The sequence below is a fragment of the Cnephaeus nilssonii genome, assembly GCF_951640355.1.
Source record: "Cnephaeus nilssonii genome assembly, chromosome: 8".
In the NCBI taxonomy this organism is placed as follows: domain Eukaryota; kingdom Metazoa; phylum Chordata; class Mammalia; order Chiroptera; family Vespertilionidae; genus Cnephaeus; species Cnephaeus nilssonii.
Window position 1 is genome coordinate 27492552 of NC_137079.1, and position 1052774 is coordinate 28545325.

The 1052774-nt window shown below is 43.7% G+C and overlaps 10 protein-coding genes and 3 pseudogenes across 35 annotated transcripts in view; 5 read left to right on the forward strand and 8 right to left on the reverse strand.

Moving 5' to 3' along the window:
- Nucleotides 1-28574, reverse strand: part of SH2D4A (SH2 domain containing 4A) — a 53258-nt gene extending 24684 nt beyond the window's left edge. Inside the window, exons 1-4 of one of the 5 annotated variants that reach the window (XM_079778612.1) lie at nt 28553-28574; nt 22267-22647; nt 13081-13240; nt 11468-11639 (exon numbers count right to left, since the gene is read on the reverse strand). In XM_079778612.1, the coding sequence (XP_079634738.1) occupies nt 11468-11639; nt 13081-13240; nt 22267-22447 (513 nt within the window). In that variant the 5' untranslated portion in view covers nt 22448-22647; nt 28553-28574. Of the gene's footprint in view, nt 1-11467; nt 11640-13080; nt 13241-22266; nt 22648-24503; nt 25005-27429; nt 27609-27640; nt 27663-27958; nt 28076-28552 lie in introns of those variants that run through there. The other 4 variants (XM_079778610.1, XM_079778613.1, XM_079778609.1 and 1 more) reach the window with 4 other exon arrangements.
- Nucleotides 28575-68239: 39665 nt separating this feature from the next.
- PSD3 (pleckstrin and Sec7 domain containing 3) lies at nt 68240-585670 on the forward strand. Of its 11 annotated transcripts, XM_079778598.1 has the most exons (22): nt 68246-68398; nt 74380-74446; nt 119549-119598; nt 120997-121169; nt 153777-153858; nt 154595-155492; nt 271460-271568; nt 316060-317167; nt 327060-327455; nt 377004-377207; nt 377325-377405; nt 380190-380302; nt 383047-383105; nt 397266-397355; nt 467262-467315; nt 492606-492649; nt 508131-508324; nt 530307-530377; nt 547732-547889; nt 551179-551323; nt 563670-563813; nt 577415-585670. In XM_079778598.1, the coding sequence occupies exons 6-22, from the start codon at nt 154725-154727 to the stop codon at nt 577628-577630; spliced, it is 3954 nt and encodes a 1317-aa protein (XP_079634724.1). In that variant the 5' UTR covers nt 68246-68398; nt 74380-74446; nt 119549-119598; nt 120997-121169; nt 153777-153858; nt 154595-154724; the 3' UTR covers nt 577631-585670. The 11 variants fall into 11 exon arrangements, with proteins under 11 accessions (XP_079634733.1, XP_079634734.1, XP_079634724.1 ...); XM_079778601.1 differs by lacking the exon at nt 120997-121169; XM_079778602.1 differs by lacking the exon at nt 74380-74446.
- On the forward strand, nt 363056-374323 carry LOC307103991 (motile sperm domain-containing protein 3-like; annotated as a pseudogene). Its single transcript has one exon. The product of its transcript is annotated as a motile sperm domain-containing protein 3-like (transcript).
- Nucleotides 585671-638588: 52918 nt separating the features above from the next.
- LOC307104361 (arylamine N-acetyltransferase 1) lies at nt 638589-646198 on the reverse strand. 3 transcript variants are annotated; one of them, XM_079779275.1, is made up of 4 exons: nt 646145-646198; nt 643887-644049; nt 641419-642333; nt 638589-640311 (listed from the first exon to the last, which is right to left on the reverse strand). In XM_079779275.1, the coding sequence occupies exon 3, from the start codon at nt 642325-642327 to the stop codon at nt 641455-641457; it is 873 nt and encodes a 290-aa protein (XP_079635401.1). In that variant the 5' UTR covers nt 642328-642333; nt 643887-644049; nt 646145-646198; the 3' UTR covers nt 638589-640311; nt 641419-641454. The 3 variants fall into 3 exon arrangements, with proteins under 3 accessions (XP_079635401.1, XP_079635399.1, XP_079635400.1); XM_079779273.1 differs by having other exon boundaries at nt 638589-642333; XM_079779274.1 differs by lacking the exon at nt 643887-644049 and having other exon boundaries at nt 638589-642333; nt 646145-646153.
- Nucleotides 646199-652355: 6157 nt separating this feature from the next.
- LOC307104362 (arylamine N-acetyltransferase 1-like) lies at nt 652356-653228 on the reverse strand (the record flags this gene model as incomplete). The annotated part of the gene is made up of 1 exon (XM_079779276.1): nt 652356-653228. The coding sequence occupies one exon, from the start codon at nt 653226-653228 to the stop codon at nt 652356-652358; it is 873 nt and encodes a 290-aa protein (XP_079635402.1).
- A 10390-nt stretch (nt 653229-663618) lies between these two features.
- On the forward strand, nt 663619-664977 carry LOC307104571 (heterogeneous nuclear ribonucleoprotein A1-like; annotated as a pseudogene). The gene is made up of 2 exons: nt 663619-664589; nt 664840-664977. The product of its transcript is annotated as a heterogeneous nuclear ribonucleoprotein A1-like (transcript).
- Nucleotides 664978-752904: 87927 nt separating this feature from the next.
- CHAMP1 (chromosome alignment maintaining phosphoprotein 1) lies at nt 752905-765743 on the reverse strand. 2 transcript variants are annotated; one of them, XM_079779087.1, is made up of 3 exons: nt 765402-765743; nt 760159-760281; nt 752905-756390 (listed from the first exon to the last, which is right to left on the reverse strand). In XM_079779087.1, exon 3 carries the CDS (start codon nt 756380-756382, stop codon nt 753917-753919), a length of 2466 nt encoding a protein of 821 aa, XP_079635213.1. In that variant the 5' UTR covers nt 756383-756390; nt 760159-760281; nt 765402-765743; the 3' UTR covers nt 752905-753916. The 2 variants fall into 2 exon arrangements, with proteins under 2 accessions (XP_079635213.1, XP_079635212.1); XM_079779086.1 differs by having other exon boundaries at nt 752905-756436.
- A 6717-nt stretch (nt 765744-772460) lies between these two features.
- Nucleotides 772461-791282, reverse strand: UPF3A (UPF3A regulator of nonsense mediated mRNA decay). 3 transcript variants are annotated; one of them, XM_079778671.1, is made up of 10 exons: nt 790295-791274; nt 788951-789057; nt 786123-786229; nt 783851-783949; nt 783617-783727; nt 781195-781250; nt 780963-781109; nt 778087-778247; nt 775991-776288; nt 772461-773580 (listed from the first exon to the last, which is right to left on the reverse strand). In XM_079778671.1, the coding sequence occupies exons 1-10, from the start codon at nt 790499-790501 to the stop codon at nt 773428-773430; spliced, it is 1446 nt and encodes a 481-aa protein (XP_079634797.1). In that variant the 5' UTR covers nt 790502-791274; the 3' UTR covers nt 772461-773427. The 3 variants fall into 3 exon arrangements, with proteins under 3 accessions (XP_079634797.1, XP_079634796.1, XP_079634798.1); XM_079778670.1 differs by having other exon boundaries at nt 780951-781109; nt 790295-791269; XM_079778672.1 differs by lacking the exons at nt 775991-776288; nt 778087-778247 and having other exon boundaries at nt 780951-781109; nt 790295-791282.
- Nucleotides 791283-797248: 5966 nt separating this feature from the next.
- CDC16 (cell division cycle 16) lies at nt 797249-833639 on the reverse strand. Of its 3 annotated transcripts, XM_079779101.1 has the most exons (18): nt 833433-833639; nt 830704-830758; nt 830508-830605; nt 829559-829597; nt 828706-828846; nt 826864-827023; nt 825535-825626; nt 824698-824831; nt 822893-822972; nt 821787-821836; nt 820843-820916; nt 818743-818868; nt 809052-809204; nt 807557-807620; nt 804340-804401; nt 803194-803329; nt 801349-801439; nt 797249-797739 (listed from the first exon to the last, which is right to left on the reverse strand). In XM_079779101.1, exons 1-18 carry the CDS (start codon nt 833478-833480, stop codon nt 797480-797482), a joined length of 1863 nt encoding a protein of 620 aa, XP_079635227.1. In that variant the 5' UTR covers nt 833481-833639; the 3' UTR covers nt 797249-797479. The 3 variants fall into 3 exon arrangements, 2 of the variants coding, with proteins under 2 accessions (XP_079635227.1, XP_079635228.1); XR_013813872.1 differs by lacking the exons at nt 797249-797739; nt 801349-801439 and adding an exon at nt 803556-803901 and having other exon boundaries at nt 803307-803325; XM_079779102.1 differs by lacking the exons at nt 797249-797739; nt 801349-801439; nt 803194-803329 and adding an exon at nt 803341-803901.
- On the reverse strand, nt 812248-817106 carry LOC307103920 (cap-specific mRNA (nucleoside-2'-O-)-methyltransferase 1-like; annotated as a pseudogene). The gene has a single exon. The product of its transcript is annotated as a cap-specific mRNA (nucleoside-2'-O-)-methyltransferase 1-like (transcript).
- A 25657-nt stretch (nt 833640-859296) lies between the features above and the next one.
- CFAP97D2 (CFAP97 domain containing 2) lies at nt 859297-866369 on the reverse strand (the record flags this gene model as incomplete). The annotated part of the gene is made up of 3 exons (XM_079779413.1): nt 859297-859419; nt 860334-860414; nt 866280-866369. The coding sequence occupies 3 exons, from the start codon at nt 866367-866369 to the stop codon at nt 859297-859299; spliced, it is 294 nt and encodes a 97-aa protein (XP_079635539.1).
- A 36902-nt stretch (nt 866370-903271) lies between these two features.
- RASA3 (RAS p21 protein activator 3) lies at nt 903272-1019194 on the forward strand. Of its 2 annotated transcripts, XM_079778739.1 has the most exons (24): nt 903272-903417; nt 941973-942090; nt 962685-962788; nt 975843-975937; nt 980918-980994; nt 991921-992001; nt 992390-992462; nt 995117-995193; nt 997920-998024; nt 1000705-1000861; nt 1001272-1001420; nt 1002224-1002338; nt 1003159-1003233; nt 1004136-1004259; nt 1005593-1005699; nt 1006589-1006666; nt 1007610-1007687; nt 1008636-1008709; nt 1009552-1009658; nt 1010243-1010325; nt 1012250-1012458; nt 1013560-1013663; nt 1016193-1016376; nt 1017708-1019194. In XM_079778739.1, the coding sequence occupies exons 1-24, from the start codon at nt 903363-903365 to the stop codon at nt 1017781-1017783; spliced, it is 2505 nt and encodes an 834-aa protein (XP_079634865.1). In that variant the 5' UTR covers nt 903272-903362; the 3' UTR covers nt 1017784-1019194. The 2 variants fall into 2 exon arrangements, with proteins under 2 accessions (XP_079634865.1, XP_079634866.1); XM_079778740.1 differs by lacking the exons at nt 903272-903417; nt 941973-942090; nt 962685-962788; ... (5 more) ...; nt 997920-998024; nt 1001272-1001420 and having other exon boundaries at nt 1000723-1000861.
- Nucleotides 1019195-1021538: 2344 nt separating this feature from the next.
- On the forward strand, nt 1021539-1031749 carry LOC307104515 (uncharacterized protein C13orf46; the record flags this gene model as incomplete). The annotated part of the gene is made up of 7 exons (XM_079779414.1): nt 1021539-1021728; nt 1026054-1026105; nt 1026672-1026843; nt 1026933-1026980; nt 1028064-1028111; nt 1029317-1029384; nt 1031683-1031749. The coding sequence occupies 7 exons, from the start codon at nt 1021539-1021541 to the stop codon at nt 1031747-1031749; spliced, it is 645 nt and encodes a 214-aa protein (XP_079635540.1).
- Between the last annotated feature and the right edge of the window lie 21025 nt (nt 1031750-1052774).

A 1052774-nucleotide genomic window follows, 5' to 3' on the forward strand; every position in this document is an offset into this window, starting at 1 on the left:
CAACCCTGCAGGAGAGGGCAGTTAGGGGTGACCAGGCCGGCAGAGGAGGGCAGTTGGAGGTGATCAACCCTGCAGGAGAGGGCAGTTAGGGGTGACCAGGCTGGCAGAGGAGGGAAGTTGGGGGCAAACAGGCTGGCAGGGGAGCAGTTAAGCATCAACCAGGCTGGCAGCGGAGTGGTTAGGGGGTGATCAGGCTGGCAGGCAGAAGCGGTTAGGGGCAATCAGGAAGGCAGGCAGGCAAGCAGTTGGGAGCCAGCAGTCCTGGATTGTGAGAGGGATGTCCGACTGCCCTCCAGGAGTCCCAGATTGGAGAGGGTACAGGCTGGGTTGAGGGACAACCCCCCGCCGTGCACGAATTTCGTGCACCGGGCTTCTAGTATATATATATTATTGATTTCAGAGAGGAAGAGAGAGATAGAAACATCAATGATAAGAATCATTGATCGGCTGCCTCCTGCACGCCCCACATTGGGGATTGAGCCCACGACCCATGCCCTGACTGGGAATCGAACTGTGACCTCCTGGTTCATAGGTTGATGCTCAGCCACTGAGCCACGCTGGCCTGGCTTAATATTACGTTTTAATCTAAACTCTCCTCTTCCTCTCTTAATCGCTGCCCTACCCATGCCCTGCTTTAGGTCAGACCAGGGAAATGCTTAGTCTCTGCCATTTAACTGTATATGCCTTGCTCCCTATCTAAGACTGGAGGCATGCTTGGAATACCAGTGTGGTGCCTGGGCACCCTGCCCACTTTCCCTGCCTGATCACATTCCTCCCCTCCCTTTCCCCTGACCCTGTTACCCGGCCCAGTATCTGGGTTTCTGCTAATCTAGATGGATTTCCCAAGAGGCAACTCCTGCTAGTAGGGTTCCCAGATCCACTGTCTGGATTCCCTGATGTTATTCCTGCCAGCCACGTGCCAGCCTCTCTGGCATTGTGACTAAGCTGGTATATCACACCAAGTGCCTCTTAAAACCAGGTCAGGTACACAGGCCCCTGTCACCCAGTCCCTGGCTTGAGTGCAAAGTCTGGGCCAAGTCCAAGATGGGACTGTATAGCCCAATATAGCCACCCACACCCCATATTACCATGACGTTGTGCCTTGAGGACTCATTGCTGAATTTCGGGATAGATCAGAAATTGCATATTTTTAGCAAAAGGTTGGTACCAAGAAGCAGCCTGGAGCACAGAGGGTGCGTTAGGTACTTACTATGCTATGTAAACACCTGTACAGCTCCCCCCATTTCGCCCCTTTTTTCGCAGTAGCTGGCATGTGTGCTCAGCACAGGCAGCCAGTCTGGTGCGCCCATGTGAGTAAGGAATCTCCAATACAATGAAGGTGGTAACTGCTATTTTCCACTTCTATTCCGGTCCTAGAACCTCCTTCACACATGCATCCAGGCCCCTCCCCCTTCCTTTGGGCTGGAATCGAGGTGGCAGCCATACTGGTACTAACAACAGCAGAGCCACCAAAAGCCTGAGTCCCTGAGGGAATGAGCCCTTCTGAACCAGAACCCCATCCTGGATGTTTTAAGGGAGAAAGAGTCACTTCTATTGTGTTTTAATCATTGCCTTTCTGGTCAATTTGTTGCACAAGTTTAGTCTGTATTAGCTGATAAAGCTGGTACAATTGCAGGTGGCACACTTGTCAAGCTCTCTGCTGAGAGATTTTATGAATCATGGGCAGTGCTATTGATGCTAATTCCTCTAGTGGCTACTGGTCACTGGAGGCCTGCTATGACCAGGCACTGTGTTAGTGACATAGTAGTATTTTTACTTCTGGCAACATCTCTGATGGATGTGCAGCATCATGCCTAATCTTCAGATGAAGAAAGTGAATCTCAGAGGAGTTGAGTAGCTTATGAAGCTCACACAGCTGGCTGGTGCCAGAGTTTATACTTTTTCCACTATGTCAACATTTTTACACTATGATAGGAAAATAAGTTGCAGGTTAGAGATTTCTTATGCTTATTACTTGGCAAAGTAATGAATCCTATAGGTTTCACAATGGCTACTTACATACTGTTTCACTTTTTCCTATTTTAATATTATAAAAAATACATAGCTGCTCTGTAGCAAAAACAGAAGAGTACACTATCCAGTTCCTCTATTTGTGAACAGGTTAGAACTGTTCTGTCAGGTTTTGTGTAAGTCCGTCCGTTCAAAAGTCCAGGATAGCTTTGGAGGGCTCATTCTTGCAGTCCCTGAATACGTCTCCATTATAAGGAATGTGAGCTTTAAAAACAGGCTCACCCTCCTTTTCCTCAATGACATGGGACTTACGGGACATTGCCATTTTGCAAAAAGGATCAGTTTCTTTTATGTTGAAAACCTTCCTCAAGGACTGTAATACTGCTCTGACCACACTAGCTGCACTCAGTGCCTCTCCATCGTTTGGCTCAGAAGGATTTGGGCCTGTCAACTAGTAGAACTTTGGACCAAGGTTTGGTCAGCAGCACCTCCACCATGCTCAGCCTTTCCATTGCTGAGCAAACTGAGAGTTGTTTCCTGAATTAGCATCAGGCTAACAGGCCTCTGGCACTGCTCTTCTAACCCATATATTCCAAAGTGTTGTCTATTTCAGTTCTTCCCCCATCACTTGGCAGTTACAGCCAGCTGCATGGGCACAACACTTTAAACCTATTGTATGGGCTATTCTTTGTCCCTTGGAATTATCCCTTCAACAGTGTTTTCTTACTACTTGCTTTATCCTTATTATCTTTTTTTTTCTTTCGTTTCATATTCCTTTTCTTACTAGCACTTTCAATATACTCATTGCTTTTACACCTACCAGGTATGATGGGCTATTAATATTCTTAAAATAACTCAAAAGTAAGCACAGACACATGAACCAGACAATGGAAAGGAAGTGGTGCTGTGGTGCCAGGGACTAAAGGGACCACAGTGACCGTCAGCACCATCTGCTGGTGGCAGTCAGAGTTGGCATCCTTTCTTTGAAGTTTTAGGTTTTGGTTTTAGTTACCAAAGCTGGTTCTTGGGCAGAAGAGTTTTAGCCTAAATAATGGATTCGCTTAACAACCAGACCAGAGATCGATATTTCTATTCAAGGGCATCCATATGTCTAAAACATATTGTAAATTCTGAAACCATTCACACATGCTAAGAACCCCATTTATAAAAATACTAATTTTTCAAGGTGAAAGAAGATTTGCCATTATTTTCAAGTGTTCAAATAATATGAAGCACTTAATCAGGACTTGTGTAGAGCAGGTTCATTCCGGTACACTTACATGTGCTACAAATCCCTGCAATACACCAAGTACAATGAAATAGGCTGAAAATCATGTAATAGAAAAGAGGTTTCCTGTATTAAAAAACAGCCTGATTAGCCCTAACCGGTTTGGCTCAGTGGATAGAGCGTCGGCCTGTGGACTGAAGGGTCCCAGGTTCGATTCCGGTCAAGGGCATGTACCTTGGTTGTGGGCACATCCCCAGTAGGAGGTGTGCAGGAGGCAGCTGATCAATGTTTCTCTATCATTGATGTTTCTAACTCTCTATCCCTCTCCCTTCCTCTCTGTAAAAAATCAATAAAATATATTTTAAAAAAAACAAACAGCCAGATTAGTGGCTCACAAGTGGTCATTTATGACACCAATACCGAAGGGAGACAACCTCAGGAGAACCGCTGCCTCTCTGCGCATTCCCAGAGGAGGGACGAAGAGGCTTCTTGGAGAAGGTGCCATGCCACCTCTGAAGCTCCCACAGGATGCTGTCTTCCAGGGAATGTGCTCTTCAGTTGTTCCTACTTAGAACACAAGGAAGGGAGGCAAACCACCCATCTACCTGTATAATGTTTGCTTACAAAGCACTTCCAAGTCCAGTACGTCATCGGACCTTCATATCAACCCCATAAGGGTGTCAAACTGGTATTTCCCTCTATCAAAAAGGCAAAGTGACATAATAATAAGTAGAAAAGCAGAGACGGAGCCCCATGTCCTCTCCATGTCTACAGCTTGCTCCTTCGGCAGGGTGTCCCAGAGAACATATGTCTGCCTTCATGCGTGCAGGCCACTGCAGTCACCTCCCATCTGCCACATTACAGAGACTTCTGCAACTGCTGAAACTCTATGGGCAGAGTTAAAGCAACCTTATCTGCTTCATATTTGCTTTATTTAAAGATAAAAACTATATTGCTGCAATGAACATGGGCATTATTCACAATAGTCAAGACATGGAAGTAACCTAAGTGTCCTTCGATGGATGACTGGATAAAGAAGATGTGGTAAACACTTTTATATGTATAGTAGAATACTACTCAGCCATAAAAAATGAAATATTACCATCTGTGACAACATGGATGGGTCTTGAGAATTACGCTAAGTGAAATAAGTCAGATGGAAAAGGACAGGAAATGTATGATTTCATTCACATGTGGGATATAAAACAAAACAACAAACAAAAAACAAACTCATAGATACAGAAAACAGGATGGTGGTTACCAGAGGGGAAGACAGAGGATGAAGAGGGGGAAGGGGATCAAATACATGGTGATGGAAGGAGATTAAACTTAGGATGGTGAGCACACAGTAGAGCACACACAGATGTCATATGATAAGGTTGTACACCTGAAATTTATGTAATGTTATTAACCAATTAATTTAATAATAAATTAAAATTTTCCATATTATATTTATGCAAAAACTCCAAAAAATAAAGAGAAAACTTGAAAGCCAATGGCATCAGGGGCTAGTGGGTATCCTCCAGACACCGAGTCAGAATATGGCCCCTCTAATCAGTGCAGACCCAACTAAATCTGGGAGTAGAGCCCATCCATATTGGCCAAAGGATGGATATATACATATATATAAAATTACCTTAAACTTAGAAGTATGGCAAATCGAATTGACATAAACAGTTGGTTTATCAAAAGATGCTGCTAGCAACATTGATATCTGGCAACATCAATATTAAATGGCTATAAATTATATTCCCCATAGAAACTCTGTGTAGTATGAGGATTTATTCTAATTACACTTTTAAAACTGGCTTGAAAAATAGTTCAGTCTGGTCACTAAGTTAATGTTTACTCTATTTAAAAGCAGAGCTATTCAATCAAACCAATGCCAAGCACCTTTAACCCCAAGTAAAGCAGAAAGTTCCCATAAATAGAACATTATTAACACTCAGTTTTTACTGTGAAGATGAAAAAGTAAAATCAAGAGTTTACTTTTGCCAACAAACTACTAGGTTAAGTATTTACTCACTCTGTCCTTAAAAACCTCTTAAATCCATGGTGTTCCTTAATAGGCTGATGGGCAGAATAATAACCTCCCGGGCAAAGACCTTGTTGGCTTAATTCACTGACGTCTCAAGTCTCAGCAAACACAGCAGGGACTGGCAGTTAGTAAAGCCTCAGTAAGTATTTGTTGAATGGATGAACACATTATAGATTCGTGAAACACTTTCTCAAGCACTAAAAGAAATCCCAGTCTAGTTTTAATACTAATCAAGAAGGACTGAATTCAAATTTATCTGAAAATTGATGGCTTCTAACTCACCCATTTTGCTAACTAGGTCACTGGACCAATCAGATCATTCTATTTCCCGCCATTGTAAATGAAAGAGGAAATTCCCAGTGATGACTATAATATTTAGCTTTTGAACATACCAGGAGTTGGCTTTTTTCTTTATAAAATAATGGGAGAGTCAGAATAATGGGACTGTGCTTTGATAAAGTTGCAAAGAATAATAATAGAGAAAGAGTGGAGGTATTTTCCTAAGGCCAAATAGACTAACAAGATGAAAAACGGGACAATCAGTTCTACTGCTGAAAATATAGCACATAGTCCCTGTGGGATGCTTTTACTGAAACACGAGTTAGGACAACAGAGACCCTAGGGAGTCTTTTCCCTGTTTCTCTAGCAAAATCTCTGCACAGAGACTACTGGATCGCCTGACTTAAAAGTACAGCAGACTCTAATACGATGTGTACTCTGATGGCACACCTTTAAATAATACACTATTTGAGCTTATTTTGAGCAGATTAAAGCGCAGAATGGCCACACTAAATGAACATCCATCTACTTTCATCACCCCTTCCCCCTACAGCCCCTCAAAGCAATGTGCCAACTGCAGAACTGGGCAGTACATCCCCAGAAAATGCAATAATGCAGAGCTGATAAGGGCTGTTCAGGCAAAGCATTTCAGATAGAGGAGAGTTTCAAAGGCTGCTCTTACATTCTCGCCAGGGAGATCCCTGATGTATGATCTATGAAAAAGAAGAGCAAGGGAAAGAAAGTAATTATTCGATATAAAGTATCAGTATAAATAAAGGACTGTTAAGAGAATAGACAAGGAGTCTTAAACACATGATAGATTTTGGAAGTTTTGACACAATGGAAAATAGGAACCTTACTATAAATAATGATAGAAAAATATTTATATCAGACATAATACTTTACATAACAATTTTATGTATATTATTTCATTTCATTCTTACATTCAAACCAGTGATATGTAGCCACCGTAACCTCCATTTTTTTAGAGATCGAATGACTGACTCCTAGTGGCCAACAGGACCCCATGTCTCCTAACTCAGGATTCCATCTGTTTTTCCTGGAACACTACCTCTAGTGAGCTGGATAAGTGAATATTAAAAATATCAACAAAATGAAGTGTGTCATCAACTTCATAATGTACTACTCTCAAGACTAGAAATGTTTTCCTCTTCTGTAATTTATGTCAAGCTTTTCATGCAGCATCCTGTTTATAAAAACACAACAGTTTAAATGGCTTTGAAGGCCCAGGATTTAAAAATATATCTTGTGTAAAACTTTATCTTACAAACTACCACAGAATTATATTACAGTTACACAGAACTACATGGTAATTGTGTTACTCTCTGATTATGGCTGTCCTCTTGAATTAACAAAATGAGCACAATGAATTCCTCATCTCTCTTACCTGGTATAGGCAATACTTTCTCTCTCACAAAAATAATATTGGCATGCTTCTTGCATCTATACTAGAAGGGAATATACAAATGGGAAACAGTTACTGGTTTGGGATTATTCCTTTTTTTCTCATATTCAACTCAAAATTCTAGTTTGCATTTCAGGAACACATTTCTCATCCTGCTTACCGTGGGCTTCCTGACTCTTAAGTGGGAGCCTAACTCCCTTTCAGGGGTTGGCAGTATGGCTTTCTACAGATGAGAGCCAGGCTACCCCAAGGTGGTTCCTCCATGCCAGGCAAGGGCATCTACCTGGGGTGGTGCAGGCTTCTCCACCTCGCCTACTCACCAGGGTTTCATACTTCTTTTTAAAAATATATATTTTTATTGATTTCAGAGAGGAAGGAAGAGGGAGAGAGAGATAGAAACATCAATGATGAGAGAGAATCATTGATCGGCTGCTTCCTGCATGCCCCCTTACTGGGGATTGAGCCCACAACCTGGGCATGTGCCCTTGACCAGAATCAAACCTGGGACCCTTCAGTCCGAAGGCTGATGCTCTATCTACTGAGCCAAACCGGCTAGGGCTATACTCCTAAGTAAATCACCTAAGGGTCTGGGCTCTTATACTGCTTTTCATCCTTTACAGACAGTCTAAGTCACATCAACCCCCAAACTTTGGTTGCTACCCAAGAGCACCTGGAGATGAATAAGGGTCCAAACAGACAATTCAGCATATTCTTTTCTTTTCTTTCAGAGAAGTGGTCTGATCTTAGTATCTGGTTTCTGAGTCTCTCCTTTATGAAAGCAGAAAACCAAAATCTGCTTTTAGGGAACTGTCGGTTTCTGAGTAGACAGCAAGGAAAACTGTGGTCTCAAAGGGAAAGCTAAGTGGAAGTGTCTCGTTACTGGTATGTCCGAAAATCATTTGATGGGTTTCTCCTTCACTGCTACCTACTAATGGGAACAGAATCCTATGAATTAAAATAACACTTAAAAGTATATTTGAAAACCACTATGATCTCAATGTCAAGTTTACAAGCAAAATGTACATTTTAGTGGCGAGATTTTATTATCAGTTGTTATAATGAAATGACAGACTTAAAAGCTGGTATAAGAGCCTTGTGGCAGTGTGTTTGTGTGTGTGTGTGTGTGTTTTGCCTGTGTGTTGCCTGTGCAATGTGTGTGTCTGTGTGCTCACGGTAGGGGTGAGAAGGTTTCACTTCCAACTCCATTTGTTTAAAGAGAATATGAAGGGGAAGAATCTTTCTCAAGGATTTTTAATCTGCTAACTTCAAGGTCTTATTATATTTTTAATGCTTTGCATCCTGGATGTTTGTGTTCTATTTTTTTTAATCTCCTGTTTTTCACTGTGGTCCACTCTGAAGGCCATTTCTGTAAAAATAGTGAGTAATTCTCTGGAAATAAAATCTACAAGTGAGCAGATACAGTTTTATTCAAGGTCCCCCTTTAGGGCAAGGATAGTCCGGCAACCGATGAATGAGTTCCCAGCCTACAAATTTCATATAACAGAGAAACAAAAAGGAGCTTATCTCTGAATCAGCATTCTCTGCCATTCTCCCAGCCACACTCAGAACTGTTCTGTTCTCTCCCAAATTCTCTTGCAGGAGGGGGTGGGGGAAGGCACTGGCTGCATTTGGAGGGCTGTCCACACTGGGGTCCCTAAGGAAATCCACTCAGCCTTGAGTGCCGAGTTCTTACCCCAGCTCCCTCCCGGAGTGTCTCCTTTAATTACCCCAGCTCCCTCCCACTGTGTCTGCTCACACAATGCATCGCCCAGCCGTCATCTTCTCTGGCTCCTATCAACTCCTCATCAGACTCGTCTTTGCCTTCGAGTGGCATCTGCTTCCCAACCTACACATCTCAGAACCTGGCTGAGTGACAGCTAAATCCCTTTCAAAATAGAAATCTGATCAGGTCAAGCCCTCGCTCCACAATCACTGACAATTTCCAATTGTTCTTGATTTAAAAAAGGGTCAAAACACTTAAGTTGTCCCCAACACCCTATCCTGCCTGGCCTTGCCCACCCCACCCCCTCACTCAATCATAATAACCTCTCCTCCTTCCCATCTACACTCCAGTCAAAGCCCCCTGCTCCCCCAGCTGCACAGACCCTGCCACACTGTCCCTTCGCTGGACCCGCCGGCCGCAGTCATCCTGTCTCGCCATCTCCAGCTGCTTGTCCCCTGCAAAGCTGCCCTGCAATCCCTGCACTGCTCCCGTTCTAGCGTAACGGGGCGCATGGAAACATGTCCTTTCCCTGGAGTAGGTACCATCTGAAATGATGTGCTGCCTGCATTCTCCCCCTGCTTCCTCCACCACAGAGGTCACGGCAGCAGGGACCCTGCTTTCACTCCTAAGTGGTCATCTCAATGCCTCCCACATAATGGGCACTTTTTAAATGAGTGAGTAAATCAGTCCATCTTGGGCCTTCTCACTGTCTATATATTTTTTTTTCTAAGACCTTGAAGCATTTTCTCTGACGCAAGGAAAGATGAAAAGCAGGAACAGAAAAAACTTCTACCCGCTTTTTCCATAGGCCTGTACCTACAGATTTCCTCGTCCCCTGCCCCAATCTCTGTCCATAGGAGAGTTTGGCAAACATCTAAGCAATGGAAGAGTGCCACTCTCCCTCTGATACTGATGACATGGGGAAAGAAGAGCAACCATGATGTCTAATTTGTATTTTAATCTTTTGTCTTCCTAGTGAAATTTGTTTTCCAGGAAAGTATTGTAATTCAAGGAGAAGCGTGCATACTTAATGCTCCGGAAGGAGGTGTTTTGTCGTCGCTGTTGTTCTTCACTTTAGGGGAGTTGGAAAGGGGGCTGGCTGCTGGAGGCCTTTCGGTATGAAAGGTGTTGAGAGCAAAGCAGGCCTAGGAAAACCTGGGTGCCTCACTGAAAGGACCCAGGCCTGACCCTGGGGCGTGAGCCACATTTTAGAATTCTCTGGCCCTAAATATTTGGGGCCTCATATGGACAGTCCTTTGTAAAGCTTCTTCACATTCCTCAGATTAACCAGGCGTCCTCAAACTACGGCCCGCGGGCCACATGCGGGTGTTTTTGCCATTTTGTTTTTTTACTTCAAAATAAGATATGTGCAGTGTGCATAGGAATTTGTTCATAGTTTTTTTTTAAACTATAGTCCGGCCCTCCAATGGTCTGAGGGACAGTGAACTGGCCCCCTGTTTAAAAAGTTTGAGGACCCCTGAATAAGGCGACTGAGTGCAATAGTTACGGAGTGACCTAGGTAGGGCTCTTAAAGACCTAGTTTTGAATCCTGGTTCAGTCTTTTATCAACTAGAACAGTGGTTGGCAAACTGCGGCTCACGAGCCACATGCGGCTCTTTGGCCCCTTGAGTTTTTAGCAAAGGCCAGCTTAGGAGTACCCTAATTAAGTTAATAAAAATGTACCTACCTATATAGTTTAAGTTTAAAAAATCTGGCTCTCAAAAGAAATTTCAATCGTTGTACTGTTGATATTTGGCTCTGTTGACTAATGAGTTTGCCGACCACTGAAGAAGACCTTGGGCAGATGACATACGCACTCCTAACCACAGCTTCCTCACCTGTAAAAAGGACAAACACAGATCCCCCTAGCTCATAACTGTGCTGAGAATTAAAGGAGACACTCAGCAGTGTGCTGGCCATGGGATAAGCCTGTGAAGTAGGCAAGACAGATAACTGAACCCCTTCCCACGGCCTCAGAGAGGTTGAGATACGCAACCCGTGTGTCGTGGAGCTGAGGACCCGAGCAGAAGTCAACGTGCAAATCCCCCGCTAATTCTCAATGTAATGGAATTCCTAGCAGCAGGAGGGACTTGATAATATAGTATCATTGTTCTTCCACACGGTCCTCCAAGCAGCAAATTATGTTTGTGCTTCTTAAACACCTGAAGCAGAAGAGAACCCCTACCAGTTCTGAGTATAAAATCCTGTTGTGTTGAGGAAACAGCTGTCCCCACAATCACGGGCAGAACCTACGAAACCAGAGGCACTGATATTTGTCCCCAACAAAAAGGGGAGACTCAAGAGAACGAAACGTAGATCACAAGTGGGCCGGTGTTATGGGACAGGGGCCAGCAAACTGCAGACTGACCCCGGCCCTCTGCCTGCCTGGTAGATAAGGTTTTTCTGGAATCGCCATGCCCATTCAGCTGAGACAAAGACCCTAGGGCCCACACCCTCGGTGTTTACTATCTGGGCCTTCCCAGCAAAAGCTGCAGACCCCTGATTAGAAGACATAAAACGGGGGAAATTAAACCCTGAAAGTAGCTTAACATGCAACATTTTATTCCTAGACTTCTTTCTTTTCACACCTTCAGTCCCAAGAAGAAGAGGTGCTTTACAGGTGAACCAAATCCCCTAACTGAAATGAACAGTAAGGCCTTCAAGTTAAGAGGGCTCCCCTCTCCCCGCCTCAAAAAAAGCCAGTTTAAGAATGTGTTGCCCAGCTCATTTGTCTCAGTGGTCCCAATACCTTTGTCTCCCCAGGGATGAAATTCTGCACGTTTACAGATAGGAAAGACTCACTGGGGTTTTCTCTTCTTTAAGGGTCGGTGCTGGTCTCCAGCCTGGGTCCGATTCCTCCTGTCCTGCCTCTTTCTTACAGATGTTCGGAGACTCCCAGGTACCTGGTGTTTGCAGATCACAGTAGTGTGATTTTGTGGTCAAGCTATTGGTGAAATCTTTGGACTGAGCTTTGCTGAAGAGAAACAAATGTGGAATTATCAAAGACATTCTTGAACACGGACAACTTTTCCAAAGCAGATGCCCACATTCAGATGATGTGAAAACCAGTAACAGATACCATTGACTGCGTGCTTATAATCTGCTGAGCTCTTGGCTTGGTATTTTAAAGAGATTAACTTAATCCTCAGAACAATCCTGTGACGAAGGCACCATTACCTTTGCTTTTAAAAAACAACTATATATATATATATATTTTTTTTATTGATTTCAGAGAGGAAAGGAGAGGGCGAGAGATAGAAACATCAGTGGTGGCAGAGAATCATCAACTGGCTGCCTCCTGCACGCCCCCTACAGGGGATCAAGTCCACACCCAGGCATGTACCCTGACTGGGCATCGAACCATGACCTCCTGGTTCAACCACTGAGCCTAGCCAACTGGGCACCTTTGCTTTTTATAAGAGGCTCAAAATAACGATATAATTTACCCAAGGCCACATAGCCGATAGTCAGGATTTGAACCCAGGTCTGCCCATCTGCTGGTTCAGATGTTAAACTGCCAGGGCATACCTCCTGTGATCAGCAGAGGGTAATTCCTTTAGCTCTGTATGTGTAGTTCTAAGGTACAGAAGGTGGAAGGCAGCATCACCAGCCCTGGGGATCTGAACTGAAGTCCATGTGTGTGTTTCTATTTCACCAGCTCAGATAGGACTGTCAACACTCTAGGGAGAACAGGGCCACCCTGATCACAACACAGAGGGGATCCATCCCCTACTCACTGCTCCCACCCTAGTCACCTCTCAGTTGATCCTGTCACTTCCTTATTCAAAAACCTCTTTCCTGTCCACCGAATGCGGTCCGAACTCCTAAACCTGGCCTTCAAGGCACGTTAGAGCACGGCCCCCATCTCCGACTATAGGCCCATGTGTTCCCCAAATACTCAGAACTCAACATTGCCCAGAGAACCACAGGCTCCGTCAATGCTCTGTTTAGAACTTAATTGTAGCACACATCCCAGTCAGTATTGGCTGCAGGGAGCTGCCTGATTCTCCTGCCAGACTGAAGCTCCTTGTTCACCTGTGAATTCCCAGTGCCCAGCACAGGGGGAGCACCTAATGGGCCTGCTTATCCTCTGCCCACAGCTAGGCAATCTTCTTTGAGGGCCGGAAGCTTGAATGGTCACTTATATTCCTGATGTCCAGCTGTATCGGCCTGCGTTGCTCTAGCATGATTCCAGGGAAAGCAGTGGTCACTGGAAAAGCCACATCCACATCAAAACGAATGACCAGTGGGAAAAGGAAACAGCTAGTTCAATGATGGGAAGGACAGGAATCACCAGGAGTCTAAAGAGACTTTCCAGAGGGATCTAAGTCTCTTTTGTGACCCTTGAAATCCCACCCCACTCTCCCACCCAATCCTGTGAGCACGAGGCTTTCATGGGTTTGCAGATTGCATACCTGAGCTCTTCTGCTTCCTGCTGTGCTTTGGGCTGGGTGCTCTCAGCAGCGACTTCATTACAGGGCACATTGTAGGGTTTGTCTAGATGGTGTTCGCCCATCACCCACACCCAGACTTCCTTATCGGCTCCCAGTTTCCAATGAACAGATTTGCTGTTCTCTGCAAGCAAAACAAAATTTGGATTGAACAGTATCTCTAGTCAGGGGTTACCATGTTTTCCATCATTAAAGTATTTAGGGTCTTCAGGGGGAGGGGGGATATTAGAAGAGGCGAAGCACTTCCAACCTGCCCAAGAACAAGCAGACTTTCTAGAGAACAATGGACATGGCAGCTGCAGTGATGTTTGTTTTGAATATATTTTTTAAAATTTTTTATTGATTTTTAGAGAGAATAATGGAGAGAGAAAAAAAACATCGACGTGAGAAAGACGCATCAATCAGTTTCAGGGGATCTCCCTGACCGGGACTTGAACCCACCACCTTTTGGTGTATGGGACAATGCTCCAACCAACTGAGCCACACCAGCCAGGACAATGAATATGGTTTTTGAACGTGCCCACTTTATAAACGAAGGAGGCGAGATGGCATGAAAGCATGCATTGTGTGCAGCAACCTTTAGGGTAACGGAGCTAACATCAGATACCAGAACCCCTAAAGTCTAAGCATCTCCCTGTGCCCCAGAATTAACAGCCCACCCAGGATTTGGTGTTGCCACTATCTTTATAGGCTGCACTGCTGGGCAAAAACATGCTTTTGAGAGTTAGACTGGCTTTAGTTGAAATCCTAGCCCTGCCGCTTACTAGCTGTGTGACTTGGACAAATTACTTAGTAATCTTTCTAAGTCGCCGTTTCCTCCTCTGCAGCACGGGAATAGTGATATCTACCACACAGGACTGCTGAAAGAGTAGGCAGGCTAGGTGTATAGGCCTGTCCCCTAGTGCCTGCCACATACTAGGAGTTCAAGAGAGGTTAACGGCTATCATCACTCTCCTATTGTTTCCTTATATGGCTGCTCAGAGATTCACACCAGCTGAGAGAAGATAATACTACTGGTAGGTAGTGTGATACTTGGTGAAGCTACTTAAATAACCCTTGTTTACAACTGGTCGCAAGGGGTGGATTACATTCTAGTGCCCTACTCCTGACATGTGGCCACCAAGGTCATGCCCCTGAACCCTGGGGAAGGTGGAGATGCCTGGGAGAGGCCAAGAGGCACAGTCCCTAAGTCAGTAGGTCTCAGAGCAGGCCTACCCAGGGCTTCCGGGTCCACAGTTGGGTCTGGTCAAGATCCCTGGGCCCTGAGGATCTCAAGCCAGCCAGTGGTGTTGGGTACGTGAAAAGGGTGCCCACCTGGAACACAGGCAGCCATGCTTATAGGTTAGAAATGCACACTGGGATTGTCTTGCCTCCTTACAGTAAGTAGAGGAAGGTTTTCAATGAAAGTGCCTCCATGTACTGTATTGTTGACTACTTCCTACTGCTGCCTGAGGATACATTAAAAGGGCAGGCTGCTCAAAGTCAGATTTGTTCTCTGTGTTGGGCACCCCATTCTGCCCAATGCAGTGGAGACTTTCTGCAGGCTGATAACGTTCTAACTAGGATACGGGGCAGGGCGATTGAGTCATAGTCTTCACTACAAAAGGAGTCAAATGCCTCCTTCCGAAGGAAGCTGACCTCACGCAGTGTCACAAGGGGAGAGTCAGGGGAGGTGACACCAGGGGCGAAGGGAAGATCGATCCTGAATGTGCCCTCCTGGGGACAAGCCCAAGCCGTGACCAGCTGGGGCTCTGTTTGGGGAAATGCCAAGTGGCTCATTAACTTGAGAAAGTTGTCATACTTCACGAAATTCCCTTTATCACTCTCTCAGGGCAACTCATACTATGTTTTACTATGTCCATCGCTTAACCTTCACCTAAGTGATCCTCTACAGTATTTCTGACAGCAGGAGGGAGATGCCATGAGAGGAGACTGCAGAGTGCCAGGTGGGCAGGGGGGGTGGGCAGGGATCCCAGCAGTTCTGCTCAGTAGCGTGGCACATGCTTCCCCAAAACCGTCTCCAAAGAGTCCCATGAACTGCAGGCAGGAGCAGAAGGCGTTGCTCTGCAGGGTGAGAGAGAGAAATCCCAGAGCTGCCTGTGAACAGAGAAGGGTGCTTAGAAACTTAGAGAACCAAAGGAGAGTCATGAAGTTTTCAAAGGAGGCGGGTGGTGAGACTATGGTGACATTAAAGAAATCATGGTTTTGGGACAAAAAGGAAGAGAATTAGATGTAAAATGTCAGATTTATCCAGTTGCCAAAATAATGGGCTCTAGACAGAGAGGCATGGCTGATCATCTCTGCTCTGACTGTTCCTCACCTGCAGGAGCTCTTAAAGGGGCCTGAAAGCAAAGAGATGGGAGAGGCTTCAAGTGGCTCCACACAGTGCCAAGAAACCTTAGGGGAGGCGGGGAGTCATTCTAGTAAAATGAGGGTTGGCTCTGACACCCTCAGCGTCTGACCAACTTGAGGGAAGATTAGTAAGGCCTCTGTTTAGTTCACTCCACAAAAACTTAAGAGTTTCTAACTCTGAGCACGATGCAGAACTCAATGCTACCGGGGATGTGTGGATAACACCGATGTGGCCATTTCCTGCAAGTCACCTAGAGTCTATGAGAGAAAATGAGGCATTGGGTTACTTCTTTAATAAATTTTATTGTGTATCTACTATGTGCCAAGCACTGAGGTAGATGCGTGTCAACACTTATGAATAAGACAAGCCACTGTCTGCTCTCAGGGAACTTACATTCTAGTTGGAGGAAGCGGGCATTGAATTGGGAAGGGTGGTGTTAAAGGGACTATGGGAATGCTTAAGATGAACTAACCAGTTTGAAGGGCCACCTTATAGAACCACCTTAGATGTTTAAGTCCAGTGAGAAGTCAAAGGATGAAAAAGAAATAAGAAGAGAAGTTCTTTGTGTTGAGTTCTGGTGGATGGATAGGGAACTTAGAGCAGGAAAGGGTTTGGTGCCCAACACAAAGAACAGCATGATCAAAGCTCGGAGAAGGGAATCAGTGAGGGGCTATGGGGAAGCAGGGTCTCACCCAGAGCTGAAGAGGGTTTAGAAGTCACCTGACCATGGGGTGAGGACCTTGCCAGGGAGCAGAGGCCCCCAAGGCACAGGTCCTAGACACATGGGTGAAGGATTTAAACTTAGGCCCTGTACTGCATAAGTGGTATTAAAATCCCAGTGTTTCCACCAACATGTCACTTTATTGCTCTGAGCTGAGTTCCTGCTTTGATAAGAGAGAGGTAATAAATCTGACCTCACAGGCCTGTCACATGATAAAGGCTCAGAAAGTATTAGCTCCATGTTTTTGACCAACTGCCCAATATAGAGTCCATGACTGTCTGTCCAGGTGGTACCAGGGTCAGAGAAGTGACTTAGGAACCACTAGGGCCGTGGTCTGCAAACTGCGGCTCGCGAGCCACATGCGGCTCTTTGGCCCCTTGAGTGTGGCTCTTCCACAAAATACCACGGCCTGGGCAAGTCTATTTTGAAGAAGTAGCGTTAGAAGAAGTTTAAGTTTAAAAAATTTGGCTCTCAAAAGAAATTTCAATCGTTGTACTGTTGATATTTGGCTCTGTTGACTAATGAGTTTGCCGACCACTGCACTAGGGCATGTCAGCATGTAGGTGTATCAGGGTAGTAGGAGGTGTGTGTTTGGTGACTGAGTGGGGAGAGAATGGGGAGAGCAGAGGGGTGAAAAGACCAGGAGGGAGGTAATTGGTAACTGCAGCCTGGATGAGGGAAAGGACAGTGTTAAACAGGACAGTAAAATCCAGGCGGCTGAATCAAGGAAGGACTCAAAGATGATGCCAGCATTTTGAGACTTAGTAATTGGGAGGTCAGTGGGTGGATAGCAGAAACAGTGACATTAAGAAAAGACATTGTGCCCAGCCAGAGTGCCTCAGTGGTTGAGCATTGACCTATGAACCAGGAGGTCACAATTTTATTCCTGGCCAGGGCATTTGCCTGGGTTCCCAGCAGGGGGAGTGCAAGAGGCAGATGATCGATGATTCTCATCATTGATGTTTTTATCTCTTTCTCTCCCTCTCTGAAGTCAATAAAATCCTATATAATAAAAGCCTAATATATAAGTGTCCAGTATACTGGTCGGTTGTTCAACCAATCAAAGTATAATATGCTAATGATATGCTAAGGCTGCTCAACCTCTCACTATGATGTGCACTGACCACCAGGGGGCAGACAGTCGACTGGTGGACCAGTCACTATGACCTGCACTGACTACCAGGGGTAGACGCTCTGACTGGTAAGTTAGCTTGTTGCTGTGGTCTGGCAGATCAGGACTGGGTGAGATGGGCCAGACATGCCCTGGAGCCCTCCCGTGGTCCCTCCCTGGCTGGCCAACCTCCCGCGTTCCTTCTCGGCCCCGATTGTGCACTGGTGGGGTCCCTTGGCCTGGCTTGCACCCTCTTGCAATCTGGAACCCCTCGGGGGATGTCAGAGAGCCGGTTTCAGCCCAATCCTCGCAGGCCAGGCCAAGGGACCCCACCAGTGCACGGATGTGTGTGTGTGTGTGTGTGTGTGTGTGTGTGTGTGTGTGTGTGTGTGTGTGTATTTAATGAAGAAATACAAATTAGCAGTTATAAAACAGTCATGGGGATGTAAAGTACAACATAGGGACTATAATCAATAATATTGGAATAACTATGTATGGTGCCAGGTGGGTACTAGACTTATGGGGGGATCACTTTCTAAGTTATAGAAATGTCTAACCACTGTGTTGTATACCTGAGACTAATATAATGTTGAATGCTAATTGTAATTAAATAATGATTTTAAATAAAAAATGAATAATTCTTTATTCTAAGTTAAAATAACATAAAATTAGCATATGTATATACATGGTGCTATGGAGGCATTCTGGAGTTTCTGCCAACTTCACCTTGAAATTACATTCATTCTGTAATCTGAGGTCATGAGAGAGGGAAGTTTATGTAGCACTTCCACTTAGTTGTAAGTTTTTCTCCCAGTGAGTAAAGAGAATGGGAAGTAAACACTGCAAGTGGCACAAACCAATGGCTCGATCATTGTTTCATGAAAAAGGGAAGGCTCTGCATATAAGAAGTTGCCCACCTGATAACAATGAAAACCCATCAAATGAAGTATCAGGACTCCAAGTCCATTTCAAGGGCACACAGGCAGTGACCAGATGCCAGCCTATTGCACTAGGTTTCCGTCAGCTAGAGAGACCCAAGGGAACAAGTGCTAGGCAGTCCTCTACTAAGTAAAGGCCTCCTCTGTTTGTGGTACTAGAAGAAAAAACCATACAGAAGAAAGGCTCCATGGCAGGGCCTCAATGCAAGCATACATTTCCGAAAGGCACCTGCTAACAACAGTGACTGTTATTAAGCTCCAGGTAAGCTCAACGTGAAGCATATCTGTTCACAGCACCAGCTTTGGGAGAGTCAGACTCCAGGTCCTCTTCAGCTCTTTCACCTACTTACTAGTTGTTGCCCTGGAGAAGTTAGTTAATGTCCCTCAGCCTCAAAAGTGTGAACATTAATTGAACTTCTGGTTTGGCGGTGATTATTAATGGGATGATATATTTAAGCACTGAGCTCAGGGTCTGATACACCATCAGTTCAATAAACACTGGCTGGTGCTGCTTTTATGGTCTAGAGCAGCTGTCGCCAACCAGTGGTCTGTGGACTACTTGTGGTCCATGAGGTCCGAAAGGTTGGCGACCACTGGTCTAGAGTATCACTGTCCAAATGAATGACATCTATAACTTCATTCCATCACAAAATCAAAACAACAGGTGAAATGAATTTTAATATGTTTTATTTTATCCAAGATATCCAAAATATGATGTCAATATAGAATGACTATAAAATTATTAATTATTTTCTTCTTACCAAGTCTTTGAAATCAGTAATTGACACTTCTAGCACACCTCAATCTATACTAGTCTCATTTCATGTGCTAGTGGTTGCCATATTGGACCATACAGCTCTAGACCTCAGCAGGGAGAGGAGGTCCATACTTCTCTGTCTCTCTTAGGATCACATTGTCTCACCACATTTTGGAATTGAATTTCTGATCTAGAAAGAATTAAATCCATACTTCCAATTGTTTTTCAGCCCCTCCTACATTAGCCCGAAGATTACTAAAAAGTGGACAGGTATCTGGCATGCACAATATCAAACATTTTAGTGATGCTCCTTCAAAACTCACCACAGTGAACTATATAGAGATAAAAATGACCAGGTGACAATGTAAGCATGGCTGAGTGATGAGCTGGAATGGTGTAACGGAGTCAGGGGTGGGCATAAGATATACTTACTTAAATTTTTAAAATTAAATTCATTGGGGTAACAAACTCACAAAGCAAAACAAGCTCAAAGATGCATTTAAAGAGCTGAGAAAAGGCCAGTCTCCAAAGCCATAGCCTGGCTAAGAACTGCTAAGAAAAAGCAATACTCAAGTCAGCTGGGTGCAAGCAGGATGGTGGGGAGATGGAGGTGGGAAAGGTAGCGGGGAAGCAAGGGGGAGGCAGGGGAGGCAGGGAGCTTAGGTCTGAAAAGAGCAGAAGCCCACAATGAGCCGTCTGACAAACTGATGGGGGCTAGTAGGTTTGCAGCACAAACACACCTCTGGAAACCACCTGCCCTGATAATACTGACTTCTGTGGCTTTGACTTCGGAGGCAGAACAGTAGGAAAGAGGGAACTGTTGTCTTTTTGAGGGGAAGTAGGGAAAGAATCTCAAAACCTCCCTTTTCCTGTAATCAGAAGAGGAACTAGGTAATGCAAAATATTTTTCCGAGTATTAAATTTAAGGGAGGAATAAACTTCTCCCATGAAATTCTGATAGAACTTTCACCGTATATATTAATACATATTTTCATGATCACTTAGCTAACGTAGTCATACAGGTTTTCTGAGAGGCAGATTCAAAGCTCTGCACAAGAAAAATGTAAGCAAGTAAATGGAAATTGTTTCTTAACACATTGTGGACGGATCACGAGAATTTGCCAGCTTTGTTTAGTTCCATTTCACATTACACAGTGTTTTACAAAGTATCATACTTTAAAAAGGTATTAGCTTGTAAGAACATGTAATAAATAACTTCAAAATGCCATGGGTATTTAATTTTAAAGCGTGCCTTTAACATTTATGTAAAATGTTTTTTGGACTCGTTCAATAGAAACTTATCTGGCCACTGGGTAAAGCTAGCAATGAAACCACTGGTCCGCAATGTGTTAAGTCACCACAAGGAGATCAATTCATCAAACAGCAGAAGCCCAAAGTCTAACAGAGTCTGGGCCACTGACTCTAGGGGCCAGAACCTTTCCTCTCTCACTAGTCCCCAAAGTCACCCACCACATCAATATGTCATGTCCACAATGACCATGGTGCCCAGAGAGGCCCAGGTATATCTGAGGAACTCTGACTAAAGAATGCACAGAGAGGCATAAACCAATTCAGGAAGATGAAAGGCTTATGCTTCAGTCTGGACCAAGTTGCGTATTGAGGGAAAAAGTCTATTTTGGACAGTATAGAACACTGTGAGATCCAACAGAACAGACACCTACTGCAGGTGTGACCTTGCATATGTTCTCTGATTCTAGTTCATTCATCTGTAAAATAGGAATATTAATACTGACTTTGCAGAAGTGTTGTGAAGGTGAGATATGTGTGTAAATGGCTTTGCCTAGTGTCTGATAAAATAAGTATTTAACAAATAGTTGTTATTGATAATAATAATAATCAATGAGATACTAATTTATTTCTATACTAGAGGCCCGGTGCAAGAAATTCATGCATGGGGTGGGGGTGTCCCTAGCCCGGCCTGCACCCTCTCCAATTTGGGACCCCTCGGAGGATGTCTGATTGCTGGTTTAGGCCCGATTCTCGCAATCCGGGACCGCTGGCTCCTAACCACTTACCTGCCTGCCGGCCTGATCCCCCTAACTGCTCTTCCCTGCCGGCCTGATCGCCCCTAACTGCCTCTGCCTCGGCCCCACCACTATGGCTTTGTCTGGAAGGACGTCTGGTCTAATTAGCATATTACCCTTTTATTAATATGGATCATTATAAAGCTTAATTTGGAAAAGTTATTAGTAAAAAGCAGTATAAGGCAAATGTCACTAAAGTGACTTCCTTTTGAGTCTGTGCACATATTAGCGTTCAAGTAAGACACATTTTCTCAATCTTTGAAACCCTGAATGGTTTTATCAAATTTTATTTTCCCTAAGCTTAATAAAAAACCGAGGAAGACTGGTCTTGAATGCCTGTGTAAGTGACCTTGAAACTGTGTGTTTTTTAAAAACAACTTAGTTATTCATCCATAACAGAATTTGACAGGGGGAGTTGGAGGGGAGGGAGAGTGGCTGGTTGGGGGCGGGGTTAATGTGTGCTTGTCTAGGACTGTATGTGTTTATATTTTAAGTCTTGATGTACAAAGTGTTCCTCCACCATGGTCTCAAAGGCCCTCTCAGGCTACCAAGGGATTCCTTGGGTCAGGATGAAATACATCTGAAAAGTTAACTCACACTAAAAAAAATTATAATACTAAAAAGTATTATGACCTTTTTCCTTATAGCAGTATTTGTATTTTAAGAGGGATTTTTCCCTAAAAAAAGAAAAAAAGATAACTCAAAGAAAAATCTCTTAAAGTCTAAAAAATGCAAACACAATTGCCATAGAGATGCGGATGCAAGCACTTGGTATGCTGGTAACTACAGCACTAGGCATCGATGACAATAGGGGGACAGAAAACTTCCTTAATACCCCTCACATCACACTCCTGGGGGCTTGTTACTTCAGCTGAAGGTCTGTCTGGTTTCAGGCAAGCGATCTGCTCACACAACTCCAGGGTAGTTGCTGTGTGTGTGTGTGTGTGTGTGTGTGTGTGTGTGTATGTGTGTATGTATGTGTGTGTGTATGTGTATGTGTATGTGTGTATGTATGTGTGTGTGTGTGTGTGTGTGTGTGTGTGCGCGCGCGCCCAAGTATCGACTTCAAGTTGATACATTGCACTATTCGAATATCCATAACATTTAGGGTCCATCTACCAAACAGGAACGCAAACCTGGCTTGCTTCTAACTGGTGTGAAATGTTAAAACAAGCCAGGAGCCATTCTCCTAACACGTCCACAGCCGACACGTAGCTAAGCTTACCTTTCTTTGGTCTGGATTTCACTGGCAGGGACTCCTTTTTTTCCATCGCTGCTTCTCTTTCTTTCCATCGGCGGATCTGTTCCTCTCTCATCTTGAAGAACAGGATCTGTTTCTGTTCTTCGCTGAGCTCTGCCAGCAGATCAGGATCTATGTACATCTCCGACAGTATCTGTTTCAGCATCTTCTCAGGCCTGGAGTCTTTTACACCTGTGGCAAAGGTTCTTGAAAATGGCTTCCAGGTGTGCCTCCACCTGGGCTGGCACTTGGAGGGACCTTCCCAGAGACTCACAGCAATCCCGAAGGCTTGGGACGATAATTCAGCACACTGGCTCTTGGTTCCTGGCACCAAACAAACTTATGCCCACAGTGCCGTTCATGAACCTGCAAAGAGCAACAGCCAGAAGCAGGCAGTATGAAAATGTGTAGGTGCTGGGCAAGGACGGGCTTATGAATCAAGCTTAGAGGAAATACAGTATCGCTTTTTGTTTCTGGGGCAGAGGAAAGAATGGCTGAGGCACGCTTTGTTAACAGTTTGTGCAACCTCTATCCCGTAATTTCCAAAGATACTTTATCAAAAACAAAACAAACCCTAACTTTTTACGGGTCAATCTCAGGGAAACAAAAAAATTAACAGAAGTTTGGCCTTGTCCCAACCAAGCAAACATATTATTACCTCAGAGCCTAACAAACCAACTGTATGGCTGAGAAAAGAATTTTTTAAAAAGGCAAGGGAGGAAATGAAGAGGCTCTTTCCAAACAACTTACTTCAAAACAAAATACTGTTTTTTGAGACTTCACGGAATTACCCACCTCAAACCGAACCAAAACAGAACCATGTTCAAGGAAAGAAAAGGAAGAAATAAAAATTAGAGCATAATGCTATTTTCCCATTCCCCTTTAAAAGCAGCACTGAATAAATGCAATTATGTACTCTCATCTTCACAGAAGGACAATGCAATGTCCAGACAGCCTACTGGAACCATGAAAACAGTGCAGGTGCAGGAGAGAACCCTTCTGTACATTCTGGAAGGCCACCAGGTTTTAGGTGTACCTCCTCCAGATAACCTAATTTAATAAAATCTAAATTTACAGGTCAGATAAACTGGGGGGATGGAGAGCCGACTAGGTTCATTACAAAGGATCCTTGCTGTATAAAAGAGTTGATTAGAGGCTCCTTTAAAAAGGCTGTGAAAGTCAGCATTTGGAGTCATGGAAGGGGCCAGTAGAGGGACATTTATGGGAATGTTACGGAGTCATTCACTTTGATTTCTTACCAAAGTGTAGCATGGACTAGTGCAGTCACAAGTGGCTTCACAGTGGAAGGGGGCTGACAATTCCACTGAGGTTTCATTCTACCTTGTACATTTCTGTGTGTGTGTGTGTGTGTGTGTGTGTGTGTGTGTGTTTAAATAGCAAACCTTCATACTTTGGTAATCAGAAGGAAATTATGTATACAATTCCATTCTGGTGTTTCAATAGGATAAGATCACCCAAATTCTAAGGAACTGATTAATAATTTGGTGCTTATAATGCCTCAATAATCTCACCATGTAGCCCTGCTCTCTCCAAAGTCATTTCTCCAAACTAAGTTCAAAGGCTCCTAAACTTGAGACTAGGCACTTAGCCTCCTAGTTCCTTCACCTGTTGTCACCCGCACATCCAGACTGTGTTGCTCCTCCCACCCTCTGGGAGTGTCCTGGCGTTTCCTCTCTTCCTCCTCTTCCTTGCGAACTGTTTCTCCACCCGCACCAGTCTTCTGAGACCAGTGTGGTTTGCATACATTCACTAACTATTCACCGTGTAGCAAAGACCTTTACTGGGGCTACAACTATTCTTGCTAACTGCATCCTATAATCTATCTCCCATAGCATTCATCTACCTGAATGCAAATGGAACACTGTATTAAGAGAAAATTAAAATAGAATTAAAAGCAGTGTCTGACTCGAATTCAGCCAGGCATGCCTATCTCAGGTTCTATCTTTGCATTTTGCTTTGAGGTGACCCTCAAAGGATGTAACAGCCAGAGAACTGATGTCTGATCATGCCTTTTGACTTTGGGGTTCTAATAGCTTCCCAAGAGGCAGGGCTCACTAAATTCACACTAAGGGAGAGGTGTCCCGAGGCTGCCCTCGTGTCTGTAGCCGACAGGAACCAGAGGAAGAATTTGGTTCCTCGGAACCCCTGACTCCTGCTCTGGATGAAGGGATAAGGAGCCGAAGTGAATGATAACTCCTTACCATTCCAGTAAATGTCCTTCTGTTGGCCCTAACGTGGCTCCAATCGCTGACTTTCGTGGAAATAAAACATGGTAGAAAATGAGGAGCCCACTAAAGCCGGAGGCTTCTGCTCTGTTCCCCATTTTGAATGGGGTGAACCCTCGCAACAGGAACAGCGTGAGTAAAGCCTAAAAAAACGAACCCCCTGAAAGTGCCAAGTTCACATTCCTCCCCTCTTCCCCCACTCAGAGTACCCCTGGTAATAAGAACTTACACTCGCTGTGCCAGCCACTACCTTCAGCACTGTACATGCATTCACTCATTTAATTCTTGGAGTTCAGCCCCTCCCTTGCCCGGTACCACAGATGGAGAGGATGGAAATGGCGGAGCTGGGCAGCATGGCTCCGAGTTGGCTCGACTGTCCTCCATCAGTGCAGTGGAGCACCTACGCAAACATCATCGGGATGTGGCTCTGCCTGCGAACTTTCCGAATGAAGACCAGCCAGTCCTCGCAGCCATGGAAACGCTGAACTGAAGGTGTGTGTGACAGAGTGCCTCTGGGGCAGGAGCCTAGCCCTGGCCGTGTAGCTCAGCTTCGGGAGGGCAGGTGTTGAAAAGACCCCACCCTGGTCATGCTGGCCCGGGTGTGGGTGTTGTCTGCTCACTGCTTCCTCCTCAGTTTCCCCTCTCACACAACCACTAGGCATAGCACCAGCGGCACAGACGCTCACAGTGTGAGGGGTCCCACAGCACCTCTGCGATAGATGCTCCAGCTCTTTCCCGGTTTTAGCTTTTTGTTTTGCCTGTCCGAGTCAACATGGATTGTGAGCGTTGAGGTTAACTAGTGGATCTTGAAGGAAAGACACTGGCTTCCCTGTGTGCTCAGAGGATACTTGGGGATTGATAACTGTCTTGTGGGCAGGCTACTAAATAATACGCATGCCATTCTAAGTCGGTTGATTCCTGCTGGCGTCAATGAACTCTTTCCTCCCCCTGCTCTCAGATGGAAAAGTCAACCCAGCACAGGGTGCTCAGAGGACAGCCAGCAAGGGACCCCAGTCGGCACTCCCAGCTCCGCCTCTCATGAACTGTGTGACTTTCGGCTGTGACTTCACTTCTCTGGACTCAGTTTCCTCATCTGTGAAATGAAGGCCTGCCCTGTGAATCTTTGTAATTTGAGGACCATGCCGGGAAATCTATGTGAAGTTACAGGGGCAAGTGGAATCAGCCCGGGTGGAGGAAATAGAAATGGGGAAATTAATTCACTAGGGTTTTCCCCGCTTTCACTGACTGACAGGACCATTGTTGCTGATACTGAATCAAATGACTTTTCCCTAACATATTGAGTACAGCAAACTTCCAGTTATTCAAGATCCAATAAAAAGAAAAAGCTTAGCTAACTCGGTCTTCTTCTACGACAGCACTTTTCTTAAAAGACAGCAATGACAAGCCCCAAGCCCACATCTGCTATTTATTCCAAAAATAAATTCCCAAGGGTCACAGAACCAGTTGTTTTCCAGGACACCCATAGATTAACTCAGGGGACATCTTCGACAGCCCTGTGCCACAAAACGAAAATTGTTTTCAATAACTCTGCGACAAAACAAAAACAAAACAGCCCTTGATACAGCCTAAATCACAAAAATACTAGAGTACAGACAGTATTACTTTCATGTTATGAATATAGTTTGGATTTTCATTATTGTAAAACAGCCAGCTGTTTTCAGATTTTCAGTTATCTTAATTCAACTTGACCTTATTAATCTTTCTGCAAAAGGGCCATTTTTGAGGATAAAATGAGCGATCAGAGGTGAGAGCAATTTGTTAAGGTTTGTAAGTATATACCATTCTTTAGAAATTTGAAACTACTGTACACATGGACTTATCTAGAAAATACCATTCGCATGCCAAATCTATGCCCACATATGCCTTCCACTTATTCACTTAAAAAATGTTGGTATCGAAGTCGTCCCTATGAAACAGGCCATCAAGTAAAAGCCTTTTAGGAGGCGGAGGCGAGGAGACTAAGTTCAGAGAAAGCTGCCTCCCTTGCCTCTTCCCTTTGACCCTGGGGAGGGAAAGACACCTCTGAGAACGGGACAAGTTGTGACTTCTCACTGTCACTGTCTCCGCGCCCATCCACCTGGGCTCCCGCAGGAACCCCGAGGGCAGGACGGGGCCGGGATGCCCACTTGGTGGAGGAAGGTTATCGCCCCTCCCCCCAACTGCCCGGGGCCACTGTCCGGTCTGAGGCAGGCCGGCCCTCCGCACCCCAACCGTAGAGAGTACCCTGTTTCTGACTCTCCGGGAAGGTCTGGGGCGGAGGAGCGCCCCACGGCTCTACCCACGTGGGTGCGCGTGCTGGCCCGTGGCGCAGTCAGCGCGGGGCGCCGTCGGGGGCCGCGGGAGGCCGGGCCGCGGGGGAGACGGGGCGCCAGGCCCTGCCTACGGGAGTCCAGAAGCCTTCGGGCGGCCCTGACACCCCCACGCGGCCACCACCCTGCCCCCGGCTCCCTCGCGGGCGGAACCCGACTGACGTGCGCGCACACGCCCCTCGGGGACTCGGAGCCCCGCCCGCAGCCCAGAACTGCCCGAGGCTCCCCCACGTGCCTGCGGCCGCCCCCTCGGGGGACCCCGTCCCGCCACCACGAGCCCCCCGCCCTCGGGCTCACCCGCCCGCGACTCCAGACACAGGACACCAGACACCGGACACCGGCCGCCCGGTTGCCGAGGCCGAGATCGCCGCCCAGCCCTGCACCTGAGCCCAGCCGGACGCGGCGCTACCGTGGGAGGGCGCGGGCCGTGGGACCCAGACTTAGCCCCGTTCATCCCCAGCCCTGCGCCCTCCACGATCCGGGGACCCCCACCCCCGCCCCGGGCCTTCTCCCAGTCGCCCCTTCCCGGCCCCCTCCCCACCCCGCACCCACCTGCCGGGCCCAGGGCTCACCTGGCTAGGCCCCGCGCACCCGCCCAGTGCAGTGAGGGCGGCGGAAGCTGTCGGGGAGGGAGGGATAGACAGGCACCCGCCAGCGGCGCAGGCTGGCTGGACAAACACTCGGTGAGATGTTGGCAAACAGCGTCCCTCGGCCCGGCCCGCCCGCGCCGCCCCACCCACGGCCCACATGCCCGGGTGACTGGCTGCGCGCTCGTGGCCCCACCCAGGCTCCTGGCCGCGCTCCAGGGCCGGTGGCCGGCACCCCAAGCCCGCTGTCCCGGAGGCGCGCGGGCCCTGCAGCGGCGGTCTGGTCCGGGCCAACCCCCCGCCACCGGCCCTCTGCGAGGACTGGTCCCGCCATCGATCGCGGGCCCGGCTTAACTTATTAATATCAGCGGCCCAGCCCCGGCCCGCCCCCAGCGCCGCGCTCCTGGCGAGGTGGAGCTGGCGGAGGCGGGCCGGCCCTTCTCAGTTACACGGAGTCGCGCCGGCCAAGTGGGCTCATCTGTCAGGTTCTGGTCCTGCGTCTCCTGCAACTTACTTTTCTTTTTCTTTTGTTGCCATTAAAGAAATGCTCAAACTCTCAGGCACTTGCGGGTACAGCTGTGGCTTTGTGGGACGGTGTCCAAGAGGAGAGAGGCTGGAAAGGTGGAGATGGAAAACAACAGCGACAGGAGGGGGGGCGGCGGGGGGAAGAAAGGAAATCTGGAGGAAAGGTGAAGAAGTCAAGAATCTTGTGATTTTAGGCAAGAACAGGTTAGGGTGGTGCCGAAGGGAGGAGCTGACTGAGGACGGGAACAGGAAATCTTGCAGGGAATTGGAGCAGAAGCAGAGACTAGGCGCCACTGAAGAAGAGCATACAGAGGGTGTGTGTGTGTGGGGGGGGGGGGGGTTGGGGTTGGGGTATGTGTGGGGGAAAGGCTCGATGTGGTAAAGCACAGACTGCACGTGTTGGGGAAAGATAGGATAAAACAGTGAGGATCAGCCCCACCTCTCCACAGCCTGTCTAGTAAATTCAGGAGCCTGACTTGTTCTGGTCAAATATTAAACTTTCTCATTCCCAGCCTCTCCAAACTGCAGAAGGTCAAGGTTAGAAAGAGAACTAGCAATTTAGGAATCACTTTAGGGATCCTACCTAACAAGGGAGAATTGCTGGTTTGGGTCCGGTTCCCGTTGCTTATTAAATGAGTGGCCTGTGGGGTGTGTTTTGGCTGGAGTGTCCTTCCCCCCGGTTAGCTGCTTTGGCCAGCTCAAAATGAATCCGGACACTCGGTGAACTGAACGGCTGATGAACCATGAAGGGTGGTTCATTAGCCAGTAATAATTCTATAGGACACTTGTCACAGCCAATTACCTTCTGCTGCCCTCCATCTCTCTCCACGTCCTGACAAGGCTTTCTTTATACCAGTGCCCCCACACTGCTCCTGACCTCTCTGCCCGTCCGTTCCCCCCTCTGGATAACAGCAGTGCCTACCTACTTCATGGAGTTGTTTCCAGGGTTGAGTGAGATAATACATGTAAAATGCTTTGCACTAGTCCCTGGAAGTGGCAAGTGTTCAAACACATTAGCTCATAGTATTTCACATCGCATGCTATAATTTCAAGTTATCACTTCACACCCAGGTTATGGATTTTGCCTCCTATAGTATCAGACTACAAGTTAGACTCAGTGATCCCCACCTCCTAGTACAGTCGTCCTTTCCTTACCTGTGAGGGATACATTCCAAGATCACCAGTGGATGACTAAAACCTCGGATAGTTCCAAACCCTATATATACCCTGTTTCTTCCTATATATGCATACCTATGATATAGTTTAATTTATAAATGAGGCACAGTAAGAGGTTAATAACAATAACTAATGATAAAATAGAAGAATTATAACAGTCTATCTATATAATAGAGGAATTTACAAATTAGCCAGGATGCCATAACGTTACAACCGAGCAGCAGGGACCTGAGGCTGCATGGCGTCTGGCTGGGGCGAGGGACCTCAGGCCGTGCCCCCCGCCCCACAGGGCTTGACAGGGAAACTCAGGCCGTGCCCCCCGCCCCGTGGAGTTTGACAGGGACCTCAGGCCACGTCACTCGCCTGGCAGGGCTTGATGGGGGACCTCAGGCTGCACCCCTCACCCCGGCACTGGGCAGGGAGACCTCAAGCAGCACCCCCCGCCCCAGCACCAGGGACCTCAGGCCACGCCCCCATCGGCAGGGCTTGATGGAAGACCTGAGACTGCGCCCCCCACCCAGCGCCTGGCCAGGGGACCTGAGCCTGCGCCCCCCCCCCCTGGTGCCAGGCTGGGGGACCTGAGGCTGCACCCTCCGCCCAGAGGGGCTTGACAGGGGTGGGCCCAGCCGGGTATGGGTCTCCTGCATTTTCGAAGTGCGTGCGGGTGGTGGGCGGGGACTTGACTCTAGGTCCCACGGCGCGCCCCAGACTCTGACAGGAGGGAGATTTTCATATACATTTTACTAATTTTCTTTCATCTCTGACACTTCTATTATAGAGAAAGGGCAAATAGCAATATTAAAATATTTCCTCTAATTAATTTCCTTTTAATGTGCACGAATTTCATGCACTGGGCCACTCGTATACTGTAATAAAAGTTATGTGAATGGCTTTGGGTCATTATTAAATAAAATAAGGGTTACTTGAGCACAAGTACTCCATACCGTGACAATTGACCTAATGATCGAGAGGGCTACTACGTGACTAAGGAATGGGTAGCACAGGCAATGTGGGCATGCTGGACAAAAGGATGATTTCTGTCTAGGGTGAGGCAGAGCAGGACAGATTTCATTAGAATGGCACACAATTTGAAACTGATGAGTTTGTAGTTTTGGTTGTTGTTGTTGTTTTTCTGGAATTTACCATTTACTATGAGCAATGAGGACCAACAACAAATAAGGAGGGACTACTTTATGACGCTTCTGAGATTAAGTTATAAAAGACCTTGTAGCTTGTTTTGTTGTATGTGTGTCTCCATATCTTATATCAGTTACTCTTAGGAAAGCCAACTGCTATGCCATGACCAGTCCTATGGAGAGTCCCATGTGGAGAGGGACTGAGGATTCCTGACAATTGCCACAGGATGAGCTGGGATGTGGATTCTGGTCAAACCTTCAGCTGACTGCAGCATTGGCCCATAGCTTCAGTGCAAATTCATGAGACCACCCAATTAAGCCACTCTTGAATTCCTGAACTAGAACATTGAGATAATAAACTTGTGTTGTATTAAGCCATTAAACTTGGGGAAATTTGTTACACAGCAATAGATAACTAATACACCTCCTCACTGGTTTTGTTTCTAAGCCAGTTTTGGATAGCTTTCATGTATAGGAGATTTCATGCACTGGGTAGCCTATTTAAACCCAGATCTGGGACCTCACCCCAGAGCTAAGAAATATAATATCTGTAGGGTCCAGGCATCTGTGTTTTGAACAAGCACTCCTAGTGATTGGATCAAAGGTGGGATTACAGATCATGCTGTCAGAAACTCTGCTCCAGGTCAGACATTTCTGAATGCCATTGTCAAATTCATCTTTTTAAACATTAATTCGAATCCTTCATTTGGTTGCTAATGCCCACCCCTCCTTTTTGTCCAAAGTAAGACATAATCTCTTACCAACGCTCAAGGACCAGAACAACCTATCATTAACAGCTTTCAGCTGTATCATCTTCCTAATACAAACCCTGCATTCATATAATCTGTCATTTTCGGGCCCTAAACCAACACGGGCTCTGCAGCTTCACACTGTGACCTTTGTCTAAAACGTCTTGCCCCACAACCTGACTTATAAAAACCCCACCTGTCCTTCAAACATCCATCTTTAGAAAACCTTTCTTGCCTTCCCTCCCCCCCTCCCTCCCCGCCACCCCCCCCCCCCCCGCCAGAAACAGTCCCGTGTTTCTTCCATGTTTATATATTTGTATCACAAGTTAGCGTTTAACACATCCAAGAACCATTTAGTGAACACCTGCCAGGTGCCAGGGCCTGGCTACCCTCTTCGCTGCAGCTCTGCCTAGTATGGTAGCTGTTGGGTGTGTTTATATACCTTTAAAACCATAAATGTCATGATAGCAAGAACTAGCCTATGCAAGTTTGAATCCTCCCCAACACCCAGGCACACAGTAGGTATGCAGTGCATGCTAGTTGAATGGATGTTAACAGCCCAAATGAATGCAAGCTATATACACACACAGTACAATCATTCACTCAACTTGGAGCCCTGTATCTCTTTCCTTTTCTCTCCTTATCTCCTCCCCATTCTTCTTGCCGTGTATCTCTTTCCTGCATTTGTAAATATCTCCCTTCTCCTCCTCCTCTTATATCTGTGGTTCTTTCTCCATCCTCTTCACTTTGTCTCCCCTCTCCTCTACCAACTTCCCTTTTTGGTCCTTCCCTCCCATCTCCTGGCATTTCCTCTTTCAATTGGCATAATCTGGAACTCCAAAAAGATATTTTTTCTTAATTTTAAAAGTGGACAAAATGTTTTCTATCGCTGTAAAAAACATCAAGCAGCTGTTACTTATGTATGAGGCCCTCGATTCCTCTTTCCCTCCCTTTGGGTCAGGGCTCTCCGTAGGAAACATTTCCCCACTCCATGACGGAGGGTGGATTGTGGGAAGGATCGCTGCCTGCACCTGCCAGCAACACTCCTGATGGAATGTGAGGTCAGGACAACCAGGCTGAGCATCACCTGCTGGCTGGCCACCAGCGAGTTAGAGACGTGCAATGGGTGTCACCAGTACCTGTGTCCGGAGTGCCCCAATGCCCTCCAGGCCAGTGTTCCCAGGGAAAGGCTAGATACCCATTTACGATATACTGATTTTTAAAGTAGGTCATTTATTTCTAGTAATGGACAACAAGAAACTAACACCCCACGTTTTAACCGACACGTTCCCTGGCATTCCTTTCAGAAGGTTGCTTAAGAACTCTGCTGCCCAAGGCTGTCACGTACCGCCGCCTGGCATGGCACTGTCCCACTGGCCGGGTGCCAAGCAGAGAGGACAAAGCGTAAAAGTGCCCCCGGAGCTGTGCAGCCCGGCAGCCTAGTGCTGCCGGAAAGGCTAGAGAAGCCACTTTTCACGGTCACAGGTCGGTTTGTATTTAAGTTCTACAGGAAAGGAAAGTTACCTTCGGATTTTTTTCTTTATGGAAAAAAAAATAGGATGAACAATAATCTTTTATCTGTCATATTTTATCATCAGCATCAGAAAGTCCAACCACTTTTTGAAAACATTTTTAAAGAATTAAGTTATACATTTGTCCCACAGTGACTATGAAGTAGATGTAAAAGAAAACATTTCAACTAAACATTTCAACTTTATTAAAAATTGATCAAATCACAACATACATCCCAGACAAGTCATCGATCATTTTTAAAAAAATGATATAGAAGGTCTTCTGCTAGCTTCCTGCTAGCAGTTAGATTTGATTTGCAACTATTTTCATTGGTTTAGGACTCTATGTGGGCTTTTATATTGTTCATCTTTGTAAATATTAAGATAAATGGTTGGTCTTTTTATTCATCTTTTATGTAATTAGATGACGCTAATTGTTAATGTTTTTCCCTGAATTAGCTCTATGGAGTTGTTTCTGAGAAGACATTCCTCCTTTTTTTGTGTCTCTATAAGGCGGTGGTAAGCAGCCTGTGGCCCAGAGGAACTGCTACCTGAGGCTTTCGGATGGAGTTGGATAACTTCTACCCCAAGTGGCCTGGGGCATCTGTGAAGACCCTGGGGTAAGCAATGCCTTTGACCTCAAAGCCAGAAAAAGGAGCAGAAGCAAGCTCATGCTGGTGTCCTGGCATTCCTTGGATCTTCCCAGGCAGCTTTGCGTAAGTCTCCTAATGCCAATCAAACCAAAGTCCCATCTCTTCCTTGGACCAGATTCAGAATCAGGTTTTGATTTCCTAACTTCTCTCTGATGTGCAATATTTGAAAAAAGTACACAAATTTGTTTTAGTTTTACAAGGACTTACTGCCAGTGAGCACAGAAGGAGCGCTCAAGCACATGTTAACATAACCCTGGTCAGTGTGGCTCAGTTGCTTGGGTATCATCCTGTGCACTGAAAGTTTGCTGGTTTGATTCCCGGTCATGGCACATACCTGGGTTTCGGGCTTGATCCCAGGTAGGGGGCGGGCAGGAGGCAGCTGATCAATGTTTCTCTCTCTCTCCCTCTAAAAATATCAATAAAAAATATTTAAAAAATAACCTAGAGGGATTTAATGTTTACCCCTTTGTCTCTTCCCTTAAAGGGGTTCTTATTTGATTGGGATAGGATGGAGCACAGACAATGCCATTTTTTCAAACTCTCCTAGGAAGTTTAATGTGTGGCCAAGGTCGAGAACCACTAAAATATGTAGAAACAAAGTTAATTGGTTATGGGAGATTTTGAAGGTGTAGTAATGGCAGCCCCTAGACTTCACTAAAATGGAAATGAAGCTAGATGTTCATTTTCTTGGTCTTGAAGTAAGTACAATAACCTTGTCTGGGAATGGATGGCCCACCAAACCTAGCCTATCGTTTAATAGAGTGGAAATTTAATAGGCTGGCTCATTATGCTGCCCAATATATCTAAGACTTGCTAATTTCCTTCCTTTTACTGTTACCTGATTATAACACCCAGATATTCCCTCTGGCCTTTTGGTTGAGGAAAAGCACTTCCCTCTCTGGCCCAAAGACTCCCACACACACTCCATGGCTCAGGGGTTCTCAGTCACTTCCTTGTCTTTCCTGGAGGTGGCTTCAGCTCTGCTCCCTAGAACTCCTGTTCCCCCCACTGAGCCATTTCCCTCAGCTGTTCTCTGTTTGCCTGAAGACTGCTCTCTAACTGGAAGTTGAAGTTCATTCTACCCTTGCGTAAAGTAAGACACGTTGCCTCTTCCTCCAAGTGTATGTTTAAATAAGAGCCAACGTATGACCTCAACAGTACGTGCCATTGTTTAAGTTTGAGACAGAGAGTTGGTTTATTGGCATGTTAATGACAGAGAAATTTGTACAGCATCCAAAATAGAGTGAAAGTTATGGCCAGTAAATGACAGATCATGCTAGACAAAGAGAGGAGTATGAAAGAGGGTAGACTCCCTTTGGAGAAAGAAGTCTATATCCATTTAGAATTTATTTAACCATACGTGCCCCTCATTGGGAATGAGTGCTGCACTTTTACAAGTCCTCATTAAAATATACTAAATCATACAATATTTGATTTAGATCTAGGAGGAATCTGGACATTATTTGGACTTCACTTGCAGCTGAAAAAAAGGGGGGAGGGAGGAGCAAGGTTAACCTTTACAGAGCTAGTTAGTGGTATATCCAGAATTAAAACAAAGAGTTTGTGACACATAATCTTCACAGTTATTATACTACATTAAATGAACTAGCTTACCTATGAACTAGTCTAGACTAGAGTCTTCCGGGGGTTATATTATTATCTGAATTCAGGAGAAACAGTGAAGGGAACCGGTGTTGCTCTCCTAACATAAAGCCCCTCTGAGTCTTGATGAAGAGGCAGACAGGAGCTGCCTTCAGGGCTGGCATAGTTCAGGGCCAGCTGTGGGGTGTAGGACTCCACTCCAGTCTACTGGGCTCACAGAAGACCTGCAGGGACCACATTAAGCTGTCAAGCCCCCTCTGGAGAAAAAGCTGAGGATGTGGTTCTCTTGAGTATAATAAGCAGGTATTGGTAGAACAATCCGTCAGTTCTGAGTGTTTTCTGAGGTCAAATTCTGACCAAAGCCAGAGCATAAAGAGAAGAAAGGGCGGGGTGGTCAGAAGGAACAGAAGGATCAACACCAGAAGAAGGATGAGACTGGAGGTGATTTTTCAAATGAATACATAACCCCGTGCTTTCTTAAGTGAGCTTTCCTTTCCTTTGAAGCCTCAAACCCACACTCCTTATAGGGGCGCGGTTCACACCAGAGAGGCAGGAAGATGCATCTGGCTTCCAGAAGTGATTTTGAATTGGAAGAGGAGGAATTTCTCTGGTCAATACTGGCTTAAAAGCATGAATTTCATTGTTAGTGTTGCTACATGGTGCGCAGCCCTCCTAAATGGGTGAATAAGAAGTCTAATTAAATGCCCAGGAACAAAAGACTCAAATCTTACTGGTTTTCCAAATACTCTTTCCTAGTTAGACTCCGTGAAAATAGTGTATGTCATTGAAGAGATGACACTTAATGGTCAGATAGAAATCGTTTCTAGTCCTCTGAGTGTGCTGGAAGTGATAATGACATCATAAATCTCTACAGATTAGCATTTCAGAGCACTTTAAGCTATTATTGCATTCAGTCCTCACAACATGTTTGGTGAGATAGGCCTGTGGATCTTAACTGACAAGTGAAGACACTTAATTGCAGGCCAACTCAATGGTTTGCCTAGTTTACACAGTCTTAGGTAGTAGTGGGACCAGGGCTGGGGACTCATCAGTTCTAAGGCTCTTCCCCCTATACCCTGCTGCCTCTGGCACTCTGACATTTAACCCTGCTGGCATAGGGAGTCGGGAACTTTGTCTCATTATGTTCGTATCCCCAGATCCTAGCCCAGTGCCTGATACAGAGTAGGCACTTAAAGCATGTTTGTTGAAGACATGAATTGATCTAAATTTGGGCTTGCCCAGAAAGAATCGGTGTCTTTCTGACTTATGTGGAATTAAGGTTACATAACTTTGTAACCAAAGAAATTGTCAACATGTTTTTTGGAAATATCTTAACTTCAGGAATGGCTCATATAGCTTGAATGTTCTGAAATAAGATGCTATTCTGCATGAAAAGAGGGGAGAGTCTCATGGGGATTATATTATTTATCTCGCCACAGAATCATATGCCTCTATTTTTATTTTCCCTTGAAGTTTTATTATTTTTCAAATTAGCATTCATTGTATGCAATGATATAAATCTTTTATCCGTAGACTATAAATGACACACGCTGGGTAACTATTGTTTGGAAATACATAGAATTTCTAGAGCTCTGACACAGAAGGATTATTATTCACATGATTGGTCTTGTGATTTTAGTAATGTACCATCTTGAATTATTACTCAGCAGTTTCATTGTTCTTGGTTCTCTAATTAGATTATAAATTCCTTCAGATTGACTTGAGCATTTTATTTGTTTTATACCCCCCTCCTGGCTAATGAAGGACTAACTGCACAAAGATGGATATCCAACACACCGATCAAGGCAAAGAATGTGGCATTCCCTGGATGGCTCTTACTGTGGTCGAGAGAATATTAGTTTTTTAAATTTTCATCTTGATCCAACTTAACAGATATTGTAGTTGGAATAGAATTCTGTTTTATTAAACTCCTCAGAGTATTTTGTAAGAGTTATATATTTTTATTCTAAAATATTTTGTTGGTAGGGCAAAAAATATAGACAGAATTGAGGGAGCTACTTCTAGTATATTTGAGTTAAGAAGAGAAGTCACATGTTACTCTCCTTTCTATCCCTGCTTTTCCTTCTCTTTCTATTCAAATAACATGTTTAAAATCCACAGGTGTGGTTTCCATTGCTAAAGTGAGAGGAAAATGAATGGTTGCTTCTGCTTGATTATCAAACCTGCAGTAAATGCCTGTTATCGCTGGGGGGAAAGGGTAACGAAAAGAAACAGTCCTGACGGCAATAAGTATAATAGCTAAAAGGGGGAAACTTCATAAGTAAAAACAATTGTAATCATTTTAATAAAGGGATAAAAATATAAATACCACAAAGGCCACAGAGACAAAGCTGAGAGCTTTTAGGAGAAGATACATTACATTGACTTACATGGCAAGGTCCAATGATTATGATAGACTGTATCTCACATTCCCTCCTTCTTCCTATAGCTTATTGGTAAGGAAATGGTGGAAATTTATGGGTCAGTCACAGAGGCAGTTGGGGTTGTCAGTGAAGCTGGACACATAGTAGGATTTTAAGGCTCTAGGATTTTAGGAACATTTTCCTTTTTTTTAAAAAAAAATAGATATTCCTCCTTTTTCCCTCCAATTGCCACACCCCCCCCCGCCCCCCAGCACCTGGTTCCTACCCCACCCAAAGCCTTAACCACCCTATTGTCTGTGTCCATAGATAATGCATATTGCATACAAGTTATTTGGTTAATCTCTTCCCGCAACCCCCTCCCCTCTTCCCTCTGAGATTTGTCAGTCTGTTCCATGTTTTCATGCCTTTAGTTCTATTTTATTCATAAGTTTATTTTATTAATTAGATTCCTTGTTTATTTATTTTGATTTTTAGATTCAATTGTTGCTAGGTATATATTTATTGCCATTTTATTGTTTATATTTTGATCTGTTTTTTCCCCTTCTTCTTCTTCCTCTTAAAGAATACCCTTCAACATTTCATGTAATACTGGTTTGGTGGTAATGAACTCTTTTAGCTTTTTCTTGTCTGTGAAGCTCTTTATCTGACCTACAATTCTAAATGATAGTTTTGATAGGTAGAGTAATCTTGGTTGTAGTTCCTCACTTTTAATATTTCTTGCCACTCCCTTTTGGCCTGCAAAGTTTCTGTTGAGAAATCATCTGACAGTCGTTTGGGTGCTCCCTTGTAGGTAACTATCTGCTTTTCTCTTGCTGCTTTTAAGATTCTCTCTTTGTCTTTAACTCTTGGCATTTTAATTATGATGAGTCTTGGTGTGGGCCTCTTTGGGTTCCACTTGTTTGGGACTTTCTGAACTTCCTGGACTTGTAAGACTATTTCTTTCACCAGATAGGGGAATTTCTTTTGTCATTATTTCTTCAAATAGAGTTTCAATATCTTGCTCTCTCTCTTCTCCTTCTGGCACCCCCATAATGTAATGTTGGTTCGCTTAAAGTTGTCCCAGAGGCTCCTTACACTATCTTCATATTTTTGGATTCCTTTTTCTTTTTGCTCTTCTGATTGGGTGTTTTTTTGCTTCCTCATATTCCAAATCATTGATTTGATTCTTGGAATCCTGTACTCTACTCTTGAATCCCAGGACATTATTCTTTATTTAAGTTAGTGTATGCTGAATTTCTGACTGGTCCTTTTTCATGTTTTTTTTATGTTCTCACTAAGGTTCTTGAAATTCTCAGAAAGATCCTTGAAAGTCTCACTAAGAACCTTAAAGCTCTCACTAGGATCCTTGAGCAACTTTTTAACCATTGTTTTGAACTCTGATCCTAGTAATTTGCTTGTTTCCATTTAATTTAGTTATTTTTCTGGAGATTTCTTCTGATCTTTCATTTGTGACATGTCTCCACATTTTGGCTGCTTCCCTGTGTTTGTTCCTATATATTAGGTAGAGCTGATATGTCTCTTGGAATTGGTAGAGTGGCCTTGTGTAGTAGGTATCCTGTAGGGTCCAGTGGCTCAGCCTTCCTAATCACCTGATCTGGGTACTCTAGGTGAGCCCCTGTGTGGGCTGTGTGCACAGTCTTGTTTTAATTGAGCCTTGATTGCTTTGGTGCCAACAGGAGGAATTGACCTCCAGGCCAATTGGCTGTGAAGACCAGCTGCAATTACAATGGAAGAACTGCTGTGCAGGAGAAACCCATATGGAGCAGGACTTGCTTCAGTGGGACTTTGGTGCTCACTGAGTCTGCCCCTTGAGTATGTCACTTGCAGATGTGTAGGGTTGTAATCTGGTATGGTCTGAAGCTGTTGTCCACTGGGTATACTGGCTCTGGGCCTTCTAAGAGGTGCAAAATCAGCCACTGCCTGCCGCCACCCTGCAGGAGCTTGCTGGTCTTGCCTGGGCTCACTCCTGTGGAACTCTTTTCCCTATGTTTAACATTAACTGGAACCTGGGAAGGCTGAAACAGCTGGGCTTCTCCCTGCATGTGGCCTTTTACTCTCAAGGATTCCAGACCAGTTTTTTCACATGGCAGCAGCAGCATTTCAAGAGGACAAGTCCCAATGTGCTTCAGCTTATGTGCCAAGTCAAGAGTCAAAATAATGAGGCAGGATAGTAAGAATAGGAAAATTCCTTGGCAAGTGGAATGGGGAAACTGAGACAGATAGCTGAGCAAACTGGCCAAGCAATTTACAGCCAGATATAGAAGGTCACCTCCCTAGAGATAAAATCTAGGCCTCAGTTGTATTTCAGCTCCAGGGCTAGAAAAGCAGCAAAACCAGGTGGGTGAAGCCAGAACCAGCTGCAGTGACTAATGATCCCCTGCCCTGGTGCTGACCAATCAGCGGAGACCATGATCCTGAAAGGGCACACCTGAAAAGCTGATGAATATTCTGTTGAGACCTCCCCTAAACTCCCTGCCTAAAAACTCTCAAAACAAAGGACCAGTGCACACAATCTCTCCCAGGAGCAGGCCAGCACCTTCCCTCACAGGGAAACTAAAGGTCCTCATGAGACTTGCAACCAGGGAAGCAATGGGCAGTGGCAGCTTGTCCTGGGCTAACCCCCTGCACCTGTCTCCAAGGCTTCCTTTTCTCTGACTTCCCAGTGAACCAAAGCAGTCCTGCCTCAGTTCTCTCCTGTTGCTTCTTCTATCCTAGGCCCTCCCTTGTTTCACTTTAATAAACAAACTCTCAAAATCATTTGGACTCATACTGTGAAATCTTTCCTGCGTGAAGTCGAGAACCTACACACTACCTGGCAGATCCACTCAGGGCCAGGTCTCCTTTCCAACAACAGTAGGAGGGACAACACATTGGCATGGATACTAGAAAGTGTGACTCAACGTTTAGTGTAACAAACTACCACACAGTCTAATACAGAACTCTCTAGACTATGAACAGTGTGCCCAGGGAAGCTCAGAATTGTATAGAAACTTATTCTCTTGTGTCTTGGGATGGCTTGTTTCTGCAGATGTCTGATGTAGAGTGTCTAGACAACTCAAAAATTAGAATAAACCACTGTGGTACTGCTTAAAAGGATCCTTCCTTCCTTCCTTCCTTCCTTCCTTCCTTCCTTCCTTCCTTCCTTCCTTCCTCCTCCCCTTCCCCCTTCCTTCCTTCCAAGAGGGACAATGACTTGCCCATACTAAGTTAGAGAGCATTGAAGACTAGAATTCAGATCTCAATCTAATGATCTTTGCACAAACCATCTCTCTCTCCATCCCCTGTGGATATATTTTAAACTATACATTTGAGGGTTTCTCAGCAAATACTTTATGTGATGTTTAATGTTTATAATTAACTTATTTAATATTTTCTTTACTTTTCAATGCCATAAATGACCCCCCCCCATACTTTATAATTTCTCATTGATTTTCTTTTCACTATGTTTGACATGAACTAATAGAGACACTAAAGAGGAATGGCCCCAAGCCAGATCTTACAGCACTGAACCTTACATTCCCAAAACTGTGTTCCCTCTTGTTTATTATTAACATTGATTTGCTTTCTTTTAACTGGTATTCTGTGAGACTAAGGTCTGATATATGATAACTTGGGTTGTTTTTTAGAAAAGAGGTGATGATTCCACATCAAACAAACCTCAACTTGTAACTGAATTCAAAGTATATTTTTAATAGATTTTATTTTTCATTGAGCCTAAGGGTATAATTTCACAAACAATAGAGTGCTGAACAGGAGCAGGATGTTGAATACATCTTTCTGTTGTGCTTTTTGTATGAATCAGAGTTTCCCAGTTTGTAAGTTATTATGTGGAGATAAGTTAGGCATCTCATGGAAGCCACAATAGTGTTTCAGCTTGCCTGACCTGATTTAAACCAGGAAGTAACTTGGGCATTAGGATAACAGGTCCCTGAGCAAGTCACACATTCATTGTTTAATATATAAAGTTCAGGTTAAATAAATAAACAAGCCAAACAAAAACTGAATATTCATGATCTATCTCATGAATGCTTATGCAAATTCTGTCACCCATCAATTGTTCTGAACTTCATCATTATCATCATCATTCGTGCTGTTCTCATTTGTCATCAGTGAGCAAATTATCGTTCAGGCATAAGAACATTTGAAGAGAATGGAGAGAAAAAGGGGGACATCACAGGAAATAAAGTCAGGATCTTTTTTTTTGGGGGGGGGGGGGCTGGGGAGGAAGGGTCCATGAAGCAATTTCAGCCTGTAGGAAGGAAAGCTGACGTAGTTCTACCATATTCTCCCTCAGTCAAAATTTTGTTTGATTCTGAGTGCCATGTTTTAAGATGACATCAATCACAACCAAGTGCAGTTTTTCCAGAGAAGAATGAATAAGTGAAGGATAGTTAAAGGAATTGGGGATGGTTAGTCTGAACAAAGAAGGCTTGAGGGTATGTGGGAACATCTTTAAATGTCTGAAGGTGGTCATGTGGTCACAGGTATGGCTTAGTGCTGGTCCTAGAAATACCTTGGACAAAATTAGGACCTTTGAAATCAGTTATTACTCACCATACATCTCATCTCTTCTGGTTATATCATTTACTAAATGAAGGACAACCAGAACCTTATCACCACCTTCACATTTTCCTGTTCCATGTCTTTACTTATTGCAACAGTGGGTTTTGTTAACCTAAAAATAAAAAGCCAACGGGAAAGGCAACTGGTATTTATTTGAGATCACAGAATTGCAATTCAGGGGCACAGATTCAGGCAGAAACCCAAGTTGTGTTCCAATTACAGGGTAAAGGCAAGGGGTTCTATCAGAAAGGAAAGGAAAACGATTACCTGAAGAGGAGAAATAAATTCCTATTAGTGCTAACAAGTTGAATTATTCTTTAGCTATACAAGGCTGATTACTGATTCTATCTTCAGAAGGAGTGTCCATAGTCAACAGTCTCTATGGTCAGAATGTCTTCTTTCTTGTTTGTTTTACCGACAATTGTTTGTAAGACACGGTTACTTTGTTGCGTTGGCCCAGTCCAAAGGTTCTTTTGCCCAGTTCAAACATTCCAAAGGTTCAGGGAGCAGGACATACAAGCACTTCCTCTGGAACAGCGGCTCCGACTCCACTTTAAAATAGCTCCACTTAGGTCAACTTTTCAGTTTCGTAATCCTTAGTTCTGGCTGTGTCTCCTTTCTACTAGTAAATATGTTCACCCACCACTACTGTTTCTAGTCTATTATGTTTCTAGTATGAAAGCTCATCCTCACACTGCAGAGATAACCCGCAGGTCTGGCTGCCTGCTGTCACAAGCGCCAAACTAGTGAGACAGGTACTGGTGAGAAGGAAAGTGGTTTACTTAAGTTGTCAGTGACTTGAGAAGATGAGGGAACTCCTGTCCTCAAAAAAAAAACAACACAAAACACAAAACAAAACAAAAAACACAACACCCATCTTAACATCTCTTGTTGAGCCAGCAATTCTTATAGGGAATTGGTGGGAACTTGGATGGAGGAAAATTCCTAGGGGGAGTGTGGACATGCAGTTTCTTTTGGGAGTAAGGGGAGGGGGCCTAGAGGGGAGCTGAAAAGCTCCTTCTCAAGCTCACTTCCTTGGTTCTGATGTTATCTTTCTCCAAAGGGCATCTGTGGGTTCATGGAGGACAGGTGCAGGTTTATGGCTGATGCCAGTGCTCCTCTCCCCGGAACAGGCTGCTCTAAGTGGTAGTGAGAGCTTGAAAGCGTAGGATTGGTTTATACCCTTTAAGAAAACACAGGGTTGATTATACATCTTGAGAAACTACAGAATACATAACTTGGATCACTGAATTGGTAATGTTAAAGTGTTAAGGCATGGTTACAATTCCACAGTTTTAGACTATCTCATGAGGCAACACCATTTCATCCCTTTCCGCAGTGTCACCCACCCCTCACTCATAGGACTTTGAGACCTGATACAAAGCTTTTCTCTCTACTCCAAATCTTGCCATCATCTGTCTATAACCTGGCTCTTCTCTGTCTCGAAATATTTGAACATTGCAACTTCTGGCCACAACCTACTATTCTCCCAGTAATCTCATAAACTCACTCTGTACTGCTCTTTTAACTCAAATGAACTTTGGTTCCTTTAATTCCCTCAATTTCCTTGGTTTATGGGCTACCCTCTCCCCTTCCCATATTCTCTCCCCATGCTTAACCTTGTTGATTGATTTCTTATCACCACGTTCAATTCCCTTATTCACTCCCCTATTTGCTGGAGAAAGAAAATTACACAATAATGAAATAAGGGCTACTATGAGTCATGGCCCTAACTTCATCTGGGCCCTCAGGCTTCCCATCAGTTCCTCTGCTAGTCTTGGATCAGCTTCTTCTCCAGGTGTTTTCATCAACTACTCTAAGCCATTATCACACTCTTCAAGTCCTTAGCTCTCAATTTCAGCAAATGACCTTTCCTCCTCTCTTGAGAAAACTGATGCTTTTAGACATGCTAGGTGTATTAGTCAAGGTTCCTTGTTACAAACAACAGAACCCAATCTGCTGGTTGAATGCCATGTTTGTTAAAAGTTATTTTGTAGTTCAGAGAATCTCCAGAAGGACCAGCGAGCCAGCTTAGAAGCTACCCGGCTCCAATCATGCCATGGGGGCTGTTATGAGAAACACCACTACCAGAATCCAAACTTTAGCTTGCGCCAGGCACTGATGATGCTCAGAACCAGATGTCAGAATCTCTGTTCCTATTACATTTGTCTTCACTTGCCAAAATATGGAGTCTGCATGGACCACCTCCTCACATTGCTCCTTCCAAGTCAATATCTCATGCAGAATCATCTGACTTGGTGGAAGCTAGATCACATACCCGTACCTTTGCCACAAGGAATGCCAGGAGCATGAGGTCTGGTTTCTACCTTGTGGAGGCAGGATTCATATGTGGAAAATTCATAACATGATCCAAAGACACTTGGCAACTACACACGTGGTAAACATCACTTATAATCTCTGTCAATTTCTCATCCCCCTACCTAAACATTCATCTATCTCTATACCCATTCATGCCTTCTTTCTTCCAATCACTACTTCTACTTTTGAAGGTCATTATCATTATTTCTGTACTTATTCAACTACTTTCTGCTTCTTCCATCTTCTCTACCTATTATAGCCTCTCCTTTATATATTCTTTTTTTTAATATATATTTTTTATTGATTTTTTTACAGAGAGGAAGAGGGAGGGATAGAGAGTTAGAAACATCGATGAGAGAGAAACATTGATCAGCTGCCTCCTGCACACCTCCTACTGGGGATGTGCCCGAAACCAAGGTACATGCCCTTGACCAGAATCGAACCTGGGACCCTTTAGTCCGAAGGCCGACGCTCTATCCACTGAGCCAAACTGGTTAATGCATCTTTCTATATTCTGAGTCTTTCTCTCTCTTGACAATTTTCCTCAGTCAATGAATATATTCAAGTATCTCCCACCCTAAAAATCTTTTCATAGATTCCCTTAATTTGCTCTCTCCTGCTTCTCAAGCTATCTTCTTGAAATAATGAAGTAAGTTAATCATTTCCATTTATTTATCCACTATTCACCCCCAACCTATTGCTATCACTCTCTGGCTTAGTCCTCAATGCTCACAACCCTGCTCTTACTATGTCACTGAAACTGCTCTTATTATATCAAATGAATGTCCATCAATTTATCAAATCCATTGAACACATATTAATACCTCACTCACAGTGCCTTGCTGCTGCTTTTGTCCCTGGAGATGTCTTCTCCTTCTTGAAACTTGCTACTCCTTTATTGTCTGTGAATGCCCACTCTCCTGGTCTTCCTTACCCTTCTAATCTGCCCCTTTATGGGCTATTCCCCTTACACTTTCTCTTTCAGTGTTGGGGTTCCTATGTCCATGACTCCTCTAATTCTAACAACTCTAAAGAAGTTCTTCATTCTCATTAAACATCCGACTTGGTATGGGTCTCTCTACACGAAATCCCTCTATTGATGGAATCTGCACTCTCAGAGCAAATGTGCCAGGTAAAAAGACTTTTATTCTTTACTTAATAAACTGTCCCCTTCTATAGGCTACAGCTTGTAAATATTATAATACATGTATAATGAATATGACAAACATATATGAGCTCAGTAATATAAAGATTTTGGGAAACAAAATTTATGTTGGAATTGCAAGCATATAATTAATTGGCTTTTACTAAGGTAACTTGAAAGAATTGGTGGGTTATTTATATCTATGAGCTGTGTAGCTCATGCTTAACTGGCCACTCTCATTCATGTGTCAAATAAACATTGACCAATGATGGCAGGTTGCTGGAGCCTCACGAAGAACAAGGGTCTAGGAGGATATAAAGGTCCTTTGGGTGTTTCTCATTATGATGCATCTAGATGAATCTCAAAACTACTCTGCCATCTTCCAAAGCTCAAAGGACATCAGATCCAAGTCCCATCACACAATGGTCATTCATGAGAGGCTGGTGATATATGAGGCTTTGGAAAATAAAATGCTTGGTGGATTTCCAACACTTGGATAGCTGTCCAAAACAATTGCACATTCCCCAGTTTGTCCCCCAACACTCCCTAAGGGAGCGGTACAAATGATGGGCACCCATGTGAAATGGAAGCATTTGAATTATTCTTAGTTACAGGTTTCCAGGATCTGATCTAGCTGTCAAAAGTATATGCAAAATAGACTCCCTTAATTTTAGTATGTTCTCAGCACAGTAGTAGGTACAGGAGTATGTAAAAAAGCAAGATAGACAAAGTTTCTTCAGATTGATGTAGCAAAGACTTCAAGTAGCTTTCTACTAGGTTCCTATAACAGGAGACCAGGATTAGTTGGGCAAAAAGATCACTCAAACTTTAAATGTTCCTAAAAGGCCCATTGGCTACAGAAATGTCACAGCATGGACTTAAGTACTCAATACACTGATGAGGTAGCATCTTTCCTCATCTGTCTAAGAGACTCATATCACCATGGCTCCTATGACCCCCTTTTTCTCCTTGCCTGGCTCTAGTTTTGTCCTCTGCTTACCATTTACTTTGGAATAGAAAAACAAAACAAAACACTGACTAAATAACTGTAGTTGGTTACCTGCATCCTGGAGGCTATCTCCCTTGAGAGTTGTGCGGTTATAGACAGTCAATCAGAGGGGCAGGCTCCCTGGGGGCCGTGCAGAGGACACAGGTGCACCAAGACCCAGGCATGCCCCGCGCTCTATGCAGCCCCAGGGCACCCGTCCCTCCGACTGACTATCTATGGTAACATACAGAGGAAGCAGCAAATAGTCACATGGACTTCGTCATTTCCCACCTTTTCTTTTCTCTAGCTCAGTGGTTGGCAAACTCATTGGTCAACAGAGCCAAATATCAACAGTACAACGATTGAAATTTCTTTTGAGAGCCAAATTCTTTAAACTTAAACTTCTTCTATCGCCACTTCTTCAAAATAGACTTGTCCAGGCCGTGGTATTTTGTGGAAGAGCCACACTCAAGGCGCCAAAGAGCCGCATGTGGCTCGCGAGCTGCGGTTTGCTGACCATTGCTCTAGCTGATTTCTACAATGGGATATAGTACTGAGGAAAGGGGACAGATACTACTGCCCAGTGTGGAGTGGTGTCTCCTTGAAGAAACAATTCAAATAGCCTTCAGTGGAAAAAAAAAATAGCTTACATGGATTGTTTACTGTGTGCCAGGCATACATGCCTTACATGTTTCATTTATTTAACCATCATGGTAAACCTTTCGTTATCTCCATATTTTAGGTTAGGAAACTGAGGCAGAGACGTTACTTGCTCCAGATCACATAGCTAAAGAGTGGCAGAGCCAGGATACCACCCAGGCCATTGGACTCCCAAGTCTGTGTCCTTAACCATTACACATTTTGCCATCCTGGAGTGAAAAGTACATTGGGAATCTTCTTTGTCACATTTCACATTCCTCTTCAGTTTGTGTCAAGCGAGTTGCAATCCCAAAGTATGCTCAGCATCCACAGATGCTGATCTATCAGTGGTGCCGGCCTTCCGTGCCATGAAACAGCAAGCAGACCCTGAGTCACTCATGACATGAGCGTCTGGCTGGAGCTCACACCTTCTGAGCCAGTTTGCCTGCCTGGAAGGGAAGCTGTCGAACTGGCTTTTCAACTGACTTTATACAGGGGAATAATTTTTTAAGGCATCTCTGTACTTTTCTAACTTCCTTGAATAATGGTCTTATTGAAGTGGTTGTGAAATATGGCTTGAAAGTATTTTTTATTTAAATAACTTAAAGGTATAATTAATTTACAAATCAAAACCACAGTGAGATATCACCTCACAGCTGTGAGAATGGTTGTTATAAAAATTTCGATGAACAACGAGTGTTGGCAAGGCTATGGAGAAAAGGGAACCCTCACACACTGTTGTTGGGATTGTAATTTAATACAACCACTATGAGGATTTCTAAAAAAATTAAAAATGAAACTACCATATGACTCAGCAATTCTACTTCTGGGGTATTTATTCAAAGAAATCCAAAACACACATTTGAAAAGATATATGGATTTCCAACACTTGGATAGCCTTCCAAAACAATTGCACAATTCCCTGTGTTATTGCCACATTATTTACAATAGCCAAGATAAAGAGGCAACCTAGGTGCCCATCAATAGATGAATGGATAAAGAAGATGTAATACATGTATACCATGGAATATTATTCAGCCATAAGAATTAAATCTTGCCATTTGCAACAACAGGGTATTATGCTAAATGAAATAAGTCAGGCAGAGAAAGACAAGTACCCTATGATTTCACTATATGTGGAATCTAAAAAACAAAATAAGCCAACAAACTTGTAGATTCAGAGAACAAACTGATGGCTGCCAGATGGGACGGATTTGGGTGATGGACAAAAAAAGGAAAAGGGATTAAGAAGTACAAATTGCCATTTACAAAAATAGTCATGGGGATGTAAAGTACAGCATAGGGCAGTGATGGGCAACCTTTTGAGCTTGGTGTGTCAAACTTCGCCAAAAAACTGAGCATAACTCAGGTAGTGTGTCACTTTGAGGAAAAAACATTATTTCGCGATATTTATAGTTTAAATAACATAAATGTATAATTGTTATATATAATTGTATTTAATAAACCAAAAACTAAATATTTAACTTACCTGCTTAGTGATTTCTTTGTTCATCCGTCAGTCGGTTTCTTTTGTTGGTCTTGATATTATTTAGCTTGTGTGGGGTGCTGTGAACTAAGATAAGTGAGGGGGAGGGAGAATTCTTTAACTAACCTGCCCATTAGTGACTTTTTTGTTGCTGAATTTCATTGGCTAAATCTTCAATTGAAGGTTGGTATTTTGTACACTTCAGGCCCAAGCAAGCGCTACTAACTTCATCTGTCAATCTGTTTCTTTTGTTGGTTTTGATATTATTTAACGCTGAGAATAAGGCCTCACAAAAGTATGTAGAGGGAAAAATTGTGAGTAAAGCCATTGCTATATTTTTCAGGGTGCTAAAAGTTGTTTAGTAGTTGGTTCCAGGCACTCCAAATTTCCTGTTCGTAGTGGCACTCCTCTTGATTCTCCAAGCGGCACCTTTCCAGATTCTCAAGCTTTGACCTCAAGTCGACAAACACCTGAGCCCAGATACTGTCTTGAAATTCTGCAAGTTGCATCTCCAAATCATCAATTTGCATCCATTGGAAACCATATAATTCCAAACTACTGTAGACTACTACATCAGGATACTTAATTATTTTCATGGTCTGTTCTAGACTTCTAAATTGACTAAATCTATCACTAAACTGGTCAAGTAACGAGTCTAAAACATGCTGGTACTTCATATGCAAGAGTTCCATTTCATTTTGTACAGCTGCACTGGCCTTCTCAAAATACTTTGTTACTCGAGGAAAATACTTATAAGTTTTAGTTTCTACATCTCGCTTGAAAATTTTAACTTTACTTTCAAAAGCTTTTATGTATCCAAACATAATGTCAATACTTTTGCCAAAACCTTGTAACTTTAAGTTCAGTTCATTAATATGAACAGAGAGATCTGTAAAAAACATCAGGGTGTTGACCCACTTATCATCATTAAGCTGAGGAAAGTTTCCCAGATCCTTATCGTCAAGAAATACCTTAATTTCTTCAAAGCACTCCACAAAGCGCTCAAGAACTTTGCCTCGGCTCAGCCATCTTACATTATTGTACATCAGCAGTCCACTGTAGGTGGAATCAACCTCCAGTAAAAGTGCCGAAAATTCTCGCTTGTGAAGGGAGTGAGCAGCTATTAAATTAACTATTTTTGTAACAACTGACATTAAGTCGTTTAAGTCGGTGAATCCTGCCTTGGCACATAAAGCCTCCTGATGGATAATACAATGAAAAGGCACAATCGGATGTCCAATAGCTTCTGTAAACAATTTGACAAATCTGACTTTTTCCCCCCACCATATTTGGTGCCCCATCTGTCATCACTGACACAACTTTAGAGATATCAATGCTTAGGTCACGAAATGTTTGTATAACAACCTTACATATTTCGCTTCCTGATTTACTTGTTGACACTGATACTAACTTTATCAACTCTTCTCTCATTGTGAGACCATCAGAATATCGACCAATAATGGCCAATTGAGCATGTGATGTGACATCAGTAGTTTCATCAAGAAAGATCAAAAAATATTTACACTTCCTTATGTCTCTCTTTAATTGATGTTGTACGTTTGTGTTCAGTCTCATTATTCGGTCTTTTATGATATTTCTACTGAGTGGTAACTCAGATATTCTCTTAATAATTGCATCTTTATTCTGCATATCGTGAAATAGAACTGGTGCACATCTTAGGAGTTTTTTTTAATAAATTCTCCCTCACTGAGCGCTTTTCCATGCTGAGCTATAGAGTGATCAATGCTCAAACTTGCAGATGTTAAATTTGTAGAGCCTTTCATAAATTTAAGGATGGAATTAGATTGGCTCTTATAAAGGTGTAGCTGCCTGGAAATGTATTCCTTCCTTTCATCCTCACTTTTTTTCCAAGAGCTGGGAATGATTAGTTTCAAAATGTCTATTTATATTCCACGTACTGCTTACTACCGTTTCAGTACATAGAACGCAAAATGATCTGCCATTTTTTTCTATAAAGCCATACATCTCGGTCCATGTCTCTTGAAAGGGTCGGCCACTGCTACTACCACTTCCTTTACTTAACCTTAGTTTTTTATTTTTTGGGTTCTCCATCAGGGGGGCAGTGACAGAAGATAGAATTATAGATAGCTTGTTAGGCCTGGAGGCAATTAGGGGTTAACTAGCCTAACTAACCACAAAATGGTGCATATAACTGTCTTTTAGGAAAGGGCAGGGTTAATAAGCAGAAATACGGGTTAATAAGGATGCACAACAGTAATAGTGGTGAAATGGAGTCTGCACTATGGAGCAAGATGGTGTTCCTTATGTAAATTAAAATGGCTGCCGCTATTTCTAATGGTGGGAAACGGCACCCATAGCACGCCACAAACCCTCGCCTCTCCCAGCCTCCCCCTCACTTATCTCAGTAATGATGGATTAGAAATCCATGACACCCCAGAACAGTAGATAATGGTTGCTGTGGTTAACTGTTATTTGGTTACTGGTAATGGCAGGGCCCCCAGAGATGCATCCCCCGCTGCGTTCCGCTGCTCCCTGCTCTGCTGGCGGAAGTGAGGGCAAAGATCCCGGCTTAACCGGAAGTCCCAGAACTAGACGCTCTGTGCTGGATTTCTGTTGTTTTGGCCTACAGACCTCCGGCACAGAGTGTCTAATAGGGGAGGATGAAACATTTGCGACTAGAGTCTTGGAGTTAGAGTCTGCCGAGGATGAAACATTTGCTGCTCCTGAGGATGAAACATTTGCGACTAGACTAACTCCAAGACTCTAGTCGCAAATGTTTCATCCTCCCGAGCAGCAAATGTTTCATCCTCGGCATGCGGCCGCCTCAGCGGCCGCGTGTCATCAGAAATGGCTACGCGTGTCAGTGCTGACACGCGTGTCATAGGTTCGCCATCACTGGCATAGGGAATACAGTCAATAATATTGGAATGTATGGTGTCAGGTAGGTACTGGACTTACCAAGGTGATCACTTTGTAAGGATTGTAAATGTCTAATCACTATGTTGAACACCTAAAACTAATATAATATTGTATGTCAGCTGTAATTGAAAAATAAATTTAAAAAATTAGAGGCAAGGGAATAAAAGACCCGCCAATTAACAAAAATTATGAGGATTTCTAAAAAAATTAAAAATGAAACTACATGCCCCACACCAAAGATATGGTTAATGAAGCATGTCAGTTGTTAGAGTCATTGCATAATGTCTTGCCTCATTAAGTGTGCTTTGTAGTTTGAATTGTTGAATGGTCAACCAATATAATGCTTTTGAAAGGGAAACCAGTCTCTGAGAATCATAAGCTTTTATATAATCATCTGCTTCTTAATCTCCATGGGACGTAAATCTCTTCTGCCTTAGGTCAGTGGTCAGAAAATTCATTAGTCAACAGAGCCAGATATCAACAGTACAATGATTGAAATTTCTTTTGAGAGCCAAAGTTTTTAAACTTAAACTTCTTCTAACGCCACTTCTTCAAAATAGACTCGCCCAGGCCGTGGTATTTTGTGGAAGAGCCACACTCAAGAGGCCAAAGAGCCGCATGTGGCTCGAAAGCCGCGGTTTGCCGACCACTGCCTTAGGTTGTTATTTAATTGTTTCATATGTATAAGTCTTGTATCTACTCTAGATTTTAAACTCCTTAAGGAAACATCAAGACAACTGGGGCCCTTACCAGTTTGGCTTAGTGGATAGAGCATTGGCCTGCAGATGGAAGGGTCCCAGGTTCAATTCCGGTCAGGGGCACATGCCGTGGTTGTGGGCTTGATCCCCAGTAGGGGGTATGCAGGAGGCAGCTGATCAATGATTTTCTCTCATCATTGATGTTTCTCTCTCTCCCTCTCCTTTCCTCTCTGGAAAAAAAAAAAAGACAACTGGGAACACAGTATGTACAATACCTAATAAATATTATTGCAAAATTGAACAGAAAATATACAGGTACTAAATTATCATTATGTACTAAAAACTGAGCCTTAAATGACCAACAAAACTTCAGAATTACTTTTGAAAATAAATATTTCCCTATACTCCCCAAGTGACCACAAGTCTTCCTTTTCATTTCTGTTTTAAAGTTACAATCAAATGGCCCATCTTTGTGAATATAATGGAGTAGTTTTTATAAAAAGGTATCTTTTTAAAAAGTCAAAGAATAATGTGAATATCTGAAGAAATTAAATTCCATAAATAAATATACTAGCTTTTCTCGCAGCAGAATTAAAATAAATTAAGACTTTCATCTTATCTAATTTTATTTTATTACTTTTATAAAGAGGACAGTCTATTCCTATCCATGAGAGCTCAGTGACCATCCTAATATCTTTCAGTTCTACCTAAAGTTCTACTTAAACAACCATAGCTCACAAGAATGTTTATACCAAAGGTAAAATAAATGCTCTAATGCTACAATTAAAGCGAGGTAAGGATGATCAGGAAGGAGTTCCCAGAGGTGAGGAGGTGTAATTGAATGGGGATTTAAAAGGAACCTGGTTTGGTGAGGCACTGCCCATTTCGGGTAGTGAGAAGAGCATGCACAGAGGCTCAGAGACAAGAGGAAACAAGTTGTGTTTAGGGGAGAGGAGTTGCTTTGCTTGACTAGTCCAAAAAATTAAAGTCAGCCCTAGCCGGTTTGGCTTAGTGCGGTGGTCAGCAAACTGCGGCTCGCGAGCCACATGCAGCTCTTTGGCCCCTTGAGTGTGGCTCTTCCACAAAATACCATGTGCGGGCGCGCACGTACAGTGCGATTGAAACTTTGTGACCCATGCACAGAAGTCGGTTTTCGGCTCTCAAAAGAAATTTCAATTGTTGTGCTGTTGATATTTGGCTCTGTTGACTAATGAGTTTGCTGACCGCTGGCTTAGTGGATAGAGTATCCACACTTGGACTGAAGGGCATGTACTTCAGTTGCAGGCTAGATCCCTGGCCCCAGTTGGGACACATGTGGGAGGCAACTGGTCAATGTGTCTCTCTCACATCAATGTTTCTCTCTCTGTGTCTCTCCCTCTCCCTTCCATTTTCTTTGAAAATCAATGGAGAAAATATCCTAGGGTGAGGACTAACCAAAAAATATTTATATACACTGAGTGGCCAGATTATTATGATCTCTGAACACATAATAATCTGGCCACTCAGTATACACACACACACACACACACACACACATATATTAGAGGCCCAGTGCATGAATTCGTGCATGGGTGGGGTCCAGCCAGCCTGGCCAGAGGGAGGGGACATGGGCGGCTGGCCAGCCTGCCTGCTGGTCGAACTCCTGGTCGAGGGAACAATTTGCATATTAGCCTTTTATTATATAGGATATACACTGAGTGGCCAGATTATTAAGCGTTCAGAGATCATAATAATCTGGCCACTCAGTGTATATGTTAAAGTCAGAGATTAAAGAGCATTAAAGTAAATTAAGTCAAAGGTGAGATCATACGTCAAGAGCCTGGAGTTGGGAGGCAGCTTGGAGGAGAGGAAGACAACATGTTGTCATGGAAAGAATGTCGGAGCCAGGGAGCCCGGGTGTTGCCATGACTTAACAGTTCCTCCTTGGGTAATCGAGTTCCCTTGGCCTTAGTGTATTCACCTGTAAAAGAAGTCTCTGACTCTACCACTGGCAATTGTGTTTTATTCAGTCAAAAAGTATTTATTGAGCAACTACTATGTACCAGGCAAAAGCTAAGTGTTGATGATTTCAACAATGAACAAAACAGTGCTTTCCTTTGTGGAGTTACAAGACTAATCGATAAAATAACAATCAAAACAGTATTGGATTCAGACACATGGTGATGCTGAGTCTTGCCTTGCCTTCCTGCTCCTGCATTTCCTGTGCACACTTTCTCTCACGGAGCTCCTCTCGGGGCTATGCTCTTCCTTTGCCAGCTCTTCCTGCCACATTAGATGGTTATCCCCATCACAACACATTTACCAGACTCTTAAATTGGAGTGTTTGAAGCATCTCAGTAATAACACCACTCTTTCTTTTCCAAGTTCTGAACCACTTAGGAAAAAAGACAAGAGTAAGACAGATGGGAGACCTAAATGACTCCTTAATTACTGGTAAGTGCAGGGCACGGTTTATATCTGCTATGAAGGAGGCTTTCTGACACTGAGCTCCAGAGTTGGACACACATGCTCATTGGGTCAGGCCAGGCCCTCCATCAGGCGTCCTGCTTCATGTGATTTCCCGATGGAGGAGAGAGCAGAACGAGTGCTTCCCACAGCAGCTAATTCCTAAGCAGAGGGAGGCTAGCCTGTGCCTGTCCAGTCCCTCTCCCCGACTCAGCCATTCAGTCACTCCTCCTTTCTGAACGTACCCTCTACTGTTATATTATTATCTACTAGAGGCCCAGTGCATGAGATTCGTGCACTTGGGGCGGGGGGTGGAGGGGTGCTCAGCCCAGCCTGCGCCCTCTCACAGTCCGAGAGCCCTCGGAGGATGTCCAACTGATGGCTTAGGCCCGCTCCCCCTGCCTCCTTAGCACTGCTGTGGAAGCAGGAGAGGCTCCTGCCACTGCTGCTGCGCTCGCCAGCCATCAGCCTGGCTTCTGGCTGAGTGGTGCTCCCCCCTGTGGGAGCGCACTGACCATCAGGGGGCAGCTACTGCATTGAGCAAGATCGAACCGAAACCGGCTCTCTGACGTCCCCCAAGGGGTCCCAGATTGTGAGAGGGCACAGGCCAGGACGAGGGACCCCACCAGTGCATGATCGGGGCTGGGGAGGGATATGGGAGGTTGGCCAACTGGGGAGGGACCACAGGAGGGCTCCAGGGAGTGTCTGGCCTGTCTCACTCAGTCCCAATCGGCCGGACCCCAGCAGCAAGCTAACCTACTGCTTGGAGTGTCTGCCCCTGATGGTCAGCGCACATCATAGTGAGCAGTTGAGAGGCCTTAGCATATCATTAGCATATTATGCTTTGATTGGTTGAACAGCCCACCAGACGATCAGACACTTAGCATATTAGGCTTTTATTATGTAGGACTAGAGGTCCAGTGCATGAAATTTGTGCATGGGGTGGAGGGTGTTCCTCAGCCCGGCCTGCACCCTCTTCAATCTGGGACCCCTTGGAGGATGTCCCACAGGGATCGGGCCTAAACCAGCAGTCAGACATCCCTTTTGCAATCTGGGACCGCTGGCTCCTAACTGCTCACCTGCCTGCCTGCCTGATTGCCCCTAACTACTCTGCCTGTCGGCCTGCTCACCCCCAACTGCCCCCCCCCCCTGCCAGCGTGTTCACCCCAACTGCCCCCCTTGTCGGCCCTCTCACCCCCAACTGCCCCCCCTTGCCAGCCTGCTTGCCCCCAACTGCCCTTCCTGCCAGCCTGCTTGCCCTCAACTGCCCGCCCCCCGCCAGCCTGATCACCCCTAACTGCCCTCCCCTCCTGGCCTGATCGACCCTATCCACCTCTGCCTCAGCCCTGCCACCATGGCTTTGTCCAGAAGGATGTCCAGAAGGTCTCCTGGAAGGTCTTTTGGTCTAATTAGCATATTACCCTTTTATTAGTATAGATTTACTGAATTTTTTTTCTGTATAGGTAAAGGGGGAAATTTTTGTCCCATCTTCCCAACAGAAACAGAGCAGAGACAGGAGCCCTATGAGACAATCCACACTTATACTTCCCCCAGCCTATAAGAAGTCCAGGGTTCCCTCTCATAACTACTAATGCACAACCCACTTTGGCAAGTTGTCTAAACCTCTTTAGATAGTAATGTTGTAAGTCCTGGGGGCTATGGTGAATTTTCCACCCAAAACCTGGAGATTAGGAAGATTGCTACCATAAAATATGAGACACAGATATGTCATTTGAAGGACAAATAACTAACTACCAGGCCAGTTGTTATTGACTAGTGGCTAAATGTGTGCTGTCCAATGTGGTGGTCCCATATGGCTATTTAAATTTAAATTAATTAAAATTAAATTAAGGTTAGTTCCCCACTAGTCACATTTCAAGGGCTCATCAGATAATGTGGCTAGTGGCTATTATGTTGGACAGAGTAAATTTAGGGCATTTCCATCATCACAGAAAGCTCTACCGGATGGTGCTGATCTGGAAAAGCTCCTGTTAACTGGTAGAAGAGTTGGTCAGTTGATTAAACTCTGAGGTTCAGACAAGTCAAACCTTGACAGTGAGCATCAGTCTGGGTCCTGGGAGAAAACAGATGGCACACTTGGAGGGTTAATTGAAGGTAATTTAATAAACAGCCTATTTATAAAGGGGTGGATAGGGCTAAGTGAACTGATAAGAGATGGCCACTGACCACCAGGGGTCAGAAGCTCAATGCAGGGGCTGACCCCTGGTGGTCAGTGCGCTCCCACAGGGGGAGCACCGCTCAGCCAGAAGCCAGGCTCACAGTTGCCGAGCACAGCAGTGGTGGCAGTAGCCTCTCCTGCCTCCGCAGCAGCACTAAGAATGTCCGACTGCTGGCTTAGGCCCAGGGGGAGCAGGCCTAAGCCATCAGTCGGATATCCCCCAAGGGCTCCCAGATTGTGAAAGGGTGCAGGGCTGAGGGACCACCCCCACAGCCCCGAGTGCACGAATTTTGTGCACCGGGCCTCTAGTATATTATGATAGTAAGTGCTGAGAACAAAAATAAAGCAGGGAATGGAAATATAAGGAAAGTGGATGCAAATGTAGATAGGATGGCTGGGGAGGCCATCCTCAGAGCATGAAATGTGGGTAAAAGCCTAAAGAATATGAAGGAGAAACCATATAGACATCTGGAAGAGCATTTAGGGTGGAGAGGGCCTGTCCGGAAGCCCTCAGGTGGGAGGGCCCTGGGGAACAGGGTGGTGGCCAGAATGATGGGGCAGAGGGAGGGAAAGGGAGAACTGGGCAGAGTACACGGTGGGAGCTGGGTGGGAAATCATGTGGGCCTTGCAATCAATCTGTGTTAGTGACTTTCACTGTTACTGAACTCCTGTTTTTATTTGACGTTCTGTCCGATCTCTCTAGGATGCTCAATCTGAGCCTTCTGAAAGCTGGGCTTCTGTTATACAGAAATAACCAATTTAACTTGCCTTGTCCAGCACAGTTCCTTGCATCAAGTTGATGCCCAGGGGATGTTGACTGACCAATGCAGAAGTTCCCACCTGGTCTTCAAAAAATTCGCTGATGTCCCTGTCCTAGTGTCTCTGTCTTAAGAACGAGAGCAGGGCTTTTAAATTTGACAGCAGAATGAAGTCACCGTATCTTATCTGCATGGTAATAAAAACCCAGGCCACATCCTTCAGGAGTGATATCTTAGTTCATCATTCAAGCAATAAAACAACAGAATAATTTTAGTGTCTGTTTAAGCTTTCAAGTAATCTTTTGGCCGGGACTAAAGCCATATTCGGCAACCTAAAATAGAGGCCGAATGTGCCAGCCAGGGCCAAGATTGATGGGCTCACACGCTGGCAGGGCGGCCACAGAACTCAGCACACAGCAGACCTGAGTCAGCCGCACCCATCCATCACCTGCCTCTGCCCCAGAAATGACAACCTCAGTGCTGCGCTGTGCTCTGAGACTTGATTGAAATTTCTGACACAGCAAAATGAAAAAGGATGTGTTTGCACTTGATCAAAATGGAGTTTCCTAGTACCTCAAATAGAAAGCAGGAACATGAAGCCAAACCCAAACTCCATTTATTTTATAATGGTATTCTTGTATCTTGCATGTTCTACGGTCCATAGGTAGCCTGTCCTCGTAAGAATGTCTTTTTTTTATGTTAGTTTCTCTCCCAGCCCTACATTTCCCTGTCCCTTCTCTTCCCTTACTGTTTTCTTCTCCTTTACCTAGTAGAACTTGGATCTTCATTTGTTTGGCTCTGGGTTTACTGTCATGTCCCCATTCTTATACACCCTCCTCACTGCCCCGTCCTCTGTATCCGATGTCAGGCCCCTGTGAAGACAGGCACCTTGCTTAAGGGTCCTGTCACCCAGCCCCCACCACAATGTTTTTGATAGCGCTGGCATAGAGTAAATTCTTATTTTTAAATCTAGATGTTTTATTCGCATAGATAATCATCTTATTCTTGTAGGAATTTGAGATGGCTTCTGGAAACACATAGTTCAGTGTGATCTTTTTGGCGAGGACATTGTAGTGAGATGAAAAACAGGGGCCTTTGCCCCTTTGTGATTCTTCTTTGGGTCCTTCCCATAGCTCTAGCGAACAAGGAAGCTCAGCTCCCAGGAGACAGGTGTCCTGAACCCTGCCCTAGCCCGAATCCACCGCAGGCCCCGAGGCAGCACAGCTCTGTGATTGACTTGGTAGGAGTAGGTGTGCGGCCTGGCCTGCTCTGTGCAGCGGCCACTCAGAGATAGAATGTTCTTTTTAATCATTTAATAAGTCTCCTTTTCAGGACATTAAAACTGTGTTTTCTTCTTTGACACCGTGTCTGCCATTAAGGAAAAAACAACAGCCAACAAGTGAGTAGTGGTGCCTGGCTGGCCAATACTTCTTGCCTTTCACGTGGATGTGGTTAGTTGAATCACAAAGAACAAAGCACACTTTTCTAACTCAATTATGCTCTAATTTTACTTTTCTTATATTATATTATAGTAGAGGAAAATTAAAGGACATTTAGTAAGGAGAAAGTCATCTACTGTCTTAACTCATAAAGTGTAATTTTTTAAACATCTGCTTCTAAGCTTTTTTCCTACTTGTAACAATAGAGCCTTGCATTGTGCTTAATGCTATTTCCTGTGCAGTAATTTTAATATCTGCATAATATTCCTTCTCTGGTATACCATCATCATTCTCTATTAGTTAGCATTTAAATTGCTTCCAGTTTTTCACTATAAGTACTGCAGTGAACATCTACAAGCATATGGTTTTCCTTATAGTTTGGATTATTTCCTTAGGATACATCCCCAGAGGAAGAATTATGGGCCAAAGGGTTTATACACATTGCCAAATTGCTTTCCAAAGGATTGTACAGCTTCCAAAGCCACCATTGATATAAGGATATAGGAGGCCGAGAGCTTCATAGCACCCTGCCAGCTCCAGAAAGTAGGCACTTAATCTGTAAATTAACCAGGAGAGAAAAGATATTAAACTCAGTGTTGTAATTAAGAAGTATATCTATTGCTATATTTGTTATTGCGCATTTATTTCCATGCAGAGTTGATCTTTGAACAGCACAGCTTTGAACTTGGTCCACTTATACGCAGATTTTTTTCAATACCTGCTCTGTTTTCGATTGGCAGATGGGAGTCTGCAGATGCAACTGTATGTATTGAATTATACCAATTTATAGAGGACTTGAGCATCCGAGGATGTTAGTATCCACAGGGGTCCTGGAACCAATCCCTTGCAGATACCGAGGGACAAATACATTTTAGGAAACAAAAGTTATCTGTGATTTTCGACAAGGGTTAACTGTGTGTGTGTGTGTGTGTGTGTGGTATATATTTATGCTACATTCCTCTGGCATCAGGGAAATTAACTGCTCTGATTTGGACTCAGGCAGTGAAGTGTATACCCCACAAGTTCCCCCCTGTGGTCCAGTCTGTCACTACATTTGCCCGGACCTTGGACCTTTAGGCCTGTGTGAATGGGGACTGACGCAGGCCTGCAGACTGTCTTCCTGGAGCTAGGGGCTCCCTGCTCTGCACCCTGATGGAGAGTGGGGAAGGTCATTTGAATCAGGCCCCTACGGACCTGTGGAGGAGGAACTGGGCCTCTGTGAGGGTTTGGCCTCCAGGTGTCTCTCATCAGCGGACTTCCAGGCATGCCTAGGATGGCAGTGCTAAGGAGTTCCCCTGACCTTTGGCTTCAGGGAAGCAGACGACTGTTTTGGAACTGGGGTGGACCTTGGCATCGCTGTGAGTCTCCCATATGTCCTTACCATCCGGTCCATCCCCTCAGGTGCCAAACCAGGGGACTGGTCCCAGGGCACCTGGAGGCTGTCACAGAGGGTTCCCCTGCAGTTTGCTCCCCCATACCTGCCCCCAGGCACCCGGCCCTCTTGGCCTTTGGGATAGGGCCTGCCCTCACCCCCACATCTTCTTTTTGAAGCAACCAGAGGAAGTGGTGAAGAAACAAAATGGATTCACCACTTGGCTATGGATTCACCAAAACCAAACTAACAAAATTACTTAAATCAGAATGGGCAGAAACATGAGGAATAGATTTTATTTTATGTTAGCTAGCCTGAGGACTTAAACTTCTGAATTTCTGAATTTCAGTTATGCATCATTGCTTGGAGAGGAAGAGGGAGAGGGAGAGGGAGAGGGAGAGGGAGAGGGAGAGGGAGAGGGAGAGGGAGAGGGAGAGGGAGAGGGAGAGGGAGAGAGAGAACCCCTATAGATAATCAGATAATCCCCTGAAGAACTTAGGAAAGAATGTTCATGTGAAGAACTTAAGAAATAATGTTCCTGTGTCCAAACCATCTGACAACCATTATCCAGGCCACCTGACATCTGGAAGATTACCATCCCAGACCCATCCAGATCCTAACAAGGCAGGACCGATTCTTCTTAAGAAGGTACTTTTTGACTGTAAGAACTCTCAACTTTTCTCCTTCTTTCAAAACATCTGGGGACTTCACAGAAATCTCAGTCTCGGTAGAAATTTGAAATAGCCCTCAAAAGACTTTAGACTTTCCTGGTGTGCATTAAAGAGCCCAAATTCCTTTTCAAAGAGTTCTGACATCTCTCCCTCCCCAATCCACTCTGTTCTCAACAGCATTATGGGACTTGTTTTAGCAGTAATGTTGTTACTGTTGCACTTAGGGAATTGATGCTGTCGAAAAGAATAAACAGAACGAGGACTTTACTAGATGGGCAACGAGGAAGTAAAACTTTTCGAAGCCAGGGTTTACATTCCTATACTTAAAACCTAGACACAGCAGCCTCCTTGTCAAAAAACAGCCCTGCTGTGGTGACAATGGTGGCCATGATGGCACCCCATTGGGGCTGCAGGGGCTATTGACAGCCACAGAACTGAAAAATACAGATTTAAACCCCAGGATCTTTCCTTGTGTCTTATTTAAAAAATATGTTTCTGGCTCATCCCAAGATTTAAATTTTCCGAGGTGCAAAATAGCTGTTCTCATCTATGCTGGATGACTCCTCTTGAAATAGTGTCTTTCTTTTTCCCTCCTGATAACCTGTCAGAGCCCATCATTTTGCTCCTAGCTAGTTCCTAGGGCTGTATAACTTCCTTGTAGCTATTTAAAGTAAGACTTATTAAGCAGAGAGCTGTTTTGATTGGCTTAGTACCTCTTAGTGGTATAAAATGTAGTATTTGTTGATTGTGGAGCAGGTCCATGGGTTTTCATATCTTGCTTTTCCTGTTTTTGTTTAATGGGTGTATAATTTCTGTATAATATTGGTTCTGCTACTCCTAGGCATCTCACAAAGCTGTCTGGCTGTGCACTAGCTTCTGAGAAGGCATGTGTAGGATAGCTAACATAGTGACTGCCCAACGGAAGTGCAGTAATACACGTTCCTTCCTTCCTACCGCCCTCTCTCCACACCTCTCATCCTTCTCTCCTTTTGGTGGAATTTCCCTTTAGAGACTGGCCTTCTGTTTGCCTATCCGAATGGAATTGGATGACCGCTTTTGTATTTTTTTTTTTTTCCGGGTTAACCACAATTTACTAAAATTGCATGAAATAAAAAGTTCTCCCAGCAGGCGGCGCTGTAGGCTTACAGAGGCTCTGGACGGGGCTGGCTTGGGGACCAGGTGCGTATCCTGTGTAGTGTATTGTGGAGAAACCTTACTTGCTGGGTTTGTTTGAGGACAGAGTTGCATGCCCAGGATGTCATCCTGAAATCCAACGGCATGGTCATGTGGTCTTTTTACAGAAGAGGCAATCAATAGAGGCCGAGTGGGACATCCGTGCAACAGCCTTCCCAGCTCTGCAATCCTGAAGAAATAAAGGGTAAACTGGCCCAAGTAAGCTTTGAGAATAATCCCGGTGAAGCACCAAAGTGTTGGCTTCAGATATGCTGTGTTAACAGAAACCGGACTGACTTAAAGGGGGAAACAAACAAATAAACTAAGTAAGCCAAAACCTTAAGTATAAATAAAGCGTATGATAGTGCAATGGTTCTTAATCAAAGGTACTCATCAGAATCACCCTTAGAGTTTGAAACAAAATAAACGTTCCTTGATTGCACCCCTCAATGCTCTGATTTATCAGTCTGGGTGGGGTCTGGGCACATGTGTTTTCTTAAGTTCCATAGATGATTTTAATGCATACTCCTAGCATCTAGCATAACACTTCAAAGGCTATTGTATTAGTCTTGACCATACAGTTACTATTGTATGCTGGGAAGAAAAGGTCACATCTAGTGAGCTTTCATTTTTCTGAATCAGTTGGCTCATCAGTAACATGGGCCAATTTGCAGAGATGGACTAGTTTCTTAAATTCAGAGTCCAGGCTTTAGCTATGATCCGGTGCCCAGACCTCCTCCCACCCACCCCCCTCGAAAAAAAAGCTGCGGGGGACCATGCTGAATGGAGAGACCTCACTGTTGAGATCCTCGCCTTCCTCCGTAGTCAATTACAGTGCTGACATTAACAGGATTAACTTGGCCCTTTCCTTAAGGCTGGTCAGTATTTGGAAATTGGGTCTTTTTCATTTTCTAGTCTAAGAAATAGCAAATGAGTCTTAAAACAGTGTTCATCCAGGTCACTAATTATTTAATGGCTTGGGACTCAGAGACTCCTCAAAGGAATAATAAAATCTGCTCACAGCAGGAGGAGAGTAATAACAGATGCTCCTCGACTTTTGATTGGGTTACATCCAGATGAACTCATTGTAAGTGAAAATGTATTTAATACACGTAACCTGCAGAACATCATAGCCTAGCGTAGCCTGCCTTAAACATACTGAGTGCAGGGACTGTGACTCATTCAAAGTAGAGTGAATTAATTAATGATGCAAGGTTCATAGACAAGTAGGATATTCATTATCTACAGGGAATATGGGTGGTCATTTAAGGGATACATCTGAAATAAAGAGAAGCAACACCCTCAATCTTTCAGTATCCTATATGTTAGCAGAGCAAGTATTTAACTTCACATTGCCCATGCCTAAGGGCCCCTTTGAAACTATAAACATCCCTAGGAAGGACAGACCACCCCTTGGAATAAGTGTGACAACCAAATCTTTTCCTCTCAGGCCAGAGGAAGGGTTCAGGGTGGCTCAGGGAACCACATTCCTGGAGCACAGCATTTGGGAGACAAGGGTCACTCAGGATTGTACAGAGGACCCGCTCTGGACAGAGGGATGTCCTACTATGAAGGACGGGTTTTGGTACAGGGGAGAAGTGCAGCTGGATTAGGAACAAGTAGAATGTCCCTGTTGAAGAGAATCCAAACCTTTATTTCATAGAAGCAGCAGCTGAGGCCCAGGGAGAGGAAGGATCTTGTCCAGGGTCAGCACAGGGACTTCACAGTCCACCTGCCCAAAGTCTTAGTGATGTAAGCAGTGCCCTTGTGCAGTCCCCGGTGCCGCTGGCGAGGCCACTTTCCCAACGCCAGAGCTTTGCCCTGTAGGCCACTGGCCACGCATTGGAATTATTCAGGAATCATTTTTTCAAAACCAAGGGACAGAATTTTTAACAAAAGCTCTCAGATGCATAGGAGGTTTGGAAACTACCTATCTTAAACCCAGGCTAACAGTAAATTTCCAAACATAATTTTTATGTTATCATGATTGTTTATATAGATAAGCATATAGAGATTTTTTTTTAATGCTTAAAGGACCTTAAATGTGGTATGAATCCTCTTATTTTTTTCTTTTAATTACAGAAAAGTTATACATTACTAACAACAATCTACTTCCATGAAAAAAAATGCAGAAACCAAAAAAGGACAGATTAACAAAGAAGTCAGAGGAAAAAATGAGCTTACTAATCTCATGTGGTGAGAACCGCAGCCTCTACAGCAGTGGTTCTCAACCTGTGGGTCGCTAGCAGGGTCGCCTAACACAGATATTTACATTATGATTCATAATGATATTTACATTATGATTTACATCAGAAAACACAGATATTTACATTATGATTCATAACAGTAGCAAAATTACAGTTATGAAGTAGCAACGAAAATAATTTTATGGTTGGGGGTCACCACAACATGAGGGACTGTATTAAAGGGTCACGGCATTAGGAAGGTTGAGAACCACTGCTCTAGAGGCTGAGATTACCAACATGGACTTTCATTTTGTACCCAACTGTATTGTCTGAATTTGTTTCAGTTATAAGCAACACAGAAGCCTAGACCACCCCAAAATCCTCCTACTTCAAACTCTACAGCACTGTATTGTAAATGACCCTTTCAAAACAGGACTGAGCTTGCAGGAAAGAAAGGGAGCCTGGCCGGCATGGCTCAGTGGTTGAGCATCGACCTACGAACTAGAAGGTCACGGTTCAATTCCCGGTCAGGGCACATACCCACCTGGGTTGCAGGATCAATCCCCACTGCGGGGTGTGCAGGAGGCAGCTGATCAATGATTCTCTTTCATCATTGTTGTTTCTCTCTCTCTCCCTCTCCCTTCCTCTCTGAAATCAATAAAAATATTTTAAAAACAGGAGGAGGAGGAGGAGGAAGAAGAAGAGGAGGGGGGGAAGGGAAGGGTTCAGGTGCTAAGAATGAAAGGGGTGCTGACATCCAGGGTGGCTTTGCTTGATGCCACGTGGCCCTGGGACACAGGACATGAAGTGTTTGCCCCACAGCCTGCAGGGGTGTGAGTGAGTCCCTCCCATGAGCCAGGCTGGGAGGGCTGAGCCCACACAGGAAGAGAATGAGGAAATGCTGCTGTGACAGCCGAGGATCAGGGTAGGAAGTGTCCCTGAGAACTTGCAACTTGGGACTTGTTGCAGTAGAAATTGTAGTTTATTCAGTAAAATTAGAAATTAAGAGCAAGGTTGTAACTTAAGAATTATGTTTGGAAATTTACTGTTAGCCTGGGTTTAAGAGGAAATAAAGAAAATTAATAAATGCTTATAATGAAAGGATAACAAAAACACTACATGTTAAAATGTGTGGAAAAGCTGAAAAAAGTACTTTTGGTAAAGTTATAATCTTAAATGTTTAACAGGACCTAGAAAAGGTTAAAAACCACAAGCTAACTGTTCAACTGAAGAGTTTGGAAAAAGAGCAATGGAACAAACACAAATAAACACCAGAAAAAGAAACAAAAGTAAGGACAGCAATGAATGAGATAGGAGAAGAAAACTAGCAGTAGAGATGAACAGAACCAGCAGCTGGTCTGTGAAAAAAGGTGAGTAAGAAAGGTATGTGAAGGGAAAAAGTGAGAAGCAGCAAATACGTATTATACACAATGAAAAGGGAAAATAACTACGAACACAAAAACATTTTAAAGGTTGTTATGACTAAATACATACTAGTGAATGTGGCCCATAAAAGGAATAGCCGTCATTACAGAGAGCATTGCAGAGATGAAGGCTATGCCTGCGACCAAGAGCATGGAGTCCCTCTCATCAAGGCTGATGTAGCTGCCACTGCCGCTAACAGCCTGATACACCAGCGACTTGTTCCGTATGCTGGTCCCACAGGGCACCCAGCATGCAGTTTCATCCCTCAAGGTGATTAACCAGCCATTTGATGGCATTCACTCTCTGGATTTTCTGTTGCTTCAAACAGCAAGCCCGAGGGCTTTCTCTGGGCGCTGGAGCTTAGTTGATCTGCAGGAGGTTAGGTCTAAATGTGGGAAGAATTAATGCCTATTGGGATTGTCCCTGAACCAATGACTGATGGAGTTAGTGGATACATGAGTATAAAGAGTTTGTCATCAAGAACGCAAGTGAGGGTAGCCTTTCGCAAACCGCCCTTGCCTTCGTTAGGATAACTGCGTCTTATAGAATCCACTAGTCTTTGGCTTTAGCAATGTCTGAGCCACATTTTGCTTTCATGCTCAGGCTGTTTTGTCCTCTCTGGTCCTATGAGAATCTGTTTTCTTTACACAGTCCTTGCTGTCAGTTTCAGAAGTCAGCAAAGACACAATGAGGCCCACTTGCCAGTTAAGGCCAATGTAGTCATCGGTCACCTAGGACCCAGAAAGACAGATGGGGGCGCTGGTCAGCGCCTTCTTCACCATCTCTGACTGCCCGGTGCGGGCGCTGTCATCCATTTTCAGGTGGCGCCAGAGGACCCACAGCTCCTACACTGGAGCAGATGGCCCTAGGGGATCTCACCATGTCGCCTATCATGAGGTCCACCGTGGGGATCTCCTTAACTGGAGACTGTGGATGAGCTTCTCCTGGCCACAGAGCCACTCCTCTTGCTCCAGTTGTTGAAGCTGTCATCCATCGGTAGATGCATGGCCACCTCTACGATGACAAGCCATCATTCCAGCTCCAGGATGGTGGTGGGCTTGGACGGTGGGGTCTCGTCATGGGAACAGCACGCACCTGTGGCTGGGGTCCCACACTCCCTGTGAGACCTCCTTTCTGCGCAGCCAGTTGTCTTCCACAGCATCACCACCACCACCGCCACCACCTGCGGTGCACCCCTCTCCCTGCTCGGGTCACCACTGGCCCATTCCTGGGCCCATGTCATCTCCTTCCCCTTTTCTACAGTGGCTCCCAGACCACGGCCAAAGGAATCACCTTGTGCCTTTTACCTGCACCCCCAGCTATCCCCATGCAACCAGGAAGTGCCCCCTTCCAATTCCAGATCCCACCTCCCCAGCCCCATCCCTGCAATGTAGAATCCTCCTTCCATCACATGCAGCAGGCTCTCAGAATGTTTCAAAGACACCCAGGGTGAAAATCCACGAAGACCACCCAAATGAGAAGAAGCAGAGGCTATTTACTGAGAACTTGCTATGGCACAGGGGTCAGCCAACATCTCTTGTGTTGGACAGAGACTCCAAGACAGGCAGCGAATGGGAAAGTGCATTGGGAAACAGGGAAGAAGGTGTCAGGTAGGCCCCTCCTGGAGGCTGTTGGCCTGGGGAAATGGAGGCGAGCATCCTGTGTGATGGATTTGGAAAGTCTATTGGGCTTGCTCTGGTTGGTCCTGAGCTGGAAAGTGCCCCCTTCCAATTCCAAGGAAGCATGGTGCGTGGCAGGAAGCTTGCATTTGTTGATCACATTTTGGCTGTTTGGGACTGGTTGCTGCAGATTGTGGGGCAGAGTTCTGTTTCTATGTATGGTCTGGCCATGATCCCACTGTCCCTACCACTCATCCCCTTCTGCTTCCTCTGACCACATGCACCGTTCCAGGTGAAAGCTGTCATTGGGAGTTCTCAATAGGATCTAACCTTCCCAGTGTGCTGGGGCTTAGCATTTTTTCCTGAGAGCAAAAGCTTTAAGTGCTGGTGTCTGGTACAGGCAGCCTGTGACCATGGCTATGGCTCTTAGGCCTTCAGCTCTATAATGCAGATGGGCAGCTGAGCTCTTTGGTTTTAAAAATGTGATCCCCCACTCACTGTTGAATTCTATTGTAGTACAATGGTTACCAAAAATCCATATATTATCTATATTTTCATCACATTCTCATGAATAACAACTAAAAACTGAGTATATACCATGTGCAAAACTCTACGTTACACACGTGGACAAAGTCGGGTGTGGTGGACATTCTGTGGCCACAAATTTAGTGTTAAGCCAGTTTCTGTATTCACATAGCCTCCCAAATTCATTTCCATTATGGACTTTTTCTGTGCCTGAAATTTCACCACAGTGTAGGGAAATATGCAATGCTCTGATACCCAGAGGTTTCGAGCATCTTGCAAAATATTCCATCAGTGAAGAATGATGTTTGTCTCCATCTTTACTCCCTCCCTGTATCTAGTTAGCTGCAATGAATGGTCAACTGGTGATTCATTGGATGCTATTTGGTTTGTTCTGTCAGCTGTTTATTAATCTGAAACTTCCTGTTAAGAAGCAGGGTGTGCTTTTTAAGGAAACCTTACACAGCATAAGTTTTATTTTGGGACTGGATGTACTAATATATAAAGAGGGATCTGTGAAAGTCACTTAGTCCTGTACATAACCTTTTTTTTTGTTTTTCAGCAAAATTTTGTGGCCACTCACTTTGTGTCAGGCACTGTTCAGTGTACCAGTGGTAGGGGAATGAATGAGATAGTCTCATCATCTAGAAGTTTGCCTTCTGCTCCAGGGAGACAAGTGTAATAAAGTGTGGTAAGTACAACCATAGTTGTACAAGGTATGGTGGGATGCAAAGGAGGAACTGGAAAATTCTAGGGGAAAGAGGAGTGAGAAAGTTTTCACAGAAGAGGCTCTAGAAGGGAATTTAGGAAAGATGAGTGGATGACACGACAGAGATGTCACAGATTGGTGACAGTGGAGGGGGACATATTGAATAAGGAAGAACTTGAAAGTAGAAAAATCATTTGGAAGTTACTTAAGAGGTTGTAGCAATGTTTTAGGCAAGAGATCATAAGGGCCTAATTGAAGACAGAGGTGGGGTAAGGAGGAGATTTGATAGAACTTTGACAATAGGATGAGACAGTGAGAGGTGAGGAAAAAAATGAGCTGAGTAAAGGTTTTTGTTTTGGAACACCCGGTAAATTATGTTACCATTAGATAGAAGGGAACTTCATTGCCTATGAAGACAGTGGGTTCACTGTTGGACCTGTTGAAATTCAAGTGCTATGTGGGGACATCATTCATTCATTGGAAATCCAAGTTTGTAGTTTGATAAAGAGGTCTGGGTTGGAAATACAGATGTGAGTGATATCTAACAATTTGGAAGTATGATCCCATTAAAACAGATTGTGTTTTCTGTTTATGGCGCTTGACAAAAGATTAGTGCTTCCAAAGTCTATCGTGTTGATTTTCAGGTAAAATGTAAGTGGATCCCAGATCATCGTGTTTTTCTTTAATGGTGTCAGCTTTTAGTTTGAGGGTTGGGCATATCAGGAAAGGGAAGAAAGTAGTACAAAGTAAAAATCATCTACAAATTAAACTTTAGGATGTTCACATCAATATTGAAAGTGTTACTTGCCTTTTCAGGATTAGAAATGTAAAAGATATTCTAATAAACTATGGAAAACCGTATAGTTGTATTTAATCTTGGATGCTGTAAAATGAAGGTTTTTTTTCCAACAGTGCTTTACTGGTCCCTGGGAAGTTGGCAAAAATGTGAAAGACCTGTCATCTTTTACTATGCAAAGTGGAATTTTCAAGAATATATTTTTGAAAATTTATATATATTTTTTTATAAAATTGTCCTTTGTGCCCAGAAATCTAACCTAAACCTAAATCTAACACTAACACTAATTCTACTATAAATCTACATCTAAACACCCAAATCTATACCTAATTTTAAGCTGAACTTTAACTCTGACATTAACTACAAACCTAATTGAAACCCTAACTCGAAACCTAAATGTAGCACGAACCCTAACTCTAGCCTTAACCCTATTTTTTTGTCACTAACCCTAACCTTAACCCTAGAACTGGCTTTTTAAAGGGTATACCTATTAGGAGGGAGGTGTTCTTTAGGTCTCTAGTAACTAGATAAACAAAACTGAGAAAAGAATTTCAGATTGAGTAATTTAGAAGAAGAGATTAGCAGATTATCTTTAATGACATATCACGATTAGGTAACCTGACCTTTCTGATAAAGATATCCAAAGGTCTGGGTATTATTCCTGGATGTCTACAGAACATCTTGCTTCTGTTCTCTGATTTCAGTAAGTGGACCTAATAAGTGTTACTGTGAAAATACAGTGAATATATCTGAGAGGCAAGATCCAAACCAAGGGTACATTTTCACAGATTTCACAAAGGTGTAAGCTAACCTTGATCCCAGACTCCCAAAAGTATAAGACATTCCTGCTCCAGAAGACACACAGTAGGCTGGGACTCTTCCATTAATTTCTAAATCCCAATGTGACCCAAATCCAGACCTTATCAGCTAGAACTCATCTAGATTGGACCAGTAATCATAGGACAAGGTGCAGTGTTAGGTTCTGGAGATTGTAGAAGTAATATAAGATACCATGTTCCATTCAGAGACGTTACAGCCAAGCTGAGGAAAAATGACCAACATACATGAAGCAATGAGAGAATATGATAGGACAGAACATAATTCAGTGCTACATTATGTGGTATAGACAGGGATAGTGTAGAAAATATTTTCTCTAGCACTTAGCAGCTTGCCAAAACTATATAACATTTGTTTAATCCTTTGTGGGATCTTGGGAGGTTGATATAGGACATTTATAAATGCATATGCAGAAATAGGCTAGAGGAGTTAACTATTTCTCCCCAACTCCCCCAGAAAAAAGCAGAAAAGCAGAGTTTTGAACTCAAGTTGGCCAACTTCAAATGCAATGGGAAGCTCACTCTATTTCATGGAGTAAATGAGACTTGAATTGGGCCTTACAGGACTGAGTAAAATTTAAAGAGATGAAGTGAAACGGAAGAGTATTTTGAATGGGGTAAATACTATAAAAAGAAGCCAGGAAGCCAGGAAATAGGATAGTGAGCAGACAGAAAGGGGAGTGGATGAGGTAAGATGGGATGGGGGGAAAATGGGGCTTTGAGAGCCAGGCAAAAGTGTTTATATTTCATCTAGGGTTTCACTAAGAAGTTAGTGAAGTTTTTAAACTGGATAGTGGCATAAGGAAGGTCCATCTGATAGCGGTGCGCAGGAAGGAATCGAACAAGGAGGGGCCAGAGGCAGGAAGGCCATGTAGGTGGCTCCAGGGTGTGGCTACCAGCAAGGGCCTGGAATGGGTGGCAATAGTATAAAACAGAAATAAATGGTTTTTTCAAAAGGCAATTCAAATAGATAGTCTCAGTGTTTGATTAAGCATGAGAGACGGAGAAAGAAAAAAAAATCAAAGAATTCCAAATTTCCAATACAGTCATACTCTGCATAACAATGGGGATACAGTCTGAAAAATTTGCATTAGGCGATTTCGTCATTGTGGGAACATATCATAATGTGCCCTTGCAGAAACCTAGATGGCATAGGCTGCCTCTGTACTTGTATGTGCTGTGCTTTTGCACGACTGGCAGCGCAGTAGGTTTGTTTGCACCAGCATCATGACTAACATGTGAGTATTGCACTAAGGATGTTACAAGTTATGACATGACTTTACGACAGCTACGCGTCTCTTTTCAGCTACATTATAATCTTATGGGACCACCTTCCTATGTGCGGGCCACCATTAACCAAAATGTCATTGTGGGGCACATGACCGTAACTAGTTATGTGGCCTTAGGCAAGTCGTAGAATCTCTCTGGGCCCCTCGTGTGAAGGAAATGTGATGGCAACCCTCACCTCACAGGTGACTGAGGCTTGTTATGTACGCATGTTGTTTTAATGAAGAGAGGTAATTTTAAAATGTCTAGAAACATAGTCTAAGTAACATTATTTAAAATATGAAACATTGGTAAATATCTAAATGCTCTACCATGGGGGGAAGGAGTAAATAAGTTATGAAAATTTTGTAGAAATTAAAATCACATTTGAAGGACATTGGGACTTAAATATTCACAATATAAAGGTAGGTGGAGAAAACAGGACACAGTGCTATCTGAATATTTAAAATAAGCATATGGATTGAAAAAAGGACTGGAAAAATGTTAGAAGTGATTATCTCTGGCTAATGGTATGTGACTGATTTGTATTATCACTTTTATACTTTGTGTTTTTCTAGAATTTCCAAATTTTTTATTATTTTCACAATGAGAAAAAAATATTTAGGAAAAAAAGAAAGAACCAACTACTACTGCTTAACATCTTTAGATGTGTTCTTGTCCCTTGTAACTGTTTCAAAATACAATAGTACTAAATAATAGGTAGAGAGCTAGCATCCTTCTCTATCTGACTAAGAAAATACAAGTGGAGTGGGATAGATTCTGAGGCCTGGCAGAGAGGGAGAGAGGACACTCACAGGAGAAAGGGAATAGAGCTGAAGCGGATAGAATACTGCACAAACAGAGCAGCGGTATACGCCTCAGCGGACAGGAAACCAGAGTGCCTCTCTGGAAGGTACTCTGGAAGGACCTTTGGGAGCTATTTACAGCTCAGATAAATACAAAAGCAACTCGGGAAGTAGATAAGAATGCAGTTATGTCACAATTGCAAACAATGCTTTGTTGTACAATGTATTTCATTAGGTTTGCTAACCTCAAGGAGACCTTTACCACAATTCCTCTTGGCTTGCCAGTAGGACTGCAAAATGTTTTCAATGAATGTGCATTCGGGAATAATGAACATTGATCACGCGGTGACATTATTGAAGCATTTACGTGTTGAGAATTTTTTTTATGAATTTATATATAACCAAATAGAATATTTCTAGGAAATAAGACCACAGTGTGCCCTTGAAGAAAATAATCATTGAAAACTAATAGAATAATGTATCTTAGAATCTTGATATTGATCCATGATAATTCCTGGCTTTGTGCCAGGGTTTCTTATTTGAGACAATATGGAGTGGTAAAATGCTCTGACTGCACGTTTTCTGCTAAATATGTCATTTCACATGACCTTGTGCTGTCACCTAAATTGAACACCAGGGGGATTATCGTTAACAGATAAGTTTCTGACCGATGGAGCCCTCCTTTTGGTTTATCATTGAAGTTATTTCACTTTTACCTGTGTGTTGTTGTTTCCCACCAAATACATGCAACTCAAAGTTCAGGGGACTCTCTTCAAATATTTTTTCTTCTCCCAGAGTAAAGTCATTGGCCTTGCTCATGTTTACCATCACTGTCTGTTTTGGAAGTCACTCCACCGTCTCACAGGTGAAACACTAGGGACTGCCTGGCGAAGGTTCAGAGTTCTCTAAATACAAAGTTCCCCAAACCCCAGGAAATAACAAATCTGAATGGCGTCAGGGTGCAGTCTCTCTGTCTGGTTTCCTTTAAAATCAGCTTGTTATTAGATAGACCCACATGTGCTAATTTTCTTGGCTGTGCTTACATTGGTAAAAATGGCATAAAAGAAAATGATGACTTTCTCATTATCTCTCTCCCCCCCACCCCAGTGTTTGTGATTCTTGCATATATTGTATATGCCAAGTGGGCAAAACTACTCTGTATAGAAATAGAAGATTTTCCCCAGTTGTAAGATATTTTTCAATATCTTAGGATGTCAAAGGAAACACAGTAAGACGGTTTGCTTATGATATTCCCATGGAGAATGACAGAAACATTAGGAAACCCCAAATTCACAGGTTGATACTAATATTTTAAAAGTTGAACCTCATTAGAGTATGTTTGCATCTTTACAATGTCTGGAAGAGGAAGGTAAACACTCCTGGGAAGAAGGGGTAGGGAATAATAACAGAATGGGAGCTTTTTAAAAAAATATATTTTTATTGATTTTTTACAGAGAGGAAGGGAGGTATATAGTGTTAGAAACATCGATCAGCTGCCTCGTGCACAACCCCTACTGGGGATGTGCCCACAACCAAGGTACATGCCCTTGACCGGAATCGAACCTGGGACCCTTCAGTCTGCAGGCTGACACTCTATCCACTGAGCCAAACCGGTTAGGGCAGAATGGGAGCTTTTTTATGTGACTTATGAAAATGAAACAATTAGGCCTAGCATGGCTTTTCTATTGTAGCCCTCTCATCCTGTATTTTTGCTGAATGAGAGTCAGAATAGACTACAAGCTACGGCACCGTGTGTAATCAAGTGTGACATCTGGGACTCCTTAAGAGGCCACTGTTTCTCTAACTTTAGCTAACCAGTGCACTTCCTGTAGCAAGCTTTGGATTAATGATCACAGCCAAAGGGTCCAATTACCCTCGGCTTGTTGTAGAATCACCCTCCCTTTCACTCTGGGCTGTAGAGGTGTCCCTTGCTGCACTTAGATCATTCCACATTGAAAAAACACACGCACTCTTTTGTGACAAATACAAGCAGAGAGCTCATGGGGTTAGCTACAACTATTTGAAGAAACTTTTACATCATTTTGCAATGAATGATTCCTAATTTGCTTGATACATGTACATTTTACACGACTCAAGATTGTGTGGTTTCTCTGAAGTGTAGAAGAGAATGAGGAAGAAAATAATTTGGAGGTTTTACAGAAAGAAGAGATTGGGATTTTCACTCTGTTGTGGAGTCCTCTGGGATAAACACAGCCATTAACACCAGGCAGCTTAACCGAGTGCATTTTATATTTCAAGTTTCAGATACAACCTCAAAGCAAAGAGGAACCTCTCCAAGAACTTGAGCAGATCAGATGCAAGCCTGGTAAGTCACTGCTTAACTTTGGAACTTACATCTGAAGAAAAACTCTAACAAGAATATATTTTAGGGAGAAATGTTTGGTCCTAAAAAATACTATTCTTTCTATAACCATGACCATGTAAAAATAAGAATTCTCATGTGGTAAGAGAAATGATTTGGGGTATTTTGTTGGGTTAAGAAAAATATTGTTGTTTTACCATGTAAATCTACTATAGCATAAAATCAAATGGTCAGTGGCTTGGTATGTTAGGATCTAGACAGGTTGATGACCCGTAAATTATGCTTTTCTTTCAATATATTCTGAAATATTGACTGGTTGGATATATAGAATTTTCATAAATATAATTGAGGGATGAGTTTATTGGAAAACTCAAGTCCATCCTGATTTAAAGAGATATAGTTCCATTTTAAAGAAAATATTGCTTTGTGCCCTTTATTTAATATACAACTAAAGCATTGAGTTGATGACAAATATATTATAAAGGAAACCTGTGAACAATAACAATATTAGAATAATATTTCATGTATTTACAAAGAAAAGCTGGACATTTAAACTTAAATAAAGAGGTAGAAAAGACAACTTTTTACTTTCTGCTTATCCATAGAAATTGCCTTTATTTTTGTAATCGGACCCACTAAGTTGGCCTTTATATGGTACTTTGCCCTCATCATGCAAGTGGGGAAATACCCACATGTGAAATCATTGCAGTTTATTCCATGTCAGAGAGAAACTTGTTAAGCAGAAATACCAGACAACCAATTGCCATGCAAAGCAGTTCCTAACCACAGGAAATGTCAGAATTCCCTTTAAAGACAAATGATGACTACACAGAATGCATAGTTTATAAATAATAAGAAAATTGTGAGAAAGCATGCCACTTGTGTTATGCTATATGTTTCTAAGAAGAGTAAATATTATAATTAATCAATAACAGTGTTTAAGTATCATAGTGTTAGAAACTGTAAAAGTAGACTTAATTTCAGCCTAATTGCATAATCTCAATTAGATAAATGAGCAGGATATAAGCATAGGAGTGAGATTTCAGGGACAAGTGTTGGGGGAGGGGAGGACCATCCTGGGATATACTTTTGTGATATGAACTGAAAAGATAAGTTTCTCAGGAAGAACTCTTTCAGTCATAAGATGTGACTCCCTACCCCTACCCCCACTTCACCCCCATCCTGGGAATTTCATTTTCCAGAGATGAGGGAAGAAAAGGAGCCGCCTCAGTCACTTTTCTGGATGCTCTCTTTTTGTCTTTGAAAAGGAGGAAATGAAGTTTTCAGAAAGGGATCCTGACCAAGTTAGAGAAACCCTAAAGGGATCTATGGGATTCTAGGTGGTTCATCCTTCGGTGGACCTAAAAATCCCTTACAATTTTATGCAGAATTGCTGTGCATGGAAAGAGAGAGGAGAAAAAAGCTTCCTGCTTTTCGTAAACAGATACAAGTCAGCCAGTGAAATGTAAGAACGCTGTATAGTCAATGCCACCTAACGATGTTTTGGTTAATGATGGATCACATATAGGATAGTGGTCCCATAAGATTCTAATGGAGCTGAAAAATCCCTATTGCCTGTGCCACATAGCCATCATAACATCCTAGTGCCACTCACTGCTCACATGTTGTATAAGAATATAGTAATACAATTATGTACCGTACTTTCTAATGACAATAAACAACTATGCTACTGACTTATGTATTTGCTACACTTTCTCTTATTATTTTAGAGTGTATTCTTTCTACTTATACAAAAACATTTTCTGTAAAACAGTATGCTGTTATGCCAGCAGCATCCTCATACCTCTCATATTTATGTCTCTTGATTGCATAACTTCTCTGGTGCTTGATTTAATCTAGTGTTGTTTTCTAAGTCTAGTGTAGCCTACATGTTTACAGAGTCTACAGTAGTGAACACCAATGTCCTAGGCCTTCATATACATTCACCACTCACTCAGTGACTCACCCAGAGCAACTGCCAATCCTGCAAGTTCTATTCATAGTGTATGCCCTATGTATACGGTGCAGCTTTTCTTATCTTTTATAATGTATTTTTACTGTACATTTTCTATGTTTAGATATGTTGAAATACACAAAAACTTGCCTTTGTGTAACAATTGCATACAGTATTTAGTACAATAACATGCTGTACAGGTTTGTAGCGTAGGAGCAATAGGCTATGCCATATAGCCTAAGGGTGTAGTAGGCTCTGCCATCTAGGTTTGTGTATGTGTACGTGCACTCTATGATGTTCACACTATGATGAAAGCACCCAACAATGCATTTCTCAAAACATGTCCCCATCATTAAATGGCATCTGACTTTAATTAGGTTAGTCTTGCTCAAGCCGTAGTAGAGTCTTGGCCATGAGAGAAACTGAGGCTTACTGAGGTGGCTCTGCATTTGATCCAGGAGGGGTGAGATGAAGACTCATGTGGAGAATCAGAATACTAGAGCATCAAAGTCATAGTAAGGAAGAGAGGTATGTGGACCTGAGGATCAAGGCAAGAAGAAAAGCTGGAAGCTAGAAGTAAAGCTGGTAATGAGTTAAAAGCAGAATAGGGCAGGTTGGAAGGAAGGAATCATGATGAATGATTCTGAATTAATTCGGCTCACAAAGAGTGCACATCGATGGGCTGGCTGAGCTGGACATGGACGGCCACGGTGGCCTAAAGGTGCTGCAACAGATCGGGCACACTGTTTTCCCAATACTGTGGCCAGGCCAACTCTGGCTAAAATCTTATATTTTAGACTAAAGGTTACCTTAAGACATCTTCTGTAGCAAACTCGGTTTCTTCCCAGAAGGTTGCAGACTCTCAGGTGGATCCCATAGCTTTTCTAGGCCATCTTAGCCCTTGAGAACAAAGCATCCTCTGTCGCCATTAGTTACAAGAAGAGTCTCAAGTCTGTATTTAAATGTCCAATCTGGTGAAATAATCAATTGTCAAGCCTCATTCAAAAGATAGGCTTTTCCCTCCCTCCCCGAGGCCCGGTTGATGCAGGGAAGCCTGCAATGGGGTGCTTCCTGTTTATAGAGGGCCGGAATTTTGTTTTACTCTGGGATGGTGGGACACGCAGATGGAGAAATGACTGTGGTGAAGGGAGAAGAGTTTATTCACAGTTTCCTAGAAGAGGTGTGGCTTGGCACACAGAGCCCCGTGGGGAAGCACCGGGGTAGGTTCAAGGTAGAGGAAGGGAGGGGAAAATCAGTCAAGTGCCCTTGTTGTGGTTTCCATGGGGATGGGCAAGGCAGGTAAATTGATTTAGGATTGGTTTGAATAAGTTGAGCAGGCTCTGTCTCTAGTTTTCTGGTACTTGGTCCTGGGGTGATTAGGGCAGGGGGGGATAATGGCTCAGAGTGATGGGGTCTGGGCTTTGGATTGGTTGGTTTGCATATGAAAGGTACTCTCCCAGGCAAGTCTCTGGGATTTATCTAGTTGTGGGTGGGCTGGTGTCTCCAGGGTCAGCAAGGTCTCAGATGTCAAAGCAAGAGGAATGCAGAAATAAGAAGGCATCATTAATGCCATTCTGCCCTCTGTTCCCATCTCACTCTCCTGACTTCCACCTGGACCACCACCTGCAGACAGCTAGTCTGACCTGCCCAGGAAGAGAGACAAGGTAGGTGGAAGCTCTTGAAATCCAGCTCCACACTAATATGTTGTGAGTGCTCTCTGAGTGTGGTGGATTCCCTCAGCTGATTCATTTTCTGGGGGATGAGGGAGCTTTCATGAGCTTTTAAAGACCCCCTCTGGGTACCTCTGACTGGATTTCAGTGAGGTGGAGCTTGACTTGCCTGCCTGGTCATTATCAACTTCTAATGCTCAGCCCCTTTGACCAAGGCTTGCGTTCAGTTTCATTCTGCTGTGGTGAGGTAGGCTTACCCCCCTCCCCCCGCCACTCCCACCCCCTCAGAAGGCCTTGGGGAAATATCCCCTTTTGTAAATGACCCTGTCTGCCTCTCATCTCCCGGCTGCCCCACTGACCCAAGGGGAGAAATGTGCACCTGTGTTGGGCAACTCATTGGTGGAGGGCGGTGTACTCCTAATGCAGCTCTTTCTCAGACTCATCTAGCAGCACATTTCAGACCCCCTTTATGCGTGTGCCAAGCTCTGCATGTGGTTCTGCTGAGGCTCCTCTCCCACTTGGGTTATGTTTGGGGAAAAGCCTCCTTGCCTCCTCCCTGGTGACAGGTGAGGGTGCTGGAGGAAGCACAGGATACCACAACTTGATCTGAAGAAATCTCTCTTCCTCTTCACATCCATTCTTTTTACAGCTTGAGTCGGGTGATGGGTTAAGCTTTATAAAAGCAGTTTTCAGCTCTTACACGCCTTGTATAGGTGGTCTTTGAAATTTGGCAGCACCTGGAACCTATTATTTTTCAGTCTTTGGGGAAAAACTGAAACAAAACAAGTCCTATTCCAATCTCCTGTTAAAATTAATAATAAAAACTACTAATGAGAAAGAGGAAGCACACATTGAATACGATGAAATGTGCTGAGACTCCATAAGCTTTCAGAAGAAAGCCACATTAACCATTTAAAAAGTTAGTCAAACACTAATTTTTTTATGATCAAACTAGAGGCCCAGTGCATGAAATTCGTGCACTGGGTTGGGGAGGGGGGTTCCCTTAGCCCAGCATGTGCCCTCTCGCAGTCCAGGAGCCCTCGGGGATTATCTGACTGCCTCGGAGGTGGGAGAGGCTCTCGCCACCGTCACTGTGCTCGCTGTAAGCCCGGCTTCTGGCTGTGCGGCGCTCCCCCTGTGGGAATGCACTGACCACCAGGGGGCAGCTCCTGCATTGAGCGTCTGCCCCCTGGTGGTCAGTGTGCATCATAGTGATGGGTTGTTCTGCCATTTGGTCGATTTGCATATTAGCCTTTTATTATATAGGATTACAGCATCGGTGACACCTGTTGCCTCAGTAATTTAATGCCATTCCCATGCTCACAAGTCAGCTCAGATATTTCTTTTGTATCAAAATGATAGAAACCAATATTTTTATTGTTGCTTATTACATTAGTAAAGACAAGAGTTTGGTGCTATTTTTTAATGTGATAGAGTAAAATTATTGGAAATTATATGCAGTGGCTATGTTTTGGCCCTTGGCAATATCAAATGATGAAATTAGCGTTTTCAAAACTATCAAGTTCCGCCTTTCTTTATTTTTTAATATTTCTTTATTGTTGAAAATATTACATATGTCTCCTTCCTACCCCCCCCCCCATTGACTCCCTCCAGCCTGCCCCCATTCCCCACCCCAACCCAGGCCTTCACCACCCTATTGTCTGTGTCCATGGGTTATGCATATATGCATACGAAGTCTTTGGTTGATTACCTCCTGTCACCCACCCTCCCCCCTCTTCCCTCAGAGATTCCGCACTCTGTTCCATGCTTCCATGTCTCTGGATCCACTCCCTTCATCAGTTTATTTTGTTCCAACTTTCTTTAGATAAATTTGATTGTCCAGTTATGCTTAAAAGGGGTATTTTGACTCAGAGAATACTTTCTATTAACTGGCTTCTTTAACATTTCCATTCAGAGCAAAGTTTGTAACTGCTGAAGATCTGAGAACAGTATTTCCAATTCTATTCCTAACATATGTTTGCTTTTGGGGGGCATTGTTCTCATTATTTATTACCCTAATTTGTGCTGACCAAATTTTATTAAAACCTGGCTTAATTATGTGGAAACAATTAAAATCTCATACCAATTAAATAAATGTTGGCTACAAAATTCAGGCATTAGGTTTTATTGAGTGTAAGGCACTCAGATGACTAAATTACAGATGATATGTATGAAATTAACCAACATCTCTTACATTTCAGAATGAATTTCTAAAACTTGAGCTGGTTTTCATACACCATTCCTGACTTCCTTTTTAAGTTTAAATTCAATATAGAATTGGAATTATCTTATTTTGTAAACAAGGATCAATATCCATTTGAGTTATCTAGTGCTGCATAACAAATAACCCCAAAACTTAATGTCTTAAAATAATGTCTTATGCAGTATTTCTCATCATTTTTGTGGGTCAGGAATTTGGGAGTGGCTCATCTGAGTAGCTCTGGCTCACAGCGTCTCGTGTGGAGCAGTCTGATGGTGGCTGCTGTGGGATCAGTAGGGTGCTGGAGCATCTGGGGACTAGCCAGGCCTCTCTCTCTGTAGGTGATATCTCCTCATGACTAGTTTGTGCTTCCTTATAGCACAGGAGCCTCAGACTTCTTACATGGTAGAGAGAGAGAGAGAGAGAGAGAGAGAGAGAGAGAGAGAGAGAGAGAGAGAGAAGGAAATTGTATTCCTTATAATGACCTTGCCTTGGAAGTCATTTGTGTCACTTCTGCCATATTCTGTTAATTGAGGCAGTCATCAAATCAAGTTCTAGACTCTATCACTTGATGGGAGAATTAAAACATTCTCAAGAGAGTGTGTGGGGCCCTGGCCAGTGTAGCTCAGTTGATTGGAGTGTCATCCTATATACCCAAAGGTTGTGGGTTTGATTACCAGTCAGGGTACATACCTGGGTTGCAAGTTGCATCCCCGGTCGGGGCACATGTGGGAGGCAACTGATCAGTGTTTACCACATCAATATTTCTGTTTCTCTCTCATCTCTCCCTTCCCCTCTCCCTAAAATCAATAAACATATCCTTGGGTGAGGATTAAAAAGAGAGCAAGAGATTGAGAGAGAGAGCAAGAGATTGAGAGAGAGAGAGTATGTGGGGTCAGGAATGGTGTCCATTTTTAGAAATACAATATTCTACAGTTTGCTCTCTGGCTGCAATAACCCACATCCCCACCATAGCAAAATGCATTCATCCCCTCTTGTAAGACTCCAAAATATCATGCATTAAGGCACCAGGCTTAGGCTTAAGTTTCCAGATCAAGTCATCTAAATCAAGTATAGGTACATCTGAGGCCTCGTAAGTATAGTTTTTTTTTTTTTTTTATTTGCAGCTCCTTGAATAACATTCCTCTCAATCTAAAGACTTGAAAAGTAAAGAGACAACCTATCTGGTCTCTACATATGCAACCTACAATAGTGGGACAGCATAGAATAACTGCTATAGAGGCTCCAATTCAAAAGGGGTGGGGGTGGGGGAGAATAGGAAGAACACAGCAATTCCAAAAACCCATCAGGCACCTATTGCCAGGTTATTGATTAGGGCTCAGGCCTACTACTCTGGGAATGATTCTCTAAAGTTCTTCATTCTCCCCTCTGAGCTCTTAATGTCTCCCTTTGAATAAAATGTAGCCAATTCTGCTTTCTGCCTGTAGAAGTTTTGGGGTCTAAAGTTCTTTTTATTTTATGTTTTTATCCTTTCCTGACCCAGTTGATGCTGTTTCTACTAGTACAATTCTCCTAAAAACCCTGTGGCTCTCCTGTAAATCATACTGCAGTTTATTCAGTAGAAAAATGGCAAAATATTTAAATAGAAAATCACAAAAATGCAAATGGGTCTTAAACATATGAAAAAGGCTTCTCCAAGTCAGAGAAATGTAAATCAAAATTCACTAAGAGAACACAGGGGCTTCTGGAGTGCTAGGAGTTTTCTCTTTCTTCATCGGTGTGCTGGCCACATGGGTATCTTCATTTGTGAAATTCACTATCTGTGTTATGATATATACACTCTCTATATGTGTATTATCTATAATAATAAAAGCCTAAGTGACCATTGCAACCAAACGGACGACCGAACAGGCTGCGTGGGGCGACCAGGCCGGCACGGGGGTTAGTGAGGGGCAACCAAACGACTGAACAGCAGGCTGTGTGGGGTGACCAGGCCCGCAGGGGGGGCAGTTGGGGGCGATCAGGCCGGCAGTAAGGGGCGACCAGGCCGGTGGTTGGGGGCAATTAGGAGCAACCAGGCCGGCAGGGGGGCAGTTGGGGGCGATCAGGCAGGCAGGCAGGTGAGCAGTTAGGACCCAGTGGTCCCGGACTGTGAGAGGGAAGTCCAACTGCCAGTTAGTCGGACATCCCCCAAGGGGTCCGGATTGGAGAGGGTGCAAGCTTGGGCTGAGGGGACCCCCGCCCCCATGCACGAATTTTGTGCACCGGGCCTCTAATACTTAAATAAGAAGTTAAAAAGCAAACTACACCAAGAGCCCACGTCTCATGTATCAGATAGGCAAACATCCCAAAGTTAGACAATATATTCTCTAGAGAAGGCAGTGGGAAACAGGCACTCTTATATAATGCTAGTCTGTATGCAAACTGATAAAACCCCTAAAGAGGGGCACTTTGTAATATCTAGCAAAATCTTTTTCTTTTTCATTAATGTATAAGGAGTTCTTTCCATTGTTCTCCTGTATCACTTAGTCTCTGTTATAACTTTCCCAAAGTTTTTCTCTTCCTTTTTATGAGAAATATTTGTTCCTATACTTCTTCTCTTTTCCAGGTCCTCCCCCTTCTGTCTCCTTTCTCCTCTCTGCCTTTCTGAATATAATTCAGTTTATTGCTGTTTTTAGGTTAAGGTTCTACATCATCTTTTCTTAATTAGAAAAGTGATTAAATTATTTAATATTATTCTCTCAAAAATTGAATTGCTTTGGATTTACATGAAGTCTTTACTTATTTATTTTTTAAACGCTGAGTATAGTCAGTAGACCTTCATTGGAAAAAAATATATAATTCCCCACCATTAAGGTGACAGACCACATACTTGGGCTTCTGTTTGGTTTCTTTCTATATATGCCCCTGGAAATAGCTTATAGTTTGAAACATGTTCTTTTACACTATGCAGTCCCCATTTATGAAAGGTCATTCCTCACTCCCCACATACTGAAGACTATATAATCTAGCACAGTATGATAAAATGCTGCAATATTTTACAATTTTTGCAAAATTTCTTATTTTGCAGTAGTTACAGAAGAGCAGACTATGACTCATACAATTTTCCTGGAGTCATACTTCAGGAAAATTCATGAATTATATGACCTCAACAGTATTTTGTTGGATGAAGCATCAGCAGAAGCTGATAATTTAGAGTTTGAGAGATCTGTTTAGGGAATGATAGCAACATAAATTTCCTCTATAGTTTACATCTTGTGTTTAGCCTTGCAGTTTGTTCTATTCCATATGTACATATATGTCTGAAGTTTTAATAGGAAATTTTTGGTTAACCACAATTCCTGCTCACTTTTAAACAGAGAGTTTAATATCTTCAAAAATTTGACTTTCAGGTGATGTCTTGAAAAACACACACACACACAACCTTATTGATTTCTTAGGCAGAAAATACAGGCCAACTATCAGAATAGATAACCAATATTTTCTTAATCCTGAAATGATAATAGCAGCTAACATTTTTTTAAAATTTGTTTACTTATAGGCGATTTCCTAAGTGTTTTACATTATGTAATTAATTTACATTAATCATAATTTTTGTAACTACCTCATGAGGTAGGGACTTTAATTATTAGAGATAAATGTAAAATTGCCTCAATACATAAATAAATTTAGAGATAAATAAAATTTTCCAGCCAGTGTTGCTCAGTGGTTGAGTGTCGACCTATGAAACAGGAGGTCATGGTTAGATTCCTGGTCAGGGCACATGAGTGTGTTGCAGGTTCAGTTCCCAGAAGGGGACATGCAGGAGGCAGCCAATCAATGATTCTCTCTCATCACTGATGTTTCTGAATAAACTAGAATTCTCCCTCTCCCTTCCTTTCTGAAACCATCTCTGGGGATTTATTTAATTAGTTTTCCTACTCTATTTCTCTCTTCTATTTATTTCTTTGTCTTTGCCTATAAATGTGTCAAGAGTTTTCCTTCCCTAATGTCACACTGTTCCATCCAGTTACTTCCCTTCCCCTCTCCTTTGTTTCACTGCCAAACTTCTTGGTAATGTTTTCTACAATCACTGGTTTCTCTTCTCCCATGTACTTCTCAATCCCTTGAAACCTGGCTCCTGTCCTCATCACTCGACTGAAATAGACATAGCAAAGGTAATCCATGACTAAGGTCCCGCTTTTGGCGGGACAGTCCCGATTTTTAACAATTTGTCCCGCGTCCCGCGGCGTTTTAAAAAAGTCCCGATTTTTGGAAAGAATGCACGACAAGCTAGGGAACGGCGGGAGAACGGGAAGGGAATATACGGTTTTCGGCGGCCATGTGGCTATTTAGCCAGGATATGAGTTTCATATTATTTTTGTTAATTTTATAATGTTAAACTTTAATAATAACAAATAATTGTTGAGAACTGATTATTGAGAACTGCTTATCAAAGTTCGCATTGTTGATCAGTTGTTAGAATTCGACCACCATTGTTTGGACTTAATGAACAATGGCATTTTTGGGGATTGGCAACGACGAAAACATTTTGTAACTGTCTCTCAGACGATACACATCGTACTGCGTGCTAGTAAGCTAGTTAAACAAGTGATGTCATTACAAATCAGCTATTCAGATGATTTAGGTAAGTAATTTATTTATTTATTTCATAAATACATAAATTTTCTTGAATTTAGCAGACAGTACTCGTATTATTTATATTTTATAGTGGCGGCAAAAAGTCTAGCGCCGGCCTTGAAAGTGACACTTACGACTTACGTTACGGCAAATTCATGACCTTTTAAACAATGACAGCAATCTACTAAAAAAAATTCACTCAAATGAGAAATATGCCAAAGAATAAAATAATACTATTCATAATTTTTTATTTATTATATTTGTAAATTGTACTTATGTTGAAATTAAAAAAATATATATTACAATACTATTTTTGCGTTCTATGAAAATTTTTGTTGCTCCATATAGACCAAATTTTTAATCAAGAACCCCCCCTCCCCCTCCCTGGTCAATGGTGTCCCGCTTTACCAATGTTAAAATCTGGTCACCTTATCCATGACCTCAAATCCAGGGTCCTTTTGAGTGGTAGTATTTTATTTTATTTCATTTTTTCCATCACCATTTACCTTCTCTATACCCTCTTCCACCTCCACCCTCACCCTTACAATCACCACACTGTTGTCCATGTCCATGAGCTCTATCTATATCTATCTACTATCTATCTATCTATCTATCTATCTATCTATCTATCTATCTATCTATCTTTTTCTTTTTTTGCTCAATCCCTCCTCCCAGCACCCTGAGTGGTCATCTTACTGAACCTCACTGCAACCTCCCTTCTGAAAACTCCTCCCTTGGGCCTCTGAAGCCGCTCTCTTTTCCTCCCTCTCCACCTCATTTCACCCTTAAATGTCACCTATAGTTCTTTCCTGGTTTCACTTTTAGCTGGGGCTGAGGAGATGGACTTGGCAATGGCTCCTATTGTGTTCTCTCTAGTGACTCTTCTAGGCATGGATCCTCCGGTGGTTTCCATTTCACTTCTCCCCGAGGGTATTCTAGAAATTAGAACGCTTCAAAACATCTGGCACTCCACTCCAGAAGTTGACAGTTTTGTTTCCCTCGTTGCCTGGCCCTAATAAAGGAAGGAAGTGACTTTTGGTGACAAAGGCCTTGGTCGTTCTCTTTGTCATGTGCTGGCTATTGAAAAGGATCAGAACAAAAGAGGGTTTTATGAGGATATGTAAAACCTTGGAGCAGCTCTTGCCTCTGGGCCCTTTTGATGAATTCAGAATGTATATTGGCACGACATTTTGCTACATTTAGTCTATGAGCCCTGTGAGTCCCGATTCTCAGTAGAAGATGTGGCTGCACATTCCATTCCAAGTGAAGAGTCATTGCATAAAATATTTTTGAGGCACAAGTGCTGTATCTTTTACTTAGAAAACAGCAGTTCTTATTACAAGCTACCTACTACCTCTTTACTGCAGCATTGGGAAACATCCAGGGACTCACCCAGTGGAGCCTTCCTGTAGTTTCTGGGTTAGCTTCCCTTAGAGGCTTCTCCAAAGCTGAGTCATTCATTTATGCTTCAGATTCATGTGTAAAGACTGCAGTTACTTGCCTACTTCTCATTTTAAGTCGTCCTTCCCCTTCCACTTTGTTTTTTTCTTTTCTGCCCTTCCTTCCTTTTTGCTCATGGGACTATTTTGCTGGAAACCATGAATAACCCTGGAAAAATTGCACTTTCAAGGTTCTTTTAAAGAACAGAAGACACAAATGACAGAAGTTGTGCAAATGCTAAACTGAAGGGGGGGAAAGTTCTTGAAAAGTAGCAAAGAAGCCTGAGATAATATGTAAGACTTGTGTACATCTCATGACCCTGAGGGAGGACAGCAGAGAACCTGTCCCAGAAGCTCCAGGAGCTCCAAAGGCCCTCCCTGCCCCCGTGGTATCAGGAAAGAAAGAAACCTAATCACCCAGAGAGGTAGATAAGTTTTAGACTCAAAATTCATTTCATGTTGCATTCTTTCATGTCTTAGTAAAGTTGACTTCCAACACTCATTAAAGCCCCATTTTGTTTTGTTTTGGTTTTTTTTTGGAGGAAGTAAAGATATTGATCTTACCAGGCTCAAATGATCCCTTGGCTTTCCTTCTTTTAAATTTAATTTTTAGAGGAATGTGAACACTCTTAATACTTTTCCAAAAAACATTTACTTAGTTCCTCTTTTAGGTCGTAAAGGTTTATCAGAAGACCCTTCCTTTTTACTCTGTTTTCTACTTTTGTATATTCTAGATAGTTTCAAGGGTTTACACAGGGATAAAACAGTTTTAATTTAAGATGGAAGTGACTTGGCTGGGAAGGAGTTGATCATGCTAATGATATTATATATTGTTTGTCCTTTCCTTCAGTCTCCCAAATATTTCCATCCACTTACATCCAAACAAAAAGTTGTCTACTCCTTTGTGTTTAGTTTTGCATCACAGTTCTTTTTCAAGTCAGATTGCTCACTAATTACTCTGGGAGTTTAAGTTGCCGGGTCTAATCAGATGCCACCCAGAATCTGAAACTATGCAGCAGCATCCATCCTTTAGAATAATCTGCAACGTCAGCTGCAAAGTGCTTTTCATGATCTTCCTTTCACTTTTCATGCTCCAAGGTTGAATGGCAAACAGCAAGGAAGCTATCCTTTCAGAATTCCCTTTTCCGTGGAGTTAGTCTAGGATTTATGTTTTAGATATCAGAGAACATAGCAATTTCACAATTACCCGTCTTGCTCAATAGCAGATGTGAGGACAGACCAAGAAATGTGCTCTTCAGTGGTTTCCTTTCGCCTGCTTTATAATAATGGATCCCTGTAATCAGTTAAGAACTTTGCCTCGCTGCCCTAACCGGTTTGGCTCAGTGGGTAGAACGTCGGCCTGCGGACTGAAGGGTCCCAGGTTCAATCCTGGTCAAGGGCGTGTATCTTGGTTGCGGGCACATCCCCAGTAGGGGGTGTGCAGGAGGCAGCTGATTGATGTTTCTCTCTCATTGATGTTTCTGGCTCTCTATCCCTCTCTCTTCCTCTCTGTAAAAAAAAAAAAATCAATAAAATATATATTTTTTTAAAAAAAAGAAAAATAAAAGAACTTTGCCTCGCATCAGAATCGGCGGGAGGGCTTGTTACATACAGATTGCTGAGGAGTTTTAGATTCAGTGGTTCCGGGGAAGCCTGAGAACTTGCATTCCCAGCACGTTCCTAGGTGATGTGATGCTGCCAGTACAGAGACTGCACTTTGAGAACTGCTGCTCTGTTTATAATATTACAGCGTGGTCATTATACAGCAGACCTAAATCAGTTTCTACTTTCACTCTTTGCATATGGAAGAGAAACTGGGAAGTTAATGTGGGAATTTTTGATGAAGAACACATTGACAAAAAATTATATATTTAAAAACCTACTGTCTCCTATGACCTCAAAAGTGTAACACAATGCATAAAATTACCTGAGATGAAGAAGCCAGATCATCTTTTTCTCAGTGAAGTTCTGCTAGGGTTTGCCTCTCTCTGGTTTTGCTTTTGCAAATGGACCATAAGGTTTGGTATCAGATGGATATTGTTGAGGTGGGATCCATTTATATGCAAAACCTATCCAATCAGCAGTCCAGTTGCATCTTTAATCCGGTTGGTCTATTTGACATCACAATACTTAGTTATCTATCATCCACCCAGCTGACAGGATCGAATCAGGACGTGCTCCTACAGCCAAGTCATAGGTCACTCAGTGTCTTTCTCTGGAAAGTTTACCTTTGGAATTCAAACACAACTCAGAGTCCCTGTGTCATTATTCAAATAAATGATGCAAGAGTACCTCAGAACATGTTTGCATGGTTTGGACTCACTTTATTTATTTGTTTGTTTGTTTATTTATTTTGATTGGTTACAGAGAGTAAGGGAGAGGGCGAGAGAGATAGAAACATCAATGATGAGAGAGAATCATTGCTCAGCTGCCTCCTGCACGCCCTCTGCTGGGGATCGAGCCTGCAACCTGGGCATGTGCCCTGACCGGGAATGGAACTGTGACCTTCTGATGTGAAGGGCAATGCTCAGCCACTGAGCCACACCTAAGGAACTCACTCTATTTATTTTTTTAAGCTTGAGGTGTTTACCGCTTTTGAAGCACCTATAGAGCACTAGTCTTCTCTTTTATATTCTCCTCGTGATATTTCAAGTTTTTAAAAAGCTCATATGTCAGAAGAGATAAGAGGTCAAGGTGCTGTCTCAAGCTCAAGCTCAAACACTGTAAAAAAGTGAGCAAAGACAGCACCTTCATACTGGAGCTAGGTGTGGCTATGGATGTCCAGCCCCCAGAGCCTCACAGACTCGTGCTGAGGGTGGGGTGGGGGGTTGGGGTGGGGGGTCCTGGCCCACGGGGATTGTGCCGTATGGGACTGGCACTTGCTGTGCAGGGGCTGGTGAAGAATACTGACACTGGTTGAGCCTTAAACACACACAGCAGCAGAAGTGCCTAAATATTTTTTTTTTGTTTTAGCATTTGGTGTCCTGAGTCTAATAGAACTGTGCGATCTCTGTTGTTTAGACCTGGGTCTATGTTAACAAAGTAATCTTAGAGAAAAGTCGGGGCAACAAATCAGCACTATTACATGGGGTTATGTTGTCAAGCATGTTCTTTCCTTGACCCACCTCATCTGATTGCTTCCTTTCACTTTTCAAGTGGGGATTGAAAGCAAGGTAACAGTTGCCACCAGGAAAAGACAAGAGTTCTAGCCTTTGCTTCTTTCCTTCTCCTCACTTTTGGTCTCTGGTTCTACTTCCTAATTCTCCTTTTCACCACCACCTTTCTCTTCTAATATAAAATCACTGTAAAGTCATATACTGATTAGTCAAACTGCACAGGAGAAACAAGCCCTTTATTTTTATCGCTATGACTAGAATAGATCTATCCTCAATGATATTTGCCAGGTTATCCAGTCTCCCCCCCTCTCCCCCCCTTTTTTTCTTTATTATTATTTTTTCTCAGTCTCACACTGAAGTCTCCTCTGGTTTTCCAACAAACTCTCTGCTGATTTTCATAGCCAGATGCCAGTGGGGCCCTCTTACTGGCTCTGGTTCTCTGGGGTCTAGAGCCTGGTGTTGGGCTCAAACACATAGCTCCTCAGAAGGGACCTTTGCAGCTGAAATATCCCTCCAATTTCCAACCATAGCATGCGGGTACAGGGCCAGCCCTTTCTGTGTCACTGCCCTTCCTACTAGTCAATGTGGCTTATGTGAATCTCCGATTTATAACATCTCAGCCGTCAGTTGGTTATTCAGGTTGATTGTTCTGGTTTGGTCCTGGGAGGAGGTGAGTGTAACTTCCACCTATTCCGCTGTCATCTCGCTATGCTTAAGCACCAATTTATTGATTGCCTGTCGTCTGTCCTACTAGTTTAATGATGCAAAAAGTGAATGATAGTGTGTTTTTATGATTGTTCTCAAACAATGGCTTATTTAGTAACCTTATAACAAAATGTCTTAAGCTTGACCAAGGCTAAATTATTTTTCTTTGCAATCTGCCAGGGCTATAGTTTTACAGTAATTTAAAAACAATGTCCTTTGAGGGTGCTAAGACTAAATGCCAGTAAACAAATCAACTTGAAAGCAAATAACAAGGATTCACTCTACTAATCAGCTATTATAGAGTAGTTAATAGCCACCATCCTCAGATATTTGGGCCTGAGGTTAAAAAGGCAAGGCAAGAAATTCTCTCCTTCTTAAGCATTCCTATTTGGAACCACATAAACATCTCATAACAGGTTCAACTTGTCTCCACATAATTTATGACCTTGTTCTGGCTCAATATCATGCCTCAACAGTGACTTTGAAGAAGTAATTGTTCAGGAAGGAGACCAGCAATGACGTCCTATCCTGTTCTGAAAATGAAGCTGAGCAAACCCTGAAGAACAGAATGTCCCTCCCGAGACTCATGGTAAAGCTGTGTGGGGTCCCCTCAGAGACTATTTAGATCCATGTCACACACTCCCCACTTTGGAAGGCCATTACTTACACTTTTGTGGAAAAGGGGCTCTGATTTAGGCAGAGAGATTCAGACCAAGACTCTTTGGGAAAAGACCTCATAAATCTTGAGAGTTCTCAAAGGTGAGGGAGGGCAATGTCAGAATAGGCTGGGATTCTACAGAAGAAATATTTTGAGAATTGGCTTCAGGTGAGGACTCAGGAACCTGCTGGCTTAATTTGGAAGATGTTGCCTGTCATGCCAGCCTTTTTTAATGGGACCTGTGATAGTCATAGCTCTGACTATGACTTGTTAGAATGAGATAGAATGGTGGTAATACATATGTATTGGTACATGTTTTACAATAGAAAGAAAAATAAGGTCAGCATGAGATCTTCAGTACTTTTTCTTGGAGGGGTAGGGAAATTTAAAGACACTCAATAGCTAATTATTAATTGATTTAAATGTAACTTTTCTTTTTAAAAAAATATATATTTCTTTATTGATTTCAGAGAGGAAGGGAGAAGGAGAGAGAGATAGAAACATCAATGATGAGAGAGAATCATTGATTGGCTGACTCCTGCAGGCCCCCAACTGGGGATCGAGACCGAAACCCAAGCATGTGCCCTTGGCCGGAATCAAACCTGGGACCCTTCAGTCCACAGGCTGATGCTCTATCCACTGAGCCAAGCCGGCTAGGGCTAAATGTAACTTTTCAATCCAGTTAAAATTCTGGTGTTCCCTGGTTTGATGGCCACTCTGAAAAGAAAAATGAAAAGGTCTATTGTTTTTTCCCTGGTCTCTGGGATAGGAAGAGACTGTGGGGTAGACCAGTGGTATGGGAGCAGGAAAGAGATGAGAAAAGCTTAATCCTTTGAAACATTTTCATTCTAGTTTTATTTATTGAAGATGCAGATTATGATACTGAGAAATCTTGAGAGTGGAAAGGAAAGCATGTTTTATATACTCATTATTAGAGAATGCCACAAGCGCAGGAGCTATGATGCCTGTTTTGCAAAGGAATGCAACAGAGGATGTAGAGTCTAGGGGGAGGCAAGGGAGGCACTCATCTTGGGTGCACACTTCAAGGGGATACCAGAAACCTGAGTCATCAATATGCTTATTTTGATGACTCCGGTTTTTGACACCCCCTTAAATTTTGTGACCTAGTCAGGTGCATCACTCCCCTTGTCCTAGTCCCGTTGGTGGGCTCTCTAAGGAACTGGATTAAACTGCTGTGAACAGGGTTATAGAAAGCAGAGTTCTCAGGCCAGGGGTCAGGGAGGCTGTCTCAGTTGGTTTTTGATTTCTAATGGGGACTTCTGGGATATAATTATGTCAAGTATATGTGACTCAATGGACTCTTTGAAAATGTAATGCAGAAATCCCATACTTTCAGAAATGTAGTTAGAAAATGTAAGCTTAACTTCAATATGTGTAGTAGGTTGAATGGTGGTCCTCAAAAAGATCTGTCCATGTCCTAATTCCTGGAGCCTGTGACTGTGACCTTATTTGAAAACAACAACAACAACAAACAAACAAACAAACAAAAAAGCCTTTGCAGTTGTAATTAAGGTAAGGATTTTGAGATAAAGAGATCATCATGTATTATCCTGGCGGGACCTAAATCCAAAGACAAGTGTCCTTATAAAGGTAAAACAGAGGTAGATTTCACAGACAGAAGAGGAGCAGGCTCTGAGAAGAAGAGGCAGAGATTGGAGTGATGTGGCTATAGGCCAGGGAACACCAAGGAATGGCAACAGCCAACGGAAGCCGGAAGGTTTTCCCCGAGAGCCTTAGAAGGAGCACAGATTGACTTGCCCCTTGATTTTGGACTTCTAGCCTCTAAACTGTGAGCAAATAAATTTCTTCTGTGTTAAGCCACCAAGTTTGTGGTGATTTGTTACAGCAGCCACAGGGAACTATCCAATGTTGGCAATGAACTGACAAATAATAGCACGGATATTGAGATTTTCATGTTACTAAGGGGGGTACTTGAGAAGTGTTATCCTCCATATACTAAAAAGTCTTGAAGTTTAAACTGAGAATGGGCCTTCAGTAGGGTGATCATATAATTTATTGATCAAATCAGAACACGTTTTAGGAAAGGAAGGCATACTACCAGTGGTTACACCTGGACAACTGGCCTGAATCCTGAACCAAGTGACCTGTGTGATTATGGCTTAAGGCAGTGGTCGGCAAACTCATTAGTCAACAGAGCGAAATATCAACAGTACAACGATTAAAATTTCTTTTGAGAGCCAAATTTTTTAAACTTAAACTTCTTCTAACGCCACTTCTTCAAAATAGACTCGCCCAGGCGATGGTATTTTGTGGAAGAGCCACACTCAAGGGGCCAAAGAGCCGCATGTGGCTCGCGAGCCGCAGTTTGCCGACCACTGGCTTAAGCTATTAATTTCCTGCAAATTAGTGGTCACTGGTGAGTCCGTTATTGGAGCCGCAGTCTCAGTGTATTCATTATAGATGTTCAAGGAATTTGGGTGTATGATGTAAACACTGCAGGGCATTTTGTTAAGTAGATCAATTAGAGAAATGAGTACTGTGTGGCCTTTGAAGCAAGGGTTTTATATGGCAGAAATCACCAAGCAGACATTTATAAAAAGCAGTGACTCTGACTGCTTCGGAAACCTGGCGGAGCAGCCGTGCCTGCTCGGAACTTTGGCAGGCACTGCAGAGCTCCCGGGCCAGCTCTCCAGTGTCTTCAAAGGTGGTTTAACTGATACATTTGTGTGTGTTTATCATTAGCTGCAGCATTGGCCATTCTGTCTAAGTCTCATGGTGTTTTAATTACTACATAGGCAGAGGAGCTTCCGCATTTGGGCAAGAAAAGTAGAACAAAAAATATATTTTCTAATATCAAGGTGTACACCAGATTCTTGTGTCAATTCATTTAGTAGGAAAGAATTGTGACTTTTTAATCATACAGTGCCACATACTTTGGCTGTGACATTGTTAAGTGGAACAATTAGTTTTATGTTTTGGTTTAGAAATCAGAGTTCATCATGACAACATAGCACTTAAACTTTTTATTTATATTTCTCCGGTTTAAACTGTGCTAAATATGCTATAGCAATGTTTTGTATATTTCTAAGGTATATCAATGAGGAATATCTAAGACTCAGCAAGTCAATTAAAAATATTTCTGTGCGCCAACTACTGCTGGGCACTCTGTTAAGTGCTGGGGATACGAAGATGTGAGCACGTTCTCCATCCGTCCCACTCTCTGCCCTCTCCCCCTGCTCTGTGCCCTGGGAGTCTGCCCTCCACGCACGGCTCCCTTGTCTTCCCGCTTCTGGTTAGGGTGGGCTGCCCTTGCTCAGACTGCCAGCACTTCTGTTCCTGTGGCTTTCTCTGATTCCAGAAGGGTGTCAGTCATTGGTCAGGTCAGAGGTGGTAAGTAGGTGTTGCTGGTGGGGGAGTGAGAGAAGGAGAGGGAGGATCCTGTAGGATTTCGTTCATTTTCCTAAACCCTGCTCTCATCTTTATAAATAGTTCCTTTGTTTACTAATTTGAGGGGCCGGGATCCTAATACATGAACAGACTCACCATCAAGGCACTCACATTTCAGCTGGAAAGACAGATATATACACAGCTGACTGTAACATGAAGGCCTGTGCAGGGGGATGCTGGAGCACCGAGGAAAGAATGATGACGTCTTCCCTGGAAAGGCACAGGGACAGGGACAGGGACAGGGTAGTCTTCACCCAGAGGGAGCTTTGGGCTGCTGGGGATTCGGAGGTGCGGGATTTCCTTGCATCTTTAGAGAACTCAAGACCTCAGAGACCTTGGGCTGTTTAGGTGAAGATGGTGGCGCAGGCTCAGGAAGAAAGAGGAAACTCCTAAAGACCCTTATGACTTTAGAATAACGTTATGTGGTGAAGTGAGCAGTGAACCCGTTTGAGTTCAGAAAGCCATTTGAGTGTTAATTTCTAAAACTGTCACTAACTAACTGTAAACATAGGCAAGTTTCCTAACCTCAACTGCCTCATCTGCCTAGTAGAGAGGATAATCCCTACCCTTTCTCTTGGGGGATTTCTGTGAGGCTGAAAATGAAATAGTGTTTGTAAAAAATGATAGAGGACCACAGCACTATACCCATGGGGAGCATGTAGGTGTAGGTAAATACGGAATGAGATTAGTCATGGGTGGATAATAATTGAAGCTAGATGGTAGATGCATGGGACTTCATTATACACTGTTTGCTCGACTTGGGTATGTGTTTATGTGAGCGCACAAAATGTTTTATTTTGAAATTCACTTACAGAAAATTTGCAAAGAAAATTCCTAAACACCCTTTACTCAGATCCCTCAATTGTTGAAAACACCCCTCTGCCTTATGCTTTTCTGTATGTGTACATATATGGATGCATGTGTGTATGTATGTATTTCTCTCTACTGAACAATTGAGAATGTTGCAGACATGATGTCCTTTACCTCTATGAGTAGATATTTCTTACAAACAAGTTCATTCTCTTACATACCTATAGTACAATGATCAAATTCAGGAAATGAACACTGATACAGTACTGATCTCTAATCTACATATCCCACTCAGATGTCACCCAATGTCTCGCTAATATCCTTTATCCCTGAAGAAAAGTAATTTTCTTTCTGCTCCAGAATCCAATCCAGATTGCAATGAGTTGTTGTTTGATCTCTTTAGTCTCCTTAAAGCTGGAACAGTTCCTAAGTCTTTCCTCATCTTTCATGACCTCACCTTCAAAAAATACGCAGGCCATTTATTTTGTAAAATGTCCCTCAATTTAAGTTTGTCCAATGTTTCCTTATGATTACATTCAGATTATACAGTTTTGGCAGGAATATCATAGAAGTTGTGTTCTCAGTGTATCATATCATGAGTCACACCATGTATGTTTGTTCCATTATTGGTGATTAACTTTACTTGGTTAAGGTTATTTATGCCAGAAATGTAACATTTACTCTTTGTCATTAATATGTATCTTACTTTCATATATCTTTTACATTTTTATAATAAAAACAAGAAAGACAGGGGACTCAAGCATTGAGATTTAGGTAAGATAAATTTGGGATATCACATAGGCAGGCACATATATGAAGCTCAGAGAGGTGTTCTGAGATAGTGAGTGTTGTACAATATAGGAAATAGATGGAGTGGATTGGAGAGAAAGTAGTAGGTAAGCAAGTCAAGAGCCTTTGTAGAAATCTTTGATAAATTTTGGTGTGAGAAAGAGCAAAGCAATAGGTTTGGTAGCTGACAGAGAATATCAGGTCAAGAAAGGATATTTTAAAAAATATTTTATTTATTTTTTACAGAGAGGAAGGGAGAGAGATAGAGAGTTAGAAACATCGATGAGAGAGAAACATTGATCAGCTGCCTCCTGCATACCTCCTACTGGGGATGTGCCTGCAACCAAGGTACATGCCCTTGACAGGTATCAAACCCAGGACCCTTCAGTCCACACGCCGACACTCTATCTACTGAGCCAAACCAGTTTCGGCAAGAAAGGATATTTTTAAATGTTGGGGAATATAAGAACATTATTATGTGCTGGTGGGCATGATGCAGCCATAAGGGGTTAACAGAAGCTGGCAAGTCTCTGAGAAGCACTGTGCTCTAGTCAGGAAGTGTGGGCCCTAGCTCTGCCCCTCACTAACTGTGTGACTTTGCAAAGTAAATCAAACTCTTTGTACCTCAGCTAACTCATCTGAAAAACGGGATTGTTATGAAGATTAAGATGATATTTATAAACAATACTAGTAGCCCCTTGTAGGAAGATTCCTGCAATAGGGCTTCCTGCTGCGCTCTCCCCGGCCCTGCCTGCTTGCCTACCTTCTCCAAAGGCTGGCCCCACCTGCTTGCTTCTCCACAGCTTCACTCCCTTCTGCAGTGCTTGACTTCTTCCTATGCTGTCTTAATATGCAAATATTGGTTGGGTTAATTTGCATACTCACCCTGATTGGCTGGTTGGTGTGGCTTAGGCGTAGCGAAGGTGCGGTCAATTTGCATATTACTCTTTTATTAGGTAGGATAGTACAGTGCCTGCCCAAGTAAATGCCATGAACGTGTAAAGTTGTATATGATATTAAACTCACTGTCATTTAATATCATAGAATTGTTCTGTCTCTGAATTCTGGGGGCATTTACTTAAATCTTCCTTCTCTTTTATTATATCTGATTTATCATTTAACCCATATTTTGAGTTTTTACCTTTAGTAACTATACATTTCATTTTTAGTTCTATTTAGCATCTCCTTTTTAAAGATAGTGTCCTGATCTTTCATATGGTTTCTATTATGGCTTTTAACTTTTTAATTATTTAAATATAGTTATTATATACACTCTTTCTAATATTTCAATTTGGTGGAGAGCAGATATTCTCCTATATATTTAAATCTGCTGACTTTCCCTTATGGTGACTCATTTTCTTTTGTGGTTTGTAAATTTTTACCGTGAGCTCATCTTCAACTGAAGTTGTTTGCTTCTGTGGGTGTCCCATGAGCCTTGGGAGGGAAATGTCCCTACGGACTTCCTTTGCCAAGTGTTTGATGGGTTTTGCTGGCCTGGAAACCATTTTTGTGTTAATAACTTCAGCTTATATAGGTAGTTTTTATAAGAAACAGCTTTGTGAAACCCCTTACTGCCTTTACTGTAAAAATTGTGTCGAAGACCACATTATGCCTTTCTGTCAGTACCACTCCTGAATAACTGGGTTGTTTTTCTTTTATGGAAACTCTGAATTGAGTAACTATTATTTTTCCTCTCTGAATAGACTGTTAGAAAGCTTAGAGCCAAGTTTGTGGCCAACTTCTAAGAACAGTGTAAGATTCTTGGCCTGCATTATTAGATTCTAACCTCACTCTTGACTTCATCTTATTTTATTATGCTTATTTTCTCTTTTAGACTCATATGTTTAACATGTCCTTTCTCTTGCTATATTTTATTTATCTCCGTAACTTAGCTTGCATCTTTTACAGGCTGGGTGCATGATGTGTCTATGTCCGAGTAACATTAATGTGCAAGGTACTGAGTTAGTTGAATGACACAATCAATTGACCTCTATGAGTTTCTACAGAAAATAATTTATAATCCAAGCGCCACAAAAAAGATAAATACCACAGAATAATAGGCAACCATTAAAAATTATAATTGAACCCTTGACTGAGTGGCTCAATTGGTTGGAATGTTGTCCCAAAAGGTTGTGGGTTCGATCCCCGGTCGGGACATACACGAGAGGCAACTAATTAATGTTTCTCTCTCACATCAGTGTTTCTCTCTCTTTCCCATCCTCTCTCTCTTTAAAAATCAATAAAAACATATCCCTGGGTGAGGATTAAAAGAAAATTATAATTGAAGAATATTTTAATAAATGGACACACAACAAACTATCTAATGCTCTGCTCCTCACATATACCAATAGGAAATTTACAGTAATAAAGCAGTAATGATTATCTGCTTTTGTCAGGATTCTGGTTGGTTTTTATTTTCTTCTTTATGTATTCTTTATTTTCTAAAGTTTCCATAGTAAACATTTTTTAAATGGAGAAAAAGATGAATACCACTGTATCAGGGCCATAGGAGAAAACATTATTTTCCCCAAAAGGTTCAATTGATGGATTATATACGGGGGGGGGGGGGGGGTGTGCTAGATTAAAGGAATCAGCAAAGATTATTCAGACTCCCACAGACTAATAACAGAGAGAGAGATTACCACACTGAGGGGATTGACGGTGTATGAAAGAAAATAAACAGAATTATAAGAGTTATATTAATAGTTAATGATACCTAGCACTTCCCTGTGCCAGGCACTATGCTAATTGCCTTTCATGAGAAGTTGCATATTTCCTTTTTAAATATGAGATAATGAGGCAGAAACGTGCACCCCCCTTCACAGAGACCTAGGCGTCTCTGCGCAAATCCACAGGCGTTTGGAGGAGTGACTGCAGTCTGCTCAGGTACTGAGAACAGGAGGCTCTAAGGAGTGCGGAGCTGCCATTTGGGGTTCACATGCATTCAGTGCAACTCCAGTTCCTGCCAGAGCACTACGAGCCTGGTGGTCAAGCCAAAGCCACCTTGTGTGCAGAGAAAACAAATGTGCAGAGCCCTGCACCAGGAATGATGTAAGTCCTCGCAGGAGGAGAGGAGCTTTTCCCACTTGGTGCCCTGCTGATTATCTCGCGTGGCTGTGGCCTAAATAGTAAGTAAAACGGTCAAACCTAAATAGTAAGTAAAACAAAGAAGACAGCTCAGAAGATCATGTCATGGAACGTTCGCCATCCTGGAACGGAGAGAGGAGGCGCTCAGCTATCTACGGATATGAAATATCTACCTGTTTGATCTGTGTCTTGCCAAGCTTTTGGGAGAAGGAAGGTGGTGGTCGTCATGCCGTCAGGCATTCTTGGGTCCCTTGATAGGAAGAAAAGAAAGCACATGTGAAAGGGACTCAGGTGAAATGAATCATATCATCCTCTGCAGAGTGAGAATGCCCATAGCAAGGCAGGACTAGCTTCTCCTTCCTGTCCCCAGGCCTCTCCTGCACAGTGTGTGGAAGGTCAGCCTGAGGTAGAGCCTGACACCAAGTCTGACTCACATCTGCCTTCAGCTGGCTCTCATCACCTACAGGCTGGAGAGGAATGTTGGGGCTTGCTCAGGGCTCTCTAGATATAGGTCAAGAACATCCAGTTTTCTTGCTTACAAACTGTTCCTTATAACAAAGGACACTATATTCCAGCCTGAGTTTTGACTGAGCCCATTAGAAGCCACCATTATCGCTATCTCCTGAATTAAAGTGCCCAGTGAGCCGCTGGATCCTGAGGAACAAGAGAGTCAATCCTGTGACACCAAAATGCATCAGGAACAGAACCTGTGAAAGCAGCTGCCAACAGCCCAGAGGTTTCAAGTACATACACAGCTTTCAGACGAATCTGATATGGCTCCCAGGACCTGGGACCAGTGCCACGGGGTAGGAGCAGGAGAGGGACTTTCTGTTTTTACAGAGCTTCAGGTCACAGGTCTGCGAGCCAGGGATCTTGGACTCCAGTCCCAACTCTGCCTCTAACTTGTCTTATGTCTTATGGTGATATATCTTCTCTGGCCCCAGGATCCTCATAATTAAAATGAAACAGTTGTGCAAAAGAGGCTTCTAAGAACTTTCCCTGTAGGGCTTATAGCTCCACCCACATACATGACTTCCAGAGCCTAAGATAGTGGCACCGAAAACATGGATTCCTGGTCTCTTTGCTTCTGGTGGAATCCTTCAAGGGAGGAGCAGAGAGTCTCAGATCCTGAACCCTGGGACAGGATGGCCATACTGCTGGGGGTGTCCTGGATTTTGACCTCTAGTCATGGTCTAAGGGAGCTTTGCAATTGGCAGACAAGCTGTTGCTATCTTTTCCTATGCCATGGCAGACATCACTAATGGAGCATATTGTTTTCCCAAAACCGTTCTCAACCTAGAGCTTCAAGCAAACACTGCTAATGAATTAGGGTAGGCTTGCTAGATAAAATGTATTTGTCATCCCTGCTCTCATCTCTTTCTTTTTAGTTTGACATTCTTTACTGGGTAGCATCAAAATTAATTGGCTTGTGTGGAAAATTCAGCTGTTGTATGAGATTGCCACATTTCAATTAGGGCTTTAAGTAATTGGACTCTTTAGGTAACAGGTTTTATGTTTAAAGTATTATATAAATGAATAAATCTGTTCTCAGAATTTGGAAAACAAAGATGTAGTTACCACAGAATCATGGCATGTGGCGAAGAGAAACAGTAAACATGTGTCTGGACATCCCTTAGTCCCTGGAAGAAACACAGAGCAGTTACTCATAACATTCAGGGATATTTTTCCCCAGTTCTGAGTAATGGTGTTACTTGCATCTCCTCTGGGATATTTCTATAACCTAATGGAATTTCACAACATTTGGCCCTAATTATCTTTAAGTTAATTTGATTTAATTTAGACTGCTTTGCATCAAGCTAAGTTCTCCATTCCTTTCCTTGTAAATATACACAGCAATTATTGGAAGGCAGCTATCATATCCCTTCCCAAATGTCAGAACTGGGTTAAAAATCCTTTTGGGCTTACATTACATCATCTGCTCTGATGTTTGATGTTCTTCCCAGAATCATTTCTAAGTTATCGACGTTGTGACCAATAGCATCAGATACTTGAGCACTTTTTTTCTCTCCATGTTAACATACAAAGTTTGTGTAGGTTCTTTGAATTTTGTCTTTAAAAAATTGTGTTTCACTTTTCTATTCTTTACTCATTCAATGATAATTTCTACCATAACTCATAGTCAGGGCCAGAGAAGACCAGAATTAGGGAACTCAGTTGAGGCAGCCTGGGTCATCATCAAAAGAAGACAGAAAGATTCATGTTTGCATTAAGACCCAACAGACCACCTGGGAGAAATTGAGAATGCTGAAGGACTTGATCATAGGGCTTCTCCACTCTATTAATGCTCTTGATTACAAGGATTACAAAATGTGACCATATCTGGACAAAGAACACAGTAAGTGGGCATGGAATGTACCTTGGCATGGCAGATAACTGACATGTCCTGACACAAGAGTAGAGGCTGGCCTCCTGTGAAGCTACTAAAGCTCATACTTCAGGGCCCCTCCCTCGAATGGACCTCTTCCAAGACCCCTGGAGGTGCCTTAGAAATCTGTCCACATGGTCAGATGTTCTTGTAAAATACTCATCGGAAAAAGGAAAAAAAATGACATTTTAAGCACTGACAGTAGACTTTTGTCTCCGTCCACTCTCCCTTTGCCTCTGTCCTTCTTTCTCTCATGTTGAGTATATTGAGTGCTCATGGAGTTTTGAGGCGCTATCTCAGGGGAAGTTGAATTGGGGATACATTTAGTTGGGTAGTGTGATATATTTATGGGGTTCCCAGTCACTTTCTTGACAGGGTTTAGTGGCTGTGAGTTGTCTCAGTGTGGGGGTCCCATGCCCTCACACTGACTTGGCTGCTGTGATGAGATGGGCCAGGACCAGAAGTTGTACTGTGATAATGACATGTCCTCTGTCACTCACACTGGTACAGCCCAATAGTGCAGGGGAAGCTAGGACTTAAACAGGTGGAGACAGAAACTGGCCTACAGGAAAACTTCTGGTTATCAGACCTGTAGAAGGATAGGTAGAGGATTCTATTTTCAGTAGCACCTGGTCAGAATAAAAGTGCTCTTCTCTTAGGAACAGACTCAACAGTCTAGTGTGTAAAATTCCTGCACAATGTTTTTCTTTGTTGATGGAAATCAGTGCAATGAATAAATCAGGTTTCGTTGGCTTGCAAAGCGCAAACCTATACCAGCACTACCTAGAGGTGAAGTGTGTGTGAGAGGTTATGTGCTTTATGCATCTTAATATATTGCACCAAGTGAGGAGCATCTGAATATGTCCTGTCCTGACAAAGTCTGGTAGTTCCAGAAACAACAGCAGTCACTGACACGGGTGATCCAGGGACAAAACTCCTGAACTCAATCATCGGTAAGTCAATGTATACAGCGGGAGAATGATTTGATTAAACAGCAATGCAACTCGATACACAACACAGCATTTGAATTGCTCTAACTCGCATGCCTTAATTTCAAATATTTCTTCAAATGTATTGTTTATGCTAAAATTCACATACAATAAGAAAGAAGTAGCCTAGTGGAAGCCAAATTGCAAGCCGAAAGAAAGACTGGCAGAGTTTAAAATGTCAAAAACTCTCCTACATAATACCATAGAAACTTTAAACAAACAAACAAACAAACAAACAAAACACACCCCAAACTCTGATGCTTAACATTCATGAAAATAAAGATATAATGAGTTAATAAAGCCAAGAAAATACAAATAATAAAAGTTACATAGAAGAATTTTAAAAGATAATGAAGGTCAGGTCACTCTTACCTGGTAAGTGAGAAAGAAAAAAGCAAAAGGAGGATTACAATAAGAACAAAGTAAAACACAATTTGTACAGTCAGACAGTACATAAAGGCCAACAACAGCTTAATTTTGATGAATTCACTAACTTTGATAAATACTGTGATCTCTCTTTATGGCTTGTTATAATGAACATTGATTTTATTTGATATCACTTAATGAAAATATAGTTATTTTTATTTTCTTTTTCCCCCCAAAGTTATCATCCCAATAACATTTACAGAAAACCATACAGAACACACAAGTACACACACATAAAATGATGTTTTGAAAATAGGTATTCTGGAAAAAATGTAAATAATCAAAACTGTCATGAGATTCTGGTTGGCCTATTCCAAGCCCACATGTGTCATTTTGCTGGTAAACTGTTCTCAGAGACAGTCATTCCTTGTATCAGATCAGTGTTTAGACTGGATGGATATGTTGAGAATCTTCAAAAGCCATAAAGATTCTACAAAGCACTAGAAGGCTGTGTTAACTTGGATCACGTATGGATCAAATAAAAGTGTACTATATCTCAAAGACAAAGAAATGCAGTAGTATTTTGATTGCAAAAAGGGTTGTTGTTTTCTAATGGAAAATTTGTTCTTCTGATGTTGCAATGAAGAGTGGCTTTCTTCAAATAATGAAACTTTCATGGGAATCATTGAGCTGATTCCTGAATTTGATTCATTTTTGAGTGAGCAATTAAAAAAAATACTTGCTTATCTAAAATAGTTTACAAAATATTAATCAAAATAACTGGAAAATATATACCATACTAGAGGCCCGGTGCATGAAATTCATGCACGGGGGGGGGGGGGGGGGAGGGGGTATCCCTCAGCCCAGCCTGCACGCTCTCCAATCTGGACTGCTGGCTCCCAATGGCTCACATGCCTCTGCCTCATTGCCCCTAACCACTTCTGCCTGCCAGCCTGATCACCCCCTAACCACTCCCCTGCCAGCCTGATTGACACCTAACTGCTCCCCGGCCGGCCCGATTGCCCCTAACTGCCCTCCCCTGCCATCCTGGTCACCCCTAACTGCCCTCCCCTGCCAGTCTGGTCACCCCTAACTGTCCTCCCCTGCAGGCCTGGTCGCCCCCAACTGCCTTGCCCTGCTGGCCCGGTCACCTCCAACTGCCCTCCCCTGCTGGCCTGGTCACACCTAACTGCCCTCCCTTGCCAGCCTGGTTTCCCCTAACTTCCCTCCCCTGCTGGCCTGGTTGCCCCCAACTGCCCTCCCCTGCAGTCCTGGTCCCTCCCAACAGCCCTCCCCCCTACAGGCCTGGTACCCCCCCCCCAACTGCCCTCCCCTGCTGGCCTGATCACCCACAACTGCCCTCCCCTGCAGGCCTGGTCGCCTCAAACTGCCTTCCCCTGCAAGCCTGGGTCCCCCCCAACTGTCCTCCCCTGCAGGCCTGGTACCCCCGCAACTGCCCTCCCCTGCAGGCCTGGGTCCCCCCCCAACTGCCCTCCTCTGCTGGCCTGGTCCCCCCCCCAACTGCCCTCCCTGCTGGCCTTATCACCCACAACTGCACTCCCCTGCAGGCCTTGTCCCCCCAACTGCCCTCCCCTGCTGACCTGGTCTCCCCCAACTGCCCTCCTCTGCTGGCCCCATTACCCCTAACTGCCCTCCCTGCTTGCCTGATCACCCACAACTGCCCTCCCATGCAGGCCTGGGTCTCCCCCAACTGCCCTCCTCTGCTGGCCTGGTCACCCCCAACTGCCCACAACTGCCCTCCCCTGCAGGCCATATTGTGGCGGCCATCTTGTGTCCACATGGGGGCAGCCATCTTTGACCACATGGGGGCGGCCGTCTTGTGTCCTGGAGTGATGGTCAATTTGCATATTACTCTTTTATTAGATAGGATAAGTTAGACAATCACATAAACACACCAGAAGACAAATAATACCTTCATTATTATAAACTAGAGGCCCAGTACACAAAATCTGTGCACTTGGGGGTGGGGGAGGGCCCTCAGCCTGGCCTGTGCCCTCTTGCAGTCTGGAAGCCCTCAGGAGATGTCCGATTGATGGCTTAGGCATTAAGCTATAAGTCGGACATCCTTAGTGCTGTCACGGAGGCAGGAGAGGCTCCTGCCATTGCCACTGCACTTACCAGCTGTGAGCCTGGCTTCTAGCTGAGTGGCCTTCCCTCTGTGGGAGTGCACTGACCACCAGGGGGCAGCTCCTTCATTGAGCATCTGCCCCCTGGTGGTCAGTGTGTGTCATAGTGACTGGTCATTCCACCATCCGGTCGATTTGCATATTAGCCTTTTATTATATAAGATGCTCCGTTGGATATGATAAATTCTTTATCAATTGGTGATTATTGTGCCTTACTCTTATAACAGAAAACTCTAAGCATAATTTTTAACTTTTTAAAAGTATGTTTTTATTAATTTTAGAAAGATCCTCCTTCTAGGGAGAGATAAAAACATTGATTGGCTGACTCCTGCTCACCCCCTACCGGGCATGTGCCTTGACTGGAAATCTCTTGGTGCATGGGAAAATGCTCAGCCAAATGAGTGAGCTACACTGACTGGGCCATGATTTTTAACGTTTTGTTTTGTTTTGTTTTGTTTTGCCTATTGAAAACCATTTATCTGTGACTTTATTCAATAAAGTAAAAGAAATGGTCAGTCATATGCCAGCATATGAAAGGTGAATGCAAAGGGCTGCAAGCATTCTTTTAAAATATTAATAGTTATGTAGGGTATATAAAAAACACAACTTGTTCCCTGATCTCTTCCGGTAAAAAGCTGCCCCAATAGTACTGAAGTTGTTGATTACTGCAATATATCTGCAACTGTTACTATGTTTGCTTTCATGTTTGTCTAGTCAACTGTTTCCCAATCTATATATATAAAGAGCCAGGGTTTGTAATGTCCAAAATGACCGAATGGATGACCGAACACCAGAAGTCAGTCCTGCGGTCAGTGCTGGGTCACCGTGGCGACCCAGCACTGATTGCCACCGCTGCAGGTGCAGCGACCCAGCACTGACTGTGAAGGGGGCTGTGGATCAGGCCTGGAGAGAGACCCAGAGAGAGAAGCAGGGTCTGATCTGCAGCCCACTTAGCAGTCAGTGCTGGGTTGGCGCCGCGGAAGTCAGTCCTGCAGTCAGTGCTGGGTCACTGTGGTGACCTAGCACAAACTACCACCGCTGCAGGTGTGGCAACCCAGCACTGACTGCCAAGGGGGATGAAGATCAGACCCAGAGAGAGGCCCAGAGAGAGAAGCAAGGTCTGATCTGCAGCCTCCATGGCAGCTGTTGATCAGCCCTTGCCTCTCTTTCTCTCCAAGCCTAGCCAGCAGCTGCAGGGGCTGCTGATCAGCCCTTGCCTCTCTGATCAGGCCCGGAGATAGGTCCAGAGACGCTGACTGGCATAGAAACTGACCAATCAAAACCAAATCTGGGTGAACTGTGAAGGCAGAACCTAAGGTGGGGGCTGAGGAGGGGTTTTAAGGGCAACAGCTGTTTGGTGTAAGGTGTAAGAAAGCAGTTCAATTTTTTAATGACTGGTTTGGCAGTATCGTGCATATGGCTGGCTATCAGTCTAGATATAGGGACTATGTATTTTTGTCTGCCAAGAGCATCTCCTCCTGATGAAAAAGGTCCCACCCACATTAAAGCAATCCTATCCTATATAATCTATACTACTAAAAGGGTAATATGCTAATTAGACTGGGTTGACCGGCCATCTTCCAGATGTCCGACTTCCTTCCAGACAAAGCCATGGTGGTGGGGGCCGAGGCAGAGGCAGTTAGGGGTGATCAGGCCGGCAGGGGAGGGCAGTTGAAGGCAAGATCAGGCTGGCAGGGGAGGGCAATTAGGGGCAAGATCAGGCTGGCAGGGGAGGGCAGTTAGGGGTGATCAGGCAGGTAGGCAGAGGGGTTAGGGGCAATCAGGCAGGCAGGTGAGTGGTTAAGAGCCAGTGGTCCCAGATTGCAAGAGGGATATCCCCCAAGGGGTCCTCAATTGAAGAGGGTGCAGGCTGGACTGAGGGACCACTCCCCCCCTGCACAAATTTCATGCAACGGGCCACTAGTAGAAATATAAGGCAAATCATATTAAAATTTTCTAGTATATACCCAGGAGAGGGATTGCTGGGCTGTATACTAGAAAAACTTGAAAACATGTATTTGCAAAGATATATACACCCCTATTTTCATTGCAGCATTATACACAGTGGCCAAGACATGGAAACAACCAGTGTCCTGTGCTAGAGGACTGGATAAAGAAGATGTGGTACATATACACAATGGAATATTAAGCCATAAGAAAGGACGAAATACTGCCATGTGCAGCAACATGGACCTTGAGAATATTATGCTAAATGAAATAAATCAGTCAGAAAAAGCTAAGAACCATATGATTTCACTCATATGTGGGATATAAAACTGAAACTCGTGAACACAAATAACAATGTGCTAGTTACTAGAGGGGGGCGGGGGGTAGGCAGAGAAGGGGGTCCTTATATATTTGACTTTGGATGGTGGGCACATGGTGCAATATACATATATTGTAACATAAAAACCCATATCTGAAACCTCTATGTTCATATTAACCAATATCACCCCAAAATATTTAATTAAAAAATGGAAAAATATATAAAATGTTCTAATAGTTACATGAAAACAAGTAAAAAGAAACAGTTAAAATTTAAGTAATGGTGAGCTCATAATCATTTTTAAACAAAGAAATATTATGATTGAATTCTTATTTTCAGGAAGTAAAACGATCAGAGTATAGACCAACCGAGAGAGCCTCTACAATTTTATTGGTTAGAACATGCTAGATTGTGCTGTAATCGTTAAAAAAACAAAACAAAACCCAAACTTTAAAGTCTTTAAACACATTTATTTCTGTCTTCCACATGACATGTTCCACGTGGGCCAGCAAGGGTTTTGCAACACATAATCCCTCAATATTCCATCTTGTAGTTGCACCATTTGGGACAAGGAAAGAGAATTAGTCATACAGCCTGGACTAGCCTTAGAAGAGCTGGGATTGTTATAAGCAATCGTGTTCGGTGAGTCTCTGCTATGCCAATAGAAAAATAATTTTAAAACTGTCTAGATAGGGCAACGTAAGAGCCATTGGACAGATGAGAGTGGGGCTGGGTATAGCACCTAGAACTCGTAGCTCATCCAGGGCCAACTAGCCATGAAAAAATGGTCCTTCAGTGCCCTGTCCACATGCTTCTTCTCTTCATCCCATCCCTGCTCACAGATGAGTGCCAGCTAACCGCTGTTGAGATAGTTGTGGATAACTAAGAAGTAAGCCAATGAAGGCTGTAGGTCTAGTGGGGGCTGGGAGGACATGGTGTGTGAAGACCCAAGGCCACAGTGAGTTATCAACCCCCACAGCTTTTCAGGAGTGTGGATACCGTTGTATCTATTTCCCTTTTCACTTCTCTGTACTGTCTGTGAAGGAAAATAAACTAGGCAACCTCTGGGTGAGGGGGGATGGAAAGGAACAGAGAGAGTAGGAAAAGAGAAAGAACAGAATACTTTATACTGGGGGAAAAACATAACCGTATATTAATAGTGGTTGTTTGGAGGTAGTGAGATTATGGATTACCTTTTCTCTCTTTTACCTCCTTTCTTTCCTGTGTTTTAACATTTTAAAACTAAGTATTATTCGTTTCCATCATTTAAAGGCAACTTGTTTTATTTAAAACACAGTATGGAAGGTTTCCTGCTTGTTCTGACAATAGCTCTGTGAGGGTGACGCAGAGTTTTGGTTTAAGTTTTCCAGTATGCAAGTGAAGAACAGAAAAGATTAGCAAAGAATTCTCTCAACTTCTCTGTGAAACAAGTAGTAGACTTGACCAAGGATCTGAGGACAGAGTTTGGACCACTGCCTGGGGAGAGGGTCTCCAGGGAAGGGGATGAAGCCTGACCTCGGATAGAAGTGGGGGGCAGGCCCACTCACAGAGATGAGGACAGAGGCTGGGTCATTAGGGACAGAACCAGGTTCTGCTCCCCCCCACCCCTTGTTCCCAGCTTGTGTTTCTTAGGGCTGGGTCAACATCGAAGTCCTTATAAGCATAACCAATGGACACAGACACTAGGGGGGTGAGGGCTAGTGCTGGGAGGTGGGAGTGGCTGAGGAGAGGTCAATGCGGGGGGGGGGGGCGGAGGAGACTTATGTAATACTTTAAACAATAAAGAATTTTAAAAAACAAAAACAAAAATACAATCTAAGTCCTCCATCTATTTAGAGAAACTTCTCTCTCCTCTGCCCTTGACTGAATGGTGAAAATACTTTTGATTGTTAAGAATATTATATTGAAATGAATACTAAAAAAAACTCTTTGTAAAGGCAAAAAGGATGTTCCTTGTAATGATTAGCACTGTGACAGGAGTTAGCAGCACGGGGCAATGGTAATTTGAACAGACATAAAGATAAATACTGGAAGGACTGCAGTTTGGGGCTTGTCATTGAACTGATGCAAATTATTTCTCTGACTCAAGCCAGGATGGTAACTTGCGGTTATGTCACTAAACATTCTTTCCCTCTGCATCATGGGAGGGGTTACGCAGTTGTTCTGATTTTCCAGCTGTTTCTAATCAGATAAAATGAAAACTTGAAAATATACTCTGAACCCACACCATCTCCAGACAGTGCTTGCTTCAAGCAACAGGGGGAGTGGAAGCTTCTTATCACCTGCTTATCATACATGTACTAGTACTTCATTCCTGACAGAGAGAAAAACAAAACAAAACACACTAAGCGCTAGTAATTAAGAAGAAAATCTGCTCTATTCTCACTCCAGCCCCCTGTCCTTTGTACGTCCTGCTAGAGGGATTGTGTGCCAAGCCCAGGCACTCAGTGGTGTGTTTGAAATGGACCAAACGAAGTGATAACTAAGACCTCAGGAGACGTCAGAGGTTCTGAATGCCAGCCAGAGCCAAGAGGTAGTTTAAACAGCAAGATTAGGAAACATGTCTGCAAGGAAAACTGCACAACTTTCTCACTTTTGATGACAGCTGCAAACATCACAAATGAAACACCAGCAAGATTTATTCTACAATAGAGTAAAGGAATAAAATTATAATGTTCCTTGTGGATAACTGATAGGAGCACAGGCGGAGTGGTGTCCACTTCCAGCTCCCATTTGCTGCCTGTCTCTGCACGAGTAAGTTCACCCCTCTAAACATCAGTTTTCCCATCTGCACAATGGGGAGAGTACGCCTCTCATTGGATTTATTTCTGTTCCTCTTTTTACCCTTCATCATGAAGATATTTCTGGTTGTAATCTATAAGAATCAAGGCATAACTGACTATCATTTGAAAAATATTTTATAGCTATAAAGGCAGATAGCTAATCTGTGATCCATAAGAATTTGTTTATATTTAATTTGCATGCTCTTTTTGAATGAACCCAAAGAATATTATTTTGGAGAAAAGTGAAAGAATTGTCTTAAGTTTCACCTCAGTTACCAGAATCTTCTGCTAATTAATTTATATGTACATATTTTCTAATGGCTGTTTATTCGTTTATTTACCTATCTGCCATTTAAGAGTATATTAACAACATATTTAAATACCCCTTAACAACATAGTTATGGGTTAAATAACCCCCAAGATGAGAAGCAGCATAGTATCATAGACATAAGTCAACTATACTGATGAGAAGAATATTAGCACTTATGAATTATTTTTAACATAAAAACCCACATCTGAAACCTCTATGTTTCTGGAGTACTAGTTCTTCATTCAGACTAGTAACTTTTCACTTTCTATTGTTTACTTCCACTTCTCCAAATCAGCTCTTCCTTCTTCTTTTATGTTTACTTCTTACTTTTATATTATATTCTACTGCTAATTGAATACCTTTCACCATTCAGACTTTACATGCTGTTACATTTCTTTTTAAAAAATTCTTTTTAAAAAAAATCACCTTACTTTTCTTCCTGATTCTCCCTTTCTCCTCTGTAATCTTACAGCACTCCTTCCTGGCATTTCATACTTTTTACAGAATTACATTAATTGCGATTGCCTCTGAGCTTTATATTTAGCAAAAGTATGCTTGAAGGCAAACTACAAATACTGCTAACTGCCTCCAAACTCAATGCTGCCCTTGAATCTGCCAGTAGAGCTATCTGGGAATAAAGGGGTAGGCAGTGGTTTGCTCTGCTGGAATATTACTGGTTCTCCTAATGGGAAGTCAGGCTTTCGCTTTTCACGGGATCATACTTTTTCTAACCGAGTGATCTACCATCACGTGCAACCAACAAGGGACAGATCATTGCTCTGAGACGAAGGCTGCATAGGGTGCCACAGTTCCTCCTCCAGCATCAACACCTCCTTCATCTGTCTAAGAAGAAAGACACGTTCATCTTTAGGAAGATGAATAAAATTAGCTCCAGTGGACTTTGATCAAAACATATGTTATTAGGAGAAAAAAACTAAATCCTAAAAGACTCAACTGTCAATCTGTGAATCTAAAGGTTTCATGAAAAAAAAAAAATAGAATCAAATAAAGTAACAGCACCTTAGCTGGTTTGGCTCAGTGGATAGCACATCGGCGCTCGGACTGAAGGGTCCCGGGTTGGATTCCAGTAAAGGGCATATACCTCAGATGCAGGCTTGATCCCCAGCCAATGTGGAAGGCAACCAACTGATGTGTCTCTCTCACATAGGTGTTTCAATGTTTCTCTGTCTCTCCCCCTGCCTTCCATTATCTATTTAAAAAAAAAGAAAAAAAGGTAAAGAAACAGCTGGGAAAGGCCTAGAGATCCCCTAGGGACCTACTCATTTTAGGGATGAGGAAATGAAGTCCAGCGGCAGGAAGGGACTTGCCTAAGCCTCATGAAAGACTGTGCCAGGAGTAGAACCAGGCACGCTCCAGTGTGCCCACTGGAGTTTGCTGGAGATGCCGATGTCAGTCTCCTAACAGCCATTGCTGCAATTGATTGCACTAAAACCTTCTAGAGACCTAGGAATTGTCCTCCAATTCACTGAAAGAAACTGGAGGATGTATTTTCCTATTGTTTTGACTCCACAAAAGTGTACTTAAAGTAAAAGTTAAAATTTAGACTGTCAAAAATGCTTGTCTAATTTCACCACGGTTTTGAGTCTTTTCAGCGTACTTGTGGTCTGTTTAGTTTGTTGTAGTAAAGGTACATTCAGGATTCTCTTATTATAAATGTACACCCTGGAGTTTGCAGGCAGGGATGCTTTAGTGGAAACATTGGGGAGGAAATTCCCCATTTCCAAAGCATGCATTCAACATAGAAAAACTCAAATGTGTTGGTTTTTCTTTTGGGTTTGATGTTTCTGCTTCGTTCTTAGCCATAGCACTGTATATGGAATAAAATATTTTAGCAAATGGAATAAAATGGAACAGTTATCTAAAGAAACAAGACATCTGGGCAGGAGCCCAAGCACCTGGCTTTCTAAGATATATAACCTCATGTGGAATGGCCGCCCCTTCCTGTGTGTGCAGTGAATATGACCTTCATAGGCCCAGACTGAGGTGAAGAGAAATCTAACTGCCTGGATTCTCCTATAACTAAACCTAAAGTCTCTCTGAAGCCCCTATGCTTCCTGAAGATGGAAAATATCGTCAGTTCCAATTAAACCTATCACCACAGGGCTTTCACAGACATTTTCGGAGTTTTCTTGCCCCCAGCCTCCTCCTCTGATGGACGCTGTATGTTCCAGAGGCTTGTCAGGCATGATAGCCAGGGCAGAGGTGGCACGTGAGAAAGCACGAGATCTCTAATTGTTTTGCGTTCTGCCGTGGCATCCAGTGAGGGGAACAATCCTGCCTGGTGCTTGGGTGTGGACTTCTCTGCACACTGGCACCTGCCGGGTGAATTCATCCCTGCCTTCCTACAGGCTGTAGGATGCACCCCCTTATCTTGGCTAAGAGATACTCTTCAAATTTCCACAAATCAGACCACTGACTTTTCTATAAGTACATGTCCCATTTCTCTGTTGTTGTTTTTTTATATATACACTGTTCCCTCTATTCCCATCTTATTCTACATTGTGTTGTACCTTTATATATATCAATGCTGATAACTGGATATATTATATTAAATCATATATTTTGTTTTCGATCCATATACCATTGGGTTTTCATCTCCTAAAATAATTGATTATGGAAATGCCACCTCTTTCAGGTAGCTCTGTGATTCCTCTGTGTGAGAAATAATCTCTTTGTGCTCTAAACCTCTTATTATATTTTATATCTCTCATGTTGCTCATCACATATTTTGTATTTTGTTTGTGTCCTTTTCTATTTTACCTTTTAGCTTGTAAGGTGCCTAAGAATAGAGATTAAGTCTTGCTTATTAAAGCATAGCCATAGAATCTAATGCATGATACTGCTCAAAATACATTTCTGAATGAATAAAATGAAGATTGTATTAGTCAGCTTTCACTACAATAATGCTGCCTAAAATAATCAGTGTCTTATAAACACACTAGAAGCCTGATGCACAAAAATTCCTGCAAGCGTAGGCCTTCCTTCCCCCGGCTGCCGGCACTGGCTTGCCTTCAACACCCAGTACCCGGCTTCCCTCCTCCGACCGCCGGCAGGCACCCGGGACCCGGGCTGGCTTCCCTCCGGCCCCAGCTTCATCAGGAAGAACATCTGGAAGATGTCTGGTCTAATTAGCATATTACCCTTTTATTATTATAGATTATAGATAGTTACCCCTTGGAGGTCATGGACAGTCTTGGGTAGCTCTTCTGCAGGCTGAGGTTCAATGTGGTCCTGCCCCACATGTCTTCTGTCTGGAACTCCGATGAAGGAGACATTTCTATCTGGATAGTCATTTCCCACAATGATAATTGTAAGATGGGCAGGGAATCTCAAAGGTTCTTTGAGAGTCCACGTGGAACCAACAGGAATCACTACTTCCCTCACTACTCAGCCAGAGCAAGTCACCCCGCCAAACCCAACTATACTGGGAGTCTTCTCTCCTTGGGGGTGGCTGAGGGGTGAGATCATACAAGTTCAGAGGTGCAAGGGAATATTTGCTGAAAAATAATATAATCCACACAAGGATGATGAAGGAAGTAGAATGGAAAAGAAGCAGAGCCACAAGGGAGATTGAGCCAAGGTACCGCCAAGCTAAGTAACTGCCCTGAAAAAGCTCTTTCACATTCATTTTCCATCCTTATAAATTTTCTGGTTAGGAGTTGTCATATATATAGCTCTAGCCTGCATGGAAAACATGCACAGATAAAGTAAACTACAGGTCAGCTGTAGAATAACATGCAGGCTTTCCTCTCAGGAAACTAAGAATGAACAGATCCTTTCTAATTTGGACCCAGGCTTAGAGAAGAAATGGATGGGCAATTGTACTAAAATAAATTTAATTTTTAAAAATTTAACATCTTTATTAAGATAAAATTCACACATCATAAAATTTATCCATTTAAAGTGTGCAGTTCAATGGATTTGGTAGATGGAAAGATTGTGCAATCATCATCACAATCTAAATTTAGAACATTTTGTCACCTCAAAAAAAAAAAAAACACCCTAAAGGGGGTGGGGAGAGGTAGAAGAGGGTAAAGGGGAGATAAATGATGATGGAAGGAGACTTGACTTAGAGTGGTGAACACAACACAATATACAGATGATAGAGAATTGAAATCTATATAATTTTATTAACCCATGTCACCCCAATAAATACAACTTTAAAGAAAGAAATCCTGTACTCATTAGTAGTCTCTCCCTATTAAGCATCCTCAGCCCTAGGCAACACTAATCTATTTTCTGTCTCATTAGATTTGCCCACTCTGGACATTTTATGAAATGGAATCATACAATATGTTGTCCTTTGTAACTGCCTTCTTTCACCTAGCATATGTTTTCAAGGCTTGGGCACTTTGTAGCATGTATCAGTACTTCATAATTTTGTATGGCTGGATAATATTGCATTGTGTGGATTTACCACATTTTATTTATCCATTCATCAGTTGATGGACACTTAGGTTGTTTTCACTTTTTGGCTATTATGAACATTTGTGTATAGGTTTTGTGTGAACATATGTTTTTATTCCTCTTGGGTATATACTAGGAGCAGGAATGCTGGGTCATATAGTAATTTTGTGTTTAACCTTTTGAAGAACTGCCAAACTGTTTTTCAAAACAGCAGCACCATTTTATATTTTTATCAGCAATGTATAGGGTTCCCAATTTCTTTATTTCCCCACCAACATTTGTAATTATCTGTTGTCTTGATTCTAACATCCTAGTGATATGTCATTGTGCTTTTGATTTGAATTTCCCAAATGGCTAATGGTGTTGAGCATTTTTTCATGTGCTATTGGCCATTTATGTATTTTTTTTTTAGAAATTTCTACTCAAATACTCTGCTCACTTTTAATTAGATTATCTGTTTCTTTATCATTGAGTTCTAAGAGTTCTTTATATATTCTAGATACCAGTCCATCATCAGATAAGTGATTTGCAAATATTTCTTCCATTCTATGGGTTGTTTTTGCACTTTTTTGATGGTTTCATAAAATTAATTCCTTTTTGCCTTAGCTCTTTTTCCCCTCAATTACAGTTTACACTCAATATCATTTTGTATTAGTTTCAGGTATGCAGCATAGTGATTAGACAATTATATACTTTACAAAGTGGTCCCTTGATATTTCAAGTACCCACATGCCACACAACTCAATCTCTCCCTGTGTAGCTCTGACACTCCCTGAGTCTGCCCAGAGAGCCTTCAGAAAGACCACAATGCGGACTCAGGCTGGCCACAGCCTGCAGACTACTCAGCAAGGTGCAAGCTTGGCATGGCAGGGCCACAGGGAGTTGGGAGGTGGCACTCATGCATTCTTCCAGCCTGATGTCATTGAAGGGGAGGGCTCTAATCAGAAAGATGGTGTTTGTGGGTGGTGTGGAAGAGGTACTCAGTATGGGGCATTGATGTCTGTCCTTTTATTCCTATCCCTGAAGCCACACATCCTAATATCTCCCTGGATGCTCTGAGTTGCCTTCTCTCTGCTAGAGCCCAGGATGAGGGCCTTGGAATGAGATTTTTGTGCACTGGCCCTTTAACAGGGCATCTGGGTTTCTAGCAGACTCCCATCTCACCCTTTTTTGCAGCCAAATATTATGTGAGCTCTTCTTCCCAGCACTGGTACTCCAGGCTGGGGAGCCTGGCATGGGGTTGAGACCCCTTGCTCCTTAGGGGGGAACCTTTGAAGCTGAGGTATCCTTCCAGATTCTCAACCACTACCTGTGGGTGTGGGATCAGCACTTTTCCTGTCTCCTCCCTTCCTACCAGTCTTGGCATGGCTTCTTCGGTATATCCTTAGTTATAAGACTTCTGCTCAGCTAGTCTTCAGTTGGTTTTTCAGGTTGATTGCTTTATAATTTAGTTGTAATTCTGATTTGGTCTTGGGAGAAGTGAGTGTAACTTATACCTACTCTTCCACAATCTTGGATCCCCTCTGCCTTAGTCCTTAAGTATTACTTCTTTGGTGTTCACTGTTTCAACTGTAAGAAGATGCTGAACTGGGGTGCACATGTTTTGTCCCCAAATCTTGGCTTCTCTGTTCAGTTCATCAGCATGAAGGAAGGTTAAATTATTACTTGCTGAGACTGCCTCCTTAAACAGCAGCAATATCACACTTTTTCTGTTTGTGCACCAGCTACACTGGAGGAGCCCTGAACAAGCCAGCTCATCTGTGGCTTGACTGGTGGCCCTGGGAACAATGTCTGCTCTCAGTTAGGTGAAGTCCTTTCTGTCTTAACTGAAGTTCAAGGCCACCAGAGCCTTCTAGCCTGAAATATAAGCATCACTGCTAGTTCTCCTCTGGGTCACATCACCGTAAGAATTTGTTTTCTATCATGTTAAAAATTAATTAACTCTTTACAGTTAGTCTCAGATAATCTAATTAGGGAAGGTACAGTATACTTTGCATGGACTTTAAATCAGGTATCTCCCTTGCAGTGGTTCAAAGGTACCCGAGACAGATTCATTATTTTCAATTAATGTCCCATGACCATACGTGTGTATTCTCAATCCTCAGATCTAAACCCTAAAGGTATGAAATGAACCAACTGAGTGTGCTACACCCATAAGCTTCCAAGCACGAATGTGCCTTTGTAAACCTGAAATCTCTTGAGAGCCCTTTGTTTCCGATCTGCGAGAAGGCTTTGGTGTGTGCAAAGCCTGCTTTGAGTTTCAGGCAGTCTTTCAGTTAGCAAATTGTAAGCTTGCATGGCGCTATTACAGGTCAGATGTTCTTAAATTCATTAATAAAACTGACTGGAAAGCACAGAAAATTGCGGAGCCATTTATAGAGCTCTCAGAGCTGTCAGATCTGCTGTGGACAGATTTATGGACATTAGTTTCACCACCCCTGCTTCCTATCTTTTTAAGTACATTAGAACATTTGAAAATGTGAAGTTTTATGCAGACTCCATGGGATGATGACAATACTTATTGTCTTAGGTAGGGTTTCCAGGAACAGGTTCTTAGATTTGGATGTTTATAGGGAGTGCTCTCGGGGACCACTTCTGCAAGAGAGCGAGAGACACAGGCTCATACTATATTCTCAGCATCTGGTTATGCCGGAGCTTAACCCTAGTTATAGCACTAGGGGGTCAAGAGGTGAGGTGGCGGGGGGGGGGGGTGGCGGGCAAGATCTGATGGGGACACTGTCTTGTGGGGAGAGCTCTACACTCTTCAAGCAATGGGAGGAGTGCTGTTCATAATAGTGAGAGGCGGCCCACTTCCACAGGCCCAGAGGGTTTGGGTAGTTAGGAGTTTCAAAATTGAAGGGGGAGCTGAAATTAACCCAGATGTCTTTGGCTGGAAGTTTCCCCTTCTTTGGAGCTCTGCTGTTCTGACTTATGTCCCCAGCCTGGTAGTCAGTCAGCTGTCTCTGCCTTCTCCCTGCAGGAGATGAGAGCCTCTCTGTGTGCTGCCAGGAGTCTGTGGCTTGGGCATGAGGCTTTCAGTCACCTATAAATTGTTCTTAGGGCTTCCTTATCATTTCTAGAGTGTCACCTTACCTCAGTAACAGCTATTGAATTCCAGTGTCATTATAGGTACTGTTTCCTCCGAACTCTTCACATAGCTGGCACTTTACATCAGCTCCTGCACTTCCTCCCACTGGTGTGCCACCTCAATTAGCCACTGGTGAGAGTTTTAACAACCAGCCCGGGTACTTGTTTCCTAGGGCTGCCATCGCAAACCGGGGGGCTTACACAGCAGAAACGTGTTCTCTCATATTTCTGGAGGTCAGAAGTCTGAAAGCAAGGTGTTGGTGGCGTAGGTGCTCCCTCTGAAGGCTCTAAGGGAGAGTCCTTCCTTACTTCCTCCTGGGTCTGGTGGCTGCTGCCATGCCCGGGCTTGTGGCTTCCTGACTCCAATCTCTGCCTCCAGTTTCACACGCCTTCTTCCCTATGTCTCTCAGTCTGCATGTGCCCCCTCTTCTCATGAGGCCACCAGTCGTTGGGTTAAAAGCCAGTCCTAAAATCCAGGATGATTTTATCTTGAGATCCTTAACTAATTACATCTGCAAAGACTCTGTTTTCAAATAAGGTCATATCCTGAAGTTCTGGAAGATATGAATATTGTGGGGGGAGTGCACTATTCAACCCACTACAGAAAGCCACTCTGGGTTAGAGGCTATTTGTGCTTGACTTACCACCAGTGAGGGGTTTCACGTTCTCCACCATGTGTCAACTGGTCTAGCTCCAAAAGTCCGTATTGCCTTTGTCACCCACTCCTGATACCAACTTCACAGTTTGGGTCTTCTGAGAAGCGACCCTGCAGAATGTTTTTAGGGAATGCTCTTAGCACCTGGGAGGGAGGGGGAAGTCAAGCTGCAACAGTTTCAACCAACCCCATAGGAGCTTTGGAGCTAAAATCACCTGTCAGTGGTGTTCTGGGTTGGGCCAAAATGGTTGGATATTTCTATTCCCACATAAACATTATAGTACCAGGTGACAACAGGACGTAGTCCTCATTAATCACACTTGAACGCTCTGCTAATCTCAATCTTTGAAATGATTATTTAAAAATAATTTAAAATGATTATTTGAAAATGATTACTTTAAAAGTAAAACATATTACATGTAGAAGATATACATAAGAAAATCAGATCATTCATCCATAATTTCAAGACCCAGAGATAACAACCATTAATAGTTCAATAAATAACTTTTAAACTTATTTTGTATCTGTTTATATTTTTTTCAAAATATTAAACTATATGCACTGTTTAAACCAGCCTTTCCACTTAAAGCTCTATCACTAATCCATTTCCATGTCATTATATTTCCTCAAATGTGTAATGTTTTATGGCTATAAAACATTATGTCACTATAATCAAATTTATTTCACCTATTCTACCACTGCTACATATTTGGATTGTCTGCAATTCTTCCATCATCATAGGATCATCATCATAGTAAATCTTTGCATATATCTCTGCTCCTTCCTTCGGGATAAATCTTAATGATATAATTCCTGAGTCAAAAATTAAGAATATTCTTCAAAATCTTTGCTGATTATCTTTATAGAAATTAGTTATTCTTGAGGAAAGCGCTATGTCATACACAAATCATTAAAAAGTGTGAAGATTCATTTAATAGATACATTGTACCCATCGGTGTGCTGGTCAGTGTGAACAGCAGACCCTTCAGCGGGGAAAGAAAAGGTTCTGATTTGTAGCACTTGGTGCTTCTGTGGTGTAAACACTTCCACTATCAATTTCAAGCTATCATGGTGACGTCATTGCATGGGGAGTTGGGGAGAGGTGCGCACGACCCACTCCAGCTCCAGCACAGCACTCATTGCACCCAATAGCCATAATTAACAAATATTAACAATTTTTAATGACATTTTTCACAGAAGAAATAAAACATTATGAATAATGTTGAAGTCCTCCTTGTCTCTCTCCACAGATCCATCTCCTTACCTTCCTTCCCCAGAGACAACTACTATCAAGAATCTGGTATGTACTTTTCCGGATGCCATTTTTATACTTTCCTACACATATAGGTTATCAAAACAATACCTAGTTATGCTTTGCATACTTTACATTTTACCTCATGCTATTATTACATTATACATATTCTTCAACTTCCTTTCCTCTTCAGTATTATGTTTTTGAAAGCACCTGTTACATGATCCCACCTCCCCTGTATTATGCCATCCTTTCTAAGTAAAAGTGATATACTTAAGAAATGCCAGGGTTGGGGGTCATCTGGTCTAACTTGCAGCAGCTTTTCCATTAGTGTAATCTTCTTTTCCTCGTGGGACTTGAGTGACCACTTATTGGTACTTCCCTTTTTTTTCTTGGGGGGATGAGGGCAGTAACAAATTAAACTAAGAGCTTGGTTCATAGGCATTAGAAATAGAAGGCACCTTGAGAGGCTGGAGCCAGCCTGCTGCCTTCAGACAGTTATGCCAGGAGAGCAAGAGAGGTTAAAGCACTTCCTCAAGGCCATCCAGCTGGAACATGGCAGACTCGCTGCCACAGTCCAGGTCTCCTGTTAAGATCTCCTTCCCCTGCACTGAGCTTCGGTATGAGAGTAAGAGTCAGCGAGTGGTGAGAGACAGCACGTTTGTACCACTACTTCTCCTTGACAAGCTGCACGTTCTAAGCTTAGAATGTAGAGATGAGGGTAGAATAAAAAATGGTGCCTGCAGATGGCATATTTTGCTTCTAACTCACCAATTTGGAAGGATTTCGGAGAAGAAGCTAAAACTGGAAAATGTGGCTCAGAATAAGCACCTCACCAAGGGAACAGAATAGCCTTCTTGTCCCAGTCCCACCTGTAATAACATTCTACCCAGATAATGAAACAAACATACATCCTTCCTGCTTCACTGCTTCTACTCAATCATGTCTGTGCCATCCCTCCCATCTGCTGACACCCCAAACCTCAGGACAGCCTGAGGATGCAGTGCAGGGTAAAGAGGGAAGATGCTGAGGGGACCTTTCTGCCAGTTTCAAGTGGTTTTTATGATGCAGAAGTGTGTGTGTATGTGTGTGTGTGTGTGTGTGTGTTGGGAAGGGAGCAGTCTTCCTCATGACTGTCCCTGAAGCTAGTCTTTCCTAACCCATGATTGAGGTTTCCTAATTGACAGAGAATAGCCTCTCCCACTACAAAAAGAGCTAGTCCCCCCAAAAGCTCTGGAGAGATAGAAAGATCTGAACAAACATAGACAAAGACATTGACTTAATGCAGATGCTGACACCCCAAGAAAGACAAGGAGAAAAGGGAATATTTGGGGGGAAGCAGTGGCATTTCTTGAAAGGAAGGAGAAAGTAAAGGAATGAAGTAAAAGATCATGAATTGGCAAAGGGAATTTGTCTTGTAACGTTCATAACCATGTCAACAACCAGAGCCTGCAAAGAAGTGACTCTGGACGCAACAAGGAAAGCACGGAGCTTGAGCAGAGGGTCAGGAACCCAACCTCAACATGAAGCCTGCTCACCCCGGCTGGGGAACCACCATTCTCCCTGTCAGGAAGGACTGAGGCTCAAGCTGCACTTGCCCTGGAATGATTTATTTACAGGTAAATTATACAGCTATAATTGAGCACATGGATTTAACTGAAATATTTAGTCACAATATTACTCATGCCATGCTTGTTGAATTAAACTTAAATGATCCTTTTGCATTTAAAGTGCCATTAGGGAGCTGGGTAGTGGGAGTGGGGGTAGGGGAGGTGGGAGGAGGGATGGAGGACCCCAAGAATAAGCTGTATTCTACCCAGCAAAACCCATCCTGGATTGGGGCTCCCTGTACCTATACCTACTTGCTGGAGAGGAGGGTGTGAAGGAGTTAATGTTCCATCGCATAGTTCCATCGCATAGTTGAGGGTGTGCTGTTGGACTGAGTCAGTGAGTGAGTCCAATCCCCGCTCCACCCAGGAGTGAAACGACAATGGAGTCTTTCAGGGCATAGGTGTGAGTCATGCTTGAGCAGCAACCATGCAATGAAACACCATGACATCACCTCTACGGTCTACTACTTGGCCCCCAAAACGGCCGTGGAAGCAGTGATTGAATCTGAATCAAATTCAACTCGATTAAGTTAACCTTTGCAAGGTCAACATCTGCTGCTGGCTTTTCGGCCAGCCAGCAATCTCGAAAATGAGTGTAGGTGGCTTGGTTAATGAGGCTTCCATAATAGAAATCTGGGTCCTGATTAAATTTTGTACAGCATGTGTTTGTGGACACCAGGGTGTCTATCTTGCTGGGTTTCTCAGAGTTGTCAATTTTATGTCAAAAATTATAACAGCAAATGCCCTTTTGAAAAGAATCCTGCAGAAAATTTTCATATATGTATCAACAACTTTGTGCACATATACACATATATATCTATATATACATACACTGAGTGGCCAGATTATTATGATCTCTGAATGCATAATAATCTGGCCACTCAGTATATATATATATTAGAGGCCCGGTGAATGAATTCGTGCATGGGTGGGGTCCGGCCAGCCTGGCCAGGGGGCGGGGACATAGGCGGTTGGCCAGCCTGCCTGCTGGTCAAACTCCTGGTCGAGGGGGCAATTTGCATATTAGCCTTTTATTATATAGGATATACACTGAGTGGCCAGATTATTATGCATTCAGAGATCATAATAATCTGGCCACTAAGTGTATATATACCTATATATGTATGTTACAGGCACTTGATGCTTATGTATCTATATATGTATCTATAGGTAAAGTTGTTCATTGCAGAATTTTTTGTTGCAACATTAAACATCCAACACTCAATGCCCAACAGTAAGATATTTTTAATTACATTATGGCCCATCTATACAGTGGCATGTTATGGAGCTGTTGACAAGAAAAAAGTATATTGCACTGTATTAGCACACATAATATTATTGTTTAAAATGTTTAAAATATGTTAACTGAAAGAAGACTATGTGATAGAAAGAACTATGCAGTAGGGTCCTATTTAGAGGATAGACATAAATATAAATATTTATTAGTGCTTAGACAAGTGTATGAAAAAATTGGGAAAATAGCTATTCACTGGGTTAGGCTGTGGAGAGGGATTGGTGGGCTGGGAAAGGTAGAGCAGGATGAGGGAAAATGTGTTTGTTAAAATGAGGGTTTTTTCCTTAATGTGTGTTATAAAATATGCCAAACATTTAAATAAAGAAAGACACACAAAATGCATCCACTGGCTGAAAATGTACTTTAAGAATGATTCCAAGTTTCCATAAAGGAGGATTCAAGTGCCCCAAAGCAATTTCATGGTTAATGGTTTTATACTGCCATGTCTTCCCTTTAGCACCATTTTCAAGGAATCGGGCATTCTCTTTCTAGACAATTCCTTTCTCAATAACTCAGACTACCATTGATCTAATAATAAAAGGAAGCTATTAGAGACTGTGTGCCAGATATTACTCATGCTTGATAAATTGCACACCCAAGGGAATATGAAAAAAAAGCACATCAACAAAAATAGAATTTAATTCACATTGATTAAAACAATATGTGCCAAACAGCTCTTTTTGTTGGAGAGAAAAAAATAGTAGCATCTATCAAGAAATTTAACAACTGAATATAAAAGATTATGGCCCCCACAGATTTCAATTATTCAATGAACTTTTTATTATTATTTTGTATCAGACATTATGCTGAGGATGAATAGCAGGACAGTATAGTGGAAAAAAACAGAAAGGCTAAAATAATAATTACAATGCAATGCAATAAGTGGTAAAATGGAGGCCAAGAACAAAGTACATTTAAGCAAGTTCAAACAGCATACAAACCCGGAAAAAAAAATGAGGTTTTGAGGGAAAGACAAGAACACTCCTGCTCCGGGGTATGGAGGACACATATCTCAAACTGCCTCTGCCTACTCACCATGTCCACTTGGCTTTCTAGTAAGCATCTTAAACTAAATACACCCCAAATTGGGCTTCTTATTCCTACACACACACACACACACACACACACACACACAGCCTTCATCAGCTCCTCCATGGTCTTTCTCTTCTTAGTTCATGGCAAACCCATCCTTCAGTTGCTCAAGTCAAATGCCTGGGAGTCACTATTGAATCCTTTCTATACCCCAATCCAGAGCATTAACAAATCTTTTGGCTCCACTGAAAGGATCCAGAACCTGATCATTCTCTCCAGCTCTATTGCTTCCACCCTGGTCCAAGCCAACATCATCTCTCACAGAACTGCCCCACTTCAACCTATTCTCAGCATAGCAGACAGAGTAATCTTTATATGGTGAGACAGACCATGTAGTTCTCCAGCTCAAAACTCCCCAGTGGCCCCCATTTCATTCCACATAAAAGCTAAAACCCTCACTGTGGCTGACCAAGGCCCTCAATGACTTGATGCTTTCCCTCCCCTCATCCTGCCTACCTTCCCTCTACTCGCCCTTTGGCCCACTCTTCTTCACCCAGAGGATCCTAGCTCTTCCTCCAGCCTCCTGCAGACATGCTTGCTCTGCCCCCTCCAGTTTTTACTCAATGACCCTTCTCAGCAGATCTACCTAATCACCCTCATAAAATTGCAGTCTTTCCTCTTAGACCTTATCCTCTTCTTTTTAATTTTTCTCATACCATATATAACTATCAAACACACTCTATATTCTACATATTTAGGTTATTATCTGCTACCTACAGCCCATTCCCAAAATATAAGCTCCAGAGGGTAGAGATTTTTGTCTGTTTTGTTCACTGCTGTGTCCTGAGAACCCAGAATAACACTTGACATATTATAGACATTCAATAAATATTTGTGAAATTCATGAATGAATGAGTGGAGTCTGAATGGGGTATAAAATAATCAAAGTTGAGGTTAAAGGGATACACAAAGGCCCAGATCTTAAAAGTGCCATGGTAAGATTAAGAACTCTGAACCTCATCAGACAATAGAAGACCACAGGAACAAGAGAGGTGGCTATGCCATTGTGTGTGTGTGTGTGTGTGTGTGTGTGTGTGTGTGTGTGTGTGTGTAAAATGTAAATACATAGACAATATAAATAATACAATGGGTGGGAAAAGACAGGGAGAAATGTTTAAAAATTATTGCAATGATATTTGACAATGTGGTTGGGAAAATGACACAGATTCTAGGACATTTGAGAGTAGAATTTGTGAAGTATCGTAGCTAAGTTAATGTGCAAGATGAAGCAAAAGGATGGCCCAAAGGTAACTCTGAGGCTCTCTTCTGGGGGTTTGGACATGTATTTAAATGCCATTAAATAAAATTATAATGTAAGACCTGCAAGGAAGTTACTAAAATCCAATAGCGTTTATCTTCTAGGAGGAAATTCAAACTGGCTGGCTTCTGGACTTTATAATTGATCTCATGTTATGAGTCCATTTTTACATCTTGTATTAGATGATGAATATAATAAGCTATGGCCTGTCTTTTTGTTCCTTAAATTCATATTCCCTAATATGAATTTGAATCAAAGGCTGGAAATATGGGGAGATTTAAAATAAGCAATTCATACTGAGGTTGTAGACACCCGAAATGTATTAGATAATACAGCAAAATCTTATGATAGAGTGCTTCCAGGTCGCAGAGGAATTAATGACCATAAAGCAATTCATATTCTGCTAAATAGAAGAGAAGAGGGGGAATAAATAATAGCTGAGTGGATGCTGACAAAATACTTGCTAGCATTGTATAAGAGGTTAGAGCAAGCATCACAATATTCAAGCTGTTTGTTTTTTTTATAAAGGCATCTTAGGACATGCTTTGAATACAGATATACTTTATCTGCATATTAAACATGTGAGCACATTCTTAGCTTCTGCAAAGGAACATACTTCCTGTTGTTTTTTCTGAGCTGTGTGTGATCCTCTCTGTCTAGTTTTCATTTTCCAACTTTTGCTAAAGACACGAATCTAAGAAATGCTTCATTTTCCTCTTCATTCTATTACTAGAAAAATTCCAGTGTAATAAAAACAAGAGGCAGGCCCAATGGTCAGCCTCAGCTGTCACCTGGTCTCCATGGCAGGTAGATGGTCCTGTGTTCCCAGGAATGTCAGTTCAGGACAGATAAGAGGAGACAGAAATTCAGGCTTTCATATGAAATCTCTCTTTTAAAAAGGTTAGCAAGCAGGTAAAAAAATGTTAAAGCACTGTGTGGGCCAACAGTATACCCAGAAACTAAAGCTATCTGCTAGCTCAAGTAGAAGTTTGAACGCTGCTCTAGAGTCTACAAAACTCTTTCAGGTACATTTTCTTGACTTCATAAGGACCCGGGGAGACAGGGATGTTATCATTTTCCTTTTCTGATACGGTAGTGGTCTGAGAGAGGATGAGAGGCTTACCCAAGTTACATAAATCCAAGCCTTCTCAAGTCTAAGCCTCTCAATCCAAATCTTGTGCTCTTGCCTCTACTCCATAATGTTTTAAACCCTCAGATGCTTGAGACAAACTTTTAGATTCTGGTTACTTTCCATTTCCTTCAAATTACACAAATTATTTGAGATCAAAGTAAATATACAAAAATTAATTGTATATATGTAATTTCATTGAACTCACCTTATAGATTGAGAGAAAAACAATAGTGTAATCATGAAAAATGCAGTAAAGTTTACTAGTCTTCAAAATCTCAGATAACTTAAGTCTAACCTTACCTGGATGACATGTATTTGTTTCTCTCTTCCTTTAACATGTAGCTATTATATCTCAAAAAATAAGCACAAATAAAATAAGATACATAACTAAATACTTACAACTTGTCAAGAATGCTACTGAAAGACTGTGTATTATATTGCATTTATGTAGCATTTAAGACTTTATAATTACATGCTAGTTATACCTTAACAAAATAAGGCTTTTTAAGTTATTTCTACATATATGATCCTATTTGATTCTCACAACAACTTGTGACATATAGGAAAGGTATTACTATCCACTTAGGGGAGATGAGGAAACTGTGGCTCTGAGACATGGAAAGATCTATTGGTGAAAGGTCGTGCTGTTTATGAGTAGAGACCAAGAGACTAGCATCAAGGATGAGATTTTCATACAAATTCTGCCACTACATATCCCTGTGATATAAGCAAGACACACTTCTCTGGACATCAGTCCCCTCTTTTAATGAAATAATGGGCTTTAACTATATTATTTCTAAGTCCCTTCCAGCTCTGACATTGCAGGGCTTAATGCCAAGTCCCCAGGCCTATGATTCCTAGTCCATCACTCTTTTCACCACTGCATCCTGCCTGCTGTGCTCTAACCTGAGAGGCTCTGTGATATCTCTGACCAAACAGAGGCACTGCCCTAAACAGAGTAGCTATTGGGTCAGGACAGTCAGAAACGGGCTTCTCCCATGGTTGCTACAGGTAAGAAGAGATCTACGTAAGTAACTCATATCCAGGAGAATAATGCAGCCACAGAATCACTGGGTTAACAATATTCAGAACAAGACAGATGCAGGCTAAGTACGGAGTCTTTGGAATTGCCAGTCACGAGCTGACCAGAGCTCAAGAAAAAAGAGGGTCATGCTAAGGAAGGAGACAGCCATGTGTCAGCAGACAAAAAAGAAGAATGGCCAGATGGATGCCAGGTGGTGAAATGACCCATGATGCTAGCAATTAGATGGCCAGGGTGAGTCAGATGCTGGATCAGGACAAAGATGGCTTCCTCTTGGGTCTTTTATTATTTTTAATTTTTAGTATGTAGGGTACAAACTAAAGTGATTGTGGCAAACTTGAGAGCTAAAACTTTCTGGATGAAAATATAGGTCGAGGATCAGTAGAATTATGGAGTGGAAGGGAATGGAATTGCTGAGTTCATACAACTGTTCTTGCTTCTTACAATCAGGCACAATACATCACATCCACTATTAAGCCTTCCTGTAGAAGAGAAGGTGCAGGCCTGTGCTCTCTACTCTGAGTGAAAATTGGTGAGAATTTAACATATTGATGACTAGTGAGCTAAGCCTATCTGCCTCTATGACAAGGTCAGTCTTCCATAAAATTTTATTTCTCCTAAAATAAACAAGTGTGGCCCTAGTCGGTTTTCTCAGTGGTTAGAGCATTGGCCTGCGGACTGAAGGGTCCCACTTTGTTCCAGTCAAGGGCACCTACCTCTGTTGAAGGATCAGTCATGTGCAGGAAAGGCAACCAATTGATGTGTCTCTTTCACATCGATGTCACTCTCTGTCTAAAAATCAATGGAAAAAATATCCTTGGGTGAGGATTAACAGAAAAAAAAAATAAATAAATATCACACAATCTTCACCTAGATTAATTAAAGGTTATATTTTTCCATACTTTATTTCTCTTCCCTAAACATTTTTTAAAGTTTTGGGGTTTTTTTTTTCCTGAATAAGATCACCAATAAAATCTTTACCTAGTTTCACCAGGGATTAATATTTTGCTATATACTTTATTTCTCTCCCTACCTATTTTTAACTGACTTTTTTTCTACCAAATGATTTGTTAGTTGCAGAATTCTAACATTTCATCTCTAAATACTTCAGCATAAGAACGTTCTCCTACTGAATCACAATACCATTAAAACAGCTTAAAAAATTAACACTAATTTCTTAACATTAATCCATCTAATATTTGACCCATATTCGAATTTCTCCAATGGCTCAAAAGCGTCTTTCATATCTGTCCTTTTAAAAAATCATAATCCAATCAAAGTCCATGCTTTACATTTACTTGATATATTTGTTTGGGTCAGTTCTTATTTGTTTTGTTTTTCATGGCATTAACTTTCTTAAAGAGTTCCAGTTAGTTTGCGTGCTCTCAAAATGTTCCATGATATTGATTTATCCTGATTATTTTCTCAAGATTAGACTGAGGTTACTAGTAAATATCCTATATAATAAAGAGGTAATATGCAAATTGACCATCACTCCAACACAAGATGGCCACCCCCATGTGGTCAAAGATGGCCGCCCCCATGTGGACACAAGATAGCCACCACAAGATGGCTGGCAGGGTAGGGCAGTTGTGGGTGATCAGGCCTGCAGGGGAGGGCAGTTGGGAGCAACCAGGCCTACAGGGGAGGGCAGTTGGGGGGGACCAGGCCTGTAGGGGAGGGCAGTTGGAGGTGACCAGGCCTGCAGGGGAGGACAGTTGGGGGTGACCAGGCTGGCAGGGGAGGGCAGTTAGGGGCTACCAGGCTGGCAGGGGAGTGGTTAGGGGGTGATCAGGCTGGCAGGCAGAAGTGGTTAAGGGCAATCAGGCAGGCAGGCAGGTGAACAGTTGGGAACCAGTAGTTCTGGATTGTGAGAGGGATGTCCGAGATTGGAGAGGGTGTAGGCTGGGCTGAAGGACACACCGCCCCCACCCCCTACTCCCTGTGCATGAATTTCGTGCACCAGGCCTCTAGTTTTTAATAATACTATGTAGGTAATGTGTGCTTCTTATTGCATTACATCAGGGGGCACATAATGTCAGGATCCTGCATTATTAGTGATGCTAGTTTTAATAACAATTAAGGTGGTGACCATTAGAAGTCTCCATACAAAGGAACATTTTTCCTTTGTAATTAGTAATTTGTAGAGTGATTCTTTGAGACCATGTGACTATCCTATTCTCCAACAACATTTTTACCCAACCTTTCCTGAATCAACTATAACACTGGGGTAGATAGGTAATTGGATAGATAGGTAGGAAAGTAGGTAGGTAGGTAGATAGATAAGATAGATGTATGTATGTTAGATCTATGTTATAATTTAAATCTGAGAAAGTTATAAAGCATGAGAATATGCAAGCACGCATTCCATTAGTCAATTAGAATAATAACATAATGAAAAACTGTTGTATCCTTTTGCACTCGGATGTCGAGTATGACTCGACATGATTAGCATCGGTAGCAGGAATCGAGAAAAAAGCAAGTGAGTGCAAAGGGGTATACTTGTGAGAGAATAAGTGTAAAAAAAGGCAGGTAGCCCTGGCCAGTTTGCCTCAGTGGATAGAGCATTGAGCTGAAGGGTCATGGGATTGATTCTGGTCAAGGGTATTTACCTCCTTTGTAGGTTCCATCCCTGGCCCTGGTCCAGGTGTGGGTGGGAAGCAACCAATAGATGTGTCTCTCTCATATGGATGTTTCCCTCTCTCCCCCACCCTTCCACTCTCTCTAAAAATCAATGGAAAAAATATCCTCGTGTGAGGACTAACAACAGCAAAAAGGCAAATAATGCCTTACAATTATTGTGAAAATAGTTGTAATCTCCCAGACTCCCAGAAAGAGTCTTAAGGATCCCTAGTGATCTTCAAGGAACAGCATGATGAAAATTGCTCTTTAAGACCTCAGTTTCTACATCTACATAATACGGCATTAGACTAGATAACCTTTAGTATTCTTTTTACTCATTGTCTATGATCTCTGACTTCCATTTTGTCTGCCCCTTTAAATTCACAAAACACTCTCCCATATTTATTGACTTATTTTCTTTCCCAATCCTGAGAGACGGTAACATAAATAATGTTTTATGTATGGCACTAGGAAAGATTATGAGTGAAAAACTGATATTTAGAGATCAGCCATCAAGGCTTTCTTAACCTCATCAGAGGCCATAGAGGCCTGAGGAGGTGGGAGGCTTCCTCTTGTCATAAGAGATATGGGATTCCCAGTTTTGCTCCACCAGAGCCCGCTCACTTTTTGTCCATTTTACTAGGTGTACCAGTTAATAATGCGGATTTTTTTCAATAGATGGAGTTACACCTATGTTGATATATACGCGATTTGATATGTATGCTATTTTGTTGTATTGACAGCAAGCTTCAAAACTTCATATGTCAAATTCGCTGAAGGTGTTAACATCATAGATATTTTTACGCTTAAAAAATGTCATGCCAAAAAAAAGAGCATTTGTGGGAAGTTTTAATTCATTACTTTATTTTGAAGAAAAAGTTATTGTATACTTCGGGAAGCTTATGGCGAACATGCTCCATCTCAAGATACTTGTGAACGCTGGTTTAAATGCTTTAAAAGTGATGATTTCTATGTGAAAGACAAAGATGTCCAGGTCAACAGAAAAAGTTTGAAGACCAACTATGACAAGCATTATTGGATGAAGATGCATGTCAAACTCAAAAACAACTTGCAGAAAGATTAAACATTGCTTAGCAAACAATTTCTGATCGTTTTCAAGCAATGGGAAATATTTTAAAGGAAGGAAAATGGGTGCCACATCAACTGAACGAAAGACAAATGGAAAACCGAAAAATCATCAGTAAAATGTTGCTTCAATGGCACGAAAGAGTCTTTTTTGCATTGAATTGTGACTGGCAATGAAAAGTGGATTTATTTTGAGAATCCCAAATGCACAAAATCATGGGTTACTCTAGGTCAACCATCAACATCGACTGCAAGGCCAAATCGCTTTGGAAAGATAACAATGCTCTGCGTTTGGTGGGATCAGGAAGGTGTGGTATACTATGAGCTTCTAAAACCAGGTGAAACCATTAATACTGATCTCTACCGACAACAAATAATCAATATGAACCACACTTTGATCGTGAAACGACCAGAATGTGCCAGAAGACACAGCAAAGTAATTTTGCTTCATGATAACGCACCATCACACACTTCAAAACCAGTTAAAAACATGTTAAAAGATCTTGCCTGGGAAGTATTAACCCACCCGTTGTATTCACCAGACCTTGCTCCTTCAGATTTTCACTTGTTCCGATCAATGGCACATGCACTTTCTGAGCAGCACTTCAAAACATACAAAGAAGTGGAAAATTGGGTCTCTGAATGGTTTGCCTCAAAACAAGATAAGTTCTATTGGGACGGTATCCACAAATTACCTGAAAGATGGGGGAAATGTGTAGCTAGCAATGAACATTACTTTGAATAAAGCACTTTTGATGTTTCTCTTGAAATCATTGTGTTTTCTTTGATTACAAAATCCGCCATTATTAACTGGTACACCTAGTATATAGTAGGGTTCCACATAGATTTGAAGAGTTCTCTAAGCATAAGCAACCAAATCTATATATATAAAAGCCTAAGCGACTGTTATGACCAGATGACTGGCCAGTAGCTATGACACGCACTGACCACCAGGGGGCAGACGCTCAATGCAGGAGCTGTCCCCTGGTGTCAGTGCGCTCCCACAGCCAACCTCCTGTGGCCAGCCAACCTCCTGTGGCCGGCCAACATCCTGCATTCCCTTCCCCCAACCCCCGGCCAGTCCTGATAGGGACTGGGTGAGACTGCCCCGATCGCCCTGATTGCCAACCCGGCCAAGAGACCGCACCTGTACATGAATTTGTGCACCAGGCCTCTAGTATATGTATACAAATTTAACCTCATCAAAATTTAAACCTTTTGTGCATCAAAAGACACAATAAAAAATTGAACTGAAGAGGAGAAAATATTTGCAAATAATATATCTGATAAGAGTCTAGTGTCCAGAATATAAAAAGAAATTTTCAACTCAATAATAAAAAGACAAATAATCCAATTTTTAAAAATGGACAAAGGTTAGAAATAGATATTTCTTCAAAAATGATAAACAAAGTAAATGACAGCACATAAAAAGATGCTCAACATAATAACCACTAGGAAAATGCAAATCAAAACCACAATGAGATATACTTTACACCCACTAGGAAGGATATAATTAAAAAGAGAGGTAATAACAAGTGTGGAGAAATTGGGACTCCCATACATTTCTGCTGGTATTATAAAAGGTGCAGCTAGCCCTGACCGGTTTGGCTCAGTGGATAGAGCATTGGCCTGTGGACTCAAGGGTCCCAGGTTCGATTCCAGTCAAGGGCATGTACCTTGGTTGTGGGCACATCCCCAGTAGGAGGTGTGCAAGAGGCAGCTGATCGATGTTTCTCTCCCATCGATGTTTCTAACTCTCTATCCCTCTCCCTTCCTCTCTGTAAAAAATCAATAAAATATATTTTTTGAAAAAGGTACAGCTATGGGAAATAGTTTTTCTATTTGTTCAGTTACCATATGACTCAGCAATTTCACTTCTAGGTATATATCTAAAAGTACTAAAACCATACGTTCACACAAAAACTTGTCTGCAAATGTTTATAGCACAATATTTCAAACTAACCCATAGTGGAAACAACATAAATGTTCATCAACTGATAAGCTGATAAACAATATATGGTATAGCCGTACAATGGAATATTATCCAGCTAGGTAAAGGAATAAACGTGGATGAGCCTTAAAAAACATTATGCTAAGTGAAAAAAGCCAAGCACAAAAGGCCATCCTATCTAATAATCTAATAATAGACAAATATGCAAATTGACCATACCTCCAACACACCCACAAGCCACGCCCACCATCCAATCAGAGTGAGTATGCAAATTAACCCAAACCAAGATGGCTACAGCCACAGAGAGCACGGTTTCCTAGGTAACAGAGGAAGCCAAGCTTTCTGCCTGCCCTGGCCAGGCCTAAGCCTCCACTCAAGCTACAAAGTTTCAATTATAGAAGGTAAACAAATTCAAACAAATGGCGGCAGAATGGAGCTTGAGAGAGCAGGCCAGGGTTGCCGCCGGCAACAGGGGAAGCAAAGCTTTCCGCATACCCTGGCCGGGCCCACCCGCTTAAGCTACAAAGTTTCAATTATAACCCCAACACAAATGGCTGCCGGCCTCCTCTGAGGGAGCCCCAGGCTTGGCTCCGCTCCAGGCTACAAAGTTTCAATTGTAGAAGGAAAATAAATTCCAGATACCAGGGCCTCTGCTTGGGTTGCCAGGGGGCATGGCCGGCCTGCAAACCACCACAGGCCCCTCGCTCAGGCTGCCCCACACCCCAAGGGAACCCCCACCTGATCCGGGACGCCCTTCAGGGCAAACCAGCTGGCCCTTACCCCTGTACCAGGCCTCTATCCTATCTAATAAAAGAGTAATATGCAGATTGATCATCACTGCAACACACAATATAGCTGCCCCCATGTGGTCAAAGATCCTGCCCCCATGTGGACACAAGATGGCCACCACAAGATGGCCAGCAGGAGAGGGCAGTTGGGAGGCACCTGGCCTGCAAGGGAGGGCAGTTGAGAGGGACCAGGCCTGCAAGGGAGGGCAGTTGGAGGTGATCAACCCTGCAGGACAGGGCAGTTAGGGGTGACCAGGCCGGCAGAGGAGGGAAGTTGGGGGCAAACAGGCTGGCAGCAGAGTGGTTAGGGAGTGATCAGGCTGGCAAGCAGAAGCGGTTAGGGGCAATCAGGAAGGCAGGCAGGCAAGCAGTTGGGAGCCAGGAGTCCTGGATTGTGAGAGGGATGTCTGACTGCCCATTTAGGGATCCGACTGCCCACCGGGATCGGGCCTAAACCAGCAGTCGGACATCCCTCGAGGGGTCCCATATTGGAGAGGATACAGGCTGGGCTGAGGGACAACCCCCTTCCGTGCATGAATTTCGTGCACCGGGCCTCTAGTCTATATCATAAAAGGCCTTCAGTCCTGACGCAGTCACAGCGTCATGACCAACTACCGGACTCACCAAGAGGTGCATTGATGGGTCCCGCATTGGCCGCTGCGGGCAGGACTTCTGGGTTCCACAGCGACCATGGGGGTCGGGACTTCTGGAACGTCGCAGGGTGCCTGCAGCGCCTGAGGAGCATCACGGGCCACCAGCAGCGTCCGCAGAGTGTGCGAGGCTTTGCAGGGCGGTGGACATGGCCCTGATGGCAGGTTAGGCCTAGGGGACCCTACACACACACGATTTAATTGTGTGCTGTGTCTCTAGTATATATTATATTCCATTTATATGAAATATCCAGAATAGACAAATCTATACAGAGAGAAGGTAGATTAGTGCTTGCTAGGAGGTGGGGAGAGTGACTGCTAACAGGTACAGAAGTTCTTTTTGGAGTGATTTAAATGTTCTGGAATTATATATTGGTGACAGTTGCACAATATTGTGAATATACTGAAAACCAGTGGATATACTAAAACACCAGTTTAAAATGGTGAATTTTATGTTATAGGAATTATATCCCAAGTAAACATTGCAAAAAAAATAAATAAATACTGGTGTTCTCCAAAAATTATTATTTGAAGCTTTAGGTTAACTTTGTCATCCAGAAAATAAACAAATGGATAAAGGAGACCGGTCTGTAGCTTTCCATTGAAGAGGAATGTGTGGAGAATTTTTGTTGCCAGACTGAGAGAGCTTCTCAGGTAAGCAAAGGTTTGCTCAGTTCTCAGGTCACTGCACTCCCAGGGCAACCACTGTGGTGCTCAGCGTTTGAACATGCAATTGTTCAAGCTGGGTGAACACAATGCTGGTGGGGCACATGAAAACTCACCAGAAAGGGTAGATAGACCCACTTAAGGGCTGCTTACCAAGGTCTGAGTGAGGACAGAACTTTCATATGTGCTTATAAACTCAAGCAGAAATAAAACTATTAGAAAGGAAACAAGAATAAAACCCCAAACACCAACATCACCATAAAAGTACACAGGTCTCATACATATTGGGGAAATAATCTACTTATGCAGGGAGTGCCTTTTCTCTGGTCATCTGTGGAGTTTAGGATAGGTGACCCAATCAAACCACACTCAGTTAAATTCATTCCCAAAAGAAGAACACAAAGGTACGAGAATTGAGTTTAATGGTGAAAGACACTTTTTTTTTTTAAATGAGGAAATTAAAGCTCATTACCACCCTAATTGGTTTGGCTCAGTGGATAGAGCGTCGGCCTGCGGACTCAACGGTCTCGGGTTTGATTCCAGTCAAGGGCATGTACCTTGGTTGCAGGCACATCCCCAGTAGGGGGTGTGCAAGAGGCAGCTGATCTATGTTTCTCTCTCATCGATGTTTCTAACTCTCTATCCCTCTCCCTTCCTCTCTGTAAAAAAAATCAATAAAATATTTTTTAAAAAGAAAAGAAAAAAACTCATTACCCAGAAACACATCTGATGGTGTGAGATGGTGTAAGTCCTCAGAGGGAATGGTCTGAGGACCCTTTCCTTGAAGCCACACCCTGATTTGCAGCTGGAGTAAGAGCCGGAAGAGACAGGGGGAGCCGTGCAGGACTCTGCCTCCAGGTGGTAGTGTCAAGGGGAAAACAGACAAGGCTGTCAAGATAGAGGCACTTTCAGAAAAGGAACACACGTGTGGGTCTCAACATGCCGGGTAAGGGGAAGCAGGCTGCTCTAAGTGAAACAGTCTTCAGGTGTGACATTCTTAGGGGACCTGGGGTTGTAGAGGAGCCCTGATCAGTAAGTAACCTTGTCTGAATTTTCTTTTTTTTCTTTGTTGTTGTTGTTGGTGTGTGTGTGTGTGTGTGTGTGTTCATAGTTCCAAGTTTTATATTCTACAAAATGTAAAAGACAAAGGCATAAAAATAATTATAAATCTATGTTAATGAATCAATAATATAGAAAGGTGTAATTTTTTGGATTTTCAAGTCATGGCTAAAATGACCCCATGCAGGCTGGAGGGATGAGGAGGTGCCAGATAACTTGGCCTGTAGGAATTCTGTGTAGTGCACAAGGTTTGAAAGGTGCATTACGTCTTGTGTGTTATGTAGGCTGACTGTACCAGAGTTGTGAATTTATACCAGAGCAATAGTACTCAAAGCAAACAAATAGTAATTGGACAGACGTTTGACTATAATCACTGCATGTGGTAAACTATTTAGAGAGTTACATATTTAACTCACTCCCCAGGAGAGAGATATGAAGAGTTTTTTTTAAGACAAGAAAAGTATACATCTGTTTGATTAGTTTTCGCACGTTCTATCCTCTTGCAAAACGAAATGTAGGTCCAAAGGGCAGTAAGCAGTAACAAATACACAGCATCCATCTGGAGTGGTGTATGAGCAGTCGCTAAGGAAACACTTCCAAGAAAGAAACCATAGATGCTTTCACCAAAGCCAGGTAATTAAAAGTGTTAAAGAAACAGGGTAGGATTTTTTTTTAACTTCCTAGTTAAGGTAAATCTGATCTATTTATATTCCAGTTGTCAATTCCTAACCAAATCTTGAAATCTTTTATGAAAATGAATCAAAACTATTTGATTAATAAGAAATTGGAGGACGCCGAAACCGGTTTGGCTCAGTGGATAGAGCGTCGGCCTGCGGACTCAAGGGTCCCAGGTTCGATTCCGGTCAAGGGCATGTACCTTGGTTGCGGGCACATCCCCAGTGGGTGTGCAGGTGGCAGCTGATCGATGTTTCTCTCTCATCGATGTTTCTAACTCTCTATCCCTCTCTCTTCCTATCTGTAAAAAATCAATAAAATATATTTAAAAAAAAAAAAAAAAAAAGAAATTGGAGGACAATCAAGCTCTCCCAATAGAGTAGAATGCTGCATAATTTCTCAAAATAACTTATAATCTTAAGAATACAACACCATGTGCTTGCTTCGGCAGCACATATACTAAAAAAAAAAAAAAAAAAAGAATACAACACCTTCACTCATGTACTCTCTTCTCAAAACTCATGGGATTCTTTTTCTTTTGTAGTTATACTTAAAAGGTCTTATATAACCTTTTTCTGCTTTAGTAAGTTTAGAGAAGGTAAATTTAATTACTATAATTTCATGCAGGCTTACCATTAAAGATGGGCCCACAGCATAAAGAGACAGCATGCAAATTATCATAGTGTGTCTGAAGCATACCCAGCAACCACTAAATCATCCACTAAATTACCTTCAAGTTAGGGCAGGATTGTGTGAATGAGGAACTAGAGAGAGCATGGGGTGGGGTTGGGAGATATCTTTTAGGAAATTGGCTGAGTTAGGAGAAATCCTGAGTAGCTGAAGCTGTTACTCCCTTGCCTATGAGCTGTGATATCCCATAAGGAGGCTCATTACCTAAAATTCGTGGGGTTAGAGGTGTTTCAAAACCCCAAATGCTTTGGACTTCATGGAAGTAAACTATTTCAGTTATGTTACATATGATATGACACCTCTCATCACCAAACATACCAGCATGTCTGTAGTTTAATGTATGAGCATCAGACTAAGTGGGATAAAGACCAAAAATAGCCTCACATCAGTCAGGTCAGTTTTGCCTTCAAATTAATTCTGAAAAATTGTTGGTTTTCAGAGATTTTTTTTTTTAATCGTGGATATAAGACTATGAATCCATACGTAAATTTAAAAGACTATACTTTCTTCTTCCTGCATGAAGGTAAATCCTTTCCCAGGTTGTTGGTGGAAAATCAGTGTCTTCTTTGTCCACTGTCTCACCTTGACCCTTCACACTAGAGCTGGAGCAAGAGACAGCAGCACCACTCACCCAGTGTGTGACCCTGGCTCTGACCTGTCAGTGTGTCTCATAAGAGATGATTTGACTTTCAGTCAAATTCATAGGTCCTTGTTAGTTATAATCCTAAGAGAAGAATTTTGTAATCTCTGAATTTGGTGAATCATGGTGAGACTGTGAGTATCCAGGTAATTACCTTGAGGAATCTTTCACTCTCTCATTCACCTTTACCTAAATTATGTGACTTGTCTAAGCAGTCCAAGATGATCAGATAATTTAAAAAAAGCATTTTTGTTTCCTAGTGAATTTAAATAAGTGAGGTATCCCTGCCTGTTCTTCAATCTGCTCCCTTTCCCCCCCACTGAACCCTCTGCCTCCAATCCAAGTTAAATGGGATTAAAAGTTAGTACATTCTGAAAACCCTATGTTGGGTGTTGGAAAGCATAGCAAATGTAGTCAATGTGAAACAAGGCCATCGTTTCGGCTGTGAGCCAAGTTTGAACTGGCAGAGCTGTCTCTTTAGGAACGAAAATGCCATCTTCTTTGTCCTCGGACCTACTCAGTGAAGGGAAGCTATGAAGAAGGAGTCTTGGCTGGGAGCCTCAGGGCTGTTCAGAAAGGATTCACTGCATCTATGCAGACCAGTGCTGTCCGATAGACATAATGTGAGCCACACTTGTCATGCAAGATTTTCTCGTAGCTACAAGTAAAGAAGTAAAAAGAAGCAAGTGGAATTAATTTTACTTAAGCCAATATATTCAAAACATTAACTTTCTGATATGTAATCAATATAAAAATTAAACATGAGTTAATTCACATTCTTTTTTTTTCACACCAAGTCTTCAAAATCTCAATTTGCATTAGCCACATTTCAAGTATTCAACAGCCACATATGACTATTAGTGACCACATTTGGACAGTGGAAGTTTAAGAAGTAGAGCTGGGACCCAAACCCTGAGCAATTTATAATTCTTCTGGGAAAAGAATAGCTCCTACTTTGACTTTCTTTCCACATTTATTCTACTATGTATCATAAACAAAAAGAACCACCAACTAGTAAAAATAATTTCTAGTACTTCCAGTAAACTAATGAAATACAATGGATTCATGCTAAGAATCACCTGTCATTCTTTGGGAAGAAGTCACAATTTGAATCCTATGTGCCATGCACAGTGTAATCACTAACCTGCTATAATGCTTAATGATGAGTTCATGAAGGCCTTGAATATCTGCTCAGTTCTCTTTCCTTCTTTGTTTCCAAAGACATCAGAGCCAAGTGACTAGGCTCTTGCCTGTTCACAGAAGCTGTAAAGTTGGCATCAATACTTCCATTCATCTGCCTCTCTTCTGGGTCAAGAGGGCACAATGACAATATGGATTATGAAACAAAGGGGTGTTAACTGGGGGCAGGAGGCCAAAAACAATCCACATAAACAAACCATAGAGGTCAATGCTAATGAGCAGAGAACCAGCTTATAACTAAAATTCTCCAAGGCTTTGAGGAACTGAATGAAATTAGCTAACTAATAATAATTCAGTTAGTACAATACATACAAATTACTTGTATACATAATTATGGATTTATGCAAACTAGTGAACCAGATGAACTCCTCCCTCATCTCTGGCAACTTTTGTTTTTCTTCTGGGAGTTGCAAAAAGCCAATGTGTCAGCGACTCATCTATTTCTGCCTGTTGGTTCTTCACGGAGAAGTTAAATGAGATGCATAATGTGAAATTAGATGTCAACATTCTGTTGAATTCTAGAAAGATGCACAAAAATGTTTAGTTTGCATTACATTTCAACAAATTTGTGTCATTCTGAGGCTGTTAATTTTGGATTATGGAAAATTGACGATTTGCATATATCTAAATTCTACTAAGGACCCTGTGCTAACATGTTCTTCATATTATTTCCTAAAGGACAAGCTTTGATTAAATCTTTAATATCTTAATTATATATTTTGGAAAACAACATTCTCTTCAATCCCAAATATTCAGCTATTAAATTAATCTTTTGAATAGGTCCTAAAAAGTTAGTAGTTTTATCTATCATCATGTATTAAAAAACAAACCCAAACAAAACAAAATAAAAAACAAGGCCCACGCTGTTTACCAGGAGTCCCTTGGAGGTCCTCACTCGGTACCTCCTGACAAATGGCATATACCTGGGAAGAGAGGCTCGTCAGGCCTGGAGCTGTGGAGCTCACCGTGGAGTTTAGCACATTTAAGTGAGCTGTCTCAGGTCCTGCAAGAATTATGATTCCTATTTAAACAAAGCAAGTTGTAATATTGTGCAATATTGTAAAGCAACCAACAGCATGTGCTGCATTTTGCTTCATTTATGTAATAGCTCACCTTGAAACTAGCTCCTTTTGTAGCTAATGATCCTGCTACCCTTTTAAACATCACCACGGTGGATACCGATCTAATCTAAATCATCACCACCCAGACTGAGGCTACTGTAACTCTTTCCTCCTATTCTTGCCTCAGCTCACCATTTTTAAATTGCTCTCCACAGTCTAATCCTCCTATACTAATGCTATTGTCATGTCATACCAGGTCTAAACGATGTAGAGAAGCACAGAATTACCTATTGAACCAGCTTCAAACTCCTCAATCCGGCTTTACTGTCCTCCCTTCCTTCTTTCTCTCCTCCATTCTCTTTCCCTCCCTCCCTTCCTTTCTTCTTTCCTTTTGACTTTTTATTGAATTATAATGTACATACAGAAGAGTAGAGTATAATAGCTCAATGGATATTCACAAACTACATATACCCAAATAACACCCAGATCAAGAAAGAGAACCAGAAATTCATTCTTGCTCCCTTAAGAGAACCAGAAATTCATTCTTGCTCCCTTCCAGGCACTACCCACACACCCTACAGGTGACCACTACCCCACCTTCTAAGAGCAGAAATTAATTTGGTCAGACTTGACTTTTACTAACATTCTCCTACATTCAGGACTCAGGGGAAGGCACTGACTTGAGGGGCATGATGATGCCTTGGGCCCCGGGCCTTGTAGCCTATGGCAGCAAGTCTAACTCATGTCCTTACACTGATGGCACTGAATATCCTGAGATAGTATCTGCCTTGGTCAGAATTTGCTGACGAAGTGTCAGCTGGAGATGTCAGGGTGACAGCTGATGAGAGTTGGGCGGGAGCCATGGCAATGGTAGTGTTTGAAGATAATGCTGTGAAGCTAATATCATATGCAACTTGGCCTCCCTCTCCTTTTTCCCAGCCCAGCTCCTTACTTTCTTCTGCTTCCTACTCAATTGTATTTTCATGAACAAAGTCACAAAAGGCACCCATAACTGTGGCCTTCAACCCATACATAGAGTCCCCAGCTAATACCCAAGTGGACTTTTGCTTCCCAGGTGGAATGCCTCCCCTGTGGGAGGGCCTCTGGTGCTGCTCTGACCTAAAGAACGTTCTTCCTGTCTTCTAGGAGCAGAGACAAGAACATTTTTTTACCTCTGATTCTTTTTAACAGCAATTCAACAAATGCTATCAGTTGTTGCCTTATTATAAAGTTGAGATTTTCCTTTTTTTTTGTTTTTTTTTGGTTTAAATTTCTTTATTGATTAAGGTATCACATATTTGTCCTCATCCCCCCATTCCCATCCCAAACCCCTCCACACGCATGCCCCTACCCCCCTGTTGTCCTTGACCACTGGTTAGGCTCATATGGATGCACATTAGTCCTTAAGTTGAGATTTTCTTAAGCATCACTATTGAAAATATAACATAAAAGTAGTAAATTAAATATTGAAGAAAAGTCAGGGTATATTACTCATAATCCCAGCCTAACTCCACAACTGCTTTAATTTTGCACATCTTCTCCCAGGTCCTGTCCACTGCAATTTTTATACTGTTACTATTGTAGTGTTCATATCAGGCAATTATCGTTTTTTATTATTATTGATTTCAGAGAGGAAGGGAGAGGGAGAGATAGAAACATCCATGATAAGAGAGAACCATGAATAGGTTGCCTCCTGCACGCCCCCTACTGGGGATCGAGCCCACAACCTGAGCATGTGCCCTGACTGGGAATCGAATCTGTGACCACCAGGTTCATAGGTCGATGCTCAACCACTGAGCCACGCCTGCTGGGCAGGAAATTATCTTTTTTTTTTTTAATTAATATATTTTTACTGATATCAGAGAGGAAGGAAAGGGAGATAGAAACATCAATGATGAAAGAGAATCATTGATCTTACATGCCCCCTATTGGGGATTGAGCCAGAAACCCAGACATGTGCCCTAACTAGGAATCAAACCTTGACCTCTTGGTTCATAGTTCGATACTCAACCACTGAGCCACACCGGCAGGGCAGGAAATTGTCTTTAAGGTGGTCTTTTGTTTATACAAACATATGGCAATGATGCCAGTCCCCCGGGAGCCTGGATTCCTGCCCCCTCTGTCACTTACTGTTTTCAGTCGTTCTCAACCTTTCTAATTCCGTGACCCTTTAATACAGTTCCTCATGTTGTGGTGACCCCCAACCATAAAATTATTTTCGTTGCTACTTCATAACTATAATTTTGCTACTGTTATGAATCATAATGTAAATATCTGTGTTTTCCCTGCTAGCGGCTCTCAACCTGTGGGTCGTGACAGGTTGAAAACCACTGCTGTAGAGCCTAAGACCATCGGAAAACACAGATATTTACATTACGATTCATAACAGTAGCAAAATTACAATTATGAAGTAGCAATGAAAATAATTTTATGGTTGGGGGTCACCACAACATGAGGAACTGTATTAAAGGGTCACGGCATTAGAAAGGTTGAGAACCACTGGGTTAGGGGGTGATCAGGCTGGCAGGCAGAAGCGGTTAGGGGCAATCAGGCAGAGGCAGGCGAACGGTTGGGAGCCAGCAGTCCTGGATTGTGAGAGGGATCGGGCCTAAACGGGCAGTCGGACATCCCTCAAGTTCCCAGATTCGAGAGGGTGCAGGCTGGGCTGAAGGACAACCCCTCCCCCCCCCGCACGAATTTTGTGCACCGGGCCTCTAGTATAAACTAGTGCAAACTAATCAAAACAGAAAACTGATCTTTAAATTTATTTTTAAAATTACAGTTGACATACAATATAACATTAGTTTCAGTTGTACAACATAGCAATTAGATATTTATATGCCTTACAAAGTGATCACACATAAGTCTAGTACCTACCTGACACCATACATAGTTACCATAATATCACTGACTATATCCCCTATGCTGTACGTTACAATCCCATGACTTATTTTATAACCCGTAGTTTGTACTTGTTTTCTTCCTTTTCACTGCACTGTCTTTCCAAGATAAACCATTCTGGCCCTAAAACTGCCCAGGGATTAATACAATGCTTTGCGTCTTTCTCTTCCTGATGACTCACATACGCACTATGTGGGCAGGCCTGGGCTTTGGAGTGAGAACACCCTGCATCCGCTGTTTTTTAACCAGGTGATCTTGGGCAAGTCACTTGGGCTTTCTGATCCTCATTTTCTCACCTATAAAATGATGATAATGATAGTGTCTCCCTTGCAGAATAGAAGCAAGGACTCAATAGGATAATATGTAAAAAAAGCAACCTACAGGATGGATATTGCTATGTATCAGTGAGTTATTTTTCTGAATAGATGATTCCACTCAAGGTTACAAAATGTCCCTGATAAACATGTCCTCCTGGATGATTCTTTTTTAAAAATATATATTTTTATTGATTTCACAGAGGAAGGATGAGGGAGAGAGAGATAGAAACATGAATGATGAGAGAGAATCATTGATCAGCTGCCTCCTGAACACCCCCTACTGGGAATCAAACCCACAACCCAGGCATATGCCCTGACCGGGAATTGAACCTATGTCCTCCTGGTTCATAGGTCGATGCTCAAGCCCTGAGACATGCTGGCTGAGCCTCCTGGATGATGCTAACACAAATCTTAAAAGCCGGGTAGGAATTAGTCAGTCAAGGAGGAGGGAGAACATTTGTGAGCAAAGAGAGCATTTGTGCTTTCAGTGAGCATGAGGCATGCAGATTGCAGGACAGGCTGGGGCGTGCAAACTGTGGCGGTGCAGGGTGGGCAGAGACGAGCCCAGGTGATTGGGCTCAAGAATGCTAAACATAAGGTTTGAGGCAGGCAGTGGCAGGAGCTCAATCCTTTAGGGCATTATATACCTTTTAGGAAGCTTGTATTTTATACCCTAGAACAATGTTTTATCTACTGTGTTCAGTGAAATTTTAACAAATATATATACTTAATCCTAACCTGAGGATATTTTTCCATTGATTTTTTTAAGAGAAAGTAAAAAGGGAGGAAGGGAGAGAGAAAGGGAGAGAGAGAAAGAAAAAAAAATTGATGTGAGAGAGGCACAGCAATTGGTTGCCTCCTGCACATGTCCCGACTGGTGCTGGGGATAGAACCTACAACCCAGGTACGTGCCCTTGACAGGGAATTAAACCCGAGACTCTTCAGTGCATGGACCAACACTCTAGCCACTGACCCACACAGACCAAAGCAACAAACATAATTTTTAAAGTTTCTATAGCCCAACAAGTTCAAGATTAAATACATAGTTACTCCTATTTCTTTACAGCAGGACTTCTCAGAGCCATTCACATGCTAATAGGCAGCATGAATCTCCAATAAGGCAATGTACTCTGCAGTATGTCTTCACCTTTGACCACAGGTCCTCTTTCTGACCCCACTCTCTCGTACCCCCACTGCGGCAGGATTTCCATTTGCCAGCTCCACATACCGGGAAATGCTGCCACCCACCTCAAGGAGCTTGTCAGGTTCAGTACCTGTCTATGCTTGTCAGCGTCACTGTGGCTTTGCCAGCGTCTTCTGATCTCCGTCTGCTCACCCGGACACCCCTCCAGACCTCTTCACGTGAGCGCCTGCTTCTCCCGCAGTGGGTGAGCTCACCTCCTCCTCCTCCACAGAAAGGATGAAGGCCAAGGCAGAGGCCGGCCTTCCACTGCCCCCTTTTAACAGGTCTACACCTACAGATGTCCTAGCTCTCCCCCTCTGCCGCCCTGAGATGTCATTCCTCCTTCTGAAGGTGGATGGCAGCGTTTTAGTCTAAGAAGAGAAAGAATTGTCAGAGAACAGAGGCTGCTGTTCGGGGTCAGAGAGCTGGTCAGAGGGAGGGATCTGGCTAGAAGTCTTCTGATGCCCATGTGAGGGCCCTTTCCCCCAGCCATGCTGCCTCTAAATGCCTCCCAGAGGGTAGTCCTAGTCCCAGAGGCCCACAAATGACAGACACGTGCCATTAATACATTGCTTCTACTGGCATGAAATGACCTAGTCATCCTGTGAATATTGGTAGTATCCTGTCAAGTTTCTTTCACTAGAACTATTTGTTCCCTTCCTTTTCTTTTTAATTATTTTTTGTTTTAAATGTATTTTTTAGATGTAAGGTAAAGCATAGGGAATGTTTCTTCTCAAACAACGAACTACTTCTCCCTCCCGTCTGTCTCACATCGTCACTGCCAGCACCGTGGTGTCTGCCTCTCAGACAGGCCTCTGGTGACCCAGAAGGAAGGAGAGTGCAGGGTGGAAGAAAACGGATTTGTGCCCGGTGAACACGTCTCTCCTTACAGCTGCTGCTCTTCTCGGTTTTCTGCTTGGCTGGATTTTTTAAGAGTATTCATTGTTTTTTCCTCCTATTGCTAAATGCAAAACAAACAAAAAGCACAGTCCCGTGTGTAACACCTGCTAGCATACATGTCCTTTAGAAGCAAATATTTGTAATAACAAGGAGTTAGAAAGAATAAATGAATCTTAACATTTTTTTCACTTTTTTTTTATTAAGGTATTATATGTGTACATATCTTACCATTGCCCCCCCCACTCCCATATATGCCCTCACCCCCCAGAGTTTTGCGTCCATTGGTTATGCTTATATGCATGCATACAAGTCCTTCAGTTGATCTCTTATCTCCCCCACCTCTCCCTAACCTTCCCGCTGTAATTTGACAGTCTGTTTGATGCTTTACTGTCTCTGTATCTATCTTTTTGTTCATCAGTTTATAATGTACTTTATTATCCATAAATGAGTGAGATCATGTGGTATTTTTCTTTCATTGACTGGCTTATTTCACTCAGCATAATGTTCTCCAATTCCATCCAGGTTGCTGCAAATGGTAAGAATTCCTTCTTTTTTATGGCAGCATAGTATTCCATTGTGTAGATGTACTATAGTTTTCTGATCCAGTCATCTGCTGATGGGCACCTAGGCTGTTTCCAGATCTTAGCTATTGTGAATTGTGCTGCTATGAACATAGGGGTGCATATATCCTTTCTTATTGGTGTTCCCAGTTTCTTAGGATATATTCCTAGGAGTGGGATTACTGGGTCAAATGGGAGTTCCATTTTCAGTTTTTTGAGGAAACTCCATACTGATCTCCACAGTGGCTGCACCAGTCTGCATTCCCACCAGCAGTGCACTAGTGTTCCTGAATCTTAACATTTTTTACATTGTTTACCATAGTTTAAAAGTAGAAAGGACTTGAAAAAATTCTCAAACTGGGCCCAATAAACCTGCAGTGCTTCGTTAGCTGCGCCCCCATCCTTGACTTGTGTGGAATTCACTTGGGATGGTGAGTGCTTGTCCCCAGCCTGCTTATGGCCAATCCTCCTACCACCCTACTCTTATCTCCAGGAGCCGATGAACCTGGACAGTCTGTATAGAAGCAGCCTAAGAAAAGCACTGGCACCAAGATATTAGGGGTATGGTGGGTTTGCTCCGCCCAGAGTAATTAGTGCTTTAAAAGAGAATCCATCCTCACCCTCAAGACAATGATTAACCCAGAGAAGTTCATCTATAAGGGTAGAACTTTGGGGTCTATGGCACTCTGATGAGCATATCTGTTAAGCCAAGTAGGCCTCCCTGGCCTCGTTCAAGTTGCGTCCTATGAAAGAACCTTTTCCCCTCCCACTTATAAGGCCATCCTGAAGCCAGGGGAAGATGTGATGCTCAGCTGGAAGAGGTCCTAATGCATATGTGTGTCAAATGCAACAAACAGTCATTTTTCTGCACAGACCTAATGGAAAGCATTCTGTTTTCAAACAATTGTACTTTCAAGTGTTGCGTTCTGCCCTCTGCCCCTCACTCTTCTACTTGATGTGGCCTTTCATGATAAATAAGGGCTTTTTTCTGCTATTGCAAGATTTCCTTCTGAGAGGCGTAGAGTGTGCGTGAGAAACACCTCACTCATATCCAGTTGAGGCTGTTGATGCTGCCTAGCCTGCCAGGCAAAGGTGAACCCGATCGGCATGCCGTGTCTGTCTGCATCTGGACGCTTGGCATCACGTTGTGCCTACCAAGCCTTGGCGCTCCGTACTGGCTCCATGCTTCTCCCAGCTAACAGGATGCGCTGTGTCTCACAGGCAGCTTCCGGTGGGCACACAGCTGAGCTGCAGGGAATGGCTTTGAAGCCTAGCAGAGCCCACCACTCACTAAGGCTGCTGCCTGATCAAGTTGCCCTCAGAGCCTCTGTTTACTCAGCTAAAGCTGGGGGTGCCAGTGGCTAGTCCAGGGGCTGGTGAAATGTGGTCTAGGAAGTGTTGGCACATGGCAGGTTTGTAGCCACCATCAACCCTCTACCTGGAGAAGTAGCTTTTGCCAGAAACCCTAGAAAGGTTTGTTGCGCTGAAGAACTGACTTGTATATACTAACGAACTGTCTTTCTCATACTCAAAGTCACCTCCCCCTCAGAAGCCTTAAGCCACCCCCCCACCCCCCCGCCTTACCTTGGATTTCAGGCCCTCCGTGATCTGAATGAGCCCCTCCAGCCTTATTTTCATAAGCACCCTCCCATGGTCTGCAGGTGCTGCATCACTCTGAGCCCACACCACGCCCTAAACCTGCTATATAACTCCCCATTTCTGTGCCTTTTCTCTAGTTCCCTCAGCCTTGAATGTGCTATTCTCCAATCTTCACCTGTTGAAATGCTGACCCATGAGGCCCATCTCACATGGCATTTCTTCCCTGGTCCTTCCCCAAGAGACCCATCAGAACTCATCTCTCTCTCCTTGCACCCTCTATTCAATATTTACCACATTCTGTCTTGTATTAAAGCTGTAGGTTTTCTGTCTTCCCCTTTAAATTACAAGCTTATTAAAGGCGAGAACCTGTCCATTCATACACCATTTTTCACTTAACAAATATTTATTGAGCTCCTACTGTTTGCTTAGCTCTGAGCTAGGGACTAGGTTTAGAGTGGACAACAAATCACATAGTACCTGCCTTTGTGTGAGGGGAAACAGATTTCAAGCTGCTAAGCAAGCAAATAACTCTGTAATTCATTGTGATGTGTGCCATGAAAAATTCTTTCTATTGCATGGACTCACCCATGAGTAAGTAAATGTTTGCTAAATTGCCCCCTCTCCCCTACTCTCCTCTTAGCTTGATCTTCAAAAGTAAAATATTTATGATGCTTCTTAGCTGGCGGTCACACCCATATTACCCTCCTTATCAAACTGTCCCCTGGCTACAACCTAACTACTCTCTTCCAAGCATGCTTTCTCATTTTCACAATATGAGAATTTTCCAAAGTTTTAAGTTCTACTTCATTTTTTATTAATAATTCCATTTTCAAGCCATTTCTCTCTTCTCACGTTTTACTATATAAAGTCAGAAGGAACTAAGCTACTCCTTCAACACTGCTTAGGAATGTCCTCAGCTAAATATTCAGTTTCATCACTGGCCACATTCTACCTTCCTTAGAATTCTAGAACATGGACACAGTTCAGCCAAGTTCTTTGCCACTTTATAACAAGGACTAGAGGCCCATTGCATGAAGAGATTCGTGCAATAGGCCTTCCTTCCCTTGGCTTCCAGCACTGGTTTTCCTCCGGCACCTGGAACCCAGGCCTTCGCTCCAGCCGGAGTCTGTGGCCTTTGCTGTAGGCTCCGACCAGAGTCTGCCGCCTTCATCTTCGCTGCAGACTCCAGCTGGAATTTGCCATCTTCGCTGCAGACTCAGGCCAGAGTCTGCCATCTTCGCTGCAGACTCCAGAGTCTGCAGTCTTCGTCTTCGCTGCAGCCGGAGTGCCACTCCTATAGATCCCTTTGCCCCTCGCCTTCCCTCTCTTAGCAGGCGTCCTACCCCACCCAGCCACTCCTTGCCTGGAGCAGCTGGGCGGCCGCCATCTTTGGCCTTCTAATTTGCATATTCCCTCCTGATTGGCTGGTGGTTGTAGCGGAGTGATGGTTAATTTGCATGTTTCTCTCTCTCTTTTTTTTAAATTACTTTATTGATTAAGGTATCACATATTTGTCCTCAAACCCCCCCCCCATTTCCATCCCAAACCCCTCCACACGCATGCCCCCACCCCCCTGTTGTCCGTGATCACTGGTTAGGCTCATATGCAAGCACACAAGTTCTTTGGTTGATCTATCACCCTTATCCCCACCCTCCCCTACCTTCCCTCTGAGGTCTGACAGTCTGATCGATGCTGTTCTTGTTCTTCAGTCTATGTTGTTCATCTTTTCCCCTAGATGAGTGAGCTCATGTCATACTAGAAATACACTTATAGGAACCGAAAATGAGACAAGCAATAATGGTTATGCTGAGAGGCAAATGAATCAGTCTATAATGAGTTTCTTTCTGGGCCAACAGTTCTTTTGAGTCCCAATTTCTATGTCCAACAGTTCTTTATGTGTACATAACAGCAATGATATTTCAGTTCTGGATGGTGGACAAATGCTTTTTCTCCATTGTCCAATACACATTTCTTATTTCTATCTGAGACCACATCAGAATGGCCTTTACTGTCCATATTTCTACCAACATTCTGTACATGATTATTTGTGTATTCTCTAAGAAGATGGAAGCGTTCTCTCCTTTCCTTTCTGAGCTCTCACCAGAATTGCCTTTAAAAGTCCTTTATGATAATCTCCACTTATCCCAGCATGCACTTTAAAGTTTCCCAGCCTCTACTCATGACCCAGTTTCAAAGCTGCTTCCACACTTTAGGTATTTGTTAGAGCAGCACTCCAATTCTTGGTGTCACTTTCTGTCTTAGCTTGGGCGGCTATCACAAAAGACCATAAACTGAGTGCCTTATCAACAACGGAAATTTGTTTCTCACAGTCCTGGAGGCTGGGAAATGCAAGATCAAGGTGCTGGCCAATTTGGTTTATAATGAGAGCCCTCTTCCTGGTTGCACAGTGCTGACTTCTTGGTGCCCTCACATGGCAGAGAGTTAACTCTTCTCTGGCCTCTTCATATAAGGACACTAATCCTACCAAAGGGGCTTCATCCCCATGACCAGATTACCTTCCAAAGGCCCCACCTCCAAATACTATCACACTGGGACTAGGCTTCAACATATGAATCTTGGGGGGACCAAACATTCCATCCAAAATGGCAGTATTCTTGGACTATCCCCAATCTGAGCCTTGCTACTCATGCCACATCAAATAAGGTTTCAAGGTTTTCCAGGACACTCTAGCTACTGGTTAGGAACACACCTTAACAATAGTAGCTCAGTTTCCTCCATTACTATAGGGAGATTTGTGTAATTGTGAGCTTGATGATGGAGATGATGAGAGCTACTGAATGCCTGACACTGTCATGGGCATCTTTTGTGTATTACTCTAATCCTCAGAACGAGGTAAACATTAGACTCTCTGTCTCAAAGACATGGACACTGAAGTCTGTAGAACTTAAACTACTTTCCCAAAGCAACATAGCAATTAAGTGGGTACAGACCCAGATCTTTCAGGCTCCCAAGTCATGCTCTTGACATGATGCCACACTGCTTCCCAATGCATATATTTAGGGGCAACTTTATCTTTTATTTTATAGATAAAAACTTGAGATTTGGAGAGGTGAAAAAAAAATTGTCTCCAAGTACCAGGGGTACATGGTACCTTTAATTCTTCTACCTCTTGTGTTCTCCAAACTCATTCCCCTATGGCCATTTTTTTTTCCTCTTCCCAAAAAGCAAGCCCAGCTCATGTTTTCAGGAGATGACACTGTGTCAGAGAGTCCCCCTGTGATGATGATTATTTATGGGAGAACCAGATGGGAACACTTGAAACGTATACTAATTAGAAAGTCCTTCATTTCTATTTTCTTTGCTGCCTGCCACCCTGACCCCTTACACACATGGTGTGTTTTGAGCCATTCTTTGTACTTTTGGTTGGGATGTGCCTTCCCTGGCATCTGATCACACAGGCTGACTGCTTTTGAAGTAAATGGAAAAAGTTCTTGAACCAGAGCATGAGGGATTTAAATGCTGTCTTGTGTCATGCCCTGATGGTCATTCATGGTTTCTAAAGCCCTTTCCACGAAGGAAGTGCTGGGCAGTTGGAGGTGTGTGTGTGTGTGTGTGTGTGTGTGTGTGTGTGTGTGTAGGGAGGAGGTGGGGATCTTCACAGCCAGGCAGGGAGCAGGTTCCACTTCACAGAGGAGGGGATTGGTGGTGGAGCGGGGGAGGGGCAGAGAGAGGCTTGAGATGTGAGGAGTGAGGTTTGAGGTGTTTGTGATTGAGGCCCAAGCCAGTGCCGGAGACTGTACCTCCTTCACTTAATCTCTAATTGCTCCAGATTGTTCCTCAGTGAAGCCATCCTCGTAGTGTTGTGAGGCTACTAGAAGCAGCCTTCAAAAAGCTTGATTAGTGGAATAGGAATTATTTCTAAGTGCACATTTTATAAGTAACCAGAGAAAATGGCCTGTTTCTATGAAACTGGGTAATGGCTGTAATTTTATCTACTGCCCCCATGTACCACACCCTTTCCATTTGCTTTCCAATTTAGTCCTCAGGAGGCCATAAGGGTAAAGAAACAGAGGCCCAGAGATAAAGCAACTTGCCCAAGATGACTAACAAGATGACTAAGAGGCAACGCCAGCAATGGAGCCCTTTCAGTTGTAACCAAACAGGGGCTCTGATGTGCTGCTCTCCATCCTCTTAGCACCACCTGGTCCTCTCTCCCAGCTCACCCCCACTGACTCCTTCCAGTGCTCACCCATCCCATGCAAACCATTTAACTAATGGCTGCTGCACTGGTCTTCTAAGACCCCGCGTCTGCCATGCTTATGACCTGTTTCCGGTGTCTCCAACATGAAGATTAACTCCACAGCCGGTGGTTGGAATTTTCTCCCACTGCCCCTCTGTGTGATTCCCTCAGGTCGGATGTGCTCCCCGGGCCCACCAGGCACAGCCTCACTCAGACTCTTGTTGGAGCCCTTTCTCTTCTGTCTTCCCCACCCACACAAATGCTGCTGCCTTCTGGATCTTGTCTGCATTCCACCATGTCTCTGACATCTTTGCCAGACCCTGACTCTCAGTAATACTTCTCTTTCTAGCACTTTCTAATAACATTTATTCAGATGCCAATCACATATTGTTCTTTATGGTGAAAGGAAGAAAAAGAAAAGAAAGACATTTTCAAAAGGCTTTACCAGTAGACAGTCTCAAAAGCCATTCAAAATATTTCAGTCTTGCAACTCTTTTCCCATACATAGGACATGTGGCTCACCTGTAAACTCAGATCAAAACTACATATGGGTAATTTTTTAATATATATCTTCCTATCAGGATGTGAGGCACCACAGGTCACAACCAACTTGGGCACAATGACTCCAGAAGTCTCCCAATTTAATTGCCAGGGACAGACGGAAACACAATAAAAATATGACTAATACAGCAGTGAGTTTAGAAAGCTATGTGTACAATCCACCGACCTGCACAATGAGGCACTGTTTAAATAGAAGGGAAAGAGGTTTTTATCAGGTCTTAATTAGAACAATTATTAAACACATACTGATTGAGTACCCAGTTTTCACCCTGCAGTAGGGTTACCCTCCAGTAATGGCCCTGAACGAAGGCTTCAGAGGTAAATCACCATGAGTCTCAGTCCCTCATGGGGAGTTTAATTTTTTGCTCTATTCCCTAATTCCTGTAAGGGCAGAATGATCCAGAAGTCAAGAACTGGTCACCGGGGTCAGCTTTAAACATAAGTCCTGTCCCAGCAAAGGCATGATGTGATCCCTTACGCAACAAGAAGGGGGAAATGTAGACTCTAATGAGACCAGATAATATTGGGATTTTTACTTGTGAGATGATTATTCTTGACATTGCTCTGACTTTCCTGAGTCATAGCCTTCAGTTCAGTCCCCATGTCCATGCCCTGGACATTCCCCCTCTTACCCTCTTCCTGCCTCCCTAGCCATTTCAGTTTTCATTTCTGCCACACTCTCCCCAATCCCATGCCTCACCCCTGCCTCTGCCTTGTCTCTCGTTCTTTCTTGAGTCTAGAAGGCATTAGACACATCCAGTAGCAGGAGAGGCTATAGTTACTACCTTCTTTTCTTTCTATCAGGCTGTGAGTCACCACAGGTCACAACCAAATTGGGAACAATGACTCCAGAAGGCTCCCAATTTAATTGCCAGGGACAGACTGCTGTGGACTTCACCTGAGAGAACGAATGAGTTTTGAGGAGCAGACTGTGACTGCTTTGACTTAAAACTCTGAATGGAATAGCCCTTGGAACTGCCTGGGGCATGGGCTCCTAACACTTGTTCTCTGGAATTGCCGCTCTTGGGAGAATTACTTTCTGCAACTCTGACAACAGATCTTGATAAGGGGTCATAGCGGCTCGTGCCTGGTCCAGACAGCTCTGGACACATCTGAAAAGATGTCACCTGTCTGGAAATGTGGGCAAAGCTGCCATAACCTTGGGTGAGAATCTGTGTAAAGATGTTTAAAAAGGAAAAAACACAGGGCTCCAATCACCCATCCTGGGGATTTCCTGAAAGGCACCCTGGCCAGCCGGGGCCAGCCAGGGCTGAGGCCCTCTATTACTTTAGGGGTGCTGCCAATGTGAGGCAATGGCCGGGTGTCGGGGAGAGAGAGACAGCCCTGGCCCCTGTGTGCAGAGCGGCCAGCTTTCTTCTCAGTTTATCTCAGAGGATAATTTCCTGGTTCCCTTCCAGTCAAGTTCAAATTGATTTTTTTTTTTTAAAAAAAAAAGCTTTCTCACCCCTCATCCTCTTCTGTCCCCAGGAACAAGGTCAGCAGGACCCAAAAGCTTCTTTTCCATTGTGAGAGAACGGGAGCCTCTAGGACCACCCTATGTGAATACTCGGTGAGTTTCCAGGTGACTTGCTATTGTTCTCACAAGTTAAGAAGGCTAAAGTATTTTTAAACACAATAAGAAGGCTCAAGTATTATTAAACACAAACAGAAAACCCTCCTGGATAAACCCCTGATCCGTTACCTGGATTTCTTTTTTTTTCTTATTTTATTTTTCCCTCTTTTTTTCTCTTTTTCATTTTTGTCTCTTTTCTAAAATTTATTTTCCACGTGTGTGTGATGCCAAGCATTTTGATGTTGGTCTGCGGGACCATCCCTCAGGAACTCCTAAATAACCACAGGATTTAAAGTGGAAGTTCATTAAAACATGAAATCTGTTTACAACTGTATTATCAGTGTGGGCAAGGTAGATTAAAAGTACACTTTGAAGTGTACCGGAGGTTCATCTATAAATCACAAGTGCCTCACAGGCCAGATACCCAACAGGTGTGGCTAATGTGCAGTTTAGGATTAAACAATGAAACAAATAGCATTCGTGTTTCATTTCAAATATGGGGAGGGGAACAGTGAAGAAAAAGGAATCCCATATGACACAAGGTGCGAGCGGCCCAGTCTTTGCCATCCCTGCCCACCCCTCCGTCCCAGGTCCTTCTCCACCCATCTGCTTGTTTTTGTGATTCTAGGAAGTGGGGGCAGAGTCCAGGCCCATGGCATCCCAGGATCATCCCTGACCCTTGCTTCTTAAAGATCCCCCCTCGGTGCTGAAGATGTGTCATTTGCATCCTCAGGCTGTTGCTGTTGGTGGAACCATGGGGCCACCGAGTCACGTCTGGCCACTAGCTGCTGGCGTTTGCATCCCTGGGCACTGAGGTCTGAAACGCGACCCTGGCAAGGACAAGCCCTACCCCCTTGGAGGAAATGGCTGAGCAGCCCAAGCAGCAGCAGATGAAAACTTCCTTCCTCTTCATCCAGCTGCAGGCCCCCCCTGGCAGAGCTCTCCCCGCCCTGTCTCCAGCAGCGACAGCCTGGACCGCAGCCCCAGGGGGCCCAGAGGAGGGACACATTCTCCCAAGTCCCAGGACTGGCTTCTTGGCAGGCCAGGACCTCAGGCGCACACGGGGCTCGGCTGCTCCTCCCTCTCGGCTGCTGCAGAAGGAGGGCCGTGGGACAGAGCAACCAGCTGCTTTCAGTTGCTCTGCTCGGAAGCAGGAGAAGGAGGGAGAGGAAAAACCCCAGGATCTGGATGTAAGGAGGGGTGGCCTTTGCGGATCCCCACGTTGCAGGCGTTCCCTGGCCCCTGCCTCCAGGAAACTTGGCCGGCTCCAGCCCCTGCCATGCAGACTGCCTAGCCCAGATGTCATCATGAGCGATGGAAGCAGCAATCCCTCCATGGGCTGGAAGCCTTGGCCGGTCATTACTGCCCCCCAGGACCTGTGGGGCGCAGAGCCTCAGTCTTGGAATGCTTTGGGATACTCAATTCCACAGGCCACCCTGGCCCACGCTGCTGGCAGGGGTGAGAGGGCCGAGCTGAGGCGAGGGACGGCCACCGGCCAGGTACCCCCGAAGAGCTGCAAAGAGGACACAGGTACCACGGTGTGGGCAAGGAGGGCAATGCTCTACAGATACCGTCCGCCCGTCCAGACCAGCAAGAGCTACCCGGCCCCACCTACCGCTCTGCCTCTCAAGGTAAGAAAGCGTGTGTGGCTGAATTCCCCAGGCCCCAGCTGTTCCCAGGGGAAGAGAGAATGAACAGGGAGGACAGAAGTGCCCACAGGGCTCCCAGTTCCGCACCTTGAGTCTCCTTCCACTCCCAATGGGCTACATCCTTACTGCCGGCCACAGTGCTCCTGGGCCCGGCTCCTCCTCTGTGCTCTGACACCCTCCCAGACACTAGCAACATTTTGTTTGCAAACAGAATGAATAACCATTTCCCAAGGTTTTGCCAAAGATAGAAGAAAATTCAGGCAGAGCAGTACATACTCTGTAAGGGAAGACCAGACGGAAAGACAGAGGAGGTGCGCAGGCATTTACTGAGCCCTCGTACATGCCAGCCATTGTGCTAGGAGTTTTCTTACATTCCATTTATCCTCATAACTACCCTGAAAAACAGAGGCTCACATCCCCAATTTCAGATAAGGAAACTGAGAATGGCTCCGCAAAAACCCTCCCCTCCTTCCAAAAAGGCAAGGCCAGAAAGGTCACTGGAGAATTAGGAGAGGTTTTGTGGAGGTTTCCAGAACTCAGCCACATCCTCGCCCTTCTAAGGCGCACTTCCACCTCCCACCCTCCGCCCCACCACCACCCCATCCCCCATCCATGGATGGTAGCCCTGGACTTGAGCCTCCTACCTTCCATTTTCCTCTGGAAGGGAAAGGGTAATGCTGTGGGTCTCCAGGGTCTCTTCAGCTCTATGGGCTCTGCCTGTGATCATGGCCATGCCTACTCTTTGTTATCAGCGTCTGATTCTCTGACTCAACCTCCTCATCATCGCTGATGCCTGAGCCCAGCCTGCCTTCTCCACCCAGCTCAGGTGTACCGCTCCCAAAATAGGTGGACACACACACACACACATGATGCTTTTCTTTTCTCTTTCCGAGTAGCACAAACATCTTTCTATCCTTTGCACATCTCTAGGAGATGGGGGTGAGGGTGAGGAAGAGTGTGTGTGGGTTGGGATTGGTGGGGTGAGACAGAGGTGGGGGGACTCTTGCTGGAGTATGTGGAAGTCGGTGTGGGGGGGACTCTCAGGGAAGTCACAGGAGAAATGGAGGGAATTCACATCACAGAAGGGGCCTTCCTGGGGCTTGGAAATGATGCAGTTTCACCTGGATTCCGTGGCTCTCTCCTACTTGCTTCTACATACCCCCTTCTTCCTCTTTCTCCTTTAAACAGGCAGCCAGTATAGCCACGAATAAGAATCAGAGAGAAAGAATGAGCCCAAGTTTTCTTCAGAAAGGAATTCTTAGAAGAAGAGAGATGCTAGCATGCTCCCTCAAGAAATAGTTTACATTCCACCCCAGATCTTGTATCTCTCATTTCCTACAGAGATCGAGGAGGAATGGCATACCCATGCGTCAGAGACCAGTCCCTGTCTGAGGTCACATGGTAGTTGTTTGTGTTCTTTAAAGCTGCTCTGATGGCTTGAAAACAGCATCTTCCCCTACTTTCCCTTCCTGCCATCCAACTAGAAGCCAGAGCCTCAGAGCTGTTGCCATTTCCATAGGGAGAGCTGTTTTGGGAGTTGGTTCAAATGGGTAGATTTCTGTCTTGTCTGCAGAAATCCAATAGGCCCCCAGACATCTAAAGTAAGGATTGTGCCCTAGCTGGTTTATCTCAATGGATAGAGCATCGGCCCTCAGACTGAAGGGTCTCAGGTCAAGGGCACATACCTCGGTTGCAGGCTCAATCCCTGGACCTGGTTGGGGTGTGTGCGGGAGGCAACCAATCAATGTGTCTCTCTCACATCAAAGTTTCTTTCTCTGTGTCTCTCCCCCTCCCTTCCACTCTCTCTAAAAATCAATGGAAAAATATCCTCAGGTAAGGACTAACAATAAATAAATAAACAAACAATTGCAAGATTCCTTGCTGAAAACTTAGAAACCCCAGGTTCAAGTCTAACCTTGAGCAATCCACCAGAGCTCTCAGTTTTTCCATCCGGAAAACCTGCCTCACGGTTGCCATGGAGATTTGCTATGGAGATCAAGTGTTGAGCAATCGAAAGGAACCTTCAGCAGCCCTATCTTAAGGGAGAGAAGAGGAGAAGAAAAGTCAGTGGGACACCATGGGAAGCCATCGGCAGGACCAGGGAAGCCATGGGGTTAAAGGTGTAAATGTGGGGTGGGTCTGGTGAGGAAGCCGGGCTACCAAAACTTACTCTTAACCTTGCTGGTCAGATGTTGTGATTACTCTTCCTGGGAAGGAGGGAGCTGGGAAACTAAGTGCCTTCAGAACCACACGTTCTTTAAATGCCTGTGGCTACTATTAACCGGGTGACCTCTGCCTGGTCCTGGGTACCTGGGAAAGTAGCAAAATCAACAGAGATAGCTTTTCCATCTGCCCAGTTCTGAACAGATGACGGTGTCCTCTGGATTTGATAGATCCGTGTATGAGAATTACCCAGTCCTCTCATGTTTTGGAATGTAGCTTTATGAGTGACAGGAAAGTGGCAGAAGGTTCATGAAAAAAATGTCTTTTTGTCGCTATGAATGTGGAGACCCTTAGCTACCCATAGTATGACCTTTCACTTGATATACTCAGGAAGAAATGTGATCAGTTATATTTAGTAAAGTGAAATGTTGGAAGCAAAATCTGTTCCTACATTTGTATCATAGTATTGATACTTTCCTAGCAGGAAAATCTGGATCTTAAGTATAAATTCTCTTCTCCACAATGCTCCAAATGGCCAAGTGTGTATTCTCACTTTTGAGACAGATGGGCTCCTAAGTGAAAATTGTCGACTTACATCCTTCCAAATATCATAATGAGAGAATGCAGTGGATTAAATCACTTGGTTTTTCATTTATACTATGACCGGGCTTTGGTAAAAACAACTATAGCGCTCTATGACCTACACAAGGCGCCCAAACCTCAAAACTGTGACGATGTACGTTGTTATCCCCATTTCACGGATGAAGGGACAGATGCTTGAGGATGGTCAGGAACTTGCTGAGACCCGAGACCAACCCATGTCAGCTCAAGACCGAGTTCTCCCGCCTCCTCTCACTGTCTTCTGAGAGGGTGAGATTTCCTTGGAAGTCAACCCACCATTTCCTGGGCCTGGTGGTCTCTACGGCACTCCGACTTTCTCTGGTGGAGAGGCTGGGAGAAGGACCCTCAGGAGTTTCAGGTCCAATGACTTGGCCTTGTGTGAACGAGCACTAGAGGCAGTGAAAGCCTGGGCTTGGAGGATGCGGAGCTCCAGCTCTGGCGATGCCTCCTGCGGTTGCAACATTTCTGTGGTGAGTCTGTGAACCAGAAAATGTTCCATGGTCCGGGGCCAGTGCCTGCCCTCATGATTTCTTGGACCCCACATTCTGCCGCCTCTCAGCGGGAACACCAGGAACTGACAATGTGTGACTTGAGTTTGGGACTGAAGACAAGAAGCCCATATGAAGACACAGAAAACAGATGCAGCTAGAAAGGGAGGAAAAAGCTTTCTCTTTAATCATTTTGGGATGTTTACAAGTTTTTCTTTACTAGTCTTCATCTCTTACATATTTTATGTTTTGAAATAATAACAACTTTTGGTGTGTAAATGACATTAGAGAATGCAGTAAAAATATTTTTTAAATTCCCTTCCAAATGCCATTTTTACAAACCCCACAAAAAATTTTCACATGTAGCTTTAAATTGCCAAGAAATTTTACTTCTCTGTTTTTGTCTTCCTTTTTCTCTTCCTCTCTCACCTGAAACACAATGAACTTTTTGAGTTCTCATCACCAGCTTCTAGGAGTTTTCAGGGTTTAGAAGACAGAGTTAAAGTGAGTGAGGCAGACAGGATCCATGAAAGGCTTGGTGTGTGAAGGAGACAGGGATGGGTACATTATTCCTTAAGGCAGCGATTTTCAACCTTTTTCCTCTCATGGCACACATAAACTAATTACTAAAATTCTGCTGCACAGTAAAAAGTATATTTTTTGCCAATCTGACAAAAAATAGATATAATTTTGATTCATCCACACTGGACAACTGTTGTTGTATTGGCTGTTGTCATTTTTTTTATTTGATAATCTAAGGGACAAGAGGTCAGTGTCCCTGAATAAATACTCAGGTATTGCATGTTTTAAAAATTCTTTCGACACACCAGTGTGCCTCTTGCGGCTCACCGGTGGAAAATCCCTGCCTTAAGGTAATGAATAGAAATGTAATGTAGGTCTGTTTGCTTAAAAACAGGCCCTAACAGACTAGAGAAAATACTTTTAACTCTGTGTCTTGGATTCTTTTGCCTTAAAATAAATCCAAGATCTGAAATATAAGTCTGTATAAAATATCAGTCTGTTAAAATTTTCATACAAAGTTTTAATTTAGAGTAAAGGTCATGGGCACTGGGATTAAAGAGATAAAAATTAAATCTGCTTCTGCCAACTAACTAGCAAAGTGGCCGCTGGCAACTCAATGAGCAAAGCCAGGCTATCTTGTTTGTTCTCTGAGGTCTTTCCAGTTCTGACATTCTATGATGAGTATGAGTCTATGAATCCAGAAAGGAAATAAAACTGTTTAATGAGCCCGGCTGGTGTGGCTCAGTGGTTGAGTGTCAACCTAGGAACCAGGAAGTTACAGTTGAATTCCGGGTCAGAGCATATGCCCGAGTTGTGGGCTCAGTCCCCATTAGGGGGTGTGCAGGAGGCAACTGATCAATGATTCTCTCTCATCATTGATGTTTCTATCTCTCCCTCTCCCTTCCTCTCTGAAATCAATAAAAAATATATATATTTTTAAAACTGTTTAATGAAATAAAAATATCAATTTAATTTATCTACCTCAGGTTGTTTCTAAAGATTAATTATTTTGCCAAGTGACTTCACTATGAGGAAGCTACATACAGGATAGGGCAAAAGTAGGTTGTATTATTAATTATTGTATTATTTTCCATACAAACAACTGTAAACCTACTTTTGCCCCACCCTGTACAATGGGCCGACTCACTCAGGCAGATCTTGGACTTCAGTGGGGAGCTAGGATGGTTCCATACCTGAAAAGCCCAGTGCCTGGCACATAGCAGGCACTTTACAGTTAGTTGAATAAATGAACGAATGAACCTTTGAAGAGGTGATTAACATTCAGTGATATGAAAGAGTCAGTACCTTCTTTGATCAATAACACAAAATCCCCACCACCGGACTTTAGGGCCAGAATTACAGTCTGTCTGTCTGCTAATGATTGATACCTCCTCCTTTGACCAAATTCCAGTTGAATTAAATTCCATTCTGGAGTTGAAGTCTGATCCCAGGTATACTTAACCCCCAGGAAGAGGTCATTTATCTTATTTAGAGTAAACACTTAATTATATAACCAAGACTGACTTTGCAAGTCTGTCATAAGTTTAGAAACTGTTCTGCTCATAAAATGGTATTCTAGATAATTCTTTCTTTATATTAATCCTTCTTGGAGAGCAATTTAGAATTTTTAAATTGCAAAGCTTATCTTTATTTTTACACTGCATTGGTTTTGACCCAGATGTTTTGATTTACCACTTGAGTAAATAAAGCCTGAGATAGCAGGGTGGGTTTCAGTTCTTTTTCATCCTGTGATTTGCCTTGGTGTTCCCATGACAATGTTCTCTCGCTCTTTTTCTCTCCTTACCATTTCCTTGGATAGTCACACGCAGAAGTCTTCTGGATTCCCTGCTTAGGTGCTACCCTCATGGAACTACATGCACCTCAGCATTCTTGAAGGGAAGAAGAGAGCAGAGAGCAAGCACATGGGCCACTTTAAGTTGTGTGTCCCGTGCCATATAGAAAAGCAATTGGAGTGGGAGCTTGGACTTAGGACTTCTAGCCCTTCCTTTCATTCAAGTTAGCCAAGTAAGGGCAAGTCCCTTTATTCTGGATCTTAATTCCTCATCTGGGGTGTGAAAAGATTAGACGGTGGACTCCTCCCTCCTAGCTCCATGATTCTAAATTCTTGCCAATCCATGTGTGCCTGTATTTGTGAAAACTCAACTGAAACTATGGCTTTTAATGACAAATTTCTAAAAGTCCATCATAGTTTGAAGTCACTGCTGGTGGGAAACTCCTTTATTCATAAAATTAGATCCTCCTCCAGTATCCAGAGGATAGATAGAGAACTAGACTATATTTGAAAACATTTTATGTCAATATATACTCAATTTTCTAATCTCGGGTGTTAATTTTTTTTTTTTTACAAAATATTGGTAGCATTAGTCAAGTATTGGGTTTTGCCTGAGAGATTTGGACAGAAAGACTAAATTGAGTTTTATATAGCTATGCAAAAAGGAATTATGTTTTATTATTCTCCAATATTAAAAGGAAATGAATTGGCTTAGAGGGGTTGTTCTTGTCTTTAGTCTCATGAGTCAGTTATTCAGCAAAGGGAATATTGAAAATCAATTCCACTCAGGAATTAAGACCTCACTCAGCTAGTTTGAATCAGTCCCAACAGACTGCCTCAGTTTAACTTTGAAGTTTTGTACCCTTGAACAAAAGTGTTTTCTATCATTTGTAGATTTAGTTAGGAATCTTGATTATATGTAATAGAAACCCTCAAGTCTACTTAACCCCAAATGAAGGGGATTCATTAGAAGGTGAACACATGTGTGTAAAGGTAAGGTCTTGTAGAACCCAAGGACAGAGATGCAAATGGGCCTCAACACAGGTTTCTCTTTTCATTTCTACTCTCTATCGCCCTCTGCCCTTCTCAGCAGTCTTCATTCCTTCTCTGTGTGCACATCTGCTTCCTCCAGTCCCTACTCCACAGGGAGGAATATGGCCACTCGCAATTCCCAAATTTATATCTCCTCTCTTTAGAGACAATTCAACTAAGACTGGCATTCCTCAGGCACACTTCCCAATTCCCCTGACAAGAGGCTCCTTGGTCCAATGAGTTGGGTGGGAGTTGGGTGCCCACCCAATCCATGGTGGGGCCAGGGCTGGGGGCAGCTCACATGGTTCCATCAGATTTGCTGAGAGCCAGAGGTGGTTGTAACCATGTAAATCTTGGAAAGGGACAGTTTCTAGAAATTGATGGAACATGGTGAGGAGGGAAGCAAGTATGGGCAGCCAACCCAATAAATGACCAAAAACATTTTCAGAGCGGTGTCAACTAAAATTTATAAGATAATTGTTTTGTCTAAATGTCCTGTCTGAGTCCTTTCAGATTTTAGGGAAGCCAGTTTTTAATAGTCTTTGGGGAGATTTCTAAAAGGAGCATCCCTAAACTAAGCAATATAGTAGAATCAAATTATTGCCTATATAGTTTATAAATAGATTTGCTTCCAGAATCTGCTATTGGTTATGATATGGTAAATTTTCTCTTTCAAAGATTGTTTTCCTTGCAGATTTTTAAAGACTACAAATGCTACAAGCCTTACACAAATGTGAGTCCTCCGGTGAAAGTGGGGTGCTCTAGTAAGCAGATTGCCATCTTGGACTCTGCATGCGATCTCTTCAACTTTATAGCAATGCGCTGGAACTTTTGACCCAGTTTTGGAGGTCAGAGCAAAACAAAAGTAAAGATAAGCCACGTTCCTCGAACTGGTTTATACCGATTCCTTGAACTAAACCATATCAACAAAGAACAAAATGTGGGCAAAAGAAAGAATGGCGGCTCCGTGTGGTTAGCACCGCTGGGCTAGTGCGGGACGGGACTGCGTTTGTAGGAAGCCCACTTTCCTTCTTTCTACAGGCTCAGCAGCTGTGGCTCCTTTTTTTGGCTGCCCTTCGTGTTGTGCATATTTCCTGTGATTATATTTAGTCAATGTTAACTTTTTGGAATTTAACTTTCAATTTTCAGGATGTGTGATTTTTTTTTTAATTAACCTTTCAATGACCAGGTCCAGATTATGCTCCCAGGCATTATTCAAGCATTTGTCATCTCAAAATCCCATTTTATCTGCAAGGAGCTTGAGTGGTCAATCTGATGGTCTGATAAAGTGACATTTAAAATGTCACCCTACTTATCCCATGCCATAAGCAGCGAGATTTCAGGAGAGTTTGTTTATATACATTCAACCTTTTCCCATAAAGGATTTCAAGTACCCCACAGCTATAGCACTATAATAACTTAAAATAATGGTGAAGGTTACTACAGTAGTGATAAAGAATCAGTTCTAAGAAATTATAAGTCAGGGTTGAGGTGAAGAAAAGATCAGGAAAGGAACCCCAAAGATCATGCCATAAAGGCCCACAGAGCTGGTGTGTTTCAAAGTCGAAGTAAGCCATGTACTTTCTAGCTCCCCAAGCTTAAAGTGACATGATTAGTTAGCTACACAGTTCTGATTGTGAGAAGAGGGAGGAAGGCCAGAAAGGAGGGATGCAGGGAGGGAAGGAGAAAGCAGGAGGGATGAAAGAAGGTAGGAAAGAAGAAAGAAAGGAAGGAAAGGAGTTCCTTTAACATGTTCCACAGGAATTAATTCTCTTTTAAAAAAAATGGAATTTTGCTTGCCCTTTAAAATAAGGATTAAAAATAACATTGTGGACAAAAACTTTTCTAAGGAACAGTTAACAGTTGCTATTTCCCTGTTTCCTTAGACATATATGATTTTCTTGATAATTTAAGTAGTCACTATAATAGCGATACTGTTTGCTGGCAACTTTAGATCTGCAACACTATTTGCTTCTATACTTAATAAGCCCCCAAATACTCAGCTCTCTGACTTCTTTTTGCTTTTTAGTAATTTTTAGTTTTCTCCTTGTCGGCCTCTCCTTTCTTGCTGCTATTAGCATGTTTACCTCTAACGTACTTCTTTTAATCTACCATAGACCAGGAAACTAGACAACAAATTTGTTTAAATTGTAAGACAATCTTGTTAATTATGTAAAGTAAAAGTAAAAAGGGGTTAAGTGGCTCATCTAGCATAAGGTCTCATGAGTTTTACTGTGGATTGTTTTAGCTTCTGATTTTGTGTGTTCAGGGGATGATGCTTTTGACTATGACTATGGTCACATTCAGATGAAAAATGTTGCTGAACAAATAACTTCTGGGTTCATTCAGTCCAGAGATGTTTCTTAACCACCAGCTGTGTGACAGGCACTGTTCTAGGCACCAGGGAAACAGCAGTGAGTAGGACAGATGAAGTCCCTGCTCATACATTCTGCTAGGAGCCGGAAATGATAAACAAGTAAATAAAACAGGGACATCAAACTTCAGATTGTGGCAAGTGCTTAGAAGAAAAAAAACAAAAAACAGGAAGGAGTGATGAGATGAGATGAATAGTTTATGTGATGAGAGAAGGCCTCATGGAGAAGGTGAATGACACTTGAATGACAGGCAACAGCCATCCATGATCAGGGAGGGAAAGGTTCCTGGAAGGAGTTAGCAGAAGAGTCCCATGTACCTGTGGGATTATCAGCATAAATTATTGGAAAAGTCAGGGCCATCGTAGGGACAGATCACAGAGGGCCTCATTCTCAGATAAGGAGTGTGAATTTTATTCTAAGAACAACGGGGACCCTTTGGAAAGTTTTAAGCACTAGAGAAACACAGAAATTAAGGGAAGAGTGGATGCATTTATGAAGTGACTTCCCTACACTTCCCTTTATTCTGCAGATTAAAGGATTTACTATCCCTTCCTCCCACTTCCTAATCTTGTTGAAGAACCCTTGAGGCACACCACTTAAATCCCTCTGAACAATAGGGAGCTCTAATTTTTTCCCCTGAAGTTCTTCAGTTCTGAACTACAGGTATGGTAAACTCATGAAGGATTAAGACAGGTGAAGGAAGGAGAAAACTCCAGTTACTCAAGGATTTAAGATTTCCCCAAATGAACCTTTATTCTAATGATAGATAATAGAGAAGATCCTTTCGATATTTATAACCTCAAAAAGTATAATTTGTTGCAGTGTATAATGTTTAGAAATTAAATAGAAAAACTTTATGTATTTTTTATTAATTTTTTACAGAGAGGAAGGCAGAGGGATAGAGAGTTAGAAACATCGATGAGAGAGAAACATCGATCAGTTGCCTCTTGCACACCCCCTACTGGGGATGTGCCTGCAACCAAGGTACATGCCCTTGACCGATATTGAACCTGGGACCCTTCAGTCCGCAGGCCGACGCTCTATCCACAGCCAAAGCGGTTAGGGCTAAATAGAAAAACTTTATTGTTTATCATTACAAAATGCATTACAACATGTTTTGCCTCTCAGGAGCACGCCCACGCCTTTCTTCTCTCACAGGTGCGCATCACCTAAACTCTAAGGGCCCCCACGAGACTTGCAACCAGGGGAGCAATAGGCCCCAGCAGCTCATCCCGGGCTAACCCCCTGACCCTGACTTCAAGGCCCCTTTCCTCTGACTTTCCAGTGAGCCAAAGCAGCCCCACCTAGGCTCTCTCCTGTTGCTTCTATCCTAACTAAGCCCTCCCTTGTTGCACTGTCCTCAGATTTAATAAATGTACTCTCAAAGTCAAAAACAATGGCAACAAAACCAAAATGCATTACATATAATAGGTGCTCCGTAAGCATTTCTTACCTTTGAGATCACCTATGGCAAAGCCGCTCTAAATGACTTCCTTTTTCACTAATTCCTTCCGTTCTTTCCTCACACCCCTTAGTTCCTCCATTTCACATTTGTAAGGCATTGAACTGTGAGGCCGTCCAGGCTGCTCACTTGTCAAGCAAGGGGTGGTTTGGCACTGTTGGCAACAACCCAAAGCAGAATAAAATTTCAGGCTATTTTGGGGGTTATAAATAGTGGTGTTTTATGAAAATGTATTTCTCTTGTGGCTTAGACTAATGTTTGGGGAGTTCTTGGGTGGGCCTGTGGCCAAGGAATTAGAGTAAAATTTCTCTTTGGCTGAACTTGTTGGCCTAGTTTTCTAGATCTACTCTGTGAATAGTTGCTGTGAGTAATGTCCCCCCAACGGTGATAACTATTCTCCTAATGAACCAGCTTACTCCTTGCTTAAACAACCTACAAAATAAATGTTTTCAACTTTAATAAATCATCCCTACTTTTCATGCCATTTAAAAAAGCTAATGGCAAAAATCCTTTCTCATCCTTAGTCTGTTTTAGTAAGTGAACTTTTTCTTATAGTTCTCTGCAAATTGCCCGTCCACTGCCTTTTTATGCTGTTTGTGAACCATTTATGGCTGGCTGCTTTCTGCTCATTTATTGCATTGTCTTGTTGTTTGTAGCCTCTGAAGCCCTTGGGCGGAAAAAAGCATTACATAAATCCAATTAGAAGTAGTTGCAGGAATTATACTATTGACTATGTAAGTTACTTTAAGCATCATTAAAATAATTTATTAAATGTTTCTGTAGGTCCTTTACAAAGCACAAAATAGATGGAAGATCCATTCCCTGCTTTCTATAAGCTTGAAATCTAAGGCAGGCAAACATTTAGGCAAAGAGGCACTTTTAGACATATACAAGAAACATCAGCAGAATGAGGACAAGGTTTACTACTTTGTGTAATAATCAGAGTAGGCCTACTACGGGGTGATGGCTGAATAGGAAAGTTGTGGAAGTTACTATCTGCGCATCCTAATGTGAGAAGTCGCCATCTCTGTTCCATTTAGTTAGGGGGAGATTTGTAATGGGATGGGCTTCAGAGGTCATGAGTGAATGAAGGAAATCTTGGTGGCTTAATAGAATGTAAAAAGGGTTTCAGTTTCGGGTTTCTCTTGAGTTCAGTAGTGAATTATATAATTCATTAAAAAGGAACATAACAACGATGTGATCATATGTACATAGAGCGAGTGTTTTCCAAACTGAAAATTAAGATTCTAGCTTAAAAATATATATATACCTTTTACTCAAAAGTATAAAAAATAAATTTTAAAAAGTAAACTTCATTTATTAGAAAGAATAAAATATCATAAAAAGTCATACATTTTAGCAAAAACAGAGAGCATCATTTAATACAACTTTGGAGAATTTGAAATCAGGCCCAGAAAATCTCTACGTAGAGTGCCAGGTCTGTGCATTAGAGAGTAGCATTCTAACTAGACCTAGAAGATTTCCCCTTATCCTGAGAGATTTCCTTTCTCAGGTGGCAGGTGATGATGGCAATTGAATAAAGCCACACTGTGAGGCGTTGCTAAGAGACAACAGAAACACAGGACTGGTTCCTGGAGGCTTGATCAAAGTCAGTGAATCTGAAGCTATTTCCTGGTCAGAGTGTGCAGGGAGGTGGGGAGCAGAGGTTGGGCTTGGGACGTTTCTTTGAATGAGGCTCCTTGTGCAAGGATTGAAACCTTGCCGTAGCACAGGAAGAATTCTGCTTTTTGGGCAGTAAATCAAAGCAGGTGATCCAGGTTGGGAGCAAGTAGAGTGTGACCTCTGAACAAAAATGAGGTTTAGTAACTTGTGACACTCTAACAATACATCAGTTCACAACAGTAATGATGCTACGTAGGACAAGATGTCTCAGGGTCTGGGCAGTTCTTACCAAATGCTATTCTTGCTGAATGTTAAAATGTAGCACAGTATTTTGCAGACACAGCTGTAAACAAGATGGGCTTGACAGGAACCCAACTGGATAAGTGTAGACAAACTGCAAAGAAGAAATCAACATGTAATTAACCAAATCCTATACAATAAAACCCTAATATGCAAATTGACTGAACAGTGGAACAACTGGTCGCTATGACACGCACTGACCACCAGGGGGAAGATGCTCAATGCAGGAGCTGCCCCCTGGTGGTCAGTGCGCTCCCACAGTGGGGGCACCGCTCAGCCAGAAGCTGCGTTCACTGCTGGCGAGTGCAGCAGCGCTAAGGATCCCTTGGGGGATGTCCAACTGCCGGCTTAGGTTCGCTCCCTGCAGACGGACATCCCCCAAGGGGTCCTGGACTGCAAGAGGCACAGGCCTCCCCCCCAGTGCACACATGTCATGCACCAGGCCTCTAGTAATGTATATAAGCAATGGCTAAGCCTTCCTTCCAGGAGACAGAACTTTGCATGTGAATCCTCTGTCTCCTTTACTTGCTGCAAATAAAGAAAACTACCTAACAACAACCACATCTCGTTCTTGAATTGAGTGCTCCAAGCGATGAATCCCTTGAATTTGGTAACAGCAATATATAGATTGGCTTTTCTGCCTCTTTCCCTCCCAGACAACATGATTGTTAATCTTAGGCCTCTTCTCATAAAGAACTGCCAAAGAATTTATAACATTAATTTCCCTCCCTTTGCAGGCTTGCTTGGCCTGTGCTGCAGGTGGGAGACTCTTTGCCTTATGCAAAAATGGGTTCCTACTTATTAAGAACAGGGAAAAGAATGAAATAAGTTATTCATGAACTATGCAGCAGGTATCAACAGCCATCAACACTCTCAGAGAAAGAGACATTTTATTATTTGTAACAAAATCACCTTAAATTCTAGCCCCAAACTCCCATCCTGCTGGACTAGCAAGAAACTCAGTCTCAGATATTCTCAGGGTTCTCTGTCCACTAAAGTTGAGCCAAGGGTCAAGAAATTTCCACGATATGAGAGCACCCATGAATTCCTGAATTCACCTGTTCCTTCAGCACATGTCAAGCATAGCACCGTGTCTAAGAGCACAGGCCCCGGAGCCAGACTCCAGGTGTGAGTCCTGGCTCGGCCTGCCCCTTCCTGGCTAGGCAGCCTTAGGTGGGTTACTTCATCTCTCTGTACCTCAGTGTCCTCCTCTGTAAACTAGAGGTTAGATGAGTACGTACCTGATAGAAAATAAGGATTAAGTGAGTTCTTGTAGGTAATAAACTTGGAACCATGCCTGGCACAGAATATGCAGTGGCTGGGGAAGCTTCCTGCTTTGATCATCGGTTCTCCATCCCCCTTAACCTTTGCCAAACTGCCTCCCATCCTAGGCTGTGTGCTCTCGGATAGCTCCATTGGATCTGGCGTCTGGACGCCCTATGTGCTTCAGGAAGAGTAACACTCAAGTTAGGAGTGCAGGAGAGGAGGTCAAGGGTCTTCTCTCTCTCCTCAATACCTGAGTAGAGGTGACTTTTTCTTAACCTCTCCATCTCCAAATATTAAGACAAAAGTTCTTATTTCCTTTGTTTAATCGTAAGTTCTGGGTTATATCAGTGTATACCTAATATCTGAATTTTCTATGAATTCATCATCCACTACAGTGCAGAACTGGTGGCACCTTGAAGAAAATAAAACGATTAAAGCTTATAAATCTTTAGGAAAACAGAAGAGGGCTCTCTGTAGTTGGAAGAGTAAAGGCATATGCTCCAGGGTCCTAAGACAAGTTAGAACGTGGGAGGCAGGAATATTGAAGCCTGGAAAATCCTGGCTAACTGAAAGCCATTTCATAAGCACACCTACCCTTCCCTTCATTTCTGCCACTCTGCTGCTTGAAACTCCCTCCAGGGCACTGCCTCTGAGCAGCCTCCAGGATTCACTTTCTACCACTTTCTAGGCTCAAGCCAACATTCTCCTCACCCCGGACACTTGTAGCGTCTTCAGTGTCTTTTAACAGAAGGGAAATGTCTAGAGGGGACTTGTGCTCTTTTTTTATGTATAATACTAGAAGCCCAGTGCATGAAATTCGTGCACGGTGGGGGGTTGTCCCTCAGCCCAGCCTGTACTTTCTCCAATCTGGGACTCCTGGAGGGATGTCCGACTGCCCGTTTAGGCCCGATCCCACCAGGATCGGGCCTAAACGGGCAGTCGGACATCCCTCTCACAATCCAGGACTGCTGGCTCCCAACCGCTCGCCTGCCTGCCTTCCTGATTGCCCCTAACCGCTTCTGCCTGCCAGCCTGATCACCCCTTAACCACTCCGCTGCCAGCCTGGTTGATGCTTAACTGCTCCCCTGCCAGCCTGTTTGCCCCCAACTTCCCTCCTCTGCCAGCCTGGTCACCCCTAACTGCCCTCTCCTGCAGGGTTGATCACCTCCAACTGCCCTCCCTTGCAGGCCGGGTGCCTCCCAACTGCCCTCTCCTGCTGGCCATCTTGTAGTGGCCATCTTGTGTCCACATGGGGGCAGGATCTTTGACCACATGGGGCAGCTATATTGTGTGTTGCAGTGATGATCAATCTGTATATTACTCTTTTATTAGATAGGATAGAGGCCTGGTGCACGGGTGGGGGCCAGCTGGTTTGCCCTGAAGGGTGTCCTGGATCAGGGTGGGGTCCCTTGGGGCATGGGGCGGCCTGAGCAAGGGGCCTGTGCTGGTTTGCAGGCCGGCCATGCACCCTGGCAACCCAAGTGGAGGCCCTGGTATCTGGAATTTATTTTCCTTCTACAATTGAAACTTTGTAGCCTGGAGCGGAGCCAAGCCTGCTGCTCCCTCCGGGGCGGCAACCATTTTCTGTGGCAGTTAATTCACCTTCTACAATTGAAACTTTGTAGCCTTAAGCGGGTGAGCCCGGCCAGGGTGTGCGGAAAGCTTTGCTTCCCCTGTTGCCGCCGGCAACCCTGGCCTGCTCTCTCAAGCTCTATTCTGCCGCCATTTGTTTGAATTTGTTTACCTTCTATAACTGAAACTTTGTAGCTTGAGTGGAGGCTTAGGCCTGCAACCGTTATGGAAAGCTTGGCTTGCTGTTACCTGGGAAACCTTGCTCTCTGTGGCTGTAGCCATCTTGGATTGGGGATAATTTGCATACTCGCCCTGATTGGCTGGTGGGCATGGCTTGGCTGGTGGGCATGGCTTATGTAGCGGAGTGATGGTTAATTTGCATATTACCCTTTTATTATGTAGGATATTTTTATTGATTTCAGAGAGGAAGGGAGAGGGAGAGAGAGAATCATTGATTGGCTGCTTCCTGCACACCCCCTACTGGGGATCAAGCCTGAAAAATGGGAATGTGCCCTTGACCGGAATCCAAGCTGGGACCCTTCAGTCCACAGGCCGAAGCTTTATCCATGGAGTCCAACTGGCTAGGGTGGGACCTTGCACTCTTGACACATATCCTCCCCAAGGCCAAGCAAAGGGCTTAGCTTAAAGGGAGGGAAGCTGAAAAAAATCAGGAGAAAAGCTTCAAATTCGTGTTAATAAATGTGGAGAGGTTTCTAATTATTACACTACAATCTACAAATAAAACACCAAGATCAGGTCTGCCTAACCTAAGTAAAGGAATTAGAGAAAATTTGATTTTACAAAAAATGTATTAATAAACTACACTGAGTGGCCAGATTATTATGATCTCTGAACGCATAATAATCTGGCCACTCAGTATATACTGAGTGGCCAGATCCCATTGCACGATTAAATCGTGCACATGTAGGGTCCCCTAGGCCTAACCTGCCATCAGGGCCATGTCCACTGCCCCGTGAAGCCTCGCACGCTCTGCGGACACTGCCAGTGGGCTGCGATGCTCCAGAAGTCCCCCCTGCCGCAACCGCTGCGGGACCCTGAAGTCCCACCGGCCGCGGGACCCATCAGTGTACCTCCTGGTGAGTCTAGTAGTTGGTCGTGACACCGTGACGGCTTCACAACCACAGGCCTTTTATGATATAGATATATATTAGAGGCCTGGTGCATGAATTCGTGCATGGGTGGGGTCTGGCCAGCCTGGCCAAGGGGGAGGGGACATGGGCGGTTGGCCAGCCTGCCTGCTGGTTGAACTCCTGGTTGAGGGGACAATTTGCATATTAGCCTTTTATTATATAGGATATACACTGAGTGGCCAGATTATTATGCATTCAGAGATCATAATAATCTGGCCACTCAGTGTATATTGGGTGTCTGGATTCAAGTTCGCTTGGTTCATTCCAGTCTCCGTGTCATCTTTTTTTTTTTTTTTTTTGAGGGGGGAGATACTACCAACCTTTATTTGCACTTTGTTCTCCTTTCCTGGAAGGTGGGATCCACATATGTGTAGACTTGCACATAATGGGGCATAATTTGTTGAATTTTGCAGAAGTACAGCTTCTGCCCAAGCATTTCTGTTGAGTCTGGTTGGCTGGCCCCCTCTTCCAAATCTCCTATTCCCTTTCCTTTCCCTTCCCCCATAGAAAGAATGAAGCTTTGTTCTTAAGTTATTTCAAGCAAACTAAGCCCTGTGGAAACTGCTTCACTCTGTTTTTATAGGCCAGTAGATCCCATAGCATGTAGAAGATTTATCATTCGTATTACACTGAAAAGCTCCCCTGTGTAATTCTCTGAACTGTTGTAAAGATTTAATGACATTTGTATTTAAGCTGCTGAAAGTAAATAAAATTATGATGTGAGGTGGCTATTCTCCTGTTGAGTTTAGATAGTTTTAAACAACTTGCTCTGTGTTAGCTTGGCATTAACTCAGGGTGTGTGCATAGTCCCCAGCAGAACTGTGGGCTGAATGTGATGGAAACTTAGGTATCTCTATAGAATTATGAAGCCTAACAAGGCTTTGGGTGAGGGGACTCCAAGGGCAGTGACAGGAGATGGTGGGAAGGGCTTCCTGGAACACTCAGCTGTCCAGACCATCCCTTGAGGAGGAAGCAGAGGTGCCCAAAAGTAAGCACCGCATTGTTCTCACAGTCATAGCGAACCCAACTCCAGGTGGTCTGTATGTCACTGCACCAGGCACTTTGCCCTCTTCCATGTCAGCTCTTTGTCCCAACCCCACTTGATATCAAGAAGGGAGATGAAAGTGAGAATTAAAGACTATCTGAGTCTAACTCTGTTTAAAGGAAAGTCCCTAACCTCAGTCCCCACCTTCCCCGTCAACTCTGCTATTACTAAGTACCCCACTGGGCCACCCACTCTGCTCAGATGCTGTGGGGGCTCTGGCAGGTACCGCCCCTATGCAGGCTGCAGAGGAGCCAAAATGAGAGGACTGGGCAGTCAGTCCTGTAGTTCTAAAATGTGGGCCTGAAACATGAAGGGATGAACTTAATTGAACCTGTGGGCGTATGGAAGACTATTCTCTTCTACATCGTCAACAACATTTCCTATGTGCCTAACTGATGTGGGGACTTTCCTTCAGACTCCAGGTGCTCCATGTTGGAAAGCTAAAGGGAGAGATATCCACAGTCAGCACAAAGGACAGAATGCATAGACAGATGCCAGGAATGTTTCTCCGCGCTGGCCAGAAAACAGGGGGCTGCATTTGATAAGCCCGCAGTCACCCAGTTGGCTCCAATGGGGGACCTGAGTCATGCAGAGGCACTGCTGTGGGTCTCTCGGGAACAGCCCCTGTCTGTTTTTGCCTGGCCCTGCTGTGGGTCACTTCAGTCATAAGACAACAGCACCCATCCTGAACCTTGAGTGCCCCCACTTGCTGGGGCTTGTGAAACTCTAGGGAAGACTCTGACCCATCAGACTGTAGTTCCACCTTTTAGTTCTATTTGTCCATTTTTTGTGGGATTTCCTATCCTTTTACAAGCTACTTGACTTATGCCCAGGAAAGTTACAGTTCAGACTTTGAAGCCCATAGATCACATGGTCAGAGTCCTAGGGCTTTTCTCGTGTCCTTTCTGTGGGAGGAATTTGGAGAACGCGGTGACTCTTGGTACAAGGACAACTTTCAGTTTCCATATCTCTGAAATGAAGCTTTGGATGAGATGACTCCGGAGTTTCTTCCAACTCTCATATTCTCTGAGCCTCTGAGATAAAATAAGAGTTATGAATACTCTGTAAAGCACAAGAGGGTAAGAAAACCTTAGGTAAGCACTACTGTCATTATGATTATTAGGTTTTCCTCTGAATTATAGAGCAAACTAAGGCATAGCACAATACCAATTTCTCTCAAGTCATAGCTCCTGGAAATTGACCCATTTTGAAAAATGATAATTGAATGTATGTCCAAAGAACTCATCAGTCTTATAGATTCAGCAATTAACTTTCACTCATTTAATAAATATTCATTTTCAGGCTCAGTGCTAAACACTAGTGATATTTAATATTATAAATAAATAAAAGAAAGGCCTGTTCTTGAAGTGTGTATAATCTAGCTGAGAAGACAGACATTGAATAAATAATTAAAAGTATGATGAGTGCACAGCCAGTGTGGCTCAGTGGTCAAACATCGACCTATGAACCAAGAGATTATGGTTCAATTCCCCATCAGGGCACATCCCAGGTTGTGGGCTTAATCCCCATGTGGGGTGTGCAGGAGGCAGCCAATCAATGATTCTCTCTCATTATTGATGTTTCTATCTCTCTCTCCCTCTCCCTTCTTCTCTGAAATCAATCTAAATATATAAAAAGCCAGTGTCCATGATGACCGTGATGACCAAACGACCAGTCACCATGAGGTGCATTGAGCACCTCTTGGTCCCTCAACCCCTGGCCCGCAAGCGGGGTGGGGTGAGACTAGGGACTGGTGAGCAGGCTGAACAGCTGACCTCTTGGTTCCTGCCCCTGGCCTGCAGGCTCCGATGGATCAGCAATGATGAACTGGGGAATCAGGGTGGGTGGCAGGAGGACCAGGCTGGCTGTCAGGCCGTTGGGATCGACAGCTCATCCCCGGCTACTCAGGGGCTCAGGCCTGCAGGAAAGCAGGCACTGGCGACTTCACCTCCATGCACATGCACCGGGCTGGCTGCTGATGGAACGCCCTGCCTGCTCGGGGCCACTCACACCGGGGTGGGTAGATCGCAGGTGCACCCCACAGCCTCCGTCAGTGCCTCAAGCCCCAGCAGCAACAGCACTGGCAGTGGTGACGGTGGCAGCGCCCAGGTGAGCAGCCCCGAGCGGGCAGCACGTTCCATCAGTGGCCGGCCCAGCACATCTGCATGGAGGTGAAGTTGCCAGCGCCTGCTTTCCCACAGGCCTGAGCCCCTGAGCAGCTGGGGATGAGCTGGTGATCCCAGCATCCTGACAGCCCAGCGGCGGAGGTGGCATTCGGCCTGGGGACTGACCAACAGGCAGAAGATGGCCCTGATCGCAGGAGGCTAGACCCTAGGGACCCTATCTGCATGATTTCATGTGCTGGGCCTCTAGTAAAAATATATTTTAAAAAATTTAATAAATAAAAGTATGGTAAGTGTCACAAGGAAGGTCAAGATGCTATAGAACTGTGTAATGGGGATACCTAGCCTGGTTTAAATTGGTAGGAAAAGCATCTTGCCAGGAGCAACAGCTAACACTTGCTGAGCACTTATCTGTCATCATGTTATGTGCATTATTTCATTTAATCTTCACAAGAACCCCAGCAGGTAGGATCTATCTCTGTTTCTACTTAAAGAAGTCAAGCGCAGAGGTGAAAAACATGGTGGAGGCTCACAGCTGGTTGGAGATAACACCTGGGTAGGTGTGCAGGTAGTTGTACGCCAGGCTCTCCACTGACTCTGGGGTAGAAGGGAAGCAGAACAAGCCCACAGAAAAAGCAGGGTCAGAGACCCTACAGGGCAAGATGGACTGTGTGAAATTACGCTGGAAGAAAGCATCAATTGGTTGCACATGAACTTGGAAAGGAGTGTTCTTGTTGCCCCTCTGTTCGTTAAGGTAGTAGTGTATTTGTGAAAGAAAAACTAGCTGCTTCTAAAGTCAGAAAAGAGGGAGATGGGATGGTTTATATGCAGTCAGAGGTAATAGGGTTTGTGAGAAGTAAAACATCCTTAAACTAAATTTTTCTCAAAATAAACCTATGCATAATCTAATTTTCTAATAAGCCTTGAATAATAAAATTCTATAAGGACTTTAGTGAAATTCCAGCTTGTATCTATCAGGTGGCAATTATAGCACCTCCATGAGCATGTGCTGGGCCAGCCGCTGATAGAATGTGCTGCCCGCTTGAGGCTGCTCATGTGGGCACCGCCACCCTCGCCACAGCCACTGCTGCTGCTGCTGGGGCTTGAGGCACTGACAGAAGCTGTGGGGTGCACCTGCGACCTACCCGCCCCAGTGTGAGTGGCCCCGAGCAGGCAGGGCATTCCATCAGCAGTGCACAAATTCGTGCACATTGAAAGGAAATTAATTAGAAGAAATATTTTAATATCACTATTCACCCATTCTCTATCATAGAACTGTCAATCAAATTCACGATCGACAATGACAGATCGAAACACACGCGTGCAATTGGCACCAGCAAGAGCTTTATATATATATAGATAAACTTGCTTAATTAGACCTGATTTCTGATTTAGCTAAACTTTTTCCAGCCCAGTGAAGCACCCCAACTTCTCTTTCAGGTAATTGTCAGCAACACAGCAGTGAATATCAGTACGAAGCAGATTATTATTGTAGATCACACAGGGAGAACAAATGGTAAAATATTTAACTGCAGCAGTGTTTGATTATATTCTGTGCAGTGAGAAAGCCTGAGTCATTTTCAAGGTCCACCATTTCTTACTTCTTTTCAGTTGTGTCAAGTTTCTAAGCTTTCTAAATCTCCTTTTTCCGGCTAATGTAAAGAAAATAGTATTCCACCGAGTCTATCTACCTACTCCAGGACTTCTGTGAGGATCAAATGAGATGAGGCATGGGAAAATGCTCCACAGACATTTGGTTAAATTGTAAAATGTTTCCACCTGGCTATAAAGCAAGTTGTGTTCCTGGGCTGAAGAAACTCCAAGAAGGCTAGTCGTTAGAGAGAGGAAGCCAGGTGTTGCTACGTGACGTCATTACCCAGCACCCACAGCCACCGTTTCCAGGCTGGGCAGGGCTGTGGGCCACATTTTGCGCCATGGGATCTCAGCAGCATTGGCTGTGATTTGGTGGGCTATAGCTCTGGGGTGGTGGCAGGGCCTGTGCCTCACTTGGGGGAAGCTGAGTGTTACTTGGTGGGCACCAGGTCTTTTCTCTGCAAATGGCCAGTGCACTTCACAGCAGCTCCTGCACTGAGCGTCTGCCCCTTGGTGGTCAGTGCACATCACAGCAGCCAGTCAGACAGCCGGATACTTAGCATATTGGCCTTTTATATATATAGATGCTGACTGTTTTAACCCTTTGTACTCGCTTGCTTTTTTCTCGATTCCTTTATTCTCATGCTAACCGTGTCGAGTCACACTCGACATCCGAGTGCAAAAGGTTAATCATAGAATAATCCTAGCTGAAGTCACAAAGGCATTGGTTCTAACAAGTTCTTTTTCTCAATTCTTGGAATTACATGTTTAGGGGAAAAGTAAGAAAAATAAGGAAATATAATGGTGGGAGGGAGGAATGTTATTCCTGACATTTTAAGATGAGCTCTAAAAGGTTTCATATGAACATGTCTTGGCTAGGGATGACAACATTTAGGAGATGGGCAGCATTTAGATTCTTTCAGTATTACTAGAAGCGTTCCATCTTAACTTCAAAAGAAGCAATTTAAGCATGCCCATGTGCAATATTACTTTACCTAGATGTACACCAAAAGCATCCTTTATTATTGGGAATTACATGCTATTCAGACTTAATGAATTAGAATTCAGCTACCTGGAGTTTTCAATTAACTCGAATTTATGTTTGTGTTGTATCTCAAGTTTAGGGGAAATTGTCACATTATATTTTAAGACTAAGGACTGTCCTGCTACCTGTGCACCTCAGGAGTCTGTGCACTTCATTTCTGCTTCACTCGGGATTAAGAGCTTAAACTTGGAATTCAGATGGATCTGGCTGAGAGTCCTTATTATACTCACTATTTGTCTTCAGGCAAGTTACTTAATTTCTTGATAGCTCAGTTCATTCATCTGCACAAAGCAGATAATAATACCTGTGCTGCTGAAATGTGGGAAGAATTAATGGGATTGTATAAGTAAAGCAGAAAGCCAGAAAGTTATATCTTCATTTTTTCAAAAGTTAGTTTTAGCAATGACAGTTAAAATTAAAATATTTTCTTGTTAATCTTTGGCAAACTCAATTAAAATTAGCTAGCTAGAATGACCAATTTAGAAAATATTTAGGTTAATAAAGACTTATTTTTTCCTGTATTCAGACTATACTATTTTATCTACAGAGCAATAGGAAAATCTTTCAGAGTCAATAGAATTGTCAACCCTGATTTTAGCAAAGTTTAAATAAACTGCTAAAGAGAAATTAGTGCTGTTTTTCCTCTGCCTTTTTAAACTAATTCTGAATTCTTCAAGTCTTACTGTCTCACACATGCCTTCTAATTGATTTCTTTGTATTGTTTTTTGCTGAATACCTTTTAGCAGATTCACTTTTGCATGGCTAATAGACTTTTTTCATGGCTGATTTTGAATGGTTATGTTTTTTTTTTGTTTTGGTTTGTTTTTATTTTTTGCATTTGGAGCAAAACAGATTTAATCAAATAGATATTACTTCTTCAAAGATTTCATTTTTCAAATGTGGGTCATAATGTATGTATATACTAACATCTATGTGAAATACACATTAATCTATCTGATTGGTCAATATGGATTTTGATGTAATACCTTCCAAAAAAGTGGACTTCAAGAAGTAACACAACTTTTAAAATTTTTATTTAAAAAATTATGTATTTTAAAGAATATTTGTATAATGATGTAAAATTTATCATCGTAACCATTTCTAAGTGTACAGTCAGTAGTGCTAAGTATATTCACATTGGTGTGCAAAAAGTAAAATAGTGAATATTTGTATATACTTACAGAAAATGACAGCAGTTTGCCATTTATTTATAATTTATAATTCTAAAGATTCCTTTTTAACCATTTAAGTAGAAAATATTAGGAATTGAACAGATGTTATTATATGTAACAAAAATTGGGCAGATGATGTAGGCTGAAGCTGGAGAAACAGTGGTAGGCTGCTGCTTGTCACTGCATAAATTTGCAAGTCGCTTTACTTTTCTCAGCCTCAGTTTCCTCATCTACACAATGGGGAGTGGACCTATGATCACCTATTGGCTGTAAGCATCCTGAGCTTACAGGCCACATTTTACTCACCTTTCTCTCCAACTTCCAACAGAGCAAGAGGAACACTAAAGTGAGTGAGGGTCAGTGTATGACAGTAAGTTCAATTAACTGACACAAACTCTATAATTCAAGGGGTCCTCTGAGTCTATAATAAATAGCATTTTTTTCAGTTGCCCACTTATAGAGATACAAGATTGAATATTTATATAATTGAAGGAATTCATGTGTGCCCTAAATATGGGAGGTGCAATGAAGGAAATGAGAGAAGTGTCAGAAATGGTGAATGTCCTTCAGGAATTTACAGGTCCCTTGGGAAGACTCTTAAAAGGCAAGTTAGGCATTTACACAAGCAAATATAATTATATGTGGAGAATTTTACCCAGGATGGATAGAGGAAAGTTGTCAACAGTTTGGGGAGAAGATGGAAGGGAGAGGAGTAGAAAATAAGATGTAAGAAGGGGAACATTCTAAGCTGGGTTAGCCATGTGTGTAATGTCTGGGAAGTGATGTCTTTGACTGAATAATTTAACAAATTCACCAGCAAACAAGCAAAATAGCAATACCTATCTACTGATTCAGGCACAGTATTTGTAATCTAACATACTTGTTGGCTGAGTCATTTTGTTAATTCTTTCTTGCCACCAATGATTAAATTATTAACCATGTCCTTTCCTTATTTCCCAAATTATTCTCTATTAAGATCTTGACCATCTAGATTATTTTCTCTCTTTTGCTTGTTTGTTTTGTGTGTGTGTGTGTGTGTGTGTGTGTGTGTGTGTGTGTGTGTGTGTATTCTAAGGACTGCCAACTATGATTTCACTTAGTTCTTTTTAAGACACCTTGTGCTGTTATGGGAAAATGGGAAGGGGTTGAGGATAAATGAGGCATGATCAGATGCCACTGATGGAGGCTGGCACCCAGTATGCCAGGCTATGAAGGAAACCCGGGCTAATGAATGTGACCTACTGTGTTTTGTTGGTTGAAAGGGGACAAAGAAAGGGCCAGTCACAGTAGGTATAATCCAGGAGCCTTCAACAAGGGGCTGTTGTTACCTTGCCAAGGAAGAGATCTAGATAACCAGGGACAGGCACCTTCTGAGCTGCTTGCCATTCTTAAGCCTCCTGCCCTGGCATGACTGGTTGTTTCCATGTATCATCTTTCATTTCCCTCGTTTCTCCCTTAGTTAACTTTATAATTGAGGGAATCGAAAAGAAAAATTCTCCTATCAATGAAAAATAGGTATAACATTGTGAAACATTTATCAGTTGGGCTTCATAATGGAAGCATAATTCATACTAACAAGATCTATTGACATATTAATATGTTAGTGTTGAAATATGTATAAAATTTATAGATCTCTGTGACTTTAGATATAAGGAAATCAATAATCCTCAAAGTGAAGCTATTGATTTCTATATATTGACAAGTAAGTATTGATAGCAAAATCTCTATATAGATAGTCTTAAAGCTGCTTCCCGGAAACTTGATTAAATTTTAAAAGTGTGGGTAAATTTTAAATTTTCCTCTAGTCACCTGAAACCATATACTGCCTAAATCCCCAAACTTCAAAATGTATTCACTCCCTTCAGCTGACATTATACACAGATATGGAAGAAAAGAAACCTCATCTCAACAAAACCTGATGTTTTAGGGCCCTCTAAACGCCATAACACAATATGAAGTCTGTCATTTCACGTGTCAGTGACATTCAGGGCTGCCCTTGGTTGCATCTCAAGCACAGATTGGACGGCAGCCCATGCAGACTTGCTAATCCATTGGTTCTCATTGCAATTGCTTGGGATGCAGCACTGGGCACAGAGCAAACCAGAAGGTCCCATGGATGTAGAAGACAGAAGTCAGCCCCCTGCAAGTACCCTGGGCAGGAAGCTAAACACAGCAGCTGAAGGGGACTCTGAGCCTTGACCTTTCTCTGAAGTGTTGTTTCTTTCCTGTCTCTCTCCTTTTGCTATCTCCATAATATATTCCCTTGCCTTTCTTCTTCCTGTTGTGAGAGTTATTGAAGGTCTCAACTCATCACTTTACACACATAGAAAATGTGTGTGCTTTTTAAAAATAACTGATAGTAAACTTGCTCTCATAGTTTCCCTATCTAAGTACCGGGACAGGAGGAGGAGGATGGATCTATTTGATCTCATAAAATAAAATAATATCTCAGTCCCATCTGATACTGGTTTAAGTCTTAGATTTTTCTAAAAGCTTAAATCTCTCACAGCTTGGGCCTGCTCTAGGCCTGCTTGGGCAAGGTTTTGTTCAGGAGCTGCTGCTACTGCTGCTGTTGGGAATAGCTAGTTGGAGAGCTTGACATGCCCTGCTTTCCTGACCTCATTATCTCCCCATTTTTTCCCTGGATCTGCACCCTCTGTAGAAGCAGCAAGAGAACTGGGGAGTAGGGAGCTATCTTCCCAGAGCACGAAGGCAGTCTACTGAATCAGGAAGCCTGGATACCTTCACTCCTCTGTTGGTCTCTAAAGGGGCGCCATTCCCTGGTCTGGTTCCTGGTGTGATGATGCAGTCAGACTCAGCCACAGCTGGGGGCTATTTGGGTGGAGGGAAGTGCCCATGACTTAGACTTTGGTCATTCTGTTTTTCATGGTCTCTGCTAAAATGGAGATTTCAGTGTAGGTGGCATACAGAATTTTTATGGACAGCATTGCACTCCAATACAGCTAACCAGCCCCAAAGATCACTGGAGGATAGTCAAACTTCCCTGTGGCTTTTGCCAACAGTACATGATGTATCCCTTCAGGCTGGGCAACTCTGCTTTGCAGAGTGACCACAAGGACAAGCTATTGGCTCCCATCCCTCAATTAGTCTCACATGGGTAACAGAAACCAGCTGGGTTTTTGCCTTGATCCCCAAAGCCATGGAGAACTGAGATGGCAATGTCTTCTTCTAGGTGTGCTCCACGCGATGGTCCCCTCTCACCCACTGGCCTAGGTACTGATGAGCTGCTCACCATAAAAAATATTTAGATAAGGAACTGGCATGGTTCTCTAAATTCCAAAACATCTCCAAACTTCAGTAGACTTTTTTTTTCCTTTTATTAAGGTATTATATGTGTACATATCTTACCATTGCCCGCCCCCCCACCCTTCAGTAGACTTTATACAATGTGTTTAATCACTGCTACTCAAGGAAAGGGAAGGTATACTGTTGGTATTTCAGTTGGGCCTAGCTGGTAGAGTAGATGGCACTTTAAAAATTATCATTAAAGTAAAATTGACTTTTGTGTGTGTTCATGTAATTCTATGAATTTAATACACACATATACATAAATCCTATATAATAAAAAGGTAATATGCAAATTGACCCTAATGGTGGACCTACCGGTCACTATGATGCGCACTGACCACCAGGGGGCAGATGCTCAATGCAGGAACTGCCCCTTGGGTGGTCAGTGCACTCCCCACGGGGAGTTCCGCTCAGCCACAAGCTGGGCTGATGGCTGCGAGTGCAGCAGCAGTGGCGGGAGCCTCTCCCACCTCCTAGGCAGCGCTAAGGCTGTCGGACTGTGGCTTATGCTCACTCCCCATGGGGAGCAGGCCTAAACCGTCAGTCAGACATCCCCCAAGGGCTCCTGGCCTGCCAGAGGGATGCCTGACTGACAGCTTAGGCCCAGGGGAATCAGGCCTAAGCCAGCAGATGGACATCCCCTGAGGGTTCCCGGACTGCGAGAGGGCACAGGCAGGCTGAGAAACCCTTCCCCAACCCCCCAGTGCATGAATTTTCATGCACTGGGCCTCTAGTTTATATATAAATTTGTACAACCAACCACCACCATAATCAGGAAATATGTTTACATCATACCAATAAACTCATTATGCTATCCCTTTATAGTTATGCCTACCCCCCCTCCCCCAACCCATACTCCTTGGAAACCACTGATCTGTTCTTCAATACAATAGTTTTGTATCTTCGGGAATGTCACAAAAATGACATCATAAAGTATGTGACCTTTTGAGACTTGCTTCTTTCACCCAGAAAATCCCAATTATTTTTAGATAAAACCAAGTTATTAGTTATTGCATGTATCAACAGTTTGTCCCATTTATTGCTGAGTATTCCACTGTATGGATGTTCCATAGTTTCTTTTTATCCATCTACTCTTTGAAAGTCATTTGGGTTGCTTCAAAGTGTTGGTGATTATGAATAGAGCTGCTGTGGACATTCACATACAGCTTTTATGTGTTCGTAAGTTTCCATTTCTCTAGGGAAAATACTCAAGAGGAAGATTGCTGAGTTATACGATAAATGTATGCTTACTTTTATTTTAAAAACTGCCAAACTGTTTTTCCAGAATGGCTCTACCATTCTGCACTCCCACCAGCAATGTATGAGAGATTGTGTTTTTCCTCGTCCTTGCCAGGATTTGATATTTTCATTGTTTTTATATTTGCCGTTCTAATATGTGTATGGTAGTTTCTCCTCATGGTTTTAGTTTGCACCTCCCTAATGGCTATCCTCATTAATGAAGTACTTATTCAAGTCCTTTAGCCACTTTTTTTTCTTTGCCCATTTATTGTATTTTCTTCCTTTTTATTCAGTTCTGCATATTCTTTATCTATTCTGAATACAAGTCCTTTGTCTGATATGTGGCTTGTAAATATTTTATCAGTCTGTAGATTGTCTTTTCATTTTCTTCTTTAAATTTTTAAAATATGTTTTTATTGATTTTTAGGGAGAGAGATTGAGAGATAGAAACATGATGAGAGAAAAACATCATTGATCAGCTGCCTCCTGCACACCCCCTACTGGGAATTGAGCCTGCAACCTGGGCATGTGCCCTGAATGGAATCAAACTGGTGACCTCTTGGTTCATGGGCCGACATTCAACCATTGAGCCACAATGGACAGCTCTTTTCGCTTTATTAACAGTGTCTTTCATAGAACAGAAGTTGTTTTTAACTTATTTTTTTCTACTTCAATGAGCTTTTAATCCTCCAATTAAATCACTATTCTGGGTTATCCAAATACATGTTCTGGGATGAAACAGTCTACAAGATTTTCTTCTAATGAATCCCACTTCTAAAGGAAGCCTAATAGTCCCCTTAATTGGTGTGTTCTACATGAGGAGGCTTAAGCCAACTGCCAAGACTAGAGTGTCCTCACTCTGCTGAGAGCTTCCACGCCCAATTGTTGGCAGTTATTTACTCCGACAGATGGTAGATGGTCCATCATCGCAGTGACTTGTATACCGTTCTGGATTGTGGTGTCTCTGTGTACCGACATGGCTGCCTCCACCAGTAGGCTGTGAGCTCCTCAAAGACAGGCCTGTGCTTTATCCCTCTTTCTACCTCTCCCTGGCCACGTGCACAAGGTAGATCCCAGAACACTGGGTGCCAGACTTAGGGAAAGAAGAGCAACTCCGGGGCTTTCCCACAGGAGGGGAGAGGAGCGTCACACACGGCCAAGTTTCTCAGCTTCAGCTCAGGAACTGGTGGCTTCTGACCCCATCGTTAGAAGATCCTCTGTGCCTGTAGCTGAAAGAATTATTTCAGTCACTCAGTCTTTATTCATGCAAATGATGCATTTTTGGTGCCTATGATGTTCCAGGGCCTGTGGTAGGTGCTGGGGACATTCTGGGAGCAAAGCAGGTATGGTCCCACCCTGCCCTCTTGGAGTGTCAGCTAGATTACCAGTTTATTATAAAAGGATATAACTCAGGAATAGCTAGATGGAAGAGATGCACAGGGCAAGGTATGGGAAAGGGCACAGAGCTTCCATGCCCTACCCATGGGCACCTCTCTCCCCAAATCTCCATGTGCTCACCAATCCAAATGATCTATGAACCTAGTCCTCAAGATTTTTATTTTTTGATGGACTACAATTTATCACTTTTTTCTTTTATAGACCATGCTAATGGAATAGTATGTAAAAACAACTCTTTATCTAATCTCACATCACAGGATTTTCACTTGTTTTCTTTTAAAATTTTTATACTTGTGGATTTCACATTTTGGGCACTGCTATCACTGCTGCCACCAAAGGAACACGGGCCATAATTTAGCTGGATCAACTGACATCATTCTTTAATTTAGTTTATATCTCTAAAATATCAATGTAGTCTAATCCTGTTTCTCCTTAGAAATATATATTTTTTCAAAAGTAAATAAAATTCACCTGTAAGTCTGAAAATTGTGCTTACTTGAATTATACACGTACTAGAAAAATGTCGACAATAGCTTCTTGTCCTTCCAGCCCGTCTGCAAGAAGCAGTCTCACTAAACCCTTCCACTTCCATCTTGTGCCTGACCTGAGGCTCTCTCCCTGCTCTCAGTAGACATCCCAACCTTCACCACCAGAAGAGAGCAGCTTTCGTATGTCCTGTATTCTGCCACTCTTCCCTTATGCCGGTGGGGTAGATTAAGGAAAGGTTTTCAGAGGACGAGGCAGTCTCTGAAAATTGGAATCCATCTTCCCTCATGCTGGGGAGGAGAGGGCCCAGAGTGTATCCTTTGTCTTCTGGCCTCTGGGGAGCAGTGACAATTACAGTGCAATCTGGGCTTTCAGGTATGACCTCCAGGACTGTGGTCGAGTCCCCAAGTCTCCCTTCCATCAGGCTCCAGGACAGTCAGCTTGCCTGCTTCTCACCTTTAACTTTTTCTCCTTGCAACTTACAAGGGTGAGAAAAGAGAAAGGCACATTAGAAGTCTGTCAATGAACTATGGGTGACAATGAAACGGTGGCCAAGTGCTATGGAAAGTCATTGAAGAGTTTGGGGCAGGAGAATACTGTAATAGGATATATACACTGAGTGGCCAGATTATTATGATCTCTGAACGCATAATAATCTGGCCACTCAGTGTAGTCTGACCACAGAGTTAGGATTTTAAAATAAGGTTTTTCCATGTATAAGAACTGCATTGTGGGTAGTTAGAAAGAAGCAGAAGACTTACTAGCCAGAGTCTGGGGGCCACTATCTCCTGATCCCTTGACATATCAAAATTTGCAAGCTTTCCCTTATACATAAGTACACTGAGTGGCCAGATTATTATGCGTTCAGAGATCATAAAAATCTGGCCACTCAGTGTATTTTTAGATCACTCTGACCACTGCAAGGAAAACAGACTGGATATGGGCAAGAACCAAAGTAGGAAACATAGTTTGGGGCTATTCAGTGGTTCAGGAGAGAGATGCTAGGAAAATAAACTTGAAATACATTTGGGGAGTAGAATTGACAGAAGATGGAAGCAAACTGAAGACTTGAATGAGGGTAAAGGAAGAATCCTGAGCAACTGGGCTGTGGCAAAGACTACCTTCAAATCAGCTGGTATGGGGGCCCCAGGTGGTGAATTAGAGCTCAGTTGGGATGTGTAAAATCTGAGATGTCTCAGAGTCCATCAGATAGGAAATGTCAGGGAAGATATTGAACTCTGGGGAGAGGATTGAACTGAAGATAAAAATTTAGGAATCATCAGCATATTGGAGACATTTAAATCAAGAGACATAGATGAGATTACTCAGGGGGAGGATGTGGGGGATAAAGAACTTAAGTTCGGGAACAAGGCATTGGGCAGAGGCGTCACAAGGGCTGGGCACAGACATTGGCCAATCAGAGCAGATGCCAGTGGCAATCCTAAAACAGGGTCCTCGAGGCCCCTGCCATGCTGGATTAAGCAAATGTTTATCAGGGTCCAGAAGAGGGGCCAAGACAGCAGGGGGGCCGGGGCAGGAGTGCTCAGGACAGTAGCTGTTTACAACTGGTGTGAAGTATTTCAATATTTTAGCTACGGGGATAGCCAAATTGGCACAGACCAGTTGAATCTGAGTCCCGGATCCAGAAAGGAACACGGAAGGAGTCAGCAGAGTGGAAGGCAATTTTTGGTGTCATAGAAACTTGAAGGGTTCGTTGTGGCTAACACTGCTAAGATGAGGCAATGTGGAGACCTTGAAAAGAGAAATCTTGGTAGAAAGATGGGAGTGAAGCCAAATTCTAGTGGATTAAAGAGTCAATGAAGAGCAGTGTGCATACACCATTTGAAAGATTTGGCTGTGAAAGAGAAGATAATTGAGGCAGTGAATGGAGGATGAATAAAGACACAGTAAAATATGTTTGTATGCCAGTGAGAGCAATACTGGTGAGTGGGTATTGGTGATTCAGAGTCACAGGTAGAACCAAGTAGACACCATTTGTGAAGAAGAGAGATGAAATGGCACCAGGAGCTCATCAAAAGCTATCAAGAGAGGTGTGTGCAGAGGCAGACTCGCAAGTGAATTTGGTGGCAGCAAGATGAAAGATCCTAGCCTTGTCTAAGAGCTTATATTGTCTTCATGAAGAGCAAGCCCAGGTCATCACCAATAGCCTGGGGGATCAGATGGGATCTGGGGAGAAAAACAAGCTTCTACCCACTGCTTTCTGTGAATGTTGACACGGTGAATCCCTTCATTACATTTTTATATTTCTGTTTTTGTTTTTTATTTTTGTCTTTGTTCATTTGTTTTGAATCTGTGCAACCAAGGAAGGGGTTAACGAGGGATATTCAGGTGTATTTTTACCAGATAGATATCAATGTTCACTTAGCTTCAGAATATGAAAACTAGAAAACCAGGGAAGGGATTTGAAACAGCTGGTGAGAAAGCCAGACTGCTAATGGAAAAAGTGTACAGACACGGTATGTATTTTGGAGTCTGATGGAATGTTTGCTGTCTGTTGAAATTTGAAAATGATAGCAACTGCCTTGCTAACAAGGACTCCACTTAGCCATATCTTGGTTTGCCCATGCATTTTTCTGTGCTATGAGATTGCATAGGTGGAATCTGTCCAATCTTTCCATCAGGAGCCTTCTCTTTACCTTGTCATTATACAGTGAGTCAAAAATCTGGCTTGCTTCTCTTCTGCTGAGAGGAACAGTTCCAAGACACATTTTAGATTTAACACAAATATTCGGGCATCCAGATTCTGGCAGGCCTGAGTAATTAGAGTATAGGAGGGTCAACTTCCTTTATTTGCAAAGCGGGCACCCTAACAAACTGCCCAGAGGGCCACAACAGGTTTCTTTTGTGGCTTCTGAGTGTTAGATTTTGCATTGAAATAATATCTTTTGTCTGCTTGTATTTGAAAAAGATGAAAGGGAAGGAAGTTATTCCATGAGAAAGTTGCTATAAATGATCACATTTAAATGAGATTCAAATTCAAAGAACAGCAAGGGGGGTCGGGGGGCATAGCATTTAACTTGGAGGAGAAAAATCAGACCAAGAAACATAGATTTTAAAGGTAATATCTTTCAGTGGGATGTGTCTTTAATAAGGTGTGTGGCAGCATTTTTACCAGAAGAGCAGATGAACTTGAGAAGCAATGTGTTCTCTTGCCTTATGCATCGGCATGGAGACTGAAGTTGAATGGTATTGAATTCTGTTTCTACCTTTGTTTAGTGGAATGGCTTTCTAGTCATGTTTAATGTAATCTGAATACAGGAAAAGGAACCACTCAGAAGATTAAATCTCTGTGGCCACAGGTCACAGAATGGGGTGTAGATTCCATTGGGTCTGGGATTTCAACATACTGGTCCTAATTGTGTAGTTTTGCTTCATCATTGCCCTTTGTCCTAAGCATCATCCACACTTAACCTTTCTGAACCTTTTGCCATTTCTGGCTATCTTGAGATTGAAATACATAACTTAGTCTTTACACCCCAGGACTAGTGATGTAAATGAAAACCTCTATAAGTCATTAATGAAGTAGAAGTGTTGTTAGTTATGAACTGCCTCTTAGGTTGTTGCATTAATTAAACTAGGCCGAACTGAGGGCCTTGGTGTTTCTGTAAAGTATAATTGCTCTTAGAAAAATCTGAAGCAGTCCTGGCTGATGTGCTCAGTGGTTAGAGCATTGGCCCGAACACCAAAGGGTCACAGGTTCAATTCCCAGTCAAGGACACATACCTGGGTTGGAGGTTCAATCTCTGGCCCCAGTTGAGGGCTCATGTGGAATCTATGTGTCTCTCTTGCACCCATGTTTTTCTCTTGCGCTCTCTTTCCCCCACCCTCTCTTCCTCTAAAAATCAATGGAAAAAATACCCCTGTGTAAGGATTAACAACAACAAAAGAAAAGAGCCCAGCCAGTGTGGCTCAGTGGTGTAGGAGGCAACCAATCAATGTGTCCTTCTCACATTGATGTTTCTCTCTCCACCCCTCGCCCCCTCCCCCAGCTCTACCTCCTCCTTCTCTTCCACTCTCTCTTTTAAAAAAATAATGGGAAAAAATATCCTTGGGTGAGGATTAACAAAACAAACAAAAAGGAAGGTCTTTAATGCAGTTGTCATCCAGAATCCAGCACCCTGGTTGCTTCTAGAGCTCTTCTTAATTGGAGGGACCCCATTCATTTTATTATTTTCTAGAGATTTCAACAAACTCAACATTTGTGAACTTAAGAGTAGCAACACATGTCCTAAGACTTCATTTCACCATGCTGTTGTCCTTGGTGTGTGTGTGTGTGTGTGTGTGTGTGTGTGTGTGTGTGTGTATGTGTGTGTGTGTGTGTGTGTGTGTGTGTATATATATATATATTTTTTTTTTTTCTTTGAGTAGATGCCAGACTGAGTCACCTTGACTGAGCAGGCTAATTCTTGTATCAGGAAGTATTTTTAACTACACAAGTTTGACTCCCTGATCTCTATCATATATTTGTGCTCACCACTAGAACGATGAGTACTTCCCCTTGAGCCTAGGACAACATGAGCCCACAAGCCAGGTGACCCGAGGTACATTGGTGGGCAAACACCAACTTGCCAGCTCCAGCTCCAGGCATGTAGTAGACCTAGGCTAGAATAGGCCAAGATGATCTTTAGTCCAAGATGCTTCTGAGTAGCATGGCCTCATCATGGGTTATATTCTTAATTGTGCTTTGCATGTTTACCATCCTAATATATAAAAACTCAGGGTCCATAACGACTGACCGAAGGTTTGACTGAACACCGAAAGTCAGTTCTGCAGTCAGTGTTGGGTTGCCGTGGCGACCCAGCACTGACTGCAGCCGGTTCCAGTGCGGCAACCCAGCACTGACTGCTGAGGGGGTTGCAAATCAGGCCCAGAGAGAGGCCCGAAGAGAGGCCTGAGGAGAGAGGCAGGGTCTAATCCGCAGCCTCCATGGCAGCTGTTGATCAGCTGTTGCCTCTCTCTTTCTCTCTGGGCTTCGCCAGCAGCCACACCTCTGTTTCTCTCTGGGCCTTCTTGGGGGCTGCTGAACAACCCTGCCTCTCTGATCAGGCCCTGGGATAGGCCCGGAGACAATGACTGGCACCGAAACCAGCCAATCAGAACCAAATCTGGGTGAACTGTGAGAAGTCAATGGCTTTCTAGGAGGTGGAGCTTTTGATGCTGACTGGCATAGAAACTGACCAATCAGAACCAAATTGGCCGGCAGGGGAGGGCATTTGGAGGTGAGATCAGGCCTGCAGGGGAGGGCAGTTGGGGGCGAGATCAGGCTGGCAGGGGGGCAGTTAGGGGTGGTCAGGCAGGCAGAGGCAGTTAGGGGTGATCAGGCAGGCAGGCAGATGACTGGTTAGGAGCCAGTGGTCCCAGATTGCGAGAAGGATGTCCGACTGCCAGTTTAGGCCCGATCCCACAGGCCTAAAACCGGCAGTCAGACGTCCCCCAAGGGGTCCTCCATTGAAGAGGGTGCAGGCTGGGCTGAGGGAACCCCCACCACCACCACCGTGCACAAATTTCGTGCACCAGGCCACTAATATCATTATGAATCTCTTTATATCCTATTTCATCTCCTATTCTTATAAGAAACTTGCCTTTCTCTAAATAACTCTGTCCCTGTATTCTCTCCTCTGAGGACCTTATGTTCTCCCATTCTTTCTGTCAAGAGGAAAGGATTGTGTGCATGTGTATTGGGATGGGGGTGCTGTAGAAAGCTAGAGTGCATGCATGTAAGGTGGAGAGACACCAGTGGGTGTGAGGGGGGAGAGAGGTGTTTCACAGGCCAGGATAAGAAGCTGTATATTTACATGAAGAGCCATGGGACTGTTGAAGATCTTTAAGCAAAGGTAGGACATGATCTAGCTGAAGTGTGGGGGAAACAGTGGGGAGGGTTTTGGGGTCAACTCTGATGAAATTGAAAGAACAATGGACTTGAAATTGGGAGTCATGGGTTCTATCTCCAAATCTTATGAGCCAAATGACCTTGAGTAAACTCTTTTCTCCCTGAGGCTTGGTTTCATTGTCTGGTCACAGACAGTGGGGAGAAAATATATGACTAGGTCCTGGCCCACAGAGGGTTTTCAGCCCATTTTTAAAATTCCATATCTTTTTCATTTTTTCTAAGCCTCAGAGCCATTATTTGTCTGACAGAAAGCATGTGGGTAATGGGTTTAGACTACAGAGGTCATTGTGTTTTTAGACTTTGTGTCTAAAAATGCTAGTTCAAGGAGCACATTCAGGCACACCTCACAGGCCCAGGAGTGATGGAGGCACTTAAATTATAACCTTTTTCTTCTAATTTGCAAATTGCAGACCTCAAAGAATCACATAGAAGGGCTGGCATGGCCTCCTTAACCTACATCATAAGTAATTAACGAGTTCTTGATCTAAGAATTATTGCAATCTTCATCACGAATTGGCTGGCATGTTTGAACAGAAGTGTTATGTTTTCAAAATCCTGGCTTCTCCAAGACTCAACTTTTTGTTAGTTACTGGCTGGAACTAAGAATTTTAATTGTTCTATTCCTTCCTTTGTCGTGATTTTTTTTTTCATTAATGGGTTAGTCAAGTAAGAGGTTAAGCTAATAAGTGGCAAGGATGGCATTCAAATGCAGAGCCTGGCTTCAGACTCAGGAGGTTGCCAGGCTACTCTGCTGTCTCACTAGTCAATGCAGCCTTAGGAGCCGAGGAGAGAAAATACCTAGGTTTTCACCTTTTAATTAGATGAGAAAATAAAGCTATTTGCATCCTCATCCTCTTTCAGATTTTAGAGGCACAGGGAAGTCTTGGAAGCACAGAAAGTTCATCCACACATATAACTTAGGTTTAAGGGATTCCTGACCTCCTGCTTGTGTAGGACTAACTGATGGGAGATACTCTCCTCTCTCCTTCTTGAAGAGTATCATCTCCTTTGGAGACCATTATGGGCTGAACTGTGTCCAAATTCATATGTTGAAGTCATAACCCCCAATACCTCTTACTGTGACTGTATTTGGAGATAGGGCCTGTAAAGAGGTGATTAGGGTAAAGTGAGGTCATATGGATGGACCCTAACCCAATATGACTGGTGCCTTTATAAGAAGATATTAGGATATAGACAACACAGAGACTATGCGAGACCAAGAAGGTGGCCATCTGTAAACTAAGGAAGAGAAGCCTCTTTTGCTTCCTGTCTTCAGAGGTATATTCTGCTGTTTTGTGAGACATTCTGGGGGAAAAAAAGAAAAGAGGCTTCAAAAGAAACCAAACTCACTCATACCTTGATCTTGGACTTCTAGCCACCAGAACCGTGAAAAGATAAATTTCTGTTATTTAAGCCCTCCAGTCTGTGATATGCTGTTACGGCAGCCTAGCAAACTAATACAGAGCCTAATGGAGCTCTACCACATCTATGTAGAATGAGAAAACCTAAGTTTCTTTGCTTCCCTGCTCACATGGAATAAAGCTGACTCTAGTAGTGACAGTTTTCTCTAGTTTGTAAATGAAGTTGCACATTGGTTCTTAAGCAAAATACATCTCTACATCTTTCAACTCACATTTCACAGGTCTCCTGTTTATGGGCCATGTTGATGATTTGGAGTTATCTCTGTTTATTCTCTCTCATTTTTCTTACAAAGATATATAAGCTAGCACTTTGGCACTGAAATTGCTTGAAGGACATAAAATATTAATTCAGCAGCTGAGCACCTTTCACCATCTTACCCATATATCTTTGGAAGTTAAATAATTTTTATCATGCTGAGGGCAGTAAACCATTTCTTCAGGAGTCTGACTTTCAAAGGTGTGGGCTCTAAATGGGGAGACAAAGTACACCCTGCCCTCATAAATAGATCCCATAAAAAACGTCGCTAGCTGCTCTTGGCTCCAAGGAGATAGGTCTGCCAAGGCTCTGTGGCCTGTAGGAGAGGGTGGGGCCACTTCTCTTTGAAGAGCCAAAGGGGTTGGCTCCCTTGTCCCACCAGACTCCCTGGCATTTTGGTTAATTTCAGTCCCAGAGGGCAGCCATTAAGCCTGGTCTCACCCTGGCTGGGTGATGCTCCAGGAGAATGAACTAGAAGCTGTCTTCCCTGTTCTTTGAAGTCTGTGGATGTGCACATACTGCTTGTTTCTAGGTTCGGGCAAGCCAAGGATGCTGGCAGGTCGGTCAGTGGAGCTGCTGCATAACCAAGGATAAAAGGCGGTTTGCATGGTGCTTCATTAAAAAAAAAAAAGTCTAACCACAAGACACTCAAGAACTAAACCATACTGTGACTAGATGTCATCCGACAGCAGAAACTTTAGGGCGTGGGTCATTCCTAAGGGAGGGTGGCAGCCAGCTTCTGCCTGGAGCAGGGGCACCTTGGGACCCTTGTTTTAATGAGTTCCCATTCTTAGGGAAGAAAGGGCTGTTTCCCTGCCTATTAATTTGCACCATTCAACACGCCCCTGTTGAATGTCTACCTTGTGCCAGAGAGAATAGCAGTAAGTAGACAGATGTGTTCCCTGCCCTTTGGGCTCAACAGTGTAGTTATATGGGGGAAGCAATGGTTGTGTTTCCTTCCTCCCCGCCCCCCCCCCCCCCTACTCCCCATCTCCCTCATCTTTGTCCTTTCTTCCAATTATCTGTCTCCCACACACTCCTAATCCCAGAGGTTTGCATCCCAGGAAGAAGGCTGCAGGAAGAGTGATGCTTATCCCAGGGCAGGAATCCCTAAGGGCAGGATTTTTACCATCTGGCACCAGAGATTTTTTATGATGAATGAGCATCCTATGGCCCCTCCACATACATGATTCTGAGTCCCTTGCTTGTGGTGTAATCTGCACAAGGCACTCATACTGCTGTAGCCTGGAGGCCACATGGAGGCACATGAGGGCTGCCCCAGGGTGCCAATAACTGCAGAGTTAGAGACCTCCAGGCTTGCAAACCAGCAGTGCATTTTGTCATTCGCAAATAAACAGCTGAGTGGCACTGCATTTCTCTGCTGAGGCTCTTAAGTAATTCATCTGCTCAAGCACCTAGCTTAGTTCCTGCTTCCTGCAAACAGATTTATGTCCCCACAAACACAGGAATAAGAGGCCTGCTGGCTGTGAGCCCCAAGGAGGTATGGGGGGTTTGCAGAGGATATGCTGACAAATGTAATTGCTGGCAGCTGTTGGTCCCAGGGCTGCCAGCTATAAGAGTTAACCCTCAACTCTCCAGGTACTGTGTGAGCTGAAGTTGAGTAGAGACCACACTTGATCAAAGACAAGTGTTCACCTGAGGCTCACACCTGAGAACTCTGTCCCTGTCCCTGTCCAGTTTAATGCCTTTTCTTCTAATACAGGACTCACCAACCATTTCACTTGCCAAGACTTGAATGCTACTATACTTCAGTGTTAAATACTGTTCAGCAGTGTCAACAGTATTTCTTTGAAACTTCTTTTGTCAGTTTTAACAAAACCTCATCAGATCTTACTATAAGGATTAGCATCTGGAGTTTTTGTTTGAGTGATCCAACGTTGCATCAAACTTGGAAGAAAAAAGAAGTTTAGCTTGCCTTGGAAATTCAAGGCAAGGTTCCACTTGGGCATTTCAAGAGGCAGAAGGAAACGATAAGGGTGCGGTGCCAGGACTGAGTGAGAAGGAGTAGGCATGGCCTTTGTTAGGTCTGACCTGAGTCAGATGCATGGTGCTGGGAACTTAGCTCGTATTTGTTAATTGAATACGCGATGGCCCAAGAAAGGAAATAGGTCAACACTAAAATGATAGGTAAACCAGGATCCCCATCAGGTCTGAGAGTGTAAAATGTAGTTAATTCATTCTTGTTCTATCCAATATTCTCTTGTCTCCTGTTGGACAATTCCAGTAAAAGTTTGGTTCCCCAAACTAAACTTAAAATTGATGTCAATTGTTCTTGGTAACCATCTACTAAAGACAGAACATAAGGGGTGACGGTTATGGCCAAAACAAAGATGTAAAGGGAAATATTTGAGAATCTAGCAATGATTAGACTGATGCAAACTCTGAGTTCAACTGGGGATAAAAACACCCACCTGGCAGGTTATTGAATGAGATAATGAGAAAAGCATCTAGCATAATGCTGGCACCTGGAAGGTCCCCAATAATTGTTAATAGCTTCCTCTCAACCCTCCCAGCACTACCTGATTTGGGGCTGAAACAGATGGCTAGATATTTTTGCTTTCTTCCTTTTTTAAGAGTTCCTTATTAGCTTTCTCTCATTCTATAAAAAGACTTCAGCTCTGCAGGAGCAGAGAGTTTTCTAATCACTTGGGTGATCTTTGTAGAATCAGTCCTAGAAAACAGCTACCGGGGACTGCTATTTCAAGAGCTCTGTGTTGCTGCTAGAAATGCTTATTATTTTCCCAGGAAAGATGCTTGGCCATGTTCAGTGATGTTTGGTTACTCTCAGGCTCAATTCCCTTAATACTTTTTATATATTCAAAATAAAAGGAATAACTAGGCACTTTGGCCAACTTTTCCCATGGAACTGTGAATCCTCTGGTTTCATGTCATCCTCTGCTTAAGATGTTTTCCTTATTGCCTGTAAGAATAAGATCCAAACCTCTTATAATGGTATTCAAGGATTTCATAATTTGAACATTAACATCTTTTAAAAATCTCTTCTCTTCTCTTCTCTCTCTCTCTCTCTCTCTCTCTCTCTCTCTCTCTCCCTCCCTCCCTCCCTCCCTCCCTCCCTCCCTCCCTCCCTCTCTCTCTCTCCTCTCTCAAACACACCTAAGCCTTCACATTTTTCTACATAGCTTTCCCATCTCTCCACCAAACTACTATTTATCCTTGAAGAATCTCTTTTATGAAGCTTTATGGTACACCACAGAGCAAGATTCTCATCATACTTTCATAATTCTTTCAACCTCATAGTACTTTTTAAGTTTTATTGTAATTATTTTTGTCCTGTCTTCGCTAGACTGCAAACTCCTAAAAACCAAGGCCTGGGTATTAAAGGTCTTGGTGACTAGATTAAAAACTATGGAATGAGTTGCTAAAAACAGTAAATATAGTGAAAAAGACCAGATATTCATTTACATTCATTTAATATCTGCTATAAGCTGGATACTGTGCTAGATGCTTTCTATGATATAATTGATATAATCTTACTTAACCTATTCAACAACCATGTGGGGATTAACACATTTACAGATTAGTAAATGAGTTTAAGGATGGAGTGACTTGTTTAGACTAATTAAAAATGGAGCCTAGATTTGAATTCCATCTGATGCCCCAAAGCCCAGGATCTTTGCGTTACACCAGCCTGGCTCAGAGGAAGGAAATGCAATGATTGGGGATATAGGCTGGCATTAGTAAACAGTATGGATTTGAAAGGGGAGGGAAAGCATCTAGGATACTAGAAGAATAACTTAATTATGATGTAATAATGATGGCTGAGATAAGGGGTAGTCAATGAAAGTGATAGATATTGACAAGAAGGAACCACACTGAGAACCATGAACGAAAAGCAGGTTTTTAGAGATCATCCATGCAGCACAAATTCATACCTGGTCTCAAATGCAGGGGTTGAACACAGTCCCTAACCCGGATTCCCAGAGGCAGCTGCTCCCATGCCCGTGCTGGGATACTGCCCAGCAGCACGTAGAGCAGAAAATAAAAAACACTCAGGTCCTGCAGAAAAATCGTAATGTGGTTAATGCCTGTGAGAGTATTTGAGATTTATCACAATGTGTGGTCATGGCATTTTACCCTCAGCTGTGAACCAAAAAGTAGCCTACAAAAGTTATAGGTTGGATCTCATTTCTCTCCCAGCTTGGATTTGTCAAGTCCACAGGGACATCAGCCACTGCACGGAATGTGTGGTGCCTCCGCTCCTTGAAAGCACTTACAGATGAGAGGGTTGTTTATGAGCTCTGTTTGGTTGAATATCAGAGTACATGGAAAGGTTTTTGACCCTGAATTACCACTAAAACTGTTTTTGAAATCTTGTTTACATATCATGATTCCACACATGAATTCTTACCACAGCTATTTTGGCTAAATATGCTATTTGCCAATCTATACCATTTGACAAAAATGTGTGGTCTGATGCTGAACACAGATTTGATCTCCTGGTTAATATGCTTCAAGTCTTGGATCTTTACTCTTTTCTATTCTACCCATTTGTTGTTGTTGTTTTTTAAGAAAGAGTTATTTATTTATTTTTAAATATATTTTATTGATTTTTTACAGAGAGGAAGGGAGAGGGATAGAGAGCTAGAAACATCGATGAGAGAGAAACATCGACCAGCTGCCTCCTGCACACCCATCACCGGGGATGTGCCCGCAACCAATGTACATGCCCTTGACCTGAATCGAACCTGGGACCCTTTAGTCCGCAGGCCGATGCTCTATCCACTGAGCCAAACCGGTTTCGGCCTACCCATTTGTTTTTTAATAGACTTTTTTGTTTCTGTAAGGTCAGTGTAGTTCATGGATGGAAACCAGGTTTGGGGGGAGAGGAGGTAGGACCAGCTACGGACCATATCGTTTTGTGAGCAACTCCCTCCTATGTGCATTATTGGCCAACTCACTGGTAGGACATTCCTTTATTCACTCTTACCAAGATGGAGGTTGTATTTAAGTGGAGATGAGAGCAATTATTCTTGCAAAGTTGTGCTTCCCTTTTAGGAAGTATGATTCTTTCATAGGCATTTAATTCAATTAAAAAAGAGAGAGAAATTGAACCCTTGGCAGCAAACTCCAGCATTATGCATAAAATTAAAATGCCCAAGCCTGCGCTCAAGAGCATCATGTGGATTTATGATACTCTTTTCAGCTCTCAGCTCTCATGAATTCACTTATTTTGAGTTTTAGTAACTCATGAAAAAAGCACTTTCATGGGGTGCTTCTTGTTTATGTCTCAGACTTTTTTTTAAAAGAAAACTGCAGAAGTTCCGTTGGTGTCTAGACCTGGTCAACTTTATAGACACCTACGCTGACGGCATAGAATTGAAGGTTTTTGATATTTCAATCACTGATCTTCTGCTGTAACATGTGCTTTTTTCCACTTTATAGATTATAGACCCAGATTTATCATGCTTGACATTTTGCTTTTAAATATGTGCCTGGGTTTGCTTGGAGAACATGCTAAGGACTTATATGATAGCTTCACTCCACGTTTCACTAAGCATATGGGAGGTAAATACTTTGCAGAATGTAATCCTAGAAGCTGGGTCACCTGAGAAATCACTGTGGAATGTGATATCCTTTAAAACACACACACACACACACCAGAAGCCTACAGGGATGAAATACCATATGTTAGGTGCAATGTGGGAATCTGAATCTTTTTCTTCTCTTTTGTTATGTAACGTGTTTGAAACCACATGTTCATCCAGCTGTTTCTCATCAGTTTTGTTTTGTTCCCATATAAACACATACACATAAAATAAAACAATTTTAATGAAAAGAGAAACTCTCTTTTTCCCTTAGAGTTTCTTTGATGATGGACTTCATATAAAGCTTCGCATTACGAAAATGTACACGTTAAAGAACCCAACAGAGAATTTAAAACAAAATGCAGTTTTGATTGTCTCTTTTGTCTTGTCTCCCTTCTTCAAATCCGTTCCTTTATTCTCTTTAACTCTCTATACAACCACATAGGAAAGGCACAATTTTGAAACATTATCAGCAATCAAGGCTTTTTGGTTTCTTTTTAATGAGAAAAGAGAAAATGGAGAAGGTTTTCGCTGACAAGATCAAAACAGAGAGGAGTACTGGTTGCTCGGAGCACTTTGGGACATACCCTTGCTCTAGTCTCATCTATACGAAAGCTTTCTGGCCATATAGTCCAGCATGTTATCTGACACATATTGACTTATAGCTTCTAGCTGTCTTTGTGTGTATGGCCCTGTAAAGTCAAGAGTGCAGCCTTTCCAGCAATGATAGCTTTGCAGTGACATAGCACATTAGAAAATATTTGATTGCACTTCTGCAATGAAATTCACTTAAATATAGTAACTTAGATTTCCATAAAACTTTATAGCTTATGGATTTCTTTATTTTATTTTTTAAAATATATTTTTATTGATTTCAGAGAGGAAAGGATAGGGAAAGAGATAGAAACATCAATGATAAGAAAGAACCATCGATTGGCTCCCTCCTGCACACCCCACACCGGCGATTGAGCCCACAACCCGAACTGTGACCTTCTGATCCATAGGCCAACACTCAACCACTGAGCCTCACTGACTAGGCAGGCCCAGTTATTCTTAAACTTAAAGTTCTTTAAGGTATTCCTGCCACACTGAAAATTTAAATCCAAACTCTTACCATGGCCTTGGGGTTCAATGACCCAGCTTCCTGCCTGCATGTCATGCCTCTCTCCTTAAGTTCTCTGCACTGACTGACCACGTGGTCTTCTTGCTGTTTCTAGTTCATGATCTCTGCATGCTGCTTCCTGTGCCTGAAAGGCTCTTCCCAAGCAATTTGTGTGGCATATTCCCTCATTCAGTCAGATCTGTGCTCAAATATCACCTCCTCAGTGCACCCTAACTAAAATAGATCTCCCCACCAAGTCACTCACAAACCTTTGATCTGCTTAATTTTATTTCATAGCTCTCTTTACTCCTTTCTATTATTTAATATGCTTATTTGTGCAGATGTTTATTGTCAGCCTCCCCCACTAGACTGTAAGCTCCACCAGGTAGGAACTTTGTCTCTTTCATTCTCTACTATGTTTTCCAGTGTTGTACATAGTAGATATTCTACACATATGTTGATAGATGAATAAACTAATTATTAGAAATATGTCCTTTCCATTTCAAGACTGAATTTATGTGGAGTGAAAGATGACTCTGATATTCCACCCCTGAGTAATTGAAAGAATGATGGAAGTGGATGTCAAGAGTTTAGGAATATAGATTTGGAAGTCATCTAATATCTTTTAGCCCACCCCCTTACTCTGGAGATAGGGTTAAATGATGACCTCAAGGTTATACAGCCAGTATGTTAAGGACTAGGATCCATGTTTTCTGATTTCCCTGGCTTATGTTCTTTCCATGATATCACACCATCTTATTTTGCTGTGGGCAGTGAGAATAGCACCAGGTGTTAGACTGGTGGGGTCAGACAGGACCTGGGTTCAGCAACCTCAGTACTTAAGTTCTGGCTAGGAAAGAATTCAGAGCCAAGACTCAAACTATAAGAGAACATCTATATATATAAAAGGCTAAGTGTCTGTCCAACCATCTGACCAGTAGCTATGACATGCACTGACCACCAGGGGGAAGACGCTCAATGCAGAAGCTGCCATGATGTGCACTGGCCATTTAAAAATAAACAGCACCACAGACCTGGCTCTGACAAACTGACACTCAGCTTCCCCCAAGTGGGACATAGGCCCCTCCACACCCCACCAAATCGCAGCCAATGCTGCCAAGATCCCATGGCACAAAATGTGGCCCACAGCCCAGCCCAGCCTGGAAATGGTTGCTGTGGGCACCGGGTAATGACATCACGTAGCAAGGCCTGGCTTCCTCTCCCTATCGACTAGTCCCCTTCGAGTTTCTTCAGCCCAGGCACATGACTTGCTTTATAGCCAGGTGCAAACATTTTACACTTTAACCAAATGTTTGTGAAGCATTTTCCCATGCTTCATCTCATTTGATCCTCACAGAAATCCTGGAGTAGGTAGATAGGAGACTTGGTAGAATCCTATTTTCTTTTCATTAGCAGGAAAACGGAGATTTAGAAAGTTTAAAAACTTGACCCGACTAAAAAGAAGTAAGAAATGGTGGACCTTGAAAATGACTTCAGGTTTTGTCACTGCACAGAATATAGTCAAACACTGCTACAGTTAAATATTTTACCCTTTGTTCTCCCTGCATGATCTACAATAATAATCTGTTTCATGTTGATATTTACTGCTGTGTTGCTGACAATTAACTGAAAGAGAAGTTGGATTGATTCACTGGGCTGGAAAAAGTTTAGCTAAATCAGAAAGTAAGTCTAATTAAGCAAGTTGATTCTATATCTATAAAAGGCTAAGTTGACTTGCACATGCACGATACATATAAAGCTCTCACTGGCACCAATCGCAATCGTGTGTTTCGATCTGTCATTGTTGATCATGAATTTGGTTGACACTTCTATTATAGAGAAAGGGTGAATAGCAATATTAAAATATTTCTTCTAATTAATTTCCTTTCAATGTGCATGAATCTGTGCACCAGGACACTAGTCCTATCTAATAAAAGAGTAATATGCAAATTGACCATCACTCCAACACACAAGATGGCTGCCCCCATGTGGTCAAAGATGGCCGCACCCATGTGGACACAAGATGGCCGCCACAAGATGGCCGGCAGGGGAGGGCAGTTGGGGGGGGACAAGGCCTGCAGGGGAGGGCAGTTGGGGGGTACCAGGCCTGCAGGGGAGGGAAGTTGGGGGGACCAGGCCTGCAGGGGAGGGCAGTTTGAAGGGACCCAGGCCTGCAGGGGAGGGCAGTTGGGGGAGGACCAAGCCTGCAGGGGAGGGCAGTTGCGGGGTACCAGGCCTGCAGGGGAGGGCAGTTGGGGGGAGCCAGGCCTGCAGGGGAGGGCAGTTAGGGGCAACCAGGCCAGCAGGGGAGCTGTTAGGCATCAATCAGACTGGCAGGGTAGTGGTTAGGGGGTGATCAGGCTGGCAGACAGGCGAGCGATTGGAAGCCAGCAGTCCTGGATTGTGAGAGGAATGTCCAACTGCCTGTTTACGCCCGATCCCACCAGGGGTCCCAGACTGGAGAGGGTGCAGGCTGGGCTGAGGGACATCCCCCCAACCGGTGCATGAATTTTGTGCACTGTGCCTCTAGTGTATTTATAAAATCACAGAGGTGGAAGAAGTGATTCGTAAAGAAATGGGCTGAGGAAACAAGTTATAGAGGCAAAGGAAGGTCTCTAGGAGCTTGCAGTGAGAAAGGTAAAGGTAATGCGCCTGGGGGATGGGGGAGGGGGAGGAAAAGGTGCATTCCTGCTCCAGGGAGGGAAAGGGAACTGGGTCCTAAGGGTTTTTAAGAGTAGAGATTTTAGGGAAGGTCTCAGGGAAAGATCTCAATAGAATATTCAGCAGCTTTCCAGGTGCGTCCTTTTAGGGTCTTGGTCTCCACTGATTGATTGGTTTGCACAAGGGCAGTGGGTCATTATCCAATGCAGCTGGTCCTGAGGTCAGCCGTGGCATTGCTTATCTGGTTTTGCTGCTTTTCTGGACCTGGAACTGAAATACAACTGAGGTCCAAATGCTATCTCTAGGGATGGAAGGTTAAGGGGTCCAAACCTCATGATCAGCAATATGCTAGGAGAAGAAAGGTCACCCTGGGGACAAGGTCCTACCCCACAATTGTCCTTTGCTAGGCACCTGGGGCTTTCCACCCTGGTGACCTTCTATACTTGGCCCATCGTCTTTGCTCTGCTCATGTCTGTCTAACTTCCTGCCACAATTTGAGTCAGCAAAAGGAGATGAGGTTGAGGTATAGATAAAATGGTAAAGGAAAGATGATAAATTCAGCTTTGGACATGCTGAGTTGAGGTGTCACTGGGAAATTTAGATTCAGATGTCATGCACTGTTAGAAGTAAAACTCAGAAATGAGCTCAGGTACCTGCATTGATTTTGCAACAAACTGTGAGAAAGGATGAGATTGCCCAGGATAGATAAAAAGCAAAAAATAAGAAAAGTGAGACCTGGCCAAGTGGCTCAGTTGGTTGGAGTATCGTCATGCACACCAAAAGGTTGTGGGTTCGATTTCTGGTCAGGGAACATAGCTAAATTGCAGGTTTGATCCCCAGTCGGGTGCCTATGGGAAGCAACCGGTTGATGTTTCTCTTTCACATCGATGTTCCTCTCTCTCTAAAAATCATATACTTGGGTGAGGATTAAGTACAAGAGAAGAGGGGAAAAAAGAGGGAGGGGGTGGCAGGCAAAGGCCACAACCTTTGCATATGGAAGAAGTTTGCATAGAAAAAAGGATCCACGTGGTCTCATGAAGTCAAGGAAGAAAGAAGGTCAACTGAGGGAGGGAGGATGAAGACTAGCAGGAGAGGCAGTTCCAGCAGCGTCAGATTGCTGGAACTGAGATAATGAGGATGAGGTACTTAGTGCTTTAAGAGCTCTGGAGTTAAACTGCCTGGATTTGGATGCAGATTTCAGCTTTTACTGTATGTCCTTGGGTAAGATTTTTCACTTCTCTAAGTCTTATTGCTTCATATATTAAATAGGAATAGAATTTATAACCATCACATAAAAGTGTTTTGAGAAATAAGTGAAATACTCTACTTCAGTTGTTAGCCCAATGCCTGACACATAGGAACTGCTCGGTACATTTAGATATCATTTCTCTTGGTAAAAGTTCGGAATATAAAGGAAGAAGAAAGATAAGATACAAATTTGGAGGATTAACAGAGTCAAGGGAAGACTTCTGTTGAGTGAACAAAATCCTATAAAGAAAGAACAAAAGGATCACAAACTTAGGCACAGGATTTAGTTTTAGGAAAGAGAAGATGGAGTTTGAGATAGGAGCACAAAATGGGTTATGAAGAGATATGGATATTTTGATAAAGAGAAACTATTCCAAGGTCACCTTGTTAGATCCACAGCCTCAGCTTGTTGAGAGCGTTTGGGTCCCTCCTTCTTACAATGACACAGGTTGACTGGTAATACCAACATTCTGAAGTGCTTTAGTTTGGTAAGCACAGGACAGGTCTAAGGATAGAGACCTACAGCATGTCATGAGAAAGCCTCTCCAAGTTGCCATTGACTCAACACAATCTCTCTGGAATCTCAGGACAGGAGGGCATCTGAATGCCATCTGGCCCAGGGACATCTGAATTTCCTCCACAGCATCTCCAGCAGGCAGCTGTATATAAATTGTATTTATACAGCATCCCATTTGGTCTCTTTTCCAGACCTTTCTTCCTCAGGTTAGATTCTTGAGCACAGAAAGTTCTCCCAAGATTTGCTGTAGGCCTTGAAATTGCTACTTTCAATCACTCCTTAGGCTTATGGGTCTAAAGGATTTTTTTAAACCACAAATGCATAACCTTGGAATAGAGACACTGGTAATGCCTCATCCATAGGGTGCTTTGGTAGTCACATAGGATGACCACAAGTATAGGTAAATTCTAATGTGTGGTAGGAAGGAATGGAGCACAGGGGAAGTTAAAGAGCATAAGACTTTGCTATCATTTGCTATAAGGGTCAGTCCTAGAGACTTACAACATGAAAGCACAGGGTATTCAGAGGAAGGGAAACATTGAAATCATATTCAGCCTTCTTCACACCATTGGTTTGTTCTGGCCCTAGGCAGGTATTGGGGTGAGCTACTATCTAAAGAGGAGCCAGGGCCTGAACATTCACTCATCCCCATCCTGTAAGGAAGGACATTCAGTTACTGACAATGAGATCGTCTGTTTAACCCATTTAAACGGACCTAGCCAGCAGTTCCTAGATCTGGCCTAAGAGAGGCTAGCCAAAGGTATTGTCAGTCTACCCGTGGATAAGACTTCCAACCCCAGCCATATAACCCCACCACATTCAGACAGAGTCCAGCCCAGCCCAGCCCAGTTCAGCCCAGCCCAGTACTCTATGAATTTAGCTAACTCTGAACTTTGTGTTTCCTCATCTGTAAAATACGGTACCTGTTAGGATGCAGGGAGCTGGATTAGAGGGCCTCTGGGATGTTTTCCCACTTCTTAATTCCTTGATAGAAGCTCAGCTACAAGATCGTCCTGCAGACTCAAGAGGCCATGGCTGGAGGCAGATAGGAAAGGAGCAGAGACAGCTCCTGAATTTCAACCGAGGATGGACTTGGGCCCATCTGTTTGGAGGGGAAGGCTGGGGAGTTTGTCATGAAGCTGCATCCGAATGCGAGCAGCTGTTTTCACTTTGATTATGAAGCCCTGGAGGAGTTACGGGAGGTTGACAAGATTTGGGGGATCTAAGGTTTCCTCCAAGCAACCCTTTGTGCCATTTCTGTATAGTTCCTGATAGATGGTGCAATAATTCCTCCAGGTCTGCACTCCTAGCAATCTCCATATGTTTGTTCTGCTTTAGGAAACTAAAAGGCTTGGTGGTATTTGATCATCAGAAGATACTCTTTTTTACTAGAAAACTTTATTATTATATGTATTAATTTTCTTTTCTGAGTATATAATGTGAGTTGGTCAAGATTTGGCCAAGAGAAACATAAAAGGAAACCTAGACGATTTGTTTTTTTAAAGGCAATAAGTTTTTAAAAATCCTCTTCCTAATTCAACAATGAAATTATTACCGTTAATGAAAAAAATGAATTTGTCTGTTCTGGCCATAAACACTTTACATTTATGATAATAATATTAGCAGTAGTATTAAACACTGTGCATCTATTAATAGCAGTTTTCCTTTTCATACTGCTTTACCAACAACCAATTAATTAAATAAACCTATTTTAATTGGTTGCCATGGTAGTAAATAAGAGACACAGAAATGTTTGCATCCATCAAATTTGTTCTTAGCTCCTGAAACATAATTCAGTTTATGCAATAAATTATCATTATGTAGCACTTTAATGTGTTTAGAATAATAATTACTATGTTAGTAATGAAAAGAATTACAAGTATACATAAATACATATATGCAATAACACATATTTATAAAGATAACCTTTACTGGATCTGATAGTCAAAAAAGAAAATTTCATCTGTAATTATTACTGTTTGTATCTTATCTATTGTGTTTGTCCCTGGGTACCCTTCTTGAGAAGAGAGCCATCACAATGAAAGAGGCTTCTAAAAATTGCCTTTGAATGAAGTGAGGAGAAGAGTTATGGGGAAGGGTGGGGAGATGACACACCATCTTCAAGTGTCTGAAGGGTTTCTGGAATGGAAGAGGAACTGGAGTGGTTTGTCCTCTGGGGTCCTCTGGGGTCCAGACCAGAGAGAACATTGAAAGCTACAAGGAGAAGTGTGATCTGAGGCCTTATGATGTAGAGGTTGTGGGGGATGCTCTGGAGTCAAACAGATGGGGCCTAAATTCAGGCCCTGTCCCTTCTGTAGGTCCAGCTTCCTGTGCTAAGCCTGTTACATGGGGTCATGAGGGGATTACCAAACTAATGCCTGGAGAAAGAGCTCAGGCCTACGCCCCCTGCATGGTAAATAGTGCATGACTGTTGGTTCTTTCGTAGTGGAAGCTTTTCCTTTAAAAGGTTGTTAAAAATTGAATGGGCTGCTTTGTGAGGTAATGACTCACTGCTCTGTCACCGGAAGTAATGAAGCAGAAACTGGATGATCACCTATTAAAAATACTGTAGAAGGGCTTCCTGCTTTGGTGGTGAGGTTGGAATAGATGATTTCCAGGTCTACATGATTCCATGAACTTTTTTTAGGGGGTGGGGGAGCAGAGGAGGAAGGACTTCTATTTTCATCCTTCAACAGTTTCTACACTGAATTCTTGGTATTAATATAACATTTGGGGGACCTATGTTCATGACATCGTATTATTGGTTAAATGTTATTATATGGAGCAAACTGTTATTTTTTAGTTTTTTGCCCTTAACTCTGGAAAAAACACCCACTAATTTTGACTATCCAGTCTCTGCTAGGTTTTCGTCTGAGACTCCTTAGATCCTTTTCAAATGGAGATTTTTTTTCCAACTAGTCTGTGGCTCACCATGTTCTAAAATTACAAATTATTCCCTTAATATCCAGAATGTTCTCTGTCTATAGCCAATTTCCCTAAATATTTACCTCTATCTTTACATTGTCACTTACCTCCTTTATCAGTGAGCAGGCAATAAACCAGTCTAGGGTTTCTTTCTTTCTTTCTTTCTTTCTTTCTTTCTTTCTTTCTTTCTTTCTTTCTTTCTTTCTTTCTTTAATATATTTTTACTAGAGGCCCAGTGTATGAAATTCGTGCATGGGAGTGTGTGTCCCTCAGCCCAGCCTGCACCCTCTCCAATCTGGGACCCCTCAAGGGGTGTCTGACTGCCCGTTTAGGCCCGATCCTGGTGTGGGATCGGGCCTAATCAGGCAGTCGGACATCCCTCTCACAATCCAGGACTGCTGGCTCCCAACCACTCACCTGCCTGCCTGCCTGATTGCCCCTAACCGCTTCTGCCTGCCAGCCTGATCACCCCCTAACCACTCCCCTACCAACCTGATCAATGCCTAACCACTCCCCTGTAGGCCCGATTGCCCCTAACTGCCCTCCCCTGCTGTCCTGGTCGCCCCCAACTGCCCTTCCCTGATGGTCTGGTCCCCCCCAACTGCCCTCCCCTGCAGGCCTGGTCCCCCCCAACTGCCCATCCCTACAGGCCTGGTTGCCCCTAACTGCCCTCCCCTGCTGGCCCGGTCACTCCTACCAGCCTGGTTGCCCCTAACTGCTCTCCCCTGCTGGCCTGGTTCCCCCCAACTGCCCTCCCTTGCTGGCCTGTTCCCCCCCAACTGCCCTCCCTTGCAGGCCTGGCCACCCCTACCTGCCCTCCCCTGCAGGCCTGGTCGCCCCCAACTACCCTCCCTTGCAGGCCTGGTCCCTCCCAACTACCCTCCCTTGAAGGCCTGGTCCCTCCCAACTGCTCTCCCCTGCTGGCCTGATTGCCCACAACTGCCCTCCCCTGCTGGCCATTTTGTGGTGGCCATCTTGTGTCAACATCAGGGCAACTATCTTTGACCACACGGGGGCAGCCATCTTGTGTGTTGGAGTGATGGTCAATTTGCATATCACCTCTTTATTATATAGAATTGATTTCAGAGAGGGAGTGAGATGGAAAGAGAGATAGAAACATCAATGATGAGAGAGAATTATTGATCAGCTGCCTCCTGCAAGCCCCACAATGGGAATCAAGCCCGCAACCCGGGCATATACCCTGACCAGGAATTGAACTATGACCTCCTGGTTCATAGATCGACGCTCAATCACTGAGCTATGCTGGCAGGGCCAATCTAGGTTTTCAATAATGTGGACTTCTTTCTCATGAGAAAAATAAAGGTTTTTCTCATTTTGATTTCTTTCTCTCTAACAACACTGTATGGTGACAGTTTTGGCCTAGTTGCTAAATGTCTGCGCAGAGCTGCTGAAATTCACACACTGACAGGCTTTTTTTGTGGGACTTGGTGTCAGGTCTCTCCCAACTGCTCATGAGCCAGCTACTCCCGGGAGTGTGGCTGTCACTATGACAATAGGCTGAGAATAACAGGGAACTGACGAAGAACCTTGAAGAAGGCCGAGAGGGAGCCAAGGGAAAAGGAAATGAGAAAATGACTCTTAAGCAGGTAACCTAGGTGAGGAGGGTAAAGGGCTGGATGTAAACAGTACAAGGGGGGAAGGGAAACAGAAGGCCAAGAAGAGCACTAAGTGGAGAAAGAAAGAAGAGAGGTTTAAAATCTGTCCTTATTTTCACCTTTAAGCCTTACGTCTACAGAGATCCTTCAACTGCAACAGAAATACTGTTCTTTAAAGAGAATAAAAATTAAGGTTTTCAGAACAAATTAGGCAGTAGAACAGAAAAGAAAAATGTCCTTTTACAGATAGCCATTTAAAATCAATCATTTACTAGAAGTACTGTAACAGCATAGGCAGCATAAACTAGTATGTCCGGTATGGGCACTTGCCATAGTAAACCACAAAGAAGAAAAAAATTAAAGGAGAAAACAGTCTTATATTTAAAAAATGAAGATTGTGTGTCTCTATTAAATATTTTGAAGTTACATAAAAGCCTTTTTTTAACAAAATGAATTTGAAGATATGTCACTATTTGTTTTCATGTATGTGACATCTATATGGCATTTTCACCAAATGACAAAGTTTAGAGCTTTAAAGTAGCCCTTCTTCTTAGCGTTAACAGTTTCTGACATCCTTTAGCAAAATGTGGGCATATTCAACTTCTATTCACAACAAAAGGAGAGGCAAGTTCTACCCTCTGACATTAATTTTGAATGTCCATCAACTACAAATTACTAATACTTTCATGAAAATATTTTCTTACCTGAAAAAAAAATCAGTATCAGATCAATATTGGTTAAATTACAAAATTAACTTGCTTTTAATTTTGTTTCTAAATATTATACTTAACATATAAACAAAAGGGATAGATAAACCACATCTCATTTATAAGTGTGTGTGTGTGTGTGTGTGTGTGTTTGGTGGTAGTGTAAGAGGATTAAATGTTGATTTTTTTTAAATAAAAATTGTTCTACAAATATTAATGTCTTTAATAAAAGGTAAAAGCATTTTTATTTATAACTCATTTCACAAATAAAGACAGTGATTGGAGTAAAATGACCAGATAAACTTTGGCCTCAGGTTGGCATCCTTTGTTGATCCCCTCCCTCCAGGTGTCCAGTGACCTGAGTATCCCATTCCCAAGCCATGCTGGGTGGCAGGAGGAACTCCTCAAGGAAGGTGGTCATTTCTCCAAAATAGAGAAGATCATGGGATGTGTCCAATTAGGAAATTATTAAAGTAAAATATTATGATGACTTTATTCAGCTATCTTGCACCTTGTGTCAAGGGTCTACAACAGGGTTTTCTTATCTATAAAATAAAGAGATCGAGTTAGATAATCTCTAACATACCTTTGAGTCTGTCTACAAAGCTGAGTCTTTTGCTCACAATTTTATTTTTTCAGCCCTATTTGGTTAGCAGACAGAAACAAATCTATCATCAGAATGTCACCCCCTTTCCTTACAAGTAGCACCCACGTACTATGATGTGGGTAATATAATTGTTACTACAAACTGTCATCCTAAATCTCCTTATGGGAAAGCGTTTTAGTCCATTTGTTGGGGAGGAGAGGGATACTCTCACCTACATATGTGTTTAGTACATTTTCAGATTGTTCTTGACTTCATTGTGTCAGAAAACAAAGGTCAATTCAGCAAAGTAGATAAAAGAATGACTTTACTTTTGTTATATGATTACTCTGTTCCCTACTGTGATTTTTCTCCAAAAAGTGCTGTGGCAAATGTGACTAAACTGATAAGTGATAATAAGGATACATGATTCACATATTTTTGAACAACAGGATTGTCTTACAGCTTTCAAAATAACATGCTTCGTATTGGTACTTGATTGTATGTGGTTTGGGATAGGTATTAGTCAATGAAGTAATGTTCTCCCTCTAATAGAAAAACCCATGAATGTCAGTAGCTTAACACAATAGAAGCTTATTTTTCGGTTACTTCACAGAGTGTGTGTTGGTGAATGTTCTGCTTGCTCTGGGAACTGGCAACTCTCCAGTAAACAGAAAAGAGAACATGAAGGATCTCTTGGAGATTTTAGGTGCCTGGCCTTGAAGTGCCCTATATTACTTCTGGTGACATTCCATTGACCGGAGCTAGTAACATGGCTCCACCTAGATACAGTTGGTCTAGGAAATATATCTTTCTAATGTGCCTAAAAGGAAATTGGAAAGGTATGGAAAACACATAGGGTTGTTTCTGCCATGGTATTTTACAGCAATGAGTTGAAAAAAAGGGACCTGAAGGAGAAAGCAGCTTATCCAAGTACCCTTCCTTCCTTCCTTCCTTCCTTCCTTCCTTCCTTCCTTCCTTCCTTCCTTCCTTCCTTCCTTCCTTCCTCCTCACCCAAGGATATTTTCCCATTGATTTTTAGGAAGAGTGGAAGAGAGATGGAAAGACAGAGAGAAACACCAATGTGAGAGAAACACATCGATTAGTTGCCTCCTGCATAAGCCCTGACCAGGGCTCAGACCGGGGAGGAGCCTGAAACCAAAGTACATGCCCTTGACTGGAATCGAACCTGGGGCCCTTTGCTCTGGAGACTGGTGCTCTATCCACTGAACCAAACAGCTATGGCCCAAGTACACTTTCCACAACCAAAATTATGGTGGTCCTCAGAAGTTGTGACAATTATCATGTGGGTTTCTTCTCTTTTGGGTGATTTGGAAATGAAAGAGTGGTAGAAGGCTAGAAACTAAATTGAAATAGGGGTAGAGAGGATAAATGTTGAGTAGGAGAAAGTGCATTATTTTGCAGTATGTGTATGAGCGAGGGCATGTGCATGCACGTGTGTGTGTGTGTGTGTGTGTGTGTGTGTGTGTGTGTGTGTGTTGGGGAGTATTTACAAAATTTAGAGATATTCTCTGTCAGATAGTGGCTTCATATTTTTGCCTGGATGTCTACCTCCTACCTTTCTACAGTCTAAATGTGTTTATAATCTACCCTATTTCCTTTGCCATTGGCTTAAGTTTAAGCTTTGTATAAGCTGCAAACTTAAGAAGCTATAAAAAGAAAAGAAAATTAAATCCAAAGTATAAAAAAGGATGGAAACAATAACAATAAGAACAGAAATCAATAAAACAGGAAATAAAAACAATATAGGCAATCAATGAAATAAAAAGTTTATTTATTGAAATAAAAATTGATAAGCCTCTAGCTAAACCAATGAAGAAAAAAATAGAAGACACCAATGACCAATATCAAGAACAAAAAAGAGAACATAAAGACTTTAAAAGAATAATAAGAAAATAATATGAATTTTATCCCAACAACATAGACAAAATGGACAAATTCTTTAGAAGCTCACTCAAGAAGGAACAGGTAACCTAAATAATTACATAGATGTATATATTTTATGTTATTATTACATGTAACTATGTTTTTTAAATAAATTGAATTTATAATTTACAATGTTCTCACAAGAAAACTCTAAGTTCAGATAGCATCATAGACAAATTATACCAAACACTTAAGAAAGAAATAATACTTATTCTATACAAACTCTTTTAGAAAGTAAAAAAGGAGAAAACACTTCCTAACTCATTTTATGAGGCCAGCATTATTTTGATACTCATTACAAGAAAGAAAACTACAGACCAATATCTTTGATAAACATAGATGCAGTAATAGTAAAAACAAAGCAAATTGAATCTAGCAACATATAAAAAGTATAATTTTGATGAACTGAATTTTGGCTTCCACCCCCAAAAAACACACACCATGTTTTGTGTCTATATTTGGAGATAGGAACTTTTAAGGAGAAAATTAAGGTTAAACGAGGTCACAAAGGTGGGGCCCTATTCCAATAGGACTGGTGGGTGTCCCTATATGAGAGGAAGAGAGGCCAGAAGTGTGCACACCCAGAGAAAAGACCACATGGGATCACAGTAAGCAGTTGATTGCAAGCCGAGAAGAGAGGTCTCATTAGACACCAACCCTGCTGCTACCTTGAGATTGGCCTTCTAGCCTCCAGAACTTGAGAAAATAAATTTCTGTTGTGTAAGCCACCAAGTCTGTAGTATCCTGTTGTGGCTGCTTTAGCAGACTAATACAGTAATATATCATGACCAAATGAGATTAACCTCTGAATATAAGGTTGGTTTAACAGTTAAAAATCAATCAATCTAATTCACCAAAATTATAGCATCAGAAAGAAAAATCGTATGAATATCTTAATAGATGCAGAAAAAGCACTTGAGACCAGCTAGTTTGTCCTACAATTCAAACACATTCTGACACTATCCATCTGGAGGCAGCACCAGATCCCACTGGTTAAGGGCTCCGTCCTTAAGGGACTAAGGGCAAGACTGCAGCACCCCCACTTCACCCACTTCAGAAATCTCAAGTGAAGTAGGCCAGGTTGTCATGTAGACTTTTGACTGACAGGCTATGAATTAGGGTTTCCCACAGTCCTCTCCTCAGGTTTAATTAATTTCTAAAGCAGCTCACAGAACTCCAAGAAATAGCTTATTTACTAGATTATTGGTTTATTATAGAAAGGATTAGCTCAGGGACAGCCAGATGGAAGAGATGCATAGTCAAGGTATGGGGAAAGGGCAAGGAGCGTCCATGACCTCTCTAAGGGTGCCAGTCTCCCTGAATCTTCACTTGCTCCCCAACCCAGAAGCTCTCTGTCCTTTTGGGTTTTTATGGAGGTGTAACTACACAGGAACAGTTGATTAAATCATTGGCCTCCAGCCCCTCTCTCCTTCCTGTAGGTCCAGGGGGTGAGACTGAAACTTCCAACCCTTTAAACATGATACTGGTTCTCCTGGCAGCCAGCCCCCATTCTCGGATGCTGTCCAAAAGTCACCGCATTAACATAACAAAAGACAATTTTATGCTCTCATCTATTAGGAAATTTCAAGAATTTAAGAGCTCTGTGCCAAGAATTGGGCAAAGACCAAATATATACTTCTTAGTATAAATCACAATGTTACAACATTTAAAATTGGTGAGTTTTATAGTATGTAAATTATGCCTTAATGAAATTGATTTAGGAAACAAAAATTCTTTTCTCCAGGGTCCTTAAGGTACATGTGTATGAATCAATAGACCAAAATACCTGGGCTCACAGAACTTAGAAGGGAAGTGACTCAAAAAGAGTCACTCTGTCAGAATTCAGCCCTTGGAACTTGCCACCTTTTGCAGGTAATTCAGCAATTATGTTTGGAATGAGAGTAATGGGAAGTGGGAGGAGAACTTATCGATCTCTCTCCTTTCGTAAACAAATTTACAGAAATTTTCAAGTGTAAGAGTTTGTAATACATGCATTTTGTGGTGAGAGTTATATTCTAAGTCCTCCTACCTACTTTGTTGACAGTTTTACCAACATTGCTGCCTGTAGAACCACTGAAATCAAAGAAATTCTTAAGCAACATGTTATTCCCTCCCCCAAATAAGAACCCATTCTGTCCATTCATTCATTTATGCATGCATTTAGTGAACATTTGTTGAGCACCTCCTCTATGCCAGGCAATACAGCCTGTGCTAGAGGAAAAAAAGTAAATAAATAAATAAGGTGGGTCGTTGTCGTCTGGAGAGTGCTGTCTAGTCTGTGTTTCTTGGGATCCCAATTCAGAACATTGAGAGATTCAGGGAGTTGCCATTGTCACTGAAGATATACCAGAGAAACTGTGAGGATTGTGAAAATAAAGACTGCTTTTAATGGAAAGTTCTTTAAATCACGAATGCTGGAATTTTGCAAGTGGGAAGGCCAATCTTTCCCATTCATCGAAAAGGAAATAAAAGCCTAAGGACAAGCAGATCCCATCTCATGGTTAGACAGTAAGCAAGCTGGGACTCTGTCTCCCGACTCCTGGTCAACATTCAGGCAGCCCACGGGGTCCTCTTCATTGTCTCCCCTCATCACTCACTGCAGAGCAGCTGTGCCAGTGCTATAATGTCCCCTTGGAGAGATGCCAGGGAAATTTACAATTCAAACACACCCAGTCCTTGGTCATTTCCATAGGTCATTTTTACTCTCGAAAAAAAGCTTAAGTGAAATGCTTATTTCAGCAAAGAAATGTTTTTATATGGAATCCCCCTTCAATACTGCTTTTGAAACAATTCCTTTTTCATGCGCTGAATAGTACTCAACTTGTTTGTTGAGGGAAATAGGGACTTTTTCCCAAATATTTTCAGTATTTATTTTGGTAAAGCATGTTCTGGTGCAGTGGGAGAATGCAGATCGGTTTTCAAGTGGGAAACAGAAAAGCATCTGTAGCACCCTAGCCGGTTTGGCTCAGTGGATAGAGTGTCAGCCCAAGGACTGAAATGGCCCGGGTTCTATTCCTGTCATGGGCACGTACCTTGGTTGCAGGTTCCCTGCCCTGGTCGCGGTGTGTGCAGGAGGCAACCAATCGAACCAACCCATGTGTCTCTCTGTCTCTCCCTCTTCCTTCCACTCTCTCTAAAAATCAATGAAAAAATATCCTCAGTGAGGATTAACAAAAAAAAAAAGGAAGAAAGCAAGCAAGCAAGCAAGCAAGCAAACATCTGTAGCTATCTAGGTACCCTATGTAAAGATTAGGTTTTTGTGTATAGTGGTTGTCAGTACATAGTCCTGTACTAAAAAGCTTCATATTCTCAGAAAAATAAACCAGTGCGATCATATGGAATCTTTGCACCAAACTTTCATTTGTCATTTATTACAGTGCCTCCTATGTGCCAAACCTCATGTGAGGTAGTACTGTCCAGTAGAATGCTATGGTGATAAAAATGTCCATTATCTGCAGTGTCTAAATATAGGAGTCATTAGCCACACTTGAAATGTGGCTAGTGAGACTGGGAAACTAAACTTTTTATTTAATTTTATTTTAATTCATTTAAATTTAAATTTAAATGGCTATATGTGGTTAGAAGTCATTGAACTGGACAGGGCAGGTATAAGGAATAGGTAATAAGAAGTGTCTCAATATTCACAATGTGGTTGTGGTGGACTGGGCTAAATGCAGATGTGGGATTATTTTTTTTTTAGTGATATCTGTCCCCAAGGGTACCAAATATTCAGAATCATCACCTCCAAACACATAAATCTAAATTGGAGGTGATTAAGTCTATATCTAGAGGTACAATAGACAATGCATGTAATGAAATGTCCATGTAAATATACTGTATGTACGCATGTATCTTTAGTGAGAAAACAAATGCTATGACTGAAGCTAAGAAGTGTAAGAGGATGGTGGAGCGGGGCTCCTGTCTCAGGTTCTACTAACGTGTCAATGCAACAGATATCAAAGTGAAGGGGAGACAGACCTCCATCCCATGTGCAGATTTTTAAGGAAATGGTCCTGAGACCCTGTTCCACAGTCTTGGATCCCACACCATAGTCAGATCAAAGCTATAAAAAGAGGTGAGCGAATGAGGAGAGTGGGAGGGGACGGTGATGAGAGCTGTTGCCTGGCTCTATTGTCCACTAGGGGAGAAAGGAGGGGTTACTCTCCAACCCTAAGCCTGGTGAAGGAACTTAAAGTGACCCCCTAGAGAAATTTTAAATTGTTCCCTGTAGCTGGAAAACACTGAGGGTGGTGGCCTCACTCCTGCCCCAGCAAGCTCATGGAGCTGTTCCTTCCCAGGAAACTGCTTGTGAGAGTTGATCAGTGCTTTTGGGGAAGGCGAAGAGCCCCTGCTGCATGGTTGGGATTAGCCTGCACTTCCAGTGCCTGAAGCAAGGGACTAGTGAGTGTTTCTTGTGGTCTAGTTGTGGGCCATGTGTCAGAGAGTTGGACTATAGTCTACCTTCTGGGGTTTATCCAATAGGGTGGGCTGGAGAGAGAGACTCAGCAGGAAGAGGAGGTACCTAGGGCTGCAAGAGAGACTCAGCACGAAGAGGAGGTACTGGGTACCTAGGGCTGCAAGAACAGAGGACATTACTCATCCTTTCTTTACCACTGCACACTGCCAGTTAAGCAGGAAGAAGATTTAATACTAGGTCAAGTTTGGACTGGCTAGTTTAATTACTGAATTGACACTGTGTTTAGAGGGCCTGTGAGTGAGCTGAACAGCTCTGGGCCTGTCAAATTGTCATATAATTCCAGGGAAAACTTTCCCTCCCTGAATGGAGAGATCATAAAGACAGTATGGTTTACACCAGGACTGGGATTTATTCAACATCATGATGCTAATATGTATATTGATTTCATTAGATTTTTTTTCTTGTTAAAATTGAAGATGCTATATTTGGCAGTTACTTTCTTTTGTAACACAGAAATAGATTAATTATAAATTAATTAATAAAGAGTTCATTTTTATCATCCTGGAAACATATATTCATTAAATATCTTTTTAGTTAATTCTAGAAGTAATTATTTTTTCCCCAAAACAATTAGTGAACAGATATTAATAACCAGGTCAGGCACAAAAATATAGGTTGAGATAAAGTGAGGAATTGCTAGAGTTATAGGCATACCACACTATCTTCCATTCTTCTTCAAAATAGTAGAATATGTGGATAAAAAGAGAAGTGATGATTGCAGGATGTAGGGAGAGCACAGTACGGAGAAAGTGCTCATTGAAAATGTTAGGGAGGAAAAAGTTTCATGTAGGAATAACCTGAAAATGGTCCCCTAAAGAACACCTATTTGTTTTCCTCCTACTCCACTGGCTGCTCCTTTTCAGTCTCCTCTGCTGGTTCTTACTCCCTGACTTCTCAGTGTTGTCCTGGCCTCTCCTGTTCTCTTTACCACCACTCCTTTAGTGATCTCATTTAACTCCATTGGTATAAACACCATCTTTACTCCGACTCCGAAATTTACAGCTCCAGCACCGGCCTCTTCCCTGAATTCTGATCGCATATACCCAACTGTTTACCCAACACTTCAGCTGGGTATTTTAAACGCACCTCTAATTGAGCACATGCAAAGCTGAGGGCCTCATCTCCCAACCCAATCCTGCTCCTTCCATCGCTTTCCCATATCAGTTAAATGCAACTCCATCTTTCTAGTATTTTACCCCCAAACCCTTGCTGCCTTCCTTAACTCTTTTTCTCTGATACCCTCCATCCATCAGCAAAGCCTGGTCCCTCAGCCTTCAAAATATGACCAAAATATGAACACTTTTTACCACTTCTGTTGCTACCACCTGGCCTAAGCCACCATCTTCTTCTGCTTGGTCTGTTGCATTAGCCTCCTAATTCACTTCCCTGCTTCTGGCACATCATATAGGGTGATCCTGGTAAAACATAAATCAGATCATATCACTCTTCTGCTCAAAATCTTCCAAAGTCAGTTAAAAGCCCAGATCCTTGCGATGACCTACAAGACCCCACACATCACATCTCTTACTACCATTCCTCTCACTCAGTCCTAGGCACACCGACCTCTTTGATGTGACCAGAACCCACCAGGCAAGCCCTCAGGGCCTTTGCACTTCCAGTTCCTCACGTATCTGCATGGTTTGCCTCTCTCACCTCCTTTAGGTCTGTACTCAAATATCACCTTCTTAGTGTAGTCTTCTCTGAATACCCTTTACAACCATCTACTCCCACCCATGCCACACTCTTTATTCCTTATCCCCTTTCTTTACTTTTCTCTAAAACATTTATTACCATAAAATATCATACATATTAATTTATTTTGCTTATTTTCTGTATCCCCAAGCTCATTAGACTCTAAGCTCCATGAGGACTGGGATTTTTTTTATTAAAATATTTTATTGATTTTTTACAGAGAGGAAGGGAGACAGATAGAGAGTTAGAAACATTGATGAGAGAGAAACATTGATCAGCTGCCTCCTGCATAACCCCTACTGGGAATGTGCCCACAACCAAGGTACATTCCCTTGACCGGAATCGAACCTGGGACCCTTTAGTCCGCAGGCCGACACTCTATCCACTGAGCCAAACCAGTTAGGGCTGGGATGTTTTGTTTACTGCTACAGTCAGTAAACTATACCAAGCACATAGTAAATGTTCAATAAATATTTGTCAGGCACCTAAGAACATTAACCACATTTTTTCTTTGTTTCTTGTTTCCCAATCAGTATTCAGCAGAGTGAGATGTCATGGTAAATTTTGTCTTAGACATATCCTCTTAGTTGTACCTCGGGCTACTGAAATTCAAATACAGTGTGATTTTAGATTGTTGTATAAATGAGCTACAAATTTGTTGTATATTTAACTTGAATATTTCTACCTTAAATAATGGCAATTTTCAATACACTATTATTTATTGAGTACCTACTACACACCAGGTGCAGTTCTAGAAGCTAAGAATACAACAAGATTTAATGTTCTCTACTTGAGTATATTAACTGTTTGTATGCTGTTGGTATCTATATATATAAAAGGCTAAGTGACCATCACAACCGAATGGACGACTGAACAGGCTGCGTGGGGCGACCAGGCCAGCAGGGGGAGCAGTTGGGGGTGACCAGGCTGGCAGGGGGGGGCAGTGAGGGGTGACCAGGCTGGCGGGGGGGGGGGGGGGAGTTGGGGCGACCAGGCTGGCGGGGGGGCAGCTGACGGTGACCAGGCCCCAGGCTGGCGGGGGGGGGGGGGAGCTGAGGGTGACCAGGCCAGCAGGGGGGGGCAGTTAGGGGCTATCAGGAAGGCAGGCAGGTGAGCAGTTAGGAGCCAGTGGTCCTGGATTGTGAGAGGGATGTCCAACTGCCGGCAGTCAGACATCCCCCAAGGGGTCCCGGATTGGAGAGGGTGCAGGCTGAGCTGAGGGAAACCCCCCCCCCCCGCCCCGTGCACGAATTTTGTGCACTGGGCCTCTAGTAGACAATAATAAGTGTTGGTTAGCATGTAGAGAAATTGGAACCTATTGTTGATGGGAATATAAAATGATGTAGCCACTGTGAACACAGTTTGGTAATAAAGTTAATTGGAATTACTTATGGCCTGCAAACGCTACTGCAGGTATATACCTAAGAGAAATGGAAATATAACATCCATGCAAAAACTTGTACAAAAATATGTATAGCATCATTATTCAGAAGAGTTAAAAGGTGGAAAGAACTCTGATGGACAGATCAATAAAATGTGGCCTATCCATACCGTGGAATATTATTTGGCAATAAAAAGGAATGAAGTTTTGATACAAGCTGCATATGGGTGAGCATTGAAAACATGGTAAGTGAAAGAAACCAGTCACAAAAAGACCACAGAGTGTGTGATTCCATTTATATGAAATGTGCAGAATAGACAAATCCATAAAGACAGGAAGTAGATTAGTGGTTGCCAGGGACTGAGAGGGTTGAGGGAAAACAGGAGTGACTGCTGAGTATAGGGTTTTTTTGGGGATGATAAAAGTTTTCTAAAACTGGCTGTGGTGACAATTGCACAAAAACCATTGAATTGTTCCCTTCAAATTGGTGAGTTGTGTGGTATGTGAATCATATCTCAATAAAGCTGTTTAAGAAAAACTATTCCAAAGGAGTGATCAAAAGCATGCAGCCAAAACACACTAGGGGAAAGTGTTAAAGAGGTATTTGAGGAGGTTAATTAATAAAAATATTTTGAAGGCAGTCAATAAGAAGGTGTGATTTTTCTGGAGTTGGTGATGTGTGAAATTTGTCAACTTTTATGAATTTGTATTTGAAAAGATTTCCTCCATTCTAAATAAATATTCAGTTTTGCACCAAAGAAATAAATTATTCCACAATCTGTTATTTTAAACTGGTTTTCAGAATTGGAGGGATTAACTGTATGCATGAGTAATGCATGAGGGAATTTTAACTTCCATTTCAATTCTTTCGACCTCCAGCACCTGACATCTTGCCTACTTTATAGTTTCTCTTTCTTTCCCCATCACAAACACTAGGCTCATGGATAGAGTATGGGGAGGAATATAGTACTGAACAAATATTGACCAGCCCATGCCTCTTTTACAGGCTGCTGTTCAGCTGGCCTGTGTTCCTCCTTCCTTTTACCAAAGTGGACGTTTGTGTATTCTGACACTGAACTGGAGCACTATGTGATCATTTGAGCTGGGTACATGGGATCTCTGGGAGCTAGATTAGCAGAAATGGAGATTCGTACTCTATTTTCAATATTTTAAAAAGCACAACAATATTTACACACAAAACACATTTCCTTTGTGATGAAAATGAGAAACGTATCCTATTGCTTAATTTTTGAAATGCCCCTTTATTGAACCTTTACTATGGACCAGGAGCTCTACATAATGTGTCATGCTAATCACAATTCTGCACGTTATCATTATTCTCATTTTATAATCGAGGAAACAGAGGCTCAGATTACAATATCTATTCCCAGGCCCCTTAACTAGTAAACTCATATACATCTAGGTCCACTCTGCCTCCTCTATGAATAGTTATGTGTTGGAATAGGTGGTATAATTTTAGATTCAGCTTAAAATCCATTAGGAGATGTTGGTTACTTTTCTAATTAAAGGCCACCAGGCCAGTGGTCAGGTCCCAGGTAGGAAGTATTTGACTACATGTTCTTACTCCTGATTCCTTGTCAACAAAATCATGAGACCCCCCCAGGTTCAAAGAAGGCTGAAGTTCATTAGGGATAGGCAAACAGGGATTGTCTCCGAGGGGTGTTTCTGGAAGGTGAAGGTAGGATTTATAAAGGAGAAATATACCCAAGTAACTGGAGTGCTTTAAAACCCACACATCTGACCAAACTGCTGCTCTAGCAGGGAGTGCGTGGACTTAGATCATTTTTCAGAAGCTGGAATGAATTTGTATAAATCCATCCGCACCCTCATTCCGGTTCCTCTGGTCGGTGCCCCTGGCTGCCTGATAGATGTAAATGGGAGAGTCAAAGCAAACGTTGGAGACTCGCTGTATCCGGTCCTGGTGGGCTGGTTCCTGGGATCATCAAGGAACTTGACTCTCCATCTCCAACTCAAAGCTTGGCCATGTTGGTCACTTCCCTGTATTTGGGCATCGTCTACTGTCACAGAAAGTAAGTCTAGTCTTCGTGACCTTAAAGCTGTAACACAAACATACCATAAACACCATGCGACAGGTCACTTGGGGTTCGACCTCCATCCAGGTGCTTAGATCTGGCAAAGGGTGAACTGGAAGGTGAAGCGCTCTTTGACTGCCATGGACCTTGCAGGGGGTGGTTTTTAGGTCTTCCGAAGCCTGTGCCGGAGGAGGGCGCCTTTCCCCACCCTGCCTCCACCGCACAGCCAAGGGGAAGGGAGAATTTCTCGGGACCAGAGTGCAGGGTGGATGTGGGCGCCAGTCCTCTCCGGCGGGCCCCGCCTTCCGAGGGAATGGATCTTTTATGGGTCACCCGCGGAGCTCCCCAAAGAGGCCAAGCACCGCACGGACCCAGGAGGCCGCCCCCTCGCGGCCCCGGACCCTCAGGGACTCCTGGGCGCCGGTCCCGGGGACCACGCGGGAAGGCGCCCAACTCGCGGCCTCCCCCCGGGGCCCTTCTTCCGAGGAAACACCATCGAAAGAGCCTCTCACTTTTCTCGGTGGGAAAACTGTGCGAGACAAAGCAACAGGCAGCTTTCCGCCGGGTAGGCGGTGAGCGCCAGTGCCCCAGGCGGCAGAGGGACGCCGGGCCTCCCCTGCCCCCTCCCCCTCTTCCCGGCGAGCCTCCCCGTGGCCCCCCCACTCCCCCCTCCGCCCGCAGGGGTCCCTCCCTCTCCCCCTCCGCCCCCTCTTACTCCAGGGGCTCCGCCCTCTCCGCGCCTCCCCCACCCCTTCCTTCCCCCTCCAACCCCTCCGATCCCCGGTCTCCCCGGGGCACCGCCCCCTCCACCCGCTCACCTTCCCGGCGCTCCTCCCCCTCCGCTCCGGTCCCAGCCCTTCCTACCCTCTCCGCCCCCTCGGCTTCCCCGCCCGACTCCGCCCTCCTGCCCCCACCCCCGGGGTACGGTCTCCTCCGCCCCATTACCCCATTCTCCCCATTAGTCTTCCCTACCCCGCCGGGCCCGCCCCTCCCCTCCGACCCCGCCTCCCCGCCCCTCCCCTCCGGGCCCGCCTCCCCGCCCCGCCCCCGCGCCGACCCCGCCCCCCGCCGCCGTCGCTGTGACACCGCCGGGGCCGCGCGGCAGCCTCCGCTAGGGTGCGCGCCGCTCTCCGCCGCCGGGCTCCTCGCCCGCGCCCGTCGGCAGTCCCGGGAGCCCGCCCCGGAGCGCGCCGGCTGCCCGCCCGCCCGCCCGCCCGCAGTCGCGCCCTGAGGCTCCCCGGCCCGGCGGCGGGTCCGGCGCGGGCGATGGAAGATGGAAGGAAGAAGCGCCGCGGTGAGGGAGACCCGCGGGCCGGGGCGTGTGGGGTCGCGCGGTGCCCGCGGGCCGGTCGGGGTCGGGTCTGGGTGGCTTTGTCGCTGCTTCGGTCTCCGGGGTCCCTGGGCCACTTGTGCTGGTGCCTGAGGGTCAGGGTCTGGGAGCGCTTTGCCTTTGGCTCTTCTTTCTTTGTGTGTGAGAAGCCGAGGAGGGTCAACTTTGCGGGGCTCAGGCTTAGGGGGTTCAATGCCGCCCTCCGCTTTGAGAGCCCGGGACTTGGAAGAAAGTCCTGCGGACTCGTTCTTGCTTGATGATCAAAAGCAGGAGAGCGCTGGCGAGGACCGCTGTGCCGATTTTGCTCTTGTCTGTAGGGACTATCACGTTTCTCTATTAGGAAGAAAAAAAAATAATCCACAAACTTGCGTTGGGAGACAACGGAGGATGACTCTTCGGTCTGATATCCCCGGTAGCTTTTCAGGACGGTTCATTCTCTTTCACATGCCTTGAACGTTATCCGTTGTTTCCAGCTGGACGTTACGGCTGGCAGATGATGTTCTGAGATGTGAAAAGGAAAAGATGAACGTTTAGAGGACGTGGCTTCAGGAGGTGGTCGGCGACCTAAATCATACACGTCTGGTTTTACCGTGCCCCGGGATGTTCAAGGATGTTTTAAACACCCTGAAAGTAGGCAGAGGATATAGATAGAATGGTCAGGACGATTTCATTTTCCAGCGACGGGTTTGCCCGACAGTGGGATCCAGGATTTCCACTCCGGAATAACGATTGAGCCGGTCCAGGTGTTGGTGTGGGGGAAGAGGGAGATCTGGAAAATTACTCGGAGTGGGAAGCTGGGAACAAAATGCTTGAGCTCATTAACTGTAATTGAATATAATACGCGCAAAGGACTTTGCACAGCCCCGTAGCCAGGTGAGTGAGGCAGGCCGTCTGCTGTCCAGGAGCGCGCTTTCTAGCAGGAGAGACTTTTGCAAAGGTTATGATGGAGGAGCCCAGAGGAAGCGGAGGTTCTGGCCTAAGGGCTTGGAAGTCCTCTGAGAGGAGCTGGCAGTTGAGCTGCCTCTTGAAGGGGAGGGTTTGGCTGGCTTTTGGGGAGTGGGGGGGGGGGGGGGAGGATGTTCCCTGCTGAAAGGACATGCACTTTTCTCTCCTCTTCCAAGAAATACTTTATCATCCTTTCTTTTCTAAGAGTTGATTTTTTTTTTGTTTTGTTTTGTTTTACAAATCAAGAGGTATTTTAAAAAGTCAGTGAATTCCTCTTTGGCACTTAAAAAATGCAACATAGTCAGCAGAACCAGCAAAACGGCAAAATAAATTTACACCTTCCCAACCAATTTTTAGTGGTTGGATGCCTGTCCTTCTACAACTTTCTTACGTCCATCCACAAACCATGTTTCAAATATAGAGTGTGGGGCAAAAGTAGGTCTACAGTTGTGAATATGCAAAACAGCTTATTGTATTATCATTTATTGATTACTGCATTATTTTCTGTATGAACAACTGTAAACCTACTTCTGCCCCACCCTGTATGGTTTTTGTCTGGTTTGGTAAAATATTTCACTAGTGTATCCTTTTTTGTGCTAAAAGGAACAGAGCGGTACCATGGAAAGCACTTGGACTAGGGGCTTAATCACAAGGAACAACAGCCTTTAATTATTGGAATCGAGAGTCTAGGTAGGACACCTGGTTTATAGGTTTGGTCACTGACTGGGTGAGTTTTTGCCAGTCTCCCGGGCAAATCATTGAACCTCTGCAGCTAAAATGTTCTCCTCTACAGGATGAGGGAATTGGGTAGATGAGCTCTCAGAGCCATCTGGATCTAGCTCTTTATGGTTTCATGCCTAAACATGTATAGGCATTACTTACTCAGGGATACATTCTTACTTCACATTCTGAATATCTCTCAGTTTTGTATGTCCTGTGAACAGATCAGCACTCTTTTCTTGGCCATTGAATGTGGGAAAGTGATTAAAGCTGCAAAGCTAAAATAACCTTCCTTTAAGGTGAAATTCCACAGTTGAATGTCTTAAAAAAATGAAAATCTGAATGTACGTTGGCTTTAAGAAAAGTTTTGTTGGTACTGTTCACTTTATTTGTGAACAAAGAATAATACGTACTTTACAATGAATATTGTACTCAAGAGGTTCAATTTTGCTTAAATCCTAGCCATTAAAAACATGGGATACCTTGGAAATCCTTATAGGATAGTCAGTCTTGGGGATTTGGAAATAAAAATGAGATAAGACGGAAAATAAGCTCATTGAAAAAGGAAAATTTGGAGTTACTTTCCATGAACGGCTCTATTTGCTTTCTAAAATGTTGATGTATTTGTTCGCTAACCCTGATTGAAAATATGTGAATGGGATTTAGCCTGGCATTACATTAAAAAAATACATCCAGGGCATCACTACTTTTAGAGGTGATTTATTTTTCCTTCAGAAAGTCTGGAGTCATTTGTCACACATTATTCATAAACTAAGACCCTAGTGTGTGTGGCAAGGGGCTGATCCTAGTCCCGGTTAAGAAGTGCTGAAGCAAAAACCGTGTGAACATTACTATGTGTGTGTGCTTTGGCCTCCAGACCGGTTTGTTTGAGGTTTACCTGAGGTAATGTTGTCATTGGGCAATTATGAAAAGAGCATTTCTTTGGGCTTGGGTTGGATTAGGAGGTGAGTAATGGAATGTGATCCTTCCTAATTTTTAGAAATGAATTCAGACATGATTGAGGTTTAAGCAGTTTGTGGAAAGTAATCTGGTGATCAGTAGGCGACCAAAATCTGTTTACCTGAGGATGTGAATCAGGCTCATAGAAGGCTGGGGTCCAGTCTAATCTCAGATCACTGCTGCTTGGAGGGTTCTCCACATTCCAGGTTTCCCCTGCAGTCTGTCCTGGGCTTCCCTTTGCTACGTACGAGTGGAGTTTCACCCTGAATACTGCCTCTCACTTCTTCCTGAGTTCTTTTACAGTTAAGCCAGCCTAATCTTATTTCAGGGGAGTACAGGATCCAGATGAAATTCTCCAGAGCATTTGTTCAGAGTGTCCACGTCTCAACAGCTTGTATTGTGTATGATATTGTATGCAGGCTCAGAGATTTGCTGGAGAGAACTTCAGCGGTGGCATTATGTTTGAGAGTGTGTGCCTTTGTACCTTTCCTGTGTTTCTGAGTTATAAGATCATCTTCCAAGGACATTTTCCACCCTCTCCACATTTACTGGTGTCAGTTGCAATGGCAAGTGGCAGTGCCAACCACTGTTGCAGGTTCTAGTGGAGAAAAAGGATACTTTGCAGCATGCAGTTAACAGGTTATACCTAAATCCAAATGAACAAATTTGCATTCCTGGTTCAAAAATAAGGAGTGACTCAGATCATTAATAACTAATCTTTGCTTATATTATCTTATTTATATAAAAATAGCACATGAGCCTGCAGTCTTTGTTTTTCACTGGGCCCAGAAGGTCAACAAACTGGGGCCCATTGGTGCTAATCGGGCAGGGACTTTGTTGACACTTCAGGGCACAGAGGTGGTGAAGCGTTTTCTCTCTGGAGGACACCTATGGTGTGAGGGAGTCACCAGCTCCTCTCCCCCATCTTCACACGAGACCCAGGCCCTGGCCAGGGGCCTGCTTACCTGTGAACAGCCATCTAGTTTTAAACGCCTTTTCTCTGGCTACAAATCAGTGAGATGAATAATTTGTACATGTTCATGGATATTTTATTATTTATTTATTTTTATTTAAAAAATGATTTTTCTTGATTTCAGAGAGGAAAGGAAAGGGAAAGAGAGACAGAAACATCAACAACGAGAGAGACTCATTGATTGGCTGCCTCCTGCGCGCCCCATACTGGGGATCCAGCTGCAACCCAGGCATGTGCCCTGACTGGGAATCAAACTATTACCTCCTGGTTCGTAGGTTGATGTTCAACCACTGAGCCATGCCAGCTGGGCCATGTTCATGGATATTTTGAAAAGTTCATTATCGGAGTTTGGGATTTAGTGGGAAGGTCAACATTTTGACCTGAGCCTGGGGCACTTTTTTTTACATAGTATTTTCTTGTGGGTTGTCTGGGAAGCATTTTCCTTTAAGTTTAATCTTAAATCCTAACTTTTGGAGCATGTTTAAGTAATGTTTTCAGGTATGATGCATTGTTACCAAGCACACCTAATCTTTATTGAGATCTTATTATGTGCTTTAACACAGATTACCTCCCTCTATTCCCCATGACAACCCCATGAGGTGAGTACTGTAATCTCTCTTCTGAAGTCTGGAGAGGTTACATAACATAGATGGTAAGTGGCCGAGCCCAGTGGAAACTCGGGCAGCCCAATTTCCTTAACCACCATTCCGTTTTCATGCTCTCCAAGTTAGCATTGTGTGTTGCAGAAACTGAGCTTTGTGGTTCTAATATTTAGATTCTGTGGGTCTTGGAATCTGAAATTGAATGACTAATCCATCAACAACCGTTATTTTTTTATATCTGTTGGCTCAAATAGTGGGACAAATATTGCTCTTTGGCTCAAGAGATAGAACTTGAATAATTTTCTACAGGGATCAATGTAGGACCACATGTAAGGACTTCCAAACAGTTATAAATAATTAATTGGAATTCAGAATAAAACAGATTAACAATTTAAAATAGAATGTAAGGCTTAACTGTTTTAACTTCCAATTACATCACCTCATAGAAGTGATCTTCACTTTTCTACAACTGTAGTTGTTGACACAGCGAAGGCTGCTTTTCTTTGTACCCCTCCCCCACCCAATGAGCTGGGACTTCAGTTGTTGAGAAAAGGAGTCTGAAACAATAAGGAGGAGAATAGGGAATGAGGGGGGGGCAATCAAAAAAGATCAGGCAGCAGCTGCTCCCTGCTTCTCTTGCCTTCTGTCCCCAGACTTTGCTAAGGAAACGTGAATTATACTAGTAGAAGTGGAGCAGCTTGGTTCTTCCCATGGCTGTTTGGTCTGTGAACAAGGGTCCGGGGGGCGGGGGGGGGGGAGAGGGAGGGGCCGTGTAGAAATATTTCAATAGAAGCAGATGTGGCTTCTTTTGTTGGGCTTCAGGAGATTATTGGTTAAGGGCCCATAGAACTGCTTTTCTCTGTATATGAAAATTGACATGCTTTTTTGAATTTCAGTTTTCAACAACAGTTATTTTCCAAGAAGTTATTTGATAGGCACAGTTTAGATGGAGTCATAGGACACCGAGGCAAGTGGAGACCGAGGTGTCAGAGTGAGCAGCACAGACAATGCAAGAGATGATTGCAAGAGATGATTGCTTTTGTGTGATTAAATCATTCTCCAGCACAAGTTATACCGGGAAAATACTGAGAAATGGCTGCAGGCTCTGTGATCTTCCATCCACCTTCCCTTCATGGCTCTAACAGCTACAAGTAGTGGGTGTTGGAAGAAGCAGCAAGATGTTTCCTTGGTTCTAAAACTTTTCATTTGAATATGAGTTTCTTTGTGGCAGATGTTTATATATTTTTTTAGCTTCATTTCTTGGGGCTGAAGGATCCATGAGCTTCCTACCCCACCTGCTGAGGGCTTACTTCTCCCTATAGAAATCTCCCATATAGGAAAAAAAAATCCCGTCACTTTTCATTAGCTAATATCTGTAAGTAAATCAGAGCAGAAACTGCAACATAGACATTAATATGCTCTTCATGCACTCGTTCAGCAAATATTAAGTACTTACCATGTGCCAAGCTCTGGGTTAAGCTCCAAAAACCTGTACACTAACCACTAAAAATCTGCCAAGAACATTCAGAGGCACTTGGATCATACTTCTGAGAGATAAACCTCATGATCTGTAAATAGTAAAACTACTGTGTCTAAGAACTCTGAACTTACAAACTTTTATATGAAGTTACTGTAAAGTCAGTATTGTTTCATGGAACCTCATGCTCTGTGCTGTCCAATATGATAGTCAGTAGGCTCAGGTAGCTACTGAGAGCACATTTAGTGGGTCAGGGAAATTTAAGAACTGGATTTTAAATTTTATTTAATTTTGATGAATTTAAGTAGCCTCACATGGTCAGTGGCCAATATATTGGACAGCACAGCTCTAGAGCAAAAATGCTCTAATAGATGTCATTGGTTGTCCTGGGCACTCAATTTCCACTTGACTATCTGGTTGCTTACGGTGTGTTTACCAACTGGATTTTGCTAAGATTTGAGTTTGGCACACATTTACCCCATCATATCTGATAAATACAAAAGCAGTGAGAGTGTATGGAGGCATGGGATTTTAATGGAAATAAAGTGGAAGTAAAGTCATTGAAAGTGAATAGAAAAAGAAAATGTATTCGAAAGTAGGACCTCTCCTGAAAAAAGAAAACAAATTGTGAAACAGGTAGTACACAGTTGACAATACTCAGCATGATGGAAAACAGCATTTGATTAAATGGAAAAACTTCAGTGTCTGTCTGAGAATCTACTATTATATCAGTTCAAGAGATGGCTGTGAATTGTTTGAGAACTTACAGAGATGGTGAGAATGTTGTAGTCTACCTTTTTTGTTGTGACTTATGGATAGTTCTATAGATTCCAGCCCCTTTGAATCTGGATAGCGTCACAAAGAATAACCAGGTGGGTAGTGCTAGATAGCTAAGGGCTAAGGTCTTTCCTGGGACCCCTGCAAAGCTGTCTTGGAGGCCCAGTATATTTTCAGTGTAGATGAAGCTGACTGGGAAAGATGCCTGAATAGCATAAATATTGGCAAGGGGTGTGCCTGGTTTTAAAAATACTTGTTTTAGAGGTGCTTTTGCACCACGGTTGGGGATAGAGGACACACTAAGATGAGGAATGGAGAAAACAAATCTTATTCTTTACCTCAAAATACTTAAAAATGTTTTTTAAAAAATGATTTTAGAGAGAGAGAAAAGAGACAGAAACATCAATTTGTTATTCCACTGGTTGATTCTTGTATCAGGGATTGAACCCATAACCTTGGTGTCGGGATGACGATCGAACCAGCTGAGCTGCCGGCCTAGAGCCTGTCTCCAAATACTTTTTAGTGACAAATCTTGGAGATAGACAGCCACAGATGCAGACTCTGGAGTTTCTCCAGGGTCAGGCATTTAGGAATAGCCTTGAGTTTAGCATGTGTGAAAACATGAGAGAATTCTCATATTTACCAGTAGGCCTTTGTTGGAATACATTCCAGTTTTGAGTGTTGTAACTTGTGGTGAAGACACAATGATATCAAAACATAACAATGCCAAAATGTGGGAATAGGAAGAGCTGAGGAATAACATGAATTCAGTATTTATTATGTACCAGACACACTGTGTGAAGCACTGTGTGTATGTGTGTGTGTATGTACGTGAATTTATATCTTCTTATATCTTCTTTACAATATTGTAAGATAGGTAGTGTCCTTGTTTTCAGAAGATGAAATTGAGGCTCATGGAGGTTAAATGGGATTTTTTTTTTTGGGGGGGGCGGGTCATTCTTTTTTAAAACAACTTTATTGAGATAAAATTTACATACCACACAACTCATCCACTTAGAGTATACATTCAGTGATTTTTAGAGAATTGTGCATTCCTCCTCGTAGTCAACTTTAGAATGTATTCATCACCCCGGAACAAACTTTGGACATATAAGCTGTCACTTTCTAATCCCACTATTGCTCCCATCCTCTGACCCAGGTAACCCCTAATCTATTTTCTATCTCTATGGATTTGCCTATTCTGCATTTTCATATAAATGGAATCATACAATATGTGGCCTTTTGTGACTGGCTTCTTTCATTTAGCATGTTTCAACACTCATCCATGTTGTAGCATGTATTAGTACTTCATTCCTTTTTATTGCTGAATAATATTCAATAGAATAGACAGGCCACATTTTATTTACTAATTCAGTAGATGGTGGGTTGTTTCCACTTTTTGGCCATTAGAAATAATGTTGCAGTGAGCATTCATGTACAGGTTTTTGTGGGCTATATGCTTTCATTTCTCTTGGGCATATACTGAAGAGTAGAATTGCTGGGTCATATTGTAGCTCTATGTTTAACACTTGGAGGAATTGCCAAACTTTTTCACAGGGGCTGCACTATTTTACATTCCTATCAGCAATGTATGAGTTCTTATTCCTCCACATTGTCATCAACACTTGTTATCTTCTCTCTCTTTGATTTTAGCCATCTCAGTGGGTATGAAGTGATACCTTATTGTGGTTTTGCATTTCCCCAGTGATGTTGAGCTTCTCTGCATATGCTTGTTGGCCATTTGAATATCTTATTTGGAGAAACGTCTTTTCAGATCCTTTGACCTTTTAAAAAATTAGGTTGTCTTTAAATTGGGTTATTTGTCTTTTTATTATTGAATTGTAAAAGTTCCTTATGTATTCTGTATACAAGTTTATTATTAGATACACTTTTATGGGTTGTCTTTTCACATTCATATTCCTATCCTTTGAAGTAAGTGAGTTTCTTTATCTTAACACGAGAGGGCTTAACACACTTAGGGCCTCACATATTTGCTGAAGTCAGTTGACAAAATGATTTGTAAAATGATTTGTGTAATGAATATCATTCCTTTTGTTTTAGGTTGGGGAAAAAAGGGTGGATTTAACCTTTGCCTAAGCTAAGCTGCATGGGAGGATTGTAGAGCTCAGAGGATCTGAGACCTGTACTAGTATGTGTATTGAAAGGAAACTTTGGAAGTCCTCTCTTTTCAGACTTTTATGCATAGAAAATAGTGTTTTCCTCCTGAATTAGAACTGTTTAAAAGGGAGAGGACACCCACCTAGAAGACACCTCGTGATCCTTTTAGGTCCCATAATTTATGGTCTAAATAGTGTTTCCCAAACTTGTCTATCTTAAGGATCAGCCCTAGAAATTTAGATTTCTAGGGCCACCTAAAGGTTCAGGTTCAGGTTCAGTAGTTCTGAGGTGGCACTTTTCATAATCACCCCCAGGTGATTGAGATCACCTGAGAAACTGATCTAAACTGGTGATGATAATGACCTTTTAGTGGTTGCCCCTAGAACTTAATTAGGCCTCTTTAGTGGGAGTGGTTTCCAGGTGACAAACATCCCTCACTGAGGGTGATTACAAAGAGCCTACCCAGCCAGTCTGGCTACTTTGCTTACCAGCAGCTACTTACTGATCTTGATCCAAGGCAACCCAAATGCTCTTCCCCTCCGCTCATGTAGTAGAGATGGCTCTACTACAGAAATTTAAACCAGACGAGATGGGGCGTGTTCAGGGAGAAAGAGGTGAAGGGATTAAGAAGTACAAATTTGTAGTTACAAAATAGTCACGGGGATATAAAGTATAGCATAGGACAGTGGTCGGCAAACTGCGGCTCGCGAGCCACATGCAGCTCTTTGGCCCCTTGTGTGTGGCTCTTCCACAAAATACCACGTGCGGGCGCGCATGTACAGTGCGATTGAAACTTCGTGGCCCATGCGCAGAAGTCGGTTTTCGGCTCTCAAAAGAAATTTCAATCGTTGTACTGTTGATATTTGGCTCTGTTGACTAATGAGTTTGCTGACCACTGGCATAGGAAATATGTGGTGCCAACTGAGTATTAGACTTTTCAGGGGATTACTTCATAAGTTATATAAATATCTAACCACTATGCTGTACACCTGAAACCAATACAAAATATTATTTAAAGTAAACTGTATTTGAAAAGTAAAAATTAAAAATATTTCAAACCAGATTCACAAACATTTTTAAGTCATAAGGTTGCCAGCACACTCTTGAGAGTATTCCTCCCTCCTCTTTTCCTCCCTATTCATGGTTTTTGTTTTGTTTTCATCATTATTGAATCCTTGGAGGCCTCCCATAGCCACAAACATCTCCATGAAAGCCTATGGGGAGAAGAAGGCATGGAAAACAAAACAGATGGCATTTTATATAACCCTTACACTTCCTTGTTTTGGGTTGTTTTTCATGGTCTCCTAAAGAATTTGATAAATGTGAGGTCGGGCCAGCTCGTTTTAACCGGGGAGGGAGACTCAGTTGCCTGTCCTCTTAAAGGAGGGCTGGGAAACGTTTGGCGGCCCGAGAAATCATTTGGTCTGGCCCTGCCAAGGCATTAGGGGTGAGTTAATTAAATGTTTGACCAAATATAGCAGGCTAATTTTTAAGTTGATAATTTTGTATGGCCCTCAAATGATACTATAAATATCCAAATGGCCCTTGGCAGGAAAAAGGTTCCCCACCCCTGTCTTAAAGGATACTCTGTCACCAAGGAGCAGCAGTGCAGTGTAGTGGTTAGAGCAGTGATGGCGAACCTATGACACGCGTGTCAGCACTGACATGCGTAGCCATTTCTAATGACACGCGGCCGCTGAGGTGGCCGCATGCCGAGGATGAAACATTTGCGAAATAATGTTTTTTCCTCAAAGTGACACACTACCCGAGTTATGCTCAGTTTTTTGGCGAAGTTTGACACACCAAGCTCAAAAGGTTGCCCATCACTGGGTTAGAGTGTGCCTTGACTCTGACAGTCTGAGTGGCATCCTGGCTCTGCCACCTTCGAGCTGTGGCCCCTCGGGTAAGGTATTTTAATGTCTCTGTTGAACTCCTCTTTACCCAGTGGAATACCTCACTGATGCTTAATGGTTGCGAAGGGCTTAGAACAGTGCCTGCAGTAAGGAAACAGTCAACTGGTAAGTGAACAGTAAGTGTGACCTGGGTGGTAGGTTATGCTTATCTGGGTGGAAGGGGGATTATTTCTATTCTTAAAGTCACACAGCTATTAAATGGTAAAACTGATCTTTCTTGTTCCCTATACTTTGATAGCCTGTAGGTATGCAGTGTGGAAGACAAGAAGAAAATTCTTGTGTTTTGTGGGTAGTGCTAGATAGTTTTCAACAACAGTGGTGCTTTGGCGCAGTAAATGTTTGTTCAGTGAGTGAGTTAAACACCTCAGGCTGTTTAGTAGCTAAGCCCAGGAACCCTTCTGAGAATGCATGGACAGAGAAGGCAGGCGCTCTAACATTTAGTCTTGTCTTGCAATGGGGTGGAATTTTCAGAGTCAGTAGGATTTCTGGCCTAATCATTTTTTTGCTGTTGGCTTCACTGTGGGGTTTGTTGCATCTACTGTTTTGGGAAAGTGGAGTTCTCTCTACTTTGCAGATAGTGCTCATGGGCTGCTTGTAGAGCTCCAGGTGTGTGTCTTTCATCAGAGCTTTCTTGCAAATGACAACCTCGGGCACAAAAGATAAGACTAATGTGTTACTGTGAGTTTCTGGCAGAGGTATCTGATAGAGCAGATAAAGACTTGGGCTGTGTTTGCCTGATGTGATGTAACGGTTTTAGAGAACTGTTTTATTCATTCCTTTGATTTTATCTTATTTTTTCATTCTTGATTCATTTCTTCCTACCTTCCTTGTGTTGTTTGAATGTCAGTTGATTGTCTCTTGTGTTAATGGGTCCTGTTTGGGGAAAATATAGTCAAATGAAACACAGCACAATATTCTAAATCTGGAGCTTAAGTAAAGATATATTTACTTGAAATATATTTTTATTTTATTTATATACAAAACAATTTATATATTTCAAAGAACTAAATAGGCTCAGAGTAATTAAAGCCAAATTTTTAGAAGCACTGCTAAAATAAATATACCTGTGATTCAGTAAAACAATATTTTAATCTATAAAATTATATATCAAGAAGGTTCACAGGGAAGTTAAAAGGATAATGATAATTTCTTGATGTATATAGGGATGTTTGCATCATGAATCTATATGTGGCAAATAACTTATAATGTGCATTTTGCCACTATTTAGTAAACACAATTTAAAAATAAATCATTGTTGGTAGAATAATCTGATGGCCATTTAATGTCTTGTTTCTCAAGCATTCTACTTAGCTTTCAGGAAAACGATTCTTTCCTATTATACCTATATATAATGATTTTATATAATATTTAATGAAATTACATAATTTCAGTAGTATAAAAACAACCGGCACAAATCAGTTTGGGAGCAAACACACCAATTCTTGGTAACTGTCAGCTCAGTGGTAGGAGCAGAAGTCCATGAGTTTGCCAGTGTCTTGATTACTGGCTGTGAGCACGGAGTAATAATGGGCATCACCTGGGATGATTTACAGGGTGACTGTGCATCCTGTATCGGCTAATTGGAGATTGGGAAAGAGCTTCTATTGTATGTATAACTTCAGAAACAAAAGCAAACCTGATAATAGCATGTGAGAATTAATATTATGAAGTAGAGAAATGAGGACACCATATTTTTGTTTTAAATTACATTTGCCTATTGTCTGCCTCCTATCACGACTGTTTGTGTACCGAGTTATTTCCCTCCTGAATAATTTATTTCTGCATCTAACTGTTTTTTGAAATCACTTGGCTTTCCTTTTACCTGGAAGATAATTTTAAGTTCTTTTAAAATGTGGTTTATGAAACTATGTCTATTCACTGAGTGAATGCATTATGATAGTCTAACAACAACTCCATGTTTTCTTCTCTCACACTCGAGTCCAGAGGTTCACTGAAAGGAGGTCACACCTAGATTTTATACATCATTAAAACCTTAAGTACTCTGTACTTTGTGTCATAATTTATCATTTCAGAAATCAAAGTCCATAATATTGACCTGGTGACTTTCTCTGCTTCAGGTAGGGTGGATAGATTGAGACCATTTTTCCTTTCTTTTGTGTATGTGTTTTTTGTTTGTTTGTTTTTAATATGGAACACTTCATGAGTATGTGTGTCATCTTGTGCAGGGGCCATGCTAATCTTCTCTATTGTTCCAATTTTAGTATGTGTGCTGCCGAAGCCAGCACTTGAGACCATCTTTTCAATGTGCTCTGGTGAAGCAAGATCCAAGATTTTGAGAGATCCTGGTACCTTGGAGTGATTTTAGAGCATCTCTGAATTTAGAGACTTATTACTTTATAATTATTCAGGTTTTGTATGATGTTAATTTTATTATCAAGTGGGAGCCACTTTGTTTTTTTCTGCAATATCTGAATATGTATATGCATACAAAGTGCCCTGGTAAAATATAACCCTTTAAAAACACTGCACGATATAATATCATAGATCACATACAGCTCTGTGTCACTGTCCTCTCTCATTTAGCCACATGTTTATTAAACATATATTTATTGAGTGCCTCCAATGTACCAGGCATTATTTTAAGTGCCGGGAATACATAGTGGTCAACAAAATAGACACACACACACCCACAAAATCTTACTCTTGCAAGGTGAGACAGACTCTGTGTATGTATGTGTGTTTGTGTATATGAAGTACTTTGGGGGAAAATAAAGCAGAGGGGAAAGGAGGGAGGTTAGGAATGGGGGGAATTGCACTTATAGACAATGGTCAAGGGTGGCCTCACTGAGGTGACATGGGATGAAAGGCCTGAAGAAGGGGAAGGGAGGTCATGTGGCTGTGCTGGGAAGAGTGCTTCAGGAAGAGGGCACAGCAAGTGCAAATTCCTGAGGCTGAGCAGGCTTCCGCCTTCCAGGAACTGCATGACCAGGGTGATGGAATATAGTGAGCAGGGAGGAGAGCAGGCACCCACCGCTGTAGGCCTCTCTCTGGTCTTGTAGGCTATTGAAAGGGCTTTGGCTTGTATATCGAGTGAGCAGAGCAGCTGATGGAGAGTTTTAAATAAGGGTGTGACATGATACTGCTTATGTTTTAAGAGAACACATTACTACTGTGTCTCATGAGACTAGACAAGGGCAAAAAATAGGGAAACCAGGTAGGAGGCTGTTGTAGTGAGCTAAGTGAGCGATGTGATGGCTTGGACCATAGTGGTACATTATGAAGGAAGCATGGAAAAGATTTCCTGATTGACTGAATGTGAGATGTGAGTTATGGCCTGTGCAGCGTGAAGGATGAAATTGCATTAACTAACACGTATAGGGAAAAGCTGATTTGGGGGGAAAGGTCAGGAGCTCAGTTTTGGAGATGTCCAGTGGGCAGTGGTATATATTAGTCTGGAATTCAGAGGAGATAAACATTTGGGAGTTGTCAGAATACAAAGACTGGATGAAATTCACAAAGGAGTGAGTGCAGATGGAAAAAAGGTTCAGGACCAACAACCTGGGCTACTTCCACACTAGGATTGGGGAGATGAGACGGAACCAGGAGAGGGGAATGAGAAAAGCAGCGAATGAGGGAGGAGGAAAACCAAGAGTACGGTTTCTTGGGAGCCAAGGGTCCAGAATTTCCTTAGGGATTTAGCAATGGGGAGGTCATCGGTGAGCCTGGCAACAGCAGTGCTGGTGCAGTAGTGCAGACCAAAAATGGATTGGTGAGGCGTCAAGAGAACAGGAGTAGAGAAGTGAAAACATCAAATGTGGACACGTGTCAAGGATTTTTACTGTAAAGGGAAGGTGAGAAACATACCTGAAGGGAAAGTGAAGTCAAGAGGGGCTTTAAAATGGGGAAAATAACAGCATGTTTGCTGATGGGAAAGACGGTAAAGAGGAGAAAAGGAATGATCCTTCATATAGCATGATTCCCATTCAGAAGAACTTTGGTTTTGTTTAAAACAGCTAAATAATTGAGGTAACGATTATACTAGTAAACCCTAATTTTTGTTAATGCAGTCTATATTTTCAACAAAGTTTTATCTTCCTATCTCCATCAAAAATTAAAACGTCTTCTTTTGTATGAGCCTTTAAATCAGTGGTGATTTAGATATTTATAACATCATTCGTGGGCCATACAAAATTATCAACTTCAAAATTAGCCTGTTATATTTGGGTCAAACATTTAATTAACTCACCCCTAATGCCTTGGCAGGGCCAGACCAAACAATTTTGTGGGCCTTATATGACTCTCAGTCTAGATATAACCCACCCTTGCTTTAAAAAAATGATTTTTTTTGGGGGGGGTATGGACAGTTTCTGTTCATCTTTTTCAACTAAGGCAGTCCCTAGTTCTGCACCAATATGCGTGGGCCTGGGTTGCACTCCATCCACACACTTACAATAACGGATGACTTCTTTCTTTTAAAGATTGTATTTTTTAAGAGCAGTTTTAGGTTCACAGCAAAATTGAGAAGGTACAGAGATTTCCCACTTGCCCCCTCCCCCCACACATTCATAGCCTCCTTCATTATCAGCATCCCCCATGAGAGTGGTACATTTGTTTCAATTGATGAATCCACATTGCATATATAAACTCTGAAAATCATTTAAGTCCTTCATTTAGTTTCTGCTATAATTTAGATCATATCTCTTATCCTGAATATAATTTTCATGAGGCACATTTTTTAGGGTTATTTCTATTAGTGCTAATAGAAATACGTGAGTTTTATATATGGTTTTCCATTTTCTAGTAGCTACTTTAGAAAAGTAAAAAGAAACAGGTGAAATTAATTTAAATAATTTTTATAGCCCAATATATCCAAGATATTGTCATGTCAATATGTAATTGGTATAAAGATTGTTAATGAGATCTCTTGTATTTTTTTTCATACTGAGTCCTAGAAACCCGGCATTTATTTTATATTCACAGCACATCTGCCATAGTTCAGGGGCCAGAGGACCCCCTGTGGCTGCTGATTGGAGAGTGCAGATCCACGTGCAGAGCAGTTGGAGGTCTAATAAGCACAGTTTGTTTGTACTTTTATTTCATCATTGCCTGTGACGATAAACACACTATGTGCTTTAGAGATAGCATTTAGAGGTTAGTTAAATATTAAAATTAGAATATAATTTTTGTATTGATTTTAAAAAACCTACCTTAAAAACAAATGGCTAAGTATGGAAAACAGGTAATTATAAATATGTAAAACACAAAATAAGCTGCTGATTGACTTTAGCAATGGCTAACAGAGGTGAAGGTCTATGTAAATTAACAGTGGCTGAGACTTTCAAATAATGTTTTAGCAAAATGATTTAGGATAATTTGCTCTTTAGATAACTTCTGGTTAGTACTTATAACTGTAAATTCACTAAGTTTTGAAAGGTGAGAAGCACTATCCCAGGCACACTTCACATCTGTTTTCATTTGATTTCCACAAACTCCCATTAGTTAAGTAGGTACTGTCATAACTCACATTTCACAGATGGAGAACCAGAGAGATCAGAGAGGTTTAGTATTTTGCTCCAGGTCACACAGTGGGTCAACTGTGGGTCTTGGATTTGAACTCTAGACACTGATTCCTGAGCTTAATTTCTTAAAGTCTGTGCTAGATGGATTCCCCCAGCATATCTCAGCCATGCATCTTTAAACTGTATGATTAAGGGGTAAAGAGTATAGATTGCTTGTGTGTCCTGGAAACTTGAGTATACATTAATTACTTAAATAATTCACAACCTGTTTGAAATTCATTTGCCTTAATTTTAGAATTGGCTTTGTCTTGATTTCTGATGGATCTTCAATTTAAATTGAGCCCAATACTTTATTTCTCTGCCCAACTCTAACTTAAGGGAAAAACAGGTAATTATCCCTAAGGTGAATCCTTCAGTGTAATGAAGAACTAGAGCTTACAGCTTGATTGGGGAGATAAGGCGCTAATATTAATGAAATCTACACTAATAAAAGAGAAAGATGCAAATTGACTGTACCTTCGCGATGCCCACCAGCCAATCAGGAGTGAGTATGTAAATTAACCCAACAAAGATGGAGGGTTAATTTGCATATGCAGGCGCTGAGTGGCCAGGGGGGCGGGATGCTTGCATCGTCGCCATGGCGGTGCCGGCAGCCAGGGGAAGGAAGGCCCATTCTTGCATGAATCTTCGTGCATTGAGCCTCTAATATTATTATAACTTGCTGTTAACACCAAACACATCAGCAGCAACCATTTATTGAGTAATATATGCTTAGCATTGTGCTAAGACTTTGTACTCATTATCTTATTTAATTGTTAAAATGATACTGTAAGGTTGGTTTTATGTAAGTGCCAAAAGCAGTGCTACTATTTTCTAAAACAGTTACATTCTGTGAGAATTATTATATTTGATTCTGGGTGTCACTTTTTAAGAGAGACATTCATAATCAAAGAACAGTTAGGTAGCTGAGTGGTAAGAAAATCATGTGATGTCATGAGAGATTCTAGAAATTAATCTTTAACCCAAGGAAAGAAGACTTAGTGGATGGAAGAGTTGTCTTTAAGTATTTGGAATAAGAAATATGATCTGAAGAAAAACCTGACTATGGAAAAGGATTACATTTATTCTGTCTTTCTACAAAGAATGGAGAAGAGAAATTTGCAGAATTGCATATTTTTACTTTAAAATAAGAAAGTACTTTCTCACAGAGTTGTTTGAAAAAGTTAACCAACTCTCTGTTTAGATGTATTTGGACAGAGACTAGGTCTCTATTTAGATACTTAAGATCAAATGCTTGCGTTTGGAAGATTTGGATTATAGGAATTGGCCATCAGGTGAATTGTGTAACTGTTCAAATGAAAGAACCTTTAAGTTCTTGGGGGTTTTGTCATTAATTGAGTTCTAAAATCACATTGTTTTTGTAATGTAGATCATTATTATCTCAGTTCTTTTGTACATTAAGTTGGAGATTGTGATATAATACTAGAATGTCAGAGCTAAGAAGGATCTTAGAAATCTTGTAGTCTAACCTCATTTTGCAAATGAAACTGTCAAGTTAGAGAAAATAAAGACCCAGTTCCACAAGTACTCAGGTATCCACCTCAGCTCCACTGCTTTTAAAAATATTACAATTATTAATGTGTAGGAGAAACAGACTAAACCACGTGCAGCAGTTTTTCATATTCTCCAGAGCTAGCATTATGAAGCAGTCTTAGTTCATTTTGTTCTAATTGGGGCACACTTGAGTCCTTTTAAAAAAAATCACATCTGAGCTTGGGAGCTCAGTGATTTTCCTAAAGACAAGCTTCTGTTTCTTCAGTTTATTTAATGCCACAGTGTTTTATTTCCCTGAAAACATAACCATCTTCACATTAAAGCAGAAAGAATATAGTGGCTCTGAGAATTTATTATGCATTCAACAAATATTTGTTGAGGGCCTTCTATGTGCCAGATGCTTTCCAAGCACAATTGTGGAGTTGTTGGCTTTTACTCAGAGTTGGGAAGCTGTTACATATTCTTATTATTTTTTTTTTGAGCAGAAGATGAGATCTGCTTTTCTTCTCCCCTCCTCTCCCCTCCCCTCCCTACTTCCTTTCCTTAGTATTATTAACAATTTAGAAGAATTCCTTGGGCGTTTCGGACATGTGTATTCTGCCTTGATTTAGTGATGCACCTTTTGACCGATTGGCACAGGATTGGAATTAGTGCCGTGAGAGGTTTGATCCTTGTTAGTTACATAAGTAAGTTAACAATAGAACAAGTATAAAGCACTTGAAAAAATTCTACCATAAAGGAAATCCTTCCTTTTACAATGGAACCTGACATACTTGGGTCCGAGTCCCACTCTCAATGGTGACCTGATTTGGAGCAAGTGCATTCATTCATTCTCTGAGCTTCAGTTTCCTCATTGGTAAAATGGGGTGAAACCTGTTTCGTGAGGCCTTTTTGAACATTAAATGATTTCCTATGTTAAATGCTCAGCTCAGTGCCTGGTATATTGTAAACATTTAATGAAAGCATAGTTATTATAATGACTATTTAGTCAAGAGAATTTTAAGAATGGATAAAAGTTATTTGAATGATAGATTTGGGGTACTAACTTAGACCCTGCATTTATTTTTAGTTTAGACTAAATTTCTTAAATGCCTTTGTTTAAAAGTTCTGACAATGAAACAATGCTTAAAATAATACCTCTAACTTAACTGTGAAAGAACTCTGAATGTGAATGAATTAATCCTTTTTAATATCATTGGCTGTTTTTGTAGTGTCACAATTTGGCAAATTCTAGAACTCTCCTTCACCTTTTGCAGGTATTATCAGGTTTAGGACCAATTCTGGAGGTTTGGCTATTGATTAAAGCAGGCAGAGGAGGTCTTGCCTGCAGGTCACATTTTCCTAGGGAAATGGTTCACTGGAAAGTATCCTTGGGTTTTAGTGCACGTGTGTGTGTGTGTGTGTGTGTGTGTGTGTGTGTGTGTGTGTGTGTATGTACTATGTTATCCAGCATCTTTGTCCTCCCAGAGAGTAAATACTGCACCTTATGATTCTATGGACAAATTCAACTCTGTAATGTTTTTTTTTTTTCCTTTATTAAATTTATTGGGATGGCATCCTATATAATAAAAAGGCAATATGCAAATTGACCCTAACAGCAGAACGACTAGGAACAACTGGTCTCTATGATGTGCACTGACCACCGAGGGGCAGACGCTCAGTGCGAGTGCCGTGGTGGTGGTGGGAGCCTTTCCCATCTCAGCAGCGCTAAGGATGTTTGACAGTAGCTTAGGCCCGCTCCCCTGGCTTAGGCACGATCTCCTGGGGAGTGGGCCTAAGCCGGCAGGTGGACATCCCCTGAGGCATATGCTTCCCTTGGCCAGCTCCCTCTCATCTGATTTTCCCAGGGGTCCCAGACTGTGAGAGAGCACAGGCTGGGCTGAGGACCCCCTCCACCCCCCGCTCCCCGAATACATGAATTTTTGTGCACCGGGCCTCTAGTTGGGTTATAAAATTATATAGACAGTAATGTTTTTTGTTTGCATATTTTAACACCTGGAAATTCAGTCTGACTTTTAGTTCACTATTGTATCTATAGACGTGTCTGGTTAAAAACACTACCAATTTGACTTGCCAGTCTCCACGTGATTGCAGGAGAGAGTGCTGTGTAAAACTGAATTGGACCTCTGCGGAACCTGTCTTCATGGTGCCTTATTTTGCTGCAGTTTCTTCAGCCTAGTTGTGAATCTTATTTTCCAGGGCTTTAGGTGTCACCTAGCTGAGTTGATAAATTCATCTGGGCCAATAGGAGGGTTAGAGGATCCTGTGGACATTTTGTCGTTGGAGGCAATAGTTTGCTTTCCTCTCCCTTCAATTAAATCTAAGACCAGTGTGTTCATGTAACCTTTCAGCATTATTTTCAGTTGACCCAGCAGTGACTGTATTCATCAAGAGAATTCTAGATCATGGAAAAGCTAGGTGCATGGCAGGTCTCTGGTGAAGATATGGGCTTGTGCAACATTATTTTGGATTATGTAATTTTAAAATTTCATTTTGAAACATATGAGTCGGAAATCATTCTAAAGTGCTGTTTGTTTTCATGTACAATTTTATTAAATCCTCACAACTACAAAATCTTTTTTAAATTTTAAGCTTTTTTATTATGAAAAGGTTGGGTGATTAAAGAGATTGGAATATATAGAAATATGTAAAGAAGAAAACAAAAATTAACTATTATCCCTCTGCTCAGAGATAAAACACTGTTAACTTTTTGAGGCATTTCTATTTCATCTCTAATTCTGAGCGTGCGTGTGTATGTGTTCATACAGTATATAGTTTTACATGTTATTTTACTTTGCTTAATATTATATTGTAAACATTTTCCTGTGTTATTAAAACAGTTTGCAGCCCTGGCTGGATAGCTCAGTTGGCTAGAGTGTCCGATATGCCAAAGTTGCAGGTTTGATCTCTGGTCAGGGAACATGCAAGAATCAATCAGTGCATAAATAAATAAGTGGAACAACAAATCTCTCTCTCTCTCTCTCTCTCTCTCTCTCAAATCAATTAAAAAACAAAAAACAAAACTATTTGTAAATGTTTTCTAAGCGGCCTCTTACTATTTATTCTTAGGACTTTTCTGTAACTCATTTAACCAATTCCCTATTGTTGGATATTTAGGATATTTCTGTTTTTTCATTGTGATATATACACACTTTATATAAACTTTTATTTGTATCTCTGATTATTTCCATAGAATATTTTCCTTAAGAGGAGTTTGAGAGTCAAAGGCATGAACTTTTTAAGGCCCCCCAAAACCATATTCTTCTCTGAAAAGGCAGTACCATTTACATTTACATTTCCCCCCCTTGGTATAGAGTCAGAAAGAAACATTTACAGTTTTAAAGTGACATAAGGTTGTCTTTGTTGTAGCCATTATCTAAGTTGACACCTTTCAAAGGAGATTGAGGAATCACAGAACTAAAATCTTTAGATCTAGATCTAAAAAAGATCTAGTCCCACCTTGATATTTTACAGATGGGGAAATTGAGAACTACAATAGTTAATTGATTTTCCCAAGATCATATAGCTAGTAATTGGCTGAGCCAGGATTGGTGACTTTGCGCCTGTCCTGCATCTTCTTCATCTTGATCCGGATGCACCAGAGATAGTTGTCCCCAAGGACTGAATTAGAGGCAGTAGATCCTGTGGCCAAGCCTTTTTTGCCATGGCATAGCCTCCGCTTGGTATGTAGTACCATTACCCATCATCTGGCCCCATGTTATGCCTATATTTCCAGCAAACCCCCCTGGGCTTAACCGTGATAGGCCTGGCTTGAGTTATGTATCTGTCCCTGTGGCCAAGGGCATGGAAAGCCCAAGTCACATGCCTACATTGCATGGCCCTGGGTGGGGATAAGGGGAAGTTGTCAATTTAAGCCTAACTACATGGAGTAAGAATAGGAGAGAGATGACTTAAAGAACAAAAGAGGTGTTCATTTATCAGAGTGCTGGGCAGGCAGAAACAGCAGATGTCCATGGCAGATGAGAGGGAGCTGGCCAGAGGAAGCATATGCCATAGAGAGGAATAGCAAGCACAGAGGCCAGGGGCAGCCAAGAGCTTAGCATGTAAAGAACTGAAAGAAGGCCAGGGACCTAACCAAGTGAGTAAGGAGGAGTTGGGGTCGTGGAGATGGGGAATGGAGGGAAGGAATTGGAAAGGTAAGCTGAAGCCAGGTGAGGCAGGACCCCCAGTTAAAGTAGGGTGCTTGGGTAGTATCCTGTGAAAATGGGAAGTCATGATGAGGTTAGGGAGCCTTTGAAAAGGATCACTCTCCATTCCATTGTTCGCACTGCAGAAGGGAAGCAGGGCGATCAATCAGGAGGTGCTTGGAGGTGAGAGATGAAGGTTTCTTGGACAGGAAAGGTGGCCGTGTGAAACAGACAGGTGGAAAGATAAATGACCCACATTTTATGTAGCTCAACGGAACCTGCTCATTGATGGATGTAAAGAAAGGAAGAATGACAGATTTCTGGCTTGATTCACAAATGGATGGGGTTGCCATTATTGAGATTTAGTACTCTTGGACTCTTTTGTGTGTTACTTAGTTCCTTCCACTTAGATTAGAAACTTCTTGAGAACAAGGATTAGATATCATCTGCTCATTCTTCACCATGGTTTCTAGCACAGCGCTGGGCAGGCGTGTAATAAGCCCTTGGTTGGACATATATCAGGTGGGTGAGTTGATCTTAAACCCCATGCCCCATGCCCAGGTGGGTCTTGATAGGAAGCTTAATGGAATAGAACCAAATCCTGTTTGTTAGGATACTTGTTGTTGGTTTTAAATTTGTTCAAAATGATAGAAATTATTTTGGTTCTTTGCAAAGACCAAAAGGGACTATGAACTACACTTTATAGAAAATGGGTAAGACTTCAGAGCTAAAGAAATCTGCCCTAGATAATTTATTGCTAGAGCTGTAACATTTTCTAATCCATGATATTCTTATTAAATCATCTATCCTATTCTTGTTCTTCCAGGTAATTTTTTTTCTGCCCCCAAATACTGTTTTCCCCCCTTATTTGGTGTTGTTCTACATATTAAAAGTAAAACAAAACACAGATAAGAAGATACGCGTCTTTGGACGGTCTCTATACCTTTGATGCTGCTTAGATTCTCAGTTTCTTTGCGTCTCTTTTTTTTCTCCTTTACCAAAAGCTCATTCTGCAGGACCTGTAAAAAGAGGCCAAAAGCAGAAGAAATCAGTCCAGTGGCCCAGCAACAGCTCCCTGCGGTTTTAGGGCAAACTAAACCCCTTTACCCAAAGTGCTTCTAACATGTAAGCACTGTGCCTAGCTCCGTCTCAGGAGGCACTCACCAATGCTACTTATTCAAACTTATCCACTGCTTTGGTTTGTTTTATTCATGGCATTGCTGTCTCTTGCATGCTTTTTATTCCACGCAAGAGAAATTTTAAATCAGGAGGACTTGAACGAAGGTAGTCTGACAAAAGAAATTGCTTACAGAACCCAAGTGCCCCTTACCGTGCAGGCTGTGTTTATGTAGAATGTGGCCACAGTCCTGTGGTTTGCCTGACCCAGGCTTGCAGTCGATTTTGAGGCCAGGCTCCAGTCCAAATCGTCACCTTCTGGGGCAAAAACATGCTTTTTGTTCTGTTATTTCTCCATTTGCTACCGATTTTTAAACCAATGATTAAGAGCATTTCAGAAACCAAAATTATTTTCTCTACTCTTATTTGCATACTTCTTTAGGACTATCAGAAGTTTTAGTTCTGTTCCTTAAAAGTTTCTAGGGAAAAAATGTCCCAGAACCTTGGAGTCTCTTCCATACCCCCATATCAGTCCTTGTTTTTAACATGCGGTGGTGTCACTGAATATTGTGGAAAAATTGTTTAAGGAAATAGAGCTGTGGAGGGGCTTGGCATGTGGGGGTTGGGTGAACATTTTTGAGTTGGGTAATTAGGCAGCTACAACCATGTGGAACAGAAGCGATGATTAGACTAATTAGTTAAGCCATTTTGTAAGTGCCAGGTTGACCCAAGGGTAATGGCCTAGAAATGCTGCTCTACCTGATTTGTCTGATGGATGAAGACAGGTTTCACGCTTGGGGATTTACTCCTTTTTAGAATTAGAGATTTATTTGTCTGGTGTTCATCTGTTTCAGTTTTATTTCTCTGGTAACACAGAGGCGGGTGCATCTTATTTTGGAGTTTGGGGACAGGGCTTTCCTGCTTCCGTTTCCACCTCTTTCGCCACACTGGTCCGGTGGAGCAGATTGAACAGGACACCTTTGGTCATGTCTTTGCAAAGAACCAGTGTTTTATTTGGTCAGTGAACAGGCCACTTGACAGGTATCTTGCTGGTCATTTTATGAAAATACTTATATATTTGTCACCAACACATCACAACGGAGTCATAAAAAAGTAGGCTTAGTTTAGTTCATAGTGTAGATCCTGTGAAAACACGTTTTTCATTTTTTCTGCACTTCACAATCCTTTGCTTATATAAATGTAAAGCAGTTCAATAGCATTTAAGGTTAAGTTGGTAAAAAAATTTGTAATTCAGACTGCAGAAACTTGTGAAATAAAAGGCCATGGTAGAGAGACATTAAGCAATTTGAACAATGACCACACTGTTAAGTGCCATAGCCCCTTATAAAAGCATATTAATAAAAGAAAAGAAAATTATGAAAAGCAAAGTAAAAACTATGGAAAACAAAAAGTCAAATAGAGATTTTGGTTTAGTACTTTCCCTGAGTCTCCAGTTTTTAAAAAATCAAATGCAAGTAAGACCGTTCAAAACTGACCCGTAAGTCTTGCCTCCTCCATGCTGCTGTGAGAAATTCATTTAAGACAAGTGGTTTTACACTCAATTGGCCCCAGGGCTTTAGTCAAATGCCAGTTTGCTTGTGTTAACAGCCACAGGGTTATCTGACCCACTGCTGCCTGGCTGCACGTGGGCTTAATGAGCTGTCAGGATTTTATCTTGCCTGCCATGATGTGACAAGTGAGACTACATACCAAATAAGACAAAACATTTCAGTTATTAATAAGTATTAAATTTCAAAATGGATTTGGAAAGTATACACATCAAATTATGGTAACTTAATGACACAGAAACACTTTTATGTAAAGATCTTACATAAACAGGAATTGGGAGCAAGTTGTCTTAAAAATTTTAAATCTTCGATGTTGCAAGAAAAAAACTTCAAGAAAATCAAACTGATCAGTCCCAATAAAACTAAGTAGAAAAAAGTGTAACTTAATGTTTGGAATTAGATAGGTATGCTAATTCCAAAAATATAGTTGTCTCCTTGATCCTTTAATAAACTTGACCCCTAAGGATTTCTACTTCATCATTTGAATTACAATATGTATGTGTATATACATGTATGTACAGATGCTTGCAAGTGATCAATCACTTCATTAAAAAGCATGTAATTAATCAAATTAAGGATCATAGGCTTATTAGAACCTAAATTTAGTTTTTACTTCCAATGTAGTAGGTTACTTACTAGACTTATACCATAAAGGCACTAAGTAGTATGGATCATACTTTTTAGTCAAATGCAGAAAAACTTTTCCCACAGACCTGTTTTTACATTCATTCTTAGGGCATCTCAAGGACAAGTGGCAAAACACTGCTAAACGGTATGCCTCCCTCCATGGAAATGAAATCTCAGTTGCAGATGAACAGCCAACCTTTCAAAAGGTAGTAATCATGCACTCTCTTAAAACTGAGGGGAGACACGATGGCTCTAACCACCAAAAAGTATGACACTTATTCACATTCTTATTAATTATTTAATTCAGTAATGCAAGTACTCCATTGCACAGGTGGGGAAAGTGAGGCACAAAAAGGCATTTTTTAAAAAAAAGTTTGTCTAAATTTAGACAGGGAAGTGAGGGTCATAACTGTAATCAGAACTCTACAGGCTTGACACCTTTAGGATATAATGGATTCAGGATTTGCATGAAATGTTATGTTGAACTCAAACTCACCTTTCCTGTTTGCCTCACACCATTTTAATCTGACCTCTTGCAAACTCCACCATCTGCCTTGCGAGTGCCACTCACCACCTGTCTTCTCTGACCAGGTGAAAAAGGCTAGCTGATGCTTGTGTGAAAAAAGAATACCCATGTCATTGTATAATATGCAATTTGCAAGGTTCAATTGCAAAAATATTCCATAACTGAATTTCAGTAACTCTCAAGAGATGTTCCACAAAGTTCTATAAGAATTTGTGGTAAGGAATATATAATTTTTTTAAAAAATTTTTGAACCATTTTTCAAAAATTTTTATTAGTGAAGAATGTACTTCATTTATAGTATTTGATGAATCTTGACATATGCATGAAACTGAAACCTTCACAGTGGTCATACTATTGGCCATATCTGTCACTCTGAACTTACTTCATTTCATTTTATAATTTCTCTTTCTCTTTTAAAATAAACTTTTAGACATTTTTATTGATATTTAGAGAGAGAGAGAGAGCGCGAGAGAGAGAGCGCGCGCGATTGGTTGCTACCTGAACCCAGAAAATTTACCTATCTGTTGCATTACTGTTGACGACCTCATAATTGATAGCCTCTAAGTACTGAACTTCCAAATAAAACTGAAAGGATCATCCAGATTCCTAGATAACACCAAAATATCTACCTAGGATTATTAAAGAAAACATAGTAGTTTGGTATCCTTTTCAGAAAAAAAAAAAATCTCAAAACTTATAAAGGTGAGCATAAGCATGTGACATTTTACATTTTGCTAACTGAGTAGCAGGAAATGGTAAGGTATAACCACTACAACTTTTTAAATAGAATTTATTGAGGGGACATTGGTTAATAAAATTATATAGGTTTCAGGTGTACAATCCTATAATACATCATCTGTATATTGTATTGTGTGTTCATCACCCTAAGTCTCTTTCCACCACCATTTATCCCCCTTTTACCGTCTTCTATCTCTTAACTACTATTTCTTAACTACTATGAAACTTTAAAAATAAACAAACAAAACATGCTTTTTATGTCAATTTTAGCATCCATTCATTCATTCATTCACCATCCATCCATCTCTGATGATACAAAAAAGGATCATACACATTTTTCTACATCTTTAAAAGAAATGACCCGGAGCTCTTCACCACCATGCACAGAGCTCTTTCATGCTCTGAGACAGCCACATAGACATCCTTGGGTACGTTGTTTAGTTGTCTAGTTCACTGAGATGCACAGTTTGGTTGTTTCTATATATTTGCAATTATAAGCAATGCAGAAATTATATTCTTATACTAATACAAATATTAAGTGATAAAATCAGGTACTCTATGTAAAGTTTCATAGAAAGTGCCTCCTGCATAGTAAGACAGTTAGTGCTGTTACTATTAAAACTATATGCTACACACTGTGTTAAGTTTTTTTTTAATCTGTAAAATATCCCTATGATGTAGATAGTGTTATTATCCCTGTTAAAGATACTGAAACTGTTTATGGCCAGGGAATGAATATTTATTAACTTACAACGTTAAGTCAGCCTTATACCTGTTATCTCTTTAACCTTGGTGTTTTAATCTTACAGATAAAGAGCAAGGGGCTTAGATTGGCCAGGATATTAATTATCCAAGGTCCCATAGTTGTAAATGGGAGAAATAGGATATGAACCCTGTTCTGCCTGACCTTTATAGCATGTGTTTCTTCCACTCAACCCTGTAGCCTTCACTCCCGGGCCATGCCTTAGGAAGACATATGTACATTAGGTGGTAGTTAACTGGTTGAACTCTAAGGTACATTTTGAGCAAAAAGATGATATTTTTAGAATATATTTAATCTGATATAGAGTACTTCAGGAACTTGGTGTGCTTTCAATTTCATTAGGCAAATACCTTTTCCCTAATAGCTCTGGCCTCTTCCCCTTCCCCACACTCCTGGCTCTTGCCACTTACGAAAGCTTTCCTTCCTGCCTGCCGCCCAGCGGGCTTCAGCTCTCCCAGGGACTGAACCTCTAGTCACCTTTTGTCCTCTCCTCACTAGAGGGCTTCTCTTCCTACTCTGGTGTTGGAATGCTTCGTTCTCTAGTTCCCCAATGCCATGGCAACAGCACATGGTAACTGCTCTCCTTGCAGTCAAGGAAGAAGACTGCGTGCTTTTCTTTCTCTTGGAGCTGTTGTTTGCAATTAGCACTGTGGTCCACCCTTTCCTCCAGTGAAAAGCAAGGAAGTACCCCACTGTAGTCAGGACTACAGGACCTGCTTGATGTAACAGCGAGCAGGCCTGCTGTGCTCCTTAGCAACTCAGGTATGTGCCCTTGACCGGGAAGTGAACCCAAGACTCTTCAGGGCACTCTAACCACTGAGCCACCACTGAGGGCACCATTGTTCTTTTTAAAATGGGGAATCCCAAGATGAACTCAGGACTCCCAGGTGGTCTGAGCAGTTTGGGTACTGTACACTACCTCTAAGATTGTGTTAGGAGGTCTGCTGAACAAACCCCCAACATTCATGTTCATGTCTACTCCATCCTATATCTGGTCTATTATTTTAGTCCAATTCAGATTTTTATCTTGTTAATTTCAGCTCGTTTTTTTCAGATTATAGGAATCATTTTTTTTTTTTTTTTTTTTTTAGTTTATGTGCTGCCAAAGTGAGCACAGAAATCACTTTTTTTAGAACCCTAGTTGGCTAGGACTTGAAAAGTTTGGACCAACCAGCCCACCCACTTATTCAGTGCTGACAGCTTTCATGCTGTGTGTTTTAGTTAATTTGGGCTGCTATAACAAATTACCATACAGTGGGAGGCTTAAACAGGAAACATTTCTTTCTCATCCTTTCTCATCGTTCAGGAGATTGGAAGTCCAGGATCAGGGGTGGCATTCTTGGGTTCTCGTGTGGTGCCTCTTCCTGGTGGAAAGGGAGCTACCCAGCTGTCTGGCCTCTTGTTGTAGGGCACTCATCCCACACACGAGGGGTCCACCCTCATGACCTCATCCCCTTCCACAGGCACCACTTCCAAGTACCGTCACATTGGGGTTAGGGTTTCAACACCCGAGGGCACACAAACACATTGTACTCTGTTCCTAAAGTGGCTGCCTAGTCTGCTCCTATACTTAATGGTGGTGGGGAGCTTACTCCATTTTTGGATTCCTTCAAGTCTTCAGAGGATTAGGTATGTTGAGTCAAAATCTGACTCTGTAGCTATCTTTGATCACACCTGTTTCTCTAGAGTAGCAGGAATGCATGCTCTTCCTGCCCAGGAGTTTCTCAGAGCCTCCCTTCACCTCTCCTGCTGTTTGCTCTAAACACTATAACAATATTTTACTAAGTATCATTGGGGGAAATCAATTCCATCTTGTTTTCACGAGCCAGTTAAATAGATAAATGAATCTGTAAATAGATAAATTGACAGAGGGATACTGTGTTTGGTTTGTTTTAATGAGTAGCTTCCATCAGGTCGTTCTTGATTAAAATAGATTGAGGACATAGGCTATTCATTCCCTGTGACCTGAATCAGTAAGATTCATACCTTCTCTGCTTAGTGTGATAATAAGCATTAAATCTTTATCTGAACTCTTCTTAGTATATTAGAACTGGGAGGTGCCCTACAAATCATTTTGTCTAGATCCTTCTGTGGCAGACATTTATCTCTTTTGTGCCTGGTCCCTTTCTTTTTTGAGGAAATCAAAGGCAGATGGGAAGCCCTTGTCAGCCTCCCTGTGCTGGAGCAGTTCTCATCTCAGGAGATGGTTCTGAGCTCCTCTTGCCTATGAAGACTTGGCGGTGGATGGGTCAGGATCCTGCTCACAATGTCAAGGGTCCATAGCCCAAGTGAATGCAGGTGACTGCCCACTGTGGAGAGGCAGTGGCTCCAGCAGGTGGGCTCCTCCGTGGTAGGGCCTTGGCTGTGCTTTGTCCCGCGTGGTCCCAGCCCCAGCCTCAGTCTACAGCCCTCCTGCTGAAGGTGGGCTACCCAAAACCTTGCCAGTAAACACATACTGTTTCCGCCTAACCTGAGTCAGTTTCTTGTTTTTAACCAGAAACTAGACAGGTACATCCTTAATTGACTGTTTTCAAGTCATGGTGCAGGGTTCTGGTGTTTAATCATCCCTGCCTGAGCACCTCTGGGGTTTGGGTGCATTAGTGAAGGAATGCACTCCCTGGGGTGGATAATTGCTATTCATGTGGCAGTTAGGAATTATTTCTTTTCATCCTTAACTGGTTAATTTTCAGAGTACTCTTCTAGGAAAGATGTGATTTTTTTTGACCTGTTCAAAGCAGGCAATGTTAAGAAAAGGAGGTCAGGCAGGGAACATGCCAGGATGTTGGAATTTAGGATGTGGAAAGTGTTATAAAAAGGTAAAGCTATGTTTGATTGACTTATAGAAAAGTTACCATCTAGTTAGGAACACAAGTTTTTAATCGAGCTCCATGAAAGGGCTCTAATGGCAAATATAAGAAAATGAGGAAAGTTGGTTTATTAGTGATGGGATATATTGGGGTAAATGAATTGTCTTTCTTTTTCTTTCAAGCATGTATTTCTCATCTCAAAAAATTAGATAGTTAAAAATAATGTTATCATGCATATACATGCATACATTATTAGCAGGAATAAACTTTTTGAATCTTAAAGCTATATGCAATTTGAGGGCTTAAATAAATTTCCCTGAGGGCCATTCATATGGAGACCATGTGTCTGGTGTCTGCAGAGTCATGATAATAATCCATCCTTTCTCCCTGAATATTTACTCCTTGTGACTAGAATTTTCAGATTTTGAAAGATCCTTGGGTTTACTTTAAATTACATCCATTTACTTGAAAGAGTAGGAACATCAACAAGAGTCCAGGTCTATAGAGTATGATAGCCAAAGAGAGATCCCTTATAATAATTTGGATATTGGATTTTCCTAAAGAAAAACATTCAAACTATCAAGGGCATTTGATTAATGTAATCTTACACCATCTTGCTGAAAACCTCAAGGAAAAATTTTCTTGTTTATTAGCATATTTCTGTGAATACCATACATTGAGCAAATAAGGTATAGTGGGATCTCTCTTTAGAAATGGCCACTAATAAAAAGCCAGCGGTATAAAATATTTTTTAACAAGGCCTAAAGCAGGGGTGCTTCATTACTGAGTCTGCCCCCACCAGGAATTGGTAATGTTTTCTGGTCATTCCACAAATTCACATTGTACTGTGCATTTCTATACAGGTAAAAAGCCAAGATAATACAGAGTCTTTTTCTTCTTCTTTCTTTCTGACTGTGTTTTGCACCTAAATTCAGCTGTTTTGTTTTCAGGGTTAATTAAGATAGTGTACTTTGTGGGACACTTGAAGAGTGCAAAAATATTCGAGGGAAAGGGATTTTTAAAAAATTGTATATCTATGACGTAACTTTACTTAGCACCTTAGAGCTGTTAAGATAGAAGTCATTGCTGAACATTAGCCACCACCTGGTGTTTATTAACTAGTTCGATACATTTTATATGGAACTTAAAGGTTTTAAAGAATGTTACCCTTTCCAGAGTAGACAGGTAGGAAGGCTATACACTTACTTCAGTGACGTTTCCGTAGCTCAGCATGTTGTTGGATCTTTTTCTTTGGAATTGCATTTATATCCTCTATCGCATTTTAAAAATTATTCTCAGTGGTGGTGGACCTTTATTTTTGTGTGGGTGGATTTGATTTTTGAGCAAGGCCACAACTTTTCAAGCTTGCTCGGTAAGCCAGCTGATGGCAAGCTGGGAAACCAATTTTTCTCTAGTGCAACCTGTCTTATATGATGTGAAAACTGGTATTGGTTGTTATTTCAGAATAGGAATTCTAAATTATCTGCTTAACTCCTTGAAATAATGTGAGTGGTTTCCTAGGGTAACTCTTTGAATGAGGACAATTCATTTAGATATACAAGTTCTGTTCTCAAAAATAAAGTTTAACATACTTTATGATATGCTTGTGAAACCTTCCTGACTGCTTGAGCATCCTAATTAGTCATAATTGGGTTTGGGAGCAGTTGTTCTGAATTGGGAATTTTCAGTTATTGAGTGGAAAGAGAAGGTGATCTTATCTGAGGGCTGTGGCTGCCCTGGAGCAGTGTGCAGAGTTGTATGTGGGTGCACATGAGTGCGTTTGTTTCCACTTCAGGGGCTTGGGACCCTAGAACAAATGAGAATCAAGAAGAATTTCCACCCCGGCCAGGTGGCTCAGTTAGTTGGAGCATTGCCCAGCACACCAAAAAGTTGCGGTTCAATTCCCAGTCGGGCACGTACGGGAGGCAACTGATGGATATTTCTCTCACATCTCTCTCTCTCTCAAAATCAATAAACTTATTCTGGGATGAGGATAAAAAAATAAGATTTTTCTTCTCTGGCAATTTCAGGATCCACAGGAACGTGGGCATGCATTTCTGCACGCTGGTTCTTTCATAAATCTAGAGCTATCCCGAGGGGCAGAAACCAACGTCTCCCATGGGCATAGTTGCTCACTTGGCCCCTCAGTGGGCCTACCCGTTTCGTTCTGGTGGTTTAGGTTTAGATCTTTCATTAGCCTCTGGTTGAACTTGGATACTGCAAGCAGTTCTCCTCATACTTCCGGGAATATTTGAATGAGCCCTTGATATCTAATCCTAATCCTACGCGTTTGGAAGAAAGTGTTGGAAGAAGCCTGTGTTTGCCCAGTCAGTTGGTTTTCCTGATGACCTGCAGTTACTTTTATGTGCCGTCATCTTTGGTTACTGACTAGATCGTGTGACAATGTGGTCATTTGCCTTTCCTTTATTTCCTAATTTTCCAGTTGAAATGGTAAAGAGAGCACTGTCCTGGGAGTCAAAGGAGGAAGGTGCCTTTACTGAAGGACTTGAGCAGGGGGAACCTGTTGTGTTACACACTCTGAAGGTAGTTAAATGAACACATTGAGTGGCTTTGGATGTCGCCTAGGTTTCACACGGATGTATCTTTTACACTGATCTTAGGATACTTTTGTAGAACATCTGAAGTAGAATCCAACTCGAAGTTTTACAGCCTGAGTGGGGAAAAAGCCAAAGAGAAGCCTTTATGAAAAGACGTATTCCCATCTGCCTGGAATAGGTTGGGTCAGGGAAGTAGATTGGAATAATTTTTTCTCTTAAACGTCTTAGTTCTGTTTTTCAGAGCTTCTCAAACATCTCACCTGAACCACCTAAAACCAAAATTACCAGTAATGCCCCTCTGCCCCTTCCCCGTCCTGCTTGAGGGCAGGCATACCCTGAAGCAGCGTGCTAAGGCGGCCTTGCTTCTTTTATTACTCATTTAAAAACTTCATGCCAATTTTGCATTCCATTTAAAAAAATATACTTATTTTAAAAATCAGTTTTTTATTTTATTTTAAAGGATCTATTCAAAGTGAGCTCAAAAAAGTGTGCCCATTGGTTATGAGACTTGGTATACATACCCCTTGGCACATCACTGAGTAACCCTGAGGAGTTGAGGATACTCCTGTCTGAGAGGCACAGTTGGAGGGCACGACAGGAAGTTAAGACATCTGGGGTGTTGTGTATTTTAAAAAACTACTTTTTTTTTTGCCCTAGCCGGTTTGGCTCAGTCGATAGAACGTCGGCCTGCAGACTGAAGGGTCCTGGGTTCGATTCCAGTCAAAGGCATGTACCTAGGTTGCAGGCTCGATCCCTGGCCCTGGTCAGGGCTCTTGCGGGAGGCAACCATTGATGTGTCTCTCATCGATATTTCTCTTTTTCTGTCTCTCCCTTACCCTTCCCCTCTAAAAATCAATGGAAAAATATCCTTGGGTGAGAATCAACAGCAGCAACAATAACAACAACAACAACAACAACAACAACACACACACACACACACACACACACACACACACACAAAACTACTCTGTTTGACAGTGTAGTGTAGAGTGTAACAACTTTGTGGGAAGTGGAGTGGCAGTCCATTTAGGAGGTACATAATATACAGCTGCTTAACGAAGTCCATCTTATCTCAGTGAGAAGTACTTCCTTTAAAATAGCCCAGAGGACTCCATTCTACTCTGCAGTCAGCTCTTTCCCTGCCTGTGGGACTGTGTGCCAGCTGCACTCCTGGGAAAAGTGGCATAGCACTTTTTTTTCTTTTCATTTTAAAAAGGGAGATTAAAATACTTGCTGCCTACTTCCTTCATCAGGTTTTGTAAGGATTAATGAGATCATGCTACTAATATGCCTTAAACTCACTGGGAGAAATGGGCATGAAAAACACCAAGTGTTATATGACACGCGGTTTCACCCAGGCATGCCGTTTACTCTGCTATGAAGCTTCCATTTATTTTGCTCACATATGTGTTGCTTTAAACAATAAAGTGCCTTATTAAGCTTGAGGCCCATTTAGTAGGTGTGTTAGTATCCATATGTCAAAATGAAGAGTCGGCCTGTTGGCTTCACATGTTTTAACTTGCCATCCATCTCAAGAATCCTGCAAATTGACCAGAATTCTTGGTCAATTTGTTGGGTTGGACACTTTTCCTATAGACCTCTTATTGCATTTTGTAGCCTCAAGTCTGCAAATCACAGGAGGCTGTAATTTTTTAGAGCACAGTTTAAACCTTGTGCCCTCCCTGAGTAGTAAATTGTCATTCTGGCCACCTGATGTGCATGTTCCCCAGGGGATGTGCCAAGGAGGGGCGATGGGGTGAGAGAGAACGAAGCCTGGCCCGTAAAGCCCACTGTCCTTGTGTGAATGGCCCAGGCGGGATGCTGGTTCCTGAGGGGCAGAGCCTCCTGTCCATGTAGGCCTCTCTCCGATTTCAGCTGGAGAAACGTCCCTTGGGCTTTGGCAGGATGTGCTCATACATCTTGAGGTAGCCAAAACCTGACGGCTATGACTGAATTGGAAAGTCAGATGCCAGAGCGCCCAGAAAGGCTTATCTGAATGGCCAATGAATGAAGCTACTGTTAATAGAAAACAGCAAAGTTTAAAATAATGTTGATATTCAGGATGGCAGAATTGGGGGAGGTGGAAGTGAGCTGGGAGAAATATAATTTTAAACTTTTAAAATTCCACTGAAGTATAATGCGTACTTGTTAGTGGATTCTAAGCAATGAGTTGGGCACATTTAAAAATAGCTTTGTAACATGAATGAACCTTTTTTTGTGAGCTGAGATTCAATGAAGAATAAGTTGGCCATGCAGATTGTTTTTTAGTGGTTTGTTTTAAACACTTTAGGGCTGGGATTTAGGAAAACATTTTAGGGATGTAAAAGCAAAAAAAGTCTGACCTAAAAGCAACATTAGTTATAATAATAGGTCTGTCCTATAGCCGAATGAAGAAATCTGTGTCACTTTGTTTATAATATTATGTTCTCTTTGAATTTCAAAATATGTGAAAGGGGTGGTGGCTTGGATGTAAAATGGAGACCACTGGCGCTGGGTTGAGAAGATGGTAGACACAGGAGTCTTTTGTGCCTTTCTGGGGAAAAACAGCCAGTTTAGCCACTCGACATTTCCCTGCTTTGGAGATCAAGGGAGACCTTGCCACAGAGAAGTTAAGAGCCCTTGATTGCTCAGGAGGTATCGCTGTAAGGAGAAAATCAATGCCTGCACTATGAATTAGTTCTGAGGCAACCCAGTCCTTGGAGTAAAAAGTGCCTCAGGTTTTAAGGAGGAAAGCATGAGTTTTGTGCAGTGCAACAAGAGTTATTAATTAGAATTAAAGAATTCTTTCTTAGAACCTATTTTAATTAAGCTAATTTGCCTATAGGCACATACAGGTAGAAACTACGCATAAATGTGCTGTTTTCTTAATGAGGTATTATTATTATTTTTAGAAAGTGTTAAAATAAATTCCATATTTTTTGTAACTTCTATTTTCTCCATACATGAAGTAGCCCTGCTTATTTGGGCTAAATTATGTGAAGCAGGTACTAACATTCATAGAGAGGAAGCAAGCAAGTAGGAATGCCTAGGATGAATGGACCCATCTGATGGCCAGCTTGATACCCTCTACTTTTTCCAGTGACGTATTTGCTTCATGTTTCAAGAATGTGGCCTCTTTATTTTAGCTGTAAGCAAAGTCTTAAAATATTGCTCTTTCAGTAAATCTGGAGTACTGTTAATAAATGGTTTATACCGGAAACATTGTTACTGTGCCTTTATTTTCTTTCACCCCCTATTCTCCCAGCTGTGTTATATGACAGAAAGTTCTGGGCAAGATAATGTAAGGAACTAATCATTGGTTTTAATTTTTAAATGTTTGGATGGTTTCAAACTGCCCTTCTGAGTAATTTTGAAAAAGAATAACTGAATTTGTCTTGATGCTTTGAATTTTAGTTATTGCTAGTTATGTGTGGATAAAAGAAGGAAAAACCTTAAGTTCAGAAACTGGAATCTATAACACAGAAACCTTAGAGAAACTGTTATGCACATGAGGAAAGTTTTAAAGGAAAATTTTTGTTTCAGAAGCAGAAATTAACAGGGTTAAGTGCTTTGGTTTGTAATGTATGGGAATATATATGGTGTCTAAACAGAACCTTCCAAACATCATGGCCAATCTTGGCTCCACGGGTTGCCTGATGTGACCTGGTCTTTCTGTGTCTCCCTGTCTTCCAGCTCGGAGTGACAACAGAACCTGGACCTCAGGTGCTTGTAAAGAAAAAGGTGATGCGGTATATAAAGTCCTTGGCACAGTGCCTGGCTCATAGTTCGTAATCATAAATAACATTAAGAAAAAAATATGCTAGCCAATTCTTCAGGCATCCAACGAAATAACTGGAATAACTCCAAAGTTATTCCATTCTCAACTTAAGACTAATCTAAAAACCCAGTTAAAAAAACCAGACACCTCACTGGAGATGCATTAGCAATGTGATTTGTCAATTTTCCCCCAAATGACATTATTCTCCCCCCACTCAATCTCTTTCCCTATATTGTCATATATTCCTAACTTTAAGGCAAACCAAAGATTTCTAAGTTTTTTTAATGTTGGATAAAAATTTCAAGGACATTTTTGGTAGCCGTGTCATAGTTTTTAGAATCCTAGTTGACCTATTTCATTTTGAGACTAATATAAGATTTCTGCACAATGAAAGTGTTGTAGATTTTACATGGTTTCATCCAGAATGCAAGTGATGTCTTGTTATGGGCTTGAGGGAGTGAGCTCTGAGCACTGAAGGAAGCATATCCACTCTTGACTAGGATATTTTTGTTAGATATCTGATTTATCATGCTATTTGTCTTAGGACAAATAAATTATCTTGATGGCAAGTTTAAAGACCTCTCTCAAGGACTATATCTACAAAAACCTTATGTATATATTTAATTTTGGTGGCTTTTTTGTTGTTGTCTTTGTCTTCTTTAGTTTTTAGATAGCTCAAAATGCAACCTTCTCTGTGTTATGTATTGCTATCCCATTGTGTTGACAACTGTATGGACTCCAAGTATTGAGTTAACTACTAATGTAAAAAGGTAATATTTTTTCTACCATTGCTCCATTAACATTGCTTGTGTTTAGAGAGTTTCTCCTTCATATTTAGCTAAAATTTCTCTGTTGCTGAATTTCTCCTATTTTTAGTGGAGATGTAAAATGTCTGTTGTATTCTCTTTAACTTCTAGTCTATTAGAGTATGATGATCCCTCAGGAATTTTTTTTTTTTTTTAATATTTGCCTTAAGCTTTTTTACTCCCTCCAGAAGTCTCATTTTCAGTTCCTGGAGTAATCTTCATTATTCTTTTCAGGTAGGTTTGGAACTGTAATAAGGATCCATCTAATTGGGATCTGTGTGTTATACTTAGAAAGAGTAAAAAAAAGACTTACTACCTCGCATTTATATTATAGCAGCCCTGTTATGTTAGCAATATCATGGAAACATCAGTTGATTATCACCCAGTAACCCATGGCAACCCTTATGCATTTCCTAATCTGTTGTCATTATTTGTTTTTATTCAGTTGTCTTTGTTGGACAGCTTTCCATTTTTTAAAATGATTTCTTCTTTAATATATTTTTCAAAGAACTCTTGCAAATTACACCTAATAACTGTAGTTCTCTCTTGCTTCTTCTCTTTTAACTTTTGTCCTGTGTCATCTTTGTATCTTTTAGTCTAACCAGACATGCTGTTGACTGTTAATCTTCAGAAAACACCTCTTGATCATATTTCTCCCTTAATTAGGATTCCTTCTTACCTATCAAAGACTACACTCCACATTCCGACATTAATAATTTCTCAAAATCAATGGATAATTGAATATTATCTTTGTTCAGGGCGTGCATCTAAATGATGAAAATTCACAGAGATAAATCAGAGTCCTAGTATCAGGGGACTTATTGTCTATTTTATCTTGATAGAGTACTCTTCAGTATGTATAAGAGATACTATTGTAAATGTTGGCTCAAAAGAGTAGCACAGGCATCAGGTGCTATGGGAATTCCAAGGAAAGGATAATGTGATAAATGATGTTTGGGATGGGATGGTTTCAGGGTGGGACTTGTAATTTGCCTTGGAAAAAAAAGAGGTATCAGTGAGGCAGCCTACATTTGTCTGGCCTCATGTTTCCACTCACAGGAACCGCCATGGGAAGAGGAATGACCTATCTGATTGGTGAACTGGGGAGAGAGAATGAAGATCCTCTTCTCAGCGCCTGCTGGGCCTCTCTGTTCAGAGTCAGGCCCTGCCAGGGTGGCCTGGCGTTGTCTAGCTGTGCCTGTGACTGGCTGGGGAAGTCTGTCCATTCTTGTCATCCATCTATAGCCGTTTTTTTTTCTGAGCAGCTCTATCAGTTACAAAGATGACGTCTTGACTCCCATTTCTCTCTTGCTTGCAAGTGAGCTTGGAGAAGAGGGTGGAGGACAAGGTTGGTGGAGTCAGAGGCATTAAACACCAAGGAGAGGAATACTGTTGGTTAGTTCAGTGGAAGAATGCGAGGTAAATGCAGGAAAAGGAGATTGGAGCCAGACTGTTGGGGGCTGCAGAGTGTGGGTTTTATTTTGTAGGCTGAGGACCCATTCAGGTGTTTTGAGCACTGAGTGTATACAGTTTTATTTTAATACCATGAATCCGATAGTACTATAGAATATAGGATTCCTGTTTTACACAATTTTAAAAAGCTTTACTGGAGAATACAGGATTCCTGTTTTATACAATTTTAAAAAACCTTTACTATTGAATACAGGATTCCTGTTTTACACTTGAAAAAAAAACCCACCCTTTCTTCAAGGCTTCTTCATTTGGAATTCTTGGAAACTTCTGGCTTTGGAAGTTCTGAATGTATGATGTCATGAAATACCCTGAAATCATAGGTAGGATATTTTAGGGATTATCTTCCCAAAAGGGATTAAGAGTCACCACTAAACTCCTTTGTATTGTTTGCTTATAGGACATGTAGGAGAATGTCACCACTAAGTAAGATGCGTACTGTGGGGTTGGTAATGCCTTTTATCAGATTTTAGAAGTTTCTGTGTATACCTAGTTTGCTAAGGCTTCTTTTACAAATAATAAATTGATGTTGAATTTTCCGGGGTATTTTGTGGTTGTAGTTTGTGTTGTAAGGGTGGGGGAGGTGGCCTAAGGGATGGGCTTTGTTCCTTGCTGTCAGCTTTTTGAGGAGTCAGTTGTATCCCCCACAGAGCTCCAGAATAGTAGCTCTCAAGCTTCAGCATGCCTACGGATCAGCTAGAGGACTTAGGTAAGAATCCAGGTTCTCTCACACCACTTCTAGAATCAGACTCAGTGGGCCTCGCTCAGCAGTCTGTAGTTTATCTATCCACAAGCATCCTGGATGCTCTGTTGCAGATTGTGCCTGGACCAGCAGGGATACTGCTCCAGAGTGTTTCACTCCTATGTTATCGTTCTCAAGTATGAGTCTGAATAAGACACCTCTTAGGTCACCTGCTTCTGTGGATGAGGTTGAGAACTGTCAGGCACCATGGACAACCTGAGGTTCCCGATGAGGGACCTAGAAGTCCTCAGAGAATGACTTTCTTTTAACATGCTTATGTAAGCATTTATTTTCAAGAAGTGTATTCATTTTGGCTTATAAGGGAATAGTTTGTGTCTTGTAAAAGCTCATGTTCCTTTCTTCATAATGCATCTGTTAACTGCCAGGGCTGAAGTGCTTGGTGTTGTCTGGTGAGGACTTATGTCCTCTGGGCAAAACCAGAAGCTTCCTGGTTGGGTGTGGGGGTGGAGGGGGAGGTTTGCTAGGGGGTTGTGACCTGACTCTTCTGATTTTCATTGTGATACCAAACTCATGATCATTTGTTTTTCAAAGGGGCACGTGCTTGGAGATATTTTGCTTTGGTAAGGTTTAGGTGGACTATATATTTTCCTGTAGAAATGAGTACAATGATTACATTATTCCTAATATTTCCTGTGCTATTTTAGCTTAAATTACAGCCTGGATTTTATGACTTTCAGAATGTTTGTGTTTGTCCAGAGGCATTTTTTTTTTCTCCCTACATGCAGGTTGGGTAAATACTTCACAAGCAGAAAAGAATGTTGGGTTAATTTATTTAATCGCTCACATACATCCTTGAGGAAGAATAAAATTAAGGCTGATTTTCTTATCTTAATTGTGAACAATCTTTAGCATGTCTTATTTGTGAGATCCAGGCCTGTGTACTACTGTTTCACTACAACACATAGCCATGCAGAGCTGACTTCCAAGTTAAGGGGGATAAACGTACTTCTCATGATTCCCACGTTAACTTCACATGTAACACCTATTTTTTCTTCTCGTCAAAATGCTCAATGACTTGGCTTTAAAAAATTAGACTAGATTTAATTTTGTTTCAGAAGTTACTGGAGCCTTTGAAATAACTAAAGATGCTTTTGTATTTAAGCTTAGCTTAGGTGAATCAGGCTGATACTTGTTGTACGTAATTTCTTTGAGGTATTTCTGCCAAGGTTTAACAGCTTTTTTTGAGGTTGCTGAGTTTGTAAGGATTCAGCAAAAATATTTATGAGCACTTATCATGACTCCATCTTCTCTGTTTTGCTTGGTATTTGTTTTCTTAGGGACTAACCTTCCTCCTTTTCTTTTCTTTCTTTCTTTTTTTTTTTTTCTGTTCTCCAAAATCAGTGTTTATTTTGGGTTTCTTTTCTTTTTTTTTTTTTAGTTAGATTATTTATTTTTTAAAATAAATCTTTATTGTTCAGATTATTACAGTTGTTCATCTTTTTTCCCCCCATAGCTCCCCTCCATCTGGATCCCACCCTACACTCTGCCCTTACCCCTCCGCCCCCACTGTCCTCATCCATAGGTGTATGATTTTTGTCCAGTCTCTTCCCGCACCCCCCACACTCCTTTCTCCCCGAGGATTGTCAGTCCACTCCCTTTCTATGCCCCTGATTCTATTACATTTACCAGTTTATTCTGTTCATCAGATTTTTTATTCCCTTGGTTTTTAGATTCACTTGTTGATAGGTATGTATTTGTTGTTCATAATTTTTATCTTTACCTTTTTCTTCTTCTTCCTCTTAAAGAATACCTTTCAGCATTTCATATAATTCTGGTTTGGCGGTGATGAACTCCTTTAGCTTTTTCTTACTGTGAAGCTCTTTATCTCACCTTCAATTCTGAATGATAGCTTTGCTGGGTAGAGTAATCTTGGTTGTAGGTTCTTGCTATTCATCACTTTGAATATTTCTTGCCATTCCCATCTGGCCTGCATAGTTTCTGTTGAGAAATCAGCTGACAATCGTATGGGTACTCCCTTGTAGGTAACTAACTGTTTTTCTCTTGCTGCTTTCAATATTCTGTCTTTGTCTTTTGCCCTTGGCATTTTTTTTAAAAATATATTTTATTGATTTTTACAGAGAGGAAGGGAGAGGGATAGAGAGTTAGAAACATCAATGAGAGAGAAACATCCATCAGCTGCCTCTTGCACACCTCCTGCTGGGGATGTGCCCGCAACCAAGGTACATGCCCTTGACCGGAATCGAACCCGGGACCCTTCAGTCTGCAGGCCGATGCTCTATCCACTGAGCCAAACCGGTCAGGGCGGCATTTTAATTATGATGTGTCTTGGTGTGGTCCTCTTTGGATTCCTTTTGTTCGGGGTTCTCTGCGCTTCCTGTACCTGTAAGTCTATTTCTTTCACCAGGTGGGGGAAGTTTTCGGTCATTATTTCTTCAAATAGGTTTTCAATATCTTGCTCTCTTTCTTCCTCTGGCACCCCAATAATTCAGATGTTGGTACGCTTGAAGTTGTCCCAGAGGCTCCTTACACTCTTCATATTTTTGGATTCTTTTTGCTTTTTGCTTTTCCGGCTAGGTGTTTTTTTGCTTCTTCATATTTCAAATCTTTGACTTGATTCTTGCAATCCTCTAGTATGCTGTTGGATCTTTGTATATTATTCTTTATTTCAGTCAGTGTATGCTTAATTTCTAGTTGGTCCTTTCTCATATCCTCAAGCGTCTCACTAAATTTATCAGCGGTTTCTAGAAAGTTCTTGAAAAACCTTATAACCATGGTTTTGAACTCTATATCCAGTCATTTGCTTTCCTCCATTTCTGTCATTTGTGATCTGTTTCTTTGTCTCCACATTTTGCCTGCTTCCCTGTGTTGATAGAGTGGCTTTGTGTGCTAGGTGTCCTATAGGGCCCAGTGGCTCAGTCTCCCCAGTTACCTGAGGTGGACACTCTTGGTGCACCCCTTTGTGGGCTGTGTGCACAGTCTTGTTGTAGTTAAGCCTTGATTGTTGTTGGTGTCACTGGGAGGAATTGACCTCCAGGCCAATTGGCTGTGAGGATCAGCTGTGTCTACGATGGGAGAACTTCTGTGCTGGAGACACCCTTATGGGGCAAGACTTGCTTCAGTGGGGCTTTGGTGCTCACTGAGTCTGCCCCCTGAGTGTGTGTCCCTTATGGATCTGAGGAGTTGTAATCTGGTTGGTCCCACTCTGACCACTGGGTACACTGGCTCTTGGATCTCCAAGGAGGTGCTAATTTAGCCTCTGCCTGAGGCCACCCAGCAGGAGCTACAGAGAGATCTGCAGATTCCTCTTCTTTGTTTGGGTTTTGGAGGTGCCCAGATGAGGCCCAGCTGTGAAGCAGTGCAAGCTGCTGTGGGGCCTTGGGCCTTCTTTTGGATGTTCTGGGTCTCTCTGACTCAGCTGCAGTTTGTTAGGTAATTTTAGATTTCAAAGGACCAGGCCTTTCATATGCAAAAGCCTCTGTGCACAGCTTGGGTGGGGTGGGGTCTCAGGGAGGAGCAAACAGCTATGGATAATCCTCAGCCCTGCCCTATAAGAGGCCCCAGGGTTTCAGTGTCCCAAGGTAATCACTGCAAGCACCTCTGAGAGAAAGCTGCCCTTGAGTTCCTCCCGATGCCAGGCAGTCCAGTTTCTCCCCGTATGAATCTAGGTCCCCAGAGTCTTGCCTGGAACTGGAGTTCAGAGCAGTCGGGAGCTTGTGTCTCCCTCCTGGTTGAAAAAGACAGCTGAGTCCTCAGTTGCCAGCCCTTTTCGCGCGCACCTCCATACCTCCACACTTTACTTCTGCAGCTCCTCTGAGTCTCAGTGTGCTTTTCTCTTTCCTTCTAGTTGTAGAGTTTCCACTCAGCCAGCCTTCCTGTGGTTCTGGATGATGTCCGTTTTGTCTTTTAGTTGTAGATTTGAAGTGGTTGTGCGAGGCAGCAGTTCAGGTGTTTACCTATGCCGCTATCTTGGTTTCTCCTGCTTCCTCCTTTTCTTGAATCCATAGAGGAGCACTTGGGAATGCCACTGATTCAAAACCTGGTTGATTTCCTCAGAGGGATCCTGGTTATGCTGGGTTGACTTTCTTTCTTTTTTTGAGGGGGGGCTGACTTTTAAAGTTCTCTGTGGCAATTCAGTCTTCCCGTGTCACCTGACTTAAATCCCCAGTGTGTCCTACGCGTGGAAAGCTCCAGCCTCCTGAGTGAGAGCCCAGAGTCTTTTTTATGTGTTTTAGACATTACCACAGCCCAGGAAGGCGAAAAGGTAGGTAGTGGGTAGGAGACAAGACAGACTAAACTCACACCTTCATCTCTGGGTGGAAGGGCCTACCCACCTGTCATTACTAATTGTCAAATGGTGGGAAAGACAGGATAGACGGTGAACTAATACTATTTGGTTGGTAATTTTCTTTTAAATTCTTATTATGAAGCTCTCCAACACTTTAGTGACTTGGTGCCTTTGTGAAGGAGCTGAGAGGGAAACTGATCCTTTTGTCTTATGTTTGTTACAAAGGAATGTTTATTGTTGAGTTTCTAAGCCCCTAACTTTCTACATCAAACTCCAAAAAAATAAATAAATAAAGCTACTATAACTATTTATAATAAGTCCAAATGTATTTGGATTCAGAGCCTGGCCCAGGGCAGGCACAGTTCCTAGAAGGAGATAGAATCTTCCCTCTGGGTCCAAAGACAACATGTCTCCAGGATGCAGACTACCAAGGGAAGGGTCCTGGAGTCCGCCAGGGGCTTCCTTTTATATCCTTCCCTCTGACTTCACGGGCCTGGCAATGGGAAGCAGCTGGTGACTCTGTCTCTACTCTGGAGCCCCCTGCCACCCCCCTTGGGCTGGCTTCCCAGCTCTGAGCCTGGAGGAGCAGCAGAACCCCCACTTGCCCAGCCCAGGGGAGTATGCTTTCAGGAAATGGGTTGAATGAACAGACAGCAGCTGGTGGGAAGATGGTAATGGACCTCCAGGGGTTTTTAAAAGGGCCATGCATTCAGCTCTTGTCTCTGTGCTCACACAGTTGGAACAGGCTGGCAGCAGGGCTGGATAGTGAGTAGGGAGGAACGAGTCCTGAGTCTGTCTGTGTCCTGCTGTCTTCTCCTTGGCCTGGAAGCCCCATTTCCTGCTCTGCCCTTGGGTTTTCATGCTGTTTCTAACCTTTAAAAGTCAAAGATTTGGCCTTTCTGTTACCCTATTTGTCTCCTGGCTGTTTCTGGCCTCTTTCTACTCTTGAGATGCTCTCTGTCCCAATTGCATTTGGCTTTGGAAGATCTATCCAGTTAGCCTATCAGGGGAGTAGGGGCTGGTTGTAGGGGGCTTTACATTAAATAGGCCAACCCCTTCTTCTCAAACACCCGTGTTTTTTCTGCTTGTTTATATGCAGGCATATGTCAAATATATTTTCAAAGGGAAAAATGCTGCACATGACAGGATATGAATTTCTTTATAGCCTAAAGGAATTGATGTTTTGTTTGTTTTTCAGCAATAACAATTTAATTATAGTGGAAGAGCAAAGTGTATTTGGATGAACTGCAATAACAAGAAACAATACAGGTGGAATAGAAACTACTCATTAAATGGTTATTTCATTAAAAACACTCATTTAAAAAATAAAAAAACCCCACACATTTATATTTGAAAGCAGCAGAAGCATACTTTGGAAAAATATGCATGTGAACTCCTGGTGTTTTTATTAGATAGATGTAGACGTGAACATAGATATAAAAGTATATATATATATATATATATATATATATATATATATATATATATAATTTACATACAAATGTGTGTGTCACACACACATACATTTGTATGTAAATTTCTCTGTGTGTCTGTATTAGTTTCCTGTGGCTGCTATAACAAAAGTACCACAAACTTGGTGGCTTAAAACAACAGAATTGATTCCCTTAGAGTTCTGGAGGCCAGCAGTCCGAGATGAGTGTTGGGGGCTAAAGTCAGGGTGCCAGCAGGGCAGTGGTTCCTCCGTAGGCTCTAAGGGAGAATCCTTTCTTTCCCATTTCCAGCCTCTAGAGCTGCATTCCCTGGCACTGGGTCCCTTTCTCATCTAATAGCATGGCATCTTTTCCCTCAGTCTGCTTTCCTCTGACTTTCTTTTTTTCTGTCTCAAATCTTGGTCCCCAGGTAATTCAGGATAATCTCATATCAAGAAATGAAATCACATCTTCAAAGTCTTTGCCATATAAAACAACATTCACAGGTTCTAGGGATTAGGATGTGGACATCTGGGAGGCCCTTATTTGGCCTACAGCAAGTGTGGGTGCACGAGTGTGTGTTTAAATTCTCTATCTCTGTCCCTTGAGCTGGTCTAGGAATAGGTACCTCCTTGCCCCACCCCCACCTCCCCACTCCCACCCAAACAAATAGCAATGAACATACACGACCACCCAGTGTCTAGTTCTTGTATCTAAATCCCAAATGATATTCTCCACTAAAAGGGACCAAGTTTTTATTATATTTTATTTATTTATTTTTTTTAAAAAAAGGCGGATTCCAGAGAGAAGAAGCCTGGAACATCCTACTGTACCAGAAAGTAAAGGAGTGTTCAGAGAATAATGAGAACTATCAAAAAGACACTGAAGCTTCCACAGGCCAAAACTAGGCATTTCAGACATTGAAATAAATAATAGAGTAGTGGATTACAACCCATTGGATAAAATAGTAAATTCAGACCATATTGATAAAATAAACTTATAACTTGAAAGTCCAATGAGGAGCAGGATATTTCCAGTTTCTAAGTGTCTTTCCATAGCATCTAATTAATGACAAAGAGGAAAAGTTTAAGTTGGCAGTGGAGAAGCCTGGCAAATCAAAGTGACCATGATCGGTAATGGGACAAATTAAAGTCTGGGGCCTCTAATAGGAGGCAAAGAGAACACCATCATTTTTGTGATAGCCCTGTAAAAAATGCATAATCTGAATTTAATCATGAGGGAATGTAAAGACAAACCGAAGTTGAAGAATATTCTAAGTGATTGGCCTGTAATTTTCCAAACACACTGCAGTCATGCAAGTTAAGGAATGTAATGTGAGGTCTAAAGAGCCAGTTGGAAGTTCTAAGCTTCACTGTAGGAGGATCCGGTTAGGCATTTGTTAGCGGCCCCTGATTTAACATTTGGGTCTTCTTGGGCTGGTTGCATTCTGCAGAGGAAGCTCTTCAGATCTCCCGCCTGCAGGGTCAAGTGTACAGTGCATTCCATAGGCTGCATGAGAGAAGTCGAAACATCTCAGCCAGCAAACGAATCCCCCATCCACTGTGGCACCCTTGTATCAGCTGTGCCTGGTGTCCCCAGGCCAGGTGCTCTTTGGGAAATCTCCCAGTGAATAAAGCTTTATTCTTGTGCCTGGGTGGGGAGGTGCCATTGCCTAATGAAGTAGAGGAAGGGATTAGGATCTAACTGATAACCATTCCTTTTCCCCAGTCCTACTTGTGTCAGTCACTCCTCTCCCCACCTCCCCTTAGAGTATTCTGTGGTGTGACTTGGATGGGTTCTGTATTCCCTTTTACCAGGATTTAAATTACCTGTCATCTTAAACAACTTCCCATTCATTTCATATTCCTTTAGTTTTCTCTACCGTGTCACTTGACTAGACCGCATTAATAAAGTACCACAGACTGGGTAGCTTAGACAGCCAGAGCAAAAGTAACTTTCACAGATCGAGCCTAGAAGTCCACGATCAAGCTGTCAGCAGGGTTTGTGTTTTCTGCAGCCTCTCTCCTTGGCTTGCAGATGGCCGCCTTCTCCCTCTTTCTTCATCTGCTCTTCCTTCTGCGTGTCTGTGTCCTAATCCCTTTTTATAAGGACACCAGTCATATTGGATTAGGGCTCATCCAAATGACCCTATAGACCTGTCTCCAGATTGAATCACATTGAAGGCACTGGGTTTAGGGCTTCGATACAGGCATTTTTGGAGACACGTTTCAGCCCTGTCACACCTAACCGTTGCCTTTCGTAGCTTTAGCACTGATTTGCTAGTCCCTGCCTGCACTGGAGTTGGCATGTGTGGTGCCCTGTTCCCATGGGCCTGACTTCTGCTGAGTAATAGGAGCAGATGGGGTTGGACAGGGCGTGGAGTGTGAATGTCGAAATCAAGTGTTAGTTTTGAGTGAGTGAGTTATTATTGTTTCAATATTTTTATTGATTTCAGAGAGGAAGGGAGAGGGAGAGAGAGATAGAAACATCAATCATGAGAGAGAATCATGGATTGGCTGCTTAGATGGATGTTTCTGTCCTTCTCCAGCATCACATCTTTTCAGATTCTGAGGGTATTAGCTCCTTAGAGGGCCTTCCCTAACTACCCTACCTAAAGTAGGGCACCAAGTTCCTCTTTTTACCAGCCTGAAGTTCCCTAAACACAAAAATTTTAATATTTCTTCTCTATTGGGGAAAGAGTAATTAAAGACCTGTCATTATCAAGCATGTAACTCCAAAAGGAGTGTGCACCTTTCTCCCCCCCCCCAAAGATGAATTTTACACATTATGAACATTAAGTGATTATAGAACTATTTTAAGAAATTGCCAGTCTCAACATTGTACAAGCTAGCTCTTTGATATCGGTGTACAAGAACAAAGAGAGGCCTGCCCACTGAGCCTGCAGTGGGGTGAGGGGGTCATCACAGCCCAGTCATGGGCCTTCTCACTACTGTCACATCATTTCTGCTACAAAGGATATAACAGATGTCCTAAGTTTCCCTCTCTGAAGTAGTTGCCTGGTTGCTGATAAAGCTCTTCGTATCCCCCTCTCCTAAAGTGAATGGTCACTTGCTGCACAGATATGGGAAAGATGTCTCATTGAATTAGAGAGAGGGTAGAAACCAGTGTGGGTCACGTCTGGACCGGAAAGAAGCAGAGTAATGAATCCCTGATTGGACTAGGCCAACTTTCTTTATGTTTTGAAATTTCTACTTTATTACTTATTTTTAATGAATCCTAGGCCAGAGAAGAGAGGCCTTCTGCTTTGTGTCATTTGTCTAAAGCAACGAGGAAGAAGGTTGTAGGGATTCAGAATCAAGGCATGAACTACTTTCACAGTCACCTGTGTAATTTTTTTTGTCAAATAAGGAACTTTTAAGAATGCCAGAGGACACTGGGACAGATGCTCAAATTTAGGACAGTTGGAGTAAATGGGATGCTGGGCACTTCTATGCCTTGTTTGGCTGAATGGGGTTCCGGATTAAATAAAAATATGGTCTCTTTTGGGGAAAGACTCCTTTTTGTTGGCATACTTTAGCAGATCCCACACATAGCAGAAATGTTCCTGCTCTGGGTGGTGGGTAATGATAATCGTTTGGAAAATGATGTGTCTAAAAATAAAACACAGGTGTCTAATCGAAAAAAAAGTAGTGTAAACCTAATTTTAAAAAATTTTACCATAATTCTGCCTTCCAATTAAGCCAAACTTTTCATACTTTTTTATTTCTTCATCCACGTTCATGTCTTTATCGTTACTTACATAGTTGTAATCTTGCAGTCATCCTCTTGCGTTCTGATTTTTGGCAGGGTATGTTTTCATGTTTCGTGTTTAGTGGCGGTGTAGCACTGTAGCAAGTCATTGCTTAACCAACTTTTTTCCGGTCCGTTTGCTTTAGGATGTATTTTAATTACGCCTTTGTTTTCTGATTTTGCAGGCAGAGACGTTTGTTTGGGTTAACAATGCATCAGCACATTCCCAGAGTGTTGCCAAGGCCAAATATGAATTTTTATTTGGCAAATCTGAAGAGAAAACTCCAGATACTAGTAAGTGTTTCCCTCCCCTCCTCTTTCAGGTCACTGATTAAATTAGATGGTGAAAAATCTCAGGAGCTGGGAATGCTTCAGGCACCTATTTGAAATCACCTAGAACAGACTACAAGGGTCACATCCTGCATCTCTGAATTCTACATCTGAGGGAGTGTTAGCATGTCTCGGGAATTAGGGAAGGGATATTGCGTGTGGTCAGGAGCCTGGGCTCTGGAGCTAGACTTCTGGAATTTGAAACTGGCCTTGAAACTTATGAGATGTGTGACCTTGAGTAAGTTATCTAATGTATTTGTGGCTTAGTTTTCTACTTGGAAAAGAAGATTATAGTGAAGTGTGTCTCAAAATTCTTTTGAGGATTAAGTAAACTGACATATGTAAGGCTCTCAGAACCACCCTCTGCATGTAGTAACTGCTATAAAAGTGTTGGCTGCTGCTGCTATCATATCTCTGACCTTTGAAGTTGACGTTCAGAAGGACAGACCTGACTTTCCTCACTATCTGAGACTGATTTCTGTTTTGGATGGACAAGGAATGTGAGCTAATGTAGCTGTTGTTCAGTTGAAAAAGTCAAATAATTATACATGTGATATATGTTAGGTGGGATTATATAGTGGACCCCATAATATTTGGGTATATCAAGAATGCAGTGTATACACAGCCATTTAATAATCCCTTTTCCTTGATAATGAATGTCTATTAGATATTTCAATAGTTGGGGACTGTTAAGAAAGTTTAAAACAGCTAAGTTAATTTTAAAAAATCATTCAGCTTTTATTACAGGTCCCAATTTGCTATTTATCATGTACCATAAATCCCTAACTGTTCTGGGCTTTCGGTTTGGGGCACTTAGTCATCTATTCCCTACTTCTCAGACCAGGAGTACTGATTAGACTCACTCCAATGCTCCTTCTTGACATAGCTTTAACTTGGAATGCCACATGGTGATTTTGTGCTGATTAAGCTTGTTTTGACTTGGAGAAAACATGATTTTTACTTTGCTATGTAAATCAAATACCTACATATCCTCTTCTTACTGGTGGGTGGAGTTTGGTTCTTCTTTACTCATAGGTTTTCAGTAGTTTTCCCTGTGTACCTGAGGCAAATCAAAATGACATTTTAAACCCCCTGTTTCTTATTTGCCCTGGTAAAAATGGTTGGTATTTTTGTTTGTTCTTTGTGATGTGATTCTGCAGGTGCGAATATATGCATGCATTTATTGAACAAATGTATTTAATGAGCACTGATGTGCTGGGCACTGTGAGGGTACGAAGTAGAAGATGCAGTTCCTGCGCTTTAGCTTACTCTTTGGCCGCTGGGAAACGTGTCTGAGAGTGACTGAAGGAAGGGAATGCTCTCTGTCAGCTGTGCTTGTGAGGACTTCGTGGAGGAGGGGGAAGTTGAATTGGTTCTTAATAACTAGGATCCTGATAAATAGAGTCTGGGACAGGGCGTGGTATGAGGAAGGGTGTGGTTGCAGAAAACATAAATTGTTTGAGGAACAGGAGGAAACTAGCCTGATTGGTTTGTAAAGCATATCAGTGAGAGATAAGTTTAGAAAGATAACCATTAAGAAAGGGGCAGCCCTGGCCAGTTTGGCTTCTTGGTTAGAGTGAAGGGTCTAGGGTTTGATTCCCGGTCAAGGGCATGTACCTGAGTTGCAAGCTCCATCCCCAGCCCCTTTTGGGGTGTGTGTGGGAGGCAACCAGTGGATGTGTCTCTCTCACACCGATGTTTCTCTCTCTTTCTCCCCCTCATCCCTCCCTTCCACTCTCTCTAAAAATCAATGGAAAAAACATCCTGGAGTGAGGATTAAAAAAAGAAGAGATAGGGGCAGAATCTTGTAGGGCCTTCAAAGGCAGGGTAAAGGAGTTGCATTTTACTCAGTTATGCAAAAAGGAAGTGCCAAGAACTGGTTTAGATAGATAAATCAAGATGGATTTATCAACAGATGCTGTTGCTTACCATCCTATAAAATAATGGGCAACAGATGCTGTTGCTTACCATCCTATAAAATAATGGGCAACAGATGCTGTTGCTTACCATCCTATATAATAAAAGCCTAGGTGGTGTCATCACAAGATGGCCGCCACAAGATGGCCGTGCACACAGCAGAGGCAGGGCCTGTTGGCCGCTCTGCGCAGTGAGACCTGGGGCTCCCGCAGCTCTGTGCGGTGCGGAGGAGGCTGGTCCCAGCATCTCTGCCACCTAGCGTGGAGGAGGCGGGTCCCGGCAGAGGAGGCAGGTTGTGGCAGGGGAGGGTAGTTGGGGGCGATCAGGCCGTCAGGGGAGGGCAGTTGTGGGTGATCAGGCCAGCAGGGGAGCAGTTAGGTGTCAATCAGGCTGGCAGGGGAGTGGTTAGGGGAAATCAGGCAGGCAGGCAGGCAAGAGCGGTTAGGAGCCAATGGTCCCGGATTGTGAGAGGGATGTCCGGCATTCGGACATCCCCCGAGGGGTCCCAGAGTCCCAGATTGGAGAGGGTGCGGGCTGGGTTGAGGGACACCTCCCCCCCCCCCACCCCATGCACAAATTTCGTGCACCGGGCCTCTAGTAGGAGGATAAAAGATGCAAGATTTTATTGACTTTAGAAAGTCTTTTGCTATCTTCACAAAAAAATGATGGCACATTTTTATCATTTTAAAAATACTCTTGAAATTTACTTATATAGACCATTCATCTGTCAGCAAAACACTGCCCAAGACCATCAGGAAAGGCAGTAGAGAGAGTAGGATAGTGCTTCTGTTTGAATTTGATTGATAGACATACCTCTTCACACTCAGGATTTTTTAAAAGTGGGTTAAGTAAGTGGATTTGAACTACCTTAGTGCTCCAGAAACAGCCCACTGGAGAAATGGAAATGCTGACAGTGACTTTGAATGCATCTCCAGTGATACTCTAGGTGGCATCACTGAGATCAGTGAGGTCATTGGGCTCTTGATCCCCAGTTAGTCCCAAGGAAAGTGTCGCTGCTCTCGGAAGAGAGCCTTAGACTTTGCCACTGAGCAGGGACTTCACCTGGGGTGCAGGTGGGAGGTTCCAGGGAAAACAAGTCAAGATTATTTGCAAGCTGTTGCTTATTGCAGGGATCTTGAACCAGCGACCACGGCTTAGAGTGTTGGATGGAGTATGGGAGAACATGTGAACAGGGGGAAGAATCCTGTGGCTGGGAATTAAAATCTGAATTCTCATGGTCTGTTCATCAGTACGTGCAAGAAAGAGGGGCCATGCTTCTCTGTTCTCTGCTGCTTCCTGGGGGCTGCTGCAGCTTTCAGGAGCTTCTCAAGGGCTAGCGCAGTGGTTGGCAGTGGTTGAGAGGCTCTGGGCTGAGGGTGACATCAGTTGTGCTGTGACTTAATGAGGAGGTGACGAGTCGCCCGTGGTAGGTTCACCTCTTCCATTCCAGTCAGCTCTTAGAACATTCGTGGAACTGCAAGGAAAAGGAGGAACTATAGGAGCTTCACTTGGGCTAACCATAGGCCTGTATTCGTTAGGGGATAGGTGAGAGTGCCCTCCGGACTTCCCTCTGACCACACCTTTCCTCTCTGACCACACCTTTCCTCTCTGATTGCTGCACTCAGATGGCCAGCATGGCTTTCTGAACTATTCAGGTAGAATACACGGGTGGCTTCATTGTGGGAAGGTGCGCTCTTTGAAGTGTTCCTGGGGCAGCATCAGGTGGCCAGGGTCAGTCGGTCTCTCGCTTTTGGTCAAAGTCCAGAAGAAAGAAATGCTTGAGAGAGCCTCCGAAGAAGAGTGAGACTGTCCCTCCCTCAGCTTGTAGGGGAATAGGTGACTTACCCAAGTGTGTGAGGACGTGACAGGGCCTGTGGATGCTAAGGAGAGGAAGCAACTAACTTCTTACATGAACAGTGGGCAGTTTACAAAATCTCACGCTCGTGTTCTCTATTGATTTATACTTTTTAAAGCTAAAGGAAATGGACTTCAGGGATATTAAAGAATGTGCCTGAGGGTGGAGGCCAGGGGAGGAGGAGATGGGGCTGGGGGTTGACACCCTGGTTTTACAGAATTGGGGGGCGAGGGCGGGGAGGGTCACTCAGGTAGAATTGAAACCCAAGCCTGCAGCACAGGTCGGGTGGAGCTCCAAGTGTATCTTCACTTGAATCTAGAAAGTGACACAAAACTTGGGTTGGACTGGTAAAAGCCTACAAGTTATTGCCAATGTCAGTGCAAAACCACCCTGTAAAAGGGACCCTTTCACAGCCCAGGACACCCCTGCTTTCTCTCCCCCCGACCCCCCTCACTGCTTATCAAATGTTATCTGTAGAAAAGTGAGAAGAAGGAGGGGGGAAAAAGAGCATCTGTAACACAAAGCAATATGTTCTCATTTTGGTTATGTTTATTTCTGATTTTTATTGGTGTGTTTCATACCCAAAAGTGCACACACATTTCTTCATTATTCAGTAAATATATGAGGGGTTGCTCTGTACCGGGCATTGTTCTAGGTCTTTGGGATAGAACATTGAAAAAACTAAAATCCCTGTTTAACAAATTGCCTAACAGATAGATTGCGCCAGTTCAGACTTTCCTCTGCGGTGCCTCAGCGCCCACCTCCCACACACTCGTCTGCGTAATTATTAACCTGTGCCCAACTTAATGGGGGGAAAGGGACTGGTTAGCCTTTAGTAAGCATTTATTTTTTTATTTTAAATACGAATTTGAAGTTGTTATTACCAAAGTAATACTTGTGTATAATCTGAAAAATATAAGTTGGCTAAAGGTGTGCATGGCCAAAAGCGAGAGTCACCTGCTTCAGAAGCACTTCCCATCCTGTCTCTCTCTGGAGCACACACTTTAGTCTCTCAACCTCATGAGCCTTCCCAGTGGCAGTGACTTTCGCTTATTGCATTTTTCTTCTACTCTTTCTTTTTAAAGCTGTTTTGGTAGTTGCCTCATAGATAATATACTTACATCTGTATTTATTTTCTATTAAAAAAAGCATCTATTCTGTAATATGACAAAGGGGGAATTTGGCTCACGTATTCTATCTACTCCCCCATACCAAAAGCTGTATTTTTATTTCTCTTAGTTATATTTATGGTTTTTAAATATGAATATTTGAAACTGTTCCTGAAGCCCTTGGTTCTACGAGTCACCTCAGGACATTCCCATGTAAACGGAGACTGCAGTGGCTCTGCACGCCCCTCCAGCTTTCCTGCCCCAGGCTGAGCCTCCGTCCTCTTACCTTTGCTTTTACATTCTGGCCCGGAGCTGTAACAAAATCTTTTCTTGCTTTCTCTTCAGGTTGATGCAAAAAAATTTTTTTTTTTAAAAAAGCACCAACATGTACAGAATATACCGAATGCAGCATCCAAGTAGTCTAGTTGGACCTGAAGTGAAGAAGCATGTCCTTAACCTCCGCTGCTCCAGGGATGGCACAGCCCCCAGAGCAGAGAGGAGGAGCCGCAAGGGGAGGGCAGCGCTTTCTGACAGTGTGCTGCTTGGTTGTTGGGGCTCCACTTCATCACCAGGTGTAACGGGATTATTTGTAGCTGGCCATTCGTTTTCATCCTGAAGACATTCTTCTTAGGAACTTCTGACAAATTGTTCTGAATCGTGCCCTAAGTTTTCTAGGCTTTTATGCAGCTGTCCTCCTTCGACTTTGACAAAATTCTTTCTAACCTTCTTGATTAGATGTACTGCTTCATGGATTCCATGCCACATGCTTGGAGTCTTTTTCTTTTTTCTGGAGAATATCCTTTAGGAATACTTTCGGAGAGGTTCTGAGATGGATAACATTCTTAAAACTTTGAATGTCTGAATAGGACTCTTGTTTTGATGTGTCATTGCTCATTTCATTGAAGTCTGGGTTCAGCTCATTTCCCTTCAGACCCCGGAAGCATCATTTTGCTCTCCGTAGGCGTCCATGGGACTGAGGCTTGCTCCTTTGTGCGTGATCTGCTCCTTCTGTCTGGGCCCTTGGAAGGGTGCTCCTACCAGCCCTCTGACATGTCAGGAGGTGTGACACCGCCCCCCCCCCCCCGCTCTTTTAATGGTTTTTACTTCTGAAATTCCTACTAAATGGATATTGGTACTCCTGGATTGGATTAATCTTAGATGCCTCTTAATTTTTCACCTTTTTTCTAGTAAAATTTTTATTTTGATAATTATATTTACAATTTCAAGAGCTCTTTTCCATTCTCTGATCACTCAGTTTTCATCACAGTCTTTTCTTTTATGGAGTCACTAAAGGCCCGATGCACGAAATTCATGCAAGGGTAGGCCTTCCTTCCCCCAGCTGCCTGCACCCTGGCTTTCCCTGGCTGCCGGCAGCTGGCCCCGCCTCCCACCCGCACCTGCCTTGTCCTGGTGCTGCCCGAGTTGGCCACCCTGCCAGCCGGTGGCCTGGGCCTCCTTCTGCGGGGCGATGGTGGGGCGATGGCGCCCCCCACCCCCAACCAATCGCATCGCCCTCACCTTGGCTGGCCTTGGCACCAGTGCGTGTCATAGAGTGGTCGTGGCATAGAGTGGTCCTCTGGATGGTCGTTCTGCTGTTTGGCCATATTACGCTTTTATTATTATAGATTAAAATCTTGAATCTCTCTAAAGAATTAATTAGAATTTGTTTTCTAAGATTACCTTCTGTTTCTGGAATTTTTGCTTCATCCACGGTCAGTTCTGTTTCATTAAGTCTTGGGATTTCTCTTGAAAGCCACTGTTTTTCCTCAAATGTCTGTGGGAGTTTGTTTTTCCATTCATATGCATGAATGAAAAATTCAGTTCCCAAATACAGACAGCTGGGGTTTCTCTGTATGTGTGGAGTGTGTGTCCCCAGCAGGCCTCTTCCCTGTATAGCGGAGGGCTGAGCAGACTCTCGGTGAGGCCAGGTATGCTGTGTGGACTGGCACAGGGGCAGGTGGGTGGCTGCCTATTGTATTATACCCAGGCTAAGTGCCTGATGCCAGCAAGCCTCTGGGTAGGGGAGGGAGAGGGGAGGCAGCCAATGTGGGACTCTGCTCTGTAGGTAATTCTTTATAATTCTTCAGTTAATTACAATTGACATCTGTTCTTCTTCCCATTCCCGGTATGGATACCTGCCAACTCTCGGCTTTTAGCTTCTCTGCGTCTCCGCTGTTAGGGTGACGGAGGCTGTCTGGGTTGTGCTTCTGCTTTATTGTGTCCGTGGTTATAGTGCCATCCCTTTTAGTATGACAAACGCATTAAGTCTCGAGCTTCATAATGCTTCTCTTCTTGTCAGCACAGTGATGAATTTATTTCCTTTTGATATTTGTTGTTGCCATTTTAGTAGGAGCTAGAGGAGAGGAGGAAAACTTGTGTCCCTCTGCCATAGTCAAGAAGCCTGAATAATTCTTTTTCTCTTCAGCTTTATTATAAGTGACAGATAACATTGTGTAAATTTAAGGCGTATGGTGTACTGATTCGATATGTTATAAAATGAGTACTGCATTAAGGTTAGTTAGCCTACCCATCACCTCACATGGTTGCCTTTTTTTGTCGTGAGCACATTTAAGATCTACTCTCTTAGCGAATTTCAAGTATATAATACATATCGTTAACGATGGTCAGCATGCTGTACTTTATATCACCAGACCTTATTCATCTGGTGCCTGAAATCTATACCTTTGGACCAACATCTCCCCATTCCCCCATCCCCACCCGGGTAACCACTAATGTACTCTGTTTCTAGCAATTTGTCTTTCTTAGATTCCACATATAAGTGAGATCATCTGGTATTTGTCTTTCCCTGTTTCACTTATCTTACTTAGCATAATGTCCTCAAGGTCCATCTATGCTGTTGCAAATGGCAGGATTTTCTATTTTCTTGTGGATGAATAATATTCAATTACACACACAGAGCACACAGCACATCTTTACTCGTTCATCTGTTGATGAATACTTTGGTTCAGTTCATGTCATGGCTGTTGTGAATAATGCTGCAATGAACACTAAGATGTGGATACCATTTTGATATACTGATTTTGTTTCCCTTAGATATATAATCAGAAGTGAGATAGCTTTTGAATAGCTTTATTGAGATAAAATTTATATACCAAACATCTAAACCATTTAAAGTGTAAAACTTAGTGGTTTTAGTCTGTTCACAGAGTTGTGGGTCTGTCACCACACTTAGCTTTAGAGCATTTCATCACCCCAAGAAGAAAAGACTGCGCCCACTAGCGGTCACTCTATCCTCTCCCTTCACCAGGCAAGCTTTTGTATGTTTGTCCCTATGGATTTGCCTGTTCTGGACATTTCATATAAATGGAATCATAGAGTATGTGGTCTTTTGTGACCAGCTTTTTTCGCTTCTGATATTGTTTTCATCCACGCTATAGCATGTGTCACTACTTTATTCCACAATAAAAAATTGTGGAATAATATTCCATTAAAATTGAACAGGCCACATTTTATTCATCATTTGATGGACATTTGGTTGCTTCCACTTTTTGGCTCATATGAACAATTGCTGGGCCATATGGTGATTGTATTTTAAAAACTTTGAGAAACTTCTAAATTGTTTTCCATAATGGCTATACCGTTTTACATTCCCACTAGCTGTGTGTGTGGGTTCCTGTTTCTCCCGTTCTCACCAACACTTGTTATCATCATTTTTATTATAACCATCCTAGTGGATATGAAGTGGTGTCTCATTGTAGTTTTGTTTGCATTTCCTGAATGACTAATGGTGTTGAGAATCTTTTCATGTGCTTATTGTATTATTTATATCTTCTTTTGAGCTGTCCTTTGCCTTTCTATGATTTTAATAGGTTTGCCTTTCTATGATTGGGTTGTAAGAGTTCCTTATACATTCTGTATATACATTCCTTATCAGATAGATTATTTGCAAATGTTTTCTCCCATTGGGTGGGTTGTCTTCACCTCCTTGATAGTATCTTCGGCAGCACAAATGTTTTTAATTTTGATCACATTCAATTTATCTATGTCTTCTTTTATTGCTTGTCCCTGTAGTGACATACTGAAGAAATTATTGCCTAATCCAAGGTCAGTAAGATGTATTTCTATAGTTTCTTCTAAGTTTTATGGTTCTAACTCTTACATTTAGGTCTGTGATCCATTTTGAGTTACTTTTTGCTTATGCTGCGGGGAAGAAGCTGAATAATTCTTAATGATAGATAGAATATGTTGGGTAAATGTAGAGCATCTTATTGATTTGGGTGGACTGAATTCCTGGAGAGCAAAATGCAAAAAAGAAGCATTGCTGCTTAACCCTACTTATGCTCCTGTGCTAATCTTGCGTCGGGTCAGAGGACCCAGGAAGCTGGGAGTCATTGCTTTAGGAAAAATGTGGGTTGGTGTAGAAAACCACACATATACAAAGCAACAATGGCAAATCCACTAATTCCAGGATGTTCTGTGGAGTTCTTTTCTTGTCTCCACCTCAGATGCAAGTTGGTTTATAATTTTATGCCTATCCCTTTAGTAAATCTCTGTTTTTGGCACATTCTTTTTTTGAGAGGGCCCACATATTCTTTAGTTTGCTTCTTCCTTTTCACTTTCCACCCCCCTTCCTACCCATTATGGCAAGCAGAAAAACGACTTTAAAGCATGATAAATAAGTATATATTAGACTAGCTCACCATTCCTTGGCCTTTAATACATTGGCCAGATGTCCTCTGTGATCTTAGCTACGCCACAGACCCTGCGGGATAGGCAGCAGTCTTAGTGGTCTGTTTTGATTTGGCAGAGTGGGCCAGGAAGGGACTGTGAACTTTCTCTTTGGCTTTAAGGAGGCAGTGCTTCCACCATAGCCCACCTTGGCCCGCATATCTGCACACTGAGCTGCCTCATCGGGACTGCCTGGTGTTTCATATACGGAGATAGCTAAGGAGTGTTGCAAAAATCAGTCTGGAGGGCATGTTGCAAAGCTTATTCCTACTCTCTATTCAGAACAGTAGTTTACTTTTGCTAGGAGATTCATTATTTTTTGAACCAGTGTCATTGTAGTTTTTGGCTTTTTTAAAGGAGCTATTGAAAAGCTGAGGAGCAGAGTTTGACTTTTTTGAGAGTGGAACCAGATCAACTTTGGTGCAGCTTTGGAACAGCGCCTCTGTGTTAGAATAGAGAGTTTTTATCTTCAGAAACTTGCAGCACCAGTGTAATTGTGGTTCAAGTTTTTTCATGTACTTTAAGGATTCATTTTTAAAGATTTCCATGTAGTCAGTAAGGATTAATTTTTAAAGACTTTCCTCTTTGTGTGTTTATATTGTAGAGCTAGTCTTTTCTCGATTTACATAACTCTTTGGGTGCTGTTACGATGTTTTAGAATAAATTTGGGTCCCTGAATAAAATGTTTTATTGTCAGGTGTACAAACTGCTTTACAAAGTAAGCTTTTAGCAGTGTCTTCCTTCATTGTTCCTTAAATCAACCATCTCATCTTAAGTTTCCTTTTATTTTTAGAAAGGAGGTATCTTTTTCCTTTTATTTTGTACAGCAAAGGTCACATACTGTCATCTTTCACGTGTTTGTTTGTTTTTTAGCATAGCCAATGTTTTGTGAAAAAGTTGAGCTAACTTTTCAAAATTGGGAGGTTTCGTGTAAAATCCCTGATTTCAAGCTTCTGTTGAAAAATCTGAGACTGCTGCACGGAGTGAGCATTATCAGGCGTCCCAGTTGCCAGTCAGCAGCCCTCCTGTGTTGTCTCCGACTTCACATTTATGTCACCTCCCCAAGGCTGCAGGCACCTGGGCTTCTGGTCTCAGCCTTCAAGTCTTTACACTCCTCGTCTGGTTTCCAGTCATGATCCTCATAGTTATGCTCTCAACCCTGAATAGCACCCAAAGGCGGATCTGGCATGGAGCTAATACACCGGACTTTTCCAAGGCTTTGAGACACCTAACCATTGCTCTTCATTGTCTTAATAAGAGCATCCAGATGGTATAATGTACAGGAGCCACAAAACTGGAACTGTTCCTTCCAGCAAGAGAAGTACATGTAGACCTTTGAAAAAGAATAAAGATTCTTGGGCCCCATCTTCTGTATGCAATAAAAATCTTGGGACAAGGGACCCAGGCATCTCTCAGCTTTTAAGCAGCTCCCCAGGTGGTGATTATGATGGGCACACAGGCTTAAGAACTGTATTTAAAAGGTAATTACTTGAGCTATTTATAAACCATCTTAATACTGAAAGGACTCATTATGGAATTCTTTGAACTACTGACATTCAACGCTGAAATGCTTAGGAACCACGGCTAATTGAACAGCAGACATATAAGTGAGAGGACATCTCTGAACCTGAACTGTAATGCCATTAGGAAAATGGGATTTGATTGTAAAAGAAATAGCACGCATTAGTTTTTCAGGAATCTATGAAGAAGGTGTCTCATGTCTGTGATGGTTGTGCATTCATGTGGAATTTCACCAGCAGTTTCTGTTATGCTCACATTCATGCAAATATTTGCTTTGGAAAATTTTGTATAGGGGATCAGGCAGAGATTCTGGGGTTGCTATAATGTAAGGTTGCACAGGGTTAAAGTACTATTGCAGCCTCTATTCTGATTGCTTTGGGGTGGGGGGGGGGTGTTGAATGGTTGTTTTAAAGCAGCGGTTTAGATATGTGGGGATGTTTTTAATTGTCACAATAATTGGGGGTGAGGGTTGGCTACTGGCCTTAAGTGGGTAAGGCCAGGGCTGCCAGGCATCTCATAGTGCATGGAGGGTGCTGTTCAAGGAAGGATTATTTCATGTGCTACTCACCTTTAAATGTCCAGTTGGACATTCATATAAGGAAACACATGTTCCTAATGATCTGGAATTGGGCTATATAAACTTTTTTTTTTTGCATGGTTTTAAATATCAGTGAATTTTCAAGGGCTATAACTGCCGTGTGAGTCAAGGGAAGATTTTATAGTTGCCCCCACTTATCCATGGGGGATACATCCCTTGACCCCTAGAGGATGCCTGAAACCGCAGGTAGTACCGAACCCTATCTACACTGTTTTTTTCCCTATACATGCATACCTATGACATAAATTAGGCACTAAAGGAGATTAACAGCAATCACTAATAAGAAAATAGAACATTGTAACAGTATATTGTATTGAAAGTTATGTGAATGTGGTCTCTCTCAAAATATCTTATTGTACGGACTCACCCTTCATCGCCTTGTGATGCTGTGAGATGGTAAAGTAGGTGAATGAAACATTATAAAGTAAATTTTAATGTGATCCCTGGACAGTTGAACTGATAACAGAGACGGCTACTGCGGGACTAACTGGGAGGTAGCGTATAGGGCATGGGCGCGCTGGGTGAAGAAATGATTCACCGCCCAGGCAGAATGGAGCAGGACAGAGCCAGGTTTCATCATGCTGCTCGGAACGGTGCACATTTAAAACGTTTGAATTGCTTATTTCTGGAATTTTCCATTTAATATTTTCAGATCGTGGTTGTCTGAGAGTAACTAAAACCGTGAAAGGTGAAACCGCTGATAAGGTGGGACTACTGTACTTAGTCGTGTTTGGAAATTTACTAAAAATTGTTCACTATTTCCAGATAACACAAGGCAATGCTCCTGCTATTGAGTCAACACACCTGTGCCAGTCTACACTTGAGCCTGGCTCTCAGGTGGCTCTGTGTTTAGGTACAAGCAAGTATGTGACTAACCTGAGCATTTAACAACAGAAATCATTTTACTTTTACTTTTTTGTATTACATTTAGTAAACCACTGAAGTATCATGTTTAATAAATCATTATATTGATTGTTTTGTATTTAGGCAGGTTATGCTCTTATGAAGTTCACTTCAGAATAATAAGGAGGTGTTGCAAAATCCTATCTAATAAAGAGGGGATATGCTAATTAACCATCACTCCATCACAAAGATGGCTGCACCCACAGCTGAGGCCAAGTTCCCTTAAGGAGCCTTAACGAGCAATCAGCAGGGACCTGAGGCTACACCCTCCCCCGCCCCCATGGGGCTTGACAGGGGACCTCAGGCCACGCCCCCCACCCAGCAGGGCTTGACAGGGGACCCGAGGCTGTGCCCCCCTGCCTGGAGGGGCTTGACAGGAGACCTCAGGCTATGCCCGCCACCTACCGGGGCTTGACAGGGGATCTGAGACTGTGCCCCCCCCCCCCCCGTCAGATGGGGATTGACGGGGGACCTCAAGGTACGCCCCCTGCCCCATCTGGGGGACCTCAGGCCATGCCCCCATCCTGGCGCCGGGCCAGGGGACCTGAGGCTACTCCCCCTGACCAGTGGGGCTTGACAAGGGTGGGACTGGCTGGGTCTGGATCTAGCCCAATGGGAAGGGGCAGCCGGGTCTGGGTCTCACAGGATTTTGAGGCGCATGTGGGTAGGCGGGGACTTGACTCTGGGTCCCCCTTTTAATGTGCACGAATTTTGTGTACCAGGCCACTAGTATTTGTTATAAAAAGGTATTTTTGCTCTTACAGAGTTGAAGATTGATATTTTAAACACATTAGATTGACGTGGGGAAGATTTGAAAATGATGCTGTGAGCCTCCCTGATTGAGCAGTTCTCTAGGAAATTCTAGGAGCTCTGCAAGCCTTTCCATTCATGGCATCCTGAGAAAAGGAAATACTTTGTGCTGCACACTCGGTGGATGGAGGCAGTGCTTCAGGCTGCACGGGGCGGTGTCTGGGGATTCGGGTGGCTCCCGTCCTGCCAACTCCTAGCAGTGCGTGTACTGACACACGCTAGGGATGCTCATTTAATATTTGGATTCGTCCTTTCACAATCTATGTGTATATCAGATCATCACCTTGTACACTGTAAAGTTTTACAATTTTATTTGTCAGGTATACCTCAGTAAAGCTGAAAAAACTATCAGGTTCTTGAACCTCGCTGCAGTAATTCTGATTTTGTGAGTGACCCAAAATCACTCAGTACAGCTACTGAACTGAGCTCCCAGGCGATTCGCCCAGGTGGTTCCTGAACAGCATGGTGAGCAGTCAGCCTGCGCCTCAGGGTGGGTGCAGCAGCACGTGGGTCCGACAGAGACCCAGAGCAAGGAGAGGCCAGGCTCCTTCCTGGGGGTGGGCAAGGTAACGTTAAGGGGTTTCCGGAACACAGTGGAGATTCAGAACCTTGTTTGGTTGGGTTTGCTCTTCCCGGAGAGCGGCTGTCTGGTTGGAAACGGTAGAGCAAACACTGCCGAGAACCTGATGTCCAAAAAGAGCTCATCTTGCTCCTGTTACATGAATGTGAACTCTGAGGGGTTACGTCCTAGGAAGCTGAGCATGTTTCCAAATAAGGTATAGATCCACGCGAGGTAGTCTTTGAAAATCATGAAGAGACAAGTGCTAAAAAATTTTGAGAGGCAAAACCTAGTTTTAGAAAGGAGACTGTAGAGACTGGTGAGTTTAAGGTCATGTTCAGCCAGATTTTAGGGGATTATTAAAAGTGTTGGGGGAGTAGGGAGTCCTCCCCAGATATGCGCTGGCCTTGGGGTCCTAAGGAGGAATGGTGGGAACCTGAGGCTGAAGTTGAGGATGCACAGCAGGATGGGAGTGGGGTACGGGAGGGTGGAGGGAGTTTGACAGGTTGGTGGAACTGGAAGTTGTCTGGGGTGGCTGTGAGCCCACATGTTATTAACATTATTAACATTCCCTGAAGGGATGTTATTGGAATACAGCTGGGGAAATGCTGATGTGCTGGAGACAGGCCTGGGCAAAGAATCAAGAGCCTGGGTTTTCACTTGTGTCAGGTATCAGATGCCAAAAACTTCCTTCAATACAAGTGAAGGCACTCCTGAGGGCGTTTACCTTCTCAGGAGACAGGAAGATCAGTAGCTGCCAGGTTGGAGATGGAGAGATAAAGCATGCAGTCTGGCTGGAGTCTGGTTGGGGAAACGGACAAGTAATGTGATGATCACAATGCAGTGTGTTGCCTGCGGTAGAGGTGAGGATGGGGAGCTTTGGGAGGCTATGGAAGGCACCCAAGTTCCACAGGAGGGGGGCTTCCTAGAAGAGCGATTGCCGAGCAGAGTCTTTAAGGGTAAGGTGCTGGGTGCTGGGAAGAGACAGGTGCGGACGTGGTGCTGTGAATAATACTGTCCTGAGCAGCTGGTGTCAACAGGGAGGAGCCGGGGAGAAGGCTCAGGCCAGGCAAGGACCAGGGTGCAGACCTATGTGCCATGCTAAGCAGTGTGCATTTTACTGATTTTTAAAAAAAATAATGAGTTGGCTCTGCATTTGGGATTTAGGAAATCAGTTTGGAAACAGGGTAGAGATTGGGTTGCAGTTAAGGAAAGGTGAGATTGGAGGCACTGTGCCTTGTTAGGAAGGCGCGCGCGCGCACGTACACACACACACACACACACACACACACACACACAGTCAGTGACTTTGACTTAAATAAAAGTTTGCTCTTCTCTTCCATGAAAGGAATCCAGATGATTCCGAGCTCGGCTGGTGGCTCCAGGGCTGGTGGTCCTGACTCCTTTGGGCCGGTTGGTCTGCCCGCCTTGGAACATTTCTCATCTCCTCTTGTGCTTGCTTGAGCTCCAGCCGAATTCCTGAGAGCAGGAAAGCCATGGCCGGTTTTGCCCAGTGATTAGAGTGTCAGCCCGCGGACTGAAGAGTCTTGGGTTCGATTCTGGTCAAAGGCACAGCATGTACCTTGGTGGCAGGCTCGACCCCCAGCCCCGTTGGGCACCTGTTGGAGGCAAACCAATCGATGTGTTTCACATCAATGTCTCTCTCTCTCTCTCTCTCTCTCTCTCTCTCTCTCTGTCTCTTCCACTCTCTCTCTAAAAAAAAAATACCCTCGGGTGAGGATAACAAAACAACAACAAATCCCTTCCTCCTGAGAGCAGGAAGGAGGGAGAGGAGGTTACGAAGGGCAAAGGGGCTCGTGCTCTGGTAATTTAAGGATATTTTTGGAGGAATTAGCGCAGAGCACTTTCAGGTCAGCTCCACGTTGATGACGTGGTGCCATGGCCACAGTTAGCTGCAAGGGACGTGCGGGAAATGTCCTCTTTATTCCGGGTGGCTGCGTGCTCAGCTGGAGATTGGGAGTGGGTCACTGAGGGAGGAGGAGGAGTGGGCAGCAGGGCTAAGCCACCTGTGTCGCTGCCGAGAGGAATGCAAGTGCCTGGTGATGAGCATGGGGCTGAGGCGGGGACAGGGAGCAGACCCTGCAGGCCTGAGGTGCGGCCCTGGGCAACGGGGTGGATGTGGCAGGAGGGAAGGGGGCCGGAGGGTGGTCTCTGCCTGCTGCAGCTGGGAGGATGGAGATGCCTTCCAACAAGGTGCCGGCTTGAAGGAAGAGCTGTGGGGTGGGAGGAAGAATGATGCTGAGTTTGATGCCTGGGGCACATTCAGATGGAGATATCCAGTGGCAAGTGGGTATACGGGTCTGGGCCAGAGAGAAGAGGTTTTGGAATTGACTAGGGTTGCCGAGGAAGCGTGTGCAAAGTGAAAAGGAGGACTGAAGATGGCATCTTGAAGAAGAAAAATATTTAAAGGGCAGGCCGAAAGAGTAGTGATTGAAAGAAATCCAGGATCAGCCGGAGAGGCAGAAGGAAAACCGGAATAGAAAGATATCTGGGAAACAAGAGAGAAGATTTTAATAAGAAGGGTATAATTGTAGAGACATGCCATAGATGAGTCCAGTAAGATAAAGCCTGAAGCGCCTGGCAATTAGGAAGTAATTGAATATAATAAAAGAGAGAGGTGTGTGTGTGTGTGTGTGTGTGTGTGTGTGTGTGTGTGTGTGTGTAGATAGCTCTGTATTGTGTGCATGTATCTCTTTATATATCAAGTGTGTGTGTGTCTGGATAAAGCTGTTTAGATTAAACCTAAATATGATCATATGACTGAAATCAGGGTAGATGGCTGCTACTTCCCTGAAGTGATGTCTGGGAGTGGAATCTGCACATCCTGTGCCTCTCACCTGGTATTTTGGGCTTTTGTCACTGTGACAGGATAGTGGCTAAATTGTTGAAGCTACAACGTGGGGTATATTGCCCTGGCTTGTGTGGCTCTGGTTGGAACGTTGGCCCCAGCACCGAAGGGTCGCAGGTTTGATTCCCAGTCAAGGGCACGTACCTGGGTTGTAGCTTCATTCCCCAGCCCCATAGGAGGTCCTCAATCCATGTGTCTCTTTCATATCATGTTTCTCTCTTCTCTCCCTCCGTCCTTCCCTCTTCTTCCCTCCTTCCCATTCTCTAGTAATCAGTGGGAGGAATATCCTCGGGTGAGGATTAACCAAGAAAAATAATAAAACAACATTTGGGGTATATTAACTGCTAAGTGAGATAGATGTTTTTGCAGACACAGTGGGGTAGGTATTTATATGCCCTAAACATCATCGGAGCCTTTAAGATATGTGATGAAAAATTAGGGTCCCAACTGCCCCTGCTCACTGCCTTCTTTGAGCTTTACCATCAGGCTGCGAGTGAGGATGAGGGCTGGTCACAGCTGCAGCAGCCTTGGTCAGGTGACACTGGACATGTGGAGTCTTTCTTCCTTTGAGGATAACCCTACTCCACCTGGGGTATGTCTGATAGTTCACAGGCACAAAATGATTTGGAAAAGTGGACCATATTTTATGATATTTTAACCTAATTGCAGATATCTAATGGCAGATTTCTAGGGTTTCCTTTGATTTGTGTGTACTTTTTCTTTTAAGAGTACAAAATTTTACTCCCCAGTTCTACCTTACTGTTGTTAATAGTTAAACAACACTGCCCTCTGGTGGACAGAGTATAACACTTTCGTAGCAGTTCTCAAATGTTAAGTGCTGCTTGCTTTTCCTGCCTTCAGATTTGTTTTAGAAGGCAGTTAATATGCTTTTGTTCTTTCTGCTTTAATCTAATCTGGAAGTTTATAAAAATTCCAGTGGTGTAAAAATATGACTAAGTCTGTTGTGTATTATTCTCACGATGTTATGAAATTAAAGATTTGGAATTTTCATGGCAAAACACTTAAGTTTTTGAAATAGAAATGTTAACTAGTGATATTCTCAGATGGACATTTTGATGGGCCCCTGATAATAATAATTCCTGAATATAGGATGCATTAAAATAGTATGTGAAACGCAGTCTGGAGCATTTTTTCCCATTTATAAATTTTGCAAAAACGTCTGAAGAAATCAGTATTATTAGAGGTACAACCACTGAAAGACTAATGTGGAAGGTTCTAAATTGGCTATCTCTTAACTGATAGCTTTTTAGTTGCTGCAGTCGTTTTGCTCTTAAATTATGGTACAGCCTGACTGGTGTGGCTCAGTGCTTGAACGTTGACCTATGAACCAGGAGGTCACAGCTCGATTTCTGAACAGGGCACAAAGATTGCATGCTTGATCCTCAATAGGAGGCAGCCGATCAAATGAGTCTCTCTTGTCGTTGATGTTTCTATTTCTCTCTCCCTCTCTTAAATCAATAAAAATATATTATTTTAAAAAATGAAAAAAAAACTAAAAAAAATTATGGTGTATACTGACAAACTGAGTAGGCTATTTTTCTTAAATTTTTGGTTTAATCCTGAGTTCTCTGTTTAATTGTAATATTGACTAATGATATACACACACACATATATGTATATATATGTGTTTATATATGTGTGTATCTTTATATCTGTTCCTCTGTGTCTGTCTGTATCCTTGAGATATGAATTGTAAAATAATTAAAATGCTACTTGCAAAGCAAGAATAAAGATTCCATATTCTCTCAGATCATGCAAGGAGAAGTGAACATTGTTACACACTTATGTAACAAGTATTCAGCTAGGAAATTTTTATATTAGTTATTCTTTAAATCTCAGGAGAATTCTCCAATACTATTCCTCCCCCCCCCGACCCCCCCTTACTTCATAGAGGAGACTCACTGAGGTTTAAATAATTTAACCTCAGGTCACATCGCACGTAAGTCACAGAGCTGGCATGCCAGCTCAGGTGTGATGTCAGAGCCTAAGTCTTCCCACCTACAGTCTCACACAGAATCCTAGTGAGGTGCTGCTATATTATTCATTTGCCAGTCTCCTAATGTCACAAGGAAGTGGGCTACAATTCTGACTTTGTCCTTAATTGGTAGTATGGTAGTGAACAAACTGTTTAATTTTTCTGGCTTCACTTCTTTCGTCTTTCACTTTGTGTCTCCCTGGGTGTTGGGGAAGAGGAGATGGTGGCATGAGTCCATGGCAAAACACTTTGGACCAAAAGGCCCCCTCTTCTTTGCTTTATATATGGACTTCTGTGTCAGACATCACGCATGTCTGAAATCATGCGAAGGCACAGTGTGTCTACTCAAAAAGAAATTCAAACTCATCCATATGATTCCTAGGTCCCATCTAGCTCATTTCTGAGGGATGCTGATGGAGCACAACAGCTCCTTGAGTTTTCCTTTGGAAGGGAAGAGAGTGTGTCCGAAGGCGTCAGATTGGCTAGTCCGTGTCCCTTTCCATGGTGGCATTAGGGTGTGATGACAGGGCCGTCAGTTAAAGGGGTCTGCCCATGAGGGGCAGTCCTCTGTGTCTCAGGATTCTGAGAGGTCCAAGTTCTTTATCCATTTAATTGGAGCACCCGGCCTGCCCTTTTTCCTTACAGTCTAACTTCCATCCACCCCGCCCTCCGTATCCCAGCAGGGGGAAATTATAACGCTAGGAATATGACAGTAGCGAAAACATACATCAAAATACTGAAACATAAATTAGAATTTCTACTTGTCTCAACATTGTAGAATTAGAGAAGATTCCTTAGCAGGACACAAAGGAACAGAGAGCAAGACCCAAGCCCCCTTTCGTCCGTAGCTGTGCTAACTGTGCCTTCCCCACAATTCCTTTCCCTGGTTGTGCCTGTGCTGTTTACATATTGAAGTACCCAGTCCGTGTTCGTTCACTTGATAAGACGGTGGTGGTAATGAGGCCAGGGTCAATTCTTAAGGTATAGATACCTTATTTTAGTACATCAGGAACTTCGCAAACTATTTTACAAAATGGTTCTGTTGTTAAAATAACGGGGCCCTGGCAACTGAGTCGGGTTGGCTCAATGCAAAACCCAGCTGCCCTCGGGAAAGTCATCTAGAGCGCGCACCCTTCGGATGATCGAGTGTTAACTGTCCAAATATCTAGCAGTCCTTTGGTTGTCCTTGGAGCAGCTGGCACAGTGACCTTCAAGTTAGCCCTAGTTAAAGTGAATATACTTAAAAAAAGAAGATTGAGACCACGTTTAATTTTTTATTTAAAGGGAAAACGACGAGAGATTCTTTTTGTGGTGGCAGGTTCCCCAGAATTTGTTGGCACTAAGGTTTGTCTATTTTTGGTTCTTATATCTAGGTAGTATATTTTAAAAAGAGGGTACAGGGGGTCAAATATATGGTGATGGGAGATGATTTGACTTTGGGTGGTGGGCACACAGTGCAATATACAGATCTTGTATCATAGAAATGTACACTTGAAACTTACATAATCTTATCAACCAGTGTCACCCAATACATTTAATTAAAAAAAAACACAAATTCATAAAACTATTAGGAAAAATTTGAAAAGAGGGGCAGGAAATAAGTTTCTTTTGTTTAATGCATTTAATTCTACAAATATTTATAAGTATTTGCTGTGTACCCAATACTGCTAATGACTGCTTATAAGAAGCTAATGAAGTTACAGCAAGACAACATTCCTACCAGGAGCCATTAAATAGAAGATGATGTGTAATTAAGTGCCAGATAATTGGTACAAATGTCATGAGCAGATGACTGATTCCCTGTTAAGGGTCCTGCATGGACACACATCCGCTCTCTTAAGGAAACAGACTGTTGCAATCAGGAGCAGCAGGGGAGTCCACGCTCTGTGCTCATCATCTTATATACAGTGGAGGCGAGGACACGGCTGGGTGGGAGGGAGCAATCAGAGGCTTCTTAGAGGGATGCTGTGTGTGCTGTGCCTTGAAGGAATAGGGGGTATTTGAATGTATGGAAAGAATGGGGAGAATATTCCTTTCTAGGAGAAGATGAGAGATGCTATGGAGGACAGTGGAGAAGTGAATTAAGGTAGGATTATGGGAGGCCTGGGATATCAGTTCAGAAAGTTGCAACTTGAAGTGTGTGTCCTGAGAAACTTTACTTCATCCCTCTCCATTGGATTGACTACCTCTTAGGGGTCCCCACTGGACCTTGAACCAGTCACTTTGAAAGGCACTAATTTATTTACAGGTTTTCCTTTCACTAAACTAGACCAAGATTACACCTAGTACCTGGATTGGAATTTGGCTGTTTTTGAAATTCCACATTTATCAATTTACCTATTATATTCAGGGTGAGTTAATTCTGCAGATAGTTTGATTTTAACCATTTTATGTTGAATTTTAAAATTTAGATTTGTGTGATATCTTGCTCTCATTCTCATGCTGAGTACAAAAGACATAAACATTACATTCTCTTTAGCAATGCATTTAACTTAACAAGTCATATAAAAAGAGATTCAATGAAAAGAAATTAAAATTCCACAAAAATGTATCATTAATATTGTGTTTGTCATTTATCTGCTGTTGTAGTCACAGTGTGTTAGTCCACTGTATTTAGCTTAGGAACTTATTATTTTTATTTCCAAATTTGAGTTTTAAGGAGAGATTTTTACAATGAGTTGCTCATGCTGATTGTTCTTAGCTTGAGTTGTTGTTTTAGGATATGAAGCTGCTACTTCTGATGTTCGAGCTTTAGCAGTAACATGTGGCCCGTAGAAAACCTGTGCTTCTCACACACATAGGGCCTCTGAGCTTCCCTCGCTAACAGGGCTCTGAAATCTGTAAGTCACTGGTGATATTTCTCTTCTCCCCTCCCACTCATTGGCTCTTAACTGTAAACTTGGCTTTTTTGAAATTAAATTTATTGGGGTGACACTGTTTATGATCTTTGACATCTGATTTGTATGTAATAGTTGTTTTATGAAGATGTTAAAAACATGACCGCTCTACAGAAGAGAGAGAAATAAAAATACACACGAAGGGAGAGGTGCGTGACTTTAAGAGAACAATAATCCTGGAGACTAAAGGTGTGATGAGTTATGCAGACTCTAAAATATGGCACTCAAACGACAGGAGAAGTTGATGCATCTGAAATAGGAATTCTCTCCCAGGAGCTGGTTTTCAGCAAAGTGAACTGCTGTAGGTTTGACATGTTGAATGGGTAAATGAGACATCTGTCAGATAGTTAGAAAGTGCTGATTCTGCTTTTCCCCTGCTTTTCAGGGCAGACCCAATTTCAGGGATGGTAGGCACAGTCCAGAGAGGCCCTTAGTTGCTCAGACCTCAGACAGGATCCCAGGAAAGAGCATCTGTGTTCTCAGTGCACGCTCTCGTCCCCTGGCAGTGCCTTTCCAAGGGCGAGGGCAGTGGGCTTGCGTGGTGAAATAATGGGGTAGTAATGCATGGTGTATTGCTGGCCGTGACTTGACCCCTGTCTATGGGAGAAGTGTGGGGCAGAGTACCCAGCGACTCTCTTAAGCATAGATCAGGGGTGGGGAACCTTTTTTCTGCCCAGGGCCATTTGGATATGTATAACATCATTCTCGGGCCATACAAAATTATCAACTTAAAACTTAGTCTGCTATATTTGATCAAATATTTAATGAACTCACCCCTAACTCCTTGGCAAGGCCAGACCAAATGGTTTTGTGGGCCTTATATGACCCACGGGCCAGACGTTCCCCACCCTTTGCATAGAGGCTCCAGTTAGCCCATCATAGAAAACAGGTTATTCCATTCCATTCTTAGCATAAGACACACATCTTGCTAGACTCCTGAGACCTCGCCCCAGTGGCAGCTAACTACATCGTATGTGAGCTGCTTCTAGCTGTGGTTTGCTGTTTATTTTTTCTTATTATGTTGTCATTATCGTAAGTTTCTCAGATTTTGTCATTATGGAAAGTTGTCACAATCATAAATCGAGGGGTCCTTTTGCCAAGACAGACAGACAGGAATGTGGCCTTGAGACCTTTAACTGGACTTGGTAAGATTTTCTTGTGTGTGTTTGGCTTTCTCACTCTTGTAATTAAAAGGATGCGAACTGGTCTAGTTATCTAGTTTTCCCTCCTTGTTCTGCTATAGCAGTCCAACTCTGGCCCTCTGCCCCACGTGTCTGGTCTGCCCGATATGCATTTTCTTCTGAATTGGCTAAATCATTGGCGTCTTTTCTTTTCACTTATTGTAGTTTCCACCTCCTGGGTACGTCCCACTCAACAGAAGTGTGAGGTGGACTGGAACTCGGGGATGTCAGTTCTGGATACTTGGAGTTATCAGTGTAGAGCCTCACTTTCAAATACCATCTTGTAGTTTTCAGGTACTTTTTCACAGGCCCTTTCCAAATTTAATATTATAACAACCTTGTGAGATTAACCTCTTGTTTGCCTGCAGCTGTTAATTGTTTGCATCATGAATCAAAATTAATTGCAAATTTTTATTTTAGTGAGTACAAAAGACTGGAAAAAAGTTGACTTTTAATGAGATTTTAAAAGTAATAGGTGAAAGCTCAGGCTCAGAGAGGCAAAATTACATGCCCCAAACACATGGTGGGTAATGTAGTGAAGGCTGATTCCCAGGAGGACTAGTGATATCAGGTGGTTCTTACTAAATGTTTCCTATGTGCCAAGCAGCGTTTTAAGCACCTGAAGTGCATTAACTCGTCTAGAACACGTTTACCACCTACCAGCCTGTCTGTGAGCTGACAGGTAGTTCTTCTAAGCGTGCATTTTAGAAGGCAGAGAATGCTAAGTGAGAAGAGCAGTGGGTTGAGAACTAATCGATTCTTGGTACTGCTTATAATTAAAGGGCAAAGCAGCGCCACACGCCAAGGAAACAGCTGGATGGCAGAAGAGGGACACACAACAAGGACAGCGTATTGTCACAGGAGCCAGTGGGAGAGGGAGCTTCTGAAGGAAACTCTTTGTCCTCCCACCCAGACTGCTCTGCTGTGGGCCCGGTCTAGAGCAGCTCTGGTCCTGCCTCCCTGCGCCTGGCCCCGATGCCCGCACTCACCCCTACAGAGCGGTGGGCCATTACGTTTTCCTCTAGCGTCCTTGGTGCACGATGAGGGTTTTTGAACAGAATCCCTTACTGAACGAAATAAAATAAGAAGGAACAGCAAATAGATAAAAGAGTTTATAGAATAGAGAGGAATAACCCTGATTTAAAGTCTAGCCAGGAGTCGTCTGATGAGTGCAGCTTCCAGGGCTCTCGGGCTAACTTCAGTTGCCCGCTGACATGCCATTTGATTCTGATGGGCTTTCTACTTTGAGGAAGATTCAGTTCTCCCTAGAATTTGCTTTCAAGTTTTACCTTTCGGTATGGAGAAGGCCCCCTCAGCTCACCCCGTTAGCCCAAGACTGCTTTCCTTCGACTCCTGTGCTGTCCCGGTACCCGTGGGTTCCGGTTTTATCCTGGGCCCCACACACGAGGAAGACAGTTCCCCACTGACGGTAACATTTCCTTGCCCATTACATGCAACCTGAGGTTTATATGGCATCTCGAATGACCTTGTAGTTTGACATTTGTGCTTCCTGGTATCTCAGTGGCATTGGGCTTTAGCACTGACCAAAACTGATGCAAATTACAGGTTTCATCTGGGTCAGTGGGACTTATATTGTGATTACATTCTGCATAATTCTAATTAGCCAGTTGTCAATATAAGAATCTATCTAGAATAATATTGGAAATAACCAGACTATTCAATGGTAACTAAATTATATTACTAAATCACATTCTGTGTATTTGTTAAAAATAATGTTTATATAGTTCATATTAATAAGTATTATTGTAAACAAGTTACTATAAATAATTAATAAGGGAAAAAAGTTTAAGTTCTCAAAACTATGGGTAAGTACAGCTCAGTGAAATACTGGTTTTGTTTGTTTCCTTATGTTTTTCTGTATACTCACATTTGGGCTGCCAATTACTTCCATCTTCTTTCTTTTTTTTGAACCTGGGTCTGAGGGATGTTTCTTGCTCTCCTCTTTTAATTGTGCATTGGCCTGGTGGCTTAAACTCTCTGTTCTTCATGTGTGAAAAGGAGTTAATAACCTTTCTACCCACAATAAAGGGTAAGGATGTTTTCCTTAAAAAGTTATCAGAAAAGGGGGAGTGGTCTCATGTTCAAGTTTTTACTGATTTTGTACTAGGGATGTGTTGATTATTTTGAACAACAAAGAACTTTTTGGAGAAAATACATTAGCTTGAAATAACCACAGATGATGCTAGTTGGGATGCTTCTAGAGATTACTAAAATGGATTAGAAAGGGGAGAGAGAAAATATTTCGCACACATTTAGTAAATATTCCTGGGGAAATGATCCTAGAATTGTAAGTGATCCTAGCGTTGCCATCAACCATCTTTGAAATATGACTTTTAGAGGTCATACAGTAAGTGGTTACATTGTGCAGATAACCTGAAGTGGACAGATACTGTGGGTGAGGATAGAATTTCCGGTTACAGCATCATGAAGATTAAAAATTGCTGTATCTCAACTTAAGTCCAACTGAACTTGCAATGGGACTGAAAATGAGACTCCAATGGTAGCAAAGATGCTAATGACAAATTGCATGTGAAGATTTTGGATAACTCCCTGAAATGTAAATGAATAAAAGCAAGCAATTTTTATTGCTTTATGTAGTATGTGGTTTTATGTATGTATAAAATTAACATAATAAAGAAAATATTATAAGTTATTTGATTATTTGACCTACATCCCCAAAAGGTATATAGTTAACATTTTTTAAAGTCTAAAATCTCATACTAAATTGAATAACAGTTAGTTTGCTTGCCCATTTGTATTACTTTGCTTGACTTTTTTGAGAAAAACACATTTAGTCAAATAACAATTTATTACCTGCAGCTTGTCATTTTAAACTAAAGGGACAGAATTAGTGACACTAAAGTCTAGAGACACATTACTGATTTGAAATTTTGTTCCTAATGAATAATTTGTCATTTCTTTTAAAACTATGAAATTTGTACCTGAGATTTGTTTTAATCAGGTATGGTAAGATCCACAGATACAGATGTAATTGTCACGAAGGAAGAAGTTTATACCCACAGAACCCTGGAAGCAGGAGGCATGGCCCACCACTGGGTGTAGGGTAGAAGGCCCAGCCTTCAGTGGAGTTTTTGTGGGAAGGAATGGGTAAGGCAGGGTAAATACCAGAGCAAGTTTAGGACTGAATAGTTTGAATAATTTCATGGGTTCTGGTCTACAGGGGTGACTCCTAATTGTCCAGGACCAGTCCCTGGGGTGATTGAGAGCCCTGGAATATTGCCTTACTGTGAGAGCGATTGATGACAGAGATGGCAGGGTGTGGTCCTAGATTGGTTGGTGTGTATATCAACAGTGCACGCTCAGGGGAGTCCTTTGCTGGTCCAGGAGATAGCTAGCCCGGGGAGGGGCTGCTTCTCCGAGATCAGCCCCGAGTACCAGAGCATCAACACAGAATATAAGAAGATATAGCCCATACACTCTACAGGTTAACATCCAAAATGTTTCATAATTTAAATTTCATACTTTCCTTATTGGAAAACATGGGGGTTGCAGTTGGTTCATATAATATATTCATAAAATATTTATTTAAATTTTAATGAAAAGTACATTTAATAAATCTGGCTTTTCCCCCCTAGTTCAATCTGTCAGTGATATTTCTAGAAAAGCAATTTATTGTATTTTACAGAAGAGATGTAAACAGAATATTGGGTTGTGAATTTTTAAATAGTTTTTTTCTCTGAATATTATTGATATTATCTATCCTTTAAGGATAATGACAGCTTTATTAGATCACATTTCAGAAACAAAACAAACTAATGGAGAACTTCAGGACGGCACTGCTAACCCAATTATGGACTCAGGTCGTGTTTCTGTGTGCATAATCTTTAGAGGTAGAGCTCATGAGAGATTAGAAAACATGTAACAAGTTTATTTTCCAGATTCACTTTTTGAAATGGTGAGTTTTAGGGTGTCAGTCAAAGACAGTGTTAATTCAAGCCTAATGTGACATGCAGGACATTTGGAAATGAGACATTTCTGTAGTCGAGACATACTTATTCGCTCATGGTCACGAGCAGTTGCAGTTAGGGGGCCATCTTAGTTTCAAAGCCAGTATAATAACCCTAATTTTATTAAGCAGTCTGACTCATGTATTTGAGTTTTGTTTTTTCTCTCCTTTTAACGTTAGCTTAATAGCATGCAGGTTGGAAATAGGAGTCCATGCAGAGATTGGAAGTCAGATGGAGGGAGGCGCATTATACACGCTATCCCGTCACCCATTCCACCCTTCATTGTTCCGTTTGTAATAAGATAGCATAGCTACTAAGTATTGGGAAGCAGATTTTGCCTTTTCTTGTTTCCCATGGGGTCATCCATTGACTTTGCCTCGTCATTGGACAGGATGCAGGCACAGAGGATTTAACAGAAAAGTTGTGCTAAATAGCCCTTCTGTCAAATTAGCCTTTGAAATGATAGGGAAATGTTGGTCTTTATATCTATGTATCAGGATCACGAAGAGTTGCATATAATAGAACACTTGAGCTAAATACTTGAACTAACAGTTTGTTTCTCTTCAGCATGAGGAGATAGGGGTAGGAGGTCTATGGTGGGTGTGGGGACTCCCTCCTAATGCGATGCCTCCAGTTAAGGATGGCTGCTTCAGCTCTAACCTCGTCCATGTTCCAGGCAGAGGAAGGGAGAGCTTGGGGATGGCCAAAGGGCCCATTCCAAGCCCCTGTTTTCCCCCTTGTAACGAGCTCCTTTGGGCATGCCCGACAACTGCAGCTCACACCTCATAGGGATCTGATGATGCATGCATTGGTAAGGGATTGTCTGAGGCCAAGTTGTCCCGTCTGCTTTTCCAGTCAACTCTTGAAGAGGTTTTTGAACAGGAAGGAAGCTGGCAGTTTTAGTTTAAAAATAATACTAAATAGTAATAATACTTAAAGTAAGGATGATTATATTAACAATAATGTTATTATTAGTGAGCTTTTGTTACACACTAGTTGCTATCTGAGTGCTTTATATATTTATATGCATCATTCATTTAACCCTTATAACACCCCCCCTAGTTATCTTCATCTTTCCAGATGAGGAAATTGAGCTCATCAGAGGTTAAATAACTTGCATACGGGGACATAATTGGAAAGTGATATAGCCCAGATTACAAGCCTAGATCGTGTGCTTCTGACGCATTTTTATAACTTAAAAATCTGTAGCTCAGAAATGAGGAAACAAGCTGAAAGATATTAAGCCATTGGCCCAGGGTCACATGAGCAGTGAGCACTCAGCTTCTGTCCCGGGTATTATTTCCACAGCCCCGCTGTGCTTTCTCCAGTTGCACTTTCTACCTTTATCCCCTTCTATTTGGGCCTGTCTTCCTCGGAGGTGGCTATTTTTGGCTGCTATGGTTCGAAGTCCTGAAAGTTATGTTCCTTTAGAATTCTTTACTTGACAAGGAAGCGCTAAAAAGCAATATAGCTTAGTGGCCCAGAGCGTGGACTTTGCTTGTGTTTGAATCCTGCCTGTGCCAGTTTTAGCCATGTGATCTCAGACAAGTCACGTACCTCTTGTGATTTAGTGGTCTTATCTGTAAAATGGGTTAAATTATGATGCTATTCCAGAGGGCCTCACGTAGAAATAGCAAGTTAATACCATAAAATAGCAAGTTAATACCATAAAACTAATCATTAGTAATCATTATACATATACTTTCCATTCTGATTATGTTATTTATCAGAAATGTGCATTTTAAATTAAACTTAATATATTTTCTAGCACCTCTTAAGCACTTGGTAAATGTATATGGAATGAATGAAAATAAACATCAACTGTTTTGTGTTGTTGGCCTCTACTTTTTATACTGGTTAGAATATTTAGATTATAGAAGATGAGTTATTTTTAATGTTTGTATTAACCTCTACTACCAAGATTAAGAACCACTATTACATTTTGCTACTAATCTTGTGCTATTTTTTACCTCACTTTTCTCATCTACGAAACCATTAGTTTTTACAAGTATTTTTATTGAGATTGTGTTGAAAGGTACTGCATACATCCACCGCACCATTAGTGATGTAAAAGTTTATGCCATCCTATTTAAAAGTAGACGTTAATGACTGTGAATCTCTTCGTGACACATTCTCCAAGTAACAGCAGTCACCCATTAAATATTAATCTAATAACAGGAACGGTAATGTAATCATCGATAAAGTGACTTTAGATGGCAGCGTCATTTTGCAGTGAGATAAGGACTGGCAAAGCAGGCTGTTTCCCCTCCGACAGCAGTTTTTCAGCGTTACATTTACTTTTGCCTTTTCTGCTTAAATAACCCGAGAGTTAAATCCTTTTAAAGGGAGACCATCCATCTCCTTTCACTGTGTCATTCTCGCATCGCAGAAAATGCTGCATAATACTGAGATGACAGCCCCACCTCTGATGTCACCGAGGATGGTACAATCCTCTCGGAGCCTTCGCTGGGGCTCCTGCTGCTGCACTGGGGAAATGGTTACATTAAAGCTCACTCCCGTCATCTCAATTATCTCCTTGGAAGTAGTTTTCACAAATATAGCAAAGCCCTACGGTGGTTGTTTTCGGTAAGCTACCAAGGTAGAGAGCGGCCGAGGCAGAGGAGGGCGAGCGAGCCGGAGCCCGGGCTGCTTAGCCTTTGTGAGAGGGGCTGAGGCGGCAGCTCCTCTCCAGGGCTCGGTGCTCGGAGCGCTTCCATTGACATCACCCTGTGCAGTGCAGGGCAAGCGGGGCTGCCAGGAAACCTGAAACTAATTTGCTTCCAGTTGACTAGAACAGCAGATTTTGCATTAGCTGGCTGCTTTTTCTAGCTAACTTTTCTCAGGCGTTAAGCTGATGAACTGGGCATTTTCTATGATCAATGGGTCACTGCTGGAGCTGCAGTAATCTCTGTGAGTAACCTCTGTTTGTAGGTCTCTGCAGGCAAATCTCTTTATCTATCGATCTCTTGTAAAATGCTGCTGTGAAATGATCCGTCTGTACTATTGACTGCTTTTGCTTACTAGTCCTGTCTTTTGACCGTCCCAGTGGGGGACTCCTGGGGCTACACCAGATTTTGCTGAATCCTGTCGTAGAGAAGAGCATACTGCATTTATTCAGGGGTGCCCACGCCAACTGTGCTTTTAATTCCCCAGTCACCAGAAAGATGCCACCTGCCCTCTGAGTGCTTTTTCCCCAGTACCTCACCCCTCGCTTTAACCTGGAATGTTTATTTTAGCACCGGACATTGGATTTTCCAAAATTTTCATTTTTAAATAGAAAGCAGAATATTACTCTTACCTGTAATTTTATTTCCTTTCATTGGTTTGTGTGCTTTTTTTGTTCAACCAGCTTTCCTGGCAACACGGAGTTCTATCATACTATTTCTGCGCCCTGTTTTTGATATTATATAGATTGAAAGAGGAAAACGGGCTACCCCTGTAGTTTTACAAAAACATAATATTGTGGCGCTTGATGGGACGAGGGGAGGAGTTTCTCTTAAAGAGCTCAAAGTCTTTTCCACCTGCATGCCTGAGGTATGGCTCTGCCTAGAGGGAACAGCTTAGCTGTAGGGTAGCACGAAACATGTCTTTGAACATGTGGCCTGAGGTCCTTTCTGCTGGAAGTTTGTAATAAGTATGTTAACTCCTCGGTGCCCATATGGGGCGTGTGTTTCCTGTCTATTGAAAGTGTCACTTTTAGAGTAATCCAAGATTTATTTCTCTCTCACCAGGGAACTTGACTTTAAACTTTCTGTAAGGTTTGCATTTTCAGATATACTTGGAATTACTGCTCATGTCACGTTAGAGCCTGAATCCTTAGCAACACGGTGGGTTTCTTGTTGAACATGTAAACTACTGCATGCAAATGTGCATCAGCTGAGGCTTATTACAGGCCCGAGGCGGAGCGAGGTGGTTGTTTACCATGCACCCGACATTTGTCTTGACACACAGCAGTTTGGAGAAGTCCACGGCTGTAGTGAACATCACTGCTAGGAACTCCAGCTGTTTGGCATTCATGATTTTTAAAAGATTGTACAGTATTTTGAAACATGAATTTCATTTTTTAAAATATAAAATTTTATATGAGCATTTATGTTAATACTACTATGTCCATGTTAACTTTAGCACGAGAGCCTACTTATAAACAAGATTGTGGAGTTATTTAAAGGTTTACATTTTAAAATAAAATGAAAAGAAAATGTCAGTGAAGATCAGAGACATTTTAAAATTGGTTTTTTCAGGGAGAATGCTGGTTACCAGGGGTTGGGAGTGAAGGAAATAGGGACATGTTGATGTTGATTAAAGGCTACAGACTTCCAGTTATAAGATGAGTTCAAGTTCTAGGGATCTAATGTACAGCATAGTGGTTATAATTAGTAATATTGTACTATATCCTTCCTAGCTGCTGAGAGAGTTAATTTTAAATGTTCTCATCACACACACACACACACACACACACACACACACACACACACAATGGTAATTATGTAACGTAATGGCGATGTTAGCTAAAACTGTAGTGGTAATCATTTTGCAATCTATAAGTATAAAATGAACACATTGCACACCTTAAACTTACACTATGTTGTATGTCAATTATATCTCAATAAAGCTAGAAAAAAATAAATTGGATTTTTAAAAGTATGGATTCCTAAACAGGAAGACGTAGAAAATGGATAAAAATCAGAGGAGCAACTCTGATCAGAAGCAATAGAGCTGGAAAGAGAAGCGCAGGTGTAGAGATAAGAAGAAACAAACATTTTGAAAGGTGGATGATAGAAAAAAGTGAAAAAACCAACTGATTGAAAAAAAAAGGAAACCAGCTTTAAAAACCAATGATTTTGCCCTGCTGGTGTGGCTCAGTGGCTGAGCATCGACCTGTGAACCAGGGGGTGACGGTTCGATTCCCAGTCAGGGCACATGTACAGGTTGCGGGCTCGATCCCCAGTGGGAGGCATGCTGAAGGCAGCCAGTCAATGATTCTCTCTCATCATTGATGTTTCTATCTCTCTCCCCCTCTCCCTTCCTCTCTGAAATCAGTAAAAATATTTTTTAAACCCCAGTGATTTTGAAGACAGGCTCAAATTCAGCTCTAACAGCTTCCTGTGTATGCTTGATGAGGAGGAGCAGTGCACATTGCAGAGACTGTGGTTTAAAACCAGGGGCTGGTCCTCTTCTCACTGATTTTACCTGCTCCGTGCTGTATGTGGGGCTGCGCCTCAGCCTTCGGAGATGCCTCTGAACTTGACTGGAATGTAAGCTAGTATCACTTCCCCAGGGACCTGAACTGAGTGAGAAAAATGGGTTCTGAATCATTGGTATGTGAAATTTAGTTTGAGGTAAGGACAGCTCTAACCATTACTCACTCGGGAAAGAGTGTCTAGTCAAAGGAACAGTCTCAGTGTGCACATGCTAATAGCTCGTGCAGTGGTTGGCAGGCCTTATCCTGTTCCCCCCCCCCCCTGCATATATATAAATACCTTAAATATCTGTGCTTTTGGAGAGTTATTATTGACCAGACAATAGCTAGTATCCTTGACTACATACTGTAGTCTTCTCCAAAATGTGACTTTTAATAGGGTAAAGAGCATGTGCCAAAATATAATGTACTTAGGTTACTCATTTAGTAAATTCTCATTATTCACACTCATTTTCTGTGTGTGTGTGTGTGTGTGTGTGTGTGTGTGTGTGTGTGTGTGTTTCGGAAACAGAGTTTATTGGGGGATAGACAGACTTCCCGCTGCAACAGGGCAGCAGGAAAGGGGCCCAAAGCGGGGTACCCTTCTGTTATTTTTATCATACTAACGATATTTTCGGTTGCTTAGAAAAATGGAATAAATTATTTTCCTGTGTGTGTGTTTTAATACAACTTTTTCTATTGCATTGCAAACCTGAACCATATATCACTGTGCTACTGGAGGGGGTTCTTGATTATTAGACATAAAAACATTGATCATTATTATTCAGAGTTAAAGATGATAGAAAGTTACAGGTTAAACTGCATTTGAGATTTTTTAGTTCTACAAAGCGTACTTTTTATATTTGCTTTGTAAATTGGACCTTTGTGTTCCATATTTTTATTAATTTTATGAAATTTCAGACTAAAGGGGACAAACGGTCATCCTTCTGTCTATATGGGATTGAATTTCTTCCTGACAAGTTAGGGGGAGGATGCCTTTAAGCTTGTTTTTGCAAATTTTCCAGTGTTAAAATAACTGAAGAATTTATAGTTCTTTTGTCATACTAACTGATTGTGTAAGTTTTAGTGAGTTTGCTGACTGATAGTTATTAGGGAGCTGAGAGCACCCAGGGCATTACTGCATTTATGCAGAAGTGTAGAGTCACCGGCCATTCATTGTGAGGGAGATTAACTGTGAGCTGTAAAATAAAGAAGAGGTGATACCATAGTAGGGGCCATCTCTTCCTCTCTTGAGAGGATCTCGGGGTGATTGGAGGGCAAACCAGACCAGAGTGAGCAAGCCTTTCTCTTGGAAGGAATGAGAGACTCTGCTTTCTTTAGTTGATGTCTATTTGATTTAAATAGTTGGACCTTTCAGTTAGGAGGTAGGAACTCGTGAGATTATCTTTTAGAATAAAAACGTAGTCATTTAAATGTAGTCAGATCAACTTCCAGATATTGTTTTAGTTCTCTGGGGAAGTGCGTCTCATGCTTTCATGTGTATATAAATTATCTAGGGCTCTTTTTAGAAATACAGAGTCTGATGAGAAAGGTCTGGGGTGGTACCTGAGTCTGCACTTTCACAAACTCCTGGGTGATACCTGTGCTACTGTCCCAAGGCCACACTTTTGAGTAGGAAGATTTCCAGGGCAGTGCTTTCAAATAGAATGTTCTGTGATCATGGAAAAAAGTTGCATATCTGTGTGATGCAATATGATAGCTACTAGCTACATATGGTGTTGGGCACTGGATTTTCAATTTTCTTTCATTTTAATTAATTTAAATTTACACAGCCATCTGTGGTGATGGCTACCATATTGTATAGCATAACCAGAGACTAAGATGATCAATTGAAAAAATTAATGCTTAATGGTAATAGCTCATGTAAGATCATGTTGAATTCTAGAACTGTGGCCAAGGTTGTCTCCCCGTAACTTTACCGCCGCCTGAACTTGTCTGCAGTAGACAAGCAATACAGGTGGAGTTGCTGGCCTGCAAGCTCCCTGATGGCAAGAGCCATGCTGACCTTGTTTGTTGATCTGTTTTCCAGTTCTCAATACATATTTGGTCCCCAACAAAGGCTGGCTAAGCAAATGGAAGAATTACTAGCTCTAAAGTTCGGAAAGACCACCCAAGTCTTTAGCATTCTGTTCAAGCCTATAGTTGGGAGTAGGTGACAGAACTTGGGTGGCACCGACATGTACTATTTTGCTGGTTGATTATAGGATATTCTTTATTTATTCATTGACTTAACAAATATATCCATTTTGCTAAGTATTGTTGTTCTAGGTTCTGGGGATATAATGGTGAAGAAAGTAGACAAAGATCTTGCTTTTTGAGTTTACATTATAGTGGGAACAAAACAAAACAAAAAACACAACAACACCTTTGTCTAAAGACAATGGGCCCCAATTTCTAGGGAATGTGTATATAGCGAATTCATAATTGTGGTTCTCTTGAAGGCTCTAGGCATAGACATGACAGTCATATTCCCTTGGGAAACCTACATTCCATTGCTCAGAATCTCTCATGCTAAACTTTTTTACTTGCTTTGCATTTCAGCTTCTGGTGACCCAAGTATGCAGAAGACTTGCCATATAGTTTTTGTTATTAGGATTATTACTTTCTTCAGCCATTTTCTTTTAAGGAGTTTGCTAGCCAGAGTGGAAGAAAATCCATTCCATTTACTGGCCCTCAAACAGGATTATTCTTTGAAGAGGCCCAGACTTTCTGAAGCCTACATTATGGAGCAAGTTAATTTCTCCATGATTTGAAGAATTTTTTTTTTCAACAAAATTGAGATATAATTGACATACAACATTATATTAGTTTCAGATGTACAACATAATGGTTCAATATTTGTCTATATTGTGAAATGATCACCACAATAAGTCTAGTTAACATCTATCACCATATAGAGTTAAAATTTTGTTTCTTGTGATGAGAACTTTTAAGAAAGTTGCTCTCAGCAACTTTCAAATATGCAGTATGGTATTATTAACTACTAGAGGCCTGGTGCACTAATTCATGCATGGGTGAGGTCCGGCCGGCCCGCCCTGATGAGGGCCAATAGGGGCCGGGCTGGCAGCGGGTGGAGGGGACACGGGAGGTTGGCCGCCGCAGGGTACATCATAGCTACTGGTCGTTCGGTCCTTCCGTCATTCTGGTCACTTGGCTTTTATATATATAGATAGCCACCGTGCTGCACATTGCCTCCCCATGACTTAATTTACTTTATAACTGGAAGTTTGTACTTTTTGACACTCTTTACCCATTTGCCCATCCCCACCCTCAGCCTCTGACAACCACCAATCTGTTCTATGAGCTTGTTTTGAGTTTCTTTATTTTATTTTATTTTTTCATTCCATATTGAGAGCATATATGGTATTTGTCTTTTTCTGACTTATTTCACTTAGTATAATGGCCTCAAGGTTCATCCATGTTCTCACAATTGGTAAGGTTTTCTTTTTATGGTTAAATAATATTCTATTGTGTATCAATACTACATTTTCTTTTTAAAATTTATTTTAGAGAGAGAAAGGGGAGAGAATGACTGCACTAATTTACATTTCCACTGCAGTGCACAAGAGTTCCCTTTTCTCCACACCCTCGCCAACACTGGTTATTTCTTGTGCTTTTGACGATACCCTCCTAACAGGTGTGAGGTGATATTTCATTGTGGCTGAGACTTGTATTTCCCAGATGACTGACAATGAGCATTTTTTTTTCATGTATAGTTGACCCTTGAGCAGTGTGTGTGTGTGTGGGGGGGAAGTTAGGGGCACTGAACCCCTGCACAATCGAAATCTGCATATAATTTTTGACTCCCCCAAAATGTAACTACTAATAGCCTACTGTTGATCAGAAGCCTTACCAATAACTAAAACATCAATTAATGTATTATGTTACAAGTATTATATACTCTATCTTACAATAAAGTAAGCTAGAGAAAAGAAAATGTTATTAAGAAAACCATAAGGAAGAGAGAGCACATTTACAGTATTTTTTTTATTGCATATAGATGAACCATGTAGTTCAAACCTTTATTGTTCAAGGGTCAGTTGTATTTGTTGCCCATCTGTATCTCTGCTTTGGAAAAATGTCTCTTCAGAACTTCTGCCCATTTTTAACCAGATTGTTTGCTTTTCTTGATATTGAATTGTATGAGTTCTTTACATATTTTGGATATTAACTCCCTATCAGATACAGAATTTACAGATTTTTTTTAAGTTCAGTATGTTGCCTTTTATTTTATTGATAATTTCCTTTGCTGTACATAAGCTTTTTAGTTTGATGTTGAAGAAATCTTTTTTCTATTCCGTTTTATTTTATTATGATCATGTCCTCATGTTCCAGCAATGGACAACTATTTAATACACAACCTAAGCACTCGCGAAATTGTATCTTTTTAAAAATATATATTTTTATTGATTTCAGAGAGGAGGGAGAGAGATAGAAACATCAATGATGAGAGAGAATCATTGATTGGCTGCCTCCTGCGTGCACCCCCTACTGGGGATCAAGCCTGCAACCAGGCATGTGCCCTCACCAGGAATCAAACCATAACTTCCTGATTCATAGATCAACGCTCAACCACTGAGCCACGCCAGCCGGGCCTGAAATTGTATCTTCTTAATGTTCAAAAGTATACTATTTCTTTCTCAGTATATTAAACAAAAAGAAAAATTTTAAGTAAGTGGATTTAGTTATTCATAGAAAAAAGCATTTTTTCTAAACAACAGGAAATCATTTGTTGGGAATCTGACCAAATACAGAAAGCTGTGGATAAGATTCCTGCTAAAAAAGGATGACTCCTGAAGGAATATAAATAGATACCCTGAAAAGTATATATATTTCACGTGAGTGTAGAAAGCTCTTCTCTCTCCTCTTCGCTCCTAGATATTTTATACTACATTTTCTATCCTTAAAGGGGAAAAATAAATGCAGTAAAGCTATGAACTCTTATTAATTCAGATTCTACTAGTGTGCAATTATATTTAGGTAAGCGCTAAAGTTCCTTGTTTCATACTTAGCAAATCCCTTTGTCACATATATCAGACCAAATATGGGCAGGACTAATTTAGTAAGACTTTCTGGAGGAGTAACAGCTATTTCAGTTTCAGTTGGGTGCTTACATTAGTAATAGATGCAGACTGACAGAAGGCAAAGCAAAGCATTAACATGTCAGGTATCAGTAGTTGGCACAGGCTGAGCAGTGGCTCTGTGGACACGTGTTGAAATTAGAGAGGGCTGGGACAGAGGCAGGCAGGAGGTGATAACGGTGCGGATGCTGAGTGGAGAGGGAGAAGGGGCGGCCCTTGCACCTTTGGGCCATCTCTCTGCCTTGTCCTGGCTCAGGCACTCACCATCTCACCTGCACCATTGCCAGCAGCCTGTGTTACCCCTGTGTCTCTTATTTCTCCCCGGTGCATCCTTCACCTGCTGCAGCGCGAGCTAAGCAGACTTTTCATGCCTTGGCAACATTCAGCTGTGAATCCCCTATGTTCAGTACGTAGCAGGCAATTAATAAACGTTTGCTGAGTTGAGTGAATGGATTTTGGAAATGACCGACATTTAATGGAAAGCATGACCCTGTTTTAAAAGGGAGCAGAAAGAAAACCGTAAAGTAAAAGAAGAAGAATTTGTGTGTGTGTGTGTGTGTGTTTAAAACACCCTAAATAGGGTTGAGTTTTAAACATAAAAGAATAAATCAGAAATTCTAAGTAAAAAGGTCAGGATTAATATTTTATGAAGTTTAGTTTGCTGTTAAAGACAGTTCAAGAGGTGAAAAGAAACACAAACAGCAAAAAGCAACTGCTCTTGCATTCTAACAAAGGGCGCCTTATTCGGAGGGAAGGATCTGATGTTGTCTCATGAGGTTTAAGGCTATTTCTACCCAGAAGCTACAACTGGAAGATTTTTTTCATTCTTTATCGTGTTTGGTAACATTGCTGCTCTTAGAAATGAAAGTCTGAGAACTCAAGAGGCCTCTTAGTTTTTCCCAGGAATTTATTCCTGAGAAACTAACGACTAGGAATCTAGTCCTGACTTAATTTTCATGGAGTACTTTATTGAACATCATTTCAGGTACCTTAATCAAGTCACTTAGCCTCTCGGACACTCATTTTCCCTGGCCCGTGCCAGTCTTTGTTTAGGTAAGCAGTAAGTAAAACGTGTTAGAATAGTACTAACTAGAGCAGTGGACTTAGAGCAGGAGGACTGATTAGAATGGGAAAGCAGGCTGTTTGTCACACGGGGCTCTGCCTTTGTCCTTCTCCCTTTTATCTCCTTTCTTTGACCAGTTGCCAAGTTGTTATATCAAGACATCACAAACTCTCTCTCTCTCCCGGGGGCACACTCACACCTTTCTTCCCCCTTTCTTTCTCAGGTGTGCTTTTTCTCCCCCAAGTTCTAAGGGTCCCCATGAGACTTGCAACCAGGGGAGCAATGGGCAGTGGCATCTAGTCTTGACCCAGACTAAGCCCAAGGCCCCCTTGTCTCTGACTCTCCACTGAGCTGACAGCAGCCTCTCCTAGGCCTTTTCTGTTGCTGCTTCTCTCCTCACGAAGCCCTTTCTTGTTTCGTCCTCCCCAGCTTTAATAAACGTGCTCTCCAAAAGATAAAGACATCACAAGCATTTGCCCACAATTGATGCATTTGCTGTCTCCATTATAAGATACATTTTAATGAAGATCATTAAAAATGGGCAAAATATAGATGGGTGGATAAAAAAGCTGTGGTACATCCATACCATGGGATACTATGCAGCAGTAAAAAGAATCTCTTACCTTTTGAGACAGCAAGGAGGGACCTGGAGAGTATCATGCTAAGTGAAATAAGTCAGTCAGAGAAAGATAAGTATCACAGGATCACATTCATATGTGGAACCTAAGTAACAAAATAAACTGATGAACGGAGTGGATCCAGAGACATGGAAGCATAGAACAGAGTACAGAATCTCAGAGGGAAGGCAAGGGATGGTGGGTGGCGGGGAGGTAATCAACCAAAGACCATATATGCATAACCCATGGACACGGACAATAGGGTGCTGAAGGCCTGGGAGAGAGCTTGGGCAGGCTGGAGGGGGTCAATGGGGGAAAAAGGAGGACACATGTAATACTTTTAGCAATAAAGAATAATTTTTAAAAAATGGGGAAAATAAATGTTCTGAGAGGCTAAATGACTTGACTAAGGTAAATGAAATGATATTCAGTAAATTAATTTATTGGAAGCCTCTTTTCTTGATTTTTTTTTGTGTGCTCACTCTTCTTTGGGCTAGTTTTTATTTTAGTGGTTGTTTTATAGATGTTAGTGTAAACACTTAGAAAAAACTCAGTGTTAAAGTTTAGCTTTTCTTCTCTTCGTTGACTGGATTTCACTACAGTACATTTTAGTGTTAAATTCACAGATGGCTTCAGTGGTCACTATGGACAATTTTGTTAAAACACTTCATGATAGGTAAAAAATTATAGCCATTGGAAGCTTTAAAATATGAGCTAACATCATGTTTATTTCAAGCATATGTACTATATGTAATGTACAGATAGAATTCTCTGGACATTTGTAAGGAGGAGAGGTGACTTCTTGCAAAGCTGGTGATTATGGTAAGGCTTACTGAAGGAGAGGGAGTTTAATTAGTTCTTGAAAGGTGAAAATAATCTGATCATGTAGAGACAGGAAGAAAAACTATGCCATATGGAGAAAAGAGGTTAAGCAAAGGCAAGAAATATAAAGCTCAGTATGTACATACCATTAACTTTATTTTCAGTATACAGGTGGGGCAAAAGTAGATTTACAGTTGTGAATACGTGAAACACAGAGTTTATTCTTGTCCTTTAAAAAAAAAAATTTCACCCAAGGGTATGTTTAAAGAGAGGAAGGGGGATGGAAAGAGGGGGGGGGGGGAAGAAGGAGGAAGGAGAGGAAGAGAAACATTAATGTGAGAGAGAAACATCAATCAATTGCCTCCTGTATGCATCTCAACTGGGTTCCAACCCGCATCCTTTTTGGTGTACGGGACGACACTCCAAGTAATTGAACCACTGGGCCAGGGCCAGAGTTTATTCTTGTATTATTATTTATTAACTAGAGGCCTGGTGCACACATTCATGCATGGGTGGGGTCCCTCGGCCTGGATGGTGATCGGGGCTGATCAGGGCCTGTCTCACCCAGTCCCAATTGGACTGATTGGGGCCAGGAGGTTGGCCGGCCGGCCCCAATCGGGGCTATTTGGGGCCTGCCAGCCAGGGGGAGGGACCACAGGAGGTTGGCTGGCGCTGTGGGAGCGCACTGACCACCAGGGAGCAGCTCCTGCATTGAGCATCTGCCCCCTTGTGGTCAGTGCACATCATAGCGACCGGTTCAGTCGACGGGTCGTAAAGGTTGCTTAGGCTTTTATATATATAGATTATTGTGTTATTTTCCATACAGACAGCTGTAAACCTACTTTTGCTCCCCCTCCCCCTGTATATTGGACAGAATGCTTTCAAGGTGTTCATGTGCTGCTCCCCTCCTTCAGTTAGAGAAGCAGTGGTATAACATTTGAAAAGGGAGTCAAGCAAGAGAGTAGATTGGGAAAGATAGATTGGGACCAGATTATGGATCCCAACTTCTGGATGAAGGAGTTTGGACTTTAGACTTTATTCTGTAGGCAATGGGGAACTACTGAAAGCAATCTAAATTTTTGTTTTAGAAAGATTATGGTACATAAGATGAAGTGGAAAAACGAGGCTGGACATTGGATGACCATTTCAGAAGATATTTTTAAATTTCAGGGAAAAGGTAGAAGACACATCCTATTGTACCTCACTACCAGCAGAGATGGAGGGGAGGGAAGGGATGTAGGCATAGCAGAGGTGGGATAGACAAGCTGGTTTTGATTGCTTGTGTCATGTTGGTAAGTACAGTATTCCTTAGAGCCTATTTTCTCAATTATGTTATGCCAATGAATTATTAGATTTCTTCAGGAATTTTCTATTCTGTAATCATGAATTTTTGGAAAGCTATACTCTAGCTTGTGAAATAATGAAAAGCATAAACTCTGAAGGAAATATTTCCCACTATGAACTAAGTCCTTCTCTAATCATTTTAAGATATTTAACTGTGTTAAAGAAAGAAAATCATGTTTTTGGATTGTTCACTTTTTTCCTTTTATTGCATATTAACAATGAATTTATAGCTTTAAAGTTCTGAAGAAACTAAAGTCCTCAGAGTGATGAAGGGAGAAAAAACTGTTTAAAGCCTAAAAAGGTATAAAAAGGTGTAAACAAATGCCATATAGAATACTTCCCAATTCATTTTGAGAAGTCAGCATTACTCTAGTACCAGAACCAGAAAAAGATAATACAACTATAGACCAATATTGCTTATGAATATAGATGCAAAAAATACTAGAAAACTGAATCTAGCAACATATAAAAGGGATTATACATTATACACCATGATTGAGTGTGATTTATTCCAGGAATGCAAGGTTGGTTCAGTATATAAAAATCAATTAATGGAATACATCATGTTACTAAAATGAAAGACAAAACCCACATGAGCATCTCAATTGACAGAGAAAAAGCATTTAATAAAGTTTGACACACTTTCATGATAAAAACACTTGAAAAATTAGAAGTAGAATGGACCTCCCTTATCCTGATACCAGGTGTTTGTGAAAAACCCACAGCTAACATCATACCTAGTACTGAAGGACTAAAAGCTTTCTCCTAAGATCAGGAACAAGACAAGGATTTCTGCTCTGACCACTTCTATTTAATATCCTGCTGGAAAAGGAAAAAGTATCTGATGGGAAAGAAAAAAGTAAAACTCTCTCTATTTAGAGATGGCATGTATAGAGGAGGAAATCTTAAGGAATCTACTAACAAGCTGAGAACTAATAAATTCAGCAAGATTGTAGGATATAAGTTCCATATACAGTAACTAGTTGTATTTCTGTATGCTAGCAATGAATAATCTGAAAATTAAATAAAACCCCCACAATTCTACATGCCATAGTATCAGAAAGAATAAAATACTTGGGAGAATAAATGTAGTCACTAGGGAAATAAATGCAAATCAAAACCACAGTGACATACCATTTCGTACCCCCTGGGATGACTATAATAAAAAGGATGGACCCCTCAGATGATGCTGGTAGGAACATAAAATGGTGTAGTTGCTTTGGGAGACTGGCTGTATCTCAAAATATTAGGCATAACCCAGAAATTTCACTCATAGGCGTATACCCAAGAGTATTGAAAATAAATGTAGATGTAAAAATGTTCTTTATTATATACAAATGTTCATTATTCATAATCCAACAATTGGAACAACATAAATATTCATCAGCTGATGAATGACTATAGAGACTGGTATATCTATACAATTGAATATTATTTGGCAATAACAAGGAATGAAGTTCTAATACATGCTACAGTGTGAATAAATCTTGAAAACATTGTGTCAGTGAAAAAAGACAAACATAAAGTGCTATATTGGATGATTCCATTTACATGAAATGTTCTGAATATGCAACTCGATAGAGACAGAAAGTAGATTGGTCTGAGGAGACAGGGCAATGGGGAGTGGCAGCTAATGAACACGTGTATTATTGGGGATGATTGCAGTGATGAAATGTTCTGGAATTAGTGGTGATGGCTGCTCAATGTTATGAATATATTAAAAACCACTGAATCTTAAAAGGGGGACAAATTGGAAGTTCTATGGCATTGTTTAATGAAAAACTAAATTGATCAGTTGCCTTTTGGCAGTCAGTATACCATCCTAGGATGAGGGGCCTTTATTGTTTTTCACTGTCTTCCTTTTCAAAATCAGGGTTTGAAAAGTCGCTTCCTCTTCAGATTGCAGCAGCTGCATCGTCTTAGTTCTGCCTCATGAAGGTATTTTAAATCCTGCCATCACAGAGCAGTGTTTCTTGGATTCCATCAACACTTGATGCAAATTTAATTTTAAAAATATATTTAAAATTATTTTAAAAATGGAATATGAAACAGTATGCGCACTCAGATGTATTACTATTCATAAAATTTTGCATAATTTGAATAGCTGCTGGATAACATATTAATCCATGTTTCCAAGTTACCTCATTTTGTGCATGCCTTGGAATCAAGTCTTTCATGTTATTTCAGTGTGTAGTACCTGATATTTGTCAAATACTTCATTTGATAGGACACGTGCAGTTATCAGTGCTTTAAAAAAACAACAACAGTGCCCGGCCAGCGTGGCTCAGTGGTTGAGCACTGACCTATGAAGCAGGAGATCTCAGTTCGATTCCCAGTCAGGGAATATGACCGGGTTGTGGGCTTGATCCCCAGTGTGGGGCGTGCAAAAGGCAACTGATCAATGATTCTCTCTCATCATCAATGTTTCTAACTCTCTCTCCCTCTCCTTTCAATGTTTCTAACTCTCTCTCCCTCTCCTTTCCTCTCTGAAATCAGTAAAAATACATTAAAAAAATATAAAACAGTAGATATCCTCTTTCAAAAATTTGTCTACCTAAGTATATACATGTCTAGTATAGATGAGGGTTTTCTTGATACAAAGAAACCAAAATGAAGTTCAGAAGGAAGTTGGAAACTGGGGCTGATATGACTGTAACTGTTATCCATAACCCCCCCCCCCCAACCCCCAATTTAACTTTTTGTTCATGAGAATATCTTCCTTGTTCTCACTGACTGCCATTTGAATAAGAAAATGTAAATTTGATGCAATATTTTAAATACATAATAATTATTGTTTTCAGTGCTTCATATATTGGGATTCTGCATAAGATACCATTTAAATTTTATGCATTTGGGATTCTGGAAAATTTTCTCCACATATTAAGTTTCCTATTCCATTTTGACTTCACTCTTATTTCTCAGGGATGTTCTGAAAGCATTCCCCTCCCCACCCCCCACAAATCAAACAGTGAAGCAGGGAGGCTTCCTGCTCAAAAAATATTTACTGACTTTAAATAGCTCACATCTTTTTCCTGAGGCTCTATCTCAGAGCTTGTGCTGCACAAATATTGTTGGCTGGATCATAAGGCTATTGTTGCTATGCCCAATATAAATATTTTAGTTGCTGTTTCATGAGTAGTATTTGGAAAGTGATACATATCCTTGTTTTAATCTCTTTTTGCAACTGAGCTGCATGTGTGGGACTTGATCCGAAGTAGGTTTAGATATGGCCCGTGTCATTAGATGGTCTCCTTCTCTGCCAAAACCTGTGCGGTAAGTGGCGGCGACCACTGGCAAGGTTATGAGAAGTGGTAAGGGGGAAGGAGACAGTGAAAGAATCAGATTACTGAGTGCCTGATAGGTGTGGATATTTATTAACACACATTGAACCTGCTGTTCAAAACCAGTCATGTGTCCATTCTGTTCTCTTCATAGGTGATCATGGAGGAAGCACTTTACTCCCACCGAATGTCACCAACGAATTTCCAGAATATGGGACCATGGAGGACGGTGGAGAAGGCCTAAGAACTTCTCTCGAGTTTGATGCAGAGTCTCTGCCATGCTGCCCGCAGGGGCAGCAGGGGGTCCAGCCTCATGCCGGCCACCACTCTGGGCTCAACAGTATTACAGAAGGACCAAACGATGTTGGGGGGGCCTCCTCTCAAAGTCACCTCAAGGAACAAAGTTTACAACCCATAGACTCTTTGATTTCAGCTCTGAAAGCGACAGAAGCCAGAATAGCTTCTGGAACGTTACAGGCTACAAAGGTACTGGACACAGATGCTGTTTCTAGTCTCTCGGTTCAGCAGGTGGACAAAGAGCTGGACACTGCCAGTCATCAAACACAGACAGCCAACAAACTGTTCCCTGCTGGCCAGGAAAAACCACCAGATATACCTCTTTCAGCGGAAGTGACGACGGAGGAAGGTGTTCTTCTGCGCGTCCAGGAGGATCTGACAGTGCTGTTAAGTGGAGAAGCTCAGGGGGAGCTTTCCCGGGTAACTGCCAGTGGGAGGAAAGGGGCTCTCCGAGTGCAGGAGCCAGCTTGTCCCGGGTCCTCCCTGGGGGGTCCAGCAGCAGCCCACAGCTCTGCGGGCAGCACTGGCTTCCTGAGAGAGGGGAGGTCTGACCTGCAGAGAGAGCACGCAGGGGGATGTGATCGAGGCAGCTCCACGGGACGGCCTGGCCGGGTCAAACATGTGGAATTTGAAGAGGTGGAGATATTGTGGACAGGAGGGAAGAAAAGAGAGACCCGGCAGCCTGCAGATTTTGAGACATCCTTGGAAAGGACTACCTCTCCTGAAAATAAGGGGTTTTCCAAAGTGCCAAGCCACCTCACCTCTTCTGCTGGTTTGTGTAATTCAGTTGGTTTCACCGAGCGTGTTGGGGGCGACACCTGGAGAGGTCCTTCAGAGAGGCTCGCCACTAGCTCGGGGACAGTTCCCTCCGCACCTCTTGTTGAGAGTGGAGAGGATGAAGTCTTCCTGAAGGAAAACAAAGACCATCGTGAGGAGAAGCCTGAACGGGAGAGAGACAAGGAGAGGTGAGCTCCCATAGTCCTCCTGTCTGTGGTGCCTGATACATATAGTGGGAAACACTTATCTTTGCTTGGCTTTGAGAACTCAGCTCACAATTTTCTGGGTCCTTTTTATCAAACAACAGAAGAGAAGTTCCTGTAAGCTAGATTCCTTCTAAGTTTCCAAGATATTCAGGTGATCTTGTTATCAAGTTGTCCATTAGGTATAGACCAGAAAAGCAGAATGATGGAGAGACTGTGAATGCTAAACTATGTGAATCCATTTCTGACATTTTGTTATATTTGACAGGCTTCAAGTTTCACAACATCAAGGTAACTACAACACCCCACAATTATCTATATATAGAAAAGCCTAAGTGACCGTTCGACCGGTAGCTATGACGTACACTGACCACCAGGGGGCAGACGCTCAGTGCACAGGCATGGAAACATGGAACAGACTGATGAATCTCAGAGGGAAGGGGGAAGAAGGGAGGGTGGGAAGAGATTAACCAAAGATCTTACATGCATAGCACAGTCCCGGTGCACGGATTCATGTACTGGTAGGGTCCCTCAGCCTGGCCTGCAGGGATCAGGTGGAAACTGGCAGTCCGACATCCCCTGAGTGGTCCCAGATTGCGAGAGGGCGCAGGCCAGGCCAGGGGACCCCACCAGTGCATGAATCCATGCACCGGGCCTCTAGTCTTTAGTATTATGAAAAGATTTGGACTCTTTTGACATATCCTGTAGTCATTGTATCCTAACTGAGGCATATTTTCTGGGTGCAACACCAGTGCCTGCATCCAGCCTACACACATGTATGAACACAGAGGTTCTGAGTGAGGGGTTGGCTCAGTGTTTTAGGTTTATTTATTTTATTTTATTTTATTTTTTTTCCAATTTTTTTATTAAGGCATTATATGTGTACATATCTTACCATTGCCCTCCCCACACCCCACTCCCATATATGCCCCCACCCCCCAGAGTTTTGCATCCATTGGTTATGCTTATATGCATGCATACAAGTCCTTTGATTGATCTCTTATCTCCCCCACCTCTCCCTAACCTTCCCCTTGTAATTTGACAGTCTGTTTGATGCTTTACTGTCTCTGTATCTATCTTTTTGTTCAAGTTTATAATGTTCTTTATTATCCATAAATGAGTGAGATCATGTGGTATTTTTCTTTCATTGACTGACTTATTTCACTTAACATAATGTTCTCCAATTCCTCCCAGGTTGCTGCAAATGATGAGAATTCCTTCTTTTTTATGGCAGCATAGTATTCCATTGTGTAGATGTACCACAGTTTTCTGATCCAGTCATCTGCTGACGGGCACCTAGGCTGTTTCCAAATCTTAGCTATGGTGAATTGCGCTGCTATGAACATAGGGGTGCATATATCCTTTCTAATTGGTGTTTCTAGTTTCTTCGGATACATTCCCAGGAGTGGGATTACTGGGTCAAATGGGAGTTCCATTTTCAGTTTTTTGAGGAAACTCCATACTGTTCTCCACAGTGGCTGCACCAGTCTGCAATCCCACCAGCAGTGCACGAGGGTTCCTTTTTCTCCGCATCCTCGCCAACACTTGTCGTTTGTTGATTTGTTGATGATAGCCATTCTGACAGGTGTGAGATGGTACCGCATTGTTGTTTTGATTTGCATCTCTCGGATAATTAGTGACGATGAGCATGTTTTCATGTGTCTCTTGGCCTTCCTTCTGTCTTCTTTTGAAAAGATTCTATTTAGGTCTGTTGCCCATTTTTTTATTGGATCATTTATCTTCCTTTTATTAAGTTGTATAAGCTGCCTGTAGATGTTGGAGATTAAACCTTTATCAGTGATGCCATTTGCAAATATGTTCTCCCATTCAGTGGGCCTTCTTGTTGTTTTGTTGATGGTTTCTTTTGCTGTGAAAAAGCTTTTTATTTTGATGTAGTCCCATTTGTTAATTTTCTCTTTAGCTTCCATTGCCCTAGGGGCAGTGTCAGTGAAGAATTTCTTTTGGCATATGTCTGACATTTTGCTGCCTGTGGATTGCTCTAGTATTTTTATGGTTTCCCGTCTTATGTTTAAGTCCTGTATCCATTTTGAGTTTATTTTTGTGTATGGCGTAAGTTGGTGATCAAGCTTCATTTTTTTGCATGTATCTGTCCAATTTTCCCAACACCATTTATTGAAGAGACTGTCTTTATTCCATTGTATGTTCATGCCTCCTTTGTCAAATATTAATTGAGCATAGTGGTTTGGGTCAATATCTGGATTCTCTATTCTGTTCCATTGATCTATATGTCTGTTCTTGTGCCAGTACCAGGCTGTTTTGAGAACAGTGGCTTTGTAATACAGCTTGAAATCTGGTATTGAGATCCCTCCTACTTTATTCTTCTTTCTCAGGATTGCTGTGGCTATTCGGGGTCTTTTTTTATTCCAGATGAATTTTTGGAGAGTTCTTTCAAGGTCTGTGAAATATGCCGTTGGTATTTTAATGGGGAGTGCATTGAATCTATAGATTGCTTTGGGTAGTATGGACATTTTAATGATGTTGATTCTACCAATCCATGAACATGGTATGTTCTTCCATCTGTTTACGTCTTCCTCTATCTCTTTTTTCAGTGTCCTGTAGTTTTCCGTGTATAGGTCTTTTACCTCCTTAGTTAAGTTTATTCCTAGGTATCTTAATTTTTTTGGTACGATGGTAAATGGGATTGCCTTTTTAGTCTCTCTGTCTGTAAGTTCACTATTGGTGTATAGAAAGGCCATAGATTTCTTGGCGTTAATTTTGTATCCTGCTACATTGCCGAATTCATTTATTAAGTCTATGAGTTTTTTGACGGAGTCTTTCGGATTTTTTATGTACAATATCATGTCGTCTGCAAATAAAGACAGCTTTACTTGTTCTTTTCCAATCTGGATGCCTTTTATTTCTTCTTCTTGTCTAATTGCAATGGCTAATACTTCCAGTACTATGTCAAACAGGAGTGGTGAGAGTGGGCATCCCTGTCTTGTTCCTGTTCTTAGGGGAAATGTCTTTAGTTTTTGTCCATTGAGTATGATGTTTGCTGTGGGTTTATCATATATAGCTTTTATTATGTTGAGGTATGAGCCATCTATTCCCACCTTGTTGAGAGCTTTTATCAAGAAAGGGTGTTGGATTTTGTCAAATGCTTTTTCTGCATCAATTGATATGACTATGTGATTTTTATCTTTCAATTTGTTTATGTGATGTATCACGTTTATTGATTTGCGGATATTGTACCATCCTTGCATTCCTGGGATAAATCCTACTTGGTCATGGTGTATGATCTTTCTGATGTACTGCTGGAGCCGATTTGCTAGAATTTTGTTGAGGATTTTGGCATCTATGTTCATGAGGGATATTGGTCTGTAATTCTCTTTCATTGTGTTGTCTTTATCTGGTTTTGGTATTAGGGTGATGCTGGCTTCATAGAAGGAGCTTGGAAGTGTTCCTTCCACTTGAATTTTTTGGAATAGTCTGAGGAGGATAGGTTTTAGTTCTTCCTTGAATGTTTGGTAAAACTCTCCTGTGAAGCCATCTGGCCCCGGGCTTTTGTTTGCTGGAAGCTTTTTGATGACTGCTTCAATTTCGTCCATAGTTATTGGCCTATTGAGCTGTTTAGATTCTTCTTGATTGATTTTTGGAAGGTTATATTTTTCTAGGAATATGTCCATTTCCTCCAGATTGTCCAGTTTGTTGGAATAGAGTTGTTCGTAGTATTTTGTAACAATCCTTTGTATCTCAGCGGGGTCTGTTGTTATTTCACCTCTTTCATTTCTGATTTTGTTTATTTGGGTCCTCTCTCTTTGCTTCTTGGTGAGCCTGGCTAGAGGTCCATCAATCTTGTTTATCCTTTCAAAGAACCAGCTCTTGGTTTTGTTGATCTTATGTATTGTTTCTTTGGTCTCTATGTCATTTATCTCCGCTCTGATCTTTGTTATTTCCTTCCTTCTGGTTACACTGGGCTTTTCTTGCTGCTCTTTTTCTAGCTCTTTGAGTTGTAGGGTTAAGTAATTTATTACCATTGTTTCTTGTTTTTTGCAATAGGCCTGTAGAGCTATGAACTTCCCTCTCAAGACTGCTTTCGCTGTGTCCCATAGATTTTGGATTGTTGTGTTTTCATTGTCATTTGTTGCCATGATGTTTTTTATTTCTTCCTTGATCTCTCTGGTGACCCAGTCCTTGTTTAATAGCATGCTGTTTAGTCTCCATGTGTTTGATTTCTTTGGATTGTTTTTATTGTAGTTGATTTCCAGTTTTATGCCACTGTGATCTGAGAAGATGCTTGATATAATTTCTATCTTCTTGAATTTGAAGAGACTTTGCCTGTGACCCAGCATATGGTCTATCTTTGAAAATGACCCATGTGCACTTGAGAAGAATGTATATTCTGTGGCTTTGGGGTGAAATGTTCTGAAGATGTCAATTAATTCCACCTGGTCTAGTGAGTCATTCAGGATTGCTGTTTCTTTGCTGATTTTTTGTTTAGAGGATTTGTCCAGTGGTGATAGTGGGGTATTAAAGTCTCCTACTATGATTGTGTTGCTATTAATCTCTCCCTTGATATCCTCCAGGAGTTTTTTTATGTATTTGGGTGCTCCTATATTGGGAGCGTATATGTTTACCAGAATTATTTCTTCTTGATGGATTTCTCCCTTTAGTATTATGAAGTGGCCTTCCTTATCTCTTGTTATGGCATTTACTTTGAGGTCTATTTTGTCAGATATAAGTATTGCTACCCCAGCTTTTTTTTCATTTCCATTTGCCTGAAAGATATTTTTCCATCCCTTCACTTTCAATCTGTGTGAGTCTCTTGTTCTGAGGTGGGTCTCTTGTAGACAGCATATATATGGGTCGTGTTTTTTTATCCATTCAGCTACTCGATGTCTTTTGATTGGAGCATTTAGTCCGTTTACATTTAAAGTTATTACTGAAAGGTATTTGTTTGCAGTCATATCTATTTTTGTGTCTGTATTCCTTCTTACCTGTTTATTTCTTCTTTTTACAGAATTCCCTTTAGCAATTCTTGCATTGCTGGTTTGGTGGTGATAAACTCCCTGAGGCTTTTTTTGTCTGCAAAGCTCCTGATTTCCCCTTCAATTTTGATTGATAGTCTTGCTGGATATAGTATTCTTGGATTCAGTCCTTTGCTTTGCAACACTTTGTATACCTCCTTCCATTCACTTCTAGCTTGTTGTGTTTCTGATGAGTAATCATTTGACAATCTGATGGGTGTTCCTTTGTAGGTAACTCTCTGTCTCTCTCTTGCCGCCTTTAGGATTCTCTCTTTATCATTTATATTTGCCATTGAAATTATGACATGTCTTGGTGTGGGTCTTTTGGGGTTGATCCTGCTTGGGACTCTCTTTACTTGCGTAACTTTTATCTTTCCCATATCCGGGAAGTTTTCTGTCATTATTTCTTCAAATAGATTTTCTAATCCCTGCTGCTCTTCTTGTCCTTCTGGCAGCCCTATTATACGCATGTTACTTCGTTTCATGTTGTCCCGAAGCTCCCTTAGGCTTTCCTCCTGCTTTTTAATTTTTTTCTCCAATTGCTGTTCAGCTTGAGCTTGTTTCTGTACCTGATCTTCTAACTCACTAATTCGGTCCTCTGCTTCTTGTAATCTACTGTTGAAACTTTCCATGGTGTTTTTGATTGTAGCTATATCACTTTTCATTTCTTCCTGATTCTTGCATAAGTTGTTGATTTTCTCATCCATCCGATGTATAAATTCCATGACCATTACTCTGAACTCCTTTTCGGTCATGTTGCAAGCTTCATTTTCACTAATTTCCTTTCTTGGCGACTCCACATTTTCTTTCCTCTGTGAGTTATTTCGTTTCCCCATTCTGGCTATTACCAGAAAGCTCAAGCTTCTGTTTGCGTGGACCTGGGTCGTGTGCTGTGGGGACTTCGCTCCACCCTAGTTTCACTGAAGTGCTCTGACACTAGGACGTGTGACTGTCTTTGGTTGGTGGGAACCAAACTTGCCCAGGATCAGTGTCCCCAGTGTTCCGTGTGGTCTCGTGTGCACATTTAGAATCAGGGGCCCTGTCTGCACCACACTGTTGGTATGTGCCGAGAATGAGATCCTTAGCATGTGCCAGGAGTCAGAGTTTCCCTGTGTCTGCACCAAGACTCGAGTGTCAAAGTCTCTGTTGCCTTGTGCGGTTTCTCGTTGAGAATCAGGGTCCCTGTGTGTGCACGCACCAACAATTAGGGTCGCTGGCTCTTAGTGTGAATGCGCTGTGAGTCAGGGATCCCAGGCAGCTGTGTCCGGCGTGCCAAATTCCCTGAAGTGGGGCTGCGTTCTGTGTGTGCTCTCTCTACTGAGCCAAACCGGCTAGAGCGCACATTCTTAAAAACCTGAAGGTGAGCCGGTTCAGTGCACTCTCCCAAAGTCCCAGAAGGGGGGCGGAGTCCGTCCTGCGCGCCAAATTCCCCAAAGGGAAGCCCCTCTGTGCACGCTTTTAAGAATCTCCGAAGGGGGAGCTGTGCCCCGCGAGCCAAATTCCCCCAAATTCCCCGAAGGGGAGCCCTCTGTGCGCACTGACAGATTTCCCCGACAGGGAGCTGCTTCTGTCCCGTGCGCGAGCGCGCGCCAAATTCCCTAAGAGGGAGTGTGTCCCTGCGCAAAGCTCGGCAGCTTGGGCCAGGGGCGGGTCTATCAGTTACTATGACGCTGTCTGTGCGCGAGCCTGTGAGCAGCCCATTGGGCGAGGGGCGCGTCTATCAGTTACTATGGCGCTTTCCGCACGCCTGTGGGCGCTCAGCAGCTTGGGGGAGGGGCGGGTCTATCAGTTACTATGGCGCTATCAGCGCCTGCGAGGAGGGGATAGGCTCTTTGACTCACGGAAATCTGCCGGGAAGTCTGGATTCTTGTTTGTTTGTCTGAAGCTGTGATAGCAGTTCTCTGTCCCCAGTGGCTGCAGGGTCCTGGTTTGTGTCAGAAGCCAGGATCCGAGTCTCGGGCAGCTCTGTTTCCCAAGATGGCGTGGTCTCTGCGTCCGCACCAGCCGCCGAGAAGTGTCCGCTTTGTGCGCGGGGCTCCGCCGTCTAGGGCTGCCCTGTTCGGGAGCCCCTAGGAAGACCTGCAGAATCTAACTGACCCTATCTCATACACACACACACACCACACACATCTACACTCTCCTCTATGGGTTCCTCACTCACACTCTCTCTCTCCCTACCTTCCTGCCGGTCGCCATCTTTTTTCCTTGTATCTCAGTGTTTTAGGTTTAGAGAGGAGGTCAGGAGGTCAGGAGGCCAGAAATAGACTGTGTAATTCAGTTGTTCTGTGGCATTCACATGAGAATCCCTTCTCACAGGAAGAGCATGTTTGGATTATGTCTCTATTAAGTAAACTCAGCATCATATGGTATTTCCTGGTCTTTCCATTCATTTCTGACATCACATCCACACCAGCTTAGAGCCTGGGTCCATGGAAGACATGCCCCGTTTTTCTCCACTTCCTGTGTGCATGGTCTGGCCACACAGACCTCCTTTCGGTAGTCACCTGAGGCACCATTTCAGATTTGCACCATCTTTTCTGCCCTGTCTTCATGATGCCACATTTCATTGTTCTTATGGGAGAGCATCAGTGTCAAAGCTGAAGGACTTTTTTTTTTTCTTTATTTTTTTAAATTTCTTTATTGATTAAGGTATCACATATTTGTCCTCATCCCCCCATTCCCATCCCACACCCCTCCCCACGGATACCCCATCCCCCTGTTGTCCTTAACCATTGGTTAGGCTCGTATGCATGCATACAAGTCCTTTGGTTGATTTCTCCCTGAAGGATGTTTTTTGTTTGTCTGGTTGGGATAGTGAAATGCCTTTTCCTCTATAATTAATTACAAGTACAAGGAGAGTGAGGCTCCTTTGAAATGGCTATCAGGGCTCCTCCTCTCCACACCCCATTTCTCACTCCCCCAACACATAAAATATCCAGGCTTCCCTCAAAAGCAGCCCTGATATGTGGCACATGACTCAGCAATTATATTTCCATGGAATATGCACCTTTGCTGTTGTGTAGATTATTCTTTTTTCCTTTCCTCCCTCCCGCCTTCCCTCCTTTCTCTTCTTCCACAAATATTTTTTGATTGTCTTCCATGTCCTTGACACTGCTAGATGCTGGGCATACATAAAGGAATGTTTAAAATAGACACAGCCGCCCTGGCTGGTTTGGCTCAATAGATAGAGCGTCGCTTATGGACTGAAGGATCCTGGGTTTGATTCCGATCAAGGGCACATACCTTGGTTGTAGGCTTAATCCTTGGCCCTGCTCGGGGAGTGCATGCAGAGACAACCAATCAATATGTCTCTCTCACATTGAGGTTTCTCTCTGTGTCTCTCCCTCTCCTTTCCACTCTCTCTAAAAATCAATGGAAAAATATCCTCCGGTGAGGATGAGCAAAAAATACCACAACAAAAAATAGACACAGCCCATGGTCACTGCCCTCATGTAGTTTACTGCTGAAGATAAGCATGGACCACATAAACATATTAATAATTGTAGAACCACAAATTGTGCTAGGTTCTGTAGGGTAAAGGAGAGAAACACACTAGAAAGAATCATTTGAATACAGGAGAGGCTAATTCATTTGGTGACTTGAGCAAGGCCCTTCTTTGGAGGTGATCATTAGGCTCAGCCTCAAGGAATGACTGTGAGTTAGCCAGGCAGAGAACGAACGTAGGGAGAAGATTCCAGGGAGAGGGTCCCACAAGGGCAGAGGAGGCTGCTGGATTGCCTGGAGTTGTGTGAAGCAAGGGCCTTATGACAAGTTTGCAGACTTGACACTCCACCAGTGTGGCTGGAGCATAAGGAGCTGGGTAGAATGGTGGGAATCAGGAGCTTTATCATAGGAACTTTTCATTTATTCCAAGTATAGTGAGAAGCCTTTGAGAGACAGAAACCCTCTTGGTATGTGGTAGGCCTTCAGTCATTTAAAAACAACCAAGACAATTGTATTGTTGAAGGTGAATCCTGGCAATATCTAGGAGGAATGTAGATTACTTATGAGGTATTTTTATTCCTATTTTTATTTTGTTTCTATTTATAGGAATCTGAGGCTCCGAGACGTTAAGTTGCTAGGTGACATAGCTAGCACTCAGCACACCCAGAATCCAGCTCCAGGTTTTTCTAATTCTTGACCTCATGTGCTTAACTGAGTTTTAAAAATTTTACCTAGTTATCCTAATGTTCATTTTTAATATTTGAAGAACCTGATACATATTAATTAATTAATGCTCCACACCCCTGTATATTAACTTACAATTTTTTCTAGGTTTTCACTGTTTTGGTTAGCCTTGTGGTAAACATGTCTGTGGGCTTTTCTTTTTTTTTTTAAAGGTCATTCACTGTCTAATTTTGGACTTGGAATCTCTCTGCAGTGCTGCCTTATGGTCAGCAGGGGGCAGCCCTCGGATTCTAATGTAGTCATCTGCTTGAGGGTGCTTGGTCTTTAAATCAGAAAGTATTAATAGACTGATGAAAGCTTAGTGTATTTTTACTCCATTAAGTTTACACAACATATTTACTTGCTTCTGTTAAAATTAAGCATGACGGTAGCTGTTAATTATTTGAATATGTGGAGTTTAGTTGGCTAAAATGGAAATACTTTATTGAAATATTCATTGGACGAATGTATTCACATACTAGGAAACTAGTTTGAACCTACGTTAAATTATTTTGAGGGTAGTGTAGCACATGTAGGCTATGTTTTTCAACCTGAATTTGTTTCTATGGTATCTTCCTTCCCAAATATATTAAGACATAAGCCCAGTGAATACAAGTGTTAGCTCTACAGAACGTTATTTTTTTATATGGTTGAAGGGGGGAAAAAATCAAAACAGAAAAGTTAACCTGATAGTGAAATTCTTCGTTCTCATTTCTTTGCAGGATTCTTGACCACGAGGAGCACTTTGCGGGAGGAGAGGATGACATCCTTGGGCCCGGGTACACGGAGGATTCCACGGATGTGTACAGCTCGCAGTTTGAAACCATCTTGGACAACACTTCTTTATACTACAGTGCTGAGTCCTTGGAGACATTATACTCAGAGCCCGATAGCTATTTCAGCTTCGAGATGCCCCTCACTCCCATGATACAGCAGCGCATTAAGGAAGGCGGCCAGTTCCTGGAGAGGACGTCAGTGGGGCGACAGCAAGACATCCTGAGCGTCTCCGCAGACGGCGGGATCGTGATGGGCTCCTCTAGCGAGATCACCAATGGGCTCAGTGGCGCTGGGGAATCCATCTACATGAAAGGCACCCCGGAGATTGCCTTCTGGGGAAGGTACTAGTCCCATCTCTGTTTTCATGCTGGTGGCTTTTGTATCATTTTCTCTTTGGGAAATCAGAGTGTGGGATATATTTGGAAAGCATTTGGCCAGTTTCTGTGGATATAAATGAATGATGTGAGTAAGACATAATTTGGGTTTCAGGGGCAGGTAGAGCACCCTTTAGTGGTTTGCCAAATTGGCAAGCTGCGGTCCCTCATTTATTGGATGACCGTGTACACAGTGGCCACACCCCTGAACACACACCTGTGAGTGAGGAGGAGTAGATGTCAGCTCTGATGACCCAGCTTTAGTGGGAGGGCCTGGTGCTGTTAAAGGACACGGATAGGTCTCGGCTTTCATTCTGACACTGACATTGGTTGATGACGTGGAGCAGGTTGTTTGATTCGGCCAGAGATTCCTTAATTGAAAGCTGAGGGTGTGGAATAGATGGTCACCAAAGTCTCTTGCAGCCCTTCGCTCTGGAAGGTCCTGTTGTCCGGCAGTCGTCCTGTTCCTGGGACGGCAGGGGAAGGATCTGATTGTGTGGGTGCTGGAGAGAGCTGATACTTCGGTCAAGACTATACATATTCTCTCTATGTTAAGATTTGTCTACCTGGGAGATAAAATGATATTATATGGGTTCTATGTGCCATACCTGTCATTTAGTGATCCCTATTTAAGGGTTATCTAGCACTTCATTTCCTCTTGCTCATCCTCCTCGGGCTGTTTACTTGTCCTTTAACATCTCCATTGGTGGGCAGAGCATGCTAAACTTCCCAAAGATTTTATGGATTTAGTTTTGACATAGTTTTCCTAAATTCAAGTGTGTTAGTGTGTGTTGGTGGAGGTGTCAGGGAGGTTAAATAGGGATAAACTGTTTTAAAGCTCAGTGCTTTTATTAAATGTCAGTGTTCATAGTACAGTTTTTCAAGGAACCTCTTTTTATGAGCAATTCATCCTGTATTAAGCATTTTCTATCACCAGTTTGTTTATGGTTTATAGTTTGTTTGATGTGCACATTCAAGACTGGGACATTATAATATGTAGCTGTGCGTTTCCGTGTGAAATGGACCACGGATGTTGGTTGTCTTCTTGGGTCACAGTGAGATAATGAAAAGAACACAGGTTTCAAAAGCAGAAAACGTTGGTCTGAATTACTTGGGCAAGCCACTTCTTCTCTCTGAAACCTGCTTTATGTATTTGCAAAATAGGGTTAATGATCCCCAGTGCTCTGTGTGACTGTGAAATTTAAAGAGCTAATTGAGATTCCAATACCCAGCAGAGCCCTGGTTGGTGTGGCTCAGTTGGTTGAGGGTCATCCCATGCACCAAAAGATAACCAGTTTGATTCCTGGTCAGGGCACATGCCCGGGTTGCAGGCTCAGTTCTCAGTGGGGGAGGGGAGCTGGCAGGAGGTGGCTGATTGATGTTTCTCTCACATCAATATTTCTCTCTCTCTTACTCTCCCTCTCTCTCTCTCTCTATATATATATAAATCAATAAAAAATACTGGAAAAATAAAGTATCCAGCAGAGTACCTAGTACAAAGCAAGAACTTGAGTAAATGTGTTACTCAGAACTGGATGCTGATAAGCCCACATTTAGACTTCCTGTATCTCTGAGATGGGGCATCCCTGAGTGGAAGGTGCTACTGACAATTGTGCTACAATGCTATATAGCACAGGCGATGCAGAAATTTTCATTGAAATTCCAATCCCACTTTCTGGGACAAGCGAAAGTTACTTCCCCAAAATAGGTTGGGGAACTGAGTGTCTTAGGCCAATTGACTTTGCTACAGAAGCCACAGGGAGGGTAAGTAAATAAAAATCACAGAGTCAGAACAGGAAGGAATTGGGTGAAAGGTGTATCTAAAGTGTGGTCTGCTCCCTTAGAATAGGAAGTCATCATCCTTGGGGCCAGCTTAAGTGCAATCATTAGCAGGGCAGAGTTAGATAGTTAAGGTGATGTGGGGGTTGGTTATAGTATTTTAGCACCTCAGATTGAGACAGGGGTGTACTTCAGCCTCCTTGAGATAAGGTTTCAGCTGCGTCACGTGCATTGTTGGACCATGAGATCTTGCCCAACGATAAGACTGAATGAGAAGCATCTTAGAGAGGAGCCGGCTAAACTTCTCACCCAGCTCTGGGCACCTTTCCTCATGTATATGTCTATATGTTCAGGGTTAAAAAGGATAGGGCAGTCTCAATGATCTTAAGAATTTTAAAGAAACTGTGATAACTTGCATGTGGTTTTTTTAACCCCCTCTGCCTCTTGGTGCCTTGGAGAAGTTGCCGCACCAGAGGAATTGTAATGTAGGTAGAAGGATTATGACATTTTCCAGCTTTTGAAGTGGGGCCCTAGATAGCCTTGTTTTACAGCCAAGAATCTGAGCACCAGTTGGTGGGATGGATTTACCTGGTGATAGATTCTGTACCAGAATTCAAATGGCCTGACTCCTAGACCAGGTACATTCACTATTTTAGCTGCCTGGTCTCATCTTTATCCTTTCATTTGATCTAATTTCTCTCAGTGCTTTATGTCTGTAGAGCCAGAAGTCTGAGCTGGTGATTATAGAGCTGCTTTTTGTTGGTGGTGGTGTGTTTCAGTTGGAGAAAAAAATTTACCAAATCGTTAATAAACATGTCTCCATAAATTTTAAAGTAATCAATGAGCCGGCTTTTAAAAATTTCTTCTGCATTGAAGCATTCTTCTGCAGAGGTAAGGAGGCAGACACGGAGGTATTGAACCTACGAAGGGAATTCAGACTAAAATGCTGACTGCACAGTAGTGAACAGGATTGACTTCCCTCAGCCAAGACTCAGAGCTACAGTGGTAGGATTCAAGGAAAACAAATTTTAACTGTGTATTAATAAACGTGATATGTACACAAGAAAAATGATAAACAAAATAAGGACACATGCCTAGCATTCCATATCTATTCGCCAGCCCCTCCTGTTTTCTTGGCAGTGGACTGGGCAGGGCTGGGGTGGGGGAGGAGTCCTGACTGAATTGGATAAAGTAAACTCTGAAGAAGGGGAAAAGGAAAGGGGATGATATCTATCTCCCTGATGATGCTTCTGTGATTCCCGCTTGACATGATCCAAGAAAATTAAGCCCATCCCTGTTGAGGTATTGATTTTAATGTTAGTTGACAGCCAGTAGAAAATATTATAAAATACTTTAGGTAAGTCTCTGAACACAGTTTTATATCATATGCATCCCATAGGTTTTATTATTTAGTAAGTACATGGTGCTTAATTCTCTTTATAAGCTGGGAGAAAGGAACTATTAATGTCTTCATTTTCCAGACAAGGAAACTGAGGCACAGAACAGTTGAGCAACTTGCTCTAAGTCACATGGATAGTAAGGGGCATACCCAGGATTTGAGCCCATGCAAATTTTGTTTCAAAACGAAAAGACATTTGTTTGGCATTGCTTATGTATATATTTTTTTAACCCTGTTCTGTTTCAGTAAGTGCCGTTAGTCGCTGAAAATGATGTCAGTGGTAGTATTTGATTTCTCTTGAACCCAGGAGACACTGTTCTCCATTGCTGCTGCTTTAGAGAAAGGTAGAATGTTTGGAAAGGTGATGAGGATGGTGTAGCACTTGAGCACATTTAGTTCCCCCTCAGGAAGTACCTTCCAGTCTGGGAGTGAGCCGCGCTTTGCTGGCTAAAAGCTAGAGGGGGATTGTTCTTCCCTATTACTCTCTCCACTTAAGTCACAGAAGGAAATATTCAAATCGGCAGTATTCTCATATCAGGTTAGAAAGGACATGTTTAAAGAGTATGTGTGCTCACTGTTTGTCTTTTAAAGGATTATATACCTTTGTGATATCAAATAGTTCACTCTTCATAAGGTGAAAACGTCTTTTAAGATCCTGGAGTAAATCTAGACAGGAAGAGTTAAATTCTCTCAGGTGCTCTGTGTGCTCTGAACACCCAGTGTGAGCCAGGAACCGCGTGTCCGCCAGGAAGTAGCCCACCCTGTGAATGTAACACAATATTTTAATGAAGGAGCAAAGAGTAGCATCCCCTCCCTTTGTGGTCCAGCTACAGAGCACTCAGGCTGGTGGGTCAGCGGTGCTGTGTGAAGTCCAGTCACATGGCTCCAAAATTAGAAAGGATAATTAGAGACTTACAGTAATACATGTTCCAATGGGTTCCTTTGTGTCTGGGTGCTTCTCCCTCGTCGGCCCATCAGCTGATGACTGCAACTTCAATCAGTAAGTTCTGACCCGGAGACTGTCAGGCACAGATGTTGTCATTGTGACCATTAACAGAGCTGAATACTGCCCATTTCTGTTGAGCTTCGGTTTGGACAGACAGGAAAAGAGAGAAAGCAAATACAGCACTCTGGCAGAAGCTTCTCTTTTGGTTCTCTGAGATATATAAAACCTCCTTTTAAACTGACCTTTTTAGTGTCATAGATACATTTTATGTCTCAGCCTCCCAGTTTTTCTCTGGGATATGGCTGAGGATACCGAGTACTCAGGAGACCAGTGCAGCAGAGGAGGTGGATTACATCTGTGTGCCACTGAGATGCCTGAGGAGAGTGCTCCGCAGGACGTGGGTCCACTCTGAATTTGATAGTTGTGGTTTGGTGCCTTCCTCTTGTTTTTCCCCCTTCTCAAGTGGAATGCTGGCATTTAGGAGGATCCTCTTTCTTCCTCAGCTGGTCTCTCTCCTTAGTGTCTTTCTGCCTAGGAAAAAGGTCACATGAGACAAGATGAATACAGAAATTTGTTGGTGTATGATTTCAAAAAATTTTTTACATCCCCAATTTAAAACCTGCAGGCATTTTACTGGCTTGTGGAAATACTAAAATCACGTGATCTAGTTAAGCTGGTGCCAGAGGAACAGATTTTGATCTTGTGAAACTGCCTTTGGAGAGCTGGCTGACCATGGAGCTCCCCGCTCCCAGCTCCGGGCTCCTCTCTCATTCAGAGCAGGAGGCTCACCGCAGGGTTCAGTATTGGTGGCTGTGGCTCTCTGGATCTTTTCAGTTTTATTCTTTCACATTTTAAAACTTGTTCTGTAGAAAATAGGTTCTCATTTTTCTCTTTCCAGCATCCTGAAGCAGTTGTAATGGTGATGTTTTTGTTTGTTTAACCATAAAGGATTTCTTGCTCAGTAATGGGGTGGGGGCTGTACTAGGTTTCAGAGCCAGTCATATCTGGGTTCGAATGTTGCTTCAGTTACTTACTAGGTGTGTGATCTTTAGTAAATTACAATCCAGGAACCTTCCACAGTGTAACCTATCTGGTATTGAAGGGTGAAGAAGATGAGATTATAATCACGTGGGAAGGGGGGGGAATCAAGAAAAGAAGATCAAGTGGCTTAACAAGGCCTGGTACATAATAGGAGAGAAATAAGTGAAAATGAATAATACCAGCAACAGTAGCACCTGAGAACAGTCATCTTGCCACTCCATGTATTCAAGACCCATAGCACCCTCTGAGCTGCCAGCACAGGTCTCCAAACTCTAAGCTAATCTGAATTTCCTGAAATAATCACTTTTTTCCATAAGAGTACAATGCACTGCAGGAGGGCAGCATAAATACAGACAACAGGAGGTCAAGTCATCCTCTTTACTGGCTGCCTGGTTTGGGGTAAGTTGCTTCATTTCAAGGAACCTCTGATTCCTTACTGGGAAAGTGGAGATAAGCTACCACCCAATCTACAGTTTCGTTGTAAAAATTTGCTAAGTTCTGGTTTGTGGATATTCATTGTAAACCTATCATGAGTTTCACAATAGTCTGAACAACAGGAATATAAGAAAACGTAAGAAAAAGATGAAAAACCAGAAGGATTTGGTGGATGTTTGAACACAGGACATGCAAACTGAGCCAAAAGGATTGTGAGATTTCAAGCCTGGATGACATGAAATCAAGTAAGGACCTCAGGAGTCCGGGAGAACAGCAGAGTTTGCAGGAGAGCACCCTGTAGTGGGGCAGTTGAAACAGTTAAATTTGAGGAAAGCGAGAGAGTCCTTCACGTGCAAATGCTAGTGAGAGTGTGGGATTGCAGCTCAGCTGGAGAGACTGGGAGTCCATTTAGAGGTGAGGCTTGCAGCTGTGGGTGCCAGCGAGCTCCTGGAGAATGAGGAGCCGTCTGTTGCGCATCTCTCCAGTTCCGTCTGGAGAAAATGTGCTCTCTCTGGTGAGTCTCCTGGCAGCTCTTCTGCACTTGCCTCCCTTCTCTGACAGTGGCTTGGTTGTCATGGAGAACAGTGTGGAAACTAAGTGCTCCCGTCCTTGCTCTTGCTCTTCTGGTTGCCCTCAGGCAGGCCTGGCCCTGGCTCTGGTGGTTTTGGCTCTTTCTGTTTATTGGGTGGCTCTCGTATAAACTGGGGATGGCATCAGGAAATGTTCCTGAATTGGAAATAGGGTGTCCCAGAAACTTCCAATTCTGTAGTGTAAGCCTTAAAACAAACATAGTAATGCCCAGGATATTGGTGGGTGTTGGTGTGAAGGGGGCCGTGGGTGCTGGTTCAGTGGATGATCTTTTATGAAGGAATATACTAAAAGACCTCCAATGGTAAAGGACATTGGCGCTATGTGTTATTACAAGGAGAATCGTAGCTCTAAATAAAAATGGGGCTGGCAGTTAATATTTGAACTGGTGATACAGCCATCATTTTATTCATATATCTGTAATATTTAATTTTCAAAGAAAGCAATAACATTTCCTCTCAGCAGAGGTCACTTAACACAAGATTTGCAACACTGGATGAGAAAGTTGTCCATTGAGTATGGTTTGAGGAAGAAAAAAGACCTCTAAATAGTTTTTTGAAGGCATTTTACATAGGAATACTAGCTTATCAAAACCCCAAATAGGTACATTTCCTGTGTTTTAATCTTGCTTTTCTTTTTCTCCTATGGATCTTACACACTTTCTATAATATTAAATTGGCTCAAGCCCCTAATAGAGCCTTACTATTCAGTACCGGAGCGACCATGGTGCAAGGTAAGTTGAATGTAATCTTTCTCATGAATGCTAATGAGGATTAATATTAAGCTTCATCTAAACCAATGTTAGGTAAATACTTTGACTTCATAATCCCCACACCTCATATGCTACCTCATATGCCTGTGCCTGAGCCTTGATCCCCAGATATCTGCTGGTCTCCAAACCTGGAATTATTAAAGGAAAGCCCACACACACTAATCTGAAATTTTCAATCTTTCTAATTACCATTTTGGTCCCCAGCAGCCTGGACTTGGGAGCTTGTTAGGAGAGCAAAAATCTCAGGCCCCACCCTGCCCGACTGAATTAGAATCTGCATTTTTAAGAAGATATCCAGGCAGTTTACATACAGTAAAGTTTGAGAAGCACCGGTCTAGAAGCATAGTGGTCCATGGACCAGATCTAAAGTAGGAAAGTCCTAGAACAGAGTTCTCGAACTTGACTGCACATTAGAGTTGTGTGAGGAGCTTTTTGAAATTCTGATTCCCTGAACTTTATCACTGGAGAGTCACCTGTACAGTGATAGCTTTAAACAGGTGAATCTTATATTCAGCCTAGGTTGTCAACCTCTCATCCTGGAGTTTGTTAGAAATGTGTAAGGGACCTCACCCCTGACTACTCTCTCAAATGTGTGTTTTAACAAAATCTCAGGTGACTTATAAGCACTTTAAAGTTTGAGAAGCACTGGGAACTGTTTAGATGCAGAATACAAAGCTGACAGTTCCTTTCTTCAGGCGAGCAGGCCTGTTACAGGCCTCTGTGCTGGTGGCAGGGAGAAATAGCCTAAGAGGTTTCTATACAAGTGAGTTGAGTGGCCCTGGCTGTGAGGCTCAGAATCGTTTCTCGTGTCATCTTTGGTCTGGTGATCATAGTGTGCCTATTCCTACTCTGCAAATATAGGTCTTGATCCATTTTTCTGCTAGGAAACAGTATCATTTTTCCTAGTGAGGAGTGTGGGTTCTTAAGTCAGACTGCTTTGGTTCAACTTTTGGTGAATTAACTCTCTAACCCTCAACATTCTTATCTGGGGAAGGGGATAATAATTGTTATTAGCAGTAACAGCACTGCTTGAACTGTTGTCTTCAAAACTTTTCAAACTCACCTGGTATAAATGGACTGTGGTCAGATTGACTTAGGATGTGGTATATCTGCAATAATAATTCTAAGAGCTTTGCGTTCCTTGAAGGTGAGGATATTTAATGGTAGTTTTATTGTGGTTATAATTACTCTATTTAGCAGCTCCCCAACACAAGGAAGCTGACATTTCCTAGTCAAGAGTGGTAATATAAAGTCTTTAGTATAGTGAAAATGAGAGCCATTGAATAATTATTATGTGAAACAAAATCATAAAAGGTCATTATTCACACTCAGCACTCCTCTAACAACTATTTTAAGATCCATTATATGATATTAAATACTTAGTCAGGTATGGGCCTGTCCTATGAGGCAGTGAACTACTCAAGTCTTTAGTCTTGAGACTCAGAGACCCGATTACAGGGTCCAGCACATATACTCAGTTTTTGTTGAATGAAGAACTTAATTAGCAGCTGCATTATGCTAGGTACTAGGTGTCTCCCAGGGAGGAAGCAGATCAGGTGACTTCACAAATCACTCTGGTGCGGGACTTAGAGAGCCAGACAGTAAGGCTCCCAGGCTGGGGCCACTTAGCATGCTTTTCGCAGTGGGCTTTGAAGGAGGAGGTGGACATGTGTAAATGGCTGTGGGGGAGCTGGGGCAGGATGACTTTCCAATGGAACCAAACTGAGGCAGAAAGAGTAACAGCTGCTTGGGTTGGGGGGTTGAAGTTGGGAGTTGAGGGGATAATGCACCTCTGCCTCCCGTTCTGTTAATCTGCTGGACTGAACACATGCAGCTGTTCTCAAAAAGGTAGCCAGGATGCCGTTGCCACTTTACAGCTTCTGAAACATTTCAGGCATACCAGACGTGTGGAAAACAACAGAGACCCATGATCTCACCAGCCAGTTTCAGAAATAAAACATCATGGGTGAATCGCAAACTCCTGTGGATGCCTCCCTGGTCCCATTCCTCTCTTCCTTTCCCTGAAGGCAACCATTACCTGTGGGTGTTTATAGGTGTGCATCCACAAACAATATACAGTATTCTTTCAGACACTTTGGAACTTCATGTGGATGCTATCTTCTTGTTTCCTTTTGTAACTTACTTGTTTTTGCTCAGTATTTCAAACTCATTCTTATTGATTCATAAACCCCAATTTATGAATTGCTGTATAGAATTCATTACATGAATATACACTATAACTTTCCTATTGATGAACATTTTGACTGCCTTGTATTTTTGTTATCTCAAATAGCATGGCATGGCATGGCCATGGATATTGTGATTCGTGGCATCGTGTGCACACATGGGAGGGTTTCTCTAGGTTAGGTATATATTTAGGAATAAAATTGCTAGACTGTAAGTTATCATTTTCTGGGTGAACCAAGACATTGTTGAAAGCGCATATTACATTTTCTTTGAGAGTATGTAATTTTATCTACAGCTGTCTGTAAAGTAACTTTTAGTTATTTTATCTCCTGATCCTTATAATTCCCATATCCCAACAAAAATAGCAGCAGGAGCCCAAAGAAAACGCCTGGGAAAGAAAATGAAGTGAAACCGGCTCCTTTGCCTGTCAGGGCACTGGTGCGGACTCTGTTATCCATTAGTGAGGTCTGGTGGCTGTCCTGTGGATCAGATTGCCCAGCTCCCAGCTCCCAGATTCTCAGATGGGCTGTGGCAGTTGCTGCTGGTCTGACAGCTGGGAGTGTTGCCCACTTCTGGTTGTCTGACACCAGGATTTGAATGACAGGACACATGACTATTTTCACATCAACAATAGCAGAAAGACAGGCACAAAACTGGAAGTTGGAAAACAAATCACATAAAAGATTAAGTGTGAATCTAACACAGCTGAACTGTCTATAATTAATGAATTAGATCAATCTTGTTGCCTATTTCAGTCATTCCTTTAGGGCCAGGAATGTGTGTTGCTCTAGGAAATTATGGTCCTTAAAAATAGTACTTCAGAAACCTTCGTGCTGTAAAAGAAAATGCAGAGTTGACTTACTTTTTTTTAATGGTGTTGGACAACCTTGTCTTTTTCCCATAAGCAGCCACGGCTCCATATAAACTAAGCCGGTTGAACTTGCTCCCTATTGCCAGCCTGCTGCCCGGCTTCCAAAGAGTTAAGCTGGAGGTTTGTGAGGTCATGTGTGACCTCACTGGGTCTGGACTTTTGAAGCAGAGCTCTTGGAGGGAAGCTGCCTGTTGAGAGGGGAGGCTGGGCAGAGGGGGAAGTCCTTCAACTTTTTCAAGTTCTTGCCCCTCAGCCCCTGAGGGATATAGTGTAATTCTGGGAGCATGTCACTGTGGAGTCTGTGTGCAGCCGTGTGCACGCACCACAGAAGCAGCTGTGGAAGTCCATTAAAAGGGCCCTTGCAGACGACGAAGGCTTGCTGAGCAGATGGACCGGGAGAATGCTGTTTGCATCTGTGACAGAATTATGGGCAGACGGTTTGCCGATGGAGGTAACTGGAATTCCGCTTGTTTTCTTTGTTTGGTCCTGGGCCCTGCTGGATAATGCATACGATGGTAGTTACAGAAAATGCCTTGGTGTTAAGCTGCTTTATTTCAAATGAAAAACATTGTAAGAAAGTCTTAGAAACTTAGGAGAATGATCATTCTGAGAGGCTGTTTTCTAAATTAGGTGACAGAAATGAAAAGGGTGCATTTGTTAGGGGTTTCTGATGTTTAGTCCAGATGAGACGTCTCCCAGCATAGACTGGTGGTGGGACGTAGCCTGGTGCTCCCAGACTGTGCGCTTTCAGATACCTTTTGTGAAACTGGAACTTCATTCAGGCATTGGAAGGTCACCAAGTTGAGCTGGTCATTCAGTGGGGTCCATTCTGCCAGGGCACAAGGCCGTCATTCTTGTTTCGGTGTATCACTGCTCTAAAGGGACTGTGTTGTTGGGATAGAACATGATTTGTCTTAGAATTCGGCATTTGGTTTGAAACTTCAAAGGCTAGCCAGTCGTCTAAAGAAAGAAGTCATAGGGGTTGTTTCTGTGGGTGTGTTTTTTCTGGAGTTGAGGGACTTTCAGCCGCACAGTTTATCTCTGGGAGGGTCTCTCTCTGTGTTCATGTTCCGCAGGGATAGACAAGTGCAGGGTGTAACCTCAGCGATGGTAACAAAGGAGCTCCGGCCAAGTGCACTGACATTACCTCCAGTCCTTTTGTGTTGATCCTCACCCAAGGATATTTGTTTCTCTTGGTTTTTAGAGAGAGTGAAAGGGAGGGGAGAGACACACAGAGAGAAACATCAGTTTGAGAGGGATACATCGATTGATTGCCTCCTGCACACATCCTGGTGGGCACCCTGACCAGGGCTGGGGATCGAGCCTGCGTTTCCTTGGCTGGAATCGAAGCACAGACCCTTCAATCTGCAGGCCGATGCTGTAACCACTGAGCAAACTGGCTAGGGCTATGTCCGTTCTTGAGATGCTTAGGGTTAAAGGATTTTTGAACACCCCAGAGCCTGTGCGAACCCCAGTGCTTGAACATACAGGCTAGTCAGCTGATTATAGCAGGTGTTTTGTGGGTATGTATTGGTTAAGTTGGTATTTTTTGCCTTGTTTATAGATTTTTAAGTTCATAATTTTAAGTTCATATTTCCAGTATTTTATTTTTTTAAATCTTTATTGTTGAAAGTATTACTTATGTCCCCTTTTTCCTCCTATTGACCTCTTATAGCCCGTCCCCACCCCAGCCCCAGGCCTTCACCATCCTATTTGTCTGTGTCCATGGGTTATGAGTATATGCATACCAGTTCTTTGGTTGATCTCTTCCCGCGTATGTCCAGTTATTTTATATCATTTGTCTTAGGTGTCCCATCAGTATAAAGTTTTTACTTCTTTCTAAGTGGATGTTTTGTTTCATAGCTTTAATAATAAAGGACAAAGAGAGTGCTTGAAAAAAAGGATGTGAAACATATTTTGTGAGGCATAATGCATAGTGGTTATGAGCCTGGACCTCGGCATTGTAGGCCCATTGGTTTAAGTTTACCTCTACTTCTTACTGTTGGACCTCTAGTAAGTTACTTAAGTACTCTTGTTTGGTTTCTTCACATGTAAAGTAGAGATGCTAATATGAGGGGTCTGTGGTTTGAGGATTAATTGAGGTGCAATGCATGGGAAGTATTTAGCAAAATTTCTCCTGCATTAATAAAAGCTAGACTAATATTAATAAGCCTTGGCTACTATTATGTTTAAACTAGTAGCCCTGTGCACGAATCCGGGCGCCAGTAGCTCGCCAGTAGCTCACTGCCACCCTGCAGTAGCTCTCCGCCCATTGCCCCACCCTCCTGTAGCTTCCCCTGTCCCCCCTCCCCTCTCATAGCTTGCTGCCCTGCCCCCTCCTGTAGCTCTCCACCGCCCACTTGTAGCTCGCTGCCCCACCCTCCTGCTGATCTGTGATCCGGTCGTTATGCGCAGTGGTCGGCAAACTCATTAGTCAACAGAGCCAAATATCAACAGGACAACGATTGAAATTTCTTTTTTTTTAAACTTAAACTTCTTCTCATTAGTCAACAGAGCCAAATATCAACAGGACAACAATTGAAATTTCTTTTTTTTTTTAAACTTAAACTTCTTCTAACGCCACTTCTTCAAAATAGACTCGCCCAGGCCGTGGTATTTTGTGGAAGAGCCACACTCAAGGGGCCAAAGAGCTGCATGTGGCTTGTGAGCCGCAGTTTGCCGACCATGGGTTATGCGGTCGGTCATTACACTTCACGGCATAATGACCATTTGCATATTACATCTTTATTATACAGGATTGTTCTTTCTAATTAATGTGAGGCACCTGAGGAGGAGTTAGAGTTGTGGCTATGCTGTAAGCATGTGGCAGGGTTCCAGGTGGCACCTTTATAGTGCCTGTACCCCATAGGGGGCCCCTCTTCCTAGCCATCGGTCACCTCTTGAACTTGGCCTTTGGTGGCAAGGAGGGCTGGGAGGGAAAAGTGGGTCGGTTAGTGCAAATCCATCAACACTTAGTGGGAACATCATTAGGCTCCTGTCCTGCCCTGTCAATAATGTGTTGGTTTCATCATCTTTGAATATGGAGAATGGCATTGCAACACTTGTACCTCATCGTGGCATGTGACCCATGCTGGGAGTAAGAGTGAAATGGTTGTCAGGACCTGCCGCTCTTCTGCGATCTTTCCATCTGCTGGCGCAGAGTGCCCTCCGCCACGCAGCGGTGTCTGCTCTTGGAGGGGTTATCTGTGTTTGTAGGGCGGCCCTTTCTATCTCTGTGTTCCAGGAGTTAGTAGCTGTGCTAACTAACTGCTTAGCTCCTATTTCCTGGACTGTAACTTGTGGACAGCATCTTTTTCCCATGGTTATTGAGCCGGTAAAATATGTGAAAATGCCTGGCACAGAGTAAGTACTAAATACTAACAAACTTTTTGCTTCTCCCAAAATTGCTCCATTTCTTCTGTTGCTGTGAAGGTAATTTGTAAGTCTCTCCTTGTTTTGTTTTATGCAAGTCTCATGTCTGATCAGTGCTTCTAAAGCTTTTAATTTAAACAATTTGCTTGTATTATTAGTGGACTCCATCTAGTGTCAGTTTCTCTGTTTGCCTCCATGACTTCCCAGTACAGACTATAAACCTTATAGCTTTTAAATTTAATTTGAACTATGACAGGAGTATGTGCCAATGGTAACAATTCAGATAGGCGTTCGTTTGGTGTCATTTCCTAGAAGGAAGCTGCTGATGGTTTCCATTGAATCTGTGCGAGGCGAGGTCTGGGCAGCTCATTGGGAACCAACTGGAAACTACCTTCCTGGCGCAGAGGACAGATTGGCATGGAGAGTGCTGTCCGTGTCGCCGGCGCCCGTGCAGCTCGGTCCCTCTCCAGTTCCACAGCACAGTGTGTGGAAGGCTCGGGAGCTCCCTTGAAGGGATCTGCCTGCACAGCTGGGTGTGTCACCGAGAGCCCAGTGTGCTTGACTGGTTGGTCCAGCTCTAGCCACACTGTTTGGTTCAGGTGATCAGGCCAGAGCCTTGCAGCAGTGTGAGGCACAGGGCTTCTCTCAGACTCTTGGGGCTGAACCTGCTTGAAAAACACTCAGTCCTGGAGTTCTGGGGAGGCAGAGCCTGGGTTGGGTTCCAGCAAGGATTTTAGTCATTGTTTCGCTGGCCTGAGGGTGTGGTTGAGTCAGCCTGGTCTGCTGTTGTGTTTGGCTTTTGGTCACTAATAACACTGGGCGGAGGAGGTGTAGAAGGAGGTGCACTGAATAGGGGGTTGGAAGATGCGGGTTCAACTTCCAGCCTTGCTGTTTACCAGCTGTGAGCCTGCACAAGGCTTCTTTAGTCCTCAGTTTCTTTACTTGGGAAACGGGACCATTGTGAGGGTGAAATAAAATGAACAAACAAAAAACCAAACTCATCCACAGTAGAATGGGGCAGGGGGTGGAGGGAGTCAAAAGAGGATCAAATACAAGGTGACGGAAGGAGAATAATGGACTTTGGGTGATGAGCATATAATAGAGTCTACAGCTGTTATATTATAAAGTCGTACACCTGCAATTTGTAATTTATATGTTTTTGACCAATGTTACCCCAATAAATTTAATAATAAAATATATAATGTACGTGAAAGTGTTAAATAGACTGCAAAGTTCTCTATGGATTTTTAAAATATGTTTTTCTTAAAGAACTGGCTCATTCCCCTGAGCTGGTTTAGGTAGATTGAAATATTTGTGCTTTGGAGGAGGAGTAGGAACAGTGTAGCTGCCTGGTATTTGGTGTCATTGGACTTTACCATTTCTTCACGAAGGTCATTTGGCCCCTCTGTTCTTGAGTGCCCCCAACATGCCTACAGCCTGGATTTGAAGGGAGGAGAGCAATATAATTTCTGTGCTCAGAATGTTCTCCACTCCCTTTTGTTGATTCAGCTGGTCCTTTATTGAGGTTCTGCTTCTCAGCAGGGGAAGCACTGAGACTGAACCCCTGTGCCTCCCCCATTTACCCAGCTCTGCTGCTGATTGTGAGACTCGGGGTCCCTCAGTTTCCCCATCTGTACAACAAAGGGGTGGACTAACAGGCCGTTTTGCATGTTGGGTGAAGATGGTGACTGTCTTTCTTTTTCTGTCTTCCTTCTACCTTGCTATATCCATCATCTTATTGACCAGTTTCTCCTTCCCCCTTTTAAACAACTTAGGACAGTTATCTTCATAAAATAAGATGAGTGAGTAATGAAGCTCAACATCCAGTCAAGGGCACTGTGTTGACTTCTGAGACTTAAATGTAATGAAAACCTTTTAAAGGTGACAGGGTGTTAGGGTGAGTATCAAATTGTCCTGCCTATAACCTCCTGACTTTGACATTGCCTTGTTTTATAGTCATCCATGACTAATCACTCTCTGATCAGGGCTTCACGTCTCAGCTCTGTTATGGGAGCTGTGAGTACCTGAAAGGGGAAGGAAAGGATGGCATGGCAGCTGGTCGCTGAAATGGAGATGCCATCCTGAGAAGAAATGGAGAAGGAATTTTCTTTTAGCCAAGACTGTAATCCCTTCAGGACAGGGGCGGAGGCTTTTGCCAGGCTGTGTGGGAGACGTGTGCTGTGCTGTGGTTTGGTTCTCAGTGCTAGTCATCCATCCTGGTTTCTCAAGTTCTTTATCTAAATCTTGTTGAATACAGGAGCACATCAATCTTGAGTGGACGTTTTCCTCAGCCTTTCCCAGGTGACTGCGCTTCTAGGTGACAGAATGATAGGGAAACATTTGTATTTCTTCCGTATTTGCTGCTAAAAGATAAACAAAAAGACAGTTAAAAACTATCTCTGCAGCATGAAAATCAGAAGGCCCAGGACTGGCCCAAATTGTGGGAGACAGTGTCTGGCTCCTAGAACTTGTGGGTAGTGAGGACCTTGGGGGACTCATCAGCTGGGCCAGCTGTTAAAGTCCCAAGGAAGATGTCCTTCTCGTTGAAACAGTTCACCTAAAGAATTGCAGGACTTGTGGCTTCAAAGGCAGTGGTTGGTAAGAGGAATGCAGATTTGTGTGTGATTGGCTGTATAGCCCAAGTGTATGACTATGTGTTGTAGGAGTTACCTCAGTTGTAGACTCTTCCAATAGCAATGTAAGTGGCGATTCTTGCTAATTCCAAAGGGCCAGGTCTCAGATATTTACCTTGCATAAACTTTGAATCAAGTACATCAACACCTATTAAAATGCCAGGTATATAAGTGCCCCTTCAGGATTGGAGGTGGGGATATGGCTGACTGGTTTGGAAGGTAATGAAGAGTAAACCTAAGTTGTAAATTGACTGCATTATCTGGCATCTTGACTTTGGAAGCTGGTATGTCCCATCCTTGGCTATGACTTTGAATTCACAATGGAAATCGCATAGCAGAGCATTTTCTGCAGCTTAAAAATGAGGGGACGAAAAGTATCTATGTGAAACACAGCCACAGAATGTCAGTTGCCACATTTAAATGTAGTAGTAAACTGCCTGATCGGAAGGCCTCACTTTCTATGTGGGGTCCTGGTAAAGTTACTGGTCATTCTGGGGGCCCCCAGTTGATAAGCAATATGGGTTTCACAACCCCATCCTTTGAGGGTAACTTCTTTAAAAAAAGAGAGAGAGAGAGAGAGAGAAAGTGAGAGGAAAATTTTTCAACAAAGTATTTTACTGGGAACTTTAGGTTGAACAAAACAGGTACCCAACACTGCACTCGCACACAAAAGGCTATTTCCAGAAACATCGGGAGATGAGAGAGAACTGTCAGTAAAGCGATTGAAATGTCAGTGCTGCTCCATGCTGCTTCTCAGTTCCATGGCGGTCACTTGGCTGCCTGAGTGGGAGACAGCCATCTCCTGAGTCAGCAGCATCTCTTCCTGTGACATCCAGGTCTTCTTGGGAGGTCTCAGGGCCCCACAGCCACGAGGCCAGCGCTGGCAAGAGGCTGAGAGATCCATCGCTGAAGCCAGGCTGTGGGCCAAGGGTGGAGTTGCCCCACCCAGTGTGTGTTAAGTATCAGAATCCACCCATGGTTGGCTAGTGTAGAAGTAATATTTATCTTGTGTTGCACTCAGTTCTATGAAAATATATCTGAAGACAGCAGTCTGCTGGAACTGTACACCAACTTGGCTAAAAATGGAATTAGATAAGCCTAAAAGAACTTGTAGAGAAATTGTCATTAAAGGAAGTAACAGGATTCAGGGATCCCCCACCCCTACCCCCACCCCCCCACCCCCCGTCCTTAAAATAAGCTCTTTTTTGTGTGCTCTGAAGCCATTCTTTCCACTTGGTTTCTTGATGGCACGTTTTCTCCCTTCCTACTCATTTCCCCCTGCCTTTCCTGCCCCATCTTCAGAGTTATTCACATTGTTATGGATCTTTTCCTTTCCCTGAATATTGAATCGTGATCACATCCTCTCCCGCCCTCCCCCCCCCCCCCCCCCCCATTGTGTCTCCAGTCCACATTTTGTCTTGCGGAGCCTCAGTAGCCACTGATGGGCTGGAACTAGAAGTCATGATGTTGTTGTAGCCATTGCACATCTCAGGCCAGTGTGACGCTGATGTGCCCAGCGTGCCTCCGGAGCCTCCTGCGGGAGGTGGATGTCTGCAGTCGTTCAGGGTCAGCTGGTGAGACGAGGGTCTGGCGGAAAGAGTGTGATGGGGCTCGGGTTCCAGTTGTCTGTATCTAAATTTTTAGCCTCTCTCTGAAGCCTCCATTCACTCATCTGGAAATGAGATTAGATTAAATAACTTGCAACGTATATTTCCAATTCCAAATATCCATTGCTTAACTCCATGAAATCATACTCCTTCTGGCTCCTTAGATTAGAGCTTTGTGACCATTTAGGATCTTCTGTACAAGAACAACTTGAAAACCAGCGAGGAGCCTGTGGACTTGGAGCAGGTAGAATAACACCAACACTGAGCAGCGATGCTAGTAGCCGGCCCAGTGATAAGACGGAGAGCACGCACAGGGAGGGAGCCTTTCCATTCTTTGGCCGTCTTTCTTGGGGTGCTTCCACAGCTTCACTCTTTGTCTTGTTCTCCCATGGAAGCAGCCTGCACTCGTTACCCTTTCTCAGAATTGACCAATAAGAGACCCCAAATGCACCTCTTCTAGGAAGGCGAGCTCAGAGACAGTAGGAGATTATAATTCTCTTCTTGGCTGAAGTAAGTGACTGATGGTTGCATCTTCTCCATCCCTTTTCAGAGGCTCCTTGTTTCTCACTTCAAAGCAGAAGTGGGAGCCACAGCAGCTGAAACGAAACCAGGACGTAGGAGGTGAAAGTCCATGTGATTCCTCCTTGACTCGTAGTTGTCCAGTGTAAGGATATTGTAGGCCCTTTGTGCAGGAGAAAACTTCTCTCCTTTGGAGTGGAAGAAGTATGGAGTTGGCAATCTGGGGTATATTACACTAACTCCTTGAAACTGGGCATGTTGCTAACCAAATTCTGAGCTGATGTTATCTTTATTTATCTTTATTATTTTTTTGTTAATCTTGAGGATATTTTTCCATTGATTTTTAGGGAGAGTGGAAGAAAGGGGGAAAGACAGAAAGAAACATTAATGTGAGAGAAACACATCCACTGGTTGCCTCCTGCATGAGCCCAAAGAGGGCCCAGGCCAGGGAGGAGCCTGCAGCCAAGGTACACACCCTTGGCCAGAATCAAACGTAGGACCCTTTGGTCCGCAGGCCGATGCTCTATATACTGAGCCAAATCAGCTAGGGCTGATCTTGTCTTTAAAATATGATTGGGCTAGGCCAGTGGTCGGCAAACTCATTAGTCAACAGAGCCAAATATCAACAGTACAACGATTGAAATTTCTTTTGAGAGCCAAAATTTTTAAACTTAAACTTCTTCTAACGCCACTTCTTCAAAATAGACTCGCCCAGGCCGTGGTATTTTGTGGGAGAGCCACACTCAAGGGGCCAAAGAGCCGCATGTGGCTCGTGAGCCGCAGTTTGCTGACCACGGGGCTAGGCAATATTTAGGGTGTTTTCCAGGGCCAACACAAGAACCTGTGATTTTCCTCTTCGTTGGCAAGGCCATGAGAGAGGAGAGTCGGTGAGGGAAGAGGAGGGATCAGAGCAGCCGGGACTGCTGGTGCCTGGGAGAGCCTGTAGTGTCCTTGAAGGCAGAAGCTGTCCTCTAATTTTTGTGCCGCCCAAGTCCAGGTTACCTCCGAACATCTTAAAATTGGTTGTTCCTGTGGTCAGTGCACTGATTTTGGCATTTGTTTATCAAGGCGCCAGCAGTCTGAGGCACAACCTCCCACAGACTTCAGTGGCTGAATTTTTCCCGTGGCGGCGGCAGAACTTTTGAACTGGCTGCACCTTCTCCAGGAGAATGTCTCCCTCCTGGGAGAAGTGGAAATGTTTCTATCCATCTCCCTCTTTCTGTTTCTTTGGTTTTTGTCTCTTCAGTATAAGCCTCAAGGATGTTCGTGGTTCCCCAGCCTAATAGCCTGTGTGAAATGTCTGTTGGCATTTGGGTTGGAGGACCTGATGGTGCTTTTGAACCTTGAGGGGAAGATTAGCAGGGACCATCAGGGACTCTCCGGGGAATTATTCACCTTGGCTATCTTGATAACATTGCCAGTCAGAACATTGGTATTCTCATGGATAAGGTCGAGCACATGCATTGAATGGTTTATTGAGAATACTTTCTGGTCAGGAGGGGGTCTGAAAATCTCTTTTTCTTTCCCTGCTTCTTCCAGTAGCACAGGGTGACTTTACCATTGGCAAATTGCCTTGAGTTTAAGATACACCCTATCTCAGAGGAGGATACCACTCTACTGGGGCTGGAGAAGGCTTTGTTTAGGCTCATCCCACTGACTTACATGAAGGATATAAATGCAGTGTTGATTGTTACACTTGCATTTGGTTATCTGTGCTGTTGGTCAACAGGGATATAAAAAGGATTTCATCTCTATATGCTTAGTTTACTGACAGTAGTTTCCGTATTGAATTCTTAGACTCAGTGATAGCCTGAGTTATTTGAGTTTCTCTCTTCTGCCATATCAGGACTGCTGTAGCTATAGGCTCTGGGAAACCTCACCTGTGGGCAGCAGGGAGGGGAGGAGAGAGGCAGAGGGCTCAAGCTGCCCCACCTGTGCGATTGGGCGTGGATGTGCTAGATCCAAGAACTCTCAGTTGGAACTACCCGTCTCCTAAAACCCTGTCCTGTTCCCCTGGGCGTGATGAATGAAGAGAGAGTTGCCACTTTGCTGTGTCACTAACTCTGGGGCACACACAGGACCAGTCAGTGTGGTGGTGCAGCTGCCACAGGTCCTGGAGATTGCACGGCTCCTCGGCTCACTGCTGCTGTGGTAGCCTCTCTGTCCCCGTCCTCTGCGAGGCAGTATCTGTGCAGATGTGGCCAAGCTTCTACGAGTGATATAATCTCGCATCAGAGTGGTAGTAGTAAATATGCTGGTTAGTACTGAGGAAATATTCTAACTTACGAAATGTCATATTTTTATCTCATGATTTTTCCCCCTTCAGAACAAACTTACCCTCAAGTTAAAACTGTATTCTATTTAAACTAGTGGCCCAGTGCATGAAATCTGTACATGGGGGGGGGGGCGGGGAGGGGATGTCCCTCAGGCCATCCTGCACCCTCTCCAATCGGAGGGGACTGGGGGACTCTGGTGGCATGCATGCAGAGCAGCTAACACCTCCCCTCCCCCCCGCCCCCCGCAGGGCTGAGGGGACTGGCGCCATCATCTTTGTGAGGGCATGATGGTCAATTAGCATATTCCCTCTTTATTATATAGGATAACAAGATTTTAAAAAAATCTAGGCCAGTTTGTAAACTCATATGACATGCTGTGAGCCATGGCTGTACACTCCTAGATTTGAATGCAAAGCTTTTCCCACCGATTTGGAAAGAACTGGTCATTGTAACCAGTTTGTGTGGAACAGTTGTTTCTCATCCCAACCCTGTAATGACGTCATTTTCTTTATACCCAACATAAATGCTATGCAGACTAGATGGTTCTGGAATTTGACTGCTGTTTTTCTCCTGATTAAAATCTTGTGTTGCAAAAGAGCCCTGCTAGTGAACAGTATCCTTATAAGTTACTGTTTTTGTGCTTCTAACTTTTCTGGTAATAAATCTCATTTTTCCATGAAAAGGCAGCCCATCCTTTTTAAGGTGGAATAGGGGTTGTGGTTGAAATTGCAAATATCCTGTGTGTCCTATTTTGATTTCCTAGCTTTAGAGTGTCTTTTTAGTGGAAGTGATTCAATCTCAGTGTGGTTTGGGTTTAAGGGTACAGAACAGTCAGAACTATAAATATGGTTGAAGGAAGCAGGATCATTATTATATTTAGCCAAGATAAAGTATACTTTAAGTTGTTTACATATTAGGCCTTGAATTAGAGAGAGGAAATGTGTTATCCCCTAGGAGTCATTAATAGAATTTTCAAGTTTCTGATGGAAGGTATGTGTCTACCTCAAATTACTTATATGTGCATGAAAAAGAAGGGAGAGAGCTACTTGTAGAGAATTCCACCTTCTTTAGCGTTATCAGGGGAAGGGGGAACTTTCTATGGTATCTTCATTTTAAAAGAATTATTATCAAAACTGTTCTAGTTTATTTCTGGGGAGATAGAGCTCTTAGATAATTATGGATAACTGATATGATGTAGAGGTTAATAATGCATGTCTTCCCATAATCATGTTAAAATTTGTAATCAGATCACACTGATTGCTGGGCCTCTTTGGGGACCAGAACTCTGTGCATTGGGTAGGACCGTGTGTAGGGTTAGGAACATGGTTCTTTACCAGGGGATTTGTCTTCATAGTCCAACCTGGCCATTTCCTGACAGTATTACCAAAAATCCTCCCCTCTGTCCTTCTAAAATAGTCCCAGTAACATCTACTTCCCAGAGGTGTTACCAGCATCAGTTGAGATGCTGCTTCTGGAGTGCTAACAGTGCCTGGAACTAGTAAGTGCACAGGGAATGCCAGCTGTTGTCACTGCCTTTGTTGCCATCATCATTGTTATTTATTAGGGAGTTCCATATACTTGAATCCGCCTATTTCACCACACATTTCTATTCTTTCCATTGAGCATAAAGCTCAGATTCGCGTCGAGGCACACTATTCCACACTAACTTCTTTTTCTACTTCTCTTCTATTCTCTGGGCCTTTTTTGGTGCCCTCCGGACATTGCTAGATGAGGACTGAAGTTGTATCTGAAAGCTATTATTAGAAGAGCAGAAAGAACTACACACCCAGGACACAGAGTTCTTTGTAGGTATCTTTCCAGGGAGAAGGAAGTCCTATGGCCTCTCTTACTACTTTATTGCATGATGGGGGTGGGGGGAGAGAAATTCCAATAATGCAGACCTCGTGCTGATATTTTTAGCTATGGTGATTCTTATTCCTCATTCTGGCTGGTCTGTCTGTAACAACTCTTAGTAATGGGTCCCTATGGTCCTTCTGATGATTCTATTTTATTTTTTATTAACAACCACAGCAGAGACACAGTCTTCTAGAGTGGTACACTGTGAGTGGAAAAAATAACATGGAAATCAACTATCTCCTTACAAAAGTTAGAGAGAAGGAAAATGTACGGGTCTCTGCCTAAGAAAAATCCATGCCTGGTCCCCGTGTTCTGGCAAAAGGGAACGTCAGGGGAGGTTCCTTTCTTTCTGCACCGGAACAGGGTGCCAGGCTTTCTGTAGTCAGAGCACTCTTCTCTGATACCTGTTTATGTCTAAAACCTTGGCCGAAGAGCTCTCATTGAGTGAATATTGGTAAAACCATACAATATTTGTGAGTTCTAACTCACCTTAAAACTAAACCAAACATCCAGATTGCTGTGAAGGAGAACCAAAAGTTGTTTCCACTTAAGCCTCTGGTGGGAGCATTTTTATGTCAAAACTGAACTACCTCTAAGCAGTCTCTGCACCATAGAGGGTTATAAAGGGCCGGTACCCTTTGGAGCCATGTGGTCTTGAGCCGCTTTGGGTTTATGGGAATTTACAGTGACATTTCAGAGTAGCTGTGGTTTGGTCCGAGGAGCTCTGGTTGTGGGCTAAATAAATGCTGGTTGGTGTGGTCCTCGGTCAGCAGACTCAAGTCTCCTTGTGTGTCCAGCAGAAGGCTACTTCCCTTCCTGGGATTCTGAGACATTTTGATGAAATACCTGCTAAACTGGGAGGTAGGGGAGTCCATCTAATTGCCACCTTTCTACTCCTATGGCTAGTAGGTGCGTTTTTTTTTTTTTTCTATTTGTTTTTTTTTACCAGCTCTACCTTCTCTACGCCTCCATTGATCTTGATTATTCAGCTTATAAATAGAGTAGGTTCTCGTTAAACAAAGGGAGAGACCAGGTACCCTTTATTAGTTTATGCTTCTAAATTCATTCTGTTATCCTCACATCTTGAGGCAGACGGGGTGTCTCTCTAGGTGGTATGGGTCAGTATAGAAGCCGCTTCCTACCCTGCTTCTTCAGAGACTTCCTGAGAGTGGTTCAGTCCTGTTAGCAACAGACAAGGGTTTCTTGAAAACCTCAAATAATTTTCGCTGTCTTCACCATAGTTGAGTCACCCAGGATGACTGGTTGATACCAGCTGGCTGGGTGCAACCCAGAAAAGCCCACCCACACACCAGCACCCTTCCTCTTCTAATAATGCTTGTACTTCCTCTCACCATTTCCACATGGGATCCGGGGAGCGCTTTCTCTGCAGGAAAGTAAGTGCGATTCCTCTGTGCTAGTGGGTTTTAAAACTCGTGTGTGTGTGTGTGTGTGTGTGTGTGTGTTTGAATAGACAAACATTTTAAACATTTAAAGTATTACAAAGAACTCGATTTTGTCAGATGGTAGGAAGTGGAGCTGCTTTGTCAGAAGCCTGAGTGCGGTGATACTGAGCTCTACTCTGGGCATCCCTGACGCCCCATGGCGCTGCTTCAGTGGGTTGTCCTCACTAAGGATACATGACGTATTTCTCTCTCCTTTTCTGTGCTGCACACGAGCATACCTAGACACAGGTACACATGTTAGCAAACCGTGGGACAGTCTACTGAGCCATCCGATTAGTGTGGGTACCACCGAACTGCTTTAGGCATGAGTTGTCACTGCTGGTCTGGTTCACCAGGCAGTTTAGGTTGTAAACTTGATTTTTATCCAACAGAAATCAGGAGACTTCTTTTGCTTTCTATTCCCTACTTAGGTTTTTGTTTTTAGTACTGTTAAAATAGCACAGAATATTTTAATAACCTAAATAAGCATAGGACAGTTTCATAGAATTTTAGAAGAGAATTCACCTTGTCCCCCTACACACATAGGCACACGAATTATGCAGATGAATGAATATACTGAGGCCAAGGAAGTGAGGTGTAACTTGTCTCAAGTCTCACAGTTGGTGAAATTGAAACAATAATTCAACTCTCTTGACTTTCTTAGCTGCTGTTCCAGAATGTCTTTGCCATGCCTGCCATGTCTGCCCACTGTCTGTGATCTGCCACACCACACTGGCACCACGGACCTCTCCCAGGGAGGTGGATAAGCAGTATTCAGTATGGGTCTGAAGGCACACTTCCTAGGGACACATCCCAGCTCGGCCATACTGCTTCCTCATGCCTCAATTTTCCCATCTGTCAAGTGGACATACTATATGAAGATTAAATGTGCTAATGTCCATGAAAGTCTCAGAACAGTGCCTGGAACATTGAACGTGCTTAATACAGGCGTCCTCAAACTACGGCCCGCTGGCCACATGCGGCCCGCCGAGGACATTTACCCGGCCTGCCGGGTGTTTTTGCCGTTTTGTTTTTTTACTTCGAAATAAGATATGTGCAGTGTGCATAGGAATTTGTTCATAGTTTTTTTCTTTTTAAACTATAGTCCGGCCCTCCAATGGTCTGAGGGACAGTGAACTGGCCCCCTGTTTAAAAAGTTTGAGGACCCCTGGCTTAATATATATTAACCCTCATTTTTGTCTGAATACTGTGAATCGCAATGGAGAGAAGTGAGGTGGAGTCCTTTTTGGGTCCCACTGAAGTGCTTACCTCAGCCTGGGCCCACCATTTAGCTCACTTCGCCTTAGCAAATGCCAACCCCAGCTCATTTCTGGGCGGCCTGCATGTTTGTCACAAGTGTTTTGAGGCATTCTGGCTTAGGTCTTCCCTCCAACACCCCCTCTCTCCCAGCCCCTCGCCTATTACTCAGGGGTGATTGGGGGCATGGGGCTTAGCTACGTAGCATGATGTGGTGGGACAGTCTCAAGCAGAAGGAATTTCCATTTCTTTGAAATATTGCAGAGTAATTTTGTTTAACTCCGAGGACAGAGGGATCCTTAAAGGCCCCTGGGCTGACTACTTTCTACTAAGCACAAGCCAGTATTTTGTTCCTCCATGTAATAGCAGGAGTTTAGCAGGAGGTGGGCGGAGAGAGAAAAGTTTTATGCAAGGATGGCACTGCCTTGTCTGTCCCTGTGAATAATGTGGGTGCGATAACCACAAAGTATTGCTAAGTAACTGCCACATCTGTCAGTCCACTGCCATAGGCTGCGTGGGAGGCAGGGAGATACTGTGGGGAGCTAGTGGTGTCATCACTGTGTCCTGGGCGAGCCACAGCCAAGCTCGAGCCTGGCTTTGTGTGCTGAGACACTTGGAGGCTCACGGCGTGGCTGCTCTGAGCTCAGTGTTGCGTTGACTCACAGGGATGGTACCTGTGGTGAGTGGTGTGTCCTAGAAGTCTTGGAGCTGCAAACCCTTCCTAGGAAACTTGTTCTTCTCTGGGTGAGTAATCCTGGTTCCTCCTCAAAGTAGGCCTCCCCCGTGGTTGGCCACTGCGATTTGCTGTGGCAAACAGAGGCCACCTTTAGGACCAGGGCTTGTGTGAGGAAAAGCAAACTCAAGGTGCTCTGGTGGAGGGAGTGTTGCTAGAGCAGCCACGGAAATTTGCCTCGTGACAAGGGATCTTTTCAAAGGAAAGCTTTGCTCTACTGTTTGTGGTCTTTTTCCTCTTTCATTCTTAAGAAAATATTTTCCTTGAAAAGTACAGTTAGATTTGTGTCTAAAAGTTCAGTGGAGAAAATGTTTAGATTAGTGGTTCCTTTTCTGTCTATGCTCTGATAAAATAATGCCAGAAACGGATGAACTAACCAATCAGAACACTTTCAATGATCTGCCCTCACGTTAGAACACTGGCACACTTTCTCTCTAACCACCCCCCCCCCCCCCCCCCCGGCACACTTTTGTGGTTCTTCCTTCTGGTTAAAATGAGCAGCAGCCTGACTATTTGTGAGAAAGCTGCACAGGAAGTGGTGTTTTGAGATTTAGTTCCTTTTCAAGGACCTCTCCCTTCTGTTTGTTTAACATTGGTTTTGAGCTGTCTGCCACTTCTGTTTGTATGGTAAGCCCATTTCCTTCAGGTCATTCATTTAGAGTATTCAGAGACCCATTGAGATTACTGAGAAATAAACAAGGCATAGTTCACAAAACATTTTTGAAGCGCAGTTAACTGAAATAGGTTGTCAGCATCTGTTTTATGGAACATTATTATTTCAAAAACATTGAATTTTGGCTTGCACGTACTTAAAGTTTCCTCGGCTCCATTTTTTTTTTTTTAAAGAGGACAGGGCACATTTAATAATGAATAATGACTCACTAATAAGTAAAGTGCTTTTGGAGAGCAGAGGAGATGAGGAAGGGAGAGTCAGACTGTTTCCTTTCCAGGAAACCCACGTTCTGCGACCTGTCCAGTGGTAAGACCGTGCTGACCTTTTGGTACTCTTTTATACTTAGTGTGTCTTGGTCACATCACGAAACCTTAGCTCAACATGTAATCAAAATGCAAAATCTAGTATTACTGGCAGAAGATTGTTTTAGGAACTAAAAGCCCTGGTCAGGGCTGCAAGATGAACTCAGGTGTGAGCTTTGTCAGATGGCATTACATGATTCAATAGTTAAGCCATATGATTCATTTGAGAAATGAGACAACTTCACACCATTCATAATTATGCTCTGCATTAGAGAGCTGGGTCTATACAGTAGGCTTTTAGTGCAGTCCACTATCATTTCATTCCCAGAGTGACGCTCCTGACCCAGTAGCTGTCCGCCTGATGTACAGCATGATCTCTTGAAGATAAAAAGTTGTTGATCTAGTCGAAGTTAGAAGAGTCATCCTAGTCCTTGAGCAAGGTAGACAATTACTGGAAAACCTCAGAGCTGACCAGAGTGCTTTTAGAATTTAGTCTCTCCTCTCATTTACTCTGCACACTGAAGTCTTTGTCAGTTAGTAATGAAGCATCAGGAACAGTGACATCCTGACAACCTAAGTGGTTTGACCTAAAAACCTTCCATTTAATCCTACTTTCCTATGAAAACTACACCATCAGGGCAGAGAGGGGATACAATCCATTTCCTCAGGGCCCACCCTGACGTTTACTAGCATTGAACTGCCTCTTACTCCGTGTATGCATACTAATGTGTATTTTACCTGGGTAATGGTTCAGGTGACATTGACAGGGAAGCATCTGAGCGATTATTAAAATACAGTGGCAAGATATTCGCATGTGGCAAGAAGGCGTGTTCACCACAAAGCAGTGAAGTCTCAGTGGATTGCTGGCCCCTGGTCCAGTGAGGGCCCAAGAGCTTGCTTGTGGCTGGTTCTAGACTGTCTCACATTTGTCTCTGTGTTCTACTTTCTGGATCTGGATCTTTTTTCTCTGTGGTATGCCATCCACTGAGTTTTTAAGATTATACGTATATCCCATCCGTGTCACTGCTATCTGGGATTCTTTTTTAGTTAGAGCATTTCCCACCCCTGCCAGTAGGTCTCCGTCTTAGTTTTGTTCTTTCCTTCTGAATGTGTAGTTAAAAGCCTTTTCATAATATGAAACCAGAAACAGAGAACTTGATTTGAGCAAGACTTGCATGTATATTAAAAAGTGAAGTATTTATTCATTGATGACAATTTGAGAAGCACAAAGAAAATTATCTACTGTTATTCCACCTCCAAAAAATTAGTACTGTTGCCATTTTGGTATATGTATTGCCAACATGCGTGTGTGTTTGAGTGTTGTGCACATACTCAGGATGTATTTAAATGAGTGCTTCCCAAAGTCTGTTGCAGATATAGGAAATAATTGGTGGTATATGAGATAATGGTAGGAAATACATGATTAAGCATGTTTAGTTAATAGCTATATACTCTAGTGTGTATTATAAAATAATAAGTAGTGCATCCAACCTATGACTTCATGGCTACAATTGCTCTGCAACACCTTCAGATGCTGTGGGTCCTCAGGACCTCTTCAGCACCTCACTCATTATATGATTCATTATATGACTTCAGTGTCCAGCACATCAGCAGTCTGGTCAGCTCTACCTTCAAAATGTCTTCGTATTTCAACCCTTTCACCACTCCTGATGCCACCATGGTCCAAATGATCCAAGTCACCATCATTTATTATAATATCCTTTTACCGAGTGTCCCACTTCAGTCTTTTCTCCATCTGTGTTCACTTTCCATCTCAGAGCAAAAGCCAGAGTCTTACCATCACCTGCAGGTCCCTGCATGATCTGCCCCGTCTACACCCCATCCCTCTATGACCTCATCTCATCCCACTCTTCTTGCTCACTTTGCGTTCGAGCCATTGGTCTCTCTGCCTTTCTTTGAACACACCTGGCACCACAGTGTGTTCCGCCTTGGTCCTTTGCCCTTGCTCTTTCATGTTCCTAGAAGCTTATCTCCATACAGGCCCATGGCCAGCTCCCCACTTCATCTCTTTAAAGGCTCCTGCCTAGTAAGCGTTTACTGGCTCCCTTCTCTAGCCTTCTGACTCCTTTCCCCCTAAAGCTTCATATTCCCGTGGCCTGCTTTATTTTTGCTCCCTAACCATGTCATTAAAGTGCTGTGTGTTTTACTTATTATCTGTCTCCCCACTAAACTGTAAGCCCCACCAGGGCAGGGATTTCTGTCTTTTTTAGTCATTGTTAAATCTCCAGCACCTAGAACAGTTTCTGGCACTTATAGGCACTCAGTAGAAACTTACTGGGTCAGTAAAAACTTACTGGGAAAGTAGGTTAAATAAAGGCAGGAGCTGATTTAAAGAATAATACTGAGGAAATCAGTACATGTGGTACAGGGGTATGCAGAAATCATAAAAGTGATAGATGAATGAGGTTTGACAAACACTGATTTAAGTAATTGTTGAATTTTTCTTTTATGTTCTTATAAATAAATAGCACTGCAGTAAGTGTTCTTTAGTAATTTTCTTTTGTATATTTATGATTTTGTTAAAATAAATGCTTAAAAGTATAATTGCTGGCAATTAGGATATACACATTTTTCAGACTCATTGAAGCTAGGAAATTTATCAGTTTACTCTCCTCTCCAATATGAGTACCTGTATCTCTTCCCATACCTCATTATTTGCCTTTAAAAAATATTTGCATTGAATTGAGAGAGAGAGAGAGAGAGAGAGAGAGAGAGAGAGAGAGAGAGAGAGAGAGAGGCATCAATGTGAGAGAGAGAAACATCAATTGGTTGCCTCCCTACCCCTCCTGACTAGGGACCAAACCCGAAACCTGATCATGTGCCCCAGCCAGGAATCCAACCAGTGACCTTTCGATGCATGAAACAATGCTCAACCAACTGAGCCGCACGGGCAAGAGCTTATCTCAGTGCCTATATATTTTTTTTTTATTGATTTCAGAGAGGAAGGGAGAAGGAGAGAGAGAGAGAAACATCAGTGATGAGAGAGAATCATTGATCGGCTGCCTCCTGTATGCACCTCACTGGGGTTTGAGCCTACATCCCGGGCATGTGCCCTTGACTGGAATCAAACCTGGGACCATTCAGTCCGCACGCCGATGCTCTATCTACTGAGCCAAACCGGCTAGGGCCTCAGTGCCTTTTATATTGCACATTTGATGGCTGGAAAATGCTCTCCGAGTGCCTTAACTTGTACTGCTTTGATAACTTATATATATGAGCATTTTTTTTCCCCACATGTTTAATTCTGATCTTTTTATCCTTCTGTCACTTGCTTGCTCATGTTTGTTTTGGCCGGGGGCTCCAGTTGCAGTGAACTGAAAACGACATGAACTGGTTTTATTGGCTGGATATCACAGGCACTCTGGTTTATATTCAACAACTGAAAGCAGAGGGCAGCCAGACCTCCCAGAGACCGTAGCTGGAGGGTCTCCTTCCTTCCATCATCTTCATTCTCCTACTTTTTTTTTTGCAAACGGGATTTCGCTTTCCTTCCTTTTCACGAGTTCTCTCTACTCTCCTATAACTCTTTATTCCACCTGTATTTGGCTTGCGATGTCACTTCCTTTGTGCCATGGGTGTCTGTGTCCCAGATGTCTAGGAGTGAGCAATCAAGTGGCTTCATCAGGTGGTCACTCCTGGCTGAGGTCGGGATGGGGACTGAGGCAGCTGGGCCGGCTCTGTCCAGGACTGAGGGTGGAGCAACCTCTCTAGGAAGGACACAGTGACTAAATGTTAGGGCAGTGTCTTTTGCCCATTTTTTTATTTGGTGTATTCATCTTTCTCGTGTGGGTACACAGAAGTCCTTCACATATGAAAGCTAGTGTTGTCTTTTGTCTTATGGGTGTTTGTCTGGTCATTTATCATTTTAATTTTGCTCTGTTTTTACCATGTAACCAAATCTGTTAATGAAACTATGATTTCTGCTAGTATTACATTTAGAAATAGCTTCTCTGTGAGGAAATCTTACATTCAGCTGTATTTTCTTCTAATTCTTTATGGCTTTATTTTTATGTGCCCCTGGAATTATGATAAATTTTAGGGGAATTTGAGAGAGAAATAATGTATTTGCCATATTCATTCCAGAAGCATAGTGTTTATTTAGTACTAATTTCTTACAGCAAAATTTTTTAGTTTTTTAAATTTTTAGTTTTATACTTTTTAAAAGTTTACTCCTATCTACTTTATAAATTTTATATGATTATAAGTAGAATTCTTCCACAATTATATTTTGTAAGTGTCCTTCACGGTTTACTAAAGCTGTTGTTTTTATATTTTTATTTTGCAACTGGCTGCCTTACTAGTTCTAATAGCTTTCTTAACTTCATACTTTTAGGCTTTACATGTAGGCAGTTACAACATCTGTAAGTAATTATTTTATTTCTAGTTTCCTCTATCTCTTTATTTCTTATTCTCATTTTATTGTGGTAGATCTTTTAGGATGAAGATAATTGTAATGGAATATAGGGCATATCTTATACTGATGTATTTTGTTAGGGATAATTACTCTGATCAGATAGTCAGAATGCTTTGGGAACATATAGGTAAACAAAACTAGTGGAAAACCGTTCTTGACTGAAAGGATTTTCTCCACTGGCTAAATGTGTAATTTCAGGCTTGTATTGGAACTTGAACATTTCACTTGTTATACTTCTTCTGGTCAAATCATTGCCTTTAGAAGTTCCTGTAAAAATGCACATGTGATCTGTTCCATGAACATACTGTACTTGATATTGTATCATGTCACGGATTTAGCCTTGTGATTTTCTGGTAATTGATAGTGGTCTACTGTTATGGAAAATTGAGAAATGGACCTTAAACAAATGGAGTAGGAAGTGTTTTCAAGGCAATGTCAGCAGGAGCCTTCATCATGTAGCCACTTGATTGCCTGTTCTGTGTTCTGCACACCTCCCACCTCCATCCCTAAACTTTAGCCACATTGAACTTCCCATTCTTAGCATTCTGGTCCTTAGAGTCAAATTCAGTGCCACTTTCTCTAGGAAGGCTGACTTCCGTAGACTAGGTGTGTGTCCTACCACATACTTCTGATGTGCCCTGTATTTCCTTTAAAGTAATATTCTTATAATTGCTTTTTAAAATTGTCTTTTAAAAATTGTTATAGCTATTTGTAGGAAGCGGTTCTAGGGTCAAGCCTTGGGCTGACCTGTGGCAGGGCCACAAACAAGTCCCAGCCTGGAGGGGCAGAGCTCTCCTGGCATAATTGAGACTGACCTTGTAGCCCTCCCTAATTCCTTCCTAAGTTGCTAATGGGCTGTGGGAGGTGCAGCAAGTGTTGCCAAAACAAGAACATTTGTATACATGTTAATCTACCCCTGTTTTAAGCAGACTATAAAATAAAGCATCAGCTTGCAGACTGGGTCTTTTTGTGTCCTCATCCAGGCACGGGAGATCCACCAACCCCCAGCTGTATTCTCTTGTTTGTCTTTTCTTCAATCCTTCACCACCCCTCCTCAGGTTCACCCTTGGCCGTGCTGGCGCGGCACAGCTATTCACCCGTAAACTCAAACTGCACACTGTCAGAGAGTATATGCACCTTATTGACCTTTATGTCTGACACATACATACTCACTCAATAAAGGTTTCCTAAATTGATGACTAAAAGGGGAATGGAGGAGAGTTAGGCATGTTTATCAGTGGGCGTGAGAGAAAGACTGCCGGGAGATGCCTTGATTAGCAAAAATAGTAGCTAGCAAGAGGGAAGCTGCATTGTTGAAAGGGGCAGGGACATGTGTGCCTGTGTCAGACACATTTACTTTTACCTGAATCTGAACCTTTATAGACTGAAGGCCAGGCCTTCCTTCTGCTACTGGAGTTGAGCCAAGAGTCTTGAGGGATCTGAAAGGTCATTTTTCTACATGGATGAACTCTGCGCCTCTGGGCACAAAGGAAAATATAACCCTATTCTTTATGCTTTGCCCTTTAATTTCTTGCTCTTTGGGGTTGCAGTAGTGTAGCCACTGGGCTTTTACAGCATCCAAAATGGCAGGCTGGCTCCTAAAGTTCAGGAACCCCACCTACAATAAACACCACTTTTAAAAGCTAGAGTGAAAAAAGGCAGTAGGAGCAAAAAAACAGGAGTTTGTACGAAAAAGTAGTATTTGTTGCTCTTTCATTGGCCAAAGAAAAGAAAATTTGCTTTTGCAAGCCTGGATGGTGACAGTTTATGAAAATATTTCCAGCAGTAAATAAAAATGATCAGGTAGTTTTAGTGTTCCTCCACTTAGAGTCAACTTATCTCCCTATACTTCTATTGTTATCATATTAATTCTATTATAAACAGAGAACTCAGAACCGAATATAAGTCGGAAGACCGGATACTTCTTCGGTTATTATTTTCTATATCTCATTTATTTGTTCAATGTCTTCCTGACAGACCTGCTGTTTGATGTCATGTTGAAACAAACACTCAGTGATTTTATGTGAAATTACTGCATGACTGACAAAATTAAGCAAGTTAGACTGCTGGTTTCAGCGGAGTGGGTTGGGGTGGTGCTGTGTTTATGTGCAGATCAATTCTGGAGCTGCACAAGGGTTGAATTGAACCCTTTCACTCTACAGATGGGGAGCTGAGATGTTAAGAGACTTTCCTGAGGTCATGCAGCATTTTTAGCTCCAGGGCCAGACTGTTAGTAATAGTTGCACTTTTGTATACACTTGCTATAGGTAATACTTTTACCTGTTTTACAGATGAGGAAACTGAGGCACAGAAAAGTAAGTTGCCCAGCTTCACACAGCTAGCACATGTCAGAGCCAGGATGTGAACCAAGGTCTGGGTCTTGAGTCGGTGCTTTTAACCAGTGAGTTGTTTTGCTTCTCCCCCAGTTCAGTGTTCTCTGCCCATTACAGTACTGTCACCTGCAATAGCTGCCTCCCCAGTATGTGGCTTCTGCAGGTGTTTTCTATACATGCACATGATGCTAGCTCCCCCCCCCCCCCACCCCAGTATATCATGCTCTGGGATGGCTCAGATTGAATGAATCTAGTCTGTAAGGAACCATGAAACAGGAAACATATCTGCAGGCCTGTAATCAGTGGGAGTCGTTACCTTCAAAGACAACTACAACTTCTGCAAGGGTATAGTTTGGGTTATGCTGTAGTCTTTTATTTCCTTTCTCAACTATGGTTGAGAACTGATTTCTTTTTGAAGCTGGCTCAAAAGCCACCAAAAGAAATTAGTTGATGCTATAATGGCCAAAGGTACTTTGATGCTTATTAAATATCTATTTCTCTGGTATTAATCACAGAAGATAACTTTTATTATTATTTTTAAATGAGTTGTAGTATGCGTTGTCTGTGTCTTCCTGGGAAATAGCTAAAAGAAATGCCCAGGAGCTGTAAGGCTAGATTCACCCAAAATGGATGTTTTATGTATTTAAAAAAATATATATAGTTTTACTGATTTCAGAGAGGAAGGGAGAGGGAGAGAGATAGAAACATCCATGAAGAGAGAGAATCATTGATCGGCTGCCTCCTGCACACCCCCTACGGGGATGGAGCCAGCAACCTGAGTATGTGCCCTTGACCGGAATCGAACTTGGGACTCTTTAGTCCACAGGCTGATGCTCTATCCACTGAGCCAAACTGGATGTTTTAGATACGATCCATTGGAGTTTATAATCAGGGAGACCAAGCAGAACTTGAACACATTTTTTACCTTTACCACTTGTGGAATCTAGGGTTCAGAGGGTCCAGAGGGCTCATTCATCAATAGAAAAGTACTAAGGTTTGGTGTCTCTAGAGCTTTCTTGAGGAGAAAAAATGGTTGTGCTTTTTGCCCATCAGGTTTTATGAGATGCTAGTCTTTTGAAGACTTGTTTTAAAGTTATGATAAAAATTTCTCTCAAACTTCAGAGTATCTTTTCATTCATCTCACATGCATTATTTTATTTTCAGACGGAACTGAAGAAGTATCCCGTTAGAGGCACGACAGAAGTGCTCTGGGGCTGCAAGTCAAGTCAGTCGTGTGTTTGGGGAGGCTGTGGAGAGGCGTTGGAAAGGAGCCTGGCGGAGTGAGTGGATTTCCATGTGCTGGAAAGGAGGAAGGACACGTGAGGCCGAGGGAGCAGTAGCCTGAGCAAAGGGGCTGCGTGGTGAAAGATGCAGTGGAAGTGAACTGGAGACTTGATCAGCCAGTGATAAGAACAGTGTGCTAGGAACAGTGAGGTGAACCCCCTGCTAGGAGGTGCGCCAGTATTCTGTAGGCCTAGGTCTGTTTGAGTCTCCTAACCCATACTTTTTTTTTTTTTCTTAGCGATTTTTGCCTTGCAGTTTTATTTGAGTTCTCTATTAGTGCAATGGGTTGTTTACTATGTAAAGTCCTCTAGGATTGAAGACAGATGTGGTTCAATTCCAGCTTTGTATCTACATAGCTTTGTGTCTTTGGGAAAGTCAGTCTTTCTGAGCCTCACTTTTTTCTTCCGTTAAGTTTAGAGTGCTTTTTAGGCCTTATCCCGAGTATTAGGAGACATTTGTGAGCTTGTGTGTGTGTGTCTGTGTGTGATTTAGTATAAAGCATTACCTGTAACTGTAAGGGGAGAGAGAAGGTAGTGGTCTCCTCATCTATAATAATAAAAGCGTAATATGCAAATTGACCGAATGACCGAACAGCAGAACGACCGTCTGGACGACCATGCTATGACATGCATTGGCACCAGGCCAGCCCAGGCGGGTGCGATGCGATTTTTTTTTTCGGGGGGGGGGGTGCCATTGCCCCACAATCACCTCACAGAGGGAGGCCCAGGCCACCAGCCGGCGGGGCAATCAGTCAAGGGGGAAGGGGAAGGGTGGCAGCAGACACGGGCAGCACCAGGCCATGGCAGGTGCGGTGGGCGGTGGGGCCGGCAGCTGCCAGCAGCTTGGGGAAGCCCAGGTCTCGGGTGCCGGCAGCTGGAGGGAAGCCCAGGTGCCAGTAGCCGGAGGGAAGCCGGTGCCAGCAGCTGGGGGAAGGAAGACCTACCCTTGCACGAATTTCATGCATCGGGCCTCTAGTTTATAATAATGAGCTTTCCCAAACTTGGGCAAGTTTTAAATGGTATCAATGGGAGTTATTTCTGTAAGTATTTTGGTTGCTGTGAAGTGAGCAGCATGTGACAACGCTGTGACAAGGTGCAGAAACGTCATCTCTTGGGGACTTGGAGTTGGTGGCATTGCAGCAAATTGTAGACTTGATAATGCCACGGGGCAGGACCACAAAGCCAGGAGGACAGGACTTTTAACACCTCTGGTGGATAAAGGAGAGGGGAGAAGTCACACCTTTGCTATTATAGCTACTTGTACTTCTTTTTATTTTAAGTCGTGGAGTAAAGATCTTTTAATAGGACTGATGAGATTGACTTAAAGTATGTTTAGGTTTTATTAGCTCTAATTCCAAGGTTAGGAATTCAGATTGTGAAAGTAAGACTGTCTAGATGATTTGATTATAGTTGAAGGAGAAATTGGAAAATGAATTTTAAGAATGGCAGCAAAGTGAAATCTGTTTTCTACAGACCCCAAAGGAAGGAGTGTATCCTCCGAGTGGAAGTCCCAGATTGGTAGGTTTTTCTTTTTTAGCTTCTTGGGTGATTTTCTAGCTATTGGCTTGGTTAGTGTTTTCTTTTCATTGCCCTTTCTTCCTCTCCCCTCCCTCCTTTTCTTGCTGCTTTATAAAACCAGAGTGATATTACTTATTATACATTTCCGAAATAAAATTGAAGAATAAAGCTTAAATAACAGTTTTATAGAGCTGATTGACTGGGTTGATTCATCACTTTTGAGTGCATTTATATGCTAGGATAGGAGTTAAGTGGTGCCAGGATCTTGGAGAAGGTGGGCAATCAAATATTCTTGTTCTCTAGACTTATTAACATCTGAACTTAGTCACCTGACATGTAATTTTTTATTTTAGAAGAAAGAAGAGGTATATATGGGGATAGTGTATTTGGTGCCATGAATAAAATAGCAACCCTAACCTTCCTGTTCCTTCATCGGGCTGAGGCACTTACCACTATCACTGTCCAAATGTTAGCTCTACGAAGGCAAGGCCTTTCTCTGTTCCATGTACTGAACACCTAATATTTACCTAGGACAATATGTGACTCATAACAGATATTCAGCAAGTATTTGTGGAAGGTAAAGGTGTACTGTCTCCTCTTTTAGAAAGTAAAACTGCACAAGGACAGGACTTCATGGCCATTGCTATACTCCCAGCACCTAGAAGTATGTCCAGTGCATAGTGGGTGCTTTAAGAAGTAATTGCAGAAAGAATTTATGAAAATTTATTTGTGTATACTTAATTATATAACTAGCCTGTTTGATTAGTCATATGGATGTCTTTTAAAAAGTAGACATTTTTATTCCTCGATACCAACCTTATACCTGTAGTAGAGAGCACAGAAGAAAGGCCACACAGTGTATTGGTTATGAGCTTAAACTCTGCAAGTAAAACTGTCGGCTTGAACTCTAATCCCAGCTTTGCCATTTGCTGACAGCGTCACCATGTGAAGTTACTTAACGTCCTCAGGTGTGTTTCCTCCTTTATAAAATATCACAGAGTTGTTATAGATGCGTTTATAAAATTTGTCAAGGCAAAAATGTGTGTGGGTATTCCTGCTAACTAATTCATCATAGGCAATAAAGAGTGGAAAAGTCCCTGGTTATGCCCATAGCCCCAGATGAGGATGGCCCCTTGGATCTGTCCCCAGATGAGCTGGATACTTGTAGGTAGATGAGACCCCAGAGGTAGGATTTTATTTCCTTAGGGGATGATCTTCCTGACTTCTTCCTACTGATCTTCCTATACTTTCGTCAGGGAGTTAATTCTTTCTCTTTAAAATTGCACACAAAATTTGTTAAGTGAATCTGAGAAACCCTCCCGTATCAGATGACAGCAGCTTTCAGTACAATTGCAGTTCACACCTCAGGGCAACGCAGGACGGGGAGGATATGCTGACAGCCGCGGTAGGAAGAACTGCATGGAGCGTGCAGACTGCAGAAGGTATCTGCAAGGTGAGATTGCACAGCCCTGGAGTGAGCGTGGCTGCAGGAGAGGGTCCCTGCTGGCAGATGTGCAGTTCCGAGTGCACCACAGTGAAGCCGAGCCGTACTACCAAACAGCGAAAAAGAGGTATTTGTAAGAATTTGGAGAGAGGGCAGAAAGCACTAATGGTAAAAATTGGACAGTAACCACAGAGTACTCCTAAAACCTCTTGTTCTTCAGAAGATGGAAGAGTTAGAAAAGGAAGAGACAACAGAGGAGAGCGGAACCAGTCTAATATCGTCTGGCTAGATAATAGCATTTGATACCTCTATGTGCAAGGGCTGGGATTTGATCAAGTGAAATTCTGATAATAAGTATACTGTTGGGTGATCATATAATTTGTAGAGTATCTATTGCTCTTTAGGTTGGTCCATGTTTGTACATTCTCTCACAAGCCAATCCTTAATGAACTTCTGTACCCGCCTTCTTCCTACTTTTGCTGCCCAGTTTCTGGCGGCCAGTGAATATATGGTATACCAATACTAATCCAACCCAGCAAACATGTGGACCACAGAGAAATTTCTCCATGAAATTATTCATTGCATTCTAAAATGTGTGGAACATCCATTAATACGAATAATTAGAAGATGGTTTAAGATCCAGTTGAAAGTAGTTCAGTACTTCATATTTTTAAAATTGAAATTGACCATTCTTTTCCCTCAGGGTGCGATGGGGCAGAATGTGGCACTTTAAAGCCATTATTTTTCAATTAGAACTTTTCCTTAATATGTAACCAATCAGTGATAGAAAACTAATTATTTTTAAGTTTCAGATAATTGCATATGAGAAAAGAGAAACCAGAAAATATTTTGATAATTATAACTTAACTAATAATGAAGCATATATTGGGTTTTCAGAGGGCTGTTTGGGAATTTATTGCTTTTGAATTGACTCTTCTTTAATGATTTTATCACTGAATGGGCTGCTATGGAGGGACGCACTAGGGAATAATGAATTAAGCATTACACATAAACAGCCATTGTCATTAGTTTTCTTGTTGTATAGGAAGTATATATGAGTATTATTTGTGCTGTTTGTCTCTCTCTTTTTAATTGGTAAGGATTTTAGAGAGAAAAAAAGCAGAGGAACTAGTCCAGGCAATTCTGACTTATAACAATTTGACATTTCTTTTTTATAAATTTTCTTTGGAGAGATAACCCTGATCTCACTCTGTGGTGTAGTAAATATTCTTCCTAAGTTTAAGTTTGTGATGTATTTCTTTATTGATAATGTTAACATCTCCCTTTAAATGAATTTCTATAAATTAGTTCATTTGAATTTGGAGAAGCAGGAAGGGATATCTTGGCCTGGATAAGCAAGTGTTTTTCTGGGTAAGATACGGGAGTGCGTGGTCTAAATCCAGACCGCTCTCGCTCTGTCTCCAGCAGTGTGTGCAGTGTATCAATCACCGTCATTAAAGGACATGGTCAATTTCAGGCTGCTACTCCTTAATTTACAAGGAAATACTCTGCAGTTGCCCCTTTGCTTGGTTTCCTTTTGCTAGGGTGGAGAGTGATATGAGATTTTTAATGCCGCATCAAGGCAGTGAAGTAACGTAGCCAGAGGCTGTTTCCATGGAGGATATAAACTCAGTGTCCACTGACATTTTTAGAGCATTTCAGGAAAACAAGTTAGTCCATGCAAATGATTCATTCTCCCTTTCTTGCCCACTGAATTGGGACTCACTGATCCCAGTTTGCACAAAGAAGCTTCTGTGCAGATCGTGAACCTGCACATGATTTTGCGCCATTATTTCTCTTTATTCCCAAACTGGACATCCAGTAACGATTGCTTTGCAAAGGAGTCATCTCAAATGTTTATGATGTGGTCGCACTGAAGCTGACTTGGTAATATTGCAGATACTACATTTTCATATGAGAACTGGCCCAGAAAAGCTGCAATTTAGTGTCAAAAAACAAAACAAACCCACAAGGCAAAAACATGACAACCTGCATCAGCTGACTCATGCCAGCAGAGGAGTAGGAACCTCTGGAATGAAGAGTTCGCTCATTTATTGGAATGGAAATCTGTGCTTCTAAGGCAAAAGCAGCCTACTTCCTTCACTGGTGTGTTTGGCCAGTTTCTGTGCCACTGCCTGCACGCTGGTGCCCTCTTCTGGAATCATGAATGCAGGGCTGAGCAAAGTGAAGGTGCTTTAAAAGGTAGGCTGAGGAGACAGAACCTCTGGATGACACTTCTTAAAATTCTTCATTGGCGAAGATTGAAGTTTGGCCTCTGCTACACAGAGAGATAGCTATTAGGAATTTTGACCATTAGGTATTGTTTATGGTTTTCTTTGAAAGGCCCTGAAATCATGTATAAGAAAGATGAAGTCTCTTAAAAAGAAAATGTATTCTTTGTGCGTCAAAAATGGGTTCATTTGGGGCAATTTAAGTCAGTATTAATTTCTACTGGAAGCTAACTAACATTTGAATACAGTACAAATAGCAGTTTGCATTAAATAAAATACTGTCAGATGTCATTATCTCACGCAGTCATACAAATAACCAAGCAATTTGAATCTTAATGATGTAGGGGTAGGAGTAGGGATGAAAATGGATCTAGTGATGGGAGCTGACAGTGTACTGAGCATTTACATGGAACTTCTCACTTAATCTTCACAACAGCGTGAGGTTTGGCCTGTTATCTCCATTTCATATTGTAGATGAGAAAACTAAGGCTCACAGAGAAGAATGAACTTACCCAAAGTCTCAAATGGTGACTGATGGAACCAGTGTTTGAACCTTGGCGGTTTACTTGGATGGAACTTGCTTTTAACATTTTCTAAATTAATAATTGTTACTCGTTGGCAAATTGAACACTTGCAAGTAGAATCCCACTGATAAATGATGGGAGACCTCCTAATTCTGCTACAATGCAATCGTGTTCAGATGAATGCAGTGCCAGATATTTCTGTGTTGGCACATTTCAGGGTTCCTTGGTCATATGGCACACGACAGCCTCTCACAGGGACTCCTACCCCAATGTGGGGTGACAACTATTCCTGTACTGAGTTCCCACAGGTAGGGGATGGTTGCTGTGGCTACCAGACAGCTTGCCTGGACATCTAAACTTCTCATGTCTTCCAACCGAACTCATGGCCTTTTCTCCTTCTGTCTCCTGTTCCTCTGCATATGGACACACACACTGTTATACACCCCTCTCTTCCTCTTGCATTCATTATCTTGGTTGGGGCATCACATTCTGCCCAGCTTCTAAGTCAGAGTTAGCCTCTGCCCTCTCTGTGAACACCACTCAACACATATCCCAAATCACCCATTATGTTCTTTCATTTTACTTTCTACATATCTTTCAGAGCAGGCTTTTTCTTTATATTTGCATGAACTTACTTTCAGTTTAGTTTCTTATCTCTTGACCAGACTGTTTTGAGAACTTTCCTAGGTGATTTCTCGGCCTTCAATTTTGTCTCCCTGCTCTTTTTCCTCCATGCTATAAGCAAAAGTCATCTTCCCCAAATCCAAGTCCGATTCCTTACCTTTTCCCCAGGATAGGCCTAGAGAGGTTCCTCATGGCGTGCAGTGGTGACTCAGAGTCCTGACTTCACCTCAGAATCATCTTGGACCTTAAAAAGAAAAGTGCTGAGGCCACTTCAGGCCAGCGGAGTGGGAATTCCCTGGAGTGGGCACATGTCTTGTCTGGAAGGTTCACATATCCTCCTATCAGGCTGTCTACTTGGATATCTAATAGTCATCTAAATGGAACTTTTCTCTCAAAACTTGTGCCAACTTTGACCTTCCCCATCTAAGTTGATGGCAACTGTGCCTTTCAATTTCTTCAGACCTCCCATGACCACTTTATATATAAAAAAAGTCACTCACCCCAAAAACTGGGAGCTCTGATCTCTTCTTTCTTTGCTCTATTTTTTCCCCCCTATAGCAATTATCACCTTCTAGCACAGGAGTGGGGGACCTTTTTTTGCCAAGAGCCATTTGGATATTTATAACATCATTAATGGGCCTTATAAAATTATCAACTTAAAAATTACCCTGCTATATTTGGTCACACATTTAATTAACTCACCCCTAATGCCTTGGCAGGGCCAGACCAAATGATTCACAGGCCTTATATGGCTTGTGGGCCGGAAGTTCCCCACCCCTGTTCAAGCATATTATATGCTCATTGATTATGTCTGTGGTTTATTTTTAGCTCCCCTCAATAGAAGGATGTGTTTTTGTGTGTGTGTGTTTTGTTTTGTCCTTTTGTTTACTGAAGTATTCCAAACACCTAAAGCATTGCTTGGCACATGCTAGGGAATTTATTAATATTTGTTGAATCATACCAGACAATGACTAGCAATAGTAAAATGAATATAGTAGAGGGTTTAAAGGACTTGAGTACCGGAGTCCCACTGCCCATGTCCAGCCCTGTGCCTCAGCTTCCATCTGTGAAATGGGTCTACCACTTCATAAGGTTGAGGATCAAATGAGACAATCCCTAGGACACACTTGTCTGGTGGCTGGCACATAGTTACTTATGTTAGATGCTGTCAGGTGAATGCTAATACTGGAGATGTTGTAGTTGTTCTGAATCATTTCTCATTGATGTGTCCTTCAACATTGGATTATGTACGTCTGTGCAATGCCGGAAGAATGAACGCCATAGATAATGATAGCCAATAAGATTTCCTTTCTTGGTGACAATTTATGCTTCAAGGTTTTAAGTGTTTCTTTCATATGATGTTACTTTGACCTCTTCTTGACTTTCATTCCGACCACGAAAGCTGTGCATTTGACTTAGCTTTCTCGAATCTGTTGGTCTCAGACTCTGTGTCTGTATCTTCTGCCTGAAGAATGACAACAGGGTCATATTGCTCTCTCTGGTCTTTTTATCACACTTGCAACTGGCATCATTTCTTTCCACTCTTGGGGATTCCTCTGAATTTCCTTTGCCATGCTTATAAAGGGTGGGGCCAACATAAGTTTATAGTTGTTCATCTGGAAAATAATACAATAATTAACAAATAATAATACAAGAATAAACTGTGTTTGGTGTATTCTCAACTGTAAACCTACTTTTGTTCCACCCTGTCTATAAAATTGAACAAGGGGGGTGTTTGTTGTTGTTTTGCATGTTGTTTTGTATGTATATCCCAGGCCATATTTTATAAATGCAGGAGGAAAAACTTTGACACCTTAGCTTAGTTTATTTATTCTAGTTTTAGTACCACAATTAAATAACTTAAAGATTTTTTTCAAAATTTAAATTCAAAATAAATAGGAAATAAGATAGTATAGTTAGTGCCCTCTGCTGAATTTTCCCCAGGTTTAGTTATAATGAATTAGAAGTTTGTGCTGCATGTCATTGATAGCAGAGAATAGAGGACGTGGAGACAGATCATTGCCCAGTTCTTGCATTTTTTGACAGATATTGAATGACTTCGTTCTACTCTTGTGATGTGGATACAAAATGAAATTCAAGGTATTGGTAGATAAGAGATGGGTTTTTTTAAAGGCAGAGCTATAATAAAAGTATCTATCTTGTGCTCTGAAAATGCAGCAGGGGGAGTTGGAGTATGATTCTTAGAAAAGTAGTTATTTCACCTGGACTCGCATAGGATCAGGAAGAATTTGCAGAATTTTGGGTAGCCCAGAATTTGGGAGTGGAGGCAACAAGAGTGGCAAAGGGAACATGTGAAAGGGGTATAAAAACACAGGTAGTATTTCTGTGTGACCCAAGTGTGAGGACAGTGGAAGGTAATAAATCTGAAAGAGGAGGCATGTGATCACATCTGTGGCGACAGTATGCAGGGGGGGGGGGGCGGGGGAGCGGGGGGCGGCTGAGCGGACAGAGAAAAGAGGGTCTTCCTTTTGTATGCAGAGAAGAATTGGTGGGTCCTAGGCAAGTGAGAGAAGGTCTTGATAAAACTGTAGAACACTAGTAGGAATAAAAATTAAATCACAGAAGCAAGTCAAAACAAACCTGGAGGTGTGGCGGAAATGTCCAGAGGGCCTCGGGGGGGCAGGTGCAGCCTCCTCTGCTCACAAATTGATTGACAGGTGTTGTGACCAGAGGCGCTAGATTCCAGACCCTGTCCCCCCGAGCTCAGCCCTCAGATGCCCCACTGCCTAGACAGAGCCTGCATGCTCTGCGGGGCGCCCCAGGCCCAGGAGCTGGGGGGTCCCGGGGCTCCGGGGCAGGGGTCCTGGTGTGGCCCTCCTCCCTGGGGACCTGTCGTTCCGATCCTCGTCTTTCCCCCCGGATCTACTGTTCAGGGCGGAACAACACAGCAGACCCTGGCAGCTGCTGACCCTCTGTGACCCCACAGGAGCCGCGCTTCGCTTCAGAGTCCTGTGCACAGCACCTGCTGAATACACAGTGTTTGATGCAGAAGGATTCGCCACGTGGCCCCCTGTGCCAGCCACTGTGATGTCCAGGACGGCTATGCATTGAGCTGTCTGAGGAGGGAGCTGAGGGCTGAGTGTTGGGGCACAAGGACATCACCTCGGTTTTGAGGACCCCAGCCTACCCCCTTGAACTTCAGGGACAGCCTCACCCAATGCCCCACCTGGGCCTCCTTCCTGGACAGCACCACCCACAACCAGACGCCTACCTGAGAAATCCCACCCACAGCAGGCCACCAGCTCCTTCCTCCTGTTCTTGCTGACGGCATAGTCCCGGTGGCCTTCCTGCTGCTCCCACTCCAGGATGAACTCGGCAGCCAGCTGCCCCAAATCCTGCATGTCTCCCTGGGACAAAAGTTGGTGGTGACCTACAACCTGGGCCTCCTTACCATGGTCTTTCTCCGGACCTGAGCCCCCGGCCCAACCTCCACCCCTCCCCGGCAGGGATGTGGACATGGGACAGCCACTGTGATGCTCATGCCTTGCCTGGACTCCTACTCCCTTCTTCTTCCTGCCACCCCCTCCACCTCTGACAAAAGTACCCAGGGATTTGTATTCATTTTCCAAGTTGAATAAAATAAATTTGCAAAATTAAACTGAAAAAAGAAAACCCACAAAAAACAACAACACACAAACCTGGGAGGTAGCGTGATTGTGGAAAGCACTACCAATTCAGTCAGAGAACACCATTATTGGAATTCTTCAACTAAGCTGAGGAGAACAAACATTTCAGGAGATATAGTCCAGTTAAATCTGAATTTCTAGATAAGCAAGGAATAATATTTTAGTGTTCAGTATGCCCATGCAATATTTGAAATATACTGAAAATTATTTTTTTGTTTATCTGAAATTCAAATCTAGGTGGATGTCCTATTATTTTTATTTGAAAAAATCTGGTAATCCTAGTTTGATAAAAATAAAAAAATTAAAGGTCATGAAAGGCTTGGTGGTCAGACTCAATGATCTGATTATTTTTTTTAGTGTTACCAGGTTTGTTTGGAGGTGTGAGGTACAAGCGTTTGATAGAACACAGGGAGAATCTTTTGGGAAATGTTTTCTACATTTAAGTCACTGGTAGGGATTTCACCTTATGAGATTACTAAGAAGAAAAATGGAACTATCGAAAAGGGGAAATTCAAACCATTGAAAGCATCTAATAGTCAACAGACTAGATGGACAGTGTCTTGTGTATTCCAGGAAACAAAATGGGTGTCATCCTCTCAGAGAGGGACCATCCACTCTGCTTGATCCAATGTGAACAAGGCCGGGCTGCCATTGTTGTTTATGTTCTTCATATACAGTGGCCCCTGTGTTCTGGCTCCTGTTTTTATTGAGGCTCTGAAAGCATTACAAAAGCCCCAACAATAAACACTCTGCTGAGAATGTGAGGTCATAGTAATGTGACCTCACAGGGAGCCAGTTCTTTGGAATGCCTAGAAGACCAGCAGATGCTGGAGTTGTGGGTGAATGGATCCTGGGAAGGGGCTGAGCAGAGGAAGTATGGCCCATGCGCACCCTGGGCTCCATGATGAGCTTCTCTTGGTGTCTGTCTTATTGCTGGTGAGTTTGTCTTGCCATCTTTTCGCGAGCATTCAGATTTAAAAGGAGCAATCTCTGTTCTCATTCAAATAACCTGGTAAATTGTGAAATGGGACAGAATGAAGCCATCTAGGAATGGAGGTATTTAACCTCACTTTATTCTTAATTTTCTTTTTTTACTAAAATCCAGAGAAATCTGATGCCTACCGATTTTAATATTACCTCCTGGTGAATGTGAGGAAAATGAGAAATAGACTGGACTGGGAAAGCTGGTAGAAAGAGGAGGCAAATGTGAGGAATGAGAAACATGAACAACAGGAATAATTTTGGCTACTACATTTAAAAAATATGCTCATTAGGATAAGTATCTTGTATTTAAACAACATCTTTGCAGTACGATGTATGTATAAACTACATGCTTGCCTGGAGTGATTAAGTATATGCCATGAATTTGCCCTGAGAAGTGAACAATAGTACCAGTTGAACTGAGAAGAAAATCCTTTCTTTGACATTTTCCTCCAACATGATAGCTAATTATAGAGTAAGAGAAGGCATGGGAACACAATTCCAGGGATATTTTTATTTATTTATAAAAATTACTTGATTTGAACTAAAATCATTCTTGGAATAAATATTTTACATTTCACCACTTAATGTGAGAAAACACAAAGTTGTCTTTAAAAGAAATTTCTTCTATGAGTTTGTTTATTATAGGTTTGCCATATATAATAATTAAATATTCAATTTCCGATAAGATAAATTTCACAGAACTGGCTGGGTAATGTCAATTCTCTAAAGGAAGGTTTAGAATGAAAAAATATCTAAATGTATTTGCATGAAGGTTTTACCATGATGAAGCAATTTATTGTCATTTGTAGGTATTTCTGCTGGAAACTTGTTAAAGGAGGTTACCAGGCATCCTGGTTCTCCTGGATCAGCTCTAATTTGTGTCTGTTGTCCTGGAATTGACTACATTTTCACAATTGACTTTGACTTTAAGAAAATGAAGTAATACCATGAATAGTTGCAGTAAAATAAGTCAACATGGGTTTGATAACCCCCCACCTTGTACTTCCAGCTTCTCCAAAGTCTCTTCTGGAAGGTGTGATTGGCATGTGCATAGAACAGAATTTTCCGGTAGTTGATTGAGTCTCAGAGACAGTGTGGGATAACCTTTCTTTTCTCCCTTTCTGATAGTCCCCTTCAGGACAGCAAGTAGCTGGGAAAGTGAGCTTGGGGAGGGGCTGCTGGGGACAGTTAACTCCCTCAGGTCTGGCAGGGGTGGGGGAAGTCAGGGACTTTGCCCCTAGGAGCTACTTGGTGATTCAGCTGGTTGTGCAGTAGCCCAACTACATTTCAGTGGTAGTGAAGCTGCCAGGCTAACACTTAGTTGGTGGATTAGTGGAAAATGGGAAATTATAATTTAGATAGAAGAGGTGACAAAATAGAGATTGAGCAGTTTTTAAAATACTCATCTTTGCTAATGTGACTTTTGTATTTATTACATGATGTAAATTTACAGTGAATTTCTAATGCTTATTTTACTTGTAATAATTACAGTTACATATTGAATGATTGATTGGTCATCCCTGTTCCCTCTTCAGAGTGTCCTGTTTTAGACAATAAATGGTTATACTTACTATTTAGACCAAGTTAAAGAAGTATGGGATAGGGCAAGGACACACAAACTAGCCTGTGGACCTCATTCAGCCTTGCCTGGAATGGCTCTTAAGTTTTTAAAGGTTGTAAAAAAACAACAGAAACAAACGTGTGATAGGGGCCTTATGTGGCCTGCAAGTCCAAAATATTTACTGTCTGGTCCATTACAGAAACATTCTGGCTGTCTAGCATCTGTTGTAAATGTGTTGGAAGGCTACTTACGCACAGTAGTTCATCATGAAATAGCTTTGTTTTATTACCAAGTTGAAATGAAGATTTGGAAATTACTGTGTTCTCATTCGTTTTATTTTTTTAAGAAAATCACCCATTTATTTTCATTACTCAGAAAAAAGTGATGGATAATTTCCTTTCATTGTGTTTTTTTTTATAAAATATATATTTTAAAATTTATCTTTATTGAAAGTATTACAGATGTGCCCTTGTTTTCTATTAACCCCTTCCACTCCACTCCTGCCCCCTTCCCAGGTCTTCACCACACTATTGTCTGTGTCCACGGGTTATGCATATATGCATATCAGTTCATGGTTTCTGTGTCTGTGTGATGTAGCATTCTACAGCCAGCCACAGACTCCTTTCTAGAACAGAAGTTTCACAGTATGGTCTGTGGGGCTTACCAAGACCCTTCAGTTGGTTTGTGAGATCAAAGTTATTTTATAATAACAGCACAGCATTATTTTCCTGTTTCACTTTGTTGATATTTGCACTGATGGTACAAAAGCAGTGGGAGGGAGTGTCTTCGCATTAATCCAGGGAGTAGCACCAAACTATTCTAATTGCTGTATTGCACTTTACTACCATGCACTTGAAATAAAAACAGATCAGTTTAACCTAAAAATATCCTTGATAAAGCAGTACACATTAATTACATTTCAACCCTTGACTACATGCCTTTTTCATTTCTCATGGATGAAGTGGAAAATATACATAAAGCACTTCTGCTCCTGATGGTCGTCTCCAGGAAAAGCACTTGGACGTAATTAGAGTTGTGAACTGTAAACCACTCCCTTTTTTCATGGAGTGCCATTTTTCCTTCAAAGTCTGACGGGAAAACTACGTTACTGGCAAACATTTTCTTGGAAATTAATAGAGTGTGTCTATCACTTTAGGGACAACAACTGGCAATTTTTGTTGCCAATGATAAAATGTGAGCTTTCCATCAAAAATTAGAAGTTTAGAAAACTTATCTCTGTACCAAAAATTCGACAACTTCCCAATACTTAGACTTTTCTGAAGATATTATTAGTGGTGACATTAATGAATGTGATTTTTCTTCACATTGCATAATGAAATATTCAACAGATATTTTGCAAATGACCATTGCATGTTGCAGAATCATTTCTGGTAAAAGATCCATTCAAAATGTAAGATAGATTTTAATATTCCTACAAAACATTCATTGATACAGTTTAGATTCTGTATTGCAACTAACCTTTAAGAACTTACCACTGTCTTATTTGGGTGTCATATCAGAAAATAATATCTACAATGATCTGAAAAGGATATTAAAATTAACTAAATATCTATCTGATGCTGGATTTTCTTAATCTATTTCACCAAATCAATATGTTATTACAGCTGGAACGTTGAAGTGGCTGTGAGGATGCAGCTGTCTTCCAGTAAGCCAGCCATTAAAGAAATGTGTAAAAAATGAGAATTACGGTTGTGTGGAAAACCGTAATTCTAAACTTTGTTGTTTTGGAAAATATAGTTATCTTTAATAAGAATATATTATTTATTTTCATGAAATGGTTTATTTTTAAATGAATTAATATTTGAAAATTTTCTATTTTAATTACTAATATAGTGGATATCAATAGATATAACTCACATAATCAAAGGTCTTTGGAATCCTCCATATTTTTAAAAATGTAAAGGTCCTGAGACCAAAAGGTTTGAGAACTGCTTATCCAGGATGTAAGCAATCACTTCTTTAGTGCATTGAAATAGTAACTGACAATATTTTGTGAATAATTAACCAGTGAACTGCCATGGTATTTTGAATTTAATTTAAAAAGGTCCACCATTTGCGTCTATAGATGCTTATGGCGTACAAATGGTTACGAATAAAACAATCTCATTTAAAATTGTTTTTTTCATTTAGTTGGTTCTACAATATCATGATAATTTTTTCAGCTATTTTCCTTTTTGCCATGCAAGAAAAATCTTGACTTCTTTTTTCCCTTCCCTTTCAGTTCTCGCAGCCATGCTGGGGTGAAAACAGCACTGCTGGAGGCTCATGCTGAAATGGGGAACACTGAAATTCTGGAAAAGGAGCCCTCAGAAAGTCTCAGTAATGGCACTAGCAGCAACATAGAAGCAGCCAAGAGGTTGGCCAAACGCCTTTATCAACTAGACAGATTCAAAAGGTCGGATGTCGCGAAGCACCTAGGCAAGAAGTACGTTCTGTCCCAAGGCCGTGTGTGTGTGTGTGTGTGTGTGTGTGTGTGTGTGTGTGTGTACACACACACGTGCGCTTTTATATTAATAACCAAGTCTATTTTGCTTTCTTATAGCAATGAATTTAGCAAACTAGTTGCAGAAGAATATCTGAAGTTTTTTGATTTTACAGGAATGACGCTGGATCAGTCTCTCAGGTAAGATTACATTCCTATTCTTTTTGCCTCCAAAGAATTTCTCCTAAGAAGAGAAAGTAATGTGCTGACGCTAAAATCTGATTTTTATTTGTTTAGATTTTTTAAAAATTTGATTTCAGAGAGGAAGAGAGGTGGAGAGAGAGCTAGAAACATTTATGATGAAAGAAAATTATTCATTGGCTGCCTCCTGCGTGCCCCACACTGGGGACCGAGCCCGCAACCCAGGCATGTGCCCTGACCGGGAATTGAACCATGACCTTCCACTTCATAGGTCGATGCGCAACCACTGAGTCATGCTGGCCGGACTGATGTTCATTTTTTTTAACCCACAGTTACTTTGTGAATTTAGTTCCGATTATAAATATTATGTATCAGAAAATGAGAAAAATATATTGTTTTTATGAAATTACATGAACTCATATTCGGCATCTAGTAGGTGACACCATAAAGAATGGTGGCAGCATAAGTCATGAGGAGAAATGGAATCTTTGGGAATTTGGTTTTCATGTGATCAATTTTTTAAAATGCAGTTTACATACAGACTGTAGAATTTTAGGTATTTTTTCTAAGCATTTGTTTACAATACCAGTTAACCTTTTAAGACAATACTTTGGAATTAACTCATGAATGGAATAAAAATGAATATCAACATAATCAGCAGAAAGTATCTGTAAAAGTGTGTCAGGCAGTAACACTTTTTGCTCATGTGTTCATATGAAGATGACTTACACAATCTGACCCTCAGTTTTCACACCATATTGTACTGTAAATTTCTAACAGCAGCTGGAGGTAGAACCCAGTCAGCATCTAATCTTATGAAGTTTATAACATGTCAGAGCCTGGAGGAATTCTGAGATCATATGTGTAACCTGCTAGTTGTACAAAGCAGGAAACTGAGACCTGCGGGGTGAAGTGGGGCTGTTTGGATAATAACACACATAGAGACTTCTTCTGTGGCTCTTTGCATGAATCAAGGGTACTCATAGGTTTTGCAATGAAAACAGGTAAGGGTGGAGGTGAGATCTATATTTTTGTTTTGCTTTTGCTTTGCTTTCTTATGTGGTTTATTTTTTAAAAGTTAGAAAAAAATAAAGTTTTATCAGTATAATTTAATTAGCAGACTATAAAGAGCAACATTTCCATCATAGAAATAAGGTTTATTGTATGTTTCTTTTAATAATAATATTTTTTAGAGCATTTTAAATGATGTATTTTTTTTCCCATCTCATGGGAATGCATCTACTTTGTCAAGTGAGGGACATCTGGATTTATCTGTAACTAGTGTCCTGATGCATGGATTCATGCACATTGAAAGGAACTTAATTAGAAGAAATATTTTAATATCTCTATTTGCGTCTTGCTAATGAAAAGAAAATAGGATTCTACCGAGTCTCCTACCTACCTACTCCAGGATTTCTGTGAGGATCAAATGAGATGAGGCACAGGAAAATGCTTCACAAACATTTGATTAAAGTGTAAAATGTTTGCACTTGGCTATAAAGCAAGTCGTGTTCCTGGCTGAACTCCAAGGATGCTAGTCACTAGGGAGAGGAAGCTGGGCATTGCTACATAACGTCATTACCCTGCGCCCACCGCCACTATTTATGGGCTGGGCTGGGCTGTGGGCTGCATTTTGTGCCTTGGGGTCTTGGCAGCATTGGCTGCGATTTGGTGGGGCCAAATCGCTCCGGAGTGGTGGTGGGGCCTGTGTCCCACTTGGGGGAAGCCGAGTGTTGGTTTGTCAGCACCAGGTGCATGGTGCCGTTTCTTTTTAAATGACCAGTGCACTTCATGGCAGCTCCTGCATTGAGCGTCTGCCTCCTGTTGGTCAGTGCATGTCATATCTACAGGCTGGATGGTTGGATAGACACTTAGGCTTTTATATATATAGATAGTACTCTCAGTGACTCTGATTTGGGCTGTGTGTGTGGTTTTGGGAATATTTTCTATTGTTCAAAGAAGTTTTTTTTTTTAATATATATTTTTATTGATTTCAGAGAGGAAGGGAGAGGGAGAGAGAGATAGAAACATCAGTGATTGAGAGAGAATCATTGATTGGCTGCCTCCCACGCACCGCCCACTGGGGATCGAGCCTGCAACCTGGGCATGTGCCCTTGGCCAGAATTGAACCTGGGACCCTTCAGTCCACAGGCCAACGCTCTATCCACTGAGCCAAACCGGCTAGGGCTCAAAGAAGTTTTATACACAAATTAATTTATTCCTAACTTATGGAATAAGTAGAGTTTTACTTTTCAATTTCCTCCTCATGTAACAATTTATTTATGTGGTGATAATAGGTGAAGTAAAATTAACAGAAATCTATTATGCACACAGTATAACTGTAATTTTAACAGTGGGTCAGTGGCAATTATAGTCATGTAACAAAATGGCAAAAAAAACACCTGTGATCCATGTAGAGTTTTAAAACATAGCCTACATGGTTTTGTATTTAGTCTTAAGTATTCTTTGGTTTTTACTCAACTGATCTTTTTAAATGGCTACGTGAGTCATATGAGGAAATTACCTACCTTTGCAAGGCTTTTTTTGATGTATTGGCCTCCACGTTATTGTCCTGTCATCTTTTACATTGCCATTTCAGAGAATTGAAATGTCAGTATGAATTTATACTGAATGGCCATTTATTAAGTGATTTAAAAAAAATAACTGCAGCATATCTTAATTTGTGTAATTTCTTATGCTTATATGAATTAACTTTAACTGTCAAATATAAAGAGTGTGGTAATGTTTTCTAAAATTTTACCCCCCCCCCCAACTCTTTTTTAGGTATTTCTTTAAAGCATTTTCTCTTGTGGGAGAAACTCAAGAACGAGAGAGAGTTTTAATACACTTCTCCAATAGATATTTTTATTGTAATCCGGATACCATTGCTTCACAAGGTAATCTGATAGAAATGCTTGGATTTATTTTTTTATAATAAGGATTATTTTCCTCATTATAAAAGTTACATTTGATTGTGGAAAATTATACAGAAGAAATGAAAATCATCTAAGTATTTCTTTCTAAGTATAACTATTATAAACAGTCAGATTTACTTCTTTCTAGTCTATTTGTACAATATTTATTTAATGTCAAATCAGAATCACTAGGGAGTTGTTTCCTACTGGTATTCTCTTCCATTGTGAGCATTTTCTCATGTCATCACATATTCTTTAAAAAGCATGATATTTATTGATGCATGACATTCTTTACTCTGTTATTTTTCTCTATTTTCCAGTTCCAGAGTGTGACAATATTTTTAAAATTGCTTATGCTTTGACACTGAGATTTTATGTGCAAAATGGATTGTAATAAATGAAATTCCTCTTTTCATATTTCCTCTTCCTCAGCTTCTGATCTCTAATTCCTTGATGAGGTGCATGTGTACTTAGTTTTGGAAATATTTACAGATCTCACTGGAGTTTATAGTGTGTCTCTGGTGCTTTTGTTTGATAGTAATCAAAACAACACTGACCACTGACTTTAGCTTATGTTTATTGTGTTATTTTTAAAAAGCAACTTTAGCTGTTGATGTACCTTATGAAGAGTGGTCTTTCTCCATTTCAATTCCTACAATTTAGCAAAGTTTTCAGGGCTTGAACTCAAGTGCATTTATTTGCCATTGGAGAATCCGCCATAGGGTTACATATTCTGGAATAAATGACTGAGAGTAGATGCAGTAGAAATGGTAATTATCTCCCAGCTTCAGTATTACCAATTAACTAAAGATAAGTGTATTTGATATTGAATAAAGTAATTGTTTGCCCCACCCCCAATCCTTCAGAATATAATAAACAACTATCTGATTATTAAAGTCACATTCCTGATTTTGTCTGATTCATAGTATCTTGGACCATTCAACCTAAATGTTTTGTTTAAAGAATGGCAAGAAAGAAAATAACTATTTCTGTCTATCTATTGTTAGCCAGAGAACTAATACCCAAATAGTAAAGATGCTGTGGAAGATGCAAATCCTGGCTTTTGTTAACCTGGCAGGTGTGGCTCAGTTGGTTTGAGTGTTGTCCTGTGTACCAAAAGGTCACCAGTTTGATTCCTGTTCAGGGCACATGTCCACGTTGCATGTTTTCTCTCTCTTCCTCTCCCTTCCTCTTTCTCTCAAATCAATAAAAACATATTTTGAAAAAAATCAAGTCACATCCCTATCTCTGAAATGGAAACATCTTTCTTCATTCCGTTCTTTGACTATATTTAGGTAATTTATTCACTGTCTCTATCACTGTCAGCATTGAGTAGAGAATGCCAGATACAGAAGAGGAAAGGGTTGTTTTTATTAGAACCTTCTACAAATCCTAAGATGTTAACATGACATTCTGGAATGTAATAGGAAGATGGATTTGTGCATTCACTTGCCTGTTGATAGGATATTTATCAACTGAGGTTTAACAGATACTTTCAGGAATTTGTTTTAAATGTATTTAGAATTTGTGATAATAAACTGAGACTGGGATAACTATACTTTTAGGTACTTAGTAGCATCGACCTAGAAACTTTAATAACACAAATATCCTACTAGACTTAAAGGCATTCTTTGGAAAAATACGCTGTCTTACTATACTTGGGTTGAGAATTGCAAAGAGAGAAGAAGAAGACTTGGAAATGAGAAGCTTAACTCAGTGCTTTTTCCTTTTTTAATATAAAGTAAGAAAAGTAATGCTTCTATATAAGTGTGAAATTCTTCCGGCTTGGGCAACTTTTCCCCCTGAATATTTAAATTTAAAATTTTCACAGATTATTTTAGTATTTTGCTTTTGTCGGATTCATAGTATCTTGGACCATTCAAACTACATGTTTTCTTTAAAGAATGGCAAGAAAGAAGATAGCTATTTCTAATTATATATTGTTAGCCAGAGGAGTAATACCCAAACAGTAAACTGAGGAAGATTCAAATCGTGGCTTTCTTTAACTTTTGTTTCTTTCCTAATTCACTTTCCTCCCAGAAAGTTTTTTTAAAAAAAGAACAGTACTAAACTATTTATATTCATTTTCATATCTGTTATTAAAATTGAGAAGATATAAATAAAAAAATTACCATCTCATTTTCTAGAGATGATAATCTCTTTTAAATATCACCTTATATATTATTTTAGATGTATTTATATTTAAATGGAATTATACTATATATAATGTGTTTTTCATATATTAATTTATTGTGAAATATCTTTCCACTTCAACATGTATACTTGGACAACATTTTAAATTACTTAAACATAACAATTAGGTTTTTGGAGGGTCATATTTACTTGCTCCCTATTATAATCAGTGTTTCTTTGAATATCCTTGTATGTTGTATAAATTTTTATTTCCTTAGTGTAAAGCCTAGAAGTAAGTTTGCTGTGTCAAAGGACATTGTTTCAAAGCTTAAAGATATGTACTATCAAATTGTCCTCCTGAGAGGACAAAGGGATAATTCACTTTATCCAGTAGAGTCCAACGTTGTGCACTGAGGTCTTTTTAATGATTTATTCTTATCTGATTTCTGTCTCCCAAACAAATGTGATTACTTTTGCCTAGTTACAGTATGGTGCTTTCATATATATTGTGTTCTTAATATATGCTATGTTAATGACAATAGGAGTCTAGGAAATAGTGAATTAACGCTTTCTGTCCTTTTCTCTTTCCTTAGACGGCGTCCATTGTCTCACCTGTGCAATGATGCTTCTTAACACAGATCTCCATGGCCATGTAAGTGTATGGTTGTGAACTGTCTTACAGAAATCCAAAATGCCCCAGGCTTATCTTTGGTTTTATGTTCATACATGCTTATTCTCTGCCTTCCTTTCTCCCATTCTCATTATGGCAGGTAAGTAAACATAAATCTTTGGAAAAAGGAATAACTATTTCACATGCTAGCATAGAAAAGTAAAGAGATAAAGTGATAGAATCATAATTTTAACACTATCCTCACAATCTCAGAGTACTTCACTAGGAATTCCTTTTGTAGTTTCCAAGAGGTGAATTTAGAATAGCTTAGTGACTTGTGGATATATGTAGCTGGTGTCAGAGTTGACTAAAAGTGCAGATAACTTTCAGGGGACATTCTTGGGTAATAGAGCGTAATATGAAAGTGCTGGGATTCCAACAATTCGAACCTTGAACTAAGTATCCGAATCTAATATTCATCCAACTAGTTATAAGGAATGATCAATCAGTGGACTGTGCTGACCTTGTTTTTCTGTTGCCAGAGAAGCAAGTGTTCTGTGCTTTCTCCTCTGCCCACCGTATAACAATTGCAACCCTTTCCCTTCCCTTTTCTCCCACTCAATTTCTCAATCTTTCTTTCAGCCAAAGGAGACAGTTTTGAGAAGGTTGTCCCCATATAACACTGATCCCAGAATGGGGAAGCTTTTTCATCTCGGGTATTTTGAGATCTCATCTATATATCAGTATTGTGTATTTAGTGTCTGTTGATGGAGAAAAACTATAATGGAGAAAAAAAAGAATTCAATAACCTTTTACTTAAAGGTTGAGGATCTAATAGAACTTCCATGGAAGTTGCTAGATTTGGGGAGGATTTATTTCTATTAAAAGCGGATTACTTTGATAATACTTTCAAATAAACATGTATCTTATGAATTGCAATAATTTGAAGTAGAAGTAAATAAAGGTGTGAGGTTTATTATTTACTCAGATAACTTAGATGCTTGATGTCCAAACAAGCCATGGCACCCCAGGTTCAGAACCACAGATCTCCATTTGCTCTGGTTTTGTCTTCAGACCACTTGTGAGTAATTGAAAGGAGATTAAGTGAAGCATCACACTTCTTTTTGGCAACTACGACATAAGAGACAGTTTACTTAAATGGACATTTTAATATTATCTCGAGTTATGCCAATCATGCATAATTAACAATTGGCTGAAGTGGCAGAATTACATATAAGAGGGAGAAAATTATAAATACAAGTAAACCTCACTATAGAATCTTCAAAATCATGTTTTTGGTGATTATTCTTAGTTTTTTTTTCATAAATGTGTTCTATATGCTTAAGATTGTCTATTATCTAGGTTTTGTTTATTAGAGTCTTTAATCCTTATTTACAATACCTATTGTTACAAGTCTGTTGAATGTATAGTAGTAATCATAAGAACTAACTATATGATAATGTGTTTCTCTTCTCTTCCTCCTCTGGATTCCTTTAAAAAATAAATTTGCCTTCTAGGTGGTAAGTTTTTACCCATAATTCTGGATGTAGCTTCTCTTGCATCATGGTTGCCTGATTGATTGTTATAGTGTCAGTCTGACTTATTAGCATGACCCTATAAAAGTGAATCATTTAAAATATAAAGTGAATTATTTCTAACTTCTGTCCCTATCCACCTTCTCCTTACTCTGCACTGCCTAGGCCCTCATCTCTTGTTTCTTACTCCGATGCCAGAATATTCTCTTGGGGAATGAACTAATAAACCATTTTGCTTTTCTTCCTTACATCGTGTCATTATAGGAATACAACAGCATGACCTCTCTCGGAAGTGCTGAGCCAAGCTTGTCTTCATGCTTTCAGGGGGGGAGGCATAACATGGGAGATGAACGTCTTTTGGCTGTTCTTTGTGAATCTTTCATGAGGGTTTCATTCACTCAAAGGAATGATGCATTGGAAATGCATTGGTATGGGTCTTTTGTTCTTCCTGCTAACTTTCTTACTAATAAAATGATAGAATGTATATTCATATAATAAATCTAACAGCATTACATGTTGAATGCCTTTCTACCTTTCTTTTTCTAATTTATTCTCTCATTCAACAAACACTTAGAGTGTGTCTGTTCCATTCCAAGTTCGTGCCATTTGAGTTAGGAGCAGAAATAAATGGGACATGGAAGTCAGATCTCCCCTGGGGTAGTGTTGGCTAGGCTTACCTCCATTCGTCAGGTTTCACCGAGGAAATGGTAGCAGGTAACTGAGGTGCCGTGCTGAAAGCGCACTGGAGGGATATTTTAATTATACATTGAGTTATAGTTAAACCTCTCTACATCGGGTAGAAAACCCCCCAATCTGAAGAATATACAATATTTGGGGGAGAAATTCACTCAGATGTTATAATTATTTCATTGGAACTAAGAATGGTAATTCCCTTTAGTACCTATTTTTGAAAAATATGAATGATTTATCATTATGTTAGCAATAGTATTGATTTGCTTTTACTGTCTGCACGTAGTTTATTTTCTTAAATATTTTATAATTGTGACCATGTGCCTAATTTGCCAAGTAATCTCTTACTTTTAAAATGCCTCGTCATCTGTGAAATATATATATATAAATTAAACTTGCACATATAGGTACTTCTCTATTAAAACAAACTCTGGAGTTTATTTTTTCTCTTGCTATAATGGAACCAAATTGTATTGAATTTTGTTTGAACTGTCAATAAGGAAAGAGTTGAACTTCATTTTTTCATTTAAGCCTGTATTTGATTAGAAATGATAGGAATAAAACAACCTGTCATGTTGGAATAAATTCAAACCATTCCTTTTTCTGGATAAATCTTCAAATGCATTCACTCTGTTGACAACAACTGGCTCTCCTGTACCTCGATCCAGCCCTCCTGGCAGGATTATTGCTGAGGCTGAAGACAGGTGGCAGAGGCAGGACAATAGGCAGGCATTTCTCACCGGGGATGGCCTCTGAGGTGGCAGGAAGTTTTAGACACAGAACTGAGTTGCAATGAAGAGTGGGATAGAGAGGTGCATAGTCCGTTAGCCAATTTCACAACTAAAAGTTAAAAGATGTCCACAAGACAGTGGCTGCCCAAGGTCAGGCCATGGTCAGAGGCAGTAGTCAAGATTCGTGACAAAATCTACCCGTTAACACTGTGACCTGGGATGTTTAGTAGCTCTTTTAACCAGAGTCTCTGCTTTTCCGTATTGGCAGAAGCCAGCCCACCCTGTGCCGTGGATGTAAAGGGGTGGGAGTGTTGTTTTTCTGGAGTGGTGGCTCTCTCTGCCTTAGGCCAGGCATCCTGCCGATACTTTGCCTTGGGGATGCTTAGAGAGCGCTGAATAGCATCCTCAGGGGTCTGAGTTTAATGTAGGAGGCTGGACATTACTGGCTCTTTGTGTGTCTTGGGTTATAGGTTGGATAAGGAGTAAACCCAAGGCTAGTACACGATACTGGTAGGGGATAAAAAAGTCAAGGAATAAAGTGTAGGTTTTGTATCAGAACAATGTTAAAAGATATGTGTAGTTCAGTTTCAGATAGGTCATAGGAATTGATTATTTTCAACCTGTAAACTGCATTGATAATTGTGAGTTTTTAATTCTTAGGTTGTCTCTCTAGGAACCTAGAATATTAAGTAATGGGTAAAATATTTAGCTTATTATCAGAAGTAGAAAATGAGTATTGGAAGAATTGGTATTAAATAATTTTAATTCTTTTACTTTTCATATTGTGCTACTTTATAGTTCTACCCTCAAAAGTCCCACAAACCTGCATGAGGTTGATAGGTGGTCAGTAGCCTCAGGAAATCTGTGTCTGTGATTGTCATTATTGTAACTGGCAGCTGCCTCCCTTCCTCCTGCAGAGCTGTCTCTCTGTGGATCCCTCCACACCCTCTGCGGGTAAGGCCATCCCATCCCTGGGCTTCCTTTCCTTTCTTTCTTTCTTTTTTAAATTCTTTATTATTGAAGGTATTACATATGTGTTGCCCCCCCCTCGCCCCGCCCCCGGTTGCCATTTCTTTTCTATCTGGGCTTTATCCTGTTGTAGATTCCAGCCTTGGTCTTAATTGTCATTGAGCCAGTGCTGCCTCCTTTCCACGTCAGTGGTGCTCAGTCTTTCCTTTCACCTGGTTGGGAACTCCCTGGCCAGAGTGGCTTCCTCCAGGCTCCCATCCCTGCAGCTAGCTAGCTTCTTGGTGATACTAAAAGTTCACTGAAGCATCAGGCCTAGATCTCAGAGTTGCTAAGGGTTTCTAGTGAGACATGGAGTTCAGTTTTACTCTAACCATCAGGTGTGAAAATGTTTCTATAGAAAAATGTTATAGTTTCAAATTTTTCAATTTAAAAATGACCTTTAGAATACAATTCACTATCAAATTGGCAACTCCCTAGATTTTTATGGGAATCCTTATTAAGCATGTCAGACTTCATCGTATATGGCTGGGTTTTCTTGGCTTCTATGACTCCAAATGAATGCCTTTTTCTCTTCCTCCATTTCTCCCTCTCTATGTACCTCCCTTTTCCTCTTCCCTCTCTCTCTCTTCTCTTCCTTCATTCTTCCCTTTCTCCATTTTCTCTCTTCTCCCTGTAGCTCTGTTTTTCTTTCTTCATCTGTTCTTTATTTTTTCCCAGTAGTTCTGCTTTTTTAAAAAATAGGTTCATGCATAATGGAAACTGCAACACTAATAGCTTTTATCAGTGAGTCAGTGGTGTTCATTAGGCCCTCACAGTATCGCATTGATACATTATTCAGTCGCTGCATCCCTTCTCCTTCTGGCCATTACAAGTTTTTCACATGTGCACAGCTCATTAGTAGAAAGAGATAAAGAAAGCAGGTGAAACTCTATTAAGTCAGTTTTGCTCTCCCTTCTTTTCTTCAAATGTTTTGGGGAGGGAGGGAGAAGTGAGGATGAAGAAGGGGATTGAAACTTTTGGCCTCCAATCCCATTACTTAATTTAATGCTTGTCCTTCTGTGACAACCAAGTTAAAAGTAGAGTTTAGTCAGTCTTTGTAATGAGGTCAGTGTCTTTTCCTTTATCTTCAAGTTTTACAGGAAATACTTTCTATGAAGTCGCAATAGAATCTGCTACTACCATGCTTCTCCAGCTCTATAGTGTCAGCATTCCTTTGTACTCTGAACATTTTGTGAGGATTCCAAAGAGCTTTTCAAGTATTTTTAACATTTAAAAAATATTTATCATTTTGGAAACTAAAATGGATAAGATTTTAACATTTTTATTAAATTATTTTAAAACTAGAGGCCTGGTGCACGAAAATTCATGCACTCGGGGGGAGGGGGGTCCTTTAACCCAGCCTGTGCCCTCTCACAGTCTGGGACCCCGCGGGGGATGTCCACCTGCCGGCTTAGGTCTGCTCCCCGGGGGATTGGGCCTAAGCTGGCAGTCAGACATTCCTCTGGCAGCCCGGGAGCCCTCGGGGGATGTCCACCTGCCAGCTTAGGCCCTCTTCCCAGGGATCGGGCCTAAGCTGCAGTCGGACATCCTTAGCACTGCCGAGGAAGCGGGAGGACATCCTTAGTGCTGCTGAGGAGGCGGGGAGGCTCCTGCCACCGTCACTGCACTCACAGCCATCAGCCTGGCTTGTGGCTAAGCCAAACTCCCCCAGTGGGAGCGCATTGACTACCAGGGAGCAGCTCCTACGTTGAGTGTCTGCCCCCTGGTGGTCAGTGCATGTCATAGCAACCGGTCGTTCCCAGTCGTTTGGCTGTTAGGATCAATTTGCATATTATCCTTTTATTATATAGGATTGTATTAATAAACCTATTAAATGAATAACATACTTTTTGTGAACAATAACTATAAGAACAAAAAATTTAGTGAAGAAAACACCCTTTAAAATGTTTTGCAAATCTCTTTTAAATTTGTCTTACTGGAAGACAGATTTTCTGTTTTTGCATTTAGTCCGTTGCAACTAAAGTTTTTCTAGAAAACTTCACTATAACTTGTGTGAGAGAGAATTGAAAAAAAACCACACCATTTTTAGTATTATTGTAGAAATAAGTTCAACCTCTTGGATACCTGAACCATATTTTGACTATCACAATATTATTTTCAGTTGGTGTATTATTTTTTAAGTGTTTTAATTGATTTCAGTGAGAGAGGGGAAAGGGCGGGGAGAGAGAGAAACATCCATGGGTTGCTTCCTGTACTTCAACCAGGGATCGAACCCTCAACCTGAGTGTGTGCCGTGACTGGGAATCAAACTGGTTACCTTTTGGTGAAAGGGACGATGCTCAATCAACTGAGACACACCAGCCAGGGCTGCCATATTTTTCTTGATACCACTGCTGATTTCCTTTTCAATAGCAATGTATTACACAAGTGGTAGGGGGGAAAAACACAGGAATATTTCAGATATTCCTAAAAGTTGTACTTTTAACACTACATTAGTTCTGATTGGGGGTTATGAAAGGGCACTTTGAATATCACAGCTGTAGCTTCCCAGTTTGGAAATTTACAAAGGATCCTGCTTTACCTGCTAATTGTGCATATAAAACAATGGACACCTGAGGGCAGCATAACACAATTAAACTTGTTTGCTAGCGAAGCCTGCAAAACAAAGGAAAAAGAGGAGCTTTAGCAGAGCTTCAGAATATAAGTAATTACCAAATCAGTAGTATGCTTTTTTACCATTTAGTGTAACATGTTGGAGGAGGTGGAATTGCCATGTGGGAGAGTACGCCTGCTGTGATTTTAATATCCCGAGATTGAGGAAGCCAGATTTTACCAATGGATCATGAGAGCTTTTAGTGTCTCGGAAGGCATCTTTTCCATAAAGCTTCTGGATTTTATACTATTAAAAATGGGAAATTTGGGATTATTTTGCCTAATCCTTTAACCTCTAGGTCAGATGCTTGCTTTCCCAGCGGGTACTTGACAGCTGGCCTACTGGCAGCTCTCCAATAGGACTGGGTTTAGATTAGGTCTTGGCTGGAGCCTGTGGGATGTTCCATTCCCCCAGTTGTCAGGGAAGGCATGCTCAACGCAAAGAGTTGGTCACACTTGCTGAGTTTTGGATAGTAGCTGGTATGCTTTCTGGGTCACTGTTAAGAATGAAACTCTCCTTCTTAACGTTCCCCCTTTGCTCTTACTGTTACCACTGAAGTTGGGAGCTGATTATCTGCTGGGGTGGGGAAACAATGCCTTAACTTGCAAAGGAGAAATTTGAAATTAAGGCACAGAATACATCAGGATGCCTAGTCCACTTGCATACTTGCTCATGATATTGTCCTCAGTTAACAATGCCCTTCCTTCTAGTTTTTTCTTTTAGACCAGGGGTTGGTAAAGTAGGACCCACAGGCAAAATCAAGCAAGTAAAGTTGTATTGGAACACAGTCACACCAGTTTGTTTACATCTTCATACTAAAATGACAGTGTTGAGTAGCTGTAACAGGAACCTTATGGCCTATAAAACCTAAAAGATTTCCTATCTGGTGATATAGAAATCTATATAATTTGTCTCTTTCAGACTCTTGTCCTTAGTCCATGAAACCTTCTATTCTCCCTCAAACATGGTAGGGTATGGTTGAGGATGATTCTTTTACTTAACATCCTAAATTGGAACATGCTAAAAAACATCTTGAGTTAAGTTTTTCAGAAATGATAAATTCATCAAAGACTTTCTTTCTAAAAGACAATGTCTCTTTAAAAGAAAACAAATGGAGAAAACAACTCTTTCTTTTGTATTGAAAATATGTTTGATAATGACATATAATTATTTTGGAGAATAGTCTTAACCCTTTGCACTCGATTGCTTTTTTCTCGATTCCTTTATTCTACTCGGGATTTAATTTTTTAAATACCCCAGATTTTACAAAGCGCGACAGTAGAATAAAAAGCTGGAGTTTCTTTTCATACAAACTTATTTATTTGGATTTTTTTATATTTCAAATTATTGATACATTCAAAGAGTAATTTTAATCTCGACATCCGAGTGCAAAAGGTTAAATTTGTCTGGGGATGTGAACTCCCAGTCTAGGGATTTTTTACGTTTTAGTTAATATTTTCTCTCATTAAAGATGATACCTTACTTGGCTAAATATTCAAGACTTGGGCCTACCTAGTATTTTAGGTTTTCAAATAAAATTCTTCTTGTGGATTTTCTATTTTCTATGTTATCTTTTTAGGTTTAATTTAAAATGCCTCCTGATTTGAAAGGTAATGATCCAGAGATTCATTTTCATTAAGCATCTGAGATTTGATTAGAAAGGTTGCATTGATTTGAAGGGATGAATACTGTGCCTCTCAATGCATAAGGCCTTTTCAAATCTCCATGCTTTATTCTTTTAATAGGAAGGAATTCAGAATATAAGAAAGTACTATGAAAGCACTGCCTGGGCAGGCAGCTGGCCAGCATTTATTTCAGAACAGGCCTACTTTTTGCCAAAGTTATGAATCTGTTTAGGAAGAGAATGAATAGAACCATGACTCTGTGAGCTTCTCTGTGATACCTATGAATCACTGAAATACAAAGTCAGTGATGAGGGTTAGTTTTGTTCACTGGACAGTGTTTGTTTGAATAATAGCATTCCATAATAACTGATACAATTTGGTTTAGCCAGCAGAAAAAAATCCAGCTATCGAAAGGAGTGTTTCTTAATGACAAAGACTTCACTTCATCTTACTTTTACTCTCTGATAAAAATGGTATCAAACCTAGGGAGCAATGAAACATATATGTCAGTAAGACACAAGATGGACTAATCTGACTCTTTGCTCTTTTGCTTCTGAACCTTGCCTAGAAAAATTACCACTGAGTCAGAGGAGGGTAATAAATGGCAGATGTAAATAGCCTCAATTAGTAAAGTATTCCAGAAGAGTTTGGCATCTTTGACCCATAGGAAGTCATGCATTTTGGTGATCTTTATTCCCTGCAGTGGTCAGACAAGTTGGGACACATGCATTGGGTGATTGCACTGATGCTTCGTTACCATGAGGACTGTTGTTTGTTGGACTGGATTTACATATCCATCCATCCACCACCACCACCCCATCCCAACCCAATTGCTATTGCTGTTTCAAAGTTCAAGTGAGTTAAATTTATGCTAATGTAGATAATGGTGTGGTGACTATGAAAGTATACAAAAGGCAATGCCAAATAAATTTCAAGTAAAATAAATCTGAATTTATTATTTTTATTTTTTAAATTAAATGTCTTTAATGTCAGGGTGAAAACAGATGGAAGTTATTATAGTCAATCCAGTTAGATAAGGACAATAATGAGGCACACATTTTGAAAACAAGGTGCTAATTTTCTCATTTCATTATATATACTTTCAGTTTTTTAAATTGAATTTATTGGGGTAACAGTACAAAGTATGATTTTATAAGCCAAAATAAGGGGATTTTACCATTTTTTAAATGTTAAAAAAATATCAGTTCTTCATAATTAAATGATGAAAGTTTTAGTTACACCTTACCATAGACATTCATAGTGCCCTAAAAAAGCATATTTGACTCAGTGGTGTTTAAACATATTGCTAATTCTTCTAAAAGAATTTTGAAAAAGCTAATTTCCTAGTTGTCATCTAAATTTTTTCTTGTAAGTTTGATTAAAACATAAAAAGAATTTCTGATGTGGACATTAACTATTAATATTAAAAAATAGTCTTTCATTAGAATCTAAAGATCACAGTGAGGGAAAAGAGTTTCCAAATGACAAAGTAACTACTTTTGAAAAGCTGCTCCTGCAAAAAAGAATGAAAACTCTGGTAAAAAATATGGCAAAAAATCAAAATTATCTGGCTTACAACAATCTAAAGAGTGTTTATTTAAGGGGAAAAAACAACCCAAACAACTTAATTTCCTTAAGAATTCCAAGCTTTGTATTGTTTTCACTTGCTCTGTTACCTTTCCCTTTTTAGCTCCACAGTGATCTTGAAAACCAATAGCCTCACAATACAGTGACTATGCAAACCAGAGCCTAGTGTCCATTAGAATTGGCATTTTGGAGCTTTTGTGAATTGAAGGGAGAAATAGACAATTCAGCAATAATGGTTTTAGACTTCAATACCCCATTTTCAATTATGCTTAGAATAACTACCAGAATATCAACAAAGAAATAGAAGATTTGAATCCTATATAATAAAAGGCTAATATGCAAATCGACCGAACGGCAGAACAACTGGTCACTATGACGCGCACTGACCACAGGGGGAGCACCACTCAGCCAGAAGCCAGCCTCATGGCTGGTGAGCACAGCGGCGGTGGGGGGAACCTCTCCTGCCTCTGTGGCAGCACTAAGGATGTCTGACTGCTGGCTTTGGCCCATTCTGGGGAGTGGGCCTAAGCTGGCAGTCAGACATCCCCTGAGAGCTCCCAGACTTCGAGAGGGTGCAGGCCGGGCTGAGGGACCTCCCCGCCTACCCCGAGTGCACGAATTTTGTGCACCGGGCCTCTAGTAACACTATAAAGCAACTAGATCTGACAGAGACATCTGTAGCACACCCATCCAATGACAGCAGAATATGTATTCTTTCCAGGTACAAATGGAATATCCTCCAAGATAGGACACAAAACAAGTCTTAATTGAAAATATACCAAGCCTCCACAAGACCAGAAGACTTCATTTGTGAATTCTCGCAAACATTTAAAGAAGTTTTAATATAAATGCTTCTCAAAATATTCAGGAAAAAAGGTGGGAGGGAACACCCTCCAAAGCATTCTATGAGGACAATATTATCTTGATAAAACCAGACAAAGCTGTCACAAAACTAACATCCCTTGTGAATATAGACACAAAATCCTTTTAAAAAAATGCCTTCCTACTACAGCAACATATATAAACGATTATACATTTTAACCATTTGAGATTAAGGCATAGAAGATAGTTCAACAAATAAAAATTAATGTAATCCTCTATAATAAAAGACTAATATGCAAATTGTTCTCTCGACCGGGAGTTCGACTGCTTGCTATAACGTGCGCTGACCACCATGGGGCAGCGTGGAACATGGCGGGTGTTGGCGACGCAGTGCTGGCAGCAGGCGGCCGTGAAGGCGCTGCCAGCCCTGATTGGCTCCAACAAGAGCAGGACCGTGGCGGGATGGTAGAGCTGGTGAGTAGGTGGCACTAGACCAAGGCAGGTGTGAGCTGGGGCCGATCACCCTGCCGATTGCCCCACAGACAGCGACCAGTGGGGGTGGGGCCGCTGCTCGGCTCCCAGGCGCTGAGGGAGAAAGGGCAAATAGCAATATTAAAATATTTCTTTTAATTATTTGCCTTTCAATATGCACAAATCCGTGCACCAGGCCACTCATATACCATACTAGAGGCCCGGATACATGAAATTCATGCAAGGGGCTCGGCCCCTGCTGCTGCAGCTTTATCTGGAAGGTGGTCTGGAAGGACGTCCAGTCTAATTAGCATATTGCACTTTTATTATTATAGGTTAGTGAAGTGGTTGGCAAACTCATTAGTCAACAGAGCCAAATATCAACAATACAACGATTGAAATTTCTTTTGAGAGCCAAATTTTTTAAACTTCTTCTAACGCCACTTCTTCAAAATAGACTCTCCCAGGCCGTGGTATTTTGTGGAAGAGCCACCCTCAAGGGGCCAAAGAGCCGCACGTGGCTCACGAGCCGCAGTTTGCCGGCCACGGGGTTAGTGGAATAAAAGGGAAAAGCCACCTGACCATCTCAGTAAACACAGATAAAGATTTGCCAAAATTCAACACCATGTTATGATTTAAAAAGAAAACATAATAAGCCAGGAATAAAAGGGCATTTTCTTAATCTGAAAATGAGCATGTATGAAAAACTCATAGCTAAACTAACATCCTTGATGGTGAAAACAGAAAACTGTTCTCCAGATTAGGAACAAGATGAGAATGTCTGCTCTTGGCCACTTTGATATAATTATTGAAGATTTTAGCCAGTGTAATTAGACCAGGAAAAGAAAAAGTATCAAGATTAGAAAGGAATAAGTAAAATGATCTCTGTTTGCAGAAGACCCGATTTTATAGATAGAAAATCCAAGAAATTTACAAAAGGAAAAAAAATAAAATAAACACTACTAGAACCTAAAAAGCAAATTCATCAAAGCTGTAGAATTAAAGTTAAATATACAAGATTTGTACTAGCAATGGACAATATGAAAATGAAATTAATTTCATTTACAGTAGCATCAGCAATACCAAGATTCTTAAGAATAAGTTTAACAAAATTAGGTCAAGACATTGACATTGTAAACTACAGAACATTGTTAAAGATACAAGTGAAAAATTACCCCATGGTCATGGATTGGAACACTTAAGTGCACACTCTTCAAAATGATCTTAAGATTCAACACATTCACTATCAAAATTCAAGCTGGCCTTTCTCCCCCCAAAAAATTGATACGCCAATCCTGAAATTCATGTGCAAATGTAAGCGACCTAGACTATCTACCATGAAGAACCTTGTTTGATCTGAAACACCTGATAAGGATGGGGAAAATTGAGATTGTCTTTTTTAATATAATTTGTGAAACAGTAGTTTTCAATTAAAATTCCTTTCTGTGTTGTGAATGAATTTTCATCAGAATTTAGAACTGCAGATTTAACCAAATTATGGGAAATGTCTACCAAATAAGTTAATTGGCAAAGCCAGTTCTCATTGTTCAGACATTCATCCATCTTTCATGTGAAGCCTGACGCTGCCCTTTTTGCTGATGGAAGAGGCAAGGTTTTAAACTACAGTGTTTTAGCACTTGCACTGTAATTAATTAGATAGCATGGTATGGACAAATTGTTTTGTTTTATAAATTAGAAGGGCAGTTGTGAAAGGGGAAGTGGCAAGTGATTGCTTTTAAGACAGAGGTATATCTGTTCTCAGGCAGATCTGTGCTTTTGAAGGTAAGGTTTTGTACACATACTAGTACTCCCTTTAAAACCATCATGGCTTTGCATCCCTTTTAAAATCTTTTAACGTAAGGAATGTGCTGCCCCAACTTGAAGACTGGTCTTCTACCTGACTCTTAGTCTTTTATGAACAGAATTGCCTTGCGGAGCATGCATTTTATTTGTATGCATGTTATGTGCAGGGATGCTATTATGTTGGTATATTCAGGTTCAGTTGGACCACATTTTGGCAGAGAGCCCATGCCTGTGCTGCTCATTTGTATTCTACATCCCTCTCCTGCACTCAAGATAGATTTCTCTTGGTGTCCAGATAGAACCTCCAAATCCTCCACAATTGGCAGCTTTTACTAGCTGATTAGAGCTGGCATAGGAGGTGGCTCTCTGTCGTAGCATTTTTATTAGTTTTCTGTCAGCCTACCTGTGTCTTTTTTGTAGTTTAGATTTTCTAATTACATTTTGTTTATTGTGATTTTTAAAAAACAACAACGTATCCTTAAGTCAGCTTGGAAATGTGTTTGGAGACAGTTCTACATGGGGGTCTTGCTTTTTATTTTGTGAACAGAAGCTTTGGTTGCCTTTGTTCTGGTCTGTTTTTCAAGATTATTTCGATAGTGAACAGCTGGGGAAGATAGAGTGACTCCAGAGCCACTGGATAGGTTTGCTTATAGCTTCAGAGCAAAGGGAGAAACTTACTGCCCATTACAAAGATTCGGGTTCCCAAAGCTCAGGGATCCTTTTCTATATCTCAACGCACTGCGTGTGCGGCCCTGCTCAAGTTGCTCTGGAGCAAGAATATGCTGATATTCTGGCTACTCCCTTTGTAATAAATTTGTGTGACTCTTACCCAGGAGTCTTAATCTTTCTGCCAGGATTCATGAGATTGTGACAGGCTAACTTGATAGCTTGAAAGTAGACTAAAATCTCAGATCCTTCATAGTTCTTGACAGTATGTAGGAAATACAAATAAAAAGGCAAATAACTATCAGAATTCAGCTCAGAGATGTCATTTTTATCCATGTTTTTCATTAAAATCAACATTATATATTACTTATATAAATGTAGCATGTATATTTTCCTTAGGTTAAAATAAAGGTTTGGCATAATTTTGCTATTTTAATGACATTGTTAAAAGCATAAAAACCATCTGCTTTTCTTAAGCATATAAATTTGTATTGTGTGTATGGATGGATATATACACATACTAGTATATTGGGGTATATGTGTGTATTCACGCTTTGAAACAACAAATCAATCTTGCATTGCTTAATCACAATTTTAAGAATCTCGGTTTCATAGATGTCATTATGATGTATTATTTGCCTCTATTCCAGAATATTGGAAAGAAGATGACCTGCCAAGAGTTCATTGCAAACCTCCAAGGGGTCAATGAGGATGGTGATTTCTCCAAGGATCTACTGAAAGTAAGCATTGAGATACTGGTTTTTAAACTATACTTGCATTTATATTTTTCTTATGCATCTATTTCTCTCCAAAATAGACAGGCTAAGAATCACATAAGTATTTTGGTTTGTTTTGTGTGGCGTTTTTTGTTGTTGGTTTTTTTTTTTTTTTGCTTTTGGTTTTACTGTTGATGTTTCCACTGGGTCTTGCCCTTGATGCAAAGTACCCTTCAATTAATAGCTCCTAAAAGTCCACATTATACTTATTGATTGTAATCAATAATACAGACATAATAACTAGATTTGGAGTAATTGGTGATACAAATAGTTGGTGGGCAGTTTTTGATTTATTTAAAAGCAGACTGTCAGAATTTGAGAGCGGTCACAAAGATATGTTCACTACGGAAACAAAAAGCAGGTGCAGAATATATTGGAAGCAGGTCAGACTGTATTCAGCCCCTAGTCCCACAGGCACTCAGGTTGTCTGTGGAAATAGATTAAATTAAGTCCGAGTAATCGTAGAATGCCTGAATTGTTTACACTCGGTTTTATCATTGGCAGCAGTCAAGAGTGTTTTTCCGTGTCACTAGGCTGTTTTCAAGGAGACAGTTTGAAAATCATAACATTCTACAGAAGCATAAATGAAATGTGCATTTGATCAAATACAACATAGTGATTGATTATGAATGTGACTATTTTAGAAGTTCAGGATAAGATATATATGTTGAAAATGTGATTTTTACAGAGTTCTGTTTGTTTCTAACCTTTTTAAAAACTTTGTACACATGTAGATTTCTTTTGAAATCAGTTTCTTTGAATGAATTTGCTAAGAAGGGTGACACATTTGAATCACGCGTAATATGGAAATGTACCCGTTAAAATATAAGTCCTTCATTATGGTTTATGTGACTTTTAAACTATATAAACTATGTAGAATAGAGTTCTGCAAGACATATATACTGTGGAAACTGAAAGAAGTTATAAGAATATGGTACAGTGAGATTGTTAGTCTTTCTACACTTGATCTTAGCCAAAAGGCCGAGAAGCGATAGTCTTTCTGACTTTCATTGCAGCATTTTAAAAAATTACATTATGAAAAAGACCCAGGAAGGAAAGTAGCTTCAGCTTACTATATAAGGAAGGCATTTTTTATTGAGGTATAATTGGCATACAAACATTATATTGGTTTCAGGTGGACAACTGAACGATTCGCTATTTGTATATATTGCAAAATGGTCACAATAAGTGTAGTTAAACATTCATCACTATACATAGTTACAGAATTTTTTTTCCTGTGGTGCGAACTTTTGAGACATAACTCTCTCAGCAACCTTTAAATACGCAGTACAGTATTATTAACTGTACTCGCCATGCTGGATATTATCCCGTGACTTGTTTTCTAACCAGAAGTTTGTACCTTTGACTCCCCGTACCCATTTTGCCCACTCCTCTACCCCCTGCCTCTCGCAACCACCTACCTGTTAAGGAAGGCATTTTTAAAGCTGTTTTTAAATAAAGCAAATGCTGCCATTTCTGAAACTACAATCCTGAATGGGAATTAAAAGGTGTTGGATTGTGACATGATGAATATGTTCTGCACGTTCTTTGAAGCTACACTGTGGATACAGGTTAACAAGTCTGTTTTCAGTCTAGCTGTATTAGCATGGAAAATAATGGAGTCTTTCTAAGGGAGGATTTGTGAGGCTTTTACCCAGTTATGTCAGAAATGAAAATTGACAGGAACATTTTTCATGTTGAAGCTTTTAGATTTTAGTGGTATACCGCCTTATGGTAGCGTGCGACTGTGGGTAAATTATTGCGCAGCTGTAGAGCATGTTGGATGGAGCTGTCTGAAAGCAAATGTAGTTACCATCCAGTCCAGTGGCTACTGTTCACCTTGGGTAAACATATGTCCGTTGATTTAGTCTGCCAAGAATTTGCCGGGTGATTTGTTGCCATTGTACAATCAAGATCATGTTCACAAACCTCAGGGGAGAAAGTGTGTGTTATACTATTCTTTATTTACTGTGAGAAGATGACAGTGAAATGGCAGTGAAAAATGACAGTGGTGGTTAGCATGGAAGTTGTCAAGTAAAATATTGATTTCCTTTCATAGCAAAGCCCAGCCACACACTGACCCAAGATGAGTTTTTCATTTTAGTAGGAATCTGGATTTTACTGCAGATTTCAGCAAGAAAATATTTTCTTCAAGCCATTTTTGTTTTATTTCACTCTTCTATCTTTTCCCTTCCCTCCTGTCTCCTCCCTGTGACCTCACCACATTAAGACAGTGACTCATTCAATAAAATATGCCAAAACATCTGGCCTGTCTCATGGCTCTATAGGGCCTGCCCATCCCAATATTTAATGTAGTTTGCCTTCAAGCATCATTGGGGACAAGGCGGAGAAGAAAGGGAAAGGGGAGGTTCTACGTTTGGTTATGATAGATTTAATAAGGCATTCCTAAGACTCTCTAATAAATAGTAAGCCTCTTAAGGACATGACTATAGAGGGATGGGAATGTAAAATGTGGGCCAGTTCTGGATTGGAGGCTGAACTTTCCAAAAGATGGATGATTGTGATTATGGATTAGGGAGCTATGCTGATTGGGTTCTAATCCCAGCTTCCATCTCTTACTAACTGAGGGATGTGAGCAAATTCATTTAAACTTTATCTCTTGATTTCCTCATCTGTGAAATGGGAGATTTTATTAGTTCTCACCTCATCTAGTTTTAATCATTGTAACTTTTGTTTAATATTATTTTATTTGTTACCTTGCTCAAAGCACGCTGGGAAGGGACTCCATCCCTGAAGGTATTTGAACCTTAAGATATTTTACAACTGCTAGGGTCAAGTGTGATTAGTGTCAACAGATAAGAACTTTGTCCCCCATCCCTGCTTAGCCTAAACACACACATTCTCTTGCTCTTTAAAATGAACCATCTGAGACTTTGACCTTGAGCATTTCCTCCCTTTGTAGTAAGATTTTTAATCCTTGTTATTAATGGCTTCCTTTTTTCCTAAAGACTAGTTGGTTCCAAAGAAGAGCCATAAGAATCCTCCACAAGAGGCATTTGTTTTATAAAGTCTATCTTAACATTATATAGGTACCTTATATGAAAGAAGAGAAGAAATCATCTATATATATAAAAGCCTAAGTGACCGGCCGACCATTTGACTGTTTGACCATCCAACTGGTAGCTATGATGTGCACTGACCACTAGGTGGCAGATGCTCAACGCAGGAGCTGCCAAGCTGCAGTGACTTGACAGCTGCATATCTTGGGTGATGCACCCGGAACCCGAGAGGAGGGAGCCCAATTCCGGTGTGCATCACCTGAGCACTGCCCTCTCACAATCTGGGACCCCTCGGGGGGTTATCGGAGAGCTGGTTTCAGCCTGATCCCTGCAGGCCACGCCAAGGAACCCCACCGGTATACGAGTCTGTGCACTGGGCCTCTAGTATAAAATAAGAGAGAGGAGCCAGTGAAAAATGGCATTGGGACATATAGAATCAAAGGTTAGTTACAGGCTGCACAAGAACTACATTTTGGGGAGAATGAGGCTTTTGGCAATTTAACATGGAAACCCTAATTGTTTATTATTCTAGTTTTCTTATTGCCACCTACCATTTCATACTCAAATAATGTTCTCCTTAATATTTTTATTCTACCCAATAGTTAGGTCTTTACTTTTTTTCCCTGAGCAGCAGTTGAATTCAGTAGGTGCCAAGGGGAATTAAAATAAATAGCTAAAATAATATTTAATTTAAGAATATTTATATCATCTTAATGATAGAGAGGACAGAAACAACAAAACAAAACATCTAAGTCTTTCAAAATGATTCTAATGTAACTAAAAAACAAACAATGCAATGTGCAGAGTGTTTTAAAACATACCTCCTCCTAAACCTAAGTACACAAGTAGCTTTAAGAATAATTCCATTTAAAAGGCAGTCTCACTAGAAATCATTAAAAAACAAGGTAAATAAATCTTGCTTGGGCAAGTCAGTAACATGCCACCCTTTCAGGCTTATGATTAGATGTTTGACTTTGCAATATTCTTTCTAAATTTAATTTTTTGGTAGAAATTGCTTGCCTCTCCTTTACTTGGGAATTTATTAACTTTGAAATTAGCTTGCAGTCAAAGGAAACCAAAAGTTTTTTTTCACTCTCTCAGGTCTGTAGTTAATGGTGAAGAGAGAGTTTGGGTGCAGGGTAGGAGGGGAGAGTGGCAGATAAATTGAAAAAATGTAAATCAGTATGCCCAACTTAGTGAAATTTGCATGCTTCATTCCATTAATAGAATGATAAATAAATTGTTACATAGTTTATTGGGTAGAATCCCAATAAAAGTTCTTATTCAAATGCATATGTTTGCCCTTGCTTCCCCAAAGGACAGAATTTAGGTAAGGTTCTTTTAAAAGAAATTTCTAAGTATATATAGATTACCTGCATTCATTCCTTAATATATGTACTTGGCTGAAAGCATTGTATGTCTTATTTTAAATGAAGTTTATTTCATTTGCTATTTTTAGGGCAAAATAATTTGTGAAAACAATGGAGAAATTAGCCAAGATGGTAGCATTTAAACAGACACAAAAGATCAACAAAGAAAAACACATTTTAAATAAAGATTAATGGGTCTTGTTGGACAAGGAAGAAACATAAGTATGAAATATAACATTATTCCATGCAAGCTCATAACCATTAGTCTTTTTAAATGTATTACAGTTGGATATAAGGGTAAGCAAAAAAAAAAAAAAATCATCCATTAAAGGTTTAGATATAAGCAATTTTTTATAAGCTCAAACTCCAAAAAAGACTTGTTTACACAGTGACAACAACAGCTGTAGTGATTCTTCTAAGAGAGACCAAAGCAGGTCCGGCTCTCTAACAGAGTTCCATTTCCCATTCTGATTGGACCCTTGCAGCCAGGGAGAAGACTGGACATTCAACACTGACAATTACCCTACTTTTCTTCCTACCAAAAGGAGGACCTTAAACAGTATTCTCCTCTATGTTTGCTCTCTCTCTCCATCTATCTTTGCTTCCAATATTATCAGTGAGGACAAGTATAATGGGAAATCCAAACAAGAATAAGTTTTATCAATATCAGTATTTTGGTTGTGATATTGCACTATTGTTTTACAAATGTTATTGTTGGAGTAAACTGGGTAAAAGGTGCAAGAAATTTATAATTTCTTACAAACTGCATGTGAATCTACAATTGTCTCAATAAAACTTTCAAAAAAACAACAACAAATTGGGACAGTTTCTCTCCGTTCAGCCAGAGACTTATGTATCAGGTAAAAATTAGATTAGCATAATGAAATTTTATTGCTCTTGGCCTTTCAAAGTGCTGAATGTCATGATCAACAGCTGAGAAAGAACTGTGTAGCAGCATTAAAGACAATGGTGTATTGAGAAAAAGGCAATGGGAGTTTTTTGTTGTTTTTTTTTTCAAGAGTTGAAAACTGGAAAGTCACATGAATCTATTTATTTAAAAATTATTCCTGTTACTCCGGATGTTGTGGAGAATTGTTTGGAAGGAAGTGGGACTAGAAATAGAAAAAACAGTTAAAAAATGGTTTCAGTTGTCCATGGGAAAAGGAATGGTGTCTTGGATGTGAGTGGTGATCATACTGAGGGAAATATATTAGCAATGGAATTATTTTGTGCTTAGTGTTAAAGTTTATTTTGCAAAATTACTTTCCCAGATTGCCCCCCTGTCCCTTCCTCTATCCACCTATATTCTAAAGTACGTGGAGTGGAAGAGCAATAAAAAGTACGGTAACCCTAATAATTCCTTCTGAGTTAATGTTTGATTTGTGAGGCCAAATGTAATGGACGGCTTCATGGCTGTGTGAAGTGGTTAGTGGCAGATCTGAAAAGCAAGCCCAATATTTTACCTTGCCTGGTTAGTGGCAGATCTGAAAAGCAAGCCCAATATTTCACCTTCACATTTCTATTTTCTCATATATAACATGGGTAATAAGACCTTCCTCTAAGAGTGACTGTGGAATTAACACAGTGATGTGTGTTCAGCGGCTGGCATGGTGTCATCTAGAATGCATACAGGTGAGCTCAATGTTGGCTTGTTTTCTTAGCACTGCTCTAGTGTCTGTGACTGGGCTCTGAGGCTGTCTTAATGCTGCTAGTGACTAGTGATAGAGCCTCAGGGTGATAATTCCACCTCGGGGTGCCTTAGTTCCCATGTGAAATAAGATATTGGGCTGGGCCCATAATTTTCAGTTCAGGCTTTTGTGGTCCACAGTATCCAGTGCCCACCCCTCCCCTGTCACCACTCCCCACCTGGACCAGAGCTGCTTGTTTTGTTTTTCTTTTGCGCTCAAACTTACTCATGCAATGTCGTTTAAGCAAAATATTCTACGGGAAAGAAGGAAGTTGCAAAAACTTTATACATGGACTCTAAGAATCTTTTCAATCTACGTACTGGGAAGGTTCTTAACATCACTTATTTCTTTTTAAACTCAAATCATCTCTCAGTATATTTTTATATCTCTAAAGCTTTAACTTTTATATTTCACATATTAGTTTAGACAAAGAAGTGTGTGTGTTTAATAGTGAAAGTTCATATTTAAGTCCAAGAAAATTACCTTGGTGGTAGCAGCATTCTCAAAAGATTACTCCTAAAGAATTATAGAAGGAAGAAGCCGGCACAGTCTGAAAAAAGTGTGAACTTTTATTCTTTTTATTATTATTACTATTACTAGAGGCCCAGTGCACAAAATTCGTGCACTCGAAGGGGGTCCCTCAACCCGGCCTGTGCCCTCTCGCAGTCCGGGAGCCCCACGATGAATCACCCTGCAGAGGGAGGCCCTGCCCACCCACCGCAGCCCTCCAGTTGGTGGCCTGGGCCTCTCTCTTTGGGGCCATCAATCGTGGAGCCCCCCTGATCGATCGCCCCGAAAGCTGGTGGCCTGGACCTCCCTCTTTGGGATGATCGCGGAGCGCGCCCCCCCCCCCCCATTGATTGCCCCACCAGCCGGTGGCCTGGGCCTCCCTCTGCAGGAAAATCATGGGGTGATGGCGGGGGCCCCAACCAATCGCATCGCACCAGCCTTGGCTGACCTGGTGCCGGTGCGTGTCATAGCGTGGTTGTCGGGATGGTCGTTCTGCTATTAGGCCGTTTGGTCGATTTGCATATTATGCTTTTATTATTATAGATTTTACTGATTTGAGAGGGAGAGTAAAACAGAGTGAGAGAGAGAGAGAGAAAAACATCAATTGTTGTTCCACTTATTTATGCATTCATTGGTTGATTCTTATGTGCCCTGACCTGGGATTGAACCTACAACCTTGGCGTATCAGGACAATGCTCTAACTGACTGAGCTACCTGACCAAGACAAGTCTGAACTTCTTATAAATGAAAAGCCTCAGTGAATTCTGAAAAATACTTGATCTGAGTTATATTCGGAGTATGTAGTTGAAAATAGGAACTTATGGGTGGTATTTAAGTGTAGCTAAAAAAAGAGCATCAACTGTTGCCTAGAGTAGGTGCGCTCTTTCAGAGGAGGTCATGGAAACCTGGTAGCAACAGTATCTAGGGAGGAAAAGGACTTGGATGCTTATCCTGATATAAGCAGGAGAGCCTTTTAAGAGAAAAGCTTTAAAGGTTGTGGCTTAAAATTTGGAATATAGCTTTTTTTTCGGTGAAATAAATCAAGCCGAGTTGCAGAGATTCATGGTGTGTTTCTGCTTCTACTTTCCCCATGCTATTGTTTCCAGTGATGTGCTCGTCATGGCCAGAATAATGATGCTCCCTTTGGTATGGCTCTGACCTTGAATGAAAAATGGTGGTAATGATGAGGATAATACTGTGAAGTAGCTGAAGATCCACAAATCATGTTCATGTTGTTTTTTTTAAAAAAAATCTATCAAAAATAAGTAGATTAGAACATTTTGACAGAACAGATGCTGCTTAAAGAGTACAAACAGATTTTTAACCAAATAAAATAAAAGTTTGACATGGGGAGGTAGTAATCATTAAGGGTACTATAATGGAATATTAAGAATTCCTAGATAGGTTCTATTTTTAATTTGACCATGAAGAAGTGCTACAGGATTTTATATTCAGATGCATCCATAGAAGTTAGAATGCGTGTTTGAACCATTTTGTAAATGTCATAACATAGTTCATCAAGGTTGCTGCTCCTATCACTCAAGCGTGAACATGTAATAGTGATCCGAATGTAATGGGTCACATAGTGAGTTTAAACCATCCTCCTTCTGGGTAGGATATATCAGTGAAGATGGGGTGGGGGACGGTTCCTCGGGAGCAAAGCACTTCTTTTAACAGGCCGACAATCCAATGGCAAATGAGCTATCATAGCAGATGTTCCTTCCTCAGCACGGTGTTCAGCTATCCATTAAGGTTACACAAAAACAACTTTTAATTTAAACGCATTTGTATATATCTGTGCAGTAAAAAAAACAACAACAAAAAAACAAAACACAATCTATAAAGGAAAACGATGTGCTTTGTGGTTTTAGTAATGTTTCACTTATGTAAAAGGTCACTTGTCTTAAGAAGACTGAAAAAGTTGAAAACACAAAAAAATAAAAATAACTCTGAACAGCCACAATAAATGGGTATCACAGAGTTTGGCCTATTTTTTAATAATAACCACAATTTTTACCTCAAAATTTTGGCCCAATCTTTTCCCCTGGAGTATCCTAAGCACGTGGCCATATAGACACAGGCAAATACCAATATGCAAGCAAATGCTGAAAACGGGGGCCTGGGCTAGGCACCTGCCACTGATCATCTCTGAGCCAGGTCTTCAGCAACAAGGCAATAGCCACATCCAGTTGATTTTTCTAAAGAAAATTTAATTAAAACAGCCATTTAGGTTGTTACTAATTTTTTAAGTATTTTAAATCAATTATTTTGAAGAAATAATTATGTTCCCAGTTAGTCATGAATTAGGAGGATGAAGTTGGAGGAGTGCTATTAGTCAGCTCTATGGACGTTAGCAAGAACTAATTTCATAATGAGATATAGAGAAAATGGAACTTTAAAAAACACTGGGTCACTAAATCGAACAGCTGGAGTTGTTTTGACAAAGGGCAGGCAAATTTGTGTAGTCAGTAGCTTCTCAGAATGGCTGTATTAGTGTGCAGCAGAGTAGTGGATGTACTTAATGAGTCATCAGAAATGTTACATTATGTTTACTTAGTTTGATTAAGGAGCTAGGGAGTGTGAAATAGATTTGGAAAGATTGCCAACAAAACTATTTTATAAAGCTTTTGGCATTTAAACAAATTAGCTTCAATCAGAAGATCTGCTAATATAGAATAATTCATCTCTCTATCCCAAACATTCTTGAACTCCATTCCCTATCAATGTTTTTTGTTGTTATTTTAGAGCTTTATATTTCTTTTGGTGGTTTTATACATTTGCCCACCCCTCAAACTTTCCACAAGTGGTGGCATATCTTTTATGCTATAACTAGAGGCCCCTTGCACGAATTCATGCCCAGGTGGGGTCCGGCTGGCCTGCCCCCCCCGATCGGGGTGTGTGGGGCCTATCCGGGGTGGGGCTGGCCCAGAGGAGGGGCTGTGGGCGGTTGGCCAGCCGGCCCCGCCCCCTAATCGAACTCCCGGTGGAACTCCCGGTTGAGGGGACAATTTGCATATTAGCCTTTTATTATATAGGATGTAGCTTCCTCAGAAATACCAGGAAACATATCTTCCCAAACCTCACAAGGATGATGCAGGAACATGAAATCTTCCTCTTAAACTGTGCCTCATGGTCAGTGTAGACACACATTCCTGTGGTTCTTCCTCCTCATCTTACCAGACTATATGTTGAGAATTCTGCTACCTTCATATTCTTTCCCAAATACAAAACTATGTTCATTTCAACACTGACATTTGAAGAAGAATGCAAAGGGATTTCAGTGCTTACTCCTGGTAGAAGTCATTTCACCATGAGGTTGCTTAATTCTAAAAGTAATTATTCCTTGAGAATGCAACATAGATAAATCATTACTCTACTTTTCCTCTTTTTCTTTCACTTTCAGAAACATAAATCAAAGGTAAATCTGTGTACCCAAAATATAACCTCGAAGAGTTATTATTTGCATTCCCAGTTGTTAGTCTAGTCATATGTTGTAGACTTAGGCAAAAGGGACATTTTTGAAGAGTTATGGGTAGCTATGCAGTACTTGCATCCTCCCATAGCCACATCAAAATTAAAACTAAACTACAGAGCAACCATCATTCAGAACCACCTGAAACCTAGCTGAATGAAGGCCTACAACTAGGATTTAAAGAAAAAGCCAGATTGAGACTGAAAAGCAAAGTTCTTTGTCAGTTGTACTATAATCAGCCATATAACCATGCCATTTTAAGTTTTATCATTTACTGACAGTCATTGTTTTACTCTGATGCATTTGCAAATGGGTTTCCTCTTAAAGATTCATGGAAAGGACTCTGACTTATTCTAAAGCAGAGTTGTCTGAGAATAAATTTTCAGATCACACCTTTTAACTGGATGCAGATTTACAGAAAACTAAAGATTAACTGGAAATACTGGCAGATGATCTGGATAAAGAAGAATTGACCATATGGGACTGAATGAACTGAGTGAGGATAATTATTATTTTTATGACTTTGTTCAAAATATTGCTGATTTTTTAAAAATTTGTTTTCTAGATAAAAGGAAACTTGTGGGTTTTTGTTTTGTTTTTCTTAGAGCAGTTTGGTAAAGTATACCTCTGTAAGCAATACTGAAGCATTTATATTTTTCTCCCTACCTGATCACTCTAGAATTTGAAAACTCTTTATGAATATTATTGAATTTTCGTGGTAGTATCGTTGCTTGCATGAATTCAATGAGAATTTTTTCTATTTATAACAGTTGGAAACTGGTTTTATTAACCAAGACTTTGAGTGGCATATCATGTTTGAGAGACATGCATAAATTGTGGATGTCACCAGAAAGCTTTAAGGAATTAGGATTAATTTTGGAAACTGATAAAAGCCCTTTGGAAAATCTGCCTGGTACCTTGCTTATTTACATGGTTCATGGCTTAGTTACCATCTTTCCAGGTAGGGAACAAAAGTTGCTTTCCTGGGATATGGCAAAGAAAGAACCTCAAGGCATTTTGAGGTAACCTTGAGAATTTGAGGATTCGCCCAAATCTATGGTGTCACACGCAGAGCCTTGATGGCAGCTATGTGGCTTGACTTCTTCACCTACTTCTTGGCTAATTAAAGTTCAGCCTTTGAGATTCCTTATGAGGTTCCAGCAAAACAGATTTAAGAAAGCCTGTATGATCAATTGCTATTCTTGTTGTATTTATGCAAATAATCAAGCCAAATTTATTGAAACTAGACTTATACAGTAAATAGTCTTAATTTTATTATCTTGGAGAAAAATGAGGATTATTTTAGGGAGAGAATTTGTTTTTAAATAGAGTCTATAAACACAGTTGTGGATATTAAAACTCTATTTCAGTTCATTGTCTTTCACATTTTACTTTTCACCTATAAACTGAATTATTCTAGTTTCCTTAGGTATTTGGCTATAACCCTCTGAACTAATGTTTCATTTTTCTCCCATCCTTTGACTTGGAGTTATTGAGAATAAAAACTTTCCTGAGCCTTGCAATTGCAAATAGCAGCTAAAGGACATAATATAAACTTCAGAAGAATTACCACAACAGTTCATACTTATTATTAGTCCATCTCAGTGATGATGCACTGTCAGCCATGCAGAATTCACCAAAAGCACCTGATGACATCATCAGAGACATTCACACAGCAGACAAGAAGGCTCTGTCAGATAGTCACTGCCTGCCTTCATTCCAGCAAAAGAAACCTTGAGCCTTACATCCAGAAATATTGACTGACAGCCTTACAGAATCAGAAACTGGTTTATAATTTGCCTGATCATTAACCCTTTTCCTCCTGTTTTTATAGACACACCCCTTATTAAATACCTGATTGCTTACATACAGAAAATAAAGAAAAGAATTATGGATTTTGAGAACATATGAATTTTGATTAAATGATATTACTTGTCACCTGTGCATGATTGCCTCCCTTCCCTTATTCTTAAGGGCAGTGACTGTGTCTTGTTGGTCACAGTATCCCTTATACCTAGTGTGATTCCAGGGCAAATCAGATATTCAATAAATACTTGTGAGGGGAAATATTGTAGTTTTATATAAAACAAGGTTCAATGATTTCTGCCCATGGATAGGCATTGTGAGCATATGTGAACAGTTTGATGTTGTATATAGAATTGTGATTGTGTGTGATTGTATATGTAATTTTTTTTTTTTTTGAGAGAGAGAATGAAGGGATCCATAACTTGAATCAGATTTTCGGAGGTATCTGTGTTCCTCAAAGTTTTGAGAGCTATAGACCTGGAACTCTCCCAAAGTGGAGACTTGTACCTTGTTATTTCAATTACAATAAACAAACAAAAAACACCTAGGGGAAAGGATTTTTCTTTCACCAGTGCACATTGTTATTCACTAAGGCCCTGCTATGAGCCAGAATCAGTGCTGGATCTGGGTGCAGGCCTTGATAGGACAGACACAGGCCATGACCTCAGCTCAGAATTTGGTAGGGAAAACAAATGTTGGATTCATGATTATACAGATTATAAAATGATGTATTCAAAATTATATACTAATTGTGTTTAGGTATAGAAAGCATACGTAATAGATTTGCCATGTATGGCAAAAGTCAGAAGCTGGATCAAGATGAAATTTGATAGGATTCATGAATTCCTGTTTTGGTAAAGATTGTGCTAAATATACTAGGGAATGTAAAGATGAGTAACACATGCATCCTGCCCTGAAGGAATGTTTAATGTAGTGTCGTCATTCTCGGTCTGCACAATAAAATCATTTGCAGTGAGGGGAGAAAAAGTAGGCGACTGACATTCTCACTCAGATGGGAACTGCTAAAATGGTATAGACACTTCAGAGAAAGGTCTTGAACTTTCTTATAAAATTAAACATATACTTACCCTATGATCCAGCAATTTAAGAAAAATGAAAGCATATGTCACAAGAGTATTCCTTACAGCTTTATTCATAGTATACCCAAACTGGAAATAACCCAAATGTCCACCAGCAGATGAATGGGTAAACTATTCAGACAATGTAATACTCAATAAAAAGGAATGGAGTGCCTGCACACAACATCAAGAATGAAAGAAGCTTTATGCAAATGTTTGCAAGGAGGATTTTGTTTTATGAAGTTCTAGTATAGGAGAAAGTCAACAGTGGTTTGCTCTGAGGATGTGAGGATTGCAATTACCTGGGAATGGGCATGTAGGACCTTTTTGGAGTGATTCTATATATCTTCCATCACTGGCCCAGGTACCCCAAGAGCCCAGACCTGGCCTTTATTTTATATTTTATTAAATTTATTAGAGTGACATTAAGATTATATGATACATATATGTATGTTGCATTGTTTGCTCACCACTCAAAGTCAAATCACCTCATAGATTTCAATGTTGGGGGAAATGTCACTCACAGAGCTATCGGCAAAAACTTGATGTCTTCTTCTTGCTCTCCCCTCATCCATTTCAGATCTCTGGGGGTGGGGCCCATGCGCATTTTAAAAAGCTCCTCAGGTGATTCTGATGTCCTCTGAGATTTGAACTATTAAATAGAATAAAGTACAAAAGAAAGTGTATTAGTTTTCTATTGCTGTTGTAAAGAATTACCACAAACTCGGTGGCAAGAAACAACACAGATTGATTACCTCACCATTTATAGGCCAGAGGTTGGCTTGGATTCTTTTTCTGCCCCAGGTTTCAAACATGACAAAAAAATCACGGTGTAGGCAGGCTTCTGTTTCTTTCTGGAAGCTCTGAGGGTGAATCCACTGCCAAGCTCATTCAGGTTGTTGGCAGAATTCAGTTCCATGTGGTTGTAGGACTGAGGTCCCATTTCCTTGTCGGCTGTTAGCTAGGGCTCATTCTCAGCTTAGAGGCCACCTCCCTCTGTCTTCATATCCAGAATAATGGGTCAAGTCCTCACTCTTCATCTCTCATCTCTCTCTGACCTCCTTCTTCCTCATCTATCCTCTGCTATTCTCTTTTGGTGCATCCCTGAGTGATAGTTTTATCTTCCTCTTATGCTTTGAAGGGTACATTTACACTGGGCCCACTCACAGAATAATCTTTCTGTATTAATCTTCATTTTATCTGCAGAGTTCCTTCCCAGCAGCACCTAGATGAGTGTTAGATTAACTAGGGGTGAAAATCTTGGGGGTGGGGGCAGCATCTTTAGAGTTCTGCCTACAAAAGAGAGGTAAATATAAAATACGGAGGGCTCTCAGATTAAATATAAATGACTTCCAACTGGGGAACATCTGAGAAACCGCATTTGAAGCAGTAGCATTTACTTATCTGATGGATGCTCTGGAGCCAGAATACATAGGAGTAATAGTTTAAGTGCCCATGCAGAGAAAGAAAAGGTGACGTGTACGATGCACTTAGAATAGCCCTTTATTCCACGGATGCTCTCCTTGTGTGTTACACAGAGCCCTTCAGGCCACTGTAGCATGAAGTCAGAGGCTGGTTTTTATTTAGATCAAAGGAGAAAAAGAGGAAGAATGTCAGAGTTACACACTTAATGTGTAGAAATAATATGAAAGTCTCAAAAGTTATATTTCCATATCGTTAAACTTTTCAAAACTCCAAACCTACTGATGAAAACCAGGGAATGTGGCTTTCCATAGAAATCTAGCGCTTCCTTTGTATTTCCCACAGCACTTATAACTCTCTGACCATTTTTAGTGAACTTTGTACCTGCTCTATGTGGATGGTGACACCAGGGCAATCTCAGCTTCTTCGCAGAGATGCCCTGGCCCTGGGGCATCAGTCAAAACACTTCCTTCCCAGCCAGGGCCCTGGTCGGGGTGCGTGCAGGAGGCAACCAATCGATGTGTTTCTCTCACATTGATGTTTCTCTCTGTCTTTCCCTCTCTCTTCCACTCTCTCTAAAAGATCAATGGAAAAGAACAGACCCAGAAACAAGGAGGCATGGATCAGACTGTCGGGCCTCAGGGGGAGGGTAGGGAAGGGTGGGGGTAAAGGGGGAGATCAACCAAAGGACTTGCGTGCAGGCATATGAGCCTAACCAGCGGTTAAGGACAACAGGGGGGTGGGGGCATGTGTGGGGAGGGGTGTGGGATGGGAATGGGGGGACGAGGACAAATATGTGATACCTTCATCAATAAAGAAATTAAAAAAAAAAAGAAAAAAAGAAAAATATCCTCGGGTGAGGATTAACAAACAAAACACACACACATACAAGCTGCAGCCTTATTAACTGATTTTTAGAAAATAATCCAAATAAAGGAAAAATACTTTTTTATTTTATTTTTACCTATTTATAAGCTTTTCAAAAGGTTTGTGTATACCTTTTTATTTTGAAAGGCATGCATATATCTATACAAAAAAGCCTTAGAATATCTCCTGCCATCCTTTTTAAAATACAAAGGATGTAACTGCCCATGGCCATTTTTATGCAGCCTTCTAAAGGATGTGTCCATGAGGGCTAAAAGAATGAAGCCAGCACAGCTAGCTGGTGTTTGTTGGCAAAGCTGGATCTGAGAAATAAAATTCAAAAGGGAAAGTAAGGTGGCAGGAAGCCAAGGGGTCTTTTAATGGGGATCAAACATGTCACTTTCCTTGTGTGACTCACATGTTTCTCGCTAAACTTCTGGAGCACACTTAGCATTCCAGATTCTTTCTGCACCTCTCTTCCTATCCCTTGCCAGTGTGTGCTTTCTTTCTCTTTCTTCCCACCTTCCACCCACGCCTGGTGTTGGTCATGATGATTAGAGAGGCCTGCCAAAGGAACCCATTCTTCTTCTGTGTCACTTGCTACGAGCTTTGAGGGGAGAAATGTTTTTTCTAGGAATTGCTTTTCTGTGTTCTGTGTAAATGGTATACGGCAGTTCATCCGGTAGCTAATTCAGCTAGTTAGCACCTGCAGGGGAAGCCCTGCTTTCTTCGTCAGGTTGCAGTCGTCGTCCTGTCACCATCCACCAGGATCTCCGATGGGGGTTTATTAAAGTTCTGTGCTTTCATATCCAGAGATACCGGAAGCTGGTTCTGATTTCGGCTTTTACCATTGGTTTTCCCACTTTAATATACACAGGTATGCTTTCTTATAGCCCTAACAGACTGCTGTAGCTTTCACTTATTTTTTTCTTCTTAACACAGTGCTACTGGCAATCCACCACATCAGTTGCATATTTTTTCTATGTGCAAAATTGAATGAAAAATACATGAAACCAAACCTTCAAAAACTCGCTTAGGTAATTTCTTCAGGTTCTTATGTTCTTATTTGTAATACTTAATTAAAGCTTACTGTAAAGATCCTTCCAGTGTGGATAACTTCCAGTAAGTGGTGTATTTTTATAAAAAGGCCAAACTCCGATTTATGGTATGTTTTTACATTATCATTAGTAAGAGTAGATAATTATTTGTCAATATTTTTTTGAGAAACCCTTTTTAACCTTAAAAAAAACACACACATTATTTCTAAATGTGATTTTCTAAACTTCACATTATTTCCTCTGAGCAAAGGAGGCTATGAGCCAGCAATTCTGAAACTATTACTTATTTATGCACTAGGATTAAACAAATAAGCAAATATATGCAGGTGGTAAGAGCCAGGTTTCTTTCTAAGGAGGAAAGAGATTACAGTTTAGGCAAAGGGGGAAAGGTAAAATGAATCCTGTGGCGTTAGATTGGAATTGGAGTTACCAGTGTGATTTCACAGTTTTTAATGTATAGACGCATACAGAAAGGTAGCTGGGGGTGTATTTCTGGGTCAGTACACACAGGTATTTCCTAACTCTGCCTGCTGAGAGGATCTAGAAGCAATGACATTCAGTAGCAGTGACCAACCCAGCATCCAGGCCTTGGTTTCTAAACACCATTCACCAGTCAAATGAACCAGGGTTCCTTGGAGAAAAGTGTTTGGTTCTAGACCTGGGGCAGGGAAAATACAAGAGGAGGCTAGAACATCTTGTGGTGCCAGAAATTAAGGAAGTGCTCAAAAAAGGGGGAGGCATGCCAAAAGGCCAACCTGGCCAACTGGGAGGAGTTCCTCATGGCCAACGCTGGAACAATTTGAACAAGAAAATGATAGTATTTAGATTATACCTCATAGATCAAAATAAATATCCACCAAATAAGTAAAAAATGGTGGGGAAGGGACAGATTCTTCTTACTGAAGAATTTTAATGAATAAATATAAGAGCCAAGAGGGAAACAGGAAATCACCGTGAGGCAAATGCCACAGTGATTGCTGCACACAGGATCCATCGATGGGTGCTATAATCAGTGGGTGAAAGTTTGAAGAGAAACAGGATTTTTGCATAGTCTCAAAGTGACTCTCCCACGATATTCATTACAAAGAGAAAAATAGTAAATTTACTGTGTAGACACCTATCTTATACCATCTCAACCAAGTGATCAAGGTCAACATCACCAGTGATAGCGTGGATGGACGTCATAAAGCCTCTGGTATGACCCCTTAGGAAGGACATGACGTCCCTCTTATGATATCCTTCCCTGGATTCTTAACCTCAGTGCAAACATGTGAAAATACCACGCAAACTCAAACTGAGGACATACCACAGAATCACTGGCCAGGCCTCTTCCAGAGTGTCAAGGTCATGAAAGACCGAGGAACAGTCACAGATTGGAGGAGGCCAAGAAAACAACTGCTAAATGGAGTGGAGGAACCTGGAATAGAAAAAGAACAATAATAGAAAAACTGTTGAAATTCAAATAAGGTCTGTAGTTTAGTTAATCATACCATACCAATGTTAATTTCCTGGTTTGTGTAATTATAGTGTGGTTATGTAAGATGTTAACATTAACGGAAGGCTGGGTGAAAAGTATACAGTAACTCTCTGTACTATTTATACAACTTTTTTATAAGTCTAAAATTATTTCAAAAGGAAAAAAAGATGCTGGATGCTTAAATGTACAGAGATGTTTGCACAAGGAGAATAATTGTTGCATCATTCACAGTAGCAAAAAATTGGAAAATAGCACAAATATCCATCAGTCAGGGATTGTTATCTATACTAATAAAAGGTTAATATGCTAATTAGAGCAGACATCTTCCAGATGACCATCCGGATGTCCTTTCTGGCAAAGCTGCAGCAGCTGCCTGAGGCTCAGGCAAGTTGCGGATGGCACGGCTGCCGCTGCCTATGGCCAGCCCGAGACTCAGGCAAGCCGCGGATGGTGGGGATGGTGGCTGCCACTGCCCAGGGCCGGCCCGAGGCTCAGGCAAGCCGCGGATGGTAGCTGCCGCTGGGAGGGCTGGCTTGAGGCTCAGGCAGCCACGCCCGGCTGCGAGGCCCAAAGCTCAGGCAGCCATGGTGGCCGCCAGTGGCAGCAGCAGTGGGGTGGTGGGGGTGGCGCCTTCCCCTGATCAGCCAGGTCGCTTCCGGCATAGGGAGGCCAGACTGCAGCTTAGGCTTTCGGCTGAGGCAGAGGTGGTTAGGGGCGATCAGGCCGGCAGGGGGGCAATTTAGGGGCGATCAGGCTGGCACGGGGGCAATTTAGGGGCGATCAGGCTGGCACGGGGGCAAAGTAGGGGTGATCAGGCCAGCAGGGGGTCAAGGTAGGGGTGATCAGGCCAGCAGGGGGGCATGGTAGGGGCGATCAGGCCAGCAGGCGGGAAAGGTAGGGGAAATCAGGCCGGCAGGGGGGCAAAGCAGAGGCAATCAAATGGGCAGTGGGGGCAAGGTAGGGGCAATCAGGCTGGCAGGCAGGCAGAGGCAGTTAGGGGTGACCAGGCAGGCAGGCAGAAGGGTTAGGGGCGATCAGGCAGGCAGGCAGGCAGGCAGAGGGGTTAGGGGCAATCAGGCAGGCAGGCAGGCGAGCGGTTAGGAGGCAGTGGTCCTGGATTGCAAGAGGGATGTCCATCTGCTGATTTAGGGTTTGGGTCTAAACCAGCAGTCAGACATCCCCCAAGGGATCCCGGATTGGAGAGGTGCAGGCCCGACTGAGGGACCCCCACCTCTGTGCTTGAATTTTATGCACCAGGCCTCTAGTATATATATATATATATATATATATATATATATATATATATATATATGTATATGTATATATATGTGTGTGTGTGTGTGTGTGTGTGTGTGTGTGTGTGTTATGCAAATCAACCGAATGGTGGAACGACTGGTCGCTGTGACACACACTGACCACCAGGGGGCAGATGCCGACTGCCCACAGACCACAGGCCCCCATCACCTATAGGGAATGGGGAACTGGGGGTGGGTGGCGGCATATGTGGGCAGTGCCAGGCCAAGGCAGGTGCAAGCGAGCGGGGCACCGATTGCCCCGCCGGTTGCCCCACAAACAGAAGGCGACTGGCATCGTTGGTGGGGGGCAGGGCCAGCTGCCAACAGCTGGGGAAGATTGGCCCTGATAGCAGGCCAGGCCTAGGGACCCTACCTGTGCATGAATTTCGTGCACTGGGCCTCTAGTATTAATATAACTAATAGAGTTATTAAGAGGGATCACATAGTGTATTGTATGGGTATGTTTGTTATAGTGAAGAGAAAGTGTTGAGAGTACGCTTCCATTCAGGCTGCCTGGATTCTCATCCCATTTCCACTACTTAAAACTAATTCTGTGACCTTGGGCCAAGTATTCCTCTTCTCCCTGTTCATCAATTGCTTCATCTGTAAATTGGGAATAAGAATATTATCATCTACTTATGAATGTGAGGATTAAATGTGAAAATCCACGTAAAGCACTCAGGATAAGACTTAGCACATAATATTGTAAAATATTAGTACTTTATTATTTTCTAGAAATAAATGGGGGGAAAAACCCAATATAACATTGTGTCAAAAGATACTATTTTTGTTTTTAAAAAATTCATGTGTATGAATGTTGAAGGTTAGTTATTAACGCATATTGGTGGGGGTGTTTAGATAGGGGGAGAGCAGAAAGTTAAGGAATTTCCACCAAGTTAAACATTTAGAATGTTATCTTCCATAAAGTATACAGTTAGAGAAGTATACACAGCAGCTTTAAAAGAAGGGTTAGCAATTATTAAATAGAAATTATTAAGAAACCAAAACTATGTCCAATGCTAAAGAAATTGGGTAGTCTTTCTAGACATGTCTCCAAGATCATATGACTTGTCCTCTGTCGTCTCGTAAAACTCGAAACTTGTCTGTATCTATAATCCCCAGGAAGGTGGTTCTTAACTTGGAAAATGAAAAACTTCATGGCTCTGGCCTGTAATTCTAGGCTGTGAAAGATTATTGTTGAGAATGGGTGTGACCTGCTCTTGTCTTCATGGGAAATGAACCAAAAGGCCTAAATTGTAGACTTTAGCCAGAAATAAGTAATTCCGGTAATTTTCATTAGAATGATTAAACCTGGATAGGGCACTGAAATGATGTCATATCCAGGCCTCCTATCGTTAAAAATAGGATAGATATCAATTGCCTTTGGACTCTCAGGTGGTGGAGGCCCACCTGAGTTACAGTGGGAGCTGGGATTCACCGGTATCTTAACAAAAGCCATCATGTATCGCATATCCATGAAAATAAATAAATTAATTAATTAACTGTACATAGAACGTGTTTACATTCATATTTCTGGATATGGCATCACTTTCTATGATTATAAAGGTTTGTTGCCTGTGGTGCTCTACAGTCCTTTCTAGTGCTGGCCTGCCCACTATGATGTGAGCATGTCCAGGTCTGTGCAGCAGATTTAAAGCCCACCTGTCCTCATGGTTTGGGGCTCTCCTTAGTTTCTAAAGAGACCACAGGGTGGGAACAGGATAAAATGTCAAAAATAAGTATATTGCAGGGATATGAGAAGACCTTTCCAAGCAATTAGAATAAAAGGTAAAATGCTCTTCTGTTCTCTTGCATTTATTTTTCTTTTTTGTATCCTTCCTCTGAGAGGCCTCTCAAATTCGAATCCCCAAAGCTTTCCAAGGAAAAACGCATAAATGTTAAAAGCTTATTTTTCTCATTTGACTTTTGGTAATGTTTGTACACATCTTTCATCCTGGTTTTCTTTGTTTAATTAAATATGCAATACTGGTTGACCTGCTATTTGAAAATCATTTCATTGAGGTTCCACTTTTTCCTTCAGGACCCCTCCTGTGTGTTTCTCCTATTTGCAACAGTCACAGTTTCATCTGTGGTAACTGGATGGCAGAGCATTTTTCTTTTATGATAAAATTAGATGCAATGCATTGAAGCCCATGTTGTTATATTGCAGTCTCTGGAGGGTTGGAAGGAGATGAGAGAGGGCATTCCCAAAATGCAATGTGCCACTGATTCTGGTAGATAATTTTAACACAAGATTGGATTGTAGAATATTACATCCTAAAGGTATTGGTTTATATCCTAGTGCCAACATATAATTATAGAGTTGATACATGAATAATAGCACAGCTTCAATGTTTGTAGAGGATTCCACTTTTTCCAAATAAATTGTAGGGTTTTCCTATCAGATAAAGTTGGAAAGCTGTAGTGGGCACTGCTTTGTGCACCACTGCTGTGATGCTGGGATCATGGTACTGACAGACTCGGGGAAGAGCCGAGTCCTCTTGCAGTCACATCATCGTGGGGTGAGTTCTGACCCTGCCACTTTCCCGGCTTTGTGTGGCATCGGGCAAATTAACGCAGCTTTCTGAGGCTCCTTTGTCCAGCTTTAAAATGGAGGTGGCATTACTTCATTTGAACAGTTGTCATAAGGGTTGAATTAGGTTACACATGTCAAAATCTTTAGCACATTCTCTGGCTCATAGCTAGTACCTATAAGCCTTTTCCCCACTCCCTTGTTCTCATCTACCTCTGGCTCAGTGTTTTGTCTGAGATTTAAAAAACACACAACAGAAAATGTAAGTCCCTTTTGATTCTTGGGTCTGAAAACCCTTATCAGTTTTCTTTCTTCTGTTCATTCCTCCACTTATTGTTGACTGTGTGCCAGGACAGCTTTCTGGAGGGTAAGAGAAACCCTCCGCTCTTCGGGAGGCACTCAAACTAATTCACGCTCCGGAGAAACCAGGAGCCGGAGGCAGAAGGGCTCCACCCGAAGCCAGGAGGTGAGGGAGGGATAAGGCTGTCTTCACAGAGGAGGCTGAAGGGAGTTTTAAGCAACATCAGGAGGAATAGCAGACAAGATGGCAGGGACAGAGGGAGTAACTTGTTCATTGGACTGGGGATGAATGAGAGAGAATTTCCAGATGACTCCTGGGATGCAGGTGCCTGGTGGTGCCTCTCACTGAGATCAGGAATACAAGAGCATTTTTATCAGCGCCCGGGGTAATCTGCAGAGGCTCTCTAGTCCGATAGCCCTGCATCTGTAGCTGAAGACACTGGGAACTATAGGGTAGGCTCAAGGAGCTGAGGCTTATTCCAGGTCACTCAGATGCTCCCTGCTTTAAGAGGAGCCCTAAAGAACTGGACTGAAGCCCTAACCGGTTTGGCTCAGTGGATAGAGCGTCGGCCTGTGGACTGAAAGGTCCCAGGTTCGATTCCGGTCAAGGGCATGTACCTTTGTTGCGGGCACATCCCCAGTAGGAGGTGTGCAGGAGGCAGCTGATAGATGTTTCTCTCTCATCGATGTTTCTAACTCTATCCCTCTCCCTTCCTCTCTGTAAAAAATCAATAAAATATATATTTTAAAAAAATAAAATAAAGAAGGCCTGTTGATGAGTCTCGTCGACAATTTTACACATGAAACGCCCAGGCGTTTCTGCCTGTGTGGTGAGAAGGTCACTACAAGCTGTCAGGATTGAGGAGGAGGAGTGAAGTGGGAAAAAAGGCTAGAGCTGAGGTCCGATTCTGAGGAGACAGTGAGTAAGTTGCCAAAGCCTAGTGCCGGTCAGAGCAGTGTGGGGTGACCTGGGGAGTCACCAAGCAGAGCTGTAAGCGTGGAGCCTGCGGCAGCATCCAGTCTGCGGGCCAGTCCTGGTCAGAGCGGGAACAGAAGACAGGGAAGCAGAGCCGCGCTGTGTGGATGTGGACTGGTCCAGAGCAGTCCACGGATGGCAGCTGTCCAGGGGCTGACGGCCCTCCTGCAGGTGCCGGCCCCACTGCCTTCAGTTGGCCTGACGTTTTTCGCTTTTGCTGCTCGGGCTTTTTCATGAGGAAGAAAGTTACCAAGCAGTCCATTATCCCAGACTTCATTACATTATTTGGGGTCTCTTGAAATTTCTTTTCAAAAGAACTTAATGTTCTGAAAATAGCTAACTGTTAATTTCGTCTCTTATTTTCTTTAAAAATATTTGCTTTATATATTTTTTGCTATAAAAAAGAGCATAAATTAAAGTCTTGTGACCATGTTTATTAATGTGATAGACACTGGATTTATAAAATGGATCTCTTATCTATAGACACATGAAAAATGAAAATTTAAAAAAATAAATTGAAGCATATAATCCTCTTTTTCATGTCCAACCCTATAATAAAACAGACATTTTAGGACATTTTATGAGTCAACATAGAGTCCAAACAAATGAACTATATTTACATTGGATGTTTTCTAAGCCCATTTGTTTCATGAAATACTCATGATATTTCAACACCAAGCCTGTAGCTAATAATTAAGAACATCCATTTCCTTATATGTCCTAGTTTTCTTTCTTCCACAAAGACTGGATTATTTTATATTTCCTAAAGCCTTTAGTTCTGCTGGCAGAATTATATGTCTCCTTCTTAGCAGTTATAACTGAGCATGGTTTTCTACCTAAGTAAGTTTTTCAGTTGCTTAATATTTTCTTAATGATACTTGTGCTAAATTTTCATCCATTTGAATTTTTCCTAGTTTTCCATATATGCCTTCTACAATGATTATTTTAGGCATTGAACTTATTAATTAAATTATTAGTTAAAACCAGCCTTTAGTCTGAGTTCTGAGCCTCCTGTGTGGTACCTAGGTACCTAAGGGAAAAACATGGTTCTTAGGGTAGTTTTTGTCTTAAAAATCTATTAAAAGACACTATTTTAGAAAAAAAAGGTGAGGAATTTTTATAGAATACTTTTTAGGGGAGGTGGGTGGTTGGTTGGAGATTTCTTATTTTTGAATAGAGCTTAATTTTGTCGACTTTTTAGCAATCCAAGAAGACCATTTCTGGAAAACAATTAATTCTCTAAAGGTATCATAAGCCCTTCGACTTGTAGGACATTTATAGCTCTCTCATGGAGCCATTGTTTTGGGGACAAGCCTAAGTCCCCAAAGAGAATAAGGGGCCAGTTGGGCATTCACACCTACTCATGTTATGGTTTAACTCATGATGGAATTCACATTTCCAATAATTATTACAGTTTTCAAAATTTAATGTGCAATATGTATGATAGACCCCCTTTATAATCTGAATTCTCACATGGATTCAGTTGTACCATTTGGAGGATAGTGTCCCCAGAAAAAGCAACTATATACAGTAAAACATAATAGACTGGCCCTATTGACCTTGACAGAGTGGATGCTATCTAACCATAGATCATTAGAGTTGGAAGTCACCCTTGAGATGATCCTGCTGACCCCAGGCATTTGACAAGTAAGAAAATGGGTCTCAGGGAGAGACTGTGACTGGTTCTGGGCCCTAGTTAGTGTGGAGAGGCAGAGAGAGAATAGCGATGAGAAAAGTGAATTCTCCGTCCCACTGCCATAGTTTTCCCACCTGCCAGAATGCCTCAGATCTGAAATGTCATGCAAAGCTGGTTCCTGGAAAGTCGGTAACAGTCTGTGATGCAGAGGCTGAGGGATGGAATGAACATTCAGCTCTGGGTTTACTGTTCTGTGCCAGTGACCTGTGTCAGGGATTCGGATTTCCTGATTCCCCCTCAGTGGCCCTTCTTCAATCTCGTGCCAACTAAGACTTTAAAAGTCAAGCCAAGATAGTTTTTAATAGTTTTCACCTATAAGTAGAAAAGAATTTACAAGCAATATCTCTTGGTCACAAATTGAATAGAAGGAGCCAGAACCAATCTTCTATAATAATCCTACATAATAAAATGGTAATATGTAAATTACCATCACTCCGCTACTCCCACGATTGGGCCAGCAGGAGGCGCAGGGGGCGGGACTCAGGGTGGCCGGGGTAGCTGATTGGGCCAGCAGGACGCTGAGCTCGCGGCGCCAGTGGCGCCGCGAGCTCAGCGTCTGTGTCATGGCTGCGCCGGAGGCTTTCGGAAGGCCTGGTGCACCGGCGGACAGCCGGCCAGCTCCCCCGCGATCAAAAGCCAAAGCGGGGGAGCTGGCCGGCTGTCTGCTCCGGCACAAGGCCTTCCGAAAGCCTCCGCCGTGCTGGAGGCTTTCGGAAGGCCTGGTGCACCGGCGGACAGCCGGCCAGCTCCCCCGCAATCAAAAGCCAAAGCGGGGGAGCTGGCCGGCTGTCTGCTCCGGCACAAGGCCTTCCGAAAGCCTCCGCCGTGCTGGAGGCTTTCGGAAGGCCTGGTGCACCGGCGGACAGCCAGCCCGCTGGTGCACCAGGTGCATGATTAAATCATGCACTGGGCCTCTAGTTTATAATAAAAGGGTAATATGCTAATTAGAACAGACATCTTCCGGACATCATTCCGGACTTCCTTCCTGACGAAGCCAGGGCCGGAGGGAAGCAGCCCGGGTCCCAGGTGCCTGCCGGCGGCCAGAGAAGGGGAAGCCCGGGTCCCGGGTCCCGGGTGCCGGAGGGAAGCCGAAGCCGGTGCTGGCAGCCTGGGGAAGGAAGGCCTATTCTTGAACGAATTTCTGTGCATCGGGCCTCTAGTGTTGTGACAAGGATCTCTGCAGGGAAACATTCAAACAATGGGAATGGTATCAAATTCAAGTAGGTCACAGAGTTAAAAGGAAACCCCATTTTATAAGATTCGTTTTGTGTGTCTTTTTTACTAAATAGTGATATCATGGCTATAAAACTAGAAAAGGTATAATGGACTAGAGAATAATCTAAACGGGTGGGGGGAGGTTGGGGTGGATTTAAAAGTACAGACCTTTTTACGCCTCAAACCTATATCTGCAAGACTGATTTATATATAGTCTTACAGGTATCATAATGTAGCGTATGAAAAATAACACAGACAAATACCTGGATTCAAATGATAGTTCCATCATTTTCTAACGTGAGCCCTAATTTCCTGATTTGTGAACTAAAGCAGTGTTTCTCATGCAGTGGCTCCATGTTAGAATCATTTGGGAGAATTATAGAGATAGCACAAAGCAAACAAAACAATGCCAGCCTCCACCCCCAGAAAGCTGTGATTTCAATCAGTCTGGTGTGGGATTGGGATTGTTTTGAAAGCTGCCTAGGGGATTCTAATGGACAACTAAGCCACCAGATCAGATGACTTTGAAGTCCCTTTCAAATTCTAATATTCTGCAAATCTGAGATTTTTTTCATGTCAGTCATCTAGCCCAATCACATGTAATCAGCCCTCAGTATTTGAAAGGTAGCATCTTGTTTTTATGTTAACATTCATGTTGAAAGGATGCTTAAACCATCAGAAATTGTAGATTCTTAAAAACCTTTTTCTGATAAGCAGCCAGATCTGCCTTTGGAGAAACAGATATAAATCTAATTCCTCTCTTATTTTATGACCTTTCTGATAGTTGAAGGTTACTTTTATGATTCACAAATTTATCTCTTAAGGCAGAATACTCCAATTTTTTTTATCTCTTGTTCATGTGATGTTATTTCCATATCCCAACACCCTGCTTGTCCTGCGCTGCAGGGAGTCTGGGTTGCCATCATTTCCATGGAATGTGTTCCTAGAGGTGAACATAATCCCTTGATGATCAGAGGAGGGAACCTAGGGGATTTGGTGATCATCCTCTTCTCAAATTCTACCTGAGCACAGAGCTAATAAAAGTCCCTAGTTTTAGTAAATAATTATTAACAACTAGTGGCCCAGTGCACAAATTCGTGCACATTGAAAGAAAAATAGAAGAAATATTTTATTATCACTATTCGCCCTTTCTCTATAATAGAAGTGTCAACCAAATTCACGATCGACAATGACAGATCGAAACACACACCTGCAATTGGCGCCAGTGAGAGCTTTATATGTATCATGCATGCGCGAGTCAACTTAGCCTTTTATAGATATAGAATAAACTTGCTTAATTAGATCTGCTTCTGATTTAGCTAAACTTTTCCAGCCCAGTAAAGCACCCCAACTTCTCTTTCAGGTAATTGTCAGCAACACAGCAGTAAATATCAACACGAAGCAGATTATTATTGTAAATCACGCAGGGAGAACAAAGGGTAAAATATTTAACTGTAGCAGTGTTTGACTATATTCTGCGCAAAGAGAAAACCTGAAGTCATTTTCAAGGCTCACCATCTCTCACTTCTTTTTAGTGAGGTCAAGTTTCTAAGCTTTCTAAATCTCCGTTTTCTGGCTAATGAAAAGAAAATAGGATTCCACCAAGTTTCCTATCTACCTACTCCAGGACTTCTGTGAGGATCAAGTGAGATGAAGCACGGGAAAACGATTCACAGACATTTGGTTAAAGTATAAATTGTTTGCAGCTGGCTATAAGGCAAGTCGTGTTCCTGGGTTGAAGAAATGCAAGGAGGCTAGTCACTAGGGAGAAGAAGCTGGGCGTTGCTACGTAACATCATTACCTGGATGGACAGTTAGCATATTAGCCTTTTTTATATAGAGAACTAGAAGCCCGGTGCATGAAATTTGTGCACGGGGGGAGGGGCGGGGGGGGTTGGGAGGGGTGTGTGTCCCTCAGCCCAGCCTGCACCCTCTCCAATCTGGGACCCCTCGAGGGATGTCCGACTGTCCATTTAGGCCCTATCCTACCAGGATCGGGCCTAAACGGGCAGTTGGACATCCCTCTCACAATCCAGGACTGCTGGCTCCCAACTGCTCACCTGCCTGCCTTCCTGATTGCCCCTAACCGCTTCTGCCTACCAGCCAGATCACTCCCTAACCACTCCCCTGCCAGCCTGATTGATGCCTAACTGCTCCCCTGCCAGCCTGTTTGCCCCTAACTACCCTCCCCTGCAGGCCTGGTCACCCCTAACTGCCCTCTCCTGCAGGCCTGGTCCCCCCCCAACTGCCCCTTCCCTGCAGGCCTGGTCACCCCCAACTTCCCTCCTCTGCCAGCCTGGTCACCCCTAACTGCCCTCCCCTGCAGGCCTGATCACCCCCAACTGCCCTCCCTTGCAGGCCTGATCTCGCTCCCAACTGCCCTCCCCTGTTGGCCTGATCTCGCCCCCAAATCCCCTCCCCTGCTGGCCTGGTCGCCCCCAACTGCCCTCCCCTGCTGGCCATCATGTGGCGGCCATCTTGTGTCCACATGGGGGCAGTCATCTTTGACCACATGGGGGTAGCCATCTTGTGTGTTGGAGTGATGGTCAATTTGCATATTACTCTTTTATTAGACAGGATACTCACTGGTCTACAGATACAGCCACTGATAAATACAGGAGATGATATAATTCCTAATATTTTTGAATTCTTATATGTACCAGATATGGTTCTAGTGTTTAAATATATTACACAGTTGATTCTTGCAATAACCCTATGAATAGGTACCATTATTATTTTTGGTTTTTTAGATTAAAAGAAGAAACAAGTCAAGGAGTAGAGCAGGTCAGTGTCTTGCCTCTGATTTCATAATAAGTGGCACAGCTGGAATGTGAATAATATAAGGCATCTTAACAGTCTCCTTATCTGTGACATAAGAATATTGGTTTCTAAAGACCTTTTCAACTCCAAGTTCTTAGAATTCTATGTAAATAATGATAGTATGTTTATAACACTCAGTTTAAGATAGCATTTCCAAATAAAACAATCTTCGGCCCTTTAAGTAAGAACAAAGCCAATAGTTTTTCCTTTATTCTAAATCACAAATGCCATGGCCTGAATTTATGCACCAAATTACTCCTTTTACTTTATAGTAACACATATATGTGCACATGCATACATACATAAAATAAAAAAATTTAGATTCTGTTTATTCATCTAGCATCTAAAAGTATGGAGCAAGCCTGTTCTGAACCTTGATGTATTTCATAGAATTCTGCATTGTGACTCATGAAGTCAGTTACCCTTAGTTTGTAAGTGTGGAAAATGGGGGCTGAAGAAGTTATATGGAGAGTATAAGGTTTATGCTTGTACCTAAATAGGCAAACTAGATATAGATGTGCTCAAGTTTGTAATAATTACATGTATTTTAAGAAACTTCAAGTATTCCAGAAGCTACTTTCCATAAAAATAATTTATATGCTAATTATGTTATTATTATTCTTTAGAGTAGATTTTTAATGAATTCTGCTAGACAATCTTCAATTTGCCAAATAAGTTTCCTAAAACATAATATTATTATTCACATGAGTGTTTCTTCAATCAACTCCAACAGAAAGTTTCTGACTCTATCATTGAAAAATCATTTAAAGAACCCTTGTTGATATCCCATAATCCTTTGTGTTCTCATGGTTTTACCAGCCTGTGAAATTTGTATTGATTCTCCTTATGAATATTATTTCTTAGTCCTTGTCTGATTCATTCTGAAAGCTCAATCGTTCTGTGTAAGGTGTATACATTTGAGTTTGCCAATAAAAACCATGCTATGGGGAATAGAAACATTTCAGAAAAAAACTGAGATCTGTTTGTATGACTGATAACAGAATATAAAGTATAAAAAGGCTACAAATAAAGCATTTCTATTCTCTGTGAATCTCAGCCCAGAGGGTACTCGGTCTGCTTATGTTCAGTTTGCATACCAGGTGTCAGCTCAGTCTACTTTTCAGAACTAGACTTGTGAGCATCTCAGCCCTCAGTTGCGATTGTGTATGCTAAGGCTTGGGTGTACTTGTGTGTGTGTGCCAGTATCACCCTCTAAATCATCGGTTTCAGGAGCATAAAGAAAAGCATAGTCTTTGATGTGCAGATTTGATTTTCCCTTTAACAGCAGAATTTTAAGTTTTCATCTCAGATAAAGACTGTTGCTTTTATAGCACAGAAAGGCTTTGTAAGGACGCTGCTGTTCTTTAGAAGCTTTTGATTTTAGCTTTAGAAAGAATGATTTAACACCTTATAAAGAGTCAGTGGGGATCATCCTTTCTTTTTGTTGACTTTCCTATTACAGTCATAGATTCATGGACAGTGGGGGTGGGAGGAGCCTGATGATAGTCGAACCCAGTCACCTCATTTTATAGATGGCACTGCCCAGCACTATGCATTTGTTTCTTTCATGTCTCCCCATGACATGGGAAGCTCCGTGAGGGCAAAGACTCGATTTACCTTGTTCAGTGATGTGTCCCAGAGCCCCCGTAGGTACTCATTTAGATTTGCTGAGCAAATGAAGAACCTAGGTCTTGGGAAGAGAAAAGACTTACCCAAGATTGTCCAGCCAGTAAGTAGCAAAATCTGACCTAGAAACTTTATTTTCTGACTACAAATTTTGTGATTTTTCCATGATTTAAAAAAAAAAAAAAAGACTTGGGAGTCTAAATTATTTGGGGGCCTTAATCTGTATTAAAGGTCACAGTTTACATTCATAGGATACTATTTTTCAGATCTATAAACTACTTACTTCATCAAAACCTCTAGTACAACTCATTGATTGAAGGTATTTTTAGCTATGTTTTTTATAGATGAAGAAACTTGGGCTTTGAAAGATTAATTTATAAAGAGTCAAGGCCAGGATTCACATCTGCTTCTTTTCTGCCTCCAAGTTTAATGATCTTTCTACTTTACATGGGGATCAATGTTTGTCAATATAGGAAGAATTATTAGGCCCATAAATAATTAGCTGAAATTACTTAGCCCAGTGCCTTATGTGGCGCCCACCTTAATACTTGCAGAATTTTGTTAAGTAAGTGCTGGCTTAGCCTAGATGTCTGTATTTAAAAGGCAGCAAAAGAAGCATTTCTTTCCAATTTCCTTCATCTGTGGTGATCAGTCTTGGCCTTCTGTGCAGACTAATTTGAAAGGCTTTTCTGCTCCCTTATCTTTCTCTCATTTTCCCATAATTGGACTTGAATTTCCTCATTTTGGGACCTAAATGATTTGCAGGCTTCATAGCTTTCCTCCTAAATTACAGATGTCCCTGAGATGGAATGGTATTAAAACTTAGCTGGAATAAAGACTGTTGCCTTTTTGTGAGTTTATTAAGGAGAAAGGAGAGGGATGTGACGATGAAAATGAGGCCCTGTAACATGGACCATAGTCTTTGAAAGTGATAAACCCCCTCTTACCCAATGAAATCCTTGTCCAGGCTCCACTGGACTAGTTCCTTGGGACTTAGGATAACCTCACCACATCTCCACTATGGTACGCAAACCCATCTGCCAGCCATTTTTTGGCAAAGGTCACGCATGACTCAGAGCACTGTTTCCTGTGCACAGATTGGGAGGTTTCAGGAGGGGTGACGCTCTGCAGCATGCACTTTGGTGCGGGAAGGAGGCCGCCGCCCGCCCACAGGATTGACCGAGTCACTACCTCCATTGATCTGCTTTATTTCTCAACTCTGGCTATTCCGATGTTTCTTTCTTTTAGAAAGGTGTTCGAAATATTGACCCTTTAAAATCATGAGCGTAAGAAGTAGCAATTCTCACTCTTTAAAAAGAACATTGTCTTTCTTTTCTGACAATGTATACATTCTTTACCTGGTACCGAACCCTTGTATCTTCTTGTGTAAAATGTACATTTAGCCAAAGGTAGTAAGAGGCATGGTGGTGGTTCTGCAGGCTCATTCTCCTGTACTCTTTGTATGTTTGAAGAATCCTAATTAGTTGCTTGTAATCAATGTTTTTGTCTACAAAGATATACTCTGTACTGCATCTTCCATCTGTTCATTCTTTTTTGCCTGAAGAGTCAAGGGCAGGAGATGGGGGTGTATTGGCAAGAAAGGGCACTTAATTCTGGTCATCTTTTATTTTCTTCCTCTTGGTTTCTTTTACGTGATTCTGGGTTCCAGCCATGGGACTAGTGGTAGATGATTTGCAAAGATGGTCACCTAGAGTTTCCCCCACCCCTGTATGCACAAGCTATTCTACCCATCAGAGGGCACTCCCCTTCTTCTCCCTTGAAGTGTGGGCGGGCCTAGTGTGACAGAATGTGGCAGGAGTGATGCTGTGACAATTACAGACTTTAAGAAGGGGCAGTTTCTGAGCCACCGTGTAAGGAAGGAAGTCCAGGCTATCCTGCTAGAGAGAGGGACACGTGCTGGTCATAGGAGCGTGCAGGTTCTGCCGTCTGCAGCCAGCACCATCCCGCACACAGCTGTGAGGCCCTAGGATCCTCCGGCCCCAGGTGAGCCTGGCCCACACCCTGTGGGACAGAGATGAGCATTACTCTTTGAGCTCTGCCGCAAACGGCACCTCTGCAGAATTGCAAGCAAATAAAAGAATAGATGTGATAAGCCACTGACTTTTGGGGTAGCTTGTTGCAGAGCAGTAGATAACTGAGACAGGATTTTTATATTTTCCAAATCTTCCCTCTTTTCTCAGATCTGGTTATTGTTTGTTCAAGTGCGTCTATGATTCTATTTCGCTGAGGGAACTGCTAACTGATGAGGATTTGGGTTGTGGTGGTAAAATGTGTTACGCATATGTTAGCAGCTGGTTCTCATTTTGTTCCTTACCTGCTTTATATTTGTCTTTGCTGGAAGCAGACGTGTCTCTGCACACAATGATACCAATTTCTTTTTAAAATATATTTTATTGATTTCATAGAGAAAGGGAGAGGGGGAGAGATATAGAAACATCAATGATCAGAATCATTGATTGGCTGCATCCTTCACGGCCCCCACTGGGGACTGAGCCTGCAACCTGGGTGCCCCAACCAGACTGGGAATCGAACTGTGACTTCCTGGTTCATAGGCAGTGCTCAACCACTGAGCAACACTGGCCAGGTGTGACACCAATTCCTTACAGTTGTTTATGAGAGAGAAAAAAATTCTCTCAAAAGAAAAACAAGGAAAAGAGGAAGAAAAAAAATACATCTTATTTTATCTAAAGAGTATTTTCTGCTACTGGATTAGACCATACTCCCCTCTCAAACTCTGTGAATAGCTGAATGTTTACTCATTGGTGGACAAAAAACAAAAGAGAAGGATCTGGAATTTAAAATTAAAGCAAGGCCAAAAAAATCCAGGCAGTTTGCAATGTGCATTTTCTGTTCAAGTTATAAGTATTCCCAGGAAAACTTAGAAGATTTTATTTCATTTTAAATTTTTGGAAGGAACTGAAACCATTTTTAAAAGTACAACTTTTAATTTCCTGCATAGAATGAATGCTTGTTCTTATATCAGCTTCTATAAGCAATTTCCTTTGAAAGCTCAAGGTAATATTTTTCTCATTTTGTTGTCAGGTTTTTGTACTTAATTAAAGATTTATTGTTTTTCCTGTTGTCTTTCGGCCTCACAGTTTATTTCATCAAACTCTCCTAAGCATTTGATTAAAAAGAATGACTGGGATCATGTTTGTTGCAGGGCAGTGAAGTTCACATATCAAATGGATGGAAAAGGCTGGGTTTAGAGCATCTGAGTTGCCTTTTTTTAAAATATTTTTTTATTGATTTAAGGGAGAGGGAGAGAGAGATAGAAACATCGATGAGAGAGAAACATTGATCGGCTGCCTCCTACATGTCCCACATTGGGAATAGAGCCCACAACCCAGGCATGTGCCCTGATTGGGAATCAAACCATGACCTCCTGGTTCATGAGACAACGCTCAACCACTGAACCACACCGGCTGGGCATGAATTGCCCTTCTTAATTGACAAAATCGTATCCAGCCCACTTGAATGATTTGTTCACTGTATGGCATTCTTCTAGTGATGATTTAATAACATTGATTCCACGAGGTCCATAGTCAATGGTTCTCATAATGTTTTGATAAAGAGGGTTTTTTGGAGGAGGTTGGGAAGAGAGAATTTTCTAGAGATGACAGAGGGGAATGGTTTTTAGGCACAAAATTCTCTTTCCTTCATTTCATTTAAAAATAAATACTATATTTAACCTGACCTAGGTATGTGTGAGTTTCTACTTATCACCATCTCTCCAACCTTAAAATGGTATTACAGGCTAGTTATGTGTTATTTTTCAATGTTTTCAAGAGTATTTCAAGTATGCATATATTTTCTTTCAATTATATTTTAAATTTCGGATAAATGGTGGCTTCATACTCTGAACCTCTAAGACAGTGGTTTCCACTGGACGATATTTGGAGACATTTAGTTGTTACAACTTGGGGAGGGTAAGGCCTATCCTACTTAATGAATGGAAGCGAAAAAGGCTGCTACACATTCTGCAGTGCATGATACCTGACTCACAGGATGATCAATAAGTGCTTATTGGATGGATGGATGAGAGATCAGTGAATACAGCAGTGGATGTGGTGTGTCTTCTTTCTCTTCCCTCAAAGGTGCTGAGGGTGGGCTGTGGTAAAGGTCAGATTGCTAGTTCAGATATAACCCTAGCTGTCTTGTCTTGTTAATATGCACAGAGGGGTTTTGCATTTCCTCCACACAATAACAAAACTCGAAGCTAGGTAACCTTTTACTTTGTGTATAAAGTGTTTGTGTGGGTGTGTGCGTGCATGTTTGTATGGGAGAGGATTTGTCACTTACTAGCCAGAGAAGACGTATTAACAGATGAGAATGATGGTGGCCCAAGTGGTCATGCCATTGGTTCTTCCACCCCTCAATAGCAGGTCCCTGTTTGGTTGTCCTGTGGTTATGGAATGAATGCAGTCTTTAGAGCTGTTCCACAATAGCATTCCATATTAAGAACATTGCAAAGGAAGTAATGCATTGGGGAAAAGCACCACATGCTACCTGTAATGAGAAAAAAGCCATACTTTAGTGCATTTCTTACTTTTGACAGTTAAGAGCTAGTACGCCTCAGGATGCCCTTATTTTAGGAAAGGGGAAGCTTTTTTGCTTTATGATGCCTTTTTTCCAGTCTCCATGGAATTCCGGCTTTGCTATTTTAATGAAAGAGGAAATAAACTGAATGTCATAAATAATGAGAGTTGTTTTTGCTGGGTAGAAACATTATTTAATGCATTGTAGTGGCATTACTAGAAGAAAATGCATTAGTAATTTCCTCAGTGGAAAGGTTTAGCAAGGGAGTTATTTCCCTGTCCTGTGTAGTAGACTGGAGACGGGGGGATGAAGGATTTCCCCCCAGAAAGGCATCGATAGTTTTTCATGGTGCCTTGGTTTCATCTGTGACCCAGAGTAGTCCTCGCTGTTTTGAGGAAGAATAATGTTTAAAGGTGATGTATGAGACAGATCTGGGCAGCTTTTCTGTTGTTTTTGTCATTGTTTGTTTGTTTGTGTGTTTGGGGGGGGGCAGCTTTTCTTAATAGTTAACACTGAATACTATAAATCGCCCAGTTAATACCCATACCTTTTCTAATCCATACTTTGAAAACTTGGGTGCTCTGCATCCTGTTTGTATCTTTTATCTTCGTTGCACACTTCTAATGTGCTATGTCTCGGGAGTGCCATATGAGTCTAGATTCCGCTCCGGTCTTGACATAATTTGGGGTGAGAAAGTTCCAAACAAGGTATCACATTTGGATAGAACTCTGTATTGACTGTGCACTAATGTTAAGAACTGCTGTGGATTAAAGGAACCAATTAATTTGAAGCAAAAGTAAAAAGGAAACCAAAGCCAGTTTGAGCTGGTTCTTTAGCTCCTTGCTTAAGCTTTTGCAAAGTGCATGTAATTATGAGAATTTATATAAATTATGGATTTTGAGGTTCAGAAATCTCCACTGACTAGCCAAGGAAGTTAAAGTCTCTAAGGAAAAAAAATATTAGAGACAAGATTCATTCATTCATATCTCTTGCATTTAAATGTGTTAGTCTCCTTGTTTAAAGTTACATTTTAATATTTATATTCCCTCCCCACCCCCCCTTGGATGGGAAAGGGGAAAGGAAGAATCAAGGTTTCCAATCAACCTTTTGAACACTGCATATTTGAACAGGCATTTTGAGGTGCAGAGAAAAATTTAAGACCACAAGGAACTTTTTCTCTAGACTGAGAGGTAGAATTGACACACAAGGCCTCTCCCTTTCTTTTGCCCCTTCCCAGCTTCCTTTGCATACATTCATTTTGAAAGCTCATACTTTTTTCTTTCTTCTGGTGGGAAAGGGGCAACTGAAGGTGATTTCAAGACCCGTCAAACTCTGGCCCCTGCCAACCCTGCAGCCTCAGCTCTTTTCCTGCCCAGTTTGTCCTCTGAACTCTAGACCCACTGAACTGCTTTCAATTCCTAAACACTTTTCCACTGTCTCTTGTTTCCAGGTCTTCGTCCCTGCAATTCCCTCTGCCTCAAACACTCCTCCCTACTTTTTATCTAGCTAACTCATGCTCATCCTTCAAGTCTTCCCATAGATGCCTCTTCCTCTGAGAAGTCCTCCCTGTGGTCGAAGTGCAAGTTAACTATCCTCTCTCTGCACATCATTGCATTGCCTGGCTACAGCTTGGCATTGCTTCCTTTTTCTTTCTCTCTGCGTCATTGCCACTGGTGCCACTGATTTTAATTAGCCTTAATGTTCACACTAGGCTGAGAGTTTGGAGAAGGTGAAGACGGGTCTGTTATGTTCCTTGGTGTATCACCAGTGCCTAACGCAGAGCTTGACACATTGCAGGCTCTCAACTATTCATTGAATGCTTAGTTAATGAGAGTTTAAGTGCTAAATTGTATGAAGAGAGAAACCAGCTAAGATAGAAGTGATCAGTGAAAATGAGGAGTTGACCTGAATGATAAGCTCCTTCGGGGAAGGAGTTTGACACACTCTCTCTTCTACTTCCCTTCTTTCCTCCTTTCTCCTTTCTCTTTTGCTTATAATCATTCATTCACTCGAAAGTATTTTTGGAGGGTCTAATATGTTTCAACGTTATTCTAGGTGCTGAAGAAAGAAGAGTGAAAAATCCCACCCTCATGGGATTTACATTCCAATGGTCTAATGCATAAAAAACGAGTTAAATGTGAGTGTAGAAATTAGCTTAGCCAGCTGGTAAGAGCATTGAGGAGGCCAACTTGATGGGTAGGGTATGTTGCAAAGTTAGACTTTGAATGGTTCCGTTAAGAGCATAATTTTATTTTGGAAAGTAGGTGGGTAATGAGAAGTATATATAGCATGTGAGCAAAGGAGGATTTTAGTCTGTAATTAGTATGCAGAAACTGAAAGTAAAAAGGCCAACTTAGACAAGATTGCCAAAATAGGGGTTAATAATACCTGTTTGGCATAGGGTGGTGGCTCAGGGGTGAAGATGAACGGAAGAGACTTATTTTGCAGGGCGGGGCAGAGTGTATGTGTTTGGATTTCTTTTTAACTCAGCAATATAGTTTCTAAAGAAAATTTACTTAATGGTGAAGTGTCTATAGAGGAGATGAAAGATGAAGATAAAATTACAACCATAAATTTAGAGCCCAGAAAAGCAGTAGGAACACCGAGAAAGACCAGGCAGTAGTTTGGGATAGAATTAAGGAATTTGCATAATTTGAATCTGAGATTTCATCAGACTTCGGTTCATTGGTTTGATGCTTATGAAGCTCCCTCTCTTTATCATGCTCTGGGGTCATAAAAGTACACAGGACAAATGAGACCTTTGCTGTCACAGAGTTTACATACTGGACACCCAGCTGAGAGGATGGAATCGTAGGTCAGTGTTTGGAACACTTCTGTTGATAGCTATGACTGAAGTCATGGGAATGGAGGGGGCTTTGGATCTAGGTAGCAGAAAATCCTGTAGTTTGTTTAACTTGTCATATCTAAGGTTTGATATAATGATTATAATAGTTATATAACAACTGATATCAAAATAAAGAGATAAGAAAAAAAATCAGGGAATTACTGTGGATCTTTTAACCAGCTTTATACCTTTTCCAAATATGAAACAAAAAAAAAGACATTTATTTGTCTTTAAATTCTAAGGTGTCATTTTATTAAAATTCCATAACTTAATGTCTCTGCCTGCTTATTACTTGGCAATATCGCACTAGCTCATCCGTACCATTTTTGGCTGCTCTCCAACAAATGCATGAAAGAAATAGAGGCCAGTAATTCATAAGATTTTTAAACAGATTTCGCACCAGTGCCTTACTGGGTTTAGGAAAGTGGTGGGCCAGTAAGGGGAGACCCACAGCTCCTTCTGTTGTCTGTCTTCTGTCTTTCAATAATGCCATGAACTGTGAGGGTAGTGTCTTGGCTCAGAGCTGAAGATGGTTTGGCATCAGTTCTTCTGTTGCTCTCTCAAGCTGTTTTTTTGTGTGTGTTTTTTTCCATCCCCGAGAACAGCACTCTCAGTGGGTGTGGAAGTGGGCGGGACATGAAGCAATGGCTTGCATTGCATTGCCTGGCTACGGCTTGGCGTTTCTTCCTTTTTCTTTCTCTCTGCGTCATTGCCACTGGTGCCACCAATTTTACTTTCCTTCTCCACCCTGTTTCTTTGGGAGTAGCTCAGTGTCAAAGCATTATATTTTCTTTGGAGTTTTGGCAGTGTTCTCAAGCAATAACCTGGGAGACGTTATTCATCCCACCATACAGGGTTAACGCTGGAGGAATTCTTAAAAGAAATAAGGTGAGAGAAAGTCCCTCTCACTGGATCTTAGACTTTCTCTCTCTCTGCTGTTTTTTTCTTTGGGACATATCCTAAGCAATCATACAGCTGGCCCTTGAACAACACAAGGATTGGGGCACCAACCTCCTGTGATGTTGAAAATCCACATAAAACTACCATTGGCCCTCTGCATACTAGGATCCCAATAGCAGAGTTGACCCTAAAACAACACAGATTTGATCTATTTAGGTAGTTCAAACCAGTATTCTTCAAGGGTCACCAGTACACTAGGTGCTCAAGCACCAAAAGAAGGGGGAAATGAGACATAAGGTAGGGGATGGTAGAAAAGAGTACCAACCCCATGGCCTTGAGTGAAAAGCTGACCTCCTTGAAGGAAGTATAAAGGATGTTTACCCACTTAGGACAATGTCATTGAGAGACCGGTTTTCATCTTTCTTCAGATCCCAACCATTTCTGTCCCTTATCTGTTCATAGCTTCTCTTCTCAAAGCTGACTGTTTCCTATGTTTTCTAAAGAAGAGAGAGTTATTGGGGCTTGTGTTGAGTTAGACCTTTAAGGAATGATAGGATTGGGGTGGGGTAGGGGTGGGGTTATTCCAGACATGAATTACAAAGGAAATAACATGATTGGGAGCCGGTAAATAGAGCATGTTTTCTACACTGAAAGCTTAATGAAAGGTTCTTTGGCAGAAAAGAACAAGGAAATTAGGATTTACTCGGTGATCTACATGGGAGATCACATTATCTGTCTTACAACCTTTTTTACATGTTTTCTTTTTCTCCCTGAACTGGTGACTTTGCCCACATGCACCTGCCCACTCCGGATCTTCCAGTGTCCTTGTCTGATGGTTAGGATTGTTCTTTGTCCATTTACTCCCCCTTGTATGAGGAGCTCATACTACTAATTAGAGATTGCATTATCCCCTCACTCATTATTTTATTCCTGCATTAATTTCGTCCTCCCTCCATTTATTCACATCCTCATTTGTTCTAGAATCATTTGTTAAGCAGTATTTACCTTTCTTGCATTAACCATTACATGCCCACACTCACTTTTATATCTCCCCAGGAGAGAATTATAAAGAGATTTCTAGCCTTCATATTATTGCTGTTAGTTTTGGTACTCAGTATGTTGTTGCCTCATTTTTCTTCCTGTAACCGACCCCTGGAATAGGCCTTGATAGTAGGCCTGGCCCCTGTACAGTCCTGATGCCAGGATCTCCCATCCACATCATGCTCCCACCCTCGCCTGCTAATATGTGACCCAGACCCTAGGCTCGTATCTTTGTCTTCTTTGTAGTATATCCATTCTTTTTATGTCTATTGTCATTAACTTTCAAAAGGATAATTTTCTGTGTAACTTCCTTTATATGTGTATGTTTAAGGTCCTGTGTTGTGTTAACCTGGCTGTGATAGCAAGTCCCCGAAGTGGCGACAGCAGGCTCCCTCAGCTGCTCTGAAGTGTGCAGACCCAGAAGTTGCCTCTCAGATTCATTTCTGCTTCAGGGGACTGAGAGGTGATTTAAAATCAATGAGTGGTTTTTCAGTGACAGTGTGTGGGAGAATCAACTCTTCTCTGTAAATTGTCAGAAGAAAAAAGACATATTCTTAAAATATATTAATTTATTTTTATGTACCTGGCTTTTATAGGATTGTTTATTTACAAAGGGCTCCTGTGCTTTGCTGTGTGTGTACCTACAAATTTCATTATGTCAGAAACAATGCAGTGCCACTGGGCTGTTATTGTATGTGCAGCACTGCGAGGAATGGTGTTGGAGATGCAGAAGGAACGGGCTTTTTCCTTTCCTTAACAACTGTGTGTGTGTGTGTGTGTGTGTGTGTGTGTGTGTGTGTGTGTTTAGGTGTGTATGTGTGTGTGATTTTTACATTTTAAAATCAATAAAACAGAAAGGGAACTCTGTCATATGTCTTTAGTATTTCTTTCAGCGATGTTGCTTAGCGCCAGGCATTTAATAGATCCTCAGTAGAGAAGAGCCTGTGGAACTCATTTGGATTACATTCAAGGAGCCAACTGAGCTGTCCTTTGAATGACTGGCTATAAAATGAGAAAGTGCACTGCATGATGAAATCCAAAACTGAAGGGAAAATTGCATTCATATATGCACAAAGGCATTTGAGGAATTTGCATGACAGCTTATGTTAAGCGTTACTTATGGCACTCAGCTTTCTCTGCAGACGAATAGCAACAACAATGTTGGTGATCATGTCTAAGCTTCTCAAAGGAGCTGGAACACTGGTGTCATTTACAGCCCTATACCTCCCACCTGCACCTGAGTTCATGCACAGCCAAAGGAAGGAGTGGTGGGGGTCGCTCCCGAGAGGTCTGAGTCTGACTATGAATTCAATGCAGCAGGATTTTCCCCCAAGCACCTGTGTGTCCACGTGCATGCTAGTGCTGTGGAAAACATTTTTAAAATATGACTTCTGGTATATGCCCTTAATATTACAATTGAAATGGGGGAGCAAAACTGGTAATGTATATGCAACAACTAGCAAAATACAGAACACATTCTGCAATTGGTGCAAATGATGGGGTTCGGATAATAGTGATGGGAGAGCTCTGAAAATGAGAGCTTGTTTGCTACATGATCCTCCAAGGATGCTCTATGAGGATGATGAAATTGGAATGGGCTCTCTGGGTAGGTGGAATTTAGACAGATGGAAAGGGTGCCTGCAGTGAGAAGGAAAGGACATTCTGGGGTTAGAGAAGAGCAGATTCGGTGATAGGAGGGAGCACAGTATCAGTGCTGGATGGCAGTGAAGATGGCCTAGCTGAGGTAGGAGAGGCGTGACACTGGTTGGAGACACTGTAAGAGCGTCCTGGGCCCCGAGGGGTCGAGGTGCTGGGTGTGCTGTCCGCGCCCCATCCACAATTGCTGCTGCATCTTCCTCCTCCTTGGCTGGCGTCAGGCTTTTGGAAATGAGATTGACATCTTTCTCTGCTGATTATATTTAGATACATTTGTTCACATCTGTACTCCCTTGAAGTGGGAATGAAGGGGGAGGAAATGGAGAGAGAGATTTCCTTCTTGTTCATGTCTTAAATTGATTTATTCTTAGTGCAGATCGCTTTTTTAGCAGCGGAGGCCCTATAGGTCAGAGACATCCTGGATTATCAGCTGCAATGAGAGAACATATCAGAACATGTACATTTTTAGATTCTGCTTTAACTTTTTTATTGTGTTTATCAGCTCCATAAAGTAGGCCAAACAAAGGAAGGACGTGCATCGCTTCTTTAAAAGAGGGAGCAACCTGCTCCTTGTCGAATTAGGGAACTCTCTATGCCTCTGTCACATACATTTTCGTCCCTCTGACATATTACTCCCACATCCTTGTGGGCAGTAAAGTTAAAAATTTTTAAATTTTCCTTGGTCTTCCACCCACTGATCTAGTAGACATTTAAGTTCAATACTGCAGTTGGGAGAAAGGGGAATTGAAATATAATTTATACTGTTTTATTTTTTTAAAAGCCTCAGAAATCACGGACTCTATGTCTGCACTAGTTCAAAAATTATAACGATAAACAGGCTTTCATTTTAGAATGTGTTGTCAGTCATCACACTCTAAGTTACATGGCTTGACTGTTTCTGACCTGCTTGAAAGGGTTGCCCCTGCTGTGGGCACAGCATGTGTGCAGCACACTCATCGACCTGCAGGCCTTTTTAAAGCTGTCTTTGGATTGCAACCATATTTTGAACATCAAGAGGTTAAGTAAATATAGACTGTGAATCTCTAAGGGCTGGATTTCATTGGGGGGAGAGTGTGATAAATCTTTGCCTAAGGAATCACTTGGTAAATAGTGTAATAATTAAATGGCTCCCTTCTGCTCTGTGTTCAGATAACTCTGTGTTGCAGTTTAATACGTTTCCCAGTGTGATCATCTGTTTCTGCGGAGTGATTCCCAGAGCATCAGTCAGGAGACTGCAGGCCACGCTGGTGCACTGCTCCGTGGCCTTGGGCACGTTCCACACAGCCTCACTCTCCTCATGTGTAAAATGAGAGATTGCATTAGCATCTCACTAAATGTCAATCTTTTACCTTCTAAAATTTTCATGGTCCTAGCCATGCTGCAGAACCTCAGAGGAACATAAAGGATAACTATAGGATAAATCCTGGGTCTCAGGTGGCTCACGTACTTGATCCTAGTTACTGAGGGCACAGTTTGATTTCATCCAGATAACTGTAGGCATATCTCAAAATGAGTCTTACGCCAGACTGCACTGTTGCCTCCTCCACCCCCTTGGGAGCCGCTATTAGAACTTTGGCAGATTTTACTCAGAAATAATTGATCCTTAAAAGGAAACCATTGAGATTACTTGAAAACCCCGCATCTGAAATTGTTTTGTTCGCTGTGAGTGAGTGTCCTGTGGGGGTGCTGACCAGAGGGCAATGATGTGGTTCAGGGCTCTGGGCGCGAGAAGGGCTTTGCTCTCAGGGCATGGACAGTGGGCCAAGGCTTCTTTCCCCAAGAAAGCCAGGAGAATGTTCTGGCTGAATCTCCTTTCACATTGGCGGATGAGGCTTACCCCCTAATGTGCATATTCTATCATCCTTTCTTTTTCAGTGAAGTCTCATCTTTATTTCCCCAAATTCTAGGGGAGAGTGATATCAAGTATAAAAAATGAAAACCACTACTACTAATAAATAACTGTTTGAAAGTAACCTTTGAACCTTTTCTTGAAGACGTGGGTTGTAATTATGTGTGTATTTAAAGCACATGACATGATGCATCCGCACCCCTGTGTTCTGGGTAGTACACCATCTGCAGAGCACTGTGGGGGTGTCGGTAGAGGGGAGGGTTTTGTACTAAAGACTGGATTTTTCTTTCACATTTTCTGGCACATTCAATATGTACTTCTTCAAGAGTCTTTTACTTTTCTTTTTTTGGGGGGGGGTCAGTTTACACATAATATTTTATATTTCTATTCCAATCAAAAACTTCTAATTCTTCCTACTTTTTGCCAGTTGTCAATTCCTATAAATGCACATAATTTCAGGTAGTTTGAGACTATGGATAGTTTGGATTTTTGTGTGTGTGTGTGTGTGTGTGTGTGTGTGTGTGTGTGTGTGTGTTTTAAGTTTTATTTCATACATTGCTTGGCCTTCACTTTAAAAAAATTGCACTGTTTTTCCAGATGTTTTATTAAAATACGTTGTCAATTCAAAGGGTGTTCTTAAGAGGCTCATAGAATACAGTTGTGCCAAAATGTGAAATATCCAGTAAACATCTGGTGGTTCTGGCAGGTAGCAATGATAGGAATTTGCCTTGTACATTAATTCCAAATCCAACAAAACGTGGTGATGTTTTTGTATCCAAAGCCAGAGCTTTGTACTTTTTTGAGTTTTCCAGCATGCCCCTCTAGGCAGGGAATAAATAACCCTGCAGGTGTTCTCTGTGCACGTGGGATCTGCCATATTGGGTATGGCAGTTGTCCCTAATGGGGTTGGTCAGAATGGGATAGTGATGACCGCCTGCGAATTAGGGACAAGACAACTTACACACCTTTACTTTTCTGTGATTCAGTGAGAGAAACATAATACTTATAACACCATGAAGAGAAGAAAGATGATTTGTACTTGTGTCAATCCTATGTGTTAGTATATAGTCTGTGGTATACAAAATGCTTTCTTCCCTACTACCTCAAAAATCTTTGGCAATATAAAATACTGAGTTTTGCCTACATTTGTATGCTATATTTCTAAAAAGCTATTTGTTTAAAATGAAACCACTTGACTATAAAACAGTACGTGTTGGCAATTTTAGTAATAAAAGTAAAATACCCTAGAACCAACAAATCAGTCTTTCTCAGAGCCGGAAGTGTCTGTAGATAAAATGTACTACCTCAACAAAGAGTGGCTGCTTTGACCTGAAGTGTTCAAGCATACTAGAAGATTGGGGATTAGTCGGGATATTGAACAAAGGGTTCAACTAAAACAATATTTGGACTAAGTGACTTTTAAAGTCTTGTGCAAATGAGACTCTAAGGTGTGTACTTTGTTACAGTTGGATACAGATATGAATTTTTTAAAGCAAGACGACTGGTAGCACATAGGAAAGTAGATGCCTTTGATGATGTCCTCAGCTTCTGCCAACAGTGCTTACATGGCTTGAGAAAGTTCTTTTTCTTTGGAGTCCTCTAAAACACCGAATAACGAAAATGCCTGGATTTGTAATTCCTTAGGCCGGATACTTGATTTCAGATTTTTTAAAGTTTTATAAGGGCTTTGTCTTTTGGTAAATGCCACAGTACAGTCTGGTTAAGGGAACTTTATCTGTGCTGCACAAAGGACTTGTTATTTTGACAGTCTCCGTGGAGTCCACTCATCTCTCTTCCACGTTGCTGTCTAGAAACTTGTTTATCAGCTAGAATTGGGCAGAGGGCTTCGGAAGCAGGTTGCTTGACTACCGGAAGTCACAGCCACCCAATCCAATCTCTTTCTTCTTTCCTTGTAGCCCCATTCTCCTGATCCAGGACAACTCTGTTATCACCGCGTTCCTTAAGCCTTGGTTCTCACAAGCACTCTGCACCAGCACTCTGCACCAGCTGCCTGCCAGCCCTAGCCTGTGCAGTGGGTGGAGCCTGCAGCCGTGTGCTGTCTGTTTTTGCACATTGTCCAGGCATCTGTGCCCAACTCTGCACTCCTCACTTGCCTCTTTTCTCAAACCTGTTTTCCCCATTTTAGTTTAGGTGTTATTTTGTTTTTTATTTTTTATTTTTGCACCAAACCTCTTTACTTTCAAACTCATTATATCTCTAAATTAGACAATTTCCCTGACTTCCTACTTTTTTCCACCATCATTTCCTGCTTTCTTTTCTTACCACATATAAAATATGTGGTAAGAAAAGAAAGTGCTTTTTTAGAGTTTTATTTCCAGTTGTACATATGACATTTTCAGATCTTGGAAGAGCTTATGCCCAAGAACACAGCTAAGACATGAATACATGCGGTGGTCATATTTTCTTTATGTGAACAGTTTTTCTGACTATAAAATTAAATAATTGTTATAGAAAATTCTTCAAGTATCAAACATGCTTTCAGTATTTCTGTAGCCCAAAGATAATGTTTTTCAATATCCCCTTCTACTCCTTTTCATCTGTGAAGCTAAATGATCGAACCTCTTTATTATCCCTGCCTCTGCCAGCTTCCTAACAAAAACAAAAAACAAAATATGTGTACCTGCGGTTGCCAATCTTTCAGACCTCACGGACCACCAGTGGTCCGCGGACCACCAGTTGGCGACCGCTGATGTATACAATAGTAGGCTAAAGCTAGAAATCTCCTTTGATCATTTTTATGGGGGAGAAGATAATGTGAGCTTGTAATGGGTGACATAGGAAAACAGGTAAACACTGCTCTGTGAGTCTGGAGAAATGAACAGGGATGAACAAATGGCTGAATGAATAAAATAAAGAATGTGAGGGTAAAAGACTGTCACACCATGGCCTTGTGAGGCTGCTCTTTTAGGAATGGAGGTGGGTGCGTGCGTGGGAGCAGCAGCAGGCGGGCGGAGACGGCAAAGCCAGATCCCAGTGGAAGGTGTACCCAGGGCTCCCGGGAGCAGATGTGAAACAATCCGCTTCCTACCAAACATACTTGAAAGAAGTCTCTTAAACCCTGACACCCCAGTGGGAAGGGATGCCCCGAGCATGGGTGCCTTCCTGGAGGCTGGCAATCACAAATCCTTCTGGGTCATCCTTGGCATTCAGTCTGACCCTGAGGGACATTTTCTGTGTTCCTTTACTTAATGGGCCTCACCTTGGCTAATTTAGTGGACATTGGGGAGCTGGAGCAGCAAAACTTTATGAAATGGAAAGAGTGATTGGTTCAGGTTTTATTTATGTGTGAAAAAAATCAGCAAGGCAGGCTGTATAGAAAGAAAACAAAGGAAATAATCGTGGTTTATCTTCCTGGCTCAGTCAGAACAACAGGAATTCATCAAAGGTAGCATTAGGGCCGCTTTGGAGGAAAAGGTAAGAGAAATTATATAGCTAACTAATATGCAAATACATAAACTAGGTAATATATTAAATGTATTTAAAACTGATTTTCTTACTGCAATTTTGCTTCATGTTTCCCTTTAAAATTGGAGTAAAATATGGTTAGACTCAGAAGCTTAAACATTCATGTGGTAAAATGAAAAGCAAGTTAGAACATTCAGACCACAGTTATGATGCCAGACCTCAAGTCAGTAATAGGTGCTGCTGGTAGAAGCACTGCAATTGCCAAACTAAGACACACTCATGGCAAGTTCCCCTCACTCTGTTTCTGGAACATCCCCCCCCCCCTTTTATTGAATTTATTGGGGTGACACTAGTTAACAAAATTATGCAGATTCAGGTGCACAATTCCACAGCACATCATCTGTACACTGTATTGTGTGTTCACCACCCCAAGTCAAGTCTCCTTCCATCACCATTTATCCCTCCTATAGTCTCCCCTCATCCCACCCACTTCCCCCCAACAATCACCAAACTGTTGTCTGTGTCCATGAGTTTTTTCTCTTTTTTTGTTCAATCCCTTCACACCTCCCACCCAGCCCCCCAAACATTTCTCCCAACAGCTGTCAGCCTGCTCTCTATGAGTCTGTTTCTATCTTGCTTGTTAATTCAGTTTGTTCATTAAATTCCACATATGAGTGAAACCATATGGCATTTATCTTTCTCTGACTGGCTTATTTCACTTAGCATAATGCTCTCCAGATCCCTCCCATGCTGTCTCAAAGGGTAAGATTTCCTTCTTTTTTACAGCTGCATAGTATTCCACTGTGTAAAGGTACCACAGCTTTCTTATCCACTCATCTACTGATGGGCACTTGGCTATTGTAAATAACACTGCAATGAACACAGGGGTGTTCTTTTAAATGTGTACTCTATGGGGGGGGGGGAAATGAGAAACATAATTTCCTTCAGTGACTTATTTCATCCTGTTGTCTTGGTTTTGAATTGTATTTTGGAGAAGAAAACAAAAAATTTTCTTTAATACTGGCACTCCTTTTTAAAAGGCTGATTTCAGGGCTGTGGGCTAATTTTAATTTTCTTTTCTAACAATTTCTTTAACATTTAAAGAATCTAGGGTTTTCTAAGTTCAGAAGTTTGAATTTTTTTAGAAGATGCATCCTTGATCAACTACATCTCTTTGGAGTCCAGCAGGAGATGTGTGCCCCAGGTTGGGTCAGCTGCCATGGGACCATCTCCTGGTCCTGGAGAAGGTGGAAGTAATCATGCTAACACACAGTTTCCGTGACAGATAGAAATGGAAAGATGTTGCCTTGTAGAACTTTCTTCTGATTTATAAAATTCTCTTTCTATACAAGATCAAATTAGCCATTTAAAAACCAGGTGTGTTTTTAAGCCATTGTTTATATCAGGCATGGAGAATAGTTTATAGAAATAGAATGGTCTATTATAAAGATTAATCAAATCATGTTACTCCCCTGCTTAAAAGGGTCACATGATCTGCTCCTGACACCCCACCCCTACCTCACCTCTTGCCGGTTTTTCTCTTATTGCCCAAGCCTTGGCCACACAGGCCTTCGTGCTGTTCTGTGAAGACACCAACCTCATTCCCACTCTCAGCCCTTTTATTGTTTCACACATCGGGCACATTCTTGCTTTAGTTGGCTCTGCCTTGTTGATCAGGGGCCTGCCCAAATATTCCATTCTCACGGAGGCATCTCTTCCACGGCAGTGCAGTGCCTGGAGGTAAAACTGCATTTCCCTTACCCTTGCTGTAGGGTACCAATTGTGACTCAGGTTTGGCCATCAGACACACCAGGTGCAGTGTGAGAGGTGAACATGGGCCAGAGGAGGCCAGTCTGCTTGTGATAATGCTGCTGTTTCCGCTGGAGTTTATTTTTCTGTGGCTGCCATAGCAGATGTCCCGATGTCTGTAGCTTATGTGCATACCCAGAGGCAGGATGAGGGGCTTCAGGGCGTTCGTGGCCAGGGCCATGGCTCCTGGAGCAGTCACTTCTGCAGTACAGCTTTGGGAGTGTTTCCTGGGCACGCAGTCTAGACTTTTTCTCATGCCTTCCCAGCAGTCATAAAACTAAATATTTGGTAAATCACAGTCTTAAACTTGCTAAGTAAAAGCTGTTCTCTCCAATCATAACCTTAACCAATATGTGTGTCATGCCCACCTTCTCAAGTAGCACTTACCTGCCCTGCCAGTACACTCTGTCCGTTACCCTACTTATGTTCTTCATCGCACTTACACAGCCTAGAGTGATTAATGTACTTCCTTTTCATACACTAGCTGTCTCCCTCACTAAAATCTGTGTTCTTGAGGGTAGATGCTTTGTATTTTTCCACTGTGTTTATTCATACCCAGAACAATGCCTGGCATATACTAGGTCTCAGTCAATATTTGTTGAATGAACTTAATGTGCCAACTCCAGCTTTTGGGCGGCTGCCTAGAGAATTGAGATAGAAACTGAAGGCTGCAATGGGGTTCAGTAGAAGAACAGTATTAATAATAAATGGCATTTGTCCTGGGCTTAGAGCAGCAGGGCCCTATATTGGCCATGCCTGCCACAGATTATAACTGAGGCAGAGCATTCACACCTACTTCCAAGTGATTTTCCTTTTTTAAAAATTCTGTTATATTTAGCATATGAGACTAAGTGTGAAGGTTTCTAGTCTCTAGAAATAAATTGCATTTAAAAATTATTAATTTACAAGCCGGATAATTTAGAGTGTCTAGAAAACTTACCTTTCTTGAACAATCCAAATTAGAGTAACTCAAAGAATAGCAAAATATTGTCTTTCCTTAAAGTGTTAGAATTTGTGGATGGCCTATAAACAAATACATACATGAACATATTAATTTAAAAAATAAGTGTCCTAAAATTTGGTTTTTTAGATCTGCTTAATCTAGACCAATGTGAGTAGCATTTCTTTTATTTTTAAAATATATTTTTATTTCAGAGAGGAAGGGAGAGGGAGAAAGGGAGAAACATCTATGATGAGAGAGAATCATTGATTGGCTGCTTTCTGTACACCCCCTACTGGGGATTGAGCCCACAAACCGGGTATGTGCCCTTACAGAGAATCGAACAGTGACCTCCTAGTTCATAGGTCAACGCTCAACCACTGATCCACACCAGCTGGGCAAGCATTTCTTTTATTAAAATGGAATGGAAAAGAATGTAGTATACATAGGAAAGGGAAATACTACTTTTTGAAACTTTTATTTCAGATATAAATACATGTGTCTTATATGTACTAGGTCATGATGAAAATGTTATCTCTTACTAAAGATTGGAGTAAAATCTCCTTGAAAAACATGGAGAGGAAACTGTCTGGTCTACAGCTCTGCCCAGAAGTACTGCTAGGATTTTAAGTTAGGACTTTGTCCATGGAGCGACTTCCCTTCTCATCTTCCCAAACCCTGGGCCTGGAGCTGACACCTGCAGCTGCTCAGTGTTCTCACAGGTGGGAAGTGAGGTGAGAGCAGTGGGCGCCCTGGTGTCGGCTTGAACTGAATGTTCCACCACAATCTCATATGCAGGCTTCTCAGTGCAACTTGGAGGAATTGCTATTATCATCATCCCTGTTTCATAAGTAGAGAAAAGGAGCCTTACTCTAATTTTATAATTATTTTTTATTGCCCTAAGTATAAAGGAGGAAGAAAGAGTAAGTCTGAGGATTAATCTGAGTCCATTAAACTGTAAGTAAGATGTGACGTCTTGGTTCTCTCCCTCTTCGCCTACCTCCAGGGTGAGGCTGGGCACCTTTGCCAAGATTGTAACAAATATTCCTTACAGAATGGTCATTGCAACAGGAAGGTTGGTTGTTACCTGGGCCATGAACTGAGGAGAATGTCAGAGGCAAAGCCCAGCTGTCCTCCGTTGTCCTTAGAAATTCAGCTCTAGCCCAAAACTTTCCCATCCTACTCAACCAAACAAAAGCTGCAGGCCGTCACCACCCTCTACCTGTCTTTATTCAAGCCTCCTTGAGACTTTGACTTCCCAGCCCAAACTTTCCAGTCTCACAGGGGACTCTGTGAGGGAGCAATGTAATAATCTCCAGTGAGTCATGGTATTACAATGAGTTAAAATTAGCAGGAGGCAGTCCACATAAGACAAAGCTGTGGGCTCGGAATCCCAGCTGTACCTCTTCTGCCCTTGGGAATGTGATGACACGTTTGAGCCTTGCTGTCTCATCTGGAACATGGGAGTGATGGTAGTGTCTATTTCATGTCTTATGCCTTTCGTTTGTATGAGATAATTCATTAAAAAAGCACTCAGGACTCTGTAGTAAATATGTTTGCTGTGGGGCTGCTGCTCATAAATTCTGAATTTCCCTGCCCTGAAACTGCCAGATTAATGAGTTCCACAAATATTTTCTGAGGATCTGCTGCTCACCTGATGCAGTGAGAATATAGGAAAAGGTATCAGGGAGCATATAGTCCTCTGCAGGGAAAGTCTCATGCACTTGACCCATGAGCACAGCAGCATAACTGGCAGTGCTGTTGTGAGTGAGAAAGAGGAGGTTTAAGCGAGTGAGCTTTGAGGTGTGTGTGTGTGTGGTTTTTTTTTTTTAATGTTTCCTTGCTATTCTCTCTCTCTTAAAAGCGAAATCTAAATACCAATTTATTAAATCCATTTTACCTGAACCCATTTTATTAGTAAATTCTTTCCTGATAGGTAAAACTGCTAAGAAAGCATATAGTACTCAGAAGATTGTTTAGCTGGTGTGGCCACAGGACAAAGGGAGTTAGAAGAACCGAATATTTAATGTCATTGAGCTAAGGCAGTTTGATGTAGCCGTTCCCAGTGGGGTGACTTTGCCAGTGGACAGCAAACCTCCAAGCTCCCTAGCTGCAGCTTCTGTATCCATCTCCATGCCAGGAGATGGTCATTTGGATCAAAAATATATCCAAGCCCATTAGCTAAGAGCTCTTCTCCCCCAGCCTGTGCATGGAGGGGCACTGCCTGGACTCTGGTGTATGGCTCGTTCGCTGCTCTTCTTTGGCTGGCACATGGCTGGCAATGAGTATTTCTTTAGCTATTGTAACGCATTCAGTGAAGTTAAAGTGAATCCTCCTAGTTCGTTGACCTACCCTGTTTCTTTGAACTATTGTGTGGTTACGTAATAGATAATTACGATACAAAAATTAGTAAATACAGATAAGCAAAACAAGAGAAAACAATTTTTCCGTAATAGCATTTTGCAGAATACCATTACATTGTGTATTGGTTAAATAGCTTTGCTATGGAAAAAGCAACCTCAAGATCTCAATGACTAAAATCGGGGATTAATTTCCCCTTCCGGTTACATATTGGTGTTTCTGGAGTGGCCATGGCTAGGCTCAGCTCTGCTCCAAGAGTCTTCTCATTTGGAGAACCAGCCTGAAGGAGCCGCCCCCTCCCCACTCTGTGTACAAGCCCACTCTTGTGATAGAAAGCGCAGGAGAGCCTGCATCCAGCCACACAATGCACTTAAAACTCCCACATGGATCATATCCACGCAGATTCTGTTGGCAAAGCAAGTTACATGGCTGTGGCCAATGTTAATGGAGTAGGAAGGTGTCCTTTGGGAACCTTAGGAGTAGGGTGCATAGGAGGCATTTGTGCAAAATAATGCAGTGTAGGGTCATTTTGGTCACAAATATTCCCCTTCTCCACACATAAATGCACATGTGCACAATAATACAACAACCATATTCCACTTTCCTGTCTATGAATACTCACTTCCGTCCACAAAATATACCCACCCCCAAAGATGAGTCATCCAAGCAGCGTATGTTGCGTTCTTTAGAACTTTAACGATACAACTATAAATCAGGGGTGGGGTATGTCCAGCCCACGGGCCATTCAGAGCTCACAAAATCATTGTTCTGGCCCTGCCAAGAACCTGCAGGCGGGACTTGAAATTAAATAAATCTGGGAGCTTTTGTCATGGCAACATAAATTTATATTAAGCGAATGATGTTATACATATCCAAATGGCCCTTGGCAGAAAAAAAATGTCTCTCCCCTCCCCCCCCCCCCCCCCCCCCCCGCTATAAATGAACACAAATTTAAGTGGTCGAAGTCTGCTTTTTTCCTCAATTCATATACTAAAACTTTACATAACATATATTTCAATAGAATTGTAATGCTTGCACTGTATTTTATTATGGATACCATGTTACTTAACCAGATCTCCATTAGTAGACATTTTGATTGTTTTTAATTTTTGCTATTTTAATACACTTTTAAACATTTAAAATTTTTTTTCTTCAGTTTTTTTCCTTAGGAATTACTGAGGAATTATTAATGCTTTTTGTTTGTATTACAAATTGTCCTCCAGAAAGGTTATTGTGTACTATTTCTGAACCAGTTTGACATGTGAGGATAGTATAGTATCTCATTAGCTTTATTATGTTTATTGAATACTAGTATTTTTTCATTTTTGAAATGCCTGTTTATTACTTTTTTCCAGTTTTTTAAATTGGGACTTTCATCTTTTTTTTCCCCTAAAGTTTTACATATGTCTCCTTTTCCCCCCAATGACACCCCCCCCCCCCCGCCCGCTTCTCCCACCCCCTAGGGCAAGCCCCCACCGCCCCAGTGTCTGTGTCCATTGGTTATGCTAATATGCATGCATACAAGTCCTTTGGTCGCTCTCTAACCCCCAGGGACTTTCATCTTTTTTCTAATGGGTTTTGAAAATTTGTATTTTAGGGATTTTTTTACCCTTGTTATATATGCTGCTTATATTTTTTTCTAACTTGCCTTTTAAGTGCATGCATGTTATTTTTTAAACTTTTAGTTTTTAAGTCTTAAGCTAGGGAAAGACATTCTGAATATATATTGTACGAAGGCTGAATGAGATAGAGGAGAGAATGAAAGCAAGGACTAGAGAGGAGGTCTCTCGGTTCTTGGGCAGGACTGGGCTGGAAGCTCAGAGAGCAGGAAGCATCAAGCTTCTCTTACTTTTCTTCCCAACTCAGTGTTTCAGGTCCCCACTCACGGAACTCATGTTCTCAGAAAAGCCCTCTCATACAGGGAAATTCTTCATTTTCGGTCTTGTAAGAGAAAAAGAAATGTTTGGAATAAAGCAAATGGTCTTTATTTCAGTGACAGTAAAGTTCATGTTTGAAGAGAAGACAGAAATGTATTTGTTTTCAATTGGGAGACAACATTTAGGTACATTATGCTTTGCCTTGGTTTTTGCTTGATCATCTTTTTGGCATCTTTGTTTTATATCTTACCTGCCAGGAGGTTTCTTTTTGATGAATCAGCTGCTTTTTTAAATAAGTGCCACAATTTTGGGAACAAACCAGTGATGTTGCAGTATTTTCAGGGTTAAAAGCATTTAGATTAAAGTGAAATTTGTTGTTATACTTCAGGCCAAATTCTGAAAATGAATGCTTTGAGGTACAGTTGCATTCATTTCTATTCATGTACTTTTCAAATGCCAGGCTTACTTACTAATTTTCAGGCTTAGTGTTACTTATTCTCATTAGAAACAAACTCATTTTACTTTATTTTTTTTTAAAACCCTGAAAATTAGCAACTGGTCCTTTAGAAATAGCATCCATTGTGCTATAATTACTCAGTCTTCTGTGGAAGTCATTTCCATGTTATTTATTTTAACTAAAAATTCCACTTCCAAGGGAATTCTCTATGTGGGAGTCTGTTTTCTGTGGGGTATTATTTACACCAACAAAAGTGACACATTGTTCATTTTTATTCTTAAAGTTTGTTTTAAACTGTTTCTTGAAAAATAAATGCTTGCCCCCCGCCCCCCTCAGAGTTCCAATAGTCTCATGATAATGAAGAATTGAAAGAAAGCAAAGTTGCTTTCGACCTCCTGAAAGTCAGTTTAAACACCTTCGGGTGCCCAGAGGAACTCACTGTACCTCCGGGTAAGCCTGTCCTGAGCTGGGCGGGGAGCTTCCCTCTCTTATTCAACCACAGAACACAAATGAGAAAGATCTCTGCTGTGGTTCCTAGACTAGTAATTCATCAAGGAGAACAGACCACCTGCCCCTCACACCCGAAGAACGGAGAGAAAGCTCAGGCCCTGCTGGTGACATTGCCTCCTTTTCAGTGTAGTCCTCGCAGCAAAAATGAAAGGCCACTTCATCCCGTTCTTGACACTGGCAAATACGAAACGTTTCTCCCCCTAGGATTTCTCACAGTTCTGGTCCTCACAAAAGTACAAAAATCAAGACAGCAGAGGAGAGAGAGAGAAAGACGTTTTAGGAGAGCCTGAAACGGCCCTGGCGAGCCGTGCAGGGAACAATGAAGGAAGGGCCTCTTGTCAAGAGTGCCACTTGCGGGTACATGTTTTACAAGTCAGCTGACACGCTAAGTGGCTTCCAGCTTGTAGCCCTGAGAACACCCTGTAAGCAGGTTACATACATATACTCGCACACATCACATGCCCCTATTTTATAGAATTGAAAACTGAAGCTTAATACCCAAGATTTTCCCCTGAAGTAAATGGCACATCTTCCCTCCCCTCTGTACTCTGTTGCCTCAGTGTAATTTACTTATCTGAGCAGATCCTGTTTTGACATTAATGGGGAGAATGTAGACCTGAGACAAAGAGTTACAAACTGTTCCATCTATTTCAAGATGATCTTAATCCAGAGAAAGAACTGTTGGTTTCAAATTGGTCACTTCAGCCTTCTTCTACAGCTGGGTGAGTTATCAGTGTAGTGCCTGACATCAGTAAAAATCACTCATGCAGAATATCTACCATCACCCCACGGTGCTGGGGAACATCCTGTTGACAAGTAAAATGTTAAAACTAATGGGATCTTAAAGAATTTTGTTTGGGGCTTTCATTTGTAGTTCTTTCACATAATTTTTTGCCAAGAGTTGTAAATGGTCCTGTGAGCATAGTATTTCACACCAAAGACATTTTCATGATTTTATTTGTCAGATGGGAAAAGGTTGAGATGAAATATTATCCATAAGTTTCTACTTTGTAAGTAAGTTTTTACACCATTGGGAAAGCGGATGGCTATACTGTCGTAAAACTCTTGCAGTGGGTAAATAATTACATTTTAAAAGTAAATGTCACTTAAAAACAAACATGAAATAAACTCAGTGCACTTGAAGAAAATTCACCTTGACAGATATATGTGTATATTCTTTTAAACATCTTGCAATTTACTTGTTGTGCTCCATTAGGAAGCCACTTTGTTTTCCTTTATACAGTGAAGGACTTCAGATATCATTAGCACACATACATTTGGTTTAACTTGACTGTCCTATCAATGATCAACTATACTCTATTGATAATCAATATGATTCTGCTTTTTCCTTATGTGAGGTTCTTGCTATATGCTGGGTTTTAAGTTATACAGTCTCCACACAGGGACTTGTTAGAATAAGTTTCTATATACAAATTTAAAAATTGTCGCAAGCTAAATGAAACTATTTTGTCATTGAAATTATTTATATCCACTCAATATATATCATTTCCTATGACTGAAAGAATCTTTTTAGGTATAGTATTTAAATACTATAAATGTTATTTTATAAAATTATAGATCTTTAAATCTGCAAGAACCTCAGTGATCATACTTTACCAACGAGTAAACTGAGGCCTGGAGACATGAAGGGACTCTTCCAAGCTTGTGTAGCGGGAGGATGGCTCTGCTTCAACTTCACTCAGGGGTTTTGAATCTCAGTCCAGCACCTTTTCTATTCTACTCTTTCTTTAGTACTAGGTAGAAGGAAAGGAAGAAAAGGTAGAAAGGAGAGGAGGGTGCAATATTCTATGGATTGATCTTAGTTGTTACGTAGTGAAATCCACTGGTTTTGAAGTCAGGAGGTCTAGAGCTTGGCTTCTGTTCCTGTTTTGCCCTTGTTTTGGTGTCTTGGGGAAATTGTTTAACCTTTGGCATCATTTTCTTCAAGTGAAAACTGTCTTTTCTGAATCATTTTATGTATCTGGCCTGATGGTTTGTTTTTGTTGTTGGGGAAATGAACCCTTAAATATTCTTATATAAAATGAAGTTTCTTTAAGTCTTTATTCCCCAGAGTTCAGATAATTTATAAACAAGTAACTATATTTAATAATAAAATTATAGTCCCCTATAGCTTCCTAGAAGCTGTTATTCACTCCATCCCACAGGCCTACAGGAGACCTGCTCAATGACCAAGTTGTGCTTCTGCTTATTCTTAGCTCCCAAAGCAAATGGTTGATTTTCTCAAACATGGTTTTCACGTTATTAGAAACGTAGCAGAAAGGTTTAAGATGACAGGGTTGGGGTGTAGTAATGTTACAGAATTTACCAGGTGACCGAAAAATATGCAGGAGTACAGGAAAAACCCATTTATTCTCAGATGTTTCTTATGTACTAGTACAGGACTCAGGGGAGGCTGTTTCTCCCCAAATCCTGAGCAAGCCAATATGGAGGAAGCTTTCCCTTTATACCCTTTTGGTTTCTTTGTCTCCCAAATATGGGATGGGGCTTCCGGACCTTTTGCGGGCTTTGCAAAAAGCCCCATGTGCTGGAATGGGGGCAGTGAGACCACATCTCAAGGCCTGGCCTGGCGCCAGCACTGATAACTCCGTCTGGGGGTTGTGTATTGTTCATGGTTTATGGCCTCTAGTACTTAGGTAAACCGGTCTTGCAGGACCAGATAATTAAAGAAGGAGCAGTGACTAGACTACAGGCTAACAAGAATGTGCATTAGGTTACTGGCACATATTCAGATTGCTAGCCCCCCAAAATGTCTCATTTTCCCCATCAGTAGCCTCTAAGCAATGTTTACACTGTTTAAATGGTGTTTTATATCATTAAAAACTTGATCCAAAGAAACAACAATACTCTAGAAAGTACATAATATTTCCTATTAATATAAATATATATCCTCTTTTGACTCATTTCATGAAAACCTATACTAGTAAAGTATTCATACTTTTTTTATTATACACGTCCTTTTATCGTTGAAAGAAATCACTATTAGAAGACTGTACCATGCTTCCACAAAGGTCTCATTGGTCAGACAGTGTGACAGCTTCATGCCTAAACCATCAGTGGCCCAGGGAACTCTGCCATCATGATTACGTGTGGCCAGTTAAGAGTCACTCCTCCCCTCCACTTCCCTGGGGTCTGTCTAGGGGCATGTGACCATTCTGAGGAAGGCGTTGGTCAAATCTGCGGATAGGCAGGGCTTTATCCGCTGTTTTCATGGTCTAGATGAGAGAGAAAATAAGGCAGTGCCAGCAGAAGTGGTCATTAAAGAATCCCGAGAGGGGATGGACCTGGAGTCAGCAGGGTTTGGTAACCAACTGGCTTGGGAAGAGGCAGAAAGGTCAGGAAGCCAGAGGAAGGCCAGATGCCTGTCCTGGTATCTTTGAGAAATATATGCTGAAATATTTATCAGTACATTTGAGGTGAAACAATACAAGGTGTTAGATCGGTGGAGTCAGGCCAGACCTCGGTTCAGCAACCTTGGTACTTGAGTTCTGACAAGAAAGAATTCAGAGCCAAGACTCAGACTATAAGAGAAAGTTTATTTAGAAAGTCACAGAGGTAGAGGACGTGAGCGTAGAAGAAATGGGCTCCGTAAACAATTTACAGAAGCAAAGACGGGCCCTTGGAGCTTAGGACAGAGAGGAAAATGGGCCCCGGGGTGGGGTGGGAGGGCGAGGGGGACAGGGGGAAGAAAGGTGCAGGCCTGCTCCATAAAAAAAGCCACCAAAGTGCCAAAGTAGCCATAGTTTTAACAGCCTATATAATAAATTAATGGACTTTATGTACCTTTTAAATTATATCTAATTAAATGATTAAATTAAGAAATCTGTTTTCAAAGGGAAACAGGAAGAGTTGCTGCATTGCCATCTCATTCTTGTTTTTAAAAGGTACATTACGTTGCCCTGGCTGGTATGGCTTGGTCGGGGGGAAAGGGCAACCCATCATTGTTTCTCCATTGATCTCTCTCTCTCTCTCTCTCTCTCTCACACACACACACACACACACACACACACACAAATCTATTTTAAAAAATCTTTTCAAAATATACCTTCTGTTTAATATTAATATTAGAGCCCCAAAGGATGATTGTCAATTTTAGATATTGTAACGTATTCAGTGAAGTTAAAGTGAATCCTTCTAGTTCGTTGAGCTATCCTGTTCTCAAATAATTCTTGGCCTTGAAAAATGATGCAGGGTTTGGCTAAAGAAAAATTCTATCACATGCCATTGCAAATGAAAAAGCCTCACACTGTTAAAAGTTTTCAAAAATTTTGTTATTAACTGCCTGTAGTGAAAATTTTATATTTGGGAATAAGTTCAAAAAGTTAACTATTTCCAATGGGCCTAATAAAGAAAGGAAGAAATAAGAGCAGAAGCTATAGCTTGATTTTTTCTTTTTTAAGGCCTCGTTGCAATATGTGCAATGTGTAATACTGGGAAGAACTGTAATGAACTTTGGTTTAAATAATGGAAATAACTAAAAGCTTCACATATTGCATTGTTCTGTTTTACCACACACCCATTCTGTATCTCAGTATGCCTATCCAAAAGATTGTTATGACTAACTTATCTTTTATACCATTTCAATTCCTTTTATTTTTTCTTATTATATATTGCCCTATAGGCCTTCATTGCCTGAAATCTTTTCCAGGAATTATAAACATCCCAGCAAAAATTTTCTGAGGAAACTCTCTTCATATAGAGTAATTGACCAAGTAACTAGGAGATTAGTCAACTCACTAAATGTTTAAAGCTGCAATTTTTACCACATATAATGAATTGTCACCATGGAAGCAAAAGGAAGAACCAAATGTTGGGCCTTCTTTCTTAATTGTAAATAGGTGTATCGATTTGGGTAGCTAAATTGCTATAGTAAATGATCCCAAATTGTATAACGACTCAAACACAGTTTATTGTTTATCCAGTTGTCCACGGCAGATGTTCCTGGTGAGCAGGTTGCTTCCTTTTGTGCAGAAATAGAGCAGCCTCTTTCCATTTTGGCTTCATCATACCCAGGGACATCATTTTATGTATCTGGCTTGCAAAGGGGGAAAGAGCGGGAGGGACCCTGGTTCTCTAAGAGACACAAGTCCCTTTTACTCACCTTCCACTGGTAGGCGTCCAGCTGCAAGTGGTGCTGAGAAACAGTCTGGGATATTCCCAGCAACCGCCCTGTGCCATGGAGAAGAAGAGGGACTTGGGTTGACAAAAGGGTGTCTGTGTCACACCAGATCACCTTTTTATCCGTTTCCTGATGAGCCTGCTTTAGTGAGGTTTCTTCTTGGGTCAATGCATGCTTTCTCCCTTTACAAGCCAGGAAAAAGCAATACAACAAAGAAGTAAGTTTTTGGTTGCTTTTCAGAAGACAGTTTGTTCAACATTAAAAAATATATATTAATTCTAGAGGAAACTGTAGAGATTATCTCATCCAACACTTATACTTTATAGATAAGGAAGGCAGGTCCCCTTAAAAAATGAGACTTTTGCTAGAGGTTATTCAGGTCATAAGAGACAGAGCTTAAGACCTGGGGATTTTAAGATGAAGAGAGGGGGGTACCTTGTTCCTTTCTTGGAACTCAATTTAAGGCATTTTAACAAATAATATGAATACTCTAAGAAGACAGAATGTTTCCAAGTCTACTTCTGATAGCGAAGAAATGATGTTTTAGTGCATCATGGACCTCAGTTACTACAAGTAAAAGAAATATTTCTTCAGAGTGTTCTGTAAGCTGCTCTTGTTATCAAGGAGACAGGCTTCATATTTGAGAAAACATTATTTTATGATGAGTCCTATCTCTTGTCAAGAACTTTTATTGTTGGCTAGAAAGGGAGTGGATAGTAGAAATACTGGAAATTCTCAAATCTTGTAATCAGCCCTTTGTTTATCACTCTGCCCCCTCTACCTGTCATCCAACACTGTAGCCACTGGACCCGTATGGCTATTGAGCACTTGATATGTGGCTAGTCCAAATTGAAATGCTCTGTGAGGATAACATATATACCAGATGTAGAAGACTTAGTGCTGAAAAAGGGATGCAAAACACCTTACAAATTTTTATATTGATTATATGTTGAAATGATAATGTTTTAGATATATCAGGTTTATTTAAGTTAATTTCACCTGTTTTCTTTTTACTCATTGTAATTTTAAATTATATATGTGACTTTCATTATATTTCTATTGGATAGTAAGTACTGCCCTAAACTTGTCCCCAAAATTAATGATATTATGATTTGTGTCTGAACACCTCTCCCTTATCCTCGTCAGAATGAGTAAAAGTGGTAGAGCCAGGTTTCTTAGAACTAGCTCAATATACTTAAATATTTAGTCTTATTTAAACTTATATGCACAAACTAGTAACTTCATCTTTACTTGAGGAGTGATTGTGATACAGTGTTATCGTAATGCAGTAAAACCTTGATCATTCTGGGGGAAATGACCATCAGTACCTGAGGTAAGTAATGTTTTAAAAGAAATGCACTTCTCTTTGCTCCTAGGGATGTATACTAACATAACCAAAGCGAAGTGCTGCTTGGCAAAATAGGCCACACAAAGTAATAGGAAGAGCACAGCTTTTATGATCCTAGTAGATTCAACAGTGAATTCAAGTCCTTATTTTAGCTGAACAACTTTAGGCAATATAGCCAACTTCTCTGAAACTCATCTCTAAAATGAGATGAATAATATCTACCTAATAAATAGTGTTTGTCATAAAGATTAAAGAATTAAGTGAAATAATAATGTAAGTGAAGTTTCTGGCATAGGTAAAGTTTCCTGAGAAACTTACTCTGGGTCAAAGATTAATTTATGGGAAGTCGGTTAGGGATTAGTCTCCAGATCATACCAGGGAGGGTGGGTGGAGAGCTGTGGAGGAGAGAGGAAAAGAAGCTGGACGGTGATGCAGTATCAACAAAGACCTCAGCTGACCCTTGTGGAGCTCTGAACCAGAGGTGGCTCTTCAGAGCTGTCCTGCTGTGGGTGGAGGAGCCAGGCAGCCATTGATGCATCATCAGGTGCAGATGATCCCTCCCTTGGAACAGTGAACTTGGACCAGGCAGCTTTCCTCAGCTCAGGGCAGCACAGAGGGGGCTGACAGGTGAGCCGGGGTGTGCCCCTCCTTGCTGAAGGGGCATCTGGGCAGCCCAGCAGGGTCCAGGCAGGAATGTTCCTTATCCTCTCCTCCTATTACAAAGCTTGCCTTATCATAGGACAGTGTGCTATGTGTTGTCTGAAGTTAGCATAATCAATTTGACTATTTGAACTGTTTCCTGTTACAGACAGTGACATTTTTTAACTCATCCCTGGAAGCATATGTGTAAGTTTTTCTAGAGGATAGTCCTGAGGGAAGAACTACCAGCTCATAAGGAAGACAAATTCAACTTTATAAGATAATGGGAAATTGTTTTCCAGAGTGTTTGTACAAAGGACGAACAAAACAGGTGGGATGGACCCCAGGAAATTTAATGATGATGGTTATATTCTACTTCAAATATGGGCGGTTTGAATGGTGATTATTTTTTTAATGTATTTTATTTTTATTGTTATTGATTTCCGAGCAGAAGTGAGCGGGGGAGATAGAAATATCAATGATGAGAGAGAATCGATGATTGGCTGCCTTCTGCACGCCCCCACTGGGCATTGAGCCTGTGTGTGCCCTTAACTGGAATTGAACTTGGGACCCTTCAGTCCACAGACTGATGCTCTATCCACTGAGCCAAACCGGCTAGGGCAGGGTGATTATTTTTTATGTTTAGTATCTTACATAAACATTATATGTATTATTTTGTGTATAACAAACATTACGTAATAAAAATGCCCCATAAGAGGGAATAGAAAGAAGTTGTTCCTAGTTCCATGAAATCCTTCAGGGGTCTTCTAAAGTACATGGAAGTAATTATTTGTTTCTAAAGTATCTGGTGCCTTGTAGAGTGGTTTATAACATATTATGACAGGAGACATGAAAGATGCTACTAACCAGTTACTCTTATACCTCACCCTTGACTTTCCTGTCTGCAGGGCTCATTGGAGCTGCCAGGTATCAATGACTTGTGTCTGCAGCTTCCTCTGAGAGATATTAGGGTTTAATTTGCATTGTCAGCCTTCACCTAATCAGCCCCCGTTGTGATCTCGGGATCACTGTAACGTTAGCTCGCATCAGCCCTTTGTTTCTGCTGTTCTTTGTAAAGAGGCTTTTTCCTTCTGCTAGAAACCTGTCTTCTTAGTTCAGTCCCCAGAGAACTGGAGAACTGCACAGCCTCGCTCTGGTCCCTTCTTCATGCGATTCGTCTTAGATTCTCTGTTTCCACATCCTGGCTTCTCCTGCATAAAAATGTGTATTGGATTGTGTTTAATACCTAAGAGTTAGGGAATGCTATAATTTTCTACCACATACTTGGCCTCTAGATCCCTTGAATGATCATCACCACTATCTTGAAAACCATTTTGTTTATCAGAATAATCTTTTAATTTTTCTTATTTTTCAATTATAGTTGACATTCAGTATGTGGGGCAAAAGTAGGTTACACTGTTGAAAAACAGTTTATTCTTGTATTATTATTTATTAATTATTGTATTATTTTTCATAGGACCAACTGTAAACCTACTTTTGCCCCGCCTTGTATATTAGTTTCAGGTGTATAACTTAGTGACTAGACATTTATATAACTTAGGAAGTGATCACATAGTTATCACAATATTATTGACTATATCCCATATGTTGTACTTTACATCCTCTTGACTTTTTATATATGCCAATTTATATATAAATAGTCCCTTAGTCCCTTCCCCTTTTTCACCCATTCCCCAATCCCCTCCCATCTGGCGGCCATCAATTTGTTCTCTGTATCTCTGAGTTTGTTTCTGTATTGTTTGCTTCTTTTGTTTTTTAGATTCTACATGTATGTGAAACCATGTGACATTTGTCTCTCTCTGTCTGACTTAGCATAGCACCCTTTAGGTCCATCCAAGGTGTCACAGATGGAAAGATTTCATCCTTTTTTACTGCTGAGTAATACTCCACTGTGTATATGCAACACATCTTCTTTATCTATTTCTTAATTGATGGACACTTAGATTGCTTCCACGTCTTGGCTATTTTAAATAATAATTTTAATTATCTAGGTAGGAAGTGAAAAAAGCTTTCATCTGGAGAAGTCACCTTACTTTTTAATTAATTAATTTGAGTTCTGTTGAATGTTTTCTCCAGAGATTTGGGGAGCAAGTAGTGGTGGGAACAGATGAGCAGAGTTGGCTGGCAGGGGCTGGGGTGGGTGAGAGTGGTGGGTAGGTGTTTGTGGCACAGGAAGAGGAATGTTTTATTGATGAACATTTGCTATTTAGTGGCTTGGACATTGGTAGGTACCAGGATCTTCTTCATCGTTGTTACTGAAGTAAAGCTCTGGCTTCACCTACTTTATTGTTTGTCTCATAAAACTCGGACAAGAGTATATGCAGATCTCAAACTCACAAGACTTTCAGAGCATCAGCGTCTAGCTTTACAACCCAGTTACCACATATATGGCACTTACATATCAGGTGTTATGCTAAGTGCTTCATCTGTGTTTCCTCTCCACCATCTCCCATAATGTCATTTGTAGTAGCCAGGATTCTGACTACAAAAAAAGAAAGGGAGGGACGGAGGGCGGGAGGGAAGGAAACTGACTCTCAATAACTTAAGGGTAAAAGGCATGTATTGGAAGGTTATTAGGTAGCTCACAAGGTGGATGGGGAGGCTGTTTGAGAATCACAGGAGGAACATGAGTTCCAACTAAGGAAGGCTGACAGCAGAGGAAAATGCTAAGTTGCTTCCATGGGAAAGATGTGGTCATGACATCAGCTGCCGCCACTATTACAACAGAGATGCTCTGTCACTGACTGTGTCTTCATGTCACTCTCTTGGGAGAATCAAGGGGCCAAGCTAGGTCACATGGGTTTGTTCCCAGCCTACAGGACAGGGCCCATCCTATGTCCTATTCATCCCTCAACCTCTGGCACAGTGGGGGTTTCTGCTAAAGTAGGAAATTGTTCCTGTGAGTAGGCCCAAATCCACAAATGTCCATTGAGTCAGATTTCTCCCTTTTTCATTGAGATTTTGAGAATTTAAGTAACTTATCCCACTTGATACATCCGGTCAGTGATGGAACCAAGCTGTGAACACAGGTCAATCCATCACCATGGCACTTCCCCACCGCCTTTACTGCTATTAACCTTGTAGAAGCCACAGTTAGGGTCTTAGCCACATTGAAATTTAGATGAGGCAGAAAGTGTTAAGTAGAAATCTGTTGTCTTATTTTGTTTGAAGGTTGCACATTTCCAGTTGTTCTGGTGCCATAGAAATCCTTCAGGTGTTGTTAAGGACTCCTTTGGGAGTAGCAGTACTGTAACCAGCTGGTTGAAGGAAATGTATTTGAAACAGCCCTGTATCCTTTAAACTTTGAAAAGTCTGACTCAGTTCGAGAAGTTGATCATCCGATGCCCATGTATAGTGTAGCCATTAGCTATTTCACAGAAGACTAGACTCCTGAATTTGCTCCAGTATTTTTCTAAACCTTTCAGGAGTTTACTTGAGAGTGAGCTGGTGCCAGCCCAAACTCCCAACTGGACCATCCACCCCCGGAAATGACCTGGAGCCCCAGGGCACAGTGTTGATATTAAAGGGATTTAAATTGTTCCTAACTCTCTGTTTCTTTTCTTTGATTGGAATTCTGGGGAGACCTTGCTGATTAAGAAGATAAAATAACATCCATGTGGTACCACCTCTTTGGTTTACTGTCTTTTTGAGAATGAAAGCCAAGGAAAAGTTTGGAAACAGAAAATGTCCCCAAATTAACAAGTTTTGCAGCTTCTTGTGTAACGGTATAGCCACTGATACTACTGTTGTGTTACAGTTGCTTAGACTATTGTTCCCGCTCTTTCCTGTTCATCCTTCAGTCCCACCTCAGCCTCACGTCTTACTTTCCTCGGGGAAACCTTCTGGAAACCTTGAGCACCTTGTGCTGCGGCTCATAGCAGGGACATAGGACCTGTTTCATCGTTGCTGTGGGATTATTTGATTATTTACTAATTAATGATTATTTGATTAAGGTCTATCTCAATGTAAGCTCAGTGGGAGCAGTAGTCTGTTTGGTTTTGTTTATTCTATTTCTAGTGCCTAACAGAGTAAATGAGGGAAATCACAAGGGTGAACAGGATTAAACAGGTGTTTTGTCCCCTGCACTCTGCAGCTTACAGTTACTTGTACGTGGCACCAATGGTGACCATTTTTTTGGAGAAATTACATATGACTTGAAATTAAGGACTGCTGCAAACTACCAAGTGAACTAAACAAAGAAATGGAAAATGAAATTGTGTGGTTTTAGATGACTTTCTGATAAATGAAAGTGAGACAGCAAAATGTGGCATGCTCTCTGCCACATTTGGGGGAAGGGGTAATGCAGGTAGAGTCATCTATTTTGATTGGCAGTGTTTATTCCTTGGATAATTTCTCTTTGGTGTGAAGCTCCTCAATGGCAACCATCTCTGACCGTGGCACGGTGCCTGGCATGCCTTAGGCACTTAGGGAACCTTTGTTGAATTGACACTAAATGTTATAAAGAGATTATTGAATTGAGCGGGCTTATGGAACAGAATACTTTCTTGGCACTTACCATCCCATCTGTAATTATTAGTGTACTCATTGGAAGAACAGCTTTTGGGCCTCTGGAATGATACAATTTCTGTGTTTGCATTTTGTATGTATTTGGGGGTAGAATGTAGAGCACCTTCTTGCGGCACACAGAGAAGAATTTATAGTGTCTCAGGTATTCATGATGGGTTTTTCTACCCCTCCAGAAAGACTAATAGTTTCAAGATAAGGTTCTGTGTGTTGTTGTTTTTTCCATGTGACAGTTTGGAAAGGTGTGAGCTGAATGTGATAGTGTTGGTTATAAAGAATTGTCTTATGAACACTCACACACAGGTGCAGGCTTCCTTCTATATCTTCCTGTACTTCTAAAGAGCAATCTAACACATGACCCTTGCCTAAACGCCTTACATGACTGGCTTTGGTTTATGAAGGGAAAATGATGTTTTCTCAAGTTTGGGACTATTTCACGCTTACAGGGTGTGTTTTTTCCCTCAAGAATGTTATTTAATTTTGAATGTAAGAAGGTTCTATTTAAAGGTTTCTTCCCCATCCTGTTGCTTTGTATGTTGGAGGAACAGATGGCACTAAAGCATGTGATAGTACAGGCAGGACTGAGGGCTGGTAGAGTGAGGAGACGTAGCCTCATAGGTAGAACATGTCATAGGGATTTTGACTTGCAACTGCCAATTACTGGAGACAGTGATTGTTCATTAAAATTAGGCTTAGTTTACGTTTTGGATAATGATTTATGAACCAAGGAAACCCATAGCCCCACTGCCAGACAGAACTTTTCACTTTTGTGTCCAGCTGAGACGGATAAAGAGAAGGATTATCAGACCTTTACAGAAAGGGTCCATGGACGAAGGGGAGGGGCTGTGAAATGTGCTCATTAGGCTGAGATCGGAGGATCAGGAGACCAGAGAGCAGATCCAGTGTCTAATCTGGGAGAAATTATCTGAGTCCAATTTCAGAAAATAGTCCGTGAGGCCTGTCCAATCCGTTAAAGTGGTAGATTGATGACACATGGCAACAGGGTTGCAGTTCAGACTCCTTAACACAGATGTCAGCCAGGGGAGCCTGCATGAGGCTCCTGTAGATGGACCACCTGGGGATCAGGATGGAGTCCTAGGGTCTGAGCACGAAATGAATGTAGGCCGCCACCATCTGTGGGGGTTCAGCACGAGTCCCAGGCTAGAAAAGTGTCAGCTGGGAAAGCCTGGAAGAAGACGTGAAAAGTAAAGCAGGAAGTAAGTTTTTATCTAATTTATCTATTTTTTTATTTATTGATTTGTTTTAGAGAGAGAGGAAGTGAGGGAGGAGAGAGAGAGAGAGAGAGAGAGAGAGAGAGAGAGAGAAACATCAATCTGTTGTTCCATTTATTTTTCCATTCATTGGTTGACTCTTATATGTGCCCCGATTTGGGGATCAAACCTGCAATCTGAAGCATCGGGATGATGCTCCAACCAACTGAGCTACCCAGCCAGGGCTAATTTATCTGGTTTTCATATTTAAAGCCATTCGTTGTTTCTGTGTTCTCTCACTGACTACAGTAGACATCGTTTTCTAAGAGGTTAACTAATTTTGCTATCACGTTGCTGTATGGGAAGCAATAGCACCCAGAGAACAAAAGGATGCAGACCTCAGTCCTGCCATGTCTGGGTCAGGAAGCTGCCACACTTTCTTCTGGACCCTGAGACCAGTTCCTGAGCTCTGGGTAGACTGGATTATTTCCGTCTCCTTTCTGCAGTTATTGTATGAGTGGCCGGCCTCCATTTCACTTCGGGAGTCAGTCTCTTCATATTGAATTTTCCATTTCAAGGTAACCATTCCAAGACTTATTGCAGTCGGAAAAGATGTGTGGCCGTGGACTGTTTAACCTTCAAGAAGCAAAGAACGTAGGAGAAGAACAGCCTCTATTGGAAATTAGGAAACCTGGACACAAGTCAGTTCTGTCACTTATTAGTCATGAGATCATGTTTCTAGGTCTTGGGGAATCTTCATTTATAAAATGAAGAGATTTAAGCAATTATTTCTAAGGACCCTTCTAACTCTACCGATGAGATGAAGTCCAAAGAACTATCCAGACAAAAAATCATTCATTAGTGCCTTTGTGACGGTAGCATCAGCTTCTAGGAGACGTTGAGCCATGTGACAGTCATTGCCAGAAAGCCCCAGTGACCGCCTGACTCCAACTTCCAGATCCGCATTCTGTCACTTCCCTCTGTTTCATTCAAACCAGTGTGATCTAAAGAACGAGAGCGAGAGCGAGCCATGCAATCCTTTTAAGTTAAGTGAATATTACATCCACCATTCTGTTCTGCAAATAAACTGAAGCTGATTTCCTCCCCTGACCTCCCACCTCTCCCCTCCCCTAGCCCTTCTATGTAGGTGTTAATTGTACCTCTGGACAATTGGTATTTAGAATTCATTACCACCTTGGCTTCTCTCCAGTCTGCAAAAGTGTTTTCTGCTTAATGGTTCCATGACATTTTCTGAGAGGAAGGAAGCATCTGCCTGGATACCATTGATATTCTCCTGTCTTTCTCATCTGCAAGTTTTCAGCTCACTGATATCCTGAAGGCAATCACTGTTATCATTATGCTGATAGAATTCCCTGTCCTTTCTACCTCCAGCCCCCAACTGAACGTGAGCTGCCTGAAGTGAGAGGCCTCATCCTGTGGGTATTGTATATATCCCCAGCACTAATCCCTTGAAGGCACACACACAATGTATGACATTGAGCTAATTTCTCCGGACCCTGCCTTTGGGTGGGTAGGGTTAGAGAGTTTTTCTGTTCACTGGGACGCTTTTTAAAAGCCTTTTAGGGCTTATGGACTAAATTGTGTCCTCAGTCAGAGAAAGCATCAGAAAGTGATGCCTTCCAGTTAATTAATTTACATAATGAAATTCTCCTACAATTTCTATTTGATGTGGAAGTCACCTTTATTTTCTGCTAAAGTTTCCATGGACAGTTATTTCTGTCCTTTTAAACAGCTGCTGCGCTCCAGGAGGCCTGTCTGTGTTTCCCAGCAAGCAGGCTCTCTGCACAGGCTGGCCAGCAGCTAAGCACAGTCATCCATCTCAGAGCAGGAGGGGCCGGACAGGCCACCCAGTGGGCCTTTGAAGTGTTTTGGTTTTTTTTTTGTTTTGGTTTTTTTTTCATTTCAAATCTAGTTGCAAACCCCATATGTACCTAACACCACGACTGTGGGCGATGTGAAATAAAAGGAGGAAAATAAGACATGTTCAGAGAACAATTGGAAAACCAAATGTTATTTAAGATGTGATATATTGAAGGCATAGTCACTGCATCCTTGGTTAGGGTAGCAAAAGACTGTAAACTAGGTATCCAATAATAAGACCCTGATAACATGTTGCATTTACACACTGGAATACTACATGCAACTACTAAGGAGAGTGAGGTAGCTTTATGTGTGCTGATGAGGGGAAAGGAGCAAGAAACGAAGAAGCTATGTCATTTATTGCCCGTAAGAAGGAGTAGCACACTCACTCACCCAGAGTACATGGCTGGATTGTCTGTGGAAGGTGCACAGGAAATTGGCAGGAGTGCTTGTTTCTGGGCAAGAGGGACTGGGAAGCTGGTGTGGGAAGAAAACTTAAATTTCACTGCATACTCTCTTGTTCCGTTGTGTATGAACTGTTTATTTTTCAGGAAAAAAATAAGTTGAATTTTTTTTTCAGTTTAATGACATGAAATTCAGTAGAGAAGGGAAGGAAGCTGACTATCTCCGTGGCGTGTATTTATTCCGCAGATAGCCCTTGAGGTCCTGCTCCTGCCGGATACTGCTGTAGGCTCGGAGATGCAGGTGAAGTCCGACGACAATGAATGCCGCACAGACGGGGCGATAGCAGTAATGATGGAGAAGGATGGGTGGAGGGTGCAGGCTCTTTAAGGAAGGGTGGCTGGAGAAAGCCCCTCAGAAAAGGTAACCTTTGAGCTGAGCCTCGAATGATGAGCAGCCAGCTATGTGGAGGATCAGGGCAGCACTACAGAGTTCCAGGTGGGAGGAGAGCAGACGGGAGTCATTCAGAAAGCGTCAGAAAGGACCTGAGCTTGTGTTTCTTGTGCGGATTGAGTGGATGCGATAGTCCAGTGTACTAACCTGGGATGAAGCAACCGGCCTGGCTGAAGGAAGGTGGTGGGAATGCCATTGGAAAGTGGGATAAAGCCAGAGCAGCACAGGCCCCGAGGGCTGGGGGTCCTGCCCTCTTCTTTGAGGACGTACTCGGATAAGGTAGAGGCATCATCTGTGGCTCATTCTTAGATGACTAGAGGCATTGGAGCTGTGGGCTTGCTCTGTCCAGGTGCAAATTTGATTGGAACAGAGATAGGGAAGGAGGGTGGAGGAAGGCTTATTATCTCCCTGACCTGCAATAAGGTTCATTTCTGGTTTAAAAAGGAAAGGGCAATGCAAACAGCCATTGTATGTGGAAGACAGTGTGGTTTGTGGGGTGGCTTTCAGTGAGGATCTGAATGCTGATCTGTCCTCGCCTCCTCAACGGACTTGTCCTCTGCAAAGTGGGGACTGTAACATCACTCACCCCCTTGCCAAACTGCCATGCTATCACAGTGAGATAGCGGGTTACCTCTGTAAAGCAGGTTAAACGGGTGGAAGTTTTTTATTAGTAACTTGAGGCCCGATGCACGAAATTCGTGCACGGGGTGGGGGGAGGGTCCCCTCAGCTCAGCCTGCACCCTCTCCAATCTGGGACATCCCTCTCACAATCCTGGACTGCTGGCTCCTAATTGCTCACCTGCCTGCCTGCCTGGTCATCCCTAACTGCCCCATCCCTGCCGGCCTGGTCACCCCCAACTGCCCCCCTCTGCCGGCCTGATCGCCCCACGCAGCCTACTTGTTCAGTCATTTGGTCGTCCCTCACTAACCCCCCTGCTGGCCTGGTGGTAGGCAGCCATCTTTGTGAGGGCGTGAGGGTCAATTTGCATATTACCTCTTTATTATATAGGATGACATTACCAAATAATAATGCCAATTGGGCAGTCTTTGAGCAAAGCAAACATAGGGTTGTCAATAGGGTCTGCAACTTTAAACGAAGTGATATATAACCAAATCAATTTTACTATGGGTCAGTTCATATAAACATAAGATAAATTCCTATGGCATCTCATCAAAGTTATAATGAAATGTTGTATTGGAGTAAAGATAGCATATTTCTGCTAAACTCTTCAGAAGTTGAGTTGTGTATCGGATTCCATTCTGCACATGCCAGCACATGGTTTTTATTCTTTTTGTGAACCCTTTTGGGGGAGAAAGGAAATTAAGTTCATCAGGAGACATATTCTAGCTCCTCATTATGGTGACTGACAAGGGACCCAGAGATGTGTTTCTTTTAAACCAGTGCTCTGAGTTTATAGCCACGTGGAGGCCGCTTCTCTCATGTCTTTTGCATAATCCTCTTTAAGTTTCTATCTGGCTCTGCTGTTAGCTCCTTTAAGGATTTTACCTCAGGCTTACTTGTGTTAAATGGAGCTATTTGCCTACAGGATCATCATATGTTTAAGTTAGAAATATGCATATTCTAAATGATCAGTTTTATCATAATGTTATAGTTACACCATTCTTTATGTTATATGCTTTGTAAAGTATAAAGTCGCTAGGGTAATTTTTAAAGTTTATTTTAAAGGGCAGTTACTCGGTTGCTTCAAATTACCTGTCAAGAGAGGAAAATGTACCTCAAAATAGCTAAAATAATGCCATAGACTCTAAACTCAGTGCATTCTTAAAGAAGAGGAGATTCCCACGATCTTCCAAAACCTATTCTCTTTCATTATTTTAGACCAAATTTTACCGAAATTAGTTGATGTCTTTGTTTTGCTTACAGCAGAATTGAAACATCAAGTACTTAAACGAGATGGAAAGTGAAAAAGCCTAGAGGAGGCGGGAGGCGGGGGGGGGGAAGCCGTGATATGAGGGTGAAACAAAACCAAGTCCACACGCCAATTTGCCTGGCCCATCCACAGTGGAGGAGACAGCCCCGCATGCCTTAAAGAGTGCTCAGGACTCGGCCACGTGCTACACAAAACTTGTGATCCGAGTCATCAAAGAAAAGTTCCGATTTGAGGGGTGGGATTGGCACACACTTCCCAGATGAACATGTTATTTATACAATCACTAAACCCTCCTTTACCTGGAGGCTTTTCTGGCTGACCCTCTCTACCCTCGGGATGTTAGGTAAGCGAGGCATTGCAATCCTGAGCATCGTGCCCCAAGCTAACTGCAAGTGTCAGGAGCTGACATTATCTGGGCTCCTAATAATCTCCAACTTGTAATTCTCCCTCAGAAGGTTACCGTGTTCTTGTGCCCTGGCAGCATGTGCAGCCCTTGAGAAAGCTCCTTGCTCCTTATTGATCGGCGTTAGCTTTATTGGTCTCCCCCTAAGCCAGATTTAAAGTTAACATGTCCTAACCATCCAGTCTTCTTTTTAACTTTTCAGTATGCCAGGGAGGCAGCGGAACATTTTTATTCTTGATTTCTCCTACAAGCTGACATAATTCCTTTTTAAATATCTGGCTGTAGTAGTCTAAGGTTCTAAGAAACGTTTAATTCAGAAAGCTATACAGTTTGAATTACCGTTAAACAATGCTCGGCCTGGATCAGGAAGGGGGAAAATAAATGGTCATTGAGATGCCTTTGTGGCTACTATCCATTTACCAGCCTGTAATTGATGGAGCCTTTTGATGTCCATCAGTATTTCTTTTCCTTTTGGAAATTTATCGCTGCTCCCACCCACAAGGTGCCTAACAGATTACTTGAGACTTTTATTTGTGGTATCTCTGTTTTGTTGACATTAATGAGCTTGCTGCACAATATCACCAGAGAAATAGTGTTGCTATTTGTAATGTTAATGAATTGCTTGCCTGGCCAGTTGCCATTTGTTCCAGTGTGTGAATATGGTGTGTGTGTGTGTGTGTGTGTGTGTGTGTGTGAGAGAGAGAGAGAGAGAGAGAGAGAGAGAGAGAGAGAGAGAGAGAGAGAGTGTATGTGTGTGTGTGTGTGTGTGTGTGTGTGTGTGTGTGTGTGTGTGTGTGTGTGAGAAAGAGAGCCCAGTAGCAGGGGTGGGATTGCATTTTTTTCCCTCTTCGCAGCCAGTGACGTGAGCTGTGCCTGGAACAATCAGAGTGGCTGCAAACGGGGTAGTTGAAGATGCTGGGGGAGGCAGCCTGGTGTGTGTTAGGCTAACGCGATCGCAGCGCTCCGAGCTGCTCAGGCACCACCCGGCAGAGCTCCTCCAGCATCAGAGCCTTGCAGCATTTGGAAAGTGCCTTTTTATTTCTCCAAACCCCTTCCCCAGTCAGCCTTTGAAATGATTGGCGTGAACAGTGTTCAGAGTGCCAGCAAGGTGCGGGTGAGGACCTCAGGTTCCGTGAAATACTCCCGGGAGGATTCTATCCGGCGGCAGTCCCACCGGTCAAAGTCTATGAAAATTTCCAACTCCTCAGAGTTTTCTGCTAAGGAGACCAAGGTAAAGAAATACCATGTTAAACCATATAGACAATTGTATGTTCGGATAACAGAATTCAATGCAGTCCTTGCCAGTGTCTGATGTTCAGTGACAGCCTGAGAAAGTCAGGTGTATAAAATGGCTCTAAGATAGTCAGTGAGATGAGGAGGGAGGGGGTATGTGAACTCCAGATGTACGGATTGCTGTGGCCTGGGTCAGTTTTGTAAAGAGCCAGCTTGTGGAAGGGAAGGCTGAAGCAGTGCTCGGAATGAGATGGTCATGGGAAAGTGTTGGATGGCACATTGATCTTGCTTTTAGTCTCACAGAGGTTGTCAAATGATTTGTCAGTGCCGTGTATTTTTAGAACATAGGGAATACAGAGACATCTTCTAGGATTTTATGTTTCAGGGAGTTCCCCTTGCATCTTCTCCTGCTCTCCCCCAGTATGTGGAGCTGGTATACAGTGACCTGGTCCTGTTACACCCCATTCTTGTCTTGTTCAGAGCCTCAACCTCAGGTGTATGTAATTGGGAAGGGTTTCTTCTTTCATGTTCCTTACATGTATGTGTGCTGATGCTGAGCTGCTGCTGTTAGTCACTGGGTTTTGTGGGGGGTTTTTTTAGTCTGTCTGTAGGATAATAGACTGTCTGTTCATATGAAATGTGAAGGAAGTGATTACGTAGTGAAATGGGCATTTACTACATGCAACATATTCTTGAGCGTCTTCCCACCACCATCTGTGTGAGCCGGGTACTCAGAAACACTCCCACTCCACAGGTTTAAAAATGGAATAATAGAATCATAGGATCACGGAACTCTGGCGGAGACGGAGAGGATTTTGATGGAGATTCAGAGGTTTGGTGATGAACAGAAAAAGCCTCAGGGGGTGGAGCTCAGTGTCATTTCAGTCTCCTCGGGGTTCTATATCCAGACCCACTGAGAGTGACACATGGCTTTTACCCTCCCAGTCCCGGCTGTGACATTTACATTATTAAAAGACTTTGGGAATGACATGTGCCCCTCAGAATATTGGGGGGAGGGGCGGATAAGGGGACAGAATACCTGAGTGTGACTTTAAGGAACATGTTGGCTTTCTATCCACCCCCTTAGATTATGACACAGTGGGATCCAACCCCATCAATCATTAGCAGACTTTCTAGCTGGAATGTCTTCAGCTGTAGCTCTTCCCTCCTTAGTATTTTGTAAAAGCTGTCGCTTCAGGGGGAAACGTGTCCTCACAGCCCTATTCCTGTGACCTGCATGGGGATGTGTTGGTTGCTACTGAAACTGTTCCAAGACCTCCTATGGTGTGGTAACCGGTGTCTCCCGCTGAGATGGTCCTGGGTGGCTTATTCTATTGTTAAATAATCAGATGTAGGTAGGCATGGTTCTCAACATACCTCTAAAATTGGCTTCTATGCAGAGGGCTGAGAAGCATCTTGAGGTTTTGTTTATGTGAACTATACCCACAGTATGCAGTCAGAGCTTTGGGGAATTTAACAGACCATCACCCACTATAACCAATCCCGAAGAAATCGAAGCATCAAAATGTTAGGTTACTCACCCAGAATCATGGCTGTGCACTTTCATGTTGGAATCTAGCATGGATGCAAGATGAAAAGTCCCTGCCATCCCCTCTGTTACACAGAACAGGCTCTTTTCTGGTATGTATCATGCAGGAGAAAGCCAAGCCTTTTTTGGGCATATTGCAAACATTGCTAGGAGTGAACAGGATAAAAGACTCCTGGTAGAATTGTGGTTAATAGGTCATCACATGGTACATTGGAGATTATAGTCAAATTATTTTTAAATTATACTTTTGAGGCATATGTGGTCTCTAAGATGTGGAATGTGTGTTGAAGAATATATCCAAGTTCCCAATATCTCACAAGAGATATTTTTATAGGATTACGTAGTCTTTTAAAATTGAACACCAGAAGTAGCTAATAGAAACCCATTAAACTAGAAATTAGATAAATTGAACTTAATCTGCCACTGGCCATTTTTGTTCCCTAAATGAAGTAAACTGAAAAACACTATAGGCTTGTACCCTGAAGGTAGTGAACTGAATTCTGTTATAGATGTGTATCAACACATAGTCCTGTCCACAGGGTACACATTTTACTCCAGAGGTTAATTATCAGAATTCCCACTCACCTTACTTAGTCCTATTAGTACTTTTTAGCACTTAAATCGGTATTCCTGCTAATCATGTAAATAACACTTTTTTGATTATCTGACACTTCATTCAAAATGCATGATGTCTAACCTAATGATTAGAAGTAATTACCCCTCATCCCCCCCCCCCCAAAGAAGGGGATGGGAACATTAACTTGTGATACGCTCCTGGGGTTTAATGTTGTCTCTTTGGAACGCTGGCTCGTTCTAGAATAGGTATAATAATTGTTGCCTTTTGTCAGAGTTGGAGTTAGAACATGTTTTATATTCCTTGAAAGTTTTCATTTTTTGCATTTCTCACTTTTGTTTTATTGTTCATTAAAAGCTAATGATTTGTTTGTGTCTCGATTCATTGTACACCTCACTCTTTATCTGATTTATTAATTTTTTTGTTCTTCATTTGAAGCAAGTGTTAAAGGATTGATACTCTTGCCTTTGATTTTAGCAAAATATCTTAAAAATTTTCCTTGTTTTCATTTTAAATTCAGAAAATTAACTTTCCCGATCCTTTGTGGTTCATATTAAATATTATTTAAACTACTGAAACACAGTCTATATGTTATTTTCTTTTCAATTTAATTCTTGTGTGGCCTTTTATTTTTGCTTTTTCTTTAAGTTATTTTAAATCCTTTTAAGACCTCTGGATAGAGTGTGGCTTTGTTCTTTTCTAGATAACATTCTTTACATCGAATTCTGAAGCAGGACATAAATGTCAAGATGTTTTAGAAGAATATTTATGCATTTGTAGAGAATGCATGTGTGCCTTTGATGTAAGTTATTCATCAGTTTAAGGGTCTGATATTGGAAGAGTTACAAGTGAGGCTCCTGACCATCAGGGGGCAGCGCAGACCTTCCTGCTGCCAGGTCCCCCTGGTTGCTCTTTGACAGAAGTAACATTTTGTAATCAATTTCTTAAAAGGTGAATACTCCAGAATTTGGTGTGTGTATTATAAGAAGATGGTGATTAAGCCTCAATTCTGTCAAACATTTCCGCATTTCTCCTCAAATATGAATTATTAATTTGAGTAAGTCAACTGTAGGTTTGAAACATAAACCAGCAAAAGTTCATGTTGATAATATTCCCTTTTCCTTTCCTGTCTCTTGCCAAACTACATTATACGTTGTACGTTGGGGAAATCTCAACTCATTGCTTTTGTTTCTTTATGTTGTTGGGGGTGACCCTAACATGCATGGTTGAATTCTTTTTTTTTTTTTTAATATATTTTATTGATTTTTTACAGAGAGGAAGAGAGAGGGATAGAGAGTTAGAAACATCGATCAGCTGCCTCTTGCACAACCCCCACTGGGGATGTGCCCGCAACCAAGGCACATGCCCCTGACCGGAATCGAACCTGGGACCCTTGAGTCCGCAGACCGACGCTCCATCCACTGAGCCAAACCGGTCTCGGCATGGTTGAATTCTTGAGGAATTTTTTTAGGCATAGTATGAAACTAGAGATTACACCAAGAATTTTCTAATTGATTATCGTCTGGATTCAGAATGAGCTACTTAAAGCTATTATTCCAAGAAATCAAGTTCTTCAGAACACAGTGAAATTTCAGAGTGGGTCCCCTGGTACTCCTTTGGGTGCTGCGAGATGAAAATGTGGGCTGTTTGCTCCTGCGCTCTGGAGCTGCGGCCTGGTGATCTAGCCTGGGTTTTGCTCACTAATTGGCAACGGGCACCTAGATGAGTCACTGCTCCCTGAGACTCATCCATAAAATGCAGGGGTTGACAAAACAGTATCTTTGTTCTGAACAATATTAATTTTAGAAATTTTGTGGGGGTTATTTCCTCTGTATAAGAAACCCAAAGATTGAGCTAGATTCGGGAAAGGAGAATTGTATATGTATTTTGAATGACCCTCTTCCTGTGCTGGATGTTAACCATAAACATGTTAACGGATGGAGGGCCTCGTTCATCACTTTGCCAAACGTGTTACAGTCGTGTTGAACAGCAGCATTGACTTGATTGTCCATCCTGCACTGGCTTTGTCTGTTATTTCTTTAGCATTGTTAGGTAAATATTAATCATTCCCCCCACCCACCCCGAATCAATCCATGCACAGAGGGACCTTAAGAAATCATTACAGCGCCCTTTTGCAGCCGGAAGTTTTCCGTGAGAGGCTTGCAGATTGCTGTTTCCTTCCTTGATCCCTTTGTTCTTTAGACTAAGTCTAGAGCCTGGGCGGGAGATCCGGGTCAAATGGATCATTTATATCTGCCTATTCAAAAGTGGTTATGTCATCTAATAGGGGGGAAATCCATAGTATTAATGTGAAAAATTTCCTGCAAATGTCTTTTTATGCATTTTTTATTCTTAAATTGAAGCAAAATATGTTACCCTCATAAATTCACCCGGTAGCTGGATACTTTCAGAAGGACAGAAGACTTAAACTATTGGGTCCCAACATCAAGAACTTCTCTTTACTAGTTATAACCCTGGCACGTGAGAGAAGCAGGAGGAGTTCTTTCACAAAGTAAATCTGGTGATGCAAAGATAAAAAAAAATTACCTCCAGAACTCTCATTTTCTTTTATTAATTCTACTATCTTCCCCCTGGAGTTACTTCTTGTGTTCCAAGATGTCATTGACTAGAAAAATAGGTTGGACTAGGTATTCCGTCACCAAAGGGATTATTTAGGAAAAAGGAAAGATTGCAATCCGGTGCATGCAGACATGGTGAACCACGTGCTCACACTGAACCAGACACAGATGGAGGAGGAAGTTAAAGGGAGTGGCTGTTAACAACCATAAAGCTCTGTTGTAAACAGGGTTCTCCCTGTAGGTTCTCACACTGACTTAGAGGTCTTCCCATAAGACCTAGCTCTTCCCACAGACCCTCTGATTGATTGATTATGTCCAGGTTAAAACCTCTGTCGTAATTTAATCAAAGGAATGCTTTCCCCTTGGGTGTGATTCTGCTAGACTAACACATTTACATGATTTCATATAATCTTGACTCCAAAGAGGTCTTATAAAGATATCTGGCCCCTTTTGGAAGTTAGCTCGACAGACTACATCATTATCAATAGCTGTTAACCCTCTTAAGACTTAAGTCAGCCTTGCCCCAAAGTAGAGTGCTTTGCTTTTTTTCACTACCTTTGGTTTTATTTTTAAATTATGAAGTTAACAAAATGATGCTGGTTTTTGTTGTTGGGTTTCTGAATTTCTCAGATCCTGCCAGCATTTTCTTGTAAATTAATACCTTTAAAAAAAAAAAAAAGGATATACAAATGATTCTTTAGGATGTTGAGCAAACTGTGCTCCTGATGACACTTGTTGACCCTTGAATGTAATTAAAAGCAGATCTTTACCACCACACACTGTTTGCCGGTTTCCACTTGATTAAAGTGCCAGTGGTGTGTGCTTGGTTTCAGTGTCTCTAAAATAACTCCCAGTGTCAGTACTGCATTTTTGCTGTGCTACACCCATGCCTTTCTAGTTGAACACATTCTCCCAGGGATGGTGTCCTAAAGCAGGTGTTTCTGAGCTCCCACACAGTGTGTGAACATTGTCAAGAAAATGCTGGTCCACACTGTCATTCCTGGCAAGCTCTTATAATACCCTTGTGAGAATCAAGGAGAAGGAAGAAAAATCTGTGAAATATCATTACAATGTCAGGTAAGGGGGAAAAGAATACTTGGATTTTTTGTTGTTGTTGCAGATCCTGGGGGATTAGTAGCATCCTGACACCAGAAGTTAACCATCAGGAGCTCTTGTGTGGAAATACACACAGTGACCAGGTTGCCTGCATTTTCCAGGATGGTGCCTTTCCTTGATTGCAGTCTGTTTCTAGACCATACCTGCTCACCTGGTTTAGAATTTGGGGATTGCATTCAGTTTATGGACTAATAGGAGATTTTTTTTATTTATTTACTCATCTCTAGTGGTGCAGAAACCATGAATAGCTGGGTAAGGTGGCTCCTATTTATCATGGGAGTTACTCTTCTATCTTTGATTATAGTTAAGATTTTGAGCATTATCTTATCCTTTATATAGATTACCTTTCATTGCATTTAAAAAATCCAGTCTGCCACATCTGATGGTTCAACATTTAGTGTATTGTCTGTGTACACAGATCATCTGATTTTTCAGTGGAATGTGTTTTTCTAGGTAGATTACTTGGAATGCTTCATGTCAACATTTTTAAGAAAGTACTGGCTGAGGCCCTCTCTTCATAGCCTGACTAGTATGGTGGCAGGACGCTGATTGTAGCCTTCAGTGAGATGTTAGAATGTGAGATAGTACCCCAGGCAGCTGGACACCTCAGTATCCGTGTCATCACCAGATTCAAATCTGAGGAGCCAGGGTTTTGTGTGATTCCGCTACAGGCACGCCTCATTTTATCGCGCTTCGCTTCGTTGTGCTTCACAGGTGTTTTTTAGAAATTGAAAGCAAGACCCTCCTCTAGCAAAAAGATGACAACTTGCTTTATTGTGGTGGAACCATACCCGCAGCATCTCAGAGGTATGCCAGTAAATCAGCCAAGCCAGGAGCCCAGCTGCTCCGGAGAGGGGAGTTCATTTCTGCCCAGCTTTTTACTGGAGCTCCCTTCTAGTCCAGCATCAGTACACTGAAGGGTTGGGTCTAGTTAACTAACGAGACCTAATGGGCAGACAGAGCTGGAAAAGTGCTTGGAGAGGAAAGGCTTTTCCCTGTCAGGAGGATGATACAGCACCAGCGGCTGCTGATTTCGACAGTTCTCTTCCGCAAAAGACTTTTTTTAAAAACAGGTATAAGAGAAAGGCTCTCCAGAACACTTCTGTTATGATTGGGCAGTGTGTTTAGGGATTTTTGTATGCCTCATCAGCCCCATGCTAGGATCGCTGAGACCATAAGTAAGTGGTATTTACATGCTGCGAAGTATGCTTTTATCTCTGTGCCTACGCAAACACCACTAAAGTGACAGTGGAACTCAGGGGACAAGATAGGATGCCCTCAAGATGTCAACAAAGTACATAGATTTATTAGCTGTTTAAGCACCCCAGAGAAAGCTGAAGCCCCAGTGTCTGCAGACCTCGGAGCCAAGGAAAGAAGGGGCTGATTTCCCCCACAGAACACAGGAGAGGCCTAGGAATTGGAGGCACTGGCCACCTCTGAGGGCAGTGGGTCAAAACACGAAGATCCCTTTAAAGCTTTTAGAATTAGTAACTGGACCCTGCAGGTGGCCTCCTCTACTTTGAATGTCCCAGGGACCGTATTCCCCACATCTGCAACTCCTCTCTGGGGAGATGCACCCAGAGACTTTCGATTTAACAAGTCAGGCTTAGTCAAGGCCAGTAGTGAAAATCCCACATTGAAAGTAGCAGGCTTTAAGTGAAGCGTGCACATTTCACAATAGGCATTCTCTTCCCTCTGTGTCCCCCATGTACCTTTTCTCGGTTACTTGAAGAAGAGAAGGCACGCTATCCACACAGGAAATATAATAGTTAGAGGCAGAGGGGATCACCAGGATGCTGGTGAAGGTAGGCCCTAGGACAACAGCTGGGCGGGAGATAGCAGAAGAGAGCATTCCAGGATGCTTCCAACAGTGCTCTGAGAGAATAATGGAGTGACGGCCTGGCAGGAGAGGTTTCCAACTCTGTTGGAGAGTGTGGAGATGAATTAGAGGTAGGTTCTTAGAAAATGAAGGACACAACAAAATGAGGCGATGATCAACCCCAGGGAAAACAAAAAGTTCATATAAAAGCAAAGTTAGCATAATGCACACATAGCTCAGGAGCGATTCATATCTACAGTCATAATAACATGGGTACTGATGTGCCTCCAAATTGTGATTGTGATATGACTTGAGTAGAAGGACTAGGTGTGGAGAGAGAGAGCGAAAGTAAGGGGAATGTGTGTGTGTGTATTAAGAGAGCTAAGTGCTATTTTTTCAGAGTTTCATGTTGAAAACCAATAGTTCATACTGAAATAGAAAAACCCAAAAGGAGTTGAAAGAGGTTACCTCTGCCCTGGCCAGTCAGTAGTTGGAGCATTGTCCCGTATACCAAAAAGTGGCAGGTTTGATTCCCAGACAGGGTACATACCCAGGTTGAGGGTTCAATCCCCGGCTGAGCACATACTGGAGGCAACCGATCAATGTTTCCCCCTCTCTCTCACTCTCTCTTTCTATCTAACTCTCTCACTAAAAAAGAAATCGCTAAAAAATATATCCTCTGGTGAGAACTTTAAAAAAAATTTAGAAAGATGTTACCTCTGGGCAGCAAGAATCAGAGGTAAATCAAGGGATTATTATGTTCATTATGAGCCTTTTAGTAATGTTTTATTATAAAATGTCATGTATGTATTGCCTTGATAAGAAATTAAAAATGAATAGCAAGGAAAATATCATACATAGGTACATATGAAACTGGAATGACTAGACTGATTTGTGTATCTTAATGAACTTTATGTTTAGCAAATACCAAATAACAGAGACGTCTTTTTTTAAATTACATCTTTCCAAAACACCGTATTCTAGCACTTATGGGACTAGACTGTGCTCTGCTGCCAGCCACTTCTCCATTTCAGCTATAGTGGAAATGTTAGGGTAAGACTGGCCCTTTGTTGGGGAAGTCTTTTATTTCTAGATTGTTTTCATTACTTATTCTTATGGAATGATAGCGATAGTAGATAGCATTTGTTTTGTTTAAATTTATTTCCTCACTTGGCAAAATGAAAAGCTGACAATTCTATGTGCGTTCCCAAAGCCTCTTTGGAAAATTTTCCATTTTATGACATCCAAAAGCCTGGTAGCCACTGGATTAGATTATTTAATTTGGCTGCATCGATTGCTTTAGATAAAATCTATTTCCATTTGGTTTGTCTTCATTGCTCTGCCTGATGCATGGAAATGACAGAACAAATGCGGTGCCTGGAGATCTCTCGAAATGTCAAACCCCCCAGGGGTCGTTTCTACCAGCCATCTATAAAAAGAGCTCCGCATGCTGCCCAGCAAACAGATTCTAACTGTGTACATTAAGTTTATCATCCTGTCTCCCTAATCATCATTAAATATAATTGATCAATTTTCTCAAGTATTTAAAAAATACTGCACGTAATTTACAAGGTCACTTTGATTTTATGTTTTCTTTATGTTGTAAAATTGTGAGGAATCCTTTATTATGGCACATGCCTGCCACATCCTAACAAGTCAGGTTCACCAACAAGAGGATCTAACAGCAGATTATGGCAAGTACAATCCAGAATCTTCTTTGAAAATATTGGTTATTGTTATATTTTTTCAAAAGCCTGGCTTAGCTGTCCAAATCTAGACAAGATGTTTTTTGTGGGGTTTTTTTGTTTTTGTTTTTGGTGGTGTGTTTTTTATCCTCACCCGAGGATATTTTTTCCATTGATTTCAGAGAGAGTGGAAGGGAGGGAGGGAGGAAGGGAGGGAAAGAAAGAAAGAAAGAAAGAAACAGGTTGATTGCCTCCCACGCCTACCCCTACCTACTCTTACTGGGGCCAGGAATTGAACCTGCAACCCAGGTACATGCCCTAACTAGGAATCAAACCCAAGGCTTTCTGGTGCAAGGGAAGATGCTCTAACCCACTGAGCCACACTGGTCGGGCCAGACAAGTTTTTGATAAGTAAATTACAGTGCTAGAGGACCAGGATTCCAGAATTAAAAGCAAAATCAGGAGATGAGTATGAATGCAATGAATTTGAAAGTTATTTGCCTGCACAGGTCAGAAAAGAGTTATATGCGCTGAAGGGTACTTGGAAATTAATCTTCACTCATATGGAAGACGGTGGTGATTCACTAACACCTTAATTACATCAACTCTGTCCATGATCTCAACTGTGAGGATTGCTACATTAAATCACATCCGCACATGTTTTGGACACTAGGTTTTTGTTATTTTATTTAAATATGTTTTTCTTGATTTTTAGAAAGAGAGGAAGGGAGAGAGAAATAGAAACATCAATGAGAGAGAAACATTGATCAGCTGCCTCCTGCATGTCCCCTACTGGGGATTGAGCCACAATCTGAGCATGTACCCTAACTGGGAATTGAACCAGTGACCTCTTGATGCATGTGTTGACACTCATTCACTGAGCCACACCATCCGGGTTTATTTTTTTTTTAATTTATCTTTATTTATTGTTGAAAGTATTACAATGGGGGAAAAGGGGGGAGACAATGGGATGTCCCCCTTTCCCCCCATTGTCTCCCTCCACCCTCCACCCCCTACCCCTGCCTAGTTTTTAATGCCCACATTGATTTAAAGGTGAGGGTTCTTTCATGATAAATGTTACAATCCTTCCATCTATACTTCACTGAAAATACCTCTTTATCTAGGATACATATCCTCTTCCCAGGAGGGTTTGACATTGTCATAGCAAGTCCACTTTGAGAAGGATAAAGAAGAAAGTATATCCCTAACTGGTTTGGCTCAGTAGATAGAGCGTCAGCCTGCAGACTGGAGAGTCCCAGGTTTGATTCCGGTGAAGGGCATGTACCTTGGTTGTGAGCACATCCCCAGTAAGGGGTGTGCAGGAGGCTGCTGATCAATGTTTCTCTCTCATCAATGTTTCTAACTATCCCTCTCCCTTCCTCTCTGTAAAAAATCAATAAAATATATTTTTTTAAAAAACAAAGAAGAAAGTATAAAGTAGTGAATACAAACATGGGCTCTGTGTTTGAGTGCCAGCTTTGCCACTTACTAAAACTCTGTAACCAGGGTAGGTTTTGTCAGATTTAGCAAATAAAAATATAGACCACCCAGATAAATTTGAATTTCATATAAATAATAAATAATTTTTAGCATATGTATGTATCTGACAAACTTTGGGGGCATACTGTGTGCTTTAAAAAAGTTATTCATTGTTTATCTGAGGTTCACATTTGTCGACCGAGAATAAAAGGCAGTTCTGCAAGGCAAGAAAAGCATTTATTTGAGACTGAGCTATAACTCAGGAACACAGATTCTGGAGCAGCCAGAAAAGTGTCCCCCCAGGGATTAGGTGCAGGGGTTTTAAAATAAAGAAGGGAAAAAAAAGAGCATTCAGGTTACATTAGTTGTTTATCAAGAATGGTGATCGGAGGGAAATTTATCTTTTACAAGTCATTGGTTTCTCATGAACATCTCTTTCCATTACCGGGAAAGATGCGTGTGTGTTTTTGTATAGTCCTTGAAAAGCACATCTATTTTGTACAGTCCTTGAAAAGTTCTTTCTCAGCCGACAACTTCTTTTGGCAAGTCAGCAAGGTCGATGCAATTTGTCCAACACAATGGAGACACTGTGGTCATTTCTTTCCACACGTGAATCCGGCATCCTACGTTGATCTGGCAGTCTCCTACCTGCAGCGAGTAACCGTCTGCCTCACCCCCAGCCGTGAGGTGAGTGGAGTAAATCATGCTTCACAGGTGGTAGAAGGTTAAATTTAAAAAGATGCCGAGGTGCTCAGCCCAGAGCCCAGCAGGTAGTAGGACTCAGTAAATGTCAACTGTGGAGGGTGGTCCTTCACTTGTCAGACATCCAGCCTGGCGTCTCCTAAAACAGACAGGGCTCGAGCTGTAAAATGGAGTTAGATGTCCAGGGTGGAGTTTTGTGCCAAATGCTAAGATCCTGGAGTATATACTCTATATACTTCAACCATACTAGTTGAAGTATATAGAGTATACCCTCTATACTATAGAGATGGTGTACTCTTGTCCTTCTAACTTTTGGAGGGAGACTTATATAGCAGAGCCTAGCTTGTGTGCCAGGAAGTGGAGACAGGAGGTGAAAGGTATGGTGTGTGTTTTTTAAGGAAAATAGATCAAGGAAAAAATTTAAAGGCTTTGCAATCAAACTGCCCTGATTCCTTTTTGAGATCTGCCACTTAATAACACTCTACTTAACCTTTCTGCATGCCATTTTCTACATCTGTAAAATGGGAATGATCCCCATGGGTTGTGGTGAAGAGTAAATGATGTAATACATGTACAGCCCTAGGAACAGGTCCCACCACATGTTAACTATTCAGCAAATCTTAGTTGTTGGCATTCTTTGTCCGTGATGCCAAACTGCCAAAATAAGTGAATCTCCCCACACCCAGTGTATGTCTGGCATAGGGTCTTGATTGGCTGAGGTGAGTGGAATGAATGGTTTCTGGGTGTTTAAATTCAAGTGTTCTGTAGAGTCTAAGGAGGACGGGAGTAGACTGCATATAACAACAGTAGTACCTTTTATTTGCATTCGTTTTACAGAGTACATAAGTTTTCATATCGATGCTTTCATTTCATCTTCATGATTCTGTGACGTAGGTGTCGTTATGCCATCTTTACAGATGAAGGAATCAAAGGTTAGTGTTAGTGGCCTAAAGTCACCCAGCTGATGGAAGAAGCAGGTTTGATACTGATTTCTAGCCCATTGTTCTTTTTTCTACCTTTGCTGCCTCTCATCATAATTGTGGTGTTAGGACAATTATCACTGAGATCCTTGTCTTCTCAGCCAATGTTTTTTTAAAACACATGCTGTGGTCAAGACAATTTATGAGGCATTGTGGGAAATAAAGAGAAGCAGAAGACTGGATCACAGTCTTCTGCTTCTCTTTATTTCAAGGTGTTCAAGGTATCTTTAGTTCAAGGTGTTAAAAATCTAGTATCACCTAGATTTTTAGTTGAGAAAGTAATATATGTGAGATGTGATAAACACTCTAATAGTACACAAAATACAGTGTACATGATGTGCTCTGGAATTGTGCACCTGAAACCTGTGTAATTTTGTTAACCAGTGTCACCCCAATAAATTCAATAAAAAGGGGGGAAATTCAAACAGTACAGAGATGATACATTGAAAAATTCTCATTCCCAGCCCAGTTTCCCAGTTGCTATCAATGAGTTCTGAGTCCTTCAGAAATGTCTGGGTGAGTAAACACACACACACACACACACACACACACACACACACACACACACACATACACAGGAATATGTGAAACATACTGTTTTGCATCTTACTTTTTCTTTTAACAGTATCTAGTGTATCTACCTCATTTTTAGCTTAAATTGCATTAAATATTAATGGGTAAGCAATATATTCTGGTGCTACTGTTGAAACTATCTTACCCAATTTTTAATTTGTGCTTGGGATTTTTGTGAAAATGGGCCACCCTTCTTTCATAATTTGGGAAGATAGCCTGATATGCCCCAAATCTGCCACCACCATCGCCTAGTCCAAGTCACCTCACCGCTCACCCAGACACCGCCAGTCTTGCTGCCACTTCCCCTCTTTCTTCCGATCCTTTCTCCACACAGCAGCCAGGGTGGCCTTCAAGAGCATGAATTGGACAGGTCACTCTCCTGCTTGAAATCCTCCAGTGGTTGGCCAGCACACACAGATAAACCCTTGTTTTCTGGTCAAAAAACCCTACTTGACCGGTTTACCTGTTTGCCCTTATGACACACCACACCCCAGGCCCATTAGGCGCAGTGATGCCAGGAGTGCTCGTTGCTCTTCCCTTTATCTTTGTGTGACTGCTCCTTGTCACTAGAGCCCTAAATATCCTAGACCATCCAGTCTAAAGCCACTCTTTTGAGTTACCTGATTTTAATTACCTTATAATAATTATCCGGTAGCCTCCCAGAAAATGACAGAATCATCTTTATCTGCTTGTGTCTTAATCCTTTATTGTCTGCTCCACCCCTACTAAGTCTCATCTGTCTGTGTTGTTCACCCCTGGACTCTTAGTGCCTATATCCTGTATCAGGTCCTGACAGCCTGGCAAATAGTAGAGACTCAATAAATACTTGTCCACTGAGTAGATGCATGAATGAGTGAATTGTTTTAAGAAATTTATTTATACTAGACTGTTACAAGTGTTACAACTGTTACACTATTCTTGTTACAGACATGAATTATAGTCTTATACTAGTTATAAAAAGATACTACTTGTATAAATACTTATAGTGTAATGTATATTATACTATTATAAAAGAATGCATTCTTATTATTGTCTAGCAGTTATAAAAAATACTTTCCCCTCACATATCAGTATGTTACGATAAAATATTTGTTGTGGTTATTATACATTAGAATAATACAATAAATGTTAATTAAGCTAAATATCCCATGTAGACAGTTGGAGCAGACAGATTATAAAAACTCAGTGATGTATTAAAGGGGAATTTGAACCAACGGCATTGGTTCATGTACACTGTGATCATAAGTTTGCTTAGCTCTGAACTTAGGATCAAGCCTATCTCGTAAGGTGTAGAAAGTCACTTTAGGAGTCATGTGCTCTGTATAAATATGCGTGACACCTTATTGACCAAGCCTACACCTTATATAAAATGAATATATATGCACATTAATGAAAGTTTAGAGGGTTGCCTCAGTACAAGTGATAAATACATCTATATTCACTTTCAGGTTGAGTTTAGTGCACTTCAGAGCTGTTCGCCAAATGCTTTGGGGGTGCCCATTAAGTATTATCTTTGGCTGCCCTTTCCCTTCGGTAATAATGAAGGCATGGTGGTTCCTATCTTAGCTCACAAAGATTCATTTGTCAGCAGGCAATCAGGCCAGTCCCTGTGCCCCTTCTCCCCCGTAGAGAATCAAGTCAGTTTCTCTCCCCCATCCCCTCCCTTGCTCCCTCTCTTCCTTTTTTATTCTTGTTCATATGCAATTTTAAAATATTTATTAATTTATGAGTCATTCCTGGGATTTAAGTGCAGGTAGTGATCCTACTAATCAGTAACCATGGCAAAAAAAAAAAAAAATTAATGGGGGACACAGGAAAAGGGAGCAGGGATTAGGGAAAGGAGTGGTTTCAGAATTTGACCAGGTGAATTCTGAGAACTTTTTCCTATCCTACATAATAAAAAGGTAATATGCAAATTGCATCACTCCGCTACGCCCACGATTGGGCCGGCTGGAGGCGCGGGGGCGGGACTCAGGGTAGCCGATTGGACTCAGAGTCCCGCCCCCCCGCTCCTCTCACCGGCCTAAAGGGCTAGCGCTGCAGGAGGACCCATGGGGTCGGCGGAAGGCACCAGTGGCGGAACTCGGGGTGGCCGATTGCGTGGCTGCCGGCATCAGTTTTCCGCCAGTACCAGTTTTCCTCTGGCCACCTGCTGATCGGAGCGCCTCCAGCCAGCGCCATCGGCCACCCCGAGTCCCGACCCCAGCCTTCGGGAGGCGCTCCGATCGATTGGCAGGTGGCCAATCTCGCTGGCTGGAGGCACTCCGATCCGCGGGTGGCCAGAGGCCAGATATCGCGCTGGCGGGAGGTGCTCCTATCTGCAGGTGGCCAGAGGAAAACTGGTGCTGGTGGAAAACTGGTGCTGGCAGCCAGGTGAAGGAAAGTCTATTGCACGAAACTTCGTGCAACGGGCTTCTAGTAGAATCATAAGATCTGGAAGGAAGTCTAAGAAGATAGCCTTATGTAACCCTCTCATCCTACCTAATAATAGACAAATATGCAAATTGACCACACCTTCGCTATGCCCAAGCCATGCCCACCAGCCAAGCCACGCCAACCAACCAATCAGAATGAGTATGCAAATTACCCCAACAAAGATGGCAGCTAATTTGCATATCAAGACAGCTTAGAAAGAAGCCAAGAGATGCTGAAGGGAGCAAAGCTGCGGAGAAGCAAGCAAGCCGGGGGGAGGAGAAGGGAGGAGCGGAGGCAGGGCCGGGGGAGAAGGAAGGAGAGCGGGGCGGGCTGGCCGAGAAGGCGGGCCGGGGGACAAGGGAGGAGAGTAGGCGGGGCGGGGTAGAGTGCAGCAGGAAACCCTATTGCAGGATTTTTCCTGCAACAGGAACGCTAGTATTACATATTTAGAAAATAAAGTCCAGGTAAAATGAATTAATTTGTCTTAAAAGGGCAAGTTAGTGACAGATGCTCCCCCACTTCAAATTCTAAAATTCAGTCTGTTCTCTCTTCTATTTAATTTTTCTCTAAATCCATGTAATGTAATGTCACATATTGGGCACCGTGTGTGAAAGTGTCTTGCACACTGTAAGAAGGGGGTAAAAGGTGAGGCGATTCTGTTAGTGACTCATGCTCCATTAGGTGGAGCAGCACCTTTTGCTGTCCTTGCATCAGAGGCCCCTGAAGGCAGGGTGGGTTCCCCTGCACCAACATGATGCCACTCTGGCCTGTAGAATGTCCTCAGGAATGTCCATTAGGAGATGAATGCTACATGCTCGTTACACTTCAGATTCCCTTTCAATAAGGTAAGGGCTTTCTGATTAATTTTGGAGAGTCTGTTATGGATTTGTGCTGGCGCATCTATTCAGCGAGCCAGACACTTCCCGCTTAGATGCTTCTGCCATGGCTGGCTGGGTCTGTACTACCTGACAACACAAGGTTGAGTTAATTACCCAGGACACCAATTTTGACTGTTTACATCCAAAAAAATATATCTATGGATGTGGAAAAAAACAAACTCAAAATAAGTTAGTTTATATTGAGCATGTTCTGTCCCTGAAGGGAAGCTAAGAGTTGAATGTCTATGAGGTTGCTTGTGAATATATTTAATGTACCCTCTTTAGACTTGGGTACATGAAAACTGTCCCATGGATACGGGAACACAGGTCACTTAAAAGGAGTCAGTTTCCAGAAACTCATCTATATTGTGTACTTCTCCCTAAAATAGATCGATCTGTGAATACTCTTGTGGTCAAAGCTTCAAGCTATTTACCCTTTTTTACTTCTGTTTGACAGTTGCCTTATGGCATTTTTTAAAAAGCACAACTCTCACTCTTAACCTTTTCAATATTGCACAGGCCGTAAAACCTGCAGGGATAGAGGGGGCAGATGAAAAGTCCATTATAAATATTGGTTTTAGGGGAGCCTTTTTAATGAGGGGGCAGTGCAGTTTTTCAATATTATTTTAAGGCAAAGCGAAGAAAATAAAAGTTGAGGCCTATTGCTTTAAGATATTTTTGAGTTTTTTAAACTAATTTGCAGTTCTTTTGGTATAACTAGTTTCATCATTTATTTTTAACCAATATCATTTTCAAACACAGTCTTTCTCTGATAACCCTCCCAGAGTGGTGCATATTTAATTCTGTATTTGAAAGTGCTTGATCTGAACATCCGCATGAAACAGCATTGCACTTGGAAAAGATAGCCATAGCCGGGTGTTGATGGTGTCAGAATGCTGGTGGGGTAAACTCTCCTGTGGGCACTGGCACTCTTGCTGAGGAGAACTGGAAGCTATGTTATCCTCTGTACTTTTCATGATAATTCAGGGAGCAAGGAGGGGGGAAATCATTAGAGTTTAGAGATGATTGAACTAAAATACATGAATTTCATTGACTGCAAAATGTGTGTGTGTGGGAGAGAAAGAGAGAGAGAGAGAGAGCGAGAGAGAGAGAGAGAGAGAGAGAGAGAGAACGAGAGAGAACGAGAGAGAACTGACTGACTTGGGGTTACACAATGCCGGTAATGGGGAAAACTTCAGAGAACCCAGCGTGGGCTGTCAATGACAGTGCTAAGCCTTGAACAAAATTGCATTTTATCTTCTTGAGGAGCAATCAAAAGTGAAGAACAAAGACTGAAAAGTAAATTTAGACCAAGATACCTTGATATCTGTAATTTAAGCCATTTTCTTTGCTTTCTCCTTTGAATTTGAAGACTCATTCTGTCCTGTTGAGTCTCAGTGTAGGCACTTGATTGTTGTCTAGGTCCTGGTTGAGTGGCAGGAACTTCAGTTAGAGAATAAATTGGCAAGCTTGTAAAGCAGGGACTTTTAACCAAGGGTTCGTATCCAAGTCTCATGTAGGTGTTGGGAAATATTGGTGTATAGGTTCCTCATCTGGTTCCTCATATTGTATATTTAGAAAATAACATATAGCCATAGCTGGGCGTTGATGGTGTCAGAATTCTTGCTGGGTGAAGTCTCACTGTGGGCACTCGGTCTCACTGAGGGGAACTGGAAGCTATGTTATCCTCTGATAAAATACAGTTTTATTCAAGGCTTAGCACCGTCATTGACAGCCCATGCCTGGTCTCTGAAGTTTTCACCATTATCATGCATTGTGTAACCCACAAGTCAGTCTCTCTCTCTCTCTCTCTCTCTCTCTCTCTCTCTCTCTCTCTCTCTCTCTCTCTCTCTCTCTCCCTCTCTCCTGATGATTCGGTAGATCCGGGATAGAGCTCACTTATCAGTGTTTTAAAACTTCGTTGGCTGATTCTGGTGCATACCTGCAGACTTTAGTTGAGACCACTATAGTAAAAGACTACGTTTTACCTAAGGACTGACTCTGGAAATATTTCTGAAAATCAACCCGTGGGTATGATCATTCTTTATTCAGACATCTGTCTTCCATTTATGCCCAGATGTATTCTTTCCTAAGGCTGCGGTAATAAAATTACCACAAACTTGGTGTCTTAAAACAACAGAAATTTATTTATTTACAATTTTGGAGGCCAGACATGTGAAATCAAGGTATTTAGGAGAGAATCTATTCCCTGCCTGTTCCAACTCCTGGTGGTTGCTGGCATACCTTGGCTTGTATCTAATCTCTAATTTTTCTAATCTCTAATTTTTGCCTTCTCTCCATCATAAATCTCCCTCTGCCACCTTTTTATATAGACACCACTTTAGCCCAGATACTCTTCCCGTCTCAAGGTCATTAACTTCATCAGGGTTCCATCCACATGACCAGTGATAGGCAAGGTCAGGGGGTCAAAACCACATGACCAGCCATACACTAGGGGAGGAAAGGTCACCCTGGGGGCAAGGTCCTTGTATTCTCAGTTTTGCCCATTGTTAGACACCAGGGCTTTTCTTGCTGGTGACCTTTCATACCTGGCCCATCATCCTTACTCTGCTCAGGCCTCTCTACCTGCCTACCATATGAGGACTCTGACTTGAGTTTTTTATATTACTGTAAACATGAACTACCTTGTGCTTTATATGCCATGTTTCTGTACTGAAACAATTACATATTTTATACCAGTACAGTTTGCTGAGATTGAGAGTACACTTTCTCCATTAGGTCTTCATGCCCTAGTTCCTCTTTACTGAGTTTGTGACGCTTTGGGAACATCCAAGTGCAGCTGACATGTGGATCTGAACTTCACAAGGGTTCACATGGGCTGAAGATAACCGATAAATTCACTCACACTTAAGAGATAAGATGAGGGAGACAGAAGTAATGAGTCGGATTATCCAAGGAGAGAGGAGGACATTCAGGAGACTCTGTATGTGTCACAGAAAATAAGGAAGACAATATTTGAGAGTATTCAGTGCTGCTGAAAGGTGAAGAGATACAGAAACACTGAAATGTGGCCTTGAATTGGGCATTGAAGGAAGCTGATGAGTCTATTGTGACCAGTTTTAATAGAGCAACAGGGATGAAAACTAGATTGCCTGAATTGAAGAGATTAAGTGGAAATAAGAGTTGCAGGAACATCTCTCAGAAATTTGGCTTAAAAAGAGAGGCTGAGGAACAAAGGTGATGACTAAATTGCAGAAGTGGGGTTGGGAGAGATGCGCCTGTTTGAAGCCTGTTAGGAAGGAGCCAGTAAAAGAGATGTTACTGCAGAAAGGAAAGATATCAGAACCAGCGCGGGCTTAGCCTTGCAGAGATGCGACACTCCTTCCCTTACCATCAGAAAGAAGGAAAGAGTAGATGCCAGTGCAGATGCATTTTAGGGAAGATGGCAAAAAGTTAAAGGAGGCTCATGAATGAAGGCTCTGCTGATGTCTGAGATGATGACTCTCCCATGGCTGTAATTTGTGCTGTTATTTAATTTTCCCTGTTAGTGCTGGATTAGTCACATACAAATAGAGAAGACTGTGCGGTTCAGGAGGGTTACACTCTTTGTTGGGTTAATTTGAATACTCACTCCTGATTGGCTGGTGGGTGTTGCAAAGATACGGTCAATTAGCATATTACTCTTTTATTAGGTAGATTTTTTTTTCTTTACTCTGGGTAGTATTGAGTATGATAGTTTATAAAGAACCTTTAATGTTCTCTCTTTTCAATTGTAGCTTCTCAGTCCATTGTTACTTGTGGGTTCAAAATGGCTCATATAAGTAATAGAATCCATTAAAGGCATTTATGCAGCAAGAGTCTCTTGAGTCTTGAGTTAGGCATCTAACTCTCCACAGTTATATAAGTGCAGCCTCATGGACATTAGCTATAAGTGGTTGTAGTTTTTCAGGAAATCTGAGTTTTTCCAAAAGAATGTCCAATTTACAGCATGGGCTTTGTGCCTTGATTTGCCCCTTATTCTAATTTGGTGTTTTATCATTTTTGTGTTTGTGGATACTTTTAACCATGTCCTGGTAATGATGAAATGCATCCTGATTTTTAGTAGCTCTCATAATTATTCAGTAGTTAAATTAACTATTGTAGCTACACTGAAGAATTCCCAGAGTCTGTCAAGAGACTGGCTAAGGATACATGTCTTGGATATTAAATAATATGAAGTCTGTAACCTAAATATATTTGAGCTGAACTTGGAAGTGTTTTGAATGAAAAGAGGATTCACTATTGGTGTGCAGTCTTCTGTTTACACACATGTAGACTGCCCCTCCCTTGGACAAGACAGAGTGAAAGGCAGCAATAGGAATATGAGGCCTTTCCCCCCCTGCTCTGCTACCTGGGAAACTGTCTGAACCTCCCACTTCCTCTTTTGAAAGATGAGGGTTGAATGGCACTGATCCCCCCTTTTTCCATCTCAAAGTAAATGAAGTCTTTGCTGCATCTAATAGGTCCAAGTCCTTCTTTGAAGAAAAATGTTCCAACTTCATTCCTATGTTGTTATGCACCCAAGTCATCCTTTTCTTCAGTATAATTTGCTGTTGTGGTTTTATATCTTATAGATGCGTTCGTGTTTTCTTTATAGCACCTTACTCAAAACTAAGAGACTCATGAGGAGTGGCCTTTCCTTGGATCCTTGTCATAGTGGAACAGCTTGATTCCAAGGAGCGTAGATGTGATGCCAGAGCAAGGAGGCTTAGGGAGGCAGTCTGTGCTGCCTTTGTCATTGTTACCAAGCCTCTAAAGCGGCCTTCTGCCGCCCCATCCACCACCTCACACACACCAGCATCACACTACTGGGAAGCGGAATCATAGAGTTAGGCAAATAGCAGCTGCTTCAGTCACTGGTGTAGATGGTTTTCTATAACTGGCTCTCGTCCCCCTTCCATGTATTAAATTGTTGTGGAAATAGTTATATTTATTTCATTAATGAAAAAGGTATGAGTACTCCAATATCTAAACTAGTGAAACTACAAGACCATAAGAAAAATTTTAATCATATCCTGTTTTAAATAGGATATAAATGTATAATGTTTAACTGTGGAAAAACGCAGTTCAGTGGTGTGTGTTTCTGTTTCACAAAATGCTGCTTACCCTGCGCATTCCTCATCTCCGCACAGGATGGCCGGCCAAGGGGCTTGGGAGCTGCTGGCTGAATCCCTCAAGCATTTTAGGGCTTTGGTCATTGTCTGAACTCAAAATATGGAATGGAATGAAAAGAAAAATCCCATCTTGTTTTCTGTCTTTACAGGCTCTCTACAACTCCATCAAGAATGAGAAGCTTGAATGGGCGGTGTAAGTATGCTGGCTGTGAGCCTTTTAGTAAAGGAGCTGCCTGCTCTTTGCTTACTGTCTTCCTTTATGCCTTAGAGGGATCCTAAAGAAGGATTAAATATGCATGCGCAGTTCTCATTTTACACTAGTGTCTTGCTCACTTTCTTTAAAACCATAAGTATCCTGTGTCTTTTTCTTGGTACCCAGCATGCTCCTATTCTAAAAGAAACTAGCATTCTAAAAGAAAATCTGATAAAATTATGTACATTCCAAAGTCCGGTACAAATGATTTTGGTGTCATCCACTTACTTTAATTCTCTCTGTCCTATCATCATAGATCAAGGCTTTCCACTCAGTTATACCAGGATACTGATAGATAAGTTTGATCAATGGTAGACTAAAATAAGCTAAAAAAAAATGTTTAACTGTAGAAGTTCCAGAAGCTTATACAATGACAATATATATTGTGGATCTCCAAGAGAGAAATACAATTTGAAATGTTTCCTGAACGTGTTTGACAGTAAAATGTCGTGTTTCAAAGTACATCCTTTGGGAGATACTGTTCTGGATTAATTACACCTCTGTGTAGACCAACAATACCACTTTTGTTAAATTTTCATTGATCAGTGCAGCAGTCAATGATTTTTTTATTGTTGACACTGTAACAGACATCTCCCATTTCTACCCCATTTGCCCACCTACACCCAGCTGCTGCCCCCCCTCCCTTTCTTGGCAGTGGTTAAGAATTTAATCTTTACAAAATTATTGAAGTCTCTTTACTAAATTTTTAATGAAGTTGCCAAGAAGTTAGATCAAATACATTTTTAATTAGAACTATGTGAATTTTGTTTTTTACTTTCACTCATATTGAGCATGCACAAATATTTTTCTATCATGCAGTCTAACATAGCAATCTGCAATGAACTTGTTTATAGAATCATAATGTGGGGGATAATTCTTATTCATTCATATGCACATTGGGGAAAAGTAGCTTAGCAATCGACTGCCTCTCCCGTCTAATATGCTAGAAAGAACAGAAAATATCAATACCCATTGAATTGTTTCCATTAATTGTAAGGTCATATGGTACTGTTTGAATTAGGGATTCAAAGTATAAATTGAGACTCTAGTATATCTGATGGCTTATATGCTTGTGTATATAAGATATCACGAGCTTCACTTAAAGCAATGTATCATTTTAGGGAAAACTTAGTAAGATTAATAAGAGTTCATGGTCTGAGATCCAGAGTGATCTCTCTTTAATAAAAGTGGGTTTCCTAGAAAAGTTTCATAAATGATGTACGTAGAATCCAGCTGAACTAGTAAAGGCATATCCTGACCTATGCAGAATATCTACTCGAGAAAATTAATAAAAATGAAATAGTTATAAGCAAATTCACACTAGGGGAAAGAATAGTTTAAGGATTTTTTTATAAAGTTTTTTTAAAAACAAACATGTACTGTTGAGGATCTGTATTGTAAAGCTAGATTTTTGCCATATTGAATTGGTTACAGTAGGCTTTATTTACACTTATGTGTTGTGGCAATTTGGTACAAGAAAGCTTGATCTTGGGCCCTATCCATGTGTGGGGAGTAGAACTGGATTTTTCTATCGCCTTCCTGTCAAGTCAACAGAGCATCGTGTTCAGGAGCCCAGACCCCAGAACCAGATAGATTTGGGTTTGAATTCCAGCTCAGCTACAAAGATCCTGCTACAAAATTTATAGAATAATAGATACTTGCATGGGAGGTATCTTGATGCTGATTTTAGAACCTTAGAAGAAATTGAATTATAAAATCATGGAATGTTATAACTGGTGGGACCTCAGAGATTTTTAGTTCATTGGTTCTCTAACTGGGTTCCATGGAGCCCTAGCAGATAGATGGCCAGGTGCCTCCATAAGTGGTATGAGGGGAAAGGGGAAGAGAACAGGGACTCAGGTCTATCTCCCACAAGCATCATGCCTCTTTCAACCGACCAAAGCAGCTCCACTGTTACCTTGTTAAAATATATATTTGGAGTTCTACTTACTGTTTCTCCTCTTACCCGACTGGGGTGGCTCAGCAGTTGAGCATCTATCTATGAACCAGGAGGTCAGGGTTCGATTCCTGGTCAAGGCATATGCCCGGTTGCAGGCTGCCCTGGTTGCAGGATCAATCCCCAGTGGGAGCGTGCAGGAGGAAACCGATCATTGATTCTCTCTCATCATTGATATTTCTCTCTCCCGCTCCCTCCTCTCTGAAAACAATAAAAAATATATATATTTTAAAAATATATGTGTGTGTGTGTGTGTGTGTGTGTGTGTGTGTGTGTGTGTGTATATATATATATATATATATATATATATATATATATATATATATATATTTCTCTTCTTAAAGATATCTGTACTTAAATTTTGTTTTGAAAAGTACTACTTCAGTCCAGTGTTCTCATTTCATGTATGAAGGGAATGAAGTAAAGCATTCCTGAACAGGTCAGAACTTAGTGTCATGGCAGACTGAGGATTTGTTCCACAGGTACCCTGGGTCCCATGGCAGCACCACGTTGCCTCGCTTCTCTGTGACCACATACTCAGAATGTCTTGACTGGGCAGCGATCGTGTCTGAACGCATCTATGCCAGCTTCTGATACAGTGTGAATTAAGAGAGTTTTACACTGAGTGGGCAGATTATTATGATCTCTGAACACATAATAATCTGGCCACTCAGTGTGTGTGTGTGTGTGTATACAGACCCTTGGCTCTGTCGTTCATTATTCAGAAAGCATCTATTTGTTGAACTACTCTGTACTAGGCAGTATGCTGGAAATACGGAGAGAACAAAAGTATGTAAGGCATTAAGGCATTTTCCCTGGCCTTAAAAATGTTATAGTTTAATGCAAATGATAGGGGAGGAAGGTAAGCAGTAGTTTCTCTCTGATTAGGATGGGATGGGGTGAGGTGAGTGGCAGTGACTATAAGAGCCTGCATTGTTAGAATTGTTAAATTTAACTACATGAGGATCTTCAGGGAATATGACAATTAACAGGAAAGGGAAACAAGTGCAGTATTATTCGTTAGGAAAATTAACTGTCTTCTCTTACTTATTGCTGTTATTGTACATTAGTATTTAGGAATTGCAAGAAATCTTTCTCCCCGTGGTTTTTTAAAATATTAAAAATTTATGTATCCAGCCTCACTTTAATTAAGACACAATAACACTAGTTTTAAATAATGTACTTCTGGGCTCCCCCCCCCTCCCCCGCTTCCCTCAACTTCTGGGTCGCTAAGGCGTTTGCTTTGCTTGTATTATGCACAGTTATTCTCTTTATCTCTGAATAAGCATTTTTATAACCTTGCATCATGGAATAATCTTTGCTATTTTATATTACCCTATAACTCATTTTACAAGAGCAGTTTATAATCTTTATCACCTTTGCTTCTAAATTAAATTGTTTTCTGTCTGCCCTCACATATCAAACTGTCCTGGCTAATTAGGTAAGATGGTGTCACTTTGGGATCTTTCTGTCTTTCAGATCACGTGTTCTGAAAGCCCAGAGCTTTAAAAAGTGTGGTTTTAAATGCCAACAGTTCATTGTTTGATTTCTTTATCCTTTCGTTTTTTGTTTAGGAAATTTCGTTATGGCTGGTTTTTTTTAGGAGACCAATGCTGCCATTTATTGGCTGACTTTAGGAAGCAGGGGGAGCTCTCTGAATATTTCCTCCCTCTTCACCATTATTATGTGCAATGCTGCCTGGGAGTGTGAGAGAGTGTACCTGTGTGTACATCTCTGTGTATTGTTGGGGAACAACACATAAAGGCAATGGAGTGACTAGTACTTGTTATTTCACATGGCAGTTTAATTTTTTATCCAATCAAGGGCCTGAATCTGAAATTGACAACTACTTCCAGAGAGTCTCTTTGCTATGCAGTCGGGGAGTGGGGGGGCAGGTTTCCAATGAAAGAACCCTTTAGAACTTTTACTTCCATTACTTAGTCCTTTTTCATATTTTATATAACTTATTGTTGACTCTAATTTTATTTTAAGTGATAATATATATCAATTAAAATGTAGTCTCAAGTGTTGCTCTACAGCAGTGGTTCTCAACCTTTCTAATGCCGCGACCCTTTAATACAGTTCCTCATGTTATGGTGACCCCCAACAATAAAATTATTTTTGTTGCTACTTCATAATTGTAATTTTGCTACTGTTAATGAATCGTAATGTAAATATCTGTGTTTTCCGATGGTCTTAGGCTCTACAGCAGTGGTTCTCAACCTGTGGGTCACGATCCACAGGTTGAAAACCGCTAGCAGGGTCACCTAAGACCATCGGAAAACACAGATATTTACATTACGATTCATAACAGTAGCAAAATTACAGTTATGAAGTAGCAACGAAAATAATTTTATGGTTGGGGGTCACCACAACATGAGGAACTGTATTAAAGGGTCACGGCATTAGAAAGGTTGAGAACCACTGCTCTACAGGGAATGGCCATCTCAAAAGTCCTAGTTAAAAGAAAACTCAGTCCTAGTTAAAAGAAAAACAAGCAAGAGTTTTTCTTTTAACTAGGATTGAGTCATACGAGCCAACTTTAGCTAATGAGTGTAATGTAATGCTTTACATTTAAGTTTTCTTTATCATTTCCTCTTTGTTATAATTCTCCCTGATCTTTTCTTTGCCAACATCAGAGCCCTCCTGGAAGAAAAATTAAAATTCCCTATTTATACCTTTTATATTTGACCTTGTATCATAAAGAAAAGGGTGCTTCTTTGTCTTATTTTAAAATATTTTTACCTTGAGGTGAAATTATTTTATTTCCATAGAAAAAGATAAATCATGGCAATTAATTTTTACAGTGATTAATTCTGTTAAATTACTTTATTATCCTAATGCCCTAGTGAATTTAGATTTATGAAATTGTTAATTAGAATAGTGTTTCTTAATAGCAGATATAGATCAATGAAAACTTTCTTACTCAAGTCATTTTGGGTTAAGACATTTTTGTGGCAGTTTGATCCAAGAAGTTTGAAAGTAATTCTCATTTTAAACTTCCAGATAGCCACTTGTAGGTTGATAATTACTACTGAGAAAACTAAAACAATGAGAAATTGCTAAAAGTTGGGCAGTGGTTGCAGATATAATGGATATAGTAAATATATAAAGAAAAATTTGAGTGTGTGGGGAATGAGGTAGGAGAGTTGGCATTAGGGGAGTTATTGGTAGAAAGAGAACTAACCATGGAAAAATAATAAAATTTTAAGATATTTGACTATAAAGAATGAATAAAACTCAATTCTGTTTTTGAGGTGCCCATATTATTAAACATTTTCTAGATATGCATTGTGCCTCATGGAAATACTAAAAAACAAAAAAAAAAAAACACAATAGAGTAAGATTTAACCCTTTGCACTCGCTTGCTTTTTTCTCGATTCCTTTATTCTAATGCTAACCGTGTCGAGTCACACTCAACATCCGAGTGCATAAGGTTAACATTCCCACCATCGTTTCTATACATTAGATTATCCTCACCTGAATAACATGAAAATATACTACATCATGCTGGACTCTTGGTGAAATCATTCTAGTGTTAATATTACATGGAATTCACAAATTTAAAGACAAATTTAGGAGACAGTCTATATGGATATTAAGTAAGGGTACATCTAAATATATGTAGTAGGTGTGTAAAAGATATTATTAGGTTGACTAGAGGCCCGGTGCACGAAATTCGTGCATGGGGGTGTGTGTCCCTCAGCCCAGCCTGCACCCTCTCCAATCTGGGACCCCTCAAGGGATGTCCGACTGCCTTGAGGGGTCCCGGATGGCAGTGGGACATCCCTCTCACAATCCAGGACTGCTGACTCACAACTGCTTGCCTGTTTGCCTTCCTATTGCCCCTAACCGCTTCTGCCTGCCAGCCTGATCACCCCCTAACCACTCCCCTGCCAGCCTGATTGATGCCTAACTGCTCCCCTGCCAGCCTGATTGCCCCTAACTGCCCTCCCCTGCAGGCCTGGTCACCCCTAACTGCCCTCCCCTGAAGGCCTGGTCACCCCTAACTGCCCTCCCCTGCAGGCCTGGTCCCCCCCAACTGCTCTGCCCTGCAGGCCTGGGTTCCCCCCAACTGCCCTTTCCTGCAGGCCCGGTCACCCCCAACTTCCCTCCTCTGCCAGCCTGGTCACCCCTAACTGCCCTCCCCTGCAGGCTTGATCACCCCCAACTGCCCTCCCTTGCAGGCCTGGTCCCTCCCAACTTCCCTCCCCTGCTGGTCTGATCGCCCACAACTGCCCTCCCATGCAGACCTGGTCCTTCCCAACTGCCCTCCCCTGCTGGCCATCTCGTGGCAGCCATCTTGTGTCCACATGGGGACAGCCATCTTTGACCACATGGGGGCAGCCATCTTGTGTGTTGGAGTGATGGTCAATTTGCATATTACTCTTTTATTAGATAGGATAGAGCCCTGGTGCACAGGTGGAGGCCAGCTGGTTTGCCCTGAAGGGTGTCCCGGATCAGGGTGGGGGTTCACTTGGGGTGTGGGGTGGCCTGGGCGAGGGGCCTGTGGTGGTTTGCAGGCTGGCCACGCCCCCCAGTGACCCAAGTGGAGGCCCTGGTATCTGGGGTTTATTTATCTTCTATAATTGAAACTTTGTAGCAGAGGCCAAGGCAGGCCAGGGCTGCGAGAGCTTGGCTTCCTCCATCGCCGGGGGCAACTCAAGCCTCCTGCTCTTTCCAGCTCCGTGGCTGCTGCCATTTTTGTTGAGATTTATTTATCTTCTATAATTGAAACTTTGTAGCCTTGAGTGTAGGCCTGGGCCGGCCAGAGCGGCAGGGAAGCTTGGCTTCCTCCATTGCTGGGGAAACCCAAGCCTCCTGCTTGTTGCAGCTCCGTGGCCGCAGCCATCTTGGTTGGGTTAATTTGCATACTCGCTCCTGATTGGCTGGTGGGCGTGGCTTGTGGGTGTGGCGGAGGTGCGGTCGATTTGCGTATTACTCTTTTATTAGATAGGCTTGTTCTGTTTATAAATTCAGTGAAATGCATTAAATATTCGACAAAGAAAAACAAAGAGAGAAATTCCTTAGTTATGAAAAATGATCATTAACTTGAAGGAGATTTTGAGTTAAATAATTGATATCACTTAAAAATTCATTAGCTAAAAATGATATTGAATGTGGATCAGTCTCCTGGACTTTGGTGTTTAAAGGAAGAAAGATTTCAAGGTTTAGAATTAGGGGAAATTTTCTCACACATATGAAAAGTCATTTTTATTAAGAATCTGAAAAGTCATTTTTATTAAGAATCTGAACCATAGCTCACACTTAACTTTTAATCTCTAAGTACCTAGTTTTCTTGGCCATCTCAAGTATGCTGAGCTCAGGTATAGAGGAAGCAGGAAAGAATTTGCCATCCAATTCTTAGCTTTAAAAGTGTAAGTTTTAAAAAAGAAAGTGTGCTTTCTCTGTGAATGGCATCTCAAAGCTGAGATTGAGATGGATACTTAGAATTTTTAAGGATTTTATTGTTATAACAGTTTTAATATCCACAGAGATAATGATGAAAGTGATATAATTTATAAATATTATTATCTTTAACTTCCAAATACACAGAGCAGACAGGTTGGTGAGCAGATGGAATGTGATTGTTAGTAGTCTACTTGTCCCAGAGCAGTTTTAGAATCACTGAGGTGCAGTGAGTTATGAGGCTAGGATATAAGAAAACTGGTTTTGTTTCCTAATATGCTGATGACTTAGAATTTTATATCTTAGCAACTGCTAAGTCTTTGATTTTTGTTAGAGAATGACACAAGAAGAAAACATAATATGATTACTAAATGAAGCATTAAACACATGCATTGGCTAAGATAGTACCTTGAATATTTTAGACCAGCGGTCCCCAACCTATCGGACCTCACGGACCACCAAGTGGTCTGTGACCGCTTTTTTAGACAATAGTTATTTGGATTTCATTGACCATTTTGTATGTGTACATTGTGATATACACACATACATACATTTTCAGAGGTGAGAAAAATTTCGCCTCATACCAATAATACTGGAAGAAATTACTTTTAGTTGCCCATTAAAAATTCCCTAGTAGAACTTTTGGAAGCATGTAACATCTGGCTTTACCCCAGTGTACTCCCAACAACTTTTTTAAACAGCATGTTAACATCTACAGTTAAGTTTTTCTTAGTTTGTAAAGTATGCTACAGTCATTCCACATACAGTCAGATCCTTATTTCAGGAGCCAAGTTACTAGCCTGTTTCTTACTTGCATCTGGCAACGTTCATCATTAAAGGACTAATGATGGAGCTTGGCATTTTTCATAAAAGCATATTCTGGTTTTTACAGTTAAAATGCCTGTGTCAGAATAAGGTATTTTCAGAAAATAAAATATATTTCCTGTTTTCATCAAAACTTTTAAATTTATTTTTGGTAAGTATCAAAGACAGAACTATATATAATTGATTTCAGAGAGGAAGAGAGAGAGAGATAGAAACATCAATGATGAGAGAGAATCACTGATCAGCTGCCTCCTTCATCCTTCCCACTTGGGATCGAGCCCACAACCCGGGCATGTGCCCTGACTGGGAATCGAACCATGACCTCCTGGTTCATAGGTCAACGCTTAGCCACTCGGCCATGCCAGCCAGGCAAGATCCATTTTAAACACATTCTGCTTTGTGGCATAATATGATGTGATATAATAAAAACCCCATGACAAGTGAACACATTTTTTAATACGTTTATTCTTCACTTTATTTTCTACCTGATCACAGTATTGGAATATTCAACTTAGTATTCTGTTCCTACACTCAACCACTATGGTCATTTTTAACCCTTTGCACTCACTTGCTTTTTTCTCGAGCTGCTACCGATGCTAACCGTGTCGAGTCACACTCGACATCCTAGTGCAAAAGGTTAAAAAACAGATTTATTGAGGTATAATTTATCCTATATAATAAAAGGCTAATATGCAAATCAACCGAATGGCAGAACAACCGGTCACTATGATACGCACTGACCACCAGGGGCAGATGCTCAACGCAGGAGCTTCCCCCTTGTGGTCATTGTGCTCCCACAGGGGGAGCACTGCTTAGCCAGAAGCTGGGCTCACAGCTGGCGAGCGCAGTGGGGAATGGGCCTAAGCCATCAGTCAGACATCCCCTGAGGGCTCCCAGACTGTGAGAGGGCGCAGGCTGGGCTGAGGGGACCCCCCACCCCCACCGAGTATACGAATTTCGTGCACCAGGCTTCTAGTGTACTATAAAATTCACCCATATAAGTGTCCAATTTTAAAGTTTTGGGTCATTCCATCACCCCATTACTGTTATTCCATAAAGATTCATTGTGCTTGTGATTCAGCGTAGCTATGAACAGCCCCAAAGAGGATGAAGGAGGCAGCTGATCAGCGATTCCCTCTCATCATAGAACTGTTAGCTACCACTTAACATGGGTCCTGCCTGTGTAAGGTTCACCTGTCTGAGCCTTGGTTTTTCACTGAGATGGTAACATCTACCTTTTTAGGGTGGTTGTAAGATTAGGAAATTAAGTTATTATCTTCATGGTTATAATGTTTGGAGGTTCAGGATGGAGTTTACTAGTAGTATCTGACTCATACCCCCACTCCTGTCTTTAATATTCTGGCTAGAGGAGTACTGAATCAAATGAAGTCAAATATTTATTTCTCCTATAGCCCAAAGTGCAAGGTGCCCTGGGAAAGTTAGATGGAGAATACAGTGGGGATCTGAGTGACTGCCAAGCCTGCTGAGCTCAGCCCACCTGACTTGCATATGGACTGAGAAACCAGAATGACAGCAGCAGAGAGAAGCCTGACCCACTGGGTTTGTCACATAGGATGCTTCCCTTCCCCCCACCTTACTACCACCTTACTAAAGGCCTATTGATAGCAGACCCTTCTGCTTAGTACATTGTCTCTATCAAGAGGAAATTATAAGGATTCTAAGCATGGTGTGGAGAGAGATGAGCATCAGAACTAGACTCATATATAACAGGGATTTGGAATTATCAGACCAGAAATTTAAAGCAGCTATGATTAATATGCCAAGGACTCTAATGAATACAGTAGACAGCATGAAAGAACAGATGGGCAATGCAAGCTGGCAATGGAAATTCTAAGACAGAATCAAAAAAGAAATGCTAGCGATCAAAAACACTGTGACAGAAGAGAAGAATGCTTTTGATGGGCTCATTAGTAGACTGGACACATCTGAGAAGAGACTCTCTGAGCTTAAGAATATGTCAATAGACATATGAAAAGATGCTCAACTTCACTAATCAGTAGAGAAATGCAAATTAAAACCACAATGAGATATCACCTTACACCTGTCAGAATGGCTATCATCAATAAATCAACAAACAACCTGGATGAATCTTTGGGACATTATGCTAAGTGAAATGAGCCAGCCACAGATAATGTATGATTCCCTTATATGAGTACCTAGAATAGTCAAATTCATAGAAACAGAGTGGGATAGTCATTGCCAGTAGTTGAGGGAAGAGGGAATGAGAAGTTGATATTTAATAGCTATAAAATTTCAGTCTGGGATGATGAAAAATTCTGGAGATGGTTGGTAGTTTTGGTTTCACAGCAATGTGAATGTACTTAATACCACAGAACTGTGCTACGTATTTAAAAATGGTTAAAATGATAGATTTTTATGTTACATATTTTACTACAATACAAAAAAAAAGATATATATAAATGTGACTGCTGGAAGTGCCCTCTTCACTTTTCCTGCCTGGTGAACTTGAACTTATCTTTATTGCCCAACTCCAGTACCACATTCCTAGTGATGAGTTTGCAGGTTGAATTATTTCAGCTCTGCTCCAGAAAATTTCTTTTTAACTGTCATTTCCCACCCCTACCCCCCCAAACACACACAAAAGCCCAAAAATTTATTTTCAGTATTTGAATTCCACATAACAGGCCCTTCAAGTTAACTTAATGTTTGAGTTTGGAGGGTGCTAGCTTAACAACTTTGTTATGACTGAAACCCCACTGTCATGAGACTAGCCAGATGGGATATTTCATGGTCTGCTTAGTGGCTGGGTCACTGTAACAATATTCAGCTTTTGTAAACTTCAAGAAGCAGCTGCTTTCCATTCTTTGTGGAATTACAGTGAAATGCAAGACTCCGATGGATTTGTATGACTCCTTATCTAACATTTTTTGCTTAAAAGTAAAAGCACCTGTCATGAGTAAGACAGAATGTGGGAAGTTCGTGATTTACAGCTGCCCTTTGGAAAGAACAGAGAAGTGGAAAGGTGCCCCACGGCCAGCACAAGAGCTTTGTCATTCTCCAAGGGAACTGCATCGTGGTGGAGTGGACGTGGACCGCCCAATGAATGACACACTTGATCACCGAGAGAGCAGACTCGTGTGAGGAATGTTTGGGGGAATTTTGTAGGTGGTAAGGTAGTGAGATGTCTGAAATCTCAGTAGAATAGACTTTGCTAGGAATCTTTTCAAATGTACAGAATATTCGTGGATGAGTCATTCTTTTCACAATCAAGACAGAGAGCTCTGCTGGTCTTCTCTATTGTGCTTTAACGAAATCCTTTGTATTGTCACTCTGAAAATGCTTCAGTGGATTGGGGTACACAGGAAAGCCCTAGTAAAGGGGCTGATTTTTATAGAAATGAGTTACCTTATCTATGGAATTATTTTTATCAGTATGCTGTATTAATTTTTATCTGACTTTATGTATAGTGGAAACAACCTCCCCATGGCATTTATGATGTCTATAAAAACAGTAAAACCCCATGGTGATGCAATCAAGAATAATGCAAATTCAGGTTTAACGTGATTGGTTCCCATTCTCTGCCACTTCCAAGTCTCAAATGGAGCCAGACAAAAGTTATTGGGACTGAGGAGATGTGGGGAGAAGGGCAGGAATAAAAGGGAAGGGAGTGCGAGGGCAGGGGGTTGCAACCAGGGAAGGAGAAGTTCCTCACAGTATTGTTTCTGATATCACTTCCATCCGGGAAGTCCCAGCCATCACACACTGATGTGTATTTAAGCCCAAACAACAGCCATCGCCAGATGTTGCAAACCTGCATCTCTGTCCAGGGTAGATTTTTACTCTCAGAGCCTGACAAGGTCATTTCATTAACCTTCACAATATCAAGAATATCTGGTTTGCAGGATTCAATACTTTCACTATATGTCAGAGTGTTACTGAGTTGTACTCTGTTGAACATTTCTCAAATTATTATCCTACTAGTGGCCTGGTCACGAATCCATGCACATTGAAAGGAAATTAATTAGAAGCCATATTTTAATATTGCTATTTGCCCTTTCTCTATAATAGAAGGGTCACCCAAATTCACGATCAACAATGACAGATTGAAACACACGCATGTGGTTGGCACCAGTGAGAGCTTTATATATGTATTGTGCATGCAAGAGTCAACTTAGCCTTTTATCCTAACTAATAAAGAGGGAGTATGCTAATTGACCCTCAGGCCATCACAAAGATGGAGGCACCCACAGCCAATAAGGAGGGAATATGCTAATTGACTGCCCCACTCTCAAATATGGTGGCGCCCACAGCCAATAAGGAGGGAATATGCTAATTGACTGTCACGCCCTCAAAGATGGTGGCACCCACAGCCACAAGATGGTGGTGCCCAGTCCCCTCACCCCCGCCGGGGTGGCAGGCATGCGCCACCAGGCAGGCCCGGCTGCTCCGCATGCCTGTTTCCGGAGTCCCCCAGTCTCCTCAGCCCCCCAACCACCCAGGGCCGGCCCAAGGCACAGGCAAGCCTCAGATGTCAGCTGCCCAGCCGCCCAGGGCCACCCGAGGTTCAGGTAACCAGCTGAGGCTTGCTCTGCCAGCAGTGGCAGCAGCAAACGTGTGATGGGACGTCACCATCCCCTGATCTCCAGTCGCCTCCCACCCCTGAGAGAGGGGGCAGGCCAGGCTGAGGGACCGCCCCATCCAGTGCATGAATTTTCATGCACTGGGCCTCTAGTATATATAGAATAAACTTGCTTAATTAGACCTGCTTTCTTTTTTAGCTAAACTTTTTCCATCCCAGTGAAGCATCCCAACTTCTCTTTCAGTTAATTGTCAGCAACACAGCAGTAAATATCAACACGAAGCAGATTATTATTGTAGATCACGCAGGGAGAACAAAGGGTAAAATCTTTTAACTGCAGCAGTGTTTGTCTATATTCTGCACAGTGAGAAAACCTGAAGTCATTTTCAAGGTCCACTATTTCTTCTTTTCAGTCGGGTCAAGTTTCTAAGCTTTCTTAATCTCCGTTTTCTGGCTAATGGTTGCCTCCCATACACTCTGTGACCAGGGATCTTCACAACCTAGCCATTTGCCCCAACCAGGAATTGACCTCACAAGCTTTCTGTATAAGGACCCTACTCCAACCGGATGAGCCACACCAGCCAGGGCTGGATTATTCACATTTTAAGTTCTCAATATCCTTATGTGACTAGCCTACTTGATAGAACTCCCAATGGCAAAGCTAGAAAAATTTGCAAAACAAATTAAATAATAATACTGTTTGATTATAACCAAAGAAAAAATTAAATATCTATTGTCCATACTTACAAAAAAGTTTCAATTAGTAATGTAGGAGAAATGAAAAGAGATTAAATCACCATTCGATTACCACAACAGTAATTGTCACACACAAGATTCACTAATAAATACTAAAATTACTGATCAGAAGTTTAAAAAGAAAGAGGATATCTTCATGGTCAAAATATCTCCCCCAAATCATGTATAAAGTAAAATAATAATTTGACAGTATAGAAATGTGCTAGATACCACCTTAATTAAGTGATCAAGGTTAATGAAACATCTGATGCATTGAGAAGGTACATCACCTATGGCATCCTTCCCAAAAATATGTATCCTCGATCTCATTATGAGAAAACATCAAACAAATCTAAATTGGGGATATTCTACAAAATAACTGACCAGTACCCTTCAAAGTGGCGTGGTCACGACGGACAAGGAAAGACCTGGCTGGAGGAGACGTGAGAACTGAGCGCACTGGGGGATAATGGATAGGATCCTAGAACAGAAAAAATATTAATGAAAAAAAAACACTGGTAAAATCTGATTAAGTCAAGTTTAATTCATCATTTTGTAATGTTAATTTCTTTGTTTTGAAACTTTTACTATAGCTATATATAATGTTAACATTGGGGGAACAGGGTGATTGGCATATGGGAACCCTGTGTAGTATATTTGTAAATCTAAACTTATCTCAAAATAAAATTAAAAGTAAAATATAGATGTCTTAGAGTCCAGTGTTATTTTTATATATCTCACAATTACTTATCAAATACCAATGGAGGGGGAAAAAAGGCTATTTTTCTCTGATCACCAAATATACACTTCTGATAATTATTAATTTTGTGTTTTATTTTAAACATATTTTATTGGTGGTTATTTTGGTTGAAATTTTAATAAAAGATTCAATAATAAAAGTGTAACAAACAGTGAAACCAGGGGTAATTCAGAAAATTAAAACGGAAGCTGAGACAAATGCTCTATTACTGTGCTCTGTTTCCCGGCAGTATCTCAGAGCTTATTAACTTTCTTCTGCTATTCCCTCCTCTGTAGTAAGTGAATGTAGCCATCCATTTTCACATAAAGTGATTACAATCTCAAGCATGGCTGATAGGGTGCCCCCCACTTTCATGACTGTTCGGAAAATAGTACCTATTAGATGCCAACTCACTGTGCATGGCGCCACCATCCTAACCCACTGGTAGCTTTACCTGGGGTTTTGCTATTTGAGGTTAACCTGGTTATTGGCAGGTATAAATGCTATTCATTGGATTTATAATTATTTGTTGTATTCTATATGCTTGGTGTTATGCTGCCACATGCAGATACCAAAAATCAACATCACGATCTCTGCCAAAGAACTTCCACTCAATTGAAAGACGACAAACATGAAGGCACTGTAGTGGGTGGAAAGAGCAGAGGCTTCAGAGGTTTTACAATCATATCCTCACTATCTCTTCCTAATTACTAGATCTGTACCTTTGGTATTTATTTCAATGCTGAGTCTGTTTCCTTATCTCAATATAGGCTACTAATGTCAGCCATACAAGATTGTCATGATCATTAATATCTGGCACAGAGGAGACACTTAGTAAATGATAGCTGTTATTACATGGTTGTTCTTCAAACTGCTAAACCATTAGAAAACACAATCATTGCCCAGCTGGTATGGCTCCATGGTTGAGCATCAACCTATGAACCAGCAGTTCAGGGTTTGATTCCCAGTCAAGGTACCTGCCTGAGTTGGCTAAATCCCCAATGTGGGGCATGCAGGAGGCAGCCAATAAATGATCTTCTCTCATCATTGGTGTTTCTATCTCTCCCTCTTTCTTCCTCTCTGAAATCAATAAAAATATATTTAAATAAGAAAACACAATCATTTATTATATTAAATAACTTTGTTCATTGAAATATTGTGGTAGATGCTCAATCTTGATGTTTTTTCCCTTTAGAGATGATGAAGAGAAAAAAAAGTCTCCATCGGAAGGTACTGATGAGAAAGCTAATGGAACACACCCAAAGACCATCAGTCGTATTGGGAGCACTACCAACCCATTCTTGGACATTCCTCACGACCCAAATGCCGCTGTGTACAAAAGTGGGTTCTTGGCTCGGAAAATTCATGCAGATATGGATGGAAAGAAGAGTAAGCATCCTTTGTTGTCATTTTCTATTTCATTTATTTTGTCTTATATGAACTAAAGTCAAAGATGAAGGAAAATTATGTTGATCTAGGAAAGTATTTTTATTAAAGTTTGATAAAACCTCTAAACCTAAGACAGAAATCCACTGTGGCACTTGGTCTTCTCCAAGTAGAATTATAAAACTTCAGAAATGGAAGACTTCTTACAAATGATCCTTTTCCTACTTTTTGTTCATTTATTCTTGCTTCCAACAGATAATGTTGAGTACCTACTATGTGCTAGGCATCAAAAATTATAGTAGTGATTAGGATGGACAAGGTCCCTTCTCCATGGCACTTACGTTTCTGGTGGTTAAGGGAAAGGTTGAACTAATGACACAAAGAATAACCAATGAAATAAAATCCCAGAGGCAAGGCGGGGAGGGGAGAGAATCAAGAGATCCAAGCACATGTGGAAGAATTGGCCTTTGAGGAAGGTGGACAGGTGCAGCGTAGGCGAACGTGGCATAGTTAGGAAACTGAAGGAGTCCCATCTGACGGCTCTGAAGTATGAGACATGAATATCTACTGATAGTGTTTGAGATTTGAGAGAAATGGAGTGTGTTTCCATGTTTAGAATAACATGGATATAGTTGAACAAGCTAAGAAAAGCTGATAACGATGCTAAAATTATCAGGCTCTACCTCTAGGGTGTCCCTGCCCACCTGCACACACAAAGGTGCAGTGCTCTGATGGGCAGTCCCACTGTTTCCATCTATGGGCCCTTTTTCTTAATATAGCACAGTCTACTAGGTTACAGTCGAGAGAAACATTGTCGTGGAGTGGCTTTGACATTGGCTTGTGATGCTGAGCACATTTCTTCATGTTTCTGAGTTCTTGAAGAGTGCCCCCGTCACATTTCCTGTCCATCCTCTACACTAGCCTACTAGACTACTCAGTTTTCTCCAGCAGCATTGTGTCAGGACTCTTGGGGTTGCAGGTGACAATAGGTCCAATTAGCTTAGGGAAAAAAGGCCAGGACACAACTGAAGATGAAGTGTTGTCACTAGGACACTTGAACCATTTCTGTCTCTATATTATCCTGCACATCAGCTTGATTCTTTGAAACAGAGCTCTCTTACATGGCTGGCTACATGACTATTAGGAGCACTGTAGAGCATGTGTTTGGTTTTGTCACCCGAAATCTTCTTTTTCATCCCACAGTTCCAATTTAGCATATTCTGGGGCAGGACTCTGATTTGTATGACTGCAGGGATGGAACATTGTGATTGACAGCACCCACTTGGTTGTGACGGCAAGAGGAAAGTTCCCTCAAGAAGGAATAAGATACCGTTCTCAGAGAAAGGGAGTTCTTGGTAGACAAAGCAATAGACATTCACCTCTTTTTTCCCAGCCTGCACACACACCCTTTCTCCATACATACAGTCAAGTTCAGACAGTGCTTTTGCCAAACACAGGATAATCTTTCATTTATAACCACAGATCTTTTTCTTTATAACCACAATATTTCTTTATGAGTATATTCTCTGTCCCCCATGCCACGTCCAGCTGTGGCTTCCATATCCAAGGCTGAAAGGTGCTGGGTGGTATCCAGCCTCCTCAGGTGGAGATGTAGCTTACTCTGTAGGCTAAATGAAAAATACAGCAATAACCGACATACCTCAATTCATATGAAGTGCTAGAAGCAAACAGAAAACAATGGTTTTAAAATGCCTGTTCAAGGCAAGGAAAAAAAGGAAGCAAAACAGTCATCACTGATCCAGGGAATGTTACTACATCCTCCTGGGCCAGGAGAACAGAGCTGACCCAGGTGAGCATCTTGACATTGATCACTTCCCTAGTGATGAATTAACATGCTTGATTAACTTATTCCGTGTCGCCAGATTCAGTCTATTGATGAAATTTCCTTTGTCCATATTTTCCTGGGCCACCTCTGAGAATGATTGGCGATAATTCCCTAGATGGAGCTGTTCCCTCCACACTTCACTGAGTGAGGTTTAAAACCTGGGCGTTTCTCAGTAGTTGAGCCAGCACAGACCTCTTGTACCAGGCCAGAGTTTTTCCTGCCAGTGAAACTCCTTTAACACTTTAGTTAATTCCTTTGGGAACCACTGGTTGATTAGGACAGTTTTAAGCATTATGGCTTTGTCTTTTTAGCAGTTTGAGTTCTTCCTTTTACCTGCCTCTGCTTCTGGTTGTTTCTTCTCCTGCCTTAGATTTCCCCCAATTTTTCCCCATTGATCCCTTCCACCCTTCACTCGAGCCCCTCCCTATTGTCTTTGTCCATGAGTTATGTATATATGCATACAAGTTCTCAGGTTAATCTCTTCTGCCCCCCTCTTCCCTCTGAGATTCGTCAGTCTGTTGTGTGCTTCCATGTTTCTGGATCTATTTTGTTTGTTAGTTTATTTTGTTCATTAGATTCCACATATAAGTGAAATCATGTGATACCTTTCTTTCTCTGGCTGGCTTATTTTGCTTTTTCCTAATGTCCTTGAGCATATTTGTTACCTTTACAATAGCTCTTTTAAGGTCCTTCCCTTCTAATTATTTTCTCTTTGTCATATCTGGGATGTTACATTGGAGAATAGGGTAGTTCCTATAGTCATTAATCTTTCGTGGGTATAAGTAGAACTAAACTGGTTACTGATCCCTTTTGTTAGGAAATTTCTTTCTAGTTGCCTTAGACCTCAAGAGACCGAATATTTACTGAGCTGTGAAAGTGATAAGGAATTCTAAGTCTTCGAGTACAAACTCTTTAGATTTGTATTTGGACAACCAGAAAGGGATTCGTTTCCTTCCCCGCTAATCTTCTCCCTGTACCCCCAGCTGTTTTTTGGACTTTCAGTCATATATGGTTGAACTGGTTTCTCTCCGTGTACCAGAATGCCTGAACTGCTTCTAAATGCATCTGCCTCTCTCTTTTGAGAGGTGGTCACTATAAGAAATTAGAATATGTTTTATATTATTCATGTCTAATGTGCTCTGAAATATAGTACTTTAATATTCAATATATTAAAAAATAAAAACAACTGTGGAGATTTCGTAGAACATGGGTTCCAAGTAATTTTTGAGAAGTCTGTGTAATGAAACCTTTTGGGAATATTTATCCTGCTCAGTCTATAGACATTTATTGGGATTCGTCATGTTCGGTATAGGTAGAGTTGTATTGTCATTTGTACATACAGGTAAACATGGCCAAGTTCTCTGATGACAGATATTACTAAAAGTTTTTAATCAGTGACGATTTGGGTCAAAACTCTGTGGAGAAATTAAAAACCTGACTAACTTGTCTGACTTAAGATTTAGTATCTTTCATTATTTTAATTAACTCTAGACTCAGTTTGTTAGATGGCACCCATAATTTCTCATATAAACATTTTTAAAACCTTGGAGGTTTTCTTTGCTTCATTTTATTTATTTATCTAGCCTTTTAAAGATATGCTCAGTTCAGAATTTCTACCTCCAGGAGAAAAATCATTATTAAAAGCAAATGTAGTATCTATGCTTACCAAACCCATTAAATCTGACATTAAGGGAAAACTTTGAACAGTCAAATTTGGCAAATAAAATGTGTCTTCTGGATTTTTGTCAGATAGAATGAAAAATAAAATTCAATATAAGCTCTTAGTTTTACCAAACTGATGTAAGATACTTGTGGAAATCAGTAGTGACAGGAAACAAGGTACTCAAAATATGAATGTTCTAAATGATGACAATAATAGTCATAATTAAGTGATTACTCAAGATTAGAGCTTTATCCTAGCACTTCAATGCACTAACTCATTTAATTACCACCCTGTGAAGCAGGTGTTATTATTATTATTATTATCCCCAGTTTACTGAGGAGGAAATTGATCTTAAATGTCTTATCCAAGGCTGTAGTATAGAATAACAGGACATCTAGTGAAACTAAAATCTGGTTATAGCTAACGAATTGTAGCATATTGTTAAAACCAATCACATGGAAGAATCTTACAAGCATAATATTGAATGAAAAAATCGACTTGCAGAAGAATGTGCATATCTAACATTCTAAAGCATGCAACGCTGTTTTTAGTAGGAATGCCTTCACTGTGGAACAGTGGTGACCTCTGGCAGGGAAGGAGCATGCGCTCAGTGAGGAGTACCCAGTGTTCAAATATACGTACTGATAGTTGTTTTTTTTTAATTAGGTGATGGTACATGCATGTCTGCTTTATTGCTCTTGATAATCTTTTGCTGTCTTAATGTTTCATAATAAACTTCTAGAAACAATAGAATGCCTGATTGCATAGGAAATTTAGAAACAATTGAGGATATTTTTTCTGAAATTTGTGCAGGAATAATAACAGAAAACTCAAAAAACGAAAGTTAGTAATCATCATCTATATAATATTTTAAAATTTCACCACAATAATAGAATTTTGGTTGTTTTTCACACTTAGATATGGGAAAGATTTAATTATTGGGAGTTAAAACTGGTGAGGAGAAATGAAGGAAAGCAGGGAGAGAGTGCTATTCTGCTGATCTTAGAAAGACAGTATAGATTGCCTGACCTAGGAAACAGATGTTGTTAGCATGCTCTGCTGAGGTAACCAAGAGAGATGCAAATAAAAAGCCATGCAGCTATTGGGAACAAGGAATGGAGTGGTTAAGCTTGCTAAATCCTCATGTCTTGCAATAGAAAATCACTAGATTTTACAATCTATTAATACAGTACCTTGTTTAGTGATATGATGGAAATTACCCATAGAAATAGCTCAAATGTTAAAGTGTTTTCTTTTGGAAAATGGGAGTGGGGGAATTGAGAGGAAGTGAATCAGAGAGTTAATTGTGTGGACAGATCACTTTAATAATTTTGACATATTTTAATCACATTGCATTTCCAGTATAGATTCTTCAGTGATTTTACCCACCTTGGATTTGTTTCTAATTTGAAATATTGAAGTGTTCATTGCTTTTTGAAGATGTGACAACCATATCTAGTTCATATTTCAATCTCTAGTTCATATTTCAATATGGATCTAAGGCATGTTGGGCAGCATCTTGAGAAGGTTGGGAAGGTTCACTCACTTTATAGGGGTTTACATACTTGCCTGTCAGTGAAAATTTTACAAACTTAGTCCCACATGTCAAATTTGAGAGAGTAGATGTTGTTCTGAGTCACACATACTGAAAATAGTTTTTAATGGCAATGCAGGCAGAATTCCATGCTATTGTGTAACACTAGCAACAGTGACACTATAAGACATAATAAAAGTGGAATAGGTTTGTTTTTCCCCCCAGAAGATAGTTGTCTCATCCTGGTAGAGGAAGACTCTTTAAATGGAGGCAAAGCAGTTATTTTAAAACCAGGCTAAGGTCCCCTCTCCTCTCCACTTTGTGTTCTGTGGCAGCGGGTCTATACTGAAGCGGTTTAAGTTACTGATACAGGGTCACAGAGCAGCACCAAGAAGGCAGCCCTTTGAGTTCTCAAGCAGTAGTTTGCCCCTTGATCGGCTAGTTTTGGTGGCATTTTATCTGTTTTCAATGGACAACACATCTTCACAATTCTACATTTTGACTAAAAGAATAAGTTTTAGATTTTTAAGTTTCATTTTAACCCTTTGCACTCGCTTGCTTTTTTCTCGATTCCTTTATTCTACTCGGGATTTAATTTTTTAAATACCCCAGATTTTACAAAGCGCAGCAATAGAATAAAAACCTGGAGTTTCTTTTCATACACACTTATTTATTTGGATTTTTTTATATTTCAAATTATTGATACATTCAATACAATTCGACATATGAGCTGCTACTGATGCTAACCGTGTTGAGTCACACTCGACATCCGAGTGCAAAAGGTTAATAGTTCATGTCTTTTTTTTTTTTTTTTACCTTTTATTGCCATACTAGAGGCCTGGTGCACGAAATTCATGCACGGGGTGGGGGGGCGGTGGTGTCCCTCAGCCTAGCCTGTACCCTCTCTAATCTGGGATCCCTCTCACAATCTGGGACTGGCTCCTAACCACTCACCTGCCTGCCTGCCTGATTGCCCCTAACCACTCTGCCTGCCAGCCTGATAGCCCCTTAACCACTCCCCTGCCGGCCTGATTGACGCCTAACTGCTCCCCTGCCGACATGATCGTCCCCAACTGTCCTCCCCTGCTGGCCCAATTGCCCCAACTACCTTCCCCTGCGGGGGTTAGGGGACTGGGGGACTGAGGCTGGATGAGGTGGGGCTGAGGGGACTGGGGGACTCTGGCTGGATGAGGCGGGGCTGAGGGGACTGGGGGACTGAGGCTGGATGAGGTGGGGCTGAGGGGACTGGGTGCCGCCATCTTGTGGCTGTGGGCACTGCCATATTGTGAGGGTGTGGCAGTCAATTAGCATATTCCCTCTTTATTAGATAGGATGTCAGCTCCTATGCCTTTTACCATTTATTTCTTTTTATTGAAATTTACAGCCCTCCAGTTAAGTGTTGAATACAAATGGTGATAGTAGCAGGCACCCTTGTTCTTCTTTTAGCATTAAAAATTTTTTTTTCAGTTATAGGTGGCATACAATATATTAGTTTCAGATAGACACCCTTGTTCTTGATCCTAAAAAGAATGCATATTTCCTCTGTGTTTCTCTATATCTTAACCCTTTGCACTCGCTTGCTTTTTTCTCGATTCCTTTATTCTAATGCTAACCGTGTCGAGTCACACTCAACATCCGAGTGCAAAAGGTTAAACACCCTCTCCTTCCCCCTCTCTCTCTCTCAAGAGAATTTTATTAATTAATGTACTGGAAGGTAGAGAGGAGAGACTAGTTTGAGAAGAGGAAGTGTGGCTGAATTCAGGGACTATAATATTGTCATCAGGCTCTGAGTCTGTTTTCTTATTGTGGCTTCTTTTTTTTTTCTTTTTTTAACTTCATTTTTATAGTTGACACTATTACAGATGTCCCCATCTTCCTCCCTCCCCCTTTGCCCACCTCCACCCAGTCCAAAACCCCCTGCCCTCTGGCCATCACCACACTGGTGTGTGTCTGTGTCCATGGGTTGTGTATATATGTTCTTTGGCTAATCCCTTCACTCATATATTAAAATCCACCCTTCCCTGCAGTGGTTAAATGAGGCCACCCACCATTCTCCTCAGAAGTACTACTTTGACAAGGACCCGGGGAATTGAGACTGCAGTCTTTTAGCACCAAAAAATAATCTGTGTTCAGAATTTTTGTTGTGTTTCCTTCTGAAAGAGGAATGCACAGTTTTCAATGCATCTGATTATTCTTTTTGTACTGTTGACTCATTTTGTTTACATTTTCAGTTCAGTTAACATTTAGGAGAAAGAAGAAAATAATCTTGATGGCTCTGTTATCATTATGTAATGTAATATAATGTTTCAAACCCTTCAGTAATCTGATGAAAATTTGAAATTAAAAATACAATACTAGTTTCCTAAAGGAAATAATGACTGATAGAAATTTATGTACAAAAAAATATATACCACCGGATTGTATAAACTTAAGAATTTGAGCTTTGAAATGAGATAGGTCATTGGTTCATTTTAGAAAACACTTTTGAGCACCAGCCGAGTGCCAGTACATCACTCTTGATGGGGAAAAAAAGGAGGAAGAGATTATACCTGAGCAGAACTGAATTACAAAAGGAAGGCCATAAAAATATTTGGATACAAAGATTGTGGATAAGATTATTCCAGCCAGGGAATCGGTAATCAAAAGCCTTAAGGTGAGAAAGATCAAATGGTGCCTGTTAAGGTGTTTAACACAGGGATGCATAAAAAGAACCTAATCGCTATTGTAGCTGCAGAATATCATCATCTCATCGTCGTCATCATGAAAACTGCTTAATGGCCACTAGAAGAGTCATTGAGTAAAGTATGGTAGAGCAAGCAACACGTTATCATCATTTGCAGTAATTTTAAAAATGATATATATGTCACATATAGTTGTGTGTTTTTAAAAGAAACAATATCCCAATTGTGTGGCAGATATATGCATAGTAAAATGATTGGGAGGTTATATTCCAAAATGTTAATCATGGTTGTCTTTGTTGGTGAGACTGGTGATTTTATACTTTTTTCTGTGTTTTTCCTGCTATTTTCCCTTATGTTTTTATTTACTTTATTTTTGCCATTGACACTAGACAAATATAACATACTAGAGGCTGCTGGCTGCCAGCTGAGTATTCCCTCCCTTCCCCCTGCCACCGCCACTGGCCAGAGCCTCCCTCCCTTCCCCTGGCCTCCTTCCCTTTCCCCTGCCCACCTGCCCCTGGTGGAACTCCCAGAAGAACTCCAGTAGAGGGACAATTTGCATACTACGCTTTTCAGGGAAAATCAATATTTTGTTAAACATTTATTTAAAATAGACATTAATGCAATGGGATATTTTAAAGCCCTCATGAAATACAATTATATCTAAAAATATAGAAAAATGTTTTCAAAATAATGACAAATAGAAAAAATATAACAAAGATTTATTATAGCATGATTATCAATAAAAAATAATAGTGACTTAGAGCAGGATGGGTGGGTATTTTCCATCTCGTAAAAATTTGCTTATCTATGGGTGAGGTACTGTTCTTACCATATCTTAATTGGGGATGGGGGCTGATTGGGACAGTTAACAGTTAACATGGGTTCATCCTTTAGCAGCACTTGGTAATTTGCATGAGGACTTCCCTGGAGCACTGGAAGGCTAAGTAAATGGAAGAAGTTCCATCTGAATTGGAAAAGCAGAGTTGAACATGCAGGGCATCATGTCAGTTGCAGTCCTGGCTGTAGGCTGTTTCCGGCCCTTGTGCTGAGCGGCTTTGTAGTGAAGAACACGGTTGTGGGAATCACTCCAGGTCCCCAGATAGTCAAGGCCAATGAGAGCATAGAGGCCTTGTTATCAATACACCAGAATGGCCAAAGGCTGCTCTGGGCATGTGCCTAAATGGGATATTCAAAGACTCTGAGCCTGAGAATCTTAATCAGACCAAGATCCCATGAGCGACTGCAAGGCCACACAGCACTCTCACGGTACATTGTGCCCTTCAGTAGCCAATGTGATTGATGTAACTATTGGCACGAAGCCTTCTTTGTCTAAATAGTGTAAAAGTAGGTTACTGACCAGCTAGTCGGCTGCAGTATGTGAAGAAGTCTGTGAGAGAGAGCAGCAGCTGAGAGAGCAGAGCTGGGCAGAGCAGAAGAAGAGAGCTCAAAGAAGCAGAGCCGACAGGCACAGAGAATGTAGTTCCTATGTGTGCAGGAGAGGCTAGAGAGCTCAGACGGAGCTGAGCACTTAGGTATCACTACGATGTATGGCATTGAGTCGGGGCAGCGTGCAACTGCACAGATAATAACAGTGGGTATAGACACTGATACTGCTTTATGGGAAAGATATGTATTTACCAGCCGGTGTCCGGCTGCCTGCCTATATGCACTTGGCTGTGAGGACTGTTCTTGTCTGATGGCTATGTGGCCACTGGCTTCTGCAGTAAAGACTCATTCTCATATACCCACAACCGATCACGGCTTCTCCATCTGCCACACCGAGCAGAGAATATTGCAGGAACTAGAACTAAGTTCACAGCAGTTAGTACAGTGGGCAGGGTTTGAGGAAGAAGCAGCCCTGGCATAGTCGATAGGGAGAATTTAGAAGAATACATGGACTCAGAACAACTCAGAGCAGCAGTGCTGAGCGGTGCTCCAGCGTGCTCTGACAGCGGTTCCGGAGGAGACGCTGAAGTCTCCCCTGCAGCTCCTCCGTGTGGGGAAGCAGCCGGCTGCTGCCACCTGCTCCGGAGAGCAGATAGTCCGGAGGCTGCTCAGCCTTGCCACCGGGATTATTTCTATTGACCTGCAGTAGCTTTCGCCCAGGAGCCTATTTTAAAGGTGCCCCTTGGGCCTTGGGCTGTTTCATAGTTACGATAGCTTATTTGAATTGCTCTTTGTGGGAATGCATGATCAGCAGGGTCTTTGACTGACCTTCTAGGTCCTAAGGTGCTTGTGAAATTGAAGAAATCTGATTTGGTGTCACTTGATAAGCTTACTTGTCTGATTCAGCAGTTACCTGTGCTTCTCAGCTAGGCTGTAGTGACTTAACCTTACATTTTATGTTAGCACTTTGCTCTACATTTTATAATGAGCTCTATAAATTACTTTATTTTCTTGGAGTTGAGTTTCATACCTTTCACATACAATGAACCTAACAGAACACCAGTAACATTTTGCTGTGTTGAATTTTTTAAGGTGGTTTTTAAAAAACAGCAAGTTCTCCCACATCTTCCTTTAGATTATAAGAATTATAAGCACAGTGACTATACTGTATTGCATATTTGAATGTTGCTGAGAGTAGATCTTAAAAGAAAAAAAATTGCAATCAAGTATGGCAACAGATATTAATGACTTACTGTGGGAATTATATCACAATATGTATAAATATCCAATCATGTTGTTACACCTGAAACTAACTTAAGGCTATATGTCAAGTATACCTCAATTTAAAAGAAATTTTTAGATCATGTGTGTTTTCTAGAATTTTGAATTCCCTTTCCACAGAAAATAATTCTTTAATAACTCTTGGACACCCACCGTAAGTTGTCGGGCTATATTTGTTCCTTATGAGCCCAGGTTTTCATTGATACCTTACTTTCATATCCAACATCATCTTATTGAAGTAATCTGTACCAAAACTTTATCCTGCTTTCTCTTCTCTTTGAGCAATCTGAGTTTTTTAATGTGCTTCACTTAAATGATAGAGAAAACACTTTTTAAAAACATCTTAGTATTTATTGAGTCACATAATTTACATACCTACTTAGGATATCTGTGGGGGTTTTTTCACGTTTTTAATCTGCTCTCTGGACACAGAAACAAATCAAGTAAATTACATCCTTGGAGGTTCCGTTCTAGTGTAGGGGGAGCTCAATGATAAATCTGTATGTGATATTTCAGATGGTGTGACTAATCCAGGAGAGATGAAGGGAGTGGGCAGGTGCCCTGTTGCATAGAGTGATTCAGGAGGACAAGGGGGCATTTGGATGAGAGACCTCGTTAAAGTGAAAGGGCAAGTCATGATGATGTTTGGGGAAGGAACAATCTAGCTGGAGAGAATGGGAGGTACAGTTCATTTGTCAAAATTCTAAACAGACTCTTGTGACGCTAGTACTTCTGTTTTTTCTGAAAAAATAATTATATACTTAGAGTCATTGTGTTTCTTGCTGCCCTCACACTTCTTCCTGTGTCCTTAGCTTATGATGATATGTCCTTGTTATGTTCTGCCCTCCTTCCCACCTCAGCACAGGTCATTTACATTCTCCCTGTGCTTCTAATGATGGCCGCCAGCAAACCTTCTCCTAGCTGGGTGGAGAAAGATTCTGGTTTATAAGTTGTCTGTATATTTTTGTAGCTTATAAGTTATAAGTTCTTATAAAAGTTCTCTGTCAGCTTTTGTCCCCTCTCCCATTATTTATTTTTATTGCTTACATTCACGTTTGACCTCTCCAATGTCAAGGCAGGGCCCAGGACAAAATAGAAACAATATATGTGTTGTGTGTTGCACTCCACCCTCCCTTAAATTAAGGGTGAAAGGTGTACCTCCTTTCTGTTAAAAATTCATCAATAAATGTCAGGGGTTTTTTTTTCTTCTCAAAAGATTGACTTTAATATAAAAAAAAAATCAGAATGCATGAATGGAATTTAAAAGTAAGTCTTTGTGTTTTAACATGAAAATTGGATGCACTTTTTTTAGTAGACAGTATCCCTAACTTAAAAAGAATACACTTCTAAGGATAGGTGTATGTTAGCTCATCTAATTTTCAGAGTAACCCTATGAAGTAGGTACTATTTTACAGAGAAAGAATGTTAACATGGAGAGGCTGAGTGACATGCCCAAGATCACTCAGGTGAAACCAGAATTTCAAACCTGATGCTCTCTATACTAGGTGTACCGGTTAATAATGCGGGTTTTTTTCAACAGATGGAGTTACACATATGTTGATATATATGTGATTTGATATGTATGCTATTTTGTTGTATTGACAGCAAGCTTCAAAACCTCATATGTCAAATTTTCTGAAGGTGTTAACATCATAGATATTTTTATGCTTAAAAATGTCGAATTTCGTGCCAAAAAAGGAGCATTTGCAGGAAGTTTTAATTCATTACTTTATTTTGAAGAAAAACTCATCGTATACTTCAGGAAGCTTATGGTGAACATGCTCCATCTCAAGATACTTGTGAACGCTGGTTTAAACGCTTTAAAAATAATGATTTTGATGTGAAAGACAAAGAACATCCAGGTCAACCGAAAAAGTTTGAAGACCAACAATTACAAGCATTATTGGATGAAGATGCATGTCAAATTCAAAAACAACTTGCAGAAAGATTAAACGTTGCTCAGCAAACAATTTCCGATTGTTTACAAGCAATGGAAAAGATTTAAAGGAAGGGAAATGGGTGCCACATCAACTGAGTGAAAGACAAATGGAAAACCGAAAAGTCATCAGTAAAATGTTGCTTCAACAGCATGAAAGAAAGTCTTTTTTGCATTGAATTGTGACTGGCGATGAAAAGTGAATTTATTTTGAGAATCCCAAATGCACAAAATCCTGGGTTGATCCAGGTCAACCATTAATATCGACTGCAAGGACAAATCGCTTTGGAAAGAAGACAATGCTCTGCGTTTGGTAGGATCAGGAAGGTGTGGTGTATTATGAGCTTCTAAAACCAGGTGAACCATTAATACTGATCTCTACCGACAACAAATAATCTATTTGAATCACGCTTTGATCATGAAATGACCAGAATGTGCCAGAAGACACAGCAAAAAGTAATTTCGCTTCATGATAACAAACCATCACACACTTCAAAACCAGTTAAAGACACGTTGAAAGATCTTGCCTGGGAAGCATTAACCCACCCGCTGTATTCACCAGACTTTGCTCCTTCAGATTACCACTTGTTCCGATCGATGGCACACGCACTTTCTGAGCAGCACTTCAAAACATATAAAGAAGTGGAAAATTGGGTCTCTGAATGGTTTGCCTCAAAACAAGAAAAGTTCTATTGGGACGGTATCCACAAATTACCTAAAGATGGGGGAAATGTGTAGCTAGCGATGGACATTACTTTGAATAAAGTACTTTTGATGTTTCTAATGAAATTATCGTGTTTTCTTTGATTATGAAATCCACATTATTAACTGGTACACCTAGTAAAAAACATATATTGACAATTCTGTCCAGAGGTCATCTTGATAAAGGGTGGTGGTAATTAACCATGTTGTGAGACTTCCATAATTAGGGTTACTATTTTGATTCAATGTCTTAGTCCAAATATATGGTAGAGATGATGGAGGTCAAAAGAAACCCCCTTTTTTTCCTTCAAAGTCCTGCTGAAAACTAAATCCTCATTTAAAATCTCTGGCTTCCCAATTTTACTCAGTACTAGAATTAGTGACTTCTTCCTTTCTTTCGAAATCCATTGTGCTTTTCCTTAGGTCGGTGCTATGCTACCATTTGGTTTTACAACTTATCCTGTTGTATTAAGTTAGATCGTTATTGTGACTGCTTCTGTCTGGGAACTCTTTAGGGGTAGAGTCTCTGTCCTAATATCTTTATGTAACAACATTGTAAAGTAATTATGGTAGATGATAGCATATTCATTTTGTATATTTATAAACAGCGATGTTAGGTGACTTGTCCAAAATCAGAGAAATAGTGGATGGACATCAGGGTGTGAATAAAATTCAAGTCTCCTGGCTGCCTGTCCAGGGTATGCTGTGCCATTCTAGAAAGATTAATTTAGGGTAAAAGTCTTCACTTCTTAAAGAAATAGAACCACATCCAGAGTGAATATCACCCCTCTAGGGGCCATTTAGGGTAGGATATTTTCCAATCTCTTTTGTTTCATGTTCTGTTCTCTATCAATAATATAAATGTATTCCTATCACATAAAAGAAGGAAATCTTTTTTTGGGAAAAATAATAGGTATAGGTTATACTTCTGACTCCTTTAAGGCTGCCCCAGTTTTTCCTTTTATAAAGTAGGGTTGATTACATATAATAGCACCCAATCTTAAAGAGACCTCTTATAAGGATTAACTGATTTTTCAAAAATGTGTCAATTGCCTTAACTTTCAGAGGTGTTATTTATTAAAATAAGAGAGTAATAGTCATAGTTGATTTCTACCACTCTGCTATAAACCTGGGATGATGCTATCAGTTGTTTAATGTAGTGTGACTCATCTCCCGCAGTAACTTCTGTTGTGCACAGCTTGGACTCATTACTTCAAGCAGTAATCTGAAAGTGTGTGAGTTACTCTATTAAGATTTAATAGTGCTTTATGATGGCTCCTGAGGATATTTCATGAAAGAAAGTTAGGGATAAATATGCAAGGATTACCCTTAACTTCACTTAATGCTTTGTAGGGCTATCATCTTTTAATTTATCTAACTCCTTTGCAAACCAACCACAGAAGGCAAACTCCCCCTGCCTGAGTTGTACCTTCTACTGCCTCAGGGATGTAGACTTAAGAGCTTGCTTCCTACCAAGGTAGCATATCTCTTCATCCTCCTGTAAGAGAGATACTTTCAGAATTTTGTCCAGCCCTAGCTGGTTTGGCTCAGTGGATAGAGTGTCGGCCTGCGGACCAAAGGGTCCCAGGTTCGATTCCAGTCAAGGGCACATGCCCAGGGTTGTAGGCTCTATCCCCAGTAGGGGGCATGCAGGAGGCAGTCAATCAATGATTCTCTTTCATCATTAACGTTGCTCTCTCTCCCTCTCTGAAATCAATAAAAATATATTTTAAAAAAATAAAAATAAACTTAAAAAAAAGAATTTTGCCCAAATTTTGGATACTGTCACTAGGGAAGTAGAGCAACTTTAAAAATGTCTTTGGCAAGTCATTGCTGGCAGGTCTTATTTGGTCCACATTGTCTTTTAACAAGTATTTTAATTAGTTACCAGCATTTAAAAAAATAAAATATTTTTTAACCGCTCCTGAAAAATCAGATGGTTAGGTTTATTTTCCAGTGTGATCATTCAATGAGACTGAGGGGCATTGCTCCTTAGATAGAGGAGTGTGCTCTCCAGTCTCCGGGAATGGCTGATAGTTTATTTCAGTATCACTTCCATGTTAAGCATTATCATCTTGGCCTGTATAGGCATTTAACTTTGTAACACTTGATGTGTTGTGTTCAATACTCTTCCTTCAAGACTGACCATTCATTACAAATTGGATGAAATAACTGCCTAAATTTTCTGCTTCGACACTACTTATCATTTAGTTCATCATGTTCCATATTCATGATTCTACACTCACCAAGCAATCTAGGAGTTCTCATGGAGCATTATCTATGGGGCGTGAACATGCAGTACATGGACAGTCCTAGATTTGAATCTCAGTTCTTTTACTCCCTGACCTCAAGCCCTATAGGTATCTTAAGTTTACTAATCTATATATATAAAAGCCTAAGCAATCATCCGACCTGTAGCTATGACACTCAATGACCACCAGGGGGCAGACGCTCAATGCAAGAGCTGCCAAACTACAGTGACTTGGCAGTTGCGGTTCTTAGGTGTGTTAACCCGAGAACTGCCCTCTCTCAATCCGGGACCCCTCGGGGGATGTCAGAGAGCCTGTTTCAGCCTGATCTCCGCAGGCCAGGCTGAGGGACCCCACCAGTGCATGAATCCATGCACTGGCCCTCTAGTAAAAAATAAAAATGTCTTGTGCCTTTGACAAGTCTAATATAGATGTATCCCAATTGTACTACCATAGAAGAGCTTTGCTGAGCACGTCTTTGTTTCCAATATAGCAGGGTGTTGGATTTATTTTGGAATGCCCTCCTTGGTATTGCATTACATCTTAAATGTCTCTCCCTATTAATAGGAAGAAGTTGAAGGTATTTTGCATAGAACTATCACATCTTTCATTTCCCTTGCTGTCTGACCTATGAGTGCCTGCTTTGCTAGGCAGGCCATGCATGACCTAAGAATTCTTTCTCATTAGTGTGGATATGGCTTACTGACCTTCTCTACTCTTTAGGGAGCAAATGGTATTTTTGTCAGGGGAAGAATGTTTTTCAATCCAACAGACAGGAAAGGTTGGTGTATTAAAAGAAAAATAAGCAATATGCGTGCTCTGTCTTTCTATGCATATTAAGTCTTTCTGTTACTACACGTGAAGAAAAGGGAAAAGTATATAATTAGGTAACCCAGAGTGAGGAGTGGTCAAAAACAGGATGAGATTTTCATGTAGGAAAAAATTATCTGCCCTTTGAATAAAATAAAAATTGGAACAGTAAGATCTTAAACACAAGCTGTTCACAGTTTAGTTCAGAAGAAATTAGCGTTGGGAGAGTACAGCATGCAAATAAACTTTTGCTTAAAGTTTATACCTTTTGGTGGAGTTTTAAAATTTTTTTATTTCTGGAAGATATCATTACTCAGGAATATTTTATACCTTTCTCTTTATAAAAGAAGGCTGACAACCTGTGTTTTCATTACCAGTTATGCATTTAACTATTTTACAAAGTTCGGTGATAATAATTGAAGCTAAAATATTGTTCACTCTACTCTATATTTCCAAAAAGATGTCTTCAAATGTATAATAAAAATTAGATGAAAAAATTAATAAGAACTGGTTTGTAATGTTGAAGATTTAATATTTCCAATATCACCCATCCTTGGAACAACTGCCAATTTTTTATTGTGCAGAAATGTAAATTCTGTGTGTGTAACATAAAATAACAATCACAGAAGCCTGCTTACCTATTTTATTTCTTATTTTTACCTTCGGTGGGTAAAAAACAGCCCGCCCCCAGGGCTGATAGTCAGGGAGTGGGTACTGGTTCATTTGTACAGGCTGTTTGCCATGGGTATCCCTTTAATCCTGATTGGGCTGTGTTTTTTCTGATAGGTCAGCTTCCATGCCAAATCAGCTCTTAAATAATTTGAATTTTACCCTTACATCTCAGAGTTAACCAAGACATTGTAGCCTGAATCTGGTTTAGCTGGTCTTTCCCTACTTCAGGGAGGGGGAAATTCCCCCTCTACCCTTCTTGCATTCTTATGGCTGGACTAATTAATTGACACAGGACCAGATTAGCAAGAGAAAAATCAATTTAATACATGTGCACTGCAGATCATAAATGATGCCCTCAGAAATGAAGTACCAGCCAGCTTTTCATACTTTTCAGACAAAGGGACAGTAAATTTGTGAAGAAATGACAGGACAACGACTTAGGTGTGGGTGCTCATTAGTGAGGACTCCGCACAGTTGGGCTTGTGTAGTAAATTAATAAAGGAGCGACAAGGGTTTGTGTAGGCTTTTTGGCCTGGATTTCGTAGCTCTGGTGATAAGGGTGTCTCGCCAGCCCTGCTGGAGTAAGGACACCCTGCACAGGGGAGGTGTGTTTCCTGCATTCACGGAGACAGGAAGGGGTCGACGTGCCCTTCTTGCACTGGCTGTTTATCACGTAATTTAAAATCAAACATAATCAATGAGCCATTGTGGGATATTTGGGGGCAGCCTGCCCTGGGCTCCAACACTGCCAAGTGAAAGTGGTCAGTGCTGTGGGGAACCAAGTGTTTCAGGTTAAGCGGGACCTTCGATTCCACATGTATAACATGGTTATAATAGTGGCTTCCTCATGGAGGGGTGGGCTTCAGGTAATGCACATCAGCTTTTGGAGCTTAAACAGTGTGTGCTCAGTAACTTTTGGCTGCTGCTGTTGCGCTGCAGAAATGCTGGGCAGTAAGATCTGAGAGGGCAGACACAGGGAGTGTGCCTCAGTCTGAAATCCACACCTTTGAGCAGGTTGACCTTTGAAGGCCCTGGAGTTCCGTGAGATTAGAGAATGTACCTGACCTGCATTCCCCTCCTGTCTCATTTCCTCCTTTCCCTGCATCCTGCATCCACCACTGCAAAGGATTGCCACCTGGAAAGTTTTCCCTTCTTAATGTGTACTTCGAACATGTTTCCTCATCTGAATTGCCCTGTACAGTAGCTTTGCAATCCTTAGATAGGTAGCCTCCTCAGCAGCTTACTCTGCCTCTTAGAACTGCCAATGTAATTAATAATGGAGACATTAATGTAAAATGGAGGCCATAAACCCTAACTGAAAGAATTGTTTGGCTCAAATAGAAGGTACATTTATAAAGATAGCCCAGTGCCAGAGTACCATACCTTTGTACAGGTGCTCAGTTAACATTGCTGCCTTCCCCTAACATTCCATTTCTTTGTCCTCACTTATTGTGCATCTCTATCCATATTTTGGCCTCTTTCATCTGGGATATTGTAATACCCCTTTACTGGTGTTTCTTATTCTAATTTCTCCTCTCTCCTACTCCAAATGAATTCTCCCTAGATTACAAATTTGTGAATAAATATTTTGTTTTTAAAAAGAAGAAGAAGGAGAAGGAGAGGGAGAGGGAGAGGGAGAGGGAAGAGAACTGGAGAATCTATTCTTGGCAATATGATGGCCTACACATTCTGAAACTCTTCCATTATAAAACATCTGAAAGCAATACAATATTTTTAAATCTAGGGAAGTAAGCTAACTCTGGGGCTGCTAAAACCCTCAAGGCATCTCTGGATTTAGGGCCCAAGGAGGAGTACTGGAGATATAATTACAACTTTTAGTACAAAGGGACAAAAAGAGAGTATGAAGAGCATGGAATGAGTGAGAAGTTAGAGTGTTTGAGGTTACAATGGAGGACACAATGGAGGAGAGACAATATTCAAAGATGTAAGGACTAGAGTGTTGGGAAATGATACACAGGAAGCCTAAAGAAGACCAAGTGGGATAAATTAAAAGAAACCTATACTTAGACATTACATTTAGACTCAAGATTGATATCCCAACAATGACGAGAGCCAAAAGATAGCAAAATAATACCGTCATAAGAAAAAGTAGTTGTCCACCTAGAATTTTTAATGAAATAAAAACATTTTTATATAAACAAAAATATAAAAATATATACTACCAAAAGATTCTCACTAAAAAAAGGTTTCAGTATAGCTTTCAAGAAATACTTGAAAATGGCCTCCAAAAATCCATCTGAAGTACAGAAAGCAGTAATGAATAAAGGTAATAGAAGCTTGAGAGTAAATCTAAACAGACAATGGCAGTTTATAGAAAAATAATGATGTCCATTTTAGTAGGTTTTTTTTTTAAAAAAAAAAAGTAAAGTAATAGATGCCATCATCTAAGGATGGAGGCAGATGATTAAAATTAAAATATTTCAAGATTCTGGTATTTTTAAGAAGAAATAAAACAATCGATTATCTTTGGACTTTGAGGGTTCATATTAGAAATGACCATGAAAGCATGGTCTAGTGCATAAAATGGGATCTTTTGATCAAGCTCATTAACACCTTTTCACAATAGACAACCAGATTTGTTAAAATACATCTATCTACCAACTTCCTACCTCCTTATAAATAAAGCCTTTGAATAGGATACAATGGGATTCTAATCAATAATCTCCCTCATTATGTAACTACAGTTACAACTCTTTCACCAGTTGTATATACTTAATATGTGCTATGCAATCAGTTTTATCATTCTTCAGTCACCATTGTGAGCAACAATGCCCCTCATTCATTGGTGTTGAGATCATGTGTTTCACACGAGGAGCCTCACCAAGGGAGCAAAGGCCATAGAGGCAGTGTGTGTGTGTGTGTGTGTGTGTGTGTGTGTGTGTGTGTACCTGTGTGTCTGCAAGTGTGGCTTTAAAATCAGGGCAGTTGAACCTGTCCCCAGAGGGCCTTTCCCAGCCTGCTCTAATGCTTACTGGTCCCATTCTTCCCTGAATTCCACTCATTTATGCCCACACTATCTCATCTATAAAATGGAGGTAATAGTACCTTATTTTTCGAATTATGGTGTGGATTCAATGGGTTAATAAATGTAAAATCATGTAGAGCAGTGCTTTTATAGCACACTGGCTATATCCTGTTGAGCACTTCTAAGTTATCTTGTTAGGAGGATTAGTTGCTTCTTTTAAGTTTAAACAACGAAATTATTATTAACCAAAAACAAGATTAAGTTTGATATTTCTATGGGAGATGGAATGCAATACAGAGTTAAAGGTCATTGCATTAGCATTGGTCACCACTGGGTGTCTTAAGATCACATTTCAGTTGGAGAGATCTTTGGGATCTGTTTCTAGTAGTTTTAGTATGGAGATGACAAAGCTGTTACAGATTTTTGTGACCATGTACATGGATTCATAGAGAGGAGATTTCTACTTGAATAGTAGAAAAGTAGATTTATAGATCTTAGAACTGAAGGAATCTCAAGATGCTACTATACTAGTTTTAGGGGTTTGGAGAAAGCCTTTAAAATATAGGTCCTATATTTCTCTTATAGGAAACAAAAATGGTGTATTTCTAAATTCCTTTCCAGCATTAGCTCCAGTGCTTTGCCTTAAGTTATGTGGATTGTCTAAGCAACTGAAGTCCCGAGAGTTTGAGGGACTGGTCAGAGTTCCCCAGTTAGGGGTTGGTGGCTGAGAGGGTAAGTTTAAGGCAAGGCCCAGATCCCAGCTGGTCTGCTTTCGAGTCAGGCGCCTCCGCCACGCTGTGGTCCCGCTCTGCAGCAACACCTGCAGCCCGAGGTCACTTGTACATGCACTGTCCTCACATCAGCTATGTCAGCATTTGACATCATTGAAAATAGCCAGTATTTGTGATATATGATTCTATTTATGGTAGTCAGTTTTTTCCTTATAAAGGAGGTTATGGTAATTTTGTGATAATTTATTTTTGAATACACACTTTCAACCCTTACATAGGGAAAGCAGATGGGACAAATTTTTTTAATTTCCCCTGGAAACCTGCAGAGCGGATGTTTTGAGTCCCTTTGCTCCAGGTGGATAGCTAAGCATGGTGTTGGCAAGAGCATCATGTTCAGTAGGTGGATATTCACCCACTTTCCAAACCTAAGAATTCTTGAGTCTTCAGTCAAAGGAGATTTAAAGGATTTAAATCTTAAGAATAATGTATTTCCTAATTTAATCAGGCACCCAAGTTAAAGACAGTCTAAAGGCAGCCAAATAGTTTATAAAGGAATAAAGATAAATAGCCCTCCCTACCTATTTGGATAGGCATGTTTAGAAAAATGGCATGTCTATCCAAATTAAAATTAAGAATAAATAAACTTTTTGCTAATCTGTGCTTTTGTTTTGGGACAATCTGGGGAAAAAATTTATATAGCTCAGTAGAGAAATTCTACAGACGTCCTAGTCCAGTAAAATAGAAGGAAAGGAATAGAAGGGTCTCTGAAAGAAAAATAATTCATTTGGAGAAATGTTATGAGGATGCCAGGTTCTGTGAATTCTAAAGATGAAGGATACCTGCTCTCAGGTCATTCACAGTCTCCTGAAAGAGAAACTTAGACAAGAAATTATGTTACAGAGCAGCAAACCCTGCAGCAGAGGTATCACAGGTTGGCGTAGGACTAATAATAATTAAAGTTATAATCTGGTTGGTGGGTATGTGGGAAATATGCCAAGAGGAGTCCTTTTATATCCTGAGACTTTTTTCTTAGGATCCCTAGAAACTTCGGCAAAGCCATAAGGCTGTGGCACATGAGCCTGTTGAACATTCTCTTGGACTAATAAGTATTTCCAGTGTGCCTCTTTCGCTCTCCCAGTCTTTAAGTCCTCTCTGCTAGCATGCAGACTGGGGAGCCATGCCCTCTGGGTTCAGATTCCTGCTTCCTCTTCCTAGTGGTGTGACCATGAGAGATGACTTCTCTGTGCTTCAGTTTTGCTAAAAGCAAGAGGACTAGTACCTGCCTCTCCGATTATTGTGATGACTAAATGCGATCATTCGTGGAAAACATTTTTAGAATACTGCCTGTTACATGGTAAAGCTCGAGAATTTTTTACTTCTCATTATTTGTTCTGATAGCTAATAAACCAGGAACATTGAAATAATCACCATGTTGATCCTTTAGGTTCTCTTTCCAAAATACTAATTTCTGTCAAATAAAATTTTCCATTTTTTTTCCTTTCTAGCTCCAAGAGGAAAGCGGGGATGGAAAACCTTTTATGCTGTACTAAAGGGAACAATTCTTTACCTGCAAAAGGTAAAAATTAATTTATTTATCAAAACTGAAATGATGGACAAGTTACCCAAAAGATATTCACTTTGTACAAACACCCAAAAGACGGTTTAATTGATGTTTAGATTTATTTTTAGGTTTTTGTTTCGTTTCTAGTGAAATAATTACTTTGGAGATTATACACTTTACTTTGAGGGACAAAACAATGGGAAATATGCAGGTGGTTGTTGATAGTAGGAGATACCCATGCTTTTAGGTGGTCAGTTGTCATGTAGTATCTTTATTTCCCTATGGATTCAACACAGCTGCTAATTTATAAGTCAACTGCTTTGGCCTCCAGAGCAGCATGTGTGTACATGCTGGGTCTGCATTAGTCCTTTCAACTAGTTTTGTTTCTGTAGGGAACAACCCTTTGTAATTAATTTTCACATATCACAGCTGTTTCCCCCGCATAAATCCTGTTCTTTTGGCTTACTTTTTCATTTTCTCTAAAATCTCTATAAGGGACATGGCTGCCCTTGGCAAAACCATTTCATTGAATACCTCACCACAGGATTTCCACTGCCTGGGAAGAGAGACAAATACTCTTGCATTCAACATGTGACAGAAGAAATGTAAAGAGAGATGCTGTTTCCAAGTCACCAAGTTTTCCTATCTCATTGTCTTCTCTCTCAGGAAGTGAATTGAGTTGAGTTGGACTCATGCAGATATAGAAGAGAAAGAACTAAATAAGGACAAGAGAAAGTAGACTTTGTAAACCTTAAAGCTTCAGCATCAGTTTGGATTAGAGTTCCAAAATCAGATTGCATCTCCATAGCTGTGGTACCTCTGGAGTGTGGCAAATGTGGATCTGGGGAAAGTTGGGTGAAATTCCTCTTATACAGTGAAACATATGACACAAAGGAAATGATACACTGGTGTAGGAGAGTGCAAAGTAGAGCTATGGCCTATCAGCTTATTTCCTTTGAATCTGTTAAAAATGCAAACATTGCTACAAAGGATCCACTTAGGATGAGAACGAGTCTGAAAAGGGTAGTCTTGTTTGGGACCCAGTCGCCTCTGTTGTTGTTGTTGTTAATGCCTGTTAAGAGAAAAGGAAAAGGAGAGTTCGAAAAAATAATGTGACAAGTGCTTGAAATCTCATCATAGTAATCAATCAATATGTGTTCCCAGAAACTTCACACAGATCCTAGAGACTAGCTCATCAGTCAGTGAGAGCCTGATCACAGCAGGCCGGGTTCTTGTATGGATATATCTACTCTGATTTTTTAATTAGTTTCTTCCTGGTCTGTAAGATTTAAAAAGCAAAAAGGCACTACAAATATGAAGATGTATACATCTGGAAATGCCAAGCACTAGTGAAGGTCACAGGTGCTGTCTGCTGCAAAGGGACCGTTGCAATCTTGAGCTACTCACCAGACACAGTAGCCGTAGGTACTTAGACTTCTCCTTTAAGTTAGCTCTGAGCTGTAGAGTGTGTAGGAGGCTCAGGATTGCTGCAGACTGTGTCCTACAAAGGCTCCTGATGTTGCATTGCTGGCTACTCCTTAACCTTGCTGAGTCTGCCATCAGCACACGATGGCAGCTGCTGCACACACAGTAAGCTAGAGGATGCAACGTATGCTGTGTTTTAAGGTGATTTGGGGTTTGTACAGTTTGGAGTTTATTTCCTCACATAACTATTCAGAGTTCATCACATGTCAAGTACTATGCTATGCTGAATACTGGGCTTCCAAAGGTTACTAAGACCCAATCTCTGCCTGTAGAGCTCACAAAAAAAGAGGAGAAATGGGTAAATTGAACATTCATCACACAATGAGATAAATTAATGGAGGGATGAAAAAGTCTTACTGAATAGGGCTCCCTAATCAAGCTTGCACACGTCAGAGAACGCCTCCCTGAGAGATGAATACATCTTGAGCTGAGCAGGCATTTACCAGGCGGTGATCCAAAGCACTTAGCCAGAGAGGCAGACAGAGAATATGGCAGTTCGAAGAATGGCAAGTCAGCTTTTCACATTTGGATTATAGGATGAATGGGGAATAGCAAGTGGTAGAAACATGAAAATTACATTTCAAATAACTAGTATATCATGAAGACGAAAGAGGTGGTGTCACAGTGTCATAAACTGTCCACTTTACAAAAGGAGCAGTGTTATTCCCTGAAGGAATTTCAGACTCATTGCCTGTGAGTTGTGTGCTGCTCCCACCAACACCCAAGTACTCAAAGGATTCAGGCAGCATCATACTCCCAGGCCAGGCAGCCCCTCCCACATAACCTGTTGGATAAGGCCTGTGCCCTAGGAGTGCACGCTCTCCTCCCCTCTGTGCTCTTGATGACAGTATTAACATTTCTGGGATTCAAGTATGGCTGAGAAAAAAAGTAGTCACCTTTCTCTCCTTCCCCCCTTTTGCCAGTTCTCTCTTATTTGAGTCAGGGGTTGCCGGGGCTGACCAGCAGACCCTGAGTGACGGATGAATGGATTACCTGACACAACGTTTGCTGTGAAAGAGAGGGCTAAGGGACTGCCTTGCTAAAAGAACCAGGCACCTCGATTGCCTGCCTCATTAGGCTTTTATTGTAGCAGCAGTTTGAGATAAAGTTGATCTTTTAGATACAATCAGCAGGGTAAGTAATATTGGGAGGCACATGGGTTTGTAATGTCCTTTAAGCAAGGACACCCAAAAGATTAAGTATAAGGATTCCAGTAAACACCTTGGGGTCTGCTCATGCACAGACTTGTTTAGAAAGGTCAAGGAATAATTAGGGGTGCCGCCTCCGACACTTCCCTCAGTCGGAATTCCGATAAACAGGGCAGGCAGCCTTCCGCACACTTCCCTTTACTCAGAATGTCCTCCTTACAAACTTTCCAACCAAGTCTCATGCTTCCCCACAAGGGGTAATGTGAAAGGGCCTATTGTTCCTCTAGCCCAAGACTAGCTTAATTCAGTTTGGCAAAGATTTTAGTCAGCATACTATGGGTGCCTATGCCAGGTGTGGAGATACAGAGATAATAGGGCCTAGCATTTGTTCTTAAAGGTCTCACTAGAACACTTAAGTTTCACTACCATTCCCACCTTTTCATGACTAAACAGTGACTTAGTCAGCTAAACTTAGACCAACAAACTGCTGTTCTGATGGAGGGCCATAACAGGAAGCAAATCAATAATGAATGTGTGTATTAGATTAGGACTCTGCCAGTTCTTCAAAATGTACATCCTGGAGATTGGATTGTGAGCAAGGTATAGTCCCTAAAGATATAGTCCCTGAAGAGTTCAACAGATAAAAGACATTTCGGTGCAGTTTGATGTGTGCTACCAAGAGGGAAGTATACTGTGGAAACACGTCGGGAAGGACACGTAACTGGGCCTCAGAAACGCAGGGAAGATCGTGGAAGAATCCATGAAGAAAATGCTATCTAAGCCTACACTGGAAAGACAGGTAGAAGTTAGTCGGACAGAGGATCCGGGCCGGGAGAAATCTGTGTAGGTGCCTGGACGGGTGGCATCACAGCACATTCAGGGAGCTGCCAGTTCAGGGGCGTGAAGGGCATCCTGGGCAGATTGTGAGGAGCCCAGAAGGCCGTGTTTAAAAGTTGAGGTTTTATCTGGGAGCATTGTGGAGCTACCAACGTGTCTTTAATGGGGGGTGAGACCAGATCAGCTGGAACTATGGTAGGGGTGGCGGGAAGGGAGAACACGGTCTAAGTGGAGAATTGGGTTTGCAGTGTTGAATTCAAGGTGTCCGTGGAATAATAAATGGATCTGTCCAACAAGCAACTGTTAAAATCAGATCTGAAGCTGCGGAGGGAGTCTAGAAATATAGATCTGGAGAATCCGCAAAAAAAGTTGTTGGTAATTTCAGCCATGGAGTAGATGATGTCACTCAGTTTGTGGAGTGAGGAGAATATGGGGGAGAGAGCCAGTGGCAGGAGTGGAACAGACAGTGAAGGAGCCTGAACAGTGAGTGCCCAGAGCCAGGGCGAAAAGACAGAGAGGGGGGAAAGACAGAGGGCAGACAGACATGACAGATATCAAGAGATGATAGAATGTTACATTTTGTAAAAAGTTTAAGATAATCGGAAAGTGCCTCTTGCTTTCAGCAACAAGGATATTATTGTGAAGCAGCTGCAATGAATGCTGGGCATGGCAGTCAGGTGGGTGTGAGTTAAAGACAGAGAACACAGACAACTGCTTTCAGAAGGCTTGACTAGTTTCCACTCAGATCTTCCCTCTGCTCCCTCCTTTCTGCTGTCCCCCATTATGTGACTTGCAAATGACAGCTCCCCAGGGTCTATCTCATTTCGGCTGAACCTCTTTTCTTTCCTATTACTGATTTGTCTCTAAAGTGAAAGTGTGTGGAAACATATCTGGAAGGGCACAGATGTGTTTCTTCCTTTCCCCTGGACAGTTTCTGACATTATCCAAGCTCTTGTCTTGCTTCTGCAGGTTACACGCACTCTTCCTCATCACCGCCTCATTTCCCTTTCTGGCCCCCTTGCTATGTTACTTAGTCACATTTACCTTGACTTCCAAGCAAACAGCAAATCTACAGAGTATCACAAAAGTAATGTCAGAACCATGTGCAAACGGTCACATTGGGAGCAATGTAGGAAATAATATGGCATCAACCGAAACAAGCTTGGGTTTGGAGTGTAGATGAGGAGACCAGCCTTATGTGATGAATGGTTAATGACATGATTTAAACCAAATGTATTGGTGAGAATTGGGAAAAAACATATGGTGAGTTGAATAAATTTGGGTGAATAACTGATTCTAGTTTCTAGAACTTTCTTCAGTAGAGCACAATAGGGCATTTATGATAGAGGGGTTTTGTCTGTCTTCCAGCTAAGTAAGAATGCACTCCTAGTCTTACTTGGTTCTAATACCTACAGTTCCCTGAGCCCCCAGGCTCACGCTGAAATTTATACCCCATTGATAACTATTTTTATAGGAATACTAGAGGCCCAGTGCATGGATTTGTGCACCGGTGGGGTCCCTCGTCCTGGCCTGCGGGGATCGGGCTGAAACCAGCAGTCCGACATCCCCTGAGGGGTCCTGGATTGCGAGAGGGAGCAGGCGAGGCCAAGGGACCCCACCGGTACATGTGCACTGGGCCTCTAGTATGCATGTAAGATCTTTGGTTAATCTCTTCCTGCCTTTCCCACTCCCCACTTCTCTCTGAGATTCATCAGTCTGTTCTGTGTTTCCATGCCTGTGTGTTGAGCGTCTGCCCCCTGGTGGTCAATGCGTGTCATAGCTACTGGTCCAACAGTCACTTGGCTTTTATATGTATAGATTAAGTGTTTGTGGCAGAAAAGCCTAATAGTATCATTTTAATGTAATACAGTTCATATGTGCTTTACAATTTTGAAATTGCTATGAATTGATAATAAAGTGATGATTAAATTCCTGTTGGTCCTGATGATCCATTGTCATTGACACTGGATATTCACTTCATATCTACTTGTTAACAGAGAGTGAGTCATCTGTTGTCCAAATGCTTGGCTGATTCTTTGCTGTCACTTAGCTTGAAAAGTTCTGTGGGTGTCTGGTGTGGACTTTGTGTCAGACCCTGCGAGTCTCTGCCGTTTTCTGGAAACCATCTACACCAATAAAAGAGAAACATGCAAATTAACCATCACTCTGCTACACCCACAAGCCACACCCACCAGCCAATCAGGAGCAAGTATGCAAATTAACCCAACAAATATGGCGGCCAGCCATGGAGCAAGCAGGAGACTTGGGTTTCCCAGGTAACGGAGGAAGCCAAGCTTTCCGCCCGCTCTCACCGGCCCTGGGCTCCGCTCAAAGCTACAAAGTTTCAATTATACAAGATAAGTAAATCCCAGATCCCAGATGCTTGGGTCACCGGGGGGCGTGGCTGGCCTGCAAACCACTACAGACCCCTCGCCCAGGCCACCTCACGCCCCAAGTGAACCCCCACCCTGATCTGAGACACCCTTCAGGGCAAACCAGCCGGCCCCCACCTGTGCACAAGGCCTCTATCCTATCTAACAAAAGAGTAATATGCAAATTGACCATCACCCCACACACAAGATGGCTGCCCCTATGTGGTCAAAGATCCTGCCCCCATGTGGACACAAGATGGCCACCACAAGATGGCCAGCAGGGGAGGGCAGTTGGAAGGGACCAGGCCTGCAAGGGAGGCAGTTGTGGGTGATCAGGCCAGCAGGAGAGGGCAGTTGGGAGGGACCAGGCCTGCAAGGGAGGGCAGTTGGGGGTGATCAAGCCTGCAGGGGAGGGCAGTTAGGGGTGACCAGGCTGGCAGAGGAGGGAAGTTGGGGGGGACCCAGGCTTGCAGGGGAGAGCAGTTGGCGGGGGGGGACCAGGTCTGCAGGGGTGGGCAGTTTGGGGGGGACCAAGCCTGCAGGGGAGGGCAGTTAGGGGTGACCAGGCCTTCAGGGGAGGGCAGTTAGGAGCAATCTGGCTGGCAGGGGAGTGGTTAGGGAGTGATCAGGCTGGCAGGCAGAAGTGGTTAGGGGCAATCAGGAAGGCAGGCAGGCAAGGTGTTGGGAGCCAGCAGTCCTGGATTGTGAGAGGGATGTCCTCGAGGGGTCCCAGATTGGAGAGAGTGCAGGCTGGGCTGAGGGACACATACCCCCGTGCACAAATTTCATGCACCAGGCCTCTAGTTTTATTATAAACTTTATGATAGTATTCTCATTACAGGTCTGGTTATGACAAAACTGAGCTATGTTAGCTTAAAATAAATTGTCAGGTGATCCATGTAATGGTTGAAGAGTAATTATGTCTTTTGACAGTAAAAAATCAGTTTGTTCTCTAAAAATTTAGTTTGTTGTCACTGTATTCTGGGGACTCTGTCTTTCATGCAAAATCATCTCTTCATTTCTTGGATTACTTGGAAGAGATTTGTTCCAACTGCCTATATGGTTTCTTTTTTAAGTCAGATTGGGAGAGGGGTTTGGTTTGGTTTTTGCCACGTTGGAGGTATAGGTGACATCCAGAGTGTGAACTGGGCTGGCAGAATGAAGATACTGGAGATTCAAGGCCCCACTGGGAGGATGGCAGCCATTCTGGGGCTGATGTGCCAAATACTCGTAGTGCAGGGCACCGACTGATCACTGGCCTGGGCCCTGACAGAAAAGGCTTTCCTTCAGGGCATGTTTACTTCCTCTTGCGAAACTGCCAGCTCTGTGCCCTTCCACACTTAAAAAGCCATGTGGACCCTCTCATTCTCTGCAGCAATGGAAAATGCTTGAATGACAGTTAACTAGGCTTGGAAGCCATGCTCTCTTGGGAGAATAATGATCATGGCCAAGTTGTCATCTATATAATAAAAACCCAGTGGTCGTGACACCATAACGACCAAAGACCGGGTCACCAGGAATCTTTGTGCATGGCGAGGCACGTGTGGGTGGGCAGGACTGCGTGGGCAGGGCCACGTAATTTCGTGCACCGGGCCTCTAGTCTATATAATAAAAACCCAGTGGTCGTGACGCCATAACGACCAAAGACCGGGTCACCAGGAATTTTTGTGCGTGGCAAGGCATGCGTGGGTGGGCAGGACTGCGTGGGCAGGGCCACGTGATTTCATGCACTGGGCCTCTAGTTAGTCATAAAATAGGTGAGTAGCCCAGTCCAACAGAGGGTGTGACCATATGTAAAAGATATTTAGACATAGTCATATTTATAAAAACTATAAATTTATAAGAAGACATTGTATCTTAGACACACCTTATCTCTGGGGTTTAAGGCATATGAGCTCTACTCTGCAGGTTTCTGATTAAAGTCACAATTCCAGTTCTGAGGCCTAGCAGGCACAAACTGACTTATTCATCTAAAGAATTGTTTTGTCCCCACTTGGGGTGATACAGTGTTTTGTGGCTTCTCTGGGTGTGAGACGGGTCCAGAAATCAAGCCCCTTTCCTGTTTGCTGCTCAGTTCTCTCCGAGGGCTTTGCTCTCCATCCCTGGCTTCCTCCCTCCCTTCCTTTAGTAAATCTCACACCCATAGCTGTCGCGGGAAAGTTGCAGAGGGAAACATGAATTAGACCTTCATTTGGTCTCACAGGGTTCTGAACAGAGTGGTGGTAGGCTGGCTGGTGGACAGACACATCTGCTTGGTGACAGACAGTGGCAAGGGTAGCCTTTCCCAGAAGGCTAGGGGATCCTGCAGCCGAGAGGACGGCAGGGGTAGCCTTTCACCATAAACTCTGACCTCTGCATCAGAAGTATGGACGAAGTACGGGAGGATGCTGAGGTTTGATTTCTGCTTTAAACTTTAAGACTTAACTGTCTTTGGATAGTGAGTCAGGAATCCTATCATCTTCCTGAAGGGCTGCTGATAGTTATCAGCTGCAACTCTCTTCCAGTTATCAGCCCGAACTCTTTTGATGTGTAGTCATTAAAAAGATAAATCATAACTTTCTGGTTCACTCACCGGATTTATCCTAGAAAATGTCCTGTGCCTCGCTGAAGCCGGGGCCTTACTGAGAAAGCAGGTCAAGTCCTTGGAGTGCTGCTGTGTCTGCGAGGTGCCCTCTGTGTGAACCAGGAAGGTCATGAGGCAGAAGCCCTACTGATGCCTCCACATCACTGCAGCACGGGAGGTGGCACCATATACATGTTAACTGAACAAATAATATAAGTATTTTGAATCCTTTAATTTTTAACTTACTTATCCTCTCTTAATTTTCCTTAGTACAGTAATATAGGACATACTTTTCTGACTCTAAAATTGCTTTCCTAATATGAGAAAATTAGATGAAATGATCCTTTAGGCTCCTTTCAGGTTTAAAATTCTGTAAATAAATGATTTGCAAATATATAATTAAGTGATGGGCAAAACATGCCTTCGTTTGATCTGCTTGCCTCCTCGCATTCAGATTTGTGGAAATATAATACTCTCTGCGCTCCCTAGTACAAGAAAAATGAAGCTGAATGAGTTTTCGAAAGATATCTAACCAGAAGTACTTTAAAAGGTGTTTTAACAATATCAAATGATGAAAATACTTTTAATGCCTTTTTAAGAATCAGGAATTAATAGACAGTTTAGGATCCAGTTTACTGTAACTGCTGGCATTTTTATAAGTAGCCTCAGCTTCAAGCAAGAATGTGTTCTGATTTCCCCCCTCTATGTTCTCTCAGTGCAAATCATGACCATTTCAACTTTGTTTTAAATCGTTTGAATTAGGTATAGCAATTTTACCTGTTTAATACGACCCAAAGTAAGCAATACTTTGAAAATTGGAATTATAGCATGTTCTTAGTTGATGTTGATGATTTTCTATTGAAATTTGGTCACTTTCCAAATCGGACTTTATATTCACCTGAGAGTACATGTTTCAGACTGAGGCCAATTGCTTGTGCCGCTGTAGATGGATTTTTGTGTTGGTGTGTTATGATTCAGTTTCACAAGAGGTTTAATTAACAAGCTTTTTAGGGAGAAAGCCTTTTATTTCATGCTTTAAATGAATTTATTTCATGAATTTAAAATAAATAGCATTGTGAACTCACATTCGTGGTGCTTGTTAGGGTGGTGGAATGTTCTGATGAATCATACCAGATAAAAAGATGTCGATTGGAGGTGGACACAGGGGAGAGACGCATGCTTTTCTCGCCCTTCATTTGTTTGAGAGAATGGAGGGTAATGAGATGTCATGGAGCATGTTCTTATTGAAAATTTCTTGATTGAATTTATCTTGCTCTGTGTTTCACATTTAGTTTGCACAGCCAAGAGTCTTAGGTTTGATTGCAATAATTTATCCCTATTTCTTCCTTCCCAGTTTTATCATTTAAACACTGTCTTCCACTTCAAGCAGTGAAAAATAAAGATGTAAGAATGAACTCTGTAAAATGAAATCCTTTCTTTTTATACAGTTACCAACCCTAATGTTTCCAATCTACCCTGGGCTTTGCTCATTTTTTATGGATTTGGAGTTTCATTTTCATGAGGGAATTTAGAATTCCAATGTATTTTGTTGGTCTTTAAAATAAGATCACATTACTATCAACTAAAAAAGCAGAAACTTGTTAAATGTAAAATTCTTTGACTTTGGTTTCCTCCTAATTAAATAGATCTTGCCTTCCTTTTCCGTCCTGTGTGATATTTTCCTTCTACGGTAAGGTAAGCTGGCAGTGTATCCTTTTTAGGAAACGGCCTTGGAATTAAAAGCAGTGGTGCAATTCTTCCAACTTGACAAGTCAGTCAGCTTTTACTTAGGGCTATAATAAGTGTTACATTCTTCGCACTTTTCGAGAAGTCTGAAAATACCAGCTTGGTTTTAAATGAAAATATCAGCAGGAGAATGTGCTCCAAGTGCGAAGGTCTAAGGCATCCAGTAGTAATAGCTATCAATTGGTCTTGTGTTTCTTAATCATCTCCAGCAGTTTGTTAGACATCGTAACCTATGTGGGAGTTTAAATAACAGTAGCTGTGATCATCCCAAGGGGAACTAGTAGAATAAGAAGGGATGGAGGCCAATGGCAGAACTAACATAGAAGGACAGGCTAAAGAGGAGATAGCAAAGTCATGGTCAAAGAGGTAGGAGACAGTCCAGGAGGGTATTGTAACAAGAAGCCAAGGGAGAATTTCAAGAATATTGTTGGCTCCCTTGGGTGCTATAAGATGAGAACTGAAAAAAAATCTATTGAGTTATGCAATTAAGAGGTCACTGCTGACCTTTGCCAAAGAAGTTTCAATGAAGTGTAGACATGGACTCCAGGTCTCAGTGGGTCAAAGAGTAAACTGGAAATTAATGTATAAAAACAACTAATGTGGATTACTAACTCATCATGTATAAAGGCAAAGAGAGAGGTGACAGCTAGAGGAGAAAGCAGTGTTCAGGAGGGACTATTAACTTAACAAAGGTAACAGAGAGCTTGAGTGTATTTACAGGCTATAGGGAAGAAGCCAGTAGATAGAGAACAATTAAAAATATGGAGGAAATATAATAACCAGTGAGGAGGTTGATCTCAGGATTAGCCTTGATCAGGATTTTGCTACATTAGGAGGATAAAAGATAAAGGTGGTCACAAAATACAGGTGTTTATAGGTTATGTAAGTAAAAAGTTTGATATTTACAAGATTGAACTTATAAAATACAAAGTCAACCTGTATGCTACTAAGAAATTATTAGAAATTATACTACCTAGCATTTGAGAGCTTACTATACATTGTGAAGCATTGAATTTAAAAAGAAACAGTATGTCATTTAATTTCATCTTCAACTCTGAGGAAGATATCATCACTACTTAATCAAAGAAAGCAAGGCTTAATGAGTTTAACCTGTCTTGAGGTCACAGAAAAATTAAGTATTATCTCAGAACTAGTCATGTGAGCCTGGCTGGTTCTTACTCCAGGTACCCATGTTCTTAACCACAGTTGTGGTGAGTGAGGGGTGTTGAAAAGAATGGTGAGCATTTGGCAGAATGGAACAGAGAGATTATTGTGGACAGGTAAAAGAAGGGCACTGGTGCAACCATAGCAGGAGACCATGAATCTGTGTTGGCACGTGTCTGCACAAATGGGTTTTCCTAGCAGCAGTTAGCAGCCTGAGTGAATGATTATATAAGGGAGAGTTAGAGTGGAAATTTTTTAGTTCCAGACTGGATGGATGAGAATATTAAGGCATAACCTAGCAAAAATTCCTGAATTCCAAGGATAAAAAGAAACCCCTTTGAGATCCCTCACACCAAATAAAAGAAAAGGAAATAAGAACCAGACTGGCCTTAGACTTTTGTAAAACTGGAAAGTAGAAGACAGTAAAATAGCAACTATAGACCAGTGAGTGGAAAAGGAATGCAACCAAGAGTTCTGTTACATCTTCTAGTACATGTCAAAGAAGATGAAAGATATTTGAAAATATGAACTAGAATATATATCACCCACCTGAGAAAAATACTTGAAAGAAGATAAAATAACAGAGGGATGAGAAAAGATACCTCCGGATGGAGAAAAGATAGAAAGTAGGTGAGCAATGAAAGTGGACACAATTAAATCTAAAAGAATAAAGAGAGAGGGAATGTGTAATGTAAGTGCAAAATAAGGTTTCTTCCAGTAGAAAATACATAATACAAGATAATTTTAATATGATTGCAGAATAAAACATAATAAACTGTTTCAGGAAAATTTAGGATTAATGGGAAGGAATTGAAACCACTAGCAGGAGGGAATTTAAACCATTTTACAAGGTTTTTCTTGTTGATGTAAACAAGCAGTAGAGAAATAGAGCATTTTGATGAGAGAGAGAACCTTTTAAGTTTCCATCTTATGTAACTAAGCACTAAACCCGATAAGGAACATTTTAAAATAATAAGTATCACATAGTTATACGGAAGATAACAGTCATAAACCTAAATACACAAACAACATAGCAACTAAAATGTAGGACAGGCCCTGGCCACTGTGGCTTAGTTGGTTGAACGTCATCCAATGTACCAAGAGGTCGCTGGTTTGATTCCCAATCAGAGCACATGCCTAGGTTAGAGACTTGATCCCCAGTAGGGGCATGCAGGAGGAACCTGATTGATGTTTCTCTCTCATGGATGTTTCTCTCTCCCTCTCCTTTCTCTCTCTAAAAACAAACCAATGCAAACGTATTTTTAAAAAATGTAGGGCAAAGTTGTTAGAAATGCAAGAGGAACTTAAAATATGATATAGTGGAAAAAAGAGATTAATATACTTGTCTCAAGAGGATGAAGTGGTAGAAAAAAATAATGTAATGGAGGAATTAAATCAATAAACTTGAATATAAATATACACTCATCCCTCAAGAAATAAACTTATTTTGTGTGTTTGTGGAACATAATCAAAGATGTATTTAGAAAACCTTAACAAATTAACCTTAACAAATTTTGACGAAATAAAATAGATTTTACAAACCACATTCTCTGGTCACAAGCCAATAAAATTAGAAATATATAATGATAAATAACTAAAAATTTAGAAACTTTAAATTTGAGAAACATATTCTAGGCATGACTAAGATCAAAAAATAAAACTACAAACTATCTATACAATAAAAACATACTCTTCATTCTCAAACTTTGTGTAACGTGTAGCCAGAGGGGAAAAAATGTAGCCTTAAATTTTCTTAAAGAATGATATGAAAAAGAACTAAATAATAATCTTAAATTCAAACAACAAGAAAAGTTAACCAAAAGAAGCTAATAGAAAGAATGAAGATAAAAGCCTAAATCATGGACCCAGAACATCACAAATGGTGCATACAAATTTCTAGGCTTAATCTCTATGCAAACTCAAATATCAGGTGTGTTAGAGATCAGTATGTATGGAAATGGAAGCAGCATGTCAATTCTATGAAGATAATTCTGGCCCTGGTCATTTATCCCCCTCAGATTCCTATCTGGAACCAAGTGGTTAAGTTGAGTTGGGTGGCCAGCTCTTCAGGTTTCTGTTACAGCATCATCATAAGGCTGGAGGGGGTTTCAAAATCATGCTACCTCTAGTAGGTACTCCTACACTAAATTCCCCTGGGAGGAGATTTGTGGGTCTTTGGAATGCTAAGTCCCTAATAAACATCTCATTTAGAAAAGATAAGACCCCAAAACATAAGTAGACTATAGTTTTATGCATTAAAGGTAATTATAGAAGAACAGGTACATGTAAATATATTATATTTAAAGATTTCTTTTTATTCTCCTTTATTCATCATACCTCTCTAGAAAACTTTTGTTAACAGCAGTTCTATATCTCTGAGGCCTAATAGACTTTGTTGTTGCCATCTTGAAGTTACAAATTTAAGCAGTCTTTATATTGCTATTGGAATTCACTGTGTATTTTTTCTATTTTTTTAATTTATCTTTATTGTTGAAAGTATTATAGATGTCCCCATTCCGCCCCCACCCCCCTGCCATTGAGCTCCCCTTCCACCCTGCACCACCCCACCCCCAGGCCTTCACCACAACTAATGTCTGTGTCCATGGATTACGTATATACGCATATAAGTTCTTTGGTTAATCTCTCCCACCTACCCACCCACCCCCACCTTTTCTTTCTGAGATTCTTCCATCTGTTCCATGCTTCTATGTCTCTGGATATATTTTGTTCATAATTTTATTTTGTTCACTAGATTCCACATATGAGTGATTTCATGTGATACTTGTCTTTCTCTGACTGGCTTATTTTGCTTAGCATAATACTCTCCAGGTCCCTCCATGCTGTCTCAAAGGGGAAGAGATCCTTCTTTTTTATAGCTGCATAGTATTCCATGTTGTAAATGTACCACAGCTTTTTTATCCACTCATCTACTGATGGGCTCTCAGGCTGTTTCCAGATCTTAGCTATTGTAAATAGCACTGCTATGAACATAGGGGTGCATATATTCTTTCTGATTGGTATTTCAGGCTTCTTAGGATATGTTCCCAGAAGTGGGATCACTGGGTCAAATGGCAGTTCCATTTTTAATTTTTTAGAAAACTCCATACTATTTTCCACAGTGGCTGCACCAGTCTGCATTCCCACCAGCAGTGAACTAGGGTTCCCTTTTCTCCACATCCTCGCCAGCACTTGTCATTTGTTGATTTGTTGATGGTAGCCATTCTGACAGGTGTGAGGTAATATTTCATTGTTGTTTTAATTTGCATCTCTCTGATGATTACTGACTTTGAGCATTTTTCATGTTTCTTGGCCTTCTGTATATCCACGTTGGAGAAGTGTGTATTTAGATCCTTTGCCCATTTTTTAATTGGTTTGTCTTCCTTTTGTTAAGTTGTATGAGTTCCTTATATATTTTGGAAATTAATCCCTTATCAGATATATCATTGACAAATACGTTCTCCCATACAGTGAGCTTCCTTTTCATTTTGTTGGTGGTTTCTTTTGCTGTGCAGAAGTTTTTTATTTGGATGGGATCCCAAAGGGGAACAGAGGAGAAAACGTACTGTGTATTTTGTATGATCCCTACCTTTGTCTCTTAGCACTGTCACTGACAATGATCATTAAGCAAGCATGTCAAACTTGTGGCTCACAACGAATATTTTTGCAGCCCAGCCAATTAACAGTATGTAAGAAACGTTTTAATAAAAATTTTGTAACTTAATTTTTACAATATCCTGTTATGCATAATTATTAATAACGAACTACAACGTTCGCTAATGACTGATTACTATAACCGTGTTGCATTCATTTCCCTTACGCGCATGCGCACCATTTCTCTCCACTAATACTAGCAGCGAATATTTCAGCAGCCAATTGCCACCTCATTAGTCTTGTACTGACTTGTTTGGCGTGCGCAACAGGAAATATTTCACTTTCGGAGAACAAGAAAAATAGGTTTATTTGCGTTACGCTTATTAAAATTTGTGCAATTATTCAGTGTCTGGTAAGTTAATGTTCAAGAAAAAATATTAATTTTTTAAATGTTCTGTTATTTTATGTTAGCCATTACTCATTTATTTCAGCCCTTTGTATTCAGTATGTCTCTATCGAAATAACCGACGCTTGTATGAAAATTGAAGCTTTTGTGTTTTTACTGGCCCACATAAACTTAAACCTTGTTTATTTGGCCTGTGTTAGCCTTTGAGTTTGACATGCTTGTCATTAAGGATAAACAGCTGCTGTTTATTGCTGACTCAATTTGAAACGATGGTAATAGTACATTTGAATTATTGCTTGATTTGTGGAGGGGATGGGGAGAAGGGGAGAAGGTATGGGAAAGTCTAATTGTAATTTTTCAGAAAATTTATAAAACTATTCTATGGTAATAGTTGATGTCTTCCTTTAGGCTTTTACTACTAATTAGAAAGTGAACTGCTCACACATGTGTGTGTGTGTGTGTCTTTGTGTGTACATGCACGTGTGTGTGCTCTTTACAGAAGTGCAAGTTTAGCATCATATCTGATAAAATATGGGAAAGGGGAAAAGAGGACTTTAAACACTAGAAAACATCTCCTGTAACAGTTTGTAATGTTTACTATATTTACATTAGTTTTGAGACCTTTTCTAATTCTAATGGGCCCAGGAAAACTATATATATAAAAGCCCAATGACCATTATGGCAGAACCACCGAAAGACCAGAACGACCGGTTGCTATGACGTGCACTGACCACCAGGGGGCAGACGCTCAACGCAGGAGCTACTTCCTGGTGGTTAGTGCACTCCCACAGCTGGAGCACTGCTCAGCCAGAAGCCAGGTTCACCGCTGGTGAGTGCAGCGGCGGTGACGGGAGTCTCTCCCACCTCCATGGCAGCACTAAGGAGCTGGGAGCCAAGCAGTAAGGAGCGAGCAGGCAAGCAGTTAGGAGGGAGCAGGCAGCCAGTTAGAAGTGAGAGGCCCCGGATTGTGAGAAGGATGTCTGAGGGGTTCTGGATTGCAAGAGGGTGGAGGCCAGGCTGAGGGACCCTCACCCCGCCCCCCCCCCCCCCCGCACGAATTTCGTGATCTGGCCTCTAGTATAGAATAAAAATTACAACCACTACCATCCAGAACAACTATTAGATATAATAATAATAGTAATAATAGAATCAAATTTGTTTTAAATTTTTATTATTCTATTGGTTGGGTTTTAAAATTTATGTTTGGAGGGAAGCCATGCAAAAAACCTTTATAACTTCTATTAATTTATAGATCATGCCCAAAGATAAAACTGCATCTATGCCTTACATCTTCCTTTTTATGTCATTTTACCCATTTTTCAAATTTATGATAATAGCGCTAAGCTTTCTCCAGATTATTAAAGTGATTTTCCTCTTGTCTTCCAGAGAACAGCTGGAGAAATCATTTCATTTTACTGTTCACTTTTCTTTTGATAATATTAGCCTCAAAAGAAAGTAGCAGGAAAACGTAGTGTCTTTATTATTCTTTCCCACATCTCTCCCTTTTTAACTTTATTTTTTAATCTATTTTTATTGTCGCAATATTACAGATGCCCCCTTTTTTCCCCCATTGACCTCCTCTCCCCCACACTGACCTCTCCTCTCCATCCCACCCCCACATAGTGTCTTTAGAGCAAGGAAACAATGGCCTGGTTTTCACCATCCGTGTAATTCAGTTGATGGGTATCTGAAAGCTTTTGTTCATTTATTCCTGAAACCACATCATCCTAACTGTAACTAGCTTCACTCCAAATCACCAAAACGTCTGTGATATTTTATCTTTGGCCTTCTTTAGCTACTTACCTTAAGTATGACATATCAGCTTTTACAAAGTGCCCCTTAGGTAAAGTGTATTTTCTCATCCTGAGCATACTTTTCAAACAGGATGTTTTATGACATGTATGAAGTAGCAAAGAGTTGTCTTTACTCCCCATTCATTTTACTTTTTACACACACCATCATGAATATTTTAGATCTTTTCCTTGTATTTCCACGTTTTATAAAGAGGTGGAACCTGAGCATGATCTTCTCTTTGTTTCTTTTGTCTCCGCCTGCAGGATGAGTATAAGCCGGAGAAGTCTCTGTCTGAAGAGGACTTGAAGAACGCAGTGAGTGTGCACCACGCTCTGGCGTCCAAGGCCACGGACTACGAGAAGAAGCCCAATGTGTTTAAACTGAAGACTGCCGACTGGAGGGTCTTGCTCTTTCAAGCCCAGTAAGTTTTGTTGGTTTCATTTCTTCTGTTTCTTAGTTTGCATACCACCACTTCACACTGAGAAGAGAATCAGGATCCACAGGGGAAATTTTTTGAGTTGGAGACAAAGCCATTGTTTACATTAGAGAGATAGCCGCCTAAGAAAACTAGAATAAGAAATAGAAACCCTGGACTCAAGTGTTTTGTTTGCTACAAAGTAGCCCTGTGACATTTAGTCGGCCACTTTCCATCTCTAGAACTTCCATATCCTCGTGAATAAAACACAAGGGTTTTAGTATGCAAGGCCTGTCACACGATGAGTAAAGTAAGCCTGGCTGCCAATCACCATTTCCTAGCTCTCTGTCCTCCCATGTAATTTAACCTCTTGGAACCTCAGCTTGTCACTAGTGCAGATGACAATGTATATCTCGTAGAGTTCTTGTGAGAATTGGATGAGATCAAGTGTACAAAGTACCTCACACAGTGTCTGGCACATAGAAACTGTTCAATGGTAAGTGTAGATTTCCATTCATCCTCTCTTTTCTCTCCTCCTGAGCTCAATTCTGTGATTAAACTAGGAGGAGAAGATGAAATCATACTGTGGGCAAATAAGTAGGATGGATTGCCAGTTTAATGAGGGATCCATGCCAGCCTTAGGGTTAGAAGTGGAGCATCCCACATGGAGAATTCTGGGTCTGGGGTGAGAAACTGGATTTTCAGAGTGATTGTAACAGGAGCTCGCATGGCGTGTGTTCATGGCAGGCAGTGTTCATTGTCAGCCTGAACGTGACTGCAGAATCACTCAGCACAGCACGGCTGAGGGACCACATTTGGCATCAAGATAGTGAGCATGAGCCCAGCTGGTGTAGCTCAGTGGTTGAACATTGACCTTTGAACCAGGAGGTCACGGTTTGATTCCGGGTCAGAGCACATGCCCGGGTGGCAGGCTCCACCCCCAATAGGGCGCAGGAGGAGCAGATCAGTGATTCTCTCTCATCATTGATGTTTTCTCTCTCTCTCTCTCTCTCTCTCTCTCTCTCTCTCTCTCTCTCTCTCTCTCTCTCTTCTCCCTCCCTCCCTCCCTCCCTCCCTCTGAAATAAAAAATATCTTTTAAGAAAAAGATAGTGAGCATGAGTGTCTGCATACTTGTTGATCAAAACAATGTAAGATCCAAAAAAGAAATCGGAACAAGAACAGGTGCTCAAATGATTTGTGGATGTCAAACCTGCAAGGGTATAAAATTGCTGACATCCGGTGAGGAGGAAGTTGCAAGAAAATCCAAGTGACACGGGACTTTTGTAGTGTGGGAGGAAGACAGTTGAACACCACAAAGGGAACCATAGCCACATGTACAACTATAGCTATTAGTAATAAAAGTCCTTCAAGTTATTCTATTCCCCAACATTATTTTCAATCTAAAATACCAGATAGAATAACTAGGAGATCCCAATTCCTTCAGATAGAACTGATGCCAGAATTAGTCAATTGAAATAAAGAGCCGGCAAAATCAGGTTAGAGGGCACAGTGCAATGAGGAGATGATACTCGTGTGGTCCCTGGTTAGTGGGGTTTCTCTCCAAGTCATCGGTACGGGAAATGATTTTAGCGTGGCTGACATTTTGGCCACCTTCTGTTTATTGATTATATACATGGTGGGTAATCTATCCTGCTTCACAATCATTTATGAGTTCCCAGATATTTATTAACTGCTGTCAGTTCTAGACTTTGCGAATAGGTGACATGTAAGTTAACAAATGATAACCTCAGATGATGTCTATATCCTCTCATGTAGTTTTTTTTTTTTAACATCATATATATGTGTTATACAACCCATTTAATTTCACAATTAATTTGTACAGTTCAGTGATTTTTAGCAAATTTACAGACTTGTGCAGCCCTCACCACAGTTCTGTTTTGGAACACCTCCATCACCCCAAAGAGAAGCCCGGTGCTCAGTTTACAGTCACTCCCCATTTTACCCCCCACTCCCACCCCCAGACACCACTAGTCTCCTTCCTGTCTCTCTAGTATCGCCTTCTCTGGACGTTTCCTATAAGTGGAATCATACAGCATGCGGTCTTTCATGTCTGGCTTCTTTCACTTGGCGTAAAGGTTTGGGGTTAGTCCGTGATGTGGCATGAGTCAGCACTTCATTCCTTTATTGCTGAGTAGTGGTCTACTGTATGGATATAGACCACATTTTGTTTAGTTATTTACTAATTGATGGACATTTGGGTTGTTTTTTGTTTTTTTGGTTTTTTTCTTATGGCTCTTGTAAGGGTTGCTGCTGTGAATGTTCACAGATAAACCTTTTTGTGTCTCTGTGTGTCTATTTCTCTTGGGTTGTAGCTGGGAGTCGAATTGCTGGGTTACATGATGACTTGTAGATACCTTTTGTTGTTGTTAATCCTTACCCAAGAATATTATTTCCATTTATTTTTAGAGAGAGTGGAAGGGAGGGAGAGAGAGAAACATCTATGTGAGAGAGACCCATTGATTGGTTGCCTCTTCAACACACCCCAACTCGAGCCAGGGATCGAGCCTACAACCAAGATATGTGCCCTTGACCGGAATCGAACCCGAGACCCTTCAGTCCGCTGGCCAACAGTCTAACCACTAATCAAACAGCCTAGGGCTGTAGATACCTTTTTTAAAAACTGTCAAAACTGCCTCCAACATGGGTGGAGCCCTTCATATCCCCTCTATCAGTGTATCCCTCAGTTCAGTGGTCAGCAAACTCAGTCAACAGAGCCAAATATCAACAGTACAACAATTGAAATTTCTTTTGAGAGCCAAATTTTTTAAACTTAAACTTCTTCTAATGCCACTTCTTCAAAATAGACTCGCCCAGGCCATGGTATTTTGTGGAATAGCCACACTCAAGGGGCCAAAGAGCCGCATGTGGCTCGCGAGCCGCATTTTGTCGACCACGGCCTCAGTTGGATTTTAAAGTCAAATCGGTGATTGTAAGAGATGAGTTAGTTTTAATTAATTTTTTTACCTAGCCTAAGTATCAAACAGAAAGCAGGTTATCAAATATTTATTATCGAGTGATTTTGCTTTCCCCCTCTGTATCCCTAAGGGGTAACCACAGCCTTACACTACGATGGTCTTAGGTCCCAGGGCCCTCCGTTACCATGGTGATTGCTGTTGAAAATGTTCAGCTCCAATGAAGTTTTGTCAGGGCTTAGTTGTACCAAGAAGAAGAAATGCTTTTATGTGCCATTTTAAACCAGCGATGAGAAGTGGGCAAGGTGTGATGCCCTTAGATACAGAAATGCCCTGACGTCAGCACGTCTGTTTCTCCTAGGGGCCCGGAGGAAATGCAAGGCTGGATAAACAAAATTAACTGCGTCGCAGCTGTGTTTTCCGCACCACCGTTTCCCGCAGCCATTGGGTCTCAGAAGAAGTTCAGCCGCCCACTTCTGCCTGCCACTACAACAAAGCTGTCCCAGGCAAGTCACTCTGACAGTGCTTTGGCCTTGGAAACATTTGTATGTGAATATTGCTCCACATTTGGGGGGCGGGGGTGAGACCTTGCCCTGGGATGGGTCAAAATACAGTATACTGGGTTTTACACTTCAGATAGGAAGCTGACACAACTGAGTCAAGGTTAGTAGGTCACATACTTTGAATTAGTTTCTGAAACTTATATTAATTTACTGCTCAATCAGTCAGACAGGCCTGGGTTTTTCGGTTTGTTTGTACTAACAGCTCATTTTTTTTTTTTTTTTAACGAACTAGCTAATGTTAGACATCCTGGATGGAAACAAGCCTTTTATACATTCTCTCGGTTTTTTGAATTGGGGCTTTCCCATATCCCAAGCTGTATTTGATGCTAAGTATATAAAAATATTCCCGGGGATACTGCTCACAGTTGAGGGGGCAGAGCCTCCCCTCCCCTCAGGCAGAGCTAAGTGTACCGCGTGGGTTTGCCTGGCTCCTCAGGACAAAGTGCTCGACCTCCTTCCAGACGTCCTCACGTGGCTTCTCTCCTGTGTCAGTCTGCTGTCTCTGAAGACCACAGCATGTCGTGTCCCTCTCCTACTAACACTCTGCGCCAAGGACATCGCATGCACTCCAGGTTTTCTAGCTTCAAACCTGCGGCAGCACCCTATTGTCATTGCCTAGTCAGGGATTTGGGAAGTGACTTAGATGTCTACTGTGAATTTCTTATTGGTGCACCAATAGAAATGGATCCATCTGGCTCTAATCAGCCAGGTCTTGATATTAACAGGCTCCTCTACACATTTGATATCATAACTATCAATGATACACTTATTAGATAAAAGTGTATTATGTGTCTGTTGTACTTCAGAGACTATTTTGGTCTCTGGAAATAGAAAGGCAAATGAAGCCCGGATGCTGAGATTGGATTGGCAAATACAAAGGAGCAAGTCATTGCAACCCAGCTGGATGGGAGGTTCAGCAAGGCTAAGTCCAGAGTGCTGTGGGGTACAAGAAAGGGACAACTCTCCTGGCCTCGGCGGTGAAGGAGGACCTGTGATGTCTATTATGAAGCTTGAAGGATGAGCAGCTGTTAGGTGTGTGGGGGAAGAGAGACTGATCCGGCAGAGGACTGAAAGGCCCAGAGGAAAAAGCCCTGGGGTGCAGGAACCACACCTAAGTCATCACGTGTGGTTTGAGCACAGTGCGTTGAGAAAAGGCTGGAAACGTTCCTAGAGGAAAGCTAGGCCAGGTGATGAAAGGTCTTATGGGTCATGTGAGGGATTCGGATGCTTCACTAGTTCCCCAGCATCCTCAGGATAGCAGTGTGAAAGCAGCAAAGTAATGTGATTAAATGTGTGCTTTAAAAATCATTCTTGTTACAATAGGAAAGATTTATTAGAGAAGGAAATTTCTAGAAGCAGAAAGGCAATTTTACGCTTTTAAAAAATATTTATTTTGGAGAGAGAGAGAGAGACAGAGACAGACTGACTCATTTGGGGTTCCATTTATGTATGCATTCATTGGTTGATTCTTGCATGTGCTCTGACCGGGATCCACGCACAACCTTGGGGATTTGGAATGACACTCTAATCAACTGGACACCCAGCCAGGGCAGAAAGGCTACTTTTAAAGGCACTTTCAGTAATGCAGAGGGAACGTAACTGAGTTAGTTGTAGAAGAGATGGATGGAAGGGGAAGTATGTGAGAGCACCCCAGGGTACGGAATGGATCTTCCTGTGGCTCGGTGAAGTGCAGGAATCAGGGCCACCACCTGGGCTTGAGCAGCTGGGGAGGGGGAGTCTGACCTGGCCTTTGGGACCTCGTTGTCTCCTGGTTCCCTCCTGTTGCTTCTTGCCTGGGTCCTTTCCTCTTTCTAACTCCAAACGTTGCAGTGCCTGGTGCTCAGAAGCAGATCAGACAGACACTCAGCAATTTTTTTTGTTCTTTGAAAACAAACAACAAAACAAAACAAACAAAAGAAAACACAGGGAGAATGTTGTGCCAAGAAAAGGAAGAGAAGCCAAGTAAAAATAGGAGAGAAATGTCCACTGTGACGTGGTGGGGGGTCATTGGGTCCGTTGGTGAGAGCAGAATGGAGTGATGGGAAGAGAAGCCACGTTGGTCTTTGCAGAAGAAATGAAAGGCAGTAAGGAAGTGGAGGAAGGGAATGTGTATAAGTCTCGCCCTAAGTTTATAAAAAACAGACTGGCAGGAAGAAGAGGGGAGACATGGTTTCAGGAAAGGTTCTTTTGTTTTCGTAAAATTCACAATTATTACTAACATGAATTGGATGCTTGCTCACCATGTGTGGTGAGCCATTGCTAGTGTGATGCATACATGGACTGCCCAGAAAGCTGGTAAGAATAGGAAGGACGAAGCCAGCTCACTTTACACGGCAGAATGGCATTTAATTTTCAAGGATAATAAACACTCCTAAGATAAAAGGAAGGTGTTACCTCTTATTGATGACCAGAGAATATGTTGGCAGATTTCTCCATCAACCCAAATGAGGTCTGGCCTCTTAAAGCAAATGCAGTTCCCCACTTTATTCTGGATATTTAGCATAATGTTCACATAATTGTACTTAACACAAACAATAAAACACATTACATAAGGTAAGAAGAGGAAAAGACAATTGAACCACTAGAGGGGAAAAAATACCTTCAGAAATTGAGTTTTAGTCTATTAATTTCATTAGGGATTTCCCAGTGGTTATTTTTCAACAGATTGGTCTTTCTCACAATTACTCCTATGAAAGATTCAGGGCAAAAGGGGAGCTGAAGTTAAGGAGGAACATTAATAAGCATAGAGCAACGTACGAGTTTTTCCTTGTTCTTTCCTCACTGCAGAATCTACATTTCTATTTACTTTCTACTTTGAAAAATGTGCTATTGTCCTATTTACGTGCAGGCTATATATTAGCAAGTCACTTAGTACTTGTACATGAAAATGAATGTGTTCATCTACTTGTCTACTTTTACCGTGAGACCAGGCAGGCAAGCACCTTTATCAAGGCAGAATCTCTAATTTAAATAAATCTGTGTACTGTGACCAAAATGATGAATTCAAGATTTTAAATAAAAAAGCAATAACCAAAAGGCAGTATCCTCCTGTGTTACATCAGACAAGATAACCAGGCCCTTTCAAGAATTTAATTACTTTGTAAAATAGGAAGATGCTTTTCTTCCCTACACATAAATCACCAAACCTTTGTGGGCCTTACTTTTCCCTCTGGAGAACACGGAGATCATTCTAGAATGGTTTTAAGGTTCTATCGTTAGCTCTGTTGTTTTATTTCAATTTTTTTACCCATGTCATCGTGTTTATTTACTAAATGAAAAAAATGTTTTACCTTTGAGAGCAAAGGGGCAATTTAGAAACAAATGTGTAAAGCCACCCAGGTGATACAGGACAGGTTAGAAGGAGGGAAGAAGAGGCGGGTCACACACAGCCGGGTGCGGGCGTTTGGGGCTCCCTCCACTGAGTGGCCTTTGCTGGAGTCATCCTGCACCTTCAGTGAATCCCAGGATGTGTCTGGATGCCCATGAGTTAGTCCTTCAGTGCCTCGCAGACGGGTCCTCGTCCGCAGCCCGGCCATTCTCAGCCTCGGCACTGCTGACAGTTTGGCCTGGAGGGTTCTTTGTTGTAGGATGAATTGTGGGATGTTTAGCAATATCCCAGCCTCTGCCCACTGGTGCCAGTATCTCCCCCGAGCTGTGATATCCAAAAATATCTTCAGACATTGCCACATGTCCGGGGGTGGTCAACATCCAGCCCCTGCCATAGAGAGCCACTGCTTCAGCCCAGCCATCTTCCCTTTCTCCATACGCCCCCAGCCTGGCTGTGGCTCCCCTAAGTGCCAGAACCACCGGATGATTTCAGTGTACAAAATACACGCACAACACTGAGTGCCCTGCTGGAATAAAGGTAAACAGTCTTAGGAAAAAACTAAACATTCAATTAAAAGGTTGTTTGGTGCTTTTACAGGTACATTGTTCATCACCCTGTCATCTGCAAGCTTTTCTTTCATTTATTCTTGTCTTCTATCCAAAACATGTTAGTCTTCATTATTAAAGCTGGTGATTGTCAGTGCAGGGTGGTTCTTGGGAACAGCTGTGCTGTGTGGGAGGGTCACCTTCTTCCACTGTTTTCCGTGGCAGCGCTGCCAGAGCACTTCTCCTGTGGGGGGCGGAGGGCCCCGTTTGGAAGTGTAAGTCTCGTTTCTCCTGCTGGTGTAACACTCCAAACAGGGTTTCACAGTCGGCCCTCTCCAGGACCTATTTAGGACCGAGCAGTCATTTTCAGACTTGAATGTGCACAGGGTTGATATAAGTAGGTCTTTGCACCCACCGACCAGAATCTTAAAAGTTTCTACAGAGGCCTTCACTGGGCTCCATCGCGCGTGCCATCCAGATGGTCTCAGCAACACCTACTCTCTCAAGGCTGTGTCCTGGCGGTTTCTAGTGTGTGGAAGGCAAGGGGAAAGCACATTCCAGGGACAGAGGAGGGGGTGAGGAGCATCTGATTGCCTGGGTCCGGCTCCAAGGTCAACAGAGGTCACAGCCTCTTGAGATCCTCCTTTCACAGGCAGACGGGTGGGATTTCAGTAGAGGAAGTCATTCTGGGAGTCATGTCCCTCACTGGCCAGAGCACCCTCTTCCCACACCATTCAATCCCACACTCTCAGTCACAGATCTTTCATATCCTACCCACTTCCCTTAATTCATACTTTTGTCATCTTTTACCTAGATCAGTGGTCTTATGACTTTTTAAATCATTCACCTTATCAGTACTATTTGAGTAGACAGATATTCCACAGTATATATACAATTCTTTATATAAAATGTATTGCATGTCCTACTATCAATACAGCATGAAAAAATGCTGACCATCATTAATCATTAAGGAAATAGAGTGGAAGTCAAAACCACTTATTAGGGTGGCTATGACTGTTTTAAATCTTTTTATTTACAAAAGGAAAATAATGCGTTGGTGTGGGTATGGAGAAATTAGAACTCTCATGCATTGCTGGTTGGGATGTAAAATGAAGCAGCTACTTTGGAAAACAGTTTGGTGGTTCAGCAAATGATTAAACATAGAGTTAACATGTGACCCAGCAATTTCACTCCCACTTAGAGATCAAGAGAATAAAAACATACACCCACACAAAACTCTTACACAAATGTTCCTGGTAGCATTATTCATAACAGCCAAAGGTGGGACTGGCCATCCGCTGATAAGTGGATGAATAAAATGGGATCTACCCTACAATATGGATGGACCGTGAAAACATTATGCCAAGTGAAAGAAGCTGGTTGCAAAAGACATACTGAGATTCCATTCAAAAAGAATCTCTTTTAGGGAAACTAAAGTGCCATAAAATTAAATTGAGGTGCTATTTGCACAACCCTGCGAAGATGCTAAAAGCAGTGACTGCTGCACTTTAAATGAGTAAACTGGATGGCACGGAATTATGTCTCAACGCTGATTTTTAAAATTCTCCCCCAGGATCTTCTTGCCTCGGATGCACACACCCACTCTGAAAACTCTGGCAGCTATTCCTGTAACCACTTGAGTTCTCTCTCACTCTAATCTTGCTTCTCTCCAATCCATCCTCCTCAGTTCTGGCTAAAATAAGTTTCGTATCATGTCACTTACCCTTAACTGGCTCACTTTGCCAACAAGATGCAGCCCAAACTCTGTCATGGCCTTAGGTAATGACTTTATTTCTCCAAAATAAATTTTATATTCATTTCTCAGAGGTCTATATCTAATGTACATTAAATATTCAATAAAACAATTAATTAAATCATATTGAAATTATTCTGAAGCTCACTAAACACTGTTCAACTGCAGGGGTGGGGAACATCAGGCCTGAGGGCAGTGTAAGGCCCTGGGAATCATTTGGTCTGGCCCTGCCAAGGCATTAGGGGCGAGTTAATTAAATGTTTGGCCAAATATAGCAGGCTAGTTTTTATGTTGATAATTTTGTGTGGCCCGTGAGGGATGCTATAAATATATAAATGCCGTTGGCAGAAAAAAGGTTCCCCACCCCTGGTTTAAGGTCTTTAAAACTGTTTTAAGCATGAAATGATGAAACAAAATCTTTCTGCTAGTACTTTCGCAATAGCCCCCTTCAAACTGACTCAGAGGCCGATGTTCTTTATTCTAAATTCCATACAGCGGCGGTTTGAGGGGCTGCAGTGCTTAGCAATTTGGCTGGTAAACTGCCTAGCAGACTCTTAGGAATGTCATTACCTCTGAATCATCTGCCTGCTTTAAAACAGCCGAGGGAACAGTGTGAGCCCTCCTGCCTTTACCTTCCCTTTTTAAAAATGCTCCATTTATTCAGCCACTGTTGACTGAGGGCCTACACATTGGGTACCATCTTAGGTACATGGGCATTATCAAAGTAGCTAAGGCAGGGGTCTTGACACTCAGCTAACGAGGTATGTGTTCATGTTAGGCAGGTAGTATCTGTAAGCCAAAAACGGTGCTGCATATTCTGTCCCTGCCCAGCAGTGTACTAGACACTGGAGGATTTGAGAGAGGGATTTGAGAAAAGTAACCTTTTCTGCCTTTAAAGAGCTGTAATCCCTGAAGGAAATAAGATTCACACATAAATCGGAGACTAGTTTGCAGTGCGTGTGTGGTATAGGCATGAAGTGCTGTGGTGAGGAGGAGCGTGAGATCTGCAGGAGCGCTGTTCTTGAGTGGGATTCAGAGAGAGGACCTTTGTACAGCCCGCATGTGGAGGACCTTGGGAGAGAGGGCACATTGGGACCCAGGGAGCTTACGCAGTTTTGAAAGCTGAGGTCGGCATCGATACATTAAGAAATGGAAGGATTCCAATCTTGTTTGCAGCAGCCCTTTGCATTTAAGAAGGTTGCTCCGAGGCGAGTTTATAAGTTGGGTGAAGGGGTGGCTGCCCACTGTCCTTACCTCCGTGCCTCTCAGAGGAAGAGGTTAGAAGGGGCGATGGCAGGTCCTTTCACAGTTGGGGGAGAGGGGAGGTGGATGGCAGGAACTATGGCTTTTCCAGAACCCAGCACCATGCCTGCGCATAGTAGGTGTTCAGTGAGTGTTGTGGATGGATGACTCTTCTCCTCCCCGGCTCTTTCTGCCTTCTCTCTCCAGTCCTCGCTGTTCCTATTCCTCTTACACATGCATTTCTGTATCGTCATTGCCTTTTATTTTTCACAGCTTTTCTTTCATCCTCTTCTCCATGAGGGGTAATAAGTCTTAGGTTTTGTCTAGAAGGATAAAGAGCTAATTTCTGAGCCTTGTAGTGGTGGCTAGAACCCTGGGTTGTGCACCAGAATTAGCCCTTGATTCACTTCAAGCTCTTGAACATCCGCTTGCCTGGCCCCATCCCCTCATGTGTTAGAAATACTTTCTTCACAGAGATGAATTAGAGTTCAGTATTTTAAAACAAAAATATAAATTTTCCTCAAAGTACTATATAAGTAAGAAAAAGTTAAATCTTAGGTGATGTCATCTAAAACTAGCCTTTTAGATAACATTTCATTGTATATGTTATCATAGGTCTTACCAATTACATCTACTGACATATAACCATGGTCATTTCTCTTGCATCTATTATTTAATGCCACTCCTTAAGTGATCCCCTCCTAACTTCAGACAGTTTCCATGAGTGCATGCCACTTCCTTTCTCTGTGCCCTCTCTTTAACTTGGTCAGATGTATTTCTGCGCCTTCCCTGAAGTCCCTTTTGTTAGTATCGTCTCTAAGAGCAGCATATTTGCTCCCGCACTTAATCATCAGGGCAGAGACAAAAGGGAGAAAAACAGCAGGGCTCCTACTTGGTCTTTCTCCTTCGTGTCTATTAAAATTTCATTGTCCCGAGTCTGAGAATGCAGCACGCCTCCACGGCCGCTGCCTTTCTCCTCCGTTTCCTCCATCAGTCTGTGTACCTCCTTTACCGCGGGTTAAAGCATGGGAATCATTGGCATCGTCTACTTACCTATGCCCATAAGAGACACCTAGTATTTTTATTTCACTGGTCAAAATGGACAGATTAAAAAATGCAGTTTTAAAATGCTTTTATTTTAAAATTTTCCTTAATTCTTGCACATGAAGGCAGTGAAGTAGGAGTTAAGCATTACAGATTGAATTTCAACATTCCTTCAACTCGTTTCTTCATAAAAATATAGCCCAAATGACTAACATTTTATACTGCTATAGAAATGGGTTTATAAACCATAGCTTAATAACAATGAATAAATCCTAGTAAACTGTGGTTTGGGTAGGAAAATGATGAGTATAATATGCTTTGCATAGTGTTGTCTTGGCATGTATTCCTCATTAAAATTAGTAGAAATTGGGATTTATTAAAGATGGAGAAACCTAGTTCTAAAGCTTTTGGAAGATGCAAACATCTAAAAGAATATTTCAAAGAGATCAACCAAAGAACTTGTATGCATATATGTATAACCCATGGACATAGACAGTAGGGTAGTGAAGGTCTGGTGGGGGGGGGGGGAGATAGGGAAGGGGGCCTAGGAGGAGGGATAAATGGGGGAAAGGGGGGACATATGGAATACTTTCAACAATAAAGATTTTATAAAAAATATAAAAGAATATTTACACAGAGGCTAAGTCCAAAACTACAGAGAATTTTGTAAATTCTTTTAACAAGTTACATAAAATCTTATTTGAAAAGAAAGTTAGTATTTGGATTCTAATCATTTTATTAACCAAAAAAAGGAAATAATTTATTTTCTTAAAATAAACGACAAGTCACTATGCTTTACAAATCTGGACCCAATAGAAACATGGGTCCAGTATTTCAGCAGCCAGTCACAGAAGAGGAAACCCAGGAACGTGGAACCATGTGCTTCCTCCCTGTGATCAGGGAAACGAAAATTCAGGTTATAATGGCTAATCATTTCATACTCAGGAAATTAGCAAAGATTGTGCAGGTGTGATATAAAATGTTGGCAAGAATGTAGAGCAGTGGGACTTTCAAACTTCCTGTGGAAATGGAAACCAGTGGGGACACTTGGAACACAGGTTAGGGTCATCTTAAAGATGTGCATATTCTGAAACCCAGAAATGCCACCTCTTGGTGATTACATTATAGGAAAATCCTTGCTTGTATTCATTAGGCAACATGTTTAATGCACTATCACTTATAATAGCCTCTGGAAACCGGAAAACAATCTAAATACCCTTCAGTGAAATTGTAGTTTGTCCTACAGTGGAATACTATACGGTGGATAAAAGGAGGGAAGTAAAGCTTATATGTGAACAAATTTCAAAAACATGTCAATGAAAAAAACAAGTTACAAAAGGAAGCTTATTAAATATAAAAACCTAAAGAACAAATTCTCTTTTTATGGTATAGGAATAGCATAGAAAAGGAATAAGGTGAGTAGATAAATACAGGACATTTCAATTATTTTTATAATTTGTTAAGCTGGGTGTTAGATACATGAGTGTTCTTCATATGTCATTCAATATGACTTTTTTATACCTGAGACATTTTATTAAACAAAAAAAACCTCATTTTTTTATTTTTCAAAATGGTCTAGTCACCAAATATCTTTTGCCAATAATTCTATTAAATAATTTATATGTCACAGTAAATATACAAAGGAAAATTACTTTGAAATAAGATAGCTATTAATACATTCTTCTTAGTCATCTCTGGCTGCCAGAACAAAGTACCACAGACTGGGCGGCTTAAATGACAGAATTTTTTTTTTGTCACAGTCCCGGAGACTGGAAGTCCCTGATCAAGGTGCCAGCAGGGTGTGGTGAGGGAGCTCCCTGTGGGTTGCAGTCGCCCCTTTGTTCTGTGTCCTCACAGAGCCTTTTTTGGTGCCTGGGCCCAGAGAGTGTGCTGTTGGTGGTGTCTCTTCTTACACGGACTCTAGTCCTATTGCATCAGGGCCCTGCTCTTATGACCTCACTTACCTTAATTAGTTCCTCAGAAGCCCCATCTACAGATACAGCCACACTGGGCTTCAACATAGGAATTTTGGAGGAACACAAACATTCAGTCCATTACATAGTCTATAGTCTCCTTGGAGAAAGATGAATGAGAAGTTGTAAATAAAAGCTACCTGAAACATTTTTCATTTGCGTTCAGTATTAGTAGTGTACAAATGACAGGGTTGAAGATATAGACCCCTTTCTAATATCTCAAAATAGGTCCCCCCCCCCATTCTTTCTGGGACTTCTCTAGGTGTTTTGTTTGGGTTAGTTGGTATTTAAAAATAAGTCTTATCATCTTTGAATCACTCTGCTATTCCTGCCACCTCTGTTGCTCATTTTCTAATCATGTTCTCTGCTTTTTATTTTTTACTAGGGGCCCAGTGCACGAAATTGGTGCACTGGGGAGAGGTCCCTCAGCCCAGCCTGCCCCCTCTCACATACTGGGAACCCTCAGGGGATGTCCTACTGATGGCTTAGGCCCGCTCCCTGTTGGGAGCGGACCTAAGCCGCAGTCTGGCCTCTCTTTGCTTGAGGCAACCGGGCTGATCAGGGGAAGGCTCCAGCCCCATCATCCCACTGCTGCAGCCACTGCCAGTCACCGCAGCCGCCAAGGTGTTTTCATCAACACGGACTCCAGTCCCTTCACCATGAAAAAATGACAACTTTCTTTAGGCATTTTCAAGATGTGTCTTTCATAGGATATGACATTTCTTTATTTTACTTTTTATCCTCACCTGAGAATATGTTTCCATTGATTTTTCCCCCCTTCCCTCCATTCCTAGGCTCGGTCCCTGCCCCTCCCATCGCAGGCTTGGCCCCTTCCCAAGCCCCTCCAATCGCAGGCTCGGTTCCCCAACCCCCCCCCTCCCTGCCTCTCCGATGGCCGGCTGGGAGTGACCTGGGTGCTAAGGAGGTTCCCAGGACCCAGGTATGTATGCAAATTAACTTCCATCTTTGTTAGGTTAATTTGCATACTCACTCTGATTTGGCTGTGGGCGTAGCGGAGGTACGGTCAATTTACATGTTTCACTATTATTAGGTAAGATGTTTTAATATGTTTTTATTTCAGAGAGGAGAGAGAAATAAAAACATCAATGATGAGAGAGAATCATTGATTGGCTGCCTCCTGCATGCCCTCCACTGGGGATTGAGCCTGAAACCCCACATATGCCCTGACCAGGAATCAAACCGTGACCTCCTGGTTCGTAGGTCGACACAACGGCTGAGCCACAACAGCGGGGCATTCTCTGCTTTTTAAAATGTTTCATTGTTCTCTTCTGTTTTGATGGTTTTTAACTTGGATTTTTCCCCCCTTGTTTGGCTTTTAGAACGTGCATGATAACAAATCCTGAAGACATTATACATGACTCTTATAATTTCTTAATATCTTTTTAAATTTACAATGATGCCATATAATCTTAATTAGTGTCAATAATTATTCCTTTTTGGTAGTCTTTTTAATTATTCCACTCATCTAGAATAAAACGTTTATATTTTGAAATTATGTTTAATCAGCTCCTTTTCATTTGCTTTCATCCATTTCTTACTGTACATGTGAAATTTATACTCAACAAGAATTTGGATCATTACATGTGAAAGTGGAATAGTAAACAAAGCAGTCGTGCAATTATAGGAATGCAAGAGAATTCCGATCTCTTTGTTTTATTTTTTTAAATGCTGCTAGAGGGTTTGATAGTGTCTCTTGTTAGGTAGCTTATTGCTAAGGTGATATAAATGGTCCCCCTAGAATGGAAAGTCTTTGACATCGGATCAGTCATGTTGCATTGTCACATGATGCCTGCAATAGCACTGTTCGGGCAGTAACCACTCTATAGGTACATTTTAACTTAGTAACTACTTTGGATCCATAAAATTGAAGGACATCAGAACATGTACTACTTTGGAGAGAAGAGGCATAGACTGTGACCTTTTTTAGAATATTATCTGGTAGCTTTCAGAGAGTTATTTCGTAGTGGCTTTGCTTATTTCGGGTAGGTTCCTCGGTCACTGTGACAGGTGGAGAAACCAGCAGCGTTGCTGAGTGGCCCTGCAGTGGAGAAGCCACACTGTGTGGCACCCGGGACAGGCACCTACCTGCTTGGCGGTGCTTTGTGGTTAGAGTATCGCAGGAGACAGTGTCTCAGCTCCGTGACAGTCACACCTGATAAAGCCTCTGAAAGCCTTTTGTTTTGTGGCAGGGCCTGGGGAGAGAGGCTGGCCTCAGTTGCCCTTTTGCCAAAGGTACCTGGGAACCGGCCACTGGCTTGAGAGAGGTGGTAAGATGCTGCAGCCGAGGCTCACAGGACGGTTTCAGTGAATTAAAGTCATTCATCAGAAGGGATTTCTTTACTGATTTATTTTCAGACATTAAATGGCTTCCTATTTCCTGCAGGAGGAACAGCTGAAGTCACACGAGAGCAAGCTGAAGCAGATTACCACCGAGCTGGCCGAGCACCGCTCGTACCCCCCGGACAAGAAGGTGAAGGCCAAGGAGATAGATGAGTACAAGCTGAAAGATCACTACCTGGAGTTTGAGGTGTGTTGGACCCGAGTGTAATAAAAGCCTGTACCTGAGATGTTTTATGATTTTTCCACGAGGCATTGTTTTTTACAGTGACTGTAACTGGGACGTGTGCCTCACCCGCTCTAACTTGGGAGCTCAGGCATGGTCTAGGTCTCGTGGCTCTTTGTGTTTATGATTCTATTTAAGCATCAAACAAACATCAAAGATAACTGTCAGTCTGTGTGTCTGGAAGGGCCTGCTGTGAGGAGAGACCGCAGCAGTAGATGGGCATGCTGGGGTGGGCGGCTGCTTTCTATGTTTCTGTGTCTTTCAAGAGAGTTGAGTCAAAAGAAAGCACAGTAGGGAAACTGAGATACAGGGTGGCATGAAGCATCAGCTTTCTCCTGCCGTCAGGCAGCACCAATGCTCTTCCTCCCCCACTCAGTGCCCTTCACACGGAGACTGGCAATGTGGCACATCCCTGCACATCCATGTGCTATAGCCAGTGTGGTTATTAAAAAGATTGGGAGGATCCATAAACTCTGGAGGGTGGGATATTTAAAAGCAAGTTGAAAGCAGTATATACAGTAAATGTTACCTGTGGCTAAATTTTCTCCTAAATTAAACTGTCAGGCTGTGCAGGATCTACCTCTAACTCTCCCTTCAGCTGCCACTTTTCAACATTCAATGTCTTTTTCCCCCCCACTTTTTTTTTCTGTTGGGTGTGCTGAATCCATCTTTAGCTATTCATTTTCACTGTAGCTCTAGTTGACTTTATTTCCCATCATTCATCTTCATTCCCAGCTTTTCCTCCTGTTTTCCTCCTTGGGCTTAGAACTTAGACTCACCTGAGCATCCACCTCCGGGCTCTTGCAGTCCCCCAGACCTAATCGGGACCAGGTCCAGCTTCCTCCACAGCATCTTACGCGTCATTTCCTCACCGTTGTTGGTGTGCATCCTCCACTCAAGTCCTAGGTCATTCATCTCTCACCTGAACCTGGCCGCTGTGCCTAACTGTCTCTCTGCAGCTCGTCCTATATACATCTGATGGTTTGTTTTTTTTCCTGAGGCTCAACCCACATGACGGCATTCCTCTGTCAACAGCTGCCCTAGATTTTTCTCCTAGATCTCCCCCCATAATTTGCCTTCTCAATATAGTCTCAATCCTTTTTGTTTTTAATTTATTTTTCAGTTGACAAGCAGTATTATATTAGTCTCAGGTGTGCAGCATAGTGGTTAGACATTGACATAAATTACAAAGTGATCACCCCAATAAGTCTAGTACCCATCTGGCATCATACATAGTTATTACAATATTATTTACTACTAGAGGCCCAGTGCATGAAAATTCGTGCACTCGGGGGGGCGGGGGGGGGAGTCTCTCAGCCCAGCCTGCATGCTCTCATAATCTGCGACCCCTCGGGTAGGGTCCAGTCCCATCGCAGCATGGCTCTGGTTCCCGGAGCCTGAGGGCCGGGGGTAGGGACCCAGAGGCCAGTCCAATGGCAGCATGGCTTCGTTCCCACAGCACCCTCCCGCCACTGCGCCGTGGGCAGCTGGGGCCCACAGCTCTCTCCCGCTGCCAAGCTGTGGGCGGCCGGGACCCACAACTGACTCCCGCCATGCTGGCCGGGACCCTAGCCTGGTGTTCGGTCATCTGTCCATTAGTTTAGGTCATGACGGACCCTGGCTCTTTATATATTAGGATATTTTCTATGCGGTGCTTTAGATCCCTGTGATTTTATAACTGGCAATTTGTATTACTTAATCCCTTCGCCTTTTCTGCCTACTCCCTAGACTCACTCCCATCTGGCAACCATCAGTCTGTTCTTTGTATCTATGAGTTTGTTTCTGTTTTGTTTGCTTTTTTTTTTTTTTTTTGCTTTTTAGAGTCCACATATAAGTGCCATCATACAGTATTTGTCTTTTTCTGATTTATTTCACTTACATAATACCCTCTAGGTTCATCCATGTTGTCACAATGGCAAGTTTTCATTCTTTTTTTTAGGGCTGAGTAGTAATATTCCACTATATAAATGTACCATATCACATCTTCTTTTTCCACTTGTCTACTGATGGACACTTAGGTTATTTCACATCTTGGCTGTTGTAAGCAACGCTGCAGTGAACATAGGGAATGCATATGTCTTTTCAAATTAGTGTTTTCTGTTTCTTCAAATTCCCTCCAGGAGGGAATTGCTGGGTCATATGGTAGTTCCGTTTTTAATTTTTTGAGGAACCTCCATACTGTTTTCCATAGTGGCTGCACTGATTTACAGTCCCACCAGCAGTACACGAGGGTTTCCTCTTCTCCACATCCTTGCCAACACTTGTTTATTGATTTCAAAGCCCCAGTCCTTAATCTGAGAGGATTTGGGCTCCTTCTGTCTTTCCACAACATCCGGTCTTTCCTCAACAGCATCCATGTCTACCAGTCATATTTCTGCCCGCTCTCTCCAACACACTCTTATGCCTTTGTTCATCTACTTTCTTCTGCCCCAAATGCCCCTCCCCTCATCTCCATTTCAGAAAGTCTCTCTATCTTTCAGATGCAGCCCACATCCCTCCTGTGAAAAGCCTGCTCCCAGCTTGCAAGTGGGTTTATTACTCTGTCGTAGTCCCACCACAGCTGGCCTCTGTTCCAGTTATTTCACTGTCATCTGTAGTGGATTCCGTACCTCCCCTGCCCAGGCCCGTGAGCCTTTCGAGAGCAGGGACCGCTTTGCTCTGTGCTTGCATGTTGAATTGAACAGGATTTCATGAAAGATTAAAAAGTCTTTTCCTGAATTATAAAATGTTTGTTATAAAATGTGCCCTTGGATTTACCGTGGACCCGTGTGCTAGTTTTCTTCATGGCCGGCAAGTCCTTTCAGTAAATGTAAAAGTTTATTCGCACAAACTGTTGGAAGCCTTACCAACAAAACACTTGAACAAGTATTTTCTAAAAAAATAAAACTCTGAGCAGCTCATCTTTCCCTGGGCTTGTTCATTCCTGGGAAAAGGAGTTCTCAAAAAGCAATCATAGTCTTCACACTTCTAGAATGGCTTTCAGCTCGGGGCCCTCGTGGTTTCACACGAGCTAATTAAATTTCCCAACACCTCCATCCCTGGCTTCCAGCCCTCCTCACCTTGCCTGGTGCCCTTGACTGAAGGCTGAGAGCTGCCCCCAGGAGGTGGGGACGACCACAGACCAGGGAAAGGTTGCCACTGTAGAAGCACTTCCTGCTCTGAAATCTGCTCTCTGAACAGGTAACCCAGCAGGAGCCAGCATTTTCATCTCCTGACCTGAACTTAGACCACGCTTTGTGGGGACAAGACTTGCTTTCATCAGTGTTGCATTCCAAAGCCCTTGGCTCATTAAATCAGACTCCTGTGCTAGTGTCGGGCATGTTGGCTTGTCTGTCAGGCCGCCTAACCTGTGTACCAGGAAGGAGGAAGGGTACCTCACTTTATAGATGTTACCTGAAAAGGTTTTTGTAAAAGTAATTGCTTTTTAAAACTGCATCGTTATTTTTCACTCATATAAAATAGTAGTGCATCTTGTGGGGGTCCCCTTTGCTATGATTTCAGCCACCAGATTCTGTGTGTGTTTGCTGGTGGAGACCCTTTGCTTGGCATTAAGCACCCTGCTGTACAGGCCACATCCCTGAGCAGCCACTCCCTTCCCTCACGGGCGTGGGAGGTATTGACCATTGTCTTCCTTTGGTCACTGCTGTAGCTTCTAGAGCATGGGGTGAGTGCTCAGGACATATTGTGGAATGAAGGAATGGAACTGAATTATTATGTGTAAAAGATAACATCGCCTGAAGTGGTTCTCTCAGAACGCTGAGTAGCTCCCCTGAAAACAAGTCTGAAGGGCAGGCGAGGACGACAGCAGTGCCTGCATCTCTCTCTAAACTTAGGAACCTCCTGGGCAGTGACAGCAGGGGAGCTTTAACCTGTCTGTGGCCTTGTCACCAAGGAAGGATCCCAGGCAGGAATGAGCTCTCACCCATTCCTGCAGTCAGGGCCACCCTGTGGGTTCAGAGTCGTTCTTATAGTCTTCACATCTTGGTAAGGAAAAGTGCTCTTCTTTTGTTAGAACCATGGTCGGCAAACTGCGGCTCGCGAGCCACATGCGGCTCTTTGGCCCCTTGAGTGTGGCTCTTCCACAAAATACCACGGCCTGCGCGAGTCTGTTTTGAAGAAGTAGCGTTAGAAGAAGTTTAAGTTTAAAAAATTTGGCTCTCAAAAGAAATTTCAATCGTTGTACTGTTGATATTTGGCTCTGTTGACAAATGAGTTTGCCGACCACTGTGTTAGAACATTAAGCTGTTAGTAATAACACTGGGAGTTGCACCTGACTTTTTGCATTTCAGTTGTTTATTTCCCAAACAGTTTGTGGTAGCCAAAGTCACAGCTCTTTCTATGCCTTAGAAATTCTTTAAAAAAAAAACAAAAAACCCTGACTGTCAATAAAAAATTAGAAATTATGGTAAACAGGTAGGTTTAGGCTTCATTTTTAAGCCTACAAAAATTCTTTAGAGAGCCAGGAGGCTTCCATCTATCTTAGCCTGAGCCTGTTCGAAAGAGATTCAAAAAGCAGCAATGGGCTACAATTGTCTAAATGCATGCGTCTCTCCTTGTTACTGAAGGGGGTGGTTTTGATTTTGACTGAATTGATTCCCTCAAGTTATGGCTGTTACTTTTTTAGAAGAGTTCACTTGGAACCTAATCTTATTTTTGAAGGAGTTGTTAGGCATCACAAGTCTACATTACTAGTACACACACCATCATTTCCCAACTTCAAAAAAAAAATATCCAAAATCGCTTCATTTCATTATATTAATGTATTTCTACTTTATCCCGCTCCAATTTCACTTGAAGATGTTTGAATTGATCTCCATGCTTCTGGTGCATTTGGAAATGTATCCATAAGTGGGCTGGATGGATAGTTTATATGGGGTGCAAAATCTCTGGGAAACGCCTGGGCCCTTAGAGAAACAGCCCCATTAAAGAAATTCCCGTGATAGCACTGAAGGTGGTCCAGGGATTTGGCTAGATGTTTCTTCAGCTTTAGAAACAACAGCTTTAGAAAGTGAAGATGGTGTTTACTCCAGGATGTTTCTGATGTAACATTTAAGGTGTTTTCAGTGGCTTTGTTATCGACGGAAGTAGAGTTCACTTCCCTGATGGCTCAGATGCAGAATAAAGTCCCCTGGCCTAAAGGGCTAGAATTCACCCGTGTCCGCTCGTGAATTGCGACCTGGAGTAGTATATGCTTATTATGGCTTAAGACAGGACCCACACCAACCACATGGCTAGGAAACTCAATTTTAGGAACAACAAATGTCCACTGTGACAAAACTTGTAAATGTCTTAGGGCTGAATATTTTAAATCTAGAAAATCTAGGACATTCTTGAGGCATGAGGCATCTTTTTCTGAATTTCTAATTTTTGGTGGCATGTAAAATGGCATGATTCCTTCTGAAACTGACATACTCGAGAATAAGAGCACAGTCTGTGCAGTATCATTAGGGAAACTCAAAACAGCTCATCTCTAAGAAGTGCACATAATATACATTGCTCGTTGTAAAACCTTAGTTTTACTGTGGGTTGTTTGTTGCTGGGTGGGTGGGTGAGTGGGTGGGTGGGTGGTCTGATGTGGTGGGGTTTTTTTAACAAATTCTCTGGTTGTGGTCTCAACCCTGTTTCCCCAGATTGCTCATTTGTTATTTGTCCACAGCAGATGAGTGATTTTCACACCATGGACCACTTTTCCTCTCACAGGAGCTCTCCAAGGCTTATCTCAATACAAAGCCAGCTGTCACAAGGCAAATCCGCCTCTGAAACAAAATGATCTCGCTATTAATTTATAAGTGGCTTTGATCATAAAAGCACAGAGATAGCAGTTATTACCCTCTTCCTCCCTGGTGAAAGCAAGGGAGAAATTCCATTAACTTACTTAAAGAAGATTAGAAGCAAGTCTCGGTCTTCGCAACTGAATCTAGCCAGGACCCCAGTGCCATCCCCTTTATAGAAAACATCACAAAGTTATTAAATGCCTGGGTCTGAGAAGCTAAGATATTGCAGGTTAATAGAATTCTTGGGGATATTTAAGAGTTTTTTTAGTGGGATGCTAAGTAGTATAATTATGAGTCAAAAGCTAGAGACCTAAGATCAGCAGTTGTCCAAGCTCAAGTCCAGTTTGTAATAGAGACATAATTCTTGCATTGCTATTTGGAATTGCATTTGGTAAGATATGATGAAAGAGGACTAAGAAGCTCTGAATTTTAATCTGTAAATGATGACATGTGTTTTGAAGGGAGGAGAAGTTTAGCAATAGGACCTTTTGAATCGCATTTTTAATAAAAGTTTGAAAAGAACTAGGGCCATACCCCAGAAGACAGAATAAACAGCCAGTCATGTGACTTGAAATGACTCCCTGTCCCTAAGTCCCTCCTTATGCCTGGAATGTCTGCTGTGAGGAGGATCACCACTTCGACTTAAGGTACTGTCTGCAGGCAAAGGGCCAATACTTGAGTAATAAATTAGTAAAATCGGGAAATGACTCACCTGGGACTTAGGAGGACTTTTTCGTCTTATCCTTGATGTGTTTATTACATGGTTACCCTCTCTGGGCCTCAGTTTTGGGGTATCAAATTGAGATGGGATTGGGTAAACTAACCTAAAAGGTCCCTTCCAACACTATATGTATTTTTTAGGAGAATGACATGTTAACACTAATTAGAGTATTAAAGTAACTCACCCTCACGCTAAGGGTGTTAAACACAGAAAAGGAATATTTCAAATTGGGAGATGTCAGGGGATCTAGGCCAACACTACCCAACAGAGATCCAATGCAAACCACATGTATAATTTTAAATTTTCTAGTACCTGCAGCTACATTTAAAAACTTAAAGAAAACTGGTGGAACTAATTGTAATATAAATACAGCACATCAAAAATAATATCATTCCAACATGTAATCAGTATAAGATATGAAGATATTTCACACTCATTTTTTCCTACATTGTCCAAATTTAGCGAACACTTGGCACTCATGGCGTGTCTCAATGCAGACTGGCCACATTTCCCATGCTCCGCAGCCGGATGAAGCTAGGGGCTGCTGTATTAGCCGGCCTGTGTGCAGACCACGCAGTCTGCTTAACAGCCAGTCAGGGGTGAAGAGGCCTGATAGCAGCCTGGGTGCAGGTTCTATGCTTACTTTAATGGATTGGGGCCGAGCGGATATGATATGCTGGTGTTGTGCGCCTACAAGGTTTGCGGGTGGTGTCCCCTCTGATTTAGCAGCACCTATGCTGTGCCAGCTGTTTACTATATTGATGATTACTTCTGGGTGGAAATACACTAAAGAGGAGTCGCACCTGGTGTGAGTGACATGCTCACCGGTGACCTCGTAGCTTCTTCCTCTCAGTAGCTTGTGAGATAGGAGGACCTACATTTCCCTCACCAAGAGCGTTCCCATGTAAACAATGAGTAGCCTCCTCCCCAGCCCCCTTAGACTTTGTGGTACATGACCCGCCCATCTGTTAGCTGCCGAATGCTTTCCTGGGCTAACTCTGGAATCAGAACAATGAAAGGGTCGCCTGTTTGGTGTGTTGGGATTTTTGTTGTTTGTTTGTTTTTACAAGAGTACGCATCTCTCTCTAAACTACATTAGGTTTCTTCTTACTATTTTCTCAAAGAATCTGTATGCTTTGATCTAAGAGTTTTAAAAACTTTGTTTGCTTACGTACCTGATCTGAGATGAAGGCTTTTTGAGGGGAGCAGACTATTGAGGTTCTTTCGGGCTTTCTAGTTCAGAACTACTCAGTAGACTCACAATGAAAACTTAAGATGTTTTCAGAAATACTTTCTCTGAAAATATTAGACCAAAAAATACCATATGCAAGCCAAGCAATGTTTGCTATAAGAACGCCAGTGCAGCATTCATTGGAAGACTAGAAATTGGTTCCCGTGTCATATAGACTTTCTGAGGAGCATTCGACAACTTGTTTACTTAGTTCCTCCTTGAGACATGCATTTGGGAGCAAGATATATGGAAGAAGACACAATACTGATCACACACACTAGGAATTGTGCAGGGTGCTTTCATCCCGAACTTGCTCTGGCCTTTGACAACATTGTAAATAAAATAGGTAAACCAGGGCTATTTCCTTTCAGTGCCCTACTCCCACCTTTTGGTTCACCATTCCCTCCAGGAATCAGTAGTGTGTCCTCTTCCATATATCTTATTTCCAAGTAGCTCTCCCCGTCCTAGAGAATCCCAAAAAGTTTACAGCTGAAAGTGGCCGCGTCCCCTCATTCGCACATGTAGCACCTGAGGCCTGGAGGGAGGGAGGTCTGGTTGCTCAGTGTCTGACTCCACGGCTTGGAGGATCCTTTACCACACCGGATAAAATTGGACACAGAACTGGTAAGATGCTAGCTTATGGGACCTCCTACGGGAAGGGGCATTCGAATTGGGAATGCAGAAGGTGTAAAAGTGCTTTAAACTCATCTTGGGGATGAAATGCCATGGGAGATCAGTGGGGAAGGCAGCTTAGAGCAAAGGTCCTTCAAAGCCTCCTGAAATCCTACTTGACAGATGACCTCGAAAGACTGCCCGTGTCCCCCTTCCTGCCTGCCATTGACCTTTCTGGAGCTGTGAGTCTGACCGACAGGCTGCCGTGAAGAAGTTCGGGAACGTGCCTCTGAGGGACGTGTGTAGGACTTTAGAGAATTCCAGTGCAATCAGAAGCATAAACAAGTATAAACTGAAATATTAGCAGCATGACCTGTATAAAAACGTTGTCAAAATGCACTGAAATTTTGCTTTAGATGTGAGGTCCCTAAGGAAAAGTTCAGTGAGAGACAACATATCCCACAAGAGCTCAAGTTAGCCTTTTGTCAGATAAGTCGTGTTTCTCGACTCAAATTACTCTCTGGGTATATAGAAACTTAACGTCATATCCCTGTGTTTCAAAGGACTTTTTTTTCCTCCATTTTACTGAATAGCAAATTTTTTTAATGCCATTAATCCAATCAGGGTGATTTTTTTTTTATAAGATAGTTTTATACTAGGCTGTTGTCAAAACCCTCCCACAAGGCCATGCTGGGTGGGGCCGTTAGGAACTGGGGTGACCGGAGCCCTCAGTTGGTGGGTCTGAACTGGACAGTTCATTTCTTGACGTTTCCACCCAGAAAATAAAATGTGTATCTTTTCTAAGTGAGTTTTGTGGACTTTTAAATTCAGAATTTGGGTTTCCTTTTTTAAAAGAAAAATATCTGGGTACTGAAACAGACTGGCTTGATCGAAAGGATTTTGAGAGCTAGATAAAGAAAAGAATGAGAGGTAGCAGTGTTTTAAAAATTACTTCTTGAATCAGGAAGACTGTCCTTAACAGCACAAGTGCTGTTCTCGGGTGGACCCTGGGGAGGGCAGTAGCAGGACCAGGGATGGAGGAGGGCCATCCATGGCCTTTGAGCTCTGCTTTCTCTCTGGGGCAGTGGATTGGCCTGAGTTATCCTCTGGCAAACATTGGGTGCCATAGGGACAGGGGCAGGGGCAACAGAATGGACACACTGACGCTCTCAAACAGTGGTTCTTAACCTTCCTAATGCCACGACCCTTTAATACAGTTCCTCATGTTGTGGTGACCCCCGACCATAAAATTATTTTCGTTGCTACTTCATAACTAATTTTGCTACTGTTATGAATTGTAATGTAAATATCTGATATGCAGGATGTCTTAAGCGACCCCTGTGAAAGGGTCGTTTGATCCCCAAAGGGGTCGCGACCCACAGGTTGAGAACCGCTGCTCTCAAAACATTTCCTACAAACCCAGTCCTTTTTGTCTGGATCACAGCTTTTTGACCTCTTCTGCTTGTATTATTATAAGAAGTGAGTTTTTTATTTTAAAGTGTTTGTTTTTTTTTCATTGAAGTCACAAAATTTATTTAGAGAGCAATAGAACCAAAAGGTAGAGTGAAACAAAGACATTGAATCCACACTTCCTCAGGTTTTCCAGAAAGCCACAAATACAAACCAGGCGAACCAAAAATGTGTGTATTTGCTGTATTTAGGCAGTGGGTTACCTTTGCATGCTGAAGACTGATATGGAAGTAGGAGGGAAAATAGGGAAAAAACTTTACTTTTTTTAGATAAGAATTTAAAGGAAACTCTGTTTTGAATGTAATTACTTTCATAAGTTCACAGGTAGTGATCAAGGAGAAAGTCTATGCAAATCAATTCTGCCATCATCCCCCATAGAATGCAGACACAGTCTTTATTTAAATAAGCAGTTACTTCAAGAGCTCCTTCTTGTTTTGTTTGCTTGTTTCTATTTTTTTGTTTTGTTTCTTTGTTTTCCAGCACAGAGATCTAGGAGCAAAAGATGTTTTGCTATGTACATGACATTATTCGTTTCTTCCCATTTCATTCTAAGATGGCCTTTCCCCTGCCCTGGAGAGAAAGGAAAATGTCAGGAGGAAATGTATTCAGGATGGGACTGTGGAGCTGTGAGGTCTGAATGCAGATGACAGCACTGTGTTACAAGTGGCAGCTCAGCTTTATTTTCATTCAGGTGGTTACTGTCGTATTCATAGAGGTCAAAAGGAGATAGCATTCCATCAAATAAAATAAAAAATAGTATGCAGGGCTCAAGAGAAAAGAAACTGCTCAGTCAGGTGCATGTACATTTATGTGTGGATATGATTAAATTTCTTTTCAAATAACATCGATAGGTGTGATTTTTTTTTTTAAGCAGACAATTAACATTCAACCCAAGCAGCAGCTTGCTTGGCCTTGGTCGTGGTGTGTTTTATTCCTCCCTAGTGACCAAGGATATATTTTTCTACGTATCTGAGAAGTATTTTTACAAGTAATTGAAGACCGACTTAATAAATTAATATAGCAGAAAGTGTAAGGACGTTACAGAGGGGAGAAAGACCTTACTTTAGTAGATAAAGAAGCCATTAAACACTGGAATTGTCTTTGGCTCTTGCTCACAGAAGGCCTCATGAAAAGAGCAAATCTTAAGAAGGAAATTAAGGCAGAGAGTTTTGCTGAGAGGACAAAACCACAAAAACAATATTCAGATACTTATCTGCAGAGCGTAGCTGCTGGACTGGGATTTGGTAAAAGGCCACCTCAAGGTTTTTTTCTGATAGTGGAATTGGATCAGGCAGTCATCCTGTTAGAAATCTATTCACACTGTTGGAGAATTTCTGAGGAAGGACGCTGAGCATACAGCACTGACATTTTTAAGAATTGATCTGAAAACGAATCGGCAAGAGACTAAGACAAAATCTTTAATAACCTAACCAAAGGCAGCAAATTGTCCCTGAGGCACGTCTTATTCTCAAACCCTCTGTGCCCTTCTTAATGAAAGACACACACTTGAAAGGGCTCCATAATGAAGACTAACGATTTAGGAAAACGAGTCGATGCCGTACTCATTAGTTAGTGCAGTGCCCGAACCACGCCACCTGGCCCCAAAGCTAGTCCTTTCACCGCCACATGCATCTCCCAGACTCACTTCTTATATCCCATCACATTTTTAATCTTATCCGGAGCTGTGCTAATTCTTACATAGTGTGATTACTCTGTGGCATGAAACTATATTTATTAAAACATTCAGGTGTTTTCATTTCTTCTTACCTTTCTACCTTCTGATTATGAATAATATTGTCAGAAAAGAATACAAAACTTTAATGTTATTGTTTACTTGTTAGTGTCAGCAGCAGGTTCCTTTCTGTATTAATACTGATGAGGCTGCTACTCTCCAACCCAGGGAGCCTAGAACCTTAGGTTAGTGTTGAAGTATTTACCATGCTCCTGGTACATTGCATGTAAATTACATGTGAGAATGATCGGCCAAGGAATTAAGCTATAGCTATAAATAACCATTGACAGATTTTTATCTCTTTAATGAATGCTTTGTTATAAGGTTAAATTTAGAGGCTGCGCTTCATGTATGAATGACATCTAGTTACTGTCCAAATGAAGATCCAACATAGCCCATATACCGTGGTCCAGTTTCTCTGTTTTTAAGCTGAACATGGAAAATAATATTTGGTCTTCATTTACTGCTACATAAGAGATACTCAGAACACATATATCTGTTTTGTTAACCTCAAAAGCATGGTATAAACTACTTTTCTTTCTGTGTGGAGAGAGCCCGGTCTTAAGCACAGCAGCCTGCTCCTCATTCGGTGCAGCTGTGCTGGCTTGGCCGTGCACGGTGTCTGGACCGTCACGGTCAGGTGGATGTGGACGTGGGAGGATACAGACAAGTCTTTGCTGGGTGGTGGCTCGTGAGCCTCTGTACTGCCTCACAGGGTCAGACTGTGGTGATTTTGTGGGGAACATGGGAATGGTGGTACACTGAAAAGTGTCCCCAGAGATTACTGACTTGGGAATTCATCAAGCATCTACCTCTACGTCTATCTAAATTCCCATTGCTCGTCAGGGCTACTCAGAGGCAATATTTGGGGGTGGGAGAGATTTATATGTTTAGATGGGTCTGTAATCCGGGAAGGCACGGCTGAAACCAGTATCCACTGAATGGTTCTCAAAGATATGTTTAGCTAAAGTATTTTGAAGAAGCATTGGTTTGGTTTCAGAAAATGGTAAAAAGCAAAGCTATGTTACTGGGTTTCATAGCCTCAGTCCCTGTAAGCCATTGCAACTCAGAAATGGGGCACAGCCCCTGGGACGTTCGTGAACCCACTGCAGTCTCCCTGACCTTTTTCTCTCAGCAACGGCCACGCACCCCTCGTTTTCTGGCCCCCTCCCACCTTTCCTTTGCTTTGCCTTTTCTTCTCATCTGACTTATTTTGACTAGAATCTATCAAATCAAGAATCTGAGATCCTTAGTAATTTGCAATATATATAATAGTTCTAAATAGTGACTCAGATAGAAACTTTTTAAAAAGTACCAATTAGAGTTAGAGGGGGGGGGGGGGGAATTCTCTGCTGTGTTCTTTTCAGTTATTCATACAAAAAGATGCCCAGCGACAAGAGAATCGGGAACTATTTAAAGTGTAGTGACTACTCAACAAATCATTGATGGAAAAATTTTTCAGGATGAGAAAAGTATCAGAAAATAATTTGAAGTTTGGCAGGAAACCCAGAGCAGCTTCTGGAAAGTGTTGTGGTCTCATAGGGGACTAGAAAGTCGAGTCCCCATGGACAGATTCCTCCAGTTGAGTCTTTGTAGAGTTACAGGGACCATAGCCAAGCCAGGTTCAAGCGACACCTAGGTCATGTGAGGGAAGTTCAAGTGGGTACAGGCAGCACGGAGCCATCAGAGCCATCCAGTCCCCCAAAATCAGGAAGTTATAGCTCCTCCCACTTACACCCTTCTTGTAGCTGAGTGTTCAGGAAGCACGATTCCTCCATCTGGCAGCCAGTAACTCCGAGTCGGCGTCCTTTCAGAAGGCAGAGCAAACTTGAACTAAAGCTCTGTCTTCATTTCTCATCTAAACGAGTGAATCCATCGGTCCCCTGGGGCTGTTGCCCACTTCGGGGGATGAAGTCAAGTCTTCAACAGCCAGGCGTGCGCTCCGGGTAGTTAATGCGCCGGGTGGGCTGCACGCGTGCATTTGTGAACAGTGTGTTGACAACAGTTCTCTGATTTCCCCTCCAGCAAACGCGGTATGAAACGTACATCGGCATTCTGAAAGAAGGAGGCAAGAAGCTCCTGGGCAACAACGGCAGCGAGGCCCCAGGACTGAAGAAGTCGCATTCGAGTCCTTCGCTGAACCCAGATTCATCTCCGGTCACTGCCAAAGTCAAGCGCAACGTGTCAGAGCGGAAAGACCACCGACCTGAAACACCCAGCATTAAGCAAAAAGTTACTTAGAATCCATCTGCGGCCAGGAAGGGGCTGGTCATGGAGCAAAATAGAGTTTTTCAAGATCTTTCTGGTAAATCCGTGAATATATTTAAAAAAACAACAACAACAATAGTCTGTGACTAAATGGTGCATTAGTAACCTTTTCTATTGTATATTTTTGTTCGTTTCTGTACAGATTGTCTCTTTGCTCTTGATTTCTTTGCTTTGACGATTTTTGCCACTTGATAACTAATGCACCTTTTTGTGAGGGGAAGGGGGTCATGATTTCAGATTGAATTGTGTATCATTTCTCCCTTGGTTTCCTCGTTTGCACTCTCTCAGTTGTTTTATGTATTCTCAAACCAACTGTTACACTTTTTTTTTAAGGTGAAAAAACATTGAATCCATTGTGAACCACTTTACTGGACAAACTTAGTTTAGTCAGTTCCAGCCAGACTTAACATAAACCTTCATATGTGAATTCTTGCCAGTCACAGAGGTGGCATTGCACACTCACAGAACTTGGCTTCAAAATTCCAGTTCGGGAATCAGTGCCCCATGCTGACGCAGCTGTGCGGGCACCTCAGCACTTGTCTTTGGGGTCTGACCCTGCCGGAAGCAGGGAGAGGGGTGCGGAGATCGCGGGACTGGAGAACTTATAAAGCGTGCTGGAGTGTTGAGTCCATTTCAGCCAAGCAAGGAAAGAGGAGGTGGGACCTTTTTGCTACTGAAGGTTAAGGAAAGATGACACCAGGTTCATTTTGTTCTCTAAAGAAGCATGATAGTGATCAACTCGGCAGCGGCAGCAGGAGGCACGTGTTCACGCTGCACTGTTACCTTACTCCCACGGGGTCTAGACCAGGAATCCAGAACCATCTCTGTTGTCATCACCCTGTCATCCAGGAGTTTAAACATGTGTAGGCAGCTGTTGTGTCCTGGTTGTAAGAACATCGGGGTCTTAAGCAAAACAAGTAAGAGAGGAACAGGGAGCTGCAGGTTTCCAGAATGGAATCCTGAGTCTTTAAAGTCAACCTGAGAGGAATAAATAGTCTGAATGGACTGTGGTTGGAAAAGTGAGGAATCTGCCGGTTGCATATACCGAGTAACTTAGTTTATTCTTATCTTAGTCTCTTTGATAGTCACTTCTCTTTGCTCCTACTGAACTTTCTCCTAAGAATAAAGATTTTATTTTAAATCCTTTCTATCTACTCAAAATAGTTCTGACCTTGAAGTCATAAGCTTGTTTCTGTGATGGTCCCTGTGGAATTCAGGGCAATAAAAAGAACATTCTCTTGTATAGGAACAGATAGGAGTGAAAATTGAGCCCACCGTGAGTTAGAACTTTCTGATTTTGAAACTTTGTGATTCTTAAAGCTGTAATCTCCACAACTTCAAAACTGGAGGAGTCACTTTGAATGCTCTTTTTCCCTCCCACAGAAAATTGCTCTAGTTCTACTCAGTGTATTAGTTAACGGTACTATGACCAAAGAATCGGGGACTCTGCATGCGTAGGATGGTTCCAGGGGGTTAGAGAAAGCCTGCTCTTAAACCGTGGCCGTTTCTGGTGGCATTTAATCACACGATTATTTATTCACATTTACTTTCTGCCTATATAAATGTTCGTAGTTGATGGTGCCCAGAAAAGAGTAACCCCTCGCTAAGGTTTTGCCGCTTGTTTTGTGATCAGTACTTTGCCACGCCTTTGGAAAACTCACTCTAACCTTCTATCTTGTGTAGATAAAGGCAATGGCAATTTATGTTTCAGAACCAAGAAACAAATAGGATAGTTACCAATATGGCTCGTAGATCTGATTCATTTCTGTAGCTTCTGACTGAGTTCAAGATTCCCACAAGGAAATCGTCTTTCTTCCTGGAATCTGAATGATCGGCCTGCTTGCTTTCTGCCTAGTTCTTGATCCTGAGCCGAGGGGAGAGAGGTACCTAGATCACGTTGTCTCTGAGCTTCGATAACTAAAGAAAGAAAAAAACTCCCTGGCTGGCTTGAATGTGTCTGCCCACAGTGTGCGTGTGTCTGTGTACATAGTGTCCCTGTGTGTTCCCCTTGTAGTATTTAATGAACAGAACGGTACCTTGCCGCCGAGCCTGGCGTTCAGAGCAGTTAGCACAGCAGGGCCTTGCTCCTGTTGCGTGAGTCACTGATGTGTCTCCAGGGGCTTCTGCACATGCTGACCGTAATGGGAGGAGAAGGGCACTTTTGAGGCTGCGGTATGCTGTGTTTGCATAGAGTACCTTTAAAAACAACCGCAAGGCTATTTGGTGAGCCAGGGGGCAGCCTGCCCTGCCATGATGTTGTCCATCTTTAGGGGATGAGCCATGAACACCTCCCTGAGGCCTCTCAGGTGTCTGTCTGTTGTCAGTGCACCTAGCAGGTCAAGAGTTTATCCTGTAGGAGGAAGCGGCCCCTGGTTTGACAAGACTGTGAGCATCATGCCCATAGCCAACCACGTTCTCTTTTGCAATAATTTCTTTCCTATGGTATCTAGGCAGAAGAAATCAAAGACATTCCTTTCACCGCTAACCCAAGCCCACTGCCTAATTCACGGTACAGGGGAGCTCTCCTCCTCCTCTCCTTCCCAAGGTACGCCCCCTTCCCCGCTCTTCCCTCCCTGAGTCACTCTCCACATGGTAAACCATTATTCCGCAGTTCATATTAATTTTCAGTCTAGAAAATCTTGATAGTCATCAAAAGACTCTGTGGTCATGCTGTTGCGCACTTGAGCCTAGAAGTGGCCCGTGTGTTAAATCTCTGCGAGTTTCAGGGCTGGTTCCCGCCTCGCGTGCTGTTACAGGGAGGTGCCAGGAATTTCTTGTTGGCAATTAAGACTTAGTTACTCGCAGGCAGAGTCCTTGTTTTATTGCCAGGCCACAGATACTATGTGAAGTGCACTTTTTTAAAAGCATCCTCTCATTAACTCTTAGCAATGCCTAGTTAAGCCAAGCAATACTTGTGTGCAGTTTAATTCATCTCATTCAAACCAACGTGTGGGAGATTCCCCTGGTGGAACTGGAGTTCCCGGGTAGAGAGCGGCCGCCCCAAGCCCTCCGTGCTTCTCCGACTGTTATCCTAACTCAAGGCGGGCACTGTTTCCTGGTTAAAAGTGATGTGCGGGGATTCATTCTAGAAGAGGAAGGTTGGCTGGCTTGCCAGGGCCTAGCCGGGCTTGGTCTCTTGAGTTTGTGTTTCACCTGTGGCCACACCGCAGAACTTCTGCGGCTGGAGAGGAATTGAGACAAGCAGCAGGGAAGGAGGTCCTTTGCGGCCGAAGCACAAAGTCACGGGGTTTTCTGCTGGCCCGTGCCCGCTGCTCCTCTGTCCTGTGCGGAGCCTGGCAGGTGTTCTTAGGTGAGGCAGGGCCTTCTGGGCAGGCGCGCACCTCTTCTCTGCCTTTATCCCAAGTCAGACAACTGGGAGAAAACGGGCCTTAAAAAGTTTCCCCATTGTCGTACTATGGAGACTTTCTTGGATTTGGTTAGTTGTCCTGAAATTTGAATTCCTTTGGCATTTTTCCTTGCAGTCATCCATTAAGCTTTTTAAGCCTGAATTCATGGGGAGTTAACTGGCCTTATTGATGCAAATCTCTGTTGTTTGGCTCTGGTGACCCTGCCCAGTGTTCAGTGGGTGGTAGTCGCCTTCCTTCATCTCAGCAGCGAACAGTCCCCTCGCTCTTCCAGTGGCAGAATTGTTTCCAGGTGTAAATCAGAACCACAGTGGCATCCTAGGGCTCGTGAAAGTCGAGTCTGGTATGAGTAAGAGTGTGATTGGGGTTTAGTAGTGTCTAAGTCACTGCGACAGGAAGATCAGCCCCCTCTGCAGGCAGAGGAGCCTCTGGGCCGACCCTGCCCCAGAACTCTCTGGCTGTCTCTCCTCCCAACAGGCCACCATCTGCCCCCGCACCAGCCTCTGGCATCTCGCCATCCAGTCATCCCGAGGACCTTAGAGATGAATTGTTCACCACGAAATGCCCCTAGTAGGCGAGAGAGAGGTGCTCGGTCACTGCCTCTCCTCTCAGCTACCCTGTCAATGCCTCCCTCCTACCGGAGGGCCGGAGTCCAAAGTCATTGCCATTCTCATTTTGTACCTAGAGTATCAAACACAAGCGGGCAGCCTGCTGCTAGGACAGTGCATGCGGGGAGAATGTCTTCATAGGGAGAATGTCGGTAATACTTGAATCTGCATGGCAGCTTGTTGACTTGAATGCAACAGCAAGAAAATATTGCAAGTTACGTAATTGTATATACCGTAGGTTTTCTTCCGTCTCTTTGGCTCGCCCTGTGTGATGTATGTGTGTATCTGTACTATTGCAGGCTTTTGGAAAATATCCATGTAGATAGTATGTCAGGCATCAAAGAAAATGCTTTCCTGTCACCTGCCAATGTTGTGTTTGTGGGTATTTATGGCTGTATGTATGTATATGTTACTCATGTGTAGTTGTATATCAGTATATGGTGTATGTACATCCAATTTATTTTTGTCCTTAATAACCAGTGTGATATGAAAAGCAAGTAAAAACCTCATAGGATTGAGTATATAATGCAGTTATTGAGAACATATATAGTGGTACTGTTTTATTCAACTTAAAGTCAAATGATATTTTGATTACATTTTTGAAATAATAAGATTTTATGCTAGAAAATTTCATCTTTGAGCTTTGACTCACCAGGGCAAAAAAAAAATGACTCGGAGCTAACTTTGTGAAACTATTTCAATGTCCTGTGTACAATACCAAGGGGAGTCGCTCATCATAATTTGTGATTACAGAAAGGGGCGAAGAAACAAAACAAACAAACAAATAAGCCGTCTTAGCAACTTCAGTATTAAGAGCACTTAAACATAATGTCAAACTGACAGTTTGGGGCTTTTTACAAAATGTGATGCTTTAAAAAGCACACGTTCTTTATTGTTGTAATTAGTCCAGGAAAATAGAGCTTTCAGGAGAACTCAGTAAGGACCCACCACCTCATGCAGGTGCCTCTGTCTGTTCTGTAGTGGGTCAAACCCTCTCCTCATGCCGCATCCTTCCTTCTTCCTTAGAGTGATAGTACACACGCTGACGTGTATCAGGGCTTCCCAAGATCGGGTACTGTATTCTAGGCTCGCAGCTGCACAACTCGCATCTAGTGTCACAGGTAGGAGAATTTTAGGACAGGCTCTGGACCAGGATAAAACTTTAATATTTTTATACTTAGGTCTCTTTCTGCCTCTCCCCAAAGAAGAGCCACTGGCCTTAGTTGTTTGAGCTACTGCTTATCTGGCAGCGTGTACATAGGAAACCAGAGATTAAATTTTCCTAGCTAGCATGTGTGGTGTATTCCCAGCTGCATCTGAGTGTGTTTGAGTGAGTGGTTGAGGCCTCATGCTCTTGTGTCTGATCCTGAATCAGAGAGTTGGAGTGGAGAGTGGAGACCGACCTTCGGCTCCAGGCTGCAGTCGTGTGTTGGTAGTTAAAACTTGAGCTTTTTTTTAATTCACTCTACAGTCTCGAATTATTTTTGCAAATCTACCATATTCCTGATTTGTTCTAGACGTGCGGTGACCTGGCTCTGACTGATCAGCAGGGTCTTTGTTCTGCACGAGTGTGTTTCCTTCTAAGAATTATAGTGCTTTGCAGAAATCATACACTAAAGGAGTCGCAACAATAAAAAAGCTTCATTTTGGGCCTTAATTAGTTGACATGTTTGGACTTTCAGTATAAAGCCATGTAGGTTAGGAAGCCAAGTAGCCTTTGGCATGGATAATAATATCCGCTCTGCAGAGAGTGTATGCACATTGATGTTTAATGCCAGTAACATACTTTTTTTAAGCTATAGGAACAAGAGTAATTAGACCAAATTAAAGCTGGGGGTGGGGAGTGTGAGCTGGCCACCTTCCCTTTGGGGGTGGACACGTGCATGTGGCCAGTCCTCTGCTCTGAGAGATTAGGAACCAGTTTACTGTCCGGTCCGGTGTGTAGGGGGCAAGGTTCCCACATCTGGGCCTCTCCCCTGTGTACGTACGCTTGCACACATGTACACACAGTGAATGTTTTAAGTTCTACAAACTTAAGACACCCTGGGCCAGAGGGTTCTAAAAAGAGGCGATGGGCAAGGGGGTGGGAATGGTATCCCAGGAGTGATTCCCAGGGGCCAGGGGCGAGTCTGTGGCCGAGTGTCTGGCTCTGAGATGCGCTGCATTTAACTAGTAAGTGAGGGGATACATGTAGCATCCTTCCTGGCGGACCACCCCACTGAGGCTCGCTTGTCATTCCCAAGTAGCTGCTCTCCACATCCTGCAGCAGCCTGGGGCGGTTCCAGAAGGCCTGGTGTACCGGTGTCCCGGGCGGCATTGCAGCTGGCTCCGGAGATGATTCGAGAAAGAAAGCCACAAAGCACTTACCATAGGAGCGCCGCTGTGCTGGTCCACCTCCCTCTGCGCTGCCCTGCTGAGGGGAGCGCAGGCTACGGCTTGCTGAACCGCTAAGCACTTTTCATCAGCAACAATAGGAAGGGACTAGCTTGTTTCCCTTCGCAGGGCAGAGAGCTCAGCTCTCACGAAGAGTGTTATAAAATACGCACCTTAACTTCAATTCCTGAACATGCTCATCGGTGGAGAAAATTTTGGAGTTTCACTATTTGCCTGTGAGCCTGCCTTGGTCAGTCTGTAGACCCAAAGTCCCAGCCACAAAGTTCAGCGAAGAGCAGCATGGCAGGTCTGAGGCTCCTTGCTCTGGCCCCCGACCCGGGGCCCACAGAGGGGGTACCGTATTCTCTCCGCAGAGAGGAACGCGCCTGGCCTTGCACTCCACGTGGGCTCCCACTGGGCAGCAAGCGCACCCTGGATTTCACTGCCGCTTCCCGGCTTTGGGAATCCAGCGTCCTAATGGGCTGACCCTGCTGAGGCAAGATATCAGCTCTGAGAGGGACCGGGGCACTGGGGGGTTGGAGGTGGGGGGGCATGTGACAATGGTACAATAATGTGACATGGCTGAAGCCACGACACAAGCTGGCACACTGAGCTCTAGCCAAGGATGGGTGATACCTTTGCTTTTGCACCCAGATTTCTGGAAATGCAAAACATTTCATTTCTGGGGGAAGGGTCAAGGCACGCTAAGCTGACTGCTTAGCCATCTGCTCAGTCCCAGGGGAGAGCTGTGGGGTGAAGGCCTAGACGCCTCCCTGCATTCTCTTCTACCTCACGTTTCAGGAGCCGTTTCTAGAACAGAAATTACAGCAGTGGAGAACCGATGCTGTCAGCCTTGATTACCGCAGGCCGGGCAGGGGGAGGCTGTTTGTGTCTTTAATAGTATGTGTACCTACAGAAAGCTAGCTTTCAACTTGCCAGCCTATTCACTGGATTCCATTCCCTGTGGCTCAGGCTAGTGGGCAGTAACGGGCAGTGTGGAACATTCCTTCACCTTCAGAGTTTTCTCCACCATTTCAGTCCCATCGCAGTGCTGGTGCCATAGTCCCTGCAGATTGTGAAAGTGATCAGTGACAAGTAGCGGCCACTCCTTGTCAGTGGCCAGACCGTCCGCATTGGCAGACGGGTGAGCTCACGGTACCGAGTCATGTCCTGGAAGCCTGTTCCTCATCGCCACCCGCCAGACGGAAGGAACGCATCTCTCAGAAAATGAGGGCATTTGGGGTGGCCACCTTGGGAACGGAGCAGTAATTTATGTGGATATTGTTAAAGTGTTTAAAGAATATTTTAAAAATTAAGTTTACATTTTACAATTGCTTTATTTTTATTAAAATAGTTGTATATAACTATTACATTTCACTGTTGAAGTAAACCTAAACCGTGTAGACAAGTGAGTCCCTGCCATGTATAGAAGCCGTGATATATATATAGTACATTTCTCTATTGTGTAAATGTTCATGGATAGAGCTGTTCCTGTGTTTTTATAAGTTGGGGATAATTTGTTGTTTTACAACAACAAAATTTATTGCATTTAAATGGTTTTTATGTAATAGAAATCATGCGAAATAGTGAAGGATTTAAAGTATGTATATGATATATGTAAATGTACAAACTTTAGCAAGAAATAAATACAACGGATTTCAATCATTTTCGAGAATATTTTTCATTTGCTTATTTTAATCACCTAAAATAATACCTTTAAAATTCAAAACAAGCACCACATAAAAGAACAACAGCATCCCCACCGTGAGAGATTTGGCCAGAGTAAGTGAGGAAGGTGGTGTGAAAGCCAAATTGTTAATGGACTCACCTGTTTCTTTTAAAACATATTGTTATTGATTTCAGATAGAGGAAGGGAGAGGGAAAAAGTGTTAGAAACATCATTGATGAGAGAGAATAATCAGCTGACTGCCTCCTACATGCCCCACACTGGAGATTGTGCCCTCAACCCGGGCATGTGCCCTGACCTGGAATGGAACTATGACCTCCTGGTTCATAAGTCAACACTCAACCACTGAGCACACTGGCCAGGCCTGACTCACCTCTATTGACTTCCATGAAAATTCGTGTTTGGCCCTAGCCGGTTTGGCTCAGTGGATAGAGCGTCGGCCTGTGGACTAAAGGGTCCCGGGTTCGATTCCGGTCAAGGGCACATGCCTGGGTTGCGGGCTTGGGTCCCCAGTAGGGGGCGTGCAGGAGGCAGCTGATCAATGATTCCCTGTCATCGTTGATGCTTCTATCTCTCTCTCCCTCTCCCTTCCTCTCTGAAATCAATAAAAATATTTAAAAAAAAAAAAGAAAAAGAAAATTCGTGTTTGCGTGAGGATGTTGGTGAGACTGAAAAAGCCTGCTGTCTCCACTGGTGGGCGTGGGGCAGGGGGGGATGATCTTGAGCAGGGGAGGAACAAAACTTTTTGAAGTAATTTCAAGAATTCATCTGCATTCCCTTGTACTCCTAATTCTTCTCACCAAGGCACAGGGACCAGAGGGTCCTTATTGCCCGCAAATGCTAATCACTGAGGCATGGTGCCTGTGCGTACATATTCTCATAACCACACTTAACAAGAAAAGTATCATCTGTGGACTTGGAAAATGGAACAAAAAAATTCTATCCTGGTCACTTCACTTCTGAATATTGAGCATTCCATGTTTGGGGGTTTGGACTTTCTGAAGCAACGTCGCTGGTTACATCCTCTGAAACATGAATGAAACGGCTGCCTGGAAGAGACCAAAACTGCGATGATGTAAATTTCAAAGAAAGAAATGGCTTGGGGCAGGGGTGGGTCCTTTGGCACCCCCTTGGCTCCCACAGAAGTTCCCTATTTGGAATGTGAATCTCAAACATGAATCCTCATACAAATACTGAATCATTTTACACCTGAAACTAATGTTATATGTCAATTATATTGCAATTTTTTAAAAGATCGAAAAACAAAAACATGACTCTTGATTGTCCAGTTGTCTGTCCTCTGGAGCCAGGAGCTTTGTGTATCATCCTATTGTTTGTTACACAATAATATTAGAACCAAAGGATCTATATAGGTCATTTTTTATTGATTTTTTTTTTTTAGAGACATCCATTTGTTGTTCTGCTTATTTATGCATTCATTATTTGATTCTTGCCTTGACTGGGAATCGAACCCACAGTGTTGGAGTATTGGAACACAGCTATAACCAACTGAACTACCCCGCCAGGACATATAAATTGTTTTTAAAAGATGAACACTCATGAGAGGAAACCCAGAGCAAATTAAGATATTATAATGAAAAAACTAGCAACTCTTAACTAATGTGTCCTCTGTAGATTAATTTGTCCCACAGTACTCTGAGACTTGCCATTGAGACTGATTAGTGACTGTTTTTATTGGAAAAACCCGTAGGCAGCAAGAAATACTGGAGACTGGGATATCAGAGGAGGGAGGGAGTTAAGGATGCTGTAGACCGGTGAGCTCAATGTAACTCTGGGCACCATTTTAGAGTGGATAATAAAGGGAAGCAGCAATTACTGCAGCCCAGCCTGGGTTCCCAAGAACAAATCATTCCAGCCTACATTCATTCCCAATTTTGTAAGATTAGGTAATTAGAAAAATGCAGTGGGTGTATGTGTGAGCCACGGCAAAGAATTTAACGTGATCTGGAATGAAGTAAGCCTGGGTCCATGGAGCGGTTCGGCCTGGACATTCGTGCAGTGGTGAGTGCGCAGCCACCCGAAGGATGCAAATGACAGGATGCACAAGGACCTGGAGGAGCACTTCCTGTCCCAATGCAGAGCTGCCTTTTGGCCCCACCTGCCTGAGGCGGCCTCTCCATGAGTGCTGGCCTCAGCCTTCGTTTCCCCTTTGTGCTGTGCCCCCAATGGGCTCTTTCTCTATGCTCTCATAACGCTGTTACGGACTGAATGCTCATGTCCCCCCAATTCACATGTGGAAATGTAACCCCCAGTGTGACCGGGGCTTCTGGAGGAGGCGGACTGAGGCAGGAGCGGGGAGCCCGCAGGAGGATGCTCCTGAGAAGCAGAGGCCAGAGCCTCCCTCACGTGGACACAGCGAGCGGCCGGCAGGCGGTGGCCGGGAAGGAGGGTCTCCCCGCAGCCCAGCCTCCTTGTTGGACTTCCAGCCTCCAGACCTGAGAGCGCAGCGTCTGGCGTGTCGAGGCGCTCAGCCCGGGGTCCGTGGTTGCAGAGGCAGCCTGAGCGCGCTCTCCCCACAGCACCCAGTTACCTACTCACTCCACGCTGGCCAGCGGGGTGGGGGTGGGAGGGGTGGGGTGGGGTTCTCTGTCCTGAGCCTCTGTGTTGGGCAGCCAGCCAGCGTGTGGGGGGGTCAGTGCCCCCTCCCTTCCCTAGCTGCCCCCTAACAACACGGGTGAGAGCTGCAGGCCACGGACGCTCGGATTTCTTTCCATCGTGAGCCCGTCCCACCGGGGGATTCACAACCAAAGGTTCCACTCGCTGCGGGTTGAAGACAGGACCTGCTGTTCGTGTTTGGGAACGGGAAACTACTGTTCTCCACCTGGTGGGTTGAATGCGCGGATGTAAATCCCAGGGACTCGGAGGCCGACGGTAAGGTTACGGGTGAGTCCAACCTTATACCTGGATGTTCTGCTGCGCAGGGTCCACGCCCTGGCCCCCGCGGGGTCCGAGGGCCACGATGTTCCTGACCCGGCTCAGAGGGTGAGTAATCCTTTCCTGCTCCCTTTCCCCGGTTGGAACAGGTTTCTATCAGGGCAGTCGAGTGGGGGACAGCGTTTGCTGCTTTTCCTCACAGCGGTTTGTGGCTTTTGGACAGGGTCTGGGGTTTATGCCTTTCCTGTAGCCACCGCTCTTTTCCTTCCCCGGGACTTCCTCGGACTTGCCTAGGGTTTAGTGAGGGCCAGGGCGGTCCAGGGAGAACGCCTGCAGTTGGGTGCCGACACCTCTGATGTTTGCAGCCCCAGGTGTCTGGATTCTCCCTACACTCCGCCTTTACCAATTAATTCATTGACCTGGGTCCTGGGCGAGCAAGGCCGCGGCTCCCGTCTCTCCTTGAAGTCTTCACGTGGATTGCAGGTCAGGTGGTTGTCCTGCAACCTCAGGACTCTGATGGGTTCAAGAAAAGTTGTGAACTTGCTGATTATCAGAATTTTCTTACTGTGATGTTGGGAGCTGTGCTCTTTTCAACTTTCTACATCCCAAGCAGAAGCCAGAAACTGATGTGTTTGTGACAAACCAAGCTATTGATTTGCGAATGACAATTTCCTACCCCAAATCTCCTTCTCCTGTTCTTTTACTGAACTGTATTATTTTTATCAATAATTGCCTTGGGTTTTCCAAGTGAGTTACCATTTAATCCACAAACATACTTCCCCCATTTTTAATGCTTCTAATTGTTTTCTCTTCCTTATTACACAGGTTAATACCTATGGTTGCCAGATTGGACAAATAAAAAAAGAGGATGCCCCATTAAATTTGAATTTTAGGTAACGTAATTTTTTTAGTATCTATCCCATGCAATATTTGGGGGATTCAAATTTAACCGGTATCTTGTATTTTTATCTGACAACTCTATTCGTACTGTTGGCAGTAGTATGAGGCACCAGGTGTTAGACCAGGGGAGTTAGAACAGACCTTCAGCAACCTGGTACTTGAGTTCTGGCTAAAAAAGAATTCAGAGCCAATACTCAAACATAGGGAGAATTTATTTAGAAAGTCACAGAGGGGAAGGGGAAGGGGAAAGGTGCAGGCTTGCTCCTGGGAGGGAGAGCTACCTGGGTCCTCCGTCTTGAGGATATGTATCTGGAAGTGTCAGGTGAGGATCCCAATAGAACTTTCATCAGCTTTCCAAGTGTGTCCTGTCCAGTCTACTGACTGGTCTATGCACCTGGTCCGGATATCAGCCATAGCACCGCTTGTCTGGTTTTGCTGCTTTTCTGGGCCTGGAGCTAAAATGCAACTGAGGCCTAGATGTTATCCCTAGGAATTAATGCTTAAGGGAGCGGTCTGGCCAGGGCCCCCATGGGAGTCACATGAGGCCACTCTTTGGCCCCTTGTTCCTCCTCTAAGGGGATCTACCACATGACTAGTGACCTGCCAGGGAAGGAAAAGTCAGGAGAGGTGTTCGAACTACATGACCATGGATATGCTGGGAGAGGAAAGGTTACCTTGGGGACAAGGTCCTTGTTTTCCCAGTTTTGTCCAAAGCTAGTAGCTTTCCGCCCTGGTGACCTTCTGTACCTGGCCCATTGTCCTGCTCTGCTCATGTCTGTCTGACTGCCTACCATAGTACCTTCAATACCACATTACACAGTAATGAAGACTGTGAGCATTCTTGACTTTTCCCCCACCTTAGCTGGAATGCCTTTAATGTTTTCACACTCACTTAGGTGCTGATTTTAACACTGATGTATGCTTTTTTTATCATGTTAAAGAAGTTTCTGCAATTCCTTTTTATTAAGTGTTTTTTATCAGCAAGAGATGTTAAGTTTTGTTGAAGCCTTTTATACATCCACTAGAGGCCCAGTGCACGAAATTCGTGCACGGGGGAGGGGTGTCCCTCAGCCCAGCCTGCACCCTCTCCAATCTGGGACCCCTCGAGGGATGTCCGACTGCCCGTTCAGGCCTGATCCCAGTAGGATTGGGCCTAACCGGGCAGTCAGACATCCCTCTCACAATCCAGGACTACTGGCTCCCAACTGCTCACCTGCCTGCCTTCCTGATTGCCCCTAACCGCTTCTGCCTGCCAGCCTGATCACCCCCTAACCACTCCCCTGCCATCCTGATTGCCCCTAACTGCCCTCCCCTGCAGGCTTGATTGCCCACAACTGCCCTCCCTTGCAGGCCTGGTCCCTCCCAACTGCCCTCCCTTGATGGCCATCTTGTGGTGGCCATCTTGTGTCCACATGGGGGCAGCCATCTTTGACCACATGGGGGCAGCCATCTTGTGTGTTGGAGTGATGGTCAATTTGCATATTACTCTTTTATTAGATAGGATAGAGGCCTGGTGCACGGGTGGGGGCCAGCTGGTTTGCCCTGAAGGGTGTCCCGGATCAGGGTGGGGGTTCCCTTGGGGCATGGGGCAGCCCAAGCGGAGGCCCTGGTATCTGGGATTTATTTATCTTCTATAATTGAAACTTTGTAGCCTTGAGTGGAGGCCAGGGCCTGTCAGGGCGGGCAGGAAGCTTGGCTTCCTCCATCACTCGGGGCAACCCAAGCCTCCAGCTGGCTCCAGCTTGGTGGCTGCCACCATATTTGTTGGGTTAATTTGCATACTTGCTCCTGATTGGCTGGTGGGCATGGCTTGTGGGCATAGTGGAGGCATGGTTAATTTGCATGTTTCTCTTTTATTAGATAGGATGGAGATAATAATATGATTGTTCTTAGTTTCATTTACATGGTGTATTATGTAAACAGATTTTCTAATTATTAATCATTTTATATTTCGAGGTCAAACCTAGGTAAGTAACCCACTTAGTCATGATTCATTATTTTAAATTATGCTGCTAGATCCTATTTGCTAACATTTTGGGGATTTTTGCATAAATATTCATAAGTAAAATTGGTCTGAATCTCTACTTTGTGTTTATTAGTGTTACATTTGTTTCATAAGAAGTGCTCTTTTTCTACATTTTAGAATATTAGAATTATCTGGACTTTGAAAAATTTCTTATGAAACTATCTGGTTCAGTACTTCTTTGTGAAATTGATCTTCAATAAATGCCTCTGTTTCTTTAATGGAAATTATTCTAATATGGTATTGCAAGTCCGCAGGGGTCAATTTTGTTAAATTGCATTTTCCTAGGAAATTATATTTTCCAATTGCATTTAAAATTTTATTTGCACAAAGTTATGCAAAAATAAGCTCTTATGGTTGTTTTTAATATCCTGTATTTTGATGGCTATTTTCCCCTTGACATTATTTATTTTGTATACTTGTGCTTTTTCTCAATTTTTCCTTGATTAGGTTAGATACTGGTTTGTATATTTCTGCACTTTTTTCAAAGGATTTTATGTCTTTATATTTGTTTTTCTGTTTACTTCTGCTTAAGTTTTATTATTTTCATCTGCTTCCTTTTTATTAGTAGCTTTTTGAATTGGGAATATAATTTCTTTTATTCTGAAGTACTACTATTATTTAGTATGTATATAAAGTTATGAATTTTTCTCTGATTACCATTTTAATTGTGAAATTTGGTGATGTTTAATGTTTTCATTATCATCATTTTAAAGAAATTTTACAATTAAGATTGTCATTTCTGGTCTAACCCAACCCTTACTTGTTAGAGACATTTTTAATTTCCAGATTGAAGGGCCTGTTAAGCGTTTGTTAAATGTTTGTTATTGGTGTCTAATTTGATTGCATTGTGATCAAAGAATGCTGTTCATATTTCATCTAGTTCATGAATTGTTGAAGTTCCTGTGCAACAACACAGTGTGGACGATTTTCATGGATGTTCCGTGTATTCCTTAGAAGAAGGCGTGTTCTCTATGCCAGGATATGAAGTTTGAGATCTATGCATACATGCTACCTTATTGATTGTGCCTTGTTTTGTTTTGTTTTAGGTCTTCTAAATTTTTAGATATTTTTCCACTCATGTCTGTCTTGGACTGTGGGTAGCATATTAAAATCTCCTATTATTTGTGTGTTTTTCTTAGTTATTAGTGTAGTTCCTCGCCTGTGAGCATGATCGCTATTTTATTGGTATACTGACATTGATAAGATTAAATCTTCATTGTGAAGTTGAACATTAGCATTTTAAAGTACTTAGTACTCTCCCCCTGAACCCTACTGTTTGCTATAGAAATCACAACCCTTTATTTGTATGGTTTGCATTTGCCTGGTATGACTTTGCCTTGACCTTCATTTCCCACCTTTCCATGTCACTTTGTCTGGGGTATGTCACTTGTGTGCACCATAGAACTGGGTTTGCTTTGTGAACCACTCTGAAAACATTTTTCTTTTAATAAGGGGGTCAGTTCCGTTTATATTAATTGATGCGACTGATATCTTGGGTCTCAGATCTGTCATATTTAAGTTATATTTACTTGTGTGCAAGGTGCTATATATTTACTGTGTTTCAATCTGATCTGTTTCTTCGATCATTTTTACATTCTTTTTTAGTTGTCTTTTAAATTGAGTAAAATTCACTTAACATAAAATGAACCATGTTAAAGGGAACAACTGAATGGCATGCAGTGCATTTAAAATGTGCAGCCACCTCCTCTGCCTCCTCCCCCAAATTCCGTCACTCTAAAAGGGAATCCTGGACCCACTTAAGAGTTGCTCTACCCCATTTCCTGGAAACCACCACTCTGCGTTCTGTTTCTGTGGGTTTTAAATTGCTTTGTGTATGGTTTCTGGAGAATGTGCAGATACATTCTAGTTTAGATAGTCATTTTCCCAGGAGAACTGGGAAGTCTCTGTACCTCTGATCCTACAAGAATGTCCAGAACTTACCTCCCAGTGTCATTTTCAGGATCAAATGAAGTATATTTGATCAGCAATTTTTTGTGATTATTATTGGGGGTGGTGGTGGTGGTGGTATTCTGATTTACATGGTGAGTCTCCCCACATTGGATGCTTTCACAGATCCTCCGCATCAGGAATCCGAGGGAGGGAAAAGCTGTTTTAGTTCTAAATTCCCACTCAGGGGCACGTGTGGCGGCCCCATTTTCCTTCCGAGTTCACGGTCAGTTTGACTTGGACTCACATTTGAGGTCACTTTGACTATTTCTAGAAGTAATTTTTTATATTCCGATATTTTCCCACTGAGGATAAATGCTTCTTCAAAGCAATTAATCATCAGAGCAGATGGAGTGGAAATGGATACAAAAGCCTGTGGTCCCGGCTGGGACGGCCGCTCCGCCTCTCACTCCTCAGCTGCTCCCACGTGGTCCCTGTGCCATTTGGTATTTTATAGGATGCACTTTCCCAAGCTGAGCTGTTTCTCCTCTCTTCTAGTTTGCATTTTTCTTCTCTCTTTCCTTTTTTTATTAATATATTTTTATTTATTTCAGAGAGGAAAGGAGAGGGAGAGATAGAAACATCAATGATGAGAATCATTGATCAGCTGCCTCGTGCACGTTCCACACTAGGGATTGAGCCCGAAACCCAGTTATGTGGCCTGAATGGGAATCAAGCCATGACCTCTTGGTTCATAGGTCGCCACTGAGCCACGCCAGCTGGGCTCTTCTCCCTTTTCTTGATGCCTCATCCAATTCTTACTCTCTCTCTCTCCCTCCCCATTGTTACCCTCGGTCCTATCTTGTGCCTCCCCCCAAAACAGGTGATGGCTTCACAGTGTGTCACTTGAGTGGATCGCTTGTATTGAGAACATCTCTCCTGCCAGAATGGAGTTAACATCCGCCCTCTCTTTCAGATTCCACTTTTTCCCCAGCTGCCTGTACTAACTAAACCACCACGGCCCTGGTGCAGACTGTATAGCAGGTAATACATTCTGGCTAAAGGACTCGCTGGGAACCGTTGCCCTTGGGCCTTCCGCCTTCAATGAACAATATTGGTTCTGATATCACCCCTCAGGCAGTGACATAAACTATGCCAGGGGCAACTGTGGCCGCACAGAAATAAAGAAGACTCAATTATGATTGCTCAGGAATCCATGGAAATCATTCCAGTCCAGCTTCCTGACTTGAGGACAGAAACTGTCCTCTGCATCCCCTTCCTCCCAGTATTCAGGGAGTGCCTCGCTTGCGTGGAGTTCTTGGGCAGCGTGGCAGGCCGAATAATGGCCCCATGGACATCAGGTCCTGATTCCTGGAGCCTGGGAGTGCCACCTTCTATGGCCAAAGGGACTTGGCAAGTGTGACTAAGTTTGAGGCCTGGAGGTGGGAGATTCCACTGGAATAGCTGATGGATCCCATGGAATCACAGGGATCTGGGAGTGAGGCAGGAGGTCAGAGGGGAAGTAGGAGCTGTGTCTACAGAACCAACAGGGTTGGAGTGATAGGAGGAAGGGGTCACAGGCCAAGGAATGCAAGCAGCCTTCAGAAGCTGGGAAAGGCAAGGAGCAGATGTCCTCCAAGGGACTCCGGAAGGAACTAGCCCTGCCAATGCCTTCCCTCTAACTCAGTGGTCGGCAAACCATGGCTCGCGAGCCACGTGTGGCCCGTTGGCCCCTTGAGTGTGGCTCATCCACAAAATACCATGGCCTGGGCGAGTCTATTTTGAAGAAGTGGCATTAGAATAAGTTTAAGTTTTAAAAATTTGGCTCTCAAAAGAAATTTCAATCGTTGTACTGTTGATATTTGGCTCTGTTGACTAATGAGTTTGCCGACCACTGCTCTAACTCATTGAAACTGATTTGGGACTTCCAGCTTCCAGAAATGTAAGAGAATACATTTGTGTTGTTTTAAGCTACTAAATTTTTGGTAATTCCTTACTGCAGCAATAAGAAACTAATGCAGGCAATGTTAGCTACCTCTTTAGCAAATTTACTCTGCACTTAGCATTTAACTTCAGCAGAGTTAAGGGACTCTTCCACATTCACAGGAATGATTATAGACAATGTGTTGATTAGAACTAGCATGACTGTATATCAATTAACTTTGGATGCATAACCAATAACCCAGAACTTCACGCTTTGAACCAATGAATATTTGTTTAGTGAATAATTCTCTAGATCATAAATTTCAGCTAGGCTCTCCTGGGTGTTTTATTCTGATGTTGAATGAGTTCATCCATGCATCTGTAGCCAGTTGCAGATCATCTGGGGGCTGGCTGTCCTGGGGTGGTCTCGGTTGGTAGGACCTGTCTCTGCTGCTCCTTCAGCAGGCCCACTTAGACTTGTTCTCGTGGCAGAGAAATTGTGAAAATGTGCAAAGTTTGCTGAGGCCAAGGCGTGGAACTGGAACATCACTTCCATTGTGTTGTATTGGCAAAGCCAAGTGGTAAGATGAGTCCAGATTCAAGGATTGGAAGAGTCTACTTTGTTGGAGAAGCTGAAAAGTCATATGGGAAAGGATGTTGGTACGGAAGGAATGGTTGTTTTTCCATGTTCCCCATCATATAATTTATGGAGCAATTTTGAGAGTGAAAGAAAATGCTTTTAAAAATTACATCAAGACAGCAGATATAAAGGAGGACTGTCTAGGCATTAGGTATCAGGTCCCGTGTCTCCTCACTCCCAGCCCAAGGCTCTGTTACTTCCCCACATGGCGTTCTGAGGCTGCTTATTGCTTATGACGCTGGGAGGAAGCCACAGAAACTTGAAGAGGACAGACCTCAAATGTGAGTCTAAGCCAAAGATTAGCATGAATGATATTCCTGGTGTCCAGGTAAATAGCCATCAAGAATATGTTTTCCCATTTCTCTCTATAACCCAAGTGTCTTCTTTAAAAATCTCCTCTTGCACATCTGAATGGTCATCAAAGTGTCATTATCCATAAAGGTAGTTGAGGCTCTGTTTGGTGTTTGGTGTGTGTGTGTGTGTGTGTGTGTGTGTGTGTGTGTGTGTGTGTGTATTTAATGTGAACATACATTTAATAAATATAAAAATGAAATAAAAATAATTCCTAGAGTTCCCAATGGAGGATTTTCATGGAAGCACATATAGGTCAAGCTCAGCTCTGCCACTTGAAACCTTGTCACAGATTTCTGTTGGCCTGAGCCGTGGGGAACCTGGCCTCCTTTTCTAATTCTGCCAAAAGCTTCCAAAAGCTTATTTCAAAAGCTTATTCGATGGCTTGATTTATAAAAAGCTATTTTTCTTTTAAGTAATATAGTATTTTTGAAACAGAGAATTTCTCCGTCAACTTTAGAAATGTCTGTGCCGTTGCTTGAAGCCATGAGCCAGAGCGTTTGGAACTTGGCTGAAACCTAGAAATCCTAATGTACGTGTGATGCTTCTGAATAACCTCGCAGCAGGCAGGCCACTCTCGGGAGGTGGTTCAGCTGATAGTAGCTGTTTTGTCTGATTCCTCCACCTCCATCTTAACTTTCCTAGATCAGATTTCTGGGGAGCACCCAGTTTCCCTCTTGGTTATGTCCAGAGGCCCCTGCTTGGCTTTGCAGCCCCAAAGCCAGGCCCTTACCTGCTTGTCCAGCCTCATCCTGTGGCTCTGGGACAGGTCATCTGCCAGCCCATCAGGCTGATTCTCAGGTTTCCCCTGCATGTGCCGTTCCTGAGATATAGTACCTCTCCTCCCGCCTCTGTTGGTGGCAGAGAAAAACACAGAAGAAAATGACAAAGGTGACCACGGCCAAATCATCGCTGGGTGGGATGGGGCTGGGCAGTGTATCTCTTCACACACAAATTCCTATTGTCCCCTTTCAAAGCAGGGGGGCACACTTAGCCGTAGGGAGGATCTCAGCTTTGCCCAACCTGCCCTCTCTAAGGTTGTGCACAAGGCTGGGCCTCTCCTTACTCGTGTCTGTGGCTCATCAGCTCCCCTCCTTATCCTCCACTTCGCCGTTTCTCCTGCCAAATGATAAGCATTCATCAAACGTGTATTTTTGCAGCCCTTAAAGCAGGGGTGGGGAACCTTTTTCCTGCCAAGGGCCATTTGGATATTTATAACATCATTCGTGGCCCATACACAATTATCAACTTAAAAATTAGCCTGCTTTATTTGGTCAGAGATTTAGTTAACTCACCCCTGATGCCTGGGCAGGGCCAGACCAAATGATTTCTCGAGCCTTATATGGCCCACAGGCTGGATGTCCCCACCACCTCCCACCACCTTAAAGTATAATCTGCATACAAAACGACGTCGTAAACATACAAGTCAGTGAATTTTTATGAACAGAACCCACCTATATAACCAACACCCAGATTGAGAGAGAGAATATTACTGGTATCCCAGGAGCCCCTCGTATTTCCTTCCAGTCCTATTCCCACCTCCAAAAGGAACTACTCTCCTGATTCCTAATGCGATAGGTTAGCTTTGTCTGTTTTCACACTTTGTAATGGGAAATCAATATTTGCTCATCTGTGTCTGGATTCTTTTACTCAATATTAATTTATGCGACTCAGCCATGTTGCTGTTTGTATTTGTAGATTGTTCGTTCTTTTTTCCTTCTAATAGTCCTTTGTATAAACACTACAAGGTCTTTACTTTTTTTCTTTTAATGGGCATTTCCGGTTTGGGACTATTACAATTAATGCTGCTCTGAGCATTCTAATACATGCTTTTGGTGAACATAGTATGCATCTCTGATGGGTATATGCCTGGGAGTGGTATTTCTGGGTCACTTGATCTGGGTTTGTTCGGTTTTAAATAGAAACTGCCACTGGTTTTCTAGGGTGGTTATAGCAACTACAATTATACTCTCACTAGTGGCCCAGTGCACGAATTCATGTACATTAAAAGGAAATTAATAAGAAGAAATATTTTAATATCTCTATTTGCCATTTCTCTATAAGTGTCAGAGATTAAAGAAAACTAGTAGAGTGTACATGAAAATAATATGTAAATTGATTAATAAATAAACAATAACAACATGATATAACAATGAATATTTTCCATGAAATTTTTACTGTCAGAATCTTCGTTAATAATTAATTTTTTAAAATATACTGGGTATTCTGGAAAATTTATATCATTTGCACAAACTTTGCCTTTGCTACAACATTGAGTACATTTTCCATCAGATGTTTTTTCATCGGAGAAATTTAGGGATAGGCAACATTGGCTTGTAACAGTCATTCCACCACAACTGTATTTGATAATTGCATCCTCATTTACCTCATTTTTGCTATGAAGGCAGTTCCTACCAGTATTGGTAGTACTTGTCGAGGACTGTTCTTCAGACAGATTCTGTTGACGATGTTGCTTTCTTTCAGTCTCAGAGGTAGGTTGTGCCAATAGTTGGTCTTCAGACATATTCTGTTGACAATTTGAGCTTCAGAGTGTCAACAAAAATGTGATGTTATTACCTGGCACCCACAGCTACCGTTTCTGGGCAGGGCTGGGCTGTGGGCTACATTTGGCACCGTGGGGTTTCAGCAGCAGTGATTTGTTGGGCTGTTGTTCTGGGGTGGTGGCGGGGCCTGTGTCCCACTTGGGGGAAGCCGAGTGTTGCTTTGTGGGTGCCAGGTTTGCGGTGCTGTTTCTCTATAAATGACCAGTGCGCATCACAGCAGCTCCTGCATTGAGCATCTGCCCCCTGGTGGTCGTGCGCGTCATAGCCTTTTATATATATAGATAGGCCTGACAGAGTTCAGTTTCCTCTACATCCTCATTTTCTATCAGGTTATTTTTAACTCTCTGATAGATGTGTAGTGGTATGACATTGCAGTGTGAATTTTAATTTCCTTATTTACCAATGGGGTTGAAAGGATTGAGGTTTATAAGCCCACATCCCAGTGTTTCCAAGGGTCCCATGGAACCCTGGTCTGCCACAGCATGGCACTTGCCTGTGGTCTGTTGTGTTGGGGGCAGCCTCATGGGAGTGGAGGGTCTGGTCAGCCAGGCTTGGGCTATGGTTGGGAGGAAACCCATACCCACCCCACCTCTAGGAACCTAGCACACTTCAGACAACCTTTGCATCTTAAAATTCCTTCACGATGGGCCACCATCCTATGGCAAGGACCATGGGCCCACAGACGCCCAAAGGCCATTCTAGAGAGATTCTGGCTGTCACAGTGTGGATCCCCTCTCACGTTTCTTGTCCAAGAGACCTGTGTGGGCTAGACAGAACCAACTCCTAACTGAAACAATTACAAGTGTCACATTGCTCCCTCTCTGGAAACATACAAGTTATCACTTGACTTTCATCCACAAGACTTTCCTCTCAAGTGGCCTCCGATAAGTTCCCTGACATTCCTCCTCATCTTGCCGAGGAGAAATGGCTCCAGGTAGCTCCCTCAATAACCCCATGAAGCAGGTGCTATTACCATAAGTACCTGACAGACAGATCTTCCCTGGAGTAATTGCTATATTCCAAGGCTGCCATTGCTCAGAACTGAGTTGCAATCCTCCTTTGAAGATCAGTGAACAAATTGGATCATTGTTTTTGCAAGAAAAACTCCAAGTACTGAGATTGTTTTTCTTGGATGGGCCAAGAAAGGGGTTCCTTCCCACCCTCCTCTTCCTACCCACCACCAACCTCCACGTCCTCATTTTCCAAGAAGATTGCTCTAGAGAGGTGCGGGGGCCTGATGCGGCGGGGGCCAGACATGGCGGGGATCTCCCTTTTCCGCGTCCCGCGCAGAAAGAGAGATGAACGAACCGGTTCTAAGTGGAGGCGGGCAGGGATTGAGAAATATTAGAAATAAAGAGAGGAGACACAGAGATAGATTTGAAAGCTGGGGCTGGGTGGATCTTTCTGTGCCTGGCTGAGGCCACAGAACAGATCCAGACTGCAAAGCTGAGGCTTTATTTATAATCAGGGACAAACAAGGCAATTAACAATGTTCTTGTAAGTTTCACTTGTTTTGGCAGCACTTGCTGCCCCTCCCACAGCCCACTAGCTACCCAGGAAGGATCTAGGGATCAGTTACAGGATTAGGCTTAATTATGCTGGGAGAGGTCTGCCTTCCAAACAAACTTGTTTGTGACCCTGCCACAGGTCAGTCAGAGGCTTAACCCTATAACCGCTCCCTTCAGAGAGGGACTCTCAGTTGGAGGCTTAATTTCTGTATGTCCATGGGGAAAAGCACCAGCCGTCCCCTTGCTGGTAGACTTGTCTACAAGTAGAGGATTCCTACCCCTGCCTGACATCCTATTCAGTTGTCTTGTCCTTTCGATTGCTGTCCCCTCCGTTCTTGGCCTGCTCTAGCTGTGTTCACCTGCCAAACCGGAGCCTTTATCCTCTCTAATAAAGAGGGAATATGCTAATTGACCCTCACACTGTCACAAACATGGTGGTGCCCACAGCCAGTAAGGCAGGAATATGCTAATTGACTGTCCTGCCCTCAAATATGGCGGCGCCCACAGCCAATAAGGAGGGAATATGCTAATTGAATGCCATGCCCTCAAAGATGTGGCCCACAGCCACAAGATGGCGACACCCAGTCCCCTCAGCCCTGCCAGCCACCCAGTGCTGGCCCGAGGCCCAGGCAAGCCTTGGATGGTGGCTGCCCAGCTACCCAGGGCTCAGGTAACCAGGACTGGCTGAGGCTTGTGCTGCCTGCAGTGGCAGCAGCAGGGGTGTGATGGGGGCATCGCCTTGCCCTGATCGCCAGGTCGCCTCCCTCCCCTGAGGGCTCCCAGACTGTGAGAGGGGGCAGGCCGGGCTGAGGGACTCCCTCCCTCCAGTGCATGAATTTTCATGCACCAGGCCTCTAGTTGCTTATAAAGCCCCATAGACCACTCCTCTTCCTGTGTGACAGCACTTAACAATGTGGACCAAGCAATTTGGCTGCCAGTAGCCTTCTGTCCTGAGTAGGCTACTCTTTGTTTCCTGGCTGTTTGTCTTTTTTACAGCCTGCACCAAGATTACAAACTCCTCGAGGGCCTGTGTGTCTCACTCAACCATATACCTCTACGGGTCACACACTAGGCGCTCAGCACTTTGTTACTGTTATGTCAGTTGTGTTCTCAACCATATGAACTAAAACATTTAGCGGTTTTATTTAATGCCCGTTCCCTTGGGTATGATCATTTGTGTGTGTGCACCGCTGACTTGTTTTCTTAAATAAAACCTTTTCCTTTGGGTCCGGGGGAAGGTGGTGCATCATTGGGGAGGAGGGTTTCCACAGTAGCTAGATGCTGTTTGTAGTTTCCCTTCCACTCTTGGCACAATTCTTATTCCCCTTCTTTTTCTTCTTCCATGTAGGTGGTTAGAATCCCTAGAGCAGAACTGAAGAGCTACTTTGCAGATCTCCAACTGTCACGTGGGTTCTTGGGAATAGCCATGTACACTGGGATGGAGTGAACCCGCCAAACTGTCAAAATTCCTGGCACTATGGGAAATGTAACCCTTTGCACTCGCTTGCTTTTTTCTCGATTCCTTTATTCTAATGCTAACCATGTCGAGTCACACTCGACATCCGAGTGCAAGAGGTTAAATACTCCTCCCTGCTCTCTAGAACCTTAGTCAAATATGGTTGCTATGCTTGGTGCATGGTTGTTTGCCATCGGGATCAAGTGCTTTTGAGCAACAAATGTGCCCAAATGCAGGCAGAACCAGGAAAGTCAAGGTCTAGGTCATTTATAGGTCCAGCCGACAGCATTCGCTCCTGAATAAACTGAAAGGTAACTTCTTTATTTGTATTTTCCCCCGTCAGGCTGAGGACAGTTCTGCACCCTCCCTCCCCCATCCCCCAGCACACTCCTTACAAGCGAGAGCCCCTGGACCTGGGCCTCAGTCGCCTCCCCTGCCTCCCCACCCTCTGACCCCTCCAGAACAGTAGTTTCATTTCTCTCCTGTGTGTCCTCTGAGTTTCTCTTCTTTATTGATCTTAATTTTCCCTGCACTGAACGTAATAGGGTTCAGCAGACCCAGAATCTCAGTCCATCATGCTAAAGCTTCCCCAATAAATCCATGTCCTTCTGTCATTGAAGGGGCCACTCTCAAAGTCACCTTGAACCTCAAATAAATCCATACAATGGTTATTTGGTTCTGTTTGCACACCATGATTTTTGTTCTTCAAAGACACAGCAGCTGTAGCTCCCTGATTGTGCTTGCTTTGAGCTGATGGCTATAATGTAATGTGGGGAAATTTCTAATTTTCTCATCTAAGAAGAGGCCAGTTCTGTAGAATAAATATTTGATCAATCAAACCTCTCTCACCCACCCAAACCCACTCCACCCTATCTCATCCCTCCCTGTTCCTCCTCAGGTGGCTTCCAAGGAGAGAGAAGGGGGTGAGCAAGCTAAGTGCCTGGCTGTTGCTTTTCTGAGAACAATCCAGCAGTTGGAGCAGGAGCTGTGTTGCTTGGGATGAATCTGAAAACCTATGCTCAGGACAGAGTTCCTCTCCAGTGCTGACCAGTTCTGTATCTTTTTAAAAAGTTTTTTGTTTATTGATTTGAGAGAGGGGGAGGGGGCATCCATTTGTTGTTCTACTTATTTATGCACTCATTGGTTGATTCTTGTATGTGCCCTGACCAAGGATGGAACCAGGATGATGCTCTAACCCAGTGGTCGGCAAACTCATTAGTCAACAGAGCCAAATATCAACAGTACAACGATTGAAATTTCTTTTGAGAGCCAAATTTTTTCAACTTAAACTATATAGGTAGGTACATTGTTATTAACTTAATTAGGGTACTCCTAAGCTGGCCTTTGCTAAAAACTCAAGGGGCCAAAGAGCCACATGTGGCTCGCGAGCTGCAGTTTGCCGACCACTGCTCTAACCAACTGAGCTACCCAGCCAAGGCTACTAGTTTTGTATCTGGACTGTGATGGTGACTACACAACTCTAGACATGTGATAAAAATGTACCTCAATAGAACCATAGACACGCACACACAAATACACATACATGAATGAATGCATACGAAATCTGAGAAAGGTCTGTAGTCTAGCCAGCAGTATCCCACCCACATACTCTAGTCATGTAGTTACTGGAGGAAGCTGGGTGGTGAAGGGAATGCAAGACCCTCTCAGTATTATTTTGCAACCTCCTGTGAGCCTAGAATTACCTGCAAAGTGAAAAGTAACTGCAGCGTATCAGCTGTTAGTTTGTATGAGTGCGATTAAGCCTGCATGGCTGCCTCACATTTACAGACTGCTGAGAGGCACTGTCACCTCTGCTTCCCGCCAGCACCTGCCAGCTCCGCCCAGCGTCATTATTGGTCCCCCAGGAGGAACCGCTCAGAAAGGAAGAAACAGTCCCTATCTCCCTTGTTACTTCATTTCATTCTCACAATAACCTTTTGAGGCTGATGCGCGAATTCCAGAACCAGCGGTGGGGGTTAGGCAGCCTGGCCACCAGTGTGTGCCGGAGCCCGGCCTGGCTGCGGCCTGAGTGCCCTTCCCCGGAGCCCAAGGCTCGGCGCAGAGCAGCTTCCCCTTCCCACTCTGCGCCAGGCACCGTGTGAGGCCCAGGAAGGACCCCGGGTCCTAGTGCTGCTTGTCCTCCCTGTACCTGCTACTCCACTGGGATGCCTGCCAAGGCTCCATCCTTGGAGTAAAGGCAGGATTCCCAAGCTGCTGTTTGGAAGGGCTCTCTGTAGGCAGTCAATGAGTACTACATGGGGAGGAAGGCGCCGATTTTCAGCTATGTGTAGGAAAAGTAATACATCGGGATAAATGGATCAAGTTGAGAAATATGCTTGACATTTTGAAGTATTTAAGGCCACTACCCTAGATTCTAGCGCAGCTCTCAGAAGAGGACCTGATCGCAATCATTTACATTCGGTAGTCATTCCATCAGCCTTTTTTTTTATATATATAATTGAATGTTTTTTTTGTTTGTTTGTCTTTTTAAGTATATTTTATTGATTTTTTACAGAGAGGAAGAGAGAGTTAGAAACATCGATCAGCTGCCTCTTGCACACCCCCTACTGGGGATGTGCCCGCAACCAAGGTACATGCCCTTGACCGGAATCGAACCTGGGACCCTTGAGTCCGCAGGCCGACGCTCTATCCACTGAGCCAAACCGGTTTCGGCCAGCCTTTTTTTTTTTTTTTTAATGTGTTACCATTCCTGGGATCATTCACTTTTAAAGATGCTAATGGACAACTTAAGGTTAAATTACTTTAAGGATATACAGGCACTGGATGGAGGTATTCCAGGGAAGGAATTAGAGGGAAGACGCTTAAAATCACACCTTGCAGGTAGCCACCTGGCCCACCCAAGCACTGCCCCTCTCCCAGGGCCCGCTCTGCCATCCTGCCGCCTCCCTACCGCCCTGGGCTGAGGGCTGCCCATGCTTTTGGGCTCCTGACCTCTAGAAGCTCTTCCACACCCATATGTCCAGCTGCTTACTGGACTTGGTCTCTCGGATGTCCAAGTTCAACCCATCCAAACAGAAACCCTCTTCTGCCTGCCCATCCACAGCCGAGACCTGTCCCTCCCGCTGTGCTCTCTGTCACGAATGACATCATGTCCTACCCAGTTGCCCAAAACAGAAGTTTATTTTCAAGTCAGATTTCTTAGGCTTTACATGCAGTGACATTCACCTTCCTAGCCATGGCTCTGTGCGTTTGATTCAACCTACAGCGGCGCAGCCCCTTCGATCACCAGGGCACAGAGCAGTTCCCCCACCTCTGAAACTCCCTCGTGCCCTTGGCCACATTGTAACCCAGCCCGGCTCCCAGAAAAAACCGATATGTTTTCCGCGCCAATGATTGTGCCTCTTCCAGGATGTCATCTAAATGGAATCATGCACAATGCGGCCTTTTGAGCCTGGCCTCTTTCCCTTAACCCGGCTGAGGGTGATCCATGCTATTGCGGGTGGTGGTGGTTTATTCCTTTGTGTTGCCAAATAATAACATGCCATCCCAGCCAGAAATGTTGAGTCGTGTCAAACTGTTCTTTCTCTTTCCTTGCCTACCGCATCCCTTCAATTCTACTCCCTGCATCTCTGTCAAATTCATTTTTGCTATCCTTACGGGCGCCCTTAACGGAGGTGTTTCTCACTTAGGTTATTTCCGTAGCTTCCTGATTGGTCGATTTGGTCCCGCCTTGCTCCCCTCCGGGTCACGCAGTGCCAGAATACTTTACCTGCTTCTCCACTGTGGGCTCCTGGTCACTCACACCTTGTTGGCCTTGTGACCCCTTGACTGCCCTCCATCCTGTGAATCCAGTGCTCCATGGAGCTCCCAGCCCTCGCTGCGCCCTGAAGCCCCCGTTCACGGGTGACCATGTCTCTCGCCCAGCCTGCCTGATGGCCAGGCCACAGTTCTGCTCTTTGGACATCAGTCCCTATAACTTAGTTCCTTCCCCAGGAGCCTGGCTGGGCCCCAGCGGGTGCCCTGCCCCTCTGGGTCCTAGAGGAAACGGTCCCCAGTGGCTGGGCAAACAACATACTCGCGTCGTTACTGTTTCCAGGCTCTGTAATCAGAGGCAGCTTGACCGGCTACTCCCAGAATGTCAGTGAACTGCCTCAGAGCTTATAAAAAAAATAGAGCTGGTCAAGCTTCTTTGCTCACTCAGCCTTTCCTCTTCCCCTGGGAATTCATCATGACTCTTGGGCTCCGAGCTTGCATTTTTCTTCCTTTGGGGTTTTGATAGGGACTGGAAATGGCTTGGTTGGGACTAGGGCTGGGGGTGGACTGGCCCTTTCTCTCTGTTCACCCTCTTGCTGTGATGGAGAGCATTTCCAGAGAGCACCCCAAAGCCAGCGGGGAAGCCTGATGCTGTGGTGAGCTGCCCTTGTGTGCAAGGTGGGCATCCACAGTCCCTATCCCAAGTTCATTGACTCTGGGACCAGAGCCCCAGAAATCAACAAAACATTGTGCACAGGACATCACCTCTTCAAAGGGTCATGACATAGCTTTTCAGTTTTGAAGCCACATTTCTTGTAATAATTTAAACTCCATGTTTATCTGCCTTCTGTTCTCACTACTAGCCTATTTATTATATGATTTTCTCATTTACTGTATCATTGCATTGATTGATACCTGTCTTTGAGTCAGGGTGTTAAGATGTGTACCAAAAGTCATCTTCTTCCATCTTGTTTTGTTTTTTTTAATAATTCATATTGTTTTGCTTTATGCATTTATATCTGTAAACTACCTTCCATTCTCTGACTTTTTTTTTTTTTTTTTTTTTAGTAAATCAAATACCTAAGCTGTTATATGAGACTGCTAACCAAACACTTTCATTTCAACAGCTTTGCCACCTTTGATGACATAGCAATGTTTGGGAAGTTTTTCCAAGATCTTGATGTATTTTGCCCTTACTGAGTAAAATTAAATGGGCATTTAAAGAAGTCTTACATCAGTGGTCTTTTAAAATATGCTTCTATCCCCCTTCCTCATGGCATTCATCCTGTGTATCTCTGCTGTGCCAAGGTGGGTATTCTCTGTGCCCCTTTTCTGCTTCTCTTATATTCTGACAAAGAACCAGCTTTCTGCTGGCACCTCCTCTGGGGCACTTCTTGTCTTTGGGGCCCTGTTCATTGGAACGAAACTTCCCAGGGTGAAGTATGTTGCTAGGCAACCCCTCTCCTCCCACCCTTAGAGTCACTGTCTAGAAGATGTGGATAGACGTGGGCTCAGAGTGGGAAACCGTACTGAGGCTGCATCAAAAAGCAGTGCCCAAGCATCGGAGGGACAGTTAGCCCTGTGTTCTCTCTGCTCTCCCCGCTGTGCCCTCCCTCCAACCTCTACTCTATGATACAGACCCTATTGGCACCTTGTCAACTTCTAGCTGACTTCTAGTTAGTAGAATTTCTTCCTAGAATTTGGAAGTACATCATCTTAATTTTTAGTATTGTGATCCCCGCCCCCCATTTCTTCGTGAGATAGTGCTGTTTCATGCCAGCCAGGTATCATTTGAAATGGTATGATGAAATGATGGATATGGTGGGTCTTTCTTGCCTCCATTAAAAAATATATATTTAATTTCTTGTTTACATTCCAAAAGTTGTTGTTATAGAGCAGTTGGATCTAGGGCCATTTCCACCGAAGGGGCCCGAAGGACAATATTAGAACAAAATTTCAACATTTGTGTTTAATTAAAACTTATCCCTGGAAGCATTGTGTGCTTGGTGCTCTTACCTACATCACTTAATCTCTTGAGCAACCCATGATGTGATACTACTTCTGCAATTGTAAAGGCTAGATAATGAAGCTTCGAGGGATTAAGTAACTCACTCAAGGACAACTAGTATTTTCAGGGGTGGGATTGGGAAGTCTCCGGAGCCCCGAGACCAGGGCCCTGGGTGCATGTTTTACAGGACGAGATGCTGGCAGCAGGGAGGGCGGCTGTCACCTCGTCAGCACGCGCGTTACTCCTCCCGGGATGTTGGAGACTCTGCGGTAACCAGGCGGATATAAAATTAGTCTTATTATTAATTCATCTTTCAGAACGCTGCCGTTCCCATGTCCATTAGAAATGGATTTTGAATTTGCTGCTAACGAAGGTAGATTAAATAAGCAGATGCCACTGTGAACGGGACCTTCCCCGGCGGCTGATAGAGGCGGGGCTCCGGGGGCCACATCACCCCTCCTTGGTAAAGGGATATTTTTGGTTGGTTGCCAGCTATGAGGTCCTGTTTTAAGGTTGTTGAATGCATTCACCTGCTCATGTGGGTAGCAGCCTCGCCCCCTCCGCCGCAGTCTGTGCTCGCCTCTCTGCGCTGGTGCCGGGGTCTGGCAGTCTCCCCGTCCTTAGTGATTCCTGCTCTCTGCTGAACCCCCTTCCTGAGCACTTCCTGGACGTTTCTCCTCAGCGGGGCTAAGCGGTGACTGAGGCGACCAGCCCTGCCCTGGGGTGTGTGATAGGGACCGTGAGAGGGGGTGGGTCCAGGAACTGCAGGGAAGTGTCCACGCGTAACCTGGGCCCGAGGGGAGGCTGCGCCCAGTACAAGGAGGAGCGCGCTACACCGGCACGTGGGTAAGAGCTTGGGCGCTGGCATCAGACGCACCTGTGCTGAGATCTAATCCACCCTTTCCTGGGGGCCCCGGGCACGTGAGAAATGCAGAGGTTGTGATGGGAAGGGTTAGCCCAGGCCCAGCGTGGAGCAGATGCCAGCGAACGTCAGAATTCAGGTCGGGTGCTAACAATGAATGCTTCATCCTGGCACAGTTAGGTTTAGCTAAACCTGAGTAGTGGCAATGCCTGGCAGCCCACACACACACACCCGGACCCTCCCCACCCCCCCGACTTCTACGTTTGCTGTGATACACCTCCTTCATTTGGTTTCCCTTTCTATAACACCAGTCTCCGTGTTTCCACTTCCAAACTCCTCAGCCTTGTATCCCTCAGTCCCCGTTTCCCTCTTCCAGGAGCCTGTTCCAAAGCGGGGAGTCTCACCGGCTCGGTACCCCAGTGAGACGCGCCTACAGAAACACAGGCCACAGTCCCATTGTGTTCTCGCCTCTGCCCACGGAGAAGCCCAGGCCACGTGCTCAGGTGTGATCACCTCTGCACCTGGACCTTTCACTGCAGGGAACCCCTGAGGGCAGTGACGGGGAGCGCATAGGGCTAGGGAAGCCAGCCAAACCCAGTCTGTCCCAGGGGCACAGGGACCTCAGGGACCTTGGGGACCTCAACTGCCCCTGGGATCATAGAATCTCAGGGCTGAAAGCAATTTTATTTTTTAAAATATATTTTATTGATTTTTTTACAAAGAGGAAGGGAAAGGGATAGAGAGTCAGAAACATCGATGCGAGAGAAACATCGATCAGCTGCCTCCTGCACACCTCCTACTGGGGATGTGCCCGCAACCAAGGTACATGCCCTTGACCAGAATCGAACCTGGGACCTTTCAGTTCTCAGGCTGACGCTCTATCCACTGAGCCAAACCGGTTTCGGCCTGAAAGCAACTTTAAATGCTGGCTATTGGCTACGCTGATCCTTTGCCTATGCTTAAATCCCCCCTGCAGTCACCCATTCTGAGTGACCATCCACTGCAGCCAGACCCCAGTGATCCACGGGGCCCTGCTGGGACCGTGGCCGATATACTGTGGCCAGCCTCCGTGTTGCCTGGAAACAGAACTGCTGCTGTGCCGTCAGAGCCTGCCCATTTATAGCTCGAGATTCGATTGGTTGAAATTACCACCTGGAACAAAGATCCTATTTTCACCTACTATCTTCTTAACACATGGGAAGCTACAAATAGTTCCATGTGTTCCTGTCAGTGGTAGGAGAGATAAGAATTTAAAGAATAATAATCAGTAACATAGAACTTGGCAGCATGTATTCTTGTAAGCATGAAACATTTATCATTTTCATCACTTTGAAATTCTCCCTGTGTATACCGGTGAGGACATATGTTAGATATCCTGGTATAGTTGTTTATGGTAGATTGAAGCTGGTCTCTAATCATTTCAATGTTGCAAATGAACATAGAAGTGAAAAGTTTGTATCCGAAGGGAAGAGAAGCCAGGGGGGGCTCTCTTTAGGCTCTGTGATCCTTTGGATTTTTTTTGTTTTGTTTTAATCTGAGGGATGGAAAAATCTAATTATATTTCGGGTTTACATTTCTATTTAATAAATCACTTCATGCATAAGATGTATTGTATTAGAGGTGAGGTAAATATTGCAGATTTGTTCAACAAACATTGGGCTTCAAGAAAACATAAAATTCAGGTGTAAATCAAGTTTTAAAATTTTTTTGTTGTTAAAAGCAAAATATATTTGCCGGGAGGGTAGGTAAAGGCTGGCAGGTGTCTCTGGGGGCAACAATGTCAGAGTTGAGGTGTCTTTTGTTTGTCTCCAGAAATATTGGACCACTGACCAATAATGACATTCTTAGATGCCATTTTCAATTGTTAGCAGGTTTTCTTTAATGCCCAAGGGAATTTACCCAGGTCCTCAGATAACGTGTTATGAAAGCAATCTGTAAACTGTGAAGCACGGTACAAATGTAAATGATTATTATTTCCTAAAATCACTTTCATTGTTTTTTTCACAAATTAGAAAGGGAGAAAGCCTGGTGTAGCTCAGTTGGTTGAGCGCTGTCCCATGAACCGAACGGTCGCTGGTTGGATTCTTGGACAGGGCACATGCCCGGGTTGTGAGCTCCATCCCCAGTAAGGGGCATGCAAGAGGCAGCTGATCGTTGTTTCTCTCTCTCCTTCTCCCTTCCTCTCTCTGAAATCAATGAAAAACACATTTAAAAAAAAAAAAGAAAAGAAAGGGAGGAAATGGCTGTGGGGACTGTAAAGGAAGACTGAGAGCGAGCCCAGTAAGGAACTGGCAGGGGACTGGGTGGCCCCGACTTAGACTGTGGGGCACTGTTTGCCTGGTTCAGGAACACTGAGATGCAGCAGTGCCGGAGACAGGCAGCGAGTGAGAGGATTCAGGGAGAATCTGTGAGGACTGGTAGGAAATATCAGTCTCCTTTCCTGCTCGCTCACCATTTCTGGCAAACATCCCCCAGGATTATAAACTATTTATTTGCTCTCTCAATTCTTCTTGATCAGATATTTTGGGAGACTGTTATTGAGAGTGGGAGATGGGTATGTCTGATTACCTCAGACCTTCAGGATGAGTAATGATGTCTTAACCTTGAGCCATTTAAGTGGTTGATTTCCAGGACAGCAGCCTTCTGTCTGTGCTATTTGGACTCGCGGGGCAGGTGCGCTGGGAGCTGCCTGCTGTTTAGGTACCTCCACCGGCAGAGGCCCAGACTGTGCGCTTATCATCTAAGCAACCTGGCTTCTCGCCCAGGTCTCTTTTTGAAATAAATTATTTTTATGATAATTATGGAATTTGCAATTCTCACTCATGAAAAAATGTCTGCCTCATGTGAGAAAGGACAAGGGTTGGGGAGCCCCAGGAACTGGAATTGAAACCTGACTCCATGCCTTGCTGGCTGTGTGAACTTAAGCTTGTTTCCTTATTCGTCAAATTCAAATACTATCTACCTCAAAGGCATGTTAAGATGCGATTAAGTAAAATATTTAAATACTTTTTTTCATTTGCGATACCTTATGCAAAAAGTTAGTTATAATTATGCTGTGGAGAATTTCATTACATGTAAGCAGTGAAATTATTTCCCACACTGGTCTCCTTGCTCTCATTGCTCTGAGATCAAACCTCTTTATATTTATAAACTACACCGTTTTGTTCCACTCTGTTATAACTCTTGAAACTTCCCTGAGGTTAGGTTTGTCTATGGCTTGCTTATATCTCCGGAATTTGAATAAAGTTTTCCTAGTGTCAAACCCAATGCAAGTCTCTCCTTCTTCAAGGGTGAGGGGAACAGACAACAGGGAACTGACAAGAAGGTCATTAGGACAAGGAAAGGGAGAATCATCTTGAAACTCTGACAAGGAGGAAGTCTCTTCTCAAGAGATTGACCAAAAGAAGCAAAAGAAACTTCCAGAAATTGTTTGACCTCCTTAATAAGATATATGAATATATAGCCTCTGTGAAGAAGGCTGAGATGAAAAAGAAAAACAAAAAACAGCAGGTGAGACAAAATATAAGATTGGCAAGATTTTTTTTTTAAGTCTTTAAAGAAACATAAAAAATAAATAGCAGAATCCAAGTCTTCAGTAAAGACAGAAGAATACAGAATTGGCACTCATGACCGTTTGAGTGAATGTGAAGGGCATACCTGTGGATCAGAACACAGAGCAAGAGGGTACAATCATTAAAATCATGAGAGTTATCATGACAAATAAGGAGAATAAGTAAGAGGATCAACCGGAACTGGCTATTCAGGACAAAAAGGCCAAATTTCTTCATTGGAAAAAAAAAAGTTTTAGATTTAACAAAACAAAACCCTAATGGAGACAAAAGTGTTCACTGTTGTTAAAAAAGAGACAGCAGGTCCCAAGTGGAGTCACCTGTGCTAACCCACCAAACCAAGTCACCAAACCAAGACTTAAAACCTAACCTCATGGCAGTTGCAACCTGCCTAGGAGTGAACTCTTTAACTGGTCAGCCTGGAGTTTTCAGGTCACCACCAATGAGACAATCTACCATGTAACCCCTTTCGTATCCCCCAAGGGAAGATGAGGTAATCCACTCCTTTCCCTCTTCTGCTTATAAAGCCTCCCATTTCGTACAATTCACAGAGCACCCTTCTACTTGTTAGATGGGATGCTGCCTGATTCATGAATCATTTAATAAAGTCAATTCAATCTTTAAAATTCATTTAGTTGCCCTATCCAGTTTGGCTCAGCGGATAGAGCTTCGGACTGAAGACCGAAGGGTCCCGGGTTCGATTCTGGTCACGGGCACATACCTCAGTTGCAGGCTCCTCCCTGGCGGGGCCCTGGTTGGGGCACATGCAGGAGGCAACCAATCGATGTGTCTCTCTCACATCAATGTTTCTCTCTGTCTTTCCCTCTCTCTTCCACTCTCCCAAAAAATCAATGGGAAAATATCCTTGGGTGAGGATTAACAAATAATAATAATAATAATAATAATAATAATAATAATAAAATAAAATTCACTCAGTTGACTCCATGGCTGGTGTTTCTCAGTGGTTAGAGCGTTGGCCTATGCACCAAAGGGTCTCAGGTTTGATTCCCGCTCAAGGGCACGTACCTGGGTGCAGGTTCGATTCATGCCCCCCAGGCGGGGTGCGTGCAGGAGACAACCAATTGCTCGCTCTCTCTCTCTTTCTTCCTATTTCCCCTCCCTTCCCCCTCCCTCCTTTCCACTCACTCTAAAAAAGCAATGGAAAAAATATCCTCTGGTGAAGATTAGCAACAATAACAAAAAACAATTTACTGATTTGAAATTTATTTGACACTATGTTCCCGGTGAAAATCAACAAAGAATATTCCATGTATGGTCACAGTGTGGCAAACCCTTTCCATTATAATGTCAAATTAAAAAAAAAAAATCTGTAAACATCCAGGCAGGAAAAAAAAAATTGTTTACACATAAATGAAAAAAAAAATCAGCTTAACTTCAAACGTTTTTATTACACTTAGCACTTGAAATAAATTAGAGCAATTCATAGAGTCTGAGCAGAAATGACAGTGATCTAAGAATTCATTATTTAGTCTTGTGATAGGTGAAGGCAATCAAAAGATATTCTCAAATATGCAAGGCATAAGAAAACATGCCATTCAAAGAAAAAAATATACTTGGGAGACATACCACTTAAGTAATGGCTCAAAATTAACTCGAGAAAGGAAAAGCACGAATGAAAGACTTATGGTGTTCCCTTCCTTAGTTCAAGGTCAAGTTCACTGGCTCATGTGTCAGGGTGAATTCTCCTTCAGTAATTCCTTTAGGTTTTGTTTGACTGTTCTGTTTTGCCTTCTTTATTTTCTTAATACAAGTAAATTTCTTTCTTGGCCCACATTGCTTATCCCAAAATTCAGTTGGAATTTTTTTCTTAGATTTGCTATTTGAAACATTAAACACTCAACTACAACATTAGTGCAATTGTGTCAGCATTTGCTTAAAGCTAAACCTACCAATTTGTGATGCTTCACCAAATGAAATCCTACACAGAAAGATTAGTGATTTAACTTTTAGAGTGTCAGAGGTTTCTAGAGCACTTTAATTTAACCTTGGGATAGATAAAGATTTCTTAAGCAGGACCCAATGACTGCTTAAACATAAAGGAAAAGGTCAATACATTGGACAGCATTTAAAATCAAGAAACTCTTTTCATCAAAGAAACACCATGAAAAGAATAAAAAGGCAAGCCAAAAATGGGCGATTTTTACAACACCTACAACTGACAATGGGCATATATCCAGAATATATAGACTTCCTCCGAATCAATAATTAGGAGACAGGCTAATGGAAAAATGGGCATGAGATGTGAGCAGAACATTTACAAAAGAGAATAACCTAATGACCAATAAGTCTTTGAAAAATGCTCTACTTAGTTAGTAATAAATCAAATAGAAATCAGAACCACAATGAGTACCAGCACAGCAAAAAATTGAAGACTGACACTCCCAGGTGTTACAAAGGATGTGGAATAATAAAGTTCTCACATCCTGCTGAGAGTGTAGAATGGTACAATCACCTGAAAAACTGATAGTACTCACTAAAGATGAACCAGCAATGTCACTCCTAAATTATACTAAAAAAAATTTCATGTACTTGTGTTCCAGAAGACATGGACAAGAACAGATGGAATTATTTGTAATAGCCAAAGATTGGAAACAACTCAAATGTTCATCAATAAGAGAATGAAGAACAAAGTTGTGCTATGTTCATAAAATGGGATACTACACAGAAAAGAAAATGATTAAGTATAATCACACACAAAATCATTGCTAAATTTCACATCAATAATATTGGGGAAAAGAAGCCAATGACATAAGAATGATATTGTATGATTCCATCTGTATCAAATTCAAACAGGTGTTGAAGTAAGGGTGGTGGTTACCTTAGAGGAGGAGGCTGTGGTGATTGGGAAAATGCTTGGGGAGGGTTAGAGGGACTTCCGAAATACTGTTAATATTCTAATTCTTAATCTCAGTGGTAGGTACACAGCTGGGTTGATTGAGTTGCACACTTAGGATTTGTGCACTTTTATTTATATCTATAATACTTCAATAAAAATTGTAAAAAAACTTAAAAAGAAATATATATATATATATATATATATATATCTTACCTTATAATAGACAAATATGCAAATTGACCGCACCTTCGCTACACCCAAGCCACGCCCACCAACCAAGCCACGCCCACCAACCACGCCCACCAGGAAACCGTTGCAGGGACGTTGCAGGGACGTTGGGGTGTGGCGGAGCCCAAGGCCGGGAAAGCCAGCGGCTTTCCCGGCCTTGGGCACCTGTGGGGAGCCTGCACCAATCGCAGGAAAGCACTGGGGGTCGGCTCCTACAATCCTTAGCAGGGACGCTGGGTGGACCGAGCCCAAGGCCGGGAAAGCCGCCTGAGGCTTTCCGGGCCTTGGGCACCAGCAGGGAGCCTGCACGGATCGCAGGAAACCACTGGGGGTCAGCTCCTGCGATCCTTAGCAGGGATGTTGGGTGCGGCCGAACCCAAGGCCACTGCCTGGGGCCAAGCCCCAACCCTGAAAAAGGCAGAAGGCGGTGGCCACAGCCAAGGCCTGGGTCCCCGGTGCCGGCAGAAAACTGGTGCAGGCAGCCAGGTGAATGAAGGTCTATTGCACGAATCTTCTATATATATATATATATATATATATATATATATATATATATACACAAAATTTTACCCATTTTCTCCTTTGTTTTTCACTCAAACATCATAATAGTTTCCCAATTAGCATTCATAATAGTTTCCTAATTAACATTTCTGTAAATGTAATCTTGAAGAGGCATGACTTGTCTGTTTTTAAAAATATGTTTTGACTGATTTTAGATAGGAAGGGAGAGGGAGAGAGAGAGAGAGAGATAGAAACATTGATGAGAGAGAAACATCAACATCAACTGGCTTCCTCCTGCGGGGTTGCCCCCTGTTGGGGATTGAGCCCAAAGCCTGGGCCTGTGCCCTGCCCTGAGTGGGAATTGAATAGGTGACCTCTTGGTGCATGGATAATGCTCAACCTGAGCTGCTCCGGTGGGCTGTTCATCTGTCTTCAGTGACTCTCACTGTTCAGAGTCCTTGATGTGGCTCTCTAGTCCCTCCTTAAACTGACTCCATCGCGGCATTCTTTGTAGTCTTGGCTCCCCCTCCCTCCTTACACACCACATATCCCCTGACATCTGTTCATGATGTACACACGTATGAAGGCCTCGCTAAGTTTTCATCACACACATGAAACTTTCATTGATAAACCAGCCATTTGTGAATAATGTCTTTTGAGTTGCTTACTTTTAGGGTTTCTCATAGCACTTCGTACCTGTTTCATCTCTTTCATCATGTTCTACAGTTATAAATTAAACCTCTACCAGAGTAAATGCTTCAAACGGTCAAGTGCTGGGTCTCCTTCTTTTCTTAAGCCTTGAATATTTTTAAATTGAATTTCTAGAATTATGTTTTTCTTTCTTTTGAGCCTGGGAAAATTAACTCATGTTTTCTGCACCCATCCACCCACCCTCCAATCGTTTTGTAAATGAAAAAGAAATCATTAAAGCCTTCTTACAAGGATGTATCACAGAAAAGTAATTTCATCCACAGAGCTTAGAAGAAAAAAGCATTACCCAGTATTTAAATGACCACTTGAGCCGACATTACATGTTCCTACTGTTTAATCCTCAAGCCAATGTCGCCCTCTGTGTGATTTATTCTCCAAAGTTGATTTAACCACTGTATGTTCCCTGCCTTTCAGTTTTAAATTTCGCCCGCTCGGTGAGTTATTGAATTGTTTTCCAGTGGCAGCTGCTGAGGTTCATCTGGGGCACCATTCATTACATGACCTAATTGCATAGAAACAGAAGCACTTTGGAGACGTCGGTTTTCTTGGACATTTGTTTTTAACCTAATGGCTGTTCTAAACCTTTTGCACTTTCTTTTTGGCCCCACACCGGCCATTATGCCACTTGTTCTTAACAGATGACCTTGTCTTCTTTATTGAAAAGATCGATGCCATCTGTCTTGAACTCTCCCTGTTTTAAAATCTCTCGAACTTCATCTGTTCCCATTGATCCAGGGAACCAAGCATCTGTCCGAAGGAGTGGTTCTTAACCCCCTATGCGCATGAAAACATCCCGAAGCCTGGGTCGCAACCCCCTGAGCATTTGATGACACTGATGAGCGAGGCTTGGGCGCTGGCAGTATGTATGAGCTCTCTGGGAGACTGTGTGCAGCCAGGGTGGAGAACAGCAGTCTGAGGAGAGGCCTTCCACTCTTTCTCTTGGGGGACCTGGTTCCCTCTGGTATCTGAGCTCCCCGTCCTTTCTCAGGCAAAAACTTTCCCTCTTCGGGCTTCTCTGTGAGCTACCATTCCCTCCCTGTTGTTCCTTTTTTGGCAGAAGAAAGAGAGAAGTATACACTTAGTACCCCTCATGATGCCTTGAGTCTTGATACAGATGCCATGCTGCTCTAGTGAAAATACGCTCTCCAAGTTGCCAGACACCCTCTTAATCATTATTGATGAAGTGATTTTGTTTCAGTTCTTATTTATCTTGTCTGAAGCACTTCACACTGTTAAACATACTCTTTTCCTTTGACTTTCTGTGTATTGCATCATCCACCCCATGGAACTTGTTTTCCATCACTTTTAACTTATAGACTGGGTTCAAGCAAGTGCTGATACCTGGTGCCAATAGCTATAGTGATGAGCTCTTAGAGACAAGATCAGCTAGGCCTGGACCAGCCACTTAGATTTCACCCTAACGTGGACAAAAAAAGTGGTTCAGACTACAAGGAGCAAACAAAAATGGTGAGAAGTGGGCATTTCCTGTAGAACACTCTCCTTGAACCCTAAAATTGCCATTTAATCTGGAGAAAGTCATCTCTTCTATATCTCAATTGCAAATGGTAGAAACCCAAATTAAATTAGCTCAAGCAAAGTAGTCATGGATTTGTTGGTTTATGGAATTTATAAGACTAGGTGTACATTATTTCAGACACAGGTGAACCAGGCACTCAAATGATGGTTTCAGGACTATTCCTCTCTATACCTAATAGCTGTTTTTGCTCCCTCACAGCAACTTGTGAGAAGGATGGCTGCCAACAGGTCTGGTCTTACTTACATTTTTTTCTAGCTCAGCTACTACAGGAAACTGAGAGTATCTTTCTCAATAATGCCTACCAGAGTTCCAGATCTGATTCCATCATCCTGGGCTGGGGTACAAGCTCATTAGTAAACCCAGCACTACAGCTCTACTTGGTCAGTCTGGGGCTGTGGGTTGAGGTCTTCCCCACCTGAAGGACATGGTTTGAGAATGAGGAAGGATGATTCCCAAAGAAAGATCAGGGACCCGTTAACTGAACATGAAATGGACAGGACAGCAGAAACAACAGATGTCCTGTACACCACCAGACCGGATCTCCTTTCAAAGTTCCTGACTCCTCTCCACTGTCCCCTTTCTCTCCGAGACAAGATCATCTTGAGTGAGCCACACCCATTCTCCTTTCCCCCAATCAAAGAAAATATAAGGACTTGTTCTCCTGTCATACATTATCACATCACATGCACCCACAGTTTTCTCAGAGGACCTGGCTCTGAATGTTGAGATTAAGACCTAGGTTTACATCAGAATAAAAGAGAAGCCACGTCATAGGCTGTTTTACAAACGACTCCCATGATCTCCTCCTCTTGGTGTTCATGTCCTCGCATAGTCTCCTCCCCTTGAATGTGGATGTGACTTCTGACTTTTTTCTAATCAATAGAATAGATTTATAAAGGTGATGGGATATATGGGATAATGTAATTATGTTCAGAAGATGAAAGCACCGGTTTCTCTCTTACTGGTCTCTCTCTCTCTCTCTCTCTCTCTCTCTCTCTCTCTCTCTCTCTCTTTTCTGTTTCTGGCTTTGAGGAAGCAAGTAACCATGTTAAGGCACCCCCAAAACTGCCAGTGACCTCAAAGAGATGAGGATGGCTTCCGGCAGTCAGCCTGCAATGGCCTCTAGGTGACAGCCAGTATGAGCACAAGGCCCTCAGTCCTCCAGCTATACAGGAATGAGTTCTGTCACAAGGTCTTGGAAGCAGAGCCTTCCCCAATCTCATCCTCAGATGAGTCCACAGCCCAAGCCACATCTTCATGGCAGCCTTGCAGAGGACCCAGATTCCTGACCCACAGGAACTGGGTGATAATAATTGCTTTAAACACTGTATTTGTGGTAAAATTTTCCTTCTAGCATTCTTTTCTCCTTTTTTTTTTTTTTTTAATAACAGCATTCTTTAGACATCCACCCCTAATCTGCTCCTATTTTAAGTTAGGCTGGGCCACAAAAGTTGACCAGGGTTTGAAGGTGGGGGTGAGGTTGCTTTTACATGATTTATAACAAGCTCACAAACAAGCAGTGGGAAGGACATCCACCAGATCAAGGACTCAGGTGAGTTGGTGTAGCTCTCCACCACCTCATGGAACTATGCCCGAGGTTGGATTTCAACCAACTTACACAAAGTGAGGAACCCACCAAGTCAGAAGAGCTAGCCCAGGTGATTCCTAACCATATGGAAAGAAGAAGAAAAAGTGAGAATTTCCCAGAAGTTCTATAAAAGCAGAGCAATAAGTGGGGACTAACCCAACCAAATACACAAGCAATAAATCTTGGTAATTAAAACCATGAAGTATCAGTCATGAATACATAGTCGAACAGATCACTAGAACATAATAGTTCCAAAAGATGGTTTATCTGTGTGTGGGTGAGGCTGTGGGGAACAGGCACCTTTAAACAGGCACCTTTAGTGATGAGAGGATAAATTGGTGCCAGCCTCATGAAGGGCTATTGGATAGGAAAGTTACCAGTGCATCTATCTTGTCCCCCAATAATTCCATTTCTAGAAAATTATAATGCTAATAACACATATTGATAGGTTTATTTTTAAGCCTCTCCTGAGGGTATGTTTATTGATTTTAGAAAGAAAGAAATGGAGAGAGAAAAACATTAGTTGGTTGCCTCCCGTATGAACCCCAACCAGGGATGGAACTGCAACTTAGGTATGTGCCCTGACCAGGAATTGAAGCCACAACCTTTTTGGTGTATGGGACGATGCTCTAACCAGCTGAGCCACCCGGCCAGGGCATGTTGATGTTTTTCTATTGTAGCTTTGTTTATAGTAACAAGATATTGAAAGCAATCCACATGTCAAGCAATAGACTAAATAAATTATGGTGCATATATATAATGCTATTTTATATCTATAAAAATAAATAAGTAGGCTCTTTATGTATTGATGAGGAACAGTCTCTGGAATATATAGCTGAGTGAAAAGTAAGTACAGAGGGATATATGGAGTATAGTATTATTTTTAAAAAGAGAGGGAAGAAAAAATATATCTATCAGATCCTATATGCATGATGGTTCTCTAAAAGGGAAAAGAAACAAGAGCCATGTGTGTGTGTATGTGTGTGTGTGTGCGCGCGCGCGCGTGGGTTGGGGTAGAGAAAATTTGTGCATATGTTGAGGAGTGGGAGGGAGATATTCATTTTTTAAAATACTTTTTGGTGTTTGAATCCTATAAATGTATTAACTCTTCATAAAATTGAATGAAAGCATCTATGCCAAATGGTATCAAAGTTATAAAGAAAACGTGGAAATGTAATTTATTCTGGCTCTAGAATTTGCATTTTGGGCAGATTTCATTTCAAACCATGTATTTTCAGACACATGAGAGTCTATGTTTCTAGAATTATTTTAACTTCCACTTAGGAATTGTAGCCACTCACAGATCTGTAGTCTATCTTGTCCCCCAATAATCTGTAGTGGCTACACTCACATGTCCCCAAAATTTCCCAGCAGGAGGAACGGAAGCCAGTAGCTCCAGCATGAACGTGGCCCATACTTGGGAGACAGCTGAAGGAAGGCAATCAGCCCTGTACTGCAATGCGTGGCTCAGAGACACTCTTGTTAGGATCCTAGTTGACGTTTTTCCCTAAATGCAGTATTTTACACTTACCCACTCTGGGGGTTTTCTGCCGTTTTCCTTCCTACCCACACTGCCTGGGAGGTCTTGCTACAGTTTGTTCCCGTCAGTTGGGCATTTCTCAACTTAAAAGAGCTAGCCATAAATTATGGAAGAGGAGAAATTCCTGTGTTCTCTTTCCCAGATCACTTTCCTAAAAACTGTGTTTATTTTTAGTCTTTATTCATTTGCTCAAGACATAAGAAATAAACTTGAATTTCTATAGGGGCAGGAAGTAATGTGGGTGAAAGAAATGCCCTGGGTGAGACAATGGGGGGTGCGGGCGGGGATATAGAACCCAGCCCAGTGTAGCCCAATCTTTCCAATTTTTTTAAAAGCAGCTCAAACTCGATTTTTTAAAAATAAAACGTTTGATTTTTTTAGGATTCTGTGTGGGCTAAACTAAAATATCTGCAAGCAGATCTGAACTGTAATTTCCAACATCTGATTTTACCATTTTCTCATCCTTGACAAAACTTTTGAATCCTATAGTAATTTTAATGTTTAAATAGACCTTCAGTTGAAATCCTGTAAGATATTTTTCAAAGCAAAATGTATTATATTTTGGCCATTGTCTTCAAGATAACTTTTTAAATTCTAAAGAGATGAAATTCCTTTTATAGAAACAACATTGCCTTTACTTTAATAAGTATGTTGGCTTGTCTTGAGCATTTAAGCATTTTTGAAAGGGTGTGACCTCCCCTCAAAATGCTCTGGGTAGCAAATCTAACAAAGATTTAGAAACTTTTTATATGAAAGGACTTGTAAAAGAGGAATATGCACTTTGACTGGTGCAGCTCAGTTGGCTGGCATCGTCCCATGCACCAAAACTCACCAGTTTGATTCCTGGTCAGGGTACATGCCTGGGTTGCAGGTACGGTCCTCAGTTGGGGTGTGTACCTGGGTGTGTACTGAAGACAACCTGTTGATGTTTCTCTCTCACATTGTTGTTTTTATTCCCTCTCTCTAAAAAATTAATAAAAACATTTTTTTAAAAAAAGAGGAATATGCTTAGGCTATGGCTGCAGAGATACTATAAAGCCCAAATCTACTAATATAAAAAAATGTATGAATCAGGTGTCTGTGTTTATGTATCTGAGTGATAGCTACCTTTTTCTAAGATAGTAACAGTTAAAAATGTATAATCTCTTAAATAATTGTTCCTAACCTAATGTCTTTCGACTTGTGGATAAAATCATGCAACAACAGAAGAAAGTGAGGCCCTGATGGGGAAAATAAGTTTGTCAAATGATAAAGTGTAGTGCTCAGGCTGGGCTAGAACCCACATCTCCTGGCTCCTATGACTCTTACATGTCTGAAAATATGTGGTCGGACCTTTATATAATACTAGAGGCCTGGTGCATGAGATTCGTGCACTTGCGGGGGAGGATCCCTCAGCCCAGCCTGCACCCTTTCATAGTCTGGAAGCCCTCAGGGGATGTTCGACTGACAGCAGTTGGACATTCTTAGCACTGCCACAGAGGTGGGAAAGGCTCCCGCCACTGCTGCTACACTCGCCAGCCGTGAGCCGTGAGCCGTGAGCCGTGAGCCTGGCTTCTGGCTGAGTTGCACTCCCCCTGTGGGAGCACACTGACCACCAGGAGGCAGCTCCTGTGTTGAGCATCTGCCCCCTGGTGGTCAGTGCATGTCATAGCAACTGGTCATTCTGCTGTTCGGTGATTTGCATATTACCCTTTTATTATATAGGATAAGCACATGTCATTCAGAATTTTTGGAAAGCTAGTAATTGAGATGTGAAAGTTACTGTCTTCTTTATAATGTTTCTTTATTATTCCACCTAAATTTTTGGATATAAATTCAAGATGTTTGGGTTTCCTGAGTCTAAGAATGTGAGCCATAGGAAGAAATGCTAGTTCTGGTAATTGTCCAGTTCTCTCTGCTACATAAATCATTTCACAGAAAGCAGATACTTTTGTCAGAACAATGTCAGGGATCCTAAATTTCTAGCCCTTCTTAGGCCCAGAGGGATATTTTTTTGTCATGCTTTGGGTCAACTCTGCACTGTCATCGTACCCCTGGATGAATACTTACATAGAACTGAGCCAGGCTCTGTGACAGGAAAGAAACCCAAAATTAGTTTAGAGGCATCGTGCGCTGATGCTGGTCAAGGACCTTCTTTGTTCCAGAAAGTTGCTGATTTCATAAGGGAAAGTCAAAGGGAATGAAATGTACAAGTATAAAAATCTTTTTAAGGCAATGAATCTCTTAAGCATGTTTGAGCTAATAATGAGCACAAGCTTGGCAAGTATGGCACAGACGATTGTGTTAGAGGCACCTAAGAGGAGAAACCTGGGGTGTAGTTTCCTCTTATGTATGTAGGAAACTGTTTTCTTCTTGTGTCTTAGTCTCCCATCTCCCAAGCTCACTCTCCCGTCTGAAAAATGATGCATCTTCGTTTCCATAGCTCCCTTGTGGGAGTCAAGCTTTATACCTAATGTCCCTTCGTAGAGTCCACCTTCTAGCCTGACTTAATTGTCTCCTGCTCCCAAACATGGACTTCAGAAAGGGGTGCATTGCCATCAGTGGCTGTTTTCTGTGGCCTATAGTATTTCCAGACATCTTTGAGTCCTGTGGAGAAACACAGGATATGGTAGGCTGAATAATAGCTCCCAAAGATATCCAGCTCCTGATCCCTGGGACCCGTGTATGCTACACAGTAAAGGAGACTGCAGATGTGATCAAGTTAAGGATCTTGAGGTGAGGAGATTAAACTGAAACATCTGGGTGGTCCCTAAACACAATTATAAGTGTCCTTTTAAAATGGAGGCAGAGGATGCCAAAACCGGTTTGGCTCAGTGGATAGAGCGTCGGTCTGCGGACTGGAGGGTCCCAGGTTCGATTCCGGTCGAGGGCATGTACATTGGTTGCGGGCACATCCCCGGTAGGGGGCGTGCAGGAGGCAGCTGGTCGATGTTTCTCTCTCATCGATGTTTCTAGCTCTCTATCCCTCTCCCTTCCTCTCTGTAAAATGGAGGCAGAGGGAGATTTTATGAGACAGAAGAAGGCGGCAATGTTACCACTCAAGTAAGATGGCTTTCCCATGAGCCAAGGAAAACAAGGAACATGGCTCTAAGAAGTTTGGAAAGGCAAGGTAACTGATTCTTCCCTGGAGACTGGGTGTGGCCCCATGAAACTGATTTCAGACTTCTGACCTCCTTAACTGTAAGAATATAAATGTGTGTTGTTTTAAGCACCAAGTTTGTGGTAATTTGTTATAACAGCCAAAGGAAACTAATACATAGGATATCCTAGTTTTTAGAAATGTTAGTCAGGGATATTAGAGAAAGAAAATGAAAATTCTGTAAAGGATAGCATTATCTATCTATACTAATAAAGGAGTAATATGCTAATTAGACCAGGAGACCTTCCAGAGACCTTCCGGACGTCCTTTTGGACAAAGCTGGGGGCTTGGCCGGCCTGCAAACTGCCCCCAAATGGCCCTCAGCCCCTCGCCCAACGGGGGCATGGCCAGCCTGCAAACAGCCCTCAGCCCCTCACTCAGGCTGGCCCCACCCCCAGCAGAGACCCCCACCTTGATGGGGGCGTGGCCAGCCTGAAAACTGCCCCAGCCCCTCACCCAGACCAGCTATGCCCCCAGGGGGACCCTCACCCCGATGGGGGTATGGCCAGGGAGCCCTTAGCCCCTCACCCAGGCTGGCTACGCCCCCCAGGGGGGACCCCCACCCTGATGGGGGCGTGGTCAGCCTGCAAACTGCCCCAGGCCTCTCACCCAGGCCAGCCCCACACCCCCAGGGGACTCCCACCCTGATCCGGGTCCCCCTTCACGGCAGACCAGCTGGCCCCCACCCATGCACCCGGCCTCTATATTAATAAAAAGGTAATATGCTAATTAGACCAGATGTCCTTCTGGACAAAGCCATGGTGGCGGGGCCAAGGCAGAGGCAGTTAGGGGTGATCGGGCCAGCAGAGGAGAGCAGTTAGGGTGATCAGGCCAGCAGGGGAGAGCAGTTAGGGGGATCAGGCCAGCATGGGAGGGCAGTTAGGGGAATCAGGTCAGCAGGCAAGTGAGCAGTTAGGAGCCAGCAGTCCCGGATTGTGAGAGGGATGTCCCAAATTGGAGAGGGTCCAGGCTGGGCTGAGGTACACCCCCCCTCCCATACACGAATTTCGTGCACCAGGCCTCTAGTTGATTCGTAAAGAATAACTATGGATAGTTCGTCCTAATTAAGTTTTTAAATCTCACAGAAATGATGATTGAGTTTTTAGGAAAGAGACAAATGATCACACCGACCAAGATGTAGGAAATCTAGAAAAGGCACTAGCCATGTTTTTTATGTTTTCTACACATGTGCCCCAAAACTGGCGAGGGCCACTGCAGAACATGCAGCCATTTAAAGCTGTGTCGCTTTATAATTGTGGTCCTAACATCAGTGTGGCCTTTTCTGTTTTTCTCTAATCAGTTCTTGCTCATCTTCCACAGGGACTATTTCAGAACTTGTCCACATGCCTCAAAACCCTATCCCATCACTCTGAGCAGGTGGCTCACCTCCATTGTCACAAAGACTATAAAAGCTATCAGATGTGCTCACTCTCCTGTCTCCCAAACCACAGACTTATTTCCCTACTTACGCACTTTCTTTCCCTCCGTTTATAGTGGAGGACATATCCCATCTGCTCCAGGTTAATCCTTCGGTCTGCTCTGAATCCCATCTGGCCGTGTCACTCAGGGATTTTATCAATTGATTATCTCATTTTTCTCTTATAAACCCAACCGGTTCCTTTTTACTATCTCCTTCCTGTTAACTTGCAAACATGTTCAACACTTACCTTTAAAAAAAAAAAACCTTCCCATTAAATTCAAGTCTGCTTTTAGCTATTTCTTTACATGTTTCACAGGAAATTTCTTGAACGAAAAATTGTAACTTGTTATTTCTGCTCCTTTACCCCTATTCCCTCCTACAGATGAATGTACTATGAGTCCCACCCACTCCACTTGACTGACACTGCTCTTGCTGAAGTCCCCAATGGCCTTCTTGTTGTTAAATTAATTACCAATCCTCAATCCTAAATTCAGTTTTCCAGGGTGATTTGACTCTGTTGTTCATCCCCTCCTTCACGCATACCCTTTCTTCCCATCTCTCTCCCTGTTTGTTCAGTCTCTTTTGTAAGCTCTTCTTTATTGGACCATCCCTTAATCCTTTTTATCATTGCCTTTGGCCCTTTTCTTCCTTTCTTTCTTTCTTTTTCTATAGTAATTTCACACTTGACTTCCTGCTCTTTCATTGTTCAAGTTACCATCTGTTTACAGCCTCATGTTTTTATTTCCAGCCAAGACGTTCTCAACCCCAGGAGTCACATACTCACCTTCTTACTGGAATTTCCTTCCTGTACTCGCAACATCCAACAGGCTCCAAGCAGATGTCATTAGCCTGTTCGTCCTCCTCTATTCTTTCCTAATGAATAGTGCCAAGCCATCCCGGCTACCTTCATTCTCTTTCTCCCTTAGGAAGACATCAACCATTCCTACATTCTGTCAGGTTTACCACCTAAGTATGTCTCAGATCTGTCCATGTCGCTCATCCCCATTGCCTGATAGACGCTCCTTCAGGTCACCAGGATCTCCTACCTGGATCATCACAGTTGTCTCCTACTGGGCACCTCCTTTCCCTTCACACTAGTCAGATTGGTCTTAAACCCAAGTCTGGTCATACCACTCCTTCCTGGAATCTCACATTTAGAATAAAGGCCACATTCTTTAGCGTTAATTACAAGACTGCATCTAATTTGCCTTCACCGCTCACCACCCCCCTGTCCCTCCTACCAGACTCTAGGTCCATCCTTGTTGTTCTTCTTTCAAGTCCTAGGCCATTTCATCATATCTTTTCTCAGCAAGCCTTTGTGCCTATTATTTCTTTCTCTCTTCACCTCCTTAATTGTTAAATACTTCTCAACCTCATCAGAAAGCAGCATGGGGTAGTGATGAGCTTCTCTGGGAAGTTTTTCTGCAACTTCTTTCCCACCCTCTTCCCCAAGTCTGGGTCAGGTGCCTCACCTCTGTGCTACCGTAACCCCCATGGCTCCCTCAACATCACATTTATCCTGGATTGTCACTAGCATAAACCTCACTAGACCATAAACTCCAAAAAAATAAGGAATGTGTCTATCTTTACGTATTAATTCTCAGTGCCCAGCAGATTATGTGGCATATATCAGTCACTCAAATATTTTCTGAACTAATTCATGTATTATCAAATTAGGAATGACTCAATATAACTATACCTTATGTTGACAAAGACCTATTTAAAAGGCCATGTCCAATTATTGTTGGGAAAAATTATGACCAGATATACTAAGAGTTTTTAAAATACCCAATGTGGATGAAATTTGAGGAACTGTATCATTCAAGACAGTTTCTGTGCCAGGAACAGAAAACATAGCAACCTATTGAACTGAGTTTGAGAAAAGAAGAGTAGAAATTTATTTGCTCACATGACTGAAAAGCTCAAGGATGGCTGACTTTAAGGCTTAACCAAGGTCAGCAGGACACAATGGTTCTGCATCTCTGAGTAATGCTTTCTGCTGCAAAGATGGCATCTTAAAGCTCTATGTGCTGCTCCCAGCAACAAAAGACTACATTTTCCCATGTTCAACCAGCTGAAAAGAGCAAATGACTCTCAGTCAGTAGTTCAGTGTAAGCCTAGGTAGACATATAGATGGACAGATAGATGAGAGGGATAGATAGATAGATAGATAGATAGATAGATAGATAGATAGATAGATGATATATAGATGATAGATAGATAGATAGATAGATAGATAAGATAAACAGATATTTAGATCTGTCTAAATATCTTCTATTTAGGGTTTATAAAAACACCTTACATATAGACAGACAGATGGGTATTCCTGCCTGGGATACATGTCATCTCTGCACTAATTGCTATGGTCAGAGAGATGTGCTACTCGGGTTGCAGAAGAATGAATGGATGCTGGTTGTTCCAAGTATCAATTTGTTGTCTTTCAGCTCCAAGTCTCCCATTCTTTTTCCTTTTTTGGGTTACTAGAGCTTGAATCCTGTAAATATTTCTTGTTAGCCCCCCTGGCACAGGTGTTTGGACTTGTCTGTAGAGGGCACTGGAGGCCCACTGCAGGAGGCAGGCGCTTCCTTCCAACCTTCTTGCTTGGGCACAGCTGTTTATTCACAGTGTCGTAGTGCACTCATCCGTGGGCAAGTTTTGCTTTTCAGTTCTGGCCTGTGGCTTCCTGCTCACCAGCCTGGACTTTCCAGCTGTGGAACTGGCTCTGGCCCAGTACAACCCAGTGAACTTTGCCCCTATCCACGGGCCCACATCCACACTCTCCAGTGATGTTTGAAACTGAGCCTTGAAGTTTCTTCTAGCCCCAAACCCAAGAGGTAGAAACTGTCATTATTCCCCACCTTAAAAATGAGGAGACGAAGGCACAGACAGTGAGAAAGAGAAAAGCATCCCCTGGCAGCAGGAACCGGTCTGCCACTCCCAGCCAGGGTTCTCTCGCCCGCTGGACATACACAATTTCAGAAGACGCCGATGTCACACACGGCCACTCTGTCAGCAGGTCGGAGCCCAGACGAAACAAGAAGATGGTCCAGACCTCAAATGGACCAAACCTCTCCTCTCCCAGCTAATCTGAGTGCTGGCTGCTGCTTTACCAGTTAGAACTGTAGCCTCGCTTAATTTGTCCTCCCTGCACAGCGAATCATATAATCACCACCAACCCGGACAGCTTGTATCCAGAGGAAAGCCCCACTTCCCTAAGTCCTTCCCAAATCACCTACCACAAGCCCTAGTCCTCTCAGTCTGTTCTGACATTCTCTTCCTGAACTGCAAGGCATGCATGGTGTCCCCGGGAGTCTTGGCTGGTGGACATTGTCAACAGCCTAAATTACTCATTGGAGGTCATATATCTAGTTGCAGAGCTGCTAAGGGCAGGTCTGGGTGGTCTTAAAGTTCTCTTATATCCCTTCTTAGTGGTTAACCCTTTTGTTGCTAGTTAGCAACTCTTTATTATTAAAATTTCCTGCTCAGATTTCTGGTGTGGCTTCTGTCTTAGTCACAAGAACTCAGTCTATGTAAGGACACATGCTAAGTGCTCTAGAAGTTTGGGGACAAAAGAGGTCAGTGTGATCTGGAAGAGCGGGAAAAGCTTCATGAATAGCTCTTTGTTAAATATGGTGAAACAGGACAGGTAGGGTTAAAATAAATGAAAAATACGGTGTGCTTAAGCTATGCCACTATTCTCTAGAATCCTCAAAAAGGGACATTTTCATAGTATATTTAAGGAACAGTATGCATCTCAGAAATAAGCACCCTGGTAGGGAAGCAGCAATCGTAGAAGGTGAGGTGTGGGAAGCAGGCTTTTGATAAAGAGCGTTGAGCTTTAAATGGCAGCCATAAAGGCTTGGAGAGACAGCACAGTGTCGTGGAAACAAGATCAACGTTGCTGTTAAACTGACGTGGGTTCAAATCCCAGTGTTGCTATCTAGTGCAAGTCTGCCTCTCCCTGAGACCTACTTTGTTATTTGACCTTCTAATCCTTCTCTTGCAGTCTTATTGTGAATTTTAAATGATGTAACTTATTTAAGGCATTAAGCCTGGTACATAATATTCTTCAGTCAACAGCTCAAAACAAGCAAACAAAAACCAGTTTAATACCCACAGGCAAAAGAATGAAGTTGGAGCATATACAAAAACATTTACTCAAAATGGATCAAAGACCTAAAGGCAGTAGTGCCTAACAAATATATTTCTTTGTTATTATCTTTAAAAATATTTTAATTGATTTTAGAGATGAAGGGAGAGGGAGAGAGAGAGATAGAAACATTGATGATGAGAGAATCGTTGATCAGCTGCCTCCTAAACACCCCACACTGGGGATTGAGCCTGCAACCCGGTCATGTGTCCTGACCGGGAATTAAACCTGGTTCATAGGTCAGCGCTCAACCACTGAGCCACACTGGCTAGGCTTTTTTTTTTTTTTAAATGGCATTCAACAATAGACATGTATTTCTTGCTCATGCATCTATGGGGCAGCTGGGGCTTGGTGATACAGGGTAGGTTCAGATGTGAGTTGAGGCTATGGGTTAGATCCAGATCTGCTCCTCATGTCCCTCTTCCTTCTTGGACAGGAGTATTCAAAGCATATTCCTCTCACAGTGAAGGGCAGGAGTTGAAGGGGCACATTTCAAATCTTTGCTTACAAAGAGATTTCTAATTAAACCCAAAATGTTTTCCTCTCAAGAAAGTTTCAAAACATATGGGTTCTTTCTCAAAACTATATTCACTAAATTATCTGAAAAGAAATTAAACAACAGAAGATGTTCTTTTTTTTATCTAATTATATTTTAGAGGTCTATAACACTGGCCAGTTAGAAATTATAAATAGGATCTACATTTCTTAATCTTGACACTCCCACTACGATTGTTTTGAAAATTCAACACAAGATTTTTAAAAAGTGACTCCTTCCTGAAGAGTTTCTCCACACACCCCAGAGCGTCTTTCTTTTCTATCGCAAGCAGCGTTTTCCCTGATTATTTCTTTTACTCTTAAAACTGCTCCTTCGGCAAAGTTGGTAGCTTGAAAACATTCAGCGTTGGTGGAGTTGATTTTTACACTGGATAAAAACAAGTCTAAAACATTGCCTGTAAGAGATGAGCTGAATTGAGACTTGCATTTAAGCTTCCTGGAGCAGGTATGGGCTCTCCTGCCTGAGCCGCTCTAAGGATCATTCTCCTATTGCTGGCTGTTCACGCTCACACTCCCTCCCCTGGGCTATGACACAGAATGCCAATCACACTGAGGACAGTGGCTTCCTCTCATGGGAGAAGCGTTGAAAACTGACATTTGTAACTTTAAGTTGGAAGCTTTTCCTTTTCTTAATCCATAGGTCAAAGCACACGGGAGGTTTTCTTTTGCGTGTGACTAATCATTTTGTCCTGTAATAAGCTTTCTTCCTTTATTATGTGTCCCACCAGTTATTATAGTGATTCTGGGTTCTTAGCGAACGAATCTCGTTAGTGAGTGGCTGCGTCTCGGCTGAGTGAAGAATGCGGTGGAGCGTGCTTCCTGTGGCTTCCTCCTGCCCGTGTCTCCAGAATCCCGGCTTAGAGACAGTTTCCATCTGATGTCCTGTCACTTAGTCAAAAACCTCCTGTGGCGATGAGAGGAAACAGTCTTTACATTCCTATCACTTAATGCCCAGTCAGCCGGGTACAAAGAAGCATTTAGATTCTCATTGTTTCCAAAATTCAGATACATCTATATAGATCTAGAATTTAATTTCCTTAAATAATGAACAGATTATCCTAATGCAGAGTTAAGTCAAGATATGAAAGTTTCAACAAATTTTTCTCACGAATCTTTTCAACAATAGACAATCTAGAGTCCTTAATCACTATCGCGTCATTTACACAAAGGGAGTGTTTTGATTACACCCTTGAGTCCCTCGTAGTTTTTCATTCTGGGGCGACTGGCAGATGGAGTCGCTGCCTTCAGGAGGCCATGGGCAGGATGTGTTCAATGATGATCTGCTGGGAATTTGTAGTGGGGTCTGCCACGCTAGGCAGGGCTCAGACCTTATACTATTGAGTCAATAAAAGCCATATGTTGAAACTGGATTATAAAAATATCTTACTAAAACTAGAGATTCTTCCTTAGATGAGAAGGAATATGGAGGAATGGTCACAGATGGTAGTTTTTTTCTCGAGTGGCCCCACACTGGGGAAGGAATATATGAGGACTGCACGGTGGCGGCCTTGATCGCCCTGGAGAGCAGTCCCAGGCCTCGGAATCACCTGAAGAATCACATGCTCACCCTCAGGGGCTGGAGCCAGCTGTGGTGCGAGGAGGAGACTGGCTCTCTGTGGTTTCCACGGCGACCAGGGGGTACAATCATTGCTGGCTCTTCTTCTCATGTCCAAATATCTGTTCTTTCAACAATTACAAGGGAGTCACTTTGCCTGGCTGTTCAAAACAGGTGGTTAGGATTGTTGCCCAGGGCCCAGACTCCTGGTTTGGGGTTTTAGGATTAAGCCAGGGAAAGCTGATAGTCTTGTCTGCCTGTTTTATTGACATTATCTTGTTCATTTATTTATTTTGTTTTCACGTTCTTGCCCTCCTGTCCTCCCTTCTCTCCACCGCACCTTGCCCTCTACTCTCTTCTCCTCCTCGTTCTAGGAAACAGGAGGGATCTTCCAAAGGAGGGCATGGATGGGAGAATATCATTACAGTAGAAAGATTTGGGGGCAGGCATTTAGTACCCACTTTTATAATTTCCTGCAGCTCAGAAGTGACATCATGGTAGAACTGTCAGACAGTGAAATACCACATACTCTCAGGTCTCTTGGTTGGATGTGTTTAGCTCTCTTACCAAGAAGCAGTGAATGAGTGTATATGGAGGGGGCATGGAGGAGAAGGGGTGCATTCAGAATGTATGGCGAGCAAGAGAGAGCTGCAGTGACTCCTGACTTTGTCCCTGGTACATGAAGGAATGAAATGACTGTTGTATGAGTTTGGGAGATGTGCTTCTCCAACAATACTCATTTCATAGGGCTTTGGTGAGGATTACATGAGTGTGATGGGTAATTGTGTGTGTCCACATGGCTGAGCCACAGGGTGCCCCCATGTTTGGTCAAACATTTTTCTGGATGTTTCTTTAAGGTTGTTTTAGGTGAGATTAAGATTTAAATTGGCCGAAAACGGTTTGGCTCAGTGGATAGAGCGTCGGCCTGCGGACTGAAAGGTCCCAGGTTCGATTCCGGTCAAGGGCATGTACCTTGGTTGCGGGCACATCTGTGCAGGAGGCAGCTGATCGATGTTTCTCTCACATCGATGTTTCTGACTCTCTATCTCTCTCCCTTCCTCTCTGTAAAAAACCAATAAAATATTTTTTAAAAAAGATTTAAATTGGTGGGTTTTGCAGAAAACAGATTGTTCTACGTAATGTTGGGGGACTTACCTTTAAGGCCTGCATAGAAAAAAAGGACCAGCTTCCCCTGAGCAGACAGGAATTCTCCAGGAGACTGCCCTTGACACTCACTTTCCCCTGCTCTTCCCAGGTCTAGGGCCGACGCTTTCAGACTCAAACCAGAACATCGGCTCTCGTGGGTTTCCTGTCCATGCTGCAGTTCTAGACTTGCTGGCCTCCACAATCGCATGAGCTGATTCCTTGAAGTCAGTCTCTCTCTCTCTCTCTCTCTCTCTCTCTCTCTCTCTCTCTCTCTTGCTCTCTCTATCACTTTCTCTCTTTCTCTAAACACACACACACACACACACACACACACACACACCCCTGTTGATTCTGTTTCCCAGGGGAATTGTGACAAATACAAGGAGGTAATATTTTTATCCTTATTTCACAGATAGAGAAACAGAGGCTCAGAGAGGACACAGACAGACGTGTCTGACTTCAGAGCCTGGACACTTATCCACTTTACTCATCTGCCTCAGGAGAAGGTGGGGCGTAAGGAAAGGGATAGCTCTAGGCTTATACCGCCAATCAATCAGACGTTGAGTTCTGGCTTCCAGTTCTGGCTTCGACTCCATTGCACAGTTTCTACCATGTCTTGCTCCCACGTTCCTGTTTGTTCTTGTTTTTGGTTAGGAGACAATAGGAGGTGCGGGTTCAGTAAGGAAGGTCAAGTGCAGAGCAACAGATAAGCATCCTGCTTTGTGACGGACTCACCTGGGAGGCAGCCCCCTTCTGTGTCCTCTGTCCGCTGGATCCGTGGTCAGCAAACTGTGGCTCGCGAGCCACATGCGGCTCTTTGGCCCCTTGAGTGTGGCTCTTCCACAAACTACCACGGCTCGGGCGAGTCTATTTTGAAGAAGTGGCGTTAGAAGAAGTTTAAGTTTAAAAAATTTGGCTCTCAAAAGAAATTTCAATCGTTGTACTGTTGATATTTGGCTCTGTTGACGAATGAGTTTGCCGACCCCTGGCCTGGATAAACAAATACGGTGGAAGTCGCTTCCAGGCATTTCAGCAAGATGTGTGGCCTCTGTGAGGTCATCAGCCAAGGAGTAGATTTGGTTTTCAAATCCAGGCATCTGTAAAAACCAATTTGTCAGACTAATACATTCAATTCCGAGTCACAAAGCACCACAAGAGGGCTGAAGCTTTGAATTCTTTTTTATAAATGTTCCATCTCCGACCCAAAAGGAAAAGCCCTTTCCTCCCCCTCGGGACTGAGTCACACTCGCCTTTGAAGACACAGGGTTTGTTCACGGTTCTCTCCTTTTTGAAAGTGGGCGTCTTTTTATCTCAGATTTAAACAATAGCTACATATCCCCAGTGCTTTCCTGTTCCTGGAAATATATCTCATTTCATAAAGCAAGTTACCAGAGCGTGCAGCCTTGCATAATCTCCATTGTGGTAGTACCATCTCTACCTGAAGTTTGGACTGAGACGAATGTAGGCCAATCCCCGAGAGCTCTGTGTGTCTGACACTGCTCCTTTGGGGGAGAGATACTTATTGGACCAAAACGCTTTTTCATTCAGGCCCATTTTTAGAATATGAAGATGAAAACATAAAACTTGAAAATCATTTGCTTTCCCATTGCTTAGGATTTGTTAGAAAAATGGATGAGCGGGATCAAAAATTGGCTAAAATAAGCAAACAAACAGACAGTCACTGGGGGTAAAGATTTTTGAGGCCTGTGAGATCTCAGGGAAGGAGCCAAGGGCCATCAATTACCCGTGGGTGCTGTGACTTCTTTTTCTTGTCTAAACTGCCTTGCCTAAAATGCTGATGGACTGTGTCTTAACCCAGATCACATGGGACATATAATCACCTTAACATAACAATGTGATTCGTGATGTACCCTTCCTCAAAACATTAGATCCTCACCCCCTGCCTCCCAACTACAGAACGAGGATTAATTCTTTGTAATGTCAATCATGTCATGTCAATATTCTATGATCTGACCCTAAAACGATGTAGTGGTGTTACCGATTGGGGTTACTGGCTGAGACCTCGGTTCTTCTTGTCGATGCAGAAAAGATTTTAAGTTCAACAAAAAAGAAAGTAAAGCAAAGTGGGATTTATTGAAGATACACTCCAAGCGAGGAGCAGGGCAGTTGCTAGAGACAGTGACCCCCAACCCCTGGGTTATATGATTTAAATGAGGGATTTTCTGGGTAAAGACTTCCATTTGCATTCATTGATGATTGACAGAAAAGGGTTATATAACTATATTTATTCTGCACATGACCTTACCCATCATGCATACAGAAAAATCCATGGTGGGGGGGGGGCGGTCAAAACCACAATGCAAATTTTATTATAATTAGTCCAGGACCCTAGTAAGGTCACATTGAGGTCATATTGTTTTCCTCTGAGCTTGTGCCAAGAACTGGCTGATTCTGAACCTGCCCACTGGCGGTCTGCTGGCAGCTGGGCCTCCCATAGAGAGGCAGTCTGAAGGCAATGTTGGTCCAACTCCTGTCAAGACCTCAGAGCAGGCCCCATGCCATCCACTCATGTCTAATTTCCTACCTAACAGTGGGTAAAGAATAAATGGAGAAGGGAAACCAGGGAAGTATGAAATTTATCTAACCTTTCTGGGCCTCACTATCCTCAAGAGAGTGATTAATTCCTCATGAAAACTGTGTGGTATTTAAAAAATTGAGTGTCAAAAATTGAATTGTTCAATCATCCACGAAAATAGTTGTCTATAAATTATTTCAACCTATCCACCAATATCAGGAGCAAATAATGAAATACATTGGGAAACTGCTCAGGGCAGCTGAAATGGTTCTTACAGGATGCTATGTTCTAGTTGCCTGTGGTGTGCTGTGAGTAGGGACATCATTGTCTTTGATTTGAATCACAGCCTATTATCCTGGCATTCGCTGTGCTCTTAGAAGTTTCTGAAGGTGCTTTGAAATTAAAACAATATTGGCTATGTCTAATGCCTTCCTTTCTTTCCTTTATCTTTTCCTTTTTAAAAAAAATTCTAGAGTAATTACTTCTTTCTGATGGGAAAATGTCAAGGAGTATTAAGGGATGAAATGTGACTACTGATTGATTTAAGTGATGTAATACATAGAAGAAATGTTGTTATATAAAAATCTCTGAAGCCCAGCCCATGTGGCTCAGCAGTTGAGCGTTGACCCAGGAACAAAAAGGTTGCCGGGTTAGATTTCTGGTCAGGGCACATGCCCAGGTTGCAGGCTCAATCCCCAGTAGGGTTGTACAGGAGGCAGACAATGTTTCAGTTTCTCTCTCATCATGATGTTTCTATCTCTCTATTCCTCTCCCTTTCTCTCTCTCTAAAAACCAATGAAAATGTGTGTGTTTTTAAATCGCTGGAGATCTCTGTCACCTTGTCTAGCCTTAATTCAAGCCAAAGGATAGAAAGCTCTTACATGATCAAACTAAATCAATCTCTCAGGATGAAGCACATTTCCCTATATTGGAAGAATAACATGTCATAGGGAAAGGAATAAAACTAAGTTAAAATAGTACTGGAATGTGGAAATCAGATGAAAAAGAATAAAAATGTTCGAATTTGTTTTGTGCCATTAAATCCTTTCCTGTGATCAGAGGTCATACAGGGTGAGACAAAAGTAGGTTTACAGTTGGAGTACGTGAAACATGGAGTTTATTCTTGTATTATTTATTAATTATTGTATTCTTTTCCATAAAAACAACTGTAAACCTATTTTTCCTATTAATGGTAGAATTCTAGTTATGGACAAGTCATCTTATTATCTTGTGAGATGGTGCTAATTTAATGAGACAAATATTGATTTCCCATCATCACATTAACTTGACTCAGCTCTGTGACTGCAGAATTTGCCCTGAAGTTATACAGAATAATTTTAAAAATAATAACATCTGAGTAATTACTAGAACCCTATACACTTAAATTTGTACCAAATAACCATACAAAGTTAGATATTTTTACATGATAACATTAAAAGTTGTAATTATATGGCTCAGAGATATTTTTAGAAATCATAAACATCCTTCCTTCATGCTTGTACAATTTGTATAAGGAAAACCCAACCAGTGCCAGGAATTTGAATTTTATAAAACATTAGATGGGCCCTCTCCAAAAATCTACTTACTCAGAAGAAAAAATCAAGACATGTATCAAGACAGCATTTCTGTCTTATCACTTAGCCAAGTAGCTATGGTCAGGCACGTGGCTATGGTCATCTGCACAGCAACATTTGAGGAGTAGAAAGATGTAGAGTTTAAAAGACCTTCCCCTCACCCTCACTTCATTATCTGATGCCTAAAGTTCTACCATTTACTTAACATATGATCCCCTTTTCAGCAGGTTGCTCAACCTTGGTACTACGGTCATGTGCACACAGCATTTCAGTCAACGATGGATGGCATATACAGTGGTCCCATCCTATATAATAAAAGGCTAATATGCAAATTGTCCCCTCGACTGGGAGTTTGACCAGGAATTTGACCAGGGGGCTGGGCTAGCCGGCCAACTGCCCGCAGCCCCTCCCCCCAGCCAGCCCTGCCCTTGATTGGCCCCTCCACCCCAATCTGGGGTGGGGCCGGCCAGCAAACTGCCTGTGGCCCTCCCTCCCCATCCCCCCCCCCGCCTGCCCTGCCAATCAGGCTGATCAGGGTGGGCCAGCCGGACCCCACCTGTGCACAAATTTGTGTACTGGGCCTCTAGTAAAATTATAATGAAGCTGAAAAGTGCTTGTCACCAAGTGACATTATGTTGTTGCATCACTCACATGTTTGTGCTGCTGCTGGTTTAAACAGTCGTGTAAAAGTATAGCACATAATACTTGCTATTGATATTAAACAATGATGTTATGGGTTTATGGATTTACTATACTTTTAAGGTTATTTTAGAGCATATTGTTTCTAAGAATTAAAAAAAAAAGTTTGCTGTAAAACAGAATGCATCATTTTCTCTTGTGCTTGATTTAATCTGGTGTTGTGCCGTTTAGTAACATGCTGTACAGGCTTGTAGCCTAGGAGCAATAGGCTATACCATATAGCCTAGGTGTATAGTTGACTCTACCATCTAGGTTTGTATAAGTGCACTCTATGATGTTTGCACAATGACAAATTGCCTAATAAACTTTTCTCAGAACATGTCTCCATTATTAAGTGGCAAATGACTGTATTGACATTTTGGCATGAGTAATTCTTTGTGGGGGCTGGCCTGTGCATTATCAGATGTTAACAGCATTCCTGACCTTTACCTTCTGGATACCAGTAGCACCTCTTCCCCCAATTGTGATAACTAAAGATGTCTCCAGATATCACCAAATGTCTCCACATATCGCCAAATGTCCTATTAGGAGTAAAGTTAGACTAGATTGAGAACCACTGCCTTAAAGATAACTGTCAATGTGAGCTGTCATTGGTCTCTTTGTGAGGGAAAGACCATATAGAATAGATTGGCTAAGGTGACGGGAAGATGAAACAACGGGCATTTGTGCCTTAGGGAGACTTTACAGAGGCACCGCACCAGAATAACTGATTCCAGAAGTTGGGAGTTGGCTCATGTACTAAACCACAAGGAAGAATTAACACACAATTAAGGTTTTGTTTGTCTTATTACCAAAACTATTTGCCCACTAGGCTACATTTATTAAGCGCTTGGATTTTTTTTTCCTAAAGGAACGCATAGTTTAGTGTAGACAAAACAAGCGAATGAGAAGCCCCTGCCCCCTGGGCTTGGTTGGAGAAGGAGGGCAATGTGTGGTCAGGGACCTGAGCTCTTGGTTCCCCTGCGGCAGAGGTTACCCTGGTTTCTCCTGGGCCACTGCTGCTGGGACCTACTGGTGGGCAGGGTGCAGCTGATGCCTGCCTGGTGGTATCTGTGTGGCCTTTCTTTTTTATTTCTTTTTCCTTTTTTTGTTAATCTTCACCCAAAGATATTTTTTCCATTGATTTTTATTTTTTTAAATATATATTTCATTGATTTTTTTTTACAGAGAGGAAGGGAGAGGGATAGAGAGCTAGAAACATCGATGAGAGAGGGAAACATCGATCAGCTGCCTCCTGCACACCTCCCACTGGGGATGTGCCCGCAACCAAGGTACGTGCCCTTGACCGGAATCGAACCTGGGACCCTTCAGTCCGCAGGCTGACACTCTATCCACCGAGCCAAACCAGTTTTGGCTCCATTGATTTTTAGAGTAGAAAGGAGGGGGGGAGGCAGAGAGAGAGAGAAACACTGATGCAAGAGAGAGACATCGATTAGTTGCCTCCTGCACGCGCCCTACCAGGCAGGGGATCAAGCCTGCAACTGATGTACCTGCCCTTGACTGGGTCAAGCCCATGACCCTTCAGTCCATGGGCCAATGCTTTAACCACTGAGATAAACCAGCTAAGGGCTGTGAGACCTTCCTACCTGTTTCTCTGGTAAGCCTCCAGGACGGCTCTCTTCCTGGCCTGAGAAGCAGCGACCAGAGTAGCCAGGCTGGCAGACTTCTCTCTTGTCACCTTCTTCAGTTCTGGCACCAACCAAGCGATTTTACTAACGAGCTCTTGCCAGGTCTCCTATCCACCTCTCCCAAGGATCTCCACCCTGAGCAGTATCTCCCACCTGTTAGTTACATCAGTACATGAAGTACCCATCATCCAAAGTAACTTGTTCTTTTAACTAACATTTTTCCATTCCAGCCACTGCTTTTCTCTTAAACTTGTTGTTAACCACAGAAGAGGTTCAGGCTGCAAAAAACAAAGGACAAAAGGCAATTATTTGAGCAAAAGGATTCCAGTCCAAGCGATGCAAATTCAGGGAACAGCCCAGCTGCACTCTAAAGAGAATAAAGAAAAGCCGGGTTTATAAAGGCAAAACCCAAAACCTGTCATGTTTTTCATGCAAATGAGGGATTGCTGACTAGGTTACCAGGGATTGATTAGTTCCAATATGCAAATGAGGAAAGCAAAAGCTACAAGGAGGAAGTAAAGTTCATATGTGTCCATTTAGCAGTTGTTCTAGGGTGTTTATGGCTCAGCCTGGAGCTGAGTTAGCAACAGGTTAGCAACGTAACAGCAGCTGGGAGGTCTGAGGTGCAAGCTGTGCACTGGCGGCAGGGGCCCCCCTTCCTTCATAGCCTCCTGACTCTCTTGTAAGTGCCTCTCTTGGCCATGCGTATTCCATTTTATTCATTTTTTTCATTATCATCATGATAACCACAAGTTGAAAAGGGAAAATACTGTTAGAACAAGTCTGCAGTTGAAATTACAGCCCTGATTCTGGAGTTCACAAACAGAACATGTGAGTTATAGATAAGAAAGATTCCAATTCTGAAGCACAAAGCCACGGTCAGATTGGGGCCATCTGCTATCATATTCATATTTAATCGAAGAAGAAGCAGGCAGATTCAGGACCGGATTCAAGCTACGGAAATAAAGCAAGATGGAAGAACTTTCATCAAATGCTGACTCCGTATCAAAAACATTGCTGACAATCTTCATTCATCCACATAACAAATATGTACTGAGAGCTGACTCTTGTCGGGCACTTAATTATCTAAGTATTATCCCCATTTTACCTCCGAGGGATCAGAGCCACAGATTCATGAAGTAATTCATCCAGTGGTCACAGGACCTGAACTCAGGTCTATACACTCTTACGACAAAGTATGGGAGGAAGTAAAAGAAAATAAATGGCAGATAAGAAAGTGGATGCAAGGAAGTCCTAGCCCGTCTCCTAACTCTGCCAAACAACCACTTTGTGACTGACATCGTATTAGCCAACAATGTTTAACGTTCTTGTAGACATCAGGTTTTCACAGAAAAGTATTTTGAAATTCACAATCATTTTTACTTTTAGACAAAATGACTTAATTCAGGAATTTGAAATTTTCTCAATATCAGTGTATCTATATTAAGGAAATGCTACATAAAGAGCTGTGGTTGCAAAAAGCACCATGTAAGAAATTATTAGCTGTGTCACTCTCTGCGTGCTTAATCACACATTACTATGTGTTGGTTTAAGCCTTGTCTTGAGAACTATTAGGAAGCAATATCATGCCTCATTCTTCTCTGTTGAATTCTAATCCTAAATTATATATGTGGGATTTTAAAGATTGGGACAGATCCTGGTTGAATTTAATAAAAACTATTTCCTCAATTTTCCATTTACTGAACCATGGGTAAACATTTTTTATGAATTCAACATTCAACCAGCATAGATGCTTTTCTAGCAGAAATCACTGTTTTCTCCCACAAAACCTTTTAAATACCTTTATTATTGTTAATTTTGAAAAGACATGTGGTTCTGTTTCTTTTAAATGTTTTCTAACTACATGTGCTAACATTTTTAAGGATGAAAATGATTTGATGTCTAAGATTTTCTTTAATATCATGTGGGGTCACTGAGGAAATTTGAGAGAGAGGCTGCCAGTTGATAGTTGGTAAAACTGGTGATAAATAGGGGTTTCTTATTTTATTCTCTCTACTTTTATAATTATTGGAATGTTTTTATGGTAAGAAGTTTCAGTACCTGAAATAATACTGAAGACCATTTCTACTCCTTACTCTAAATGGTAAAAAATTTATCACCATGTTTGGGCACAAGCTTTCTCTCCAAGGAAATATTAAATATATTTTTCAGCTCTTCTTCTATTTCTTCTTCAGTCAGTGTCTTAAACTCCACCAGATCCATATTGTCCTTATAATTGAATTTTCTAAAGGTGAGGGTGAAGCCCACTAAACAGTGAACCCCATTTGAGGTTTGCAAGGAGCAGAATGACTTGCTTGTAAACACAGATGCGGCAGACGTCTGAAGATATTCATTAACAGCCTCAAAATCTTCAATTGTTCGAGGTTCAAGCGTAAAGGAGTAGATCTTTCTGTACTTTTTCTTTTCCAGGAGCTCAGAATTAAGGAATTCTTGGTTTGGAACATACTGCTCTCTTCTGATTTGGTCCAGGTACCAGGTTCCTCCCTCTTCTGTCAAGCGGAAGATGCAAGGCACCTGCGGCTGATCCTTCCCAGAAATTAACTCCAGAGGCTGCCATAGCTGGTAAGAGCGTCCAAACCCAGCATCAACTATGTAGTTCCTGCCGCCCACCGTCACCTTCAGCAGGAGGTGAATCATAGCACTGCTGTATTTGTCAGCTGGAGTGTTGTAAACATAGCCTCCCAGCATTGTGGTCTCAAAACCCATTGTGGTGAGAGCCCAGTACAGAAGGTGATTGACCTGGAGACACCACCCTCCCCGGTTCTTCCTCACAAGTTGATCAAAAATGGCCTCCAAGCCCAATTCCATGGGTTCCCCACAGTGGATGTTGAGGTTCTCAAAGGGAATGGCCCGGATCTGGTGCTGAAGAATGTCAGTTAACGTTTCCAGGTCCAATTTGTTCCTAGTGTTCTTATAACCAATTCTTTCAAAATATGCTTCGATGTCCATGATCCCCTATGGCAAGGAAAAGAAAACAAGAACACATAGTGTTACTTTTGCACTTGAATTTGTTTGATTAGCCTAATTATAATTAATGTATTTTAAATATGTAAATACAGTTGATATAACAAAATCATAAGTCTTTTGTTTACTACTACTATTGTAATACAGTGATATTAAATGACATATATAGAAGAAAAACTTGGTACTCATAGTAACAGTCAATGGGAAGATAAAGCCATTAAACAATTCAAAAAAAAAAAAAGCCAAGAGAAAAACAAATTGGTGCTTCTGAAGAAGAAAACTCAAAATGCACAATTGGAAACTGTATATAAAAATAACAAAATGTTTTCCTGAACTAAAGCAAAAATTAAATCTGAAAAACAGCAAAATTCTGAAAAAGTTTGATTCAGTGTTCAACACTGGGATATATTCTGGTTAAATTATTGAAATTCGAAGTTAAAGAAAACTACTTGGGTATTTGGTAGAAAAGCAAACACTTTTTAAGGGAGAAACCAGCAGGCTGGCATCAGAATACTCCACAGCAATATGTTACTACTATGTTAAGAGGAAAGTCTGATCCCCAAATACTATTCTCAGATAGGGTTTCATTTAATCACAAAGGCATCATGAATATGAAAACAATCTCAAAGATGAAAGAATTTGAGGAATGCATGAAGGATGAGCTACCCCGAAAAAGTGTTACTTCCTAATTGGCCAATGAAGTGTGAATCAAAATGAAAATAAGGAAGAGAGAGGCCACAATAAAGGATCTATGGTCAACACTGACTCCTTTTATTATAGAACAAAGAGTAGAAAAGTTATGAGAATTATGGCTAAAGTAAATTTTAAAAAAACATTTAAAAGATGTGATAAATGAAACCCATTAGGCCTATTGGCCTCCATCATAGGTGCAGAGTGGTAAGGAATAGAGCATGTTCAGTGTACTCAGAGAGGCACATGGGATTGGTGAAGATTCGGGACTGAGGGTAAGTATGAGGCTGTGTTCCACTCAGATCCCTTCAGATGTCTTTTACCATTTCACTGTGCCCCTAGCCTGGCTTCTGTGTCCTTATGCTTAAGGACCTGCACCCTAGATTCTCTTTGGAGAACCCCTTGTGGGCTCCTGGAGCTGCTTCGCCTTCCACTGCAGAGGGCTGGATGAGCCAGGGAATGCATATCCTGCCAGGGCAGCTCTGAGTCAATGAATGACTGGTGGGAGGTTTTGCAAGTCCAGCCACCTTGCCTGGAGTCGGGACACATTTTGAGTTAGAATTCACATCCAGGGTGGAACTGGGTTTCTCCCAGGGGCACTTCCCTAATAAGTCACATGCACATGGATCCTTGTCTCAGTGTCTGATTCCGGGGAAACTGACTTAAGACATATCAGTGGTCATTCTGGAGAGTCGTGCAAAAGAAAGCTCAGATGCACAGGCAACGTCCAGAGGGCCTTGAATATCAGGCAAAAGAGACTTGCTTTCTTCTGTGGATCAAATGGATCCTTGTTGTTTTATTGAACTGACTGCTGTAATTGGTCCTAGTGGCATGGTACTTTAATTGCAACTTACCTTTTTGATGTACCCTTGGAAAATAGGTTGATATGAAGAAGTTATTGATCAGTTCCCAGTCTCTAGGATCTCTACATCTTTCATGGACAACAGTGGTTTTCAGTTTTGTTTTGTTTTTAAAGAAAGCCCTAGTCTTTCCCCAAATGAAGTTGCAGGCATGAACCTAAAATGGGAGAATTAAAAACAGATTGATCCAAAGCTAGTTCACCCATGAGATGGTGCTGTCATACCTCAAGGCTATAGGCAGCACAAGTACAATTATGGATTAAAATGGATTCTTCTATACCTACTGTCTAGATTTCTGGTGCAGAATAGAAGAATTTTGAGGAGCGATAGTGAGTGACTTTCTTTGTGGGCATTTTTGTCTTTTTTCTTTTTCTATCCCTTTCCTTTTCTCTGTCCCAGCGAAGGCCACGGCATTTCACTGGATTGACATTACCTCCCTTCCCAGGGGCCAGGGGCCAGCTGTTTGACTTTCTGGATGGAAAGAGAAGTTGCTAGGCTAGTCCTGCTCAGAGACCGTCGTTCAACAGGCCACGGTGCACTGAGCTTGCATCTGAGACCCGCCCCTGGGTGAATGCCCGCAGAGGTCAGGCAGGTCCCAGGAACAGGTCCGAGAGCCAGTCCACAGAAACAGCTGCTCAGCTGACGATGGTAAAGGCCAAACAAAACGTCTCTGGGACAGCAGAGAGTTGACAGCTTAAAAATTTCCTTTTGAGGGGAGGAGTGGACGCCCTGTTTTGTGATTGAGGAACTAAAATGAGGACCTGGGGAAGGAAGAGAAATGCTGCCGCCACCCCAAGGCTACCAGCAGCACAGTACACTTCTGGACTGGGGTGAAATTGTCAACCCCAATCCCAGGATCCCTGGCATTGCTGAATAGACTTTTTAAAATATCTGATGTGAAATTCACATAAAATTAACCATGTTAAAGTGAACAGAGGTACCATTTGGTACATTCACAATTTTGTGCAATCACCACTCTATCTAGTTTCAAAATATCTCATTAGCAGGAAATGTAACCCCATACCCATTGAGCAGTTACCCCCCATTCCCTCCAGCCCCTGGCAGCCACCACTCTACGTTCTGTCTCTGTGGATTTATCTATTCTGGATATTTCATAAAAATGTAATCATATAACATGGCACATTTGTGGCTGCCTCCTTTCATTTAGCATAATGTTTCCAAGGTTCATTTATTGTGTAACACGTATCAATACTTCATTCCTTTTTATGACTGAATAATGTTCCATGGTATGGATTCACTATTTTTGTTTGTCTCTTCCTTCCTTGATCAGCATCTGGCTTGTTTCCACCTTTGACTATTGTGAATACTGCTGCTGTGAATGTGTTCAAGTACATTTTTCAGTACAGTATGTGTTTTCAATAATTTTGTGTTTATACCAAGGGATGGAATTGCTGAGTTGATTAGAAGAATTTTAAGGAGTGTTTCTGAGTGACTTTTCTTTCCTGTGCTGTTATTTTCTTTTCCTCTCCGTTTCCCTTCCCCCTCCCCTCCTTTTCCTTCCCTTCCTTCCCTTCTCTTTCCTTTTATTTCGACTCTGAGACCTATTCTAAGGGACACTACAACCTAGTTAAGTACCAGGGGCAAGTGGCCAGCCCAGTAATTTTCCAGATGGGAAAGAGGTTGTTGGGCAAGCCTTACCCACAGACCCTCCTTCAACTCTGCTTGGTGTTCCGAAAGCCTGTGAGGTGGCCCAGAGAGTCCCATGCGTGGAGATCAGCTGTAACAGGGGAGTTTTGAGAGGGTTTTTGTTTTTTTATTTTATTTTTCCCACTCCTAAGGAAAAGCAGAAACTCAGACAAACTCAGATGTGCAGGTGATATCTGTGTATTTTTTAAAGTTGGCTCTGAACTTTTAAAACCCATAAAGGGCCAACGAAATAAGTCTCTGGGCAGGATACATTAGATAATTGACAGGAAGTTGTTATTATTTTTGAGTGAGAGAAGGTGGGGTCAGCCGTTTTGTGAGAAACTAAAATGAGGGCCCTGGGGCAGGGAAAGAGCAGGTTACCAAAAAAAGCTCAGCAGGTGCTGCTGTGGGCACAAACAGTTTGAATCAAGGGTCCATTATCTTCACATGTACAGTCCTTACAGCATAAGGATTCTAAGTAGGTGTCACTTACTTTCTAACCACCTCTGGACTTGGAATTCAAGCGCACTGTAGTATCTAGCCTCCTGGACTCACATTTTAGATAGGATTAAGCCCCAATTTCAAAGCTAAAAAGATTCACTTACCGAGTTCAACTAGGACCCACACCAGGAACTAGACTGACTTCACTCCTCCCACTTGAGGTCAATACAGGAAGTGCCCTCCCTGGCTTTCCAAACAGCCCCTCCCTGGAGTCTACTCAGAATCACACGGGGATCTCTGGGAAATGTAGTTGTGAGGCCTTAGGTTGTCCTTGGGTGCCTCCTCTTCAAATCTATTCATTGGAGAAGGGTGGAGGGCTACATTATCTGATGGGCCTTACGTCACACAGGCGGTGAGGGGTATGATCTTGTATTTGACACAGTCCTTGCCTTAGGGAGCCTGAAGCCAGATGTCCTAGGTCTAATGTGGGAAGTGAGGGTTTACTGTAGTCCCAGAAGAGCAGATTCATTAAACTAGAAGAGGCAGGAAAAAAATCAAGATCTTAAATTACTCTCCCAAATTTATGATACCATTTCTTCATCAGTCTCCATGAAGCCACTTGGTTTTTATTCTTCTGCCAGTCATCCCCCATCCTCAGTACCACTCACCACTCCCCGCCCTCTGAGGCCCTGTGTAATGTGTCCAAAATTAGTCTGAATATATGGTGTGAGTGTGATGTGTCCACAGTAATGTGGTGTTTCTGCTTGTGTTTTTAATTCACGTTAATGGTATTGCTGTATAACTCTTGCTGTTTCTTATGCACTTCCCCTACGCTGTGTCTTAAAGCCTGTCTACATGACACAGTTGCTGCCTCTTTTTGGCACTAATGGTTCTAGTCCATAGCTCTGGTGTCCTGCTGCATGGATTTGGGAGGCCTTTCTCTTGGCCTGTGCTTGGGCAGGCTAGATGGAGGTGCAACTTAGTGTCCCTGGGACCACCACTCAGCCCAGGATGATGGCAGTTGAAGGATATATACCCTCAAGTTCTACCTGCTCAGGTGGGATTACTCTGGGGCACAAACAACACTGTCTCCCAATGTCCTCCAGTGAGATTAAGTTCTTATTGTTCATTGAGGTCACCTGCCAATATGTACCCTTTATTGACTCCAAAACTGTCCCTGACTTTGCCTTTCCCACTCCATGCTGGTGCTTCCTTAAATTGCCTCCCAAAGAAGCTACTAAAGTGCAGATCCTCATCTCAGGGTCTGGTTTTGGAGAAAACCAACCAAGTTCATTTAAGTTACCAGTACCACTGGTGAAGGGCACTTAGGTGCCCTCAACTCCCAGTTCCTACAACACCAGTGTCATGAATACCTTCCTTCACATGCCCTGAAGATGGACATGGAACTTTACATGGACATACACCAGGAATGAGATATGCTAGGGACAGGGCATATGTGTGCTTAATTTCACTGAGCATTACTGTCCTTTTGTGTAGAGAGTCCCGTTTTCCTTATATCCTGATTGACACTTTCTGTTAGCAACCTTCGCATTTCTGCCCATCCACGTATCTAAGGTGGTAGCTCAGTGTTGTTTTAATTTGCACTTCTCTGATTACTGGTGAGTTTGCACAGCTCTTCACATTCCTACTGACCCTTCAGGTTTCCTGTTTGTGAAGTAAATGGCAAGGTGTTGAGGACACACCCCTCTGTTGTCACCAGGAAACAGCAGCAATGAAGGATAGATAGCAGAGCAGAACTTGTAAAACATTGCTCAGAAGAACACAATCCCATAATACAGCTTTGAGGCTGGACTATTCTGGCACAAAGTATAAAACAGAGATTGTTCAATCAAGTATGACTATTGTCCCCCTCATCCTGGGAACTTTGACCCATGAGAATCTCCAGCAAGAACTGTCCCAGGAATCTGAGTCATGAGGCTTGAAACCAAGGTATGGATCCTGGTGTCTGAGGGCAGTAACAGCTGGGGTGATAGGGCAGGGATTTCTGTGGGCTTGAGAATGTTCTCCTGCCTCCAACAGAGTGGCCATCCAAACGTTCAAGCAAAATCTCACTCCTTCCTATGTTTTCTTCATGGAAGGAGAGCAAAACAGGGAAATACTGTATATGAACTGTCACCTAGCACTCTCTTCACTGTAGGAGGGACAGAGATACAGAGGTGGCTGGCAGTAGTAATGAGGATAACACGAAGGAAGGATCCATCTTCACCCTGACACAGGCAATTTGAAAGAAGGCTGATTGTGTTTTTTAATAAGTACGCACTAGAATTAGTGTGTCTAGTGTAAAGATTCCACTGAGTTAATTTTACTTGCGTACGTTTTTTTCCTTGCTAAAGAACCTACGTTTATTTTTGTAAAGGCAGGAGGAAGGAAAGAAATGCTTTCTTTTCCCTGACCTCGTCTGAAAAAAGCATTCATGGTGGACACTGGCTCCAAGTAGAGATTTTATTAATGAGTAATTTTTTGTCATGTTTTCTGTTTTCCCCGTATGTATAAGTATGGCTTTGCATTACTGACATTTGGTTAAAATTGTTATTATTATTTTTAATAGTGTGCAGTAAGCCAGAATCTAGGTATAATTTTCAACTTGAAACTGTGTTCTCCAAGTGGAAATTAAAAATACTTACTTAGGAAATAGAAAAGTGCTGAAATGTCTATTTGTAGACGAGTTTAAGGAGCAATTTCTTGTATAAATATTTTATCTATTCCAGTGAATGCTTTGAATAATTTTGTGTCATTTCCAGAATGATCTGGGTTTCTTGGGTTTTAACTGAAATGTTCAAAGAAATTGTTAAATAATATTTCTACTTCAGACATGATTTTATTTAGGGGACATGACCATAGTGATCTTGATAGTGGGGAAGGGCATGTAATAAGAATAGAGCCACGGTTGTTTAATAATTGCTCACCTTACTAACTATAGATAAGAGGTTTTCTTACAGACCCTGGGAAACTGGAGGATGAAACAAGGTCGTAAAAAGATAAGATGCCTCGATGGGTCCATTACTCATAAAAGAAATACACTTTGAGAACAGACCAAGGACAGAACACACTTGCATTCAGTTGCTGTGCCCGGACCCTACCCGCCTCTAGGAGTTTGCCTCAGGAACAGACTGAGCTTTTATAGCATCATAGAAGATTAGCCACCTTGTTATTGGACTTTGAACTCCTGAAGGCCCAACAACAGACCCTACCCTCTGCTTTCTCTGTTACATTTGCAGCTCACAGCTGCACGTAGCTATCTTCTCCCTCAAGCGTATATAATCAGCCAACTGGCAAGCGGGGGTCAGAGCAGAATTCCCAGGGTGACTGACTGCTCTCCCCATACTACCAGTGTTATTGGAATAAACACTCATATATGATTCAACCCTGTCTCTGCTTAATTTGGCTCAAGTAGTGACAGGCAGCCTCAGACCCATTGTGTCCGGTTTCAGTCTGAGAAAAGCAGCAAATTTCATGAGTCTGGGGATAGTCAGGACCAGTTTAGAATCTTGACTTTCAGCCATGGTTTCTGGGACCACCTAGTCAGGGGTGCTGGAACTTTAGTAAGAAGTGAAATGAATGTGGTAAGAGGAGAGGATGTTAAAGGACAGAGTTGAGTAGAAGGAAAGTCTATTTTAGTGAAAAGGGAAATTTTAGTTTGTAAAGTCTCAGAAACTGTGGCTCTGGGAGTCCTGGAGGAGGAAGGGAGGGCAGCAGTGGGCAGGCTACGTGCTGATCAAATGGGACACAGTGAGACCTCGCAGCCCTCCGCCCCCACATGTGCACAGAGGTTCTAGTCAGGCAGAGAGCTGGAGAGCAAAGCAGACAGGCCTGGGGAAACAGAGGCCATGTTCACCCCATCTCAGTGGAGAGAGATGCTCTGGCTGTAACGTGGGGAAGAGCAAGGTCCATTGAGAAATGTCTGAAAATGCTCCTTTGGAGACATTTCCTTTTTATCTACCAGCATTGAAACAATTGACTTAGGGTTATGACTATATAGGCCTCAAACTTCCTGTCTCTCTTTATGAGTGACCATAAGTCCTCATCTTATGGTCACTGGACACTCATGCGCCTAGTACCCAACAGGATAATGAGATGTACATTTCAGATCGTTTATGACAACCACAGTCATTATAGCTGACATATCCGGAGTGTTTTCGGTGCCAGGCATTTTTTAAAGCACTTTACCTTATTTGTCTCATTGCATGCTCAGTAACAATCCTTTGATGGAAGTATTCTTCTTCTTCCCACTGTACAGGCAAATTGGAGCCCAGAGTGGTTAATAACTTGCTCACGATCGCCTTAATTAGGAAGTGGCAGAGTGGGGACTTCCTCACGCAGTATGCCTCCCAGCCCATGTTTGGAACCACTCTAAGGGACTAACTCTAGAGCTGGCAGATATCAGTTTCCTGAAATTACCAGGCTCCTTGGTTGGTTGCAATCATTGAACAAGAAGAGGTCCAAATCTTTGTTGTTCTCAGCTAAGTTCTTGTGATGGTTGAGAACAGAGTGATTTGGCAAGTCCAAGGTCCTTGATTGTGATCTGGGCCCAGTCTATGGACCTCTGGGTCCATAACCTTTCCTTTGACCTGCTGTTTTAAAGCAATACATACACTCTTTACTTAATAATGAGATCTTGGATGGGTTTTTGAGTAAGATGACTGTGCTTCTCTGCCTGAGGCAGTCCTGGTTTATACCAGTTATCCTGGCATAATAATTTGTGGTTTCCCCTTTCATTCTCAGAAGTGTCCTGCTTTGAGCAATAAATTGATCATTTCACTTAGATGCAGTCTTTACTGAAATACTATCCAGTTCTTCCCCTAATTCTAATTTTTCCCATGTCATAACAATAGTTCTTTATTTTTGTAAATCCAATTTATATTGAGAAAAATATAATTTTAATTATATATATTTATTTATCATATTAGTTAAGGTAAATGAAGCCAGTTACTGAAACAAACAAACAAACAAACACTGAAAATTTCTGGAAGAGTTTATTTTTCACCCATATTACATCCCATGTTGTACCCCACAGCTGTTCAGAGACCCAAGATCTTTTCATATGTGGCCTCACTTTCTCTATGTCCTCAGCATCTTTTCCATCAGCCAGTGGGGAAAGATAGCAATGAGCTCACTGGTGGGGAGCATTCATGGTTTAGGCTGAAAGTTGTGCATATCACTTGTTATCACATTCCATTGGTTGGATCTCAGTCACATGGTTCTACCAAACTGCTGTGGAGGGTTGAAAATGGGATCTAGCCATGTGCCCACAAGGCAGAGAAAGGATATAGGTAAATACTAACATTCTCTGAACATAGATATAAGTAATCCAAGTGCACTTTACTTGCAAAAAAAAAAAAAAGTAAAAAGCGTTACATAGAAAGCTAACGCCTCCTCTGAACAACTGACTACTGTGAGTTTGGTATGTAAGCACACAGAAATATATTATACTTTTATGTTCCTGTTTTGGACCAGTAGGCTTACTTTCTACAAAGTACGGTCTTCAATGACTAATAAGTACGGTTTCTAATTCTTTACTTGAATATTCTCGTCAGTTCATTTTCATCAAGCTGTCATCCCCACTTATCCACTGAGCATGCTCTTTTAAGGTCACCAGTGATGTCCTCATTACTAAATTAGACGTTTATATTTGTGATAATTCTTCATTTCTCAGCAGCATTAACTATCTTGGATCTTTTCCTTTTTCTTTAAAAAAAAATTAAGCCAATTGGGGTGACATTGGTCAATAAAATTATATAGGTTTCAGGCGTACAATTCTATAATACATCATCTATCTATCACATTGTGTGTTCACCCACCCAAGTCAAGTCTCTTTTCATCACCATAGATCACCCCTTTTCCCTCTTCTACCCCACCCACCTCCTTCCCCTCTAGAAATCACCATGCTGTTGTCTTTGTCTATAAGTTTTGCTATTGTTGTTTTTGCTTAACCCCGTCACCATTTTTACCCAGCACTAACCCCCCTCCCTTTCATATGGTTTGATTTGCATTTTCCTAATAACTAGTGAATTTGAGCATTTTTTTTTATACATCTGTTGGCCATTTTTATGTCTTCTTGAGAGAAGTGTTTATTCAGGTCCTCTGCTCATTTCCTAAAATTTAAGTTTATTGTGGAAAGTATTTTTAATTAGATATTTTGGTTCTTGAGTTGTATAAGGACTTTATATGGTTTGGATATAAGCCCCTTATCAGAGGTCTTGTTGGAAAATATCTTCTCCCATTAGGTTGGTTGCCTTTTTGTTTTGTTGATGGGTTTCTTTCACTGTGCAGAAGCCTTTTAGTTTGGTGTAGTCCCATTCATTTATTTTTACTTCCCTTGCCTTTGGGGACTGATCCATTTTATTACTCATTATTCTAAATGGTAAAAAAAGTTGCACTATGTTTGGGCACAAACTTTTTCTCCAAGGAAATATTAAATATCTTTTTTAGCTCTTCCTCTACTTCTTCCACATTCAGTGTCTTAAACTCCACCAGATCCATGTTGTCCTTGTAACTGAATCTTCGATGCATGAGAGTAAAACCCACTAAGCAGTAAACTCCATCTGGGGTGTGAATGACACAATAAGAGTCTTTTACACACGCAGATGCTGGAGATGTCTGAAAGTATGAATTCGGAGACTCAAAATCTTCAATTGTTCGAGGTTCAAGCGTAAAGGAGTAGATCTTTCTGTACTTTTTCTTTTCCAGGAGCTCCGAATTAAGGAATTCTTGGTTTGGAACGTACTGCTCTCTTCTGATTTGGTCCAGGTACCAGGTTCCTCCCTCTTCTCTCAAGCGGAAGATGCAAGCCACCTGAGGCTGATCCTTCCCAGAAATTAACTCAACAGGCTGCCTCATCTGGTAAGAGCTTCCATACCCAGCATCAACTATGTATTTCCTGCCACCCACCGTCACCATCAGCAGGAGGTGCATGACAGCCCTGGTGTATTTTTCAGTTGTAACATTGCAAACATAGCTTCCCAGCATTGTGGTCTCAAAACCCATTGTGGTCAGAGCCCAGTGCAGAATTTGGTTGATCTGGAGACACCACCCACCCCGGTTCTTCCTCACAACTTGATCAAAAACGGCCTCCAAGCCCAATTCCATGGGTTCCCCACAGTGGATGTTAAGGTTCTCAAAGGGAATGGTCTGGATCTGGTGCTGAAGAATGTCAGTTAATGTTTCCAGGTCCAATTTGTTCCTAGAGTTCTTATAACCAATTCTTTCAAAATATGCTTCGATGTCCATGATCCCCTATGGCAAGGAAAAGAAAACAAAACACATACTGTTATATTTGCAGTTGGATTTCCTTAAGTAGGTTAATTATAGTAATGTATTTTAAGTATAAACAGACAAATACTGAAATTAAAATGGTAATAGACATCTGTAATTATAACTCTTTTAAAGATTTTAATATTTATTTTTAAATAAAAAAACTTTCCATTATTGTGTTATTTTTGACATATAACATATGTAAGTTTAAGGTGTATAATGTGATGATTAAATACATTTTATTGCAAAGTAATTACCATAATAAGATTAGCTAACACCATTTTGTAACCTTTTTTATTTTTCTGGAGTTGGTGATTACATTTAAGATCTACTCTCTTACCAACTTTCTTTTTATTTCTTTTTGTATATAATACTAGAGGCCCAGTGCATAAAAATTCGTGTACTGGGGGTGAGGGGAGTCCCTCAGCCATGCCTATCCCCCCCCCCCCCCCCGCACCTTCACAGTCTGGGAGCCCTCAGGGGATGTCATACTGAGAGCTTAGACCTGCTCCCTACAGGAGGCAACCTGCAGATCAGGGGAAGGCAACGCCTTCATCACTCTGCTGCTGCTGCCGCTGTTGGCCTCCATGGCTGCCTGAGCCTCAGGCCAGCCCTGGGCAGTGGCAGCCTCCATCGATGGCGGCTTTCCTGAGCTGAGCCTTGGGCCAGCCCTGGGCAGCAGCAGACACCATGGATCATGGCTTGCCTGAGCCTCAGGCAGTCACTGCAGCTTTGTCAGGAAGGATGTCCGGATGGTCGTCCAGAAGACATCTGCTCTAATTAGCATATTACCCTTTTATTAGTAGAGATAGTATTGTTAATTATAGTTAAGATGCTGTTTATTAGATTCTCTAGACCTTATTTATCTTCTAGCTTGCAGTTTGCACCCTTTGACAAACATCTCCCCACTTCTAACTCCCGCCCCTCTAGTTCATGGCAACCACCATTCTACTCTCTGTTTCCATGAGTTTGGCTTTTTTTAGATTCCCCATATGAATGAAAACATAAAGTATTTGACATTATTTGTCTAAATTACTTCACTTAGCATCATAATGCCCTTAAGATCCACCCATGTTGTGGCAAAAGCTATGGTTTCCTTCTTTCATATGGCTGAATGGACACTTAGGATGTTTTCATTTATTGACTATTTTCAATAATGCTGCAATGAGCATGGGGGTAGAGGTATCTCTTCAAGATTGTGTTTTCATTTCCTTTGGCAATATACCTAGAGTCGGATTGCTGGATCACATGATAGTTCTATTTTTAATTTTTTTTGAGAAACCTCCATACTGTTTTCTATAGTTGCTGTACATTCTCACCAGCAGTATACAAGGATTTCTTTTGTTCATATGACCTCACCAATACTGGTTGTTTCTTGTCTTTTATATAATAGACATTCTAACAGTTTCAAGTGATATCTTATTGTGGTTTTCATTTGCATTTTCCTGGGGTTTGTGATTTTGAGCATCTTTTCAGGAACCTGGTGGCCACTTGTAATACTTTTCTAGAAAAATGCCCATTCAAGTTACCCATCTATTTTTTAATTGAATTATTCAGGGTTGTTGTTTTTCCTATTGAATTGTATGAGTTTCTTTTTATTTATTTTTTTCTTTATTGATTAAGGTATTACATATGTGTCCTTATCCCCCTATTGCCCACCACCCTCCCCCTCTCACACCCTCACGCCCCTGGTGTCTGTGTCCATTGGTTAGGCTTATATGCATGCATACAAGTCCTTTGGTTGATTTCTCCCCTTTCTCCTCCCCCACCTTCCCTCTGAGGTTTGACAGTCTGATCAATACTTCTCTGCCTCTAGATCTGTTTTTGTTCATCAGTTTATGTTATTCATTATATTCCACAAATGAGTGAGATCATGTGATATTTATCTTTCTCTGACTGGCTTATTTCGCTTAGCATAATGCTCTCCAGTTCCATCCATGCTGTTACAAATGGTAAGAATTCCTTCTTTTTACTGCAGCATAGTATTCCATTGTGTAGATGTACCACAGTTTTTTTAATCCACTCATCTGCTAATGGGCACTTAGGCTGTTTCCAAATCTTAGCTATGGTAAATTGTGCTGCTATGAATGGGTTGCATATATCCTTTCTGATTGGTGTTTCTAGTTTCTTGGAATATATTCCTAGGAGTGGGATTACTGGGTCAAATGGGAGTTCCATTTTTAGTTTTTTGAGGAAACTCCATACTGTTCTCCACAGTGGCTGCATCAGTATGCATATGTGTGAGTTTCTTGTATGTGTTTGATATTAACCCCTTATCAGATAGATGGTTTGAAAATATTTTCTCCCATTCTACAGGTTGCATTTTTAATTTTCTGATTATTTCCTTTGCTGACTAAAGCTTTTTGGTTTGAAATAATCCTACTTGTTGATTTTTGCTCTTGTTACTTGAGCTTTTTGTTGTCATATCTAAACGATCAGTGCCAAAACCAATGTCAAGAAGCTTTCCCCCTATGTATTTTCTAGTAGATTTACAGTTTGGGAGTACCTTTAAATCTTTAAACCTTTTGAGTTAATTTTGTGAGTGGTATAAGATAAAGGTCAATTTTATTCTTCTGCACATAGTTGTCCAGTTTTCTATGTATTAAAGAGACTATCCTTTCTCGATATAACTTTATTGACTCCCTTGTCAAACATTATTTGACCATATGTGAGTGGGTTTATTTCTGGGATCTTGATCCTGTTACTTTGTGTAATTTGTAATTTTTATATCATTAACACGCTATTTTTTATTGTTTCATTTTTTAGTTATCTAAACTTGTGACCTTCCCCCCAGTTTTATCTATAATAATAAAAGCGTAATATGCTAATTAGACTGGACATTCTTTTGGACGACCTTCCAGAAGAAGCCTGGGCTTTGAGGGAAGCCCGGGTCCCAGGTGCTGGAGGGAAGCCAGTGCCAGCAGCTGGGGGAAGGAAAGCCTACTCTTGCACGAATTTTGTGCATCAGGCCTCTAGTTGAGATGTAATTGATGTACAGCAGTGTCCTTTAAGCCTTTATACTAGAGTTAAGTGATTAACACACTACCATATTACATTATTAAAATATTCTCAGTTACTACATACTTTACCAGCATATTGTATATTTTCATATGTTTTCTTTTACTACATAACATCCTTTTTGTTCAGCTTTAAGAACTCCTTTCAGCATTTCTTGCAAAGGGGGTTAAGTGGTGATGAATTCCCCCAGCTCTTGCTTATTTGGGAAAGTGTCTCTTCATTTTGGAAAGACTACTTTGCTGGTAAGTATTCTTGTTTGGCAGTTTTATTTATTTTTCCTTTCTGTACTTTGAGTATATCATCTCACTCTCTTCTTGCCCTGTGAGATTTCTGCTGAGAAAACTACCGATAAACCTTCTGATGGTGGGGGTGTGGGGATCACTTAATGTGAGATTTTTTTTTTCTGTTACTGATTTTAAAATTCACTCTTGTCTCTGATTTTAGACTATTTATTATTGTGTATTGGAGAAGATTATTTAGGTTGAAATTTTGAGGTGACATCAACATCATGAATTAGATATCTAAATCTCTTGTCAGGTTTGGGAAATTTTCACTCATTATTCCTTTAACTTTTTTCTCCTCCTTCCCTTCCCTCCACTCCCCAGGGACTCCAATAAAGTATAGATTGTTTCTTTAGTCATATCACATAATTAACATAGGCTTTTTTCATTCTTATTCATCCTTTTTCCTTTGTGCTCTCCTAACTGTATGATTTCAATGGTCTGTATTATAGTTCACTGATTCTTTTCTTGGTCAGGTCTGCTGTGAAGCTCTATTGAAATCTTCAGTACAGTCATTTTACTGTTTAATTCTAGACTTTCTGCTTTGTTTTTTAATGACTTTTATTTCTTATTGATTTTCTCATTTTGTTCACACGTTATTTTTCTAACTATTTTTTCTAATTTAATTTCGTTTTCTGTGTTTCTTGTAGTTCACTGAATTTAAGAGGATTATTCTGAATTCTTTGTCAACCAGTTTATAGATTTCCATTCTTTTAGGGTTAGTTTTGGAATTTTATTAGTTTCCTTTGGAGGAGTTCTATTTCCTTGATTATTCATGATGCCTATGGACTCGCATTGATGTCTGTCCATATAAAGATTTAGGTTCCTCTTCCAGGCTTTACAGGCTGACTTCTACAGTCAAAGCATTTCACCAGTCAACCTGTCCAGAAATTCTGGGTGGGGAGTCTGTGTAATTTCTTTGTAAGCACTTCCTTTGGAAATCTTGTGCAGCTGGTGCTAGGTTAGATCAAAAACCAGGGGTGGCAGTACTCAACCTAGTGCTGGGCTCTGCTGGGTACCTGGGTTCAGAGGTGCCCCCTGGAGTCTGGGTTCATGGACATTAATAGGAAGTCACTCAGGGCCTTAGGGCTAGTTCTGCTGGGCCATGCCTTGGTTAGCTGAAGCCCACTGGGAGCTGCCCTTGGTGTAGGGGAGCCAACTGGTGCTGGGATGAGCCTGAAACATGGGCTTACAGAAACAGATGGAAGCTTGTTGTCATGGGAATCAGCTGGTGCCTGGGTGGGCTAAAAGCCCGGTGCCACTGGAAAGGCCTGGGGCCATGTAAACCAGTAGGTACTGGTGTGGATCAGAGAGCCATCTAGGATCCTGGAGCTGAGGAGTCTGACTGGAACCATCTGGGCTATCTGTGGCCTCTAAGCCACATATGGCAGCCTGAGCTTGCTAAAACGGGTGGGCCAAGAACCTCATTCACAGTAGAGCCTGCAGCCAATGAAGCCAATTTGAGCAATAGAGCTGTCTAGAGCTATTGGAGTTGGCAGGAACTAGAGTGAAACTTGGGCCTGGATTTGTGAGAGACTCGTGGGAGGCTAATGCCTTTGGAACTGCCTTGGGGCCACAGGAAACACCTAGGGCAGCTCTAGCTGGTTGGCACCAAAGTGAGATGGGGATTTGGGTTTGCAGGAACCTGCTGGAAGCGTGGTACTGTGGGAGCCAATTGGGTCCATAGGTGCTGCCTACAGCTGTTGTAGCCAGGAAGTGCCAGGGTTAAGGGAGAACTTGTATTAAAAAGGACGCGTTGGGTACCTGGTACCAAGGAAGTTTCTGTGGACCATGGGAGCTACCTGGGGCTCCTACAGCTCGCTGTCACTAGGATGAGCCTGGAGCCTTGGTTCATAGGATCCCATTGGGATCTTGTATCATAAGGTTACTGACACTGCCAGGTGCTGGAATGAGGTAAGGACCTGGTGTTGTAGAATTTGCTGAGTGTTTCTGTTGCCCCTCCTAATGTCATTACTTTTGGATTCCCCTATTAGTCTTTTTTATCAGCTATTCTTCCCTTTCTGCTAGTGTTTCAGCTTTCTCTACTCTTGATGACTAGCATTTCCCCCCCAAAATCTATGTAGTTCATTTCATTTCTTCTCATCCTAACTTGCATCCGTATCCTTCATCAACATCTACACAAGCTCTAAAACTCTACCATTCAAACACAGAGAGAACTACTATAATTTAACAAGCCCTTCCCAAACCCTCTTTGCCTCTATGTGCAGAAGCAGTGTGAGTAAGTAAAGAGGGTGAGTGATGTGGCACAAGAAGGGTATTGTTTAGACATGCCTGACCATTTCGTTCTTGGGTTGACCAACATTCCTTCTATTTGAAAATTACTTTGTAACTTTTCTTTAAAATCTATATTTTGTTTTCTGTGTATTTTTTAAAGGTATGATGTTAACTTAGAATTAATAATTTCGAGTCCATTCCAAAGAAGCCAATTCTGTTAGGGTCCTGGATGCAAGCAACATGTTATAACCAAATTATACCTGAGCATTCCATAACTAAATTTAAGGGGTTGAGTACTACTAAAGTTATGAAATATGGTGAAATATGGAAGCATTTAGAAAATAGTTGCTAGGATATAACTGACTGAAAACATTATGAAGTTGACATATTGACTTGTTGCTTAGCTATGTACTGATACACCCCTTTATTTTGACTTGCTCATAAATATAAGAGAAGACTAAAAGGCACAGAGTAAACATACTTAGGGAGCCCACTGAGATGCCTCAGAAAAGCACTTAATATCTTTCTAAGGAAGTTAGATGTAGAATAATTTTTTGTTTTAATTCAGAACACTTAGAATGTTTCTTCTTCCTGGTCCAAACTGTAGAAATAATATTTAAAAAATGAAGAAAACTACTTGGGTATTGGCAAAAAAGCAAACTCTTTAGAAGGGAGAAACTATCAGGCTGGCATCAGAATATTCCACAGTAATATGTTACCAAGTTAAGAGAAAGTCTGATCCCCAAATATTATTCTCAGCTACTATTTCATTTAATCGCAAAGGTATCATGAATATGAAGATGATCTCAAAGATGAAAGAACTTGAGGAATGAATGTATGATGAACTACCCCAATAAAGTGTTACCTCCTAAATGGCCAACAAAATGGAAATCAAAATGAAAAAAGAAAGAAGAGAGAGGCGCAGCAAAGGACTAATGGGCAATATTGGCTCCTTTTATTACAAAACTAAGAGTAGAAAAGTTATGAGAATTATGGGTATTGAATGAACCAGTTTTATGGAAATAGAAATAAGTTAAATTAACATGTTTACTTCAACAAAAATACATAGTAAAAGTTGACTCTTTTATTAATGTTGATTTATAATGTGTTTTCTGCACATTAGAGGAATATTTTAGAAAACATGTCCTATGCTACAGAAACATTTTTAATTCCTTATGATACACTAAAAAAATTCCGAATTCTTTGAAGAGAAAAAACTTTCCTAATTTCAACACTAAGAAAGAATTATAATCAATAATTATTTCTAGTCTTTTTCTATGCCATTTAATAGAGTTGAAAAATGTTTATAATGTTTTATCCTTTATTTTTCTCTCAATGCTAGAAAATACGTTTTTTTTCTAACATTTGTTTGTGCTGATTAACTTTCCCCTAAAGATGTTACAAAACTTTTAGAAATAAAAATACAAGTGTAAACAAAATCGATTAATAGTAATTCCTATTTTTTAAATACTTACTATTTTCTAGGGGAAAATCTAAGAATTTGATACCTATACTTTATATTTAATTCTAAGAAGAGAAAGTTATAAGTTTATGGATTTAAATTATTTCCCCAAGATTACTCATTTATCTAGTATTTAAACTCAGATCTTCGAAGTTGCCATGCCAGAAATGATGTTGTATATTAATCTTACTTAAAGGTTATGATTAAGTAAATGGAAATGTGGCTATGTATGTGATATGATTAAAGTAGAAAGAGTCTAAGCAGATGACCTGAATCAATAAGACAGATGTTATAGTGAACCAATATCTGAGCTCAATGTTGAATATATCTCAGGAAAGAAGAAAGGCCCAGGAGTAACTCACCAAAAGCAAAAATTACATGTAAAAATCAAAGATACCAAATTTCTAGGAAAATTTGATCAAGCATGCTTAACACTGAACATAATCTGGTTAAATGACTGAACTGGAGGGGCAGGAAGCATCCAGTGCAATAATTGGGGAAGAGTGGAGCCTGAAGGGAGTTGGAGAGGGTATTCTCTAAAGTAAATGAAACCCATTAGACCTATTGGCCTCCACCACATAGAGAGGGGTTAGGAATAGAGCCTGCTCAGTGTACCTAGAGGGGGCACTTGGGATTGATGAGGATTCAGGACTGAGGTTACTATGAGGAGAATTCTGTTTGTACCACCCAGGTCCCTTCAGATGTCTTTTACCATTTCACTGTGCCTCTGGAATGGCTTCTGTGTCCTCATGCTTAAGGACCTGCACCCTAGCTTCTCTTTGGAGGACCTCTTAATCACTCCTGGAGTTGCTTTTCCTTCCTATGCAGACACCTGGCAAGCCAGAGAATTCCTATCCTGCCAGGGCAGCTTTGAGTGAATGAGTTTCTGGTTCAAGGTATTGTAACCTTGCAGTGTGTCTGGCAAAGTCTAAGACATAATTCATAGCCACACTGAAACTCAAGCTGAAGCTGGGCATTTTTCTGAATCTCATACCCGCTAGGATTCTTCCTCTATCCAGTCTCACTTTTCCAATACTTAATTGGTTACTCCCAGGAGCACTTCCGTAATAAATTACTTGCACATAAATCCTTGTCTGAGTGTCTGAATCTTGGGAACCTGACTTGAGACACGTGAGTGGTGCATTTTGGAAAGTGGTGTGGAAGGTCAGATACACAGAATGAGGCCAATTTCAGAGGGCCTCGCATTCAGACAAGAGAGTGACCTCTTTTTGCGGATCACAGCAATGCCTGTCGTTTTGTTGAATGGTCAGTATTGAAGTTGGACCTACTGTTTGGTTTCTCCCTCTGTGATATGCTACTTCCGTTGCAAATCACCCTCTTGAGTATATACCTGCAGAGCAGATTCATATGCAGAACTGACTTGTTCCCCATCTCTAGAATTCTTTCACATACAACAGCAATTTTCAACTTGGTTATAGATCTTTCCTCTTCACTTTAAATGAAACTGAAATCAAGAGCCTAATATAGAAGAATAAAAGCTGATTGATCCAGAGATAGTCTGCTCATGAAAGTTGGCTCTGAACTCTTTAAGCACATAGACAAACAAAATAAGTCTCTGGGTGGGATAAATAGTTGAGATTTAACAGCTTCCTTTTGAATCAATAGTTTTGTGAGCATAAAACTAAAGCAAGGGCCCTTCCAAAGGGAAGGAGCAGTTTATCCAAAAAAAAAAAAAAGAGAGAGAGAGCCCACCCAGGTGTTGTGGTGGACATTGCGCTACAGCAGGGGAGCAACGCGTGGAGCTGAAAGCCCTTAAGCCCCTGGCTGCTGGGGCTGTCTGCTCTCCCATGGAATTCTGCACAGCTCTGCCAGGGAGAGTGTCCTCAGTCTGCCTGATGGTGAAGGAGTTGATTCTTGTAGTTTATGGCTCCTGGAGATCGTCCCCCTGAGTCTCCTGCCAGTAGTTTGACAATGCATCTCAGCCTCCCTGGCTATTTGGGATTAAAGAAGTTCTGATCACATACTACAGAGGGAGCAGGAATAGTTATGAACCTGCTGCCAGCAGAACTAACTGGGCCCTTTGGGACACTCCAGTTAGGGACAGAAGAGATGGACATCACTGTTTCTGTTATCCAACATGGAAATTCAGTTCCCTGAAACACATACGCTCTTTTATACTCTTTTTTGATCCTCACAAGCCTTTTCATTAAGCTCTCTAACGAGCTCCATTTTACTGGCAGAGAAACTGACTTTTAGAAGATGCCAGGTCCTCACAGCGAGGATGTGGTATGGCTATGACCCTAATCCAGACAGTTTGACCCAAAGGTTTGTTATTTCCACCAGTACACTATAAAGCATGTCAGAATTTTTTGAAATACCTTTGGACGTGAAATTCAGGTATGGTGCAGAATCTAGTCTCCTGGACTCACATTTGAGATAGGATGGGTCCCCAATTTCAAAGCATAGAAAGGTACTTACCAAGTCTGCTAGAGTCCACACCAGGACCAGGGTGACTACAATCCTCCCACTTGCAGAGCCAGCACCAGAGTGAGCTTTCCAAACTGCGCCTCCCCTGGGGTCTTTTATAGTAGAGTCACCCAGGGATCTCTGGGAAATGTAGGTGTGGGGGCCTTAGGTTGACCTTTTGTGCCTCCTTTTCAAATCAATTCATTGGAGAAGATTAGAGAGCTTTATTACATGATGAGCCCCAGCCACAGGCTGTGAGAAATATGTCCTGCATTTGACACACTTCCTGCTCTTAAGGCACCTGAAGCCAGATGTCCTATGTGTAATGTGGGATTTTGAGGGGGTCAAGGAAAAGCAGATCCATTAAGCTATAGGAGGCAGAAAATAGACGTTTTAAATCACTCTCCTTGGGTTATGATACTGTTTTGTCATCAATTTCCATGCGGCCCCTCAGTTTCTATTCTTTTTTTTTTCCCCCTCTTCTATCCTCAGTCCCACTCATCATTCCCCACCCCACAAGGCCCTGTATAAGGTGATTGAAATGAGTCTGCATATATGGTATGAGTGTGATGTGTCTACAGTAGTGTGGTGGTGTTTCTGCTTGTGTTTTTAATTCACATGAATGATATTGCTCTATAACTCTTGCTGTTATTTATGCATTTCCCCCTATACTATGTTTTAAAATCTGTCTATTATTGCTTCATGCCCTCTTTTGGGCACAAATGGTTCTAGTTCATAGCTCTGATGTCCTATTGCATGGACTTGGGAGGCCTTTCTCTTGTTTGTGCTTGGGCAGGCTAGATGGAGATGCAACTTAGTGCTCCCAGGAGCACCACTCAGCCCAGGCTGATGAGAGTTGAAGGATAAATACCCCCAAGTTCTACCTGCTTAGGTGGTACTACTCTGGGGCATGAACAACACTGCTACCCCTCCCACAGTGGTCATGTCTAAGTCAGAGTCTCCCGAAGAGCTGGACCCGCTGCAGAAGCTCTTTATCAGAAGTTTGACCTTTGAAACATCCCGTGAGAGTCTACGGAGCCTTTCCAAGCAATAGGGACGCTCACAGACCGTGTGGTGATGAGAGATCCAAACACCGAGTGCTCCAGAGGCTTTGGGTTGGTCATGTGTGCCATTGTGGAGGAGGTGGATGCAGCCACGAATGTAAGGCCACATGAGGGGGGTGGAAGAGTTGTGGAACCAAAGAGAAGATTCTCAAAGGCCTGGTGCCCACTTAACTGTGCAAAAGATTTTTGTTGGTGGCATCAAAGAAGACACTGAAGAACATTACCTAAGAGATTATTTTGAACAGTATGGGAAAATTGAAGTAATTGAAATCATGACTGACCGGGGCAGTGGCAAAAAGAAAGACTTTGCTTTTGTAACCCTTTATGACCGTAACTCTGTATACAAGGTTGTCATTCAGAAATACCATACTGTGAATGGCCACCACTGTGAAGTAAGAAGAGCCCTGTCTAAGCAAGAGATGAGATGGCTAGTGCTTCATCCAGCCAGAGAGGTCAAAGTGGTTCTGGAAACTTCGGAGGAAGTTGTGGAGGTGGTATTGGTGGGAATGACAACTTTGGTCGTGGGGGAAACTTCAGTGGTCAAGGTAGCTTTGGTGCCAGCCATGATGGTGGTGGATTTGGTGGCAGTGGGGATGGCTATCATGGATTTGATAATGATGGTGGTTATGGAAGAGGTAACCCTGGTTACTCTGGAGGAAGCAGAACCTGTGGAAGTGGTGGACAGGGTTATGGAATCCAGGGCCGTGGCTATGGCGACAGTGGCAGCTGTGACAGCTATCACCATGGAGGAGGCAGAGGCGGCTTTGGCGGTGGTGGAAACAGTTTTGGAGGTGGCAGAAGCTACAAGGATTTCGGCAATTACAACGAACAATCTTCAAATTTTGGACCCATGAAAGGAGGAAACTTTGATTGATTGATTTTCTCATCACCATTTATCCCCTCTATGCCCTCTTCCACCCCCACCCATCCCCCTTCACCCCTGCAATCACCACACTGTCGTCTACGTCCATGAGTTCTCTTTCTTTTTTTTTCTTCTTTGCTCAATCCCTCTCTACCACCTCCCCCTCAACCCCGAGCTGTCTGCCTGCTCTCTATGAGTCTGTCTCTATTTTGCTTGGTAGTTCAGTTTGTTCATTAAATTGAAAGGAGGAAACTTTGGCAGCAGAAGCTCTGGCCCTTATGGTGGTGGAAGTCTATACTTTGCCAAACCATGAAACCAAGGTGGCTATGGTGGTTCCAGCAGTAGCAGTAGCTATAGCAGTGGTAGAAAGTTTTAATTACTGCCAGGAAACAAATTTAAGCAGGGGAGAGAAGCTACAGAAAAAAAATATCTTTTTTCCCCTCTAGATTCTTTCTAGATTTTCTCTCTGATTCTGCTTTCCTACAGTTTTAATATGATATTCCTAGGTGTCCATTTGGGGCTATTTATTATATGTGATGATGTGGTGTTCTTTGAGTTTCCTGGATCAGAGAACACCACACCATGACCAAATGGGATTTATTCTCAGGATGCAAGGTTGGACCAATATCCACAAATCCATTAACATGATATAGCACATAAAAATGAATGATTTGTGAACTCAGCCAAGCACAGTGGTGGCAGGGCCTAGCTGCTACCAATAAGAATCTTCAAATTTTGGACCCATGTTTTAGGCAATACTCATGTGAATGGGCAAAAAACTCGAGGACTACATTTGTGACTAATTGTATAACAGGTTATTTTAGTTTCTGTTTTGTGGAAAATATAAAACATTCCAACAAAGCGTTTTAATGTAGTTTTTTGTTTTGCACCCATGCTGTTGATTGCTAAATAATAGTCTGATCATGATGGTTAATAAATGTCTTTTCTAGATTGTGCTGTGTAAAGTGAGTCTGCTCTGAAGCCATCATGGTAAATTACCCAACCGGGTGAAGTTCAAATTCCTTTAGGGTGTTCGACAGGCTATTCCATGCTTCTATGTCTCTGGGTCTATTTTATTCATTAATTACAATTGTATGTCTTTTTATTTTTAAATATATTTTTAAACATCAATGATGAGAGAGAATCATTGATCGGCTGCCTCTTGCATGCCCCCTACCGGGCATGGAGCCTGTGACCTGGGCATGTGCCCTTGACCAGAATCAAACATGGGACCCTTTGGTCCGCAGGCTGATACTCTATTCACTGAGCCAAACCAGCTAGGGCTAGATTGTGTGTCTTTTAATTAGTGTATTTTATACTATTCACATTTGAGTGGTTACTTAATAGTTGGGTTAATATCTACCATATTTTTAACTGTTTTCTGTTTGTCGCATTTTTTGTCCTTGCCTTTTCTGCTTTCTTAGTTTTAATAGAACATCTTAGGATTCCGTGTCTCTCTTCTCTTAGCATATCAATTGTACTTATTTAAAAAATGTTTGCATTACTTGCCCAAGAGTTTGCAGCATACATTCACAACTAATCTGGTAATGCTTCATATATAATGCAGATATTTTATAACACTGTATAGTATTCCAAATCCTCCTTCACATCCTTCATATTTGTCATTCATTTCACTTACCAATTAGCCATAACCACACAATACATTGTTCCTATTATTATTTTGAACAAATTGTTATCTATTAGATAAATTAAGAATAAGAAAAGTAAAAGTCCTTTTTTAAGAGAGAAGATTGAACTTTTCTCCTTTTAAAAAAATATGTTTTATTGCTTTGAGGGAGAAAGGAAGGGAGAGAGAGATAGAAACATTGATGAGAGAGAAACATCTACACCCCACACTGGGGTTTGAGCCTGCAACCCAGGCATGTGCCCTGACTAGGAATCCAACCAGTGACCTTTTGGTTCATGGGTTGATGCTCAACTACTGAGCCATACCAGAGGACTCTTTCAACACTTTAAATATTTCACTTTTTGCTTGTATGATTTCTGAAAAGAAATTTAATATAATACTTCTTGTTGTTCTAAACAAAAAAATATCTTTTTTCCCCTCTAGATTCTTTCTAGATTTTCTCTCTGATTCTGCTTTCCTACAGTTTTAATATGATATTCCTAGGTGTCCATTTGGGGCTATTTATTATATGTGGTGATGTGGTGTTCTTTGAGTTCCCTGGATCAGAGAACACCACACCATGACCAAATGGAATTTATTCCTAGGATGCAAGGTTGGTCCAATATCCACAAATCAATTAACATGATATACCACATAAAAATGAAGGATTAAAATTATGTCATCAGATCAATAGATGCAGAAAAATCATTTGACAAAATCTAGCATCCATTTATGATAAAAATTATCAGCAAAGTGGGGAGAGAGGCAATAGATCTCAACATAATGAAGGCTATATATGATAAACCATAGCTAACATCATGCTCAACAGTAAAAAGCTAAAATCTTTTTCTTTAAGATCAGTAACAAAACAAAAATTCCACTCTCACTTTTTCCAGACAAGAAATGAAATACATCCAAATTGGAATGGAAGAAGTAAAACTGTCATGTGCAGATGACATGATACTATATACTAATGCTAGAAGAAGAAATATCCCCAAATGGCTAGCCCATTGCCCAAAACAATTTATTGCATCATCTGTCTTTTCCCCTTCAATTGAAATGTGGTTTCTATTCTGTTGTATATTTTTACATGTATTTGGAGCTATTTCTCTTGTATTTCATTGATCTGTTTCTCTTCCTGCCCCAGCATCATGTTATTTTAGCTACTTAGCTTTATAACAAGTTTTAACATCTGGCAGGCTAGTTTTTAATACTGTTTTGGACAAGTTGACTTTCTGAACCCTGTGGGATTTCTAAGATGAAATCAGAAGGTTCAGTAAGCAGTACCCAAAGAGATGCCAACAAGCTCATCCTATTGAGCAGGACAGTAGGAGAGGTATTTTCATGTACTTCCGGTATTAGTAATAATCTTAGTCTTAGTGTGGACATTGTCAGCACTTTGGTTACAATTATTATCCTTGCTGAGACCGATAACCTGTGAATCACTTGGGAATGAACAAAACTGCTCTAATAAATTGCTCTAAATCAGTCCAAGTTGAAGAGAGCTCACCAGATTGTTTTCAAAACCCATTTTTCAAAAGTAATTTTTAGCTTACCACCAGTTTTGTCTCTTCTTGTAGTCTTTAACCAACAACTGAATCATATAAATATTAATTATAAAACATGTGGGCATAATAACCCACTACAAAAACGATAGCATGTGGAAACAATTGATTTAAGGCATTCTAAGAATAATAAGGATTGCAAGGGACAGGTATAGCATATATCATTTTAAAGGAAAAGAATTATTTTATATAGTTATTTAAACCCAGTAAAAATAGATGTTTCTACATTCTAGTTTGTATTCATTGGTTTCATAACATGAAGGTCTTTTTTTAAATTTATCTTTATTGTTGAAAGTGTTACAGATGTCCCCTTTATTTGTGTTTTTTCTCATTGACCCCCTCCACCCTGCACCTGCCCCTCCCACCCTTCACCACTCTATTGTCTGTGTCCATGGGTTATGCATATATGCATGTAAGTTCCTCCGTTAATCATTTCCCACCCACCACCCTTCTCTCTGAAACGTCGTCTTTTTAATTGATCAATATTTGAGATTCATCTGGATATTTGATAAGTGGGGTTCTCAGTCATAAAGAGAATAGGTTTGTGGATTCTGAAAGTTACCCCTAACTATTACATAAGCTATATTGTAGTGCCCTTTGAATTTTTTGCTTCATTTTATGGCATTTTCCTGTGACCTGAAAAATACAAAGCCAAGGTACCTAGCACGCTGTCTGTCATACAGTGGGGTCACCTGGCGGGTGTGGCTCAATGGTCGAGCATCGACCTGTGAAACAGGAGGTCACAGTTCAATTCCCAGTCAGGGCATATGCCCGGGTGGCAGGCTCTGGCACAATCCCCAGTGTGGGGTGTGCGAGACGCAGTGCAGAATGCAGCTGATCAATGATTCTCTCTCATCATTGATGTTTCTGTCTCTATCCCTCTTCCTTCCTCTCTGAAATCAATAAAAGTATATTTAAAAAGAAAAGAAATTCACTTTCATTATTTGGAAAATTATATGGGATAAAAGGAGATACTTGGGGGCATTGTAAAATAACTTTCTAAATGAGTAGTCAACTCATCTTTCAGTTAGGAGGGCATAGAACACACATGTCAGAATGTACATGCCTGCACACACGCACATACACACATGCATGCACAGCTTCCAGAGACAATGGCATTATTTCACACTAGAGGCCCAGTGCATGAAATTTCGTGCACTGTGGGGGGGTCCCTCAGCATGGCCTGTGCCTTCTTGCAGTCCGGGATCCCTCACTCATTACTGCCCACCTGCAGCGGAGGCGGGAGAGGCTCCTTCCACGTCCACTGTATTCACCAACCTCGTCCGCCATGAGCCGTGAGCCGTGAGCTGTAAGCCTGGCTTCTGGCTGAGCAGTGCTCCCCCTATGGGAGCACACTGACCACCAGGGGGCAGCTCCTTCATTGAGCATCTTCCCCCTGGTGGTCAGTGCACGTCATAGCGACCAGTCGTTCTGCTGTTCGGTCAATTTGCATATTAGGGTTTCATTATATAGGATTCTTTTCTCTCTAAACTTCAGAGCACTGATGGTTAAATGTTTTGCATTCAGTAATTCATAAGCCTATTCTACCAGATGTGGACGGCTGAGTGTATATACAGTCTCATTATTGAGTATCTGCATAGCAGCTCTCACTTTTCACCAAGAAGCAACAAACTGGCAATTAACCAGTATGTGTATGTCTCTAAACACCCTGTTAAAACACCAAGAAATATAGTGTTAAGTGCCAAATTAGGGTCTAAAAGTTATGTTTTAATAGATGGGAGAAATGGGCCTCCACTGGAAGTTCCACCCTACAGGCGATTTCAGGATGAGAAAAGAACTACTGTTTCCAAAATTTCTTTGTGAAAAGGAGTCACATGGCCCCCAACTCTTTTAGGGGATTTGGTGCACCCAGGAGACAGGAGTGGAAGTCCCAGTGCTCACTTCTGCCTGGGAGGCAGCAGATGTGGTTGCCTCAGAGGGCAGAGGAGCTAAGGGAGGAGAGGAGTGTGCTGGGACAGAACCTCCGCAGGTGACAGAGCAGAGGACATTTTTATTCGCTACCTTGAGTGTGGAACATTGGGGAGAAGAAATAATGTCTCAAATGGATATTTGGAAAGTTTTCCATAAGATTTTTATTATAGAAAATCCCTTTACTAGTATTTCTCCCTTTAGAGGATGCATAATAAAAATCAACTGTATTCTGTTGAAATAAGACCATCCAAATCTGTAGATTTTTTATAGAAATTTATTTGAGTCAAACAGAGGCTATGCCTGGAAGCAAGATCTCAACAGACTGAGAAAATGCTTCTCAGAAAGGTGGTTTGCAGCTTCATTTATATATTTCAGAGAGGAGGGGAGAGGGAGAGAGATATAGAAACATCAATGAGGAGAGTGAGTTATTGATTGGCTGCTTCCTGCATGCCCCCCATTGGGGATCAAGCCTGCAACCCAGGCATGTTCAATACCCTGACTGGGAATTGAACCCTGACCTCTTAGTTCATAGGTCGATACTCAACCACTGAGCCATGCTGGCTGGGATACAGCTTCTTTTGTGCATTTAGAATTAAGAAGATTACATGGAAGTGGGAGAAATCAAGGTGGGGATTATGTATTTTCTTGAGGGTATTTTCACTTCTGAGAGGTCTGAAAAGAAGCATTTCCAAGGTGTTTAGTTAACCTAATGCCCAGAAACAATGGGCAGGGCTTGCTTACAGCAAAGATTAAACCTTTTACTAAAGAAGTTCTATGCCTGGTGTGTGACTACCCACCATGATCTGCCAGGTAGAAATTTATGATCAGATCACCCTGTGAGGTTACTTTCAGTTAGATCTATTACTGCACCCCTCCCCCTCTTTTTGTGCACAGATGCATGTATATACATGTATCTCTCCTAAGAGGATGATTGTGATGCTTATATCTCAGTACTTATTTTTATTTCCCTTAGGTTTTTGCATTAGCCAGGACTTCTGGAATAATGTTGAAAAGGAGATTAAAAAAAAAAAAGTCCCCTTTATTTGTGTTGGAAGGTGGAAGTTAATCTACATTAATAAAAGAGAAAGATGCAAATTGACCTACCTTTGCAATGCCCACCAGCCAATCAGAAGTGAGTATGCAAATTAACCAAACAAATGTGGTGGGTTAATTTGCATACACAGATGCCCGTGGCGAAGATGCAGGCGTTTCGCACTGCACCAGCCATTCCGGGGCTCTGGACAGTGTGGGAAGACAGAAAGGCAGCTCCAGGTCGGAGGAAAGGCTGTGCCAGCAGCCACTGTAAGGAAGGCCCATTCTGCACGAATCTTCTTGCATTGGGCATCTAGTTAGGCAATAATTTTGGAGTTCAGTAATTCTAACTTTGGGTATACATACATAAATATTGGAAAGTATAACTTCTCTTTGATTAATAAAATATCATAAGCTTATCTGAACACAAGTATGAAATATATGTGCACCACAACCAATTATGAGTATAAATATGCTCCATAGATTGCTTACTTTAGTAAGAATATTATTTTCTAAGACTCTGTGTCATCAAAGCATAAATTAGTATAATCAACACAAATACACAAGCACACAATTTTGTTTTCAGTCTTAAATTTTTAATTGAATTTACAGAAAAATTTACAACATGTCAGATGTTTAACCTTTGAAAGAATAAACCTTTACATTGATTCCATTGATATGGATGAAAAACCTGAATTATACTGAAATTAATTTAACTGGGTTTTTAATTTAAATGGATTTTCTCTTTGAAGCATCTCATGATGTGGATATAGAGCTGGCTTCACTTACCTCTGTACAAGTCCCTCTGCTAGTGGAACACACATTGGCAAGACCACACTCACTTTTCCTACATAAAAAGACATCAGGAAATTAAAAACAAGTGGCATTATTTTATAAAAAGTTATTTGTTCCAAATAAAATAATTTATTTCGAAATGATTGATAAACAGAGCTTCTGTAGCTGCAAGTTTTAAATCTCATCTGTGGGCACAATACTTTAAAAAAACTTTCCTTTAAAATATGCTTATTCTGGAAATATACATATTCTGGTAAATGCATTTTCAACAATGAAGACTCCTCTCTATAGACTCCAAGTTCTCAGGGAGGGGCCGGGTAATGGGTGAATCAGAAAAAAATTAGGAAATAAGAAGGCAGGTCCAGAATAAATGTTGAGTACCATAAACTCTTAATCCACAAATTTAGAAGAGTTCAATATAATTCAGCCTATGAACACTCACTGTATGCCGTGCATTGTGGGTGTGGACACAAAAATAAGTAAACTATTGTAGGTGTCCTCTGCTGACTTTCAGTCCAGTTACATACACAAGTAATTTCGTGTAAGATCCTATAATGGCACAAGTAGTAGGCTACACGGGCAAGAGAGAAAGCACCACTCTGTCCACAGTGACCCTGGGGTCCAAATGGATGAATAGCAGGTGAGCCCTTAACAGGCATTGCATACCCTTCCCGATTTGGCTCAGTGGATAGAGCATCAGCCCTCGGACTGAATGTTTCTGGGTTCTATACTGGTCAAGGGCACAATACTAGTGGAGCAAATGTGGGAAGCAACCAATTGATGTGTCTCTCTCACATCAATGTTTCTCTCTCTCTCTTTCTCTTTCTCCTTCTCCCTCACCCTCCCTTCCACTCCCTCTAAGAACAAATGGAAGAATATGCTTGGGTGAGGATTAACAAAAAAATAAATAAAAATAAAAAAGGCATTCCAAGATCTTGCCTGGAATGGGTACCAGAGGATAGAGAGTGACAGAAATCCTTTGCTTGACCAAACTGTCCTCAGCCTCCTGAACCTCCTCCTAGGCCCGTCTGTGTTCTTCCTTGTAAAATTCTGTTTTAGCAAGAACCCTGTTAAGTCAGTTTAGCCAGAGTCTCCCATCCTCCATCTCTGAGCACCCTCAGCATCTAACTGGGTTCCTCATCCTCCACCACCTCCCAGGTGAGGTTCGATCACCCTTGCTGTCTTCAGCAGAGATACTGTTAGGCCAGTCTAGCCAGGGTCTCCATTACCCTTGATGCTTCCTTTCAGTGATTGCATATGTTCTAACCCCATCCATGCTCCTTTACTGCCAATTCCCACTTTCCCATGCTGCACTGACAACTGAGCCTGTTTCTACACTGTCTTCTCTTCTCCACTATGGCAATAGTCCCGAATAAAAATTTTTACTGCTTTAATACTGTACACCTCTGATTTTTTTTTTTTTTTTTTGCCAAGAGGAACATTAAAAATTCCATACTGAGCAAAAGGAAGTGCCAAATGTATTTGACAAACAGGCAGTGTCTACTTTAAGGAGTATAAGAAATAAGGATAAGGTGGAGGTAGGTACTTTTTTATCTGGGTACTTTTGGTGCTCTGTAGGTGACTGGTCCCCTGATAGTTGTGGGAAATGGCTTTATAAAAATTTACCTAGATTTTAAGCCAAACTAAATCATGTTGTTGACACTGAGATTGTAGGAATGGGTTACATAATTCCTGGTGCCCCATATTCTGCCCTCATAACTCAGTTCTGGGGTCTGCAGCTGAGCTGTGCATATAAAAGCCGCTCCCTGCAACAGATACGTAATTGCCCTCTGGGAAGGTCCTCTACCTCATCTCTGTCTTCAGGCACCGGGTGGATGAAATCTCTGAAATATTGATGAGTTGGAAAGACTCTATTAATAATGAAACAACGGAAATAGCAACATGTGAAAAGAGAGAATGCAGATCATTGAGGTCCAAGATCCCTTGGCAGTGGTTAGCCGCCCCTGATTGTTCTGTGGGAAGGCAGAGAACCCAATACTGGAAGATGAAGACATCCTGTCACAGAGAGCAAACAGCTGGAGGAATGATTGAAATTGCTGTGTGGGTGTCAGAGGAAGAGAAGCCTTTATCAAGGAAAGAATGATCAATATTTTAATATGAATGCTTTTGCCCTTCGTAGCACCTTGTGGGATGAGAGGCAAAAGGAGCCTGAGCATCCTGGGGGTGGAAAAAACTGGGGACCCTTGGAAGACTGTGAGGACAGTTCTAAACATCCTTTCTCCACTCATCACTCTCAGCATCGAATTTCTACTGGAGACAGTGGTGGGGTCCCTGCCAGAAGAGAGTCTAAGACAGAGGCGCTCAGAAAGGTTTATTGAGTAGGAACTTAGCACTGTGCTGGGTGCTGTAACCGTGATGAATAAGATAGACCTGATCCTTGCTACCATGGAACTCACAGTTTAGTGGGGAAGACAAGAAGTAAACAAGTCAATCAAAGTAAACAAGTGTGAACTGCAAAAGGGTTAAGTAAGAGGATGTGACTGAAGCTCTGAAGAGGAGATCTAACTAAGTGTGTGTGAGTGGATGGGGGCAGGGAAAGGGGGGGGGGGGCAGTGGTGGTCAGGGAAGGCTTCCCAAGGGAGAAATGACTAAGCTACAACCTGAAGAATGAATGGGGTTTAAACAGGAGATGGGATGAGGGTGGAGTATTCCAGGCACTGGGAATTCTAGGGCCATAGAATTCCCTTGCAGTGGACATGGACATCATTCATTTGTATTTTGTTGCTAAGAGTCTTTTCCACTGATGTGAAGTGCTTTGAGGATGGAAATACTCCACCAGATCTGCCCGCATTCTGGATTGAACTTTGGAATGTTTCACAGTTTTTCTTTGTGACTGGGATATAATTAGAACAGGGTCCTACACCTTTCCTATATATACTCATGTGGGATTTTTGTAATCTTGGTATTTGGGGACCGTGGACCTTATTGCATACTTTATCAAGCCCAGGGTCCTGGAGGTCACTGGTTAAGGTCACAGGTAAATGCCAAACCTCACTGTGTTCCCTTTCATGAAATGTGGCTCACTACTTGTTATAAAAGGATGAAGGGTATTAAGGTTAAGGAGCGGTTTGCATGGGAGTGGCATGTGAAATATATTACAAAATCATAGGCTCTTAGCCTCTATCAACTTTTTTAAATTGTGCTAAAATACACATAACTTAAAATTTCCGTCTTGATCATTCTAATTATACAGTTCAATTGTGTTAAGTATACTCACACTATTGTGCAACCAATCTCCAGATGTTTTACATCTTACAAAACCTAAAGACTATAGACAACTCCCCGTTCCCTTTACCGCCAACTCCATGCAGCTGCCATCCTACCTTGTGTTGTTATACATTTCACTTCTCCAGGTACCTCATTTAAGGGGAACCTTACAGGGTTTGGGTTTTTGTGAGTGTGCATGTGTGATCAACTTATTTCACCTAGCATAATGTCCTCAAAGCTTATCCATGTACTAGCATGTGTCAGAATTTCATTCCTTTTCAAGGCTGAATAATATTTCATTGTATGTATATGCCAGATTTTTTTGCCAATGTTTATTTTTGTGTGTTTTTTATAGTAGTTGTCCTAATGGGTATAAGATGATATCATTGTAATTTTGACTTTGATTTTCCTAATGTTTAGTGATGTTGAGCATCTTTTCATATGATATTTGGCCACTTTTATATAAACTCTGGAGAAATATACATTCAAATCTTTTGTTCAACTTTTAATTGGGTTATATGGTTTCTTATTGTTGAGATGTAAAAATTCTTTATATATTTGGATATTAATCTTCATTGGATATAGTATTTACAAATACTTTCTCCCATTTCTTAGGTCACCTTCTCACTTTGTTGATTGTGTCCTTTAATGCACAGAAGTTTTTAATTTTGAAGTAGTCCAATTTATCTATTTTTACTTTTTTTCTGTTCTTTTTTTTTTTTTTTTTTTTTGCCTTTCATCCTCAATTACTAACCTGTTTTTTTTGACAAGGTTTGTCTGCTCTAGAGCAGGTTGAAATCTAATAATATAAAGAATCTCTTTAAATTGCCTCTAACATATTGTAGTTTCACATGGAAGAAAATGAAGTAGCAGTGCCAGTGTGTGAGACTTTCTAGGTCTGATCCTCATGTGTCCTTGGCAGGACACGTCTTCCCGGATACAGGGAATAGGACACAGTGGGGACCATATGCTCACAGAAGTAATGGTGGCTTAATTGCAGCAGGGACAGAGAGGCATTCGGATGGTGTGAAGTGGTGCTGAGCAGTTGGCAGGTGTGTTTGCGTGTGGGAGAAGAATTTGCATTTGGATAGGATCCTGGATCTGAGGGTGGAAACTAGAGATTAGATGAGCAGGTGCTGGTGAGGTTCAATGCTAAAAAAAAGAAAAAAAGAAAAGAAATCAGACTGAGTCATGGAGAAGGAAATCCACCAGAAAATGAATGTTGTGGAGGTGGAACAGGACTGGGGAGGGGTACAGAGAACTGATAGTGTGGGATACCTTGTCACATCCCGCGTGTTTCAGGGTTCCCGTTCAGGTCCGGTTTCTGGAGAAGGCCGCAATCAAAATGAAGAGAAGCTAGAAAAGAATCAATTTGGGTAAATGGGGGGCCAGGCGGGAGCCCACCTCTAATGGGAGGACTACTCCTGCTCTGGCCTTTGCCATCCCTTTTATTGGGGTTCTGAGATACACCCATATCCTTTAGGCAGGAAATTCCAATAATAGACAATCAGCAAAAATTTACATATGATTAACAGGTGAGAGTTGCTTTAACTACCAATGTCTCAACTAAACAATGAGTGAATGGCTCTGACCATTCAGAGCGATTAAGGTTGACCAGCCTTCCGGATTCCCTTTTCACATTTAACTTCCAATGTCTCAATGTTCAGTTTCCGGCATGATAGAAAGTCTGTAAAGCAGAAAGTCTAAATGTGAAATCTGGAAGTAGTAGATGGTACTTGAATAGACTAAAAATGAACAAGAAAAGTGAGAATATAGAAGTCACTTCTATACAATAAGAAGAACAGCATCCCATCCCCCTTTTAGAGGAAGTTATAAGAATGTGATAAAGAACAAAATTAGGACAATTACATTAAGGAGAGTATAAACATACAAAAGAGATAAAGAAACAAAGATATAGGGAAATACATTTTTTATTTATTTAAATGAGAAGGGTGAGAATAATTTTGGAGCATCTGAATCATCTATATTTATTTCTGGAACACATAAATAATTTTCCCAATGGTCTTCTTAAAGCTAGAATTTATTTTACCCTTTTTTTCTTGAGGCATTGACTACATATACTATGTTCTCACTTTTTATCATTAGAATGAAGAAATATGCAAAAGCAAACATATTGTCGCAGCATTTCCGCTAGCATTTTACTGTAGAGCATATTGTGTGTGTCTCTCTGCCTCAGTGTCATAGAGGGTCTCACTAACTGCGGAAGAGAGAAACTGTCAAATAAAGAGTGTGTCACACTATAACTATGCAGTTCCTAATGACAGCTGCCTGTTGTACTAGTGGTAGGATTATGTAATGACAGAGATTTCTTTCCCATTTTCTGTGACAGGGTGGGCAAACTTTTCTATAAAAAGGTAGATAGTGGGAGAAACCAAGATGGCGACATAGGTAAGCACCTAAACTGCTGACTTGCAAATCAATTTCAAAACGACAACTGAAAGACAGAACAGACATCATCCAGAACCACAGGAAAGCTGGCTGAGTGGAAATTCTACAACTAGAAGAAAAGAGAAAAGCTCATGGAGATTCAGAGGAGCTGCAAAGGGCTGAGGTACGGAGACACGCGTGCAGAGAGGAAGGGCGGCTGAGTGCCTGGCTGGCTTTCTCGGGCGGGAGGGAGAAGGAAGCTCCCGACTGCACTGACCCCCAGTTCTGACTGCACTGAACCCCAGTTCCGGGCGAGACCCTGTGGACCCAGGCTCATAGGGGGGAATCTGGACTGTCAGGTAGAGAGAAAGGCACACGAGACTCGGGGGAGCCGTGGAGGGCAGGGGTCTGGAGGCACACACGCAATTGCGTGCAGAGAGGACTGACTACTGAGTGTGCCACTGGCTTTCTCTAGCTGGAGGGAACCGGAAGCTACCGACTGCGCTGAACTCCAGTTCTGGGTGAGAATCTGGGAATCCAGATTCATTGGGGGATAAACTGGACTGTCTGGCAGCAGGCGGAACTCAGGGGCAGCTTTCTCTCAGAGGTGCTTGCAGTGATTACTGAGGGGCACTGAAACCCAGGGGCCTCATAGGGCAGGGCTGACAGGAAGCCAAGACTGTCTGCTCAGCCTTGAGACTCCACCCCATCCAAGCTGAGCACAGAGGCTTTTGCAATTTTGCAAGTCTTGTCTCATAAGGCTGTCTCCAGCACAGAAGTTCTCCTGACGTAGACACAGCTGATCCTCACAGCCACCTGGCCTGGAGGTCAATTCCTCCCAATGATACCAACAACAATCAAGACTTAACTACAACAAGGCTATACACACAGTCCACAAAGGGGTGCACCAAGAGTGTCCACCTCAGGTAACTGGGGAGGCTGAGCCACTGGCCCATATAGGACACATAGCATACAAAGCTACCCTACTAACTCAGGGAAGCAGCGAAAATGTGGAGACAAAGAAACAGATCACAAACAAAAGAAATGGAGGAAAACAAACGACTGGAGATAGAGTTCAAAACCACGGTTATAAGGTTTTTTCAAGAATTTCCTAGAAAAGGCCGATAAATTTAGCAAGACCCTTGAGGATATGGAAAAGGACCAACTAGAAATTAAATATACACTGACTGAAATAAAAAATATTATACAGAGACCCAACAGCAGACTAGAGGAATGCAAGAATCAAGTCAAAGATGTGAAATACAAAGAAACAAAAAACACTCAACTGGAAAAGCAAAAAGAAAAAAGAATCCAAAAAGTTGAAGATAGTGTAAGGAGCCTCTGGGACGGCTTTAAGCATACCAACATCCGAATTTTTGGGGTGCCAGAAGAAGAGAGAGAGCAAGATACTGAAAACCTATTTGAAGAAATAATGACAGAAAACTTCCCCCACCTGGTGAAAGAAATAGACTTACAAGTCCAGGAAGCGCACAGAACCCCCCAAAAAAGGAATCCAAAAAGGATTCCATACCAAGACACATCATAATTAAAATGCCAAGAGCAAAAGACAAAGAGAGAATATTAAAAACAGCAAGAGAAAAACAGTTAATTACCTACAAGGGAGCACCCATACAATCGTCAGCTGATTTCTCAACAGAAACTATGCAGGCCAGATGGGAATGGCAAGAAATATTCAAAGTGATGAATAGCAAGAACCTACAACCAAGATTACTCTACCCAGCAAAGTTATCATTCAGATAAAGAGCTTCACAGATAAGAAAAAGCTAAAGGAGTTCATCACCACCAAACCAGTATTATATGAAATGCTGAAAGGTATTCTTTAAGAAGAGGAAGAAGAAGAAAAAAGTAAAGATAAAAATTTTTAACAACAAATACATGTCTATCAACAAGTGAATCTAAAAATCAAGTGAATTAAAAATCTGATGAACAGAATAAACTGGTGAATATAATAGAATCAGGGGCATAGAAAGGGAGTGGACTGATAATTCTCAGGGGGAAAGGGGTGTGGGGGGTGCGGAAAGAGCCTTGACAAAAATCGTACACCTATGGATGAGGACAGTGGGGGGGAGGTAAGGGCAGAGGGTGGGGTGGGAACCAGGTGCAGGGGAGCTATGGGGGGGAAAAGGAGAAACAATTGTAATAATCTGAACAATAAAGATTTATTAAAATTTTTAAAAAGGTACATAGTAAGATAAGTGGGTAAAAAAGTTGTAGTACATTACACCATGGAATACGATGCAGCAGTAAAAAAAAAAAAAAAAAAGAAGAAGAAGGATCTCTTACCCTTTGAGACAGCATGAAGGGACCTGGAGATTATTATGCTAAGCAAAATAAGCCAGAGAAAGACAAGTATCACATGATCTCACTCATATGTAGAATCTAATGAACAAAATAAACTAAGGAACAATATAGTTCCAGAGACATAGAAACATTGAACAGACTGTAGAATCTCAGAGGGAAGATGGGGGCAGGTGGGTGAGTGGGAAGAGATCAACCAAAAACTTATATGCATATATGCATAACCATGGACACAGACAGTAGGGTGGTGAAGGCCTAGGGTGGGGTGGGGGGCGGGCTAGGAGGGGTCAATGGGCGGGCGGTGGAAAGGGGACATATATAATACTTCCAACAATAAAGATTTAATTTATTTAAAAAAAAAAAAAGAACAAGAAGCCTGTTAAAAAGAAAGGCACTTAGTAAATACTTTAGTTTTGAGATCCATATAATCCCTGTTGCAATAACTGAACGCTGCCATTGCAGAGCCAGAACAGTCATAGATGATGCATAAGTGAGTGAGCATGGCTGTTTCCCAATAAAAGCTTATAAACACTGAAATCTGAATTTATATAGCTTTCATGTACAATGAATTGTCATTCATCTTATTCTCTTTAATCTAAAAATGTAAAAACCATTGTTAACTTGAGGGGTGTGCAAAAACAGGTTTGGGTCATATGTGGCCCATGAACTATAGTAACTTGTCTCTATACTAAGAAGAGATTTCTTTTTATTTTATTCGCTTGTCAGCATTTTCTCAGTGTTTTTTTCCTAAAGTTTTATTAAATAAATTTGGAGGTCAATATTCCAGATCCTTTTTATTTTCTGAGGCTCTTTCTACCACTTGTAAGAGAGAGATGTTATTTTTAGTAACCCAGAATATGCAGCTTTTTTTACAGTAGCAGAATGAATTCTTTTTCAAAAACACCAGTCAGGTTTAAATTTAGAGTTATGTCTTTTTAAGTAAAAACTAGATTTTCATCTTCTGAGGAAAATTTTGAGAAAATGCCAAACATAATTCTTGGCTCACAGCAGGTACTTAGAATTTGAATTGATGTTTATATGATGATCTTTCTGGATCATCCCATTTTTTCAGATATGAAATACTATACTAAACTTCACAAATTCAGACTAATCAAATGGGTCAGTCAAATTGATAATACAATATGACGTTTATCTGATAATAAAGTTGGTTTAATTATCTTCAGAAAATGAATCAACTTACATGGTTTAATGTAAATGAGTATGTCTAAATTGATTAAGGATACTTAAACATAATTAAGTTCTTCATATGCATAAATTATTTTCTTTAAAAATCATTCTTATATTATTTACTTAAGCTAGCCAAAAAGAAAGCTTGGCAATGCAAAACAAAAGTGAGGTTTAGCATAGTATATTCAAATGCTCTCAAATACCAGTGTGAATGAATGAACATGCTTTTCTGAGGTTTAAAGTGTCTCTAGGTATATGTTGACATGTGTTTTTCAGATTTAATAACTTTGGGAATATGACAAGATGTCTTTGGTTTGTAAATAATGTGATGTTGTGAGAAAAAAACGATTTTCTAATTTTTCCAAAAAGAAATATTATTGTACCTTTCAGATTGATAAAGAAAGAGTAAACACCAAACATGATCTCTGATCTGAAAGTTGTTGCTGAAGAGAGAGATAAAGGAAGACTAAAAGTCTAACAAAAAACAGGGTTAATATAATTACTTAGTTGGTTGACAGGGCTCAAGGTATAGCATTCATGTTCCCCATCCAATTAAAAAATCAATTGAAATAGAAAACAATGGAATTAGGTTTTAGAGGAGACCAAATTATCAGCTTTACAAAGGGTAAGCTGATAAAGGAGATTGTGACTTACACTTGTAGCCAATCACCTTTCTAACACTGAACCTCGTCATTAGAAAGCTTTCTGAGCTAATCACTGGTCGTCTCCCACTGCGGCAGGCCTTTGTACACATTCAACATAGAAGACCATGCAGAGCATTACACCAAAGAATGTCCTTCCAGGTGAAAGGGATTCAAAGATAAAAGGAAAGAAGATAATGGGTGAGGTAAGGAGTAGGTACTCATAGATTTTAGTTTATTTGTTCTGCAGTTGGAAAATGTTCAGGTTACAGGTTCAACACCCGGTAGGGATGAGTACGGGCATACAGGAGGCAACTGATCTCTCTCTCTCTCTCTCTCTCTCTCTCTCTCTCTCTCTCTCTCTCTCTCTCTCTTTCTCAAGTCAATAATAATAATAAATAAATAAAAACAGCCCTAACTGGTTTGGCTCAGTGGATGGAGCGTCGGCCTGCAGACTGAAGGGTCCCAGGTTCGATTCCTGTCAAGGGCATGTACCTTGGTTGCGGGCACATCCCCTGTAGGGGGTGTGCAGGAGGCATCTGATCGATGTTTCTCTCTCATTGATGTTTCTAGCTCTCTATCCCTCTCCCTTCCTCTCTGTAAAAAATCAATAAAATATTTTTTTAAAAAAAAGACATATTCTCAGGTGAAGATTTTAAAAGTGTTTAAAAAAACAGTAATATATGCTGTTTATACACTTCTATATTATTTGGATTTTCTAAAAACAAAGTAGAAAGTTGACGTTTCATTCTCTTCTAATTTACCTTCTTCCTTCTTCTTCCTGCCTTCTTTCTTCTTTCCTCCCTCTCTTATACAAAATCGATAACACCATACATGTTGTTCTGCAGCATGCTTTTTTTCACACAGCATAATACATCTTTTCAGGTCAATACATAAAATCTACAGGGGTCATTTTGAGTTGAATTCTGACACTCTGCCACATCATAATTTGTCATCTAAATTGATCCAGCTCAGCAACCTTAACATGTTCGCTCAGCGACCTTAGCAACATGCCCCAAATGACCCAGCTGGGTTTAGAGCACTGGCCTCCTGACTCAAGCCAATGTTCTTTCTACTCTACTAATCGTTTACGTGCCCCTCTGTGAGAATTAATGTACTAGATCCTTTCTTGTAATGAATTTTATAAGGGGGTGTGCATGAATGTTGTGGGTTCCTTCCTGGGTTAATATTTTATATGATGATGGAGAAAAAAATCTGGAGGCTTTACACAGTAATGACAACTTTGCCAACTTCTCTGTAGGCCGCAGGATTGGCCAGATCTCGTATTATGGTTAATAAAGGAGAGAAGCCATTTCCTAGCTATTAAGAGATTACAATGTGTGCTTCCTATTTTCCAAACACCAAAAAGGAAAATGGATTCTGTGGACCCAAGTGCAGTAAGTGAATAAAGCAAAAATAATCACTGCTCTGGGCAAGTCCTCACAGGAACTGTGCACAAGGACCTTGCTCACAGCAAATTCATATGCTATACTGAGGAAATCTTAATTCCATCATTAACCCACGGTAAGACAGTAAATCAACTCACAACATCAATGGGATACATTCTTCATGGCTCTGGCAAGATTTAGAGTTTAATCTTGAATGTACTTCCTAAGCTTGCCTCTCAACTTCTGGTGGGGCAAGTGAGTGTTTTGTGATTTGGATGCCACAAAGCCAGTTGGAGGGTTTGGGACATTACAGCCATGTGTCCCAGGCTTCATCGACATTCTGCTTGCGTGGGAGAAAACAGATGTTTTGGAAACATTAATTGTGTCTTCATACTGCATAGATATTTCTTACCCAGGTCCATCTAAGAAAACACTTTAAAATATCTGCTGTGCACCATGCTAAAACCTTCCGTCTTGCTGAATCACAAACAGCCCTTGGTCTCACGCTGCCTTCATGCTCTCTTTAGTCAGTGGGCAGCATTCGGGGGCTCTACTCTGCCAGTAGAGACCCCCAGGAAAGTGATACAATCCTTGGCATTGAGTTGCTCGCATTAACTGGGGAGAAAAGCACACCAGCATGATGAGAGAACATTTACAGAACAATATAGGAATGACTGTAGAACAGCCCACCACTTTATTCTTTCCAAGGACTTCAGGGAAGGATAAATAAGAGGACACTGAGAATGCTGATAAATAGCCTGGATATTACCTGTCAGGATTTATAGTGAATACTGAAGAAGTATATTTAAGAAGTAGATAAAGTGATCACTAAGAACTTTTAAAACTACAAGCAGTCGCATTCACATATATTTTCCTCTCTGCATGAGCTTGTCATTAGAATAGGAAGTATTCCCAAGAGTTTGAAAAACTGAATAGTTTTTGCCATGTTAACGAAAAAAAACCATTGAAACCTGTAAAGAATTTTGTGAGTTTATTTGAGCCAAACTGTCGACATATGCCGGGAAGCAGAACCTCAATGAATTGAGATAATGCTCCGTAGAATGCAGGGTTACATCTATATTTATACATTGAAATCAAAGGAAAGGGACGTAGGTGAGTTACATGAAATCCATTGGTGACAGATTAGGGAGGTGGGACAAAGCAAAGCGGGGAAACCTCTGGGATAGGGTAAAAAGTGAAATGATGGACATGTGCTTCTCTTACAGAGATGGATACAGGATACTTTAACGTAATTAACAGTTGACAATTAACTTGATAACAACGAGGGAATGTCCCGGTGCCATTGTTGTGCCCTGAGGGGTCCGGGGTAAAGGAAGTTACAAGTTACCCAGACATCTCACAGACATCTCACAGATATGTTATCTTAGAGGCAAAAAGGCAAATGGGCTCAGTAAAGAAGATCTAAGTTGATCTTTGTCAGAGAAGATATCGGACTAGGACATGACTACCCACTATAACCTGTTTGTAGTTAAATATTTAATTTACAAACCATCCTTTGTGGTTATTCCAGGTCTCTGAGTTTGCAAGACTGCCACGCAGGCCTCCCCTGAGCTTGTCAGGTTAGCATGTGGCTCCTTTCGTCCACAGCCATATGAGAGCCTGTGTCTGTGAAATTACGCAGAGAGCCTCTAAGAAATGTGCTGGTCGACAACTTGTATTTTTCAATCCGGTTAGCAGGTTGAAAAAAACCTTTTTCTTTTCTTCAAAATCTGGTCTTTCAGCCATTGATAAGGATTTTAATAAGGATTTCTAAGAAATAACCTAGAGTCCAGTAAATTAGCGACATCATACACTTGACAAAAATGAAACCAAAAGGACATGAAAATGTTTTAAAAATTATAAAAAGCCCAAATAATGAAAACCATTGCGTTCAATACCCTGGCAAAGACAGGTTGGAAATTCCTCACAAACTATCTTCCCACAAGTGAGCGGTCATTAGTGATCTGCTTCCCCCTGAGTGAGCAGTCATTAGTGATCTGCTTCCCCCTGAGTGAGCGGTCATTAGTGATCTGCTTCCCCAGGAGTGAGCAGTCATTAGTGATCTGCTTCCCCAGGAGTGAGCGGTCATTAGTGATCTGCTTCGCCAGGAGTGAGCGGTCATTAGTGATCTGCTTCCCCAGGAGTGAGCGGTCATTAGTGATCTGCTTCGCCAGGAGTGAGCGGTCATTAAGGGATCTGCTGACCCAGGAGTGAGCGGTCATTAGTGATCTGCTCACCCAGGAGTGAGCAGTCATTAGTGATCTGCTTCCCCAGGAGTGAGCGGTCATTAAGGGATCTGCTGACCCAGGAGTGAGCGGTCATTAGTGATCTGCTCACCCAGGAGTGAGCGGTTATTAGTGATCTGCTTCCCCAGGAGTGAGCAGTCATTAGTGATCTGCTTCCCCAGGAGTGAGCGGTCATTAAGGGATCTGCTGACCCAGGAGTGAGCAGTCATTAGTGATCTGCTTCCCCAGGAGTGAGCGGTCATTAAGGGATCTGCTGACCCAGGAGTGAGCGGTCATTAGTGATCTGCTCACCCAGGAGTGAGCGGTTATTAGTGATCTGCTTCCCCAGGAGTGAGCGGTCATTAGTGATCTGCTTCGCCAGGAGTGAGCGGTCATTAAGGGATCTGCTCACCCAGGAGTGAGCAGTCATTAGTGATCTGCTTCCCCAGGAGTGAGCGGTCATTAAGGGATCTGCTGACCCAGGAGTGAGTGGTCATTAGTGATCTGCTTACCCAGGAGTGAGCAGTCATTAGTGATCTGCTTCCCCAGGAGTGAGCGGTCATTAAGGGATCTGCTGACCCAGGAGTGAGTGGTCATTAGTGATCTGCTTACCCAGGAGTGAGCAGTCATTAGTGATCTGCTTCCCCAGGAGTGAGCGGTCATTAAGGGATCTGCTGACCCAGGAGTGAGCGGTCATTAGTGATCTGCTTCCCCCTGAGTGAGTAGTCATTAGTGATCTGCTTCCCCAGGAGTAAACGGTCATTAGTGATCTGCTTCCCCAGGAGTGAGTGGTCATTAGTGATCTGCTGACCCAGGAGTGAGCAGTTATTAAAGGATCTGCATCAGGTCACCGGGATCGAGAGACCAGCCTTAACTGGAACCTTCCATTCTGATTCGATTGGATTGCTCAGTTAGAGCCTAGATTCTATTTGATTCACAATGGGAAGTAGTTTTTCATTAAAAAGCAAGGAGAATGAAGACTATAAAATGCATGTGAAATTCAGTACATTAACAGGAGATATCGGCTACTCCAAAACTTCATTCAATCATACATATACACATAAGTATATATCACAAATATGTATATGTACACACACCTATGCATATACACACATTTATATTAACTGGTCCTCCAAAGAACTGGTGAGTCATCATTCTTTAAAAAATACTTACGACACCTGGCTGTTGTGGCTTAGTGGTTGAGCATTGACCTATGAACCAAGAGGTCACAGTTCAATTCCGGGTTGCGGGCTTGATCTCCAGGAGGGGGTATGTAGGAGGCAGATGATCAATGATTCGTTCTTATCTATCTCTCTCTCCCTTTCCTTTCCTCTCTGAAATCAATAAAAAATATACATTTTTAAAATGCTTGTAACAATTTTTATCATTAAATTTGAACTTGTTTAATAATAATTCTTACAATCACCAACTCTACTATTTTTTGAGAATCAAGCACAATACAAGGCATTGTGGGAGAATCAGAAAGAAACAGTCTGACTGTCCAACAAACACAATCTAGATGGGCTACAGGGGGTGGCAATAGATTTATTTTCTAGCTTTTAATTTATATCTGTGTTAAAATAGATTTCACAAGGAAGTACATGACTAGTTGCCAAATATATGGTTCAGACATGTGGCAGTTAATTTAATGTGTCGACCTGACTGAGCTAAGGGATGCCCAGGTAGCTTGTAAAAACATTATTTCTGGGGGTGTCTCCCAGGGTGTTTTTGGAAGAGATCAATTAGCATTTGATTCAGTAGAATGAGTTAAGAGATCTGCCATCACCAGGGTGGGCGGGCATAATCCATTTCGATGAGTGGAGCAAAAAAGACAAAGAAAGGGTGAAGTCTATCTCTCTTCCTAAGCTGGCATATCCAAGTTTTCCGCCCTCACACATTAGAACTGCTGATTCTTTGGGCCTTCGAATGCCAGGGTTTTACATCAACAGCCCTCTGGTTCTCAGGCCTTCGAGACCTTAGACTGAATCTCAACCCCAGCTTTTCTTTTCTGGTCTCTATCTTGCAGATTGCATACTGTGGGACTTCCCGGCCTCCATAACCTGGCGAGGCAGTTCTTATAATAAATCCCTTCTTATATATGTCCGATTGGTTCTGTTTCTCTAGAGAACCCTGACTAATACAAGCGGTAAGTCTAGCAGCTGAATTAATAAATTACCTCAAAAAATCTGAACTAATTATTTAAACTACTTATTTCATTCCAGACACTTCAAGAAACAGCACGAACAAGGTCCTAGCACACCTGAAACATTCTAATGAACACAGAGGCAACGTGCAAACAAGCAGAGAGACAACTAACGAGGTGATTTCAGCACATTTTCATTTCTTGTTCACTGCTGTTATCCCAGAGCCCAAGGCAGAGCCGGTGCAGATTAGAGTCAGTGTCGCTCTCTCTCTCTCTCCTCTGTGTGTGTGTGTGCACGTGCATGTGTGTTTGTGCACAAATATATATAAAATGAATGACCCTCCTTATGAGTTACATCCTACTAATGTAATTTCTGTAAACATTGCCAATACTCTCTTTAAGAGATTGAAAGGGGCAAAGTATTTTTTAAATCACAATGATAAATAATTTTTGTAGGAAGAATTTGCATAAACAGAAAGGTAAGTTTCAGGTGAACTGTGGAGAAGTTATGAACAAATTTACATGAAAATTTTTTAAATCGTGAGGAAGTACCAGAAAGGGAATGTATACCAGCAATTGAAAGCCCAAAGGTACTTTGTAGGCAATGATTGATGCAGATACAATCTTGCAGAGTTTTTCTGAGAATGGCTTTTTTATATTTCACATGATGACACTATGCAGTACTCTTCTTGCTTTGTCTGACTTATTTCACTTAGCATACTGTCCTCAAGGTCCATCCATGTTGTCACAAATGGCAAGATGTTATTCTTTCTATGGCTGAATAATATATGCCATTGTATATATACACCACAACATCTTTATCCATTCATCCCATTCAACCTAATCCCATGGGTTGTTTATGTCTCTCTGCTATCCTATCTAATAAAAGCCTAATATGCTAAGTGTCCAATCGTCTGTTCAACCAATCAAAGCATAATCTATATATATAAAAAGCCAGCGATCAGAAGGCCATAATGACCAGAATGACTGGTAGCTATGACGCCCACTGCTGCCAGCAATCTGGCCCAATGGAGGGCAGGGCAGCCGGCCACTGCCCCACAGCCCTTTCCTCCAGCCAGCCTTGCCCCATATGGGCCCCCACCACCCCAATCAGGCTACAGCCCCTCCCCCGAGCCAGCTCTGCCCCTGATCAGCGCCCCTACTTCGATCAGGGGAAGGGCCGGCTGGCCAACCACCCATGGCCCCTCCCCCAGGTCACTGGCCCACGATCGGCCCCTCTCCCCCATTCAGGGGCTGGGCCAGCTGGCCCACTGCCCACAGCTCCTCTCCATGCCATCCCCACACCTGATCAGCCCCCACCACCCTGATTGGCCTGTGGCCCCTCCCCCCAGCCAGCTCCACCCCCAATCAGCCCCCCACACACCAATTGGGGGTGGGGCTGGCTGGCTAATCTCCCACGGCCCCTCCTCCAGCCCCATTTGGGGGTAGGGCTGGCCGGTCCACCGCCCACAGCCCTTCCCCATGGCCAACCCCGCCCCCAATTGGCCATCCCACCCCAATCGCGGGTGGGGCCCACTGGCCAATTGCCTGTGGCCCCTCCCCACAGCCAGCCCAGCCTTGATCAGGCTCCAATTGGGCCGGGCCAGCCGGCCAACTTCCCACTGTCTCCTCCTCCTGACAGGCCTGGCCCTAATCTGCTGATTGGGGCCGGGCTGGCCGGACCCCACCCATGCACGAATTCATGCACTGGGCCTCTAGTATGCTAATTATATGTTAAGGCCACTCAACTGCTCTCTATGACGTGCACTGACCAGCAGGGGGAAGACGCTCCAACCTGTAGGTTAGCTTGAGTTAGTCAGGAGGGACACCCCTGGAACCCTCCCATGGTCCCTCCCCAGCTGGCCAACCTCCCACATCCCTCCCTGGCCTCAGTTGTGTACCGGTGGGGTCCCTCAGCCTAGCCTGTGCCCTCTCACAATCTGGGACCCCTTGGGGGATGTCAGAGAGCTGGTTTCAGCCCGATCCTGCAGGCCATGCCGAGGGACCCCACTGGTGCATGAATTCATGCACCGGGCCTCTAATCCTATCTAATAATAGAAAATATGCAAATTGACCATACCTCTGACACACCCACAAGCCACGCCCACCATCCAATCAGAGCGAGTATGCAAATTAACCCAAACCAAGATGGCTACAGCCACAGAGAGCAAGGTTTCCTAGGTAACAGAGGAAGCCAAGCTTTCAGCCTGCCCTTGCCAGGCCTAAGCCTCCACTCAAGCTACAAAGTTTCAATTATAGAAGGTAAACAAATTCAAACAAATGGTGGCAGAATGGAGCTTGAGAGAGCAGGCCAGGGTTGCCACCGGCAACAGGGGAAACAAAGCTTTCTGCACACCCTGGCCGGGCCCACCCGCTTAAGGCAACAAAGTTGCAATTATAAACCCAACACAAATGGCTGCCGGCCTCAGAGGGAGCCCCAGGCTTGGCTCTGCTCCAGGCTACAAAGTTTCAATTGTAGAAGGAAAATAAATTCCAGATACCAGGGCCTCCGCTTGGGTTGCCAGGGGGCGTGGCCGGCCTGCAAACCACCACAGGCCCCTCGCTCAGGCCGCCCCACACCCCAAGGGGAACCCCCACCTGATCCGGGACACCCTTCAGGGCAAACCAGCTGGACCCCATCCCTGTACCAGGCCTCTATCCTATCTAATAAAAGAGTAATATGCAGATTGATCATCACTGCAACACACAATATAGCTGCCCCCATGTGGTCAAAGATCCTGCCCCATGTGGACACAAGATGGCCACCACAAGATGGCCAGCAGGAGAGGGCAGTTGGGAGGCACCCGGCCTGCAAGGGAGGGCAGTTGAGAGGGACCAGGCCTGCAAGGGAGGGCAGTTGGAGGTGATCAACCCTGCAGGAGAGGGCAGTTAGGGGTGACCAGGCCAGCAGAGGAGGGAAGTTAGTGGAAGTTGGGGGCAAACAGGCTGGCAGCAGAGTGGTTAGGGGGTGATCAGGCTGGCAGGCAGAAGCGGTTAGGGGCAATCAGGAAGGCAGGCAGGCAAGCAGTTGGGAGCCAGCAGTCCTGGATTGTGAGAGGGATGTCCGACTGCCCGTTTAGGGATCCGACTGCCCACCGGGATTGAGCCTAAACGGGCAGTCAGACATCCCTCGAGGGGTCCCATATTGGAGAGGGTACAGGCTGGGCTGAGGGACAACTCCCCTCCGTGCACGAATTCCGTGCACCAGGCCTCTAGTTATGAATAAAGCTGCAATAAACATGGAAGTGCAGCTATTTCTTCAAATTCCTGTGTTTTATTTCCTTTGCATATATACCCAGAAGTGTTATTGCTGGATCAAATGGCACTTTAATTTTTAATTTTTTGAGGAATCTCCATACTGCTTTCCATAGTGGCTGCACTAATTTACATTCCTTACATTCCCACCAACAGTGCACTAGGGTTTCCTTTTCTCCACATCTTCTCTAATATGTATGTCTTGTCTTTTTGATGATGCCATCCCAGCAGGTGCCAGGGGACCAAGTACAGGTGGTTTGAGCTTTCAGAAATGTCTTCCAGGACAACGGTGCTTTCATGCTTAACCCTCTGTCAGGACTGATTCCTTCTCCTCTTGTGATTCTTCTTTCTTACACTCTCCTTACTTGATTTTTAGTAAGAAAGATCCACTAACTAGCTTTATAGAATGAGGAATAGGTCCTCTTTTCTATTCTCTGGAAAACTTCAAGATTGAAATTATCTGGTAGTTAAAGTTTAATAGCCCTAGTATGTCAAACCATCTGGGCTTTTTTGTTTGCTTTATATGAGAGGGAAGATTTCAACTAAAGAGTACAATTATATGGATATTGGAGTTGGCAAGCTATTTTTGTCTTAATTTTGTTAATTTATATTTTCAGAATGTATGCATTTTATTGAATAGTTTTCAAATTTACTTGGCATTATTTTCCACTGCATTCTCATATCTTTGTAACCGTTGCCATGCCAGTGGTTCCGTGTTCTTTCTAAATGTCGACTTGTCTTTGTGGTTTCCTGGCTAATGAGAGCTGAGGGAACGCGGGTGGGCGCCAGTGGCGTCTGCTCCACTTATTCGCTTCTTCACAAACACCCTTCACTTGGCTGCTGGGGTAACTCGCTCTTCTGGTTCCCTTCCCACCTCAGCAGCATCTTCTTCTCAGTCTTCTTTGCTGATTTGTCCTCATCTCTGCTATCTCAGTTCTAGAACCTCTTCTCTTTTATAATTATACTCACTCTCTTGTTAATCTCATCCAATCTCATGACCCCCCCAATACCACTGAATATTATTGCTCCCAAAGTCATATCTCCAACCCTAGACTCTCCTGTGGACACCATCAATGGCCTACTGATCATCTCATCTTAGAAATTTCAACTAAGTATGTCTAAAAGTAACACATTTTCTTTACCTCCCTCAAATTTGCTCCTCTTCCAATGTTTCCCATCTTGGTATTGCCATGTACCCAGTCGGTTGCACCAAAAACCTGGGGATCATTTTTATTTCTCTCTCACATGTCTCACTTACAGACCATCCCCAAACCATGTGGGCTTTCCCTTCAAATTATATGCATACCTTACCCTGGCCAGTGTTACTCAATAGTAAGAGAGTCCGCCCAAGCATCTAAGAGTCTCGTCAAGGGCACATACGTGGGTTGCATATTCGAACCCTGGCCCCTACAAGTGTGTGAGGCAACCAGTCGATGTTCCTCTCTGACATCAATGTTTCTCTCTCTTTCCTCCTCTTCCCTCTCTCCCTTCCATTCTCTCTAAAAATCAATGGGAAAAAATATCTTCAGGTGAGTATTAATAACAACAACAAAAATTATATACAGCTTTCCCTGCCAGTAGCGCTCTCACAAACATGGTGAACATTCCTAAAACCCGCCGAACTTTCTGTAAGAAGTGTGGCAAGCATCAACCCCGCCAAGTAACACAGTACAAGAAGGGCAAGGATTCTCTGTATGTGCAGGGAAAGTGGCATCAGGACAGGAAGCAGAGAGGCTATGGGGGGCAGACTAAGCCGATTTTCTGAAAAAAGCCTAAAACTACAAAGAAGATTGAGCTGAGGCTTGATTGCCCAACTGCAGGTCTTAGAGAATGCTGGCTATTATGAGATGCAAGCATTTTGAACTGGGAGGAGATAAGAAGAGAAAGGGTCAAGTGATCCAGGTGTAAGCTTCATATTTTGTTTTATTATCTATACTAGTGGCCCGGTGCACGAAATTCATGCACGAGTGTGGGGGGGTGTCCCTCAACCTGACCTGCACCCTCTCCAATCAGGGACCCCTCAAGGGATGTCCAACTGCCAGTTTAGGCAAGGATTGGGCCTAAACCGGCAGTCAGACATCCCTCTCACAATCCGGGACCGCTAGCTCCTAACCACTCACCTGCCTGCCTGCCTGCCTGATTGCCCCTAACCACTTCTGCCTGCCAGCCTGATCGCCCCCTAACTGCTCCCCTGCTGGTCTGATTGACGCCTAACTGCCCTCCCCTGCTGTCCCAATCGCCCCCAACTGCCCTCCCCTGCTAGCCTGATCACCCTCAACTGCCCTCCCCTGCCGGCCTCATGGCCCCCAACTGCCCTCCCCTCCTGGCCTGATCACCCCTAACCATCTCTGCCTTGGCCCCGCCACCATGGCTTTGTCCGGAAGGACATCCAGAAGGTCTCCCGGAAGGTCTCCTGGTCTAATTAACATATTACCCTTTTATTAGTATAACTAATAAAAGCCTAGGTTGCCCTCACATGAGATGTCATAACAAGATGGCCACCACAAGATGACCGCCACAAGATGGCTGTGCAAACAGCAGAGGTGAGGTCCGAAGGCTGCTCCATGCAGTGAGGCCTGGGGGTCCCATGGCTCCGCGCGGCACGGAGGAGGCCGGTCCTGGCATCTCCGCCGCCTCACACGGAGGAGGCAGGTCCTGGCGGAGGAGGTGGATCACAGCAGGGGAGGGCAGTTGGGGGCGATCAAGCCAGCAGGGGAGTGGTTAGGGGGCGATCAGTCTGGCAGGCAGAAGCGGTTAGGGGCCATCAGGCAGGCAGGCAGGTGAGCAGTTGGACATCCCCCGAGGGGTCCCAGATTGGAGAGGGTGCAGGCTGGGCTGAAGGACATCCCCCATGCACAAATTTCATGCAATGGGCCTCTAGTATAACAATAAAATCTTGATATGTTCACTTCAAAAAAAAATTATATACAGATCTTTTTTAACTGCTTCCACACCCAGATCTTATCTCATTGGAGTTAAGTCTTTTTAAAAAATTATCATTTTATTGATTGTCTAGACCCATGGTGGGCAAACTGCAGCTCGCGAGCCACATGCGGCTCTTTGGCCCCTTGAGTGTGGCTCTTCCACAAAATACCATGGCCTGGGTGAGTCTATTTTGAAGAAGTGGAGTTAGAAGAAGTTTAAGTTAAAAAAAATTGGGCTCTTAAAAGAAATTTCCATCGTACTGTTGATATTTGGCTCTGTTGACTAATGAGTTTACCGACCACTGGTCTAGACTTAAGAAAGTGGTGGAGAAATATGTTAGTTATGCAGATTCAACTTAAAAACGTGTTGTGCCTGTAGCTGTTACATTATGAATAGCACAAAAAATTGAGGAAACATTCTTCCAGCATTTGAAAACTATTATCTGAATCAGCAAAGAAGTTGCTTGTGCCATTGACAAATAAGTGTAAACTCTGACATATGTTTTGGTTGTTTCACTTTTATCTTACTTGTTAATATAAACAAAATGATCAACCAACACTCAGGTTACACATTGGAATTCACACTGGAATCACAATATGGTTGTTAAACATTTATTAGCACACCATTGCACGTGGCCACAATGTTAACATCAATTGCCTCTAAGAGGTATAGAATTATGATTTGTTATCTGCCTATACCTCTGAATTTTCCCAGTTTTATATAATGAACATTATTACCTGTATAATTTGTAAATTATTTTTTAAAAGGATTTGACCTGGCAAAAAGCAAAACAAAATAAACCAATTAGGTTCATGTCAAATTCATGAGCTTTAAATAATTAAGATTGCATTAAACCATGAGTTAACCCATCACTTTTTGGAAATTGTGGCTGAGGTCAAATCTGCATGCTATTAGAGCACTGATTTTTCAACCAGTGTGCCACAAGAATTTTTAAAACATATCTGACTATTTAGTCAAGGGCACTGACCTCTCTTCCCTTAGATTGTCAAATTTAAAAAAAAAATGTCAACAGCCAACACAACAATAGCTGTCCAGTATGAATGAACCAAAATTATACTTTTTTGTCCAATCAGCAAAAAAATACATTATTTTGGTGTGCTGCAGAATGTTAGTAATTAGCTTATGTGTTCCATGAGATGAATTAGGTTGAAAATCGCTGTATTGGAGGGGTAGAAATTCCCCCAGAATCCTAGCATGAATAATAAAAGTGAATTACAGCATTCATACAACTTCAAAACAGCTTACACAAAAAGGGGAGGGGCTTCAAAAAGAAAACAAATTTATGTATTTCACAAACCCCTATTGCTCCAGCATAAAACGAAATTTTAAAAAAACAAGAACTTAACCAAATTAAATGAACATAAACATTTAGAATTTTAAAATCATTAATTTAATTTTTCCCTCCAATTTTAGTGAGGTATACTTGACAAGTAATATTATATATTAAAGTATACAACATGATAACTTGATATAGTACTTACAGATTTTGAAATAATTACCAAGACCAGGCTAATTAACACTTGCATCACCTTGCAGTTACCACTCACCTGGGTTATGTTTTAACTCATCTAGTTGCTTCAACTCTTGCTCCCCTAGAATCTATTCTCCACATTTCCAAATATTTCAGTCATCTATTCAAATGTTTCATTGCCTTCTCTTTATGTTTAGCTGGAAATTCAATGTTCTCACTGTGAGCTATAGAGCCATGTATAGATTGATTCTCCGTCACCTTTCTGATGTCACTTTTTTTAAATCTACCCTTGCCCATGGCTCCTCTTTGATTTTCTTAAACCATGAGCACTTTCTCATCACATGGATATTTTCTTACCTTACTTACTCTAGCACTTTATCCATGTTTCTGCTCAAATTTGACCACCTCAGAGATGCATCCTTTAATCTAAAAGAATAGACCCTGAGGATATTTTTCTTTGTATTTCATACCACTTCTAATGTTTAATTACATATTTCCTATTTATTTGTTTTATTGTCTTTCTTATTAGAAGGTAAGGTCCATGAGAACATGGTCTGTCTTATTCAGAATACTCAATGAACAGTGAGTAAGTGAATAAATAGATGGGTGCAGTATAACTTTAATTGCTATCTGCCCCACCTCCATAATGTGGTATATTAGTTAGAATTATATTCAGCCTGCAAATTACCACCAATTTAAGTTTATCTTTCTCACATCATAAGACATCTGGAGGTAGGCAGTTTCTGGCATTGGTCCAGTAACTCAACAGATTAAATATCTCTTCTAATCTTGTGATTTTCTTTCTCAGTTATATAGTAGCTGCTACAGGTGCAGCTGTCAAATCCACTTTTAAGTCAAAGTGAAAGGACGGACCACATGATTTTAGCTCCTTGTTATCAGAGAAACAGTACATTTTCTAGAATTCCCTCACTCACCATCTTAGCAGATTTCTACTTAATTCATATACACCAAAACTTAGTCACATGGTCACCCCTAGCTAAAGGAAGTTGGGAAATGAGTGTTTTGCCTTTAAGCTTCTAAAGTGGAAGGTGTCAAGGGAGGAGGGGCTTGAGCATAACTTTTACGTAGCCAAAGTGCCCATCTCATGTGGCACAAAACATATACTAGTAGGCCCACCTCCATGGATTGAATTTTCTGTGACCAACAATAATCAATACATGTATGTATTGAGTTTTATTCCTTGCATGTACCAAGCATTATACTCAGCACAATTTTATAACCTATACTAATAAAAGGGTAATATGCTAATTAGACAGGATGTCTTCCAGACATCCTTCCGGACAAAACCACAGTGGCTGGGCCAAGGCAGAGGTTGTTAGGGGCAATCAGGCTGTCAGGGGAGAGCAGATAGGGGGATCAGGCCTGCAGGGTAGAGCAGTTAGGGGCAATCAGGCAGGCAGGCAGGTAAGTGGTTAGGAGTCAGCAGTCTCAGGTTGTGAGAGGGATGTCCAGCTGCTGGTTTAGGCTCGATACCGGCAGTCAGACATCCCCCGAGGGGTCCTGGATTGGAGAGGGTGCAGGACAGGCTGAGGGGACACCCCTCCCCTCCCATGCATGAATTTCATGCACCGGGCCTCTAGTGAAATATTATAATACTGAATATGACCAAGTTCCCACAACTCTGGGAATTGACAGGAAACAACAAGTAAATAAACCATCACTGGTTCTAATAAGTGTTATTATGGAAATATAAATAAAGTGCTTGTCTTGTGTGGTTCACAGTTTAGCTGAGGCAACAGACAATGAAAAAGATGAATCCAGGTCCGTGGGAGGAGGGACTTCTGCCACACCCACAGGAGGACCTCGCAGGCCCACTTCTCAGAGAAGCTGGGCTACAGGAGTGAGAGCTAAAGAGCATGGCTTTTTTTTTTTTTTCTGATGTAATGACATTGTTCTAAAACTAGTGATGGTTGAACATACCTGTGAATATTCTAAAAACCATTGGATTGTACACTTTAAATGGGTGAATTGGAAAGCCTTTCAGACCATGACGCAGGTCTGACCCCTGTGAAAGAAAAGGGAAAAGCAGGGAGGATTGGGTAGGAGGAGTCTCAGACTGCAGAAGTCAGGGCAATGGAGCACGCTCTCCTGTTGGTTATGATGCAGCAGTGACATCCTGGCTAGGGGAGAGGGGGGCCTGGAGGGGAGTATGGAGCAGCGAGGCTGTGGGGGGGGGGGGGGGGCTGGGGGAGCCAAGGTCCAGGGTCCACAGCAGCAATGTTCTCCTCCTTAGCTTTGCCTAAGTGTCTTCACATCAAGTCTTGTCCCAGGACCTGGCTGATGAGGGGAAAGACCCTGGATCCATGGCTTGTGAACTTCAGTGTGTGTCAAAACCACTGAGGTTTTTGTTAAAATCCAAGCCCCATCCCCAGAGATTCTGATTCAACAGGTGTAGGAGAGGGGCCCCCAAATCTGCATTTTTAATCAGCAGGTGGTCTGTGTAGGACAAACTGAGAAATATTTCCTAGACTAATTAAGATAAGTGACGCTGAAAGCAGTTAATCTACAAGCGGATATTTAGGAGTCAACATGCTCCCTGTCTACTCACAAGGAAATTAAGATGTAGATAATCATGCGAGTCTCTGCTGGCACTATTCCAGGGACCCTCACATCGCAACCCAGTGCTTCTGCTTATAAATCCAAATCCTCCCTACTTGATTTTGTAATTTCACAAAGTCTCGTTGGACTTCTTTTCCTGTAGTTAGCTTGTCTGATCTGGATTGAGAGCGCCTCTGACTCCTGGAAGCACTAAGTCATTGGTGCAATTTGATTCCTTTGCGTGAGAATTGTGGAGTACAGAGGCAAAGCACAGCTCTGAAGACAGGTTGCTAAGCAAAGTTTAGCTCTGCAAAAGCAAAGGAAATCCGGAGCATTTAATTTCTTCCACTTGAGTTGCAGTCAACCACTATACTCATAAAAACTCTGCCTCCGTCTGTGGAAGCAGATGGGAAAGAGATCTACGGTTCTTTTTTTCTTTCTTTTAAGGATGAGAAATAGAATTTCATAATAAAAGATGCTTAGCCAATATTAAATGCAACAAAATATCCTGAACGGTTGTTTCTGTGATTTCAAAGGCTGCAAACTGTCTCACAACATCTTTTACTGGAAAATAATGATAATAAAAAATATCCTAAACCAGATGGGAGAAATACTACCTTAGAGTAAAGGAATGAAAACTACTTGAACACTTTTAATCCTTCAGGGCTCTAATATTCGCAGATCTTGGGAGAACACCAAGTAATTTCTGAAACATCTTTCTTGATCGCCCTCTTTCTTTCCAAAGAACAGTATGCTTGTAAGATTATTTTTGGTACTAGAGGCCCAGTGCACAAAATTCGTGCATGGGGGCGGGGGGGGAGCGTGTAGGTGTCCCTCAGCTCAGCCTGCACCCTCTCCAATCTGGGACCCCTCGAAGGATGTTCTACTGCCAGTTTACAGGGATCGGGCCTAAACCGGCAGTTGGACATCCCTCTCGCAATCTGGGACTGCTGGCTCCTAACCGCTCACCTGCCTGCCTGCCTGCCTGATTGCCCCTAACCTCTCTGCCTGCTGGCCTGCTCTCCCCCAACTGTCCCCTGCCGCCGGCCTGCTCGCCCCCAAATGCCCCCCCGCCAGTCTGATCACCCCCAACTGCCCCCCTGTGCCAGTGTGCTCACCTCCAACTGCCTCCCCTGCCAGCATGCTCACCCCCAACTGGCCCCCCTGCTGGCCTACTTGCCCCCATCTTCCCTCCCCTCTGGCCTGCTTGCCCCCAACTGCCCCCACTGGCCTGCCCACTCCAAACTGCACCCCCCCTGCTATCCTGATCACCTCCAACTGACCCCCACCAATGGCCAGCTCACCCCCAACTGACCCCCCTGCTGGTATGCTTACCCCCAATGGCCCCGCCCCCCACCAGCCTGATCACCCACAACTGCCGTCCCATCCTGACCTGATCACCCACAACTGCCCTCCCCTCTTGGCCTCTAACCTCCTCTACTTCAGCCCCACCACCATGGCTTTGTCCAGAAGAACATCCATAAGGTCTCCTGGAATGTCTCCCAGTCTAATTAGCATATTACCCTTTTATTAGTATAGATAGAAGCCTGGTGCATGGGGGTGCCAGCTGGTTTGCCCTGAAGGGTGTCCTGGATCAGGGTGGGGGTTCCCTTGGGGCATGGGGTGGGCTGGGTGAGGGGCTTATGGTGGTTTGCAGGCTGTCCACTCCCCCATGGGATGAGGGTACCTGCTGGAGGGGCGTGGCCAGCCTGGGTGAGGGGCTGAAGGCTGTTTTCAGGCTGGCCACACCCTCTTCAGGGTGGGGGTCCCCACTGGGGTGCCTGGCCAGCCTGGGTGAGGTGCTGATGGCTCCCAGGCTCTCCTTTTTTTCTTTTCTTTTTTCTTTTCAGTGCCTCCTTGAGCGGAGGCCAGGGCTAGCTGGAAGCAGATATCTGGGATTTATTTATCTTCTATAATTGAAACTTTGTAGCCTTGAGTGGACGCCAGGGCCAGCCAGAGCGGGCAGGAAGCTTGGCTTCCTCCATCGCCAGGGGCAACCTAAGCCTCCTGCTCGCTCCAGCTCCATGGCCGCCACCATCTTTGTTGGGTTAATTTGCATACTCGTTCCTGATTGACTGATGGGTGTAGCAGAGTGATGGTTAATTTGCATGTTTCTCTTTTATTAGTGTAGATGATATATTTGGTAGGACTCAACCTACCAAATACAATAAGGAAAATTAATATGCATAAAGATATCTTGGGACGTTGCCCATGTCTCTCTTTATTGCAAGCCTTTCTTTTTTCTTTGTGAGAACTGACTAGCAGACAGACATCTTAAATTTAGTACCAGTTCAATGTGCACATATCAGTACTCAATGTCTACTCAATTAAGACTGCATGAAAAAGCATGGCTTCCTCATACTCTGTTCTTATATGACTAAGGCCACTGTTGCTGCAACCCTTGGGGAAACAGTAATGGTGAGCAACTACTGAACCTCGAGGCATTTGAAATCTCACTATGACCCTCTTAATTCATCCCTGGCAATCTATACTGCAACACAAAGGCAGTCCTGCTGAAGTGAGTAATAGGTCTTTAAAATCAGTGATTGTGTCCAGGCAGAATAGAGCTGAGCTTCCCTACAGGCAAAAGAAGCAAAATTTCTCAACAGTGGTGAACTGCTGCCAAGGATATTTCAGGCTAATATGACTAGAGTTTCCTTGATTTATTGCTGCTTTAGCCATTAGTTTTCAAATTTGCCCTCTGGACTCTCTGGCCAGGATTGTAAACTAATTTGTCCTCTGTTCTACAACAGATTCCTTTGACCCTGAAAGATCTAAAGTAAACACACACACACACACACACACACACACACACACTCTAAAATTCAAAAATTGTTTGAGACTTCGTTATGGATTGCATTGTGCCCTACCCCCATTTATGTGTTGAAGTCCTAATCCCCTTAGAATGTGACCTTATTTTGAGAGAGGGCCTTTAGAGAGGTAATTCTATATGACTGGTGTCCTTGTGAAAATGGGAGACTTAGAGACAGACACACACACAGGGAGAATGCCATGTGAAGATAAAGGCAGAGGGCAGAGTGATGCATCTACAAGCCAGGGGACACCACAGATTGTCAGGCAACCACCAGAAGCCAAGGGAGGGGCATAAAACAGATTTCCCTCTCAGCTCTCAGGAAGAGAAATCCTGATGACACCTGGATCTCAGAGTTAGCCTCCAGAACAGTGAGACAATAAGTTTTTGTTGTTTAAGCCACCCAGTTTGTGGTACATTTTTACAGCAGTCCTGGAAAATTATTAAATTACTAAAATTACTCCATCCCATACTTGTTTCAAGGTACAAGTTTGTGTCATCTATTGTTAACCAAAAGAAATTATTTCAGTGGTGAGAATTCTAAGACATGAGGCAGGAACAGGTAGTGCCAAGCCCCTAGGTCTGGAGAGAACTTGATCAGGCCAATCTCTTGGTGCCTGTGATGGTTAATTTTATGTGCCAACTTGACTGGGCCACAGGGTGCCCAGATATTTGGTTAAAAATTATTCTAGAATGTTTCTGCGAGGGTGTTTCTAAATGAGATAAACCTTGGAATTGGTGGGCTGAGACAAGCAGATTGTCCTTATCCATGTGGGTGGGTCTCATCTAATTCATGTAAGCCTACATAGAACAAAAAAGGCAGGATGAAACATAATTTTCTCTCTCTGCCTGACTGTCTTTGAGCTGGAATAATGGTCTTCTCCTGCCTTTGGACTCAGTCTTGAACTGGAACTTACACCATCAACCCTCCTGATTCTCGGGCCTTTGGACATGGACTAGAATTATCCCATTGTCTCTCCTAGGTCTCCAGCTTGCTAACTGCATATCTTAGGACTTTTCAGTCTCCATAATTGCATGAATATATATTCAGGAGAACATAACTTTAAAGATGAGTTTTCTGAATTGATTCTTACCACCAGCAGCCGTTAGGCCAGAAATATACCTCCACTATTCTGCTTTAGGTGTATTATAAATTCTCCAACTCTACGTTTTAATTCAGTTTTCAGGAATATTGATTTCCTTTCCCTTCCACAAGATATCACATTGATTCATTGAATTGATGGCATTGTGCTGAATGGACCTTGTGAAAAAGAAGGAGCAACCACTCCAGACTTATTGGTAAGACATTTGTATGTAAGAGAGTGTGACATATATCTGACCAAAATTTAGGGACCTGCGATCTCAGGAAATTTCTAGGGGTTGAGTGGTGAGGGGAATGTTGAGAAATTCCTTCTAAGGTGCAAGATAAGTAGTTGCATCTGAGCCCTAATATTACCAAAAAGAGGCATAAGACCTAGTGGGCTTCATTGAATTTTGGAGGCAACATATTTCTCATGGGTGTTCTACTTTGATCCATTTAGTAAGTGATCTGAAAAGCTGCTGGTTTTGAGCAGTGTCCATAATAAGAGAATACTCTGCAACAGATTCACACTGCCGTGCAAGCTGCCCTGTCACTTGTGCCATATGATCCAGGAGACCCAATAGTGCTTAAATTGTCAGAAGCAGATAGGGTGCTGTTTGTAGCCTTTGGCAGGCCCCTATGGGGGAATCATAGCACAGCCCCTTAGGATTTTGGAGCAGAACCCTAAAATCTTCTGGGGATAACTACTCAGCTTTTGAGAAGCATCTCTTGGCCTGCTACCAAGCCTTAAGGGAGACTGAAGGCTTAGTCTCAGATGTCCAAGCTGCCATGCAACCTGAGCTATCCATGATGAATTGGGTGTGATCTGACCCACCAAACCATAAAGTTAGGTTTGTACTCCATCATCCATCACATACATGATCAGGCCTGAAATCACAAGTAAGTTACCTGAAGAAGTGGCCCAAATGTTCACAGCCCCACTCCTGCAATGCTGCCTTCTCCCTTCCACGCTGCACCAATGGCGTCAGGGGGAGTTCCCTATGATCAGTTGTCAGAGAAAAAGGAGACTTGTGCCTGGTTGTCAGATGACACCTCAAAAGTAGACAGCTGCAGCACTACCGCCCCTCCCTGTGACATCCCCAAAGCACAGTGGTGAAGGGAAAGTCTCTCAGCGGGCAGAACTTCAAGCAGTACACCATGTTGTTTGCTTGCTTGGAAGGAAAAATGGCCAGATGTACAATTAGATACAGAATCATGGGCTGTGACCAATGGCTTTGCTGAATGGTCAGGGAATTAGAAGGAATATAATTGGAAAATTGGTGATGAGAAGGTTGGGGGCGGGGGTAGTGTGTGGATAGGGCCTTTCTGAGAGGGCAAAAAAAATGTAAATACTGATTTATGTCCCACTCACCAAAGTGTGACCTCAGAAAAGGAGGATTTTAATAATCAAGTGGATAAAATGCCCCCTTCTGTGGATGCTGGCCAAGTCATTCTTTTCCTAGCCACCCCTGATCATCACCCAATGGGCTAATAAACAGAGTGCCCATGGTGGCAGGGATGGAGATTAGATATGAGTTCAGCAACATGGACTTCCACTCACAAAGGTCTGCCTGTCTGTGGCCACTATTCAGGGCCAAATTTGCCAGCAACAAAGACCAACACTCGAGTCACCGATGTGGCACCATCCCCCAATACGATTAGCCAGCTACCTGCTGGCAAGTTGATTACATTGGACTGCTGCCATCATGGAAACGGCAGCGTTTTGTTCTTTCTGGAATAGACGCTTACTCTGCATGTGGATTTGCTTTCCCAGCACACAATGCTTCTATCAAAACTACACTCTGTGAACTTACAAAATCCTGTGTCTACCATCATGGTATTCCATAAAGCATTGCTTCTGATCAAGGAATTACACAGCAAAAGAAAAAAAATAGTGTGGCAGGGGACCTATCCTTATCACTGGTATTACCACGTTCTCCCCCATTCTGATCAGCTGGGTTGATAGAACAGTGCGTTGGACTTTTGAAGACTTAGTTAGGTGCCAGCTGGAGGCAATACCGTGCAGGATTGGCTGCGGCTCTCTGGAATGCTGCACATTCTTGGAATCAGTGTTCCTCATGGGGTGCTTTTCCTATGAGAGCCATGACTTACGAGCCCAGGAATCAAAGGATGAAAATGGGACTTTCACCACTCACTCTTACCACCGTGACTCAGTAGCAAGATTTTTGCTTTCTGTTCCCATGACCTTTGCTCTGCTGGCCTAGAAGTCCTAACTCCAAAGGGAGGAGTTCTTCCACTAGGAGATACAACAACAATCCAGTTAATGAATGAGCAGTTAAAACTGCTGCCCAACTACTCTGGACTCCTCATGCCCCTAAAACAATGGGCAAAGAAGGAGGTTGTGGTGCTGAGCAGGGTGATGATCCTGACCTCTGAGGGAAAAGTGGGCTGCTACTCCACAATGGAGATAAGAAAGTACGTCTGAAATACAGGCGATTCCTTAGGGCTTCATTTAGTGAAGCCCTTGCTCTGTGATGAAGATCAATGGGAAACTACAATAACCCAATCCAAGTAGGACTACTATTGGCCCAGACCCTTCAGGAATGAAGGTTCTTCGAGGTGAAGAACCATGACCAGCTGAGAAGCTTGCTTAGGGAAAAAGGAATGCAGAATGAATAGTGAAAGGGATAGTTGTAAATATCCACGGTGACCATGTGACCAGTTATAAAACTGAGAACTGTATTTGTCATAAACAGTCCTCTTCATTTTGTTGTGAATATATATGGCAAATATATTTGTTTTCTTCCTTCTCATATTCCCTTATCTTGTTCATAAGATGTATTTACTTTATACTGTGGTATTTAAGTACTAGTAGCCCAGTGCACAAAATTCGTGCATGGGGGCGGGGAGGGGGGGAAGGTGTCCTCAGCCTGGCTTGCACCCTCTCTAATCTGGGACTCCTCGGGGAATGTCTGAATGCTGGTTTAGGCCCGACCCACAGGGATCGGAACTAAACCAGCAGTCGGACATCCCTCTCGCAATCCGGGACCACTGGCTCCTAACCACTCACCTGCCTGCCTGTCTGATTGCCCCTAACCACTCTGCCTGCTGGCCTTCTTGCCCCCAACTTCCTCCCCCTGCCAGCCTGCTCGCCCCCAACTGCCCCCCTGCCAGCCTAATCACACCCAACGGCCTCCCCCCCTCCCCCCCGCCGGCCTGCTCGCCCCCAACAGCCCCCTGTCAGCCTGCTTGCCCCCAACTGGCCCCCCCTGCCGGCCTGATCACCACCAACTGCCCTCCTCCCTGGCCTGATCGCCCCTAACTGCCTCTGCCTCAGCCCCGCCACCATGGCTTTGTCCAGAAGGATGTTCAGAAGGTCTCCCGGTCTAATTAGCATATTACCCTTTTATTAGTATAGATAGTTCATTTTATATCATCATATTTAAGTTATGAGATATTAAGGAGAAGAATAAACATCACTCAAGGACTTTACCTTCTTTTCTGGGGAAGTTATTATTTCTTTTTATTCTGCAGGCAGGATAGTTTATTTATGTCAGGTGGGATTATGGCTTTGCTATTGTCATTATTTGGGATTAAGTATGGTCTCAGGAGATGGGCATGCCTGCCTAGTTGACATGGGATGGACTCGTGATGGTTAATTTTAATTTGACTGGGTCATGGGGTCCCCAGATATTTGATTATACATTATTCTGGGTGTGTCTGTTAGGGTGTTTTGGGATGAGATTAACGTTTGAATTGGTGGACTGAGAAAAGCTCTCCCCAGTGTGAGTGGGCCTCACCCAATCCGTTGCAGGCTTGAAAATAAAACAGGAGAGTGAGAGAATTTTCTCTCTTATCTGAGCTGAGATATCACTCTTCTGCTTTTGGCTCAGACTGGAATTGATGCCATTGGCTAGCCTGGTTCTCAGACTTTTGGACTCGGACTAGAACTGTACTACCAGCTCTCCTGGGTGTCCAGCTCTCCGACTACAGAGCTTGGGACTTCTCAGGCTCTGTAATCACATGAGCCAATTCTCTTATAACAAGTCTTCTGATATTTATATCTATATCTCCTATTGGTTCAGTTTCTCTGGAGTGGAGAACTCAGATCAATACAATGACCTTCGAATCACTGCAGGGAGTAAGTCACCTACTCTGTTTCTGTATGACACCTAGGAAATGATTTTCAGGTTTTATTGTGTCTTCGTTTGCTTAATAAGCTGATGAAACTATGGGCCTGCTCCTTAGAATAACAACCGTAGATTTCCTGATGATGATCCATAGGTAGTCCTAGGACTCATAGACTCCAGATTAATGATCCTCAGTTTAGGGCCAAATCATGCCCACTGCACACTGGTCAGCTTTATTTGAGAAGACCAGTCATGTGTTCTTGCATCAGCCAATGATGTTGTTGTCATGCCAGATATGTCATGTTTGCTTTGTGGAGGTGTAATCATATGCAAATATTTAGCTCCAATTAAGCTATTATTCCCATACATCTGGCTTATAATTAATGTTTGCATATGTTGCTGTATAGACATTACTCCACATGTGGCATGATTATAGTGGAAGGGGAAGAAACAGAGGTTAAGTACCTTTCTGGATTCTCACCTCACCCTCCTTGGAACACTGCCACCCAGACTGAACATACACTGAGTGGTCAGATTATTATGATCTCTGAACACATAATAATCTGGCCACTCAGTGAAAAAAAAAAAATTATATATATATATATATATATATATATATATATATATATATATATATATATGTTAGAGGCCTGGTGCATGAATTCGTGCATGGGTGGGGTCCGGCCAGCCTGGCCAGGGGGAGGGGACATGGTCAGTTGGCCAGCCTGCCTGCTGGTCGAACTCCTGGTCGAGGGGACAATTTGCATATTAGCCTTTTATTATATAGGATATACACTGAGTGGCCAGATTATTATGCATTCAGAGATCATAATAATCTTGCCACTCAGTGTATGTCTCCCCCTTTGACATTGCTTCAGGGACACATTACAGATCAGAACAGTGCTTATTGGGTCCTGCTGTTAAGCAGGCTCTTTACCTGTTTCTTCCTATAAATTTCAGGAGGTGACAATAAATAAGCACCACCGTATTTATAGTTCTAAAAATAATAACAATGAACTGCAGGTGTCCGATGTTTGGTTGCCAATGGCTGGAACGCACTAGAAACAAATAATTTCAAGTCGTTTCTAGAAAGCTCTCCACCGATGCTCATATTAGCCATGAAAAGGATATCCTACTAACTCAGTGATACCTAGGCTTAGATATTTGGTAAGGATAAGTGTCTCTAAGGCTTTAATTCTGTGTTAGAGTATTTTATGCAGCTCCATAGAGAGTATGGTGGTCCTCTGCCTCTTTGTTTAAGTGATTATAAACATGGCTGTAGGGTTACATGACTTTTCACACCAGCCCAGCAAACTTAACTACTTTGAATGGCATGCTGAGAGCTAGTTTGTCAGAGTGCCATGAGTTAAGTGGGCCCTTCTTAAAATTAGGATTGAGTTTCGACTGAGAAAAATATAACATTGGATGTTTTGTGTATGGGTATTTTGGAGAAAGGAGGGAGAGTTGGGGTGAATCACAGGCAATCTGCTAAGAGATTGTAAAGGCAGAAAGAAATCTTACCCTTTTATATAACAAAGAAGATACACCCTGTTACACACGTTTTCAAGATAAGCAGTAACTGGCTCTCAAACAAGAGGACTCGTACCTCTTCTCCAATTCACCCGCTTACTGGGATGACCATCTGTGTTAGCTAATTGGCTCTTACCAGAGAAAAAACAAATTCCTCATAGGACAGGAGGTATCGTTTCCCAGCTTGGAGCAAGGCATCCGCTAAAGTTAGGTTCCTACGCTCCCACAGAACTGGGAGATAAAGGTGCTGTCTTCCTGGACAAGGTTAACATTTCACAATCTTAAGAAGGAATGTTATGTGTGATCAAGCTAGACAAGATTGAGTGAATTCATTATAAGGATTTAAAAATCAGCTTTTATACCAATAGTGCACTTATGTAAAACTGAAACTTAATTTTCTCTTCTCTGCTAAAATAACAGTGTTTTTGGACTTTGATCTGCTTTTGATAATGGGTTGTAAAACGTTTGTCTTTATCTTTTAAACTAATCTTCCTAGAAAACAAAGATATTGTATCTTACCAACTGTGCTTCATGCTGTCTTCATGGGATCTTTGATTTGCTTAAAAGTTAGTCTTCCAACATTAAAAGAGCTAAGTTTGCCCTAGCCGGTTTGGCTCAGTGGATAGAGTCGGCCTGAGGATTGAAGGGTCCCGGGTTCGATTCTGGTCCTAGCCCTGGTCAGGGGTATGCGGGAGGCAACCAACCAATGTGTCTCTCTCACATCGGTGTTTCTCTCTGTCTCTCCCTCTCCCTTCCACTCTCTCTAAAAATCAATGGAAAAAATATCCTCGGGTGAGGATTTAAAAAAAAAAGAGCTCAGTTTTACTAACAACTATTTAACTCTCTATATTTGCCTGTAAAGTCTTTGTCACTGGATTTAGTGGATAACTAAGTATTGTTTGACAGTGACTATGATCCTATTTGACCATGTGTTTTAAAACCTTTTGATATTTTTTCCAAACTTTCCATAATCAAATTCACATGAAGTCTATTGACTTCATGTGTTGCTTCCAGATATTGTACATTTTACTACAAAGGAAAAGGTTAGTGTTTAATGGGTAGGGGATGCAAAGGCTGCCGCCTCTCTAACATACTGATGTGTCAAGGAAGCCTTTGGGAAGGGCTGGCTCAACATTAATTCATGGTTGAGTTCTCTGAGGAGTGCTTGTCTGAGATGCTGGCATTCCATGGTGTTGAAGGAGACATCCAAACGCTCTAGAAAACACATGTATGGGAGGCAAAGATTTCATTCTATTGTTCAAGTGTAGAAGGTCAACTTGTATTCTTACCCAACCCACTTCCCAGGGGGTTGCTATGGCTCCTAAAAGTGCTATGAAAGAACACACATTTTTGTTTTAATTAGTAAATTTAACCTGATATTTGGGAACTTTGGGACATCTTACTACACCCCTTGAAATTAAAGGAGATGTTTTAGGACAGGTGGAGGTACAGGTGTCTGGGCAGGCTAATAATTTAGAAGTCCTTCAAATGTTTATTAAATATTTATTAGAAGACAGACCTGAGGGAAGGGTGGAAAAGGAGAGGCCTGGAGGTGGCTCAGTCTCTGCTCTAAGCAGCTGCTCTATGGAGTGGCAGTGCAGCTCTGGCCTCTGGCCCGATCCTGTATAGCACAATGAAAACCCCTTGAATGACCCAGATCACCATCCTGGGAGAGGTTTGCCCTTGAGGTCTTTATCATTCACCCCCAACTCCTTCTTTCCTCCCTATTGTCAAATTATCTCTTCCAAGTACATATTCCTTCCCCTGAGAAGATTTTGGGTAAATGTAGTTTTCTTTATTTTTAATATATTTCTAGTGATTTTTAAAAGTATATCACAGATTAGATTAAGGTTTTAGGGGACTGGCCTGACCCTTAATCCAACTCAATTTGGGAGCTAATCACAACAAACACCCTACAATGTCAATTTATTTTAAAAAAAACACACACAAAAATAAACCTGGCCTGGTTCTTGTGAAAAATCAATAGCAGAATAGCTCCTTGGCATTCCAGGATGTGATTCTCAAAGGAAAAGGTAGGTGCAGCCCAAAGCATACACACACACACACACACACACACACACACACACACACACACACACACAAACACACACACACCTCACTCTTGGCTGGAGATGTGTTTAATGAAACTAGTAACTAAGGGATATAGTAATTGAAAAGGGGGATGTCAAAGTAAGCTGTTGATTCTTCATTTAGAAATTGTATCATAGCTAATGTAAACCATGCCATACTTTTGTATAACAAGATGTAGGGTTTCCTTTCTTTTTTGCTTAACACTTCTACCAAGCCATGAGAATGTAGTAAAATAGGGGCCACTGTAATTCTGCCTGTTTGGGTAGATTTATGTGTTTAAGAAGGGAAGTGGATATGTTTTTCATTTTGGTTTTTCTTTCAGAATAGGCCTTCCCACTCACTCCCAAATAAGAGAGATGTGGGGCGGGGAGGAATATTTTTACCCAGAAGATTATGTTCTCTTTCATGTGCCCGCTATTTCAATGGAAAAGATGCTTTGGGAAAGGACAATTGTTATTTATAAAGAAGGTTTTCTTTAGAGGCAAGACTTGTCTAACATTCTTAAATGTTATTTTTGCTTTAGAACATTTCTCTGAGTTTCTCAATAGTCTCTTTTTCTGTTCTCCTATTAGAAAAGGATCATGGTCCTTTTGGTGACTTACTAAGGACCGTCATTTCCAGACAGGCCTATATTGCATTTGAAAAATCCCTTTGGATTTTTATTCAGTATAGATGAGTTTTTTTATCTTCTTCCCTTTTACTCTCCCAGCCACTCACTGCCTTCAGAGCCCAGGACATTGCACTATGTCAGCCTGTGGAGGTCATGGCACCCCCATCTGTCAGACCCACATCTGTCTACTTTTTTCCTAATTGTTTATGATTGGTCATATTAGTCAGATTTTAATAAGTGATTGGAGTCACTTAGTATTAAAAGGTATGAGCTATGTCTCAGATGCTCTCCTCCAACAGCAACTAAAATGTATTAAGCTCTTCTAATCTGCTTAATTACTATCTTAAGAACTTTGCATATGTTAATCCCTTTAAGTCACATAGCACCCTTTATGATATGCTTTTATTTGCTCCTTCTCAAGCAGGAGAAGGAAGCTCAGAGAGTTGAGTAATTTGCATGAAATCTGTTAAAGGGTAAAGATGGGTTTGCACCAAGGCAGTCTAGCTGTGGAGCCTTTGCAGGCCACCATCGTGCTGTGCTGTGCTATTCCACTAGCCCAGCAAAATTTTAATTACTGACATAGAGTAATTCACTGTATAACTGACATAGAGTAATCTATATATATAAAAGCCTAAGCGACCATCGCAACCAAACAGACGACCGAACAGGCTTCATGGGGCAACCAGGCCGGCAGGGGGGTTAGTAAGGGGCAACCAGGCCAGCGGGGGGGGGGGGGGGGGGGAGGGGCAGTTAGGGGCAACCAGGCTGGCAAGGGGGGCAGTTGGGGGTGACTAGGCTGGCAGGGAGGGCAGTTGGGGGTGACCAGGCCAGCAGAGGGGGACAGTTAGGGGCAATCAGGCAGGCAGGCAGGTGAGCAGTTAGGAGCCAGTGGTCCTAGATTGTGAGAAGGATGTCCAACTGCCAGTTTAGGCCCGATCCCCAGGATTGGGCCTAAACTGGCAGTCAGACATCCCCTGAGGGGTCCTGGATTGGAGAGGGTGCAGGCTGGGCTGAGGGGACTCCCCCCTACCCCCGTGCATGAATTTCATGCACCAGGTCTCTAGTTAACTGTATAACTGACATAGAGTAATTGTGTAAGTTTAAGAGGTACAATATGTTGATCTGGTATATTTATGTATTGTGATATGATTACTATCATAGCTAAGCTAACATCTGCATCATGTCACATAGTTACATTTTGTGTGTGTGGTGAGAACATTTAAGATCTAGTTTCTTAGTACGTAATACGGTGTTGTTGACTATAATCACAAGGCTATGCATAAGATTCCAGAACTTATTCATTTTCCAACAGTGAGTATGTACTCTTTGACCAACACCTTCCTAATTACCCCACCCCGCAGCCCTGGTAACTACCATTTTACTCTGTTTCTATGAGTTCAAATTTTTTATACTTTTTAAATAATCTTTTATATTTCCCTTACAGTTGACATGCAATATTATTTTAGTTTCATCTGTACAACTAATCTAATTAGTTTTGGATTTAACATTTATATATCTTATGAAGTGATCACCCCATTAAATCTAGTGCCCATCTGACACCATACATAGTTATTATAATACTAGAGGCCCGGTGCATGAAATTTGTGCATGGGGAGGTGTGTCTCTCAGCCCAGCCTGCACCCTCTCCAATCTGGGATCCCTCGAGGGATGTCTGACTGCCCGTTTAGGCCCGATCCCAGTAGGATCGGGCAGTCGGACATCCCTTTCACAATCCAGGACTGCTGGCTTCCAACCGTTTGCCTGCCTGCCTTCCTGATTGCCCCTAACCACTTCTGCCTGCCAGCCTGATCACCCGCTAACCACTCCTCTGCCAGCCTGATTGATGCCTAACTGCTCCTTGCCAGCTGGTTTGCCCCTAACTGCCCTCCCCTGCAGGCCTGGTCACCCCTAACTGCCCTCTCCTGCAGGCCTGGTCCCCCCACAACTGCTCTCCCCTGCAGGCCTGGGTCCCCCCCCCCAACTGCCCGTCCCTGCTGGCCCGGTAACCCCCAACTTCCCTCCTCTGCTGGCCTGGTCCCTCCCAACTGACCTCCCCTGCTGGCCATCTTGTGGCGGCCATCTTGTGTCCACATGGAACAGCCATCTTTGACCACATGGGGGCAGCCATCTTGTGTGTTGGAGTGATGGTCAATTTGCATGTTACTCTTTTATTAGATAGAATAGAGGCCTGGTGCACGGATGGGTGCCAGCTGGTTTGCCCTGAAGGGTGTCCTGGATCAGGGTGGGGGTTCCCTTGGGGAATGGGACAGCCTAGGCGAGGGGCCTGTGGTGGTTTGCAGGTTGGCCACGACCCCCCATGACCCAAGCAGAGGCCCTGGTATCTGGGATTTATTTATCTTCTACAATTGAAACTTTGTAGCCTTGAGCGGAGCCAAGCCTCCTGCTTGCTCTGCGGCTGCAGCCACTTTTGTTGGGATTTATTTGTCTTCTATAATTGATACTTTGTAGCCTTGAGCAGAGGTCTGGGCCTGCCAGAGTGTGCAGAAAGCTTGGCTTCCTCCATCACCGGGGGCAACTCAATCCTCCTGCTCTCTCCAGCTCCGTGGCTGTCGCCATTATTGTTGGGATTTATTTATCTTCTATAATTGAAACTTTGTAGCCTTGAGTAGAGGCCTGGGCCTGCCAGGGTGTGCGGAAAGTTTGGCTTCCTCCATTGCCAGGGAAACCCAAGCCTCCTGCTTGCTGCAGCTCCGTGGCCGCAGCCATCTTGTTGGGTTAATTTGCGTACTTGCTCCTGATTGGCTGGTGGGCGTGGCTTGTGGGTGTAGTGGAGTGATGGTTAATTTGCATATTGTTCTTTTATTAGATAGGATTATTGACTGTATTCCCTACCACTATTCTGTAACTACCAATTTGTATTTCTTAGTCCCTTCACCTTTTTCACTCATCCCCCCCAATTCCCCCTCCCATCTGGAAACCATCAAAATGTTCTCTGAATCTATGAGTCTGTTGTCAATTTCTAGTTTTACTCAATTGTGTTCAGAAAAGGTATAATTTCTATCTTGTTAAATCTTCAAGACCTGTTTTGTGTCCTATGATATGATCTATCCTGGAGAATGTTCCCTATGCACCTGAGAAGAACGTACATCCTGCTGTTGTTGGATGAAATGTTTTATACAAGTCTGTTAAGTTCATGTGCTCTAAAATATGGTTTCCTTGTTGATTTTCTGCCTGGTTGATCTACTCATTGCTGACAGGGGGATATTGAAGTTCCCTACTATTATTGGGCCGTTGTCTATTTTTTCCTTCACATTTTTTAGTATTTGCTTAATATATTTGGGTGCTGCAATATTGGTTGTGTATATATTTACTATTGCTATATCTTCATGACTTATTGAACCATTTATCTACACTAATAAAAGAGAAACGTGCAAATTGACCATCACTCCGCTACGCCCAACAGCCAATCGGGAGTGAGTATGCAAATTAACCCAACAAAGATGGCAATGGCCACAGAGCTGGAGCAAGCAGGAGGCTTGGGTTGCCCCTGGAGATGGAGGAAGCCAAGCTTCCAGCCCCCCCTGGCCGTGGCTGAAGGAGGGGCTGCGAGCCTGGGTCACCAGGGGGTGTGGCCAGCCTGAAAATGGCGCTCAGCCCCTTACCCAGGCTGGCCACACCCTCAAGGGGTGAGGGTCCCTGCTGGGGGGGGTTGGCCAGCCTGAAAACAGCCATCAGCCCCTCACCCAGGCTTGCCAGGCACCCCAGTGGGGACCCCCACCCTGAAGGGGGTGTGGCCAGCCTGAAAATGGCCCTCAGCACCTTACCCAGGCTGGCCACGCCCCATGGAGTAAGAGTCCCCGCTGCGGGGCATGGCCAGCCATCAAACAGCCATCAGCTGCTCACCCAGGCTGGCCATTCCCCCGCAGCGAGGACCCTCAACCCATGGAGTATGGCCAGCCTGCAAACCACCACAGACCCCTCACCCAGACCACTCCACACCCCAAGGGAACCCCCACCCTGATCCGGGACACCCTTCAGGGCAAACCAGCCGGCCCCCACCCGTGAACCAGGCCTCTATCTATACTAATAAAAGGGTAATATGCTAATTAGACTGGGAGACCTTCCAGGAGACCTTCCAGATGTTCTTCTGGACAAAGCCATGGGGGCGGGGCCGAGGTAGAGGCAGTTAGAGGCCAAGAGGGGAGGGCAGTTGTGGGTGATCAGGCCAGGATGGGACGGCAGTTGTGGGTGATCAGGCTGGTGGGAGGGGGGGGCCGCTGGGGTGATCAGGCCGGTGCAGGGGGGCAGTTGGGGGTGAGCAGACCAGCAGGGGAGCCAGTTGGGGGTGAGCAAGTCGTCAGTGGAGGTCAGTTGCGGGTGATCAGGACAGCGGGGTGGGGGCAGTTTGGTGTGAGCCCATGTGTGTCTTTAGAGTGGAAATGAATCACCTGTAGGCAGCATGTATAGTTGGGTCTTGTTTTTTTATTCATCCAGAAACTCTGTGCCTTTTTGTTGGTGAATTCAATCCATTTACATTTAGCGTAATCATTGATATGTAAGGACCTAATACTGACATTTTACCATTTGCCTTCTTGTTGTTTTGTGTCTCCATTGTTTATTTTTCCTCTGTTCCTGCCTATATTTTTTTAATTTGTGGTTTTCCATAGTGGTAACTTCTGTTTCCCTTATTTTTAATGTTTTATAAATTTACTCTAGGTTTTTAATTTGTGCTTACTCTGAAGCTTACATAATAGATCTCATAAATAAAACCATCTGTTTCATGCTGATAGCAACTTATCTTTGTTTGCTTAGAAAAGCTCCACACTTTTACTTCTCCCTTTTATATTTTTGATGTCTTATGCTGTGAATTTGTTAACAAATTATAGAAGCTATAGTTATTTTTAATACTCTTTTTCTTTATCCTCTATACTGTAGTTAAATGGTTAACGCATCCTTCTAAAATGGGGGAGGGAATAGAAGGGTCCTCAGGTAGGGCACACCCACAGGGCGGTGGGTGGGCCTCCTGCTGAAGTCCCAAAGCAGGCAGCAGAAAATGTTTCTTAATGCCCTTTGATATTCTGTTGCCTCCTTCCCTTTCCTCTTCCCTCTCCCAGTCAAGGAGGTTCCTCCTCAGAAATCTGGGAGCTGCTGGAGAGAAACAGTCCCTCCAATGGCAAGACATGCACTTGGGGCAGCTGGGCAGTCGCTCACCACTTTTGCTCTCCACCTCCTCTGTAGGAGAGGTTGGCGCTTTCCACCTCCTCTGCCAGAAAGATCACCCCAGATGCTAGCAAAGTCCAGCACCTTCCAGTGTTGTCCTGAGGAGCGGCCACTTGGGCAAGTTCCTTCCTCTCTTCTGCTTCCACAGTCCTTTGCATCCCACTTTGATGGCATGCCAGATTCTCCCATCAGGCAGTCTGTACCTCCATACATTCTCTTTGGCTCATGGATATCCACCCAGTTTTGCATTTTCCAGGTTCCCTTTTTTCCCAGTCATGGGGAGGGGGGCATGGAGAGGGCAGGCTCACAGACTGCCTTAGCTCTGCAGCTCCCACTGAGGTCCTGCCCACTCACTTTCAGATGCACAGATGGTTAGGAAACTCCCGGGTGTCCTGGTGTCGCGTGAAGAGACACTTTTGTTCAGTAATGGATGTCCCACTAGTTGTTGATCAAAGGGGAGAGGGAAAAGGAAGGACTCATGCTGCTACCAGGTTGACATCACCCTACCTCATTTTTTGTTGTACACTTGTTGAGGACTCCCTTCAGCGTTTCTTGCAAGGTAAGTCTAGTGGTGATGGGCTTCCTCAGCTTTGTTTGTCTGGAAGGTTCTATTTTTCTTTTATATCTGAAGGATAACTTTGCCAGACAGAGTATTCTTGAAGCAATTTTTATATTTCAGCTCTTGGATATGTCACGTCACTCTCTTTTGGCCTGTAGAGTTGCTGCTAAGAAATTTGCCAATAGCCTAATGGGGGGTCTTTTGCAGGTCACACTTATTTTTTTCCCTGGTTTTCTTTAGTATTTTGTCTTTATCTTTGATGTTTGATAGTTTTGTTATAATGTGTTTTTAAAAGGTCTTTTGGCACTGAAATAATAGAGTGATCTATTAGAAACTTGAACATGGATGTCCAAGTCTTTCCCCAGGCTTGGCAATATTCAGCCAGTATATCTACATATATAAAAGCCTAAGTGACTGAACAACTGAACAACCGAACAACCAATCGCTATGATATGCACTGACCACCAGGGGACAAACGTACAATGCAGGAGCTGCCCCCTGGTGGTCAGTGTGCTCCCACAGCAGGAGCACTGTTCAGCTGACCAACGGGAGCCAGAGGCAGGGCTCACGGCTGGCGAGCGCTGCTGCTGTGGTGGCGCAAGCCTCTCCCGATCGGAACTGATTGGGTGCGAGCCTGCAGCAGGCACAGCGGGGCCGGGATGAGCGGGAACGGCAGACATGTGCGGCAGGCGGCGTTGGACTGCCGGTTTCAGCCTGATCCCCACAGGCCACACCAAGGGACCCCACTGGTACATGAATCCATGCACCGGGCCTCTAGTCTTTAAATAAATTTTCTGCCTCCTCTTCATCTTCTTCTGGAATCCTGATTATTCCGATATTTGTTTTTTAGATTGAATCCCATAGGTTATTCAGGCTTTCTGGGCTCATTTTTATTTTCTCTTTGTTCTTTTCTAACTGTGTTATTTCAAAATTGTTTTTCTCTATATCACTTATTTTCTCTTCCATCTGCTCTACTCTACTACAGAGGCTCTCTTGTATTCTCCATCTCATTCAGTAAATTCTTCAGTTCCAGAATTTCTGTTGGGCTCCTTGTTATGTTTTATCTCTTTTGTAAAGAGTTTTATTTTGTCCGTGTATCCTTTTCCTAATATGACTGAACTGTCCTTCTGAGTTTACTTGTAGCTCGTTGAGTTTCTTCAATACAGCTCTTTCAATTCTTTATCAGCTAGGTGGCTGTGTTTTATGGGTTGAACCAGTTATTGGAAAATTATTGATATCTTTTGAAAATGGCCTATTTCCTTGATTTTTTAAGTTTACATTTCTGTGTTGCTGCTTTCACAGTTAAAGTATCTTTGCTGGCGATCTTGACATGGGGTACTGCACCATGGTGATGTTTCTCTGGGGTTTCCTACATTTATTTTCGATTGGCTTGCTGCATTGTCTTTGCGCCCTCTTGTGGCAGTATTTTTAAGCTTTGCTTGTTCTTATAACTCACTAGGCTAGGTGCTGGAAACTTCTTTTGTTTACCAGAAGGTGGCGCTGTGGCTCCAGCTTGTGGTTTTTCTATTGCCTGACCACTAGGAGCTGGCTGCAGTGCAGGTGTGAGTTTAGCATTCAGGTGTTGAGAGTGCCAGCGACCCAGTGGGGAGATCCTTAGTGGCTTACTCCCAGAGGCTTGTTTGTGGACTTTCTGTCAAAGTCCTGACAGACAGCAGGAACCACATTTGATGTTCTTATATGCTTCCTACACTTTCTCCTTCCTCCCCCAGACCTGGAGGTCCCACCTCACGACTTAGGGTGATGCTGGATAGAAAGGGGTTTCTCCAGCCAAGACCTGTTCAACCAGAGTAATCGGGCACTCGCTCACTGCTTTCTACCCCCACAGGAGATGTCGCCGCTTTCCACCCCCTCTGTGGGAGAGGCCACTGTGCTGGACACCTGAGCCCATGCAGTGCTGCTCTTGGTGGGAGGGTGGCTCTGGGGGAGTTCCTTCCTCTCCTCAGCATCCAAACTCAGCACTTTCATGCTCTGATGGCCACTGGAGTCTCCCCTGGAGTTAACCGGACTTCTGCAAGTTTGGTCTCACCCCACGTCTAGGAGGTCCTGCCTCAACACCTTGCTGCTGCAGGAGAAAAATGGGTTTCTTTCTCTTTTTAATTAAATTTATTGGGGTGGCATCTATATATATAAAAGCCTAAGCGATCATCGTAACTGAACGGACAACCGAACAGGCTACATGGGGCAACTAGGCTGGCAGGGGGGTTAGTGAGAGGCGACCAAACAACCGAGCAGCAGGCCCGCAGGGGGGACAGTTGGGGGCGACTAGGCCAGCAGGGGGGGAAGTTGGGGGTGACCAGGCCAGCAGGGGGGGAGAAGTTAGGGGAGATCAGGCAGGCAGGCAGGTGAGCAGTTAGAAGCCAGTGGTCCCGGATTGTGAGAGGGATGTCCCGGATTGGAGAGAGTGCAGGCTGGGCTGAGGGGACCCCCCCCCCCCGTGTACAAATTTTGTGCACTGGGCCTCTAGTTGTTTAATAAAATTATATAGGTTTCAGGTGTACAATTCTACAATACATTATCTGTACTGTGTATGTCATGTCTTCTTCCATCACCATTTATTCCCCCTTCACCCTCTCCTGTCTTCCCCACCCCCGTTTCTCTCTAGTAATGACCATACTGTTGTCTATGAGGTTGGGGGGGGGAGGGGGTTGTTTAATCTCTTCACCTTTTTCACCCAGCCACCCCCTACCCTCTCCCCTCTAACAGCTGTCAGTCTGCTCTCTGTATCTATGAGCCTGTTTCTATTTTGTTTGAGTTGGGTTTCTTCAGCAGCCTCTGCACACTGAGGAAGCTGGGCACTCAGAGGTTGCCTTCAGCTATTTCAGCCCAGGTCGGTGGCCTGGGTGGAGGGGTGGCACTGGCAAAGTTTCTCTTGCCTTCCTCAGTGCATCCAAATTTGTTTATTTGGGGGACATCTTAGAAGGCTACCTACAGCAGTCTGCCTTCCACCCTACAATAATTCACATCCCTCCCACACGCAACACATATTCCTATGTTCCTTCAAAGTCTAATCTCATTAAAAGGGGAAGCAGTCATTTGGACCCCTTTCTCTTCAATGGGGCAGGCTTGTTTCAGAAGGGAAATTTCTATTATTCTTGGAATGAGTTGAGAAATTACTGTGAGTTGAGAAATTACTTATGAGCAGAGAAATTAACACTCAAACTGAAAGTGTGGACCAAGACCAAAGTAAGCCTAGTATCACCATCCTTCCTTTACACTTTTCCTTCCTTTGCTGATCAAGGAAACCCCCAACTTCATGCCTTTAATCCTCATTTTAGAAACTGAGACACCCAGAGTAAGCCAACGAAAGGCTGGCTGGAAATGAAAGAATCACTGATTCCTGCTTCTCAGTGGAGCATCAACACTGCCCACCCAGTTTCTGCCTTTAGTACTGCATCTTTGGGGCAGCCCTGGGCAATACCCATCATGCTCTGGGCATTGTCATAGCATGAGGTGAGGCTGATAAGGTGCCATATGAAGGAAAAGTTGGTCAAAACTACAAGACAGTGTGTTTTAGGTGCCATAGAAATGATGCTGACAGGGAGCCTCATATGAAGTAGGGAATTGGGAACACAGTGATGGCAGGGATGGGCTGGGATGGTTTCAGAGAGTTAAAACAAGGCTTGAAGAATGAATTAACGTTAAGAGACGAGGATGGAGGTACATTACATGAAGCTGGACTTCCAGCTGCAATAAAGGGGAATCGTGGAAGAATGATGGGAGAGAATATGACCAAATTGAGGAGGGCGATCATTGTAAATTAGACTCAGGAATATGGAGAGACAGCAGATGTAGCTTGGGAATGTGTAAGTGAGAATGTCTCTTTCATCCTTAAATCACCTAGTTCCTAGTTCTGCACTCTGCACACTGGAGACTTTAATACATGTCTATTGATTTGTACTGAATTGAAATGAAATGATGACGCCTGACTGAACTAAGCATCAAAAGATCTAGCGCAAGTGTTTCTCTGCTTCTAACCTATGTGTGGCCTGTGACAAGTTTCTTCCTGACTCTCGATCTTTCCTGTGAAGTGGTGCCATTGGAGAAAATGAGCCCAGTGATTGACAGAGCAACATAACAGGCTGAGAATCACACAGTGCTCTTGAACTCACATCTAACTTTCCACAACGTGACACGCCTCACCACAAATAGTCCTAAGGCAAGATAACTTAGGAACAATTAATTGGCATGTTGTGCATTACCCACAGAAAGCAGTTAGAGGAGGCCTTGAAATACCACCAGTAAGAGCATATCAGCCCTAGGGTTAGCAATGGGTTTTTTATTTTTTTTAAATCTTCTGCTCAGGCTTTTGTTATATCTACATCTATCCTATGGGTGGTTTTTTTTATTTCCTGGCCAGATTTAATTTTTTGAGTGTTAACAGAAGCCAAAACACCATATGGAAAATTGTCCAATTCTTTTAGGTTTGAGACTTCAGACTTCTAAATAACGTTAAGGTTTTCACTATATTTTTCTTTCTCTGGTTCTCTACTCCTCAAACCCAGGTCAAAAGCAAAAATACAGATTCTATAAATGTTAAATAAGACTAATTGAAGGACAGCTCACCATTTCCTATGAAATCTTAATTAAGAATCAAGATGTTTCCGGAGATCAGGTGAGAACCTTCCTTCATAGACTGATGGTTGTAAGCCAAAGGAATTAAAAACACTGGAATTTACTCACATGTTCCTTTATAATTTGCATTTTCCATGTACATAATCTCATTTGGATTGAGGAGTTGAGTGACCAAGGGAAGTTTACAAGTTAAAGCAGGCATCTAAGGTATTTTTCTGGAACAAGTTAATTATGGCCTTTGCCATTTCAAGCCATGGGGCATAGGTAAGAAGGGGGAAGGAACACAATCATGAAATTGGTAAAGGTTGATTTTGTAGAGGGCCGGTGGCCATTTAGCAATATTGCATCTTCCAAGGCCATAAACAAATCTATTTTTGTAGTGTTAATCAAAGCATTTCATTGGTGGACATTTGGGAGGGAAGTTCCCATGAGGCTGTAAGTTTCATAAGCTATGCGATTAGATAATAAATGTAACACCTATTGACAATGATTCTGCAATGAGCAGGGACTGTGGAGAAGTAAATAGGAGCTGTGATTGTTACATGTGAGGAACTTTCAGTCCACCTGAAACATCAGACATGGACATAAAAGGCTGAAAATGAAATTCCTTCAGTGACTATCCTATATAATAAAGAGGTAATATGCAAATTGACCATCAAGCCCTCACAAGATGGCTGCCTATGACCAGGCTGGCAGGGGGGTTAGTGAGGGACGACCAAACGACTGGACAAGCAGGCTGCATGGGGCAACCAGGCCGGCAGGGGGGTTAGTGAGGGATGACCAAACGACTGAACAAGCAGGCTCGGGCCTAAACTGGCAGTCAGACATCCCCAGAGCAGTCCCAGATTGGAGAGGGTACAGGCTGGGCTAAGGGATAACCCCTCCCCACCCCAGTGCACGAATTTTGTGCACCGGGCCTCTAGTAGACAATAAAGGTTATGGGTGTTCAGAAGTGGAAGGAATCACTTCTATGGTGAGACCTAGGGTAGCTTCAGAGAGTTGTGTCTTCCTAAACACCACCAAGACTTTGAACTAAACTTGGAATGCTGGGCTATTTGGACAGGTGGACACAAAGTGAGGTAATGGTAGTATCGATGAGGATTTCATAAAGAAGATTAGTGCAAAGCAAAAGGGCCACATCTCCAAGATTTAGAGAGAACAATTTTAGCTAGAACACACACACACACAAAAAAAAAATACTTGGTTTTACATAAGGAAATATGACTAAGCACAGCAGGAATAGCATTTTGAAACAAACAAAAAAGAAAAAAACAACCACTCCAACCGAAATCAGGGAACACAGCCTGGAACCTTGGTTCTTAAAAAATTATGGAACAGGAAACATTTTCATTTGTTCTGCTGCTAGTAAGGTGAACAGAATGTTTTCTATTTCAGCTCTCACTGCATCGATAATTTAGAACTAGATAGGAACAATGGCTGAAGAGCTGGGTTTTCATAAATTCTCGTCTTGGGCAACATAAAATGACATTAGATGATGCCATTTGGGACTGACATTTAAGAGTACTCAGTCAGCTCATCTTCCTTTTCCTGCATGTTTGTGTGCTTGTAGGAAGGATGAGGGTGGCTACTACTTGTCTATTATGTTCCAGTGATCCTGCAAAGGCAAATTATCATTACCAAATTGGAGCAACTAAATATATAAAGCAAATATTAACAAAGCCAGAGGAAAAACAGACAGAAATACAAAAATAGTAGGGGACTTCAATACCCCACTTTGAACAATGGATAGACTATCCAAGCAGAAAATCAATAGGGAACAGAAGTCTCTTTTTAAAAAAGATTTTTTTTATTGATTGTTAGAGAGCGGAGAAGAGAGAGAAACATAGATCAGCTGCCTCCTGCACATCCCCTACCAGGGATCGAGTGCATGCGCCCTGACTGGAATTGAACCGGCAACCTTTGGATGCATGGGACAAAGCCCAAACAATGGAGCCACACCAGCCAGGGTGGAACAGAAGTCTGATATAACACTGTAGACCAGCTGGACCTAAAGATATATATTCCACCCCAAAGCAGCAGAATGCACACTCCTCTCCAGCGCACACAGATCATTCTCCATGACGAATCGCGTGTTGGGCCACAAAACAACTCTTAACAAATTTGCCAAGCATATTTTCTTACCACAACTGTATAAAACTAGAAACCAATAACAGGAGAAAAGCTGGAAAATGCACAAGTATGTGAAAGTTAAACAATATATTCCTGCACAACCAACAGGTCAAAAAAGGAAGCAAAAGCAAAAGCAAAAAAATATCTTTACAGAAAGAAAGTGAAAACACAACTAACCAAAACTTCTAAAGCAGTTCTAAGATGAAAGTTCACAGCTGTGAACGCCTGCGTTAAGAAAAAAGAGAGGCGATGTCAGCATCGTGGGGGCATAAGTCCTCTTTTCTCTCCTTTTAGTTTTAAAACAAGTAATTAGATATGAATAACCAGCCCAAAGTGCCTGCCACGCCTCACTCCAAGGGGCCTGGGAAGGTTGTTGGGCAACTGTGCGTCAGAAGGAAACAAGACCTAGTAAGGGCTGAGGATCCACCCCCACTTGCTGTGATGGGGAAACCTGGCGAGTGCAAACCTGAGCAGATACCTGGAGCGAGAGAGAACGTGTAGAAGTCCAGCTTGCCTTAGGGGAGATCCCAGCTTTCCATCGGAGTGGGGTAGGGAGAAGTGTAGAAACAGAGGAGAGAGGAAAACTTGCCAGCGCTACACCCACCCCAGGGGAACACTGCAGTCGGCGAGGCTGTTCGGTGGCGGCGGCAACCTCTCCCGTGGAGGAGGTGGGAAGCAGCGGCCACTTCCTCCGCAGAGGTGGAAAGTGAAAGCGGTGAGAGATCTCCACCCCGCTTCCAGCAGCTCGGGTTACGAGTGGAGAAACCCATGCTTCTCCAGCAGCACCTGGATTTCTGAGGAGGTTACCTCCATGACTAGGGGCAGAGAGGAAAGAAGGAAGGAGGCAGGTAAGACTATCAAAGATTAAAGAATGTGGTTACTTTAAAAAAATAAAATAAAAATGTGGTTAGTGATATTTGCTTCAGAACTTCCTCTGGTTGTACCCACTTAGCCCGGGGAAGGATCCACCCACTTAGCCCGGGGAACCCCCAGAGCCCCAAGTGCTAAACCCGCCCCCTACCCCAGTCTGCTGCTGACTACTTGTGCGTGCACACTACTCTACTGCATAAGCGAGAGCAAGCTCCAGGAGACAGAGTGTGCTAGGAAACAGTCCCAGGTCAGTGGGCCAAGGATAAACCGCACACTGGAGCTATAGTGCCACCTGCTGGAATATAACAGAAAGTTTCTAATAACCAGCCTGGTGAGAACCAAAGACATAAAAATGCTTAGTTAAGGAGATGTATGCTACTTAATGTGAAAGCAGAAGCACTTAGCTGCAAACACTATTTCAAAAAAATCAAGAAAATATAATTTTTTAAAATGATAGTTCTTCAACAACCAAGCTCAAAGGAAGAGAATATTGCGATCTAAACGATAAGGAATTCAAAATAGCTGTATGAACAAACTCAATGAGCTACAAGAAAATTCGGAAAGAAAAATTATGAACTCAATAAATTTAATAAAGTTGGTGAACAGAAGAAGTTACTTACCAAAGAGAATAAAATTATTTAAAAGAATGAAACAGATATTCTGGAGCTAAAGAATTCAATAAAATAGATAGAGAGGGCAATAGAGAGCATCTGTAGCAGGGAAGACCAGATGGAAGAAAGAATACGTGTTTTGGAGGATAGGAAAATATAAATAATATGCTTACAAGAAGAGAAGGAACTAAGATTTTTAAAGAGTGAAGAAACCTTATGAGAGCTCTTGGGTTTGATCAGAAAGACAAAAATTAGAATTAATTGGGGTTCCGGAAGGAAAAGGGGGCAAGAAAAAACTTCACTATGCATTACAGGGTGGGTATCACGTCCATTCACTGAAGTAACGCTAAACACATAAGTAGCTAATTAAAAACTTCTTTGTAAAAGTGTTTGTAAACACTTCACTGCATGCATTACAGAGTGATATTACTTTCACTCACTGAAAAAAAACATGTGCTGAATGAATCTTGCAAGTAGCTTTTAAAAACACCTTTTAAAGAAGTGTTCTTAAACACTTCACTACATGCATTAAAGCATGGGTACCACTTCCGTTCACTGGAATACAGTTTTGAATGCATCTTGCAGGTTGCTTGTTAGAAAACACCTTAATTAAGAGTTTGAAACACTTTACTACATGCATTATAGAATGGGTATCACTCGTGGATACTGACTTTACACTGTGCTGAGTTCATTTTCAAGTACCTTGGTAGATACATTTTTATAAGTGTTCTTAACATGTTACTCCATGCACTACAGAAAACTTGTCTCCTCAGTGCAGTGGAAGAACACTGCTGAGTGCATCTTGCAAGTAGTTTGTTAGAAATCAACTTTATTAAATGTGTTCTTCAATGTTTCACTACATGCATTAGAGAGCTCCATTCTCTGAAATAACTCTTTACTGAATATTCACCTCTATCAAGGAGCTTATTAGAAACATCTTTTTAAAATGTGCTGTTAAACACTTCACTACCAGTATTACAAAGTGGGTATCACTTCCATTCCCTGAAATAACACTGTGAATGCATCTTGCAAGTAACTTGTTAAACACCCTTATTAAACGTGAGCTTAAACACCTCATTAGATGCATTAATGAATGTCTATTCCTTGGATTCAATGAATTAGCACAGGGCTGGCTGCCTCTGAAAGTAGCTTTTTAAAATGTGTTCTTATAAACTTCGTGGCATGCATTAAAGATGGGTATCGTTTCTGTTCACTGAAATAACACTTGCTGATTACATCTTATAAGTTGCTTGTTAGAAACAACTTTATAGAAATTGTTCTTAAACACTTTATATCATACATTATAGCCTCTGAAATAAAAGCACGCCGAGTGCATCTTTCAGTGGCTTGTTAGACACATCTGTGTTACAAGAGTATTGAAAACTTCACAACATGCACTACAGATTGGGTACCACTTTCATTCTCTAAATAACACTACATGCAACTGCAAGTCCATTGTTAGAAACACCTTTATAAATGTTTTCCTAAACATATAACTACATGCATTACAGAATAAGTATAACTTCCAGTCGAAGAAGTAACACTGTGCTTAATACATATCTTTCAATTAGCCTGTTAGAACATCTTTATTAGATAAGTTCGTAAACACTTCACCGCTGTGGGTGTCATTTTCACATACTAAAATAATACTGTGGTGAATGCACCTTGTAAGTAGTTTGTTAGGAACACCATTATAAGAAGTATTTTAAACACTTCACTGTGTGCATAAAAAGGGTATTACTTCCATTCACTGAAAATTTCTGTACTGAATACATCCTGCAAGCACACAGCTAAAAACATTTTTATAAAGTGTCCTTCAACACTTCACTACATGCATTACAGAAAGTCTATGACATCGATTCACTGAAATAACTGTGTTGAATGCATTGTGAAGTGGATTGTTAGAAACATGTTAAATGTTCTTTTAAAATTCACTACAGGCATTACAGGTGGTTATCACTTTCATTCAGTGAAATAATTATGTGAACTCATCCTCCCAGGTGACTGTTAGAAACATCTTATTAAGGCATGTTATTAAACACTTTACTACATGCAGTGAAGAGTGTGTAATACTTCCACTCCCTGAAGTAACACTATGCTGAACACTGCTTGCTGGTAGCTTGTTAGACACACTGTACTACATGCAGTACAGAGTGGCTATCACTTCCGTTCACTGAAACAACACTGTTCTGAATACATCTTGCAAATAGATTTTTTAAAATATCTTTATAAAACGTATGCTTAACACATTACGACATGTATTGGAGTAATCATTGCCATTCATTAAAATAGCACTGTTTTGAATGCATGTTGCAAGTAGCTTTTGAGAAACATTTTAATTAAATGTGTTCTTAAACTGGTGCTCTGGAGCTCCCTCCTTTGCCATTTTCTGTGACATCACTCCTATCCTATATGATAAAGAGGTAATATGCAAATTGACCATCACTCCAACACACAAGATGGCCACTCCCATGTGGTCAAAAATGGCAGCCACAAGATGGCTGGCAGGGGAGGGCAGTTGTGGGCAATGAGGCCAGTGGGGGAGGTCAGTTGGGAGGGACCAGGCCTGCAAGGGAGAGCAGTTGGGAGGGGACCCAAGCCTGCAGGGGAGGGCAGTTGGGGGGGACCCAGGCCTGCAGGGGAGGGCAGTTGGGGGTGACCAGGCCTGCAGGGGAGGGCAGTTGGGGGCGACCAGGCCTGCAAGGGAGGACAGTTGCAGGGGGACCCAGGCCTGCAAGGGAGGGCAGTTAGGGGCAATCAGGCTGGCAGGGGAGCAGTTAGGCGTTGATTAGGCTGGCAGGGGAGTGGTTAGGGGCAATCAGGCAGGCAGGCAGGCAGGGGAGCAGTTGGGAGCCAACAGTCCTGGATTGTGAGAGGGATGTCCGACTGCCCGTTTAGGCCTGATCCCGGTGGGGTCCCAGATTGAAGAGGGTGCAGACTGGGCTGAGGGACACACATCTCATCTCCCCACCCCACCCCAACCCCCAGCCCCGTGCACGAATTTAGTGCACCAGGCCTCTAGTGTCCTAAAACTATAGCTAGATTTTGCTACTATTGTGATAAACGTTGAGGGTCATATAAAATTGTTTATAGTACTTAGCAAAACTAAACATTCAAAGGCAATAATAGTACTTAAGCTAGCAAACTCAACTGACTAGAACGTGTATCTTACGGCATTTTAAAAAGCCAAAAGAAGTTAACAGATTTTGGTCCATTTGTTCTATCTTCTAGTAGGGCCTATACTATAGTTTGCCGACCACTGGACTAGACTAAATGTTACCATGTAGTAGTTGGAAGCTGTGAGGATTAGGCAATTGTGGCATATTGTGTGCAAAGAGGTAAAGGGTAGTATATGACAGTGTTCGGCAAACTCATTAGTCAACAGAGCGGCAAACCGCAGCTCGCGAGCCACGCCTTGGTTTGCCGACCACTGCCCTATAGGAAAGCCATGTACCGACTTGTGATGTCTGTCAATCCCTTGATTTTTCTTAAATGCAATTGCTATTCTCTGTTGAAATTTTCAGATTTCCTTGGACGAGAATAAATAGCTGTAAGGTTTATGATGCCCGTGTATGTAACTCTCAGCCATGTTTAGCCAAAGGGCCCGACCGCTCTTCCCCACGGAAAACAAGATTCAGCCCTGCTGGAACCAGCTGTCCTCTGGTCCTGATTTTCCTGCTGACCCCTGACCCGCCAAAGGCAGAGGCCTTCCACCTCTCGTCCATCCCCAAAGCCTCCCACATCCGAGCTGCAGGAGAATGCGGGCACTCTCCACATAGCAGCCACCCTGACCACAGAACAGTGCGCTGGTCGGAGGTGCAGGTCCACGGCCCACCCTGGGTGGCCAGGCCTCCGGACTACAGACGCGGGGTCCTAGCCGTGGCCCCGTGAAAAGGGGCGGAATGGGAAGTCGCGGAACGGGGAGGGGTGCGCAGGGGTGCGAGCCACGTGGGCGAAGGGCTGAACCCAGGGGGACGGGCGAGCATCCTAGGGTGAGGGCAGGAGCGGGACCGACGGGGGCTAGGGCCCGCGAAGTTTAGGCCCGGGAAGGAGCCAGCGGCGGACCCGCGGCGGGTGTGGGATGTAGACATTCGACTCTGCCGGGGGTGGACGCGGTGAGAGTACCTGGCACCTCCGACCTCGTGATCGGACTGTGGGAACAGTGCGGGCAAACCCCGAGAGAGGACGCGGAGATCCTGAGCGGGGCGGGGCGGGGCGGGGCGGGGCGGGCGGAGCCGTGCGTGCAAACCTAGGTAGAGGAGGGTCCTCAGCAAGGTGGGGCGTGGCGAGGGCGGGGCGGGGCAGTCAAAACGCTGGAGCAAGAGCCCGCCCTGAATTAGGCGGGGGCGGGGCGAAGGAAGAGGCGGAGCTGACCGTGGTGCGATCCCTTGCGGGGGTCAGGGGCGGGGGCAAAGGAGGCGGCGACCGCTTCAGCACCGCGGACAGCAGCCGGGCAGCGCTGCCTGAGCACGTGCTGCTTGCTGTCAGACACCCACTTCTTTTCTGGTTCGGGGAGAAAGAAAATTCTTTTCAGGCTGTGGAGGTGGAGATGGATGTCCTGTTGGGGCTGAGACCCTGGACTCACCAGCTAGGGCAGCAGCTGTCCTCACTGCCGAGGACCGGGCCCTGAGGAGGCACGGGAGGGGGTAGCTGCTCCCTGAGGGTCCCGTCAGGTCCAGGGAAGCCTGCAAGGTAGAGTCTGGGAAGCCTGGTGGACCCGCGGTGTGACGCTGTGGACTGGAGGCGAAATGTGTCCGCCGCAGGCAGAGTTCCTCTTGGCAATAAGAACAGACGCAGGCCTTGATTCCTACAACTTCTTTCTAGGTAGGCAGATCAATAAATGCCTCTAAAACAGATTTGAAATATGCCTCTGTTAGCATCACCATAGTCTAAAAAAGAAAACCAGGCCAACAAACAGCATATTGCGTGATTTTTGTATTTTGGATGTCAATAAACGGTGAACCCTGAGAAAGAAGACGCCCTACTAAGAAGGGCTCCTGGTGGCTAACTGGACTAAAATGTTAAACAAACAGAGCCTAGCAGCCATCTCTACACAGGGGCTCCCAAGGCACACTGCATGCACTTCAAGGAGGACAGTGCGCTTTGGACCAATCAAATTGGGAGGATTTTTGTCCTCATTTCAATGAGGACAGACCAATCAGGGACCAGCGGCAAGGACTTCAGTCCATTATAGCCAGCTCACCTCTGGCTCTAGCGTGCACTTTTCCTTTCCACCTAAGACTGCATTTACCCAGCTGAGCTGAGCCTCCCCAAACAGAGCAGAGCAGATCTGCACAGGCCAGAGCAGATTGGCGCAGAGAAAAGCAGACCAGAGTAGAATAAACCAGCACAGCACAAAGCAGAGGGGCTCTGAACGGAGCAGAGCTGTCTAGCGGGAGAGAGGCCTGGCCCCAGGACCGCCTCACAGCATGCTGTTTGCACTGTCATGCTGTATCACAATTGGGCTGTTCTGCGTTTGTCTGATCGCTGTGGCTAAGACTTCCACTGCTGTGTTGAATAAGAATGGTGAAAGTGGACATCCCTGTCTTGTTCCTGTTCTTAGGGGAAATGGTTCTAGGTTTTGCTCATTGAGTATTATGTTGGCTGTAGGTTTGTCATATATGACCTTTATATTATGTTGAGGTGTGATCCCTCTATTCCCACTTTGCTGAGAGTTTTTATCAAAAATGGGTGTTGGATTTTGTCAAGTACTTTTTCTATTGATATGATCATGTGATTTTTGTCTTTCAATTTGTTTATGTGATGTATCTCGTTTATTGGTTTGCAAATATTGGACCAGCCTTGCATCCCTGAAATAAATCTCACTTGGTCATGGTGTATGATCTTTTTAATATATTGCTGGATCTGATTTGCTAATATTGTGTTGAGGATTTTAGCACCTATGTTCATCAGGGATATTGGCCTGTAATTCTTTCTTTGTGGTGTCTTTATCTGGTTTTGGAGTTAGGAAATACAGGCCTCATCAAGAGCTTGGAAGTGTTCCTTCCTCTTGAATTTTTTGGAATAGTTTGAGGAGGATAGGTATTAGTTCTTCTTTGAATGTTTGGTAAAACAACTCTGTGAAGCCATCCAAACCAGGGCTTTTGTTTGCTGGGATTTTTTTTGATTACTGCTTCTATTTCATCGGTTGTTATTTGCCTATTCAGGTTTTCTGATTCTTCCTGATTCCATCTTGGAAGACTGCATTTTCCTGGGAATCTGTCCATTTCATCCACATTGTCCAACTTCTTGGCATGTAGTTGTTCATAGTATTTTCTTACAATCCTTTGAATTTCTATGGTGTCAGTTGTTATTTCACTTTTATTTTTTATTTTACATATTTGGGTCCTCTCTATTTCTTTATTAGTCTGGCTAAAGGTTCATCAATCTTGTTTATCTTTCAAAGAAACAGCTTTTGGCTTCATTGATCTTTTGTATTGCTTTTTTTTTTTGTCTCTGTGTCATTTATTTCTGCTCTGATCTTTATTATTTCCTTTCTTCTACTTACTCTAAGATTTTCTTATTGCTCTCTTTCTAATTCTTTAAGTTGTAGGGTTAGATAGTTTATTAATATTTTTTCTTGTTTTTGAGGTAGGTCTGAACTTCCTTCTCAGGACTACTTTCTCTGTGTCCCATAGATTTTGGGTTATTGTGTGTTCATTTTCATTTGTTTCCAGGAAGTATTTTTATTTCTTTCTTGATCTCATTGGTAATTCATTCATTGTTTAATACCATGTTATTTAGCCTCCATTTGTTTGAATGTTTTTGAGTGTTTTTATTGTAATTGATTTCAAATTTCATGTTATTGTGGTCTAAGGAGATGCTTGATATGATTTCAATCTTCTTGAAATCCCAGAGATTTGTTTTGTGTCATAACATGTGGTCTGTCTTTGAGAATGACCCAATGCACTTGAGAAAAATGTATGTTCTGCAACTTTGGGGTGAAATGTTCTGTCATCCAGACAGGAAATCAATAAGGAAACATTGGACTTAAACTACACATTAGAGAAGATTAACTTAACAGACATATATAGTGCATGCCATCCAATAACAGCAGAATATACATTCTCAAATGCACATGGAATATTCTCTAAGATAGATTACCTATTAGGCCACAAAACAAGTGTTAACAAATTTAAGAAGATTGAAATCACATCAAGTATCTTTTCCAACCACAATGGTATGAAACTAGAAACAATTAAAAGAAGAAAACTGGAAAATTCACAAATATGTGGATATTAAACAACATGATCCTGAGCAACTAATGTGTCAAAGAAATCAAAAGGTAAATAAAAATTATGTGATAAATAAAAATGGAAATACGACAGAAACTTATGGGATGCAACAAAAGCAGTTCTAAGAAGGCAGCTTACAATGATAAATGCCTACATTAAGAAAAATGAAATATTTCAAATAAACAACCTAACTTAACACCTTGAGGAACTAGAAAGAGAACAAACTAAGCCCAAATTTAGCAGAAGGCAGAAAATAACAAAGAGCAGAAATAAATGAAATACAGACATGACCATAGGCTGGTGGTCTCTCCAACTACATGAACTGAAGCAAGTACTGGTCGTTGCTTCCTAGCAACTCACTGGTTATGCCCCATCCACGTTCCTCCGAAGTGAGTAAATCCTGCACATGTAGAGGACCAAGATGAAGAAGGTCATGAATTGCTTCACATCACACTAGGAGGAAGGATTTTTTATTTTTATCTCCATCGTTGAATTCTCATTTCAGTGCCAGTCTTTTTAATTCCAATGAAAAGAGATATAATCATCTTTACTTTAAGCAGGTTTGCTTTCTATTCTATTCTTCCTATCTTTAAAATTAAGAACATGTCAACGATTAAAGTGGAGAATTAAGTAAGTATTTGATCTATTTGATCTGTAGTAACAGTGAAAAATGAGAGAAAATAAGTTTCTTTTCAGAACATTATTCCAAATCAAGAAGGTTTTTTTTTTAAAAAAATTATCCAACTTAAATCCACCAGATAATTGCTTAAACCTAGTCCCAGCTATAGGCAAGGTCTAATGGTAGTAACTGCTATATGAAAAATCAGTTTAAATCCTTTTTTAAATTTTGTTGAGTTTAGGAAAATGCCATCTGTCTTCTCTGTGTGATCTTCTGTTGGGCTGCATTTTGGTGGAAAGCTAGCAGCTTCTTGTAAATGGTTATCCCTATCTTCTTTGTATCCAAAGCATTTCTATCCTGTAAACTTCTGAATTTCTCCCAGAATTCTTTACTGTTACACATCTAAAAGAAAAATAACCACATAAGTAACCTTGTATCACAAAAGGAATAAAAGATGTCTGGGTCAATTTAAACACAAGCAGTCTACCCCATAAAAGAAATGGCATTTTTCAATGATAATGGCATTTTTTAATAGAATAAATTGAAATTTTATTCATAGTAAAAAAAATTAATGTGCCAAATTAAGAGCAGTGTGCCTACATGTTACATACAGTGTGCTTACATTTTACATACAGTGTGCCTACATGTTATATACAGTGTGCCTATATATGCTTACCCCTGTTAAATACTTATGGAGTAGCTATTTCCTCCATCACTAGAACCAGACTTTTATGAAATTGAATTAATTGATTTTACAGGTTTCTTGTGCCACTTAGGAGTGTGAGGGCCAATGTAGAAGATGCTGTTTGGATGCCACACTGCTTGAATTTCTAGAATATCTTCACATATGACAGAAAGCCTGATATTTGGAGTCAGGCCTTACTACAGACTGAATTGTGTCCCCCAGAATTCACATGTTGAAGCTCTAATCCCAAATGTGGCTCTATCTACACTAATAAAAGAGAAAGATGCAAATTGACCATACCTTCATGAAACCCACCAACCAATCAGGAGTGAGTATGCAAATTAACCCAACAAGCTGGTGGGTTAATTTGCATACACAGGCACCAAGCGGCCGGGGGCGGGATGCTTGCGTCGTCACCATGGCGACGATTCAGGCTTTGTGCACTGCCCCAGCCACTCTGGGCCTCTGGGCAGCATGGGAAGGCGGAAAGGCGGCTCCGGGCTGGAGTGAAGGCGGTGCCGGCAGCCAGGGGAAGGAAGGCCCATTCTTGCACGAATCTTCGTGCATTGGGCCTCTAGTTTGAAATAAAGAAGCAATTATACTTATACTAGAGGCCTGGTGCACGAAATTCATGCACGGGGGTGTGTGTCCCTCAGCCCAGCCTGCACCCTCTCCAATCTGGGACCCCTTGAGGGATGTCCAACTGCCCTCTCACAATCCAGGATTGCTGGCTCCCAACCGCTCGCCTGCCTGTCTGCCTGCTTGATTGCCCCTAACTGCTTCTGCCTACCAGCCTGATCACCCCCTAACTACTCCCCTGCCAGCCTGATCAACACCTAACTGCTCCCCTGCTGGCCCAATTGCCCCTAATTGCCCTCCCCTGCCAGCCTGGTCACCCCTAACTGCCCTCCCCTGCTGGCCCGTTCACCCTAATGCCTTCCCTTGCCAGCCTGGTTGCTCCCAACTGCCCTCCCCTGCAGGCCTGGTCACCCCCAACTGTCCTCTCCTGCAGGCCTGGTCACCCCTAACTGTCCTCCTCTGCAGGCCTGGTCACCCCCAACTGCCCTCCCCTGCAGGCCTGGTCGCTCCCAATTGCCCTCCTCTGCCGTCCCAGTCACCCCTAACTGCCCTCCCCTGCAGGTCTGATCACCCACAACCTTCCTCCCCTGCTGGCCATCTTGTGGTGACCATCTTGTGTCCACATGGGGGTGCCCATCTTATGTGTTGGAGTGATGGTCAATTTACATATTACCTCTTTATTAGATAGGATAAGGATATAAGGATGGGGCCCTGATTCAATAGGACTGGTGTCCTTATAAGAGAAGACACCAGAGAGCTCTCTCTCTCTCTCCACCACATGAGGACACAGTCAGAAGTTGGCCATCTGCAAACCAGGAAGGGCCTCACCAGGAAAAGAATAGGCCAGGACCTTGATCTTGAACTTACAACCTCCAGACTGTGAGAAAATAAATGTCTGTTGTTTAAGCTGCCCAGTCTGTGGTATTTTGTATGGCAGCCTGAGCAGACCAAGAGAGGCCTGTCCTAGGAAACCCAAGGACTGAGAGAAAACGAAATGTTAGGAAGGAACTCACTGGTGGTGGCCTGCAGCAATGACCCCTCTCTCCTGGACCTTCAGCCTCTTCCTCTCCTGGATCTAACAAGATTTGGTAGTTTCTATATTATCAAGAAAACTCCTGCTCTAATTGGAGCAGAGTCTTGTACACCAAAAGGATTACAGGTTCAATTTCCAGTAAGGGCACATGCCTGGTTGCAGGTTTGATACCCAGTTGGGGCATGTATGTGAGTGGGGCATGGCAGCTGATCGATGTTTCTCTCTCACATCAATGTTTCTCTCTCACATCAATGTTTCTCTCTCTCTCTGTCTCTCTCCCTCAAATTGGTGAAAGCATATCCTCCTGTGAGGATTTTTTAAAAAGAGAAAAGAAAACTCCTCAGGCAAAGCATAAAATGGAAATATCCATTTTGGCTCAAATAAACTCACAAAAACTCTTTACAGGTTTGAATGTTTCTTACATTAACAAGTGAAAAGACAGTACTTAATACTGCAACTTACTGGTTCTTAAATAAGAAAACTGATCTTTAAGCCAATACTTATCTTACAAATAAGTATTGTTTTATGACTAGAATTTCTAACTAGCTGAATATTTTTAGTTATGTATTTTGGTCTAGAAGCCACCTCATAGTGAGTAGAAGCTATATTAGTATATATACATAGAAGCAACATTTTTAACATTCTCTTTAATATGTGCCCCTTTTGATGGCATTTACCTTGAAATTCAGCATGATTTCCTCTTATTACAATTGCCTGGCCCATGACCCTCGATCTTGTGTTTTACAAATGACCACTTTATGGTTCTCTCTACTTGTACTACTTTTCCTTCTTGAATGGTAACTTAATCAGCTTCTTAGGTCCTAAGTAAAAAAAAAAAAAAATGTTTTATTATTGCCCATTTTGTGCATTATTTATCAGTAAAAAAAAAATTTAGGCCTTACCTTTTGGAATTTTTTGCAGGTTTTTGATAGCTTACCAATGTCATCCAAATTAAGAAAGGAGAAAATCTGCAGGATTATGTTGTCAGGCATGCAAACTAACAAATCAAATTTTCCCCAACACAGATTCAAAGAATAATTCAGTATTTCTGTCCCAAACACTTTCTGCATCTGCCCTAAATATCAGAGAGAGTGAGAGAGGTTAGGACAGGCCAACTCAATCCCACCCATTCTCAAAAAAAGCCACTTGATTTAAAAAGCACCTGAGCTTCTTCATGAAGGATACACCTATTGTTATAATAAAGCAGTTTTTCTGCTGAAAAAATGGTCATCATTAAGAAATCCTAGCTTTCTTGAGTGAAATAATAGAATCTCACATTTATGAAGTTCTTTTCATTTTGCCTGACAATGGCTCTTTGAAAAGACAGGTTTTTTATCACCTCTGAACATTTATCATCAAATTTTCACCAAATTTTGTGTGGCTAGTACTTCTCTAGGCCTCAAGCACACAGTGTGAGCAAAGCAGACCATCCCTGGCTTCACAGGGCTCAAACCCTTCCTCTCACATAAAAGGAATGAGAACCCCTAAAAGGTCACGATCTTCTTCAAACCCTCCAAGTCACAAATGGCAGAACCAGATCTTCTCCATCAGGAATTCTTAACCTGAAGTCCATGTTAGGGGCTGTGGTGACACTGTTGTTCTGATCATCCATGGATTCCCTAAATTAGCATCACCATATTGTCAATAGGTATATCATACATTTTTCTCTGGAACACTCTATATTAACTTTTATCAGATTCTCAAAAGAATAATTTTAAAAGTTAAAATGTTTATACATTAACCTGTCAGTAATCCCATACTGAAATAGGTGTGGACAGAAAATGCAGATATTTTTATTTTATCAATCACCTTCTCACCAAGTACACTGAGCTGTTTAGAAGGAATAAAATTTGGGAATAAACATTTGGGATCCCTTGCCCCTGGCAACAGAAGGCGAAAGCTCAGCCAATGAGGAGTGCCTGCCCATGCTCCCCCCCCCCCCCCCCCCCCCTGCAGAGGTGATGTGATGGATGATTCAGGGCTATTTTCCACAGCAGCAAGCAGTGAGCGTGATAATGGCACCCAACAGAGTGACAACAGTGACTCCATGGGGGCCTTGTGTGCGCTTTCTGCATTGTGTCTCTCTCTGTTGGTTCTGAATCTCGTCTCATTTTCCAATTGATTCCCTGAGCTACTCAAGATCCTTCCAATAATCTTCCTTTTCTGCTAAGTCAGCTAGGATTGGTTTCTGTTGCTTAAAACCAAGAACTCCAAAGTAAAACTGATAAACAGGGAGGGGGTTAGAGGCAACAATAACCAAAGGAAATTTGGGAAATAAGTTATACTCCCCTGAATAGAAATCCCATTAATAGCCAGGAATGAGAATCTGGCAGCCATAGTCTATAGGAAAATGGCGGGTTACCTATGGTCAACTGAAATAAACTGTTCGTGATGAGTCAGGTTTGGGGAACCGCATTGCCACTGCCATAGAACCGTGTAAAAGGCAAAAGGAAGTCAAGATTGTCAGGTAGAGTAGCAATTTCTAACAACACTACACTTGAATACAAAGAGCAAACAAAATGTCAAAATTCTTTTTTAAAAAAATACCTTTATTGATTTCAGAGAGGAAGGGAGAGGGAGAGAGAGATAAACATCAGTGATGAGAGAGAATCATTGATGGGCTATCTCCTGCATGCCCCCAATTGGGGATCCAGCCTGCAACCCGGGACTGCTGGCTCCCAACTGCTCGCCTGCCTGCCTGCCTGATTGCCCCTAACCACTTCTGCCTGCCAGCCTGATCACCCCCTAACCACTGCCATGCCAGCCTGATCGATACCTAACTGCTCCCCTGCCGGCCCAGTCGCCCCCAACTGCCCTCCTCTGCTGGCCCGGTGGCCCCAACTGCCCTCCCTTCCTGGCCTGATCACCCCTAACTGCCTCTGCCTCGGCCCCGCCACCATGGCTTTGTCTGGAAGGACATCTGGAAGGTCTCCTGGTCTAATTAGCATATTACACTTTTATTAGTATAGATAGCTTTATATTAGGTAATAAGATTATTAGCAGTTTATATATCAACTATTTTAATATTTGCTTTGATTAATTATACACTATTGAAATAGATATTTTTAATACCTATGACCTTATGATGGGAAATCCAAACCTTTAATCATGTGCATATTTTTATTGCAAGGAATTTTATCCTCATTAGGATGAAATAATGTGAAATTGAAATGTGAAAATTATTTTAGGACATACAGGAGCAAAAGTTTTGAGGACCACTTGTTAAGGAAACAGAAGTTGGCTAAAGTGTAAATCTTTACCAGTTTCAAATAGGGACAAGTCATCCCCAATGCCTCAGCCTGGTTTTGTGCTTTTCTGGCCCATGCAAACCCTACATGTTGTTTGCCAGCCAGTCTTACAGGGACAGGAGCTGGTGAGAAAGTCTGACATCACTTGGGTATCTGATAATTGCTGATTCAGTGGGCCTAGGGAAGGGCTCAGCAGCTTTACTTATTGGCAAATCCTGATGAAAAGATGCCAGAGCAGATGACTGATCCACCTGGGACAAGTGCTTCCCAGGATGGAGCCTCCAGAGTCAATACCCATGGACTGGCCAAAGGAGTTGGCCAGATCCTGTCTTTATTTAAAATCTTTATATTTTGTTCATCATGGATTTGGGGGGGGGCACTAATTTAGATTTTTTAAAGTATTGCACTGAAATAATATTTATATCAACTACTGGGTTTGGTTTGTTTTTTGTTTTTTTTCGTTGTTGTTGTTTTTAACATATTTTTATTGATTTCAGAGAGGAAGGGAGAGGGAGAGAGAGATAGAACCATCAATGATGAGAGAGAATCATTGATTGGCTGCCACCCAACACTGGGGATTGAGCCTGCAACCTGGGCATGTGCCGCAACTGGGAATTGAACTATGATTTCCTGGTTCATAGTCAACGCTCAGCCACTCTCACCCATTTCTGGACTTGTTTTGAGAGCTGGTTCTCTATGGCCTCCCTGGCGAACAGCACCTATGCCAGCCTGTGTGTGGGTGTGTTTGCTTCTTTGGGTCGGTTATCTGGAAGTCATGGATGGTTTCTCTCCGTCTGGAACAAGAAACAACCCTCCCAAGGGAGGTGAGAAAACTCCACGAAGATTTCCTGCTGAACAAGCAGCTGCACGGCAAGTATCTGGCTGCAACAGAGAGGGCTTTGTGATGGGCCTGGCAGTTTTAAGTTCTCGTAGACACCGTGACTGCTCCTTCTTCCCTCTTTTAAGAAGCCTTTTGTTTCTGGCACTAGAAGCCTGGCTGGGACCCATGAGGGAGCACAGACGCTGCCCCAGCTTGGCCGATCTCCTCCAATGTCCGTGGTTTGCAGCAGCCCAGGGCAGAGCTGAAGTGCAGCCCGTGGAGCCTCCTGTCTGGTGGCTGTCGGGGATCCTCCACGGGCCACATGGTTAGCTGCTCTTCTTGTTCTGTCCAGGGAGTGTCACGTGAGTGGAACCGATGAAGGGTACATTGATTTGTTTACTCAGTAGGCATTTAAGTGCCTACTATGTCAGGAACAGCTTTAGACTCTAGGATACGAAACGAATGAAGCAGCCTCATTTGGTACTCGGAGACAAAGGGGAGCAGTACCCATTGTATGAGGGGTGATGGGACACTGAATTGAGTCTAGAATGAAGAACGTGTTTCCCAGGAAGGCCCAGGTACCCGGGGCAGTCTGTGGTCCAGAGCCTCCTGCTCACACCCTCAGGTGCAGGTGAGGCTGGGGAGCATGACGGGGTCAGGAGGTCTGGATGGGGCACAAGATGCTGCACCTTGAATAAGCTCCCATGTGAGGAGGCAAGGGAGGGGCTTCTCAGTGGCTGAGGTTGGCCAGATCAGTAGGAGACAAAGGCACAAAGAGGTAGAGGTAGCGATGGAGGCAACATCCAAGTATTGGACACAGAAAGGGAGGGGAGGGAGCACCAAAGAAATGTCAGATGTTCCCAAGCACAGGTCATCTCAGAGTCCAAGTTCACAGCAGTGCCATCCCTAAATTGGCCCCTCCTGGTGACTCACATGCTGGTCCCTCATGTCCTCTGTTTGAGACAGTCCACTCCACAGTTGTTCACAAGATGTCTGACCTGAGGTCCTGGCCAGCATACTGCCTCTGCATCTCTCTGACAGAGGCACACCCTTGCCAATATAGCATAGTGTCAAACTTGTGGATTTTTGCTAATCTGACATAGATACCTACAGGAAGAAAAGTCACAGAACAAAGTTGTAAGTTCTTACAAAGCTCTTCAAGTGTTGCTATCTTTCTCAATAGCTGAGGATCTCTGGGTCTGCGAACTTATTCTAGTCTAGAAATTGGTTGAAGGGTCATGTCTTTCTTCATGGTAGCTCAAGTCAAACCCACATTCACATGATCTGAAATAAGTTTTAGCTATGCAAACCAAGCAGGAATCTAGTGGGTAGTTCATCCATTTCAGCTGGGGCACTCCATAATCACTTGGTCCTAGTGATCAGCTCTCACGTCGATGTTTCCCTCTCTCTCCAAAAATCAATAAAAATAGTTTTTTAAAACCAGAAATTTACTCTTTTACAGTTCTGGAGGTCAGAAGTTTGAAATCTGCCTGTGGGCCACACTCCCACTGGAGGCTCTGGGGGAGAATCTGTTCCCCTCCCCCACCTCACCCCCAGCTTCTGGTGGCTGCTGGCATCCTTGGCTTGTATCAGCATCTCCCCAATCTTCAAGTCCACATCTTCCAACCGCTCTTCTGCTCCATCTTCATGTCACCTTCTCTCTCTCTCTCTCTCTCTCTCTCTCTCTCTCTCTCTCTCTCTCTCTCTTTCCCCTCCCCCCCCCTCCGCTCAAATCTTCTCATTTCTCTCTTGGAAGGACACAGGACTGAATTTAGGGCTCACCTGGACACTCCAGGAGAGTTTCCTCACCCCAAGATCACTAATCACATCTAAAGATCCCTTTTCCCATTCCATCTAAAATAACTTTCACAGGTTCCACAGATGAGGATGTGGATGTCTTTTGTGGGCCATTTTCCAGTCTACTACAGAGCCTACTCTAATTATAGCCACTTATATGTTTTCAGAGATAGTGGTGTTTTCTCACTGGAGTATTTTCCAAGGTTTTGGAGAAGAAAGTATAATTGGGCCCTTGGGAGTCATAAATAGGAGGAAGAGGGTGGGTAGCACATAATCAGTTTATTCCAGCATCACTATCCCCAGAAATCTCTGAATTCTGATGGGAATTTTTGGCATCCCAACTTCACTGGACCATCACTGAGTTTAGGCTGCTATTAACCAGTTGAGTAAACAACTGTTTACCTCTCTGATGTTCAACTTTTTATTATTAATTTTTAATCCTCACTGGAAGATATGCTTATTGATTTTTAGAGAGAGGGGGAGAGAGAAATAGACATCGATGTGAGAGAGAAACATTAATAGGTTGCCTACCGTACCTGCCTGGACCAGAGATTGAACCTGCAACCTAAGCATGTGCCCTCACCAGGTATCGAACCTGCAATCTTTTGATGTAAAGGATGACGCTCAACCAACTGAGCCACAAAGGCCAAGGCTCTCTGATGTTTAAACCAACATACTATCCATACATTCATCCCAACCTAGTATTATTTTCTTTCTTCTTTTAGACTCCTACATTTGTTCTCATTTTTTCTGCCATGATTTAGTAAAGTGCTGTGTTCTTTTGGTGTGGAGGCCACCTCCTCCCAGTATCAATGTTATTGGCCACCTCAGGTCTATAAACAGTGGCGGGATTGGGGGAGCAAGAGCAAATCAGCTTCCTTGGGGAGGGAATGGCATGGAAGGATCAGTAGAATTTGAGTACTTATGAGTCTGGAGATTCTGAGTCTGAAGCCTCCTAAAAGTCTTCATTCTGATGCATAGAGTCCCATTCTTTCTAGATTATTAAACCAACCTTCACCCAGATATTTTGCGGCTATTTCAATTCTGTATCTATAAGACAAATTAAATTAGCACCTGCCTAGCAAGTCTCAAGTCTTGGGTTTTAAGAATTTTGACATTAGCCTGGCTGGCATGGCTCAGTGGTTGAGCATCAACGTATGAACCAGACAGTCACAGTTCAATCCCTCTCACAATCCAGGACTGCTGGCTCCCAACTGCTCGCCTGCCTGCCTGCCTGATTGCCCCTAAACACTTCTGCCTGCCAGCCTGATCACCCCTTAACAACTCCCCTGCCAGCCTGATCGACGCCTAACTGCTCACCTGCCAGCCTGGTCACCCCTAACTGCCCTCCCCTACAGGCCTGGTCCCCCCCCAACTGCCCTCCCCTGAAGGCCCGGTCACCCCCAACTACCCTCCCCTGCAGGCCTGGTCCCCCACAACTGTCCTCCCCTGCTGGCCTGGACACCCCTAACTGCCCTCTCCTGCCGGACTGGTCACCCCTAACTGCTCTCCCCTGCAGGCCTGGTCACCCCCAACTGCCCTCCCCTGCAGGCCTGGTTTCCCCCAACTGCCCTCCCCTGCAGGCCTGGTCCCCCCCAACTGCTCTCACCTGCCGGCCTGGGGTCCTCCACAACTGTCCCCCCCTGCCAGCCTGGTCACCCCTAACTGCCCTCCCCTGCAGGCCTGATTGCCCCCAACTGCCCTCCCATGCATGCCTGGTCATCCCAACTGCACTCCCCTGCTGGCCTGATTGCCCACAACTGCCCTCCCCTGCTGGCCATCTTGTGGTGGCCATCTTGTGTCCACATGAGGGTGGCCATCTTTGACCACATGGGGGCGGCCATCTTGTGTGTTGGAGTGATGGTCAATTTGCATATTTCCTCTTTATTATACAGAATAAGTAGAAACAGTATATTCTAAAATAAAGATAAAAAGCATAGTATAATAAATACAGAAACCAGTAACATGGCTGATTATTATCATTATCAAGAATTATGTACTATACACAATTGTATTGCTAATCTTATTCCTGTTATAGACTGGTAGTGCAGTAGGCTTGTTTACACTAGAATCATGACTAACATGTGGGTAATGTGTTGTGCTATGATGTCATGACAGCTATGATGTCACTAGGTGATGGAAATTTTATAGCTCCATTATAACTTATGGGACCACCATTGTATATGTGGTACATTGTTGACTGAAATGTTGTTATGTGGTGCATGACCATAGTCCCATTAACTAGTTTTCTGTAACTTAGCAAAGTTATTTCAGCCTGCCTTTGCCAACTATATAGTAAATCGCTGTTCACCAAATTTTTCTTTGAAATGGCGCATTCACCCATTCTGCACTTGCAAGCTGATTAACTCTGAAATGTATTCATTGTTTTTGGCTTTCTAGAAATCATACTTTGATCTCAAGCCCACACCCCTATTTTTCATCTCTAATCTTATTCCTATTATGCCCTCCAATTCAATTTATGAAGCATGTATTATTATCTCAGGTGTGTTAGAGACAAACGATTTGATGTGCCAAAGGCCAACAGACCTGTAAATGAATGAGGTCTTACTCAAGTCTTGTTTCACATCACTGTTTTTTTCTGTCACCCATTCACTTACCCACAAGCCTTAAATGCCATCCTTACTCCAGCTTACTACTTAAAGCAATAGTATATGGAAGTTTAGACTCCTTAAAAACAAGAATTTATAATTCATCATTTGGATAGATATGTAGTCTCATGATACTTTCTGCTTGCTTTGAATTCTGTCTAGTATGAATTCCACCACTCACTGTTTGGAGTAGAAGAGACTAGGTGAAGAGAGTGGAGGCTGTCAAATTCCCACCAAGCTGGGAGCCCTGGGCAGGCCAGTTCCCACCTCTGTGTTTTTCTTCCACCAAAGGAACACAACTTCACAAGTAACAGGAAGCTCCATAAGTGAAATGTGGGCAGAATTTTCCACTGGTAATAAACATGATTTTTTTTTTATCAATTAGCTCCCAAAGAGACCGCTTAGAGAGCCCAAAGGCTCTGAGCCAGGCCTCTACTTTGCAAAGCAGAGTTGGATGAAGATGAGGACTGGCTGTATTTGAGATGCGTCAAGATGGTAAAAATTCTATTCACCAGACTCCTCTGAGAGAGAATTCCATGTGGTAGAAGGAATATTTTATAGAAATGCTTGGGGGGGTGGGTGAGGTTCCCTAGGGGCTTCCAGCAGGACCAGTGGTTGATCACTAAACAAACTCTGCCTTCTGAGAATTTGTTCTGAGACTAATGCTGAATTGCTTAGGACAGCAGAGAGCACCTGTGTCCTCCTCCAACTGGCACTGAACCTCTTCCGAATGAATGTTGAGCAAATATGTAAAGACTATCAGCTTGAAGGGGAACAAACCTATTAACTGCATTTGGCACCCACATGACTCAGTCTGGCTTCATTTCAACCCTCTTCCCTCCCCCAGTGTAGAGGTCATGATTTAAAACTGAGCTCATTTGGCCTCTTTTCTGTTCATTTAAATATTGAGTTTTATAACTAAAAGTGCAGTATAACAGGACGTTCCTGCTTCAGTTACAAATGTGACTCAATGTGGTTACAATGTGCACAACCACGTTCTCTTTACCACTTTTTAAAAATAACAGCTCCATGAAGTAAGTAGATGTCATATTACCTTTTTAAAGACCAAAAAACTGAAGTGAAGAGAGTGAAGGTGCCCCCTTACTTAAAGGCAGGTCTCCTTCCTACACGGGAGTTTCTCTTACCACAGCACAGGTGAGATGTGGCCGAGACTGAGGACCTAACAATATGGTCTATAACCATGGTTCTCAACCTTGGCTGTGTTTGGAAGCACGCGAGACTCTAGAAAACACCTGGGTCTGTGCCCGGTACCTAAAAAGATTTCACTGATCTGGGGTGGGGCCCAAGAACTAGTTTTCAAACTCTCCTGGTGATTCCAAGGTATCGCCAGGTAACATTGAGACTATGGGGAAATGCTGGGTAGCAAAGAATGTGCCATCCTCTCCTCATTCAGTAAATATTTGAGCAACTCCTGTATTCCAGGAATAAGGCATGCAGGTTTCTGCATTCAGAGAGGGAGAGGCACTCCCTTAAAAGTGAAGGATACAGTGCTAGGTGTCTGAGTGCCTTGCCCAGACTGGGAGGCAGCAAGTCTGGCTGAGGAAGTGGTGCCTCGGCTGTTTTAACCAGGACCTGAGGTCTCCTTTCTGTGGCGACAGCAGGAAGGGTGCATGGAACATCAGAAATGACTTTTTGCCCTCTGGACCTCCAACCCCAGGGCGGAGTCCACCATGGATATTTCCAGGGTGGTTACAAGTTGGCTATTCATAACCCAGATGTTTGATAGCATGAAATTCCCAAAGACCCTAACTCACTGCCAAGAAGAGGTAAGCCATAAAACCCTGAACTTTCAATATGAACTTATTTTCCCTGCTAGTGGTCAAAGTTCTTGCAATGGCATCTAACATTTACTAAGCACATTCCATGTATCAAGTACTTTACTAAGTGCTCTGAGTGCTTTATGCTGTCTTAGGCTATAGGTCCTACAAGTCTACCCCATTTTGCAGAGGAAGATAATAGCGTGCCCAAGTTCAACTTCACCGTCCCCCCCCCCCCCCATCTCCATTAAGCAATGGAGGCAGCCCAAGCTCTCAACCACTGTGCTTGTTATTCCCAGCACAAGAGGAAGTGTGTGCTTACCAAGCATTAAAGCTGTAACTTCCAAGAAAGCTTGTACTTAGCTTTGTCAGTGCCTTACCTCAGTTTTGGTGATGACCAGGTGGTGGAAGTCCTTGCTTGGAGAGGGAGCCCGGCTTCCAATCTCATACAGAATGTTGGGCAGGAGAGAAGTCATGGGCTCCTCCTGCAGTTCCAGTATCCAACAACCACAAACAGTATCCAAGACCTGGCCGGTTTCTTTGCTCACTGCCCCTGTTTTTCACCAGCAAGAGCAGGTGGCCTTCACTCTTGGGGCAGCCTGCCTGAAGCACAGTGCCCTCTACCCCTCCCCCTTTCACAGGAACAAACAAAACTCTTTGAAAGAGGTCTGGGTTTGCACTGTCACTATACATTGGCCATGCATCAAGGAATTCATCTGGCCATGTGTGTGAAAAGCCCATACACTCATGTACTCAACTAGTCTTCAATGAGTGCCTACAATGTACCAGGCACTGGGAGTCAGTAGAGCCTGTCACTTCCCACCTGCCTCAGCCTGGCCAGCTGGTGAACCTTCAGTGGTCATTCATCAGAGCCAGTTCTGCCTGGAAGAAGAGAAGGAGCCCCACTCTCTCTAGCAAAGGCCCTGCTCCCTCCTATAAGGTGGGCTCATGAATGGCCCTCAGACCATGGTTGGTCATCCAGTTTTCTTGCTGAAGTAGAAAGCCTCCACCTCATCCACTAGATGAGACATTGTGCTATTTGTTTTCTATATGCCTTATCCTATATAATAAAAGGGTAAAGCAAATTGACCCTAACAGCAGAACAACCTGTCCTTATGATGCACACTGACCACCAGGGGGCAGATGCTCAACGCAGGAGCTGCCCCCGGTGGTCAGTGCGCTTCCACAGGGGGAGTGCTGCTCAGCCAGAGGCCAGCTCATGGCTGGCCAATGCAGTGGTGGTGTCGGGAGCCTCTCCCGCCTCCACAGCAGCGCTAAGGATGTCTGACTAACTGCTTAGGCCCACTCCCCGGGGAGCGGGCCTAAGCTGACAGGTGGACATCTCCCAAGGGGTCCCGGACTGCCAGAGGGATGTCTGACTTCCAGCTTAGGCCTGATCCCCTGGGGAGTGGGCCCAAGCCATCCTTCGGACATCCCCCGAGGGGTCCTGGACTGTGAGAGAGCACAGGCCAGGCTGAGGGGCTGTCCCCCCACCCCCGCCCAGAGGGCACAGATTTTTGTGCACCGGGCCTCTAGTACCTTATAAAGCATATAGTATGCTTATCTTTTTGTTCCACATTTCTTGTATTTCTTATTTAATGTTTAGTTGATTTTGTAGTGAAATGTTTAAATTCCTTTACTTCCTTTTGAGTACACTGTATAGCAATTTTCTTTGTGGTTACCATAAAGATTAACATCCTAAAGTTATAATATTCAAACCTGCATTTATAGCAATTTAACTTCAATAACATACAAAATCTCTGCTCCTTTACAGCTGTTCCCACCCCTTCAGATTTTTGATGTCACAAAATTACATCTTTATACATTGTGTGCCCCAAAACACAAACTAATAATTTTAAAAATGCATTAGTCTCCTAAATTATATAGAAAACAAGATTTGGATTTACAGTAATGCTAGTTTTATACCAATAATTTTCTTTAAATGTATTTAGTCTCTTAAATTATGTAGAAAACAAAGTATAAACCATTGTTACAGTATTAGCTATTATAATTGCCCATATATTTATCTTTGTTAAGATGTTTATTTCTCCATAGAGCTTTAAGGTACTGTCTAGTGTACTTTCATTTCACCTGGCAGGACTCCCTTGAGTATTTCTTGCAGTCCACATCTAGTGGTCACAAACTCCTTCAGCTTTAGTTTATGTGGGAAAGTTTTGAAGAACAGTTTTGCTGGAAATAGGATTCTTGGTTGACAGTTTTTTTCTTTTAACACTTTGACCCAGTATCTTCTGGCCTCCAGGTTTCAGCAAGAAATCTACAAATATTCTTATTGAGGATCCCTTGTACTTAATGACTGTTTTCTTTTACTGCTTTCAAGATTCAATCTTTGTCTTTGGTTATTGAAAGTTTGACTTAAAAGTCTCAGTGTGGGTCTCTGAATTCATTTTACTTGGAGTTCATCTTAGTTGGAGGACTGGATTTCCAAGACCTGGGGGACCCAGGTGGCCCTGGTTTCCAAGAACCTGGTGACCCAGCTGGGGCTGATCTCCTAGGCTCTGGAGAGACAGCAGGAAATGGCTTTCTTGGCTCAGGGGAGACTGTCCGGGCTGGCTTCCGAGACTCTGGAGATGCAGTTGGGGACGGCCCCCAAGGTTCAGGAAAAGCAGCAAGAACTGGTGACTCTGGAGAGGAGGCTGAAGGCAGCCCCAATGTTTCTGGGAAGTAGGAGTGTTTCTGACATTTGGGATTAATAAGAGTAGCCTTTACTGGCTCAGGAGATACAGGAGCAAGTTTCTGTGGTTCTGGAGAAGGAACTGGGACTGGTTTCTGAGATTCAGAAACAATAGGGATTGGTTTTGGAAGTTCAGGAGAAGAAACAGGGGTAGTTTTTGGTGGCTCAGGAGAAGGAAGAGAAGGTGTTTGTAGCTCAGGAGAAACTATTCTCCATCTCTAATCTTATTCCTATTATATCCTCAAATTCAATTTATGAAGCAGGTACTATCATCTCAGGTGTGTTAGAGACAAACCATTTAATGTGCCAAAGACCAACTGATCTGTAAGTGAATGAGGTCTTAACTCAAGTCTTGTTTCAAATCATTGGTTCTTTCTGTCATCTGTTCACTTACCCACAAGCCTTAAATGCCATCCTTACTCCAACTTACTACTTAAAGCAATAGTATATGGAAGTTTAGACTCCTTAAAAATAAGAATTTCTAATTCATCATTTGGATAGATATGTAGTGTCATGATACTTTCTGCTTGCTTTGAATTCTGTCTAGTGTGAATTCTACTGCTTACTGTTTGGTGTGGAAGAGACTGGGTAAGAGTGGAGGCTGTCATCTTCCTAACAAGCTGGGAGCCCTGGGCAGGCCAGTTCCTACCTCGGTGCTTCTCTTCCACCAAAGGAACACAGCTTCACAAGTAACAGGAAGCTCCATAAGTGAAATGTGGGCAGCAGAATTTCCCACTAGTAATAAAAATCTTATGGTTTTCATCAAATTTGGAGTTTTCAGCCATTATTTCTTCAAATATTCTGTCCCTTTTTCTCTTCTCTTTCTGAGACTCCCACAATGCATATTTTGGTCTGCTTTATACTGTCCCACAGGCTTCTTAGGCTCTGCTCACTTATTTTCAATACTTTTTCATTCTGTTCCTTAGCTTGATAATTTCCATTGATCATTAACTGTCCAGAAAGTCACTTCACCTGGGGAGGGAGAGGGGGTGCAATAAGGATGGTTGCCCACTTCTTTGCAACTCTGATCAAAAGCAGTAACTAGCAATCAGAGCACAGATTCCCAATATTTGGAAGACAGGATCATTTTTACCAATCCTAGCTCCCACAAGTTGTGTGCAAGATACTCACATGGCTGGGGGTCAAGGTACTGTGTTGAGGTACTTGCAATCTCTTGGAAGTTGCAAGCCTTCAACAGACTTCAGAGTTCCAAAAACAGTTATAGCAGATTCTGCCAAAGAAATTATTGTCTAGGTAGGGAGACAGATTCTTAGTGTTTCCTCCTCCACCATCTTCCCAGAATTTTCACCTCGTGATTGTTTTTTATTTACTACTAGAGGCTCGGTGCACAAAATTTGTGCACAGGGGTGTGTGTCCCTCAGTCCAGCCTGCACCCTCTCCAATCTGGGACCCCTCAAGGGATGTCTGACTGCCCATTCAGGCCCAATCCCAGTAGGATCGGGCCTAAACGGGCAGTCGGACATCCCTCTCACAATCCAGGACTTCTGGCTCCTAACTGCTCACCTGCCTGCCTGCCTGATTGCCCCTAACCGCTTCTGTCAGCCTGATCACCCCCTAACCACTCCCCTGCCAGCCTGATTGATGCCTAACTGCTCCCCTGCCGGCCTGTTTGCCCCCAACTGCTCACCCCTGCAGGCCTGGGTCCCCCTCAACCGCCCTTCCCTGCAGGCCTGGTCACCCCCAACTTCTCTCCTCTGCCGGCCTGGTCACCCCTAACTGCCCTCTCCTGCTGGCCTGATTGCCCACAACTGCCCTCCATTGCAGACCTGGTCCCTCCCAACTGCCCTTCCCTGCTGACCATCTTGTGTCCACATGGGGGCAGCCATCTTTGACCACATGGGGGAAGCCATCTTGTGTTGGAGTGATGGTCAGTTTGCATACTACTCTTTTGTTAGGTAGGATAGAGGCCTGGTGCACGGGTGGGAGCCATCTGGTTTGCCCTGAAGGGTGTACCGGATCAGGGTGGGGATTCCCTTGGGGTGTGAGGCAGCCTGGGCAAAGGGCCGTGATGGTTTGCAGGCTGGCTACGCCCCCCGGCGACCCAAGCAGAGACCCTGGTATCTGGGATTTATTTATCTTTCTATAATTGAAACTTTGTAGCCTTGAGCGGAGCCAAGCCTCCTGCTTGCTCCATGGCCGCAGCCATTTTTGTTGGGATTTATTTATCTTCTATCATTGAAACTTTGTAGCCTTAAGTGGAGGACTGGGCCAGCCAGGGTGTGTGGAAAGTTTGGCTTCCTCCATTGCCAGGGAAACCCAAGCTCCTGCTCGCTCCATGGCCGCAGGAACTTGGTTGGGTTAATTTGCATACTCGCTCTTGATTGGCTGGCGGGCCTGGCTTGTGGGTGTAGCAGCGTGGTGGTTAATTTGCATATTACTCTTTTATTAGATAGGATTTTCCAACATAGAGCCAATTCTAGTGGCTTCCAACTGAGCCAAGTCAGGGAACCAATGTGGGGATATTGCCAGTTCCTATGTCTACTCTAATTATGCCTTAAGAACTGGAGAAATAATCCCAGAATAGTTTGGGGGCCCACTGAACCCACTGTGATATGGACCTTAGCTGAAACTCCATCAATTACCTGACCTCCATAAGCCCCCACTGATTGGAGGGCCACAGTGATGCTTGGGGTCTCCTGGAATGTGTCAGTTCAGAGCCAGTACCCAGGCATTCCTAAAGGGTCTGATTTCCTTTTCTCCAGAGCACACTCAGGTAAATGGACATAGTTCCCTAAAGGCAGGGGGAAAGGTTAACAGTATAGAATTTTTGGCAATGTACTGGGGTCCTTGCTCAAGGGGACTTGACTTCCCTTTCATTCAAGTGGCTCTGGGTCTGTAAACTGGCTCAAGTCTGGAAACTGAGGAGCCATGACTCTTTCATGATTCAAGTTACATTTTGCTCACTTGACCTAAAACTCTTTCATTTATATAAATCAAGTAAGAATTTAGTAGTCTTTCCATCTATTTCACTAATCCTCCCTGTGGCCTATGGCATTTGCAAGGGATTGGATGGTGTTAGAAGCAAAAAGTGAACTGACATTATGCTCAAACCAACTAAGCTACTAATTGAGCAGAATCAAAGGTGTTGAAACATCATTTTATTCCAACAGTATTTTCAGTTTTAGGATTGAAATGTAGTGTCCAATCTGGGGAATTTGTAAGGAAAAAAGTAAAAATTCTTATACTGAATTAAAACTAAATGAGGCTCAATTCAGTCCTATAGGATCTCCCCTCCTCCCCCCAATAAAATGAAAAGCAGTTTGGCAAGAATAGCATTGGCAGGTGGAGAGAACTGTGCCAGGCTTAGTGAGGGTAGGACTTTAATAGGAAAAAGAGTAAGCATTATCGGTCGGGGAAGAAAAAGGAAATGAGCAAGGTAGGGTGGTACCGTTACTTAAATATCATTAAGTAACTGGACCTTAAGGGGTCATTTTGTATTGAGAATGCACCATAAAATCAGTGTTGTAGAGACCTTAATTTAAAGGGTGGGTTGGCAGGCCCCACACTATGAGCAGTCTCTACTGCACCAATCTGTGCGCACAATGAGGGCATAGACCAGTGAGGGGCTAGCAACAGATACACTGCCCAAGAAACCAAACCAGGCTTATTTAGGCCAAACAGAGAAATAAAACTTTTGTTTTCTTCAGTTTAAATTTTACTTTTTTCTACCACTTTTTCCCCCTCTATCATCTCCACGTATCCCCCTCCACAATCATCATACTGTTGTCCATGAGTGTTTTCCCTCAACCCCCCATCCCACTCCCCGCTGCCTACCTGTTCTCTGAACGTCTCTCTATTTTGCTTGTCAAAACCCCCCATTTTCAAGCCCAGGTGTGGTAGGCAGAATGGTCCTCAAAAATGTCCAACTCCTAACTGCCAGACTCTGTGAATATGGTAGTTTATTGCAGGGGAAATTTAAGATTGCTAATCAGTTGATTTTAAAATGGGGAGATCATCCTAGATTACCTGAGTGGCCCAATGTAATCACAAGAGTCCTTAAATGGAGAGGGAAAGAGATGACAATAGAGCATGGTCAGAGAGATGCTATGCACCAGCTCAAAGATGCAGGAAGGGAACCACGAGTCAAGAGTGCAGGTGGGTTCTAGAAGCAGGAAAAGGGAAGGGAATGGATTCTCTTTTAGAGCCTCCAGGAAATGATGTGGCTCTGCCGACACCTGGATTTTAGCTCAGTGAAGTATAGAACTGACATAGAACAAATCTGTGCTGTTTTAAACCATGAGATTTAATGTAATTTGTTACAGCAATAGGAAACTAATACACTATGTGAAGAGAAACAGGTAGGTTGAGAAAGAGGAACAACTTCAGGGTTTAGCTCTAGGGTTGTAATTCAACTTTAAAAGAACCCCCCCCACCACCCCTTTTCTTTTGTGATGCTTACAGATCAGAATTCTGATTTGTGATTAGATACATCACAATTCATGCAAACTAATGAAAATTGGTCACCTAAAATATAATGGCATCAAGACCATGAATGTTGGGCAAAAAATTTTTTAAAGTTTTTTATTGATTTTGAGAGAAAGGGTGAGGGATAGAAACATTGTTGTGAAAGTGAAACATCTATCAGCTGCCTCCTGCATACCCCTTACTGGGGATTTCACCCACACCGAGGTATGTGGCCTGATCAGGAATCAAACCTGCAACCTTTTGGTGCACAGGGTGATCCCCAACCAACTGAGCCATACCAGCCAGAGTTAAGATGATGTAATAATTTTTATTCCCCTGCATATTAAGTAAAATCAATGGTTTGAGAATTCATTAAAAAATAATTATAATTACATAGAAAAATCCTACATAATAAAAAGGCAATATGCAAATTGCATCACTCCGCTACGCCCACGATTGGGCCGGCTGGAGGCGTGGGGGGCGGGACTCAGGGTGGCCGATTGGCTAGTCCCCATCCCCCGCTCCTACCTACCGCCAGCCTAAACGGCCAACGCTGCGGAAGGACCCATGCGGCCGGCGGAAGACGCTGGTGGCGGAACTCGGGGTGGCCAATTGCGTGGCTGCTGGCACCAGTTTTCCACCAGCAGCAGTTTTCCACTGGCCACCCGCCATCAGGGCGGGGCGCGGCGGAGCGTGGCGGGGCGGAGCGCGGCGGGCGGCAGTGGCGCGCGGGTGCAGGTGTGGTGCCCCAAGGCTGCGACAGCGGCAGTGCACGCGGCTGAAGCGGCCGCTTGCAGGATTGAATCCTGCAAATGGGCTACTAGTAAGAAAATAAAAATGTAAAGAAAGCATCATATTGATTGGAGAGGTATGCTCTTGAATAGGAGGCAAAATTATCAATGTTAAAAAATAAATTATTAGGTCTTAAAGTAATGGCACAGCTCACCCTAACCGTTGAGGCAAAAAGAAGAGGGAAGTCAACAATGAGATGAGCCAAAAACATGGTGGTTTAAACAAATAGGGGTAAGGCCTCAAAGCCAAAACTATGCATGTCACCACCACTTACCCTAGTATAATATCCTCTATCCTATGATGATATTATGAAAAAGCCACATCAGATGGCAAGTCATGGGATCTAGTTGGCACCACCTTGAGCAAAGAATTCTGTGAGAAGTTTGCACCAAAAAGTGTGAAATCTTAAGGCATAAAGAATCTATGCACATAATACGGTTGGTTTGAGACTGCAGGCTTCAAAAGGGTTTCTGGATACTGAAGACCCTTTGTTTTTCCATTCATAATTTTAATCAAATCAGTATAACGAAAAAGACAACTGTATATGAAAGATATCTTACCTGTACTACTTGTTGGCATCATGCCTAGAAGGAAACGTCAGAACTGGAAACTTGTTCTTGAGGTGCCCAGTGTAAATTGACAACTATTCAGTGCTTCCTCTGCCTAACTGTGCTCACCAAAGTGGTAAATCTGAAGCTTCGAAGACCATCCCAGTATAATCTAACACTGTCTTCCCAACTGGCATGTTAATTTGTATGCCATTAAACAAAAAACACTCCTGTTCAAAAATGTCCAGAAACACCTCAACTAAAGCCAATATTTCAATCTGGCTATACATCAGAATCCTAACAGGATGAAATGTTTCACACTGTTTAAATGAAGCAGCCAGGATAATCACTGAAATTAAAACAACCTTTAATAAATTATGTACACTGATGAGATTCTCCACAAGGAACACCTAGTATAGTGATTCCTTAACTTACCTGACCACAGAACTTTGAGAAAACAGAGCTGAGAAAATGCTGCTCCAGATATGAAAAAATTAGTATGCTGAAAACAAGTGGAAATAGGAAAGAATAACAGAAATTGGACATCATACAATGAAAAAGAAAACACACACATGAAGATGGTGACATGAAAGCCTTTGTTTTTAATTCGGTTGATACACATTTGAACAAAATATTTTAGAATAGAATAATCCATGAACAGGCTCAAGGTATTTACAGTAACAACTTTAAAAACAAAAATGGATACATTCTCAAACAGATATGTCTTTATAAAATTTTCTGTGGTGTATCTGGAAGACTTTCAATTCCTACTCATTACCCTGATGTGAAGCTCCAACAGGTGGCACATAAGGCCCAGGAGTAGGAGGTACATCTCTAACACATTTGGCAATTAAGGATCATCTATTGGTGTGAGCTCACAGGGAAGTGACGGGCCAGATCTCGGGATAAGATACAGAATGGAAGACTCCAACGCAAACAACTAAGGACAAGACCTAAAATCATACTCACCTTTCTCAGTTTCCTGTAGGAGAAGGCTGCAAATAGTTTTTTATACTTACTCAATTTTCTCCCTTTTAGCAGAAAATCAGCAACCCTGAGACTCCAATTTTCCAAGACATAAAAGTTAATAAACATCTAGAAACTCTCTGTTCAAGATTTATAAAAATGATCAAATAGAAACTTCAAAATAACTTTTATGATCTGAAAATACTTTTAAGGAAAAAGAACAAAATCTCTCAAAAATGTCTTGCCTAATTCTTAAACATTCCAACTAGTAATTTCCATGGTATGAAATGAGTTTCACAAAAAAGATACACTTTTTAACTAGATTATTTTAATTTGAGTACAACTGGCTCTTGCTTGTTAAATGAATGCCTACATCTTCATATTATTCAAATATACTTAAAAGAGATTAGATATGTTATCTATCTAGAATATATAGTCTGAATTGATAGCAACATAAACAGAGACCATGAAAAAGGTAACAAATGTCTATTCTGTGAACACTACTGAGACAAACACTATACACCATACATAGCAACATCTACTGACCCAACTAGGCTATTCAACTGTACTTTTAACAAATGGTTTCAACCAACAATTTTGTAGAGCATGTAGCCACAGTTTTCAAAAATCAAATCTGCTGCTCTTCTAGTGGTGGTTCAAGAGCTTCCATTAGCTTTTTGTTTGCCTCTTCATTGTGCCGACTTTGACAATGAGTTAAATGTTTCTTAAAGCCTCTTGGGAAATTTGATTCAAAATTACATCGTGGACATTTAAGTAAACTTTGCCCATGGGCTGCTACATGATTTTTAAGGAGAGATTCCAAAAGAAAAGCCTTTCCACAAATTGTGCATTTGTAAGGGCTATGGACATTATGCTTATTAACCAAATGATGCAAAACAGCACCTTTTTTCATAGCACGACAACAACAAATTTTGCAATAATACTTTCCTTTTCCACGCTTCATATATTTAGCAATCTCTTCTTCAGAGATAAAAGCCTCCTTTTCTTCAGTAAACTGTAGTACATTTTTGGACTGCTCTGGACTAGTTATGTCCATTTTGTTCTCTTTACTAAAATCAATAGATTCCACATCAACCTGCTCTTGATCACTGCTTGATTCATGGCCCTTACTATCTATTGCTTCCAAATCTGTTTTTACATACTCACTACTACTAAGCTCAGCATCAGAGTTCTCTTGGTTATCTTTCTTGAGCTTCTTTGAGGCAGGAAATAAAGTGTCTTCTAAGAGTTTCTTAGGTGTAGCTAGTAGTTCTTCCTGAACCAACATATCACACTTTTGATCATCTATGGCATCTGTCTGTAGTTCATCTCCCAATTCAACTGCCTTTTGAGATTCTGGGAATATAGCAGATTTGGAAAGTTCAGGGAAAAGGGTATGCTTCCGGGGCTCTGGAAAAAGAGCGCGTTTTCGTGGTTCAGGAGAAGCAGGAGGGGCTGTTTTGGTAGGCTCAGAAAACAGGGCGAGTTTTCTAGGCTCAGTATCAATAGAGAGAACGGGCTTCCAAATATCGGAGGCTGCTTTAGGGGACTCAGACAGCCCAGAAGGTTTCCTGGTCTCAGGGAAGACAGGTTTCTGAGGTTCAATAAAAAAGGAAGACTTCCAGAGATCAGGGGAACCACCACGGGAACTTTTCTGGAACTCAGGAAAATCAAGTGAAGCAGGAGGAGTCTTCCGCTGATCAGGAGAAAGCTTCCAAAACTCTGGAGATCCTGAGGGTTTTCTGAGCTCTGGAGATCCTGCTGGACTACGAATGTCGGGGGACAATGGTGGGCCTGGTTTGCGAAGCTCAGGAGACAAGGGGGGTCCTGCTTTACGGAGCTCAGGAGACACCGGGGGAACTGCCTTCCAATGTTCAGGTGACAGGGTGGGAGCTGTCTTTCGCAGTTCTGGTGGGCCAGACTTCCACGACTCAGGAGATGCGGGGGGAGATTTCCAGGAACCAGGTGAGACTGACGAAGACTTCCAGGACGCGGGGGACATAGATGGAGCTGGTTTCCAAGGTCCAGGTGATATAGAAGGAATTGGTTTCCAAGGTCCAGGAGACACAGATGGAGCAGGTTTAGCTGGCTTCCAGGGTCCTGATGCTGAAGGACTGGATTTCCAAGACCTGGGGGACCCAGGTGGCCCCGGCTTCCAAGAACCAGGTGACACAGCAGGGGCTGGTCTCCTAGGCTCTGGAGAGACAGCAGGGAATGGCTTCCAAGGTTCAGGAGACTCTGATGGAGATGGCTTCCTTGGCTCAGGGGAGACTGTCCGGGCTGGCTTCCGAGACTCTGGAGACGCAGTTGGGGATGGCCCCCAAGGTTCAGGAGAAGCAGCAAGAACTGGTGACTCTGGAGAGGAGGCTGAAGGCAGCCCCAATGTTTCTGGGAAATGGGAGTGTTTCTGAGGTTTGGGATTAATAAGAGAAGCCTTTACTGGCTCAGGAGATACAGGAGCAAGTTTCTGTGGTTCTGGAGAAGGAACTGGGACTGGTTTCTGAGCTTCAGAAACAATAGGGATTGCTTTTGGAAGTTCAGGAGAAGAAACAGGGGTAGTTTTTGGTGGCTCAGGAGAAGGAAGAGAAGGTGTCTGTGGCTCAGGAGAAACAGGGACAGGCTTCTGAGGCTCCAAGGAAGTAAGAGGAGTAGGTTTGGGTGATTCTGGAGACAAAACCAGGCCAAGTTTCTCTGTTTCTATGGAAAGGGCAGATACAGATTTCTGGAGTTCTGAATTAGGGGGCATTTTCTGGTGTTCAGAAGGAGGAGGGCTTTTCACAGAATCTGTTTCTTTGTTTAACTGATTTTTTGGTTTCTCATTCCATTTCTCTGGGGCTGCATGTTTGGATGTGATATGATAGTATACATTAGAGTACATCTTGCTGGTGAAGAAGCATTTATGGCAATGAAATAGCTTTGCACTTTTCTGGTAAAATATCATTTTACCTAACCCACCAGCATCCATTTCATCACAAAATTCTGGATGGATGGTGCCCATGTGGATTTGTACATTTTCATAATCCGTGCCTCTGAAATTACAGTGGTCACACTCCAAACGTACTGATGGTTTACGAAGTTCCTGAAATACTTCCATTTTTCTTTCTGTTACAACATACACAGTTATACTCTTTAAAAACTTTCAATAGTGCTGAAATAAAGTAGAAATAAATTATTTTCAGGGAACATAATCTTGAATGAATTGCTATTCTAGCCCATTCTAAAACTGCATAATTTTAAGCATAGGATGGCACACATACACATTTATTCAATAATATATCTATAAAAGATTTTTAAGAAAAAAATGTAACTAATTTTTAACTGAGTTCCAGGAACTCTGCTAGGTTTACATACATCATTCTATTTAATCTTCTTAATAATCTGACTCAAGTATTATTTTGTTCATTTAGAGATGAAAAACCTGAGGTTCAGATTAGTGACTTAACCAGGTTATGAAACTATTAGTGACCCAGAATTATCTACTACATGTGCTTTACACCTTGAGTCTAAAACCCCAAATACCAACAAGCCGTCTGTGCACAAAGCTAAGGAAATATCAAAATTCAAGTTAGGCTATTTAAGGCTGAGCAAGAAACTTTAAATCTACTTCAGAAATCACTTGTTAAATTGTTAACTATGAAAACGCCATAAATTTCTTAAAAATTTATGTATGTATTGATTTTTTTGAGAGAGAAAGAAACATCTATTTCTTGATCCACTTATTTATGCATCCATTGGCTGATTTTTGTATGTGCCCAGACCAGAGATCGAACCCAAAACCTGTTGTATCAAGATGATGCTCTAATCAACTGAGCTACCTGGCCAGGGCTCATAGATCTTTAACCTTTTGCACTCGGATGTCGAGATTAAAATTACTCTTTGAATGTATCAATAATTTGAAATATAAAAAAATCCAAATAAATAAGTTTGTATGAAAAGAAACTCCAGTTTTTTATTCTACTGCCGTGCTTTGTAAAATCTGGGGTATTTAAAAAGTTAAATCCCGAGTAGAATAAAGGAATCGAGAAAAAAGCAAGCGAGTGCAAAGGGTTAAAAAAAAAATCAACATATTTTATATTTTATCCATCTTAATATAAAGTATTTGATTCATTTATTTAATAAATAAATTCTTTTGTGTCCCATGCTTTTCTAAGCACTCAGGGCTAAAGGGGTGTCTTACAATATGGTGCCTACATTGGTAGGGACGTAAGAGTGTAGAGGGCAACAGGAGACATTCAAGCAGAGATTTTGAATAACATGCCATCCTAGGCTTAAAATTATTACTTGAGCAGAGATGCTACCCTTACCAAGCAAAGGGCAATTTAGACTGAGGACAGCCTGGAGGCAGGAACTTGTTTGCCAGAAAATAGAACTTTTTAAAATTTTAAGTGAGTCTTCTTAGGTGATAAAAGTAACAAAAGCTCAGTTAAAAACAGACTCATTCCTATAGTATAGGATACTCACACAGTATCACTCCCCAGGGGTAGCCCCGTACTTACGTGTCATTGAAGAAATGGTCTATGTATACACAAATGCATAAACACATTCTATACAAATGAGATATTAAACATATTGTTCTGTAATTTGCTTTCATTTAAGGAGGAGAAGGTGTCTCTCTGGCTCAAAAGAAATTACAGGGCTAGGTTTCTGAAGTTTCAAAGCAAAAAGAGTAGTTTTTTTTTTTATTCTAGAAACAAAATCGGGCCAAGTTTCTGGCATGTAGAGGTTTCAGGAGCTCTGCTGAATTAGAGGGCATTTTCTAATCTAGGACAATTTTACATACAGAGCTAAGCACTGAATTTCTTTGTACATATCTTTGAATGTAAGGGTACTTCTGAAGGGAGAATTCCTAGAAATGGATTACCATGTTCAAAGGCTAGTTACATTAAAATTGACACATTGTACCAAACTCTCTAAGAGTCACAGCACTATTGCATACCAATTAATAGTGTACATATGAGGGACAATTCCCCAAATTCCTCATCAACACTGAGTATCATGAAATTTCTAATCGTTACTATTTCTTAGGTGAAAACTAGTATCTCACTACTGTTTTAATGTGTTTTTAAAATGAGAAGTGGACATTTTCCTTGCTTATTAGCCATGTATATTTCTTTTCTAGGATATGCTTTGTCCATTTTTCTTAATTATTTATAAATTGTCCTTGTATATAAAAGAAATCAAACTATTAACTATGTGAACTTTTCCTAACTTCTCAAGAAGTAATTCATATACAGAATGGAGAAAGTACTTTTCTTTTCTCATTTCAAAGCAGCACTTACTTAGCTGCATCTCTCCTCTCTTTGAATAATGTATAGTCCCATTAACAAAACAATTCTCTTCCTTTCCTATATGCTGCCCATCAACTTTTACCAATAGTAACTCATATAATCTATTAATCATCAAAAAGCCCAGTAAGTGTATAATACAAGGCTTAGATTATAAACTTTAAGGGCAAAGCACTTTTTCTTCTATTCCCACAGAAATGTCTGAGCACACTGTTTTATAGTCAGGAAAAATTTTTTAAATGCTTCTGGCTAACTTCTCAAATGAAAAACAAAGTAAAACAAAACCACATCTCATAAATGGACGTCTCTAACACAGTACAACAGTAGAGAGTTGGTCTCCTTTTTGGCACATACTCTTTCCCGATTGCTATCCCAGTCTTGTGGTCCCTTTCAGTAGGCAAAGCTCTACAACCTCTTCTCCTTATTTTTACTTTCCATTGATCTATTTCTCCCTTTCTTGTCTTTTTGGAAAGTTTATACTAACCCTACATTTTATAGCTGCTCCTGCAATTTAGTCCGTTTTTAATGAATACCATTTAGCCTAATTCCAGCTGCTCTTGCCTCAAACATCCTCCAGCCACCTCAGCTTCTTGGACTACTTTTGTACTCAATTGCTGTCTGCCAAATTTGTCCATTCACCAGCTCTCCCACCCTTCAAGTATGGACACTCAGTAAAGGCATCATCCATTCCCATTCCCTTTCAGTTTGTATTAAACCCTGATGGCTCCTCAGACTTCCAAAGCATTCATTCCCTATCTTTCCCAAATGGCCCTCCCTCTTTCTCTTGCTACCAAAACTCTTCTGGCCAATCTCAAGGTCTCTATTACTCACACCTGCCTACTATTTAAGCCTCATTATCAAATTCTTAAAAAAAGAAGGGAGGAAGTGGGGGTGGGAGGTAATCAACCAACGACCTTGTATGTATATATGCATAACCCATGGACACAGACAATAGGCTTGGGGGGTGGTCGAAGGGGGGTCGAGTAAAATGGGGGAGGGGGGGGCAATGGGAGAAAAAAGGGGGCATATGTAATACTTTCAACAATGATGAACAAAAACAGATCTACAGTCTTAGAAGCATCAAACAGACCAGACTGTCAAACCTCAGAGGGAAGGCAGGGGAGGGTCGGGGTGGGAGTAAGAGATCAACCAAAAGACTTGTATCCATACATATGAGCATGACCAATGGACACAGACAATAGGAGGATGGGTGCAGGTGGGAAGAAGTCAATGGGGGAAAAAGGAGACATATGTAAAACTTTCAACAGTAAAGAATTCTTAAAAAATTAAAACTAAAAAGTCTATGTAAAATAAATTTTTAAAATGTTACAGAATTTACCTCTCAAACCCCAAAGTTAGCACATGTTCATACATCATTTTATATATATGACTGTAAGAACTCCAAGCACCTTTCAAAAATATTCTCATCTTAAAACATTCTCCTAAACATTAAAAAGCAAGAAATGTTAAAAAAAAAAAAAAAAGGCAAAGAAATACTGGTAGAATAACACTTTATAAATCCAAGACAAGTACTTTTAGAGTGAGAAGAAATAATGACCAACATGCTTCTCCCTAGTAGACTTACCAGCTGTCTTACTAGAAGTCTTTAAAAAAGTCTTCAAAGGGCAGCAATTTACATGGCTTTTTTTACTAAACCACAGAAAACAGCCTGGAGTACATGCAGAAGGACAAAGATGAGAAGTTAAACCTGAAAATAAAAAAATAAAGGGAAATCAAAATCCCACCTCTATGAAATCTTGTGCCCCCTATAATAGAATTCTGCCTATTTCTCTCACCATCGTGCCCCCCACCCCCAACAATGAAGAGTCCAATCCAATCAGCCTGGACATTTATTTTAATGAAATTACACCAATTACTATCCACGACACCATCCCTGTCTAATTCCACTTTAATAATCCACCATGTATATAACCAAGCCCTTCTCTAGCCTTCCCTCTATTCCCTACACCGTGTCAACTACTTTAATTCTCACACTTTATCTCCCTGCCTGCCACTAGGCTTCCTTCCTTCCAATCCATTCATCATACTGCTACCAGTCATCTTCCAAACACAAAAACCTAATGTGACTTGCCTGCTCACAACTTCTCAAGGTAATTCTAACACCTATGGCACAAAATATGAACATCCTATATAATAAAGAGGTAATATGCAAATTGACCCCCATGCCCTTGCATCACAAGATGGCCACCCCCACATTATCGCAAGATGGCCACCCCCACGTCGTCATAAGATGGTCACCACAAGATGGCCGCCCCCACATAGTCACAAAATGGCTGGCAGGAGAGGGCAGTTGGGGGTGACCAGGCCTGCAGGAAAGGGCAGTTGGGGGCGATCGGGCTGGCAGGGGAGCGGTTAGGGGGCAATCAGGCTGGCAGGCAGAAGTGGTTAGGGGTGACCAGGCAGGCAGGCAGGCGAGTTGTTAGGAGCCAGCAGTCCCAGATTGTGAGAGGGATGACCGGCAGACAGACATCCCCCAGGGGATTCCAGATTGGAGAGGGTGCAGGCTGGGCTGAGGGACACCCCTCCAGTGCACGAATTTCGTGCACCGGGCCTCTAGTCCTACCTAATAATAGACAAATATGCAAATTGACCATACCTCCGACACACCCACAGGCCACGCCCACCATCCAATCAGCGCGAGCATGCAAATTAACCCAAACCAAGATGGCTACAGCCACAGAGAGCAAGGTTTCCTAGGTAACAGAGGAAGCCAAGCTTTCCACCTGCCCTGGCCAGGCCTAAGCCTCCACTCAAGCTACAAAGTTTCAATTATAGAAAGTAAACAAATTCAAACAAATGGCAGCAGGATGGAGCTTGAGAGAGCAGGCCAGGGTTGCCGCCGGCAACAGGGGAAGCAAAGCTTTCCGCACACCCTGGCCGGGCCCACCCGCTTAAGGCAACAAAGTTTCAATTATAACCCCAACACAAATGGCTGCCAGCCTCGGAGGGAGCCCCAGGCTTGGCTCTGCTCCAGGCTACAAAGTTTCAATTGTAGAAGGAAAATAAATTCCAGATACCAGGGCCTCCGCTTGGGTTGCCAGGGGGCGTGGCCGGCCTGCAAACCACCACAGGCCCCTCGCTCAGGCCGCCCCACGCCCCAAGGGAACCCCCACCTGATCCGGGACACCCTTCAGGGAAAACCAGCTGGCCCCCACCCCTGTACCAGGCCTCTATCCTATCTAATAAAAGAGTAATATGCAGATTGATCATCACTGCAACACACAATATAGCTGCCCCCATGTGGTCAAAGATCCTGCCCCCATGTGGATACAAGATGGCCACTTCAAGATGGCCAGCAGGGGAGGGCAGTTGGGAGGCACCCAGCCTGCAAGGGAGGGCAGTTGAGAAGGACCAGGCCTGCAAGGGAGGGCAGTTGGAGGTGATCAACCCTGCAGGAGAGGGCAGTTAGGGGTGACCAGGCCGGCAGAGGAGGGAAGTTGGGGGCAAACAGGCTGGCAGCAGAGTGGTTAGGGAGTGATCAGGCTGGCAGGCAGAAGCGGTTAGGGGCAACAGGAAGGCAGGCAGGCAGGCAAGCAGTTGGGAGCCAGCAGTCCTGGATTGTGAGAGGGATGTCCGACATTGGAGAGGGTACAGGCTGGGCTGAGGGACAACCCCCCTCCGTGCATGAATTTTGTGCACCGGGTCTCTAGTAGTATATAAAGCTTTTCACAATATGGCCCATGACTACACTGCCTTCTTCAAATATGACTCACCTGTAATTCCCTGACAATTCAAGTTTCTGGGCCTTTACACAGGTATTTCCTCTCCTTCACACTCTACATCTTGCCACCCAGTAATCAGGCAAGTTTGTCCATCCTTTAGGAGGATTGTTTCTTAAATACTGGCCAAATCCCCACCATCTCCAATCTTCTTTGGACCCCCTGCTGTATACACATCTCTACTGTAGTGGTCACCTCATACCAGGCTGTGGGCTTTTGGAGAGCAGGGACTACCCATTCACCTCTGTAACCCTTACACTTCCCTGGCATATGGTATATGCTCAGAAAGTATCTGTTCAATCTCACACACTCTGTCATCAAGACTGGAGCCCTGATCTTACATTCACAGAATTTTAAAACTAGAAAAGACCCAAGCTATCATCTAGTCTTAGAGCCATTGGATTTTAGGACAAGAGAAGACCTCAAGGACCATCTACTTTAACACTTCCATTTATACTTGAGGAAACTCAAATTTAGACATTAATTTGCTCAAGGTAAGGCAAATAATCAGCATGTGATGATCACAAACTTCTGCTATCTATCCAGGATCTATTTTATCTTGACCAACTTAATACAGTGGAATTTTGTAAGATCTTGAAAAGCCAATACAATGAGCCAAAATCAACAAGATAAAATTTATCGAACATTTAGAATCCAAATACCAATTGCAGAATATAGCACTAGAGAGAACTGCATTCCATATTCTGCATTTGGCAGAGTATCCCAGTGGATCCCTGTCTCCAGCTCTGGGCAAGAAGGGCACTTTAAGAGAGTCCCTAACACTAGGGAACTTGCATATGAAAGCAAGCAGGATGCCAGGCATGAAAACCTGTCATTTATAATAAGTACAGGCACTTAACTTCAAAAGTGGGAGAATTATGGATAATATGTAAGCTGCCCTAGAAGCAACAAGTAGAGCCAGCAGGAAAACAATTGTCAGTTCAACATATCAAAATTTATGAACTACTCAATCACAGACGGATAAGTTGCTCTGTCAGGTAGGAACTCTCCAAAACAGAAAGCCAATGATCAGGACAGGACTAGAAGGATCCTCAGAGGACTTGAGTCCAACATCTTCACTTTATAATTGAGAAAACTGATGCTCAGTGAGAGAAGCAACTTGTGAAAGATCACACGAATTCAGTCAGAGGAAGCAACAGAAGACCCTGGCTTCCTGATTCTGAATCTATTTGTAACGCAATGCTGCCTTTCCCTCAGAGGTGTTTCAGAACTGAGTCCAGAATTCAGCTGCTGGGTAGAGACTAGGCACTGAAATTCCTATTATTTCTCCTATTATTAACATCCTGTATTAGTGTGGTACATGTTCCAAATGACAAACAAATACCAATATTAACTCAAGTCCACAGTTTACATTAGGGGTCACTTTACATGTTTTATAGTTCTACTAGAGGCCCGGTGCAGGAAATTCATGCACTGGGGGGGGGGGTCGGTCCCCCCAGCCCAGCCTGTGCCCTCTCGCAGTCTGGGACCCCTGGCTCCTTACCCCCTGCCACCACCGCTGTGCTCACTACCTGTGAGCCTGGCTTCTGGCTGAGAGGCGCTCCCCCTGTGCCAGTGCACTGACCACCAGGGGGCAGCTCCTGCATTGAGCGTCTGCCCCCTGATGGTCAGTGTGTGTCATAGCGACCCATCATTCCGCCGTTTGGTCGATTTGCATATTAACCTTTTATTATATAGAATGGAATTCCTAAATGTATAGTGTCAACTATCCACCATCACAGATTCCTACAGAATACTTTCACTGCCATAACAATTCCCTGTGCTCTGAACCACTGCTGATTTTTTTTTACTGTCTCTGTAGTTTTGTCTTTTCCTATACATTTTTTAATATTTTTATTTATTTTTAAATATATTTTATTGATTTTTTACAGAGAGGAAGAGAGAGGGATAGAGAGTTAGAAACATCGATGAGAGAGAAACATCAATCAGCTGCCTCTTGCACACCCCCTACTGGGGATGTGCCCGCAACCAAGGTACATGCCCTGGACCGGAATCGAACCTGGGACCCTTGAGTCCGCAGGCCGACGCTCTATCCACTGAGCCAAACCGGTTTCGGCTCCTACACATTTTTTTAAATTGTGGTAAAAGATAACACGATTTGCCATTCTAACCAGTTTTAAAAGCACAATTTAGTGGCAGTAAGTACATTCATAATATTGGAAAACCATCACCATTATCCATTTCCAGAATTTTTTATCACCACATACAGAAACTCTGCACCCATTAAACAATAACTTCCCTTCCTCACCTCACCCCCACCAGCCCCTAGTAATCTCTATCCCATTTTCTGCCTCTGGAAGTGGAATCATACATTTGTCCTTTTCTGGCTTATTTCACTTAGGACATCTACACTACAGCATGTAACAGAATTTTAGTCCTTTATAGGGGTGAAAAACATTTCGTCTTCCATTCATGTGTTGACAGACATTTGGGTTGTTTCCTCCCTTTGGCTACTTTAAGTAAGGCTGCTATGCACATAATGCAACATTCATTTGAGTCCCTGCTTTCAATTCTTTGGAGTTTATACCTTGGGGTGAAATTGCTGGATCATATAACTCTAAATTTTTGAGGAACCACTACTCAACGGTGGGCCACAGCTCCTGGCTGCACCATTTTACATGCCCGCCAGCAATTGCCCAAGTGGTCCAATTTCTCCACATCCTAGCCATCAATAGTGATTTTTTTCCCCAATAGTCATCCTAATGGGTGTGATATGGTATTCATTCTGGTTTTTATTTTCATAACTCCGATGGCAAATGCGCATCCTTTGAGGTGCTCATTGGCCTTTTGTATATCTTTTTTGGAGAAATACCTACAATCCTTTTCCCAGTTTTGAATTGGATTTGCTTTCTGTTATTGGGTTTAGGTTCTTTACATTTTCTGGACACTAATCCCTTACCTGATACATGATTACATTTCTCCCATTCTCCCTAGCTGTTTTTAAAACAATGACAAAAGCCCACGCAGTCTAGGGGCGGAGAACATCGCATCCAGGACTGAAACGGAAAGAAGGCACGCCTGGAGAGCCAGAACCGAATTCCCAGCAGGGTTTTAAGTAAAACATTACCTGCTTCCCCACCCTCAAGTCCCGCAGCGTCCTCTCCGCCCGCGGCCTCTGGGGAGCGGGTCTTTCCGCCGGCCGGGCGGGAGCTAACGGGGTGCAGGCCCCTCCTCGGTGGACGCCCTAGGCTTCCGTGAGACGCGGGCGGGGAGTGCGGGCCCGGACGACGCCCCGGCCTGCTCGCCCCGATCCTCACCGCTGGACCGCGGATGTCGGCGGGGGGCCGGGCTCGCGGTACCGGGCTGCGCCGCGAGGCCCTGCAGAGCGGCGGCCTCCCGAATGGCGGCGAAGCGCAGGCGCGGGCTCCCGACGCGCGAGCATGCGCGTGGCTGCGGGAGCGGAGGGCCGGGGCTGACGGGAAGAGAGTTTGGCAGCGCGCGCCCTCCGGAGCCGGCCAATCAGATCGCTGATCGGGGTGGCGCATCCTCCCCCGCCTCCCCGCCTCCCACCCCCAGCCAAGTGCGCTGGTGCGTGGAGCGGCCCGCCCTGCCCCCGGAAGTGACGTGTCTCTTGCTCAGCCCCTGGAAGTTCTTGCACGTCGGCGGGGGTCTGGAGGGCCTCCTCGCAGTCCTCACCCAAGCTGGCTGAGCCGGAGCTTGCCTCCGCTGCTCCTGCCAGGTCCAGGTGTGCAACCCTGGCCTGGGTGCGCCCAACGGAGAGGGTCCTGCGCAAGGAGGAGGCTCGGCGTTTCAGATTCTCTGGCCGAAGGCGGGGGTAGATTGGAACCTGTTAGGGTAAAACAAGCTGATCCTCACCTGGCGTTTCCGCCCAGCAGGTCTCAGCAAGTTCACCAATGTTAAGCTAACGGTCTTGCCTCCAGGTGCACCTGCGTGAGCAAACGGCATCCCGCCTGGTTCTCCCGTGAGCAATCGCATCGCCGCCAGGTTCGCCTGTGCGAGCAAAGGCCATCCCGCAAGGTGCACTTGTGTGAGCAAAAGACATACACTCGACCTCAGTTGCTGGCATCTCCAATGTGTTCTACTGTTCTTTATTCTAGTCTCCGTTTCGCGCGGAATTTAAGATATTGTGTTTTAAATTTCTGGACATATTCTAACTTCTAATGTTTATATAGTAACTGGGGTGCATTTTACGAAAATTTCAGATTTTTGTTCTTGTAGCAAAGTGATCCTTTCATTTTAATTAGGACTTAATGGACCACTGGAGTTCTAGGTTTCGTTTCATCAATCCAGGACTGAAACGAAAGGGGCAAGGTGGACCACAAATAATTAAACATCATTCAAACCCTTCCCACCCTTCAAGGCCCAACTTTGAAATGAACTCGAATCTCCTAAGATCAAAAAGTTCTTTATAAAAAAGAGAAGCTGGACACCCCACTAGAAATACAGCCAAAGTACACTAACAGCTAATTTACGAAAGAGACAAATGTCCAATAAACAGTAAAAATAACCTTCAGCCTTAATAATAAAATACAAATAAAAGCACTTTTTATGCTGTAAATTTTAAATGCAGAAATGAGAGGAACTTTTCTCTGAACATCAAGTTTTACATGTTAACTTTTGTGATTGTTACCTTTAATAAGTTACATCATAAAATTCAGTATGGACATATTTAGAATGCTGTGGTTAGGGGCAGAAATAAAATATTGGAGCTGCCTATTATGGAAAGATGAACAACCTTGTTGTAGAAACCAGAGGCTCAGCCCTTTGAAAGTCCTGTCTCTTGCATACCCCCAGTCCTTTGCAAACCCCCAGTCCAAATTACCTGTAACTGCCCATTTTGCATATCCATTCTTATCCCTTTTACCTACTTTCCCAAGTAATCTTTGTCCTTCTACCCAATATAAGCAGATGGCTTAGGGTGGGAGGCAGAGCAGACATTCGTGAATGACCTGCTGCTCTCCCATACTGTTGGCATTATTGGAATAAACGCTCATATGTGATTCGATCCTGTCTCTGCTGAATTGGCTCAAGTAGTGACAGGCAGTCGGGACCCATTGATTGTCTGGTTACACTGTTTTTCTTATTTTAAGTTTGTATTGTAAAAATCTTGTAATATTTTTATTGGAAGTGGTGCTTCTGTATCAGCATTACCAAAATAACTTGCAACCCTTTATTATTATTGTAGTTGTTACTCTTAAAGCCACCTCCTGGGAAATAGTTTATCATTCATATCACACAATTTCCAATTAAAGAACTGGTTGGAGCTCTAAGACACATAGGAATATATGTTTATTTTCTGCAGTTGGTGAAGATGCGCTGTCCTGGGGTGATTTGTCAATGATCTGTCGACTTGCAGGTGTGTACTTTGTTCCTTGGGTGTTTTGTGCTTTCTTATCTGCAGAAGGGAATCCCTTGGGTCTAGAAGTGGCTGTGGAGTGTGGGGAGCTTCTGGACCACTGGAGTTCTAGGTTTCGTTTCCTTAAGGAGCTTCTTTGGAACCTTTTTACTTTCCGTTGTGAGATACACTTTAGAAACAGGTTCATTGTGACTGCAGGCCGTCATTTGTAAGGCTGCTTTACTTTGTTTTTTCCTTAAGTATTGGAATGAGTTGATTATCCCAACTGAACTTTCCACAAACCTCTATCATAGGACAACTCTTGGAAGCCAAAATCTAGATTGTGATATGGCACAAATTCTGGGTCTTTTTAAGTTTTTTCCCCCTCTATCAATAAATAACAAAACACAATTATGCCCCTTTCCCTCTCTCTTCTCCTTCTGGGACCCCTCCCTCCAATAGTGCATACGTTAGTTCACTAGATCCTGTTTTCTAAGTCCTTTAAGCCATCTGTGGACGAAAGGGGCCACATACTAACTTGACAAGCTCAGGGAAGGCCTGCTTGGCGGTCTTGCAAACTCAGAGACCTAAAGTAACCACAAAGGATGGTCTGAAATTAAACTTTAACTAAAGCGGTTATGGTGGGTAGTACCATCCTAGGCTGGTATCTTCACTGACAAGGCCAACGTTTACCTTAACTGAGCCTCTCTTTTTGCATCTATAATAACATACCCTTGAAATATCTCAGTAACTTGTAACTTCCCTTTTTTTGGACACCTAGATACACAACATAATGTACCTGGGTGCCAGGACAGATACCACAAATTCCTTCATTGTTATCATGTTAATTGTTCCTGCACCCACCTAAGTATGTGTCTATCATTTTACTTTTTATCCAGTCCCAGGGGTTTCCCTCACTTGACTTTCTCCCGCCTCTCTACTCTATCACCAATGGATTTCATGTAACCCACCTATATCCCTTCCTTTGATTGCAATGTATAAGTATCGATGTAACCTGCCATTCTCCAGAGCATTATCTCAACCCCTTGAGGTTCTGCTTCCTGGCAATTGTCGACAGTTTGGCTCAAATAAACTCACAAAAATTCTTTACAGGTTTGAACGTTTTTATGTTAAAACACATCCTTACTCTTTTCATTCTTTTTCCTTCTTGCTCCTCTGATTGGATGAATTCTATTGCCATGCCCTTGAGTTTGCTGATCCATCTTTTCACTTAAGTTAGCCTGCTATCGCCCCCTCTGTTGAATTTTTCAGTTTAGTTATTGTATTGTTAATCTCTGTTTCTGTTTGGTACTTTTTAATATTTTCAATCTGTTGGAATCCTTACTTTGTTCATGCATTGCTCTCCTCATCTCAGTGACCATCTTTTTTATTTTGTTAATCCTCACTAGAGGACATTCTTTCCATTGATTTTCAGAAAGTGGATGAGAGGGAAGAGAGAGAAACATGGATTGGTTGCTTTCCATATGTGCTCTGATAGGGTGGAGAAAGAGCCTGTGACTCAAGTTTGTGCCCTTGACCGGGAATTGAACCCAAGACCCTTCAGTGCTCAGGCTGACGCTCTAGCCACTGAACCATGCCAGCCAGGGCTCAGTGACCATCTTTATGACAGTTATTTTGAGCTCTCTGTTGGGTAAATCACTTATCTCCAATCCATTAAGATCTATTTCTGGAAATTTATCTTGTCCTTTGTTTGGAAAATAGTTCCTTATTTCTTCATTTTCCTTGACTCTGTTGGTTTCTGTGCATTAGATAAGACAGCCATCTCTTCCAGTCTTGAGAAATTTGTCTCTTATAGGAGGTGAACCTTGTCAATCAGCTCAGCCCAAATAGCTGGTTGCCTCTCAAACCTTTATGATTGTCCAAGCCACCATCTTGGTTCTTAGAGGTTCCCAATAGTTGAGTGTGTACCAAGATCTGTCAGTGTTCCAAAGGGGAGGATCCTGTTACCAGACCAAACCTGGTCCAGTTACTCAGTAGCTGCCAGCCAAAAGACAACTCTGAGATGATTTTATGAGAAGAAACTTTATTCCAAGCCAGCAAGCAAGGTCACACCAAAGATCAGTCCCAAAGTAGTGTGCCCTGAACAAAGGATTGGATTTGTCTTTATTCAGGGATATCATGCATAAACATTGTGAGTTTTGTCATGGCATGTATAGGTAGGGACATTCCTGCATATGTGCAGTTAGAAAACATGGTTATACATACAATGATGTTCAAAAATCTCTGCTCCTGGGAAGAGATTTTATATTATAACTAGAGGCCCAGTGCACGAATTCGTGCATTCAAAGGAAATTAATTAGAATTATTTTAGAGGCCAGGGAGGGGCCATGGGAAGTTGGCTCCAGGGCATGTCTGGCCCTCTCGCCCAGTCTCAATAGGCCAGATCTTCCCCGTGGTGGTCAGTGTGCATCATAGTGACTGGTCAAGCAGTCGACTGAACGGTCAGACATTTAGTATATTAGGCTTTTATATATATAGATAAGAAAAGTTCATGAGGAGGTCACAACCCAGGCATGTGCCCTAACCACGAATTGAACCATGACCTCCTGGTTCATAGTTTGGCACTCAAAACATAGAGCCACACTGGCTGGGCTTTATATATATAGATGAGAAAAGTTCATGAGGAGGTCCAAGTAGCTTCTGCCAGTTTGGGGCAGATTCAGCCAGATCAACCCTCTGGTCCTGCAAAAATAATTCTGGGTTTGTTCCTGAAAAACAGCTCTTGCAATCATCAATGTCAGGGAGGGGCACAGTATGGAAGTTTAACTATTTAAGTTTTAGCCTTTCTGTTAAACTCAACAAATTATAGAACATGGTTACACTTTATAAAATCTAGAGTGATCTAAGTGGATTTACAGGTTAATCTGATCAAGTTATGAATTCTAAATAAAAGTTAATCTATGCTAGGCTACCTGCTAGGCTGTGTGTATACGTTAGATTACAATCCCTGTCAGCTTCCACATGCAGGCTGATTAGGAGCTGGACCCTCAGGTATATGTGAGAGGATGCAGTCAAATCCCTTGCAGGGAGGAACTGAGAGAGGTTTGTGTTCTTTTTTTGCTTCTCTCCTGCATACCTGTAAAGAACTGCTTCTTTGGTTGAAATAGTCCCGGGAGACTTGTGAAGGCAAGCCCTGCTCTGTATTAGAGCTGGGTGATCCAGGGCCGACCCTCAGGCAGGAGCCATAAAAGCTGACACAACAGAAAAATGTACAAGCTCCCTCCAGAGATATTCTGGCAAGTTGGTTTTATCATTGGAGTGAGCTGGAGGGAGAAGGTGGGGACAGGGCCCACCAGTTGCCCCCAGCTCCAGGGAGGATTGCAGTCAGTACTTGGATGTGTGCTAATGAGAAGCCGGCCCCTGGGTCTTCCAGGAAAATTCTGGGAGATGGGCATGTTTGTCTGCTCCTGTGCTGAGCCCTGGGTGAAGGCAACAGCAAGTACCCAGGCACTAAGAACTGCTGCTTTGTTTCCTACAGGCCTGTGTGTCTCATAGATGCAAGCCCACTGACTTACAGAGCTAGGTGTTCTGGAGGCCCATCCCTCAAGTGAGAGCCTTAAAAGTAGATGCTAGATATGGGGACCCTAGGTTCTCCTCAAGGACAAGCTGGTAATTGGGGGTTTCCTTCTGGTTGTACGGTGTCTTGCCAGGATTGGGGTTTATGGTGAGAGTGAGTTTCAGACTTACCTACTTGGTTCTCTCTTGGTGTAACTACTTTTTTATTTTATTTTTATTTTTACTGATTTCAGAGAGGAAGGGAGAGGGATAGAAACATCAATGATGAGAATCATCCATCGGCTGCCTCCTGCACGCCCCCTGCTGGGGATTAAGCCCGCAACCCAGGCATGTGCCCTGACCAGGAATTGAACCATGACCTCCTGGTTCATAGGTTGGCGCTCAAACACAGAGCCACACTGGCTGGGCTTGGTATAACTACTTTTATATTAAGACTAAGGTATTATTCTCCTTTTCATTCCAATCCTCTCCTGAGTGTACCGTGGAGTTTTCCAGAGGCTACATAATATGCGGTGATGCTATTACTATGACAGTAAATGGAACATGTGTTTATGTATTTTTGTGCTTTAATATCTCTGTTTTAATTCTGAATACAGTAAACATCAATAGATATAATCTAGTTGATAAACAAAAGTTCTGGGGTTGCCAATAATTTTGAAAAATGTAAATAAGTCCTAAGACCAAAATGTATGAGAACCATTGTTCTAAACCACAAATTTTGAAAATGAGCTCTAAAGATCTCCATGTCTTTGATCACTAAAATACAAACAAGCCAATAAGCCAATAGAACCAAGATGGGGGCCTTAGAAATAAGATTTACTATGTCCTGATCTCTCAGGTCTGGAAATCTCCAGATCAAAGCCAAAATGAGCAGCAAGGACCACAGCTGCTCACTGTTCAGAAGATTCAGTCTAATGCATCCTCTAAGCAGGGGTCAGCAAACGATGGTCCACGGGTTAAATATGGCCTGCTACCTGTTTTTATAAATAAAGTTTTATTGGATTCATTTATGTATTGGCTGCTTTCTCACCACAAGAGCAGTTTAGTAGACGTGACAGAGACCATATAGCTGCAAATTGTAAAATGTTACTATCTAGCCCTTTCAGCCAGGGTTGGCTCCTCTAATCACTTGGACCTGGCTGAATCCACAGCAAGCATCTTCTCTCCCCTCCCCCACCAAGTTCTTGGAGCTCACAGGTAAAGAACAAGACCATAGCAATGCCATAAAACTGTGTCCAACAACTACGGATGCTTTTAATGATAAATGAGTCATTCTTAGTTTTTTGACCAACATTTCCTATTTAATAAGGAATAAATATAACAACAAAATATTCATATAGTTAAAGTACATTTTAAAAAGCAAAATTTTATTGTGTAAAATTCTATGTAGGAAAAGTACAATAACTGGACTTCAAATCTATAGCTACTAAAATTTTTATTTAGGTTCAAAACACAGCACCCAAAAGACATTTTAAAATTTCACTAAAAGGAAAAAATACTATAGAATGCATACTTGCAGAAAGCTACATAAAGTCACTTTAAAATTACCTCAAGCTGCAAAAAGAAAAAACCTAGATGCTGTACCTAAATTATCCATGTCCCAAAATAACGCCATTTATGTTAGCAATTCTTAAACTATAATGGTTATAAACCACAAGCACATCCATCAAAAGAATGTCAAACTCTTTTGATCAAGTCAGTGGCCAAATTGTTAAAGGGCCATAATGAAAGCTGTGGGGCTTTACATAGTGTTAGGTTCCTATCCAAGGGACTACAGTACAACAGACTTCCTGGAATCTTAGGACAGAAGGCGCCCACGTGGCTGAATTACCAGGATAACAATGGAATGAGAGCTGCTCACTTCCCAGAAACGAGGCCTCACAAGAAGCATAATGAGATACAAATCCCAACAGATTATTTGCTTACAAATGTATAAAATGCAAAGTGTAAGTTATTCCTACCACATGTTTAAAGTGCTTCAGAATTCATGTTGTTTTGGTCATACTTTTCTACTTTCCCAAAGAGATTGTTTTCTCTGTTGTGGCTAAATGATACACAGAAGTTTATATTAGAAATGGTAAAATCAAAGAAAACTCTGTCCAATTTTTTAAAAGATTGTTTCTATGCCACCAGTTTCTAGTTTCTTTGTAAGGAGCAGATTCACCTTGCAGGTTATATTCCAGACTCTTGTATACATTTCTAATCCATGGAATTTGGAATGCGAGCTCACCCTTGTCTCAACCGTGGCATGCATGCTGACTCATTCTGCCTCTTTGCTCTTCTTGGAACCAGTTCCTGCTGAATCTTCTGCCTCAGCCCTCCTCCCATCTCGGCCCTCCTCCGAGAATCTTCCACCACATTCGCGTGCTCTCATGCGAGCTCCTGGCTGGTACAGTGGCAAGGCCGGCCGGTCCTGCCAGGACAAAAGGGTGGGTTACTCTTCCAAGGGCTGGCAATGCAGGAGGGAACAACATCACTACTTCTAGGGACTGAAGATCTTAAATATCTAAAGACTATCAGTCTTACAGCTAAAAATCAGCCCTTTTCACAACACTATCTCAGAAACCAAGCATTTCAAGGCAATAAAAAGCCATGAAAATACAGTTACTATGTTACTGCTCAAACCTACAACACTGTGGAAACAGTACACCATGGCACTCTCCTGCCAGTTTGAGAGATGACAAGTCAAACACACACATCTCAGTCCCACACAGTCGCCAAGCAGTGAACCTGAGTCTGAAACAAAATGAGTTATGGCCCCTCGGATGGTTCTTAGAGTGCTAAACGAAACAGTTATTAACATTCATGTGGATTATTTCTGAACTGTCCCCTTCATAGAAAATACCCATCATCTTATTAAACTCTTAGAGGTGGTGGAATAAAAACAAAGACTGAATAAAGTACACAAAATGCAATTAAGTAGCTTCCAGGCACGAGGACAGTGGAATGAGGGAAGAACAGTGTGATTCTGAAGGCTGGGACCTGTACGCCCAGTGGGAATGACTGCTCCTCAGGAAAGCCAGCGCTCTAAGAGAGGGAGGCAGCAACCCCATCCCAGCTCAGTGCTCCTTCCTCGCCTGCATGTTTGACAGAACAGCAGCAGCCCTCGCCTTTCCACGCCACCTGGAGTGCAAGGACAGTGCGACTCGCTCGGGTGGGCATGTCCCACTGGTGTTTTACCTTTACCCGCTCCTACACTGTGTGTGGAGGCCCCACAGTCACCACCTGGACTTATCTTAATATTCTTAACATAAGCCTGGCCAATGAGAAGAGTGGGGAAGGGTTCAACAGGACCCCGGTGTAGGCCAAGATGCAGGCTTGACAACCCACCATCTCCCGTGCCAACAAGCATGGCTCTGTTCTTCAATAGGGTAACGCATACAGAGTTTGAAACTGACCCTAAAAGCACATCATAACCTGCCAGGTCTGGTAAGAAAGGAGCTATTACCCACAAAGCACTTTATCATTACTACCACACTGCAAACCTAATTGACAGGAGTCATCGCATGTTCCCACACCTAAAGCTGTGCAAATACCCAAATCACTCCGTTGAAAAACAAGTGCTCGTAGGAACAACCCCCATCAATGAGACCCATGGCTGTACTTGATGTACCCAAGGTCAAGGCAACTACAGAAACCCTTTGTGATGCAGACTTGACCAGTCAAGGGTGAAGCTAGAAGGTTCTGGCTTTTCTGAAGATCTCCCTTGGCTTTACTGGAAATACTTAGAAAAGCAACATCGCAGAAACTTGGATGGATCTGACGGGAATCATGCTGAGTGAAAAAGCCAATCTCAAAGGTTACATACTCTGTTTCCATTTCTACAGTGCTCCTGAAACTACAAAGTCAGAGACAGAGAACGGAGTGGCTGCCAGGGGTCAGGAACGGCAGGAGGTGGGTGTGACCTGCAGCCTCAGTCCCATCTGCTCACCGGGAGGGCAGGCTTTGGGGGACTGACAGCATCATGGGGCCTGGCCCTGGAAGGGAGATGAACCCTTTTACAGGGCCTCTCCGTGACAAAGTGATCTGAATACAAATTAACCTCAAATTTCTGAAAGAAAACCTGTTTGTTGGGCTAAGTGGGCAATCTCAATTGTGTGCTGATTGTGCAGATCTAACTTCTGGGTGTTTTCTTTTTTTTAATATATTTTATTGATTTTTTTACAGAGAGGAAGGGAGAGGGATAGAAAGCTAGAAACATCGATGAGAGAGAAACATCGACCAGCTGCCTCCTGCACACCCCCTACCGGGGATGTGCCCGCAACCAAGGTACATGCCCTTGACCGGAATTGAACCCGGGACCCTTCAGTCCACAGGCCGACGCTCTATCCACTGAGCCAAACCGGTTTTGGCTAACTTCTGGGTGTTTATGAGCCATCTGATTGTGCATAAATCATCAGATGCTGTTAATAATGGAAAAGAAAGCTTCATGAAATGTTGTTAATATTTTCCTTACTTAGCGGTAAATCTGATAATATACTGTTATTTCTTCTCAAGCAAATAGTATGAAAGTGCTAGTTTTATAATAAATAAAAGCTTATTTTTTTCCTGGTAATAAGATGATGGCTGGTTCTACTTTTCAATTTGTCATTCAGCACTTGGCGCCCACTAAGTGGACAAGAATAACTGCTCTAGCAAATACAGGCTCAGGGCAGTGCACCCTCTCAGAGATCCTGCACCTCAGACACCTATATAGATTTTCCTTTTTGAGGTGAAATAAAAGAATTTCTGTTTGGAAGAGCAGTCATAAGCCTGTAAAAGGACATCTCATCCTTTCAGCACAGACAGATGAAGGAGGGATTATCCCAAATGAAGAAGAGAACCTTGTTCCGCACTCTCTCCTTTCTGGGTGCCGGGCTGTCCTCACTCTTCTGTTCTCTCGCTGGTCTCTCTGCTGCCTCCACAGGGACTCCGCGGTCCTGGCTCCCCGTCTTCCCCCTGTCTGGGGTGAATCCTTTCCCCAGTTTCATCTCTTCTTCATTTCTTCTTGAAAACTTGTCAAACTCATAGTGAGCTCTAAGCTTTCTGCTATCATCCAAGTGGTATCTTTGTGCTTCAAGTTCTTTTTCTCGAAATTTTCTCTCCATATCCTTTTGCTCTTTATCACTGTCATTTTGTGACCTGTGGTTTAATACAAATGATCAGTAACCTTACATAAACTGCTTGTTGATGACCTGTCTTCCCTTCCAGACTATAAGTTCCAGAAAAGGCAAGGAACATGTAAGTGTGCCCATCACTTAATGCCAAATTTGCATGCACACACCACAGGCATTCAATAAAAACTATAAAAAATATAATAAATTGTATTAACAATATTTCCTGTTATACTTGAGTAACACATATGTATTAAGTGCTATGCTAAGGTACCCAAATACACATACTTTTAAAATTCTCAGTACACCTCCAAAATAAATATATTCCCCCCGCATTGCAGATAAAGTAAATGAGACTACATATGGTCAGGTGACTCCCAGTACCCCAATTGCACATCCATCACGAGGCAGAGCTGGTAGTGACAGCTTAGTTTCTGCTTCAACCATAGCTAAAACTACCTGAAATTGAATAACATTTGTGTATGTGTCAAACTATTAAATGAATAGTAAGTAAACAAGTGGCTGGTTAGCTCATTTGGTTTTTAAAGTCTTTCCCTCCACCAACCACTGGCAAACGTCCTTACATCCCACCTGTGGACCCCCCACATACAGAAGCGGCAGGACAAAAAGATCTATAAGCAAAGCGTGAACTGATGCCAGAAACATGACAAAAGGCAGTGCTGTGTCCTAAGCCAGCGGTCGCCAACCTTTCGGACCTCACGGACCACCAGTGGTCTGCGGACCACCGGTTGGCGACTGCTGTCCTAAGCAATATTACAAATGTCTGTAACATAAACCACAATTCTAACAGATCAGATTTGACATCATGTATAAATTAATTTTATATACAAACCAATAAACTAGAACCCACCAAAAAGAGGGAGAGAAAGCTTTACATAACTCTATATTCAAGGAAGGCAGTCATAAGTCACTCAGATCACTGTGATCCTGGGCTAACAGCAGCCTAATCCCATGACCTTGCCCTCTGCAGCTGAATCCACTTCCAGCCACTCCTGTGAGCAGAACAGCCCTTGCCTCCAGGAGGCTCTGCGGGTGTCCAAATGCAAGGCATGGGCAGGCACCTGGGTCAGGGGGACAAGAAGCCCAGCTGCACGTGGCCCTACTGACTGTGGGACATGACCAAACTCAGGGGCAGGGGCAGGACGAAGGGCCTACCTCTGGACAAGCAAATGGCTGGTCTTTCTCTGGACCCTGCGCAGACTATGTCTGTCTTGTTCCCAGAGAAGCCCAGGTGCTTTCGTGAGCTCATGTCATGAGCAGGTAAAGACCTATGGGTCACGACACCAGGATCTACAGCTGTGTGTCAAAGTCCATGGGGCCAGAGGGCTGACAACTCCCACAAAGGAACTACAGCACTTAGAATTCTATCTTTTCAGGACAAGAAGACTTCCAGCACCTGAAAGACCAAGTTCTCAAATTCACGATTCCATAGACGAATTGAAGGAGGGCTGGAAGACCAAATGGGCATGATAACTCAGAAGACACAGGAACATTACAAAGTGATAAAAATCACAAGGAAAAGAGACTGGGAAGAAGATCCTGAAGACCTAAAGTGCAACAAGAGAAACCCAAAGGAAATACAGAAGGACATTTCTCTGGTTCAAAGATAGGTTTGAGGCTGCACACTAAATGGGTTTACCAAGTTCCTAGCATGACCAAAAAGAAACAAAAATGTGGACAAGCATTCAAGAATTTCAAGAATCCCATGAAATATGAGCACTCGCACTGACAAAGGATGTATGACCATGACTGATGACCATCCTGTGATGCTGAACGTGGCCAAAGAAACAGAAGCGCGGGCTCACTTTTCCCTGCGCTCCTCCAGCAGGCTCTCCCGGGGCTTGGCCTTCCCCACGGCGCAGCCAGGACTGGCTTCCCACTGTCCCTCTCCACTTTCAATTTCCTCTCCAGGTTCTTTTGGTTTCTCAGTGGCTGCTTCCTCTCCCTTTTCTGGTTTCTTAAGAAGCTGAGAAATTATAATGTTAGTAAAATGTCACTTTAAGAGTATATTAATAATAATAAAACTATATACCAATATTGAGCCCAAATGTTTGAATACAAACCAAGATAAAGGTCCAATGAACAGGTTTTGGGTTAAAAATACCTAGGGCAACATTCAGTCAATGAAACATTTCGTGGTTATGAAAAATGATTTAGGATAGTTAATGTGGTGCCTCAGTGCTGGTATTAATGAATAAAGGAATGTTACAAAAGAATGATCTGATTTCTATTTCTATGTTGATACACACGTGTAGGAAAATGTCCAGAAAGCTTGCAATACTGTGTTCATAGTGATTATTTTTAGGTGACAGAACTGAAATGAATTTCTTTCCTTTTACCTACAGGTTCTAGTTTTTTAAAAATAAACAAGTATTGCCCTGGCAGGTATGGCTCAGTTGGTTGAACACTGTCCTGTGCACTGAGAGGTCATCGGTTAGACTCCCAATCAGGGCACATGTCTGGGTTGCATGCTCAATCCCCAGTAATAATAAAAAAAACATTTTTTAAAAGGCTGCTTTATATTAATGGCTTTTAGAACAGTTTTAGAGTTTTCAAAACTTATTATTTCCTTTCTTCAAACAGACTTAGCAGGTTGCTATGATGTGTTTAATTTAGTATGCCTTTTATTTGCACCTCCCATCCAGTTAGTTCTCCAGCTCTTTGAAATTTAAGTACCACAGATAAAGTCAGTTTGTAGAACATAAACGAAAGACCTACTTCTGAAAATTTTGTTCTATTTTTAGGCTATTAATACAAATTCTTTTGGCATTTCTTCACAGACTTTGTTTTTCAGAGGTTTTGGTTTTTCTTTTTTAATTTAAATTCTCCAAATCATTCATAAGTCAGAGATCCCCAAATTGAGCAAAGATGCTTGTTAAAGGCTTATTGGGTCAGATGTGTTCTATTAGGTTAGATCACCAGACACTCCTCAGAACAGAAGCTGTGGGCTACTCACGTCATTGGGTCTAACTTGCCACCAAGATTTTGTTCTACCAGATTTGGACTATATAACTTTCTCTTGCTGTGTTTAAGTATTGATTTCATTTTTTCTTTATGAAGGATCCTATATTTACTTTACTGACTTAAATTTGTTTTCATATCTTTGGCTTATTTTGGATTTTAATTCCATTCTCCAAACTGAGTAAGTACAATGCTATACTCCAAATACTTGAAGTCTTACTTAAAATTATACATAGTTGAAATTATAGGCTACAAGTTTCAGTGATTCTTCCTGAAAAATTCTCAAAGATGTTGACAAAAGTGCTTTTGAGAATGGAAAGCATTAGGCACTGCGTGAGCTACAACTCTTTGTTCAGAAAGCAAAATGAAAAGGTTAGTGTTCTCACACCTGTGACCATTAAATTTGCATTAAATGTATACCTACTTTGTCCCTGGTCATGACAGAGCTGAACTTCTTACAATGACAAAGACCTTTCCTGTAATATTAAGGTTTCATTTTATTTGTTACTTGAGATTAGGTAGGGTCACGTGGCTTGCTTTTTGGCCAGTGAAATGTGAGCACCGGGATTTGTCAGTTCTACATGGAAGATTTAAGTACTAGTGTGCAATTTGCCATATTACACATTCCCTTCCATTGTCACAAAGATTGTAGGGGCAAATGCCAAGATGTATCCTCCATCAGCCTGGGTCACTGGATGGCTACAATGAGTAATACACAATGAACAAGTGACATGAACAAGAAGAAAACTTGAGTTTTATGAAACCAATGAGATTTTTGCAACTATTTGTTACTACAGTATAACCTAAGCAGTCCTGGCTGATACAAATGCTGATGTGTTTTTGTAGAAATATTGTTAAGAAATCATTCCCTCCATTGCTAGGACACCCGATATGGGAGAAACTGTTTAGAAGCAAAGGCCTAGAAAAAGCTTTGCTTCCCTTAAAGAACTGGCATGTTTTCTCTTCATGGATAGTGAAAATAATGTTTCTGATCAACTGCTTAGTTGGTCAGAAACTAATCTATGGCAAAATGATGGAGAAGGTAATCTCTTCCCCATCCTTTCCCTTTCTACTCTCTATCTTCCTGCAAGCACTGACCTTTGATGATTTTTCTGTCTATCACACAATTTTAATGAATCCCTATAAGGCACCTTATCCCCTTCATGGAGTGAGTTAAGAAGCACATTAGGTTGAAACCTAAGTTTAATAAGGTCATCTGAGCAGAACACTAAGAAGGTAAGGGCTGACTCTAATTTGGGGCAACATATTTTACATAGCAAAAAGTTCCCTCTATGAATGAAACAACCCTCCTAAATGAACACATCAGGCAAAGGGAAAATTGGGCAAGAGATGCAGAAACCATTTCTATGAGAAACCCAGTTCTACGAGTCATAAGGCAGGGCTAGTATACATTGAGCCACTGGTTTTCAGATGTGTATTTTTTAGTCAGGACATATTTTCATTAAAGTAAAATGTAAGCAGGAGCCCAATCTATGGTACTTAAATGCAGGGCTCCTCTGAGCGAAGTGCTCCTCCCCCCTCCCATCCACTCAGTCCTTCCAAACACAGCATGCCCAAGGAACCCCAAGGGCTCAGGGAACACAGTTTGAGAACTACTATTAAAGAAACCCAGCTAAAATACTTAAAAGGCATGATTAGGATAGCAGAACTATTTTTGGAAAAAAGATATGAAAGGTCTCCAAATTACCTTAATCCTTACTTCTTTCTCAGCAGCTTTCTTTTGTTTGTCTGTTTCTTTTCTCTTACATTTTTCTTCTTCTCTTTTCTTTCTTTTTTCCTCTTCCCGTATGCGTTTCTTTTCCAATTCCCTTCGCCTTCGCTCTTCTCTCTTCTCTTCTCGAATCCTCTAAAGAGGTGGAAAAGTCTGTGCATAAATTGTCTGCATGGATGTGGTAGAAACATAAAGCATATGCACAAAAGGCCAGACATACCTGCTTTTCTAATTTTCTATTTTTAATGTATTCCAGAAGAGGTGTGGTTCTTCTAGCTAGAACAAAAAAAATTGTAATAAAGTATTTAACTAAAAAATAAGATTTCTTTCCTTTGTTTTAATAATTTTTTAAAAAAATATTTTTATTGATCTTCAGAGAGGAAGGGAGAGGGAGAGAGAGATAGAAACATTAATGATGAGAGAGAATCATTGATCGGCTGCCTCCTGCATGCCCCATACAGGGGATGGAGCCCACAACCCAGGCATGTGCCCTTGACCGGAATCTAACCTAGAACCCTTCAGTCCGCAGGCCGACGCTCTATCCACTGAGCCAAATGGGCTAGGGCATCTTGCCTTTGTTTTAAATACTTGTTTTCAATGTAATCTTTAAAATACTTAAGGAAACTTAATTATGAAAAGGTGTTTTATGTCTACTCGAGTTTTTGGAGACTGCTAGTAGGAGGTAACCATTTATTTCTAAGACACACCATTTGCAGGTGTAGGGCTGATTCAAACTGATTATGTGCTCTGGCTGTATTTATCAACTTGTTTGCTTGCTTGCTCAGGAGGCCTGATATGTTTTTGAACAGTAGCAAGATGATCTCATATTTAAGCCATGCATCTCATTTCAGTGGTTGGTCTTTGAAAAGATACTGACTCCAACCTTGAGATATAACGCTCTTTCCTGAATACAGCCAGACACAGAGCACTCAAATGTCTTTTCAACTGTTCATTCATCACAACTCTGAAACAAGATGAGTATAATGTAACTGAAAGCTCAAGCTATCCCATTCACAGATACTCAGAATATTTTCCCAAGCTGCTGTCTTGCAATCCTTTTGTCAAAAGTAGGAAATATTCTACATTTCTGCCAAACCTGTCAAAGGTGTCAATTTTTTATGAAAGTCATAAAAAAGAAGAAATAAGTATCCTATATAATAAAAGGGTAATATGCAAATAGACCAAACGGCAGAACAACCAACCAACCAATCAAAGCATAATTCTATCTAATAAAATAGTAATATGCAAATTGACTGTCACTCCAACACACAAGATGGCCATCCCCCCATGTGGTCAAAGATGGCCACCCCCAGTGGACACAAGATGGTCACCACAAGATGGCCAGCAGGGGAGGGCAGTTGGGGGGGACCCAGACCAGCAGAGGAGGGCAGTTGGGGGGGACCAGGCCTGCAGGGGAGGGCAGTTGGGGGAACCAGGCCTGCAGGGGAGGGCAGTTGAGGGGGACCAGGCCTGCAGGGGAGGGCAGTTGGGGGTGACCAGGCTGGCAGGGGAGGGCAGTTGGGGGTGACCAGGCCTGCAAGGGAGGACAGTTAGGGGCAACCAGGCCTGCAGGGGATGGCAGCTGGGGGCAACCAGGCCTGCAGGGGAGGGCAGTTAGGGGCGACCAGGCTGGCAAGGGAGGGCAGTTAGGGGTGACTGTGCCAGCAGGGGTGGGCAGTTAGGGGTGACCTGGCTGGCAGGGGAGGGCAGTTAGGGGCAATCGGACCAGCAGGGGAGCAGTTAGGCATCGATCAGGCTGGCAGGGGAGTGGTTAGGGGCAATCAGGCAGGCAGGCAAGCGGTTGGGAGCCAGCAGTCCTGGATTGTGAGAGGGCGGCCGGACATCCCTTGAGGGGTCCCAGATTGGAGAGGGTGCAGGGTGGGCTGAGGGACACCACCCCCCGTGCACGAATTTCATGCACCAGTCCTCTAGTATGCTAATGATATGCTAAGGCTGCTCAACCACTTGCTATGAAGTGCACTGATCACCAGGGGGCAGAGAGTTGACCAGTCGCTATGACATGCACTGACCACCAGGGGGCAAATGCTCCAACCGGTAGGTTAGCTTGTTGCTGGGGTCTGGCCGATTGGGACTGAGCAAGATGGGCCGGACATGTCCTGGAGCCCTCTCATGGTCCCTCCCAGCTGGCCAACCTCCCGCGTCCCTCCCCGGCCAGATGATCCTGATCAGCCCAGATCAGAACTGGGTGAGATGGGGCCGGACACGCCCTGGAGCCCTCCTGTGGTCCCTCCCCGGTGGGGTCCCTCAGCCTGGCCTGCACCCTCTCTCAATCCAGGAACCCTAGGGGGATGTCGAAGAGCCGGTTTCGGCCCAATCCCACAGGCCACTTGCTTTGGGAGGGCGCCAGATGCAGGGTTCATGGCTGGCGACCACTGCTGCGGCAGCGCGAGCCTCTCCTGATCGGACTGATTGGGCGTGAGCCCGCAGCAGGCACAGTGGGGCCTGGATGAGCAGGAGCAGCAGGTAGGAGCTGCAGCTGGTGTTGGACTGCGGGTTTCGCCCAATCCCTGCAGGCCACCCAGAGGGACCCTACCCATGCACAAATTCGTGCACTGGGCCTCTAGTATACTCTATAAATACATATCTTAATACAGTAAAGAGAGGAAATGAGCAAAACAGACCAATAAGTTCCCTTGTCTTTGCCTCTATGTCTCCTAGAAGAGTTTCGGGATTGGCACTAGTTTTCTCTTCCTCCACACAGTAAGTTTCTAAGAACTTCTTATATTCTGGATCTGTATATTTAAAGAGAAAAAAGAAAATAAATACACTCCTCCCCATATAAAAGAGATAAACTGTATGTGATCATTGTATTTAATTTGGTAGTTTCATAATCCAGCCTTTGAAAATGGACTCACCATCGTCAATGCTTCCGGTTTTGGCATCTTTTTTCTTCAGTTTCTTTTTGGCTATTTTCTGGAACGGAGCGAACTCTACCACTGCAGGGTATTCTAGCCCTTTAACCGAAAACAAATTCCAAAAATCATTCTGAAATTCTTCTATATTCATTTTGTAGAAGATTGATCTAGCTTTCTTAAAAATTGAACATAACAATGAAAATGTTACTGTTTAAACTATAATTTAATTATACTTTTAAGCAAGTGCAACTTTAGCATGTCAGACTCCACATTTAAGTAAAGGAGAACAATTGTTTATTAAATAAAATGATTTCTCATATTGTAGTGGTGATTACATGATTGAATACATTTAAAATTCATCACAGTATATACCTTAAAATGATGAGTTTTGCCATGTTACTTATACCTCAATAAGCATCTCTCTCCTCACTAAAGAGTGTAATATCTTTAAATCAGTTTCTTAATCACATTTAAATCTTTTTAATTTTAAAAGGTTAATTCAATTATTAATCTGCTATATGAATTCAAGAAAAGTACTTTGCTTTTTAATAGACACATGGCTAAAAGAGGGGCCTTCAAAGTGTCTACATAATATTCAAGTAAGATTTGCTTCAAATAAAAAAGTTCAGATTGAAAGTCACTACAATTCATTTTGTTGTGATATGGGCGGGGGGCGGGGGCACGCACATAAAAATGTTCATGGGAGAATCTGCTAGATGCTTAATAAAAATAGTACACTCTAGCCGAAACCGGTTTGGCTCAGTGGATAGAGCGTCAGCCTGCAGACTGAGGGGTCCCGGGTTCGATTCCGGTCAGGGGCATGTGCCTTGGTTGCGGGTACATCCCCGGTGGGGGGTATGCAGGAGGCAGCTGATCGATGTTTCTCTCTCATCGATGTTTCTAGCTCTCTGTCTCTCTCCCTTCCTCTCTGTAAAAAAATCAATAAAATATATTTAAAAAAATAGTACACTCTATCTCCATACTGAACCCACTGAGTAATCACTCTGGACTTATCAGGAATGACCAGGTAACTATGATACTGTCATTCTCTCATTTGTCTGGAAGACACACACTACAACATTAGTGAACCATGAAAAAATTACACTAAGTGTAACAAACCAGTCAGAAAAAGACAAATACTGTATGATTTCACTTCTATGAGGTATTTAGAGTATTTAAATTCATAGAAACAGAAATTAGAAGGGTTGCTGCCAGGGCTGGGGGTGGGGGGGAGGAATGGGGAAAGTTGATATTTAATGAGTACAGAGTTTTTGCTTTGTAAGCTAAAAGAGTTCTGGAGATTGGTTGCACAACAATGTGAATATACTTAACACTACTGAACTACACACTTAAAAAAATAAGATGGTAAATTTATGTTATGTGTATTTTACCACAATTTAAAAAAAAGAAAAAGGCACTTGAATGAATTATCGAATAAATGAGCATTCAACAGAAATGTCACATAGGTCAAGCATTAAACTTGCTTTTACTCACAGCAAAAATGTCTGGGTTTCAATCTAGTCACTCTTTAACGCGCTTTTCTAGTTTGTGATCCACACACAGTGGAAGGGAAGAAGACACTGTCAGTAGTGGGGGTGGGTGAAATGGAAAGAGGCTGGTTGGTGATGGGTGTATAGAAAACAATATGCTCCTAAAAGTGTACACACATGATAGCAGTGAACACAACAGCTGACAGTCTGACAGGAAAGGAGGAAATAGAAAAAAAAGTCATAAGTAGAATCTAAAAAGGACAGAGAATTGGAACCATTTAAAGAAGAGGTAAATTACACTGTCTCAGCAGACAACCCTGTTAAATGGGGTCAAAAACTGATGCTCAGTGTTACAATCCCTTCCCTCATGACATCATCCAGAAATGGTATAATTATGAAGAATATTTTGTTTAAGAAGATACTAATATAAATAAATAATATATTTTAGAAAATTTTATCAAACATGGGTAAAATAATTTAGTTTGGAGACATAAAAAGCAAAGTTCACTTATCCAGAAAGCCCATTTATATGGAAAAACTTCAATCTCCTATGATAATACATAAATAGGTTATCACTATTACACAACTGTTAGAATTCTTTCCATTCATATATCATTTTAATTTTTAATAAGCACACAATAACAATAACATGATGTAAATTTCTGCTTTACTTTAGATTTGTACCTGTTAGCTTTTTTATTAAAACTCACAAATATTCCAGCATAATGTAATTAATGTACTTAAAGATTATAACAAAGGGTTTAAAAAGCCAATGACCCAACCTTTGTTGTCAATGAAGATATAGCCATCAAATCGATCTCTAAAAAGAAGAATGTCATCAGGATTTCTAAAATTAATGTATGCTCTTGAGTAGAGATGAGGATAAAGACTGAAATAAGAAATAACAGTGAAAATGGTTAGTAAAAAATATGACTTCTTTAATTTTGCTTTTGTTTTCCTTGTCTGAATACAACAAAACTACTTCAGATAAAACTTCTTTATCAAAAATTCATCTCTCGGTAAATGACAAAAATCTGGATATTCTTTAGCAAAAAACAACAACCCACAAACAAACAAAACATTAACTGATACCTTCTTAATGACTTGGGAAAGACTCTAGGTTAGTTTCTCTACTGCATGGTTCTCAGGGTTTGCAAAGTCATGCCTCATCCTGCATCATGGTTGCAATACAAACTAGTTATAGTTCCTTCATAGAATAAAATGTTATATTGTAAAAAAGGTTCTTTACTGATTTAGAGATCATTTTTAGGTGTGAGAGTATTTACTGTAGCACAATGAACAGGGTCTACAGAACTAAGCCTTTCTCTGCTATCTCACAACTACCAGTTTCCTTCAGGGCAGTTACTCTCAACCTGATATCACAGATGAGTACACGGAGGCTCAGAGAAATTAGGTACTTTCAGAGGGTGCCATTAGTTAAAAGGTGGGCCTGGGATTCCAATCTGAGCAGTTGGGTCCAGTGTCAGCCCTCCTTTAACTGTACATTTTCTTAACCCTTTTCACTCGCTTGCTTTTTTCTCGATTCCTGCTACCGATGCTAACCGTGTGGAGTCACACTTGATATCTGAGTGCAAAAGATTAAATTTTAGTCATTTGAATATCATCTTTGTTTTTTTAAACCCCATTTATATGTACCTTTTAGAGGTATTTTTTGTTGAATAGACTAACATTATTTATTGTAATGTATTTATTCAAAAGGAAAGTTTTATGGCTACCATAAATAAGAACTCATGATATTGAAGATAAAAAGGATAATAACAATGAAGATAATAATAAAAACATAGTGAAAAATCACTAAATCACAGCTGAACTGTCACCTGTTGAAGGTCTAACCTGAACTCAGCACTCTCTTTGTTAACGAAAGAGAGATTCGAAAATAAAAAGTGTTGTCAGTCATCCATCTCCCAAGTTGTAAAAGGGAATTGAAAAAGATATAAATTAAGAGGAGTGGAGTGGAGTCTGGGTATTAGTGATGGAGGGGGGAGCAGAGTGGGACTTCTGGGGTCTGGAATTTCTGTTTATCTGGTGTTAGTTACATGGGCATGTTCTCTTGTGAAATTCATCAGGTTATACATCTATATATTCAATTTACTTTGTTATATCTTAATACATTTTACTTTAAAAAGCTACAAGAAATATGGTTTGTTAATATTCAAAAACAAAAATTAATATGTTGTTATATGGTATGGCTTTGTTTTTTTTCTTAGAGTGGTGGTGCCAGTAGAGGCATATTTCAAATCTATTTTAGAGGCCTTTAATGATCTGCCTACTTAAAATAACTTGCAGAAATAAAGGACTGCTCTGGTTTCTGGGAAAATGTGGGAAAGAAGATGAAAATGGAGATATCTTCCATTATCTACAACTAGAGGCCTGTTGCACGAAATTTGTGCATGAGGGGGGGGGTGGTGTCCCTCAGTCCAGCTTGTACCCTCTCCAATCTGGGATCCCTCTCACAATCCAGGACTGCTGGCTCCCAACTCCTCGCCTGCCTGCCTTCCTGATTGCCCCTAACCGCTTCTGCCTACCAGCCTGATCACTCCCTAACCACTCCCCTGACAGCCTGATTGATGCCTAACTTCTCCCCTGCCAGCCTGTTTGCCCCTAACTGCCCTCCCCTGCAGGCCTGGTCACCCCCAACTGCTCTCCCCTGCAGGCCTGGTCCCTCCCAACTGCCCTCCCCTGCTGGCCTAATCGACCACAACTGCCCTCCCTTGCAGGCCTGGTCCCTCCCAACTGCCCTCCCCTGCTGGCCATCTTGTGGCAGCCATCTTGTGTCCACATGGGGGCAGGATCTTTGACCACATGGAGGCAGCCATCTTGTGTGTTGGAGTGATGGTCAATCTGCATATTACTCTTTTATTAGATAGGATAGAGACCTGGTGCATGGGTGGGGGCCAGCTGGTTTGCCCTGAAGGATGTCCCGGATCAGAGTGGGGGTTCCCTTGGGACGTTCCCCGGCCTGGGCAAGGGGCCTGTGGTGGTTTGCAGGCTGGCCTCTCCCTGGCAACCCAAGCGGAGGCCCTGGTACCTGGGGTTTATTTATCTTCTACAATTGAAACTTTGTAGCCTGGAGCGGAGCCAAGCCTTCTGCTTGCTCTGTGGCAGCAGCCATTTCTGTTGGGACTTACGTATCTTCTATAATTGAAATTTTGTAGCCTTAAGCGGAGGCCTGGGCCAGCCAGGGTGTGCAGAAAGCTTGGATTCCTCTATCGCTGGGGGCAACCCTAGCCTCCTGCTCTTTCCAGCTCGGTTGCTGCCGCCATTTCTGTTTGGATTTATGTATCTTTTATCATTGAAACTTTGTAGCCTTGAGTGGAGGCCTAGGCCGGCAAGGGCAGGCAGAAAGCTTGGCTTCCTCCATTGCCTGGGAAACCCAAGCCTCTCTCCTGCTCTCTGTGGCCGTAGCCATCTTGGTTGGGTTTATTTGCATATTTGCTCCTGATTGGCTGGTGGGCGTGGCTTGTGGGCATGGCTTGTGAGTGCAGCAGAGTGATGGTTAATTTGCATGTTACTCTTTTATTAGATAGGATAATTTGCCAGAAAGAGACAATGCCTCTCAGATTCTTAATGTTGGTAAACAGCTTCTTACCTGAGATCCCCAGTAAAGAATTCAAAGTAATCATGTGCAGGTAGTGGGTGTAGCTGCTCTTCCAGCTGCTCCTTGGTGAGGCTGGGAGGAAGGCGCCGGATGACTACCTGGGAAAAGGAAGCTGGCTGGGTTTTGTTTCACTCTTACTGTATTAAGCTTTAATTATTTCAATGCTTGGTGACCTGTATTCATGCTCAGAGGAAAATCTAATCCAGGAGTCTAGCAGAAACACATATTTTAGGAAAGGTTAAGAAAAACATACATGAGAACATGGCTGTCACAAAGGTCATGAAGCGTGAATAATTGAAAAAGGATCCCTGAGGTCAGAAAAGGCTGTGCATAACAGTTCTTTTTTCACATAACCATTTCATTACTACTGGACAACCCATTGGTATGTCTGTGCCCGAGATGAAAAATAATAGCTTCTCCTACACTCTCTCTGCAGGGTAAGCCACACGAGAAGGTAAGACCCATGCAGGGAATGTATGTATGCTAGAATGTTTGTTAGCAGCAGTAACAAATCAACGGTGCATTTGCTCTTACTGCCAAGAGGAATGCCATTTGCATTGGACACCTTTCGCCTCCAGTCCAGAGTGTCCACACTGCGGGTCCTCTCCCACCACGCCACCAGGCTTTCCCAGGCTCTCTTCCCAGCTTCCCTGGACCTGATAGGACCTTCCCTGAGCCGCACCCACCCACTTCGTGTCCCTTCAGGCCCAGGTCCTCGACACTGTGGAGCTGCTGAGCCCAGCGTCTCAGCCCCAATAGGACACGTCCACCTCCAGAGACTGAAAATACGTTTCTTTCTCCCCAAACCAGGAGGGGCTCAGGACGCGCAGCCTGGCCGCTGTCCGCGGTGCTGATACGCTAACAGCTCCGCCCCCGACCCTGTGCACCGCCCAGTTCCTCGGCCCCGCAGACCCGCCCAAGGAATGCACCTTAGCCCCGCCCCGAGCGCCTGCCCTTTGGCCTCGCCCACTCTCCCATTCGCCCACCCAGCCCCGCCCTGGCCCCGCCTCCTCCTTGGTCGGGAAGGTCTTCTTCGCGACGTAGGCCCGCATCTCCTCACCCCGCCCTCCTCCCTCGCCCCGCCTCCGCCTCGCCAAGGACCAGAGTCTTCCCAGGGCGTTCGCTCGCACCACCCCATCCTCTCCCCGCCCCACCTCGCTGGAACCCTCCGCCTCCTCCAGCGCGGGTGGCCAGCACCGCTCCGCCCACCCGGCGTCCGGCCCTCGCCCTCCCCGCCAGGCTCGGGACGACTTTGCCGGCACCACCGTTCTCGCCCCTCCAAGCCGGGCAGGACCCTCATCCTCTCCACCCCGCCCCGTTTCTGGCCGCACCCACCTTGCTCAGGACCGTCCTCTTCTCCTCGCGAGGTTTGCCTGCGCTGCCGGCACAGCTGGAGGCCAAGGCCGGCGGCGGCCCTGCCTCCCGCCGAGGCGACTCCCGGGGGACGTGAACGTCCGCGGCGGACGCCCTCTCCCTTCCGCTCTGGCTCCGCGCAGCAACGGCCACGCCGGGGCCTCCGGGCCCCTCCTTCTCCGAGCGCATCCCGCACGGCCGCGGACCCACCGCCGCCTCCCGCCCGGGCCTAAACTTCGCGAGAACTGAGACGCCGCCGCCTCCAGGGCGCCCCCGCCCCCTGGCTTCTGACACCGCCCGCCCCCTCCCCGTCCGTGTGTCTCTAAGGCCGGCTTCCCTGCTCCCTGAGCAAGACCTCTGAAGCCGGCCCCTCACACGGGGCTGCAGACCACCCGGGGGTTAGTGGCCGTGCGGCGGGGCCAAGCCCCGCAGCCCGAGCACCCACCTCTCCCCTGCCAGGTGCTCGGTCACCGAGAAGCGGGGAGGGAGGGTGCGAGGTCCGACTGCCCACGCTCTCCTGCTGCCTGCACCTCGGAGGGCTCTCCTGCTGCCTGCACCTCGGAGGGTCTGAGGGCGTAGCTGGTCTGCAGTCGGGGGGACACTGAGGACCAGAGGGCGTTGGTCTCAGCAGGGCTGCATTTGTTTCCCACGGAGAAGAGCCGGCCGGCCCTTTGGCTAAACGTTACATACACGTGCTCAGTAAACGATTGACAGCTATCTTTTTTTTCCTTTTCCAAGGCAACCTGAAAGTTTCACCAGAGAACAGCAATTCTATTTAAGAAAAGTGAATCGATTGACGAACAGCACAGATCGGTGGCTTTTCTATACGGAATAAAATAAATGCATCAGAGGGGAGAGCATGAATTGGCTGGCATAAAAAGTTCATTTTAGCTGGCGTTACCTTAGGAGTTCAGGTGTCAACGTTGACCCCTGTCTGGATGGTGGTTCTGGCTAGATTAGAGTAACTAATAGTTCAGACCCACGACATTCACAAAACAAGTCGTAAGGTTTTCAAATGTAGTTTTTACTCAACTTTTGGGGGGCTCTCAATTAATAGGACAGCAACCAGGCCAGGTTCACATTTGTATATTTTTATTTTACAAACATACAGGCATTAACATTTGGTTAGTATAATTTATACATGGAAGGTCTACATTTTAAAATGCAGCGCTTTTTCATCGTTTTCTCATTTTTTTTCTTTATATATGTTGGCTATACTTTAATTCATAGTACCTTTCTTCCAAGAATTTCAAGTACAAATAAAAAGGAAATTAGAGAATGGAGTTACTGAGGCATTAAGAGATCAAGGGAGCCACTGGCTGACACTTGAAGTAAATCCAGGTTTACTGCAAGCCAGTGCTCCTTGAACCACTAAAACCTGTGAACACAGTGGAAATACACTGAGTGGCCAGGTTATTATGATCTCTGAATGCATAATAATCTGGCCACTCAGTGTGTGTGTGTGTGTGTGTGTGTGTGTATAATTATATATATAATCAGAGGCCTGGTGCATGAATTCGTGCATGGGTGGGGTCCGGCCAGCCTGGCCAGCGGGAGGGGACATGGGCGGTTGGCCGGCCTGCCTGCTGGTTGAACTCTTGGTGGAGGGGACAATTTGCATATTAGCCTTTTATTATATAGGATATACACTGAGTGGCCAGATTATTATGCGTTCAGAGATCATAATAATCTGGCCACTCAGTGTATATTAGTGGGCCAAAAGATTTAAAAAGCAGGCCCAAAACTGAGTTCTCTAAAACTCCACAAAGGGGGCCAGGAGCTGTTTTCAAAGTATTATAAAGTGTAAAGGTATACTATTAAAAACACACCTATTGATAAAGTTGCACAAACTAGATCCAGTGTCCTTTTTTATATCACATAAAGTCGGTATAGAAAGCCTCGTTATGCTGATCAGAAGTTCTGATGGCCTTATCTGATATAAAGAAGGAAAATATGGTTGCCAGACATAATCTTTTTATAGTGAGTGGGAGGTAGGGCAGAGGGGGCTGATGGTGAAAACTGTAAAAAACATTCATTTGAAAAATTTGAATGTTTCAAACAGTCTTTAAATACAGAGCATATATTTGGACTGTCTTAAAAAACTGCTATTTGCAGGTTTTCCCTCTCTAATTTCTAACTATAATTCAGATTAAATAATCATCTAGCAGTATTTAATTTTAGGTCTGTAGTGAGATTTCTAGATAGGGGTAATAACAAAAAGGATCCTAAGTCTCACACCTCACATCTCTTCTTATTGAAGCACTCTTGCTCCAAGGGAATTTTTTTATTACTCTGACAAATAACACCAAAATTATCAAATAGAGAAAAGATCTCTTGTCCTCAGCTTCTCAATAGGCACAATCATGAACAATGCCTTATGTTTCTTGTGTCCCTATTTTGCCTCCACTACTATGAAGCCATGGCTTATGTTATTATGAAGCCCTCTCAGCCCAACCAAACGCCTTCCCAGCCAAGGTTTTCATTTGAGATCCCCCAGAATCTTGAACAGACCTCCATTACCTAGTTACTACATTGTCCTCAATGCTTAGAGGACACTCCATACAACCCAAAACTGTGCCTTTACTTAAACAGCAGGAATTAATGTCTTTATTGAACTCTGTATGTCCACCTCAGGCCTGTATCTGGCACTTAAAGGCACTCACATGTTTGTTGGATGTATATTTCTTTTTGTTTATTTTTAAATTTTATTTTATTGTTTAAAGTATTACAAATAGTAGTACATATGTCTCCTTTTTCTCCCCATTGACCTCCCCCCAGCCTCCCCTACCCCCGGCACATGCCCTCACCACCCACCCCCTCAAAGTGTCTTGTGTTCATTTGGATGTGTATTTCTTGACAATCCAGCCAGCAATATGTCCAAGTTTTCCCCCCAAGTAACATACACCACTCTAAATTTTAAAAGACCCCTCTAATTCTGTACTGCCTATTATCACAAACTTCTGAGAAATGAATGAACAAAAATGACAGATTTTAGAATTCAGGTTTGTCTGCTGAAATTATTCTTTAAATAAAATACAAATGTCAAGATATAGTAAATGAAATACACTGGTAAAATAGGTTATGATTTTATATGAAGAAAGTCTTTAAAAATGTAAAGATTTACCCATCCTGTTAAATATTCTATTTTACTTATGCAGATAAATACATCCAAAACAAACCAGGAATAATCTCAAAATATCAGCATGAATACAGTAAGTAACTTTGCTTTTGCTTAACTCAGTGATTTTCAAAAGGTGTGCTGCAAGAATTTATAAAACATGTAATACCTGACTATTTAGTCAGGGGCACTGACCTTCTTTCCCTTAGATTGTCAAATAAAAAATTTAAAAAATGACAACAGCCAAAAAAAAAAATAGCCATCCAGTGTGAATGCCCTATCTTGAACCATAAATATGTCATATAATAGAGTTGCATCTTATTGGTCACATTCCACATGATTGCATCTGATTGGTTAATTCTTGGTACCAGAAATCCTTATATACAAGTACTGGAGGCCTGGTGCATGAAATTTGTGAATGGGGGGTGGGGGGATAGGAAGGAGCGGGGGAGGGGGGATGTCCCTCAGCCTGGCTTGCACCCTCTCCAATCTGAGACCCCTCAGGGGATGTCCCTGTGGGATCGGGCCTAAACCAGCAGTCGGACATCTATCTCACAATCAGGGACCGCTGGCTCCTAACCACTCACCTGCCTGCCTGACCGAGACAGAAAATCCATTAGAAAGAAAAACTCAAGCCCTAGCTGGTTTTGCTCAGTGGATAGAACGTCGACCTATGGACTGAAGGGTCCCAGATCAAGGGCATATGCCTGGGTTGCAGGCTTGATCCCTAGTATGGGGCATGCAGGAGACAGCCAATCAATGATTTTCTTTCATCATTGATGTTTCTCTCTCTCTTTCCCTCCCTCTCTGAAATAAATAAAAATATATTTAATGCAAAAAAAAAAAAAAAAAAGGAAAACTCAAAACACACTATTTGAGTCTAAATAGAGGGCAGGTTATGGTCTCTAAGTGCATCATTGCATTAAACTGTCATTCTTTGTGATGAGCTGAGACAGAGAATGGAGCCTGGCTGCCTCATTACAGTGCTCAGAGTCCTCATTTATAGAAAGACTTATCGGTGGGGGGCCTCACAAAATGAGATCGAGTATTTTTTTGTCTTATATATTATATACTAGAGGCCCGGTGCATGAAAATTGTGCACTCAGGGGGGGGCGGTCCCTCAGTCCAGCCTGCTCTCTCTCACAGTCCAGAAGCCCATGGGGAGTGGGCCTAAACCGTCAGTCAGTCATCCTTAGCGTTGCCGCAGAGCGTTAAGAGTCTGCCCCCTGGTGGTCAGTGCGTCATAACGACTGGTCGTTCTGGCGTTTGGTCAATTTGCATATTAGCCTTTTATTATATAGGACTAGGGGCCTGGTGCATGAAAATTCATGCACTGGAGTGGGGGGTCCCTCAGCCTGACCTGCCCCCTCTCACAGTCCGGGAGCCCTCAGGGGCAGGAGGCAACCTGGCGATCAGGGGAAGGCGACGCCCCATCACACCTCTGCTGCTGCCATTGCCAGCAGCGCAAGCCTCAGCCGGCCCTGGTTACCTGAGCCTTGGGTGGCCCTGGGCAGCACGGCAGCCACCATCCGAGGCTTGCCTGCACCTCAGGCCAGCTCTGGGCGGCTGGGGGCTGAGGGGACTGGGGGACTCTGGAGGCAGGTGCGCAGAGTGGCCGGGCCCGGCCTTGCCACACGCCTGCTGCCCCGGCGGGACTGAGGGGACCAGGCGCCACCATCTTGTGGTTGTGGGTGTCGCCATCTTTGAGATACTGTCTGAGTTAAGAAGAGCCTAAAGAGACAGGACAGCTGCATAGTGTGGCCCCTGGATGGGATGCTGGCACAGAAAGAGGACATAAATGCAAAAACTGGTCAATTAGCATATTCCCTCCTTAGTGGATGTGGGCGCCACCATCTTTGAGGGTGGGGCAGTCAATTAGCATATTCTCTCCTTATTGGCTGAGCGTGCCGCCATCTTTGAGGGCGGGACAGTCAATTAGCATATTTCCTCCTTATCGGATGTGGGCACCACCATCTTTGTGATGACGTGAGGGTCAATTAGCATATTCCCTATTTATTAGATAGAGCTAGAGGCCTGGTGCACGAAATTTGTGCACTGCGGGGGGGTGTGTGTCCCTCAGCCCAGCCAGCACCCTCTCCAATCTGGGACCCGTCAGGGGATGTCTGACTGCCAGTTCAGGCAGATCCCTGTGGGATCGGGCCTAAATCGGCAGTTGGACATTCCTCTCACAATCCAGGACTGCTGGCTCCCAACCGCTTGCCTGCCTGATTGCCCCTAACTGCTTCTGCCTCCTAGCCTGATCACCTCCTAACCCAGGAGTCCTCAAACTACGGCCCGCGAGCCACGTGCGGGTGTTTTTGCCGTTTTGTTTTTTTACTTCAAAATAAGATAGGTGCTGTGTGCATAGGAATTTGTTCATAGTTTTTTTTAAACTATAGTCCGGCCCTCCAACAGTCTGAGGGACAGTGAACTGGCCCCCTGTTTAAAAAGTTTGAGGACCTCTGCCCTAACCACTCCCCTGCCAGTCTGATCGACGCCTAACTGCTCCCCTGCCGGCCCGATCACCCCCAACTGCCCTCCCCTGTAGGCCCAGTCCCCCACAACTGCCCTCCCCTGCCAGCCTGGTCTCCCCTAACTGCCCTCCCCTACAGGCCTGGTCCCCCCCAAGTGCCCTCCCCTGCAGGCCTGGTCCCCCCAACTGCCCTCCCCTGCTGGCCTGGTTGCCCCTAACTGCCCTCCCCTGCTGGCCATCTTGTGACCACATAGGAGCGGCCATCTTGTGAGAGGGCATGACGGTCTATTTGCATATTACATCTTTATTATATAGGATATTTTTTCTACCTTAGCCATTTTATTTCTACATTGAGAAGATAGAAATATCTGGGATGCATTTAGGTTAAGATAAGAAGTTTTGGTGTTTAGCCTGGCCAGGTAGTTCAGTTGGTTAGAGCATCCTGATTTGCCAAGTTTGTGGGTTTGGATGGGACATGTGACAGGAGCCAAGCTGAAAGAGCTCCCAATGACCAAAGCTGAAATAATTAAAGCCACACAATAAATACTGCATAGGATCATAACCTAAAATATAAAATACACTTACATTAGTCCATACTGGTAAATGACTGAATAAATGAGAAGAAACAAATTTTCATTACAGAAGAATTCCAAATAATATGTGCAGATATACCCCCTTCCAGGGGGTAGAGCTTAAACCCCCTGGTCCCACTGAGGGTCGCCTGGACTTAGTGATTGCTTCTAAAAATTATAGTATAGAAAGGAAAAAACAGTAACTTTACAGTGGAAAAGCTTGGCAGACACCATCATAACCAAGTGATGAAGGTTAATATCAGTGATAAGTTGATATTGTGTACCCCAATCATGATGTGATAAGAAAGGTACTTTATATCTGTGGTATTTTTTCCCTAAGTCCATAACTCTAGTCCAATCATAAGAAATACATGAAACAAACTCAAATTGCGGGACATTCTACAAATATCTGACCAGTCCTCCTCAAAACCCTCCACGTCAGGAAAGACAATAGATGTCTGAGATACTGTCTGAGTTAAGAAGAGCTTAAAGAGACAGGACAGCTGCATAGTGTGGCCCCTGGATGGGATGCTGGCACAGAAAGAGGACATTAATGCAAAACCTGGGGAAATACAAAGAAAGCCTGGAGTTCAGTTACTAGAAACATAAAAATGTAGGTTTCTTAGTTATGACAAAGGTTCCATGGTAATGTAAGATGTTAACAATGGAAAGCTAGTGAAGGTTATATAGCTCTCTGTACTATCTGCAGTTTTTTTAAAATGGAAAATCAGTCCAAAATAAAAGTTCATTGAAAAAGAAATAAAAGACATGGATGCTTTACCTTTTTTATTCCACTGTATATAACTATTTTGTAGGATCAGAAAATATCTGCTGCAAAGGTGTGCTATGCAGTCTCTTAAGGCAGGTCTCTGTTCCTAAATGTAGACGTATAGTCTGTATTCATGTTAAGAAATGGGAAATTCTTAAGACATGACACGGATGTGAGGAACACTGACTGACCTACTCTACGCTAGGACAAAACAAAATCAGGACCCATTTGGGAATCACGTACTGTGGTCTGACATAGATGTCTCTAGCATCATGTCACTTTCATTCATTTCAATTTCAAAGGTTTCTTCCAAAGAAGGTCTGGAATCTGGAGTTTTTCTTGAGGTTTCCAGTGGTGTAAGCCCTGTTTCTTCTGTAGTCTGTTTTTCTACTTCAAATTCCCTGAAATCCCACGGAGGTGAAATAATGTTTTTTAGTGTCTTCATTGTATGCACATCGAAGTCATAACATTTTAATTTGTCTTTAATGTCTGCTCCTAAAAAGAAACACCATAATAAGAAATTCCATTATTTCACTGTCATTTCCATTATTATATAACACAGCCTCTATCATTTTAGTCAAATGGTACTTTTAAGAGTACAAGTAAAGCTCAGAAGGAAAAAATGTTGCAATCATTTTCCTCCTTTTTTCATGATCACGAGAGACAACGGGGAAGACTTCAAGAAGTACAGTTTCATGCAGTTTCAAGCTCCAGCATGGCTCAATAGCCATCCCATTCCCAAAACCACTTACATAATGAAAGAAACCCATGGGCAATTTTTTCTCAGCTGATAAATAACTGCCTGTTGGCATTTTGGCATTGGTATAGACACAAGTCTTATGCATATAAAAACCACAGTGAAGAAAAATATGTATGAGGTTCAATCATGTCTGACATAAAAGCATGACAATTTTACACAGTACAAACTAATAGGTGTTTTGATAATGTCATATAAGCCTTCTAAAAATATATTTTTATTTTGTACTATTTTGTACATCATGGTGACTATCCTATATAATAAATGCCTAATATGCTAAGTGTCTGGTGGTCCGTTCAACCAATCAAAGCGTAATATGCTAATGAAATGCTAAGTCCACTCAACAGCTTGCTATGATGTGCACTGACCACCAAGGGGGCAGACGCTCAATGCAGGAATTGCCCCCTGGTGGTCAGTACGCTCCCACAGGGGGAGCGCCGCTCAGCCAGAAGCCAGGTTCACGGCCAGCAAGCGCAGCGGTGGTGGCAGGAGCCTGTCCCACATCCGCGGCAGTGCTAAGGATGTCTGATGCCTAAGCCATCAGTCGGACATCCCCTGAGAGCTCCTGGACTGCAAGAGGGCACAGGCTGGGCCGAGGAGTAGTTAATAATATCGTATTGCATATTTGAAAGTTGCTAAGAGAGTAGATCTTAAAAATTTCAGCATAAGAAAAAAATTCTGTAACTATGTACAGTGTCATGTTAACTAGATTTATTGTGGTGCTCATTTTGCAATACATACAAATATTGGATTATGTTGTATAGCTGAAACTTATATGTTACATGTCACTTATACCTCAATAAAATAAAAAGTAGTACAGGACATAATATCATAGAGGAGACTTCTAAGTGTAGTGAATGGTAGACTTGGAAATCTCCTCTGTAAAATCATTACCTTTATGAAGACAGGTAAAATATCTGTCTTACTCAGTATTGTATCTCCAGACATCACTTAGCTGTATAGGAATTTTGTATTTAAGCCTCACAACTTGGCCAAATAAAGAAACATGCTCAGATGTGCCCCAAAGCCACAGGGCTACTGAGTGGCAAAACTGAGATTTTTTTTTTAAAATATATTTTATTGATTTTTTACAGAGAGGAAGGGAGAGGGATAGAGAGTTAGAAACGTTGATGGGAGAGAAACATCAATCAGCTGCCTCTTGCACACCTCCTACTGGGGATGTGCCCGCAACCAAGGTACATGCCCTTGACCGGAATCAAACCCGGGACCCTTCAGTCCGCAGGCCGACGCTTCATCCACTGAGCCAAACCAGCTAGGGCCAAAACTGAGATTTCAACCTAGGTTCTTCAGGATGCCAGATGTCAAGCTTTTTTTCTTCCTTTTTTAACTTTAAAAAACTGAGCCATAACCTACAAACCACCAAGTGTGCACAGCTGGATGAATTCTCACATATGTATAAACCCACATAATCACCACCAGACCCAAAGAGAACACTGCTGGCTCCAAGAAAACCACCTCACGCTGCTTCCAGTGAATACTTCCCTTTCCAAGCCAGAAATAATCACTGCTCTGATGTTTCCATTCATCATTGATTAGTTTTGCTTATTACTAATCTTCATATAAATGAAATTAATCAGCTTTTTTGTCAAAATCTGTGAGATTCATCTGTATTACAACATGATTCAGTAGTTAGTCCTTTTAATTTTAATTGTGTAGTATTCTTTTGTATGAGTATACCATAATTTATTTCTCCATTCTCCTACTGGTAGACATTCGGTTATTTCTAGTTAGATGCTATTAAGAATAAAGCTAAGAACAATCTTGTGTGTGAACTTGGGCTTACTGAGGCCCTTGTTTCTGTCGGGCATATACTTGGGAGTAGAACACTACATCATAAGGTCAGTTATGCACTAATAAGTCACAGCTCCTGACACCTTTGCCACTCTAGAATAACCCCCTCCCAGGTTGACGCTACACTTAATCACATGACTCCTTTTGATGAACAGAATGTGTGGAAGTGATTTTGTGTAACTTCCGGCTTTAAAGAGGGCTAGAATTTTACCTCTTGTCCTTTAGAACCCTGAGACCACCATGCTATGAAGAACCGTGGGATAAAAGACCATGGAGAGGCCCAGCGGTGTCAGCTGAGGCCCCCACCTGTGTATGAAGCCATCTCAGATCATCAGCCCTGCCAAGTGCCTGCTGACCACAGATGCATAACTGAATGAGACCATCAAGAGCCAACAACCAACTCAAAGAACTTTGAAAAATAATACATTTTTATTGGAGTGGTTTGTTAAGCAACAGATAACTGATATAATAGGCCTGTTTAACTTTAGTAGATATGTTAAACAGTTTCATCTGTTTATAACCCTCCTGATAATAAATTACATACAAGAGTTCCAGTTGTACCGTATCTACACTATACCAACACTAGGTACTATGAGTTTTTCTAATTTTTAGCCATTCTGGCAGATGGGCAGTGTTATCTCATTATGGTTTTAATTTCATTTCCCTAGTAAGATATTAAGCATCTTCATTTGCTTTGTAACTATAAAGATATTCTCTTTGGTGAACCTCCTGTTCAATTATTTTGCCTGTTTTCGATTCATTTTTGATTTTTTTCTTACTGATTTGTAGAATTTTTTTTTCTAGACACAAGTTCTTTGACAAGTCTATGTATTATGAATAACTTCTCTCAGTATATCACATGCCTTTTCACTTTCTTAGTATTTGTTGTTTTTTTTACATATAGATCTTAATTGTATTGAAGCCCAATATAACATTTTCCCCACTATGATTTTATGTTCTGTTAAAGAAATATTTGCCTACTCCAAAGTCCACATCTCAAGATTTAACCTCACTGCACCCTCTTTACCTTACAATGTTTATAAATAAATGAGTGTCCAAGTATACCAATTCCATCCAAATTTATGACTTGCTTGTCATTAAAAAATAATTTAAAGAATTATGAGCATTGTAATGTGAATGTAAGCCAACTTAATATTCTACTAAAATGTAAATATGCTATATCCTGCATTATAAAATATTAAGGCCAGAAACCTTTATTAGAAAAATGTCTCTAAGATTTTTCCATTATGCAATTAGATTAATTGTTATATATCACAGTGCTCTGCACATATTCTGTAATAGTATTTTGCATATAGCAAATACCCAACTTTAAACTCAGTGAATATTTAATGAGTCATTAATTCTCACAGCATTGTTCTAACAACAAAAAAGGGAGTTTCTTAATAATTAATGTAGTTAGAATGGTGGGAAAAATAAATCTAGAATCTCACACAAAATTTTGAGAAACCTAAACAGAGATATATAACAATCTATAAAATGGAATATGACATCAATAATAATAATTGTAATCTTACCAATATAAGCTTCAGAATCACCAATGTACATTTCAATGCAATGACCAAGCATTGTAACAGAAAATGTATCATCTCGCCTAAGACCAAGGGCCTGCCAGAAAAGATTCAGCATGGTTACTACAAGAAAGTATATTTTCTTCTCTTTTATTTTAAAATATTCTTGCTAAACTGATTTCAATATACTCCAGGGAATCTTGTAGAGGGAGGTTGTTAGTGGGGATACAGCTAAAACAAGAGTAGCCATGAGTTAATGATTGTTGGAAGTTTGGCGATGGGTACGTGAAGGGTCATTACACTATTCTCTGTATTTTTTTATGTTTAAAATCCCCCTCCTCCAAAAAATTTTTAAAAACTTTTATGTCCACATGGAGCCCTCCAAAACTGTGTTAAACCACAGAAGAGAAATAAATTATACAATATTCAAATATACATATTTGAAAATCACACAAACTAGAAAACTTGCTTAGTCCACACTTCTGACTAGATTAGTATTTTGGTTACACAGTGGCACCTTCAGGACATCATCTCACCTGAAAATCTCTAACCAACCCTTTAAAATCAGTTATGAATCTCTCACTCATGAATTTATCTTTGAAATATTACATTATCTCATTCTTTATCTTTCTCCAATACTGTTATTTCATCATTTCTAAGAGCCACATTCTAACATTTCTGAACTTGGGATGTCTTCCAGCTGCTGGTTTCTCACTACTGCTGTCACCTGATGCAGCTGTGATGAGGGTGTCCTGTGTCTTGGTGGCCAAGTTAATGGCACTAGACCACAAACCTTGTGAGGGGAGACACAGAAGATACATGATTTGTAGCTGTTGCCTAAAACTTTCTGTTGACATTTTATGGCAGCATAAAATTTGCAGAGTCCATGTCTTTGGCTAACAGGGTGGGGAACATCTGGCCTGCGGGCCATATAAGGCCAGCAAAATAATTTGATCTGGCCCTGCCAAGGCATTAGGGGTGAGTTAATTAAATGTTTGGCCAAATACAGCAGGCTAATTTTTAAGTTGATAGTTCTGTATGGCTCACGAATGATGTTTTAAATATTCAAATGGCCTTTGGCAGAAAAAAGGTTCCCCACCCCTGGAGAAGGAACCTGAGTCAATAGCAGGGTGTGCTGGCACCAAGACATACTTTGGGAAAACAGGGGTATCACCCAATACAAAAGTGATTTAGAAGAACCAAACTCTGAATGTGAAGAATTGAATATCTAAACTATTTATTTCACTTATATTTTCTTTTTATGTAGGTACCTGAGTGATCCCTGAAAAAAATCTATATCCTAATATATCCAATAGAGCATGTTTTAAGTACAAAACAGCTGACAGGAAATAATTATGTTAAAGTTTAAGTGGCAGTGTTTGTTTTATTTCTGTGGTCAACTTGCTTATTAATAGTATCTGAGATTTGATGAAACACAGCATATGGGTTAAGGAGAGATTCTTTCCTTGTAATAAATGCAGATTGTTTTGTTCATATGTTCAAGTGATCTAAGGAAATTAATTATAAGTCATAAATGGACTAAAATAACCCACTAGAATTCCCAAAGGGTTCTCACTGTGCAACACAAACTCCCTGCCTAGAATAACGCCCAGCTCAGACTGGGCTGACAGACATCACTGGGCACTACCATATCTCACTGCACACATAAGACACATTTGTTTCTAATTTAAATATTGCACAACATACTTTTCTCTGCAAAGAATAAGATACAAAGTCACCTAAAGAATTTTAAAATGGCAAAGTAACAAAACATTGCCTAGAAAAGATCTTTTTTTTTTTAAGTGGTAAATGTTAACCAGATTTAAAATTAGGTACAAACAACAGACATACGGTATGAAAATAGTCCACAGCATTTTCAAAGTTGCCCATCAGACTATGGATATACCCTATGGCAGAATAGGTGGATGCATTTTGCGGAATTAACACCAATGCCTGACGGTGATAATCCAATGCCTCAGCATACTTTCTGTGAGAGAAGAGAGAGAGGGAGTCCGGGAGGGGAGGAAAATGGGAAGAAAGAGAGAAAACAATTAGTGGGTACAGTAAGAGTAGTAAATTTTAAGTCTAAGATGAGAATACCTATTAAAAACATAAGAAACACTTTCCTATACCAGAATAAAGGTCTAGACTGTTAACTGATAACAGTACTTCATATCCACTTTTGTGTATATTAACACCTCCCTGACACGTACTTTCCTGCCTGCTCGCTCAGCCAGCTGAGGGTACTCCTGCAGGGGTATCACTGCATTCCTCCGATGCTTAGGAGACTGGAGCCAGCACCTAATCCTTGACATTTGGGCCTGTGCCCTATCACACGGCAAGGCCTCTTTATGTGAATCAAACCTACTCCACCAGAGGTGATGAAAGGCAACTCAAGAGGTTTGCTTTAGGGTCAAAAGGAGTTACTTGGAAGAGCATTTTCAAAAGTTCTCTGGAATACTTTCCCTGTAAAATCTTTTCTGAAAAAAAGGTTTTGTGCTCAATAAAGTTTGGGAAATGTTGCAGCTCATAATGCATAGTAAAGAATCCCAAGAAAACCTGAAATAGAAAAACCCATTAAATTTTGAGTAACCTAGAGTCTACCAAACTCATTTAACCAAAGAATCTATTTTTCAACTGCCATCTGTTTCTCACACCACAAAACTGTTATCAAGTGGAAAACAGTGAGTTGGAATATAGACATGGTTTTATACTATCCTAATTCTTCTAAATTAATTTTGAACATTAAAATTTATTTAATCTAAGAAAATAAAAGTGATAATAATTATTGATATATTACTAAAGATTATAAAATTACTAAAAATTATATATTACTATAAATTAGTGATAACAAAAACAACTATTTGATGCTTGTTATATTTGAGCAGCCACGTATAAGAAAGATGGAGTATCTCATAAAATAAAAATATGGAAAAGACTACACAAAATTAAGTGCACTTTTAGTCACAAGAATATTTCTGAAAATACTTCACTTACTTAAGTTTTCTGCAGACATGCCCCAAGTTGTTCAACAAAGGTTCCCATTTGTCAACAGTTACCTGAAACACAGCAACATCAAACCCAAGACACAGACGTCACTTTTCAGCCTGGTTGCGGGTTCGGTTCCTGAGGGTTTGGTCCCTGGGGGTTTGGTCCCCAGACAAGGCAACCGCTTGATGTTTCTCACATCGATGTTACTCTTTTTCTCTCCCTCTTTCTTTAAAATCAATTTAAAAAACCCACACATATTTTAAAAAGAAATTATTGATTGATTGATTTTGGAGATTGAGGAAGAGAGAGAGAAAGAGAAACATTGATTTGTTGTTCCACCCATCTATGCATTCACTGTTTGATTCTTATAGGTGTCCTGGCCAGGGCCCTGAGGACGTTATTATTATTTTTTAAATATATTTTATTGATTTTTTACAGAGAGGAAGGGAGAGGGACAAAGAGCTAGAAACATCGATGAGAAAGAAACATCGATCAGCTGCACAGACGTCACTGGGGATGTGCCTGCAACCAAGGGACATGCCCTTGACTGGAATTGAACCCGGGACCCTTCAGTCCGCAGGCCAACACTCTATCCACTGAGCCAAACCGGTTAGGGCAGGACATCATATCATTAGCACAATTTTGTCATAGGACCGATCTATGTTGAAGAAGTTCAAATTTTATATCTCCAGCCCAGAGCTTTCATTCTGCCTACTAAATATTTCTACTCAGAAATCTCACAAGCACTTCAAATTCAATGAGCCACATGCTAAACTCTTATAGCCTCTCTCTTGCCATCCCAGCTCCCTAACCTCACCTCCACTCGAGTGCTCTGACACAGTACATGGCACCCATGTCATACCTGACCTCTCCAGGAATCACCCAGGCTTGCTTATCAGACTTCTTGGTATAATTACAACCGCCCATTAAAAAGTCTTGTCTGGGCCCCAATCAGACAAGGGTGACCATGCTGCCCTTCTTAAACATTCTGTTGTCCCACCTCCTCAGGGTAAGATGCAGATGTGATTTAACATCACCTTCAAGGCCCTTAACAGCTTCTGCCCCATTTCTTGACATTCTCTGTAAACTCAAAATCCAAGCCATACTAAATTAGCTCCAACTTTGCACACACCATTCCCTATTCCTAAAATATCCTTTTCCTTACTTTTGCCTGATTAACATCAATCATCCTTTAGGACTGAGGTGTATGATGTTGTTTCCAGGTTTTCTTGACCTACCCCCAAATCTGGGTTAACTGCCCCTCTATGTGGGTTCCTTTGTTTCCTCAATCACAGCCCTTTTGTACACTGTATTATTGACAATTTACTTATCTGCATACCCCAATAGATCTGAGGGCAGGAAATATCAAACCAATTCCCTATTGCCTCCCAATGCCTAGCTCAGAGCTTAGGACACAGTCAATATGCATTAAATAAGTCTGAATTAAATGAATACACAGATCTGAGCCACTCTCTCTAACTCTTCTGAGCCTGGTACTGGAAGGCATAGCCTACTTGAATGAAAATAAACCCTTTGTAATTCTTTTTCTTCTTCTTTGTTTTTTTTTACTACTACTAAAAATATCCTCACTTGAGGATATTTTCCCATTGATTTTTTAGAGAGAGTGGAAGGGAGAGGGCGAGACAAAGAGAGAGAAACATTGATGTGAGACACATCATCGATTGGCTGCTTCCTGTGAGCCTGCAACTGAGGTACGTGCCCTTGACCGAAATCAACCTGGGACCCTTCAGTCCGCAGGCTGACACTATCCACTGAGCCAAACCAGCTAGGGCCCCTTTGGGATTCTTAGGCATGACTGCTTTCCTGTGGCTATTTTGACATTTTCAGCAGTTGATTAACTAAAGTCAAACAATATTTCCCCCTTTTCACGTAACTTTTTAATGGACATTCTGACAGCTTAATAGTATTGTGCTTTTGTACTTAAAATCATTACTTCAAATTTCTGTAGACTCCTAAAATGCCTTCTGATCATCAAAGAATATAGTTTAAATTTTAAGTGTCATTTAAGACAGTGCATCTCAAACTTTCTGTGCATGAGAAATCACCTGGGGATCTTGCTAAAATTGCAGATTTGGATTCAGTAGATCTGAGATTCTGCATTTCTAATGAGCTCCCAGGTAATGCTGATACAGCTGGTCCAGTTTGAGTACCAAGGTCCTAAGGTATTCAATTGTATGAAAACTGGCAAGGTGCTAAGTAGCAACTCTGTATTAATAAAAACGCATGTATTATCCAGTCCATCCAAGACTGTGCTGTGGAAGAACCTGTTTATATATATACATGTGCAAACACACAGAAATAGTGTTTTTAAGTTCATATGACAAGTAAGAAGAAACCAAAATAAACAAAACTGTCTATGGGGACAGGTGAACTGCCACCTGACAGGAAGCCCAAGGGAGCTGTATCTGTCTCAGCAAGGAGGAACTACGACCAAAGAAGATGTGGACTGTGGGCAAGTATGCCCAAACAGAAACAGAATGTAACAGGCAAGTGGCAAACAGAACAGAATAAAACCAAATAGGTACAAGTAAAAAGATCCAGGAACCAGAGAGTAGCAACATGCAAATCCCTTACCTACAGAAGTTTACAATATCTAAAACTGTTATTATCTTAAAATAATATAGTATATACACATCCATGCTAGATGGAAGGTTAATTCATGAGTGCAAATTCATGGGGTACATCTTTCATACAATAGAACCTAGTAAATTTTTCAAATAGTTAATAGTCTAAATATATGTTAAGTACAAGGTAAGGAAAAACAATAATAGGTCTGAATTTAAATGACAGCCCTATTTAAGTGGGATCAACTGCTATATTTAACTATTAATCAAAGATGAGGCTCTTTCGGGGTGCTAGAGAAGGACATATTATGTTACATGCTGCAGTACCCACCAGTTTGCAGTAATCATCACACATTCCTTATATCAAATAATCATCAAATATATTCTGATTACTCCCACATATCAAAACTAGAGCACACAGCGAACACCTGCCCTCCTCTCAATTAGAAACAAATTCATTTTGAACCATGTAGTAAAACAGTTGATTGCCTGACAATTGTTATGATACATATTAGGTTATTATATGTTAAGTATTAGGTTACTTTTTTCTAGGCAAGACAGACTGTCTATATTATTTTCCTCATTCAATAGTAAACATACTTACAAATGTGTGTATTTATAGATATTACATAAAATACCTCATTCCCAATTGCTTTAATTTTTTCCAAAGCATCAAGAAACCATTTTTCTGCTGTTTTCCATCTAAAATAGAAGGAAAAAAGATTACAGATTATTCAAAGTTAGCAAACTTAATAAACATTTTAAGAAAAATTTGAATCTCTTTTTATATAAAAATGAAATGAGGTAAACCTCTGTAAAAAGTACATTACAATGTACTATTTGTAATAGTAATTGTAATAGATGATTAACTTATGGCATTAATATCACTGGAGTTCAAGATGTTAGATACAGTCAATTCTCATTATTCTCTGTGTTTTCTAGTCACCGTGCACACTGCGTTAGTGCAGCCAGAACTGCTGCTCCCAGTAGAAATACAGGCTTAGGTTCCCAAACCTCTGCTCATATTTTTCACCAAATGTTCAACCTATAACCTGTTTTATATATGCTTGTGCTTAGTGATGCCTAATTTAACATATATTGTTGCTTCATTAACACTGAACTGAAGGCACTGTAACTTATGCCTTAACAAAGTTTATCTAACAAATGTATTTTCTGCAAGGCACAACACAGCCTTCCTGTGCTTAGGAACACTAGGCAGATTGCAGCACTACACTTGGGGATCATTTTAAACAGTGAAATTACCAACAAAAAGCACAAAAACATGTCACAAAATTGAATGTAAAAAAGAACACTTGTTTACAGTAGGAGAGTGGAAATAAGAAGAAGGCAAAACATTTGTTTGACCTTAGTTGGGAACACGCACATGTCTACACAATGTGAAAGCACCCTGAATGACTTTGGGGTTAAAAATGAGTTGACTGTATATTAAAATATTATAATTATATTTAAATCTCCAAACTTTCTTTTATAAATACTAGACAATCCAATTTTTAGAATACACACACGCCACAATAAACCATTACAGTAGTACTAATTTACTGTTTTAAATTCATGTATAATTTAACGCAAAGGGCTATAGATATTTTTCTCTTTGAGAATGACACTGAATTACTTATTTTATAAATATTCAAGGCTACAGTTAATGCCTCAATTGACCAGAAAACTCATATTAGGCCATTCTAATTAGCTTAATTTTTGGGTTAACTGGAAGCTAAACAGAAAACATTTTCATTTCAAAATTGTAGAAAATGTTTCTCAAATGCATGACTCCAACTCCTAATCAACAAGAAGATAGATGACTGAGGAATCTGCAGTGCCCAGGCCATTCTACAGGGCTCAAGTGAGCTGACAGCGACAACTGTCCAATCTTAGAACTTAGGAGCTTGTAATAGCCCACATCAAAGGGGACTAAACTGGAGGTTTAGCATTTTTAAAGAAATCCAAGATAACACTTTCTACTTTTTTTTTTTTAACTGTACACCCCCTTCTCCTAAAGAATACACTTTAAAAAACCTACTAAAGAGTCACTCTGAGCAGTTAAACTCTAGTGATTGAGGTTCTATTATACTAATAAAAAGGAAACAGAAGAGCTTTTAGCCTTTCAGTACTTACTCTCCATTTTGAAATGCAACCACGCCAACTTCATGCATAACAAAAGGATCTTCTGGTGCAATGCTTAGAGCCTGGCCAAAGAATCTTTCAGCCAATTTTGAGTTATTGGTTAATCCATATTCTAATCCAATATAGAGCATTGGCAAATGACACCTAAAAATATTGGAAATTTTCATATAGTCAACACCAAAAACAATAATTCAGTAGAAATTAATTTATTGACTTCAAAACCTGTCTGCAATATAACTTAAATAAAGGCAAAAACAGCATTTACTTTTTTTCTAAAACTTCGTTTACTAATATTTAAAAAATGTCAAATGGGCTTTTAGACTAATCAGCTGCCACTTCTGGAACCTTTCAGCAACTTAGCCTTTATATCTCATTATTCTACAGTAAACCCCCAAAATCCCCTAAAGCAGAAAAACAGCTCTATGCTGATTGTTTTCCTACACTATGCTAATGTAATGGCCCTATTCTAGACTGTCCTCCTCTTTCTCCTTTATGGACTCAGTACCATGTATCCTTCATGACTGTGTTAAAAGTTCTGTTTCCCTTCATGAAGCTGCTTCTGACTTTCTAACTTAAATGGCTCTTCCTGTGCAGATCCAGTATATCACAGTTATTATCAGTTCCACTTCAAAGAGTTCTGAATTATGTCATGTCTAGTCCATTTTCATATCCTCTGAGATAGTTTTAGGTACAAAGTACAATGATTACATTAAAGCAAGCAAAACATAATTTTTCTTTGCAGGTGGATCTAAGAATGTCAATAATACTGACTGAATAGTTGGTATGTGATTTGGTTCAAATCTAGAATCATGACTCAAGATTCTATGTTCTACAGAAAGGTCGCGGAAGAATGCTTTAAAAGTTTTTACCTGGAGGAAGTATTTCTGAAATGGCAGAATACAATCTACTTCTCCATGAAAGCAATAAGAGCATTGCCAAAAATCATCAAAATAAACTTTTTCAGAACTTTGGAAGTTAACCAAAGGCTTACAACAATGTGAGGAGTGTTTATTCTAGAGAAACAGCTGAGTCTCAGCAAGAAAAACAGATTTTATGGTATTTTAACTTGTCCCCCTCCTATCTCTCCTCCTATGTCCCTTTTCTCAGCTCCACACTAACCTAGAAAATCAGCAGCCCTGCAGCCACTGGAGGAGAATGAGCTTGGAGATCCTGAGATGTGCCACAGAGAATTGTCACTAATTGACCCATCTGTCAGCTCCCTGGAAAACCCCCATTCATAGTTTGATTTTCTTTTAACTGACTCACAGCCAACTCAGTGAGATAAGCTCTCTCCCCAGGGCAGTTGTCAAAAACAATCAGTGGTAACTGTTTAATATTAACCTGAGGCAGCCATACCAGTTGAGGCAAACAAGAGGCTGGCCAAAAACTTAAAAAGAAAATCAGGGAATGAGATGTCTATAAGGGAACACACAAGGGAACACACAGAGATATGTGCCTGATTTGTAGCCAGTCAGTCAGAAGTACCATTGGCCTGGGACTTGTGATTGGCACCTGAGGTGGGGAGGGGCAGTCTTGTAGGACTAAGCCCTTAACCTGTGAGGTCTGCACTAACTCTGGATAGTCAGTACGAGAAATGAATTGACTTGGAGGATCCAGTTGGTGTCTGGAGAATCAGAGAATTGGTTGTTGGTGTTGGAAAGCACCCTAGTTGTTATTAATCCAAACAAGACTGTATTAAAATGTTACTTATAGTCCCCAAGATAACCACACACACAAAAAAATTACTCAAAATTCTAAGAAAACAGGGTATTAAAATGGTACATTACAAAATATCTAACACAAAAGAAGGCAATAATGGCAAACAGAAGAACAAAAAAGACAAAAGACATAAAAAACAGAGCAAAATGGCAAACAAACCCTATCTTATCAGTAATTATATTATGCATAAATATATAAAACTCCACCAAAAGACAAGAAATCGGCAGAATCCTATCTAATAAAAGAGTAATATGCAAATTGACTGTCACTCCAACACACAAGATGGCTGCCCCCTTGTGGACACAAGATGGCCACCACAAGATGGCTGGCAGGGGAGAGTAGTTGTGGGCGATCAGGCCAGCAGGGGAGGGCAGATGGGGGGGACCAGGCCTGCAGGGGAGGGTAGTTGGGGATGATCAGTCCAGCAGGGAAGGGCAATTGGGAGGGACGAGGCCTGCAGGGGAGAGCAGTTAGGGGTGACCAGACCTGCAGGGGAGGGGAGTTAGGGGTGACCAGACCTGCAGGGGAGGGCAGTTGGGGGAGACCAGGCCTGCAGGGGAGAGCAGTTAGGGGTGACCAGGCCTGCAGGGGAGGACAGTTGGGGGCAACCAGGCTGGCAAGGGAGGGCAGTTAGGGGTTACTGGGCCAGCAGGGGAGGGCAGTTGGGGCAATCGGGCTGGCAGTGGAGTAGTTAGCTGTCTATCAGGCTGGCAGGGGAGCAGTTAGGCATCGATCAGGCTGGTAGGAGAGTGGTTAGGGAGTGATCAAGCTGGCAGGCAGAAGCAGTTAGGGGCAATTAGGCAGGCAGGCAAGTGAGCAGTTGGGAGCCAGCAGTCCTGGATTGTGAGAGGGATGTCCTACTGCCCTAAACTGGCAGTAGGACATCCCTCAAGGGGTCCCAGATTGTAGAGGGTGCAGGCTGGGTTGAATTTCATGCACCAGGCCTCTAGTAGATAATAAAACCACAATCCAACTATATATTGTTCACAAGAGACAAACTTTATTTATTTTTAAAACTAGAGGCCTGGTGAACAAAAATCATTCCCGGGGGGCTGGAGGGGAGATGTCCCTCAACCCGGCGCGCACCCTCTCCAATCTGGCACCCCTTGGGGGATGTCTGACTGCTGGTTTAGGTCCGATCCGGCTGGCAGGCAGAAGCGGTTAGAGGCAATCAGGCAAGTGGTTAGGAGCCAGAGGGCCTAAACCAGCAGTCAGACATCCCTCTCACAATCTGGGACTGCTGGCTCCTGACCACTCACCTACCTGCCTGCCTGATCGCCCCTAACCACTCTGCCTGCCAGTCTGATAGCCCCTTAACTGTTCCCCTGCCAGCCTGATAGCCCTCTAACCGTTCCCCTGCCTGCCTGATTGACGCCTAACTGCTCCCCTGCCGGCATGATCGTCCCCAACTGCCTTCCCTTGCGGGGCTGAGGGGACTGGGGGACTCCGGCTGAATGAGACGGGGCTGAGGGGACTGGGCACCACCATCTTGTGAAGGTGTCACAGTCAATTAGCATATCCCCTCTTTATTGGCTGTGGGAGCCGCCATCTTGTGAGGGCGTTACGGTCAATTAGCATATACCCTCTTTATTAGATAGGATATGTTTATCTTTAATGATCCAAGATTTTGCAAGACACACTGATATACCCTGAACTGGGTGGAAATATAGCATTTTAGCAGTGCTGCTGCCAAGCCGGTGGATGCTTGCTGGAGACACTACTCCCCAGCTGGAGCCAATTCCAACCAACCGCACAGGGAGCCTCAGTGCCCTTATCTCCATGGAAACCAGTCTATGCCAGAGATGGAGCTCTAAGGAGCCTGTATGAATGTCTCTGACAGGTATTTCCCATTAAAAATAACCACTAGTGCCCTCCCCACCCAAATCCCATGCCCAGCTTCCCCTCTTCCTCCTCAGCCACCACATAGAAGAAACAGAGTGACCATAAAATGACAAAAGTGACTGCCCTTGTCCTAGCCGGTTTGGCTCAGGGGATAGAGCATCGGCCTGCAGACTGAAGGGTCCTGAGTTCGATTCTGGTCAAGGGCATGTACCTCGGTTGCAGGCTCCTCCCCAGCCCAGGCCCTGGTCAGGGCTCATGCAGGAGGCAACCAATAGATGTGTTTTTCTCACATCGATATTTCTTTCTATCTTTCCTTCTCTCTTACACTCTCTCTAAAAATCAATAGAAAAATATCCTTGGGTGAGGATTAAAAAAAGTGACTGTCCTTTATTGGCAATATAAACGGGGGGAGGAGGGGAGTAAAGGGTAGCAAGGTGGCTATGGAAAATGAGGGTGTCATGCTTGCCAGAGGGCTGGGTGCAACCCCACCTAAGAGGTACCCTGTGGCAGTGGGGCCACTGCTGCTGGGGCATAGAAAAAGGCAGGGCTTCAAGGGTGCTTCCTCATCTTCTAGAGCTGCACAAGGTTTGGGTCAAAAGGGGATACAGCCCAGAAAGGCTCTATCACCCCAGGAGGCGGTCACATCCACTACCAAAAGGCAGTGCTACCTGCATCCTGATGTGGTGTCAGAGATGTGAGCCCACATACCTCCCTTTCCAGCCTGCAGGACTGTCAGAGGTCTAGGCTGAGAAGAACTCCAGGGAAGACCAACACAGTGGGGGGGGGGGGGGGGGGTGGAGACAAGAAAATTCTCCAAACTTGGCATCAAAACAGAGCAAGTTCAAATAAACAAAACCTTGATTTATACAGCAGCTGCTCCTGGCCAGCTCACGACAGTGGACCTTCACCCACTCAGAGTTGGCACAGTAAAAAGTTGGGCAAAGCTGAGGCATGGCCGCCCTTAGGGAAGTGCAGAGAACTCAGAAAAGTGAGTCTACAGGATTCAGGAGGCAACAGCAGAGCTAAAGTCCTGCTGCTTGCTGACACGTCCTCCACTAGCCCCACACCCCCTGTAGGAGCAGCTCTTTCAGCCTGAGTCCTGGCAGGGGAGAAAGTTCCCAGGCAGGTCTCTGGGAAGGAAAGTCTAAAAGGTGTTCCAGAAGGAACATGTGAGTGTCCTCTGAAGGCCCCTGACTGAGTTCTTCAGGGGAGATGGAGAGGAGACCACCCGCCCCCTATGGCCAGGCTGCAATCACTGTGCTCCCCTGTCTCTTTCAAGATGGAGAAGGAACCAGTACTGTGGGGCCTAGGAAAAGCACCATGACTCTGAACAACTGTGTTCAGCAGGAGTGGGTGTCCCCAGGCCCTCAGGCGCTGTGTCTGGATATAGGAGAGGACATCCTCCTTGGACAGCTTGTCTGGGTCCTGGGGCTTCTGGGAGTCAGGTACATGAATGCCATCTCCCCACTCCCAGAGGAGCTGGCCATAGTTGCAGATGTGAAATGGGGCAATGGCATCTGCAGGGAGCTCATAGGTAGAGGCCTTGGTTTTCTTGTTGTAGAACTTCCTCTTAAAGCTTTTGTTGCATCCCATAGTCCATGGCTCATTCACTGTCCTAACAATGTAGAGACCAGTGGGCACAAAGTGCCGTTTTGTCCCGTCCTGTGTAGCTGAGCTTCGGTTTGCCACTGGAGCCCTTAATGATCTTCATTTCCAACCTGCTAAAAATCTTCTCCATTTCCTCCAGCCTATACACCTTTCATCCTGATGGGATTCCTGTCAGGCCAACTAGGCTTAAAACAGCTTTCACAAATTTCTCAGCGAGTAGAATTCACTGGTTGAAGTGTTGCTCCCGCACATCACTGCCATTCAGCACGAGGACATCAAGGATGTGGATTGCACATATCTTCCGCTGGGCCTTTCCCTCCCCTTTCAGCTCATGAACAATCTCCACAGCGAGCAGTGTCCCAGGATAGCTCTGTCTTCTGGTCCAGCTTGACCCAGCAGTCTGATTGGCAGCCATCTCACGTGTAGATCTGTGACTTCCCCAGTCCGAGAAGGAACTTCTGTTCACTGCCAGACACCATGCAGCAGTAGTCGAGCACTGGACGGATCTTCTCCAAGGTTTTGGAGGTGAGCAGCATGGGCTTATAGATGAAGATGTCAATCTCAGTGCCCTGGCTTAGCTCAAAGAACTTAGATTTTGGGTTTGAGGAAGTAGGAGCAATTCAAGCCTGGTCTGGATTCCCCAAAGACGAAGGCACTGTTTCCAGATCTCTGCCTGCTGAGGCTCAGGGTCACGTCTTGAACAAAGGCATAGATTTTGGCCAGAACTTTGATCTGCAGACTACAGTGGCTATCACTGGACCATATCACGTAGTCAGTAAATTCATGGTCTCCCTTGATCGCCACCAAGGGAACCACAAGGCTGACATCAGAATCAGTATTCTGCAGCTGGTTGAGTTTAATATTGACTGAGAAGAGGTAATCCTGTCATCTATGCCCACCTTCAGGCCCTTGAACACCACATACCTCTCTGAGTTGACAGGACAGCTGGTAATCAGCTTAAAGAGACATACTCGTTCAAATCAATAGCACAATAGGTAGATGAGCCCCACGCTGAACGGTGTGAACAGATCAAAGGTTTTACAGATGAAGTGGCCTCCTGTCCAGACACAGAAAGTGCCATGAGGAACTGACAGAGCCGCAGCTGCTTGCTAAGGATCTCTTGTAGGTCCTCCTGTCCCACCATGGAGAAATCCCCATCGGCCATCAAAAAGTGGACACCCTTGCGATCTGTGTTATCCAGGACAAAATTCCTAAAAGCAATGATGTTCTCTGGGCGGGTGATGTCTCCATCTCCATCAATCCCACCCTCGCCATAGTAAGGTTCAAAGAGTTCACTGGAAGCTGAGTAGAAGTCCTCCAGCTTAAAGTCGTTCGGGCCCTGCAGTCATTCCAAAGCCCTCTGCGTGCCACTTCTTCCTCCACAGTACATACTCTGAGAAGCCACCGGGGCCTGCACAGACGCCGGCAAAGTACAGAAGCTCAGCCTCCCAGTCCTTCACCAGTGGTTTCCCACAAGAGTCCCTCGGATTTGTAAAAATGTGATCAAATACAAAATCCATATTAGCCATCTTCATTGCCGCCCTGTTTAGGAAGAAGACTCCTTGGATCATCTCGTAGGGACTGGCCCAGGTCTGAGCTTGCTGCATCTCCTCCCTATCCAGGACATCAAACACACTCTTACTCTGCAGTGCACTGTGAAGCAGGTCTTCCCCACAAAACTGTTTCACCTTCAATAATCATCTTTCTCTTTCCCACAACCATCCACAACTCATTTCCTCAGTGTCAGGAATTTCAGTGGTACATTCTGTAAACCATGACACCTGCTCATAGGAACTAGGCTCTGGCTTATCTTGCCAGTCCAGATTCAACTTCTGGTCAAAGCCTTGCAACGTCAGACCCAAGCCTTTCTGATTAGAGGCCTCAACAATGTCCTTCCTACGCTGACTGTATTTACCCAATCCTTCACTTTCCCTGAAGCCCATTTGGCTTCTGGGAGACGCTGTTATACATGGAACAGCGGGAAAAAGTTCCCTCCACAATAGCGTCTGCTTTGAATGCATCATCAAAAGAGAGTTGCGTTGCTTCCCCTTGGTCTCACTGTCAGGCTTGTAGTAGATACTTTTGCTGCATGATTGACAGAGAAGGGAGGTTCATCATCGGACGTACTAGTAGATCTGAGGTTCAGGGTAAACTCGGCAACTCTTTTCTCCTGTTTTTTGATAGGGGCAGTGTATTCTGGATCACTTATCCTCTTCATTGTTGACTGAGGGGAAAGGAGGAGGGGTCAGGCCACTGCTGCCGCTGACACTACCAGGTCTGGCCCTGCTGCTGCCAATAGGCAAACTTTAGATTCAACGACACAACAGGTTGAAAGTAAAAGATGGAAAAAGATACACCATGCAAACAGTAACAAAGGAGAGCTGATATGACTATACTAATATCAAAGTACACTTACGACAAAATTTATTACTAGAGACAATGCATGACCCAATATACTAGTACATGTAGCAAAAACTGCCAGAATTAGAGGGGAAAATAGACAATTCAAAAATAATAATCGGATACTTCAGTAGCCCACTTGCAATGATGGCAACAATCAACATGGAAATCAAAGATGTGAACAACACCATAACCTAATTAGACCTAAGGGATAGCTATAGAATACTGCACCCTACAAGAGGAGAATTCTTAAGTGCACCTGCATCATTCTCTAGAATAGACCATGTCAGGTCATGAAACAAGCCTCAACAAATTTAAAAGTATTGAAATCACAGTAAGTATGTTCTCCAACCACAATGGAATTAAATTAGAAATCATAACAGAAGGAAATTTAAAAATATGTGGAAATTAAACAACACACTTAAATAACTAATGGCTCAAAAAAGAAATCATGAAGGACATTTTAAAATATTTACACAATTTCATTTACCCAAACACAGGGCAGATTAAGAGAATGCAACGCTATTCTGATAGGGAAGTAAAACAAAGTAATGCTTATCTTGAGAAGCTGATTTGAAAATTTAATTAAAATTTGCCTAGATTGGGGAACATTAAAAGTACTAATCACATCATTAGTTATCACTGGTTTTTATTCTTAGCTAGCAACTAACAACTCATAATAACTATTCTGGGTTTTAGAGAACCTAGAATAGAAAAAATACATAAATAGCAGACCCTAGTATGTGCAGATGAGAAACAACTCAGTAAATTACTTATCCCTCCCAAAATTAGTATGTTAAGACCAAACAACCCAATATGACTGTATTGGTTAAATAAGATCATCAGATCATAATGCTGGGACCTTTATAAAATGAAGAGACACCGAAGCTCTCTCTCTACTATGTGAGGACATAGTGAGAAGGCAGCCATCTACAAGTCAGGAAGAGAGCTCTTATCAGCACCTGGACGTTATACTTTCCAGTCTTCAGAGGAAATGAATTTCTGTTGTTTAAGTCACCCAGTCTATGATATTTTGTTATGGCAGCCTAAGCAAACTAATACAGTTAGGGAGCTATCTCCTTTACAATGTTTTCATGGATGACTAGATTTAAAAGTCATGTATCAAATTTAATATAACTAAAAAAAAAACAAAAAACACACACCTGAGGATCATAAATAATTTTGATGTAAATTGGTTACCAAAAGGAGTCTGATAGTCTGAAAAGGTAAATCAAACCTAACAAGATGAAATTCAGAACAGATAAATATGTGATCCTGCTCCTGAATACAAGCAAACAAATTAAAGTAGCTAACTTTTATCAGGGTTCTTTCTACATGGCAGACACTGTCCTAACTAAGTCTTTAACTGGTATTATTTCAATTACTCCTTACTCAATTAAGCCTAAGAGTGAGTATTGCTGTTACTCCTATTTTTCAAGAGGGTAAATAACTTGCCAAGATCACCAAGCAGTCTGATTCCAGTCCAGACCGCTGACCCATCGCACTCCCACTACCTCTCCACAGAGATGGAGGCAGAGAACAACGAACATAGAAAGAACACTGCAAGGTTTGACTAATTTTGAGTCCAAAAAGAGCCAAAAGGAGTAAATAGCAATACTTTACTCTCCAAAGTATCACACTCTTAGGGTACACTTACATTAACTTATCTATTATATTAGTGACCCTAATCTCATGTAAAGCAAAATATATTTAATGTCGATTTCAATCTAGAACATTGGCAAATATAGTCCTATACTACCATTAAGCCACATCAAATACCTTTTGGACATAAACAGAATATAAATAATTTTGCTTATGAATACTTTCATTCAATGGAGCATGTGAAAGAGAGTTTCCTTCCTCATTTATTCCCTTAGCCTAATTTCCTAGTTCCCTTTTGTACTGGTTAAGATAAAACTGCTAGGCAAAAATTACTACACCAGCTTCTTCCTCCCTCAATTTCCATAGTTATTATATAATCACAAGCCAGTAGCTACATGCAAGTAAGATATTTTCTTTAGTTTACCAAATGACAGGGATAATAATAATAGAAATTTCATTTTGCTAGCAAAAAAATTCATTCATGCAGTTTGATCAATTTTCTCTGCCATACCCTTTCATCAGCTGTGCTGCTGTGAAGTAAGCAGCCATTGCTTGGTCATGTTCACTCTCAACTGCAAATGAATGTCCATATGCTATCCACGCAGGCCCGTAGGTCTTCTCAAGTGTCGTTGCTTTACTAAAATAAGAAACTTCATACAATTAATATAATATTTATTCTTAAATTGTTAATTTCACGTAAGCTGATGGTTTTAAGGACATTCAAATTAAATAAATGGGTTGTCAATACATGAAACACTAATGTAACATTTGTGTTAATTTACTTGAAACTAGAGGCCTGATGCACGAGATTCGTGCACTGGGGGGGAGGGGAGAAGGTGTCCCTCAGCCCAGCCTGTGCCCTCTCACAGTCAGGTCCGGGGATGTCCAACTGACAGCTTAGGCCCGCTCCCGGACATCCTTAATGCACTGCTACACAGGCGGGAGAGGCTCGCCACTGTACTCGCCAGCCGTGAGCCCAGTTTCTGGGCTTCTGGCTGAGCGGCGCTCCCCCTATGGGAGCACACTGACCACCAGGGGTAGCTCCTGTGTTGAGCCTCTGCCCCCTGGTGGTTAGTGCACATCACAGTGACTGGTTGTTCCGCCGTTTGTTCGATTTGCATATTACCCTTTTATTATGTAGGATAAAAGAATATTTACTACTACAAGCAAAATTTTAAGAAATTTTAGGAGAGGTCCACACTTTTTAGGTACTATAGTTGAACTCATTAGCATTCGGTATAGAATTTATAAATATTACTTAATCCAGGAGCTTCACTTCACAACCAAGTAGGTAAATGGTGGTAGCAGCAACCATTTAGGGCCTGTTTTGTGCCAGGCAATATGATAGATGCCTTATATGAATCATCTAATCCTAATAACTTGCAAGATAAATTATTATTTATATTTTAAAGACAAGTATACTGAGGCTGGAAGACTGATATCCTACAGAAGGTGCTAGGAGATTCACCGTGGTTCCAAGAACTGGACTATATAGTCTTAAACGGTCAGTCCTCAATCAGTGGCCCATTGGTGACCCAAAACAGGAAATAAAGCAAACATTACAAGACATGGAAAATATAAAGGGTGAGACTCACACTTCCTAGCATTTTATTTTCTAAGTTTTCTTTCACCCAAATGTTCCCTGTTTCAAGTAGAGTCCATCACTGAATAAGCACACTAATTCAAAGAAGCATAACTCAAAGCACAATTACAACACACATCATCTTCTTACTCCAGGAAACAGCACAAGCAAGGTTTTCTAAAATACTTTACAACTAACCAGAGAGCTCTCCCTATTTTCTTCCTAGTGCAGGATCCTTTCATGTAAACTTATTAATTTTCCCAACAACCCTGGAATACAAGTATTATATCATTTCCATTTTTAGAAAAAAAATAGAGAAATTAACTTTCCCAAGGGACTGTGGCTAGCAAATGATGGAACTTGGATGAGAATTCAAGACAGTGTCCAAAGTTCACACGTTTTCCCTTAGATCCATTTTCTATTTTGTTTACATGGAGGATATCACAAGTATCATTATATTTTTAATCTTTAGTAATTAATTCTTCACAGACATTTTCCTGTACTTGAATAATTGAATAATACTGGTTAAGTAGCTTGATTGGGCTTCATGGAGTTCCTTAAACTAAAACCACAGCAGGTCCTTATATAAGCCAGTTCACTATGCCAAGAATTCTGTTGTATAGTCACTTTTACTGATCCTAATCTCACGTAAAGTTTTATGTAACTTCACAACTATTAATAAAAGACATTCTAAAAGTAGTTAACAGTGTCTTTGTAAATGAAAAACAGAACTTTCAAACTATTTTATAATGTTCTCTACTATTTCACATTTCTCATTTATAAATAAAAACTTAAATATGTTACAAGTTCCTTGAGAACAAGGTCTACACCACTGATTACTTTTATCTCCCTCATGACATCGTATAAAAGCAAGGTACATAACTAATGCAACTGAACTAAATCTGCCAACGAAAACATTTTTTCTTTTACACTGCTTTTAAAATACTTTCTATTTATTGCATTAAAGCAGATGAGCAAAAAATCTCTCTACAGGTTCATTACAGAGTGAGGAAGACAATAAATTCGTACCTGAGATATCTTCTGGCATGTTCATTCTTATGACCAACCATGAGATAATAGCATCCCACTGCAAACCAAGAAACCTACAAAGTTCAAAATTTACCATGACCAAAGATCTGAACTTTGAATTAAAAATATCTAGCAAATTAGGCCAGAGGGTGGATGAGGTGTTCCATCCCATATTCTAGTTCAAGTTAGAAGAGAATCAAATCTTCACAGCCCTTCCTCAAGAGGCCTTCAATCACTTCCCTGCAGCACTGAACACAAGACAAGGCTACTGAACACTTCCTATTTCAAACCCACTCTGAGTCCTGGCCTCTCAAATGCACTATGAATCTTCTCTGCCTCTGGTTCCATATTGCTAGCTGACATTTCTTGCACGAGTTTTGTCTCTTTATAAATTATTTTCATACTGGTCTAGGGTGCAAACTGAGACTTCGGCCCTGATTCTTGACTTCTGTCTTTAAGGACACAGTTTCTGGTTCCACTTTCAATTTCTAGGTTTTAGTTCTGATCCATGGCAGTTTGGAAGACACGATGATTCAAATCAGTGCACAATCCAGTAAGGTACCTTATGTATGCAACATGAGAAAGCTACCAAGCATTTGCTAGCATTACTTATGAGAGGTGGGAGTGTGATTTTGACTTTCAATTATTTTATTTTTCTGCATGTTGAGTATTTTTTATAATAAACATATATAATTTCTATAATAAAAAAATAAAGATCTTTGTTTTAAGTTATGTTTCAATAGACTAAAAAAATACCTTCATGGATTGAGAAAGTTAATGCTGCTTCTATTATCATAAGCACTAGGAGATTCTGCTCCAACACCTCAAAATACAACATATTTGGTTACATTTAAATATAAGCTGTCTAAATACTAGTTAAGCATTTTCTTTAAATTCAAGTAAGAAAAAACACTGTAAGAAAAAAATTGTTTATATTTACTTACAGGGTTGCTGGGATATAAATCCACCAATTTATGAGAAAGATAGAAAAGTTCTACATTAGAAAAAAAAAAAAGAAAAAAATTATTTACATCAAATGAATTTTAAGACATGACTTTCCCCCAGTCATAACTCTTCACAATCATATAAATGTTGTTCTCACAGCAATGATTTCATTCTTTTTTTTTCTTTTTAGAATAAAAATTCATTTACCCAATAAAATACAGAAACTCCAAGGGGTGGATACTATCCCTGTTTTATTCAAACCCTCTCCCCCCACCCCCCAGACACAATTCTTTACCTGGTGCCCAACCTATAAACAAGCACTGAGCACTTGCTGAGTGACTAGAAAATTAGAAGAATGAAACATAGTAAGGCACTTCATGGTCCTTAAGAGATTATTTCAAAGTACCTTACCTATCTTAACAACTCATGTCTCTTACTCCAGGGGCCCATCATGGACCATCTTAAATAGCTACAACCAGTTCGGATGACCAAACTTTCAAGTTTATAATTTCCTCTTGAATAATATGTGAGTCCTTGGAACGTCATGATGGTGTTTCCTACATGCAACCTTGAATTCATTAGACCAGGGCAGCTGGAGCATCTGCATCTCCAACAAGCTGCCAGGAGATATGATGCTGTCGGTCATAGACCACACTTGAAGTGGCAGGGATTTGGAGTTAGAGTGATTGGCTTTTTCTTTCGACAGGACTCATTATTCAGCCTAAAAGATTTAAAGGCGAATACAGTCCAAACACAACTAAATATTTCTAAAATGTTAAGATATGGAAAACCTGAGCAAAAACAATCTTCCTGCTTCCAACTTCTAAAAAGTTATTGACTTTTGCCGTATCAGTTTGCTTAAGAATTTTACAGAAAAAAGGCAGAACTGCCACTGAACACTTAAACCACAAATTACATTTGAGACAGGGAGCAGGAAGCAGGGATAAAGAAATAGAGTGTTCTGTTGAGATAACAGAATAGACCATTGGTTGCTTTGATAAGCATTTCTTCTCCCAGTTGTTACTGTTATTATGTTATAACCTATGACTTCAATTATCCAGTACTTGTGAGATAGAATTTCAAGAGTTAACAGAAAAATTCTTACCATTTGCTTTATTCAGCTCCACAAGTGTCCCTATATGTACAGGTAAACAATTTGCATGGAAAGGATCTTTTTCCATTACCCTGAAAGTTAAAGCAACACATTACTATCCCAGAAACAGCACAATACTCATTATAATTAGTTATGATTAAGTAGTCATTACAGCATTATGTACAATATTGGGGATTATAATAATTTTTTTACTTTCTTAATACATTATCCTATCTAATAAAGAGGTAATATGCAAATTGACCATCACTCCAACATATAAGATGGCCCCCCCATGTGGACACAAGATGGCTGCCACAAGATGGCTGGCAGGGGAGGGCAGCTGTGGGTGATCAGACCAGCAAGGGAGGGCAGTTGGGAGGGACCAGGCCTGCAAGGGAGGGCAGTTGGGGGTGATCAGGCCGGCAGAGGAGGGCAGTTAGGGGCGACCAGGCCTGCAGGGGAGGGCAGCTGTGGGGGACCAGGCTTGCAGGGGAGGGCAATTGGGGGGGGGACCAGGTTTATAGGGGAGGGCAGTTGGGGGCAACCAGGCCAGCAGGCGAGAGCAGTTAGGGGCAACCAGGCTAGCAGGGGAGGGCAGTTAGGAGTGACTGGGCAGGCAGGGGAGGGCAGTTAGGGGCGACCAGGCCTGCAGGGGAGGGCAGTTGGGGGAAACCAGGCCTGCAGGGGAGGGCAGTTTTGGGGAACCAGGCCTGTAGGGGAGGGCAGTTGGGGGGGACCAGGCCTGCAGGGGAGGGCAGTAGGGCGGGACAAGGCCTGCAGAGGAGGGCAGTTGGGGGCGACCAGGTCAGCAGGGGAGAGAAGTTAGGGGCAACCAGGCCTGCAGGGGAGGGCAGTTGGGAGCGACCTGGCCTGCAGGGTAGGGCAGTTGGGGGGGACCAGGCTGGCAGGGGAGGGCAGTTAGGGGTGACCAGGCTGGCAGGGGAGGGCAGTTAGGGGCAATCGGGCTGGCAGGGGAGCAGTTAGGCATCGATCAGGCTGGTAGGGGAGTAGTTAGTGGGTAATCAGGCTGGCAGTCAGAAGAGGTTAAGGGCAATCAGGAAGGCAGGCAGGCGAGCAGTTGCAAGCCAGCAGTCCTGGATTGTGAGAGGGATGTCCGACTGCCCATTTAGCCCTGATCCCACTGGGATCGGGCCAAAAAGGGCAGTCGGACGTACCTTAAGGGGTCCCAGATTGGAGAGGGTGAAGGCTGGACTGAAGTGCATGAATTTCATGCACCCGGCCTCTAGTTAGGTTATAAGTGGAAAGGAAAAGTCCCATTTGGAATGAAAATAAATATCACATACATTTACTTTAAATCAATAGAACTGTAACATTAAATAAGTAGTCCAATTATTTAGAAGGATCAAAAACAATGTGAAATATAAAACAGATACAAGTATTTATCAATTAAAATTTTTGTGAATTTAAGGATTTATGCAACCCTAAAGATCCACTAAAAATGGTATGTGTGATTTAGTAAAGGACAAGTCTGAACTATGTACACTGGAAAACTTGTAAGATGGGTTGGCTAGTCAGTGAGCCTGACTGAACACTAGTACCTCTTGGATTTTATTAGTCTCTAACAAAGAAGAGATTCATAAAACTAGCCAGAATGGTATTTTCAAACTTGCAGACTATCAAAGACTGAAATGAGGGACATGTATACTCCCCAGTTAATGGAATAATCCTCTTTGGTATTCTGCAAAGTAGTAAAGGCAACTTAATTACCATCAATTAGTTCAAGATTACTCAGAAAGCATGCCCCATGCATATCTTAGATGAAATGTTCTTACACAAAAATAAGCAGATATACTTACACAGAAGTAAGCTTGTAGCACATTTTAAAATCACAGTTATAATAATGTCTTTCAGCTAAAGATACTACCACATCCAGATTCTCTTGCAAACCATCTACAGACTCGGGGATGATAGTTTCACTCGGTTTATTATACTGAAACAGAGGAAGGTAAATGTAAATTCAATGAGCTATACCAAGTTAAAAGGCAGATTCAATCTGACCCAAGTGTTTAAAGGATTTACATAAGGACACATGTGAGCCTCTGGAAACATTTTTAACTTCAAGACTCATCAGTAGCCGAAACCGGTTTGGCTCAATGGATAGAGCGTCGGCCTGCGGACTGAAAGGTCCCAGGTTCGATTCCGGTCAAGGGCATGTACCTTGGTTGCGGGCACATCCCCGGTGGGGGATGTGCAGGAGGCAGCTGGTCGATGTTTCTCTCTCATCGATGTTTCTAGCTCTCTATCCCTCTCCCATCCTCTCTGTGGAAAATCAATAAAATATATTTAAAAAAAAAAAAAAAAGACTCATCAGTACTCCTCCCAATGAGCTTAATTTTATCACAGAATTCCACAGAGGAAGTATTTTACAAAGTAGAAGTTCAGGATGCATAAGAAAAAAATCCTCATTTTCATGCAACATCATTCCATTTATCTGATAGTTCAATCTTTTAGTATAAGAAGTCCCTGGGAGGAAGACATATTTTTTGAAGCTTTTTTAAGAAATCTAAATCTATTCTTGCAAATGTGCTAGATTAATAAAAATTTCTAAAAATTTAACTAGTAAAAGAATAGAGGCCAAATTGAATGAAAGAAATAAGATACTCGCATTATGCAAATACTGTGTTTTTACTTACCTTTTTTAATTTGTTCTCAAATAGAAAACGTAGCAATTCCTGTTCTTCAGTACAGAGCTTATTAAGAGGTAGTGATTCAAGGAGTTCTTTTTCTTAAAAACATTGAAAAAAAAATAATGTCATCACAATATTTATGGGGGCGGGGAGAGTCAGCAATGAAAAGTATTCTTCTGTAGTTCTTGGTCTAAATAAGTCACACTCAAAAAAGAAAATAACAAGATCAAAATGTACTAGAGAAAGCTAAGACAGTGGTTCAGGCCCAGGTGACGAGGACTACCTGGAGGGCCATGCTACCACCAGGCCATTTCCCAGCCCCAGCACTACTGCACTTTGCGTGGACAGTTCTCTGTGGTGTTGGCTGTCCTATGCGCCACAGGAGATTCAGCAGGATCTCTGGCCTCTACCTACTAGCAATCAGCAGCAACCTCCCCCCTCCCTCCCCATCCCCAAGTTATGTCAATCAAAAATGTCCCCAGATACTGCTCAATGTCCCCTAGGAGGCAAAATCACCCTGTTTGAGAACCACTGCACTAGGCTAAAATATGTTTGAATCTCATTAATATAAAATCCCCATTTTCTCTCTGTTTCCCTTGCTTATTTATCCACCTCACATCACTGCCGATGCTCTAGGTCAGTGATTTTCAACCTTTTTCATCTCATGGCACATACTACTAAAATTCTGCGGCACACCAAAAAATATATTTTTTTTGCCGATCTGACAATAACAACAAAAAAATAGGTAACTTTTGATTCATTACACCAAATGGCTATTGTGTTTGCTGGCTGTTGTCACTTTCTTATTTGACAATCTAAGGGAGAAGAGGACTAAATAGGTATTACTTTAGAATTTTTCTTGCGGCACACTGGTTGAAAATCGCTGCTCTAGGTCAATGGTTCTTGGCCCTTATTGTGCCTTAGGATCATTTGGAAACCTTAAACCATGCCAGAGCCTCCCCACCAGAGATTCTGATTCAACTGGTCTGGAGCTGGGATCTGTACACTGAGGTTTTTAAAGCTCCTCGGGAATTTAAAATGCAGTCAGGTTGAGAGCCACGTAATCAGATACTGAAATCTTGTTTATATTACCTCAAATCACTTCTCAAAAATATGGTCTCATCACATCACAATCCCTAAGGATTCTGACTGCAACAGGAACTGCCCAGTATTGTATTCTGTAATGCACTTCATATTTGAAGACACTAAGGAAGTTAATAGGTCTATTTAAATCTAAATCTGTACAGAGTCTGCTGTTGACTCACAGATTTCAGGGGGAAAAACACAAAAAGAATATCAATTGTGCTAAACATACAAACACCTGAGTTTCCAAACCTTCTTGGGCTGTCAACATGTGGTGTGACGTCAAAAGATCAAATGCTTCAAAACAATAGACATCGAGCTTCAAAGCTTCTTTATAGCTATAGGTAGCTAGGGTTCGGTTATCTAGAGCGTCATAGATTTTCCCTCGTAAAAGACAAATAGAACTCTTTATCTGTTGGAAAAATATGAGTCACATACTAAGCCAATACTTTTAAACTTAATTTATCAAAAATTTTATATAATCTGAAGGCCCAGGACTTTTTTTTTAATCTAAAAGGATTTTTCCACCCCACTGTCAGACATAGTATAAACAGAAACATGAAGGCAGATAAAACTTCTCTAATTCATCTTCCCTAGGCTCTCCTCACTTCAGCACTTCTTTATAGTGAATATGTCACTCTACTTTTTTCATTACCTGTTTTTCTCAAATAGAGTAAGGATTTCAAGACGGCAAACAGCACACATATACTGAACCAAACTTTAACAGTTTGACAGGTAGGTCTCAATGAAAGGATCTTAATAACTATTAGAAAACTGGCAGCAATGTAACACAGTGGTTAGGAGCATGGCTTTCTGGAACTGAACAGACCTGAGTTCAAATTCCAGTTCTGACACTTAGTGACCTTGGACAAGTGATGTGACTGCTCTTGGCCTCAGTTTCCTTTTCTCATCTAAATTACAGGGCTCTGTGAAGAGCAGAGGTGATAGTCTCTGTAGAGCTAGCACATGGTAAGGTGCTTACACAGTAGTTACCTCACTATCATCATTAACAATAGAATGTAAAAATCTGATTGATGTTCCAGACTCTGAATCTCAAGAAACACATAACTGAGCTTAAAGGCTAAAACTGGTACAGGGCCGAAGAATATTCATTATAAAATCAAAATTTAAAAAACACTGGAGTACCTTATGAGAGAATCTTAGACCTATGCAGTATCCAATAAGTTATTTTTAAAAAAGTGCTTTAATAATACATTACAAATAAATCATGTATTTCTTAGCAGATAAGTTAATGGATAAGAAGTCCAAATATAATAATACCAAGCTCCCTCACAAATGCATTTCTTAGCAGAAAAATGAATGTGCACTTCTTAATACATAAAATATACAAACAGTACAAAAGAGAGAGAAACACCTAAAAATGTACAGTATTACTACATTTTTGAGGTGACTTACAAGTTCCTTATTAACAGTTATAAAAAATAACTGGAAAATGGGGGAAGTGATGGGTAACGGCTACACAGTCAGGATTTCTTTCTGAAGTAACAATGTTCTACAGTTGCTGTGGTGAGGGTTGTACAGCTCTGTGAATATACTAAAAGCCAAGCAACTGTACATTTTAAATGAATGAATTGCATGGCATGTGGATTATTTATCAAGAAAGCTGTTAATAAAAAAAAAAGGAGTAACAGTCCAGATTAGTAATCTGAATGTAGATGTCATCTATATTATATAATCTCTGCCAGCAAGGAATTTGCAATTTCATACAGATAGAAAGTATACCACCCCCTAGAAAGAAACAACCTATGGTAATCAAAGTTTCGTGGGAGTAGGTACAAACACTGTTAGAACTCAGTAAGGGTAAAGACTATGCCACCTGTGGGGAGTAGTTTAAGGCATCAAACAGAAGGAAGATCTCAAATCAGCCTAGTTCAGATTCAAGCATCTGAGAATATAATTATCGCTTCCAACTGATGGCTCAAAAATGTCTCAAAATCGTTTTGAATTTCGGTGGGCAAATTAAGTAGGCAACCAACATATTTTAACACGGTTATACTCAAGTAAAATAAAATAATTTATGCTTGCTAATTCTTACTGATGTTACTGAAGCATGCTTATTATAGTATTACTTACTGAGGACTGTGACATTTCCCAGTCATTGGGGGTGTCTTTCAAGCCACTTTCATCCTTTAAATACTTCTCAAATAATCGTTTGTTGATAGGCTCCTCCATATCAAGAATATCGAGAGCCTGCTGATGCTCTTTCGCAGCATACTATGTAGAAAACAGAAATACCGTTCGTCAGCCATGACTTCAAACACTAGATTTAGACACAAATACTGCAGATTTCATGGATTTTTTTTTAGGAAGAGACTATGGGAGAAAAACATCAATTGCTGCCTCTTCTATGTGCCCCGACCAGGATGGAACCTGCAAATTAGGTATGTGCCCTGAATGGGAATCAAACCCACAACCTTTTAGTGTATGGAATGACACTCCAACCATCTGAACCACCTGACCAGGGCAATACTATAGATTTTAAAAGGTTAATGAATAATATACCCATTCATTACTTAAATTGAAAAGTGTCTAGCCCAACCAGTGTGCTCAGTAGTTGAGAGTCGACCCATGAACTAGGAGGTCACAGTTCGATTCCTGGTCAGTGCACACGCCTGCGTTTCGGGCAAGAGGCAGCCAATCAATGATTCTCTCTCATCATTGATGTTTCTATCTCTCTCTCCCTCTTCCATCCTCTCTGAAATCAATAAAAACATATTTAAAAAAAAATTTAATGTCTAAAGTGGAATTTTTTCATGCATGTGGAGAATAATATTTTATAGCAAACAATATTAAAGAAAAGAACATTTCCTCACAAAATACTAATCTGCCAAACTCCATCATTAGAATTCTTACACATATGTGAGATGCATAACATTCACATAATTAAACTTTTACCAAATAAAAAGAAAACTGAGAGGATACTTACATGGCATCTAGCTGCAAGGTAGCGGCAAGATTCATACAACTAGAAAAGAAATTAATCTATTAAAATAGTGGTCAAGGTACTGTGCATCTTCACTCTAAAAGAAAACTATGAGGATGAAATAAAGCTAGTTTCATAATTTCTTTTACTCTTGTAGAGAAAAAAAATCCAGTCTTTTTTAACCCACACCCAACATAAACCTACTGTTTACTAGGTACCGAGATTCAAAGTAAGGGCCTGCCCTCCAGGAGGTTACAGCAGGGGAGACATAAACACAGCACAGTTTCTTTCACAACAGAAAGAGGGCATAAAAAGTACTTGCCACCTGAAGAAGAAAAGAAAACATCTGCAGGGGAGAAGGTAAGTGAGGAGTTACTCAGCATTCTAGGCAATGAGTCTGAATAATCGCCACTAGTACAAGGTAGTACCAGTATTCAGCACGTGTTACATGTACTGATGGTGGTAGGCAGTTAGAAGTAGACTGGTGAGAAATCATAAAGGAGTCTATTAATGCGTCCGATTTTATCATGTAGGAAATGGGAAATCACTGAACGATATCGTCAATGGCACCATCAGATCTGTGTTTCAGGAAGACCACCCCTGTGAGAGTTTAAAAAATTAACTGGAGACAGGGAAAGTGGGGAGTGGGAAAGATGTTACTGGAGAAGAGAGACAAGAGACAAAAACAACAAACCAGACAAATTAAAGGCCTGACACTTATGAGTGGTAACAAGGTAGAAAGGACTACCCATAATTTCAGAGCTATTTTAGAAAACAGAATTTTCAAAACTTGGTGACTAGAGGTGGGAAGGAAAAACAAAGTGACTGAGATTAGGAATAGCAAAATTAAATCCTTTTAAATAATTTTCACATAAAACAAACACCTACGATACTAATTTAAGGATAGTCTTAAAAAGCTTTGAAAAGCTTTAACATTCATACAATCACTTACTTTATCTAGTTTTCGTGACCGAAGTGCATGAGCTGCTCGATGATACTGTGCGGTCAGGTAAAGACACTGAGCCAACCAATAAATGTCCTGGGGTTCCTCTGGAGGGAAAAATTACTTAATTGGTCAGAGGTACAAGGAAAAATAGAAAGATTTTTAAAGACAGAGAAATTTTAAAAAATTAGGATTTGTCACTTACCATGAGAGAGTGAAGCTACTTTATCTGCCCAAAATAGAGCACTTTGATACTGTTGCTGTATAAGAAAAAAGCAATAATTTCCCTGTTATTTCAACTTTTAAACAACTATCTAATATTATTAGAATGCGGTATTTTTTTACATGTAGTAGGAGTCTATCAATTATATCTTTATCTTATATCTCAGCTAGGTAAGTTTCAGTTCAATGATATAATAAAAAATTATTGTAAGATCATTATATATACAGTTCAACAAGGCAGTTTTTTAAAATAAACTTATACACTGCAAAAATGTATCAGCAGGTACTAGCATAAAAACAGAGATATAGATCAATGGGCTAGAATAGAGAGCCCAGAAATAAATCCTCACTTATATGGTCAATTCATCTATGACAAAGGAGGCAAGGATATACAATGGGGTAAAGATGGTCTCTTTAATAAGTGGTACTAGGAAAAATGAAGACACATGCAAAAAAAAAAAAAAAGAAAAAAAAAGAGAGATGTTGGACCACACACAAAAATAAACTCAAAATAGATTAAAGACCTAAATTTAAGACCTAAAACCTAAAACTTCTAGAAGAAAATATAGGCAGTAAACTCTGACATCACTCTTAGCAATATCTTTTTAGATATATCTTGGGTAAGGGCAACAAAAGGAAAAATAAACAAAATTCAACTATATCAAAATAGTTTTTGCAGTGAAGGAAACCATCAACAAAACAAAAAGACGACCTACTGAATGGGAAAAAGTATTCACAAGTGATACATCTAATAAGGTGTTAATATCCAAAATAATCTAAGGAACTCATACAACTTAACACCCAAAACACAAACAATCTAATTTAAAAAGTGGGCAGAAAACTTGAATAAACATTTCTCCAAAAAGGACATACAGATGCCCAATAGACATGAAAAGATGCTTAATATCACTAATCATCAGGGAAATGCAAATAAAAATAAAAATGAGATATCACCTCACACCTGTCGGAATGGATATCATCAATAAATCAATATATAAGTGCTGGTGAGAATGTGGATAAGAAGGGAACCCTTGTACACTGTTGGTGGGATTACAAATTGGTGCAGCCACTATGAAAAACTGTATGGAGTTTCCTTAAAAAATGAAAAACAGAACTACCCTATGACCCAGCAATTCTGCTTCTGGCCAAGCCCTGGGTATTTATCCAAAGAAAACCAAAACACTAATTCAAAAAGTTACATGCACCCCTATGGTCATTTCAGGATACTCACAACAGCCAAGATATGGAAGTAACCTCGTGTACATCATCAGTAGATGAGAGCACAAAGAAGATATGGTGAGTGTGGGGGGGAGAGGGGGGGTGTCCCCCCAAAATTTGCAACAACATGTATGGACCTAGAGGGTTAAGTGAAATAAGTCAGACAGAGAAAGGCAAATATGGTATGATTTACTAATAAATGGAATCTAAAAAACAAAAAACAAAAGCAGAACCTTAGATATACAGAACAAGCTGATAGTTGTCAAAGGAGGGGGCTAAGGGGATGGAAAAGAATAGTTTTAAAAACAGAAAAAAATTATGAGCAGGTATCTAAAATAGTAGGAAATTTAAGTGATTATTTTGCAGTATCTAGTCATTAGCAATAGTTCTCAAATTTTCTACAATCCTTGCCTCAGTCCTCCTGGATTCAAATTAGGAACTCAGTTGCCCAAGTGGGAGGAGGAATGCTAATAGATGGTTACAAATCTGCTCAATGTTAAGTGCCCCAAAGGTGGCAAGCAGGCCTGTCTCATTTCTCACAGCATCCCCAGCGCCAAAGAAAAGTGCTCAGGAAGCATGTGTTCAACTGACTTACGGTAAACCAAAATAGAGCCCTCCAAAGTACTGCGAACACTTGGCAGCATCATTTCACAACCAATCCTGAACATCTCACATTGAACATGCTTTTCTCTCCCTTGGTTTCCAATTTATTGGGAGAGCACACATTTTACTAAAACTTAAGTGACATCCTAGATTAAACTGATGCTACTGATTCTTTCTCAGAACACTGCTTGCTGTTCACTGGAGGGCCGTGCAGGGAACACAGATGTAGTTTACAGTGCTGATTTTGAGGCAACAGGCTTATTTGTATCTTTATTCGCTTAAATTCGGCCAAATAAGAATGACAACTTCGCCAAAACCGGTTTGGCTCAATGGATAGAGCGTCGGTCGGCGGACTGAAGGGTCCCAGGTTCGATTCCGGTCAAGGGCATGTACATTGGTTGCGGGCACATCCCTGGTAGGGGGTGTGCAGGAGGCAGCTGGTCGATGATTCTCTCTCATCGATGTTTCTAGCTCTCTATCCCTCTCCCTTCCTCTCTGTAAAAAAATCAATAAAATATATTTTTTAAAAAAAAGAATGACAACTTCTCACAAATTTTCTATTAGCTAGCTAAATTCAAAGGCCACCCTGCAACTTCCCTCCTAAAAATAATTCTTCAATTTCCACTCAACCTAAGTCTGCATTGAGCACCTACTGTGTGCCCAGGAGTTAGGCCGGCAGCAGACAGGACCTCAGGTGCCTGTAAGGCTCACCCTGAGTTTAGGGGGCTTTCATTTTCAGTGTTCCTCGTCCTCTCGGCTGCAGAGACGGCCCAGGCCCGGCCGGGCCCTGCACCACCAAACCCCAAACCGCAGTTCCCCCGGAGGAAAAGGGCAGTGGCGGGCTCCCCTCACGACTCCCGCGGCCCGCGCTCCCCGAGTCGGTCCGCCCACCTGGTCCAGGTACTGCCGAACACGCTTCCGCAGCCGCTCCAGGTTCATGGCCGCGCTGCGGGGAGTCCGGACGAGCGCCCTCCACCGCGCACCTTCCTTCCCGCTGCCCGCGGAGCAGACCCGGATCCCAGCCCCGAGCTGCGAGTGCCCTAATCCCGGCTGAACTGACAGACTCCGCGCTGCAGCCGCCGAGCTTCTTCCGCTCCGGGCCAGGCCTCTCCCCGGAAGTCCTCCGCAAATGTGTTCCCTCCGGCGCCAGAAACTGGCGTCGCGCTGTTTGGTTCCGAGGCGCTCTCTTAGCCGTGGGTGGCCGGGATTTGTGGGAGACCTGGGTGCCTTTTCTCTGCGACAGGAGTGCCCTAGCACGAGCAGCCCGTGTACGTGTCCCTGCATCGTTCACTCAGTAACTCGTTATCGGTGGGGCGCGGGCACCCAGGGTCCAGGCCTGGGTTTGAGTTCAGCCCCGTTTCACTGGTGTTGGGTAAGTTCCTTGGTTCCAAATGGGCTGCGTTTTTTCTCACGTGGAAAATTAACGATACCCACCTCAGAGACCGGTTGTGAGGGTTAAATAAGCAGGCACACCAAGTCCTGGCACTTGATGTATTTAAACTTTTACTATTGTCGTCACATCCAAGTGTCTCTTTCAGATTGTCTTTTGGCAAACAAACCCAAAAGGTAAAGGACACTGTGATCAAAAACAATAAACACTAAAAAAAACAAAAACCTTGATCTAGTCAAACTTTGAATCCATACATTGGAATATTATGCAGCAATAAAAATGAATTAAGTGTTGACACATGCAGAATGCTTAGTGAAAGAAGCCTGTCACAAACGGCCACATATTGTATGATTCCACTGACAAAGATTCTCTCATCCACTAAACCTTACTCAAGCTCCCTTATCAGGAAAAAGGCTACACACATTATCAACTAGGCCTGACTTTTGGACTTGCATGTGCTTTTATGTGTCATCCAATTTTACTAAGAATTCTGTCAGTTTAGCCAGAATCCCCCTCCCATTCATCAACAAATTCCTCACCCCTTTCCATTCCCCAGGTGATGTCTGATCACCCTGGCCTGCCTTCAGCAAGAATTCTGTTAGATCAGTTTAGACAGAATCTGAGAGCAAATGCTGGGAGAGAATGTGAGAAGAGGAACATAAATAGAATTTCCTCCATTAGTCAAACCACCCCTGAGCTTGTAAACATTTGGCAGAGTTCTAATTTTGTTTCCTAATCTTCAATTGCTATCTAAAATGGGTCTCACCAGGCCCGGCCTTGCATGGCTCAGTGGTTGAGCATTGACCTATGGGCCAGGAGGTCACGGTTCGATTCCCAGTCACGGCACATGCCCAGGTTGCGGGCTCCATCCCCAGGGTGGGGTGTGCAGGAGGCAGCTGACCCATGATTCTCTCTCATCATTGATGTTTCTCTCTCCCTTTCCCTTTCTCTCTCTGAAATCAATAAAAATATATATTTTTTAAAATGGGTCTCACCAGGCTCATGTCAAGGTGTGGACAGGGCTATTTTCCTTCAAGCGGCTCCAATGGAGAATACAGTTCTTCGCCTTTTTCAGCTTCTAGAGGCCATCAGCATTCATTCGTGGCTTCTTCCTCCAACTTCATTGCCAACAGAGTAGCATCTTCAAATCTCTCTCTGACTCTGAGCCTCCCTCCTGCCTCTCTCTTTCACTTACAAGGACCTTGTGATTACAGTGCACTCCTCCAAATAACCCAGAATGATTGCCTCATTTAAAATCCTTAATCACACCTGCAAAGTCCCTTTTGCTATTTGAGGTAACATATTCACAAGTTCAGGAACTAGACGTGGGCACCTTGGGGGCTGTTACTCTGCCCACCACATTACCTAACCACCCAAAGGCATGATATAGCCACCCAAAGGCATGCCTTTATTACAAATATATATATATATATATATATATATATATATATATATATATATATATATATACGGGTCAACGAAAATTCACCCTTCCAACTGGAAACCAACTCAAAGTACATGGACAACCTTTTCCAGGACCATCTTTTCTTTCCAACACTGTAGCCAAGTGATTTACCTACTCCTTATTTGAGGACTGCTCTGGGGTGGGGAGGGAAAACCTCTTAAATGCAGCCAGAGGCAGACTTGTAGTAAAAGTGAAGGCCAAGGAAGACCTATGAAAAAACAGAACCATCCTGCAGGGCCACACCATGGGGGCGGCAACAAGTGTGTTGTTTGGTGAGAAAGGGGGCACTGGAGTTAAACTGCCTTGGTTCAGATTTTGGGGAAGTTTCTCAACCTCTCTGTGTGTCATTTTCCTCATCTGTAAATGGTGGATGATAATAGTTCACACCCATAGCAGGGGTGGGGAACAGCTGACCTGTGGGCTGTGTAAGTCCTGGGAAATCATTTAGTCTGGCCCTGGCAAGGCATTAGGGGTGAGTTAATTATGTGTTTGACCAAACATAGCAGGCTAATTTTTAAGTTGATAATTTTGTATGGGCCACGAATGACGTAATAAATATCCAAATGGCCCTTGGCAGAAAAAAGGTTCCCCACCCCTGCCTTATAGAACTGATGCATGAAAGGAGTCAATAATATAATTCATCTAAAGTGCTTAAAATAATACAGAAACATATTCTTGTAATTATAAACAATGCAGGATGGGCCAAGAGTAGGTTTACAGTTGTGAATACTTGAGTTTATTCTTGTACTATTATTTATTACTTTGTATTATTTTCCATGTGAACAACTATAAACCTACTTTTGCCCCACATTCTATGTATATCTGTATATATTGAATTGCATTACATTATACATTTTTAATTTAAATCATTTTTTATTTTTAAATTACAGTTGACATACATTGTTATGTTCATTTCAGGTGTACAACCCAGTGGATTGAACGTTATATAACTTACTATGTGATTATCCCAGTGAATCTTGTACCCATGTGATACCAATAGATATTTATTTGAATATTATTTACTATCTTCCCTATGCTGTACTTTACATCCCCATGACTATTCTGTAACAACCAATTTATACTTCTTAATCCTTTCACTCTTTTCACCTATCCTCCCAACTCCCCTCCCATCTACCAACTGTCAAAATATTCTCTGTATCTATGAGTCTGTTTCTGTTCTGCTTATTTTGTTTTTTAGACTCAACTGTTGATAGACATGTATTTATTGTCATGTTATTGTTCATATTTTTAATATTTCTTCTTCTTCTTCTTAAAGAAGAACCTTTAACATTTCACGTAATACTGGTTTGGTGGTGATGAACTCTTTTATTTTATTTTTTTCTTGTCTGGGAAGCTTTTTATGTGTCCTTCCATTTAAAAAAAATTTTTTTTAATAAATGAAAGGGATCTCCCTTTGGAAGATGCCTTCACTCTTTTTTTTAAAAAAAATATTTTATTGATTTTTTTTACAGAGAGAAAGGGAGAGGGATAGAGAGTTAGAAAAATCGATGAAAGAGAAACATGGATCAGCTGCCTCCTGCACACAACCCTACTGGGGATGTGCCTGCAACCAAGGTACATGCCCTTGACCGGAATCGAACCTAGGACCCTTCAGTCCACAGGCTGACGCTCTATCCACTGAGCCAAACTGGTTAGGGCTGTCCTTTCATTTTAAATGATAGCTGTGAACCAAGGTTGGCTGCTGATAGTGCTGGACCTGGGGCCACTTATTGTGAGATATAGGGCATGCTGAGGCCAGATGCTGCATGTTTGAGAGATTTTAGGAGAGCCTGAAGCATGAGCCAAGACAAGTTGTTCATATGGAAAAACCACTGAAAACAGCTTGGGTGGGCTCCCAGGTTGGGTGGGGCAGGGTCTCAGGGAATCACCAGGGGTGAGCAGTGTGAACCTGGTTGATAGAAACTCAGATATGGTGCCCTCCTGCTGGCTCTGTGGGGGCAGGGGACGGGGCGGGGGGCGGGTTAAGGGGACTCAGAAAAGGAACAATGGCCTCTGCCAGAAAGCTACACCCACCCCACTCCCAGCTCTTACCTTGATGCCAGACAATTCAGTTCCTCCCCATATGTCCCTGGTGCCTTTCAAGCTACTGCCCTAGTGATGGAGCTCAAAGGGAGTGAGTCCAAGTAAGTTTGTGTGCAGGCTCTTTAAGAGGAACTGCTTGGGACTCCAGCAGCCTGATGTCTTAGCCACAATCCCTGATGGTTTTTACAGCCAGAAGTTATGGGGACTTTATTTAAAAAAAAAAAAAAATATATATATATATATATATATATATATATATATATATATATATATTATTGATTTTTTACAGAGAGGAAGGGAGAGGGAATGTGAGTTAGAAACATCGATGAGAGAGAAACATCGACCAGCTGCCTCCTGCACACCCCCCACTGGGGATGTGCCCGCAACCAATGTACATGCCCTTGACCGGAATCGAACCTGGGACCCTTCAGTCCACAGGCTGACGCTCTATCCACTGAGCCAAACTGGTTTCAGCTGGGGACTTCTTTTCTTGGCACTGGAACCCTGGGCTGGGGGGCAAGGTATGGGGCAGGGACCCCTCACTCCTTAGGGGGTACAACTGAGATATTCCTCTGGATTTTTATCCACCACAAGTGGGTGTGGGAACAGCTCCTTCCACATGTCCACCCCTTCTGCTAGTCTCGATGTGGCTTCTTCTTTAAATCCCTGGTTGTAGGACTTCCACTGATAGTCATTCTGATTTAGTTGTAATTTTGATATGGTTTTGGAAGGATGTGAATACCACATTTACCTACTTCGCCATCTTGACAAGAAGCCCCTACATTATATTATTAATTGCATTTATTAGTAGTGATAGTAGTAGTAGAAGTTTTGCTAATAAGTCTGAGAGACACAAATTAGCAGCATGAAAATCTGTCCTAGCTATTTCTCAGGGTAATTTCAAAACTAGAGAATTTTCCCTGGCCAGTGGTTGCTAAGTGGTTAGAGCCTCGGCCTGTGCACCACAGAATTGCTGGTTCGATCCCTGGCCTCAATTGGGGTATGTGTGGGAGGCAACCATTTGATGTGTCCCTCTCAACAACGTTGTTTTTTTCCTCTCTCTCTCCCTCCCTCCTCCTTCCCCTCCCTCTTCCATTCTATCTAAAAAATTAATGGAAAAAATATCCTCGGGTGAGGATTAACCACAAAAAATTTGGACAGTTTGTCCAGTTCCATTTGAGGTCATTGTGCCAAGACAGTTCTTATTTACCTTCTGGCCTGCTTGACTCTATGGAATGACTAAAAAGCAGGTTGCCAAACCAAGTTTCTGGGGCCTCAGATAGGCCTGGAGTTTCTCTATTGTAGTAAGGGTGGCCAGGCAATTTGTCACATCTGATTTCATGCTTAGAGTTTTTACTGAACATTTTTAAATTAACCTAAATGTCCTAGTTAAAGTCTTATGTTTGAGATGAGTAATTAGTAAAATCACAAATATAGCCTTAAATTTTCTTTCCATCAAACTTATTTTTAAAAAGACAAAATAAAATAGTGAATTCAGTTTGAATTACAAGCTCTTGGTATCTTGATCATGTTGACATTACCCAGATGTGTTTGAAGTTTATACATCTTCTGTTTCATTCTGTGCAGCCAAGATCTCAAAATGTTTTCATGTTTTAAAATCTTTGCTGCAAAAGATTTAATAAAGTAAACACATACCCTTGAGGGCACAATTCTTCGCTTCTTTTTCCCCCAGTTTGTTCTTTTCCGCTCTTGATGGCAGCTACAGAATCCTCTCCACGGTACTCAAATCAACACGAACGTAGTGACATTCGACTATCTGAAGAATCTAAACCTTAGAACATTTCATTTCAGAGTCCTAACCATCTTTAAGAAATAACCAATATCCATATGAGACTCCCCCCTCTTCAAAGTCCCTTCCTGTGTAGCGTATCTTTCTCCTCACACCTTCCTGTTTTGTGGGTGCCAGCCATGTTGTGCAGGGTGGGCTCTGACTCTCAGAGGTTTGCTGGGACAGCACCAGGAGGCTGACTCGTTCTGCATCTTGTGCTTTTTCGGGTCACGCCCTGAGGGGGCATGCAGGGTTCTTGGCTATAGTAAAATTTCTATTAATGCATCCCAGAATGTTCTAGTTAATATCATTTTTTTATTTCAGATGTTGTTGCTGGAAATATTTATAAGCTATATCAGTTTACGTTAACGAGTTAATAGTATGGTTGAAGAAATATGATGCTGGAGGTTTAACCTGAGGAGCATCATTCTAAGATTAGCGATGACAATGTGGCAATAGGTTATAGTAGATATAGAAGGGGGGAAACACAATAATAAATTAGATGGCTGCTACACACTGAATGTTTGTGTCCCTCAATATTTATATGTTGAAATCTAATAAAGAATTAGGTATTACTAATGCCTGCTCTCGACCTGTAATTAAGGAGGTGGTCTGTCTTTTGCCCAGCAACTCCAGGCCATCCTCAGCCAGGCCAAACAGCAGACTTGTCAGTTATCTAGAGCCATCCCTTCTTCTTCTTCAGGGGCCATGGTGGTATGACCTCCCCTCACCTCAGATGCTCCATTACTTCGCAGCCAGGCCTCCAGTCCTGAGCCTTCCTGGGCCCTAGGTACCAAGGGCCTATTGCATGGCTGGCTAACTACATTGTACTCCTACTCTGGAAGCAGCAGGCATTTATCTCTCTGGAATACCAATATAATCTGGATTTGAATTTGTTTTCCTTGCCTTTCACAGTTGGTGTGATCACCATCTGTGGGCTTGGTAACCTCCACATTCGTCTTCAGGGTTCTAACCAAGGATGTGAAGTAAACAATAGCTAATGGCAATGGAGCTCATCAGATTCAGCAGGTACAGGGATAGTTGCATCTTTTAGGCAGCAGGAATTTAAGATGTACAGCCATGGCGGGTATATGGGTATGTTGGGCACAATATTTCCTTCACTAGCTCCCTCCCACCTACACCCGTGACCTGAATATACCAATCAGTTGTCATCACACAGGTGTCTGCTAGAGACTGCTTGCAAGGCCCAGCAGGGTGACATGGGGCAGTGGGCAGAGTGGCCTAACTTGTGCTCCTCAAATTGCCTGTCTTTCTGCAGGAGAAATTTCCACTGCCTTCAAAATGGGACAATGAAGAATCAAGAGAACAGGACACTGATGTCAATCAAGTCACATTTTATATTGGACAATAATACATTTTTTATCCAAAGAGTTCCAAACTCTTAACCCATGATTTTTCTGGTGTGTTAACTAGTCACCCTGGCCAGGTAGTTCAGTTGGTTAGAGTGTCATCCCAATACGCAAAGTTGCTGGTTTGATACATACAAGGAGTAACCAATGGATGCATGAATGAGTGAAACAACAAATTGATCTCTCTCTCTCTCTCCCTCCCTCTTTCTTCCAATCAATAAATAAAAATTTACAAAAAGAAATAAACTATAAGCATTAACTTGTCTGAAGTCAGCTGAATACTGAAGAGCAGCTGCATGTTTATATTCTGGTCCAATACTAAGTTTTGTAAAATTGCATATGTATAAATCTCTGTTTTTCTGGTAAAAAAATTCCTTCTTTAAACTAGTCCATGAAATACAGTCAGGGAAAAAAAAGGCATGGGTTTTCATTATGACCAGAATATTCAACATCAAGTAGTTTCTCAAGAATTTAAATTACTCTGAAACGAAGAGAGAACAATACTATTGCTCACTGGATTGAGAAGTGATGTGATATTGTTACCACAGGAGAGTAATTTAAGAACTGGTAGATTCCTGTTGGCTGACATTGAGGCTTTGAAATAACTATTCCGAAGTCAATGATTTGCAAAATGTCTGTTGTCATTTTACAATGACAGTTGTACAAATTTGGAAATAACTTCTATCCAAACATTAAATCTTGATTTACTATGCATTTCTCCGTGTCTTGATGTGCTTGCTGCAGGCATGAGATGAAGGGTCTGAACCAAACACCTACTTAAGAACTGGCCAGTTGGATCCATCTGGCTCTGATGGGCTGCCAGTGTCTCCGGCACAGGCAGGCAGTGGAAGCTCAGTGCGCAAGCCCTTCCACCTGTTCGAACACCAGCACCACAAAAAGGCTTTGTCTGATGACACGAGGAATGAAGGCTTTTAAGGAAAAACCCAAAATCTTCTGGATTAATAACTGTCCTCTGCATTAACTCTATTCAGATAAATAATGTGTGAGAAATAAATGTGTGTTCATTTAAATGGGAGCTGTCTGTTGGTTTATAAGTGTGATACTTTATGGACAATGAGCCTCTTTAAGGATAACTTGCCTGTGCAATGTCATAGAGCCAGTCAGTACCAAACACAGCGGAAGCTCCGACCTTTGACCAACAATGATTTCTGTTGTCTGACTCATTAGTAGCTCTAACTGTGGGGTTTTAAGGCAAATGCAAGTTCTGGGTGAAGTATTTGGGGGTAAATGATCATCTCCAAATCTTCAGAGTATTGCTGACAGTTTGCTTCTGTGACCCTATGTTCACTAGAGCTCTGGAAAATTGATTACTTCTTTGTTTTGCCTGTCCTCTCACAGTTGAGTGAATGTGGTATATTATTTTGAGCCTATTTCCATTATGGAGTACTATTGATTTATTCAATTGGTCAAAGTTAGGGCACGTCATTGGGGGCATTTGCTTGTCAGTGGGAGGAAAGCTAGGGGAAGGAAGGCCTACTCTTGCACGAATTTTCATGCATCAGGCCTCTAGTCTTATTATAAAACAACAGTCCACAAACTGTGCTGAGGAATTGCTGGTTTCGATGAAAGTAGCACTTGGTGATTGGATGCATTCTTCTTGATTAGATCTCAGTTTTCTGGGTTACTTAGTACATAATGGTTGAGAACAACCGATTATGCTGCTACAATTTACAATTTGATGAAGATATTGGGGAACATGTGAGAAAAAAGACATTAATTAAAGGAGTTGGGGTGTGGGCTCCTTAAAATTTCTCATTAAACTTGAAGAAAGAGAGAAAACCTTACATTGTCCTTGAGTGATTAGGAAATGCTTTGTGGTTTGCCTCTTCCACCAATCGGAGCACCTTCAAGTTGGATATGCAGTTCCAGAAAACACCACTAGTGGGTGCCCCTTCTCCATGCATCCATTGGCTTTTCCCTAAGCTCTGTGGGGGACCACAGCTGGCCCTGGACATTTAATTTTTGTGCAAGTCCCTGGCCAGACAGGTGCTTGGTCAGGCTAGGGACGTTGGAAGTTTGTCATGAGGTCCAGGTTAGAGCTTGAGAATCAACAAGGACTCCTAGGGTTCTTTTGAATTTGAATTGAAATTATTAAAGATTTTGGTGCAGTCATCAGTTTAAATGGAGACTGCAGCCAAGAAATCGAAAGAAAGCGGAGACTCAGAAGGGCAGCAATGAAAGAATTGGAAAGATTGACAGGAGTAAAGAAGTGTCATTAGAGACCAAGGCTAAGATCATGCACACCCTCGTATTCCTATGCATGGATGGGAAAGTTGGACAGTGAAGAAGGCTGGTAGGAAAAAATTGATGCATTTTAAATTCAGTGTTGGACGAGAGCGCTACAGCTACCCTGGCCCACCAAAAAGATGAACAAGTGGGTCCTAGAGCAAATTAAGCCTGAAACATCTCTGGAGGCAAAAATGACAAAACTGAAGCTGGCCTATTCTGAGCATATTATGAGAAAGTAGGGTTCTTTGGAAAAGACAATAATGCTGGGAAAAACAGAAGGCAGCAGGAAAAGAGGAAGACCCAATATGAGATGGATTGAGTCCATAACAGAAGCTATCGGCATGAGTCTCCAGACCTGGGCCGGGCTGTTGAGGACCGGACACTGCGGACATAACATAGTCACAGGGTCATCAGGAGTTGAAGCCGACTCAACAGCACAAAACGCATAGGATTTTGAAGGTTGGTCCTATTTGTGGTTTCCCCTAACTTACTAAGGGTTGCATAAAAATTAATGTGGTCCTTAACAATGTGTTATTGTCTGCAGTGTTTTAGGATATTATAGTGAATGCTGAGGGGAGAAGACAATTAAACGCTACACAGCAGACCTAGTTGATAAGTACTAGGAGCTTCTGCAATTTTGTGAGGAAAACCAGGCCTCACCGAATGGCTCACACTCAGTGTGACCCAGGACAGGCTCATCTACAGACCTGAAAAACACAGTGTAATTTGCTTTTTTCAAGTTATCTTCCAACTCAGCCGCTCTCGTTTCCTGGTGGATTAAGCCCGTGTCACAAGATCCAGTTTCACTTCTGTTTCTATACTCACCCCTGGTTTTTTAATACAGCCCCCAGTTTGTGGAACACACTTTAGCTCAGAGGAGTTTGCTTCTCTGCTGGGCAAGTCTAACCTTCAGGCCAGACCACCATTTCTGGAAGTAAAATGTTGTAGACCTTCAGCACTGGAAGGGCCACCCACACCTGCATTTCCAGAATATTCTCTCACATTCAGGACTCTATCTACTTGGCAACCAGAGGGGTCTTCATGTACTCCGAGGCCAAAAGAAACAAGACTGCCCTTGATCGTGACCTCCTTCTTCTCCCCTGTTTGGGAGACAGGGGACATAGGAGCCCCAGGGCAGCCTTATATGGTCCTTTCCGGCACCTTTGGCTGATTTAGCAGCAAGCAAGAGGGTGAGTAATGTAAAACTTGACAAAATTGGCCCCAAATAGACTTTGGAGTTTCTGGCAGGCCCATATCTTGCTGTCCTTGAGAAAAGGGAGAGTGACCACTGCATTATGGCACTCTCACTGGGGGCTGGGTTACAGAGGAGGGCCCCCCAGGTTCAGGGTCAGGCCCTGAGGGGACCATCTTCTCCACAAGGCCTCTCCTTGCCTCACTCGGTGCCCACCTGGGCCACAGCACCCAGCATGGCGTGGCTCTTCCAGGCATGGCTCCCTTCTCCTCCTCCTCTTCCCCCTTTCTCCTCCCACCCCCCTCACTGCTTCTGCTTATTATCTTCATGGTGGTTTAAAAGTATTTCAAAGTTCTACACATTTAAGCTAATTTGATGCACGGTGTAATATAGGACTAACACATTTCTTCACCTGAAAACATACCCGATATGTACTTTACTTTTCCAAGGTATCTTCAAAATCAGAGCTCCTGGATGACCCATTTTCACCCTAAGGGGTGTGTATGGAATAAGATCCATTTGGCAAATGGCCAACTAAAGACTCTCTGAGCAAGGTTCAGAGAGGAAAGAGCTGCCGTCACCCCATAACTGGAAGACTGGTGAAAAGTCTGGTTTCCAATAGAGAGAGCTACTTCTTGACCACGTGTAGCAATTGGACCGTCTTTATAAACTGTCAGCTTTCTGGGAAGTGGCAGGTGGAAAAAGCGGATTATGTTCTCATGACTAAATAGCAATGCTTCCAGGTCTGTGATAGATTTTTAAATTCATAGCATTGGGGTTTTTTGAAACAAGGTTGCAGAGGCCTAGGTACTAAAACACAGCTCTGAGAGTAATGCGCTCATTGGGGTGAGGAGCAAGGCACGAAAAACACTGACTGTAGTCAGGAAGTGTGCTGATCTTGACTCTAAAATTGCCACCATTAAAAAGGAGGCGCATATATGAGGGCTTGTAAATCAAGTAGGCAATCGCTACTAAAGGGCCGTCTCTCTATCAAATTTAGCACTGATCTAGACTCTCACACAGCACCGTGCCCAGCTTGAAGCTTCACAGTAGGGAAGGGATGTGGCAACTGGGAGAGGTTCTGAAGGTGGCCCCTACAACGCCCCTACAAGGCCCAGCCCACAATTGAGAGCCAGGTTCCAGCACTGCTTTGCTCTACGAGGAGGGGTTCAGAGAGGTTGAATAATCCGCTCAAAGTCACTCAGAGAGTGAGCTGAAGAGTCAAAATTCCCATCCATCCCATCTTTCTGACTCCGGATCTGTGATTAAACACCAGGGGTTAACAGGCCTGCCTGCAAGGAAGAGAACGGACCTGGGTTGACTCCTTTTAGATACAGAAACCTGAAACGAGACTCACTGTTGATCACCAAGTATGCTTGAAAGGGTTTGTGTATAAAGGAATAAAAGTACATTCTTCTTCTTCTGTCTCTCTCTCTCTTTTTTTTTTTTTTAGTAGAGAATTCAACCCGAATCTATAGCATGGATTAAATATAGGAAAAATGATTAGATGCTGTGACCTTAAGGAGGGCTCCAGCTCTGTGAGGTGGAGACCACATCTGTCTTCCTCCTCTTGAGTCCCAGGCTGCCCTAGTGTCTGGCACATACACAGAGTTTGTAAAATAAATGAATGAATGTGAGCCTGAGTATTTAAAACATTTTTTGAGGCACTAACTATGAGATTATTGTGGAACAGGGTAAGCATGATCGTACCTGGCTGGGCATGACAAAAAAGAACCATTTCTGAGACACTCTCAGATATGCTTTCTTACTCTAACCAAGACCCACTGATTTCTTTTACATCTTAGGTTATGTATCCAGAAGGCATGCTGTAGTTTCATCATGGTGAGGAGTTTTTATCTGATTTATTTAGATATTTGTTGAAGTAACAGTCACAAGTTTTCAAGGTAAATTATACAAATCCACCTGGGAATCATAACAGAGTAAGTATTAGTAGCTAGAGAAAAAAACATAATACAAAACCCTTGAACTGCCCTGGCCAAGTGTGGCTTAGGTGGTTGGAGCATTGTCCCGTGTACTGACGGGTTGTGGGTTTGATTCCTAGTTGGGATACATGCCCAGGTTGCAGGTTCCATCCCCAGTCAGGGTACATGCAGGAGGCAAGCTCTCTCACACTGATGTTTCTCTCTCTCTCTCTCTCCCTTCCTCTCTCACTAAAAATCAATAAAAGCATGTCCTCAAAAAACAAACCAACAAACAAAAAAACAGCACAACCACAAACAAAACACAGAAAAACCCTTTGAACGCCCGATAATCCTGTGTATAATTGTTTCCAGCTATCGGTCTAAGAAGCATAAAAAATAGTTTTGCTGCATCATCTGGTCAAGCACATTGTGTAAATACACAGCTGTAGGGTGCTGCCTCATGCACATTTACAGCTGTTCTCGGTGTGATAACAGTGGAGAGGACCTGGCCAGCTTCCCCCAGACCAGCGCTGGCTTGGGCATCGGGGAGCCCATGGCAGCCTTGCCATTTCTTCATCACAGCTTCTCATACTTATCTTCTTCTCCCAATTTGTGCTCTGAGGCCTCCTTTCCGCTTCGCATTTTGGATCCAGGCTTGAATGTAGCCTTGCTTAAAGTTCAGTATAATTTCCTACTGGGTCAAAAATACACATTGGAAATAAATACTTTCCTTAGGCAAGGGCAGTAAAATATCATTATACTAGAATGCTTGGGAAATGAAGTATTTCAATTCATTGGTAATTCTACTCTATTTAGAATTAATCATACGATCTTTAAAAAAAATAACAGCTTCATTGAAACATAATTCTGTACTAATTCATCCTTTTAAAGTGCTTATGTCAGTGGTTTTGGTATATTCAGCCTTGTGAATCATCAGCAAATCCAAAATAGTGATAGTATTTTATCACCCCTACCCCCAAAACCCCATACTCCTTAGCTATCATTCCCCAATTCCCCTTCCCACAGACCCTGGCAATCACTAATCTAGTTTGTGTCTCCAAGGATTTGCCTATTCTGGGCATTTCATATAAATGGAGTCATACAATATGTGGCCTTTTGCATCTGACTTCTTTCACCCAGCATAATGTCATCAAGGTTTAGCTTACCCAATGTAGCATGTGTCTGAATTTTTATTCCTTTATATGGTTGTATAATATATCATGGTATGGTTATATCACATTTTGTTTGTCTGTTCCTCAGCTGATAGTCATTTGGGTTGTTCCTATTATATGGTTGTTATAAATAATGCTGCTATAAACATTTTTATACAAGTTTCTGTGTGAGCATATGCTTTCAGTTCTCTTGGGTATATACCTAGGACTGGAATTGTTAGGTTTTATGGTAACTATGTTTTGAGGAACAGTAGACTGTTTTACAAAGTGGCTGTACCATCTTATATTCCCACCAGCACAGGATGAGAATTCCAGTTTCTCCATTGTCAACACTTGTTATTTTCTGTCTTTTGATTCAAGTCAACTAGTAGGTGTGAAGTGAGGTATGTGGTTTTGAGTTATATTTTCCTGATAATATTGGGCATCTTCTCCTAGGCTTATTGGCCATCAATACATCTTATTTGGAGAAGTGTCTATTTAAATATTCAGGTAATCCTTTATTATAATAACTAGAGGCTCGGTGCACGAAAATTCGTGCACTCAGGAAGTCCCTCAGCCCAGCCTGTGTCCTCTCCCAGTCCGGTACCCCTCCGGGGATGTCCACCTGCCATCTTAGGCCTGCTCCCCAGGGGAACGGGCCTAAACTGGCAGTCAGACATTCCTTTGGTAGCCGGGGAGCCCTTGGGGACATCCTTAGCGCTGCGGAGGAGGAGGGAGAGGCGCCCGCCAGCACCGCTGCGCTCACCGTCAGCAGAGCTCTCCCTGTGGGAGCACAATGACCACCAGGGGGCAGCTCCTGCATTGAGCGTCTGCCTCCTGGTGGTCAGTGCGCATCATTGCGACCGGTCATTCCACTGTTAGGGTCAATTTGCGTATTACCCTTTTATTATATAGGATAACTAGAGGCCCGGTGCATGAAATTTGTGCACTGGGGGGGGGGGGTGTCCCTCAGCCCAGCCTGCACCCTCTCCAATCTGGGACCCCTCAGGGGATGTCCAACTGCCGGGCAACCCCTGTGGGATTGGGCCTAAACCGGCAATTGGACATCCCTCTCACAATCTGGGACTGCTGGCTCCCAACTGCTCACCTGCCTGCCAGCCTAATCACCCCCTAACCACTCCTCTGCTAGCCTGATCAATGCCTAACTGCTCCCCTGCCGGCCCGATTGCCCCCAACTGCCCTTGCCTGCTGGCCCGATCACCCCCAACTGCCCTCCCCTGCTGGCCTAATTGCCCCCAACTGCCCTCCACTGCAGGTCTTGCCCTCCCCTGCTGGCCCAGTTGCCCCCAACTGCCCTCCCCTGCTGGCCTGGTCTCCCCCAACTGCCCTCCCTTGCCGGCCCGGTCACCCCTAACTGCCCTCCCCTGCTGGCCTGGTCGCCCCTAACTGCCCTCCCCTGCTGGCCTGATCACCCACAACTGCCCTCCCCTGCCGGCCATCTTGTGGTGGCCATCTTTGACCACATGGGGGCAGCCATCTTGTGTGAGGGCGTGAGGGTCAATTTGCATATTACATCATTATTATATAGAATGTTGTTGAAAAACCTTTCTAAAATGCATCAAAGTACTTTTACACTAAACTGGTGCATCTACACTTACACTTTGAATGTTGTCTGCTTGTTGGTGTTCAATGTGCAGAGCCTTCAGGATCTCACCCAAACCCCAGAGTGTTTTCTTTCTTTTATTTTTCTCATCCCTCCCTGAAGGCTGTTCTGGGAACCATCTCTGGATAAAGTCCGGAGTAGTGGGACCTAGTAGTGCAGGTTTCTCAGGGAGAAAGGTGGAATGGGGTTCTTTCTCTGCTATGGAATCATTTGGAATTGGAAAAGGGGAAAACTAAGGCTCACTGCCATTTCCTCCACTGAAGAGTGTCCATTTACCCTGACCTTCCATAGTGTGTGGGGCTACAATGTACATATCAGTGTTTTATCTAAAATGCTAGTTGAATTCTTAGAGTTTTATTTATTTGCACAATAGAGTTAAGATATAATCAGGCAAACAACCCACCAAGGCATGGCCAATATAATCACAAAATTTTCCCTAAGTTTATATATAGCTCAAGGGGTAAATAGAAAAGCCACCTCAATAAACACAATGATGGATTCCTGTGGCTTAAAATAAACCACATTAAATTTTTTCTATTATCTTAAATGGTTAAAACCTTTAAATAGAACCTATTAGATTATCTTCAACTTTATAAGCCTAAAACAACAAATTTCTATTGGGAGCTATGCTGAGTCTTTGAGATATAGTAGGCTCTCAATGTCTCAATGAGCACTTGTTGCCTGATGACACAGGAATATCTTAATAATTAAATTCTTGATTCCAACTACCTATGTAAAAATGTCAACCTATTCCTAGTTCTATACTCTCATAAAGTAATTGAAATAACTTTAACAACAATCTCTACTTTTTCATTATCCCATTTATTTCCATACCCACTTCTTCAAAACACACACACACACACACACACACACACACACACACACACACACACGCACATGCTTACCATATACACTAAATCCTTGAGGTAGTAAATGTCTTAAGGTACTACCTGCCCACATCTTTTATTTATTTATTTATTGTCTAAAGTTTTACATATATCTCCTTTTTCCCAGATTGACTCCCCCCCCCCCCACCCAGGCCACCCCGGGCAAGCCCCCACTGCCCCAGTATCTGTGTCCATTGGTTATGCTGATATGCATGCATACAAGTCCTTTGGTTGCTCTCTAACCGCCTCCCCCCCTCTGCCATTGTCTCTGGATCTATTCTTGTTCATCAGATTATGTTGATCATTATATCCTACATATGACTGAGATCATGTGATATTTATCTTTCTCCGACTGGCTTACTTCGCTTAGCATAATGCTCTCCAGTTCCATCCATGTTGTTGCAACTGGTAAAAGTTCCTTCTTTTGTATAGCGGCATAGTATCCCATGATGTAGATGTACCACATTTTTTTAATCCACTCCTCTGCTGATGGGCACTTAGGTTGTTTCCAAATCTTAGCTATTGTACCCACATCTTCTTAATAAATGATTTTTTATAAACAGAATTTAGGGTTTGCTTAAATGTTAAAGGCTCTGTCCTCACTTTTTTATTTTAACCTTTTGAACTCCTCCACCTATTTCTCTCACCCATCTCCTGCCTCTGGCAACCACTAATCTGTTTTTTTTTTTTTTTTTTGTATCTATGAACTTGTTTTGTTTTTCAAAATTCAACATATAGGAAAGATCAGGTTGTATTTGTCTTTCTCTGTGTGACTTGTTTCACTTAGCATAAGGCCCTCGCAGTCCATCCATATTGTCTCAAATGGCAAGACTTCACTGTTTCTTATGGCTGAATTATATATATACCCCACCATTTCTTTATCCATTTATCCATCTATGGAGGGTTAGGTTGTTTCCATGTCTTAACTATTATCCATAGTGCTACAATGAACATGGGGTGCAGATATCTTTTTTAGTTACTTTTTTTATTCGTGTTTTTATTCTGTGTGGCAGATGCATACAGTAAAGAAGGAAAAAAAGATTGCTTGCCAAGTAAATGTCAGGCACTTTTATAGTCATTTTTGCAAACACTACTTATTTTAACCTGATTTGAGTTCTGGGACAGAGTTCGTATCCTCTCTTTACAAACTAGAAATGGAGGTTCAAGGGGCTGAGTGAGCTTAGAGCAGCCTCATGTCCCCTGCACCTCATCGTGCCACTCTGCACTGATCAGTAAACATTCAATGGTTGCTCCTTGAGATCACTTGTGTTTTATTTTTGTTTCCTTCTCAGGTATGTGGGATATTTGGGGTTGAGGCACTAGATTAGAGTAATACACACTAGGTGTACCGGTTAATAATGAGGATTTTTTTCAATAGATGGAGTTACACATATGTTGCTATATATGCGATTTGATATGTATACTATTTTGTTGTATTGCTCCTTCAGATTACCATTTGTTCCAATCAATGGCACATGCACTTTCTGAGCAGAACTTCAAAACGTACGAAGAAGTGATGAAGGTCTGCCTCAAAACAAGAAAGGTTCTATTGGGATGGTATCCACAAATTATCTGAAAGATAGGGAAAATGTGTAGCTAGCGATGGACATTACTTTGAATAAAGCACTTTTGATGTTTCTCTTGAAATTATCGTGTTTTCTTTGATTACAAAATCTGCATTATTACAGTTAATAATGAGGATTAATTATTAACCGGTTAATAATACGGATTACCTATTAACCAGTTAAAAATGAAAATTAATTATTAACCTGTTAATATTGTGCAGGTTAACTATTAACTGGTTAATAATGTGGATTACCTATTAACAAGTTAAAAATGCGGACTAATTATTAGCCGGTTAAAAACGCAAATTAGCCCTGACTGGTTTGGCTCAGTGGCTAGAGCATTGGCCTGTGGATTGAAGGGTCCCAGGTTCGATTCCAGTCAAGGGCATGTACCTTGGTTGCAGGCACATCCCCAGTGGGGAGTGTGCAGGAGGCAGCTGATCGATGTTTCTCTCTCTTCGATGTTTCTCTCTATCCCTGTCCCTTTCTCTCTGTAAAAAAAAATCAATAAAATATATTTAAAAATAATAAAATAAAAATGCGATTAATTATTAACCAGTTCATAGTGCGGATAAACTATTAACCAGTTAATAATATGGATTAACTATTAACCGGTTAAAAATGCGGATTAATTATTAACTGGTTCATAGTGTGGATAAACTATTAACCAGTTAATAATATGGATTAACTATTAACTGGTTAATAATGCGGATTAATTATTAACTGGTTAATAATGCAGATTACCTGTTAACTGGTTAATAATGTGGATTACCTATTAACTGGTTATAATTAACTGGTATTTTGTAATCCAAAGAAAACATGATAATTTCAAGAGAAACATCAAAAGTGCTTTATTCTGCAAATGAAGGAACGTGCAGCGTTCCCTCAGGAGATGCTACGGGGAGAGAAGGAATCTAGGCTCTAAGGAAAAAGGGCAAATCAATGAGAGAGGGCATATTTTCTGAAAATTTAAAGGTAAACTGTGTATACCCTGCCTATCCTGGACCAGCCAAGGTCCCAGACCCAGCTGACCCATACCTGGGAGGTGGCATCTGGTCTTCGGTGACTGGGAAACGGCAGCTACTGGGGTTTCTTTGGGCCACTTTCCAACTTTCTTGACCTATAAAACAATTCATTCCTCCCTTAACCTGCAGTTTTCAAGTAGCTGATTTTGTTTTTCTTTTTAAAGGGAAGAACCCTACATAAAAAATTTCCTGTTACCCCGCCCCCACCTCATGCTGACTAAGTCCCTGAGGTTTGCAAGGCTGGGAGGCAGGGCTAGTTCAAAGCCCTCAGACCTGACAGCAGGGAAGGGGGTTTTCTACTGAGGAATTCCATTGCCCGGCTCTCTGCCTCGGTGTTTGTCACTACCTCCCTCCCTTAGGGACACCCTGAAGCAGAAGGCCCTGGAATCTTATAAACAGGGTGTGACGTCACTCGAGACAGAGCTGCCTGTTGATTTGGGGCACTAAGATCACAATTCCGACTTGGGAAGCAATGAGTTGGCAGTTGTTTCTTTATGCTTTCCATGCTTGTCTTTTCAGGAGGAAGGAAAGCACAGAGCAGCGATAATCTCACCAGGAGGCCCAGTGCTGGGACGCCTGCCACCCTGGCTGCTTGCCTCCGGTCTTTGTCAGAACTGAGTGCTTCTCAAGGTCTCTTGTCGAGGCACCATTCCTCAGGGCAGCACCACAGGGGCCAAGCCTGCAACACTCAGCAAGCTGGTGACACTGCAAATAAATGCAGTCTCTGGGCTGCAGCTGCAGGAAACCCCGTTTCTAGAGGCCTGTTTTCCCTTTCTTTGTTTTGCTTTATCTTAACATCTCTTGGGCTTTATCTGTTTCCTGTTATGTAAAAGGAGACTTTCAAGAGAGTCAAAGTAAATGAATGAAGGATGGATTTGAAGCATAGGTTTGGAGCATATTTCCTTTATATATATATATATATATCTGTTAAAGAAAACAATATAAATGGGAAAGAAGTAAGGAAATGAAAATAAAACAAAAAATCAGCATAATACTTATGTCTGTGGACGAAAGGGGCCACATGCTAACCTGACCAGCTCAGGGAAGGCCTGCATGGCGGTCTTGCAAACTCAGAGACCTAAAGTAACCACAAAGGATGGTCTGAAATTAAACTTCAACTATGAGCAGTTATGGTGGGTAGCTATATCCTAGGCTAGTGTCTTCACTGATAAGGTCAACCTTTACCTTAATTGAGCCTATCTGTCTTTTTGTGTCTATAATAACACTAGAGGCCCAGTACACGAAATTCATGCACGGGTGGGGGGAGGGGGAGGGTCCCTCAGCCCGGCCTGTGCCCTCTAGCAGTCTGGGACTCCTCACTCCTACTGCCCTCCTGCTTGCTGCTCCTTACCACTAGGCTCGCTGCTCCTTAGCCCTGCCACAGAGGCAGGAGAGGCTCCCGCCACCCACCACCACTATGCTCACTAACTGTGAGCTGACTTCTGGCTGAGCGGGGCTCCCCCTGTGGGAGCACATTGACCACCAAAGAGCAGCTCCTGCATTGAGCATCTGCCCCCTGGTGGTCAGTGTGCTTTATAGCAACCGGTCCTTCCTCTGTTTGGTTAATTTGCATATTAGGCTTTTATTATATAGGACTAGAGGCCCAGTGCACAAAATTCATGCACAGGGGGTGTATCCCTCAGCCCAGCCTGTACCCTCTCCAATCTGGGACCCCTTGAGGGCAGTCGGACATCCCTCTTACAATCCAGGACTGCTGGCTCCCAACTGCTCTCCTTCCTGCCTTCCTGATTGCCCCTAACCACTTCTGCCTGCCAGTCTGATCACCCCCTAACTGCTCCCCTGCCAGCCTGATTGCCTCTAACTGCCTTCCCCTGCAGGCCTGGTCACCCCTAACTGCCCTCCCCTGCAGGCCAGGTTGATGGAGATTCAGATATGGCTCCTGCCTGTTGGCTCTGTGGTGGGGAGGGATTAGCAAAGGAACACTGGCCTCTGCCAGCAGCACTCTGTCTGGGAGAAAGCTGCCCCTCAACCTCTTGCCCTGACTCCAGACAAATTAGTTCCTCCCTAAATGTCCCAGGTTCCTTTCAAGCTGCTATCCCAGTGCTGGAGCTCAGAGGGAGTGAGGGTCAGTAAGTCTGTGTGCCGGCCCTTTAAGAGGAACTGCCTGGGCTTCAGCAGCCTCCACCACTCAGCCACAATCCTCTTTTTCCCCCCCCCAGCCCCCCCCCCCCCCCCCGCCTCCCTAGTTTTTACAACCTGAACTTTCAGGGACTTCTCTTTCAGGCACTGGAAGCCAGGGCTGGGTGCTTCGTGTGGGGCTGGGACCCTTTGTTCCTCAAGGAAACCTCCACAGCCAAGGTATCCCTCCCAATTTTAAACCACCGCACATGGGTGTGGGACCAGGCGGTTCCTGAGTTTCCACCCAGCATCTCTGCCCCTCCTACCAGTCTCGATGTGCTTCTTCTTTAATTCTCTAGTTGTAGGACTTCCTTCAGATAGATTTCAGGTGGCTCTGAATGATGGTTGTTCTGTATTTTAATTGTAATTCTGATGTGGTTGTGGGAGGCGGCAAGTACCACATTTATTTACATAGCCATCTTGTTAAGAAGCCTCCAATGATTTTTAGAGAATGGAAGGGAACAATACCTGATTATTTAGTCAGGGGCACTGACCTCTTTTCCCTTAGATGTCAAATAAAAAAATGACAGTAGCCAACACAACAATAGCCGATTTGTGTGAATGAATAAAAATTATACCATTTTTTTTGTTAGATCGGCAAAAACATATGTATATATAATTTTGGTGTGCCAGATAATTTTAGTAATTGGTTTATGTGTGCCATGAGATGAAAAAGGTTGAAAAACACTGTGTTATTGAATAAAATGAGCACTTTACAGAAAATCACATAGAGTATGGCCCCTTTTTGTTTAAACAAACAACTAATGAAATTAAAAATAAAGATTTGAAACAAAATGTTTGAGTTTTCAATGTAAATTGCAAAACAAACTTAATTGTCTGAATGCCTTAGTAATCATAATTGCTTATTAGTTAAGCTTCTTTGCAAAAGGTATTTGTTTCCTCTGTGCCTCAAGATTTTATAAGAAATGTCCAAGGCAAGCAGGCAGGAAGGATTGGGCTTCTCTACGTCTCTATGAGGCAAGGAAAAAAGTGCTGGTGGAGCCAACATCAACTCCAATGCCTGTGGGGACAGCAAGGACCTAAAGGGAGCAGGACCCTTTTGGGGAGGAGCATGAGATGGGAGCCTGTGGATCCTGGAGCATGTTCAGGGGGTTGGGGGTTGGGGCCAGGAGTGTTTATTTAAACTTTGATATCATGCATTTTCCCTATGATGGGCTAGATTTCAAGGGAAAGCAATGTGCTGAAATGTTCCACTACATAATGGCTCTATATCCAGGTGGGGAGTGAGTGAAGATTTTACAACTCTTTCATTTGATTTATTGGGACATTCATGAGCAGGATAATTAATGACAAAATTAAAATTTCTTTTTGTTTTCCATTCAGAATTATGGTGGTGTCAGCAGAAAGGATAAGATGAAGAGGGAGAGTTTAGAGTTTAAATTATCTGGCAAACTCTTTCAAATTGCTGGTTTTCTTTCCTTTTCTGGATCTAAACTCTTTCTTTGCTTTTCTGGATTATCAGTGTGTGGCAGCTAATTCAGAATTGTCACATGATTTCTTTTTTTTAAAAAAAAAAATATATTTTATTGGTTTTTCACAGAGAAGAAGGAGGAGGGATAGAGAGTTAGAAACATTGATGAGAGAGAAACATCCATCAGCTGCCTCCTGCACGCCCCCCACTGGGGATGTGCCCGCAACCAAGGTACATGCCCTTGACCGGAATCGAACCCGGGACCCTTCAGTCCACAGGCTGATGCTCTATCCACTGATCCACACCGGTGAGGGCGTCACATGATTTCTTAATGAGGTTTTATGCATACTATCCTGCTAAGTTATTATTTTTCACTAAATCTTTCTCCCATAGCCTATAATCAATTAACTGAGCTCATTTTTATCTCCTCATAATTTTTGTATGTGTGGAGGAATTCATCAGTTGAGTCATTGTTCTGTGTCTTCTATTATTAGGGTATAACCATTTGGTATATGCTTGTTGACAACAGAATAAAATGCCCTAAACAAGCAAAGAATCAGTGAGTCCATATGTTTGATAAATCTGAGGAAGTAAATGGAGATTTGAAATACGGTAGCTATGTATTTAAAATGAAAAAGAAACCACAGGTACCTTTTCCCTTGCCTGCCTGCCCACTCCCAGGATACTTCTCGAGGGCGTGCCGGTACTTCTCAGTCCTCTCCCAGGCGTCTTGCCATTTTTTAGCTCCATACAATGGCTCCGAGTTTGTGATCCTTCCCAGACTGATTTTGTTTTCTCTTTGCAGCACATTGCTTTCCCTTGAACTCGGCGAAGTTTCTGCTCTCTTTTCCCCCTGTTTAGACTAAAAACAGCAACAACAACAAAAACGCCATAGATATTTCTTGGAGTAGGAAGAGAGTTAGAGCCAGAGACAGAGTTCTCACTCTGCATTCATGAGGGAAGCCTGAGTGCCAACAGGCAGGAAGGGCTCTCAGAGAGGGAGTGTATGCTCTTGGTTGCAAACACTCAGACCAAGAGCAACCTTCTCCAGGTGCCCGGATTGGGAGCTGCTGGGTTTCAGAGATGAACTAACATAGCTCTGAACTCAGGGACCTCGTGGCCCAGTTAAGGGAGATTGGATGTAGGGGAGAACATGTAATGCAATGTTGTAGATGCAGGTGGGGACACAGAGGTAGGAAGGCTCAGGACTTTCTGACCGTAGTGGGAAGAGGTGCAAGCAGAGGTAATGCTGGGACAGAGGCTTGGAAGAAAAGTGGGAGTCACTGGGCAAGCAAGGAGAGGAAGGACATCCCAGCTGGCATGGCACATCTGGCAAGAGTGCAGTGGGAGGCTGACAGAGAGAGGCTCGTGTGCAGCTCAAGGAGTTCTGACCTATCTTGAAGGCAATTTAGAGTCACCGAATGGCTTCAAACGACAGTCAAATGTGCATTGTAGGTCACGATGGAGAAAGGGTGGGAAATGGATTGGAGGGAATGAGACTGGAGGGGGCACCGATTGGGAGTCCTCTGCAGTGGTCCTGGCGAGAGGTGACGAAAGCCTGAGTCAGGTGGCCGCATCTGAATGGGGAAGGGAATGGTCAGAGAGGAAGATCCAAGAGCAGCTGGCTCCCCATCAGCTGGGGGTGCAAGAGAGAGGAATGAAGCACAGGTTTTAGTGACTGGGTGAATATTCGGAGAGTTGTGGAAATAGGAAATCAGAGTGGAGCATCATCCACCAGCAGAACATTTATTAAGCACTGTTCTGAATACTTTATACACGCTCTGTTTCATTGGTGGCAGAATGCTATCCATTGTTGCATATGACACCAAGAAAGAAAAATTGCTACTAGGGAAACCACGCCACGCCATGCACTGTAGGATGCGTTCCCACATCAGAGCCATTAAAATGTGGGGTGTGTGTGTGTGTGTGTGTGTGTGTGTGTGTGTGTGTGTAAAGGGGAGTATATCAGAATCTAGGAAACAGGATTATCTCACTTAATCCTTAGAGGTTAATTATTAGCCAAAATGAGGTTAAAACTTGCCCAAAGCCACACAATGAATCAGTGGTGGAGCAGAACTTAAGCGCATGGTCTAAGGTGGGTTGTGAAGTCACCTGTTCAGCTGATGCTCAGGGTGACAACAGGGCTAAAGACGCGGATGTGTGAAGAAATCTGCAGCATCAGAGCATGTTGAAACGAAGGAAGGGGTACAGAAGAGGCACTGGCATTTACTGATAAGGAGGAACTTTTGCCATCTTTCTGTTTGTTTTCCATATGCTGTACAGTTTTGTGCGCTTCATTTCCCATATTACTGTCTTCCTTTGTGTTGGATTTTTGTCTTTTTGCAGTGAAACATTTAAATTCCTTTCTCACTTCCTTTTGTGTACCGGTATATTCAATAGCTGTTTGATTTGTGCTTAATCATGGGGATTTTGTGCTTAACATCCTAAAGTTATAACACTCTTAATTGAATTTATACCAGCTTAACTTCCGTGATATACAAACACTGTTCCTTTATAACTGTCTTCATCTTTTTGGTTATTGATGTCACAAAATTACACCTTTATAGTTCATGTGCTCCAAAACATAAAATGATAATTCTTTTAAATGAGTTAGTCTCTTAAATTATGTAGAAAGCAAGATTTGGAGTTACAAACCAAAGTTCCAACAATATGAGATTTTATTTATTTACTCTTCAGTTGATGGGCATTTGGATTGTTTCCACTTTTTGGCTATTATGAATAATGCTGTTGTAAACATTTATGTACACGTTTTACTTGTGGACATGTTTCATGTCTCTTGTGTATGTAACTGGGAGTGGAATTATTGAATCATATGGCACCTCTATGTTCAATTATTTGAAGAACAGCTAGACTTCTTTCCAAAGTGACTGCACCATTTTACATTCCCACCAGCAGTGAATGAGGGTTCTAATTTCGCCACATCCTAACCAACACTTGCTATTATCTGCCTTTTTTATTTTGGCCAAACTAATGAGTGTAAAGTGGTATCACATTGTGGTTTTGACTTGCATTTCCCTGGTGACTAATGATATTGAACATTTTTTCATATGTTTTTTGGTCTTTTGTATATCTTCCTTGAAGAAATACCTATTCAGGTCCTTTACCCATTTTTAAAATTGGGTTGTCTTTTTATCATTAGTCTGTAAGAGTTCTTCATATATTCTAGGTTCAATTCCCTTGTCATGTATATGATTTGCAAATATTTTCTCCCATTTTGTGGGTTGTTTTTTCACTATCTTAATAGTGTTCTTTGAAGCACAAACATTTTTTTACTATTTTTTATTTTTAAATATATTTTTATTAATTTCAGAGAGGAAGGGAGAGGGAAAGAGAGATAGAAACATCAAAGATGAGAGATAATAATTGATCGGCTACCTCCTGCATGCCCCCTACGGGGGATCGAGCCCATAAGCCAGGCATATGCCCTTGACTGGAATCGAACCAGGGACCCTTCAGTCTGCAGGCCGATGCTCTATCCACTGGGCCCCAGTTACCTCCTGTGTGTGTAGTCGTCTCTGCTGTCAGTCTGTCCCCTGGTCCTCATGATGCAGGCCACCTTCTCCAGCAGCAGGCGGTTGTCCCTGTCAATGACGGAGAGCCTCTCCTCCTCCAGCTGGGGGCAGACACAGGAGCCTCTGTAAGCACCAGCTGCATCCGTGCTATTACTGTGCACAGATTTATCCAGAGGATCCCTCAACCCCTTTGACTTGAGCACCCTGTGGGTTTCCCATTGCCCCAAGCTTCAGCAATGAGTGTGATGTGTGCAGGCTCCTTGGTCTCTGAATTGGAAACCATTAGGATGGAGCCAAATCTCATATGCTTGGAGTGAAAGTAACAGAAAGGATGATATGATTCTTTGTGAAATTATGTCTTCCTCTAAAATTCTGACCTGTGACAGTGATGCTATTGAAAAAATTACTTTATATTTCAAGAAAGATACTTTATACTGCTCAGAAGAAGAAAAGATTTAAGCTCAGGGAAGTCAACAATTCTCTTGTTTTAAGTTTTTGCATTGATTGATCTGCTCATTTGCTAGAAAGTGGTTACTTAGTTTTTGTTCTGCTAATTTAGGATAGTATTACTTAACAGGCACATAAAAAGCACACAGTAGTTTGCTTTGGGGGCATTATTATCAGCATAACCTATGTGATTCTTAGTTTCACTTGATGGCTTAAGCATCAAGAAATTTATATTCTGAGGTGGCCATGAAATGGCCTGGTATAAAGAAATGATGCTAATTACTTAATTACTGAATAAATTACCACTGTGAATTTCCTCCCCTCTCCCTCCCGCTTTTCCTCAAAGCATGATGGATCAACATGAAGACTAGAGAAAGATTTCTGGTGCAATCACACATTAGTTCCATTTGGAGCGTGACAAGATTGATTGGTTGCCTGGACAGCATTCTGTCTTTGATAGTGACTTGTTTATTCCTCACTGAGCCTGCCTTTTCCATTTTCCTGGGTTTTGAAGCTGACATTTTCTAGTTAACTATGATGGTAGCTGAAAGGTAAAACGGAAAGATACCTTTAGCTTCTTGAGGTTCAGGTGGAAGTGGCTGAGAAACAGCGGGGCGTGGGTGTCCACGAGTGGCTGGGCATCCCGGACCTGCGGCACAGAGCGGGTGATGTGACCTCAGGCGCACTTGTAGTAGATAATTAATGTGAGCTTAGACCGCGCAGCTTCTGGGTTGCTGGCACTGGGGACATACACTGAGTGGCCAGATTATTATGATCTCTGAACGCATAATAATCTGGCCACTCAGTATATATATATATATATATATATATATATATATATTTTAGAGGCCCGGAGCATGAATCCGTGCCTGGGTGGGGTCCTGCCAGCCTGGCCAGGGGGAGGGGACATGGGTGGTTGGCCGGCCTGCTGGTCGAACTCCTGGTCAAGGGGACAATTTGCATATTAGCCTTTTATTATATAGGACAGCAGTCGGCAAACTGCGGCTCGCAAGCCACATGCAGCTCTTTGGCCCCTTGAGTGTGTGGCTCTTCCACAAAATACCACGGCCTGGGTGAGTCTATTTTGAAGAAGTGGCATAAGAAGAAGTTTAAGTTTAAAAAATTTGGCTCTCAAAAGAAATTTCAATCGTTGTACTGTTGATATTTGGCTCTGTTGACTAATGAGTTTGCCGACTACTGATATAGGATATACACTGAGTGGCCAGATTATTATGTGTTCAGAGATCATAATAATCTGGCCACTCAGTGTATATAGGTCAGTATTCCTCACATCAAAGCTTCCAAGTCGGCTGTGGTAGAAAGTTCTCAATGAGGCTCAGGACTTGATTCAGAATCCAAAAAATATCCCCTGGAGGAACCAGGCAGCCCTCAAAAATGAGCCTATTGTGTCATTTTCAAGTAGAGAATTAAATGGGTACAGAGTGCGGTTTCATTAACCGTAGCCATCAGCTGACATTTCTGTTCTGCACACTGTTGCCAAGGCCTTTAAGACAGTGAATTATGTCCCTGTATCCACTTCACTCTAATCTCTGAGCCTCCAGCAATATTTTTAGGATGAGCGCCTTCAACATTGATTAACTGCAAAATGATCCCTGCAGAGTTTCCTATCAGAAAATGTACAAGCAAGAGAAGAAATATATGTTTTAAAATGTGATGGACTAAATGCATGAGGGCTGTTTACCATTTGCAATAAAAAGGAATCCCCCCAGCTTCTATACAGATACTTGCTTATAGATATCATTAATCACCGGGACCTATTAGCTGATAACCTGAGAGTGACAGCATTGGGAAGCTCCACAGCCGAGTCTGCTGAAATGATAGCGTGAGCACCATGCACTCCGGGAATCAAACCCCCGGAGATGGAACAGAACCCGTGTGTGGAGAGCCGGGAAATGGTGAAAGGACTGGATGGTGAGAGGGTTTGCATAACACACTCGTTTTGGAATGCTTTTAACATTTCATTTTGTTTTATAACATGTAACATGTTTACATGGCTCCAAAGTCAAATCTGCCAAACAGCTTCTTTTTGTGGTCTGAACCCTACCATCTTCGCCCTATTCCCTATTGACAAATATTCTAACTTTACAGTGATTCCTTTCATTTCTGAAAATATACATACTGGTACATATATTACACACATTTTCATCCCCTCTTTTTTATTTTTACTTATAATTATTATTTTAATCTTTATTGTTGAAAGTATTACATAGGCCCTTCTTTCCCCCCCTATTAACCTCTCCCAGCCCGCTCTCATCCCCCCTCCAGATCCCCACCACTCCATTGTCTGTGTCCATGGGTTATGCATATAAGCGTACAAGTTCATTGGTCGATTTCTTCCCACCCACCCTCCCCTGCCTTCCCTCTGCATCCCCTCTTTTTTAGATATAAAGAGCACATTTTCATCCATTGTTTTTTTTCAAAATACATTCTAGAGATAACTTTATAGTAATATATACAGCTGTTTTTCATCCGTTTTTATACCTGCATAATACTTCACTGTGTGAAAGCATCCTAATTTATTCACCCAGCTCACTTTTGATGGGCATTTTGGTTAGTTCCAATTTTGCTATTACAAATAATGCTGCAATTAGAATCTTTTGCAATTTCTTCATGTATCTTTGCCAGTGTACCTCTGGAGTGGATACTTAGAAATGAGACTGCTGGGTAAAGGAAAAATGCGTGTATTATTTCATTAAACATTGCTAAATCACGCCCTAATCTCTCCCCGCCCCCCCTACACACACACACACAGGGCTGTGCCCTTTTGCCACCAGAGCACTGCCAACAAGTTTGGGGACTTATGACAATCTGATAGTTAAGAAATGGCATTAGAGTACAAGTTTAATTTGCATTTCTCTATTATAAGTGAAGTTGATAATCTTTTTATAGTTTAAGAGCTATTTGCAGTTCTTTTTCTGTGAACTTTTGTTCATATCACTTGTCCATTTTCATATGGGGTTGTTTGCATTTTTCTTTTTCTTTTTAGAAGTCCTTTATACATAAGGATATTTTAATATGTTTTTTAAAATATAGTTTTATTAAGTTCAGAGAGGAAGGGAGAGGGAGAGAGAGAGATAGAAACATTAATGATGAGAGAGAATTATCTATCAGCTACTTCTTGCACGCCCCCTACTACGGATCGAGCCTGCAACCCAGGCATGTGCCCTGACCCAGTATCAAACCAGCGACTTCAAGGTTAATGGGTCAATGCTCAACCACTGAGCCACACCAGCCGGGCTATACATATAGATGTTAACCCTTTGTCTGTGATTTAATTTGTAATTACTTCCCCCAATTTATATTTATTTTTCATTGATTTTTTTGGATTCATCAGTTAATCATTCATATTTAATAATTTCATCCACACATAGAAAAAAACCCCAATACCTATTTTCTTGCCTAATGGATTTGTCTTGTCTACTTGTATGGCTAATACCTCCAACACAATTTAAAAAAAACATATAAGAGATAGTAGGCTTACTTATCTTATTTCTTACTTTATAGGGAACATTTTTAGTGTTTTTCTGTTAATTTAGATAATGGCTTAGGGATGAGATATTTATATTTTATTATGTTAGACAAATACAATTTGTATTTTATTAAGGTTATTTTGATTTTATTTTAGCGTAAGTGTGTAATCAAGTGTAAGGTAGAAGGCTCTGTTGAGATGCCAGGATGAGACATGTTCTGGATTCTAGAGATAGTTTTGGGCATGGTGATCTCCTTCAAGTCTATTTCCCCCCCTCTGTTGCATCAAAGTCCCTTATATTCCCAGGTTTCTCAACCAAGCAGTAAGAAACAAAATTACTTTAAAGAACTGACTTCCCCCATTCTTAATATGGAAGAATTTGCTCTAAGTAAAAAAAAATAAAAAAATTTAATCTTCACCTGAGGACATGCTTTGACAGAGAGAGGGGGAAAGAAGGATGAAGGGAGGGTCGGAGGGAGGGAGGGAGGGAAAAAGGAGGGAGGGAAAAAATTGATGTGAGAAAGAAACCTTGATCAGTAGCCTTCCACATGCTCCCCAGCTGGGTATCAAACCACAACCCAGGTATATGCCCTGACAGGGAATCAAACCAGCAACTTTTGGTGCATAGGACAACACTCAGCCAACTGAGCCACTCTGGTTAGTCTAGCCAAGCTTTCATGCCATGGAGTGTAAAAGGGTCTTGCTGGTTCTTCCCTGCTGCCTCCAGGTAGAGCAGGGTGGCTCCCACACCCACAGCCCTCATTCCTCCTCACCCTCGTTCTGCTGCAAGCCCGTTTCCTCTCATTCACTGGGCCTTTAGCATCTGGGCCACAGTTTTGTCTTCCCCTCAATGAGTTCTACACCATGAGGACGGCTGTGCTGGGTCTCCAGGCATCGTCCTCACAGGAACCACCCCTTTGGGAAGCTGTGCTTCAGTTGTCCCATTCTTCACACACAGTCCCTTTCTTTCCAGCTTTCTTAGTTGACTGTGCTCAAGAATGACTCCTTGACCTTACGTGGCTGCCAGCATCTCTCCTTACTGGCTCCCCCTCTTTACCTCATCCCCTTCCAGGTAAGGTCTGTGGCCCTCCCTTTAACTCCTCATGCCAGGATCACTGATTCCTTGGCCCCGTGCCCTGCTGCTGACCACAAGCTGTATTGGGGTGTGCCAGCACTGCATTGTTAGCCCCAGCAACCGTGTGTTTCGGGGACATCGTAGAACTGCATGAGTCGGTGTTATGTGAGTTTATGCTGCCCAGCCACACCTGGGGCCCATGCCAACTGTCAACACACTCTCCATTCAATCAGCTCTCCACTTTCCACAATGACTCTTTTGAATCTTCCTCACCTTACAGTTTCTTAGGCACAGAGCCTGGTTACTCATTTTTACTGGGGGTGTTTATCAACCACCTCTTATCAGGGATGATTCTAGTCCCTGGGATACAAAAACCAACAACACAACACCCATGGTGTTTACATTCTTGTCTATTATTCAAAGAGGTGATGCTAATTGGTTTATACTTGTTACTGTCATGCATACCCTTTTCTCTTTTTAAAAATACGTTTTTATTGATTTCAGAAAGGAGAGGGAGAGAGAGAGGAACATCAATAATGAGAGAGAATCATCGATTGGCATGTGCCCTTGACCAGAATCGAACCGCGACCTCCTGGTTCATAGGTCGACACTCAACCACTGAGCCATACTGGCCGGGCATGAATACATTTTTCAATCTTTCCCTGGCAACAACTATGTACTAAGCGGGTACTGTGTGCTCTAGGTGCTGAGAATATCATGGTGACAGGACACAACTACCCCCTCACAGGCTGGGGCAAACAAACAAAATAATAAATCTGTTACATCAATCATGAAGCGACATGAGACAGCAGAACAAGAGACTACAGAGCGATGTGGAGATGTGCTTCTTAGGGCACAGACAAGACTTCTAGGAAGATCAGAGGTCTAGGAAGTGAGGGTGAGCACTGGAACAGCTGGGAGAGAGTGCTCAGTGGGACTCTCAAGGAGCACAATGGGTTCAGGGCCCAGTTGTGCATATGAGCACCCGGCCAGCCTTGCAGTAAGTGCCACCTGAGCCTCCCTGAGGCCACCGTGTCACACCACAACCCAGCTGGGCAGAACCCTGGAGGACTAGAAAGGCTTGCCTGGGTCTCATTATCCTGCAGAAACCTTGGTTCCACTGCCCCGGTTGAGGGGGAGGGAGGGGGATCACTATAGACAATCACAGAGCAGCCTCTGTTCTAGAACATCCCCTCAGAGCATTTCTCAACCTGGATGAACACTGATGTGGAGACATGACCAACCCAGCACTGAGCAGTTGGATGGCTCCCCTGAGGTCTCATAGGCAGAAGACCATGGCAGGCCATTTAGAAACCTCATGGTGACCTTCTCAAAAGACGTCCACATCTGCATTAAATTAAATGGAAATAATAATGAATCTTCTAATGGAGATAAAAATGGTTTCTTTTGTCCCCACTGGAGAATGCTGATTTTTTAAAAAATCTTCACCCGAGAATATGCTTATTGATTTTAGAGAAAGGGGGATGGAGAGAGAGAGAGAGAGAGAGAGAGAGAGAGAGAGAGAGAGAGAGAGAGAGAACATCCATCAGTTGCCTAACGTATGCTCCTGAAACCTAGGTATGTGCCCTGATCAGGAATTAAACCTGCAACCTTTCAGCATATGAGACCAGGGGAAAAGGTCCCTCAGATCTTTTTGTCTTAAGATACTTTTGAGTGAATTATGAAAAACTAAGTATTTTATAAACATATGCTTTAATTGAGAAGGGAATGGTCCTAAAACATGACACATGAAAACCATGATCTATTTAATGGAATTTTTATTGTATGGCAACATATGTGACCAACTTTTTAAGGAAATATCATTTCAACCATTCCATCTCTGAAAAGAAAATTAGCTTTTGGTTTTCAGGGAAAGCCCTGGCATTTCATGGTTACTGTTTTGGGGGCCTCGCCTTGAGCCACGAGGGCCTGGCACCCACCGTTCCTACCTTTTTCCTGTGATCCTGGTAGGCTTTCTCCCATGTGCTCTGCAGGTACTCACTTCTGCAGGGAAGTGTCAGCCGAGGTGCCCTGTGCATTGCAAACAGCAACACCAACCTGCTCCTGCAGAGAGAGACTGGTTCAGGCCAAGGTGCAGCCTTGGAAAGGGCTGTGTTTGCTGGCTCACATGACAGTTGCCAAGGCATCTGGGCTAAGGAGAAAGGAAAGAGGACAAGAGGATCGCCTAAGCGTGCTTAACAGAGAACTGAATGCTAGTATTCTTCCACTCCAATGAATATTTTCTCAAGAGATCTTGACTGGCTTAGTGATGCCATTTTGATGACCACCCCTTGCCTCCCCCATAATAGGTCAAAGAATTTCTCCTCCAACTAACTTTTCTCCTTCCCTTCCTGCCTTCTTTCCTTGCTTTCTTCCTCCTCTCTCCCCTTGTCTTTTCTTTCCCTTCTTTCTCATGTTTTCTCCTTCCTCTCTTCTTTCCACGCTTCCTTATTCCTACTCTCTCTTATCTTTTAATAATTTATAATAATTTGGACAATTCCAAATACTTTTATTTGCACTTTAGGTGGTAGATCTTCATTAATTTTTTTCAATTAATTTGAGGATTAGTTATAGAAAGTTTTAGCCATTTGCAACCCTTCCTTGCTGAGTAGCTTTTATCTGGTTGGGGATGGGTTTTCTATGAGACAACTGAAGTAAAAGTCATGCTGGCATATCTGTTGAGTCATACAGCTTTGGTGAAATCATATGCATCATTTAGGAAATGACACGATTAGAAGAATTGGTTAACAACAAAGTAGCAATATTATTTTCATTTCAGAATTCTAATCTTCATGACATTACAGTATCCATTACAGAAAATGTTGTAGTGCAGAATTAGTGAATGGGAACTCATTGTTCAGTTGTATGTAAATAAAGATAAAGGGCATTTTATGAGAAATCGTGTTCCGCCTATTAGCATGATTCAGTGCCTGTCAGTCTGAAAGAGAATTAACCAAGCTTAAATTGAATCAGACTTGGGAAAAATAAGATGTGAATGAACAGAATATGATTGTCCCTTTTTCTGCTTTAGGCAGCTGACTTACCCTGTACTTGGCTGGTTCTGATGATCTTCAAGACTTTGGCAAAAACCTTTGTAGGCTAGTAAAGTGGTTGATATATTGACAATTATAAAACAGTTTGGGTTTTTTGAAGAACTAATTTATTTTAGTTCAGAATTACCCACAAGTATTAACTTTAGAAAACTATGCATGTATAGAAGATAGATGCAAAAATTACTACCAAAAAATACAGCCAACACTTTAAGACATAAAGCTTCATTAAGATTTCTTAGCCTATAGAATCGATATGTCATATTCAGAGGAATTCCATTAAAATAATTTTCTTTACCCAATTATTGTCATTGGTCAAGTCCAATATTAAGTAGATGTTCAATAAATACCCGCTGTTTTAATGATGATGGAAATAATGATAAGGTTAATGAATGATTCCCCAACTGAGATGATTTTGGTTCAGACTGGGGCTGGTTCTATATGATTCTTATCCTTCTGTTTCCTGAAGCCTCTTTGCCACATGTGCTGAGAAATTTCTGACAATGCTCAGAGTTGCTCCAATCAACTGAAGAGTGGAGGCAGTGGTCTGTCCAGTTTCCTCACATTCATATGGGCAGACCAGGGATTGAGGGCAAAATTAGGAACTGGAGGTTTTTTTTTAACTAATGGGAGCACTCATAATGTGTTGATACACACATTGTTTTCAATGGCGTCTGTCAAAGAAGTGACCTCAAGTAAGAGTCCTAGTCATCTATGTTTATTCTTAACTGACTAACCACTCAATTAACATTTGCTATTTGATTAAACTTGATGGTAGGGCCCCAAACAAAGGGTCTGGAAAAATTCGACATGCCACCCCCCCACTCCCCCCATGAACCAGAAAGACCATCATCAACTGCATGACCTGGGTTACAGTGAGCCGACCCTCACAGGCTCAAACTAAGTTTTGGTCCTTAACCATGTTCTTAACAAGGTCAGGCCAGAAAAGTCAGTTAACCAGTATCTCTTTGGAATCTATCCTGAGGAAATAAACTGAAACACTGATAAGGATCCATATACATCAAGTAATCCTATCTAAGAAAAGAATAATATGCAAATTGACCGTACCTCTGCTACACCCACAAGCCACGCCCACAAGCCAAATCAGGAGCGAATATGCAAATAAACCCAACCAAGATGGCTGCGGCCACAGAGAGCAGGAGGGAGGCTTGGGTTTCCCTGGCAATGGAGGAAGCCAAACTTTCCGCCTGCCCTTGTTGGCCTAGGCCTCCACTTAAGGCTACAAAGTTTCAATGATAGAAGATAAATAAATCCAAACAGAAATGGCAGCAGCCACTGAGCTGGAAAGAGCAGGAGGCTAGGGTTGCCCCTGGCGATGGAGGATGCCAAGCTTCTGAAGCCCTGACCTGCTTTGGCCTCCGCTCCAGGCTACAAAGTTTCAATTGTAGAAGATAAATAAATCCCAGATACCAGGGCCTCCGCTTGGGTTGCCAGAGGGCGTGGCCGGCCTGCAAACCACCACAGGCCCCTCGCCCAGGCTGCCCCACACCCCAAGGGAACCCCCACCCTAATCTGGGACACCCTTCAGGGCAAACCAGCTGGCCCCCAACCATGCACCAGGCCTCTATCCTAACTAATGAAAGAGTAATATGCAGATTGACCACCACTCCAATACACAAGATGGCTGCACAAATGTGATCAAAGATGGCTTCCCCCATGTGGACATAAGATGGCCACCACAAGATGGCCAGCAGGGGAGGGCAGTTGGGAGGGACCAGGCCTGCAAGGGAGGGCAGTTGTGGGCGATCAAGCCAGCAGGGATGGGCAGTTAGGGGTGACCAGGCCAGCAGAGGAGGGAATTTGGGGGTGACCAGGCCTGCAAGGGACGGCAGTTAGGGGCAAACAGGCTGGCAGGGGAGCAGTTAGGCATCAATCGGGCTGGCAGGGGAGAGGTTAGGGGGTGATTAGGCTGGCAGGCAGAAGCAGTTAGGGGCAATGAGGAAGGCAGGCAGGCGAGCAGTTGGGAGCCAGCAGTCCTGGATTGTGAGAGGGATGTCCGACTGCCCTTTGGGCCTAAACAGGCAGTCGGACATCCCTCAAGGGGTCCCAGATTGGAAAGGGTGCAGGCTGAGCTGAGGGACAGCCACCTCCTTGCACGAATTTCGTGCACCGGGCCTCTAGTTACTCATAAAAGTGAAAAATGGAAAAGTCTGGAGTTTAATTAATAGTGTCCATGTTAATTTCTACTAATGTTCTTTTCCTTATTCCAAGATCCAATCCATGATACCACTTTGCATTTTGTGAATTTTTTATATTGAGCTGGGTTTGAATATTTAATATCACACAGTTTCTACTCAGACCCTGCAGAAAATAAATAATAAAACCTATTTTTCATTTGATTATTCAGGTAATAATTGTGTGTTTGGCTTCAGCCTTCATCAGTGTTTTGGCCCAACATTGACTTGAATGTTGAATTTATTAGAAATTCCCTGAAATATTACCAAGTGATAGGTATCCTGAATGTGTGAAGACCATTACATAGAACTAACTGTTGCATTGTTTATAGTATACAGTACAAAGCCTTTGTGATAGACTATATATCCATTAAATCCTTAATATTCATAATTCTTTCTGTGTGTCCATGACTATAACTTCATGTTTAAGCTTCAGTTTGTATGTTCCTCTACCCTCCCACAAGAGCAATGAGATCAAAACAAAGCAACAGGCTTTGTTCTTATTCTTATTCCTCAGAACAGAAGAGAGAGAGAGAGAGAGAGAGAGAGAGAGAGAGAGAGAGAGAGAGATATTAATAAGTTGCCTTTTGTATGTGCCCTGACCAGGGATTGAACCCAAAACACAGGTATGACCTGGAATCCAACCGCCAATCTTTGGGTGCACAGGACTATGCTCAACCAACTGAGCCACTCTGGCATGGGCTGAAGCAATGCAGTTTTAAGGTAAAAAACATGACAGGGATGTCCCTGTGACCTTCAAGAGGTGCTTTTAGTATAAATTGGATATATCCATTGGGTGTTTGATCATAAGGAGTTCTAGTTGCCAGTAATTAGTAATGGTGATGTTAACTGTAATCTTAGTTATGCAACCACTTCTCAAGAATGTTAGTCCTGAAAAGATTCACTGAGGTCTATTAATTCTACAAGAGAGGAAAAGCTTAGTACACAAACAATGGATTTTAGTGTTATTTACTTACCACTAGTGAAGAGCTGCGCCTGCGATGTCCACTGTGGGACACCTGTGCATATTAGCGCGATGAGATATAGTACAACCGATACTATTACAGTCGGAAAGATTGTAAACCCAATAAAGCAAGTACCAAATTGTTCCTCCTATAATATGTAAGAATCAAGTGTGTTCACAGAGCCTAGAAGACATCCTAGGAAAGTTAATTTGTTATAGGTGGAGATAAAAAGATTTTTAATTTTGAAAGTGGATTTTATCATATTTGTGTGGTTAATTTTTTAAAAATCTGTTTATTTGATGTGCAAATTAGGCCTCGATCACACCATTTGCAGCCCACCCTCTTCTCCCTGATGACACTTTTCTTATCCAATGAGCTTTGAGAATTCAACTAATACAATAATACCGCCCCCCCCCCCCCCCCACCACCAATCCCCACTTACCCCTACAAGACAGAGTCTCTTTCAAAGCAAACAAGAATCTCCTTGGCTTCTGATGTCTAAACAGTGCATTCCTGGGTCCTCACATTTTCTGGTCATGTGGTCAGTGAATGCGTCTTTGCTTAATCAACCCCACACTGTTTTCATGGCGTCTGACTGTCTTAGGGCATGTGCAGAGGGGAGCCCACATATCAGGAAAGCACTGAACACTATGACCATTTCAGGGCCACGGAGTATTCCCGGGAAGAATGTCTAAGGGCACTAGTCCTTCTTTTTCCCTTCTCCTCCCCCAAGCCGGCCTGAGTGAAGAGCCGATTTGAATTTTCAGTCTGCTTTTACTGGGAAACCCGGGCAAAGCTGACCCCTCTGGCAGTCTTGCCAAGCGCTCCCAGCTCCCCGTGTAGAGAAGCAGAGGCACAGGACCCACCATGATCTTTCCCAGGGTCTCCACCCAATTTACTTTTTACTCTGCCTATAGAAGGCAGTGAGACTTTCAGAGCTTCTGTGCTCTTTTAAAGGAGCTATTTCTTTTGTCACTAGTTATTGGTTCTCAAGTCTGGCCTTTGGGGAAGCTCAAGCCATCGGCACATGGAGGGTGGCTCCCTGGGGGTGAGGGGGCGGGGAAGCGGGTGCTGGCTGCATCAGAGGAGTCGGAAGGGCAGCCAGTCCCCGGAGGAGAAGCCACAGACCCTGCCTGCCAGGAAGGCTGCTGGGAGCCGCCTTTGATTGCACACTGGTGTGGACACCATCTCAATAGCTCTTGAAGTCTGGACTCTGCAGGGGGCACAAACTACACAGGATGTGTGTGTATTCTGAGCCCTGGGGGCGGGGGGGGGGGGGGGGGCGGTGTCTGGGAGACACTCCAGATGCCCGTGAGCACTTCGGAACCTGGAAGGGAACAGGGCCCCAGGCTCTCAACCCCACCGTCCTTGCTGTCATTTAATGCGGATGTAACTGAAAAATAAATAAACCATTTTCTCCATCATACAAACAAGGAAGCAGTTCATGAGTATTTTTGGCAGCATGGCCTTCCCTTCAAGAAAAAGGAGAAAATGAAACTGAAAAACAAACTACACCCTCTCCTCCAATGTAGAAGGAAAAGGAAATGTGAGAAGAGAATAATAGTCACCTGAACAGTGAGTGATGAAGCACCTTGACCTCTAGTGGGACAGCAGTTCTGGACAAGGAAATGCTACCAGGGTCTTGTGTCTCACCTGTGACTCCTGACTGTGGGGTGCTGCTCTCCTGACACATGTTTAGGTGACCAGGAGGAGGCTGTGAATGGGAAGCTTCATCTCGGTCCAGCTCGATGACTGTGGAGACTTCTCTCTGGCAAAGCTAGTCACTAGGTAGCTCCTCAGCCTGTCCCATCGTAAAATGCCCCATGCCCACCACAACCTCCTCCCCGCTTCTTCTCCTCCTCCTCCCCGAGAATTGCCTACCACAATTCCCATGACAGACAGTGATTTCCACTCGGTGCTATGGGTGGAAAACAATCTCCCCACCCCTTCCCATGCTTTACTAAGAGTGCTTATTGCCTTATTGGAAGAACTTCAAGCAAGGCAACTAGAAAAATGGTCTAATTCAGGGTTTCTTAAGCTAAGCACCATTCACATGTTGGGTCTTTGTGGCTGAATAATTCTCAATGCCAGCAGAAACCTCTCCCTCCCAGAGTGACACCAAAAATGTCTCCAGATGTTGCCAGCTGTACCCTAAGGAGAGCTGGAAGGGGGTGGGGGGAGGGAGAACAGCTATCAACATCCGGAGACATTTTTGGTGTCAGTTGCGAACAATTAATAGGTCTAATCTGTGAAACGTCAGGCTCGGTAACTAGGTTAATTTTGAGGGAGATTTGTGAGGTCAGAACAGATAGTTGTCTTTCATGTGTGATAACAGGGAGACTGTTATTTATTGTTATTAAGTCCAGGCAGGCAGGAAGCACAGATTGGCCTAAAGAGTCTGTGTCCATGAGAAAGGCAGTTAGATAAAAGGCTGTCTGCCCTTCAGAAGGGTCTGCGCATGTGAAGGGACCATGAGGATGGGCGGGGCTAAGGAAGATGGAGAACCTGGGGTGTAAGCCAGGAAGCTGGTGGACAGTTGTGTGGTTTGCAGTGTAATTTCTCCCCACAACTATCAAGACCCCAGTAAAGTTACTAAGCTCTCAAAACCAAATTGTAAGTGGGATTCCTTGTGGGAAATTATAGTGTGTGCCCGCTGGTTCAAGACCAACCTGAGGAAGCACTTACGGACCTGCAGCAGAGATGAGAGTCCCTGGAGGTAGGAAGATTGGAAGGTCACAGGAATCATGGAAAGGGTAATAACTTGCACAAACTGTGGTTTTGGAAGTTGGGGCCAAGTTTACCAAAACTGATGAGAAAGATAGATCAGGAACCCAAATAACAAGTAATTTTCTTCTTGGCCTCAGCATCCTTTCTATAAGTAGGTTATGTATGAAAGCAGTGTGTGTTATGGAGTACACACACCTCTGATGGCAGTTAAGGACTTTTTTGTTTTTTGTTAATCCTCACCTCAGGATATTTTTCCATTGATTTTTATTTTTAAAAAAATGTATTTTATTCATTTTTCACAGAGAGAAAGGGAGAGGGATAGAGAGTTAGAAACATCGATGAGAGAGAAACATCGATCAGCTGCCTCCTGCACACCTCCTACTGGGGATGTGTCTGTAATCAAAGTACATGCCCTTGACCGGAATTGAACCCGGGACCCGTCAGTCCACAGGCCGACGCTCTATCCACTGAGCCAAACCAGTTAGGGCCCATTGATTTTTAGAGAGAGTGGAATGAAGGAGGAGAGACAGAGAGAGAGCAACATTGATGTGAGAGAGACACGTATCCTGGGCTGTGGATTGAGCCTGCAGCCCAGGTACACATCCTTGACTGGGATCGAGCCCCGGACCTTACAGTCTCTGGGCTGACACTCTACCCACTGAGCCAAACCGGCTAGGGCAAGAACTTTTGTTCTAGAAGCAAGGCAAGTGGCAGAAGCCCTAGGCTAGGTGTCCCCAGTCCCAGGATTATTAGGATATAGGCTTTGTAACTTCTGTTCTTATGCCTTCCCCAAAACTGTGGCAAGATCTCATCATTTCTGTTCTCTTTCAATTACATTCTTATTAGAAACTAGAGGCCCAGTGCATGAAAACTCATGCACTGGAGTGGGGGGTCCCTCAGCCCAGCCTGCCCTTCTCATAGTCTGGGAGCTTTCAGGGGTGGGAGACAACCCGGCAATCAGGGGAAGGCGACGCCCCCATCACACCTCTGCTTCTGCCACTGCCGGCAGCGCAAGCCTTGGCCAGCCCGGGTTACCTGAGCCTTGGGTGGGCCTGGGTGGTTGGGAAGCCACCATCCGAGGCTTGCCTGTGCCTCGGAATGGCCCTGGGCAGCTAGGGGGCTGAGGGGACTGGGGGACTCCGGGGGCAGGTGCACGGAGAGGCCAGACCTGCCTGGGGGCGGGCCTGGCTGTGCTGTGTACCCGCTGCCCCGGCAGGGCTGAGGGGACTGGACACTGCCATCTTGTGGCTGTGGGCACCACCATCTTTGAGGGCATGGCAGTCAATTAGCATAGTCCCTCCTTATTGGCTGTGGGCACCACCATATTTGTGAGGGCGTGATGGTCAATTAGCATTTTCCCTCTTTATTAGATAGGATGGGTATTGCAGATACCTTTTGGGGTGTTTGCCCAGCTCCCATGCCCCACCAACTTTCTAGACCTGCCCCTAGTTGCCATGTTCTTACCATATGATGCCCTCACCCCTGCCCTTGGCCTGGGCCCCAGCTGATTCGATCAATAAAATGATCTCTTTAGAAATTGGAATTAGCATTTGAATTCAGTTTGTCTGTCTGGGCATGTGCTGGCACTGAGACACCCACACATTTTTGGGAGATGAGAGTAATTTTCTTTTTTTAATCCTCACCTGAGGATATTTTTTCCATTGATTTCCTGAGAGAGTGGAAGGGAGAGAGAAGGGGGAGAGAAAGAGAGAGAAACATCAACATGAGAGAGACACTTCGATTGGTTGCCTCCTGCACTTGTCCATACCGGGACTGGGGACCTGCAACTTGACAGGGAATCAAACCAATGACTCTTTGGCCCAAGGACCAATGCTCTAACCACAGAGCAAAACCGGCCAGGGCAAGGGAGTCGTTTTCATCCAGTCGACACAGAAGCAGGGAGAAACAACCTTCAGAATAGAGAGGACTGAAAGACGTGAGGAAGCGGGCCGAGAAGGGGCTCCTGCTGGAGCACAAGTTTAGATCTGTAAGAAGTCTAGTTTCCTTTGGGTTTGCGACAGACTCTAGAATCTTTTGATAAATTCCTCTTCTGTCTTGAGCTGTCTAGAGTAGACAGAGACCAACCTAGAGAATCTAAGACCATAAGGTAATTCCTGTTTCTAACTAGTTTTATTTTTATTTTTAATCCTCACCCGAGGATATTTTTCCATGAGAGGGAAAGACAGAGAGAAATATCGATGTGGGAGAGACCCATTGATTAGTTGCCTCATGCACAATTCCCAACCAGGGCCTGTAACCAAGGTAGGTACCCTTGACCGGAATCAAACCCAGGACCCTTCGGTCTGCAGGCCGACGCTCTATCCACTGAGCCAAACCGGCTAGGGCTCTACCTAGTTTTATGCATTGGTGATAGTTGTCTTCCCAGGAAAATATAGAGAGGTGACCCAGCTTCCTCAATAGAAAAATCTCAGATTTCTAGTTGACTGGCCTTTTTTATTTTATTTCACCCCTAGAAAAACTAAGAACTATTTGCAAGATCTTTAGGTTCATATTGCTACTTGAAGAATTAAAAAAATATATATTTTTATTGATTTTAGAGAGGAAGGAAGAGGGAGAGAAAGAGAGAAACATCAGTGATGAGAAAGAATCATTGATTGACTGCCTCCTGCAAGCGCCCCACTGGGGATTGGACCCGCAACTCAGGCACGTGCCCTGACCAAAAATCAAACCATAACCTCATAGTTTATAGATTGACACAGCCACTGAGCCACACGGACTGGGCTTGAAGAATTTTTAAGTGCTTTGAAATTTCTTGAACAAGGGTGCTCTGTTAGTCTTTGCTAACTGAACAGTCATCACTTAGTTAAAATCTGGAAAATATAGTGAGTTCCTCAGATAGAAACCCAATTATATTGGTCTATAATTATGTAGTTATATTGGCTTAAATAGTTATGTTTATTTAAAAAATAGGACACTAGTCTCCCTTTGAGGACCTTTTACACTCTTCCCTACTAAATATCACTTCAATGATAGTAAGTTGATGAGTTCTTAAAGCTTATTCCTCTCAGGACAAAGTTGAATTTTAAATGTCAGAAAAGCATTTTGTAGTCATGTTATCCTTGGGCCAGAGATACTCTCAGGCTACTTAATTAAAAAAAAAAAAAATAGAAGTGTTTGCCCAGCTAGCATGGCTCGATGGTTGAGCGTTGACCTATGAACCAGGAGGTCACAATTCGATTCCCAGTTGGGGCACATGCTCTGGGTTGCAGGCTTGATCCCCAGTGTGGGATGTGTGGGAGGCAGCCGATCAATGGTTCTCTCTCATCATTAATGTTTATGTTACTCCCTCTTTCTTCCTCTCTGGAATCAATTTAAAAAATATATTTTAAATAGAAGTGATTATTGTCAAAACGGTATCCAGATCCGATAAATAGTAATGATCGTTTCAGCCTTACAAGGCAGTCCCAACATGGGTGGAGCCAGAGCTGGAAATCAAGTGTTCTGATTCGTGGCCCAGTGACATCTCCCTCTGATTAGACCTTTCTTTGTGTTTGAGATGTCTCGATGAAATCAGCCTGAGGTGTTTTGGTGGTGGTAATTTACCTCCTTCTGTAGACAACAGGATACATATTTTGGTTTCAAGGACATAAAAGTTAGAAGGTTCGACCAGATCTTTAGTTGAGAACAAGCTGTTGCTTTCCTTAAAGTAATAAGATTACAGGCAAAGGGTTTTGATTTCTGAGTCACTAACACATCGGGCCTGGGAAGGTGAGGGAAGGGACAGGGCTGGCCCCGGGCTATGATGTCCTTCGTTCCTTCCTCTGATTCATCGGTTGCCATGAACTGTTTCTACCTCTGTGTGAGCTTCCTGACAACTAACACTCACTGGACTCTTTCCAATCAGGTTCCTGGCCTCTAGTCTTTACAGACACCACACTGATGAAGATTTCTAAAATCTTACTTGGTCACTGCCAAACTCAAAGATTCCTGTTCCCACCCCATCCTCACCCCCTCCTTGCTTTTTTCTAACTCTGAAGGCTCCCCAGCCCACTCCTGCACCACTGGCATCTCTGCAGGGAAAAGGCGGGTTTACCCCGAAACTAAAAGAGCTTCAGTTCAGAGCCTCCACTGGCACAGGCCCCCAACGCTGGGGAAGACCCTAGTCAATTTTTCTTTGTAACTACAATTTCTTTTCTTTTTGATCTTTAAAAAGATAACCTGCTACAGGGTACCATTTACCATTAGCATAACTAAAGACAGTAACTCACCCTCTATTCTAAGCATGCCCCAAGCTCTTAGAAGTGTAATAGGCTTAATTTTCATTTCTGTCTTCTAGGAAGGCCCCTGAGAATACTGTTCTTTACAGAGACCACACAGATGAAGTTTTCTAAAATCTTACTTGATCATTGCCAAACTCAAAGATGTAGGGGGATGTCTTAAGGTGGCCGAATGCCCTGAAGGTTTGGGCACCGTCCTAAACTTGAGCTGAATATGATGGAGTGGGCTGCTGAGTGCACTGAGCACACACAGCCTCCTTCCTCCTTAGGCCCCACTGGATTGGCAGAAAAACAGGCAAGGAGAATTAACCTGTAATGGCAAAGAGAACGGAGCATAGGATGACAAATGATCTCTGAAGTTGGAAAGGGGATGGAAGGTGTGGGTGTGTGGGAAGGGCAGACGAGGGTGACAGTGAAGGCTGGTGTCATCTTGCTGAAGGAACCCTAGAGAGACACTGAGATGTGGGGTGTAACTGTAACTGGGGTGTAATTGTGAACAAGCTTCCAGCAACTGCCCCCACCCCCTACACACACATAGCAGACAGACACCAGAGGGCGCTTCTTCAAACACCTTGAATCAATAGCCTGGGTTGGGCTACAGCTTCTAGCATGGGTCTGAGGCCCCAGAGTAAAACCTTCCCTATTTGGGCTGGGGATGGGATGTGTCAAGGTATATTTATCCATCCTAAATAAAGCACAGCCAACAAACCCCATCTGCGGACACAGGATTTGCAGCTTCCCTTTCCATTCAGAGGAGCCCAAGGCAAACCCGCAATAACTCATCAGAGTGAACCATGGATTCTTAACATTCTCAGACTTCCAAGTATCCCCAGACTTTCAGAAGAAAATCAGCAACATAGGGAGGAAACACCGAAGTTAGAAAACAAACACAAAAATAAATTAAAAGTCTAATTATTGTCCTCAGAAAGATTTAAGAAACTATTGCATATCCATAAGTTAAGAACAGGAAGATATTTACAAACAGGCAGAGAACAAGAAAGATATTAAAACTGTGATTGCTGAATTTAAACTCCCATAGGATAGATGGAGGCTGGAGCCAAATGTATCTTTAGAACTGAACGTCAAAAAATGGAGAACTACACAAGGAGAGAGAAGAGACATAGGTAATCAGCTGGGGAGTAAAATGTCTGACCACTATGAGTTCTAGAGAAAAAAAGAAGGATGAGTAACCACTAAGACATAACAGGAGAATTTCCCAGAACGGAAGACGTGACTCATGAGACAATCCCGTCGAGGGCTGAGGCTGTCGGCTGTAGTGAGCACATGGAGACCGGCTGGAGGGACTGAGAACATCTGAACGAGGAGCCCTCTGAAAGCTCCAGGAAGAAAAGGCTCGGTCACCTGCAAGCATCTAGAACCAGACCATTCCAGACCTGTCAGCAGCATTTTAGAAGACACTGGAGCACGTGAGACTTCACATGTAGAAGGGCAGGGTGAGAATGACATTTCCTCCCTTCTCTTTTGGGAAAAAAAAAATAAAGGAAAAAAAGAAGAAAAAGAAAGAGAAACACACTGTAGCTCCAACGAAACAGGACACAGCGTGAGTCTCAACTGCAGTTGACGGGAAGGTGGTGCACAGGACCACCAGCAGGAAGACCCTAAGAGGCTGTAGGTCATACAAGCCTTCAGAGAAAGTGTCACATCCTCAGAGGCAAACAGTGTGGGCCTCAAGCCTTGCTTGACGTGAAGGAGGAGAAATAGAGCCACCGGACAAGACGCACCTGCAGGAAGCAGCGTGTTGCCTGCGCTGCTCGTGGGGGCTGGAGGGCAATCACTCATGCCCACCCTGGTCTTGAGAGGAGTTGTGTCAGCAGGACCGGGCCCTAGCCCCCCATGGAACTTCCTATAATTAGCTGATCAGGAGCACTCACCACACTTGAAGATGAGTCATAATCAGAAAGAATCCAGCACAGGATTTATACAAAGATAGAGCAAGAATAAAAAGTCTAGAACAAAGGGAAAGGAATGAGTAAAATACACTGTAGAAGAAGCAGAAGACTGTGACATGAAGGGAATGAAAACCGTGACCAAACATCTGTAATAAAAATGTCGCCCTTCCAAACTAAGAAACACATACATAGTCAATGAAAGAACACAGTAATTTTTAAAAAATATATATTTTATTGATTTTTTTACAGAGAGGAAGGGAGAGGGATAGAGAGTTAGAAACATCGATGAGAGAGAAATATCGATCAGCTGCTTCCTGCACCCTCCCCCCCCCCCCCCCCCGACTGGGAATGTGCCCACAACCAAGGTACGTGCCCTTGACCGGAATCGAACCTGGGACCCTTCAGTCCGCAGGCCGACGCTCTATCCACTGAGCCAAACCGGTTTTGGCAGAACACAGTAATTTTTTTAAAGGAGAAGCAATTATAATTAAAACTATAACATGAAATATTATGACAAACTAAGACCAAATTGTTGTTCCTATCGATGAATGTCCATAAATAAGCTCAACTCACCTATTAAAATAAAAACCAGGCTGAAGCACAAAGGAGAACCCAGCTTTATGCTGTGTAACATGCCTAAAACAGGTATATGGAGGGCTCACAAGGAAAGGACGGGCAAAGCCATGCCAGGCAAATGATCCTCACAAAATATCAACATGTGGTGCATATTATTTTTTAACTAGACAGGATAAATCATCAAAAACAGTTACAAAAATATCTCAGAAAAAGGACTTGTGGTAGTGGGGGAAGTGCTGGTAGATAAAGAGAGAAATCAATGCACAAATTAGAAAGCCCAGAAATACACTCAAGCTTACTCAGGAATCCTAATAACAAAAGCCCAGGGTTGTAACTTGTAACGACCGATCACGACCAAAGGCTGACCAACCTGAAGTCAGTGCTGGGTTGCTGTGGAGATCATCACGGTGTGAACAGGCCAGGCAGAGCCTCCCCGCGATCCTGGGGCAAACAGGCCAGGCCAAGCGGACCCTCGATCACAGGGCGAACAGGCCAGGCTGAGCCTGGCCAAGCTGCCCCGCAATCCCAGGCAAAGAAGCCTCCGCTGACCAACCTGTGCTAGGGACCTGTTCGGGCGCCTGGCGTGGAGTCTGGGGCCTCTAGCCTGCAGCCACGGGAAGTCTTCCCTCTCCCCAGAGTTAGGAGCACCAGCCCAGGTCTACCCAGTGACCTGGTCCTGACTGTGGGGGTGAATTCCTGCAGGCTGGGGTTTGATCCCCATGCATTAGCAGTAGGAGACCAGTGCCTTTGTTATTGCTGTGTGTCCAGATTTTAATTGGACAAATGCCCGGCATCCCAGGCGCCAGCTTAGCAAAATCTTTATTTTATTTTATTTTATTTTATTTTATTTTATTTTATTTTATTTTATTTTATTATTTTTAAATAAATGTTTATTGTTCAGATTATTACAATTGTTCCTCTTTTATCCCCCCACACTCTGCCCTTACCCCCCGCCCCCACTGTCCTCATCCATAGGTGTATGATTTTTGTCCAGGCTCTTCCCGCACCCCCCACACCCTTTTCCCCCTGACAATTGCCAGTCCACTCCCTTTCTATGCCCCTGATTCTATTATATTCACCAGTTTATTCTGTTCATCAGATTTTTTATTCACTTGATTTTTAGATTCACTTGTTGATAGATATGTATTTGTTGTTCATAATTTTTATCTTTACCTTTTTCTTCTTCTTCCTCTTCTTAAAGAATACCTTTCAGCATTTCATATAATACTCGTTTGGCGGTGATGAACTCCTTTAGCTTTTTCTTGTCTGTGAAGCTCTTTATCTGACCTTCAATTCTGAATGATAACTTTGCTGGGTAGAGTAATCTTGGTTGTAGGGTCTTGCTATTCATCACTTTGAATATTTCTTGCCACTCCCTTCTGCCCTGCATAGTTTCTGTTGAGAAATCAGCTGACAATCGTATGGGTGCTCCCTTGTAGGTAACTAACTGTTTTTCTCTTGCTGCTTTTAATATTCTCTCTTTGTCTTTTGCTTTTGGCATTTTAATTATGATGTGTCTTGGTGTGGTCCTCTTTGGATTCCTTTTGTTTGGGGATCTCTGCTTTTCCTGGACTTGTAAGTCTATTTCTTTCACCAGGTGGGAGAAGTTTTCTGTCATTATTTCTTCAAATAGGTTTTCAGTATCTTGCTCTCTCTCTTCTTCTGGCACCCCCATAATTCGGATGTTGGCACGCTTGAGGTTGTCCCAGAGGCTCCTTACACTATCTTCATATTTTTGGATTCTTTTTTCTTTTCGGTTGGGTGTTTTTTGCTTCTTTGTATTTCAAATCTTTGACTTGATTCTTGCGATCCTCTAGTCTGCTGTTGGATCTCTGTATATTATTTTTTATTTCAGTCAGTGTATGCTTACTTTCTAGTTGGTCCTTTTTTATATCCTTGAGGGTCTCACTAAATTTATTGCCCTTTTCTAGAAAATTCTTGAAAAACCTTATAACCATGGTTTTGAACTCTATATCCAGTCTTTTGCTTTCCTCCATTTCTTTCATTTGTGACCTGTTTCTTTGTCTCCACATTTTGGCTGCTTCCCTGAGTTGATAGAGTGGCTTTGTGTGCTAGGTGTCCTATAGGGCCCAGTGGCTCAGCCTCCCCAATTACCTGAGGTGGACACTCTCGGTGCACCCCTTTGTGGGCTGTGTGCACAGTCTTGTTGTAGTTAAGCCTTGATTGTTGTTGGTATCCCTGGGAGGAATTGACATCCAGGCCAATTAGCTGTGAGGATCAGCTGTGTCTACGATGGGAGAACTTCTGTGCTAGAGACCCCTTATGAGGCAAGACTTGCTTCAGTGGGCTTTTGTGCTCACTGAGTTTGCCCCCTGAGTGTGTCCCTTATGGGTCTGAGGAGTTGTAATCTGGATGGTCCTACTCTGACCCCTGGGTACACTGGCTCTTGGAACTCCAAGGAGGTGCTAATTTAGCCTCTGCCTGAGGCCACCCAGCAGGAGCTATGGAGAGATCTGCAGATTCCTCTTCTTTGTTTGGGTTTTGGAGGTGCCCAGATGAGGCCCAGCTGTGAAGCAATGCAAGCTGCTGTGGGGCCTTGGGCAGCTTGGATGTTCTGGGTCTCACTGACTCAGCTGCAGTTTGTTAGGTAAGTTTAGGCTTCAAAGGACCAGGCCATTCATACGCAAAAGCCTCTGCGCACAGTTTGGATGGGGCTCAGTCTCAGGGTGGAGCAAACAGCAATAGCTTCCCGTCAGCCCTGCCCTAAGAGGCCCCCAGGTCTCAGTGTCCCCAGGTACTTGCTGCAAGCACCTCTGAGAGAAAGCTGCCCTCACGTTCTGCCCACTGCCAGACAGTCCAGTTTCTCCCTGTATGAGTCTGGGTCCCCAGAGTCTCACCCGGAACTGGAGTTCAGAGCAGTTGGGAGCTTGTGTCTCCCTCCCGCTTGAAAAAGCCAGCCGCGTACTTGGTTGCCAGCCCTTTCTGCGTGCGCCTCTGTACCTCTGCACTTTACTTCCGCAGCTCCTCTGAGTCTCAGTGTGCTTTTCTCTTCCCTTCTAGTTGTAGAATTTCCACTTAACCAGCCTTCCTGTGGTTCTGGATGATGTCTGTTTTGTCTTTTAGTTGTAATTTTGAAGTTGTTGTGCAAGGCAGCAATTTCAGGTGTTTAACTATGCCGCCATCTTGGTTTCTCTCCTTAGCAAAATCTTTTAGGAGGAGAATTCTGTCTGGGTTTCCTCAAATTCCCTCAGCCACTACTCACCCTTCTGTAAAGGCGCAGAACAAGTGAGGCCCCTTAAATAAAAATCAGAGGTCTCCAGCAACGGTGGGCCTCTCTCATCACAGTCATTTGGACTGGATGGCATTTGAGTATTTATCTAGGCACCATGACAGAGAAACACAAGCTCAAGTCATGATCTCTGCCCTTAAAAAATTCACAATCTTATTAGAGCAAGCGGATGATAAAAGCACAGTAATAACATCAGAATGTAAGGCAACAATACAGAGAGGAACAGAGGCAATTGCTAGGATGATTTTTTAATAATTAGTACAAAGAGTATGTGCTGTGAATTAAATAAAAAAAATGTGTGGAAGTAGCTGCTTCATGAGTATGGCATCCCTTCCTATTTTAAAGGAAGCTGAGTTCCATGTGAACTGTGTACTATGCTATGATATCTGAGGCACAGTACAAGGGAGGGCCTAAGTGTACTATGCTTTGATATTTGAGTCATTCTTTATTGTTCAATGTGATTTATTTATATACGCCTCAGTTTTGTAATAGTTAAATTACTAGAATAATACATCTTGCTATAAAATATTACTAGAAGATCAAGTGATCGGGTGACATTTATTGTTATTTTCTATAAATGAACACAATCTCTGGTATGCTAAAGTGATAGGTATTATAGAAATATTCAGATAGGGAGAACTACAGGCTTGATTACAAGTGAGGCTTACTATCACAACCCAAATTTATTGCTTAAAAAAAAAAAAGCAGGGAGCCAACTAGAAACTGAACCAAATATAAGCCCTTGAAGGGCAAATGTAAATTGGATAAGCTTTGCTATTACAAGAGCAAGAAGAAAAAATTCAGATGCAAGAATGAAAACCACGTTGCATCCACTCTAAGTAGCTGTTAAAGAAAAAGAATGATATACTATGAAAATACTTAATACAGATTGTAAAGACATTTGTTCAAACAGGATTTCCTAGAGTAGGTGATATTTCAGTTAATTTTTTTAAATGTGAAGAGGCTAGCTAGATAAGAAGAAGGTGTAGGGGCCCCAAATTGCAGAGGGTGTGGGAGGGGCTGAGGGACCCCCGCCCCCACCGTGCACGAATTTCGTGCACCAGGCCTCTAGTCGATTGATAAAAATGACATTTCAAATCATCAGGGAAAGGATTGATCCACATGTGATCTTGAAACAACTATATAGGCATCTGAAAAACTAACTTCAATTCATACCTTGCACCTTATGCCAAAATAAATTCTAGATTAATCAGCATTTAACTGGAGAAAATAAAAGCATGAGAGTAGTAAGAGAAAATAGGAATGATTTAATTTTATTTTTTAAAATAATTTACCTTCTTTTTTTTATTAATATGTTTTTATTGACTTCAGAGAGAGTAAGGGAGAGGGAGAGAGGGATAGAAACACCAATGATAAGAGAGAATCATTGGTTGACTGCTTCCTGAACACCCTCTACAGGGGATTGAGCCTGTAACCTGGGCATGTGCCCTGATTGGGAATTGAACCAGGACCTTCTGGTTCATGGGTCAACACGCAACCACTGAGCAACACCAGCCGGGCACTTTGAGTGATTTTAAAAATAATGGGAGGGGAAGGTCTTTCTAAGTATGATACAAAACTTCAGATGATAAGATAAAAGATTAATAAAAACAATTTAAAAATAAAAGATTAATACATTTTATTACATAAAAACAGAATATATCCTCAACCAAAAAAATAACAATTCAAAATAACCAAACTGCGGTTAATATTTGCAAACTTTAATCATAGACAAAGCTAAATTTCTTCACTAAATAAGGAGTATCAACAAATTAATACAAAGATGTAGCAGAAAAATGAGCAATAAAGATGAATAGATATTTCACAGCAAAAGAAATAAATTGGCCTTCAATTATGAAAGGATGCATGACACTATGAAATGCAAATTCACATTACATGGAGCTCTGTGGTGGAGTTTGCACAATGTCCACCAAAATTCATTCCCCCTTTCTTCTTGGACATATGGCTAAATGCATCTGCACCTCCCCTTGCAGTTGGCAGTGGCCATATGTTAACTCCTAGCCGGGGAAATGGGAGTGGAAGAGACATGTGCTATTTCTAGGGTTAGGCCTTTGAATCATGGATTTGTTTCCTCCACCCTTTCCTTGGGTGGGGACCAGGGCTGGCCATTAAACTGTCATATCTCCACCCAAAGAATACCCAGTGGGAAGTGGTGGGTCACTTGATTTTCAACCAACCAATGAGAACTTTATTCAGCCAAATGAGGGTGGTTCTTCTAAGCATGGGATTTACTGTAGCCTAGTGGAAAGAGCTTGTGCACTGGGGTCTGGGACCTATTTTGCACCTTTATGTGTAAGGAAAGGAAGCCCTGTGTGTTGTGATTAAGCATGAACTTGGGACAGGGGAGAGGTTCAAATCATGGTTCTGCTGCTAACTGACTATGCTAGCAAAAACATCTATTTCATGGGATTATAGAAGAATTGAGTGACTTACTACATACTAAGTACCTAATACAGTGCCAGCATATACAGTCAGCGATTATCAAACGAAGTACAGGCACAGCGCTGGGCCTTGATAAAGGGCAGACAGACAGCATGACCGTTTTTGCTAATGCTGCACTAATAGTTAATTAGAAGATTACATGCTTATGCAATGAAGATGCTATTCTTCAAAGCATTTTTATAGTTCTTCAGAGCCAGAGGCACACTCTTCTGACTATTCTTAAATATGGCAAATCTTTGTCTTTGAAGGTGAATTTGAATATTATTTTTCAACACAGACCAAAGTAATTTGGAATCATTATTTAAATGGAGTGATTAAGACAGGCCAATAGCACGTATCCAAACGTTAACTGTGCCTCTTAGTTGTTGAAGCAATGCAGTGAGGCAGTTATAGCTCTGACATCAGACTGCCCAGGTTCAAACCTTAGCCCTGCCGCTTACTCACAAGAACATCTGGGATAATCACTTCGTGTCTCCAAACCACGATTTCCTCATCTGTGAAATGGAGAGACAATAGTTCGAATCTCATGGGGTGAACCCAGGGAGACCAAGTGTATTGGTTTGCCCAGGGCTGAGGGTTTACTTGGAAGCTAGTCCTGTGTAACCTGGTTAGCTGGCCCCCTAAAATCTAGAATTAGAGAAGCCTTGTCAGCATCCCGTTTGGTGGGTGCTCTACCAGTTAGCCTTTCCCATTCCTCACAAGTTGCTTGTAAAGACAATTCAGAAACAATGAAGTTTTTTGTTCAAAGAAACAAGGAGGTTGTGGCAGCCTGTTCAATGGCCATGCCTCTGAGCCTGTGTGATCCCCTTCCACACTGCCTCTGGCTCAGCCACATGACTTGGTTTGACCAATGGACAGCAGCAGACACTTGAAAGGTGTGTGGATCTTGGGGTGTGCTACTCTTGCAGTGAGGAACCCTTTTGTCACAACATAAATGAGCCCAGTTTGCTTGCCTGAGAACATGTGAGCAAGTGACCAGAGACACCCCCCATAACCGTCCCTGCCCCTGCCCCTGCCCCTGCCGCCTCACTTACCCTAGTGAGTGAGGCCCTCCTAGACTCCCAGCCCCAGCTATCTGAACCATCCCACCAGACTTCAGACTCAGGAGAATGATGCTGACTACTCTAAGCCACTAGGCATGTGGGGGTTCGTTACATAACTGATTGAGAGATTTTTGTTTAAAAGTTAATGAATGAAGCTAAAGCTGTTTAGTGCATAAATCAAGATGTGGAAATGATTCAATGTACTGACATTAGAACAGAACATAACATGTTATGAAATTTAGAGCTAAAAGCAAAGAAGTGAAGCATATAAAGTTCCTATTTAGCTCAAATGCACAATCATCTCTTCAAGTGTTTTTTTAATTTTGTGGGTTTTTTTTTTTTTCTGTTTGAATGGCTACCTCTTTCAAAGTTCCTCTTTATAAGATACAATTTCTTGTAAACGAATTCAGATTAGGTATTAGAGACTAATACTGTTATCTTTCTTGTGCACTTACATCTCAAAGAAGGAAGTCTACAAGAAAAGCACAATTAATGTTTTGAACAATTAATATTAGAAGTATAGCTTCATCAGAGTGGGATTCTCAACGTGCGGTCCCCAAGTGAGCATCTTGTGCCACCTTGGACCCAGGGTCTGCTCCAGTTTTAAAACTGAAGTCCATGACGTGAGAACTCCTCCTTAGTCCCTGGCTGACTGGGACTGCTGGCTACTTGGAGCTGCGGTCTGAGTAAAAGGAGGGGTTCCGACTCAGCCCCAGATCTGGCGAGATTTAGGAGCCTGAGTTTGACAGGGTTGCAGTGGGGCCACCTTCCAGGCCTCTCTTTTCACTTGGGGACATCGTCATTATTTCAATTATTTCTAATTGCCCCCCACCCTTTCACCCTTAGAAATCTGAGTAAATCCATCCTTTGAGTTACTGAAATACCAGGTGTATATATTTGCAAAGCACTTGCAGTCAAATTATGCCATCAGCAGCGATGAAGAGAAACTTGCAATGGGCATAATTAGTACTTGAATGCAGTAATGTGTCATTAAAAATTTTTTTCTTTGGCTCCATTAACACTGAGACAGGTAGGCACAGATTTTTTGAGGGACAAAAATAAGAATGATCTTTTAATATTCAGCACCTGTTTACTCATTCAGTTTTTGAAATGTAATGTGCTTTGTAGGATATAAGTTAACATTGCCCAGTCCTGGTAAAAATCTATGAAATGCTTTGGACAAAGAAGAAAAATAAGATGATTTAGTGATGTGTGTGTGACCGAAAATGCAATCTTTTTTCATTTCTTAAGGAGAAAATTTGAGGCAAAGTAAAGACACTGGCCCTATAAATTTTCACAGATGCCTTAAAATAAAAAGCCCATGGTACAGGTTTGCTTTACCTGAGAAATTGCCCTATGTGATATCAACTTCCAGTGTGATTGCCTATAGTCTGGGGATTGGTGTCTTTTGCAAAAAAAAAAAAACAAAACAAAAAAAACAGTAGAGAACAGTGGTTATGGGGCCACTCTGAGTATGGCTGTGAGCTGCGGACAGCAAGCAGATGCAAGGTGGCTCTGAACCCCCAATGGGGCAACCACAGAACCTTGGCAGGTCCCGGGACATGTCGGCCCACACCTCACAATCAGCATTGCTGAGAAATTCAGTAACAGGTGCTCTCAATGCTCCTACCACGGTGCCTGCTGCGCACGGCACCTCAGAAATTTTGGCTGCTATCGTGACTTCCCAGAATTTGGGAGAAAAGTTAGCATTGGGATTAGCAGGGACATGGGCCTCTCAGAAGTTTGAATAGATGGCCTTGTAACTCGTCCCAGTAACTTAGCCAGAAATTAAGCATTTCAATATAGCACAAGGAAGTTAAATATAGCCAGTAAGCCTGCCAGGGCTCTGGGTTGAGCAGGGCCTTGCCAATGAGCACGGAAAGTCTCATAGAAAAGTCACGCTTCCAAGGGCATTATGAACATGGTTGGGAGTTTTCAAAAATCCTTAGCGAAAAGGCCTTTGGCTATTTTGGTCTATCTTAAGAAAGTCTCATGTTGATAATTACACAATTGTGCCTATCTATATATAGTTTTAAATGCTGGCATTTAGTTTAGAGAACAACAGCCACAAAACATGAAACAGAAGTATAAGATCCTCTCAAAAAAAAAAAAAAGAAAGAAAGGAAGAAAGAAAGAAAGAAAGAAAGAAAGGAAAAAAGAAGAACCTAATACTGTCCTTTTGAATATAAATTTCAAGATACTATACACCATTTTTTTGTATTTCTGATTATTTCACGGAGAAATTAAGACACAGATGATGCTAATATATATTTGACAAGTGAGAATAGAGCTAGGAATAAAACGACAATCTTAGATTCTCGTTTTGAGCTGCAGCAGTTGTTCCTGCTCACTTTCCCCAACTCTCTTTCTTAAACCCACTTAAAAGTAAAAGAAAATAATCCGTGTGTGTTTCCTGTCCCGGGTCTTCTCAGTTGCCTTTTCAACTCAGCACTGAGGGCTGGGAAGGCGTGTGAGGAAATTCATCAACAGGGTGTTGCCATTGGATTAGTGGGTCAGAAGTTGTGCTGGTGGCTCCCATCTCCTCACCACCCGACAAAACCCACCAAATTTTAACTCTGAGATCCTTGACTCATTCCTTAAAATAGATATTGGTCATCGGTTCAGAAGAGCTGCTAAATTAGAAAAAAAACCTCGATTACAACAATTATGAAGCCACGGTTCTAAATTCTCATTTTGACCCACTTTTTAATTTCCATTTGAGTCTAATCACTTTTCTTTTTCTTTCCTTTTCCCCCCCCCTAGTTTCTTTTTAAGTTGCTCATTTGAATGAACATGAAAGTAACCTGTGAGTGTGTAAAGGGAGGTCAGGCCGGGGAAAACAGGCCACACACACAAACGGAAGACTTGCAGGCTGGCTTCTGGAGCTGTACCGAGGAGGCTGGAGTGGCAATTCTTGTCTCCCCTGCGGAAAGTGCTCCTGGGGAGAGCAGGAAGGAAGTGACTGGCTGGGCAGCATGAGTCATCGAGCTCAGGCCGAGAATCCCTTCAGGGATGGCATAGAAAGCATGAGAACATAGGGTAGCTCTGGAAGCTGGGACCAGTACCCAAGCATCCCTGAGTGTCAGTCCTTTCTGTTTTCAGATTTGTATACTCCATGGTTGAAAAACTGCAATGCGTGAGGTTCAATTTACCCATGAAGCAGGTTCTCAAACTATAAAAGCATCATCAGTCTGAATGCAGATTAGTGTTTTGTTTATTATTGCAAAGTGAGTTCTAAATTAGATATTTTCACCCCACTCAGTCTGGGAGAGACAGAAAATAAGCAATCAATTACATCTGTACTAGGTCAGGTAGTGATAAATGTTAGGAAGAAAAATAAAGCAGAGGGAAGGGATAGAGAATGAATGGGGGTGGGGAGGAGGGTAGTTATTTGATATAAGGTCTTCAGAGAAATCTCTGACAGGTATCCTTTGAGCTAAGTCCCAAAGGAAGAAGAGAGGGCAACAGGCAGCTACGGAGGGACAGAGCGCCCCAGCAGAGGGAACAGTAAGTGCATGGTCCTGGGGCAGGAGAGTTTAAGGAGCAGCAAGGAGGCCTGTGGCCTGGAACAGTGAGAAAAGGAGCTGTGGGAAGTGAGAGCAGAGGATGAGTGTGGCCAGATCACATCCAGTCTTGTTTGCATGGTAGGGGTTCAAGATTTTAGGTGAGAGGCCAGCACAGGTTTGAGCAGAGGACTGACATGGCCTCAATCAACTTTCCAGAGGATTCCTCTCACTGAGGAATAAAGAATAAATGTTCATTGTTGACTATATTCCCCATAGTGTACTTTATATCCCCATGACTATTTTTAGAACTGGCAATTTGTACTTTTTAATCCCTTCATATTTTTCACCCATCTTCCCAAACCCCCTCCCTTCTGGTGACCATCAATATGTTTTCTGTATTTATGCGTTTGTTTTTGTTTTGTTTGTTCTTTTATTTTGTTTGTTTTTTTTAGATCCCACATATAAGTGAAGTCATACGGTATTTGTCTTTCTCTGTCTGACTTATTTCACTGAGCATAATAGCTCCATCATGTTGTTGCAAATGGCAAGATTTCATTTTTTTATATGGCTGAGTAATAGTCCATTGTGTGTGTGTGTGTGTGTGTGTGTATCTCACATATATATGCCACATCTACTTTATCCATTTATCTATCGATGTGTCAATAACTTGGCTATTATAAAAAATGCTGCAGCCTTGGCTGGTATGGATCAGTTGGTTAAGCGTTATCCAATTTGATTCCTGGTCAGGGCACATGCCCACGCTGTGGGAATCCCTGGTTGACTGATCAATATGATGTCTCTCTTTCTCTCTGTCTCTGGCTCTTTCTCTCTCACTCTCTCTCTAATATCAGTAAAAAACATTTTTATTTTTATTTATTTTATTTTAATATATTTTATTGATTTTTTTACAGAGAGGAAGGGAGAGGGATAGAGAGTCAGAAACATCGATGGGAGAGAAACATCGATCAGCTGCCTCCTGCACACCCCCTACTGGGGATGTGCCCGCAACCAAGGTACATGCCCTTGACCGGAATCAAACCTGGGACCTTTCAGTCCGCAGGCCGCCGCTCTATCCACTGAGCCAAACCAGTTAGGGCAGTAGAAAACATTTTTAAAAATGTTGTAAATGATCATTTATAAGTTTTATAAATGTATGTTGAAACTAATATAATATTGTATGTCAACAGAAATTTAAAATTTTTTAAATTAAAAAATTAAGTATCTAAGCTTTATTATAATAAGACAGTAATCTTTTTTTTTATAAAAAGGATATATGTTTATTCCTGTACTGGGTGGGTCACAGTAAATGCGCTCTACTGCACATATTTATTTTAAAGGTAACTTCAAAGTGATTACAGGATTAGGTACCATCCCAGGACTTAGTAATTCATCACCATAAATTTATATCTGAGTCCCTGGACTGTGTGAGCCATAATTGAGCTAGAATTACAGGAGATAATCCAGCCAGAGTTTCATGGCTTCCTGCTATCCCAGCTCCCAAACATGGTGTGTCAGCGCAGGAGGCCCCAAGTCTGTCCTGTGGGGTCCTGCAGTTGCCTTTTCTTTCTTCTGCCGAGACTTCCAGAAGCTGCTATCTCTACAGCATTTGGGGTTGGAGAGGTGGAGACAATGAAGGCCAGGGAGCTTGTGCCTGGGGTTCCTCAATGATCTCGTCTGGGGCCATTATCTCATTAGAGGCACACTGCAATTTGCAGCTCATTTTTCCTCTAGGGGAAAAGAGGCCTTGCTAATTGTGTCTGTTCTTATTTAAACCTGAAAATTGCAGGGAGAGAGTTGTGATAGGAGAGAGAGATTTGTGGCCTCACGCCTCATCCCTGTCAAATATGCAAAGGAGATTAGCAGAGGCTTGTTTATTGGTCTCAAGGCCCAGAGCCTCAGTGCCCATTCAGTTAAAATATGGAAGGAGACACACAATAGCTTCAGACGGGAGAATGTAGGGCTCTAGCTGTCTAGGACCTTCATTACAACTTTATGAAAATCAAATGTGAGAAACAGGCTGCTGGAGATGAGTATAGAAACATAAACATAGCTTTTCTGTAAAAGGGGTGGCATTATGAGTGCGTTCTTTTAAGTTTCCCTAATTGTTGCTTTTATAGCAATTAAAATTGATGATGGGAGGAAAAGACTTTGGAATATTGCAATTAAACATTTTCTGTAAGAGCAGCAAGGGCCCATCATATCTAGCAACACAAACTGTTATCAGAGGGGTATCCTCCGTGTCCCCACTTATTGCTGGTGAAAGTGGAGCTCTTGGGGTGCCACAGGAACAACAACTTCCTGAGGTCCCCAAGGGGAAGCTGAGGTATTGTGGGAAGTGAAAGGTTTGCGACGCAGGAAACAAGACACAGAGTCCAGGCGATGAAAAGGGGGGGAGGTTTTAATCTTGCGCTCCCGGGCGAAACTCACCAGGCCGAGAGTGGGCCAGGGAAGTTCGCGCCAAAACGGGGGCTTAGGTACTTCCTTTATACAGCTGTTTAGTGAGGGGAGGGTGGAGGGCATGAGAGGTGTGGAATTCCTGCCTCGGGCAGGGGTCTGGGAAGACAGTCAAGGGTCTGGGAAGGCGCCAGTTATCTTTGTCACCATCTACCTTGCGGATGCTTGCATGGCTGTGGACTTTCCCCCCCTGCCTAGACCTAACAGGAAGCTTTATTGATGATGTAATATTAGGGCATTTCCCTTCCAAAGTCCCATCTCTCTCCTTCCACCATGGAAAAAGTCCCATTTTGTCTTCAGCAGAGCGAGGATTAAAGCCACTGTTTGGAGTCTACTCTCCATACTGAAGCACAGTGCAGTCTAGCATCCGGCCAGCTTAGCTGTGTTCCCAGCTGCAGTCCATTGTGTGTGGGGTCCACATGGCTGGGGCCATGCAATGCTTAAGGCCACATGGCCATGGAGGTGCATGGAGGGTCACGATGCAAATGAGAAACAGGATTGCAAGTGGCAAAAGGGACAAGAGAGAGATAATTCTTTGTTTTGGGGATGATAACTGGGAGCTTAACCAATGAATCCTTCAGAATTTCACATGCTTGCAGTGGCTCCACTCCTCTGGCCAATGATCTTTTTCTCAGGTTAGACTGACAGGCAAGCACCTTCCCTACATCATCCTGACTTCCCTGCACATGCGCCCATCTTCCCCTCTGTTGGACCCCTTCCTCCCCTTCCTTCCGTGACCTGCAGGGAAGGGACCAGTGGTTCCCTGTGGGGAGTGTGAAATTGCAGCTTCCTGGTGAAGCTGCCCAGCTGACCATGCTTACAATGTCTGGCCTCCCCTCTATTATTAATATTAATAACTAGCTAGTTACGACGGTAACAAAACTACATACAATTTCCCCATCAGACACTCTTTCCAATTTATGGGCAACTTGGAGAAACAGTTCTAAGGGCTAATGTTTTTAGTCACTCTAGGTTTTCTTCTCCTGCCTCCTAACTAACATGTCATAAGTAAGTTTAACAGGGGCAAATGAAGAAGTACACCAAGGAGAGGATGAATCAGCAGGACAGAAAGCAATGATCGCACATGTCCCCAAAGCTGGGTCTACACAACTGCCTTCCCTTGCCTAGTACCCCACCATGGCTGCATATCAGCTGCCTGACCAAGAAGACTAACATCAGCTGGTCATGGTTCCCGGGACACACAGGGGAAGAGTGGATGTGTCTGGAGCAGGGACCTGCTCCCTGCCACTTCTGTCTACATCTCAGAAGGACATGATCAGCCCTCACTGAGACGGGGTTCTGTTTCTAACCCCAGAGGCTCGCAGCCCAGCTATGTACAGACAGTCCTTACCTCAAGGATGGGGTGAAAATTAAGAGGCAGAACTCTATGGGTGACAGCACTGTATCAGAATCAGCTTGAACACTAACTAGTCCTGTACCATGGGCTCTTTTATAAATTTCCTCAGTCTCTTCACATAAAACATGAAGGTGGAATGGGACTGGTGAGGAGAATGGAATAGAATAGGGCATTTCAAACTGTAGGTCACAACCAAGGATGTGCTGGTAAATGCTTAACAACCAACTGGAAAAAAGAGGTGGGGGCAGTGTGTAGCACTTGCCAATGTCCTTGGTGTAAATACTCCCAAGTTGGGAAGATATGCAAAGGGCATGTCATTATATAGTATTTCCACCATATATTAGATATGGATAATCGCAAGAGCATGGGTTTATATAATTTTATAAACATTGTAAGCATATATAATGTAATTTTTAATGATGGTTCTTTTAAACAATCAGATGACAAAACTCCTGAAAATTTAATAGTTGGATCTCATGAGCTGGTACCTATCTAATGGAGAGTCTTGAAATCAATTTTTAAAATTAAATGAACCAGATTAGCTTACATGAAGCTAGAATAGAAAATAAAATTTTAGAATACATTATATACAGTCTGGATAAGTATTATTTCATAGCATTTGTGTAGCACCCTGAGTGTATCAGGTCATGACCTAAAATGTACTTACTTTTGTAGGTCTTTTAATATGTTGAACAATTCTGGAATCAGGACCTCCAGCTGCTTTTCTATCCAATGTTAGTTTGAGAGTGACTGTCAGGAGAGCCTCAACAGCCACTAATATAGCCCAAATCTCAGAGTTAAGAGAGCAATTGGGCCCTAGTTGGTTGGAGTGCGGTCCTGATGTGCCAGGGTTGTGGGCTCTATCTCAGGTCAAGGCACATGCAGAAAGCAGCCAATGAATGCATAGGTGGTGGGGTGGTAAGTCAATGTTTCTCTCTCCTTCTCTCCCTTCCCCCCAACCTCTCTCTCAAATCAATAAATAAAAAATTAAATTTTTAAAAAGGGAACGATTGGGCTACTAAAAGCTTGCTTGCTTCCTGAGAGAAATGGAGATTAGATGAGGCCCAGAGAGGTTGAGAAGATTCTGGAAAAGGAGACCCTTGAGAGAAAGGAATGCAGCAGGAGCCAGGTTTGCCCTTGGGCTCCTTGAAGTTGCAGGAGAAAATGGCAGTCTTCAGATGTGGCTGGGTCTCCTGAGGTCAAACAGGGTTGACAGGGTGTTTGCAAGTGAGGACTTTGAGGTTTCTTCTGGCCTCAGTCTTCCTCTCATGACAACAAGGGACGTTTTCCTCGAATGGTGAGGTGAGTAAACATGAGGTCACGCCCTTCCTGTGTGAAGCCAGATTTCAGTCTCCCCACAGGAGAGGATGCAGGCCCTTGTGGGGCGGGGTAGCAAGCACAGTAGGAGATAGTCAATGAGTTGGTATCTACCACCTTTAAAAAATTTTTAAATTGGAGATCATTGTAGATGCACAAGCAATTATAAGAAACAATAGAGGTCCCTTCACCCAGTTTCCTCAAACAGTGACATCTTGCATGACTGTGGTGACTATGGTACAAGATCACAGCTAGGAGATTGCACTGATGCAATACACTGACCTTACCCAGATTGTACCAGTTTTACATGCATTCATGCGTGTGTGTGTGTGTGTGCCTAGATCCATGCTATTCCTTTACACGTGTAGAGTTGGGTGGCCATCATCACTGTCAGGACATAGAACATTTCTGTCCCACAGACTCCCTGCTGCTACTTTGTTAAAGCCACAGCCACCTCCTCCCCCTTTCCTGACCTCTACAGTCTGTCATTTCAAGAATGTTGTGTAAATGGAATCGTACAGTGTGTGTAATAAGGATTCCTCACTCAGCTGTGAGACCCATCAGTTTGTTGTACATCAGTAGACCTTTTTGTTGCCTTGTAAAGTTTAACCATTTACCTGTCAAAGGGCAAGTTGAAGGTTGTTTCTGGGTTTTGGTGATCACAAATAAAGCTGCAGTGAACATTGGTGGTTTTGTGTGCATAATGTCTTTTTAGGACATTTTCTTCCCACAGAGGGGAGCAAGGATCTCCGGGTAAACATGGGCCTAACATCACCTTAGATCACCAGAGGCCTCCTTCTACCTAGTCATTCTCATCCTTGGGAGTGGGTAGAACCTGGAGGTAGCTGACTTCCGGTGAGGGAACTGGTGTGGACCCATGCCCAACTGGAGATCCAGAGCCAGAGCTGGTGTCTGTGCTGCACTGACTTCACCAGGCCCCGGTGCTTATGTCTCAGGAGAGCTGGCATCTACCAGGTGCTCAGCAGGGCATGTGATGTCTGGAGGGTGAGAGAGGAAAGAGCCCTCCCTTGCCTCAGGGAGGAATGATGAGAAAGCCACTGAGAACTGACTTTTCTTATTTGCCCTACACTGGCCTCGCTGCTGTGCCATACCAACTCGTGGTCCCCAAGCCTGTATCAAGGCACTACTGTTCACCCCATTTTACTGACAAAAACACTGAGAGATAATCTGGGGGGGAAGAGTTAAGTTAACATCAAATCATTTGAAAGGAATAGAAAGGAGTTTAAGTGGTGTATCAGACCAGAAATATAAGAAAAGCATTGCCAAGCAACCATTTATCATACTCAAAGTTAAATGAAATTCACTCATGTGCATGGACAGATGCTATGTTGGCTCCTGAGCCCCCAGCTTTACCTTCCTGCCTCTCTCTCTGTGGTCACGGGGCCTCCCCATGATGCACAGTCTGGCAGATGTCCCCCTCAGCCAGCTACCATCATCCCTGAAACTGGGAATAATGGCAACCAAACTTCGTGAAGGGGTGAGGGCCATCACAGGTGGCTTTGCAGTCCCCCGGAGCCACCACATTATCAGAAATAGGCTTTCAGTTTTTCATGCAGTGATATCTATACCTCAGAGACCATGTCTGCTTCTAGGATTTTCTTCTGTTTATCTTTTTTTCTTCTTTTTTTCTGTATTACTCCAAACTGAACCAACTGAGGGAACCTGTGGAGAAGGCTAGCTCTTCAGTTACTGAAGTGTCCTGAGCTTAGGGGAGTGTGTTGTATTTCCCCGGTGTTTCCATAGGAACTGGCAAGTTCTGGACATATGCTTGGTACTCAGTAAAGGTTTGCTAAAGAAATGAATGGCTAAATAGAGTAAACACTCATTCAAACAAATTGTGTGGCCACTGTGTAAAACTATATGAACCTGGAAGGAAACAAAGAGAAATAAAAGTCTTTGTGTTAGAATGGTGGGCACACAGGCACACAAGTGCATTTTTTTCCTTTTAAAGTTTCTTTACCATTGTGTTGGGTCTCTTAATCTAATGTGGTTTTTTTTTAAAAAAGCAACGCTTACTGGTCATTGATAAAATTTGTTTTGGCCAAAACTGGTTTGGCTCAGTGGATAGAGAGTCGGCCTGCTGACTGAAGGGTCCCAGGTTTGATTCCAGTCAAGGGCATGTACCTTGGTTGCGGGCACACCCCCAGTAGGGCATGTGTAAGAGGCAGCTGATCGATGTTTCTAACTCTCTATCCCTCTCTCTAAAAAATCAATAAAATATATTTAAAAAAAATTTGTTTTGCCCGGTTGTGACAATGCTGTAGACCAGTTTAGGACTTGCTGCTGCATTTACCGCTGGGTCTCCAGTGTCTGGTCCCTGGGACAGGAAGCGTCTGTGGGTCAGATGCAGGTTTTTCTAGGGCCCATGTTGGGATTCTGCTTTGAGAATTGAGTGTCAGAGAGTCTTGATGGCAAATCCTCCTCCCAAATGGTGTGAGAGGGTACTCGTCTCCTTTTAACTACTGGAATAGTTTGATGGAGATTTTAGGGGGGAAAATATTTACCTTCCTGTCATAGCTAAGAAGACAGGATTTGAAGTCTAGTTGATTGCTGATTTCAGGGGTATCTTCAAAAAATCACCATGATATCTGGCTAATTAGGGTAAAAATAACTAGTTAAACTCTATTATGATAAGAACAAACAGTCATTTTGAGCAAATGTTCTTCATAGTAAGCTATCAAGGCATTACTGGTATACAAATCTATTCAACGGGCAAATCCATTAGATATCTGAAATTACATTTTACTATCAACTCAAATTGACAAGTGCTTTGACAGTTATCAAATTGCATCCCATTTAAACTCTTTTGTTGTTTTTTATTAATGAAGATAGGATAGGCTTGGGCCATGCCGATGATCCCCAAGTCTTACTGGCTTTACACAACAGAAATTGATTTCTTCCTTTTGCAAAGACAGCTGCAGATCCCAGCTGCTCTCCAGGGTAGCTGCCCTCCATGTAGTGACTCAGGGGTCTAGCGACTTCTATCTTACCTCTCAGTTTCAAAATGAGGCCTCTCAATTGTCACAGTAAGAGAGAGACACTGGAGAAGACCACAGTGGCTTTTCTCAGCTTCCAGTCAGATGTGATGCCACTTTATTTACATTCTAGGCACTAGTTCCTCCCTGATCTGTCGGGAGGGTAGGCAGAATGGCCCTCCGTAGTGCACTCCAGCAAGATCTACCGACTTCTTACTGCTCTGGATATTGTGGGCCCATTTGCCGCTGGTTCCCTGGGTCTTCTTTCTCCCAGCAGTACAGAACATCCGGGCTTCGAGCACCCAAAAGGAACCTCAGTGCAGACATGTTCACTTTTTGGCTCCTTTTCTCTGTGTGGCCCCCAAAAACGAATATTTGAGAAATATTATTCAAAGGTGGGCTTTTACTCATTTTTCTAGATTCTCTAAATGTTTTCTCTCAAGCCTATCAGGTTACTAAGAACCTACATTCTTTGACTCCTAAGCGCCTGAATACATTTTATCAAAATTATGATTTAGCATAATTCCCAACTTTTAAAAGTTGAGCTTTTACTATGTGTCAGGCACTGTAGGGAGCATATCAGCAAAGGTTAGTCATTTGAGATTGAAAACATCCTTCCCTAAATTGTTGAATATCTTTAATGAAAATAGTATCTAAAAAAATTCTCATATTGCTTAGTAGGCCAAAATATTGTCTTTTCTGAACACAGGACTCTTCAGGTCCCTGGGTACAACTGATACACTTACTTTTATGAGATAATATAATGTGTGTAAGATACCCTATTTCCATCTTTCCCTTTTCACCTTGACTATTAGGAAACTCAAAGCTGAGCTCAGATATTCATTGCAATTGCTGTTTTTACCATAGATGTTTGATACAAAAATGTCTTCCTTCAATACTTTTGTTGTACTCTTTCAAAATTATTTTATTAAATACTGGTCATTTAATTTTATGTCACTTCAAATCCTTTGAAAGTAGGTTGATCTGATATTCATAATAAATGATCTAATGATGCCATCTTAATAATAAATATCCACTTGTTGATAGATTGGCACTACTCAAGAAATATTTTTGGCGGGTACAGAAGAGGATTCTATCAAGGAGAGAAAAATGCAACTGAGTTATAAACAAAAGAGATTACAGATACTTTCTATGAAGTCATTCCCTTTTCCTCTCATCTCTCAATATTTTCCTGTCTCTTATTATCACACCTCTTAGGGAACAGATCCTAATTTAGAAAACTAATGCTCAATTCCTTTGTACAGAGCACAGACTTGAGAAGGCATGGTGCTTGCATAGTTCTGCGGAGTTGAGTTTTGTTAAGGAAGGAATCCCGGGAGCATGCTGCGCAGGCCTCTCTGCTTCTTAAAGGGGACGAGAAGCCCAGGCTCATGAACACCTTGCCCCACTCATGTGGGGATCTCCTGCATCTTCATACATTTATTTCCTCCTCTCTGAGCACATGTCTTATCAAAGCCTCCCACGAATTGCCAACTTCTAGCTCATCTACCTGAATAAAATATCATCAATAGAGCGATCCAAATTGATGTTCTGCAGACTGTCCGGATGGTCCAGGTCTCTAGGGTATATTCTAACAGAGGGCAGGAAAGCCTGACGGGGCAAGATCGTATGTGCTCGAGTCTATGCCATATGATGGAAACTGCTTTGGACCCTCCTTCTTTTTAGGGTTGGAGAAGAGTGCATTTGTCAGCTGCACGGCCACCCACCATGGACCAGAGGCTGTGCTGATGTGGCCTGGCAGTGGCCCACAGCTGGCACTGCAGCTACCATTGGGGCTACTGTGTGGTTTAGCTTGTGGCGGCCCACCGTCATCCTCTAGGACCTCTCTGGTATCAGAGGCGGGACTGGTGAATGAAAGCACCGTTTAGGATAGTCTTGATCTCTGACTTCCCCCCAGGATGTGTTATTGTTTTTGATTTTCCATCCTGGCACCCCACTTGGCTTTCCCTGCTGGGATCACTCTGAACCCACACGCAAAGAAGCCAATGTGGGTGTTCTGACCACTGTCACATAATCCATACCCATTTTACCTTAAATGCCAGGGGAAATGAGCCCTTGGTGGGTCAATGGATCCAATAATCCCCCTGTGAGCCACCTCTGGGCCAGGACTTCATTGATTTTCTGGGCCCCGCAAATCCCACTCTAATAGGAGCATAGGACTCTTCAGGTCCCTGGGTACCACTGTTGACTCAGACCCTGAGCCCAAAAGCCCTCAAAATATCTAGGTGTTTTCCTTTTCTACCTGGAGGAAGTCCTAGGAGAGTACTTACCTCTTGTACTTGTAGTTAGGTCCTCTCCTTCAGTCAGTGGGTTCTGGGGATGAGAACTGGCTTATGTCTGGAAATTGGACAAGAGACCGTGACATTATATTGGGGCAACTTTCTTCAGTCTCCTGCTACCTATCGTTGATTTCCTTTGATTGTATACCTTGAACCATATTCCGGTTGGCTGGCTATTTGTCCTGCCCCGGATGCCGTGTTCGGCTGACCATTTCTATAGCTCTTTGCAAGTTCAGGGAGCCCAGGCTGCCACTCCAGTCTTGCTGCTCACTATAGTAATTGCGCCTGCCTTGCTTCTGATGGCTAAATTGTTATCACCTTGCCTCTATGATGTCCCTGTCTGATCATCCTCATTGCTGTCAGGGTGCCCAGCGTACCCTGGAACCGCACCGCTACCCCCAGCCCAGCCCTACAGCGGCCAGCCACTGCTGAGGATCTCACCAGCACATTCATCATCACTTTTTGTGAACAGAGTGTCCTCTGGACTCTCCTGGTCAGCGACAGGTTTCCCGATTTTATGGAGTATATTCACTCTCCTGTGTCACTTCTCAGAGCATTTGGATGCCTTCCTCTGCTGTGTGCTGTGCCCATTTGGCATTTCCACTTTATTTAGCGTGGGGCATCACTTTCTGCAGGCTTCCACATGCTGCTTGCCAGGGTGCCAAGTTCTGTACCATGGTTGAATAATCCCATATCAATAAACTCTAACCTGATCTATCTTTATGTTATGCCTCCCCTGGGTCCAACTTTCTCTGGATTTGGCTTTGCATTAACTCTCCAGCTCCCTCTGGCACAGGTTTCATAGACCCTGACGCTCCCGCTCCCTCGTCAGGCCCAGCACTTTGCCAGCCGGGTGATGCAAATGTTGTGGAGGAGTGAGTTGGAGGCAGAACACTGGGGTGTATGTATTGCTTTGCAGAAGCCTCTGTATCCTCTTTAAGCACAGAGAGCACTTGCCTTAACAGGGAGAAATGGGACACCTCTCCAGGTCCAGAAGATTCAGAAAATCTGGGGCTCAAGATTTTTGAGTGCATTCATCCAGAGGTTCTTCCCCCAAACCTTAGGGTCTCCCTTCTTCCCAACCAGGGTCCTGACCTCAGTAGAGCAACCTTTCTTGGGTTGAGCATTCAGCCTTCTCTCGATCTTCATGATTAAGTCCTGGCTCTGATCCACAGCTTTTTTTTTGTTCTCTGGTTGCAGGAGAGGAGAGTGTCTTTTACATGGTACCAGGAAAGCCCTCTTTCTGTCATATTTTTCTTCAGATTAGTGATTTTTTCCCATTGCCTTGCCCTCAGCAAGAGCAACCTGATCCCATAGTCCAAATAATCACCGCTTCCCCCAACCTCTGCAATGCCTGCGACACTGCACCCACCCTGCGTTTCCAGCTCGCCACTGCTACAGCACTGCAGGGCTGCGGCGCCTCCAGCGATGTGCCAGTGGGAGTCCAGCTCTCAGATTCCCTCTCAGGGGCTGCTGCTAGACGCTCCTGGTCCAACTATCTTGTGTTCAGTCCCCCTGGAAACAGACTCAGCGGCAGAGATCTGTGTGCAGGATTTCATCAGGAGTGTTCTCAAAAAAAGTCCCGGGAGCGTGAGGGGCAAGAAGGATGGGCAGAGAAGCAGCTTAACCACAATCCTCTGAGAGGCTCAGGAGCCGGGAGAGCTATTCCATCATCCAGCTGGAGGCAAAGCTTTGGTCTTAAGAGGGAAGTCTGGGTGGCACAACACAGCATGCACTACAGAAATCTCCCCAGGTCCCAGAGTTAGAGGCAGCAACACTGAGGTCTGAACCTAGAAGCTGCTTTCCGTAACTCCCAGGTTAAACTGCCAGTAAACACCGTAAGTGAAGGTCTTGAGAGGATAAACTCAAGCAGATGATTGAGGGTAGTTAGGGTAAAGAATGGTCCTTAATGCTTTAAACACATACTCAAGCATTTTTTTTTATTTTTTTTTAAAGCAGTGAAAAGAACAGACCCCTCTCTTCATTAAGCTGTTATACCTGTATATGCAGGGTGTGTGTGTGTGTGTGTGTGTGTGTGTGTGTGTGTGTGTGTGTGGTATAGGCCCCCATGAAGATAAAAGAGAGGAGGGAAGTGGAGAGGAAGTCAGGAGGGGACCTTGAGACAGAGAAGTAAACGAAGCGAGGGGGGGACCCTGCAGATGCCTGAGGCAGAGAGCAGACAGTAGTGCTTTGCCTGTTCCCCCCGCCTCCCCTAGTAGCCCGGTTCTCGCCGTGCGCCTTCCCACCCCCAACCCCCGTCTGGTGCCCCCCCGCCCCCCCGCGACCTCCCCGCTATCCTCTTAGGTCCCTTCCCCCGCCCCTCCTGCGGCCTCCCGCTGTACCCTTCTCCGCGTCCCCTTAGTTCCCCCCATTCCCCGTCCCCTAGCCACCACCACCCGCTCCCGCTCCCTCGGGAATCCCACCGCTGAAACAGACCCCGCCCCTCCCCTGGACTCGGCCAATGGGCAGTTGGGGTCGCGCTGTGGGCGGAGCCGTCACGTCCTCGCCCCTCGGCCGGCCCTCGGCCAATGGGGAGCTGGGTAGGACCGATGGGCGGGCGCGTGGGTGGGGCCGGGAGGCCGGGGCGCCCCCGACCCGGCGGGCGCTGGGTAGGGCGCAGAGCTGAGACTGTGCGGCCGCTCGGCTCGGCTATTCGGCGGGACTCCGCGCGCGAATCCGACCAGCATGGCGGTGGAAGAAGAGGGACTCCGGGTCTTCCAGAGCGTGAAGATCAAGATCGGTGAGCGTCCGGGAGCCCGCGGGGGGCAGCGGGGTCTTCGCGGGTCTCGCGGTCGGCGCCCCCCTCGTCCCCGATCCGCTCCTGGAGATGCGCGCTCCCCCGAGGCCCCCTCCTCACCCCCCGGGGACTGCTGGTCCGCGAACCGCGCCCCTCCCACCTCGTGGGCATCAGCGGTCAGTTGGCTGTGCCCCCTCCACCTCCTCCAGGACGGCCGGTCCGCCAGCCGCGGCCCCCTCCCCACCTCTCCCGGAGGACGGTGACTGGGCCGAGCCAGGCCCGGCGGCTTCGGGGAACTCAGCTCCCCGAGCCCCCCCCTGCGCCGCCCCAAGTCCCTGGAGGTGCAGTGCCGGGGGTGGGGTCGCCTGTACGGAGGGGGTGGTGCGCTGTAGGACGCGGGTCCGTTCCCTCTAAGAGTGTGTGCCTGGGTGTGTGCTTAAATGCGTGCACGCGTGTGGGGACTCTGGATGCGTGCATTTCAGGTGTCAAATCCACCCATCTCAGGGTTCAGCATCTCCTCAGCCACCGCACCCAGAAACTTCCTTTTCTGTGAACGTGTTAGCTCTTCCTCATGTTCCCCCAGGGGCAAGGGGCCGGGTTGGGCTGTTGGCTGGTGCCTGTGTGTGCACACCTCTGCGTGGGTGTGTGTTTTTGTGTGCACATGTGTCTGTGTGCACACATATGTGTCGGTGACTGCGTGTTCGTGTGCGCATATGTCTGCCTGTGAATGTGGAGCAATCTCTGGCCCAGGGCTCCCTCAGGGCAGGGAGCCACCCCTCCCCCACCTTCCATTGAGAACTGGCGGAGGGAGCTGTTGGCCAGGCCCTGTCACCCAGGAGGATTCTGCCTTTCTCACTGGACTCAAGAACTGGGGGAGGGAAATGACATGCAGGTTCTGGAGTGGGCTGGAGGGCTATATCTGGATTTCCTGGGTTTATCTGGCGAGATTTTTTTCCCTAGTTCTGTTTTATCTTGGGAGGGTGATGTGCAAGTCATCCACCCCCTATCCCCACCCCAAAAAAACAACACAGAAAACAGCAACAACAACCAAGATCTATGCCTGGAATTACAGTTAGACATTAATGCCGTAAATGTGCCGGGTGAGAGGACAGTTCATGTTGGAGAGGGCTTCTGAGGACCCAGAGTGTCATCATGCTCAGGGTCCTTCTTGCCTACTGACCTCCCTGCCCCTGGGAGTGCTCCGCATTCCCATTTATTCCCCCGTGAAAAAGGGCCACTGGGAACCGCGCCAGGCACCTAGTGACTGCTGAAGTGTCAGTTGTTGATGACATTTGATGCTGCCTGAAGGAATTCCAGCTACCCCAAATCAGCATGTTGTTTCCTGTCTGCTTTATTTTGGTTTATGGATCATTGCTGAGACGCTGTTGGTTTTTGGCTCAGAAGCACTGCAGATAGCATGTGGCAGCACTTCAGCCCGGGGAGTCCGCCTGGAGAGGGCTGCTCTTGTTTACTTGGTTGAAGTCTGCTGCACTCTCACACGGAGAGATTCAACACTGACCGCCACCCAGAGTGGGGGCAGGGGAAAGTGCCTCTGTTAGGGTTCCCTCAGCCAAGAGCCCTCACTCATTGCCTGGGTCCAGTGAGTTTCCCCCGAGGATTTGAGGTGCTTCCTTGGAAAATCGGGGGGGGGGGGGTGCTGAGGGGAGAAAGTGGCATTGGAGTGTGGCGGTGGGGAGTGTGCCAAGTTCTGGGTGCAGCAGACAGGAATGGGCCTGGGGACTGTGTGGTCCAGGCCCAGCACAGCAAGCCAGCCTCAGACTCTGCTCAAGGAGAGTTCTGGAATGGCGGTTTATTCAGTAGAGAGCACTGATTTCTTTCCAGGATGGCATAGTGGGTGAAGCAAGAGGGCGAGGAGACACTCAAAGGTCCAGGGGAGGCAGCCCCGCTGCCTGTGAGGGTTCTGGACCCCAGCAGGAGGGGCCTGGTGTGGACGAAGGGGGTTAGATGACACTGTTTGGTTAGGTGGTCTCCCTTGTGTGCTGCACTTTAAACAAGCGAGAGAAACACCCAGCTCAGCTGAGGATCAGTGCAGTGACTGGAACATCTGCCATCTCTAACCCCACATGGGGAATGGGTATTGTTAGAGCCTTTGGATCCCCCACCCCCATGTTTGGGAGCTATAGCAGTGAGGTAGAAACGCCTGTGCAGCAGCCATCCAACTCCCTGCACATGGTTCCAGCTCGGAGAAGCCCCCGTTTCCTCTCTTTCTTGAGGAGGGTCCTTGCCTATAGTGCTGGGATACAGGAGGGTGACATCCGTGTCTCACCTTTGTAGCTGGGGGCATGCAGAGAATCAGGACCTACACACAGAACAGGCAGGGCCTCCTCCTGTGTCTGGGCACAGACATGGACGAGGCTGTGCGGCTGAGTTAGAGCCTGGGCTGGGCTGGGCCGGGCTGGGCTGGAGACCCGGAAGGTGAAGTGTGGGTGGGCTGGTTTGGGGCAGAGTCTTCTTTAACTTGTGGGAAAGCCGTTAGGAGAGCAGGATGATGATGATCCCGAGTTGGGTGGTGTGCTGATTTCTTTCCCTCGTCCTCTATTTGTGGCCAGTCTCGGCTCTGACTTGCCTGCATGATGAGGGACACTGGAGTGGATTTGGAGGAGGGGCAGCTGTGCATGAGACACCGCACACACCGTCACATGCGTGCCGGCCTCTCCTTCTTTGGAGAGACACTGGCCGAGCTGTCCATTCATCTCCGGGCCTTGTTTCCCGGCTAGCTGGCTGCGTGCCCGCGTCTGCTGTTGGCTCGCTCGATGACCCAGGGCAAGTGTCCTCCCCTTTCATAGCCTTATTTTTCCATTTGCAAAATGCAGGCTCTTATTGTCTACTGCATCCGGTGGGAGCTTACAAGACGGCGTTGTGCCTGCCTGCCTCACTCCCAGAAAAAGACAAAATGAAAAATTCTCCCTAAAGTTATGCCAGTAAGAGCAATATCACTACTGTTGCTAAAAAAAAAAGGCAGAACACTTTGGAGGGGATGAAGAGGTGTTTTTTTTGTTTGTTTGTTTGTTTGGTTTTTTTTAGGTGTAAGAGCTTTGGCCTTGATTCCTTAAATCGTTTTTGGAAAGTGTGATGGCAACTTGGTCTTGTTGAAAGGCTAAAATTGGGGGAAATGGAACAAGTTTCTTTTTCCCGCTTCCCCTTTTCTTTTTCCTTCCACCTTTTGCAAATGAGATAATACATAAGAAAGTACCAAATAAAAGTGAGATGTTTTTATTGTAACTATTTTGAGTCCTTCTCTTGAACCTGTTGTTTTCCCCATGTACCGGTACGTCTTGCAGTGTTATCTTGGATAGCTCTCCAGGACACTTAAAAATCTTAAACCCTGCCTGTCTTTGGTGCCGGTTGTTAACTGTTTTTACACCAGCGTCTCTTGTCTCGTAAACTGGACGCACTTCCTATGAGCTGACCGCTTTGAGGAAGTGTGTTCCGACTTTCCATGAGTCAGGACTTCAGCACTGGAAGGGAAGCCGCCAGAAGATTTCTAGGCGCTGATTGGGGAAGAACCCGCAAGGAGATCACTTCTGTTTGGGACCCAGTGCTCCTTTCTTTAAGCATTGCTCGATAGCCTCACTTCCCAGGCATATGTTCCTTTTCCATCAGAGTTACTACTCATTTTGGAGTGTCATCGTATCTTGATAAACGTGTTCACTTAAGAGCCACATACAGAGGTGTTTCTCTCAAGCCCCCGAAAGTAAAAAAGCAGAGCCTTGCACTTCAGAGTGAGGGAAGCCCGCCTGCTCCGTCAATGGTTTTCCTCCTCCGTCTGAGGGTGCCGTTTGGATCTGTTCGGTGTGTTAACGCTGTGTCCCGTGGGAGGCTGAGCTCCGCCTGGTTCCTTGGGGCAGGCCTTCCTCTGACCCTGTGTCTCCCCTCCTTCTCCTTGGACCCGGTGTAGCCGCTCCTCTTGTGCTCACTGGGCTCCTAGCAAGCTCTCATGTTCCTTCTCCGTAAGATCAGGGCTTGTCTGCCAAGAAGGGCGATGGCAGTCTGGGTCCAGCACAAGCACATCGGAACTGACCGTTCCTCCCATTCAGCAAAACGTGGCCCTGCTTGCGGGCCTGCCTTCCCTCCGCTGAGTGGCAAACGTTATCCCACCAGGAGCAGGGGGTCCCTCAGGCAGGGCAGGGTGCTGAGTGAGAGGAGCACAGGGAACCGTGGCGAGGGTCCCTAGTCTGCGCCTCCCTTGGCCGTTCAGCTGTGAGGAGGGGAGATGGCGCAAAGCCTCAGGCCACAGGGGCTGGGACCTCGGGGTTCTAGGTGCGCTCCGCTGAGTGTGATACGTAACCCGATTTCCTCCATGGGAAGCAGTAGTGTGACCCTCACAGGGGCCTATAAGGATCAGATGAGGTGGTGGGCCTGCTTACTAAGTTAAAACAGTTATTGTTTGTCGTAGTGGCTTCACAGGGCTGAAAAAAAATTGTGTTCTTTTAGAGAAAACCTTTTGTGAATTTAAGGGAGTGATGTCAGTGACAGTAGAGTGTGTGTGTGTGTGTGTGTGTGTGTGTGTGTGTGTGTGTGTGACAGTGTAAAAAGAGGCCGTGCTGGCCTCACGTGGTTCTTGGCATCAGGGATTTTATATTCTCTTGAGCTTTTTGATGCTAAAATTAACCTGGATATTCTATTAACCGAGATCAGCTAGCTGCCTGTGCTATTTTTAACCCCTAAGGACTAATGTGCAGAAGGGGACTGTGCCTGGGGAGCAGCTGGGCTCAGGGCCAAGGGTGATTTCAGCCTGTGGCTCCAGGTTTTGCCTGGGAAGGGGGTGGGTTTTCTGTGCATGCGTGTGGGGGTGGAGAGGGATGCAGACTTCAAGTGTCTAGCTTGTGTGTGTTGTCTCACTGTAATTTAAATTCTCACAACTCCAGGACACTTGCTTCGAGGAAGGGGGACTTCTAGGACTTAAATAACTTGCCCAAAGTCACCCAGCCTGTAAGAGCGGAACTGGGATTTGAACCCGCTTTTGTGTTGTGCCAACGTTCTTGTTCTCCTCACCACTGAATACTATCTGTCTTTTCTTTGTCCATGATCTTGGATTTGAATGGTGGTGGTGGTGGTGGTGGTTGGGGGTGGGGATAGTGAAGGGCTGGGAAACTTTGCGCCAAGTCCTGGCCCGGTTGCTCTGAGCCACTGACCAGGGGGCGCCGGGGTAGGAGTCCGAGAGGAGAGAAATTGTGAAGATGCCATCTTGAACAGAATGCAGAAATCCAGAGATGGTTCTTCGAGAAGGCCCCCTGGCAACCCATACACCCCCGGGCACGTTAGGAAAAGGCACTGGGCAGGTCAGCTTGAGGCAGCCTTGTAGGTGGATCACTTGGCTGCAATATAGCATTTGGTAGAAAACGTTTAGATTTGCTTCTCTGAAGCTAATGAGGCATCTGAGTGTATCAACACTCCCACTTCCTGAAGGTACTCGGGGAGTGAGAACACTGGTGCAGCATGTCTTAGTCTTAAGACGAGCACATGTTTAGAAAGGAGATGGATGTATTCGCTGAAACAACCAGAAGTGGTAGCTGCTAAGGCCTGAGATGCGAGGTTTGTAAGTCGCACTTAAGTGAGTGAAGACGGTCGGGCTTCTGTGTTCACAGGTGGAGCTTGCAGGCCGCTGTGGCGACCAGAGCCCCTGGGAGCCATCGCTGGAGCGGTGGAGGGTGTAGCTAACCACAAAGACTGAGTCACAGCTATGTTTTTTCACTAATTCTGTGTCTTCAGACAAATCCAAGTTCTCTCTGCCTCAGTTTCTTTGTGAAAGTGGAGAGTAAGACCTTTTGGGGGAGCTTAATGGGTTTGTGATACTTCCGCTGCTCTGCTCTTTATTGACAGGTGTTCCTAGTGTGATTTGAAGCTCCAGTGTGAAGCTATTTGTTATGTTCATCTTGCAGCAAATCAGAGTTCCCACTAAACAGACAGGACAGCTGCACTTTGTGCTCGATAGCAGGTGGGCGAGGTCAGACACCAGGGGAAAGCAGCCTTGAACCTACCATTAAGAGTTTGGAGAAGGAGGGAGTCATTGTGTGACATAGAGCTGGGCAGTGGACGCAGCTTTGGGGGACAGCAGTGGCTGGCTGGAGCGGCCAGTGAGGCGTGTGGATAGGCCTCTGGCCTCTGAGTGGATAGAGTGGGGCACGCAGATGGGCCTTGTGGGGACTTGCATGTCGAGTCCCGCAGATGCTGGTCACTCCTGGAGGGTTCAAGGTGAGAGAGCAGATTGTAAGATCATGGCGTGGGCAGGGTCGAGTGGGGGAGGGGAGGGCAGTGAGGGCGCATCCTCACTGGTTGTCTAGTTTTCTGCATCCTGATGTCAGGGTGGGGGTCTATACTCAGCAAAGGAGAGGAGGAGCTCACAGCAGGATGGGATGTTCTAACTTGGACTGGTAGGTAGAGATGTACGGGAATGTTCATGGCAGCAGCACTGTCGTCAGGGTTAAATGAACAAATAGCAAAAGTGAAAACAAAGTGTATGCCAGTTGGAAGGGTGCTGCCACAGCGTGGAATATTATGCAGCTTTCAGAGGAATGAATTAGAGCCAGGCCAGGCCACATGACGTGCAGGAAGTTCCATGGGGTATGACTAGAAAGAAAAGCAAAATACAGCAAGTCTATATCAGACCATCCCCTTAAAGAGCAGCAAAAGCCAGGTAAACATGTGCAGACGTGGAAATAAAGACCTGCACAAGCCCGTCAGCCGGACTCCCTATGGTGGGGAGTGTGGAAAGGCTTCGGAAGGAAGAGGGAAGCAAGTAAGAAATCCAAGGTCTGTTTTGAAAAAGCAAGGGCATGACTGTCATGCACGGATGTGAAATTTTGTATCTAGGTAGGTCAATGGAGAGTTTAAAAACACAACCACTTTAAAAATGGATAGAACAACGTTCTGTAGAGGAACCGAGGCCCAGAAGAGAAAACGATTTACCTGGATTGTAGAAGGCTCACTCTGTGCAGGGAAAGTGTGGGAGAGACGGGAGCAGAAATGAGTGAATAGCAAGCTGGAGCACACTGGAGGCTGCTGGAGCGGAGGGGCCAGGATTGGCTCGTGAGGGGGGCCTCGGACCAGGGGCCTCGGACCAGCTCCAACACACCGAGCGGGTTTGGCGCTCCAGCTGCTGTGTTCAGAGAACTCGGACACGGGTGAAAGGGAACTTAAAGTCACGTCATCCGCAGCAGATGACCCGGTGCTTTTCTTTAAGTGTGAGGCAGCTTCCAAAATTAACAGTGAACGCATTCAAACTTTGGTATAAATGCAAGTCCCGTGATCATCCTTAGAAATAAGGAGATGAGTGTCGCCCAGTTCTTGGCTCCTCAGCTCCCTCCGTGGGCTGGAACCCAGGAAGTGGTTCTCGCGTGTGGGAACCTACCCAGGGATCAGAGTGTCTGGGGAGCTTTTGGTTTGAGTGTGTGTGTGTGTTTAATCCCTGCTGGAAATGATGGATCGTCAAGATGACCGTGGGATCAGAGATAGTGATTCCTCGCTCTCTGAGTGTCTGCAAATGCTAGGCCTGTTTCTGCATGCAGGGCTGGATTCCCCAGGGCCGCAGCTCCCTCCCTCCTGAAAGTTGGCATTGTTAGTTTCAGTTTTCGAGTAAGTTGGAGCCCCACATTGGGGACAGTTAGCCTCCCGGGATAAGCCCATGGTTGGTAAATGCTGCATCTCAACATGTAAAACATGTTGTTCCGGTCACTGTCTCCTAGGAGGGCTGCGGGGAGGCTGGGAGCCACGCTCAGGGTTACGCAGGACATCGGGACCTTTTGTAGACAGAGCACAGTGCCCTTCACTCCGAGTCAGCCGAGGAATGTGTTTTCCTCTCACATTGCTTCTGTTCCTGTTACCTGAAAACCTCCCAAATGCAGAGAATTGTTCTATCTTGGCCCCCAGTTGCCAACAGGATAAAACCCAAAGGTCAAGTCCTCCTGTCGGGCGGCGGTGCTCTCCTAACCAGGTGACTGCATCCCCCTGCGCACCGGACACCGCTGTGCCAGTGCTTCCCGCTGAGCCACCGAGTGCACCGGGACCAGGACCGAGTCACCAGGCCTTTCCTGAGAACCCTCTTCCCCTGTGCCCGCCTCTGGGACAGACAGGATTCTGGGATTGGGCTCCGGCTTCTGGCTTCTTGGGGACACTGGACAGAGTTAAGGGTGCTAATTACTCGTGTATCTCTTTCGGGAGCCTTGTTGTTGGACTCAGAGTTTTGTAAGGCGCCACACGGGTCCAGTTAGGTGTGATCTGTGTGCGGGCCACTTGAGTCAGGGCCAGCTTCTCCTTCCTTGTCATTGTAAAAAGCCACACAGAGTAACCTCCAGTGATCCTCACACAGCCGAGCCCGTGAGATGGTTGAGGATGCTACACCTGCCCCCAAATCTTCTCTTTAGCTTTGTTTTGTGTTGTTGTTTTCTCTTTCGAGGAAAAAGATTTCATTTTCTTTTCAGCCCTGTAGTTTCTCCTTTTGGTTCTAAATCCATTCCTGGGAGTTACCAGAACAGCCGGGTTGTTTGATTTTGTGTACGCTGTCCATTTTCACAGATCAGGCCTGGCTCCGGGAGCCACGGACCTGCCCGGTGATGCAAAGACGGCTCCTGTAGGATGTTGTACTGATTCTGTGCAGGGAGGCTCCCAAGGTCACACAGCAAGAGAGTTTATGACTGCCTAAGTTGCCCTGTGATGAACTGGCAATTACCCAGGTGCTTCTGTGGTTAGAAAGGCACAGCCTGTTGGGTGTGTATCAAATCACTTCCTCAAACAGATAGCTGACTTCCCACCCGAGGCCTTCTCCTTCTCAGTGAATCTTCAGATGAGCATTTATGGGACTCACTGAGCAGAGCAACACTTTCTCATGAACCTGAGGTCCTCGAGAGGCCATGACAGCTGGGGGCTTACAGCCTGCTGACCCACTTCCCAGCTGAGTGTCTTGAGTTGCCTGAAATGCCTGAGCCACTTCTGAGACCTTCAGATGGAGGCTCTGTGGCAAGGGAGGGCAGGGGGGAGGCGGGTGGAGTGAGGCAGTTAAACTTGGGCATACAGGAGGGGGGGTTCAGCCCCAGGTCTCCAAACCTCTGGGCATCTGCTTATGTTGGCCCAGCTAAATTGGGGCTTTCCAAGGCTCGGGTCAGACTGTGGTACAGAGCTATCAGCAGAGATCCAGGAATAAGAACTGTTCCGGAAACTCCATCAGCGTGCAGACCCCAGGGGACTTGACCAAGCTGGCTTCTTGTTAGATGTCTGCGTAGGATGCTGTGATGGCCTGGCTTTCCCATGGCCTTTGGGATGGGGGCTGGGATGGGGAATTCCAGATTGCTGGGGACTGGGCTGGCAAGCTGAGCCTTTTCCGGAGGCCATGCTGGCCTGTCGGGTAGCCATAAATGGTTTTTAACTTAGGATCCAACAATTGGGTATTTTATCTACTTCATAGGGGTGAGTTTCAAGTGCGGTAAATTCTGCTTATATCATGCTCACATGGAAAACACACACCACACTCCCTAAGCCCTGACCAACTTCTGGACATAAACACAGAAGCTTATGGGCACAACACACGGGCACATGTGCGCACACATGCAACTATGTGTACATATAAACATGTGACACAGATAAACATGTATACACGATACACACCACACACACAGGCTCTGGGGTCTGTTTCAGGGGTAGAGGTACATAGTGCTGTGTGCCCAATGTGGTGGTGGGATGGAGGTATAAGGAAGGCTCACAGCAGCTTCTGAGGACTGTTTCCCGGTAGCCAAGATCCATGGCACCAGGGAACCGGCCTGTGTGCCGGAGTAAGGAGTGTGGAGTATAAACATGGGTCCTGCCCAGCCAGCATGGCTCAGTGGTTGAGCATCAACCTATGAACCAGGAGGTCACGGTTCAGTTCCCGGTCAGGGCACATACCCAGGTTGAGGGCTCAATCCCCAGTGTGGGGCGTGCAGGAATGCAGGAGGCAGCCGATCAATGATTCTCTGTCATTGTTTATGTTTCTATTTCTCTCTCCCTCTCCCCTCTTCTCTGAAATCAATTATGTGTGTGTGTGTGTGTGTGTGTGTGTATGTATGTATGTAGATATATGTAGACATATATACACACACATACACACATATACATATATATATACATACAATGGGTCCTGTTTCTCAAGCAAGCCTTAATCTTGTTTTGTCTTCGGGATGCGGTGGAGGCTGCAGAGACACTGCAGTGGTCACTTGGCTCGTGCAGTCTGATCCCCAGGGGGTCTGTGGGTGTGAGTTTGGGGACACCTGCAGTCTAAGAGCCCCGAGGGCTGCTTGGTGAGGCCCCCACCGCCTGCCCTGGGGCCTCACTGCGGGGACGCCTGCCTTTCCACTTTCTATGGCTTGAGAGCTTTTTCTACAATTGTTTTTGGTTTTTTTTAATATTTTGTATTTGTATCAGAAACCTTTAGCTCTTTAGGCCCACAACCTGGGGGTTTTCTTATAGTTCCCCCCCCTGTTTCTGGCCTGTTCTCTCAGTTGACTGTACTCAGGTGGGAGCTCCCAGGCTTCCACCAGCTCCGAGGTCCCTGGGCTGGGCTCTGCCACTCAGGAGAACATACTGGAATTCAAGTGAGAGAGATGTTAGTCTAGGGGACACATGAAAAAGAAACCACTGCAAACACTGGTGCTTGAGCTGTAATCAGAAGTGAGCAGTGGCCCACCTTGCCTCGTGGAAGTCTGCTCCCTGCAGGGGAACGGGAGTGTGTCTGGTGTTAGTAAGGGGAAGGCAATCCCTGGATGGTTCTGTAGCTTTGGATGAGAAGTTCCGTCCACTTGGTAACTTGGGGCAGAGTCAGAGGGTGTTTGTATCCGGCTCTTGCTTCATACCAGGTACAAACCCCAAGGACTAACCAGCTTGCTTCTGTGAGAGTCCCTAGCTTGGCAGCCTAAGCCAACACCTCCCTGGAAGGGGGATGGCCTGGCCTGGTGGGACTCCCTCTGAGCTGGGGGGGCTACCGATGGCTCGATTGTCCCCTTACACGGTGACGACTCCCTAACAAATCACGGGAGGTGATGGTCAGAAGACCTCGGCAGCTTCCTGAGCCCCCCCAGCTGGCTCCATCCATCTGGAATCTGCGGCATTCCTTTCTCTGTTCATCATTTCCTGCTCCATTCAGCTCTGCGTCAAGTATTTGGAGAAAGGGTTTCAGCATTTGGACCCAAGAATGTGTTTATGCACGTCCTGACTGGAAATAAAGGGTCGCGTGGGAAGAAAGAAACCGCTTGTCATTATGTTTTTGCTCAGTATCTTGGTTTTCTGTTGATTTTCTTCACTAACGGACGGATATTCCGGTGTTCTCTTCAGGGAAGCCTTTCTCTCTCTGCCTTGTGCCTGCCCTTCCAGGGCAAGCAGACCATTTAGTCCAGGAGCCGAGGGGAGTGGTCAGGAGGCAAGAGGAGGGAGCAGGCTGGGTGTCTGGTCCTTCAAATTAGGTTGGTCTTTTATTCCTTTTTCATCTGATCATTATTCGCTGTACTATGGAACTAATAATTTAGTTCTATATTTTTTCTTTTGTCTCTTGGAACACTGGAGAGGTGGTACTACCCACCCCTGCCCTTCTGTGCCCTGCTGTCTCCTCTGCCCCAGTCAGCTTTCCTATTGGTAACTGCACTAGAATCCACCAGATTTGTGAATATAAGAATGTAGTTTTATTTAAAATATTTTTAATTGACTTTTTTAGAGAGAGGGGAAGGGAAGGGAGAGGGAGAGGGAGAGAAACATTAATGTGAGAGCGAAACATGGATCAGCTGCCTTCAACACGCCCTCTACCAGGGTTTGAGCCTGCAACCCAGGCATGTGTCCTGATGGGGAATCGAGCCAGCAACCTTTTGGTGAACGGGACTATACTGAACCAACCTCTGAGCCACACTGGCCAGGGCAAGAAAGTTGTTGTTTAAAGGTAGGATATATCTGCTGATTCTCGATAATGAGGGCCAGGCAACGGCAAGCCGGGTCTCTGCTCCATCCTGGACTGATGGATGGTCGCCTGAGCACATGGCTCTCTAAAGCCCTGCCTCTTGCTTTAGAACGTAGTCCAGACTTGAGTATCACCATGGCCTCAATGTGGGGCTGGCACTGTTTATCAAATACAATATTTAAGAACTATTTGGGACACTTCTGTATGCATCTAATCTGGGAAGTATTGTGGGGTATATAAATACGGGTTTTGTGTGTTAAGACTGGGGGTGGACCAGGATGGGGTAGCATTCAGAAGTCAGTGTAAGATAGATGACTTTTTGGGGTCACTGCAAGGCAATGACAAGAACTTTTAATTTGACTTGAGGCATTGATCACAAATCCTAGTTGTTCTCCTCCCACTCTAAAGTACTCATGGGTTGCTTAGGTGGCAGTTCCAAATCACACAGGCTGACTACTAGCTGAAGTCCACCCAGGGGGATCTGATGTGCGCCACCTGTGTGTTTCATGTAGTTGGGTCCATGGAGCCATAAACTGGGGATTTCACAAGATGCAAAGAAAACATAGGCCTTGCCTTCCAAGATGTTAGAGACCAAAGGATAAACAAGACAGACGTATTGACATAGTCACGTGTGTATGGGAATAATAGTAACTGGGGAATTTTTAGGTCTTGGGGAGGTAAGCTCCCCTTTGTGCTAAGGTAAACTGAGACAGGTCTAAGCTGCTCTTCCTATTCTTCCAGAAACAGATACCTAGGTGTACACACACATGCATGCATGCCTGTGCATGTGCACACACAGGTACACACACTGCGTTCAATGTATTTTCTAAACCAGCAAATTCTTAGAAATAACAGAAACTATATATGCAGAATTAATTTTAATTATATACAGTTGCCTCATTGAGTAAGAGCAGAACTTTAATCATTAGAAATAAATAAACATTAACTCACTGTTTTACCTATTTTAAAGATTCATCTAGTGGTAAGTGCAGTTGATCAGTTCTGGAGAAGGTGCATTGACAGGTGAGTGTCAGTGTTTCCCATTTTCTTAGAGGGAGATAACAATGGTCTGTCTTGCAACAGAGGCTTCTTAGGTTCCTTGAAATGTGCCATTTTCCTTGGAAAGCAGAAGTAGGGAAGACTAGGAATGGGACATAGAGATTAACAGGCGTGCAGGACAGGACATTATTTTCACTATTTTGTATGTTTATGTTTATACTAGAGGCCCGGTGCACAAAATTCGTGCATGGGTAGGGTCCCTAGGCCTGGCCTATGACCAGGGCTGATCTGTGGGGTGACCAGCAGGGTGATCGGAGGGCCCCTGCTGGCACCTGCCTTGGCCAGCCTGGGGCCTGTGGGCTGGGGGCAGCTCCTGCATTGTGCATCCCCTGGTGGTCAGTGTGCATCAGGGTGACCGGTTGTTCGGCTGGTCGTTCCACTGTTTGACTGATTTGCATATTAGGCTTTTATTATATAGGATGTGTGTGCTTCAGAGTTGCACAAACCACATTCAGGTAAAATAGGGCCCACTGGACATGGGATTGGGGGGCAGGCCTGGCACACTTGGTCCATCAGGTTGCCCTCCACGGGGACCCCAGGATGTAGGCAACTTGACTGTGGGATGCTTCTGACTGTGTGTTCTCTTCTTAGAGAGCGTCATGCTTCTTTAAGCATGCTGGTTATGACTTAAAAGTGAAATGTTAACCAAGAAGCATAGTCGCACATATAAATGCAGTTTTGTAGGAATAAATATTGTCTGTAGCAGCATACTAACTAGGAGGCTGTGTTTTCCCTCAAAATGCAGTGGAAGTAGGGAGTAGGAGGTGTTTCTCACTTCTGGGCTAGTTAGAAAGCATTTAGTCTAGTTAAAAAAATCCATACAAGGCTGCATGTATTATGGAAAAAACCTGAAAACCGTGGGCCATGCCACTCCATTTGATTCTGCAGACTTTAGGTGACAATTGAAGTTACTTAGAATGTTGTTTTGAATTCTGTAACCTTTTTTTTCTGGATCGTTCTATGGTTTTTATCTCTGTGGCACAAGGCTCTCATGACAGGAAGTGGGTATTAGTGAATCAATTAACTATTTTAAAAACTGTAGGAAGTTATCTTGTGACGAGCCTGCACTTAGAGCTTGCAGGCGCCACCCAAACACAGGCACCAAAGCACAAGCATTGCTTTTGTGTGCTGGGTGGGGGTGTGCTTGCTCTGACCCCTGGCTGCTGTCCTCGGATCCTGTGGGCCTGGCTATTGAGGCACTGTATTCATGTGCCAACTGTGTCCGAGAGATACTAGAGGAAGCTGTTAGTTCTCTCACCGTGGGACAAGGCTGTTACTACTGTGTCTCTGGATGCAAGTTTGAGCTGCCGATTACCCCACAGCAAGGGAAGCCCTCAGTGGGCCAGGGGTTTGTGTAAGTGGGTAGGCCTTGCCCCGTGCCCCCTGCAGCAGTGACCTCTCCATCGGGCCGGGCTGCGGCCTGGGGTGCTTTCTGCACAAGGTGTCATCCGAGCGATAGAATCCCCTCATTAATCTGCGGGGTTCATTCATCTGCGGAGTTCATTGGGAGTTCTGGATCATTTCATTGGTGAGTTAGAGAGTCTGCCTTCTCCCTACACGTGGAAATGGGGCTGCTGAGAAATCAACACCAAACAAGCCGTGGAGGGAGTATGTTTAATCTACTCTCAGGTTTATATGAAAAACTTGCCCACATTTTATTAACAGGTAAGAGTAAACAGAGATTAGGGAAGGATGAAGAAAACCAAGTTGATTTTACCGGGGAAAAATTAAATACATAATAACACTGCACTTGGCCTGTGCAGTTTAAAGACCAGCCAAGAATAAGTTGTGTTGTTGTTGTTGTTGTTGTTGTTTTTAAAGGTAGAATGAGGGTCCGGGCCCATTTTGCACCATTTAGCAAGTGAACAGCTAGGTTTCGTGGCTGGACCGCACGCCTGCCAGAGCTCGGAAATGCCCACTTCTCTTGCCCCTTCTGGTCAGGAGCGATTGCTGATCACTTCTCATTGCCTTCCTTCCACCCCGCACTCCCCTTACATGTGCAAGGCCGAGATGACCCAGAGTCCTTTCCAAGATACTTTTGGACTCAAGTTTAATAAAGGAAACCCCAGGAAATCCAGAATAGAAAGTTAGCACATGACGAGAGGAAATTCATTTTGAGCTCTGCAGATAAATTTGTGGTTTGGCTTTCTAATATCGCAGCGAACTCGGCGCTCGGAGGGCAGGGAGTGAAGGTCAGGTGGCCCCAGCACCAGGCACAGTGTCTGCTTGCATTGTAAGCGATATATAATGGTTTGTGGAATAAAATAGTGGATATTGCGCAAACTAACAAATCTGTAGTATAAACTGTTTCATGAAATTTAGGTAACAAAGGCTACCAACCTAGTTTTCTCATTAGCATGTTTCTCTCTTTTTTAGAAGTTTGTCAAAAGCAACTTGGTAATTCCTGGTGGGCTTAGCAGGGATCTGCATTGTATTTCAAATCTACTTCTTTGACGTTTCTTTTGTTTCCTGTCACCGTTCTGCAGTCCCAGGTAACGAATGCACTGTCTGTCAAAGTGGCATGTCAGGCTGCTGTCGCTGAACGCTCGGAGGATGCAGGGGCTGTGCAGGGAAGACCCAAGCCACCACTGCTGGGTCAGGGTGCCTGCTGGGCTGGGGCCTGGCCCTGGGGGGTGGGGCTGGGTCTCTGAAGCCCCTGGTGCCCTGTGTGGGCCTGTCCTAGGAAGGAGGTGATGTCCAGGAGTGAGCTGGACCAGTGAATAGCAGCGGAGCAGGGAAAGGGTGCCTGGAGTTGTGGCTCCTGACCGACCCGGGGTTGCTCATGTGGGCTTCCCAGGTCCACTCCCTGCCCCTTCCCTCGTCAGGAGAGGTCTCCCAGCACCTTCCTCTCTCAGATCCTGGTCAGCCTCTTCCAGGAGCGCCTAGCTCTCCCCTCTGATCTTAGTGCCCCCGGCCCGGCCCCCCTCTCAATGCCCCCTCTTCTGTGCCCCCAGCTCCCTGCCCTACATCGCCCAGCCACCCCCTTCCTGTACCTTTGCATGTCCCCCGTCCCTCAACCCCATTCCCCTTCTGAGGGGCATGGCCTCCTTCCTGCTGAGGTTTCTCTTTGAAGCCCTTTGCTCTGAGAGCTCAGCCTGAGGCTGGGCTGCCTTCGGGAGAGGAGGCTGCTGGGTCCCCCTGGAGGTGGGCTAGCAGGGGACAGAAAGAGCTGGCATGCCCACCGTCCCTTCCTGGAATTCTTCTCCTCAAGTGTGGTCCTCACACCAACAACTGGGCACTTGTTTGGTGTGCAGATGTCCAGGTCCCCCTCCCCGCCCAGACCTATGGACGCGGTAACTCTGGGCAGGGCCGGGCAGTCCTTGTTTGCAGGGGTTCCCAATGCAGCAAAAGTCGGAGGCCCCTGGGCTAAAGCCGCTGTTCCCTCGCCGCTGAGCCGAGACTCCAGCGGCTCTTTCTGCCTTGTCACCAGTGGAAAGTGCTCCTCATCTGACGTTTCTGGGCGAGAATCCTTCTGCTGCCAGGTTCCAGCTCCCGGGGGAGATGTGAGGAGCTGGCCCAGCCCAGCTACGGCCGCTCAGGGGCGGAGCCCCTCACCCGGAACCCTCTCTGGGTGCCATGCCAACACCCATGAGCAGTACACGGAGGGTTTTGTTCCCGCATCTCCATTTGCTGTCACCGAATTGGTTTGATCACCCACCAGCATTTCCCACACAGACTGTCGAATGTGCCCAGTCTTAGGTGCCGGTGTGGCACGTGGGGCCCAGAGTTATAGGACGGGGCGGGACACGGTGCCACATACCCGACCACACAAAGGGGCTTCTCCACTTTTGTTTCATCCACTCAGGCGCCCACTCGCCCGCCTAGTCTGTGGAATTAAAGGTTAGGGTGCGATCTGTCCCAACGGCGTAAATGGGAGATATTTTAAGTTGATCATGTCCTAGTTGGGATTGCTGCTGCCATGCCTTGTTACCCCAACCACAATTTAGGATTTGACGTGCCCCTAGAAGTCCCGGCTTTGCTTAAATGGCAGTCAGGGAGAACCCTAATTACTGACCTTGGAGGGAGGTTTGCATGCTCTGTTATTACATTTGAGGTTTTCTTGAACAGCCTGTGTGGTTAGAGGCTATTTTGGAAAGAAAGATTGTCACACATGTAGTTGAAAACACCGAGCCTTTTCATGGGTGCTGTGGAGAGGCTGGGCTCTGCGTGGGAGTGTGGGGCGTGGGAAATGAGGCTTCTTTCCTAAAGACACCACCCCCTCGAAGCTTGTCTAGAGCTCACTTGTGGCATCAGCAACTTGCCGTCCTGTGTGGCAGTTTTAATTGTTTTGCCTGAGCCGCCCTGAGCGATGATGCATGTCAGCCTGACCTCTTTTGCAGGATCTCCCAGTGGAAGCGTTGGTACAGTCCCGCCTTCAGGGTCTCAGCGCCAGAATCCCTCCCATCAGCCTGAGTGGCTCATCAGGTTTTTAGGGTGATTCATGGTTCCCAAACAAGCACCAGCCAGGGGTCAGCTTGTTATTTTCAGAGGCGTGTGTCCCTGTGCAGTGAGGCCCTATCCCGGCCCCCTCAGGGGCACGTGGGGCTAAATGACTGAGTGCATGTGCCAGACACTGTGCCAGGCGAAGGCCAATGCTGCCGGCCCTGACCGCCCGGCTGCCTGCCTTGTAGTGAGATTCACACAGACACGTGGGGTGTTCATGTGCAAAATGTGTGGCAGTACCCCTTAGCCCAGCAGAGGAGTCCCTGGGGGCCGGTGCCCACCTCTGTGTCTCCCTAACCCAGAGTAGAATCCCTGGGGCAGTGCCCACCTCTGTGTCTCCCTAACCCAGAGGAGAAGCCCCTGGGTCAGTGCCCACCTCTGTGTCTCCCTAACCCAGAGGAGAAGCCCCTGGGGCAGAGCCCACCTCTGTGTCTCCCTAACCCAGAGGAGAAGCCCCTGGGGCAGAGCCCACCTCTGTGTCTCCCTAACCCAGAGGAGAAGCCCCTGGGGCAGAGCCCACCTCTGTGTCTCCCTAACCCAGAGGAGAATCCCTGGGGGCCGGTGCCCACCTCTGTGTCTCCCTAACCCAGAGGAGAAGCCCCTGGGTCAGTGCCCACCTCTGTGTCTCCCTAACCCAGAGGAGAATCCCTGGGGCAGTGCCCACCTCTGTGTCTCCCTGACCCAGAGGGAAAGCCCTCAAGCTGGGTGCACATCACAGTCCGCTGGGAGCTTTAAAACAACACCGGTGCCTGGTACACCCACTGAGGACCTGATTCCGTGGGCCTGGACTGGGCGCTCACAAACTTTCAGTGCCCACCCTCACAGCTCGGGGTGGGGCAATCTAATTTTTGCCAGGATTGAGAAGAAGAGGAGCAAGATCAGTAAGGAATGCAGTGGAGTGGAGGGTCTCCTGCTCTGTCACCCACTCCTTCTCTCCCCTCATGTTTCTGCTGTAAGCCTGTCTGGCCCACATGCTCTTCACCCTCATCCTCTAAGCACTGCCAGCAGCTGTTGGCTTTGAGTCTTTCCGATGCCGTGTGTGTGTGTGTGTGTGTGTGTGTGTGTGTGTGTGTGTGTTTATAAGAGTAAATATTTTCACTGAAGAAGATATTTGTGGAATACAGAAAAGCAAAGTTAGAATATGAAAATGTGTAATTCCACACCGATGCCTTTTGCACATCTAAACCCCAGACACACCCTTTCTGCAGGAGACTGGACTATTAGTATGTCTGTGAGTGGCCAAGACACGGCACATTTATGGGGCACCTCCTGCAAGGAAGCTCTGAGTGCTAGCATCCCATGTGGGTCCAAAGCTGTCAGTCCTATACTTAAGCTTAGAGATCCCCCATCCCCTTCGTCAAAGAGCACCTCTCCCTCCCTGGCACGTGGAGCCTTCTCAGTCTCTGCTTTGGAAGCTGGAGCCAGAGGACTGGTGGCGGTGATTAGAGATTTGAGGGTCTGGCCTCAGCTTCATACGTGATTGTGCAAGACCTTTGTGCAATGTTACGAGGACAGGTTGAAAGTCAGTTGGTTCTGGGTTCACTTGTAGCTTTGCCCTTGACTAGTTGTGTGCTTTGAGAGAACAGTAACACTGCCCCTCAGCCTGGTGTTCACACAGCTAACCTACTTGGGAGAAGATTGAACAGAATTGTGGATGTCAAGTGCCCATGGCATGTGCCACATAAATGCTGGTGGATTTTATCCTCATATTCTTGAACTGTCATTGGTTTGGGATTATCTAAACATGACTGGAGGGTACACTGGAGTTGAGCTTCAGAACTGATGTTGGGGCTGACGTTGGGGATGAGAGGAGACTGTGAACAGGCCCCACGTGCTTGGATGGGGCTCTGCTGTTGATGGGCAAGGACTGCACAAAGCGGTGACCAAGTTAGACACGTGAAGGGAATGAAGGAAAAGATGCTCAGTGCTGTTTATGCTTTTCTCAAGATGAGACCACAGTGCCAGAGTTCTGGCCTGAAATAAGGCCAGATGGATGTCCCATGACCGAGATGAGGCTCTGAGAACTCGTTCGTCAGGCCTGGCTCTGTGCTGCCTCTTGTCTGACCAGAAGGATTGACAGTTTCTCAGAAGAGTTTCCCTTGGGAAACTCTTGGGCTCTTGATCCCGTGAAGGTTGTAAGCCAACGGAGGTGGGCACTGCTTCTGGCTCTGGGTGGCTTTGCCCTAACCCGCCACGGAGCCCCTTGCCCATTGCAGCCCCGGTGGCCTCCTTCTCCTTTGCTCTAAAGTGAATGAGGTGATGTCTACATCTGCCTGTTCTGTTATTCTGATATACTTCTCTTTAAATTGAATATTCACTATGATAATTTAGTGGGACCAGAAATTTATGGAAAGACAATGATTTACTATGGAGACATTTGGGGACAGTGCAGAATAACTCCAGCTGAATAGCTGTTATTGTGATTCGGGGAAATCATTGACACGCCTCTCCTCGGATCCCAGCCCCCCAAAGCTAGGTTGGATCTCTGGCCTCTAAAGTCACTTGGATCATGTATAGTCAGCAGGTCTTACTCCCTGTTGTGTACTAGCACCAAGAAAGTTATGCAGTGAAGACAGCCACTGGTTCCTGATGCTAACCTCAATGACATCAGTGTTTTACACTCGTGTGGAATGGTGGGGTTGACTGCTACTCTGTGAGTGTGCCAGGGACCGTGCTAAGAATTTCAGAGGCAGTATTATCTCTATTTTACTGATGGGGGAACCGAGGCTTAGTGGAGATAACAGTGGGGAGGGCAGCTTGGCTGAGTGCTGGCCATCGGCGTGAGCCTCTAGTTGGAGAGAACCATGCTTGGCTCCATTCTGGAAGGCTCAGCGGTAATTTGAGCCCCTCTCAGCTGGCCCCACAGTTCATTCTCCCATTGCAGGGCCCTGCTCTCATCCTGTGGCTTTGAGCTTCCCGGGAGGATTGGGATGTGGGTGGTGGTGGGCCAGGACGCCCTTTCAAATGGGAGTGGAGCTGCCACATGAACCTCCTGGAGGAGCTCGGCCTCCTGCCCGGGTCATGGTGATGTCCAGGCTGTGAGTGGCACAGCCCCAGCTCCTGGGGGAGAAGGAGCTCAGGCCTGGGGGGGTGGGGCACAAACGTGGGTATGCAAAGAAACAGTGTTGCACACTTTGTCCTGACGTGAGATGCTCACATTGAAAGAGCAGGTTATGAGGGTGGAAAGTTAAACCCATAGAATCATGTCTATGAAGGCAGGATCCAAACGTACGCCTACTGACCACCAGTGTGTAAAAAGTATCACAAAAGCATACAGGCCACCAGGGGCTGCGCTAGGGCCAGAGGCTTATGTGTGATCTTTCCTCCTTTTTTTGAATTTCAGATGTTCTAAGCAGTCATTGTACGACACACACATACAGAAACACACACACACACACACACACACACACACACACAGAAACACACACAAGTGGTTAGCTGTTTCCTGTGTATCTAATTCATGCCACCGTGCAAAACGTCTGGAACATTCCCTCTGCCCTTGTGCCTTCACCTTCCCTGACCCCTGCCCACTTTGTCCCAGTCTCCTGTGGCTTGACCTCCATCTCTCTGCCTCCTGGTCCTCTTGTCTCAGGCCATTCAGGGCCTGCCCACTTCATCAGGGTTCCGGCGGGGAGGGGCCGACAGGAGGTTTCAGTGGCACAGAGTACTTTACATCATGGTAGAAAACAGGATTGGGGATTTTCTATGAACTCAGTTTATTTTAATTCATGGAAAACTGTGAATTGGCCCTTGATTCAGTACAAGCCGTCTAGACTAGCCAGTGGCTCAGATTCCGGGAGCTAAAAATAGAAGTGGTAGGGAAAGGGAACGCCTTCCTGGAGGAGAAACCTCAAGACGGAGCTGAAGTGAGCGAGTTTCCACAGGTAAGATGGGAGCTCCCAACTCCAACAGCTGGCCGGGAGCAGGGCAGCGCAGGGCTAGCTAGCGCTTTCCTTAGTTCTGAGTTTTAGTCAAGCAGCAGAGGTGTACTTTGAGAGGGGTGTGGACAGTTTACATTTAAATGGCAATACATTGAAGAATAAATGTGGAATTTTCCACGTTTATTAGCTGTAGCTAGACTTTAAGCCTGAAAAAAATTGTTCAGAAGGAAAAAGGGCTAGGTGCATGCTTTGTATATATGTTAGTGGGTGGAAATATGATCATAACTTGGAGACTAACAAAAGTGATAGAATTGTTAAATAGGTGTTTAATATATACCTATATTTATAATATTTTAATATATGTGGTCAACTTTTAAAAACGTTAAGCAGGATATACTTAGATTTCTAATAGGCAAACTATATAATAGAGAATACAGAAGTAAATCAAAATATATATTGGAACCTAATTTGTTATAAAGATGGCATTTTATTTTAGTTCACTGGGGGAAAGGGTGGTATATTTGATAAACGGAGTTGTCTTAATTGACTGCCTTGAAAAATTACATCCGAACTCACACCATATAAAACAAGCTCATACAGAGTAAAGGTTACAGTGTGAAAAAATAGAACAAAAATATCAGGACCATTTTGGAGAATATTGCGAATAACTTCTGGAGCAGGGGAGAACTTCCTAAGTAATTACTAAGCTGAAAAGTAATTACTAGGAGGAAAAGAAGACAGAGTTGGTTACATAAGAATTTAAAATCTCTGTATGGAAAAGACACCAAATGACAAATGGCACACCTGAAGGAAATGTCTGTGACACCCATTCATGACCCATCTGCTCACAGTAGACCTGGGCGCTCACACGCTGGGACAGACCTACGATCCAGAGGCACACGGGCTGGGAAGTGACAGAAGAGAAAATGCAGGTCATGCCCAAGGCCAGCACCGTGAACAAGGGCAGGAGAGTGTGGGCCCCCCAGCAGTGACATTTCTCTGGTGGTGGGTGAGTCCCCACCAGAGGCAAGCAGCCGAGGTGTGGGGGAGTCTGAGTGCCCGGGCTGCCAGGTGGCACCAGCCGCTTGAACTTGGGCCTGCAGGTTGAGTTTTCAGACAGCAGTTGGGTGAATACATCCGTGTTGGTGCCGCCATCCTTCAGAACACTGTCATTCCTAAAAAGGACAGATAAATCCACAGGGAGTAACCCATTTATCATACAGTAAAGAGAAAAAAGCGAATTGAAGTCATACACAAGATGATCCTAGTTTAGTAAACACGTTAGAACTCCCCACTCCCATATATCAATACATGTATTCCCTGTGGGCTGTAAGATCATAGAAAGGTCTGGGAGTATCCACAGCAGTCAGTGTAGGTTATAGCTCACAGGTGTGGGGCTGGTTGAAGGGAAGGAAAGATAACCTTTTCTGTATACTACACTTACAGAGCATTGCTGGTTACAACGGGTATGTATTTCTTTGGAAATTAAAAACATTTAAAAATGGATAAAGAAACAAATAGAGTTTCTTTATACAACTCTTAATTTTACACATAGAGATTTCTAAAAGGGACCGTGCATATCGTTCAGTTACTATGGATTGCCAGTATGTACCTACCGTGTGCCCAGAAATGGGGAAAGGTGAGCCCACCTGGGTGAGGGGACGACAGTGCATAGCACAGAATGTGTCACAGTTTGGACCCCACATCCTGGCTCAGTGTTGCCAAAGGCTCTCTCTGTTAGAATCTCCCATTGCTGAACATTTAATTGTTTTCTCTTTTTTGGTTAACATAAGTATTGTTATAATAAACGTTGATCATTCACAAATCTTTGTTTTATGGACTATTTCCCTAAGAGACCTAGGTATTGACTTATTCGTGGTTTTTAAACAAATATTTTTAAAAGATGGAGAAATGGCAACTTTGGAAATCACAGGCAGGCTTAAGGGGAGGACAGAAGAGCAGTGTGGAGGGCGGCGGGCGTGGCCTTCATTTTTCCTGTACGCGTGTGACTGGTAACAAAATGTACCACCAGGTGCCACCCCGTCAGCTGCAGGTGTGGAAGGCGAATTTCTGTTTTGTCAGCCTTTACCCCTTCCTTGACGTGGCGTGTCTTTTCAGGGAGGTGGGAGGCAGGTGGGGAGGGGTCTTTGTCCCCATGTGGGAGGCTGGGGGCTTCTGGGGGGTGGGTGCTCCACTCTTGTCTGAGGGGCAGCGGAACCTCTTCCCCCCACTTCCAGCCCCTTGCCCTGGGCCCCACTCCCACAGGTTGGAGGTGCTGCCTCACCAGCACCTGTTCTCTGTGCTCAGAGAGCCTGCGCTGATGTTATAAATAAACCTGCCACTTGCTGGTTATGCAGCCTCAAAAGATGAGCTCACCTGGGTGGGGGACGACATGCATAGCACAGGCGTGGCCTGCTGGGGATGCAGCTGGGAGCCCGCTAGAGGGCTTAGACCTCTAGTGTGGGCAGCTCTCCCATTCCCTCTGCCCACGAGAGCCCACTCCAGCTTTCTGTCTTTCTTCATCTTGGGCTGGGAGGGCGCTCTCTATGAGGTCTGCAAGGCGGGAGCTGCCTGCCCTGGATGGGACAGAAAGCGCTCTCCGTGGGGGCCTGGGGTTTGGGTAGCGGGGACAGGCAAGGGCTTATCGGTGCAGCAGCCACTGAGTTGGAGAGGATGCTGGTGACTTGGATGCATTTCTGTGTTTGCTAGTGTTTGTGACATCAGGAGTGCGGAAGAAGGTACACTGCACCAGAACCAACCAGCACATGACAGTCTCTTTGCACTTAGAATCTGATCTTTCTCCCGGGCAGTCTTTTACAGTAATAAATAAGAAAGGAAAAACCAAAGTTTTAATTTTGCAGGTTTCCTCTATTCTAAAACTACCATTAAGACTCACATCCAGTGGCCAGAGCCGGCTTTGGTTTGCGGTTCTCCACAGGGGACAGCAGATTAGAGACCGTCTTTGTGGCTGGGTTCACTGAGGGAGGGCCAGCCGCTCCCACCATGATTGATGGGGCTGGAGGCGGTGCCCTTGGTTGTTAGCCCCTGAGGACCGGGTCGGGTAGAGAGGCCCGTTTCTGGTGGTGAAGGTTCATGTAATGAAAACAACCCAGAGGCACAGGCCTTCCTGTGGGGTTTCGTGGCCTGTGCTGGGCTAGTTGATTCCAGCAGCACCTCAAGGGAGGGGCGCTCTGCTGGTGTGTGTGTTAGGTGACCTTGGGCAACATGGGCTCACCTTAAAATTTGGCCGCATTCAGCAGTTAGCCCAGGTTGTGGACCTGCTTCTGCGGCAGGAGCTCGCCCTAAGACAAGGCACCAACTTGCAGGTCTCTTTGGAGAACAGAAGTCTCTGGAATAGATGCAACGTGCTTCTGGGATTCTTGGCGCATTTGTTGGTGCCTTTGAGCCTTTAAGTCCCTTGTGCTTTGATTGGACAAAGGAGTATGCTGGGTTCTTCTGAGACACACCCCTGCACCAGCCACGGCCGCTCCAACAGCATCCAGTTGGACCCAAAGTCCAGTAGGTGCCGGGCAAATATGCACACATCTCTCAAAGCATCTTGAGGGACCCCTAAGTATTGTCAATCAGAGAGCTGGTAAATGCCACCACAATGATGACGGCAGCTGCCTGGTAAGGAGAGGGGTCAGCTCACTGCTTGGTGCTCCAAGAGCTGCATCACCCAGGTGGCCATGACCCACAGTGCAGGATGCTGGCATGTGGGCGTGGTCCCCGCAGGCCAGCACAGGGGTCCATCCGGCCCTCAGTCCTGGAGAGTCTGTGCAGCAGGAATGGTTTAGATCAGGAGCCCGACTCTGGAAGACCCACGTCCAGGTATGAAGGTCCACCTTGCCCTGCATTAACAGTCAGGACTCGGGACTATCACTTGACTCCATTCTTGGCAGTGGGCACCTCCTAGTTGCCAGGATCCCGGCACCCTGTGTCTGAGTCCCTGGGGCTCTACCTCGGGGGAGTCTCCACCAGCCGGAAAACAGGGCATTTTCAGAGGAAGCAGACACTGTGTTGGGAAGCCTCTGGGAATGCAGTCCACTTCCTTAAGGAAGTAAGTGCCTTTGTGCTCGAAGGGCCCTCCGAGGCTCAGGTTTATCTCAGAATGGCGCCTGAAGCAGGAAAGGCGGAATAGGCCTGTGTCTCAGAAACACACACAACCAGATGCCAGCCAGTGTGGTGAGGAGCCCAGACCACCCCCGGGTAATGGCCCTGGGCCTCAGGGCAGTTTCACAGATGGAATGGGTGGTGTGGGAGGGCCTAAAGCGGAGCCTCTGCCTGGCGAGGTCTGCAAAGCCAGCAACACTGTTGTTGGTGATTTGGTGCATCTGATCAGTCCTGGATTCCTACTTCTTTTGCATATGCTGGAGTAGGAATTGTCCACCGCTCTCTGTTTGTAAAGACAAGGTGGCTGGGCACATCTCTAAAAGGGGTGAGGGAGGAGGGGAGACATGGAGGAGGAAGGGGGGCAGTGAAAAAAGGGAAGAAGGAAGGGAGGAGAGAGTAGGTAGGGAGAGGGAGAGAAGGGGAAGAGGGACAGGACAGGAGGGGCGGGGGCAGGGAGAGGAGGAGGAGGGGGAGGACAGGAGGCACAGGAGTTCCATACAAGTGATCTGGCAGGTGTGCTCCCTCTCCGAAAGGGTGATCCGAATGGGGAGGTAAAGTTAGAGTTGAGTCTCCTACACATTCTTTTATTTGCCTTTTAGTTTCTTCCTTATTTCAGCAAAGTTAAAAAAACATCCTGAGCTTAGGTCTCATCCGTAATGGCCCATGGTCCTTCAAATGCAGCCGGCTTGTAAACTTGGCAGTGTTTCTTGCCTAATTAGACCAACAGTGATGTTAAAAATAATTTTGGAGTTTCAAACAGCTCTTGAGCTTAGCAAAGAGAACTCTGACTTCCTGTGTGAGATGTTGGAGTGCCAAGGGGCTGCTGTGTGTGTGTGTGTGTGTGTGTGTGTGTGTGTGTGTGACAGCAGTTGGTGCCAGGCTTGAAGCAGCCTTATTTAGGCTGCAAGGGGAGGGAGGGGTCACTCAGCATGGGATGCTGGTCTGAGCATGACTCATGCCCAGTACACTCCATCCAAATGTGCCGGTGGGTCAGGATCTCATGGTGTCTCCTTCTTGCGGGCCGGGAGACTGTGTTGAGTTTTTCTCCTCTTGTGCATCTGAGTCACAGCTAAAAGAACAGCCAGTATCCCATCAGAAATAATTTATTTTTTTAAATGTTTTTATTGATATTTAGAGAGAGGAAGGAAAAGGGAGGAGAGATAGAAACACCAAAGAGAGAGAAACATCGATCAACAGTCTCCTGCAACCTGGGCATGTGCCCTGACTGGGAATGGAAACAATGACCTCTTGGTGCATGGGTTGACGCTCAAGCACTGAGCCACACTGGCCAGGCCCGTTAAATAATTTTAAAGCTTTTGTTACCTTATTCTGTATAGCCCTCCGAAGGTTCTGCCTCTGCCCACCTGTTGCCTTCCAGTTGCCTCTCTCCTTGCTCAGTCAGGAGGAAGCCTGCATTCTGCAACATTTCATGGGGTTTCATGTCTCCTCTGGATCTAAGTCAGCTTCCCCCTCACCTGCCCTTCCTTCATTTCTCTTGTGGCCCGAAGTGGGTCACATTTTCTGTGAAGCCTTTGACTCCCCAGCCAGAACGTGCTCTTACCACACCTTTCTGTGCCCAGTCTGCAGTCTCCAAGGGCACTTTCCACCTGGCATGTGCATAGTTAAACTGGAGCTCCTCAGGGCAGGGGCCATGGGCTCCTATAATTCTTCCAGCCCCTTGACCCCAGCCATGCTGGCCCATGGCTAGTGCAGGACACAAATACCCACCCGGCCTCTGTTCTTTCTGCAATTGTCCGTCTGACAGTTTCTTCCATCTTCAGGTGCTTGCTCCTAGCAGTGAAGCTCTTATGAGCATTCATGTACACGGTTTTGTTTGAACGCCTATTTTTAGTTATTTTGAGTATACCAAAATAGGAGTGGAATTGCTGGGTCATGTGGTAACTGTTTAACTCTTTGTGGAACCACTAAATTGTTTTCCATAATAGCTGCACTGGTTTAAATTCCCACTGGTGTCCCATTTTATCTACATTCTCACCAATACTTGTTATTTTCCTTAAAAAGACATTCTAGCTGTCTTCATGGTGTGAAATGGTATCTCATTGTGCTGCTGAGAGCAAGAAAAAGAAAGAAGGGATTTTATTCGTTTGTTATGAGGAAGCAACCTCTCTGCTTTCTGCAAATGCAAGTTAGATATTGCCAGGGTTTCCGTAAATGCCGCCTTCTCACAGAGGAGCAATAACCGGCGTGCTACACACATGCATCCCCACAGAGATTACACCTGCCCACATGTGAACAGTAACAGGCATGTTACACCCATGCATCCTAATAGATGCCACACATACACAGTAACAGGCTTATTACACGCAAGCATCTTCACAGATGTTACTCTTACTACGTGTGAAGTTGGATGAGCAAATAGCCTTGCCTTGAGCTGGCCATGCCATTACTGCCTTCACTCTTGGGGGACTCTCGTCCCCCCAGGAAGAGTCAAAGACAGCCCCGACTACAAAATCAGAACTGCTGGAGAAACTGAGCCTGTTGTGTATTTAGCCAACTGCAAGGATCATAAATCATATGTGAAAATTTCAAGCTTTAGGTCAGGAAGGCCTCCCCGAGTCCTCTGTAGCCCCAGAGTAATAGACGAAAGACAGGTCATTCCATGTGAAGTCTTGTGTTAGTCATGGACCTGGAATATTCCACAGTGTGTCTGAATGTATTTATTTAGGTGGTTTCCCTTTCAGGTTAGACGTGAATGAACAAAGGAATGCCGTCTGTTTAAAATTCTTTCTAGAACTTGATTTTGCACTACATGTATTAATGGAAGACTCTGAATTTGTTAACATCTAAGACATTTTCTTTCTCAAGTTCAAGCCAGGACTCTTTTACAGAATGATGTAGGGAGAAAAAAGGAAAGCAAAAGTAGTACCAAAATATAAAGGGTGGAAAAGAGTGTGTGTGTGTGGGGGAAACCGTATGTTGATTGTTTCTGAAAAATAAACTTGGATCTTGAAAGGGGAGGTTCTCGTTCCAACACTAATTGGGAGCAGTTGTCTCTGGCTAGGTCAGGCGTCTTGTTTTCCGCATCAAGACCCGTCCGTGGGCTTATGGTAGCACTACGCACACTGCCTTTCCACAAATTTGGTATTTCCCAGATTGTCTTCCTCCCTTAACTTCAAGAAACACTTAATATAAACCATGAAGAATTTTTTCCGTCAGAATCCGGGAACCTGCACTGCAGCGGTGACAGCTAGTCGTTAAACTGGTCATGACGAGGTCCTCGGCCTTCACCGTCCTCAGGGACGAGTCTGGTTTGAGGGCGGGGAGAGCCCCACAGCATCTGGGCTGCCCAGGCCCCGGGCATCTGGTTCCTCAAGGCTGTGCACCGCTGGCTACAGAGCTAGAAGTAGTGGGTCCAGGCATATCGGAAAAATCAGGATTTGACAGCAAAGATGATTTCCGTTTCCCTAAACATTGTTTCCATGGATCCCATCGGAATGGTGTGTGCCCAGCCTCTGCCAGGGCTGGCTTGTGGGGACCTTGCTTATGGAGAACAGAGGAGGGAAAAGCTGTGCAGGTGTCTTGGGCTTTAACTTCTGAATAAATGGAATACAATTCGATTCTTTAAAAAAAGAACCCTCTGTAATAAAAAGTGCAACACACACACACACACCATTTTCCCCAAATCAGATTAGCAAAGACCCACAATTTTGATAACTCATTACTAGCAATGATATAGGAAAATGGCATTTTCAAACATGGTAGTGGGAATGTAAATTGCTACTACAGAGAACTGTTTGGCACTATGATAAAATTGTATGAAAATTACAAATTATCCTTTGTGCCAGAGATTCTGAGACCAAGAGTTTATTGTTTAACCTACAGAAATGGATTCTGTGCATGGTTATTTGTTGCTGCAATCCTGGTACTAGCCAAAGACTGAAGATAACCGAAGTGCGCATCCTTGAGGGAGGGTTAAATGAACTGTGTTCACTTAATGAAAAAAGGTGCAGCCCTAAAGAGGGGAGGGAATTCTTTTTTTTTTTTTAAATATATTTTATTGATTTTTCACAGAGAGGAAGAGAGAGGGATAGAGAGCTAGAAACATCGATGAGAGAGAAACATCGATCAGCTGCCTCTTGCACACCCCCTACTGGGGATGTGCCCGCAACCAAGGTACATGCCCTTGACCGGAATCGAACCTGGGACCCTTGAGTCCGCAGGCCGATGCTCTATCCACTGAGCCAAACCGGTTTCGGCGGGAATTCTTAATGTACTGATAATCTCCCAGTATTGTTAATACCCATTTTAAGAAGCATGTGCTGCCATTTATGTAACATACCAGCTTGTATTTGCTCCCCAAGTCTCCAGGAGGAACAAGGAACTCGTGGCATTGTTGCCTGTGAAGGAGGCTGCAGGACGGGACTTACATTTGGACCATTTAATGCTCTAAAGAGCTCTTACAAATAGAACAGTGCCTTAATGTTAACTCGAACCTGACTATATACTTTGTCAAACTCTAAGGACACTTGGGCTGCAAAGATGCATCCTCCTGCACCCCAGAACCAAGCGCCTGGAGGAGGTGCTCAGGCCGAATGAAAAAGGAACGAAACTGGGTGGCAGAGGGCGAGAAGCGGCAGTGTCTGGGGCTGACACGCAAGAGGCCAGAGTGCTTTAGGGGGGAGCAGCCACCACAAATTGGGAGCGGTTGTCTGGCCAGGTCAGGTGTCTTTCCACTGAACCTCGGTGCTCAGAGGGCCTCCTGATCTCGTGGGGTTCACAGATTTAGAATCAACGTGTAAAGAAAATAGGTAAGACAATGTAAAAACAGCCTAACAACAGAAATTGGGAGTTGGGGGTGGGAGATGTATCCCGCTTTCAGTTCTTTGTTTTTCACAGCAGGGAGTTGACAGAGGAGTTTAAATGAATAAACCAGGAACTATTAGTGAGGCTGTTATTTATATTTATCTTGCTTGCTCAAAGGACTAAGACACAGGTTACTAAACAAGGCTATTTCTAGAGAGCATGGGCTACAGACAGACTCTTAATGTTTAATCTTGGACTCCTACATCTGGAAGTTTCCTACCGTGCATTCCTGGTACTACTGACCAATAACAACAACAAAAAACATGTATATAAGTCACAATTGAAAACTCCGAACCGGAGTCATAATCAGGCCTCTGGAACCTCTCCAGTTTTCTCTAGAAAAGGGAACTGGCTTTGTTTTCTGTACCCACGACTCGGGGCCAGCTCTGGTGAGCTGAGCGGAAGCAGATGGATTTCATTTTTGTGTGGTTAGTACCCGAACTTCCAGCAGAGATGCCCTTGCAGACACGCATGCCTGCTCGTCAAGTCTGGCTCTTGCGTGACATGTTTTTCTCTCTGTGTTTTCAAAGCCAGTGCTCGGCCGTGGGCAGTGTAAACCCAGAGTCTCTCGTGCTGGGATTAGGGGCTGGGAGGTCCCTCCTCTGGTCAGAAATGGGACACGAAACCCACAGTGATGCATCCTGGACGTGCTGCCGTGCGGAAGGAATTTCATCTGTGCTCTTCGGAGACAGTTTCATTATCTGCCTGGACATGTGCCTAAAATTGTTAGTCTTAATAAAATTGTTGCCATAGTCGCCCACCCCCATTTTGCCATCATAAAATAAATGAAAACCGGCCTGGCCGGCGTGGCTCAGTGGTTGAGTGTTGACCTATGAACCAGTAGGTCACAGTTCGATTCTTGGTCAGGGCACATGTCCGGGTTGCAGGCTCCATCCTCAGTGGCGGGCATGCAGGAGGCAGCCGATCAATGATTCTCTCTCATTATTGATGTTTTTCTCTCTCTTTGTCTCTCTCCTTTCCTCTCTGAAGTCAATAAAATAATATTTTTTAAAAAAGAAAACTGCTATTTCTTTGATTCAAAGTAAAGGTATAATTGAAAAGCTGGACAAGAGTGTCAGTGAGGATGTGGAGAAATTGAAACCTTTGTATAATGCTGGTGGGAATGTAAAATGGTGCAGCTGCTATGGAAATTAGTGTGGAAGTTCCTCAAACAATTAAACACAGTTACCGTGTGACCCTGCATTTCCACTCTCATGTATATATAACCAAGAGAATTCAAACCATACATTCACACAAACACTTGTACACAGATCCTGGAGCCACATTCTTCACAGTAGCCCAAAGTTGAAACATCCCAAATGCCCATCAACTGAGGAATGGATGAACATTGATGAAGAGACCATGCTGCCTTCACACCATGGAATATTACCCAGCTGTGCAAGGGACCGAGTCTGACACAGGCTGTGGTGTAGGGACCTTGAAAACATGCTGACTGAAAGGGGTCATACTCAAAAGGTCGCATAGTCTATGATTCTGTTAGTATGAAATACCCAGAATAGAAAAATCTGTAAAGATAGAAAGTAGGTTAGTAGTTGCCAGGGCCTGGGGCCGGGGGGTGGGGGAGGGGGAGGAAAGAGGACATGACAGTAAATAGGTTCCCATTTCCAGTATGGGGACAAAAATATTCTAACATTGATGGTGGTGAATATACTAAACATCATTGGACTATACACTTCAAGTGGTATGCTGAGCCTGTCTTAATAAAGCTGTTTAAAAAAGCAACAGTCAACACACACACATGTACACAGACATGCGCACACACAAGCAAATGTATAATACAGAGGCACCTCTATAGCAGAAAATGACCGCTATGGCCATGTGGGACTGGTGTCCACTCCCGGCGTGTACCACGTGTTAGCCCAGGTATTGGCCCAGGGCTTTCCAGGGCAGTTTCCAAGGTATTCATTCACTCAGACGTTCACCAGGCATTCTTCCCTTTTCTTCTTTGGGTCACATGATCAGTCCTCTTGTGGAGGGGGGGCCTGGGGGGAGCACCCAGTGAAATGCATTCCCAGTCTGCAGTTCCCTGTAGCACTGGTGGCATCCCACAGACCACGTTTTCTGTTCCGTGTGGTCTGTGCTTATTGGCACCTCTTGTTCACTGTCCAGGTGCACAGGGATCGATGTGGAGGTGGCCTCCCTGCCCTGAGTCTTGCTCTGGCGAAGGCCCGCAGCTTGCCTGGGGGAGAGCTTGTTTCCAGCGGTCATCACCTTCCAGAAGTTTCCATAATATCTCCACCTTAGCAATAAGTGTCTAAATTGTTGATGGCCTGCTTGCTGTTTTCTGGTCTTAATAGCCACTAGATAGAAAATACTGCATTAGATGAAAAAAAATATTTTGTAAACGGAGACATAAAATTTTAGTTTCCAAGGAGTAAAAAATACCCATACAGTACAACATTTTAAAATTAAAAGGAAACTAGTGGTTTCTTTATTCCTTTTCTTGACATAATTTTACAGTTTTTATTTCAGGATTGAGTTATTGTCAAGAATACTATTTTCATATCTAGCATAATTGGAAAAGCACAGGAGAATAGAGCATGCTTCCCCCCCACCCCCCCAGTGGGAAAATACCAGATTTTAAGTGAAAGAGCAAAGTTAGCTAATGTTTTGTGTGCTTTTAGGTGCTGAATAGGTTGAATTCAGTTCAAAACTGAAAATCTAATTCTGGAGATGTGCTCTTGTCTATAAAATTAATCTGAAAATGGAGAAGTGGACGATTTTCCATGTGCCATTCTTAGTGTCTTGGGCTTTTGTTTCTTGTCTGGGAGCCTAAAATGCACTCTGAGGTCTCTTTCCCCCACCCCCACTCCTGTCATAGCAATTCTGATCATCCCGTGAAAGCAGAGAGACGTTGAAAGTGCCCCACCAAATCTTAATGACTGTCCCGGCACATGGACTTGCATAAATGACAATGGCACAGCCCAGAGTGGAGCAGGAAGAGTGGAGGAGGGAGGAGGAGGGGGGAGGAGCAGGAGACGCTTCAGGGGTGTTCAGGGAGGGGAGCACAGTTCCAGCGCTGCAAGGGTGGGGGGCGGGGGGCACCGGGTCCCAGGAAGCCAGGTGGGCGGGTGCCAGCCCTGCATTCTGTGATTGCAGAGTTGCCACAGATTTTTGCCCCGAGTTACCTCCTCCCTCACTTGCAGCCTGCCCCTGGGCTGTGCATCCAGTCAGGAAGTTCTTATTACTCAAGGTTCCCATTACTCAAGGTGACCCCAGATGCCACTTGTGGGAGGAGATGGGAACTTCTAGGGACAGTTGCATCTTGGCATACAGACCAGTGCTCTGAAGAGCTGAGGCACAGGGCAGACAAGGTCAGGCATGGCTGTGAGAGGTGTTGGGAGTGGAAATGCCGGTCGGAATTGGTCCAGAGTGTACAGATCTTGCCTTGAATCAGATGGGGCAGCCCAAAGCAGCCCCTCCTCGGTTATCACCCACCTCCTCTGCTGAGGACTCTTTTCACAGGGTTTGCAATTCATATTGTGCACCCCCTTCTCCTGATGGACAGAATAAAAAGTACATGGAGCACGTTGCTGCATCTTTTATATGCCCAGTCCATCACTTAATGTCTCCCAGATAAAGCTGCCAGCCATAGACTTGCTGTAGAAGGATGTTTCCTCCTGGAGAACTGGTGTGTTTTGTTTTTAAATAAATTATGAGAATGATGTGCTCCACCATATTTCCATTTGTACTGTAGCTACTAGGAAGCTCGGCACTGAGTCACCCACATTGGGGATGGATAGATGTAATTTTCCTTCCTTTTACCATATTTTAAACTTTTAATTTCAAGTTTGACAGCCTTATTGTATACTTGGCTTTTATATTGTAGTGTACTACTTACCCTTTTTGGAAATTGGAGGAAATCCGAAACAGATGTAAGTCACTATTCATGTGTGGGTCTCCTCCGGAGAGCAAATGTATGCTCTAACGGTGGTTGGGTGATGCTCTGCGGGCGTCCAGGCAGCTCAGCATGGAGTTTTCCAGATTTCTAAATCAGTATGCAGTAGAGGAGGCTGTTTATAATTTGATTTAGAAATCCAATCTCATCTGGTTTTATGGAGTTTTGTTCTATTTAATATCAAGTGCTAAAATAGCAAGGCAGCCAAAAATATATTCAAGGAAATAGAATTTTTAATCATGAAACTGATCTCTTTGGGGAAATAAGCTTTTATTTTGTTATAATAAGCTATGTTGGCTACCAGAATGTGTAGAGCCGTTTGCATTCTCAATCAGGAAGGCCTGCCTGAAGATGGGGAGCATTAGCACGGCCATCCTTCCTCCCGTCTGCTTCCAACACGAAGGCCTCTGGGTTGGGAGGGGGTTGCTCTCACGGGACTAGTGCACTGGGCTCACAGACCTGTATGCAGTATTTAGTGAGGTTGATCTGTAGTTGAGCTGAAAGTGCCAGAGTTGTGTGGACGTCTGGTAGATTCAAGCACATCTGGGAAGTCTGCTCCCAGACGGCTCTGTTGGTATTGGCCCCAGGCTCACAGCGGGAAGAATGGTGCTTTGTCAGTTAAAGCCCTTGACCCTCACTCTTCCCTCCCAATGCCTCCTTCATCCCTGCCTCCATCCTTCTCTTCTGTGAGTTTGGTGAGAGCACATTGGCCTCCGTGCTAGGTGCTGGAGGGCAGCAAACAAGATCAGACCACCCTTAGAGCTGACACGGGTTTGAGCTCTCGCTACTCACTCCCAGAGTGCCTGGTGTCGGACATCCCCTCTCTGGGCATAGAGGGCCTTGTTCCTGAGTGCCCTCCAGGGAAGCCAGCCTTGCAGACGGGCAAGGGGCTTCTTTATCAGAGCTGAAGCCAGCTGTGGCACTGAGACCTCCCACGGCCCCTCCAGTGAGGCACAGGCATTCACCCATGGCTCTCCCCTCTCCCCAGCGGCCTGCAGGCTTGGGTTTTTCTGGCTGGTTCATTGAGAGCTTACACAGGAATTATCACCAGTCAGGGATGATGACCGCCTTCAGAGCCTAACCTTTGTTTTCCTTACCCATTGCCTGATTCCTGTAATTAGGAATCAGAGATTGCCGTTTAGGCACTGTTTATGTTACTGTTTTTTAAGTGCTGCCTTTTACTTCTGCTAGGAAATTAGGTGTTCAGAGATGATATCACACACCAAATTTGCTGTCGTTAGCAAATCTACCGATGAACAGTTCTGGTTGGTGAACAGTAAATTTTGGAGATGTGGTTAATAGGAAGAATCATATGAAAATGATTACTTATTTGCTTCTTAGAATGAAGCCAGAGTTAACTTTTCTTTTGTAGTCATTTATTCATCCATTCATTAAACAAACAGTTTAGCACTTCCTGTATAACAGGACCAGCTTTATATTCTTATGTAAATGTCTCTACTTACTAGGGGAAAAAATGCTTTTTCTCTGAGAGACAAAAAAGACCTGTAACATGTAGTTAGGAAGTGATGCAACCTCTAGCCTTTGGCATAAATAATCAACATGGAAGAAACAAATCTGTTGTAAGTATGGTTGAGGTGAAATAAGCCCTAAGAGCTGGGACATCCACCCTTGCTCTGCTGTGGGGCTTCAAGCAGAGACTTGGGAGTAACTCATCATTCTTGGCCCTTTTTGGTGGGGTTCCCAACTGTAAGAACCCTGGGCAGATTACATGGCCCAGGGCGGGGTGCTGGCTGCTGCTCCCAACCCTCCTGGTCTGAGTGGTTTGTGAATGTTGGCACAGGTCCACTAGCTGGCTCTCTGGTGTTGCCATTGTCATAGCAACAAGGATGTTTCTATAACAGTCCAGATTGGGAGCCTGTAGGGTGGGAGGAATGTGGATGAGACTGCATTCATATCAGAATAATATAATTTGGCATTTTTAAGTATCTGTTGTTCAGAGAAGGCTCTTCTTTCTTTTATCCTAACAGTCTCCACCTTGAGAGAGAGAGAGAGAGGAATATCAATGATGAGAGAGAATCATTGATCACTGCCTCCTGCTCGCCCCCTACTGGGGATTGAGTCTGCAACCCAGTCATGTGCCCTGACAGGGAATCGAACTGTGACCTCCTGGTTCATAGGTTGAAGTTCAACCACTGAGCCACACTGGCGGGGCCAAAAAATAATTTTCAAAGGAAAATATGGTAAGCCCCAATTCACATCATAAAGGTGACAGTAGGAAAGTCAATAAACTCAGGCTGGTTTGAGGTTAAAGATTTGTGAGCACTGCAAAAATGATCAGTTCAGAAACAGAACGGGAAGACTGACAGGCCCCACGGTGAGCTTGGTGTGTGCTATGGCTGCCTATTCAGGTCTGCTCAGCGAAGGGAATGGTCACCAGGAACCTGTCTGCTGCTCCTCGTACCTCCCCCTCCGCCTCCCTGTCTGCAGATGCCCATGGAGTCACGTCCTACCCTTTTCTGATGGTGGGTTCATCACTCACTCTGCATGCATATGCATGTGCGCATGTGACCTTTCACATCTGCCAGAAGCCTTCAGAGAATCTGTCTTTTGACATTTAACAACTGACTCGAAGCTTGGCTCGGATTCAAATGCCTCTTCCCAGATTGGCCATGTTTTCATTTGCTCAGCTCATGTAAAAATGGCACGTTCTAGAAGGAAGCCTTGTGATGTTAAGGTGTTTTAAGGATAATAGTGGCTATAAAAAGACAGTTATTTGTTATTTATTTTTCTTCACCAACTGAGAGTCATTGATGTTCCCTTGATGAGAAAGAAAAATTTCTGGAACCAATTGGATTAGAAAAGTCTCAAAGCTAGAGGGGCCTTGGAGAGTTCTTTCTTTTAGAGTTGGGAAACTGAGGCCCAGAGAAGAAGATAGGTCTCATGCCGGAAATGTCCACATGCATAGATTACTACTGGTACTGTTGGAAATACTAAAAAATGCCTTTGTGTATCAGAAATAAGATTTCTCGGCACAGAAATAAATTACCAGCATCTACCTGAACTGTTGTTGGCATGGTGCTGTGTGCTCACACCTGTCCTCTCTTCCTAGTGCTGAGTGTGGTGCCTGTGCACGCCCAGAGCCAGGCATCTTTAGACCTGAAATGACTTGGTGACAAGGAAGACTCTGGGAGGTGAAAGCATGTTTGAGGCATTTCTTCCATGCAGTGGTCTTCACCTGGGCATCAGCTGTCCCGGTTGAAAGCCACCTCTCATTCATTCCTGCTCTCTCTCAGTTCACAAGTAAACAGGGCTGTTTGGACAAGCCCTCATGCTTAATCTGAGCTTCTAGAAGAGAATGCTAGCCATTGTGGTTTTGATAATGATCTCTAGATAGACCCAGGGTTAAATAGGGGGTTGTGACATTGTGGACATTTTCTGCAAGGCTGGCCGGGCAAGCTGGCTGCCTTGAAGATTCCTCCCTTTTCTCCAAATGTGCTTGTGTGTGAAGGAAGGGGCTTGTGGGAGGAAGACACTCAACCTAGAGCAGCTCTCTCTTTCTTGATTTTTTCCTGATTAATCACTCTGTATTTTAAACAGCTGTCGTTCAAAATTTACTTTAATAAAGTCTTTCTCCTTAATTATTGTCCCAACTTTGACTAATATTATCAAATTAAATGCAAAATAAAAGGGAACCTGGGGATTAAATGGTTAAGCGAATTGTGGTACATACACAATGGAATATCATTTAGCCTTGAAAAGGAAGGAGCATCCGATACATGCTGTAGCATGGCTGAACCTTGAGGACATTAAGTAAAATAAGTCAGAGAGAGAAGGACACATACTCTATGATTCCACTGCTATGAGGTTTCTAGAACAGTCAGACTCAGAGAAACAGAAAGTAGAAGGGTGGTTTACAGGAGGTGGGGGGAGGAGGAAATGGGGAGTTGTTTAGTGGGTACATAGTTTTGTTTTGCAAGATGAAAAAGTTCTAGAGATTGGTTGCACAACAATGTGAATATACTTAACTCTACTGAAATGTACACTTAAAGATGATTAAGATGATTAATTTTAACATATATATGTTACCATAATTTAAACATTAAAAAAATTAAAGAGACTAATGTGAGTAAAACAAAACAAAAATCCTTAATTCCTAGGTTGATGGATTCCTACTTTTATCAATTTGTTTTAGAGGTTACTGTGAATGCTATGTTGCATTTTTAACACCACAGATGGTGTTTTCATCAATATTTTGACTTATGGTAGCACGAAAACCATGACCTTATGAAGACCTAATGAATGTACAAAAGTGAAAGCAGGTGCCTTGCTATGAAATAAACCCATTATTTGGAAACATGCCTATGATTAGCAAGGGGACCAAATAATTATATGCTATGTTGACGACATATTTACACTTGCTTTTTAGGTGAAGCCAAAAATCTTCCCACTTACCCGGGGCCAAACAAGATGAGAGATTGCTATTGCACCGTGAACCTGGACCAAGAGGAGGTTTTCAGGACCAAAATCGTGGAGAAATCCCTCTGGTAACGTCTGCTCTTGCTGTTTTATTCTGTATGGAAACTATCCTGAACACGTATGGCATCTTGCCGTCTTCTGTGTTGCTTAGTTTGAGTGAGAATTGGGAAATGTTCACATGGGCTCTGGCTTACAGGGCAGTTATAGCCAGAGCATCCATCCTCCGTGGCAAACTGATATTCCCCAGATGCTCGCGACGCCCAGGGCTGGACAGCATTGGGAACAAAGCGCACACATGTGACTGCTTGTTTGCCTCCGAGACAATTTCTTATAAGAGATGGACTGGAAAGTGTATACTGCACCAGAAGAGTACAAATCAAGGATTTTGAGTGGGTAAATATTTGGAAAGCACTTTTTTTTTTTTTTACCACCTTCCTTTAAATTTATCTAGAGAGGCGTGCCCAAGATGGTCATGGAAGTAACTATTCACTGAGGCAGGAGACCTAGAAAACATTTATTGATAGAATTTGAGGAAGACAGGGTTCAGGTAAGAAAGAGCAGCATCGAACAGGTCTTAACACTGAGATGTTTGCTGTATAATTAAAAACATTAGTGTTTCTCAACTTTAGCTTGCCTAAGAATCACTTGGAAGGTTTATTAAAAACAGATGTCTGCTCCAGGATGTCTGGGGTGGGGCTGTGATTTGCATATCTAACAACTTCCAGGAGCTTCTGCTGCTGGCCCTGGACCACACCCAGGGGATAGGAAGTGATGGCAACTAAAAGTCACAGCAGTTACAGGGGGTGGGAAGTGAGAAACCAGAAATGCGAACAGTGAGACGGCAGAACATCTTGGTACATATGTGTTAGCAGGTGGGGGGAGGGGGGAGTGGTTTGCAGTCTGGGGGAAGCACACCAAAGCCAGCAGTGGGGCCCTCAGCGTGTTGTTTATATGAAGTGAAGAATCCCTGTGCAGCCAGTGACTCCTCCTTCGGGTTTCGAATTATGGGTTGTGTGGGTCCATCCAAACAGCTATTTTGAGTTTGAGAACATTTTTAGCAGATGAATTATATCCTTGCATATTGCTGCTTCTAAGTGGGAACAAACAACACATTCCAATGACTTAGTGAATTTAATTTTTTGAAAACTGCTAAGGATCTCCTGCCCCGGAAACATGGAGACATTTCCTTCTCCATCTGCACCGTTGCCACCAACACTGGCAAGGCTCCGAGCTATTACAGTTGTGTTATTTTAATGCACACACCAGATTCTCTGGAATACTTTCCTGAAGAAAAATGAAAAGTCTGAGGAATTTGTCAGGGGTAAAGTCTGGCTTTGGGTTGATGATAAGATGACACTGGGGGTGGTGATGTTACTGAACCTTCAAGGGTTATTTCCATTTGCCTACTGTGAGAAAAATCCTTTCCAGGCTTAGTCAATGTTAGAGGCCCATGGATCATAGACTTGGAGGATTACTCTCAGTCTCTGTAAAGCTCTACTCTCCATAGGCCTGCTGAATGAGGGTCTCTGGGAAGGGAATAGATTTGGGAACCTCTCTTTTAGGCGAGGTTGAGAAATGGGGACCATTGTCATTAAAATATTTCAGACAAATTTAGAAGTAGAAATCATGGTTTCTGGTTTTGGTGGCACTAGAAAATGTTTTTATGGAGCTGAAAAGGGAGGATGAGAGTTAAATAACGACAATGATTTACCTTTCTGGGAAACCCGCTGTAATACAGCCAGAATCAGGAGTGAGCCCCTAAAATGCTGCCATAAGAAGCTAGTTAACTATAGTGAGTGCATGAGGTAATACCCCCAACTCATCAGAGCTTCTAATCCCTCCACAGACTATTCACACTTTTCTTACAGATAGTTTTAATAAACTTAGTTATTTTTGTTTATTAATTTATTCATTAGCTTAATGAATATTTATTGAGTGCTTATCTAATATACCAGATAAGGAGAGAGGTACTGTTAGCAGAAAGTTAAAACTGACAGCAAAGAAAGAGATAAACCTACACAAAATAATTACATAGTTTAAAAAATATTAGTATATGTGGCCATTTAGTATTGAAGCAAAAACCCTATTCCCATTGATGGACTTTGCAAGCTTGCAAACTAGTAGCCCCAAAGCTCTACTATACAGTGTAAGAAAAAAGACAAATAAGCCCACTTTATAAAAGAAGTTAGCAAGGAGCTGATGCCAACAGCAATCAAGGCTCAACTAAACAAGACTGTGCACACAACCCACACAGGGGTGCATCTAGAGTGCCCAGCTCAGGTGACTGCAGAGGTTAAGCCACTGGGCCCTATAGGACACCTATTACACAAGGCTACTCCACCAACACCAGGAGACATAGCAGCTCTACCTAATACATAGAAACAAACACAGGGAAGCAGCCAAAATGGCTAGACAAAGAAACATGTCACAAATGAAAGACCAGAAGAAATCTCCAGAAAAAGAACTAAATGAAATGGAAGCAACAAAACTAGATACAGAGTTCAAAACAATGGTTATAAGTTTGCTCAAGGATCTTAATGAGAGTTTCAAGGGACTTAGAAAGACTTTTAAGGATCTTAGTGAGAATTCCAAAGACATGACCAAGGACCAGTCAGAAATTAAGCATATACTAACTGAAATAAAGAATAATTTACTGGCATTCAATAGTAGAGTAGAGCATTTGGAGAATCAAATCAACAATTTGGAATATGAGGAAGCAAAAAACACCCAATCAGAAGAGCAAAAAGAAAAATAATCCAAAAATATGAATATAGTGTAAGGAGTCTCTGGGGCAACTTCAAGTGTACCAAAATTTGCATTATGGGGTGCCAGGAGGAGAAGAGAGAAAGATATTGAAAACCTATTTGCAGAAATAATGACAGAAAACTTCCCCTACCTGGTGAAAGAAATGGACTTATAAGTCCCAAACAAGAGGAACCCAAAAAGGCCCACACCAAGACATTTCATAATTAAAATGCCAAAGGTTAAAGACAAAGAAATAATCTTAAAAGCAGGAAGAGATAAGCAACTAGGAAGAAGAAGGAGGAGGAGGAGGAGGGAACAAAAAAAAGATATGAACAATAAAATGGCAGTAAATACATATCTATCAACAATTGAATCTAAAAATCAAAATAAATGAACAAGGAATCTAATGAACAAAATAAACTGATGAATAAAATAGATCGTGAGGCATGGAAACATAGAACAGACTGACGAATCTGAGGGAAGGCAGGAGGAGGAGGAGGTGGGAAGAGATTAACCAAAGAATTTAGATTCATACTAGAGGCCCGGTGCATGAATTCATGCACAAGTGGGGTCCCTTGGGGTGGCCTGCGGATATTGGGCCCCTGCTCACGCCCTCAGCCTCGCAGCCCCAGCTTGTGCCCCAGCCTCTCAGCCTCACCTGGCATCCTGCTGTGGCCTGGTGCCGCCCACTCACCTGCTCTATCATCCCACCTGCAGGGCGATTGATTGGGGCTGGTCCCCCCATCCCCCCCCCCCGCCTGGCTCCCTCAGCACCTGGGAGCCGGGTGGTGGCCCCACCCCCTGCTGACACTGCTGGTCACCTTCTGCAGGGCGATAGGACCCCTGCTCACACCCGCCTTGGCCGGGTGCCACCCGCTCACCTGCTCCACCATCCCGCTGTGGCCCCGCTCTCATCGGGGCCCATGGGGGCTTGCAGCATCTCCACTGCCACCCACTGCCAGCTCCGCGTCACTGATGCCTGCCATGTTCTGCACTGCCCCCTAGTGGTCAGCGCACATCATAGCCAGCGGTCGAACAATTTGCATATTAGGTTTTTATTATATAGGATATGTATTACCTATGGACATAGACAATAAGGTGGTGAAGGCTTAGGGTGTGGCAGGAACCAGGTGGATGTGGCCAATGGGGTACAAAAAAGGGGGACATTTGTAATACTCTCAACAATAAAGATTTTTTTAATAAAGAAGAAGTTAGCAAGGAAAATTGCTGGTGCCACATGATCCTGAATATTTGAAACCAAAAACTGTCTCTCTTGTGAGTTTGCAGCCTGAATCCACACCACATTCATGGTAGAAAAATCTCAATCCATGCATATTGATTAACGTAGTCCTAGATCAGTAGTTTGTAACATCCAGTGAGGCGGCAACATACCAGTCAAAAGCAAATCCAGTCATTTGTTTCAAGCCAAGTCCCAAAGAATTCTCCTATATAAAGTTCCACGGAACATGAGCTCAGAGGAGAAAATACACAAAGAACAAGGAAATAAAGATTCCTGTTCATTGTTAAGAGAAACAACAATGAATTTAAAGTAAAGACAACATTCAAAACATGAGCATGAAAAGAAACAATAAAGAATGACTGAACCAATTTGAAAAAGAACAAAATAGAATTTTCGGAAATAAAGAACACAAGAATTTCAATGAAAAACTCAGTGGATGAATTAAATAGCTGATTAGACATAGCTGAAAGGAAAATTGGTAAACTAGAAGGTAAATTTGAAATACACCCCAGAGACACAAAGACATGGAAAGTATAAGGTAGGTTTAGAGGAGACATAGGGATATAATGATGTCTAAACATGTCTCATAGGAACTCCAAAGGCGAGAGGGGGGAGCTGGTGGGAAGACTGTATGTGCAGATTGCAGGAAGATTCACTTATTTTCTTGAGTGGCCTTCATTAGAGGGGCAGAGTTCAGAGGCAGACCAAGTGGTGGCTGACAGAGTGGAATGAAGTGGACAAACCTGAGAGACAAGGTTGGGCAATGCTGTCTGAACTAGGCCACCTATGCAAGCCGTTGACAGCCACCACACCCCACCGTTTAGTTGTTGCCTTCAAGGAGGTGGCTGCTCCCACTTCTTGCAGCTCCCCAGCATGCCTCCTTCAGGCTCAGCGTCACCTTTGAGATCTGATCATGTATTTGGCAAAGCCACTGCAGAAAACAAAAAGCCCACATCTGCTTTCTGAACTCAAAAGAGCCTAAGGGCTTGGCTTCCTGGCAGGCCGCTGGTCAGAGCGGGCAGGGCCTTGCACTCTGTCCAAATGAGGGATGTAGTGCTTCAGCAGGAGCCTCCCAGCAGCTTCTGGGGGAAAGGGTAGCCTTGAGCTCAGTGGCTGCTCAGGATTGTCTGTCTTCTGACTCAGCATTAAGCGCAGATGGAGTGTGAGAAGAGGAAAAACACATCTCTTCTTTGCCTCCTTTTCACCAGCAGAAGGTTGCCCCCAGGGATCAGACCAGGCCCGACCATGCTGTGCTGAGTGTTCTCCAGCAGTCACTGACTGGTCTACAGCATCACCACCTATTCCTGAGAGGGTATTTGAGGAAAGTGCCGCATTTGTTCCTTTCTTCCCTTTCTCTTTATTTTATTTTATTATTTATTTATTTATTTTTTAAAAATACACTGAGTGGCCAGATTATTATGATCTCTGAATGCATAATAATCTGGCCACTCAGTGTGTGTATATATATATATTAGAGGCCCGGTGCATGAATTCGTGCATGGGTGGGGTCCGGCCAGCCTGGCCACGGGGAGGGGACATGGGCGGTTGGCCGGCCTGCCTGCTGGTCGAACTCCTGGTCGAGGGGACAATTTGCGTATTAGTCTTTTATTATATAGGATATACACTGAGTGGCCAGATTATTATGCATTCAGAGATCATAATAATCTGGCCACTCAGTGTATATCATTATTGATTTCAGAGAGGAAGGGCAGAGGGAAAGAGATAGAAACATCAATGATGAGAGAGAATCATTGATTGGCTGCCTCCTGCACATCCCCCACTGGGGATCAAGCCCACAACGCAGGCATGTGCCCTTGATCAGAATCGAACCTGGGACCCTTCAGTCCGCAGGCCGACGCTCTATCCACTGAGCCAAACCAGTTAGGGCCTTTCCCTTTATTTTTGACATGGGGGACTGGAGGTTGAGAGAGAGCGTCTGTTGCAGATTTATTTGTTAGAACTCACTGGCTCTGACACATTTGGGAGAACAAGCCCTTTCTCCCAGGCCTCGCGCCTTCACCAGGAAAGTGATTTGGGGCAAAGTTTCTGTCCTACTAGGAAAAATATCTTCCTGATGTTGAGAGGGAACTATTTTTTAATCATTTAAATGGTAACTCATTATTTGTGTATTGTTTGTTTAAACAGCTCTGTTGGCAGGGCTGGGACTGCACAGTGTGTCTGCAAGAGCATCCGAGGACTCCACTGGATGGGGCCACCTTCTGCTTCTAAAACAGGGCAGGGGAGGTTATATCCTGGAGGAAATCACCCTTTTATCCAGTGAAAAGAGCATATTGATGTTATATGAACAAAAGAGTTAAAAATAAGAGCTCTTAAGTACTGGGTTAAGCCAGTCATTTGCAAGAATATTCCATAAAGTATCAATGTTTTCATTTCCTTTTCTCCATGTAAGTGATTCCTGTGAGGAAGATATTGCCTACCTTTCCCCGGGAAATCCCCACAAAATATATTAAAAACAAAACAAAACAAACCCCAGCTCCTGGCTCAGTGAAGTGCTGTCTCAAGGCTTCCGATCTGACTCTCACCTCCCCCAGTGGCAGTTCTGATTGAGGCTGTGCTGAGCCTCCACCCCACAGCCCACCCTGGACCTCTGCCCCAAGTCCAGCCCCGAAGCCCCTGCCCTCTTGCTTCCTCCCACCTGTTTCCATTTGGGTTGCCATCTGGAAGGGAAGGGGTACCACATGGTCCTGGCCCGAGCCACCAAGGCATGGCACCTGCTGCCCTTCTCATTTTTCCCCTCACTGCTCCTCACGTTCTGGTTGGAATGGTGCCTACCCTTCTGGGAGTTTGGTTATCTCTGCTAAGTGGTGAAGGCAGGTAACAAGGCTGTGTTCATAGTAAGATGCCTTTTTATTTAAAAAATTGGGATTGCTCCAAAAATGGTCTTGAACATCTATATATATATATATATATATATATATATATATATATATATATATATATATATAAGCTAAGCAACCGTTATGACGGAACGACCGGTCGACCAGTCGCTATGATGCACACTGACCACCAGGGGGCAGACACTGAAGGCAGGAGCTGCCCCCTGGTATTCAGTGCGCTCCCACAGGGGGAGTGCCGCTCAGCCAGAAGCCGGGCTCACAGCTGGCGAGCGCAGCTGCGGCAGCGGGAGCCTCTCGAGACTCCGCGGCAGCACTACCTAGTGGAGGCGGCAGCAGGCATAGTGGGCTGGGATGAGCATGAGCGGTGCAGCACCGGCCCCGCTTCTGGCTCCTTCCTGGCCGCCTGCCACTTGGCGCACTGCTACATCCCTCAGGGGATGTCCGACTGCCAGTTTAGGCCCGATCCCCGCAGGCCAGTCGGACATCCGGCAGTCAGACGTCCCCCAAGGGGTCCCGGATGCGAGAGGGTGCAGGCCAGGCTGAGGGACACACCCTGTACCCCCAGTGCATGAATTTCATGCACCTGGCCTCTAGTATGAACATAAATGTCATTGTGGTTATTTTCTCAGGGTAGTCGGATTAGGGTGGGTAGTTTTGTTCTTTTGTTTGCTTCTTTTTTTTACATTAGAAATTAGTAAAATGATGGCTTTCTAGAGCAAAGTGAGGAGGAGCTAACTCATTGCCTCATTTATTGACAGGGGCGTAATTATAGACTTTTAATCTTGTCATTCTGGCTGAGAACTTACCCAGAGAGAGGCTGTTCACAGTGGGTGGTACGCACTTCTGATTGAGAAGGAGCGTGTGGGTCAGTGACATGAGGCTGTCCTGCTCGGACTGGAAAATGCAAATCACTCGGAAAATAGCACTGTTTGTGGTAGATATGACTAAACCCAGGAAGACCTTAGCAGCTCCACACTTTTTAGGAGGGGAGAAGCTATTTGGGGCTAGAATTCGAAAGGATAGGAGGAATGTGGTTTGGGAGACAGACTTCATTTTCTGTGATTTTTAAAAAAATATATTTTATTGACTTTTTACAGAGAGGAAGAGAGAGGGATAGAGAGCTAGAAACATCGATGAGAGAGAAACATCGATCAGCTGCCTCCTGCACACCCCCCACTGGTGATGTGCCCGCAACCAAGGCACATGCCCCTGACCGGAATCGAACCTGAGACCCTTGAGTCCGCAGGCCGACACTCTATCCACTGAGCCAAACCGGTTTCGGCAATTTTCTGTGATGTTTTTAATAAAAACCCAGTTGTTAATTAGAAAACACTGACTTTGAAATTAAGAGAGTATATAGATAACATTTTCTCTGCTGACATTTACTTTTCTACCTAATTTCTCAAGTTAAAGCTTTTTAAAAAATGTTTTTATTGATTTTAGAGGGAGAGGAAAGTTAGAGGGAGAGGGACATCAAACGGCTGCCTCCTGCATACCTCCTACAGGGGATCGAGCCTGCAGCCCTGACCAGAATGGAACCAGCAACCTCTAGGTGCATGGGACAATGCTCCACCCACTGAGCAACACTGGCTGAGCTCAAGTTAAAGCTTTAAAAATTCTTTCGGATATAAATGTAGACCTCTGGCCCAGATATTCCACACCAGCTAGAGTAGATGAACCCATCCCCCCACAATCCTGGGGTACACCAGGTGGTGAGATACATCCCTCCATGATTCTGGGGCATGCCAGGTAGGAAACCATGTCCCCCACAATCCTGGGGTGCTCTAGGTGGGGCATTCCAAGAAGTGAGATCCATCCCTCCAAGTCCTGGGGTGCTCCACGCAGGGAGACACATCCTTTCAAGTGTCTTTGCATGACTGAGAGGATCAGGGATCCAGTGCACTAGGATGTTATTAGTGATAATCACATCCTCAATGGGTTTTCCTGGAAAGGCCTGATTTTTGGTCATCATAACCTTTGAGATGCTGTTTTTATGGGTGAGTCTTGTGAAAAGAATTTTCCTGGCTAGCTTTATGTAAATCACATTTTCTGAAGACCTTGTGTGCTTTCTGTCACAGCATTTATTTTTATCCTCTATGCTGGTTTCTGGCAGCGGGCTGGTTGCATGGCTCTGACCTGGTTACAGTGTTTCACACCGGACCACAGGGTCCCAGGCTTGGTGCCATGCTTCAGTGCACGAGCAAGGGCAGAGGCGGGTGAGGTCGGTGAGAACATCTCTCTACCACCATGCCATCCTCTCTCTCCTACTTCTTTCTCCCGGTCTTCCGAGGAGGGATATTTGCATCCGGGGCGATTCCGTGGTCAAGGAGCCATCTGTGTTATTTCCACATTTAAGAACGGTTTAGATGTGCAGTTTCTAAGTAAGGACTTTCTCCTCAACTCGAGAGGTGGGCGATGACCATCAACATCAAGGTCCTGGTAGTCGCAGTTGTCATGGCCTTCGGAACTCCTCACATTGACATTGGCGGAGTGGGCCTTGGGAGTTCCAGGATCTCCGTGGGATGAGTGGTGGGTCCCTGGGGTTTATGACGGCTCCAGGGACCCCCTGGGTCCAGGGTGACCCTGCAGCGTCCTGAGCATCCTCTTCCTGACATCCAGCTCCAATTTCTCCTTCTGTTTCTCCTAAGTCACAGGATCCCGACTCGTGTCCGAATGTGAGGGTTCTCTCAGAGCTTCGCAGGAAAGCTCAGCTGATGGCGAGCACTGGTTTGCTTTCTTTGCACATTGAGCGCCTCCTGCACACCGAGGCCCAGGCCCAGGCCCGGTCGGGGCTTATTGGCAGTGTGGTGCCAGGTGTGGTGGCCCCTGTAAGGGAGACTGTGGGTGTGCTCACTGCTGGATGGGCTTGCATGGGGAAGGAGCCAGGTCTGACCTCATACCCCTCCTGCCCTGTCTGCCCTCCCTGAGTGGAGCATTAGGGTGCCTCCCTTCCTTTCTCCTTTGGGAGCTGTGGGCTGGGCAGTTTCTGGGCTGGCCTGATGGCTGGAGTGTATGGGGTTACCCTGCGCAAGTTAGAACCTTTTGCAGGAGACCCTACAAGCTTTCCCCACAGGATGCCCACCCCTCTCCTCCTCTGGGCTCCTTCCTGACACTGTTCTCCTCTTTTAGGGCCTTTTTTTTTTTTGGAGTTTGAAATGTTTCTGCTGTCACAACTGGCCAGCCTGTGACTCAGGCTTCTAAGAACTGTTGTCTCAGTCACTGTATAAAGCGCGGCCAGGCCTCAGTAAAGATGGTCTGATTGTAACTTGTTAAGAACATGTGGTTTCCACCTGGGAGACACGGGGAGTGGGAGGGGAGGAGCTGCTGTGGACGACAGGTCTTGGCATTTTGGGAGCTGTGTGCAGTGGTGTGAGCCGTGCACAGCATCCAGTGGGCCCACCATAACCCTATGGATAGGAGTCTTGCAGATGGGGAAACTGAGTCTTGGAGAAGTGAGGTAACTTGCTCAGGCCCCTTGGAACTGGGTCAGGCCAGGAAATACAGGCTGCCGATCGCCCATTGAGGGGGTGGTCGTGGCCAGAGGACTCTGGTTCCGACGCACAGATGTCCAGCTTGGCTCCTGGCCCTCCAGGAAGAGCATGAACAGCTTCCTGCGAGTGTTTCCCAGCCCCGGCCCTGTACCGGCCCAATGTGGACTTCCTGTTCCTCTGGCCTGGCCTGCAAGGCCGGGCTGCCAGCTGTTCTTGGTGTCCCTGTGACCTGGCAGCGGCCACCACGGACCCTTCAGCGCTTCACGGAAAGCGTCCGCAGCCCCAGTGCTCGTGCTGCGTCCCTGCAGTGCAGGCTGTGATCGGCCCAGGTGACAGAACCCGTGGGTGAGTCCAGCCGGGACACTTCTGCCCCAGCATTTGGACAAAACCTGCTCTGACCTCAGAGTCTCTCCTTCCCGGGGGGAGGGTTAACTCCAGTCCCCACTTAAAATCTGCAGGACGCTGTGCAGCACGCCATGCATTTCTTCATCCTGTCCCGTGTGGTGACAGAGTGGCTTTCTCTCCGGGGAGCTGCCTCTCCGTGGGGAGGCTGCTGTGAATAGTTCAGGCGGTGACATAGGGGTGAGGATTAGAGTTCAGTATGAGACAACACCTTGCCTTTCAGTAAGATGCAATATCTTTTTGGGAACCTCAGGGGAAAAAAACCACAACCGTTTGTAATGAAAGATGCCGAGGGTCCGTGCTGCACAGGGGTTTTTAAGTCTCCATCTAAAGGAAATGAGAGGCGGACTTAGCAGAAACCAAAACGGCTTTCCTCCTGCCTCTGAGTGCCTGCAGGATAACTGTGGCTGCGGGAGGCCCCTTTCTGGAACTCGATCGGCGGGCCTTCCCATGCCAGGTGCCGCACTGCCTGCTGCAGATATTGCACCCCAACAATCCATGTGGGGTGCAGGCTACGTGACTTCCTCCCCATGCCCGGACCTTTGGTTTCATGGCATTTTAATCCATGTTAGTTAATGATTTAACCACATGCACATTTTATTAGCTGAGCACTGAGCTGTTCAGAGATAGGCCGGTGCCCTTTTTGGAAAACTGGCCTCGCTTACTTGGCTTCAGTTCACGCTGGGCCGGGAAGGAAGCGAGCCCTGGGTTCCCCTGGGAGCCACGACCCACTGCTTCTGGACGCTCAGCCCTCGGCGGTGGCCTTCTCTGTGGTGTCTCCATAGCTCAGGCTTCGAGGCACAAAGACCGTCTTAAGAATAGCCCTGTCACAAAGAGACGCAGTGCGGGCTCCCTATTCCTCAGCACGCAGCCTTTCTCCATCTGCCCAGACTGCGGAGCGGCTCCTCAGCTCCCCCGCCGCTCCCCCTGACCCCAGAGGTTGGGAAATAGATGCAGGCATTTGCGAAATAACATGAAACCGGGGAAAACCAGGCTCCCGGCTGTTTTCTCACGAGCAAACATCGTTGAGCAGTGGCAGGCAGCCGTGGTGTGGGATGGGGCGTGCCAGCCTCGCAGATGCTGGGAAATGACTCACGGAGTTTTCTCTGTTGGGCCCCCAGTGCAGCCCCGTCTCCACCTCTGGGCCGCACATCTGGGCTGTGGGAGGAGGAAGAGGCATGCAGAGCGTTCCTTAAAGATCAACCTGGTTTTCTGCAGGTTTTGTTCTTCTTTCCTTGGGAGAGTTTGCTTGATTCTGTGGAACTTCATTTGCGCTCCTCTCTGTAATTACTGGGGGCCAGAGCTTGTCACTCGGGCCGGCCTCAGAGGCAGATGCCGCTGCACGCATTATGTTCCCTCTGTCAGACAGCGGTATTTACGGCAAGCCAAGTCCTTTGGGCGGCGCTTTTCTCTTTATTTGGAAAGAGGGTTCTGGAGCCCCAAGGCTGTAAGTGGGAACCGACAGTGCAGGGACATTAATCACGCCTCTGACTGGGCTGACCTTGGGCTGGGGACAAAGCCGGGCCTGTGGGGAGAGGTACCCCAGGTTAAGCCTCTACTGGGAAGGGGAAGCCCAAGGCTGTGTGGCCCCTTTGAGTCCACCAGAAAGAATATATTGTCTTGCCAGGCACATGCAGAGGGTGGGGGTGTGAGAACTCTCCCTGCTCCCAATCACTGACAGTCGCCTTTTTCTTTCGGCATGAACTTCCCACTCTGCTGCCCAAGAACCGACGAGTGCAAACTTTCTTGTTCACTCGGAAGGAGGGGTGGGTTGTCCAGGTGACCACTGTGGTGGTTGAAGTAGTTGGCACGTGGGGTTTGGGGGCCTTCATCCCACTTCTGTCCTCTGTCCGCAGGGCTAGAGGAAGGGGAGGCCGGCTGTGTGGCCCACCCCCCTTATACCCCATGTGGGTCCTTCTTGAAGCTGGGAGGGTTGAGATGTCCTGAGAGATGCCATGTCAGGGCTGAAATGGTCCTTCTGCTGCAGGCAGCTTCCGCTCCTTGCCCAGGGACCCTCTTGCTCTTCTGGTGGCTCATATGTCAGAAATGGCAGGATCACATGCCCGTACTTGCCCAGTGATGGCAGATAGTGTTAGCAAAGTTGTGGTGTTTCTAGTTTAAAAAGATATTCCTTATTTGTTGTGCTGTAGTTATTTGTCTTTTAATTTGCAGAGTAAGTTTACAAGTTCTCGGTGGATTAATATTCTGAGCATGGAAATTATATGAAAGATGGGCATTTAATAGGAGATCGGCCAGAGGCATTTTAACAGAAAATGAGACAGAAAATGCTCATATGCACATGAAAGATATTCAACCTCAACAATAATTTAAACTTTTCAAATGAAAGCGGTGTTGTGGTTTGTTGTTATTGTTTATTGGTTTGTTTTGCCGTTACTTTAGCAAAGTTTGTAAATACTGGTAAGACTCTGGGTTGATGGGCGTTAGGGGTAAATTGGTCCCCCCTTCTGGAGGGTTATATAACATTATGCATTAAAACATAGGACAGTGAATACTCTCCTGCCAAGCAGAATTTATCTTAAGGGAACAATTGGAGAGCTGTGCAAAGACCCCCTACCCTAGAGTCTCATTCTGTGCTGCTCCTAATGATAAAAGTTGGGGAGGACCCAGCTGTCCATCAGTGTTGGAATGGGTGAATTGAGCAGTTGTCGTTCAGACCTCAAGTACTGTGTGGCTGCTAACATTTTATATATAGACTAGAGGCCTGGTGCACAAAATTTGTGCACTGGCAGGGGGTTATCCCTCAGCCCAGCCTGCACCCTCTCCAATCTGGGACCCCTTGGGGGATGTCCTACTGCCAGTTTAGGCCCAATCCCACAGGCCTAATTGACACCTAACTGCTCCCCTGCCGGCCCAATTGCCCCCAACTGCTCTCCCCTGCTGGCCTGGTTGCCCCCAACTGCCCTCCCCTGCTGGCCTGGTCACCCCCAACTGCCCTCCCCTGCTGGCCATCTTGTGGCAGCCATCTTTGACCACATGGGGGTGACCATCTTGTGTGAGGGTGTGAGGGTCAATTTGCATATTGCCTCTTTATTATATAAGATAGATAGATAGATAGATAGATAGATAGATAGATAGATAGATAGATTTCAGAGAGGAAAGGAGAGAGAGAGAGTGATAGAAACATCAATGATGAGAGAAAATCATTGATTGGCTGCCTCCTGCATGCCACACACTAGGAATTGAGCCCGCAACCTGGGTATGTGCCCTGACCAGGAATCAAACTGTAACCTCCTTGTTTATAGGTTGACGCTCAACCACTGAGCCACACCCGCTGTGCAAACATTTTATGTTCTTATTTGGAAAGCTGTCCATGGCATGATGTGAAAGGAAAAAGCTGACTACATATCAGAATATATAATATGATCCCACTTTTATTTTATTTTAGTATATTTTTATTTATTTCAGAGAGAGGAAGGGAGAGGGAGAGAGAGAAACATCAATGATGAGAATTATTGATCGGCTGTCTCCTGAACCCCGCCCTCGCCCCCCCCCTCAGGATCAAGCCAAAACCCAGGCATGTGCCTTGACCGGGAATTGAACCCTGACCTCCTGATTCTTGGACTGATGCTCAATCACTGAGCCACCAGCCAAGCAATCCCACTTTTATTTTAAAAATATGTGCCTCGGTCTACCTCTATTTCTATTCTATATACATACATCTTTAGAGAAAAAACAACTCTAGGAGGAATACCCTACAATGTTAATTCTGTTTTTTGCTTTGTGACATCTTTATGTAATTTAAAAATAGTTTTATTGAGATATAATTCACATACCATATAATTTACCCATTTAAAATGTACAACTCTATGGTTTTCAGTATATTTAGAGTTGTGCAGCCATCACCACAATCAATTTTAGAACATTTTTATCTCCCTAAAAAGAAACCCGTTCCCTTTAACTGTCTCCATTTCCTGCCAACACCCTGCTACCCAGCCCCTGGCAGCCACTACCACTTTCTGTCTACAGATTTGCCTGTTCTGGGGTTTCATGTAAATGGAATCCTACACTATGTGGCCTGTGGGTCTGACTTTTTCCAGGCTCATCCACTTGACAGCATGCGTCAGGGGTTCGTTTCTTTCTGTGGCTGATACTATCCCAGTGTTTGGCTGGACCACATTTTGTTTATCCATTCATCTGTTGATGGACATTTGGGTTGTTTCCATCTTGGCTGCTGTGAGTTATGCTGTTAAATTGCATGTATGAGTTTTTGTGCGGACACGTGGTTTCATTTCTCCGGGTATATGCCCAGGAGTGGGGTTGTTGGGCCATGTGGTTACTCTATATTTACCATTTTAGGAACTGCCATTGCTTTCCAAAGTGGCCATTTTACATTTCTCTAAGCAGTGAATGAGGGTTCGAATTTCTCCACATCCTCACCAACACTTGTTATTATGTCTTTTTTATTCTAGCCATTCTGGTGGGTCCAAAGTCCTCGATAGACTGTCATTCTTAAAAAGAAAAAAATACATATTTTTTGGTTTTAGTTAAAATGAAGTATTCTTTTGAAAGCAAACAAAATTCAGATCATAAAGGAGTAAAAAAAGAACATGGAGAAATTCTAAAAATTTACACATAAGTCTAATTATGAATCAATTTACTGTGAAAAATGATGTCTTCCTGGGATACATATGCCAAATGTGGGGGAAGGATTAGGCATAGTCTATAGGTGATGGTGCCTGCAGACCAAGCCTCCACAATAAATGGCCCCAAGACCTTCCAGGTCAGCGCCCATCCCCCTTTTAAGTCAATGACATACCCTTCATGTGTGTGTCTTTGAATCTTTTTGTACACACACACACACACACACACACACACACACACACACAGGCACACACATACCTCCATGTGCACAGGCACACCCACACACATCTGCACATTTGCACACATACATACACACACACACAATTTATGTGTACACGCACACACATGCACACACACTTTCACTGACCTACTTTCTGGAGTGTCTTTCCTCCTGAGTGTCAGAGGGTTTCCTGTAGACTATGTCATTAATCTTCACGATGTTTTAGGCTCTTAGTCACACGTCGAATAAGTGGGAACTAAGAGAGCTGGCACTCACAGGAGGAGTGGGTTGTGGAACTGGAAGTTAACCCAGTGCATCACACTCCTGTGGAGTCTGTTGACATCAGACAGAGCCTCACTAATGCAGACGACGAGTCACAGGAAGGCGCATCAAGGCAAAGAGTCCACTGGGGAGAATAAGCTTAGATGGGGCTTTTGAATGAGCATTTGTTAAACTATGGACCTTCACTTGATGGAAGTCTTAGGCATCTGCTTTCCTTGAAAGATGGAAGGATAGTTCTTGTTTTTAGATGGCTACTTCTCTGAAATACTCAGAACAATTTAAGTACTTGAGATCTCTGAAGATTTTGTTTTCATTACAAAGAAATGGTTTTCTAAGTAAAGTTCACCCAGTCTCTGGACAAATTTTAAAAAATGATGAAATCAGTTAAATGCAAATGGAAGTTGTATTGTCATCAAGGTATGGGTCCTAGTGAGAAGAGGTGGGCGTTGCCTGGTCTCCCCGCCTTGGTCCCACAGCTCCCTCCTGGGGTGGGGGGCGGGGATGGGCATGGCTGTCACCTTTCTCCCTTCCCTCCCCTCTAGTGTCCTTAGCATAGCAGCAGTCAGTCCCTGTGTCAGCCCAGGTCTGGAGGTCCGCGCCGAGCATTGTCCACGCTCCACTTTGTCGGGAGAGCATCTGTCTGCCAGATGCCCCCGATCCTCGTTCCTAGTGAGCTGCTGTGTGATGGCCCAGGAGAATAAAACACCACAATCACTACAATTGGTGTCGGCTGGGCAGGTGCCATCTGGAGCCCAGGGCAGACCACATCTTCTGGCTCATCCGGCCCTGTCTCAAGGCCCTGCTTCAACACAGCCTCTGCTTCCATCATCGTGTGTCCTTCTCTGGCTCCGACCCCTCTTCTGCCCTGAGATCCTTGGGCCCACCTGGATAGTCCAGGAGGACTTCAAACTCAAGATCCTTAACTAAATCCCATCTACAAAGTCCCATTTGCCATGTGAGGTAACATATTCACAGGCCCTGGGAATTAGGACCTGGACACGGTGGGATTCAAAGCCGCACACTATTTCTTTGCCTGTAAACATACACTAGATAGACTGGCCGGTGCCTCAGTTTCCCCACCTTGTGAGGGCTAAATACAGTTGACCCTTGAACAACGAACTGTTGGGCTCCACTTGTCCGTGAATTTTAAAACCCGTGTTATTCAAGGGTCAACTCTGTTTGCTACCTGTTGGGGCTCAGAACAGGACCTGGGATGTCATGGGTGCCCAGGGGAAGCTGGCCATCCCACTGGGGCACAGGTTCCCAGGAGGCTGGTCCAATGCCCAGAATGCAGGAATTATTTTGGCTCCTCTTCTGAGGGTGAGCTGTAAGGAGGAGAGGAGCTAGAAAAAGGGCTATAAAGAGTCCTCTTCATGCTATAGGAATTAAAAAATATTTTTTTTAATCCTCACCTGAGAATATTGATTTGAGAGAGAGAGAGAGAGAGAGAGAGAGAGAGAGAGAGAGAGAGAGATCAATTGGTACCCGCCCCAACCCACACACACATGCCCTGACTGTGAATCAAACCCACAACCCTCTGGTACACTGGATAGTGCTCCAACTGAGTGCACCACCTGGCCAGGGCTGTAGAAAAATTTTAAAGTGTAAAATTGAGCAATTTTTAGTAAATTTACAGAGTGTGTCATTATCACTATATTCATTTTAGAACACTCAAGAAGAGCCCATTGCAGTTACCTCCCTCCCACCTCCAGCCTCCCGCATTCACTGACCTACTTTGTACACATTTGCTTTTTCTGGACATTTCTTATAAATGGAATATTAAAAAGGGGGTTGGATTTTTTTATTTGCATCTGTATTCTTTCACTTAGCATGCTTCTGAGGTTCATTGTGGTGGCATTTCTTAGCACTTTGTTCCTTTTTTTATCACCAAACAAGAATCTATTGTATGGATTTACCAGATTTTGTTTTTCCATTTGTCACTTGACATTTGGGTTGTTTCCACCTTTGGGCTGTTGTGAATAATGCTGCTGTGAACATTCATGTATCCGTTTTTGTATAGATACATTTTCATTTCTCTTGGGTATTGCTAGGAGAGGAATTGCTGGGCCCTGTCATCACTCTGTGTTTAACTTTTTAATACCCTGCCAAACTGTTTCCTGAAGTGGCTGCACTAGTTTGCATTTCCACCAGCAATGTAAGAGGGTTCCAATTTCTCCACATCCTTCCTAATACCTGTTGCCATCTTTTTTATTATCGCCATCCTAGTAGGGGGAAGTGGTATTTTGTCAGTTAATTTGCATTTCCCTGTTGGCTAATGATGTTAAACTTTTTTTATATGCTTGTGGATCATTTGTCTGCTTTGGTGATATATCTGTTCAAATCTTTTGCCCATTTTTCAATTGAACTACTTACCTGCTTCTTATTGTGCTGTAAAAGTGTCTTTTTTTAATGTATTCTGGATACAAGTTTTATATCAGATACATGATTTGCAAAGATTTTCTCCTAGTCTTTCTTTGAAGTTTCATAATAGTGTATTTTAAAGCACAATATTTTTAATTTTGATGAAGTTTGGCTTACTGATATTTTTTTCCTTTAGAAATTGTTTTGATGTCATATCTAAAAATGTTTTGCCTTCCTCTAGGTTACAAAGATTTATTTCTGTATAGTTACAGTTTTAGTTGTTGCCATTTTAGCCCTTACATCTAGGTGTGTGATTACTTTGAGTTAATTTTTTGTGTATGGTGTGAGGTAGGGATCTGCCTGTCCCTGGGCCAGGACCACACTGTCTGGATTACTGTCACTTTGCAGTAAGTTTTGAAACCTGGAACTGTAGGTCCTCCACCTTTGCTCTTCTTTCTCAAGCATGTGCTGGCCGACATGGGTCCTTTGTCTTTCTAGCTGGAAGGATTGGCACACTGGTTGGTGTCTGACATGGGCTGTCAGACCTGCTGGTTTCCCCGCCTCTCTCAGCCTTTCCTCCTCACTGACTCTCTTGCCCTGACTCAGTGTGTTTGGGTCCAGACCTGGGCAGTGCCCGCTGTGGGCCCGTTCTGGACCCCACACTTGTCCTTCTCCCTCCTTGCCTACTGCTTTCCTCTCCTGCACTGTGCCCCATCCCTTCTGAACCGGGTTTCATTTCCCATCACGCCTTACTTCTGTGATGGCTTATTTGCTTCTCCCCCTTCTCCCTGCGATGACCCTGGAGCTCCTCAAGGCTCCAGCTGTTTGTGCTCATGACCTTCAAATAACGGTGTGTCGTGCCATAAAAAAGTCTGTATTTTATAGAATCTGTGACATTTGTCAATTATGGACGTACCATTATTTTATGTACACTAAAAAAATGCTAATTAATCTATGAAACAGTTTTTTCTGACATTGATTGTAGGATACATTCTGACTTCAGAGGTGCTAAACTTGAGAAAATACGGCCTTGGAGCTCTCTTAGTTGGGAACTGATTCTCCGCCCGCCCCCCTCCCTTTCTTCCCTATTGTCATGTCTGTGTCACTCACAGTAAACTTTCACTAGGAGACACGGTATCAATTCTTTCCATCTCTCTTTTCATACCTGGTCAGCAGCCTACATCCCTCTTTCTCCTAACAAAATGAAGCACACTGTTTTAGTTTTTACTTGACCTGTTCCATGTTTCCTGTGCTGGGCCTTAGCCATGAGCATGCGTGGAAGTGGAATCATGCCAGATTCCAAGGTAGTTGTAGGTGTGTGCGCTGAAGTAACTGTTCCATTTCCTCCCTGGTGGATGCAGGTATGGCAGGGGGCCGTGTTCTGTGCATATTCACGGTGGCTTCCATGAACCAGTGTCTGTTCACCTCAGGCTGCACCCGGCTAGGACGGCCCCGGGGTTCCAGCCCCTCAATTAGAATTTTTAGTTTATTTTGAGTCTCCACCTGTGGGTGAATGAGCCTCAGGGTCTGTGTGGACAGTTGGCTCTGGTGGGTAAGACTCCTCTACCTGGCGAGAGGTGCGGATGGTGGCCTGGTCGGAATTTAACCCCGACTCCTGGAGAAAGGGGAGCGCTCTGTACCATCTGAACGCTGGGTGAGGCCTGCGACCTGCCACCCCGACCCTCAAGATGGTTAGCAGCCCTGGAGCATTTGTGCTGAAGCTGGACACACACAATAGACATGGCTTTGTTAACCTTTTCACTTGGATGTCGAGTGTTACTCGACACGGTTAGCATTAAATCCCGAGTAGAAGAAAAAAGCAAGCGAGTGCAAAGGGTTAATGCCACGATCTCTCTGGTGTCGAGCTCTCTGGTTTCCCCGAGCTGTCGCCAAACCAGCACAGCAATTCCTTCATTTGATGCAGTGATTTTCAACCAGGGTGCCACAGGAATTTTTAAAACATGCAATACCTGACTGTTAGGGCACTGACCTCTTTTTCCTTACGTTGTCAAATTAAAAAAGTGATAACAGTCAACACAACAATAGCTGTCTGGTATGAATGAATCAAAATTACACCTATTTTTTTTTGTCAGATCAGCAAAAACTATATATTTTGGTGTTCCGCAGAATTTTAGTAATTAGTTTACTCGGGCCACGAGATGAAAAAAGGTTGAAAACCGCTGATTTAACGTGACATGCCTTCAGTGCTGGGGCCACATCTTTGAAGATTTTTACAGCCTGTTCACTCTTAAGTTCATTTACATCCCAGTTAAGAAGCTGCAATTTCGTGTCTTACAAGCGAAACGTGGAATGGCGTGTTTGTGGTGCTTAAGAATGAGTGCACGTGTGTGCCCCAGGTCGGTGCTTAGGCTGCGCCCCCACCACGATGCTCACGCCACGACTGAGGACGAGGCCATCACCTCGCGGAATCTAACGGTGCTCATTCTGTTTCTTTGTCCAGCCCCTTCTATGGAGAAGACTTCTACTGTGAAATTCCGCGGAGTTTTCGTCACCTGTCCTTTTACATCTTCGATAGAGACGTTTTCCGCAGGGACTCCATCATAGGTAGGTACTTCGGTGGGTGTCGCATTCTGGTGTGAGCGGATGTCTCTTCCAGGCATCCTGTCTGAGACAGCAGAGGTGAGCGGCGTTTTCAGCCTGGCCTTTCTGGCTGTGCTCAGCCGCAGCAGGAAGCGGCCTGGGCAGCCGGCTAGCCTGGCGGTGGCACCCCCCAGGACTGGCACAGGCCGCTGAGTCCTGGCCTGGCAGCCTGTGGAGGGGCTTCACAGCATAAGATCACGTGGGAGAGACCAGCACACGCCAGCAAAGCCTTGGCAGCTGTCCTTGAAGACGAGGATACAGTAACCTCAAACCTTCTTCAAATGGCCCCCGGGGGCTCCTCCAGGGGGCTGTGTGCAGGGGAGAACCCCTCCCCCATCCCCAGGCCACCCCTGTTCCTGACTCCAACACCCTCCATAGGCCATCAGATGGTATTGGATGCTCTCAGAGGCATTGGGGTGATCTTATAGGTATTGGGGTCTTCACAGAGGCATTGGGGTGCTTTCAGAGGTATTGGGATATTTTCAGAAGTATTGTGGTGTCCTTAGACATATTGGGGCTCTCAAAGGTTTTGAGTTCCTCTCAGAGGTACTGGAGTGTTTTCAGAGGTATTAGGGTGCTCTCAATATTGGGGGGGGGTGTTCTCAGAGATATTGGGGTATGCTCAGAAGCATTGGGGTGCTCTCAGGAATGTGGGGTATTAGCAGTATTGGGGTGCTCTCAGAGGTATTGGGGTATGCTCAGAGGCACTAACATTTCAGTGGGGGACTCCTAGGGAGGGTGAGGCCCAACCTGAATGTGGAGGACAGGTGTGGAATAGCATAGAAGCTTCCCGAGTTCAGTAGTGCACCTGTGTTCCTGTTCATGTTTACTGTGGCCCCAAAAATAGAATCGAGAAGTCAAACATGAGCACGACTGTAGTTGCTGGGATCCAAGCACCATGTAACGTCCGTGGGGTGGCCTTGGCCTTTCCTGGGAGGGAGGCTCTTGGGTAGAGCACTTGGCGTTTGAAGTGCACTTGAGTCACGCAGACAGTTGATCACCTTTCCTCTGGATCAGGCTTGGGGTTCCGAAGGGCTCCATTCTCACTGCCCAGACCTCTTGAGCAGGTCACCCACATAGCCAGCAGGGATGTTTCATCAAGACCGCAGCAGCTCCCAGCAGCACACAGTACAGTTGGCCGCCTTCCCTGCAGCTCTTGCTCAGCCTGTGGCCTCACCCCCTCTGGCATTTACTCCCAGCCTGCTGGGCTTCTACGCTGCCTCCTTAGTTCTCAGCCTGTGGGTCCAGCTTCCCTGCAGGATCCCTGTGGTGTCTCGAGGCATCTCGGATGCATCATGCTGAACTCAGAGTGGCCACCAAAGGTTCCTCATTGCTGAGTAAACCCTGTACCTGCTGCTTCCTCACCCTCCTAGCTGCCCTGCCGAGACTTGGAGCTCAGTTCCTGCAGGTGCTGCCACATCACTCTACACCAAACATGTCAAACTCAAAGGCTAATATGGGCCAAATAAACGAGGCATGTAGCTCACAGACCGCGAGTTTGACATGCTTGCCCTACACCGAGCTTTCACTTGCTTGGACTGTAGCCTGCATGGCCTCTGAGTTTGCCCCCTGAGAAGATAAGACACTCCTCCCTTCACTCCACGGCCTTTTCTTCGTGTGTGCCGTGAGCATCTCCTCCCAGTTAAAGCTGACCACTGACATCCCACTGTACTTACGAAAAAGCTCAAAACATGGCTAGGGCCCAGAAGTGACTCCATCGTGCCTGTCCCCAACATCTGGCTTTGGCTTAGGAGGCAGATACTACACATTTGTGAAAACAATGGATGGTTTTTGAAAATACCTCTACGCATTCCATTTATTACATTTTAGAAATTCAATCTGTTTTATAGATAGTTTCCCATCTGAAGAAACTCTTTTCTGGAGGTTTATGCTTCCATTTTAGAGCCTGATTTATTTTTTAAAATATTGCCAAGTTTGAGGCCACACTGTCTGATTTGGCCTGGAGAAGGAAGTCCACACTCCCTTGCATGTAGTCAAGGCCTTTCATAATCTGACCACATTGTCCTCTGGGCTTAGCTTCTCAATGGCCTTTCTAGCCATCTCAACATAAACACACGTGTGCATTCACACACATGTGTAGCACCCCACTTGTGCCCCTGTGCAGGCCTCTACCCTCTTAACACTAGAAACCTTTTTAATATATCTCAGTTTTCTGAAACCTGACTAGTCCCACAGTGATGAGCTCAGATGCTTTCTATCTTCAAGCAGCATGCTCCTCCTTTTCTCCTGGGGAGTATGTTAAAATCCAGGTACCCAAGCCCCCACCCATGCTGGTGGATCCAGATGGTCCAGGGTCTGAACATAGAATTCCACAGTTTTATTAAGTTTCTCAGGGTGACATTTACAGTTAGAAGGAAACTAACATGTGCTGAATGCTTATATATGCCAGGCATAAAAGCATGCCATTTATCCTTTGTATTAACCCCAGGAAGTAGATATCCCCTCTATTTGCTGTATCAAGAAGAAACTGAGGCTCAGAGAAGATAAGACACTTGTCTGAAGATGCATAGCTAACAGGTGGTGAGCCAACAAGTCAGACATTTCCTGTCATATTTCTAGAGAAGTGAGTACCAGTGTTGGCAGAGACTTGGGAGGAGAAAGGTGTCTACACCTGCTTAGTCATCCCATGAAGTCAGCTCCCTCCCTGAAGACTCCTCAGTGGGTGCTGCCTATCCCCAGAACTTGCTCTCACTCTGAATCTAATTCTCATCCTGCCTAATGTGACAGAGGTGGCTTCCCAGAATTCAATCTGAACATTTTATATTTTAATCAAGCATTTGGATAGCATTTAGATTTATGCTTTCTCTGGGACTCTGACGTTGTGTGAGTGTGAGAGCGTTCCTAAACCTAAGTGATTTGGACTGACTAGAGGCAGGGAAAGCAGCAGTCACCTTCTCTGCCAGAATCACCAGATCTGCGGGGTCTACAGCAGATGGGGGGCTGGAGAAAGTGACATACACATTCTGCTGCTCTGCTCTCCAGTTGTTCCATGACCGGCAGAGCGGGGATGTGCCTTAGTACCCCCTCCTCAGCCCGCCCCTCTCCCACACCCACCTCCATCCCCTCCCTTTTCTTCCTTTCCAATCTCATGCTCCGTCATTTCCTTCTCTCCTTCACCCTGTTTTCCTTTTTAAGATCTTGGTCCACATGTGAATTTCTCCTTTAGTCCATGCGCGTGGCTTATTTCCTACCCTGAGTCATCTCCATGAGCCATCACAACGCCTCTTACTTGATCTATTAAAGTTGGGCAAATAAGGCTTCCAAGACAGTACAAACCTAGAGCTTAGCAAAGAAACAGGTGGGGCAGTGGGGAGCCTTTATACAGAAGCAGGACGTGTTGATGCTTGCTTTATTTAGGCTAGGGTGGCTTAGTTGAAGAAGAATAAAACTTTATGAAAGTTTTATCAAGCATTCATGTGTTGAGACTTAAGTGAACTCTGTTGCTTATACTAAAAACGTGTTGCATATGTGTAGATAGAGATTAGTGTCTGATCCTAGGAAGTTAAACCCAACTCTCCGATATTAATGAGCCATTTGGTGTGTCAATGAGCTGCACTTTGGTTGTCATTTCTTCCATCTTCCATGTTCTCACTCTGGAAGAATGGTAAGTGCTGCCTGTTTCTTCTGCAACTATCTGGCAGGAATTCGTATTGTAGGAAAGGAGGAGACATGTAAAGTGAAGTATCTGGTGCATATCTGTTCTAATCATGTATATAAAAATACTTAGCACTTACTATGTGCAGGTATTGTTCTAGGTGCTTTACAAATATTGACTCACTTCATATTCATAATTCTGTGAAGTAGGTGCATTTTTCAGATGAGGAAACTGGTACAGACAAGTCACACGGCTTTTGGGTGGTGTTCAGACCTTGGCAGCCAGGTTCCCAAGTCTGTGCTTCTGAGCTCTTGACCTTATTTCAGATTATGCTTCATTGCCTGTATTTAGAGGCAATAGTTGATTGAATGTGTAGCCTGATAGGGGGCGGGCAGGGAAGGAGAAGTCCAAGGTGGCTTCTGGTTATGGGTTTACAACACCAGGTGGATGGTGGGTGGTGGGACATAGATGGAGCTGGAAAATGGTGGATGGTGGTGGTGGTGGTGGAAGGTGGGTAGGAGATGGTGATGGCAGAATGAGTTATTCATATCAGAACAAAATATCATCCTCCATGACCCACTACTACCATCCCCTCCAGTGCGCTATAGTTTGCTATCACCATCCTCCATCCTCCTCTCATTATGTACCAACTACCCAACATTTATCATTCATCCTCTGTCCTGTATGACTCTCCACTCACCACCTACCATTTGCCATCCACCATCACCATTCCACCACCTTTCACTCATCACCTGCCATCTACAATCTACTGCCACCCATCATCCACCATCACCATTCATCCATCATGTACTATATTCCACCATCACCATCCACCACTCTTTACCCATCATGTATTGTCTACTACCTGCCATCGATCATTTGTCTATCTTCTACCTCTCCAGCTGTGACTTACTAGCTACATCTATAACCATCCATTATCTACCATTTATCATCACCACCACCACTCCCCCCCATCACCATGCACCATCTACCATCACTGTTCACCCTCTTCCATCATCCACCATTACTGTTCACCACTCCTACTCATCTATACCAGCTACCTTCTACCACCACCCACCATCCACCACCCACCATCACTATCTACCACCTTCTACCCATCACCTATGATCCACCAATCATCTGTCCTCCACCATTACTTACCATCCACCATCACCAAGCCCTCCTCCTATCCCTTGACCCACCATTCCTTTCCCACTACCACTGTCCACAATTTTTCAGCTCCATCTGTATCCTGCTACCAAAATTCACTTAGTGAAAACCCATAACCCAGGAGTGATCCTGGATTCCCCATCCCCATTTATCTCTGTCTCAGCCCCTGACATATATCTCCTCTTTATTGGAATGGGGCCATGTGATTGTGGAATACTTCCTTTTTAGGTGTCTACATATAAACATCAGAGCCTCGCAGTAGATTTACTTTCCCCTGAAGAGGGTAGCTCTCTGCAGGCACAGGATAATGTGTGGCAGATGTGGGCCCAAGGCCAGGGAGCCCTACTGCTGCCAACCCTGTGGGTAGAAAGTGGATACTCATCCTCTTCCACCAAACGCTCCTTTCAGCTTGCGCCTCCTCTGGTGTGAGCCGCCTTGAGTGCACCCGCCCTCCTGCTTTCCCAGTCCAGGGAAGACGCATGGGTGGTGGGTTTCCACTTGACAGATAACAAGAAATTCAAAATCAAAAACTCTAAAGGCAGCTTCGGTGCTGTGGTAGCATAAAGTTGTGCTTATGGCGGAATGATCCAGGCCACTGGTGTTGTTTCTGGCAGTATAGCCCAGAGCTTCCCACGCTTGTTAAAATACAGGTGCTGATGCATGGGTCTGGGAAGGGCCTGAGAGCCTGCATTTCCAACGGATAACATTCTTGGAAACTGCTGCGATTTAAGTAGAAACACCTGGAGTTTGTTCAGGAAGTGCTTGGCATGGATCTCCTAGGAACTCAGATAATTCACATCTGACTTCATTTTAATATGGAACTGTGGTAGGAGCTTTCCAACGGAATCCTTAGCGCTGAAGGAACTGATAAAGAAGGGTTTGCAAGCAGACAGTGCACACTTTCCAGGTCTTGAGGGATCTCCGTTGGTGTGATGATGGGCCTGGAATTCAGATCTGACCGTGGGATTCCACTGCTCAGGTCCTGCAGGTCTCCCTTTGCCTCAAGATGACTCCCAAACCCTTAGCTGGGTGTTCAAGCCCTTAGTGATTGCCCTGCCGAGGGCTTCCTCCTTCCTGACCTCCTCGATCCCAGACGTGGGCCCAGGTTCTCCTGATTCCTTCCAGTCTCTCTCCTGGTGCCCCCTGCCTCCTGGCCTTGGCTCACACTGCTCCCTCTGCATGGCGCCCACCTCTGGCCCTTCACCTCACCCCCATGCGCACCTGGCTACTGCTGCCCATCTGAGACCCTGGTTAGCCAGAGACGACACCTGAGTGAGCTGCCCTTCCATGTGTGTGCTCTCCGTGGCTTCACCTGCTGGAGCATTTCTTTTGCTTTTTGTCACATGTTCATTGGACTATACTTCCTATGGCCTGGAGCTCCTTGAGGGTTTATCTCTATCCAACACCTACTGAGTGCACCACGGTTTGTTCAAGGAGGGATGGAAAGAAGCAGGAGAGGGAAGAGCAGAGTGTAGAATCTTAAGCTGCCCAGTTAGAAGTTGACATTTTACCCAGTGACGCTGTGGCTGCATTGGATACACCAGTGTGATAGATGAAAGTGAATATGGAGAAAGAGTATTGGCCTTAGTAATTGGCTCAGATTATACTAGAATGAAGAGGATATCCACTAATCCTTGGAGGCATAGAAAAACTTTTTTGAGTGGTAATCCTAAGAAAAAAAACATGTTTAAATATTTTTGTACGTTTTAATCAGAGAACCTGGTCACATTGGTTCTGGGGTTATTTCCCCTTAAAATAACCAAAATAAGTTCTTTATTAATCATTCTGTTTAAGGTACCTGCTAATTTTTGAAGATAACCAGCAAAATCATGGCTTAGCCATTCTTGGTGGCTTTAAAATTATGGTGTGTCAGTTGCAATTGGACTTAGATGTTTTCACTGTCGTTTTTACAGCTGTAAAAATAAGTGGCTGTCTGAATCTCCAGGAATAATTTAAAGTTATGACTAGTAATTATGTTGTTACAGTATGAGAAGCCAAGTTCTAGGGTATAAATTTGTATCACGGAAATGAGCGCAGCGTCATCGGCTTCTCACGGTCTCCTGTGTCTGATCTGCTGGCCTCGCACCAGCAGGAGCCCACACTCACCTTCAGGTTTTCCTGCTGCAGTTGCACGTGTGCCCCTCTGAGGGTCGAGTCCAGGAGGGAGGGGTGTATCCAGTGAGGGTGCCACCAACTCTGTTCTTTTCCAAACTCTTTTTGCTATTCTAGGCCTTTGAATTGACATTTACATATTTTAATCAGCTTCTTTTAAAAAACTTTTTTTTTCAACTACAGTCTATATTCATAGCATTCTACACCAGTTTCAGATGTACAGCAAAGTGGCTGAAAAACCATGCACTCTACAGAGGTCCCCCACTGCCCAAGTACCCACCTGGCCCCATACCCAGTTATCTCAATATTATTGACTATACTAGAAGCCCGGTGCACGAAATTCGTGCACAGCGGGGGGTTGTCCCTCAGCCCAGCCTGCACCCTCTCCAATCTGGGACTCCTGGAGGGATGTCCGACTGCCCGTTTAGGCCCGATCCTGGGTGGGATCGGGCCTAAACGGGCAGTCGGACATCCCTCTCACAATCCAGGACTGCTGGCTCCCAACTGCTTGCCTGCCTGCCTTCCTGATTGCCCCTAACCGCTTCTGCCTGCCAGCCTGATCACCCCCTAACCACTCCGCTGCCAGCCTGGTTGATGCTTAACTGCTCCCCTGCCAGCCCGATTGCCCCCAACTTCCCTCCTCTGCCAGCCTGGTCACCCCTAACTGCCCTCTCCTGCAGGGTTGATCACCTCCAACTGCCCTCCCTTGCAAGCCTGGTCCCTCTCAACTGCCCTCCCTTGCAGGCCAGGTGCCTCCCAACTGCCCTCCCCTGCTGGCAATCTTGTAGTGGCCATCTTGTGTCCACATGGGGGCAGGATCTTTGACCACATGGGGGCAGCTATATTGTGTGTTATAGTGATGATCAATCTGTATATTACTTTTATTAGATAGGATAGAGGCCTGGTGCACGGGTGGGGGCCAGCTGGTTTGCCCTGAAGGGTGTCCCGGATCAGGGTGGGGTTCCCTTGGGGCGTGGGTCGGCCTGAGCGAGGGGTCTGTGGTGGTTTGCAGGCCGGCCACGCCCCCTGGCAACCCAAGCGGAGGCCTGGTATCTGGAATTTATTTTCCTTCTACAATTGAAACTTTGTAGCCTGGAGCGGAGCCAAGCCTGCTGCTCCCTCCGGGGCGGCAGCCATTTCTGTGGCAGTTAATTCTCCTTCTACAATTGAAACTTTGTAGCCTTAAGCGGATGGGCCCGGCCAGGGTGTGCGGAAAGCTTTGCTGCCCCTGTTGCCGCCGACAACCCTGGTCTGCTCTCTCAAGCTCCATTCTGCCGCCATTTGTTTGAATTTGTTTACCTTCTATAATTGAAACTTTGTAGCTTGAGTGGAGGCTTAGGCCTGCAACGGCTATGGAAAGCTTGGCTTGCTCTGTTACCTGGGTAACCTTGCTCTCTGTGGCTGTAGCCATCTTGGATGGGGGTTAATTTGCATAGTCGCCCTGATTGGCTGGTGGGCGTGGCTTGGCTGGTGGGCGTGATTTATGTAGCGGAGTGATGGTTAATTTGCATATTACCATTTTATTAGAGAGGATTCTCCATTCTGCAATCCGCATCTCTGTGACTATTCTGCAACTACCAATTTGTACTGCTTTTTTACCCAGTCCCCACTCCCCCTCCCTTCTGACAGCTGGCAGTCTGTTCTTTATGAGTCTGTTTCTATCTTGTTTCTCTGTTTATTTTGTTCATTAGATTCCACATATAAGTGAAATCATATGGTATTTGTTTTTCTCTGAGTGGCTTATTTCACTTAGCATAATGCCCTCTAGGCCCATACATGCTGTAACAAAAGGTAAGATTTCCTTCACATTTACATTGTGTAAATGTACCACAGCTTTCTTATCCACTCATCTACTGATGGATACTTGGATTGCTCCCATATTGTGACTATTGTAAATAACGCTGCATTGAACATAGGGTGCATATATTCTTTCAAATTAGTGTTTTGGGTTTCTTCGGATATATTCCCAGAAGTGAAATTTCTTGGCATGAAGGCAGTTCCATTTTTAATTTTTTGAGGAACCTCCACATTGTTTTCCATAGTGGTTGCACCAATCTGCATTCCCACAAACAGTGCTTGAGGTTTCCTTTCCTCAACATCCCTGCCAACACTTGTTTGTTGATTTATTGATGATAGCCATTCTTAAAGGTGTGAGGTGATATCTCATTTTGGTTTTGATTTCTTTGATGTTTTATTAACTTAATTTCCTAAATGACTGAGATTGCTTTGATCTATAGGTTAATTTGGGGAGAATTAACATCTTAACAAAATTTCAGTCTTCAGATGTTCTGACATGGTATATCTTTCCACTTACTTGGGCCTTCTTTAATTTCTTTCATCAGTATTTGTTATGTGTTTTCAGCATACACATCTTGCAGACATTGCACACACACACACACTTATTTATTTATCCTTATATATTTTGTTTTTGATGGAGTAGACAAAGATTTTTTTTAGGTAGTATACTAAAATCACAAGCCATAAAAACATCATTTTGTGAAAGATATTGTCGTTTTTCAATTTTTATTGTCATTGCTTCTAGGCATAAACACAATTGATTTTTATGCATTGACTTTGTATTCTGCGGTCTTACTAAACACAGCTATTCTACTAGCTTGTCTTGTAGATTTTCCTATAGATTCTGTAAGTAAAGACTTTTATTTCTTCCTTTCCAGTCTACATGCCCTTGTTTCTTTCTCTTGCTTTCATGCACTGGCTAGGATACCAGGTTGAACAGGAGAGATGAGAACAAACTTCTCTTCCGCTGGCTCAATCTCGGGCAAGTGTTGGGCTGTGCCTCATTGAGTCTGCTCTTAGTCGGCTTCCTGCAGGTTTCACCCCATGATTCGCCTTCCCCCAGGTGCTCTGCCGCCTCTGTGCCTGGTTTCCCACATCACTTGCCTTCTGATGAACTACCTGGTGTGCTCTGTCTTCTGAACAGACCCTGACAGGTACAGCACCCACGGAGGAAATCATACACGGGGATTTTCGTGGTGAAAGGCAGGTAGCACCGCTCTGTCTAAATGAGAAAGTGAGGCTCAGAGTGGTTTGGCGAACTGTTAATTTCACTCTGATAGATTGGGACAGGCCTGCGGATTAAGGCATTTAAGTCAACACTGTGGTGGTGGATCAGGTGTTCTCTCAGAACCGCACTTAGAAACACTAATACACATGTTTTAAAAAGTACACGTTTGCAGAGTCTTGACTGTGACTGAGCTCTTGAAGGACAGACTGGAAGCTGGAGACCAAGGTGACCCTTGAGTCAGGAGCTACGTAGCAGGGGAAAGAGGAAGGTATTCTTGGTTGTATTTTATATATTTTTTAATGTTTCATATTTTGTACTATGTTCCTGTATTGCCGACTTAATATTACATTAAGTACTTCCAGAAGTAGAGTAATGATGTGTAAGTTGTAGGATTTATATAAGCATTAGATACATGACTCCTCCCTATGACAGTTAAAGCTCAAAAGCATTGCAATTGCGTAACATTTCAAATTGCAAATGTAATCCTCTTACCCAGCTGAACTAATCATGGAGTCGGAATATTTTTAATTTTTTTTCAATGAAACATGTTGCCCAACTCAGTTCCAAGAAATATTTCGTTTCATGTGGCTTTATTCTTGCAAAACTCAAAGTCATATTCCCATGGGGGAAAAGGGTTGTACTGGAGCCAAGCAGAGAGGAAGGAGTCTTCTCTTGGAGGCTGTTCTTCCTGGTGACCGGACAGAAGGACAGATGGCCAGAGGTGGCAGGACCCATCAGAGGTGGCAGGACCCACCTCCAGGACCTCAGCAGGACACCCACCACGTGGATTAGTGATGGAAGGGGAGGACCGAGGCTTAGGGAGGGGCCTGAGGTCGCCATTCTGCCCTTGTAACGTGATGCTTGTTGGAGGATGTTCCACGGGGCCTGTAATTTGGGTCTCTCTGAATTTCTGTGGAATATACTCTCTGCAGCCTGTGTCTGCTGTGTGTTTCCTGCATCTGTCGCTCTTCCTCTCCCACCTGCAGACTTTGACTGTGTGCAGTGGCTTAAACCGTTCTGTAGTGTGTGGCTGGACAGGATTCGGCTCCAGATGGCTCTGCCTGGTCAGAGCTGGACCATTGAGGTTGGACGTGGGCAATGGTGTTGACCCTTGGAATGCTCACCTGCTGTGTCCACTTCACAGGTGGGCAAAAGTGCTGGTTGTGTGGAATTAACTGGCCTGGACCCGAGGAGCCCTGGCTGAATGATTCCGGGGTCTTTCCCAAGTCTCTTTTGCGTGTGGGGAGTGTGAGGCAGTTACCTTCCTTTTGAGAACATGAGATGATGAAAATTTGCTGACGTATCAAATGGCACAATGATGGACAGATTGAGATTGAAGGCAGGTATTGGTGGGAGTGAATGGTCCCAACTCTCTGGATGCCTTCACCCTCTGGCACTTGGACCTGCTTTTTCATGTTTGTTTTGCCTTTCAAATGCACCATCTGTACTGGTGGGTGAGTCTTTGGGGTCTGGAGTCCAGAGCAGAGTTCAGTTGGCCGAGTTCTTGGAACAAGGTGTAAAAACCATGGGATAGCCAAAACCGGTTTGGCTTAGTGGATAGAGCATCGGTCTGCGGACTGAAACGTCCCGGGTTCGATTCCGGTCAAGGGCATGTACATTGGTTGCGGGCAGATCCCCAGTAGGGGATGTGCAGGAGGCAGCTGATCGATGTTTCTCTCTCATCGATGTTTCTAGCTCTCTGTCCCTCTCCTTTCCTCTCTGTAAAAAATCAATAAAATATATTTTTAAAAAAAACAAACCATGGGAGGGGAAATCTTGTTCTCTGCCCCGTGAAGTTCTTTGGCTGGGGCTCTGTAAATTGGACAGACAGAATACAGATTCACAGAGAGAAGCAAACAGTTCATTAATGCCTGCAGCACACACCGCGTGGGGGAACCTCAGCGCCGAGTAACTCAGAGTGTTAGACTTGGATTGGCATGGCATCTTAGCAAAGGAATAACACACTTCAGAGAGGGTCAAGGCAAAGGAAAATGGTTTTAGGCCTCCAAGGGTGACAGCCCGTGGATGGTAAATATATGGGAAAATGAATGGAGTACGTTTATTGTGTGCAGGACCATTTTGGTGCCAACTTTCCACTTCCTCATGGCCATGGAACTTCCGGGAGAGGGACTGGGGCAGCCCATTTCTCCGCGGTGTCTGCCTGTAGTCAGATAAGGGAAGATCCAGGAGGACATCTTTCTGCATCTGTTGGTTCTCATTTGCTGTGAACTAACCTTCATATACACGTGTGCCACTGTGACTGCAGGCCTGACACACACACACACATACATGCACACATACGTGAATTATACAAGCTGACTATACATTGTGTACACAGCATGCACACACTATGTAGGCTTAATATACATATGTACACACATTATTTAAGTGGAATTCACACCCACATACACACGTGTGTACACACTATATATGCTAAATATGCACAGATTTGTATTCTAAGCTACAGCTCATACAGGTACACACACACACACATTTCCATGAAATCCTCTTCACAACCTTACGAACGAGCACTGCCCTGTGTCCACTTTGCAGCATGGATGTTGAGGCAGGAGGTGATGGTGATGTGGCACGGCCTGGTCTCACTGCCAGTGTGGCCCAGCGACTGCCTCCAGTGCTCCCTCCCTCACCCCCTCCTGCATTCTTCCAAGGCCTGAGCAGTTCACTGTGTAGACGCCTGACAGCTGTTTTCTCCTCTGTAGGAAATAACCCCCACCTAGTGCCCCACCTTGCTAAAACCACCTGGGTAACATGCAAGTAGTAAAGTGCTCATACACGGCGGCCCTGCCCACACCCAGGCTGTGCTCCCAGTGTGAGAGCAGGCAGACCTGTGACCACTGTGGAAGTGACATATGATGCTTGTTCTGCTAATGGGGTGGGGCGCGGGCACCTTCAAGATGAAATGTTGCATACACTGATCTTACATAAAGGAAGACAGCGTGGCATTATCGATTTACCCCGTTATTTGTTTTGGATTATACCATTTGAAATAATTGGCGGTAACTTATGAACCTTTGTTGGGCCTGGAGGATTTGTTCTCTCCTGTGACTGCTTTCCCTCTGCTCTGTCTGGTCTAGGGAAGGTGGCCATTCAGAAGGAAGACCTGCAGAAGTACCATAACAGGGACACCTGGTTCCAGCTGCAGCACGTCGACGCTGACTCAGAAGTTCAGGTGAGACCCTCGGCGGAGCCCGTGGAACGCTGGAGGTCTTGGGGAATGGAAGACTTGATTGTGGTTAAAGGAACAGAGACAGGGTTTTGGTCCTAACAGGGAATAATGTTTAGCAAATTGTGTCCTTCTATTTATAGTAAGTATAGGCTTGCTAATTTTGTTTGTTCAGTTGGTGATTGTCACACTTTGTCATGCATGATTGAAGCACCTTTTAAAAAAAAAACAAATGTGAAAGAGCAATAACGTAATGAAGGTGAAGAGAAAACATGGGTAAGAAAAATGAAGCTGTAGGTGAGAACAGCACACAGAGCCTCCCCCGGCAAGTCCCTGTGCTTGTTGGAGGTCACCACATGTATTGTCAAGCTCCCTGCACTCAGCAAAGAAGCATCTAGAGCTAAAAGAAGTGGCCACTCTGAACAGGTTCCCACCCTCTGAGGGTCCTGGGCTCACCCTGGCTCACCTGGGCGATGTGTTAACTGGGACTGACGTCCCTGTCCAGTGGAAGGAGCTGACCCCCTAGCAGGGGAGATAGCGTGGTTCCAGGATCCCAACCCTTCCCTTTCGGCTGCCCTTGGACTTGCCCCCTGCCGGGTGTCCAGGAGCCCATCCGAATACCTGTCAGGATGGTGGCCTCGTCTTCTCTTGTGAGCCTGGCTTGTGTGGCTTCCAGTCAAGCCTGTTCCATGCCAGTATCCAGAATTCTAAGACTGGGAGCCACGGCCGGACAGCACAGCGCCCTGATGCTGAGACGCACCAGTGTTTTATCAGTGGGCCTGTGAGACACTGGGGTGTGGCAGGGGTGCCTGACCAAGCACAGGGTCTCTGGCACAGGCAGGCCTGGCTCAGAGCTCTGTGCCCCCAACCACTAGTGAGGTATGCCAGCCTTAGTCTCCTCATCTGTAAAGCGGGGTGTTGTGAACAGCTGGGCAGTGTCTGACACATTGCCGTAGGCCTCCCCTGGCCCTGCCTGGCATGCAGCATTCCTGGGCTCCTCGCCCAGCATCTGGCGCCGGCTGGCCCTCGGGTCCTCATGCTTCCTCCGAAAACCTCGGCCTCAGCCGAACTCTGAGGGGGAAGGCAACAGGGTTCAGGGTTGCTGCCTGGTGAGGCTGTGGGGCGCACTGGCCTTGTGCCCACTGGGAAGGAGCCACACACTTTAACAAAGAGGCAGCCAGAGGGAAAGTTGAGGAGCTGAGCCAAAGGGAAGCATCGTAATGGTGCTTCACGCTTAATTAATTCTGACCCAGGGGCCCCATCGTGCCGAGTAAATTAGAAAACACTGTAATTACTGCAGAACTAGTGACTGCCCGGAGTTGGAAGCAGAGTTCCAACAGTGAAGACGGATGACAACCGGAATAGCAGGCCCACCGTGCCGCTCAGGTGACTGGGCAGTCTCGTCCTTAGACAGGAGGTTCCAGAAGCCACGTGCTGCTCTGAAATGGAACCATTTCCGCTTTTTATTTTGACTGTTTACCCCGTCACTTTTATTCTGAAATAACACAGCCTGTGGCGCCGTAATCAAAATGGCTGTTACCCAGATTTAAGTTGGATTTTATTGGCAAGTGTGATTTTTCTTTTTATCTTGCCTTTTTTTTTTCCTTTTCATTTTGAAATGGTGACAGATTCACAGGAAGTCACAAAGAAGTGCACAAGGAATAATGATTAGCAAACTGTGTGCTCTCCTACTTATACTTAAAGACTGAAAATAGTGAGGAGGCCCATGTTCCTTCCCCTTTTCCCCCGTGGTACATGCTGTGTACCTGTGGGAGACCACAGCCAGGACACTGACATTCCCACGATGCAGCCCTCACTAAGATCTCACCAGTTCCACACGTCCGCATGAGTGCCAGTGTGTGCGTGTGCGTGTGTGTGCACAAGTGCATGTGGATATTCTGTGCAGCTTATCACATGTGTGTGCTCGCATGTGTGCACATGTGTATCCTGTGCAGTTTATCACGTGGGTAAAGTTGTGTAATCACCACCACAATTAATATCCAAAACTGCTCCATCAGCACACATCTTATAAATAAACATGGGTGTGTGTGTTCATTGTACAGGTGTGTGGAATATTTTCACTGTTCCATAACTGATGTCCTCTGCATGCCCGTGGACAAGTCCCTCGTCCTTCTGAGCCTGGTCCTTACCGTGTATGAGATGGGATACTGAGCCTCGCTGGGCCAGTCTCCTCGGAATTTGTGAATTATGAACGGCAAATGCATTATCATCATAACTCTGAAGAGAAGGGGGAAGGACAGTGTTTATTGGTTGTTCGCTAAGTTCCAGGCGAGGAGCTGAGCACTTTGCTTAGGGTAGTTAGTTCTCAGAGTGCCCACGCATGAAGTGGCCACACCACCATGGAAGCAGCGCTCCCCCACATTCAAACTGGCCTTTCAAGGTGCAAGTGCGACCTTTTCCTGCAGCCACAGTTTTGTTTTGAAATGTCACATTTACGGTCTTTAGAGGGGCAGAGGATGGCGTATATTTTCTTGAATCCATCTGTTGTATAATTCATAGTAAAATACATGTGTTCAACCCCGGCTGGGTGGTTCAGGGGTTCAGAGTCGACATATGAACCTGGAGGGCACAGTTTGATTCCCAATCAGGCCACATGCCCGGGTTGCGGCCTGTTTCTATCTCTCTCTCTTTCTCCCTTCCTCTCTGAAAACAATAAAACAAAATTTTAAAATCTATAATAATAAAAGCGTAATATGCAAATCGACCAAATGGCCGAGCAGTGGACTACCTTCCTCAAAGCCGGGGCTGCGAAGGCCTACTCTTGCACGAATTTCGTGCATCAGGCCTCTAGTAATAAAATAAAAGGCATGTGTCCGAGAGAATCACAAAACTGGGGCCAACAAGAGATCAGTTAGTCGCAGAATGAGGGGAAAGGACGATTTAAAGAATGACTCGCTCCCTTCTGGAATTGGTGTTTTTAAAGGCCTCTGGTAGATGACTTCATTAAAAAGAATTAGTTGCTTCTGTTCCTTCCCTGACCCTTCATGGGTAAACAGATCGAGGCGACTGGCAGGAATGGCCTTGTCTGTAGTCTGTGCTGCACAGGTGCCAAAACGTACGCTTGAACCTGGAAGGCTCCCTTTTCCCCATGCCTTGCGTTTTTCTACCCGGAGGGAGGTCCTCCCCCACGCATCCATCTGAGCCGGCCCCCCACGGAGCCGCAAGTGAGTCCTCCCCGGACTCTTCCAGGGACGCCCAGCAGCCACTGAGCTCTGCTTTGTGCTGTCTTATTTTAGTGAACTGTTATGAAAGTAGATATCCAGAAAAGAGCTCAGCTGAGCCATCCCAGCAAACCCCAGCAGCCACATCCAGATCGTCTCTGAGAATGTGACTGGTGTCAGATAATCCTACTTGAAGGATTTCCCAAACAATCGGGGTCCGCAGCTGTCCACACACCGGGACCCAGCTCGAATATTTCTGAGAGTTTACGGAATTGCAGGAAGGAAAGGGCAAGGCCAGGCTCCTTCCTTCCCCCGACTCACCTTGACGTGTGTAGCCGAGCAGGTTGGCGCTCAGACTGGCATCTGCGCCCAGTGCTCTGTGAGCCCAGACACCAGCTGTGCAGAGGCTGCGCCTCAAAAACCCCACTTCCTGCCTGCGCTGAGGTGTGAGGTGTGGCCCTCAGCCCCTCTGGGCGTCGGCGTCCGGGGCTGGGTTGTTTGTGCTGAGGTGGTGCGATGCCCACACCGCATGAGGTGTGGCCGAACCGTCAGTGACCCTGCGTAACAACAGATGTGAACTTCTGAACTGCAGATCTACGCGTTACCTTCTGGGGGGGAAGTCCTTTCAGTTGTGGACAGTGTTTGTATTGTTTTGTTTTACCTCCTACCACCCTCTCCCAAATCCCCACAAAAAGGTGACAACACGCATTAGCTGACGCTGTCTGCCACCTTGGTAAGGAAGTGTGTGCCCCTGAGAGGAAACGTGCGCAGCCACGGGGTCTGCTGCTGTGGACTCGCCGGCCTCTTCTGGGAAAAACAGGAAACAGGACGGTGAGCCCGGCGTCAGCAGCGGGCTCCTTCTCACCCCAGACACCGTCTTTCACTTCTTAGAAGCCCATTTAGAATGAATTAGTGAAATGTCGGTCTGAATGGCCATGGCCCATGACAGAGTTGGCGCCCAGTGCATTTGGGAAGGCCGTGAGGAACCAGACGTGTGATACAGAGCGTGTGACCGCGGTGGATACGTTCTCACTCCGCTGTATCACACGCTCGTGTCCTGGGTCTGTTTAGAGGGCGGGCTGTGGGTGGCTGTAAGCCTCAGTGTTCTCATCTTAACAGAGGACGGCCGTGCCTGCTTCATGGGCTGTGCTGAGATTACGGGATGATTCGAAAGCTCTAAACCCTGGCGGTGCCGAGTGAAAGGGGGCCACGGGAGATGAGCTTTGTCAGCACCGCTGCTGTCACTCTCGGCCTTTGTCCAGCCCCGGCACAGCTGGCATGGTGCTGAGGCCCCCTCCTCACCTACTGGCCACGAGGACGTACTCATGTCTAAGGAGGTCAGCCAGGAGGGCTGGGCCCAGACCTGTGCTCACATGGATGTGATGCTAATGGTCAGGACTCACTGCCGGGCATCCTGCCTGACCATCACTCCTGCCCTTCCTGTGGCCATTCTGTCCTGCAGGTGAGAAAAAAAGCCTGAAAGGACAGGACCAGGCCCTGCCCACAGCTGGGCAGTGAGTGGGCGTTTGCTGCCATGGATGTCCAGGCCGAGGTCTGGGCTCTTCGGTGCCCGTCTCCCTCGCGGTCAGTCAGCAGATCTGGGAGCCCAGTGTGCCTGATGGGTTGGAACCTTAACCCTCGGGGGGAGTCACACCCACCCAGGCCCCTGAGATCTGAGCGAGGCCGGTGGGAGTGTGGTGGACGCCACATGGGGCCAGGCCTAACCACCATTTGTGAACTGACACTCTGCACCTCTCCACCTTGCGTGGCTGCTCCCATGACCCTCTCTCTTTGTGCCTTGCAGGGCAAGGTCCACCTGGAGCTGAGGCTGAGTGAAGTCATCACCGACACGGGTGTCGTCTGCCACAAGCTGGCCGCGCGGTAAGGCGCGGGTCTGCCCAGGAATGCTAACTCTCACCCCCAGCAGTGGGGCGGGTGTTGTTTTTCAAACAAATGAATCAGAATTCCCCGACTTGGTGAGTCCCCCAGGTGACGTCATTTGTGGAGGTTCCAATACACTAAAGAGTATTTACTTCAATGTACCCAATAAAGCGAATGCTCGTCTTTGAGGTACCTATCCGTTACTGTGTGCGACGTTTAGGCAAAGAGGTTGGTGTCGCACCTGGCGTTACACATGAGGGAGCGGATTCCACTCTCTGGCCCACCAGCAGGGTCTGGAGGAAGGTGGTGAGGAGTGTCCCCCATTGCTTACTGTCCAAGCGGGCCCTGTTCTGGCTGCCCAATCCACACTCATCATCCGATGTTCAGTTCTGGCTGCAGGGCCTTCACTGAAGAACATGTGGGCGGACACGGTGTAGGACATGGTGAAGGAGATGGTGTAGGGACACAGTGTAGCACATGGTGTAGGAACATATATAGCACATGGCAGAGGACAGGGTATAAGACATGTATAGGACGGATAGAAGGCAAGAACTCCCTATTATCTGAAACTTGGGCCTGGCACATTGTAGGTGCTCAGCAAACATGTGGGCCCTGGGCGTGTTCCAGCTCATTTTATAGGCCCATCCTATACATGGGAGAGAGTTCAGCGAGTGTTATCCTTAACGCTCTCATTCTTTCCATTCTTAAAGAATATTTGCTGTGCTCTCAGAATTTGTAGCCATGAAGACAGAGTTGTCTATTTTCTTATTTATTTATCTACCTATCGGTTTATTCCTTGTTCAAAAAGGACTCAAAGCTGCTCACCTCAAGCCTCACATGGAACCAGAAAGTGTGAGTTGGTGGGGGGGGAGACAGAATGGACCAGTTTGGGCAGATGTGGGCCCGGAGCCCTGTCCCGAGAGTGGCCCCGTTTGGCCCCATGACTCTGAGATGCGGGGTGGGAGTGTCCGCTCCCCGCGGAGTCCACGTGTGACGCACCAGAACTGCAGCCATCCGTCTCTGCACCTTATCAGGGTGCACGTCAGGCTGTGGTTTCCAGGAACACAAGTGTCTACAGTCAGGACTGTCTGTCAGCAGCAGCAGCCGCCCGCGCGTGGGTGTGCAGCTCCTTCCAGACGCCCACTGCTGGCACAGGAAACCCCAGAGCTGAGGGCTTGGCATTCTGTTTTGAAACAGGAGCGTGCTGTGCACATGGCCCCTTTGTTTGGTTTTGCTTTTTTAAAGGAGCTTTGGTTTAGAGAAGATGCAAGGGTGGGAGTCGGGAAGGTTCTGTGCATCCCGGAGTTTCTGGGAGGAAAGGCCTCCAGCCACTCAGACCGATCTGGAACCGTGGGCCTCAGGCCGCACGGGCTGTCCTGGGTCCTTGCAGACACTGCTAACTGGAGCATGCCTTGTTAGGACTGGAGCCTGGCCAACACGTTTTCTAACTGAGTTCCAATTCATGCAAAGAAATGAACTGTGTTTGCTCTGAAAGTGCTTTTTTAAATCTGTGTCTCAATGTGGCTCTGTTGACAGTTTTCCTGCTCAAATGTCTGTTTGAATGTCAGGAGGGTGCTCACCACCTGTCTCACCAAATTCTGGGTTCTGTCCCCCAGCGATCAACTGCACATGTTTTTGTGAGCGCTGAGGTCGGCGTTTGATTCCCTCCCCATGTGCACAGGAGGGACAAAAACTAACGTCAGTGGGTCAGGGCCTCTCTGCCCACGCTACTCCAGCCACGGCCTCCTGCAGGTTCTCAGACACTCGACCACCCTGCCTCGGCCTTTGCTTCTGTGACCCTCTGCCTGGAGCACCCCTCCTCCAAATCCCCCTTAATTCAGGTCTCTACTAGGATGCCCCCAAGGAGCCGCCCTCTTCTGGAGAGAGCACAGCCAGGCCTCTGTGTCCCACCCCATGACCCTCAGCACTACAGCGTGCGTGTGGCTGTATTTTGTGCACTTCCCCTAGAACATGAATTTCCTTGTTCATTGCCGTATCCCCGACACCTGGGGCAGGGCCTGGCACATTGTAGGTGCTCAGCAACCCCCTGGGCCATTTTATAGGCCCATCCTGTCCAGTGAAGCAAGAAGGAGCCCCAGAGAGGAAACAAGATGAGGCTTCCTCTCCTTGCTGACTTTCCTGGGAATGCTGAGCAGCACCTGGGCCTCTTTCACATGTGGGAATCGGGCCTGTCACACCCATTAGTACATGCACTAGCACACACTAATATACACAACTAGTATGCTTACTACACACACTAGCACACACTAGTACACATGCCAGCATGTGTATACTGGTATGCATATGTATACATGCTAGTACACACTAGCACACATACACATATATTCACATTCACACACATGCGGATGCACGTGCCAGTACACTGGCATACCTATGTACTCATACTAGTATACACTATCACACACAAGTATATTCACACTCACACATATGCTAGTACACATGCTAGTACACAGTAGTATACTTGTGTACTCACACTAGTACACTTTGTTCAGAGTCCTGGGGCAGAGGGTCCACCATAGGGGTATGATGAGGGGGAAAGAGTGGGGAGTCCCACAGGGGCTCATGTTCTCTAACCAAGGAAACCAGAAGTTTGTGAGGGACCAGTGGCTTTTCTTTCCTCACCTCACCTCCTCCTGTAGCTTTTTTTAAAACTAAAAAATATACATACTATGAAATTCAGTATTTTAAAGTGCATAATTATAGTACATTCCCAAGGTGATAAAACCATCACCACTCACGACTGTCTAACCTCATCCCTGTGAGCAGTCACACCCAGCCCCTCCGCCAGTCCCTGGCACCGCTAACCGACTTCCTGCCTGAGGACTTGCCTGTTCAGGACGTTTAGTACAAATGGAACCATACATGTGGTCCTTTGTGATGGCTTCTGTCACTTAGCATAACGTTTTCAAGGTTTATCCAGGTTGTAGTGTGCGTCAGTACCTCCTTCCTTTAAAGGGTGAATAATATTCCTCTGTGGATATGCCACATTTTCTTTATCACCCATTGGTGGACATTTGGCTATTGTGAATAATGCTGCTAAGAACATTCTTGTATGAGTTTTTGTACAATTTTATGTTTTTATTTCTCTTGGGTGTATACCTAAGAGTAGAATTTCTGGGTCATATTGTAACTCTATGTTTAACTTTTTGAGAAACTGCCAGACTGTGTGTCATAGTGGCTGCCTTATTTTACACCCACCAGCTGAATGTGAGGGCTCTAATTTCTCCACATCCTTGCTAACACTGTTATTATTGGCGGACATTTTTATTGCAGCCATCCTCGTGGGTGTAAAGTAGTTTTGATTTACATTTTCTCAAATGTAATGACTGATGATATTGAGCATCCTTTCTTGTCTTTGTTTGCCTTTAAAATTTATGTATTTTCTCTGAAGAAATGTCTATGCAAGTCCTTTACTTATTTTTTTTAATTGGGTTATTAGTATTTTTATTATTAAGTTGTAAGAGTTTTTCATATATTCTAGATACCAGACTCTTGTCAAATATAAAATTTGCAGATATATTCTGTTGGTTGTCTTCACTTTCTTGATAGTATTCTTTGTAATACAAAAGTTTTAAATTTTGATGAAATCCAATTTATTTACTTTTTCTTTGGTTGCCTGTGGTTTTGGTATCTATTTAAGATATCATTTCCTAACCCAAGGTCATAGAAATTTACACTTAAGTTTTCCTTCTAAGATTTTTATATTTTTAGCTCTTAACTTTGGGTCTTCGATACATTTGGAGTTAATTTTTATATATGGTGTGAGGTAGGGGTTAGCATTATTATTGTTGTCATTATTTTGCATTTGAATATCTAGTTGTCCCAGCATCATTGTCGAAAAGACCATTCTGTCCCATCAAAGTATCTTGGCATTTTGTTGAAAATCACTGGCTATAAATGTGTGAGCTTATGTGTGGAATCTGTTCTATTTCATTGACCTATATCCCTGTGCTAGCACCACACAGTGAGTCTTCAACTTGGTTCTTCTTTTCCTGATTCTTTGGCTATTCTGAGCTTCTTTTATTTCCATGTGAACTTTAGGATCAGCATTTTAATTTCTGCAAAAATAGCAACTGGCATTTGATAGGGATTGCACTGAATTGTCCAGCCTCTGAACACAATTTCTTTCCATTTAGTTAGGTTTTCTGTAATCTCTTTAAAACTTTTGTTTTTATAAAGTCATCAGTAATGTCCCCTCTTTTATTACTGATTTTAACAATTTGAGTCTCCTTTTTTTCTTGGTCAATTTAGCTAAAGATTTGTCAAGTTTGTTGATCTTTTCAAAGACCCCATTTCTGGTTTTGTTGATTTTTCTCTATTGTTTTTCTGTTCTCTAATCATGATCTCTGCTCTAATCTAGGTTATTTCCTTTTTCTGCCCTTTGTTGGGTATAGTTTATTCTTCATCTGGTTTCTTAAGGTGGAAGTTTAGGTTATCAATTTGAGATCTTTCTTTTTTAATGTGGGTGTTTTTAGCTACAAATTTCTCAGTAACACCTCTGTAGTTTTTATATTTTGTAACTTTCTTTCTTATGGTTTTCTAAGTCTGTTCTACATGCCTGAGATTTTCCACAAACAGTTCTGAATCAGGATGGAACAGGACACAATGGGCACCCACCTGTAGTCAGGTACAAAAGGCTTTGGACCCAAAATCCTGGTATCCAAGGTTACCAGAATCTTCCCTAACTGTGTAACACTGGACACACTCCCTACACTCTGCACGTCATCCTGCTTGTGTAGAATGAGAGTGAAAGCATCTATGCTGGCATTTCCCCAGGATGTGGGTCCCCCCTTGTGGCCTGGGGTCTCAAGGTTCGCAGGGGCTTGGGCCAATCTGTGGTGTGCTATGGGCTCAGGCAAAAATAAGAGTTGGGTTGATGAACCACTAAAGAGAAGCCAACTGGAAAAAGGAAAGTTTATTCCAATAAATAGTCTTCTCTCCTTGTCTGAGAATCCCCTCACATCCTCTCTTCGGCCCAGCAGCCCTGTGACTTATTCCCACGTTACTCACTGGGAAGTGACGGAGATGTGGCAGGGCAAGTGTTCTTTGCCTCCCTGATGCGTCATTCCCTATCACTGGTGTGTTCGTTTCCTGAGGCTGCCTTAGCAAAGTACCACAATCTTGGTTGCTTAAGACAACAGAAATTTATTCTCTCATAGATCTGGAGGCCAGAAGTCTAAAATCCGGCTGGGCCGAGGTCCCTCCGCAGGCCCTAGGGGAGCGTTCCTTCCTTCCTCTCCCAGCTTCTGGGGCTGGACACGTTCCTGGGCTTGTGGCCACATCACTTTAATCTCTGCCTCTGTCTTCACACGGCTCTGTGTCCGTGAATCTCCCTCATATCAGGGCACTTAGCCTTGGGTTTGACACCCACCCTAAATCCCAGATGATCGCCTCATATCAAAAACCTTCGCTTGAACGTCTGCAAAGATGCTTTTCCAAATGAGGTCCCATTCACTGTTTCCAGAACTAAGACGTGGGGGCTACCACCCAGCAGGTGATTCCTGCTGAGGCAGACAGCCCTCCCTGGGCTGCCCTCACCTCTCACCTGGCCCTCACAGCCTCTCGTGGGGTCCCTTGGGGTGTTCGGGCGGGGCTGAGTTCTCTTTCCAGGCCTTCCCTCTCCCCATGTTCAGCTCACCCCTCTCTGCTGCCGGGCCCACTCTTCCCCACTGGCCTGAAGAGCAAACTGCAGGTTGCCCTGTGATTGCTTGAAGTTTCTTTTCTGAGGTTACCGTTTCCTGCAAAAGCCCCCAGTCCAGGAGGCTGGAGGCTTGTGCCCTCACTCCTTCTTCCTGTCCCTGATAAGGGATATATCCCGAGGGCTTTCCCAGCTGCACTGCAGGAAGCACATCACCAGTTCCTTCCCTCCCTGGAAAGCCTTAAGAAACGGGAAATGTTTACAAAATAAGTAGTGACAGAAGGCTTTCCGCCTGGGCTAGGCCGCCAGTGCCAAGCCTTGTGGGCTGCGGAGGGAGAACCCTCTGATGTGCTCATAGATATCTCACCCTCCTTCCACACTGCAGCTTTTCCTGGTCCTAACTCACCCTTCTGTCTCGTTTTACTCTCTGACGTCCAGTCTGCGGGCCTGGATGCCTGATGGAGGCCCAGGCCGTTTGGTGACCCGCCGTCCTGAATATTCCTAGTGTCTGTACAAGGACTGGGCACTTACCAATCCTTGGACCGGTACCTGGTCCTGTGTGAGTGGCTTGTCTTTCCAACTAGATTTCAAGCTGGGACTCAGGGATCCTATCTCCTAACTCTTTTGTTATTTCCAACAAAGATAAACACAACATATTTTAATCATTCATTCAAAACTATTTTATGAGCCCCTACTAAGTGCCAGCCACTATACTCAGCCTTCTAGAGGGGGAGGCACGCTAACGCATTACATTAATCACACGTAACATTTCATCTCCCTGAGAAAAGCCCGGAGGACGCGAGCCTGTCGGCCGGCAGCTGTGTACACCGTGGAGGTTCTGTGGCCACTTGTGGAGTGAGTTAAGTTTGACCTGTGAGACCTGGAGGTGTGCTGGGGCCATGGCAGTCTCCCCCGGGGTGAGCAGAAATCATGCTGTGGACTGAAGATGAACTGATTGTTCGTGGATGTATTTTTGGACCCCGAGTCTCTTCCTTTAGAACAGTGGTGCGTCCGGGAGAAACGCAGCCTTCGTCTGTGCAGGAAGATGGGAGGAAGACACGGGTGCCGTTCCTGGCTCTGCTCTCCTGAGATTGAGCGTTGCTCGCCCGCTCTCGCAGTCCTTCCTTCTTGCCCCTGTAGATAGTCTTTCCTTGGGTATCCTGTGCCTGCCACTTAGTCCGAGAGTGAGGTTTCTTGTGTTTTCCCACTTGCAAGCTCTGTCACTTTGCAGACAAAGGTTCTATTGACAACCGGGCAAATGCTCGCTGAGCCCCCGCCCCCTCCCGCCTGGCCCATGGGCCCTGCTCGGTGGCCGGACTCCGAGACCCTGATTGTCAGAGAAGGCGGCACAGTCTGCCTGGGGCTCCACCTCCAGGAGCACCCAACCGAGAAATTACCTACTTTCAGGCTTCCAAAACGTCAACTCCAATAAAGATCTCATTTTCTATTATTAAGGAATTACAGAAAGCAAAAACAGCTGACAGGCTCTTGATTTGTGGCTCCTTCTAGGGACAGGAAGCCTTCCAACGCCATGGGTAGGAGTGGAGGCTGGCCAGGCAGCAGGGGCCCTCTGCTGGTGACCACGGATGGCACTGGTCACCCACAACTGGGGCGTCTGCAGCCCTCATGCTGCACCCGGGCCCGGTCAGCAGGCAGATTGTTTTCTTCTGGGGGGGCAGGAAGTCGGGCACCAGGACATGCCCACATTGAGGGAAGGAAGAAAATGGAAATGAGTTCACAGCTGCAGACTCTTCCCTCAGCTGTGAGGCATAACTGTTTTAAGGGTCAGGTTGACAATAGAAACCTATAAATGTTAAAATAGACACAGAATATTGTACTCTGGTACTTGAGATTCCAGATTAGTTGACTGTTTTCATCACTTGGCATGTTTCAAAGTGCCCTTTCTAGGACATAATAATGCCCAGTGCAGTAAATATTGTATTTTCTCCCTTTACTTACCTGTAACATTCCTAAGCGTTTGTGAGGTTTGTTTTGTGTAGAATAGGCCTGGACAGATGCACCTTGTGTGTGTATATATCTTTTCAAGTGAAGCCAGCTTTGGCTTCATGTGCTCCAAGCCGCTCAGGAGAGCATCACACCCCCAGCCCAGGATCGTGCAGCTGAGCTGCAATCCAGCTAAAGCTGTTAGGGCGCTAACGAAGTGACGCTGGGGAGGAGGGTGTGATGGAGGCTAACACCCTCTTTATTCCAGTTTGTGCATGTTGCATGACAGATGGTAGGGTATTGATTTTCCTTTTTTCTCAGAAATGTCTTGGGGTAACTGCAATCAGGAGCCAGGCTTTGTTCTGAGACAGAGAATAGAGCATCTCTCAAATTGGTCTTTAAAAGAAGGCGTGAAAGTGCCATCTACACGGAGGCTGAATGTGCCCCAGGTGGCTGCTGCCTGCACCTGCAGCGCTTCTCTGAGACATAAGGGTAAAGAGTCCAGTCCTGTTAGATGCTTTGTTGGCTGTGAAAAATCATTGTCTCTGAGGATCCCAAATGGGGGTGGTCTGGAACTTCTAGATCAACAACTGAATGTAATAAAAATGCATCCAGGCTCAGTGGGTACCATATCCACAGGAGGGATCGGGGGCCTCCCCTCACACCCCTTGAACAAGCTGTCCTACCTCTGCTTCCCCTCTCAGAGCTGCTGCCCTTTGGGGGCCCCTCTCTCCCCCAACTTAGGATGGGTGAATCCTGTCCCTTAAGACCTCAACCTGAAGGCCACGTTCCCCCCAAGGCCCCCAGCCACCTGAGGGGTCAACCACCACCCTGAATTTTGCCGTCGTTATAGGTAGTTTATTTCCTCCCCTGCTGTCGCACATGGTAACTACATATTACCTATTTACTGTTTCACTGTTTGTGGCTGTGTCAGCCGGGCAGATCCGAGCTTCACGGGCACACGCTCCACACACGAGCTTCTGTCCTCTCACAGCTCCGCTCTCAGTCCTGGAAACGTGCCCGAAACATGAGAGCTCAACAAATATTTGTGTAATGTCTAGTTAATGGATGAACAAATCCTAGTTTAGGGATGAATGAAGGGATGAGTGGATTTTTTATAATGATGAGTTAATGAAGGGAGGAAGATAACCAACGACCAAGTCAGTAATCTGGGAGAGAAATGCAGATGTATCCCAGGAAGTAGAGTGAAAAGAGAAAGAGTTGAAAAATCCTATCTAATAAAGAGGGAATATGCAAATTGGCCATCACACCGTCACAAAGATGGCGGCACCCACAGCGGAGGCCGAGTTCCTGTAACGAGCCTTAACGAGCAATCAGCAGGGACCTGAGGCTGCGCCCTCCCACCCGGCGTGGCTTGGCAAGGGTGGGGCCGGCCGAGTCTGGATCTCGCCCAATGGGGGTGGGGCCGACTGGGTCTGGGTCTCGCGCAATTTTGAGGCGCCACAGGTGGGGGGACTTGACTCTGGGTCCTGCAGTGCGCCTCAGACTCTGACAGGAGGAAGATTTTCATATACATTTTACTAATGTTCTTTCATCTCTGACACTTCTGTTATAGAGAAAGGGCAAATAGCGATATTAAAATATTTCCTCTAATTAATCCCCTTTTAATGTGCACGAATTTCATGCATGGGGCCACTAGTATTAGATAGAGCTCATTGAAGTCATGGGCTGAGCCATGAGGCCCCACCTTCACTAACAGGAGTTCCAGAAGAAAAGTGGTGCAGAGATGAAGAGAAGAAATTTACAGAAAACTCCATGGCCAGGACAGGGTGGCACCAGTTCTGAGGACCACAGTGCCATGGAGGAGTGGAGAAAGCAAACCTCTCTCCCAGAAAGGAATATTCTGGTAAAATGGAGAACCTGGAGCCACCCCAGGAGGGACAGAGCAGCTCAGAGCAGCTGACGGGGGAAGGAATGAGAGAGTGGGGCTGCCTCCCAGCCTCCCGGTAGCAGGGAGGAGAGGAGATGGAGCGCTCAGATGGCTGAGGGGAACTGATCATGCGTCTGTATGTAGCCAACCTGACATACAGACGTAGGATAAGGACTTTGGCTTCCGGCCACACTGGAATAGTGGGAACCGGGTCCCCTCTCCTACCACAAACATCTGAAGAGCTGGGCGCCCTAGGAGTGGACCAGTTCAGGACTCGGGCAACTGACAGCTTAGCTTTGTGACCCCCTAATAAGGGAAGCAGACGAGGTGAGCCATGGCGCCCAGCTTTGTGTGCTGTGACATGGGGCAGGGAGGTGTCCCAGGCAGAGCTTGGAGGTGGGCGAGGCCACTGTGGGCCTGTTTGGGAGAGGGAGGACTTCCCGGTGCTCCCCAGCCAGTGTGACCACAAGGTAAAGAGCCAGGGTCGGGCAGAGCCAGAGGGCTGTGGGCTGAGGGCTCCCTTTGTGGGGCTGGGACTTATTTGAGTCCCCAGCCCAGTGGAGAGCCCTGTTATCATCGGGACACCCCGCACGGGCTCCAGGAGGCCACACCTGTGAAGTGGGGCCAAATCAACAGCGGCTGCAGGCCCCTCCCGGACAAAGCTTCAACCAAAAATTGCCACCATCGGCCCGAAGCAAGAGACTCTTAACCACCGATCAGCACAAGGCCCAGCGGCTGTGTCCTTTACAGACGACAGCAGAACCAGGGCAGCAGCAGCACCCAGCGTCCACTCAACACTGACCTGCCACCTGGAGGAGCAGTCCACAGAACAGGCCGGGGCGTGAAGATGCGATGGGATTAGTGACAGGACGCTCAGGGAGCCCGTCTGACTCACTCCCTGACATGAGCCAGGACAGCTGGCCCCGGGCCTACAGGTGTGATCAGGCATGAGTGTAGCTTGAGACTGGGGCATCTTCCACGGTCACGAGGCGCGTGTGGCGTGGAGGTTAGGCACAGGCGGTAGCTGTAAGCCCGGGCCTCAATCCCCCACTTCTAACATGGACTTCACAACAGTGCGGCTCCGTAAGGTTATGGAGAGGTCAGTGCATGCGTCGTGGACCGCTCTGGAATAGCACCGGCTCCTAGGAGAGGAAGCAGTGACGTGCTCGTGAAAATTCACTGGAAACTCTCTCCATGCAGAGGCTCCTCTACCCTGAAAGCAGCGCACACGCTCTGCCACCCCGGATGTTTTCTGTTCGCTAATCAGTGGATGGGAGCTTCCAGCAGTGGGCAGCCACCCCCCCACCATGGCTCAGGGCCCTTGGCCTTGACCTGTGAGACGGCTGCTCTTGGACCCCAGGGCGGCTTGAGCTGCAGCGTGCGGGCCCTTCACCTCCCGCTTCCTGACCACCCCTCCCGCTTCTCTCCACAGCATCCTCGAGTGCCAAGGCCTCCCCATCGTGAATGGGCAGTGCGACCCTTATGCCACTGTGACACTAGCAGGACCATACAGGCAAGTAGCTGCCACCGGCACCTGCCGCGGCCCCCGGGCCTGCAGGGTGGGGCGCAGGCCCCTGAAGGATGGTGAGCATCCCTCAGTCAGAGGAAGGGAGGATGCGCTGCAGGTAGAATGTATAATCTTGACTTCCTTTTGTTTCCTTTATTGCCCTCACATGGTTTTGTGAAAAAAGGGAAGACTTGATGTTTTTCATGCTGAGTATTTTTGGCTCAGTAAAGGTCCCTGATTTGCATACCATCTGGGGTTGGAGACAAACAGAAATATTTATAAGATAAATAGAGGCAGCAAGTGACTTGTGCATTTGATAGCTCAGTCTCAAGGCTGAGAGATTTGGCATCGCCAGTGTTATTTTTTATCCTGATCCTTCCTCCCTTGATTACAGATCGGAAGCAAAGAAGACGAAAGTGAAAAAGAAGACCAACAACCCTCAGTTTGACGAGGTGTTTTATTTTGAGGTCGGTACCTCAGTGGTTTCGGTGTTAAGTTGAAATCCTGCCCCCGAGATCCTTTGGCAAAAAGTCTAGATCTGAAGGCTCTCAGCCAGTTGCTTCCTCTGAAAGTTCTCTGGGTGATGGCCCCCCACCAGCGATTCCCCCTCCCCCCCCTGCTCTGTAGCCTCTGCTCCCTAGAAAGAAAGGCCGCCCCTGCTCCCAGAATGACTCAGCTTTGAGTTGCATAATTACCAATTCATTCTTTCCAAATTATCAGGACTTGGGTTTTCTTAATTGTTTTGTTTTTGTTTTTTGTTTTTTTGTGGGTTTTTTTTTTTTTTTTTTTTTGCCTGTTCCACCCAATCTCTCCTAAGCAGTGAAGGGAGGCTTGTTTCACCAGAAGTAGTGAGGGTTTTGAAGCAAAGAGGAAGTGTGTTTGGACACACAGATCCCCCCCAGCTGCCTCTCCAAATGTGAACCACCAAGATTAGTAAGCTGGAGGGTGTGAGGGCTGAAGACCGGACCGGAACCACAGTGAACATGGCTGGTTTAGTGATAAGACGGCCCATATGGAATGTACTTAGGCGGGCATTCTTTCCATCTTCAAAGGTTTCTTGAATGCTTACTCTATACCAGGTCATGGTAGGTGAGGATGACTGTGGCCTTCGCTCTTGTCCTCCTCATGATCCTGCTGCCCAGCAGGAGGGGTCATCCCACTTGCTGCAGGGACGGTTAAGTTAGTGGCCCCGGGAGACAGAAAGCAGTTGCAGCCAGCAGTGCTGCCGGGGGCGTGGGGCGAGGCTCCCAGAGTGGGGACATTTGAGCAATCTGGGAAGGGGGCATGCACAGGTGTGGAGGTCAGGAGGGTGCAGGAAACTGTACCTGGAATGCAGAGTGAGGTTGGGGTGAAAAACAAGGAATTTTGGAAAATGAAGTTGGAGAGATGAGTTAGAACCAAGCGCTCATGGGCAGAGGGCCTGGGCCTTCTCCTCTGGTCTCTAGAAGCTCACACATTTCCTAAATGGAAGTCAGTGGCCGGCCTTGGTGGGGTAGCCTTGGGGAGGGCGATGGAGCTGGGAACCTGAGGGCGTAGGTGAAGGGCCCCTCTCTGTCCAGGGTGGGCAGTCTGGCTTTATAGTTGGGTGAAGAAATGGTTCTTAACAGACTGAAGATCAGCCAGGAAGCCCATGCGGTCATCCTCACCTCAAGGGACTCATGCTGTGTTCCAAAGGCAGGGATGACGTCTGGAACAAAAACTGTAGGAAAGTCTTTAATATGAATGTGCATTAAAGGTGCAGCAGCCTTCTGTGTCTAGACTGCCTACACTGGCTCAGACTGGCGCTTTCCCAACTTTTGATTTTACTACAACGCGCAGTGAGGCATAGACTTCACACCGTGACGCACTTCCCGCCAACAGCTGCATCCACTCCTGGGTTGTTCCCACTCACACGAGGAGCGCTGAGTATTTGCTCTGGCGTATTCGTCTAAAATTGTGGGTCTCGACTCACTAGATGAGTTTAACGGCCCCAGATGATGGAATGTAGTAGTAGGGGCCGAAGCCTCAGGATCCCAGAGAAGGCCTAGCCCTGGGCTCTCAGTGCTGCTGGTTAGGGCCTCGCTCTCGGCCTCCGACCGAGGACCTTTGGGACATGCTTTTGTGTGGAGTTTATGTCCTTTGACTCAGAGGCTCAGCCCTGCTTAGCCGCACGCTCCCTCTTGTCAGGCTCTCCTCACCTCCTTTCCACCTCTGCTGGCGAGCAGCCCGCCCGAGGCCGAGCCCTGCCAGGGGGCCCTGGAGGGGAGCGAGGGGCTGGCAGGCGGGGAGCGAGGGGCTGGCAGGCGGCCTCCTGCAGGAGTTTCAACAGGAGGTAGTCTCCAGCCCAGTTTATTCCAAGATAAAAGCCAGACTTATCTAAAAACCCTTAAATATCTAAATGAAATGATTGAAAATTCTCTAAGAGTCACCTTCATTCACTGGAGAGATATGGTAGGTGACAGGCAGGGATAAGGCAGAGAGGAAGCAGGCCAGCCTCTGCGCCATCCCACTGGAAGCCAGATACCTCATCATAGCATTGGGGATCATACCAGGCAGGGGACACGGGGGGCTTCCTGGAGGAGGTGACATTTCAGAGACACCTGCCGGCTTCCCAGCGTGGAGCAGAGTGAGGAATGGCCTCGGTGGTGAGCTGGGCAGGGGGCACAGGTTGTAGAAAGATCCCACATGCTGGGTGAGGAAGACAAGTGGGGACCCTGGGGGGCCTTCAGAAGTTTTAGCCAAAGGAGATTAGGTCGGGGCCCTCTGGGCTGTGGCTGGTGGGAGCCGGGCTTGGGTGGTACAAGGACAGGCTGCCAACAAGGTGAGGGCAGCAGGTGGGAAAGCTGGGGAGGAGCCGATTGGAGGCCTGAGGGAGTGGATGTCAGGAGGGGGAGATGGTCAGCAGGGGAGTGGCTGTCTGGAGGAGGGAGGGAACTGGCTGGATGCTCATGGGTGCTGGGAGGATACATGGAAGTTAGTGTGACGTGCCCTGCGTAGCCCCACACCCCCACTCCCAGGAATTGGGCTCCAGTCCAGCCTCTGCTCATTCACGGTGAGTGGGGCGCATAGCCTCCTCCCCTGAGCTGGACGGTCCAGGGCAGGCGCTCAGTCTAACTCGCTCTCCCTCCCTCTGTACCACCAGGTGACCAGGCCCTGCAGCTACAGCCGAAAGTCCCACTTCGACTTTGAGGAGGAGGATGTGGACAAACTTGAAATCCGGTGAGCAAGAATCAGGGTTTCGAGATTCCTGGTTGGTGGCTGCAGTCTGAACTCACCTCTTCTGTCCGCTTTTGTTTTGTTTTGCTTTGTTTTTTGGTTAATCCTCACCTGAGGATATTTTTTCCATTGCTTTTTCAGAGAGGGTGGAAAGGAGGGAGGAGGAGGAGAGAGAGAAAAATATCGATGTGAGAGAGACATATCGATTGGTTGCCTCCCGCACATACCCTGATCAGGGCTGGGGACTGGAGATGGAACCTGCAACCCAGGTATCTGCCCTTGACTGGGAATCAAACCCGAGACTCTTCAGTGTGCAGGCCAATGCTCTAAGCACTGAGCAAAAAAACCCCAAAAAACAGGGGGATGGATAGGGGGGATTTTAACCTTCTTGGTGGTTTTAACATGAGGATGTTGGAAGTTGAAATCAGTCATAATCACCCCAGGGGTTGGGTGGTTGTGGCTGAAAGGACACTTACTTTCCCAAGGGGCAAACTCGGCTTTTCAGTCCGGCTGCTTGGGGACTCCCCTGACACAGCCTTGGGGTGCAGTCGGTACTTGTCACCCTAGAACATGGGTGGGAAGGCCCTGCCCTCGGATGGTATAAGGCCTGAGAAATCATTTGGTCTGGCCCTGCCAAGGCATCTGGGGTGAGTTAATTAAATGTTTGACCAAATATAGCAGGCTAACTTTTAAGTTGATAGTTGTGTATGGCCCGTGAATGATGTTATAAATATCCAAATGGCCCTTGGCAGGAAAAAGGTTCCCCACCCATGCCCTGGAAGATCCCAGCGTGAGTTCCCAGCATCAGTTTTAGGATCCCCTCAGGGGCCTTCTTCTGCCTGCTTTGCCTGTAGGAAGCCCCGCCCACCTGCAGCGCCTGCCCCAGGGGGAAGGTGCCTGGGAGAGCATCACCAGCCGGGTGTGCTTTCCCCTGGTCCTGGGCCCGGTGACCACCCCTAGGCTGAGTAGCCGGTTCAGCGTAGAAATGCGCTGATTTGACATGATTTAAAATCTACTTTCTTTTAGGCCAGGGTTTTCCGAGGCGTTCATTTGTGGGGTACTCTGGTATCCCTCCCTCGAACCTGCAGCGGCTTTCCTGGCCTCTGAGCAATAACCAAGCTGTGGGGGGCTCCAGGCCCGGTGGGGGCTGACCTTTGGGGTGCAGGGTACAGGCCAAGGCTCTTCCCTCTCCCAAGTGCGGGGGATCCCGGGGCTCTGCTTGGCCCTCTCCTGGGCTCCAGTCCTGAGGGGTCGTGGCCTCCACACAGCCCAGCTTTAAGTGTTTCCAGGCAACACTTAAATCTTCCATTTCAAAACTCTGAAGCCAAGGTGAAGTAACCCCAAGTCGAGAAGGTCCCCACTGGAGGTCCGCAGGCCTTATTTGAGGTTTGACTGCACACTGCCTCCTTCAGACAGACGGCTCTGCTTTCTTGTTCAGAGAAAGACTAGGCTTTGAATTCAAGAGTGAAGTCCTAGTTCTTTTTCTAAGCATACAAACCAAAGATGCTTTTAAATGCTTCTCGTATTAAAAAGAAAAGTCTGCCCGGTGACTTGTTCGTATTTTGCTGAAGTGTTGCTCGGCAGATTGAAGAGTCTTCTGCTTGTAATTCTAAGTGTCTGCACGGGACAGTGTTCATGTCCATGTCCTGACATGCGTGTTCCTGCGGAACATCCTTTGCCTGCTGTGATGTCCACGGCCCCTGCTCGGACTTGCAGGGGCAACAGAAGGGCTGCTGCAGTCTTCTAGAATTTTCCCCGGTCTTCAATTTCAGCTCATGGGTATCCTCTGATTAAGCTCATGGGTATCCTCTGTGGGTGTATGCCATGCTCGCTAGTTAGCACCGGGGAGCGTCGTCCACCTCCATCTGTCACTCGTGTGCAATCCCCACATCCCCAAATCGGAGGGAACAGAGTTCTCTCTGGAGAGAAAAGGCTCATGGGTGACAGACTCTTTAGCAGGGTGAGTGTGGATGTTTCTCAAAGATGGTACCTTGTGCTGAGCTTGCAGCCGGCAGTGACGGGCCCCTCGGGCATAGGTCACACCGGTAGGTCGGAGGGATCGGTAGGTCGGAGGGATCGGTAGGTCAGAGGGATCGGTAGGTTGGAGGGATCGTGGGTGCAGGGTTCTGAGTGCAAGTAGAGAAGGAGGAGTCAGACCCGGCTTTTCTTTCCAGTCGGGAAAGTAGGGGGCATCCTGGCTGCTGATTGGGCAGCCTGGCCAGTCCCCCGGGGCACCTTCTCTGCAGTAGCCTGAGCAGAGCTAGATTTCATTTATTCCCTCCACTGTGCTGAGCCCGCAGACTGAGGCCACCCGCTGCTGCTCCTGCTGTGTCTGAGACACTGCCCAGCCTGGAGGGCAGGTCCTGCGACACTGGGACCTCTCCCAGGTAAAGGCAGGGGCACTCCTGGCTTCAGGACACAGCAGTTCCCTCCTGTTACAAACACAGGAGGCAGCTCACCCGACCTGCCTGAGGCTCTGCCTCTACCTCCTCTCGGTCCTGGCAGCCGGGAAATGCACATCTCCACGCCAAAGCCGGGTCCTGTCTGACCTCACGTCTTAAATGTCCTCAGTCAGTGTAGATCCCACAGAGGCTGACTTGGTGGAACTGGAGGCTCCGCCGTGCCCCCACCCTACTGCGGAGAGAGAAAGGACGCTCGCGGCAGCCTCTGTGCCTCCTCCTCTGTGTTCTCCAGGAGCATCCGTATGCCGACCGACCGTTGTTTTTCAGGGTTGACCTCTGGAACGCCAGCAACTTGAAATTTGGGGACGAGTTTCTGGGAGAACTAAGGATTCCGCTGAAAGTGCTGCGGCAGTCCAGCTCCTACGAAGCATGGTAAGGTGGCGTGTGCCTGTCTGCCGTCCCGGGCTGCGGGCGGAGGGACAGAGTTAACCAGTCAAGGGGCACAAAGCTGCGTGTTTACAGCCCAAACGAAATGCACACGTCAGCTTCCTCTCTGGCCACCTACTCTCGTGCTGCCAAGTCCTAACTAGCTCCAGCGCTGTGACAGGTTCAGGTGGGAAACTGCAGGGGATCACCCTGACACCACCAGTGGTGGCTGAGAGCCTAACACAGAGGGCGGGGCATCAAGCCTCTTGGGTCTGCTCACTGCGGGCAGGCGAAGGGCACGCCTGGGAGCGCCATCGTGCCCGCTCTGCCCTGTGGCAGCAGTCATGACCTCTGCCTGTCGTCAGAAGTGTCACAGGGCGAGGAAAGTGTGCAGGGTGCTGCAGGTTCAGGTGAATCTCCATTGCAGTCTGTGCGTCTAAGTGAGGGTCCCCGCTTGGCCTCAGCCCTCACTCGTGTCACCCCGAAGACTGAGATTTCGCTTCCCGTCTCTTTATTCCTCATTTCTCTGGGCTATTTTGTATTTTGGCATAAGGAACATGCCTTTGTTTTATTCCATGTTTGGTTCGTAAATCATATCCTATCACAGTGCACATCATCACAGTGAAGCCGCAGACACTATGGCTCTCGTTTCACACATCTCCTTGAATGACACACAAGATGGGGAGGAGGTGTGGGTCACACAGCACACATCATGTCATATGACACACATCTCACACCACCAGCCACATGTCACATGACATGCACATCTAGACGCATCATGTGCGTGGATTTTTGTGTTGTGCCCAGTGGCAGTTTCTTATCATCAGGAGACTATGGAGTTCCTGTATTTAAATATATATCCTCCTATCTAATAAAAGAGTAATATGCAAATTGACCATCAATCCAACACACAAGATGGCTGGCAGGGGAGGGCAGTTGTAGGCAATCAGGCCAGCAGGGGAGGGCAGTTGGGGGTGATCAGGCCTTCAGGGGAGAGCAGTTAGGGGTAACTGGGCCAGCAGAGGAGGGCAATTGGGGGGGACCAGGCCTGCAGGGGAGGGCAGTTGGGAGGGAGCAGGCCTGCAGGGGAGGGCAGTTGGGGGGGACCAGGCCTGCAGGGGAGGGCAGTTGGGGGGGACCAGGCCTGCAGGGGAGGACAGTTGGGGGGGACCAGGCCTGCAGGGGAGAGCAGTTGAGGGGGACCAGGCCTGCAGGGGAGGGCAGTTGGGGGGGACCAGGCCGGCAGGGGAGGACAGTTGGGGGGGACCAGGCCTGCAGGGGAGGGCAGTTGGGGGGGACCAGGCCTGCAGGGGAGGACAGTTGGGGGGGACCAGGCCTGCAGGGGAGAGCAGTTGAGGGGGACCAGGCCTGCAGGGGAGGGCAGTTGGGGGGGACCAGGCCGGCAGGGGAGGGCAGTTAGGTGTCGATCAGGCTGACAGGGGAGTGGTTAGGGGGCGATCAGGCTGGCACGCAGAAGCGGTTAGGGGCAATCAGGCAGGCAGGCAGGCAGGCAGGCAGGCAGGAAAGCAGTGGGAGCCAGCAGTCCTGGATTGTGAGAGGGATGTCCGACTGCCCGTTAAGGCCCGATCTGGGATCGGGCCTAAACGGGCAATCGGCCATCCCTCGAGGGTTCCCAGATTGGAGAGGGTGCAGGCTGGGCTGAAGGACACACACACACACACACACACCACACACCCCATGCACGAATTTCGTGCACCGGGTCTCTAGTATATATATATATATATATATATATATATATATATATACACACATATATATATATATATATGTATATATATATATATTGATTTCAGAGAAGGGGGAGGGAGAGATAGAAACATCAGTGATGAGAATCATTGATCAGCTGCCTCCTGCATGCCCCCTACTGGGGATCAAGCCTGTAACCCAGGCATGTGCCTGACTGGGAATCAAACCATGACCTCCTGGTTCATAGGTCAGTGCTCAACCACTGAGCCACACTGGCCAGGAGTTCCTGTCTTTAATTCCACGAGGACAGCCCCAGCACAGCCCCAGCTGGGCTCTGGTTTCTGCCAGGAGGCATGCTTAGCTGAGCATCCCCAGCCTTGAAACCACGGATGTGGCACTCGCCTGGCACCCAATGGGAGCTCTACCCACATCGCATCTCTCACTGCCAGGCCAGGAAACTCAGAGCAGGCAGGGTTCCCGCAGCGCCGCACAGGGTAGGACCCAGGAGAAGAGAAGCCTGGGAGGAAGCACCGCTAAAGCGGCCGTGTGCGCAGTGGCCTGCCCGCCCGCCAGCACGAGCTCACCACCCCCCTCGTGGTGAAAGCTCCGCCACGTTTCTTAGAATCCTTTCAGTTTTGCTCTGCTTATTGCTAGCCACTGTCGTGTTCGTCTTCACAGATAATTATTTTACTGCAGAATTTCCCTTAACCACTACACTCCGTCCCCTCCTCATCCTCTCCTTTCTTCCCACCCTTCCCCTTTCCCATCATGATCTCTGTCTGTGGCTCTGTGTCGTCAGCCCTGATAGGAAACATCCCTAGGGGGATGCCCCGGGTGCAGGGACCCAGCAGGGGGTGTCCTACAGAATCCCCCTGAGCCCCTCCTGCCTCAGACCCTGACACAGAGCCCGGCCTTGACGGGGGACCAGCTCTGGGAGGTGCTGCGGCCTCACGCCACCTGTCCTGTGTCCTGCGCCCAGGTACTTCCTGCAGCCCCGAGACAACGGCAGTAAGAGCCTGAAGCCTGGGGACCTGGGATCCCTGCGGCTGAACGTGGTTTACACAGAAGACCACGTCTTCTCCTCCGACTACTACAGCCCACTGCGGGACCTGCTGCTGAAGTCTGCGGACGTGGAGGTACTCCTGTAACCTGTAACCACAGCCCCCCTCCCCCCGCCCTCTGCCCGCCCCGTCACTAATCCCCTGCTGCCACTGCCTGGCCCTCCTTACCCAGACCCACTCCCTCTCTGGCCCCTGCCCAGCTCTGCCTCCCCACCTGCCCAGACCAGCCCCTTTCCACTCCCTGGTTCCCTGGCCGCCCCCTACACCTGTCAGCTCTCCTCCCCCCTTCCCCCCTGCCCCCGGCCAGGCCCTGACCACCTGAGGCCCGCACCTGGGCTGCCTGGTCCCTGTTGGTGACTTCCCTGCAGCCTGGCCCCTCTGGGCCTGTTTTGTGCGCAGGAACACCTGAGTCTCCCTTTGCTTGGTGAGGGGGTGTCGTGGGGGGCCTGGAAGCTGCCCTGGGGTCACGCTGTGTCCCTGCGCAGCCCGTCTCGGCGTCCACGGCTCACATCCTGGGCGAGGTGTGCAGAGAAAAGCAGGAGGCGGCCATCCCGCTGGTGCGACTCTTCCTGCACTATGGCCGGGTGGTGCCCTTCATCAGCGCCATCGCCAACGCCGAGGTCCGGAGGACGCAGTGAGTGCCACTGCGGCCTCTGCCCGGGACCCCTCATTTCCCAGGGGTCTGGCCTGGTGATGGGCTGGGGCTGGGGCTGGGGCTGGGGCTGGAGCTGGGCAAAGTTGGGGGGCCGGGCAGCAGAAGTCTCCTTCAAAACATGTTACAACACAGGATGGGGCAGATAAGGAAACCATAGATTCAGGTTTTCTTTCAGAGTGACACTTACTGTCTTTAAAAATGCACCTTTTCTCCTGGAAATCTCGAGGTGCGTGTGCAAGAAGGGGGTGAACGTGGCACCGGTTGCCTCAGGAACAGGCTCAGTCCAGCTAAGCCCACCTACGAGGCCTGGGTCGCTGTATCTGCCAGGACCTGCTCCCCCTAGTGGAGAGGGTTCTACATGCCCCGGGTCCCTCAGTGCAGAAACATCCAGACGCCCTGGTTGAAAGAGGGTAGAGAAAGCACAGCCTATCCCGCCCCTTTCCTGCCAGATCTCCTGTGCTGACCCCGGGTTTGGTCCTTAGAAGCATCCGTTGGTTCGTTTGTATAAAACAAGCCTCAGGGAGGGGAGGCAGCGCCAGCTCCTGTTCCTTTGGATGGTTGATGGCAGGAGGCATGTTGCTGACTTGTTACACAGGCTGGCCGGCCAGGCCCCCTGCTGTGAAACATCCGGTCTGGTCTCGGGCTCCTTCTAAAACCCCCGATAGCAGACTCCCCAGGGCGAGCGTGTGCCTGCCTCTGAGGACGGGCGCTCCAGAATAGTTCTGCTTCTCCTCCACCTCACTCACTGAGGAGAGAGAAGTCACCCTCATGCTGTTTTCCAGGGACCCCAACACCATTTTCCGAGGAAACTCGTTGACATCCAAGTGCATTGACGAGACGATGAAGCTGGCGGGGATGCACTACCTGCACGTCACCCTGAAGCCCACCATCGAGGAGGTGGGTCGGGGTCCCCAAGGGCCCAGTGCTATGGGGGTGCATGGGAAAGATTTCCCCAGGAACCCACATGTCTGTGTGAAAGACAGACAGACAGACACACAGGGAATGCAATGTGAACAAACAGCTGTCACTTTCATGTCAGCTTCGCTCCCAGCCTCACCACACACCTTCTGTGTGTATTTCAGAATCGTCCTCATTTTCTCAAATTAAAAAACTACTTAAGAAAACCCACTATTCTGAAGACAGAAGGCCCTGCAGGAGAGGGCACCTCTCCCCACAGGTGCTGGCTCCCCGAACTCGCAGGGCCCGGGGTTTTCTCTGGAGCCCCCTGCAGCTGTGGCGGCCCTGCCCCGGCTCCTCGTAGCTGTCCGACACCTTAAAGGAGCCACACGCTTCCTTTCCAGATGACTCGGCGTTTCTTACCTGAGCCCTTCACGGGCACCTGGGCGGTCTCATAAAAAACAGGCCCTGTGCGTGCGAGACAAATTAAGATCGCATTCTGGCTGAGCCTCTGTGTGGTTTCCTGGCAGCACTTTGAAGTGAAACGTTGTGAAGCTTTATGGCGCCGGATTCCACGGGAGATAATGCAGAACCATCCTCAAGGAAGTCCCGTGCCCCTGGGACTCTGGCCTCACACGCTGCCCGCTGCCCAGTCTTCGGCCACTGTTCCCCTCCCCTGGCCGGCGGGGGGCTCGCTGTGGGCATCTGTGTTCTGAACAAGGCTCAGGGCATCCGTCCCTGAGCTGATACTGCTGCGCCCCACCTCCCTGAGCTCCTGGGGTCTGTCTCGCTCACTCCTGGTCGCAAATGCTCTTTGCAGATATGCCAGAGCCACAAACCCTGCGAAATCGACCCTGTGAAGCTGAAAGATGGTGAAAACCTTGAAAACAACATGGTAAGGGGCTCTGGCTTGTTCACCAACACTTTCCAGAGCCAGTCGCCTGTCTTGAGGATGTTGGGAGCGTGGCCACCTCGGACACTCTCTGTCGGGTGGGGCAGGGTGTGCTTTGCAAGGGCACACACAGGAGCCTGAGGGCGGATGCTGACTTCACCTGCTGTGAGGTGACCAGTCCCGGGCGGCGATTGGCCACTGTCTTTCTTTGCTCTTGAGTTCCTTCCTGCTGAGGAGCACCACTCTGTGGCCTGCCACTCAGCTCCTGCCCCTTCCCTTCCTGGGATAGCCAGGAGCCCTCCCCCTGCCCCCGCCCCCTGCACCCCTGCATGGGGTGGCCTCGCCAGCCTCAGTCTCCCCAGCCCTCAACAAACACAGGTCCCAAACCTACCACCCCAGGCTGTTCCCAGAGCTGTTTCTTAAAACAGCAAAACTCCCTAATTTTGACATTTCACCCTAAATGTTTTAGTCTTTTATGATTTCTTCATCCAGATCAGGCAATGTCTTTGTCGTGCCTTTAAAAAAAAAAAAAGAGAGACAGGGTTTTCGCCTTCCGGAACTTACACTTCAGTGAATTTGACTCTGTATTTAGTTAATGAGGTCAGGCACGGAGGAGGGGATGCAGTGTGGCTTTCCCCGCACCCCAGAACCCCTATTATTTGCACTATATGAATTATATTATAACTAGTCAGTAAGTAGTTTAAGAGGTTTTTTTTTTAAAACAAACAAACAACCATGATGGGAATTGCACCTTTTGCTGCCACAGCCCCCCGAGGCTGCTCTGGGCTGCTCCCCGACCTCTGGACGCGCTCCCTCCCCATGTGGTTGAGGGGCTCCATGCAGCCTGGGAAAGAGTCGGGTTCACATGAGCACTGTTGGGGTGTCCCACCCACATCTCATTGCAGGAGAACCTGCGGCAGTACGTCGACCGAATCTTCAACGTCATCACCAAGTCGGGGGTGAGCTGCCCGACGGTCATGTGTGACATTTTCTTTTCCCTCCGAGAGGCGGCTGCCAAGCGCTTCCAGGGTGAGTGCTCTGGAGACGCTAAGCCAGCAGGAAACATCCACAGCCCTCCCTAGGTGGCTCCCTTCCTCTGCAGACGCCTCAAAGCACAGAAGGGGCGTTGCAGAGCCCCATAAAGGGTTCTAACAGAGCCGCTGGGCCAGGCTCAGATGTCAGCATGCATCCCTTCCCATTCATGTCTGCGGGCAGAGCTCCCTGGTCCCCGCCTGCGTCTGTCCCTGGGTGAGCTGGAGCTCTGGCCCCACACCAGGCAATAAGCCGAGTTTCGTCCAGTGGTTTATTTCGTCCAATGGGACAGTGTCTACTTGCCTGGGTCTGGTTTATGCAGCCAGGAAGCCGCCCGTCCGGGTCCTTGGGCAGTTTCTTACTTTACTATGTCACTACTTGGTGCTCTGTGTCACCTAACTCTGCCTGGCTATATTTCTAAGAAAGACAGGATGAGCCCTTTGGGGAACTGGGACTGGAAGGGCCCCAGGGATGAGCCCCCTCTTTTTAATCATGCTGATTCCTTGGGGAGGCACCCAGAGCTACCATGGCATCTAGCCCTGTGGGTCACGTTAATCAAGGACCTGGGTGCAGGGCACTCGCCAGCTCAGACCAGGTCTTGGGAGGCTGAGGGCGGGGCCACTTGGTACCTGGCCCCGGCCTGGTCCAGTGAGCACCATCCCTAACTCACTTCATCCATCCCTGGGAGCCCATGAGTCAGCCCAGGCATGACCTGTTGCCTTGGGGACCGCTGAAACCTCAGCCTCCACGCCCCCAGAGCAGTCTCTGTGCCCAGACAGAAGGTCCCTAGGTGAACCCAGTCCCTTCCCTCCACCTGCTGGGGCAGCTCAGCTTCCATAGCTGAGCCCGGCCAGGACCTGCTGCTCTCAGAGCTCGGGCTCCTTCTAGGGCCAAAAAGCATCCTGTGTCGGGGACGGGCACTTACCAAGCACACTAAGCCTCTGGTCCTCTTTGGGATAAGATGGAAGGAAGTAAATAAATAATGAACAGACCTTATCCTCCCATCCCCGATGTGAGTAACCCGCCCAATAATGAGCCGTCCCCCTGTAAGGCCACTAGGGCCTGGTGAGCGGGTCGTGTCTGTTACAGCCCAACTGCCAGACGGTGTTATTAATAACAGTGAAGGAGAGAGAGAGGGAGAGACAGAGATAGAGAGGGAGAGAGACAGGGAAGGAGAGAGGCAGTGGGTCCAGGAGAGCTGCGGGCCAGCACCTCTGCCTCCGGGGGACCCTGGGTGGAGCAGGGGCTCTGGGGTGCAGCCCCTGGCCCCGGTCCACTGCTGTGATCTGTAGAAAGCCTGTTGAGCTGGCTCTCTGTGTCCTGGCTACAGATGACCTGGACGTGAGGTACACGGCGGTGAGCAGCTTCATTTTCCTGAGGTTCTTTGCGCCTGCCATCCTGTCCCCCAACCTCTTCCAGCTCACGCCTCACCACACAGTAAGTGAGCACCAGCCCTGCAAGCTGGGATCCAGCCTTCCTGCACCAGCAGGTGCCGGTGGGCCCACGCCAGACTCTTGGCCAGGCCTATGGAGGTGGGAGAGACCCCCCGTGGTAGTGGGGTTGTGAACACGCCACATGCCCTTGCCTCCTTCATCTACAAGGACTTTAGCGACGTTCCTAAGTTGCATCGGTTAAAACATGGATGTTGTGACCAGGTTTTAGCTGCCGACTGCTGTTATGTTCTCCTCTCCCCATGGGAAAAATTGACTATTTATCATCTTGTGTATATTCAGCCATTTATTCAATCCAGCACCAGACATTAATTGAGCACCCATATGTGCCAGGCTCTGGGCTTTCACGGAGCTGATGTTAGTGATGCATCAGCAAAGAAAGTGCCAGGCGTGGGCAGTGTTTGGTGGAAAGTCCAGGGTGATGGGCCCATTCCTGGTTTTGTTGGTTCTAAGTTAAACTTACAAACCACGTGAAGGTAAGAGAGGTGAGCTGGGAGTCACAGAACTGGGCATGGTAACCGGACAGGGACACCGCTGAGTTCAAGATGCTCCCAACTAAGTGTGCCGTAGGGTCCAGAGCGCTGATATCCAGCAGCTCTTTTCACACGTGGCCATTGGAGAGCCATCCAGGCTTTGTGGAAGTGCCGGGGTCTGGGTCTGGAGAGCCTGCATTTTTAGCAGCTCCCAGACCACAGAGTAGAAGGGTCCAGGTGAACTTCTCCGAATCCAGTGTTTGTGTGTTTACTGTTCACTCACAGACAACATGTAGCTTATAGGGATGTCACTCATTTTGCTGGCTGTGCAATTCTGGGCTCAACCACAGACATTTCTGTAAAACTGAAGCGAAACTCGCATTTCTCTCTCCCGTCTGGCAGGACCCACAGACGTCTAGGACGCTGACGCTTATCTCAAAGACTATTCAGACTCTTGGCAGCTTATCCAAGTCAAAGTCCGTAAGTGATGTCTTTTAATCATCTTTTTTTTTTTTTTAAACACAAACGAGTGTGTGTTTAATGCATTTATAAGGATAAAGAACAATAGAACCAGCCAGGCATCCTCCCCCACCAGCTCAGGAGGTAGAATTCCAGCCCTGGCCAAGCGCCTCTGCACTGCAGGGCTGTGAAACGTGGCTTTCTGAGGGGAAATCAGGATGGCAGGCGGTACGTTATTGTCACCTGTGGGACGGCTAGCAGGCCTGCTCCTGTGTATGGGTTCCGAGACCGAGTCTCCTCAGTGCAGCTTTGGGGCCAATGCTTGGCTCTCTCTGAATCAGAGTAAAGTAAAAGGTGCACTGATCGCTTCCCTCCATTACCAGCCCCAGTTTCTGTTGGCTGGAAGTTCAGATAAACAGGCGCCTGCCGGTCAGGGTCTGCACAAAACCCACCTCGTTTTCACATCCAGAAATAGCCAAGTGACCTACCTATGAAAGCAGTGCCAAATGGGGTGGGGCACGGGAACGGTTGTTCGCAGGCCCCTTCTGAGTGACTGCGCTTTGCCCCGACTCCTGTTCATGCCCCTCGGTCACAGGCGAGGCTCCATCCCAGCGACCATGCCTGGGTACACTTCATAGACCTGGAACCCAGATGTCAGTGACCACACGTCAAAGGGGGTTGAGCCATAGAGTTAGCTCTTAAAACACCACTTAAGTGGAATTCGTCTCTTGGGAACGTTTTAGCATGCTTCTGTGATTTAAGGTCTGATTTAAGTACCTGGGCTAAACTTCTAGGGCAGCACCTACCTCCCCCCACCCCCACCCCCACCCCAGCGGTCCTAGCATCTTCCCTCCGTTTAGTTACTGTAACAGGCTTGCTGCAGTCTATGCCTCTAGAGTCTTCAGAGTTGGGCCATGAGCCAGGAGACCTGTAGGCCTTTGTTAAGTGACCTGCTTCCTTTTAGGCCAGCTTTAAGGAATCCTACATGGCTGCATTTTACGAATTCTTCAATGAGCAGAAATATGCTGATGCTGTAAAAAATGTAAGTACCAACATCAATTAACATAGACTTACCCCACCCTGATTATATGTTGTTGCTAAGAAACAGAGTTGCTCTTTAAAAAAATTGAGTTTAAATTTGAGTACCATAAAAGCGACCATTCGCCATTTGAAATGTTTCGGACGGTTTGGTCTATTCGCGGTATCGTGTGCCCGTCCTCACCACAGGGCTGCTGTAAGCGACTCCTACACCCACCGCTCTTCTTTGGAATCTGATGTGTGGGGGCCCTCGTCATCTTTACGTCTAAATTCTATCTCTAAGTGACTGAGCATTATACCTTCATAGACTCTCTCCTCCTTTTGGCTCACAAACTCCCATGCCCTGCCCGGTCCCAGCCACCTGCTCCTGGTGCCTGCGAGTCATGGAGGCCCGGGACCCCAGGCCCAGAGTTAAGGATAGCATACTTGGGGGAAACTCTTCCAGATCCTAAGCAGTTATACACATTTACTGCTCAGAAATCATAAAAACCATAACCTAGAAGGGAAGGAAGGGAGAGGAGCCCGGTGGATGGGAGGAATCCAGACAGGCCATGGGGCAGTTGAATTGATCAGGGAGTCCCAGCCTGAGCAAAACCACAAGGGGATGAAGATGGCCAGGGAGGAGAGCCTGCAATGCTTCAGACTCCAGGAGAGGTGCCTTCCCCGGTCACCTCCAGGTGTTACCTGAAGTCCAGTGAGACCTTCCCGGGAAGAGCCAGTGGGAAGTCGAGGTGGGGGCTGAAAGCTTCTTAGCCACAGTGGAGACCAGCACGGTGTCCCCACGATTCTCCAAGAAGCGCCCTCTGCCCTGGCACCTGCCCCCCGGGTTCTCCTCCCTCTCCTGGTGCCAGAAGGGGACACAAAGCATCCGTGACATCATTTATACGTAAGAATGAATGTGTTCAGGCACGCCGTTTCCCCTGTTAATAATCCGGTTTCTTTCCCACTTCAGTTCTTAGATTTGATCTCCTCCTCTGGGAGAAGGGACCCCAAGAGCGTGGAGCAGCCCATCCTGCTCAAGGAAGGGTAAGGCTGGCGGAGCCACGGCCGGCGGGAGGAATGCAGGTGGCAGGCGCTCCCCGTCTGCCTCGGCCGTGAAGTGGGGCAAATCTGCCCTCGGGTCTGGGGGTCTCCCAGGCCAGAGGCAGCACAGACCCTTTGGGGCCATTGTCCACCACTTTTAAACCCCCCAGCCCAGGGCAGGTCCAAACGTGGTGTTGTTTACTTTCATTTCTCTGTGCCTGTTCTCCGCTGAATGTGCAATGGAGAAATGCCCGTCCTGGGAGGAAAGGGGAGTGAGAGACTGAATGACCCCTGACTAGTCAGGGACTCATGCACAGTTGGCTCATGCACACCTGAGTTCCAGGCCTTACCTTCCCCTCCCAAGCCCCTCATTCCTGAAGCGTCTGTCGGGAGACTAAAGCATTGCACCTAAGCAGGCTCCCCAGCCCCCCATGGCTGTGCTCCCCAGAGTGCACCTTCGTGCCTCTGAGGCTGCTGCCAGGGCCTGCTCTCTGGCAGCTCTTGCCAGTATTTCAGTGTGCGAAGTGGGGAGGGGTGGCTGCTTTGCTGGAGGGCTGAGGAGCCCACAGCCCTCACCAACTTGTAATTTACAGTTAACACCAGCAGGGGGAGCTAAACTTCTCTAAAGTAGAGACATTGGCCTTTTGATTTTTTAAATCTATCACTTGGAAATAAGTTTAGAAGATACTGAAAATCCGCAGTCTGCACCTGGTATCACAGATACGAAAGCGGCAAGTTATTTTGATGTTGCAGACGTGACGTTGGGCTGCAGGACGGGGAGGGCCACGTGGAACCTGACCCCGAGCCCTGGGACGTCCCCCCACCCGCTGTCCTGTTCACAACAGGTTCATGATTAAGAGGGCACAAGGACGAAAACGCTTTGGGATGAAGAATTTTAAGAAAAGGTGGTTCCGCTTGACAAATCATGAATTTACCTACCAGAAAAGCAAAGGTAACAAGAAAAAAATCGCCTTTTCCTCCTTTTCACATACCTTTATTCCGAGGGACCAGGCCTTGTTTAAGTCCCAATTGGGGTTACCCTCTGCTTTTCTGGAGTGAAACTGAAAGCAGAGAAGGTGTGTCCCACAAAGTGAGCAGTTTCTGTAAACAGGAAAGGAGGGGCGACATCCATGGGGGTGGCCCGGTGGGGAGCGGGAGGGGCGCAGGCGGGCACCGTGCCGCCAGGTGTAGGAGTCAGGGTCTCACGGGTCTTATCCCACTTTGGCTGTGTTCTCCTGGGTCTGAAATGGCTCTGATTTAGGTCATGGAATGGTGAGAGAGTAATCTCTCCCCATAAAAACGTGGGAACGTGGCTCCTGGAGACAGTCCTGGGTGTTGCTGGGAGCGAGGGCACGAGGCTCTGTTGTTCTGTGGACACAGAGGACCCATTTCCAGGCCTCCTCTGACCACTGCCCTCGGCCCCCTGTGCCTATGGCCTGTCAGTTTCTTAGCCTTCTCACCTAACGAGGGGAGACCTACCCCTCCTAACCCAGCACGACCTCTGGGCCTGCCACTCATTAACCCCTCTCGCCGCAGGAGACCAGCCCCTCTACAGCATTCCCATCGAGAACATCCTGGCCGTGGAGAGACTGGAGGAGGAGTCCTTCAAGATGAAGAACGTGAGTGCAGCCTTTGCAGGCGCTCTTCCGGGCTTCGCTCTCCTCGCCCACTCTCACCCGCCGCCCCTGCCTCTCCTCTCAGGGCCCTGCCTGGGTGTTTACAAGGCGCCGTGACTTTGCGCCTGACCTTGGAGCCCAGCAGCCTGGCTGGCCCTGCCTGTCGGCTGGGGCAGGAGAACCTGCAGGACGATGGCCTCCCTGGTGTCCCCGGGGGCCCAGGGACCCTCTGTTAAAGGACGCCAGGGGCAGGCTCTGGGACCCTGTGGAATTTCTTTGAAATGTCTTATTTTGGTCTAGTTTGAACTTCCAGAAAAGTAAGACTAGAACAAAGACTTCCCATGTCCCCTAACCCAGAGTCACTGGTTTTGTCCCATTTGCTGAGCATATTCCTTCATTCTCCCTCCTCCTCTCTCCATGTAGGATGTACATATTTTTTTCCTGCACCGTGTAAATACTTCCGTGCATTTCCTAAACACAAGGTCATTTCTATAATCTCATACGGTAGCCAAGCCAGGATGCCCGAGCTGATGCACTAGCACCCCTAATCCACAGCCCGTATTTAAATTCTGCCAGTTGTCCCAGTAACGTTCTCTATAGCTGTTGTTTTCCCCTGGGCTGGCACGCAGTCCAGAGCCACAGGGTCCGTTATTTCTCTGGCGTCTCTGGAACATCCCTCAGTCCTTACCCCTGTTTCGTGGCCTTGGCATTTTTGAAGCATGCAGACCAGTTTTGTGGACATCCCTCGGTTTGGGTGTGTCAGGTGGTTGCTGGGCATGGTCGGGTCATGGGTTCTGTCGGGAATCCTGGAGGCCCTGGTTTCTGGTGCATCCTCTCAGGAGGCCCGGCTCGTGGGAGACACACTGGGCTGTCAGCGTCCTGTTTCTACTCAAGTCCTCCAGCCCTTGGGAAAGGCCACTGTCCCCCTTCTGTGGCATCCTGACTCCTGGCCTTCCCTCACGCCCTCTGACAAGTCCCGTGTGAGAGCCTCCCAGGGCTCGGCCTGCTCACCTCCCCCTTAACGCCCTTCTGTGCAGCTGGCCTGCTCCTGCGGGAGCGCCCGGCCCTGCCTGATGCTCAGGACCTTGCACCTGTGGTCTCTGCTGCCCCAGGACCTGTGCACCTGCTGTCCCTGCCGCCCGGGACACTGTCCATCCCTGCCTTCTCCTCTCAGTTTAACTAACTCCTAACCGTGCTGCTCTCCTCTGGGGGAGTGTTTATTCTGAGCATTTACACTGACCTGCCCGTTGGGCTGCCCTCACTCGGCCCCCTGCACTTTGTGTTCATTTTATCCTGCTGGCTGGAAGCTCACGAGGGCAGACGCTCTCTGCCCTCACTGTGTCCCCAGGACCGAGGACAGTTTGTTGAGTGAATAATAAATAGGAAAGGAGTGGAGGCTCTGAGAAGCCTCAGGGAGGAGGCAGCACCTGCCTGAATGAGGAAGAGGAGTCCCCAGGGTGGCCAGTGGGGGAGCGAGAGGCCTTTCGGATGGAGGCAGAGCTGGGATGAGGACGGGAGGGTGGGCAGCATGAGCTCTGATGTGCCTTGCAGGGAATCCCACCCCAGCTTACAAAGCAAGGGGACCTAAAGAAACCAGTCCTTCGGTGTAAAGGCCCCAGTCAGCTTTAGGAGGCCCCATGGGCGAGGCAGGTGGTGCTACTCCCGCCTTTCGAATGGAGACCCCGACGCCCCAGGGAGGAAGTGCCTTGGCCAGGCTGACCGTGGCTCCTGCTGCGCCTGCCTCCCCCAGGGCGGCAGCTTCAGCTCTGTTTTCAAGTTCAAGGGCACCCACTGCAGCCACTGCACTTGTCTGCCTCTGGGTCGGTTTCAGATCCTCTCACTGCAGCCCCTGGGCATGTAGGCATCTACAATAATGACCCCCTGGTCCTTGCTGGGCGGCCCCCGAGCCCACTGTCCATCTCCCCAGATGTTCCAGGTCATCCAGCCAGAGCGGGCGCTATACATCCAGGCCAACAACTGCGTGGAGGCCAAGGCCTGGATCGACATCCTCACCAAAGTGAGCCAGTGCAACCAGAAGCGCCTCACCGTCTACCACCCCTCCGCCTACCTCAACGGCCACTGGCTGTGCTGCCGGGCCTCCTCGGACACGGCCCCCGGCTGCTCCCCGTGCACCGGGTAGGTCTGCGGGTGTCCAGCCCCCAGCCGCCCGGGGTAGCCCAGCACAGTTACCCGGGTTATGCACCCTACAGGGAAGTTTCGTCAAGGGGTCAAGTTGCAGACCCCACCCACTCAGCCAACTGCACACCCGCAGGCTGAGCCTCCAAGGCTGCTCTCTAGTCATCCAGCGCCTCCACCGAGGGAGCCCTTGCAGACTGTGTAGACGGGCAGGAGCTCCGGGCCTGCCTGGGTTCTCCTGCCCCTGCCGGGGGTGCGTGCCCTCCTTGCAGAGCGGGTGGCAATGAGGAGGGGCTCCAGGCAGAGAGAAGACCCCCAGGGGCAGGCTTTTCTGCCTGTTTCTTCTAAGACTCTGCAAGCGTTCTGCCCTCTGATGCACCCGCTTCGATTTCTCCAGTCGACACTCCCCACCTTTGGGAACCGAGACAGCCCCTCGTTTCCAGCCCCTCCATTAGCTGGGCCCCCTGATGGTCATGAGAGGCTCCTCTCTGCCATCCTGGAGGGAGGCCTGGTGACTCACACTTGGCCAGTCCCTGTGCCCCATGTGACTTGTGAGAAAAGGGACAACTGCTGTTTGTTGTGTTTGTGGATGTGACGCATCCCCCCAAAGCTCTCAGAGGTGGAAACAGGAAATGCAGCTTCACAGGCAAAGAAGCTAAGGCTCAGGATAAGGGATAAGTCCCTGCTGTCCAGGAGTCTGTGCCCCAGCCCTCAGCCTGTCCCCCCAGAGAGGCTGGGTGCTGTGTCTGGGAGGGGTCGCTGCTGTACCCTCAGGCAGGAGCAGGAGCCCACTGGAGCCTCGGGAAGGAGAGGGACCCACTTGTCCCTACCTGGGGCAGCCAACCGACCCTTCAGGGCACACGGCCCAAGTGCATATTTTTACTCTGGGTCATTGCACAGCAAAAGAAGTCTGCCTTGTTTGCTTGCTATCCTGGCAGATGGTCACTGCTCAGTGCCGGTGAATTATTTCACAAACCACACACAAATGCCCATCAGGGATAAGTTCGGTGCTGGGTCACTCTGTCGTCTTCAGTGGTCTTTTAAAAAGCCAACACCATGATTAACAGCATTGTGCTTTCCGTTCTCGCTGTGTTCGAGCAGCGGCCTCCCGGCAAACATCCAGCTGGACATCGACGGGGACCGAGAGACGGAGCGCATCTACTCCCTGTTCAACTTGTACATGAGCAAACTGGAGAAGATGCAAGGTGAGGACGGGGGGCAGCCTCTCACACCGATGGCAGCAGCTGGGGGGACGCCTGGCCCAGGCGACACGTGGACCGTTCTGCAGAGTGACTCGGGGGAGTGCAGGCAGACCTCGCCTTGTCGTGCTTCACTGTGTTGTGATTCCCAGGGACTGAGTTTTCATCAACATCAGGGAAGGCCTTCCACCAGCAGAAAGATCTCTGCTCGCTAAAGGCACACGTGATAGTTAGCATGTTTTAGTCATAAAATCATTTTAATTAAGGTTTGTAGGTTGGTTTTTCTAGACATACCCTATTGCGCACGCAGTAGGCCACAGTGTAGTGAAACCACGTTTGTATGCACTGGGAAACCAAGAAATTAGCGTGACTTCATTGCAATATTCGCTTTATGGTGGTGGTCTGGAGCCGGACCCATACTCTCTCCCAGATGGGCCTGTGAACCCCTCTGAGCCTCCCTGGTCTACGTGTGGTGCCGTCTGGTGCCTTCTGCAGGTTAGGCATCTGTTTGGGAGACAGCTTAGTGCCTGGGGCCGTGGACGGTCCCGTCGTCGGGCGCTGTGTTTCGTTCCCGGCTACTTGGTGAAAGTGTGTCAGTTGCTTTGCTGAAACCAACATGCACACACTCTAGGCATTTCCCTAAGTCTTGGTTTTATAAACCCTCTTAAAGAGGAAGTAGTGTGCTTACCATGATCTGTTCTAGTTGATGTTGGTTTTATTTTCTCCTTCCTGAGCTTAGCTCATAATCTATTTACTAATCCATTCAAGAATTTTGCATTAGATAGATGTGTGGCTTACGGTTCCTCTTTCTTTGTGGTGTCGGCAGTTAAACCCTCTTAGCCCCCTTAGTGCTGGATGTCCTCGGGGCCTGGGCCTCTCCCAGGTTCCTCCCAGCACTCCCCGCACAGACCACGCTCTGTGGTGCCCGGGATGGAGTTGTCCCAGGACTTAGAGGCCTCGATTCAGAGCCAGCTTTGGCATCTGCTATGAGACACACTGGGCAAGCCACTCACCAGGCAAGTCGCTCACCGGGCAAGTCGCTCTCCGGGCAGGCCCTGACTTCCTCTCCTGCAAAATGGGGCCGCACCGCCACCTGCCCATTGGCTTAATTCGAGGACTGAGTGGAACAAACTCCGCGGAGCAGTGAGCACAGCACCCGGAGCCGCGGAGGGCTGGGGCTCGGTGTCCTCCCTCCCCGCGGAGGGCTGTGTCCTTCTCCCCATCCCCATCGCCCGCCCTGCTGGCCTTTGGTGACTCCTCTGCATCTAAGCGCAGACACCTGTCCTGGCCGTGAGGACTGCCTTTTGTTTCTGCTCTTTAACAAGCTTCACAGACGTTTGCTAATTCAGGTCTTCGCTCTCTTGGCCTGTCCATGTGGCAGTGACGGTCCTTTGCACCTATCTCTCCCTCTGTCCTTACGACAGCAGCCACCACAGCTCACACTCCCACTGCCCCGGGCTCAGGAGACTCGGGGGCACTGGCTAACTGAGGCTCTGGCGCTTAGGTAACTTGCCCAAAGCCACGCAGTGACAAGCAGTGGCTGGGGTGGGGGAGGACACGCAGGCAGCGTGGCTGCAGACCGGACCTGCGCTTCACTTACGCGGAAGAGGCTGAGCTCACACTCGAGCTCGGGGGCCCCGGGCTCCTCTTCTCCACTCGGTTGTCCCTCACGTGTAGAGCCCCTTATCGTTCTCATGTCACACCCCCCTTTTCTTTGAAATGTTACATCTTTTCCATTTTCCTTTGCACAGACCCGTGATTTTTCAATTAGAATCTAGAGGTTTCCCCCGAGCAGAAGCAGACTTCACTGTCTGGATCCCAGAGCTTTCTGTGATAATGGACAGAGTACGATGAGGCGAGGGGCCCTCCGGATGCTGGCTCCCGGGCCAGGCGCCCTGCAAAGCACCCGTCGTCCCACCTGGTCTCTCTGTGGCCCTGGAGCGCAGGGCCCAGCATAGCTGTCGGACAGAGGGGAGGGGCCGGGCCCAGGTGCCAGGGGACAGGAGTGGGGCTGCTCCAGTTCAGGTATCTGGATGCCTCCTGTGGATCACTGAAGGCTGCAGGGAGCATGGTCTTCAGCGGGAGTGAGGTGCTGGCAGGTGGGGGTGGTGGAGGTCTGAGGAAACCACCCACACAGATGGGCCGAGAGGGGACGTCCTCGAGCTCATCTCCCCAGCCTGATCATGTCCGATCCCACAGCCCTCCAGCCAGCCTGGTCCAGTGTCCAGGAGCAGATAGACATCTGCTGTTCCTGGCTCGATGAGCCGGTGGGGCATGGATGGATGCAGGTCACCCAGGGTCAGGGCTGTCAGAGAGGGGCTGGAGCCCTGGCGTGGGGGCATTGGACCCTCAGAGGCCTCGGTTCCCGGGCCCTGGCTTTCTGGCCCTGCAGGGTTCCCCAGCACTCAGCATCGGCCAGGCTGGTAGGAACAGCTGCTGTTTCTGGGGCATTTGCCTGTGAATGGTCAGCCTTTACCTGAGGAGTCCGGGGTGCTTCCCCACACACTGATCTCCGCCCTGTCCCCAACGGTGTAGAGGCCTGCGGGAGCAGATCTGTGTATGACGGCCCGGAGCAAGAGGAGTACTTGACCTTCATCATCGATGACCCCCAGGAGACCTACAAGACACTGAAGCAGGTCATCGCCAGGGTCGGGGCCCTGGAGCAGGAGCACGCCCAGTACAAAAGGGACAAGTTCAAGAAGACCAAGTATGGGAGCCAGTGAGTATGGCTCCCGGGCGCATGGGAAGTCCCGGCAAAGGGGTGGGGGCCTGGGGGAGCGTGCAGGGAGCTCCAGCGGGGAGGAGGGTGCTGCCTGCCCAGAGCCACCGGTGTGCAGTGGGCACTGTGCAGGCTTCCCAGCTCCTTCAGAGCAGGGCTCACCTCACGCTCCGGGCCCTCTGGGCAGGGTCCTGGGATCAGCGCTCTCTCCCTTCTCCCCTCCTGCCTTCCCAACTCATTCACTTTCACAATTAGTCTTTCCTGGGAAAGCAAACTGGTCCTTTCCCCCACTCTCTTGAGGCCAGCTCTGGTGGACTAGCCCCCATCTTTGTCTTGTCCCTCCCTCTCTTCCTCCAGCCCCCCTCTCCCCCCTCCCTTCCTACTTCCCTTCCTCCCTCCTTTCCTGGCAGGTGTGGGTTTGCTCTGGGAAGGGGAGTGAAGGGCTCTGCAAGGGACAGGCCTCCTTGGACCAGTTGCTCATAAGAGCCCGGCACCAGCGAGCACCTCCCAGGGTGGCTGATTCTTTGCTCCCAGAGGAGTCATCCTGGCTCCATAGACATTCAAAGCATATCCCAGATTCCCTTTACACCCCTCTGTCGAGAGAGCTGCGTCGACCGTCTAAAAATGTTGTCTTTGATTACACGTGGTAAAGCCGAGGTTGAAAACAGCCTGGAGCGCATCCTACGTCCTGTGGCAGCAGCTGTGCAAGTGCTCGGGCAGCTCAGGACTGAGCGCCTGCGACCCTGGGGCCAGGCATTCAGCAGACAGCACCGTGCCCCTGTGGAGCGCAGGGCTCCCACACACGTGTGGGTGCATGGCACACGCTCTATGCACACGGTCATGTGTGCGCATGAGACCTACACACTGTGACGGGTCACAGTGGGTGCCTCCACAGGTGGCTTTGGGCTAAGTCTTCTTTTGCTTGTCTATATTTTTCATATTAATTACAAAGAATACATATCACATATATAGATAGAAAAAAAGTCTCTTATTTTTTTTAATCCTCATCTGAGGATATTTTTCCATTGATTTTTAGAGAGCGTTGGAAGAGAGAGGGAAAGACAGAAAGAAATATGGGTGTGAGAGAAACACATCAATTGGTTGCCTCCTGCATGTGCCCTGACCAGGGCCCAGGACGAGGAGGAGCCTGCAACCGAGGTACCTGCCCTTGACCGGAACTGAACCCGAGACCCTTCGGTCTGCAGGCCGACGCTCTATCCACTGAGCCAAACTGGCTAGGGCTAGAAAAGAGACTCTTAAAAAGTGCAGATGAGCACGGGCAATGGAGGGCTGTGCCTCATGTTCTCCTCTCCCCCATCTCCCCTTTGCAGGGAACACCCCATCGGAGATAAGAGTTTTCAAAGCTACATCAGGCAGCAGTCAGAGGTCTCCACCCATTCCATTTAAAGCCTGGAGGACGTCCTGCCCAGGAGGGCGCTGTGAGCTGCACCAGGAACCCCACAGTCTTTGCGAAGGAGGGAGACCGACAAGAAGGCAGAGTGAGGAAGCAAAGGGATCCACATTCCTTGCTCGCGTAGAGGACAAGCGTCAAGCTCACGGAACTCCTGAGACTCTCCGGGCTGTTCCCGTGGTTGCCACGCACTTTATTCACGCTGCTGGGCCGGTGCCCTGAGCTGGCCTTTCTGGACCGGGTGCAGGACGCCTTGCGCCCCGCAGGAGCGCTTCCGTCTCCTGTGCACTGCTGCCTCGCTGGCCTCCGCGGTGCCTGCCAGCAGCCTGCCTCAGCGCAGCCCTGGCAGCCCTGCAGCCGCACAGCCGGAGGTTCAAGCATTATTCTTTTCCTATGAGCCTGCTGTCCCAGCGCCGCGGCAGCCGGCTCCTGGTTTCAGCTTTTGATGTTGGTGATGTCCCTGGCTAGAGGGTCAGTTTTGTGGTCAGGATGTGCAGAACTGCACGGAGATCCCAATTTGAGGATGCTCTTGATATTTTGGGGATACAGGGTTCTTCTGCAGAGAGTTCCTGGGGGGAGGGGCTCCAGACTTCTCTCCTGGAGGCCAGAGTCCCTCTCTGCTGTCTGCTGAGACAGCCCACAGCCCGCAGACGCCCCTGGGCTGCTGAGAGCGGAGCTGGTGTCCGCCAGGCCCCACTTCAAGCACCAGTTGTGTTGTCGTGCTGTCAGTGGGGCTTAAAAGTAGAAGTTTGGGGGATATTTTGAAAATAGAAATGTGCGTTATTTTCAAACTGATTTTCTTAACGTTTTTAATTAGCTCTTTGATATGAAATAACTCGGATCATCCAAACCTGGACTCATTGAAGGGGAGGGTGCCACAGCAGGGCCAAGAAGGGAATGGGAGCTAGTTACACAGGAAACCTAGTGAGGGGAGAAATCCTGAACTTGAAATGGGAGGCACTCGGCTGTGCAGACGCCCCCTGGGCCCCGGGGGTGGTATTGCGTGGTGTTTCTGAGAAGCCCATAGAAGCAGCGGTGGGGGCTGCTTTCCATTGGCGGGGGTGGGGTTGGAACGCCAGGGGAGCTGTTGGCTGACTTTGCCCAGACAGTCCTCACAGCGGCAGGCAGCGGCTTTGGAAAGCGCTGTTCAAACACACAGGACCACGTGCCCTTGTGCCATCTCCGTTCTGTTTGCAAGTTCTGTCCTTCAAGCTCCATCTAGATGCCAGATAATAACGTAACTTGTCACAAAAAAGGGGGAGAAAAATCCTGCAAAAAACAAACTTTGGCTGCACCGAACTGCGATTTTTAACATGGATTTGTAACTGAATGTTTCCGTTTATAAGATACTAATGATTTGTGAAGTATTTTACCTTCCAATTAAAACAGACCTTTTATTCTTTCTGAGGACTGGCTTGGTTTCCCAGGAGTGCCCACGGGTAACTGCACACGTGGAGATGGGGGGGTGGAGCTGGGCAGGTGGGGAAATGGATGACGCACCTGTGATCACAGGTGAGGTCCAGTGTGGGGCTTCGGATGAGCTGGGAGCCATGATGCTCCGGGACGGAAAGGTGTGGGGTTGGCACTCTGAGGGCCGTCGGAAAGCGTTCGCTAGGACCCTCCAGTGTGGATGGAGAAGGTGTTACTGTCCGAGAACACAGTGGCTGCCAGCTCGAGGACCAGCCAACCCGCCTCCCGGGAGAGGAGGAGCAGGAGGCTCCAGGCTCCCATGCCACCGAGCAGAGGTGGTGTCCCTCCTGGAGGGGGAGAGGGAGGAGCTGGATGCATGACGGGGCCTCTAGGATGCCACCCACCTCTGGGGAGAATGCATATTCTCATTTCCTGATTCCTATCTTTTCTCCATTTGGTTTTCATTCAATTGTTTTTTTAAATTCCAGCCTGGGTCAGCTGTTCTGAGAAGAATCAGCTGCTTCTGGGGGTGCGGCAGCCACAGGACTTAGGGCGACAGTGGGGGCAGGGACTTGGGGAGGGCCCTGCTGTTGCTGCTTCTTTCTAGCCCCCCTCCCGTCTGCTCTGGGCAGGGGCAGCTGAGGGCTGGTGGGGGCTGCAGCGGGGGGGGGGGGAGCGCCTGCCCAGGAGGTGAGAGACCGTGGACATCGGTCAGCCCAGACGTGAGCATCCAGCAGGACCACAGGGGAGTATCCAGGGGCCAGGGTGACTCCAGTTCCCTACAGGCCCAGCAGAGGGAGCCAGGGGGCTAAGTTCTGCCCCATGGGAGGATGTGGAAGGGATGAAGGGAAACATTGGGGGACAGGAACAGAAGGCCCTCTCCCAGGACCCCAGTGGCAGGTCACAGTTGGCTGTTTTCACCTGTTCTTTCTCCAGAAAACGTGTTGCCTGAAGGCACAAGCTGTCCCTCAGCGCCCACTGCTGTGACTTCCATCAGTGGCCTCCAAGGTCAGGTGCCGCTGAGGAAGGTCTCGGGTAGGTGGGCACCATGTCTGTCCCTGCACTTGGCTTGGTGACAGAGGCCTCCCGTGAGCTAAGATACTACAAGCAATTTGAGGAGATAGAGTGCAGGTGGAGTTAGGGAGCCACTTCCGCTTCTGAATAGTCATGGCACCCCAAGTGCAATCGGCTGGTTGTCCCCAAGGTCTTGGATGATTGGAGGAAGAAAAACCGTGTGCTCGGTGAGGGTATCAGAAATGATCTGTTAGGCTCTGTTATGGGCTGATTGTGTCCCCCCAAAAATCAAGTGGCCAAGCCCTGACCCTCAGTGCCTCAGACTTGTGACTGTATTTGGAGGTTGGGTCTTTAAAGAGGCAGTTAAAGTCTGACCGGCGTGGCTCAGTGGTTGAGTGTCATCCTAAAAACCAGGAGGTCATTGTTGGATTTCCAGCCAGGGCACATGCCCAGGTTGTGGGCTCGATCCCTAGTGTGGTGTGTGCCGGAGACAACCGATCAATGATTCCCTCTCATCACTGATGTTTCTATCTCTCCCCTTTCACTTCCTCTGTGAAATCAATAAAAAATACATTTAAAAATAAATAAAATTGGTTTTTAAATGAATGAATGAATGAATAAGAGGCTTTAAGGTTACGTGAAGTCATTAGTGTGGCCCTAATCCCGTGCCACTGGGGTCCTTGTGAGAAGAGGAGATCAGGACACAGACACGCAGACGTGCACAGAGGGACGACGTGCACTGTGAGGACGGGACAGCCATCTGCACGCCAAGGAGAGAGGCCTCCAATCTAGAAGGAAAATGGTTAAGGCACGCAGGCCCTGGTACTTTGTGATGCCAGTGCCAGCAAACGCAGGCTCAAATGCAGAGTTAAGTGGGGTTTCTTGGTCAGTGCAGCTCAAGCCTGCCCGTCCCAGGCAGCCCTGCCTCTGAAGCCGAGGGCACCTCTCGTCACGCAGGGTGCGGAGAAAACACCTCTGCCCCACCCCTGAGAGGCCCGCAGACCCACCACCACTTCTGAGTCCTTCGTCCGTTTGCCCAGCTTTGTTCTGTGCCCACTCTGCCCCCTCAGGTCGCCTGACCCCTCTTCCTCTGCTTTTCTGGGGGACAAGCCAGGAAGGCCTGGAAGGAGGGGAACCCAGCATCCTGAGGGAAGGGCTGCTCTGGATGACCTCTGACCTCTGACCTTGCGTGATGTCACAGGGGACACTTAGCAACCGGGGCCCACTGGGCACACTCGGGCTGCTCGCCTCGGAAGAGGTTGGAAGCCATGCCCTCCGTCTGAGGCCGGGTCCCTCTTCTTTCCTGAGACCTGAAGGGAGGAGAAGGATGGAGAAGGAGGCCACCACCGTGTACAGGAGGCACCGGCCAGGCGCTGGGGCTCCTCCTTTGGGGGTGGCCACCGGACACCCCAAGGGGACCAGCGAGGGGGCTGAACTGCAGAGGAGCCAGAGCATGGGCAGCTTACACCAGAAGGGTGACCCCCCGAGCGGCATCCAGAAGCCGTCCAAGGAGCTAGGTAGGGGCCGCAGCCAGCGCAGGGCACCTCCCGCCTGCCCCCCCTGCCCCTGCCCCAACCCTGAGGGCCCAGGTGGGGGCGCTGCACACTGAGGCTTTCAGGGGACACGACCCACGGGGGCTCGGGTCAGGCCCGCTTGAGTGTCGGCCCCCAGGGTGGGAGGCCAACTGGATGGGGTGGGTGAGGACCGACCGGACCCTGGGGAGCCCTGTGGGCCTGCAGAGCTGTCAGACACGTGGAGAATACCACGGCCTCGGGAGGGCCGGCACGGGCAGGGTCTCGGGGTGTACTCTGGCATCTGAGTCTAGCCTCCGTCTCATTCATGGATCCACAGCGCCTCCCGGGGCCTGGGGTCGGGCAGTGACCCTGTGGGGGAGGGTACTGCCCATCAGGCTTGGCACTAAGGTGGCCTTTAAGTGACAAAGTCTGTAGGTTTATACCTTATGCTAGCTGTGTTTGCCACCCCAGGATATTTCTAAACATGCCAAGCGAGGCCATGGTGTGGTGGAAGTGGGGATGGGTCCCGAAACACCGAAACACCCTGGTCCTTATGTGGACCTGCATCCGAACGTTAGCTAACCCAGACTGGTCCTCTGCGCGCCCCCCCCCCCCCCCCCCCACCCCCGGCTCCTCATGATACTTTCCCCAGAGCAACAGGATCTGAGCTGGCGGGAGGACGGCAGTGACTGAGAGTCCTGCTGGTTCTCCTGGGAACCTCTCGCCAGCAGGTGGCCTTTGATGCATAGGCCGAAGAAATGGAACTGTAAAAGGGAAATACAGCTTGCTTGTTCACGCTCTAGGGAGACTTTCAGAGGTTGGGGTATGAACCTGTCTCTTCCTCTCTCGTGTCAAAGTCCAAAGGTGTGTTGTTTGAGGAGAGAGGAGCTGCTGGTGCTCCACCGCCCTCCCGCTCAGGCTCTGAGCATGGCCACACTTTCTCGCTCAAGAAGATCCAAGTTCCCAGAAGAGGAGATCAACCTGAGTCTGCGTGGGAAATGTTGCAAGTGGACACAGAGGGCACGTGTCCAATAACGCCGGCCATGGAGCGGTGGTAGAAAGGCTTCTGCGGGGCTTGTGGTCCCGCCACCCAGGCCCCCGGGTCCCAGGCTGCACGGGGGTCTCGGCTTCCCGGAGCCCGAGCCGGAGGGTGCAGAGCAGGAGCCGCGCCAGCCACACGCCAGGGAGGCTGCCCCAGGCCTTGTCCACGTCTCAAAACGGGGGAAAGAGAAATAATGTCTCTCTCTTTACTGATTCTTTTATTTTTTAACCTATTTTTATTGATTTCAGAGAGGAAGGGAGAGGCAGAGAGACATAGAAATATCAATGATGAAAGAGAATGGTTGATTGGCAGCCTCTTGCATGCCCCCTACTGGGGACCGAACCTCTAACCTGGGCCTGTGCCCTTGACTGAAATCAAACCCGGGACTCTTCAGTCCACAGGCCAACGCTCTATCCATTGAGCCAAACTGTCTAGGGCATGACTCTTTTTGCCAGATACATAATAGGAAGAAAAAGTATTTGATCTGTCTGGAACAGCCCCATGTCTTCTACTGATTTTTTTTTTTTTTTTTTGAGAGAGGGAGAGAGGAAGGTAGAGGAATAGAGAGTTAGAAACATCAATGAGAGAGAAACTTCATTGAGCGGCTACCTCCAGCATGCCCCCTAACAGGGATCAAACCTGCAACCGAGGCATGTGCCCTGACTGGGAATTGAACCGTGACCTCCTGGTTCATGGGTTGATTCTCAACCATTAGGCCACACTGGCAGGGCAGCCCCATGTCTTCTAAAACAGGCACATACAAAGCACATGCACATGCACACACATGCACGTGCACGGGCCCATGGGCTGCTAAAGATTTTCCAAAAGAAGTCAGTTTTTAAATCCCTGCTTCAATGCTACTTACTGACCATGAGTCAGCCCTCTTATCTGCGGCGGAGGCCGCACTGCTCCTTTTCTCCCTGAGGGGCGTCTCAAGAGCTACCCTGGTTCCCCTTATCCATGGAGGATACGTGTCAAGGCCCCCAGTGGACGCCTGAAACCACGGATAGTAATGAACACTATATTTGCTGTGTTTTCTCCTACATATACACGCCTTTTCCCTGAAAGGAAGCACTCGGCAGCTCCTCTTTGGCCTAGCACAGTGGTCGGCAAACTCATTAGTCAACAGAGCCAAATATCAACAGTACAACGATTGAAATTTCTTTTGAGAGCCGAAAACCGACTTCTGCGCATAGGCCACGAAGTTTCAATCGCACTGTATGTGCGCACCCACACATGGTATTTTGTGGAAGAGCCACACTCAAGGGGCCCAAGAGCCACATGTGGCTCGCGAGCCGTAGTTTGCCAACCATTGGCCCAGCAGAATGGCCAGAACCACCTCTCTTGTGCTTTGGGGCCATTATTTATAAGAGTTACTTGAACACAAGCATGGGGATACCACACAGTGGATCTGACAACCTGGGTGGCTGCCCAGTGACTAACGGGCAGAGAGCGTACACAGCGTGGGTGCGCTGGACAAAAGGACGATTCACATCCCGGGCAGGATGGAACGGGACAGTGAGAGGTTCCCTCACACATCTCATAATGGCACACAATGAAAACGTGTTAATTGCTTATTTCTGGCATTTCCCATTTAATATTTTCAGTCTACAGGTGACCTCAGAACTGAAACTGCGTGTAAGTGGGATTACTGTCCCAAGCCCTAAAATATTCTCTGAGGACACAGTTGTGCCCCCTCTCAAATCCCTGCCCTTGGCCTTCAGGGCTGTTTGTCCCTGGCATGGCCAGTGTCTGCCTGGGGGCAGCACAGCCGCAGATCAGGCCCCTGAGCCTGTGCGGGCATGAAGAATGAGGAGGAGGAAGAACACCTAGTTCGTATCCACAGGGAACTCAAGAGCAGTGGGAGACAATGCCCAGATGACACAGCCCGAGGCCACCTGTGCTGAGCACCAGGAAGGCCCGGCCGTGATGAAAAGCTCCCTCTAAAGCGGGTCGCAGAGCACTGGGCAGGGGCACCCAGGTCCCAGGAAGGATGGCCTTGGAAGATGGCAGGGGTCGGGAGAGATGTGTCAGGAAAGGACCAGCATGAGAGAAGGCAAGGACCAGCCATTCAGACTTTTAGAAAAGCAGGAGCAGGGTGCAGGGCACCCACTGGGAACCAGGCCGTCACCTCCTCTCTCGGGCAGTCATCCCAGCACCGAGGCCTGTGAGCCGAAACCACCCTGAACACAAGGCCTGGAGTAGCGGATCCGACAACCAGATTCTGTAAGGCGATTCTCCAAGACGGGAGCTGCTCAGAGGTGCCCTGGCTATGTCTTCCATCAAAAGCAGTACTGAAAGCTTTGGAACTCCCCCCAGGCTGTGCTTGCATCAGGGCCCTCGGTGTCGGGGACCAAGCTGCTTGTGGGAGGAGCCACTACTGCAGGGAGCCGAGCATCTCCACCCTTCCCGGCTCAGGTGGGACTGCATAGAAACAGAACTTTCAATGGCGTGACCTCGAGTGCCCTCGGAGGCTCGCTCAGGTCCTAAAGAGGGTTGGGGAACCCCTCCTGCATAACTCCTCCGAAGCTCTCCCGGCCGGCCGACAAGCCTGGAAGTGAGAGGTCTCTGTCCTGGTGAAAATAGTTCACGCAGCTCATGCTCTGATCCTGCCCAAGTCACCAAAATGCAGCTTTACCTTAATTACTTCCTGACAATCGCTGTGTATGGGAGGCTGCGGCTGGAAGAACAGCTCCCGGGATGCCAGGCAGGTTCTCGGACTACTGAGTGCCCTGGACAGAGATCCCGACCAGCTGGACCTCGGGCAGCACTTTCCTTGGAAAAATGACACGGTAAAGCCCCGGGCCACGCCCTTCCGAGGAGGAACAAGGACAGGAGGTTCCTGGACAAGCCGCGTGTGTCTCAAGTGCCACCTCCTGGGGCTTCATCGCCCTCCCCTGTGGGACGGGCTGGCCCAGTGGGTCCCCGCCCCTGCCCTCCACTTCTGCTGCTCCCAGTCAGTGTGCTGCGCAGGCGGATGTCCGGGCTGCCCCTGTAAAGTCAGCGCTTTAGGCTTCACCCGAGCTCTGCCTAGAGCGGCGGAGGTTGTGTGGGGTGGGGCCTTGTGCAGAGTGGGTGTCGTCGGGGCAGGAGACAACCTGTCAGGATAAAAACGGAGGCTGGCTTTAGTCATAACCGTTAGTCATCAGGCCAACACTGAGCACGCAGTGCGCCTGGAGCTGCGGGGAGCCCAGCACCCTGGGGGCTGGCCCCACCCGTCCTCGCAGGGCTGAGCTGGGGGCCTCGGGCCGGCCAGCGTTCTGACAACCTGCTCCTTCCTCCTCAGAGTCTGAAGATCAGGGAAAGGACCTAAAAAGCAACGCCGAAGACACCGTCTGGTAAGTGGGCTTCGTCCGGCAGGGGTGGTTTTCACCACGGGGCGGGAGGAAGTGGGGCCAGCACCAAGGTGAAGACTTGGAGGCCCTGAAGGAGCCCTGGGTATCCTGAGAGGACCCCGGGGGTTCAGATGGGAGGGTCTGAGGCAGGGGGAACCAGGGTGGTTCTCAGGGCTGCAAGCCCCTCCGCTCCCCTCCGCCCTCCAACGACAGCTGTGTGGTGGCCCCAGAGTCCTGGAGCTGGCTCCTGTCCCCGAAAAGGGGTGGTATCATCCCAGCTGGCGGGGCCTCATGCTGGGGAAGGTCTGGGTGTGCAGGATAGTGGACAGGCGCAACCTGAGCATCACTGCTCATCCTCTGCACACGGCCCCTCCCCTCCTGCTCTGACGGGTCTGCCCACCCACCCACTGCCCCCAGGAAGGAGGCAGGCCCTGCACACTCAGGCCCCTCCCTGCCTCCGTATCCAGGCCGGAGCTGCTCCCGAGCTGCCGATGCCCAAGAGGGAGGAAGGTGTCACCTGGAAGCTGTCTCCATGACACCGGTTCCAAACCTTATTTCCACTTCTACAGTCAGGCAAACCTCGAGGAAGACCAGCAGGAGAAGGACCAGGACGCCCTTGAAAAGTTGGACCATGAGAGTGGAAAGCCGGAGCCAGAGGCTGAGAAGAGTGACTCAGAGGCCAGCGACCAAGAGGAGCATGAAGAAGACGAGCACACAGACAAATGCTCCCAGGAGGCCAAGGTCAGGCCGTGGTCCTTGAGCATCCATGTGCTGCTGTCCCCTCGGGTCAGAGTCCTGCCTTTAGTCACCTGTTTGGTGTCTTCTTACAGGAACAGGAGTTGGAGTCCATAAAGCTGGAAGACCTTCTGGAAAAAGAGGCAAGAGCTTTTTAATTTGGTGACAGATGTCTGATGGAGAGGCCTATCAGGCATAGTCCTGCTAGACCATGAGCACACCGGGGACTTGTGGTCCTAAGTCATCCAGATAGGACCATGAACAGGCTGGACCAAGCCTTGCCCTGACCCCAGAGAGTCTTCCAGGTCAAGCTCTGTGCTCTTGGCCTCATGCTGGGGCATCCCAGTTCCAAACAGTGCAGTGGCTAAAGGCATGTGGGTCCTTGACAGGAGGCAACACTCAGCTTGACCTTGGCCCAGGGAAACATCCCCGAGTCCCAGGCCCTGATGCATTGGCCAGAGACATGTCAATGCTGTAGTAGCAATTGGCACGGGGCACTTTCTGAGGGAAGGTGGCTGTCATTCTCCTTCCTAATCCGTGTGGTAGGGAATGGAGAGGTAGTTGGATGTGTTTTACCAGGATTTACAACAGATGGTCCTTGGTGCAATTCCAGGGGTTCTGGGGAGTCCTTCACCCACCCCAAATACTTCCCTTGGTGTTGCTTAAAGCGCTATCATTGTAAGCACATTCTGGACTGAGCCAAGGTGCCAATAAGGGGCAGCAACACCTGAGCTGCCTGGGCTTCTCACATCTCAGTGTGAGCCTTTACGACCTGGTAATGTGGGGTCCCAGGTAGGTTTCTGGAGGCAGAACTAAAGGTGCTTCCCAGGTGAGCAGGTCTCAAGTGGGCTTGGAGGGGCTGCTCCAGATCTGGACATCACCAGTCTCCTGGAGGCCCTGGTTCTCAGAGGGTAAAGCTGGGAGAAACCCTCTGGGTCTCAGGGCCCTGATGGAAGGTGAGCAGGGAGATGTGGGAAGGCCATATCCCTCCCTCTCCCCCCTCTGCCAGAGATGGCCCATGGACACCTTGCCATCCACACTGCCAGTAGCTCTCTCCCCAACTTCTCAGGAGCCCCCACTGAGCACTGCCAGTGTCTGGTGGTCCCAGTAGTAATTGCTCAGACCCTGACTGGGGCTCAGGAGTCCAATCTACCTCCCAGAAAGTCTACTCACCTCCCTCGCTCACGCAAGTCTTTCATTCACGTCTCTTTGGTTTTCATTCACAGAAACCATCTATGTTTGTGGAGATTGACCTGGGAGACCATGCTGAAGAGGTAAAAACCCTTCACACAACAAAGCCAAACCACCCACCAGGAAATGCTTGTGCTCAGGCCCGCAAAGCTTTTCTGGGGAACTTGCCCCGTGCACATGTGTGTTGGAGGCTGAGGCAAAGATAGGGACAATGGCATCAAGAAAGCTCCAGGGTGTTGAAGACTGGTCTAGGGGGCTGGAGGACACCCCCTCCTCTTTCTCATCCTCCCTCACTCTAACTTGCATGCATTCCAACACTCTAGGGCCTGGGTCAATCATAAGGGTGTCCATGGGTCCTGAGAACCTCTTGTGGGATCATGCTGGGGTATTAGAAAGGGCACAAGCTTAGGAATTAGGAGACCTGGCCTCCACGTCCAGCTCTGCCAGTAAGTGCTCAAACAAGTCACTATACCTCTCTGGGCCTCAGTTGTCTCATATGTAAAATGGGTATCTTAGTAGTACCCACACCCCAGGTTTGTTCTATAAAGCCCTCAAACAGTGTCTAGTACCCAGAAAGCCTCAGTATTAGGTATCATCATCTAACCACCTAAGGAATCTGTCACAACCTTTGTTTTGAGTCCCACCTTCCTCCACCACCACCATCACCATCATCATCACCATCATTATACCATCACCACTATCACCATCATGTTCAGCAGCAGCATCACCATCATCATCCCATCATCACCATCATCACCATCATCATCATCATCATCATTTTCTGTAAAGAGAAATGTTTGACTCAAAGGTCTCTCTGGGATGTCTTTTCCATTTTTCTGCTCTAGTGAGCAGTCATGTTTGTAGACATTTTTGTCTTGGCCAATTTAAGCTCCAGGCTGAGGGTTATTTTTTTCCAAATTGCACCTTTTATCTCTTTGCCCTCAGAACATGCTGTACAATGAAGAGAGCTGATTATTAACTCCTGACAAGGCTACCATGGGGCACCACATGTTCTAAGGACTCAAGGAGGCAGAGTTGAGCCTAAGGGCCCACGTCTCCTGATCTACAATCTAGAGGTCATGGTGGCCCGTATCCAGGCCACAGTTCCCTGGTCAGGGTCCCGTAATTAGAAATTTCCACTTGATGCGTCCCAGTCTTGTGCTCAGGGCCATTGCAGTCTTCACGTCTCCATCTGATCCTTGGGCAGGCCCAGCATGTCCGGCCTGGTGCCTGTGGTTGACTCCCTCCCCCAACCCATCCCCTAAAGTGCTTCTGCTGCTTCTCGCAGGTGGTCACATGTGCCATGAGAGAAGAGAAGCGGTCCCAAATGGACCTGGGGGATTTGTCAGAAGATGAGTGAGTAAAGGATTCATGCTTGGGGAGGTGGGGAGACTGTTCCTCTACCCTGGTCTCTAGTGGGTCCACTGTGCCTTCCCTCTTCCTCTAGATGCACGCAGTGACCTAAGCATTTACGGAGGCTGGAGGGGCTGAGAGTGGGCAACAGGGCATCTAACCTTCTAAGGGGTCTGGCACAACCTTTGCTTTGAGTCCCACCTTACTCCATAGCCAGACTGTCTCTTCCCATCCCATCAAGCAACAAAATGGGCAGAACCCGGGGGAAGGAAAAAGAAGGGAAGAAGGGAAGATGAGAGTAGGATATCATCTCCTGGGCTGCAAAAGGTCACACACCTTGGTCCTGCTGGCAGTGGGAGGACCCCTCACATGTGACCTGACCACCCACACACTATTGGGGTGAAGATTGTGTAGGGCCATTGAAGCCCCACCACTTCCTGGGCCGTAAAGGGTGCTGGGAGAAGGTGGGGTACTTACTTCTAGGCCACCCAAGGGCCCACGGACCTATTTTATTTGAAACAATACAGAGAAAAACACAAGGAAGAAAAGAGCAATGTATTCAACTTCTCACCACTCAGAATGAACACCTATATTAATATCTTGGTTTAATTGTTTGCATACTTGAAAAAAATTTCCATTTGCTTTGTAAAACTGACACACGGTCGTTTAAAATAACTTAAATAAGGTGGAATAGCACAACCAAGAGGAAAAGCTGGAAATCACCCAAGTTCCTCTCAGGAACGGTGAGGACCACACAGGAGCACGTGGTTTTGAAGTGTAGATTCGGACGCACAGACAGGCGCCGGTGGGGTGGGCTCCTCCGTCAGTGCCAGCTGGATCGCCAGCTCTGAATGTTTATGGCATTAGGGCCCTTCGCTTATGTGGCTGTTGTCATTACTGCTGCTTTCCACCCCGATGTGTGTGTACTCCAGGAGAGAGTTTCTGTGAGGAATTTTTATTCCATCTTCACTCAGAAGACCCACCTCTCTTTTGATCTCAACTTACACAGCTGGTCATGTTGGCTTTTATGATGTGAAAGATTTTGAGGTTTTTTAAAAATATTTTATTGATTTTTTTACAGAGAGGAGGGGAGAGGGATAGAGAGTTAGAAACATCGATGAGAGAGAAACATTGATCAGCTGCCTCCTGTATACCCCCTACTGGGGATGTGCCCGCAACCAAGGTACATGCCCTGGACCAGAATCGAACCTGGGACCCTTCAGTCTGCAGGCCGACCCTCTATCCACTGAGCCAAACCAGTTAGGGCGACATGAGAGATTTTGGGATGGTCTTGTCACGCTCTCAAATCTAGGCCTAAAATAAGCAGTCCTTTCCTAAGCAGGCCTTTATTTTTCTCTTCGCTACTCAATGGACACAGTGCTGGATTCAGCCACATTCGGTGCAGCTTGGCAGCTTTATTTTCTGCCCCAAAGGTCGGACAATCCCAGGTCCACCCTCCTGGTCTCTGGGTCTCAGCCCATCACCCCCAGGACCCAGCTGCCCCAGGAAACCTGTGAGACAGGCCGGCACTCAAAAAGCAAGCTGTGGCCACTGGAGGCCTCGAGGCCAGCGGGAAGGGGGTCTGCAGTGGGGCCCCTGGAGGGCTAGGCCTGGACATTTGCCGGGCGAGTCACCTGTTTGTTCTGCTGCCCTGCTCACTTGCCAGCTCAGTTTCCCTCAGAGCAAAGGCTTCTCTGTCCAGCCTGCCTCTCGGCCCCGCTCAGAGGGTGGGGTCAGATACCCATATGCCAGTAGCCCATAGCAGCCAGCGGGACATATGGGCACCAGGCCATGGTGGTCCCTGCCGAGGGCCGGGGGCTGCCCTCTCATACTGAGGCAGCCTTGGCTGGATGGAAAGCCCAGCGACCACCCCACAGGGAGGAAGCACAGGCTGAGGTGCTCTGGAAGCGTGCTGGGCTGGCTGTGGGAACCACCCGGTGACCCCTGGCTCAGCTAGTCTCCAAGCGCCTCTCATGTCCACGGGCCCCTTCTGGCCCAGGCCTTCAAGGACAGAGGACAACACACATGGTGGTGGGCGGGTAACCCTCGGGCACCTGGAGGAAAGGAAGGCCTGGCTTTGCACTGGAATCTGCTTTTGTGCACGGGGCCCGGAAGCCACAGAGACAAGACCTTGGCTCCCCGGGACTTGAGTAGTGGGGTACAGTAGAGGTTGGAGCGGAGACCCTGTGGCGTGCATGTGGGGTTGAAGGGGTGTTGCCTGGGGCCTGGGCTCCAAACTCCAGGCACCTGTGGCCCAGGGTCTGCCTCTCTCTCAGCCCCTCCCCTCCTCTTGGCCGCCAGGACCAGGACCAGCTGGGTGTGCTGCATTCCATACTCCACCAGAAAGAAGGTGAAGGAGAGCGTGTAGCGGCCCTGGAGAAGGTAATTTGGACATGGTGACAGGGGTGAAGAGGGGGGTCCTGGGGGGACAGGAAGTAGAACAGAGGGGGCCAGGTTGCCTGCCTGACCTCCCCCCAGCTTCCTCGGTTCCCCTCAGCACCCACTCCTTCTTTCTGGCCGGTAACCAAGGGTCTCCACTTCTGTCTCCTGGGGTCGGCCAGGAGATGCAGAGGGACGTAGCCAAGCAGCCCTGAAAACCGCCACAGGAACCTGTTTGAAGGGCACCGATGACCCGCGTGTGAATCACTGACCCACTGGGTGAGCCATGATGCCATCTTTTAAAAAGACACAATAAAGGATGAACAAAGACGCTCTCCCTCTTCCGCTGCCCTCAGGAGACCCCCCTTCCTTCCTTCCTTCTGTGCATCTTGTTCCATGAAATGTAAATGGGGAAAGGGAGGTGGGCTCAGGGAGCTTGCATGATGCTGGGCCCAGGGAGATGGCATGAAGCCCGGGCTTCCCAGGCCATGGGCACACAACCCTTCAGATCCTGGGAAACCTCATAAACAAAGTCAGACCCAAGACCTGGAGTGGGCTCTGCTATTCGTGATGGCCCACAAAGTCAGTCCCAGATGACGTGGGTGCTCAGAGACAGCCTGAATCAGGGAGCTGAGACGCTGCCCCAGAAATGAGCTTTCCTGGGCGGGGGGTGGGGTGGGGCTGCCCTGACAAATGAGCAGATGACAGAAAGGGCCACTGTGCTGAGTGCTCATCACACCCTAGAGGCTGGGCTCTGCTGTTCGTCTAGGAGAAGGCAGGCAAGTACCCTGGGTCACAGGCCCCTGTCCCTGCGCCCGACCACCAACTGCTGCCAACTAGAAAGGCTCTGAGGAAGTTTCCAAGAAACCACTGTTTGCTCCCTGGCTGGGGTGGGAGGAGGAGACTCTGGCGGGAAGGAGGGGTGGGCTAAGCAGGGCTCTGTGAGCCCTCGCCACAGAGCAGCATTGGCCGAGTCCTCTCTCTGGTTCCCCCGCACCTGGCACTGTGCCACAGGCCAGGAAGGTGCCTGGCCCCAGGTCACCCTTTTCCGTTTGTCCGTCGTCCATCCCTTGCCGCTGTGTGTAGCTGGCCTCACTCTGAGCCACGTGCAGCTTATGCTTGCACAGTGTGGCTAGTTTGGCAGTTAATTGTTGCTACTTCGCATATAAACCCTCCCAAATCAGAAGCATGTTTCACTGTTCATTGGGCCTCGTCCATGTCGCCTGCAGGCCCCTGGTGGCCATCGAGCGGCTTCTGCCCTGTCTCAGCCTGAGGCTCGGCCAGCAGAGTGGCCCAGGCAGGGGACGAGGGCGGAACCCACGCCTCCTGCTTGGCCAGGTCAGCCAGTCAGATGGCCATTGAAATTTAGGGAGGGGTGAAGCCAAATTGCCCAGGCTGCCTGTAAGTCGTTCTCTTGGACTTCCCACTCATTGGAGTCCCCCAAAGAATCAGCTTATGGGGATGGGGGTGGGGGGGGGGGCTGATGCAAGTGGCTCACTCAGTGACATTTTCTATCACAAACAGGCTTGGCCAGTGGTACCCAGTGGTGGCTCCCTGTAGACCCCGGCCTGACCCAGTTTCCTCCTCTGTCCCTGTTGTCCCCACACCTACTCAGATACCAGTAAACGAGGGAGGACAACATAGTCCTCCGGGGTCGGGGCAGGGCAGGCCCCAGGCAGCCACACGCCTGAGCAACACCAGCGACACCTGGGTGTGTCCCTTCCCACGGGCCCCAAACACCCATGGCAAAGCCTCCATCTTATTCTCTCCAATGTTAATCTTCTCCCCAAAATCCAATATGCATTTTCATTGTACATCGTGTGGGAAATAACAAAAACTATTTATCACCGCATTACCTTCAGTTTATCGGTAAGAATTTTCATATATTTCACTGAAGTGTTTTCTTTCTCTAGATACATAGGGAGAGAGCTATATATGGAGATGTCGCTTTTTTAATAAAATTGGCATCCTATAGTACCACACTTTTTTAAAACAAGTTTTTACTACATCACAAGCATATTCCCCACTGTCACCCATGAATGTTTACTGAACTCCTACCATGGGCCAGGCACTGTCCTAAACACTAGGAACACCGCAGGGATGGAAGCAAACGCCTGGCCTCTCGGAGCTTCCATCCCCCTGGGGGAGACAGATACTGGACACTCAGTGCCTCTGAATTCATCCACACGCAGTGCCCTCAGAGTTAACTATATTGCTTTGGAAAGCGACATTCAGCGGCTGCCCCACCCCAGGGTCCAGAGCACCACGCCTTCTAAACAGCAGGCGGACGCGCGAGATGTGGAAATGTTGCACAGTGGGCGGTGCTGAGTGGAGGAGGGCAAAGGGGGAGGGGCGTGGACATCTGTAACAGTGTCAACAATTTTTACAAAAAGAGGAAAAGAAAATGTTGCACCGTGGGCCCAGGTGATGTAGGGGCCGTGCAGGAAGAATGAAATACCAGCGGCCAGGAGAACTGTGCCAGTGGCAAATGCGTAGAGCATTCTGTGTGTTTTAAGTCATTAATTCTACAACCTACTAAGATGGCTTCTATTGTCATACCTGTTTTGTAGTGGAGAAAGTGGGGGTGCATAGCAAGTAGACAGGGTTTCTGAGTGTTGAGAGAGAGGCGTGAGGCGCTCTAGGGGACGCTGGTCAATAACAGGGCACCCCACTGGCCGCTACCTTCGGAGGTCGCTGTCCCAGAGCGCCAACCTACACATGCTGTTGCTGCTACTGCTGCTTATTTCTAGTCTTTTCCTGCAGCTTCCAAGGAAAGCGATATAAAAGGAGATGCAGCAAGCCCCTCACTTTCTGGAAACCCTGCAGAGACAGGCAAGCAGCACTTGCCCCCTTGCGCCCCCTGGTGGTGGGTGCAGGGCAGCACCCTCACAACCTCTTTCCCTCTGGAAGTCACCATCTGAAATCTTTAACCAAGAGGAGGCAGCATGAGGCTTACAGAATTTTAACTCTCATCTAAAGGATTATTCACTGAAGGAGAGGCTAGACTGTAAATGCACTGTTGGCCGCCAGTTGGTGGGCAGGGTTGGGGGACTTGACCCAGGTTCTGTGTGCACCCGGTGCCCCAGCCCGACCAGTTCAGGGTTCAGAACTTACACTTGCAGCCCAGAGGTCAAGTACCCCAGAAGATGGCTTTCCCTGAACCATGACCTTGTGACCCCATGAACTCTGTGGAGCAGGCATCTCCCTGGCATCTCTATCCAGAGAGTCCTGGGTACCTCCCGAGGCTGGACGAAGCTTGGCTTGTGTGTGAACTCGCTCTCCAAATAGATCCCGCCCACCAGGACCTGAGATATTTCACTCCACAAGACAAACACTCCCTTGAACTGCTGACATCCTAAGGCCGCTGTGTGCCTGGTGTCACGGATGGTCCTGGCCCCCAGTGATGAGGGGGCACAGAGGGCCTGCCCTGGAGAAGGACCGTGGCTGGGTAAGGATGGCCTGGCCAGGGCATGAAGTGGATTCCATTCTGGGGCTGCTGCGGTCAGAGCGATGGGCCTCCAATAGCGGTTCAAACTGAGTGTCTGGGACCAGCCCCGGCCTGGGCAGTAAGGAAGGTACTCCTATGTCTTGCCTTTTCTTGCCCTGCCCTGTGAGACCCATTGTCCCTTCCCAGATGCTGCCTGCCTGAGTATTCCACCCAGGTGCCCTGGGAGAAGGGACAAGGGAGGAGGGCAACCAGCAGGCAGGAGAGAGGGAGACCCCTGTGCTAGTCGGGGAGTTCTTCCAGGTCCTGACTTCTTCAGTATTTGAAAGTCAACAAGACAGGCATGTGGGCCGGGCTGCAGGAACCCTAATTAGGACTGGCTAGACTCACCCAGGACCTGCCATCTAACTGCATTGACTTGTGACAGGTTTTCAGGAAAGTGTGACAGACACAAAGCAGGACAGTGGCCTCCTGTCAACCCCTTTTGGGTCATGCAGGACTCAGTCACGCCCAGGACCCAGCCAGGGTGAGCGGTCTCAGGGCAAAGTTATTTCCTTCCTGACAAACTTGACTGTGTAGATCAGGGCCCTCCTCCAGGATCAGGGCCTGGCACTCTGTGGAGCAGGAGGTAGATGGGTTCCATTCTGACAAAGCCTCGAGACTTAGGCAGAGAATGGATGAACCCATTTTACAGATGAGAAAACTAAAGTGCACAGAGGCAGAGAGCCCAGGTACCGAGGGTTCCTGGTCACAGTCCCTACTCTGCTCCCAGGGCGCTGGGACCCCTGGCCCACATTACAGGACCTTCCCCCCAGCTGGGCCAGACACTCCCGCTGGCCTCCAGTCCCCCATCCTTGCCAGTGGGGACCTGACCTAGGCAGGCTCCTTCATGACTCTGTCCCCACGTGCCGTCCATCTAAAACACCTGATACCCCTTTTCTTCATCTTCACTGCTCCCTCCGCCCCAAAGCCACCCCATGGACCTCTGGGAAACCAGCTGTCGTTCCGAGTGCCTTCCCGGGTCATCTCAGCACACTCCAGGTGGCGAGGGTGCCTGGTCACAGTCCTCCACCCCTCCCCACAGGAACCATTCTGTCCTCCAGGATGCCAGCGGCCCCTCACATTCCAGCTACAGGAAACCCCCATCTAAGACAGCCCCCTGGACGCTGTCAGGTCACCATCTTATTTACTGTGAAGCAACTTCACAGCTGGCTGGCTGTCAGGAGATGGGTCTCTGTCCTGCGGTCCTCCTGTTGTGGATGCCAGCAGCCCTGCGTGTGGGGGACCGTCCACGATGACCTGTGGGAGGGAGGGGGAGAGAAGGAGGGGTGTGTGCTCTTGCCTTGATGTCCTCAAACCCCAGCCTCTGCCACCTCGTGAAGGGGGTTCCTCAGTTGACACCCCGAGAGTCTGGGCAGGCTGAGAGCAGAATTCCTGCTGGGAAGACCCCCAACCCTGCAAATATCTGGCCTGGGGAATTGCCCAGGAAGGAACTGGCTTGGTCAGGCCAACCACACACAATGCCCAGAGGAGGAGCCATTTGGAACATCCCCAGGCCAGGCCACAAACCCCAGCGGCTAGTCAGAACACACCACGTGTGCCCGTCCGCCCGCCAAGAATGCCTGGCTCCTCCGCTTGGTTTTGGGCCGCCTCCCCTGCTGGGGCCTCCGAGGACTGACCGGGGGAAGTCTGCGCGATGTCCTGGTGCTGTTTACTCTCCAAGGCGGTACTGGGAATGCCGACCCCCGAAGTCCCGGGGAGGCAGGGGAGGGAGAATGCGGGCACAAGGAGGCTTCTCCGCCTCCAGGCAGGGTCGTGACATTTCATAACACTCTGTTTTCCTCACCCTCTGGTCCAATTCTGGGCTGCGGGACACAGCCTCCCAGCAGCAAGACCTGCCCCTTGGCGCCCAGATGATCCTGTTACAGTCCGGGCTCCAGCCTCTGCTTGGCACGGTTTTTCTAAATAAATAATTGGGAAATAAATGTGATTTCTCTGGTTTGTTAGATGCCCACATGTCTGTTTCAGCAGCTGCTTTTGTTTGTCAAATGCAAACCAATATTCAACTCAGACACATGTGACCGCCTTGGGGCCACTTAAGCTTTCTGAGGCCAAGTGCCCCCCGGTGCCCCCGGTAAATACCCCAGTCAGAGGCCCCTCAGCCCCACTCCCACCCTGGACAAGAGTTAGTTAGTGGGCAATTAAGGAGAGGTGTACGGGGGCGGGGGGTGGGGGGGATGGGAGGGAAGCCACTGACATAGTGGCTGTCACCTGGGGTGGGAGTGGGGGTGGGGGGGCAGATTGAGGGGAGGAATGCAGGATGAGCAGAACCAACATATGACTTGGGGGTTAGGATGGGTTACACCCTCACCAGGTCCAAAGCCTGCAGGCACCAGTCCCCTCACTTCCAGAGAACGGGGTGTCCTGGGGGAGAAGGCCGGTGCCGACTCAGCGCTTTGCTCACCTCGGTCCTTTATGTGAAGGACTGGGCTCGGGGGCTGCAGAGGTCAGAATGGACTGTCCCTTTCCTGTGCTGAGACCTCCTTCTCTCACACGCCCCTTGTCTTTCGTGTGGGAACCAGAGGAAGGCAGGTCCAACGCCACCTCCCGATTCCTCGACACCAGCTGGGTGTCCAGCAATCCCACTCTGACACCAACTGCCCCAAGGATCAGTGCAGACCGCACAGGTTAGGGGCTCAGCCCAGAAAGCTGCCCCCACAGCTGAGGCCACCTGCATGGAGTGCCCAGGGCATCCACGCTCCCCTGGCCGAGCTCCCACGCCCTCCTCGGCTGTGCCACCTCCCAGCACCCAAACCCATCCTCGTGAGCCTCATCAAACGTTTTCATCTGCAAGTCAATCCTTGGCAACTGATGATTGACTCAACCCCCAGCCTCCCGAAGGTCAGAGGCCGGGGGTCACAAGGTGGGTTCCCTGCTTGGAGGCCTCCAGGAGTCCCCTCTTTAGCACAAAAGATGTTCCTCTCAGGAAATTCCAGGGGCTTGAGGAGTTCAGTGCCAGGACTGGGACAAAGACCAGACATGCTGATGACACCATAGCAGTGTCCCTCGGTTTACTCAGAGCCCTAACTCCTGTCAACAATGCGTTCTAGTTCTCAGCGTGCAAGCCTCACACTCCTTTTGTCAAGTCTATCCTTCAGTGTTTAACATTTTAAAAAAATACATTTTATTGATTTTTTACAGAGAGGAAGGGAGAGGGATAGTTAGAAACATCGATAAGAGAGAAACATCGATCAGCTGCCTCCTGCGCACCCCCTACTGGGGATGTGCCCGCAACCAAGGTACATGCCCTTGACCGGAATCGAACCTGGGACCCTTCAGTCCCCAGGCCGACACTCTATCCACTGAGCCACACCGGTCAGGGCATAGTGTTTAACATTTTTAATGGCGGGTCCTCCCAGCAACACACTGTCTGTGATCCACCCAATGGTCGGACCTTTATTAACATTGCCAGGTGGTATTCAAGCCGCAGAGCTGTGCGTGGGCAGGTGTTTGCGAATGTCACACCCGCCTTGGACGTGATGAGAGAGGCCCCCGGGTTCCACGCTGGAAGTTGGGAGGACAGCGTGGGCCCCGCCCAGGGCGGGGCGGGCCCTCTGGGGCTTCTGGCGTCCCAGGCGAGGCTGCATGTGGGTTCTTAGAAAGGGCAGGAGGAGCACTCGGTGCTGACAGTCCAGGATTGTGGGGGAGGGAGGGAGGAAGGGAGCCAGGAAAGCACACATCATCCCAGCCCCCGGGTATCCCATCAGCCCTCCCCAAGCAGAGGGCCTGTGGCGTGCTGATGCCTGAGAGGCAGTCTGCGGGGGAAGGAGAGGGACTGGGATCGCCCCAAGGTGACAGAGGTGATAGCTAAAGCGGCCAGGCCTCCGGGTTTCCCACACTCTCATTGCCTGCTCATCCGCTTGACTGTGTCCAGGGACCTGCCCGTGTCGGCCAAAACCATCCTCTACGGGCTCGTGCAGGTGGAAGCTGAGAATCAGACATGGTCCCCAGGGGACGCAGCCCGCAGTGGAGCACAGAACGTCCTCTGGCCCACACGTGCTGGTGCGCGGGCCAGGAGAACGCCTGGCCCTTTCAGCAAGCCCTTTCGGAGTCCTGGCCTCTGTCCCGCCCTCTCCCCACCCCCACAAGTCAGCAACTCCTTGAATCTGTCCAGGCCCTTGCTCATGCTGGATGCCATCATATTAGGTGACTATAAGCCCTTCAGACACTGAGCTCCTGGCTTCCGAGGAGCCATCTGCTGGACACTTGTTGGGGAAGCAGGGATAAAATTGCTGCCGCCAGTCCTCCAGCTACTCAGGGCAGCAGCAGCCCCAGTCCTCTCCGGCTGGGGTTCTGGGATGGCCGGGTCCCGTGTGGCTGCACCCCTGACGGGCCCAGGAGGGAGCCCACATTTAAGTCCAGGTGGGTGCTCCCGGCTCACCGGCCACAGCTCTACAAGCAGTCCTGCCTCCGCTTGCCCAGAGCTGAGGATGGAAGTCGTCCGTGGCGCTAAGTGACAGGGTTTCGCACGTGCCTTCCTCCAAGCACAGAGCTCTGACCCTCGTTTCCAGGGGCTTGTCCAGTCAGGGGTTTACATCGGCACAAACTCGTGCCCGTGTGTGTTATTCTCGGGTTAGAATCCAGGGCCACCTTCTCGCATTTTGCTGATCACGCGGCCCCTCTGTGGCCACTGGCAGTGCCTTCAGGATGCGCCCAGGGTGCTTTGAAAGCTCTTAACCTTTCTGGTTCATTAAATTTGGAAGCATTTCCAGGCTGTCTGGCCCCACAGGATGTTCCAGGCTCATCTTGTACCTCCCCTGCCCCGGTGGAGTGATGAGTCCGCCACTTCGCCAAGAACCTGGAGCCCGTTCAAAACCCAAAGACAAAGAGGAGATCAAAAGCGGAAGAGAAAATGCCAAAAGAACACTCCAGGTGGAAAACCGACTGGGTAGTTAGAGCCAAGGGCGCACCTCTCTCCTGAGGAGCTTCTGGGAGCCCACCAGGCCAGGGGCCCCTGCAGCTGCTGGGCCAGGTGGGGGAGACCTTGTGCGCCTGGAGGCCTGCAGGGAGGTTTTAGGCACTGCAGCTGAAGGTGGGAGGAAGAGGTAGTCAAACTTCTTACTCACAGACACCAGCGAGCCCAGCTGGGGACAGTTCTCAAGGTCTCCCTGTGAGGTGCAAGCTGGAGGGGCCCGAGATAGGCCCTGGCTGCTAGCTCTGCGTTTTGTCTCCATGGCAACCGTTCTGCTGGTCCTGGACTGGCTAGAGTTTCCCTCCCTTTCTCTCCCTCCCTCCCCGCTCACCTTGCTTCCTCGGTGCCTCCTTGGTTAACACCACCCCTTCCCCATCTCACACACTTCACAACCTTTTATAGTCATAACTGGAACCAGGAGGTGCTGACTCTGGCTCCCGCTCAGCCCCTGAGGTGGTTTTTTTTTTTTTTTTTTGGGGGGGGGTATGGGTAAGACCAGCCATGGCAGGCACATTTTGGGGTGTCTGAGCCTGCTCGACCGCCCTCGCTGGCCCCATCCTCACCACGTGCTTCAGATCCACTACTGGTTATTGCTCACAGCGGCGTCTGCCTTTCCTTCCATTCTCTCCTGCTCAACACCTGGCGTCTTTATGACCGAGGCTAATTCCTTTCACAATGAATCACGTTTAACATTCACAAGCTCTTCAGACTATGATCCATTTGGTCCTCATGTAAAACTTTGCAATAAGTATTGTCATTAGGTTTATTTTGCAGATGACAGTCTGGAGCACAGAGAGGTCATTACAGTGGCCCAGGACACACAGCACATAAGGAAGTCAGTAAGGACCTGATCCCTGTCTCCCTGTTGAGGATAGGACTTGTGTTTGTACCTGTTTCACAGCTAAGGAAACTGAGGCAGCCTCAGGCCTCACACCCAGAGTCTATGGAGACACTAGCCCAGCATCCCTCAGGCCTGTCTCCTGAACCGTATTCTGAGAGATCACACACACACCCGTTCTGGGAGGTCATCCCTCATGGGCATCACAGGCCTGGGACTCAGCTATAATGGGAGCTCAGTTTCCAAGGAGAAAAGGGATGAGCCAGGTGAAGGCTATTGGAAGGGGTGCTGGGCAGTGGGGACTGGGATCGCCCCACTGCCCAGCACCCCTCTTAGCTCCGGCCGAGGGAGCTAAGACTCAGAGGCAGGAGAGCACTTTGTGTTTCCTGGAATATAAAGTTCAAGGCAGAAAGCATGGAAGACCGACTCACAGTGGTGGCCTGTAGAAGGATGACCGCTCTCACCCCAAGATCTCCATGTCTGAATCACCAGGACCTGCAGATATGTCACCTCACTGCTAAAAAGGACTTTGCAGATGGGATTAAGTAGTGATATGGAGATTGTCCTAGATCGTCCTGGTGGGTCCACTGTGAACACAGGGGTCCTTGTAAAGTGGAGATAGGAGGGGGAGATGCAGGGAGAGGTTGGAAGGTGCTGCGCTGCTGGATTTGAGGACGAAGAATGGGGCCGTGAGCCAAGGAATGCAGGTGCCTCTCTATGCTGGGAAAGGTGAGGCACACGCTCTCTCCTGGGGCCTCCAGAAGGAACCAGCCCTGCAGCACTCTGACTAGAACCTGTTGAGACCCAGGTCTGACCTCCAAACTCCAGAACTGTAAGATGATAAAGCAGTAATGTCTTAGTCTGCTGAGTCTGTGGTCATTTGTTACAGCAGCCACGGGACACGCACACACTCACTATTGAGGTGCAGTCATCTCAGTCACCCCAGTTGATGAGAGGAGGTTGGGCCAGTCTAGAATTGGGAGCAGAGGACCTCCAAATGTGCTGACTCAGAAACCACAACCTGTGCTGCAGGGTGGCCCTGATGTGGACTGGATTTCAGCTGTGACCTTGAGATGTACCCGGCACCCCCCACCTCCTGCTCACTGGGCCACTGCTCAGGAGTTAGCAGGGGGTCCTGGAGCCCAGGACCAGTGAGCCCAGGAGCCCTGGGTGGCTCTTTCTGCTTAGAAACCAGGCACGGTTTCTGGACTGTTCCCTGACGAACTTGCATTTACTTGGTTCTTTAGTTGTGTCTGTCTCTTCTAAATCTGAACTTTGAAAAGACCTTTGAACTTGATGAAAACCTAATGTGTGTGAATGGTGTTTCTGCCCAGTGCTAAGGACGCCTGCATTCTTTCATCAGTTCAGTACTACACAACTCTTCTGGATGTTAAGACAATAGACAATTGTGTGTATTTTTAAAGGCACAAGGCTATTTTTACTGTGATCACGATTTATGATGGTGTTGGTTTTCAGCCACCTGCCCTTGGCACAGAGCGTGACAAGGGGGAGTCACGAACTCTTATTGCTCCTCCAAAAAGCGCTGGTGCAGCCTTATCTATGCAGGCGCTTTGCCAGGGGCCGGTGAGCTGAGCAGGGAGAAGGAAGAAGATATAAAAATGAACACACATTCCCAGAGGCCAGCAGCTTCACCAGGAACTCTGGAGGGCATGGAGACAGTTTACCCCAAAACAGTGGTTGCCATGGGAACGAGAATGTTTGAGGTCCAATTGCCAACAGCCACCAGTTTGGCTGTTGAGAGCCAGATGTCAGGGGACCCATTCTACCGATTCTGTTCCTCATTAGAGAAGAGAAAGCTTGATTTTCTGAGAGATATTTAAGAGGACACTTTGAAATCCAATAAAAGCAAGGGCTGGTGGAATCAGGAGGGCTGTTCAGTCCCAAAGGCTAGCCACCCCAAGGCGCTGTTTGTCCTGGCCTCGGCCAGGCCCTATTTCACAGCAGGGGGATGGAGGCCAAACTTTTATTGGTTAAATAGCACATGGGGGCCAAGTTTGCTAGGAGAAAAAACAATGGCCCAGGGCCGAAGAAGGCTTTTCAGAGCTGTTTTCCCCTTTTCCTCCAAGCAGCTGAAGGTCCTCAGGGCCCAGGCTTTGCAAGAAGCCTGACGCAGGAGGGACCAGAGCCGACCCAGAAGGCGAGACCCCAGGGAGGCAGGAGAACAGGCCCTCTCTCAGTGCCAGGACCTCGGGCAGGGCTGAGAGGAGGCGTTTTAAGATCACTTATGCCATCAGCATCAAAGGAGATGGTTTGATTATAGGAGGGAAGAGTGCACAGGCTCCTTTGAGTTGGTGGCAGGAAGAGCTGAAAGCCAGGCTTGCCTCAAAAATGAGTCCCTGCCGCCTGGTCAGCTCCCCAAAGAGCCATACCGTGTCCTCACTCTGGGGGCAGGAATGACCTTGTCCAGGGCTGTGGTGGTCTGGGCTCAGTTTTAGTATGTGGGTTTTCCTTCCTATTACATTTCCTCCAAGCTGGTTTCTAGAGACCTTCAGGTAAGGCACCTAGCAAGTGGCATCCCCAATGAGTTAGTTCTGAGTTAGTTTATGCATGAATCCATCAGGACCCATGAGCCTGGCCGGTCATCCGAGTCTGGGGTGCTGTGCTGAACAGGGGAGACTCTAGTGGGGTTTCAGGGAAGGCTGGGCCAGGGGGGATGTGCAGGAAGGTGGATCCAGACACAGGCACCGCAGTCAGAGGCCCACAGGGAGGACACCCCGGATGTTGGGGGGCCACCCGGGAGCAGACCGAGATCAGATTGAAATGTCGAGATAGGGACAGCCTACTGAGGGCCTTGAATGACAGATAAGAAGGAGGAACTCTGCCCAAGATGGGAGCCAGGAAGAGTTATGGAGGAGGAGGATGCCATGAGGAAATCTGAAGGCAGAGCCCATTGAACTTCAAGGACTCTACACTGGACAGCTCCAGGGGGGACGCTGGCCTTCCTGGACTGACCATGGAGCACTGGAGCATGGCCAGGAGGATCTGACCCTGGGCCATCTAGTCACCATGATATCACCAATAGACAGATCAATGGGACAGAACAGAGGTCCCAGAAACAGACCTACTCAGATATGGCCAATTGGTTTTAGTCAGATGGCCAAGACCATTCAATGGGAAAGAATAATCTTTTAACAAGGACATTTGGACATTCATGTGCAACAAAACAAAACAAAAGAAAGAAAGGTCCTTAAAAACCTCACCTCACACCACATACAAATATTAACTTGAAACAAATCATAAATCTAAAACTTCTAGAAGAAATATAAGATAAAATCCTGGTGACCTTTAGTTTGGGAAAGATCAATAAATTAAATTCCATCAATCTTAAACTTGAGCCCTTCAAAAGACAGAAAAGGAAAGGAAAAGGCAAGCAACAGAGTGGGAGGAAATATTTGCAAAACATATATCCAACAAGAGACTTTATCTAGAATATATAAAGAAGTCTTAAAATTCAACAATAATAAGACAGACCTAAAAATAGGCAAAAGATTTCAAAGGACATGTCACCAAAGAAGATATATGGATGGCAAAGAAGCACACAAAAAGATGCTGAACATCATTAGTCATCGGGAAAATACAAATTAAAACCATAAGGAGATACTACCACAAACCCACTAGAATGACTAAAATTAAAAAGACTGGCCAGCCTAGTGTTGGCGAGAATGTGGAGCCAAAGGAACTCTTATAGGCTACTGGCAGGATTGTAAAATAATAAAACCACCTTGGAAAATAGTTTGGCAGTTTCCTAAAATATTAAACATATGACCATATAACCCAGACATTCCATTTATAGGTATGTCCTCACAAAGACTGCTACATGAACATTTCTAACAGCTTTACTGTTTTTATTTCTTTTTTTATAAAATTTAATTTATTGGGGTGACATTGGTTAATAAAATTATGTAGGTTTCAGGTGTATAATTCTATAATACATCACCTGTATATTATATGTGTGTTCACCACCCCAAGTCAAATCTTCCATCATCACTTATCCCCCCTTTGCCCTCTTCTACCTCCCTCCACCCCCCTTCCCTCTGATAATAACCATAGTGTTGTCTATGTCTATCAGTTTCTTGTGTTGGTTTGTTTGTTTGTTTGTTTGTTTGTTTGTTTGTTTGTTTAATCCCTTCACCTTTTTCACTCAGCTCCCCAACTCCCCTCCCCCTCTGACAGCTGTCAGTCTATTCTTTGTATCTAAGAGTTTGTTTCTACTTTGTTAGTTGATTTTGCTCTTTAGATTCCACATATGAGTGAAATGATATGGTACTTGCCTTTCTCTGACTGGCTTATTTCATTTAGCATAATGCTTTTCAGGCCCATCAATGCTGTCTCAAAGGGTAAGATTTCTTTCTTTTTTTTTTTTTTTTTTTTTTTTTTTTTTTTTTTTTTTTTACAGCCAAGTAGTATTCCATCGTGTACATGTATCACAGCCTTTTTATCCACTCATCTATTGATGGGCACTTGGGCTGCTTCCAAATCTTGACTATTATAAATAATGCTGCAATGAACATAAGGGTGCATATATTCTTTCCAATTAATGTTTTGGGTTTCTTTGGATATATTCCCAGAAGTGGAATCATTGGGTCATAAGGCAGTTCCATTTTTAATTTTTTGAGGAAACTCCATACTGCTTTTCATAGTGGCTACACTAATCTTCATTCCCACCAACAGTGCACGAGGGCTCCTTTTTCTCCACATCCTCTCCAACACTTGCTGTTTGTTAATTTATTGATGATAGCCATTCTGACAGATACAAGGTGATATCTCATGGTGATTTAATTTGCATTTCTCTGATGATTAGTGACATTGAGTATCTTTTCATAGGTCTATTGGCCATCTATATGTCCTCTTTGGAGAAGTATATATTCAGGCCTTTTGCCCATTTTAAAAAATTCTTTATTGCTGAGATTATTACAGATATCCCTCTTTTTTCTCCCCATTGCCCCCCTCCACCTGGTTCCCACCCCACCCCAGGCCTTCGCCTCCCTATTGTCTGTGTCTATAGGTAATGCATACATGCATATAAGATCTTAGTTTAATCTCTTCACACCTCCCACCCCCTTCTCTCTGAGAATCATCAGTCTGTCCCATTTCCATGCCTCTGATTCTATTTTATTCAGTTTATTCTGTTCATTAGATTTCTTATTCTTTTATTTTGACTTTCAGATTCAATTGTTGATAGGTATATATTTGTTGCCATTTTGATGTTCATATTTTTTATCTTTTTCTTCTTCTTCCTCTTCTTAAAGAATACCCTCAAAATTTCATATAATACTGGTTTGGTGGTGATGAACTCCTTTAGCTTTTTCTTGTCTGTGAAGCTTTTTATCTGACCTTCAATTCTAAATGATAGCTTTGCTGGATAGGGTAATCTTGGTTGTAGGTCCCTCCTATTCATCACTTTGAATATTTCTTGCCACTCCCTTCTGGCCTGCATTGTTTCTGTTGAGAAATCAGCTGACAGTCTTATGGGTACTCCCTTGTAGGTAACTGTTTTTCTCTTGCTGCTTTTAATATTCTCTCTTTGTCTTTTGCCCTTGGCATTTTAATTATGATGTGTCTTGGTGTGGTCCTCTTTGGTTCCTCTTGTTTGGGACTCTCTGTGCTTCCTGGACTTGTAAGTCTATTTCTTTCAACTGGTAGGGGAAGTTTTCTGTCATTATTTCTTCAAAAGGTTTTCAATATCTTGCTCTGTCTCTTCTTCTGGCACCCCCATAATGCAAATGTTGGTTCCTTGAAGTTGTCCCAGAGACTCCTTACACTATCTTCATATTTTTGGATTCTTATTTCTTTTTGCTCTTCTGGTTGGGTGTTTTTTGCTTCCTTATATTTCAAATTGTTGATTTGATTCTCATAATCCTCTATTCTACTGTTGAATCCCTGTATATTATTCTTTATTTCAGTCAGTGTATGCTTAATTTCTGGCTGGTCCTTTTCCTTTTATTTGGCATTCACACTAAAATCCTTGAAAGCCTCACTAAGTCCCTTGGAGGTTTCTAGAAGATTCTTGAGTAACCTTACAACTATGGTTTTGAACTATATATCCATTAATTTACTTTCTTCCATTTTTTTCATTTGTGACATGTTTCTTTGTCTCCACATTTTGGCTGCTTCCCTGTTTGTTTCTATGTATTAATTAGAGCTGCTGTGTTTCCTTGAGTTGGTAGAGTGGCCTCGTGTAGTAGGTGTCCTGTAGGGCCCAGTAGCTCAGTCTCCCCAGTCACCTGAGCTGGGAACTCTAGGTGCACCCCTTTGTTGGCTGTGAGCACAGTATTATAGTTGAGCCTTGATTGCTGTTGGTGTCACTGGGAGGAATTGACCTCAAGGCCAATTGGCTGTGAGGACCAGCTGCGTCTACAGAGGGAGAGCTGTTATGCAGGAGACACCCCTATAGAGCAGGACTTGCTTCAGTGGGGCTTTGGTGCTCACTGAGTCTGACCAGCCTAGTGTTGGCATGGATGTGAAGAGTTATAATCTGGTATGGTCTGACACTGACCACTGGGTACACTGGCTCTTGGGTCTCCAGGGAGGTGCAAAGTCAGCCACTGCCTGGGGCCACCCAGCAGAAGCTACAGAGCTGCAGATTCCTCCTCTTTGTATCAGGTTTGGAAGTGCCCAGATGAGGCCCAGCTGGTGCTGGTGTCGGGTCTTGGGCCTTTTATTGATAGGTTTGGGGCTCCCTGACCCAGCTGTAGCTTGTTTGAGATTTTCAAGGACAGGCCATTCATATGCAAAAGTTGCTGCAGGCAGGTTGGGTCGGGTTGTAAATTGGATGAGGTGGCGTCTTAGGGAATCTCCAGGGAGCAAACAGAAATGGCTGCCAGTCAGCCTTGCAACAGGGGAGGTCAAACAGAAATGGCTGCCAGTCAGCCTCGCAACAGGGGAGGTCCCAGCATGAGAACAATGATCCCTGCGAGTACCTCCATCTGGGAGAAAACTGCCTCCAAGTTCCTGCCCCGATGCCAGACAAATGTGTCCCCCAGAGCCTCACCCTGGTGCTGGAGCTTAGAGGAAGCAGTACCTTGTAAGTTCAGTTCATGGTGCTGGCCTTTTAAGAGAAACAGCTGTGTCTCCAGCAGCCTCTGTGTTACTGAGCTCCAATCCACACTGGTTTTTATAGCTAGTAGTTCTTACTGCCCATAGGGACTTCTTTTCCCAGCTCTGGTACCCTGGGCTGGGGGTCTGGTGTGGGGCTGGGACCCCGTGCTCCTCCAGGTGGGCTCTGCAGAGACCATCTCTCTCCTGATTAAAAAAGCAGCACACATGGGTGCCGGCCCACCCCATTCCACGCCTCCGCACTTCCTACCAGTCTCAGTGTGCTTTCTTCTTTACTTCTCTAGTTGTAGGACTTCATTCAGCCAGCTTTCTGGTGGTTCTGGATGATGGTTGTTCTGTATTTTAGTTGTAATTTTGATGTGGTTGTGGGAGGTGACAAGTACAGGTGTTTACCTACGCTGCCATCTTCCCTTTTGCCCATTTTTAAATTGGATTGTTTGGGGATTTTTTGGTGTTATTCTTTATAATATCAATCCCACATCAGATATATCATTGGTAAATATGTTCTCCCATTCAGTGGGTTGTCTTTTCATTTTGTTGATGGTTTCCTTTACTATGCAAAACCTTTTTAGTTTGATGTATTCCCATTAGTTTATCTTTTCATTTTGTTTTCCTTGCCTGAGGAAACATTGCTTCAAGAAATGTCTGAGATTTTACTGCCTATGTTTTCTTCTAGGAATTTTATGGTTTCAAGTCTAACATTTAAGTCGTTAATTCATTTAGAGTTTATTCTTGCATGCAGTGTAAGAAAGTGGTCTAGTTTCACTTTTTTACATGTACTAGTATCTGTCCAATTTTCCCAGCACCATTTATTGAATAGTCTATCTTTATCCCATTGTATGTTCTTGCCTCCTTTGTCAAATATTAATTTACCATAAATGCATGGACTTATTTCTGCCCTCTCTACTCTGTTCCATTTATCTATATGCCAGTGTCATGCTGTTTTGATTACTCTGTCCTTGTAGTATAGTTTGATGCAAGGTAGCATAATTTCTCCAACTTGATTCTTCTTAACAGCTTTACTATTAACAGCCAAAATCTGGAAGCAACCCAAATATCCACCAGCAGGTAAAGGGCAAACCAATGATGATATATATATCCACATAATGGAATACTACTCGGCATTTAAAAAGAATGAATTATTGAATGAATCTGAAAAGTGTGAACAAGGTCAGGCAATAAAAGTATTTATACTGTATTATCCAACTTATAAAGAATTCCAGATTTTGCAAATAAATCTATAGTGACAGGTCAGCGTTCCCTGGGCAGGGGGGAGGGGGGGGCGGACAGGTGAAAGCTTTGGGGATGACAGACACATCCATAATCATCTTGATTATGATCATGACTTTATTGTGTAACTAGTTATCAAAACTTACCAAACTGTACATCTTAAATACATGCATTTTATTGTATTTCAAATATAACTCAATAAAGCTGAAAATTTGACACAAAAACCCACAATGAATGACATCCAATTGTAATGAAAAGGATTTAGGTAAGTAGGATGAAAAATGCTTTAGCAGAGGAAAGGGGTCTCTAGGGAAAATTCTCACAAGTTTAGTGCTGCATGGGTGAAGATGACATTTAAGGACAAGGAGTGGACACTAATTATGCTAGTGACCCATAGTCACTTCCACATTACTACGGGGCAGTGACATAGAAATAATAATAAAACAGTCACAGCTCCTGATTTTGGAACACCCTGCAATCAAAGAGCACGTTCATACCCATTAGCTGAGGGACTCCACACAGCAGGGAGGGTGTCTCCCTCCTGCGTAGTGTTTCTCCTCACTCCCATTGCCCTTCCTTAATTCATCCTCACCCTCTCTTGCCTGGACAGTTGCAGAGTGTACCGACTGGAGAAAGGAGGCACAAACTGTGTCACACCTGCACAGTGGAATTCTATCCAACAAAGACACAGTAACCGCAAAAGGAACCTCACAGGTGTAGCATTGAGGGGAAGGAGCCCAACTCTAAACATGCACAGTTCCATTCCACCTGTATGAAGGCTCAGGACAGGTGAAAGGAGTCTTGCCTGACAAACTTGGGGTCCTGGTCACCCCCTGGTGGGGTGAGAGGGAGCCTTGGGGGTGCTGGGGTGTCCTGAATCTCAATCAGTTGGGCATGCCGTACATTTCAACAGAAATGTTTGGCCAATAAATACACAACAAGCATGTACAAGCTGCCTCACTGGTCTCCCTCTCTGTTCTACCCTCCTTACCGGGAGACCTCTCAACGTACCCATCAGCTTTGAATCATCCCTTTGATGACTTTCAGGGGTGGTCACAGTCCCCAGCCTAGCCTGGGAGGCTGGCCGTGACCACCCACTCACTCCCTTTCCCCGATCCATCTCCCCCTGGGCCTGGTCAGCCCATCTGGGCATCAGCTCCTCCAGGCCACTGGCCAGCCCTCAAGGCCCACCCTGGGTATCACCTCCCTGGGATGATTCCAGGTGGGGCCCGGCGGTCACCTTCATCGCCTCCGTCTTGGGGGCACAGCTCAGGTGCACGGATCCTGGTCTATAGTCTTGTTTTCAGGCTCCCTTGGCGGTGAGGAGCAGAGAGAAATTTACTGTGGATAGAGGCAAACTGATCAATGATGGATCAATCATGTGGGCCCCAGGCCAGGGAGAGTGAGGTTCTTTCCAGGTAACTCCAGCTTTCCCCGGGAGCTTTCCTGGGTGAGAGGGGGCAGCCCAATGCCGTGGTGGGGAGAAAGGCACAAAGCCCAGCACGGGGCAGCCGGGTGGGAAAGCTGCATGGATGAATGTGACGTGAGACCACTAGATTTCCTTTTGGCTGATAATCTGTTACGTAAGTCCACTTGGCTGACACTGCCACCCAGCCTGGCCGGAAGAGCCTACCTCCACCGTGCCTCAGGTGGACAGTCGGGCAGGACTGAGCCTGGATTCCCACTGGAGGGGCACGAGCTGTGTGTAGAGGAGGGGACAGGGAGGGGACAGGTGAACGTGTCTGTCATCCTTCAAACTCTGGAGAGGTGCGTGCTGTCAGCTGGTGGCCTGCCCTCGGTTGGGAGCTGTGCTGGCCCCGGGGCTTGGCAGGAAACCGAGAGAAAGGGCAGGCTGCAGACTGAGGACACGGATACCATCTCTCCTGAACCGGCTGCAGGCGGAGGGCACGGATACTCCTGGAGCACCGCTTCTGCCTTCTGTCTTCTTAACGCGGGTGCTGGAATCTCCGGCTCTGTGTGGGAGAGTCCCGGGCTGGAGGGAAGGGACCAAGGGCAGAGAGTGGTGGCAGAGAGCCAGAGGTTGGAAGGGAGGAGAGGAGTCCTCGGGCCCGGGGGACGCTTCCTTGAGCCTCTTTCCCGGGCTGTGGCGTGACTTTATCTTGCATCAGGCTGAGCCCATCGATTCTGGCCAAGACGGCCAGGGCTTAGCTTCCTCTGACCTTGGCCTAAATCCCAGCTTCCTTGCCCAAACAGAGACTTCTCTTTGGCGTCCTGCCCTTTCCCAACCTGGACCGAACAGTGGGGCATGGTGACCCAGGGAATATGACATTCAGGGTCAGCATCAGAGGCCACTGAGAGAAATGCCCCAAGAGCAAGACGAGAAACAGGCCTTTGCGGGAAGCTGGGGGCATTAGGGCTCTTGTAGGGTGCAGCCTTCTCACTTCAGGCAAGATAACACAGATAATGAGATTGGAAACCCTTTCTGTGTGCCACGTGATTGCGACCACTGGTGGAGTGGGTAGGCTTCTTATTTCCATTTTATAGATGAGGAAACTGAGGCTGAGAGAGGTCCAATGGCCTGCCGTGGCCTCCCTCCTGCTGCGGGCAGATAAACCACCCAGTGAGCTCAGCCTCCTTGGAGCTGCCCGCCTTGGAGGCTCGCACCCGTCTTCTGTTTCTGCTTCCTTCTTCACCTCTCAGGTGACACGTCCTCACCTCTGTCCGTCTGGCCTCACTGCGTCAGTTTGCCGGGAAGCTCTGGCTCCTGTCTGCAAGGACAGGAATGTGGGAGAGGAATGTGGGGTCCAGAGTCTCTCTGCTATGCCTCGGCTCCACATCCTACATTCAGGCCCGCTCATCCCCATCCTCCCCTGCAGATGGAGAAACATCCTTCACCGTCCACTCTATCTGCACAAACTCTCTTCCCTGGTTCAGTGCCTATAACGAGCGCCTGAAAACAAATATCCCCCGCCTCGCAGGTCAGGAATGCGAGCACCTTCTCCGAGGGTACATTCTCCGACTCGGCTGTGGTCAAGGCCAGGACCCCTGGAATAGTGCTGAGCATGGCTCCTGGCTGGGAAGACAGGATAAACAGTCGCCGGTTACAGGGATAAACAAAAATTCCATTCCCTTTTAACTACTCGGGGCCATGCTTAGAGTTAATGTTTCAAACATCTGGAGGAACACGGCGGTTTTTCTTCCAAGAACCTCTGCAGAGTTTTTGTGGGTTACCGCACAGTGTCGGTGCACATACTTTCATCGGGAAAGTGGGCCCGAGATGAGCATGACCATGGACCTCCCTTCTCACGGAGTCCAGGGCCGTGCGTGCACATTTCCAGGAGACTTGCTGGGGAATTGTCCTGGGGTGTTGACAGAGTTGGACATAGAAAGTGGTTTTGACCATCCAAGGCTGGCTAAGCAACTGCCCGCCATGGAATAACCACCTAGACCCAGGGCGCCCACGCGGGCTGTTTGGCTGGTGTCTGTGTGTG

What these genes read in the sequence shown, in the direction of transcription:
- LOC307104361 (XM_079779275.1), bottom strand. Translation starts at nt 642,327, where the DNA reads ATGGACATCGAAGCATATTTTGAAAGAATTGGTTATAAGAACACTAGG.
- CHAMP1 (XM_079779087.1), bottom strand. Translation starts at nt 756,382, where the DNA reads ATGGAAGTATTTCAGGAACTTCGTAAACCATCAGTACGTTTGGAGTGT.
- RASA3 (XM_079778739.1), top strand. Translation starts at nt 903,363, where the DNA reads ATGGCGGTGGAAGAAGAGGGACTCCGGGTCTTCCAGAGCGTGAAGATC. An exon ending in CCCATCCTGCTCAAGGAAGG is followed by an intron (nt 1,008,710 to 1,009,551) that starts GTAAGGCTGGCG and finishes TGTTCACAACAG; the next exon opens with GTTCATGATTAAGAGGGCAC. An exon ending in TACCTACCAGAAAAGCAAAG is followed by an intron (nt 1,009,659 to 1,010,242) that starts GTAACAAGAAAA and finishes CTCTCGCCGCAG; the next exon opens with GAGACCAGCCCCTCTACAGC.
- PSD3 (XM_079778598.1), top strand. Translation starts at nt 154,725, where the DNA reads ATGGCTGAGCAGCCCAAGCAGCAGCAGATGAAAACTTCCTTCCTCTTC. An exon ending in CTACCGCTCTGCCTCTCAAG is followed by an intron (nt 155,493 to 271,459) that starts GTAAGAAAGCGT and finishes CTGATTTTGCAG; the next exon opens with GCAGAGACGTTTGTTTGGGT. An exon ending in ACACAGATCTCCATGGCCAT is followed by an intron (nt 383,106 to 397,265) that starts GTAAGTGTATGG and finishes CCTCTATTCCAG; the next exon opens with AATATTGGAAAGAAGATGAC.
- CDC16 (XM_079779101.1), bottom strand. Translation starts at nt 833,480, where the DNA reads ATGAACCTGGAGCGGCTGCGGAAGCGTGTTCGGCAGTACCTGGACCAG. An exon ending in TTCGGCAGTACCTGGACCAG is followed by an intron (nt 830,759 to 833,432) that starts GTGGGCGGACCG and finishes TTTCTTATACAG; the next exon opens with CAACAGTATCAAAGTGCTCT. An exon ending in GGTCACGAAAACTAGATAAA is followed by an intron (nt 829,598 to 830,507) that starts GTAAGTGATTGT and finishes TTTCTTTTCTAG; the next exon opens with TTGTATGAATCTTGCCGCTA.
- UPF3A (XM_079778670.1), bottom strand. Translation starts at nt 790,501, where the DNA reads ATGCGCTCGGAGAAGGAGGGGCCCGGAGGCCCCGGCGTGGCCGTTGCT. An exon ending in AACCGGAAGCATTGACGATG is followed by an intron (nt 783,728 to 783,850) that starts GTGAGTCCATTT and finishes TTAAATATACAG; the next exon opens with ATCCAGAATATAAGAAGTTC. An exon ending in AGGAGAGAGTGCGGAACAAG is followed by an intron (nt 773,581 to 775,990) that starts GTTCTCTTCTTC and finishes TTGTCCTGGCAG; the next exon opens with GACCGGCCGGCCTTGCCACT.